This window comes from Ceratotherium simum, chromosome 21, assembly GCF_057802395.1.
Source record: "Ceratotherium simum simum isolate JZ-2026a chromosome 21, ASM5780239v1, whole genome shotgun sequence".
Lineage (NCBI taxonomy): Eukaryota > Metazoa > Chordata > Mammalia > Perissodactyla > Rhinocerotidae > Ceratotherium > Ceratotherium simum.
The window spans coordinates 35,271,119-36,267,861 of NC_141920.1; the positions used below are offsets into that span (position 1 = coordinate 35,271,119).

Here is a 996,743-nt window from a genome sequence, read left to right on the forward strand (position 1 = left end):
TGCACTTTCCAGGGCAGCTGAAAGACACACAGTTTGGGTTCACCAAGCCAAGGAGGAGAGAGAAAGAGGGAAAACGAACAGACTGGATAGAGGATGGACACACAAAAATTTTTTTTTAACAAAGTAATATTTTTCACTGCCTAGGCAAATGATTTTTATGAAAATAGTTATATGAAAAGGAATACACTGTTTTGTTTTTACTTGGTTATCACTATCATTAGGATTTGATGCAAATGGAAATTTACAATAAAATGAAAACACAGGGGATCAAAGATTATGTACAATTTTGAGATAAGGTGATTTGTAATTTGGGCAATGTACTACTTGAGATACATATCTTGATTTCCCACCCCAGTTGCTGCAGATGCTATTTGAGGAAGCAAAGAACACATGGATGAAAAGAAAAATAATTAAATATCACTGGGCTAAACAGTTAAGACTATTACAAAGAATATGAATAACAAATTTATAATGTATTGCAATACAAATAAACAGTATTTTTAGTATAAAAATTACATTTGCATGAAGAAGCTATTTAGTAACAAATATGATTAAACTACATCAGAAACGTTCAAGTTGTATGATTCACATATATACAGTGTTACAGTTCACATGAAACTTTACTGAGAAGAAGCCATCTGAAGGCCACATCCTGGTCTGAAATTGTCAAAGGCCTTTCAACCCACCCGTCTGGTTCAGGAAAGATGCTCAAAAAGCTACCACATCGGGGTTCTTCAGACTTGATGACTCCACATTTGGTTTTTCAAGACAAGCCATAATCTTCTAAAGAGGAGCAAAATGTAGGACTGAGGTAAAGTGATACTAAAAAAGAAGGAACTTTTCTGTTGGCACAAAAGATTTACATGAATACTTTCCAAAATGTTGTTATATTTGACAGGATGGGTCAATCACACATTTATAATACTGGCAAAATAATACTTCAACACTGAAATGAAGGACACAGATGAACTATCAATACACATTAGCAAAAGCACCAATCTCTCCCTTCACGCCAATTTAAGGTTTTATGCTGAAATCTCAGGTGTACCCTATTGTTTCTACCTTTAATAGAGTCTTTAATGTTTCCCATTCTGTAAAGCAGCATACAGGCTCCACTCTTAAAGGACTTGGTAATAAAAAGTCACATACTAAGTACTTACTTAAAAGACATTTTTATCACCTGCTCCAAAGGTATTCCAGGATGCAGGCTCTGCAGGCTTATATATACCGAAATCATGTAGCAACACCATAGCGATCAACGAGGGTTTTAGCCGTAAAAAAGTAAAAATTTGGCTTTCTCCATTGTCAATAGCCAACCCAGCCACAGCTTGTTTACTTTTTATTACAGTACAGATTTTGGATTCCTTTGTGTAGTTACAGAGGCCGGTGGCTAACGGGGATCACAGGCACGAGATCAGTTGTAAGTACGCGCCCACGCAGGGCAAGTGCATGGCCCTGTGAACTCAAAGCGCCCCACCTCTCACCCCATTCAATGCTTACCCTCCACAGGGAAGGAAAGAAGGGGGACTACCTATATGTTGCTTCAATTTGAACTTTCTCAGCAACTTGGGGTGGTTTAGTAGATCTTGCAAGAGATGAACAATTGCAGAATATTATTCTTGCAAGAATAATAAAAGTAACTCGGAAAAAGGTAGCTGAAGTTTCAAACTTTCCTTCTAATCAGTGAAAAGGCACCCTGCTCCAACTACTCACACATAAAGCACTGCACCCCCATTCCAAAATCCATTTACTTTTATTTAATTTACCTAATTTTGATTTATACAAAATTCTATTCTGTACTTAAATAACTGATATTGCGATAGAGGGAAGCATGATTATTTATTTTTTAAATCAAAATCATGTTTCCATGCACTTGACTTTTGGATTAAATATATTATCTACAGGAAAAATCCATAAAATCCTATTGAAATGTTAATCCAATTTTAAATTACTTTAGGTTGACTTTTCTCTTTTAGTTTTATATTCATTAAGTATTAAAAACAAACCTAAAGGCCTCAAATGGAAAGAAATTAAATTAGATGTGTACTTATCAAGCCATTTAGTAAAAACCCTATCTTTTGCCACGATGTTAAAAAAAGGGAAAAATGGTTCCCATAGCCAGACACTTCAATTTTTAATGGATCCTCTTCTCCAAACTGTTTTCTCTTCTTCTGCCAATTTTTTAAAGTGTTGCTGAGAAAGAAACTACATTTTTCTTATTACATAATTAGGTACTATTTGGGATCCAAGTGGAAATTGGCCTTACATTTATAAAAAGCCAAAGCAGATTGTATTTCTTCATTCCTTCCCCTCTAGTCAAATACTCCACTTAAAAAAACCCAAATATTTCAATATGGGGGGGGGTGCATTATACAGAAAAGCTACTATGAAACCTTTCTTATTCCATGCATCTGAAGTTGAACTTAATGATCTTTGAAAACTGTTCCAGCTGATTATAAGAGAAAGAAATCCAGTGACAAGAGGGTAGACCCAGCTCAGCTCTGGTCCAGAAAGGCTTCCTGCTATCAGGGAGATGGAGCTGCCGCCATCAGAATCGTGGTGCTTTGGGAGAGGATGTGTCAGAGACCTCATGGCAGGAGGGACAGTAATGAGCAAAAGTCAAGGTTTTCCCAGTCTGCCAGTTCAGTGATGGCTTCAAACTTGGTCATGTTCCTATCTGAAGACAAGAACTATTGGTGACTCTTAATGAACCTCACCGTACTGGGGGATAAGACTGTCAGGTAAGTGAGCTGGAAAGATGAAAAATAACCATCTCTAAAAACTGGATTCTGTCAGAATAAAAACTCCCTTTGTGTGAGGCTTGCAACTGACTCATTCAACCACACCAGGGTAGAGAGTTTCAGAACCTCCCCCTCTTCCAGTGAGCCAGTATTCAAAGTTAATACAAGGCAAGGGTTATTTAAACAGCCAGATAGGAGTATATTGCATATTTCTTTTTAAAGATGACAGAAACTTTGAATTTCATAAACCTGTACTACTTATTATTCTGTCTGGACCCAAGGGGTGTGGGATCAACTTCAGACATCTTTCATAAGCTTGGAATCTAATTTTATGAATTCATTCTAAGACATAAATCAGGTAAGGCAGAAGTAGATGGATAGATTTTTTAAAAGAAATTGGGCCCCTGGGGTACTTTTAGTAGATTGACTAGTGAGAGATTTACAGGGATAAAATTTTTTACAAGATTAAGGAAGAAGGAAACGAAACCAAATCTTTCATTTCTAGATATTCACTTTCATTAATTCTTTCACCAAAAGCACATCATTGAAGGAAAACCAGAAATGGTTTTTTAGTTATTATTAAAATGGTTCAAGAGCCAGGGAACCCCTTGAGATGGAAACAAAACAACACAGTATTTGAGTTTTCTTCACAAGACTACCTTGTACTGGCAACACTTAGGAGACTTCTGGCTTCAAAAAGAATATTGCTCCAAGAACTTTTTGAAAAAAAATTACTACATTTTGGCAAAAAACAACAACAAAAGTCTCTCCTGTAAAATCCCTACTTCCTTTTGAATCTCCAAAAGTTACAACATTTCACTCGAGATGGTTGGCAATCATAGATTCATGAGCTGTGGTTCCTGATTAGCTCAACTCTAAAGTCAGAATAAATGCAGCTGATGTCAACTCAGCTGCTGCCTGAGTCCTCTCACTAAGAAAGTATTGTGAAGATTGTGGGGAGCCTGCAGGCCCACGGTGAGAAAGTTGGAAATGTGAAAGGTAAGAAACAAAACATAAAACACGAGATTTAGAGAGTTGGGATGAATTCCAAGCTCTTTTCTACAATAATATCCAGGGCCCTCTCAATTTCTCTAAAACTGTGTCCCTGTTCAGTGGTGCCTGGCATTTCTTACAGTTTGACAAAAATAAATACTTCACACAAGAAGAGGAAGCAAGACTTCTGCTACACTTTGAGGACACTCAGGCTGCTCTGCTTTCACTTTATGGAGACTGCAGCCTCGTCTATGAACGATGCTCATGAGGGGTTGTTTCCTCTGGTCAAATCTCTCCAGCCCCAAGCAAATAAACTTGTGCCCATCCCAAGTCCCCAGACAGATCCTAACACCACGTTTGTTTTTTTGTATCCTGATTGTCATGCCTGAAATTCTCATTAATATACATGAGGCTTAATGCCATGAGACTACATGACTAGAGATTGTTTTTTTTTAAGAGAAGCTTGCTCATTCAGGACAAAATAAGGATTTGGTTTAAACCGCAGACCAGAGGAAAGCTGACATATTCCTTTGGTCTGTATTCTTGGAAATACTGTCATTAAACCTATGGTCCCTTATCAGCATGCTGACTTTTGCGCTGCCTCAATGTGTCTTCCGCCACCTCTGTGTCAGCTGAAGAGCGCTGCTGAGGGACGTCGTCTTCAGTCGCATCAGCTTCTACGTCTTCCTGCGCCTCTCTCAGGGGACCCTGGTCCTGGGCGTCATTCCTCTCCTCATCCACACCAGCAGTCAGGTTGTCTTCCTCCTCTTCCTCCTCTGCTTCATCCTCATCGCCAAGGTCTTCTTTCTCCTCTTCATCATCTACAAGGCTGTCCTTGTTTTCTTCTTCATTTGAATCTTCTTTTTCCTCCTCTGCATCCTGCAACTGTTCAGCCCTGTGAGCCTCCTCTGACTCCCGATTCTGCTCTGTGGAGGGAAGAAAGGGCAATGTCCTCTGAATAAACAACGGTCACTGAACAATCAACTGAGTGTGTTTAGCTGTGAAATTAAACAATGGGGCACCTGACAGTTTTCTCCATCTAGAAGCTAGGTTATCACACAAGACAGATCTCCGGCTGGCATCCTAGCCCCATCTAGGGCTTCTCCATCCCCCTCTGGAGATTTCACCGACCATGTTCACTTTGGCAGAGCACAGGGCCAGGGAGGGCAAAGGTTCCTTCATGCTTTGTACTTTGTACCTTGCAGACTGCTCAGTGATGCACTCACTGGTCATGGTGATTGGTTTAGAAATGTGACTTACTCAAGTCAGAGCCAATCAGAGTACTTCCCAGGAGTTGTGGGCCAGAGTGAGGAAGAAAAAACTTTCTCTCTTTCTACAGGGATTGCTAAGCTGATAAAATGTGCGTTACGGCTGTTGACAGCTACTGAATTAGCCACGTGGAAACAGAAATCTAAATATCCCTTGGGCTGTGCTTGACACCAGAACATCCCTGGACTTTTTCAGTTATGTGAGATAATAAATTTTCCTTTTTTCCCTAAGTTGCTTTAAACTGAGTTTCTCTTACTTTTAAGAATTCTAAGGAACATAATATATTTTCTAATTATCTGTGGAAGTCTCAAAGCCTTGAACACTTCAAGCACTAAAAATAAATATAAGCTTATTTAAATTCCCACATAAAATTCAACAATTACAGTCTCATAAAAGTCTTCATGCAAAGGCTCAAAAGTAGGAATAAAAACATGCAAATCCAGGGCTATTGGGTCCCAGAAACAGGGTGGAGCAGTGCAAGTATTGAGAAGACTGCTTTTAAAGGACTTAGGATGGTTACTGGTATACAGGCATACCTCATTTTATTGTGCTTCGTATATATTGCATTTTTTACAAATTGAAGGTTTGTGGCAACCCTCGATTAAGCAAGTCTCTATAGGTACCATTTTTCCAACAGCATTTGCTCACTTCGTGTCTTTGTGTTACATTTTGGTAATTCTCGCAATATTTCAAAGTTTTTCATTATTATTATATTTGTTATGGTGATCTATGATCAGTGATCTTTGATGTTACTACTGTAATTATTTTTGGGAGCCATGAACCACGCCCATATACGACAGTGAACTTAATAAACGTATGTGTTCCGACTGTTCCACCTACCTGCCATTCCCTCGTCTCTCTCCCTCTCCTCAGGCCTCCCTATTCCCCGAGACACAACAATATTGAAATTAGGCCAATTAATAACTCTACAATGGCCTCTAAGTGTTCAAATGAAGAGTCACACATCTCTCACTTTAAATCAAAAGCTAGAAATGATTAAGCTTAGTGAGGAAGGCATGTCAAAAGGGCAAACAGGCCCAAAGCTAGGCCTCTTACACCAAATAGTTAGCCAAGTTGTGAATGCAAAGGAAAAGTTCTGGAAAGAAATAAAAAATGCTACTCCAGTGAACACATGAATGATAAGAAACGGAAATAGCCTTATTGCTGATATGCAGAAAATTTTAGTGGTCTGGATAGAAGATCAAACCAGCCACAACATTCCCTTAAGCCAAAGCCTAATCTAGAGCAAGGCCCTAACTCTCTTCAATTCTATGAAGGCTGAGAGAGGTAAGAAAACTGCAGAAGAAAAGTGTGAAGCTAACAGAGGCTGTTCATGGAGGTTTAAGGGAAGAAGCCATCGCCATAACATGAAAGTGCCAGGTGAAGCAGCAAATGCTGATGTAGAAGCTGCAGCAAGTTATCCAGAAGATCTGGCTAAGATAACTAATGAAGGTGGCTACACTAAACAACAGATTTTCAATGCAGACAAAACAGCCTTATATTGGAAGAAGATGCCATCTAGGACTTTCATAGCTAGAGAGGAGAAGTCAGTGCCTGGCTCCAAAGCTTCAAAGGACAGGCTGACTCTCCTGTTAGGGGCTAATGCAGCTGGTGACTTTAAATTGAAGCCAACGCTCATTTACCATTCCGAAAATCCTAGGGCCCTTAAGAATTATGCTAAACCTACTCTGCCTGCGCTCTACAAACAGAACAAGAAAGCCTGGATGACAGCACATTTGATTACAACATGGTTTATTAAATATTTTAAACCTACAGTTGAGACCTACTGCTCAGGAAAAAAGATTCCTTTCAAAATATTACTGCTCATTGACAATGCACCTGGTCACTCAAGAGCTCTGATGGAGATGTACAACGAGATAAATGTTGTTTTCATGCCTGCTAATACAACATCCACTCTGCAGCCCATGAATCAAGGAGTAATTTTGACTTTCAAGTCTTAATATTTAAGAAATACATTTTTTAAGGCTATAGCTGCCATAGATAGTGATTCCTCTGATGGACCTGGTTAAAGTCAATTGAAAACCTTCTGGAAAGGATTCACCATTCTAGATACCATTAAGAATATTTGTGATTCACGGGAAGAGGTCAAAATATCAACATTAACAGGAGTTTGGAAGAAGTTGGTTCCAACCCTGATGGATGACTTTGAGCAGTTCAGGACTTCAGTGGAGGAAGTAACTGGAGATATGGTGGAAATAGCAAGAGAACTAGAATTAGAAGTAGGGCCTCAAGATGTGACTGAATTGCTGCAATCTCATGATAAAACTTTAACACATGAGGAGCTGCTTCTTATGGATGAGCAAAGAAAGTGGTTACTTGTGATGGACTCTACTCCTGGTGAAGATTGTTGAAATGACAACAAAGGATTTAGAATATCACATAAACTTAGTTGATAAAGCAGCAGCAGAGTTTGAGAGGACTGACTTTAATTTTGAAAGAAGTTCTTTCTTTGAAAGAAGTGGGTAAAATGCTATCAAACAGCACCGCATGCTACAGAGAAATCGTTCATGAAATTAAGAGTCAGTCAATGTGGCAAACTTTATTGTTGTCTTATTTTAAGAAATTACCACAACCACCTGAACCTTCAGCAACCACCACCCTGATGAGTCAGCAGCCATCAACACTAAGGCGAGACCCTCCACCAGCAAAAAGATTATGACTTGCTAAAAGCTCAGATGATGGGTAGCATTTTTTAGCAATAAAGTATTTTTAAATTAAGGCATGTACATTGTTTTTTAGACATAATGCTATTGCACACTTAATAGACTATAGTATAGTGTAAACATAACTTTTATATGCACTGGGAAACCAAAAAATTCATGTGACTCGCTTCATTGCGATATTGCCTTATTGTGGTGGTCTGGAACTGAACCCACAACATTTTCGAGGTATGCCTCTATAGGAGATTGAATAAATGTGAATTCCCTTCCCTCCCTTCTCATTGCAGTCTGAATGAAAGAAAAGGTGTCAAATGATCAATGAAGGGCATACACTTAAAGGGAAAAAGCAACTGACACAATGAAATATTCCCTAATTTACGAGAGGAAAAAAAGAATTTTTGCTCAAATCTATCTAAACAACACATTTCAGGGAACTGGGTAGTGACAATGGTTTGATCACCTAGCAAGTCAGGGGGAAAACCCACTATCTATATGAGCACAAAAGGGCACACCACTGAATTCCAAAAATACTCTATCGCATGAGTTTATCATACTTACTGGAATGTTCAGATAAATGCCTTGGAAGTGGCACATAGAAACATTCTGATATTACCACCAAGACCTGGAAGGAAAAAAGTGATTTTACAGTGAGTAGATAGGACATTTATTACCAAAGAACCTCAAAATCAGGCCTTGCTTCTATAAACAGATATTCATAGACAAATAATTAGCAATTGGTCAAAAGTCCTCAAAAAAGACAAGGATGTTATTAAGAATTTCCTATTTTTCAAATGTGACATCATATAGGAAAATACTATTAATTTAGAACAGAGGTAACAAAGGCAAATGTCTACAGAGAGCCACTACCCCTAGATAAAACTAGATGAATCAAGCAGGTATAAGAAAAAAGATACTATCAGCCAAGTCTAAAATGGTCTTTTAAAAAACACTATTCTAGACAAATAAAACTAGTCTGTATATGAGCTGCCCCTCACCAATAGGTAACCCTGATTGTGTGGAAGAATATTTTAGGGTCTAGAATTCTGAAGAGCATCAAAAGAAATTTCTACAGGGATAAATTGTGAGAAAACCCATCAATGATGTGAACTAAATCCTATTTTAGACAGTGATTGACTGGCTTCACCTCCGACCTTGATTGCAGCATGAGTCACTTTCTACTTACTATTAACATGTCCTTTCCCTTCGTAAACTACAAGCTCCTTAGGGGCAGGTTCATCCTAGTCCATGTTCCATGCCTAGATTGGCACGGGCCATGGTGATGAAACTGATGGGATGTGTCAAACAGAGCCAAGTTAGCTGGAGCTGGAACAACATGGGGCCACTCTCTACACCTTCCCCTACATACTGACCTTACAGCACCACACAGCACAGAGAGACCCAACACAGGAAGAAGCTGCCTGTTTAGAAGGCCTATACATTTCTTCTTGTATCTAGCTAACTCCCAGACTTAGCCTACACTTTGAATAATTGCCTGGTCTTTAGGAATAGTACTTCATACTTTAGTGTTTTAAGGTGCTCTAAACTTTTAAAGAACCCAAAGTCATAGTCCTTTTGATTTAATTTCACAAACATCAAATGAGTAACCTGCTTTGATTATTACCATCTGTATTCATTTACTACTTCACTCAACATTTGGTTCATTAGGTTCAAGGAATCATGCTAACATCTAGGGGAAGAGGTTCAAAAAGAGAAAAAAATGGCAGTTTAATTATAAAACAATATGGAACGAGTCTCAATAGAAAAATGAATAAAGCACTTTGATAGATATTCAAGAGAGAGATAGAGATTACAACCAGTAATAGGGTGGGGAAGGATTGAGAAGGACCACTTGAAGGAGGAGGCATTTAAGGTCCAGGGCATAGTCAGGAGAGGATGAGCAGCCCCAGCTGTCTGGCTCCTCTAAGCTACACCAAATTGCGTAATGCGGGCTCCTAGATCCAGAGAAAGCCCCAAGCACCAGCTGAGGAGACCCCTGTGGTGGGGCAATGGCCTGCACAAAGCTCTGTGGGTTGGAGAGGAACAAGCTCCTAGTCATTCAATTGATTTGAACAACAAAGAGGAAAACATTTCCATCTGAAAAGACTGAGCGAAAACTTACATTTTTAATGTGATAGTAATGTGCTTATTAGCTATTCATGGGACATAATACTTTTTGTGATTTTTTTTTTTTCTTTTGCCTTTCTTAATTCCAACTGGAGGGGAAATTTTTGGTCCAGACATATTGCAAGTGAAAGAAGAAACACCTGCCAGTGACAAATATTGGCATTTACAACAAAGCCTGGGAACAGTTAAGTCCCACCTGTGATATACTGGGGCCATCTAGAGGACTAGGTAAGGAGCCCTGGAAAAGACTTATGGGACACTGGCCTCAACCTTCTCTCTCTTAGCTGTGTGACCCTAGACAAGTCACTTAACTGTTCTCTTGCACTCTCTCTTGAAAGGACATGTTTCGGCTAGCCTACCACCAAGGTCTGCTTTATGTCAAATAGTACACAATTCCAATATATAGTCTTCCTTTTCAGAAATTGGGAGGAAAACCCTCTCATCTCCCCGATTCTCTCAGTTCAAGATCTATTTTCTGGTCTAGAGAATTACTCCCTTGGAAGAGGCCACTTTCTGAGCCATGGCAATGTTTAAAAACAGGGTCTAGGGGCTAGCCCAGTGGCATAGCAGTTAAGTCCGCATGCTCCGCTTGGGTGGCCTGGGGTTCGCGGGTTCGGGTCCTGGGCACGGACCGATGCACCGCTTGTCAAGCCATGCTGTGGCGGTGTCCCATATAAAGTAGAGGAAGGTAGGCATGGATGTTAGCCCAGGGCCAATCTTCCTCGGCAAAAAGAGGAGGATTGGCAACGGATGTTAGCTCAAGGCTAATCTTCCTCATAAAAAAAAAAAAAAAACAGGGTCTATAGGGGGATGCTGCCTTCCTCCTCATCTTCCTTTCCAGGGTTATATTTTCAAGTTTCAGGTTTTACCCAGGTAGGAGCAGACAGCCACACATCTAAATGAGGAGAGCAGACAGATTTACCATCTCTCATAGACAGTGACATCTATGCCTCCTAATACTGGAGACCCTCATCTGTGAGAGGCTCTGTGCTAGGCACTGGTCAGCAGCATGTAGAAAAATAATCTACCCAAGCACCAAAATTTAGATAGTGTCCATATAAACCAACCAAAATGAGGACCAGATAATGCAGGGTAAAGATCGCTGCCTGTGTTTTCCATTGCTTTTCTGCTTGTGTAGAGCTCTGCTGACTTCCATCCTTCATGGCAGAGTTGCTAACAGTGGAAAATGATGCTGCCAGAGTGATCTGATATATAGACTATGCACTTAATGATCTTTCCCATATTGGTTTGAAATGCAAAATGTATACTTGATTTCTAAAACTGAGCCCTTTGTTTACATGTGAAAAATAACATTTAGTAAAATATTTCAACCATCACCAGGCTCAATCAAGAAAACAAACAAAAATCAAACTAGCAGCCTTGTTTTGACTTCTCATTTTTTAAAATTAGGAAAAAACAGGAAACATAATAGTCAGGCTTATGGGAAATAATGACTTGATCAGGAAATCTCTTCTCTATGGAAAACATCCTGCCCCTCCTGGCCACTGTGTAAGTTCAACTCCATAAAGACTCAGAGGGAAGGAAATCTTCCCAGGTCACCAGGACCAAACTTCACATGACTGCATGACTAGGCTCTGCTTTCAGGCCCCAGTTAATGGTAAAGGCGAAACAGAGTACTGAACTACATACCTGGAGATCTCATTGCAGGCAAAAATTCTAGCTGTGTGTGTTTCTTTTAACACATATTACAGTTTTAGAAAAGGCATTTTGAGGAGAGATAAGTGTTTGCTATTTTATGGAAATGTATTAACAGAAAATTAGGAGTCTATCACTGCTTTGAAATTACTATTATTTTGTTCAAGTTCTCTTCCCAATTTCCCATAAAGGAACAATATTCTATATCACTTAATCACTTGAACAGTCTCTAGAATCAACTCTCTTCTTTCTTCAGGGCAAGCCTCTAATAACTTTCCTACACTGATTATTTAAATCTAAATTTCCAAATGACTTAGGGCAGAGGCAGGCCTGACTTGATTCTGTGGACTTAAAGTCAACCTCAAAGATAAAATTCTAAAACACTTTATGCTGAGAAGAGTTTTTAATGGTCTTCCAATAGGCTCATACTCAACCTACATTCTCCATAACGACGTTAGAATTGCCCAGGAACTCATACTGCTTGCACTAAAAGAGCCTCACACTCATGTGCCTCCAGAATACACTGCTAGAAAAATCTAGCACTAGACAGTAGACGGGAGTAGTACATTTATATCCAAAGTCAAATTTACATCCAAAGTCAAATCCTTTTAGGCCAGAGCATTAGGGACAAGTTAATTAGCAATAAGATTAATGCAACAGAACGGAACATACCCAGGACCTAATCAATGACTTATCTAAGTTTTATCCCCACCTTTGAAATTAACATCAGCAGTCAAATCTCAAATAGAAACCATAATATGCAGTAAGCATGTTCATGGCAAAATAAAATCAAGACTCCTTGGCTCCTGTCTCAAGTTATGACTTGCTTTCAAGGCAACTGCTAACATTTTAAGTTTATTTTTAAAAAGATATTTCTAAAGAGCAGAAATTCATTATAAAATGTAAAGACAGACTGTAAGATAATCTTACCTAAAAGTCTCTTTTTATATAAATTTTTAGTTATCATCAGTTATTCATATAATACAGTGTTTAGGAGCTATAATTAACATAGAGCATAATGACTTTTAAGAAGTTCTTATCTTAATTAGAGTTTAAAGCTCAATCAAATTGATCAAGTGTAAGTAAAGACAAAGATAAAAAAATTATATCAAAGAGTAAAACATGCCAAAACATTTATAGTTGCCTATATAGTTAACCAAATAAATTTATTATTCCAACTCTTACCTAAAATATCTAGGGAGAAAATGCACAGATACCTACTGGATAGTGATCTTCATACCCAAAGAAGATATAGTGATGTGCTTTGCATCTTATTTTTTTCCATAATGACTGTGTTTTCATTCACATTACCATACAAAATCCACCTTGGGAAAACCAGAGTGTATGTATAAGCAGCTGTTCAGGATTAGATGTTCAATTTGAGAATATGAACAAGAAAAAATCATCTTGTTCACCCAAGGAACAAATTCACAGCTTTGGCCTTATCATCAGCATTCTAATCAAGCAGGCAATGTGTGAAATCACAGCTGACTCGGTTGTCTTGGAAACTGACTACCAATTCAAGTAAGTCTCTATTTCTTCTTTCATCACTGTCTATATTTTGGGCAGAATATTTAAAGGCTACGCTTAGGAGATAATAATTTAATGAATTTTCCATTATATCACAGTTATCATTGAAAGCAGTATCAAACAAGCAAATGCTATTTAACTGTTTAGATTACACACAAAATATTATCTGTTTATGTGCTTTTTCTTTCTTGAATGCTTTCTAACTTTGCATGAAAACTAGTTGGCTTTAAAGACAGGAAAAAAGATTGGCTTTATCTCTTACCAGACCCATGAAAAGGCCAAAAATCAAGGTGGCTATGACGAAAAAGACATATGAACACCAAGCAGGAATTCCAAGGGTCACTGTGAAATAGTTGTGAAGATGCTGTAATCAGAAGAAAAAAAAAAAAAATTACTTACAATGAGGATTAAACGTGTTTGAATCTCCCTCTCTAGCTACAACTCAAGTCCGCAAATTGTTTCTACATATATGAGCTCCCACAAAGTTCATCCAGTAGTTTATGCATCTATCTGATTCTTCAAAAATAAGTCAAATTTTACAACATTGAGAATCTGAGAGTAATAATCAAGGTCCTTTCTAGTAAGAGTTTTGTTACACTTCCTTGAAGTCCATGATCTAGTAGAATTCTGGTAGAATTGTTTTTCTAGTCCCTTCTTCCATCATGATAGATTTTTTTGGTCACTCTTGCCTAATAATTATATATACCTCACTTTTAACTCATAATATGGCATCTATAAAAAATTAAACTTCTTGACTCATTACCAATTTTTAAGTAGAACTAAATTACTACTTAAGAACATCAACCATTTAAAATGTCTCTATACTTCCTTTTTTCTAATCAGATTCTCATTGCTCTACCCTTACCCATTCTTAACAACTTCCCTAAATTGCCATAAAACCTAAAATGTAATACTAGAAGAAAATTTTTCCAGTTAATTCATTATGAGCAATTCATTATAAGATTTCATCTTTGAGTAGAGCGCACATGCTTAACTGTTCCCTGGGACTCTGTTTGATACCAAACACCAAAAAATGAGTGAAGAGATACGATCTTGGCTAGAAATTATTTACATGCTAAATAATACAGAATTACAGATATGAACCTGCTAGTCTGGAGTCAAAGCCCACTTACATGTGGACTTGAAGGAGCCATGCTTCCTTATGAGGGTTTAGTAGCCATCTGTTTTAGGCCCTTAGAGCTTCAAAAACAGTAATTCACTATGATACGAGCAATTATTGGGCACATGATGAAATGGCTCCAAGCTAAATGCCTCAGCAGGCAGAGATAAAGACTGAATGACTTGCCCAGAACTGATGAGGTGGCTGAAAATGAGTTCAAGCTTCTATTTTAATTTAATGTTCCTCAAAATCTGAATTACTCAAGTATCTCCCATTGGTTTCTCGGTTTATAAATGTCAATACAATTAAGTAACATATTTCATTCTGGCTTAATTCTGAATGATAAACAAATAAAAAAGCTTGTTAACTGATCTAGAATAATCTGAGATCCCCTGTCTCCAATTTCTTATTCAGCAGAAGAGACAGATCTAAAGACTCAGCTAGTATTTTAAACACTAACACATATAATCAGTGTTAATAATAAATATTTGTTGACTAAGAAAATGATACTAGCAAATCCTTAAACTATTCTTAGGAAATGCAAACAACTCTTAATTTGTAAACTATCATCTGTCCTCTATTGGTGGCATTGGTCATCCTTCTGTCTTTACCCAGGGCAATTGTTTATTAAGAATAATCCAGCATTCTGCAACTCAGCAGGCAAAAGAGGTATTTGGGATATCAAAACACTGTTTCATTCAAACTCTTTTCAATGGAATTCTAAAATGTATTGCACTGGGCCCTGCTTTAGAAAATTCTATGTATTGAACACAGTTTATGCTGTTCTTGATGACTCAGTGCCATCATCAGGAATAAACTCTGAAACGTACCAAAGAATTAGAAGATATGGAAAGCCAGTCTGCATTTGTGCTGACCCATGGATGTATGTACTCTGGAATTTGCTTTATAAATATCTGCCGTTCTGCCTTACTCATATGGTTAGAATGAACAATGTGCAGTTTTAAGTCCTTCTGGACAGTGTCTTATGCCCTTTCTGCAAAATAAATGATTCAAGTAACCCTCAACAAACTTTCTAAGTTATTTTCTAGAATGCAGTAGGTTATTTGCCTTTGTATCATTGCATTCTGAGTCACACACTTCTTAGCACATTCAAAACATCCTCTTAAAATAAGCTCCACTTCAATTTTCTTGTGTTAACTTAGTCTTTAAAGGATTTATTTGCGCTTCTTAGAGAAGCCCTGCCATCTTGTGGTCTTTTAGGTGACTATTACTAAAGCCTCATTAATCAAGTTGTGTTTTCACAACCTCAGACATAAATCTTTATCTGTTTACTCTACCTGATTCCACAATGGTTTTGGAGCACCTTAAGAGCGTTAGGCTTCATGGTACTAGGTACCTGATGCTTTGCTGTATACATGTTTCCAAACAATAACAGATTAAAACTGATCTAATTCTGTTAATTGCCACGCAGTGACAGTTTTCACTTGCAGAAAATACTGATCCTTGTTCAATATTATATGTGCTCATTAGAGGAAGCAGCCTACTGTTTCTTTAAAATGCACAAAAATGTTGCTTAATGGGCCTGATACCTTATACTATTATACTATTGTAATAGATGACTGAGTTAGAGCTAAGTTTTGGCTACGTACAGATTTGAGTGAGAGAACTAAATAAAGACATCATTGCAGTAGAATAAATGATAAGAACATTCCAATGAGTGGTGAGATGGATTTAAGGAGTGGAGCCAGGCCAAGGCCCACACTGTAGCCAACTGTGAAAAGAAAGGAAAAGACAGAAAGCCTGGAAAGCCTCTCCAAACATATGTCACAAACAAAAATTTCAACCCCAGGATTCCTAACCCTGACTATGGCGCCAGCCTCAACAGTGGTGCTTCCCAAGTTCAATCTTTTGCACACCAGTTTCATGGCATCAGCCTCACCTTGTACTATCCTTTAGATTATTAACATTTTTCATTAAGTTGAGTCACTTTTTTTTAAGTTGAATAAAATTTTAAAGAAATTTTATATTCCTACCATAAATAGAAAATCAGTATCAATTCTGTATCTAGAAGATGTCTACTCTTTGAGAAACTTCTCTTGTTGTTGTACATCTTGCAGGCTTCAGTGACTCCTGTGAGGTGGGCAGAATGTAAAAACTATACATGAAGATAGGTATTATAGCTAAAGTGGCAATGACTTCTAGGAGTTTATATAAAAATTAAAATATATAAGGGATGCCATCATGACTAGATTGGAAAGACAATTGGAATTTTGGTGATGGAAAGAACACGCCAGATTATCTACTCTTGTCCCACACTGTGGTAGAAATTATCTATCAAGGATCCCTAGGATTCCAGGTGAGAGCAGGAAGCTCACAGGGTCTGGCTTTTAAGACTATTCAAAGGGCTTCCTCACCTCAATGGTTTATTCAAGCAAGAACATATGGGAGGTTAATGTAGATTTAAGAAAGTCAAATGCAGACCCAACAAAACCCCTTAGTTCATTAGAACTCAGCTGTGTGGGTGTCATCACCCGGGGACCCTGGCATCCTGAGGACCAGCTTTTATCTCCGGAATGCCAGACCCAGCAAGCTGGCTTCACTGCTAAGGCAGAAACTCAAGGACTTTAAGGAATCACTAGTTCTGATCTTCTAGATGTTGCTCTTGTTTTTGTTTTTTCTTTTTCATTAGAGAAAAATTACAAATACAGAAAAAGATTTTTAAAAATCAGTTGTAATTTCAGTATCAGAGATAACCATTGTTGATATCTGATTAATCTCTCTCTAGGCATTTTCCTAAATATACACAAAAACTCTGTATAAACATTACACTATACAAACTGTTATCTTTTCCCCCACTTAATAACATGCAATTTTCCCTATGGAAGTATTTACATCTAACTAGCTACCCACCCAGGGGAGACTGTTGCTGAGGAAAGACTGACTGCTATCTGTCTATGTATCCACAAAAAGAGATTGTGGCTAGGCATCAACAATCTTCCCTCACTGGCATTAGTTCCTCTATGTCTTTCTTTCTTCCCTGTTTTTATCTTCTTTCTTGAAGACTACACTCTTTTAGTTCTAGCCATGCTCTCTGTCTCACCACATGCTGTGCTTCTTCTGTTCTTGTTAATATGGTTGCAGTACAGTTTTATATTATTTAGACATAAGTTAAAAACAGAGTATGCTCCCCACAATTATACATTCAACATTGATGTGAGGATCTTGAGCAAGGGAGAAAAACCAGCTAAATAAGCCAACTGAGTGGGCCAGGAGCACTGGCTCAGTAAGTGGTTCTGTGAGAGCAACAGGCAAGACTGCACCTAGAGGTTGAAGTGGCAACCAGAGACCTGACAGGTAGTCAAAGATTGGATCCCACCAAGCCAGGGATCATACCCTCTGTGAATAAGAGGATAAGGGTTAGATTCTAGAAACAGGTAGGTGGTGAGAGCCCTTCCCAGAGATTTAATAAAACACTATTTCTAAGAATAAAAGAAAGTGCAAAAGTTATCAAGAGGTTTGGGGAAGCTAGATGCTGACACAGAGGGTGTAATTATATTTCTATTACAGATTTTTAAGGTAACGTATACACACACATGAGAAGATAATAAAAACAACCTACAAACCTACCATTTATATTCTTTTGGTCATGTACACTCCCCTCCCACCTGACCCCTCTACACATACACAATCTATATTCAGAGCAAATGTATTAGTGATCGTAATAAATATAAATGGACTAAATTTATCAGTTAAAAGAATTTCTTCTTGCTATATGCTTTTTACAAGACTCACTTAAAAGATAACTACCACAGAAAGGTTGCAAGTGATAAAAAAAAATTCCAGGAAAATGCTAACCAAAAGAAAAAGAATATAGTATTAACACTAGACAAATATGACCTTATAGAATGTAAAATGTAATTGTTTGTGTGTCAAATTCTACAGTCTATCTTATAAAACTCTATTTTGTTGTTCCTTTTTTTTATAATTTTATTTATTTATTTTTTTCCCCAAAGCCCCAGTAGATAGTTGTTTATGTCATAGCTGCACATCCTTCTAGTTGTTGTATGTGGGACGCGGCCTCAACATGGCCGGAGAAGCGGTGCGTTGGTGTGCGCCCGGGATCGAACCCGGGCCACCAGTAGCGGAGCGCGTGCACTTAACCGCTAAGCCACAGGGCCGGCCCTTTTCTTCCCTTTTTTGATATGTGGAAAGACATTCTAAATATATATATATCTATAAATATCATATATGCTTTACTTCTCAATCACTAAGAAGAACATCTTAATAGGTTATTCAGAGATGAATGATATTCTATTCTCCAAATGGCCCTTTGTTTTCAGTCCCATGCATCCACACGGAATCCATCCATGTTGCCCAAGGCTGGGCACTGTGTGTACAAAGATAAAACATCCATTCCCGGCCTTGATGTGCTCCAAATGCCACACATTGTAATCATTTGCATGATATAATGAAAAACTGTAACTCTTTATCTAAACTCTTGTTTAGCTAAGCACTAAATGCCAAGCTATATGAAGTCAGAGCAATTATTTATCTTCCCTGATACCGTCTTTGAAAGTAAAACTACTCTTTAACAATGTGTGAAGGCCATGACCAACTTCCACCTAAGCTCTTCTTAACTCACAAAACAAGTTCATCTCTTGACCTGCACTTATTATAGGTTCTGTGCTAAGATCTTGATCTCAATGATTTCTGACATCCATCTATTACAATTATCCTGTTGGATTAGACATTCTAAGGCTACCTACAAGGCTCTCGGATGGCTATCAGAATATATGATTCTAGTGTCAACATAATACAAAGGGCAGAATCCCTAACTCTCAATTCCCAGTTTGCAATTCATAATTCTCAGCCCTTGAATAAACTTCTCACCAATGTTAAGAAAACAGCAGAAGGAAACCATATGAAACTCAAACTATCTGGACAAAGGGAAAATGTTGTTGTTTAATATAATACACAAATGCCAAAAAAAGGCAGTTACCAAATTTTAACCAAAAAAGACTGAATCCAAGCAACCAATTTAGCCTCTGTCATAAAAAAAAAAAAAAAAAACCCTGAAGTAAGTATTCTATCTCACAAGGCAAAAAATATAATACAACTGAGAAACTGGGACACAAAAAGTTGTTCTTAAATTTCCCTCAACATGTATCAGTGTGCATGAGAAACAGAAAGTCCTCATGAGTTCCCTGATATTAAGTTCCAAATATGACACTATCACCTACAATCATAGCTTGGAAAACACACATATAGAGATTCACCTCTAAAGACTTTTTGAAATACTTGAAGGGTATATATTTAATTCCACAGCAATTTTGTTAAATCTGGTAGTATTTAGCCCACCCTACACATAAAAGGGAGCAAAAGGTTATGTGACACATTCAAGATTATATAATAGTTCAACATTTTAACCTAAATAACTCACTGAAATGGCTCAGTGAAATGATACAATTCCATACAGCAGGGGCATGCAAACTTTTCCTTAAAGGGCCAGATAGTAAACATTTTAGGCTTGTGGGCCATATGGTCTCTGTCACAACTACTCAACTCTACCATTGTAGTGTAAAAGCAGTCACAGAAAATAGATAATGAATGAACATGGCTCTGTTCCAGTAAAACTTTATTCATAAAAATAGGTGGCCAGCCCACAGGGATCAGCTATAGTTTGCTGATCCCCGACATATGGAATCACTTGCAGGCTTAGATAATCTTTGATCTGTAGGGAACTTATGAGAATGGGAAAATAAGACAAAGTAAAACCACATAAGCCCTTTCAGCTTTGATAAAGGGATTCATCACTGATCTAAGAAAATACGACTTTGACACAATAATTACAGGTCCTTGTTCAATTTACGCTCTTCTACACAAAAGACATATTTCCACTAGGACCCTGCCTGAGAGTAGTTGTGTGGCTTAAGAATAAAAGCGAAATTATATATTTATAAGTGATTATTTTCTTATTAATTAGAAGCTACATTCTTACTCTTAAAAAACTCCTCTGCCAAGATTCAACAAGGACATATTTAAGATTACTCACCCATATCTTGCCAGAGATGCTAAAAAGACCAGCCATTCCAGACATCCTAAAAAAAAATAAAGAGGAGAACCACTGGTGATGTATACTATGAAAAAACAAAACAGAACAAAACTCAAGTCACAAGGACTGTCCCTCTACTTCTTGCAATACATCGTCTTCTCTCTATGATTCACGTCTGTTCTTATAGAGCTTAGACTCCATGGCCATCACTTCAATCACTCTGCTGTAACTACATCAAATCCCCTGGCTCTTTCTGCCTCCATTGTACATACCTGGCAAAATCCCCAACCCTAGCAGCTGAATGTCTCTGGGGAAAAAAATCATATGACCAGCTGATTGTTCTCCCTTCACAGTCACAAACCTCAGCGAGCAGTAAATACTGCCCAATCCCAATGCAATTTTTAGGTTCTACCTGAGATGATAGCTCACGTCTTCTTCTCTCTCTTCAAACCTAAAACACCCTCCCCAAGCATTCTCAGCTAACACTCCTCCTATGTCACTGCAGAATCAGAAGCGATTATGTGATCTCTCTTATCTTCCCACCAACAAATGAGCCTGGTGTACACCTGCATCCACCTTCTCCTGTTACGACAGAGAAAGTCTATCTGCCCTGACCCAGCCCAAATTCTTCTCTTGTGCCTTGGATCTCTTTTGTCTTGTTAATGACTTGGTTCTTTCTGTCATCCCTTCTTCCTGCATTAGCAATTTCTCCCTCTCTGCTGGATCATTTCTTTTTTTTTTTTTTGTGAGGAAGATCAGCCCTGAGCTAACATCCATGCCAATCCTCCTCTTTTTGCTGAGGAAGACCAGCCCTGAGCTAACGTCTATTGCCAATCCTCCTCCTTTTTTTCCCCAAAGCCCCAGTAGATAGCTGAATGTCATAGTTGCACATCCTTCTAGTTGCTGTATGTGGGACGCCGCCTCAGCATAGCCCAACAAGCGGTGGGTCGGTGCGCGCCCGGGATCCGAACCCAGGCCACTAGGAGCAGAGCGCGCGCACTTAACCGCTAAGCCAAGGGGCCAGCCCCTGGATCATTTTCATCAGCATGAAAACCTGTGCTACACTCCCTCATCTTTTAAAAAGAGCATCTCTGGATCTCATATAGCCCAGACAAACTTCTCCAGAGTAGTCTACACTTGCTGTTTCTTCTTCCTCAGCATATCTTTAACCCATTCAAATTTGGCTTCCATCCTCACTGCTGCACCATCACTATTCGTCAAGGCCACAGCGACCTCACATTGCTTCATTCAACGTCCACGTCTCATGCTTGATCTTCCATCCTCTTGGTAACATGGGACACAATGAGTGCTCCCTCCTTCTTGAGCACCCTTTACTTGGTTTCTAGGAAACTGCACACTCCTGTTTGTCCTCCTACCTCACTGGTGCTCATCTACAATTTCCTTTTGCTGACTCCTTCTCTACGACTTCTTGATTTTGGGGTGTCTCGTGGCTTGGTCCCAAGTACTTTCTCTTTTTCCTTCTAAGTGATCCCCTCCCTTCTAAGGCTTTAAACACCATCTATAACCTTTGTATTTGTGTTCTCCATGGAGACCCATCTCCAAGCATCCAACCTGACAGCTCTACAAAGAAGTCTGCATCTCAAACATAACATGTTCAATGCTGAACCCTTGATTTTCTCTTGCTCAAATCAGTAGGTGGTCTAGTGGTTAAGATTCAGTGCTCTCACCACCATGGACCAGGTTTGTTTCCTGGTCAGGAAACCACACCATCTGTGAGTTGTCATACTGTGGTGGCTGCATGTTGTCTTAATGCTGAAATCTATGGCACTGGTATTTCAAATGCCAGCAGTGTCACCCATGGTGGACAGGTTTCAGTGGGGCTTCCACAGTACGACAAACTAGGAAGGACCTGGCCACACATTTTCAAAAAAATTGGCCATGAAAACCCTATGAATAGCAACAGAGTACTGTCTGATACAGCGCCGGAAGATGAAGAGGATGGCACAAAAAGAACGGGCAGGGTTCCACTCTGCTGTACACAGGGTTGCTAGGAGCTGGAATCGAGTCAGCAGCACTAACAACAACAAATCAGTGAGTACTTACACCACCAGGATCCACCAAGTACTCAAACCAGAAACCAAAGGAGTTTTTATTTGTGAATCTTCCCTCTCCTTCTTTCTCCTTGGCTCCTTGAAGAAAGCCAAGTTTACCTTCAAAACATTATTTTAAATTCACCCTTACTCTCCGCCCCCACTGCTGCCACCCTAATATGCACTCCCACCATCCCTAGGCTGGACACTACAACAGCCTTCTGCTTGTCTCACCTCACCCATTCCTGTCCTCTCCAATTTCTTCTCCGAAGAGCCACCTTCTCATTGTGTGCACTGATAACATCCAAGCTCCCCACTGTGGCCACAGGTCCTGTATGACCTGGCTCTGGCCTCTCTTACTTGGCTCACACTATTCTCCCTCCCCTTCATTGTGCTCGACCCTGGCCACCTTTCTGCTCCTCTGCAAATCAAGCTCTCTCCAAACTGGGGCCGATGCACATGCTATAACCATTCCTGGGAACATTTCTCCCCGTGCTTTTTACCTGGCTCGGTCCTTCTATCCTTCAGATCTCACATATAATCCTCCTGTCAGAGTGGCGTCTCCTAGCCCCTCCATCTAATGTAGGTCCATAACCCCCAGTTACTCCCTGTTTCAGTAAAGCTGTGTTTGTTTTTAAACAGCCCTATCCAGACTATGATTCTTTGTATCCTTACTTTTTTTCTTAATCTGTCTTACTTTAAGTTACTTGAGGAGCAAAGGGACCACGTCTGTCTTGTTCACTGTTGAATATCTAGCAGCTAGAACAGTATCTGGCATAAAATCAGTGCTCAAATATTTGCAGAATGAAATGCCAGAGGTGAGCTGCTTTTTTTTTTTTTTAATTTTATTTATTTATTTATTTTTTCCCCCAAAGCCCCAGTAGATAGTCGTATGTCATAGCTGCACATCTCTCTAGTTGCTGTATGTGGGACGCGGCCTCAGCATGGCCGGAGAAGCGGTGCGTCGGTGCGCGCCTGGGATCCGAACCCAGGCCGCCAGCAGCGGGGCGCACGCACTTAACCGCTAAGCCACGGGGCCGGCCCGAGGTGAGCTGCTTTGTAAGCTATGTATTTCCTATGTATTACATAGATACCACTAGATGAGTTATTTCTGAATTATTGCATGATTTGCTTCTATTTCAGCAGGATATTTTTCACATTTGTTAAAAATGTAAAATTTTTACACTTTTACTTTACATTTTTTTATACTCTGGAAGCTCCACTGAAACCTAACATAAAATTACAAATATGATAATTCATTCAAAATTAAAACTAACTGTGGAAAAAGTCATTATTGTTTGGCTTTATCTACCTCACCAAGTATTATACAGTTTGTTATCATGGCCAAAAGTTACTCCCAGAAGTATTCTGCTAGGTAGCCAAAGATACCATAGGTTTTATTTTCCACACAAGATACAATAGCAATTCTTTCATGAACTATATATAATTCGAGAAAGAGTTACTCTTTTATCTTGTCAATAATTTAAAAGGAAGAAAGAATGGTAAATGATGTTCAATATCATATTTTGTAAAGAGAAAACAGTTAGCATGGCTCAGCACAAAAACTGGAGAGGAGGTTTTCAGTAACCCACCAAATCTGCTACTTAATTCCCAGCATACTAACAACTGGCTAAAACATATGGGGTCATAAACCAGAAACACCACACAGGCCAAGCATGGTCATGTGTAGTCTGGGTAATCAGAAGTGAATATGAAGAAAAAATGTAGGCTTTCAAGGTCCATGGCCTGTTCATTTGATACCTCCTGTTCTATTCAGAACACCTTGTCATTAAAAAAAAATCAAGTTACGTTAGAGAAGCCGGGGACTTCCAGCCAGTCAGAGGCTCAACTGATTGCCATTTCTTCTCTAAGATATAATTCTGCAGGTCTTCGTAGATTCCTGGGCCACGATAACGGCGGAATATGCCATCCTTTGCACTATAAATTATGAAAATAAATCAGTTAAAATAACAAATGTTACAAATAATAAAAATCAAAATAACTATTGGTTTTACACGTGAACTCCACTCTGAATTTTAACTTGGCTCAAATGAAGAAAAAATATTATGGTTAGGCATGAATCAGAAAGCAAACATAATGAGAAATTCCAAAAGAGAAAGGATTAAACTATTTTATCACTGCACAATTTGTGACTATAAGCAAAGTTCTTGGCAGTGTTTAATCTGCCAAGTTACTTTTTATTATTTTTGCTACCAATTATTTTGATTTTTCTTACAACAGCAAAGCAGCAATTGTTATCAAGTTTTAAAAAACTGTATCCACATTTCCAAATTTATGTCATTCAAGTCCCTCCCCTCAAAGTCAACAAAACATCTCTTAGTCTCACATGCCCCTTCAGTCTTCCCTCCCTCTCGCTTTCTCACCAGTCAAGCTTCCCAAGGGAACAGTCTACGCTTGCCATTCTCTCCTCTTATATTACTCATTCACTACTTGGTGTGATTGAGGGTTCTGCTTCCACGACTCCATTGAAACTACTCATAATGGGGGTCTCCAATGACTCCTAAGTGCCATATCCATGGAACACTTTTCTGCCATTTTTCCTTTGTCTGTCATTGGCACTGTCCACTACTGAAGACCCTTCCTTTCTCCTTTCTCTTGGCTTTTATGACATTAGCTCTCTGGACTTCTTCCTACTACTCTGACCATTCCTTCTCCCTGTCTTCCTTTGTAGACGTCCTAACGTTGGTCAACCCCAGGTTCTATCCTTGACCTGCTTCTCTTCCCATTGCGTATGTGTTCTCTAGATATATTCTAACTGTTACCTACCTAGACGCTGAGGAAGACCCAACATGTATCTCTAGTCTGGATCTTTCTTCTGAGCTCTAGATCTTGACATCACATTGTCAATTAAACTTCTCCATTTGGAACTAGCATAGGCACTGCACACTATTTTCTCCATTCCAGCCTCTATCTTCCAAACTTCATCTTATTCTAATGGTTCCTCAATAGCTTTTATGAGTTATACATGGCCTGTTGGTAGTCATCACTGGCTCTTCCTTTCCTATGGCTAATCAGTCACCAAGTCCCTAAGTATCTCTGGAATCCACCCCCTCCTTTCTCTTTCACCTGTCCCTACCTGAGCCTCATCACCCAGGATGATCCAACCGCACCCTATGGGCCAGCCATAAAGAACCACTTACAGTTCCCAGAAGTTCTCCTTTTCTCCTGGGCTTTTCCATCATATCTCCTCTATCTGGAAAGGCCTTGTCTGCTTAACCAATTCCTATTTAACTATTAAGAATCACCCCACCTTTTATATCATCAGAAAAATCTTCTTTGACTCCCCCACCAATTCACTGCCTGAAATCAGGTTCCTTTCTCTGCAGCACTTTGGGTATTTCTCTCCTCTAACAGCTATTATTCAGTGCAGACCAGTCTTTCTCCTGAATGAGCGATGGTTTTGGAGAACAACTTAGAATTCCCGGTATACATCTACTGATTTCTAATTTTTGCAAGACCAAAAAATTATTTAAACTTACTGAAAAAACGCTGGGAGAGTGGTGACAAAGAAGCGGCCACTCAAACCTACAAGAAGCATAAACAGAAAAGTTACAAGTCAAACTCAGACTGACCTAAACACCTAACTTAAGTTCTAAAACAAGCAGCCTTGAGCTTACTTTCATAACCACATTATTAAAATCATTACAATTATTGAATCACATTTACTATTTCATTTTTGACTTAAAGAAATTTTTTTTTTCCCCGTTTTTATTTACCTAACACTTTCCAGTCACTGACATACAACTTGCTTATCTTCTATATGTTACGCTGGAGTTTTCTGGCCTGTGAATCACTTGGAATTGTATAGTGGCTGAAAGGATAGGTTTTAGAGTCATGCAATCCGGGTTAAATACTAAATTCTCCATTTACTAGCTTTGTGACCTTAGATAAATTACTTAACCTTTCTGAGTCTCAATTACTTCATCTGTAAAATGGGTATACTAAAGACTACCCGAATTGTTCTGAAGTTAGATTAGATCAGTATGTTAAGTGCTTAGCACATAATAAAGGACTCAATAAATTATTATTACATCAGTTTTAAGATTAAAAAGAACAATAAAGAATATGAAATAATAAGATCATGTATAATCTTTGCACATTTATAAAATTTGCAAGTTCTGTCAAGGAACTCTATGTACATTAAACAGATGTTTTCAATTTGTCTTAGCAAACCTTTACTGAGCACTAACCATATATCAAATGCTATGCTGGATCCATGTGAAGACAAAGACAAATAAAACCCTTAGTCACCCAGGAAATATTTACTGAGCAACTTCTCTGTTCCAGGGACTGTGATAACTGCTCAAGACACAGATAAGCAAAACACGTACAGTCTTTGTTCTCACACAGCTTACAGCCTAGTGGAAGAGGGAAAGAACTTAATAATCACAATCATGGCTATAAACAGAGATAGATGATATCAAGAAAGGAGCATGCAACAAAAACCTAAATAAGAATAGGAGTAAAGAATAGATCCCTGCTCTTTAAATGTTTACAAACAAATATTTATATGGATACCAAGAGTGAGTAAGCCTGGGCTGGCAAAGAGAAAGAAAGGTAAAGGATCCTCCTGGCCAGTATGGAAAAATGACAGAGACACTATTTTAACATTTCTCATCACTTCTGCCTTTCCCACTCAAGAACAATCTGGACAAAATTAAATATCTAATCAAATAAAGTGGCTCAAATTTTATATCTCTGTGGTCACTTGCAATTTGAAATACTGAAGCTTTACTTTCAATAACACGGGAAATTTTCTTATACCCATCTTATAAATTAAACCTATACTCAGCATAATAATTTATTGATTAATGATGAGTCTTCCCAAAAGATTCTTTATTTTTTCTCATATCAAATCAAATAGACTTTAAAACATCCCTATGGCACTTAAAAGAAAACACAGTACTCTGAAGGTAGTAAAAGTGTTTGTTACAAAAAGAAACATTTATTACATACATTTATTATCGTACATTAAAGAAAAAAAAAAAAAGATTGTAGTGGCAATCACAAAAACACAAGGGACCTGAGAAGTCAACTGAGGATTGCTAACAAGCATCTCTGTCTACAGGGCATTTTCACCTCTAACTTTGCTTGGAATTCCAACCTAGCAGGGAACAAAGGTATCTTTTAGTACATTTCCAACTCTAAATCGCCAGAGGACAAAGTCTTGGTAATTCTAAGTGCTTAAAAATTATCATATGCTTTTGCTTAAAATAAATATTACAAATAGTTTCATATCTCACTTCTTTCCTAGCTACAGTCTTATGACCACCCAAAAATTTTATCTAAAGAGAGTCACAGCGTTAGAGAATTATGCTTTACTTATATGACTTTTAAAATGGAAGGAACAAACAAAGAGCATCCCATCACTTGTTCAAGTTTCTATATAGATTTTATTTTTATCACAATAAATAGATAGGATTTCTAATAAATGTTAGGTACACTGAAGGTGCTATTTTTAACTTGTTCTTTAAAATCCTTCATATGTTCTTAGTCATCATTGGCCATGGAAATATATAAAAAAATAAATATAAAAAATATTTCATAAAACACATTAAATTATATGATATGCGAAACAATATTTCCAGATTCGAGGGCCAGGTGGGGTCAAACCCCACTTCTGCCTCTTATTAAATGTTTTTAATCTGGGATAGCTAATTTAAACTCTCTGGGCCTCAGTTTTCTTATTATAGATGGGCATCATAATTTCTATCCTGTAGTACTTCAGCATTAAATGATTTTATATTTATAAAGCACATACAGAACAGTATCTGACACATAACAAGGACTAAACCAATGCTAGCTATTATTTTCTATATTTAAATCTCTGATTCAAAGTTAGAATAAAACAAGAGGATATAATAAAGATAAACTAATTTAGTCTTAAGTGCTTTGGAAATTGTACATTATTTTGGATAACATATCTTTAAAAATAAATGTGCCCATGAAAATCAATGAGTACAGAGAAAATAAGAAAAAAGAAACACAGTGGCAAATGGTCTCTGAGATTTTTCTGCATCTTTCTGGTTCAGGATAAAAGGTATAACAGGACACTTGTTCCCAAAATTGTTAGATTAAAGGGTATAAGAATTTTATGGTTCTTGATATGAATTGCTATTTTGTTTTCCATAACTATTTTACCAATTTACAAGATCATCAATTAAGGTTCATTTAAAATAAAGACCATTATTAATAAATTGTAGCACCTGAAGACTGTTTTCATTGATGTTTCTTCATCAATATTTCTTCAAATGACAACTCATGTGGAGTATTAATAATAAGGTTATAGCATCTAACTCAGATATGAGTTTGGTTCGTTGTCTGGAATAATATACTGTCGCTGAGGATGTATTCAGTAAAATCTACAACAAAATCAAGTAGTCAAAGTAGTCCTTAGATTATGACACACTATTAAGCCCTTGAAGATGTGACACCACAGGAAATTCATCTCAAATAAATTTCACTTGTGAGAGGGTGAAAGACATCAGAAAGCTCTGGATCTCATGTCGTGCTCCAAAAATGTCTTCTAACCTTTAATACTGACGCTATGAAGTGTCAAGGGAGACTTTCGTTACCTGAAAAGTTAAAACATTAACACCTTGGAATAGAGAAGTACCATCTGAGGTTGTGCCTTCAGGGTTTAAAAACAAGTGTGGATTGTAAAGAAACAAGTGCACTCTTAAATCTTTAAATACAAGACATAAAGTTTGACCACAAAGTCTCCCAAAATTTCTGCATGCCTTTTTTACTATAGGGGTAATTTCCACTTTAAAATGAAGATTGTATTACAACATAAAAGGGGCATTAATCCAGAACGCAGGAAAAAAATTAATTTCTTATTAGCAAGCTTATCTTCAACACATATAGCAAAAAACAAAGAATTAAAAGATTAGAGAAAAATTATGGCAGAGAACTATATTGATATGCAAAAACACAATAGAAATTATTTAAGTTCAATATTAAGAAAATGGGGATAGCTATTAGCTTTTGTTCTACAGCTAACAAGCTGTGTTACCTTGCGCATATTATTTAACCTCTCTGAGCCTCAGTTTTCTGAATCATATAGAGATAAATAGTTTGTTCTTCCTACAGTTGTTACGAAGCTAAAATGTATGTAAGTGCTTACCGCAATTACAGGCTGAAGTAAATGCTTACAAAGTGTTAGTTATTATCATTAAAGAAAGTAGAAGAAGGAAAACAATGAAAAAAAGTAGAACTAACCATACCTTCGAGATTGAAATAAAGTTGTTGATATAATAGAATACAAAAGACTAATTATTATAATTACAAAATTAAAATATTAACAGTAACTGAAGTACAGTAAACTAAATTGGCTTCAATAATAAATTCGTGGTTTTAAACTCAATGCTTATTCTTGGCCATGGTAGGGATCTGGTTTACCTCTAATCTAGTGAAATGACCATCACTCATGTGTGCTCTGTGAGCAGCTGCTGTTTTCCTGTCCTTGACAACTAAGCTTATCTGCATAGAACAGAAGGTTCAAGTACTTACTCATTAAATTTAACTTCCCCAATTCAGCTCAACTGAAACCTCACCTGGTCTATGCACTATTAAACAGGCAATGTAATGTAACCTAATCTAAGGCCTGTCCTTTCCTTGACATCTACATCTCAGCTATAAAAATGCAATGTGCTTATTGCAATTCCCAGTCTTGATAATTCTGAAATCTTATTTTCTGTTTAAAATACCTAAGAAAATCGCCTATTTGATATACCAATGAAAGAATTATAAGGGTATGACCTATGAAATTCATACTGAGGAAGAATTATTAAAGAGTAAGAATGATAAAATTCTTGAGTAAGAATTATAAAAGAATTACTAAAGAGTATGCATGAACACTTCAAAAATTCTTGCTTTCTCTTCTTTTTAAATTTTACTTGCAGGGAAAAGAAATGAAATTATCTCTTATCAGCACTCCTGTGGCAAGGCAGCCCTGAGGAAAGAATATACTAATGGAGATCTGTAACCGAATATAAATCTGTATTCAGCAATACCCAATAAAGTGCTCAATTGTAGGGAAAAATAATATCATTTCAATGGTTTCCCACTGCTCATTCAGGATGTTAGACTTTGTAAAAATGAAGTAAATATGCAAACAGCTCCCAAGAATAGGGACAAGCTGCCCGGAGGCTTGCCAGTGAATTAGTACCACATAGGACACTCTCTTCATTTGGCCTCCAGGATCCCCCTTCTTCTCCATCTCCCTCCTACCTAACTGGCTTCTCCTTTTCCTCTGCTGCAACTACTTCTTTTCTTCTAAATGTTGGAGTGCTCTGGTTCTCAATCCTCAAAACAGTTCCCTGGCACACACTCTTTAGGTAATCCCAATTCTTCCCCTCATTTCAAATACCGCCTACACTGACGACCCTCAGTTGTACATCTCTAGCTCATCTCTATTTGGATTTCTATTAAACATCTCGAACTTCAACTCTGTCCCAAACCTGTTCCTCCTTCAGGCCTCTTCATCTTTTCTCTTTCCACCAAATGCTACAACCAGTCTATCAGGAAATCCTTTTGGATATTCCAGCCAAATGTAGTATTTCAAATCCAATCACTCACCATTGCTGCTACCAGTCCAAGACACCATCTTCTCAACTCATGGACTACTGCATTAACCTCCTAACCGCTCTTCCTGCTTTCACTTCTGACTCCCTAAAATCAATGTTCACATAGTAGCCAAAGAGATTATTTTAAAACATAAATCATATCACGTCACTCCTCTGCTCAAAACCTTCCAGGAGCTTCCTTCCTATCATACTTCATACAAAACCTAAACTCCTTTGCCATGGCCAAGAAGACCTTTCATGGTCTGGTCCCTAGCTACCTCTCCAGCCTCATTTATCTCAAGTACCCTGCTGGCTGTCATATTGTTCCTCAAATAAGCCAACTACACTCTCACCTGCACAGGCTGTTTGCTCTGCCTGGGGTGTTCCTCCCCGTAAGATGTTGAAATTCAGTCCCTCAATCTGTCAAGACCTCTGGTCAAACAGTCCTTCCCTGGACATCCTATTTAAAATAGTGGCTCCCATCATTTTCTACATTTTTACCCTGCTTTATTTTTCTTCACAGCCCTTACCACCAACAGACAATATTTTCCATTTTACTTTTGTTACTGTTTATCTCCTGCACTGGAATGTAAACTCAATGAGGAGCCAGCTCTTTGTCTTCCTTATTCACCTCTGTATCACTGATATCCAGATCAGGGCCTGGTACGTGGTAGGAACTCAAATATTTGAATAAACACATTATTTCTAAACTCTGTTAGAAGATTAGTTGAAAGCATTAAATTTAAATTACTTTATAATTTAAAGTAAAATTATACTGGGGCCAGCCCGGTGGCGTAGTGGTTAAGTTTGCGCACTCTGCTTTGGTGGCCCAGGGTTTGCAGGTTTGAATGCTGGGTGCAGACCTATGCACCCTCATCAAGCCATGCTATGGCAGCGTCCCACGTATAAAATAGAGGAGGATGGGCACAGAGGTTAACTCAGAGCCAATCTTCCTCAGCAAAAAGAGGAGGATTGGCAACAGATGTTAGCTAAGGGTCAATCTTCCTCCCCCAAAATAAATAAATAAATAAATAAATACAGTGTATAATTTAAATAAATAAATAAAGTAAAATTATAAATATAAAATAGTATGATCTGAAGTGAAATATTCTCTAGGCCACTCAATCATGTGTGTAGAATTTTGTCTCCTAAATTGTATTTATGAGTTACAGGGGTTTTTTTTTCCAATTATTTTTTTGAGGTCATATTAGTTTATAACATTCTATAATTTCAGGTGTACATTATTATTTATATACAGTTTTTACGTTTTTATCATTTAAAAGAATTCGAGAGCCTCTACTTTAAAAAACTGTTCTACTATATAAAACAATAACTTCCTTTTTTGGACTTTTTTTCTTCACTATTCCTATAGAATACCGTACCAAAGACTTTCTTCCCTCCTCTTTGATAAAGATTTCAAATATATATAGTTTGTTAAATATTATGAGTCAATGATGAATTTGTTTTTTAAACATTTTATCACAATTTCTGTCTTACATTATTATCAAAAAAGCACTTAATCCATTCACAATGGAAAAATAACTGTAAGTCTATACTTTAGATGGAAAGACTATATTCAATTAAACTAGATTTGTGAATCCATCACAAAGCTAACTGTTTAATTCTTTTAATTCAAATCACGCTGTGAAATCACAGCAGGTATACCAAATGGCTGAAATGTGAATAGGCCCGTTGCATTTCTAAGAAATTCATCATAAAATGTGTCTGGTGCCCACTAATTAACAAGGTTTATAACTGATTTCATTGGACTGAAACTACTAAAAGATGAAAACAAGTTTACAGCAAAACGGTAAATACAATAACTTGACCTCCAAATAGAATAACTTATTTTAATAGCCAAAACCATGAACTAATAAATAAAATCGTCCATCTTTAAATAGTAGAGGGGCAGAAGTGGCTTTCATTCAAATGCTTAAAAAGGTGGAGGCTTGAAGACTCATGGCTTTTAACAGAAACCCCTCTCCATGAGTTTGTCAAGACATCCATCTTAACAGACACCATCCATTTTGTTGTCCAAGTAATTGGTAATCCATTACTTTGTGTTTTTTGAACTCACAGTTATTACAGAAAGGTAACAGCTACACTTCCATACCTACCTCTTTTTTTACCTTGTAAAGGGATGCAATAGGTAGAAATTGAATGTAGATAGGAAAAAATAACTAATAAAAATTTGAACATAGTCAAATTTGAATCTATAAAAGCCCAACTTTTCTTCTCAATTTATATATATATATATATATATATATATACACACACCATTATTTTTAAACTACCAATACAAATTGTGTGTATCTTTCCAGAATTTAAAAGTCTCCTTTATCTCCCTCTTTCTTCTGAAAAATTACATCATTAACAGCTGGAGATGGAATGAGAATTAGAAATTCAACAATTCTGGAACTCACGATGAAATATTTGACTCAGGTAGGATCATCATGGATCTTAAAATCCCAAAGAATCACCCCCCCAGATTACTTACTAATCACAAAGTGGGGTCTTTTCTTTATAAATGAGGTGTTTAGTGTCATCACCTTAATCCAAGTGCTCAAACTCAATATCACTAATGGTGACAGTATATGTCTTCTGATGGGATACAATATAAAGTCACAGCATCACCTATGACATACTCTTGACATAAATGTCTAGCCTGAATCATGCCTCTAGACTGACATTTAGGTTTACAGAAAATGCCATAATACATTAAATGTCACTATAAGGAAACACTTAGGCAAATCCCTGGTCTATTCTCTTCAGAATATCAATATCATGAAAAAAATGGGGGACTATTCTAGATTGAGGGCAACTAAAAAAACATAACAACCAAATGCAAATGGTGAACTTTGATTAGATCCTGGCTCAATAAACTGTAAGACACATGGAAAATAATTAGGGAGATTTTAATATGCCAAAATATTAAAGGGTAAAGTATCAGGTTGTCTGCAACTTATCTTCAAAAGACCCAGCAAAAAATAATAATAACAAAAATGTAAATAAACATATACACATATATATGTGTAAACAGACTCAGATATGCCAAAATGTTATCTGTTGATTCTAGATGATCAGTTCATGGGTAACCAATATCCTAGTTTTTCAACTTTTCTATATGCTTGAGAATTTTAAAAATAAAAAGTAACAAACTTTTGCATTTAATGTTCAACATTCACAGTACCTGGTTCTTGAATGACATCTACCTTCCCCACACTGATCTGAAGTATTTCACCATTCTTTGCAAACATCTCCCATTCTGAATCAGTCTGCTGGCAGGATGGACACCAAGGGGCATAACTATAAAAGAAGAATGGCTAATCAATATAAACATATGAAAAAATCTGTAAAATAAAATAGAGAAATAGAGTAAAGAGAAGCACAAAAGCAAGCTTTTCCAAAGTCATTTGATATAGACAAACAGAAGCATACTTCCCCCCTAGAATTTAATGATGAATATCAATTCCCTGGGGAAAAAATTAGCCAAAGTTTACGAAGATTTTCACAAATCATTATAATACATAAAATATTTTATTTCACTGTTATTCTCACAATCAATCCAAATTTTGTCACTTTCCAGATAGCTTTTGATTTTTGAGAATGAACACTGTTTTGAGAGCCCCACTAAAGGAGGATACTAGCCAAACCAGTTTCAGATTCATCAAAGCTACAGATCTGATGAACAGAGACCAGAAGATCTGTTGCCAGTGGGTCCTCAAGAAAGTGAGTCATTTCCAAAGATCAGAAGTCATTTCAACCATTCTGAGAAAGCTATAGGCTAAACCAGTTTTACCCGACACTTTCTTAAGTAGGAGTCAGAAATACCTGGGCCTTCAACCAGAATCCTGGTTTTTACATTTATTTTTTCATTCAATAAACATGAACTAAGCACTATGCTACAAGCTGAAGCTACAACAACTGTGAACAAGACAGACGTGTTGCCTCCTCTTCTTGTGGATTGTACAGCCCACAGAAGAACAGAGGTAAGACCAGGCATAATTACAATCCAGGTGGCAAATGCCATGGCTGAAAGTGTGGAACAATGCTATGGAGACACTCAGGAGCTGGGTGATCTCAGAGGGGTCCACAGAGAAAGAAGTATATGTCCTAAGATTTAAAGTAGGCGGCAACAGCCAGAGAGGGGTCAAGGAAAGTTCTAATCTAAGCAGAGAGAATAGCATGTGTGAAGGCTGAGTACTGAGAGGGGATGGTGAAGACATCATCTACAGCTTTTAAAAAAGTTATAAAAGGAGTTAGGACTTTATTTGAAGCTCCACGGTAAGCCCTCGAGAGGTAAGAGAATTATGATCTGATTTACATTTTGGAAAAATCATTTGTAATTTTAATGGATCAGGGAAAACTAATGGATCAGGGAAGGATGAGATGGAATCAAAGAGAAGAACTGGAAGGCTGGGCCATCATCCTGGCAAGACGCTCGTGGCCTCACTCTGCTCTGAGCTGGTCCTGGAACACATCAAAAATACTCAGAACATAAAGCTCCAAAGTGATCCAGGATTTCATCTGCAGATGTTAAAATGGGACCTGGAGAAGCGTGCTGTTTAGAAAGCAAAGTGGATTGAATAGTATGCCCTAAAAAAATATGTCCAAGACCTAACCCTGGTACTTGTGAATGTGACCTTATTTGGAATAAGTGTCTTTACCCATATTATTAAATTAAGGATCTCGGGATGAGATCATCCTGGATTTAGCGTAGACCCTAAATCCAATGACTAGTGTTCTTTTATAAAGAAAGAAAAGGGAGATTTGACACAGGGACACTGGGGGAAGGCTATGTGAAGATGGAGGCAGAGATATGTTATGCAGCTACAAGCCAAGAACACCAAAGATTGCCAGCAGCCACCAGAAGCTGGAAGAGACACGGAATACTCTCTCATAGAGCCTGCAGAGTGAACTAATCCTGCTAACATGTTGATTTTGGATTTTTGGTCTCCAAAATCGTGAAAGTATAAATTTCTGTTGTTTTAAGCCACCAAGTTTGTGGTCATTTGCAGTAGCCGGAGGAAAATAAAATAGAAAGGAAGATATCACTTGAAATTACATGGAATTGAGATCAGATATGCCTTATGGAGGCTTAAAGACCTGCTAGGGCTATACTTAATTTAAAATACTGTGAACAAACAATAACATATGCTGGAAATCCATTTTAAAATACTAACATATGACACAAGTAAAAGGAAAATTAACATTTACAGAATAATGTCACAAAGATACATTAGTACAACTGAACAGATATTTTGTTTTGCTTAATAATACCCAGAAGAAAAAAGCAGTAAATTAAATAAATTAACCAATGCTCACAAAATAGGCAGGATACTCCAGGAAAAAAAAAATCATCAGATACTTTGAATAATATTTCAGGATGCCACCAACTACATATGATATTTTAAAAATCTGCTTAAATTATACTTCAAAAATATTTTTAACTCAAGTCAAAATACTGAAGGAATAAATGCAACAGATACTAAAAAAAAAGATTTGATATCACTGAATTGTTTATGTACAATGGGTGAATGTTGTAGTATGTAAATTATGCCACCAAGGAGTAGAGGGCAGGAGATATAGATGAACCCAAATTGGCAATATATTGATAATTCTTGAACCTGGATGATGGAAATTCACTATACTACTCCTTATATTTTTGTATATGTTTGAAATTTTTCATAATAAATAGTTTTGTTTTTTTTAAAGACTTGATTGAATGGAAAGATATACCAAGTTCTGAATGGGCAGGTTCAGCATTGAAAAATGTCAATTCCCTCCAATTTATTTTCCAATTTTTCCATTCCTGAATTGTTTTTACAAAATGTGGCATCTATTATTTTTGCATTAAGAGAAGAAAGCGGCAGGGGTGAAAGAGAAGTAGGAAAGAATGCCTGCTAAAAAAATAAAACACACACATACACATACCGATGGGAAAAACTGCCTTAGGGAAGGAAATAAAGGGGAAAAAGTGCTAAACAACTGATCAAATTCTGTAACAAAATTTAGGCTCAAAGTGTCACCAACTAACTGCCCTAAGTAAGTCACAGGAGGTTGCAAAAGCACTTAACTATTTCTCAAAGTTGTTTTTTAGTTATGGTAAAGAGATGCAATCAGCAACTGCCCTGAACCAGTCCAAACCCCACTGCAAGAGCAATGCCCGCACAGACAGGCCGAGAAGTGACCAAAAGTTACCTTTGCTTCATTTTCATGTTAAGATTTCTGTCCCAGAAGGAGCTTAAGCCTTACTAGCGTAACATGTGATATATGTGAAAGCATGTTTCACACTACACCTGTGCGAGCTTACACCCACCTCTACACGTGATGATGAAACTTCCCTTTAGAATATTCATTCCCCATCAGAAATAAAAGGCCCCTGCTTTCCCTTGCTTGGAGAGCCATGGCTTTGGAAGTCATTCCCCATGGTCTCCTTTATTTGCTGCAAAAAAATTTTACTTTCTGTGACAACTACTTCTGATAAAAGCTTTGATTTCAACTCACCAAGAAGCAAACTCACTTTGGTTCAGTAACAAAAGGTACTGTCTGGTCATTATTTACAAATCCTTTTATCTTTAACTGAGCAGAAGCATGTATATAAGTGTCATTCAAAACTCAATGCAGTGATGCATACAAACCAACTTTGCTAAATAACAACAACAACAAACACCTGAAATTGGGCAAAGACATTGGTCTTTCACATTACAAAAAGACGATGGAGTAGGTGGTAAAAAGTCAAGACTCGGGGGAATGCATTTATTTCAGTAAAAGTATTGAGATTGGAAAAAGCCCAGAAGAGACAGGGCTGCCCAAAGCAAGGCATGTATTTTTCTTTCCAGGTAGGCCCCAGAAGCAACCAGACTTAGTAAGCACATTTGTTCATCCTCTCAACTCCATCTCTAAAAAAGACTAGTATAGCCAATGCCAAGATCATTCTAAAAGGTCATTAATCTTCCCATTACAGCTCACTGTCCAGTCTCTCAGATCCAGGACACATAGACCAGAGACCATGATCCAAGAACAATCTGCTGACATCTTTGAATGGGGATTTTTTTTTTTAAACACTTGTATTTCTATATTTCCAGGGCAAAGTATATTCCTCGTATACAGTAAGTGCTCCCTAAATATTTGCTGAATAAATAAATGAACAAACTTTAGAGAAAATTATACTCCTCACTGACAAAATAATTATTTTCTATATATTTTCTAAATATTCTGCCATTTGAATATTAAACAAAGATAAACAAACGCCCTTGAGGTAATTTTAGATATTCCTTCTATGTAGCTGCTACCCGCTGGTCTATCACACTGTTAATGCATTTAAAGATATAATGAGAGCTTATTGTGTTGGACTGCACCAAGTTCATTCATTAACCTAGTGTGTTCTTCTGGAGGTGGAGATAAGCCAGCTCTCTGTCTCAGGTGTGGGAATTGTTCCACCGTTGTTGTAGCTTTTAAAATCATTAGTATTCTTTTGTATTCAAAGGATAGCAATTTAGACAGTAATTTAGAACCTACTATAAGTAAAATACCTCCAGGGGCCAAATGAACACAAAGAAGGAAAGTCATGTGACCTTCATGCTCTTCTCTCCTGTGCTCTCTTTCTCTCTGTGTTGGTATATACATATGTATATATAAATGTAATTTATTTATGTACATATGCATGATAAAACTCATCAGAAAGGACTGAACACAATCTTCATTTATATTATTTAAAACTAGGCCATAGTGGCAATCTTCTCCTAAGAACTATAAAAGAGTTCACCTGCCATAACTTTGTCTTTTACATTCAAATTAATCCTTCTTTGATTTAAGAGCCTCTAATTCCAAGAAGAATTAGAACGTTTATAGTCATGGAAACTATAAAACAGCATCTTTTCTATTTAAACTTTTGGCAGGTGACAGTGGTATATAAAATTAGTAAGCTTCATGAAGACTTAGTGGTATTTGAAATACATTCTATATAGCCAAAACACTGTTAAATTACACCAACTTGGATATCAGTCCAATGATTTTATCCATTTCTCGGAAACAAAATTCAACAGCATGCTTTTGTTATCCATGTTAGTATTTATGTACAAATTATACTTAGGTTCTGCTATTTGTAAAGTGGTTGAAGGTCCTTGATTCTTTAATTGCATGACTCACTGAATTTGGTGTGAGATTTCATCAAGTATACTAAAACACTTCAGGGGAAGGGGTTACTTAAATATATTTCCTAGAAATAAAATTTTACCATAAATACATTTTTATTCCCCAAAAATGGGCAATTTTCTTCCATCTTGGCTCAAATTTAACCAGTGTTTCCCAGTACACTCTTTTCTTATCCTTGCAAAAATGAGATGGACAATGAAAGATACAGTCAATTTTCACTTAGAACTTATTTTGACCAAAACACTCAGAAAAATCTGTGACAGTGAAGACAAAAGAGGTATCCTAGGTTCATCTTTCTGTGACTTAGAATAAATGAAACTAAATCAAATGTCAACAAACGATGCCTTAAAGATACAAGTGTTCTTCTTTCAGGAAAATCTGGAAAAACTCTTAATGACACAAGAGTTGAAAGCCTTATGCTAAATTCTATTTCTTTAGAAGATCATTTCTAGGACTTGTTATCATAAAATGTAGAGGAAAACTGAAAATTGACAGCTCTACAAACACTATGACGCCTGCTAAAGAAAATGGAATTCAGTACTTTCACTAGAATGAACACTCCACGAAAGCGGGGACTGGTGCATCGCTTGCACCTAAAACAGAGCCTGGTGGGTCCTAGGCCACGGTAAATATTTATTACATCAACAAACAAACGGGAGGTGACAGTCATTATTCTTAATATCTCTACGAAAATATATACAGATGTGTCTGTCCTTCAGTGATACACTTGGAGAAGCTCTTGATTAAAAGAACAATTAAAATCAATTATTCATTCATTCACTTAGTCAAAAAGTATTGAACACCTAGTACCTGATAGTTATTAAGGCTCCGGAGATGAACAGAAAGAAAAACCTTGTTCCTCTACTTAAAAGCTTATCGTCTAGTAGAGAAGTCAGACAAAAACCTAATATAAAATTATATATATTAATTTATAATTACAAGTTGTGATAAGGGCCATGCTAGATAAAAACAAGGCACAGTAAGAAAGGATTTTCCTGGGGGGTTGGAGTATACAGAAGGTAGGGCAGCTGCGCGGTGAGAAGAGTCAGGAACGAGCATACAGCAATAACGCTCTTTACCTGCAGAAATTAGATATGGTAAAACCGTGGCTGGACCTCTGAATCCTACAGGCTAAAGGCCTCCACTCATGTGAGTCAGGGTGCGGGCCAGTTGAGAGCCTAAGCACCAATCAGCCAGGTTCTGTGCCTCCTTCCAGGTTCTCCCACTACCCACCCACTCTCCCTAGCTTGCATCTGGGACTGCAAAGCTCAGGCCTGCATTCTAGTTCTGGCCCTAGCTTACCAGTGACTAAGGATCTGGCCTTGACCAAAGCTGTAACCTTTTCAAGTTTTCATCTCCTCTAGTTAATGAGAATGATAACTCTGCACCAGATTGTTGGGATGATCAAATAAGACAGCATTCAGAACATGTGATGTAAGCAATGTAACTGTTTACTGTGACTGAAATGATGATGATGATGATGAAGGTGATGTAGATGAACACCTTTTGTGGAAACAATCTGAAATCAAATACTTCTATGTTAGCTTATGAGCTACAATTTTGCATGTTTTTCAGTACCCGTACCAGTACCTAGGGCAGTGGTTTTCAGTAAGTGGCATTTGGAAATGTCGAGGATGGAGGGGATGGAGGTTGTTAAATTTTTTATGTCACATGACTACTAGTATTTAATGGGCAGGGGCCAGGGATGCCAAAGGTTCTGCAATGTGTGGGCCAACCCCACATATCAAACAACTATCCAGTACAAAATGCCAAGAGTGCCTGGTGAGAACCACTGCCTTGACAGAGAAGCAGCATTCAGTAAACACTTGCAAAATAAATGAAAGCTACATATGCTATTTATTTCCTTCATAGCACAATAGACTTTTGAAATCAAGAAATGTAGCTGATTCATTTTCATCTTCCTATGTCCCAACCCTGACCCTGACACACCACAAGCATTTAATGACTATCTCTTAAACATTCAATCAACAAATCAAGACAATCCATTAAGTTGCAAGAAATTATAACTATTTGATATGGGCAAGTTAAGGCAACGATGTTCAAGATGTTCTCTCCAGGTATAAGAAGAATATTGAAAAAACAAGACTAAAACGTAGAAGTCCTAAGGAAATAAATGAGGCTTTCCCCCATCACCAGATGACTAATTTCAATTTTGAAATATGATCATCCCAAGAGCAATATCAGAAGAAGTAGTGCTTTATAAAGACCTCTATGCTTTACAGATGTAAATTAATTTAACCCAAAGACACTTTTCCTCTGGATACCAGTTTAAAGATAAGCGGGTCAAAACTAAGTGATTGAATATCTATTTATTTCTTTTGGGGAAAAAAAGCCACCAGCACAGTATACAGAACATATTATATTGCATGCTTTTGTGTTTCAAAAGAACCAAAGTAGTCTTTTCAAAGACTGATATAATGGGAGCCAAGCAAGTGTTTAAGATAGCAAAAGGTTACAAAGAAACTGAATGAAGGGTAGTATGAAACAATGGAAATAGAGAAAAGAAAATACCAGAAGGCTTAAAGACTAGATAGTCTTTCCTAACCCAGAGAAAGGGCAAACTTTTCATCAGAGGTTAAGAGGAAAAGACACAGCAAGCCAATTATACAGACATGGCAGAAATAGGGGTAAAAATTATAAAACAATATATGAAAGCAAACAAGAAGAGAAAAATTGAATATACAATAAGTCTATAGCATTCAAGAAAATATAAATAGTAATGGGAGAATTTTTCAGATTTTAAAAAAGCTTTCAGAATTGAAATGGTGAAATTACCACAAATATATATATATATACACATATATTTTTTTTTTTGGTGAGGAAGATTAGCCCTGAGCTAACATCTGTTGCCAATCCTCCTCTTCTTGCTGAGGAAGACTGGCCCTGAGCTAACATCCATGCCCATCTTCCTCTACCTCATATGTGGGACACTGCCACAGCATGGCTCCATAAGTGGTATACAGGTCTGTGCCAGGGATCCGAACCCACAAACCCCAGGCCACTGAAGCAGAGCACGCAAACTTAACCACTATGCCACAGGGCTGGCCTCTACAAATATATTTTTAATTGATATTTCTCCTAAACAGAGAAGTGCTTTTTTAAAACTGAAAATTCAATTGCATGGATCCAAATAGTTCACTGTTCGAAAGACAAAGAAAATATAACAAATTAAATTTTATAATAGGAACTTCTCATTCTCAGAGCAGACAAACAATGCTAGGCCCTTAAAATAAATTATCAATACCAATATAACCAGGAATTGCATTATAGGAGCTTTGTATGAAGTGAAATATAAAAGAAAAAATTTCCAGAGGAGAGGGGGCATATTAGCAAATGAAAAAATAAAAAACTGCCAGTCAAAGTAATGTCAAATTTTTAATACTATCAGAAAGCCTAACTTGCTTCTTTAGAGAAGTTAAACACATCATCTGTGGCCCTAACAATCTCCATTTATTATGACCAGTTCACCTGACCAAAGTGTTAACATGGGGGCTAGTATTAACACATTCTCCTTTTCTCCATTATATACTTCAGAAAAAAATCTGATCATTTATTGGCTGTTTGAATGAATTCTTAGAAATTTATAGTAGGTCTATAGTGGTACTGAGAATATAATGAATTTTATATATCTTTTAAAGCGTTGGATTTTGTCATAGAGAGGAGAGAGAGGATCACAAATAAGAGCCACAGTACTTCTTCAGTATGAGCACTTAGGTTCTGGTGTATAGAAAGAAGTTGGATGTAATGGTTTATATCCTCCTTCCTTTCCAGCCTCACTTCATATTGACCTATTCTGAAGTGTACTCGATGAAAACAGAACTTCTACTACAATGATCTCAAGTATCTATACAGCTTACTTCCGGTTACAAGTCTCATCTATCCTTGCACCACAGCCCAAACACAGCCCAATGGACACATTGGGAGCTTAGAGCAACCGATGACTATGTCTGGGCTTTTACATTTACGAAGAAGTAAAATTTGAACTCTCAACACGGCCAAACATAGGAGTTGTTGGCTGTTTGCTCACTTATAAGCTCAATGTAGCTTAAACTTACCTGACCTTTAGTCTTCTTAGTTCTTTTACTTAAAAAAAAAATCATAGCTATTTCAAAATGAACTACAAAGGAGTTGAGGCCATTAAACATAACCAGCCGTTTCTGCTTTAACCTTCTTCATGGACATATACAAACTCAGTTTTAATCAGGAAATCCACATCTAGAAAAACTCTATTGTGTAAGCACCTACCGAAAAAAAAAGAACTTTCTGTAGTACTAGCTGAAAAGATGAAGTCTCTCTAAAACTCTTACAATTTTTAGACATGACAGTCCTAAATAAAGCTCCACTTGAAAAGTTTCTCTCTTAAATGGAAACTGATTCCCTCACCTCCAATCAGGGGTAATGTGCATTATGTTCTTTGAACAATGTAATCTGCTAAGCGATTTATAGCTTTGGCCCTGATCTCACACTGAGGTTTTCATTCAATAGGCATCTGCTTACAATGTGAATTGAAAGATTCAAAATTTAGTCTTGGACAAATAAAGGAAAGATCCAATTCTGTGCATGTCTATGCCCTCCGTGTAAAATTAGTTATCAAATAGTAGTGATCATGTATATTGCCTGAAACTACAGGCTAAGGAGATGTGGCCTCAGTAATCATTTCTCCAGACATTCTTCATTTTCCCTGCAAGCCCACCGCAATGGTCTCAAGCCTATTCATTCACACATCTGCCCACCGTGTACTTCAAGTCTTCTTTCAAATGATCAATTCCTTCCTAATAGAAGTTAATTTTTTTTTTCTCCCCAAAGCCCCCCAGTGCATGGTTGTATAAGCTAGCTGAAAGTCCTTCTAGTTCTACGTGAGCTGCCGCCACAGCATGGCACCTGACAGACAATGGTTTGGTTCTGTGACCAGGAAATGAACTCAGGCCATGGAAGCAGTGAGAGCGCCGAACTTGAACCACTAGGCCATCAGGGCTGGCTCAATAGAAGTTAATTTTAAGCTACGATGAACAGATCCTTTGCCTGCTCTTAACTCAAAACTCTTATTTTCCCATCTCCTTCAAGCAAAGGCACTATCCACGATGTACCTTCTATTGTTCAAAAGGGGCAATTCATTAAGGTCCTTTTCTTTATGACACTAGCACAATTAAGTTACGCTATCTAACTAGAAAGTCCTACCTCTAAAAATTACAACAAATAACATTTTTTTGGAATCTTCTTTTAAGACTTCAAAGGCTCTCATCTTTCTGCTTTATTTTTCACAATGACATCTCGAGGTCTTCAAAATGAAGACTAAGATACTTTGTACAAACTGGTCTGCTCTTCACCGTGCTGCAATTTTATTCATTCAACAAATATCTTGCCCACGCTATATATTCATACTCTACATGAATGTCATTGAAGCACTGCCTATTCTCCCCTACATACACACTTGTATCAAAAGCATGCGACTTTCTTGCAGATTTTCTCCGTTCTCCATCACCCCCTTGGTAAGTTGCCCACCCACCCCCATCTCTAAAAACTTCCTCCCCCAAAGCAGCAGGCGAGGAAGGCAAGAGGGTATGCTCTACACCCTCAGCTGTCACCGCGGAAGGCCGGGCGCGCATGCGCAAGGCGGACTAGCGGCCAAAACTCGTAGCCCCAGGTCTCTGGCAGGGCGGGTCCGCGGCCAGAGGTCGAGCCCAGCGGGCAATGGGGGACCGGGACCGGCCCGCGCGGGTGTGGGAGGGCGGCGCCCGCGAGGGCAGTGCGGCGTGCGGGGCGGGCGGGCACACTCACAATTTCAGCATCCACTCTCCCTCCATCACCAGCGTCCAGTTGGCGGCGGTCATGGGCCGCACCCGGCTCCGCTCCTCCGGCAGCGCGGCCTGCTCGGGACCGGCCTCCGACGCCGCCGCCACGACCCAGGCGGCCAGGAGCGCCGTCAGCAGCGGGCCGCAGCGCCCCGCCGCCATGTTGGGGCGCGGAGCGAGGCTCCTCGGCAGGCGCTGTGAGGAAAGCGGGGGGCGGGCCCGCGGCCTCGCTTGCCTGCTCGACGGGGCCCTTCCAGGTAGTCGGAGAAGACGCCAGGCCGCCCCGCCTCCACCTCCGCCCGGCCGCACCACAAACCCCGCGCCGGACGCGGGCGGCCGGCGCCGCCTCTTATCGGCCCGGGCCCGACGAGGCCACGCCCCCTCCTGCCTCGACTTGCAGTTGCCCGGGGTGTCGGTTGCCGTGGCAACGGCCGCCCTTTCTTCCTGACCGCCACGCTGAAGATAAACAGATGACCCAACGTTGCTCAAGTTAGAACATGCACCGCGTGTGCCCAGGCTCCCCAGGAAGGGGGTTGGCGCGTGTGGGTTTTTCTAGAGAGAAATATGACCAGTAATGTAAACATGCATCCCCTCTTCAGTGGTAGCAAAAATAACAACAGTGGACTGCAAAGTAAACCTGTTAAATGAAAAATGGGGGGACGTGGTGGGCACCTCTTGCTGAAAGGGAGAGGAAGATTTAAGTACTCTCTGCATGTGTGTATTGAAGTATCACTGTCTAATTGGAGTTAATAGTGAAACTAGACTATGCAATTGTATTTTTTGACAAAAATAATTTTAATTTCATAAAAACTTTTACAACGTAGGTACTAACAGATAAAATGAGTCAGTTAATAAGAATATTGCCAGTTGCAGTAAAATGCACCTCGCACTTCTCTGGGCTACAGTTTTTTCAGATTTAAAATGAGACTATCCTTAAATGATTTCTAAATCTATTTCCGGATACACATTAGGTGCATCTGTACCTTGAGACCACCACACCAGTAATATGTATGACTGAATTACAATTAGAAGGTTGGTGAGCTTTTTCAGAGTGTGCTTTATAAGAATTTATTAGGTGTGCAAAGCATAAAACTGGGTAATATCAATATATCATGAAAAAAATATGTGATTTCTGTCCTTGACTTAAAACAAAGAGAGCCATACAACTAAGAGTGTATTGGAGGGCACATGACATCAATCTCCAATCAGTACTTCTAGGAGAGAAAGATTAATTTTGCTTCCAGAGAAGATCTCACCTGAATTAGGTGTTACTTAGTATTAGCTACATTTTATGTGGAGCCAGCTCTTATCATCAAAATATAACACTCAAATTTACAAACTATTGTAAATTTGGAAAATGTCCTTGCAATAAATGTTACTAAGAGTCACTGTTACTGTATACAGATCAATCCTATAATCTCAATGGAAAACATTTTATTGTGCTTATAAAAAGAAAAGACTAATGCATTGGAATTCTACCATTCTTTTCAGTGCAATTTTTGTATATGCTATGTGATTGATAAAAAACGATTCCTAAAAATAGGATCTGATATTAAGGATTACTATTAATTTTGTTGGATGTGATAATGGTGTTCTGACTATATTTTTAAAGATCTTTATTGGTTACAGACAGTGAAATATTTATGGTTGAAATAATATGATGTCTAGAATTCACTTTAAAAAACTCCAGAAATCAAATTTGGGGAGTGGAGAAAGGATGGATGAAACAAAAATGGGACAATGTCAATCAGTGTTGAAGCTAAGTTAATTTTTGCTTTTCTATCTACTTTTATGTATGTTGGAAATTTTGCAAAATGAAAAATTGAAAAGAGAGAGCGTATCTGAGGCACAAAAGAAACTCATTATTTAAGCTTTTTCCTATTATGTTAGCTTTTCCTAACACAAAATGTGTGTTCAAGAATTGCATTTCTTGATCTTCAGACTAAGGTCAGTAGGAAGGAATATAGCAAGAATGTGTGGAAACAAGTGTGCAGTGCGATGGCACAGACCAGGGTCAGGGAGCGGTTGCTGTCAGACCATGATTGGCCTCTCGGCCTGACACTTGCTACCTCTGTGACTTGGGGCTAAAACTAGTTAACACCAAGGCTCTGCTTAAATGCAGGTAGTAATAGAACATACCGCAGAAGATGGCTGTGAAGATTAAATGAGGTAAATATAATGTCCAGTTAATGGTATGATTCAATAAAGGTTATGTATTAGTATTTGGAGGCAACAACATGCTATAATGCTTCTAAGGCTCTCTATTTTGCCTAGGTTAAAGTCAAATTCACTTATATGGACACAAAGTCCTTCACAATCCAGCTTTGGTTTTGCCCACTTTACGTTCCACCATTCCCACAGTCGCCTATGCTCCAGTAACACAAAGCTACTCCCCATTCCCCAAGCACATAACGAACACGGGTGAAATCTTTTAGAGTGTGATGTGAGGTTGGGTCGACACTAGGTCCCTGAACTTCTTCTCCTTCTCTAGGGTTCAAGAGGGAGTTAAAGGCCAAATGCCCTTTCCTTACACCCCCAGATCTGCGCATTTCTCACCGCCACCTCACATTTCTGTCATAGGAATATTGGCTATTCCTGAATTTACTGTGTAATGAACATCACTTTATTCCAGTTACAATCATTGTGTCCATAGAAAATGTTAGCCTGCTGGAATTTGTTGGACAAATGATTGGTTCCCTTTTTTTTTTTTAACTCCGTCCCACTAACCTCCTCCCCAACACTTCTCCATCTACCCCTTCTAGATGACGGTCTTTAAATGGAATCATGTGTGCCTCTTTCTGAGTGCACAGCATGGTAATAAGAACCCATCAAGGAAACAGTTTGCATGGCCAGCACCTCACAGAAGAATGAGGGACACTCAGCTTCAACGACGCTGCAGCTGCTGTCTCGTTATATCTGTGTTCTCTAGAAAAAGAAAAAAAAATACAAGGTACTGGTATGCCTCCTTGCCTTTTTCTTCTGCTTAGAACACTCTTCTTCTCTAGTTGCCTAGTGAATCATTATCCAGCCTCTACCATGTAGCTCACGCCATACCTCCAATAGCTATGCAGAAGTAGCTGCTCTCTCTTCTTTGATCTAATAGCTCTTCCCCATATAACTCTACCACACCCCTCTCCTATTGTATGTAATTACCTGTAGTTATACTATATATATAACTCTTTCCCCACTCCTCCAACGCCTACTAGGAACTCTTCAAATTAAGGCTTTTGCCTTATTTATCTTTGTGTCCCTGCAGAGCAGAATACCTGTCCCATAGTAGTATTTGGGGTAGGCATCTTCCCAGGGTCCCCAAGATCCCTGACTCCTGGTATTCAAGCCCATGTGTAATCATCTCCCCTTGAGTGTGGGCTGGGCCGGGGAACTTCTTCTTTTTTTTTTTTTTTTTCAAATTTTTTTTTAATTTATTTTTTTCCCCAAAGCCCCAGTAGATAGTTGTATGTCATAGATGCACGTCCTTCTAGTTGCTGTATGTGGGACGCGGCCTCAGCATGGCCGGAGAAGTGGTGCATCAGCGCGAGCCCGGGATCCGAACCCGGGCCGCCAGCAGTGGAGCGTGAGCACTTAACCACTAAGCCACGGGACCGGCCCCTAATGAATAAAATACGGAAGTAATGGGATATCACTTCTGTGATAAGGTTAAAAAAAACCTGGGACTTCCATCTCTTTCTCTCTTGCTTGCTTATTCTGAGATGCTGTATGGAGAGCTCCACGTGACAAGGAACTAAGGGAGGCCTCAGGCCCAATTCTCTTGAGGAGCTGAGGCCTCAGTCCAACAGCCTTGGAAGAACTGAATCCTGTGAACAATCATGTAAGTGACCTAGAAGCAGATCCTTCCCCTACTCTTGAGGTGACTGAGCCTTAAGAGTGACCCAGAGCCAGAGGGAACAATGTAACTGGGTCCTCTCACCAACAGAAACTGTGAAATAATAAATGCTGTTTTAAGCCATTAAGATTTGGGGTAATTTGTTATGCAGCAATAGGTAACTAGGTTAGCCCTCAATCCTTTTCGTGTTTAAAGAATGGAATTACAGTTTTAGGAAGATTGGTACCTGATACTGGGAGAAAGAGCTTTTGTCCCTAGAATAGTTACCAATAGTGGCACTATGGGGCAACCAGGATTACACAAAAATACATGGTTCTTAGTGGGAAAAGGAATTCCTTGGACTCTGATGAGGTGACACAATAGCAGGAGAAAGACGAAGAATGTGATAGATGCATATCCAGTCCCCTTCTCTTTCCCAGTCCACAGAGGACGATGCTTCTACACCCTCTTTGAAGTTAGGCATATTAGTGTAAAAGTTCTGGCCACTGGTCTGCAAGCAGAAGGGTTGTGAATGTATCACTGGCAGTTTGAAGCATTAATCACTGGTGTGAGATGCTCCACTGTTCCCTTTTCCTGCTGTGGAACTTTAGAGAAAAGGTCATGATCTAGGAATCTACAGGACCAGAGAAGCCGGAATTGCCGAGATGCGTTATGGAGGATAGTTGCCCTGGATGGTCTCCTGGATTCTTAATGGACTCTGCATAGGCAAGAAATAAAGTTTCATTATGATAAGTCTATTCACATTAGCTATTGCTGCATAACTAACAACCCCAGTATCGTGTCTCATGGTTCTGGGGGTTGATATGCTCCGCTGGACTGTTTTTGCTTGGGTTCCTTCATATGCTGGCAGACACCTGGGGACTAAGGCTACAGTTATTTGAAGTCTTTTGCCTGTCTGGCGCCTGGTACCAGATGGCTGAAATAGTTGGGGACTGATGAGGCAACTCTCCTGTCCAAGCAGCCTCTCCATGTGGCTACTTGGGCTTCCTTCAGCATGGCCATTTGAGGGCTGTCATACTTACTGTCTCTAGAGTGAGAGTTCCCAGAGGCCTGGGTAGAGGGTGCACTGCTTCTTAAGACCTTGCTTCAGAAATCTGAGAACATCACTTCCACCACATTCTATTGGTCAAACAAGTCACTAAAGGCCAGTCCAGATTTAAGAGAACAGGAGTTAGACTTTATCCCTTAACAAGAAGCAGCAAAGTAATTGTGGCCATCTTTCATCTATCAAAAGCCACTCTGAAAATGTGGAATTGTTTTTCTCTGAGGCATCATCTAGCCTATTCTGACTAATCCACTATCTTCCTTTGATGACTTAGTCAAGAGTAGCTTGGGGGGTATTTTGGGGGTGATATTTCCAGAAAGCAGAGTGAGAACTACCTCTCTCCTTTTACCTTTTCTGGGTAGGCTCACCCCGTGAGGTGCCTGTTTGGGCAAAAGCTATTGGAAAGAATGGTTTTCAAGCCTTTGGACAGCCACATGCTTTGATGCTATGGTATTTAAGTACTCATGGGACTTCACAGGATTTTTGTTAAACTTGTTCAAAAAAGACTCAAAAGAGGGGGGCTGGCCCCGTGGCGTAGTGGTTAAGTGCGCACGCTCCGCTGCTGGCGGCCTGGGTTCAGATCCTGGGGGCACACTGACGCACCACTTGTCAGGCCATGCTGTGGCGGCGTCCCACATAAAGTGAGGAAGATGGGCACAGGAGTTAGCCCAGGGCCAGCCTTCCTCAGCAAAAAGAGGAGGATTGGCAGATGTTAGCTCAGGGCTGATCTTGCTCACACACACACACAAAAAAGACTCAAAAGAATATGGTAAGATTTTTGTAAACAGACTCATAAGGATCAGATATCTGTCTTTTGTACTCTGTGTCCTCTTTACACGTTGAACAATGGATGTAAGAATATAATTTACCAAGCAAGATAAGAACTTATATACAATGGTAGGAACTTTTAATACCTACTAACATGCGAAGACCTTGATAAAATTGGCAATGTCGGACTTGATATTACAAGGATAATCAATGAGAGATAAGGAGATTATATTCAGATTACAAACTCCATAATAATAGGGTGTGGAAGTAATATACAACAGTTTTCCTGTTGAGGATGGTGAAACCAGTATGGAAATATTAAATAAGCTATGCAATGCTGTAAAATTAGTCCATAAAGTAATAATAGTACAGGAATTTAATTACACAAACAGATTTGCTAAATGCCTTACAGGAACACGAGGTGGAGGGAGAATTTAAATAGGACACTTCCTAGAACAGATGGTAGAAGAAACCATAAAGGACGGAAATACACTGAATTGTTCCAGGCTAGTGACTAGAAACAAATTCAGAAGGAAACTTGATAAGCCTACAAGAAACAGCAACCCCAGGGCTACCTCTTGGTGAAAGAGAATCAACTAATTTTTTTAAAAACTTATAACTGAGCTCAGGAAAAGCTACATACAAGAGAAATATAGACAAATCAATTCTCTTCCTATACACCAGTAAGAATTAATTTTAAAATGTAATATAGACAAATATCTTATTCAAACACAACAAAAGCAATAAGAAAAAACTAAAGAAACATGCAAGACATATGAAAAAAGCTAGAGGACTTTACATGGTGGAGACGTCAATTTTCCCAATTTAATATATAAATCTAATGCAGTATGATTCCAAATCCAACCAAAGTCTTTTATATAGAATTCTAAAAATCTATCTTAAAAAGGTAATGCTGGGGCCAGCCTGGTTGTGCAGTGGTTAAGTTTGGTGCACTCCACTTCAGCAGCCCAGGGTTTGCAGGTTCGGATCCCAGCGTGGACCTACACCACTCATCAAGCCATGCTGTGGCGGCGACACACGTGCAAAATAGAGGAAGATGGGCACAGATGTTAGCTCAGTGCGAATCTTCCTCACCAAAAAAAAAAAAAAAGTTAATGCTTAAGACTAGCCAACAGGATTTTGAAAAAGAACAATAATGTAGGTCTTGCCCTCTCAGGTATTAAAATCTGCTATAATGTTACAATAAGATGGGGAGGTATTGGTATAGAAGAAGCAAATGGATACATGGATCAGAGTAAAGACTCAAGAAGCAAAACTGTATGTATATGGATATTTATACATGTTAAAGGTGTCGTATTACTCAGGATAAGGTAGACTTAGGTTGCAGTAACAAACACTCCTCAAAATCTCAGAGGCTTGACTCATAAAGCTCATTTCTCTGTCATGCAAAATCCACTTTGGATCTAAGAGACTCTCTGTGGAAGGTGAATGCTGGGTGGGGTCTACACAATAGAGGCTGCTTCAATCTTATGACTCTGCCATCTCAACATGAGGCCTCCTCCATGATCACAGCAGAGAAAGAAGAAATAAAAGGCTGCGAGGAGCTTTGTGCTTCCTTAGTTCAGAAGTAGCACAGTACCAGTTCAGCTCATAGTCCATTGGCCAGAACTAATCATAAGACTGCCTAAATTATAGGCAGAGTGGTCATCCATGGAAATTGAATATTGATGTACACTAATAATGTCCACAAATGGCATTTAAAATCAGTGGGGAAATTGGACTAAAGCACAGTAGTGTCAGAACAATTTCCTCTTCATCAAGAAAAAAATATATACATATTTCTACCTCGATCTATAAACCAAAATAAATTTCAGATCCACTAATGAAAAAGCTCAAAATAACAAATGCTCTTGGAAAAGTTTTGGGAGAATATTTTCATAATTATCCGGTGGGCAAAGCCTTCCTAAGTAACACATGAAACACTGAGGCTGTAAAAGGATTCTGGTAAATTTGTCACACAATAAAAATAAAATTTTAAAGTAAAACCAAACCAGGCAAAATGACCTGAATTATTCACAGTACACAAAGTTTTACTGTCCCTGAAATTCAAGAAGTTTTACCAATAATTTAGAAAAAGAGGGGCCAGCCTGGTGGCGCAGGCAGTTAAGTGCACGCACTCTGCTGTGGCGGCCTGGGGTTCGCCGGTTCGGACCCCGTGCGCGCACCAACGCACCGCTTGGCAAGCCATGCTGTGGCAGCATCCTATATAATGTGGAGGAAGATGGGCACGGATGTTAGCCCAGGGCCAGTCTTCCTCAGCAAAAAAAGAGAAGGATTGGCAGATGTTAGCTCAGGGCTGATCTTCCTCACACAAAAAAAAAAATTTAGAAAAAGACATACAACTCAATAGGAAGATAGAAAAGATTATAAATACCTATGGAAGAAGAAATAGAAATGGTAGATGAATACAACAAGCTGTTTGTGCATAATGCTGGACAGGGAAGTAAATTTATTTTATAGTTACTAATACAGTTTAGTTGATGTTCTGATTCCCCTTTGGGTGCAACCAACTGTGACTAGCACCAGCCACCCTAATATTATAAAATCCTCAGTGGGCTCCCTTCTGTAACTACTTGTCTCCCTCACTTTTTTATTATACTTTCTGATTACATGGTGTTTGGGAACCTGGCATGTGTGTGTCAATTTTCCAGTTGGGTTAAATGGAAACTGGAAAGGAGGGAGGCATAAATTTTCTCCATAGCAATTGTATGCCGTAAATCTGGCAAATTATCCATGAAAGGGAAAAACATTTTGATGAATCCAAGTATAAAAATTACCTATCATGTCTGGTGATCTCAAATAATTACCAGGCACTGGATATTGGAACATACCAGCTGCTGTCTTCATTTCATTTAACAAATTTTATGGAGCATATAGTTTGCACAGGCCTTGTGCTAGATTCTCTGAGATCAAGTGAGGCGTGAGTCTCTGTTCTTAATGAGCAAGGTATTAATTGACAATGCATTAAATAATAAAAGATAAATAATCAAAAAATACTAAGTGTTTGATGGCCTAGAGCATTTCAGAATAGGAAGGCTGAGAACATGACATGAAAGATGTTCAACTTTAGAGCTACTCTGATATGTAGATAGGAATAGAACAGGTGAAGAAGAGAGGCAGAGAAAATTCCAGCTGGAGAAAATGACCTGATAAGAAAGTATAAGCACCTCAAAGTTTAACTCTCAACCTTAAAAAAAAATCTAAACCATGTTTATTATGAAGAAATATCTATTGTCTTTTGTCATTTGAAGTTTGGGAAATCAGGAACTGTATTTGTGCACTTAACACATTTCGTCAAGATTTATCTTTTATCATAGAGAACAAACTGGAAAGGAACAAAGATGTCCACTGAGTTTATTGCTCTGCTTCAAGGCAATAAAACATGTTAACTAAACCACCAGTCCTTGGTATCTACACAAGAATTCACTCTACAGATCTCATTTTAGTAAATATTTCTTGATATTTGAACCAGATTTTTCCCAAGGTACTTAAATCATGCATTTAAAAAAATTTTTTTGTTTTGTTTACATTTCAGGGAAGGTAGAAAACAACTGTTTACCATTTAATAAACTTAATTTTATACTCCTAAGTATAATCTTTGTCCCTATTTCAAGTTCCTCTCCGTTTGTCATCGTATAAAACTTGGAAATCCAAAATTAGACACAGATAAGCATTAAAATATTACATAATGGAGCCGGCCTGGTGACGTAGTGGTTAAGTGCGTGTGCTCCACCTCGGTGGCCCAGGGTTCACAGGTTCGGAACCCTGGGCGCGCACTGACACGCCACTTGTCAAGCCATGCTGTTGTTGGCGTCCCATATAACATGGAGGAAGATGGGCACAGATGTTAGCCTAGCGCCAATCTTCCTCAACAACAGCAACAACAAAAATATTACGTAATTCAGGCCAAGAATTCAACATCTTGCATTTTACCTTATAAAATACTTTGGGATAATTGCTAGGCAGTAATTTCTATGTTCCTGATAGAAGCTGGGAAAACAGTTAACGTATATGCTGTAAGAGAAAACATAACTAAAATGTAACTAAAACAAAAGTCCATATTTCAGACAAATCAGTAGTACAATTTACTACTAAAGCATAAACATAATACTTTAAAATTATAAATATAGTAGAATAGATTCTATTAACACCACTTAGCCCAACCACCAGTGGCATGCTGGTAAATGTTTAACAACCCTGAGGCCAGGAAGCCCTGATTCACTGACTTTGCCAATTTCTGTGTTCTAAGTACTCCCACCATGGCTAATTTCAAACTACCAACTTGATGTCCACCAGCTAATTTCTGAAAACTTATCAGTTGGCTCTTACAATCTGGTGTCGGGTGCAAGATGACTCCAGCACCCTACTGCAAACACTGATAATACTATGCTTCCACTTAATAAAATGCTTACCCTTTACTTATTATTCTAAATACTAAAGATACAGATTTAAAAACTCTAAAATACTTTAAAAAATATGGATATAGGTTTGTGTGTATGTTTTGCATATTTATGAAGTTAAGATACTACACTTGATTCAATCCTGTGCTTTTAGGTATTTATTAAATTTCTGTCTTTTAAAGTGTTTTTTTTAACATAACCAAAGAACACATATGTTTTTAAGTGGATTCTTACATATAAATGTAACAGGTGTTGAGTTACTGCTTGTGTCTGTTGCTGTGTATACACACACCCTTGACTTTTTAAATGACTCAATTTAGTACAGGTGGTTGGGCTGTGGCAATGATCCTCTTTCCGACATAACTAAATGAAGCTTTTCCTATGTTCCATGACATATTTACGACACTGCCCAAACCCTAATGAATTAAGACGTTAGTTTTTTTTCTCAAAATGCATTTACATAAAAGACAACATGTGCTTTAAAACACCTGGAATATAAAACATGCAATGCATTGTCAAGTTTCTAGCTTCTATCTTTTTTTGTACCAATAAAAAGGAAAATAAATCTAAGTAACACTTAAAAATACTTGTTTTTCCCATACCAAAGGACCAGAAATACTAGACTAGTTTTATTTTCACATGTTTAATTTGAAAGTATGAGCACTGTATCCATTGATCTTATTCAATGGCATACAAAAGAGACAATTTTCATCACATCATTGAAGGTGATTAAAAACTCCTCTTCTATAAATTACTGGCCCCTAAAAGTCTCACAGGATAAAGGAACAACGAAATGGAAGCAATCTCAAACCTGGGATTTGAGTGAGCAACAGAAAACATTTCTCCTAGGAGAAGGTACACAAATGCCCCACCATTTTTTTACTTATGTTAAAACACGGCAGGTTCAAATAAAAATTGTGTTGGCTATTGTGAAAGAGTAACAACCACTCTTGTATTCATGGTGACTTTCATTAGAAAATTACTATATCAGTGGTTCTCAATGGAGGATGGGGGTGACTTTGTCCCCAGGGGACATTTGGCAATATCAGGAGACATTTTTGTTGTCTCCACTTGGGAGGGGAGAATATTATTGGCATGTAGTGGGTAGAGACTGGAGGTGCTGCTAAATATCCTACAATGTGCAGGGGACAGCCTCCCACGATAAAGACCTAAAATGTCAATAGAAACTTTTCACTATACTCAAACATCTACACACATATAAGTGCATGCAAGTGAAGAAATAGAACATGACTAGCACCATTGAAGCCCCCAACATGCCCCTCTTGTGGTGACCTCTTCTCAACTCGTGGCAATTATTTCCTTGCCTATCTTTATAACTTTTCTATCTATGCATGTATCACTGAACATGAGAGATGAATTTTATTTGTTTTGAGTTTTATATGAATACGATTTTTATATGAATTTTTGTGCCTTCATCGGGTATTCTTTTGCATCATATTTCTCTCATCCAACATTATGTTGGTGAAGTTTATGCATTTTGTTGAATTTAACTGTGGTCCCTTCCTTTAAATTGCTGCATACTGTTGCATTGTATGAACAAAACAAGATTTAATTATCCAAATAATATAGATTGATGTTTCCGTTGTTTCTAGTTTGAGACTATCACAGACAATGCTGCTATGACCAATCTTGTACATAAACCTTGGGACACATGTACCAGTTGCTCCAAGCATAGGATTGAAATACCAAATCCCAGGGTGCATATATTTTCAACTTTACTAGATAGTACATTCTTTTCCAAAATAGTTGTTTCAATTTGTATTTTCACCAGATGTGTATGAGGATTCCTGTTGAATGATGCCTTCTCCAATATTTGCTATTGTCAGACCTTTTAATTCCACCAATCTTGTAGGTATGTAATGATATCTCACTGAGATTTTAATTTCTATTTATCTAACCACTAAGAAAATTAAGAACTTTCACAAATGTTTGTTGGCCAATTTTTCCTTTTTAATTAAGGGCTGATTCAGATCTTGTGCTTAATTTTTTTCTACTGGTTTGTCTAATATTTTCTTATTGACGTTTAGAAGTTCTTTGTACATTCTGGAAATTAGTCCTTAGTTAAGTATAGCTTGTTTTTCACTAATTTTATTGTGTCTTTTTGATTAATAAAATTTTGTAAAGTTTAAAGGAATTGTATTTACCTACATTTTCCTTTTTGTTAGTGCTTTTTATGTCCTATTTAAGAGATTTCCTCCTAATGTAAGGCAGCACAGCTATTTTACCTATATTATCTTCTAAATATTTTCCAGCTATGCCTTTAATTTTGGGGCCTTTACACTCCTGAAAATTACTTTTGTATATGGCGTGAGGTAGGGGTCTGATTTAATTTTTTCTCATGTGAGTCCCCACTTGTCCCAGAAACACTTATGGAACTTCTTAACTTTCCATAGTAATCTGCTGTGCCACTCTGTCTGCCATAGAGCAAGTATCTGTTTACCTGTAGTTCTACTTCAAAGTTGTCTATTCTGTTTCCTTCATCTGTTTGTCCTCCCCACATTAATACCATACAGTTTAATTAGTATGTCTGATAACTCACCTTGATATCTGGTAGAGAAAGTTGTAGGCCTTTGTCTATGTTTTTCATAAGTTCTTTGGATATTCTTGTTTCTCTATTTTTCCATATACATTTTAGACTCATTTGATTTGGGCCAAAGCCTAAAAACAAACAAAAATTGCTGCCATTTTTTTAATTGGGATTACACTGGATCTATAAATCAAGTTACAAGAACTGACATTTCAACAGCATGGAGTTTACCAATCTATCCATAAAATATAGCACTCTTTTAAATACATCTTATCTAATGTCTTTCATTAACTTTTATGATTTTCTCCATAGAGATCACACAATTTTTTGAAGTATATACTACTAATTACTCTATTTTAGAGTACTATTTTAAATAGTCTCTCTTTTTTTTTCTAACTCTCTGGTGCATATGAATACAAATGATTTTGAATATAAATTTAATATACACTTAACTTGTTAAACTGTTAATAATTCTGAAAAAAATTGTCTAAAGTTTTGTGGCAGAAACAGTTTTAAAGTGGCCCCTGAGATTCCTGCCCTCTGGTGTACACAACTTGGGTAAGCCCCCTCCTCTTGAGTAAGGGTGGGACCTGTGAATATGATGGACTATCACCCCATGATTATGTCAAGTTATATGGGAAAGGTGAGGGGATTTTGCAGATGTCATTAATGTCTCTATCAGTTGATTTTGAGCTAATCAAAACAATTTATTCTGGGTGGGCCTGACCTAATCATTTGAAGGCTCTCAAAGGAGGGATTGGGCTCTTACTAAGGAAAGAGGCACGCTCCTCCTGGCCTTGGAGAAGCAAGCAGCCATGTTGTGAACTGCCTATGAAGAGGCGTGACCTCTAGCAGCTGAGCTCCTCAGTCCCACAGCTACAAAAATCTAAATTCTACCAACAACACGAATGAGTTTGGAAAAGAGCCCTGACCTACAGATGAGAACACTGGGGTAAACATTTTGATTTCAGCCGCATGAGAGGAGAGCAGAGAACTCTGCTATGTCATACCTGGATTCATGGCCACAGAAACAATGAGATAATAAATGTGTGTTTTTAAGCCACTAGGTTTTGGTAATCTATTACATAAGGTTCTTTTAGATTTTTTGCATAGGGAATTATATTGTAAATTGATAATGAGAGTTTTATATCTTCCTTTTCAGTCTTTACACCATTTATTTCTTATTCTTCCCTATTGCTCTAAAACCTCTAATATGAAATTGACTAGAAATGACAGTAGTGGCATTATTGTCTGGTTCCTTATATCAGAGGGAAAGTTTTCAATGTTTCAGTGTTAAGTATCATATTGTAGGATTTTTGTAGACACTCTTTATCAGATTAAGTAACTCCTGTTTATCCCTAGCTTGCTAAGAATTTGTGTTTGTGTGTGTGTGTGAGGAAGATTCACCCTGAGCTAACATCTGTGCCAATCTTCCTCTATTTTTTGTATGTGGGATGCCTCCACAGCGTGGCCAACGAGGGGAGTAGGTCTGTGCCAGGGATCCAAACCTCCGAACCTGGGCCACTGAAGTGGAGCTCATAGAACTTTAACCACTCAGCCACGGGGCTGGCCCCTGCTAAGAACTTTTTTAAGGAATGGATGTTGAATTTTATCAAACTCTTTCTGTACCTTTTAAAAATATCATATGATTTTTTTCCTCCAAATAGTTAATGTGTTGAATTATATTAACTGACATTCTAATTTAAAGCGATCTTTTATTCTGGGGGAGGGCAGGTGGGGAAAGCAGTTTAGTTATGGTGCTCTATTCTTTTCATAAATTTTTGGATTCAGTTTGCCAATATTTGGGCTAGGATTTTTGCATCTATGTTAATGAGTGAGAATGATCCTAAATTTTCCTTTATTTTTCTGTCTTCCATGTGTTTTGATATCAAGAATATGCTAGTTCATGCACTAAGTTCTCTGAAAGAGTTGTGGGAGATTGGAATTTTTTTTCCCCTGGTTGTGTTTTAGAACTGAGTGGTAAAGTATCTATATCTGGAAGACTACTGAAGAATTGGGGATAGTGTCTTCATGTTGTCAGGATAAATATGTTAAATATGCTAACACTTAGAAACACCCAAATATAGCAAGCTAAACTTATTGTCTCAGTTGATCACTGTTGCAGAAACATATCTGCAGAAATTGAATGAGATTCTTAATCAATGCTTCCTGAACTTATTTGACAAATGAACACTTCTTCAATCTTAATTTGTCAAATAGAGGTATTTTGTTAATTTAAAACTTTCTTCTTCCAATCAAGATCCAAGGGAAAGAATTTGTTTAGTATAGTGTTTCATATACACTAAATCCTGAATGAGATGACATGTACACGCTGAATTTAAATATTATATTGACATAGATTATAGTTAATGCTACTTATACATTAAAGCTCTGATTTTGAATTCATGATGCATATAAAGGTATAAACCAGGTGGTTCAGTTATAGAGCAAGAACATAATGCCACACCCAAAAGTAATGTCAAAATATCCCTACTTGTATTTCTCAAGTCTTATGCAAGACTTAAGCACTACACTTAAGCCATGTAGTGCTTCTTAAAAAAACAAAATCAAAAACAAAAATTAAAAATAAAATTCGATTTCTCCTCCCACTCAATTCCTCACACATCAAAGCTGCACTCAAGTCTCTCTCTGAGATACACATATCTGAAACATGTCCCCCTTTCTTAGACCTCGGCCTCCTGTTCTTCTCTTCCTTCAATAAGAGCCCCTCAAGTTACAGACTCACTCAAGGATGGGAGAGAAAATGAGGCTGGAGGAGACAAGGCTGACTTCACTTCAGCAGGCAAGGAGAAGGCTGGAAAGTTATTGATAAACCGCAGGCTCCATGGGCTTCCTGATAAACACCGATAGACCACACCATTCATAGAGGCCAATTATGACACACTAACAAGAGCAATTATATGTACATATTTGGTTAGTTTTACTTATATTTGTGAAGATTATCTAAGAAAAATTCTTCCTGTGTTTGATTTCTTTTCTTCCAATAGTACACGTATTTTCTATGGAATACTAGTTTCCAAGAAGCACAATTTTCACAATATTTACTGGTTTTTAAAGCATCTAGTATTTAAACGTCATTCAAATCACCATCTTTAAGGTGACTGGCATATGTCCTTGTTGAAAGTGTACTACATAATAAAATTGGTAGGTGTAGGCGCTGGCCTCGTGGCCTAGTGATTAAGTTTGGCGTGCTCCACTTTGGCAGCCCTGGTTCAGTTCGTGGGTGCAGACTTAAACCACTCGTCAGTGGCCATGCTGTGGTGGTGACCCACACACAAAATAGAGGAAGATTGGTACAGATGTTAGCTCAGGGCGAATCTTCCAAGCAAAAAGAGGAAGATTGGCAACAGAAGTTAGCTCAGGCGAATCTTCCTCAGAAAAAAAATATTGATAGGTGTAGCGTATAGGCTGGTGTCAATCATATAAAAGATACTCTGAAATGGTTTGTGGCCTTAATTCCTTAGAGGCCTTTCTTCACTTTTGGCCATGTAAGTTTATATGAATAGTTTCAGTTTCATATATATCACATCGTAGATACTTCACAAGCTCAGATTTGTAAATGATCAAGTGTTGTTTTAGTAAGAAGGACACAGTACGATAAGTTCCAGTAGATTCATTGTCAAAAATTGTCATTACGGGCCCTATACTGCTAATGGAAAATATTTTGCAATCTTTAAAACACAAAATTTATAATATATATAGAACACTCCCGTTTGTTAAAATGGGATTTATTCCAAAGAGACCTGATTATGAATTCGTGAATAGGTCAGAAGAGAGTAGGTAGAGATGCCATGGTTGTTCAGAAGTGAGTTTGTTCATTTTGTGATAAATCATAGAGCTATATATTTGTGGTTTGTGCATTTTTCTATGTTTTTGTGCTACTTTAAAACATTTGAAAATTTCATATTGTTAAAGTTTGTTAACACGAGATAATGTTGATCATATTGGAAAACATAATAAATTAGGTTATGAAATAGCACATTTAGTATGATATCATTTTGGAAAAATATGTGTGCCCATGCACAAAGAAAAAAACTTGAAATATATACATCAACAATTTCTTAACTGTAAATAAAAAGTGTTGTAGTGTGCAGCTGTAACTAATATAGTTTATAGATAATGCTATAGCAGTATATAAAGAGCTCCCTCATTTTTTTTACAGCTTCAATATTTATGCATAATTTAGTCAGTTTCTGCTGCTGGCATCTAATTTATTTCTAAACTTTTACTCTCAAAAATAGTGGCACAATGGGACTGGCCCCATGGCTTAGTGGTTAAGTGCACGCGCTCCGCTGCTGGGGGTCCGGGTTCACATCCCGGGCGCGCACTGCCGCACGGCTTGTTAGGCCATGTTGTGGCGGCATCCCGCATAAACTGGAGGAAGATCGGCACAGATGTTAGCTCAGGGCCAGTCCTCCTCAGCAAAAAGAGGAGGATTAGCATGGATGTTAGCTCAGAGCTGATCTTCCTCACAAAAATAAATAACTAAATAAATAGTGGTGCAATGAATAATCTTGTACACACATCATGTATTCCATATAAACAAATACATCTGTCGAATAGTTTCCTAGAAGTAGAATTGCTGACTTAAAGGAAATATGAATTTGTAACTTTGACAGCCATGGCCCAATGGTCCTGCACAGAGATTGTCTCACTTTATGCTCCCGCAAGCAATGTATCAAAGTACCTGTTTCCACACACCTCTGTCAACAGCTTGTATTGACTCCATTTTTCCCCCAAATCTTGCTCAATGCAGAAAATGTAAAAACCACACAAGAAACAAATATTTTGGTGGTATTATAAGTGATTCCCACCCCTTTTGTTGTTTTTTTTTCTTTGCTTTCTTTAGATTTTCAAATTAACAGGAAAAATCAAGCTACAGAAGAGTATGTATAATATACTACCATTGGTGTAAAAAATGGAAAAAGAACAGACCTCTGTATTTATGTACATGCATAGAAGGTTTTTAGAAGTTGAGGAAACACACAGATTCCCATGAATCAGAGAGATGTTTCCCAGTATCAAGCTTTATTAAAAATGGCAAGGATCTATACAATTAAATGCTCAGATGAAGCAGATAGAGGTCTGTGACATCATGGCGGCTCCCCCGTACCATCATCTAGAGATGTACTCTCTCTGTGAGGTTCATAGGATCACCTCCCACAGTGGGATCATTTAATTATGAAGCATCTCCGTTTTATACCCAGGAATAGCCTACCTGACATTCTCCCCAGAGCCCACCTATACTATAGGCAATCCTTAGCCAGGGACTGCCTTCTAAGGGCCTTTCAGAGAAATACCTCTTCTAACAAATATCAGTAAGTCTACTTACCTCAAGGTCCAGATGATAGAAGTTAGACCAGGTCCCCTGCCTTTCCCTTGGGGGGCATGTTCTCTGTAAAGGAGTGAGTAGATCTCAGGCAGCTAATTTAACTTCTCCCTCCCAGAATGACACATTAAAGTGTCTTGGGGAAGTTGGACAGCTGGGAATGAAGTAAGATGAAGATTTTAAACTGAACATCCTTTTGATCCATGTGAATGTATTAACTATTAGAATTGATTATATAAGTACAAATAGGAAAGCTGATAAATTAGAACATGCACTTTATAACCAATAGAACATAATATTTCTGGATTCCTATTTTGTCCACATTCATGGACAACGCTTCTATGTTATACTTAAACATTGCCAATTTAATTTTGGTAATGGAATATTTGGCACAGAGAAGATTGGGAGCAAGGAAGAGAGTATAACAAGATTAAAATCCTTTGGCTAAGAACAGTACAGATCCTTGAGTTTGGTTTTGGAGCTCTGCCTAATAACAGCCTATTTATTTCCCCCTTAAATATATTAGTAGATTTTATGTGCTTTCTGGATGTATTAATGACAGTTCCATTTTTAAGTTTGATCATCGTATTTTATTGTGCTTTCTGAAGTAATGGCTAGACTGCTGGACATTATCATTAGTCCTATCTTTGTCACTTTATTGACCTAGCAAGACAGAACTTTTTTGTCTTCAGTGCAGATAATGGTATGTTACAGACCTAGAATTCGGTCTGAATTTGGCCTGCCACTTGCTATTTATGTGACATCAGAGTTACTCAACTTCTCTGAGTTTCACTAATATCATCCCCATCTGTAAAATGGGGATATCAGTGCCAATTTTTCAGCCCAGATTCCCTAGAAAACAGAGCCTGAGGCCAAATTGAAAGCAATGATACTTAATTTGGGGTGTGTGTGAAAATTTGGAGCAGCAAGAAGAAGGGAAGGAAGGGAAATGAGGCACAAGGAGGTACAGAGCCATGGTAATGAGCAGATGTACCCACCTGGCATGGGATATCCTGAGTTGCTGAGAAGAGAATCCATGTGTCACACCACTCCATTAGAGGGAGGAAAACAAGGGAATATATTGGCTGGGCCTCACACATCTCCTCTTCCCCACTGGTCCAAGTTTGCATCAGTGGAATTTTACCCCTCACACTGCCGAGTGGCATCATGGCCCATTCAGCTACCTCTTGGGGCGCCATAACCCAAGCCCTGTGGTGTGAAATGTTATCAAAATCATCAAGTGGCTGGAGGAGTCAGAACTCTGGATGGGCCTGCCTGGCTGCTTTGTGGTGGCCATGAGGAAGGTTCCAGCATTCATGAGACAAGTGACTGTCAGCTCCTGGAGGTGGGCATGAACAGGAACAGAGTTGGTATGACATGGAAGGTGGCTGAGGTTCCTGGAGGTGAACTTCATTTTCACCCTATTGTTTTGCACTGACAGTAGGGCTGGTTTTTTCCTCCACAAGCAGAGTAGACAATGACTTACGTGATACAACTTAGGGACATTAAATAAGGCATTTTAACCTAACATAGTGCCTGAAATTCTAACATTAGTTACTCATTTGTTTGGTCTTAAAGGGGTTTTGGTCTTTGGGGCTCTCAAATTAAAATTCAAATACTCCTATATGGTGAAATATCTTAAGGCATCATCAAAGAATACTTTAGAAGTTGAAAACCAGGCTAGACCAAGCCCTGGAAGAATGCGTCCCAGAAAAGTTGATAGATGGGAATAGAGTGCAGAATTGAAGTGGAAGGATGCCTGGACCAACTCTGCTGGCTGTATAAATTTTTTATAGTCAATCCCAGAAATCATTAACAAAGGAGCTTCATTAAAATGCAGCCTTGCTGGGGAACGCACTCTCTCCTCAACGAGCAATATAATGAAATGATCTCTATGAGAGTAAAGGTCAAAATTATGTGCTTTGCAGCCAGACTTCCTGGCTTCAAATCCCAATACTGCCTCTTATGAACTATGAGGCCCTGGTACAGTTGTCCAACTTCTTGGTGCAGCAAGTCCCTGGTCTGTGAAATGGTTTAATAAGCACTAAATTAGTTCATGTATGTAAAGCTCCTATAACAGTGCCTGATACTTTGGTAGACACCCAATAAATGTTGGCAACAATCCATCAACTTTTAACTACTTTATGTATTGTGAATCTGAGCTTGACTTCTCACTACTTCCTTGTGACTAGGCCATCAAGATCTCTGAATGGAGTCACTACCATATGAGCTATGTATTTTTATCACAAATTATTTTTATTGGAGATATTTATGATCAATTCTGTTGCATCAAGTCAGATAAGATACGAAATTCAGGGGGCCAGCCCGGTGGCATAGTGGTTAAGTTTGCGTGCTCTGTTCGCGCTCTGCTGCTGCTTCGGTGCTCCCGGGTTCGCAGGTTCACATCCTGGGGGTGGACCTACTCAACACTCATCAAGCCATGCTGAAGTGGTGTCCCACATAGAGGAACTAGAAGGACCTAAAACTAGGACATACAACTGTGTACTGGGGCTTTGGAGAGAAAAAAAGATAAAGAGGAAGATTGGCAACAGAGGTTAGCTCAGGGCCAATCTTCCTTAAAAAAAAAAATATGGAATTCAATGTTTTGTTTGTGAAATAGCATTTGATTGTATCAAGAAAACCCTCTACAGTTTTATCATTATAATTATGGCAAATATCTATACATTTCCCCATCACAACTGTGTTCTATAAAAACTATAAGCTACCAAATTAATGATGAAAATCTCTTCCAGATTTTTCCATAGATCTTTGATGTAATTCTTTCAATTATTCCTCTATCCATTAACTTAGTTATCTCTGAAGAATAATAAATGTCTGCCACGGACTATTATAAAATATTAAAATCGTTTAAAAATAAAAACCCCAGCAATTCATAAATGCTTTGATATATTTGCAAATAACATTGAAATAACTGATGTGTACATATTTTCCTTGTTTCTGTAAAATATATTCATCCCATTGGAATGCTGAAAAATGTTCTCTCTCTATATATATATACTTTTTGCATTTTTTCTAAATCTATGAGGCAGTCCAAGCCAACCAGATATATTTCAAGCCTAAATCAGCATATGAACAGTAAAAAAATATGAGGGGGGAATGATTCAAAAAACATGTTAAAATGCAATACTAAGGCTAAGCCCATTTAATGGGAAAAAGACACTCTTTTCAACAAAAGATGTTGAGAAAACTGGATGTCTATATGCAAAAGAATGAAGTTAGATACTTACCTTACACCATATACAAAAATTAATTCCAAATGGGTCAAAAACCTAAACATAAAAGCTAAAACTACAAAAACACTTAAAAGGAAAGAGGGATAAAGCTTCATGACATTAGATTTGGCAATGATTTCTTGAATATGACACCAAAAGCATAGTCAACAAAAGAAAAAATAGATAAATTGGACAACATCAAAATTTAAAACTGCTGTACATCAAAGGACACAGTCAACAGAGTGAAAAGGCAACCCATGGAATGAGAGAAAACATTTACAATTTGCAGACTGATAAGGATTTAATATCCAGAATATGTAAATAATCCCTACAACTCAACAACAACAACAATAAAACCCGATTGAAAAATGGACTTGAATAGATATTCATCCAGCAAAGATATACCAATGACCAATAAACACAGAAAAGATGCTTAACACCACTAATCATTAGGGAAATGCAAATCAAAACCAGGAGATATCACCTCTTACCCTTTAGGATGGCTACTATCAAAAAACCAGAAAATAAGAAGTGTTGGCAAGGATGTAGAAAAATTGGAACCCTAGGCACTATTTGTGGGAATGTAAAATGGTGAAGCCACTGTGGAAAAAAAGAATGGCAGTCCCTCAAAAAATTAAAAATAGAATTGCCATATGATCTAGCAATTCTATTTATAGTTATATATCCAAAATAATTGAAAGCAGGTTCTTGAAAACATATTTTTACACCCATGTTCATAGCAGCGTTATTCACAATAGCCGAAAGGTGACAGCAATCCAGGTGTCCATCAACTGGATAGATGGATAAATATAATATAGTATACACATATAATGCAATATTATTCAGCCTTAAATAGAAAGGAAGTTCTGATATGTGCTACAACATAGATGAAGCTTGAGGACATTATGCTAAGTGAAATAAGCTAGTCACGAAAACACAAATATTGTATGATTCCACTTATATGAGATACCTAGAGTAGAAAAATTCATAGAGACAGAAGGTAGAATGGTGATTGCCAGGGCTAGGGGGAGGGGAGAAGGGGCGGGTTATTGTTTAATGGGTACAGAATTTCAGTTTTGCAAGATGAAAAGAGTTTTATACTTAATGCCACTGAACTGCACACTTAAAAATGATTAAGATGGAAAATTTTGTTATATGTATTTTACCACAATTTAAATAATAAGAAGAAATAAATACGAATGCAGTTTCTAAGAATTTGGAACACTTGTACATTGCTGATGGGGGTGTAAAATGGTTGTGCTAAGTAAAATAAGCCAATCACAAAAGGACAAATATTGTGTGATTCCACCTACAGCAGGTACCTAGAATAGCCTGAATTTGCCTCTTCTAGACAAAAAGTAGAATGGTGGTTGCCAGGAGCTGGGGAGGGAGGAATGGGAGTTATTGTTTAACTGGTGGAGTTTCTGATGGAAAAGTTTTGGAAATAGATAATGGTGATGGTTGTACAACATTGTGGATGTAATTAATGGCACTTAAATTGTTCACTTTAAAATGATTAAAATGGAAAATTTTGTTATATCTATTTTACCACAATTAAAAAATGAATATTAAAAAAAAAAAAACACAAAAAAGTGCCATTACTGAGGTTTTTTGATTGGTTTTAGGGAGTGAATGAAGGGAAGGAATTGGTGAGCACTCTAAGATTTTCTGGGCTTTGAGGCTATTCATGCTGTCAAAATAGAGCACACAAGAAGAAGAGGAATGGATTGTGAGAATGAGCAGGAGTTGTTCCTTGGGTTTTGATGATGTTGAATTTGAGATGGTTATGGGGTATTGGTAATATGATTCCAAACAGTGGAGAAATACGTTAGGAAATCACTAGCATTTACTGATAGCTGGAAAAAAAATGGTATAATGATAATTAAAACTAGAGACAACTTTAGGAAAATTTAAGCTCCTCTTCCAGTCTAATAAATATGGCTACATTATACTTAAAAAGAAAAACTAACAGGAAATAGCTTCCTTCTTAATAGTAGTCATAATTCTTTTCTTGACTTTTCTTAAAATGGAAAAATCAAAGAGTGAATGTCATTGCACCACTTCATAGCAACAACCTAATTTGATTTTCTTTTGGTTACTGCCAAAAATTTAATTAGATACATAATCCAAGGTCATTAATAGTTTGTCTATTTACTCCAGGGGACAATAGGCTTTTGAAGGCTGGTTCTGAGAATCAAATTACTTATGTACCCCCCTGCCCTCTGTGGAAGCATGGATTGTTGCTAAGACCCCTAAGTACATGAATTTGAATATGACCAGAAAAGATTAATGGGATCCACCCTGGAATGACCTCACTGTGATAGCATCCTGAGTCAAGGTTCAAATGGGATAATACATGAAAATATCTTGATACAGTTCAAAGTTCTGTATAAACATTATTTGTTGTTATTATTATTGTTATGATAAAGTAAGACTGAGTCAGTGGATCAGCTTGCATCATTAGCACAAACATGTTAAAAGGGAAGTTAGAAGTATGATAATTTTTTGTGTGTGATACTAGCTGGTTTTAGGACTAGGAACTCTGATACATTTCTTTAACTAGTTCCTAAAAAAACTGTGTCATTAGTGTATTCAACAGTATTGACATTTTGCACCAGATTATTCTTTTTGTGGGAGGTTGTCCTGTGCATTGTAGGAATTTTATCAGCATTCCTGGCCTCTACCCAGTAGATGCTGGTACCACCTCCTTAGTTCTGACAATCAAAAATATCCTCAAACATTGTCAAATGTTCCCTGGGGGGCAAAATTTCCCTGGGTTGAGAACCACTGCTGTATATATAGGTATTTATATCTTGACTCATTTATAACAAAGATAAATAGTATTCAAGAACAGTGCTCTAATTGTTACCTAATTGGACTATTGCCCTTGAGAGACGCTAAGTGAGAGATGCATAACTAGTGGTGAGCAAGGGAGTTATTCGAAGTGCAACAGTAGATACCAGAACACCCAACAGCACAGGGAGCATTTGGAGCAACCAAGTGGAGCTACCAAATAAGGTGATTGGGTGAAGATTTTCTCACCCCCCTGGAGGCCTCTGTCTCCTCTGCATCTGCAGTTTCACTTTCTTAGCCCCATCCTTCTCTCAACACAGCCACTGACATAACAGCACCACCATCACAGAATAAATCACTTTGGGGAAAGGATGGTGTTTGCTCCACTTTGGGAGAGATGGATAATGTTTTTCATTATGTTTTTATCAGTTTCTGAAAAAGTGATAGATCATCAAGGCAGCCATGAAAACGCTAAACTCTAACCTCCCTCCTAGTTCTCTGGTGTGAGCAAGAAAACATGCCACACATTTATGGATAATATAGATTTAGAAAGTCTCAGTGTTCTGTTGCCGTTGTTGTTTCTTAAGTACAAATGTGGAATTCACCTTAAAGTGCATGAAAAACTGAGGAGCCTTTTCTTTATTGGTAAGTAAAAAGTATAAGAACAAACACCAGCATAGACTGTAATTCCAAGAAAGAGAAAACTAATGTTTAATACATGCACATACATACAAATATGTACATACACACAAATATATCTTTTTATTTTGAAATAATTTCAGACAGAAAAATTGCAAAAAATGATACGGATAGTTCCCATTCCCCCCTCACCCAGGTTCCCCTAATGTTAACATTTTACAATGATCAAAACCAGGATATGAGCATTGGTACAATATTATCAGCTAAGCTGCCTTCTTTGAAGCTCACCAGTTTTTCCACTAATGTCCCTTTTTCTGTTCTAAGACCTAATTCAAGATCCTAGATTGTATTTAGCTGTCATATCTGCTTGGTCTCCTCCAATCATAATAGCTCTTCAGTCTTTCCTTGTTTTTCATGACCTTGGAAAGTAGACTATTCCTCAATTTGGGTTGATGTGATGTTTTCTCATGGTTAGACTGAGCTTCTGCATTTTTGGCAAGAACACCACTCGAGTGATGCTGTGCCCTTCTCAGAGCATCCTATTATGGGGGTTCATGATGAAAGTGTGTCTTGTTATCAATGATGGTTATCCTTGTTCACTTGGTTAAGGTGGTGTCTGCTCCATAGAGTTACTGTTTTTCCTTTTATAATTAATTAATATCCTGGGGAAGACACATTGAGACTATGAAAAAATCCTACTTCTCAAACTTTTGCCTACTATTTTCAGTATTTATCATTGGATCTTACTGCAACAATTATTTCTCTACCATTGGCCTTGTCATGATCTTCTATTCATTCATTCCTTCTGTATTTATTAATTAGAATTCTTCTCTAGGTAGAACTTTCCATTCTCTCCCAGTTGTTTATTTATTCAACTGTTTGTGCTATCAGCATGAATGCATGGATATTTCTTTTATTCTATGGGTTATAATCCAATACTACTATCATTATTTATTTGCTCAAATTGACCTAGCTTTGGCTTTTGAGGGTCTTTTCATGGGTCTACCTGTGTCTTTTTGACATGACCACATCCATTTCTGAGCATTTCCTTACTTTTTGGCACCATAAGAGATTGTAGGCTCATTTTGTATTTTTAAAACTAAATCTTCTCTTTCTTCTCATTTTAAAATGTAGGATGAAAAGGATTTTTCATGCAGCTAATAAAAATGGACTAGAATTTACAAAAGCCAACTAATTGTCCTAAAATAAAAAAGATTTAGTCTCTAAAGTAGGAGGAGACGGTAGATTTTGAGAGGAAAATATGAAATGAACGTACAAAAGAGAAGGGCAAATGTCACATAAAGAAAACAGGTGAGCTTGAGAAGAGAAACAAAGTAAGTGATAGCAGAGAGAAAGACATTTTTTAAAAATTTAAATGACTCTAAAACACAGAAAATGAAAAAAGAAAAGTAATCGAAAAAGAGAAATGCAAGGAAAATTTTAAACAAAATAATTCACATTAGAGTTTATTTGACATTTGGACACTTTATAATATTAAAATTAAATACTCCATTTGCACTATGATAACATTTATGAAAATTTGGGAAAATATAAAAAATTCCAATCGTTTATTGCAAGGTTTTGTTTTGTTTCTTTTTTGCTGAGGAAGATTCATCCTGAACTAACATCCATGCCAACCTTCCTCTATTTTTTTTAGTATGTGGGCCACCAGAACAGGATGGCCGCTAACAGAGCAATGTAGGTCTGCGCCTGAGAACGGAACCTGGGCTGCCAAAGTGGAGCACACTGAACTTAACTACTAGGCCATCAAGGTTGGCCCTTTTATTGCTAGGTTCTTTTGGTTACAGAATTTGTTAAATTTGTGCATGACTCTTGTCGGGGGAAGAGGGAGAATCTCCCTCTGCCCTTTTCCTTAAGGTTCTTATGGCTGGCCAAATAATTAACAAGACAGGTTAGCAGGAGAAAATAATACCAAGTTTAATAACATGTATACATGGGAGAAACTCAGAAATGAGCAACTCGTCCCTCTGTCTAAGCTGCTTGCTTAAGTATTGCAGCTAAAGGCGAGGAGCGTGTTGGGGGTGGGTAGTGGTCTGGGACTTCAGAGGGCAGGAGGACAATTCTTTTCAGGGTCATCTATAGATAATGTGGTCAGGGAGAGAGAGTTTTTGATAAAAGAGGCTTGGTGTCTTTGCTATTGTAACCTCTATCCTACATTATCTTTACAGCCATCATGATAGAAGATCTGTTCCAGGAAGGAGCCACCATGTCAAATTCTTTAGGCAGTTAGTGGGGGAGGTCAAATGTCCTTCAGAGAAAACAATCAAGGTAAAGAGATATATTTCAGGGTGGCCAAATCTTGATGTCCCACACTCTTCTTTGAGATAAGACATACTTTGATTCCTTTTTATTTTTAATTTTTTTTCAAAAAAATGTGATGGAAGAAGCAAAATAATCACAGGATTTCATAAGCCACTTCTTTATTAATCAATTGCAAGTCCAAGCATTGATTAGCCACTACCCATTCTGCTTTAAGTCCTCTCTCTGAGGGTAGTAATCTTAAGCTCTAATTCTGGGCTCTAGAGCTGGTGTTGATCCTTCAGTCTTTGGGAACTGATGGCACATGGCTTGGCTTTGCCCTCCTGGATTTATGCCTGCTGCCTCTCTGTTCTAGAACGACTAGACTTCTCCCTAGGGTAGGAACTCTGGGCTCTAGGAAAAATCCAACTTCGTCTTCCTTCTGCGTCACTTGGAATATAAAAGGACGGGTTCCTCTCTACTCAGAGAGAATACGTATATGAAAAAGAATGAAACTAGCAAGGCCTGCTGACCCCATCCCCCAACCCAACCAAGGGCATGGCACAGAGAAAGACCAATAGATCTGAAAAACTAGCCTCAAATCTCAGAAATCCCTGAAGTAAACAGTGTATCAGTTGTCTTTTGCTGTGTAACAGACAACAACTGCTTATTGTTGCTCATGCGTATGTGGGTCAACTGGGAAGTTCTCCAATCATTTGCTGGTCACTTGGGGTTGGCCTACCATTGCCTCATCACATATCTGATCACTGGTATTGGCTGTCAGCAGAGACAGTGGGGCAACTGGACCAAATGCTTCTCATTGTCCAGCAGGCTTCTAAATGGATAAATTTCTGGAAAAAATACAAAGTGCCAAAATCAGTACAAATAAATAGAAAACTTGATTAGAAAAATAACCACTAAGAAACACTAAACATACTCCATGGCTTTAAGGTGAGTTGTATACATTTTGAGTGAAGAGATCATCTATTTTTTTAAAAAAGAAGCTCTATTAATTTTTAAATGTTCATCCTCCCTAACTTACTCTAAAATCTTAAAGCAATTCCAATCAAAATCCCCACATGATATGTCAAGAAACTGGAAAACGTATTCTTAAATTTACATGAAAGAATTGACACACACAAATGATTATGCTGATTTTGAAAAAGAAAAGGTAAAAGGGAGACCAGACTAGCCATGTGTCTGCTACTTCAAAAAGGTCTCTGTTCTAGAGAAGGGTTCTCCCAAGAGCAATAACCCTAGGCTCTACATGAAATCCCATTTCACCAGAAATAAGGACATGCTACAAAGCCATAGTAATAAGAACAAAGTCCTGGAACCATATAGAAACCTCAAAAAACAGATTCATGTATATATGGAAGATTAATATAGGATAGACGTGGTATTGCAGATTAGTAGGGAAATGATGACTTGTTTGCCGGAAGGTGTGGTGTTAGGAAAACTGGGTAAACATGTGGAAATAAAGTTGGATCCCTTCCTCACACTATATCTTCAATGAGTCTGGGATGGGTAAGGACTTCTTAAGAAATGCTCAAAAAACCACAAATCATAAGGTAAAAATATGGATGGATTTGCCTTATAACATAATTAAGAGTTCCTGTTCAATGTAAGACATCATAGACAAAGTTTGGGAGAAGTGAAATGTTCTGTCAAAAACCTATAAGATATTAATATCAATAGTATGCAAGGACATAAAGAAAAGAATGGGCACACAATAGAAAAATAGGTAAAATCTATGCATAAGGCATTCATAGTAGAAACAAAAGCAACTAGCTAGGATGTGAAGAGATACTTTACTACGCTAGAAATCAGATTAATGGAATGCAGCAATAACGACCCTATCTTTTTGGCAAAAACAAAACAAAACAGAAAAATCTAAAAAAACCCCTGTGATATTACACCAAGTGTTAGCAAGGCTATGGGAAAATGGAAGTGCTCATGTGCTCCAGGTGTAAGTTTGGACAGTGCAGCATTCCGAAGAGAAATAATTCATTATTTTATGAAATTATATCGGTAAAATCCCTATAAATTACCCCTCAGAATATAAACCACAGAAATTCCTGCATGAGGGTCATATGCAAGGATGCTTATCTAAGCATTACTTGTGGTACCAAGAGTAAGAGGCAATCTGGTTGTCAATCACCAGAAAAAAATGGAAGCAAAAAAGAGATGGATACTGTGATACTGTGTAGTAGTTAGACACAAAGAACTAGAAGTAGAAACAGCAAAGCGAGGATCCTAAAAAGAGTTTGGGGTGAAAACAACGAAGAAACTGAATGAGATCTAGAACAAAAATCCACCCCCCCAGTGGGGGGAGAGGGGTGGATAAAGTAAGAGAAGGGCTTTGTATGAAACAGTGATAGGGTCCCAAGAATTGGGGTGCATGATTTTTTAACTCTGCACCCAGCTAAAGCAAACCAAACATTTCTGCACTTTTCTCTACTGCAGATACGCAACCTGTCTCATTTAACCTATTCTTTAGTCGTTTGTCTACATGATAGATGAACATTAAGGCCAAGGCCAAAAACAAGTTTATACCCTATACATCTCCTGTTTTTATACTCAGCAAAGATTTTAAAAATCATTTTTTATTATAATGATCAACACACATGCTTGTAATTTTAACACAAATTAGGAAACCCAAATAGAAACATACTTATTCACTTACGCACATGGCCTTTCCCACAAGGTTGAGTTACGGGTCTTCCAAAGCTTAATTGGTGTGTCTTCTTAATATGATGCCAAAATAACCTTAAAAAAAGAGTTTACTTTTGTTTTATTTTTTCTGGTTGATGATTTTTTCACTGAATCTGATGATCATTCAATTACTATCAAAATCAGGAAAACAAAGCTTAGAAAAATGTCCTATACCTTCCAACAATCATTTGGTAATTTTCGTATATTCATTTTAAAGAAAATATTGTAGGGCCGGCCCTGTGGCTTTGCGGTTAAGTGTGCGCGCTCCGCTGCTGGCGGCCCGGGTTCGGATCCCGGGTGCACACCGAGGCACCGCTTCTCCGGCCATGCTGAGGCCGAGTCCCACATACAGCAACTAGAAGGATGTGCAGCTATGATATACAACTATCTATTGGGGCTTTGGGGGGAAAAAAAATAAAATAAATAAAATCTTTAAAAAAAAAAATAAAGAAAGAAAATATTGTATACACTATTTCTGAAGCAAAAAATACCCTTCACGTGCTAAGAGAAAATCAAAATTGTTCCTAAAATGATAACTTAGTCTATATATTCCTTCGACACGATTTCCTTTACTCTCTTCTTTTAGAGTCTAAATATGGGAGTCTATAAATAATATATTAGCTCCCCACACCACTCACTCTACTGAATACTGGCCATGACCAAAGAGAGAAAATCGCATTCTGTGGCATTTGGTTCCGGAGAATAAAGCCGAACGTCCCCAGGCAGGTGGAGTTCTCAAACTGTTTCTCTAATTGGTTCTAGCTGGTTTTTAACATTTGTGCCACTAGATGGCAATAGAGTTTATATCTACTCTGAATTCTTGCAGGCTGTGGGATCTTTTCAGTGCTCCACTATTCATGCATTTGATGTATTTATTTTATGTTTTTTTATTTTTTATTTTTTGTGAGGAAGATCAGCCCTGAGCTAACATCCATGCTAATCCTCCTCTTTTTGCTGAGGAAAACCGGCTCTGAGCTAACATCTATTGCCAATCCTCCTCCTTTTTTTCCCCCCAAACCCCCAGTAGATAGTTGTATGTCATAGTTGCACATCCTTCTAGTTGCTGTATGTGGGACGCGGCCTCAGCATGGCTGGAGAAGCGGTGCGTCGGTTCGCCCGGGATCCGGACCGGCCGCCAGTAGCAGAGCACGTGCACTTAACCGCTAAGCCACGGGCTGGCCCTGATGTATTTATTTTAAATTATTCTTTACTATACGAATATAATTATTACTCAGACAACTGCAAGTTTCTATGAATTTCTAGAGCTTCATCTCTATTTTTTTGTGTAATCCGTGATACCTCATATAAACATTATATATATATTTTTTAAATGATATATGTTAATATATAAATTGTATATATCATATACATATGTGAAATATAACATAGGGTAAGTGTTAAACAGTAATATATGCACCTTTGTTCACTGTCTTATAAATGAAGTTTAATCCCAGGACTTGCTGAGCTTCACACTTGAAGAAGTAAATTTTTCATTCACCCGTTTAGTAGAGTCTGACAAACAGCAAGAACTTAATAAATATTTGACAAATGAATGCAGTCACTTGGCTCTTATCTTCTCCTCCATTCTACTTAAGCTAATAATCATCATTTCAAAAATATGCTATTTTTTAAAAATCGCAATTAATTGACTTTTGAATTTGACATTTGTAACAGAGTATCAAATTCAATTACACTGAATCGAATCTTTGTTGCATCTCCTAAAAGAATCATATTTTCTTATACTTATTTTAAAAGTTTCCCTGTCATAGTAATCAAACGCACAGGGAGAAGAAAAACTATACTTTTTCAAGTGTCTAAAATCTGATGAAGCTGAAATGGATCATGTGATTATAAATGAGAGACAGAGTGAATTTCACATCTGCTTGGCTCTCGTGACTTCCTGTGTAACTTGGAAAAATCACTCAACATGGCTTAATAAAACCATGTAACAAAAGAGGCTCACTTAATTACGCAAGGGATGTGTAGGATATATTCAGTCACTGGCTATATTTTTCCTGTTTTGTCTTCTCCTCCCTAGAAAGCAGGCCATTTCTGACCCATTGAATTTTGGAGTGAATTTTAATATGTGCCCAGGTTATTCTCACTCCAGGGGGCCCCTCCTCTGAGCCCAGAGATACCAGCACCAGCTGCCATGCTCCCCCTCAGAGGTCTGGGTGCCAGCCTCTGGGAGCCCACCCAAGTTCAACTGGCCAGTATCCTCTGCAGAAGTCTGAGGTTCAGCTCCATCAAGTCCCTTCCCTAAACTTCTCTTAATTAGTCCAACACTTTGTTCCCTTAGCCTTTGGGTTGCTTAGCTGCTTCCTGCAGTTGCTAATTCAGTCATACTTTTTTTTTTTTCCATGCTAGGTTAACTTTTCTTTATATTGAATCCTCACTGTCAACAAAACTGGTGTGGTTTCTGTCTTCTGAGTAGACACTGACTGATACCCTTCTGCTGACCTGAAGTGCTCTTTGAATCTTCTCTGTTGAAATCTTGGTAAATTTCTCATCCAGGATAATCAGAACCGATACTTAGTAAACATTCATCTTTCTTTTGAAATTAAAATGACAGAGACGCCTAATGACGGGATAGAAAAACATGCAGGGTGATTGAGCAAACATGCCAGTTATTTGGCAAAGTATATACCTTGATTCTACAGTGACAACATATCGCTACAATCATTATTTCTGACACTGACTGGAAAAATACAGTTCAATGACTTCAAAAATGGGAAGACACTTTGACCTGAAGCTGGAAGCATCAGTATCCCATAAAATAGTGGAAGAAAAATGGATATGTTTAAGGAATTCTGACGATTGCATTGTCCATAAAGTTAGCAACAACACATTGTGTTTTATGTAACTTCTTGCTTCTCAGAGAAGAAGGAAACCATTTGGACATTTCATTCTTGTTGAACAGCATGCCTTTCTCAAATAGTAGCCACAGTTTAATTGGGAAGGAGTTCTGTCAGAGGAAAATTAAATTAGCTGGGATTAAGAGTAAGGATTATGATTTCTTATCTATTTTGATAGCTTCTGTTTATCTGTAACGTTTCCCAGATAATGGACGAGGATAGATGGCTTGGTTTTATTTTGTTTTGTTTTGTTTAATGAGATGTCTTAGCTTGTTTTTCTTATTACAACATATGTTACCATGGCTATTGCAGTTTTGAAGATTCAATTTTTTTCTCATGATAAACATACTTTTATTGAGCTCTTTTTTCAGATTACATAAATAATACTTGCTTTTTTTTTTTAATTTCAGAAGATACATCAAATCATATGGAGGAAAGTAAAAATCACTTGAAATCTCACCACCCTATCTCATTATATTCACATTAATATGCATACTTTTATGTAAAATCTATGATAGAAACTTTTTTATACCACTTTGTAAAACTATTTGGCATTATCTTTTAAAGCTAACCATATGAGTAACCTGCAACCCAGCCATTCCAGCCCTAGGTAGATACACCAGAGAAACTCTTGCTCGTGTGCCTCAGGAGACATATACAGGGATGTTCATTATAGCCGGAAGAGGAAGCAACACACTTCCTCTTGTCCATTGACAAGAGTGGAGGTAATAAACTGTGGTATAATCATAACTAGCAGGTTATACAGTAGTGAAAATGAATAAACTACTCTGCCCATCAGCATGGTTGAATCTTAGAACATGATTTTTGTGTGTGTGTGTGTGAGGAAGATCGCAAAAAAAAAGCTAACATCCATGCCAATCCTCCTCCTTTTGCTGAGGAAGACCAGCCCTGAGCTAACATCTATTGCCAATCCTCCTCCTTTTTTTTGCCCCGTTTTCTCCCCAAAGCCCCAGTAGATAGTTGTACGTCATAGTTGCACATCCCTCTAGTTGCTGTATGTGGGACGCCGCCTCAGCATGGCCGGAGAAGCGGGACATTGGTGCGCGCCTGGGATCCCAACCCAGGCCGCCAGTAGCGGAGTGTGTGCACTCAACCGCCAAGCCACGGGCTGGCGGGTTTTTTGAAGAAAAAAAGCAAGTGGCAAAAGAATACATATAATATAATTCCGTTTTTATGAAGATGATAAACAAATGAAACTCAACTTCGTTTAGGGTTATGTGGTTAATCGATAAACAAAAGCAAAGGAATGATACAGCACCATAATCTTTTCCCTTTCTGTCTTCTACCTTCCCTCTCCCCCTCCAGTCTCACATTTTCACTCCCTGCCAAATCCTGGCACACGTGCCGCCATGGAAATGCACTTCTCAGATCTCCCTTCAAGAAAGAACTCACCCTTCAGCTGCACGGAATGCAGTTAGCTGAAAGCCTCCAGTGATTAGGACCTCCATGCTCCACCTTTTGAGTTGATGCTACACTTTTCTTGGGGCAGACCCCAGCTAATGTTTGGCCATTTGTGCCCGATGTGGGACTCCTCCCTCCAGTGGGCAATCTTTGCTCCAGGGCTTCCCATTGGGTTGGCTAAAACTTTGACAGAGCTGAATTATAATCTAAGGTTTACTCTATCCTATCCTGCCTCCTCCTCCTTCTATCTTTCACAGGTGCTAGCCCCCCCAAAACTTCTTGCACTCTTAAGCGCATCTCAACCTCTGCTTCCCAGAGGACCCAAGTGAAACACCTACTTTCTCCAATTGATCTAATTGTACACTTTACAGAACACAGCATTGTTCACTTTACGGAACTGTGATAAAATCACATACGGTTCTATTAATTTTGCCCTTGTCGCTTAAGATAGTACGGCTATGGCTTCAAGTCCGCCTTAGAGATCTAACGCATTATTTTAATGGCTGCATAATGTCCGGTGGCGTCGATGTCCTTCAGTTTGTCAGTTTCCCCACTGATGGGAATTTTTGTCTTCAGTCTTTTTGCATTTCAAACAATGCTGCAATAAACACACTTGTATATACTCTTGTGTACCAAACTTTTTATTTCAGTGAGACAGATTTTCAAAAGCAGAATCTCAGGAGCTACGAATAAGTGTATTTTGAATTTTTTTTGTTTGTTTATTGCAGTAACGTTGGTTTATAACATTGTAAAAATTTCAGGTGTACATCATTATACTTCTATTTCTGCATAGATTACATCATGTTCACCACCAAAATACTAATTACAACCCATCACCACACACATGTACTGAATTATCCCTTTCACCCGCCTCCCTTCCCTCTTCCCCTCTGGTAACCACCAATCCAATCTCTGTCCCTATGTGTTTGTTTATTGTTGTTATTATCTACTACTTAATGAAGGAAATCATACGGTATTTGACCTTCTCCCTCTGACTTATTCCACTTTGCATTATACCCTCAATGTCCATCCATGTTGTCACAAATGGCTGGATTTCATCGTTTCTTATGGCTGAGTAGTATTCCATTGTGTATATATACCACAGCTTCTTTATCCATTCGTCCCTTGATGGGCACTTAGGTTGCTTCCAAGTCTTGGCTATTGTGAATAATGCTGCAATGAACACAGGGGTGCATGTATCTTTATGCATTGGTGTTTTCAAGTTCTTTGGATAAATACCCAGCAGTGGAATAGCTGGATCATATGGCAGTCCTATCTTTGATTTTTTGAGGAATCTCCATACTGTTTTCCATAGTGGCTGCACCAGTTTGCACTCCCACCAGCAGTGTATGAGAGTTCCTGTATTTTGAATTTGAATAAATATTAGCAGATTGCATTCCAAAAGGCACTAAACAGTACACATCCACATCAGACAAGTGAGAGGATACCCTTTCTCCCATATTCCTGCCAGTAGCAGGTGTAATTACACTCATATTTTTTTCCAATCTGAGAGTTATAAAGTGATGCCACTGTTACTTATATTCCTGTTCTCTAACGAGAAATTGAGCATTTTTTTCCGTGTGTTGCTCATCATTTGTGTTTGCTCTTCCATAGATTGCCTTTTCATATCCCCAGTCTATTTTTCCTATGAATTTTTTCTTATTAATTTCTAAGAGCTCTTTGAATCTTGTGCAGTGTAACTACACACATTTTAAATTTGTGTATAGTCAAATACGTTTATCTTTTCTACAGCTTCTTGGGTTTCCTATCTTGGTTAAAAAGTTTTCCATAACCATTATGTTTTTTTCCAAATTGTTTCCTACATTTCTTTCAATGATGCATATTGTTTCTTGTTTTCTTTTTAAATTTCTGCATTTAATCCAACTGGAATTGATTTGGCTGCATGATGTGAGGCTGGACTCCAGAATGTTATTTTTCAGATGTAAAAATCAATATCATATGATCATTTTTTAAATGCACCATGTTTCCCGCGTTATTTTCAGTACCATCTTTGTCACTTATCAAATTCCTAGGTATAGAGTCAAGTATTTGGGAGACCTCCCATCTATTCTATTCTACATATTATTTTGATTGTAGTTGCTTTGGAGTAGGTTTTATTATTTGAGAAATCAAGTTTGGAATCCTTGTTCTTTTTCATAGTTTCCTGTCTGGTTTTAATATTTCCTCTGTCATATGAACTTATTTTATATCTTTCAATATGATTTTATAATTTTTTTGCATAAGTCCTGTATCTTTCTTTTCATAATTATTCACAACTATTTTATAGATTTTGCCGCTACTATGAATGTAGTATTTTCCTACTTTCTATTTCTACCTGGCTATTTCTATTGATTATCATAAATTTATCTTTTAATTAGCTGCCTAATTTTCTTAGTAATTTTGTTAATTTTTAATAAGATCTCTTTTCTTACGCAAGAAGAATTAATTGTACATACTTTTTAAAATAACATTTAATTTTCTTGCTTTTTTGAATTCACTAGAATTTCTAAAGTCAAGGTGAATAATGACAATAGCAGTTGTCTCTATCATCTTGCTTATTTTAAAGATTTTATTTATTTTATTTTTCCCAAAGCCCCAGTGGATAGTTGTGTGTCGTAGCTGCACATCCTTCTAGTTGTTGTATGTGGGACTCGGCCTCAGGATGAACGGAGAAGTGGTGCCTCGATGCGCACCCGGGATCCGAACCCGGGCCACCAGCATCGCAGCGCGCGCACTTAACCACCAAGCCACAGGGCCGGCCCGATCTTGCTTATTTTAATGGATGTGGATTTAGTGCTTCATTGCTCAGAATGGTACCCATTTGTTTTTGAAGTTTGAAAATATTAGTTTCTTTTTCTCCTTTTTTTACGTAGATTTTTATTGTCAATGGCTGCTGAATTTTCTCAAATCCCTTTTTAATATCTATGCTGTCTCTTTAATTTGCTTAATATAATAAATGGAGAGATTTTTTCTGATGTTGTACTGTCAAGTATTCCTGAAACCAACCCTATTTTTTCACAGTGTATTATTTTTGATATGCTGACTTCATATAATGAAGAGAGGCAGCTTTCCAAGTTTTTTCCCTACTAAGGAGTTAACATTAAAATTACCTATCGTGAAAAACACAGCAATCATTCATTTGATTTTAGTATCATTTTCATGTTTTTAAAGAATAAAATATGTTTTCAATCTCTTCTTAGGCAAGTAGTCTCTTCATGTTTTTTACAAATTTGGAGGTCAATTTTGGTAATTTTCGTCTTTCAGAAAAAGCATGCATTTTCCCTAAATTTTCAAATTTTATGTCACAGAATTACATATAATCATTTCACTTGTTTCATCTCTTCACCTACATCCTCTCTTTTTCCTTCTTATTAGTTAATATTTTTTATTCTCCCTTTTTTTTTCACTAATTATATTTATCTATTTTAGGTCTAAGATTAGTTTATTTATTCTGCTACTTTTTTTCTTTTCTACTTTTTAAATTTTACTTTATATCTTTATTCATCCCCTCTTTCCATTTTCATTTATGTCTATGTTCTTTCAACTTCTTAAGGTGAGGTTTAACAGAGTGGTTCAGGGCACACATTGGAACCAGGCTTCTCTCTGGGTTTGAAGGCTGGTGCCACCACTTGCTGACTGTCGTACACTCGTTGAGCTGTTTAACCTTTCTGTGCCTCAGTTTCCTCATCTAAATAATAGGGATAATATCTACCTCATAACATTTTTGTGAAAATTAAGTAATTTAATATATATAAAGAACACAGAACATTATCTAGCATATACTAAGCATTCTGAAATACTGGAATTTTTTTCTTTATTCTCTTTCTCTTTTGAGAATATGGGCATTTCAGACTGTGTGTTTTCCTCTGATTACGCTTTAGCTGTGTCTCAACTGACTTGAAGTGTTCTTCTTTATAGTCTTTTGTATGTAGATTTTCATGTTAACTTTGTTTTCCTAATTAACTCAAAGGTCATTGGGTATTATGTTTAACAATTTTAATTGTTCCGTTTTGGGACATATTTTTATTATGTTTAGAGATTATGATCGGAAGATGCGGCTTATAAAATTGATTTTTTTCAGTTTTGGGTGGTCATTTATAGGATTAATTTCTTAAAATGTCCCATACATATGAGAAAATTGCATATTCTCTACATATAAATATCTGCTATATCATGAAATCAGTTTTTGATTGTGTTACTCATTTCCTGTTCAAAAGCTTGCTGATTCTTAAACTGGTAATTATAATATCTCATCATAATTCTATTTTTTATTAAGATCTCCCTGCATTTCTAATATTTAGCTGCCATCTTCATTGGTTTACAATCTTTATATCTTCCTCAGTAATTGTGCCTTTTATCTTATATAATGTTCCTTTAACCTGTTAGTGCTTTCAATCTTAAGTTCTCCTTCTTTACAGAAGCTATGTTCTTTTTATTTTTGTTCACCTTTGAGCTACAGTGCCTGTATGAATTTTTATCTTGTTCTTAAAGGAATGTTGTCTTCCTTTCTTAAGTCTGGTCTAAATTTCTATTTATACTTGAAGTTCAGGAATTTTACTAGCATATGCCATGTTTCATTTCATCAGCCCTGTGAGGACCTCATTCAGTCCTTTGACTATGAGGAATTTATCTTTCTTCCACTCAGAGTAAATTTCTTTCACTATTTAATATTACCTCTCTTCCATCTGTTCCTTTATCTCTATTTGGAGTTCTTACTAATTGCATATTAGAGTACCTGGAGTTATATTCCAAATGGCTTTTGGTTTACCTCATGATTTCCAAATCTTTGTAATTTTATTTTGTGTTTAGAGATATTTATTACCCAGAGTCTTCCTTCCTGATGTATCTGGTCTCAGCAGTGTCTGCTTTCTCTTTCAATATCTCTCCTGAATCATAAAATTTGACAATCATTTGTTTTTGTTCTCAAAAGAACTTTATCTTTTATAATTGAATCCCTTTAGTTAGTTAGTTGAAGTTGCCATCTGTTCCCTGCAGTAGTTCTTTTTGGATAGAAGCTACCTGTTCAGGGTGATCAGACCCATCTTTGGGTTTCTCTCTGACTTCTGGGTTCACTTCACTTTATTGTTATTTTGCCACTTACTCATGGATGACTTACCCTTAGGACTCAGCCTTAAGTAGATATGTGGTATCTAACAGAAATTTCCAACAAAAATTATATGTATTGGTGAAATATAAGACTAATTCTTATTAAGGTCTTAAACAAGGCAAGGGTAGCTGCTATCATGGTCACTGTGTTAGTATCATAGCCAATGTAATAAAACAAGAGAGAAGTTAAATACATTAATTAGAAAGGAAATGCTAAAACTGGCATTATTTACAGATGATATCATCTGCCCAGAAAATCTAAGAGTATAAACCAAAATATTATTAGACTTAATAAGAGAATTTATCAAAGTGGTCAGATGTAAGATTAATGTACAAATCTTAGATACCATTCATAAGAACTAGTAAATATCCCACATGTCTAGAAATAAACCTACCAAAAGGTAAGTGTGAGATTTAAGAAGAAGACTCTATAAAAGGGAAAAAATGCATGAGTATACAGAGAAACATGTAAAAATCTTAGATGAGACATTTTAATATTGTAAATATTTCACTGCTCCACATATTATTCCTCAAATTCAATGCAGTAATAAATAAAATACACATTGGAATTTTTATATGAACTTGAGAAAATATATTTAAATTTCACCTGGAAGAGGAAAAACAAATGAATATACAAACAAAAGAATAGCCACTATACTTTTCCTAAGAAAACAAAATAATAAAGAGTAACTTGACTGGCCTGATAACGCAACTTATTCTCAATCTACAGAATTAAAACAGTGTGGCAATAATTTTAGAAAATATAAGTAAAGGAGTCAGATAGACTGAACAGACCAAAAACAGACCCATCTTCAATGGAAAATTCACTATACAAAAGGTGACATTTTTAAATCAAAAGGATTAATTGTTCAGTAAATGGTACTGAGACTGTGAATTCTGCATTTGGAAGAAAAATAAACTCGGTTAACTGTTCTAAATTTGTTGCAGATTGGGTCCCCCAGGAGACACTTTTTGAGATGGAGATTTGTTGGTGGGAAGTTTATTGGAGATTTGCTCCCTGGATCGATACCTGAGGGGGATGTGAATAAGTAGCAATGGGCAGAGTGAGAACTTGGGCTGCAATTTAGTCTCAGTGGCCTCAGCCAACCCTAAGTGGAGCTCTGAAGCCCTGGGTCAGGGGCCTGGCATGTTATAGTCCCACATGGATCCGTCACTGGATATGGGCTGCCCCGAGGCAGGGGATGTGACCTTGTGAGAGGCAGCTCTCCCCAGTTGAGGTCAATTTTCCAGAGAAGGTTGACAATACAACAATATTCACAAAATGAATGCCAGATGTATCTAAAAACCAATTGTAGGAAAGTGAAATATGGGATATGAGTTTTAAAGAAAAATAGAATATATTTATAATCTTAGGGTAAGAAGGCCTCTCTAATGATAGATTAATTTGATGACTTATTGTTGAGAATGTCTATAAACATAACATAAAGAAAGCCAAAGGCTGAACTGGGAAAAAACATTTGTAATATGTTTTAACCAATGCATAATGTACAGGATGTAACAACAAGTAACTTTATTTTTGTCTCCCAACAGACATCCTAAAAGTTATTTAAGTAGGAGAAGCTTCAATAGACTCCATGACTTTTCTATACTATAATCGTGTTAAGTTAAAAACACATTCGTGTTTCAGTCCAAGATATTAATCAACACTTCAAATTTCATTCTAAGATAAGATTTCTCCTCCTCATCTCCAGCTCTGTGTGGCATTTTGTGGGGCCCCCAGCCTTTAGGGAAAGGGATGTGGTTGGCTTCCGTTTGCTCTTATCTCTTCTCATCTCATACCCTCTGGCTAGCTGTGCTTTTACACCCTGCCTGGCTAAAGGGAAGGGAGAAAGAAGGAAGGAGAGGTAAAAGGATAGAGCAAGACAGTTCCTGCTTAGCTGGAGACAGCCTCTGTCACAGCTGACTTCTCATGCTCTGGGCCTGAATGATGTTTAAAGGGGATTCTCATGGGAAATTTAGTGGGGTCTCTGGAGACCTGGATGATTGCCCTCAACTCCAACCATAGCATTCATGCCTTTGGTAACTGGTGGACCACTCCTCAGACTCTCTCCCAGATGACTTTGGGAGAGTTGGGAAAGACTCTTACATTCCTGAATGCCCTGTGATTGGGAAGATAGTTACTTCCCAAATGCAGCCGTTTACACTCTCTCTCACTAGTCCATCTCTCACCTTCTAGATGTCTTGAGCAAGAGACAAGCAGCAGTCCACTTCTCTGCAAGCCCATGGAGAACACTGCTCGCTAGGTGTGAGAAGAGAGAAGCATTTACATGGGACAAGGGCTGGGGCAGGGATAGAACTCACACCAGGCAGAGGCTCTCTTAAGAAATCCCTTACATATCCCTGCTCATCTTCCCTTGTGGATAAGGTTGTTTATTTGTTTGTTTTAGGTTCAGATGTATTCTTTACATTTATATATAGCAGAATATATCATAATATATAACAGAAAAGTGGTTAATATACAGAACGTATACAGAGCATCTGCAAATCAATACAGTCAATCCACAGAAGGCAAACACAAAAGGACAATTAAACAAAGAAAAGATTCTCAAACTCATTGATAATCACCAGAATATACTTTAACTCAACTGGCACTTAGATTATCAAAAACAAAGAGATTCAAAGAATCTAGTTTGGTAAAGATGAGGGGAAGTGGATATTCTCATTTACTCCAATGGTAAATTGGCAATTTGGCAAGGACCATTAAAATGGTGGAGGGTGGGCCGGCCCCATGGCTTAGTGGTTAAGTGCACGTGCTCCGCGGATCCCAGGCGCGCACCGACGCACCGCTTCTCCAGCCATGCTGAGGCTGCGTCCCACATACAGCAACTAGAAGGATGTGCAACTATGACATACAACTATCTACTGGGGCTTTGGGGGAAAAAAAGGAGGAGGATTGGCAATAGATGTTAGCTCAGAGCCAGTCTTCCTCAGCAAAAAGAGGAGGATTAGCATGGATGTTAGCTCAGGGCTGATCTTCCTCACAAAAAAAAAAAAAATGGTGGAGGGTAATTTGGCTATATAATTAAAATTTCACCCCCCTTCATTCCAACAATTCCACCAGAAATGACTATATTAAGTTTTCCAACGATGAATGGATCATCAGAGAACAGGAAAATATGCACCGTTGTAAGATAGAGATTTATTTTTGTACACATCTGATTTGTGATTATCAAAGTTATATCTGCAGCATATGCCTTATTGGAGTTTTTACAAGAATATATTCCAGTAATACGTGTGCATTTAAAATATTTTTAAAAGATCATTCCAGTTTATTATTATTTTGCAATAACTTAGTTCCACAAATACATTTGTTTTGTAAGACAAAATGATGTCACCAAAACACTCTCTTTTGTTCTTTTCCAGGCTACTAGCTTCAGAGAGGGTAAGCAACACTTTTTTAACAACCATTTTATTGCAGGGGAATGATTAAAAAATGTCAGAGTTAGAAGGGCAAAACATTCCTTTAAGTCCGGGTTTCCCAATTTCAGTAGGCCATCTCCTACATTCTCTAAGATTATAAACACCAGATACAACTCGGACTTTTGCAATTAAAATTGCTTCCATGGCCCTAAAATGAAAACAATTTTATCTCCACAGACAATCTATGTTAAAATTATCTTCTAATTAGGAAGACATCTGCCGAGCCCATTTCCCCTCTCTTAGAGCTGTTTTCTAAGAGATCTTGGGCCTCAACAACAATGTTTCTACTCTAGGACTCAGTTCAACCTGTTTTTAAAGCTGATTGGGTCTGAGTGTTCACATGACACAAGATCTATAAATAGACCATCTCTTCTTGGTATTTAGGAGTGGGATTGAGAGACACTAAAGAGTCTGGACTGGTTGCTTGAACAGAGGACACAGAAACTCAAGAGAAACCGGGCAGAAATTTTAGACAGGTAGCATTCAGAAGGAGGGCAAACTATTCTGTAAAGAGAGGGGGAAGATTAAGGCAGACACACAGAGAGAAGCTGAGAGGGAGACAGGGAGCAGTGGCCTGGGTTCATAGTGGATTTCCTTGGGTTGGAAATAATCACTGTTAGTAATAACACTTATTGAGCATTTACCGTATGCTGGGAACTATTCCAACTACTTTACATATAATATACTATCTCTTTCAATCCCTACAACAGTCAAATGATTAAATACTCTTAGCAACCCTATAAATGGAGGGGGAGTTTATCTACCTGTGGTCTGAGAGCCAGTCATGAGAAGAGCAACAATTTGAACCCAGGCTGAATGACTCCAGACTAAGTTTGCTCTCTCTTTCCCTCTTTTAGCTTTTATTTTAACTTTGCTTCTTTTTTCCCAACAAGTTTTTATTTTGAAAAGTCCCTTTTTGTCCCTAATATTTTCTTTAGAGTTATTTTTGCCCCCAAGGATGTAACCAAGATCATGTATTGCATTTAGTTGTCAGGTTCCTTTAGTCTCCTTTAATATAAAATAGTTCCTGAATTTTGTTTTGTTTAAGTTTTTTTGTTTTGTTTTGTTTTTCGGCTCTTTGTCCCATGCTTGTTCAGGTTTATCTACTGTTGCATAACAAATTACCCCACAACTTAGTGACTTAATGCCATCAAAGAACCACCATTTTATTATGGTCATAGATACTGTATGTTAGAAAAAACGGACAGGGCACAGTGAAGATGGCTTGTCTTTGCTCCATGATACCTGACGCCTCAGCACTTAAGTGGCTAGGGGCTGGAATCATCTGAAGTTTCTTCACTCACGTACCTGCTGCTTGAGCTGGGATGGCTCTACGACTGGATTCAGCTGTGATTGTCAACTGGAACACCTACACACGGCCGTTCCATGGGGCTTAAGCTTCTTCACAACATGGCAGCCTCAGGGTAGTTAGGTCCACGGCTCCAGGAGCAAGTGTTCTAGCACTACATTGTAGAAGCTGCGAGGCCTTTAGTGGCCTTGCCTCAGAAGTCACACAGTATCACTTCTGCTCTACTGTACTGACCGAAGCAGTCACAGAGAAGGGGATGCAGACCTCCCACCTTTTAATGGAAATAGAGTCAAAGAATTTACACCGTTTTAAAACCACCAGAATATTATTGATCTCTCTGAAGAATCCAGGCCAGTTAAATAGGTTTCTAACCGTCATGTCATATTGTTGTTTTCACGAGTTATCCTATTAGCTTATCAATTTTTCTTTTCTAACTCAAATCTGAAGCAGATTTCTGTTAGTTAAAACTAAAAAAGCTCTGGGGCCGGCCCCATGGCTTAGCAGTTAAGTGCGCGCGCTCCGCTACTGGCAGCCCGGGTTCGGATCCCAGGCACACACCGACGCACTGCTTCTCTGGCCATGCTGAGGCTGCGTCCCACATACAGCAACTAGAAGGATGTGCAGCTATGACATACAACTATCTACTGGGGCGTTGGGGGGGAAAAAAAACTGTCATCAACAATATATAATAATAAAAACAGTCCCAACTTCCAGGAGTCAACAATTTCCAAAACAAAACAAAACAAAAAAAACTAAAAAAGCTCTAAACAATAAGGAATGTATTTCAAAAATTTTAATTACATTGAGCCCTAAGTATGTTGTGTTGGTAACAAGCAGGCAGGTCTTCAACAAAACTGCCCTTTATTGCTGCAGAAAAAGGCTATGACCTTCACTTCCTCTTATTCACATCACCAAATCAGAGTAACACGTCATACCTGTAACTCAGAAGGAACATTGAGCCACAGCACCTCAAAGCATGCATCACAGCACATTGCAGGAAGAAAAACAAGACTGATGTGCTGTTCTTTCAACAAAAATTAGAAGGTAATGTAGTTTTCAACCAAGAAAAATTTTTTGAATAAGGTTTATTGATGTATAATTTACATACAGTAGAATTTACCCTTTTTTGGTATGCCATTCTCTGAGTTGTGACAAAATATAGTATATAGTCATAGTCATGTAACCACCACCACAATTAAGATATAGAACAATTTCATTACTTCAAATAATCCCCAACTGTGCCTTTATAGCCAATTCTCTTCACCCATTCCCAGCCTTTGGCAACTACTGATTTCATTTTTTCCCTATAGTTTAGAATTTTCCAGAAGGTCATATAATGTGGAATGATATAGTATACAGCTCTTTCACTTGCTATAATGCATGTTAGAGTCGTCCGTGTTGAAGCATTTGTCGGTAGCTCGTTTCCTTTTACTGCTGAGTAATAGTCCATTGTAAGAATATACCACGATGTTTTTTTTTATCCATTCACCCAATGAGGGAAATTTGGGTTAATTTCAACACAACATTTAAAAAATAGTAGAAAAGAGTAAAACTGGATCTTGTCATAGAGTCTTTAATTTCTTAACTATCTTCATATTTTCAGGTCATTTTGAGTTTCTTTCTAGAAAAAGTTAGAAATCATCAATCTGACGGGAATCATGCAAGTTTGAGGGGAAGCAATGGTCTCTTTCTAATCAATCACTTTCCCACTGAATTCCTTCTGGTTTGATGCAATTGCTCCCGTTTCTCAACCAGTATGTTTATGAAGAGTGTTGAAAGAGGATTATGTTCCAATGGGTAACAGCTGGCCTCATAGCAATTGGATGACAAAAGGATTATCCAAGTGTATAACTTATAAAAATTGGGACAGGAGCCCGGTTAGAGGATAGAACACTCTCTTTGGCTGACTTTTAAGGCTCAAGTCCTCAACAATGGTGTCGATTAGGCAATCACAGGCTTTTTGCATGATGGAGAATGAACAGGCAAGGGCAGTGGGAGGCCCCATGGAGGAAGAACATGGATATTTCTGCTTTTTTCTGTTATCCAGCTCGCTCTCAGCAATAACTCAGAGCGAGTCATTTCACATGCTGTCAAGATTTCAATAGATTAGAAACTAATTTTAAATCCATTAAAAACGAGCCCATATCAGCATTGTCTCCATGACCTCTTGCCTTTAAAACAACTGAGAACAATGCTGCTCACCGATTTTCTCATGCTATTGTAGCATTTGCATAAAACAGGTGTGCTCCAAACGTTTCACTGCCAACTCAACATAATGCGCCCGCACAATTCTCTAATTTCACTGTCAATGCAGTAATCTTTTCTCCTTTGTTAAAAGGCTCTCAAAATCACTGTAAGTAATGCCAATGCATACTGAATTTAAGGCAAATAATACATTTGCCTGTCCTGGTAACTTTGAATCTTGAAAAAGCAAGAGCTGAAAAATTAGAGATGCATCCTGGAGTGAGTCACTCAATACTAAATTTCTCTGGTTTTATGACAGCCAATATTTCTAAAAAGAAGAAAAATAGTAGGAAAGGAAAATAAAATTCTCCATTGTGCTTTAAGTTTCAAGTTATCTATTTTTTTAATTTATTTATTTCCAGTCCTTTTCTTTTTCTTTCTTTTTTTTTGAGGGAGATTGGCCCTGCACTAACATCTGTTGCCAAGTTTCCTCTTTCTTTTCTTTTTTGTCCCCAAAGCCCCAGCACATAGCTGTGTATCATAGTTGTAGAGTTGTAGCTCTTCTATATGGGACGCCACCTCAGCACAGCTTGATGAGTGGTGAGTATGTCTGTGCCCAGGATCCGAACCCGCGAACCCCGGGCCAGCGAAGTGGAACGCGCAAACTTAACTGCTATGCCACTGGGCCAGCCTCCCCTTTCATTTTACAATGGCCCTTTCCTTTAAGGAATTTCCACCAAAAAATGAAATGTGTATCAACTTAGATTTATATGCTGACCATCTGTTTTCCTTGTCCCTCTCCCGACTAGCTCTCCACTAATGCTGCTTTCTTAGTAACTCTCATCAGCAGTGTCCTAGTTATACAAAACTAGATACAGAGTTATTCACAGATACTTCAATCAGGATCACAAAATACACACTTATTTGTCTACACCGTTCCTTTGTGCACAATGACTGGGAATGAAAACAGATTCTTTTATTTTCATCACCCTTTAAACTGATGTGTATAAATAAATGTATATAAATAATACCTTAAATATAGATCTATATTTATGAAATGCATATCTAATAAATACACACGTATAGAGACACACATACATGTGTATATATAATGCATATATAACTTTTGCTCATGGAATCCCCATGAGGGAACCCCCAGTGGCTTCCCGCCCACAGCCGTACCTATCCCAGCTCCCGCACTCCTCTGATCACATCCATTACCCTCCTTCCGTTGCTTACCACACTCTGACCCCCCAGGCCTCTTAGTTTGTTAAACTACCAAACTAATTCCTACATCCTGATCTTTGTCTTGGATGTTCTCTTGGCCCCAGAAAGCAATTCCCGTGATGAGGGCAGGACCAAGTCCCTCTCATCTTGCTTATTTCAGCTTAACATCACACACTCGGAAAGACATTTGTTGGCCAATTTAACATCACTACCCCATCATTCCATTTCTCTTATGTTTTTCTTGGCTTTTCCTTTGTTCCTAACTGGCGTACTGTCTGTCCCTCTGCAGCAGAGGGTGGGTGGCTCTCTAATCGTCCCTCCTTCCCCCGGTCCCCTCTTAGGCCTGTGGCTCCCACTCTAAGCACTCAATCTCTCTGCCTCGGGGCTTCCTCTGGCTGTAGGAGCATGCTCAGCCTGCACAAGGGGGCAGGCCAAAGCACCAGTGAGTTCATGTCCCAGAAGCCGCCCTCAACCAATGAGGGCTGACTGTTGATGGACCCTGGGGTGGGACATCTCTGAGATGTACTTTGTCAAATATCCCAGAAATCCAGAGCAACATTGAGCCCCAATGCCCATAGCAGTAACAGCTCTTTAATACACTTTTATAATCTTCCTTCTCTTCCCTACTTTCTTTCCCCTCTCCCCTACTCGACTAAACCATTTGTGCCCATATAGGTGTTTCAGGGTCTGCTTCTGAGATAATCCTACCGAAGACATTCCCTCCACCAAAATGTAAGCTTCACTAAAAACAGGAAACATCTGACATATTCATCATTATAGTGCCCTTCCCCCCAGTGCTGGGCACATGGTAGATGTTTCTTGAATGAGTAAGCGATCACATATGTGCGCATGTATACGTGATAGGATATAATCTGGATATCTTAAGAGGTCCTGCTTCTGCCCCTGAGACCTGCCTGTCTCCCAATATAGGAGAGCTCTTTATTGCCTTAGGGCCCAAGGATCAAAGAGAAGACACAAAAGCCTAGGGAGGAAGTGAAAAGACAACTTGGGACTTCAGGGATTCTAAATTGATATTTAAAACTGTGTCTGAAAGTTGAGGATTTGATTTTTGAGAGGAGGATTTTTTGAGAGAGAAGAGGCTGTTTGAACATTCACCTTGTGAGAGAGGTCCTGAATTCAATTGCAGAGAGTGAGGATGGTGGGAACTTCTTACCCTTCAATCGTCCAGCAGTATTTCTCCACCGACCTTTCTCTGTTTCAACTTGGCAGAAAAAGGGACAAGCAGATTTTCTGGAAATTGTCAGTAGCATTAATAAAGTCATATGTTAATATCATTTAGTCAATCATAGCTATCCTACACCTATTATATATTTCCAAGAACTCTTTTACACATTGAGGTTATCACTGTGAACCAAACAGCACAAAACTCCTGCCCTGATAGAGCTTGTGTTTGAGCGGACAGAGGCAGGTCAATGAGTAAATTTTAAAATGGCACAGATAATAATATCAGTGGGGGGGGGCCAGCCCAGTGGCAAACGGTTAAGTGCATGGGCTCCGGTTCCATGGCCAGGGGTTTGCAGTTTCGGATCCCTGGTGCACACTGACGCACGGCTTGTCAAGCCATGCTGTGGCGGCGTCCCATGTAAAGTAGAGGAAGATGGGCAGGGATGTTAGCCCAGAGCTGATCTTCCTCAGCAAAAAGAGGAGGATTGGGAACAGATGTTAGCTCAGGGCTGATCTTCCTCACACACACAAAAATAATAATAATATCAGTGGTGAAAATAAGGTAGGGTAAGGGAGTGGAGAGAAATGCAATTTTATACGTGAAGGTGAGGGTAGATCTCTCTGATGAGACGACATTTGAACAGAGGCATAAAGGAAATGAGGAAGCAAGCTCTGCAGATACCTCTGGAGGGAGAGCATTTGAAGCAGATGAAATAGCTCAGGGCAGAAGCTATGAGGCAGGAGTGGACTTGGCATGTTTGAGTAGCTGCAAGGAGGCTCTGAGGCTGAGCTGGGTGAGGGAGAGATTGTGGGGGCTGGGACCAGAGACATAGCAAAGACGCTCTGGTGTGGAGTTTAAACTCTGCATTATTTCCACATCATCTCTATTTGACCTCAAATCAATTAATCTGACAATCGTACATTAATTGAAGAGCTACTATACTGTGAAATTGCTTCATGGTTGCAAGACGGCTGCTGTCCTCCAGTCTCAGGCCGCAATGTTAAAAAACAGTAACTGTTTACTTTTATATATACATTTTGACTGAAGTATAACATGCATATTGAAAAGTGCAAAAATCGTAAGCATGTAGCTTGAGGAACTTTTACAAACTGAGTACATCCACATAACCAACATCCAGGTCAAGAAATAAAACGCTACTCAACCTCCCAAGGGTAACCACTATTCTAACTTTTACTGCCACATATTGTTGGCCTCTTTTTTAACTTTATGTAAATGGATCAAATAGTACGTACTCTTTAGCATCTGACATCTTTTGCTCAACATAATAAGATACATCTATGTTGTTGCATGTGGTTGTATTTCGTTCATTCTCTGCTGTGTGTGAATTATTTTTGGGTGAATATACTACAATTTATTTATCCATTCTCATATTGGTAAGCATTGGTATTTTTCAATTTGTGCTACTACAAACAATGCTGTTATGAATATCCTTGTTCATATCTTTGGTGCAGTTTTTGTGGATATTTGACTAGGAGTTGAATTGCTTGGTTAAGAAATAAGCATCTTTTTAGCTTTAGTAGATTCTGCCAGTGTTCCAGCGTGACTGACCAATATTTTTCTCTCTTCAGCAGTGTATTATAATTTCAGCTGGTCCATACCAGACAACTGCTGTTGTCTGTTTGTTTCATTTTAGTCATTCTATGTAGAAGTATTGGATGGTAGGGTTGTTGTTGGTTTTTTTTTTTTTAATTGAAGTAACATTGGTTTGGATGATTAATGAAGTTTAGCATGTTTTATATTTGTGCTGGCTGGCAATTAAATGTTTATATTTTAAAAGCAGCTTATAAGTCATTTCAAAAGTAGTTATAGGAATTATAAATGAAGATAATAATATAACCACATCACAGGGTGGGAGATAATTGCATGAAAGGATCCATGTACAAACACTCAAGTCAGTGTAAGAGCACAATTAATATTATGTATTATTATCATTATTTTATGTGATAAACAAAGAATAGCCTAAAAAATGTGATGATCTTTGCTACTAAATATTCCATTTGAAGATGAAATCCAGAGGCACTGCTGAGTGAAAACGAACAGATGAATCACTTTCATGGAGCCAATAGAAATAAAAGGGCACTGGAACAGAAATAAACTAATCAAAATAACTTCAGAGGCTGCACTATTTTCGTTTCAATGATGAATACAGTCTTAAAAGTCAAAGTGAGGGTCAAAACCATGACATTAAAAGGCTTCATCTTTAATAGCTTGCACATACTTTAGGTTTGATTATTGATAAAGCTCATTGAGCTAGATATTTTCATCTTTGGCCTGTGAATTAATGTTTTTGAAGATCTCTAAAATACATTTCATTATATTCAGCACAATTCATCTGAAGCTTTATTTTCACAACTGTCACTGTTAGGTATCAGTTGAGGCATTAAGTGGAGTCTCAACTGAATTAGGGCCAATCTAATGCATAGGCAGAAGAAACAGAAATCAACATGGCGGAATGTTAATAGTGAATTAGCATCTCCTTCAACCTTAAAGGATGAGTAGGATTTATTGGAGTTGAAGGCAAGAAGGACATATCATGCCATTAAAATAATAGCAACAGAAGAACTGACAAAATGTTGTACATGTAATGTTCAGAGGATCATGAGGTCTGGAAACACAGATATGCAGTAGGTAAGTAGAGGGACGTAGGCTGCAAGCAAAAGTTATGATGGATCTTAACTGTCATGCTCGATTTGGTTCTGTAGCCTTTAGGAACTTGTGAAATGATTCTGAATTAAGAAATGATGTGCCTATATTCTGGGAAGATAGAAATCTTCAAGATTAGAAATCTTGAAAAGAATGGATGAAGTGACATTAGGTTTGGGAGCAACGAAACCCTAAAGACTTTTGCAAGAGGAAAGTTGGTATATGATGAGAGCCTGACCATATGTGATAACAGAGAAAAGGCAAAAAAGGTAGTTAATTTGAAAAATATTTTTGAAACACACTTTATTGAACTCTACCTGTTGTATGAAGAGAATTAAAGAGTAATCTAAGATGACATTGAGGATTCTAGGTTAGTACTAGTGCTTTCTAATTCTAGAAAGTATTAAAAGGACTAGATGGAGACCAAATTTGGGAAGAAGATAAAGAGTTTAGTTTGAGACTTTCTTGATGTTAATTTAATTCCATTGCATTTGTTAACATAATGGAAATACTAAGCAAAACTAATGGAATATCAAAGGTGGAAACATTTGTGGGGGAAAAGATAAATTAGAGGAGGAAGTAGAAATATAAACAGTAAGAAATGTGGGATAAATTTATGAGACAAGTTTGGACAATGAAACAATAAATTGAGGTTCTGTGTGGATGACATGATTTACGATAGAAGTCTAAAACATAACATAGATTTTTCTATGAATACATAGATTCTCCTTCTTGGTATCTTCATTCCAACCTAATCTGAATGGCGAGTCATCAGCACCATAATAAGAGAATAATTAAGAGAAATTATAGTAATTAAACTCCATATTTTTTAACACTTTTAAAATTGGAAAAGAGATCTTCCAAATGGGTTGTCTTTTTAAGTTATTCTTTTATCAATGCTTTGTATTACTATAATTCATTCATTTAAAACATTTTTTTAAATTTATCTGCTATTTGAAGCACTGGGATATAGCAGTGCAGGCAATCATCCTCAAATCTCAGTCTTCCTCAAGAACCTTTTAATGGTTATCCAGAAAGTAATTTCCCCACCAAAAAAATTCACAATAACTGCTTTTCTATTTATTTACTATCTTTCTCCCCTCATCAAAGGCGACTACACCCAACCATATCTGTGATTGTAATATACAGCCTATATTAGACTTGGCAATTGCAGTGGGCCAAGTGACATCTCTCTAATGGAGATAAGTGGGTATTGCAATTTTAGCACAACTATGCTAACTGTAAAATGCTAAACAAACATTTAATATGCCTCCTGTAATTCAGTAAGTGAAGCCGGTATTTTCTGAAAAGATATTAATCCATGCTCATGACTATTCGAATTTTTCACATCATGAGAGCTTTTGACATTACACAGTTCATTTTCCCAGAAAGGACACTGAGTCCTTACAATAATTATTTAACTAACCTCTGAGTGAACCAGCTTTGCTGTCACTGTGAAAATTTGGATGTACTCATTATATTAATAGGCTTTGGCTCATTTCTGCTTCTGTAACTTCCATCTTTTAAGAATAGATCGTGTTCTTACATTTTGAAAAGATAAAAGGCACATTTTAAATAAACCCTACTGTTTCTTTTTACTATTATTTTCCCCTTAGAATTTGATTCTGGAATCCCACATAGTTAAATCATAAAACAGAAGGCATTGGGGACACTTTGTCTTTGTGAGAAACTCCCTCATGTAATGTTGGCTCACACTGTTAAAACTGACTTATATTTTATCTTAGTCCCAGAAAATTTTCCAGGATTTGAAAGTAAATACATACTTTTCCTCAGTGGTTATTAAAAATCAAAATGTTTACTACTGACATGTTAGTAAATACTTATTATAAAATCATATTCGAACATGTTTTTATCCTATTTGAACTATGGCCTCTGTGTATTATAAAACTTGCTTTGAAAATTTGTTGTTTTTGTTCTAATTTTTTGCTGCTTTGATTAACACAATTCAAGACTCACAGATGTACAAGTTGTCTGAAATACTAAAATTTCGCTGAAATAAAGCAAAACGTTTCAAAATAGCCATCTGGAAGAAATCCAGAATTTTGGAAGATATTCTCACCTTGAATGAGCATAATTTTTGTGCAATAAGGTTCTGTTCCATTGTATTTATAGATCTTACAGATGCCCTGAAATATGTGTTTCTCCTCTGAGAGAATATAAAAAAAGCTAAATATCTACAGGAATTCCTGAAAAAGTACTTTTTAAATAAAACTGTCTATGCAAAGAGAAAAAAAGAAAAAAGAAAAGGAATGAATAGATTTTTATTTTTCTTAATACTGACTAGTTTCTCTTGAAAATGTTCCAGTAGGGGAAACCATAAAATAAAATTATAAGTAAAATAACTTGCTAAAATTAGTATGCACGAAAAACTTCCTCTATAGTGTTTCGAGATGAAAGGAATTTATATTCATCTTTCAATGTTAGTCATACATTCCCTACATAATCTGTTCCATTTCCTATGCATTTCACAAGCTTCAGATTAGATCTTGAATCTTTTCATATGGTATACCTCCAAGATTTTATTTGGAGTATTGGCTTAATTTTTCAAAACATATGATTAAGATGGTTTGTATGCACTTTTATTTTTAACATCACACTGTGTGTATCTTCATAAGCTCACCATGTCTATATGTGATAGTTGCATGAAAAACATTGCATGGTCTAAAGAAATGGCATGGAGAATTTCTCTCTCACCTTACTGAAGTTAAAAGTTTATTTCTCACTTTCCTGAAGTTCTAAATTTATTTCTCACTTTGCTAAAGACTGCAAGATATAAACAAATCTTTTCAAGAAATAAACCCCCGGAGTGCAGTGGAGATGAGCAGCCCTGTGGTATTTCTTTGAGCGAAAGTCAGTCATGTGACTAGAGCTTCCATAGTTTTTAAAAACAAGCTGATTGCATGTATTGTTTAAAATATCTGAAGAATATTGAGGCATGTACCTTTTGACCATGTTTTGGATTTTAAGAGTGGACTAAAACCACCCTAGTCACGTAAACAGTCCCATTGGTTGACTGAAGCTGCCGGGAAGGTGTTCCATAGTTTATGGCTCCTGCGAGGCCACCGTATTTCGAGGTGGCCTCGCAGGAGCCTAAGTCAGCAGCAATCCAGGTACTTGATTCCATAGCTCGCATGGTTGGAAGTCACAGGCTTTCAGCTGGGTGTGGGAGCTGGGGGGGAAGTCTTGTGTCACTTTTCTTCTGAGAGCCATAATGTCACCTTTTCAACTGCATCACGATAGACAGAAACCTTCAGTCTTGCTTTTTACCAGAGTGTGGAAACCAAAGCAAGAGAGCCATAAAATGATATTGTAACTAAAGAGAATGACCTTGGAGTGAAAGAGTTTCTTCCATTGGGATGTAAAATTTCAGAGGAAATAATCAGATTTAAGTATAAAGACAAGATTTTTAGTTTTTGACTGGCTATGTAAACAGGTAAAATTCAGGGAGTAGTTGCAGATGCGTTATTTTAGAAGCTTTAAATAAATAATGCATAGCTCAAAAATATATTTGTACATTCTTAATTTTTGAAAATTCTTTTATTTTTCATAGAAAAGTTTATAATGCTGCTACACATTGTTCATTTTATATTGGCTTCCTTCTTATTTGCTAAGGACTCCAACTCTTTATAAAAATGAAGGGCAAGTAAATTTGTAATACTTGTATGTTAAACTTTAGGAACTGACTATTTCCTTTATTTACAGTAAAATAAGCAAAATGTTTTTGGATGTCCAGTAAGTGCTAAGTACTGGAGTGTAGAAGTATATTTCAAGATGTGAGAAAATGGGTGTATAAATACATAAATAATATTACAGAGTAGGACATGGTTATTCCAAATAACTGGTACAGACAATAAGTACTGTGCAAATTTAAAGGAGACAGATTTCTTGAGGTTGGGCAGTCAGAAAAGGTTTTATGGGAAGATAGGGAAGGAAGGAACTCTAGAGAAAACATAATTAAAATATGTTGTGATAATCTTATGTGATAGAGGAGGTACATATACAAGTTTTGGCATCGCTAATAAGAGACGTCTTGTAGGATTAAATTTTTAGTGAACCAATTACTTCTCATTTGCACATAATCTAGGACATCATAAGACAGGATCGTCTGGATTGTAGAGTAGATGCTATCAGTACACTGTCTACAGCCTTCTCTGCCTACGGGCCTGCTTTCAACTACAAGTATCATCATGTGCTGGAGCGCTTTCTCCAAAGCTGCTGATGTCCTTTCTATTCACTGCTCATGCATATGGCAGACTGGAAATGACAAGGAATTAACACCCTTTGGGAGAAGCCCTCAACCAATGACTGAGGAAATTGCTATATATTGGAAAAACCCTTAGGTGTGTGTTCTACACTATCTCCCAGAGTTCCCCAGCAAGACTGAGCTGCAAAAAACTCACAGTGGTGATGTACTATCTTGCTAACACACGCTTTATTGGTTTCTTTCTCTTCCTGTCTCTTCCTCACTCCCCTATGATACTTCCTGAATCATCTCCCAAATAAATTTCCTGCACTCCAATGTTTATCTTAGAGTCTGCTAATGCAGGAACCCAAATGAAGACAAATGGGATATGTTTAAATGATTTAGTATTAGCCAATGGAGTTATGTTTGAGTAACACTGAAGACTATCCATGTGTGTACATATAAGTCTTGGAACAACTAGAGAACAGCCTACTGAAATGCAAAGCCCTACTGATTCATACTTTTATCAATTTTCTTTCATAAGATGCTTAGGGCTCTGCTTTATCTTCACCAATAAATTTAGAATATTACATTTTAGGGTCAATGATACTTCGTTTTAGCTCATTCTCATAAAATAAAATCACTTCTAAAAGTGATTTTTTTTTGTGGGAGGAGGACCAGCCCTGAGCTAACATCAAATGCCAATCCTCCTCTTTTTTGCTGAAGAAGACTGGCCCTAACATCTGTGCCCATCTTCCTCTACTTTATATGGGACACCACCACAGCATGGCTTAACAGGCAGAGCCTCGGTGCACACCCGGGATCCGAACCGGTGAACCCCGGGCTGCTGCAGCAGAGTGCGTGCACTTAACAGCTTGCGCCACCGGGCCAGCCCCTAAAAGTGATTTTAAAATATAGAATGATGTATTCTCAAAAAAACACAATTCACTTTGTATTGCTTTTGTTGTCCAGACATTACCAAGCTTAAGGTGGGATATGATAACTGAAAAAGATATATTCAATAATTGGTAATGAAAGAGAGCCATTAGCATGAGTGAAAGGCCATCTTCCATGTATTTGACTCGTTTTGTAGTCTTTCTCTTTCAGCCTGTGAATTTCCAGAGAATCACAAATTTGATCTTATGAGGGATCTCAGATTCTATTCAGTAACACTATTATTTTTATATATTTTTCTGTGAAATGATACTAATTCTCTCATCTCATGTTAAAATTAGGAGAAAGGAAATAGAATTAAAGACAGAGCTATTACAGGGGCAGATATCAGAAGACATATTCAGTGGTCACAGTTATAACCTGTGGATTCCAGATTACACGTAGAAGATAAACTTTTAGTCCAAGGAAGTAATCCATCAAATTATATTCCCAAATTATATTTACTTACTGAATAAAGCTCCCGTTCATTTCAAGTCACTTTATTAACAGCACTTTGTAGTTCCCTTAACATGAGTAATGTGTAATGAACAGACCCACTAAGCGCTGGAAAACAGACCACTCATTAAAATGACCAAGTTGATAAAAAAGTATAACTTCTGTCCTCAAAGGAAGGAGTGGGAGGATGATCCATAAAAAGTGAAAGTGCAACGACTTTCTTCCTATCCCTGGAACATCAAGAGCACTCCTGTCAAAAATTGGATTGATGTCCTCCTTAACTGTAAAATGTGATGCCTACATTAAATCAAATTGTGAAGAAACAATTTGCAAATATTAGTCATTCTTGTATAGCATAAACTAATTAAACAAATTACCTCTGGAAGTGAACAGTGTCTGTCAGAGGTCCAATTTTTAAAGGTGCTGTAACTAATTTCATTTTACAGAAAATGAAATTGAGAAGTTAAGAAACTCTCCTAAAGTCTCAAAGCTGGTAGGTCTGGATCTAGAAACTGCCCTTTACCATTATGCTATAGTTAAGGAGAAATAGGACTCAAAACAAATGTGACATAAGATCTGATAATTTGAAAAAGTAGAGATTGGGAACATGAGGTACTGCCCTCATAGGCTGCTGCAACTCTTTTGAACAGAGAAGGAACCAGTTTTAATTTTATTAGATTATGCATAATTTATGTACTGTTATCAAGTTTATGATAAGAATAAAAATTCAAAACAGACATTGTTATTAGCCTTTGAAAATATAAGAAGTATTTTTACTTTGTTTGTTGTGTCTTTGTTCTGTGGCCAGTTTTATATATTTAGTAAGAAACTCAAACCAGTAAGAGAAATCTCATTCCAGAAACTCTCTGCTCAGGTATTTTTCAACCGTTCCTTACTTAAGGTCAATCTTGAAAACAAAATATCGTCTTATCATAGGGGAGTTTCTATGTTAATGAACTGACTATGAGTATCTAACTAGTCATCAAAGGGACAGAAGCTCATATTTTTATTTAGTTCCATTATTATTCTTATTTCACTGTTTACTTGGCTATATCTTTGAAAGATAAGTAACTGGGAAGAAACATAAGCTATGAATGCATTGTAAATCTTTTAGTGATTTTACTTAGTTCCTGTAAAGAGCAAAAGACTATAGTCAAGTTGTGCCAAATTTACTGATTAAGCTGTATCAAAATTTTAATAAATTCAGGTAACTTTGTCTAGCAGTAACTACACATTCATCAAAGAATGAAAAATACTAAAGTTATGAAAGTATGAAGTTCGTATGCCTTCTCTCCTGATACCTTTTTTTCCCCTAGTGACAGGAGACTAGTCACAAAGATCTTTGTATCTCTGCCCTGATCAAGAGCACATCCCAGGTTAAGCCATAGGATCAACAAATGGCAGAGGGCCAAAAAACTGGGCACTGGGACTGAATCCTATTAGTTAACAACACTTGACATATTACATGGTGTCTTAGATTGTCTTTTCCGGAAGCAACCCTAAGACTGGGTACACAGGCAAATCATTTATTAAGTGAGTGTTCCCAGGGGAAACCAGCAAAAAGGTGGTAGAAATAGAATAGGGAAGGGAAGAAAGCTAAGCAAAGTATGAGTTCAAGTAAAGTCTCTTCTTTGGCCTGATCCCACAAGGAGCTCTAGAGCTTAAGTCATGCGTTAGAATTGGTCCTTGCTCCAGCAAAGGGAGTGGCTGTTATACTCCTGTGCCAGTCTGTCATTGGCAATCCAATCAATCAATCCTTACAGATTGTCTCTAGGGAAGTATGAAAACCCGATTACTTCTGACTCTCCAAGAAACTGATGAAATAGCCTAATGGTGGTCCTTTGAGGAAAGTTACAGGTATGAGTTGTTAGGAACAAAGCACATAAAATCATGGGCATGGGGCATGGGTACACAGAACCAGTCCAGGGCTTGTGGGGGTTGGAGGTGGGGACAGCAACAACTGCTACTACATGTACTAGAGTATAGTTCTAGCATGTTGGACATGATAGCACTTGCCACAGTGTCCATTCATATTTGGGGTTAGTCATGCTGTTAGCCCATGGTCTTGGTTAAATAAGAAACCCAGTTTCGCTATCTTATTTCAGGAAGGACTGTATTTGCCTCATGCTCCTGGCCATAGTTTGCTGATGCTTGATCAAGATTAATGGCATAAAATAAACTTTCTGCACAATTATACTGCTATTAACACTGAACACCAGGATTTTCTGCCTAAGCTAAAACAAGGCAAATCTCCTATTTTACCCCTATTGTTGAGATGTTGCCCATAGCACCAAAAATAGAAATTCAATCTATAAAGGCAAAAGAATCCTTTTATTTATTTTTTTAAAGTTTTCTGCTGCCATTAATTCCTCATTTCCCTGCACTCCCAAGAGGACACTTTGCAGGAGAAAGAAACAGTTTGGAAGTCAAACTGGATAGGGAATGAGAATTAAATACACGTTTCTTCTGTAGGACTTTTTAGCAGTATTAATGTATGTTGTAAATCCCCGAGAAGGATGACACTATGTACAAAATTGTCATACTGTGAAATGACTGTGTAACCCTTATTGTGTGGGGCATCTTTTAAGGCTAATGTCCATAGGCATACTTTGGCAAAATCTGTTATGAATGATTAATAGAGAAAATTTATAGATCCATTTACCTCGTGATTATAAATGCAAATATTCTAAATAAAATGTATACGAATTGAACCAGTATATAAAAAATGACAATATTCCGTGACTGAGATGAATTTAAGCTATAACAATATATAAATATATTTCATCACATTAAGAGAAAAAGTATATAATCATTTTAATAGTTGTAGAATAAGCACTTGCAAAATATATACCAATTCATGATTTTTTAAAAAACAACTCATTAAAGTAGGAGTAGAAGGAACTTTTAAGTTCAGCCAAAAATTAAAAAAAAAAAAACTAGTTTGAACATTCTAAATGGAAAAAAATTTAAAATATCCTCTTTAGAATTAATTATTAAGGATCTCTGCTATCTTTACTTTTACTAATTATATTGGAGGTCTTGGCTAGTGCAGTAAGAGAAGAAAAAGAAATGAGACATAAGGATTTGAAAGTAGGAATTAAACTCATTATTTCCATGGCATATTTGTTGACATAGAAAACACAAAAGAATTCACAAACACATTATTAGATGTAATAGAGTTTATTAAGGTAGTTAGTTATAAGATTAATAATCAAAAGTCACTTGCATATTTATTCAACACTGCAAACACCTAGAAAACATAATTAAAGAAAAAGATAGCATGTATAATAACATCAGAGACTATCAAGGACCTAAGAATAAATCTAATAGAAGATATGCTTGACCTCCATGGGGAAAATTATAAAATTATCTTGAGATATCAAAGAAGATACAAATCAATAGAGAGATTTTTATGATTAAGAAGAGTTAATGTTATAAATTTTCCCCAATTGACCTATAGATTCAATGCAATTCCAATTAAGATCCTGACAGAGCTTTTCTTGGAAACTTATAAGATAATGCTACAATTTACATGAAAGTATAATAGGACAGGGATCATCAGGACCCTTTTGAAGACCGTTTTGAAGCAAGGATAGCAGACTTATTGTACCAGAAATCCAGATATATTATGAAGTTATGCAATTTAAAACAGGAAGGTAATGACATAGGAAAAGAAATATTAAACAAAGGAAATTAACAAAACCACAGAAAGAGACCTCAGTAAGTGATGGACTTTGGTCTGTAACCAAGAGAAATGGATGGACTTTTTAATAATAAAACTGGGAAAAGTGGTTAGTTATTTGGAAAATAATGAAGTTGGATTTCTGTCTCACACCATATTAAAAAATAAACTCCTGCTGGATTAAGGTCTTAAAAGTTTTAAAAAGTTCTAAAAGTTTAAAAACTATAGGTAAATACTTTTTAGATAGTGGGTCAGGGAGAGGAAACCAAGGGAAATTATGAACATAGGATTCAAGAGAATGGTTATCTTCAGTGATGAGAGATTAGGGTGGGATGGGAAAGGACCATATTTAGATAGGTTATCATCAAAATTTTAGCTTTTGTTTTGTCTAGTTTGCTGATGTGTACATAGCATATTATTTTAAATAACAAATTGAATAAATAATATAGCCACAAATTAGCTATACATTAGTCACATTAGTGACACATTATACATTAGTCACAAATCAAGGGTTGTGATTAATCCAGTTCTGTACAACTGAAGTGCTAATACAAAAAAAAATAATAAATATATTATCATTTTTAACATATTTATGCTTTACAATTCAGAATATACGAGCAAAAGAAACACTAAAACACAATGGTTATGAACACAGACTTCAGAGGCAGGGAGACATTGTTTGCGTCTTGATTTCATCCCTTAAATCTAACTAACCCTGTGCAAGTTTGTTAGTAGTTTTAAAGCCTCAATTTCCTCATCTGTAAAAAGGATAACAACACATTTGCCTTAAGCAGGTTTGAGGTTTTTGAAACAAGAGCCTGAGATCATTGATGCCAGTGATTTCCAAATATATCACAAAAGTTTTCCAAATAGAAGAGGAGAATGAATGGGTATCTCTGGGTAAGAGCAAAAGCAATCTTCCACAACCATAAGCTTTCTTCAGACTCTGGTCAATTGTCTCTAAAATTTAAAGCTAATTTTGACTATTTTTAGGTCATCTTTATAAAATGTTATAAGTCGTTTATCATCAGTGAGAATGAGGAAAAATAAAACTGTGACAGAAGACCTAGTGAGAACTCAATTTGTGAAGTTATGTGTGTGTGTGTGTGTGTGTGTGTGTGTGTATGTGTGTGTGTGCTGTAGCAGGAAGCTCTCACACTTGGCACTGGGAGTGGGGGGGTCAAGATCTGAGATGAGGAAACGTGAATTATCAGGAATGAGTTCACCTTCTGGAAAGGTGGACAAGTCTTTAGCATATCTAAAGTCAGGCTTGTCCTTTTGGGCCATCAAATCATGTTTTGAAGTTTGATGAGAATCTAATAAACTCTCAGAGGGCCAAAAAGGAGAGTGGTGTCAATTTTCCATGTCTCACAGAACAGATAGGGGAAAATGTTCTGGAATTTCCAGGAAGCAAGTGCATGCAGTTAGTCACTTCTGCAGTGATAGGGCCTTTGAGGGGAAGGGCTGACTCCTATGGGTTGAATCCTAAGCAAAGAGACCCTGTGGTCAATCTGAGCATGGAAAGAGTATTCGTCTTTGCAGGGCGGAGAGAATCCCAGCACAGTGTGGCTCAGCAGAATCAACAATAGCAGAGCTCTCACAAATGGCAGCATTTCACATTAAGGAGAGACAGCATCAAGAGCCAAATTAGAGTTTAAGACACCAAGATTCCTACCCATGCAGGAATGAAAGTCTGAGATCCACAGCTCTGGAATGCTCAGACGTGGGAGGCAGCATGAAACCATAAGAATTTGATACTGGATCTCCATTAGACAGGGCCTAACGCAAATTCTAATTTAATTTTAGCAATAAATTAAAATGATACTCCTTGCACTCACATTTTCATGGAACAATTCTTATCTGTTTCTGTCAAGTTAATAGGAGAAATCATGTCGAATCAGTCTTTCCATACCAGAAAATCGGGCCAAACTGAGAAGAGCTAATACCTTACACAGGCAATGTCTCTTCCATTTTTGTAACTCAATATTGTGGGAACTCAGACTTACCCAAATAGAAGATTGAAACCAATTATATATATATATATATATATATCTTTATATACTTATATATTTACATATTTATATATATTATATATATATATATTTTTTTGAATGAAGATGATTAGCCCTGAGCTAACATCCATTGCCAATCCTCCTCTTTTTGCTGAGGAAGATTGGCCCTGAGCTAACATCCATGCCCATCTTCCTCTATTTTATACGTGGGATGCCTGCCACAGCATGGCTTGATAAGCAGTGGGTAGGTCCGCACACAGGATCCGAACCCGTGAACCCTGGGTCCGAATTATATCTTTAAAAATATATATATTATATATTGGACTGGCCCAGTGGTGTAGTCGTTAAGTTTGTGTGCTCCACTGGCAGCCTGGGGTTCCTGGGTTCGGATCCCGGGCACGGACCTACACACCGCTCATCAAGCCATGCTGTGGCGGTGTCCCACATACAAAAAATAGAGGAGATGGGCACAAATGTTAGCTCAGGGCCAATCTTCCTCAGCAAAAAGAGGAGAATTGGCAATGGATGTTAGCTCAGGGCTAAACTTCCTCACAAAAAAAAAAAAATATATATATATATATAATATATATATATATATATAATTCAGAGTGGTAACAAAACTAAAAAAACAACTACCAGATACCTAGGAATAAATCTGAAGAAAGCTGTGCAAGCCCTTTTTGAAGAAAAGTTGTTTAAAAAAATGATTAAAGGACCAAAGAAAGGCCAGATTAAATGGGGAGATATATCATATCCTGGGTGAAAGAATTCAATATAAAATTATGTCTGTTCTCTCTGTTCCAGCCATAACAGGGAATACAGTCAATTCCAATAAAATAGTAAACAAAATTTATCAAAAAATTTGACAAAGTCATTCTAAAACTTGTATAGAAGAGGAAAAGTACAGGAATAACCCAGACCATTTAGAAAAAGTAGAAGAAAGACGACTTGCCTATCGATTACCAAGATTCATGATAAAGCTGTAATAATTAAGAGAATGTTTTTTTAAAAAAATATTGTAGTGATGGTGCCTAAATAGATAAATAGACCAATAGAATAAAACAAGGAAACAAAATCATGCATGGGACATTGATCTATGAAAGAAAAGGATGTGAAATTTGTAGGGGCAGGAAAGTATTAAGATATTTGGTTTTCTATATGGAAAAAAGTAAACCATAATTCACATCATAAGATACAACAAAAGTAGGTAAAGACTAGGTTTGAAAAAAAGTAAAACTATAAGATAAAAGTATAGCCTATTATCTTTACTACCTCAGAATATGGAATGATTTTTGAACAAAGAGATAAAGGAAAATGTAAAACCATAAACAGAGGTTATTATCATAAGTAATAGATTAATACATTGAATTGCATCATAATTAAAAGCTTCTATACAAATAAGACACTGGGGTATGCAGGTTCTAAGATGGTCCCCAACTATCCTTTCCTCTTGTTATTCATGACTTTGGGTAATCCCCTTCCTTGGAGTAACTTGCTTCTAACCAACAGAATGCCTCAACTTGGAGGGCATGTTATTTCCGCAACTAGATTACAAAAGGTTCTGCAAGCATGCTCTCTCCCTTGCTAGCTTTGAAGAAGCAAGTTGCCATGTTGCCTTTGCAACAGTCAGCTGGGAAGTATCCCTCAGTCCAGCCCAGAAGGAACTGAAATACTGCTAAAACCCATGTAAATGAGCTTGGAAGCTGATCTTTCCTCAGTTGATACTTCAGATGAGACCCTGCTCTGGGATGACACCTTGATTGCAGCTTTGTAAGAGACTCTGAAGCAGAGGGCTCGGTTAAGCCATATCTAGATTCCTGACTCAGAGAAACCTTAAGATAATAAATGTGTTGTTTTAATCTGCTAAGTTTGTGGTAATTTGTTTCATAGCAAGATAACTAATACGGAGACCATGAACAAATACATATGAGTCAGAGTGGGACAAGACGTTACGACACATATAATGGTCTAAGGTTTAGTATTAGACTAAAATACTCCCAGAAGAGGGAGTACAGAAGAAACTCATACAAATTAACATAAAAAAATAACTCAATAGAAAAATGGGCAAATGAAATAATTAGGTAATTCACAGAACAGAAATTTCCATTGATATGCTAGTAAAAATAACCATATGAAACAATGGTTCTTTTTACTAGCATTCAGGAAAATAAAACTTAAAAAACAAATAATATTTTGTACTTATTTGATTGACAAAAATCTTCAAAAGTTTGATAAAGTCAAGTATGGCCTGTGTATATGGAAATGGAAATTCAGATACTCTGCTGGTAAAAGTGTAAATTGTCACAACTGCTCTGAAAATCACCATTCAGTGCCATTTTGTAAAAGTTAAAAGATGCATAACTATGACCAGAATTTCCATTTCTAGAAATATTCTCAAGTAGGTATGAACTAAAGTAAACATTTGGTATTTTTTTGCAATAATGAAAAATAGGAAACAGTCCAAATGTCCATCAGTAGTAAAATGTTATAGTCATGCTTTGAAATTATATACAGCTGTTAAAATGAATGAATTAGATCTATAATATTTAGATGGGTCTCAAAAAAGAACATTGAAGGGAAGACACAAGTTGAAGAGCATAATAGACAGTATGACATTATTTATATAATTTATTAATAATGTAATTTTAAAATACCATTAAAAAATAATATGGATTAAATAATAATATAATATATAATAATTGTTACTTATTGTTATTATTTTACAAACTGACCAAATATTCACTGAATTCATGATAGCTATCACCTTGGGAAAGGAGAGAGGAGAGTGATCCCAGGAGAAACCAAATTTTATTTTATTTTTATATCTCTTCTTGTTACTTTATTTCTTCAAACAAATTACAATTATTTATGCAAAATATAAGCATGTTTAAATTGTAGGTGGTGGGTCCAAAGATGCTTGTTATCCTTGCTTTTTTTGGTATTATTTTTCAAAATAAAAAAAAGTATTAAAAATAAAAATGATTGTTTATGGCAATTGTTTCCTCATTGTATGACTGATGCCCAAGCGAGTCACTGAGAGATTTTCAGCAAATTGCCTAAATTAATATGTGACAACATTTCTGACTACTGTCAGAAAAAAATACCTATCTGAAAATATCCATGCTTGAAAGTCTTCTCAAATCACATGTCAGACTGGAAAGGTGGAATGAGTATTGGCTATTTTAACACTACTGGAATCATTTTCTTCACATATAAATATACTAACAGACTCAAAGACAAATAATCCTCACTATCAGCTTTCCTTATTTAACTCATAACTTCATAGTTCATTGCTATAACCTGATCACATGCTGTATCACTTACTGCTCTGTAACAAATCACTCCAAATCTTAGCGGTTTAAAACAACCACTTATTTCTTATGGGAGGATGGCTCAGCTTAGTGGTTCTGCTGCTCTTGGCTGGGCTCATCCATGTGTCTGATGTCAAGTTTTGGATTGGCTGGGGATTGGACAATCTCTCGTGGCTTCAGTGGGACAACTCAGATCTGGGCCACATGTCCCATCCTCCCACAGGCCAATACAAACATGTTCTTGTGTAGTGGGAGAGGTCCAAAAAAGAAAGGGGAAATATCCAAGTGCTTTTTCAAAGCTCTGCTTGAGTCAAAAACCACCTGTCCAAAGCCAGAATCAGTGCAGGAGGGCACTACCCAAGTGTGTAGATGTCAGGAAGTGTGAAAAATGGGGGACATTAACACAACTCATCTACCATACCTGCTTATAAACAGTCATGGTTTTTCTTGTGGCTCTTCTAATAAAATTTACCAAGTTGGCCAACTTAAAAAACCGTCATATTATGGTAGACTCCCCTTACCTATAGTTGCACTTTCCGTGGTTTCAGTTACCGCAGTCAACTTCAGTCTGGAAGCAGAAGGTCAATAGTAGCCTAACGCTACCTCATGACGCCTATGTCATTCACCTCACTTCATCTCATCACATAGGCGTTTTATCATCTCACGTCATCACAAGAAGAAGGGTAAGTACAGTACACTAAAATATTTTGAGAGAGAGAAAGAGGCCACATTTGCACGACTTTTATTCCAGTATATTGTTATAATTGTTCTACTATTAGTTATGTTGTTAATCTCTTTCTGTGCCTAATTTATAAATTAAACTTTATCATAGGTATGTATATATAGGAAAAAACATGGTATATACAGGGTTCAGTATCTATCTGCGGTTTCAGGCATCCACTGGGGGTCTTGGAATGTATCTCCCACAGACAAGGGGGGACCATTGCACTATTAAATTGGTAACTCTGTATTATTTGTGGTACAAATAACATTCTTCAATCAGTCCCCAGACAGTTATATTTTATTCCCCACTTGTCAATAATAGAAGTTCTGAAGGTCAGTTTACTCCCCTCCACAGTTCTAGTCCACTCCATTAGAAACCAGGAATCCATGAGTGCTCAGAAATATAAAAGAGAGAGCAGTCCAGTAGATGTGGGCCTTGCAGTGTTGGAGGGGTGCTGGCTGCCTGTAGAAGCAGCTATCTCCTAATTTTGAAGCAACAATGGGTGATAGGTTGACACTTTGTTTGCTGCTAGATTTTTCTGAAGGTTGAACTAATCCCATGAGGGAGAGTGGGTGTTCTTTTGGCTCCTTACCAAAACACTTTTTCCAGGTGCCATTAGCCCTAGAGTGATGGAGAGAGACAGATTTGCAGTTGGCTGCTTTTTGGTGGAAATTGACATTGCAGTGGACCAGAGCATCTAGGGGCCATTGTGCCCTTGGTTGATATTCTTCTGCAGAAGGATGTCCCATAGGCAGGTGAGATGCTATCCACACTAGTGAAAGGATCGTTGCTGACTGGGGAGAAACCTGGTGAGGAGAGATCCCTGTTCTGCTGCTACCATCAAACCCATAGCTGAAAACATTCTTGGCTTGGCAGGATCAACTGAGAAGAGACATACATTCTGGCTGTTAGAATTCTCAGCCCTTTCAGCTCACGCATAGTGATTTCTCTGGCTTGAGGAAGGCCTAATTCTGCTATCTAAATAACTCTTAGCCCAGAACTGCTGGACTCCTCCACTGATCTCCTACTAAACTCAAATGTTGGAGCTCAACTTTGAATCTATTTCTCTCCAGACTTGTAATTCTATTTCAACTTATCTGTAGCCCTTCTCTGCTACTGGGTCTTAGTGGCTGTTACCATGGCTCAGCCTTACAAATCTCTCTAATTTTGAAACTCACTTAGCAGGAAATGTATGGATTCCTTCCTCCCAGGAGATCCAGGGCTCCTTATACAAATGGGTTTACCTCCTCCATCTGCGACTAGCGCTGACAGCCAAGTGATTCCCTTCTTGTAGCACCTTCTATTCACTGAGGACTACAAATTTTCCTAAATGATGAGTATTTAAGACACACTTTCAAAAAGTCTTTTTTATTACCCCAGGCATTGGATTGCCAGAGAAAACCAAGTGGCAGGGCTGAAAGGACATGATTCAGGATTCGAAGTTAGCCCCCATGTAGATGTGGTCCCACATTTCCACACATAAATCTCAGTTCATACTACATTAACTAAAAAATTAGACATGACATATAATAGTACATATACATGAATACACATGAATAATACATATTCAGCATTAATGCATTCATGAACAACCCTGTGCTTGGTACTCGCCTTGTGCCAGGCAGAGTGCCAAGTACCAAGGACAGGAAAACAAACATGACATGCGTGTTGTTCTTGAGCTCCTGTACAATTTTTAAGCAGGAAAAGCTGTAGAAAAGAATGAGAAATTTGTCATGAGTGTATTGTCTCTGATTTTACACAAATATAAACACACATTGTTCGTTATCAGAGCTCAAAGTAAGAACATGGATAATTTGCCTGCAATTCACAAAGCTAACACAGTTTGTAAATCTGCAGGGATTCTTTAAATAAAAGTTTCAAGCTGGAATTTATCAGAAGCAGGCCTATCGCATACTTGGAAGAGATAACCAAGGTTAGTCAGCTCCTGGCTTTTTCTTTTGATATAACTCAGATGACTGTGATTTTGCCAAAGTTATAAATAGCCAACAGGCCCTTGAAACACATTTTCCTTATCACGAAGTGTAGGTTTTATATCTTCTACTTTGGTAAATTTTATAAATGCCAACTAGGAGCAGCCATTTTGGAGAAAAGGCATGGACCCACGTCTGGCAGAGATGCCTGCCTCTTTGCGTTCTCATTGATTGTGTCTTTTATAAGTTACATTTCTGGAAATTTCCATATTGCAGAATTATTAATTGATGTAGTGTCCCTTCGACTGATGTCTACATTCAGAACTAAAAGGATTATTAAAAAATTTCTCCGATTTTCCCCATTAATGATTTTACTTTGAGCCAGACTTGACCACTGTAGAAACAATTAGGCATTAGCACATCATTTCACTTTCAATAATCTGAAACCTAGGGTGGTACCAATTCCTGTGATTCATACTCAGACCTGAAGTAAAAGAGACGGGGGAGAGTAAGAGACAGAGAGAGAGAGAGAGAGAGAAGGAGTGAATGTCTTATCTAGATTCCAAATGTAGAAAGGGGCTTAATTCTTTGATGATATTAAAAGGAAATAATTTTTCTTCCCATTCACTAGGTTGAGACTTGATACATGGAAAGAATCCATTTATTATTATTTTAAAGGGCTGAAGCACAGCAGTACATTTTAAAGCATATACCTAGCACTTTTAGAAAGCATGAGATGTTACAAAAGAATGTAAGTTATAAAGCAGAATCATTTTTAGACATTTAAGGAATTGATTTCAAACATTTAAGGAACTTAGAACTGGTATTAATTGGTTCCCGAGAATTGATAATGCACTTGGCAAAAATGATTTAAAAAAAACAAAAACGAAGAAAAAGGCTGAGGTCAGCCAGCCATGGGCAACTTTACATGGTCAGGAAGAGTGGTAACCTTTAGGATGCTTGATAGTAGATCTGGCCTACATTTTTACGGGGGCTTTGAACACACAGTTTGATATTTCACTTAAAGTCTCTAAAAATGAATATGGTAATTTTCTAGGATGACAATAAAGGTAATCACTGACTGTTTTTATTTGTTTATTCTAGCAAGCAAGAGGAATATTGGGAATTAAGACGTTACACAGAATGAATTTTCATCATTGAAAAGACATTCCTTTATTATACAAAGATTTCAAAAATAGATCTTCAATTGAAAGAATGGCATTCTAAGTCCATTTCTGGAAATGGCCAATTTGCTAGTTAGTTACTGGGCAAGATGTGCTCTGCTGGAGGACTCTGATCACGAACTCCCTTTGACTCACAGAGAAGTCAAGCGGCTGCATTCCTGTGTCTGTTTCGCCCCAGAGAATCAATGACTGAAGTTAGAATCATGAACAGACAGTTATCAAGAACCTTAAACATTGAGGGAGAAAGACTCTGATGTATGAGCATCCATATCTTTCCTGCTTTCTGGAAATGCCTGTCTGATCTCCTATGGGCATGGCTGGGAGGAAAAGGAGCAACAGGGATTTAAAAATTTGTTTGGTAGAAGTAGTGCTTTCAATTAATTATTCATTTATATTTCCCCCATGGCTTTTAAATTAATTCTATTCTATTATATGGATTAATACTTGGATTCTATTGCCAAATTTTGTTTTTAAAAAAGCAAATAAAATGAAAGGACTTCGAATAGCCACCAATCCCAACCCCTCAACATGTATCCTTTCATTCCTATTGCTATGTGTATATGTGGGTGTGTGAGGGTGTGTGTGTACACATTCATACACTTATAAAAATATAGGTAACAAAGACAGTTGAACGTATTTTCTATATAGTTATTGGCCATTTGCATTTCCTCCTTTATGCATTTTCTATCTAGGAAATTCAAATGAAGAACTTACAGAAATATAAAAATACAAACACATAGGTAGTTTGGATAGATGAATGGTTTCATATGCTTGTAATACTGTACAGGTCGCTTAGAAATGTTTCAGAGATCTCACTTTGTCGGAACACAGAGAACCACTAATTTATTTTTAACTGCTGTGTATAGTCACTCCATAGGAGAGATTTAAAAGGTTTTATTTAACCATTCCCTTCCATGTGCCTCTCTGCACACGTGTCAGGTTTTTCCAGCATAATCAGAAGCAGAATTTTTCAGTCAAAGGGGATACATATTTTAATTTTTAAGAAATTCTGCCCAATTCTCCTCCAAAATTGCTGTGCCAAATTATTCTCACCAGTCATGCATGAAAGTTAATGTATCTCTCACCCTTGCCAACAGGATGTTAACAAACGTTTTAATTTTTGCCAAGCCGATTATAAATCATTGCATCAAATTTGTTTGAATTTTCGGTTCCCTGGGTAACAAATGCAGTTGAACATATTTTCCATACAGTTATTGGTCAGTTGCCTTTCCTGCCTCTGAATTTTTTATTATGCCTTTCAAAGAAGAAATACAATGATTCTGTTGAAGTTCATTATAGCATTATGTTTATCTTTGAGCTATATTTTGTGAAAATATTTTCTTGTTGAATTGATAAAGTTATTTATATATCCTGGATATCTATTTAATTTATGTTATAAATGATTTCCCCTACTTTATGACTTATCTTTTAACTTTAACAATGACATATTTCATAATTATTTTAATAATTAACTTTAAAATTATATGATTAAAATTTCTCAAATTTCTTCTTCATAGCATTTTCAGGATTTTCCCAAAGTCATAAACATATTGTCTCATTTTTGTTAAGGTTTTGTTTATATATTTAGATTTTAATCCACCTGAAATTAATTTTTGTGAGTGGTAGGTGGGACATAGAGTTCAAACTTTATTTTTCCAGACAGAAAATTTGTTGTCTCAATATAATTTAGTGAATATTTCATTTCCTCACTCACAGGAGATGCCATCTAATTAATGTATGAAATTCTCATAGATACACATGTGTTCTTGTCTCTTTGGTTTGTCACATCTAAATTTTTAAAATTATAAGACACGAATATCAGGAATTTAACTATTATTGGCAACAATTAGTTGTGATCTTCATTCACTTAACAATGTTTATTGAGTGCCTGATTATGTGCAGTCCACTTATGGCTGTTACGTCTGTACTGGGGATACTGGGTGCTGGAGAACACCACGTAACCAGTGGGTGTGATACAGCTGATCTATAAGATGCCAAGCTTAAAAATGTTTCAGTTTCTCTTATGTAGTGTTGAAGAATATAGATCCATTTTAGGCATACCAAAGTCTATGTAAGGTATTTATTTTTTTGTTTTAACTGATTCATTTCTAAACTTCACAGCAGAGACAATCAGTATGTAAAACTCTGAACCTACAGAAAAAGCATATGGCGAGTTCATTTCCCTCAAAAAATTTAAAATCTATTTGGAGAAATGTGACATAAATAATCAAAAAGATATGCTATAAATAGTCAAAAGCAATAATAAATGAGAGGCTTCAAGATAGTTCTGCATTAATTCTCAAATTAATATGGTAAACCATAAAAACCATGCCAGTTTGAGGGACCAGATCATTGTGACTGGAAAAGATTGAGCTCTGAATGTAGCTATGGAAATGCAAATAGGTGGACACAAAGGGGATGGCATTCTTGATCAGGGTAATTGCTCAATTCCTTACGTCAATTTTACTGAAATGGAAAAAAGGAGCATGTGTCATAAGATAATAGGCTGAAAAAGTAGTTATCGAGACCACTTTGGGAGGGCTTTAATTGACTAAGAAGTTTTGATTGTATGTTATATGCATCAAAGGAAATCAAAGAAAACTTTTAAGTGGAAGAAGGACATAGTCACCATGTGGTTTCAAAGAACCAACACTCCCAGAAACCTTGAAGCCAGGACATTCCTAGACAAAAATCTGTCTTCTTTAAAATCAACTTTCCGTTTAGAGTCTCCTCTTCTCCCCAAGGTACTCAGTGTCATTGGGCTGACCTTCTCTCCTGTGGTAGTGCGCTTTTGTTTTTTGGACCCTGCAGAAATACTAACTATTCTTCTCTACTTTTCAGCCCCCAAAGAAAAGTTCAATTGCCTCTGCCACACGTATAATGAATCTAATGATGAGCTATACTCCTGCGTCACCATGGCTGCTTCCGAACATAACTCTCCTGTGAAAGATATTTGCATTTAACATAATTTACTGAAGGAGATCAGGTGATGGAAAACCCTTTGCTAGAAAGTATGTGAAAATTTCAAATTCTAGGGCAGTTTAGGGAAATTGGGAAGTATCACGTCCTGTGGTTGCCTCTAAAATAGCTCCCAATCATCTCCTCCTCTGGGTTTTCATGCCATTATGTAATCCTCCTTTTCTTGACTGGGCTGGACTTAATGACTTGCTTCCAGCAAACTGGATATGGCAAAAGGGATTGAGACTAAGTTACAGAAGATTGGCTATCTTGCTTGTTCTGTCTCTCTTGTTCACTTTAATGCAAGCCAATGCCCTGTTGTATACTGCCCTGGAGAGACGCCCATGTGACAAAGAACTCACGGAAGACTCAGTCCAATAGCCTGTGAGGAACTGAATCCTGTCAACAACCACATGAGCAAATTCTCCTCCAGTGGAGCCGACTGATACTGTCACTGCAGCCTCATGAGAAACTTTGAGACAGAAGACCCAGTTAAGCCACACCCAGTTTCCTGACCCACAGAATCTGTGAGATAATAAACATTTATTGTTGTAAGCACTAAATTTTGGGTAATTTTCTCACTGGCACCGCTTGGATCAATGTGGTGGTGTCCCAGATTCTTGGTCCACAGACACAAAAGAATTTGAGAGCGGACACACAGCAGAAGTTTTAACAGAGGAGGATTTACTAGCAAAGTGAAAGTACATCCACAAGGGGAGGGGTAGGCAGGCTCGAGGGGAGCAACTGCGCCAAAGTTGTGGTGGTTGGTGGCTAAGGAAGGTTGGGTCCCAGGGGCGGGTGAGGGTCTTGGAAGGTGGACCAACCGGGGCATTGTCTACATCCCCACATCGGGAGGGGGAGATTTTTTCCTTACATAGGCATCTCCAGAACTGTTGTGGTGGTGATCCCCCCCAAGGGGAGTCAAAACCACAATGCAAATGAAAGTATACTGAGGCTTAGGGCTACTCTCGGTCAGGGTCAGGGGAAGTGCTGCACGTCCAAAGAGCTGCTGCCCAGTAATTAGGACGCTGCACCTGGTGGAGTAACCTTGCTCCTAGCTCATATCTAGCTTCCTGCTTGTCTCGATTTGTTATGCAGCATAGATAACTGATATAGACTACCTCACAACAGAACATTCTGTGGTTATTGTAAGGAATGACAGAATCTTGGGATAGGAAGAGACTGTAAAATCAGCTAGCGCCGTGCCCTATTAGATGTTTGAAACTCTCATAATATTCCTGCTAATGATGGTCAAGTTACATTTGAACACCTCCCATGTTCTGAACATTTTAATATAATTTTCAGTTGGGTTTGGAAATTTCCCCTATAGTAGTCACTTGATAATGATGAACTTTCATGTCTCTGTGATCAACTATCATTAATGTTGGTTTCTCATTTGGGATAAGGAAAATTACATTATTGGTTAAGACTGATAGAAAAGAAAAAGCTTGTTATCTAGGAGAAGGTCATGCATGTTTGGTCTCATGAGTCTTTCTGTAGCCAAGTTTCCCCTGGAAAACATATCATCTCAGAAAATTGAAATGAAGAATGGCAACATAATAGTGCTTTGAAACCATAATAAAGAGTGAAAAATGAATGATCACCAGAGCTGTAATAAATACCCACAACTATTTTTTTAAAAAGATAAAACACGTGACAAATTGCATAGATGTGTCAATTATTTGAATTCTTTAGGAAGAAAACCTGTACAATGATAATCCAGCTTATAAAATTACTTTATGAACTTCTCTTCATTAGTAACAGGCATGGGACAGCTGCAGTGCATCTTGGAATCCCTCAGTATTTCCCAACTACATTGCTAACCACTTGAAGTCATACACTGAAATGGGGTGAAGCAATTCATGCAATAGCAGCTGTGAAAGATGGTCAGCTTAAATAGACTCTAAAGATAATTTAACTGGCAAGGACAATTGAAAAAAGGCTGCATTGCTGCATGATTTATGTAGCTGAGGCTATTGAGAGCCTGCTCTTATCCTCTTGGGGCTCACCCCTACACTATCAAGGCTGCTTATTGCAAACACCTGCTGCTCTCTGCCTGTGAGCTTCAATTCTGGCCCAGGCTCCTGGCAAACCAGAAATGCTGAAGGGAGGATAATGTTCTGGATGCAAGCTCCAACCAATGTTGGAGCAGAGGTTGGAAGACAGATACATAATCTCCTTTGCTGCTCGGTTCGCATAACTCTAATGCATGTTCCACAACATCTCCCAGAGTTCCCCAGCAGCATTTAAGCAGCACTTGCCCACAGTGATAACTTACTTGATAATGTAACCTTTATTGCGTAACTTCCCTTCCCTAAATTAGTTCCCTACTCCATTACCAGTGTTTCCTGAGATCACTTCTAATAACTATCAGTGTCCCTGGGGTCAGCCCAATAAAGTATTTGGACTCAAAATTCATGTCTCAGGTTCAGTTGCTAGTTGGGTTCAGATCATGTCTCAGGAACCCAACCTAAGACAATTTATTTGGCAGTCGCACATTTAAATCAAGTATTACACTCTGAAAGAATTTGGGGGAGTTTTATACCCACTGAAATGCTTAACAGTAGAGACACAAAATGCAGTAAGTTTTCTTTTTCTTTTTTTTTTTTTTTGTGAGGAAGATCAGCCCTGAGCTAACATCCATGCCAATCCTCCTCTTTTTGCTGAGGAAGATTGGCCCTGGGGTAACATCTGTGCCCATCTTCCTCTACTTTATGTGGGACGCCACCACAGCATGGCTTGAAAAGCAGGGACTTGGTCCATGCCCGGGATCCAGGCCCATGAACCCCAGGCCACCAAAGTGGAGTGCAGGAACTTAACTGCTATGCCATGGGGCCAGCCCCATAAGTTTTCTTGATTTAGGAGCCAAAACGGGACTTGGGAAGTCATCTTCTGAATGATTGTTACATTTTCTCTTTCCTATCTTTAATTTTGAGATGATGCCAGAAGTCCATCTGCTTTTATTAAAACAGAGATTTCCAACATGGTCTCCAAATCTTCATGAAATAGAGGGTAAAATGTAGTATTCCTCAATCCAAGAAGACTGTAGATTCATAAAGAAAGGTTCACAATACAACAGTAACCATAATTTACTGATGCTTACTATGGGTCAGGAAGTGTGCAAAGTGCTGGATATGTATTTATCCATTTTATGTTCAATATAACCTTAGACTTTAGGTATTGTTCTTGTACTTTTTTGTCTTTTTGTAACAGATTTATTGTTTGACATAAAAACTGCATGTATTTACAGCGTACAGTTTTATGAGTCTAAACATATGTATACACCAGTGAAACCATTACCACAATCAAGATAGTGAACATATCCATAACCTAGAAGTTTTTCAGGATTTTTTATAATCCTTCTTCATTCTTTACCTCTTCTCTCTTCTTTCTCAGGCAACTGTCACTATAGATTAGTTTGCATTTCCTAGCATCTTACATAAATGAAATAAAATATATTCTTTTATTATCTGGCTTCTTTCTCTCATAATTTTTTTGAGATCCACCATGTTGCTTTGTATATCTATAATTCATTCTTTTTTATTGCTAAGTTTATTCCATTGTATGGACATTCTACAATTTGTTTATCCATTCACCTGTTGAAAGATACTTGGGTTCTTTCCAGCTGTTGACTACTACAAATGTGAACATTCATGTACAATATCTTGTATGGATATATGCTTTCATTTCTCTTGGATAAATACTCAGGAGTAGAATGACTGGATTGTACGGTAAGTGTTTGCGTCATATTTTAAGAAATGGCCATTGTGTCATTTTATATTCCACCAGCAAGGTATGAGAATTCCAGTTTTTCCACATCCTCACCAGTACTTGGTATGGTTAAGCTTTTTATTTTTAGCAGTTCTTACAGGTGCGTGGCACTATCCCCTAGTTTTAATTTGCATTTCTCTAATGGCTAATGAGGTTGAGCATCTTTTCATCGGCTTATTTGCCCTCTGTATATCTTCTTTGATGAAATATCTGTTCAAATAATTTGCCCATTTTTATTTGCTTGGGTGTTTTCTTGTTATTTGGGTTTGAGAGTTATTTACTTAGTCTAGATACAAATCCTTTATCAGATATATGATTGGCAAATATATTCTCACAGTCTGTGGTTCAACTTTTCATTCTCTTAACACTGTCTTTTGAAGAGAAAAAATTTTAAATTTGATAAAGTCTAATTTATCAGTATTCTCTCTTATGGATTATGCTTTAAACATCTTATTGAAGAACTCTTTGCCTAACCTAAGATCCTAAAGAGTTTCTCCTGTGTTTTCTCCAAGAAGTTTTAAAGTTTTAAGTTTACCATTGAAGTCTATGGTTCATTTTGTGTTAATTTTTATATATGGTAAGAGATATGGATCAAAGTTTATTTTTTCATTTGGATATCCATTTGAACCAGCACTATTTGTTAAAAAGACTGTCCTTTCTTCATAAAGTACACAAAATGCAGTAAGTTTTCTTGACTTAGGAGCCAAAACTGGACTTGGGATATCACCTTTGTGACACCACTGCTTTGTTTTTGCACTTGTTCCTAAAACCAGTTGACAACATATATGTGGGTTGTCAATATATATGTGTCAATGTATTTATGGATTTTCTATTCTGATCCATCCATCCATTTGTCTGTCTTAACACAAATGCAAGACATTGTCTTGATTATTATAGCTTTATAACTATTAAAATAAAGTAGTGCTAGTTCACCAAGTTTGTTCTTCTTTTTCAAAGTTATTTTGGCTGTTCTAGGTCCTTTGCATTTCCAAATGAATTTTATAATCACTTTGTCAATTTCTACAAAAAAGCCTGCTGAGATTTTGATTGGGACCACATTGAATCTATTCACCAAATTGGAAAGACTTGCCATCTTAACAATATTGAGTCTTCTGACCCATGAACATGGGATATCTTTCCATTTAGTTAGATTTTCTTTCTTTTTTTTTCCTCCCCAAAGCCCCAGTGCATGGTTGTATATCCTAGTTGTAAGTCCTTCTAGTTCTTCTCTGTGAGCCACCACCACAGCATGGCAACTGACAGATGGGTGGTGTGGTTCTGTCACTGGGAAATGAACCCAGGCTGCTGAAGCAGTGAGAGTGCCAAACTTGAACCACTAGGCCATCAGGACTGGCTCTAGATTTTCTTTAATTACTCTCGGGAATATATTGTAGTTAAAATCATAGTTTCCAGTGATTAAGACTTCCACAAATTTTCTCAGTCTTATTCCTAAGTATTTCATATTTTTGATGCTGTTGTAAATGGTGTTAATTTCAATTTCTGGTTATTCATTACTAGTATACAGAAATACGATTAATATTTGTATATTGATCCTCTATTCTGCAACCTTGTTAAACTCACTTAGTTCTACAAGCTTTTTTGTAGGATCCTTTAGATTTTCAACATAGATTATCTGGTGTTCTTCGAATTAAGACAATTTTACTTCTTCCTGTCCAATTTGGATGATTTATATTTCTTTTTCTTGCTTTATTCGGTGGATGGAATCTCCAGTACGGCATTGAATAAAGTGATGAGAGTGTACATCCTTGTCTTACTCCTGACCTAAAGGAGAAAACATTCAGTCTTTCACCATTAATTACGATGTTAGCTATAGGTTTATCATAAATGTCCCTTACCAGGTTAAGGAACTTCCCTCGTATTCCTAGTTTGCTGAGGATTTATATCAGGAATGGATGTTAGATTTTATCAAGGTTTTTCTGCTTCTATAGAGAAGACCTTGGGTTCCTTTTTGGTCTCTTAATATGATGAATTATATTGATTGATTTTTGAATGTTAAACCCTGCATTCATGGAATAAATTCTAATCGGTCATGATCTTTTTTATTTATCAAATGATTTGATTTGCTAAAATTTTGTATAAAATGTTTACATGTGTGTTTCTCAGTTGGTTTGTAGTTTTCTTTCTTGTAATGTCTTTGCCTGGACTTTGTATCAGGGTAATGCCACCTCGTAGAATGAGTTGGGCAGTATTCCCTGATCGTCAATTTTCTGGATGAATTTGTGTAAAATTAGTATTATTTCTTCCTTAAATGTTTGGTGGACTTCACCAATGAAGCCACTTAGGGCTGGAGTTTTCTTTGTGGGAAAGTTTTTAGCTACAAATTCAATTTCTCCAAAGGATATGGAGATATTTAACTTATCTATTTCTTCTTATAGGAGCTTTAGTAGTTTGCTTCTTTCAAACTATTTGTGTATTTAATCTAAGTTGTTGAATTTATTGGCATAGAGTTGTTCATAACATTTCCTTATCTTCCTTTTAATATCTGTGGAATCTATAGTGATGTCACCTCTCTTACTCCTGAGACCCGTAATTTGTGTCTTTGTTCTCTTTTTATCTTAGTCTGTCTGCCAAGAAATTTTATCAGTTTTAATAATCGTCTCAAAAAAACCCAACTTTTGGTGTCATTGATTTTTCTCTATTCTTTTTCTGTCTTCTAGTCTATTGATTTCCACCATGATTTTTATTATTTTCTTTCTTTTGCATACATTGGGTTTAATCTGTTCCGTGTTTTCTAGTTTCTTAAGGTGGAAGTTAAGGTCATGATTTGAGACTTTTTTTCTTTTGTAAAATAGTACTTAAGTGCTATAAAATTACTACTAAGTAAGGCTTTAGAGGCATCTCACAAATGTTGAAATGTTTTCATTTTCACTCAGTCTAAAATACTGTTATTCTAGATAATATTCCAGTCCTCGCCACCTAGTTAGCACTCAACAAATATTACTTATTTTAATATAATAACAGGAAAACTATTAAACTGAAGTAAAAAATTTAAATAGAACCAGAAATATCTTTTTAAGGATCAGATTACTTACACACAGGTAAGGGACTCTAGATCTTATCAACTAATTGCATGAAATTCATGGCAAAAGTAATTCAAGTATAGACATTAAAGAGTTGTTTTCAAATAGCTAAAGTTGACCAAGAAGAAATAGATGTAAATCCTAACACAGTGGATTCAGATTAAACTTTAAGTTCTCATTTCTGAACATTTAAGAACTCTTTTCCTGGCTTACCAAAAGTAGTGAATCAGATATGCACGCATGCCTCAGTAAGGATTTTCTCAAATGAGTGCTTGCCTGCAAGCCACTGACTTACACCTTGTCAGGACTGATTCATGGAAAATGGGCTAAATTTCTAATTAGCTCACTTTCTGGAAATATGTGAATGAGAAGCCCAGATGATAATCTATCAATGTTAGGGGAAAAATGAAGATAGACTTAACCAATAGTCTATTGTCACTTTTTTTTTTAACAAGGAAGCATCTTTATCATTTTGTTTCTGATGCGTATATAAAAGTATGTATTGAATTAGTGTCAATATTATTTCCCAATCCACAAAAGGCTGATAAACCTAGAAGTGACATCTTATAATCTCTTCCAGCCCTATGATTTTAATTAATTCTAACCAGTTCTCATAGATTGTGGTAGCTGGCAGCTAATACTCTGCATTTGGCAGCTGAGAAAGTGATGCTTGTTGCAAACCTTGAAGTGGGAAAAAACACTGAAATAGTTCCCCTTTTTCCTCCCTATCTCCCTCCATACAGCTAGAGAAGCTGGCGTAGTGCCTGGCACAGAGTAGGTGTCTAATAACTGGCACCCTATGTTTCTATGAATGAAAATCTTTGAAGGATACAAATATTATTGGGGAGAGAATAATGTGGAATTCAAGAGAAAGGAAAAGAAAGAATAAGGGTGGACAGTGTGGCATGGTACTTGGAATAATTTTGCATCCACTCAGAAAGAGGAAAATGGTAGAAGGTGTAGATAAAATAATGAAGAACACAAGCAATCAATTTTTCTTTCAGATCAAAGTGAAGTTAACAACTTATCCAAAGGTCCTAAAAGGGATGAAATGCTCAACAAGCATGGTTAACCACCATCTCAATTGACTGTTGGGACAAGCTTTATTTTCAAGGGGATTTTGAGTCTACTGAATCAAGAAAAGAAACGCAAAGCTGAAGGTTTCAATAGGATTGGGGAGATGAAGTAGAGGGGAATTATATTTTAAAGGTAGACATTTCAAGATAAATGATAAATCAGGCTTGGACGACAAATGCCTCCCCCACTATAACCTTTCCCCATGTTTGGTAATTCCCTGCTGACTCTAGTGGCTTTATTCTAATTTACTTACTAACGCTTCAAAATTTAAACCATATTTTGTCTATTTAGTATCATTGAAACTGGAATTAAGTATATAAAATACTAAAATATTTAATGGAATATTCACATATTTTATCAAACAATTTTACACAGTGAATATAAACCTCCCATGACCTTTTTTCCCCCTAAAAAAACTACCTTCAAATGTCTCATATCACCACCTCTCATGAAATTCTTCAGCGGAGATTTGCTCTTTTCTTTTGCAATTTATTAGCAGTCTTGTATTCAAGCCCTTGGTACCGAATTGATTTTCACTCACATCTGTAGTCCCCTCATGTTTTCTCCTCACCATTTCAAACAATAGAAATATGATTATTGCAGGTGATGGTTTGTTATCTGCAACCTCCAGAAGACACAGTTACTTAGGTATTCTAAGTATTTCATCACAGGCCACAGCAATGTACATTTAGGAATGAACTGGAAAGAATTGAGTGTCCACTTATGCAAGATATTTCTGTGGTTGCAAAAATTATTCTGGAGAAATTACATTTTCCTCCTCCTTCTTATCATTTAATAGCATGCTTTGAAGAGCATACACCTTCAGGGGAGATATGCTCCCTGTCCAATGGAGTTACTGCTAACAGAGGGCCCCCACTGACCCTTTTCATCAAACCCACATCGACTCTTTTTCTAGACACAATTTTTTTTTGTCATATATATATTTAGCTCTGAATTGAAAATAAATGGTATCCAGGGTTGAGTGACTTAGCAAACAAATGATGCATGGAAATTGCATAGCCATCCACTCTCTTGAATTGTCTCGCAGAATTGGTTTAATGAGATGGAGATGATAATTAACTTTTTCCCATTATCATTTCTCTAATTCAACATTCAGTTGCAGAGTGTCAAAGAGAACTCCACAAATTATTCAGGGGTCAACAATGAAACACCGTGGCCAGAGTTTTAATGATCTCACTTTCTCTTTTCAAAATGAATTTTGATAATCCTTTAAAGTGCCTCCCACCATTTCAAAATATTAGGCCTGTATACAGTGTCTCCCTTTTGCTCCAAAAACACAGGGGAAAAATATCTTTTTGAAATCTGAAGGCTTCAAAGAACTTCTTTATCTTTACCTAGATGGGAAGAACCACAGTCTAAGAACATTGGCATTTGGGATCAAGAGAAACTGGACCTGAATCTCAGCAGTTCCTTTTCCTTCTGTGGGATATTAGGCAAATTGCATAGTCTCTGTTTTCTTTCCTGTAAGTGGGAGTAATATTAGCTATTTTTTACAGAGCTATAATGAACTAATACGTAAGGTGTCTGACAATAAATATCAGTTTCTTCTGCTTTTATGGTAAAACACAGTACTGTGAGTTCAAATCTTGTTAACTGTGAAAGGTAGAAGAATCAGGCAAGTATCAATATGTACCTGCCAGGATTTATGTGTTGCAGTGACGTGTGGGCCAATTTAATATTATAAGGTATTGTGTCCTCTCTCAGTAGATTTTTTCCCAAGGAACCTGCATAATTCTTGTTAGTATTTCTTAACCCGTCACAATCCCAAAGGCAACCAATTGCTATGGGACATGTAGAAAACTTGATGGTTTACCCAGAGTCTAACAGATTCTTTGACTCTGCTAGTCTACCCTAGAGGCGTGCTCTGAATCAACGCTACTTTTAATTTCTGGATGCCCTAAAACCACACCTTATCCTCTAAATCTGTGATGTTCAACATTTTGATCCCCAAGTGCTCACTAGTAAAAGTAATTTGTGCATACCATCTTTAAAGTACACTTATTTATAAATGGTATGTATGTACTTCTATACTAATGCATTTCACGCATTTTAAAACATAGATAAAAAGAAATAGAAATACGAGTTCCAATATTTTCTTGCCATGTTCCAATAGTTTGTTTTGCACATTCCTTGGTATGCATTTCCTTTGAGACTGGATGTTTTTTCTGTTGAAACTTCTGTGATGATGGAGAATGAATAAGGCAGAGCAGTTGATGCTAGAGACTAACATTGTTTTGTGTTGGCCATATTTGTGGCGTGACAGATTCTCCTGATCTCATTTTACAGGCAGCCAAGTCAGGTTCCTTTACTTTGCCAATGAAGACTGAAGGAAACTGGACTCTTGGCTGAGTGCCAGTGAACTCTTTTGCTGGCTTTATGCTTTTATAACCAAACATTACATTGTGTCCTTTGAGATTTACAAAATTGGCTTGAATCCCTGCTCTGGTCCTGTGCAAATTTTCTTGCCCTCTCTCAGATTTCCATAAGTTCCAGGGAGGGTTTATATCCTCATGGTTACCTCTGCCTCCACTTTCTTATTAATGTGAAATTCTCTATCTTGTTGACTCTTGCCACCAGGGATTCTCTCCTCTCACCTTGTGCCACCCAGGAAAGGACATGGGGCACAGTATGGGAGATCATTGTAACAACTGAGGAGGGGTGTTACATCAGAGCACAGAAGAGCAGTTATTTACAATTAAATATTACTATCCTGTGATCTTTCTTCTTAGATTCCCCCAATCTTTATCTGTCTCTGTGCTGAATTTCCTCTTAGATGTTCCTGGCCTTCCCCTATGGTGATATGTCAATCTCTCTCAAGATTATCCAACCACCACCCATTATCTTGGACAAATTTTTTCAGAGGTGAATATCAGGACAAGGGGGGCCAACACCAGACCTATGTGACAGTACTTCATATAACAATTGTTGATCCTTGTATCACTACATTGATGTCCCACAATCAATTGCAAATGTGATACAAATAATTTATTACTATCATGCTATCAATAATTATTATTACAAAATGAGAATGGATTCGAGGTTACTCCCATAATAATGTCATTCTTCTTTGAATTGTAATATAAATTCTAGAGTGGAAGAGAAAGGCGTAGAGTTGCAACAAGTGTGTTGGGAAGTGTGCATAAAATTGGTACATCCATGAGAGCGTGTCCCATATGTGAACGTCAAGAATCATTAAGCCTTCAGCAGGCAAATGTTGTGTCTCTCTTATTTAGACCAATGGATTTCCAAGGTGGGGTACACACCCAAAGGAATGAGCAAGGTGATTCAGTGGGGTAAAGAGAAAATATGGCAACTTATGTTGATGTTTATTTTTATCTCATGCTTTTAAATTTATCTTTTGAGTGTAGATAATGTGCACCTGCTGAAATTTTAAAACATAGCCATAAGTTCTTTGACACTTCTCCCACGAAGAGGTAGGTCCTTGTCCCCTCCTACTAAATTTGAATTTACTTGCATCAATAGAGTATGGCAGAAGGAAGACCATGAGACTTCCCAGGCTAGGTCATAAAAGGCCCTGTAGCCTTCATCTTGTTTGCTGAAACACTTGCCCTTGCAACCCTGAGCAACCATGTTAGAAGTCCAAATACCCTGAGACCACCATACTATGAGGGAGCCCAAGATACAAAACACCCTGATCCTTCAAAAGTACCAGTAGAGCCCAGCATAGGCACCAGACGTGAATAAGGAAGCCTTCTGATGATTCCAGACCTCAGCATTTTGAGTCACTCCCAGCTATTCGAGACTTCCCATTTGAAGCTCCAGGCGTTACGGAGCAAAGACAAATCATTCGTTGTCCAAATTCCTGATCCACAGAGTACATAAGCATAAGAAAGTGTCTGTTGTTTTATATTATTAGGTTTTGTGATGGATTTTAATGCAACATAGATAATCTAAACAACCATATCAGTACCTATAAGTGTAGTGATAAAGTGGTTAAGATTTGGTGCTCTCATCGCCACAGCTGGTTTCATTTTCTGGTTAGGGAACTACATCACCTGTCTGTCGGTCATCATACCATGGTTGCTGTGTGTTGCTGGGATGCTGAAAGCTGTGCCACTGGTATTTCAAATACCAGCAGGGTCACCCATGGGGGACAGGTTTGAGCAGAGCTTCCAGACTAAGACAGACTAGGAAGAAGGACCTGGCCACCCACTTTGGAAAAAATGGGCCATGAAAATCTTATGAATAGCGGCAGAGCATTGTCTGAGACAGCACTGGAAGGTGAGAGGATGGTGAAAAAGACCTGGCAGGGTTTGGTCTGCTGTACACAGGGTCACTAGGAGTCAGAATCACAACCTCCACACTAACAACAACATATAAGTAATTTATAGACAGATCTACGTTGTAATGGTGTATTAAAAAACAATTTTTACTGATGGAGTGCAAGGGCAAGAAATTTGGAGACTACTGAGATAGACGTTGGATAATGATCACAGGACATACAGAAACTTAAGGTAAAGACAAGAAGATTGCATAACCAGATGGGCTAGTATAGATCCAAGTATAGAGCTGAACAGCAGAGAGAAAATACAGTTTATTGGCCAAGCAAGTATTCAGATATCAAAATCGATAAATGCAAGAATCAAAGACTCCATAGAGATTAGGTAAAACAAATCCAATTGCATAGTTGAAGTAGGTAGAAGACCTCAGGTGTTTTGAAGTGACCTAGAGACCTAGAGCAAAATTTCAGTCCCATCAAGAGCTCTCAAGCACTTTCTATTAGGGTAGAAATAAACTTCAGGCCAGTGAGGCAGTGAAAACAGGTGAGGAAATGCACCAAACTGGAAAGGAGGACTGAGGGGGTAGCACTGGGGAGAATCCTGGCAAGTTAGGCTTTTCTCAACCAGGAGAGACCTGTTATTTTCTCATAGGACTCTGCACATTTCCTTCAATGTATTGAGGTATAATTCACATACCATAAAATTTACCTATTAAAAGTGTACAATTCAGTGGTTTTCAGTATTTTCACAAGGTTGCACAACTATCACCACTATCTAATTCCTGAATATTTTCATCATGCCAAAAAGAAACCTTTGAAAAAGAATAAAGAGGAATTGGACTGTTTGATTTCAAGAATTTCCATATAGCTACAGTAGTCAAGCCAGTAGTGTTGACAGAGGAATAGACACGGATCAGAATAGAGAACCAAGAAATAGATTCACACAACTATGCCCAACTGATTTTTGATAAATTTGCATAAGCTGTTCAATGGAGGAAAAACAGCCTTTTCAACAAATGGTGCTGAAGCAATAGGCAAAATATCCGTAGGCGAAAAAAAAAATAAAATAAAAATAAGAACGTCAACCTAAACTTCACACTTTATCCTAAATTAAATGGAAATTGGTCACAGACTTAAATATCAAATGTAATCTATAAAATTTTAGAAAAAAATCATAGGAGAAAATCTTTGAGATCTAGGGCTAGGCAAAGAGCTCTTATTTTGACACCAAAAGCATGTTCCAAAAAAGGAAAAATTAATAAATTAGACTTGATCAAATTCAAAAACTTTTGCTCTATGAAAAATCTTGTAAGAGGATGAAAAGACAAGCTATAGAATGGGAGAAAATATTTGAAAACCACATGTCTTAGTCTGTTTAGGTTGCTGTAACAAAATATCACAGACTGGGTGGCTTACAGATAACAGAAATTTGTTGCTTACAGTTTTGGAAGCTGGAAGTCCAAGATTAGGGTGCCAGTATGGTGAGGTGACATATCAAACAAAGTACTTGTTAGTTTCTAGAATATATAAAGTACAGTCAAAACTCAACAATAAAAGACCAAGCCCTCCAATCAGAAAATGGTCTAAAGACACAAAGAGACATTGTTGGTTCACAACCTTGGGAGTTCTCCCAGTGAAATTTGAAGCTGGCCCCCATGCATGGATGGCAAGGAGAGACCCAAGAAAGAGGCAGAACACGCCAGACTGGTAGATGGCAAGTTTAATGAGCAAGGGAACTTACATATGAGGCTTATCTTGGGCAGTTGCAAGATAAGTAGATCTCCACACCCGCCCACCAGAATCTTAAGAATTTATATAGAGGCCTTAACTGAGTTCAGTCACATATCCAGTCCAGATGGTCTCAATAATATATTACTCTCTCAGGGTTGTGTCCTTGAAGTGGCCGTGAGTGCAGAAACCATGGGCGGAATGTACATTCCAAGGACAGGGGAGGGAGTAAGGAGCTTCCAATTGCCTGGGTCCAGCTCATGGGTCAACTGGTGGTCATGTCCTCTCAATGACCTCCTCCAAAAGACATTTCATCAAAAAAGATACACAGATGGCAAATAACCACATAAAAAGATGTTCAACTTTATTAGCCATTAGGGAATTAAAACCCCAATAAGATACCACTACATGCCTATCCTAATGGCTCAAATAAAAAATATTGATAATACCAAATGTTGGCAATGGTGCAGAGAAATTAGATCACTCACGCTCTAACTCATACATTGCTGAATGGAATGTAGAATGATACAGCCACACTAGGAAAATGTTTGGCAGTTTCTTAAAAAACTATACAACAACCATACAACCCTGCAATTGTATTCCTGGGCATTAATCCCAGAGAAATAAAGACTTCTTTGCACACAAAAACCTGTACACAAATGTTTATAGCAGCTTTATTCATAATAGCTCAAAGCTGGAAACAAATCAGATGTTCTTCACCAAGTATCAATATATAACAGGTTAAACACTCTGTTATAGATCCATGTTATGGAATACTACTTGGCAATAAAAACAAACTATTGATACACGCAACAATCTGGATGGATCTCTACAGTATTATGCTGAGTGGAAAAAGCCAGCTCTAAAAGGTTTTATACTATATGATTCCATTTATATAATATTCTTGAAATGACAAAATTAAAGAAATGGAGAACAGATTAGTGGTTGCCAGGATTAAGGAGGAGGTGGAGTCAGGAGGTAAGTGGGCGTGGCTACAAAAGGACAACCTGAAGGATTCTTGTGGTGATGGAACTGTTCTGTAGTTTCACTATATCAGTGTCAATATCCTGGTTGTGATGTTGCATTATTGTTTTACAAGATGTTACCTTTGGGGGAAATTGGGTAAAGCATACACAGGATCTCTCTATATTATCTCCTAAAACTGGTAGTGAATTCTACAATTATTTCAAAACAAAAAGTTAAATTTAAAAAATATAGATAGAAGTGGAACTGACATCTGCCACTGAAGCACTGCAGGGCACTTCAGCCTGGATTCGAGCACGATGGCATCAGGAAGACATGATGCTGTTGGTTTGTTACAGAGCAGTCCATTAAGCAAAAGAGGAACAAAGAACCAAGCTTTCAATAAGGCAGGTGTGTAGTTGGTAAACAGTAGCCTCACAGGTGCAAGGTTTCATGTGAACAAAATGGACTTTTCCTCTGAGGATGCAATCCACTGGGGCACAGAGCTTGGCATGGGGAGAATGGGGTAGATTTTAGCCCCCAATAGCTAACCACATGAGGAAAACAAAAGTCCTTCTGATCTTGAATGACAGAGATTATACACAGAAGAAAAAGGGGGGTTATTTTCAGTCAAAGAGAATGGCCAGTCAGAAAAGCGCTGCAAAGGAAACATGAGATTTCAGGGAGATTCTTCAGGATACTGTTGGTAGAAGACAATTCGCAATGGCAGATGAACTAGCCCATCATGTTAAAGCTGCTTCACTAAGCAGTACACACCAGCTATTGGGAAGGTGTTCACCTTTAACTAATCTAATTTTAGGGTGGAATTCAGTGGGGAAAATGAGAAAATGTTTTTACCACCTTCACACTGCAGATACTCCTGTGGTGTTCATATCTTGTTTTTTTCTATTTTAGTGGACTTACTTCCAAGCCTAGTTTTCCTCATCTGTAAAATACCTACCACATAAAAGTATTGGGGAAGTGGAATATATGCACAAATTCCCCATCAAAGTGACGGATGCATGGCAAGTTAGAACTTTCAAGAGATCTTCTCTCTTCCTGATCTTATCATACATACTCAATAATGTTTTGAGTTGCTCTCTCTGAAATAATCCTCTACAATTAGCTGTGACAAGTATAATTTCTGATGGAGTATTATGTGTATCTTTTAAACCTGTGTTTTAGTTGCAACCTCATGACTAATTACAGAATTAAAAATTTGTTATCAGCTCGAATAGCTGGTTATGTCTGCCCTGTTTGCCTACTGTATTCTAGGCAGCAACTTTGGAGAAAAGACGTGCCTTTTTAGCAGATAGCCTTTTCAATAACTCAAATGTTTCCATTCCATTATAACAGATGACATTTCTGCTGTTCGTCAATGGGTTTTGCAGTCATGCATTAGATACTGCACATCACCCATGAATGGTTTTTTATTTTATTATTATTTAAAAAAAAAATTTTTTTTTTGTGAGAAAGACCAGCCCTGTGCTAACATTCGATGGCAATCTTCCTCTTTTTTGCTGAGGAAGACTGGCCCTGGGCTAACATCTGTGCCCATCTTCCTCCACTTTATATGGGATGCTGCCACAGCATGGCCTGACAAGCAGTGCGTCGGTGCGTGCCGGGGATCCGAACTGGCGAACCCTGGGCTGCTTCAGCAGATTCCGTGCACTTAACTGCTTATGCCACCCCGCCGGCTCCACATGAATGGTTTTTTAGATTGCTTTGTAAGGCATTCGACTTTTTTCTAAAAAGTTTCAATGAAAATGAGAAACAGACAACCAAAATTTTAAAATATTGTTAATTTCTTATAAAAGAAGAATATACATATAGAAACAGAAGTTCAAATAAAGCAGAACAGTACAAATGAAAAGTAATTGTCTCCTTCCCTCTGACCCCTAGCCGCAATTCTCAGAGACAACTATTTTTGACCATTTTTAACTCTTCTATTAGTTATTTTCCTAATTCTGAGTAATGATGTTAATTTTTCTATTTCCCTCTGCAAACTCTAAACTGTCTCTTGGCATTGATTTAAAAAATTAAATGACCTCATTCCTACCCCTGCCCTATTTACTTCCTTCTCTTTTCAACTTTTGTTACAATTTTTAGTTATTTCATTGGTTATCTTTATAATTTCAAATAATATATTTATTCCTGGTTCTGACTATTTTCTCACTTCCAATGTCCTTAACGTTCTTGAATTTCCTCTGTATTTGGCTAAGGTACATTCTCAAGCAGAATTTTCAGAAAATCTACTTGAATCTTTTCATGTGAGAAAACATCTTTATTTTTCCCTTACACTTACTTGATTGATAGTTGGACTGAGTTGGAATTCTTAGTTCAAAATAATTTTCTCTCCAAACTTGGAAGGCATTATTACATCATCTTCTGGCATCTGTTGCTATTGATGAGAAGTCTGATGTCATTCTTATTCTAATTTCTCGGGAAATCACATTATTGTTGTTGTTCCTCTTTGAAAACTTTTGGGTTCTCTTTTTTTAAATTGATTTCAGATATGAGTCTTTTTCCATTTGTCCAAATCTTAGTGAGCCTTTTGGGCAGAACACTTACGTTTTAATTTGGCAATGGGAAATTTGTTGCTATGATTTCTGCAATTATTTCCACCAGTTTCCAACCCTCCACCCCCAATTTCTGTTTTCTCTTTTTGCAACTTCTATTATGTGGGTGTTATATCTCCTAAACTGACCCTTGATGATTTTAACTGTTCTTTAAAATAATTTTTCTCTTTTATTTTTTATATTTGTGTTTTTAGTCTTGGTGTTTCATAATCTCTTCCCAACACAGTAGCCAGAGTGAGTAGGGTTTAATGTAAATCAGAGCGTGAGATTTTTACTCAAACCCTGCAGTGGCTCTCAGTTCCTCTGAGAGCAAACCCAAGGTCTTGCAATAGCCAATAAAACCCTACAGGGTCTGCCTCTGGCACCCCTCTGGCTTCATCTTCCACTACTCTCACCCTCACTCCTTCCAATCCAGCTACACAGCCTCTTTGCTCTACCTCTACCTCCCCAGGCTCACTCCTGCCTCAGAGACTTTGCGCAAGCTGCTCCCTCTCCCTGGAATTCCCTCCCCACCCCCCATACCCTCTTGACCCCCTCCCTCCTCTCTCTCAAGTCTTTGCTTATGTCTTAATTTCACAGTATGGTTGGCCCCGATGGTCCCATGTAAATTCCAAAACCTGCCCCCTCCTCTAGTCCCCCTCCCAATGTCTGTTTCCATGTTCTCTTATTGGTTGCCTAATATTCTGATGTTCACTTGTTTATTATGTTTTTATTGTCTGGCTCCAGCAACTAGAAGGTCAGCTCTGAAGGACAGGAGTCTGTGTCTGTTTGCACTAAGCAAGTACCTAGTACATAGTATCAGAATTAGGCACATAGTAGGTATTTAATTAATATTCATTGGCTGAATGAATAACTTTATGTCCTGGAAAATTAAATGACTTATTTTCTTCCAGCTCCTCAATTAAACATTTTATTCAGTAATTCTATTTCGAATTTATCTGAATCCTTTCTTTTTCTCAAATTGTTCCTTGATCATAGCTTCCTGTATTTGTTTTGCAGTTGCAAAATCATCTCATATTGCTCTGAACATAGTAATTACAACATTTCTAAGTTCTTTTTTCCTCGAATTTTATTGAAAGAAAAGGTGAATCCTAATTTCCAGTTCATTCTGTCGTTTCATTTTAAGTTGTTGTGGCAATATGCAACAATTAGAACTTGATTGTCAGTGCCAGATACTTAAATCAAATTAGCTTAAGCAAAGAAAGGATTTTTTTCTTTTTCTGCTGATGTAATTGAAAAGTCCATGGGTATATCGGTCTTAATTTATGGCTGAATCATCTATCTCACTCTCCATCTTTTGGACAGGCTCTCTCCTCATGATGGGCAAGATGCCCATTCTGGCAGTTTTCCAACCCCAGTGATACATGGGAGTCTTTCCAAATACTTGCAGGAGAATAGTTTCAGTGAAGATTCTGGTTGGCCTGGTTTGGGTCACATGACTAATCTTAAACCAAACCTTGTGGCCAGGTGTTTGAGATTCTCTGATTTGTCAGACCTGAGTCTCACGTTCCCAAAGAGGAAAGAAGTAAAAGATGAGCAGCCTCACCTAAAATACATGGGTAAAGTTCCCCGAAACAAGAGAGATTTTTATTGCTGTAAGAAGGAGGAGACAAAAATTGTACATCAGACATAATCTGTGTGCATTTTGAGGAAAACGATTGATTCTTCTTTTTTGATCAAATAGCTTCAGCTAGAAGGTTAGATAAAGATATAGAAGATCATTTATCTTCAGGGAAAGCCACCTGAGTACAATCAGTAAACTATTTTGTTAATTGCTTTTTAAACTAGTTGAAGCAATATCTTCAAATCTCTATCTGGGCAGAGTTATTTATGGCTCAATGGAATCGTGAAGATTCCATTGACTTTGTGACTTAATTTTTATAGTCTGTCGTAAATAATACGATGAATATGAGGTTGAATTCACACGATTAAGTGTTCAAGATACTTATTTTTATTTCTTTAAACTCAAGTTAGACAAAATTTTTGCTGGAGAGAAGTAATACCTAAGTTGCTGATAATGCCAGAGAGGAGCAAACACTATAATTAGTTCATTTTAAAAGGGTAACGAGTAAAGCAAGTAACACAATAACAGGATAATAACATGATAGTAATACTTCTACTAATAGCTTTGTTGACTGTTCTTAAGTATTTCAAAATACTTTCACCTGTTTTATCATTTCATGAAATTAGCAGGACAGATATCATTGTGCTCATTTACCAAACAAGAAAATTGAAGGTCACTGTAGGTAAATATAACATCTATATAAAGCACCACATAGCTTTTATCATATTGTATTGGAGATCTTTGTTTATGTCTCTACCTCACCTGTTAGGATTATGAGCTACATGAGAGTGGATATCTTGTATTATTTATTTTTGTATTCCTATGTCCTGGCCTGTGCCTGGCATATATCAGACGACAAAACAAAAAAATAAAAGTTTTCAAAATAGAATTTAATTGCCAGTGGTCAGAAAGCTAAGTCACATATGGCTGGGATGAAAACCAAGTTCTTGTGCTTTTCAATACAGCATGTAGATGGCTCATTAAAATGCAATCAATGTGTCACAGGTGTTTTTAAATAAATGAACACAATAACCTTGAATGGGTCTAGTGAGATGCCATCCAACAAAGTATGAGTCAGGGGTCCCAGCAGGAAGCAGATGACGTACTCAAGCTGGGTAGTTGAGGAAGGTTAATAAAGGGGCTGTTATAAAGCTTCGGGAAGAAAACAAGGAATAATGCAGGACTCTGGGGCTAGCAATAACAGCCGGGAGCTGCTACCACTCCTAGACTTAAAGAGGTAAGGAGAAGTGGTTCCCAGAACCAATGGAGAGAGCTGTAAGGGCAACTTGATAGGAGCTGGGGTCCTCAGTAGATGGAACCAGCCAACTTACAGAGATCCAGCATGCAAGGAGCCAAGAGAATTAATACCCTGACTGTACCCTCCTTCCTTCTTCCCATCTCATCCTGGTACTCCCCATGGTCATAGCCAACCGGAAGATAGAGAACAAGATACTCCTGTTGATAAATCCATCCAGGTTAGCATCCCCAGGGCTAGGGCAGAGAGCAGGATGGAGAAGGATTGAGAGTGGATCGGGAGGATCAACAGAAGACATCCAACATGAGATTTTGCTACCCCAAGCCTTAAGTGATAGAAATGAAAACTCACTTGAGTACTTAGCCTACGCTTGACTGGAGACTGAGGAAGCTAACATACTTGGCAGGAGCTGGTGGGCTGACAGGGCTGCTGCCAATCTTTGGAAGAGTAACTTGTTCTTGTGAAGAAGCATAAACAGATGGGGTCCACGGTTTAACTCACCACTTGCACTGTGTGCAGCTGTCAGTTGTGGCTACAGTCCTGGGTTCCAGAGGGTTGAGGGCTGTAATTTGTATCCAAGATCCTCCAGAGAACAGCTGGCATATTCTTCTCACAGTAAGTACAGGCTCAATCAATCCACACTGCTAGTATCAAAGGATATTCTTCATTAATTGAATGCGACAGTGCATTTACTCCTCCTTTTTTAGAGAACAAAATACTGATTCAAAGATTGTTCTGACTATGAACTCCAAGCAGCACACACAACAGAAGCCAATGAATCAATCTGGTCTATTTCTTCATGAATAGATTCTTCTGTGTGGTGTGCTGAGTGAGTCCTAACTTGCAAATTCCCAACACTGCTCTCCCTGGCTAAGCCAGCAGTAGTCTCCCTGTAGCTTACTTGGCCTGGCTTTTCCTCTTGGGCCATGATGATCTCAGCTGTGTTGGTGTGCAACTTGTACACACAGAGTATTAAGGAAATGACCTGAATAAATCTATTTCAAGTAAAGCGTGAGACTCAGGCTTCTGGTATTGGCGTCTAAAAACTGGGATAAACCACATCTGGTTCCACCATTGTATGACCCTTATTAATGAACTCATTAACCTCTCTAAACATTAGTATTTCCATCTACGGAAAGACATGTTTAGCTTCCCTTCCTACCTCCTCAGGGTTTTGAAATCTCTGAAGTGCTCCCTAATTACAAAGTATGATAATCACATAATATATAGTTATCAAACAGAAATATTAATATTAAATATTTGAAAGGGTTTATACTTGCCTTTGTTTTCTCCAGAATAGTTCATGGGGGCTCATGAAGTAGTATGTCTTAATTAAGCTAGAAAAAAGGTGTTATATTTTAACCTATCACTAAAAGTTGCATAAAAATGGAGAAATTGCTTATTGGTTTTAAGATTCAGATTTCTGAGAAACGCAGATGATAAGAATATTTACTTCCTGAATTTTCTCTGGAACTAAAAGAATAAGTACTTTAAAAAAACCGTGTCATAAAAATGAAAGTTACTCCTCAGGTTAGAGTAGATGATGAGTCATAACATTTGATATGTCAATTTATTTTCGTGTTACGTAAACAGTTTTTTGTTACTCCTGACTAATATTAGAGTCAGAATTCTAATCTGTGAAAATGGAATTTTTTAGGATTTCTATAAAGAAAATATGAAAGTCATGACCTGAATGACTTTGGTCAAGTGGAAGAAACACTGGATTTGCAAAGAGAAAGAACATCAAAGAACTGATTTAAAAAAAAAAAAAGTGGGGCCGCCCTGGTGGCGCAAGCGGTTAAGTGCACGCGCTCCGCTGCGGCTGCCCGGGGTTCGCCAGTTCGGATCCCAGTTCGATCCCGGGCGCGTGCCTACGCACTGCTTGTTGAGCCATGCTGTGGCGGCGTCCCATATAAAGTAGAGGAAGATGGGCACAGATGTTAGCACAGAGCCAGTCCTTCTCAGCAAAAAGAGGAGGAGTGGCATCAGATGTTAGCTCAGGGCTGATCATCCTCACACACACACACACAAAAGTCTTTTGCAAGTTTAGTAAGATTTTGGTTTACTAGCTAGGGATATCTGTACTCATATCATTTATCTATTGCTGCTACAATGCTGTGTCATAAACCACCCCAGAACCCATTGGTTTTAAACAGCAGACATTTATGACTGCTTATGAGTGTGTGAGTCAGCTGGACAGGTCTTCTGATATTGGCTGGATACACTCATATGTCTGCAGTCAGCTGTGGGTTGGGAGGCAACTCTGTTGACCTTTGCTGGGTTCTATCTTGTGTTTGGGGGTGGACTGGCTCTAAGCTGGTGTAGGGTGGGTTCAGCTGGAATGACTAAGCTTTTCTTCATTGGTTTCTCACATCCCTCTAGTGGGCTAGCCTGGGCTTATCCTCATGGTGGCTGGGTGTGCTGAGGCTTAGGCTCAAAAGTGGCATATTACCACTTCTGCACCATCTTTCTGGGCAAACTGAGCCACAACACCAGCCCAGATTTGAGTAGTAGGCAAAGTTCCTACCGCTGGATAAGAAAAGCTGCAAAATCACATTGCAAAGGGTATGGATACAGGGAGAGGTAGAAAATTGAGGTCATTTTTGCATTCAGTCTACCACACTACTCTACTTGAATTTTCTTATGAGCAATAGCCGAGGGCTTATAAACACCTGGGAAGCATCAAAAATTCGGACATTTCTACACCAGCATGCCCTTACAACAAGCACCCTGCAGAGAGCAAGACAAATTTGTACTTAGATCTATAAGACGTGCCAACTGTTTTCGTAATATACAAGTTTGGCTGACACATAGTTTCTAATATCTGAAACATCCCTTTTGTGCTACGTGAGCAATCAAATCAGATGCAGTAACTGGTGGTGGGACACCCTTTTCAGCTACCCTTACAACAAAATAATTCTTAAGCTGTTATTTATTTTACATATTGGATTTAATTTACGGAATAAAGGTATGTCATTTTCTGAAAACCTCTATTTCGCTTGTATTTTTAGAGGGAGGAAAGTTATCTTAATCGTATTTGGAAATATGCCTTAATACAAAGGGCAGTTATATAGCATATTTACTTGTATCTCTAAACACTAAGAAGTCTATGTGTGGCACGGAGTAGGGCGTTGGGGTATTTACAATTCTCTGCTTCAGCAGCTGTAGACTATTTCTTCATTTAAACGTGGAGCGTCAAAGAGGAGTTTAGATCAAGGACCATAACAATTTTTGCTTGGCCTTTGTTAACAACAATTTTTTTTGCTTGTATAGATATTGAATATGGAGAAAAAAGAATTAAAGGATTTTACTAGGAGAGTAAAACCAGATAATTACAATGAAATCATTTAAATCACTACAGAAAATGTAAAATTAGGTAAGAAAGAAAACAGTGACTCTAACCTCATTGATGGTTTTAGCTCTTTCAGAATATGGCAGAGGCGACTGTCCGGCCATGGGCACTCCTAGGAGAAAGTTAGACATTATAAAACACAGCAGCAATGCATTTAGAGGAGTTGACAGCTTTCAAAGTAGTAATGAAGTAGGAAAATAATCTTTCATGTTGTTCTGTGACTTGCAATGTTTTTACTAGCTCTAGTCAGGCTTTAAAACATCAGTTAATGTATACAATATGTGTGGAGTAGAAGTTATATGAGCACACTCCTGCTACTCCAATAGTTCATTGTCCAAAGTTCTAATTAGAATTCTGGTTTCTCTTACGTTTTCATTCTCTTCAGCCTGTTGAACTGCTTTTGAGCCCAAAGCCCTGTGCCAATCTATAGGCTATGTGTAGAGATTAAGATTTTGTGCCAGCCATTGGTTTTGGAGTTCATTTTGACTTTTATTTACCCAACATTAACTGATTGTTAATACAATCAGTTTTTATTTACCCAACATAAGCTGATTGTTTATTGTAACCTCTTGTTCACTGAACTCATGTATTTATTTAAGTGGGGTATTTATAACATTTTAAAATAATAACCATTTTTAATCTTACGTTGGAGAAAGCTCAGTTTTGGATTCAAATCTTAGCTCCTACATTACGAATGATATGACATTGGTAAGAGGTTTGTTCATCTCCCTGAGCCTCATTTGCTCACCTTTAAATTGGGGATAACAATGTTACTTATCTCATATGATTATTATAATGATACAAGAGGTAATGTACATAAAGTAAACATTTAGTAAGGAGTCTATAAATAATGATAGCTAGAAGTCACACTTACTTTAAAATATACTCATGTTAACCCAAGGAAGAATCTTTGCTGAGAACTCTGACCAACCTAAGAGAAAAGACTAAAAATATTGATATTGAAGTTACCCAAGGAAATAGCCCGGTCTGATTACCCTACAGTATGAGCCACACACTGCCCACACACTTAGAGCTTTCAATTAGCTTTTTTCTTGCTCCACCCTTTAAAATAAACCAGCAACCAAAGATCACCAGATATTTGTGGGAAGAGTCTGATATGAAAAATAGAGACAAATCAAGCAGGAGAAAGCAACCAGGTGGGAACAAAGACTAGCCATTAGAAAGAGACTTTAAAAATAAACAAAATAAATTAACATTATGGAGAGAATTGGAAAATGAGACCAGGATGCTATAAAAATGATTGTTCAGAGAACAAAAAAGAGCTTACCAATATTAAAAACATGATAGCAGAGAGGAAAACCGAAACAGAGAGTTGGAAGGTAAAGTTAGGAAATGCCACAGAAAGTAGAGCAAAAACAAAGACAGGAACAAAGGAAAGAAAAGATAAGAACATTAAAACAATCTTGAAGGTCTGATACCCCAAACAGGCAGTGTTCCCGGAAGAGAGAAAATTAAGGAGAGGAAGTAATCAATGAAATAACTCTAGAACATTTCCCAGAATTATAAGACACAATTTTCTAAATTAAAAATGCCCAATGAATGCCCAGCATAGTGAATGAAAATAAACCAAACCAAAGTCCAAAATTCATGTAAATTCAGAAGACTAGGGACAAGAGAAGGTCCATCAAATTTCCAGGAAGGCAAAAAAAAATTTTTTATAGGGAGGATGAAGAAAGAGAATCAGATTTCTCAAAAACAACACTGTAAGCTAAAAGACAATGGAAAAAAGCCTTCCAAATTTTGAGAGAAAATGATTTCTAAACCAGAACTTTTCTGTTCAGCCAAAATATCAATTAATTGTGAAGGGCAGAATAAAAACATTTTCATACATGTCAGCTCTCAAATAATTTAACTCCCTTGCATATTTTCCCAGGAAGCCACATAAAGATAAAATCCTTGAAACCAAAGGGTTAAGCAAAGGTGAGGAAGGCAAGAACTGGGAGTTCCAACGCAGTGACAAGGCAAAGGCAGTTCTCAGCCTGATGGTGAAGGGAAATCTCCAGGAGACAGTGCTGCAGAGACCTGGAGGACAGAGAATCCAGATTGGAGAAAGTGTGAAGACCTCTTCAAGAATGTGCAACGTGTTTGCACATATCACAAAGAGATTTCAACAATTGAGGCTATATCTGTCTTGAATTAGTACAAAACAAATAGTACAATAAGTACAAAACAAGTTGATCAAATAATAAAACAATGCATAGGGAACAAAATATTGTGCAGGAAATGAAAAGTAGCTATGACAGTTGCATGCCTTAGCTATGAATAGCATATATATATATGTACACACACACATTGTTATTATCTACATATATGTGCTATATATATACATTATATATGTGTATATACACCTAGTCATGTGTATATAGCATACTATATAGTCATACTATATAGCAATAACAATGTGAAATATGAAATACATGTATTTCATGTGAAATACAGAGCTAACCAAAATTAAGGTAAATCTACATCTGTGGTGAGATAGCGGGGGCAGGGGAAAGACAGGCAAAGAATGTTGGAAAAAGGCAAATTCTTCATCTTCCATATTGAGAAATCAACAGATAGTGAACAGAGTGAATCAGTAAGTAGTAATACAAATATATTATTTAATGATATGGATCTAAATGCCAAAAGAATCAGGTAAAATAATTGAAAATACTTATATCTGAAGAGAGGGAAATTGGGTGGGGTCGGGACACGAGGCTGCTTCTGTTTATGAGAAGCTGTATAGATTTATTTAGCACTTAAAAAGTAAGTGTTTGTATAATTTGATGAAAATAACATCTAAATGTTAAAAACAATGTATCTATGACTTTGCTCTTATTGATTCAATGTTTTGAAAAATGAAGGCAAATATTTTCCAAAATAAACAGGTTTGGGAGGGCTTTTAAACATGAACACATACATTCACATACACACACATGCACACACACTCACACACACACACTGACGTCATCACTATCACAAAGTAAGTATTTTCTAAATGGGAAACATATTTTTCCCCATGTGAGTACCACGGTTCTTTGTCTGACTTTTATCTGTAGATTTAATCTCACATTCTTGACAACCTAAACCTGTCAAGCAACTTCACAGCTAAGGCTAGTCAACAAGAAAGCAGTAACCAATCTTTTCCTTCTGCTTCCTTCCTCTGCAATAAAAAACAAATATACAAATATAAGATACAGTACTTTATTACCAAAAAGAAATACTCCCCAAAATGGACCAAGATAATAATTGGTCTCATCAAAATTTATGTCTTTGACTAAATGAGGGATCAAATATTAAATACATACGAAGTAGACAAACAATTATGCAAATAGATAATGTCAATATTTAAAAATTCAAACATCAAACATTAGCAACTTAGAATCATTTAGTACCCTTTTTCTGAGTAGCACTGGTTATTGTACAATGAGGACAAAAATCAATTCTCTCAACATTCTCGGGTGAAAAGGAAGGAAGGCATTAGGACAAATGAATTCTCTGAGTATAGAAATTAAACAGTATGTTAGCTTTGTTGTGTGGTTTAATCTTAGTTTTCCACCATGGCACATAAAAACATATCCTAACGAAGGTAACTAGCTGATTGATATCATACTCATGGAATGTGGAGTCAACATGCATTTTTTTGCCCAACTTCCATCAAAGCTCAGCATGTTACTCCATTATACAGAGTTGGCCTCAGCTGTTCTGTAAAGAATATACATATCAGGAATTTGAGGCTTAAGATATATGCCGAGAAGTCACTATGATTATTTTATATATAATAAGATAGTCAGATTTTCCTCAATGCCAAGATATTCCTTGATAAGAAATTAGTTCCTAAGGAAGTGGGAACCAGGACTCCAGGACATTGGAAAATCGCTTACTTGACTATGGTACTGATACACTCCACAGGTGCTTCTCAACTCCAGTGTACACACCAATCTCTTGGGCTTTTGACTAAAATGCACACCCTGATATAGAAGGTCTGAGATGGGGAGCAAGATTCTGTATCTCTAACAAGCCCCCAAGTGTTGCTGCTGCTGCTGCTCTGTGGACCACACATTGAGTAGAAAGGTGCTAAATGATATCATAAGCTTCACATTTACTAGATTACTAGGTTTTGTATGTTGGCATAAAAGAGAAAAAACTAATTACAGAGTTCAATAGATTGCCTATCACACAGTAGGAACTCAAATAACATCTTTTGAGTGACTCTGCTACACTTAGACAAGCACGGAGTTGAAGAGAAACCCCGGAGAAATATCTTACCATATTTAATGAGAGGTAGGCTATTATCCATATATGCTTGGGCAGTTTTATATTTCACTTATACAAATAATGCTGATGAGAAATGCCATTTTAATAACTGCATTTCTCACATATTTGCAGGAAATATTAATTTGAATAGTTATAAATTAGATATACCTAACATTCTTTTATGGGGACCATATATATCTTGCAAGGGGATTTCCTTTGATTTTTCTGTATTGTGACTTTTGCTGTTGCCAGGCTGGTTTTGTTGCTAGTGGCTTGTTATGGGCCAAAATTTTATGTTTACTTATATTCACTTAGTTCAGACAGTTGCCTGTCTTCATATATAAAACACTTCCTGCTTTAGAACTGCTGTATTATGTGGGCTTACTTGTTTACAGTAGGCTAGTGGAGTTAATTAAAGCTATGTATTCCATGCCACAGAGAAATAAAGAAATGATACACTTATGAGGCAATAAATGCTCAATCACTTTAAGGCAGGCAGCGAAAGGTTCAAGAAATCTTGAACTTATTTCTTCCTATAGAACAGGGGTTTGCAAACTATAGCCCATAAGCCAAATCCAGCCTGCTACCTGTTTTTGTAAATAAAGTTTTATTGGAACACAGACACATTCTTTCATTTACATACTCTGGATGGCTGTTTTCAATCTTAAGTGATGGACTTGAGTAGTTGTGACAGAGACCATACGGCGGGAAAGCCTAAATTATTTACTCTCTGACATTTACTTAAAATGTCTGCCCATCCCTGCCACACAACTAAAGATTATGTTTTCTCTAATAAATTAATTTGAATAGGTAACAGCAGATAGCATTATTATCTTGCTAATTATTGTGGTAAGATTAGAATTAGAATGCAGGATCATTGCAAATCTACTTTGTTTTACTCTTCGCAAGAAGCAGTGGCAACATAGCTAAAACAACAGAACATAACTTGTTGGAGTGGGGGACGTTCTCTCTATTGTCTTTATTTGTAATTTAATTTTTCGTTTTTAACCACTCCCCAAAACAAAAGTGACTACTCGTTTTTAAGGCATTTTTTTTGTCTGTAGTCAAGAATAGGGAGTGTTTTTGCATCTTCATGTTGATGACTTGAGATTTTTTTACTACAACTTTAAGTAAACCATTTTCCAAGTTATTTTTCTTTTTTAATTTGTAACATAATCACTGCCATCTGTTGCTTGGCTTAGCTGTTCTTCCCTGCTCTTTATACATGTTTGTATATGGGAATCTGATATTTAATATCAGTACCAATGGAGATAATATATAGTAGGGAAACGCATATATGTTTATAAAGTATCTATATTTACCCAACACATATATGTAGAAAGTGATTCAAGTTTTGATCTGCCTTAAAGCGCTAACCTGACACTCTTTCTGTGAATGCAAAATCCCAGCTCAACATTATTCTTTATCTATACGATTCAGTTTGGCATTACAAAGCTGGGTCAACAATGATGTGGGATTATTTATTTATTTCAGTCTTTAAAATCTGAAGGAAACTGGAATATATTTCTTTTCTTTGAGTGATGCTATTTAGTTAGATGAAGAATGAAATTGTCCAAATCCTTGTTCTGTCAATTCCCTAGCATATTATAATGTCAGCTTTAACGTAAAAGATGGTATTCAAGTGAGAAAAAGCAAACTTCACAGTCTCTGTATATCACTATATATTGACATATATGGCAGCATCTATCTCTAATTATGAAGCTGCTACAGTAGCATTGGGACTTATTTTTAATAAAATGCATCACTATGCCAGCTCCTTCATTACTTACTCTCACAGATACTTTGAGTACAATTTTTTCCCATGAAAACCAGTGTTTCTATAATGATCCTGAATTGGTAGAATGACTGAGAACCAGCAATTTCTTCAGGAACAGAAACCCTGGGGAAATACATGGAAAAAACAAAAGACATTTTTCCTAACCTGCTGGCACAGAGCACTGAAAGGCATTAGAGAAGTGATGTGGAACAAAACAACAGCACTAGAAGCCACCAGAGTGTTCAGTGTTTGCTTCTACATCAGTTAGGGTAAGTTGTGGCTGCATAGACTGAAAACCCCCAAATTATACGGGTTTAAACAAAATATAAACTTATATTTTTTCTCATTTAAAATCTAGGTGATCTAGGATGATGCGATGGTTGGGAGACTCAATGATTTCTATGTTTCTGCTATATCAGCCCAGCTCCCAGCTTCCATTCTCAAGGTGACCATATGGCTGGAGCTTCAGCCATCAAGTGGGCATTCCATGCAGCAAGAAGGAAGAGGGAGGGAAGGTGAACAAAGCACATTGCTACTCCAAATTAAATTGGACTCTGTTGGAGGAAGTCATCGAGAGGATGTGACTGCTCATTTACATACTAGCTGGACCTGGGCAATAGGAGGCTCCTCACCCCCACCCCTGTCATCGGAATGTACGTTCTGTCCACCATTCCCCCACTATGAGCTGTTTCAAGGATGCGGCCTTGAGAGAGCAATGTGTTCTTGAGACCATCCACAGTGGATACATGAATGAACCCAGTTAAGGCCTCTATATAAACTTTTAAGATTCTGGCGGGTGGGTGCGGAGATCTACTCGTCTTGCCCAAGAGTAAGGCATAAGCAATAAAGACACTTATTTTCTCACTTATGAAACTCATATGAAGTTCCCTTGCTTATTAAGCCCACCCCTACCAACCTGGAGTGATCTGCCTCTTTCTTCAGTCTCTCCCTGCCCTCCATGTACTGGGGCCAGTTTCAAATTTTCCCCCAGGGAACTGCCAAGGTTTGAACCAACAGAGTACTACTGCTAATGGACTCTAGGAGAATTGATACTGGATAGGCAACCAGAGCCTCTCTAAAAGAGCCTCTTTAAAAGGAACTTTTCCCCACTGCCTTTGTATGTTTTACATAATAATATAGTTATAACCAGTCAAAGAGTTTGCTCTTAGATCCCTAGGGTGGGGCAACTATAGTGAAATGAGAGAATGCCAGGAAAGAGAAGTTCTGATCTGAAACAAAGTCATGTTGCTGTTTGTTAAAAGCCCTGGAAAATGTGAAAAGTTGGTTATCCATATTTTATAGCTGTTACTGTATCAGTAAATGGTGATTGAAATCTTCATGTAAGAGGAAGACGTATAAAATTGTAGAATTTAACTTTACTCTGATTAGGAAAAGCATTATTACCTGAAACCAGTCAATAGGCCAAAAGATTTTTTTAAAATGTGAAACCGTTCATAGTGTTCCAAGCTCAAAAATTAAAAAAAATTTCCTTAAATTCTGTTGAGATATCACTAGAGACCCAAAGCTTGGTGGTTACATGTGAAGTGAGAGAGGATTAGGGGTTTGCTGAGATTTATTTTTATAGAACAGAGAAGATACCTGTCTGGAAGATAAACTGACTCCTGAAGATTATATTTTGTCACTTGTGTGTCTCAATCGCTGTGTCAGAGGGTCCAGAGATGGCAGGAGGAAAATAGGATGAGACGAAGAGGTCTTTCCTCAATGCTTCTTATTAGTCCTGAGCTATTGTTTCTGTGGCCCTCATTCCATAGCACCTGTATTTTCTGTGAAATCCGGATTCTGCTGAGAGTGTCTGTTTTTAAACATTTTTGGATCTGCACTTCCAAATTCTTTTTTCAAAATGGTGTTTCAGATGATTAGGCAGATTTCCCTGAAAGATTTTGCTTTAAATGGAGGGTAAAATAGAGCTTAAATGAATATCAGGTCATTTTTCTTGTTTTTTATGGGAAAAAACCCACTATTTTTGTAACATAACTGAAGTCTGAAAGGTTTTTTCTTTTGTGTGATAGAATTTAGAGAAAATGCATGGTGCTACTAAGAAAGGGTTCAAATAAGAGCCTCCAGGGAAGAAAAAGTATAGCTCTTTTCCATGTGCAGGAGATAATTTTAAGTCATCTTCTTTTGAGTCTCTGCCTATCTCAGTGTTTTACTTGATAACAGATCTCACTGAATCAGAGCTTGGCAATTTCATCACAGTGCATGTTCTTATTTACCAACTACAACGTATAAACCTTATCTCTTATATTGATGTGAAAGGTAACGATGATGATGATGCTAATGGACATTTATTTCTTAGCTTAAATACTCTAAAAGTGTGTTTCTTGTTCACATAACTACTGGGCAGGTGAACGAGTAATCAGGATGACCTTTACCCTACTGTCATTCAGGGACCCAGGCTAACAGAGTCTTCTGCTCTGCCTTCTTCAATGCATGGCTCCCAAGCTCACCTTGGGGATCATCTTCATTCCAGCCAGCCAGGCAGGGAAAGAGTACGGAGCAGCACACATGGAGGGTTTTATGTGCCAAAGACTATTTAATGTAACCCAGATGTGATTGTTATACAGCTGGTTCTGGGCAGTTTTTCTCCATATTTCTTCGTTATTTCAAATGCAATTAGAGCTCATTTACTTGTAATAGAAAAGAGCTTTTGAATTCTGGAAGGTTAGAGATGAAAATGGATATGATTAAGTTTATAGAATCAATGCAGGCAAAAAGAAGTTGACAATCACAGACCACAGAATTAGGATGCTGTCTTTGAACTGCACAAAAAATGTTATTCTAGAGCACACAAAGGCAATATAGTACAAGTTTAGAATAATTATGAATGCATTAACTACTATTGATTAGCACTAACTATGTTACAGAGACTTACATATATGATTTCATTTGATCTACACAATAACTCTTCAAGAGAGTGTAGAGTGGTAATTAAATGTGCTGGCTCTGGGACCAAAATGCCAGAGACTAATCATTGAATTCTGGTTCTTCCACTTACTAGCTGGAAAGCCTTAGACAGCATTTAACCCTTCTCTGACTCAGTTCCCTCCACTATAAAATGGAGATAATGATAGTAACCCAGTTCACGATGTTAATGTGAGGATTGATGAATTAAAATTGTAAAACCCTCAGAACAGTGTCTGGTATATAATGAGCTTTCATCGTATTATTATTTATTTATTAACATGTTATGCTATTGTATTTCAAAAGGGATAAGAGACTTTCCCAATGTCACACAGCTAGTAATAGATAGAATTGTCTGTTAGAAAATATGTTTGTTCAAATTAAAACACCTGTCCTTCCCACTGTGGTGGGCTTAAGTGAATTATGAACTGACAAGAGACTGGGCTACACACCACGATCAGTTTTCTAAGAGAATTGGGAATGTTTATATTATACTGTGGTTAAAAGTAGGGAGAAACTACTCAGATCTGAGTTGTAAGTCCTAGAAGTGCCTAGCATGGTGGTTAAGAGTCAAGTTCTAAGGTCAGAGTTCCTGGGTCTCAATCCGGTTTCAAGTTGTATGACCTTGAGCAGGTTAATTCACCTTTCCAAGTCTCAGTTTTGTAATCAGTAAAATGGGGTATAATAGTAGTGTCCACTTGATCAGCTGAGAGTAATAGTAAGGCACAAACAATACAGACATTTATCTTCTCACTTATCAGGAAGTTTAGAGATGGTTCAAAGGGCTAACAATTTCATGAAGGTGGACCAAAACTCTTTGAATATTTCTACTTGGCTACACTCTTTACACAAAAACATACCAAAAGAAAAAAGGAAAAAGAGAGAGAGAGAAAGTGAAACATTTTCTTGAAGTCCCACCTCCCTCAATCCTTTGGCCAGATCTCGGTCCATAACCACGTCCTAAACCAATCATAGACAAAGTGAGAATGGGATTCTATAATTGGTTTAAACCAATCATAGTTCATTCCCTGGGAAGAGGGGGAAGACATTTTGCTCCTCTTTTTCTTGTAAGCAAACCGGTGATTCGGTTCAGGGTTCAGGTGGCAATGTGTGCTTAGAGAGTAGTAGGGGCTATGTTATTGAGTGTCTGGGAAGTGCTTAGTTTAGTCCTCTGGCCCATAGTGAGTACTCACTAAAGGTTAGCTTTGCCAAATCCCTGAGGCTGACATTCCTTAGGGCAATTCCATGCTCTTACAAAAAACAGAACTTTCTATTGTTTTAAAAACAGAACAGAGCACTGAACTTGATGGATCACAGGCCTGGCTCACACCATTTTGGATGTTTTTACAGGTCCCCTTGCATGGCAAAAATCTTCACACTTTAAAATGTTTCTGTCTTGCCTTCTTAACCAGAGGTGTAGAAAATGAGAGAGTTGAACCAAGCTGCCTCATGCTTTATCCTACATGTTGAAGGGGTTTATCTTGAAGCCCCCTGGATCAAACTGCATCCTTGCTGGCAGAAGAAGCTCCTACAGCCCATATTTGTCTTGAAGACAAACACTGTTCAGAATTCTACAGCTTTATTCTCCTTCTTATGTTCACATTAGCAGCAACAGCTGGGAAGGATCAAGAATACTAGATGAATGACTCAACCAGCTATTGCCACAATAATGGTACGTAACAAATGACTCCTCAGCTCAGTGGCATTCAACAATGAGCATTTATTGTTATGCTCATAAGTATGCAGGTTGTCTGGGTCCTGGCAGATCTAGAATAGGTTCTGTTGGGTTTGCCTCCAAGCTGCAGATTGGGCCTAGGTCTGCCCCATATGGTTCCATGAGATATGTTTATCTCATGGCAATGACAAGAAACCCAGGAGGGCAAGACCACTCTCACAGCATATTTCAAGCCTTTGCTCAGGTCACATCTTCTAACATCCCATGGGCCGAAGCAAGTCACATTGCCCAACATCAATGGGGTGGATAAAGACACAGGGCGTCTAGTTGAAAACTACAAGGTCACATGGCAAAATGTGTAGATACAGAGAGGGACAGGGAGCAGATAACAATGGTGCAATAAGCCACCATGAAGAGGCTCAGTCTAGTTTCTCATTTAGCCTAGAGCCCATTTCTAATCCTCCAAATTCCTCTTCTAGAGAGCATACCTCAGGTCTGTCTTGCCTTCCTAAGCCACTCTGCTAGGTAAAACCTATTTGAACAATAATCTTTTCCGTAGATAATTGAGAGATTGTAGGGGGAAAGAAAAGACAGAAAGGAACAACTCTGGTAGGATCAATTGTAAGGACAAAATGCCAGGACCTCTGGAAGTAGAGTTTGTTGCAGTCCTCTGCAAATAAAGAAAAGCAGTGTGAGAATGTGACTGGTGCCTTCTACGAGGTGACGAGCACACCAAGGCTGCTGGTTAGAAGGTCTATGGGCAGTATACTCAGGTTTTAGTTTAGGGGCATGTGATCAAAATGAAAGGAGTCAGTCTTTAAAGAGGTTCTTTGTGGCAAATGGCTTCCAAGGGCAAGGCATGACCCCCCCAAAAGAGAGCAAGAGCCAGGGGTTGTGTTCACCAGGTTATCTACGGTGATTACACTAGCGCCTAGCATACAGCTGGTGACCAATACACATTTTTTGAATGCATCAAAATATTTAATAGCGAATTTCCCCATTGGATTTTCTGTAATATTTTGACTGAGTTTATAAACATTGGGCCTTGGAAGCCATGGGGGCAGAGGACAGGGAGAGTGAACACTTAAGAGAAAGGAATGTTTCTCTCATTCTTTCTTTGTTCATATTCTTTTTTAAAATCAGCTTTATTGAGATATAGTTTACTTACAATAAAGTGTACCTATTTTAGGTGTATAGGTCTGTGAGTTTTGACAAATGTAAATACACATGATACAGAACATTTCCATTACCCTCAAAAGTTCCCTGGTGCCCCTTCCCTGTCAATCTGTGCCCACTCCTGACCACGGGCAACCAAGGACCTGCTTTCTGTCAACATAGACTAGTTTGCTTATTCCAGAATTCCTACAAACGGAATCATGCAGTATGTAATCTATTGTGTCCAATTTCTTTTACTAGGCTTAAAGTCTGTACATTCCCTCCCTGTGGTTGCACGTCCATTCCTTTTTATTGCTGAATAGTGTTCCATTGTTTGGGCATACCTCAATTTGTTTATCTATTCATCTGTTGATTGACATTTGTTGGTTTCCAGTTTTGGACTATCATGAAGAAAGCTATGAACATTGCTGCACAAGTCTGTGGGAACAAGTGTTTTCATGTCTCTTGGGAAAATACAGTCATTCTCCCTTATCCATGGTTTTGCTTTGCACGGTTCAGTTACCCATGGTCAGCCGGAGTCCAAAAACATCAAATGAAAAATTCCGGAAAGAAAGAATTCATAAGTTTTAAATTGCCAGCCGTTTTGAATAGGTAATGAAATCTCCCTAGTCGTGTGCAATCCTGCTCAGTCCCGCCCAGGACATGAATCATCCCTTTGTTCTTCTATCCGGCTGTGTAAGCTACCCCTTTCGGTCACTTAGTAGCAATCTGGGTTATCAGATGGACCATTGTGGTATTGCAGTGCTTGTGTGCAAGTAACCCTTATTTTACTTAATAATGACCTCAAAGCACAAGAGTAGTGATGCTGGCAATTCGGATATGCCAGAGAGAAGTGGTAAAGTTCTTCCCTTAAGTGAAAAGGTGAAAAGTCTGGACTTAATAAGGAAAGGAAAAAAAATAGTATGCTGAAGTTGTTAAGATCTATGGTAAATTTTGTTACAGTATATTGTTATAATTGTTTGATTTTAGTATTAGTTATTGTTAATCTATTACTACGCCTGACATAAATTAACCTTTATCATAGGTATGTATGTACAGGAAAAAACGTAGTATATATAGTGTTCGGTACTATCAACAGTTTCAGGCATCCACTGGGGGTCTTGGAATGCACCCTACATGGCTAAGGGGGTCTAGTGTACCTAGAAAAGGAAGTTCTGGGTTTTATGATAAATAAATGTTTTTTATCATACGAAACTTTTCTCCAAAGTGGCTTTACCATTTTATACTCTTTCCAACAATGGATGGAGAGTTCCAGTTGCTCCATATCCTTTCAAACACTGGTATTATCAGTCTTTTAAATTTTATGCATTCTGGTGAGGGTATCTTCTTTTTTTAAAAGAAATGAGAAATGTTTGTTGAATGAGTGAAGACAAACATTCTTAGACCTATCTTCTAAACGAGCAAGTTTCTATCGGTAAGACACCTTTCTCTCCCTCTCTCTCTCTCCCTCCCTCTCTCTCTCTCGTCTCTCTGTCTCTCTGTCTCTCTCTCTCTGTCTCTCTGTCTCTCTCTCTCTCTCTCTCTCTCACACACACACACACACACACACACACACACACACACACACACAGCAGAGGGGGTCCTCTGTTTCCCTGGGAAGTAAAACTGTTGCTTCTCTCAGGATGGGCTTTCTATATCAAAAGCACAACTTAACCACACGCCCCGGCTTCCAGGCCAGCGCTCTGCCAACTCTCAGGCGCGGCGAGGTTTCCCCAAAGAGCTCTCACTCCAAGCCTCTCAACTGCTCTCTTCTCTACTAATAAATAATAATTGACTTTTCAAAAAGCTGGTTTGTGGCCGGCGCTGGAGAGCTCCAGCTAGAGGGGAAAGCTGTGGGTTGCCTCTCTGATGCCTCCTGACGACTCCCTTTTCCCACCCAGTTCGGATCCAAAGACACTTCCAGGCTGGCGCTCAGGTTCCCCAGAAAACCCCACGGAAAGTGGCTCCCGGACACCCCTGGCACCCCTGCAACCAGGGCACGGGGCATGCTCAGAGGCCGTGCGGGAGGAGCAGGCGTTGCCTGCAGTGGGGCCCAGGAGCCGGGAGGTGCCGCTGCGTCCCCGCTTCCCGGCGCCTGACCCAGCGCGCAAAGTTGGGCTGGAAGCCGCCAGGGGAAGGAGGGACCGAGCGAGCGAGGGTGGCGGGGAAGGGGGGCAGGAGGAGGAGGAGGAGGAGGGAGGAGGGAGGAGGGGAAGGAGCAGGGCGGGGGGGGGGGGCGCCGAGCGTGTGTCACTCGCTCTCTCCCTCTGTGTATAGAGGATGTGCTGAATGGTGCGCTTTGAGGCGGCGGCGGCTGAGGAGCAGTATCCGGCGGTGGCTGGCAGCCTCGGCTTCCCAGCTCGGCTTCTCTTCGCCCTCCGAGGCTCCGCATCCACCGCGGGCGCCCGACCCCGCGTCCCGCCCGGGGCATGGCCGGGCGCCTCGTCCCCGCGCGCCCCGCCTGCTGAGCCGCGCCGGAGGAGGTGCGGAGGCCGGGAGGCCGGGGGAGGCCGGCGGGGGAGCAGAGTCGAGCGCCTCCGGAGCAGAGGAAGGAGCCCGCGCCCGGCGCCCCGTCCCTGCCGCGCTCGCCCGGGCCGCCCGGAGCCCCAATGAGCCCAGATGGCCGGGGCTCAGCCCGGAGTGCACGCTTTGCAACTCAAGCCTGTGTGCGTGTCCGACAGCCTCAAGAAGGGCACCAAATTCGTCAAGTGGGATGATGTAAGTATTGGGGCGGCCCGGCTCGGGGCGCTGGCCGGGGGCACGGGGCAGGGCGGCGGGGCGGGCGGCGTGGGGGTGGGGCAAGGGGCGCGTTATGCAATGGGCGCCCCGGCAGCGGGCAGGGGCGGCCTTGGGGCGCACAGGTTGGCAGCTGCCGAGGTGGGTGGCAAACAGCAGGGGCTTTGCGCGCGCTCCTGTGTCCACGGGGTATAGTGGTTGACATCCTGGCTGCGTCTGGCAAGCGCCCCCTGAGGGTCTTAAGTCTTTTGGGCCAGTGGAGCAGAAGGGGCAGGCTTTGCCGGGTGACGGGTCCCGAGAGTTTGGAAAGTGGGGAGTGAGAAGTTGGGACCAGCTGGAAAGCGCTGGGTTGTGAACAAGACGCGTCCCTCTCCGCCCGCAGACGCACCCCCTATTACCTCCTTTGCCCCTTTTCAAGAAGGAACAGCCCCGAAGTCCGAAACTGTTTAGTGATTGCTAACCATCTTAGCGCTTTTATTGGAGCCCACGCGGCAGAGGACACAGCAGTCGGGCCGACAGGTGGTCGTTGATGGCAAACTTCAGCGCCTTGGCTACAGAGTGAGGGGCCCTGAGAAGGACTGGGAAGGACACACCTGGGGAGGGCTAGAGAGCTGAAAGCCGGGGCGGGGGGGGGGGGGTGTGGTGCGTTGAGGGTCAAGGAGGGCTCAGTGGGCCGGCAGGCAAATGGGGAGGTCTAGTTTTTGAGAACTGACCTGGCTGGAGTCTTCAGCTTGAAACACACCCTTCAAGACATTCCCCCACAGTTTACCTACGTCTTGCCAGGTATGGCAGAGCTTAGCTTAGCTCCAGATCCCCGTGTTGCACTTGAGTCCTGGACCCTAGGACTTCAAGTGACTGCCCCACCCCCGCAACCAGCTGCCTTCAAACACTTAAATTACTAATCTTGCTGAAAACATGGGAATCTTCAGATGGAGGACATTATCCTATCTACTTTATGTCCTTCGTGTCATTCAAAAGGTTTGATAAGAACAACCCACTGAATAAACCCGAGATGCCAGGATGTAAGGAAATTTAGGTCCAAGTGACTAAGACATCTCTTAAACAGGAGGACTTTTAGGAGAATAAGGAGTTCTTGCTGAAAAGATTTTCCATCTAGCAAATTACAGCCTGTTATCCTCCAAGGTATTTTTCTTTAATCTTCTTTTAAGCCATTTTTCAGTGTCTGAAAACAATTTAAATATTCCAGGTAGCGAATCCAATTACTTAGCTGAGTGGGTCTGTGTCTATATTTTGTCCAGTTGGAAGCGCAAACAGAACTTGGAGTATGAGCCACAGCTTCCTTGAAAGCTCACGCCAATTATTAAATGCTGTAGGCAAGGATGTAAACACGGGTTGTTTCACTGTGGATGTTACACTTTTCTCCTTCTGTCCCAGTCTAATGACCGGATATTTTTGTAAATGGAATAGAATCTAAACAATAAATTCAGACACAGATTAAATGCTTTGTTTGTGTCGAGGGAAAAAACAGAAAATGCAATTCAACAACAAATAAAAAGTCTTGCTCATCTTGAGATCCTCGAATAGAGAGCTAATGTGGCGGTGGATTTACTGAGAAAGAGAGTGAAGGGCAGAAGGATGAGAGAGAGAAAGAGACTTCACGAAATAGAAAAGGGGGTTTCGGCATAAGCTCCAGATTTCTTCACAGTGATGATTTTAAACTGTATTATAAATAATTCTCCAGAATGTCTAGTTTGGAAGAAAATATGCAGTGTCTCTTTGAAAATGAAAGTCTTCTATGGAAACACATTTTGATACATCCAGATAGATGATTTTTGTTATGTGCGTTTACGTAACATAGATTTTTTCCTTGCCTACCAAAGCCAGGGCCTGGACTAGATCCTGGGGTGGTGAAGAAATTAGACAAACTCCCTGCTGTTACTGACCTTATATGTTATGTGGAAAAGACAAAAAATTATCAAGAACACCAATGAGATAGAGATTATGAGTGATGCAGTGAGAGTAATGGAGAGGCCACTGGTCAAACACCATCTGAAGAAGGTGAGAAGAACTTTCTCTGAGCACTGCAACAGTGAGTTTCCTGGGAAGCCCTACAGGAAGGGCATAGGCACTAAGGAGAGGGCCAGTAGAATCTCAGATCTTTTATAGGGGAGCACCCACACTGCACCCAAGGGTCAAGCTATCTGGAATATGATGAACTATCCTGCAAGTTCCCTGGTTCTGTTGGTCTCCATGGTGATCTGTGGACTAGGAGGATACCTTTCTTAAGAGTCCTTTATCCTCCCCAAGTGTCAGACCTCTACTCTTCCTAGTTCATATTTGCCCTTCTAGAATCAAGCTGATTATATTGCATCTTAGTGAGACAGTGTTTTGAAGAAAAAGAAAACTAGATCTTGAGTCCAAAGGCCTAGGTTTACGTGCTTACTCTTTTGGCAGTCAGCTGTGTGACTTTAGTTTAATCACGTAACCTCTCTGAATCTTTGCTGCCTTTTGTGCAAGACTGTGAGAACGCTATAGTTCCTATTTCATCTAATAGTTGGGAGTAGCCAATAGGATAAAGCAGTACTTGTCACACTTCAGAAGCATCAGAACTATCTGGAGGGCTTGGTAACACTCAGCTTGCTGGATCCCACCTGCAGTTTCTAATTCAGAAGGTCTGATGTGGGGCCAGAAAATCTGCATTTCTCATAGGGTCTTGAGTTATGCTGATGCTGCTGGTCTGGGCAACCACACTTTGAAACCACTGAGATAAAGTTTGTGAAAGAACTTGAAAATTATGACAGATAGTTTGCACAATCTCGTTGGCCTGTGTAAATTTTTGCTGGTTTGTAAATTTAATTTTATTTCTATGTTTGCATCTTGAGAAATTCATCCAAAGATTGCCTTTCTACCTAAGAGGCAGAAAGACCTCAATGACATAATCCTGGACAATCTTTTTAGATCTTCTGGGATATTTTATGAAGTGTCTCTGATGCCCAGGCTGGCTTAACTCACATTCATACATTTCTTTTGAATTTCTTCTATACAATGAAAATTTTTCAGCATTTTTACCTACTTCTGGTGGGATTGTTAGAAAGGGAAAGGAAAGAGAGAAGATTTTTGAGAGGCTGTGTCGTCTGATGTCATGTCTTTGAGCAAAGGGGGCTGCTGTATCTTTCCTTTTGGCTCTGACTTTGGGAAATACCTGCTGTCCCTGCCCCAAGAGTGCATCCCCATCTGCTCGTCTAGAGGAAAAGTAAATACTGGAAACAACTTAAAAATCTCTCAGATATCTGATCTTACTTAAAAGTTGTAGAACCCTGCTGTCTGGTCTTTCAGAGGAAGTGGGGCAAACTCATAAAACAGATTCTCAATATCCCATTAGAAAGCATATGGGATGTTTGAAAATGATGAGTTAGGGGCTATTTAGAATTGTTAGGAGATTATCTCTTGTTCCTTGAGTGGTAAAAGCACCATAATCACCAATCCTGTTGTCCTGCCTACCGTATGGAATGGAAGATGTCACCTAGAGGGTGCAGTGCCCTGCATAATCTGTTGGCTACCTACCAATGTCATGGTGAGGCTGCGGATGCTTTAAGGGTCTTAGTCAAAAGCTTTACATAGGCACTAACCAATCACAGCAGACAGCTGGTGAGTAATGGAGCTGGAGCAGGGTCCTGGAAACACTGTGTTGCACCAGGGCCAGGCATTAACCTTTCTTTTGCCTGATCATGGGGAGGTCTGGGAGTCTCCAGGTTCTGCAGGGGTATGTGGAAGTATTTCAATGTTTTAACAACTAGTAATGGTGTATACAGTCAGAACATCAAGGCCAAACCTTGTCCTCCAGAACTTGGCAAGCAGGTAAAGGACGGACCTGTCCTGGCTACCTGATACGAAAGGATGCTACTTTATCCTTGCTTTTATTTTGCATTTGTGTATTATCAGGCTCTGGTGGTGGGAGGTGGGTGTAAGGACTCTGAGTGTTATGGGAGAGTTCTGGTGAGGTGGACAGTGGAAGGGGAATTACTTTCTCCATCTCCCCTAGGGACTTGGGAGATTGAGAGTCTGCCGTCTCTCCTTTCTGGTCTTTGACCTTGCTCTGTATTGGTCAGGACTTGGAGGGAAAGAGGAAGGATAAAAACTGTACAGTAGGCCCCCACCCTCTGATTTGCCCTGTTGAACATCCCGGGATCCTGTCTCTTTGTCCCACAACCTCTGGGCATGGAAGGCTTTTCATTTCTTTGTTCTTTCTTTTTCTTCGCTCTCACCCTCCAAATTCAGATCTGTTGGTAAGTTGCTTAATACATCTCAACCTCAGTTTCCTCATCTGTAATGTGAGGATTGTACTATTTCCTACTCACAGAACAGCTGTTAATGTGAAATGACTGAAGGCACATGCATTGCTTTGTATATGGTGCCTGACACACAGGAAACCCTCAATAAAACATGTTTATAAAAGTTATTGTCCCCCAGTAGTTAGAGGGCCATGAATTTTGTCAAGGTGGGTCAGTATGTGTCTGACAACTCTTTTATTCTCCAAGTGGGAAGATCAGAATCTCCTTCCATTCCCTTCAATGTGTGTTTTGATTTTCGTATTTTATAATTTGAAAAGGAAAAAAAATGTTTTTAACCTTTTAAAAAAATACAGATGTTTCAGAGAAAATGAATCTACATAAAAAGTGGGACCCATGTGCAACTATGACATACAACTATCTACTGGGGCTTTGGGGAAGAAAAAAAAAAAAGGAGGAGGATTGGCAATAGATGTTAGCTCAGAGCTGGTCTTCCTCAGCAGAAAGAGGAGGATTAGCAGGATGTTAGCTCAGGGCTGATCTTCCTCACACACACACACACAAAAAAGTGGGACCCATTCTCTTTAAAGCAAGTCAGTTTACAAGGCATCCAAAAGTTTTATTTCTACTTAAAATCCTTTAAAAAAAAATATGCAGTAGGTACACAGGTATGATACCCAGAAGGAGGAGGAAACAATTTAACAAAACTCTTGTAATTTAGCAAGAATATATATATACACATATATACCTATATGTAATACATATATGTATAAAGAATCCCACATTGTACATCCTGTCTCGCAAGCACAATCCAACATTCAAAAGTCGGAATTTGCTAGACTGGCTGAGTTGTTTGAGAAGAAGGCTGAGAAAGCCCAGAGGTTTGGGTTTGCATTAATGCACTGTGGTTTGAAACAGGCAACTCCCTCCTCTCTCTCCATCACTCCCTGCTTCTCCCTGAAATCCTCCACAGCTGAAACAGGTAATAATAATAAAAAAACGCTAGTGTATTGCACGTTTCCCGGTATCCTATAGAAAGACTTAGCTAGAACTTTTGCAGTATGTACAATCTGCAGTAACAGTTTCCAAAATGATGACAAGAGAATGATGATAAGAAGACACTGACGGGATTAAGAGGGAGCAGAGGGGAAGGGACTATGAGGCGGGCATTCAGCAGCATTCACTTTGGAAATAGGGAAGAAATAGCTCTGGTTGGTAGATGGTGGATCCCTATGGGGCCCCCACCGAGCGAGAGGCAGATTTCAGACTGGAAGCCTGGCAGGTGCCCTCTAAAATGCCACTTAAATATGCCCGGTTATGTCTATTGTTTCATGTCCAAAGAGCTTTTGTGAATTTCTCATTGACGGTAATTACTGTAATTCAAGTGTAAGAATATAACTTTTTCCAAGTGAGTCCATAAAGCTGTTTTAAGCTTTTTATCGGAGTGGAACATGCATGCAGTGTAACACGCAAATTTTGTATCCCACTGGATCAGTTTCCACCAAATGAACACTCCCGCATTAGCAGCACCAGATCGAGAAACAGCATGGGCAGCCCCACAATCCCCCAGTGCTCCTGTTCAGTCCCCCACCCCTTCCCAAGGGTAACCATTATCCTGACTTATAACTCCATAGGTTGCTTTGTCTGTTTTTACTGTAATAAAGCTATTTTTTCTTTTTAATTTTCAATGAAAACAAAACAAAAGCAAACCTCTTCAGCCTAAAGCATTTTTATTATTGCTGAATGGACCCTTTTGAACAATAGCACAAGTGACTTATTTTCAGTTTGGATGACCCTTGATTAGGTCCTTATCTGTCCTAAGGTGAAGCCTGGGAAGTGAAGCAGGTGCAGTAAATGCCCCTGAAGGAGGAAGCAGTTAAACCAAGCTCTAGTAATTTAGCAAGGAAATGTAATGCCTACAGGCTGTTATTGGCATAGCAAAGCAGACTAGTAGAGTGCTGTTTCTGGAATATATTTATCTCTCATAGGTTTTCTCTCTTATCTTGCCTGACTTTGATATTCCCACCTATGGTGCATTAGGATAATTTGCTCTGGCTATTAGCATATCTCCAATACTTCTCTTGAAAGCTTAGCCTATCAATAAATAGCTTCAAATTATATTTACCTGTAATGACTGTTTAAATGGGACAAGAACCTTTTGCTTTTTTATGTCGAACTTGGTAATCTGTAGTTAAATGTTTCTTTATCAGGATCCTTTCATGTTATCATGAACAAGGAGTGCCAGCAGAAAATGGAATGGGATTGATTGTGAATTGTTGACTAACGCTATGGGTCCCCACCTAAGTAACAAAGCCTTGGTAACTGAAAACGTTAGTTTTCCTGTTACTCTAGCTAATATTAGGTTCATGCAGCCTTCTCAGATCATATCACAGATTCCATCTGCTCAGATTTCACAAAGCTCCCCTTTCTCCATCTATGCCATGTCTGATCCCCCAATCAGAGCCATGTGTCGCTGTGTATCAGTAGGGAAAGGAACTAGAGACGTATTTCTGAGATCAGTTACACATGAGAGCCTAAGGAAGCCATCAATTTGTGTAAAAAGCTAACTGAAATAGCATGTAAAGAAGGCTAGACTCTTTAAGAGTCTTTCTGGTTCCCCTCTGATCTCTTTAAGGTCTGATATTTGATTTTATTATCTTCTTCACATGTTAATTTCAATTTTTGGAAATTTTTATTTTAATTTGTATTCTGAAAAAATGCTTAGGTGTGTGTATTAATTGATGTTGACTAAATCTATACATTTATCGAAAAACTAAATTATTGTAAATGGGGAAACAGACTGATATATAAAATAAGAAAAAATAAATAGTATTAGAACAGAATTAAAGCATCCTACATCTGTTTTTCATTTCAAAGACTCTTTTAGTTCACAATATTTGCTTAATATTTTGTTTCTTTTTATTGCAATAAAGTTTTATTAGAAAATTCAGGGAAAATGGATTAGTTAGCAAAGAAAACACTTTTACCTGAACTAGTCATGATTGATATCAATGTATAACATTGATAGGATATTAAGAGATTATTTTGCTGTTAAAAAAATCAAATTTTCTTCAGAACTTATTTATGAAATAGCTAAAGGAAAGTTAATTTGATTCATTTTATAAAAGAGGTCATATGAGCTCAAAAAGAAGATGGAAGACCATGGAGTAAGTCAGCAAGTGGTCTAGTAGATTTATTAAAAAAAAATTAAAGGGCTGGCCTGGTGGCATGGTGGTTAAGTTCACGGGCTCCACTTGGCAGCCTGGGGTTCACGGGTTCAGATCCCGGGCGCGGACCTACGCAGCACTCATCAAGCCATGCTGTGGTGGCATCCCACGTACAAAATAGAGGAAGATGGGCACAGATGTTAGCTCAGGGCTAGGAAGATTGGCAATGGATGTTAGCTGAGGGCCAATCTTCCTCACTAAAAAAAAAAAAAAAAGAAAAAAAAATTAAGGATGCTAACCATGATGTTTTCTCAGGTGTGCTGTCTTGGATAAAGTTGAATCCCACTTAGCATCCATTCCCACATCCTCTTAGTGGGACTTTTCATAATACAGAGTCTGGAAATCTAAAGCTACATTTACTAGACTCCTTTGAGGCATCTAATATTCTGGCTGCAAATTAATCTCCACCAAAGACATGCACTCATATGAGAGTTGGAGAGCAGAAATTTGAAAGAGGCCACCTTTCTGCATCCTTCAGGTTGTTTCTACAGGTATTTGAGATGTTGAAAGACGAAAGTATTATCTTCTATACTCGTTCTCCAGTATCTGGTTTCCAGGTCCCTGGGTATAAAAAGGCAGTGATAACAGTAGCTGCTCCCCATTCTCAGATTACTCTCCCTTTGTCTTCAATTAAGTTGGCATGTTTTTGACCCCAGGAATTTTTCCTTGATTTCTCCCCTTTCTGCATGTGTTGGAGGCAATGGCTGTCCTCAAGGGTCAGTGCTATGGCGTTCTGGTGTCATTCATGGAGGCCCATCCTGAAGCCTACTTCTTCAGTCCTGGTAGTGATTCTGTTAAGTGCTTAATTATTTGTAATTAAATTCCTTTATGTTCAAAATTTCTAGAGAGGTTTTTTTTTCCCTTCACTAACCCCTGCCCGAATCAGCCTTTTATAGTTCCAGAATTTCATGTCTTTCAGTCCCAATGTGCAATAACTATCTAGACATCCTATGTAAATTTCTCCTTCAATATTACATTTGAGTGGAATGGAGTTTTGCTATAATGCTGCCTCTGGAGTTCAACATCAAGAGTGAGTCCTAATAACAGATGCTTATACTTGTAAAGCACTTATAAACATTCACCTCCATTCAGTCATCAAGACCACCTTGAGTGGTAGGGAAAGAGCAAGTGTTATTATTCCCATTTTACACAGAAGCAGGCTGAGACTAGTGAGTCATGGCTTGACCAAGGATGTGCAACTAGTTAGAGCTGGAGTCTAAATTTAAAACTAGGTCTTCTGGTTAAATTCAGGGCCCTTTCCAGTCTACTATGGCATCCCCAAACAGGATCCTTTTGGTAATAAAAGGCTTTTAATAGAATCCAAGTGAATACAAGTTTAAAGAGATTCATTGACTTTTCCAAAGAATCTCCCTGATTTTAGGAATCATACAAATGAGGCTTAGATTCTTAGAAGCTCATTCCTTTTGGCTAGAGTCTTCAAAACAACTATTTTATTTTTTGGTGAGGAAGATTAGCCCTGAGCTAACATCTATTGCCAATCCTCCTCTTTTTCCTGAGGAAGATTGGCCCTGGGATAACATCCATGCCCATCTTCCTCTACTTTATATGTGGGACACCTGCCACAGCATGGCTTGATAAGTGGTGTGTAGGTCTGCGCCCGGGATCTGAACCTGTGAACCCCAGGCCACCGAAGTGGAGGGTGTGAACTTAACCACTACACCACTGGGGCTGCCCCAAAACAGCTATTTTTATGGTGTATCTACAAATTCCATTTTTGTCTGCACTCTTTAGGATGTGGAAACATAGGAAAACTTCATTCCTGCTTTGAGGCACAGAGGCCAGTGTAGAGTCTACAAATGGTCTACATCGGTTAATCAGTGTAGAAACATAGAAATGGAAAGATATTCAGGAATGATGTTAAAACAAATGTCATTTTTCTTCATTGCCTAATAAGTGATGCTTTTGTATCTATCAAGACTCAGTACATGTGCTTCTCCACCTTTTTCTCTTCCCAAGATACTTGCAAATATTGTGTTTTGTTGGGTTCCCATTAAGACTGGCCCCACAGCCTCTCATGGAAATTGTAGATCTTGGAAAATAAAAGATAGGGTATGCATGAAGGAAGTGTAGAGGATGTCACCTGCCCCCAAGCAAGGTGCAGAATGGCTTGGTAGAATTCAAGGTAGTGTCAATTGAGAGGCCAAATCTAGATTATTAATGTAGGAAGGTGCATACAGGGAGGTGGATGTGTCTTGTCTATATTACAAATGGACTGGGGCTCCTGGAAGATGTTAGCTTTATATTAATTATCTCTTCTCCCTAGCGCAGAGCATTGGCCTGGCACTCAGTAGGTGCTCAGGGAATGTTTGTTGAATGAAGGAAGTGTCTGGCTCACAGTGGGTTCACACAGCAGAGTGTACGGTCTTGAGGCAGACCTGGAGGCCAGTCATGTTCCCAAAAGACTTTCATGACACACTGCGTGTGGTGGTGGTTGGAAAGCCCTGCTCTACATCCTTCCCTTCCATCTGAACTCTCCTGGAGTACAAGGGTCTCTGTGGCATTCTTATGTAGTGTTTCACCATGTGAGTTCGAGAAGCTAAACGTTTATTGTCAATATGGAGCTGACTGCAGTCACAGCATTGATTTCCTGTAAGGTCTAAATATGGCTTAAGGTTGAGTGTGTACTCAATTGCGCTTAAGCATCTAAAAAGATGCTTACACATATACCCAGATATTGCAATGAAAATTGCCCTTAAAGAAATTCAGATGTGTTGGGAGTGACAGAACAAAAGACTGGTGGTTGTGAAAACATTGTATCACAATAGCGATTCACAAAGAGAAAAATGAATATCTAGCTTTATTGCCAAAATGAGAAAAACATCAAATAAAAGGGACATAGTTTAAAAATATTATTTATAATAAAACTTCCACCTACGTTATTCCTTCTGTATAGAGGAAATGGAAGTCACTGGGACGATATTATTGACTTCCTCCCTTCCGCACTCCTAGTTTCATGTACGTGGGTCACCTACATTCTCCCACCTGCTCTCTTGTCCCTGGGAAAACAAGGCACTTTCTCTATGTTCTGGTGCCCATATTTCCTGGTTTCTCTGGATCCTGGCTTCATTATTATCCTCCCCTTTGACAGTATCTGTGAAAGTCTCTCCTCTGCTGAAGCTCTTCTAAGAACATGTATATCATACATATGCCTTTTAGCCATAAAAATCCCAACATCAAATCCAGCACAATGTCCTCTACACTCCTTCCTGGTTTAATTCCTGCTCTCTCCCTCATCTCCTTCCCTACAATGAATGTGTAGCTTATCCTCACCATCTCCCTTTCCACACATCCTATCCACTCCTTTTCAGCCCCTCAAAGCCTTGTTCTGCCTTTACCACTGCTTTGAAATTTCTCTTGCCAAGGCTACTGGCAACCTGCTAGGTGCCAGCCCCAACTGATAGTTTTCAGAATCTACCTTGCTTCTTTCCCTGCAGTATCCTTCCATGCACCCATTCAGTATTCATACTTTAAATACGTACTGATGCCTCTTAAAAGCTAGACATTTTGCTAGTGTTGTGGATTTGTGATGATAAATGATTCGGTTCCAGCCCTCATGGAGTTTGTTATTATACTGGGGGAGATAGAAGCTAAAAAAAATAGAGGTATAGTTCTTCCATTATAACTATGGTAAGTGCTACAGGATAAAAGTACACAAGTACAAATGAGTATAAGAAGTGTGAAAGGTTTCCCTGGAGAAATTCTATTTATGGAAAGATCTGAGTTATAAGTAGGAATTAGTCAGGCCAACATGAGGAGGGGGAGTGCCTCAGGCCAAGGGAACAGCACATGTGGGCATTCCAAGCAGGGAAGGGCATGGGACTTTGAAGGACAGAGCAGAATAAGCAAGTGGGGAGCTTGGTGGCTCAGATAATGCTGGCAGGATGGCAAGGGCTTGTGTATATTCTGCTTAGGCCACTGCAAGATTTTATCAAAAAGTCAATGGGAAGCCATTAAAGCTGTGTTTCTCCACCTCAGCAGTATTGACATTTGGGCCCAGATAATTGTGTATTGTGGGGGCTGACCTGTGCATTGTAGGATATTTAGCAGCGTCCTTGGCTTCTACCCTCCAGATGCTAGTAGCAAAACCCCTAGTGTGACAAACAAAATTGTCTCCGGAGATTCCCAAAATTTCCCTGAGATATAAAATTGCCCCCAGTTCAGAACCAGTGATTAAAATTTAAACCACTGATTTAAATCTTAACTGATTCTTAAAAAGTATTGGGCTACTGCATGCACGTGCGCCCGCACACACACACACACACACACACACATACACGTACACATGTGGCCAGTAAGCACATGAAAAGATGTTCAACATCGTTAGTCATTAATCATCAGGGAAATGCAAATTAAAACCACAGTGAGATGCCACCTTACACCCACCAGAGCTATATCTTACCGAAATGATCCGTTTACTCCTCTGATGCCGCCACTAAGCAACGAGCACCTTGCATGATTGGGGGTCTGGGCTTTCGTTTGAAAGTCTGAGTACATATACATGAATCCCTAGTACAGTGTCTGAAGTAACTTGCATGGTATTTGAAGAAACATGCTTCCAACTTTTCCCTGTATTGTGTTTAAAGGGACTTTTATACCTGTCAGTAAAAGGCAGATATCTTAATGGTGCTTCTCTCCGCTGTCTTGCATCCTCTATTCTGGACCTTCTTACCTCCTATGCTTTTGTTTATTTGGGGAAATTGCAGACTGGACACACTCCTGGCAGAAAATTCTCATCAGTGCTGATGCACATAGAAGTTTACTGCACTGCTCCTAATCTAACACTCTAGCATCCAAGACGATGTTTATTGAGTTTTTTTCAGAGTCAGGGCTGCATTGTTGACATTTAGTGGGCATCGCATCTGATTTTCTCTGCCGCTTAGAACCCTTTCCCCTTGCATAGCTGTTTCCCTCCAAGGTATATATTTGCCGTATTGACTCTGCTGCTTCCTGTTGCAAGTCTTGGGCAATCCCTGTGGGACATCTTTTGTTACTTTTCCTTGTGGACTCTGTGATATTGATTAGTTTAGAAGTTCGTGTTTTGATCCACGTGCATTCTCTTGTAATAGAGAACATAGAATAAGGACATGTAATAAGAACATAGAATCACTGTGGAGTCAGGATTGCGGTCATCCTTGGCCACTAGACTTTCTGACAGTGGTACTGAGGAATGTGCTGTGGTCTGTGGACTGGTTCTTGACATCAGCCTTACGGGTTAGGGTTATAGCTTGTCTTCGTTTGCCAGGGCTGCCATAACCAAGTGCCACAGACTGAGTAGCTTAAACAACAGGAATTTATTTTCTCACAGTTTTGGAGGCTAGAAGTCCAAGATCAAGGTGTCAGCAGAGTTGATTCCTTCTCAGGACCAAGAGGGAAGGACCTGCTCCAGGCCTTCCTCCTTGGCTTGTAGGTGGCCGGCATCTCCCTATGTAGTCACATCATATTCCCTCTGTATGTGTCCAAATTTCCACTTTTTATAAGGACACAAGTCATATTGGATTAGGGTCCCCCTTTATCTCCTTTTAACTTAATCACCTCTGCAAAGACCATATCTCCAAATAAGGTCACGTTTTGATGTACTGGGGTTAGGACTTCATTATGTGAATTTTGTGGGGATCACCATTCAGCCCATAGCATACCTTGACCTGGTTAAATGTAGCTCAGAGGGTGGCAACATGGTGGCTCTCTTTGGATATTTGAAGAACTGACTTAGAGAGGCAACTACATTTATTTTTTACTACTTAGATGTTAAAACTAAATGCTAACTGCATATGTGGAAAAAACCCCAAACTTTCTAACTGGAATTATCTGACCAAGTTTGCTTTGTGAAAAAGATTTCCCTGTTAAAGAGCAACCTTATTTCCCCATAAAGGTTTAGAGATGCACTGCCCAATAGAAATATAATGTGAACCATATAGGAAATTAAACATCTTCTAGTAGCCACATTAAAGCAAGTAAAAAGAAACAAGTGGAATTAATTTTAACAATTGATTTCAATATATAATCAATATCAAAAATTACTAATGAGCTATTTTACATTCTTGTTTTCATTCTTAGTCTTTGAAATCTTACAGCACATCTCAGTTGAAGCAGCCACATTTCAGGCGCTCAGTAGTCACAGGTGGCTAGCGAGCCCATATAGACAGCACAGGTACAGAGCATGCCTTCTCAGCTGGGGCCATATCACCTCCAAAAACATGAAAAATGGTTCTTGAGGGACAAAAAAATCTTCTTACTCTTTATTTTTTATTTTGTATAAAGCACAAGTATGCATACAGCCTATAAATAGATATTCAGAATATCTGTGATAGTAAAATTTCATGGAGGATGATTAGGGAAATCAGTGTCTCAAAAGGCTCCTCAGTGGGGCAATAATGGAAAAATGTTGAGCAGCACTGGTGTGGAGCATGTCCTTGAAAGTTTGATTTCCAGTGCTTCCCTTACTAGCTTAGCTGGGTTTCCTTGGGCAATTTATTTAACCCACGCCTTAGTCTATTTATCTGTAAAATGGGGATAATAATAATGTCTACCTCTTAAATTATTATAATATGAAAGGGGAAAATCCATTTAAAGTTCATATTACAGTGATTGACTCAGAGCAAGTGTTTGCGATGTGTCAGTTACTGTTCTGACAGGGATTTTTGTAAAGAATATTCTAGTATTGGAAGGGAGTTTGGACTACTAGTGCCTCTGTCATTTCCTGCCTGTTTCTTTAGGCTGTATTATTATTTTTTCTTTTTTTATAGTGATTTAGTTTTTTCACATTTCATCTTTTTGTTGAGATACTGTAGTTATATAACATTATATTAGGATATATTATTGATTTATATCAGCACATGGATGAGCAAATCATTGTAATAGAGTTATAGGACTTTGTAATGTTAATGTTGATTCCAGTGGCTCTTTTTCTTGCTGAAGTATTTCTCGTTCTTTTGGATGTTGAGATTTTGTGAAAGTCCTTCACTTTCTTCCTTGACTGTCCTTTATTTAGCCTAAAGACTTTTTGAGATTCATGTAAATTGCAAAACAGTAGCCTCTTATGTCATTATATTAGTCTTCACTATTGATAAAATGAGAGTAAAATGATTTCTATCAAATAAAGAAGAGTAAATGGAACTTTACTGTACATCATCCACTATTACTAACTTAAGACAGGTATGTTTACTAGTGTTCTCTTTTTCAAGGCAAATGTTTATTGGAAAAAGTACCTTATAATTTTAAATACACAAATTGAAGTAGTAGACTTAGTTAGAGGCAATGTACTTATAAGACACAGGTTTGTCTACATCTTAAGCTCGCTGGTGCTCCTTAAGCCTTTACATCATTGTATTGCTGACCCAGAGCCTCACCCATTGTAGGCCTATGTGAGTGGATCTCAAAGTGTGGTCCCTGGACCAGCAGCAGTATCACTGAGAGCTTATTAGACATGCTGATTCTCAGGCTCCATCTCAGATATGTTCAATGAAAAACTCTGGGAAAAGGGCCCAGCAATCTGTGTTTTAACAAGCCCTCCCAGTAAATCTGATGCACCCAAAAGTTTGAAAACCACCATCTTATGGGATACACATCTTGTAGATATTGATGGAAAGATAAAGAATAAAAAAGAGATCATCTGAGAGTTGTCTCCATTATTCTGCAGTAAAATACTGCAATAGTCACAATCTATCTGCAGTTTCCTGGAGATGAAGGATAACCATATACTTCAAACTTCAAACCAGAGCATATTTTCTGACAATTAAGAATACTTGGGATCTGGGTGGAGTGGCTACTGTGGTATGGGGAGAATCTAGACACTTGCAGCTATGTGGGAGGTGGGAAAAAAGCAGGTGCAATTGAAAATGGATATTCGTGTATTTCTGGGTCAAATCCTGCCTTGCATGGCAAGAATGCCAAGTTCCAGCTGATCTTGGAATGTTAGAGGTGATTATGGAGGAAGCAGGCAGGGAGCCGAGATAAATGATCGTTTAATAGAGGAACTGTAGCCGGAAGAGTGGGGTCAAGAAAATATTGAACAAAGGAGCTTTAATTTTGAAGGAGGAGAAGGAATCAGCTAGAAATAGCATTTGGAACAATGCGGCAGCCTAGTACAGTGTTCCAAAGTATACATTTGAGCAGTTTTACTCTGCTAACTTTAAATATTTGATTGTCTGGGATCCCTGTAGTGAATTGTCACCAAGATTTCCATTAGAATCTTGTCAGACGCTCTTGTCAGACACTCTGATAAGAAAAGGAACTGACCTGAGAATGGTAAGTTACACCTACAGGTTAATTCCAAATTTACCCGGAAGTAGGAATGTGTGCTTTGTGCATCCTGCTGGAAACTTTTATTTTGCCCAACTCTAGAACAGCAGAAGAAGAAACAGAACTGAAAACATTGTTATGATTTGTTGGAAATATTGTTCTGAACTTTTATGTGTGTAATCTCATAGAAGAAGCTTAAAATATTTTTAAAATTATTCGTTCATTATATTATCAAATTTGTTTCCAAATGTGTTTTTTTGACATTTAAAAGTAATTTAAAATTTTTAAAATTCCAGTTGAAGTTCTATGCAACAGCAAAATCCTTGTAAAAAATATTTTTCAAACTGAATCTTAAGAATGAATCTTAAGAATATCAGGATAAAACAGAATGGCAGTTCCTCAAAAAATTAAATATAGAACTATCATATGATCCAGCTATTCCACTTCTGGGTATATACTGAAAAGAATTGAAGGCAGGGACTCAAACAGATATTTGTAGACCCGTGTTCATAGCAGCATTACTCACAATAGTCAAAAGGTGGAAATAACCCAACTGTCCATAGATGGATGAATGGATAAACAAAATGTTATGTACTTACAATAGAATATTATTCAACCTTAAAAAAGAACTTCTGGCACGTGCTACAACGTGGATTAACCTTGAACGCAATATGCTAAGTGAAATAAGCCAGATACAAAAGGACAAATATTGTTTGATTCTACCTATATGAGGCACCAAGAGTAGTCAAATTCATAGAGACAGAAGGTAGAATGGTGATTGCCAGGGGCTGGGAGGAGGAGGGAGTGGGGAGTTAGCATTTAATGAGTGTGGAGTTTCAGTTTGGGAAGATGAAAAAGTTCTGGAGATGGGTGATAGTAATGGTTGCACAACAATGTGGAAGTACTTAATGCCAGTGAACTTGACACTTAAAAATGGTAAATTTTATGTTATATATATACCAAAATAAAAAAAAAGAATGCCATGATAAATTTTCATTTAATATTTTCATAAATCAGTTTTTAAATATAATCCACTATGATAATAGTAATAAACATTTTTATGTGCCAAGCATTACTCCAGGTGCTTTACCTAAATTATCCTATTTCATTCTCACAAAAACCCTTTGAAGTAAGTATTGTTATTATCTCATTTTTTTCAGTTGTGATTGTGTAAAATGAGGCACCAAGAGGGGACAAGCAGAGATTTGAGCCCAATGGAATGGCTTCCAGAACTCTGCTCCTATAGTAAAACTTACCACGTACATTAAAGCCATCTCCATTTGCCCATCAGGAAAACAATCCCAAGTTTCAAAATTATCTCTGCAAGTTCAAATTTTTATTATAAGTCTTTTTGATCCATTAGAGGATATGACACACCGTAGTTACAATGTGTATAAAAAAGTTGAAATAGGGGCCGGCCCCGTGGCTTAGCAGTTGGGTGCGCGTGCTCCGCTGCTGGTGGCCTGGGTTGGGATCCCAGGCGAGCACCCATGCACCGCTTCTCTGGCCATGCTGAGGCCGCGTCCCACATACAGCAACTAGAAGGATGTGCAACTGTGACGTACAACTATCTGCTGGGGCTTTGGGGAAAAAAAAGGAGGAGGATTGGCAATAGATGTTAGCTCAGAGCCGGTCTTCCTCAGCAAAAAGAGGAGGATTGGCATGGATGTTAGCTCAGGGCTGATCTTCCTTGAAGAAAAAAAAAAAAAAGTTGAAATAAACTGGTAATTTATTTCTCTTTAAAAAATGCAATTTGTGCAAAGGCCCAAGTATTTCAGTATAAAAATCCATAGCCAGTGACATGCATTTTCTTGTGCGGATGATATGTCTTCCTGACAATTGCCAAAAGAAAAGAACACATATTTTAGAAATGTTTGATATTGTAATTCCAGTGCATGCAGTTTTTACATTATAATATGTATGCTTTAAACTCAGAAGACTATTTGTTTATGACATTTTATTTTGTTGTGTGAAATTTAAATTTGCAACAATTTTGTATCTATCTTTCTGAATATGTAGAAGATGGCCTTATTTACTGTTACCTTGGAAACAGCAATGTCCAAATGCTATGTTCACTCTCTTTAGTACAATTAAAAGTCATTTTATAGAGCAAATGTAATTTAAAGTATTATCCTCAGGCATAGATTTTAGTTAATTTTAGTCATATAAAATATGTAATGATGTTTAGTTTTAAAATTATTTGGAAAACCTAGATACAGTATTTTAATAGAAAACTTGTCAGTGCCTGTAAAAACTTGTCTTAATCAATAAATATATGCATCTCTGGCCTTTTCCTTTTCAAGTAATGCACAAATATTCTAATTAAATCCCTCTGTTATATAATTAATAATGCTATGGAGTTAAAGATGCCATGTCTAATTTTTTTGAAATTTTTATTAATAATTGATGATCTTGGAGAAACTCTTAACAATTATTACTTGTTAAGGAACTCCTGGATAGGACTTCTACAGTGATATATGTTGATATACATGTTTTTTTCCTACATTTCTAGGACTCTGCTATTGTCACTCCAATTATTTTGAGGACTGACCCTCAGGGATTTTTCTTTTACTGGACAGATCAAAACAAGGTAAGAAGTGATATATGTCTTTCTTATATTTTCCAGTTGGTTGTTGATTTGCAAGATATCTTATCTACGTAGGTATATCCATTTCATAGATGACCCTTTGTGATTTATTTAAAGATTCTACTTATAAAGAATATCTGAGGCAGAAATGTGTTAGGATTTTCCAAGAACTCTAGGCTGAAACATTAGATGTGCTAAATCCTAGAAATATTAGATGTGCTAAATCCTAGAACAATTGGTATTTTTTAAGACAAGAACATGGAAATGTAAATTACATTTGTTGTAGAAGAACATTAGTCAGTATTACTCATTTAAGTCCCCCTTCTAACTCTACCCATAAAGAACAAAGAAAAATGATGAGAAAATCACTTTTGACCCTAATGACTGTAACTTTGTCTTTCCCTTTCTCTTCCTTCTCTCCTTGGCTACTTATTAAGGATTCTCCCAGCCTCAGCAGAAATTTGGCCTTGATCATTTCTTTACATTAGAAAATCAAGAATAAGATTCCTTAAGGCTGTACCTTCAATTTTTCAGGAATTTCTTCCCATGTTAACTTTGTGTCGACCGTATCATGAATTTCGGATCTCATTTATTATGAAACCAATTGAGATTATTCCATATTGAATTATTAAAAAGTCTGATGTCTGCAGATCATAAGATTTATTTGGAGTTTAATGGGCAGTTAGACAAGAATATTCATAGAAACTGGTTATTATTTCAAGAGACAATGCCACAATTCTGCACTTGAACCTACAAGGCCACAGAACACAGAATATTTTGGCCCTGAAGTTCTGATATTTGAAGAGATAAGATAGGCTTTATTGAGAGTGCTAAATACATATTGAAACCAATAAAATACCTGACACCAAATTGTGAGGTGCTGTTAGTCTTTGCACATCCCCACATTAGGTCCCTATATGCAACATTGCTGGAGTTTGTCAGCCTTGCCTTCTGCCCTCGGGGCAACCTCCATTTTGCCTGTGAACGGTGGTTTGGATCTGGCCCTGTGCAGTGGCATGTATGGGGTCCGTGTGGAGCCTAGGGGAAGCTCTTAGGGTTACTGGAAAGTAATATCCCATCCCCAGGGCCAGTCCTGAATGACCCTGTTGACGCATCATCTAAAAGGCAAATTTTAGCTTTGTGGCCCTGGAGTTATTTTCTGAATATGGGGGCTCTGGAATCGTTTCTGGCCATGGATGTGGGGCTCAACTGTAGACCCCCAAGCTAATGTCAAAAAGTGTATTTGAGTAAGATTTCATACCTAATGTTCATGTTTATTACTGGGTGTGTTAATCACTTTGGCTTTGACATTCTGTTTGGTTTCCTGCTGTTATGTGTAAAACAATGGCTTGAAAGAGGTTTTTTTTTTTCTATCCTAAAGGCTATTTTTAGAACTGTTGAAGCTATATTCATGAAAGATATATTTATAATGCCTAGAGCATTTTTAAAGGTTGGGTATTTGTACAAGAGACTAAACTGTCAGTTTGATTTTTCAACTTGTAAATCAAGCTTCTATAAAAGCAACAGAAGGTATTTTGGGGTTTTTAAATAATTCATGGCAACTCAGTTAAGCTCTTTTCTAAGACCAATCATAAATATTTCTTTGCTTAAAAAAGAGAAAGAGTTTAGGACTGAAGACTCTTTGATGCATCTCTGTTGTTCCATGAACCCAGCATTTTAACTCATGCTTGTTTTCAAACTTTGGAAAATTACTTTCAGTTTTTACACCAAGCATTTTCTCTTGGTTGTAATGCTGTTTATGACCAATTGAAACAAATAGTGTGGTAGCAATTCCTTTTATCTCTTTATTACTTTTCTTTTCATGGGTATTAATCTTAGAGTTCTAGCTAAGAGATGGTCAATTTCATTTTTCACTTTTTAAATACCTAAGGCATCCCTCAGTCATATATCAGAGTTGGGAGGTTTATTTTTTAGTCGGTGGTCACATAGCAGTATCCAAAAGATGAGAGGATTTAAGAAAAAAAAATTAAACTTTCCATGCTTCCAAGTTTGTCATTTTCTTCTGGCTTTAAGCCAGGTCCTAGCACCAGAAGGAGTGATGCACCCACTTCAGGCTGATGGACTCCTGGAAGTGATGCGTTAGAGTAAACGCACGCTAGAAGCAATGGTGCTCACAGATGACGGATGGCACGCCAACCTTTTAGTCCATGTTTTTGCGTAAGATCATTTGAAGGTACCTGGGCAAATGGTGCATTCATGTTGTTACTTAGAGGCCCACTTCCTTTAAAATATCGTTTTCTGACAGTTACTCTTAGTGATGTGAATCTGTCACGTGTATTATAGAGATCATGTCTCAGAGAAAAAGTATGGTACTTTTAAGTTTATCGCTTGATTTTACATGCTGTGTTTTCCATTGGTTTGGAAGCTTGCATTGATTGGTGTTTATTGTAATATGCCTCTCTTCCCCCTTTGGGCTTCTTCCCAACATGTTTCTCCTTTGTCCATGAAGCCTGTGCCACAGCACTTTGACTAGTAATCAGCTGATGCCTAGTGTGCTCAGAGGCGAGCTGAGTGGCTTTAAGAAGCTCTTGGTAAAGATATTGTTACAAGATCTTTCTTTTTGTAGCACTGGAGGAAAATCCTCACATTTTACACAATGCCTTACCCATCTCTCCTGTCCTCTCTCCTGTCGTGGCTACATTATACCGTGGACCAGAGTCACTAATTTCCAGTCACCGATTTCACCCTCTGTAGACAATGACGTGCTCCCTTCCCTAACCCCGCCTTTGATTTGTCACCGTAGAAATGATAGGTGACAAAAAAGACAGCACAGATGATAGATGCAGGAATTAAAAACCAGAGCTAGCAAGTAATTTTTGGGAAGCAGACATGTGCTTTGGTGAAACATTGAATGAATGTTTGGGGTTGGTGGAAGCAGATAAATATGAACATCATCCTAAGGGATAAATATTCATACTTTGTACCAGCTCTGGACTTATTTTAATCATTCTTTCCTCTTTACTGTTAGTTCCGTAGATCTTATTGACTGTAATGAGTGAAAACGAATCTCTAAATATGACGATTTTAAGCATGGTGGTTTTTCTTATGTCAGTGTGTGTTATGTGAAGAGGATCAGTTGATTTGTAATCTTGAGTGAGAAGGGGCTTCTGCACAGACTGGGTATTTATGAGGCTGCCCACGTTAGGCTATGACTTTTCTTTGGAGCTCTGCCACATTGGGACCAGAAACCAACACAGGAATTGTTAGCCATGAAAACCATGCGAACTACCAGAAGAATCTGCATCACAATTTTGGAAGAAAAGCTAAAGAAGAAAAAAGGGGTCAATATTAAAGAGCTAACAAAAACCTAACCTGCTAGAATATGAAACAAAGTAGACAGCCTTGCAACTCGATGCCCTGCTTCTGTGCCAAGGTTGGTGTAAAAATAAAACTGGTCACTACTTGTTCTGATCCAAGAAGTTCAATATACTTCAGTAAACTCTTCCTTGTTTCTTTAAAACAGGAGCTTGTGGGAGGAGGGGAGAGGAACACATAATTAAATTAAAAAGGAATAGGAGGAAAAATACACATTTTAAATGAAGGACTCCCACTACTTTATCTTTTTTTTTGTTAGAGATTTTATTTATTTTTAATTTTGTGGATAATATACAAATACTTTTTTTGTGTAAGAGAGTAAAGTAGTATAAATGTCCTTACCCCCTCTCTGCCATGGACTCCAATGCTAGTCCTCTTTCCAGAGTTAACTACTGGTAACAGCTTCATGGTGTCTTTCCAGGTCTCTTTTTCACGACTTTGTGCATGCGTAACTATAGAAATATTTCATTTTGTTTTCTTTATATCCATTTGTATCCCAAATAACATTATATTATTTTTACTGTTCCACAAACTTGATTTTCACTTTACAGAATGTCTTAGAGAACTTTTCATGTAAGTACATGTGTATCTACCTCGCTGTTCTAAATTGCTCTATCATGTCCCGTGGAATGGGTTACTAAATTTTAAAATAAAAATTTCTCATCGATGGATTATTTGTGTTTGTCTGTTTCTAATTTTGGGCTACAGAAAACAATGCTGTAATATCAGCATTGTGTAATAGTCAGCCTTGTGTACCTTCTTTGGGTATATGGGTCACGGGTTCCCTGAGGTAAATTTTCAGAAGTACAATTGTTGATTGAAGGCTATACATATCCTAAATTTTAGTTAATAGTTGTGTCATTTTATAACCCTGCCAGTCTTGTGTGAGAGAAACTATTTCCTCAAGCCCCATCAACAGCATTAAGAAACATTTAAATTTTTGTCAATCTGATGCAACCATTGTATCTCTTTGTTTTAATTTGCCATTGCCTGATTTGCTAGTAAGCTGTGTATATTTTCATACATTTGTGGACCATTTCTGTTTTCTCTTACATGAATTACTGACTTATACCCCTTGCCCTTGTGTAGAGAGTTCTCTGTGTATTCTAGATGTTAATCCTTTAACTGTTATAGATGTTGCAAATACTTTTCTTCCTGTCTGTGGCTTGTCTTTGAATTTCTTAACTTTTAACTTATGCATGACAAATGATGACTTGATGTTTTCAACTTTGATGTATTCGCATTTCAACCCTCTTTTTTTCTTTTTGCTTTATTTAAGGCCTTTCTTATTCATCATTCTCATCATCATCGTTATTATTAGTTTAGGTTTTTAATCCATGTATAGTTGTTTTAGTCCATTTGCGCTGCTATGACAAAATGCCACAGATCGGGTAGCTTATTAACAACAAATTTATTTCTCACGGTACTGGAGGCTGGAAGTCTAAGATCAGGGTGCTAGTGTAGTCGGGTGAGGGCCTACGTCCGGCTTGTACACTTTTGCTTGTAATCCACACGTGGTGGAAGGGGCTAGGGATCTCTCTGGAGCCTCTTTTTTTGTTTTTTTTGGTGAGGAAGATCAGCCCTGAGCTAATATCTGCCAATCCTCCTCTTTTTGCTGAGGAAGATTGGCCCTGGGCTAACATCCATGCCCATCTTCCTCCACTTTACATGGGACGCCGCCACAGCATGGCTTGATAAGCAGTGCGTCGGTGCGCGCCCGGGATCCCAACTGGGCCACCTGGACAGAGTGCGCGCACTTAACCACTGCACCACAGGGCCCTGGAGCCTATTTTATAAGAGCACTAATCCCATTCATGAGGGCTCCACTCTCATGACCTAATCACCTCCCAAAGGCCCCACCTCCTAATACCGTCCTTGGGCATTAGGTTTTCAACATTCGAATTCCGAGAGGACACAAACATCCAGACCATACCAGCAGTGTAATATATTTTGAGGACTGGTGTGAGGTGGGGTTCTAAATTCAATTTCTTCAGATGGGTAGTTCTGTATGTTGGTGGCTCCCTGTTCATTCTGATTGGAGCCAGCTATGATTGCACCCTCTCTCCTCTGACTCTCTTGTGGCTTGGGGTATGGAGGGTGTGGGAGGTGGGAGCTAACAGGGCAGGCTGACCTAGTTGATGCTCCCATTTCGCTCCTAGTGCTGACACCTCCACCACCTGGTTTGATGGCCATGGATCCTCTCCTGTGTTTTAATGCCTGTGAGCTTCCGGGATGTCATTTCCTACCTCATTTTTATTCCATTTATCTTCTGCCTTTCATACTTTCTTTCTTTCTTTTTTTTTTTTTTTTTTCTGTGAGGAAGTTTAGCCCTGAGCTAACATCCATGCCCATCTTCCTCTACTTTATATGGGATGCTGCCACAGCATGGTTTGACAAATGGTGCGTCGGTCTGCGCCCGGGATCCGAACCTGCGAACTGCACGCCGCCGAAGTGGAGTGCGTGAACTTAACCGTTACACCACCGGGCTGGCCCCACCTTTCATACTTTCTGATTCAACAAGTGCAACCCTTTCTGTTTACCCATGATCCTGAGTGATAGACATAAATTTATACCTGCGTATTCAGTCATTTCTAGGGACTTAGGACAGGAGGGATTGGCTCCACCATCTGCTCCAGCTGCCATCTTGTTTCAGCCTATGATTTTTGCATGAGACACCATTTGGGATCCGTGTACAGAGAGATGATTAAGTTTCTATTAATGGCAACTATAGACTGCCTTCTCTTATAGTAACCTTAAATTTCTATACAGAGTTCAAAAGCAAAGTTTAAAAACTAAATATTTATATAAGCCACAGTGACATTTTTCAGCATGAGTCCAGAGCTCAAAAATGTTTTGAATGATGCATCATAAACCTCCATCAGAAAATCTAGGAATATCCTATTAAAAAAATCGTCTGGCCTCCATAAAGAACCACCAGGCACTACTCATTTCATTAATCATTGTTTAGCAATGGTTCTTCCTCTTTCAGGCACACTTCTCTAGTATATCCCAGAAACATCAATTTTGACATTTCTTGTGTATGGTAAGTGGGGCAGGGCACTCAAAAGTCGATTGAATACAATGATGGAGTTATAAATTAAGATGAGCTCTATTCATTTTTACTTGGTAGCTTCCCCAGAAGCCTGATACAATAACTGAAATTACCTTAGAAAACAGCAAAAAGCATGTGAGGATTATTTTCTGCCGGATGGGGTGGTTGCTTGGTCTGGAGTGGTATGCCATTCATTGCCAGCTAACGAGCAGCACCTATGGACTAAGTCTTTTCTTTCTACTTCCCTGATTTTCCTTCACTGTTATTTAAGACATTAATAGCTAGAGCAGACATGGCATGAAATCTGTACCCAAGTCCTTACTACTCCAGAAGCCACCAGTTGGACCCTAGTGGCCAGCACTTGCATTCTCTTGCTTTTTCTGGCCACTACAGCTCACTTTGCCACTTATGTCACTGCCCAGAAGTGGCTGGGAATTGACACTCACCCAACCAAAGGCGTTTGGTGGGTAAATACCACAGCTCCCTCGCCTCTTGGGTGGGATAATTCAAAGGTGCAAGCTTTATGTTTTCTCCCAGCACTCTCCAATGGGATTAAGCCCATTTAGTCACAGAGGTAACTGGCTTGAAAACACACCCTTTATGGGCTTCCTTCCCTTCCTGTCTTGATTCCCCACACCCAATATGTCCTGCAACCATCTCTAAAATAAACTAATTTTACTAGAATCCTTGTCTATGAACTGCTTAATATAGATGCTTAATGCTTAACAACTTCATATAGATGCCTCCTAATTAGGAGTATTAAAGGATTCCTTAGTAAGAAGCACTGGAACCTATTAGGTGAATACTTTGTTTTAAACCAGGGAGGTTTTCTTAAAACAGTCCTAATTTGGGAGGCCAGAAGCTTGCAGTCAGACAGATGTGAGTTTATGTTCTAGCTCTACCTCTATTACGTGAGTCACCTCAGGTGAATCTCTTCAACAGTGTAAGCCTCAGTTTCCTCATCTGTAAGATGGGGTATTATTTAAAGTTGTTAAGAATGATATATGAAATGCCTAGCATGATGCCTAACACTTTGTAAATGCAATCCTTTGTGGTGGCTTTTTTTTAAATCTAAATTTTAAATTAAATTTTATTTTTTTAATTTAAGCTTTATTGAGGTATCATTGACAAATAAAATTGTAAGCTATCTAAAGTGTACATCACGGTGATTTGATATACCTATACATTGTGAAAGGATTCCCCCGTCTAGTTAATTAGCACATCCGTCACCTCACCTATTTATCTTATTTTTACGTATGTGTGAGAACATTTCCGTTTCACTTTCTTAGCAAATTTTAATTATACAATACAATGTTATCAGCTATAGTCACCATGTTTTACATTAGATGCTCAGCCCTTATTCATCTTACAGCTGCAAGTTTGTACCCTTTTACCAACCTCTCCCTATTTCCCCCACCCCTCACCCCCTGGCAACCACTTTTTTACTTTTCTACTCTCTCTTCCTATGCGTTTCACCTTTTTTTTAAATTCCACATATAAGCCATACTATGCAGTATTTGTCTTTCTCAGTGTGGCTGATTTTGCTTAGCATAATGCTCTCAAGGGCCATTGTCGTGGCTTTTATTATTATTATAAAATAAACAATTAGTCTCTGACTAAACAATTAGTCCCTAACTAATTGTTAGGGACCACAAATGTGCTGTTTTGAAAACCAAGTGACTATCTATTTATGTATATTTTTAAATCTTTTTTTTTCTTTTTCTTCAAGGTAATAGTGACTTGTTTTAGACTCTGCTGTGGTCTTTTGATCTGAAGCATTGAAGCTTAAGTCTGTTTGGGCAAACAAGATGTTTATTTATGTATTTCATAATGTTTTAGGAACAGAGCCATGGAAGGCAGAAAAAGAGATTTATCGTTTAGAAGACTTTTCCTCTGAGGATAATTTGCTAATCAATACTCCATCATAGGTGAAAGTTTCTTGGACCCTCAGGAATCTGAAGTATCTTAAGGAATAAACTTGAAGATGATTTAAAAGTCTTGAATAGGAGAATATGATATTATTCACAAGAAGAAGTGGATTCCACCATGGTTGTCTGTGTCTCTTTTCCCAAGATAATCACTTTAGGATTGTCACAGCTATACTGGCATCATGCGCCCTCCTCCTCCATACTGACTGGATCCTTAGAGATTAAACTTTTAGTGTTTTTGAGTGTAATTTAGATAGTCAGGGGTCTGTCAGATTGCTGAGGAACAAATCTCTCCTCATCAAATCCACTTCCAGATTAAGCTCCATTTATTCTCAACATTAGCTTCTTTTCACTTCCACGAGCTCCAAAGTTTTTGCCTCAGTGAACTCTAGCTAGTGTAGGATAGCCAAATGTTATGATTGCTTACTCTGTGTAGATGCAACATAAAAAGAAATGTTATTAGAATGGATTCTTTTGCAAGTTCTTGGAGGCTGCGATTCATGGATTTCTGGTAGAATAGTGTAACCTTTTGAAATGTATTTTAAAATCACGTTGGTTATTATGAAATGGCATCATTGCAGTTTCTTTGGAATAATTTTTAGGGTTAAAATTAATATGCATTAATATGATTTTCATGTCACCATCACTGCACTTCATTATGTGAATAGCAACAGCAATGCTCATTTAAGTACATTGTAACCAGAGTTTAGAAATATAAAACACCCTGGCTTTAATTTAAAATTCATTACTCCTAATATAATTTAATTACAAAATTATGCCTCAGTTTTATGAGTTGCTTATATTTAGCTCTTCCCAGTCTTGTAGGAGAAATTAAATTGGATGCTTTCCATGCTATAAAGCTATTATAATGGAACATTTGTACCTTTTGATACCAAAATTAGTTTGAGACACTGGATTAGAGGAATGTGTGGAGGAAATACATTTTGTATATTGTTCATAATTTTATTTTCTGTTAGGTGGAAAACCCATTTGCCTTTGCTGTGAGTAGAATTGCCAGATACTTGGTATTGACATTGTGTCATGCTCCTTCGTTTGAATCACAGATGTTGTAGATAGTGGGAGCATTTTTGATTGTTCTCCAGCCCATTTTCTTGCCAGTCCAAGACTGTTTGATCCTACTGACAGGGTCCTTGTCAAGCTCTTTCTGTATTTAATCAGCAAGATAAGCCTCTTTTTTCCTTCTGGTAAAATAAATTTAGATGGACAGTTGAGTCATTTAAGCATTTACTACAATAAAAATAGACTAAAATAAAGAATATAATGAATTATTTTTTTTCCACTTTTCATATTTTATCATCATTTATTTTGCTTAAATAATTTAAAAAGGCAAAACCACAAACGTTGAACTACCAATTTATTAGGAAGTTGGTGTTCACGTGTTATAAGTTTTTTTATTGTGCACTAATTCACTTTGTGCATCTTTTAATTACTGTTATTATTATCATGGTTGTCACCGTCACCACTAATAGCAAACCCATATATGGTGTTTTCTGTATGCCAGGCACTGTTCTAGTACATATGTATACACGCACACACTCATTTGATCATGTCCAAAGCCTATGAGGACAGGGCTGTTATTATCCCATTTACAGGTGAGTATAGACGTTAAGTACCTGGTCATAGAGTTAGTTAGTAGCCGAGGCAGGAGTAGAACCCAGGCAGTCTGACTGTATGTCCTGTCTCTTAACTTTTTTAAAGAACCTGTTTAATGTGTCAATTTGTTTCCCTGCGAGATTTTTTTCCTTAGATTTGTCTGAAAAGAAACTTCAATAGGCATATTACACTTGTGAGGAAGAAGCAAACAGTATTAAGTGATTCTCAACTTGGGTCGCACCTTGAAATCACCTGGGGAGCTTCAGAAAAGCTCATGGTTGGGCACCACTGACAGAGTCCGATTTAATTGCAATCGCATGTGGTCAGGACGTTGGACTTTTTTTTTTGAAAGCTCCTCATTTGATTCTAATGTGCAGCCAAGGTGAACACTGATAGAAAGCAAGCTGACATCACAAATTATTCAGTAAACTTCCTGAGAGGATGTGCTCACTCTACCTTTCCTGTCCATGGCCTAATTTCAATGAGAAGTAATACTCAGCTTGAGCACCCAGAGGCCTTACAAGATTCTGAAGATATTTGGCTATGATTGAATAATATTCCCTAAACTGTACTTAGGAAGGCAGGAAATTACTAGCATTTTTTAGAAAGATTCTCAATATCCAAGATTGAATCAAAATAGATATTTTTGTTATATTCATTTGATTAAAATTCTTTTAATTTTTCATTCCCTGAATATTCCAGATATTAGCTATTTGTTTTATCCTTACTGGACATGTCCTCCACATTCAAGCCTTGTTTATTATCCTTTATGTTTTATGTTTTTCTAGATCTTCTATTAGACCAACTTGCTATTTGAATTCCATATTTAATTAAATTAGCTGCACTCTTGTATAAGCTAATGTGGTTTAAAAAATGATTTTATGTAATTAATTTTTTGTATCTTAAATTTGTGTTATGGCTACAAAAGCAGATATCATCTTATTAAGTTATAACATCATGTCATTTCTTATTAATTTGTAGGATCTTTCCTTTATTGACACATAAACCCACCAGGGAAAGCAGAGAGTGCCAGATCATATGCAGGTGTGACAGGAAGCTTGCGATTTAATCACCTCTACATAATACATTTGAGAGTGGTAAACCATGTTTCTCCCATTAGAATTTCTGGTTTTCAATTCTCTCTTCTATAGGGAATGAGGATGGTGATGAGAACGATTTTGCATGAGATTTCTCTTCAGCATTGTGCAGAACTCCCCACTTACTTAGGCACTGTGGTCTGGAAATTATAGTGCAGCATGGCAAACCATGCACCTGTTTAAGTGAATGCGGCAGTGAAAAGTTTTATGGGGCAGAACTAGTTGCTATGCTAAGAAACTAATGACTGTGCTGGTATACATAATGGATTCTATTTTTGGGTGAACATTTGTTCCTATAGCATGGCTTCATTATGCAAGAGGTCAGCCATTTCATCACTCTATTGACTATTGAGATATCAGAATACCAGAGTAGAAGCCGTTTTGGACTGTGTTGTGAATTTTCCATACATTTTAGCTCTGACATATTTCATTACTAGAGGGAAAAAATTAAAAGCAAAAACAAACAAACAAAATACTAAAACAGGGCTGGCCCCGTGGCTTAGCGGTTAAGTGCATGCGCTCCGCTGCCGGCGGCCCGGGTTCGGACCCCGGGTGCGCACCGATGCACCGCTCCTCCGGCCATGCTGAGGCCACGTCCCACATACAGCAACTAGAAGGATGTGCAGCTATGACAGACAACTATCTACTGGGGCTTTGGGGGAAAAATAAATAAATAAAATCTTTAAAAAAAAAAAAAAATACTAAAACAATTTTAGTTTCTGGTGTTTGTGGGTTGAGTTCTTCCAGCAGCTGACCACAAGACAAGGATTCAAGTTCAAGTAGTTTATTTGGAAGGTGACCTCAGACAGCAGGGCAGTGGGGAAATGAGACAGGCAAGGGAAGGCAGCCAAGAAAGGGTGAATTATCAAATAGTTTACATTCTGGGAACTGAATCTCCATCTCACTGGGGATCTCTAGGGGATAGTGTGGAACACACCTCAGAATTATCCCAGCTGAAGGACCAGGCAGCTGTAGTAATTACCTACCAGTTCCTACCTGTCAATGACTGAAGGCAGCTCTCCCAGGGGCTACGTCCTAAGCACTTCTGCCAGCCCCTCTCTATGACCAAAGGGGCTCCAGACCAGTGGGCCCCAGGCTTCGAGAAAACCCTCAGACATAGTTGCAGTTGGCTGCTGTCACTTGGCGTGCATGGGAACACATGGGCACCACCAGCAATGACTGCTCTGAGGGCTTTAATTTTCAGTAGGTCAGACTTTATAAATTTCTACCACAGGGTGCAAACTGGAGGCTAAACCCATTCGCAGACAGATCTTGCTTAGCCTGCATAATGCATTAAAAATGTAAACATGAGTGCCTAGCATTTAAGAATCTGAAGAGTTCAGGGCCAGCCCCGGTGGCCTAGTGGTTAAGTTTGGTGCACTCTGCTTCAGTGGCCTGGCTTCGGTTCCTGGGTGTGGACCTATACCACTTGTCTGTCAGCGTCCATGCTGTGGTGGTGGCTCACATACAAAAGGAGGAAGATTGGCAACAGATGTTAGCTCAGGGCAAACCTTCCTGAGCAAAAAAAAAAAAAAAAAATCTGAACAGTTCATATACAAATCTGGATTTCTCATCTGAAGGCACGGTAACACTGGCTGACATACCCTCACGGCCACATTTGGCTGGAGCAGAGCAGCAGCTGCCTACTTTAGCCAGGGCATGTGGTATCCAATTGGCCACAGTCCCCACCAGGCCAGCCTACCTCATTTACATTAGCTTTTAGGCTCATTTAGACTTTTGAGTGTGAAATATCAGGCCTCTGTGGTAACATTCTTTACTGAAAGCTTCAGTAAGCTAATGATTATGAAGCTTCATATGGAATGAAGTTAATTCTGTCACAGTGGGCCTATTGGAATGCTGTGGCATACAGACTGAATTTTACAGTGGAAAAATGGCTGAAGGTCAGCATATCCAGGCCTGCTCATAACTGCCATAAGTAAAGCGATTGATGCTCTAAGCCCATTTTTTCCTCTGTGAAATATGGATCTGACATATGTGAGTCCTGAGGTTGCTCTCAGCTTTAAAAGGCTATTATTCCAAAGTGACTTTCATGTGGCATTGTGCTGGGTAAGATTTATAAATATGACTCTTTGGCAAAAGAGTTCACATTGAATTGAGCCATTAATCTATAGGAAATAAAAATGGTGGGCTCTGAGACACCAGGCAGAATGACTTCCCTTTGTGGAATAAATGGAATTAACTTCATCCCCAGGTCAATGCAGTGGGTCCTGACTAGTTTAGCCACCCAGCGTAACCCACCTTTCTCTCACTGTCCAATACTGTAGCCTCTAAGCACATGCTGCTTTTTCTATTTAAGTTTTAATTAATTAAAATAAAATTTTAAATGAAATTGCTTAGCCACACTAGCTGCATTTCAAGTGCTCAATAGCCACCTTTGGAAGATTCAGTTAGAGAACACTTCCATCATTGCAGAAAGCTCTGGTGGATGTCACTGCATAGTGATTGGATCAGGAATGGTCTATTCAGAGCCAGTGCAAAGTGAGGGAACCTTTCCTTTATGGGGAAAGAACCTTTCTCTCTTTTGCTGGGTCATGTGCTGCAAGGATGTTATGTGGACCTGAATTTGTTATTTTGTTCCAATGAATGAAGATACTGGGATAGTTCAGATACCATTTTGGGAGTCTAAAGTGTAAGCTAACCCTGCAGAAGACAAACCAGTGAAGAACCAAATCCTTGTTGATGTCATTTCAGATGCCAGATCAGGCCATTTCTATTCTGTGAGCTAATCAATCCCCTTCATTGTGTAAGTCAGTTTAAGATGGACTGTTATCCTTTTGCAATCAAGATTACTAACTGACACATTGGACATTCATTTATTTAAATTACGGCAGGGACTCAGATATCTAGGATCCAGCTACATCTGGCTCAAAAACATGAAAGAGAAGTAAAAGAAGGGATAGAATTTGTGAGATTTTTATATATGCAGTGGCTACAATTCCCTATACAAGACATTGTTGTTAATTGTTTTGTATATTTTTTTAAATTGGGGTTTAGCTATCAGGAATAGTTTTAATGAATTCTAGCCATCATTAGGGAATGTCTTGAGAAACATGGGGAAGAGTGAAAATTTGTGCAGAAAATTGAAGTTTATGACAACTTTGTATATTAGCCTAATTGTTTCAATCATACCAGGAGGATTTCTAGGAAAGGAAAGTGGAACTTATTGATAAAATGTTGTGTTGTAGATATCATGCCAAGGTACCTTATGTAGACTATCTCATTAATTAATCGATTGATTTTCTCCATTTTGCACTGGGGAAACTGAGGCTATAGCCAGGGTGGTTATTTCCCTGGAAGGCCATCTCTAACCCTGCCAATCTAGAATGGAAGACCTTCTGTGCTCCTAGAATACCTCATGCTTTCCTTCACCTTAGCACTTTTAGTGCTATGCTAATTTGCTCTGACTCATTTTACTTGCCCAATAGTTGATGATGTCTTTGAATTCAAGGACTTTATTCAATATGTTTGACATTTCTAGTACACTGCTAGTATAGAGTAATTGCTCAATTATTGTTGGTCAAATGAATGAGATTGAGAAAGGCTGTGCCACTTGTCTAAGGTTACAGGCTACTAAGTGGTGGAAAGCCAGGTCTGTCAGTATCCAAAGCCAATGACTTTTCCTCCAATTACTCATTCATTAAAACATTCTCCTGGTTTAAATCTCCTGCTGCCTCACTCCCAGCTGTTGATGTGACCTCTCACTTCCTGGAGGAGAGAGAAAGCACTGGAGGGCATCTCCACCTCCTTCCTGCCACCAGCCCCAGAAGCCCACCTTTGTCTTCAGCTCCTCTCTCCTTCTGTTTCCCTCTTCCTTTCCAGGGCCATCCTACCTCTTTGGCCCTGGACCCTGACTTCTCAATGATTTTACACTAATATTTATTCCTTCTCTTTCTTGTGTTATCAGTATTTCCCCTTTAACCAGATCCATACAATCAATATTAAACATGACAAGCCTCTCCCATCTTAAAAGAAAGTTCTAGACCCTCTCTTGAGCCTAACTGGCTGTTTTCCTTTCTTTCTCCTTGTCATTCACAACCAACATCTTTAAAGACTTGCCTATACTCTCTGCCTCCATTTCCACCTTCTACCAACTCCTCGATCCATCTCAACCTGGATTCTGTACCTGTCTCTCCTCCAAACTATTCTTTCTAATGCCACCGAAGACCTTTATATTGCAAAACATATTGACCATTTTTAGCTCTCTTTGTGCTTGATCTTTTATTAGAATTTTACATTGTTAATTGCCCCATTTTCCTCAGAACCTTTTATTTTATTGACTTGTTTGCTCTTATACTTTTCCCTACCTCCCCGACCACTCAGTTTACTTTGCTGGCTCTAACTTGCATTCCTTCTCCACTCACTGGAATCTCATCTGCACTTATGGTTTCATTTACCATCTAGACACAGTGAAAATTTTACATCACCATCCAATACCCTGCCCTGAGATACCTGAAAGCCAGCATTTCTAAGATTGGCATCATTCTCTTCCTCCCTTCACTGCACACCTGGTCCTGTTGCCTTATTAAAGGCACCACCTTTCACAGAGTTGCACAGTCTGAAGTCTTAACCTGGAAGTCTTCCTTAACACCTCCTTCATCTTCCCTTCAAAAGCTCTTGGCCCCTTGCCTTTTGTATTCCAGCCACTCTAGCCACGCTAGTCTTCTTCCATTTCCTCAGATGGGACATATTCCTTTCTGCTTGAAGTCTTCACAATACCTTCCCTCTGCTTAGAATATATGTTGTCTCCCTATGCATTGCTCCCTCCCCTACTTCGCCACACTTCTCACAGTTGTAATCAAATATTTCGTACATAGTCACGTAATGTCTAGCTCCCCTACTAGAATGTTGACTCAGTGAGAGCAGAGTCCAGTGTTGTCCAGGTAAATGTTTAACAACTAGCTTTCCTGTGGGAAAAATTATTTGTAGCATTTGCTGATTCCCGTAGTGTAAATACTCCTGCCGTTTCTGATTTCAAGCTACCAACACGTTGTCACTAAACACAGATTTGGGAAGAGAAGAACACAATTGGCTCTCATAAGCTTAGAAGAAAGCTCTAGCATACGACTAGGACATGTCTGTCCTCTTCACTGCTGTATCCTCATGGCTTGGGGCAGTGCTGGGCACGTTGACTATAGTAACTCTTAGCTGGAGGATTAAATGCAGTGTTTTTATTCCATAATAGAAATAGAGTGGTAAAAAAATGCTAATGTTTCAGAAAAAATGGGATAGAATCCTTCATTTTAGAATTGGACCAGGCCTTAAATGTTGTCACATCCAGTCCCTTCATTTTTCTCTATTATAATTGAGAGTCACGGAGTGGGATCTGCTACAATCACGTAGCCCGCTGGTAAAAGAGCCCAAGTTAAAATGCACATCTCTTAATTACCAACCAACACTCCTTCCACTAACTCACATCGTCATTTCCCAAAAAAAGGAAATATTTTAATACTAGTGATTAGTGGTTGTGTTATTATATAGTGGTGTAGTTGAACATATTGTAAATAAATCTGCTTTACAAAAAAAAACAATGTCTGATAGTTCCTTATTAAATTTTAAGTTGTCTATTGAGGAGGATTTGCCCTTTATCATTTTTCCTCCATAATTATCTGCTGTATTTATTTATAGAATAAATATATTAGTCAGCTTGTGCTGTGTAGCAAACCACCCCAAAACTTAGTGCCTTAAAACAACAACCACTTATTTAGATCACTCCTGTATGGATTGACAATCTGATGTGGGCTCAGCTGGGTCATTTTTCTGGTTCAGCTGCGTTCCTCTGGCATCTGTGTTAGCTGTGGGTTGGATGTAGCTCTGCTGATCATGGCTGGCCTCTCATGTCTGAGGTGGCAGTTGGGATGGCTGGACTGACTTGGATCTGACCCAAATGGTCCCTCATCTTCCAACAGGCTAGTACAGCTTGTTCTTGTGGTGGATTGGCAGAGTTCTGAGAGCGAATGGAAATTGCAAGATCCTAGTATCAAAATTGCCATATTGGCAGTTCTGCCACATTTTATATGCCAAATCAAGTCATTCATAGGGTGGAGAAATAGATGCCAACTCTTGATAATAAGGTCTGCAAAGTCACATTGCAAAGAGACATGGATCCACATAAGGGAATGATTTGTGGCTTTTTTTGCAATCAAATACAGAAAAGGAATTGTTTTCTCAAATCGTAGATTCTCTCTGCAATACTGGAGTGTCTCAGCGGAGCAAAACTGACCAATGGCTTCCTCACCTTCCTGAAATATCAAGGCAATGATAAAACGACAGCCAGGCAATTGTGTTAATTGCGTACGTCCAACATTAGGGCCCGTATACTGCTGTGAGGTAGGGGTCTTTCTCTATACCCTAGACTTTGGGGTCCTTGATTGATGTTTGGGGAGGAAAAGATCCCTGTGAGGTGTTCAGGAAGTAGAGCCACATTCCAACCCTGGATGCATTGGGCAGCACCCTCCTAGCAACAGCTCTTAAAACTAGAAGATGTTTTCAGATGTATTGAGGAATGAGGCTGGTTGGGGTCATTGCAACAAGAGAGGAACTCTTAATTCATCTTCAAGGCCTAGAGTTTGCTGTTATCAGTCTCTCCTTTTTTTGTGTTATTTTTTTCTCTTCCTAAATGATTTTGAAGTAATTTTTCTGTGCCCAATATAGCCTTTTTCTTTCTTTTTAAAAAATATTCCTGTGTTGAGAACATGGAAATAATTCAAAATCTGTAAGAACACTGGGAAAGTGGAAATTAAACCTCAGAATTCTTCACTGTTGGAAAATGATCATGGGGAATTTTCCATAGTAGAGAGGTGGAAATCATTCCGGATCTCTTCTTCTAGCCTGCGCTACCACATGCATTTTTCTGGGGTAAGAAACACATGAGTTTGACAGAGGGAGAGTTTGGTAGGTTTTGTCAATGAAGCATGGGAAGGAATCAGTCCTTACTCTGAGCTCATCTATTTTAAGCTGAGCATGCTCTGGGAAGATGCAGGCATCAGCGTATTTATATCCGACCTAGCCAACAGAGCATGCGATGAAAGGGAAGGAAGGCTGTTATCTAGTGAATGTATATTGGGTGGGGAGCCACTGAGGTTAAAACATTCAGTTTCTTGTCATCTCTTTATCTGTGCTTTATAGAATTAGTTTGTGACCTCCATAATTGTTCTTTTGTAAGATACCCTGTGTAAGATCATGGACCCAGAAATCTTAACTCCCTGGATTTGAAACCTGACTCAAACACTGTATGTGTTTCTGAGGAAACCAGTTAACAACTCTGAGCTTCAGTTTCCTCTTCTGCAAAATGGGAATAATGCATCTCCTTCATGGGAATCTTGTGAGAATTAAATGAGAACGCATCTGAAACACTTGGCATAGCACACAGAGCAAATGCTCCACACCTGTTAGCTATTTTTGGTAGAAGTTGTAGTAAATTTGGATATATATATATATATATATATATATAGTGTGAATTTGAACTGTGGCAGGTGTTCATATTATAATCCTTTTACACCCGATTTGATTAAAATGTTGGGGTCCCCAAGGAATGCAGTTATATTGCCGAGTGAGTGTAGATTGGGGAACTATGAAAGAATTCGTATATCCACTAGACTCCAGAACTCTGGAGTACAGATCCAGATGCCTGAACTCAGAGAGGCCTTGGGACGTGTGACCTTCATCAGTAGATCTTAGGAATATAAAGTGGAGGGGGAGAAGACACTTTGTCATCTAAACCAAAGTGTGGAAAAGCCTGACGGGCCCACTTGCCTAGTTGGCCTTAGAGAATGAGATTCAGTTCTCTACCTTTTTGAAAACAGGAGCTGTGTCTGATTTCTCTTAGTCTCTGGCAGCTTTCAACAAGGCTTCTTATGTTATTTATTTATTTTTTTTTGTGAGGAAGATCAGCCCTGAGCTAACATCCGTGCTAATCCTCCTCTTTTTTTTTTTGCTGAGGAAGATCGGCTCTGAGCTAACATCTATTGTACATCCTCCTCCTTTTTTTTCTCTTTTTCTCCCCAAAGCCCCAGTAGATAGTTGTATGTCATAGTTGCACATCCTCCTAGTTGCTGTATGTGGGACGCGGCCTCAGCATGGCTGGAGAAGCGGTGCGTCGGTGCACGCCCGGGAGCCGAACCCGGGCCGCCAGCAGCGGAGCGCGCGCACTTAACCGCTAAGCCACGGGGCCGGCCCCAAGGCTTCTTATATTAAAAGAATGGCATTAAGGTTTCAATCAAGATGACCTGAGGCCATCAGTTAGGGGATGTAGTCCCTCTACTGATAGATGTCAATCAGTGTTCCACCCGGGTTCCCTGGAATCCCTATGCACCCATCCCTTTTGAGTGCCTATAATGTGCTCTTCCTTGTTGTAGCTGAGAACTCCAGCTGGGGAGGCCTGCTCAAATTAATAAATTTTTCTATCTGCCTTAAGAACAAATAGAAAATCTTACTGACTCTGGGGAAAAAATGATATGTATTTCTTTTTTTTCAGAGAGGATCTCAAAGCCTAAAGTAGCTACACTTGGATATTTGCAGAACATATGTAATAAACTCCATTTAGAAACAGAAGTAAGAAAGGGGAAGCATTTGAAAGTATAACTTCAGAGTAAATCACAGTTTCATTCGAATGTAAGTGGGAAAATTGGAATAGGAAATAATGCCATTCGCAGATTTATTTTAAATCATATTTAAATTTTTAGTCTTGCAAAGTCTGAGTGGAAAAAAGAGTGTAATTGCTTAGAACTATTTAGGAAAACAGATCAATACATCAGTAGGAAATAGGCTATGCAGTGAGCTTTATTCTGGTGTCTGCTTTCTGACCTGGAAGAAGCATATTATATTAAAAGGGTATTCTAGGTACATAGAATCAAAGTGACCTTTAATCTCTGACTTTATATAAACGTAAAAACCATGAACAGAAAAGACTGATTCTAAGAAGGAAAAAAAAGGAACCCTGAACCTATTAGGCTGAGCCATATGCAATTGCCGTAATCATAGTTCAAAAATGGTCAAACACGGGCAGTTTTCCATAGTTCAACAATAGTCATTCAGAAAGAGCAAGTGTTGCTAAATTGGCCATCTGATGATGATACTAGAGCCTGACATTGATGTGGCAAATATGAGGTAACTTCCTCCATTGTTAATGGATGTGATTTTATTCGGATACCTTAGTATATGGTGCAACATTTCATAAGTAACAGGAGAGAATATGCTACATTTAAGAGTCTGTGTAGGCTTCTCATATTTAATAATATGCATTGAATTGAGTGCAAGTATAACTTTTGGTTTAGAGGTCACCTTCAAATTTGAGTTTGGGAAAATAAACTTGGAATTAATTTCCCAAGTATTTATCATTTTATTTGCTCATGAGTTATGTTCTTTTTTTGTTGTGTAGGGGAGGAACTCATTTAGGTTGCTTCTTTTGCAGTATAGAGTGATAGTTAAAAGTACAAACTCTGAAACCTGTCTATCTGGATTTGAATCCCAAGCTCTATAACTTGTGAGCTGTGTGACTCTGGGCAAGTGACTTAACCTCGCTGTATCTCAGTTTTCACACACATAAAAAGACGATAATAATAGCACTTCCTCAAAAGCTTGTTGTGAGGATTACATGAATTAATAAAAAATGTTTGTCAGTGCTTGTCATGTTGGAAGCACTGTGTGTTTATTATTATTATTTTTTGTTGTAGTCTTCTTTATGAAACTTGTGTACATGGGCTGTCTGGAGAATGACTACTTGTCTTTCAAAGTGAGAAGCTGTACTAATTCTCCTGTAGTACTAGAAATTCACCTATGAGGAGTGTCACTTTGTCAATATAAAATCCACACAAGCCAGGTGAACCTACAGGGTGGGGCTTCCTTAATCAGTTTGCTTTCAGTGAGGATTGGTTGGTGGGAATAAACTGCCTCTGAGTGTTCACTTGGCTGGGAACTATCCCATCTGCTGTTGCCTTTTGTATGTTTTAGAGCAATTTTGTTTCGGGTGTGTTGTTTCCCGCAAGGCAGTTTGGTGTAACTATTCTAAATCACAGTAAGTGGTGTTGGGGTCTATGTCTATGAATGTGCATCCTGCTCTTCACTCATTTATTCAGTTTTATTGAGCACCCACTAAGTGTCAGACACTCTTCTAGATAATACACAACCACCTAAATGCATAGTACTTGATGGTGTGCTATCCAAAGTGACAGAGTGATGGGAAGAACTGAGAGAAGGGGTGGTAGTGATTGTGTAGATACTCAGAGAAGGCATCTCTGAAAAGCTAGTTTTTTGAGCAGAGATTTAAAGGAGTTGGGGGATGAGCCATGTGGCTATATGGAGGAAGACTATTCCAGCAAAAGAATTAGTAAATGTGAAGGTGTGTGACTTCTGGGATAGTTTGATGAACAGAAAAGCAGCCGTTTGTCTGGAACAGAGTGAATGGCAGAGTGGGGCAATAGCAGGAGGCAAGGTCTGAGAGACCACTGTAAGGCAGGGGCAAACGATATTGGGTTCTTCAGACCATTGTAAGGACTTTGGCTTTTCTTGGAACAAAATCTGAAGCGGTTATAAGGTTTTGAACAAAGGTATGATGTGAGTGGACTTGTCTTTCACAAAAGGATCACCCAGGTTTGAGCCATCCGGACAAGAAGGCATAGATTAATTTTTCTCTGCTCTTCTCCACTAAGTACAGCTGTAAATCCTGGAAATAATGCAAGAGGCAGCCAGTGGAGAACTCTGAAAGGTGCTAAGAGGAAGGCAAACTGGTTTGTGAGATCAGGACTAGAGGAACAGCACAGTCGCAAGGCATCTTACATTCCCCCACAACCAATAGAATAAGGTGACCCAGGTCCAGCATTTCAAGACCACAGACCTAGAGACAGAAGGTGGCCCAAGGATGCTCCTTCCTTCCATGAATCTAATGGGAGTGCTTCCACTGTCTGCAGGAGAACACAGCACCACTGGCAAGGGGGATCACTTGGGAGCTCAGCTGAAAATAAGTGGCCAGGGAAAGTGCTCTCCTTCCTCACCAGACCTGAAACTTCTCTCTCCATTAAGAGACACAACATGGGGGTGGCTGGATGGCACTGGCAAAGGGAGCCTGCCACAACAAGTAGCCTGGCTTGGGAAATCTCTTGTCCTCATGGGCCTGAGACTTCCCTCCTCTGCTCAGAGACACTGGGACTGCTGAGTGGAACCAGTGAGATTCCACTGCAGCACGCACTTGGCCTGGGAAGTCTATTTGTCCCCACAGGCCTGAGCCTCCCTTCCCTCATCCAGAGACACTGGGGATCTGGACTGAAGAAACCTCTTCTGCCCCCTCAGGCACAAGGACCTATGGGAGCCCCAGCAGTATCGGATAAACCAAGAAGGTGAAAATAACACAGCAAAGCCTCTGACAGTTAAACTATCGTTAGAACCACAGTCTACAAAAGTACCTCAGGACCCATATGATAAACTAAACAGGGTGATTGCCTGCTAAAATAAAATATTTGAATAGGATTCAGAGTCTTCTAACATAATTGACAACATGTCCAGGACACAATTGAAAATTGCCCATCATACCAAGAACCGGAAAAATCACCCCTTGAGTGAGAAAAGACGATTAGCTGATGCCAACACCAAGATGAATCAGATGTCGGAATTATCTGACAAGGATTTTTTTTTTTTTTAAATTTTTTGTTTATTGCAGTAACATTGGTTTATAACATTGTAAAAATTTCAGGTGTACATCATTGTACTTCTATTTCTGCATAGATTACATCATGTTCACCACCAAAATACTAATTACAACCCATCACCACACACGTACCCAATTATCCCTTTCACCCTCCTCCCTCCCCCCTTCCCCTCTGGTAACCACCAATCCAATCTCTGTCCCTATGTGTTTGTTTATTGTTGTTATTATCTACTATTTAATGAAGGAAATCATACGGTATTTGACCTTCTCCCTCTGACTTATTTCACTTTGCATCATGCCCTCAATGTCCAGCTATTCCACTGTTGGGTATTTATCCAAAGAACTTGAAAACACCAATTTGCAAAGGTACATGCACCCCTGTGTTCATTGCAGCCTTATTCACGATAGCCAAGACTTGGAAGCAACCTAAGTGCCCATCAAGGGACGAATGGATAAAAAAGCTGTGGTATATATACACAATGGAATACTACTCAGCCATAAGAAACGATGAAATCCAGCCATTTGTGACAACATGGATGGACATTGAGGGCATGACAAGGATTTTAAAATAGCCATCATAAAATAATCAATCAATTAAAAATTCTTTTGAAATAAATACAAAAATAGAAAACCTCAGCAAAGGAATAGAATTAAAAAAAAAAAAAAACCAAATGGAAAGGATAAGACTGAAAAATGCAATGTTCAAAAAAAAAAACACCCCCAACTTATTGCATAGGATCAATAGTAGAGTGGATCAATAGTAGAGTGGAGATGACAGAGGATAGTGTCACTGACTTGAGGACAGATGGATAGAATTTACCCAATCTGAACAACAGAAATAAAATAGGTTGAAAAAAAAAATGAACAGAGCCTCAGGAACCTATGGGACAACAAAACATCCAACATTTGCATTTTTTGAGTCCCAGAGGAGTCCCAGTAGAATTGGGCTGAAGAGTATTAGAAGAAATAATGACTAAAAACTTCCAAATTTGGTGAAAGATACCAACCTACAGATTCAAGAATCTAAGCAATGCTCAAACAGGATAAACCCAAGGAAACTCTCACCAAGATACATCATATTTAAACTTCTGAAAGGCAAAGAAAGAAATCTTGAAAGTGGCCAGAGAGAAATAATGCATTAATTATAGGGAAACAACAATTCGAATGACAGCAGATTTCTTATCAGAAACCATGGAGGCCAGAAGGCAGTGGCACATTTTTTAAGTGTTGAAAGAAAAGATCTGTCAATAGTGACTTCTAGTGAAAATATCCTTCTGGGATAAAGGGGAAATAAAGATACTTGCTGAGGAAGAAAAACTAGAAGAATTTGTTACTAGCAGACCTACTTGTAAAGATTGATAAAGGGAATGATAAGAGAAAGATACTGCAAGAATTAGGAAGGAAGAAAGAACAATGCAAAGGGCAGAAATGTGAGGACAGGCCATAGCCCATCCTTTGCATCATCAATTTTATAAATCATATTTGATAGTTGAAACAAAATTGTATCATGATCTCATACTCAAAACAATGCTATTTAAATGTGGAGATGGTAAAGGGACCTACGTGGAAGTAAGATTATTTCCACACTTCCCTTAAAGTGGCAAAATGTTGATACAGCTAGCTTTGATAAGCTACATATGTATATTGTGATAGCCAGAGCAACCACTACTAAAACTATACAAAGACAGACACTTAAAAAAAAGGAGAGTATAAACAATCAAGGTGGAATCCTAAAGAAGTGTTCAAGTAACCCCCAAGAAGACAAGAAAAGGAAAATAGAGGAGCAATAACCAGAGTAAACAAATAGAAAACAAATAATAAAATGGCAGAGTTAAGTTCTAATAATTACCTTAAAAGTAAATAGCATAGAAAACCCAGAAACAGACCCACATGAATATGCCCAACTGATTTTTGAAAAAAGTGAAAAATCAGTTTAATGGGTGAAAAGATAATCTTTTAACAAATGATGCTGGGGATGTTGGACATCCATACAATCAATCAATCAATTAAAAAAAAAATGAACCTCAACCTAAACCTCACACTTTTTGTGAGAATGAACTTAAATGGACTATGGACATGAATGTAAAACATAACACTATAAAACTTTTCGAAAAAATCATAGAAAAATCTTTGGATTTAGGACTAGGCAGAGATCTTAGATTTGACACCAAAAGCATGATACATAAAAAGAAAAACTGGATCTCATTAGAATTGAAATACTTTGCTCTGTGGAAGACTGAGAAGAGGATGAAAGGACAAGTTACAGACTGGGAGAAAGTATTTACAACTCACAAAAAAGGACAAAGGACTTGTATCTAGAATACGTAAAGAACCCTAAACTCTACAGTTAAAAAAAAAACTAAGCTACAATATCAAATTAGAAAATGGACAAAGGACATATGTAGACAATCCACCGAAGAGGCTATACGGATGGCACATAAGCATATGAAAAGATATTTGACATCATTAGCCATTAGGAAAATGCAAATTAAAATCCCAGTAAGATATTGCTACCTACCTATCTGAATGGGTAAAATAACAATAAGTCATTACTGAATGCTGGCAAAGATGTAGAGTCTGAATCACTCGTGCATTGCTGGTGGGAATGGAAAATGGTACACAACTCTGGAAAACAGTTTGGCAGTTTCTTGTAAAATTTACCGTGTAACTACACATATGACACAGAATGTCTTGAACATTTATTATAGAAAAATGAAAATGTCTGTTCACACCAAAAACCTGTACACAAATGTTCATAGAAGCTTTATTCACAATAGCCGAAAACTGAAAACAGTCCAGATGTATTTCAGTAGGTGAATGGTTAAATAAAAGGTGCTCCATCCATATCACAGAGTAATACTCAGGTACACACAACAACCTTGGTAAATCTCCAGTATGCTGAGCAGAAAATGCCAATCCAAAAAAATTACGTACTGTATGATTTCATTTATATAAGTGCTTTGAAATGACAAAATTTTATAAATAGGGGATGTATTTGTAGTTGCTAAGTGTTAGTCGTGGACAGAGGGAGGGAGGGAGGTTGGTGTGGTTATAAAAGGATAACCTTGTGGCGATGATACTGTTTTCTGTATCTTGACTATGGTGGTGGATACGTGAACCTACACATGTTAAAATTGTATAGAATTAAATACACATACACACATACCTAGGCAAATGAGTACGAGGAAAACTGGGGAAATCTGAATGAGATCAATGGATGGTGTCAATGTCAATATCCTGGTTGTGATATTGTACTACAATTTGCAAGATATTACCCTTAGGGGAAACTGGGTAAAGGGTACTTGAGATCTCACTACAGAGTATTTTTTTACATTTCTATTCTAATTATAGAACTTATAATTATCTCAGTAAAAATTTCAATGAAATAAAAAAGACCGCCCAAAGTAGCACATGAGGATTCTCAGTAATATCCTTGATCTCAGAACATCTCTAGACAAAAAAGACAGAGTGAGTCTCCCTTTACTAAGAGTTTTTCATAATGTGATGTGATCACTACTCTCTTCTCAATAATCAGGATGATGTTCATAGGAAAGTAACTCATGGTGTATCAGTAAATGTTAGTTGTTGTTATAATCAAATTAAAATAATTTCACACTAATATGCAATTGATGGACAGATTTAACTCTTTGGAGGATGTTTACATTTTAGACAAAGAATGATGTTAATTCAGATAAATATGACTGCTATGAGAGAGATGATTCTGAACAATATGGCTTTATGCTCTGTGTTCCTACTCTGGGCTGCTACTCCCTTCTATAAAACATGAGGGCAGAAATTAGCTACTCCAACCTCTGCTTATGAAAAGTGCCGTGAGGTGCCCAAGTATTATTATGATTATCCTTATTATGATTATTATTATATTTTATCTCTAATAAGAAGATGAGTTCAGGATAAAAATTTTGGCAAGTACAAAACACTACATAAATACATATTCCCAGGACTGTATCAGAAACTGGGTGGTTTGGTTGAATTTGGAAATAGAGAGGTTAAGCAGTGGGCCCAAGTGAGAAATACAGAGGTATGTGATATACTTTCTGAAATCCAAAGTCCAGCTCATTAAAAAAAAAGTTTATCTGTTAATTCTCTTTTTTACTCCAAATTAGGATTTGAGGTAGCTCACAGAATGTGTTTGTTCTTAGTGCCATCCAGTCAATTCCGACTCCTAGCAACTCTGTGGACAGCAGAGTGGAACCCTGCCTGGTCTTTTTGCGCCATTCTCTCACCTTCCGGTGCTGTATCAGACAAGGCTCCACTGCTATTCATAGGGTTTTCATGCCCAATTTTTTTGGAAGTGGGTGGCCAGGTCCTTCTTCCTAGTCTGTCTTAGTCTGGAAGCTCCATTGAAACCTGTCTACCATGGGTCACCCTGCTGGTATTTGAAATACTGGTGGCATAGCTTTCAGCATCACAGCAGCACACAGCTGCCACAGTATGACAACCAATAGACAGGTGGTATGGTTCTCTGTCTGGGAAACGACCTTGGGCTGTGGTGGTGAGAGCGCTGAATCTTAACCACTGGACCACCACACAGAATATATAGTATCCAGGAAAATAATATATGAGGCTAAAAGTCTCTGTCTGGTTGTATGGGATTGATTGAATCGTGGTACTTGTAAATAAACATTGCAGCCCTAAAACTCGTGATATAGGTGACTCATTAGTGCAATGGAAAAATGTTTATGATATATTAAACTTTAGAAAGGGACTTTCCTTTTTGCATTTTCTGTACATATCAATAATGTATAAATGTGTGTATGTGTGTGCATATAAAATGAAGGAAAAAAAAAACAAAAGGAAACTAGTTAGTTTGAGCTGCTATAACAAGAATATCATAGACTGGGTGGTTTAAACACAGGCATTTATTTCTCACCATTCTGGAAGCTAGAAATTCGAGATCAGGGTGCTAGCATAGTTGGGTTATTGATGAAGACTCTCTTCCTGGTTTATGGCGTCTTCTTGTATCCTCACACAGCAGAGAGAGAAGAAGCAAGCTCTCTCTCCTGTCTCTTCTTATAACGCTCCTCTCTCATGACCTTATTACCTCCCAAAGGCCGCATCTCCAAATACCATCATATTGGGGCATATGAATTTTGGGGAGACACAAGCATTCAGTCTATAACAGTATGCCAGAATGTTAGCAGTGCTTTGCTCTGGGTACTGGTAGAAATCTGGGTGGAATTTATTTTCTTTCTTGTGCTATTCATATTCAAACTTTCCTATGATGACTTTATATTATTTTTGAAACCAGAAAATAATACAATAAATTTTTTTTTATAGAAGGAAAAAGTCAGAGCAAAGAGAAAACTAGGATATGAGAAAACAAATGAAACCAAAGGTAGAGCTAGTACACCCAAAGGGCCTGAAAATTACTCAAAGAGAGTTATAGTTTGGCTCTGAGATTCCCAGCAGCACATACAGAGATTCTCAGTGTTAATTAGAGCAAACAGACCAGCTGTTCAGAAGTCTCGTGGCTCCCATAGCTAATGATATAACTACCATTGATATTGACACCTGAAATATTTCTCCAGTGTGTCCCTGCAAAGAAGACCACGCCATCTCTTCTTTTAGTGAGTGATGACCACAGTGACATCTCCATAAGACATAGAAGCAATAGCATTGACAGGGTTTGTCTCATATCATTCTGAAACATAGATCAAAAGCTACTCAGTACTAGCAATTCTAGGAGAAATAAATCCTGTGAACCAGGTGAGCAGCAGCTATACAATGTCTGGTGTGGAGAATTAGTGGCCTTGATTTTTCCCTTCTCTCTATCCATACTTCTTTGTAATTTCACTTTGTAGATTCTCCCATCAAAAGATGGAAACTATTTCCTCACCCCTTGGATTTGGGCTGGTGTTGTGACTTTCTTTGTCCAGTAGAATGTGATAGAAGTGCTGGTGTGTCATATCTGAGCCTAGACCTGAAGAGGTCTTTTGTGCTTCTGCTTCATCCTCTGTCAAGAGAGCAAGCTCAGGCTAGCCCGATAGAAGATGAAAGACCATTTGGAGCAGAAATGAGTCATGCTAGACCATCCAGCTCCCGCTTGACTTGCTATTTGATCACATGTGCGTGAGGGAGACAAGGTGAGTTCAGCTGAGGCTGGTCCAGATCAGCAGATCCAGTGGTCTGGCCCATACACTCATGAGCAGAGATAAATATTTATTATATGCCATTGAAGTTTTGTCGTTGTTTGTTATGTAGCATTGTTGTGGTAATAACAGATACATCTGGCTTCATCCATTGTAGAGAAAATGATGGACTATATAGCCTTCAGGATTCCTATGCTGGTTCTTCATTTAACTAGAGATGTGACTTTCGGCAAATATTTTAACCTCTCTGAGCAGCACATGTAAAATGGAAAAAAAAAGTGATCTTCTGTCTAATTTACAAAATTGCTAGAGTGAAATGAAATATTTGTAAAAGTATTTAGTAGCTGTGAAGTACAATTCAAGTTTAGGTTAATTTAAAACTCTCCGCTCTACAATAATATACCATGTTCAAGTTTTCTTTGGTGCAGTATCTTTCAGCTACTAAATAAAACAAAGAGAAAGAGCATTTTAAGGCCATGCCAATCAGTGTTAAATTAATTCTGGCATGTTTTGGTATCCTAATGTCAAATTTGAAATTAGCTAGAGGAGAAAACTTTTTAGTTTTTATAAATATGGCTTACAGAAGGGGTCTTAAAGCAAAACAAGGTTTGACTTTTTCAAGGCAACTTTTTAGTTCAGAATGTCAAATGTGACTATCAGTCTCCAGGCACATCAGGGTGTGAAACCGATGCACCCTTGAAGTAAAATTTACATGCTCTAATCTGGTAACGGTATGTGCAAAGAGAAAATTAATTATAAATTGGATCCATTTAAATAGATTCACACCTTTTTGTTTCACAGTCCACAGATCCCTGTATGATTTTAAAATATAGGAAGGAATATCTCGAATTAAATCTCATCAACATTCAGAGTTGTTTTTTTGCAGCCACAGAGGTAAAAGTTGACTCTTGATATCTTGAACTAGTTTACTATTAGAATAACCAAAAATATTACTCGTTTATCCTTATCTTTCCAAGAAAATAAAATGGTTTTCTTAGTTTGGCTGTAAATTGCATTCTTTGCATATATCATCTTGAAGATTCTGAACACTCCTAGTTTTAAAATAATAGCTTTTTTGTACTAATGATATATAACGATTATAAAATTTGAAGTAATAAAGAAATTATAAATGAATAAAATAAAAGTTTCTCCAGATATTTTCATGCAGAAACACACACTGTTAACTTTTAGAGAATATAATTTCAGATATCGACCTATGCATCTATACATATAGAAAGATAATGCATAAAGAGGAATATGTTTAGAACAACTGGAATATATGAGGCGTACTAATTCAATTAACATTTTAGATTTAATTTTACTTGAAATTAAGCATAAAAAAGGAATCTGAATATAATCTAAAGGGCTGAACTCCAGATAACAATTTCATTACAGAATAAGTTGTTTCTAAAGCAGCCCTCTAAAGATAAGAAAACAAAATCATTATAAAGAACTTGAAATTCTAGTCATTACTTATGTAACTAAAATTTTGCCCTTTAACCATATCTAATTCTTGCTATGAAAGATGAAATTAGATTATGTACGCTTCTTTTTCACTTTTCTCTCCCAGCCCCCAAATGTATTAGTTAAAATATTACTTTTACATTTTTAAGACTTCTACTATGCCATGATACTCTGTGGCAATAATTCCTAAAATTGTTTAAAATTAATTCTGTCATAAAACCAGCAATCTAATTAAAATGGAAAGTGCAAAAAGTACTTAGATAGGAATAAGGAAACCCAAACTCCTTCATAATAATAGAAATGCAAATTATAACCACACTGAATTTCCATTTCTTATCTATGAGATCATCAACAGTCTAAAAGTCTGACATCTTCTAACAGTGAGGCTGTGGGGAAATAGGCCTTATCCATGCGTTGCTGAGAAAAGTGCAACTAAGCACCATTCTCATGAAGGGTAATTCAGTAATATCTACCAGAACTATAAATGCATTTATCTTTTGACTCAGTAATTTATCTCCTAGGTGTTTATCTTTTTATGTATATAAAAAGATACATGTACAAAATGACATATGTAAAAGGTTATTCATTTCAGAGTTTCTTATAAAAGCCTATCTTAGAAACAACCTACGTGTCCATCAATAGGGGACTGGTTGAATAAATTATTCATACAATGAAATGTTTTGCAGTTAAGGAGGAGCAAGGGAAGAGGAGGAGAAGGGAGAAAGGAGAGCTCTTTGTATTGATGTAGAAAGATTTCTAAGATATTCTGATCAGTAAAATATTCATGTCCAAAAAGTGTGTAATAAAGGGAGTTAGTAAGAATATATTTGTTTGTATTTGCAGACTGACAGATACATATGACGTTAATGAAAGTGTTTACCTGGTGTGGGAGGGGCTGGGACAAAAGGGGGCACGGGTAGACTGGTCACTCTAGCTCTTTGAATTAGTTTGATTTATTAATCAGTGACCTTTACTTATTACAAAAAGAAAAAGCATTAATTAAATGAATTCAATTCTCAACAGCACTTCTTTTGTCTCGGACTCTTTAATTTGATTCACTTTTGGTTAGCTAGATTTTGTCATCCAGCTAATTTAAAAGGAGGATTCATAAGTATTCTATGTCCTAAATTACTGCATGAATGAAAATATCTGTCTATCACAATTTTGTTTGTGAATACTCACTTGAAAACCTTTAAAATCCTTTGGTCTCACTTGTTTCTACCTGGAAGCATTGTCAGCATCATTCCACTTTCTTCTGTATGGGATTGTGGCGTTTTCACCAAAGTGGAGTTTTTTTTCACCCTCTACTTTTCTTTTTTTGTTGTTGTGGTTTCAATGATTTTTTTTTTTTAAGGTGGAGGAGTTCACTAAAAATGTCTTATACTCTTTAATCTTACGCAAAAGTTTGGATTCCTTTTTAGATTATCTCTTAATGTTGTATTTTGTGGATGTTAGCTTTATTTCTAACTTATATTATAGAATATATTCAGGGAGAAATTTTAGCTGTTGAGAGACTTAATTCAAAGTTTTCTTTGTGAACTTATTCGTATATTCTCCATGAATATGTGAATGAGATATAAGAATAATCTGAACTTTTGTACTTGTTTGAATTGCATGTATTGTGAAACTGATGTTAATTTTCTTAACTCTTTACTGTATTGTTTAGGTTTTGAATTGTATGAGTGCTCTTTAATGGGGAGGTAGGCTACTTAATAGCTTTATTCTTTATTGACTGTATACATGTTGTAGATAAAATTTATGTGCAGAAGGTATGAAATGTCTTGCAAACCTCTATGAGTCTGCCTCGATGATGCTAAACAGTCTGATTGAAAGAATAATGGGAGGAAGGTCATCTAGTTACCTCTATGTGCCTGTGGTAGTCCAGATTATCTGAGAAGCAGATGCCAAGATGGGACTAAATGTGCAAATATTTTGTTAGGGGAAACATCTCTCAGTGAAAAATAGGCAGGGAACTGGGAGAGGTGGGGAGAGCATTCTGGCTGTGATATAAGTTTGATCCTGAGTGAAGGAGAAAGGGAGAAGAGGTTGGTTGGAAGTGTCCTAGACTGGCGTGCATTTTAAGGAAAGTACAGCAAACCTGAAAGAGAATCCTTGAGTCAAAGTCAACTGTCAAGAGTCCCATATCTCCTAGGAATGGGCCTGCCTCAATCTCTGTGTTGGGATTAGTCATTAGCTGGGAGCACCAATAGGGACCATGGCCTCGGCATAAGTGTGGTGATGGCTTTCAAGCTGAGCCCTCAATGCTTATTTCCAAGGCTTACACTGGGCCTCTTTGTATTTGTTCTTGGAGGACCTCATCCTCTCCTAGCATGTGGGCTGTCACTTAGTCTGTAGTCCTGATCACTATCCTATTTGACATACCAAACCTGTTTTCCAGTTGCCTTCTTTATATCTCCACTTTGCTGCCCTCAGACCCTCCAAACTCAACACTCTACAATGAACTCATGATCCTTCACCCCTCCTGCACTCCCACCCCTATCCTTGTCTTAATTTACCATATCATCTTCCTTTTCCTTCCCAAGTTAAAAACCTTGGAGTCATCTGTACCTCTTCCTCCTCTTCACCTCAAATATCCAACCAGCTGCCATGTCCTTTGCATGTATCTAAAATTCTAGACTTTGGTCCCTCCCTCCATTCTATTGTAACAGTCCTAATTTGGTCTACATAGATTTAATTTAATTTGATGCACTTTTTGGCTGGCTGGATTTTGTCATCTAGCTAATTTTAAAGGAGGGTTCATGAGTGTTGCATTTCCCAAATTGCTGCAAGAGTGAATAGAATGGAATAGATGGGGCCTGACAGTCCATTTCTTTTTTATTTTTCTTATAGATTTTTTTTTTTTTTTGAGGAAGATTGGCCCTGGGCTAACATCTATGCCCATCCTCCTTTACTTTATATGGGACGCCGCCACAGCATGGCTTGACAAGCGGTGTGTCAGTGCATGCCCAGCATCCGAACCTGCGAACCCCGGGCCGCTGAAGTGGAGCATGCGCACTTAACTGCTAGGCCACTGGACCGGCCCGTCCATTTCTTAATGTTAGTGACTGGCAGGCTCTCCTCTTCCTAGAATTCTCATTGCTAATCTCCTCGTTTTCCGCAGTTCTTCAGCACTTATGCTTTGTAGAATAGGCCAAAATCTGCAATGATGGATGCTGGGAGAGTAGTGGCAATTTTTCCACCTATGCTTGTCACATTGGTACTATGAGTGATAATTTTTTTGTGATGGGACGTTTCCAGTATCAGAGCCAGCAATGGCTAATCTCCATGTAGTCATATGGGAAGTATCAAAAGTAGATAACTAAATCAGTAAATATATAGAACTCTGACACATTTTATAGTGGTGGTAGTGTGTGTGTATAAATATGTAGATGTGATAAAGCCTTATATAATTGATTACTGCATCGATAAATTACTTTCATAACAGCAACCACAAGATCTCTATGGCAGACAACAATGATCAATATTCCTAGCCCTCTTGTCTGTGGGTTGGCTGGGGTTTGGCTTATCTAGTCTTGACTCAGCTAGGCTTGACTTCAAACTACGTGCTAGGCCTAGTCTGCTCCAGGCTCAGCTGTGGATTAGGCTCCGGTCTTCCCTACCTGTGTTCATTGTGGGGCTCAGCTGCAAGAGCCAAGCTAACAGCCATTTAGAGGAGGCTCTTCTCATGGTGATGGCAGAAGTGCTAGACAGGAAGACCAATTGCACAAGTACATTGGAAGTCTTTGCTTATGTCATGTCCACTAACATTCCTTTAGCCAAAGCAGGTTACATAGACAAACCCAATATCAAAGAATCTAGTGGGAACTGCAAAAAAAGTAAACACAGGGAAAGGTGAAGTACTGGGAACAATAATGCAATCTAACGCAATTATAATGACTGCTTTCCATAAAAAGAAAACAAGTATAAAAAACCTGGGCCCCGTTGTGTGTATATGCCTTTCATGCTGTATGTTTAATCTCATTAGGAGGGGAGATGCATTTTCCCACTAAAATTAAATTGGAAACTAAAAGAAGGGTAATGTGGATTTCTAGACAAAAGAAGATGTATGGCATTATTACACGCTAATCCTCTGATGAGAGTAGCCCCCAACTTATAAACAATGTCCACAGTTCTTTTGGAAGCTTCCTAGGAATTATCCATTTTCATTCACATTTGTAATCCTTGACCCATTCAGAAAGCTAAGTATAGTGTGATGTTTTTCACTTTTCAAAACTAGTCATAACCAACTGTGTTAGGGTCTTATAAAATGAGCTAAATAGTCAAACATTAACACATAAGCATTGAGTATATTAGGAAATGTATTCCCACAAGGTGAAGTTATATTCTTAAAGTATTGTGTAGTTGAGTGTTACAATTAATATGATTGGTGCTATTGTGATTTGATTGGTAATTAAAATATTTTGTAAGTGTTTTAAAGGAGGAGAATTCTGTAAAGCAAATGATTTAGAGATCAAATGAGAAGTGTCCCAAGAGGTGAGTAGTTGTAATATTTAAAAACAATGTTGCCCAAATGGACATGATGTAAGTTTTCTTTTATTAGTATTAGGAAGAATTTTAGTTGTCTATGTATACACAAGACATTTCCATTTGAATTTCGTATAGAAGCAAAGGTATTACACAAGGAAAATGTGTCTTACTTCTTAGTCTCTTACTTCTATACTGGAAGTGTTGGCAGGCATAGGTACTTTTATCCAGTCATAGGAAACACAATGAATTTGTGGTTGAATGCGCTAGAATTTTCTATTAAATTGTAAGATTTGTCAAAACTGCAATACATTATCATCCATATCTTCTTAAGAAATATGGATATGATAATGTCTTAAATTTTCAGTCACTCAGATTTTCTTCAGTCGTATTATTCATGGTGGAATTCATTCAACAAATTTATCTGTTTTAACTTGGAAGGATTCCAGAACTGACAACTTCCCACCTCTTTGATATTTGTCATCCTCAGATTCTCTTAGAAACCTCAATATTTAACCATTTCCCATGCGTTAAGGGAATGTTTTCCTAGGAAAAAAAATTTGTACAAGTGTGGAAGAGAAAAAATATATAATTTTTTCAGAATATTCAAGAAAAGTCATGATGTGAAAACTAGGGAGCATGTTCTAGTATGTCCTAAATTAACAGTGAACCTGTGGCTTCACTGATTTTCTTTTCCCCATATACTGATATATAAATATGTGAGAAATATAGATTCCATACCAGGCACTAAAGTCAGAGTTCTTATGTAAGTTATTCTTTGAAAAACTAAATTCTAAATGGCAGATAACACCAAAACCAGTATGTTATTGAAGTATGGTCTGCATTCCCCATTTTGTTCATGGAATACATTTCTAGTCCCCTTTTTGTGAAACCTGGTTAATCATTGAACAGGTTAGAGCGTATGTACTACCTGAAATTCTCACATAAGTAGTTTTTTAATGTCTCTTTTTGTATTTGCTGTTTAAAATAAGTTAGGATTATTTTTGCTTGATTATGTGAAATTGTTCACTTTTACACTTTCTTTTCAAACTAAAGTACCAATACTGTGATTTTGAAGTTTGAAATGCCTTAACCTTCCTCGTCATAGACAAGTTGTGTTTTGTAGTTAGTGAGCTCAATACCCGCATACAGCTCTGTGTTTGTGATGGCACAGCAGAGTGAAGATTTCAGACAATTATCTTGACAGTCAGGCCTCTGGGTCAGCTGGCTGCTGTGTTTATAGGCAAAGCAAACTGGACATTGGGCTGTCTACCTGTTAAGTACATAATGCTCCAATTGCTTTCTATTCTTGGTGCCCAAGTCACTCACTGGTGTAAGTTGGGTATTTAAGGGCGAGCATTAACTCTCATGGGTCACCAGGGAACCATTTAATAAGTAACTAGAGGCCTGGAGATGTTCATGTATTCCTCTAAATGCCCTGGTTTTCTTACTGTGCAGTTCACTGAAGGTCATGCCACAGATTCAAATATTTAATGTCCTTTCCCAAGTGAGTGACCCAGGTCTGGTAGACAGTCTGGCTGATTTGTTATTTGTAGCCAGCCAGTACATAGTAAGCTAATCAAGTTCATAATTATTATATTCTGACAAGGAAAAGCTGATCAACAGATATAATAAGAGTTCATAGAGGCAAAAATAAATCTGAGTTATAAAAACAACCTCATTAGATACGAGTGTATCTTTGCATAAGGACTTTGAGCTGAATACCATTGGAGGTATTTTTTTGGTAACTTTTTATTTTGATATATTTCAAACTTACGGAAAATTTGCAAGACTAAAATAAGGAACAACTATACATCCTTCACACATATTCACTAATTGTTTATTTTTCCCATTTGTTTCCTCAGTCTACTTATCAAGCTATTGATCTACATAAATTTTTTTCCCTTTTTTTTCCATTTAGGGGTAAGTTGCAGACATGATGTCCTTTGACCTCTAAATAATTCCATGTATATGTTCTAAGAACCAAGACATTTTTTACATAACCACAATGCATAATTATCCAAGTCAGAAAATTTAATAATGATATATACTATTACCTAATTGTGGGTGGGTTTTTTTTTTTGATATATTATATAGAGAGAAACAAGAAAATGAAAGTGAATGACTTCAATTCCAAAACACCATCACATTAATGGCATTGGGGCAGGTTGTTATGCCATGTCACTGTGAAATAAAGCTGACTTAATTATTTGATGGTCACGTGTTAGGCTAAATTTCAGTTATAAAATTGCTAGATGATCCAAAAGCCAGTTAGATGAAGGTTGCTTATTTAATAACTCCATTGCATATTTTAGTCACATCAAAGGTTTTTTGGTTTTTTTTCCTCCAGTGTCTTACCAAGAAGAAGATTATTGGCACTTACTCAAGCCCAGTTTTCACCCTGCATTTCTAAAGCAGGCTTGAATTAAAGATGCAAGGAAGGTTGCCTTTGGCCTTAATTATCAGCCATAACTGTACCACTTTGGAGCTGAATGTTTAGGTGAACTTCATTGCTGGCATCCTTGAACTTGATCACCATCATATTGGATTTCTGGTTTTAAGTATGGAATTTAGTATAAATATCATTAAGATACAATAATAGGGGCCGGCTCCGTGGCTTAGCGGTTAAGTGCGCGCGCTCTGATGCTGGCGGCCCGGGTTTGGATCCCAGGCGCACCCCGAGGCACCACTTCTCCGTCCAGCGTGAGGCCGAGTCCCACGTACAGCAACTAGAAGGATGTGAACCTATGACATACAACTATCTGCTGGGGCTTTGGGGGGAAAAAATGAATAAATAAAATCTTTAAAAAAAAAAAAAAAGATACAATAATAGGGTGACAAAATCCGTTTAAAATGAAGAGAACTGTTAATTTAACAACACACTTTGCAGGAGAGTTAGTGTAACACTATAAGTAATACAACTGAAGCATACGTTTTGGAAATCAGATCTTTAAAAATGTCATCAAGTTATTCAGACTTTCTAGTGTAGCACTATTGTAGCAATAATTAACAAGGTTAAATCCTTCTTCTTGAAGACTTTAGGGAGATGCCTGCCCATTGGGATCATCTCGCCCCACCTGACTATCTCATGTTCATTTTTGCAGTCTGTGTTTCAAGAAATGGTATTAAACCAGGTGGAATTCGATAACCTTAGAAGCCAGTTCAAAAAAATGTATGGCTGAACTGTAGACTGCTAAGTGGTGGGGTTAAGAGGAACACTAAAGAACCATGTAAAGGGTAGGTGGAACCAGAGGGATTACCCACCTGTGAGGATGGGTTAGAAGTGCAAGAAGAGAGTCCCTCCTTCAGCTATACCTCCTGAGTATCTTAACGTCTAAGCCTCTCGGTTGGCATTGGGAGTTTTTAAAAAATGAATGCATGAGCCGGCCCCGATGGTCTAGTGGTTAAAATTCTGTGCTCTCCACCTCGGCAGCCCAGGTTCGTTTACTGGTCACGGAACCACTCCACTCATCTGTCAGTTGCCATGCTGTGGCAGTGGCTCACATAGAAGAACTAACAACTAGGATATGCAACCATATACTGGGGCTTTGAGGAGAAGGAAAAAAAAGAGGAAGATTGGCAACAGGTGTTAGCTCAGTGCTAATCCTTCCCTGCAAAAAAAAAAAAAAATGAATGCAGCATCACCTATACCGTCAAGTGAGTTATGGAGGTAGGACAGGTATCAGTCCTAAGCTAAGTATGGAGGCAGGACAGCAGTCATCATTTATGGGAGTAAATGCCACATGAGGGGCACCAGTGTAAGTACCTAAAGATTCAGGGAATGAAGAGAGTATCTTAGAGACAATTAGAGAAGACCTAGGAGGAATTGGATATATGGAAAGGTGGGAAGAGAATATTCTAAGAAATGGTGTGTAAATAAAATTATATAGCTACAAAGAAGCAGGTAGCTGCCGAGTGGTGGCCAAATACGATGGGGGCTGGAAGCAATGTGTGTCAGCGATCTCCGGTTTATTGCCACTTCTCATGAAAATAGGATGCATGCTAAGGAAATGGTCTCTAACGTGCAGTTAGTAGAACAGGCTGTCCCTAATGGATGGATGCCTTTCATAGATCCAATTACATCTGTAACTCTGCTAAGACATTTGTTCATCCACATCTTACCAAAGTGAAGTCCAGCCTGGGAATTTCTGCCTGTGTGTACAGAATGTATGACATAAATAATAGGATACAGTAAGAGGCTGACAAAGACCATCCAGAATAAAGAGGGCTGTTAACTTGACACACATTTTGTAGGAGAGGCTGAGGGAAAACAGGCACATTAGCATGTTGCTGGTAGTGCAAATCATTACAACACCCATGGAGAGCAACTTGGCCATCCCTATCAAAATTACAAATATGCCCTTTGCCCTGGCAGTCTAGCTTCTATAATTTTTCTTACAGATTCATTTATGCACAAAGCAGAAGAACTTATGTGCTTTGTTTGTTAGAGAAGATGATTGAAACTGAAACCAAATGTTTGAAAATGGGGACTGGTCAAATAAACCCTGATAGATCCAGCCAAGGAATACTATACAGCTCTAAAAGAAAAATAAAAAAGAAAAAGAAGAAGAATGAAGATGTGCTCTATGCACTGATTTGGAAAAAACTCCTAGAGGGAAGGCAAGAATAATCTCGTTTGCATGTATTTGCATAAAGAAACTAGAAGGGGATATAAAAAATGAATAAAAGTGTTGTATGGTGGGTGGAAACTGGCAGATGGAGATAGGGGTGGGTGTGAAAGTCTTCACTGTGTAAACCTTTTTATACTTTAAAATTTTTGAACTGTGTTCATGTACTAGTTAATGAAAAAAATTAAAAAGAGGACTATTCTTATTCTTTTAGGAATGACAGAGACTGCTAATTTTGCTACCCCAACATCTATTCTCCTAATTGTTTCGATTTTAAACCAGAACGTTGTCCTCTAGACTTAAAATAATATTTTCCCAGCTTCCCTTGCAGCTAGGTGTGGCTCTGAGACCAGTGAGACCCCATGAGAAGTGTTGTGTGAGACATCTTAGTACTTTTTACATGGATGTGTTCTTCCATGAGGGCCTTTCTGCCTTGCCTTCTTCTTCCTAAATATGGATTTGATGTCCAGAGCTCCAGGAGACATCTTGGACAATGAAATGACCTTGATATTGGAAACCGTGGGCTAAGATAGCAGAGCAGAAAGATAGAAACATGAGTCCCTGATGGCACTATGGAGCCAACATACTGGCTGATTTCTGTTTTCTTTTATGTGAGATAAACAAAAACAAAAGCAAATAACAAAACAGAACAAAAAATCAGCTCCTACCTTGTGTGCACCCCTCTTATTTTGATCATTGCGTTGTTGATTATACATTGCAATTTAGTCCCCTATTTACCTCCAATGTAGGAGAATCATATTTTCCTTAAGATCTTTTCTTTTGTGGACTTTGCTAGGGCACACTCAGCCTCTGTCTTTGCTTCTTCAAATCTGGTCCCTCTTTGGGTTGATGTAATATGGCTTGTGATAAGTGTTTCCACAGAATCATGAGATATGACTATATCTGTTACTGTGTTTTGCAGTCCAGAGTGCTGATGTTGGGAAAATTCCCACAAGTGCATCATGCCATTTTTCTTTTTAATGTAGATGTACAGCCGAATTTTTAATATTTAATATGCAGTTAAAATAACTATACTTGCCATGTCAAAATAAATGTTCAAATTCTCCATCATGGGCTTAAGGATGCGGAAATACATCGATTTTAGGAAAGATGCATGTCTGTGTTATTGCCATACCTATAATTCGGGCAAACACTATGATGAGTAATAAAAAAAAGGGCATGGAGACACAGATGAAATTTATTTTTTAGATTCATGGGATATTTGATGAGGTGGTGGTGATGTATTTTAAGATAAGACACCTGTTAATGTGACTATAATAAATAAACTATATATACTAAGTAAACATTAACCTTTTTTCAAAAAGATTTGATGGCAAAAAGATATGTTGTTTTCTCATTGCCAGAACACTCACATTTTTTCATATTAGAAGAGGAAGGGGTTGGGCCGGCCCCGTGGCTTAGCAGTTAAGTGCGCGCGCTCCGCTGCTGGCGGCCTGGGTTCGGATCCCGGGCGCGCACCGACACACCGCTTCTCCGGCCATGCTGAGGCCATGTCCCACATACAGCAACTAGAAGGACGTGCAGCTATGACATACAACTATCTACTGGGGCTCTGGGGGAAAAAATAAATAAAAATTAAAAAAAAAAAAAAAAAAAAGAAGAGGAAGGGAATTCCATCAGTGGTCGCACAGTACCATCTATCTAAACCAACTTTTGCTCCCTGAAAAGTGGTATAGTAACTCTATTGAGGACCAATCTTAATAGACTGAAAAAGCAAACAAATTAAACTGGTGTTTTGTAATATCTCATTTCTTTTAGACCTAGGATGACTTCTTTGGGACCCCGTAAACTGATTCTAATTTGCATACCCAATTTAGCAGCCTCTGTCTTTGCTTTAAGTAGAAAAAATTTTCTAAACCACATTTTTACATTATTATTCTACATTACATAAATGGGCTTTCCCACATGCTTTTAAGTAGAAAGTCTTTTAGGAAAGTAAAGAAGAAACTATGCAAGAAGAAAATAATTTTTTGAAAGAAGCTTAGAAAATGTGGCAATAATTTGTCTTTATGTTATTCACGGTAAGACTCTTTCTCCTCATCATAACACAATAATTTACACAGATAGAGGTGATATGGCCTTTACACTAAATCTATTCTTCATTCATTTCTGTATTCATCATTCTGAAGATATTTATTGATCATCCGCTTTGTGCCAAAAGCTTGGAACTCGAGATAATAGAGTTAGTCCCTGATGTCAGAGAGCTTTGTAAAGGAGTCTTACAACGAATGAATTCCTCAATAAATGCAGGTGATTACACACAGAGATAGGTGCTATGGAGAGAGAGTAGGCCATGCTGCAAGAGCGCCTGGCAAAGGAACCTGACTCAAGCTGTGGGCTCAGAGAGCCCTGAGCAAGTGGGAGCTGAGGTCTAGGTAAAGTGTGGGTACAGGTGGGGTGCACCTCACGTTCTAGGTGGATGAATCCTATAGAGCTTTGCAATGTGGGGGAGCTTTAGCTCTGCCACCTGTAGGACTTGACAATATGAGCCCAATGTAGGTGGAGCTTAGAGAGCAAGAGGAAGAAATAGGTGGGCTAAAGTGGGAGAGGGAGACGGGGCAAGACCACTTAAGGCCTTAGGATTTCCTTCTTTATCCTGCAGTCATATACATTTCTTAACCTTTCATTTTGAAATATTTTTAGATCTATGTAAAAATTGCAAAACAGTACAACTTCCCCTAATGTTAACATCTTACATGACCATATTACAATTTTAAAAACCCGGAAATTAACACTGGTGCAATATTATTAACTAAACTACAGACCTAATTTGAACATCACTGGTTTTTCAGCTGGTGCCTTTTTTTGTTCCAGAATCCAATCCAGCATCCCATGTTGCATTTAGTTGTCATGTTTCCCATGTTGCATTTAGTCTCCTGAAATCTGTGACAGTTCCTCAGTCTTTCCTTGTCTTTTATATCTTTGGCACTTTTGAAAAGTATTGGTCAGTTACTTTGTAGAATGTAACTCCTTTTGGGTTTGGAGATTTGGGATGTTTTCTCATGATTAGATTGAGGTTATGCAGTTTTGGCAAGAACACCACCGAAGTGATCCTGTGCCCTTCTCAGTGCATACTAATGAGGGAGAAAATGATATTTTGAAGTATCATTTGGCATTTGGCTAGTTGACCAATTTGTCTTTAATTTGAACTCACATCATTATTGAGCAAGCATTTGATGACTTAGAATTTTAGCTGCCTATTCTCCATGTTACTCACAAGCGAGTAGAAGAAGGAGGGAAAGGTGCAATTACTTTTATAATTTAATCTGATGTTTTTTCCTACATATGTAGAAATGGGAAATTAAAATTCCACATCTGAATATTGCAAATGTTCTTATAAGCTGGCTAAAGGCCACTGCACTGAGGTGGGGTTGGGGAGGGGGTGACCCTGAAGTGCAACTCCATTCAAACAGCCTCCAAGCTGTTCCTTGGAACCTTCCTATAGGTCAAAACCCTTGCTCCATTTATGGGGAGCCTCTTCCCCCTCCCAGGTTGCAGAAGGCTGTGACACCAAAGGGGAAGCGATGGCAATGGGGTTCTCTTACCTGTGCTTAGGAAGAGACTTAGCCGGTAACACCTTCTGCTAAGAGGAGAGAGCAGGTATGTAGGCTGAACTATCTCACTTTTGGGGATTTTTCCAATCTCAAACCATGTAAACTCCAGCCATTAGGGGAGATGTTCTAATTACCACAGAACAGATGCTGTTTATTTTCTTTTTTCTTCTTTTTTTTTTTTTGCCACTTATTACCTCAGAGAATGCATGGAACTGTTGCTCCCTCAAAAGAATCTAGATATTTGACAGTACTCCTAACAGCTGGTACCTCGGTTGATCCACCTATCCTTCACATCCAAAGAACTGAATGATAATCTTTATATAAATTTTACAAATACAATCACAGATTACATTGAGCGACGGCAACAGCTATGTATTTTATCATTATGTGAGTAATATGTAAGGATTTCATAAAGTTCCCCAAAACGTGGAAGTATGTGAAAGAGGGAGAGAGAGAGGGGAGAGGGAGGGAGAAGGAGAGAGAGAGAGAGAGAAACTGAGAGAGAGAGAAGAGAGAAATGGACAGACACACCAGGACCCACTATCTGGAAAGAAACATGCTAACTTTTGAGTATATTTTGAGACTTTTTTTTCCTATGTACCTATACATAATTATTTATAAATATACAATTTTATTTAACAAAAGTGGGGTAGTAATATATATAGTGTTCTTACTTGCTTTTAATAATAGAAATGTTTTCCTTGGCTATGAATACCGAGCAATATTATCATTTTTCAGGCTGAACAGTGTCCCTTTCTGTGGATGATCTGTATTGGCCATAATTGGTCTCATATTGATGGAAATTTAACCATCGTCAACATTGTTGCAGTGGACATCCTTGTATGTCAATTTTGCATTTTTCCCAGATGTTTCCCTTTGGATAAAAGCCTAGAATTGGAGTTATTAAATCAAGTATACATGTGTTTGAGTTGTTGGTTGCATTTAGTTAAATTGACTTCCAGAATAAGATTGTTCTAATTTTAACTCCCACCAATAATGTATGAAAATGTCCATTTCCATGAATGTTTGCCAAAATAAGAAATTTTCAACAATATGAAAACATGTAATTGTTGTCTCGGTTTTATTTCTTTGATTATTTTGAAGTTGAACCTCTTTGCATATATTCTTCCGTCTTTTGTTTCATCATTTTTTGGTAACTTGTTGGTTGTAGTTTACTTATTTTTCAATTGTGTTGTATGTCTTATTCTTGCTGATTTTCTATATTAAGCATATTGATTTATCAGTTATATTGAAAATAATTCTTCTACTTTGTAATTTATCTTTTAAATTCATAATTACTTAAATATTACTTATGAAATAATTACAAAAGTAAATAACATAGTGGACATCTTTGTACCTATGACTCATATTTAATGTATAATAATAAAACAAATACTTGTGATTACTGTGATAGATACTGCTCTAAGAATTTACATATATTAGCTTATTTGATCCTCGTAAAAGTTATTTAAGGTATGTCCTCATATTATCTCCATCCTACAAATGAGCATACTCAGGCACACAGAGGTTAAATAAATTGCCTAAGCTCACATAGCAACTCAGTGGAGAAACTAGAATTCATTCAGACAATTGGTTTTAGAGCTCATGCTCTTACCACTGTATTTTATTATTGATTACAAAAATCTTTATTTATTCTGGATGCTAATTCTTTGTTGAATAATTTGCATTTTGAATATCTTCTCCCACTTGGAAGTCTCTCTTTTAATATGTTTATGCTGTCTTTTGACATGCAGAAGTATGCCATAACCGTTATATAACCATAATAATAAGGTCAGTTTTATCAATCTTTTCCTTCCTGGTTTATGCTTTTTTGTAACAGGCTTAAGAAATCCATTCTGACTCTTATAAGGATGGGCCCCGATATTTTCTTCCAAATATCTTGAGTTTTTAATTTTAACATTCAGAGCTTTAATCCACATGGAATTTATTTTTATGTTTGGTATGAGACTAGGACTTAATCATATCTATTTTGTTATAGAAAGCTTATAGTCTCAGCAATATTGATTAGTAGAATTTTCTTTATAAAGGTCTCGGACCTCATATTTTATTTATTTCTAGGTCCCTATAAATAAGTTTTATTGTTACAGACAATGAAATCACTTTGTTTACTACCTTTTCAAATTGGTTATTCTAGTGTATAGGAATGCTATTGGATCCTAGAATATTGATCCAGTAACCATTAACCTCCTGAACTGTCTTTTGAATTCTAATAGTTTTCCTGAAGATTCTCTTGGATTTTCTATGTAGAAAAGAAATAAGAGTGTAATTCATACATAATCACATTTTTCTTTCCAAATCTTTTTACTGTTTAATTTTTTTCTTGTTTTTCTTGAATCATCTAGGGCCTCTGGCACAAGACTGAGTAAAGGCAGAACTGTCTGGATCTATGTATTTTCCCTTATTTCAGAGGAACTGCTTCTCGTGTTTCACTATTAAGCATGATGTCTGCTTTAGATTTTTTAGAAGATACTCCTTAACAAGTTAAGGAAGTTACTTTCTATACCTCATTTGCTAAGAGCTTTAGAACAATCATAAGTAGTTGTTAAGTTTTGTCAGATGACTTCTCTGCATGTATAGTGAGGTGAACTTTTTGCTTCTCATATGTTAGGATAAACCCTACTTGCTCATTGCTGAAATCTTCTTGCTAATATTTTATTTTGCTTCTATATTCACAAGTGAGACAGACCTAGAATTACTCTTTCTTGTACTTTCCTTCTTCGATATCAAGATAATATAGCTTCATAAAATAAGTCTGAGAAATTTTCTTATTTGTTTCTCTGTTAGTTATTTAATGTATTTTATGTTTCCAAATCTTCTTGGTTACTTACTTTTAGTCCCTGTTTCGTGTGTTATTAAGAAAAGGCTCCCTCACCAACATTATAAAAAGTCACCTCTCTTTTTCTTATATTACAGTATTATATTTTATTTTGTTAACCTTTAAATCTTAAAGTTTACTCCTTATCTATTGTAGGGTTTACTTCTCCATATACATGACCAAGATGGAGTTATGCAATTCTTATTTTAAAACCAGAGAAAAAAAATCCAAAGCTGTTTTTAGCAGAAGCCTCAAATATATTCTTGAGGCACCCAGCTGGGGTGCCCAAGAGAACTATAGTTTTCAGGCTTAAAATAAATCCAAGTCTCTACCTAATTCAACAATATGATTGTGTACTTAATGCAGAAGTAATCCTTCATCTTGAAATGTAACTAGAGAAAAAATTTACTTCAGGAATCTTCCCAACTCATATAGACTATTACTCAACCAGAGCTAAGGATTTACTTTAGCAAGCAGTTGGAATTCCCAAGCATACAGAAGTGAGGTTTATAGCTCAAAGAAATAATGTGATGTTTTGCACCTCTGGAGCAAAATTTTCCCTCTCAGATTTGCAGTCAATGATGTTATCAATGTCATGATTTTAGATTAATGTTGAATAAACTTAAAGGAAAATGATAACTTTTTTTAAAATGAGCAGAGACATGAAGAATACAGTTTATCTACAACATGAATGAAGACGCATAGGGTTTTTACCCATGTTGGGTTTTGTAAGTCCTTCTTGATTCTTGCCCCTATTGAATACGTATGTTAGAATGGAAGTTTACAGCATGGTTAATCTCAATACTAATTTTATTCCTCAGCCAGTATATTCAGGAAGGCAGTATTTTGGGATGTTGTTCTTTTCTTCTTGGCATTACTTTTTTACTCTTGTTAATGTCAATATTATACTATTTGGAACTTCAGCCATTGTATATATCGTGTGTGTGCATGCATAATACTCCCACTTACTACATAGTCTATTTCTACAATGATATCTGTCTCTGGATACTTATGACAGATATGCAGACATTCAACTGCAGAAGAAATTCAAGCATTTGTTGGACTAGATAATTCTAATATCATACACAGGCGGTTGCTAGTTTGTCTATTTAATTCAATAATATATGTTAAGGGTACATTGTAGTGTGTCAGGCAATGCACTGTGTTCTGGGGTTTCACACACAGATAAAAACTTCATAATAGAGAGAAGGAGATTGTCTACAACAATGATCACATCAGATAATATGATGATTGATATTCTAGAATCATGAATAATGTGTTGAGGGAGCACAGGGGAGGAATCAATCTGTTTTTCAGAGGTTTTGGGGGTGAATGGGGGAGCAGAGATGAGAAAGGACATACAGAGAAAGTAGAATTTGGTCTAGGTCTTTAAGGGAGGTGTATTTCAGGTAGAAGGGGGCCAAAGCACTGAATCACAGGTGTGTTACCACATAAAATTGGGGTTCTTTTGCCCAAGGAGCATAAACAGCCAATTCATTATGGCATCAACCTTTGGGAAAAGATATCAGCTTTATTCTGCGAGATCGATCTGCAGGGAGGCAGGGGATGTGTGCCCTCAGATTTGTCTCCCTGATCTAGGATTTGGGGAGAAATTTAAGAGGTTAGGGAGAACAGGCTGGCATGCAGAAACACTGGCAGGACAGGTTTTGATTGGTGGGCTTCAAATATTTATGGTAAGGTTTTAAACATTTATGACAGGGTTCTAAACATTTATGATGATGTTCTAAACTTTTATAATAGGGTTCTAAACATTTTTTGATGACGTGGGGAAGGAATTTTAACACTGGATCTTCCTGAATGAGGGACCCCTCTCTTCTGATAAGAGTCTGATTTTCAAGTTCTGGTTGTGTCCAGTCCTTGTGTTCCATGGGGAAGAGGATCTTTGGTTCCACAGTCACTTTGGGTCAAGATTTCTTCTTCTGCACATTCTCTGGCTACATGACTTTGCAGATTTTTTGAAAGACAATTCTTAATCACTTTGTTGATGATAGATGGAATCTGTTCCAACTGGCTCTAAATGGGCCTGTGGTTACAGGCACACTTTCCTTCTTTGGGGAATGGCAAATAATATAGGGTGTATGTGCTGAACAGTGAATGGTGAATATAGAGGAGAAACGGTTAGGCTGGATGGGCTTATCCATTGTGTTTTTTATATAGATTAATGTGGCAGTTGTATGGAGTATCATTTGCAAGCTGGAGAAATTAACGATCACTACAGAGTTGAGAATGCAGTTCGAAGTCTGAACAATGGTAGTAGTAACAGGAATGTGGGAGAGGCACGAGAGAGATGGAATCGATGACAAATTTAACATGGAGAATAAGAAAGAGAAAGAAGCAAAGGTGATGTGGAGGGGTCTAGTTTGAGTAACCAGATGGATGGTGATGTAAATGGGATGGAGAATTAGGAAGGAGAAATTGTTTTGTTTTGTTTTGTTTTATTTTTTAAATGATTTTCAATGTTGTGATGAAGAGAAAAAGACAGTGAATTTAGTTTTGAACCTACTGAGTTCAGGAGCCTGCCTAACTATTTAGGTGGAGATGTCAGTATACAATGGGGAAAATGAGTTTGGAGCTTCGAAAAGAGTGAGAAGTACGTATCACTGGGGCATAGGTGATAAAAAGGGAGAGGGTGAGCTTGTCCAGAGAGATGCACAGAAAAACCAGGTTCCTGATCAATAGAAATTTTTAAGGAGTGTAATGAGAAGGAGCCAACCTCTTGCTGAAGAATGATCAGTGAGATGTGGGAGAAGAGTTAGAGAATATTTTCTTGAAAATTGAAGAACAAGTGTTTCTAAAGGGAATAACCTACAAGATTATAGATGGGAGTTTTAAAATAAATCCCCTAACTTCTTTGCCCTTCCGTTGGTACAACCCTGAAGCAAGGTTCGCACAGTTTTCAAGAATTCCCCTCAAGAATTCAGCCCAAGTGTCCAGATCCCCATTCAAATTTGTGTGTGGGAAGGAGGTTCCCCCACAACACAGATAGCTCTCAGACAGCAGCAGGATGTGCGAGAATTCATCTCAATTCTGACACTATCTACCCGGAGATAGCATCAGATCCCATAGGTTAAGGGTTCAGTCCTGCAAGATTGCCTCCCTCTCACCTTCCCCGCTTTAGATGCCAGTCACAAGCCCAGGTTGTCACCTGTGCTTTTGACCAATTGGCTGTAGATTGGAGGTTCCAATGACCCCCTTTTTGGCAACTCAATTCAGACACCAGTCACAAGTCCAGGTTGTTACCTGTACTTCTGACCGACTGGCTATAAGTCAGAAGTTTCCACGACTTACTCCTTGGGTTCAAGTAATTTACTAGAAGGCTCATAGAACTCAGAGAAACATTTATATACCAGATCACTGGTTTATTATAAAAGAATATAACTCAGGAACAGCCAAATGGAAGAGATGCATAGAGCACGGTATGGGGAGAGGGTACGGAGATTTCATGTCCTCTGCAGGGGCACCACTCTCCCCGGTCTCTGTGTTCACCAACCTGGAAGCTCTCCGAACCCTGTTCTCTTGGGTTTCTACGGAGGCCTCATTACATAGTCGTGATTGTATGTATCATTGACCATTGGCTATTGATTCAACCTCCAGGTCCTTTCCCCTCCCCAGAGGTCAGGGCATGGGACTGAAAGTTCTAACCCTCTAATTTGGTTCTCCTGGCAACCAGCCCCCATCCAAGTCCAAAAGTCACTGCATTAACATAACAAGAGACACCTTTGCCACTCTTCAACACTTAGGAAATTCCAAGGGCTTGGGACCTGTGAGTCAGGAGCAATGACGAAGACCAAATATATATGAGAAATATATTTTGGTTATCTGAATGACCAAATATATATTTTTCTTATAAATCACAATATTGCAGCCCCTCTTCCCCACAGTGAGTAACTTGTTCATTAGAACACGCTTCATTGTCTTTCTTCCCTTTCCTGTCTCGCTTCTCAACTCTCCTTTGAGCACTTCCTCTGGTCACCTTGGGATAATCTACTTGAAATCAAATCCTTGAATCATGGTCTGTTTCTGGGAGAAACAAACCTAAGACAAAATGGAAGTTTGTCTTTTTCTTCTTAAAAGTGAGAGCCAGGAATGGGTTGGAAGAAAAACTATGGAAAAAGAAAACTTGGATGTGATGGGTGGAGGAACAATTGAATAGAAGAACCAGAGGAAGATCAAGAGCTCTTCATCTCTTGAGCCATAAATGAAAAGATTAGAATGAATAAAGTTTGAGTTGTGATCATTCTTGATCATTCATCCTATCATTTCCCACAGGAGACAGAGTTGTTTATTGGGCACACTCCTGGGACAGGCCGTTCATCCTAAGGCTGTTGTCCCTATTCATTCAACAAATATTTATAAAGCATGTACTATATGTCACACTTGGAATTTTCTGTCTTAAAAGATAGGGCCCCTTCCACCGTTTTTTTTTTCTTCCTTGCCACTTATTTGACAACACTGGTTGCTTCTATTTTTCTGACATTGAACTCAGTTAATCTTACTCTGCTTTTGCCATCTGTGATAATAAGTTATTATCCTAGAAATATGTTTTGAATTTAAATTGAATATCCAGCTTGAAATTGCCTTAAATTCTTTGTGGTAAATCCATTGATTATAATAATCAGGAAAGACAAAGTAAAACAATTAAATTATTTGAAATAGTCGATTTAATAATGTTGCTATGAAATATACCAGGACTGTAGAGGGTAATTAACGTTCTAAAACTTGCTGAAATCGAGCAAAATGAGTTTTTTCTTGTCTGACTCTCTTATCTGGTTTTTCTCTGGCTTCTAACTTTGTTAGCATGCACATATTACATTTATATAATTAAAAGTCTTGTTGATACACTACCTCTGAGGTAGTCTACCCAAAAGAAAAAAATTGAACCTGACATTTATGTAGCCTGTAGGTCCAACTACTGATTTACTGGAAAAACTGAGAAGAGAAACATGTAACTAGTCCATGGGAGATACAATAGGCACCATACAAACTATAGGAAACAGGAAACTCTTCAAGACAATCTGGTTTAGTCAACAAATAAATTGCAAGAAAAAAAATGCAGAAGGAGAAACTATAGTTTAAAATACTTACCAGTCATTTTAACCAGTTGAGATGTATAGCCTTTATTTAGATTGTAGTTAAAAAAAAGAATTATGACATTTATGAGACAATTTGAACATTGAGTATTTGATGATATTTAGGCATTATTGTTGATTTTTAAGATGTTTTTGTTATGTTAAAAGAAACAACCCACACCTTTAGAAATGCATTCTGAATTATTTACAGATACATTTATATGATATCTGAGATTTAATTAAAATAGACTAGGGGAGTGGGGGAAGAGGATGGTGTGTGGATGGGGCAGATGGGCCACAGGTGGATGGTTTTTGAGGGTCATTTATGGCTTTGGGTGTTCATTATACTATTCTGTTTACTTTTGTGTCTGTTGAAAATTATCTATGATAAAAACATGAAAATTTAGATTAATAATATAAAGATAGATCACTTTCAATGTATGAACAGAACATGTTTTATGTTTCTATTAAAGGTTTTATTATATAATACCATGGTTTCTTAAATTAGAAGTAAGGTTAAGCAAGCTCAAGAATCAATTAAAATCATCCTACAATAACTTTCATTGCAAATCCATCTTTGACTTTTCTTCACAGATGAAGAGAAGATGAAAAGAACACATTTGTGCATGTTCTTTCTCTTACTCATGACTGGTATAGATGTTAGCATAGTGGGTTTTTTTTAAATCTAAAGATTCTTTCAGTGTTTTTCACCCTTCTCCCATCTTCCTGTTATACTTCTTTATACTTCAATCGTTAATATATATTGCCAATATTTTGAATAAGATGTCTAAGTCTTATATACTGCCCCTCCGTTAAATTTGCTTAGTTTCAGAACCCCAGGATTCAATAAAATGATGCAGGAGTGATGGGTAATTTAATAACGGAGTATGAAGTTATTGTCATCTTTGTTACATTTTTAAAGGAAATATCCTCAGTCTGACTTGGAATTCATCACAGGCTCTTGTATAATATAGTTATTTGGTAAAATTAATAAAATTTATTTTTGGAGCTGCATCTAGATTTTGCTTCTGCCTAAAATAATGTGAAATACAAAATAAATAATAGCTTGTACTGTGTCTTTGCTAACACACTGAGTTTTTAATTATTTTTATTCCTAAGAATAGTAAGTATTAAGAATTATCAGAATTACTATGCTGAATCATATAAGCATATCCTAAGAAAATATTTCAAAAGAAGAAAAAATGTACATATGCACAAAGATAGTCACTATAGTGTTTTCAAGGCTAAAAAATTAGACGTGAATTGAAGGATACAAAGTTGCAAAAAATAAAAGTAAATGATGGTATTTCAGCAAAATGAATTATTAAACTACCATGAGAAATACGTTTAAAAAATGAAGCATATGGAAATATTTAGATATAAAATTAGGGAAAAATACAAGCAGAATAAAAAATTATGCTTTCACTCTGATAATAAATAGGTAAAATATGTTAGTTTATAGATAAAGATTGGAAGAGGATATTCAAAAATGAAGCCAGCTGTTGCATTATAATTGTTGGTATTGAGGGTGATTTATTTTTTCTTTAAAATTCCATTCTGTTGTTATAATGATATTTATAAAATGTAAAAAAAAAAAAAGAGCAGAAAAGAATTAATTCTACCATAGAAAGTTCTAATTATATTGGAAATACAGTCCTAAAGGGAAGAAAATGGAAGACAAACTTTAAGTTAACCCCAAGAAATACAATGAATAAATTGCAATGAATTGCCACATATTTTAAAGTCTAGTTTGTATTATACAAGACAATGCTCTGTCCTCCTTAAACAGAAAGGGGAAATGTGCTGTAAATCCTATACTCTTAATGAATCATTGCATCACTAAGAAGATGAGCTTGATTCATTTTACCATCAGCAATGACTCAGTGTCCAGTACAGTGTCTGGCCCTGGGTGGGCACTTACAAAAAACTAGCAGAGTGACTGAAGGGATGTTGTTGAGTCCCCTTATCTCATAATCAGTGCCTCCCAGAAGCAGTATTTTCTTTGACAGTGTCATATTTTATTTCTCTTTAGTACTGTATTCCTTTTTCAATAACTGCTTCCTTTTTCCACCTGTATTACAACTTTGGAATTGTAGATAAATGTTTTCAAGTGCCAGCTTGAAAGTAGGACTTGAGTCCTACTCTTGGTATATTTTTGGGAGGTATTTGCATGCTGATGGGACAAGGAGGTTGGGGAGAGAATTGGCTCTTTGTTAGAGGTTATTGCACTGGGAGGCATTTCAGAACACCTGGGTGTTAGTTTCCTATTGTCAGGATCTCAAAGAGTAGACAGATATTTGAACCAAACTGTAGAAAACTAACTTTCTTTTTGTTTTTCTCTTTTATTTCCTGAGACACTGTAGGTCCTCTTCTGAGGTCCCAATGATCTGTTCCATAGACTTAAAGAAATTCTTGGAATGTGGGATTAGAAGGCAAAATCATGTTTTGGAGTGTTTCTTTAGCTAATTCCTTTTTACTCTACAACTAAGTTAAAATTAGAAACTCTGAAAAGCTGGCTGCTTTTTAAAAGGAGATGATGGACACTTTGATAATGGCTGGCAATGGAAGAGGAAGGGAGCTGATGGTCATTTTTCTATGTATATTAGTAAACCATAGACATGCTTGGTTCATTTCACCACTAGGATATTGCTGCCGGGAAGCAAATAGTTCCCTGTCTCTTGTTTATGTAGTGCATTTTTTTTCAAATTAATTAAATGATTTAATAGGCATTATCTCACTAAACACACAGAAGACTTAATAAAACATAGACTCATGTTTAGTATCATTACATCTGTTTTATAGATGTCATGTGAATTGCTCTTGGAATATAAAAGTATGGTCGCTGTCCCAAGGAGTTTATATGTACTTTTGATGTACACGTTGTATAGATATCAATATAAGGAGATTTGCAAATCAAATTAGAAATGAGGACTAAAACAATGTTTTTCATTTATTTCATGAGATTATTGAAAATAATTTAGTAAAAAATGAGAATACTGTTTCAGATTAGCTAGTGTGCAAAATAAGCATTTTATTGATGAATTTAATTTGTTTAACCAAAGCCACAAATCAATTAAGTAAAATAGAGAATGGAAGAAATTTTGGTCCTGCATGATATTAAAATTTTCCTCAGTTTTTGTCTTGGCTTTTTTAGTGAAGATTATGATCAGGTAGTCAAGATTGAATTAATGTGTTTGTTTCTAAAAATGCTTTGCTAGCAGTTATCTTTGGAGAGGATGATTAATCGTGGCAGAGATAACGTTAAAGAAAAACTGGTTCTACAGACTGTACAGATGGTCTTCAAGGGGCGGCCTCCCTGACCGAGGAACTCTGATTGCTGTTTTAATTAAACTTGAGGGCAGAAGAAAGGGGATTTTTTTTTCTCTTCTTGAAATAAGTATTGAGGTTACACAATGTGTTTAGCCTTGAGGTTTGTCAACAGCTATAGAATAAAATGAACAGTTTACAGGAACCAACCAATGTATAGTTTTCCAGTTCAGCAACCAAATGACTTTCTCATTGTAAGTGAAAGTAGGAAATAACTTTCCTTGGCAAATGTAGCATTTGTTCTCAGAGGAGTTAGTTATTGTCCTAAAACAATGGGTATATGTAAAATGTCATTTAGGAAAAGAAAAGGAATGTGTCATCTTATGGTAATTTTACTGTTGTATTGTTTTACTTCTCTAAACTTAAAAACGTGTTTCTGTCATTTTTTTAAATTACAAAAGTAGTACTTGCTTATTGAAAGTAGTTGATAATATTCAAATTCCAGAGCCATAATCCCTGTTGGAAAAGAAAAACCAAACGTATCTGTATTAGAAGTACGTGAAATAAAATGTATAATTCTCTTCATTTCCTGACCTACACAGAAGTCATCATTGGGATCTGTTTGATGCGTTGCTATACAGAGGATTTTATTCTAAGTAAAAATAGCATTTAATTCTAAGTCAGAGGAAAACATACATATATATATAATCATAATATCTAACATTCATGAGTGTTTATACCCCAGCTCTGCCTCTAAGTGCTTTTGCAGACATTCGCCATGTAAATTTTACAGTCCTCTATAATCTAGGTGCTATTATCCACCCCCATTTTATAGATGAGAAACAAGACAGGGAGAAGTCAAAAGTAATTTGTGTGAGCTCAGGCAGTTACTAAAAGATTGAGTTGGGATTTGAACCCAGGACTATGTACTCTAAGCCAAAATGCTTAATTACCACACATAACCCCAAATAAATAAACTGAATATCTGTGTATGTCCAGATGCATAATTTTTATTTATTTATAAAAAAGTAGGGACCGGCCTGGTGGCATGGTGTTTAAGTTCACACACTGTGCTTTGGCGGCCTGGAGTTTGCAGGTTCAAATCTCAGGTGCGGACCAAGGCACTGCTCGTCAAGCCATGCTATGGTGGCATCCCACATACAAGATAGAGGAAGATGGGCACAGATGTTAGCTCAAGGCCAATCTTCCTCAGCAAAAGGAGGAAGACTGGGGACAGATGTGAGCTCAGGATCTATCTTCCTCGCGCACACACACACAAAAAGAGTCATTCTATCCATCTTCCTTTTTTATTTAACAATAAATCAAGTCCATCTTTCTGTGTCTGTGTATATAGCTCTATCTTGTTACTAAAAGTTTTATGACTTTTAATAATTCCATAGTTTGTTTACACCATCCTTTGTTTGAGAGATCTTCTCTTTACTGAGGGCATTTAGATTGTTTCCTTTTATTCCAATGAAAACAGTGATGGGCGTTCTTTTACACACATGTTTGTGCTCATGTTAAGGTATTGCTGTAGTACTGATTCTTAGAAGTAGAGTTGTTGGGTCAAGAACTATGTTGATTTGAAACTGAGATAGGTACTGCTCAATACTCTACCAGTTTACACCGCCATCAAAAGGGCAGTTCATAATCAAACAGGACCACCCAAGAGAAATGTAATCCTTTATTTAACAAGTAATTGAATTATATGCCAAGCATTCAGGATCAAAGAAGAACAAAGCATGATCCTTTCCCTCTGGAAGCTTCTGATTCATTTATGTAGGCCAGAAACACACAGTCAAACTGACACAGGCAATTTCTGCAGGAAAGCAAGTCCGTGGTTAATGATGTTTCACGATCTCTTAACTTTGACCTACTTCTCCTAGGGTCACACATCATGGGTAGCAGAGACTTGAACCTCATTTAGCCTGATCTTTTAGTTCCAAGGTGACCAAGTATTTTAGCTACTGTACCCCTCCAAAAAATTTTGAAAATCTATGTATCCCTTCAAAAATGTTTAACATCTACATTTTTTTCATTTGAAGTTAAGATAGCCACAAAATATGTAAATTCTGGCTATATTATAAATATGAACATTAAAAAAACAGCTATTTGCTCACCCTTAATGTATCCGATGGAATCCAAACACTGTAGCTATTTCATGCCATTATCCAATTAGAAGATACATAAATAAGTTCTCTTTTAACAAGAGATTTATAATTGACTTTGCTTTTACTTGAACTTCTATAATATTTCTACCATAAAATTTTAATCTAACATAATATATCTGTACTTGAAATTCTCGTACTGATTATTTTATCATATATTTCTGCAACAAAAGTATGTATGTACGTGTGTGTGTTTATATGTGAATTAAAAAAAAATTCTGTGACCATAGTCTCTAAGTGTTGAAAACATTATTCTGGATGGAATATTTCAATTATTAGTTACAATTGACAAAAACAACTATTTCTTGATAAATAATTATTAAATATCCTGTAATTTATATATTGTAGTAATTTTTAATATAAAAATAAAACTTTATTGGAAATATATCTCTTAATGAGACGAACAAGGCTATTTTTTAAGAAATCATGTGTCTAGGGTGAAAATTATGATTACTAAAATGAAATGTTTCAACATTGAGTATTCCCTTTATTAATGTACATGCTGAGAAGTATGCTCACATAAATAAATGGATGGTAATGGAAGTATTTTTTTTTATATCAATGCCTCTCAAATGTTTGAACTCCTAAGTTATATACCAAAAAGTGTCATCACTGATCTGTCACCAAAAGTCATTTTATTGATCTATTGGCTGACAACTTAATTAGTCTTTCTTTCAGTTCTGTTAACTTTAAAGAACTGGAAACAATAATCCTTGTAAAAGGATTTGTTTACCAGTATTGAGGTCTTTTACTTTCTCAATTTTGGAAAAGACATCAAAAGATCATTCTCTATACCAGCTAGTCTTTCACATAGAGGCAGCATGTGTAACTTAGAAAGGTTTCAGAAAATCAGAACATCGGCAATTTCAATACACTTTGACTATATAATATTTTCTTTTGAGAAAAGCTTTTATCACAATTTTATGTCTATCCAAACCTTGGAGCTACAGTTTTAACTCATTCAATTTATGGGAAATGTTCATCATATAATCTAATTGGAAAACCCAGCCCTCATTGTCAGAAAATGTCTGATTTCATTTTTCAGTTCAAATAAACATGTTAATACGTACTACCATGATCTTCATCTCATTTCTGAATTCTGAATGTGAGACAGAAGAGTCATGAAGCTTTGCCTTGCATTTTTGCCTTGGTGAAGTAACACTCTGCTGCTGTCAAGATGTTTTCCCACTTGGTTTCCATTTGTTCTGGTGGGACTCTCCCTCAGGATGGATGCTTTCATTCTCAATAGGAGGGGTTGGAAGCGGCAAGTGTGTTAAATGGACATTGTTAGCCCTCCCATTGCCATACTCTACAATATATCTGAACACAGAATGTACTTATGACGGAAGCAGGGAAGATTCAAAGCACCACTACAAGCTTAGGATGCCTTGGATGAAGGAGGCTATTATACCCCTTCCTTTGGTGTCAAAGCATAATGCCCCTTAGTAAGATTCTGGTTGGATGAGGGGCATGGCTTTGCTTTTTAGAGTGAGAAGGGTCCAGTGAAAGGGTGGGTGAGAAAGAAGGGTGGCCAGCATGACTACAGGCTGATCAGACTTAGGAAAGTTGAAAACTTGATGGAACCTCATTCCCTTAAAGCTCTCCATTCTCGTGTTTCTCTTAGAAAATGTTGGTGTACCCTCCTATCTCCATTTCAGCATTCTAGATCATTTAAATGGAAGATTTAGTTGGTTACTATGAGAAAAATGCCAGCGATGAGCAATAACAAATTTTAGTGAATTTGAATTTTAAGATTCCCGACATAATTATATTCAAATGAAATTTTAGGTACTGTGGATCGTTCTGTAAAAGTCTTCAAAAAAGGAAAGGATGCAGAAATATGGGTATTACTGACAAAATAAAATAGGAAAATATGAACCATGTTGTGTTTGGTTGCTGAAATTCTTTAAGTTTTTCTTAATTTTGTATTTTACAGTGGAAGATGTGTTTATTCCAATTCCTGTTGAAATTCATTGCAATGCTTCCATGAATTATGGCTGGAAAAGATTGCAAAATCTCTTGGTGTATCAATTTTCCTAAAATAAATTGTTCAAAGCAGTTCATTATCTATAATTCTATCTTGAGTTAAAATAAAAATCTGCTTTTTAGGTCAATCTTCATTAAGCTATTAATATCTTTTCATCTTATAAGACTTCTTAATTTCCTTTATTAGCAACTGCAAGCAGCTGAAATATGAATGTCATTGCTTTGAGTATTAGTTTGAATTCTCTTGCGCTGATATCAACAACCTTCATTCTAGTACACACAGGTACCAGGTCTATATTTACTGAACATATTTATATTTTTACTTTACTTCTGGTGGTCGACGTGCCTGTTTTCTGTAATTGGCATGGCAGCAAAATTCGAGAATTGTCACGAGGACACTCACTTACTGGTGCATTTGGAAAAGCTGGAATTTTATTCTGCTTTATTTTCAAGAAGATAAAAACCTTTTGTGCATAAATAAATGAGAAGTCAACTTAAAATATTCAGAACAGCATCTGAATTTTTGGTTTATTATATTAATTGATATATATCTTCTTTAAAAAGAATATCTAAACATTTTACATACATTTTATTCTAAATAAAATTCACATCAAGGAAATATAATTGGTAGAAAGAGCACTGGAATAAGAGTCTCGTTACAGACTTTTCCTTTCCACTCTGTGATCATTGCCAAATAAACATGTCTCTGAGTCTCTTTGTTCCAGTTTATAAAATGAAGTGGTCATATCATGGTGATTATTCTTATTTCAAATTCTGTACTGATGACCTCATGGAGTAGTAATTTTAGTTATTGTGTTTTAGGATTATAAAAGTAATGTAAAATAGAAAACACACACCATAGAGATATACACAACACAAAAGGCAAAATATCTCTGCAATTTCCAACCTTGGCTAAAGGCACTGTTCACTGTTCACTGATGGCTGAATGCTATGCCCTTTGTGAGTATACAATTGTTTATTTACCTGTTCAAGGACATGGGGAACACTTTCAAGTTTCAGTTACACCCCACATTCAGAGACTCCCAAAGAACATTCTCATGCATATTTTAGAGTTCTTATGTGAAAATACTTCATTCAAGTATGTGAAAATTTAAGTTTTTAATTTTGCTGCCATAAAAGCTATACCAAAAATAGACATTATGGATTTTTTAATTTCTTTGCAAATTTGAAAGTTGGAAAACAAGGTCTCTCCCTTCTTGAGTCCCTTCCTCCACCCATTAAAGCCTCTCCAGGTGCCCTTTAGATGGTACGCCATGCTTCCTGCTGGTACTTGAGGACTCTATATTGTCTCAAAGCTTGATGGTGATAAAAAGTATATTCACTAATTCACCCAGTAATTTATTGGGCCCAGTATTGCACTGGAGGCTGAGGCTACATTATGGAAGCAATATCTTCTTCCATAGCTGCTTTTATGGAGCTTACAGTCTGGGTGGTCAGGAACAAAGAAATTACTTAGATAATGACAGGAATGCGTGTACATTTCCCAAGGAGAGAGACCTGTGAGTACAGAAGGACCTGTCTCAGTCTGATGCTGGTGGCTGGCAGGAAAGGGCTCATTGGGAAGTGATCTTAGCTCGGAAGATGAGTAAGAGCTAATGCCCAGTGTGGTGAGGGTAGTAAGTAGGCTGGGAAAACAACTTTGTAATCAGAGGACACCAAACATGCAAAGGCTCTGTGGCAGGAGGCAGCAAAGCAAGTTTGAGGAGCCAAAAGAAGTCCAGAACACAAGGTGAAGTTTGGTGAAAGGTAAAGTCAGAAGAGGGTCGGAATAAAAGCCTACCCTGTTGGCCAGGTTTGATGACATCTTAAATGCAGTAGGAAGCCAGTGAAGAATGTGAGCAAAGGTAGAAGTAGAGATAGTGATGCTGTGTGTGTGCGTGTGTGTGTGTGTGTGTGTGTGTGTGTGTGTGTGTTTGTGCGCATGCGCGCGCCCACAGGCAACTAAAGTGATTAGATTTGCATTAACATAAATTGTAATAAAATATGAAAACAATGCTTAGATTTTAAAAAGTTATGATCTTGCTTACCTTGTACCTGTTACCCATGTAAGCAGATAGTTCATAATTCTTTTGGAGGTAGTTCTCTTCAACAATGCAATTATTTTCCAGAATTCAGCAAGGAAATACTAATAAAGTCATTTTCCTACTGGGCAGAGAGTCCCAGTCCAATTTAACATCCACAACTAACAGTTTCTGTATAATTTAATCCTTAACTACTCGACCAAAGCAAGGACCATAGTAAATGTGTTTTAAAAATCCTCTGATTAAAACTGCTAAAAAGCAAAAGTTACAGGCAGTCGAAGTAAAGAACAGTTTTAGATGTAATGTTTCAGCTTTAGGAATGATGTACAAATAATGACTTAATAGAAATGAGTCCAGTATGTGCTGATGAAAGTAGCTATGTCTTCATTCATTAAAAGGCTACCGAAATATGCCTCATACTACATTTACAGCCTTGCTGTCCCCCCTCTTAGGACTAATGTCTTTTGTTTCGAGGACTAGTGTAGCCTCATTCCTTTTTCATGTGATAATATTCTCTGATGTGGCCTTTGAGTTATCCATTAATAAATTATGGGGTTTGGGATGGTGGTTTTGGGGGTTATGTGCTATTTAACTCTCTTTTTGTCCTCTCAGATATATAAAGGGCCTACCACCCCTTTCAAATTATTTGGGAAACTGTTCACACTTTCTTGCTTAAGGATTGTGTCTGTGGGGCAGCTAAGACTGTAGAAAAAGCCAAGCTAAGTTGAAAACGGTGCAGTTATTCCTTGAATGTGTCTCCCATATCTAATTCCTTTGTGTGCTACTGGCTGAGAAAGTCTCCTTCCTTCCCAACTCCACAACAGCTTCTTCAGGTCTAAGACTGCTTTACGTAGCTAGGCCTAATGCAGGAGCTCTGTGTGTACCATGTGAGTTTGAGGGCATTTAGAAGATTATTTTCTTTTTCTGATCTCTTGACCCCCTGAGAGCTCCCATCAGCCCTTTCTCCTCCCACCTACCACCACATCATAAATAAAAGCCAACCCATAGGCACCTTACTCAGATGTATCCGCTTCTTACATTTCTGAATCAATTTGTTAGTCTCAAAAGGCCATAGAAACCTGAAAACTTAAATAGCTAACAGAGAAAAGAAAGTTAAACAAATACTTTGATGACTTTGTGGCTAGGACGTTTGGGGAGCATCTTTGTTGTTTATTGAAGGATTAGAGATGACAAAGTCATGTTGCAGAGCAGGACATAGGATAGCTTTGAATTACAACCAATCAGAGCCATAGTCTGTTTTTGTAAGGTGGTGAAGTCCAGTTTTTTCCCTTAAAATAGCTGACACGTCGCTGCTCCTGCCCCCCTTGGAGTACGACAGCCCTGGATTATGCAATCTGTTTGGAATTCTCCCTCAACAGCCCTAGTTTGAGGTTCAGGCTGGGTAGTGAACATTCAGAGCTTTTGGTCTGTCTTGACAAACTTGAATTTGTTGGATGCTCTGTGACCGTCAGCATTGTTTTGGTTATATAGACCAAGTGCTCTGGGCTGGGATCCAAAACTTGCGCAAATGATCAACTCTGGAAGGCAGCCTCAAGATCTTTGAAAAGTACTTAAGTAGGGCAAAAGATTAGATAATCTACCATATTTTAAATTTTATTTGTCTGTATATACTTACATATATATATTATTTTTAATTCACAGAAGGGGGCAGTACGCACACCATGAATATGAGAGTGACATCTACTTTATGCAGAATTAATTTGGTGATGCCGTGATGACTCGATAACTCAATGTTGAGCTTTCTTTACTTCTTTTTGTTTAAAAAAGCTATTTATGTGATTTTGAGGAGTTTGTTAAAATTAGCTGATATTTTAAGATTCCTTTGACATTTTACATGATTATAGGACATGGGGACATAAGTTCAGAAAAACTGGAAGGCTCTCACAGTTGAAGAACTGCCATATTTGGGAGTTCTTGGCAAAGTTTTATGTAAACTGTATGTTTTTTACTTAGGGAGTCTTTATAATGGAACTAAAAGCACCCACCGTGCTTTCTGTATGTGGACTTCTAGTCACAGAATGAATTGAGCAAAGCTGTTGAGCAATATGGAATTTGGGACTAGAGAAAGAAGAGAGAGCACAAATGCAGACCTAAGGGCATTGTGGATCTCAGATTGAGCACCAGGCTGTAGGATTTGCTCCTGAAACTTGAAACAAACAAGAATCTGGGACAACGCTGGAATTATGACGTTGTCTTTCAAAGAGCCAAAGCAGAGTTTGTTGTGTTCTGTTTTGGTCTCCGCCGTTTGAGAGGAACTTTTGTAAAACAGAGACAGAACTCAGAGATGAATCTGTTTCAAAATGCAATTCTGAGTAAACATAGAAAGTGGGTATATTTAAGTAGAAATAGAAATCTGATCAATATTCATGGTGTTCACTCAGCTCAAGGTAGTTTTCTGGAAATTAGAAGGTCCTTTCCTCAGAGAGGTCAAAGAAAGGGTCTCACAAATGCTCATATTTAAACATAAATTACAGAACCACGTAAAAAAATGATGTAGCACATGAGAGAGAAATTCATACTATTTCCCTTGCTATACATGAACACAAAAATATGTACCATCTGCCATGGCTGTATAGAAACCCAAGTATTTAGAGCTCTGAGTCTACCAGTGAGACATTCAGAAGCCTGAACAAAGCAAAATGGTAATGTCAACCAGTTTCGCTGATGTGACACAATTAGTAGCTGAGCCCCCCGTCCTCCTGCCCCTCCAGGGACATTCTCCCAGATGTGTCCTGTGCACACGACTCACTGCTGAGGTAGTTGACTCACTCCCTTTCTCTATATAATTTTAGTCTACCAGAAGATGAGTGGCTACTGTGAAGCCTTGGTCCACCTCTCCTAAACTTCATTTTAAATCCACTTTGCTGAAGGTGACATTATTCTCAGTCATTCCCAGAATGTATTCCTGATCCACATCTCCTTTGTAAAGCAGCTAGAACCTTGACACAGAACCCAAAGTGTGTTACGTAATTCTAAATAAAGACCCTGTCAGATATGAGGGGGTCTAGGGTTAGTGTTAGGATAAGGTCTCCACAGCAAGTAGTGCTGAAGAGACAGGGTCAGAGTGTTAGGAGATGATGCAATTGAAGAAAAGATAAGCTGTTGATTAGTTGACAGGGAATAAAGCTCAGAGGAGATGAAGGGATTGAGTCAAGAAGAAAGAAAAGAGACAGAAGATGGAGCACCCCGTCTCTCCCTGAGGATAGAAGGAGGGTGGATAGAAGGAGAAGAGTCCAGAGGAACTTTTAGCTGGAGAGATGGTTGGAGCTATGCAACAACCTGGAGGAGATAGGAAGGAATTTGTGGGAATTTGATATCAATGGCTGTAAACTTCTTACCAAACTAAGAAATGAAGTCATTTGCCAACAGCATGCTGCATAGAGCTGAAGGCCCCAAGGGGCGTTGAAAAGGGTTGAGCTAACTACTGAAGTGAATTTTTAATTCACATTTACTCATCCATCCATTCAACAATATTTAGATTGCTGTTCATATGTACCCAAGGCTCTGTTAGGGTCATGTGCAATGAATAGGGCAGGTGTGAATCTTGTTTTCTTCAGTGGGAAATGTAGTGTGGTACCATGCTATTCTAAGTGTAATGCGTAGATGAGCAACATCTGCATCCCCTGGGAGAATGTTAGAGATGAGCATCTGTATGTACGTTGAAAGTGAGAAGCATTGGTACAGGGTAGGGTGTTGATTCTAAAGACACACTGCCTGGGTTCATATCCCAGCTTCTACCTCTTACTAGCTCTATGGTCTTGGACAAGTTTTTTAATCATTGTTTCCTCTTATGTGAATTGGGAATAATAATAATAATACCTACTTCATAGAGTTGTTTTGAAGATTAAATGAGTTAATATTTATAAAATATCTTGGCACATAGTAAACAATATATAGGTAATGATAAGTAAAAATAGGCAGATAGACAAAATCCAGAATATAATAGAGAACAGAGAGCATGAACTAGTGGGTCTCGAGGGGGATAGTACCACTCCATAGAATATGTTTAGAATTTTGTGGGGGTTTGGTTGTTCCATTGATTGGGCAATATGGTAGGAAAGAGTTAGCACATCCTGCCCAAGTTTCATATTGCCTAACAGACATTCATGTAGGGGGAAAAAAGCAATTTATAATGGTCTGAAGCTACATATAACTCCCTTTTACATGTAATTGCAGGAGTTACGTGTTACAGAGTTTTATGATACACTGAACTTCCCTTGTAAATTGAGGGATGGTTGTACTTTATTTTGTACAGAACATTACCAAGAATTATTCACCATTTCAGAATGTCACTAATGCAACACCAGTCTCAACATAGGAGTCCTGATGCAGTGCGCCTCCGTCAGCCTGTGGCACTCACTGTGGTTCTCCTTATTTGTACAAGAATCCAGAGACTTCCCATATCTTCTAGTGAAGCTGTGGCCAAGCACTGATATATTGAAATGCATGTGCTTTTAGGGTAATTTACTTTCCTTTTACTTCTTTGTGTTACAATTAGAGCACTATGTTGGTTTTTAAGACATTATGTCAGTGGGTGGATAGGTTAAATTATCCATGAATTTTATTTTATTACAAATATTTGTTAGACAGTGGCAGAGCTGGGACTGATATGAGTGGTACAAGCAAATGCCCTGGGACAAGTGTCAGTCGGGGGTGTGGAGCCTGGGCAGTTGTTGGAGGTTGGGCAGTGGCTGCTATCCCTGAGGAAGGGATTTGTTAATGGGCACAAACTGTCACGTGAGGGATTTAGTGTAGTCTTAGCTTGCCAAGCTCTGTTTACTTGTGTCAGATAGTGACAATTCTCTTTAAACCTTTGTAAACAAGCTAGAAATTAATGTCTTTCTGATGAAAAGTAGTCACTACAACTAAACAAGCATTGAATTTATGTCCAAACCCGTTCACATACACACTTCTGGAGTTAAGCTCAGTGGCTAACCCAAGAGTATTTATTCCCTGACCCCTTCCTTCTGCACACGGGAGGGACATTGTTAGAAGGAATTTGAGTTAAGTTATATATTAAAAACTTACTCTTTCACAAGTGTGATACATTGTTATTCCTAATAAGTACGTATGGCCAGCTTAAAAAATCTGAGGGTTTCACAAGTGATTTTTTTCTTCTGGGTTGCAAACTGTTTGCAGACAGGGAGTCACTTTTGACTATCTTTGTGTCCTTTGTAACTAAAACAGTGCCTGGGGCCTGCCTGGTGGCATAGTGGTTAAGTTTGCGTGCTGTGCTCCGGCAGCCCAGTGTTTGCAGGTTCGGATCGCGGACGCAGACCTAGACACAGCTCATCAAGCCATGCTGTGGCGGTGTCCCAAATACAAAATAGAGCAAGACTGGCCACAGATGTTAACTCAGGGACAGTCTTCCCACACACATACACACAAAAAGAAACAACAAAAAACAGTGCCTGACATAGAATAAGAATGCAATACATCTTTGATAAGTGAATGAACTCTTGTGTAGGGGCTGGTGGGTTTGGGAAAGTAAACTGAATTGAAGTCATGCATTCTAGGTTTCATTTCCAGATTTGTCACTGAACTGAGTTTTGAACTTGGATGAGTGACTTAAAATCTTGGCTTCATCATCCAAAAAGTGAAATTAATAATTCTTACACAGATTATGTATAATGTTGTCCTTAAGATCAAAAGAGGGAAGTCAGATAAAACCATTTGAAAGCCACAAAGCTCTAACCAAATGCAAGCTTTAATAATTCCCACAAAAAGTGTGGAATCTGATTTGGGTTTGTTCATAGAGGAATGGTGATTCATGAGGGGTGTAGTGGGCTGAATAGTGTCCAAAATTAATGTTCCCCTGGAACCTCAGTATTTAGAAATATAGTTTTTGTAGATGTAATTAGTTAAGATGAATTCATGCTGGATTAGGATGGGCCCTAAATCCAATATCTCGTGTCCTTATAAAAGGAAGAGAGGACACATAGAGAAGAAGCCCATGTAAATACAGAGGCAGAGATTGGTGTGATACAGCTACAAGCCAAAGAACGCCAAGCATTGCCAGGGGCCACCAGAAGCCAGGAAGAGGCAAGGAAGGATTCTTCCCTAGAGCCTTCAGAGGAGTGTGGCCTTGCTGATACCCTGATTTTGGACTACTAGCTACCAGAACTGTGAGAGAATAAACTTTTGTTGTTTCAAGTCACCCAATGTGTAGTACTTTGTTATAGCAGCCGTAGGAAACTAATACAAAGGGTAATCATTTTTTCTTCTCATGAAGAAAAGGACAGGATCAGAGGTGAAATAATGCTTCTGGAAATTTGCCTGGTGTCCTTGGCATCATAACCATTGGCCAGACCTTCACGGAAAGAGACGCAGCTAGCATAAGGTTTAAAAGCATGGGCTGTTGAGACAGACATAGAGGGGATCCTGGTCCCACCATTGGCAATGCTCTGGAAGGCTGGGCACACTCTGCCTCCCAGCTGTAAAGTCCAGGTGATAATAGCTGTATCTTGTTAATTGATCTGAAGGTTAAACGAGGTAATATATGAAGCTTGGAATATCTGTGTACATGTGACTTGGAATAATACCTTCTAAAGGTTACTGGTTGCTATAGAAGAAGTAACTTGAGGCAACCATAGTCCAATTCCCGATAGTTCTACTTTACCAGCCTATAAATGGAGAACTTAAAAAAAAAAAAGATAATGTTTTCCATTTTGATTCAGGATTCTTGATCACGTCTTCCTCAAAGCATCTGAATTTGCCTTTGTCATGACGACAATAACCAGAACTGGTCAATTACCCTTACTTGGGTGATTTCTAGTCCAATTGTAGATATCTTTTCATATATTTTTTTAAGTAACTGCAACTTTTTGCCACCATTTAATAAGAACCGGGAAATGGAAAGTTATGAAGAATTTGAAAAAGTTCTTGAGGCTTGCAATTGCTCTATAGACTGGGTTTATGTTTCAAAATAAAGGCAAGGTTTTAAATGTCAGTTATCATGGAAAGGTTCCAGACTGGCTTTTTGCCAGTGCTTTTGATTCAGAGATGAGCAGGCCGACCATCCTCACATACTACCACTACCCTCTGTGAAGTCAGGCTGTGCTCTCCTGTCCCCTATCAATAAAGGGTCCTTCATTAGGTCTAAGTTCTCAAACAGCAACCCAAATGCCTTAACACAATAGATATTATGAGAAACTTTCAGAGAAGTTCAAAGTTAAAAGTCACAAAGAGTTTTAATATTTAAAAAGACCTAGGGCCCGCCCCGTAGCTTAGTGGTTAAGTGCGCGTGTTCCGCTGCTGGCGGCCCGGGTTTGGAACCCCGGGCACGCACCGACGCACCGCTTCTCCGGCCATGCTGAGGCCGCGTCCCACATACAGCAGCTAGAAGGATGTGCAGCTATGACATACAACTATCTACTGGGGCTTTGGGGGGTAAAAAATAAATAAATAAAATCTTTTAAAAAAAAAAACACCTAAAAATTCTTATTCCATAGGCTTGTGTATTTGGCTATACTTTCCAGACATCTGCTTACATGTTTTATTAGGTTGAATTGAAGCAAAAAGATCAAATGTCTAGAAATTTAGGCTTAGCTTACCATTATTTTTCCAACAGTTTATTATGAAAGTTTTTAAAACAGTATTACTGCTGTACCACATCGTATAGAAATCATGTCGCCCTCGAGGCCCATTTACCTGGCTCTTGGTTCCATAGTAGTTGTATGTTAATTATATCTACGTACATTCTGAACTGCACAAGATAGTGGTATAATTTTGCTTTAAACAGTATTATGTATTTTAAAGAAATTAAGAGGAAAACCATCTTTAAAAAATTCACCCACATTTTTATCACTTCCAGTGTTTGTTACTCATTTCTGAAGATTCAAGTTTACATTTTGTAGCATTTCTCTTCAGCCTGAAGAGTTTCCTTTAGGATTGTTGTAGTACAGATCTACAGGAGAAAAACTCTCTTAATTTTATGCTTGAAAATGTCTCTCTTTTACCTTCATTCTTGAATGATATTTTTTTTGGATATAGAGTTCTAGGGTGATGTATTTGTTTCCTTTCGACACTTGAAAGATGTTTGTCCACTTCTTGTCTCCATGGTGGTCATCCCCATCCTTGTTCGTCTGTAGGTAATATCTTGTTTTACTCTAGCACTGTTCAAATTTTTGTTTGTTTGTTTGTCTTTGGTTTTTAGCACTTATACAAGGTGAGCCTGGATATGTTTTTCTTCGTATTTATTCTATTTGGGTTTTGCTCAGCTTTTTCAGTCTGTAAATTCATGTCTTTCATCAAATTTGACAAAAATTTGGCCATTATTCTTTAAATATCTTCTGTCTCACTCTTTCTCTTCTCTCCTTCTGGAACTCCAATTACATGTATGTTGAACTTTTTTATATTGCCCCACTTTACACTATTTTTAATAATTTTATTCAACATACATCTTCATTGTTATAATCAGATACAAATAAATTGGCTTTCTCAACCTTGATTACTTTAGCATTCTTTGTGAAAGAAATCCAGTCCTTTCGGTATATTCTTTTCATACGGGTTATTATTTGTTTGTTAAAAAAAATGCTGTTCAACTACCCAACAAGTATGTGTGACTGGGTCTTTATGTAAATCCACCATTGCTATTGTGTTTGATTAGCTAAATCACCATTTTACTCATGAGTGGCATATGTGCCTCAATATTTATTGACTATTGCAAATCAAACAGCTTTGTACAGTTACAATAATCAAGCTTCCACTGATAGATAAATATTCCAACCTTACTGTAGCTGTGAGCTGTGCCTCTTTTAAGTGGAATTCTCCTCTGCTCCAGCATCGTTAAGCTTTCTTGTTTACATCTCATATAAGGACTTGGTTGCATTTCTACTATAGAAACTATAGTGCAGTTCTGAGGAGTCTTGCCCTTTTAGGGAATTTGTTCTTCAAATAAATTGCCAAAACACAGCCCTTCTTTGAACATTTATATTGTCTCACAGCTCTATTTAGAACAGGCTGTAAGACCTTTCTGTCCTAAGCAAGACTTAAAGACCTCATTCTTACCATCACATTGGCAAATACTCTGGAAGCCAGCCATTTGGAGGAACCTAAATTGAACAATTAAGCCTGAAGGCTTGGTAGAGTCCCAACACTGACCTTTTTTCAGTCTTTTCTCTTTCTTTTCTTTTTCTTAAGAAAATAGAAGAATAACTGCTTACTATTGATTGTAATGTGTATCAACTTTTGAAATTCAGCAGTTGAGCATTGAACTTGTTTTACTGTGCACATTTGCTTTTGTTGAATTAAGTCCAGGTCTCTTCATTTCCCAGGGCATAAAATCTTGGTTAAATTCCATGGGAAAAGATTATTTTCTGGGTATATAAACATCCAGTCAAATACTTGTAGAATTCAGAGAGATCATACATTCTTAACAGACTCAATTCAAACACATGCATGTAGATTAAACTCCTTCTTCAAGGAGGCATCTTGTGTTAATAGTTTTGAAAATGACTTTTCCCAGCCCGATTCAAAGAACTCCCATTCTTCGGAATAAAATATACCTTAAGTTCAGATGGGAGAATTAGCATCACCCCTAAAGTACTTGCTTGGAGAGAGGCAATGAAGCTCCAGAAAGTACAAGAGGAATAGAATCAGTAGGTGAATTATTTTGAGATTGGGCACATATGAGGTTAATGGAATTTTTTAAAGTAAACTGTTGCTTACAATTTCAACTTGTTTTCATTTTGAGTTATTTTGGTTAAAACAAAAACAAAATTTAAACAAACAGCCTGCTTAATGTAAAATAAATATGTAACTTAATTTGCACATTTGTTAGTTGCTTGTTTTGGAAATCATTGTGGTGAAATGGAAATAGACACATAGGCTTCTGAGCCAGGTAGATGTGGGTTTGAATCCTGGCTGATTAGCTCTGTGACTTTGGGCAAGACACTTAACTCCTTGAGCCACAAATTCCTTTTCTATAAATTAGAAATTATAATATCTATCTTCTAGGATGAGTTAGAGGCTTAGAGATTCAACCAGCACCCAGTGTGTCTTTAGTAAATGCTATTATTATTGAGAATAGACAAGATTAGAAAATGAAAGCATTTTGTTTATGATGAATAATTTTTAGGCTATGTTGTTTTCATAGGGTGTTGCTTGGTTGAGACAATTGAGGCTATATTTTAAAATCTTTTTATTGTTAAATATGCACCACATATACAATGCATAAACCATAAATGTGTGAGTTAATGAATTTAATAGTAACCATCAATGTATTAGCTTTCTAAAAAAATTTTTAATACTTTTTTATGAGTTGTAACATACATAGAGAAGAGTACAAAGATAATAAGTATACAATTCAAAATAATTTTCACCAACTGAATAAAGCCTTATAACCGTTGTCCAGATCAATGAACAGGACATTCCCAGCACCTTATGTTCCTTCCATTCATTCTCTCTCCTCACCAAGGGTAACCACTCTCCTGACTTCTCATGCATTAGATTAGTTTTGCCTGCTTTGTTTTTTTAACTTTATGTGCATGGAATCATATACTGTGTACTTTCTTATGTCTGGCTTGTTCAGCTCAGTATCATGTTTATATTTGTTTGTAAAAAATGTATATATTATGGAAAATTTCAAATGTAAACAAAAGGAGAGAAAATACAATGAACCCTAACGTGTCTGCCACCTGTTTAAAACCATCCTAACTCATAAACATTCTTTCATCAAAATACCCACCTAATTCCCTCCCGCCCCCAAAACACTGGACGACTTTCTCCAAACATCCTATCATTTTATCCATAAGTATTTCAGTATGTGTCTTGACAAGAAAAGGATTCTTTTTGTAACAACTAAAAATTTAATGGTAATTACATAATATCAATATCTTGTCAGGAATCAACATTTCCCCATTGTCTCAGAAGTAATGTTTTTTTCCAATTGGATTGTTCACAAAAGAGTCTGAATAAAGTATGCACAAACCTTTTTTTTTTTTTTTTTGGTGAGGAAGGTTGGCCTTGAGCTAACATCTGTGCCCATCTTCATCCATTTTGTATATGAGACATCGCCACAGCACTGCTTGATGAGCAGTTGTAGGTTCACGCCTGGGATCCAAACCTGCAAACCCCAGGCCGCTGAAGTGGAGCACGTGAACTTAACCACTATGCCACCAGGGCGGCCCCTGCACAAACCTTCTTTTAAATGTCCAGTTGTAAGATTGGGAACTGTGTTCTATCTATTTATACATGCTGAATATTTGAGTGGGAGAGCCATTCTTTATGACACATACGAAGAGAGAAGAGTTCTGCATACTTTCAAATTAGATCTGCTGTTAGGGTTTACAATACCTTAGAATCCTAAAAATTGAGGTAGTTTTTTAATTTCCTGCCATCTTGTGTCTTGGCATACTTCAAAGCCCTTTTGCGCTTTGGAGGTGAGCTTTTAGCCTGATCTATCTTTTTGCTGTTTTACTGCTTTGATTTGCCTGCAAAGTGACAAGAACAATGGGCTATCTTAGCTCAGCTTGTCTGAGGAAATTCATCATGGAGACCTGAGAACGGTCCTTGAAAGGATCTATATAGAGAAAGTCAGAGTGTTCTCACCCTCCAGTTCTCACTTCTGCCAGTGGGGCTGGAGAGAGTGACTTTCAGAATATAACACTAAAGCTGACACAATCAAGTGTTTGTTCAAATGATTTTTCTTTTCTATTTTATCTTATTTTCAAGCTGCTAATATTCCTGACCGCAGAAAACATTTGATGTTTCAATTAAATGTCTCTCAGTCTTTTCCACTTTAAGCTTCAGGTGACTATTGGTCTTCTTAAGTTTCTGCTTCTTTAGTTACATCTGTGCAAAAGTTCTGCTCTTTGTCTCTTCCATCACAAGGTGGCACCTGGGTGCACGAGGAAGGGCATGTTGTCCTTGCAATGGTCGCTGGTTGGTTGTGGGCTCTGGTATTATTTGATGTCAAGCTGTATCTTTTGCTGTGGTCACTGAGAATTCTGTGTCTTTTGGAGGCCATTCTAGTACCTTTTGACGACCTTCACCACTGCCACTAGTCACAAACCCACCTCCGACTATGAACTCCTTGCCCCAACCCCAGACCTTCTTCTGTCCACTGATCCTGTAGGTTTTCTTGGAACTTGTGCACTCCTGGCTGCTTTCTCTTCACTCTCTGCAGTGTGCTGGACTCTGTGAGGCCACCCTTATGCCTGATCACCTCCCTCACCTTTGCCTGGGGCATACTGAGCACACTTATGATGATGGCTGAGCTTAGACTACACACAGGCAGAGAAGTAGGGGACCAGTAACATGGTTTTGGAATCCTTGAACTGTGGTTGAGTGCTTTTCCCTTGTCTTCTGGGTTTTCCCTGGAGGAGTTACCAGGACACTTTGAGCTCTTTCCTCCCTATCTCCTTCACATCCTAACCTCCTACTTCTTTCTCCATGGCTTATTGCAAAACTCTGTGCTTTTTAGTCTTCCAGGGTTGATTCAATGCCGTCCTTTAAATTACACAGTTAATGTTGAATATTCTAGTTGCCACATTATGGGAAAATAAAAAGAAACAAACGAAACTAATTGTAAAAATATTTTTGTTTAACTCAATACAGCCAAAATATTATCATTTCAACATGTAATCAATATAAAAATTATTGAGAAGTTTTGCATTTTTTAGTACAGATTCTTTGAATTCTAGTGTGTGTATTTTACACTTACAACACATCTTTATTTGGACCAGCCGCATTTCAGGACTAGTGGCTGCCATACTGGGCAGTGCAGGTCTAGGCAATCCAAGGTTCTGTATGAGAAAGCCTCCAGGTCATTTTAAAAGAAAATCAAAACAATAAATAAAAAATTGCTAAACTCTTAGAATGGTGCAGTTTTGGGTTCCTAACTTACCTTCTATTCTTAGTGAGTATGTTTTAGTCATCTAACAGCAAATCTCCAATTCTGTCTTCCCCCCTTCCCAACACATACAATTTCAAATTGCTTTTTAGTTTAAGGTCAATATAGCCACACTTTAAGAACATCATTTCGTTATGCAGGGTTTGGGAGTCAAGAAAGAAAATGGAAAGCTGTGCAGTAAAAGTGGCAACCATGGGATTCAAATGAACATGCCCCAAAGATTTAGGAATGAGAGTTAAAAATGGTCACTTTGACTTTAATACTCACAAAAATTGCTAATCCTATATATTAGCAAACTTCCTGGAATAGCTGACTCAAAAGGATGACTTATGAGTAGAAGGATGAGTCTAGAGTGACTCCAAATCTTATCTAAAAATGTCTAATAATATATGAAAGTGATCATTCTAATTAAATGTATTCTAATAAGTTGAACAAATCTAAGTACATCTGCTACATCCCTTATGAGTGAGATGTTATTCTAATGACAAACTATTGGAGGCTTTGAAAAATATGAAAAATAAGAGAGCAGGTGAGTAACAATTGGCCCATATTTCTGCCCCAGCAAGAAGATATTGGGTTTACTGACCAGCCTTGATTTCTGGTGCAAGAACCCAGTGTCCCCATCCATACACATCCACTCAGTCACCAAATCTTGTGGATTATGCTCCTTTAATTCCTCTCTGTCCCCTTACACCTGGATTGCTGGAATGGCGTTCTAGCACATGTCTTTGCCTTCTATTTGCTTCCCTACCTCCACGTTTGTCCTCTAGGCAGTGCTTCACAAACTCTCAGTGGAGAAGACCAGTTTCTTCCTCAATCCATCATAGACTTATATTTTTCTAAAAAATATTACAAATGAATTACTAGAAAAATTAAATTAAATAACTCAGACATGCAAAATATGAGTTCATTTTTTAAATGATTAGGTTAAATAGACCTGAAATTGCTCTCGCAACTTTTCATGAATGTTTTTAAATGTTTACTCTCACTTTCTGTTCTTACTTCCTTATGGACTGGTGAAAACAACTTCACATACTTTGGGTAGCAATGCTCTGGATCTGCATAGTCCAGTTCTGTAGCCACTAGCCCATGTGGCTTTTTAAATATAAATTTTAATTAATTGAAATTAAATTAGTTAAAAATTCACTTCCTCAGTTGCATTAGCCACATTTCATGTGTTCAATAGCCACTTCTGGCTAGTGGTCACTGCATGGACATCACAGATATAGAACATTATAGAAAGTTCTATTTGACAATGCTGCTGTAGATCTTTGCTACTCAAAGTGTGGTCTCTGGACTAGCAGCACTGGTTTCACATGGGAACTTGTTAGAAATGTAGAATCTTAGGTTCAAACCTACTGAAACAGAACTTGCATTTTAGTAAGTTTTCCAGATGATCCAAATGTATTTTTGACTTAGAAGCCCTACTTCAGGATGTTTCCAGGGTCATCTAAAATCTAAATCTGACCTGCCACCTCTCTAATCTTTCCATAGCTGTCTAGACCAACTCTGTCCAAAATGGTAACTACATATGGCTATTTAAATTTAAATTAATTAAAATTAAATAAAATAGAAAATGATATCCTTGGTCCCACTAGCCACATTTCAAGGACTTCATTAGTCACGTGTGGCTAGTGGCTACTGTTTTGGGCAGTGCACATATAGAACATTTTCTTCATTGCAACAAGTTCGATTGCACAGCGCTGATCTAGACTCTGGTTTAGCATCCAGATTGCAGCATTATCTAGCCCTGCCTATCTCTCCAGCTTCAAATCCCATGGTGCCCCAGGTTGACAGTTCTCTCCAGCATGAATGATCATGCAATTTAGTTCTTTTGTACCTTCACACCTGCTGTTCCTTTGTCTTGAACACAGTTTGTTTCCTTCCCTTGTCCCTACTGATCTCCTCATATTCTTCAACTAATCTCTACATCAAAATTCAACTCATGGGTCCACTGCTCCGAAAAGCTTTTCTAGAAGCCATCCATACAACATACACACACACACACAATTTAGATTGACCCCTTTCATTACCTAGGTAGAAGCCTATATATGCATTTATTACACTCTTTGTTATTGTTGGTTTATTCTCTCCCTTTAGATCAGCATTTCTCAACCTCAGCGCTCTTAACATTTTGAGCCATATAATTCTTTGCTGGGAAAGTAGGGAGCTGTCCTATGCATTGTAGGATATTTAGCAGCATTCCTGACCTCTGCCTACTGGATGCTAGTAACACTCCTACTTATGACTACCAGAAATGTCCCCAGACATTGTGGAATGTCCTCTGGGGGACAAAATCACCAATAGTTGAGAACCACTACTTTAGACCTATACATTCTATAAGAGAGTCTTTCAAGGTCTATGAGACACTTTAATCCATAGCACTTCAAACAGTTTCTGCACACAATTGACACTGTGTTGGCACAAAATGTTGAATGAATGATTGTCTGGAATATCTGTCATCATCAGATGTTTCCTTGCTTCCTTCCTTTGTTCCTTTCTTCCTTCTTTCTTTCATTCTGCTTCCTTTCACAGTAAGCAATATGTTCTCATGTCTAATTTGATTTCCTGAGTGAACCCACTGACCAAAACAGAAGGCCTCACAGAAAGGGCAATCACTGGTCAGATGGGTGTCTCATAGCCAGTTGGTTTGGTTGGCTGATCCACAGTAGATGGATGGACAAAATCATCAAGCTCCTAAACTGAAGACCAGGGCTGGGAGTGAATTGGAGGGGACAACCTCCCAGTGATGCTCAGTTTTATTATTTTAACTATGAGTCAGATTTGCCAAACCTCTTAGCTTTCAACTAGCTATCAACACAGGATTTTACAATTTGTAGGAAGCCTAAAAGGTTATGCATTCCAGCCTCCCCATTTTATCTACATGTGGACGCTTTTGTTGGGTTCCACTCCAGACATCATTACCATCCTGGATGAACATACAGATTTGAGGCTCCATCATTTACAGCCAATCAAATGCAAAGTTAGAGGACAGTGAAGCTCATGATCTGAAAGCCGTGTAGTCTGCTGCTCTCCTGCCCACCAGGCAGTCCCCTGGCACTAAAGCAATGTATGGGTTGGTGATTCAGCTTAGCTCTACTCCTCCAGCCAAGTATAAAGGAGCCAGAAGGACCAGGTCTGAAACAGCATTAGGGTCTGTTTTTCTGCTTTGCTCTTTTTTCTAGAATCCTCTCAGAAGACTTATCTCCCCCTCCATAATCTGAAAACCTGGACCTTATAACGTTTGTCCTTCACACTGGGCACCATTTCTACCCAGAAGTTTCCATGTGTCTTGATGCCAGGCTCTATCTGTCAAGGCATTGTTCTCTTATTTCAGGCTGACAGGTGTTTAAGTCCTCTCCTCTGTCTCGGTTCAGCACCTTTGCCACTGGCTTCCTAGAGCTTGATCCACCTTTGATCCCAGCAGGTGTGGTCTTATATCCTTCGAGCAGCCTGTGCTGGCATCTCACTGTGACACTGCTGCGATGCTATGGTCTGGGCTTAAAAGAAAATGTGTATACATTTCTCTTGTGTGTGTGTGTGTGTGTGTGTGTGTTGTGAAATAAACATAACATCAAATTTACTATCGTTACCACAAGTTCGTTAGTATTAAGTACATTTGTATTGTTGTGCAACCATCATCACCATCCATCTCCAGAGCTCTTTTCATCTTGCAAAACTGGAACTCTGTACCCATTAAACGGTAACTACCCCAAGACCCCCTCCACCCAGCCCCTGGCAACCATGGTTCTACTTCCTTTTTTTAAATTTAAATCTCCACTTTTCTTCCATCCCCTCAGGCTCTGGTAACCACCATTCTACTCTCCTGTTTCTATGAGTTTGGCCTTTTTTTTTTAGATTCCACATATAAGTGAGATCATGCAATATTTGTATTTTGGTATCTGGCTTATTTCATTTAGCATAATGTCCTCCAGGTTCATCCATGTTGTTGCAAATGGCAGATTTCCTTCTTTTTAAAGACTATGTGTTCCTGTGTGTGTGTGTGGGTGTGTATAAAATATTTTTCTTTATCTATGCATCTGTCAATGGACATTTAGGTTGTTTCCATATGTTGGTTATTGTGAAGAATGCTGCAGTGAACATGGGAGTGCAGATATTGCTTCTAGATCCAAAGGAAATAACATCTCTGTCTTGAGGAACTGTGTATGCATTTCTTCACCACAAAAGGCGAGCTCCCTCTCCCACTCCAGGAGTTGCTTGCCTCAGCCCTAGCACACTCTCAGGCCTGGGCAGCTGCTTTTAGCTTCCTTTATAACTCAACCACATGGTCAGTTAGATGAACTGGGAGAATGACCGCCAAGTCACCTGGGACCCTGCTAATCACAGAGTCATGGAGCTTGTTACAGATGTTTATTCAATCCCATCAAATATTTATCAAGTACCCACTCTGTTCTAGCCCCCGTGGATACAATTAAGATGTTGTCATGTGCTTCAAGCTGCTGGTCATCTAGTGGGAACGGAAATGAAGCAAAAACATGATTACAGGACAGTGGGGAATGAATATACAAAGTGATATGGTAATACAGATGAGGGGCGAGTCAGAGAATGATGATAAGAATAAATACTCTTTTGTAAGGGTGTACTTTATGTCAGGCGCCATACTCGTCATTTTTTATACAGTTTACACTTCTATTTAAAGTCTCACAACCATTTGGTAAGGAGGACCGGTTTCAAAGAAAGGGGAAAGTGCTTTTAGAAATTGATGCCTGGCTGTGCTTTTTTCTTTCTTTCTTTTCTTTTTGTTTTTTTTTTTTTTTTACTTTTATTGAAATATAAAATACGGTTAGAAAAGTACACAGTTCCTGAGTGCATAGCTCAGTGAATTTTCACAACCTGAGCGCAATCATGTAACTAGTACTCTGTCACCCAGATTAAGAACCAGGACATTGCCAGGTTCCCAGAGGTCCTCACATCCCCCAACCTTACCTCTTCTCCCCGTTACTGCCCTCCCCTTGCCCAAGGATAATCTCCTGACTTTAACAGCGTAGATTAGCTGTGCCTATTTCGTACTTTATATCAATGGAAACATACAGCATATACTCTTTTGCGTCTGGGTTCTCTCCCTCAACATGCTGTTTGTAAGACTCATCCATTTTGTCACATGCAACTGTAATTCTCATTGCTATATAATATTCCATTGTGTGAATGTTCCAACATTCCTGTATCCGTTGTACTGTGACGGGCATTTGGGTAGTTTCTGGTTTGGAGCTATTAGTAACGGTGTTTCTACGGATTTTCTAGTGTACATCTGTGTGTTGCACATATGAAAGCATGTCTGCTAAGCATGTACCTTGGAGTGGAAAACTGAGTTATAAGCAGTCATGTGCTTGAATGCAGAGTGGGGAAGAGATGCCTACAATTGGCTCATGTGCTGGTGGGAGCCAGCTTGGCACACCTCTGGTTATAGGTAGTGCATATGTCCAGTTTAATAGATACTGCCAGTTTGCCAAAGTGGTTTTACCCAGTGCTGAATTTTAAGGAGCAAGTGAGAGTGAGCTAGAGGGTTAAAAAAAAAAAAAAGAAGAAAGAAAAAGAAAGAAAGCAGGAGAGAGTGTTCCAGAAATGTGCAATGTCTGATTGTCAGAATTGGTGGTTACTGCTTTAGCCATGTGCATGAATTTGAAATCCTGCCATGGGTTCGCCTTGCTTATTCTTTCCTGAAATTTCCAGCCACTAATGGAATGTAACACTTTACCCTTCTTGAACTTCTTCCTTCTCAGCACAGTACCACATTAAAGGTCAACTGTAAAATTTCCATGTCCTATTAAATACTGTTCCTAGAGCTGGATATAATACTTTAAAATGCTACTTCTGTTCAAAGACATACACATATTTATTGTCATGGAAGTATCTAGTGAACGTGAAATTTTTTTTTTGAAAATTCAGATTTTTTTTGCCCTTAGTTGTCTTGGCTTTCATTTTGTGGATCTGGCAACAAATGATAAATTGTTTTGGAGTCAAAGATTACTAGATTAGAAACAGTATTTTACTAAAAATAGACCTCTTGGCTGATTACTAGTGTCTCAAGAGACAATGTGAGTGAGTGTCTGTTTCTGTTTGCCATGATGTTAAGTATCATCCAGAACATAATGCTGACTGGCTTAACCCCTTTTTGTTTATGATATTATGGTGAGAATTCACTTTTCCCTTTGTTAGAAGCTATATTTGAGAGCTTCAGAATCACATAGTGAATGTGCCTGATGAGTAGTGATTTTTCAGGTAATCAGTTAAAAATGTCATTTCTCCTAGAAAGTAGCAAAGGAGTGCCATTTTGCCCAGCCCAATTCGTGTAACTTCCTTTTGAGTTAAGGGGTTTATTATTGGACATTTCTGAATATATGCTCTATATGTGATTTTCTTGGAAAGCGTTACTTAAGATAATTTTATAATCTTTGTTCTAATCACATGGAAATATATGTGGAGCTTTAAGAAAATGAAAATATTACAAGCATTATTTCCTGTTATTTCATAAAATGTATTCCATTTACAAACCATGCTGCAGATTTATTCCATTGGGTGAATAAGATTGAAGATGTCTATAGATAAAATCTACCAGTATAATAAAAATACAACATAATAAAGTAGAGAGTGATCCAGAAATGTAAGAATATTCTAATATTAGAAAATTTATGCATATAATCATTGTCTCAACAGATAACAGGAGGAAAACCACATGATCATACTGATAAAATGACAAAAACATGTGATAAGATTCAACATCTATTTCTAATAATTTTTAAGAGATTTTACAAATTAAGAATAGTAGGATACTATTTCAAACTGACAACCAACATCATACGTGATGGTAACATTCTGGGGACATTCCCATTAAATTGAGAAGGAGCCAAGGTTTTTCACTGTCATTTGTTTATTGAACACTGTTTAATAAAATGAAATAAGCACTATAAATATTAGAAAAAAGAAGCCATTTTATAATTTGCATATGACCTGATTGTCTACCCTGAAAACACAAGGTCAACTAAAAATTAATTTTTTTTTTGAAGAAGAAGATATGCCCTGAGCTAACATCCGATGCCAATCCTCCTCTTTTTTTGCTGAGGAAGATTGGCCCTGGGCTAACATCTGTGCCCATTGTCCTCTACTTTATATGAGATGCCGCCACAGCATGGCTTGATAAGTGTTACGTTGCTGTGCGCCCAGGATCTGAACCTGTGAATTTCAGGTGGCCAAAGCGGAGCGCGCGAACTTAACTGCTATGCCACCGGGCCAGCCCCCTCAAAAATTAATCTTAATGAAGAGTTCAATAAGGAAAATATTTCCAAAATAAATTTATGAAATAAGAAGTTTCCTTATGTTTAGTAATCAAAAGTTTGTAAAGATGACATTCAAAACAGTAAATCAAAATATAAAATGCCTACATTTTTAAAAATCCTTATAGAGTGTATAAAATCCATATATTTTTAAAAATGAAATGTTCTCAAGAGTATCAAAAATTGTTTTAAATAAGTAGAGATACCATATTTCTAGATAGAATAATAATATTTTAAAGATGCACATTTTTCCAAATTAAATTAATGCAAACTCATCACAGTTAGAAAGTTATTTTTAAATTTGGAAAGTAACTCAAGTTATGAAATTTTTTTGAAGAAACGACTTGAGAAACACTAAGAAGGAATTTTGCCAATCAAAACGTCAAACATAGTATAAGACAAGTAATAAAGCATTTATTGACTCGGAAACCAACACATCAGTAAAATAGAACAGAAAGTTCATAAACACACCTGACTAGTATATAAAAAAAAAGAAAACAGCTAACACATAATAAAGGTACTAAATTAGTTGGATAAGAGTGGATTTTTCGATAGGAGGCAGAATCTACAAAAGGAAAGCAAAAATAATTTGCCAACATTATTAAAAAATACTCCCACATGAAACAATTCACAAATTAAAAGACAAAATACAAAGGCAAAACAAAAGGAAACTAGGAATAATTTTTGCAAACTAGATGACGTTTAGAAGATTTAAATCCTTATTCTGTAACTTTGAATAGAAGAAAAACAAAAAAAAAGGGAAAAGAATACGAATGGGCAATTAACACAAAAAAAGAAAGAAAGAAAGACAGGAAATATAAACATAAATAAGTATAAGAAAATTATTAACGCCACCACTAGCCAAAGAAATACAAATTAAAACAATAATTATTTTCACCCATAAAGTCTCCTTTTTTCCAAAACCAAGAGATCCAGTGGTTGGCAATGGTGAGAGTAAATACCACTCTAAGTGATTTTGCAAAGAATTTTAATTGGTTCAGCTTTTCTGGGTAGCTTTTGACGTATTTATCAAAAGCATAAAAGTCCTCAAGTCCTTTGATCCAAAAGTGTCACTTTTAATGCATTATTCTAAAGAAATGATCATGAAAGTGGGCAGAAATTACAAGGAAGTTCATTGTGGTACTGATCAATAGCATAACAAATTGGAAAATAAACTGTAAATATTCAACAAGAGGAAATCAGTTAAATAATTATGATATCTATGTCTATGATGGAATGTTATGCAGGCGTTAAAAATGATGTTGGGGCCAAATTAAATGATACATAAAAATTTTCATGTTCTCCTGTCAAGAGAAATATGCAGACTACAAAGGAAAATGAACAAAAAGATCCTATTTTTTTAAAAAAAGAGAAAATGCCTAGAAGCTATATGGATAAGCACCAAAATAACAGTGGTTTTCTCTGGCTGGTGGGATTATTAATGATTTTAATTTACTTATTTGTACTTGCCTCACATTTGCATTTTTTTCTACAGTGACCATACGTAACTTTCATAATTTATTATAATAAAATGATATTATATTTTACTTTGCAAGAGATGTGTTTTGATTGTTAAAAACAGAAATCAGAAATTGAATGATTAGAACTATTTATTATTCAGAGTTTTAAAGAGGAATCTCTATTCACTTGTTTCTCTATTATTACTTAGATAATCTAGCTTTTTCATGGACTCCAACATAGACATAGATAGAATCCACAGTATGATCTAGGCACCAACCATGGGCTAATTAGCTAACTATTTACGTAAATTGGATCCCAGTCTCAACAATCATGCTTATGTAAAGAATGTCCTTTTCTTTGCAAAACCAGTGAGGTACCAACTTTTAAAATTAATTCTATTGACTTGTAAACGGCTTGTATAATGTCCCGAGGAAAGATTTAGAATATACAAGTTAAAGATGACCTTTGAAAGATTTAAATTCAATATTTACCTCTTTTCTAAGGATTTAAACTTATTCTCAAAGAAGAAAATGAATGGTCTGAAGACTTGACAAAATCTCTTCTATATGAGTTATTCACTCAGGGTGGCCCCTTCTCGGAATTAGAGAGGTGAACAAGTGATGATTTATACTCTCCAGAAACTTATTGGAAGGAAAGGTGGCTTGAAGTGTATTGGTGGGAATGAGCAAGGTAAGATTGTGATTTTAGGAAAGATGATTTGAGGAGCTAGCAGGTTACCCAGCTGGAAATATCCGGCAGGCATTTGGGAATATGGAATTGGTTCTCGAATCAGACTTGTCAGTGGAGATGGTACTGATGTGGGAGTCAGTTGCCAAAAGTGACAGCTGAAGAGCTGGGAAAGCATGAATTCCAAGTGAATTCAGAGCCCCCTGGTTGCACGACTCCAACTCCTGGCAACGCTCTTCTCATTCTACTCTGCTGTTATGCTCCAGGTCAAATCACTCACATAAACTACATTAAGAACAATGCCCCTTCCATCCCTCCATCATGCAAGGTGGCACATACTAGATGAGTTCTCTCAGGAGAGCAAGACAGAAGAGGTAAAAGGGTTCACATTTGTATGTGCAATGTGAGAAGCAAGATGGAAGATGTACCATGACTCTTATTTACATGTGCAAGGTGAAAGGGGAAAACAAGAGTCGATAAACTGATGAAAAAGAGAAAGAATGATGTGGGGCAAAATTTCAGGAAGTGTTTGGACCACGGTGTGAGATGTTATAGACAGACCTAAGATAATGAGAACTGAGACAGACCACTGGGCCTTAAAGAATAAAGAAATGGATAATTCTTGCAGATTGTGGAGTCCACTGAGTAAAGGGGAGGAAGATGACATCAAGACACCTGGAAGCAGAAGCCAGTGCCTGGGGAGAATGGAAGACTGTGTTCATAGAGTAGTATTATTGATCGGAGGACTTTTATTTCTATTTAGAGAAACCTGAGCATGTTTCTATGGAGAGCAAAAGGAATTAGGGGAGAGGGGGAATGGGAGGTACAAGAGAAAGAGGGGATGATTAATTAAACAGAGAGACCTGAGGAGAGCACGAGGAGATTGGATCAATATACCACAGCTAGGATTGGCTCTAGAGAAGAGAAGCAAGGCTCATTGCTCAGGAAGGAGATTGAGGTGGACAAAGAACTAACTCCTTCCTGAAGAGAAATGGGTTCACACGTCAAATCCAACTTAAAATCTGGTTGGAATGTGAAAGAAAGGGAGAGGCCAAAAGTCATCAACAAGCCCTCTCATGAGCTTTCAGAGTCATTAACTTTCTTATGGTAGATATAGAAATAATTTTAAGCCATCTTATGCACAGCAGTACTAATAATATGCTTTAATAAAGTCACCATCAGATGTAAGGAAGAGAGGACCAACTTAAAGATTTTTGCAAATAGACCAATGATGGGCTTGGACAAATTGGAGAAAGTGCCAAATACAGTTTGCAAGTGTTGAGTTTTGTCTTTGGTAAATTGTATCTAGTTTTAGCAAATAGTGCTTCATTGTTTTCTCTAACTCTATTTACTCTTTCTAATATGTAAACAAATATATATCTATAAAGTCGGTCTGAGTATAAGCTAACTCTTGAGAAAAGAATATTGAACGGAATACTGTGTTTATTGGTTAACACTTTAGAAAGACATGATGCCTTATAGCAGATCCTTTTTATTAAACACAAAGAATAGCATTTTATTCTGTGCCTTAGAATTTTGTGATAGAATTGGCAACAACAGTAGACTTTGAGCTCTTTCAGTTTGAAAGAGCCACAGCACTGTAGCTGCTAATACACTGTGAAATGGGTTCTTTGTTGATGCTGACTTGGAGACTATGTTAAATATCCTGCCCATAGCTCTAAGGATTTGGCTACAAATCTGTAGTTATTTCACATTTATGTTAGTTTTGAGATGATAGGTAGTTCCCAGTAATTTGCTTATAAATTAGATATGGTTTTACAAAATAATAGACTAAGGGATATTAGTTAAATTTAAATATAAATTAAGATATTAGATATGCGTTAAGATTTCCAAATAAAAAATCATCCATACTTTCCCAATAAACATAGAACTGGGGAAGATCTTAGAGATGATCTAGACTATGAGTTTAATTTTTAAAAAATTAATTGTAATAACAAATGTAATCTATGAATATCTTCTTCTTGTAAATCTGAAAACAATGCAAATGAGGTCAATGTCCTCTTCGACACTTCTCAGTCTCCCAAACAAGCACACAAGTTAACTATGTTATCAGTTTGCTGTGCAACCTTCCAAACATTTCATGAACATTGACATGCAAATATACGTATTTGTGGAAAATATGCAATATTGTTTAGTGTTTAGTGTATGTTCAATAAATAGCACCACGTTTTATATAATTTGCTTTTTTGTATTTAATGATGTCTTAAAGACTTTTGCATATTAGTAGACATAGAACTACTTTACAGTTTTTATCTGATGCAGAGAATTTCATCATATGGATACCACACAGTTTGCTTCATGTTATTCCCTTCGGATGGACATTTGGCTTATTTCAAAATTTTCCCTATTATAGATAATGCTGAGATGCATGCACTTCCTTGTGCTGGCTTTCTTTAGGATACACAGAGAAGAGAAATGCTGGGCCAGAAGTTATATGCATTTTACATTTTAATAGGCATTGCCAAATTACCCTCCAAGAGGATTGTACTGATTTTCTCTCTCACCAGCAATCTTTTAATTTTAGGAATGAAGAAAGTGAGGCACAGATTATATAGCTTGCAAAATATCCTAAAAATCTAAGGAATATGGGCTGGCCTGGTGGTGCAAGCGGTGAAGTGCGTGCGCTCTGCTGCCGCGGCCCGGGGTTCGCCAGTTCGGATCCCGGGCGTGCACGGGACGCATTGCTTGGCAAGCCATGCTGTGGCGGCGTCCCATGTAAAGTGGAGGAAGATGGTCGTGGATGTTAGCCCAGGGCCAGTCTTCCTCAGCAAAAAGAGGAGGATTGGCAGATGTTAGCTCAAGGCCGATCTCCCTCACACACACACACAAAAATCTAAGGAATAGAAATCAGCTATCCTGTCTCCCTGAGAGATTTCTAATGCCTAACCAAATTTTTTCCAAGTTTATAGAAGAAGAAAAGAATATATATTAAACTAGCCCCTTTGGAACTTTGCTTTATATTTTTCCTATCCTTTACCAACTTTGCAAAACCAGTTCTGACTGGTTATTTAAATTAATGAGTTGAAGAATAACAGAAATATTGTTATCGACTTAGGGGTTATGGGAAACTATAATAAACACAAGATTCTTTACTTGTCTGTTTTAAGTTATTTTTCCGGGTTGTGTGATCCTATGATCTTACATCTGCTAAAATTTTCATGGTTGGGGTATTTCCTAATATAATTGACATTCTCTTGGTTTAGAAATTTCATTTTCATAAACTTATCAACAGAACCATCTTTATTTCTTCACTTGATGTATTTCCAAATGTAAGAAAATATGCAGAGTGAGTCGATGAAAAAAGACACAAGTAATATATTTGAAAAATTGAGCCTTTATTTTCTAGAAAAAATCATTTTAATGGAGTTTGGGTTCACTCTCCATGAGTCCTTCTGTATCCTGGGGTCAGTTGGGTCATAAATGTCTGGTGATACAGTCTAGGCATTCAGTTAACCTCATTTGGGTTTTCTTCGCTCTTCATCTGGAAGAACATATCACTTGAACGCTCCCATATTTGAAGATAATTGCGCCCACATCATTGTATTTCTGGATAACTGATATGTCTTTGTAGCCACCTGGTGTCAGCTTGATGTTGACGCAAAGTTCTGTAGGAATCAAAAAATACGGAAATGCAATGAAATATTCAATGGACACAGATTAGAGGCAAGGGACAGGGCTAGACATTTTCATGTATGTTGTCTAATGAACACTTACAAGAAACTCATGTGGTAAGTTTTATTTTACTTAATTTCCATATCAGGAAATGAAGGCTGAGAGGGGGAAAAGGGTCACACAACTAGTAAATACAGAGGTTTCCCAGCCTTCCCTCCTTCTTTCCCCCACCCTGCCTCCCACCTTGGCAGAAATCAGTGAAAGCTGGAGCAAAGAGAGCCTCTTGGAAGAAGTGGAGTTTGAGCTAAGTCCAAAAAAGTGGCCAAGATTTAGATGAAGAAGGAGAGGGGGCTAGCATTTAAGGAGGAGGAGGAATCTGTGCAGAGACACATAGATGGAGACAGGCATGGTGTGCAAATGCAGTTACTCGGATTTATCTACAAGGAACAGAGTCCTGTCCAGCTGGCTTTGGGCAGTATAATTTTGGAGGATACAGGGTTTTGGCAAGAAACTCACTGGGGCCTCACGAAGAACAGCAGCCAGAAATTAGGCTTCAGGAGCTAAGATGACTCCCTGTGTCTCTCTAGAGAATTTAGTGTCTCTTCTCTACTTCTCTTGACCTTCCTGCTGCATACTTTTTTGTCTCTCTGCAGAATGGCTTGTTTGCTCTGCCCAGTGTGTGGCCACCTCACTACAGCAGAGAGGCACTGGTGTCACTGAGCCTCAGTGCCAGACTCCAAGAGCCAGATGTCCATCCCTGGTCCAGTCAGCTGTGATGGGGAGAATGGCTTCAAATGCTCACTCACCTTGGTCTGGAAGCAGGGTCTTTGATATTGTGGGACAAACAGCTTCTCTAAGAAGGAAATGATAGGCATTTGAACCACAAGGAGCGAGAGACGTGGGAGGTCAATATGGTCAGACTAACTATAAAGTATCTTGAAGGCCAGTGGGAACAGAGGCACTTGATTCTCTAATTGAGAGGGAAAGCTTGCAAGGTGAAGAGGTTGGTGCAGGGTGAGTTGAAAGGGTAGAGAGACTGAGGCACAGAGGTGAGCTAAGAGATAATGGTTTAGGGCATAATAACTAGACTTAGAGAGATGGGAGAGAAATGGCAATTGCACAGAAGACAGGAGACACTTTGAAAGAAGGACAAACAGGATTTATTGACTGCTTATAAAGAAAAGCGATAGGGGTAAGGTTGTGTGCCTTCGGGAGATAAAGAATGGAGAGGAAGAAGGAACCTGGTTGTCAGGAGAGAGAGAATCTATCTGTTTGGGGGAATTTTGTGTCAGATTCAACTGTGGTATGTAAATACTGGCCATAAGGCTACAAATGAGGTGTGCAAAGTGCATTGGGTAAGATGTGAAGCCATGTTAATTTGAAGTTAAGGAGATGAGATGGGGGATGGACTGTGGAGGAAAATGGGGAGTCAATGGCCAATAGCCTTTTATCCGAATTTGCATCATTGTGGGAGATGCTGTCTCTGGGTTTGTGACAGGATTTCATTGAAGTTCCAGATGGATAGGTCAGGTTATGAGGTGGTGATTCAAATGAAATACCTGAAAAATATCATGACTTAATAATGTGATGAAGCACAGTGATAATAGATGAGTTCCTTCTAGTAGGAAAAACTAAAGAAGTCTGTCCAGTGTTTACTGTGGATAAGGCTGATGCTGGAACCTGCTTTAAAGCCTGTACTAGGCTAATGGCCAGTGATTCCCAAAGCATGCCTTAGACCAGAAATGCAAATGGGAAAAGGTTAAATTTTCAAACACGGGGATAAATATTTCTTCCTCATGTACTAATGGGACCAAGCCATTCCCTAATCATTGGTCTGAAAGAATGGTTGTGTTTTGGCCAAGCCACGAACTCCTTTTTGAGAGTCTGCCAGTTCCTGGTGGAAGCCAGGAAATATATTTTTAGGCCTCTATAACTCGGGCTAAGGGAACTATGCACTGCCTAATAGTTGTCATCCAATGGCTATAAATAGAACCTTTAAGGAGACAAGCCATATGCTTTGTAGTGGTTACTTTATTTAACTCTAGATCTGATTTACAGTCACTTTAATTCCTAAAAAACCACTTTTACTTTATTCATTAAGAATATTCATTGCACATAAGAATGCTTTGTAACTTGGCTGTGGAATCAGAAACCCAGAAAACTTTCCTCCCTAAAACTTGTAATAAGGTCAAAAACTAAAGGCTTATAATAATTGTTTTTAGCTGTTCTCTTAGAATTGAAAACAAATGTTACCCAATACCCAAAAAGTAGTGTATTGTTAATAATATATTTGTATAATATGATTTCAATTTCCTCATTGTTTTTATGCATTACCTCAAAATTGAATGTTGCAAATGCTTTAGTTCTCTAATTTTTGAAGAATTAAAAGACTGGCTTTTACTAATTAAGAGCAGATTTATACTCTTTTGCATCTGAGAATTTTTATAGTAAAAATTAATATAGCAAACTTATAATGATGTATACTTTAAACCAGTGTAAAGATATGCTGCATACCCACAAGAATGAAGAAAATTGAAAAGACTGATAATACCAAGTTTTGGCAAAGATGTACATAACTTGAACTCTCATGCATTGCTAGGGGGAATGTAAATTGGTTACAACCACTTTAGAAAACTGTTTATTAGTATTTGTTAAAGCAGTGCATATGTCTACCATATGAGCCTAAGAGAAAGGGACATGTATGTTCTTCAGAAGACAGTTATGAGAATGTTCACAAAATTTTTATTTGGAATAACCCCAAACTGCAAACAACCCAATTGTCTATCAACAAGAGGATGGATAAACGCATTGTAAGAATGAACTATTAATACATGCTACAATATGGATGAAATCCCATAAATGTCATGTTGAATGAAAGAAGCTAGACACAAAAGATAAATATAATTCTTTTTGTATGAAATTCAAGAACAGGAAAAACTAACTGATAGTGATAGAGATTAGAATAGTAATCCACTTTCCTCCTGAGGAGGGTAATGTGGGAAAGTGGCACCTGAGAATTTTGGGGTGATATGGAAAAGTTCTAGATTTTGGTCCAAATGGTGGCTCCATGGGTGCATACATATGTAAACATTATCCAACTGTGCATTTAAGGTGAGAGTACTTAACCATGTGTATTTATACCTCAGTAAATGTATGAAATATGTGTTGGATGGCTCAAAGTGACTCACAACAAATTATTTTCTTCTTTCCAATTCCACAGAGAAGGGAGAGGCTAACTTAGTGCAAAAGGTTGACCCTGGGCCAAACTGGGGAGGAGATGATGCAATTTAAGTATTGAGATGAATACAACAAATATAAAGGGGTTTTAACTTTCCTGTTTTTACTACAAAGATATAAATTTGTTCTATTGTGACAGTAGTAAAATGGTATGGCTTGGGAGAGGTCCTATTTTTTTTTTTTGCCTGTAGAACAAGTAATAATGTTTTTATATTTTATACTATATCATATCAGATACATTGAAAAATAATTTGAATTTTAAGCATATTCTTTACTTTAAAAATTTTTATATCTATTTATCCGTATAACCACTCCTGTAAATAGCATCATATGCGTACATGTGAAGTTTTTTAGGGCAGTTTTTTGGGGGCTGTTTCCTTGTTTCTTCTACTCATTTCACTTCCCCTCTTATTGTCACAACCTACTGTGTGTCTTACAGAATTTTCTCTAAGCTCACATAATAAGGCACAATTATTATATATGCATAGATAGATATGTGGGTGTATAAGTATACATGTTTGTATACACACACACGTGTCCATAGATAAGTACATGTTTCTTTGTCTTTGTGCTACAAAACAGTATTATATCATACATGCTTTCCTGCATCTTGCTTTTATTCTTTCAATAAAACTCCATAAATATCCCTGCAAGTCAGGTGGTATGTCATGGTGGCCTAATAGTCCATGGTGTGGATATACTGTAGTTTACTCAACCAATCCTTTGTGTTGGGCAGGGTCTTTAGTGTACTGCAGGAGAGAGTTTTGAACTCAGAAACAGCAACCAGGATTATGTCATTTAAATTGTCTAAGCCCGTGTCTCTGCATCCATCAAAGGAGGATAAAGTTATACCTGCCCACCCACATTAGAGAGAAGCTATAAGAATCAAAAAGGTGGTATACAGGAGTGTATATGTTTGTTATGATGGGAAGAGCTTTGCTATTGTTAACCATCACAGCTTACTTTTTTTGCTGTGTTTGCTGTGTATGAGGCACTGTTCTAGTGGCTTTTAGTGTATTCATTTAATCCTCACAATAACCAAATGAGATACTGTGTGTTTTTTCCCATTTTTCAGATGAGAATATTTGAAGTGATTTATACAAAGTCAGCAGGAGATCTCGGGTTTAAATCCTGCATGTCCCACTTGAGAGCCTGTGATTTTATCTACTATGTAGTATTGACACTCAAATATGATATTCACTGGACATTTTATTTTATATGTGAGTATTCATAGATAACATAAAATAGAATGGTTCTCAAGAAAACAATGTAATTACATTGTCAATCATAAACAACATTAAAATTTAAAAATAAAAAAGAAATGTGTATCAGATGGCTATTTGTGTGTAAGAAACCATCCCAAAATGTAGTGGCTTAAAACAACAACCATGTATTTAGGTCATGATTCTGTGAGTCAGCAGTCTTGGCTGGGCTCAGCTGGATGGTTCTTCTGGGCTCATTCAAGCATTTGTGGTTAGCTGCTAGATCAGCTAGGCTGTGCAGATCTGGAGATTTCCTGACTGTTAACTAGGATAAGGGGGCAATAGGACCATGAAGCTCTCATCCTCCAGCAGACTTTGTCAGGTTTATGCAAATACTGGTGGTATGGTTTCAAGAGGGAGAGTGGAAACATACAAGAATTCTTGAGGCCTGGGCTTAGAACTGGCACATTCTGGTTTCCACCACATTCTCTAAATCAAAGCAAGTCACAAGGCTAACCCAGATTCAGCCACTTGATGGGAATTACTGCCGAGTCACGTGGCAGAGACGCAAAGATAGAGAGTGATGGATAATTGCAGCTATCTCATTCAGCAAGGGAAGCAAAGAAAATAAATTTTCTTACTACTTTACTTCATCCCGTAAAGCCCTGACACTGATTTCTTATTAGTGCTGTGTATGTATGTGTATGTGCCTGTTTTCTGCTGAGAATGCCTCCTATATATCTGTCCTTTAGTTTGCAAACAGCTGTTTTTCTTTTTTGGGGACATTTCTTTCTGAGACAGTGGCTCATTCGCCCTGAATATATGCCTAAGCTGAGTCAAATCTCGCCACACTTCAGAGACATCCTCACGTTCTTGAAGTCCATCTGTCTTGAATGATTTTAATCTCTATTTTTCGGGCAGCTGGAGGACGTGACATTATGTTGTAGCTTTTCAAAGGAGCAGGACTGTTTGGCTACATAATCAATGTATCAAAATCAAATTCTCTAACTCAGATGGCTTATAATGTTTGAAAGTTGTACATTTCCTGAGGAACACTGTCATACTGTCTTTCCAAGATGGGTACCCTTCCTATACCTTCAGCATTCTCTCTTAATACTCCAGTTCCCAGCATACTTGCCCCATTATGCTAAAGAAGGACTTATATTTAGCAGATGAGTAAACTGAGGCACAGGGAAATATCTACAGTTTCATACAGGGTTCATGGACTGAGATGCAAGAGTTCCTCATTTCTTGGCCTTCGGCCATATGTGTTATCTAATTCGATTTTTAGGTGGTTCCAGGTTTTTCTAGGATATATTCGTCAGCTTATCCTTTCAACATGACATTTCTTTGAGGAGGCCTAACCACCTATAAATGCTGGTATCTTTGCATAAGGAGCCTTAGAAAACCATGTTAAATTAGGTGTTTAGTGAATGTTCCTTTTTTTGTTTTTAGTCACATGGCATAGTAGATGAAAACATGGATTCAGGGATTGGCCAGACTGGGATTCATATTCCATCTCCACAACTTATAAGACGTATGACCTTAGACAATTTAATACACCACACACACACACACACACACTCACACACACACACACACACACACACACACACACATTCAACCTCTTGTTGCTGCCAAATCTATTGCACAGCGATGAGATATACGGCTGGCATTCTGTGATAAATGCTCAATAAATGTTTATTATTATTACTCTTAAAAAAAAGGGGCAGAGTAGAACAGAAGTGACAACTACAAGACAGAGGACCACTTGTGCGGACTTCCTTGTGTTTCTGCACCTTAGCTTTTGAGTTTTCTTTGAAGCGTCCAGATGATACATGCATTACCCTTGGCTAAGTCCAGTGAAGTAATACGTGTGAAGTGCCTAGTACAGGGTCTGGAAAGAGTAAATGCTCTGTAAACATTAGATTTCTTCCATTTCCACTCCCTCTCCCCATGGGGACTGAACAGCCCTTACACCAGCTCTCTGTCTCAGGTTGGGTTCCCCAGAAGCAGCCCCTGAGACGAGGAGTGTGTGCTGATGATTATTAGGGAGGAATCTCAGGAGGTAATGGCAAAGGAGTGGTGGGGGCAGGCCAGGGATGGGGAAGAAGCCAAATAAGGGTTCTACTTGAGGTAAGGTCCCAGCCTCAGCGTGATCCTATGCTCTGGAGCATAAATGCAACTCAGAATATGTCCTGCCTTGAGGCAAGGGAGCTTTCCTTTCACACTTCCGCACCAGTCTATCGCTGACTGTATTAGGGTGTAACTTCCCAAGCACTTTCAGCTCTCCACACATAGTTACAGTAGCCCAGGGAAAACCCCTGTGGGTACAAGCATTTGGAGCATGTAAAAGCTGGGAGTGAATACACGCAACCTAAAAAAGGGATGGAGGTGACGAGTTGGTGGGCAACAGCAGTATCTGCTGCACCCTCTCGGAGTTTATAGGGACTTGGTAAACAAATCTCTTGTTAAATGGTGGCCTTCTGGTGGCAAGGGCAAGGCTACCACTTAGGTCAAAGTTCCGCATTATTTTTCTGAGCTGCTACTAAAGCAATATCAATCAACAGAAATAAGTCCATCTTTGAAGATCAAACACCCAGGAAATCTGTGTCAAGCTTCAGTCTCCCCTGTTAATCTTCTGCCAGACATGATCTGAATGTGGCTATGGACATTTAATTAGAGTGTTAGTGATGAAGGAGGATGGTGTTCAAGAATCAACTTTATTATTATCCCTTGTAAGAGGAAACAACTGGTGATTAATTTTCAGGCCATAGAGGGCTATTCCTCCTAAAAGAATGGTTAAACTGAGAGATTTACTTCTGAGGGGCTACCGTCTTTTCATTTAACTAGACCTTTTAGGAAAGAGCAGCTTAGAAAGAAAGTTTCAGGAAATTTTCAGAATTCAAAAGAAATTCTGCAATTCCTCTTTTGGGAAATGAAATACTAAGAGTTTCATGGATATTTGTCAAAATAAAAATGAACTATTCTGGTTGCATAAATATTCAGTTATAGTCTTTTAGTTGAGGAAATATAATAAAAAATAATCTGAGGGTTTGATTTAAATAAGAACTAGAGTTATTAGAAATAACAAATTTCCAAAAAGCTGTTCAGGATGTTTGACTTATTAAAAATGGCGTTTATATTTGTGAAAAAATGAACTACTTCAAGATATGATTATTTCTAATGTTCCTTATTTTGAGTCTTTTGAGAAATTAGAAATTACTGATAAATCATTTTGAATATTTTGGAGGTAAGTTAATAAAACACTTTATCTATGATCCATGGCTTTTTATTCTTCCTGCATTATTCTCGTTGGGGTTAAGGACCTGTCCATCATTGGAAGCAATTGGAAAGAAAACTGCCTGAAGCTATTTGAGAACTGGAACCAGAATCTTAAATGGTGAATGGTGGCAAGATTCCAAAACTAATTATGAAGGCTATCGAGATGATGTGGCATCTTTTAACCTATTTTGATTGACAGAAAGTATCATAAGTGGAGAGCTCACTTTTCATTTGCTCTGTGCTTCACTGTGAGTTTAGTCACATCCACACTGACGTCTGAGCCTCTGTTGAAGCCATGTCTTTATGTATGTCAGTCTGAAGCAGCAAAGACAAGACAGCCTGTGTACGTGACTCCATTGCATCCCATAACCAGAAGGCCTTAAGCTTCAATTTGTTTCTTTTGATTATTGGAAGATTGCTGTCTGTGCCATCTCTCTAATGTGACTGAGCGTATTAGCTATGCCCTCTCCTAATTATCCATGCTTCCAGTGTTACCCGTTCAAAATTTATGACCATAAGGACAGTGGATTAGAAGCCTGAGGAGTTGAGGTTTAAGTCTGCTGCCAGAGATTTGCTGTCATTGTTTTAGGTGCAAAGTATTAACAGGCAGGCCAAGTCACTTTCAGTTCCTGTCTTAGTACATTTAATGTAGAATTACCTGAGAGTGACTCCATTTTCTCCGACACAGCTGGAAAATCAAACACAGGGAGTTGTCAAAAACTGAGATTTCGGCTTAAGCCTATCATTCCATATCTGATGGGCCTCACCCTGTATCTGTAAAAATCTGAGTCTGGGGATGGGAAATGCAGGCTTAAAAGGATACTTTCAAGGTGTGTGTCAAAGGCAGTCTTATTCCTTTAGTGTTTCCCATTTAATACTTTGCAATTTTTTGTTAGTTGATTAAAGAGAAAATCATTTACTAATCATGTAGCATAGATTGCCACTATAAATATCTCATCTTCTATGTTACATCTCATTTATTTTACTTTATTATTTGCGATCTGTTGGCTTTTGTGAACTTGTGCTTCAAATGCATTTGCATCTGTAAGGTAGTTGGTAATTAGATACTCGTCATCGTATCTTTTGCTGTCTTTGAATGTCCTTTTTGACCTTTTTTTTTTTTAATCCCTTGATCTACAGTCTAAGCAAAGTAGGAAAAACTACTAATGACGTAAACTTACGGAAGTTCCATTTTAAACTTTTAGTGAGCTGATGCATTTAATCTTCCTTTCTGTCTGTCGGTCAACAAATATTTATTGAGCCCAACAATATACCAGGGATGTTGCTGGCTGCTGGGTCAGGGAGGCAAGAGCAATAATGCATTTCATCTTACTTTGAGGCTGTTGGTCCACAAATATTTATTGAGCCCTAGCAATGTGCCAGGGACTTTGCTAGCTGCTGAGGGTTCAGAGCTTGAAAGACATAGTTCTTTTAGTCACAGAATTTATAGAAGAGACACAAAGAAAAACAACGTAGTAGAGGTAAGGTCTGTATTCTGATGAAGGACTAGGCTAAGTACTGTGAAATCCTCAGGAAGGAGGGCTTCACATCTGCCTGGGGAGAGTAGGGAAGGTAGCCTTGGAGCTGAGGCTTGGTGCATGAAGAGGAGTTTGCCTGAGGAATAAGAGCATGGAGAGGCATTCAAGGAAGAGAAACAACAAGGTCAAAAGCACAAAAGCTCCTAGGATCTACCAGTGACTCTGCGTTATTGGAGAGTGAAGTGTAAGGCAAGGAGTGGCTGCAGCTGAGAGGCATGGCTGGGTGGAGGTCAGATCATAAAGGGCTGTATATGCTGTTCAAAGTACTTCATATTTTCCCTGCCTGCCAATTATTAGAAAGGTATATATCCTTCTAGGAGGCATCTGTTATGGTTAAGAAAACAGGAAAGAGAATTTTCCAATAGCACATACTTGTAAGTGAGACTCAAACCCAGATCTTCCTGCCCCCCAAACCTTCAGAGTTGGAGCAGATTTTATGATGATAACCTTTGAGGTCATTTGTTTGCTGCAGTAAGGGCGACTGGAATTGAGAATGGCCATGGATGGAAAGATATTTATTGTCCTAGACTTAGAGATCTACGTGTGAACATTTTGTCGTTGGTGGGTCAGCACTGACCATTGCCCTTAGCAAGCTCTTTGAGAAGGCAGAAAGTTCTGAGGGTCCTGGACGATGCTACTTGAGGGCTTAGTGGGAGCTGCAGATGCTCAAGACTGGAAAATAGATGGTAAGAAAATATGGGCATTGAGGGAGCGAGTTAGAGTGGTGCATCCAGCATAGACTGGAAAGGAAAGAAAGAAGCTGAAGGAAGTTTGAGGCCTCCAGATGTAGCTGCCCAAATTAGCATGGAGACACCGTCTTGGGCCAAGCTCGACTCCTAGGGGGCATTGCTAGGCATCAGGCAGCAGCTGGTCTCAGTGCCCAGTGGGAGCACAGCTCTTCCAGTCTGTAATCAATAGTCACTCAGGTCTCTCACATGGTGTGAAACTGCTGGCTTCACTTGGGAAAACTGTCTAAATTTTGTTGAATCCTGCGTTGGAGCTGTGCAGGGTCACTAACACCAAGAACACCTTGTATGGCACCTCCTTTCTGCTGTGCCTGCAGAGCATTGGGATGGAGGAAAAAAAGGATGAAAAGCAGGTCCTACATATGGCTTATGGCTAATTCTGACCTAGTGATCTCATACAACATTAGAATAAATGTGAGCTTCATTTTGAAGAAGATTTCAATTTTATTAAATAGCTGTTTCGTGCATAAGCAGTGCAGCTGGACCACATTATTCCTAAGATTACTTTTAATAATACCTCGTTAGCACACTAAGGCAAATTGAATCCTCACTTGATTAACCCTCCCACTATCCCTCATTTACCTCTGCAATATAAAGCGCTGAGTGCAGAACTTCACTGGCCAGTCCACTTACTGTTTGATGGAGAAGTACATGGATGCAACAACCTTCATCTATACCATGTCTTCCCCTCAAGGCTAAAATTAGTATCAATTCAGTAGGCTTGAGATGAAACAGTATCTATGGAGACATTGTAGTTTTGTTTTGCCTTGCTTATATTTAGGTGACCACATGTCCAGGTTTGTCTGGAACAGTCCTGTTTAAGTGACTTTATATGTGTGGGTCTATTTATGGACTCTCTTCTGATCCATTGATCTACCCTTATACCCCTACCAGACTGCCATAATTGTCCCCTGGTGACTATAATTTGCCATCGGAGCTGAGCTGACCGGTTTAGACAAATCATGATTCATTGCCTGCGGCTGAATGTATTGCTGATCTAAATGAAATTGGGATTTTATTCACAAAGGAGGGATGACTATTGAGTTCACAGATAACAGTGTTTGCTACACATATATTTAAATCACATATGAGCCGTATGTTTATGAATAGTGCTTTTATCCTAGTCGTTTCAAAGAACTTTTTTTCCCCTAGTATCTTCACATGACTTTTGGCCACATTGCCTTTGTTACCACTGGAGCATCTTCTGGAGTCATCTAATAGAGTTTTCTGGAACAATTCTTATCCACGTCTACTTATATTGTTTGAGATGCTGCAATTTTAGAATCCCGTATGATGCAACCACTGGAAATTTTAGCCCAAGCCATAAGTACCATTTGCATAAATTAGGATAGGGTTTTTTTTTGCCATTAATCCTGAATATATTAGGGGGGATTTGTGAAACCACTTATTGTATTGATTTTTAAAGTGTTCCTTAAAAGGCCTGTTTAAATTATATACAGTATTTGGAATTGTGAGGTCATGCCCATCTGGGAGTAATTCCTATATCTGTTAGTTATTTTTACTTTCTGTTATGCTAATTCTGTTTAAGCAAACCTCTAAAAGTATCTAAGCTAGGATTAATAGAGGTAATTTCAGACTTAGGTGTCTTCTCTAAATATTGTTCTGTTGTTCAAAATAAAGTAATCAAGAAAACACTGATAACATGAGTCACCTTGTTATGACTGACTATAAATTAGGCCCCTCTTTTCTTTTTTTTTTTTTTTTTTTTTTTTTGGTGAGGGAGATCAGCCCTGAGCTAACATCCATGCTAATCCTCCTCTTTTTGCTGAGGAAGACCGGCTCTGAGCTAACATCTATTGCCAATCCTCCTCCTTTTTTTCCCCCCCCCAAAGCCCCAGTAGATAGTTGTATGTCATAGTTGCACATCCTTCTAGTTGCTGTATGTGGGACACGGCCTCAGCATGGCCGGAGAAACGGTGCGTCGGTGCGCACCCAGGATCCAACCCGGGCCGCCAGCCGCGGAGTGCGCCCACTTAACCGCTGAGCCACGGGGCCGGCCCAGGCCCCTCTTTTCTGAGGGATACTTATCAAGGAAAAAAAAGTCTCCACTTATATACTGGTTTCTATAATTGTTTTCTGCATACAATCTTTGACTTTGTTAACTTCTTTTGACCATGGTTCAAAGTCGTCAATTTTAAAGAATTTGAAAACTGCAATCTAACATGGTTGACTTATTTTATATGGTTATAAGAAGGTTTTTGTTTCAAATAATGTGTTCCTTTTCCAGAAGATCCCTGCGTATTACACATTCAAAACTAACTAAATTCTCAGGGCATGGGAAAATGGTGTGATGTGTCTTACTTGCTGAAAGTTCATTTTATCTTGAATAATAAAATTACAGCACTACCTAGAATTGAACTTAATTGTACAATATTGTGTTTCCTTTGCCAATTAACCCAATGGCGGTTTGAGGTAATATATATGAAAAATGCTTTGTAATCTCAAAAGCACTAGTCAGTTGTTAATCGTTGTCATTACTATATTAGAAAAACTACCTGTCACCACTCAGAATGGAGAAAAAGTCTTAACAGTGAGCAAAGAACAGCTCAACCCTTAGGCAAGTACTTTATCATCAAAACATTTTCCAATGACTGTGATTTATAGCAGATGAAAACTAACTCCTAAGCCAGTGTTTTTCAAACTACAGATCTTGACCCATGAGTAGGTTGTGAAATACGTTTATTGGTTGGAGACCAGCATTTAAAAAAAAAAAAAAGAACAGTAGAATACAATATAACAGAACATACTTGAGATAGTAAGGCTAAATATTATTTTGAGAAGGTTTTACAGGTATACATATGTATAAATACACGTAAATCTACACAAATACTGGATGGAAATATAAAATGTTCTTATTGCGAATTACTGCTCAAAAATAAAACAAAACAAATCCAATAACAATGAATGCCTTTGCCCTAATCCTTGTTTAAAAATTTTAAGAACATTATAGTTGTCCTTAGGCTTACCAATTATTATATTAAATTTAAATTGTGACAAAAAATGTTACGGATTTTATGCATCATATGCTGGTTCTTCCTGAATCCAGACAGAGCCTAAAGGTTTTTCTATTAATATTCTTCTCATAAAACATTGAGTTATTAAAGGCAACAATTGACAGATATCCAGTTCAATTCAACATATTTATTGAGAATTAGGAATATAAAAAAATATAACAAGGAAAATAAATTAAGATTCTATAATTATACTTTATGTTAAATGACAATTTAGTTTCTTCTGTGGGATATAAATATTTCATAAATAGTTAATTTTTTAAAGGCTGATACAAATTTGAAAATATTATTTGAATTATTTTTACATGTATTTCCCACAACAGAGACTGTATTAGTTAGCTACTGCTGTGTAATAAACTATCCCCAAATGTAGTGACTTAAACAGTAGTCGTTTATTTAATGCCAATTCTGTGGGTCAGTAATTTAAGCTGAGCTATCCTGGGTTGTTGTTCTGGTCTGCGTTGGCTCCCTTGTGTGTATGGTCAGCCAAAAGTGTGCTAAGTCACTCTGGCTCTAAGGATTGGTTGGATGTTGGCTGGGGTACTTCAGCTCTTCCCTACCCGAGTCATCTCTTATCCTCAACAGACTAGCCTGTTCAGAGGGCAGAGACAGGGCTCTGAGTGACAGAGAGACACAGAGAGACAGAGAGACAGAGAGAGAGAAAGAGAGAGAGAGACTGAGAGAGAGAGGAAGTATGGAAGGCATGTTGAAGCCTAAATTGGAATTGGCACAGTGTCACTTGGGCTACATTCTGCTGGCTGAAGCAGATCAGCCAGATTTAAGGGGAGGGAAAATAGACTTTACCTCTTTATAGGAGAAATGGCAAAATCACAGGGGAGAGGACAGAGATACAAGGAGGGCATTAATTGGGACCATCAATGTGATGAACCTAACAGTTGATCTTTTGTTCCCTGTCCTTTTTGAAGCCGTGTAAAGGAATCCTCCAGACAAATATCCACAACGACCCTCTTTCCTGCTTCTGTCTGAGCTTCTAGTAGAAAGAAGATTAATGTGGAAGTTAATCTAATCCATGCATTAATAAGTAGAACATTTACTTAAACTGGTCAATTTTTCTCTCCATTTGATTGTAGTAAATACTATGCTTTTTAAAGTCTAATAGTCCTAACAGAAGGATTGTGTTTTCTCTGAAAACATTATAAAGCATGCCTTACTGAATAAATGCTTTCCTAAAAGGGTGTGGGTAAATAAAGTTGTAAATCAAACCAGATTTTATATATTGAGCCTAAAATTTAAAGACATCCTTTTACGTGTGTTCTTTTCCCAGAGATGTCTCTAAAAGTCCTAGTTTTTAGATGAAGCATTCCCCAAAGTGACCTTCACCTATAGAACATAATTGCTATATTTAGCCCAAAACTTGGGCCAGAAAGGCTAACATGCCATTTAAAACTTAGAGATAAAATGAATATAATCTGCTGAGAATAGTTTCATCAACTAAGTCTAGAAATAACCAGGCACTCGAGTGATTTTTACATAATCATTTGTTTCATTTTGAACAAATTAGAAAGAAGATTAGAGGAAATTAGAAAGAAAATTAGAAAAGATAGTGCTAAATATCTACTTATATGGTAATAACTTTATAAGGACAAATTGAGCAAAATATGGCATTTGTGTATACCTACCTCGCCTGTCTGTGAATGTTGTAGTCTAATATAATGAGTGAGATAATATTATGAAGCAGCTAGGATGGTAGACTCCAAGGACAGACTGCTTGGGTTTGAATTTAGACTCCATCATGTGTTACCTGTGCATCCCACTTTACTTACCCCCTTTTACACCTCTCAGTAGAATGGGGATAATAGTGGTACCTACTTCATAGGTTGTTGTGAGGATTCAGTAAGGCAGTATGTGTGGAATACACAGGACAGTGACCATGCACGGTAAACACTCAATAAATGTTAACTCTCACTGTCAATACTATGATTAGTTTTTATTCCAACCTTTGTGCATTTTGCTGATTCATTCCAGACTTGAACTCATATTGTGCACCTGTGACAGGGCCCTGGGGGACAGAGACAAAAGACAAAGGCTTTACACCTGAGTAACTAGAGGTACTGGATGAGAACCCCCCACCACATGCACAGATGCACACATGGGGATGCCACCCATAAAGGAGATATCAGGCTTGAAGTTCATTCAGAATGTCCATGAGACTTGTTTTTTTTAAATGATTTCATGTATACAATTCCCTGAGCCAAGGCGCATGCTTTTAGCTGTTAACTAAAGTGTATTGAATTAGCTGGATTTATACAAGTTTACACTCAGCCTCTATATTTCTCAGAAATATTCAGAAATTATGTTATTAAATATATTAAATTATTATACAGAAATTTCCCAACATTATGTAAGCATGCTTTTTAAAAGGACGTTGTCATACACAGAGTACGTTAAGCCTTAGAAAAGTGGCACATTCTTCCCTCTTTCTCTGGTTTGGCATACAATCATTACCTCTACTTTGATATGTCACAGAGCATAGGCCTCAATTTCCTCATCTGATAAATGGGTACAAATTAATTAATGTCTACAGCACCTAAAAATGTGTCTGACACATAGTAAATATTCAATAACTGTTAATCCTTAGCTTAAACTCTGGAGTAGTTAATTGAAAAATCACAATTACTTCATTAAAAAGGAGATACTGAGAATGATATCATCAACAAAATTTTCAGTTGATCTAATATTATTTCAAATTAGACTTAAATAATCCTTAGTTTCAAGTGCGTAGGTTATTTCCTCAAATATGACATCAGTTGACTCAATTTAATTCAGTAGAAATTGAATGCCTACGCTATGTGACACAAAAGTTGAGAATTCAACTCTCATTTTATATATATGTATTTATTTTTCTCTCTCTCATGCTTCATTAGGGTTCTTAATTAATGTGATATAGGAGGTCATTATTTATTGCTATCGAAGGATGTTTTCACCTTAGCAAGGGGCAGATATGAAGTTTCATTCTAAAGATTTTTGGTGCTTTCTTCGTGTTGCCCTGGGGAAATATAGCGATTCTGCGTTCTCCAGCTCTTATCTCAGAGAGGAAATTCCTCAAAAGTCCAGGACCTGGCCATGTCAAGAATAACTTGTCATTTGTGTGACATTGTGCCTAATTCTAAATGTTTAAGAGCATAGGCTTCGATGGCAGGCATACTTGGGTTCAATCCTACCTCTACCAATTACACCAGGCATTAGCTATGGGATTTTGGACAGTCTCAATTTTCTCATCCATGAAATGGGAATAGCAGCATCTATCCCATAGGACGGCTATGAGGATTAAATGAGTGAATGCATATAAAACACTTGGTCCTGAATCTGGCACATGGTAGCACTATAATTATTAGTGCTATTATTATAATAATAATTAGTAGTGTAATTATTGTTGTTGGAATTGTCCGATTCAAAACCTTTTCATTTTACAAGTGAATGATGAAGTACCTTTTAAGACTTGCCAAAGGGTGGAGGAGGTATTTAATATCCAAATAATGATATCACTGATAATTTCTAACTAAGTTGAGGTCATTGCATATTTTTAGCTAGAAGGGAACTTTGATGGAATATAGCAACCAGCATTTTCACTCTTTCGTTTATGCTTTCAAAAATGTTTTTGGAATGCCTGCTGTTATGGATAGCTAGGTATATCCCAAGTTTATATCTTGATGTTATCCTGTACTCAACCTTGCTTTCGATTCTGCACTATATGCACTTCAGTCATTTCTAAAATAGATAATTGTGGAACATAAATATATGTCTCCATTTTCAATCATGTTTGCCAAGTTATCACAATATTATTAACAAAATCATAATCTTTTCACTGGCAACAGTAACTTAACAATAATCACATGTGCCATGAGAGCAAGAACAGTAGTTTGTGATTTTTGAACCATTGTTTTATTATTTTAATTTTTTCCACAATCCTTTAGGCAATCATACAAGTGTCATGGTAGAAATAAATCATTGGAGTAGGATGGAGAATTACTTTTTAATTGTAAAATTAACCATATTGACCTGGATATTTATGTGGAGTCTCAGTAAGATTATCCAACTTCTTGAGTTTCTGACTTTATCAAATGCTATGTTAATGTACTGCTGAGCCTCCGGATTCTTCTGGGTCAGCCAATGCCAATACTAAGGGTTTGTGTGTTGGCAACTTTGAATTGTGTATCATTCAACTATTGCCACAATAGTGCTGGGTAACAAGCCACCCCAAAACTTCATGGCTTAAAACAACAACCATTTATTTTTGCTCACAGTACAGTTGTGGAGGTTCTGAGACATGCTAATCTGAGCATGTCTCATTCATGTGTCTGCAGTCAGCTGTGCGTTAGCTAGGTGGTGTCATTGAACTTGGTTGGGCTCTCACATGGCTGGGGCCTCACCTGAGAGGACTGGGCTCTGCTCCACATGGCACCTCATCCTCCAGCAGGCTTTTTCTCAGTCTTGCCCAGTCATATTCTCCTGGCAACCACATAGCGCCAAAGAAGAAGTAGAAATGTTCAGGCTTGGCTCTGTCACTTACTGGTCCTGAGAACTTAAGTAGATCATTTAACTCGAATCTCAATATCTTCATATGCAAAATGGGAATAATACTTCCTGTTTCAAGAGATTATGTTGAGAAATATGTTAAATGGAATAATGCATGTCAAAGGGCTTTGTTAAGGGGCTACAGAGATGTTATTTTTATTTGTAGAATGCCAGTAAAGTAGAGTAGTGGAGTAATAAAGAAAACTAATTTTCTGCTTACAACTTTTTTCAAAAACAAATTTTGTTGCTTACTATTTTTTTCAAAAACTGATTTCGTTCCTTATTATTTCTATCATTTAGTTGAAATTGAAACATAAGTTTTGTATCTCTATCCAGGGGACATAAAGACAGATTTTTGGCTTATATTGCATCAGCTCAGTAAGATAAAGGAATGTTCCTTTCATTTTAACATTATATTTTGACTTTCTTTTCTAAATGCTACTTCAGGCATATGGGAAAATAATTTTCAAAATTAGTAAGCTTTGAGGAATAAATAATGATTTAAATATTTTTCCTTTGTGAAATTTAGATAATTTTCTTTAAAAAACCACCAATTAATTTTATTTAATTCTGCTGAGCCATAGCAATTCTTGGATATTAGGATTGGCAGATTATAGATTCAAGTTGCAAATGACACTTTTCTTGGTACCACATCAGTGGTAAAATTTACGTGTATTTTGGGTGAGTCCAGATTTAAATTGAAAATAATACTCTTTAGGGTTGTGGCCAGAATGATTACTAAACAACATCCACCCAAACAATATTTTTTCTTAGTGAAAATCAAATGCTGCTGGGGATTTTACAGAGCACTGTGAACCAGATTCACACACTTACGCTCAGAATGCCAGTGTGTGCAAACAGATCCCCCCTTGTAATCACTTTTCTAATGACATTGCATTGATTTTCTTTACTTCTTTCTTTTTCTACCCCTCTACTTGCTAAAATATACACTGTGTTTCCTTCCTTAAAGCATTTTTTTTTGGTTCAAAAATATTTTCTTCAGGATTTTGAAAAATTCAAGAGAAGGGAAAAATGTTAGCAGACTTAGATTCCAATGAAAGTTGATGCTGATTACAATGTAATGGTGGGTGTGTAATAAATGGGAATGAAAATCTCTAAGATTGTTGATACTGGCCAATGTTTGGAGAACTTTGGACACAGATGTTCACATATGTTCACTGCACCTTCATTTAAAGAGGAAAAAAATATGTGTTTAGATAGATTGATTAGTCAAGCAACAGATTGATTTATCTGGGAAAAAATAAAAGAGAATGGAATTCTGCAAAGAAAACCCAGTGATGAGAATATTTAAGGGTAAGATTCCTAAATTCCTGTTTCCTTGACATTTGCCCTCTTGGTGTAATCCTGATATTTGTGATTGAAGTCCAACTTCTACTCTTCTCCTTTTTGAAAGTGAAAACTGGTGGAAAATTCTTGTTTATTTCTGTCAATAATGTCTGTAATAAGTGATCTGTCTTTTGATTAAATGCCTCAGTCATATAGCAGCATTTAAAAATTATACAGCAGCTGTTATATAGTTGGTCTCCATCCCATCTTGTACCCCTTCTGCTGATATAGCAAAACATACCTACACAAATATGGAAGAAATTGTCCACAGCAGATAGCAACCTCCGTGCCACACAGTGGATGCATTGTTCTCCCCAAACTCAAGATGAAAATACTGAACATTCTTCAACCGGGGCTGTGTGTTAATTGCCAAACCATTGTGTTTTGTTTGCTATTTTTAAATTTTTCTTTACAGTAAGTTTCACTGAAAGTGGTAGGCATCATTCCTTTTGACCCTTTTGGTTTGCCTAGAGGAATTGTGAGAATAAAAAAGATGGGGCTGATTACACTCTAGCTTCTTCTCATTTCTCTTCCTGGGATTTAGTTTAATCTCTTCACCTTTTTTTGTTGATTTTATAATATTAACATTTAAGACATTCAATAGTAGGTTACATGATTGAAACTGCTGGCCTTCTGACTACTCAATCTGTGCTTTCATGAAGTTTTTGTCCACACCTCTCCACAGTATGATCACAAAATCCCATTGTTTCATTTTCACCCTTGATAGAATTCAAGTCCATGTTTTAAAATTAATCAAAACCTTAAAATCAGATTAAATTTATTTTAAGGAAAACAATTAATATTGCTTTAAATTTATGGCTAATCTTTGTTCCCTACATTGTTGTTACTTTCTAACTCTCTTTTGATCTAACATAGAGAAGTTTCTGAGTAAGATCATCCAAGAAATATAGCATATGTGTTAGCTGGGGCATAAGAGAGTTTGACTTGTAAATTGTTTGATTAAGAGAGAAAAGAGGCAAGGCAGAGTGTCTTGTATTCAAAGATAAAATTGTCCTTAAAAGTGTAAAATTAGAGTGTGAATGTCTTGGAATCAAACAAGACAGAAATAAAATTAATATTTATGTAGGTTTTGGGCTTAAGCATCCTACAACCCAATTACATAACAGGGACAAAATAAGGTAACCCTGGTATAACATCTTATAAAAGAAGAAGTGGAGTTATATAATTAGACTGCATTTATCAATTCGCACATTCCACCTACACTGGCTCTGAAGAAAGATGGAGGACGTGGGCAGGGAAGAATTTCTAAGGAATAATGACTAAGAAGAGTTTGGTATGTGCATTGGCATCATCCTTTCAAACTATTTTTTTTTTTAGTGTCATGCATAATATCAGGTGCCGAATGATCTACACTTTTGTTCTTTAAAGGCCTTGATCAAGCCAGTCTTCGAGGCAAAAATAAGAGCACAGTGATTTGGGAAACAGCCAATGCTTGCCCTTTAAGAACAGAGTCTACGGAAAGAGGCCAAGAACCACTAAGAACATGTTTATTTGGCTAGATTGTTTTCAGTATTGCTGAGTAGAGTTTTTAGGTGTATAGAGAGCATGTCTTTTGTGTCTTGAGGTGTGTAAGCCAAAAGATTGGATTCTTGTATTATTATCACTGTTACGGATAATGCAACATTTTTTTTTTGCCAAGATAATTTATTTAGCAGCTTTATTGACATATATTTTATATACTATCAAATTTGCTCTTCATCCATTTTAAGTGTATAATTCAATACATTTTAGTATTAGTATGATGTTCGTTGTAAGTTTTTCATAGATGCCCTTACCAGGTTGAGGAAGTTTCCTTCTATTCCTAGTTTGTTGAATTTTTTTTTTTTTTTTATCATAAAAGGGTATTGGATTTTGCCAAATGCCTTTTCTGTATCTATTGAGGTAATCATGTGATTTTTTTCCTTTTTCTATAAATATAATACATTACATTAATTGACTTTCAGATGTTAAAACAACTTTGCATACCTGGGATAAATCCAACTTGGCCATGGTGTATAATCCTTTTTATATGGTGCTGGATTCAGTTGGTTAGTATATTGTTGAGGATTTTTACACCTATTGTCATGAAGCATATTGGTCTGCGGTTGTCTTTCCTTGTGATAACTGTATTTGGCTTGGGTATATAATACTGGCCTCATAGAATGAGTTGGGAAGTATTCTCCTCTCTTCAGTATTTTGGAAGAGTTTCTGAGGATTGGTGTTAATAGTTCTTTAAATGTTTGGTAGAATTCACCAGTAGAGCCATCTGAGCACAGGCTTTTCTTTGAGGAAAGAATTTTACTTACTAACTTAAAATCTTTACTTTTTATAGGTCTATTCAAATTTTCTATGTCTTTTTTTTTATAGTTTGAAAAAGGTTTATTGATATATAATTCATATAACATACAATTCATCCATTTAAAGTGTACAAGTCAATCATTTTTAGTGTATTTGGAGAGTCATACAAGCATAACCACAATCAATTTTAGAAAATGTTTATCACATCAAAAAGAAACCCCATATACATTCACAGGCATTCTCCATCCCCCTCTCCCCACCCCACCCCAGCCTTGGGCAACCACTCATTTTCTTTCTTTATGGGTTTGCCTATTCTGGACATTTCATGTGAACTGAATCATACACTATAGGGTCTTTTCTGATTGTTTTTTTCACTTAGCATAATGTTTCAAGGTTCATCTCTTTTGTTTGTCCTTATTTATTTTGTTACTCATGCTTTTGGTGTCATATTTAAGAATCCATTTCTGAAATCCAAGGTCATGAAACTTTACCCCTGTGTTTTCTTCTGAGAGTTTTAATGGCTCAAGTCTGGGAATTGATCAAGGGACTATGACTCTCTGTTTTCATGATTCAGATTAGACTGTTGTTCACTTGACCTCGAACATTTCTGCTTATACAGATCAAATAAGAATTTGGGCTTACTGGGCTTCCTATTTCTTTCACTTCTAGCAACACCATGATTAACTAGGCAAACCACAGATCTGCACAAGTCAGACTATTCTGATTGCAACGCAGTATGTTTTGTTAGTTGAAGAGTGTCATGGGAAGGTTCTAGAGAAAGAAAAAGAAGGAAGATAATAAGGGGCTTTATTATGGTAATCAATGGCTGTTGTAGGGGCAATCAATACAGCAGAATCATTCCAACCACCATGCTTACAGTTGTTTCTATTTCTCTTATTCAACAAAAGTCTTAATAAGACCTTTCTCATTCCTGCGCTGTTAGATCTGAAACAACAGTAATTCCTGATGAAGAAGTGTATTTTTCTAACTGTCCTTGAGTACACTCAAATTAGAAAATGAAACTGAACCAATTTCCCAGATTGTTTTCAATGTTGGAGTTTGTTGACAGTGGTGAAACAGGTAGGAATGTGTCCTCATACAAGTTTTATCAGACACCAGAAGTTTAGTGCCTTTTGCTTGTCTCAAATTTGGGGTGACAACTTTTAAAGAAATAAATTAAAGTCCCTGCTAAGTTAAATGTAATTGCTGAGACTGTCAACATTGTAACCGTGCATAGCTACTCTGCTACCCTTTGCATTTGTGCTCCCTCAGAATGCCGAACATCTGGCGGTGAAGATACAGTGCATGTGGGACTTACCTGTTTTCAATAAAATTGTTCACTCAGTGACAGAATTTTGAAACTCAAAGGAGAACAACTAAGAGTTAAGCAGTGACAATAAACACGTAACAACAGTTCCCGAGACATGGGTTGATCCCTGTTAAAGAGGTAGCAATAAATGGAAAACAAATATTGTCAAACCAATGAGAAAAATTGCCTCAAATTCCACCCTTTAGAAATTACCATCATTAATGTTGGATGAACTAAATTTTAACAAGGGAGGTTGGCAAATAACCAAATCCATATTTAAAGACCTTTGGTAGGTAATTTAATCATTTCACAGTATTTATCTCTCATTTTATGACTTGGCTTTTTATTTCATTAATATTAACCAATAACTACTTACTTTTGGCTCTGACAGACTTAAATCTAAATGTCTCAAAAATTGAAATTGGCAAGAGTGAATTGCTTTTTAAACTTATTTCTGATTGTTAATTTTGCTTGTTTTAAGATAGAAACTATAAGACTTTATTTTACCTCTATGTCATTTGGCAAGAGTAATTTGCTTCTAAACTTTTATGGTGGAAAATAAATCACCAATTTGGTGGTAATCTAAGCAGGCACTAAATCAGTGAAATGCTACCACTTTACTGCTTCAAAGCATCCTGCCTGAGAATGTTTGTAAATAGGCAACTTCCCCATTGGCTGAACCAAGGTGAAGAACTGCCTCCCACCTGCTCCCTTAGATATGAATTTTTCAAAGCTCCTTCAAAATATTGGATTTTAGGGATAGTAACAGTATTCCTTTATTTCAAGAAGTTGATTCCCAGTATACTTTTCTACATGAATTAGTTTAAAAAAATAGAGTAAGAAAATAAATTGTTCTTAATATGGTATGGTGTAAATACCATGGGCACTGGTGTGAGACAGATCTGGGTTCTGATCTCACCTCTTCTGTATGAGGTGTACTTTGGTAAGACTGTTTCCTGATCTGTAATGTTCAGATAACAATAGTTCATAGAGGTAAAAACATAGAAGATGCAAATGTATCTCCATATATAAACACTTTTGAAAGCAATAGAAAGGGAGATAGAGGAGAAAAATCATCAGAATGATATTAGTAGAGGTGATGAGTGAGGATAGGAGAAACTGATTGGGACTTTCAATATAAGAACTTATTTTAAATGATGAATAACCAGTATTAGCAACTTTCCATATTTGATTTCAGTCTTTCTTTAAACACGCATTGTTTTTGTAATACCCACGCACTTATGTATGTATGTATGTTTGTATGTCAGATAATCCAGGTTTTTAAAATAATCACCTCAGGTTTTTAAAATAATCACCTCAAATTGTACCACCCAGGAATAACCATCATTAACATTGGATTAATGTCATTCCAAATATACTTCTAAGCATATAAGCAGCTATAAATATAGATGGAAAGATTAAAAAATAGTTATATAAAAGTGGGATCATTCTGTTTTAACAGGAAGCCTTAAAATTTTTTTTTTTTTTGGTGAGGAAGATTGGCCCTGAGCTCACATCCATTGCCAATACTCTTCTCTTTTTTTTTTTTTTTAATTGATGTTTTAATGGTTTCTAACATTGTGAAATTTTGGGTTGTACATTTTTGTTTGTCCATCACCATATATATGACTCCCTTCACCCCTTGTGCCCACCCCGCACCCCCACTGCCCCTGGTAACCACAGTCCAGTTTTCTCTGTCCATGTGTTGGTTTATATTCCACATATGAGTGAGATCATACAGTGTTTGTCTTTCTCTTTCTGGCTTATTTCACTTAACATAATACGCTCCAGACCCATCCATGTTGTTGCAAATGGGACGATTTTGTCTTTTTTTATGGCTGAGTAGTATTCCATTGTATATATATACCACATTTTCTTAATCCAATCGTCAGTCGAGGGACACTTAGGTTGCTTCCACTTCTTGGCTATGGTGAATAATGCTGCAATGAACATAGGGGTGCATAAGCCTCTTTGGATTGTTGATTTCAGGTGCGTTGGATAGATTCCCAGTAGTGGGATGGCTGGATCATAGGGCATCTCTATTTTTAATTCTTTGAGGAATCTCCATACCGTTTTCCATAGAGGCTGCACCAATTTGCATTCCCACCAGCTGTGTATGAGGGTTCCTGTTTCTCCACATCCTCTCCAACATTTGTTGTTTTTTGTCTTGGTGATTATAGCCATTCTAACAGGCGTGAGGTGGTATCTTAGTGTTGTTTTGATTTGCATTTCCCTGATGATTAGTGATGTTGAGCATCTTTTCATGTGCCTATTGGCCATCTGTATATCTTCCTTGGAGAAGTGTCTGTTCATTTCCTCTGCCCATTTTTTGATCGGGTTGTTTGTTTTTTTGTTGTTCAATTGTGTGGGTTCTTTATATATTATGGAGATCAACCCCTTGTCAGATGTGTGTTTTGCAAATATTCTCTCCCAGCTGGTTGGTTGTCTGTTCATCTTGATTCTGGTTTAATTTGTCTTATAAAAGCTCTTTAATCTGATAAAGTCCCACTTGTTTACTTTTTCTTTAGTTTCCCTAGTCTGGGTAGGCATGTCGTCTGAAAAGATTCCTTTAAAACCAATGTCAAATAGTGTGTTGCCTATATTTTCTTCTATGAGTTTTATAGTTTCAGGTCTCACATTCAGGTCTCTGATCCATTTTGAGTTAATTTTTGTGAATGGCGATAGCACATGGTCCACTTTCATTCTTTTGCATGTGGCTGTCCAGTTTTCCCAACACCATTTATTGAAGAGACTTTCCTTTCTCCATTGCATGTTCTTAGCACCTTTGTTGAAAATTAGCTGTCCGTATATGTGTGGTTTTATTTCTGGGCTTTCAATTCTGTTCCATTGATCTGTGTGTCTGTTTTTGTACCAGTACCATGCTGTTTTGATTACTATTGCTTTGTAGTATGTTTTGAAGTCAGAGATTGTGATGCCTCCTGCTTTGTTCTTTTTCTTTAGGATTTCTTTAGCTATTCGGGGTCTTTTGTTGCCCCATATAAATTTTAGTATTCTTTTTTCTATTTCTGTGAAGAATGTCATTGGGATTCTGATTGGGATTGCATTGAATCTGTAGATTGCTTTAGGTAATATAGACATTTTAACTATGTTTATTCTTCCAATCCACGTGCATGGCATATCTTTCCATTTCTTTATGTCATCTTGGATTTCTTTCAATAATGTCTTGTAGTTCTCATTGTATAGGTCCTTCACCTCCTTGGTAAGATTTATTCCTAGGTATTTTATTCTTTTGGATGCAATTGTAAATGGTATTATCTTTTTGAGCTCTCTTTCTGTTCATTATTAGCATATAGAAATGCAACTGATTTTTGTAGATTGATTTTGTACCCTGCAACTTTGCTGTAGTTGTTGATTGTTTCTAATAGTTTTCCAACAGATTCTTTAGGGTTTTCTATATATACAATCATGTCATCTGCAAATAGTGAGAGTTTCACTTCTTCGTTACCTATTTGGATTCCTTTTATTCCTTTTTCTTGCCTAATTGCTCTGGCCAAAACCTCCAGTACTATGTTGAACAGGAGTGGTGAGAGTGGGTAGCCCTGCTTTGTTCCTGTTCTCTGAGGTATGGCTTTTCGTCTTTCCCCGTTGAGTATGATGTTGGCTGTGGGTTTGTCATATATGGCCTTTATTATGTTGAGGTACTTTCCTTCTATTCCCATTTTATTGAGAGTTTTTATCATAAATGGATGTTGTATCTTGTCAAATGCCTTCTCTGCGTCTATTGAGATGATCATGTGGTTTTTATTCTTTGTTTTGTTGATGTGATGTATCACATTGATTGATTTGTGGATGTTGAACCATCCCTGCGTCCCTGGTATAAATCCCACTTGATCATGGTGTATGATCTTTTTAATGTATTGTTGTATTCGGTTTGCCAATATTTTGTTGTGGATTTTTGCATCAATGTTCATCACCGATATTGGCCTGTAATTTTCTTTTCTTTGTATTGTCTTTGTCTGGTTTTGGTATCAGGGTGATGTTGGCCTCATAGAATGATTTAGGAAGTGTTCCATCTTCTTCTATTTTTTGGAATAGTTTGAGAAGGATGGGTATTAAATCTTCTTTGAATGTTTGGTAAAATTCACTGGAGAAGCCATCTGGTCCTGGACTTTTATTTTTTGGGAGGTTTTTGATTACTATTTCAATCTCTTTACTTGTTATTGGTCTATTCAGATTCTCCATTTCTTCTTGGTTCAATTTTGGGAGGTTGTATAAGTCTAAGAATTTATCCATTTCTTCTAGATTGTCCAATTTGTTGGCATATAGTTTCTCATAGTATTCTCTTATAATCCTCTGTATTTCCATGGTATCTGTTGTAATTTCTCCTCTTTCACTTCTAATTTTATTTACTTGAGCCTTTTCTCTTTTTTTCTTAGTAAGCCTGGCTAAGGGTTTGTCGATTTTGTTTATCTTCTCGAAGAACCGACTCTTTGTTTCATTAATCCTTTCTACTGTTTTTTTGGTCTCAATTTCATTTATTTCTGCTCTGATTTTTATTATTTCTCTCCTTCTGCTGGCTTTGGGCTTTGTTTGTTCTTCTTTTTCTAGTTCTGTTAGGTGTAATTTAAGGTTGCCTATTAGGGCTTTTTCTTGTTTGTTCAGGTGGGCTTGTATCGCTATGAGTTTCCCTCTCAGGAACGCTTTTGCTGCATCCCATATGGTTTGATATGGCATGTTATCATTTTCGTTTGTTTCCAGATAGTTTTTGATTTCTCCTTTAATTTCATCAATGATCCATTGGTTGTTCAGTAGCATGTTGTTTAATCTCCACATTTTTGTCACTTTCCCAGTTTTTTTTTCCTGGTTCATTTCCAGTTTCATAGCCTTATGGTCTGAAAAGATGCTTGTTATGATTTCAATCTTCTTAAATTTATTGAGGCTTGCTTTGTTTCCCAACATATGGTCTATCCTAGAGAATGTTCCATGCGTGCTTGAGAAGAATGTGTAGTCAGCTGTTTTTGGATGGAGTGCTCTGTATATGTCTACTAGGTCCATCTCGTCCAGTTTTTCATTTAAGTCTACTATTTCTTTATTAACTTTTTGTCTGGATGATCTATCCATTGCTGTAAGTGGGGTGTTAAGATCCCCTACTATTATTGTGTTGTTGTTGATTTCTCCTTTTAGGTTTGTTAATAGTTGCTTTATGTACATTGGTGCTCCTATGTTGGGTGCATATATATTTATAAGTGATATGTCTTCTTGATGGAGTGTCCCTTTTATCATTATATATTTCCCTTCTTTGTCTTTCTTAACCTGTTTTATCTTGAAGTCTACTTTGTCTGATATGAGTATGGCAACACCTGCTTTCTTTTGTTTGCCATTAGCTTGGAGTATTTTCTTCAGTCCTTTCACTCTGAGCCTGTGCTTGTCTTTAGTGCTAAGATGTGTTTCCTGAAGGCAGCATATTGTTGGGTCTTGCTTTTTAATCCATCCTGCCACTCTGTATGTTTTGATTGGAGAGTTCAATCCATTTACATTTAGGGTAATTATTGATATATGAGGGCTTAATGTTGCTGTTTTGTCACTTATTTTCTGGTTCTTTTGCATTTCCTTTGTTTCTTGTCCCATTTGTTTTGGACTGCCAATTCAGTTTGGTTGTTCTGTCTTATGATTCTTCTAGTTTTCTCTTTGTTTATCATATGTGGTTTTGCTTTGATTATTTGTGTAGTGGTTACCTTGAGGTTTGGGCAAAAAATCTTGTGTATGAGATAGTCCATTATCTGATGGCCTCCTATTTCCTTATACTAAGTCAATTCAGTCACTTTCCTCTTCCCCTTCTAAGTTGTTCTTGTTATACCTTATTCTATCTTGTGTTGTGGCTGTGTGTTACAGTGATGAGGTTAAATTTATTTTTGGTGAATTTCTTCCTTTGATCTTTGAGTTTAGTATTTAAGTGGTTGCTAACCTATTCCGGTAAAGATCTACTATTTCTCTGATTTTGTCTACCTACTTTTCTCCTTCCTCCAAGCTTTGTGTTCCCTTTCTCTTCTTTTTTCAGGCCTGAGGGCCTTCTTGAGTATTTCTTGTAGTGGGGGTCTCGTGGCCATGAACTCCCTTAGCTTTTGTTTATCTGGGAGAGTTACTATTTCTCCATCATATTTGAAGGATATTTTTGCTGGATAGAGTATTCTTGGCTGAAAGTTTTTGTCTTTCAGTATTTTGAATATATCATTCCAGTCTCTTCTAGCCTGAAAAGTTTCTGTTGAGAAATCAGCTGAGAGCCTGATGGGAGTTCCTTTGTACGTTATTTTTTGTTTTTGTCTAGCTGCCCTTAATATTGTTTCTTTGTCGTTGACCCTGGCTAGCCTTACCACTAGGTGTCGTGGTGAAGGCCTTTGTCTGTTAATATATATAGGTGTCCTGTTGGCTTCGCTTACTGGTATTTCCTGCTCCTTCCCCAGATTTGGGAAATTCTCAGCTATTATTTCCTTGAATAGGCTCTCTGTTCCTCTTTCCCTCTCCTCTCCCTCAGGAATACCTATAATTCTTATGTTACATTTTCTAATAGAGTCAGATATTTCTTGGAGTCTTTCTTCATTTCTTTTTAGTCTTAGTTCTCTCTCCTCTTCCATCTGGAGTATATCTGTATTCCTATCCTCTAAATTACTAATTCTTTCCTCCATATTGTCAGCTCTGTTCTTTAAAGATTCCAGATTCTCCTTTATCTCCTCCATTGTGTTCTTCATCTCCATCAGCACTGACTGGTTTTTCTTTATGATTTCAATCTCTTTTGTGAAGAAACTCCTAATCTCATTGAATTGTTTGTCTGTGTTGTCTCGTATTTCGTTGAGTGTTTTTATGATAGCTATTTTGAAATCTCTGTCATTTAGTTTATGGATTTCTGTGTCTTCGGGGTTGATTTCTGGGTGCTTGTCATTTTGTTTCTGGTCTGGTGATTTCATATATTTTTGCATTGTTGTTCCTGTGTTGGTTTTGTTTTTCCTCATCCTGGAAGTCTCTGATTGCAATTTCCACCTGCTGCCACTGTCTGGTGGTAAAGGGCTGTGTAGTCTAAGCCCCCTGCGCTTTGCCCCGGTTTTTCTGCTGCAATCCGCAGTTTTGTGTTTTTTTTTTTCCCCCGCTGCGATCCACAGGTCCAGTCTTTTGATCAGGTCTGCCTGGGATCGCTAGGTCTGGTCTGGTCGGTTGAGCTGCAGAGTCCGGGTTGTGGGGAGGGGGGAGCTCTCTCTTTTACCCTCTGGGTCCCTGACGTGGGAGGCTTCTCGATTGCCCCTCTTTATCTGCTCTCTGGGGTGCTCAGATGTTGATGGTAGCCCTGTGGCTCCTCTGAGTCCTCTGTGCGGGAGTTTCCCACTGGCTGAGAGAGTCCGAAGAGCCACGGTTTCCCTGCCGAGGGCCGCCCCTCCCCCCTCTCTGGGAGCCGCGCGGACTGGGATCGCTGATCTGTTGGTGAGGGAGAGGAGTTCTCCTTACCTCTCCCCACTTCCTCCGGGGGCCCAGCACGTTCTGCTCTCAGATGTGCGGCAGTGTGGGTCCCTCCGCTCTAGGTTTTCACTGTCTGGGATTCCGTTGTTGGTCTGTGACTGTTGCTTTTGTTGTATCTTGTCGGGGGAAGAGTTCACGGGAAAGCTCATTCCGCCATGATGCTGACGTCACTCGCCAATCCTCTTCTTTTTGCTTGAGGAAGATTGTCCCTGAGCCAACGTCTGTGCCAATCTTCCTCTATTTCATATGTGGGACTCCACCACAGCATGGCTTGATGAGCACTGTGCAGGTCTGTGCCCAGGATCCAAACCTGGGAGCCCTGGGCTGCCAAAGCAGAGCATGTGAACTTAACCTTTATGCCACCCGGCCGGCCCCTAAAATTTTGATTTTGTATTGATTGCCTCTCTATGAAGCATGAGAACATTTACCCTCTAGTATATCTTACCCTCTCCACCTGTGTCCATGTCTTGATTTTTGTTATTTGTGTTATTATGTTTACATTATGCGTGCTTCAAACATTTACATTGTCCTAGAATCATAATTTCCATATTTGATCAGTAATAGCACTATATTCCAATGAAGTCGATGGTCTCCATCCACAATTTACGATGGCTTTGCATTCCTAAATTGTGTATCTTGCTTCTTCTCTAAATTGGCTCTATTTCGTTGTTAAAGACTACGTAAAAAATATTTTTAGGAAGGGCTCATAGGTGCGTGTATTTCATGCAGTCTTCCACGCTTGTCAATGTCACTCTTTTGCCTTAAACATGAATAATATTTTAGCTTAATATATATTCTTGGGTCACCTTTGTAGCCATTGCTCCATGGTCTTCTAGCACTTAATGTTGCTGTGCAGAAGACTAAGGAGAACCTGATCTTTCCCTGAGATGGGTTATTTGTTTTATACGCCTGGATACTTAAAAGATTGTTTTCTTTATTTTCCTCTGGATTGGGATATTTTGCATAGGTGCTTTGCCCTTTTTTCATCTTGCTTGAATGGCCCTTTTTAAACATTCTGGTTTTTCTAATAAAGTATTAGTGACTTCTTGACTTTCTTCCTTTATCTGAGACCAGGGTGTTTCCCCTTCACAGGCTATGGTTTGAGAGCTGAGTGTTCTAGGTTCTTTCTGTTTCTCTTTAGAAGGAAGGCTGCAGAGAGTCCCTATGCCATATATGTGCTTTCTTAGAACATTAGGGTCTATTTTCTCTTCTGACGGTTTGTTAAATATCTTGTACCAGGTTTACATCACCGTGTGTGTGTGTGTGTGTGTGCATGTGTGTGTGTGCATGTGTGTGTGTAGGGGAGAGGAGTGTCTCCCATCTCATAGGGAGATGTGCTCAAACTTTAGTTAGTTTTCTCAATTCATTCTGAAGCAATGTATGGATTCATCCCTTCCTTCAAAGAGAATCATTCTCTCCCATTTTCCTCGCTCACTGGCATTTCTGCTATTTCTCAGACAAGGGAAACTGTAAAGACAGCTATTTAACTTCTTTCTCTCTCAATTTGTGGTTATGGACAAGAATTTTCAGTCAGCTTGGACTCAACCATTGGCTTGGGTGAGGGGTCTGTGTTTTGAATCAAATAGTGACTCACAGCAACTCTCTGCCCCAGAAACTTCTCTTATTTTTTTAGCTGTCAGAGTTATTGCATTGGGTCAAGCTTCATTTCTTGTTTGTTTGTTTTTATTTTGTATTTTAAATGTTTTTGCTCTTTTTAAAATGTATTCTTTGAGGCAGTTTTCATCCTCCATCTTAACCTGAAAATCAGTGCAGTATTTTGACCTAAGCCCACAAAGTTGCTCCTCTGGCCTTTGAAGATGGTGTGTTGTCCCTGTGGGGAAGCTGTCTAGAAGAGAAGATCCGCCTGCGTGAGATAAACTTGTGAGAAGGATATTTAACTGAACACACTGGCTTTTATTTTTTACTTTTAGCTCTTGCCAATGTCAAGGGTCCCATATTTTTTCCATTGTTTTTTTTTTGTTACCACTTACAAGCTGAATAAGAAAAAAGATTCACACCTCATCGACTTTCTTGTTGTTGAGAAATTCTTATTTTTGCTCTTGATTTATTTTTCCTTGATCTGAGGAGATGTACAAAACTGAAGGGAGAGGGGAACATTCAGATAAGACACACTGTCACGATTGTTTTAAAATCCCAGCATCTTTAATGTTTTGAAAGCAAAACTTAAAAAAACAGGAGCTAAAATAAAATATGCTTAAAATTTGAAGATCTTGTCCTTTCCAAAATGTGTTTCTGCAGGAATTCTCACTGATTCGAAAGGTAGAATTACATCAGATTAATATCTCCAGATGAAGAGCTAGCTTTCTGTGTTTTACTTTCAAATGCTAGTAATTGAATAATATTGAAAATTTTTTTCTGAGCATCCATCCTGTTCACAAGTGAGAATAACAAAGTCTAATTAGATTTTCCTGCTGTATTCTTCACTGTGTGTAGACTGCTGCTTCAGAAACCTGCCTCATACTGTGGTTGTGAAGGTTAGATGAGCAAATATATAGAAAGCACTTGGTAAGTGCTTGATAAGTATTATCTGCTGCTGCTGTTGTGTCGTCCAATGGGAATTTCCTCATTTAGCTCTGTTCTTATTGTACATTCTCTTTGAGGTCATTTATGCCTTAAATGAGATTTTGCATAATATTTAAAGTATAAACTCTATTGGTTTTTGATTTAAACTTTTGTCTGAAACAGGTTGGTTTCATTGGTTAAAACATGAGGCAAGTGAAGTCACTGGACTTTCCTGGGGACAGGCTTTAGATGCACCCTTCATAACTGTCCCCAGCAACCGTCCTCTCAGCCTGTGTCACGAGGCCCAGGCTGTAAGGAAATCACATATACAACAGCATGTCTGTAGCCCTTCCATGAGAAATGCCACTGGAATTGAGGATTTGAATTGCTGTATCCTTGATTTCAATCTTGACCTTACTCCTGTGTAGCTCATCATTCATTACATTGCATTTTTCTGAGAGTTTTATTCCCTTTGCACACATGAAAATTATATGTGGAGTCATTGTAATATGAAGATGCCATCGTACCGAGCCACCTACAAAGGAGAAGGTAGTTTGAGCATAGCATCCTAAATCTGGGTCATTTTAAATAAATCATTATTTTACATGGCGATTTGCTTTGAATTTCTTCTTTAAGTTGCTGTGAGTGTGATACCATCCGTGCTACTCAAGTGTATTCCTTGGATCTGCAGCGTGGGCACCATCTGAGAGCTTGTTAGAAATGCAGAAACTCAGGCCCCAGCCCAGACCTATGGAATCAGGATCTGCATTTTACCAAGATTCCTCAGAAATTCACATAGACATTAATGTTCAGTGTTTTAGTACTGATATAGCCAAGACCTTCTTTGATAGGGGAAGCCATAACACTCAAAAGAAAAGTGATTACAAAAGGCCTTTAAACATATGAAACAGAAGCACCCTACTCAGCATTTAAAAATCTCAATTTAAAACTCCAACTAATGTTTGAACCTGGCAGGAGGAGAAAAATTCAGACAGTGCCCCCTCCTGTCTTGTCTCAGCGGGTGGCCCAACGTTTGCTCAGTTACCCAGGTCCCAGACCTGAGACTCCTGCTGGACTCCCCTCAGACCCCCATACACTTCACATCCAATCAATCACCAAGTCCTATTCACTTGATTTTCTTTTCTTTCATTTGTCCTGTTTTGTTCTCAGTGTACATCCTAACGGGGTTCAGTGGTTTGCAAGCCCTTCTATCCGTAAGATGTGTGAGACCTATACTCTGTACTTGTACTCTGAAGACACTTGTACAAGTAGCCCTACACAGGAGACCCACAGTTTTGCCAAGTTTATCTGCCTACACTTTGGTTTGCTATGTGCCCTGAAAAAATAATAAATTAAGGTAATATACTAAAAAAAAAAATAAATAAAACTCCAACTAAATATTCCTATTAGACTGGTAAAAATGCAAAGGGGTAACAGTACGCTTGTGGGTTGTGGAGAAACAGGCACTGGCATTGCTGCGAGTTGGGGGGATGGATGGGAATAATCTCCAAAGGTTTTGGCGTATCTATCAAAGATCTACCCTTTAACCCAGCAATTCTCTTTGTGGGAATTTATCCTACAGACTTGCTTGCAAAATGATATATGTACAAGGATATTCATAGCAGCATTAATTGTAAATAGAGGTCACATAAGGGGGTCTCTTGATCAATACGGGACTGGTGCATTAAACAAAGGTATAATTATACAAAGGAATATTCTACAGCTATACAAAAGAATGAGGAAACACTCCTTGTACTGATAGGAGAAACTCTTCAAAATATATTGATAAGGGAAAAGAGAAATGTGCAGAAAAATGTATATGATATTTATTGTCTTTTTTGTGAACAAGGAAACAAAAATAAAATAAATATTTTAATTAGCCCATATGGGTGTTTAAAGAAACGACTCTGTTAGCACACACAAGCAACACATTAGGTATTTGCAAAACATGTAACTGATGAAGAGCTTGCCAGGACATTTATGGAACTCCTGAAATTCCGTAAGAAAATGACAGATGATGCTGGAGAAAAAATGGATAAGATTATTGAACAGGATATTCATCATTGAATAGGTTGTTCATAAAAGAAGATATCAAATAGCCAATAGATATATGGAAAAGTGCTCAACCTCATTAATAATAATGAAAATTCAAGCCAAGAGGAGCTATCACTTTACACCTGCCAGATGGCCAAAATGAAAAATCCTTATAATAGTAAGTGCACCAGGGACTCACATATGTGCTGGTGGGGTGTAAATTGGTGTAAGGGCTTTGAAAACTATCTGACATTTTCTGCTAAAGTTGAACATGCACGTGTCCTGTGAGCAATCCCAGTTCCAGGTATATACCCAATGGAAATGTATTCTCATATGCCCTAGGAAACAGGCATAAGGATTCTCTTGTCAGCATTATTTGCAATAGCTCCAGACTGGAAACAACCCAAATACCAGCAACAGTCAAATAAACATGGCTATTATAAACAAACAAACAAACCCACAAAACAGAAAATAGTAAACATAGGTGAGGATGTGGAGAAATTGGAACCTTTGTGCTTTGCTGGTAGGAATGTAAAATGGTGCAGCCTCTGTGGCAAACAGTGTGGCAGTTCCTAAAAAAGTTAAACATAAAATTGCCATATGATCCCTCAATTCTACTGCTAGGTATGCACACAAAAGAATTGAAAGCAGAGACTCTAACAGATACTTGTATGCCGTTGTTCACAGCAGCATTATTTACACTAGCCAAAAGATGGAAATAACCCAAGTGTTCCTCCACAGATAAATGTATAAGCAAAATGTGGTATATCCAAACAATGGAATATTATTCAGCCTTAAAAAATAATGAAGTTCTGACATATGCTACAACATGGATGAACCTTGAAAACATTATGCTAAGTGAAATAAGCCAATCATAAAAGGACAAATACTGTATGATTCCACTTACATGGAGTACCAAGAGTAAAGCCAAATTCATAGAGATAGAAAGTAGAGTAGAGGTTACCAAGGCCAGGAGGGAGGGGAGAATGGGGAGTTATTATTTAATGGGTGTAGAGTTTCTGTTTGGGATGATGAAAAAGTTCTGGAAATAGCGGTGATGGTTGCACAACACTGTGAATAGATTTAATGCCACTGAATTGTATACTTAAAAGTGGTTAAAATGGTAAATTTATGTTATGTATGTTTTGCTATAATAAAAAATAAACAAATTATAGTATATTCATGAGAAAAAATATTATACAATGATGAAAATAAACATACTACAGTTACACTCAACATGATGAATCTCTTAAATATTATGTTGAGTGAAGAAAGCTATGTACAAAATAATGCATAACAATAATGTATATAAGTTCATTTATATAAATGACAGAACAGGCAAAACTAAACTATAGAATATAGGGATGAAAATGAAGTGATTAGAATAAAAAGAAAAGCATTAAAGGAATTACCATCGAAGGCACGTGGGTGGTTATCTTCAGTGAGGAGGGTGAGGATCAGGAAGGCGAATGAGGGGTCTTCTAGGATGCGGACAGTGTTCCATTTATCTAGGTATTCACTTTATAATGATTTGTTTAACTGTACATTTTAAATTCATTTTTCTGTATAAATTATATTTTATAGTAAAATGTGTTAAAAATTAATAAAAGTGGTAATATGGTGAAGATGTTAGTGGGAGAACTGGATGGAGTGGACATGATTCTCTTAATTTTATATCATTTCTCTTTGATTTTTTAACTATGAGGTTATTATACTTAATTTTTAAAATTTGAAACACGATAGCAGTAAGATATTAAATGACCTGGCTTAGATAACTGCAAAAAATCTTGATTTTATGGATTCGACCTATGTAGCCTTCCAAAAAATATAAAGACTTATTTTGTGTAAAGTTAAAAACACACGTCTTAAATATAAATATTAAATTTAATTTGTCTTAAAAATCAACATTCTGTATTAAGTTCCACTTTGAAACCCTGCTTTTTGACCTAGGTTATTAAACATTAGGCATTTAATTATTACAAATTAAAAGAAAAATATAAAGGAAGATGAATTTGTTTTGCTTTCAGGCTGAACACTGCTTGGCCAAGGCCTGAATCAGGGTAGCATTTCTCCCCACAGAGAGGCCTTGCAGCAAGCCAAGTGCACTTCTTTGTTTGGATCATGCACTAAATTTCTGAATAAAGCCATTTCCCCACAGCGAATCAGGAAGCATTGGTGTGCGAGAAGGTTAAGCTTCTGCCTCCAGACCATCGCCGGTTATCCTTGGCTGGGTGGGCGGCTGCTCCTTTCCCTGGTGCCTCGTTCACATGTCCTTCATGGCTGCACGAAAAAGTAGTAACCCTTTTTAAAGTAAAAATCTTATTTTCGAGTGGGACGGCATTGAAAATTGAATGAGAATCGGGATAAACAACGTCAGCACGTTTCTTTTGAAACTTTGCATTTAGCTCTCAAAGCAGTGTGATGTTGGGAATTTATAAAACAGTTTATCAAGGATAGTCAGCTTAGGAAAAGGTATGTTTCAGGAAGCTCATGGGTTGTATTTGGGCAACCATTCTTCAAGAAGAATCACTGGGACTTTATGTTAAAAAAAAAAAAAGTCATGTAAGTAAACCTAGGATCTTTTTAAAGCAATTTTTCCTTTTTTTCCTCCTGTGCTAGTTGTTTGATTAAATTATTTCAAGCAAATCCTTTTATTGTAGACGATATAAACTCTATTCAGTAAATAATTCAGCAGCAAAGGTTGGATTTTTAAAATTGCATAGAAAATGAAGATGTTTGTTTACTACATCCCTTTAAACTTTCAGACACGTTTTACCAATAAACCTTTACACACCGAAGAACAAAGATCTACACAAGTAGTTTAGTTAAACCTTCTCTCTGCTCCTTAATTCATTTCCAAATTGCCTTTGTAACTTTGGCCTGAAAAGATTCTCAAAAGTGTAGGTAGAATTTATATGAAGATGTTTCCTAGTGTTATTTGCTTGATGTAGTTGTATTTTAATTATTGCCTTTAACTTTTTTTCTAATTTTCTTAAAATTAGCAAATAGTAACTGATATGTTTATTATTCAACAAATATGTGTTTCCCGTTAGACATCTACCTTCCTTTTGTCCTTTAAAGTCCTAGTGTGGGAAGATATAACATGTCTACTACAATAATAGGCACTATTTTAAATGTTGTCTACCTGGTAATTCAGAAATCAAGGGATGTTTAATTTTTCATTTTGTTTTTGTACATTCCTAGGATATTTTGCAGCTACTTATTATTTTCATTAAATGGAAAACTTGGGATAAACTATCATAGGACAATCTGACCTGGAACATTAAAAAAAATTGTTTTTTAAATTTAAAAACATATACATATATAAAGTTATACATATAAATACTCCTGTTAACATTTCAAATTTCGTATCTTGTACCCGCTATACACATTGGTCTGCATCTAATACGGTCACAGTGATATCATATTAGAATATACTATTTCTGTGTACTGCAGATTCTCCAACAGCATGGGTAATACCTACTATGGGGATCAGCTGTACATCAAGCATTAGTGTTCTACTGCCTGCTGGTTTTAGTTTTTAATAACAAGGGGAAGAGCACAAAGATGAAACAGAAGCAATCTAAAGTGTGTAAATCGTGATTTCTCTCCTTATGATCCTAATCTTGACTTTTATTGCTTCATTGGGGGACAAGGTCACATACACCCACACTATGAAACCTAGGTTAGGTCAGCTGGCCATGTTGACTAAAAGATAGCTTTTGCTCTCTGCTTTTAAGTCATCTGATATTTTAAATTTTCATTGGGAGACAATGAAGGAATATAACCCATGTTCTCTGTTCCTCTAGATCTTCAAAAGCAAGCTAAGTCAACTCTTTCTTCAGATTTTTGGTCAATAATGAAGCAATCTTCATTTTGTGTGATATCCAGCAAAGAATGACAGCAGTAATATGGAGGCAGGATGTAAATAGATTTTGTTGCCTCAAATCCACTTGTTTAAAAAATAAACAAGCAAAATAAGGGAAAATAATTAATCAAAAGGGTTGTAGTTCACTTTGTTTTGTTTTGACTATGTGGGTCCAAGTTAGGTCTTGTTGCAACTGCTTTCAATTAAACCTCTATTTCTTTTTTTTAATACTATTGTCTTCCATAAAATTAGTAAGAGATCATGGTAGAAATTTTGGAAAATGTGCATATTAGAATATGCATCTGGCTAATTTAACAAAGATCCCAGTGTCTTATGATTCGAGTTTATTTCTATACCACATTACTCTGAGATAAGCAGTCGAGAGCTGATGTGGTGCTCCCTGGTGTCCAGGACCTGGACTCCTTCCATGTTGTTATGCTGCCCTTCTCCAACATTGCTTTCATCTCTGAAATGGCTGCTTCAGCTCCAGCCTTCACAGTCACCTTCCAGCAAGAGGCAGAAAAGAGAAAAGAATATTCTGGACATTTCCAGAAGGCTTATACATCACTTCCATTTAAATTCCATTAGTCTGTGTACAGTCACCCAAAGGAAACTGGAAAAGTTAGTCTTAATTTCACATAGTCATGTACTCAGGTAAAATTACAATAGGAAGAAAAAAAGACAATATTAGGGGACAGTTAGCAATCTTTGCCACAATACATACAAGTGTCAAGAAGAAAATAAGCATCACCCATAAACTCACCAACTAAGGTTGATCTCGCATTTAACTTTTCGCACATTTGTTTTCAGTACTTTAATACATTCAGTCTTGTAAAACAGAATTACACTATGTTAAAATATGCTGAGTTTTTTTTAATGCAATAACATACCCTAAACATTTCCCCCAACATTTAACAACCTTCAAAACATGATTTTAATGGCTGCACAGTATTACATACTATATATATATCATAATATATTTAACTGAATTCATACTTTTGAATATTTAGATTTTTTCTAAAGACATCAGTGTTAATAAATGTTTTTGTGGCTCTCTAAGATCCTTAACGTAGACATACAATGAACATTTTAAGGTTGTTAATAATTTCAGAAAGGTGATACAAAGTTATACTCCCACAGTTATGTCTAAGAGTACTTGTTGCATTAAACATTTCCCACTACTAAATAGTATAATTTTTAAGATTTGAACATTGAGTGATCTCTTATTTTTCTTTTAATTTCAATTTCCCCGATAGTGAACAACAATGAGCCTTTAAAAATTTTTTCTTGATAGTTTGTGCATCTAGTTTAACTTTCCTCTGTATGACCTTTATTTCTTTTCCTACTTATTAATTTATGAAATTTCTTTGTATGATAAGGGTATTAATAATTTGTCTTTAAATATGTTCAAATATTTTCCTAGTTTGCAGTCAGTCTTCTGTTTTTTTTTTTTTTAATTTTTTGTTTATTGCAGTAACATTGGTTTATAACATTGTAAAAATTTCAGGTGTACATCATTATACTTCTATTTCTGCATAGATTACATCATGTTCACCACCAAAATACTAATTACAACCCATCACCACACACATGTACTGAATTATCCCTTTCACCCTCCTCCCTCCCACCGTCCACACTGGTAACCACCAATCCAATCTCTGTCCCTATGTGTTTGTTTATTGTTGTTATTATCTACTACTTAATGAAGGAAATCATAAGGTATTTGACCTTCTCCCTCTGACTTATTTCACTTTGCATAATACCCTCAATGTCCATCCATGTTGTCACAAATGGCTGGATTTCATTGTTTCTTATGGCTGAGTAGTATTCCATTGTGTATATATACCACAGCTTCTTTATCCATTCGTCCCTTGATGGGCACTTAGGTTGCTTCCAAGTCTTGGCTATTGTGAATAACGCTGCAATGAACACAGGGGTGCATGTACCTTTACAAATTGGTGTTTTCAAGTTCTTTGGATAAATACCCAGCAGTGGAATAGCTGGATCATATGGTAGTCCTATCCTTGATTTTTTGAGGAATCTCCATACTGTTTTCCATAGTGGCTGCACCAGTTTGCACTCCCACCAGCAGTGTATGAGAGTTCCCTTCTCTCCACATCCTCTCCAACACATGTTGTTTCCTGTCTTGTTAATTATAGCCATTCTGAGGGGCGTGAGGTGATATCTCATTGTAGTTTTGATTTGCATTTCCCTGATAGTTAGTGATTTTGAACGTCTTTTCATGTGTCTGTTGGCCATCTGTATATCTTCTTTGGAGAAATGTCTGTTCAGGTCTTTTGCCCATTTTTTAATTGGGTTGGTAGTTTTTTTGTTGTTGAGATGCATGAGTTCTTTATATATTTTGGAGATTAAGCCCTTATCAGAAGTATGGTTTGCAAATATCTTCTCCCAATTGTTAGGTTGTCTTTTCATTTTGTTGATGGTTTCCTTTGCTGTGCAGAAGCTTTTTAGTTTGATGTAGTCCCATTTGTTTATTTTTTCTATTGTGTCTCTTCCCGGTCAGACGTGGTGTTTGAAAAGATGTTGCTAAGACCGATGTCAAAGAGCGTACTGCCTATGTTTTCTTCTAGAAGTTTCACAGTTTCAGGTCTTACATTCAAGTCTTTAATCCATTTGGAGTTAATTTTTGTGTATGGTGTGAGGTAAGGGTCTACTTTCATTTTTTTGCATGTGGCTATTCAGTTTTCCCAACACCATTTGTTGAAGAGACTTTCTTTTCTCCATTGTATGTTCTTGGCTCCTTTGTCAAAGATTAGCTGTCCATAGATGTGTGGGTTTATTTCTGGGCTTTCGATTCTATTCCATTGATCTGTGTGTCTGTTTTTGTGCCAGTACCATGCTGTTTTGGTTCCTATAGCTTTGTAGTATATTTTGAAATCAGGGAGTGTGATACCTCCAGCTTTGTTCTTTTTTCTCAGGATTCCTTTAGCTATTCGGGGTCTTTTGTTGTTTCATATAAATTTTAGGATTCTTTGTTCTATTTCTGTGAAAAATGTTGTTGGAACTTTGATAGGGATTGCATTGAATCTATAGATGGCTTTAGGAAGTATAGACATCTTAACTATGTTAATTCTTCCAATCCAAGAGCACAGAATATCTTTCCATTTCTTTGTGTCTTCTTCAATTTCTTTCAGAAATGTTTTATAGTTTTCGGTGTACAGATCTTTCACCTCTTTGGTTAAGTTTATTCCTAGGTATTTTATTCTTTTTGTTGCAATTGTAAATGGGATGGTATTCTTAATTTCTCTTGCTACTTTGTTGTTAGTGTACAGAAATGCAACTGATTTTTGTATGTTGATTTTGTATCCTGCAACTTTACCATATTCGTTTATTACTTCTAAAAGTTTTCTGGTGGATTCTTTAGGGTTTTCTATATATAAAATCCTGTCTTCTGCAAATAGTGACAGTTTCACTTCTTCCTTTCCAATTTGGATCCCTTTTATTTCTTTCTCTTGCCTGATTGCTCTGGCTAGGACTTCCAGTACTATGTTAAATAGGAGTGGTGACAGTGGGCATCCTTGTCTGGTTCCTGTTCTTAGAGGGATAGCTTTCAGTTTTTCACCATTGAGGATGATATTAGCTGTGGGTTTCTCATATATGGTCTTTATTGTGTTGAGTTACTTTCCTTCTATACCCATTTTATTCAGAGTTTTTATCATAAATGGATGCTGTATCTTGTCAAATGCTTTCTCTGCATCTATTGAGATGATCATGTGATTTTTATTCTTCATTTTATTAATGTGGTGTATTACGTTGATTGATTTGCGAATGTTAAACCATCCCTGCATCCCTGGAATAAATCCCACTTGATCATGGTGTATAATCTTTTTAACGTATTGTTGTATGGGATTTGCTAGTATTTTGTTGAGGATTTTGGCCTCAAAGTTCATCAGTGATATTGGCCTGTAATTTTCTTTTTTTGTGTTGTCCTTGTCTGGTTTTGGTATCAGGGTAATGTCAGCTTCGTAGAATGAGTTAGGGAGCTTCCCCCCCTCCTCAATTTTTTGGACGAGTTTGAGAAGGATAGGTATTAAGTCTTCTTTGAATGTTTGGTAGAATTCACCAGGGAAGCCGTCTGGTCCTGGACTTTTATTTTTGGGGAGGTTTTTGATTACTGTTTCGATCTCCTTACTGGTGATTGGTCTATTCAAATTCTCTACTTCTTCTTGATCCTGTTTTGGAAGTTTGTATGATTCTAAGAATTTATCCATTTCTTCCAGATTGTCGAATTGGTTGGCATATAGCTTTTCATAGTATTCTCTTATAATCTTTTGTATTTCTGAGGTGTCTGTTGTAACCTCTCCTCTTTCATTTCTGATTTTACTTATTTGTGCCTTCTCTTTTTTTTTTCTTGGTGAGTCTAGCTAAAGGTTTGTCAATTTTGTTGATTTTTTCAAAGAACCAGCTCTTGGTTTTATTAATTTTTTCTAATGTTTTTTTGGTCTCTATTTCATTTATTTCTGCTCTGATTTTTATTATTTCCCTTCTTCTACTGATTTTGGGCTTTGTTTGTTCTTCTTTTTCCAGTTCCTTTAGGTGCATTGTTAGATTGTTTATTTGAGATTTTTCTTGTTTGTTGAGATAGGCCTGTATCGCTATAAACTTCCCTCTTAGGACTGCTTTTGCTGTATCCCATAAATTCTGGCATGTCATATTTTCATTTTCATTTGTCTCCAGGTATTTTTTGATTTCTTCTTTGATTTCTTCTTTAACCCAGTCGTTGTTCAGTAGCATTTTGTTTAATCTCCACGTATTTGTGGCTTTTCTGATTTTCTTCCTATAGTTGATTTCTAGTTTCATACCGTTGTGGTCAGAAAAGATGCTTGGTATTATTTCAATCTTCTTAAATTTATGGAGACTTGTTTTGTGGCCTAATATGTGATCAATCCTGGAGAATGTTCCATGTGCATTTGAAAAGAACGTGTATTCTTTGGTTTTTGGATGGAATGCTCTGTATATATCTACTAGGTCCATCTGTTCTAGTGTGTCGTTTAAGGCCAATGTTTCCTCATTGATCTTCTGTTTGGATGATCTATCCGTTGGTGTAAGTGGAGTGTTAAAGTCCCCTACTATTATTGTGTTACTGTCTGTTTCTGTTTTTATGTCTGTTAATAATTGCTTTATATATTTAGGTGCACCTACATTGGGTGCGTAGATATTTACAAGTGTTACATCCTCTTGTTGGATTGTTCCCTTGATCATTATGTAATGCCTTTCTTTGTCTCTTTTTACAGTTTTTGTTTTAAAGTCTATTTTGTCTGATATGAGTACTGCTACCCCAGCTTTCTTTTCATTGCCATTTGCGTGGAGTATCTTTTTCCATCCCTTCACTTTCAGTTTGTGAGTGTCTTTAGGTCTGAAGTGTGTCTCTTGTATGCAGCATATATATGGGTCTTGTTTTTTTATCCAGTCAGCCACCCTATGCCTTTTAATTGGAGCATTTAGTCCATTGACGTTTAAAGTAGCTATTGATAAGTATGTACTTAGTGCCATTTTTTAACTTTTTTTTTTTCTCAGTGTTTTAGTAGTCCTTCTCTGTTCCTTTCTTCTTCTATACAGAATTGATGGTCACTTTAGTTTGACCTCTGTCTGAAAGCTCTACTCTTTAACTCCCCTCCTCCCTCCTTTTATGTTTTTGATATCATATCTAACCTCTTTTTTGTGCATTTGTATCCATTACGTTCTAATCATGGAAATAGATAATTTTTCCTATTTGTAGTCTTCTCTTTTCCCCTTAAATCAGTCCCTTTAACATTTCTTGCAGCACTGGTTTCTTGGTGACAAACTCCTTTAATTTTTGCTTGTCTGGGAAAATTTTGATCTCTCCTTCCATTTTGAATGATAACCTTGCTGGGTAGAGTATTCTTGGCTGTAAGTTTTTTCCTTTTAGCACTTTAAATATATCGTGCCATTCTCTTCTAGCCTGTAAGGTTTCTGCAGAGAAGTCAGCTGATAGCCTTATGGGGTTTCCTTTGTATGTAACTTGACATTCTCTTGTGGCTTTTAGGATTCTCTCTTTATCTTTAATTCTGGACATTTTGATTATGATGTGTCTTGGTGTGGGCCTCTTTGGGTTTATCTTGTTTGGGGCTCTCTGTGCCTCCTGTACCTGGATGTCTGTTTCCTTCCTTAGGTTAGGGAAGTTTTCATCTATTATTTCTTGAAATAGATTCTCTGCCCCCTTGTCTCGCTCTGCTCCTTCTGGGACACCTATAACACGGATGTTAGTGTGCTTGATGTTGTCCCAGAGGTCCCTTAGACTGTCCTCACTCTTTTTAATTCTTTCTCTTTTACCTGTTCACCTTGGGTAATTTCTTCTAGTCTTTCGTCCAGCTCACAGATCCGTTCTTCTGTATCCTCTACTCTGCTTTTGAGTCCCTCCAATGAATTTTTCATTTCCAGTATTGTATTCTTCATTTCTGATTGTTTCTTTTTTATATCTTCCATTTCTTTGTTGACATTCTCACTGAGTTCATCTATTCTTCTCCCCAGATCAGTGAGCATCCTTAACACTCTAAGTTTGAACTCTCTGTCAGGTAGGTTGCTCATTTCTGTTTCACTTAGTTCCTTTTCTGGGGTTTTGTCCTGTTCCCTTACTTGGAATGTAGTCTTTTGCCTCCTCGTTTTGCCTCTTTCCCTGTGCTTGTGTCTATGTATTAGGTAGGTCAGCTACGTCTCCTGCTCTTGGATAGGTGACCTTATGTAAGTGATGCCTTAGGAGGCTTCCAGTGTGCTTCCCTCAGTTCTCAATGTTCCAGGGGTGGCCCCTATGTGGGCTATGTGTGTCCTTCTGTTGTGGCCTGTTTGCTCTCCCTGTAGGTGCCCAGGGAGGCCTAGTTATGCTCCTGACCAGCTGTTGTAATTCTCAGCTGCTTGTAGTTGTTGTGGGCCCTTCAGTCTCTTTATCAGGTGTGGGGATCCCCAGCACAGTTGGCTGCAAGTTCTAATACCACATTTGTGTTGCAGTATTTCTTTTAACTGAGTAGGCTCCCAGCGTGGCAGGTTGTTAGGCTCAGGGCCTTACAATTGCTGTAAGCCTCTAGCCTATTAGGTCTCTTGTCAGCTCTCTGAGGATTGCAGCTGGGTGGGGCTGGCCTCAGGCACAGGAGCACCCAATTGTTTCAGGCTTTGGAAGGTGGGGCAAACCCCCATGTGGGTCTTTGAGAAGCACAAGTCTTCTGCAGCTGACAAGCCCCGCCGCCCACAGGTCCACACACACAGTCAACACAGTCCTGCCCCGTGTGAGTGCCCCGACCTCCCCAAGTGGACCCAGTCTCTCCACGGCGGGAACCCCACACACTCTGCCACCGCCCCACTCTCCACCCGCTCCTTGTGCACACCCTGCCCCGCTCAAGTCGGCTTAGTTGCCAGGCTGCAGAGAATCCAGTCACCAATCTATGCAGGCCCACACGTTGCCTGAGGGCTTGTTGTTGGGTGGGGCCATTCTCTAGGGTGGGCTGCCTGTCCTGGCTGAGCTGGATTAAATCGGTGCTCTAGCGGGTGGGGCAGACCCTGGGCTAGCAGGCCTCGGGGAGAACTCCAATGGCATCTGTGTCAGCACGCCCACACCAGGCCACAACAATGGCCGCCGCCAATGTCCCAGTCCCTGGAGAGGTCTCACCCCTCACCGAGATGCATTCAGGGCCTATTAGGTGAGTCTCTTTTCACCAAAGCACTGTGCACCTTTTTTTCTGGTGATTTTAGGTTGCTTTATGAAACGGTTGAGTTTGTGCGCGGGCCTTTTAAGAGCAGGTTTTAGTTTCTTTGTGAACCGGGTTTTCTGGGGGTGCTCCCCAATGTTTTAGTAGCAGGAAAGTCAGATATTATGCCGCTGGTCTCGATTGTGCTGGGTCCACAAAATGCCCACAGCGGGGGCGCTCCCCGGCTCAGGGCCCCGCGTCTCCAGGGAGGCTGCGTACCTGTGAGCTGCTCCCAGGCAGCCGTGAAGCTGGCGGCTTGTGAAGGCGGCGTTTTTCCTCTCCGGAAGGGAGTCTCTGCCTCTTCCACCTCAGTTAGGATTGTCCGTTGTTGCAGGAGTTCCTCTCATCCAGTTTTCACTTCTGTCTCAGGGGTAATTTTTCCACGAGTAGTTGTAAATTGGCTGTGTCCACGGGAGGAGGTGAGTTCAGAGTCTGCCTATGCCGCCATCTTGACTCGAGATCTAGCCTTCTGTTTCTATAAGTATTTATTTTCTTGGAAATTTGTTCTGTTACCATATTTATGACAAATATTTTATTTGTATTTAGTAAGCAATCAATAAATGTTTACTTAATGAGAGACTGAAAGAGTAAACAATTAGATTTATTATCACATTTTACTATACTGAATACTTACTATTAGATTTTTTCTTTTAATCGGGATTCCTCCATTTTGAAGCTTTAATTTTGATTTGTATCTTGTTTGACTAGAGTACCTATATATTTTAGTGATACTTTTGAGAAATATTTCATATATACTATGCTTGATGTGCTCAAGCGTATCAAAATATCATTCTATTGACTTTATCCAAGTACTTGGATGATTGTATAAAATCCTTCATTTCAGCCATTTTCCTTCAAAACTCTATAGACCCTCTCCCCTTATCTTCTGGTATGTGATAGGAGAGGTGAGGGTGTCCTGATTTTTATTTCTTTGTAAGAGATTGTTGCTGTTTTTGTTTTAGAGCTTCCTGAAAGATCTAAGGGTTTTTTTCTCTCTCTCTGAAATATTAAAAAAAAAAAAAATCAACTCGTAATATGTGTGTACATTGATACTGTTTTATAACTTTCACCTGGAATCTTGGGAATTATTTTAGATAGACAGATTTGGAAATGTTTCCTTCCACTCTGTTCTTAATTCTTATTCCTATGGGTCTGTCTGGCCTCATCCTCTGAAGTATCAGTTGGCACTATTTGGGATTACTTTTCATATGTATTATCTTCTTTCTCATCGTTTTGATCTCTTTTTTTCCACTCTATGTTCCTGCACCAGTGGTTTGATTTTTTTTCTGCTCTGACAATTATGCGTCCTATATCTAATAAAAATTTTAATTTTGCTAACGGTATTTTTTTCGACGTTGTCTTCTTAGCCTACCCAGCTCTTGTTTTGTTGCTGCCTGTGTCTTAGCTCCTATTTTATCTCATTCTCTGGCCTTATCTTCTCATTGTTTATATACTTCTTGTTTCGAGGAATTTTATTTGTCTTATACAGCAGATGTTTCACTTACGTTTGCTCTAGTAAATATTTCCCCAAATATATGCTCCTTCTCCTTGTTCTGGTTTTCCTTTATATATATATTTAGTGCAGTATCGTTAGGGCTTAAACTTTTAAAACTTTTTTATTCCTTTTAATATTTATTCATCCTTGAACAAAGCATCATCTGTAATGTAGACCTGACATTTGCCCTTAACCATAAAATAATGATGGTTGAATTTTTGGATCCTTTCATGTTTCTATATTAAAAAAATATTTTTTTAGGAAACCTTCTCGGGGTGTTATATTAGTATAATTATATCGCTAGTTCAATGACCTAGCTGCTTGAAGGGCATGGTGGTTTTCTGTATGTAACTTTCTTCTTGGCCTGGCTTCCTTATCAGGTACACAGTGTGACAATGCATGGCCTTCTTCTACCTGCTGCATCATGGAAATACACTCCAGGTCAGGAACGTGATCAAAAGTGTGTGTGGTTAGCTGCTTTATGAGACTGGGGCCTCTCCATGGGTGCTGGCTAGTTCTGTACCCACCAAATGGAGGGTGGGGTTCCTAGGATCCTACAAGGATTGCTTCCAATCATGTTGTGTTTATTTCTCAAGATGGAGGCATGCAGGGTAGCCCTTGGTGTTTCCCTTTGATTTCCCTTCTCATTAATATGTAGCAGAAGTTTGATGTTGAATATTATTGGTATTGTCTCGAGGCTGATATATTATTCTCTGCTTATTATTGTCCATTGGTCATTTTAGAGTGGATCTGAGAGGCATAGCATAAGAAAGTAAGATATGTTTTCTTGGGCTGCCATCTTATGTGTATGTGCCAAATTTATATTAATGCCATTAACTTCCACTGTATATACTTTTATGATCCTCATAGTATATAAGCCAGCCCTGGTTAAGATTTGGCACTCTCTGCAAGGCCCGAGTTCGTTTCCTGGTCAGGGAACCACACCACCCATCTGTTGGTTGTCATGCTGTGGCGGCTGCGTGTTGCTGTGATGCCGAAAGCTGTGCCACCAGTATTTCAAATACCAGCAAGCAGGTTTCAGCAGAGCTTCCAGACTAAGACAGACTAGGAAGAAGGTCTGGCCACCCTTTCCGAAAAAATTGGCCATGAAAACTCTATGAATAGCAGCAGAGCATTGTCTGATACAGCGCTGGAAGATGAGAGGATGGCGCAAATAGACCGGGCAGGGTTCCTCCCTGTTGTACACAGCGTCACTAGCAGTCAAAATCTACTTGAAGGCACTAACAACAACAACATATTCATATTTTACTAGTTCCTCTTGTTGTCCGGCCCTCTCTCACCCAAGAGAGTCAGTGATTTGCTGAGATTGGCCCCAGGATAGACCTGTAGGTTCCCAGGTGAGATGCCTCCCATTTGGATGAAGGCAATTTTCAGAAAGGGCAACTGTGAGCTGTCAGCAGCCAACACTCCCAGGAGCTGGAAGATGGTGATGAGGCGGGGCACCCACAGCATCCAGTGTATGAATCCTGTACATTTCCTTCCACGTAAATTGTATGTGTATGCTCTTTACCCATTTCCCTCTTTGTCAATTGTTAATTAATTGTTAATTATTGAACAAATAGTTAGTGAGTGCCTATTATATGTTAGGGCTCTTGAATATTCCTAAGAGATTTCCTTCAATGAAACCCCAGAGATTCATTTGCCAGAGCTCTTTATATTAAGCAGAGGATCTCTTTATAATAAGGCCGTTATCCTTTTATCTATTATATTTTTAATATAGTTCCTGATTTCCTATTTTCCTTGTAACTAAATGTGATGGTTTTGGCCTGAAGAAGTTAAAAGTCTTATACTGTTGAAATTATCAATGAATTTTTTTTACACTTCTTTCATTTGTTTTATGTATTAAAAAAAAACCCAAGTCATCCATAAAGCTGATACTCAGATCCATGTTTTTCATCTCTCATTTTAGTATTTACCTTTTTTTAACCAACAGGAATTTACTTTGAATTTTGTGATAGATGAGATTGAAATGAATGTATTTTTCTCAGAAATCACCAGCCAATTTTTACAGTGCTGTTTATTAAATATTTTTTTACCTGTTTGTGTGTGACTTTCTTTACCCAAACCCCAAAGGATCACAATTCAATATTACATATATGCATATATTTGTATAATATTAGATAATACTACTATATAATAGTATTTATGATATAATATGAAATGTATTTGTATATACGTAGTTAGCATAGTGGTTTCAGGTGTAAGAGATATTTAATAATATAAAATTTGTGATTAGAATAAAGAAGGAAACAAGATGTCACCAGCTTATTGATGAGAACTGCCACCCAAAATACTTCATTTTGTCCCCAGGCGGCTTGCTGGGCATGTGGGGGAGGGACAGAGAGCCAGATGGTGCCTGTGGTTCCATGTCGATGATTCCTACAGGGATGGAAAGCAATTACTCAGTACTGGTCCCCTGGGAAGCTGCCAACAAGGCAAGCATATTCCCTGCATTCACCTCTACAAGGTGTAATAATTAAGCCAACAGAATCATAGCATCTGCCTGATGGATGTACAAAGAATCAACATGGACCCTCTTGGCTTGTTCATCCCCTCAACTCACCTATACAGACTAGTAATTGCTCAAGGAATTTATGGCATTTACATGTGACAATGATCTTTGCTTCATTACTGCCTCAGAAACCTAAGGTACAGTGAACAGTTAGAAACCTATTTATAACCAGTGAAGCTTAAGCATTGAGAGTTTAGGTAGCTTTTACTGATGTCTCCCCTAAGAAAGATTTGAGATGTCTTCATTGAGAGGAGGATGAAGGTATATGCTGGATTTAGCCATTTTCATGCTTGTAGTTGGCAGCAACTTATTAAGTGCACTATAAACTGGAGGATTTCTCTATTTGAGATGTAACTATCAACTGTTTGTCTCTCCATGACTCAGACTAGTTGCCAGAAAGCTGGACAGCAGGGGACCCTCCCAACTAGTACATCAGGAATTCTTGGCGGATCTCGAAGAAGTCTGCGTTTTAGGTCTTCTCCACTCTTGCATTTCCATTAAGAGGCCAATGCAAATGGAAATGGACCTTTTGCTACCCTGCTTCCTCTCCTGGAGGGGCCTGGAGGCTACAAGGAAATGAGAAGTGGCTGTGCATCTAGAGAGCTGGAACTCTGGCCCTGGGATGCTGGCAGGGAAAGAAAATTCTGGAGAAAAGAGAAATTATCTTATGCCAGGTTCCTTGGAAATAGAGCCAGAAATGGGGAGTCCTATGCAAGTGATTTATTGAGGGAATGCTCTCAGGAGAAAGAGAGTGACGGAATCAGAATAGGGTAGGGCTAGAAGGTAAGTCAAGATGGAGCAGGAGAGGTCTCGCCTCAGCCCGGTCCCACAGGAAGCTCTGGGGTGTGAATTGCACCACATGTATCCAACACCTCATTGGCTACCAGCAGCTTCTACCTCCCAGGGGTGGGTGCATAACCTTCCAGCCGAGGTGGTACTCCTCAACCAAGGGCACGTCTCCTGAGAAGAGGGCAGGTAGGAGCTGTTGGCTACACCTGCAGCATTTGTGGAATGGGGGCACCAGCCCAGTGAATGGGACCTGAGTGGGGCACTGAAGCATCAACTCCAGTTAACGACTTTACTTTCCTCTCCCTGCCCTGGCAGTCATTCTCTCTATTACTCTGTTTTATGTAGTCATAGCACTTTTCACTAGCTGGAAATATCTGAGATATGTATATGTTTACTACTTATTATCTTATTCTCCACTAGACTTTGTAAGCCCCATCTCCCATCCACGCTGTATCACCAGCTTCTCAAACAGTGCCTGGCACATAGTAGGTACTCAGGACATAATTTGTCGAATGCGTGAATGAATGAGTGGGAGTGGGGTGATAGGATGGCACAGAGGCCTGTTTGGGACCATCAGGCATCTGTGTAGTGCCCAACTGTAGTGGACACTGTCAGTGCCCTGCACAGATGGCCTCAGACCCCCGCTTCTTAGTCCTGGGTTCCCATCCCCCATCTTCACATGCTTCACTCCTAACTCCTGCTCCCTCCTTCAGAACACAGCCTTTGGGCTACTCTTCCAAGGTGCCAGGAGTGCCTGGGAGTTTCCTCCTGGGCGAGTCTTCAGCCAGTGATTGACTGGAGTGTGATTATGGATGTCTAGCTCCCTTGCCTCAAGGCTGCAAACACTAATATAATTTACTCTCCAGAGTTCCTTCCAGGATCGGGCTGAGACCAGGGCTTTGCCTGAGATAGTAACTTGCTTGGCTTCTTTCTCTTCCCTGTCCCATTTTGCCTCCCCCCTCCGCTATCTGCTTCTCCTTTGAGTGCTGTGTTAATAAATCGCATGCTAGTGTACTTTCCCCCAAAGGGTCTGCTTCTGGGAAATGGGATCTGTGACACCATCAAATAAGTCCATGTGAAAGACATGTATCAAGTAACTAAGAAAAAAACGTGTAGAAGTATGACTGTGGCTTGTGCCATGCGAGAATGGTATTATAGAAGTACTTACCTCATTCTTGGAGATCAGTAAAGACTTTCCTGGGGAAGTGTCTCGTTAGCTGAGATAGTAATAGCTAAAACTGATTGAACACTGTCAGCCTGTCGAGTCTGCGTTAAGCACTTGACATGTGTGAAGTCAGTGAGTCTTGGGCCGTAATGTGAACACACATCCCCTGAGGATCTTGTTAAAATGCAGACTCTGGTTCAGTGGGTCTGGCCTGGGACCTGAGGAACTGCATTTCCATCCAGCTCCCTCCGCCGGGGGTGCCGATGCTGCTGGTCCTCGGTGCAGCTCTAGTGAGTAGAAGGGGATAACTCATGAATCCTTATCACAGCTCTGTGATGTAGGTTCTATTATTATTTCCACTTTAGGGATGAAGAAAGTGAGGCATAGAGAGGTTAAGTAATTTGCTCGAAATTACACAGCTGGTTAGAGGTGGAACCAGGATTTGAACCCAGGCAGCCTGGCTCCTAAGTATATCATATTAAATGCTATGAAGGTAGGTCTCTGCTGAAAGGTGAAGTTATAAATGGGGTTGATCAGGCTGATAAACGAAGACAGTGCATCACTGTGGTTGATCTCAGGATGAATAAAGCCTTGATACTGCCCCAGGGGGCTCAGAGTCCTTGAGTGTGTGTGACTCAAAGAGAGACTGTTCCACCGTCAGTTTCTCTTCCAACCTCCAGGACTTCGAACCATTAGGCTGCTGTGTTCTGACAGTGTTTCCCAACTGCTTAAAAGTAACTGAGTGAGTGCCAGTGCCTAATAGAGGCGAATGACAACAGTTATAATTTCTCAAAGATCATTTGATTTGTCTTTTGTGATATTTCCATATGTAATGTAAAACAGCAGGCAGCTGGAGATTTATAACCTGATTCACTCTAATTGATTTCTTGGCTTCCTTGAGTCTAATTAACTTTTTCTGTGTACCCTAAAATGGTGCAGTAGGCTTCCTAAAAGCTGTTACAAGGCGGCTGTATTAGAGTTGATGAAAAATTGAGACTTGGCTTTCATTTGGTAGGTAAATAGACATTGATTTTGCTGTTGAGGTCCAGACATAAGTGAGGAAAACTGAGTAATCCAGGAGCACCCTGAATTATCCTGTCTTGGTTTGAGTTCCTTCAGGAGGAGACTGTAAGGCATGGATTGCTTTGCAAGTAGTTTTTTAGAAGGCACTGCCAGGAGTGGGAAGTGAGACAGGGAAAGAAGAGTCAGTGACACTAAGGGTGCATTATCAAACAAGTTACTCCAGTGCGAGCTCAGACTCCGGGGTTCTCTGGGAGACAGCGCACATCTTACACTTCAGAGTCGTTCCCACCAAGGAACCAGTCATCCGTGGTATTTATTCACCACTCCCGTCAGTCATGCATTGAGGACTGTTCCTTGTGGGGAAAGGGCATTAACTCCCAGTGCTTCTGGGCATAGTCCTGGCAGGCTCTGGTGCCAGAGAAAACCCTCAATCTAGGAGAGGGAAGTGCTTTTGCCCTTGGAGCTGTAGGGTTGAGCCTACATTGGGAATGGTCAATGCCAAGGGGATGTGGGCAGGACACCTACAGCATCTGTTACAGTGTCCATATATAAACTGTGTTGCTCTGATCTTCTTTTGTGAGCTGGCAGCTTACCCCCAGTTCCCAGCCTCCTGCAGCTAACCTTGCACGGAGCCCGTATTCTAGACTCTCTATGCCACTGACTCAGAGACATTTAACTAAGGCAGTTATCCATCTTATATTTTATACTACAATACTATATCCCAATTTAGAAGAATACAAATTAAACTAAAACTATTGATGAGATTATGTAGACTATAAAGTGCTTTGGGACTTTGTTCATCAGTTTATTCAGAATGCCTATCACAATGGTGACTTGGCTTCAAGTGTCCGGATGCTCAGTAACAATTTTTTGGACAAAAAAAAAGAATGCCCAGCCAAATTGAAAATTGAATAGAAGCTTCTGTGTTGCAGTAATTTTTAGTGAGTTTAAAAATTAATCTTGAAAGTGCGACATTTATCTTTAGCACTGTCAGAAGTGAAGGAGGAATAACAAAGTGCATTCCAGGCCAACGAGAAGTAAATTCAGCTCCTTCCCAGGGTCTGCTGCCTCTATGGTGTCATTACCTTGGTCTTTTGATTGGCACCACACAGGCCGTCTTGCCACCTTCCAGGCCCAGCTGCTGTTTGCTCACCTGTGTGCCTTCTTCTTGCCCGTGGGAAGAAAAACAAAACCAAACCAGTGTGGTCACTGACACCAGGCGTAAAGTTCAAGAAAGGCTTCCCCTCTGGTTCTGTTGTCCCCACTGTGAAGCTACTCATGGAGGCTTGGGAGCGACTAGTTATTCCACCATTTCCTTAGGAATAATGTGACTTTATAGACACTACAGGCCAGGAGAACAGTTTCAAGACCTATCTCTGATTTACTCTTTGATATTTGGAAATGTACGTCCACCTTTGTGTGATTCATTCCATAACTCAGTGACACATTTTCATGTTCATTTTATTTTAATTATCCATAGTGTTCACTATATGCCACACAATATCCTAAGCTCTTGGCAAATTAACCTCAATTAGTCTTCATAACTTCACCACGAGGTAGGTGCTGTTTTTATCCCCATTTTACAGATGTGGAAACTGAAGCACTAAGAAGTTGTCATGGTGATGTTATGAAAATAGCATTAAGGTTGATGACGTGTATATTAACTAATTTTGACACCTAGGTTAATCCTGCTCCTCCCTGCTCCCACCCCAGAGGGCTTTAGGAATGTTTTCCAATACATATTCGAGGGTTTACCTGTATTTTCTCTGGATTGTTATAAAAAAAAAGTTGCCCTGGCTTTGTTATAGTGAAGGACAGGTTGTAAAGTCAGCACATAAGAAAAAAAATGCCACAGAGTCAAAATTACTCTTGAAAATGCTTTCAAACACCCCCAAAGTACTGCTACGTGATTTTATGTGTACAACTCTCTGTGGTAATTCTGATACTGAAGTTCAAGAACAACAGAGCTCAACCGGAGAAAGAAACAAAAGAAAGTCTAGACAGATGTTTGAGTTTTCATATCAGCAGCTTTTAAGACAGGCATCAAATCCCTAGGGATAAATGGGGATTGGGTGAGTGAATCAAAAAGTTTTTGCTTGCCTGCAAAATTGATTCCTTTCTATTTTCACATTAAGCTTCTCTAACCTTAATCCCTGGTAATTGGTTGATTTGTTACTTTGAGAGTGTGAATTGAGGCATGGTTATTCTTTGCGAGGAAGTACAGCCTAATGGTTAAGAAAAGGATCTCAAGAAGCAGAAGATCTGAGTTTGACTCCCAGCCTCTTCTTAGATATTTAACACTGACAAATTACGTAACTGAGGTTTGAACCTCAGTTTCCTCATCTGTAAAATGGGCGCATAATCTGTACCTACCTTATAGGATTAGTGTGAGGATTGAGTCTCATGAAGCTCTTTGAAAGGTGCCTAACGCTTAGTAAGGATGCTCTGAATGTCCGATATTCTTGTTATTCTAGAGTCAGAGGGGAATTTTAAGCATATGTGATGAGATTCAACTGTTTCATATTGTCTTGCATAATACTACCATGATGAATGGACTTAATAAGGGCTTGGTTCCATTATTTGCAAGCTTGTGACCTAATCAAGTTATTCATCCTCCCTATGGCTCAATTTCCTCAATTGCAAAATGAGGTTATTAATACTACTTTTCTTACAATATTATTGTGAACATTAAAGTAATTAATATATGCAAAACTTTTAGGACAAGGTCTGGAATATTTGTCTGTTGTTTTAATCACTGCTTTATCTCAGAACCTAGCACAGAATAGGTGCTCAATAAGTATTTGATGGTGAAATGGGTAAATGGACTATCACTAGCCACAATAGGGAAGAACTTTTCGCATTAAAGTGTCATTTTTTGGTTGATGCTGTAGTTCCAAAGGCATATTATTTGATCACAGCATAAATTGCTTTCATATGTAGTCACATTCATTAATGTTACCACTGACCTCATCAGAAAAGTCTGTAAGTATTGAGAAGCTGTCAAACGCATGGTGCTGGATACAAGTTTTCCAAAATTCTGATTTTTGCTGGGAAGCTTGAATTTTATCATTGACAACAAATACTGTCAGTTATTTGCTTCAAAGTGACAGACTCACTTCATTCATTTTTGAGAAAATGTTTGTCATAGGCCCAAGTCTGAATAACCCTAGTTTGCCTATCAGTCATTCTTTCAAGTAAAAATGGTATTACATGGGAAGAATGACTCCTTTAGTTCAAAACTCAATCCCATAAGTGCTTCAGTATACTACAGAAATAATACTTCTGCATCTTCCCATTTTGCCATGCAGAATATTAAAAAAGCATGCTGTTAAGAGTCAAGATTTAATAAAATTGATAAATTTTACTGATTCAAGAAGGACATTCTTAAGTGTATTTTTTCTAACAGTGAGTGTGTGAGGATGAAAAATCCAGTGACTTCAGGTACACTAGAAGTTTGGTGTCATTGTCTTGATTTGTGTGACAATACCAGCAGTTTTATCGACCATTGCTTTTGTACAAGTGTAAATGTCAAGATAGCGAAAAAAGGACTAACTTCTTAGTACTATTATGAAATAATTTTGACCTCGGGCACACTCTGAAAGGGTCTTAGGGAAACCCAGTCATCTATGGACCACACTTTGAGAATCAATGATCTATAATATGTAAAACTGGCAGGACTCGGTTGTTAGTGAGTGAAAGCATGAAAGGTATAGCAGAGTCAAGGATAACTTAGTTTTCCATTCTAAGAATGTGGGTGGACATAGCTGCCACTGCAGAGAAAGAAGAGACTAGAGGAGGAGTAGGTTTGGGGTAGAAAAGATTATTTCCATTTTGGGGCATGAGGCAGCTGGAAGATATCCTGTTTGGGTTGCTCATCTGAGGACATCTTGTGCAATTGTTCATTCAAGAAAGATTTATAGAGCACCCACCCACTGTGTGCCAGGGACGTTCAGAATGTGTTTCATTCCAAACTTTTTTCATGCAGAAGTCATTTTCTTAGTGAAATTGTAAGCTTCCTTAGAGAATGACCTAAATTATATATTTAGAAAAAAATTTTTGTGAACCTATCACAGTGCAAGGCAATGGCAAGGTATCCCAGGTTACCAAAGACAACATTCTCCTTCCTCCCTCCCCACAATGACGTATGGTTTTTCTTCCACCCTTGATTCCTGGTCAGACTAATATACACAGTTATTCTAACCTTCATTATTAATCAGGGACATGCAAATATCACAGTGAAATGTTGTATACTCAATAGATTGGTGGCAATTAAAAAGTCAGACAGTACCGCGAGTTGATGATGATGTACATTATCAAGAGTGCTTGTAGTCTCTGCTTGTTGGGAGATTAAACTGGTCCTGCCATTTGGAAAACAACTTCATACTATTATGTGAAATTGAACATTACATTCCCTACAATCCAGAAAATCCACTTTTAGGCAACCTACCAAAAGGCTAGCATACGTGCACCAAGATAACTCTGCAAGAAAATGGATAGTAGCATGTTCATAATGGGGGAAAAAAAAAAAAGAAAAGGCAGGGGGAGCAATCTAAATGACCATCAATTGGAGAATAAATAGTGGTCTATTCCTACACTGGAATACTATACTACAGTGAAAATGAGTGGACTGTCACTACACACAGTGATATCTAGAAATCTTAGAAATACAAGCCTGAAAGAAAAAAGGAAACTCCAGAAGACTACATCCAATATGATGCACTTTTTATAAAGTTCAAAGCAAACACAATTTAAGATATGTTATTTATGGATATATGCCTATTTGATTATATACAAGAAATAAAACAGGTCTCCAGTCAACTCAGAATTTTAAGGAAGTGTTTTCTTCTGGCAGGTATGTAGACAGAAAGATGTGATGGGGAGGGCTATATAGATCAATACAATGATATTGGTAACCTATGTTTTAAATTGGAGAGGTGGGTAAATGGGTGTTTATTTTAGTATAGTGATTTAGACCTTACACAAATGTATGATATATAAAGTCTATTATTACATTTGTAATAAAAATAACACTAAAATATAACAAGTAACGTTTCCTTGTTAAGTCTTTACCTCAATATTCAGTTATTTTTTAATTTTTTACGTTGTATTGCAAATATGAGTTTATCTGTGTGCTTCCTGATAATTATGAGAGCTTCCAAAGTAAAGACCTTATTTTAGTCATGTTTATATCCTCCCTAAAAAAAAAGAATTTCTGGAACATATTTTGCACCAAATATATGTTTGTTGACCAAAAAGAATTAATCTAAATCAATCAATCAATCAATCTACTGATTCCACTGATTTTTCAATTATGTTTTTGACCTAAGGACATTAGTTATCATTTGGCTATTAGTCAAAATGTACATAAAATCCTCAATTTTTCATATATAGGCTTTTAGGTAAATATTCTGAGGATTTTATTTTACCCACATGCACACAAAACAAGGAAGAAAGTCTTTTTATATTTGGTTTAATATGCTATTCACCTAATAAGACAATGAATAAATTTTACTTTTTTTTTAATAGGAGAAAGATTATGAGCTGATTTTAACTAAGTTTATTGAGTGAATTTGCCTCAACCAAATAATCCAGGGAATTGACATCTATGCTAAGATAGTTACTACAATTATTTTCATGTTAAGACCAGCTGTCAGAACAATACTACATTTTAAAAACAAATATGTGGTGTTCTTTCAGTAACTAGCCATTGAATGTGTCAATTTAATTACATCAGTTGAGCCTTGCTGTAGCTTGATGTGAGAAATTACAGGTTTATTTAGTGCAATGTTGCATCTTAAATCGTGTATGTGTGTGTGTGTAGAGTCTATCCTGCAAGATTATCAGGAGTCATTTCCCATAGCCCATCAGTGTTGGTTAGGGAATCATACAGATTACCATTGTCCTCATTTCCGTATTGTGTCCTGCCCGCCTTAAACCTTCATGTGGTCACGACAGTGGGGAACAGGAACAAGTACGTGCTCACCAAGAACTGGGAGTTCTCCACATCTCTACATCTTGCCCAGCTGAGGTAATAACACAAGTTTATTGGCCTAGGAAACTTTTTGTAGGTCTCTTTTCCCATTAGCTTTGTAGTTGTAAACAGTTATCTTGAGGTTAGGAGGAAAGATGATTTGAGGAAAACAAGGGAGGAGGGGGAGGGAACACGTGCATAGTCATTTTCTTCTGAGTTATGTCTCCTTGTTTTGCATTCCTTCCTCTGGATGTTTTGTTAAGTCCTCCAAGGTGTATCCAGCATTTACTGATCCTTTTCTCCCACCAGCAAATCATGGCACAATTGGAAGATTTCTGGAGCAATTGAGGATTCTCCATAAAGTGTGGGGCAGGTACAGAGAAAGGTTATAAAAATGCCCAATAGCTTTGCACATGTTGTAGCTTCATCCAGACATTATTTATGTAGGAAGCATAATCATGTTTGAGTAACCATTTATATAGAAAATGAGCTAGTTTAAGTTTATTTTTTTGATATAAAATAATTTCTACTCAGATACAGCCTGTGGTACATTAGTGTATCATTTCTCTTGTTTTGAAAGGACTTGAGTAACAATGAGTTTATGTTTATAACATTATAATATATATACATATGTTTGCACCTGTATGTATATCTATATGTACATATACTAATACATATATATATGTATAATTAAGGATTAGATTGTATGGAATTTTATCACTTGAGGTTTTCTTCCCCTATATTGAAAACTAGCAGCCTTTTCCTTTATCTGTAGGAAAGATAAATTTAAACTCAGAAAAGGTGATTAGTCATGTTCATGGTAATAATGTTCAATATCGAGAGATTAGCTGAGAACATTGATGTCTGAAATAGTCAATACCAAAGCAGTATAGAAAAAAGCCACTAAATAACTTGCTCTCTTTAATTGTTTATTGATAAAAATTCCAAAGGGGGATGGGAGAAAATGGAGCCGGGCAATTTAATGCCAAGTAATAATAATTATAACCACTAAGGGATGGCTGAGAATGGATGCTATTGATTGGCAAAAGAAAGCTTTCTTGGGATTCTGAGGTTGTTGGTATCACTAATTCACAATCACTGTGAAAGATTTTAAAAGGTGAGGTATAGACACTGCTGTTAGAAATAAAAGCAAGATGTTTTCCAGGAAGGTTCAGGCAGGCTGGTCAGTCAAGAGCTGTTAATTTCAGTGCATTCAGCCTGTATAGTATGAGCAGCAGCCCAGAGGGGCCACCCTCAGTCCTCAGCCTCAACATTCATGTGCTGTCTTACTAGCTCAGTAATTCTTCTGTTTTGTTAACCAAAAGCTTCCCTGCGTCATTTTGCAGGCTCACATGCTTCTCGTTTGTCATGTTAAATCGTGGTCTCACCAAATGCCTGTTCTCTCTAATAAGATGAAGTAAGAATTTGAATCAAGATCATAAAGCTCAAAACGCAGTGATGGTGGGGCCAGCCCTGTGGCACAGGCGGTTAAGTGCACACGCTCCACTGCGTTGGCCCGGGGTTCGCCGGTTCGGATCCTGGGCGCGCACCGATGCACTGCTTGGCAAGCCATGCTGTGGCAGTGTCCCGCATAAAGTGGAGGAAGATGGGCACGGATATTAGCCTGGGGCCAGTCTTCCTTGGCAAAAAACAAGGAAGAGTGGTGGATGTTAGCACAGGGCTGATCTCCTCATAAAAAAATAAATAAATAAAATTATTAGGAAAAAAAAAAACTTACTGATGGAGTTTATATTCTCCTTTTAAGAGCCCTTGTGACTCACAGGTGCTGAGAGAAAAACCAATATATTTTGTATTCCTGTTCCTCAAACTATTCATTATTTTAAGAACTATCACCTTGGTCACATTTCTAATATTTATCTTTTAAACTGATATACTTTGAAGTAAATGTACTGAAAAAGGCTTTATTCTTTGGCTGAACAGAGAGTTCTGTGTGGAAGTGTGTAATCTGGGCACTTTTTTTTCGCCTCGCCATGGAATGAGCCAGTGTGAAGTACTGCTTCTTTATTCATTTGAGTTTTTGAATCTTGTTTTACTTTTGTGTTTTGTTTGTATGTGTTATTTTTTTTGCTCAGAAAAATAAATAATTGCATGTAAAAACAATTCATTCTTTAATTTCAGAAGTATTTATTCAGCACTTCTTGTATGCAAATCTCCGATGGTATTACACAACACAGGGGAAGTTAAATTCAGCGGAGGGCCCAAAACAACCAAACAGCTGCACAGGGCATGTGTTATGCTAATAGAAAAGATATCTAAAGTACCACTATAACTATAAACACGTTTCATTAAAATTGAGAATGAGAGAGAGAGACTATATTTATTCATTTATTCATTTTTTACTGAAGAACTAGCATAAGGGAGACTGCAAAACTTCCTAAAATCCTCTTCAGGCAAAGTCCCACTCATTACAGCAGCTGTTCTTCACATGTTTCATCCCACATCACTGCTTTCTAGATCTCTTTTCTTTCAGGAGTGTCTCCATGTCTTTTCTGATGGAAATTAATTTAGACCTTTAGACTATTCTACCCATTACCCTCATCAGCACATAAAGGCTTAGGACGAGCAACCCAATAACTATGCCTTAGGACAGTGTTTTTGAGTTTTTTTGTTCGTTTTTGTACCTGATGAAGTCACAATAAAACTTACGTTTTATCATGTAGTTCAGCATACACATAAACACCTCCCTGCAACACACACACACGCACACGCACACACTACACACTATAGTACTTTTAGTCCCAGGCCCTCTCCATTCGCAATCAACATTCTTGCTCCAAGTCATATCGTTCAATCTCATAGATGGAAATATACCTGTTGTTTGCTCCCAAATTCATGTCGCCATTCCTTCCATATGCCCCTTTTGATTTCAAGGCTGTCTGTCTGACATCGCCACTTACATGAATCTCATGCAGCCCAATTCCTCATCTGCAGTTGAACTCTCAGTTTTTATACACCCCAAAACCACTCTTCCTTCATCCTTTCTTTGTAATAAATTCCATAGCTATCTACTATGGATAGTATCTACTATCTATATAGTATCTACAACTATCTACTGAGTTGCCCAAACTGCATACCTAGGGGTCATCCTTGGGTACCTCTTAGACCCTCATCTCCCTGTATCTGATCTATCACAATATCCTGTTGATTTTATATCCAATTTGTTGTTAGTGCCACTGAGATGATTCCAACTCCTAGCGACCCTGTAGACAGCAGAGTGGAACACTCCCCAGTCTTTTGTGCCGTCCTCTTACTTCCAGCGCTATGTCAGACAATGCTCAGCTGCTATTCATAGGGTTTTCATGGACAATGTTTTGGAAGTGAGTGGCCAGGACCTTCTTCCTAGTCTGTCTTAGTCTGGAAGCTCTGCTGAAACCTGTCCACCGTGGGTGCCCCTGCTGGTATTTGAAATACCAATGGCATAGCTTTCGGCATCACAGCAACACCCAGCAACCACAGTATGACAACCAACAGACAGGTGGTGTGGTTTCGTGGCCGGGAAGTGAACCAGGGCTGTGGTGGAAAGTGCTCAACCTTAACCGCTAGACCACCAGGGCTGGCTTTTTTATATGCAATATACATCTAGAAGCTACCCACTTCTATCTATTTTCACTTTCTCTCAAGGCTCAAGGACTTCCCTTGCTTTACTTGGATGCTTCTTCCTTAGGGTTCTGCTTTAATGTCACCTTATGTTTCTGTTATCTCTTGCCACAGTAATGCTGCGTACAAACCACAAAACCTCACTGGCATACAATACAATAGTAGGCATTTGTTGTTCACACATTTGGGGGTGGGGTTTTGTTCACACATTTGGGGGATGGAGTTCACCTTGATAACTCTGCAGGTCTTAGCTGAGCTCACTCTCATGTCTAGTGCTTAGCAATCTGTTGGCTGATCTAGGATGGCTTCAGTTAGGAAGACTGGGATGACTCAGTTCTGTTCCATGTCATCCTCCAGCAGGCCAGCTGGAGAATATTCTCATGGTGGATGGCAGAGGTGCAAGAGCATAAGTAGAGACAAGAAGTGTTTTTTCAATGCTCTGGCATGTCACGTCTCCTAACACCCTACTGGCTGGAGCAAATCACATTTCTGGACTTAGGATCAAGGGGCAGCATATTATACTTTCCTTCCTGAGTGGAGATCTGCAAATTCCACCGTGAGGGGCATGGATAGAGGGAAGATGATGAGTTGGGTCATTAAAGCAATCAGTCTACCACAGTAGGTCAGAGAGGCCCTTCCACCCAAATGAGAGTCTCACCTACCCTATTTATACTATCTCACAGTGATGCCAGACTGCTTAATCGCAAATTCTGTGCCCAATGCGCAGTGGGCCAATCACTGAGACATTGGTGCTTGGAGATGGAGAAAGGTTTATTCTAATTGGCCAGAATGAGAAAGCAGGAGGATGGGTTCTCTCAAATCCGCCTTAACAAGAGAAGAAAGCAGGGAGTTTATAGAGCTAAGGGGCTTGGCAGGAGGAGTTTTGGAGAAACAAAGGGGAAATCCATGTTTCTTTGACTCCCAATAAGCCCCTGGGCACTCTGACTTCTGGGCATTGCAGCAGCTGGGGGCTGGTTATCTGGTGATCCTTGAAGGCATTCTTTTTCTTCTGTAAAACAAGTTCATAAATCCCTGTGACCCTTGAGTCACCCCTCAGGTTAAACAGCAAATTGACAAGATTACTTCTTTTCCTAACAACGTCGAAACATGATCTTATTGAATATTTACAGTAACCCTCAGGTACCCAGCTTCAACAGTACCCTTTCTATACTTCATAGCCATATGTTTGGAAGTGGTTACTTTTTCATACCTATTTACTACCCAAATTTATTATCCCTGTGAGAGCAGAGAGAAAGGAGCTCTCTTTTGTTTATTCATTCACAGAGCCTAGCATAATGCATGTTTCACTGTAAGTGCTTGATAAATGTGGAATATATAACAGGAAAGACTCAGCAGTGGAAGGTATCGGATGCCCCAGGCTACGGTGTTGTTTACATCTGCAGGTAGAGATAAGGACTTCAGGTCAATGAATTGGCCCATCCACCACAAGGCCCCTGATATCATGAGCCTTGTGAGAGATGCTCCAGTTCCTGAGGCTGTGGCTGTGATGTACCTCTCTCCCTGGACCAGACTTGGGAGCAGGAGTCAGTACATCATTGTGTTTGGGCAGCATTCCCTGCCTGTTTCTGCTTGTTAGGCTCCAGCCTGGAATCACAGGAACCAATCAAAGGAGCTAGAGAAACCCTACCTGCTCCCTGGAAATTCAGCTCTCCTTTGAGGAATGTAACCTAAGGCAATGTGTACCCTGCTAAAGGCATGTTAGGCAGTATCATCTTCAGTTCAAAAGGCAGCATTATTGTTAGTAAAACTTTCTTTCAGTTCAAAGAAAACAGGCCTCTTGCAAAGAGCTGAGTTTGGTACCTCAAAATTTAATAGTCAAGTCATTCGCTGTCTATAAAAGGTTTTTAGGAGAATTAACTAAGAACTAGGAAGCACTGAAAGATCCATGATACTCTTTTTTTTTTCCGACCAAATAACGAATGCAAGCGTAGTTAGTACAGTTGAGTGCAATTGCATGGATTCAAGAAGAATCTAAATCCTTTGAGAAAAAAGGCAGCCAGAAAGCTGGGAAGAGAGCCCCCACCCACTGCTCTACCAAGACCTGCTATTATGCATTCCCCTCCTGTCATCCATACACTAGACAAATGAAGCTCCCGCTGCTGCTGGATCATGATCCCCATCATCCTGCTGCTCATGCTGTTTCCGCCATCTGGAATACCCTCTCCCATCTTTCCTGCCCGTCCAGGGTCTACTTGATATCTAGGCACTAGGTATTATCGAAATTTAAAACGTGCATACACTTTGACCCAGTAAATTTGTTTTGAAGGATTTATTCTAAGGATATTATTGGAGCTGTGCTTTGAGATTGCATGGCAATACTCCAGAACATCAGCAGTATTTATGTCATCTCCAGGAGTTGGGGTTTGGCCATCAAGAATGTGGCTTTGACATCAGATTGCCTGGATTCAAATCCTGGTTTCACCATTTGCTGGCTGTATGACCTTGGCCAAATCACTTAACCTTTTTGCCCCAGTTGTCTCATACATAAGTTTGCGTTAATATTAGCAACTACCTCTTAGGGTTGTTGGGAAGATTAAAAGTGTCAGTAAACAATGTACTTTGAACGGTGCCTAGCACCCTATAGGAACTCAGTACATGTGAGCACTTACTGTTTTCAGATGTGTTTTCATTATTTGTAGAATTTTATTTTTTCTTGCTGCAGTTGCAAAAATAGTGGAATTAGACCCTTCTCTTTGTGCTCTCTGCAACCTTTTACCTGGTACTTTAGCTAGCGTAGATGTTCCATGAACAATTGTTAACTTGTTAAGAAAAATAATGAAGTTTCTTGGGGGCTGGCCCCATGGCACAGTGGTTAAAGTTCTGCATGCTCCACTTCGGCAGCCGGAGTTCACAGGTTTGGATCCTGGGAGTGGACCTACTCCACTCATCAGCCATGCTATGGAGGCATCCTACATACAAAATAGAGGAGAATTGGCATAGATGTTAGCTCAGGGCTAACCTTCCTCAAGAGAAAAAAAAAGGAAGATTGGCAATGGATGTTAGCTCAGGGTGAATCTTCCTCACCAGAAAAGAAAAAAGAAAAATAATGAAGTTTCTTAAACTAAACTAATTTCTTTTAGAGAAACACATGCCAGCTTTCTAATGTGGGGAGCTACTCCTCTTTCATGATAGCATCTGCACATGACATGACAGTTATTCAAGACCTTGACAACTTGATAATATGGTCCAGATATGTGGCCAATTTACATTAGGTGTGAGTACAATTTAAACAGCTTGACTGGGTCAAAATTAGCCTTTTAATTATACTTTATCTAACATCGGGAGTCAGTGTTGTGCTTTAGCTATTTAAAACTTAGGCTTTCAATTAGCAATGTAGTAGCAATGCATCGCATCTTCTCATTGTATGTTCAGAATGTAACCGTCTAGCTTTTTTCCTCCTTCAATTAAAGAACATTCTAATCACTGCTGCTGATAGAAGTTACAAGTTGCCCCTTTCTATTACTAATGCCCCTTTCAATTTTTAACTTTTTTCATTTTATTTTTTAATACATTTCTTTATCCATATACAATCTGTGTCAGAAGACAAATTGTGTTTTACTCTTTTTTGAGTAAAAACTAGGGTCTTTTTTATTTTCTAAAGAACTATTTCATTTATCAGATATCATTTTGTGTCATTAAGACAGCATCTGGACATTGGGATGGAGGCTTGAAGATGGTGGGAGACAGTCTTGATATAATAAGATTAAAAAGGTAAATAGACAAATAGAATTACAACAAATTACATTGGTTGCACTGCTAGGTTGTGAGGTAGGGAATCTATTGCAAAGCTTCATGAGCTTGGAGAGAGTTGATGGTCTCTACTAGGAGAATAAATCGAGGTGAGGAATATCCTTTCCTTGTAAAGGCAGGATGGACTCCATCTTAATATCTGGTGTGTGTTCCTGAAATAGAAGGTCTGCTCTCATGAGCAGCTCCTGAAAATATACTAGCATCTGGGCTAAAAGAAGGTTTCCTGTTCCCTCTTTGTTACATTACTCTTGATATAGATCTGGGGTTTCAGAGTAAAGGTCATGATTTTATCTCAGTTGCTTTGTTTCTGGATTTCGTTTGCCTTATGGCAAGGGGAGATGCTAGTTCTTGACATGACCAGAGGAACTTTACTCACCCTCCTGAGCAGATGGAAGCTAGAAGAATGCCACAAAGACGGATATAGATTTTAAAAGAGGTTTGGGAGAGAAACAAGGGAAATTCGTGGTGATAAATCATTAATTTTTTACTATCCTTCTTATACTTGGAACATTACTTCTTTCATGAAAGAACTAGAGAGGTACAATAGGAAGAGGGTAATTTTTAAGTCTCCAAACAGTGAAAATCCTAAATTCTTTTTTCCTTCAAATTGGCCTTTTATGTCCAGTCCTAGGTAGACATTTTTTTTCTGGCAAAATCAGCAGGAACTTCCAGGTGGCTGAAATCCACCCAGTGCATTGTTGCTGAGAACATTTATAGCACATTGTTCGGAACAGAATAGCTGAGAACAACAGGGGGCTCTTCAAATGTGCCTCATCGAGCCCCAAATTAGAGACATGTTTTTGTCATTTCAGAGTTTCGACAGTAGGGTCTAGGATTCAAAGCAAATACCAGCTCCTGCCGAACACAAGCCTTAATTAATTTCCAGCAGGAGATGAGCGATTGCCAATAAGCCATGAATTAAAATGGAACAGCGCACCAAAGGCCAGGTTCTCATCTCAAATGAATAGCCTTTCTTGCTGTTTTCTTGAAAGATCATCTCAGACTGAGAGGTGAGCAGGCTCCCACGCCAGCTCTCTGACTGGAAGGGGTGAACAGTACGGGAAAACACAGGGAAGTAAGTTCTGGCCCAGTAGAAAATGGGGACCAAATCTGATGGACTCAGGCATTTTGTCAGTGTCCCCAACACTAATAGCTGTGATATTATGGAGCGTCTATTCACCTGGCTCCATTCTTTCCCGTGTGGCCATAAACCCTAGTCTGGGGAGAGTTGTAAAGGTTGGCAGTTCCAATCACTCAGTCGATGCTTGTAGGGGCCATTTCTGCCAAAGGTGTGTCCAGGTGCTGCTTGAACTCCTCCTGTGACCAGAAACTCCCTCACTCCAGGAGCAGCCTGTTTCATCTCTGAGCAGCTCAGCCAGTTTCCATTTTTTTCTTAAAATTGAGCCAAAAAGAATCCCCTGCGGCTTTAATCCATTGAGGCTGATTTATCCCCGAGGGACAAACACAATGAATCAAAACCCTGCTTGTGCTTGATAGCTCTCTAATAAAAAGGGAAGGGAGGTCTCACACTCCCCCTGAGGGGCCTCTTCTATGGGCAACACATATCTGAATCTTCCAAACATGCTTTATTAGGCAAGGTTGCGTTGTATGTGTATATCCACTTGGTCTTGTGCAAATGATAATGATTATAAGCATAAATAGCCAATACTTACAGAGTGAGCCAGGCAACGTTCTCAGTGCTCATATAATTCTCACAACAACCATATGGACTGGTTACTAGGATTATCCCGTTTTACAGAGGGGGAAAAGTGAGGCATAGAGAGATTAAGTAACTTGCCTATCATGGTTTGAATCCAGAGTTCACACTCCTAACCATGATCTTTTAACACTTCTTGTGTTCTTATCTATGTCAACCATACCTGTCCAGAAGACAGGAGCCATTTCCAGTTTCCTGTGGGAATCTGACATTTCTAACATTTACTCCACACTGGATATATGCTAGTAACTTTAGATGTCTTGTCCTGGTTAAGCTTCTCAACACTCAGCAAACATTACCAGCCCTGTTTTCCTGGTGAGAAATGGGCTCAGAGTGGTTAAAGATAACAGAAAGCAGCAGAGCAGGATTTGAACCCAGGCACTTCTGGGTCAAAAGCATGGAGTTTCCATTCTATCAACCTGCCTTAAGGTCCGTAACCAGTCGAGACTTGCTGTAGGCATCAGCCATCTGTAGTGAATGAATGAAGAGCCAACTTCCTGCAAAGCAGAGCCCTGCTGTCTACGATTAGTGCCCTCTCGAGGCATGAGAGACGGGGCAAGGCCAGTTCTGCTTTATGATTTGACTTGAGGCATTCAGGGGCAAAATCACCACAAAGTTGGTTCCCTGAACCCTCATGAGCTTTGCTATTTATGTCTTCCTCAAATCTAAGGTCCTCACCTCACATCTGCTGCAGTATGGATTCAGCCTTTAGCAACTGTTAGACTATGTACTGAAACGCTCATTTCTGTGCCAATGTGGTGGTTAGCTTTGATTTTTATAGAGCTGCATGCAAAAAGGTGAGAGTCTGAGAGGAGGAAACTTGATTTGTGGGATGCTAAAGTCAATTGGGTCCATGCATGTGGCACCCTAATGATCAGTGGGCAGAAGCAGAGGGTGGGCAAGGATGCTACCTGCAATGAGCTCCGTGAGCACAAATGAGGGCCTATTCCTTTACATCTACCATGGATGGGATGTTTAAGGATTTGTTGAGATTAGTGCATTCCTCTTTTGAAGTTTGAATACTCCCAGAGGATGTGAAGCCGGTGGACAATTCTCATAGGATGAATTGCTTCGTTGGGTTGCAGTTTACAGAGACTTGCTGCAGGGAATAAGTGATTTGTTGAAAAAGGAGGAACAAAAAAAGGTCGAAAGATCAAAGGCTCAATGTCTCAGACATGTCTTCTCTTGGCTTTCTCCAGGTCTTTCCTCTTCATCTTAATTATGAATCATTAGGACTAGGAGGTCCCAGTTGATTTCCTGGACACATTTAGGAATGTCGCAGAAATACCACCTGCAGTTCACTGGTCATGTTAAACAAACTGCTGAATCTTCTACACAAGTCAAGTATAAGAAAGAAACTTGTTGCTTTTTGGACAAATTTACTCAAGTGTTGGATTGAATCCTAGGTCAGCTTCTCATTTTGGGCAAATTCTTATGTCTGCAATCCACAGTGTTTTCATCTGAAATTGAGGCCAATATTAACTTTTTGAGACTGTCTCAGGGATAATGTCTCACATTATCAGGGAACAGACTAGTGCTGACACACAAAAGATGCTCAATAAAATATGATACCATTAAAATTATTGTTGTTTTAATATTAGGTTGTGGCTTTGTTGAAAAGTGAATGAGGAGCTCTCCTCATACAATTTTCTTTTCAAATTTTTTATGGGAATTTTTTAAATACTTGATTTGGAAACAGGGAATCTTTAAAAGTTTTACCGTGAAATGATACCGACAGAGAACAACTGCCACTGCAATTTACAAGCATTAACCAAATCCCCATGAATTAACCTAGAACTGAGTGCATCCTTAACAAGGCAGTTTGGAGTTTTCAGACACATCGTTTTTTCTTCAGCTCATTTGCAAATACTTATTTCTGATTTAAATCATTCAAATGACTTCAGAAACACAACGGAAGCAGAGCAGAACTAAATGTTTCCAACTGTCAGGTCTGGTGAGGGATGATGTAAAATGGGACATTTAGCTGGCATCCTGCATGGGCTCTAAATAGACTTAACAAAAGCATCCACATTTCAGTGGCTAAAAATAGTATTTATTGTAAATGCAGCGTGCCTGGAGACCTAAGGGTGGGAGTGGGTGCCAGTGGGTGTGGGTGAAATTGTTTGCAGGCAGGGGCACTCTGAGGGGTCAGTTAAAAGTTTCTTGGTCTCTGGATTCAACTTTAATTGGATTCACAAAAATGAAGTAAAAATGGCCTTCTCTCTTCGGTGTCATCTTCAAATGAATTATGGACTGAATCTGCAGAGGTAAAACTAGTTGAAGAACTGTACAGTCCATTGATTAACTACAGATTATCAGTTGGAGGAGTCCACCGGAAGACCTGACTACAGAGACCTCACTGCTCCCCTTTAGCCTTTAGACAGTATTTTAATGTTAATGAGGGTTTTTTTTGGTTCAGCAGTTCCCCCCCACCCTCTTAATCGTTAATTACCTTGTTAGTTAAGAACACGTGTACTTGACTCATGATGGTTTATTTCTTTTCTACAAATTATACAGTAAAGCTATTTATTGTCTCTATTATAGGGAGCTTTAAATATGAAAGTGGTTAATCCAGAAACTTTTTACCTTCGTTGAGCAAGCAAAATACACTACTGCTTTAAGCACAAGACCTTCTTTCAGTACGGGGACAATTTATCATAGCCAACAATTAAAAACCATGAGATAGGAAGACCTATCCGAATTCTTTCTGAGCAAAACACTTGCTTTTAATTTATTATTCAATACATGCATATATAGCACTTACCATCTGCCAGGTGATCTGTATTCTTTGCAGACATTAACTGTTTAGTCCTCATAATGACTCTATGAGTGAAGTACTATGAACATCCCCATTTTATGGATGAGACAACTAAAGCACACTGGGAAGCAACTTGCCCAAGATTGCATAGGTAGTAAGTGGAAGAGGTGGGATTTGAACCCAGGCAGTCAGTGTCCATGAGCTTTATTTTTTTTTTTTGTGGGGAAGACCAGCCCTGAGCTAACATCGATGCCAATCCTCCTCTTTTTTTGCTGAGGAAGACTGGCCCTGGGCTAACATCCATGCCCATCTTCCTCCACTTTATATGGGACACCGCCACAGCATGGCCTGACAAGCAGTTGCATCGGTGTGCGCCCGGGATCCGAACCCGGGCCTCCAGCAGCCGAGCGTGAGCACTTAACTGCTACGCCACAGGGCTGGCTCCAGTGTCCATGAGCTTAATCAGTACTCTATCAGTACTTTTGTTCATACTTCTTAATTAAGTGTAATAAAAAATATAATAATGATAATAATAAAGCCTGCCGGCGTTAGCATTGTACCTCTTTTGCCTTTATAGTGCTGTTCATTTTGAATCCCAGATAGGAACTCTTGTAGACTCTCTCTTTTTAATATTAAAAATCATCTTAAATTTGACGATTTAAAATTAAAATCCAAATAGAAATTTACAAAACTGTGGACCTAGAAGCAGTATTGTTGGGAGAAATGTTGTGAGCAAGTAAGTAGTGTGGTCCTTCGGATCATCAACAATTAGGGCTGGGAGGCTCAGCATTTTCTTACCCCTTTATTTTTGGAGATGAAGAACCTGAGGTGGGGAAGGGAGAGTAGCTGGACTGGGGTCACTGGTCCCACGAGTGACAGTGCTCCACCTGGACATATGACTCCCAGTTCCTAGTCCAGCTGGACCATTTTCCTGAAATCCCCTCAGACGTCACAGCCCAGAAGACAGGCCAAGGACATGCTGAGGTCTGAATCCAGTAGATGCCCTTGGTCTTTTCTGTATTTCCCAGGCAGCTTAAGAGTTTGTCCATAGAATGTAGAGCAAGGTGGGAGCAAGCTGACTGACTCTTTGACAGGAAGGAGCCAGCTGTCTTTTTAAAAGATGGACGATTGATAAGTATCACCTGGACTTGTCACGTGTAATTGATGATTTGTTTTTTAAGGTAGTCCAGTCTCAGTTTCTTCACCTGTAAATAATGGTGTTCTGTGAACTTCTAGAGTGAGCCTGTCTGGTACTTGATTTTGAAAAACCAGAGTGAGGACACCCCTCGACAGAACAGAATTAACCTATGCCCCTTGCCAGTTTACAGAGGTGGGAAAGGCCATTGCAAGGTTGAGGGCTCTACTGCTGTCCTGGCTGTGTGGGATGTCACCTTGCCTTAGCTGGAGGGGGATTTTCTCTCAAGCCACCATGGCCTTGCAAAGTCTCTAAGCATTCCTTCCATCCATCTTGAGCTGGGGAGTTGGTGGCACAGTGAATCTTATGAGTATCTTGGGCTGTGATTGATGATTGTCCACATGGAATGGGTTGAGTGGATGGGGGGCCTGAAGAGATTCTCAGAGCATAGATGTGGTCACTCACACTGGACAGTTTATGAGTTCCAGGTTGACTATGGATGATGGGTGGCAACTCAAGGGTTAGTTTGATGCTGGTTTGGCTCTCCTGCAGCTCCAAGGTACTGTTAGGAGATCACAGGTTCTTAACCTGTTTTGAGTCATTGGTCCCTTTGTCTGGTGAAGGCTATGGAGCTCTCAGAATAATACCTGTTGTTGTTTTCAGTACTTTACTGAGGTAAATTTACATATAGTAAAATGAACAAATTTTATGTACAGCTCAATTGTGACAAGAGTATGCATAGTCACCATCATCCAGACCAAAATAAGAACATTTCTATCATCCTAGAAAGTTTTCTCATTCTTTTCCCAATCAATCCTCCCTACCCTAGAGGCAACCACTATTGGTTTCTATCACCATAGATAGTTTTGCACTACATATAATGGAATCGTACTGTAGATACTCTTTTGTGTGTAGCTTCTTTCCCTCCTTATAATGCTTTTGAGTTTAATCATGTTATTGTGCATATCAGTCGTTTGTTTTTATTACTGCATAATTGAATAAAGTTCTTAAGTATATAATTATACAAATACAAAGGAAACTAATTATTTTGAAATACAGTTATCAGCATATTTTTAGAAAACATTTATTATAGAGTTTCGTATATGTGCCTCTTTATTAATGCATTAATAGCAGGCTCTAGCAGTGGGTCCAATAGTCTAATAGCTACTATAATTTTCAAGTACCAGTGAGTATGTATAGTACATACTATACATACATATAGTATGTATAGTACATACTATAATTTTCAAGTACCAGTGAGTATGTATGGCATATACATATGCCACATCTGTAATGGCATATGAAAACATCTGTCATTTTTTTTCTTGGTGGCAAAATAACCAATATTACCAATATTAATGTGGTTTGTTATCTACATCCTTAATTAAAGAAAATTCTTAGCTGAGGCTAGTAAAAATAAAGATATTTTTGCCATCCTAGTTTACGGACTCCCTGATGTTCTGGATGCCTAGTAATATGTGGTTGTTACATGGGATAGTTCTCCTGGCTGCCTGGTTCTTTGGCTTCTTTCTCACTTTTTTGGCCTTTGAATTCTATAATACAGTCTTTGGGGGCTAGACAAGTGGCTCCATTCAGCTCCTCTCCGGCACGTGGAACGGGAGCTTTTAGCCAAAAGGTCTTTTTAAGTCTCTGTTTTCGTACAACTTTAAGTTGCCTGTAGCTCTCTCTCTGAGCGGACTAGAGAAGGCACTTTGGATAAGGCATGACTTCTGTGAACAAGTGGGTATGGTTTTCTAAGAGTGCTTTGATCAGTCCTTCGAAATATCCCTCCATGAGGCATTAAGAGGGAAATTCTCTCTGCCCCCGAAGAATGCCCAAGACATTTCTAGACCACAAGGGTCGTGCAAATAGAACCAAGGACAAGAGAATTCCTATGTCCACAAGAAAAGCATTTATTTTACTGTTTGAACAAAAAAAATGACATTTTGAAGATTTCTACAAATATATTCCTTCTAACTAGAAATAGTAACTAAAATACTGTCACACTTTGACATCTGTCTTCTAAATGGCTGAGTTTTGTTAGTTGGAGTTATGAATGAGAAATAGAGTTTCCATGAGGATCTAGTCCATTGAAGCGTCAAGTTTAAGTCTCCTAGTTCAGAATTAAAGGGAGCCATAGGGTGAGAAGCAATCTGTGTCCATAATCGTGTTAACAGCACTTTTCTTCAGGCTTCGATTCATAGCTCATCTGCTCCCTGCCAATTGCCCTGAGCTCAGTGATGCTATGCCAGTTTCCATGGCGCTGATTTGCATACCAAACCAGGACTTGTATTTTTGTGTTTGCATCACACATTTCCAGTGCTAAGTGTTCTTCTAAGAAAGGGATTAGTATGCTAGCCAATTAAGAGAGTTTGCCAGAAATAAAACACCCATGGAATTATCCTTCAGGTTATCTTGCTGCTGCAATGCCTAAGAACTGACAGTATGGTTGATTGGTTTCTTAGGCCAGCAATGAGTCTTAAAAGATAAAATATCTACCTTGAGATCTGTAGTTTTTCTTTTCCTCTTTTTTTCTTACTATGTCTTTTAAATAGTTTGCAAATGATTAAAACAGGTTTTTTTGTGGTTTTATTGTGGAGCAGGAATGGATTTCTGGGAGGTTAGCTTGAAGATTTTGCTTGTTTTTTTTTGCTATGGGTGTCTCTAGTGGAAAAATTTTGCGCCATTCACTTAGAAATATTTTCTTAAGACGTCATGTTTTTTAGAAATTATCCAAATTATCTAAATTTTTAATCAGCTTTAATCATCAGAATAAAAGCTGGAAAATATTTGGTTTTAAAATTTCTCCCTTGAATATTACTTAGCAGCACAAAGGAATGAAGCACTGATACAGCCCCGTGGATAAATCTCAAAAATGTGATGCTGAGTGAAAGAAGACTTTTCAAAAGAGTATATAATGTTTGATTCCATTTAGATGAATTTCTAGAACAAAAGAAATTAATCTATTGTGAAAAAAGGAACAGTGGTTGCCTTTGGGTGCGGGGGGCAAGGATTTGGGTGATGAAAATCTTCCATATCTCGATGGAGTTTGGGTTACATGTCTATGCATTCAAAACTTGTGAATGTGCACTTAAGATTTGTGCATGTCATCTTGTATAAATTTTTCCTCAAAAGAATAAAAAAATAAAGGTCTCCATTGCAAAATATAGGGTTATTGTTTCAGATATTTAGAAAAACTGGATGCTGAGAAAAAGTGGTGTGATGAGTGGCAGTTCAATCAGCAATATATGGAAATTCTGTATGGATATGTCCATTCTGTTACTCTACATATTTACCTGAATCTCTAGATCCCTATGGAAGGGTGTTTGCTTCCAGAAAACACTGCCCCAATTTATAGTTTTATGTGGTCAGCAATGATTTTATTGAGTTTGAAAGTGGATCATTTGGATTTCGTTTTGATGCATCTTCCATTTTAGAAATGAGAGGAAAGGTGTCTGTGATTGTGCCTTTGATTGGGTGGTTTGATAATTCTGTTTCTCAGGGCAAGCTGGTTTTTATTTATTTATTTATTTAATTTAGTGACGTCATATTGGCTTATAACATTGTGTAATTTCAGGTGTACATTAGTATATATCAGTTTCTATATAGACTGCATCTTGCTCACCCCCAATAGTCTAGTTTTTATCCATCACCAAAAATATGTGCCTCTTTACCCCTTTTGCTCTTTCTCTCACCTGCTTTCCCTCTGGTAACCACCAATCTCTTCTCCTTATCCATGTGTTCCTTTATCTTCTACGTCTGAGTGAAATCATATGGTGTTTGTCTTTCTCTGTCTGGCTTACTTCACTTAGCATAATACCCTCAAGGTCCATCCATATTGTTGCAAATGGGACGATTTTATCTTTTTTATGGCTGAGTAGTATTCCATTGTATATAGATACCACATCTTCTTTATCCATTCATCAGTTGATGGGCTCTTGGGTTGCTTCCACATCTTGGCTATTGTGAATAATGCTGCAATGAACATAAGGGTGCATAAATCTCTTTGAATTGTTGATTTCATGTTCTTTGGATAAATACCCAGTAGTGGGATAGCTGAATCATCCGGTATTTCTCTTTTTAATTTTTTGAGAAATCTCCATACTGTTTTCCATAGTGGCTGCACCAGTTTGCATTCTCACCAGCAGTGTGTGAGGGTTCCGTTTTCTCCACATCCTCTCCAACTTTTGTTATTTTTTGTCTTGTTAATTATAGCCATTCTGATGGGTGTAAGGTGATATCTCATTGTAGTTTTGATTTGCACTTCCCTAATAATTAGTGATGTTGAACATCTTTTCATGTGCCTGTTGGCCATCTGTATATCTTCTTTGGAAAAAAATGTCTGTTCATATCCTCTGCCAGGGTGAGCTAGTTTTTATCTCTGTTAAATGCGTTAGTTCTCAGGTATTGGCATGTCTGATGATTTAGAAAATCTTGGCTTTCTGAAATGCTGCTGTAACTCTGGAGTGATCTTTTGCCCTTACTAATGCTTTGACTTTTTTTTTTTTTTTTGTCCCCCAAAGCCTCAATAGATAGCTGTATGTCATAGATGCACATCCTTCTAATTACTATACGTGGGACGCGGCCTCAGCATGGCCGGAGAAGCTGTGCGTCGGTGCGCACCCGGGATCCGGGCCCAGGCCGCCAGCAGCGGAACGCGCGCACTTAACCTCTAAGCCACGGGGCCGGCCCTGCTTTGACTTTTCTAAGTTGCCACTTGAACTTGGCGAGGAAGTTGAGGAGATAGTAGCTGAAGCAGCTGAATCTTGTGGAAGGTGGCTCTGAATACTTTCCCTGAAGTTTGGTTGGTTCATATTATACAATTGGCAGAAACACCCATGTACAGATGTAGGCTTAGAGTGTGTGCAATGAAGTAGACCTTAAGTAACATCTATATAAGAGAAGAGTCCTTGATCTCCACCTGCTTTGTGGATTTTCTTGTCTGTTGATGCCCCCTCTCTCCTCTTACCACTCAACCTCTGAGTCCATGCTGCTGTGTATATGACACACTGAGCTGTAGAAGACATTGTAGGCAGCCCACCCAGATTCCCGTCACCCGGCTGTGCACCTAGATCCCAATGGCTGTGAGGAATGGTTTCTAAGGCTCACAGCTGCCTCCCTTCTCAGAGAATTACCCTTGGCTGATGGAAGCTGTCTAGTCAGGGAGGTTATGATCCACCCCTCAACACACACACATACATAATTCTCCCCTCAGCCCACTGTTGCCACAAGTAGGGACAACTCTGGTGTGATTCATGCTCCAGAGCTCCCTGTGGGATCAGGCCAAAGACTGCACTCCAACTCTTCTCTTCCTGTTTATCTTCCCCATGAAAATGGTGAAGATCCTCAGCAGAACTTCAAAGGGACTAAGGTGGCCACCTTAAGACAGGATCAATGACTTCCTCTAAGATGAACTTACATGTGGGTATTTGGGTACATGTAATTAGGTATTGGCTATTTTCATGTTTTTCCTGCTCTGAAACCAGCTGCATGTTGTGCTTGAGGAGTGCGACTCTTCTTATATGAAACAGAACCAAGAGTAATTACCCTCCCACGTATTAATAGGAGAGAAAAACAGCAAAAAGCATGTTTTTAACATTTTACTCCTCTTGCTTCCTTACCCCATCTGAAAGGGCATAATTTATAGTCATTCCATCCGTAGAACTTTCCAGAGGAGGGACACATAGAGAAGAAATATAAACCCTAACCTTAAGTCATTAGAATATGCCAGAGACTTTGTAGCTCCTGGGAGCCAAGAGCCTCCGCGTTTTCTCTCTGGGGAGTTAAAAATGGCTTCAACCTTTGGATGGCTTTCCTGTGTTTGAAAGTACCACCATTTGTTGTAGAGTGACTGTTCTCGTCAAAATAACTGGGATTATAGAGTCACAAAAAAAAGTATAACTATTTACTCTGCTTTTTTACTTTCATTGAACATTATGTTTATGTATACTTGTATTTTAATGAAATGTGAAAGGAAGGAAAATCATTTCTTTCTCTGTAGAGTAAAATTTGGGTGCCCTAGAGGTCTTCTCAGCCTGCCTGCAGCATGAATTGTATTTAAAGCAGAAAACATCAGCCGTTTTTTTTTTTTTTTTAAATAATGGGAAGCAGCAAAAAGAACTATGTCAATTATCTGTTTGCAAAATAGTGCTATGTAGCAAACCTCCTCAAATTAAATTAATTTAATTAGCTCAGGAGTCTATGGTTCACCAATAGAGACTAGTCTCACCTGGCAGTTCTTCTGGTCCTGGCTGGGCTCACTTATGTGCCTGGTGGTTGGCTGGCTATTGTTTGGGGCAACGGGGACAATGGAGCCATCTGTCTGTCATTCTCCAGTAGCCTAGCCTGAACACATTCTCACGATGGTGGCAGGAAAGCAAGGATGAGAGCAAGCAACTTCACTTACCCAAACACTTTTCAAGCCTCTGTTTGTGTCACATTTACTAAGATCCCATTGGCTAAAACATGTCATACAGCAAGCCTAGGGTCACTGTAGGAGAATTCTACAAGATTAATGATCAAAGGTGTGAATGCTGGGAGGGACAAGGAATTGGAGAGATTGGGGCATCTACTTTACACAATTAAATTTTATCCAGTGAATTATGAACCTCACTAGCTAGAACCCTAAAGCTCCAATTGTAACTTCATAAATGTGTCTTCTCCAGACCCCTGCCCCTGCTCATTCTGACCTTTTTCATTTGTCATCAGAAATTTTGCACACATCATTTCTCCTTCTTGGAATATCTTTTTATCTTTTTCCTTTATCCAAATCCTAAATATTTCCTAAGACCCAGCTCAAATTCACATGTTTCTGGAAACTTAATGCCTGTGTGATTGTTCACCAATTTTATACTACCTTATATTAATGATTATTTTTATGTGTATAAATGTCTTGTTACTCCAATATAATATAAGACTCTTAAAGTCAGGTACATGTCTTATAATTATTTGTATCCCCCAAGTGGGCTTATTATATAGTAAGAGCTTAATAAGTATGTTGATTGACTGGTGGTCTGTTTTCCAAGTTCTGCGCTTATCTCCTCTTCCTTGTCTCTACCAACGTTATCTTCCCTCTACATCAGAGTTAGCATTTTGACTGTCGTCTTCAGTCAGTTAGTTACAGCTGCCTCAGAGTGCTCTATTGAGAATAACTCTCCAGCCATAACTAGGAAGAGTTGGAATGAGCACCGCCATAGAGCAGTAGTGTCTGCTGTGGATGCAAGAAGGGGATAGGCCATTCTTATTTGGTACCAAAATAGTTCTTAATTCTTCTTTGAGTGGCATTACGTCTTCTAAGCTCTGGAGGAAAGTAGTAGTGATATTCATCGAAGGTATCTATGGTGATGCCAAAATACTACAAGATATATGGGAATATATGGGAAACCATACATTCAAGCAAATTCTCTTAATAAGAGGCAGTATAGTGCTAAGAGAGGAGCCTTCAGTCAACCAACCTGACTTTCAATTCTGGTTCTGCTGATTTCTAACTCTGTGTCTTTGGGAAAGCTATATAACCTTTGTTTGCCTGAGTTTCCCCTTATGATAGAAATGGTACCATACGACACAAAATGCTTAGCATTGTTCTTGGCCCATAGTATGCACTCAATAAATACTAGCTACTATTTTATTACTAAGCAGTAGTAAAAATTATAAATAAGTAATAAAAATGACAAATTTAAAATGAAAATAAAGTAGAACTCCTGAATTGGAAATCTTAAATGATGGTAGTTGATAAGAAGAATGAAAGGTTAGTGACCCTGTGTCTAACAGTGGGGAAGCCATTCCCAAGATACCAGAAACCACTTTGAGCAATGAGTCTATCAGCCACAGGCACCTGGTTTCATTCAAGTTCAATCTGAGATGGAGAACCACTAACCAGGACTTGTTACAGGGATTTGACCTTACGCAATTGTGGGAACTATTAAACAGTCTCTGTAAGTCTGTTGTTTTCACATCTGAAGCTGAACTTGAAGCCTGCAGGGAGGAGAAGATGAGCATAAAATGGGGGAGAGCAAAGACAAGCTGGACCTCATGCACGTGAATTGGACTCCACTAATACAGACTGCACTCGTGTTAGTTCTCACTTCCTATGACTTTGACAAAGCAGCTGTCCTGCAGGAGAAGCTTCATCATGGAGCTGAATACATGACTGACCAAAGAGGTGGAGAACATGAGAGAACAGGAAAAGGTGGAGCAATTGCATGCCCAAATAAGCGAGCTATCAAATAAGTGACAATGGGCATGAACTACAAAGCACTGTGTGACCTTCTGAGTGTGAAGAACAGTACGGCTCCTGCTTCACTTCCTTCTTCCAACGCTCCTACAAAACATCTCCTGTGGTCCACCCCCTAATCAGAAACATACAAGGAAGAAAACTGGGAAATTTTGTTCAGCCCAGCTAAGTTGACACATTACAGAGTCACCACACACCTCTAGTGACCAAATGCTACAATAGAAAGAGAACTGACCTTCAAATCAGGAGATCTGGCCATGTGACCTTGGGCAAAGCCACTTAACCTTTCTCTCTGGGTTTCAGGTCTTAATATTCTCATGTATAAAAGGGAGTGTGGGGTAGATTTTTTCATCCTTAAGGTCCGTTCCAGCTCTAAGTCTCTACTTTTGTCATCTTGCTTCCTACTTCCATTAAGTTTCTTCTGTTTGCCAGTCTTGCTTACATATTTCCAGCGATTTTGTCCCAAGGCAGTCAGCTAAGCCAGAATGAGTGCTAGGCAAGTAAATGGAGCCCAGAGTGTTTGCCTAAGCTCTCAGAGCTGCCGAAGTCAAATGCTGGGGGCAAAGGGCAATCGTAAATGATTGAATTAAATATTTACCGTGTTAACCGTGACCACTTGTGGATTTCAGAGAAAGCTGACCATATTGACTGAAATGTTTCACTTCAATTTTTTCTAATGATATGCAATCTTGACTGAATTTGCCAGCTCTCAGGGGACGGAACACTATTCAGCAACATTAATTTCTTTGCCTACTTCCAGTTACAAGCAATTATAATCTTGGCAGTTTTACTCTCCTTGAATAAGCACTCGTACACTTTATTGATATCTGGCAGGGCTGATTCCCTCCGTGCAAAGACTCGCGTATGCCTTTCATGCTAACCTAACTCTACAAAGTCCTTGAGCCGCAGATCAATGTTGCTGGGCGTTCTGAGGGAAGATGTTATCACGGAATACTCTGGAACAGAAGATTCCAAGAAAGCTAAAGGGAATTGTTTTTTGTGTTCTTACCTACATCTCTCGCCCCCCCCCCACACACACAATTGGTGAATTAACCAGTCCTGGTAAGGTACTAAGTACAGGTTCACAATCCCTTATTGACAATTCCCTCTCTGGGAATTGACTTTGGAGAGAGTTATCTTGCCTATAGTCATGCCCCCTTCCTGCAGCACACATCCAATGAGTGTTGATTCCGGTATATAAGACCTAGCTCCCTCACCCCAATTCGGGACAACTCTGTAGGGCTTTCCTAATTCAGAGCTCCAGTGGGGTTGGCTGGGACTTCTTTAGCAACTGTGTCACAGCCTAACTTCTGTTTTCTGCTCCCAACTGTTCCCTACCCTTCCTTTCCTTCCCCTCTATAGGTGTTGATCCCACAAACATTCCCTAATAAATGCTTGTATAAAAATCTTTATATTTCTGTGTCTACTTTCCCAGGAACCAAAGCTGCAACTGCAGTGACATGGAGAGAGATCAAGGTTTGGGAGGCAGAAACACCTGGGGTGGGAGCGACCTACTAACTCTTAGATCTTGGGAAGTTGAGTTTCTTTTCCCATTTATAGCATGGGTTTGTACAGGCAGCTCAGTTTGTACAGATCTCTAGTCTCTGTCGGGGACATAAACACTCTCTTTTTATCCCCTTACAGCATTTATCACCTTCTATCCTATACAATTTGCTCATTTATTATGTCTTATGTTTTTTGTTTACTTCCTGTCCACCCTTGCCCTTGCCCACACAACCACAAAAAAGAATGTAAACCCCACAAGGACAAAGATCTTTGTTTTGTTCACTGATGTATTACAAACACAACACATAGTAGTGTCAATAAATACTAAATGAATGAATGAGTGAAAAGATAAATAGAGGCAGGGAGAACAGTTGCGAGGCTGTGACAATAACATAGGTGAGTAGTGATAGAGGGTGAATGACATGAAAGAACGCAAATGAGAGGTGGATAGATTCTAAGGGTTTGGGGGAAGTAGACTACACAGAAGTGCTTAAAAAAAACCAGAAAGTTCTCAAACTTGAGAGTGCATCAGATTCCCCTGGAGGGGTTGTTAAAACACAGATTCCTAGGCCCCGCCCCCAGAGTGTCTGATTCTGGAGGTCTGGGTTGGAGCCTGATGATTTGTATTTCTAACACGTTTCTAGGAGACGTTGCTTTGCTGCTCTGGGATTCACTCTGGCTTAGCAGAACCTACCTCTGGCTTCCCCCCAGGTTTTCAGCCTTATCCTCTCTCATTATGCCCCATGCCCACCCTGCTCTCTTCACAAAGGTCTCCTTCCAGTTCCTCAGACTCATCAATGTCCTCTGTGTTGTTTCTCCTTATCTTCCTCTGGCTTTGAGATCTTCACATCTTTGAGATCTCAGATCTCTTGGCAAGTCCTCAGGAAAGCCTTCCTGGGCTTCCCAGACTAGAGTAAGACCCCCTGTGAGTCACTGCCATAGGCATTGTGTAATCAGAGCCTCATTTGGGTAATTATTTCTTTAAGGAATGTCCCCCATTGTAGACTGTGAGCTCCATGGAAGCAGGGACTGCATCCCTCTTACCGCATGTGCCATCCCCCATCACCTACTGGAGCACTTGGCAGAAGTGTGTACTTGTATTTGTTAAATGAGCAATTTTACCCTCCAAAACCCATGCAAATATGTGAAATTAGGGAACTTGCAAATCCTTAGTGTCATACAATAAAAATGCAAATCATTAGGCATTCCTTTGCCCCGATTGTGACCAGATTTGGTAAGTAAAGATGAGCTGAACACCCAAACCAGATTATTGTACAAGCTGTTCAGTGAGAGAGGATCGTCAGTCTCTTTGGTACCTGCTTTTACTATTCATTATTTACCCATCTTGTTCAGTTTAATAAGGTTTTTGGTTATATTGTTCATTGTAGAAATAAAGAGTAAAATGTTAGTCTTCACCTTGTAACAATAAAACTTCATAGTTTTAAAAGCAATTATTAAATAACCCATTCATCTGATCTTTTTTAGTTTTTTAGTTTTCTTCATTATTTCTTCTTATTTCCTCTTTAGCGCTATTGGCATTATTTTCCTTCCATTGAGAGTACATTGAGTTATTTCTTTTCTTGGCTTCTTCTATTTTTAAAGTCTAACATCTCAACTTCTGTATTAGAATGCAGAGACCAACAGTAAGGTTGGAATTCATAAATAAAATGGGAATTATAACCAGACATTATTTCTCTAAAGCCTTATCTCTTCAGTATGCCCTAGTATTCACAGATCTTTAATCAAAAACACATTTTGTAAAGTTATATACAGTTTATATAACCTCCAGGATGTTAAAACAGTTCTTTAACCACATCAGAGATATGTACTTATGTCTTTTTTTCCTGACCTTACAGTACTTCAAGTTTATTATTAACTCCTGGTTTGATTTTCTTGGGGAAAAAAACTTTTAATGAATATAATGCACCTGAATTAAGACCACTGTGACTAGTCAAATGCAAATCTTTTAGGTCTTCTGATCCTTTCATTTCAGAACATTTTTAATATACTAAGCTAAATGTTATTTTATAGAAACTGCCCTTTTTTAAAAAAAGACAAAAAACAATAATCCTCCATATAGCTACTCAGTTACACAGATAAACCAGGAAAAGGTAGAAGCTATTTTATTCATCCCTGGGTTCCCAGAGGTTAGCACAGTGCCTTCCACATAGTAGACGTGCAGTAAATGTTTGTTGAATGATTGCTGTTAACAAAGTTTTATTATTATTTCTTTACCCAAGGGCACTGTATTTTCTTGTGTGTGTCTATTTTGTGGGTTTGTATGACAATATTATGTTCCTTGAAAAGCACATAAAAAAAGTTGGGAGAATAGATGTTTTCAGTGAACAAGTAAGATGCTTATCTTTGTGTATATTTTTGTGGTCTGATTTCCAAGTAGTATGAGAGTCAAAGAGTAAAATCCTTAAAAATAATGATTTATAATCCATTGAGTATTAAAAATGAGAGCACTGCTCTCTCCTTGTTTTTATAAAATTGTCACTCTTTTGTTTGGCCAAAGTGATATATTTTTACCACTCCTTCACACAGCTAATCTCTCCCACTTAAAGTAGCCTTTGTTTAGCTTATTACATCTACATCTACTCAATGTATATTTTTATAATGTAAATATATATTATATAGATACACATACACATGTATTTTAATTATGCAGTGACTGCTTTTTATAGCTTCAAGAACATAGATCTTGGAGTCACAAAACCTGGTGTTGGAATCTTACCTCTGTTATTGTATCAGTTATCTATTGCCAAATAATGCTGCATAACAAATTACCCCAAAACTCGGTTGCTTAAAACAATAAGCATTTATTTAGCTCACGTCTCTGTGGGTTGGAAATGGGCAGGGATCAGCTGGACATTTCTTCTGGTGTCTTCTGTTCTGGCTCACTCCTAAGTCTGGTGGTCAGCTGACTGCAATGACAGGGGACTGTGTCATGTGTCTCTCCTCATCCAGCAGGCTATCCCAGGTGGGTTCACATGATGGCTGGGCAGAGCTCCAAGAGAGAGTGGAAGTGCAGGTCTAGGCTCCACATGACATCCTATCACTTCTGGTGCATCCTGGTAGCCAAATAAAATCCCAAGGCCAGCCAGATTTAAGACATGGGGAAAGAGACTCCACTTCTTAATGGCAAATGGTATGGATATAGAGAGGATGGTGAATTGGGGCCATTTATAAAGTCTACCACAGCTGTTCAGCCAGCCCTGGTGGTCTAGTGGTTGAGATTCAGTGCTCTCACCACTGCGGCCTGGGTTCGTTTCCGGGTCAGGGAACCACACGACTTGTCTGTCAGTGGTCATACTGTGGCGGCTGCATGTTGCTCTGATGCTGCAAGCTATGCCCCAGGTATTTCAAATACCAGCAGGTCACCCCTGGTGGACAGGTTTCAGCAGAGCTTCCAGCCTAAGACAGACTAGGAAGAAGGACCTGGCCACCCACTTCTGAAAAAATTGGCCATGAAAACCCTATGAATAGCAGCAGAGCATTGTCTGATACAGCGCCAGGTGAGAGGATGGTGTAAAAGACCAGGCAGGGTTCACTCTGCTGTACACAGGGTAGCTAGGAGTCAGAATCCGCTGGAGGGCACTAACAACAAAACAATGACAACAAACCACAGCTATTCACAAGTCTACTTTGAGCAATTTCCTCAAATCTCACCTAGGTTAGGAAAAAGAGTTTACATTTTTCCTATTCCTTAGTGACCCCATGGATGGTGCATTACTCTGGTGAAATAATACTCACCACCAAGGCACTGAGTGAGCTGCAGGCACAGGGTCACTATGCCATGGTATGAAGGAAGTAGAAGCCTCATTGAAAGTATTAGCACCAGGTTTTCGCAACAAGGGTGAGATGTGTGACATAGTATTTTGGCTGCCTGTATACACCAGAATTTAGCACAATGCCGCCAACTTTTTCCATAAGTATATGAAGCATGAAGGAATGTTCTCTATATGTCATTATTATGTTGTGACTAATAAAGTGTGTTTTCACATTAGCATCTTTCAGAGTAACATGGACACACATACATATGAAATTGAGGATTGTGAGAATCCATTACAAAACATCTGAGAGTCCATGTAACTGCAGTTAATACTCACTGAGTGTTATATGCCAGACTCTGTTCTAGGAGCTCCCTTCTATTAACACATTTTATTTTTTAGGAGGTAAGCATTAGGCATTATGAACTTGCCCATTTTGCAGATGAGGAAATTGAGGTTTGTAGACATTGTCTTGCTCCAAGTTACACAGCTAATAATGACAATGGTGAAATTGCCCTCAGGCAGGATCATACTGGGCTCAGAGCCCTACACCATTGCTCTGCAGCTGCTGTTTTGGTTAGGACTTCCATATGTGGTCACTCTTGTTCTTCTGTCTGCTCTCCTTTAAGCCAACTCTCAGGGAAACCAAACCACGACTTGCAAATCATTCCATGGGTGTTTTTCATCCAACTCTGGCTTTGTCCTGACACTCACTCAATACATAACTAATAAGACTTTCCTTTGCCATCCATTCACATGTTAGCAAAGAATGCAAAACAGTTTTAATGAAAAATAGTTTTTTCCCCAGGTTTATTGAGGTAGGATTGATAAATAAAAATTGAATATATTTACAGCCTACAACGTGATGTTTTGATATACGTAGACATTGTGAAATGGTTACTACTATCAAGCTAATTAACAAATCTATCACTTCACATAGTTACCTTTTTTCTTTACAGTGAAAACATGTGAAATCTACTCTCAACAAATTTCAAGTATACATTAACTATAGTCATCATGCTGCACATTAGGTCTCCAGAACTTATTCATCTTATAACTGAAAGTTTGTATCCTTCGATCAATATCTCTCCTTTTCTCCTATCTCCTAGCCTCTGGTAACCACCATTTTAAAGGAAGAAAGAATGAAATAAGGAGAAAAAGGAAGGAAAGGAAGAAGAAAAGGAAAGGAAGAGAGGGAGGGAGAATGAAAAGAGAAGAAAACAGAAAAGAAAGCAAGCATAATGGATTGCAATATTTTTCTATCATCCTCAATTTTTTTGGCTCATTCACCCATTGCTCTGCACTTCTCTGTAAGCACACATCATTGAAATAAATTATTTAGGTAGTAAGCTAATTTTGCAGTGTTCAAAAGAAGATGGTACACAATACTAGCAACTCACAAAAGTATTCTCCTTGGTGTTTTTTATTTGTGTGGATATGTACTTATTCCCTTTTATAGCCAAATGTTGACACATGTGAGAAAAACTCTGATTCAAAACAGCTTTTAAACCAGGCGGCCCTTTGCCTGCTCCTAATTGTTATTCCTCAAAACCCTTATTGCCTTCCTTCAAGCACTTCATAAATTTGTTTTCAGTTCTCTATTTCCTCATATAAACTTTCATATTCTGCTGCCTATGTGTTTGGTGTATGTTAATAGAAATAAACTTTTTAAATAAACATTCTTGCAGCCCTGGAGGTTAGGAGAGACTGAAGAAACTGGAGGGGTGATATGGGTCCTGGGATGGGAACAGTAGGCTTCTGATAACAAGCCAAAGAGGGCAAAGGGTCCTTTAAATATTTTATCAGTACTCTGTAGTTCTCAAAAATCACATATAGGAAACTCCGTTGGTACAGAATCAACAACAAAATTAGACTGGCTTTGATAATAGTACATGGTCTAAAACTGTGTTATTGAGTCAGCAAGATGTCTCCAAATAAGTAAAAAATCCCCAGTTAAAGGCCGCCACCATACATCTACTCTATCCCGAGCGTGGTATGTGGGAGCACTTCTACCACTGTCGCGGACGTGTCAGTGCCCCTTCCATGCTCCCTCTGCATCCAGTCTATGCTGCTAGCTTCTTGTTACAAGTACTTGTGACTTTCTGTCTAAGAGATCTCTGTGGACTCTGGAATGTTCTCAGCCTTGTGCTGCGCAGGCTGGAAGCGTCAGGGAATTAAAGCCCCTGGAAGCAGCCCATGGGATTTGGTAGAAAAATACCCCACATCTCTCAGCTTTCAGTTGGGACAGATCTGAGGTATTTCCCCCCCAGCAGGGCTGAGCCCAGTTGCCAGCAACAGTTATCTGTTTATTAACATGCCTTCTTTGGGCTTCCTTCACCTCCCTGCCTTGCATCCCCACTCACCTATATTGCTTCCTGCGGTCACTTTTCCCAGATAAACTCCTTGCATGCAAGCCCTTATCTCAAGATGTGTTTTGGGGGGACCCTACCAAAGACATCAGCCATATATTCCAAAAAGTAGATTACTGAAGCCATCCTAATTATTTCGTTAAAAACTTCTCTCTGTCCTTTTCTTTCATTTGTCAGTCCTTCTCCCTTTCTCTTTTTCTCCACTGCATTCCAAGGTCATATAGCCCCATCTTACAAGGTAAAGTTCTTTGCAGTAATGAATACCACCAACTAAAAAATAATGAATAAAGTAAGAAAGTAGGAAGGTAGAATACGATGCTGGAATCTTAATTCTCGTGAATGGTGCCCTTAAGAAAAAAAACAAAAACTCATTAAATTCCGAAATAGAAGATGGTTATAAAAATAGAATAAAAAGATAGGAAATATTCTACAAGCATTTCTTAAATTTGTTTTTGAAGAGCCTTAGATCATCGGACATTAAGTAGAAAAATGCTTATCCAAATCAACACAAGATATTTCTCAGAAAGTAGAAGATCCCAACAATTTACTTCCAAAGTTTTGAATTAAAAATGACAGACAAAGCCTTAAATTTGGAAAAGCTCCCTCAGAATTCTCTTTCACTTGGTAGAGTGGGCTGTCAGAGGAAAGGAAGTAGCCGTTGCTGACCAGACGTGTTGAATTGTTTAGGGTTGTACCACACGTCAAGGTTTGACAGAACTGACATAAAAAATATACCTCACATTGTGCTAAAATTGAAAGGAATGGCTCCTGTTCATTAGACAGGCGAAGCTTTGCAAAAAAGCCACCTGCCTCAGTCAAATCTCCATCCCACAGAGTGAACAGGGTTTCCAGTCAAACCCAGTTCACTGATTGCTTTGGAAACACAGTCCCAAAAGGGATTTGACGCCAGAATGAACTTTGTTACACACACGCTTGCAGAATTTGGCCATTCCTTTCTTTCTGATATGTTTTATATCCTTTCTAAAATATAGTCATGAATACTTTGTTATATATAAAGTCTGTAGGAACATATTTACAAAGTACATAATGTCCCAGTTATCAATTGCTGTGTAACGTGCCACCCCAAACTTAGTGGTGTAAGACAGTAACAATCATTTGTTGTTATTATCTATATGGTTCTGGAGGTCCATTAGGTCCAGCTAGGTAGTAATCACTTGGAGCTTCTCAGGAATCACCACTCAGAGGGTGTCTGGGCCTAGAGTTATCTCAAAGGCTTTCCACTCGCATACATTTGTCTGGCTGGGGAGACTCAAACAGCTGGGGCCTGGAACAGCTGGGACTCCTAATCTTTGGTCTCTGTCTCTATCTGCTATCTCCATGTGCTCTCCAGCAGCGTGGATTCAGGATAGCTGGGCCTCTCACTTGGTGGCTCAAGGCTCCAAAAAGGCATGTCTCAAGGAGCGAGAACCGGGCAATGGCTATGTTGTCCTTTATGACTTAGGCTTCTGTAAGTTAGAAGCAGGTCACTCAGGCAGCTCATATTCAAGGAAGGGGCATAGACTCCACCTCTTGATGAAAGGATTATCAAGGAATGTGTAGACATTTTTTTCTTCTCAAACCACCATGTTAAATAATTATTCCCTTTCGTCATTTGACGGTCTTATCAATGTTAGTAAGCCCACTGCATCTATCCTAATACCATACTCAATCATTGCTGAAAAAAAATTTAGCTAACTATATATCAAAGTTATAATACAGCAATACTTTTTGCCAATTTTTATGTGCCATCCAGCTATTCTTTTAAATATATTTATCTAGAGGGAAGGGTTAAGTGAGAGAACTGGAGATTCAGAAGTAAGATGATGACTTCTAAAGCAAGAAAAAATACATACTATTGCTTTTTTCATTGAATTCAACTGATATCTACAGTGACTGTTCTAAGCATAACACTATGCTGGGCTGCTGTGATTAATACAGTTAGGTTGAGGAGATTTTAAAATTATGAACAGAACTTAGTCCTAGGTCTTTCAGGAGCTCACAGTCCCTAAAGAGGGTATAACATGCCATTCCAAACTTAGTGGTGTAAAACAGCAACAATAATTTATTATTATTATCTATTATGGTTCTGGGGGTCCATTAGGTGTGTGTACATGTGTGCATATGTGTATGTGTGTGTGTGCAAAATTCATTGACAAGGATTATTTACCCACCCTGTAGAAGTTGCGTTAATGAAATATTACTGAAAGACGTGTGCTCAGTTTTGATATTCTGCTGAAGCATCAGTTACAAGTTCCTGATATTCTCCCACAATCCAAAGGAGATTTTAAGTAAAAGGCTTTGTATAGAGAGAGTACGAAAGGAGTTGATCACATCAGGCAATAATTACCTGGTTGATATTTTTTCTGTACTATAAATTAGGATTTATGTTTCATAAATATCATGCAAATATTTGTTGAATGAATGAAACTTTATGCAGTATCATTGGGCAAAACTTGCAGTTGACAGGTCTATCGAGGGACTGGCGACTTCCTGATCTATCTTGAGGTAGAAGTGTTAAAAGAAAATAAAAACATTAATTTCCTCTCACTTTATTTTATAAAAGTGTAATTGATGCTAAGAGGCATTTTCTCATTGGCCATCAGTGTTACTTTGGTCTCATGAATGCGTAAACATTAGCATCCCAACCTATTTCCAGAATCTCTTTCTCAGTGTTTGGACACAGGTTATGTTTATTTGTTAGGATCTTTCTCCTAATCATTAAGTTATTTTACTCTCTTGAGTTTCTAAATGGACATAGGATTAGCGACATGTGGTGGTTGCTGTCAGTACCCCATTCATACCCTCAAACCTTTCACTGTTCCCCAGCACATTTCCAACTGCCAGTGTCTGCAATGTGTGCCTGAATGCTGCTCCTTCTGCTTTCTCAAAACTCTGAAGGCTGCTCTGCTCGAGTGTGTGACAGCCAGATGTGCCGTAGAATATTTATACCACAGGATAGTCCTCAAGCAATGACTTTGTGAATTGCCAGGTGCTCATATGGACTTTCCACTTGGGAAGAATTTCTCAATAATTTCCAAAGAATGAAAATGCTAAATTAAAGTTTTTGATGACATTAGATACTGACACAAAGATGCAAACATTTTCAGGTACTTTTCTTGTGAAACTTTGCATTTAAACGGAAATTTTCTTCTCGTAACAATCATGATACAAGCAATTAGTAAACATCAACTATTCACAAGAGTGGAAGTCATGGGAGTTAACAGATGAGACTGAAAAGAAGGGACATATCAGACATTCTCTGTAATAGATAAATGACTTAAAACTACAATGTCAATTTTCTTGGTTAGATGAATTAATGCATATTCTGAAAAGCTGTGTTTTAGATTTCAAGTTCCAGGTTTCCAAAGGAAGGACTGCTATTCTGAGCTAAGATTGTTGCATTATAGACCATTATTCTGGAATCTTCTCTAATAAGCCCTTGAGATAATTTTGTTGGGTTATGATCATCCCAAAGTTTCATGAAGTTATATTTTCCTTGGAAAAGTATTAAATATTTTAACAAGCAGCACTCGCTTGTAAGATTCATAGCATCCTTGATGTTGGGCTGTTATAGTGTTAATCCACCTTGCTGTTGAAATAAGTTTTTATCAGGCACCTATAGAGTCAAGAACTGACTTGATAAAACACTTAGGTGGCACTTACTATGTGCCAGGCACTGGCCTGAGAAATTTATTGTATATTAACTCATTTAATTCTCAGAGTTGCCCATTTAATAGTTTCACCTATTTTAGGGGCTGGCCCAGTGGGGTAGTGCTTAAGTTCATGTGCTCCACTTTAGCGGCCTGGGGTTCGTGGGTTTGGATCCTGGACATAGACCTACACACTGCTCATCAAGCCAAGCTGTGGAGGCATCCCACATACAAAATAGAAGGAGATGGTCACAGATGTTAGCTCAGGGCTAATCTTCCTCAGCAAAAAGAGGAAGATTGGCAATGGACATTAGCTCAGGGCCAATCTTCCTTACCAAAAAAAAAAAAAATCACGTATTTTAGAGATAAGGCTCAGGAAAGTAAAGTAATATGCCTAAGGTCATGTGCATATGATTTGGTGGAGCTGGGATTTGAACCTGCCTGTCTTTGGAGTCCAAGCTCTTGAACATATGTGAGGCTCCCTCTATCACTGTTCTCAAGAAGTTCCTAGTTAAGTGGGAAAGGGAGTGGGCAAACAAGTGATTATGGGATTAAGTGGTATAGTAGAATGTTCAGGAAGTGCTAGAGAGCACAGAGAATGAAAGGCTTGACTTTGCCTGGGGGATTTGGAAGCACCACAGAGGACAGCACCCTTGACCTGAATAGGAAAGGGCATACCCCATTGGAAAAGCTATTGTTTCCAGGGAACAAAATATTTTAGAATATTTGAAAATCTGTATGAAGTTACAAATACTTCTACCCACTTTTCTAATCTAGTTAAGAGTAATTAAGTTTATTCTTTTAAAGGAGATTTACCCTTTAGGGCTGCCTAAGTAAATATTTTGCTCTCTGTTAAGTGTTCCTACTTGGATGTATAAGTATCTGCTGATGTGTTTACATGGATCTCTCTAACTTCAGAAAGATTCCTAACCTATTTGCTTTCAACTCTTGATATTAAGTATTAATTCTCTGGAAAATATATGGAGTGATACATTGACCTCTACAAAAGAGATTTTTTTTTTTTGGTGAGGAAGACTTGCTCTGAGCTAACATCTGTTGCCAATCCTCCTCTTTTTGCTGAGGAAGATTGGCTCTGAGCTAACATCTGTGCCCATCTTCCTCTACTTTGTATGTGAGACGCTGCCACACATGGCTTGATGAGCGGTGCATCGGTCTGTGCCTGGGATTCAAACTTGCGATCCCCAGGCCACCGAAGTGGAGCGCACAAACTTAACCGCTATGCCATCGGGCCGGCCCCTACAGAAGAGATTTTTAATACGAAGTAACTTATGTGGTTTTAATTTTGTGTTGTTGCTTGTCTCCCTAGCTTTTAAGTGTTCACCCCGTCCTCAGTATAAGATTCTGGAGCTGGAAGGTTTGCATTCCTACAGCATAGCAGAATAATGCTGAAGGCCAGAGAGTAGGCAATTTTCAATTGTTATAATGCTTTCTAGGAATGATAGGTTATGATTTCCCATGGCCTGTGATTTAAGCAGTCTTGAAAAATACATTTCTTTCTCATGACTCAGAAAATTGTTCTTGGTGTAGGTTTATCTACTTCTTCATATTTTTGCTGGTGACTTAGTTCAACTGTTAACCCATGAAATTTTGAAGCCACAAAGTGCCTATTAATCATATCTTCTGTCCAAGTAACCCCCAATGTTTTTTCCTTTTTAAAAACATTTTTAAAAATCAGAGCCAGGTTGTATCTTCATTTTTATTTTGGTTGTATGGTCTTCCAGAAGTTTCTCAAAAGTATACCTGGTTATCAAGACTGAAACACAACACTGAAACAAAAGAGGATATTTACCAGAATGTTAACATGGCTACTTTCACTGGGCCCAAACAAAAGATCTAAACAAGATGGAAGATTTATTTCTTTTTCATGTTAAGATCTGACCCAGGGGCCGGCCCCGTGGCTTAGCGATTAAGTGCGCTCGCTCTGCTACTGGCGGCCCGGGTTCGGAGCCCGGGCGCGCACCGACGCACCGCTTCTCCGGCCATGCTGAGGCCGCGTCCCACATACAGCAACTAGAAGGATGTGCAACTGTGACATACAACTATCTACTGGGGCTTTGGGGGGAAAAAAAAAAGGAGGAGGATTGGCAATAGATGTTAGCTCAGAGCCAGTCTTCCTCAGCAAAAAGAGGAGGATTAGCATGGATGTTAGCTCAGGGCTGATCTTCCTCACAAAAAAATAAATAAAATAAAATAAAATAAATAAATATATATATATATATATATCTCTCTCTCTGACCCAGTGAGCAATTTAAGGTAACTCTATTCCAGGTGGTTCTCCACATATCCCAGTTTCTTTTATCTTGTTCCACCATATGCTAGAGTATTCGTATGGCTGAACATGAGTCACAGCACCTTGTCCTCATTCCAGCTATAGGAAGGGAGAGGAAAGCATAGGGTAAGCAGTTTCCTTTTAAAAATATGAAGCAGAACATTAATAGATCATTGATGCTCACATCCTGTTGACCAGAACTGAGTCAGATGACCATGCTTAGCTACAAGGGAAGATGAGAAATGTAGTCTCGAACTCAGTGGCCAGGAGACCAATCAACACTTAGAGGTTGCTCTTACCAAAAGGAAGAAAGGTAGCTTGGATATTGGAGTACTATTAGCAGTCTCTGCCATAGGAGGCATGCTTATCGTAGTTCATTCGATATCAGGGTCTTCTCAATTTTACTTCATGCACAATTCTGTACTCTTTTAATTAACTTGTTGTTCACTTAGGCACCCAGATATTTTTCTGAGGCTTTTCTGGCTGGTGAATTATTTCACACATTGTTGAAAAATTATATTGTCTTCTAGTTATCACCATATAAAACTGATTATCTTTCAGTTCATTTCACTAACTACAAACATATATATGTAAACATATACATATGTAGTTGTATATATACACAAATATAGTTGTATATATACATATATAGTTTTATATATGCATATATAGTGTTTTTTATATATATACATATATATATATATGCACAATAATACACATGCACACACACATACAAAAACATGATTAGGAGTTATTTTTCTTATGTCGTTCACCAAATCATTTTTCTCTCATTTCTTTTGCCGAACTCCTTTGTCTAGCTTAAATTTGAATTCTGCTGCTTCTGCAGAGTGCTCAAAATGGAAAGAGGCAGATGCAGGAGTTGCTGGTGTCGGCATCCAGCTTCTCTTGTCACTGTGTTGGCTTTTCTCATCTGAATTTTTGAGCATATGACTAGTGGTTTTTTGGTGCATAGCCTGATAGTGATCCTAACCATTCCATTTTAGTTTTCATTTTCATTTTTCTGCATCATTTCTCTTGGCATGTTTTATTTGTTACTTTTTTATTCTTTGAGGACTTATATATTTAAGGTATTATTATATAGGAATTACATAATTTTATGAGTTAAATAAGTACATATGCATGTAAAACAATAGCTCACTGCTACTCTGTATGCTACTTTGGGCATAGTAAAGTTGATGCTGTTTTGACTTTTGATATGCTCTGAGACAGATGCCCTCAAATAAAATATATCAGAGTGTTCTTGCTGCTCCAGGGCTCCTACAAGACTCCCTGGGGGTTGAGGGGGGCGGGGATTACTCGGAAAGGAAAATGAAGCATAAGCATAATATTATGTTATGGCCATCTAGTCAATTGATTGACTAGATATGCATAGACAGAGTGCTGGGTACAAAATCAAGGAAAAGCTGTCAACCTTGAACAGTATTTTCAAATATTTTCAAAATCCAGTGTCAAATAAGAATGCAAGAGTCAAGTGATGATTCTAACTCCTTCCTATTTCTCAATTGGTTAGCTTTGGGAGGTCTTAAATAACAAAATTTAATTCTGTAATCTTGTATTTATATCCAATATTCTATACAGGGAGAAGTTTGGTGAAATGGTTTTATATGTGTCCCTACTAATCCCAGGCTTTTTCTGAGAAGACTTCTAAAATGCTTACTTGCTTTTCTACTGGATGTGTTTGGTAATGGTTCAAAGTCTCTCAACCAGAGCTGCTAGATCTTGGAGTACAGGCAGCGTTTTGTTCTACCAGCCTAAAATAAGACTTGTTTTTATCCACTACATTTGTGGCCATTGTTTCCTTTTCACCTCTGCATGCAGACAACTGGAACATTTCCTTCTTTCAGCTGCCAGAAATGTCAGTGATCCAGGTTCCTCTCTGAAGCTACCATATTTTGTCCCAGGAGCAATGATAACGCCCCTGATGGCAATGACATCTTCCTCTGCCAGTGGAGCCCAAAGCTAGATTTATGATGAGAGTGTTCAACATTGTTCCCTTGTTAAAATCCTCGTTTGATTTTGGCTGTGATGCACTTATAGAGTCTGCTTCACAGTCCACCTGTGCAATGCTCAGAGCTATGCCCCAGCATCAATTAGGGTTAGAGCTCTTCAACTCTAGACTGGCTCACCACGTGCAAACAAATTCATGAGGACCCTGCCTTATGAATTTCATGAAATCTCCTACACAGCTGAAATGTGCATTAAAATAAGCATTACTTACTTAAATGTTTGTAAAGGAGCTGCCTTTCAGGTTTCCCTCTTGTCATTAAATGCTGACATATTTTGCATTTGAAAATAGGAATATAGGTAGGTGACAGGTAGGTCTTCAGGAATAATTCTTTCCTCGGGCAAAACCACTTAAAGACCTCCCTTTCCTTCTTCTGCTAAAAAATGTAGGATACAACTATAGGGCCTTGGAATGAATGGAAACAATGGTATTGAATCGATAATAGTAGCTATTATTTATTAATTGCTTCTCATGTGCTAGGCCTTTACACTGTATTAACTCAATCACTACAGCAATTATAAGGGCAGATATTATTCTCATTTTCTTTTTTAGATGGGAAGCTGAAGTACAAAGAGGTTAAGTAACTTGTACCCAGTCTCACAGCTGTCACTATAAAGCTGAGATGTGAACCCAGGCAGTCTGATGCCAGAGCCGGTATGCTTAACTATTGTTAACAAGGACACATTTCTTCCAAGTGTTGGGTATAAATGTTCAAGAAGCTACATTTTATAGCCATAGAAGAGCCATGCTGGATTAATGAAAAGCGTTCCTTAGAAGGCTCGCCAATGTTCCTCTAGCTTACTGGTTTGGATTATCTATCCTCCTTTCATTGGTTCATTTGCATCAGACCTGCACTCATATTTCATATCCAGCGACCAGCTCTCAGTTCTGTAAATCTGATGAACATATGTCACTCTATGGAGCTTTCTTGTTTCTGTAGAAGAGACTGGTTTGGGATTTCTAGTTTCTTGATAGCGTTCAAGGTTTCCTGCAAAGTTAGCAGAGTGTTCTGCAAGTCTATTTTGAGGACAAACTCGTTGGCATGTAACCAATTCTGAAAGACTGGGCGTTTTGCTGGCATTTGTTATTGGTTGAGTTGAAGGAATATTATCTCGATCTAGGATAACAGCATCTAGGTCCTTTGCTGTGTCACAAAGGATGGATTTAAAATAGAATGAACTATGAAGGAGAGAAGTAGCAAGTATGATGTCATAATCTCTCAAGGCATAAAGTAGGTTTTCAGTGTACGTGGCATATTTAATTAGGCACTTCTTGAATATATGAGGTTGAACCCTATGAAATAGCCATTTTTGTAGGGTATAATAGTCAACTAGCAGAAATTTCATTCACACATATGCACACATATACACAGACTCACATGTACACACGTATCTAAAAGTATTTATGCTGCCAAGTCTATCAATAAAACAAATAAACAAAGCTCAAAATTACCAAGTGGAATTTTACTTGACTTCCAGATGATATTAAAATCTTGTATGACTGAAATTAGGAGGTGGCTCTGAGAACTCATTCTTAGGGTTCTATCAGAAAAGAATGTTTTCGAGACAGAGACTTGCTTTTGGAATATTTTGCCCGCCATCATACTCTCAAGGCAAAATTTCTACCCTGAAAGAATGAGACTTGATCCATGTGATTTTTTTTCCAAATTAAAGTCAATAGAAGAGTGTTACCCAAAGCTGACATTTTGAGATTTTTTTTACACTAATCTGCTGAAGGCGAAGCCTCTTCTCTTGGCAGGCTGAGGCCTTTCACAAGGTTTTGTGGTTGGGGGCATGTCTGTGCTGCAGTGATGTGAGCAGTTTTTCATGCTTCATCTTTTTGACAGAAATTACTGAAGTGTGGTGTCCACATCCACCAAACCATTACATCTTCAGTTATTATGCACCCAGCTGAAACAGGGGCTTTGGGATATTTTGATCCTAAACAAAGAGCTTGTTGTTGGAGTAAAGTGGTCATTTTTTGCTTTGTTTTTCTTTCTTTCCTTTTTTATTAAGAAAATAAGGCCAAGTGCTCACAGAAGGTGGGACCCACCTTCAGTTTGGGGGAAATATCTCTTAAACATGAAGAGGTGCTTGTGTATGGAAAAAATTGGCAGCTTCCAGAAAGATACTCTCTAAACATTTGTGTTGGCCTCCTGTGACTTAATATCACTTCGCTCTGTAGAATTATGGACTATAAAGTAACACACGTATGAAAGCAGCACAGATAAGGCAGTTGGCCCAAGAATGAACAAACATGGGTTTGGGACTCATGTCCCTTCTTTAACCACCAACTTTGCTTGGTCTTTGTCTTCTCATCTATAAAACAAGATGATTCAAAACCATGAACTGGATGGTGAGGTTGAGTGTTGGGTTTCTGTTCTTGGCCCTAGAGTTTCTGACCACTGAACTGGCAGAAGAACACACAAAGCATTTGACTTTGCTTCCATCTTTCATAACGCTCTATGCTGCCCTTGGTATTTAAATAAACATGATTCTACTGACTTGCTGTCAGTGGAACTTGCACTCTGGGCTGCTTTCTAGTGATGGGGATGGATTTATGCCGATTCATCAACACGTGCTGTCCCAGATGCCTCCTCTCCCAGTTTCTACTGCAGAATTGAGCAAATCTGCCAGTCAATGAGAGTTTATTTGTTCTTTGTAAACAGGCTAACATGGAAAAACCTAAATAGACCTCAAAATAGATAGAATTTGTGTGATATGTATTAGCCAGAAAATTCTGTAAATTTATAGATCATGTGTTAGTTATCTCTTGTGGCATACTATCAATAGCCAAAATTTATTGGACATTGTTTTAAGTACTTTACATGTATCATCTCATTTAAACTTCATCAACACCCTGTAGTAGAGTAACTATGGTTATTCCCAGATGTGAAAATGGAGGCTCTGAGAGACTAAATTACTTGTTTAATGTCACACACAACCACTCAGTGGCAAAGCCAAGACTTGACCCAGTCAGACTCGAGAGACAGTGCTTATAACATTGTCCTTCTCTTTGGCTAATGGCACTCCATACTTTACGGAATACGTGTCATCTGCCTTCTGAGGTAGGAACTCTCAACTCAAAGTCACAATCTGGGGTTCTGGCCCTAGGATATCAACCCCAAGTCAGAGGAACTATTTGTATCCAAAGTTCTCCATGCATAAAATGGGAAAATAACTCACACACGATTGGAATCATATTTGCCTAACTTAAGGAGTTCTTATTAGGCTGGAATATTTATGTAGTTGTTTTGAAGGAACAGAATTGTTACACAGATGGCTAGAAAAACACTAAAAATACATACTCCTCTTCCATAGTGTAGGGTTATTGCTGGAAAAACTCTTCCCAGTGAAGGACTACATGACCATTTCTCACCAATAAAATATGAGAAGTGATGTGTGCCACTTCCAGGCTGATGTAGTTACAGAGAGGATGTGCCTTCCTCACCATCTTTTCTCCACCCCTTGGCTGAATTCCAAGGGAATTCCAGGCGTGTGTTGAAGATAGTGGCACCAAAGACATAAGGAGCCTGAGTTTCTGAATGATCACCTGGAGGAAAGCCATCTGACGGGAACACCTACACTGGATTGTATCATGAGTAAGGAATAATCTTGCACTGAGATTTTGAGGATTATCTGTTGTAGCGGCTAGAGTTACTTAGCCTAACTACTAAAAGCACAGTACAAAGGTGTTGCTTCAATCTAGGTCCAGAGTAAAGAACTGAACATTCTATTATTGTCCAGCCTTTAAATTGCTGAGGCAGTCATTGAGTTCAGCAACGCGTTATGTTACTCTTCAATAAAGAAAATATTTATTTCATGGCCTCAGAGCAGTTTCTCAAATGGGAGCAATTTTGTCCTCCCCCACTGCAGGTGTCATTTGGCAATGTCTGGAGACATTTTTGGTTGTCACAATTTGAGGGAGGATGCTGCTGGCATCTAGTGGGAAGAAGGCAGGGATACTTCTCAGCATCCTACAATGTACGTGACCTCTTACAATAAAAAAAATCATCTGGTCCCAAATGTCCATAGTGCCTAGGTTGAGAAACCCTGCCTTAGAAGCCCATTTGGAGCCACAGATATGAACACCTTTACAGTGCTCTTGGGACGTGTAGGTCACTACATGCAGATCACATGTAGAGATACTGTTCAGCCCCTACTCTGTTAGGGTCCTGTTTACTAGGTACATCACTCAGGGTGTAAGCTCTTGACAACAAGACTCTCTTCTTTCTCAGGTAGCATGTTGTGGTGGAATAAACATTGAGTACAGTAGAAAACTTTGGCTTTAAAGCTGGAGCTTTCTGTTAATAGCTGTATGATCTTGGGCAAGTTAGTAAACCTCCTTAAGCTTCACTTCTTTCATCTGTAAATGGGAATGATATCATCTACTTCTTAGGCTTATAAGCATTAAATAGAATGATACATATTAAAACATTTGTCATAATTTCTGACATAAAACAAGCACTCAATATAAATATTATTTTCCTTCCCAAGATTTCATAAATGTGACAAAAATACCTTGTTAACAAGATCTGAAACCATACAGTGGAGTAAATCAGAAATAATTTACTGAGTGGCATCATGTACTGATCCATGTATTTATATATTGTCAGTTTATTGGTTGAATAAATAAATAGTTTTAAAAAACTAAATTAAAGTTAATGTTCAGCTCTAACTCATGTAGTTCCAGTTTTAATTCTAGTCCCTTCTTGACAAAGAATTGCTAAACCCTCTGCCAGCAGTGACTTAGAGAAACGTTACTATCCTGACACTGGTCCAAGTTCTTTCTTCTGTGGTCATTCTGGTTCTATGTGGTCTTGTTTCTTTTGTTTCTCTTTCACATCCTAAGCTAGTCTATGTCCCACACTTACTTTTTCCCCATGCTTTTCCGTACATGGCTGCTTATGTCCTTGTATCAAAGTTGATATGCCATTGCAGAACATTCTCAGGTGCTCTTTGCAATGACTCAAAGTTCAGATATTGAGTTACAGAGTCTCCATCAACTTTCCTATAAACATAGCTATTTTTGTACCAAATGATGTCAGCACAGATTAATTCAATGCTAAGCCTTAATGAACTGGGGTCTACCCATCAGTGCTTACACTATAAATGTCTTTTCCTGTGGCCTGGGGGATGTTTTCTTTGCTCCACTGCAGTGATATATGTTTTCAAAATAGCCCTGGAAGTTGACAGAAAAAGAATATCTTTTGTACTAGTGTTTCTAAATATATATAATTGGGGGGAGTGGCACAATATACATAGGGAAAATATAATGAGTTTATAGGCCCGTTGGTGCTGGAGGTGACCAGCTGGGGTCTTGTACTGGCTAGCCCTTACCCAGCTATGCCAAGAGGCAGACCTGTCACAACTCATTTATGACAGACTGACTTGTTGGGGAGCTCTGTTCTAGACTGCCTTGGCACTGAACCATAAAAATAGACAATTTTAACACAAATTTCTACCTACCCACTTCTAACCCTCAGCCCCCTAAATAGTTCCCATTAAAGTCTTGTCCTTTATTTTTATTTTCTGGGTTACTATGTCAATTGTCACCTCATCTGTAGGAGCTCAGTTCACGGTTCTTGATTGTTCCTGTTGGCTACACCTGAGTGTCTCTGCATGCATGTGGGCAGATCTTCCCTCTGCAATGCTTGTTCTCTTCCTGTCTTGAGAATTGCTTGGTGCCCCTGCATTGTCTTCCTTCAAGCATGACACACAAGATAGGTATTCTTTTGCTTCAGAAAGGACTATTGTGTTCTCTGCAATTAATGCCATTACAAGGCTCTTCCTAGCATCTTCATTACATTCAGAACATTGCAGAAGAAAAAAACATTATAATAATTTATGTGACTTAAGAACTAATTTCTTCCATGACTTTTAAAATGACATCTTAAGGTGAAAAAGTTATTAACCAAGAAGAAATCACTCCTGGAGATCAAGTGATTGCTTTTAATAATGCTGGTCAGGGAGAACTGGGTTCTGGCACTGCTTCTAAGAGACGTGTTGATCACATGGAGGGATCTCAAAGGGGGAGGGAAGGGTGGTAGAACAACAGGAGCCAGTGGGAACATTTGGAGCCTTTAGCCTAGAGAAAAGAAGTCGAAGGGGAGGCAGGAAGCTATTTTCAGCTCTCTGAGGAAGAATTAATAAAATTGGTCTTGAATCCTCCAGCTGACAGGACTAAGACTAAAGGGTAAAAAGAAGTAGTTACAGTAAGAAATTCAAGCAGCACATTTAAAAATTGCTTACTAGTGTCAACCTTTGGGTGTTATCCTTCCAGAAGTTTTTCTATGTTAACCTAAACCTAAACCTATATACATATTTTATATCATGCGTAGGTTTTTAAGCATATTTTTTTAAGTGAGATCATGACCTATATATTTGTCTGAAACTGGGAGGCAAATTAGACTCCATATAATAACAACATTCTAAGAATTGGGAGTATCTATTGGTGGAACAGCTGCCTCCTGAGTAGTGAGCTTGCCATGGGTACAAGTAATTGGAATAGTATAATAGCGTCTCTAAATTTAATATGCATGCAAATCCCCTGGGGATCCTGTTAAAATGCAGATTCTGATTCAGTAGGTCTGGGGTGGGGTGTGAGGTTCTGCATTTCTAACAAGCTGCCAGGTGATGTTAGTCCTGAGAGCACCCTTTCAGAAGCAAGGGTCTAACTGAAATTCCTAGGGAGGCTTAGAATGGATGCCAGTCTTGGGTTGAGATAAAATATTTCTAAGTTCCCTTATAACTTGAAGGTTTTATATTATCTTGATTGCATATACATCTGTGGAAAAGAATGTTGAATACATATAGGTGTTTTCACTTACTGTATCCATATTACTCATCCGTTCTTTCTTTTCTCTCTCTTCTTCTTTTCTGTAGTACAGTCTACAACACTATTATGATAACTATGATTACAACCTTTCATATTTTAACATTCAAAGGAAACGTTGTTGTCCTTAACTCCCACTGGTTCTGTATATCTTTATTTAGAAAAATATGCATCTATAAATTTTGGGATCATTTCTAAGTGTCTAAATTAGTTCCCACAGTAATAGAAGCATTATATTTAAATGATGTACTAGTACTTCTAATAGAAGGAAGCAGAATAAAAATAATAATAAATAATAATGGCTAAGAACAATTAAGCACAGTTTTTATGCTAGGCACTGCTTTAAGGTTTTTATATGCCTTAAATGATTTAATCTAAAATACAGACTATTATTGTCCCATTTTATAGAGAAAGAAAGTGAGGTACAGGGAAATTAAGTAATTTGACCAAGGTCACCCAGTTAGTAAGTGCCAAAATTGGGATTTGAACCCAGGCAGTCTGGCTCCTGAGTTGGTGATCTCAACTATTATAGCCACATGGGGAAAATTCACTGAGATGATGTAAAATAAGATAGTCGCTTAAACTTATATCAAAATGTGGATTTCTATTTTTTTATCTTATGGTACCTTTTTTTTGGTGATAGCTTAGTCTTGTAAATATACACTACTTAGTCTTTGAGAGCATCCATGCTTCATTTTGTAAATTCTGGCTTATTTGTGGAATTGCTTTAGACACACGGAATCTGTTGGAAAAACCAGTTTCATGAAATAAAACTTAAAATAGCATTTGTAAGATGTATATGAGATTTTTGTAAATTCATAACTATAATTTTATGACGTTTGCTAAAACTAAATGAAACCTGAGTTTCATAACAATTTTTTGCAAAATGACACCTAATGCCTGAATTATTCCTCACCATCCTTAAGAGGGAAGTTAATTCAGATATGCAATTTCTTTTCCAAAGAGGCTTATTTTCTTAGTAAATAAACTATGCTTAAGACTTAGTATTCACTCTTTAAGATTTTATTCTGTAAGCAAGATGAAAAAGAGTAATTAAATGAATAGAGGCGAGTTCCTGGCATCTCAAGCCACACAGTTGTCCATAGCCAGGAGATCTGCCCGTTCCAGCACGTTGCGGCCATTGCTACAAGTTTGGAGAGGAAAGTGAGCAGTGAAAGGAGGGCCAATTCCCAAAAAGGTGACTGTGACCAAGATTCTGGTGCTCAAGAAGCTAGAGACACCAGAGTGTCAGTGGTGTGGGGGACGGTGTGATCCTTGTGGAGTGATTCACAGTTCTAAGAATTAGCAGGGGCTGGTTGTTTCTATTTTCCAAATACTTAATTTTATTAAATTTTAATAATAGATAATACATTCACATGATTCAAAAATATATAAAAGGCAGGATTTTAACAATGAGAGGAATGTTAATTATTCATGGAGCTTCCTTATGAATGGCACATTCATAAGAAAAGTTCAAGTACTGTCCTGTTTCTCTGTGGAAGTATCTCCTGCCAATGGAGCTCCAGCACTATAATTATTTTGTTATGGCATGTACGCCTTTGTATCAATACCCCTTTGCAGGGAGAAAGCAATAAAATGGTCCGGTACTGGGATAATTGTTGAGTAGATAGTGCGGCTCTGATGCCGGTTCTCTGATGTGTCGATTCTCTTTGTATTTTGTGATGTGTGGTGATGGTCAAGAGCATCATTAGTAGAGCTGGGACAAGGATGATAAACTTAAAAGTCGATGCTGAAGAGATTTTCTTTACCCAACAACAATTTTTAAAAATTTTATTTTATATACTAGTAGTTCTTCTTCAATATAATTTATATACAGTAAAATGTACAAATCTCAAGTATATCACTGAATAAATTTTGACAAACGTATACACCAGTGTAACCATAGAGTAGATCGAGATAGAACATTATTATGGTCCCAGAAAGTTCGCGTTTGCCTTCTTCTGGGCAAAACCTCTCCCCACTACCCCTGCACACACGCACCAACACACACACACACACACACACACACACACACAGATATCCAGAGACAATGACTACCCTATCACCCAGCTTAGTTTTACCTATTCTTGTCCTTCATTTAAGTGGAATCACACGGCACGTTTTTGTGTGTCTGGCTTCTTTCACTCCACATAATGTTTTTGAGATTCATCTATGTTTATTGCTGTGTAGTAGTCCTTTGTGTGACTTTACTGCCATTTTGTTCACCCGCTCTCCAGTTGATGGATGCTTGAGTTGTTTGCAGTTTTGAGTTATTATGTATAGAGCTGCTCTGAACAATCTTGTACAGGTCTTTTTGTGGACATATGTTGTCATTTCTCTTGGGTAATTACCTAGGAGTGGACTTGTTGAGTCATAGGGTGAGTGTCTATTTAACTTTATTAGAAACTCCCAAACAGTTTTCTGAGGTGTCTGTGTCACTTTACATTCTCACCAGCAGTGTATAAGGCAACGAGGATGGTCCTGATCTCAGTGATAAGCTGTCACCTGCTCCTTATGTGGGTGGTTCCTCCATCTTATATATCACTGAGCTGGAGGGAGTAGGAGAGAGTAATAGGCTGGGGATGGGAGTGGAATGATAGTGCACTGGAGAGGTAATTCATCCTCCCCCTGCCACCAGGACAAGCTCATTTGCTCCCAGAACCGCTCCTCAGCCCAGTGATGCCTGCCAACCTTCCATTAAGAATTACACCATCGGCAGACTGGCTGTGTTACAGAATTAATTCCAGGACTGGCTTTCAGCCCACCTGCACCTTGACCTCATCTCTGCTTGTTCTCTTTCCACACCCACACTGCATTCATCTAGCTTCACAAAATCTCTGTCCTTCTGTTTTTGATGATTTACTTTGTTGGTCCTCTTATCACTAAAACTTCATCATCGTGAGTTCTCTCGCTTAATAACAGGTGCATAACTTTGGGCAAGTTACTTAACATCTCCGAGTTTCTGTTTCCTTGTCTGTAAAATGGGCATAAGAATGCTGCGACTGTTAAAAAGTTAATGCAGCTCTTAATGCCTAGAAAGGGCTCTACACAATGTCTGGTGCAGGTAGCACGTGCTCAGTAAATGCTGACTGTTCTATTCCCAGCACGGCCCCTCCTGCTGTACTTCTTACAAATGATTGTCCCTTCACTCCCCTGGGCCTCCTTAATTGATAATTCTGGTAAAAGATCCTCCTTGGAACTGCCCTAGGAATTCTTGCCCAGGTCCCTTCCCTTTCCAAGGCTCAGCCACAAACTGTCATTCTGAGAAATAGTTAAGATGACACAGGAACCATTTCTACTGCAGACTTTGAAGTTCCTGCCAGCTTGATCTGGGGCCCTTTGGATTTCCTATTCCATATTTCCCAGGATGAGGATTAAATTTTAAGGATTATATGCTAAATATAGATCTCCATTATGCATTTTCAAGGATTTTAATACATTGTTAAACTACTTTTGACACGTAGAGTGTCTCCTCTTAAAAATGAATTGTTAGCACATTCCGAGTACCCAAACACGATTATTCTTCGTTCCTGATGTTTCTGTGATCTCTTGGATGTCTAGGGTGCCTTTCCCATTCACAACAGAGATGACTTAGTGAGTTCTGGGAACAGAAAGGTCGTTTTTATCTTAAGCAATGTCATCTGATAGCGGCTCACTTTCTTCCAAGCTCTTCATCTTGCAGTGTTCAGGCAGGATGCCGTGACCAATCCAGCTCCTCACACGTGTTCCCTGCTGCCTCTCGCTCCAGCGTTATGCTTGAGTATCATAAGTCTGCATGTGGACATCCCTCTTTCCCGTCCCACCGTGAGCCCTCCCTCAGCACGCACATCCCGATGCTTCTCTTCTCTGTGTCTTTACTCACATTACCCCTGTCTCTGGTTAGTACTTGCTTTCCACCAATTTGAAATCACTATCAACTACTCCTTCCCTGATTTTGCTGCTCCCCTTGACAGAAAAACTCTTTGCAAAGTGCTCTTCACTCACAGTCTCTACTTGCTCCCCTCCCATTCTCACCTCAACACACTGCTGAGAAAGTTCTTATCATAGTGACCAATGTCCAACATCTTCTCATCAGTTTTCATCTCACTTGGCATCACTTGACATGGCTGATGGGCCTACTTCTTCCTTGAAATTCTCTCTGCTTGTACTTTCTGGAGCACCCTCCAGGCGCCTTTTCTGCCTGAATTCTCTCCTCCCAGATCTTCATGGCGATGCCGCTTCTCCTCGCGGATTTCACCTGCTTGTGGAGGCCTTCCCAGTCCCCAACCGTCCTAATCAAAGCAGCTTCCTTACCCCTTCGCGCCTCACTTACTACCTTTTAAAAAAATTAACAGCACTTATCCATACCTGACATTCTCATTTATTGATATACATGTTAACATTTCACGGGGTAGTTTGTAACTATCAAATTACACATTTGACAATAATGATGGCTGACATTTATTGATGACCTGCCTCATGCTAGTTACTGCACTAAGCATTTTGCACACATTAGCTCATTTAATATTCATGATTATCTTATGAAGTAGAAACCATTATCTTTACTTTACATGTGTGGATACTGAAGTACAGGGAAGTTCAGTAACTTGCACTGGTCCCAAAGCTGTAGGTGTCCAAGCAAGGATTCAGACCTGGCCATTTTGACTCCAGGATCTGTGATAAAAATCACTGAGGTGAAAACCACTGGATTATGCTGCTTCCCCATGCTTTCTGAGAGTACACTGAGCAATTTGGTGGGACAGACATCTTCAATGACAGCAGGTGGAGAGAACTAACATTTTCTGTTTGCTTTGGAGCCCTGAGAATTTCAAGGTTTGGCTTTGTCATGACTCAAGTAGTAGCAGATCATACACAGTGAAGAATTCATCTCATTTTGCATAGAGTGTGGCAAGCATTCATTAAATGATAAAGTGCATTGTAAGTGTTGTATAAAATCTTAGAGTAAGAATATAAATTTCTGAAACTTACAGTTTATAAATAACACAGTATATGTTAGTTTACTTGTTAATGAATCAGAAATCTGGGATGAACCAGAACTAGTTTCCATTTAAAACAAAATAAGGAAGATGAGCTGGCCTATATTTTCTTTCATTTGACTCTCCCACTTAATCATTAAAGCCAAGGCCTTCATGGATTATTGGCAAGGGACAGCAGGTTGTAATGCACTTGACAGTGGCAGGTGTTTCCCACCTGTCCCATTCCGTCTCCCAGGCTGAACTTTGCCTTCTTTCCTCGAATCCACAGAACACTCTTCCAGCTTGTTAGCGCTCCTGTAAACTGTTGATCTGTTGCTGGCAAGACGGCCTAGCCCTGAACCAGAGCCAACCCACTCAGAAACTCTGAACTGGGTCTAACCTGTTCCAATAGGTTAGCAAATCCCATCTATACCTCTTGGGTGGCTCCCCACGGCACCCTCATCTCACACCTGCTGCTTCCCAAAAAAAGATACCAAAAACTCATTGGAAGTATTATATTAATGACTTCTTATATAGCCCTCCACTAAAATGTTTGCATTTTGAGGGAAGAGGACAATTATAGAGGCCAATGTGGAGTCCCACAGGATGAAAAATTTTTGTTATTCAGCTACCGTAGACCCTGGGGACCCTCACATCCCAACAGGCCAGTAAACTCAATCCACATGGGTATCTGAGGGGTAGTTTTATACAACTAGATTACAAGTGAAATGTCGGAGCTGTTCGTTAACCTCCCTAAGCATTCCTCCAGTCTGCCCCTCTTCTCCATTCCCACAGCGACTCCCCATTTTAGGATCTTATTCATCTCCTAGTCCAGCTTTTCAAACTCGAATGTACCTACCAAGTACCTGGGCTCTGGATAATACACAAATTCTGAATCAGCAGGTCTAGAGTGGGGCCCGAGATTCTGCATTTCTTTGTGTGTGTGTGTGTGTGTGTGTGTGTGTGTGTGTGTGAGGAAGGTTAGCCCTGAGCTAACATCCATTGCCAATCCTCCTCTTTTTGCTGAGGAAGACTGGCCCTGGGCTAACATCCGTGCCCATCTTCCTCTACTTTATATGGGACGCCACCACAGCATGGCTTGACAAGCAGTGCGTCGGTCCACGCCCGGGATCTGAACCTGCGAACCCCAGGCCGCTGAAGCAGAGCGCACTAACTTAACTGCTACGCCACCATGCCGTCCCCTTGAGATTCTGCATTTCTAACGAGCTCATGGGGGATTCTGATGCTGCTGGTGGACCAGATCACTCTTTGCATAGCAAGATCCTAGGTAAGCATTTCTCAAACTAGAGCATGCATCAGAATCACCCAGGGCAGGTTAAAACCCGGATTTCTGGGCCTCGCTGCTAGACATTCTGATTCAGTAGGTCTTGGATGGGGCCCAGGAATTTGCATTTCTATCAAGTTCTCAGGTCATGCTGATGCTGCTGGACCGGAACCCACCCTTTGAGAACCACTGTCCTAGATTATTGTAACAGCCCCCAACTTGCCTCTCTGTCCCCTCTACTTTGTTAATTCTCTACCACCAGAATTATCCTTAAAATTCTAAAAATGATAATTTTGTACACTTTCTCATCTTGTTTATAAAACTGCTACTGATTCTCAATGGACCATTTAGTACACATCTAGACTCTTTGGCATGCTGTAACACATAGTTAGAAATAAGCATTCCTAAGACAGAATTTTGTCAGAGGCCTGCCTCTCTGGTTATCTAATGGCAACTGTGAGATACAGTCCACCCAGTTCACATATCTGTATTTATCAGTGCCTCAAGTGATTCTTTATTTCAGAGACTTATGCAGACAACAAAAGAATTGTTGAGAATGAATAAACATATACTATAGAATGACATCTACAAACTTTAGTAATCTATAACTAAGACATAATACCGACTACGAACTCATCACATCATGCGTCGGAATTCTGCTGTCAACTCCGACATCCAGTGTCTTGAGAAACTGGCCAGTGTTAGCAAGAGAAGCTGACCTGAACTTCTCTGTTCTGACCTGAACTTCTCTGCTCTGCCATGGTTTTGCTAATTCTCTTCTGTGAGACCCATGCCATTTCTTTTCCAGGCTGCTGGATGCAAGGGTTATTTGTTGCTGCTGCTGTTTGTTTTGTTGTGGGGATCTTGGTCCTAATTCTTTTTCCTCGAATCTGTAAATACTCCAAGTGTAGTCCGTAAAGAGGCTTGACTTGCCTCCAGAATCCACTGCCAGATGCTGGCTTCCACCCCGAGAGATGGATTTTGTGGGTTTGTTTGGTCTCGCACTGTGCGCCAACTGGGCACCCTGTCTCTAGTCCACCTTCTTCTTTGCACACAAGTACAAAAGGGAACATTTTATTCCTCTCCCTTGGGTGGGAACAATTACTTTATTTATGGGATATGAGCTAAAATTTGATTTCCTCATTGCATGATGCTCTGGCTTCATCTGTGTAAATCCACCTCCTTTACTGTTTTGCCAATTCACGTCCAAGTACTTCTATGCTTCTGATAGCATTTCAGTCCTTTTTGGCCTTGGTCTTCCTTTGTAGCTTCAGCTCCTGGCACTGTGGCACCTCTGCTTTAGCCATCCCCCAAAGAAGTCCTCAACTCTTATACTTCCCTGCCTCGGCATACTTGGTTCCCTCTTCCCAAAATGTCCTCTGCAGCATGTTCTCTCCTGGTCCCCAGCCTAACCTGGTTAAGCCCACACATGCAGGCCTACCCAGATCTTTAACTAAATCTTGTTAAGCCCAATGAAAATCAGGTGGTGTGTCCCCAAAAGGCAATTGACTCAAACTCCTCTCAGTTTTCCTTTTGTCTGGTTTTCATAGGAATGTGTATGAAGGAGGAAGGAGGTATTTGCTGCAGGCAAATGTTTGAACATTCAGGCAGAGTTAGGGGGAAAAGGATGAAAGTGTTGGTAAATGTGGGCAGAGCTGATGCAGATTTGGCATGCTGAAAGGAATTTTTGCCCCTTCATGATCTCTGCTTTCTTTTTGTAAGTAAGACCTAAGGCAATTAAAAGCAGAGAAGTACTCCAATCAAACTGACATTTATTTTTTGAGTATACTTGGCACACTGAATACTCACTCTCCATATTTTTAGAGTTTTTGAAAAGTAAAGAAGATTCGAAACTGTCAAAATCAGCTCTTCCTTCACTCTTCACTAGGCCTTAGTAGGAAAAAGGAAAGAGCTGGGCTGTTTGCTCTGGGTTTTTATATGTTGACACAGACTCATGTGAAGGATTTGAAATGGATTGCAGTTGAAACTTGAGTTCCTTTTACTCTTTCTTTGCTTTTGTGTTTTCACCGTTGATTAATAGTATGTAGTGCTCATGTCAGGGGACAAACCACAGGTTTAGGTCTTTGATGTTCTCGGTGAACTCTACTGAATGTCAGTACACCTAAAAGGGAGCTAAAAGTTCATCAAGCCTGATGTTTAAAAATCGTTTATTTTTAATTATGAACATGTTAATGAGCGACAGCTTCCCTCTTCAGGACTGTGAAATTGGAGGCCTTGAGTAGCAGATGATGTGAGTCGCCTGACCAGACTACCTTTGTGGTCTGTGCACCCATCTCTCCACTACAAGTGCTGTCCTGGGCATTGGAGCATGTTCAGCAGCAGCCCTACCCTCTACCCACTAGATGCCAGTAGCACCCCACCAGAATGACAACCAAAATGTCTCCAGATTCTGCTAAATGCCCAAAGGTGGAGGGGGGAGCAGTAGGCAGCAAAATGGCTCCCTGTGGAGAACCATTGGTCTATTGAGAATCCAGAAGTGACCTGAGCAAAAGCCAGGTTTCTCCCTAAAACTTTTCCAAGCACAAAGGAGAGTAGAGATATTCTACAAAATAAACACTACATTCTTTTCATGATATCACCATTTCCCTTACCTCCAATTTTAGCCAGACTTCTATAAAGAAGTCTTCCTCAAACATCTAAAATGGCAGGAGAAAGACGATGCCATGGTTTCTACTTTGAAGGGTTCAGTGGTGTTAAGAATCGTCCTGGTGTAAATGAGGGAGGCCAAGGGTATTCATATTTACATTAGATCGTGGCAGGATACAAAATTTTAAAAGAAGTTTAATAGTGTCCTAGACTTCTATTACATTTTTAGGAAGAAAATAACTTATTGAGTATAGCTGCCTGACATTATAAAGATGGAGACAGTAAACTATTCAAAATGTCACCCCAAAATCATAGGCCTGACTAAACTAATTTTAACCTTTTCCTGCTGACAAATCTCACCTTTCCATGTTCTTCCTCAGTTTTGCCTACCTTGGAACTCAATCCTCCATATTTATTCCTGATAGAAGGCCTACACATGATAAAGATAATTAAGCCAATCTGATTTTCAAGGTTTGAGTAATTAATAACTATGATTTGACGTTTTAAGAATGTTATGTTGACCTTGTTCTTTGCTCAGTGATGAGAATAAAATGCAAGAGATGTGCATCAGACCAAGGCCTTTGTTGTAATAAAGATTTAATTTATAATGTTTCCTAATGTTCTCTTCTTAGTTTACACAGCCCCCATTGCACTTTTCCTCAGAGTAATCATTAGTTATTATTTGAACTATTAAACACATGCCTCCTTAATCTTATATTATGTTGTTACATTAATCAAGACAGTGACAAGCAAAATTTTGTCCCAGAAATCTTACCCTGCTTTAAAATAAAATCAGTGTTCACTTTTAAATGAGGCGTTACATAAATCCACTGACTTTTGGGATGAAGAGCATTCCCCTGTCCCAAGAGTTCAAGTTGTACTCAACAGTTGCCTTTGGAACACAAGTAGGAGTGTGTTCCTTCTCCCAAAGAGAGGAGCAACGTAGGAATTGTATCCCCGGAACACTTCTTCAGTTCCGAAAGGCAATTTCCTTCCTTTCCAGAAAGAAACCAAAGAGGAAAGATAGGAATCATCTGGAAGAAAACTCAAGAAGAAAATGCACAGCTTGGTAGAAAGCTAGCTAGGGAGATAGATGGAGGATACAGAATTGCGAGAGAAAAGGGAATTTTAAAGTATTTGTGAGAGAAAAGGGAATTTTAAAGTATTTGTGGAGTGGAGGAGAGATGACTGTAAACAAAGCCAAGTGCTAAATATAGAAACTATGGAAATAATAGCCCATGCTGCCTGGATAGCCTTAGCTTTGATGTTAAGCAGCAAAACAGCTCCAAAAGTGTTCCTGTGTGAAGCTATAAACAGGAAGGATTAAGAATATGCTGATTAAGAGAAACAAACATGTGTTACCTCTGGATTTTGCTATTTATGAAATAAAAAGCAAGAATGTCAGAGCAAGGATTTGGTATAATTAAAATTCTAGAGTGTATGGATGGAAAAATACATACAGTCCCTTGTCTTGAAATGTCTATTACAGAATTTGTTGCAACGGAGCTTTAAAAGGGTAGTGCCTTATTCTAATTATGCTTGCTAACTAGTAAAGAAACCATGAGAAACCATGGACATGAGAACTGATGAACAGGACTGAAACCAAACCAGAAGGCAGAAGAAGGAATGAAGGTAGAATCTAAATGGAGCTAGATGGCGTGTCTAAAGAACACTTCATGTGTATTTTCTTTTTCATTTCCTTGGATTGGTTTTCATGGAAATTTCCTTTAATTGGGTGACGCTGGGTACATAATAGAGGTACTTAGTTTATATGCTGTTAAATTGAAAATGTGGCTATATTAGGGGACTTGGAATGGTTAAAAAATATAAGTGGAACAGTCCATCAAAATATTGTTATGCCGACTGTTTCTTTCAGAGCTACTTACAATGTTACTATTAAAATGGATGGACTTAGACCTTAAAGTTAAGACAAAACATAAGGATGATGAATTTTTAAAGTTAAATTTCAATTTAATGCTGTGAAGAGATATCTATGAAATCTCAAGCTTGCTTTAGATTCAAGTGGTTAGAAGACAGAAAGAGCCTGGCTCTTTAAGAAGCCAGGTGGTAAATCATTCCACAGGAGAGAAAGATTGGGAGTATTTTTGGGAGAGATGTGGCTGTAGACAATTGCAAGTTTTTGTTGAAGAAGAGGTATTTTCAGTCACGACTGAGAGAATATTCTGGATAAGGTCATAGGGCAATTCCAAAGAGAGGGAGAATTCTTCATGCAGTGACTCTATTGTCTTTCAGCAAATGCTTATCTCATTACTATTCAACATAGAAGTTGTGTTGATATGCACATATACGGAAAGAAATGTTCTTCTAGATAGAGGAAGCCTGCTAGCAATTGACCTAGTATCCATTCTCCCCTTACGCTTCTCAGCATCCCTTGCAGCTAAGTGTGCCTCTGAGACTAAATTCTAGCCAATATTTTCTTAGAGGGAAGGGCATGTGCTTCTTCAACCCTCCCTCTTTGCTACAGGCTGAAATGTTGCCAATATGAATTGTGTTTGAGCAGCCATTTCTACCATGAGGACTGAGAAACTGTCAGAGAGAAAAAGCTGGGACCTGAACAACCTTGTGATGCAGCCCTACCCAGCCTGGACTCCTACTCCAGGCTGCTTTTATCTGAGAGAGAAATAAGTTGCTACTGTTACTTTGGCTTTTTTTTAAACTATAGCTGAACATAAACTTAACTGATACACATTCACTATGATTATAAGTAGGATTAAAAGAGATTTAATTCATATTTGGAAACTTATTTCTCCAGTTCATGCTAAAACTAGGGCAAATCTTTGCTTAAAAACAGATATCACGCAATCCAATGTATTTGATTGTAGACGAATTGTGAAGTATGAAATGGAATTTTAGCCTTCAAGTGACTTTCTTTAAAGTGAAAAAACAAAGCATTAAAAAAATGTGTATACACACACACACATATACACACATACATGCATACATACGAAACAGTATAAAACATTCCACTCTGTAACAGTTCAATACAATAGAATCAGTGGAGCAAGGAGCAAAAGATTAGCACAGACAATAAAGTCCCTAGCAGTTCAGAGCAAACGTCTGAGGGAGACTGTGGAGTTTTGGCAGAGCACTAGGTTTTGAAGATTAGAAGGAAAGATTAGAGAGGTGACAAGAAAGGGAAATGGGATACAGTGAATATATTGTCAAGAAAATGGAAGAATTTTAGGTTGTTATCTTAATATGACATATTTGCAGTCAAAATTCTGGTTAAAGGATCTTTTGCTAATGCTTATTTCTTTCAGCTGGTCTTGATTGATGGAATGCAAAAGCTACCACAATAGTTCCACTGGTGGCATTTTCAGGAACATTGTGCAACTGATGTCTGAGTTTTTTCTATGAAGAATCTTTACTGTTTGTGTTTCAACTTGCAATTCTGTGGTCAAAGAGATGAGTGAATGATTGCAGTGTAGTGATTGTGTCTGGAAAGGAGAGAAACACAGCAGAACACTTTGGTTGTTGCTGGCAGCATTGCTGGTGGAAATTGGAAAGTTGGGGCATTTAAAAAAGTGAACTGAGAGGACCTAAGTAAGATGGAGAAATGTGACAAGGAGGTTTGATAGGACCAGGTAGAAGATCAATACTCTGAGGAGAAATATGAGGGTTGGACTAGGCTGTGGAAAAAGTACCAAACATGGTCCAGTTGAGGAGGAAAAGAATCAGTTAATTAAAAAGAAAGAAGTGAAACAAAGAAATAAAACTCTCTTTACTCACAGATGACATGACGTTTTATGTAGGAAACCCCAAAGAATCTACCAAAAAAACGCCATCTGGAATAAACATAAGTGAGTCTAGGAAGATTGCGGGATACAAAGGCAATGTATAAAAGTAAATTGCTTTTTTATATTTCAGCAATGAAAAATTGGAATTCGAAACTTAAAAAAAAATTTAATCACACCAAAAATTGGAATACTTAAGGTTAAGTCTAACAAAATATGTCAGGGATCTTGCATGTGAAAAACTACACAACCCCCTGAGGAACAAAGTTAAAGATTTAAATAAATTGGGAGATATTCTATACTCATAGATGGAAAGATTCAATATGGTAAAGATGTCAATTCTTCCCAAGTGAACTATAGATTCAGTGCAGTCCCAATTAAAATCCCAGAAACCGTTTTTTTTAGATATCAACACACTTAAAAAAGTTTATATGGAAATGCGAAGAACTTATATGGAAATAGTCAACACAATACTAAAAAGGAAGAACAAATTTGGAGAACTCCCACTATCTGATTTCAAGACTTACTATAAAGCTACAGTAATCAAGACACTTATATTAGAGAATGCTTGCTATAACTTCAGTGAGATCCTGTCTACCAAGTCAGAGATTTGGGTTCAGCCATGTATGTTGAGATATCTGAGATATTAGAGTCCATAGTCATCTAGGGGTCTCAGTTTCACCATCTATAAAATGGGGATAAAATTAGTTCTTCACTTACAATTTTTTTCCTTTTTTTACTTGCCATATATGTATTTTCAGGGTTATCCAGAGAAACAGAGCTGTCTCTATATCTATCTGTCTGTCTATCTATCATCTATTTTTCTTAAGGTTTATTATAAAGAATTAGCTAACATGATTATGGAGGCTGAGAAGTACCACAAACTGTTGTCCAAGTCCAAAGACCTGAGAACCAGAGGGAATGGATGGTGTAAGTCACAGTGTAAGTGCAGGAGAAGACTGATGTCTCAGCTCCAACAGTCAGGCACAGAGCAAATTCTTCCTTTCTTTGCCTTTTTGTTCTATTCAGGCCCTCAATGGATGAATGATGCCCATCCACATTGGGAATGGCAGTCTGCTTTTCTCAGCCTACTGATTTAAATGCTAATCTCATCTAGAAGCACCCTCACAGACACACCCAGAAATGATGTTTGACCAAATATCTGAGTACACCGTGGCCCAGTCAAGTTGCCACACAAAATTAACCATCACAGTATGCCTGTGATGTTTTATCATCTGAGACGGTGGAATTTGTCTTTTAAAAAAAAGGTCATATAAGCCCTATATTAGCTGGAATATCCTCACTATTATAAAAGATAAACTCTAGAATTTCAATGGTTTAACATTAGTATTTCTCATTCACTTAAGAGTTCAATGGGGGGTGTTTCTGGTCTGAAGATGGCTTTCTTTACCTGGTGATTCAGGGACCTAGGTTCTGTCCAATCTAATGGTTCCAGTTTCTCTTAGGGTCTCCCTGACGACCATATAAAGGAAGAAGAGGAAAGAAAAAGACTCGGAAATGACCCTCATCTCTCTCAGTCATGTTCCGTTTGTGAGAACTAGTCGTATGACCCCATTTAAAGAAATGAAAGAGGTGCTGTGAAATGTGGTTCATGATTAGGAAATGATTTTCCTGCAATTCTCTACACTATGTAAGGCAAAGTGCAAGTTTTGGTGGAGAGTTAGCCACCTCTGCCTTAAGGCCTGCACGGCCCATTAATGCTGAACTGCACAAACCCACTCACCTGTGTAGAGAGGAGTAGTACCATTATAATACAGTCCTCCTTCGGTGATCACCGAGTGTAACAATGACAGTTAACCCCTTAGGCTTCTATGCCCTTTAAATGGTTTAATAATAATTCCATCAGAAAATGTTTTTAAAGCATTTGGGAATGCTTATATATTATTAAAATAATGTTAAGAAATCACTAGTTACAGTCTCAACGTTAAATGATCTTTTATGTAACGAAGAGCCTCTTCATGCTGTACTTTTCTTCTTAACTTTAAAAATAGACTTGAAGAGTGGATGTGATATAAAGTGAGAACCATCATGTCTGGAATTTATTTTTCTTTGTATTTGCACTGATATATTCATTCTCTCTCTCTCTCTGTCCCTTTTTCTCTCCCCTTGCATTTCAATTTTCGGTTACATATTTTGTTTAAAAATAGCATCTGACCATCATAAACATCAAGTATTTTCTTTAAATGAGATGGCATACTTTTTCTCTATGCTTTAATGTAAATATGAGTGTTTATAAGTACGGGAAGTATTAAGAACAAGAAAGCCTGGTATATCCACATGCCATTTGTTCCCAATCTATAAGTATCCCTTCCAGTGGTTCTCAAACTTGAGAGTGTATCAGAATCACCTGGAGGGTTTGTTATAACACAGATTGCTGGATCCCACCCCCAGAGTTTCCAATTCGGTAGGTCTGGGATGGGTCCAGGAATTTGTTTCTCTAACAAGTTCCCAGGTGATGTTGATGCTGCTGGTCCAGGGACCATACTGTGAGAACCACTGATCTTTCTATCAAATAATACCAAAGAGGTAAGGGTAAAGCTATCAGATGTATGCAATTTCTTGAAAGTTGGACTATTTGATGTGTCCCAGCTTTTGTACTATAGAAAAATAATGCCGAAAGACATACAGTGCTTAAGACTCAAGTTAATTTAATTCCGTAATCATAAGGCAGAATAGTACCAGTTTTGGTACATGGAGACTTCTGTACTTAATTTTGACTGACCCACATAGAGCAAATGTGATTTATCTGACTTAAAATTGAAAACCCAAATAACCTAGGTTGTGAAACACAATAGGTTTTATGATGGGGCCTAAAAGGAGACAAAATGGTTATTAGAGTGACAGGCGTGATTAGATGAGAGGTATACGAGGAATGCTCAGTCATTACGGAAAACAACAAGAAAGTCGTGAAAACTTTATGGACAAGCAAGGTAGAATATTTTCACCAAACAAGAGTCTGGGTCTGAGCTCTACAGATTTAAGAATTCTGTCCTAGGTATTTACTGTCTTAATAATACAGGAGAAGTAATTCTGAGGAAGATTTCTTTTTAGAGTTTACTTTCATCTAAACAAGAAGAAATATATTGTGCAATAATGAAAAAATGATCTGTCCTTTGGTGTTCAGTGCTTACATTAAGGATTCATGAGTTATTTGTTTAGAAAAATTATATACCCAGGGATAGTGACCCTGGTCAAAATTTAGACTTCAGAAGAGATTACGAAATTCAGTTGTTCTAGACTGTAGAGTATAAAGTAATTTGTCATAACATGAAAAATTGTGGAAAGAAAGAACAAAAGTTACAGTGGGTCCGATTTGAAAGCATGAGGCCTGCCTGGAATGGGTGTACAGTATTCACTTCAAAAGGTGAACAATGATGTTGATCAATAATGTGATTCTTTGTGGAAATGATCTGGAAGAAGAAGGTATCTCATATACCAGGGAGGTAATAATTAAGTGGCTAAAGAAGCCAATGACTATTTCTTCTGACCCTTTTGCCCTTAATGAAAAATCCTAATACAGTTATTTTTTCCCAACTATATTTACAAAGGAGGCATTAAAAATGAGAATGTCTTGATTTGAAGGAAGGAGAGGATACAAAGAAATTCTACCCTGCATTTTGCCAATGACAGTTTTATTTGGAGCATTTTCTCTCTCAATTGCTCCTTATTTTATCACCTAATTTAATATTTCAGAAAAGTTATCCGAGGACTGGTTTTTGTGTTGTCTTTCTTGGCACCATTCTATGGCTTCTGTCTTTTCAGAGTGTTGTTCTGCTTTCAGAAGGTGAAGTTCATGCCTGAGCATGTGCAGAAACCCAAGCTCAGCATCGTCAGAGTGAGTTTTCAGGGAATCATGTTGCCACAACCGCCATCATCCTCCAGCAGCAGCCTCTGTGAGGGAGAAGGGAGGGAGGTAGCCGTGGGTCCTCTCTGTTTCTTTCTCTCTCTCCCCTTTTACTCTGTCTTGTGTTGATCCCTCCTGCCCTGACTCTGTCCAGGAATGGCCAGCCTATGAGTTGATCCCAGCATATCTGCTTTCCTTGTACTCTAGTGCTGTAATCTTGTAGAGCTACCAGAGATGGCACGCCCCATGGTACATCTTTACCCACCTTGCTCCCTTCCTCCTTTCTTCCTTTCATTCCTTCCTTCCCAGCTTTCTTTCCAGAAATAACTTTTGATATATAACAGAAAAGTTTTAGGCCATAATAGGAAAAAATCTCTTAACTGTTTTTGCTTTAATTTTTTTCATTACCCAAGAACCTACTTCGTTCATGTACTTTGTTTTCAGGGTACAATTTTATTCGATTTCTACTTTGATCTCTCTGTCATTTGCACTAACATTCTTTTTCCTTGACTCTGCCTGTTGTTATTTTCATTTCCAATTCCTGTCCATAGCTTTTTGAAAGATTCTGTACTTCTTACCAATTTATAGAAATAAACTACACTGTGTTGCCACTTTGCAACCTTTTTAATGAAGGTAGTAGATGTATGAGTTCCTCAGGGACTTTCTCGTGAAGGTCAAGACAAGGGTGTATTGGAAGACAAATGTCTTCTATGAGTTGTTCTTCCTTGTTTTTTTTCTACCTACTGTTCTGAAGCTGTAATTGGAGTAAACATAAGGCCTTTAAAAGAGTTTTATACACGCTATTATTTCCTTTCTTGTTGTTATGGAGTACAAATGTGAATCATGTAAGTATGTTGCTCCATTGTTCCCTTTTTGGCTTCAAGCTAAAGAATTCCAACACCATCATTTACTCAAACTTCCTCTGGACAAATAGCCCACTGCCCACCTCCCAAATCTGTCTACATCTTACTCTAGTACCGTAACATCCTGCGCTCTCTCCTGAAAACATTTCACTTTTTAATGAGCTTACAGAAAGGTCATAAAAACTCCCTCCTTTCCACATTAGCTACTGAAGTCTTATTCCTATAAAAAAATTATAAGTCCCAATTCATCTCTCTCTACTAAATCTGTGCCGTCTGTGAGTTATCCCAAGATTCCTGGTGGGTGACCCTTATGTAGTCACTTGGCTTGTTCTTGAACTTTATCTTTGCAGTAAACGTTAGTCAGATCTCTTAATGATTGTCAAGTCTTTTCTTTTCCCTCTTTCTACAGGGTTCTTCTCTTGAGAACTGTAACTCTTCAATTTCATAGTCTTCCCATGCATTATCTTTCAAATCTGTCCTCATCTCACTCTAGGTTTTTACTTAACTCCCTCTCTATTCACAGAGAGGTGGTAATACTAATTAATACATAGCGTTTGTGAAAATACCTAGAAAAGTGAAGTTATATAAAAGCTTTTTAAAAAGTCATCTTTATTCACTTTTTAAGAAAAGTTTTGATGAAATTATGAAATAAATCCTTTTCATTCATCTTTGGAGTAAAGTTTGTATGTTCCCTTAGGAATAGATTTTTTTTTTTAAAGAAGGGAAGCTAGAGTAGGTGGTTGAAAATGAGATAAATCTTTACCGAAAAGAAAGTGACCTAAAATATAGTGGATATGAAGATATTTCTTTTTTAGCTCTGATTATGACAAAAATGAACTCTGGTTTGGGAATTAGGTAAGCTGATGCTTTTTATAGCTTTTAATTTTTTTTTTAGTAAGAAATATATTTCTCCTTTAAAATCAGGCACAGCCTCTTAAATTATGATGTGACACAGCTTTTAAGAAAACTGCACATTGAATTGGATGATAAATACTCATATGTCTATCTCCCAGGAAATGGTCAAAATATTTTAAAACCTGGTGAAGGATAACACAAGATAAAATACAGTGTACAGTGACTGAGAACTCACTGTCTCAAAGAATGCTCATTTAGCAGATACATCATAATGATTAAGACGATTTTCAAAGAAAATTTAAGAATTCTGAAAATATACAGGAATATATCAAAAGCCAAAGAAAATAATATAAAAATGTGATTTTAAAAAATAGTATGTATGTGATTCAGAATAGTTTTAAGTTGAACATTATTTTTAAGTTTATTATTTGCAAATGATAGCTGTGTTGGATCATGTTCTTGAAACAGACCCAAATACAAGTGATTGTATGCAAGAAATTTATTAAGGAAGGGCTTCCAGGAGACAACAGTCAGAGAGTGGGGGAAACAGGACGTGAAGGGGAAGAAGCCAACCAAGGGTGTACTTTCAGGTGAAGTCCCAGCCTCAGCCTGGGAGTTCGCTCTGCCCCAAGGCAAGGTTGCTGGGCTTTCATGCTCCTCCAGCTGTCAGTCATGAGCTATGAGTTCTCTGAGGAGAAATAGCCTCCCAGACACTTCCTCCTCTCTGTGCATTTGGGTGAAGTGGCTCCAGGAGGGCAAAGGTAGCCAAAGGCCACAGGTGTCAATTGTTAGGAGAGAAGCAGGCAGACACTGGGGGATGAGTGTTGAGCTGGTAAAGGGGACCAGCAAGGATCCAGGTGGGCGTCAACAGAGTTTCCTACAGGAGCTTTATGAAAATTTCCTGAGTAACTGGAAAGTGGCCCTGGATTTAATTTAATTTTTTCAGTTATTTATAGTTCTTGATATGAACAGCTAGCCTCATTATGTGTACTACTTGCGTTTGTGTTGAGGTTGATCAACAGTTGAATTAAAAGGAGTTTACTTCTGTTGAATTTACAGCATACAGGCGGGTGAATTATAGCACAATTCATTAAGGATGATACTCTCCATTAGACATATCCAGTCTTCATCCCTACGAATTAGCACGGGGAAAAGCTTAGCTAGATTCCTTTTGTCTTACCAGAAAATCCAAAGTGATCTTAAGAAGCAAGTCTTCTTTGAAAAGAAAAAAAAACGACATATTATTGCACACTTGTCAACCTAAAATATCTCATTTTGGAAGATAGATTAACTCCTTGCATATTCAGGATGTCATGTGAGATTCAAAGGTTGTCAAAATCTTGTGGTTGCTGCTTGTGCTGTATCCCATAAATTCTGGTATATTGTGTTTTCATTTTTGTTTGTCTCAAGATATTTTCTAATTTCCCTTTTAATTTGTTCTTTGATCCATTGATTTATTCAAGAGTGTGTTGTTTAATTCCCATGAATCACAGGTTTAAAAAAAAAAGCCTTAGAATGTCCTTGATGAAGTAATGAAAATTTTATTAAATCTTAAAAAAAAAAAAAAAAATCCTATGGTTGCCACAACACAGAGAGAGGCTTGGCAGGATAAAATGCAAATCTTTGGGCAGAAGAATTTGTGATATGTTGGAATAAATAGCTGAAGGAGAAAAATGAGACTATCTGCGTGGATATTACAAAGTGGCTACTAGGAAAGCAAGGATAAAGGCTATTTTTGTGTACCTCAGAAAATTTGGAAGTCACCAGACATGACATGATTGTGTGATTAAAGAGAAATGGAAATACATCAGTTACCAGCCCCAATGTTTCATGCACAGGATTGAATCAGAACATCTGGAAATAGGCCAAGCATCTTTAGAATGTCTCCTTGACTTTGTCTAGCCTGTAGGACACAATGTGGAAATCACTGCTTTAATCTATAGTGATATTGATGCTACTGATTAACACAGTAGTCTGAAGAAGACTTTTCTCAGTCAGTTCTCTCATTGCTTTTAGGACTCTGATGGAGTTATTTCTAAAATGGATCTAGGCAGCTTGTCCAATGTCCTACAGAATGTCCTACAACAAATTCTGACTGTTGTTAATTAGCCTTCTCTATGGGCATCTGTTGTCTCCATTTAATATCTAGGACAGAGGCTCTCAAACTTCAGATTGCATCTGAATCACCCCAAACCTTAATTAAAATACAGATGGCTGGGCCCCACCCCACAGGTTCTGATTCAGTAGGTCTAGGATAGGACCTGAGAATTCGCATTTTTCACGTATTCCAAGGTGATCTTGATGCTGATACTGTTGCTCCAGGGACCACACTTTAAGGACCACTGGTCTAGGGAAATGAAAGAATTTAAGTTATATAAGGAGATAAGTGGTATGCTCAAATATTACATTAAGGTAAGATTAAGGGACTAGAAGCAGCTTGCACTACCAGATGAAAAAGCTTGGCTGGCTGTTCAGCCATAGTGAAATAGGTGTAAACCAGAGATAATATTTTAGATGATTTAAAGTGAAAATCTGGCGACGTTTAAATCATCTGGACTTTTCAAGTGGAAACAGCTCGTTTGCCTGATTAATCTTTATCATTTCCATATTTCTTTTCAAGAGACCTTTTATGGAGATTGGATTTCATGATCACAAAATATCCACAAAGATAGTTTTCAGCATTTATGAAACTATTTGCCAAATGATGGACACTGTTTCTAGTTAATCTGATTAGCCTGGAATGAGGACTTTTGCTGATCAGAGACATAATAGAAAACTGTGACGCTGCAATCTTTATCATAGTAGTTACAATTTTTTTAAAAACTCTGAGTCCCTACCAAATGCAATATCATTATTTGTCTGTAAAAATGGGTGAATCTCTCCATGAAATGCCTGTTAATAAATAAGAAATAGGAAAATAAAACGTATTGGTCATAAACATCCAATATGTTCTTGATTTTATTCATCTTTAGAATATATGTAATTTTTCCGTGGTGATTATGGAGGCTTTTTTCTCAAATTTTTAATAATGTCAACCAAATAAAGTTAAAATAAAGCCAGTCGCTATCATTTTAAATTTCGCCGGTTTTTCATTCATCATGTAAAAAAATTGCTAAAGGATATTTCCCCATATAATATACTCTAGAACCTTGGAATCATGTATGGCATATTCCCATGCATATATGTCATAGATGCATCAGGTTATAAATTCATCAGGTTATAAACATAAATTCCCTTAGAATTGTTTCATTAATTTTATGTCTTAATAAAGCTTTGGTGCTATGGATATAATTTTGTGTTTAGCTGCATTACCTTTCAACTTAAGCAACTTTCTATTGTTCGATGAATATATAAAAGTTTCTTAGGGAGCCAAAGAAAGAATTAAGAAGGAGGAAATTTGGCTATTGCATAACCAGGGGCTGAACTATCTTTCTGGTTATCTACAAAGAAAAAATTAGCTAGATATTTGCTGATACATTTCACATTGCCTTGCAGGGACACAGCCTCTCAAAACTAGTATTATATTCTATTTATCATGATAGCTTTTCTTTTCTTTTCTTTTCTTTTTGGTGAGGAAGATTGGCCCTGAGCTAATATCTGTTGCCAATCTTCCTGTTTTTGCTTGAGGAAGATTGTCGCTGAGCTTACATCTGTGCCAATCTTCCTCTATTTTGTATGTGAGATGGCCCCACAGCATGGCTTGATAAGTGGTGTGTAGATCTGTGCCTGGGATCTGAACCCACGAACCCCAGGCTGCTGAAGTGGAGCGTACGAACTTAAGCACTATGCCGCCAGGCCTGCCCTGATATTTTTTCTTATACATGAACAAAGATGTATTCTTTTTTCCATTTGTATTACTTAGTTAATATTCCTGCTATTTTATCAATACTGAAAAATAATTCTTTAGGGGAAAAAAATAGGTCTGGGGGTATATAGATTCTTTTTGTATCCTGTACTCAGTCTCAGTGATCTTGGAAAATTGATATATTTTCTCTGGAACTCAGTTTCCTCATCAGCAATCTCTCCCAGCTCCAAAAGTGCATGATTCCATTATAATAATTTTTTCCTGTTGGATATATTCAGAAAAGATGACAGCATTGCAGTCATTTTTATGCGAGGTAAAGGGCCACAATATGTAAATTTATTTACATTCCTTTTTAATTAAACACATTAGAACATGGAAACTATGAGAGTAGTGTATTAGGGCCGGCCTTGGTGGCCTAGTGGTTAAGTTCAGTGCGCTCTGCTTTGGTGGCCCGGGTTCAGTTCCCGGGTGTGGACCTATACTACTCATCTGTTAGTGGCCGTGCCCACATACAAAAAGAGGAAGATTAGCAGCAGATATTAGTTCAGGGAGAATCTTCCTCAGCAAAAAAAAAAAAAAAAAAAAAAAAGAGAGAGCAATGTATTAGTTGTCTATTGCTGCATAACAAATTACCACAACCTCAGTAGCTTAAAACAACATATCTTATCTCACAGTTTCAGTTGGAGGGTCTCACCTGCTTAGAGTCTAACAGCCTGCATTAAAGGTGTCTGTTGGGCTGTGTTCTCATGTGGATCTGGAGTTCCTCTTCCAATCTCATTCAGGTTGTTGCCACCGTTCAGTTCTTTGTCATTGTAGAACAGAGGCTCTTAGCCCTTAGAGGCCTTCCTGTTTCATAGGCAATGTACAACATAGCCAGCAGGTTAGCATCTCTGCTGCTTCAACCCTCTCACTTCTCCATCCTCTTTGGAAAAGCTCACTAGGGTCTCTCTTTTTTGGTTAAATTTAAGTCATCTGATTGGTGACTTCAATTACACCTGCAAAAATCCCTTCGCATTTGCCATATAAGGTGACATAATCACTGGAGTGATCGCCCATCACCTTTGCCATATTCTCTTGGTTGGAAGCAAGTTGCAGGTCCTGACCACACTCAAAGGGAAGGGATTGCACAAAAACGTGGCCATCAGAGGATGGGAATCATGGTGGCCATCTTGAATTCTGCTTCCTACTGGTAGGCAAAAAGTTGAGATTTGTGATGCAGTTGTGCAACTGACCAACAGTTGTCATTTAAATTCTCTGTTAGTTTTCTCATCTGCAGAATGGGGGAATATGATACTCATGTTACAGTGGTGTTGCAAGTACTACTGAGATAATATGTGCAAATTATCTCTTACAATTCTTGGCACATTGTTGGTTCACTATTGTTAATAGTTATGATTATTATTGCTATTGTTATTAATTGCGTTACTTGACTTTGCCTCCTTTGGTGGTAAGAATTTTTAATCTCATCACAATAATTTTTCAGTTTTTATTTTATTGGCTCAAACTATGTCAACAGTTACAATACAACCCATAGCACAGGAACTATCTCATTGCTTTTTCTCCATTTCAAATGTTAAATCTTATTTTGCATTTAACTGCGACACAAAAGTGAAAATCAGTTTCCTCTAGAAGTTGTCTCTCTTATTTTGGTTTCAAGGTTTTATAAAATGTCTCTAGAGTGCTAGATTTTCAGATCCTTTTTCTTTGGTTTATTTGCATTCTGTGTCTTTCTTCTAGATGATTTAACTATCCATTCTTGGCTTTTCTACTAGGATCTTTTCCCTTTCACGTGAAATGGGAAATGTTGCCAGCATAAGAGTTTGTATGTGTGCAGTGCTCCCTGCTTACTAAGTGGAGATCTTAATTTAATATCTCAGTTGATTCAACAGCAGCCCAATGAGGAAGGTGTTGCTGGCATCTCTGCATCTGTGTTTGACAGACGAGGATATGAGGCACAGACATCTGTAGTAACTGGCTTAATAATGCAGAGATTACAGATCATAATTCCAAGAGACAACTTAATGTTTCTGCCTCCTAGTTCTATGAGATTTGCACTATATTAAACCTAGATTTGTTTAAATAAAGAAATCAGATGTATCGCCTTTCTCTTTTCTCTACTGTGGTTGGTATTGATGACCACGCATCTCATTTCCCTTGGTTTTTCTGACACGGAGGCTTCATTGCAGTCTGTGGGAAAAAAAGACAAAAATCAAGGCAAGGGAAGAAAGGGAACAGGAGATCAGGTGAGAGAGAGTGCCGAGATTTTTTTTTTTTTCTTTGAGAGGTACACTACACACATTTTTTTCACTCCCTCAGAAGTGGAATAAAGTTAAGGTACAAAGAGTTGAGTCTATTTCACCTGCTTCTTTTTAAATTAAAGCTCTTCATTAAAGGACTCTAAAACAGTTTTTTTCTTTTAAACATTGGGCACGTTAGGGAGGTTTGACAGTCAATAAAACATATTAATGTCTTCTACTTTTGGTAAATCGAGGTTGAACAACTTAATGAATATACCACATGTGGAGGTATACATAGTCTCCTCCACACACACTCAGCCATTAATATCTTCCCTGTGAAATGTTTATGACCATAATTGCTGCTCTGATTATATATCGTGTGAACTTGAAGCACGTTATTATGTTGGGTGACTAATGGAGTTTGGTGACAATGCACAGAAATTGGTATTCCGGAAAAGAGTTGGTTTTAAATCGTCTTCTTCCCTGAGTTTGCATCGCATTTCATGGCTCATCTACCTCACAGTGTGCTTGTGACTGAGGGATTGAAATCTTTTTGCTGAATAGTAAGCATCAGAGACAATTTAGTCTTCCTTTAGCTTGCCTGTCTCAGTTTTCTCATCACTCATTCAAAATATCAAAAATAAATCCTTGATTACTATTAATTCCCTTTTATCCATACTGACAAAGGGAGAAGGCTCAACATTTCAGTGGATGGATCGGGGATCCTAGGAGTGTGGTCTCTAAGCTTTGCAGGGGGCCGTTGTGTGCCTTAGAAATAAAAGGGGTTCTGTTAGTTCATTCTTCCTTTCCTGGTCCAGGTAGCCCACAGGCCTCTGGGCACCCCAACCCCCTTTCCATTGTTGGATAGGCTTAGAGGTGAGAAAGAACAAATTTCCTTCTTTGGCTTTTCTAAAGACATCTCTGATGTTACTAAGTATAACACAAAGGTTTATAGTACAGTATTTTCAGCAAACATAAAACAATTTCAATGCTTGCTTGAATTTCTGAACAGAGACACTCACTTGTATAGGGTAAAATTTAATGTTAAGGACACATTAGAACAAGATTTGATGGCATTTGTCATGCAATAGTTTTTCTTCAATTAAATAGAATTTAAGCCTAGATTATTCACCATTAGGCACACTTTTGCATTCAGTAGGTATAATATTTTAATTTGACAGTTCCCTATAAAAGAAATGACAGTAAATATCTATGTTCACCTAAAAAGCCTTATAATAACAACCCTATGAGTGAGTATATATCAGTGCTTGTCAAAATGTGGTCCATGGACCAGCAGCATCAGTATCCCCTGAGAGCTTATTAGAGATGCAGATTCTCAGGCCTGCACCCGTCCCACTGAACCAGAAACTCTGGTGGATGGCACTATCCAATCTGTTTTAACAAGCCTTCCAGGTGATTCTAAGGTTTGAGAGCCAGTGGTATAAAAAGTATTTTATCATATTCATTTTATAAATAATAAAATTAATGCATGGTGTGGTAAAATGATTGGCTGAATACATGACTAGTTAATTTTAGGGCCCTTACTCAAACTGAGGTTTTCTGCTTAAAAATCTTGTAACCTCCCTCTCTTAAAGAAAAGAGGAAAGGAGTAGTGAATTCCATAAAGCTGGAAAAAAGATTCTTAAATGTATTGAGAAAGGGACCATTTCACTGCTTTCTAATAATGAGAGTGCGTTGTTAAAACTATTAGCACAAGAAAATTAACCTAGAAAAAGTTTTAATGACACAAGTAACATTTTTGTGGTCCTGTGCATTGGGTTACTCATTTTGTTTTTAATGGAGGAGAGAATAGGATGTAGTTAAACCCCAGAGGGGTGGCTGTTGCATGTTAATAGAAGTGGGAGATGCTACTTTAATCATCGCTTTCTAGCCAAAAGAGTCCATGGACAGCTTTTCCACGTGGGTCTTTCCCACGCCACATTACCCGCGTTGATAGTACCCTGTGGTGGTTTTCCTGCACACACAGTTTTACACAATGGCGAGAGAAGTTTCTTAGTTGCTGCGGTATCGGAATGAATCCCTAGGGCAGCTGGCGTTAACTGCCCCTCTGTGACTCGGGGAATGAATGTTTCCTCTTGAGCGGAAAGTAGAAAACAGTGTTCATTATCTGTAATATAAAAGTCTATGTAATGATGCCAGCTCAGATCTAGTTCTTTGTGAACTCAATTTGGGCTCTGTGTGCATAAACAAATAAGTAAAGTTTAAGTCTATTGTTTGTTCAACTGGGAGGAATTTCCTTGAATCAAAAACATGGCTATAAAATTAGGTAAATGTATTGTGTATGTGTGTGTGATTTTTATGCTACATGTATGTAAAATATCATGCAACATATATAGAAAAGTGCATCAAGCATAAGTGTCAGCATCTTATGAATAATATCATGAGGACACACATGCAATGACTAGTAAGTCTGGAAGTGATGATGCTAACTCTCCATGCAACCCTGCTGTGTATCCCAAGTTACTTGTAATTTTCTGCACACAATTCCTGCCTCTGTGCATTTGTACCTGCTGTTTCCTCTCCCTGGAACAACCCCCCTCACACCCAACACACAATTATAAGGCTGCAAACTCTTTCTCATCCTTGTGTATTGGCTGAAATGATGTCTTAGCCCTTTGTAGCCCACGTCTGCAGTGCACTTTGAAATGTCTCCTTTGGAGTATAATAATCACTTTTGTACATGAGCTCCTCAAAACAGATATCTGATCTTTGTATTTTTTGGTGTTATTCCTTAGTATCTAGCCTATACCTGACACATTGCAGCATTCAGTATTTAATACTGGAGTGAATTAATGACTGGCATTTTCACTTCGATAAACCCCTCAAACCAACATTTCCAAGTTGTGCTATCATTTTTCCCAAACTTTCGAGTCTGACTGAGGAAGATGGAAACCCTAGAGCTGTTTATGACTCCTCTCTTTCCTTTAGTCAGTTCTACCTCCATAGTATCACACTCACCTTTCTTCCTAATACCTCTACCTTCACTTGGTCTCCTGTCTCTCAAATCTCCGCTCAGTTCTGGTCTTCCAGACTAAGCTTGGTTCTCTTCCTGGTTCTCCTCCTCCAACAAATGTTTTGGTTGTTGTTGCTGTGGAGATAAAGAAACCTGGGCCAGATGCTCCCCCTCCTCATGTCTGAGGACTTCATTATGCATTTGCCTAAGTGAAGCACTGAGTCCTGTCATTGATACCATTATTTTCTAACACTCATAAGCTGACCTTCAGGATTGTGGATGGTGCAGCCTTAGGGGAACTGTGGCTCCAGTTACTCTGTCCTGCAAGGGCCTGGCTGTGTTGCTACCTGTCACACCCTAGGGTTTGGGTGGATTTTCACAGACTCACAGCAGGGAATGGGTTAAAGAATCTGCTAAAATGGGGAAAAGGAAACTTACAAGGCCAGGGTGAGCAAAAGAAGAGAAGGCACTGTTTCCTGTCCTCCCTTCAGCCCATAGAGAGCTGTGCTGGGGCTGGGTGTTCTGTTGGACCTGCTGTATGGGTTCGCATCCCAGTGAGGGACTCTGCCTCCTCTTTGACCCTTATCATGCTGTGATCATGAGATCAACTGTAGGTGCGGGAAAATGATCAGGCCATTTTGCACCAAACATTAGGAATTGGTGGCAGCTGTTTGAAGGAATTGTCTGGGAACCCCAGCTGCCACTAATTGGGGACGTTGGGGCCTATGAGAAGTTATAGCCACTCCTGTCCAGAGGCTTTATGAGCAGCTGAATTCGATGCCTGCATTCAACTGGCTCATTGTCTAGACAACATAGGTTGGATGGCTGGAGTCACTTTAAGACGACTCTGCTCGTTGCACCACAGTCCGTCTGGTGGTGATAGAGTCCGCTGTATAACTTGGTGTCATGTGTGTCACAAACCAAACCTCATGGCTCAGTGTCCTTAGCCAGACTTTCAAAGTTTCCATCCTTTCGCTCATGTTCCTTTCTGGCGTCATCTTCCATGACTTTTCTTCATATGTTCTATGCCTCAGCAATGAAATACTGAATGTCGTCTACATGAATCCCTTCTGCACTGCCAGTATGCCTTCCCTTGTGCTGTTCCTTGCTCCTGGATGTCTCTCTCTATCCCTTTTCTCCTCCCTACCCCCTTCCGCTGCAATGTTCTCCATCCCTAAGTGTCTAAAGGCCCTGAACACCTCAAAGTTCTGCCCTAACCTCTGGTCTTTCTCGTCTGGATATTTTTGCTCACATTGTACCCTCCAACTGGGATGAGCCCCCTTCCTCCCCACTCCTCCATGGACTTTTCTCTGAGCCCCTAGGGGAAAAACTATCATTTCTCTGTTGACCCCCCAATAGCAGTTAACTTTAAATTTGGCATTAACACACTCTCCCTTGTCTTCTGCCTATACATTTCTTTACTCCCCTATTTGATGGCAGGTCCATCCAGAGAAGCTATCATATCTTATATGTCTTGTATCCTAGAGTAACTTGCATAGTGTAGGTGTTCCATAATATATAATGAATAAATGAAAAGATCAGGGCGTAAGGTATGTGTGCAGAAGGCTGGAAGGTGGGGTAGGAGAGGCAGAGCCATCTCTTTACCTTGGCCAGGTGAGCTGGGTATTCTGTGAGCTGATGGGAGCATCTCCTTCCACCTGTCTTCCCTAATCCCTCACCCCACTCACATAGCCTCACTTACACTCAGAGTGACTCTCAGTGTATTTTTCAGCAAACGAACAGGAAGGCCTGATTCATCATGACTTAGGAATGGCTTGTAGGATAGCCTGGGGACCCAGCCACGCACATGACGCTTTCAAAATGTATTAGGATATATATTAAACTGAGCAGTTAGCAGTTAGCTATCTTTTTGTTCCCATTCCAATTTGATTGATAAGTGATGTAAGAGGAAAAAAATATCCCAATGGCAGAGAAATCTTCAGGCAGGTCTCAAGATAATATTTTTTAAAAGTGAATGCCACTGATAGAAAACAAAGCAAAGAGATCCATGTGGATGCTTAATGATTTCACATTTTTGCCTTCCAGGAGACGGAGCTGTTAGATCTCAGCCTTGTCAAGGATGCCAGATGTGGGAAGCATGCCAAAGCTCCCAAGGTAGGAAGCCGAGCATTGTGCACGCACCAGATGCTGCCTTGATTATTTAGCTGTGTCGTGGTATCAATTAATTGCCCCAATTCAAAGTTTCTCTGTTGTAGATGTTGTAAAACACCATAAAACAGCCAGTCCTTCCAGAAGCCAGTACGCTCTAAACACTTCCACTTTTGTTAAAAGATGGAATCAATGAGCAAATATATAGGCCATTGGACATAGGGTCTTTCTTTACGCCCTCTAATTTTATTTTTGTTTGAAAAAAAATTAACAATGCCAAAGTTATTGGGTAATTCTAAATAGTTAAAATGTGCTTGACATTACTTGAAAAATTCCTTGAGCCTCGTAAGCATATGGGAACTAACTTTTTGGATGTGATAAACAAGACCGGATAGCTCAAATGCTTTGCAACTGGAATTGTTCCATCCATAAAGCCAAAGGGTGTAAGTAAGGTTTTCTTTCTCCAAGTGTTACTAGTGAAGACCGGCTGACTTTGGGATCGGTTGTGTGGAATGTCAATTTGTTTGGATTTAAAAACTTACTGAAGAAATATTCAAAGCAGTGTTTGCAGTTTACATGTTTATTTTTTGAAGATTGTTTAAAAATATTGAGTAAAGAACATACATTTTTTTAAATTTCAAATATTTAGTAGATTGTAGTAGCAGGATGTGTTGACTCACCATCAAAGTGGGAAATTACTCTTTATTATATTTAAATTTTAGTACTTTAAATAATTCCTTTCTAGCAGCGATGATATTGGCAATTGGGATGAACAGGTGCCATTCAGGAGCTCTTGCCTCTTTCCATAATGGATATAAAACTAGCCATTTTCTATTTGAGTAACTGCCTGCAACTTTTGTTTCATTCTTTAAAAGTCAAAATACTTTCTCTGACATCAAAAATTATCTGTGGCTGTGGAGATGCATGAAGAAAAAAAAATCACCTGGAATGATGATTCTTCAGATACAGAACAGTGCAGTAGTTGCTGGCAAGTTCTGCCATAAAGCAAACACTCAACACTGCTTTTATTACTGAAAGGGTTAAAATGATTTGCAGGAAAATGTGAAAATGAAAAACAAAAATCGGAATTATTTTCAAGAATGTTAATCTACGTATTTCATGTGAAAACAGTCTGTTCTTTACATTCATCTCTTAGTAATATAATGGAATTTCAATAGTTTGGTTTTTCACTTTCGTATCAGGCTTATCATCATTAATGCTTTGTTGATGTTTCAAAACTGTTCACAGTTTTCAGTCTAGGAAAGAATTTTTTTTCCTTCTTCTTCCAACAACATTTCAGCCAAGTTTCATGTAAACCTCTTAGTTCCAAGAACTATGTTGATAACGTAGTTATAAAGTTTGTCTTTTAATGCGTTTATTGGCCTCACTTGAAATTTCATTATCAGTATTGGTTACAGACAGTTGCCTACACTACCTCAGACCCCTTTAGTCTCCAGGCATCAGGAGTCCAAGTCAATTCCTCTGCCACATGCAGAGTTTCTTTCAAGCTCGAATCTTTCTCTTTTATTGCAGTACGCAGCCTGCTTATCAGTTAAGTGTTTCATTTATGGATGTGGTTTGATAAATGTCTATTGAATGTTGGTAAATGAACAGAACTAGGATCTGTACTGTGCTCAGCTGATAAACCACTATTAGATGCTAACATGCTTCTTTTGGGGACAGACTTCGATGCTCAGCATACTCCGGCTTTTCCTGGTTTCTCCATCAAAGGTTGTTTTCTCTATGGATTATGTATGTTCTTGGCTTTCTTTTTTCCCTTCCTTTTCCTTGCTGGTGTTCAAGAACCTCAGCCCATCTTAATATTTTCAAAGCCTGGTTCTGTTGCATTTTACCTGTGTGACCTTCCTGAGACTCAGACTTCTTCCTCATCAGCTAAAGGATAATGATAGTAATAAATAATAAGTACTTCATATTATTGTCATAAGGGTTAAATGAAATAATTCATTAGCAAATGTTTAGCAGAGGAGTTCTCAAATTTAACTGCTTGTGGAATCACCTGGAGAGCTTTAAAAACTACTGGTGCCTGTTCCCTACTTTCAGAGATTCTAGTGACACAAAAAATCTAATTGATGTAAGTGTGGCATGGACATCAGGGTTTTGAAAAGCAAATTTGCAGCAAAATTTGAGCACTACTGCCTTAACTTACCACTACTATATAATAAGCACTCTCTAAATATTAGCCACTATTGTTGGTGTTATTGTCATTATTTTTATATTTATTATTATTAAAAATTTCAAGTCAGATTTGCAGGAAGTCAGTTTTCATTTAATTTTCACTTAATTTGGAAAAGTTTATGTTATAAAGCGATTGGAGGCAGGGCTTGGCTGAAAGGGGCTTTGTGGATTGACAGGCAAGAAAGAAGTTGATATTAATGTCAGTTTAAAAATCTTTAAGTTGCTAAAGAAAACCCCAGCTCAAACTGAATAAATAAAACGACAATTAATTAAAAATTATTGGAATGTATTGAAAATTTCAATGGAAGTGCTGGGTTCAGGTGGAGTCTCATTCAGCTGCTCAAAAAAATGTCATCAAGGAACATGTGCCTCTTTCTCTCACTGATCTGGCTTCCAAGGTGCTGGAAGGGATTCCTTTTGCATCCTCAGGATCCCCATGGTGGCCATCCTCTGCACGCCATCCCTGGCAGCTCTGGGCTTCCCCGAATGGCAGCAGTTCTATGCGGTGGGGACCAGAGAGAGACTAGCTTCCTCCAGGGTATTTCAGAATGATTGCAGTATAACCACCTCGTAGAAGGAGGCGTATGGCCCAGAGGAGGAAAACTAAATAAGAGGAGACCATTGAGCTGGCTAGAAGGAAAGCACCATGACTAAGAGTAGAGGATTAGAAAGTGTAAATATATCAGTATGGAGTGAGAAAAGCTTGGAAACTTAGGACAGAAAGGCAACGTAACATGAAGATGGATTGAGTGGAAGACTTTCTGTGGGGCTTTATAGACCATAAAGGGAGGAAGAACATGTGTAGAGCAGATATTATTTATCAAAATACCCAGACGCCCCGTGAAGATTTATCTGTGTGTTGATATTATTTTTGTTTTTCACAGCATCTCATTACATAAAAATTCACGATCTAGTTGAAGATGAACTGTTTTCTGTGCCTGCTGTGATTGGAAATAACATTTATAGGAAATGGAAAAGCTTCTATGTGTCGCCCTGTTAATGAATTTTAAAGGTTGACTCCCAGCACAATGCATACAACTCCAAATCTGCTTTTCTGTATACAGCCTTTGTTCGAGTTACCAGTTTTGAAATTTCTCACTGGAGAGAAATTGGGAGATTTTTATCCAAATGTAAAACTAAAAGAAAAAAAAACATCTTATCCTTTGAAATCTAAAATGCACTTATGTTTCTTTTCCTTCTCCTTTCTTCCCTCCATCCCAGGTTTATGAAGCACATGTAAAGAGCAAGGTGCTATATATATACATCTTGTCTAGGTTGTATATACATCCTCTCTGGATCTTCATTTAAAAAGATATTTGCTTTTAAAAAAGTGTGTTTATCACTGTGGTTTCTGATCTATTAGTGGTTTCTGACCCAGCGGATCAATTTAGTGGCTCATGTACAGCATTAATAAAATGAAACAGGCCTGTCTAGAATGAAAAATATCAATGTCTTATGCAGAGAAAGTTGTTTTGTGAAACTTTTTCCATGTATGTGAGTGTATGTTCTGGGTTGCAGCATAAAGTGTATTTTTTACAATGAGCCATGTCAGAAAGGTTTCAAAAATGCTGCTGAAAAAGTTTCTTTATCCTCAGAATTCTTAGGAAGTATTTCATCCTTAGCCAGCCCTGGTGGTCTAGTGATTGAGATTCGGTGCTCTCACTGCTGCGGCCCAGGTTCCTTCCCTGTCCGGGGACCACACCACTCAGCTGTCAGTTATCACACCGTGGCAGCTGCATGGTGCTGTGATGCTGAAAGCTCTGCCCCTCGTATTTCAAATACCAGCAGGGTCACCCATGGTGGACAGGTTTCAGTGGCACTTCCAGGCTAAGACAGACTAGCAAGAAGGACCTGGGCACCCATTTCCAACCCTATGCATAGCAGCGGAGCATTGTCTGATATGGCGCTGGAAGGTGAGAGGATGGCGAAAAAGACCAGGCAGGATGCTGCTCTGCTGTCCACAGGGCCACTAGGAGTCAGAATCAATTTGACAGTACGAACAACAACAAAAATTTCATCCTTAGGTGTACTGAAAAGTAGATGGGATTAGATAAGTGGAGATGTGTGTTCCGGTCCCAGCTTTGCCGTTGATGAGCTCAGGGAAGTTGTTCCTTCTGTCTGTGCCTCTACTTCCTCATCTATAAAATGGAGTGTAGGGAGGGGAACATGATTTTAGGCGTGTAAGTTCTGTTAATCCTTGATGCCAACTTTTAAAAGTTTATACAACCTAAAATTTCTTACCTTGGTCAGAGCAAATCAGGTGAACTTAAAAAAAAAATCAGGTCACATTTTAACCAAGGTAAGATGCTGCTCTGCAGACAAAAAGAAAAGCAAGAAAGACTTATGTCAAACTTTGCATATGGCTTCTCAAAAGCAGTTCTAGGCTTGCTTTGCACTCCAGAGGGAGTGACACCACGGTTACAGAGGCTCTCCCAGGTTTTAGTACATGAAAACTCCATGCTGCCGACATTCAGCTCTCAATGATGCTTGTGGCAATATCATTGAAAAATATTTGTATAGTTTTACTTTCAAACTGCGTTTTGTGCAAAGAAAACTGCTTCGGGAGCTTAGCTGACAATTAACCAGTTCATTCTACTGGCAAAAGGCAGTTTATTTCAGGTGTGTGATGTTAATTTGAATACAGATTCCTTGTAAATATCCAAGTCACAATTAAATTCTGGGTGGTATATAATATCACCAGAATCACATAAGGTAGAGTAGAGTAAAATTAAATTTTAAAAATTGATTAGGTTCTGTTTTCCTAATCCTTGTATAAAAATGATAGCTTTCAAATTTCATTCTTTATTGATTTGGCAAATAGTCATTGAGTGCTGTTTCTGCCAGGCACTGTTATAGGCACTGGGAAAACAGCAAGGAACAAAAGAGATAAACAACTCTGCCCTCATATGACATTCTATTTAGGAGTGGGGAACTGGTGGTGCTGGTAAACAGTCTTCCAAAAAAAAAAAAGAAAAGAAATCCCTGATTTGTTGTGTTTTCTGATTTCCTTTGGGTAAATGTTCTCAACCCGGTGGGCTTCAAGCCACAATCTGACATCATTGAATGCAAAGTTGTAAAGCAATGTATACCACAGCCTCTAGCCCTATGAGGAGGCTCCAGCACCCTTCTGGATGGGGGAAACAGATAACAGATAAGTCTCACTGAGACAAATAAAGCAGGACAGGAGGCCATAGACCACAAGTGGTAAAGAGGCTCGCTGTTTTACAGGGCCATAGCAGAGTATGTTCTCTTGATAAAATGAGGTCATATAAACAGAGACATGAATTAAGGGAGGGAGGAGCATTCCAGGCAGAGGGCACAGCAAGAGCAAAGGCCCTAAGGTGGGAAGATGCTTGGCATATTTGAGGAATAGCAAGGAAACCAATGTGGCTACCGTGGAGTGCAAGAAAGAAAGGATGTTGAAATCAGAGAGGTAGCGAGGGGCCATGTGATTTTGGGCTTCATAGGCCTTCTTAATGATCTTGGCTTTTCTTCTGAGAGAAATGAAAAGGGATCTGAAAGTTCTGAGCAGAGGAATGACAAGATCTGACTTAACTTTTAAAAGCATCACTGGCCACAGTGTTAAGAGTAGACTATAGGGGATAAAGGAAGAATCAGGGAGACCAACGAAATGGCTGTTGCAGATACCCCGGGCAGTGTTCATGATGATTTTGACCAAGAGGCATAGAAAAAATTTCAGAATCTGAATGTGTTTTAAAGGTGGATCCATAGGATTTATTAATGCGTTGGCTGTGAGACATGAGAAAAAGAAAGGATTCAAGAACAGCTCTTAGTGTTTTGACCTGGGAAAGTGGGAGAATTGAGTTGCCATGTCTTGAGATGGGAAAGAAGAAGCATGTTTAAACAAAAAAATTCAATTTGGTTTTTGGATATTTGAAGTTTAAGATGCCTATTAGACTTCTACCTGATGATGTCGTATTTGAATATACAAATCTGGAGTTCAGGAGAAATGTTGGCCATGGAGTTATGACTTTAATTATTTAAAGCTCAAAGCCATGTGAGGTTTCCTAAGGAATGGAGGTATAAAAGAAGGAGGTCTGATGTCTGAACCCTGGGACCTCCAGCATTTAAACTTTGAGGAGATGAGAAGGAACCAGTAAAAGAGACTGAGAATGATATAGACCCAAAAGAGTTGAAAGCAGAGACCTCAAACAGATACTTGTACACCCATGTTTATAGTAGCATTACTGACAATATCCAAAAGGTAGAAATAACCTAAATGTCCATCGATAGATAGATGAATGGCTATACAAGATATGACATATATATATATATATATATATATATATATATATATATATATATATATATATATACACAATGGAATATTATTCAGCCTTAAAAAGGAATGAAATTTTGACACAGGCCACAACATGGATAAACCTTGGAGACATTATGCTAATGAAATAAACCAGACACAAAAGGACACATATTGTATGATTCCACGTATATGAGGTATCTAGAGTAGTCACACTCATGGAGCCAGAAAGTAGAGTGGCAGTTTCCAGGGGCCAGGAGTGAGGAATAGGAAGTTATGGTTTAATGGGTGTGGAATTTCAGTTTGATAAGATTAAAAAGTTCTGGAGATGAATGGTGGTGATGGTTGCACAACACAGCAATGTAAGTTTACTTAATGTCACTAGACTATACACTTAAACCTCATTAAAATGGTAAATTTTATGGTATGTATATCTTACCACAATTTTTAAAAAAGGAAGAGACTGAGAAGGAGCAGTCAGTGAGGAGGGAGAAGAGCCAGAAGAGAGCGTATTCTGGACACCTAAAAAAAGTATTTTAAGAAGGAGGGAGTAGTCATTTGGGTAAAATGGTGGAATTTCCTTCTAGCTTTTTTTTTTCCACTTTTGCACATTTGTAATTTTACTGAAGATACTTTATATATGCTTTAATTTTTTTCCGCTATATCTTCAGCACTTCCTGCTAGTATTCAAAATAGGCTATTTATTTAAGGGTAGTTGAATCAGATAGCTCGTTACAGAATCTGGATGCCAATATAGAAATCTCATAATGAGCTGTTATTTGGATGTTATACAACAGTGGTTTCAATGAATCATCTGTGAGGCCTGGAGTGGAAATTAGTGCTTTATTTATTATCCCCCTTTGCTTATTATAAGCTATTTCCCTGACTTTGTACAGATTTCACCATTGTGTGAAGCCACAGTCATAAAATTTCATGTAGATATTTGAGGTTTAGGAAAGAAGAAGAAAACCCTTTATGCAACAAAATAAAGATTTCTCTCTTTTTCACTCAATTGCTAAGGAGATTGACCTTTGGCCCATATTCTTGGTTCCAACTGTTTCTTAATTTACCTGACATGGGGCAATAGTTGTTGTTGCTTTTTTGTCATTTCGTTTCCATAAATGTGTGTTTATTTTCATCTTTACTAAATGGAGAAAAATGGGGCTAAAAATTCACAGAATTATCTGTGTGTATGTAATGATTTTGACAGCTATTCACATTTATCTCCAGATGTAAATTATATGGCATACTTCCTTTTTTATGTTCATTAAATTCCATAGATGTCAGTGGTTTCCTTGGAAACAAAAACCTTTATATAACTAGTCAGAGATTTGGTAGCAGAAATATCAGGATGCTGAGGGGGATAAGGAATGGTTCCCTTGGTAGATATTTGCGTTTGAAACTCTTCTGCCTTTCTACCTGCCCCTCACCCTCATGGTCATTCAGTAGTGAACAAGAGAAGATTTTTAAAGCTATTGTTAAAGTATAGACTGTCTTCTCTAACGGTTAAAAGCTTTTTACTTTTTTAAAAGCAATCGCAGGTAGGCTAAGTCTTTTCTGGGATGTTGGTGTAAATTCCCAAACTTGAGAAGAGGTTGGTATGTTTCTTATCAACAATTAAATCTGAGCATTTGAGCAATGCCTACATTACTCAGTATATATGTGTGTCCCTCTGTAAAATACAGTGAACTGAACATGTGTATGGTTGAATTAAAGATTCTGTATTTTTTATAATAGCGAGCATCTCTTAGTATGCTACTGCCAAGGAATTCAAAGGGCCCCTGAAGGTTGTGGAGGGGGACGTGAGAGGTCACTGTTCTGCCAAGGGGTGATAGCAGTGGAAGACAGGCAGCCAGGAGCATTGTCGTTGTGGGCCAGAGTGGACCCCTTGTTGAAGCCAGGATTAGTAACATGAGCTAACTCAACCTTAGGTCTTCAGAAAGTTGTGACTCATTTTGTCTTTGCTTCTATCTGGTGTAATTTCAATCTAGATCCAATTTGTTCTACATGCAATGGTACAGAGTTGCATTTTGGAAACATGTCTCAATTTTAATTTCTTCAAATGCAATAATACGCCATCTTGTGGAGATAACTGATATTAATTTCTTAACTGAATTCTACATAGTGAACCGCTCTGTAAGCCAGTGTTCTCAAACTTGGGTGCTAATATAGAGCTATGAGAAGCACTTGGGGAGCTTTTAAAATCGCCATGTCTAGGCCACACCTGCGTCAAGTAAATCAAAATGTCTGGTGTGGAGCTCAAGTGCCAATAGTTTCTTTCAAGCTCCCCAGAGATTCCTGTGTTCAGCCAAGTTTGAGAACCACTACTCTAAGTAAAAAGAGGACCAGCTTAAATGGATGGTTTTTCTCTTTAAAATGGAGACTTTATGCAGTAAGGTATTGAGAATTTTCCTCCAATATTCATTTGTCAAAAGGACCACTTTTTAGTCTAGACTTCCTTAAACTTCACTAGCCGTACTTAATATAACGCAAGGTGTGCCATAGTTCTTGTATAAGTGTCCTCCAGCTGCCATTTTTAAGTACCACAGACCAGGTGTCTTAAACAACAGAAATTTATTTTCTCACAATTCTGGAGGCTAGTAGTCTGAATCAAGGTGTCAGCACGGTTGTTGTCTTCTGAAGCCTCTCTCCTTGGCTTGTAGAGGGCCATCTTTTCCTTTGTCTTCACATGGTCCTCCTGTACCTATCTGTGTCCTAATTTCCTCTTTTGTTATAAGGATGCCAGTCATATTGGACTCGGGCCCACCCTGATGACCTCATTTTAATTTAATTACCTGTTTAAAGACCTTGTCCCCAAATACAGTCACACTCTGAAGGGGGTTAGGAATTCAACATATGAATTTTAGGGGAACACAATTCAGCCCATAACAGTATTTCCTCATTACATTACAGAGGATTATTTCACAATTGATCTAATATAGATAAGTAGATTTTTTTCTTAAAATCAATATGATTATCAAAGTGGATAGAAACGTATAGTTGGAGTCATTTCAGAAATAGACATTGTTGTTTTTGCAGAAGGCCTTTGATATAGAATATGTCATTTTTGTATCATCAACACATTCATACTCATTCTTGTATACCCCAGAGCACCAACATGTGTCTTTACACGTTTTAAATGCCTAATACAGTATAGTCATGAAGTGTACAGGCTCTCAGGTCAGATGGCCAAGCCTCAAAGCCAACTACTAGCTATATAATGCAACAAATTATTCCACATCTCTGAGACTTAGTTTCCCCACCTGAGTTATGGAAATAATCCCCATGTTTATCTTATCTGATTGCTGTCAGGACTCAATGATAAAATGCATGTAAAGCACTTAACACAACTCTCATGTCCATTGTGTATGTTAAATACATTTAGCTATCATCATTAATGAATTTTAGTAAGTAAATAAAATGTATAATTGATGTTCATATGATGTATGCAAAAGCAAGTTAGAGTTGCATAATTTACCTATTTACAGTAGAATTCCATATACTACCATGGATTGCTTTACATGAGAGATTTATACTTTTGTAGCTCTGCACCTTAACTTACACCTACCTGTGAAAATCTATTTTTTATATATAAACTGTAGAAAAATGAACTTGAAGAATATTTATCTTTGCAGCCAAACACCTGCCTGCAGAGGACCATCGTCGCAACCCATTGTGCTAAGATTTACAGTTCTTATTTAGAAAACGTCTAAATTTGCAAACAGTTAAATAGTGTTCACAAGAATCAAAATAACTTTAGAGCAATTTACTTTCAGTTAAGAACATGTTGATATCTTTTTCTGTACTATGAAGCCATTGAAGCAAAATCTGGAGCACTATTTTTAAATGGGAGAACAAGGTTTGGGGTCAAAGAGAACCAGATTCAAATTCCAGTGCACATATTAACTGAGAGATCCCAGGTTTCTTAGTTTCCAGGTTTCTAAGTTTCTAAGATCTAAGGTTTCTTAGTTTCTCTGTGGGAATGATAGTACCTGCTGGGTAGGGTTGTCTGCTGAGTTGGATTATGGTTGGCAACAAGACTCAAATCGTAATGTTGGACATACATTAGGAGCTCGCTTGTTGTTACTTAACTCCCTACTTGCCTTCAGTTCACTTTTTGGTTTATTCTTCTTAGCACTCAGTGAGTCTGATAGATAATTAAGCATAGTATATATTACTTGAACTGCCTTCTTGTTGGAGATTAGATTCTAAATTAATTTGGCATTTAATTTGACACGTGGTCCAATAGGAAAAAGATTGGAATGTAATTTGACAAATGATATAACAGGAGAAAAAAGTCTGGGGAGTGAAAGTAATACTTATGTCTACCGTGGAGTTATTGTGAGACTTAAATAATATACATACCTGAAATGGCTTTGCCAGCCATAACGTGTGATAGCGTAGTATTAATTTGCAAGACAGCATGGTAGAGTGGAAGGAACTTAAGTGTATGTACTAGGAATTCATTTTTATCATCTTCAAGTGGGAAATGGTTAAAAATTCTTTCCATTTACCACAAAAGCTTGAAATCCTACATCGCAGACTTTAGAGATTATACCTGGCTCACAGTAAGTATTTTCAGGAATGAAAGAATATTTTTACTGTAGTTTTTTTTCTTTCTTGAATGAGAATACAGTTAACATTCTTAGCTGTCTAAAATGTGAAATTTCAAGTGCCCGAAGAAATCTCATTGATCTTATGTTAAAAAGTGGCATCTAAAAGTCAAAATAACGTAGTGAAATATTTGCTACTTGACAGATCTTTGTTAATGGCAGAAATAAAGTTTTCTAAGACTACTGAAATTAATATCCATAGAGATTTCCAGGAGATGGAATACCCTAACTAATTAAGCAGAATAATTATTGGTGTTCGTGAAACAGGATCATTAGATCTAACAAGTCAGAAAATTCACCTTTCAGTCTCACAAACCAACACATTTTCTCCATGTCTTTTGGTACTTCATCATCCAGATGTTTCTTGACATTTCAATTTGTATCCAAGTATTACCGATGTCAGGTGAGATTTGTGGGGCTGGAAGAAGAATTTGCTGATCACCGTCACCCATAAATGGATGTAACCCTGTGAAGATTCACTTTTTTTTTCCTCTCAGGAACAGAGAATACTTTTTTTTAAAACAATTAACCTAGTGTTTCTCCAAATGAGTTTCTTGGAATGCTGCCAGGTGTTATGAGATGAAAGTGCTGTCTTGTCAAATAAGTTGGGAGATGCTAGGTTTCTTTATTACAGGACTTCTCAGAGCCTTTGATGTGTTGGACATGGATTGGGGCCATTTTCCATTCTTTTTTGGCAATGGCCTCATTGTCAAGTGCATCTCACAGGACTAATGTTCTGCTGAATTCCATTTGGTAAATGTTTCTATAGTCCATTATTATGAAGTTAATCACACTTCATATTGGGACTGGAATACCAATTTAAGAATGACGCTTGTTTCCACAATAGTACAAATACCTAAAGAAGTTTAAAGACCTAGTTCTTTGTTGATCTAAACCAGAAAAGTCTTTCTTTAGGTAAAAATCCCTTAATAATACGCAGTTGAATTTTTATCTTGTATTATGCATGGATTGGTTTAAATTTTAAGCTTTATTAGCATTATCCCACTTTTTTTTTTTTTTTCCAAATATAGACTGTGGCTTATGACAGAAAGTCATCAGCATTGCTAATATATCATTCAAAACACAAGAATTTTGTTTATTTCTACAGTAGCTGAAATGTAGTTTGTCATTTAGGCAACTTTATGCATGGTGCACCACAGGGTGGGATCCCAGGTCTACTGATAATTCTTTCTGGAGATCAGTTTCCTATGGCTTTACATCTTGTCATTTGTGTAAAATTGATACCACTTGGATTCTTGGAGGGATCTGAAGTCAAGATAAAGCTTGAATTGAGGTTAAATTAAAAGTAAGTAGAAATTACTTAAGGACCAACAATTTTTAAAGTCATAGCTTCTTCCTGGTTCCTTTATAGGTGTGTTTGTGTGTATGTGTGTGGCATGTGTGTGTGTATGTGTGTGCACACAGAGAAGTTTGATGATTCCCTGATTCACATAATTTTAATGCCCTGAAAATGAGACTTCGTCTCTGTGTCCTCATGTTGAGGGGACAGCAGCGGTCAAGACGCCCTACCAGTGTTATCTGTGTAGCCACCGTGAGTCACCTAATTTCTCCTTATCTTGCTTTCCTCATCCATAAAATGAAGTTCATAATACTATTTCTCAGAGTTGTTGTGAGTATTCAAGGCCATAATGTATGTTTCATAGTCGGGGCTCTGTGAGTTGTAGCTTTGTTCTCCCTAAAACTAAAAGTAATTTGCATATACATTTAATAGACTTGAAGTTGGGGTCATTATTTGACAAATTAGACTCTGCTGCATCGGCCATAGTCTCAGTTTTTTCCTTTAGATATTTACATTTGCCATCTATTTTATGGAGGCTTCTCACTCTCTAGCAAATTTTTCACTTTTATTGATATCTTGAACAACCTTTTTTTAAAAAAGCTTTGTTCATTATTTGTATTTCAAAAATACTGAGATAATATCTAAATTTTTAAATTAAACATTTCTTTAGTAGAAGATTTTAGGATTTGTAATATCTGGTTCAAAATTGCAAACATAATTTTTATTTTTACAAATATTTATTAAAAATTAAATTTCATTGTTTTTAGTTGAAATTAAGTCATTTTGTGTCTGTGTATGAATTATATTTGCTTTCAGCCGTACAGTACCTTAGTGCGAATTTAATAAGTTAATAAAGAAGTTTCATGAGTTGGGACATATATAAATCATCTGGGAAGTTAACTATTGACTTGATTATTTTTGTCATCGGTAAATCTTTATGGTCAAAAATAGGAGTTAAAGAGAAAGATTTACTTTATTTTGGGGGACTCAAAACATGCTTCTGTATTAATCAATTTCCACGCATGCAATTTTGTTTGAAGATGTTCTTGAACATTGAACAATAATCTTTTGTTCTAAAGATTATTTAGAAGACATTATCTACATATTTTTACTTACAAATATGGATACCAGATGAAAATCTAAATAAAATTAATTTAAGATTTCATATTAGTTCTGTCTCACACATATATTCAAGAATGTAGAATAGCTGAATAATGAAAATTAAATTTTATATTTTCACATTTTTAAAATCAATAATGCTTTCAAATAAATTATCAATTCATATATTGAAACATAATAGCTCTTAGAATGTCTAAAATAAAAATAGATGAGTGAGAAATTTCATATGAGGTAGTGGTTGATGGAATTTGTGGAAAGTATGTTAAAGAGTAACTTGTGTAAGGAACAGCAGACTAGACTCGATATTTAATTTTATAGCTAGCTGCTCAAAATTTCATGGTTCCAGTTGATAAATCTTTAATCAAATAATTTATTTGAAGGATACCATAGATCATTTGAAATACTGTGGAAGTGTGACTAGAACTCTTATTTTTCCATTTAAAAAAAAACCAAGTAAATTATTATTCTAGTGTGTAAAATACAAAAAGTCTTAATAGATCAATTCTCTGCTCTGTAAATATTTTTCCCCTGATACTTAACTGTGCTACATTATTCTAAATTCTTTAAGTAAATTCTTAGAAGTGCTCCAAGTAACTAGAAATTCATCAAGCTTCTTTTAATCAAGATCTTAAGTGTTTTGCTTTTAATTTACCAATATTCATGCCCAATTCAAGATTGTCAATTGAGAAACTATGAAGTTGTAAAAGAAAAATAGTATGTTGAGCTGAACCATGCCTTGCCTTTGTAAGTTGAGCTAGTTTCTCTGGCAACAAGATGTTAGACGATAAATCATGTCTCTAAAACCATATAGTTGCAGAGGCAGTGGGAGCAGGAATTCAGGAGTGTCATCTGACTGTGTTGATGGCATCTTTGCCACAATTAATAAGGTGTGGCGTCGTTACCTCAAGGGCAGAAATTCAGGCTGTGGTGAACTCAAGTCCATTCAAAATATTTCTTTTAATCCTAACAAAACATAATGCTTTAATAGCATTAGTTGGTATTAGTTGCATGTGGCAAAAATTTCATGCACTATTAATTCTAGCACTACATTGGAACACTAGAATTAGGCATCCTTGGCTCTGGATAAATCCTTTTGGCCATATGACTGAGAAGAGAAAAACAGTTATTTTAGGGGCCATTCCTGAATTATTGCCTTAATGAAGGCTCAGTCGCCAAAAATGGGAGCTTGCATAAAGAATAATTTAAGAACAAGGTGGAGAGAGCAATGGAAAGGGATTCTGTCTTTAATTTTGGCAACATCAGAAGCTACTACAAAAATTTTCTTTGAAAAAAAATGGAAACAAAATAAATGCTTGAATAATTCCAAAAATACAAAAGAAAAACCCAGTCACGTGGGTTTTTATCTCCCAAAAGATCAAACTGTGTTCATCTGTGCATTTGCATACATGACATATTAAAGTCCTTTCATTTAACATCACATCTTAAGCATGGTCATGGTGCTAAATATTTTTCATATTTATCAGTTTTATGGGTGAAAATAATTCATTGCTGTGAAATTATACTATTTACCATCCATTTACTATTGAATAGTTATACAATTTCCACTTTACTTTTATTATAAGTAACCCTGATGCAAATATCTGTCTTTATTTTGCATTTTTCTTCTTTGATACTATTTCCTTAAATTGTAGCCCTAGCAGTGGGATTACTGGTCCAAGTAGATCTGATTTAATCCATTATCATAGGGTTCTTCCTTATTTTCTCTCTTTCCACGTATATATTTCTTCTTCCTCATAGTGGCAATTCTGGTTCCTTACCACATCAATGTATGTACTTCCTTGTTACAGTCTATACAAAATAATTCCAGGATAAAAAGACTAGTGCAACCCATAACAAATCAACTAGAGAAAAGTCAACCTTTCTTTGCAGTTATCTTTATTTCTTGGAATATTTCTCTCTAGGAATATAGGTTCCAAATGTATTAAAATTACTTATTTTCTGTAGAAGTATACTAATTTGCTATACAGTTAGATTCATCTATTTATAATTATATTCAGTTTTAAAGATTACTGTTTCATCCTATTTATTAAATTTACATTTTGAAAATGGAAAATATTTACATGGTTTGAAATTCAAGAGTATGTGTATAAGAACACTCAGAGAAGGCTCACTCCCATCCATATCCGTCTCACGCCATTTCTACCTACCTTCTAATTTTTCCTTCCCGTGTTTCTGTTTGCAAAAATAAGGAAACACACACACACACACAGCTATCTAGTCCCCTCATATCATTTAATAAAAAGCTCATCTTTTCATAGTGATCTGAGATGACAGTTTTTCAAAATATATATAAAATTCCCCTTTCTCACACAAAGTGTAGCATTCTATCTATATGCTTTTACAGCTTGCCTTTGTCACTTAATATAATCTCAAAACCACACTCCATATCAGTCCTGGGGATCTTTTTCATTCTTTTATATAGCAGCATATTATTCCACTGCACAGTGTACTGGAGTTTATTCAACTAGTCTCCTGTGGATGACTATTTAGGTTGTTTCCAATATTTTGCAGTGTGTATGAGGCTGCAATTAAACAAAACAAATGACTTTATGTATGCCTTGCCTTACATGTGCAGAAGTCCAGTTTCAGGATAAATTCCTAGGATTATTTATTTTGGTAACTTCTCCTTCATAAGTTTTTTGCTTTGTTTTGTTTTATTTTTATCATTTTCTATTCCCCCTGCAATGTATAAGATGATCTTTGCCCCTTCATCTCCAGCCTTACCACAAAGTGTATTGTCTAATTTTTTATTTTTGTCAATTTGGTAAGAAATGCTGTTAATATAGTTTTAACTGGCATTTCTCTTACTGTGTGTGAAATTAAGCATCCTTTCATAGGTTTAAGAGCTAGTATATATATTTTTCTATGAATTTCTGTTCATGTATTTTGCACATCTTTCTATCTGATGTTTGGTCTTTTTTTCCTTTTAATTTTTTTAGAACTCTTAAGGACAATTAGCTCTTTATCTATCACAGAGCTGCAAAATCTTCTCCTGGTTTGTCTTTTTCCTTTTGAATTTGCTTATGGTGTTTTTTGCCATGTAAGTTTTCATTTGTATTTTTATATAGTCAACTTATCAATATTTTCTTCTATTGCTTTTGGATTTTGAGTCACAGAAAATCTTTTTCCATATCTGGTTCTATAAAGAAATTCACCCTTAGTTTTTCTTCTGTTATAGTTTCATGTTTTTACATTTAGATCTTGGATTGTCTAGGAGTTATTTTTGTTGTATATTGTGAAGTATGGATCCAATTTTATCTTTTTCTAATTTGATATCCTTTATTCACAACACTATTTTTTTTTAAGTGCATCTTTTGCCGTAATCTGATATCTAGGTGTTCCAATATTATTTATTCAAAAATCCGTTTGTATCTCTTTCTCCACTTGCTATCCAGTTATGCCAATATCATTTACTAAAATGTTGGCCTTTTGCATCATTTATTTAAAAGTCTAACTTTTGTCCTAGTGAGTTGAGATACCACCTTTTTCATATGCAATTTTTCCATATGTACCTGGGTCTATTTCTGGACTATTTACCCTATTTCATTGTTCAGTATGGCTATTAATGCATACTGGAATACTTTAAATTCAAGTTTCATAAGGGAAGAGTGGATTCTTATTGCAGAATAACAAAAAATTGGAAGTTATATGTATTTTTTTTTGGTGAGGAAGAGTCACCCTGAGCTAACATCCATTGCCAATCTCCGAAGCTCTTTTTTTTTTTTTTTTTTTTGCTTGAGGAAGATTAACACCTGTGCCAGTCTTCCCCTATTTTCTATGTGGGATGCCTCCACAACATGGCTCGTGAGCGGAGTATGTCTGCACCCGAGATCGGAACCCGCAAACCTACGTCCCTAAGCAGAGTGTGCGGAACTTTAACCACGGCACTGGCCCCAGAAGTTGTAGTTTTTCATCAACCCATTATATCTACTAATTTTGTTCTCAATACTGTTCTCTCCTTTCCTCTTAACAGCCATCCCCCATGGAAAAAAATTATCTTTCCCTAAGGCAATTTTTATTGTTTCAAATATTTTATGTAGCTACAGCATGTCATTTTCTAATTTAAAAAAAAATTAATTTTTTCATTTCATTTTTTTAAATCCCTAGGAAATGAAAAATGAAGTCATTATCAATTAAGCAATTGACTGTATCTTGTAAATTTCACCCACAAAGTCCAGGAAATAAAAATAAGAGAAGAACACTTGTGGTTACTCTGTCTTATAAATTCGACTTTTAGAAACCTATGCCATCATCAAGTTGTTCATTCTATAATTTCCAAGCACATTTTATGTAAAAATAACTCCTGTGCATTATTCATGTTGACAGGCCCTTTAAATAGCTGTAAAACACGTGGGAGCAGATTAATGCTGCATCTGCCCTATGCTTTTTAAGTCTAACAATTTTATGGGATAGAAATCTTGCACAATGTCAGAACTTTCTTACATTCTCTACCGCTCGTGGTGGCGGAGGGAAGTACCTTAGCTGCATTATGTGGGTGAAAATGTCACATTTTCTAATTGGATTTTTATGTAAGGAGGGTGAGAGCAGGCAGTTTTGCTTCCTAACTGTGAGAAAGATGTTTCAAGTTGAGTAAGTTTTCTTTAAAATGAATGTCAGGAGTAGCAACTGTCTGCTCCCTGTCTATCCTCCACTCTGTGCCAGAATTTTTCTTGACAGTGATTACCAAGCTAGTTAAACTTAACAATATATCTCAAAATTATACCATATTAGTACACATATATCTACATTATTCTTTTTTTAGGGACTCAGTGTGTTAAAGATACAAAGTAGAGAGTATATTTTTATTTTTATTCGGATTGTCTTGTATTCCTTCGTAATGTCTTAGAGTCTTCATCATATACATTTAAAATTGTTTTTCCCGCACATTCCATCACTTTGATGCCGTTTTAAGTACGGCTTTCATTTCTATTTCTCATTGCCTTTTATTAAATAAAGGAGAACTAATTTTTGGTATGTCATTGTATATCCAGGAACTTCACTGAATCTCTTTGTAATGTTTTCTGTTGATTTTCTTCATTCCAACTAGTATACAGCCATACCCTATGTAATGAATGATACTGTTGTCTCCTCATTTCTAAATTTTCTATCTATCTTTTTCCTTATTTTTGAACTTAAGTTTCCGTATTTTGACGACTTGCTAAAATTCTTATCCCTTTGTGGTTGGGAAAAACTTAATCAATGTTGAATATGATGTCATTTTATTGGATTCTTTGTGAATTAAAACTATTTAATTCACTAAAAATATTGAACATCTCCCACAGGAAAAATCCCTGTGTTTGGCCTCAAATGATATAAAAAGAGACATAAAACAAAGTCCTTGCTCTCTTGATCTCTTGAAACAGGAAAGCAACAGGAATTTTGCAAATGACTATAATACAAAGTCAAATGTGGTAAATGATACAATTGGGATGCAAAGGAAGTGTTTTGGTATAAGAAGATTTTAATTTTGCCCAGTGGGCTGGAACTGGGGTGGCAGGAATGGGGGAAGATAGGCAAGGCTTCACAGTGAAGGTAGCATTTAAATGGAATCTTGATAAATGTTGCTGGTTGTGCAGATGGCCATTCCAGACCCCAGGGGCCAATCTAGGCTCATTTTTGAAGCTTAATTTTATTCAGCACTTACAATAAGTTACCTAGGGACATTCAATATCACTTGAATGTTTTAATGGGATATGTGAGAATGGGTCAATAGTAACTCATTTATACGTATCTTAATTTGAAATTTGAGTGTCCATTCAATTGGAAATTAGGACTGTTTTTTCTCATTAATTGAGAACGATGAGTTGTCTATAATTTCCTTTATTTTTCAGAATCTACCCTAGACTTTGAGTTAAATCAATTTATAGTCCCACAAGGGTTATAGGTCCACAAGGGTTCCCTTTTCTCTACATCCTCACCAACACATTTGTCTCTTGTCTTTTTTCTTGATACCCATTCTAACAGGTGTGAGGTAATATCTAATTGTGGTTTTGATTTGCATTTCCCTGATGATTAGTGATGTTGAGAACCTTCTCATATACCTGTTGGTCATTTGTTTGTCTTCTTTGGAAAAAACGTCTATTCGGTTCCTCTGCCCATTTTTTAATCGAATTGTTTGGGATTTTTTTTGCTTGAGTTGTATGAGATCTTTATATATTTTGAAATTAACCCTTTATCAGATACATGATTTGCAAATATTTTCTCTCATTCGGTAGGTTGCCTTTTCATTTTGTTGATAGTTTCCTCTGCAGAAGCTTTTTAGCCTGCTGTAGTCCCACTTGATTATTTTTGAACTCTTTATTTCAAAGCTTAAGCCATCTAATCTTCCTTGTGATGAATTAAAATTCCTTGTCATTTATTTCATCTTCTTTTGATAACTCTGCAGGATAATGAAATGTGTATTATGTAAATAAGGTCATATGAGTTATACTCTTCAAAGTACATGTTGCATTGAAAAAGAATGGATGAAATATTTCCCTGGCTGTTATGTCATTTTTACTACTAATGAGGGACAGGGTGCATTTTGAGACAGTGAAGAAGCTATTCAATTCCATGCTTCAACAGCAATCTGATATAGTGGCTAGGGTAGCATTCTGTGATTTGAAAATTCTAAATTTAAAAATATACAGATCTTTTAAATTATCCTTCCTCAGAAATATTAGTATTTACCAGCGGTATTTTTAAAAAGGCAAATCTTAATTCTTCACAAGATATATTTAGTATTGAAAACATAAAACATAGTGAGAATATCTTAGAAATATGATTCTAACATTAAAAATATCAGAATTTTTTCTTATTATGACTAGAGTTTGGGATCTAAATAATATATGAAACCATAATGCTTGATGTCGCATGTGTCCAGATCAGCAAAAAGAGCAGTATCTCTCTCTCAACCCCTAATTCCTACCTGCGACCCTAATTTCCTCTGATATTTTCAAGAATCCTCTGCTTGCTTCTAGTAAATGTTCAAATGGTGATTCTTTTATGCTTAGTTCTCAATACAGAAGGCAGAAATCAGTCTTGCTCTCAAGCTCTAACAAATCTCTCAGTATTCAGTCTCATGAAATAATAAATATTTGTATTGCTAATGAGTCTACAGGTCAGCGTGGTGGTTCTTCTGGCTTAGGCTGGGTTCCATGATGTGTCTGTGGTCAGCTGTGGGTTGTTGAAGTTGCTCTGCTGATTGTGGCTGGGCTCTCACATGTTTTGGAGTCACCTGGCTCTAGGCTGGTCTGGGCTGGCCTCTACCCTTCTCTGTGTGTCTTGCATACCACTCCCTCAAAGCCAGTCTAGCCTGGGAGGGTTCTCAAGGTGAAAGCAGAAGAGTAAGAGAGAGATTGTAAGCGCAAAAAGTCTCTTGAGGTCTAGACTCCGAACAGGCATTCCATCAAGTATTGCACATTCTTTAGCCTAAAGCAAGTCTCAAGATCAGCCGAGATTTAAGGGTGGGGAAATAGACTACCTCTTAATAGAAGGAACTGCGAAGTCACATTGCAAAATGGTGTGGAAACAGGGAAGGTGGAGAATTTTGGTCATTGTTGCAATCAATGTACCCCCTCTTTCTTTCCCAGAAGCTGGTTGTTTCCACCAATATCAAAGCCAACTGAAACCTGGACAGTCCAGTAGCCAAAAACCTTCTCTGTAGATGTTAGTATTTGAGTTAACTTTTACTAGCTTACAGAGTCAGTTGTTAAACACAGCTGTTAAATTACATAAAATTAAAAGTAAAGGCATTACAATGAAAAAAGGTAATATTACTAAAACCCATCACTTTCTGGTTATTTTTATTATTATCTATGCTCTCGAGGTTATTTACAACTATTATATCTGAATGGTGGAAATGCTACATAGTGATGCACTACTGCATATCTCTGTGCCAATCTGCTCAGTGACATCACGTTGGTAGCTTGAAATTGGCCATGAGAGTATTTACACCACTGAATCGTCAAACACTACTAATCAGGGCTCTTTTTCTTTTCTTGATAGCTGCTTGTTAACATTTACCAACACATCACTGCCTGAAAGTGTGATGGAGAATTAGGAGGCTCAAGTCAAGTCATTCCTGTACATTGTAGCATGAGTTACAGATTCACCTTATTTATTTATTTACTTATTGAGGTGTAATTGACATATGTTATATTAGTTTCAGGTGTACAACATAATGATTTGATATTTGTATCTGTTGCGAAATGATCACCACAATAAGTCTAGTTAACATCTGTCACCGTACATAGTTAGAGGTTTTTTTTTCTGGTGGTAAGAACTTTTAAGATCTACTCTCTTGGCACCTTTCAAATATGCAGTACTGTTGATTAACTGTAGTCTCCTTGCTGTACATTATATCCCCATGACATTTATTTTATAAATGGAAGTTTCTACTTTTTGACTCCCTTCACCCATTTCACCCACCTCTGGCAACCACAATCTGTTCTCTGTAACTATGAGCTTGATTTTGTTTTCTTTTTAGATTCTCTTTAGATATAAGTGAGAGCATACAGTATTTGTCTTTTTCTGTCTGACTTCACTTAGCATAATGCTCTCGAGGTCCATCCATGTTGTCGCAAATTCACCTTATTTATTCTTATATGTTCTTTTGTTTTGGTTTAAGAAGGAAGAGATATGGGTGGAGTAATTGCAGAACCTAAATTTCCTAAACGTGCAGATTTAAATCAAATGAGGACTCTGGTGGTAAAAGCTGCTTCTGTCTTTCTTTAGTAAACTCAAATGGTTGTAGATGAAAACATAAATTCATTCAACTTACTGGTGTTAAGATACAAGCCCAACCTTAAGCAAATATGGGAAGACAAGGCAGGTAATATTTTAAATGATAGCCACGGTCGTAAAATAGGGTCCATACATTCAGGACAAAATTGCCTTATGTTAAGTGTTTTCAACACAGTAATTTCAGGATGAGTTTTATGTCTTGAGAAGCAACAAAAGACAATAGAGGCACCATGTTTTATCTCCCTGTTATTTGAGACTCGGGCTTATTTATTTTCCTGAGTCAAATGGTTTGACGTTTGCCTTCCATATTCAAATGCAGCAAAAGGTCATTCCATCTACACAAGAGCCTGTCAAGCAGAGAGCCTTTTCAGAAAGAAAATCCACTGAAGAAGCGCTAGAAAATGGATAAAATGCAAAGAATAAGGCTACTCAAATTTTGTTCTTTGGGTGTACCAACTCCACATTCTTCAGTTGTACCAACTCCACAATGAATTTCCAGAACAAGCAAGAATGCAACAACTTCCCACAGAAGCAATCAGCACATGCAGTGGCCAGGTCTTGATTTCTAACACCGTTTCCAATAAAAGGAACCAGGCCTTCTTGGAGAAATGGCTGATTCTAAGGGCATGGCAGAGATGAGATGAGCCTGGACCACCTGGTAGTTCCCAACAGTAAAGAAGTACTCAAAAAACAGAAAAAAAGAGGATATGTCAAAGGGACACAGGAGCCAACTGAAGGAGTTCCCAATGTCTATGCTGGGACCATTTGAGCAACAAAATAAATAAAGTAATATTGGATTATAGCCCAAAGTATAAAATAAATATCCATGAATCCATACTGATATAATTAAATGATTGAATAAATTTTAAAAATGGGAGAGAATAGACAAATCTTCCTTACAGAAGAATCCCCAATTTTAAGTGAAGCCAACATAGTGACTGCCTCCCAAAGAGAACAATATGGAAAGCGGGAGAAAGAGTAACTTTACAGCAGGGAAACCTGACAAGCACTACCTCAGTCAGGTGATCAAGGCCAACATATCAATATTAAGTCATGTTGATGGTATGTAACCTTCATTTGATGTCATGAAGATGATATTTTAGATTGTGGTCTTCCCCCACAAAGCCATTGATTCCAGTCTAGTCATGAGAAAAACATCACATAAACCCAACTTAAGGAATATTTTACGAAATGCCTGAAAAGTACTTCTCCAAACTGTCAAGGTCATTGAAAACGAAGAAAGTCTAAGAAACACTCACAGTATAGAGTACCCTAAGGAGATATAAAGACTAAAGGGAATGTAGTATTCTGGGTGGGATCCTAGAACAGAAAAAGGACATTAGGTAAAAACTAAGGAAATACTAGTAAAGTATGGACGTTAGTTCAAAACCATGTATCAATACTGGTTCTTTATTTGTAACAAAGGTATCATTCTAATGCAAGATCGTAACAAATGGGGAAACTGGATATTGGAAGTAGGAGAAGTCTCTCTACGATCTTTGAAACATTTTTATAAACCTATTGACAAAAATCTAGTATAGTTGCTGTAAAAATATTTCAAATTGGAAATTTATTATTTTTAATTTTTATTGAGGTATAATTGACTTCAATAAAGGTAACTTTTTATTGAAATATATTTGAATTTTTATTGAAGTATAATTTTTTTGAATTTGAATTTTTATTGAAGTATAATTTTTTGAATTTGAATTTTTATTGAAGTATAATTATTTTANCGAAGTATAAAATTTNTATTGAAGTATAATTTTGTTGAAGTATGTTAGTTTTTTTCAGGTGTACAGCATAATGATTTTATATTTTTATATTTTGTGAAGAAAATTTATTCTTGGAAAAAGATTGCAATGACATAAATATTAAACTTCCCTTACCAAATTTTCTTGTAGTTTAAAGAAGATGCTTGGTGTTTGGTTTCAAAGTCAAGTGTCTGTAGTGTAAATCTGTAGATAGTAGATTGCAACACATGCTTAATACAATGATTCTTAATCTTGGAAAGCTTTACACCTTTAAGCATATTAGCGTTTCTATCCAAGTAGTTGAAATCACACTGTAAAACAAGTCAACTGTGTTAGGGTCTATTTCTATTTGTGTCATTATCTGGTGTGGCAACTGAGACAAGTTATTTCATCTCACACTCATCAGCCTTTCTGCCCATGCCACACACCTGTTCAGGACACTTGAGAGCCATGTGTGTCTAATAATAGTAATAATAATTATTTTTCTATTACTAATAACCATGTAATTTCATTACTACCATTAATCCTTCATGTTCTGTGTGAATGAAGGCTCTAGAATCTAAAGTACAGTTGATTTTCTATCAAATTAATTTTCAGTATTTTATATAGTGTTGAGCTTTGAAATTAAAATTTTTCAGAAACAAGTAGCATTTTAGTGGGTTATACATTGATGGGGAGAGTCATAACCCCATCCACTCACATGTGGTCCCAATACATTAGCTGAGATGCAAGAACCCAGTGGACATGAAGTCAGAGCTGGGGGAGAGGCAGTGCATATTGGTGGAGTTTTACTCTGGTAGGGAAAGAATTTTCCTATGATGGCATGTAGCTGCCTATCGCACTCTTTCCATGAGTAGGATCCTGACAGAATTAAAGACCATAACTGGAACTCGCTATGCTTTAAGCCTTTTATAAGGGAAACTTACATCCCCATTCCATCTAAATTTTGCATTAGCAATCAGAGAGGTCTACAGATATTGTATTCTTGAGCCAAACTTGACATCTGCAAAGACAGACAAGGATGCTGCTCATATTGAACTGATATTTCTGTTAAGAGTGGGCTTGACAAGAGGAGACAATAGATAAGTGAACAAATGAATAAGATCGATTAACAGAGTGATATGAACTATGAAGAAAAATAGAACAGAGAAGGGGACAGGGAGAATGGGATATGGTGTCTATCCCTTCAATCTGATTTAATACACTTTGATTAATAAAAACTACAGTTTTATATAATAAATTCATACTGTGTATGCTTTTTTGTATCTGGCTTTTTTCCCCCACCATTGTGTTTCTGAGATTCAACCACATTGTTATGTGTAACTGTAGATTGTTCATTCTCTTTTGCATGTAGAATATTCCATCATATGAGTATACTACAATTTATTTATCCATTCTACAGTTGATGGCCATTTGTATAGTTCCTAGTTTGGTGCTATGACAAATACTGCTGCTTTCAGCATCCTAGCGCGTGCCTCTTGGTGTACACAAATACCAGGGGTGGAATTGCTGAGTTGTGGGTCTGGATGTGTTCAGTAGGAACAAACATTTTTCCAAAGTGGTTGTTCTAATTTACAATCACACTAGTAGTGTAAGAGGACTCTCGTACTTCACACCCTCCCCAAAGTTGATAATGTTCATTTTTTCATTTAAGCCTTTCTGGTGGGTGTATCCAGCATCACAAAATAAACTGTTTATGGTTTTATTATTATTTATTTAATTACATGTAAATAATTTTTTTCTTTAATTTTTATTGAATTTGATGTGCATATTATGATGAGTTATAAGTCTTGATTCATGAACCACACTCCTCATTGACCCATACACAGTCTGCTTTTATTTTGATAGTTTATTTTTTGTTGTAGTTGGTTGAACAGTAACCCCAAAAAAATCTATCCGTGTCCTAATTCCCGGAAGCTGTGAATGTTACCTTATTTGGAAAAAAGGTCTTTGCAGGTATCACTATGTATCATTAGATAAAAAGATCTGAATTATACAGGTGAGTCCTAAGTCCAATCACAAGCGTCCTTGTAGGAGATACACAGGGGAGATTTGATATAGATATAAGAGGAGGAGACCATGTGAAAACAGGCAGAGATGAGAGTGATGCAGCTATAAGCCAAGGAATGCTGGCAACCACCAGAAGGCGGAAGAGACAAGGAACAGAATCTCTCCTAGAGTCTTCAAGGGAAATACGACCCTTCTGATGTCTTAATTTTGGATGTTTAGCCTCCAGAATAAATTCCTGTTGTTTTAAGCAACCGAGTGTGTGGTGATTTGTTTCTGCAGCCACAGGAAATTAATGCATTAGAATAGATAATTTATCACATCATCTAAAACCACACCATCCAATATGGTAACCACTAGCCATATTTGAAATGTGACTGGCCCAAATTGGATGTACTATAAGTGTAAAATACACAATGAATTTTGAAGAATTAGTATTAACAGGAATGTAAAGTCTTTCATTAGTAGCTTCTTATATTAATAATACATTGAAATAATATTTTGGATATATTGGGTTAAAATAAAATGTATTATTAAAATTAATTTCACCTTTTTATTTTTACCTTTTTAAAAAATGTAGTTACCAGAAAATTTAAGAGAACACATGTGGCTCACATTATGGTTCTGTAGGATAGAGCTACTCTAAAACAAAAGGGAAAACATTTAGAGGTCTGTCTATAAGGAGTATAACCTAGCCACTGCCAGTTCATCATGGAGTCATCCTTTTAATCTTTAATCACTCTAAAAGAATGAAGACTATTATTGTGTTGCTGTTTTCAAGTCCTGTTGCACAGACTGTTTGGGGTACAAATTAAGACATCCTGTTTTCCATTTCTCTAGTCGATACAGAAGGTCCTTTTAACAAAAGAGCATGTGGATTTGTTACCTAACAAACAGAGGCATTTTCATTTATGACCTTGTCAAGTAGAAAGATAATTTCCTCGTTAAAAAACGGACAAATTTAATAGGAAAACTGTGGGTCAGCTTACCCTAGTTATTGCATGCTAATGAATACATTACAAAGTAAATTAGTCAGTTATTGCATTAAAAAAAACCCCCTCAAACTCAATAGTTTACAGAATATGCATTTATTTTCTTGTTCAGGTATGTATGGTCAGCTATGTTATGCTGTGCTATGCTGTGTGATGGCTGGCTGAATTTGGCTCAGATCTCAAATTGAGTTCAGATTTTCTGTTCTGGTCTCTATAATCTGTCTCCTTGAGGCAGCACCTACCTTAGGCTGTTCTTCCATTGCAGTGCCAGGAAGTCAAAAAGATGAGCAAAACCCTCCTTTTCTCTTAAGGCCTTGAGTCATGTCTGGCCCACTCCTACTTCCACCACATTCTATTGGAGAAAACCAGTCACATGGCCAAACCCAAAGTCACTGGGGACGGGGTGTACCCTCTACCTACTGGACCCCGTCGTGGGGTCCCAGTAGTGAGGGAGTGAAGAATTGAGAACAATAATCCCATCTACCACACAAGAAAACACTGTTCCTCTTCTGACTTTCATTTCAATATTAGGTATTCATTAATTGACTTTCTAATATGTGATCAAATCCTGCAGTAGAAGTGGGAAGTCAGAGATGAGTAAATAGCCAGGCCTTGCCATATAGGATTTTCTAGTCTAATGGAGAATACAGGCTCATTATTTAACACCTTGTGCTTCCTCATCTGTAAAGCAGAGATAACACTACTGCCTGCCTTGTGTGGTTATCATGAAGATTTATGAGGTAACACATATGAAGAGGGGCATAGTGCCTGACACGCAGATGATAAAGATTATAGCTGTTGTCTGAATCTGTCTATCTAGTTTTCCATCTAGCTATTTAGTTTGCCCTTCATTTTTAAAAATGAAATATATCTATATTTAAATATACTTTACAAAGAAAAACAACATGGAGGAAACACATTAGCATGTTAAAGGTGCCTATATCTGGGTTTTAGCATAATGAAGGATTTTTTTTCTTATGCATTTTGGTCATTTCTAAAATTTCTACAATGATCATTTGTGACTTTAAAAAAATCAATATACATTTTGAAAGGTAATTTACCCAGTATATTGGATCAAATTGGGAAATTCCAGCTCCAACCTTTGTTTGCTGAAGATTTTCACCAGATTATGTAGATAATTATGCAAACATTAAAGTTTATTTTGTTTTCATAAATATGTGGAATTTTCTAGAAATGTTTTGTTTATACATTAATGAATTTGATTTCTAATAATGATACAAATTTTATTTTAATATTACATTGGTTTAAACACTGTAATTAATAAAATCATCCATTTCTTTCCTTCTTTTCCCTATTGTTGTTTAAAATTGTCAAGTATTATTTAACTTCCTCTCGTGGACAAAGATAGGGTTTACTGCCATAAGGAACCCTCATTATGTGGAGGGTCTCCCAGATTTATTTTAATTGTTAAAACTTGTACTTGATGACATGAACATAGAATGGTGAGCAATCTGGGCTTTTTTCAAGTTGTCAGTGTAAGTAAGTAAAGGCATTTTAAAATATGAAGTTCTGCTTTCACTAGCTGTCTTGATAGTTAATGTGCAAAAGGTTCATCAAACATTCGATATAGGCCTAGTATTCTGCTGAATTTGTTACAGATCAGAGTTTAGTCAATCACTGATTGCTACTTTTCAGAGACTCTTTCAAAGTACTCTAGCTAGATACAAAAGAACTAACATCAGAGGCTACTGTCACCTCTGTTTGACCGTGAAGGTAAAGGACACCCTGAAGACAGCCCAATTCTAGATCTTTCTCTATTTGCAATATCAGAAGCATTTTAACATGTGAATCTTTTATTTTTGGCAACTTTCCCCATCTCAAATTAGATTTTAAAACTCAAGGGCTAGAATGATTGAAGTGGTGCCATCTCTAGCGCCTTCCATACAAGTGTTGCCTATAGTGTACTCTGTCATCAACTGCAGTTTTCTAAACTAAATTGCATTTAATTATAATCAAGCAATTCATGCTGCATTTGAACTTCGGGTGTATCTTTATTTTTCAGAAAGACTGTTATCAAACAGCCAATCTTGACTTCCTGAGACTCTAACAGATTAACTGAGAAACAAGTATATTTCTGAAGCATTTGCAGATACTAGAAAGATAAATTATTATGTGAGTCAATAAAAAGTATCATTTTTATGCAAAGGTAGATTGGGAGAGTGCTATCAGGATGAAAAAAAAGTCTGTTTTTTGTTAGAAGTGCTTTGTTTTCTCAATCTTAACACTAAGAGATGAGTGATTTCTACACATATTTTTGTTTTGGTTAATAAAATTGAGAAAGATTTTTGCATAGCTAGTATTCTAAGAGGACATTTAAACCATATCAAACTATCTGTCAGATTGAATATTTGTTATTCACCAAATCTACAAAAAAACAGACTAGAAATAAGGATAGTTATGGAGGGTACATTGTCTTGATGGCCTATGATGTTTCAACCAACTCTTTTAGAAGAAATGTATCCACAAGATGTCTTAGAACATCCCATTTCAGAATCCTTATGAAGGCATAAGAGAAGAAAAAACTCCACATACATAGTGTGGGACATTATAGAGGAGTGGGGAGTGAGGAAAATAGGAAGGAAAGATTAAAAGAGTAAAAAATCAAAGAAAAGTAAAATATCTGAGAACATCTCTCCCATGTTTAAAGCAATAAAACTTTTTGTACTGCTAGGAATGTTATGTATCTTTGCTGTCCAATATGGTATCCACTAGTCACTTGTGGCCATGGAGCACTTGAAACGTGATGAGTGTGACTGAGGAAACTGAATTTGTAATTTTATTTAATTTTAAATTAAATAGCCATATGTGGCTACTGGCTGCCTTATGCGACAGCACAGTTCACAGCTCTACCACTCAAAGTGTGGTCCTTACACCAGTAGCATCAGCGTTAACTGGAAATTTATTAGAAATGCAGAATCTTGGCTCCCACCCAGACCTACTGACTCAAAATATGCATTTTAACAACATCCCCAGGCATGTGGTATGAAAATTTGAGAGGTGCTGCCCTAGAACAATTTTCACTTGCTGATTAATCACCGATTCATAAAAACTGGGAATTCTCTATTTTTATCACGGGCTAACAAACATTAGCAACATATTCCTTTTATCCGAAGCAGAGTATTTGATGAAGTAGGAGTGAGTTGTAATAGTGCTTGAACTGCCTACTTTAAATCTTTTCCAAATATGAACAAAACATACTGCATTGATTGATCCGTTGATTCATCCATTCATGAAAGAAACACAAAGTCATTACATGACAGGTGCTGTCTGAGGTTTATTGAGCATCTCTAGTTAAATTGAGTATTTGCTTTATTTCTCTGTAGTGAAGGGAAAGGGAAGGAAAGAAACAGATTACTTGGGTCAGTCTTGAGACTGGGATTAAAAAATTATCATTAAAAATTTTTAAATCAAGGAAACATCATAAGAGCTAGGACTGGAGAATGATGTTGATAAAAACAGTTGATTGCATTTGGCCCCTTACCATATGTCCTAATTTGGATTCCCCCAAAATCCGACTTTGAGACAAGAACTTGGGTGCAAGAAGTCTATTTGGCAGTGACCCCAAGAACCACAGTGAGTGGAGTGGGGAGAAGGAAGCTGGGATGAGAAGAAGGTCAATAAAGGGTACACCGCTGAATGTGTCACAGATATGGACAACTGGGGCTCAATCCCTCTTGGGGGCCATCTAAGAAACTGTGGGTGTTTGAGGGAGGAGAAAGTCAGCATGTACAGGAACTGTCCACCTAGCTGCAGGTGACCCCCTAAGTGGTGGATATGGTGTGGGGCACCAGAAGCATCTTCTACAGCGTAGTAGAAACTGCTTATGTAGTAGGACAGGACTATCCCCTGCTGAAAGAGATCAAAGGCAGTGAGAACTAAGAACCAGACATCTGAATCTCACCTAGGTCTTCTATTGTTTAATTATTTGGCTTAGGTAAATTGCTCTGGGCCACAGAATACAGTGGAGGCATTGGACTTTGTAATCAGAGAGATTATTCCCTACTCTAATGTCAATATTCTTCTGCACCCTTCCTCACCAATATCTATGTCTTTATTTTGCTGAAACTTGCCATTTCCTTCTCTTTCCCTATTCTTTGAGAGAACGCTAAAAAACAACCCATAGGCTAATGAATCTCTAAAACACAGGCATGATTTGTTTGAAATTCCGCTTGACCCATGTGTTAAACACAACTTGTAAGTTCAAGGTATTGTGAGCGTTTGAATTGTATTTTCAAAACCAAGAGAATGAGAATGCACAGCGTGACAAAGGAGATTTTTTGTTCTTTGTATGCATTTATTTATGTTTATCTCAAAAATAGTTTAAAACAACTTACATAGGTACATAGTACAATAAGTTCTGGGTGGAGAGAAAATAAGGCCAACTATTTATAGGAAAAGTCTTTTACATGTAAAAATATTACATTAAATCAGATTTAGTTGTATATTATCAAGTTGACTTTCCTACACAAAATAAAATTCTAAAGGCTCTACAAAAAATCCAAGACACATGGTCACACTAACTGGAGGATGTTCACTTGCCTTAAGCAACTTAGTGTCCCTTTGGGAGGTAAGATATATCCCTAAGAACAGGTAAAATAAGCTTATAAGGAAGCACTTTTTTTTTTTTTTTTTTTTTTTTGCTGAGGAAAATTTGCCCTGAGCTAACATCTGTTGCCAATCTTTCTCATTTTTTTATTTATTTTTGCTTGAGGAAGATTTGCCCTGGGCTAACAGCCATGCCAATCTTCCACTATTTTGTATGTAGGTCACTGCCACAGCATGGCAGCCAATGAGTGGTGTAGGTCTGTGCCTGGGAACTGAACCCAGGCCACCTAAGTGGAGCGCACTGAACTTAACCACTAGACCGTGGGGCTGGCCCCAATGAGGAAGAACATTTTATGTACAGTCACGTGAGTAAGACTAGAAGGAGATTCTGTGGATATTTAGGAGAATGCATGTCTGAGAAAGAGCAGAAGAGACACAATGCTATAATTTAGAATGGTCAGTAAGGGCTTTTTCAGAGATGGGAGCATTTGAACCAAGCTTTGAAGAATTAACGATAGGTATAAAGACTTCCAGGGAAATTATGCAAATAGAGTTGGACATGGCTGTGTTGGGTTTAGGACACCATGTGTAGATAGCCTGACTGAAGAAGATTTGGCAGGTAAGAGAAGATACATTTGGAAATGCCAGGGAGGAACATGAAAGCCAGGCATAGAACTTCAGGGGCATTATCCTTGGTGTGTCTCTATACCTTAACAGACCAGATTTGCTATACATACATTTTTTGCAAAGTGGAGTGGATCATGGCAATAGGACTTAATTGCCCCAATAGTTCATTTTCTTTTTAGTTCCATATAAAAACAGTGTTTTGGGTTTATTCATTAATGAATTTATCTATTTGCTTTTTGTTGAGTGCCTTGTACTAGAACTACAACATTGAACAGGACATGTTCTCTCTTTTAGAACTCACCCTACAGGTAGACAGATGGTCGCAATTCAAAGTAATAAATCTTAATAAAAGTGCCCATGGAATTATATACAGTCTAATCAGATTCTCTAATCGATTTGTTATTTAATTCCTATTTTCAATGGAGTCTCATATACTTTGTAAGAAGACAGAATGTCTGAGCGGAAAATCTTATGAGAGAAAATCCAATTTGACAAATACTGGAAGCCCATTTTTCATTCGTGAATAATAGTTGAGTCTAGCAGGATGTTCTGATGCACACTGAAATGGGTACAGACCCATCTCCAGGAAAACCAGGCTGCTCACAAGCATTACACAAAGGGTGTCACTAATCTACAGTCACCTGGCTGGAATGGGGCATCACCTTGCAGTCCTTGATCTCTTCCATCAGATGCAAGGCCGAGGCTCATGGACAGTTCCCTGGTAAAGGGTGCCAGTGTCTTTCACATGTCAACTGAATTGTCGAGGTTGGAGGTGGTGAGTCAGACTTAGGTTCCTGTTTGCCCTCACTCTCTCCCCTCATGTCCAGCTTTCTTTCCCAACTGCCAGCCCTGACTTATGGTCACTTGGGTCCCAACAGTAGGTGCCACGGCACCAATCTTCCACCGACTTGTTCACCAGCTCCCACAGTTTTGCAAGGTGGAGTTGCCCTACTAACCCCTGATTCCATGCCACTTTGAGTGGCTCTGCCTCCCTGATCATGTGCCAGCTACATTAGTGCCTGTTCCCTCTGCCCCAACCATCAGGCCACCACCAAGCATCAAGCACTATCTGATGCGTATCTGTGACTGAATGTCTTCAGAACATGCACATCACGGCTTTTTGTTCACCTGCCCTAAAAAGGCCTCAGAAATGAACACACAATTATATGTAAATTCTTATTTTACTGAAATCTGCAGTGAGTAATGAATGGCAATCTCTTGTCTATTAATGGAACACTTCCTAAAAGCTTTCTTTGTTGTCTCTTTTTCTTTATTTTTTCAAAGATGATCTTCGGGTTGTGCAAAAGTATGTTATAATGAAAAAATCAAAATCTCTACATTTTTAGAAAAAGGATAACTATTTTGTGTGCTTCTTATGTAATTATAGTCTAACTTTCATACACTTACTAAGTACTCTAGATGCACAGCTTGGCTCAAATACAGTGACGACTTTGTTTATCTTAACGCAACCATCCTGGAGAGAGAGACTGGATGAAATGATACTCTTTCTCCAATGCCTCTGGAACCCCCTGCCTACACAGAGGTGAGGGGGCTATGCTGAGATTTCTCAGAGTCCCAAGAGAAATTTTTTTAAAATTCACTCTGTATAAAATACTTCTTGTTATATTCCCATTCGCTCATTAATGTAATTTCACATGATTATTGCAGCTAATGATTATGTAAGCATCCTTGATCATGTGGAAAATTAAAGATGTTAAATTAAAATTTTGACACTGCTATTAGTAAGTAATGGTCGTTTATGTCTGTGTTTTGGAAGCTTTTTTAACTTAATCTTTGAAAAATTGAAGTTAACATGTCTTTGGCATATAAAATTGAACATGTGACAATTATTTGGAACATCATACATGCTTACCAGCTTTTATAATACTTTTATGTGGCTTATGAATTCATCATGGGAAGGGTTTTTTTACTGAATCAGCTTATATCTTCAGAAATGTGACTTTAGTCACAGGCCTGGGACAGTCCTTGGCCTATAAAAAACATCCAAAAATGTTATTAAGATAATTTTACATGTAGGCAATAGTAGGAAATGGGACCATTTGTTCGAAAGTATAGTTTATTTGTAACTCAGATGTTTATGCACCCAATTTGTTTATAATACTTGAAATTTTTAAGGTCACTGTATTAGTTGTCTCAGCATTGGGGTAGGTTTGTCATTGTTCTTAATTTGGAGGCCTCAAATATCTATATAAGCAAGCAGTATGTATTAGAAATTATTATAAATGGATTTGCATATTAGAAATGAGCCTGTCAACGTCCTATTATTAAATAAGGTCACAGCAGTAATTCTGACTAATGGAGCTGATTCTTGACAGCTCTGAGGGTACTTCTAAGACATTTATAAATATACACTTTCGTAACAGAAAATGCCCTTAATTTCCTTACCCGTAAAGTATGGGTAATAATATCTGCCCTATGGATTGTAATGAATATATGAGAGAAGTTCCTGAATTAGCTAAATGAGAACAGCAAGCAGAGCTGAGACTCAGGTGCTGGGTGCCAGCAAACCACTTTCACTCGTCTGAGCAGCCCGCTCTTGCCTATGATCTTGGCAGAGGAAATGACTCAAATTTTTAGTTTTTAAATATTCTGTGAACCCCAGGTTTGTTTGGGATTATCTGAAGTCATAAATATTAAATCTAAGATTGACCAGATGCTACTGAATATCTGTAGTGGCATTTTTAGTGTTATCTTTTTCAGTAAATAAAATTTTGAAAGCTTCAGCCCTGTACGTTAGATCAAGGCACTTAAGTAGCTAAAATAAGAATATCATATCTTGATGCAAGGCTGTACTTCAAAAATTCCAAGTGTATCTGTGAGAGTAGCTGAAAGATCCAAATCAGAAAGAAAAACTTGCCATCATTGTTCAGAATTTCTTAAGCTTGTGGTGTATATTTTTAAAGTCTGTTTTTGTTTTAAATACCTGGATGGAATAGATCAGTTTGACAATCTGAAAAAAGAAATTTAAAAACTCAACTGTCAGACTAATATCATGTCACTAGCAAGAAGCATACTGAGGGAAGGATGTAACTTAGAGAAAGAATACACAGGACTCAGCTTTCCCAGTTAAGCTAGTGAGAGGAATGAACATAACTGTTACAATGTGGAAAAAATGAATCCTATAACCTTATCATTATTTGTGAAATCTATTGATGTAATGAATTTGCTTACATAGTTTGTGCGTTACACAGGTTTATATGTACCTACTTCTCCTTGTCCTTAGGCAATAAATTGCCAATAATGTACAAACTTGCCCTTCTTGCTCTGAAGTTTGTGGAACCTGTCATTTCAGAAAGACAGAAGCAAAAATAAGGAGTACAAAACAATGGGAAGTTTTTTGTTTTATGTTACTTTTTCAAGATAATTAAACCTTTGAGGAAGCTCCCTTGGAAATAACAGAATTTAGGTTCAGGAATGATCTCCAAGCTTCTCTTGCCCTGTTGAGGGGCACTGGACCCATCAAAGGCTCTGCAAAAAAGTGTTACATGATCTAACAAACTTGGGAAACCTCATATACCATATTACCCTCTTGGAGAGTAACTATTTACATTAGCATGTTAAAGGTTCTGATAAGGCCAGTATTAAAGAAATCATTTTAAGTTTAACCCAGTGACTCCCAAACTTATTTGACCAGAGATCCCTTTTATGCCCTATAACCTTTGCACACTGGTATACGTTTATTTAATCCAAACTTGAATTTGTCTTGGGTACTCAACCTGTGGTCCTTTGACTAGCAGCATCAGCATCACCCAGTGCTTGTTAGAAATGCAGAGTCTCAGGCCGAGACTCAGACCTACTGAATCAGAATCTGCATTTTAACAAGATCCTTGGGTGGTTCATAGGCATGTTCAAGTTTGGGAAGCACAGGTCTAGTAGTCATTTTAATTTACCACCTTCACTTCCATGAAGTTAGAGACCTGCTGAGAACATACCTCATGCACAGAATTTAAATAATTTGGGAACTGCAGGGAAGCCGTTGAACCCAAGTAGCGTCTGCATGTGCCTCCTCTCTAGTTTCTGTGATGCTGGCAGATACCTTCAGAGGCCTGAGTGAGCCTCTACAACCTGCTCCATTTGTGTAGTGGGTTATGAGTGACGTACCTCTAGAGTGCAAGCAGCAGGCGGGCAAACGAGCCTGCGCCTTTGCCCAGGCACAGTGTCAGCTGGTGGAGTTTATAGAAACGGATGTATTTAACAGAAATTAGAGCATGACTAACATTTCAAGAGGAAGATTTGCATATGCACAAAAAAGGGCAGAGAAGTACAGAATTGTAGCTTACTGTCGAAAATTGCAATTGATATCATAACTTTCAAATATGATTATTGATTTGCTCTGAGAGGTGAAACATTTATGAGAAATCAAAATGCTGCTTATTATGCAAATTGCCCACAGAAGCACCTCTACCAGAAACAACTAAAATGTATACAGTTGACTGAGAAGGGGCAGAAGAGACGTTTCTAGGGTGATGGAAATATTCTGTATCTTGATAGAGGTTACATGATATATGCATTTGTCAGATTCAGCGAATTATTTGCTTCAGATCTGTATGTTTTACTGTATATTAATTATACCTCAAAAAAGTTAGATATTTTGTCTTATGAAATTTGAGTACACTTGATATTAGATGAAGCAATGTGGACTGTCAAGGATACTTGGATGAAAACATGCATTTGAAAACATCCTTCACTTGGTATATGGAGAGTATTTTATTGGAAGGAATAGCCATGTGCATTGCATAAGCTGGTTTACATTGACCTCATAGGTGGGCCAATCACTGATGCCAGCTCTCCAGAGAAGCTACTCTAGGGGGCTGTCCCATGGGCTCTGGATATAGACTGTCTAGGTTCAAACATGGCTCTAATCCCCAGCAATCCGGGATGTGTGACTTGACCTTTCTGTATGTTTCCTTATCTGTAAACTGGCAATGATAAAACTGTTTCCTTCCTGGGGATGTTTTGAAGACTGAATGATTTAATATTTGTAAAGAACTTAGAATTGTCCTAGCACATAGCAAACACTATATATACATTTATTAAATAGACAAAATGGCTCCAATAAAGTAGCTACAAACACCATTACTATCATCTTAGCCAGTTTTGTTTCCTTAACAGCACTTATCACTGTTTAAAATGATCCTATTGTGAATTATTTCTTTGCATGTTTATTGTCAGTTACCCACCCACCTACTTCGTGAGCCCCAAGACATAAGGAACTGATCTGTTTTGCTCATCGCTGTACCCCTCAGGCACTAGAATAGCACCTGACACATAGTGGGTGTAGATTCAATACATTGAATGATGAATAGTTTAAACAAAACCAATTCTTAAAGAAGTAAGTCCTGTGATGTACTCTCATTTCCTTAAATACTGATTAAATTATTGTGCACTTACATGTATACATAGTGATAAGTAAATAGCTTACTGGAGCTGAGGTGTTCTGGTTTGATAGAATCAAGGGAGTTTCTTGAATCATGAGAGAGAGCTGATAATTGGAAAAACCAAGAAGTGAGCATTCCAGGTAGAGGGAACTGCCAGTGCAAAGCCCTGAGAATGGAATGGTTGTAGCATGTCCCAGAGTCTGAAGAAGGTGCATGTGTCAATATTTAGACTAAGATTTTATTTGTCTAGAAAGAAACAAAAACTTCTGCTTTTAAGAATACTTCAAAGCTCAGCCAAGATGTTCATTATACCATCTAATCATGCTGGATTTACCTTTTTCCCCTTTAAGATAGTACAGCAACTAAGATTAAGCAATTTATATTATGATTGGGAGTAAGGCCAAATTAACAACATAAAAGTTTTGACCTTCAAATTCGGCAAATGCTATATTTCCATTAACCCTAGCACCTGGCTTCAAACTCCATGAGGTAGGGACCTAATCATGTTCATCCCTGTATCTCTTAGAAGCTTCCCTGGGTACCTGGTGCTTAATAAGCATAATTAATATATAATCAAGTTAAGTGAATTGAATTTGAAAGTGTAGAACATATGCACAAGAGCTTGAGATCCTGGCTTTAAAGTAAAGCCTAGTTTTTTACTAAGAAGAACTGAAGGGTCACCCACACAATCCAGAAGTTGGGCCCACTCCTTATGGTTCACAATATCTTAATGACCTTGCCATGCCTGCAGTTTATCCCCATACACACACAAAATTGTAATAATGAACAATGGATTTGCTTTGTATACCATGAGTTATAAGATAAGCTGCCCTGGGCAAGAGTTTACAACACTACAAAATATATCATGGTGAAGATTCATGTTTTAGTCATAAGATAGGGATTCAAATGTTTATTTTTAAGGGGCTCAGATAACACACATTTACATTCAACAGATGACAGAGTATTTGTTCAGTACCGCATTAAGTATTTATTATTTTGTGGAGACTAACTTACTCCTCTGATCTCCACCATGCAGCACTGTTTTCATATGGAAAGGCTCATTTAGCATTCACAAAGGTATTAGTGGAAAAATATTTGATACAAGACCAAATGAGCATCTCTTTCTTTCAACTCTCTCCTATGACTGTACTTCTGAATTTTTTCTAATACAGGATACATTAGCTGCTGGGCTGCATTCTGCCTTCCCCAACGTCATGTCCATAGCCTTAAATGAGCAAAGATGGTCTAGCATTTGGCAGAATGGTTCTACCTCAACACTTCCCTATGCTCAGAGAGACCTACTCAAGTCACCTAGGACAGTGTGCATCCAGATCCCCTGGGGAACCTTTTAAAAGGCCAATTCTGATTCAGCAGGTGTGGGCAGGGCCTAAGATTCTGTATCTCTAACAAGGTCCCAGATGATGCTATGGACCAAGCTCTGAGTAGCAAAGGTCTAGAAGGAAATACATTTGTCATTCTTCTGGAGAATAATCCTGTTTTTTTTTTCTTCTTTCTTTTTTTTTTTTTAAGAAATCTCATTTTCACCCTTAAAATGTAATTGCTTATCCTTTGCCTCTGAAGTGGGTGGGTATAAACCTCCTAGGCAACGAGAGCAAAACACACTGCTATTACATACCATCAGTAGCAATGGCCACTATAGTTGAGGCCTTCATTTCTGGATTTTCTCTTGCAATGAGCTGGAGTGTTATGTCCACACTGCATTCAACGTAGAAAAAAAAGTTTTTGGAAATTTCTTCCTGAGAGAGCACTTCTGTGCTGTTTTTAAAACTTCCTTCTCATTTTTCTGGTATCTTAGAGCAGGCAGTAGGGAAACCTGCTTAAGCTCATCCCTTTTTCACTTTGAGCTTTATGGTGACACTTTTCTGGCACCATCATCAGCAGATCCTGCTTTTATGCAGAGTTGAAAGCACTACGGGAAGAACTGCTTCATTTCTGTCTGGAAAAGCCAGGGACTCGCTGACAATGTGATTTCTTTCCCTGAAACGTGAAAGGATGATTGGTGAAAAATGAAACATAGCACAGCAATTGTTCTTCACTGAGGGCCAAGTCTGTGAGCAATGTGCTACTTTAAGTCTCAGTAGTTTCTGGACAAGGCCTAAAATAAATCATAATCCTAAGGGAAGAAAAGTTCTACTTCTCTCCGGTGGTATTTGAGAAAATAGGAACTTGATTACAATTTGATTTTCACTCCATTCATGGAAAACCAAACAAGTTAACTAGTTTTATTTGTTTGTTTGCACACACATGTGCATGCATATGCACATGCACACTGCCCTCCCTCAAAAAATTTGAAGCTCAGAATAGAAAATTGATGAGCAAAATAGAATTTAAATTTAAGCCCTTCTTTTGCAATCTAAGCTCCAGACCTTCAAAAATATAGACTAAGATGTTCAAAACACAGTGTAAAAAATGAACTGGATGAGGATGAGGAAGTGCCAAAAAGTAGAAGATTATTATAACAATATGATTTTATAATAATGAGGAATTGGAATCTAGGCATCCCCAGATTCGTAACTTGGACTCATGGAGCATGAAAGTCGTTTGCTCTCCCAACCAGAAAGTCTAAAAGGAAATCTGGGCTTGTGAGGATTTGAAGTTTTAAGCCTTGAAGTTTGATCCTCTAATCACAATTGGTCTTAGTTGAATTAGGAAATACAGGGGTCAGATGGAGCTTGAATGGGGGATAGAGGTGCACAGAGAGCTGTCTGGTGAGGAAGACAGCTAGAAAGACTAAATAAAACTGAGGAAGGAGGGTAAAACCAGAGGTGGGCCCAGACAATCCAGGATATCCTCGGCTAAAACTTCCATGACCTGAGTCTCAAAAAATAAATCTGAGGTCAATTCTAAGAGTTTTTATGGCTATGTCTAGATAAAAGAAAAGAAAATTGCCCAGGAAAAAATGTGTGGTGTCAATAGAATGGGCGGGATTATTCACTCCTAGTTTGTATTCTCCATCCTCAAAAACCACCATTAAACTGCAAAGGTATACCAGGCTTCAAGAAGAAAGATGTGTGACAGATTAAATAAGAAAGTGTCTCATTATTTAAGATGAATTCAGAAATCTCAGGGAAGCGAGTGACTATGGACTCAGTTAGTTCAGACTGTCTTTGAGAAATGATGGAGAAAAAAGTGGTCAGAAGTTAGGAGCTTCTGTGGCTTCCATCTAGAACTTTGCTTGGCATCTTTGTCAAATACTTCTCAGAAACATTAGAATTAAGGTGGGGGGGAGGTTTACATTCTATCCTATGGCAGTTAAGAGAGACCTTGTGGATTGTGGATTAGTTTTATGATTTGGGTGCCATCGGTGGTTCCCGAAAGAGAAAGCCTTCTTAAAAGTCTCTGAGAAACCAATATTATGCCCAGAAAGAGAAGAAGAGGGTCCCTGTGCCTACTCAAGTGTTGTCTGTGGATCCGTTTATTCACTTGTATCTTATCTTCTTCTGCCCTGGGAACGTGCTCCAGGTAGGAGAGACCTGGCCACACCTTCCTGCCAGTCTTGGACGTTCTAGGTATGTGTTGGGAACACCAAAGTGGTTGCCACAAGTACCTACTCATTTGATTTTGATTTCCAGAGTTGGAACAACTGACTCAGATTTTTTTTTTGACTTCTTTAACTCTTTAATAACTAAATGAAATAACTCATGGTGGGAAAATGAGAATTTCTCAGTAGACCTTTTGAACTAGAGCTCGTAGACTTCAGTGCCATCACTGGCTAAGGTGATATAATGACGTTATCTATCATTGCTTTTCAGGTCATGACCCATTTGTGGGTTGTGAATTCGATTATGTGGATTGGGAACTACAATTTAAGAAAATGAAATAGAACATGATAGAGTCAAGAACAATGCAATAGAAAATTTCAGAGTGTATCAGAGCTAATAAAGTTAATTCTTGCTTGTGAAATGTATGTTTCAGTAACATATATACATGTATGTGTATGCGTATACTGAGTGATGGTGTAAAGTGCATTTTGACTGAGAGGCATGATCACAAAAGTGTAAAACCACTGATTAACATCAATCTATTTCTAGTAGGAAGATTTTTATTTATTTATATTTTGAGGAAGAATGGCCCTGAGCTAACAACTGTTGCCAATCTTCCTCCTTTTTTTCCTTCCTTTTTTCTCTGCACAGCCCCAGTAGATAGTTGTATGTCATAGTTGTACATCCTTCTAGTTGCTCTCTGTGGGATGCTGCCTCAGCATGACTTGATGAGTGATGTGTAGGTCCGCGCCCAGTATCCGAATCGGCAGCCCCCCCGGGCTGCCAAAGTGGAGCGCACGAGCTTAACCACTAGGCCACCAGGCTGGCCCCACATCAGGAAGATTTTTTTCTTTTTTTTTTTTTTGTGAGGAGATCAGCCCTGTGCTAACATCTGCCAATCCTCCTCTTTTTGCTGAGGAAGACTGGCCCCGGGCTAACATCCGTGCCCATCTTCCTCCACTTTATATGGGACGCCGCCACAGCATGGCCTGACAAGCGCAGCGCGTTGGTGCGCGCCCGGGATCCGAACCGGCGAACCCCGGGCCGCCGTACCCCGGCCGCCGCAGCGGAGCGTGTGCACTTAACCGCTTGTGCCACCGGGCGGGCCCCAGGAAGATTTTTAAATGAAGCTCTTTATGTTAAAAGGAAGGAAGAACACTAAAAATTTTGAGTGTCTACTCTGCACGGCCATTTTAATCCTTTCAACCTGCAATTGAAGTAGGCATTATGTTTCACCATGATTATGGCTGAACCCTTAAAGGCTTAAAAAGGTGAATTAACTTTCAGTTGCTTAAAAACATAAATTAACTTGAGTCTTCCCAATTGCTTGTAAGTGTCAGAGCCTGAATTTGAACATGGATCTGCATTAGCCACACTAAGCACATGTGTTTGTCAGAGTTCAAAGTCGGCAACAGAAGGGCAGGTCAGACTGGGAAAGCTGGAAGCATCTTCCAGGTACACACATGATGAAGGCTGAGAGTCTGAACCCTGGAGTAAAGCCAAGGGTTATTTACTTTGTGGTTGGGCACATAAGAGTGTGAATCTGAAGATAGGTCTGAAACTAGAAGATAAGTTAATGGGAGAAATAGGGAAGGGTGTCGTGAGATTGAGTTACATTTGCAAAAGATCAAAGCTGAGTCCAAGAGGGAAGAATTTCTACTTAAGTACAGAGGGTGGAGGTGATCAGCAAAGACCTAGGTGACTGGAGAGAGGCTGCAGGTGATGTGAAATCCAGACGTATTTAGAAGAGAGGAGAACAAGAAGTAGGTTCTCCCAGGTCATTTTTGAGGCTAAAATTACTCTTCGGGAAAACTGAGGACATGGATGGAAAGAGCAGGCTGAGCTGGTGCATGCATGGCCTACTGGTCTCAGCATTGCTCTGCCTGGAAGCAGGATGGGCCAAAGCCGGGCTGCGAATGCAAGTTGCAGGTGCACGTTTAATGAACCTAGCTGAGAGGATTAGGGCACCAAGGATGTTAGGACTCAGACTGGTTCTGATGGGAGAGTTTGCTTTTCAAAGAACAAGCTAACAGAACTACAGCAGTGCTGATGATGGAAACTTCTATTTTTATTTTTCATCAAAAGAGAGAAGAGAGTGGAAATTTAAAAAAAAAATCTTTCTCCATTGTTTATCTTTATTGGTTTGAAATATAAAAAGAGTTTCTATTATATTATTATATATTATGTATTAATATATAATTATATTGATTTACTATGTGTAAATATTATATTAAACATTAATAAACCTACTGTTGTCTTATTCAATTAATTCTAAGCTCAAATGAAGTGGAAAAGAAAACCAAACAACCAAAAAAACTACTCAGCTTCAAGCACTATTCCAAATGCTTAAGTTTTCTATGTGAATTATCAAGCTGAAGTTTTCTATGTGAATTATCAAAACCTCTAAGATTAATACCAAGAGACTGTTTTCGCTGTCACCTGGTAGCCATGAAGCCTGGATTATGGTCATGATCTGAAGAGCTAAGTTATGCGTGAAGGATGGTTACCTGAATGGAAACATCATCCTTTGTGCTTTTTGAAAAAGAAACAGAAACAGAGGAGCAGGAGAGGGAGGAGAAGAAGAATTCTTTCCAACGAAATGCAGTGACTGTATGAATCCACATGTGATTTTTAAAAACTCTAAATTGTTTCACTCCCTTCTCAATAAATGTTGCCCCCAAATGAGTTTGCTGCAAACTCATGGCCAGATTGGTAGTTTTTAGAGGTTTTAGGATTTCCACATTACGAGTGAGGGATTGTAGACCTGTATTTGGTATGTACAGTGTTGGGGGACTTCAGTATTCATTCTGATGGTCCACATCTCTGGGTTTCTGTGTATGTAGGCACATCCTACACAACAGTGTAAAGTTCTCCACATAATTTAACGTCAACAAAGATTACTTTGGAGTCTGAGTTTTCATGTGAGGGTCTTGCAAAGAGCAAAATATTAGCTGAAATTTAACTTAAAAATTTCATTGGAAAGCGCCTGGATGCTATATTAGTCTGCTCAGGCTGCTATAACAAAATACCACAGAATGGGTAGCTTAAACAACAAAAATTTATTTCTCACAGTTACAGAGGCTGGGAAGTCCAAGGTCAAGGTGCCAGAAAGGTAGATTTCATTTTGAGGCCTCTTCTCTTGGCTTGTAGGCAGCTGCCATCTCCCTGTGTGCACACATGACCTCTTCTTTGTGTGCTTCAGGAAAGAAAGAGAGAGGCGGAGAGAAAGAGAGAGAGAGTTCTCTGGTGTCTCTTGTTATAAGGCCACTAATCCTATCGTATCAGGACTCCACTCCCATGACCTCATTTAATTTTAATTACCTCCTTATAAGCCCTGTCTCCAAATACAGTCATACTGGGAGATGGAGTGTGGTTAGAGCTTCACCATATGAGTCTGGGGGGGGACACAATTCAGTCCATAGCATATGCTAAAATTCAGAACTAACTTCACTGCCTTACCAGATGATTATGTGCAGTGGTTTGTGGCAGTTTTTTTAAACCCTATTTTCTTTCAATTCCATGTTTGTTTCTTTTCTAAGAAAGTCTTTCCTGCATGATCAAAGAGACAGGAACCTAGAAGTGGCATTTGAAGCTGCCAACATTAAACCTTTGATCTATCGAACCTAGTTACCAGCAGAACAAGGAGGAGAGATATCGCTCATCCATCTAAATTCACAACTCAGAGGTGCAGAAATCCAGTTGGCGTGGAAAACATTTCCTGTCCTGAGTTAAATTTAGCACTGAGCCTACCACTTCTGGATGATTTCTCCCGGTGGCACCCATAGGGGCGGGACAGTGTGACCCACTCTGCCTTTGCTGTCTGTAGGTTTTCTCATCACATGTGGGATCCATTCACCAGCCCTGACTAGAGCCAATTTCCCAGAGTGAACAGATTCAGCGTCATGGGCACAATCAGCTGAGGTTAACCAAACTTGTAATTAGACCCAGGAAGGTTTATTAATACAGTTTGCTTTGTGGAGTACAGTTACGACAGGAAACAAATTCCTTGCTAGCATCCTGTTCTTTTTTTGCACGTTAGTTGATCAAGAGGGAAAACCTCAGACCTCAGAATCAGGAGTATAATTGTAAACATCTGGGAATTTAACTTTCTAATAACTGTAAAATTTTAACTGTCAGCTTTCTAATAAATGTAGAGTAAAACTGAACTTTCTAATAACTGTAGAAGAAGAATGGATTCTAGAAAAATCTCTGGGAAATTGTTAATGAAGTGCTGAAAGTTTTAAATTTGGGGAGAATATGGTTATTTTGATTGGTAACATAGAAGCCATTTTTGCCTATGCTTTCTGAAGGTCTCCCACAAAGAGGGGGACCAACAAATTGCAAAGTTAAGTGCAGGCTGTGGAGGGAAATTGCTGGTGTCATATTCCATCTGTGTGACCTTTGGCAAGTTCCCTAATTGCCTGTGCCTCAGTTTCCTGAGCTGTAAATGGAAGCCTCACGGGGTTGTTGCAAGGATTAAATGAGAAAATATATAAAGAACATAAAAGAGGAGTAGGAACCAAGTGAGTGTTCAGTAAATGATGGGTATCATTGTCCTCCTCCTCCTCATCATCATCATCGATAGGTTTTATCAGATGATAATGGTTGTATTCATCTGAAAATGCTCCACTGCTAATTGCCCCAGGAGTGATGTGAATGAAATCTGTTTGTACGTAGATGCTGAAAGTGTTTAATTTTAACAGTATGACATCTAGAATAGTTGTGGGTAGAACCAGAGGATAAGCTATTTCTGTGGAAGAATGGTACACTTCTTTCTGTTGAAAAATACGAATTATTCAACCCATCATATTTTTGTTTTTGCCCTTACTACCAGAAAATTACAAGATGATTTTCAATCACAGTGGCTATTAGTTTCTGTGACTAACGTGTTTATTTCTTTCCCATTCTTAGGAATTTGATTTTCTATTCTTAAGCTAAAAAGCACAATAGATGTGTTCGTGTGTACCACTTCTTAGAAGGAGGCAGGAAGTTCGTTGACAATTGTTTAATTCATATTCATTCCAGTCAGTTTGTGTCTGCACTTCCTTCTGGAATTTAAACATTTTTGAAAGCATGGTCTCTATCTTGTTATTTTTCATTTATATAAAACTTTACTGAATGCCTACATGTGTCCAATACTATAGACACTAAAGTTTCACAGATAAATAAGACCTGATCTCTATCTTTAATGGGGTTAGCATAGAGCAAAAAACGCAATTATAAAATAATAATATCTACCATGTATATGAACATCTAAGATCAGGAGGATGGGAATTTCTTCCTTATTCACTGATTTATCTCTGCTCTTAAGACAGTTCCTGGAACAGATTAGATGCTCAATTAATATTTCTTCAATAAATTAATAGTTCTTCAATAAATTACTATGCCAGGCATTTTACACATATTAAAAATTTTAGAACTAATATTTTTAGTTATATCTAAATATATCAGAACTAATGTAGCTCATAACTATATGCCAAGCACTGTACTGAGCATTTCAACAAAACCATGAACCGGAAACGGTTATTAATGTTATGAAACAGAAGTAAACATTGAGGTCTAGAGAAGTTATATAATTTACCCATCGTCACACAGCTAGTAAGAGCCTATACCCTTAACCAATACCTCCATCTATTGCACTGTTTTACTCTAATACTGCAGAGGTAGAGGGATAGTTTCCGCCACTTTATAGGTGATGAAACTGAGATTTCCTAAAGCAGGACCTGCGTAGTGGAAGGCATGTTCAAACTGACACTCTCAGGACTCCAAAGTGTTCACACACTCTTTTCACTATACCACCCAGCTTCTCATGCACATAGACAATTAGGCATATAAAAGTTCTAATGAAAGTCTGTACGCATTGTACTGGGACCTTGTCATGTAGCCACAGTCCATGATTCTATGGCATGTAACATGCCTGCACTAGAATACCTATTGAAATGAATTGAGATTCAAAGTTAACCCGTTGGGGATGAAATTTGGCACGATACTTAAAAGCTACCCAGGGATTTGAATTTGTCACTGTTCACTTCACTGATAATTCTTGTGTAGATATACTAAACATTAAGGCAGTTTTTATCCTTATCACACAAAATTATTGAACATAGTTGTAGTAGACAGAATTGTGAGATGACCCCCATGATCTCCACCCCTTGGGGGTCATGCCCTCTATAATCCCCTCCCCTTGAGTGTGGGCAGAATCCAGGACTGGCTTCTAGCCAATGGAACATGACACAGATGAAGGGATTTTGCAGAGACAAAGTCCCAAGTCAGTTGATTTTGAGTGAATCAAAAGTGAGATCTTCCTGGGTGTGTCTGACTTATTAGGTAGAAGTCCTTCAAAAAGAGACTGGGCCCTTCCTGAGGAGGTAGACTGTCCTTACAGACTTGAAGAAGTTAGTGGCCATGGTGGGGGATCCCATATGGCAAGGAAATATGGCAGGCTCCTGGAACTGCAGGCAGCCTCTAGTGTCTAAGGCAGCCAGAAAAAAGCCAGGGCCCTCAGTCATACAGCTCACAAAATTGAACTTAACCAATAACCCAAATGATCTCAGAAGAGTATTATTCCCCAATCAAGCCTCCAGATGATAACACAGCCTGGCTGACACCTTAATTGCAGTCTTGTGAGCTGCTGACAGAGGACTCAGCAATGCTGTGCTTGGATGTCTAACCCATGGAAACAGTAAAGTAATGTGTGTTGTTGTAAGCTGCTAGATTTGTGGTAATTTATTATATAGCAATGGAAATCTAACACCTGTGCGTTAGTGACACATCAATTGTAATCCCAACAGGTTAGCCAATGTCACCATTTTGTCACCATTCTTATTCCTGTGGCTCCATTTCTCACAAGTAAACTTTTGGATTCAATTAAAAGTTAATATCCCATTTCCCCTTATCAGATATACTAAAAAGGCAAAGAGTTTTTTTAAGGAAGCTGTGACTAATTTAAGTACTTTTCAAAATACCCTTATGGTGGTTGACTAACTCCAGGTGGAAAAATGAACTATAATGAGATTTCAAGCATCTCTAAGGAATAATTAGAATAATGCTAGGTGATTCCTGGATAAGATATGCTAAATTTCCTCTCCATGTGAGGAAGATAATGGTGTGTGCTCTACTTCTTTTGAAAGTTCTATCATTAAGAATATTGAATATAATGTGTGTGTATACATTAATTTTTTTTGAGCAATAACTATTTCTGCTTCACTAAATCTAGAAATATCACTGTGTTCAGAAAAAACAAACAAGCAAACAAACACTTCAAGGTAATGCTCTTACATTGTTACTACATGGGAGGAGATTTTTAATTTAAGAAATATATTATCACCTAACAATGCTCTTCTTCCTTATCTCCTTCTCTTCTCTCCCTTCCTTTTAATCAGTTCTTGGATCTTAGTATCTGTTAGCTCCCCTTCATGTAATGCGCCCCCTGCTCTAGTCTTATGTCTTTCTAGCTCCAAATTCAAGAAATAGCCCTGGTTCCATTTGCTCCAGCAAAATCCTTGGTGTACCTTTCAGTGCACTAGCTTATATCATAGGCCAACCCTTGATATAGTCACTGTGGCCATGGGCTTTGATGATCTAGTAGGCCGGGCCTGGAATGTGTGCCCTTTCCTATAACCGGGAGCCAAGACGGTCTATCAGAACCACATGGACTGGAGTTCTATTTTCAAAAAGAGGGAAATGGATAAAAAATTTCCTTTACTGAGAAGACCTCCAGAAAAGGGAAGTTTTCCTGGGGGTGGAAGTTGGGAAACAAGTTTAGAATCATCCCAAGATTAGAGGGAGTTTGGCTTAGAAGAGAGAACACTCTAAAGCACCTATTTACTAAAATATCTCCTATTAGTACAGGAATAGACGACTAGATCCCTGGAATAGAAGAGATCAGAAACTGTTCAGATAGGCATAACTCATTTAGAATGGCTGCATGAAATGCTCTTTCATTATAGTGCTGTTGTTTTAGAAATGTTTTCATTAAACTATACACAAACACATGAACATAAATCTTATAGTACTGAGCAATACAGTTAATATGTATTTCTCGAATAGCCAGGCATCTAGTACAATAGAGTGACATCCCTATTGTTTCCACCATCAATTTGTTCTCTCTGATGTGGTGTCTATAGCTACCAGTGTTTTGTGTTATCATGAACATTTCTGAGCCAAGGTGACTGATAAAAATTTGCGTATGTTAGCTCTGGCATTGTCCACCAGAGTGGCAAAGAAAAATATCCTATTTGATGTTAAAATGCCACTTTTACAGGGGTTCTGGGAGCTCTCCAGACAGTGATCAAGGAAATATTAGGCAAAATTACCAATTATGTAGTTAGTAGGTATTAGGGGAAATCTTTGAACATTTAGTGAGTCACATACACATCACTGCAGCCTTAGAAGACTGACAGCTGGAAGAAAAGAAATTGCCAATAAATGACACTGAGAATACATCTCCTTACAGACTATATCATGATGAGAAAGTCACTCCCTCAAACATAAATAAATTTACATGAATATATTTTATACATTTTATATATTTATAAATATATTTTATTTCATATATTTATTTTATATATTTATATAATTATTTTATTTCATATATTTGTGTCTTTATATTATGTTTTATTTTTATTTTGTATATTTTTATATTTGTTTTATGTGTTTTTATATATGTATACGTAATTTCATATGTTTATTGGTGGTAATGAAGCATCAGTTATAAGTGGCATTTCCAATTAATCGGGAAATGGTGTCTTCTGTAAGAGTATTGAGACAATGGATATCCACGTGTAATGTAAGTAATTGTGACATCCTATCTCCCACCGTATAAACAAATAAATTCCAGATGGAATAAATATCTAAAACATTGAGGGAAATCCAAAATTACTAGAATATGTGAAAAATAATTTTTACAACTGTGGAGTGGGAGAAGACATTTCTAGACATGATATAAAACCCAGAAACCAGAAAAGAAAACGTAGACAGATTGTCTACGTAGCACTATTAAATGTCTGGTTGGGAAAAGACACAGCAGACAAGGGTAAAAGAGAAGTTACAGGGTTCTAGGTCAGTGACTGACGTAGTTGCAGTAAAGATGCCAAGCGTTGAGGCATCTAGTGGGCATTAACACACTGAAGTGTTTCTTATGACTAAGAAATTCTTTTATTGGCCCTTTACAAACAATACCTAAAAAAGAAACCTCTTCTTTTAAAGACTTCAAAAGATGACAGGGTGTATTTTTCTCCTATAATCTCCAAATAAAAGTAGCATAAACTGTTACTATTTCATAAGAAAAGCTGAGCTACAGAGTTACTCAGGTACTTAACCAAGGGAGCTGGATTTTCTGTCAAATTCTTTTGAAGGCTTATATGGCTCATTCTATTCAGACCACACCCCAAATGGACATTTATCGCTCTTTAAAGTTGTGTGGTATTTGGATATTTAGATTTATGACATTTAGATATTTAGATAGATGATATTTGGATGATATGTGGATGGCAGATCTGTAAATAAAACTTGGATCTTTTCTAATATTATGCTTCATCTACTGTATTTTCTAAATTCTGCCTTATGTTTGATTAAAACCCCTTTTTCTCTTCCTTTTACTGGTTTGATTTTTTTCTTTTCTTTTTCTAGATTTTTGACCTTTTTACAGACACAGAAAACTCCTCTTACCATGCACTAAAGTTTTTAAACTTTTAAAAACTTCCTTTGACTAAATCATCCCCTGTCCTCTTTTGAAACTGTTATCACCTCTACTTTCTATTTTAATTAACAGTATCCCAGAGATTTGAAAGTTTATTGGTGGGTGCATATCTATTATCCTGTTAGGTGTACAGAAGTGAGTCTTATAAAAGATTATGTTAGTTTCAAAGAATGTTGAACTAAAGGAATGATAAGAATCTTACATAATAGAATTCCACATGATCAGAGCCTTTTTCACAAGAGCATTTGAAATAGAAACTGATCATATCAAGATCACCATGAAATGGGGTGATTTAAATGAGTTACGTTTGGACAGAAATACCTTGTAGCTTGAAAGCCAGCAATGAATCAGTGGCTGGAAAACATATCTCTAAGTCTGGAAAATCATTTTTTTTTTTTTTTTTAATTTTATTTATTTTATTTTTTCCCCCCAAAGCCCCAGTGGATAGTTGTATGTTGTAGCTGCACATCCTTCTAGTTGCTGTATGCGGGACTCGGCCTCAGGATGAACGGAGAAGTGGTGCCTCGATGCGCACCCGGGATCCGAACCCGGGCCACCAGCATCGCAGCGCCCGCACTTAACCACCAAGCCACAGGGCCGGCCCTGGAAAATCATTTTAATGTAGCCAATATTCTGATGGCAAAAAAATGTTTAAAGATTTCTGAGTCCCATAGCTAATATTGATATGAGTGGTGGGAAATCAGAATATGTTCTTTTTATTGTTCTGTTTTCATTCTTCAAAAACCTTTGGAGTCTTTTATTCATGTTTTTATTGTCTAAGAAAACTGCTTAACAGTTATAGCTGGAACATTGAAAGGAGAAGGGAAACTCAGAGCAAAGAAGTCCCCAGTGACTCCTTATGGTTCCTGGATTTTCTGCGAGAATTGATTGCTATATGTTTTTCCATCACACACCTTTTAACCAGGAAAATACTTGTCTCTTCGGGGCTTACTCATGTTTCCATATATCTGGAAAGTTTGTATATTACAGCTAGCCACAGCTAAGAAATTAACTCAGCCTCCCTATTTTACAGTAGAGGAACTTGAGGTGGAACAAATTCAAGAGACTTTACTGCTGTCATTCAGTGGAGTAATCTTTTCCAAAAGGTATCATAACAGAAAATCTGGTTATGTCCTTGCAAATAAGTAGCTACATTTCTTGACAATGTTCTAATTATTGTTGTATACAACTGAAGTTAAATCATTGTTTCTAACTGGTGATACTCCGATTAAAGCAATATCATCATTTCTTCATTGGCATCAAGCATTTATGGTTAGCTCTGCAAAATTTGAGTGAGAATTTTACCCATGTGATTCTCTTTAATAAAAAGTAAATCAAGAATTACGTGGTTATAGTTGACATCTATGTGAAAGTATCAATTTTCAAATTTACAGCCTATAATAGGATACTCACAGAAAAGCCTGATAACAAAGACCATCGGCCAAAGGCTTCCTGAGTATTATATGAATTTCTGAAAGGTAGAGTGATTTGCTACAAGCAAGAATTGCTTTGAATGCATTTTCTAGCCAAGGCTTTTGATACCTTGCAGTGTACTAGTTGCAAGATAATCTGATCACAAAATAAGAAATTTGATCATTGTAATTCCAACTCATGTCAATAGGAAATAATAAATACTCTTTATTCTGAAGGTTTGCTAAGTGACTTACTATTTATCTAAATACAGATGGTTTTGCATGAACACTGGAGACTAAATGAAACACTCTTTGCTTCCTAATGAACCAGGCAGATATGAAACATAGGCAATGACTGACCACAACAGAAGATATCTCTGAAATTATTCATGCTTCCAGCAGAAGTAGGAATTCTTATGGGGAGATGGAGGAAGGAGAAGGGATAGAATCCTCTTCAAATTGTCTTTAGGAAGGATGACTATCCAGCCTGGCTTGCCCAACTATGAAGCTCTTTGTATTGGAAAACTTTCTTAAACTAATTTAAATATCAGTACAGGAGGCTTAACTGAGCAAAAACAATAAGGCATTTTACCATGGAACTGTTATATAATTAATGTAAAGAAGCATTGTATCAAGATAAATGAATATAGAAAATAAAGATTTGGTTTTCAAGAAATACACTTTGTTCTAGTTCTGATTTCACATAAAAGAAAACATGAGAAAGCACACTGAATATAATTGAATCCAGAATATTTGTAGAAATAAAATAACCAAATATATTCAGTTTATTTATGTGTGTGTGTGTACAAGATATGGTTTAATGATTCTGTAGTCTTTTTTAATTTTTATTTTGAGAATTTTCTAGAAAAATCTATATATGTTTTAAGTGCTTAATTTTACCTCTTTATCTTATACATAGTTTTCCTGATTTTTAAAATTTAAAGCCCAGTTCAATGAAGATCTACATTAAAAATTTAGTGAAAGCCCCAAGCCAAAATTATCTTCTTTTGCAGGTAATTCAGATGGATCTTTCTTGACATAAATTGTCAAGATTTACAGTACTATCTATTCAATTCTTCTTGGTTTTATTGATGACACCCAGGAGATTAAAGTACCTTTTCCATGCTGTAGAAACCAGTAAAACAGCCAAACATAAAAACCAAGCATGCTGGGATAATACTATTTAATTATGAAATAGCTACTGAGTCATCTTCATCCTCTTGAACACTAGTACAACCCAGAAAGACTCAGTAAAGCCCAGTATTCTGGAGTATAGGAAAAATTGCATTTGACATTTTGATTATGAAAGTATATTGTAAAGTTTAATGCAAATAACACTTGACCGTGGGTCCTTGCCTTGGACTATATTTTTCTCAAAAGCAAAATTTTTGGCTGGTGTGTCAGAGGCAGGTTCCTCCATCTTGATGGGATGAGACCCCTGACTTTATACGGTAATGGAAGAGTGTATTGTTCAATATCAATTTAAAAATAACATTAACCAATGTGGAAAAGAAATTGGCAAGAAAGCCTATTGACCATTAGCCAAACTGGAGATGGGATGTATCCTTATTTTTCTCTATTTGCTGCCCCACTTCCACGTCACTGCTCCCACCCCCCAGCTGCCATACTGTCTCCACCATCATCTTATCTACTCTTTGCCCTAGGAAGGTGACTCTCATGGCCAGTTTGAGTTTGGTGAATGGGAGGCACATTCGGGCTATTGAAGTGCAAGGAGAGAGAAATGTGGGGTGTTTACCTGCATACTCCCCTCTCCTTCAGCACCACATTTCTGACAGTGGCTGAATATCTCCCCAACTGCAGCTCACAACAGACAGCCCCTCTGTTATGGCTCCAGCTCTCACCAGTTACAGTAATTCTATTTCCATCACACCCCTACCTCACACTTCACTCCATCTCTTCAGGCCCCGGGATAATGATAGCCCTCTGTAGTGGCTAATCCTGGGTGTACCAGCTTCCCTTGCTGGTTCTCCTAATCTACCTACGCCCTTCATTAAAGTCTCTTCACTTAATTTATCTGATTCAAATATTTGCGGGGGTGGGGCTTGGATCTTGACTGATACAGGGTTTTTAAGTCTCTGATTTGGGAACACGTAGGAAAGAACAAGGTGAGCATTAGGAGTCGGCATGAGTGGGTTGTTTAGTCAAGCAAGTTAGTATCTCTTTGTACAGTCATCCCCAATGAATGAGTGTTTATGAAAGACTATATCTCAGTGTTATATCCTTTCTCTTCTTCTGATCAATTATTTTTATCAGGAAATTCTATGAAGCCATCATGGAAGATGTTATTTTCAAATTTTATTTGATGCACAATTTGGAGATATAGGTAATTCATTGAATAATAGCATCAAGATTCCAAGAGGTCTCAATGATCTGGAATCCTGGGTATATAGAATTGGAGTTTTATTGAAACCGCACACAAATCACAATGTGCATGTATGAATGTACATACACTGAGTGATTTGCTTTGATCCTAAATTCAGTGTGAGGCAACATTGTGATTTGGCTGTTTAGAAATATTCATTACATTTTAGATATCATTAAAAGAAGTCAAAGGCCAACTGTACTCTGCACCAGTCAGACCACATCTGGAGACATGCTTTCTGTTCGGGGCACTACCATGAACAGGTAAATAAATGGGAGAGCTATATGGCAAATGGGTCCAAGCACAAGGTTCTGAGTGCTGGATTTCAGTGACCTGGATTTTACTCTTAGCTCCTTCACTCACTAGCTGTGAAATTTGGGCCAGCTGCATATCTCTTGTTCCTCATCTCTGAAGTGGGGATCCTATGACCTTGAAAGTATTCATTGAGAGAATGTACATAAAGTGGTGCCCAGTACATTCCAAATACTCTCCAAACAATACCTAGAAGACTACTAATCATTACTAGGGTGTGACTAGTCTGGAAACTAAGTTACATCAGTAACAATCCAGGGAACTGGGAACAATTTAGTTCGTGTGAGAGAAGATATGCTGAGGAATAGGGTAGGCTTCTTTAGAAATGTGAAAGATTGTCCAGTAGGAAAGAGAATTGCCCTAGGAAGTCAGAAGGAGACATTCAGCAGAAATTACAGGGAAATATAATTTGGCCCAATATCAGAAATACCTTTCTATTCTCTAGATCTGTCCAACAAGGAAACAGGGTGATGAACGACGTCTTTTTGAGTCAACAAAAGCTGAATAATCACCATGTGGAATATGATTTTAGCAGGAACTCCCACAATACGGGTTGGAGTGGGGGAGGGCCGGGACAGAGGGAAAAGGTGACAAAATGACCTTTAATTTCCCTTTGGGACTCTACAGTTTTGGACTCTGTGTGTTTGTTGGACAGAATATCAGGAAAATGCATGCAACCTTTGTTTGTATTCACGTTGCCCTCTTTCAAATCAACCCTTGGCAGTAGCCCTGAGACATGTTGTCCCAACTTGGTATTGACAATCCCCCTATATTTCCTGTTCAGATGGTTTTGCCTGCCAGAGACTCTTTAGGTGGCACACAATGGCTTCTGTGTCGCCAGCTTTGCAGACTTCTTTAAGAAACTGTTTTTTGGGGATAAAAGCTTCCTAACTGGACCAAATCCCTTTTAAAAGGATTCCTTTTCTTGACCAAAATGAAAAATCTATTGAGCAGGGGAGAAACCTCGCAGTGTTTGTTTTCCTTTTGGCCCTGCCAGGTGTTTCTCTCTAATTGAACAGACTCTGGAAACCTTAAGCGCACATCAGTCTTCCTCCTATTTCTGTTTGCACCACTAGTAGTTGATAATTATAGTTTTTCAAAGATACTCAGTACCTGCCACGTTTTTGGTGGAAGCAGAGCCGTTGTGTGGAAAAGTGGCTGATGTATTTCTAAGTAAATCTGTAGATGTGTTATGTTTAGAAGGCAGCGAAAGAAGCCTGAGCTGGCAGAATAATTGCTGTGTTAGGGCGCCGCTGAAGACAAATAGTGTGCCCAAGACTGTGAAAACCCTGTCTTATAAAACTTGTTTCAACATCAGGGCTCCTGCTGGGACAGAAATAGCAATGCCTACCATTTCTGAGCAAATTTGGAGAAAATGTCAATGTCATATCTCAAGGATAATTCGTTTTTGAAAAATGAGTGTCCTTTCTACTGACTATTTCTTTTTTGGCAGGATGTTTTTGGCTTTTCCAACTATGCTTTCCTCCCCTGTCTGGATTTTAGCTGTTTGTATGAGTGGTGATGACAACGAAGTACAGAAATGGATCTCACACAAATCAGTTTCAATTTTTTAAGGTCAACAGGTGGCTTATAGTTAAGAAACGAAATTGCATCTGCTGAAAAGCATGGCACAGGCAATTGAATGGGATGAACTTGGAGGTCCCTTCCAGTCCTGATGTTTTCTGATTCCATGAGCACAGCAACTACCAGTGAATGTGACATTTCATAACTCATCAATTGGCTATTTCAAATGCCAGCTAAAGCGAGAATGGGAATAGAATATTCTTAATGAAAATTCAGTGAAAAGACTAACAGAAATTGGATATATTTCTTTGGTTTGGAGAGCATTGCTGGCAAAGAAAAAGATATTTAGAAATATTTATTTAGAAAAATGAAAATAATTTATTTTGATTGAATCCTTACTAATTGCCAGGTCCTGTATCAGGCATTTTATATGCATAGGGATTCTATTATTATCACCACTTTATGGATGAGGAAACTGAGGGTTATAGATAATCTAAAGTAGTGTCATGAAGCTGACGCCAGGCGAACACTCTCTCAGCTACTATATCATGCTGCTTCTCTATAACAGACACTAGTGATTCACCATGTGGGGCATCCCCTTGGCCCACTGGATTTCAGACCAACTGTCATAGATGGTTCATTGCATATTGCCAGCACCTCACTTCAAGTGCATGTGGGAGAGAAATTGGAAGACCCCTCAGTAAGCAAGTGCAACATGAAATACAGGGGAGTTAACATTGTCAAGGGACAGCCCTCAACCTATGGAATAATAGGGGGTAGTTTCTGAGTAAACGCACAGCCTCTCTGTCCCCCAGGAGAATAGTTCTGAGGCACAGTTTCTCAGAGTGCCTCCAGCAGGACTGAGCCCACACTCAATGCAAAGTAGTAACAAACTCATTCCTGTATCCTTTATTAATGACTCTTCCCTCCCTATCTCATTTTCCACACTTCTCTTTTCTGCTTCTGGGATCACCTCCCAAATACACTTCTTGAACTGATGTCCTTGTCTAAGGTGCTGTCTTGGGGGGAAGCCAAACTAAGACAGTCCCTAAGAATATGTAACTATTCTATTTGTTACAGGCATAATCTCACTAATGGACTACAATGTCCATTGCTCTATGGGGTTGACTATCACAAAACCTAAGTTTATTGGGGAATATTTCTGTGGCATCAAATCTCTAATTGTGTAATGGAAGTTAATGATAATATATTGAATTTTTTTCTTTGGAATTCAGTTATTCAACAAAATAAAATAGAATCTTCACCACACATTAGCCTGACTCCTTTGAAGTCTTCAAAAAACCTAATGATTTAGCATGAATATTTCAAGATCATTTTTCCTAGGCTTCCTCCCAGCCCACTCCCGGAAGTGTCTGCTATTAATTTCCTTTGTGGTCTTAGATGAGTCAGAGATTGTAGATGAAATGATTGTGTTCTCATTCCTTTTGAAAAATTTCACGCCAAATCTCCTTCCATCTACTCCTAACCTAATATTTATCTCTGATGGATTAAAACAGCTACATCAATTTGGGGAAGAGTTTTATTGAATGCAGTGAACAAAGTCATCACATACATTTTTCTTTCACTTTCTTGTCAATCTCTGAAATTAATGGACAGGAAGAAGCACCCATTAGTTGGGACCATTCTTAGGTGGTGTTTTATTTGTGAGAACAGTGCATTTGGTGGAGTAACAGACTTGCCCAGAGTTGTCATGTCAGAATTCTACCAATGTACTACTGTTTTCTTTTTTGTCTCTGCTTTCTTCAGTCTCTGCTTCTCAAACATCTGGGTGGCTTTGCTTCATGCCTCAAGCACAGTACTGGAGTATGTATACCTTTTTTCCTCAGCGTTATAGAAAGCAAGATCTCTTCTTAAGGATTGTTTTTAGTGGAGCATCCACCAGAGCTTCCACACTTTGTACCAACAACCAACCTACCTGGAGGATTTTATCTGAGGAATTGTACCATCCTGCATTCATGACATATGACCAACTCAATAAATTGGGCTAAAAGTAAGAACTGGTTCCTGGAAGCTAATGCTACCTTGGACAGTTAACAAAAATTTTGTGAAAGGACTGTGGTGTTAGAACAAACACCAACTAGTAGATGTCTCCACACTAGACCTCATCACCTTGCTGCTAAGTTGTAAAGAGTGGGCTTGTACCTGATGAAAACATTTGGCAAATTTGTATGCAATGCCAGTGGCAGATACTCACCAAATGGCAAGAAAAGATAAGATTCTCACTGCTGCCGTGCTCGAGAACTATATCAGTGGTGGGATGAATGCTAAATCTTTACAGTAATATAGAAACTGTATCCTTCTTTCTATATATATATATATTCTTGTTTCTATATGAAAACATCAGTGATACATTTTTCATTTTTGAAACACATGGTGTTCGTTCATCGATTCTGTATTCAGCTATGCTTATATATGTCCCTGTCATAAAATTATTCTCCTATTAAAAATTCACTGTATCCTTGTGATAAGAAATAAAAGAATTAGCTTAAAGAAAAAAACCTGGCAATTTGTATTTGGATAAAGATTTTAAATGGACTTGTTTATTTCTGACTCATCATGTGAACCCCTGTCAGCTTGCCTTCTTTAAAAAAGCATTTTAAAATTATTTTTTATGAGTAATTGCTTTCCTTTCTTTCTCCCTCCCTCCTGCTCTCCTCCTCTTACTCTCCCTCGCTTTCATTTGCCTCCATTTCCTTCTCCTCCCCTTCCTTTCTTCCTGTCTTCTTTCTTTCTTCCTTTTTTCCTGTCTTCCTTCCTGCCTGCCTTCCTCCCTCCCTCCATCCCCTCCTTCCTTCGCTTCTTTCCTCCCTCCCTCCTCTCCTTCCTTCGTTCATCTTCCTTGCTCCTTCTTAGCCTCTCTCTCCCCCTCCCTCCTTCCCTTTCTTTTTTCTTTCCTTCTTTCCTTCTTTCTTTCATTCATCTAAAAATCTTGTAATATAGGTGTTTGAGGAAATTATTTTAGTTTTGATATCCACTGCAAGGTTCTCCTGGAATTCCAGGCCTGGAATTCTGTCCTATTTTTAAAATTACTACCAACTCTAATAAGAGATCTACTAGGAAAATGTGAAATAATTTCAAATGTGAGTAATTCGTTAAATGGTAATATTCATGAAACAACTGTACTTCAGATGGTTCTCAATTTGCAAAACATCATTCTCTTTTAATTTTTAACTCTCTGACCTGATGCCTCTGCTAGGAAATAAAGACTTTTTGGTAGAGAGAGATTATTCTTTTTTTTCCTCTTCTGTTTTTATTTTTACTTCATCTGTTAGCCTTTTTGCCAAAGTCAGAAGTTCAAGAGGAAAGTGAACAGGGCACTCCCGGGAGTTTGTTAGCCATGTGACAGCATATGCTAAAATGACTTAAGGTAATGCAACATGGTCTACTGGAAAAACACTGAGATTTTAGGGAGAAGAATTAGATTCCTGTTCCAGCTCTGCCCTTAGTTGATTGCCTTGGGCAGCATCAGTATCCTCATTTGGAAATTGAAGTTCACTTTCCAAACATTTGTTGTGCTCCTCTAAAGTGCTAAGAACATGTTGGCATGCTGGAGATTTAAGATGACTAACATATAAGTGGTGTCTTTGAGACATATAGAAGAGAGGGTGAGCTAAAATGAATAATGGTTTGTGTGCTAGAATAGAGCCAGGTTTTACAGTGGGAGGCTTTATTAATACTGCTCAGTGAACCCTGGAAAAGAAGCATTTGTTTCTGTCCAAAGAGACTGGAGGCTGAAAAAGCCAAAGAGAAAAATGATATTTGATTTGGATTTTGAAGGATGAATAGGATTATAACAGACGAATACATTGGAGGAAAGATGTTCTGGTAGGTACAGCATGAGTTAAATAACTGTAGAACTTACGGAGGGCCTGTGAGTGGTGTCTGAGATGGAAAGTTTGTTGGCATAATGGTCATCTGTCATCGGCAACACCATGTTTGCTTGCCCCATTAAATGTCCCTGAGTACACCAGCTGTCATGGACACCAGAATCCCAGCCATGAGAATTTTCCTCTGTTCATTTCAAACCTGGGCACAAATCCACTCACCTTGAACCCTGCTAGACTTTGCATCCTGGTTTCTTTTATCTACTTGTTTGTGAGTGCGAAAACCCAACTTGGAGTGGTACCTCTGTTTCTGGCACAGCATCCTTCCTAGGGTGCTCCATCCTATAGCTACCCTTCCACTCCAGTCCTTGAGCAGGAAGCCCCCTGCCTCTGAGTCCCAGTGTTCCCCTCACCAAGCCAACAGAGAGCCCTGTAGGTTCTGATGGAAGCTGAACAATGCAATAGCTCCTGTAGCCACCTGACGGGGCTGTTGTGCAGAATAGTGATGATGATATACGGAACAAGTGTTCACTTTGGAGGTAAACAAACTTGGATTTAAAACCCGGTTCTGACTGAGGGAGCCAAGGCAAATTATTTAACTTCTCTGGGCCTCAGTTTTCTCATTTGTATGATGGGGCCAATAGTACCTACTTGGTAGACTTGCTCTGAGATTTTTCATTCAACAAATATGAACACTTGCTATGTGCAGATTACTGCTCTAGGGCCTGGAGATATAGCAGAGAACAAAGTCCCTGCCTGCTGGGATTCAGACAGGAAACAAGGAATTAACTACATAATGTAATATCAGGTAGAGATTGGAGGCTGGAAAAAGAATAACAAAAGGTAAAGGGAGAGAGAGAGAGACACAGAGTGAGGGTAGCAATATTGCAGGGGGTGGTCAGGGAAGACCTCATACCTGCGTGAAGGGAAGGGATAAACCATGCAGAAATCTGGAAGGAGAGCAAAGACTCTGTTGTGGAGTGAATTGTACCCCCTCCCCCCCACCAAATTCATATGTTGAAGCTCTAACCTCCAATGTGACTGTATTTAGTGATAGGGCCTTTAAGGAGGTAATTAATATTGTATAAGGTCAGAAGAGTGGGACTCCAATCTGAAGGACTGGTGTCCTTTTAAGAAAAGGAAGAGACACCAGAGATCTCTCTCTATCTCTCTGCACACACACAAAGGAAAGGCCATGTGAGGATGCAGTGCGAAAGTGGCCATCTACAAGCCAGGAAGAGAGGTCTCACCAGAAACCAACCCCGGAGGCACCTTGACCTTGGGCTTCCAGTCTCCAGAACTGTGAGAAAATAAATGTCTGTTGTTTAAGCCACTCAGACTGTGATACTTTGTTATGGCAGCCCAAGCTGACTAATACAGGCTCTGAGGCTGAAATTACTTTGGAAAGTGGCTGCAGCAGAGTAAGTGGTGGGAGAGAGTGTTGGGAAATTAGGTGGAGAAGTAGTCAGGATCCAGGACACCTTTGCCACGATGAAGAGTCAGGATTTTATGCCAAAGGTGATGGATGTTTTTGGAAGATATGCTTCAAGAAGTGAAAGGATATGACACATGTTTTGAAAAGATCAATCTGGCTGCTGTGTGGAGAATTGACTCTGAGCCCAAGGAACGCATGCCTTGGGGAGATCAGGTAGGTGGACAAGGGTGTGAACCTACAGTAGAGATGGTGAGAATTTGTTGGAATGAATTTTGGAGATGGAGCTGACAGAATTTGGTGATGGATTGGATATGAAGTGGGAAGAAACAAGTCAGGATGACTCACAGGTTATTGGACTGAGCAACTGGGTGAGTGATGGTGTTTTTGTGGAGATTGCCATTCTCACGCCTGTAACACTGTTCTCCAGACTCCAGTGTGGCTCCCTCTCCCCTCCTCCATGTCTGCGCTTACATGTCACCTTCACACCCAGGCCTTCCCTGACCAGCCTACTTCAAATCGCACTGCCTCTCCATTTTCCTCTCATGCTTTACTTTCCTGTATAGATGTATTCCCATCTAACATATTGTCTATTTCACTTACCAATTTTGTTTATTGTCTTCTAGAATGTACACATCATGAGAGCAGGTATTTGTGTTTGTTTTGTCCACTGCTTTTTGGTTCATTGTGCCTAGAACACTGGCACATAACAGACGACCAATAAATATTTGATGAATATATAGATGAATGAATGAATGAATGAAGGGGTGAAGCCTGGGGAAGGAGAATCAAAAATTTTATCAAGATGCCTACTAAATAGCCAAGTGGAAATATCTAGTAGGTCATTATCTATAGGATTAAATGAGATAAGGCATATGCAGTGACTAGTACTTAGTAATGATTCTTATTCAAAGTTTTATTATTCTACTTCTAAGCCCACTACATCCACCCCTTACTACACTTTGGTTGAATTTATCTAAGACGTGTAATTCTTAGTTCTGTGGCTCTCTGGGTATGTGGTTGCGGAGAAGGTGGTGAGGGAGGTGGCTGCAGCCCAACTTTGTCCTTTCATGGCCACTCATTCACCACTGTCACACAAATGGAGGCTTATGCAGATCTCCTACTTCCTTCATAGGCTCTCATCTTTGTGCTGAGAATTAATTCCCATCTGTGTTCAAGGACCGTAATCAAGCAGGGGCAGTAATCAGAATGATGTGTACAGCAAAATCAAAGCTTTTTACATCAAAATCAAAACCACGCAGTAAATTATAGGAATACGTGTTATGGTTTAATCAATGATTCTGATCTTGCTTACATGATTGATGCAAAGAAAATCAAAGATTTGGTTTAAAAGTGGTCAAGAGGAACATATTATGAATTTATCTCATAAAACTTAGTATGTTATGACTTATTTTTTAAATAATAAGATTTTACTGTATGTCTCACCATACTACTGTTCTCTTTTGGCACATGAAGACCAAAAAAAGCACCAAAAAACTTCTTTCATTATGTCTTTATATAGGGCCTTGCAGAATGATCTGTCCTCCAAAAAATTCTTTGCAAGTGTGATGATGTAGGCATGAGAAAAAATGGCTAATGTGCTTATACCTGACAGGGTTAAGTAGATTCCTGTCTTTGCTATGAATTGTGAGTGAAAGGTTTGGGGTGATTATTTTGTTTCTCTCAGAGAAGTGAAATAATTGTTTGTTTGGTGGCATTGTTTTTTTTTGAATCTGCACAAATTACAGACTTGATTTTTTACCTCACTCCGCATCCTTAATAGCAGCAGTCAAGGAATAGGTTTATCTTTTAAGGGATGTATTTTCTGCTTTTAATAAGCACACAGGTTATGTGAAGAAAAGTAAATAAATTTTAATATTAAAGAAAAGATTTAATAAGCATAAAAGGAAAAAAAAGTCCTTTTACTTTCTTTGCCTAAGGCACATTTTATCCAAAATTATCCTCCTTGGACTTTGGTAGAGATAGATTTTTTAACCTACCACTCTTGTTTACAAGAACATACTTTTATGTATACATAATCTCCACCTGCAAAAGGGCCTCTTAGTGAGGTCATGCTTCTTTGCAAATGTATTAAGAGAGTTCAAGCCGAGAGAAAGTTCAAGTGTGGAGCTGTCCACTGTCATTCAGAGTCTGTGTCTATCTGGGGCATGGCATGTTCAATGGGAGTAACTTAAGCTTTCAAGGAGTCTTTTTTTTTTTTTTTTTTCCCCCAAAGCCCCAGTAGATAGTTGTATGTCATAGTTGCACAGCCTTCTAGTTGCTGTATGTGGGACGCGGCCTCAGCATGGCCAGACAAGCGGTGTGTCAGTGCGCGCCCGGGATCCGAACCCGGGCCACCAGCTGCGGAGTGCGTGCACTTAACCGCTAAGCCATGGGGCCGGCCCCAAGGAGTCGTCTTGACCTTGTGTCTCACCTCCACCCCTTACTAGCTGTTCTTAGTTGTTGTTGTTATTTACTTCCTAACCTGTTCTTCTCCATGAACATGCCACCCAGAAATCTGGAGTGATTCTCAGTTCTTCTCTTGTCTGTTGTGTGTCCTTAACATAAATATTGTGTCAGTTGTGTGTCCTTAACATGAGTGTCATCTCTCTTATTGTGTCCTCATTTCTGTCCCCACTGCCAGTGCTTACGTCTTCAGCATCTTTCATCCGGACCACAGTGATGACTTCCTAAGTAGACTTACCTCATGGGTTTCTTACCATCCATCTATCTTGTATCTTGCTACTTGGATTTAAAAAATCCAACTTAAATCCTATTAATCTCCTATTTAAATTTTTTCACTGTTGCCCATAACTAGAGGATAAACTTAAAGACTTGTGAGTTTGTTATTTAATGCTTTTTATAATCCTCTTGGCCTCTTTGTTCCAAGTCCACTCATGCTTATGCTCCTGAGGACACACACCCTGCCCTCCAGGCACACTCACATGCATCACTTGCACACTTATTTGCCACCCTGTCCATAACTCTCAGTGCCTTTGCTCTTTGTAAAATTACCCTCTCCATCCTCTTACTGGATCACTTTATAAAATTGTTTTTAATATGTGCTCATGGAAATAAATGAAGACCACACAAATGAGAATAAACAGAGTCTGTTTCTTTAGAGCTTGCAAGGGAGTCAGACACCATCACTTGAATTTGGCAGAGACTCAAAGTCAGGCAGGGAGTAAGAAACCTTTATAGTGAAACAAAAGAAAAGCTTCAGGTATTCTCTGATTGGAGATTGTTGGCATGGGGATACTGGGATGAGGATAACTAGAAATGGGCATCTGAGGCAGTTGGTTTGGGAAACATGTTTGGCTTTCTTTGGTTCTGAGTTGGAACTGGGTGGGAGGGCAAAAATAGGGGAAGTATAAGTCATTGACGAAGTCATGACTGTTTGGGGCCAATTGATGCAGAGGTTATGGTTTTGCTTCTTGGTCTGGTTGCTGAAAGGTTGTGGTTTGTTTTCTGGCTGATTACTGCAGAGGTCGTGATCACAGTTCTGTTGTCAAATATGGTCCATTGTCCATTTGTACATTCAGTCTCTCATGGCCAATCAATATTTGTTAAATGAGTAAATGAACATTTCATCTTAGTAAGTATTCATTCCCTCCCCTTCCACCTTAATAATAAAATTCTAATGTCCCAGCTTCTTTATCTCTCAATAAATTATATGTCCCTTTCTTAATGTATGGAAAAGGGAGCTTCCACACATCTCTAAGTGCTGATTTCAAGAGAAAGCAGATTTCCTTGCCCGAAGGTATTTCCCAAGCCTGTACCCTTAAACACTATGGTCTACCACCATCCTTAGATGAAGCAGAAACTTGGGAGCATGCTTTCTCTTATTTTTTACAGTCCCTTCCTATTGCATATCCAATTTCACCTGTTTACCTTATTTACATTACATGTCTGAGAGGAAAAACTTTTGAGGTTGTAATTCCAGACTCTTATATAAGTTTTTCCTTTACACGTAAAGAAGCTGGCCTTCAAAGCTAACTTTTCCCTCTTACAAACAGTAATAATCACATGCCATCCACTCTAGAAAAGATACCATGCAGATGAATGAAATGTTTGTATGAATGAAATTGTACCAAATGAAATATTTGGTAGCCACTCTACCAAATATTCTAATAACATGATGTCTACTCTATGAAGCGTTTAGATTCTATTTTCAACAGAATTAAAAGCCAATGTAGAATAAAATTGCTTGTCATGCTTTTACATGGAGGCATAAGGCTACATTGATGCCATTAGATAATTTAAAAGCTGAGTTCCAGTAAAGTTTCTGAAGAATCTGATTGGTTTGGAGGGGAGGAGGTGGTGGTGGTGTTTATTCATATCCGTCTTTGTAGAAAGGCAACGGGCTACAATGTGAACCAAAAAACACTTATGCAGCTAAATTACAGAAATCTGTCTACTCATCTCCGAGGAAGAGTTTTGGCTAAGCAAGTTAATTTTGTCTTTAGGCATTTGCATAGTAATTGTATTGGGTTTGACTGTGCATCTGCATGGAAATTTTTTTTTTCAGTCATATTCTTTGGACAGAGATTAATATAGTTTGTGGAGAATGATTATATAATAAATTATTGATGTCGAATGCTTAATTACTTTTGTGGTTCGGTTCTTTATAACTTGATGCCTATGACTCTAGTCTGCAATGTGTTGTTGCTGCCTTTATTGTTGTTACCAGATAATAGTTACTTGAGTTTTATGCATGGGCTTGGTTTAGGTGTACTAATGAATATCCTCATATAGTATAGGGCTTCAAATATTATTAGAGAATGATAATTAAATATACTTCAGAGGTAGGCATGTGATGTTACTTAAACTAACATTTTCAATGTGACTGTTGTGATGCTCATGAAAAATGTGGCCGTGTAAATTATCTAACGGGGTTGTCCCAGGAACCTCAAATGACCTGAGGTCATTGAAACCATGGCATGCCATGATCAGCCATGGAGGTCACGACATCTTTATTTCCCCACTGTATCCAAGGTCATTTCACAAATCACCACTTTGCATGGCACAACCATCAGGGTTTCTAGAAATTACCTGGATGTGATGAATGAGGTGTGATCAAGTTACTGTGTAATATCTTCCCCCCAAAAGATGAATGTCAATATGTGACAACTGAAAATGTACTCACATTACACCAATTTCAGTGGCAATTTTTAGCTCAGAGATTGTTTGTGAACTAATGTTTTGTCTTCCTGAACCAGTTTTGTCTCTGTATATGGAAAAGACTTATTTTTGCAGATCTGAAGACTTGTTGTTCTTTGTTAATTGAAAAATGGTAGAAATGATTCTACTAAACTCAAGATTGGAATGAGGCAGTGACAGAAATATTAAGAGGGTGAGTTCTGTTTTTTGGTATCCTCCCTGAATCCTTCTTAGTAATTCATAGCATTTTTCTAGACTTCTTGGCTACAGTCACATATTGACATCATCCAGTATCAATCAAAAGGACTTCAGGACTACTTTTCTGGCATTTGCCTAAGAGCTGGGAAATCGTCCTCTTACACATGGCTCAGAAGATCATTTTTAGATACATGACCATATGCTTGCTGACACCCAGTGCATCTGCCTTAAGTGCACCCCACTCAGAGTTTTGTGAACTCCTCTTGTAGATTATTCTGCCTTCTCTTCAAGGTTCCCTGGAAACACTCCCTCTTTCCAAACATTTATCAAAATACTAGGTGAATGCATTATCAGCACTAATCATTATTCGGAATTCTCTGTCTAAAAGAAGTATTTACTTTAACATACGCAAAGTCTCTGTGTGATATCTGGCATGTAGGTCATCCATATTTGAAGACCATTATCTTTATTATTGACCTTTTAGTATTTCTTCTGAATGTGAAGTTCTCTATATTCTGGCAAGTGTTCCTCACTGTTGCCCTCACCCACCCACCAGCCCATAGATTTTACTTGATGGTGAGTGTTTTGGGAAAGCTTTCGAAGATTTTTTCTAAAGCACTCTATTTAAGATGGTAACATGCATGTGGATCACCGGGAGCTCTTGCTGTTGTTCTGATTCAATAGGTCTAGGTTGGTGCCTGAGATTCTTCATTTCTAACTAGCTCCGGGGTGATGACGATGATGCTGAAAGCCCACTTTGAGTAGCAAGGCTCTAGAGCAGTGCTTTCTAATAGAACTTTCTGTGATGATGGACATGTTCCACATCTGCATTATCCAAAGCAGTAGCCACTTATCACATGTGGCTATTGAGCACTTGAAATGTGGCTAGTGTAAATGAGAAAGTGAAATTTAACTTTATTGATTTTTAACTAATTTAAATTTAAATAGCTTTTTGACTATGCTAGAGGACTTTGTATAAGGTCTTTATAGTTCATTGGCTTTCCCCAGTCTTGAGAATGGTGATCTCGAGGTCAAGGGCTTCTTATTTATCTCTGATCTTCCAGAATCTTGCATAAGGCCAAGAGCATTATGTGTGCATAGTAAATGGCATTCTTATTAAGAGATCTAGTCTACGTTTATTGGAGCAGATTCGTAGAACTATCAGATAATAATAATATTTGACTTGGAAGCTATAAGACATGGTGGGTAGTTAGTTCTGCCTCCACCAATTACCGGATAATTTCTGACAAGTCACTTAATCCCTCTAAGCATCAATTTCCTCATCTCAAAATAGCAATCACGATCATGGTAATACCTACTGCACAGGGTTGCTGTGTTGTTCACATGAAATTTTTGCCAAATCATTTTGTCAAGTGGTATTTGCTCTGCAAATGCTAGTTTTTGTTATGTCAGTGTGTGTTCTTTCCCTCCCCTAAATATTTATATTTTTGGTGAAACAATACAGAAAGATGCCTTACGTGGACACAATTGCAGTCTAATTGGAGGTTAAATAATAACACAAAACTATGTGTAGTTTTGTATCTTTCCTTACGTGGAGAAAACCGTTCTGATGGTCAAGGAGGAAAGCTTTAGCAAGTTTCTTTTATTTCATTGCATTGCATTTTATTTTATGTGGAAATAAACATAATAATTTTGGTTTGGGATTTTGCATTGTTTGATTTAATTCCCTCATAAAACTGTATCATAAATGTTTTGCTAAGTCTGATTGGAGTTGTATAAAACCATCTCATCTTAAAAATACCCCGTTCTGACTTGCCAAATACCTAATTCCTTCCTTGTTTATAGTGATAAAACAAATAAAGGACATATTTTCGTTTTATGTTTTTCTTAAGCAGATTTGCTTTGAGATAGCCTGTTTTGTTTTTTTATATCCTCCATACATATAGATATATAATGTAACAGATATAATATATATAATGTAATATATGTATTAATATAATATAAAAATATATTAATCATAAGCATTGCCTGCTTCATGGACATAAGAAAAATCATAAGAGCTAACATTTAGCAAGTGTGCAAAGCACTATTCTAAACACTTTTCACATATAAACTCATTGAGTTTTCGTTGAGGCTGAAGAAAGCTTTAAACTCTTTTACTGTTTGCTGATGTGTTGAGTTCTGAAAATATTGATAGTCTTCTTATTACCAGTGATGGCATGGAGCAGCCATCCGCTGACCTTTGTACAATCATGATTTATAAATGGGTTGAACTGGGAGCTTCACCAGAATGATTTAAGAGTGATTGATTAAGACAAACCAAGGCATTTCTGAAAGAGGACAGATTGATTTTACGTTTCTTAAAGTGTTTATAGCTTGTAATGCAGCTGTCTGCTTTTATGTATTCTTAAACAAGTGCCATAGACCTTATTAAATAATTTAAATGTTTTGTTTAAAATTTGATATTGCAGTGAATTCAACTTTCTATTTGCGTTCATCAGTGTTTCTTAGTGGAATTTTCCCTTCATTCTAGATTACATTTTAAAGTAAATCAACCAATCTTGATAAATGTAAAAGTGAACATGATATGTTCACTAACAGTCTCTCAAGAGTGAATCAATGCTGTGTTAGTTCTGAGTTTCTGTGGCAGGAAAACAGATCAGAGTTTAGACTGACTCTCTCGCCACCTCTGCTCCATACTTTCTCCCACGCCTCCCTCCATGCTGTACCTGCTCATAGGGGAATGGCTATACCTAGATTGTAAAGCTTGGATGAAAAACACCTGATTTTTGTACTCACTTCTCAGCTATGACAGACCAGGTGACCTACAGCTGGCCAATAAGCAGAAAACAACTAGGGAGAACCTTCTTTTATGAACAAAAAGACAAAGAATTGTGAGGAACACACCTTTCTTTTGTTCACTTCTTGAATACATGAGAGTTGGAGGTGTGGAAACCATCTTGTGACCGCAGAGACAAAATCTACAGGGTGAAAATATCAGAGCAGAAAGACTTAAAGAGCCCAGAACCCTAACAGCCTAACAGCCGTAACAATCCTACATACGTGTAGACATCTTATTATGTAAGGAAAAGAAAACTTTGGACGTACTGTTAGTTGGGTTTTTTTTTAATTAGGCCAAACATCTGTTAACTAGTAATTTCACAACCGAAGAAGAAACCAGAGACTTGGAGGCTAATGTAGAAATATGGTGTAAAAAATGATGATATTGGTGTAAAACATGACCAGAAAAATGTAAAAAATAGTTCTGGGCAGTTTCTGAAAACTTGATCTCCTTAAAACAAAAGAGATGGTTCCCATGAGGTATAAAGTGACCCAAATGGAATTTTTTATAATATCTGAGGATTATAAGATGTTTCAAAAGTTACTTAATACCAGAATCCTCATAATAAACCTAAATGTGTCCTCCTGCAAAGACTTCACCGCCTTCTGAGTTGCCACATTTCATCTTTGGGCTGTGTCTGAGAAAGAGAGCAAAACTGTTTTCCCTTTAATAACCCTGAAGCTGTTTGTCTCCATAAATTTCCATGGATTGATAATAACTTTTCTCTTGGATCCATCTAACCATTTGGCTGCATAAAAGTCACCCACATATTGGAAGACCATTATCCTGAAGCACTTTGACTTCTCCATTCTCTGCTGAAAAACTGCAGTTAGTTCATTTATTTCTTATGCACTCTGATTTCTAGGCACCTCACTCTCTTGATTTGTTTTGTCAGATCATGTTCATTTGTCTCTTTAAAGTAGGGTTTCTACGAATGAATGCATTTTTTCCAGGAGCAATCTGAGCTGGCACAGAGCAGCATATTAGTGTGGATGTGAGTGTGGATGTGTGTGTGTGTGAATGCACATGCTTTTAATTGCATATCGAACATGTACTAAAATGTTTGTAATATATATAAAAGACACAAAGAGTAACAATAAAGTGAGTGTGCATATAACTGCCACCAGCTTGCCCTGCTTTAGAAACCCTCTGCATACCACATTCTGATCCCTTCCTTTTCTTCCCTGCCGAAGTAACCACTATCCTGAATCTCGTGCTTATTTTTCCCATCCTTCTCTTTAGAGTCATACTACATACCAAACAGCTCTAAAAATATACTGTTTAATTTTACATGTTTTAGAATCCTTTAAAAAAGAATCATACTGAATATAAATGGAATCATATTGTATACATTCTTCTGAAATTTAATTTTTCATTCAATAATGCTACTTGAAATTTATTTATGCTGATGCAATTAGCTACAGTCATTCACGTTTCACTGCTCTATATTTGTCTCAATTTTTCCAGGTTTATTTTTTTAACTTTCCTCTGTTGGACTAGTTTGAAATTATACACTGTACTCTTTTTTTCTGATCTCTTGGTTACCCTAGACATTTTAATGTTTTCTTAATTTTTATTTAATCAAAATCTTTATGCTTCTCTTGAATAATAAAAATATAACATGTTAAGAATTTAGGCTTCAGCTATTGTTGTCCGGTATTCAATTGTATCTTATAATCAGTGCTTATTTAAATGCACTCACTCGCATATTTCCCGGTTTCTTGGTTTACCTCTCCTTGCATCTCTGACTTTACATTTGGGATTATTTTCCTTCTGCCTGGAGTGCATTCTGTAGGAAGTCCTCTAGTGAAGATCTGTTGTTAAACATTTCCCATTTTTGTTTGGATGAAAATGACCTTCATTTATCCTTTATAGTGAAAGTTAGATTCACTGGGTGTTAGTTCCAGGTTGACACTTGTGCCTTCTTGGCACATTGACAAGAGTATCCCACCATCTGGTGCCCACTGTTGCTGTTGACAAGTCAACTGTCAGTCCAATTATTCTTCCTTTGAAGCTATCTTTTCCTCTGGCTGCTTTTAATATTTTCATGTTATCTTTGGTGTTCTGCAATTTCATTATAATGTCTCTAGGCGTTGGTTTCTTTTTAAGTATCCCACTCAGGATTTGTTCGACTTCCTAAATTTGAGGACTGAGTTAATCAGTTCTCAAGCCTTTACAGCTGTCATTTCTTCATTGCCTCTTACCCGTTTCATTTCTCTAGGGTATATACCAAGGAGTGGAGTTCCCAGGTTATGTGATAACACTGTTTTTAAACTTTAAGGGAGCTCCAGATTCTTTTCCTAAAGAGTGGCATCCTTTATATTCATACCAGCAGTGTATGATGATTCCAATTTCTCCATGTCCTCACCAACACTTGTCAATATATATCTTTTTATTTGTAACCATTATAGTGGGTGTGAAGAGGTGTCTCACTGTGGTTTTGATTTGCATTTACCTAACCTAGTGATGTTGAGCATCTTTACATGTGCTTATTGGCCATTTGTATATCGCCTTTGGAGAAATGTTTATTCAGATCTTTTGCTCATTTTTTTAAATTGAGTTATTTGTCTTTTTATAATTGAGTCACATTTTTTGTACATTTGTTTGTTTTGCTCTTTGTTTTTATTTGTTTTGCACTTTGTTTTATTAACCCTCTGCTATTGGTTAAAAGTGAATAATTACTAAAATGACCACAATGGAAAAAAAAAGGAAGGGATGAGGGGAGAGGAGAGAGAGAATGCAATAGTGTGGAATACTTGCAAACATGTTGCCCAAGTTTCACCCATTATGAACAGGTTAGTATTCAGTTTACTAGTGCAGCAGAGGAAAAACTTTTCTTTGACCCTCTGAGGGCCCCTGCCTGGATCTGAAAATTAAACTAACAGATTAACAGGAGAAAAACATACAAATTTATTTAATGTAAGTTTTACATGACACAAGAGCATTCATAAGAAAATGAAGACCTTAAGAAACAATTACCCTGAGTATTTTTATGCTAAATTTGATGAAGAGTAGACAGTCGTGGAGAAATATGATAGGTCAAAGAGTAGGGTAAGTATAATAAACTGGGGGAAATTTGGAAAGGCCTGTTTGTTCGGAATGTTTGGGCATCCCTTTGCCTTCAGAGATAAGGATGCTCCTTTCTTTGGAGTGTAGAGAGGCACCTCTCACATGAGGGTTTTATGACCTGCTTTGGGGGAGAAGGGCCTGGTGGGTGGCAGTGCTGGGAATAGGGGTGGGGCTGGGGTTTGGTGAGTGGGGAAATGTCAGAGTGACCTTCCCATTCCTGCTGTTTTCTCAAACTTCTTCAGTTTAAAATATTCATTATGCCAAGGTGTATTATTTTGGGGTAGTGTGTCCTGAACCCCCTCATTAGCTAGAAAGATGTTATGTGCAAACTACATATTGGTTTTAATATGGTAGTTAATTCATATCTTCTTTGCCATATTTATTATCAAGATTTCCCAAATTGTTCCACTGAATGTTAGTAGATGTTATACCAAAAGAGGTTCTGTGGCTTAAAGTCTGGAGAACCTTAGACTCAATAATTGGAACTCAGTGTCTTAACTAAAGGGCTTCCTTGAGCCTTTAATATGTAGATGAACATTGTAAGTGTTCCAGAGGGAGACCAGGCATCAATATGAAACCCTTTTTCTTTCCCCAATAATCTTCTGAGAGTTGTGTTCTACAGAACACAGTCGAAGAGCATTGCTTCAAAGACATTAATTTCCCTAAAAGAAAGTGTATTACCATAGAGAGCTCTGATTGTGACAACAGGACAGAGATGAAGGGATGGAGAAGCAGCAATTGATAAGTTGCCTGTTATAAAGTGAGAATTAATATTGGAAGGAGCCTGATATTTTATCAAATGAAAATTAACATTAATTAAACAGAAAGCAGAAAAAACCTGGGAAGATTTGAGACAGATTCCTCTTAACTGATTCCTCTTAACTGGCATGTTTATTTTTCACTAGAGTTCATAATGGACCCCCTGCTAGGTGAATTGGATTTTGCAGGCTTACTTTGTTATGAATTTCAAAGAGCTCTAAATTTAACACACGCTGCTCTTCAAGGTGCAAGCTTTGAACAGCCCTCCATTTATTGCCAAGTTCTAGCTGGGTAAGTTTCTCTATCTATATGAAGTTAGAATAATAACTTCTTCAATGGAGCCAATTTAATTCTGCGGAATCTTCTCATTTACGTAATATTTTGATGAATTTGATGTTTTCTCGTAAATTCATAGAGAATGGAGCTATTTCTGGAAATAGAAATTGAGAGTTTGTTCCTGGCTCTCTTCACTGCCCTCTCCAGAACCACAAACAAATAGCCTTTGCCAGTTCCCGTTGCTTCAGGTTGAAGATATAAAAGATTTTTAAATTATTCCATGTTCACAATAAATGCAAAAATGATCATTTAAAAAAATTTTCCCCTAAGGATACTAGCAATGTGTTTACTGGGAAATTTAGCTCTTGTTTTTTATTTTATTTTTGACGAAGTAGTTGAACTTTTGTTTCAAGGCAAATTAAGCATAGATAACTTGATTGTAAAGATATTATTGTTTGCAAACCTTAGTGGAACTTATTTGGGGCCAAGTTAAACAACTACATATAACTCAAAAGAATAGTCCTTTTCTTTCATTGTTATTTTATTTTACTTATTTTGTTATTCATTTTATTTTTTTGCCCATAGTATTGTGATGGGGCTCTGGTGATTACTTAGTTTTTTTGTTAATTGGAAGGCAGAGGATGCACAAGCCAACCCCTGATATAATAGATAAAGCCATCTCAACCAGCTAAACTGATGTGATAAAATGTAGTCTGACCCCAGATATAGCATCATTTTAGAGAATGACTCTCTTTGGAATGCAAAGGTTTTCTTCATCATTGAGATCTTATAGCGATCACTCAAGTATCTTGGAGAATTGAAGAATAAAGGATCAAAGTGCTAGATTATAAAGACATGAGGTAAGAGAGGGACAAGGAGGGGGCCCATCTTCCTATCTGGTGTTAAATGCTGTAAAACAATAAACCCCCAAATCTCAGTAGCTTAACACTACATATGAGTTTGTTTTGTTTTTGACAAAATCCTCCTTATGGTGGCCTGTTCCCCATTAAGCTGTGATTTACAGACCCAGGATCTTTCAATGTTGTGGGCCCATTATCTTCAGATAGGAACTTCCAATTGACCCTGCTAGGCTGCATCAAGCCAGAAGGGGAAAGAGCATGGAGGATCACCAATGGAAGGTGTAGGGGAGGAAAAACTATTCATCTACCCTCTAGGTCCTTCCAGCTGGTCTAAGAATTCAATTGACATGAGACAAAATAACAGCAGAAAATCAAAGTTTAATAACATATATATATGTGAGAAACCCAGGGAAACTGAGTAATTCACCAAAATGGCAGAAGCCACTACCTTAAATATCATCTTCAGCTAAAGACAAAGGAGGGTGTTGAGGTAGTGGTTTGGGGCTTCAAAGGGGAGAAAGGAAATTTACATGGAGATGGAAAAGCTAATGTTTGGTAAACAAATGTTTGCTGGACCATCTGTAGACAATGTGACCTGAGAGAAATAAAAATGGGCTTAGCAAGGATCCTCCTGTCTACCACACCTAGTTTATATTATACTATAGTTATCTTATGGTATTAGCTCCTTCCTGGAACAGGCCTTCTATCTTAAATTCTTTTAGGCAGTTAGGGGGAAGGTCAAAGTTTCTTTCTGAGTTTTTTGTCCTTAAAAATAACCAAGCCGAAGAGACACATTTTGGGGTGGCCAATTCTGATCTCCCACAAAGGTCTTAGTGAACCACGCTTTAGCTCTTTCTCCCCTGGGCAGGAGTCAGTCACACGGCCACATCTTACCTCTGGAACGTGTAGTCCAGCCATATGCCTGAAAAAGGAAATGGATTGTTTTGAACTTGTAGGTACCTCTGCCATATACAGCTGGGTATTTGTTTTTTTATGTTTATGGTGTTAAAATTAATCTGAGTAATGAAATGGAGTTAGTTATCTCCAAAGGAAACAAAATTACACATGCACATTAATGATACATTTAAATCCCAGCTTAATAATTAATATATCAGCATTTTAAGTAATTTCCTTAATAAGTTCTTTTCAAATTATTTCAAAGATGTTGTTGGCCTTCCTGGAAGGCAAACTTATTGAGCAAAGGATCTGTTCTCAAGTTACAAAACAAATAACCAGCTCATACTTGTGTCTCCCGAATCTCCTTGCAACATCAGACCGAGTAGCTAAGCATCACACATAGCTAGAAAATGGATTTTGACAGCCCAGCCTTGTGAGTTATCATTTCTACAGGTACCATTAGCATGAAGCTTGAGTTGCCTGCCATATACATTAATGGGAAGTAAATATCCATCCAAGCTCCCCGGCCTCCTTTTTGAAATAGAAAATGACATCATGTGATTGGTTTTTTCTGAACTGCTCAGTGGGCAAAAATGTGATTCAGAGGAGTTAAGGCATGATGTCATTATTCCCGAAGCAGATTCTCAGGGAGGCTGGGCACTCAGCCGCCTGATTCTTGGAGCCAGCGGCAGTATACAAACCTGGTGAAGAACTTGAATCTCATTTGTACAATGTAGTGACTGTCTTCTCAAATGGAAACATGGTGGGTTATTTTTAAAAACAGGAAATGATCGTGTGCTCAAGAACACCACTGATGGCTCTAAGAGAACTTGTTGAATTAAGGAATTGTCTGCTGTGGTCTTATTGGTCTCTCATCTGAGCACATATTGTAGATGAGACGGGGATATCATTACGGCCTTCAGCTCATTCCCAATCCCAAGTGGCAACGAGAGGCAGGGCTTGGAGATGATTTTGTTTATTTGTTTATTTAGCAAATGCTGACCACCTGCTATGGGCCTGGTAGTGATCTAGGTGCTGGAGATAGGGTCATGAATAAAATAAAAATCTTTTTCTTATAGATAATAAGCAAATAAAAGTATGATCTAATGCCAGGTAGAGCTAAGTATCATGAAGAAAGATAAAGTGGGTGAAGTGCTAGAGAGTGATGGGGTCATGGCATGTCATGGAAAGGATGTTTTGAGAATATGACATTTGAGTAGAGACCTGAATGAAGTAAGGGAGAAAATCATGTGGAAATCTCGGGGAAGAAGATTCCAGGTAAAGGGAAGAGCAGGGGCAAAGGCCTTGGGTTGGGAGTGTGCTTGACAAGTTTAAAGATGAACAAAAAGTGAACGAGAGGGAGAGTGGTAGGGAATATGGTCAAGGGTGGGAGCAAAACCTGCGGAGCGCTGCTATCCATCATAAGGGGTTATCTGTAGACCAGTAAAGCTGCCCTGTTTGGAGCTTCCCACTCATGCTTGAGCCTCAGGATGGATGATGCTTTGTAGTCCTTGGGCTCTGTCTGCATTTGGGCTGGGGACTGTGATTTGCCGTTTCGGAGCTTTGGGTGATTGGTGAAGGTTGGCAGGTCCCAGGTTGCAGGCAATAAGGAGGTGCATTGTCCATAAAGAATTTTAAAACCATTGTCAGTGTGACCAAAGTTGATCTACTTTTAATTATCATAACGCTTAAGCAATTTCAGTGATAAAATAGTCATCCCCACAGGGCCAGAAAACGTTCATCTCCCTGCATCTTTTTTTTTTTTGTGAGGAAGATCTGCCCTGAGCTAACATCCATGCTAATCCTCCTCTTTTTGCTGAGGAAGACCGGCTCTGAGCTAACATCTATTGCCAATCCTCCTCCTTTTTTTTTTCCCCAAAGCCCCAGTAGATAGTTGTATGACATAGTTGCACATCCTTCTAGTTGCTGTATGTGGGACGTGGCCTCAGCATGGCTGGAGAAGCGGTGCGTCGGTGCGCACCCAGGATCCGAACCCGGGCCGCTAGTAGCGGAGCACACGCACTTAACTGCTAAGCCACGGGGCCGGCCCTCCCCGCATCCTTTGGTACACAACTGCTTTCTCCTGAAGTTTGCCAGGCATAATCAAACACTGACTAAAACAATAGCCTCCAGATATCTAGTAACAATATATAGTTGTTAAAAAAAGAAGACGACTATACACACAGGCATACGTAAATACATATTCTTTAGCATATTTAGCAAGGATAAATCAATGAGTATATGAATTTAAAATGGAGTGGTCTATGAATTTAAAATGGAGTGGTATGGACCAGCCCCATGGCCTAGTGGTTAAGTTCAGCACGCTCTGCCTTGGCGGCCCAGGTTTGGTTCCTGGGTGCCGAACTACACCACTTGTCAGTGGCCATGCCTTGGCGGCGACTCACAAAATAGAAGAAGTTTGGCCACAGATGTTAGCTTAGGGCAAATCTTCCTCAGCAAACAAACAAACAAAAATAATAAAACAAAGTGGTATATTTGCAGTCAAAAGATCCTACATGGAAAATGTTAAATTATTAAGGTAGAGAAACTAATATTACTCCCTACGTATGATGTGCCAGGAAGATTTTTTCCATACATTTTATTCATTTGTTTTAAGACCATTTTATGGGACTTACTTTGTGCAACTGAAGATATAATGAAGAGCAAAAGAGATGTGCTTGCAAGAAACCACAAAGTGTGGCATGACTATTCCAATTTTACAAACAAGAAAACTGAAGCATGCAGGAGTTCAGATTATGCTCAGAGTCACACAGCTGGTAACACAGAGCTGAAACTCAAATGCAATTTTTTCTACACCTTGTTTCTTGTTTGAAAAAACAAAAACAAGCTCAGATACTTGCATAATTTTTAATTTTCTGGAGATAATTGGCATATGTAAAGTATTTCTATCCACATAGACTGACTTGGATGAGGGTATAGCATCTAAGAAGATATAATTAATATCTGGCCCAGGAGCAAAGTTTGTATGCAGTAAAAAACAATAAGATAATCCAATGCAATGTAGAATCTGGTAACACAGAATTAATTAATACTGGGACAATTGGTGGAGAATATATGATCTTTTCTTTAAGTACAAGTTTTCATTCCACCCATGGTAGTTTATATTAATAATTCCATGAGTTGCAATCATGCACCTGGCTGCTTCTCCACACCTCTACAGGAACAGGATCTAACACAATGTCATATACCACTGCTTCTCAAATTTTAAGATGCACGTGAATCTCTTGGGGATCTTGTTAAACTGCAGATTCTGTTTCACAGATCTGGGGTAGGGCCTGAGATTCTGCATTTCTAACAAACTCCCAGGTGATGCACATGCTACTGGTCTGTAGGCCACACTTTTAGTTTAAGGCTGTTTCTGGCACCAACCAGAAGCTATATCTTGGGCCCCATCCCTGCTATTGGTTACTTTTGAAAGAGAGTTTCAAAAGCTGGGAAGACCCTCCAGTAGAGCAGCTTACAGGATTTGAAGAAGGTGTAGAATGATGGTAGAAGGGATAAAAGGGAAGAAATAAAAGTGTTACAATGGATTCTGTACTTCATTCCTAAAGAAACCACAAACCCATCATTTACTCCTTGTTAAGTGGGTCAGCATGATGCAGCACAGCTGGTCTGAAGATGCACTCCCTCACACAGCAAAGATGTTGATCACCTTGAGGAATGAGTATTTGGCTCTTTGGTGTAACCTCACTTTTATTTTGCTGAAACAAAACAAAAAGAATCCAGTAGTGCTCTTCCTCATATTATTCATTCTGGCCAATGGTTGTGTTAATTTTCTTAAGTGCTTTGGGCACTATATTAAAATTATCCCTTTTATCAAATGGTTTAACGTGAATCTTTTGAAAACGTACAAGAGAATTTCTTCATTAGAGCATTGCTTCTGAAATTTTAATGAGCACCCAGATCACCTTAGAATTTATTAAAAATATAAATTTTGATTCAGTGGGTCTGAATCAAAGCTCCTAGGTGAGTCTGATACAGAAGATCCTTGGGCTGTTCTGAGTAGAGAGGTCTTAGAATGTTTGATCTTGTCTTGCATTAAGATGACGCTCAGGGGGGGCCGGCCCGGTGGCTTAGCGGTTAAGTGCACGCGCTCCGCTGCTGGCGGCCCGGGTTCGGATCCCGGGCGTGCACCGACGCACCGCTTCTCCGGCCATGCTGAGGCCGCGTCCCACATACAGCAACTAGAAGGATGTGCAGCTATGACATACAACTATCTGCTGGGGCTTCGGGGGAAAAAATAAATAAAAAAATAAATAAATAAAAAAAAGATGACGCTCAGGGGTGTGTGTGTGTGTGTGTGTGTGTGTGATGTTCAAAGTGGTGAGGAAGTTATACATTGACAAATAGCTTGAAATGATAGAAAGGAGGCATCCACCTCATCACATAGGCCAGTCATCAAAAGATTCCACAATCACATTATTTCCTTACCGTGAAAGACTATTCAAACATCAGTTGTATAAAAAAGGATTTTTGTTAGTAAGAGGATGATCCGTTCCAGTCTTTCTAAAATTAGGCTCTATTTTAGATCACTCAGCAGGTTCTAAGAGCACAGATGTTCGGGGTCCACCCCAGAGCCACTAAACCTGTGGGACGGATCTAATGAGTCATCTCTAGACCAGCAGCATCAGCAGCACCTGCAGGCTTATTAGACATATAGACTCTCAGGCCCCATCCAGATCTACTGAATTCAAATCTACAGTTTAAAAAGATCCCAAGCATTCCAATGCATGTTCAATTGCGAGAGACACTCATAAGTGGGAGGCAAACCTGGATAGTTGCCACAGCAACGTAATTGTAAGGTATTACATGCCTCTTATCCTGTCTAGTGATTTGGGCCTCTGTCTGATATTAGAACCAAAAGAAGACAGATAGACATATGGGCCCATCCAACGGCTGGTACATTGACTGAACCTGAGGCATCTGGGATGGTGTAAAAGAACAGGGAGAAGACACAGAAAATGTATCCAGTTCCATGTAACTACTGCTTTACATCAGCAGTTCCGTCTATTTCTAGCTCTTTTTTATCATGGCTTTTCAGCTTTTTCCCAGAAAATCTCATTGCTTGCTACCAGCTTTAAATCTATTGAGTAAAATTTTATCTGAAGGAAACTGAATCGAATATTCATGTCTAGAATTGCTTGACCATAGAGACAGCTGTGCTCATATTCTTGTTACTTTGCAGTGATGCATCCTTATCACTGGGTGAAAACTCAAACTGCGGAAAAAATGATCAAGCATTTACTGAGGAATTGCTTTGTGTCTAGCATCATGCTAAAGATGACAGGGACAAATGTAAAGGGTTAGTTGCTTGAAACTTGAAGATGCGTATATTTAACTCACAAATACTGCATTGCTAAGTTCTGAAGTAGTGAAAAAACTTAAAGTAAGGGCTTAACAGTGGGGCATAGATAGTCTGAGGAAAAAAAAAAACCTGAGAAAGGAGGTGTTAGTTTGAGGTGAAGCATCCTAGAGCCAATGGAACTTGAGTTTAGTAGATGTAAGATGCAGGACATTCCATTTAGAGGCAACAGCTCGAACAAAGGCAAAAAAATTAAACAGCACAAAGATGAAAGGGAACAAATAATATGAGAGCTTGCTCTTAAACATGCAATGTTATTTTATAGCTTACATTTTTAATTTTGGGCATAGAATTTTACATATGTTCGGGAAATTGTAGCAGTTTTTCTAATTCTTATTAAGGAAGGTAGTTAGTTCTGGAAATAAACATATTTTAAATTTTCATTATTTTTTCCTCAAGGGTATGGATTGTGGTGTCTCCTGGTAATTTTTGCTAACTTCAAAATGTAAAGCATAAAGGTTTTATGAAATATTTATTCTGAAAAAAGTTTTCCTGCTAATAATAATCTAAAAACTGCAAAGTATTAATTTGAGCAGCTTCTTTGCATAAATTAAAAATGCTCAGAATTGCTTGGATGCTATGTACTGATGTTTCGTGAGTTTCATTCTATTATACTTATAAAATCTTCACCATGTGGTATAGAGCCAATTTTACATTCTGGCAGTTATGCCTAATTCTTTTCATAAATGCTATTTGGAATTTCTATTGTCATTAACTCTTCAATGTGAGAAACGGGATTTATAACTTCAATATAAATAAATATTCTCTATTTTTAGGTAATAATATTCATGTGTTAATAAGTGCATGTGTTCAAAATAATGCAGATGATATGCCCAATAAATTCACATTTGTTTACTTTTTATTATCAACTCTGCATGTTCATTTATTTTCTTATCTGCTTTAGAATGCTAATTGATAACAAATTATATCATTATAGAATAAGTGTAAGCCGTCAAATTATACATTTGTATGTGAACATTTTTATTTAGAGTATAGAGAAATGCAGTGTATTCTCAACAATAAGATAATGCTGAAACGTATTTCAGAAGATACAGTATTTCTAAAACTCACAAGAACTTGTAAAACACTAGCTTACATGAAGTAATTTCCATGCTACATAAGCTTTGATATTGTAAACTTTATGGCTATTAACTGACGCTGGAAAGTTGCAGGAGGAAAATGATTGTGTGCTGTATCTTGGCTTCCACAAATGGAGAACATTACAGAATATACAATTCTTACTGGACTGCAGACTCCTTTACAACAGAGCCATATATTATTCACTTTCATTTCTCTACCACCCGTATAGTGAGGTGTTCACAGTTCTTCTTTTGCTCCTCAGCTTTGCTATGGTTGAAGGTGAGTGGAGTAAACAATAGTAGACCCAACCATAGTACAGGTCCTGCAAACATCAGTCTATATCCACAAAGCACCTTCCATGCTGTCACGTCTTAGTTCTGGAACTTCTGTGTATAGGTGTCCCCTGAGCTGAGCTGTAGCATATGATGGTGGTGGTGAAATATCTAGACATTGGTATCTAGAGGTTTTCCAAGTAGTGGACAGTAGCCAAGAAATAGAGGAGAAGTTGGCTAGGCCAGCAGCCTTCCCCATCTCTGGAGTCTCCAGGTGGTGGTTCAAAGTAGTTCAGAGATACAGAGGTGCAGCATTATGACGTGGCTTCCCAGGCCAGCAGGGTCAAGCGCTACCAAAAGATTCCACCACGCTGACTTGGTGCCTGAGTGGGTAGAGAGCCAGGGTCCTGTCCAATGCCCAGGCTGGGCAGAGAAAATTAGGGATGTGATTAAGCTCACATCCAGCAGTACAAAAGGAACAGGGAAACACCAAGACACCAGGACAATTGGTAGTTCAAGAAATGAAAAAAAGGATAGGAAACAAACTTGAAGCCCTGGGAAAAGATCAGTCCTGAGACTGGGGGTGGGGGTAGGAGAAGGAGCTGTTCCAAAGGAGATCACCGAGAGAGATCTTTATCCCTGAATAGGTGCTCTCAGATCTGCCTGCAATTTTTAGGTAGTTTTGGTGTGGACAGATTACAGCCTTTGGGTGTGGTCTGTGTCACAAAGAGGGAGGGCTCCATATCTGATGATAACTGCCAGAGAAGGGTGAGTTTTCTATTAAGTCCTCCAAATTCTAACCAAATAACCCCAGGGAATCTGACAGTTGCTGAAGGTGAAGACTCGTAGTGCACAGTTGAGAACCATACAGACCTAGCATTGAAGTTGACTTTGACAGAAGTAAATAGGAGACTTATAAAACTGCCTCTCAGTTTGGGGAACTGAAAGTGAAAGTTTAGTTTAGTATATAGACACATATTAAATGCACTTATTATTTAAAAAATTAAGGGGCAGGCCCAGTGGCATAGCGGTTAAGTTCACGTGCTCCGCTTTGGTGACCTGGGGGTCGGTGGTTCGGATCCTGGGTGCGGACCTACGCACCACTCATCAAGCCATGCTGAGGCGGTGTCCCACATAGAGCAACTAGAAGGATGTGCAACTATGACATACAACTATCTACTGGGGCTTTGGAGAGAAAAAAGGAAAAAAGGAGGAAGATTGGCAAAAGATGTTACCTCAGGGCCAATCTTCCTCAAAAAAAAAACCCCAAAATTAAATTGCAGTGTGTTAACCCCTAGTAATAAGTTTTTATACTGTGTTATCACCTGGCAGACAACAACAATCTCCATAAATAATACTTGAATACTTCTGATATAATCGCTAAGTTCCTAGTTAAATAGCACTAATTTGAAAATACTAATTATTGTGAATTTTTGGATGACTTCTGATACAGATACTTTATTTTGAAAATATTGGTTTTTTCTCTAAGAATAATAACATTCAATATCCGTTTTCTCTTTTCTTTATGGACGATTATTGTGTGCTATTTGTGCTATATCTATAAGGTAGGGCATTAGAAAGTCCATTTGCTATTAGTTGGTGGTTGCATTTAGTTTTACCCAACTGAATGCTTAATAAACACTTCATATTTGTTCTTTCTTGGCTGTATTTAATTTAGTTCATTTTAGTTCATTTTCTCAAAACTAATCATAGGCCAGCTTATGTAATGTCCTTCATTACTATTTCGGAGGGGACTATTTTTACATACTAGTTGTTTTTGGCCCACTAGACTGTGTGCCTTCCCTATCCCTCACCTGATAATATCACACTGAATGTCATGTAGTTGCCACTAAACAAAGAAATACCTTGAATTAGTTCTTTGATCTGAAATTCACAGGTAATGGAAGCAACTGAAAGTCAATGTTTTCTGTGAATAATGGTTTCTTTGTTTTTTTACCAAGTTGGAGGTGGCATCTACTTAAACATCGCTCTGTCATGAAAGAGGAAAAATTGAACATCAGGAAAACTTTCAGTCTTAAAATAAAAAAAAAAACACTTAATAGTGATGTGAAACTTCACAAACATCCACAGCTTAAAGAATTATTTTAGTAAATTACCATTTATTCATAGTTTAATAGAATCTGTGTTTTTCTGCAGCTCAATTTATTTTGTACCTGAAGGAAATTTTTTTTAAAACTGTGATTCTGTAAGCCCAGGATAAAATTTGTTTCTTTTGTCCAGCTCGAAATTTGTGTCTTTTGTCCACAGAGTGGCATACTTATTAACATACAGCAATGAATAAAAAAGATATTTCTCAAAAAATATATTTATATAACATCCTATAATATCCCCCTTATTGAAAGTAATAAGGGCAATATTTTCAAAATTATTTAACTGTCCGGTCAACCCCATACAGTCTCAATTATAGGAAAATTATATAGAAAATGCTGGCAGTTCTGATTTCACTCAGAAAAATAAAAAGCAATTTAATTACAAAGGACTCGATATTATATATTGGAAAAAAATAAATGCAGGCTGCTTGCCATGTAGGACTGTGTGTAATAAAGTGGGTTTCGAAAACTTATGCTCAAAACATAATCAGAAAGTCACAGAGTCACTGTTATTAATGGCAAAGAGATGTTTGGCAGATGTAAACAGGGCAGGCAGCCCTACTTTCTTTTTAACCTCTTTTTCTAGAGGTCCTCTACTGAATTGAGGGGAGTTATTTGGGGGTGAGAAAATTGTGGTGGGAAAAAGTGTAGGAGAAATCTTTTCTCCACTTATCTGAAACCTTTCACACTATTCTCTTTATCAATGGAAACAATAAGAAATGAGTCGAGCTAAATAAAGCTTAGTTGATTAACCAGCTCAGTATTCTTTGAGAGTACAAATCTCTACACCAGTCCTCTTTTTCTGTCTAATAAATATTAAAACCGAATAAATAAAAATATATTTATTCTCCCCCCAATTCTATTGTAATTTCCTTGAGACAAAACCTGAGTCTTCTATTTTGTTCTCTAAACTAACAACTGATAAAATATTCTATGCATAGAGAACTCACTATAAACGTTTTCTGCTGAGTTTACTGATCTAACTCTTCCAAATTGTATGACCTTAGGCATTTAACTAGCCTCGTACCTTAGTGTCTTCAACTATACAATGAGGAGCATAATTCCACCTGTAGTTAGTATTGCAGCTAATGGGTGCAAAGCACCTGGCATAGAGCAGGGCTCCGTATGATGGACGCTTCATCTTCAGCAAACACTTTCCTGATTATCCCAGTTCCATCCTTTCCCACTGTTTTGTCTTTTATATCCTGTAAGGTGGTACTCACATATATATTATAAATGCACATATATTTTCATAATTTCATTAATCACATGTTAACATACCAGCTTCAAATTGTTTCATCAAATCATTACAGTTAACATTAGTGATATGAAGTTGGTCCTCAAAAGTCGATGTATGGGGCCGGCCCCGTGGCTTAGCGGTTAAGTGCGTGCGCTCCGCTGTTGGCGGCCCGGGTTCGGATCCCGGGCGAGCACTGACACACCGCTTTTCCGGCCATGCTGAGGCTGCGTCCCACATACAGCAACTAGAATGGATGTGCAACTACGACATACAACTATCTACTGGGGCTTTGGGGGAAAAATAAATAAATAAAATCTTTAAAAAAAAAAAAATGCGTGGTGCACAGCAGTGGATGGCACAGAGTGGGACATGTGACCACGTGACCAAGATAGCCAGAGCGGCTGTCATCCTCCACGTTTTTTTTTTTTAAAAAAAAAAAAAAAAAAGTCGATGTATGAAACACTTTTTTTTTTACAGTGACTTATTGTTCAAGAACATCCTCCTAAATGTCAGCCAAGTGACTTGCCTGATTAGCCCTTCTCTACCTCACATCATAAGTACTTGGACAAAAAAAAGTACTTTGGGATCTTTCTTATTAAAAATATTGGGTAAGGGGCCAGCCCAGTGGCTTAGTGGTTAAGTTTGCACACTGCTTTGGCAGCCTAGGGTTTGTGAGTTCACAGCCCGGGTGCACACAGCCCGGGTGCAGATCTACTACGCACTGCTCATCAAGCCATGCTGTGGTGGCATCCCTCATGTAAAATAGAGGAAGATGGGCACAGATGTTATCTCAGAGACAATCTTCCTCAAGAAAAAAAAAAGGAAGATTGGCCACAGATGTTCTGGGCCCATCTTCCTCACCAAAAAAAAAAAAAAAATTGAGTTAATACCTTAAAATTATAAGCAACTTTGGGGCATTTGATTTGAGTTCAGGTGATAACAATACTGTCTAACAGAAATATAATGCTAGTCACATATGTAATTTAAAATTTTCATGGTAAACAATGTTGCAGAACACATTAGCACTTCAAACAAAGAATAGTATCTTGCTAATACCATTTAATTCTTTGACTGTCTTGCTTCATTCCATCAAGGATCAAAGACAACTGAGGCAAAGGGTATATAATAAAATGATGGTAAAATAAGAATTGGAACCCCCAAAATAGAAATAAATTAGGAAATCAAGAGCAAGGAAAATGAAACACAAATGCACAGACCTACCAGCCACACTGCCTGCGTCATTAGGACCTCAGCACATGCTCTTCCCTATTCTTGGGCCAGTCACTTTCCCAGATCTCTTGATAGCTTCTTTTTCTCATTGTGTGTCTCTTCTGAGATGTCACTCTCTCAGACATGCTCTCACTGACCACGTTGTCTGAACTAGCTTTCCAGTTACCTTTGCCACCTCCCTTTGCTTTATTTTCTGCAGAGCGTTTATCAAAATCAAGTCGTTTCTTATTCACTTATGTGTTCATGTTTTGTTCTCTCTCTTCCCTAATTCAAATACCAACTCCAGGAGAGCAAGGGTCTGGTTGAGCTTGCTTACCACTGCATCCCCCAGTTTTGAAAATGACGCTCTGTACAAGAGGACTCTGTATAAATAGTTTTAAGTGACTAAATATTCTTATGAAGTTGTTGTGTGGCCCTAAGCTTTCTGGAAGTCAAAATGAAGAGAGAGGAGGATGCTTACCACTGCTTCACGGGGAAGAAAGCTTTCGAAAAGTAGTGCTTAATTATAACAGACTTGAATCACCTGGGACCCCATTCAGTGGGTACTGACTGGCGCAGTGACGAAGGCCCCATGTATTTCTACAGAAACCTTGAGAATAGAAGCCTTCTAACTGTTTCTTAAGAGTTCTTCAATTAAAAAAAAAAAAAGTGAAAGGCACAATTGTCAAACAGAGCTTTGTGTAGGAGACAAACTTGCATGATCCAGGTCTGGAGTTTTCTGTCAGGCTGGATTCTTCCAAAGATAGAACTTAGATTAAAAGAGTAGACAATTGCATATTCCTTAATCCTCCACAAATTTCATTTCTGTCCGTTGAGTTTGTAATGGGAGCTGGGGGATAAAAAACAGAGCTATTTGATAAAGTATTTAATTTTTTAAAAGTTTCCCTTTGTTCTTATGTTCATGATTAATTTTAACTCCTCAAATAAATTGTAAGCTACTTAAGGGCAGAAACTACAGCACACTTAAATATTTCTTCTTATTCCTAAGTCATAAGATGGCCCCTGTATATGACAGGTATTTACTAAGACAAGGTTTGGTGATGCTTATGCTATTATATGGATTCATTATCACACAGAAATCCATTATGTGCATAAACAAATTTTATTATCCCAAACCCTTTCAAGGTAAGTTCTGAGAAGCAACATTAGCCAGAGTAGGGCACAGAACTTCAGAGACAGAGGGCTTCATCTGGTGAACCTTGGCCTGAAGAAGAACAACTAGTTAGTGGCAGAGCCTCATTCCACTACACCAGTGTTAAAAGATAAACTGAGGCATATTAAACAATTTAATAAGAGTTTACTTGAGCAAAAATTGATTCAAATCGAGCATTGCCAAGCTAGAAGTGGTTAGGAGCACTCCACCAACAGGAGCTGTGGGAAGACTTTTATAGAGAAGATGTGGAAGCAAAGCAAGGAAATTATTTCATTGGCTATAGCTTGAGGCTGCCTCATTTGAGAAAGTCTGGTTTGCTGTTTGTGGTTGTCCTTAGGTTTCAATTTATTAAACTTGAGGCATTACAGGCTCAGGTTTTCTGTCTGCTTAGGGAGGCTGCTAAGGCATTGAAATCACTTCAGTCTAATGGACTCCTTGTTTAAGTAATTAAATACCAGCAACTCTTTTTTTTTTTCTTTTTTTGGTGAGGAAGATTAGCCCTGAGCTAACATCTGTTGCCAGTTCTCCTCTTTTTGCTGAGGAAGATTGGCCCTGGGCTAACATCTGTGCCCATCTTCCTCTGCTTTATATGTGGGACACCTGCTACAGCATGGCTTGATAGGCAGTACCTAGATCCACGTCCGGGATCCGAACCTGCAAAACCTGGACCACCAAAGCTGAGCACCGGAACTTAACCACTATGCCACTGGGCTGGCCCCTAACACCGGCAATTCTTCAAAGTTAGTGTGTATCTCAGTCACATAGGGAAAGTATTAAAAATGTAGATATCTGGACTCTACTCCAAACTCACAGATTCAGAATCTACAGAGGTGTTCTCTAAACCCTCCCTAGATCTTGGAGGGATACACTGAGATACAAGGAGCATATATGAGGTATCTCGGGGAAGTAGAGAAACCAAGACAGAGGGATCTGGTTATCTACTACACATTAACAAACCATTTCAAAACTTAAAGGCTTAAAACAACCATTTTATTATTGTTATTGCCATGACCATAGACAGAGAATGGCGGAGAAGACTTGTCTAGGCTCCACAATATCTGTTCCACGCTGAGCCAGGGACTAGGAAGAGCTGTGGGTGGTCAAGCATCTCTACATTTTCCTGGAGTCTCAGACCTCTCTAGAAGTCTCACGTGACCTCCAGGTAGTCAGACTTCCTGTGGCTGAGGGTATTCTGGGAGACTGGAAGAGAAAGCTGTCAATCTCCTAAGGCAAGGCCTGGGCTCAGTAACTAGCACAGCATTACTTCTGCCACATTCTATTGGTCAAAGCACTCACAGAGCCCACCCAGGATGAGGGGAAGGAGACATAAACACCTCCTCCAGCTCACCCAAGAATTGAAAAGTTTTCTAACAATACAAAATACTGATCTTATGCCATAAACACTAAAATATGTGGTATGGTTTGGAAATGCTTTTAAAATTAGCCTTAGCAAAGTTTAAAAAGATTTTTTTCGTAAATGTATGTAATATAAAATTGGCAGGATAATTAGTCCTATGTTAATTTATTATAGATTTATTTTTATTTGAATTTGTAACAGGGAAAGAAAAATTTAAATGACAGATAAAATGATGTTTCAGTGTTGTGTTAGGAAATGGAAATTTTGTTAAAGTAGCTATTTTAGGAGGTTTTTTGTTGTTAAAGCCAAAAAATGTTACATTGTTATGAGAAAAGAAAATATAGAATTTAAACTTTACTGAAATGAATGCAAATGTCAACACACTCAATGTTTATATTATAAGTGTCAAGTGGAAAAATAAACTGGGTGGAGTTAGAAAAATTAATTTCAGAGTAGACTTAAAAATCTCTGGAGCATTTTCTATGGAAAATAAAATGCCTAAAGCATTTCCAGGCCAATGACAAAGCCATCATTGCTGGCATTTGTTTTCTGTCTTACCCAGTTCCCTAACTGTACCTTAAACCTACATTCTCAGTTTTCACAGGCTTGAATAATCACCTATTGTTGTAAACTTGCAGGATACTTTTAACTCAACAAAGGGTTCTATTAGGGATGGTTTTCCCCATGCCAATACATTTTAGCTAATTGAAAATTAGTCCACTTTCTCACACTTTAATCTCTTATCAGATTAGTCATCTATAATGGAGAGGTTTTTGTTTTGATTTGTGTTGTTGATATTTGAGTTCTTTCATTAAGGGCACAACTTAGAGCACTCCTGAATTCCCAATTAAGTGCCTGACTCACCACTTTTATACTCTCCTGTCTTTAACTTTAGGTGACGTATATGGTGGACTGTTGTTTTCTTTTATGTTGAATAGGAATGGTTTGGTAACTAGCAGAGGCTCATTGTGTGGTTTTGAGATTAAAAACCAGATAGGAAGCACTGAAGTGGATTATTTATGTGCCTAGGACCAAAACAGTCATTGTTTCCACTGGAAATGCAATTAGTTGTAGACTTTTATAAGAAGTTTCCGTGTACTGTTATTTATTTCTTAGAAGTGGCTGTTGTAAGTGCTACTTATAAATGTCTACCATTTGGAAATAAATAACATTGTGCTATTTGGTAACGAAGATGGCTTTTTAAATGAGGAAATATGACTTGATTTAAGAAGCATCAATATGAACCGACTCACTATGGAATTAGGTGCGAAATGCAGTAAGGTCTTGATTGTTCAAGCTCTAATTGTTCCTATTATCTATAACAAATCCATCTTCTCTAACTGGTCTCCCCATATTACCCAAAACTTTTTACATCATCTACATCTCCATTAGTTACTTTGTAATAATCGAGTAAACTAATTTATTATTCACTGTAGCAGCATAAACTAAACATGTTCTAAATAGATGTACAATTATCTCCCAAGCACATGGTAGCTGACGGGGATCACATCTAATTTGCTGATCAAACCCAGTGCCATGAGCACTTGAGAGGCAATCAGATTACGTTTATTACAGTCCTATCAAAGACCTTCTATCTGAAATATTAAAGAAACTACAGGCTTTTAGTTCTGAAGTGTGTCAATAGTGGTATATTTAGAAGGACCCTTCTTTGGATGAATAATGAAAGTGAAACCTCTATTCTCCATAGGAATGAATAAAAGAGAAATAGTTGGTGGTGTCTATATATCCATTATTTTGAGTTTCTGAATGGTTTTCTAGGAACACAGAAGGCTTGTTATGAAATTAAATAATAAACCCTAACCTGTTTTGAACAAACTGCTCCACAAAAGCAAGATTTTTGTTTTGTTCACTGTTGTATCTCCAGAACCTAAACTAATGCCTGGCACATAATTAGTGATCAATATCTGTTGGATGAATGAATGAAAGTCAATGCCATAGCAGTGACAATATCTGGACATTGGTATATAATTTAGCCACCACATGACGAAGCATGATACGTTGATCAAACTGTCCTGGCCCACTAATAAAAAGAATCTTAATCTATTCAGGACAGATAAAGCAGAAAAATGGCAAACTCCAATTAATTGAGTATCTCAGATATTTGTGATTCTAACCCGTTCAGATATATATATTTGTCAAATGCCGCAAGTTACTTTCCCAGTTTAGACTTTCAAGTTGGAAAAAAATTGAAATTTGGAAAGGTAAAATAGCCATGTATTAAATGCATTTTTAATTTTTTTCTCTCAGTTGCTTTTATTCTAAAATCTTCTTGAGTTTCTGATACTCCTACAGATATATAAAAGAGAAATTTTGTTTGTTTATTGACATTCTCTATCAAAGTGCCTTCCTGGGACTTTTGTACTTCTGATGTGAGCAATAGAAATATATCAGTGAATCCTAATCAAGACTGGATGCAAGTGACATAAGGTTCGCTGTTTCACAAGGTTCTAGCCCTTTATATTCCACCATGGAAAGTAACCTTGTTGGATATGCAGCAATAGAGGTCTTGACAGAAATGTGATCGTTTCAACCACTTTATTTCACAAATTATTCCTCACCTTTCCCTCTTTTTCATGTTACAAAATATGAGCCACGTGACTTTGTGTGCACGTGTGTGTGTGGTTCAAAGGCTTATCCAGTTACAAAATAGAATCAGAAGATGGGAGTCCTTGCTCTTCTCAGGTTATTTTTTCTTGGTTCTTTTTTTTTTTTACATTTAAGTAAAAATACTTCTGCAAAATGTGTTAGAGATGTTGTGTAAATAAATCCTAGAATTTGCAAAATAGGTAACGCACAACATTTTTTTTCCTTTGAGTACTGGTTTGGCTATACTTCGTTGGATTTCTGGAAGTAAGGAGTGGAGGTTTCCCAGCTACACCTGTATCAATGCTTCCAGAGGACAGGGAAATGACCAAAATACTTTTGTACTGGACTTCATCTAGGAGATCAGTGCTTGCCCTGCTATAATCATATGTGGCGGTTACCCAGGTTTAGAAGTGTTTGCAAGAACTGTTTTGTAACATGGGATTGGTTGTCCTCTGCTTCTCCGGGGGTGACTAGAATTTTTCAACACAGGAAAGGCACCATGTCTTTCTTAATTGGTTTGAATTGAATAGAGAGGGGACAAGGGGACATGTGGAGATTCTAAGTCTGATCTGCTCTTAAGCTCATCAGAGAACTTCTATAGCGACCTCAGGTATCTGTTTATATAAAGAGGTGCTTCAATGAAATTATCTATAATATAACCCACTTCAGAGGCTGGCCTGTAAAAGGCAGACTATTTTTTTTAAGGATAACCATTTATTTTTTTTAACAGTTTTATTAAAGTATAATTTACATACATATTTATTTTTGTAAGAACATTTGAAGGCTGAATATGAAGGACCTATTCATTGTAGAAAATTTGAAAAATACAAACAAATATAAACTCACAATTCTCACATAGTTTCCTCTTAAAATTTCGGTCTGTTGCCACCAATTTTTTCCTCTACGGATCTATATATATACATTAAAAGTAATTGGGGTAATATTTTATATAGATTTTTGTAATTTGAGTTTTCATTTATTATAATATGAAAAATTTAACCTTTCATCATAAATTTTTCCAAAACCTTATGTTAATATTTATGATGAAATGATAGGATGTTTGAGATTTACTTCAAGATAATCAGGGTTGGGGAGTGAAGCCAGTGAATGAGGTATAGATAAAACAAGCTGGCATTTAGTTGATATTTGTTCAAGTTGAATGATGAGCACTTTTGGGATCTTTATGTGTTTCTTCTGTATACTTTCATATGTTTGATATTTTCTATAATAAAACTTTTCTAAGCCTAAATAAAACTACTTAAAGCCTTAATTTTAGTAGTTACATGGTATTTTAATTTGGATGTTTAGATCTTTATTAGAGATTTAGACTGTTGACAGTTCCTTATGTTGTAAACGACACCGTGATAAACAGAAGGGGGAGGTTTTTTAATAGCAGATGTGTTCTGGGATGTGTGTGTCCATGACCCACATCCCTTCACTGGGCTGGTGCACCACGCACTCAGCTGCTTTGTGTGTGGGCTGCTCGGGATTCACCCTTGAGATGCCTAGTGGGTCATGTTACATCACACCCAGGGGTGGCACCACAGTCAATGACTGACCTACATGAGGGTATAAATGTGCAGCTCTCTTGCCTTGAGGGGGGACTTTTGCTCCAGCACTCCTCAGGGATCAGGCTGATCAAGATTCCACATCTTTGCCTGGCTTCTTCCCCTACCCTATCCTGCTTCACTCACTCTCTCACAGGTTTCTCCTGAGAGCTCTCCCTCAATAAATCACAGGCACAAGAATCTCCATCTCAGCCTCTGATTCTAGGAAACCCAGCCAAGATAAAATAACTAATATGGAAGCTTCGGGCATCTGAACACAGCCAGGGCTGCCTCTCAACTTAAAGGCTCAGACTTGAAATGACCTGAAAGTGCTAGAATACCTTTTTGACTAATTGAAATTTCTCTGAGGAAGCTTTAATTCATTTTAGCAATGATTAGCAGTTGAATTCCTAGACCCACCCCCATCATTTAAAACTCAATTGCTCCATAAGTGACAAATGGGCATTTTTAGAATTTTTTTGTCTTCTTATCATAACATAGTATCAAAATTTATTGTGCATTTGGTGACTATATTTTTGCTATTCAACACAGTAAAACTCCAAATAGAGGAATTCAGTGAATCTATGTAAATTTCCTAGATTTAATGACTCTCCTGGACAGTGTTGTCATAGAGATCAACATTTAATTGATAGCTTATATTATGAAAATTATAACATGGCGAAGGCTCATAGTCCTGTTTAATCTCAGCAATGGCATGTTAAGAAGACAAGTGGAGATTAGGAAACATTTTCCTAAATAAAATACCTTATTTTATGTGGTACTGATAAGCAGTGTTTACAACATTAAATAATTTAGTCCTCATACATTTATTGAATACCTTAAAAGTAGGTGCAACTCTGCTAGGGGCTGGGAACCCAGAGCAGTAGATTATGGATCCTGCTCCTGAGAGGATACCACCATCTATTGTGGGAGAGGCCCTGGGGTTGAGGAAGAGCTCAGACCTGTAAATAACCTATAAGTAAATATCTGTACACTAGACCTCTCTGAGCCTAGTAGAACACAGGATACGACTTTAGCTGTGGAATGAGTGTAAGTAGGGAGGGAACTTGGAGGAAAGCTCTGCTGGGAGCTGAATATCATTTTTCTCCTTAAAGGTGAGTATTACATAACTAAAATATTTCAGATGAATGACCTAGAGAGATAAGCAATCATAAGAAATGAAAATGTCTTCATATCTTTATGTAACTGCTCATTTTGTAAAACAGCATAACTTGGCTGCACACTTTTTCTTTTTTCCCCTTCCTCTACAAAGTTCTTGGAGTCTGAAAGGTATCTTTGATTTAGTAGCTTTTTCTAAATGTTTATGTTGTAGCAAGTTCTGGTTTGGGTCAAGCAGGTAGGTGATGAAAATTGTAACTGCCTCCAGAAATCAGGTGAGCCCAAGCCCTTGAAGCAGCAGACAGGGCTTGGCAGGGTCATGGTGAACTGAAGTCCCTGCCAGAAACAGATGCAATGCAGCCAATCATAGCACCAAGATAGCTCTAGAAAGCTCTCACTTTTTGGAAGTACTGGTTTGAAAGCGAGTTTTTTAGCCTGATCTTGTTCACCCTGGAGCCTTCCATGTATGCATCTAAAGGGGAGCTGCGTCCTCTCTGCAGATTTGGGATTCTTTAGGAAGTTCATGGGGCTCAGTGGTTCTGTTGGGTTAGATCTTTGGCCTATTTAATGAAGAGTTCTTCCTCCTTGTTGGCATCTGAGGGCTCATTCACAGTGATCTAGTCATCTCTGCAGGCAAGATGGAAGGAATCCAAGTAGAATACTGCATAAGATGCCTTGAATCAGTCAAGAGAGGGCTCTCGTACTGTGGTAGGTTGTGTTAAAATATTCACTGCCCTTCTCATCTGTCCTTTCTTATCAAGTCCCTCCCTTCTAAAGGACTATCCTTTCTTCCCCGTTGCTGTAAGGCTGGAATATGTTTTTGGAATATGTTTTGGAATATGAATTTGAACAATGAAATGTTAAGAGAAGCAATGTAATCCATTACCCAGCAAAAAATTTAAGAGACATTGAGTGGTTTAGCCAGGTAACGTCCTGGGTCATTCAGCGAGTCTGGAGTTTTAGAATCATTGTATCACTTTCTACAAAGAATTTGGGATTTTGATTGGAATCGTGTTAAATATATAGATGAATTTGGAGAAAATTTACAGTTTAAAAAATATTGAGTTATTCGACCCATGAACATGATATATCTTTCCATTTATTTCATTCTTCTTTAATTTCTTGCGGTGATTTTTTTGTAGTTTTTGGTGTACAAGTCTTTCACATCTTTTTTTTCACATTTATCCCTAAATGTTTCATATTTTTATGCTATTACTTTTTTCATTTCAATTTCAAGTTATTTGCTGCTAGTATATAGAGATAAAATTGATTTTTGTGTATTGATCTTGAATCCTACAATTTTGCTAAACTTGTTTATTTGTTATAATAGCTTTTCATATATTCCACTGGATTTTCTAAAAAGGCAGTCATGTCGTTTTTCCTTTCTAATTTTCCGGGGAAATGTTGAATAGTGGTGGCAAGAGTGGGTACATTTGTCTTGTTCCTGATCTTAGAGGGAAAGCATTTAGATTTTCATGATTAAATATGATATTGGCTGGAGGCTTTTCATAGATGCCATTTATCTAATTGAGAAAGTTCCTACTTTCCTGAGTTTTACCAGGAACATATGTTGGATTTTGTCAAATGTTTTTTCTGCATTCATTGAGATGACCATATGATTTTTCTTTTTAGTTCATTATTATGGTGAATTACACTGATTACTTTTCAAAAGATAAAACCACACTTGCATTCCTGGGATGAAACCCTCATTTGGTCATGAAATATTGTTCCTTGCATGTATTATTGGATTCAGTTTGCTAAAATTTTGTTTCCTATTTGGCATCTATATTGATGAAAGAAATTGATCTGTGGTTTCTTTTCTCATGATTTTGGCATTGGGATAAAGCTGGCCTCATAAAATAAGTTGGGGCATTCAATTTTCTGTAAGAGTTTGTAAATAGTTGGTATTATTTCTTCCTTGAATGTTTGGTGGCATTCAGAATTGAAGCCATCTGAGCTTGGAGTGGTGTTCTTTTTGGGAAGATTTTTCATTTCACATATTGTAATTTTTATTTCTAGAAGTTTGGGTCGTTTTCATATTCTCCATGTCTCTATTTGACTTTTTATACATATATAATATAGTCATAAAAACTGTTTTAATGTCCTTGTATGCTAATTCTAACATCTGGATCAGTTCTGGATCAGTTTCAATTGCTTGATTTTTCTCCTCATTATGTATTGTATTTTCCTACTTATTTGAAAATCTGATATTTTTGTTTGGGTACCAGACATTATGAATTTTCCATTGTTGAGTGCTGGGTATTTTTCCACTCCAAAATTTTCGGCTTTGTTCTGGGCACAATTAAGTTACTAAGAAACTGTTTAGTCCATCTGAGTCTTGCCTTTAAGATTTTTTTACACTATAGCAGTGTTCAGCCTACTGTTAATTATTTCCTATTACTGAGAGAGATCCTTTTTGTTTACTCGACCCAACACCTCATGAATGAGCTTTTCCAGTCTGGCTAGTGGGAACAGGTATTATTCCAGCCCTGTGTAAGTGCTGGCCATCATTACTTCTCATCCTCATGGGTCTTTCTTTCCTTAGCCTTGGGTAGTTTACTTATATGCATGGCCTGATCAGTACTCAGGTGAATACTCAGTAGGGGCTCTGTACAGATCTCCTGAGTTCTTTCTCTCTGCAGCTCTCTCTTCTCCAGTACTCTTGCCTTAGTCCGCCTAATTTGCAGCTCCATCTCCTCAATTCAGGGAATCCCTGGAATCTGCCTCAGTTCCTTCTCCCCGCATCATGGACCACCAACTCTCTCTAGACAATAGTTGGGTTATACACAGGACTTACTTTCATTTGTTTGCCATCACCCAGACGTCACTGTCCTTCCTTACTTGATGTTCTATCTCTTGAAAACAGTTGTTTCATATATTTTGGCTGTTTTTTCAGGTAGGGGGGTAATTTTGATCCCTGTTACTCATTTTGACTAGAAGCAGAAATAACTAAATTGATTTAGAAATTAGTCCATATTCTTGGTTCTAGGTGTGGTGGGCTAAAGAAGTTGTATTATTACTCCAAGTTATATTATTTATCTTGGCCACATCATTTACTAGCAAACCTGCTCATTTTAAATAAATGGTTGCTTTGCCAACCATTTTTTTTGCCACCAATCCCTCTCTGTTGGTTAAAAAAATTTTTTTTGCCTACTTCCTATTGACTTACGTAGTTCCATTATTTAAGCTTCTGAAAATAGCCCTTCTGACGCGTAAAGAACTTATTTGACTGTATGTGTGAGTCATTCACTTTTATGTAGTTTGAATAGTTAACTGCATCTTCCAAATGGAATTCTGGTGATGTTGATAAACTGTTCAAATAAGTCTTTTGTAAGTTTGCATCAAAGAAAGTTTTATGGAAATGTTTGGCATAATTAAATGTCTTTTCTCTTTTTGCCTTTTAGAAAAATAACATGGCATCATGCTAAATAATTTAGGCAGGAAATGTTTGGTTTTGTTGAGTCAGATTTCCTCCTGTACCTATGTTGGAGAATAATTTTGTGACTTACAGTTTCAGTGTGATAAAATAAGAGAAAATGATGCATTTCCTCTGTGCCCAAATGATAATGTAGACATAAGTCAAGAACTCAGAATATCTGCCTTGGAATATATAATAGGATTAAACCTAAGCACAATATTCCCAGAAGTAGATTTTTTATATATTGATTTAGTCTTGAATTTGGAAATTTGTTTTCATGCCTAAATTTCTGTAATGCAAAGGGTATTTTATATATGTTCATTTCTTCTGTTTAGTTCTTGAATTATCTTTCATTACATAAGTTTATGAGAAATAATAGCATTCTCATTGTAAAGAAGTCAAACAATTCGATAAAATAAAATTCCCCCGGTATCACCTTCTTATCTCCAATCTCTTTCTCTCCCAGAAGGTAATCACTGAAATTAGTTTGATGTCAGTAGGTCCCAATGATGGCCTCAAGATCCCCTTCTGTACCCAACCCCTGCCACCTTTGAGGTTTGAATACTCATGGGCAGCTGTCACCTTTTGTAAACCTCTACCCCTGCACTATGATTTTCTTTTTCAGTCAATCTTTTATGTTACCCATCTTTCACTGACTTCTCAAACTTTCTGGTCATCAAGGGCACTACTTCTTGTTCTATCATTTGGATGAGAAAGTGGTAAAAAATGAACACTGACTTTTTAAAAAATCTTTATTCCAAAAGCAGTTTCTGAATTTAGAACAAAATCATTGATTAAATTTTCTTGTCTGGATTGTACAATAAATTTAATTTTAATCTAATTCCAAGATTGTGATTATGCATCATTAGATTTTAACTAATGGTTTGATTTTATGGCAGGTTCCAAGGGTAACTATTTAGGGGAGATGAAGGGCTCTGGTTTGCTTGGATCTCTGGAAAAGTTATTAAATCTCCACATAATTTTAAGAACCTAGCAAATAGGAAGATTATGATACCTCATTCCTCATCAAGTTTTCAGAGATCTTACTGCATGCTTTAGCATGATTAAGAAGTGAACCTCAAATAGTCCTTCCTGTGGCATAGGAGTCTGCATTTCCACCTTAGAATATTCTGAAAAGGAATTAATAAGTAATGTCTTGAGCATTTGGTAAACTGGAAGATTGTAAGAAAACATTTTGGAATATTGTTTTCCTTCTGCTTTTTACAAGCTTCTATTTCTTTTTCTCTATATTTTTCTGTAGATGTTCAGAGGTAATTTAGGTTGAATTATTATGTGTTTAAGGAATTCTAAGACAATAATTACCAGGAAATTAACTCAAATTACATAAGAATGTATTCTAGACAAGATAGGTCTTGTATTGTTGTAGTGGGGAAAATGCCATGATTCATCACAATATTTTAAAATTAGTAATGTATTTTAAATACTTGAACATTTTCTTTCATTTCAGAAGCTAACTTGCTCTTAAGTCAGAAAACAAAAGCCAGCTGCCAGAGTGAATGAAGTACTTAAGGAACTAAAAAGGGAGAGAAAATAGGCTTTTCTCAGTGTGTAATTCTGGATGCTCTTTAAATGTGTCATATGCTCCCCTTGTCCGTTTTCTGGGTCAATTTCTACTTCTTTCCTTATTGCTCAGAAAGTTCTATGATTGTCTTCCTTCCAACACAATTAAGTCACTTACTCCTCCCTCCCTTCCTGTTGTTCCCTCCCTCCCTCTTTTGCTATTCCCTCCCTTCCTTCCTTTCTTCCTTCCTTCTTTCCTTCCTTCCTTCCTTCCTTCCTTCTCTACCACCTGTGGTTTATATACCAGCTCTACCACTGGATTCTTTTGGACCTTGGGTGGTAACTTAACTTTTGACTTTCAATCTCCTGATCTGTAAAATGCTGGTGATACTTATCAATTTCACAGGATTGTTATGATAATGATTGAGCCACAATATGTGAGAAAGTCAAGCATCATGCCTAGTACCTTAATAATAAATGTTCTTTTTCTTTCTTGTTTTTTGTCCTACTCTGAGAGTCTTTTCCTCCTACTCTGAGATTTAGTTTAAAGTCTTTAAAAAGGAAATCTTATGGAGGAGCCAGCCGTGTGGTGTAGGGGTTAAGTTCGTGCACTCTGCTTTAGCGGCCCAGGGTTCACGGGTTTGGATCCCAGGTGTGGACCTACATACAACAGTACCATGCTGTGGCGGCATCCCACATACAAAATAGAGGAAGATTGGCACAAATGTTAGCTTAGAGACCATCTTCCTCAAGTAAAAAGAGGAATTTTGGCAACAGATGTTACCTCATGGCCAATCTTCTGTATCAAAAAAAAAAAAAATTCTTATGGAGAAGGAAAAGAGAGATGAATCCACGAGCAGGAGGAGAATAACACCAACATCAATAATGAGCTGATAATGTCAACATTTATTGAGTACTAACCATGGCTAGTTGCCATGTTAAGCCCTTCACTTGCATAAATTCATTTAATCTCACTGCAATCCTATGAAACAAGTGCTATCATAATGTCTTTTATTTCTAAGGGTACAAAGTCTTAGAGAGATTAAGCAAGATCACACAGTTGGTATATAATAGGGTCAAGATGTAGACCTCAGTATTTTGGCTTCAGACTCTGCACTCTTTCTTATGGGCCTCTCAAGGAAATTCTGATGGACAAGGTCGACAGACCACACCTTAAAGCCGTTTATGGAGGTAGATTTTCCTCCCAGGGTATTTTTTGGAACAGAGTTGGCTAAGAACATTTTTAAATACTATCTACCATTTGTGTAACTTGGAAATCAGTCAGGGAAAGACTGGTAGAGTGGACCCTAAGTCAATGCATGAATCAAGTTGACCTGTATCCCACAAAATAAATCATGTCAACTTGTATTCCACAAAATATAGTCTTTTGTTCAGTAGTATATCTAGTACCAAGCCTCATATTCCTATTGATACTTTAAGAATTAGCCTTCATGATCATTTTTATAATAATGCTGAAGGTTAGGCAAGAGATAATGTCCTCGTTTTATAGGTGGAAAAACTGAGTCAAAGAAGTAAGAGACTTGCATCAGTAAAAAACAAGCCTATATGGGGTCTCTATGTACCAGGTCTGAACTACGTTGAAGATATTAGAATTTTACTTGATATAAAATTTTAAAGGACTATTATAATTACAGTGAATGTTACATAATATATGTGTGTCTGAGGAATCTGATAAATAATCTTACATTAGATGTGCTAGTGAATTTAATTGCTTGGAAATGAAGGAAAAAAATTTACAAAATTTTTATTTAGGCTCATGCATTTTATATAGAAAAAACATTGAAATTTGGAAGCAAACAGCAAATCTGCATCTTAGTTTGTGTATAACTGCTGCCCATATATTAACAGCAAAATGTTTAAAAGTTTTAATTTATTAAATCCATTGTTGAATATTTGAAATACTCATCTGATATTTGTTACTGAACTTTAAAATGATATATGAGGATTTAGGTAAATATCATCTGTCTAAAAGTAATTTTGGAAAGTAATTCAGAAGACAATATTTTGAATACAATTCTGCCAGCAATTATTAAATATGTTTTGAGGAGAAAATTGCTATCCAAATTACCCATCTTATTCTTCACATTTTCTGAAAAACAAGACAAATATTTTTTTTAGTTTTTGAAGGCTGCTCATGGCAGTTACAAGCCAATTAATTATAAAAGATTTAACCATGCACTTGACCATAAAATGGATTGATTGTGGCTTCTGGATTATAGTTTTAGATGATTTTATGTAGATCCAAGCATTACTTTGACTTACTGATGATTACAATGATTATCTGTGTGAATGATCAAAAAAAACAAAAAACAAAAAACCAGTAAGATTAATAAGATATTTTTCTTGGTGAAGGTACAGACTATGTTTTGAATAAATAAATAGAGTACGGAAAAAGATCTGAACTCCTCATGAATTTTTAAAATCATAAACAGGCAAGAAGCTCATTAACTACAGAAATTTAGCCTTATTTATTAGGGACTGTTGCTTTTTAATCACTACATTCATTTGCTAGTCTGTCTAGTGCATAATATTTTTCACAAGTACTTAAGATCCGCATTTGTTTTTTTATGTGATAATGACTTTCTGAATATTTTATTTCTTGGTCACTATTTATCTTTTAGGAAGATAATAAAGTCTACAACAAAAATCTATTCCTATAGTAAACTAAATGCCAAGAATTGAAATATTCGTTTTAGAGGTTATTTTCTTTGCCCTTCAAAATAATTCTATGAAATAGATTCATTGATTCACTCCACAAATATTTATTGAGCAAGTAATACGTACGAACTCTTCTAAGAGCTAAGAACTCTTCTAAGGCTGTCAAAGGTCCCAGCCCTCATAGAGATTTCATTCTTAAGGAGAAGAAACATCCAGTAAAGAAGACAGTACGAGTTTGCGATGCATTATAAGGACATATGACATATGCTGAGGAGTGACTAACCCATAGACAGTAGGTTAGCTTTTGCTGCATCACAAACTACCCCAAAATTTAGGGACTTAACCCTGTATGTAGTCTCATGTTTCAGCTGATTACAATTTGGGCTAGGCTCAGCTGGGTGGTTCTCCTGATTTAGGTCAGGCTAAGCTGATCTTAGTTGGAGCAAATTATAGGAGTGCTCTCAGCTTCCAGACCAGTTGGAGGCTGGCCAAGGGTGTCCTCAACTGAGACAGCTTGTGTCTGCTTCCCATGGTCTCTCATGTTCTAGCAGCTGAGCCTAGACTTTTCACACTGTGGTCACTTGGGCAGGGTTTCCAAGCACAGCAGGGATTGTTGGGAAAGCAAACGTTCTGGCCTTTGTTTCATTCTTCTTAGTGTATACTCAACAAAAATTGATCAAATGACCCACAACTCTTCGCTTATCACTTGTCAGAGTTTAAAGCTTATGAGAAAAGTAAAACTCATTCTGCTGCTGGGGTGATATTAGTGAGCTTTTCGAATTCTACCCACATGCTGAGATGTATGTTTGTCTAATTTTGAACCAGTATGTGATTTTCATTCCAAAAATAAGTATTTTACTATGACCTCCCTAACAAGCAAGAACTGTAATACCTTAGGAACTTATGCAATATTTCAGGTAAGGGTGAAAAAAAAATTCTAAGAAAAATTCAAGTTTTGTTTTTTCATAGTATTCTCTGCTTCCTTCTTTTGTACATGTCGTGGAGAGATGCCTTCTCATCTATTCACCTGGCCTGATGAATACTAAGACAATAATAAAGCAAAACATTGGGCAGTAGTTGCATTAGGGGGAGTAAAACAAGTATAGTTTTCCTTTGTTGTCATTAGGAAACCAGAAAGATATACAGAATCAGTGCCAAGTACTTTGTATCAGGTGTTCAATGAAGAGAAGGTAAAGAGGTCATATAGCAGAGAACCATATTTCTATGCTCTGGTCCCCCAAATTTAGGATATTTTGGTTGTTATTTAAATTCATGTAATCTTGTATTCTTGGTGTGTGTGTGTCAATATCTCCCTTTCAAAGTCTATTGTGTTAAAGTATTTCAAAGGATGTACTCAACTCTTCTACATTTGTAATAAAGGAATAGGTATGTTCATTTGCTACATTTTAATAAAAATAGAAACACACATAAAGATAAATATTCGTGGAGATTTCTATGTGATTCACATAGTTTTTCTCTTTACTGAAAGTTTTCGTTAATTCATTCAACAAATATATATTAAATGCTTGTTATGTGCTGGACACTGTTTTAGGTGCTGGGGACATATTGATAAATGAGACAGGTAATGTCCCTGTCCCTTTGAGCTTTAGATAGTAGGTGGACAACTCAGTGTTTCTACTTTTTAAAAACAACATGCTGTTAAAATTTTTAATGAAAATCGTAATGTAAGAAATTTTCTAAAAGAATTCTGAAAAGATTACATGATGCAATTGAGCCAGATCTAGTATTCCAATGATTTTTTTTAGCAGTTTATTAATTTAGGAAAAGATCATTTTGATTGGAAACATCCATAAAATCAGTCCATGAGGTATAAAGCAGCTAAAGAAACAGAATCAGAGTCTAAGGAAGCATGCAGAACATTTTAGATACCTTTAAATTCTCTTTTTTCCCCATACAAATTGGTCTCTTGAAAATGCAAGTATTTTACAGCCAATGCAACAAATGTTTGGTTTCGGTTCTGTATACTATTCTAATCTCTGGAATTGTAAGGATATGTAAGATGTGAGAAACCAGTTGTGCCTAAAATGCTCCATCTTTGCTGACAATTGGAGCTTAGCATGATCCACTGTGACATGAGCAATGACCATAGGAATCACAAAATGACAGGGGTCACAGAAGTCATCCCTGAGGGTTCACTATGTGCACAAATAGTTCACATTGTCTTCAAGCATTGTTTTTTCTGCAATTTAGGAAAGTAAACTTTACCAAACATTTGTTCCTCACCTTTCTTATACATCTCATATTAGTGATTAGAAGCCCATGTTCAGATATCATCTTGCCTGAATCCAAGTCCTGGAGTCACTCTTACTTTTTTTATGGCCTTGGGCAAGTGACTTAACCTCCCTAAGACGTAGTTTCCTCCTCTATAACACGGAATTGATGAAGTAGGTCCTAACTTGCTGGTAGAGTGATCATGAGGCTTAAATGAGGTCCTGCCTGAAACAGTTTATAACAGCACCACGTGTTCCCCAAATCTTGGCTATTGGTATTCCTATTCATATTTGTATTCATATTTGCATTGGTTCTATTAAATATGCATAAAATGTACCATTATTTCCTCAAGTAGCATAAAAGAAGGGTTTCCTCTCTGTTTCTTGCCCTTAGTTCAGGTCCCAGCACCTCACCCACAATGCGTGTTCTCTTTTTATGATTTCTGAGATATCCTGACAGTTCACATCCAGACACACCCATTGGTACACCTGAGGCTTATCCCCAGTCACCTTCCTTCCTCCTCACACTACCAGCTGCACCAGAGAAACCTACTGTGGTAGCATGGACCAACCAGACAGAAGCCATGTTCCGTTCATGACCTGAGACAGAAAATGCCTTTTCCACAACAAAGACCAACCTCTGCCAAATCAAATCACTTGGTACAATTTCTACCTCCAAATTCATTTCTTCACTTGTTTGCTTAGTAACTCCCTCCTCAGCGGTCAGGCCAGCCTGGGAAAGACTGTTGGACAGTCTTGCACACCAGCATTCCCAGGTGCCTAGCACGGTGCTGGATGCACGGTGGGTTCTCAGTGTGGTTTGTTGAACAAACAAAGATACAGCAATACCCTTTGCATTGGAAGAAGTGGGCTCTCGTCTGGTCCCTGCCGCTCTGCCTTCCTATGAGGGCATGCTAGACTCTGTCCCACCTCCTGAGGCTGCTCTGCAGAGAAGCCTTTGCCAGCTTGCTGTACAATCCACCCTGAGCTACTGGACAGCACCCCTGCCCTGCTGGATTTTCAGCCTGGGTGAAGTGAAATGTCAATCAGTGATACATTCTATGCAGTGGACCGTAGAAAACACACCCATGCCATGATCCTGGCCTGCTGCTTAGCCCTTCTGTGGAGTTCTGAGTTCTCCTAAATTAGTGGCTTTTGCTTGGCAGTGTGCAGTCTTAAGGTCTTAATGTGTGTTTACAAATAGTCTCCTTTTTAAAAGCTGTTAAAAAGTGCAGCAGTCTATATCGTATGCTACCATTTTTGGAAAAAAAAAAAATATATATATATACACACATGCTTTGGGTTTTTTCTTGCTTCTATTAACGCCTGTGCTTTCTTTCATTTCTTCTAAGGTTGGTACTTTCTTCTGAGGCATGACGAATGCAATTCCAAAAAATAAATGACCAAACAAATAAAATCTATAGTTAATGGCTTTGCTTCATTTGTCAAATGTAATTAACTTATGTATCTTTTTTATTACTAAGTTTATTTTCCATTTTTAGTGTATATAATGACTGTTGCATAAAAAAAGCTGTTATGTAAACCTTAAACTTAGCACTGTTTCAGGGGTAGGCTCTAAAGATAGTATAACTATTAAAAATATATATTCTTAAAGCATCTCAGAAAGGAAAAATACTTGACATGAACTATTCTGACATTTAAATCTTTTCTTCCTCTTGTCAGCAGTGTCACAGTAAATGGTAAAAGTGATATTAATAGCCATACATTTTTCTGAAAATTAATTTTCTAACATCTTTCAATTTATAAGGCTGGTGGGCATGTTTAAAGTTTGAAATCTTTTATTGTATTATTGACAGAGATATTAATAGAGATGTGTCGTTTGGAGGAAATAAAATGCTTACTTTTTTTCTGAAATATTGATTTGCACTTAATTAAGTACATTTTTTTCTGCCTAAGTGCATTTATCCATTGAATATTTTCAGGTTTTAGTTATTCTATTCATTCTCATAGATAAGAAAATTTCAGAAGTTTTGCTCATTGGTTAATAGTAACTTCATTGTTGGTTCTACGTAGTTTTCTAAGTGCTAGTCTCCAACCCTTGGAGAAAATATTTTTGTTCTGTGTATATCTTTGCAGAGTTCTTAGAATTTTTGCTGGTACAATACTTGTACAAAACTCCAATCCCAGACAATATTTTTGTCATTTTGCAGATAATTCCTAGAGAGAATAACTGCAAAATCAGTTTAATTTTATTCTATTCCTGTGTCTCTGTTTTCCCATCTCTTTTTTCCAAGTCGTAGAAAATCCATAAGCCTTGGGCAGATTTAATCACCTATTCTACTCTATTCCAGCTCATCACCTCTCTTCAACAATCGTGGGCATGGCTGAGCAGAGGAGGGAGTATGTGATCCTTCCACTGCCCAGCTTCTGCTGTGAAATCTTGTACCTGAATTGACCACTATTTGGACAATGACAGAATGAGACCCACATTAGAGGTTAATATGAAGATCCACTTAGTAGAGGAAAGGCACTCAGAATAGTGAACCACAAAAGCCATCACTAGCAATAGAATACTAGGAAGTAATCTTTCTAACTTTCAATCTGATCAAGAGTTTCTTCCAATACACCTCCAACAATACAATGTGTCCAAACTCGTTAGAATGACATTCAGATATCTAACTATGGCGGCTGCTTAGACCAGCTATTTCTTCTCTTTCTTCGAGATGTTTCATATGGTTTTTCCTTTCCCCAGGATTCCTGGCAAGACGCCTCTGTCCTCCTCCTACACACAATTCAACATCATCTCCTCCTTGACATTGCCTCTTCCCTCCAACTCTTTCCACCTCTCTCTTACCTGAAGAGTTAGCAGACACCCTCCTACCTGCTACATGAATGTACATGAACTGTACTACACAGAGTAAATCTTCCAAAAATATGAGCTTTTGTCCCTTCTCCTTTCTTTCCCATTGAACCCTATACAGTCACATTGACAATTTATAGAATGAATGTGGGGAGAAAAGAAAGTTACTTTATTTCTTATCGCACAAACTTTTAATCAAGTTCTATTGATTTATTTTCCCTTCTCCCTGATCAATCACAAGGATTTAGATTATTCTCACATATTCACACAGTCTCCTTTTAAAAAAGATGTTCGAAAGTGTAACAGTGTATGTAGTATGCCACCATTAAAATAAAAGATATATATTTGTAGTCCTTGTACATTCATCTAAAAATCTCTAGAAGTGCACGTGAATGTGATAAACAAATGCTTAGGACTTGAGGGTGAGGATCTGGGCTGATAGGCTCAGGGGTTGGAAGGATACTTTTCATTGTATACTTTAGTTTTACAATTTTGAATTTTGAATCATGGGATTATATTTCTCATTTCAATATTAAATATCTTAAATAAATATTTGATATAAAAATTTTAAAGTCTTGGAAAGTCAAATGTAAAATTTTCGTTCACTTAACTAATTTGTAAATTACCTAACTCATAAGCTTGCAGGGGAGAAAGGAATGTGGCCAGCTCTGTCGCTATTTCTGCCTTTCCTGCATTACTCAGTATGAGGCTTCTGACATCTCTAGGGTTGGAGCAGAGGTAGAGTGATGGATGAGTCAAGGGACATAAAGATATTACTTGACAGGCATAGTTTTAATTGGGTATTGACAGACGAGCTTAATACAAAAAAAGGACTTCTCAGTCAAGCTCCATTGTAGGCAAGTTCCATTGTAGACTGGCAGGGCTGTGCTCTGTATCACCTTCTCTCTGAGGCCCATGTGATGGAGCAGCTACCATTTGTTGCATTGCCAGTTGCTGTGGCAGAAGGAAAGAGAAAGTGACAAATCATGTTCTGGCTCTTAAAGTATCTACCGAGAAGTGACAGGCCACTTCAGCTGACATTTCCTTGGTCAAAACAAACCACAAGGCCACGCGTAACTTCAAAGTGGGCAGAGATATGCAATGCCCCTGTGTGTCCAGAAATACCAAAAATAATGGTAAATAATACTGGTAAATGTTTTCTGAGAAAATACGTCAAGACTGGCATTGCTTTTAAATTTTAATTTAGTTGTAATCTGGGCCACAAGGTGTTTTAAGGATACACGTGAAATGGACATGATTATGAAATGATAGGTGACTGTGCCCCAGCCCCCTGCCCCGACTTTCTCTTCTTTCTCTATTCTTGTTTTCTTCCTTTCCTCTTTCTCTTATGTTTTCCTCTGACCTCACCCTAAAAACACAGTTTAACCCATTAGTCACCAGAAAAACAAAACCAAACCAGCTAGGTGCCTTCTGAAATATTTGATTCCTAAAATATATTGAAAGCAGGGTACCACTGAAGTGTCTAACATTGCCGGTGTGGTGTTGAGAAATGGGCAATTGTGTTCTTTTGTTAACTTTTCTCTCTCTCAGAAAAAGGACATTCAATAGTTCTCACTGTGCCAAAGAAACAATAAGCCTTTTCTCAGGAGGACCAATGGCAGTTCTTTTTGCCCTATCCTTCCAGCAACAGTTCTACCAGGGCCATGTCAGTTTCTTCAGTCTGTTGCCTCCTCTCTGATTGAGCAGAGAGCACTCTTGAGACTCCGCAGCTTGCTCCGTGTCAACCCACTGTAACTAACAGGGAAACATAGGCTGGGATGTAGGAAATGGATATTGGTTTTAGTTACCCTGCTAGAGACATTTTGAATTAATGCAATTGGTGAATAAAGCAGCAATCAAATGTTTATGTCCTTCTCCAATGAGGGAAGGAAATGAGTAGAAAGAATAGAGAAATATAGCCTACTAGTCTGTTTGGTGTTTGTTTCAAATAGACGTTTAAAAGCCCCTAAAATCTTTGCAGTGACAAATTTCTCGTTACTGTGATATAAAGTGAAATGCTCTGTAAAATATTTCCTGTTTGGCTAGAAGTGATGTGAAAAATTTTCTGAAATTGTCAAATTGCTCAATGAGATTAACTCTTCTCCGAGAGACCACTGGAAATATTAGCATCTAAAAGAGAGAGGAGGGAAAATACAGTTGGCTCAGTTGAGAAGCAGTCTCTTGGAGCTGGTAATTATGTCACATCTGTTTAGAGAAACAAGTTGGCCTTTAAGGGAGTGAATGGAGTAACAATTTAATTAAAGACGGGTTAGATTACATGCAAATTACTTGCTATTATTATTGGAGGAGTCTGCCAAAATGGACAACTGGGAAAGCACTGTTTTCCATTTTTCTTGAGGGAATAACTCTTGGCACAGCTGGAGAATTTAACTTGCATTTTTGGTTTAAGTTTTAACTCTGGTGTTTGGACAGATCATTGAACTAGGTCTCCACGTTTCCCTGGTTTCTCTTTCCTTCTTCCTTTCTTACTCAGGTGCTAGTCATTCATAACTTGATTTAACATAACACTGGAACCAACACAGTATTAGCTGTTTTGTGGTTGTCTTTCTTGGTTTGCAAGAATTTTAGAAACAATCATTTGCCTTTAAAAAAATTAAAAGTTTGATGTAAAAAAATTATTTGTTAGCATCTGGCCAGTAATTCTAACCGAGTATTTTTAGCTCTGTGGACTTGAACCTAACTCAGCTGAACTTTCTTTTCTAATAATAAATCTTTTTCTCTCCCCAATATTGTCTTTGAGATACTAGAAGTTTTTCTAAGTAACTCACTCTTTCTCAATGTGAAATTATCTATATCAACTGTTTTTGATGGTGTTCTCTTTATTGAACATGGAAATTCCATATTTTAACATGCGAAACAACTAGCAAAGCACATCTCCATGAATAATGAGCTTGAAAATTATACATTTTAATAAGCCAAAGCACATCTCAGGAAAAATCAGAGCTTTAAGAAGCTACAGTTGTAGATGTGTTTAAGAGGACACTAGGCCCATTGTTAATAAATTTCCACGTGTTGGCTGGTTATTTATAGGGTGAATTGCCAAAGAAGATAGAGTTTAAGTAATCAGTCCATCTAACTAATCACAACTAATCTAAAAATACTTTCTGTAAGCCCAGGAAAGTTATGAGAAGAGTGACCCTTTATCCCATTTTATCTGATTTAATCTCTGATGACATCTGTTGTCCAGTTTATCACTGGCCTCAGATTTTTCATTTTTAATAGGATATTATTATTGGAATTTTATTTTAAAAAATAGTTTTAATAGGACTATTATATAGGCCTCTTAATATAATAGAACCAATTTCTTAGTCAAAAACCTCCTAGTCTTACAAGTGTCATGTTTTGAACAATAAATTGTAAGGTCACATTGGTCACACTGGGGAGAAATTTGTTGATTTCAATAAATTGGAGGTTACTTCATGACTGTCAGGATCTGAGAACGTAACAGAAACTGAGAAAATAACTGAGAAGTAACAATTGTCAAAGATCAGAATAAGTAATAAGTTACAGACGCTTTAGGGTAGTGAAAGTTTTAAGGAATATGTTTTTCCCGGGTGCTACGACCAGCAGTAAGCAAAGATCCAAGTCAAGGTAGAATGGAAATAACAGAAGTCAATGTCCATCAAGAGGCCAAGAATTCATCCACTTAAGATTCAAGACAAGAAACAGGACTTGATGGATATGAGAGAAATAGCAGATTTGTAATGCAGGGCGATAAGAATTTGCTACAAGTAAGTGGTAAGCTAGAGTTGTCGCATGGGGGTCAGCATGGGGGTATTTACATATTTCCCACCAAGCAAGGGATTATAAAGATTGTTGCCAGAAAGTTGGGTAGAGAAATTAATGCAGCAGTTATAAAGTGGTTAAGAATTCAATTCTTGAAAATAAATGTTTTAATAATATACACTGATAAATACAATACAAAAAGAATGAAATAAGAAAAATACATTTTTATCAGGTATTGTTTATTGAGTATTGGAATTCTATGTGTCCCCCCTTCTAAAGCCATGATTTTGCAGATCATTTTTATTTGTAATTTTGAGGTCTGCATATTCAAAGTAGACTCTTGCAGCATCGAACACCCTCCACCATATAGCTGCTATTCTAGCCTCTATTATTTTATCAAAAACTCATTTCAAAAGAGAGGATTGCAGTTATTCCAGATATCTTTCAATGGCTATGTATTGTGGTGTCCAAAAGTTTTTTAGTTTAACTTAAAAATATGCCAGAAAAGAGAAATAATTCAGGAAATTATAGAATTAACACCAAAAAAGCTGTACATAATTTAAAGTCAAATGATTGGGGACTTGCATCCCAACCCCATTTAGGAAATATTCCCACCTATCAGTGGGGCTAGCGTAGATGTGTGGAGACTACCTTACCAAATAACAGGATAATGTTGAGTGTGTCAAGAAGGAAAATGGTATGTAGACTTGAGTTCAAATAGCAACTTAAAATACAACAAACATATTCCTATAGGAACTAAATGTTTGGCTTTCACAACAAATATATAACACCTTGAAGCTCATACTTTCTTTCACTGCTTTAAATTTTAAATGCAGATAAAATACCAAGTGGTCACATCAAATGACAGACTTGAAGTGTCTCAAATTCTGTTTCTTCATCTTTATCATTACTGAAAAATCCCAGCTTATATCTAACTACTGTTTAAACTCTGGTATAGGTAATATCACAGAGGCTGAAGACATGGCCTTTGACCAAAGTAAATGAATTCAAACCAAACTCTTACTTACTTCTTGTCCTGAAAACAAGCATGTGGGGTTGAGTCTGTATATGCCACCTGTGTGTCAGGGGTCGACTATAAGTAGGAGTTCTCCAAAACAACTTCCACATAGAATGCAATGGTCATTAAAAAATAAGTAATAGAGGCCAGCCCAGTTGCATAGTGGTTAAGTTCATGCATTCCACTTTGGCGTCCCGGGGTTCACTGGTTCAGATCCTGGGCGTGGACCTACTCACCGCTCGTCAGGCCATGCTGAGGCGGCATCCCATATAGAAGAGCTACAACTCTACAACTGTGATACACAACTACGTACTAGGGCTTTGGGGACAACAGAAGAATAAGAGGAAGATTGGCAACAGATGTTAGCTCAGGGCCCATCTTCCTGGAAAAAAAAAAAAGAGTAACTTTAAATAAATAAATAAGTAATAATAGTGTGCTCTTTAAGACATATATGTATATAAGTATGCATATAAAAAATATATATTTGTATATTTAATTTAAATAAATGTTTTAAAATATATATAAATAAATATAATTTTAAATAAATATATAAATTTATATATAATATATAGATATTTATATGTAGTATATATTATACTATATAAAGATATAAATAAATTATATATACATATAATTTAAATATATACTTATATATAAATACATAAAATATATATTTATATATAAAGCATATATATGCTTTAAATTATATATAGAGAGAGTTGTATTTCATATATATAATGAAATATTATATATATAATGAAAACTCAACAGTAACCCCAGCAATTGTTTAAAAGTAAAACCAATAAAATATTTTGGAGGGGGGAAGAGGCAATATTTTATTACTGGCATTATTAAGAATTGCCAGGGAAGGATAATAATAAAAAGCAACCAACTTTTAGTTGCAATTTTTTTAGAAATTCTTTCAGATAATGCATTCACCTGTTATCTGAAGTTGGGGCAGATAACTCCCTCCACCCCACCCTTATATACATTACTGCCTAAACAGTCTCATATTTTAATTATATTTTTCCTTTAATGTCGATAAAAAACTATAATCCATTGGCCGTCAAAGCCCAACCATCATCAGTGTTAAAACTTCCCTGGTGTCCGGTCGTATTGTGGGTCTCTTTGCTGTACTGCTGCAGAGAGAAATCCCACTCTCCCGCCTGTGTCTGGCTCAACAATAGAAATGATGCCTTGCTTCAAAGGGTTTCCAAAACACATTCCACAGGAGAGAGTACTAATCCTTGTAAGACAACTTGGAAATGAAGTCATCATTCTGAGCTGAAGCAGAGGAGATTATTGAACATATTTTCCATGTCCTTTGGAAATAAACACACATTCAAAAGAAAAATCCTTCGATGAGATCCAGTCAATCTGAGGTAGAAAGCAAAGGCAGTCAAAGCTTGCCATTTTGTTTGTATGCTAAAAGAAAGCTAGGTAATGTTATTCATCAGACTATATTATTCTTCATGCTTATGAAATACAATGAAGAGAAAGTAAAGAGAGAATCAATATGTCAGTTCATTAACCTAAAACTGTTTTAGTGTTTAACGATGGCATCCTCTAGTAAAGACGTTGGCATGAGAAAAGCCATTAAACACGTGAGAGGTCAGTAAAAAAAATATTTTGGCAGTAGTAAGACTGTCAAAGTGACTTCAATCTAGGCTTCCTTCTGAAGACTCAGGAATAACTGACCATTTTTCAAGTGACTGCTCGATATGATATTGCTCCATTAGACCATTTAAGGACTGGTGTCGGCACGAAAAAACATCGCCATCTGCTTTGTTGCTTGTGGCCTTGCTTATATTTCTGCTTTCTTTGGAGGGACTACATTATTCACCATCATTTCTGGCAATGATTGTAATTTATGGCCCCCAGTGGAGGATCGCATAATGCCTTGATTGACTGATTAATGTAGACGTGGTGGATAACAAGGGGGAAAGAGTTTGACGGGATTTTCTAGAAATGTAAAAGTCATCATTTTGTCTACTGTGTATAAGACCCAAAGATCATTGTATTAATCATTTTAGAGTGAATCAAGTGTCAAATGTAGTGAGGAGCTTGTTTATTCTATCAACCAAATGATTTCAGAGCTAGGGACAGATTGCTTCCACCTTAGAAGTTTTCCACTAGCCAAATCTAATCCTCTATATTCATAACAAAATTAATTGTCTGAGTTATTTTTTTAGGATAACACTGATCTTTTTTAAACTGTAATTTAAAAATTTACTGTTCTCGCAGAAGAAGTGAATTGATTTTTAATTACTGTTCTGCAGAAGCTAATTAAACTTCAACTGGACTATTTCTAAAGGAGAGAGTTTTTCCCATGTATTCACCTAAACTTTTTCCAATAGGACAACCATTATTTTATTTTATTTATTTATAATTAGTGAGGGAGATTGGCCATGAGCTAACATCCATTGCCAATCTTCCTCTTTTTTGCTGAGGAAGATTGGCCCTGAGCCAACATCTGTGCCCATCTTCCTCTAGTTTATATATGGGATGCCAGCACAGCATGGCTTGATGAGCTGTTCATATGTTCGCACCCGGGTTCTGAACCCATGAACCCTGGGCCACCAAAGTGGAGTGCTCGAACTTAACCACTACGCCACTAGGCCAGCCGCAGGACAAGCGTTATTTTAAATAGGAGCAAAAAAATGTTTTGTATTCCAGAATTTCAGTCCATATGATTGAAATATTTATTGGATTTGGGGTTAAAGGATCAGCTTTTTTGAACTTGATGAAATTTTAATCAGAAACCTATCAAGTGCATAATCATCACTTTTAGTACATTTCTGATTCATCAAGATATTGTGAGAATTTATTTTTTTAAAAACCTATGTAAATAAGTCAATATTCTAATATCAAAAATCAAATTTAGATGTAGGTGCTGCTTTTATAATTCTTAAGTTCTTTTAATATATTTTGTATATTTTTAAACTAGTGTTAGTAAATAGTTTAATTCCCTTTTTCTCGCTGGTTATGTTTGAGGGAAGTATTGAAGCTTTGTAAATATAAACCTACTAAAACTTCTCCAAATTTTTAAATGAACTGTTTTAGATTCTTAGGGAACTTAACGTGATGTCAAATTTTCTCTCCTTTTTTTTTTTTTAACTTCATGGTTTCTTTTTTTAATGTTTAAATAAAAGGATTCAATGTATAAATCTAGACCCAAACAAATGCATACTGTATATTTCCATGTATATGATGTATAAGAACAGCAAAAATTAATCAAAGAGAAGAGACAAGAGGAAATCTTCAGGAGTGGTGGACATATTCTCTTATCTGGGAGGAGGTCACACAGGGATAGAGATGTGAACAAACTAATTAGCTATGCACTCAGTATTAGAGCCCCTGGTTGGATATGTGTTAAGCCATAATGAAGGGTACACACGTACACTCACTCATTTACACACAGGAAAAGTAATCTATTAAGTGACATCGAGGCACAGAATGAACACTATTTTCATGGGAAGTAGCAATAAGACAAATTACATTTCTTACTGTGTAAGTGGTTATCTTCATTTAAATGCACCAAGTGTGTTGGAATGCACTGGACAATTCAAAGTGAAGACATATACAACATGTACAACAAGTGCTGAAACCAAGAGTTACATCCCCATTAAAGTACTGTAAGAATTCTATTCCCTTTCTGCTGGCTGCTATCATTACATAGCCCCCAAAATAAGATAGCATTCCCTAAACCTATTGGATGAGTATAGGGCCAAAATTCTTTCAAATAAAATGGTAAAGGACTACCAGAGCTGAAGAAACAAAGGCATTCTAACTTTATCATTAAGAAGAAAGATTATCTATCCCAATAAAGCAAGGAATTCTATCCCTAAACGATATTGTATTCACTTTCTATTCTTTTATAGTGTTAACAAAGAAAGATGTTAACAAAGAAAATCATGGCTAAAATTTGAAACAATATATTTGGTTAACTTAATGATATATCCCGTATGGTATGTATGAATGAATATTCTAATATTGTTATCTTTTGCTTCATTTGTAAACTGTAGGGGAGGAAGAACTATTCCTCCACCCTCTAGGTCCTTCTGGCTGGCCTAGGAATTAAAGTGACATGAGACAGATTAACAGGAGAAAATCAAACAAAGTTTAATAACATGTATACATGGAAGAAACCCAGGAAAACTGAATAACTGAAGCCACCACCTTAAATACCATCTTCAGCTGAAGACAAAGGAGGATGTTGGGGGTAGTGGTTTGGGACTTCAAAGGGGAGGAAGGAAATTTATATAGAGATAGAAAAGCAAATGTTTGGTAAACAAATGTTTGCTGGGCCATCTAGACAATGAGATCCAAGAGAGAAGTTTGATAAAAATGGGCTTGCTAGTGCCTTCCTGTCTACCACACCTAGTTTATATTATACTGTAGTTATCTAATGGTATTAGCTCCTTCCTGGAACAGGAGCTCTAAATTCTTTTAGGAGGAAGGTCAAAGTTTCTTTCAGAGTCTTTTGTCCTTAAAAATAGTCAAGCCAAAGAGACACATTTCGGGGTGGCTGATTCTGATCCCTCACAAAAGTAATTCCTTAGAAAGGATACCTTAACGCAGTGCTTCTCAAACTGTAATATTCATACAAATCATCTGAGGATCTCGTTAAAACTGAGATTTTTCTACAGTAGTGCAGGGGTGGGCTGAGCTCCTAGGTTTCTAACAAGTGCTCAGGTGATGCCAAAGCTGGTCCATAGACCACATTATGAGTAATAAGACTTTAATTCAATTATATAGAAATGCCTCCAGGGTTTTATCATAGAATTTTGGATATTAGATTGTAATATATCTTCTTTATCATGTGAAGGAACTGTCTTTTAGAGCAGTGTTTTGCATATTTTAATGAGCATGTGAATTACCTGTGGATCTTGGTAAAATCAGATTCTGTTTCTGATTCTGCAATTCTGGGTTGGGGCCTGAGATTCAAGATTTCTAACAAACTCTCAAGGGTGCTTCTGCTGCTGGCCTACAGACCACACTTTGAGTAATAATGTCTTGATTAAAAGATACTTAGACTCACTGGCATTAATTAGCTTATAAGAGTCAGGGGTGGGGTTGGGGGAGGAGAGTGGAAGGCAAAACATTAGTCAAGGCACAAAGTATTGCCATATAGAAAATGGTAGAAGTTTCAATATATTCAGCCCTGGACGAACAGCCCCACACTTTTAACAGTACTACCACTTATTTATTGTTTATGTTTTAAAATGAATATAATAATAGAACTTCAATTAGAGAGCTATTTCAGTAATAGCATCTGCTTTATTAGAGCAGTGGTTTTATTAAACTAATAGCTGTTAGCATGCAGACACCATTACTGTAAATTACACTTGTAATCATGACAGTAAATATACTCAGGTTGTATGCAATTATTAGAAATGTTACCCTAATCATTTACCTCTCCTGCAGCTTCCTTCCTATCACATACATTCTGTGAATTTGTGTCAGTATATGCAAGCTTTCATATGTAGCTGCTTTCCTGTATCCCATACAGTTATTCAAATTGATCTATGGTCTGTCCAGAAACTTGTGTTACCAGCTCGAAGAGTAGTTAATTAGAACTTCCTTCCTAATCTCTACTTCCCACAGTCTGGGTCAGTTCAACATTTAGTGCCTCAATCAGAAATAATTTTCTGTGTAGTTGGGCGTGGCTTTAAGGGAGGCATGATATAAAGAAAAGTTCATACAAGAAATGTACACATCAAACATTGATGCATAACAGACACCCTAAAGTGCAGGGACTTAAACCAAAAGCCGTTTATTAGCACTCCTTTTGGGTGAGTTAGAGGTGAATAGCTAGACTCAGCTCAGCTGGGTGGATTAGGTGAGGCAGCTCTGCTCCATGTGTATCTCATGCGCCTCCTCTGAGCCATGCTGTCATCCTAGTGATGGTCCATGTATGTGAGAGCACATTCAACATGGAAGCACATTCAAGCCTCCGCTGCATCATATTTGCCAATATTACATTAGTCAAAGCCAGTCACAGTTGAGCCCAATGTCTGATCACTTTGCTCGCAATGAGGCCAAAGCAAGTCACATGGCCAAAGCCAACTTAATATGGAACATGGAAATGTCATCCTCCCATGGAAGTGAAAAGGAATGAGTGATCTTTTCAGGATAACAATCTAATCTACCAGAGGCAGTTTTCCTTTTATACGTGTTAAGTACAAGAAATATCTAAAGTCTGTGAATCAGTTATTTTCATAATATGCCAAATAGCCATAGCTATATTTATCCAAATTAGAAACATTGGGATTGCTTTGTTTCTTTAAGAATCTCAAGTTTTTCTAGAAAGTGAGAAATTATGGTCCTAACATCCACTTATGCGTTATTTTTCAGTTTGGTTCTATGTAATACTAGTCATATATAAGAGTTTTAAATTCCAAAATTCTGGTGACTAAAGTGTTGGGTGAGATAGGTGTAGTAGTTGAATCAAGGTGACAAGGCATTCATTCAACCAAAAAACCATTCATCAAAGATTTTCCATGTGCCCTTTGTTATGGCCATGGAGACGAAAACAACACAGTTCCACACTTCACAGTTCTTACAATGTTTACAGACAAATGAATACCACGTTCAATATAAGGTGGTAAGTCCTGTATACTAGGTGTTTGCCACTTCTCACAGGGAGTGAGTTTGACCACCTGACAGAAGAGAGGGCGCTAGATCTGAATCTTGAAGAATGAGAAAAAATTCACTGGAGGAGTTAGGCATTCTGCATAGAGAGATAATATCATGCTCCGTTCAGGGAGCTGCAAGTAGTGGGTAGGAGTGTTTGTGTCTAATGCCTTCTCCCTGACATCCTGCACCTTGGGTGCTAGACCCTGAAGGGGGATGTGCCATGAGCCTAGAGCTTAGTCAGGATACAGGAACAAGACAGAATTTACCAGAACATGGAAAGATATGGAATGGAAGTAGATGCTCTGATAGGCATTGTCTACATTTGAAACTGGAACCAATGCCAGGTTGATGATACAAGAGGGTCATCAGTCAGAGCCACTCAAGCCTGACAACCAGGGAGTTTGCCTTTCTATGAGTGGTATTAGTCTGATTCAGGGTGGAGGGAAATGAAGAAAGAAGATCCAGTGATTCCTGTGTGGTAGAAATAGCTCTAATAGCTCCAGCAACATTCATGTTCTTTCCTCTTCTTCCTGGACACACAGTACCTTGCATTTCCCAGCCTACCTTGTATTTAGGGAGGCATATGGCTAAGCTCTGATCAATGGAATGTGAGTCGAAGTGGTGTACCCCTCCTCCAGTCCCAGCCCGTCTGCTCGTCTAATGCAGAAGATTCCAAGACTTAGAGAAGAGAAGAGGGGCAAGATGGAAGGAGTATGGGTCCCTGAATGACTGTGTGGAAAAGAGAACCACCCCTTTCTCAACCCATTTGGGTTGTAGGAGCTTAGAGATTAACTTTTATTGTGCCACTTAGATTTGAGAGTTGTTTCGCAAGCAGAGTTTGACTATATCTCCTCTCTCCAGCTTCAGGAACACTGTATTTTGTGGATAAAGAACTTTCTCATAGCTCACAAGGATCCTCTCAAAGAGGTGGGATGCAGGATAGGACTGAAGAAAGAAAGTCCAACTGGGGAGAAAATGGCAAGTGGAGACTGGGCATCATGAGGAGGCATCTCCACTCTTCACTAAGGGAGCAGTTAATTTTCTCCTCACAGTGTAAGTTCAGAACCTTGTCAGTTTCAGAGAGTGGTTTCATTAATTCATTGATTTATTCATATATTCAATCATCCAGTAAATACTTATTGAGAATTCACTACAACGTGCCAGGCAATACGCCTGGAGATGAAGTTGCAAAGTAAGCAAAAATAGACACAGTCCTTGTCTTCACAGGAGCTTATAGTTTGTAAAGTAAGAAAGATATTACAACTGTGGTGAATACTACAAAGGAGAAATAGACAACGTGTGAGTGTGTTTAGTATGGAAGAGAGAGAAACCTATAGGAGAGAAGGATAAGGAACAGCTTCTTTGATGAAGGGACTTTGAGCTGAGATCTGAAAGAAGGGTAAAACTAAACTAGGTGATCCAGGGAGGGAGGAGGGAGTAGGAAGTACAAAACGCACAACAAAGCAAGACGTAAAATATCATCAATAACAGCAAAGTCTTCTTCATCCTTTGTAAGCCCTTCCTCACCCAATGATGATTAAAGATTTGAGGCAGGGAGTTGTGCTTAGGGATCTGAATATTTTTGTATAATTCCATCCATTTTGTATAATTTCCTAGTTTTACTAGAGAAAATGAAGGCAGAAGACACACTAGGAGCCAAATATAGAACTCTACAACCCCAGAAACTTACCAAACAATATACAAATATTACTATGTTGATGTGTTGCTTTTTTCCCCCCAATAAATCCATATGAAAATTAATTTCCTATATTTGTACTCTCATTTAGCTCAATAATTTTAAGGCACTATTAGGACATCATTCATTAAGTCCTGAAGAACATTTAGCTCTCAAATGTCTTGTGGGATATTTCCTGACCCATAATGTGCAAAAGGATGTGATATTCAGCCAGAGCAACCACTTTATATGTCTCTGTATCGTAAGACAGCCTGACTCAGCTACTTAATATATAGTTTCCTTTTTAAATCGTGAATGCTTTAGAGTTCATGTGTTAGTCAAGAGAGAATTCGGATTTTCTCAAACCTGGCAGGCACAGAGAAGAGCTACTTAGAAAATCACACTTAAGTAACAGAGTGATAAGAAAAGTCTCTGTAGGGGTCATTAGCACTTTGCCTGAAGAAAAACTGTTGGTGGATCTTCTCAACTTTTTAACTTACAAAGTCATCACTATTGAAAAGTTCTTGGTGAAACCAAGACTTAGTGAAGGAGTTTATTTTGGAATCTTATTTTAGGAATTTCAGGATATCCCATTGGTTAATTTAAAGTTAGCATCCAATTTGTGAAGATAGCAGATTATTATTGCAATTTCCATCATAGTATCACTTGTACTAGGTGATAGAGCAAAGACTGGAGTTTGGCTAAATCATTTAAATGTACAATACTTTTATCTAACTACTTTTTCAGTTATCTATGCCCAATTGGTTCTTTCTGTGTTAACCTCCTCCCTAAAGTTGGATCCAAGATCCAAGTAACAACGTATTCATCTTTTTGCTAATAATACTTCATTAAGGTATAATTTACCTTCAATAAAATGCACAAATGTTAAGTGTACAGCTCAAAAAACTTGGACATATGGGCAAACCCACTTAAAAATCACCTAGATCAAGATAGGGAACATCATGCTTGTAAGTTCCATCTTGCCCTATTCCAGCTAACCACCCCCACCTCCAAAGTCCACTACTATCCAGTTTGTATGACCATAAATTACTTCTGTCTGTTCTTGAACTTCATATCAAAAGAATCATACAGTATGTAGTCTTTTGGGTCTGGCTGCTTTTATTCAAAATCTGTGCATTTTGAGGACTTCTGAAGTGTTAAGCATAGCCTAGGGCTCCTGTAAACATTGAATGGATACACAACTTCATCTATCTAAACCTGTGAGAATTGAGCTAATACTTCTTAACCAGAATGTTTCTGATTATGATGAAATATTACTCTAGGCAGGAACTGTGTTAAGTGAGCTACACACTAGCAAAGAAAACTATCCTGAAACAAATTAAAAATAGGAATAAAATTGCAGACAATAGACAATATGTCTAACCTTAGATAAGCTCATCCTAAGTACTTTTCAAGTACAAAAAGAAAAGTCTAATTATAAATTATTCTTATCCATTTATTAAGGCTGCTCCCATAAGGGCCAATTCTAGACAATGCTTTCATTAACCTTGTATCAGTTACTTTAAAAATTCATTTTTTCAACAGTTTTCATTAATTCAGTCAGAACTTTTTGTTAACTCAGTCAGGCTCTCTTTCTCATTTGTACAAATTAGTAAAGTGCCAATCTATCTGTGGAATTCTGGAGATTCATCTTAAGACTTAAGAAAAGGAAGGAAGAGAAAGAGAAGAAGTTAATGTATTGAGGCCTATGATGTGCTGATGGTACAAGGGACTTTCTCTTAAGAATTAAATTCTTCCAATAAATTGTGATACACAGAATGCAATACATCCAGTGGAGTACAGGTTCAAATACATTGATATTTAAGCATGGGCTGCATTCTAAAAGTTCACCTCTAAATCAATATTTTTTACCATTGAAACACAGAGATAAGTAAAGACTGCTTTTCTAGAATCGTCTATATAACCTGTTATGTGTATAATATCTACTGAGATAAATCTACTGAACCATTCTCGATGGACCAATAAAATAAAAAGCATTTTATTATTCCACCGTCCCATGCTCTATACTTCTTCCTCTACTGGATGCATGTGGTCCAAGCAGAATGGTCCCTTTTCTTGGGACCAGGAAAAGTCAAATTAAAGAAAATGATTTTGCAATGATGAAACAGTCTTCTGTGTATGGAAAGCAGACACTGCCATTTTAAGTTTAAGTAATTGAAAAACAAGGCATTAAAAATTCTTGGGGCCGGCCCAGTGGCGCAAGCGGTTAAGTGCGTGTGTTCCGCTGTGGCGACCTGGGGTTCGCCGGTTCGGATCCCGGACGCGCACTGATGCACCGCTTGGCAAGCCATGCTGTGGTGGTATCCCATATAAAGTGGAGGAAGATGAGGCACGGATGTTAGCCCAGGGCCAGTCTTCCTCAGCAAAAAAAAAGGAGGATTGGCAGATGTTAGCACAGGGCTGATCTTCCTCACAAAAAAAAAAAAAAAATCTTAACCAGAATAAATATGACTAAGAATAAATTTAAAAAATAAATGTTCTAAACCACATAAAAGGTCAAAAATATTCTTGCTTGTACATTCTTCTAAACATAGGAGAAAAATTAAGATGAGTGTGAAATGAAGGCTTATATTTATTTGAGACAAATCTGAGGCAAGAAAGATAGAGGGGTACCTCTGCTTCTCAAATGAGGAAGCTTCAAATCGAAGCAAGGCTCTATCAAGCTTGCATTATAGTCAAACTGGCTGAAATGTGCAGGCCAAGCTATCAAATGAAATGTGGATCACAGAGCATGGCTCATGGTCCTCAATGGAATAGGCAGTTCGGGATGGGATCACTGTAGGTTCTCACCATCATCTATCAGAAGAAAATGGTCCAGTGTGATATACGGACACTTACATAGTTGAAGGGGTCATATAATCCCTGGACAAAGAGGGTAGGCCTGGCTGTCTTGCTCGTGTTCATTCATCCACCCATCCAAACAGCCTTCCACTCAGTGTTTATCGAGTGCCTGCTCTGTGCCGGGCACTAATCTAGACAATTGGAATATGGTGGGGAAGAAGGTGGATAAGGCCCAAGAAGCTTGTGATTTTGTGAGGATTTAGAAAAAAGATAAGCATGTCCATGGAACAAGAATTAGATTCAAGAAGAAGCTTTTTAAATGTTCTAATCCTACTGAAATATATATATGAATACCATCCACAAAGGAAAAGCACATGATCATCAACAAATAAAATAGTATGAGGATTTAATTGCAAGTCTCAGGAGGGTGTGAAATAGAGCAAATGTTGGGCTACAGTGATGGTATCAGTGAACATCATTTGAGTTATTAGACTGCAGACTACTTTTAGATCCAATGAAAGGGGTCAAATGGAATTTACTCAGCATCTAGTAGATCAAGTTGACTTTCAGATCAATGTGGAATGGGAGGGAAGGAGATGCTTATGCCTTATGAGAGTTAGTGGTGAGACCTAGACACTCTGAGTGCCTGAGAGATGCCCAGTGACACACAGAGAAAGGAACTCAGAGAGACCTGAAACCTACGCTTGTGGCTTCTCCTGCCCAGAGGCCAGCGTGCAGAGCACATATTATATGGAATACGGCAGGGCAGTGTTAGTACTCAAGATTTCACAGCAGTGAATTAACTAGTTGCTTAATTAATTAAATTTAAAATATCAAAAAACTTCCAACATACATTTTGACGTTTGGTATAAAAGCTGAAAAATAAAAATGAAAACAACAGCAACAAAAGTATAAAACACAAAAAAAAACAAAAAACCAAAACTCAGTTCATTTCAATGCCATGTATTAAAAAAGCTTTCATATCCAAAAAGTGGAAACATTGTTATATTCATATAACCAGTCACAACTGTAATATTCTATAAATTGAGAGAAGACTTTTCAAGAAAAACAAATATTTAAATACAACTCTATGACTTTGGCAATGCAGAAAATTCAGTAAGTCATGAGAAAAATTAATCTCTGAGGTTTTTTTGGAGGGACCGGGAACACGGCTTTTTTTTAAAGTTTCTGCAGGCTACTTCAGCCTGGGTCAATTTTTTTAATAACTCAATTTTGCTAATCAGTTGTGGCACTTGTTTCCCTTCTTAAGTGCAAATCAGGATGCGAGTTAACATTCTAAGTGTGTCTTTGTCTTTTCAAGGTCATGTTTGGCCAAGAGGATCAGCCAGGGTTTCCTTTTCCTGTTTTAAGCAGGCAGCAATGATCTAATTAAATATTTATAAGTCCGGTTGGGTAAAGTTAAATGGAGCAGAAGATGCAATTAAGAAGTAAAACCAAGTGTCACACTGCAGAGTCTACTTAAATGATACCAAACGTTGGAATCGTAAAACTTTTTTTGGGTACTATTTGTAAGCCAGAGTTGGGTTGTTTGGTATGATAAGTGAGCAGTGCTTTCTAAGATTTATTAATCGATGCTCAGAAGTCATCTAAAAATACTGTCTGAGTAATTCAGGCCCTCTCCATTTTCTCCAGAAATAGTTTTTCTCTTCCCCGATAGGGGTGGGATGTAGGAGAGGGTGGTGGTGACTGTGCTCTTTTACCCCCACAGCTGTGATCATTTCAGCACCCCCTTCCAGAGCACCATCACAGGCTCCTTTGGGGCTTCCAAGAATATTTGGAGAGGTGTGAGCAGAGGTTAAATGTTCAACCACTTGCTTTCAGAAAGAAATAAATAAAACATTTAAAAGAAAATCATTATTAGCAACCTACATCCCTTTGGTTGCTTTTACAAAGCCTTCCAATGTCCAGAAGGAAGCTACTGACAATTGCATTTATGTAAAGGAAAAAAAAGTAAATTTTCAATCTCAGATTGAAGGCTGGTGGATGGAGAGGGGAACATAAATTCATTATAAAATATTCTCTTAAACCATATATAGATAGGAAAAAAGGAGCCAACTGCAGACCAATTACGGAAGATGCTTAACCTTGGCAGAAATGCATGCTATTCACTTATGATTAGTATTATGTATTCATAAGCATTTTCAAGGTTTACATTTATTTGGGGTTGAAATGTCATAAATATTTGCATGGTAATATTCTAGGTAATTTGATTGTAATATTGATAAGGCCAAGTTCAGGTAATCAGCCTCAATGAGGCTGGTTAGTTTCACACTAAAAAACTGCATGGATGGGACACAATTCACTCCAACTCTAACTGACCATGTTGTGCCTTTGGGCACCCTGAGATCCTAAAAAGCAGACCTCAGGGAAATCACTCCACACAGACACTGGAAAAACGAACTCAAGTTTCATGTCTTACCAACAGTCACTTGTGTTGCTGTCATATGGATAAAGTAGAACTTCAAAGAAAAATCAACTCTGTGTTATCCATTAATAACACTTGAATTAAATGAAGTGAAATTCAGAAAAATCAATAAAAAATGAGGGAAAATGAACTTTTCTTTTTGCTGGGGCGCCGGAGGGAGGTGTAAAGTTTTCTTTCAGTAGCTCTATCCTGTTAAATTGTTATGACACTTGTTCAACTCCTCAAATGCAAATTGGGATTGGATAACAATTTTCATTATTTTTTTCTAAAATATGTTTACTTCAAGTCTTGCATTGCTATGAATGATTATCCTTAAGGTAAAAGTTAGAATAGTGGTTACCTTTTGGAGTGGGATAGTAATGAGGGAGGGACCTGTGGTTGGCCCCTGGGACACATTAAATATTCTGTATCGTGATCTCAGTGGAGGTTGCCTGGTGTGTTAACTTTGTGAAACTTCATTGACTTGTGCACTTATGACTTATGCACATACATTTTTATCTCTTTTATGATCCACAGTTTTTTAAAGGAATTTATAAAAAACCGGTTGGGTTCCCACATTCCTTCCTATAAATGAAGTTGTCACATAGGCCTGAAATTTTATTTAAGTGTTGGCTCGATCATTTTCTTTGATGATGACACGTTTCCTGGATGCATGCATTTTTTATCAAATGTATCCTAACGTCTTTCTTTGAACTTTTTTGTTACTGGGACCTTGTTTCTGTAATGCAAAAACCTATTTGCAATTTCCAATATATTATACAAATTAATATCTTCTTCCCAATTGGGATTAGAAAATCACTTGAATTAAATGATGCCCTGTGCTTCCAGCTGCCTTCAGATATAAGCCTTGGCTTTGACTTATTTTTCTGTCATCCTCTCCTGGGCAGCGAACATCCTTATTGTCCTTCAGTATGGTAAAATGTTCAGTGTAAGAGTCGACTTTACTGACAGAATAGTTTTTGAATCCATGCTGTTTTTCTTGCATTGGCTACTCCATTCATTACATTCTATATAATTTTGTATACTGATGTCTTGGGGGTAATAATGCATTTTAATGAAAAAATGGCCCTGATTAGCAGTAATATGACCAGCTGTGAGCTGCAATGTTAATATACACCTGCTGTTTCAATTTTCTAGTAAAGCTGATAATCGCTGAAGAACACATTGATTCAGAAAATCATGCCTGGTAATTGCATCGATCATCAAGTTGGCTTGTGATCTTTCATCTCTAGCAGCTTGCCTTCAGCTTTTATTAAAGAGTAGAGAAAAGCATCCTCTGATGCTTGTTTAGATCTTTTATCTGGTGCTTGATCATTTGCAATTCTACAAGACTAGTCTCTAGTAACAGTTAAAGCATGGGCTGTGATGTCAGACACAGCTGGATGATGTCAGACACACCTGCATATGTATGCTTACTGAGTCACATACTAGCATTGTGAGACTGAGCAAGCTTATTTCAACTCTTAGCCTCAGATTTATTATCCAGAAAATGGCTGTAATTATATCTTTTTTATTTGGTTATTGAAAAGATTAATGAGATTATTTATGGATGTAAATTCCTCAGGTAGCACCTGACATGCATTCCTTAGCTCAACAAATAGTAACCATTATTTTAAATATGTTGCAGCTCATTTCCATCAATATCAGAAATTAAGACTGGACTTAGAATAAAAGTTCTATTTTGTCTTTTAAACCTTACTTATGAGAATAAATAAGTATAAACTGTATGATTCAATTTATACATGAAGTTTAAACACAAGCACAATCATTTTATGGGATCAATATCAGAACAGTATGTCCCTCTGTGAGGCATAGTACAGTCTGAGAGAGTCAGGAGGGTTTCTAAGGTGCTAAAAATGTTTTATTTCTTGATCTAGGCCATAGCTATGGAATTCTACATATATAAAAATTCATCGAGCTGTACACTTAAGATCTATGCACATTAAAACTCAATAAAAAAGAACAAAGTGGTTTATAAACAATAATATTTCTCAAATTTATTGAGGAAGTGTAAACTACTACAGACTTTTGGAAAATTAAGAAGTTGTGACAATATGCAGTAATTTCATCCCTATCATCTCAAGTAAATGTTCCAGCAGCAGAAACATTCCAGTAACAGATAAAAATTATCTACATGAAGGTGTTCAAATGTGGCATTTCCTATTTAAAAAAAAAAGCAACATTGATAGCAATATAAATTAAATGTCCACTAATCTGGAAAAAATTACATAATTTATGATGCATCAATTCCAGAATTATGCAGTCATCAAAAATAACTATGCAAAGTGGTGCAGCCATTTTAGAGGACTCCTTGGCAGTGTTTTATAAAGCTAAGCATACAATGGCCCTGACCCAGCAATTCCACTTCTGGGTTCTTACCAAACACAAATGAAGACATATGGGTCCACACGAAGACTTGTACATGAATGTTCATAGCAGCCTTATTCATAATAGCCCAAAACTGGAAACAATCCAAACATCCATCAATAGGAGAATGGGTAAAGAAATGACGGTTTATTCATACAATGCAATACTACTCAGCAATTGCTACAACATGAATGAATCTCCAAAAAAACATGTTGAATGAAAGTAGCCAGACACAAAAGATTACATACTATGTGATTCCATTTATATGCGATTCCAGAAGAGGGAAAATTAGTCTATGGTGATAGATATTAGAACAGTGGTTGCCTGTAGTAGGCAGGTGGGGCATTGCCTGGTGATAGAAATAGGCTTTATCTTGTTTGGCAGGATCTGCAGAAACCATCTTGTAACCTTGAGGGTCTTCTCAGTAGAACTGTTAGGATATCACTGTTAAAATTGTTGAGCTGGTGAACCAATGCCGGGACCCATATACTTCCATACTTCTTATGTAAAAGGAGATAACGTCCTGTTTGTTCAACCACTGTAGCTGATAACACACTATAAGAGAAGATTCAAAGAAATGCTTCTCTTATTTGTGCCAGTATAGATAGGAGTCATTAATGAGGGCTGCAGGAATTCCAGAAGCTTTCACTCACTTTGGCATTACAGAATGATAGGCTTGGAAGCGACATTAACATTTATAGAAAATGACACTAAAACTCAGAGAGGTTGTGTGTCTTGCTCAAGGACACACATGGCCATTAGATCCTAGACATCCAATTCTCACTCTTCTTGAGAAAAAAGAGGTTGAAAGGGCTGTGACAATTCCTAGAGAAACTGAAAGGGTATTTTCTATACAGTGCTAAAAGAGCACAAAATATGAGATAAGAAAGCTTGAGGGGAAGCTGCGAAAGATATGATGCTTTGACAGTAAAATATAGTTCTACACAAGGGCCTCCAAATGATTTCTCATTGTGAATGCATACGTGGTGTGCACTTCTGGTCCCTCAATATCAGATGTTTATCGTATCTCAAAATCACACCCTTGATGTTTTTACTTTTTACTGACTTTTTTTTACTTGTTTGTTCTTGGTCTATTTCAAGAAGTGTTGATGATAAATTTTGAATTGTGTTCTCATCAAGAAATTTATGAAAATCTGTAGTAATTTCATGATTGTACTTGATTAAGTATTCATTTTTCATTTTCCACAAGATTAAAATATGCACAAAAATGCCCCTCTGTGTTCTTTATGGCATTATTAGCAGTTTCATATATCTATGAGAAAAAGATAATTTTAATTTTTTCCCATGTTATGTTAAATGTATTTTACTCCTTCTCCTCCAAGAGAGTATGGACAGCAGTCTTTTCCCCCACAATTTCCAACATATGCCCAAGGAACATTTGTAGGGGGCTTAAATAGCCCTGTCGCTTTTTGTGATATGTTTTTTATAAATATGGAAAAGTTCCATCTTCTAAGGAAGTGACATTTCTATGGCATTCCATAAGTCATTGACAGATTTTTGGTTCAGTGTGTTGACAGAGTCCTAGTGAAGGAGAACTTGATGGTTGTGTTGTTGATTGTTTTAAAGTTATTTTGTTTATTTTATCAATAGTTAATACAAGCGTTGTATTGTAGTCACAAAATTCAAAAGGAACAAATAAATGATGAATGATAAAAACCTGTGTTCCTCACCCCCTTCTCCAGCCATCCTGTTCCCTTCCCCAGAAGTAATATTTTTATATGGTTCAACACAGAAAATGTATGAAATGATAAATAATGAAAATCCCCCTCTTATCTATGTCTCCCGTCTACTCTGTTTACCTCCCTTCAAACAATGATCTTAATTTTGCATATACTTTAAAATATATTATTTTGCACTTACATACATATTTAAATATATATTCTTCATTCTATTTTTATACAAATGTTGACATACTACACACAATGTTTTAAACCTTTTTTTCACTGAACTGTGTCTTTGAGGTCTATATGTATCAATTCATGAACAGCTTCCACAGTCTTTTGTATAGCTCCGTTGTATTCCATTGCATGAATGAGCCATAACTTATTCAACCAATCCCTTAGTGATAGGGTTTAGAATGTTTTCAGTATTTTACTATTACAAATAATGCTGCAGTGAATAATCTTAGATGTCCATTATTATTCATGTGTGGGGTTATTTTTTGCAGTATTCATTCTTGTAAGAGTATGTGCTTTGGAAATTTTAGTAGATATTGTCAACTTGCCCTCTGTAGAGAGATTCTATGCTGACAAATGATGTCACCAGAACCCTAGACACTCCCTGCAGGCCCCTCAAAAACCCACCCCTGACAGTCTTCCCATCTCCAACAGAGGTAAGCACTATACTGAATTTTTATTTATGATTCCCCTGTTCTCTTCATGCTTTTACCACTTCTATATATGTGTATATTCCTAAATAGCATGTTATATATGTATAGATTCCTAAATAGCATATTATTTTTAATACATATAAATGTAACCGTACAGTATAAGTTCCTCTGTAATTTGCCTCTTCCTCAGAACATTCTATTTTTGAGATCATCATTTTGGTGCGTACAACAGTAGTTCTTTCATGTGCATTTGTGTGATGTGCCATTATGGGAGCACATTGCAATTCGTTTATCCATTCTAGTGCTAGACGTTTTGGTGCCAATTAATTTTTTGACTCTTCCAAACAATGTTGCGCTGAATATTCTTGTCAATGTCTCCTAATGTATATGTTTTCCAAAGTTCTGTAACTCTTGGAGTATAACTAGACGGGGAATTTCTGCATTGTGTGCTATGGGTATTTTCAACCTAGCTATGTAATGCTTAACTTTTCCAAACAAATAGTCTAATCTATGTTACCATCAGGAGTGGTGGAGAGTTGTTGTTGCTCCACATTCTTGCTAATACCTAAGGTCAAGCTTTTCAATCAAGTGAGTGGGAATCATATCTCACTGTGGTCAGAATGTGCGTTTTCTGGAAACTAATAAAATTCATCATCTTTTCAGATGTTTATTAAGGTTTTCACTTCTGTGAATTTTCTCTTCAAGTATTCTGCCCATTCTTTTTTTTTTTTCAATTGGGTTTTTTGTAACTTTGCTTATTGACTCATAAAATGTCCCTTATACACTTTGAATCTAGGTATTTGTCAGTTATGTTTTTTAAATCCCTAAATTGGATGCAGCACTCTCTAATTTCAAACCTGTCTTATTCTGTAATATAAATATTTAAGACTATTTATTATCTTTTAAAGTATTATTTTAACTTCATCTTCCAAACATTGATGCATAGTATATGTGCTATAATTCATTGCTTAATATAGTCTAATTTCCACTAAATTACTTCTGCTTTTACCCATGAATTGTTTAGAAGTGTATTTTTGTATTTATAAAAAAGATGCAGTATTTCTTGTAATTTTTTATTATTTATTTAAATTAAATTGCATTGTGGTCAGAGAATGGGTTCAGTATGATACCAGTACTTTGAAATTTGAAAACATTAACTTTATTGCTAAGATGTGGTCAGGTTTTATAAATGCCCACATGTGCTTGAACATAATTTATATTCTCCACTAAATCAAAATTACAGCTTGTACTTTTCAACTATTCTACGTCTTTACTGTTCAACCCATCAATTACAAAAGACTCTTATTTGTCTATTATTAACATAGCTGATACTTTCAGTTTTTATATTCAAACATTAGGTTTGTTCTGGGTTTATTTTGATGTAAAGTGTGAAGTAAGGATCCAACTTTTTTTTTCTCCAGATCTCAGTTGTAACAATAGCTTATATTGAATAATTCATCTTTCTCACTACCTATTTGTTGTATCAGTTTTACTATATACTAAATTATTGTATTTTTTTTTTTTTTTGCTTTACTTGTGAACTTCCATCCTATTCCATTAATCTATCTATTCATATAAGGATGGGACTTTTTGATTAGATGACAATGCGTAATGAAAATTAAAACTGGGCCTTGATGTAATGATATACTGAAAGGCCCAAATCAGAAAAGTAAAGCACAGATTTTAGAAAGATGGATAGGATCATGGTCTTTTTGCCTAAAGAAGAGTGTGCAAATAATGATTAAAAATATAGGTTTCTACAGAGGGAAATGCACATTGTTAGGAATTATTTAAACCCATGTAACAAAGGACTCTGTAATTCTTTGTTCTGTAAAAGGCGTCATATTATGGAAATAAACATCACACTAAATTATATTTGCAGTAGTTACTCATGTCTCCAGAGACGTGGGTGAATATAGTTAATGCATGTTTTATGGCGTTTTAACTCTAGTCTAACCCAACTAGATTAAAGAAATTTATTTTTTGAACAAAAATGGCAAAACATAGTGGTTGCAATTGGAATGTGATGTTAAAGTTAATATATATATTCTTCATTCCTAAAACACTCCCTGCTAGTAAATTAAGCCAATGTTCTGTGTTTGTACTTAGAATCTATTTTCCAGGGTATGTGGAGCTCATACAAATTAATGCTCACATATAAAATTTCAGCAATGCTTCTTCTACCTCTAAATCTTCTGTCCTTATGCATTCAAAAAATACATCCTGACCACCCCAGCAGGCTGTGGGTATGAGGGAAAGAAAGATAGAAAAAATAGTTCACCAAGATTTTACAAATTCTTCCAAATTAAAAAATATGTATCTTGAAAATGGTGTGATGATGTTGTATCAAAAAACTGCTACCACTCATCCAAGATTTTAGAACCTATAACTTTTAAAGCATAAACCATTTTGTTTCATAACTTTTAGTTTAATTTCACTTGACTATATTTTGAAAAACTAGAAATGAAAAATAATGTATACAGCAATATAAAAATAATAGTGAGTTTAATGGTGAAATCTGATCTACTGGGCTCTACTTAACCCAATACCCAAAGCCCAAGTAATAAGTAATGTGGGGTATGGAGAGGCCTATTACCTTCTTCGGGACATTAGTATTTTGTTTCCTACCTTATTCTAGAAAGTGCTTTATTTGCCTATCTAATATGTTTTATGAACCAATTCAATACGGCCTGCATTTTGAGAGTATTTATGTTTAAATAAAACAAAACAAGCATTTAAATTGAAAACCTATTGTATTCTTCTGAGCTATTGGTACTAGCAGATCCTTCAGCAAGCGAGCTGTTTTATCAGTTACTAAGTACACAGGCACTACATAATCTTGCCCATTAAAAGCCAGGTCAGGTACATATTTTGGTTGCTAGGCAGCTGTTGGGGAAGCGATCCCTTCCAGACCTGTGGCTCATGCCGCCTGCATTTCACACCAACCTCGCCAAACTTCCCAGGGAGTTGCTAGAGAAGTTCTTGTGTTTCTTTCTGCTTTTCATTTCTCTGTCATAAGCACTCCATTTGTGCATCAGCTTTTATCAGAGACATTTCTGGGAGCTAAATATGGTAGATTTATATTAACTGATTCTGAAGATTCACATTAAACAGAAATAGAGCACAGCCATATAGCCATTTGTGGAATTTGAGAGTGTGGATGAGAATATATTAAGATTAAAAGATGATTCCTGTTATACTTCCATTTTCAGGAAATTTGGTAAAAACACTTTCGAGGAAAAAGAAAAAGTGGGACTGTGAGAGGGAGGGAAGAAAGAGATGAAGAGAGGGACTCAGGGAGGGAAGGAAAGAAGGGAGGGAAAGAGGGATGGATGAAAGGAGAAAATGCCCTTTTATATCACCTTGAGAAATGTAATATGTGAATGTGAACTGTCATGAAATATCCCTTGTGTGACAGACTTTTTGAGCTCTTTGCCCACCTGTACTATGTCAATTCCTCCAGCAGGTACAAACCCTGCCCTTCTAGTGGTTTAGAGCTTTGGCCATCATACCCTGGAGGAGATGTGGAGTGGAGGAGACAGTCCTGTGGGAGAGGCTTGTGGACTCCTAAAAAGCAAAGCCTCATGGGGTGGCCAGCTGAGAGAGAGAGATCTGTCCTATGCCTTAAACATTGTAGAGCTGGAGTCAAACACCAGGAGGCAATGTTTTCAACCATCTGGGAAAGAGGGTCAGAGTAGAGAGCTTTCCCTCAAAGGGAATGTTTGCAGCAGGCACCAGAGAGGGCAAAAAGCCATTTTTCTAGATTCTATTCATGACATGAAACAACTGAGATCTTTGTTTATCTTTGGGGAGGGGGCATAATGGGGCTTTTGTAGTGATGACAAGGGGAAAAGAGAGCTGCAGTTAATTAGCCATCCTGACAGGTGTAGACACAGTCTGGGAAGCCTGGTCTATCTTCCCTCTTCATGAAACACAACCAGAGCAGGAAGCCTACAGTTTTCCTATATCAGCACGTTGATTATGTTGAAACAGTTTTACCATGTCGTTCTGAATTCAAATATAGACTTTCACTAAACCAGGCAGACAGTAAGAAAAACAACAAACTAGAATGGTATCTTTAAGCTCCTTCTCATGGTGGGTGGAAACAGAACAATTCTTTTCGAAAATATAATTTTCAGAATTTTAAAGTAAAAAAGAAAAAAGATAGAGTCAATCCAGAATTTCTTTGCTGACCGTTGTATAAGAGATTCTTAGACAATAATTAGAGTTTATTAGCAAAATAAATGGCTTTAATTATAATATCCTAATATATTATATAATTTAAATATAATATTTTGTTATAATTAATTACAATATATTAACTATATATATATCTATAGTAGAATGTGTTGCCCTATATTTCAGATAACTGTAAGCCTTTTGGGGAATGAAATTTGGCAGTATACATCAAAAGCTATGTCAATGCCATTCACTTTAACATAGTAATTCCATTTCTAAGAGTTTAACTTAAGGAAAAATGTTAAAAATTGAATACATTCATATTCATGAAAATATTTTTTAATTATAATGATGAAAAAGGAAATAATACAAGTGACCAGAGTAGGGGACTTTTTAGGGCAGTGGCTCTCAATGGGAAGGGGAATTTTGCCCTGTAGGAGACATTTGGTAATGCATAAGACAGACCTCCACAGCAAAGAATTACCCAGCTTGAATTGTCAATGGTTCCAAGGTTCAAAAACCCTACATTAGGACAATTAGAGTATATTGACTCAATATAAAAATATGAAATCTTTAAAGCTCATTTATAAAGGCTAGGCTACAACAAGGAAAGTTATTTTGACATAATAAGAGAAAATAACAGGATGCAAATTTATATACATACATTACAGTCAACAGTAATTTATTATGAAGCTAGGATCTCTCACTTACACAAGCCCCTCCAAAGGCTTTTAGAGAAACTGTAATAATGTGTTTCATAGCATTATAGATTTTTGTAAAAAAAAGTTTTAAGTTAGATCATTCTAATTTTTCCTTGAAGTAAAATTTTTCTTTTTTTCCCCATAATATATATAAGTTTCAGGCACCAGAAAACTACATTCACCTTTGGTTATAATTTTAATGAAGTGAAACATAATGCACATGATCAAAGAAAAACAAAATCTGATGGGAAATTGCCAAATAGCTAACTGCAGTAACATAAGGATGGTAGGCTCATGGGGAATGTTTTTCTCTTCTCTAGTTTCCAAATGTTTTGTAAAGCTATTATATTAGCTTGTAATGAAAGAAATTATTCTTAAGAGAAATAAAGTTTATAGATTTACAAGAAGAAAAAATGTGGAGAAAAACCACCATATTAAGTCCCTGATGAGTTTTTTTGTGGCTTAAATCTTGATCTTTTGCTGCCCTTTCTGGCTTTGTGGTTCACCCTGGTCTCACAGTTCTCCCTCACTCGTACTAGTGTTCAACTATTTCACTAAGAGGGCATGTGTTCCAGTTGCCTATTGCTTTATAACAAACCATCCCACAACCTAACGGGTTGACTGGGCTTTGCTGGCTGGTTCTCATTTGGGACTTCTCACATAGTTGCTGTAAGATGGTAGTTGGAACTGAAGTCACATGAAGGCTCCCAGATGATCATGACTCACATGTCTGGTGTCTCAGTGCTCCTGCCTGTAGCCTCTCTCAACAGCAGAATAGCCTGGCCTCCCTACAGGGCAACTCAGTACTCCATGAGGCAAGAAGCAGAAAGTGCCAGTCCTCCTAACAACTAGATTCAGAACTGGAAGAGCCTCACTTTTACCATATCCTGTGATTCAACAGTCACAAGCCATCCTAGACTGTAGAGGGTGGAAGGTGGAAGAATAAACACCTTTACACCTTTTCTCCATGGGGGAGCATCACTGGGGAAGGGCTTGGTGGCAGTCATCTTTGAACACAAGCTACCACAACAAGGGCCATTTGGTTTCTGGAACTGCCTTAAGGTAGGGAGGGGTCTATGATATAGAGCAGATACCTTTCCTGCAAATATGGATGTGATGAAAATGCGTACCATATGGTTATGTCCATATGCCCATGAACTGTGAGTGTATGAAGTTCAAAACTTCTCTTCCTTAAGTTCAGGGACCTTTCTTAAGAAAAAGAGTAGGGATTGGGAATAAACTCAACACATATCAGAATTCCATTCTTATTTCTCAATAAGTTTAGATGCGCTGCATTCCAAAATATCACTTGTCTTAGCAATCCTAAGCATGCCCATTTCTCCTTTCTCAAAGTAAGGCCCTTATCACTAATAAATTACTTCCACAGCTGGTCACAATTTACCCTTCCACTCATACCAGTCGTATTGATTCTGTTCCTAAGCTGGTATTATATTTTCATCACATAGGAGAAAATCTTTAAAAGTTAGTGGATCTATTAGATAGGAAAATGGGAGCGTCTTACACAGGAATTCACTATTCTCCTTTTCCCCATGTGTTTAGTAATGAAATGGTGTGAAGAATTTTTGACTGATGGATATTGCAGAGTCACCTGGGCGTGCAGTGAATAATGATACGTGGAATTGAATTGCATTCGCAAAAACCAGTACCAAGACATACCCATACCTATGACATGCAGAACATCTGGATAAGAAATGAATATTTCCAACAAGCAGCTATAGAAAGTAAAAACTCTACTTAAGTAGCATCTTGCCAATTAGAGTCCTCTAAAAAAAGAACGTTCCTAAAATCCTCCAGTATAATTTTCTATTATGGAAATCAATCAGAATAGAGCTGTGACATCTAGCTGAAATTTTCAACTATTTCCTAGTAATACCATTTTTATGTATTTTTTTAAATGGATAGTAACTAATGTTTGGATTGGAAAGTTTTCTTTTTTCTTTTTTTTTTTAAAGAGACTACTTTCTACTGAAGAAAGATGTCTCAAGCTAAGAAGATGACCTTTCCATGATGGTGGAGGGCTTGGTAGAGCAAGTAAGGAAGTGAATGTAGGAGCACTCACTAAAAGCCACCTGAGTCAGCATTAAATTAATCAGAATTGTTGACTAGTGTCCTCTTTGCTGGGTAACAAAATTCTTACTCTGTTTCTAAATGTTATGAGTAAATGACCAGGACTGTTATTTGCATTGGAGGATTGATATTCCATGGATTCAGTCAGTCTTCCTGTAATTAATGAGCAAATAGTCAAGATACTTAAAATATGTACATATGTTATGAAATAAAGAGACATTTACAAATATCAACACAGAAAGACAGACTCAATCCACTTATTAGAAGCATGCTAGTATGTCACAAAGTAACCAGCACTTAGCATTATTTTGCTTTCTTTGTCTCACTTGTCTCTGACATGTTCCATGCTACATCTTTATGTCGAAGATATCAAACAATCCTATTTCTTGGTATCAAAGTACAATGCCTCACTTCTGTGACTGGAAAATGAGAGAATAAAGTAAGACTATCTCATACATTCCTGTCCCCGATTCGTTTTTATTGCTAACTTCTTAACCACTTCTCCCCCCAAAAATGTCATCAAATATTTGCACCATACCCTTAATTCTCATTTTTAGTTTATTACAGCTGTAGCAGAAATGCCATTTAGGGTTAATAAAGAACAGTTTCTTCAGTCACTTAATGTGGCGAATGGAACCATTTGTAAGCTGCTAGGGCCTGATGTCGTAAAGACTCTAAACTAAAGAAATGCTCTGGGGAAAATCATTTAAAACCATTTGTCTTGGATTTTGGATGCATTTCAAATGAACTTGTATAATACGTTTTCCCAGCCTGTAAAATACCCATTCATATTCGTTTATTCGAGGACCTAATCAGTCACCCAATCGACACATATTTAGTGACTATTCTGGGTGTAATGCTGATACTGGGAATATAGAATTAAAGATGTTTAATAAGTTACAATCTCTCCCTTAGAGGACAGGGAAAGAATCACCTGTCTTTTTTGCTGTTACACTGTTATAGCTCCAGTACCTAAAATTATGCTTGGCACAGAGTAGATACTCAGAATCGTTCTTTCGTCCTTCCTTCCTGCCTGCCTGCCTGCCTGCCTTCCATTCCCTCTTCCTTTCTTTCCTTCTATCTGTCTGTCCTTCTTTCTTCTTCTATTGTTTAAATTACTGACATTTTTAAAACACAAACACCAATGGAAATAAACAGAAGTAAGAACATAGAAAGCTTAGCTGACTGGGATTTGAGCAAATGGTCTTCCGTATCTTAGGAGCCCTTATGGGGTTGGAAGTTATGTCAATCTTATTCCACACTGAACCTCCAGCATTAGCCCAGTGACTTGACAAAAGAAGTAAACAGTTAACAATTGATATCAAAACGAATGATTCAGTATATTTGCCACATAGGACAACATAGTCATTGAAGCTCATAAGAATGACATCGACAAAAAAAAAAAGAATGATATCAATTTGTCAAGAAAATGTTAAATGATGCTCTTTATACTCTAGTCAAGAAAACAAGGTTTACATTCTTTTTTAATTTATCTGGAAAACTCATTTATACAAAAGTCTTCATTTAGCTTTGGTGCGTGATAAATGAGCTCTTCCTTAATATTCTCTTGCTTTGTCAATAACCATCTCATCTAGAACACAGGGTGGGACTTCCTGTTTCTCTAGCTTTCTCGATGTGGCAAAGCTTCTATTAAAACGTGGTCTCCCACTGGTAACACACTACTCTGTTTGCAGAGGCCCACAGGTGGATGAAACTGAACCCAGTTGTAAATCACAACATGGAAAAATTCTTGCATATTTTAGAAGACAGAAAAGAAAATAACTCGTCAGCCAGCAATCAGAGGCACATTATATCTCAGAAAGCCTGCCTCTTGTACCTGTCAGGCTGAACGGGCCCTTTCACACAAACCTTTTTCCAATTCATTTGGAGCCTCCAGACAACTCCCTCCCTCCAGTCTTTCAAATTACCCCACACGTCTTACTTTTCCTTTGAAATGTTTCCAAACCACTGGAGCACACCTCACCATAGACCCGCATTGATGAAATGTAGGATGGACGTTATGTCAGATATAACTAATGATTAGAATTATTCCCACCTCCTCCAAGTTGTTGACAGACAGCAAATAAAGGCAACATTGTTACACCTACAATTGATCTATTGAAGTTAGGACTTGTTTTTGACCCATGAAAATACAACGTTTTTCCAAGGCTGTTCTAAGCCAATGATTTAGAGCCCTAATTCCCTATATTTATTTTTTTAATAATTCTCCCACTGCTCACGCAATGAGGCATATTATTATTATTACAACCGCCTGGCTTTGCACAGTGCACACGTGTCATATGCGCAAACACATGGAAAGAAAAGGCATACAGATCTTGCATTAAAGTTGGGAAGGGAAAGACACTATAACTGTTTTCTACTGTCTCTTCTATTTTAAGTAGTAAAGATCTTACCTGAGTTAAGCATTTCTAGACTAAGCACAGATTGTATGAGAGGCCATATGTGTAGAAATCAGGAATTAAGGCTGTAGAGCCAACCCCATCTGGGTTGATATTTGGGCTCCACCATTTAGTAGCGCTGTGGCTGCTGGCAAACCGCTAACCCCCTTCAAACACTGAGGAAGGTTTTGAATGCTATTCCAAGATAGTTAGACTTTCTTCCACAGGCAGAAGAGAGCCTTGAAGGTGGTGGAGCAGAGGAGTAACATGGTAGAAGAAAAGCTTTAAAATATCTGGCACAGGGGAGATGTCAATGATAAGGAGTCACTAAGCGCCAGTTTCCTTCTGGACAACAGAAGTGCTCCATGTCTGACATGGTTGAGTCTCCTAGTCTCATAAACGGTGCTGTAGATGACTGAGACCACTGAATGAGTAACTGACAAACCCAGCTAAAGAAAGAAAGATGATGGAATGGGGACATGTTGACTGACTGATGAGAATTCAGGACAGGGTGCATAATTCATTTTTCTTCTGAATACTTTATATTCATTTTTTGAGTACTAGCTGAGTAAAATACATAATTTGCTCCATGCCTCACATAATGGTTAAATAACCAAGTATTGAATCAACACTGACCTTCAAGCAATGTCTCAAATCCGGAAGCCACAAAGAGTTCTGAGATGTAACTTTCCTTTCAAACTTCCCTCCCTTTCACATTTACATAAGATTTTGAAGTAGCAGTACAATTTAGATCAGATAAAGAGGAATGAGGTGGTTTCAGCTAGCTGCAGAACACAGATGTGACTTCATCACCCAGCTGTGAGTAATTTTCCTCCCACTTGGAGGTAGAATTTTGAATAGACTAAAAGCACGTTCCGTAGCAGGAGCACTGCACCTAGGAGGTTCTGTCAATACAGGCGCTCATTTATTTAACTCATATAGTGGTCTCAGACGGACACCCTTCCTCTTCTCTCTGCAATGCTACACTCTCTCTGAATGACCAGGTAAATGATCCAGAAGTGAACGGTCCCCCTCGCCCCCCACATCTCCTTCCGCCTCTTGTGTTTTCAAGACCTGTTCTTTCATAGACGTGAGCTTGGCCTTTTGACAATCTACTAGTGCCTCAGGCACTCCGTAGTCTGCTTAAGCAGAAAGGGCAGAACTTCTTGAACCTCAGGAAGTGAAACACAAAAGCAGGAGTTAGTGAGAAGATTGGCAATGGGCTGGTAAACTGGCATCCACTTTTGATGATTTTAAGCAATATGTGTGTTCCCTCCACATTCTCCACATCGACGGCTCACTCTTGTCAAAGTCTCACTGTGTTACGTCGATTTGCTTAAGATTCCCCATGGCTGTGAACATGGTCTGGGACCTTTCTTTCCTTTTTGTAATCTTCAGCCGACAACTCTTCTGAAATCACCTGCTGGAAGCTCTTAACTAGAAATTGTTGAGAGCAAGGAGAAAGAACAGCACTTAAGAAAAAATAGAAGAGCTTCAGTGACATTTGCAAAATTGCCTTTCTGATTTGGTTGGAAAATTATTTTTCAGATTCTAGGGAGTTATTCTTTCTCACATACTTCATAGAATAATATACTTTGAGCCAGAAAGGACCTTAGAGGTGATGTTCAGTGTCCTTTGTGCAAGGTCAGGAAACTGAGACCCAAAGTTGTTGACTTGCCTCACAGTAATGGCTACAAAGTCAATGAGTGAAACAGAAATTTCCTAGTGAGTTATACTTTCTTTCCTTATATTTAAAATTCATTCATTTATGTATTCATTTGGCCATCATTTGGCTTGTTGAGCAGCTACTACATGGCAGGCACTAGGCACTGAGAATACTGTGATAAACAAAACAGACCAAGTCTCTGTGCTATGTTGGTGATAAATGCCCTAGCCCCTTGCTAGTCAAAATGCATCAGCATTATCTAGAAGTTTGTTAGAAATGCAGAATCTCTTGGGCCCCACTTCAGACCTACTGAATCAGAATTCTCCTTAAACAATATCCCCTGGGGTTTCCCATGCATATTCAAGTTGAGAAGACATAGAGAAAATAAATTAAATAAGGGACATAGGAAGTGTTCTGGGAGAGTGGTGGGAAATGAGGAAAGAGAGACATGTGGAGGCAGAGTACCCAGGGCTCTGTGGGCCATTTGAAAGGTGTGGGCTTCTCTTCTGAGTGGGTAGGGAAGCCTGGAGAGGAATTTGAGCAGAAGCATGGCATGATCTGACTTAAACACAAATTATACTTAGCACAGCTTTAAATGTTAGGCAGACAGAGAGCAGATCAGTGGTGGCCTGGCAATGGGGGCTGAGCTATACAGGGGCACAAGGAACTTTTGAGGATGATAGAAATTTTCTGTATCTTGACTGTGGTGGGAATACACCAATGTATCCATTTGTCAAAACCCATCTAATGGTGCACTTAGAATGAGTACATTCTATTATATGCAAATTATCTCAGAAAGTTAAAAAGAAAAAAAATGTTAGGCACTTTATAACCGGCATATAACTTAAACTATGTGAAAGAAAAATGTACATGAGAGAAAAGCTATTACAAAGTATAACAGCTGAAACCAAACTTCTCTCCAAACTAGGGGAGAAATGGGGATGTGTGGCATGTACAGGATTGTGCACTGCAAAAGATCATTCCAGCACCCCAAAAGCTTGGAAGTTGGCAGGATAAGAGTCGAGAATCCAAAGTGATACTGAAGTGAAGAAACACATGGTCAGCATCTAGAAGACAGATTCTATTTCTGCTTCCACTTCTATGACTTCCTAGCTTTGTGACCTTGGGCAAGTCACTTCTTCTTCTTGGGAAGACAGTTTCTTCTCTTTCAAGTAGTGATCAGAGCACCTGTTCCCACTTTGCTGTTTAAGGGTCAAGTGCAGTGTAAGAGCTGGGAAAGTGCTTTGAAAATTAGAAGGTACTCTGTACACGTTAAGTGGTTGCTAAAACTTCCTTTTCTGTGTTGTATTTATATCGATGAGACCAAGAAAGACTCCAATTATCAGGCTTTACTGACATTGACACAATTTCAGGGCATGGTCAACTTTTACTGATGTTTATGCAAAATTCTGTTTATGACTTGTGCTGAAATGTTCCCAAAACAGGTCCAGCACCCACACTTCAAATGCATCTCTTAGGTAGAGTCATTCCTCTCGATAAAAGACAAAATGGTGAAAGGCAAAAACGTATTTTGTAAAGAGAGGGCATGGTAACAAAACTGAAAGTCACAAAATAGATTTGATATAAGCTTTTACATTCATGTATAACATTTTCTTGAGCATCTGGCACTGAGCAAGGCATGGAAGGGCTTACAAAGGTAAATAAAACAGTCTTCATTGTCAAGAAGATGAGTTTGGAAGGATGAATAATATATGTCCAAAAACAACTTGAATGAAAAACAATATGTGGAAAATACTATAAGGAAAAATTTAGCAGGATGGAGTTGAAAAAGGGGATAAACACTTGTCCTTGGAAGCCTTCATGAGAGAGGTGATGTTTGAAGTGAGCATTAAGAGATGAGTAGGAATCTGCTGAGAATAAGAAAGGCATCCAAGGTGGAAGAATAGATTGAGCCAAGTCATGGGATCATGAAAATACAAGGCATTTCTGGAATGATAGCCAGTTTGACTGGGGGTGAGCTTGTATTTGGGGCACTAGTGTGGGAGATCAAGCTGAAGAAGGTGAATTGAGGACAAGACCATGGAAGGCTTTATGTGCCAACCTTTCATGGCTGGAAATTAAAAACAACTGGAGGTTTCTGAGCAGAACTGTGGTAAGACTCGAAGTGTGTCAATGGAAAATGAATTTGGCATCTCTGTTGTGTATGTACTCATGTTGGGAGAGACCAATGCTAGGGAGACCAATTAGAAAACAAGAAATGGTCAAGGGGAGAGAAAATGAGGATTTGAACTAGTGTGGTAGATACAGGGATAGGAAGGTACATACAAATACAAGTAACAGTGGTATTAAAAAATTGGCTGGACATTAAAACCTGATGGATGTGGGAGGTAAGAAAGAAGAAAGCATCAAGAAGACTCTCAGATCTCCAACCAAAATGAAAAACTTTGGAAGAGTGCATTGGGTGAAAGATAGTAGACTTACTTTTAAGACACACCAAGTTGGCGGTGCTAGTGGGACAGCTAATATTATCAGGTATTTCTTCTATACTGTACACGTTTACATGTATTAATCCTGTTTAATCTTCAAAAGGGTATTGTGAGAAGAGTAAGATCATATCTTTACAGATAGAGAGATTGAAGCTCAAGAGATAAAGTAAACTGCCTAAGGTGGCAAAATTATCATTCAAGAAGAAATCTAAATATTGTGTTCTTTTTATACCACCATTGCAAAAAATCTAGCAGACAGCTGGACATGGAATCCACATAATAGCTTTACCTAAAGTTATTGAGAAACAAATTTCTTTCCTTCCCTGACATACTGCAGAGCACTATAAAATCTATTCAATATGTCTGCATAGTCTTACAAACTCTAGAAAGTAGGGATGATCTCCTGATTCAGCGATTATTTCTAATGGATACCAATGAATCATTGCAATGATTGTGTCAGTAGTATTTTGCTAACATATGATATATTTACAAATTAGTTCCTAAGCTCTGTTTTGGGAGTACATCATGATTCAGAATTTTCTTATATTGCCAAGAATGGCACTCTGATTCTTCATGGAAACCCATACCATACATACACTTCAGGTCTGGGGGAGAGGTAATATAACGCAACCCGTGTTTCAAAGCTCAGTCAACCCCTAAACAGACTTTGTGACAGAAATAAGTATATTCAGAACACGGCTGACAAATCTCAAATCTGTGGCTGAAATTAGTTGACGATATTATAATAAACACCATTACCATTATGTGTTCTGGCTGTTTCTTATTCAAGTTGTGTTTATAGGAAATGACTAGTATCATAAACCTTCCTGACAAAAATCGTATTTCTATTTTCCAAATAAGAGGTTTTTTATGCCATAATAAATGACTTTTTCTTTTGAATTCAGCTGTGCTTTTCTGAATATTATCTTCTGGCAATGGCTTTGCCTTATCTCTGCTCTGCTGTTTCCAGATAACATATTTTGCTATATGTATCTGAAGATTTATAATTACACCTCCTAGTTGGAAATCAAGGGTTGGCATTAATTAACAGTTACTGGTGAAATGGCCCACTGATAAAACAAATGCATACATTTCTAGAATAATAACTTCAATTCTTCTCCGAAAAATCTGAAGCGGCACACTGTCACTTTACAGAACTTTCTCATTTCCCCAAATTTTTAATAAAGCCAGCTCATTGTTTCTTCAGGCTACTAAGCATCAAGCAATTTGTTTTCTGTGCTCATTCTGTCTGCTCATGGCTCGCTTTTGTGTTCACTGAAGCCCTACAGCTGACTCCAGGATCATTTTTTTAAATAAACAATTATGACACCTTAGAATATGAATATTATCAAAGGAAGGATCTAATTGTCCATCGCAGATTTGGACCAGGCAGTTATTCCTCATAAAACCTAAGGATGAGTCTCAAGAAATTAGTCCTGCATGGGCACACATGTCAAATGCATTTATGAAAGCATCACCTCCTTGGTTTCAACAAGCTGGGAACTTAGGAGTCATCCTTTATGCTTTCTTTTTCTAACCCATTTCCAACCCATTCCATGTTCTGAAGTATTACTTCTGGAACCCATCCTACTATGTCCTGGATGCATTAATTTTTCTCTTTTTTAACTGCCCCCACTTAAGTCAGTCTACCTTGATGTGTTTTCAGTAGCCTTCTGACTGGTCTGCCCACCATTCACTTGTGCTTCTCTCCAGTATTTTCTCCACACTATAAAGAAAGTGATATTTTCAGATTAACTAGTACATCAAGTGAGTCCAAGGTTTAAAACCCTTCAATAGCTTTTGTTGCTTTGAGTATCAAGACCAAAAGCCTTATGACTTTGAAGGCCCTGATGTTCTACCCCATTTTCTTCTCCAAACCATTTGTTACCATTCTTCTCTTCACTGGGAAGAAGACATTCCCTCCATTGAGACTGCTTCTTCTCTCCCATCTCTTCTCATGGTTAATTCTTTTCCTCCACCTTTATTTCTCAACCCAAGTGCCATTTTCTCAGAGAAGCCTTCCTAATCACCCCACACTCCTGCTTCCAGGATCAATCTTTATCTCTATTTATCTATCTTTCTATATCTATCTATCTATCTATCTATCTATCTATCTATCTATCTATCTATATCTATCTATCATCTATATCTATCTTTCTATCTATACATATTCAATAGGACTCAACCTCTGTACTTCAGAGCACTTATTTCCATTTGTAAATTTATATTTATTTGTGTCCACAGTCTCCATGAGAACAGTGGTTATATCTGGTATTACTTAAGTTTGTATGCTCAACACCTAATTCAATGTCTGCCACTGGTGGGTTCTCAATAAATATGAGTAGAATAAGTTGAAGTGTTTTGCTGAGCTCTGAATGTTGATCAAAAATAAGTAACCACTGACAAAATATTAGATTCCAAGAAAATGAGATATTTTAACATTTCTCAGCAAATGGTTTTCAGTGAAGCAGTGAGGAAAGAGAAGACATAATTCTTGAAGACCAAAAGATATTAAAAGAGCAATGAGGAGGCAAATGAAGCACCTAAATGGATCCCTTCCCTCAGCTACTCTTATCTTACATTTGAGACAGATAAATTGGAATTGAAGAGGAATGTCTGTGCCCAAGTTGCTAGTGCTTGCTTTTAAGTATTCTTGTTTTTATAGCCAGTTTGTAATTAATCAGCAGAGGACCAGTTCAGGAACCATTGGAAAGTGCAGATGGCCAAGGGACTGTACAAGGTTTGATTTGATTACTAAAAAAGCCCCACCTCATATACTTCCCCAAACCTCCCTTCATTCTCTGGGCTAACACAGTGCCTTGAGTATATTCTTAGAATCAAACTTTAAACCAGTGCTTTGCTGTTAAGGTTTGTCTATGGTTTCTTGTGCACCTTACATGAAACTCACCATGTATAATGAATTAAAAGAACAACTCCCTGCAGTTAAGAGGTTGGAGAATCCTAGCTGATGGCTCATTCTCTCTCTCTTTCTCTGTCTCTGAATAATGAAATTTTTACCAGGAGAAGATTAAAAGATATACCCATCAGTTTGGTAATTTAAATTCTCTAACAGGGAATTTCAAGTGGAGCAAAGAACATTAAGACATTGCATCGAATAAGGTCTGGGGCTAATTTTCCTCTGTTTCCACTGATTAACAGAAATAATTGAATTGAGTGTAATATCATAAAATATTAGTGACTGCATTTCACCACAAATCCCTCATAAATTTCTCTCTTGCTAAATTGTGGGTTTCTAATTTAGTAAAACTGAAGGGTAGGGATTATGCCTTCAAGTTGGCTGTAACCAAAAATATGAAAAGAAAAGTCTCTTTCTTCTGGAAGAGATCTACTGTAAGATCTCTTTCCACTGGAAGATCAGAGCAGCACGGACTGGTTTGAAGAGAGTAAATATCCTCAGACTTTTATTCTAATTTAAAAGAAATGGTTTATGGGTGCTTATTCTGCTTATTCAGCTAAAATGTATACTCAACTTTCCTTCTTAATGGTCATCATTTCTCCTAAAGGCATGGCAGAAGTATTTTATGTGGAGAGAGTGACCCTTACTGTCCTATGCACACCCGCTGTCTTCCAGCCCCTGTAACTGGATCCTTTTGCCTGAGGGCTTTCTTTAGTGGATTGCTCCTTTGGGTGCTGGAGAGTGAGCACTCTCAGAAGCAGCCCTCAAACAATGATCTATGGAAGTTAGTGGATAAATACCCAGCTCCTCATCCCCTAGGTGGCTAACTACACCATCCCCAGAGGGCCCTGAGTGATGAAACCCCTGTTGCCCACAGTGGTAACTACTTGGTAATACAACCTTCATCATCTCCCTTCTCTTCCATTCTCTTCCCTTTCTCATTTCCCCACATCTCTGCCAGTATTTTCTGAAATCAGCTCCCAAATAAACTACTTATGCTAGAATCCTTGTCTCAGGCTTTAGATTTTTCTTCAAAAGGGAATGACTGGATATTTGTGAAAGAGTCTCCTTCTGGAGGGAGAACCCAAACTTAGAGAGAGGGGCTTTGTATTCATGAAAGGCTGTAATTAAAATGAGATTTGTGGCTGGAAGCCAGGCTTATAAGACAGTTATGTCTGAACAATTATTAAAATATTGAAATGCTTATATGCCAGTTAGTAAGGAGCTGTTTCCCCAAAGTCTCTAGAAGGCATGACCACTGCCCTGGTGGCTAGTTCCTTCCCATGATTCAGCAACTAAGGGTTAATACTTGCCATAATGGGGAGCTTCCAAAACCCTCATCTAGTGTGATAGACTCCGACTGTCCTGAATGATTAGTGTGCCTGCCATGTGGGTTATCAAATATTTTAACATTCTTTGTGGTTAATTTGGCACCTGCCAGACCCAGGTTTATTTTATTTTATTTTATTTTATTTATTTTATTATTTTATTTATTTTATTTTGTGTGCGTGTGTGTGAGGAAGATTGGCCCTGGGCAACATCTGTTGCCAATCTTCCTCTTTTTGCTTGAGGAAGATTGTCCCTGCGCTAACATCCATGCCAGTCTTCCTCTATTTTGTACATGGGAGGCCGCCACAGCATGGTTTGATGAGTGGTGTGTAGGTCCGCGCCTGGGATCTGAACCCGCAAACCTTGGGCCGCCAAAGCGGAATACACGAACTTAACCACTACACCACCAGGCTGGCCCCCAGACCCAGATTTAAAGTAGAGCTCTTCTTTTGATTACTGTGTAGAGAAGACTTTGAAGTTCTATTCCCGTAATTCAGCCTTTATCACTTCCCTGCATAGACATCCTTTGGCTCTTGGTGTCTGACTGATACATGCTAGATTTTTAGGGAATTGGATAGATGCAAGAGATAGGAGAAGGAAGAATGGAGAGAACAATCAATACCTGATGAACTTCTGGGAAATTTTGTCAGCATTTCTATTTGAGCCGGCCCTAGGAACAGAGCATTTCCTATATGGTAGCCCCACTGCTCTTACAAACAACGGGATGCCTACTACAGTGCCATGGATTGGGCTTCCCTGAGATTACACTTACATTCCTGCCTCTGCTTTTTTCTAGATTCAAAAAGTTTGTGACGGAATAAATGTAAGTTCAAGCATCTCACACACACACACACACACACGCACATACACATGCAATTTCATAATGGATATTTGCTGTTTGGCCGGATATGTGTGCCCCAGAGCCAGATGCCAGAGCCACTCCCCACATTGCCACCCCCAGGCAGCAGACATTTAGCATCTGGTCCAACACTCCCAGCTCCGCATCCAGGTTGTAAGTTTTATAGCTAGACAAGCTATATTTCATGGTGATTACCTGTTAATCACCTCAGGGAGTTATTAAGAATTCAGGATAAACTGGGTTGGCGAGCAGGGAGCATGTGTCCAAATGACAGCTATCCCTGAGCTGCATCCTTCATAGATTTGATGACCCCTGAAAACAGTCTGGTTTACATCCATAACTGCATTCTAAGGAGCAGAGATGAAGCTTCAGAAGCTGAGTTTTGTTGCAAATGCCCAAGTGTAGGCCACCGATAAATCAGATACCAGAATCAGGGAGACTTTATAACCTGCATGCATTTTATAGTTTCTTGTGACACAGTAATCACAAAATTCAAAAGGCACACTCTTACAAGTGTGAAAAGGGCAATTTCAGGGTTACTTTTGCTTTCTGCTGTTGCAAGGCAGGATTTAGATACAGTTTTTCACTCTTTAGATTTGCTATTGAAGTTTTAGTGGAATGCCAAAAATTTCAGTTAGCGAGTGTCAGTAAATAATGTCAACACAGCCTCAAGTTTAAGGTGAAATAATTTCTTAAAATAAAGCAAGAATTTGGTGCCTAGAAATCTTGTTTTAATATCCACAAACTTCTCAGCCCTTGAAGACTCTCTATTTTAAAAAAACAGATTTTTGTATATGTAAGCAAACAACTTTTCTCTTAAGTGCCTGTTTCTGATATTTATACACATACACAGTGAAGTATTTTTTTTTAATTTTTTATTCTTGTCTATAACTGCTGATAACATTTGGGATGTGGAAAAGTTTTGAAAATTGGAAAATCAAATAAAGAAAAATTCAAACAAATGAATCCAGAAAAAAAAATAGGAACCTTAATAAAATCATTTATTAACCTCAAAAAAGCTATACTACAACTACTTACTCACTAAAATGGCTAAAATAAGAAAAATACTAACAAGACCAAGTGTTAACAAGAGTGTAGAATAACTGAACTCTTATGCAGTGGTGATGTAAAATGGTACAACTACTTTGGAAAACTTTTTGGCAGTTTCTAATAAAGTTCAGTATATACCTACCTACTCTATAATCCAGCGATTTCACTCCTAGGTATTTACCCAAAAGACGTAAAACATACATCCACATAATGACCTGAAAAAGAATGTTCATAGCATCTTTATTCATAGTAGCCCCAAACTGGAAACAATCCAAATGTCCATCAGCTGGTGAATGAATGAATTCATATAATGGAATACTCCTCAACTATAGATAGGAATGAATTACTGATATATTCAACAAAATGGATGAATCTCAAAGTCATGTTTTTCAAGAGAGTTGAAGAGATACAAAAGAGAACATATTCCACGATTCCATTTATCTTAAGTTCAAAGACAAGCAATGTACTCTATAGTGATAGAAGCCAGAAGAGCCTGGTTGACTCTGGAGTGCTGGGGAATTGATTAGAAAAGAGCATGAGGAGAACTTTCTAGAGAGATGAAATGTTTTACACCTTGCTCTGGGTGATGATTACATGGTCATAAATGATTGCCAGATTACACTGATCTGTATGCTTAAGATCTGCATTATCTGTACATAAATTATACCTCAGTAAAGTGCTGTTAACATCAAGGAAAGCTATCACCCAACTTCTGAGTTCCTGTTTGACAATATTTATGTTATCTGTTGTTTTTCTACATTAGCTCAGAAGCTAAATTCAAATTCAGCATATGGCAGCATCTAATTCATGTGAAATTACTGGGACAGGTACTGTTCCACATGAAGAAACTCTCCAGAAAATTGAAACTTCCCCCTTCAGTGCCAAGCCTTGAAAAAAAAAAGTTAACCAGTTTTGTGGCAAAGTCTCCTGTAACTGCTTTTTTCTTTTGGTAGGGTCTCATATTGGTCATCTTCTCATGTGGCATTGACAAAATTTTTTACCACATATTTAATATTCTTTCAGAGTATCTAGTTAAGTATTTTCTATACACTAGGACATTTCATATATTAGAAAGACTTCACTGTGTGGAATGCACCACAATTCCTTTACTTTTGTCTTTCTCTAGTCCTGTTGCTTAATATCAACTAATAGGTAGAATTCTTTGGGATCTGAGAAGAGCAAAATGATTAAACTGGGGGGAAGAGATGGATATGATCGCAGGGTCGGGCTGAGGAAAGCTGAGGGACACCCAAGCGATCAGACCCATTAACTCTGAAAGAATTTTCTAATCCTGCTGATAAGCTAGATGTTTTGGTACTGCTAGATAGATCTTTGATCATGCAAACATGGGCTGCCTAGCATATCAACAGGCATTCATGGTCACTTATTAAATTTCTCTTCATTTAAAAATCATTCCTAAAACTCACTGTCTCTTTCATGTAATTTTAGTCAGCTCTAGAAATGATTTTAAAAATTCTTTCTGAAAATAATATGCTTATTTTGATGGAATAGAGAAAATTGGCTCCATCTTTACTGGTAAGAATTGTCTAAGTTGTCACTGACTGATTATTTGGGGCAGACATGGAAATTATAGTCTATTCCCCTCCAACTCAAGCAATTTTCTGTTGCTTTTGATGAAGCCCTGACAACCAAATAGCTCCTGTAACATTTATGATAACAGCACATGCCATATTCTACCCTGACATACACATTGGGCCCTACCTTATCATTAAAACAAAATGTTTCTACTTACTTTTTGTTTGTCACATTTGAAAGAAACACTTAAGAATTGAGAGAAAGCCAGAGATTTATAGAAAATGCAAATGTATGACCTGTCCAGAGAAGGCTTAAGACCAAGAAGGAGGGAGAAAATATGCCTTCGGATGTGCTAAAATCATAAAACCTGCCTCTAGAAGCTCAAGCCAAGGTCCCATGTTGAGTGAGGTGCAGCATTCCAGGTTGTGGTGGATGGTCTTATTCTATGAGTTGGTATTTTCCTCATGTTTCTGGATTATATGATATAAGCGTGAAGGGAGGGAGAGGAGAGGGAATGTGTGTCCAGATTGTGTCAGAACTGCCTCTTTCACGTCCAAGTTCACACCACTGGCTTGGCATCATGATCCTTGGCCTGCCCTGCCCTTCCTTTTGATTCCCATTCAACCCTATTAAAGATATAAAGGTAAGACTGTGAGGTTTGGTGGTGAAGTCATCAAAAATGGCAGAGTTGGGAGCTCCAAGGGTCCATCCCTCCACAGAAACACCAATAAAATAAGCAAAAACTGTCATAATCAACTCTATCAGAACTCTGGAAAATAGCCAAAGGTTTCAAGCAACCAAGCAAATGCTGAATCAAGAAAAAGGTCACTTAAATTCTATAAGAGATCTTTGTGGCATTTTAACTTAGTCTTGCCATACACCCCTCCTCAGGATGGCAGCAGTGATGAAGATGGCAGCCCATGTTCCCAATATGGATACCTGGTTCTAGAAGGAATAGAGTCAATCTTGTCATCAAGAAATTATGTTTGTCTGTTTTGATATGTCTGGAGATTTCCAGAAGGAATGGCACAAGGTACTTGCCTTTCTTTTGCCTAACTTAGAGTGCTCTAAAGGCAGAAAAGAAGCTATGCAGAGGGCATTCCTCAAAAACATTGAAAGACAAATGAACAAGCTGCTGCCACCAGGGACAAAAGATTACAGTTGGGACAAATAATAGACATGCCTAAAGCCTAAGAAGAAAAGCTGGAGAGAGAGTTACTTTGGGGAATAATGGTTTTGAAAATATCCCAATATAACAAGGAATCTAAAAAGCCATGCACATGCACAGGGTAGGATGCATGCTCAGAAAAGACGTGAAGAGACCCAAAACTTTCACCTTCACCTGGTCTTTAGGCTCCATGCCCACAGGAAGTGACAGCTAAGACAGAATTACAAACAGCCTATCTAAGCATTGAAAGAGTTCCTCAACACAGAGCCAATCTACAAACTCTAAGAGAGTTTTGTTTGTTTGCTTGCTTGTTTTGTTTTTGGTTTTGTTTTGCTCTAGGTATTTGAAGAAATCTCTGTCAAACCATCAGCTAACCACAAGCTAAAGGAAAAGAGATTTAGAAACCATACACAACAAAGAATACAGTCTTAAAAATAGTTTAGAAAAATGGGCAAAGGACTTGAATAGAAAGTTTTCCAAAGAAAATATAGAAATGATTAGTAAGCACATAAAAAGATGCTCAGCATCGCTAATCATTGGCAAAATGCAACTCAAAACCACAATGAGATGCTACTTCATACTTTATTAGGCTGACTATTATAAAAAAATAAATAAAAGCAGAAAATAACAAGTGTTGGTGAGGACGTGGAGAAATGGAAACAATTGCACATTGCTGGTGGGAATGGAAAATGTTGCAGCCACTGTAGAAAACAGTATGGCAGTTTCTTGAAAAGTTAAACAGAGATTTGTCATATGATCCAGCAATTCAAGTTTTGGTATATACTCCAAAGTGTCGAAAGGAGAGACTGAGGCAGATATTTGTACACTCATGTTCATAGCAGAATTATTTGCAATAGTCAAAAGGTGGAAGAAACCCAATTTTCCATTAATGAATGAATAGATAAACAAAATGTGGTATATACATACAATGAAATATTATGCAGCCATGAAAAGGAAGGAAATTCTGACATGCTACAACATGGATGAACTTTGAAGACATCAGCCTAAATGAAATAAGCCAAACACAAAGGGACAAGTACTTATATGATTCCACTTATATGTGGTACGTAGAGTGGTCAAATTCATAGAGAGAGAAAGTAGAATGGCAGTTGCCATGGGCTAGTGGGAAGGGATAATGGGGAGTTAATATTTAATGAGTACAGTTTCAGTTTGAGAAGATGAGAAAGTTCTGGAGATGAATGGTGGTGATGATAGCACAACACAACAATGTGAGTTTACTTAATGCTACTAAACTGTACACTTAAAATTGTTAAAATAGTAAATTTTATGTTATACATATTTTACCACAGTAAAAAAAATGGTTTATAAAATCCACTAAACAAAGAACCAACTTCAACTGATAGTAAGCAGCAACAAGAAATGCTGACACGGGGGAAGAATCTGATTTCTAGAGCTACCACATAATAATATTCAAAATGTCCAGTTTTCAACAAAGAATTATGAGGCATGCAAAGAAACAAGAAAGTATGACTCATTCACAGGATAAAAGAAATTAACAGAAACTCTCTTGGAGGAAGCACAGACATTGAACTTACTAGACAAAGACTTTACTCTTAAATATGCTCAAAAATATTTTTAAAACCATGGTCAAAAACTAAAGGAAACCAGGAGAACAATGTCTCAACAAATATGGAATATCAATAAGAGAGAGAAATTATGAAAAGAGTCAAATAGAAAAATTCTGGATCTGAAAAGTACATCAACTGAAATGGAAAATTTATTAGAGGGGTTCAACAGCAGATTTGAGCAAGCAGAAGAAAGAAGTAGCAAAGTTGAAGATAAGTCAGTTGAAATTATCCAGTCTGAGGAAAATCAAAAACAAAAAAAAAAAGGATGAAGACAAATGAAGAGAGCTCAAGAGACCTGTGGGATACTATCAAGCATACCAACATAATGGGAGTCTCAGAAAGAAAGGAGAGAGAAAGAGCAGAAAGAATATTTAAAGAAATAATAATGAAAAGTGTTCCAAATTTGATAAAAGACATGAATTTACACATCTAAGAAGCTTGTTGAATCCCAAGTAGGATAATTACAAAGAGATTCACGAGACACATCATAATTAAACTGTTGAAACACAATGACAAAGACAAAGAAAGAATCTTGAAAGCAGCAAGAGAGACATGATTCATCACTTACAAAAGAGCCTCTTTGAGATTAACAGCTTGTTTCTCATCAGAAACCGTGGAGGCAAGATGGCAGTAGAATAATGTATTTAAAATGCTGAAAGAAAAAACTGTCAAACAAGAATTCTATACCTGGCAAAACTGTCCTTCAAAACTTAAGGAAAAATTAAGATATTCCTATGTAACCGAAAGCTGATAGAGTTTTGCTAGTAGACCTGCCCTACAAGAAATTCTGAAGGGACTTCTTCAGGATGAACGGACACTAGACAATGACTAACTTGAAGCCATACAGAAAAAAAAGAACAATGGTAAAGGTAACTACACAGGTAAATGTAAAAGCCAATTTTATTGTAATTTTGGTTTGTAGCTCCTCTTTTTTCCTATGTGATTTAAAAGACAAATGTATAAAGCAGTCATTATAAATCTATGTTAATGGGCACACAATGTATAAAGATGTAATTTGAGACAATAATAATATAAAAGAGCAGAGATGGAGAAGTATAGGAGCAGAGTGTTTGTATACTATTGAAGCTAAATTAATATTAATTCAAACCAGATTATTATACATTTGAGGTGTCAGTTGCAATCCCCAGGGTAATCACTAAGATAACAACTAAAAAATATACAGAAAAAGAAATGTGAGGGAATCAAAAGGGTACACTCCAAAATTAATTAAAAGCCAAAGACAGTAATGGAAGAATTGAGGAACAAAAAAATGATACAAGACATATAGAAAACATTTTGCTCATCCTTCCTCATCCATAATTACTTTAAATGTAAATGAATTAAACTCTTCAATTAAAAGGCAGAGATTGGCAGAATGGATTGAAAAAAAAAGAACAAAACCAAGATCTGACTATATGCTATCTACAACAGACTCACTTTAGATCCAAAGACACGAATAGGTTGAAAATGAAAGGACAGAAAAAGATATTCCATGCAAATTCCAAAAGAGAACTGGAGTGACTATGCTAATACCAGACAAAATAGTCTTTAGGTCAACAATTGTTATAAGAGACAAAAAAGGACATATGTTGATAAAAGAGCCAATTCATTAAGAATACAGAACAAATGCAAACATATATACACCTAAAAGTATAAGGTTTGATGTAGAAAAGGGAACGAACCTAGGGCCTGTACTAATGGAATTCACTTTACCTCTCTGGGTTTCCTTGTATATAACTCCGCAAATGCCCTGTTTTATAAAACATGGATCCTTTCCTTCCTTCCTTCTTTCTTCCTTCCTTCCTTTCTTCCGTCCTTCCTTCCTTCTTTCCTCTCCTTCCTTCCTTCCTTCTTTTTTCCATTCCTTCCTTCCTCCCTCTCTCCCCTTCTCCCTTCCTTCGTTCTTTTCTTTAGCAGGCATGTTTTGAGTACCTACTTTTTGCCAGGCTCTGTGCTAGGTTCTGGAAATACACAAGTAATAATTACAGCCCCTGTAATCTTAGAGTTTATAGTCCAAGTCAGTGGTTCTCAAACTTTAGGGCACATCAGTATCCCCTGGAGGTTGATAAAAACATAGATTTCAGGACCCCACGCCAGTGTGTCTGATTCAGTAGGCCTGAGGTGTGGCCCTATAATCTGCAATTCTAACAAACTTCCAGGTGATGCTGATGCTGCTGGTCTGTGGACCACATTTTGAGAGCCACTGGTCTAAGTCACAGGTTCTCTACCTTGGCTGCACATTGACATCACCTATGAGCTGTAATGATACTAATGCCTGGGTCCCATTCCCTAATTTAAATTGCCTGGGTGTTGCCCAGGCATCAGGATTTTTTTAAGCTCCTCAAGTATTTCTAATGTTGAGCTAAATTAGGCTGAGAACTGTTGTTGTAAGTCACTGGCTGCCTATTACAACAATTTGGGTAGGTTTGAAAAAATACTGGTATCTGCATTATGGACCAACTCCATCAGAATCTCTGAGGATGAAGCCTGAGCATTACTAGCTTTTAAAAGCTTCCCAAATGATTTGAACGGTTAATCATGGTTGAAAAATACTGGCCTAAGCAAAAGTAACATACAAAAAGTGAAGGAGAGAGGTGTGTATTTTAAAATATCTTTTTTTCCTTTTTCCCTTTTAAATTATTTTTAAAAATATATACAGGGATATAAATGACAAGACAGATCCACCGTAACCTATCACTATACTAGGTCTGTTATAATCATATATTTTTCCCATCCAATCTTTGGCCATATGTGTATATTTTATCCAGATCATATATGTGCAGTTTGAGATTATACCAAAAAAATATTCTGTAAGCCATAGAATGATCTTCTAAAAGAGAAATAACTATACAACAGGTGGCACTGTGAGATTTTCTCCATGTTCATGGAGGAAAGACAATAAGAATAAACTTTCATATCCACAGGTAATTTAGGTCTGTCACTGGAAAGAGCTTCCTGGTCAGTAGAGTTAAACTGTTCAAGGGGAGAATGTGTTGATAAATCAAAGTATGAAAGAAGTAAGCAGATTCCTGTCTAAGAGGCCAGATGATGGGGAAACAACTTTGGAGAGATGACCTGGAATTTGTCAAGGATGGTTTCAGGTAGAATGCTGAAGACTATTAGTGGAAATTATTTGCCTATTCATATATCTTTCACTTAGATCTCTTTTTGTGTATACTTTACCATCTTGTTGTGATTTATGGATATATTTTCTAGCCTAAAGGAATGAAATTAGATTTATATTTCCCATTGTAAAATTTGGTATCTTTAACTTAGAACATAATATGATTATTACTCATGTAAATAAGATTTGCAATTTGAGCAGCGGGATGATGTATAATATACTAGAGCCCTCATTCTTAGTCTATGCTTCTAAGACAGTTGGTACATGAGTAGCTTGAAAACGCTTCTCTTAGTTAACTCAAGTGGGTGCCATGACCCAAGCACTGGAGACTTGGAATCCAATGGATTTGACATTTCAAACAGAAGTCCAAGACCCTTTTCTATTCTGTCTAGATTTGTCGCGTTGAAATAACTGCTATGGTTTAATTCTATGAATAAAAGTAAAAGTATTTTTTTTTCATTTTTCCCCTCATTACGTTTCCTCATTTGTGTTTAGTAAATTTGCTTCAACTTCTCAATTTGCATAGGATTAACAGATTGCAATTAGAGAGTACAGTTTATAGACAATCTGCTTTATACCCTAACCAAATTGATGTCAAAATCATCAATGCAATCGACTAGAAATCCATTAAAGAAAGTCAAGCCTACAGTTAACAGAATTTTTTCCATAAAATTAACATTTACTACAATCAACATACAAACTAATAAGTCTAGCCCCCTCCACTCCATCACCTGAAGTTATAGAGCTGGGTCAATTTGATATTCTTGCAGCAAGAAATTCTCCCTGGCTGGCATGAGTTGGAACAATGTCTGGTTAAGCTTGCTTGCCTTTTTCCTTTTATCAGATCTTCCCTTGGGTGAAGAAAGATAGCAGGGAGTGAAAGGTCTTTGCTAAGTTCATTCTTAGCCTGCTTAACCACATTCCGTCATAGCTAAGTACAGAAGGGTTACCTGTATGGGAAGCAGAAATTAAAACCCACTCCTACCCACATCCTACTCACATCTTGAGCCTCATCTCTTTGTAGCAGTCGTTCTCAACCTTGATTGCACATTGGAATCAACTCAGGTGCCATAAAAATTCTAATGTCCAGACCCCACTCTAGGATTTTGATGTACTTTGACTGGGGTGCAGTCCAGGCACTGGGAATTTGAAAAGCTGCACAGTGATCTAAGTGGGTGGCCACATTTTACGGCCACTGCTTTCCAGAAGCAGTGCTTTACCTGTGGCCAGGTAAAGCAAGGATGTGCCTGGGGACTTTGGGAAAGGGAAGGCAGTTGTCTCAAAGAGAGCCAAAAAGGAGAAAAAGTGTCCCTTGCTCTTCGAAATATTTCTCCCTCTTGCTGTATATTTAAATAGTAACTGTGCCAAGGCAATCTCATTTGCTCTGGCCGCATGCTAATAATGTTTGTATGACGCCAGCCCACCTAACAGAATGGTGTGCAGTCTTTTAGCCAAACAGCACACTGACTTCTCTGTGGACTGGAAATTGCTCTTTAAAAAATGGGTGGCATTTTTAATAAGCATAACCCCAATTTAAATATAACCAACTAAATTCTAAGCAGTTAGGCAATGTGGCTTCACATGGGGGTAATCTTAACATTAGTAATACCTGAAATGAAGTAATTTCTAGAATATTTCTAATCTCAAATTACTACCTTTGGTAATATTTTGGACGGTACACTATTTTTACTAACTAGAATAAATTCTAAACTAGGAAAAGTACATAACTGAGGTCTGGCTTTTTGAAATAAACAGTTTCTCATCTTCATGAGATAAATGTCGCTGACCAACCTGTAGGCCATTAATGCCGTTACCTCTACCACCTGCATGAAACTGCACCTCTAAGGTAGTCAATTTGTAATAATTCTCAATTGGAACAGTCTTTGCATGAATTGGCAAAAAAGACTTACATTCATACAACAAATTGAAAAGTTTGCTTAGGAATTAGAAGGCAAATAATTGATTTTCTTAAAATGGTGTGGAGGGAATAGTAGCTCTATCAACGGGGAAAAAAAATCAAGTTATATTATTTGAAACAATAATTTTGTTACCATCTACAAGGGCTCTGGCCTTAGCTAGAGCAGGAGAAACAAAGGCCCCATCATCTCTCTCCTTCCACCTTTCAATCTCCTGTTGGTGTGTCTCATTGTCCAAACTCGAAGGGAAGCCAGAGGGTGAAGTCTGGCTGATGCACTTCATAGAGGTCTGTCCCCTGGGGCACAGAAGAGGATGGAGAAGTCTGGAAATTGGGTCTGAATGGGCAAACAGAAAATACACAGTATATTTGCTCAACCAATATTCTTTCTCTGCTTTTTCCTCAGTAACATTCCCCATTTTTATTCACGACAGCAACGTAATCAGTTAAAAGACTGGGTTTGGCCATGTGACTAATTTCTGACCAATGTGATGTAAGCAAAAGTTGTAAGGGACAACTTTAAACAAGGTTTTTTTCCAAGGGAGTATAGACAGCTGCCTCTTGTCCTCCCTCCCTTTCTCCTTCCTGATGCCTATAATGCAAAGGGGAAGATTGACGCTGTAACTGCCATTTTGGACCGTGAAGCAACCATGCAGTTGGACATCATTGCTAAGGATGGTAGAGCTGAGATTTACAAGGGGCTTGGGTTCCTAGTGATTGAAGCCACCACATCAGCCCTGGATCCCCCGCTCTGGGCTTATCCCATAAGAAGGAAAATTAATCCTTATGTATTAAAAAAAAGTTAACAGTTCTAAAGTTTCATCTCATTATTTATTGGCTATCAATTATACAGTTAAAATATGATGTAGGTATTTTTAAATCATTACTTTTTTATTTTTTAAATTAGTTTTAAGCCTCCAACCTGTTTGTAATTTTATAGAGTATATTTACCTGCCTTACAATAGGCTGCTCTCATCTTATGATCTGTATTCATTTGAGATGAAGCTTGTGCCTTATCAATAGATGGAGATAATCATTAAATAGAAAAAATGTTTGCTTAATGTATCAAGTGAGTGGATGAACAAAGCACCCCAACTTATATTGGTTTTTCAGCATATGAACCAAGTGCACATTTCATGAAAAGGTTGCTTTTTTCCAGTAAACATGACAACAGGTACACCAGCACCTTCAAAGTCAAACAGTTCTGGGAAATGATGTGTGACTTATCCTTGGAAATGTGAAAGACAGCATTTCTTAGGAATCACATGACTGTGAATGAGGTGATGATCATTATTTAAATATCACCAAATAAACCTAAAATTTCTGTGGGATAAGTTGGATTTTCCGTGGAATATATTTTAGCTTTGTTTTGCTTGGTTTGTAATCATAGCACTAAATTTAATAAATAGACATTATTGAATTTCTTTGGAATGTTCCTGGTGATGTAACATAAATTTAGTGCACAATTGGCTATGAATCCTGACTATTTATCTATAGTACTTAAGGGTGATGAAGCCTGTTTTAGATTTTCTGGACCTCAGTTACCTAGCTTGAGCTATCCTGAGAATATAAATCACTCCTGATTTTTAAAACCCACACATTTGGGAAAATGGCATCTGTATAAAAGACTCCTCCTGTGATCCTACCAGCATAAGAATATGTTGATACTACAATTTTACTATTGTTATTTGTACTTGGGAATTCCTCAAATTGGTATGTAATAGACAATTAATTTAGAGTTGCTGGGTGGAGAGGAAAAAATACAGAATTTGCAATTCTGGTCCTGAGCCAGTTAGCTGGATAATTTGGTCAGACCACATTTAGTGTTTCTCAATGAGGGTACTATTGGCATTTTGGGCCGTTATGTGATGTTGACCAGGGAATTGGCTTCATAAACATTGGAAAGGTGTAGCACTTTCAGCCAGCTAAAATGCTATGGGCTTCCAGGTTAGCCTCATGATTTGTGCGTTAACCTTGAGCTCCAGCGAGGATGGGCCAAGTCTGAGAGCAAGTGTTAGAGTTTTAAAAAGGTATTGCAGTTAAAGTAAAAAGAGGAGGGCTGCTCAAATGATGACTGATATAGGTCTGTGGCGATTTGATTCCATCCCGCCTCTCTCCTGAACCTTTTCACTCAATTACATTAACAGTTTTAGCTTAAATTATCCAGACATTCAAATCTTCACTTCATTTTACCCTTGTAGACAGCCTGACTCCTGAGGACATGATGTTCAAAAACTGCATGTTCTACAATAACATCAAGATCTTGATGGAAGATCTCTCTAAGTTATGATGGCCAAAATCTTCCTTCCAAATTCCAAATATTTTGAGTGAACATCATGATGCCCATAAAGCTGTAACTTCACTGGCATACATGAGAAACTATTTTATGGTACTTCAAAATAGGATAAGCAATAATCATTATTAGTAGGTTGTGTATGCTTGTACTCTGCTTAAAAGCGACCCATGTTGAAATTCCCATTTGAAGTTGTTAAAATTTTTGAAAGACATTATTTAGGAGTTGTAACTGAGCAACCAAAGCTGTGGCTTTGAGTAAATTTATACTTTAAAGAGAATTTGTGATCAGTTGAATTTCAGATCTCATACCCAAATTGGAAATCTGAAGTTAGAAGTTTTAAAACACAATGTTTGGAAAGGATATATGTGTATAGCTGTGATATTGTCTTAGCAATAAACTTTCTTTTAAAAGAAGAATTTCATCTTACATTATCAATCCTTAAAACAGGAGGTCATATGTACTCAGAAAATAGGCTGTTCATGCAATCTATAAGATACCATCTAAACTCCAAGTGAACTTCAAACAGCCCAAACCAAATATATGCTGGATAAAGCATATTGTGGTTGTCGGAAAACTTTAAAATATGAAAAGTTCCTATTACTCTTAGTATTTTACCTCTGAGAATTTTCTAGCCAAAGTTCTATTTGAACTGAGGTCAAAAATCAGTTACTGTGTGAGCTTTTCTTAAGGGATAAATTTAATGAAAGGGCCTAGTTATTGCAATATATGTTGCCTCCATTTCAAAAGATTTCCTTAAAGCACGATGATTAAAGCCTAGGGAGAAAGAAATTCGTACTTTTCAAAAGCTCTAAGAAGTACCCCACAGGAAAAAACGAAGTCCCAAAGCCACATATATAATGAATAAATACTCCTTTTAGCTTAAAAATCATAACAAATCATTAGTTATTTTTGTTCCTTTTTCTTGAAAGTGTTTTAAGAATTTTAAAAGGTCAGTATACATTGTACAAAGTACTTCTGTTTATTTCCAAAGGAAAGTTAACTGCTTTATTTTGATTTTTTTTTTCACAAAGTGTAGGGAAGATTTCAAATGTTCAGTAAGTATTTTTTAAAGTCTAAGTCATTACACTATAGTAAATCTCACACGATGGGTGTCTTAAGTTGGATTCCCTAGAGACAGAGCCTGAGAGAAGGTTTTGGATGCAGAATTTATTTGGAAGGTGATGTCAATAAACACCAGTAGAGGAGTGAGGGGTGATATAGGGAAGGGAAGACAGCCAATATGATGTGAACCATCAAGCAAATTACCATTGTGGACAACTGGAACTTAATCCCCCTGGGGTGCTCTGGGCAAGAACGTAAAACAAAGACCTTATTGTTATCCTGCATGAAGGGCAAGGGAGCTGGGGTATTTGTACACCAACTCCTATCAGTCTTTGATTGATGGAGGCTTCTGGTTTGTGAGGGAGGGCATTTGACTCAACCACTTGCTGCTCATCCCATATTTGGACCTAGTGGGCACCAGCAACAAAGCCCTAGAGTGGAGAACTTCAGTTGTTTACTATGAAAGTCATTGGTCTGAGTACATAGGAATGCTGAGAACCCAGAAGATATTGCTAGGACTCCGACAGCATCTGCCACAGTGAGTCCAAAAAGCTGACGATAAATTCCAACTACAAAGTGAGAAATATTTCCCAAAAGAATAAATATCAATAGTAAAATACATATCAGAAATTATCCAAACCCTTTAGTAATCAGAGAAATGCAAATTAAAATATAACATGAAACCGATTATTGGTGTATTTACTTGTCAAATTTTTCTAAAAATTACAATTGTGATAAAGTCTCATACAGGCAGGGTGCTGATGGTACTAAAAATATTAAAATCATTTAAAAAATCAATTTGGCATTGTGTCCCAAGAGGTAAAGCAGTTTCCATACACTTTGACCTAACAATTAAATTTCTAGGAAATAAGTATTAAAGAAATTAATCAAAACATGAGAAGAGTGATAATACCGTTGTGTCCAAAAAATGAGGAAATGTGTTAAGTAATAGTATATGCAATCAATGGATATTTATATATCCAACAAGATTATGATTGTAAAGATAATTATTAGCATGAAAATAAATGCTTACTATAACAATAAGTAAAAAAAATACACAAAAGTATACATGCATTCTGGTTACAGCTATTTTATCTTTTAACAGCATTAAAAATTGCTGGAAGGAAATACACCCAAAATGCTGACAGTGATTAGAATTTAGTATCAGTGTCAATTACAATGTTTTGTTTGTAAGTAACAGAAAATCCAGTTCATACTGGCTTGAGCAATGAAAGAATTTATTGCGTCTTATAACTGGAAAGCATAGCAGTCAGGCTTCAGTTTTGATCCAGCAGCTCAACTGCTCATTAAGAGGCTAGTTAGTTTCCTTCTCTTCACTCTGCCTTCTGTAATGTCTGCTTGATGTTCAAGCAGGCTCTCTTCTTGGTTGTGCCTTTGATGCCAGCAGAAACTAGAACTAGATCCTGCATTGCTCAGTCTGAGGGTCAGAATAAAGGCTTCTCTTCCTCAAATATTGAACAAAATCCCAAAGTTTTGGGTTATATATGCCCACACTGAAACAAAAAATACGGCCTGAGGGTAAGATTGGCTTTAAACCAATTGGGTCATCCTTCTGCAACAGTGGGTGGGTCAGTTCCACTCTAAATTCCACCCACTCTAAATCCGTGGCTGCTACACAGTGAGGGAGGCATAGCATGAGTGCTGAGGAAGCAATGCCGATACCTACTATGGTATGTAAATATATACGTATGTATGTGTTTTTACATGTGGGTACATATATGCACAGATACGTACATACATACATACCCATCTACAGAGGAAACACAATTAAACTACCAAGTTGCTTCATTTGTTCATTTACTCATTCAGTCAACACATATTTACTAAGTACCTGTCTTATTCCAGATACTATTCTAGCACTGCAGACACAGCATTAAATAGGATCCCTGCTCTCATGGAGCTGATATCTCAGTGGGAGAAGATTGGCAATAAACAAATAAATGAATAAACAAATAAAATGATGTGAAGGAATTGAAGCAAGATGCCTACTGGAGGAAGGAGATGGATTTTTTTTTTTTTTCCTGGAGTGGTTAGGAAAGGACTCTTTGAGGAGGAAACATTTTAGCTGAGATCTGTATGAAAAGAAGCACCACCCAGGCAAAGATTGGGGTATAGAGCACACCAAGAAAGCCCATTAGTACAAAAGACCTAAAGGGGCAAGCAATCCTGGGATTCTGGAGAAACCACAAGAAGTCTTATGAGGCAGAGATATGGGTATTAAAAAACAGAGTGGGCTGAGAAGAGTTTGAAGTGGTACATAGATATAAGGTCGTGTAGAACTTCGGAAACCATAGTAGGAATTTGAGTTTCCTACAAAGAACAATGAGACACATTGGAGTATATTTAGTAGGGAATGGCAAATATCTATTTATGTCTTTAAAAGATCTTTTTACAGGCTTTTTATGAAATGGATTGTGGAGAGGTACCAGGGAATCCAGTTAAGAAGCAGCTATCCTCGACCAGGGGAGAGATGGTGGTGATGTCAACTAAGTGGGTAATAGTAGACAGAGAGGAGGGGACAGCCTAGGGATATACTTTGTGGAGGTAATGCTATATGTCATGCTGGTGGAGAAAATAGGGGAAGCTGTGACAGTCAGAGAGGCTAACTCTACATTTTTTTACTTGAGCATCTGGTGGATTTATAGGCTGTTACTAAGATGAGAAAGACTAAGGAAGGAGACTTGGAAAGAAAGGGAATAGGGGAATTAAGCATACTTTACAAACATTTGAAGTTTGAGATGTCTGTTAGTCATTCATGTAGAGCCAGTTACATATTTGGGGGCCCAGTGCAAAAATGAAAATGAGGGCCCCTTGTTCAAAAGGCAAAGTGCCATTAAAGGTACTAAAATACAAACTTTTTTCTTTCTTCTATGGTCTCTTTCTTGATTTGTCATAGGACGTTTTAATTTGCTATTTAATGTCATTCTAAGTAAGGGAAAATTAAAATTTTACATTATTAGCATTAATTTTACCATTAATCTTTATATTATGCAATGTCTTTTTAAAAGCAAATATAAGAGCATTTAACTCATATGCAGAATCACTAAAATTATACAATTCATAGTTCACATATGCATATGTATTTTGGTTGCCCTATCTTTCCCATTTTTTCCATGTCATCATTTTCAGTGTAATGGTTGGCTAATATAGGGAAAAGATACAAATAAGATAGGGCTCCATGGTCGTTCATGTTTCTTAGAATGCTATTGCCTTCTTTCTGCATTTGAAGCAAGTTCTGATTCTAATGGAAAACCTGGCTTCTCATGGCTGTCAGTGCCTCTAGATTTAATACACCTGTGCTCACTCTGAGTCCCACGAAACTCTCATGCATTGTGGATCCAAAGGAATTCTGTGTCCATGGGCATTGCAAATGCTATATGTGATTGGGGCAACAAGGAACAGTGGACATACCTATTACACGTATCTTCTCTGCTCATGTGCATTCTCCATTGTCCCATCGGGCTTCAGTTACAAAACACAAGTTCAAAGATAAAATGATTAAGCATTTCAGCATGGTGACTGTAGAACATTAAACCAAGCATGGACCCTTCTGGATGCAGTTGCACAGGGCCCAACACTCATGAAGCTGGTCCTGCATTCATGCGGAAAGGTCTAAGAGGTAGATATTTGAGTCTGGCATTGTGAGGAAAGGTCATTGTGGGAGATGTAGACTTAGGAATCATTAGCATTTATGTGTTAAATATTTAAGGCGATAGATAGGATGAGATCATCTAGGGGAAGTGTGCAACTGGAAAAAATGACTCAGGAAAGAATCCTAGACACTCTAATAAGATAAGAGGTGATGGACCAGCAATGTATATTGAGAAGGAACATCCATTAAAGCAGGAGGAAAATAGGAGAGTGAAAAATCCTAAAAACCCTCAGAAGACGATATTTAATGTAGAAGGGCATGATCACTTATACTGAGAGCTGCTGAGCAGCTAAGCAAGATGAGAACAGAAATGTCATCACCAGATTTGGCAACATAGAGGTCATCAGTGATCTTGATGGAAGCAATCCCTTTGGCATAGTGGGGACAGCTGTTCAACTGAACATTCCAGAGATGATGTACCATGAGAAAAGAGACAGCAATTTAGACAGCTTTTTCAAGAAATTTGCTAGGAAAAGGAACAGACAAATGGGGCTATGCTTGCAGAAGGATGGACTATCAAGGGAGTGGTATGGCTGCAGTTCATTTTAATTGCTGTGTAATGCTGTATATTTAATACTGTATATTATTCCATTCTATGAACCTACTGCAAGTTTTAGATATCCTTTCTAAATTATTAGACATTGGACTGTTTCTAAATATATTTTGTATTTTAAAACAGAACTTTTATGAATGTTCATATATACGTCTGTTTTCCAAAGTGGTTGTACCAATTTATACTCCCATCAACAGAGAAGAGAGTTCGTAATTATTCACGTTCTAATTCATGAGTGTGAAACTCTGGCCAAATGATCCTTCTGACTCCTCTATAAAAAACCCAAGTCTAAATGGCCTCACTTTGAGTTTCACTTTGATCTCTGCCCATCAAGTTTTACTCTAAGCTCCCAAAGGCATAAAGAGCTTTTTAAATTTTTGTTTGTTTTTTCTCTCTGAGCAGGACTCTGGAGTATCAATGAGTGATTACAGCAATGGTTTCCTTCATGGCTTTCAGGCCATGATCAAGTGAAAAGGAAACAAAAAGCCAAGAATTCCATGCCTCTTTAAGCCTGTTATTTTTGGGTAATTGAGCATTTACATTTTGCAGTCTGTAGTTGATGAACATCGTTTTATGGGCAAAAGAGGAATGAGATAAATGTAGATCTTTTTAGAATTTCCTCTAAGACTTTTTTTTAAAAATCTGATTCATGTATGAAGCATATAGATTAGATCTCAAAAGTTTTCAGCAATCAGTTTACACAGCAAAAGAGAAGGAATCAAGAGCCAGAGAGCACTCTGGTTTAAAATGCTAAGGTTAAGACTAGGGAATCTTAAGATCATAGAATTTTAAAGTCATTAGAAAAAATAGAAATAATAAACATTTATGATTCTTAATCATTTTTCACCATAAAACCTTTAATGGTGGGAGGTATCTTAGTTTGAGTTGGCCACATGCAGGTCCTAAGTCAAGGATTTGAATGAAAGTAGTTTATTCTGAAGGTGTTCCCAGGAAATAGCTTTAGAGGTGAGGGGTAGTGAGACAGGGAAGGGATGTAGTCAACAAAGGATGTGTTATCAAGCCAGTTACCACTGTGGGCAACGAGTCAATCCCACTGAATCCCAGAGTTTTCCCACCTGAGTGAGATGCAAGGGAGCTGGGGTATTTATCCACCAATTCTTTCAGTCATTGGTCAAGGGCTGTTTCCAGGAGACATTATTTCCACGGCACTTTCAGCCTGTTAGGCACTGAGCAGGCTCTGGCCACAGAAAAATCACTACTGCCAAAAAGATACTAAGGCTGCCAATTGAAAGTCAAGTTCAAATGCAATAAAAGTGGTAAGAGGGGACATGAGCAGGACACCAGCAGAGGCTTGGTGTGGGGAGTCATGATGGTAGTTAGAACAAAACCCCTCCAGTACTTGTTTCTGATACTATTGCAATTGGGGGCCTCCCACAACCCCTTTGGAAATCAGCCATTGAGGCTAACCCATTGATTGACATATGAGGACATGGAGGCTCAGTGACATTTAGTGACTTGATCAAAAATGCGTAGATGCAATAGAGAAATCAGACATCTTGTTGTTTAATATATGAGTTCAATGAACAGCAGTAAATTATGTGTCTTCGAATATTTAGACAAAGAGGAAGAAAGTAGCTATCTTGGACATTCAAGGGAAGCATTTCAAAATGGAAAGTGCTTAGCTTATGCTTATCCCCAGCCAGACTCAGAAGCAGACAAGAACACTAGAGTAGACAGCATCAGGATCCCAGCAGGAGTTTTTCTCTTGCTGTGGAAGCTGACTGTTGTGCCCACAGAATGTGTCTGTGGATAGATAGATTCCCTGTGACTCCCATGCTTGCTTTCTTGATTCAGACATGAATTTGGCAAAGGAGAGTCATGGGAAGTGGGCAGAACATTCCTTTTGTCCTTTGAACTAGATCAGGATCATGCAGTGACTCCATCTTAGCACTCATCTAGAGATAAATTCTCCTGCTCTGGGGTTTTTTTTTTTTTTTTTTTTTTTAAAGATTTTATTTATTTTTTTTTCCCCCAAAGCCCCAGTACATAGTTGTCTGTCATAGCTGCACATCCTTCTAGTTGCTGTATGTGGGATGCGGCCTCAGCATGGCCGGAGAAGTGGTGCGCCGGTGCGCACCCGGGATCCGAACCCGGGCCGCCGGCAGCGGAGAGCACGCACTTAACCGCTAAGCCACGGGGCCGGCCCCTGCTCTGGGGTTTTGATCATCCCTTTGGTGGACAGATTTGATTCACCATAAGTGGAGAAACTCCTGGCTGTTTCACAACTCAATCAAGAGTGCTAACAGAGGGATTCATGTTGATCTGACGTTTACACAATAAGAGTGGATTACAGGTGGAATTCTGACCTGTAATCCTCTTGATTTGATTTTCCTTTGGCCCAACATCACATAAGAGTTGATATCCACCCCACCTCCAGAAGCTGTGGTCTATCCTACTTGTTTTATTTCTTTATTTTATACCAATAACAAGCTTAGAGATGGTCGTCAGTCACCATTTGAAACTGATTGTTGAAGCTGAGTAAGAAACAAACTCTCCTGCCTCATGGAGGACACCCAGTCTTCAAACATTTGCATATTAACTAAGTCATAAATACAACAGACTAATTTATACAATATAATCGAAAGTATTATCCCAGTTAAAATCACAAATACATATATTCAGGTGCAGTATGCTTTTTAAAAATTGTTTCAAAAATAGAATTTCTTTAATTTTATAAGTCACCTCACAGTTGATCAAATTAATATTTGAAAAACATCTGATAATTGGTGGAGATTTCTATTTAATTTTCGTTAAAGGCAAGTAGTTTAGCCTGACCTCCTGAAGTACTTAACCTGATTTTATATCTTAATGAAAAAAAATGCTATTTAGGAGGTCAGAGACTGTGCTATGTTGTCAAAGGCGTTCCTATGAGCCCATCTGTGTTATTGATGAAATTCCTCCAGTCTGGGATGAACAAAGTGTAAAGCAATAAATAAGAGACCCAAGAGAATAAAAGAACTCTCTCTGACCAGACATTCCTAATTCTAAATATAGTTTAAGAATATCTCCTTTCAGTTTTAAAAAAAGGTTTGGAGATGACACTTAACACTGACATACTTCCAGACAATATTTCCAGGAAAGAATTTAAATCAATTATTTTCCAGTTTTTTAAATAAGTGCATATATATGCATATATGTGTACTTAATGAAAGCTCATTTTAGAAATATTTGAGAAATATGTATCTATGAAGAATCAGAAAATAATTCATTACTCATCTCTCCTAGTAGTACTTTTATGCATTTTCATTTGTTTTTTATTTTATCCAGCTGAACGAAAGTTAAATATGGGATTGTGTTTCCTGCCATTTTTTTTGTTTTAAATTTTTAAGCAGTAGTCTTCAATGAATAACTATATAATAATCCATATACCCCCTAAATTTCTATCTGAGATTTTAAAATTTATGTGTGATGGTGAGTGAGACCTGTAGATGAGATGAGGAGCAAACAGATGTTACTATGGAAAGTTAAGAAGTCATATTGCAGAATTGACCTGGATTCTATAGAGCCAGGTCATGGAAAGGGAGTAGAGAACTCCAAGAGGAGCTGGGAGTGAAGGATTGAAAGTTGATAGTGAGTACTATTAAAGAAATACCAACAATTAAATCATGTCTTGTCTGTAGATATATCAGAGATAAATATTTTACAATCTTGAAAACAACCACATTTAGGCATAAGACAGTTTCACGTATTCTTTGATGACTTTCTAATGTAAGCAGTCTTAATCTGGCAAAAGAAAAAAAAAAACATTAAAAATTCCCCTACAATAGAATGTCCTAGTTTAGTTTATAAGCCTTAGTATCTAAGGGGTCTGATGGGAACTGAAATTAAAGGTTTTCTTACAATAAATTTAAAAGACTAGAATCAAATGCATGGACAATAAACCATGCTAATTCTCTTCTCTTAGCTAATTCATAGATTATCAGTTACTTTTAGCTTTTTCCTCCCTCTGTCTTCCTTGTTTGATTTTGTTTTCAAAGTTAAAATGCCAAATAGCTCATTACTGCTTACTGTGTTTGGTTGTCCTGTGAAAACTACTTGTGCTTTTATATATACCAGATTCTCATTACAACTGGGTTCATGCAGTGTGGGCTTTGGGGCCTCTGCCTTTGTGAACATGTCTTAAAAAATTGCTCCAGTAACTAATAAACCTGACCCCTACAGCCCATATGGATCTTTTTCATCTCTCTATTCTAATAAAACTTACTAACAATTAACTCATAATCTTAACCTTTGTAAACCTTTGTAATTTATTTTTGGTATACTCATTTCTTTGTTTTCACTGATTAATAGCTTAGTTAGGCAAAGACAATGAAAACTTTGTGCATGTGTGTGTATTTTCCAGACACCAATCCAGTGCTTGATACGTATTATAATATCTGCCATTAATATTTTTGTTGAATGAACCAACTTCCTTCGGATGAGCATGAGATAGCCACTTCTGTATAATACATTCTTCTCTCTGGGGGATTAAAGCAATATTTCAGTGTCTGAAATTATAAAAGATCAGAACTGAACAGTCTTTGATCTGTTGAAGCACAGTGAGTGAAGGGAACAAAGCTGTTGACCCATAAAAATTAATTAATAAATAATAACCTCTCCTAAATAAGAAATGGAATGCAAAGGATGTGTTGATTGGTCACAAGGGCCATAATTAGAAGTTATGATGGAGAACGTGTCTAAGTTATTTGTAAGAGGAGTAAATAAATTACAGATAGAAAGTTCTGTGCAAAGATTGTTCCAATCAATATTGTTTAAAGGACTATCCAGAGTATGGAAATAGATTAAATTCTTAGAGGAAACAGCCCTTCCTTGTTCCTCAGTTATTTCTCTAAATTTTTTTAAACACTACACTTTCTTCTTAGTCCGTTACCACTCAGGGTCATCAAAAAAGAATTCAACCATGACCTGGATTCCTGAGAAATAAATCACACTGTTCCTTACCATCTTCCAGTATAACTTGAAGCAATAATTCAAACACTTCTTTAAGCCTCTCCTATATAATCACAAGTGAGTAGATCCTTAATAAGATGGATATGTATTCATATATAGACCTGAGGAGTCACAACATCTTGATAGGAATAAATGTACTTCAATGGAAATAATTTAATAAAGGTACATCTGCATTCTCAAGTATTATGACAGATGATAGAATATTAATCTAGTTTGTTTTCAGAGCACCTATTTTTCTTTAGGTAAACTTGCTGGTATCTACTTTGTGGGAAGATTGATTGCATTACTGGTCCCAGTTCTTCATTACCACCACCCCCTGTAACTATGCACTTAGACATTTAACTTTAAATTGCCTTCTACTCTAACTTTGGGCTCAACAATGTGACTCACATTGGCAAATGAGATGTTGGCAAACATGACATTCACAGACACATGAATTCACAGTGAAATTGGGCTTCCTCTTAGAGTTGCCCTCTGGCACTGCCATGAGAAGGACATGCCCAGGCCAACCTGCTAGAAGAGGAAACACATGGAGCAGAGCTAATACCCACGGTTGTCTCAGCCAAGGCCATCTTAGGTTAGCCAACAGTACATCTACCTGCATGTGTGTGAGCAGTTTCAGTCAAGACCAGCAGAACCACACAACCAACCAATCCACAGAAGTACAAACTAAATAGCTACTTATTGTGTTTTTTTTTTTTTTTTGTGGTGAGGAAGATCAGCCCTGAGCTAACATCTGTTGTCAGTCTTCCTCTTTTTGCTGGCCTGGGGCTAACATCCGTGCCCATCTTCCTCTACTTTATATGGGACGCAGCCACAGCATGGCTTAACAAGCGGTGCGTCAGTGCGCGCTGGGATCTGAACATGCAAACCCAGGGCCGCCAAAGCGGAGAGCACGCACTTAACCTGCGCCACTGGGCTGTCCCACTACTTATTGTTTTAAGCTATTATGTATTGGGGTGGTTTGTTACATGGCATTAATATGATAATACCTAACTGATACACCTTGATTCCTCAATATTCAAATATATAATTAATTGTTTCTTGGTAATTGTAAGTATAGAAGCATATGGATGATGAATAGTAATTCCTTGAATATATCCATTATTCTATTCTAAGAATATGGTATCAAGTTAAATAAAAAACACAATGGATTTTTTCCTACAAAATTCTGAGACTGTTCAAACTATGATCTCTTCGTTTTTTTCCCATAACGAAGAATTGAGCAACCACAGAGGAATCCAGATGGCCTATATCTTCAGTTCTCTCGAATTATATAAAGTTTTTTCAACTGATAATATGACCATAGACTTTAGTCATGCTCTAGAAAGCAGTTTCCTCAGCTGCATGGAATGGAATGGAACAATAAATGTTCATTATCTCTCGTTATTTTATGGGTTGACTATGCAGATCTGGTCTGGGGTAGCTCAGTAGCAGCTTGACAGCCAAGGATGTCCTCACTCACATATCTGAGGCCTTCGCTAGGGTAGCTGAGACCTTTCTCCAAGAAGTCTTTTATCCTTCAGTAGGCTTGTTCACATGGTAGCAGAAGGTTTTCCAACAGCAAGGGAAGGTAGGCCCCATTGAGCAAAAACTTTTAACTCTGCTGGGATCACATTTACTATTGTCTCATTGGCCAAACCCAGAGTCAGTGTGGGGAGGAAGGAGCAGAGGGGAAGGGAACCTTGCAAGGGCATTGTTACAGAGAGCAGAATTATGGCAGCCATTTTGCAAAACAGTCTTCCCCTTATGTCATGCCTATATCTTCTTGGTGGGGGACTAGAACTCCTACATGCTCATTTCCACAAGCTATTCAATAAGTCCTACACCCTGGCCCATGGAAGACAATTCCATCCCTGTTTCACAATGTAGGTTTTATTGTTATTCAGGTATGGCGAGGCCAAAAGATCAGGAGATGATTGCCATTGAAAAGACAGGTTGCTACTCATAGTTCCCAAGAGGAGGGGGCACACCACGCCACAGGGGGCCATAGGGAGAAGTACCGGGGTCAGTCAGGAGGCAGAGGGAGTGAGGGGGAAATGTGGGCAAGAGCCTTTTTGCGGTTTCCACCGGAATGCATGGGCACGGCAGGGTAAGCAGGCTGAGGACTGGCTGGTTTGAATAATTTCAGTGAACTCTGGGGTTAGGGCCTGGCCCTGGGTGATTAGGGCAGGGGAGTATAAGAGCCTAGCAGAGGAAGTTGGGGTGGTTCTGGATTGGTTAGTTTGCACATGAACCTCCAGCTTGAGTTGTTTACTGTTCTAGGAATTAACTAGCCCTGGGAGGGGCAGTCCCTTCGCTGTCAGCAAGGCCTCAGATGTTAAAGCATCAGAAAAACAGAAAATAAAAAGGCATGGTTAATACAACTCCCACTTCAAAATTGTATTCCTAAGGCAATAATATATTATGGTTCTAAGAAACAGCAGTTTGGGGAGTTTGAACTTTACTTCATAAAATCATGTAAATGGGCCTTGCTGATGATACAATGACCACAATATTCTCAAAATGTTATTAAAAGGATTTCTCAGTCCTATCTGAGGTGTATAGCATTGACATCTTGCTATACTGTCCCCTTTCTAGGATTTTCTTTCCAGTGTTCGACATTAATGTAGGGCCATGTTAACATTCTGCTAAGTGCCCACCCATGTAATTTTTTCAGGGGAAGCAATCTGAGATAAATAGAAAGCAGTGTCAACTTTAATGCACTTTAACAATGACTTATTGGGTACCTACTATGTGCCACTGGTGCTATGATAGGTGCTGGTTAGATGTTAACCAAATGCCATTTATGCTCTCAAGGGGCTCATAGTTTAGTGAGCACAAATTATAGGAAAACAAATGATTGAGCTACAGTTAGAAGTCAACTCTGTTGCAATGAGTCACAGACAGCTTTAGAGAGGAGGTGTTAGAGGTAGAACTTCAGGAGAATTTGACACATGGCTATAGGTAGCATCTTAGGCAGAGGGAATTGTATGTACCAAGTCACAGAGGTAGAAATTAACATGTCATAAGGAACTGCAAACACTTCCTATATGACCAGAACCTGGGATGCCTATGGAAAAGTGGTGAGAAATTAGGCTAAGCAGGAAGTAGGTCATGATCAAGGAGGATCTTAAATGCTATACTAAGGATTGGGGCTTTACCCTACTAACAATGAGGAACCATTTATGATTTTTAAGCAGAAAAATAATATGAACAACCTGCATTTTTTAAAAGTTATTCAGGCTTTACTGTGGAGGACCATATGTTCTCTGAGAGTAGGGATCTCATCTTTTTCACATCTGTACCCCAGTGTCTAATGAAAGGCCTGGCCCATAGTAGGTATTCATATGGCTGAGATCATTGTGTTAATTAAATGTTCCATATGCTTCCCTATATTTCCCAGTTTTCTCTAAAGTTAAATTAAAGCCATATGACTAGTTCTTGCCAATGGCTATAAGCAGAAGTGACTTGGTGACCATTTGGATATGGAAGGTGAAGATGAGAGATGAACCTAGGATGACTCTCAAAATCTTGCTTGGGTAGTTCAGAAATGATTATAAGGAATAAGTTTGGGAAGAAAGATAATTGGTTCAATTTTGGATATCCTGAGTTCAAGATGACTATGTTATGATGTTTTAATTGCAATAGAGTTAAATGATGTATGATATAGACAGCAATTACTTTGGACAGTCAGGAAGAAAAAATGTTAAAACATGTAACACTGCTAGACTGACCCGCCATCCAGGTTTGCTCATCCAGAATTAAGGAGTTTCCCAGGATGCAGGAGGGACTTTCAGTGACAAAACTGAGATATCCCCAGGCAAACCAGAATGGTTGGTGACCCTAGGTCTGCTATGCCATACCACCTGTGGAGAATAGCTATTGAGTATTTCTCCTCTGAACTCAGAAATTTGGAGTAGAGACATCTGGACTGCTCCAAGCTTCTGTATCTCAGCTGTCATTCAGTTATGTTGACAGTGAATCCTGATTTGCCAGGATAGGAAAGAAAGTGTGGATGCTATAAGCCAGTGTTGTGCTGCAACCTACTCACACCAGATCACAAGAGCTGATTCTGCTCATTTCTTCCCAACCACACATTTAGTGAGTCATATGGATAGACTGAAATTGGCTGTGCTGGGAGAATGTACGTGATGGAAATTGGCAAATATTATAAATCAGGGCTTCTGTCTCTCACCCCTAACCCCAAAGCTGTTTTTTTTTGCAAATTCACCAGCACACCACTGCCAAAAGCTGAGTTGAAAAAGTTTGCAGACATTGCACTGTGGTGCAAGCCCGATGTCAATGCAGCTGGAACCACACCCTATCCCTTTACTGTCAGTGCTTCTATCCCCCAGATGCTATGTGTGTTGGCTGCTGACAGCTCGTAGCCACTCCCTTCTTCTGAGAATTGTCTTCAGCTGACAGGAGCTGCCTTGCCTGGAAATGCCTGGGAGGTAATACCGTATTCCCAGTGGTGGCCTGTAGCTAGTGACTCATAGAGGGGTATCAAAGGACAGCCTTATCTCAAGTTGGGACAACACTGTGGAACCATGTATACTCCAGAACTCCCTTTAGGATCAGGCTGAGACTGGTCTCCAGATGAAACTACATCCTTGTCCACCTGCTTGCCCTTCCCTATCTTGCTTCCCTTATTTCCTTGTATATTTCCTCCGAATCTCCCTTAATAAATCACTGGCTTAAGAGTCCTCATCTTAGGCTCTGCTTCTAGAGAACGTGACCTAACATACCCAGCCCAGGAGAATTTCCATGTAATGAACACACGATCTCTAGTATATCTCACGTACTAACTAACAAATTGTTGAGAACTTTTTGATCTTTCTGCTTCCTTTGAGCAAACAGCATCCCTTTGATTCTTGGGCTTGCTGGAATATCATGATGTAATTCTCCCCTATTTCCTTCTGCATACCTAGTAATAACCCTGAAATGCTTTCAGGGGAGTTTTCGGTTTTACATTTTGAACTTTGGATCCTCCTTTATTTGACTAAGTTGAGAGGAGAAATGAAATTCCAGTGTGTTAGCATGACATTTAAGGTAGAGAAATTTAGTGGCAGTAGGCAATCATGTAGAGCAACCATTTATGGCTGAATTATACCATTTGTACCTACTTAACATGCTGAGCCATTCCTCTCTGTCTGGAAGAATCATAAAAAGGGGCCCGTCAGCACTCTGAGTCACTGCTAAGAAGCTTATGCATCGTCACACCTGCATTTAAATGAGTGTTTCCGGGGCACAAATATAAGGACCTTAGAGAAATGAAATGAAGCACTCTAGCAGAGAAAAACAATATTGGTTTCCGTCTGCATTTGTAAATTGACTGCAGGAAGAACACTTCTGGAATTAGTTTATTAACAACAATCATTTTGAATAACTTTTTTACTTCACGTGTTTTTTAAAATGAGGAAAGATCATATAAGAAGGATTATAATCAAGTGGCAAAATTTGATGATATCCAAAATATGAAGGAATAGCAACTAGTGTGATGCTCTTGCACCAAGTAGGAATTCTATAAATATGTGGTGAATACGTAAATCATGTAGACAATAGGATTCAGAACACTTCACCTTTTGTTTCTTCTTTCTTAAATTTTACTTTTTGTTAAGATATAACTCACATTGAGTACAGTAAGTAAATCCTAGGTGAATGATGAGTTTATAGACACACACACACACACACACACACACACAGAATCACCACCCATATTGAAACTGAGTATTTCTAGTACCCCAGCAAGTTTCCTCAATTACTCCCCGTCAAAAGGTAACCACCGGGGCTGGCCCGGTGGCCCAAGTGGTTAAGTGCGAGCACTCTGCTGGGGCAGCCCGGGGTTCGCCAGTTTGGATCCCAGGCGCCCACCAATGCACTGCTTGGCAAGTCATGCTGTGGCGGCGTCCCATATAAAGTGGAGGAAGATGGGCATAGATGTTAGACCAGGGCCAGTCTTCCTCAGCAAAAAAGAGGAGGATTGGCAGATGTTAGCTCATGGCCAGTCTTCCTCAGCAAAAGGAGGAGGATTGGCAGATGTTAGCTCAGGGCCAATCTTCCTCACCAAAAAAAAAAAAAAAAAGGTAACCACCATTCTGACCTTACACTGTAGATTTTCCTTTTTCTGTGGAAGAATTGTTTCCCTGCGTAGAAGCAGAAGTAATGTAGTCATAGTGCCCCTTGCTGCCTATTTCAAACATCTCTTTAGACCACCCTGATCCCAAGAAATCATTAGCCTTTTGCTACTTATACTCAGAAGAGCTCACCCTCCCGTTGCCCAGCCTGGGTACCCTTACCCATGCTATGGCCATGTTCTCAATGTGATTCTCAGACCTTTTGCCCACTTTCTAGGGGCAAAATGCTTCCAAGGCTCTTAGCACTGCTCTTCTAGTTGCACATCTAGATGCATGTTCTAGGACCTGTCTCTAGATCCTTTCAGATATTTCTCACATGCCACAGGTAAGATCTGTGCATGTCCGCAAGTCAGTGTCGCCATGCTGTCAGATGAGCTAGGGTCATATGGGAGGGCCAGATTCCATTGTCGAATCTCCAGTTTACTGACTCTTAAGTGTGCACAGCTCAAAGGATGTCACAGTTTGGCTCATCTTAGACCAGCCTCTTGCAGAATTGTTCAAGACGACACGGGGTTGGGAGGAACTACAACCTCTTCTCTTTGCATCATGCTCTACAAACATTTTACTCCGTTAATACCAAACAGTTTCTAGTTTCTGGTGTACCATGTTGGTTCATGTCTTCCTGCCTTCGATCATGTTATTACTTCTTTTTAGAACTATCAAGTTTTTACCTTTCTTGACTTGGATCCTTGTTTTTGTCGCTCAAGTCTCAGCTGAGTTGTCACATCCCAGAATCCCAAGTTCAGCTAAGTTTCTCTCCTTGGAGTCCCCATGCTGATGTGTGCTTCTTTAGCATTACTTCCACTGTCTCCTAAATTTGAGGTGGCCCCTGCTCCTTGCCAGTTCCAAGTGTCCAAATATTCTTCATTTTTTAAATTCAAATTTGGACATTATCTCCGTGAAATCTTTCCAGCTCCTCTCTACTGAAGCTTATTGCTTCCCCTCTACACAGATTTGACAGTTTATTAATACCTCTTTGTGCTTTTCACATTTCATCTTTCCTGCTAAATTGTAAAAACTCCTTGAGAAGAAGAGCCATGTCTTATTCAACATTATTCCAATCCTCTGCAGCACCCAGCTCAGTACCCCAGATTCAATTAATCGTTGCTGAATGAATGCATGCAGACCTGAGTGAATAAGCAAGCCTCATTGATTAATCACATCCATTAAACTGGATCAAAGACATTTTATTATATTGGTTCCATCATCTGACTTTTGAAAAGGCAATACGGAGTTGACATGCCCTTCATATCACAAAGCATGTGTCAGAAGAATCATCTTTCTGGATCACTTCACCAACTCCAGCCTTTGGCTTTCATTCCAGGCACATTTTTCACAAAGAAACAAAGTTGTTCAGTGATGGTAGTAGATTTGTTATCAACATCATAAGGAGTAGAGAGAAACAAATTTGCGTTTAAAAGCAGTACTGGGCCAGTGACTAGGCCAGGCTTGCTAATTGCCTCTCTCCCTTATGGCCTCGGAAAGTCTGATATTTACAGTGACAAATCCCAATGTGCCACAGACCCTAGTGGTTACTCAACTAGGAAAAACTTGGAATATGAAATTTGCAAATTCAAAGGATCTCCTTTGCACATTTTCTGCAAAATTCATTTTGATGTAAATTAGATGAAGGACAATTTAAGTTTCCCATAAATGTACACCATCGTCTGTAAATGCTGTCCTACCCTTTCCTTCCACACCTTTCCGTCTGGGCTCACAAATTTCAATTCCAGAGACCAGAACTGTGGTATTAACTCAAAAGTCTGAGCTACAAAAGCTGGGAGCCTCATATAAACAGTGTGGAATCTTTGAGATATAGATCTCCGGCATCAGACGGTATGTTTTACTTGAGGAGCCCGTACAAGTGTAGAGGGTGAGCTTTTGGTATATGTTATATAATGATGATATTTTTATTAAATTTGTAGGCCTAAAAATATCTTTTGGTAGATGAAAATATTTTTACCTACCAGAAGTGTTATATAGTTTGTAAAATTGTGCCAAAATTTTAAGAACAAAAAATGATCTGCTTTCTTTGCTGTTGTGGACGACTAATGCCAGAGCTATCAAATATAAAAACTGTTGAGAACTCCAAAAGGGGGATGATATAGGATCTGCTTAGCTTTGAGGAGTACCGATAGAGAATTCTCTCAGGGCTTATGCTAAATGAGTTGGGTTATTATTAATTAGTAGGAATTAAAACAATTATCAGATCATGTACAGTACTGTTCTTAATGTAGCCTGCCTAGGGATCCTCTTAGGAGAGAGTGTGGCAGTATAACTCTTTGCTTTCTTATATAATAATATCATAATGGCTCAAGCAAGGGGGAATTCCAACAAAAATACATACCAGCCCATCCAAAAGAGGCCTCCATGGCATTCCAAGCAGTTAAGGAAAAACAAGAAAGCAGATGTGAGAGCAGAGCCATTCCTTATTGAAGACCTCATGAGTCTTTTGTTTTTCTATTTTCTATTTTTTCTTTCTATTTTCAAGATGAATTTTACATTTCTCCCTGCAAGGTTGCATGCAGAAGAAATAATACAGTTGTACATTTGTCACTGTTGTGTCCCAGCTTATACCTCTCTTACCTGAGATTATAAATTTTTTGAATTAGTGGAGTATTAATACAGAGTTGCTCATACTAAGATTTGTGTATATACCATAATAAATAACACTCAAGAGACAGTAGCATATGAAGTCACAGGTCCTGGGATTTTCCTAGCTGAATGGCCATGGACTAGTTATTAAACATTTCTACACATTCCACACCATGACTGTAAAATAGAAATGTTGAATGTGGTGACCTCTCAGGTCATTTCTAATTTTGAAATTGTAAGATTTCACATAATCTCTCCCAACCCCCACCAAAATAAAAAAGAAATTTGAAACCAAGTTTACCCCAGACTATCCTGTATTGGAAATGTCCCTTTGGTGTTGGGGTGAATAGCCATAACTATCAGATACTGTGAAAAATAGTTGAGACTTATGTAAAATATGATTCAGTACTTGATTGTTGAGTACATGCTTTGTGCAAGACTCTGCACTGAGAATTGAAGAGAAGCTCAAATATATTTAAAACATAGCTTCTGGCATGGTACCTGATCTGAAGAGGCCTCCAGGGGAGAAAGGGCGATGAAATAGTTATCAAAATTATTTTGGGGAATGGTGACTATAGGTCACTGTAGTAGTGATTTGTCCCTCCACCAGATGGTGCTTATAAATTGCCTTGGTTTTTGTTTCTAACTTGATTATTTTTTAAAATTTTGTGTGGAACCAGGACTCATGTTTTATTACTCACATAGCTGATGCTATGCACTGAACTGTGTTCCCCAGAAACCCATATGTTGAAGCCCTAAACCCAATGTGACTGTTTTTTGAGATAGAACCTTTACGAAGGTAATTAAGGGTGGGTAATTAATGAGGCCATAAGGGTAGGCACCTAATCCAATGGGCCTGATGTCCTTCTCAGAAGAGGAAGAGACATCAAGGATGCACACCCACAGAGCAAAGGCCGTGTGAGGACACAGCAAGAAGGCAGCTGTCTGCGAGCCAAGGAGAGAGGCCTCAGAATAAACCAAACCTGCCTATGCTTTGATTCTGGACTTCCAGTCTCTAGAACTGTGGGAAAATAAATTTCTGTTGTTTAAGCCACCAACAAAATACCAGGGTGGTATTTTGTTATGGCAGCCCTAGCAAATTAACACAGCTGATTTCATGAAGTTTCATGTTTTCTGTACTGTTGTGTTTCTGATGTTTATAATCTCCCCGCCCCTTTCCAATCAAGAAAGTGGAACATGTGTTTGGAGATAGGACACTTGTCCCCACCTCCTGCCCCCAGCACAAACACTCCGATACAAATAGCTACCAAAACAACCTATATTTGATAAGCGTCTTGTGAGTGATGGCAGGCATCATGATAGGTCAGCAAGGGGGAAACCACTGGCCACCTTGAGTGCTCAGGCAGGCTCTATGGACAGTTGAGCTGGACCAGGTTAACTTCCATCACCATTTTTGCCTTTGGCTTAGTTGTGCTCTCCTCTCCAACTTATTAGAGGAGACAGAATGGGTTAAGGCATGGACGTGTTTCGAAAACCATTCCTTCATTTGCTCAACAAATAATTGATTGAAAATTGAGCACAGTTTTAGGTCCTTGAGTTACATTAGTGACCAAAACAGACCCAAATCCTGCCTTTCTGGAATTTATACTCTGGTGGGAGGGGGAGAATAAGACAGCCCCTGCTTTCGAGGAGTTCAGCATCTTGTGGAGAGATGGTCCCACTTAAACTGATGATTTCAAAAAATAATAGAAGTGGAGAAATGGAAGCCTGGACAGGGAGCTTTAGGAGGGCCTAGAAGGAGCCTGGGGATGACTGAGCTCTCTTTTTTCTGTCTGGAGAATGCCAAGGAAAACACCAGCCCAAAATGCCTATCACAAATTCCAAAATAGTATCCTTTGAATCCATTCTTCTTCTTTTTTTCTTTTTTTTTTTGTGAGGAAGATCAGCCCTGAGCTAACATCCATGCTAATCCTCCTCTTTTTGCTGAGGAAGACCGGCTCTGAGCTAACATCCATTGCCAATCCTCCTCCTTTTTTTTTCCCCAAAGCCCCCCAGTAGATAGTTGTACGCCATAGTTGCACATCCTTCTAGTTGCTGTATGTGGGACACGGCCTCAGCATGGCCGGAGAAGCAGTGCGTCGGTGCGCGCCCGGGATCCGAACCCGGGCCGCCAGTAGCGGAGCGCGCGCACTTAACCGCCAAGCCACGGGGCCAGCCCTGAATCTATTCTTCTTAATGTTCAACTCATTACATAAATGTAAAATATACAAGAAATATCAGGTGAGTTATTTTTGGCTCCTTTTGTGGGAATTTAATTATTTATATAATAACTAAATATAGTCCAGTAGTAGGTAAAATTGATATAGCCTTTTTCTTTGCTCTTTAGTATTCTTTTTCTTATTGCTAGCTAGAAATCATTAGATTGCTATGGCTGCTGTAACAAATCACCACAAATTTAGTTCCTTCAAACAACAAATATTTATTATTTTACAGTTCTGTAGGTCAGAAGTCTAACACAGGTCTTACTAGGTTAAGATCAAGGTGCCAGCAGGGTACGTTCCTTCTGGAGGCCCTATGGGAAAATCTACTCCCTTGCCTTTTCCAGCTTCTAGAGACCACCTGCATTCCTTGGATCATGGCCCCCTTCTGCCCTTTTCAAAGTCAACAACGTTGGACCGAGTCTTTCTCACTCTGACTTCTCTCTGGTTCTCTCTTCTGATTCCCTCTTCCACTTTTAATGACCCTCATGATTATATTGGGCTCACTTGGATAATTCAGAATAATTGCCCTATTTTAAGATCAGCTGATTAGCATCCTTAATTCCACCTGCAACCTCAATACCCCTTTGCCATGTAACCTAACATATACACAGATTCCAGCGATTAAGACATAGACACCTTTGGGGAGCCATTACTCCCCCTGCCACACTAGTTTATTTAATATATTCTGATCACCAGGAAGGAAAGTAAATAATAAACATTAAAGAAACTAAACAAAAGAAAAAAAGTTTTGTCTATCCTGCAACACTACAGAACAGAGAAAACCAAAGAACTTTATTTTTCATCTTAATCATTTGACAAGATAATTTAGAAGGTAAAGTAAAGGAAACAGACTTTGTAAGGTACAATTCATATTCAGGGCTCCCTCAAGTAATGTCCAGCTGTGTGTATGGGGGGGGATGTGAGTGATAACGAGACATTGTCTCCTTAGCACTTGCAATAAACGTGCTTTACACCGTAGGGGCCACGTGAGAATTGCCAGCGGAGAAGCATTTGTTGTTATACACTTTTTCTTCCTGTCTTTACCTCAGATTGTGCACGCTGCAGGAGCAAGGTTAGTTATTGTGCCCAGTTCTTCATATTTTGGTTGGTGACAAAGAAACACATTTTATTATATGCAACTTGCTAGCCACTCAAAATATTATGGTAACAATAACTGCTACTTTTTATTGTGCCTTCACTGAGGGCCAAGACTCTGTGCTAAGTGCCCGACATATATTATCTCAATTAAACATCACAGCGATGCTTCAGGGAAGGCACTGCAGCAGCCATTCTCAACCTTGGCTGCACATTAGGGCCACCTGAGCAGCTTGTAAAACTCCCCAAGCCCAGGCGGCACCCACGCTAATTAATCACAATCTCTGAGGGTGGGCTCCAAGCTCTTATCTTTTTATCTTTTTAAAGCTTCCAGGAGATTCTAACATGCAGCCAAGGTTGAGCCTAAATCTATTTGATCCGAAGCCCAGATAGTTTTATCTTGCAGGTAAGCAGTACTACCCAGGCCCCTCCCACCTTCTGCCCCCACATCCCCACCCTCATTCTTTCCCATCTCTACCGTGTATTCTTGTAGTCCCAGTTAGATTCTTGCCCACTAAACGAAAACAGAAAATTCTCGAAGTCTTTAGTATGATCCTAGTGGCAATCTCACATTGCTTTCATCTAAAATGAACTTAACTGTTATTGGTGGGGGTTTTTTTCTGGGGGGGGGTTATCTTTATAACTAATAGTACTAGTAATTTTGCAAAATTAATTATAATAGCTTAAATTTATCAAGTTATTTTATATACCAGGAATTTTGACGGACTTTACATGGCCTCGCAACAACCCTTTGGGGAAGGTTCTATTATTATGAGTAAATGTATGCTAACCCAAAGTGACACCACCTTCAAGGGGCTGTTCTGACATTCAAGCCCAGATCCGTGTTATTTCAGAAGATCAGCTTGTACCCTCCATTTAGTTTTCAAAACCTGACTGATAAGAAACCTCTCTTGAGCAACTTGTTTACTTCCTGAAGATTTGAATCAGATAGTCTGGACTGGGACTCAGGTATCTGTATTTTAACTTTGGTCCCTCCCTGATGTCCCAGGGATACTCCACACACTACAATATATTGCCCTAGGTCAGGGCCTCTCAGATGTTCATGTGCAGACAAGTCACCTGGGGATCTTGTTAAAATGCAGACCCTGATTGAGTAGGTCAGGGATGGTCCTGAGATTCTGCATCCCTACCTGGCTCCCAGGGGATGCAATGCTGCTGGTCCACAAACCACCCTCTGGGTCAAAAGTTGGTGCCTGCTAACTCACTTAAGCTTTCTGAGAGCACAAGCTTTCTCAGAGCACTGTCGACTCTACTCATTGTAGCTTCCTCTTCATACGTTAATTTGCAAGAATCCCCTAGTGTGTCTTTGAGGAAACAAAAAAATAGTACTTTTTAGACAATGACATCAGTAAGAACTCAGTGCTTTAAATGAATTTTATAATTGAAACAGCAAATAAATTGCCTCTTTTAAAAATAAAACATTTAGGGCCGGCCCAGTGGCGCAAGTGGTTAAGTGCACGCGCTCCGCTGCGGCGGCCCGGGATTCGCCGGTTCGAATCCCAGGTGCGCACCGTCCCACTGCTTGGCAAGCCATGCTGTGGCAGCATCCCATATAAAGTGGAGGAAGATGGGCACGGATATTAACCCAGGGCCAGTCTTCCTCAGCAAAAAAAGAGGAAGATTGGCAGATGTTAGCACAGGGCTAATCTCCTTACAAAAAAAATAATAATAAAATATATAAATGAAACATTTAACTCAGTGTGTCTTGTATCCATTAGATATTAAGCCCATGTCTGATTCATTCTTAGAAAACAGAGTTCCTCACCCAAATTGAGTTCTTAAAAAGGCATTTCTTAAACAAATAAATTTTTATCTTAACCTTTGATTTGTTTCAAAAGTAGGTCTTACATTTTATATTCCATATTCTAGCACCTAGGTACCTTTTTTAGGATGTGTCTGTGAATTTTCATTCAAGAGTATGTATCAACCTCTTAGGTGCAAAATAACAACAGATTTTTTTTTAAAGGCAGTAAATAAGCCTGTACAATATACAAGGAAGAAAAGAAGACTTTTAATGAGACTAAAACTAAACTAAACATACTAAACAAGTAAGGAGAAAATAGAGAAAACTGAGTTGGTCTTTCATTCGTTTCCCCGAGTTGTGATGCCCAATGTAAAAATGCATATAACCACAGATTTTAAAATAGTAATATTAGTAACAGCAATGTTAAAGAAAAGAACTTTTCCTGTTCTTTCCAAGCAATAAAATTTTTCTAAATGCTTGCTTGATGGAGACAGAAGTTGAAGTGTTGAAAGCAGATTGTATTCAGAGCTGTTGCAGTAGGGAAAGGAGACCTCTGTCTGGAACTGGGCTCAATTCTGAATAAGGCAAGGGCGAGTCGGGGTTCATAGCCCAGGGGCAGGGTGGTGGTCAGTGGATGGAAAATAATGGGAGGAAGCACCAGGGGTCAGGGGCAATGCTGGCTAAACTGATTTGACAAGATTCCTACTGCAGGCAGTCCAGGGTGATCAGATAGCAAGGGTGGGGGATGAGGAATTTGATCATACATTGAGGGCAACCAGATATGGAGGATGGGGAGTTCTCTCTAAACTGACTTAAGGAGATCCTTGCTACAACTGCGCCATGCAGGCCACGTAAGAGAACAGCAATGTCAAGGCCTACAGGGCTCAGAGGAGCCTGACTAGAGTCAGGTCAAGGAGGGCGTCTTGTCAAAAGCAGCGTTAAAAACTAACGTTTATTGAGAATTTCCTTGTACTAATATGTACTAATCACTATGCTGAGCAATAAGGCTCTGAGGGAAGTGCTCTCTGACCTCTTGTACAGATGAAAAAATGGAGAAGTTGAGTAACCACCCCCACTTACATGGCTAGTATGTGGCAAAGCCAGACTCACCCGGTTGTTCGTCCCTAAACTGCAATCCTTCTGGGCAGGTTTTCTTTGTACCTGAGTAAAGTGGAAGGATTAATATGTATTGGAAAGACATTGATAGAGAGCCAAATTCAAAACGTCAAATTCTTCTAAACCTCCTAATGTTAACTGGTGTGATCTCCCCTTGCTTTGAGACATGGCTTGTTCTGGAAGCATGGTAGCTGTTTACTTTCAAGGTTCTGTTTCTCTCTCCCATCCTGCTTCCCTCTTCCCTGCATCACCACCTCCACCACTGCCGCCATTTTATCTCCTAGGACTGTATGAGTTCCAGGCTTAAGGATACCTCATGTCATCTAACACATTTTTACATGAGGCACCACCTTTTCTAGCCTCAGATCAGATTAGAATGAAAGGTTTTTGATGAGATTAGTTTGAAAGCTAATCATAAGAGACAAAGTATAATTTTCTAATATCTGTAAGGATACTCTATATAAAGGAGAGTGTTTGACATCAAGTTTTTGTTTTTTTTTTTTAATCAAACAAAGGCAAAGTTAACGCTTGGAAATCCCAGAAGAGGGACTCTTATAACAGACATTAAACTGCATTTAAAGCAGGTGTATAAAATACAAAATGGCATTTAAAGAGGTGTAGCGATATTAGTTAAAATGGACTTACTGAAATGCCAGGGATATCATCACTTCTGAAAATTGAATTAAACACTGAATGTCAATGGTGAAATAACATGAATAGACTTATCTATCCTTGTCCAAATGTATTTTATCCACAAAATATGTAATACACGACAATTAACCAGAGGTTATGGATTCTAGCTGAAACCCAATCAAATTCTTCAGAATTCTAATAGAGGAATGCATTCAGGTCAAAGAATATTAACAGAAAAGCTTCCATCGCTGAAAGGACAAGCAGAGTGAGTTTTTAAAGTAGTGTTCAAAATTATGCTTAATTGTTCTCTTCTTGATCTATTGTTCTTGATGATTTCGAAAACCTGTGTGCTGCAAGTTAAACTAATTACAGCAGTGTCAAATATGTAGGCCTTTCTATTTTAAAAAAAAAGAGTTTAATTTCTGTGGCTTTTGGAAGTTAGAGAAACTGAAAGCACAATTTAAAGCTGGTATCTTAGTTGAGAAATTTTCCCGTTCTACTCAGGCAGTAGAATTTCTCTAAATGCTCGGGAGCTGGGGTCCAAAGGCAGTTGAAGCTCCTCTGTTAGAGGTCCAATAGCCAGCATTTTGGGGGGTTTTTTTATTTTGCTTTTTTTGTCCTCAGCACACCTTGCTTCCAAAAAGCCCCAGATGAGTAAAACTCATAGTTAAAATATTACCTTGTTTGTGTAGCAGGACCATTTGCACTATATTAAGGACTCTGAAACTATAGAAAATTGAAGATTTATTTTCTATGAAAAACAGGATAAATACTCTAGCAAAAATAAATTTGATTTTCACCCAAGGTTTAACCCCCTAGTGCACTTTTTATTTAGAGAAATGAAATGCTCTGGAATGCTTTTCTTTTCTTTTTTTGCTCATTGACTTGAACTCACAATGAACGGAACCTGTCTCTAAAAATACATTTCAGGAATCAAGTGCCCTTCTTTTGTATACATCCCTCTAAATCTATGGCTAAGCCCAGTGTTTAAGGTTTTCAAAGTGGCTCCAATCCAAGCTTGGTTTAACATTTGCACTTTCCCTGAAGTGGGACTCTGAGATGCAATTCAAACAACGTTTTAGGTAATCCCAGCTCGTGGGTTTCAGCATCACCAGCTGGCTCCAAATGGGCCATTTGCTCTCTCTACTAAGAGAACGGGGTCTTAAACACAGATGCAGTGCTTGTCGATTCAGCTGTTTCTGAATTCATAGATCAGTGGTTATCAAAGTGTGGTCCCTAAACCAGCAACATCAGCATCCTCTGGAAACTTGTGAGAAATACAGATTCTCAGGTCCCATTCTACTGCATCAAGACCTCTGAGATGGGGCCCAGCAATGTGTGTTTTAAGAAGCCCTACAGGTGATTCTGATACACACTGAAGTCTGAGAACCACTTTTGTAGATACTTGTTTCAACCTGATACTAGCCAATAACCCCACCATTTAGAGTTAGCAGCTTTCATTTTTATGGCCATTTATGTTGGACAGATAAAAGTAAGCTATCTCACTTGCTTAATGGGCATCAGATTTTATTTTGGGGTGTTGAAAATGTTTTGGAACTAGATAGAGGTGGTAGTTGCAAATATTATTATTAGTGAATGTACTAAATGCCACTGGATTCTTCACTTTAATAAAAGGTTAATTTCATATTATGTGAATTTTACCACAATTTAAAAAAAAGATATAGTGTAAATAAAAGCACTTTGAAACTCAAGTGCTTTAGACATGCCAATCTAGACAATAAACCTGCAGATTAAAAAATTCTCCAACCCCTAATCATGCATATTTTGAGTCTATCCTAATTTTTTTCTAGACACCTATGATGATATGATATATTTTAATTCCACAATTACTAAAGTTTCCCAAGTATACATGGAAAATAGAGTATCCATAAAACTGTGATTTGAGTGCTAGTCATGGAAAGTTTCTTGATGAATTTCTTGATGAATCAAACAGAAGTTTTTGACTACAAACAGAACAAGAGAAATCATTATTTGTTGCCTATTATTGTTAGAGTGAGGATTATAAAAGAGGCAGAAAGAATAAAAATCAGGCTTTTAAAGTTAAATTTCAGGAAATATAGCACCCCCACTCTCATGTTGCACAACTCAGGAGGGTGCATTCATATTGTATTCCATAAGTAGAGTTTTATTCCTTATAGAATATAATATAGAATATTTTATAGAATGTATGCTCTCCATATGGAATAAATTTTATAATATGATCTGAGGGTGCCCCCTGGAGTTGTGCAAAACAAATGTCTTGGGTATTGTCTTTTGTGGGTAGAGGGTTTGTTAGCTACTGAACATATTTGTTATAAATTGAACTGGGGGGGGGTTAGTAAATATACCAGAAAAAAAATGATTCTATGAAGATTCACTAAATATGGAAAACAAAAATCAATTAAGGCTTAAAATAACATTTTATTTTATTATATAACCTTATAACTCCACCTCCCAACTACAGACATAATATATTACAATATAGAATATTGGAAAATACCAAAAAATATAAAAAAGAAAACAATTTTCCTGCATCCTCACAACTGAGAAATAACATGTGTTGTATCTTGTGAGTGGATGTCTGTATGTGTGAACACACACCACACGTGCATGCCTACATGTCAATCGCGGAGCATATTTCATTTTGAAGTCTATTTTCCCCTTAGCATATCATATTTCCCTTGGCAAGATGAGCTCTTCTACAACATCGGTACCGTTTTAAGGGCTGCGTAGTATTCCAACCTCTGAACTTAATTTAGTTGATTAATTGATTAACTCTCCATAATTGAATGCTATACTGATTGCTTCTAGTTTTTTATTAAGGTATACATCACTGTGACCACCATCCTCGCATCTATATTTTTGTGCTTTTACTGATTATTTTTCCATTATATTGGTTTATAAGATCTCTGTTTATACTAACAACTTCAACCTTTCTGTCTGCCAAATATTTTTCCATGTTTGTCATATTTTATTTTAATTTTGGTGTTAACATCTATTTTATGTTCAACAATTTCTTTCATGGTATTGTCTTCCTATCCCAATATTATATAAAAATGTACCTGTAGTTTCATCATCATGGTTTTGTTGTTTACATTTAACTCTTTATTTGAACATAATTTTTCCAAATAGCTAAAAAATTATTTCATTACCACTTATTGAACAATACAGTGCTTTCTTCACAGATTTGGAAAAAAGCTTATCAGACTAGGTGTCCAAAATAGAGCAAGTTACTTAACTTCTGTTTACCTGAATTTCCTCCTCCAAAAAAATAAAGATATAGCACCTCCTCAAATATCTAATATGTGGGAAGCATTTAAAAGGTATCTGACACAAAGTAAATGCTTGATCAGCATTAGATTACTACTGTGCCTACTAGGATTCATACTGTTTAATTATTATTGCTCTCTCCAACTCAATATACTAGTATTCTTTTTAGTATATTTATATTCATATTTACATTCATGTGAGATGATCTATGTTGCTTGGACTTGTGTTAACTTTGCCAGGCGTTGAATGAGGGACTTGAAAATTTCCTAAAATAAAGACGTTCTACGTCTTTTTCTTTCTATATTATTAAGTGTAAAATGTATCTTTGCCATGATAAATTGACAGAATTCCTCCCAGACCCTTATGAGCCCTCACCCTTTCTTTAAGACAAGACTTTTAAAACCATTTCATGGTTTTCCTTGATTTTTGATGTGTTAAAAATTTCCTTTTCTTTTGGATCAGTTTTGGTAAATGAGATTTTTCTAGAATGAATTGTTAGGAACATGTCTGAAGGTAGACACCAGGAAGGAAGTTGTTCTAACAGTCTGGGCAGGAGATGATAGTTTCCAGTCCTAAATCCATCCATTTCCCAGTAATCTCAGGCTCAATAATGGCAACACCATCTTTCCTGTTGGAAGACTCCTGGGAGTCTTCCTTAATTCCTCCCTGTCCTTCAGCACCAACTACCAGCATCCCTACATCCTATCTCTCAAAAAGACCGGTTGCCTCCACGTCCAGGTTACATCCAGAATGCATCCGTTTCTGTCTCCACTGATTCTGCATTAGTCCACCCACCATGAAATAGATTTTGAAATAATTTCCTAATGGGCCTCCTTGCTTCCAGTTTCACACATGGCAAAGTGAACTTTCAAAATTATAAATCAAATCAAGTCACTCCCCTGCATTAAACCTAACAGCTTTCCTGTGCGTTTCACATAGAAATACAAACTCCATCCCTACAAGAGTCCCGTGACTTGGCCCAGTATTGGCCCCCTGCCCACCTCGTTGCAGATTACTGTCGCCTCTCTTGCTGTGTTCCAGCCTTTCCGGTCTTTATGTTCCTTGAACAAGCCAATGCATTCCCACCTCAGGGCATTAGCACTGCCTGGAACATTCTTCCTCAAACTTTTGTGTGGCTCCTCCTTCTGTTATCTGGGTTTTGTTATATGGGTCCCTCCCTCACCACTCCATGAAAGTTGTCCCTATCCCCAGTCCACTCACTATTTCACCTTCTCCCATTTTGTTTTCTTCATCGACTTATGACTTTCTGAAGCTTTCTTGTTTACTATAGTTGTTTGTTTGTTGCTCTTCTACAGTATACACATTACCTGTGTTGTTCACATGTGCCTGGCATATGTTTGCCTTAATTAAATATATGTTGAATAAATGAGTCAGTGAATGAATAGATGCAGTTATGATGATTAAAAAATGATGGATTTGAGAGACTGAACAATGAGAATTTTTAAAAGTTAGATTTAAAAATGACTAGAATATATGTATATCAAGCTGTACACTTAAAAATTAATGCACTCTCTGCTCTTTAATGCATGTATATTAACCCTGAATGAAATAAATCTATACATGTATGCTTCAAATAGCTAGAGAGAGCACAAAGCTTAAATCACACACCTAACACACAAGCTTCCGTTTTCACACAGTCTAGGACCTAATATCACATGCAAATTAAAAATTTCTTGAAGAATGAGCATTGGGATTTTGTAAAGATTTTGGGCTCTACCATGTGGTTGGTAAACAAAACTGTTCTCTTTATTCCAGGTCCATTTAAATGGACCTCAGATTGAGCTGGTAATCATCTCTGGCTTAAAAGAAAAGGGTATGCCCACAGGGCAAACTTGTTTCAGCTCAAAAAACACTTCATCATGCTTGCCTAAAATAGAAAGCTTTACATTACCATGTGACATTTGTTAAATATCTGAATAAGAAAATATTTTCTGATATTTAGAAAATGATACTTAGATTTATAGGCTAGTTTCTTGCATAAGACACTAATGCCTTTCATAAAATGTTTCATAAACGCATTTTATAAAAACACAAATATGAGTCAGTTGGCATAACGACATGCACAATGTAGAAACTCAAATATTTTCTGAATAAATAAATGAATGAATGAGGATGAAAAATAAAAATAGTAGAGGTAATTATTTAGGGTTCCAGACAAAGCTTTATTTTATTTACAGATTCTAATATTTGAATGAATTCAGTTTTTACTTTATCATAATTAGTAGACTGTAACAATTATCAACTAATGGTATAACAGGGATGGGCTGTGTAATTCCGGACTGTTAGCTCCTAAAATGTTTTGAGGCATATAAATATAGACATCCTAGTCTTTTAAGTGTCCCCCAAAAACCTGGCCCCAGCATTCCTGGGACTTTTGAGCTTAGGAGAAGTTAAATACCTTTCTCTTATTTCCTGCCAAAATAAGAAAAGCTTTACTGATTTGAAAGTGTTCTTTTCCTTCAGCCTTTTCCTGCTCCCTTTCGCTCATTTATATAGCAGGCAGGTCAGTAGAGCAAAAACAATATTGGCTACTGGGGATTAAGTTACTGATTTTAGATAAACTTATATTGTAACTATATATTTCCCAAAGAAGCTAGACCTGGTTCAAGCATTTATATTTGTGGTTTAGAGCATAGTAATGAGAAGACTAAAAGTTTGGAAACTTCCCAGCCTTTGGAAGAAGTGGGAATGGTGAGGTTCAGCCAAAGAGAGTTAAGGATTAAAAATCATTGTGCCAGGCTAAATGTATCCTTCGAAAGCCATGCATATTATAAATGCTGACTCCAACGCATCTATCTCATCAGCCGCTGCTGTTTTAAGCATCTTCTTTCCCTTCAACTCATCACCTATCATTAAGCCAAGAAAACTCAATCACCTACCAAGAGTAAAAATATTTTGAAGTTTTCTCCAAAAATACTGAATTCTGTGATTCACACATGTCTTCTGTCTGAGACATAGAGAAACTTCCCTCACGGCATGGTGAGGACACCCAGGTACTTTAGGGGGCACATGGGTGAACATCTATATTCACACACTGATAAATGAACCCTTCTAAAGTGTACAGTTCAGTGGTTTTTAGTATATTGAGAGTTGTACAGCTATCACCACTATATAATTTTAGAATATCTTCATCACTCTAAAAAGAAATCCCATGCTGATTAACAATTACTCGCCTTCTTACCTCCCCCCAGATGCTGGTAACCATTAATCTACTTTCTGTCACTATAGATTTGACTGTTCTAAACATTTCATGTAAATGGAATCATACACTATATTATCTTTAGTAACTGGCTTCTTTCACTTAGCATAAAGTTTTCAAGATTCATCCATGTTGTAGCATGTAACAGTACCTTGTTGCTTTTAACTGCTGTATAATATTCCATTGTAGAGCTATACTATATTTTGTTTACACATTCATCAGTTGATGAACATTTGGCTTGTTTCTACTTTTTGGCTGTTTTGAATGATGCTGCTATGACCTTCCATGTACAAGATTTTGTTGGGATGTGTTTTCGTTTCTCTTGGGTATATACCTAGAAGTGGGATTGCTGGGTCATGTGGTAACTCAATGTTTAACATCTCGAGGAACTGCAGAACTGTTTTCCCAAGTGGCTGCACCATTTTACATTCCCACCAGTACTGTATCTGATAAGTCCCTTATCAGATAGAGTTTACAAATATTTTCTTTCATTCTGTTGGTTGCCTTTTTACTTTCTTGATAGTGTCCTTTGAAACACAAAGTTTTTAGTTTTGATGAAGTTCGATTTGTCTATTTTTTCTCTTATTGCTTGTACTCTTCGTGTCTAAAAAACCATTGCCTAACCCAAGGTCACGTAGATTTACACCTGTTTTCTTCTAAGATCTTTGTAGCTTTAGCTCTTATGTTTAGGTCTATGATTCATTTTGAGTTAATTTTTTTAATATAGCATAAGATTTGGGTCTAACTTCATTAAGATAATGGTAAGAGGTTTCATTTTAAGTAAGTGTATTTTAGTTTAAGAAATTTGCCAATTTAAAGGAAAATCTTAAATCAGTGCTAAACTATAAGCATCTAACAAATGTGCCATAATTTTTTCAGGCTTTCTAGAAAAAAATCAATCAAGGTTCCATATTACTGAAGAAATTTATACTTAAATTTTTACCTTCATTTATTTTTATTTCAGTTTATAGAGAATAAGGATGGAATACAGGAGTGGGATAGAGGTTGGTATCCATATACATATATGTGCGAAGCCCTATGTGAATGTAAAATTTTATTTTAAATTAAAAACCCTTGTGTTGGGCCGGCTCCGTGGCTTAGCGGTTAAGTGCGCGCGCTCTGATGCTGGCGGCCCGGGTTCGGATCCCGGGAGCGCCCCGAGGCACCACTTCTCCGTCCAACGTGAGGCCGAGTCCCACGTACAGCAACTAGAAGGATGTGAACCTATGACATACAACTATCTACTGGGGCTTTGGGGGGAAAAAACTGAATAAATAAAATCTTTAAAAAAAAAAAAAGAAAAAAACCCTTGTGTTTTCAAGGTTAAGAAAACATGTATGCAAGATGGGGCCCATTGGGCCCTATCTTTTTGAATTCTTAGTTATGAAATACAGGGAAATACTTTGGTTTTAATAAGGTTAAGCCTTAGCGTTAAAAATTCTTATAAAAGTTAAAATTAAAAATACATCAGTATCTTTAACAAAGGGATCATCAAGAAAGGTTTCCACTGTAGTCAGTTCATTAACATCAAGTTACGGAATTGTCAGCCTGCATTGACTATCTTAAAATGTTGGAAGCCTCTATTAAGATTTTATTTTAATAATAAAAAATTATGAATTCTTTTATCCCTGAAAATATGACTTCCATATGTTTTTTCACTTCTAGAACCTGTAAAAACAACTTCTTCATGAGGATTACCAGGAGAGCTAGTAAAATGGACTAGAAGAAATTTTATTGGCCAAATACTGTTTATGGAATTTTATTGGCTGAGTGTGCAGGAAATACTTGAGTCTTTGATCAACTCTCCTAGTGTTTCTACTGGGGTTTCAAAACATTTCCTTTGCACTATTCATATGTCTGCAACTCTTAAGAGGTATAGTCACCTCAAGTTTTCTCTGTTGAAAAACCAACCAGCTTTATAGCTCACTCTTTTTAACTTCCTTAAATACAATTAGGTGGCCTTCTTTTATGCTCCAAAAGCACTTATCCCGTTACACTCAAAGGGTCTATATCTTTTTCTCCTCTACCAGATTAGAACCTTGAGGACAAAGACTATTCCTCATTTATAAGCACCACCCTAGCATAGACAGTGGCAATAAAAATGTAAAGTTTGTTGAATGAATGAAAAAAAGGTACAAACAAAAGAACACATGAAAGAAGTATTTTTATGGGATTTGTAGAGCTCCTGGAATATTCATTTGTGTATAGGTGAATCAATTCTTGTACTAAGGGTCATTTAAGGAAACATTCAGAGTTTTCCTGGGATTCTATGATATCAAGATCCAAAAAGCAGTTTTGAAGAAGGGCAGTCCTTAAAGCTTCATCTTCGCCATTCCTTGGATGGGCAAGGAAGGGAAAGAGTGGTTATAAACGATAGCTAGTTGTCCCTCCTCAGTCCGATGCCCTGTACGTTTCAGGTCCCGTCTTCTCATGGCTTTATTTGCTTACACACTAAGGTTGCCTGCTCTACCATGACCCTAGTGGAATTCCAGAGGTTTCACCAGGAGGCCTCATTACCCTCTGGTTTACATATTCCAGAGGAATTATATGTCCTGTGTTCTCTAGTTGCATTGCGTTATCATGGACGCACTAAACCCCAAAGATCTGTAGGTTATCACAGACCCTTCTGCCCCAATTACCGACTGGGCCACATGTCCCTGGTTATTTGGGTCCCCATAGCCTTCCCTGTGCCCCCTAGCAGAATTTCATCACACAAAAATGAAACTACCAACCTAATTAATGAAACAGCCACACTTCTTTCTGTGCACAGGGCATTTTCTGAAACAATCTGGAGAAAGTTACCACCTGTTAATGACTTTTCAGAAAGAATTTTGAGTCCTAAATGGATGACCACATTCAGGTGTGTCTCTCGGACATGCTAGGGCTTAACACACAAGTCAAGCAGAAGCAGATCTGGATGTGAGATGCATGAGTGCAAGGCCATTCTGTTTGCTTCCTTTTTAGCTATAAAGCAGTAGAGCTTGGAATTGTGAATATTGGGTCTACTGCAATATTAAATGTGTAAATATGCATCTCTTTATTTCTCTAAAAGAAAAAAGAAGACATTTCAAGACTCTTCAAGGAATACTCAATACTGTCCAATATGATGAATGTATGATGTCTCCTATGTGTTATAGAACTGTGTGCCACACACATAGCCCAAATAGCAATTATGTAAAATGACACCAATGACCACCTTAATTATGGCATTTTTATTCAGGTGTTAGAGCATGACTATTGCATTTCAAGGTCTTCTAGGAGTAATAAATTAAACAACGAACATTTGGGTACTGACTTCAGGGACATTAGCTGTGCCCATTAAGCATACTTGTGAGTACTGTAAACCTCACGAGGGGAAATTCAGAATAGGGGCTAGTAGCTGGCTCCCTTCTATGCTGGTATAAAACCTTCAGTCGATATCGTAAGATTCTCTTAACAAGTCTAGCATTTGTAAATCCTCATCTATAGACTGAAAAGAAACTATTAGCACATGTTCCCATTTAAAAGAAAACTTGATTCTTAGTTATTTTTTAAAAATGATTACCTTTTTGTATTTTTCTCAATATTACAAAAATGTATTAAGAGTGTATGGTCTTTGTAAACATTTGCAAAGCACATAAAAGATGAAGAGAAAATAAATTCTTATAAACTGAATATTTTTGCAATGTCAAGATAAGGAAGGTCTTTCCACACATGACAATAAATCAGAAATAAATAATTTAAAAGATTGATTTGAATATCAAAAAATTTTCGATTTCTATAGGGGAAGAATACATCATGACAAGCATTAAGACAAAGGATACATTTGGAAAAAATATTACAACATATTTGCCAGGCAAAGAGTCAATTAAAAAAGTCTTTTTATAGTCTTTCAAGAAGAAAAAGAGAAATATCCTGGTAGAATAGGGAGATAAGAGCCTGAACAGTTCAAACTATAAAAGATGTGTGTATGCCAATAAACAAGAAGAGATACTTACCATCACTAGTAATTTTTTTTAAAACATAAACAAAAATAATAAGATATTGCAAATCACTTGGATGTGGGAAAATCAAATTCATAAGGAAGACAGTGATTCACAGTTCTTTTGTTATATGTAGAGAAACATCTAATATATCACACAGAAGATGCTTTTTTCATTCTAAATCACTATTCAAAACCACCCTCATAAAACATAATAGCCTTAGAAATCAATATTTTTGGTAAAGTGCCTTTATAATTCATGTGCCGCCTTCCACTACCGAATATAACAATGCACAGAAATCGTTGTTAACGTCTGCCTTCAGTGGAGACTTATCCAAAATGTGTCACTTCTCTTTAAGTCCCTTTAGAAATGTTCTTTAAATGTACGTACTTCACTTGGCTCTTTTGGGCTACATTTTGATAAATATAAAATGACTTTAACATGGGAATCAAAGGAAAAAATATTTGAGGGATTAAAGAGCATTGACCTGAAATCCATGGAAGAGGAAAAAGCGTAACAAATCTATTTGACATCGTGCTCTGCGGGCTGCTTTTGCTGTGTTTAGAATCCTATCCAGAATGAAACTAAAATCAGGGGCTTCATTTTCCGTAGCCATTCCTGAGTAGGTAAGACCTTTGCAATAGGATTTAAGATCTGCAAGTAGGAATAGTCTCAAGGGCGCTTAGCATATTAAAAACAAAACTCGTGATATGCTGTCTAGTCCGCTCAAAACTGGTCCTTCTCCAGATGTCCCTGTCTCTCATGGCTACAACATTGTCTCAGTTGTTAAGAACCTGGGAGTTATTGCTGACACCTCCATCTCTTCAACCCCAATACCCAATCCAACATCAGGTCAAGTTGATATTACCTCTTCCATTTCTCTCAAATCTGTCTGGCTGCACCACTATGCTGCTGGTTCAAGCTACTAGCCTCTCCCATCTGCAATGCTTCAGATGCCTCCCCTCCAATCTGTCCTCCACATTCTAGCAAATCACATCCTGTCCTTCCATTGAAACCATTCAATGGCTCCCCCTTGTTCAAGGGCTTAGAACTCCCTAACCCCGGACAGACCATACCTCCTAGTATCGTCTAGCCCCCTACCTATCTCTCGGGTTCATTTCACCCAAGCTCCTCCATTGGCTTTGAACTATCTCTTACTTGCTTCTCTCCCTCCTACCAGAGAGTATTTGCATATGCTGTTCCCGCAGCCTGAAGTTCTTCTTACTACCCCTCCTTCACCTATTATCATAATATTATAATATAATATGAATTTACAACTAAATAAATTATATTAAAAAACAAAGGTAATATATACTCAAAACTTATCACCTTCTAATTATTGTGTTATATTTGACAATTATCTGTGATCTTGAGGCTATTCATAGCTCTTGTATCTGTATAGTGAAATACTATATAATAGCATGCTCCTGCACATCTCTTTCCACTTCTAAATTCAGTGATGTCATGTGAGTAGCTTGAAATTGGCTATGGTGGGAGTATTTATACCATGCAAATTAATGAATGCTACAATTCAGGGCTGTGGAGGTTTTTGTTCTTATTTGTTTGTTTGTTGTGTTTGTTTGTGTTTTTGATTTATGTGAGTTTTTTTCTTTGACAGCCTTAAACTAATGTACCAGCATACCACAAGAGGCAACCTATTCATGGTTCAATGCAATCCTTTTTTTTGTACTTAATCACTAGATTGAAGTGAAACTGTGAACCAATCTTCCAATATCTTCTAAACTATATTTCACGAAAAGGTGTTAAGTGGGAATCATTAAAGAAAAAAAGGAAAGTATGTACATCCTCTTACTCTCATTTGATATACTGCTCTGTTTCTTGAAAAGCTAAGACAGTGTGTGCTATAAATTAATCATAAAGCAAATATTTGAATGAATTAATTAGAGAATTCAAGAAGTGAGGTAAATTGAGTTAGTCCTTGACAATAGGATGATTTGAGTTCTCTTGATACAAAACTGGGTGACATTACAATTCATCTTAAAACGTTTCATGCATTAGATGTTACCTTCTTAGGATGCTGTAAAAACATTTGATTTGCCAGGTTTCAAAGTATTTACAAAATCTCCTAGGGAAAACTTTGGTAGGGGGGAGGAGAGATGACTGAGAAGAGGGGGAAGGAGGGAAAAAGGTGAAAAGAGGGTGAATGATATTTGAGAACAAAGGTAAAAACAATTTTCTAAAAATAAATTTGTGCAAGCCAACAAGTGAAATACAAAGAAATGAATAATAATCCCTGCAAATACTTATTATTTGTACAATTTTTCTAAAATTAAGAGAGCTTCAAACTCAATGAATTCCCTTTTCATTCTTGTTTAGAACTGTACTAACAATTTTGGTGACAGTGTTATGGCATAGAGATATTATTAACCTGCCTAATCTTACTAATTAGCCATATTCATATAACTTTCAAGATAATTTTTTATTATTGAAAGTTGAGGTCTTAGAGATGACAACTTTGGTCTTCATGTATAATGTCAGATTATTTTGATGGATGGATAGTAAGGAATTTTAGAAGACATTTTTTTACTTTCAAAGAGAAGCACACACATAAAAAGGCATATTTAAGACAGGGCTTATTTAGATGCTATTAGTTATTCTTTATAAAAGTAAACATCAGACCTCCTCCAGACTTTGAATTGTAAAGAGCTTTATATCCCTGGGTTTCTGAAGGTCTAATACATTATTGATCTTTATGTATTATGGAATATAGTCGACACATGTTTATCTAGAGCAATGGAAAAGAAAAAACATATAAATAAAACAGGGAGATAACTCTGAAAATCAAAAAATATTTAATCTTGAAATATTTTTAGAGCCTTTCATAAACACATATTCACTCTATGTTTAGACATTTACAGATAAGTTATGTATTTACTTCAGATTCCTTCAGTTAGCTATAGTGAATTGACAAGAAAATTTCTCTCCTTTGAATTCCTACAACTCTATAATTTTAAAAAGAAAAAGATAAATAACAGCTAACAATTATTTCACTATTTTTCATGTCATACTTAAAATAAGTTAACTCTGTTAGTCACCGCAAAAATATATTAATTCTTTCTGTACTTCTGTACATGTGACACAGCACAGTTTGCAGATTTAATTTTGATCATCATTCTAATACTTTAAGGTAAGCAGGCATTGTTTTCTTCTACATTGTGTGGAAACTAAGCTGAAACTCAGAGAAAACAAGTTGCCTAAATCTCAAAACTAGTTAAATGCAGGAGCTGGAAACCTAAAAGTTCTAGAAACGACTTGTCCTTTAGCACTCCTTAAATTATGCTTCCAATGGAAGAGGGAATTAAGGAAAATATAGAATTAAAATGTATGTGTTGAGAATATAGTCAGCCAAATATACACAAACCGTCTATACATAAATGTAAATATAAATGTATATCTCGCTTGACAAGTCACAAAGTAAGTAAATATATATAAATATATATAGTAAAATGTTCTGGTGCCTATAAGAGATTAAATTACTCAGTCGATGCCCCCATATTGCCTTTCATTTTCAAGATACTGATTTATTTTTCAAGTACTCACAACATATGTGCTGCTTAATGTATCATTGTCCATTTAGTCTCATAATGACCCTTTTGAGAGGACATTACTATTATCCTCATCCCACAGATGAAGAAACTGAGGCATAGAAGGGTTAAGACAAAACGAGGGGCCGGTCCAGGGGCGCAAGCGGTTAAGTGCTCGCGCTGCTCCGCCGCTGCAGCAGCCCGGGGTTCGCAGGTTCGGATCCCCGCCGCGCATTGACGCGCTGCTTGGCAAGCCATGCTGTGGTGGCGTCCCATATAAAGTGGAGGAAGATGGGCACTGATGTTAGCCCAGGCCAGTCTTCCTCAGCAAAAAGAGGAGGATTGGCAGATGTTAGCACAGGGCTGATCTCCTCACAAAAAAAAAAAGAAAGAAAACTTAACGAGGTCACTTTTAATTGGCAGAGCCAAAACACAGTCAGACAGACAGGATACAATTTCTACTGTCTCCTTCCAAGTGTCAAAAGCCCTTAGCAGACGCGTGGATTTTCCAGAAACTGCAAAAGGAGCATTGTTTGTGTTTGTCATTTTTGAGGAATGTTGGGCTTCATTTTTTGATATGTTTGATTTTAAATTATGTTCTGAGGTTCCAGAAGCCTCTTTGTTACCATTTAACTGTTATTAAAGTGTCTTGTAAGGAGGCAGACACCACTACAAAATTGGAAAAAGAAAATCTCACCGATAAAGAACTCACCGACCGGGAAGAAGTTAATAAATGTATCTGCATTCTTTTAACAAACAAGGCCTCATTATTCTTCTAAAACTTGGGCACAGAGATATTGAGACATGCTCAGAAGCACCAACCCCCGAGAAAGTTGAAGGGGAATGTAGTGCATTTCACCCTCTCTGTGGGGGGGTTTAAACAGGAAGGAACATATGATGTCTAATTGCCTGTTTTGCACACACCACTATGCCTGCGCCTGCGGGCATGTGGATTTTTATGCACTGGAGTGGTAATGGCTGTGCATATGAATTTTACTGACAGTTAGGTGGTTGCATGTGTCAAAGAAGGCTGGGGGTATAGTTTGAAACATGAGTGACAAGCTATCTATACTTCAGAATTTTTAAGTTTGACAAATACTCACTAGATGATGAGAAGGAAGCTAATGACTTTTTCCATTGACTTTTTTTTTAACTGCTGTGTATTTCATGCAGTTTTACTTTCAGTAAGGATGATTGCACAAATGATGATTAAATTTGACCGTTTAGCTTCTATTCTTTCCTTGGAAGGCAAGTGGAACTAGACCATATTTCTTTCCTATTTTAATTTCACATTTGGATTATTTTATATTTTAATGAACTGCCTAAAATATTGCTGTGGGAGATGACTTGGATGGCTGCTGATTTATTTAAGTTTATGCTGCCAATTGAAATATTTGCACTATTTTTATATAAACTCCATCAAATTGGATATGCTTTGTAACACAATGTGATATGGAGATGGCTTAGATTTTATAATCAGATGTACTTGGAGTCAAAGCTCCCTTCTTCCCATTTTATAAAACTGAGCAAATTACTTTACCTCCCTAAACCTGAGTTCTCATTTGCAAACTGGGGAAAAACATAGCTACCTCTCTGTGTTTGTTTGCAGATTAAATGGAAGAGAAAATATAGAACAGCTTGGTTGGTGCTTGACACATACGTACTAATTAGAAGAGCTTATTGTAGTTATATTTATTATTTTTATAGAGAATTGAACAGTTAGGAATCTAAATCTATTTGCCACCCTGATGAAATTTCTTCAAATGTGGATCTTGTAGAATACATGAAGATTAAACAATATCAGGACAAAATGTTCTTATTACTTATAGTCACTCCTCAACCCTGTAACAGTCCTTTTCAATGCACTCATATTCCACTGGCCCACACCTAGAGGTTACCTGCAGAGAGTTCCCATATAGTCCTGAGAATGTATTCTGGTCATGGAAATGCAAGGGAGTGGCATCCCAGGAGAGACTCTCCACCAGTAGTGGGTGGGAGTTGACAGATGAATACTCAGTTTCCAGGCTCCTTGTCTCACTTTCCTCCTCCCTCATTGTGCTTCTGTGATCACCTCCAAAATAACCGACTTGCCGCCAGATCTTTGACTCAGGTCAGCTTCTGGAGCATCAAGACCAGCATCCTATAAGCCAAGCAGTGTGTATTGCAACCTAGGAAACTTACTCAGGTAATGTGAGTTCTTGAAATGGACAGCATTTGTCCAGATCTGAAAGTGCCTTTCCCTTGGACATCTCACTTTCTGGAACTAATTTACTTGTCCCAGGAATTAGGGCACTTAATTTCAACCTTTTTCTGCTTCCTCTGAGTGTCAGCCTGCCTGAATGCCTCTAGTACCCCTTTCCTCTTTCTTTTCTTTCTAGCTTTTGAACTACATTAAACCACACCCTGAGCTTGTTCATGGAGAGGAGGAAAACCTGGAGCACTAAATTATTAATTAACCACTAGAATGCTGTTTGAAGATTCTCCTTGAATTTTATTTGTCTCTTCTCTGTGGCCCTTCCCAAAGATAATCAGATTTTTAGCTCTGCATGGATATGCCCATGATCAAGGGGAATATTTTTCAAGATAGTTGCCTTTACAGTTCTTTCAAACTATTTTTTTTTCTTTTAGATTTGAATAGTGTGTTAGCTTTAGCTCAATCAACTCATGCCTGGCATCTTCAGGCCACTTTATTTTGAATGGAGATGTGTAGCCAGGCCAACTAAATTTTCTCCTCTCCATCAAATCCTTTACTTGTACACTCAGGCTCCCTGTGAATGGAGTGGAGACTGACCATATAAAGTCATCACCACTCTATCCAAAACAATATAAATGACCTTGTTATGATAATAGCACTGCGAGAGAAGAAGGACAATACTCCAACAGTTCTTTTTCTTTCTAGTGTTGGCCCATAGTCACTTTTCTTTGCCATAGTCAGACTGTTCTACCTTTGTTCTCTCCATGTGAAGAAACGGCTGAAAAATATTCAAGCCCCCTCATCTGCCACTTACAGGAAAAAATGCATAAACAACATCCTCCAAGTCTTCCTCTCTGAGTAGGAGATGTTCATGACACCGTATTTCAGAGTTGTTGTCCATGCAAGTGGATAGTGTTTTATCTAAAAAATCTTGCTTGCTGTGTGAGCTGCCTAAGCTACTGGTGCATCCTGAGGAAGAGAATGGCATTTCCCATCACATTCATAAAAAAGAGAGATACGCCTTTAAAGTGAGAAGTGTGAAGATAAGTATTGATTTCAAGGGGATTTGTTAATCTGTTTTTTAGTTTTTGAGAGACAAATGTTAAATTCAAGGGATTGTTGAAGAACCATCCTGGATATAAGTTTATATCTTTCCTTTACAACAAAATTTGAATAAAGCGCAAAAAGAATTTGCTCTGCCTTCAAAGAAGAGGTGACTTTAACCCCACAAACCTGGAGCTTAGGAATGTCACTTAAGTATAACAAGGAATCCATCTCTTTTGTTTCCGACTGTTGTACTGACTATTAGTGGAAACACTTTCATCTACCTAATCCTTTATAAGAATAATGGATTAAAGTTACATTTATATAACCTTAATTCAGATTGAGAATATTGCATTAAGTGCTAGGAATAAAATTAATATACAAATTGTTCAATAAGCATAAAATACAGTAAAGATGTATTTTATGGAGATGAAAAAATGAGTAAAGTACATTTTCTGCACCAAAAATGAAATGTAAAGGTCTTGAAAAGATAGTTTATTTTGTGGATATCTGACATATAAATAAAATAGCTTTCCTTAAAAGTCATATTAAGGAATGAAGGTTGAAACTGGCATTTAACTCTTTTAAAAATCATCATTTAGCTTGTGTTTATTCCTTCCATTAATCTCTAGTATTTTGACTAATGTATTATAATTACAGTAACACGTGCTGTAATGGAGTCGTTGTGTCTCAGGTGTAGAACAGTCTTTTCTTTCTTCAGTAGCCCATTACCTGGAAATGGGAATCATTAATTTGAGCAACTTGACTTTCTTTGCAACAGACATGGACTTTAATCACAAATCCTGATGATTGAGAGAAAGTGAGCTTATTTAGTCAGACAATCTCTATTTTGTAACTCTTATGGTAATAGAGATGATCTAGGACTTAACTTTAAAAGTGCAGTAAATTACGGCTGCCAGAATTCTTCGTTGGTCTGGTTAATTCCAACTGTGGAGACATACCTAGGATATTCTCTGGGGAAAGCAGGCCTTGAGTGACAGCTTAGTGAAAATATGAAACTCCAAGTTCACTTCACCTCTTATTTTTTTCTGAGCTATATACTTTAGTGTTCTCTAGCAGAGAAATTGAACATTTTTACAGAGTTGTGGAGACAACTTGTTTTCTTTGTAAAACTTTCAAGCAATGTATATCAATTGCAGGGACCAAGAAATGTATTTGAGTCTGGTAGTTACCTGAATAGATAAAACCTTCTGTGAAAACTGATCAGGAGGTTCAATTGATGAGAAACGCTCAGATGTAAAATTCCTTAGTAGAATAGGTTTTGGGGGTGGAGGTGGTTTTCATGCAAATTATCTGTAGGTTTTGTTATTGTTACTATTTTGATTATTTTTGTTTTTGAAATGCAGCCACTCATATCCCCAGATCTGAGAGGCATGTACCCCAGAAACAACCATTTTTTTAGACATCTGTTTACATTAAATTCCTTCCACCTAGGAGGTTCTCCAAACAGTTCGTGTCTTTGCTGTTTATCCTTCCGGGTAATTCTCCGCTTTGCCTATTTGCTGAGGGTCTCCTCTGCTGAAAGCAACTGAAGGCAACTTTTGGTAATTGAAAGGACAAATAAATTTTTCAGTATACCCCTCCCATATCAATATGCTTGATAATGAAGAATGAGGTTTGAAGCCACCACATCAGCTTGGGATGTTGTGTTTAAAATGAGAAAACTTAGAGGTAAAAAGAAAAGTGAAGTCTTGTCTTAAGGGAGAGAATTCTGACGTGACCAAGTTTGGTGTTGATAGAAATGCAATAGATGAAGAAAAGGTTTAATTTGACAGATAAATAAAATGACTAAAGGGGGAAAAGAAAGTAAAATATAGTTTAAAAATTAGTATGATCCATTACCAAAAAAGGATTTGCTTGTTATGTACTTGAAATGATTTCTGTGTTTACTTCCAGAACTACATAATTTTGAAATATTGTGGTTTCTATTGAAAAAATATTTCTCAAATCTAACTTCTCCTCCAGTTCACACTCAATAATATTTTCTTAATTATTTATTGTACAAATGTTAACTATCTCAGATGTGGAGAGACATATCATAATGAATCCTCAAATACCCACCCCACAGATGCAATCATCATCACCATCGTTTTGCCAGCCTGCTTTATCCTCCTCAGCCCAACCGTCACCTCCACATACTTCATTACAAATTTCTAGTTACATCAAAGCCAATAATTTTTTTAAATATATATAAACAACCATTAGTGGGAAAACTTTTACATAGATGTCACAAAGTGTTGGTCATCTTTCTTAGAAATTCCTGTTGACTCTCCCTAACAATATTGTTAGGAACAGTGGGGAATCCTAGAAGCATTTTCCAGAATTATTTTCTATTCTGGGTACTTCCTCTGGGTGCTCTCTACTTCCCTTGAGTTCCTGTATCTCAAGGACAACTCAATTGAACTCCCTGACCCCTACACCTAGTTCCTGCAGTTCTGCCAGGAGGCATTCTTTAATCAATCAAGTATTTAATAAGTGAGCAAAAGTGTTTTGAATGGACATGAGAATTAGGCAGTAAAGTACTGTAGACTGAACAGAAGATGCTTGGGAGAGAAAAAAGCCAGGGGGTGAGTTATGTGGCTCTCATTGGAAGGAAAGAAAGGGTCCAAAGTATAGAGCCCATTCATCCCCAAATATTCCCCCATTAAATGTTGTAAAAAGGGGCCGGCCCCGTGGCTTGGCGGTTAAGTGCGCGCGCTCCACTACTGGCGGCCCGGGTTCGGATCCCGGGCGCGGACCGACGCACTGCTTGTCAGGCCATGCTGAGGCCACATCCCACATACAGCAACTAGAAGGATGTGCAACTGTGACATGCAGCTATCTACTGGGGCTTTGGGGAGAAAAAGGGAAAAAAAGGAGGAGGATTGGCAATAGATGTTAGCTCAGGGCCGGTCTTCCTCAGCAAAAAGAGAATTGGCATGGATGTTAGCTCAGGGCTGATCTTCCTCACAAAAAAAAAAATTTTGTAAACGTATGAATATTGATGGACTCTGTAAGCATTGATCTAAAGCTTGTGATTTATAATGATAAGTTTTAGGTAGTTTCTGAGAATTATTTTTCTCTTTTAAGTTTACAAAAATTTTTAAGTACTGATCAAATATATTTTCTCTCCTAACCTTGCCTCAAGGCTGTTCAAAAACTGTGATGCAATTAATCATTTTACAGAACGGTTGGTATTATTCTTTAAGTAGCCTTCACAAAAAGTCCATTCTTCCTGAACGTTCTCCTTTAATCTTTCATTAATGCTAAATGCTAAAATTTCCCATTTTTACTATTACTATTTATTTAATAAAATTTTTACTGTGTTCTCCTTTTCTAGGTCATGCAAATTGAGGTTTTTCTGATAACATTTGATCTTTCTAGGAGGCATGATGTACTTGATAGGCTCTCAACTTGTTAGTCAACTTGAGGTTTCAGTTATATTGAGCACAGCTTTGAAATGGGATTTTCTCTCTTCATAACTTACCTGAAAATGTTCCTCTTCATGCAGCCAAACAGAGGAGGAAGTTTTATTAACTAAAGAGAGAATTAATGTCACCAAATCAAATAACTCAGCTGCAAAGGTTTTGTTTGTTTTCTTTCTTGATTTTTATAAGTCCGCTCTTTCTTTGTAAGGATGCTGTATATAAAAACTTCAGAAGGGAGATCAGAATAACCAGCCTAAGTAATCAGCCCTATTGGCCCAGTACTTAGCAAAATAAATAAGAATGCAAGTTTATTCCTTGCTCAGAAGCTGGCTGAAAATTTACTAAGTGATTGATTTGATGCTAATTTTCTGCATGGACCTCTCATTTCCTTCAAGGCCTGTTCTATGAGAGGAAAATAAATTCAGCCAAGCTGAACGAGCCCTATTGTAGGTTTTATTTTGAATTCAGAAGGTTTGGAAACCTGGTTTTCCCAGCAGGACTGTATCGCCAAGGGATCCTCACTTATGATGTCCCAAAGAATGCAACTTGCTCTGAAAAGACTACAGAAGTTCTTTATGTCCAAATCCCGGTACTTTTTGAGGACAGAATTGAAATCAGCCTAATCACGGCAGGTGCCACCATTTTGCTCACTCTACCCGCCTCTCTCTTTACATCAGTACTCAATGTTGGAGAAAGTCTATGCTGTGATCTTCAGCTATGATTCTTCCCAGCCCTAGATGGCATTGTTGTGTTTGATTCTACCAGAACCACCTTCTTCATCTTAACATCTCCATGCGTTGAGGAGAGGGATGAGATTTTGCATTTCAATATGTGCTTCATGGGATGATTGGAGGAAACAAAGGGAAAATTGTGGCACATAAAAATGTGTTACTGAATGACAGTATGACAGAAAGAGCTCTAGACTGAGGACCGTATGTCCTTTTTGTCCAGCTGTATTGAGATATAATTAACATATAACATTGTGTAAGTTTAGGTGTACATTGTACTGATTTGATACACCATATATTTCAATATGGTTATCACCATAATGTTAGCTAACGCATTCATCATATTGCATAATTACCATTTCTTTTTTGTGGTGATAATATTTAAGATCTACACTCTTAGTATCTTTAAAGTATATAATACTGTGTTATTAACTATAATCACCATACTATACATTAGGTCGCCAGAACTTATTCATCTTGTATCTCAAAGTTTGTACTCTTTGACCAACGTGTCACCATCTCCCCCACTCTCCAGCCCCTGGTAACCACCACTCTACTCTCTGTTTCCATGAGTTCAGCTTTTTAAGATTCCACATATAAGTGATATCGCAGTATTTGTCTTTCTCTCTCTGACTTATTCACTTAGCATAATGCCATGAGGACCAAGTCTTGAGCCAGAAATTCTCTCTCCACAATCTTTGGGCAAGTTATTTCACCTCTCTGGGCCATCGTGGCATGAGGAACTTCAACTCATACCATTTTCTAGTAAGAATAAAAGGCACCTTTGTTTTGAAGGCATTCTAACTCTAATTCTTTTGAAATTATGCTACCACATTGGAATCTCTAGTTAAAACTAACTTTTTTCAACATTTATTATCCAGGACCCCAAGTTACGTGAACTTTTGGATGTGGGAAACATCGGGCGCCTGGAACATCGCATGATAACAGTGGTGTATGGGCCTGACCTAGTTAACATCTCCCATCTGAACCTCGTGGCTTTCCAAGAAGAAGTGGCCAAGGTATGGTAGATAGAAACTTCTGAAGCTTGTCACCTTGATTTGAATCCTTATGATATTGAACTCATGACTGTGAAAGATTTTGAGTTTTTGTCATATTTAACATGTGTTGAAATTTCATCTAAAAATAATTTAGCTACCAAGAAGAAGTGTAATTCAAGCATTTCCAAATAATGGCATCTACTTAGAATTATGGATATTTTTCATTAGGAGTAAGGCATTTGGTATAATTTCTTTGCAAAAAAAATAAATACATAAAACCACATTCCATTTCACCTAAACATCTTATCCCAACTCATTCTCTCCTAGTGTTACCTCATGCCACTTCCAACCCCATCTCCTTTCCAACCTCTCCTTGAGGGCAGACATCTTCAGTACCTTTTTAACTTCTCTTACCCTGTGTATCACTTAGTTCCTGACCATGCACATAGCAGCTGCTCAATTAATTGAGAAAGAATGAAGAAATAAGTTTTTAAAATAAAAATTTTAACTAATAATAAATAATATTTATTCAGCTATGGATTAGAAAAATGAATTAAACATGTTTAAGGAGTTGCTAATCTACTAAGATAGTGGGCCTTTCAGATGCATACAGAAATAATTAGAATACAGGCAAGATACATCAAACAAGAAGCTGTGGACTTCTGGGAATCTTGGGCTCAAGTTTGATGCTTTCTCTAAAAATGTCCAATTGCCATTAAAAGAGCACTGAAATATACATATGGAAAGAAGAGCTTTTTTCCATGTTTATAGTTTTTAGGATACTAGTGATAATACTTACCCTTCATACAATTTCCTTCAAGAATTAAGAATATGAATCTAAAAATACTTTGAAGGTTGCATGTCATATCTATGCCCTTATAGAACTTCTCACATCATGGATCACAACTACGAGGTCATGTCAGGCCAGTGTTTGTTGTCTGGACATTATGATCTATAATTTTTTAACACTCGGTGCTCTGACAGTTTTCTGAGCTACACCAGATGTACCGACCTGGCCTCTAATTCACTAGTGATTATGGTAGTGATAATCACTACCATAATAATTATGGAAATAAACCATTGAAATATTTCCAACATTTACATAACATCGACCTCAATTCTTAGAATAAATAAAATGCCAACCAGTTTTAACATTCTGAGGTCTTTAGAAACTACTCTTCAAGACTGTGTTACAAACCTAATCTATTTTTATCTCTTTGAGAACCAAGTCACCCATTTGTTTCTATAGGATGATTTACACTTGGAGAGACTTCAGTTCAATGAAACATTGTGTGACAGCATTGTACTTGCCTTGCAATAGTTCTTATTCTGGTATCCTGTTGGTAATCTGTTGAGTTCTATATACTTCATTTCTCAGTAAATGGATGGATGGTTGGATGGATGGATGAATGTGGATAAACAGCTACTAAATATTTGCAAAATATTTTTAAAATCTCTTTCCCCAAATGCAACCATACTCTATTTAAAAAATAACCAATTCATGAGATTCATTAACTGACAATTAAAAATATTCAGTAAATGTCAATGACTTTCAGGGAGGCTTTTGCTAAGAGTGAGTATAGATTTTATATTACGAACCAGTCTGCATATCTTATATAGCATTACACCCCTGTACAGTTATGTTTAAAATATGTTCAATTTCCTCCTCTCTGTGGGCTCCTACCCGCTAACTTTCTTTGAGAATTTTGATTTCTGAACCCTGTAACATTCCCCATCGGGACTGCATCTATAGATATTTTCCCAGCAGCTACTTGATCTTTCTGGTATAATTAGTGAAGATACAAAATATATTTTGCCTTCCCTGGCTGTGATATTCTGTAGGGTATTGTTCCCCCACTGAAATTGCTCAGTCAGAAGGTTAAGATTTGCACACACTATTTCACTCTGAAAACTTACTTTCCATTCTTCTAGTTGTCAGTATTGTCTCATAACATCACACTTTCTATTTAATCTCCAAGGCCAATGTACATGATACCTTGTGTAGTGCCAGCATCAAAGGAGACAGCTTCTCTAATTATGTAGAACTCCCGGCAGAAAACCTGAGCTTCTTTGAAAGTCAAATGTCTCCAGAAAAAATTGTTTACAAAGAGATTCTGGCTCATTCATTCATTCAACACACGTTTGTCAGGTGCTTTGTCTGTGCCAGCCACAATTCCAGTGTTAGAGATACAGCATTATAGAATTCTGAGAGCCAGCGATCTGGAAGAAATAAACAGAAAAATTATGATTATGAAGTAAAAGTATGTAGGTCAGATGGAGATCTGTGTACAATAATAAAGCAGAGGAGAGAGTGTGAGAGTGGGAGAAAGGGATTATTTCTTTATGCGGTACTCAGAGAAAGCAAAAATCTGAAGAAAGTTGCTCAATTGCAACAATATCATAGATATCTGAGAAATCTCTTGGATCAATTAAAAAATTTTAATCACTATCAGGACTTAAACTTTCCTAAATATATTATTCCAGATTTGCATGCTTTCTTTCTTACATAAATCACTTGAAATTGAATTTTTTATTTATTCTTTTAGACAAGTGACTGCTTTTAAAAATGGACTGGGGAGAAAACTGTGTCTTTCCATTTTTCCCTCTGTAATTGGACTGAAAACATGATAACTCTTGCAATTAAACAATAATCATACTTTTTGTTATGCAGCATGATTCGCCAACCCCTCTCTACCCTAAAGATAGCTTTCCCTGCTCCCTAGAGGGTCACCTCCCTTTACTGTACCTGGAAATAGGTGGTTTGTTTCACATTTGCCCTCTGAGTTGCACACTCCCCCATGCATCTCCTGCTCCCCTGGGGACCATGGACACAACCACGTTTGCCACCTCCTGGAACTTGTGAACTTCAGTCTCCCTCCGTGGGGTGTCCTGACTTCTCCTTGGAGCCACAGGGAGGAGGTGACTATCACCATCCACTCTTTACTGTCCTACCCTTAGTTCCCAACAGTCTTGCACTCACAAGCTACATGATTCCTGGCAAAGTTGGAGGTATCAGCAAAGGAAACTAGCAAAGGCAACAGAAGTTGATTTCTTGTATTGCAATGTAGGCTTTTAAAGGAGTTTGGCTTTTGAAGGAGACGGAAGCCATTGAAGGATTTTGAGCAGAGGATGGACATGATCTGACTAACCCTTGAGTCAATAATGGACTGCATGGTGAGAAGCAACAATGGAAGCAGGAAGACCAGTTAGGAAACTATTGAAATATTTTAAGTGCATTGCTAGTGACTTGGATCAAGGTGGAGCTGTGTAGGAGATGAGAGGGGGTCTGAATATATATATATTAAAGGAAGAATCAAGAGCATATGCTTATGAATTGTATATTGCATGTGAAAGAAAGAGAAGAATCAAGGATGATGTTAGAGTTTTGACCCAAGAGACAGGAAGGATGGAAATACCACTTACTTCATAGAGAAAATTTAAAGTAGAGCATGTTAGGAGGTATATAGCAAGGGTTCAGTTTCGATTGTGTTCAGTTTGATATTATTATTAGACACCCAAGTGGATATGTTGAGTAGGCAGTTGGATATATGAGCCTGGAGTTTAATGCCAAATATAATACATTAATTTAGAAGTCAGGTTATAGATAGTATTTAATGAGACTGGATAAGATCAGCCAAGAATTGACTACAGATAGAGAAGATGTCTAGGGCCTGAGTGATATTCCAACATGAAGAGATTGGGGAGATAAGAAAGAATCAGAAAAAGGAGACTGAGAAGGAATAGCCAGTGGGGTGGCAATGAGGCAAGTGTGTGCCATAGAAAGCCAGGTGAAGAAAGTGGTTCATGGAGAAGAGAGTAATCAACAGGGTCAAATGCTGCTCATAGTCAAGATGAAGACCAAGAATTGACCACTGGATTTAATGATATAGAAGTCATTAGGGACCTTGATTAGAGCAACTTCAGTGGAGTAGTAGAGTCAAAAGCATATTGGAGTGGGCTCTGGGGAATATTGCTGGAGACAAATTAAGAAGCCAAAAGAGATTGCTCTTTTGAGAAATTTTGATGTGAAAGGCAGCAGAGAAATGAGAAGACTGCTGGAATGGTGAAGTGAAATTAAGAGATTGTTTTTAAGATGGGAGAAACAACAATATATATGTATGCTGACGGGAATGATCCTGTAGAGGGAAAACAATGTGCTGATGTAGGAGAGTAGGAGCATTGCTAGAGCATGTCCTTGAGTAGACGAGAGCAGTAGGATCTAGTGCAGGGCCCAGTAAACTACAGCCTTGGGGCCAAATCTGGCCCACCACCTATTTTTATAAACAAAGTTTTATTGGAACACAGCCATACCCATTTGTTTACATGTTGTCTATGGCTGCTTTCACTAGACAGAGTTGAGTAGTTATGACATAGATCATATGGACCACAAAGCCTAAAATATTTACTATCTGGTCCTTTATAAAAAGAAGTTTGTTGACCCTGTTCTAGTTCACAAATAGAGGGACTGAGCTCACACAGGAGCAAGGGCATTTCTTGTATAAGAGGAGGAAAAGTGGAGTACATCAGTAGAGATGCTGGTAAGTGGTACATGTGGTGAAGGGAGTTCCAGGTTTCTGATTGCCTCCATCTTCTCAGTGAAAAAGGAGACAAAAGTCAGTAGCTGGTAGTAAAGACTATTTGAGTCCCCAAGCCCTTTTCAGTACCAGTTGGTGAATTTCGTTAAAGATCTGACTGGTAAGGTTAACATATACTGCAAAAGATCATTTACAGCAACCCAAAAAATAGTGTCATTTTGAGCAGGCTAACCAATTTATCAGATCAATGCAAATTTTTCCATTGGTCAAGGAGTCTGAAGGTAAAATAACTCTCTTTCTCCTGCCCAATTCTAGCTCCTCTTTCCAATATTCTGTTTTTCTTTGACGTGGGGGGCTACATGGAAAGAGACTTCTAGTTGTGCATACTACTCCTTACAGTCATGCAGTCTAAATAGCATTGCGTAGGTTGGAAAACAGATTGCTCTGAGCCAGGGGCAGGGGTTCACAGGAGTGCCTTATACTGGTGTTTACCTTCAGGTCTCAGGGATCCAGTGTGTAACTGTTGGGAGAGCACTCTTCATCTAGAGAATCTCAGCAAGGAATATAATGTCTCATGATTAGCAAAGAGGAATCTCATGATGCAAAGGAAACAAAGATGAAGCCTTCCCTGTCTGAATTTAGAAAACTAAAATGATTTTCATCATGTCTTCCCTTTAGGTTCTGCTGCCTTCCCTGGCTGGGCCCCTGGAAGCTCATCCCCTCACCAACACCCCCAGCTTCCCAGCCCTGCTCTTTGTTCAATGCAATTTATTAGAACGGTGGCCTATCACCCTGAAAGACAGGATTTGAGATTCAGGCGCTGACATTCAGTTTGTCATACTAGTTTGGATCTCTGATAGGCCCCCTGGGTGGGCACATTGTTGAACCATCACCCAGTTTGGCAAATTTCAGTCCAGATTTTCTCCAGTATATTAAGATGCAGTGGATTGAAACAGCAAGGATGTGGTGGGTTGAGATTGAGATGTCTAATGGCAGAGTCACGCAGGGGAAATTTTGTGTTCACTTCTCTGCATAATGATTGACTGACAGATGCATTGCTTTCAACCCTTACTTCTATGTGCACTAAATTCTCTTAAGCATTTATAAATAGGAAAACAAAATAAACAAATTCGTTTTTCTTATTTAGCAATGCTGCTAGCAGGAACTCAGGCAGATTTTTTTAAACTTTTGATCGAAATATAATATACACAGAAAAGTGCACAGATCATAACTGTACAACTGGTGGATTTTTGAAAAGAGAACATACCCATGTAAACAGTCCCCAAATCAAGAAACAGCATTACCAACACCCCAGGTGTCTACCCTGCTAACACATCCTATTTTGACCTCTAACTTTATAGATTATAGATTAAAACCAAAGGTTAAAATTTTACCTGCTTTTAAAATTTCTATAAGTGGAATCATACAATGTGTTTTCTTTTTGGTCTGACTTCTATTACTTATGATTATGTTTATGAGACTCTTGTATATTTTGCATGTAGTTGTAGTTTGTTGATTCTCTTTGCTAAATAGTATGCCAGATTTATTTATCTATTCCACAGTTGGAGGACAGTCAGGCAGTTCAGGGCTATTATGAGTCATGTTGCTATGAACATATGCCTTTCTGTGAGATATGTAATTGCTGGTCATAGATCGTCATATGTCCAGCTTTGATAGATGCTGCCAATTTCCCAAACTAGTTGAGCCCGTTAGGTTTTTAAATGTTAATTCACACATGCAAAGAAATGTTTAATAGAGGATCTCTGTATGTTAAATTATTACATTTGGAAGTAGCTGTCACAGAATAAATGAGCTGTTCAAAAATGTGTTCTATAAATTGAATATCAGCCTTGAGTGACTATTTTAGATTTTTTAAGGGAGCTCTGCCACTTCTGCAGCTATGAATGTCATAGAGAATCTGTTTCACTCATTATGAGAGTACAATATGGGATTTCCTGGAAGTGTTCCTTAACTTCATCCACATCAGTTGCTTGCCCACCATCCAAATAACTTGCAAGCTCTCTGAATTTCCTAACTAGTTCTCACATCTCTTTCCTCATCCTGCTTCCCTCTGCCATCTTGTTCAAGTTCTTGACAGGTCTCATCTGTAGTCACCTTCTGCCTTCTTTTCTAGAATCCTCTTTCCTCTCCAACTTTACGTGTCCATCTGCATAGGAATGATCTTAAAATAAAAATCAAACCTGATCGTGCTTAAAATGCTTTTCATTTCCTATTACTTACAAAATGAAGTTTTCTGTCTATTTCATTCATTCATTCATTTAGTGAGCAAATATTTATTGAGGGTCTAGTATGTGCCAAGCACCTTGCTGGACAGTGGGGATTCATCAGGGACCAAAACTCACATAGTCCCTGCCCTCAGGTGCTGATCACTCACCGCTTGGACCCTTGCACCATTCTGCTCCAGCAGGTCCTAACTCCTGTGATTCTTTCTGACTTTATAATTTTAATTTTAATGCCTTCAGAATCATGTGTTTTCCTAGACTGCTCTTCTCCATTTTGTCCACCAGGAGAATTTCTGAGCCTCTTTAGGGACTCAGCTTAAATACAATTCATCCATCTTCCCCTCCATCTCATGATGTCCGTAAATAACTGATTGTTCCCTCCTCTGTTCTTTGATGAAAAACACGCATATTTTCTATTGCATTTATCACACTGTAATCATCTGTCAGTGTGTCTGACCCTACCCTGGATTTTATGAGCTGCTTAAAGTCAGAAACAATAGGTTAATCTTTTCTGTGTTCCCAAGATCTAGCTTAGTGCCTTGTCTGTAGTAGGTGCTCAGTTAATGTATGGGAAAAAAGAAAGGAAGAAAGAAAAAAAGGAAGAAAGGAAAGAGGGAGGAAGAGAAGGAGAGACATTTGAGCCCTTGATAGATCATGAAAAATTGTAGAGCCATGGCGACTTTGGGCATCATGTCCCCTAATCATCCCATTTTTTAGAGTTGGAGACATTCAGGCCCCTTAGCTGGTTGCTCCAGGCCCCTTTTGCCCAGCACAGATCTCTCTCCACAGTTTGCCAAGATTCTCAGTATGAGAACGGTGGTGGCGCTAACTACAATGGCTTCCGTCCTCTTACTCTTTCCCAAACCCAACCTTGTTCCCACTCAAAGAGTTATTGTCACTGTCACCCTCCTGTACCCATCAGTTGCCACATGCTGTCGCAAGAAAATGAAAAATAGTTTCAATTGGCCAAATACTTGAGGCCTTTTAGGCAAAGGAAATAAGAGAAAGTGCCACAGAAATTGTGCTTTTTTTAAGAAAAAGAAATCATAGTGTACAAAACAAAGTTAGGAAAGAGAAGAGAAGGAGGGACATGTGAAGGGGCCTGCTCAGCCACCTCTGGCCGTTCCTGATACGGAACTTGCTTCATCAAAAACTCTGGGAATTTTCTCAGACATTCTTCTAAATTAACAGTATAGATATTTAAAAGCTGACCTCAAAAGACAGGAGGTTCTTATATTTCTTTTTATTCTGGGAACATACACATTGAGATAAGAATTTTTAAACGCTAACAGTATTCTGTACAAAATGTGCAATTTATCTCATTTCCTTTTTGAATTTAAGACTAGTTTATGGTGAGCAAGCAATGGCTATAAGTTTGCCTTTTCTTTAAACAAAAATGATTAAGAAAAATGTGCCATATATTGTTTTCGGCAATGTGTTTTGGAACATAATGGAAAACTGTGCATGACCGCCTTGGGGGTAGAATGTATATGCCAAAAAGATTGCTATTTACAGATGTGAAAAGTTAGCCCTCTTGGTTATTGTGTTTTGTGAGATCTTCATTCACAGCTATTCCTGACCTTCTCATTAACAAAATACGCCTATGTCAGATTAGGATATTCCAACCAACCATAAATAAGGGCCAAGTTCTTACTATGTCAATACATTGCACAATTCTGGTCTTGGAGTTTTATAGTTGTGGATGTCCTTTGTCGGAAAATGGGATTCATACGACGTTCTGTACTTGAGTTTTGGATGAGTGTGGGGCAGATAAAGGATACAAATCTTAAACTTTCAAATTGTGAAAATGTCACCCATCTGGAACACTCATATAAAAGTCTAAAAGTTCAGAAGTCAAATGAGAGACATTCATAATAAAAAGAGGGAAAAAAGGCAATTTGGACTTCAGTCTCTTCCTCACACCCAGACAAGAACCAGCAATTGCTATTCTGGTGACTGGGGAGGAAAGCGCCCCCAGCCTCTGTCTCCCGAGTGTCTTTTCTGCATTCATTAAACAAGAGCTTTGTTTGAGCCAGGCAGTGTTTAAGAATGCCACATACAGGAATTAATGCCAAACCGAAAGGAAAATATATACCCCAGGACACAGAAATGATCATGATTTCAGACTGTGGGCTACTGTTAGTGCAAGCCCACTTTTCCCCAGAAAGAGAAGACAGAAAACTGCGTAGGCAGCAGCATCTCCCCTTTCTTTCCAAACACCCATAACCCAGAGATGGGCTGCTCCCTCCTTGTTCCTCTACCTTCCTGTCTTCTGAGCCTGGCAGCCGAGGAAGCCCTGACTGTATTATCTGCGAGCCTTGCCTTGAAACAGGCACACAGATTCGAACAAATAAACGAAAAAGCATAATTTTTTGGAAAGAAGAAGAGCTCTAAAAAATTGGCTTCCTGGTTTAATTACTGGGAAAAATACCTGACATCCCTTGAGAGTGGCAGGTTGATCTGTTTCATCCACTGTCCTAATATCAGTTGTCATTTTTATGCTCCCAGAGCATCAAATTCTCCCAGTGAATAAGCTACCCCTAAGAATAAAAAAACTATTTTGTAAATACTTTGTCAATAGTTTTCATAATAGCTATATAATAATATTTATTCATTCAGCAAATACTTAACTGCCTACTGTGTACCAGGCACAATTTTAAGTGCTGGGGATAAACTAAATAAACAAAAATGATTGTCTTCATGACACTTACATAATGGTGGGGATAAGTTGACAATAAACAAGATAAATAAGGTGGTGATAGGTGCTAGGGAGAAATAAAGCAGGGAAGGAGGATAGAAAATGCTGGAAATGGGGGGGCATATTTCAATTTTGAATAAGTTGGTCAGATAAGGTCACACTGAGATGATGACATTTGAGGAAAACTTTGAAGATGATGGAGTGAGTCAAGTGGTTATCATGGAGGTAAGCAGGCTCTGAGACAGGTGTGTACCCAGCATGTTGGTGGAATGGCAAGGGGCCAGTTTGGCTGGAAGGGAGTGATGATCAAGAAGGAGATTAGTGAGAAATGAGTCAGAGAGTTTGGGAGGAGGGGCGATGTTTGACCCAAATAGTGGTAGATGACCACTGTAAGAATTTGGCTTTACTCCCAGTGACCAAATGCATCCCTTGTTCATTAATTTGAGCAAGGGGTTGATTTGGTGTGACGTATTTTAACAGGATTGCCCTGGCTGCTCTGTTGAAAGGCAATAGTAGGGATACAGAAGCAGAAATAGGGATACCTGGATGCCTGGGGTAAAGGTGGTGAGAAATGGTTGGATTCTGGATATATTTTGAATGTAAAGCTGAAAGATTTGCTAATGATGAGATAACATGTCATGAGAGAAAGAGGGAGCTAACGATGATGTCAGGGCTTTTGGCATTTGCTTTTGTTGATATGGAAAACCAGTTAGGAAGGGATTATCATAAATTTGGTTTTGGACATAAAATTTAAAATAGTATTAGCACAGAATAGCAGAATGAGCACAGGTGTGACCTCTTATCTCTCTTGAGATACTGTGAAAATGATGGTAAAGGAACATAAATACTCAAAGGATGAAAGGAATGAAATGAGATTGGTTACTAGGAGATGACACATTTAAGTAAGTTTGCAGAAGAAGAAAATGGAGAGAGGACAGCGCCTGATGAGACAGAGTGGAGAAATCCACAGTCTAGGTTACATGGACAGCTACAGCCAAGGAAGTCATTGACCTACTCAGAAGCAATGAGAGATGCTCCAGATATGTGTACTACCATCCCAGCAGAACATAGAGTAAGAACTGGGGGTGAAAACAGGGGCAAGGAATTAAAGGAATATGGACAAAACTGAAACTGTCACCCTTCCACTTCCTCCTCCTGCTCCACAAGTAGAATAATTGATAACCAATTACTTCTCAGGTCAAAAAGCTGAGGGTTTGTCTTTTATAGAATTGAACAAACTATTTGAAAAGAATTATAGTGGCTATCATTGGAGTTTAGGATCCAGAGTAAAGCTCTTCTCATTCTAGCGTTTATGGATAGCACACCATAGTGGCTGCCACTCACATGCTTATGTAAAAGAGAAGTCTGCCGCCGGTAAATCCCACTCCATACTCAGAGCTTCCAGTCAGCCTCTCTATTGACCCAGTCTAAAATGTGAACTAACAACAAAATAAAAAGCTATTGAGAAAGACTACAATATTGAATGATAAAAGAGGCCAAGGTGAATAAAAAGAGAAATGATAATGGAAAACACAGGGATAATTCAAGAAATAAATAATTGTTTTTAAAAAAGAAAAATGGAAAGTATTTTCAGAGCGAATTTTAAATTTATTATATGTATTAGATAAGAATAAGGTGCTATGAAAAATAGGTAGCAAAAATAAGAAAGTTTTCTTAGAAATCAAAAATAAGAGAATAAAAATCAAAATTCTACAGAACTTTATCTTTATCCCAGAATGTAGAACCAAACAACAACAAAAATAAATGAATAAAGAAGATGTGGTATATATACACAATGGAATACTACTCAGCCATAAGAAACTATGAAATCTAGCCACTTGTGATAACCTGGATGGACCTTGAGGGTATCAAGCTAAGCAAAATAAGTCAGAGGGAGAAAGTAAAATACCATATGATCTCACACATAAGTAGAAGATAAAAACAACAACAAATAATAACATACAGACAGAGATTGGATTGGCGGTTACCAGAGGGGAAGGGGAGAGGGAGGAGGGCAAAAGGGGTAATTAGGCACATGTGTGTGGTGATGGATTATAATTAGTCTTTAGATGGTGCACACGATGTAATCTACACAGAAATCTAAATATAATGATGTACACCTGAAACTTATATAATGTTATAAACCAATCTTACTGCAATAAAAATTAAATAACTAAATAACAATAAAATGTAAAGCAGTAACTGACAAAAAACAACAACAATGAAGGCAGCAAGCAAACAATCAAAAAGTGAAAGACAAAAAGATGGCAATAAGAGAGCAAATAAGAGATACAGGCCCAATCAGTGTAGACAGTGCGGTAGCCAATGGAAAGGGGAAAGCACAAGAGAGGAAAATAAGAAAGACCTAATACAAGGAAATATATGAAAGCTAAAGAAAGGTCTTGAAGTTGAAATAGCAAGTCTGGGAGTGGAATAGGTTCAGGCAATGTAAGTAGGAAGCTGGAAGATACTAGATCAATGAAAAAGGCTTAAGTTTCTTCTTCCCAGAAGAAAATTAAGATAGAAGAAGGGATAAGTGTATAAGAAATGTATTATCCAAATATAAGCCATGCTAAAGGATGCAGGATTTTGAACAACTGGTAGAGCAGCCAGAGAAGATCCATATTATCTGGGTATTAGGAATGTTCCCTTTTGAAAGCCATGTGGTTCATGGTGGTGGAACTATAGCAAGTAAGATAATCAGAGTCTAATATACGGCTCTGCAGAAAATTATATTTGCATTTTTATAATCATGTAAATTTTTATTTTACTCGTTTTAAACTTTTAGAGTCAGTTTACATGCAAATAATTGAAGTCAGTTGTGGATACTAGACAAGATAAAAACATTTCAACTTTGACAATTTAAAAAGTAAATTTAAGCTAACGAGAGTTGGAGGTAAAAAGATTGGCAGGTAAATGTCCTCTTCTCACAAACAAAGAAGCCAAGTGATAGTGTCTTTAATTAGTGGATTAAGAGATGGTTAAGTATGTTGCTTGAGGTTGTAGAAGTGACGCTGTGAGGGGGGAAGAACACTAGTGATAGAAATCAGGAGGAAGGAGAAAAGGCAGATGGGAGATGGGATAACAGATTTAAAGCCTCATAAATCAGAGCTGGATATCAATAATTAAATTCTAAAATCAGTCATCAAGAAAAAGTAGTGCAGGGGCCGGCCTGGTGGTGTAGCAGTTAAGTGTGTGTGCTCCGCTCCAGCGGCCCGGGGTTCGCAGGTTTGGATCCCAGGCGCCCACCGATGCATCGCTTCTCAAGCCGTGTTGTGGCGGCATCCCATATAAAGTAGAGGAAGATGGGCATGGATGTTAGCCCAGGGCCAATCTTCCTCAGCAAAAAGAGGAGGATTGGCATTGGATGTTACCTCAGGGCTGATCTTCCTCACAAAAAAAAAAAAGAAAGAAAGAAAAAGCAGTGCAAATATAGTATTTAGAAATACAAAAGTAACTCCCAGAAATGTAAGAACAGAAATACTGGAAATATTTGTCAAGAAGCAGAACTAGGGTAAGAGTTCCTTAAGCAATCATTGTCTTTTGTTATAGCCCCTCTGGACAATTTTTGCAAAACTATGTATCTGTTTCTTTGATAAATAATAAATTTTTAGATTGCTACTATTTACTAAGCATTTGTTATGGCTGTCACTGGTCTAAGCATTTAATGTGAACTATCTCACTTAATTGTCACAGCAGCCCTGTGAAGTAAGTCTTATTATTACCTCCATTTTATAAGGCAAATGAATGTTGGACAAGTTAAAAAGACTTATCCGAGATGATTCCATCAGGCAATGTTACGTTTGACCTTGAGTAACAGAAAACCAAACCGGCTTAGCTTAGATAAATGAAGGATTTTTTATTTGTTTGCATGTTGTTTGGTTTTGCTTGTTCTCTCTCCCTCTCTCTCTCATGCAGCAGGAAGCCTGAAGGTAGGTGGTTTCTGGCATTGAGTCAATGGCTCAAGGATGACAAGGCTGAGACCCTGTGATTCTCATTTCCTTTTCCTTATAGATCAAGATGCCTCTGCAGTCCCAGCCATTCCATTTGTTGTCGCAGGAGCAAAAAGAAAACAGCTCCTACATCAGGAAACCACATTTTCCCAGAACCCAGCAGCAGACTTCCACAAACATGATTTGCCATGTGTCGCATTGCCACCCTAGCTGCTGGAGAAGTTAGAAAATGTAGATTTTTCAGTTATTATATATTGCTGGCCTGAATACTGTCAAATTTCAGTTAGGAGAGAAGCAGAAAATGGATATTAGGTAGCACCTAGCAGTGGGTCCCCACAGCTAGAGAGTGGCAGAGCAGGGCTCTGAAATCCAATAAAGTATATTTTTAAATAAACTAGCAAAAGCATCCACAGTATGAGAGTCAGTAACAACCATTAAATAAACTGATAATAGTATTTTAATTCTAAATTAGAAGACAGGCACAAATTGTGTTTAAGATTCACCCTTCGATAGCCTCCATAGGCAGTGAGAAATGACCAAAGTGAGGCCATTGGAGCCAAAGGCAAAGAATAGTTCTCACAGTAGAGGAAGCACTAACAGGACAGAGTCACTTACTAAAGGCCGAATACCCCTTCATTTAAAGGGGAAGAATCTAGCTTGCAAAACCATTTAAAATAAAGATGGGAGGTATAATTAAAGTATTTAAAATAAATTGATTTCCAAATGAGAAAATTATATTTTAGCAGAATTCCATATGTTAATGAGGAGGAACCTGTGTGTAGCTTACTAATCATTTTTCAAGGAATGCAGTTTTAATTTTGTCGAACAGATTTCATTTAATGGGTGAGCAGCACCACTTAACACCCAATAAATTGTGATTGTGCCTCTTATTCCTCTTGACATACATCTTATTAAAGAAATTAGCTGTTTTTTTGTTTTAAAATCTTTTTTCACTTGATTTCCTCAAAAGGAATTACTTTTTTAACAATAAACAATGGTGTCAATTATAATTATACACCCTGCTTACATACATTTATTGTCTATAGTACACAGCACTCTAGCAGATTCAACCAAAGTAGTAATTAGCATTGATACAGCTAGGCTTAGAAGACATAATAACAAGTGTTTTCATAAAAGTGACGTGAGACTTTTGGAAAGAACCATTTCAAGAATATGGCGGATTTACAAAGAAGCCATGGAAACAAAGCTTTGGGGGTTTTATATAGGGGCACTAGATTAACATTTTCTCTGTTGTACAAATAAGCAATGACTCAGGAAACTAGCCGGAGGGAGAGGAGGGTGTTTTCTCAGCTGATGCTCAAAATATGTCTGAGACCCACAATGATATAGTTGAAACCTTCTCGTCATGAAAACTTAGCCAAAGCAAACATATTTCTTTTTTCTTCTACTCTGTGCCATGGAAGTTTCTCTTTTGGGGGGTTTTATTTTTTTTCCTTTGAAGAATTCTCTTAACATTCATTTTAACTTGATTTCACCACTTTAAACTTTTCCACTGGGCAGGAGAATGTCAACAAATATTGGAAGAAGACTAGGATATACTAGACCTGACACCTCTCAAAAGTAGCCCAAAATGTGGATCCTTGCACATCCACATCTTCGACACTGCATTTGCAGACATTTGAACTATTCCGTAGACCATCCGGGTACCATTTAGTACAGCAGTGCTTTACTTATCTGGGGAAAGATAACTGAACAACAGTTCTTTTGAATATAGCCAAAAACATAAAACAAAACATGAAATGTGTCTAAAAAGTCAACGTAGATGTCCCAAGCCCTAATACTAAAGCTTCTATACTTTGTTAGTTGGAGAGTCCCCTCAGCCCCATGTTACACACAGTACTTTGAGTTGTTATAACCTATTCCAGCATAGTTCAAATTACTATAGGAAATGTATAAAGCCAGCATCACAAACCCCATAGGCAAGAATGGTGATTGAATACTTAAAACAGTGGAGAAGACATAAAAATTAATTTCAAAAGACATAAATTATGAAGCATGGATATAATTCTCTTTCATTTATACACCCATTCATTCATGCACTCAACTCAAAGTCAACAAGTGTGGATTTATTGGCTATTTTATAAAAAGGATGGGACACAGAACTATGAGATTCCACACAAGTTACAGAATGACACACATCCTTTTCTTCTATCTGCTTTCCACAGTACTCCTATGAAGGGATATATGTAGTGTTTTCTATACTCTTCCATCCTTCTGCTCACTGCTTCTTCCCCAGTTCCAATGATTTGGTTCTCATGGACACTGCTACATTCTGACCTGAATAGATTGTTCTAGAGGTCGACGAATCAGAGACCTTCCCAGGATTTTTCATACTGGAAGTGAGGAAATCAGTCAGACTCTCTCTGGTGGTGAGAGGCGCCATATGTGACAACTCTTGGTGGAGCTGGTGGCCATGGGGAATAGGCTGGTCAGTAGGGAAAAAAATAATGTAATCAGGAAGAGAGAGCAGTGAAAAAGCAATGAAGAAAGTCCTCCTGGGGGTCAGCCTGGTGACGTAGTGGTTAAGTTCGCGTGCTCCGCTTCAGCAGCCCGGGTTTGGCAGGTTTGGATCCCAGGTGTGGACATACGCACCACTCGTCAAGCCATGCTGTGGGGGCGTCCCATATAAGTAGAGGAAGATGGGCATGAATGTTAGCCCAGGGCCAATCTTCCTTAGCAAAAAAGAGGAGGATTGGCAACAGATGTTAGTTCAGGGCTAATCTTCTACACACACAAAAAAAGAAAGTCCTCCTGGCATTCAGGCTCCAGGTTCCTGATGATCTTGTATTATAAATACATACTTTTCCTGCAGTTTGTCCAATTTTTCCTTCAATTACAGGAAATAACCCAGTGTCCTTGATAAATTCTCCTATTTCCTAGGCTAGTTTGAGTTACATTGTTGTCAACTGTAGCCGAAAGAAATTTGATTCACATGGTCTGAAAATAATTATGTACCTTTCCTTGATGTTACATCATTTGAGTAATATGATTTTCTAGTGTCCCAGTAGTGATGATACTGGGATGTAATATAACTCCTGATTTTTGTTTTGTTTTGGTAGTTATATTTTGTTTGACGACCATTTCTCTTTGAGTATGAGATAAAGATGAGAACATCTTGACTAGAAATATAAGACTCACATTGCCACCTAATACAGGGAAACTGTACCAGAAAATTCACCAAAATTCTAAATGCTCTGTATAATATCATAATTGCAGTGACTTCTCAGACAGTCCTTTCTGATTTGAATGTAAGTCTTTACAGCTCATATACCGTCTTTCACCATGAAAAGATTCTTTACTGCTCCATTAAGACAAATGCTCAGCAGGATGAATTCTGGTGCGTGCTAGTAGGTGAGAGAAATGTGCTTAGCCAGGCAATGCAATTCTGAATGAGCCACACAATGTTTCTTCTTATTTAGATCCCAAACTGCTCCCCACCTGAGCAGAGGTAATGGGAATGACACCATTATCAGTGACAGCAATAGGAGTTTGCCAATAAATAAAAAATAAATAGAAAGCTATTAAAAATAGTTGGGACCTTGGGGCCGGCCTGGTGGCACAAGCGGTTAAGTGCGCGCGTTCCGCTGCGGCTGCCCAGGGTCCGCAGGTTCAGATATGGGCACGCACTGTCGCACCGCTTGGTAAGCCATGCTGTGGCGGCGTCCCATATAAAGTAGAGGAAGATGGGCACGGATGTTAGCTCAGGGCCACTCTTCCTCAAGGAAAAAAGGGGAGGATTGGCATCAGATGTTACCTCAGGGCTAGTCCTCCTCACAAAAAAAAAAAAAATAGTTAGGACCTTTATATGTTTCACAAATATTAAAATATCTTGTTATAAATTATTTATTCCAGGAACATTTAAAAAATTAATTAAATACAATAAATTGAGGCTTCCAAATCAGGAACTTTGGAAATACCTACATTTAGGTTATTATCCTTTGTCACTTCTTTTACTTCATGAGGGTAACCATTGACTCATAATTATTTATAAAATTATGTATTATAATTATATATATATATATATATGCAGAGAGAGATTTAGTATTCCTTTTAGAATATTTTCATTTCCCCAAAGAATTCTCTGAATGAATATATGTTTTTGAGAGCCGAGGTTACATTCTGCCTTCTCTCTGTGACTCTAGCTGCTTGGTATCAGGGTGCAGCCATGGCCTGGACACCCTGTATGCCACAATGCCACGGGTGCCATTTACAACATGCAGCCACCGTGTGGCACTTTGTTTCTACTGATAGGACTGATATTGACCACTGGCCTGGGTTTGAGGTTAAACTTCAAACAAACGAAAACCCTCCCCTTTTTAAAGACAATGAGCACAAATACCCTAAAAGAAAATGGATTAAGATTATGAACAGGAAATTTGCAGAAAAGAAAAAGTAGAACAGTCCTAACATATATAAAATGATGGTCAACTATGCTGGTAAACCAGGGATGCCAATTAAGACCACTGCAAGGTCCCACATTGCATTCATCAGATTTATAAAAATTTTCTGAAAGTCTGATAATAGCAAGTGTTTTTGAGAATGTGGAAAATGCCACTGCCAATAGGAATGTAGCGTGCCCTTGCCACTTTGGTGAGCAGGTAGCAGCATCTGGTGCTGATGATGTATGGATTCTAAGAATTCATCGTAGTGTTCACCCTAGAGAATCTCTTGGATGTGGCCTAAGGCAACAGGAAGTAGGTTTATGCAAACAAACATTTTTGCAGGAAAATACCATGAATGTCCGTCAATAAAAGAATGGATCGATAGATTATACATTTCCATAGTGGAATAGTATAGTAGTTAAAATTAAGAAACTAGATCTACATGCAGCAGCAAAGACACATTTTAAAGACATAATATTGGTTGCAAATAGCCATTGGCCAAAGGATACATACAATATGATATGATTTATGTAATATTTTAAACATACAGTGGTCCATACCAGGGAGCAGCAAACTTTTTCTGTAAAGGGCCAGACAGTAAATACTTTGCACTTTTAGAATCTCTGTTGCAATTACTCAACTCTGCCTTCCTGGCATGAAAGCAGCCATAGACAATATGTAAATCAATGAGCATAGCTTTATTCCAAGAAAACTTTATTTATAAAAAGAGATGGCAGGCTGGATTTGGCCCTCAGGCCTTAGTTTGCTGAACCCTGATCTATACCGTTCACCTCAGAGTCCGTATGAAAATAGATATGGTATTGATGCCTACCTTTCAAAAGAGAACTTGCTTGTGGGGAGAGGAAGAAGAATGGGATCAGGGAGAAGCACAGCATAAAATTAATCTGCACTGCAACATCTTACGTGTGTATATTTTTAAAAAGTACTAAAGCAAATATGGCAAAATGTTAACCTTTATTAAATTTGAATCTGTGTTGTTATACTATCCTCTGTATTTTAACGTGCAACAGAAATATTAACACTGAAAAAAAGGAAAGACAGAATAAATATATTAAAATATTAACGATAACATGAATCAGAACAGTGGGAAACAGAAGCATCTGCAAGAATGATATATCTTCCAGAAGACTCTGTCTTTGTCTGTGTACCCCTTGCACTCATAAGTTAGGCCAAAAAGTTAAGACATGTGAATTGCCAATGGGAGAAATTTCTCTCTGTTCTCAGAACTAGGAACAGTTGTTGAACTGCTGCACAACAGGTATTTGGATCTAAGGCAACTGTGAAGCCTGTTATGATTGAATCTCTCTCTTTACATTGGTGAAAGCAAGTTTAAATTGAATTTGTGACCTACCTCTATCAAAGTTCCGAGACTTTACACCCGCATTTTGTGACAGGCCTCACCCCTCTCTCCAGCTTATTTCTCCTCTGCCATCATCATCGCAGCGTAGTGGTAAGGTGTTTACTTCATCACCTTCATAGTTTACTTCATCAACATCACGCAGTGGGAAGGTGTTCAGACTCTAGAGGCAAACTTCCTGAGTGAGACTTACAGGTGAGCCTGTAACTAGCTGTGTGACCTTATGGCAATTACTGAATACTTCTGTGCCTCAGTTTCTCATTTGTAAAAATGAGGTGGTAATAACAGAATATCTCTCATAGGGTGGTTGTGAGGTTGTGAGGATTAAATGAATTAATTATTTGCAAAATGCTTAAGGACACTGCCTAGCCTGTAGTAAGTGTTAAATTAGTGCTTTATACAGAATTCAATTAAGTGGATTTATTTATCTTTTTTATCTTGTTTAATTGTATGTATCAGTCATCCTAAAATTTTCTAGGACGATGTGACAGAGAGCACAGTATCTAAGAGTCCTATTTTGGAGCCCAAGAAACCAGTGAGCTAATCCCAAACTGTGACTTTTATTAGCTCTGAGGATATAAATAAGTTTTATAAGTGCTTTGAAACTTTGAATCCTCATCTGTAAAATGAGGTTAATAACAGTACCTATCTCCTGGAAAATTGTTGTAAGAATTAATTGTTATTGGATGCAAAGAATTTAGCTCAGTACATAATAAACAGTCAAACAGTACCTATGAGAGTAATTGATAATTGTGAATCAATTGTTAGTATTATGCAAACACATAAATCCTGTGCCAAGAATGATGGAACTTGAATAGCTTTAGAAATAAAAGTACATTAACTTTGTGACGTGGTAGGAAAACTTGGTGTCTCTGTCAGCACTGGCATTTCAGTAACAGCACCAGAACCTGTCGGGGGAGGGAATTGCAGAAATAATCTTGCAGATGTAAGCTACAGGCATGCGCACTTATGAGCAGAGATTACTCCAGATGAAATTCCGTGGAAGCTGATCTTCAGATCCATTTTCTCTAGTTGGGGTCTTTGTCGTCCCCTCATGAGAAGAGATTGATGATAAGACAGACAATGTCACTTAAGAAGCTTCAGGGTTTTACGAGCAGGAGCTGAACCAAGCTTAGTGGCAATCATCAGAACCTTGTCTCTGAAAGTAGTAAAACAAATCCTCCAGATTAAATAAGAAGCTGTCCTTCCATTTCCATACTGACTAGGCCCCAGCCCTGGATTTATGAGAACACCACCAGGGTAGGACTGGTCTATCCTGCAGCAAAGCATATGTCATAATCTCATGATGAGCCGAGGCTGCTTTGAGCTGCTCTGGCCACATCTCTTTAGCCATGTTGTTCTTAATACAACTGTAAGAGCTTTTTGATTATTCTAAAACAAATAATCAAAATAATTTCTTTATTTGGTTGGGAAGCGAGTAGACAAAAATTAGAATAACGCTTCCTAAAATAGGTCGTGGAACCCCTTACTACTCAAAGTGCCATCCTTGGCCCAGGGATGCTCAAACTTTAATATGCATAAAATATATAAGGGTTTTTTGAAAAAATGCAGATTCTGAGTCAGAAGATCTGGTGTGGAGCTTAAAGTTCTACATTTCTAACAAGTTTTCAGTCAACGCTGCAAGTCCAATCTAGAACCTTGCTACTCATAGCATGATCCAGCATAGACCTCACTTGGGATGCAGATTCTCTGTCCCCTCCCCAGACCTCCTGAATCAGCATCTGTATTTCAGCAAGACCCCCAATGATTTGTATGCACATGAAAGTTTGAGGCGCACTGTTTCTCTAGAACATGGTGAACCAATTCCCCAAGGCTTTGGTTGTACATCCCCTGTTTACACAAGGTAGCTACTTCTGGTACCCAAAAGTCCTGAAATATGTTATCCGGCTACAGCTGACTGTAGCAGTGATCTGCCCACATCTTCTCCCACAGTTTCGCCATTTTCACACGCAACTCCTTGCTGGGCTTTCACTTCCAACAGCAGCACCCATGTCCCTTTGTTGGCTGCTCCTTCTGGATCCTGGAACCCCCTTTGCCTGCTATCAAGGAAAGCAGGATGTACCTGGGGATTTCCATCCCCTCCAGCAGCCCTTAGACTAATGGGCACAGGGATCCCCATCCTCCAGCTCCCTTGCTCCTCATCATAAAACTCAATTTTGTGGTGTGGTCTAGACAGGGAGAGATTAAGCCAAAATTACCATCTGCAGGAGCTTACTTGGGATCTCACCCTTCTACCTTCTTCCCTTCCCAGTCCTGCTCACTCCCCTAAATGTGGTCAGGGAACACTTTGTGATAAACCCATTCTTCATAAGTCCTTGTCTCAGGGTCTGCTTCTGGGAAACCTAAAGTAAGTCACACGCTGTTTTAGCCCAGTGTGATGTAGACTGAGACCAGTATCCAACCAAGAGTTGGGTTATTTCTAAAGTTCTCTTGGTCACTGCTTTATTCCCTGAATCTTTGATTCATCCTGAGTCAGATCTTTTGAATATCTCAAAAGGCTGCAGGAGGCCAATGGATTCTAGGAATTCCACAGTTGGAAATTTAGATGCTCACATTCTGAGAACGTGATGAAAATAAATTATGCTTTACTTTCTGAATGAGTTAACTGTGGCTGTGCATTGAAGGTGGTGATGATGCTGTCCTTCAGCCAGCTGTATAAAGGACCCGTAGAAAGAGCTAAGGATCTAGAAGACCCGCCCTGACCAATGCTGCAGCCACAGCCACCAACTACATGTGGCTATTGAGCCCTGGAAAGGTTGCCAATGCAAATTAAGATGGGCTATAAGTGTAGAATCCATACCTCATTTCAGAGACTAAGCACATAAAAAGAATATAAAATATCTCAATAATTTTTATGTTGATTACATGATTAGTAATATTTTTGAAATATTGGGTTAAATAAAATATATTATTAAAATTAGTTTCACTAATTTTACGCTAATTTATACTTTATTTTACCTTAATTTACACTTTATTTCCACTTTTTTCAATGTGGCTACTAGAAAATTTTAAATTATATATGTAGCTCACATTATATTTCTATTGGACTGGGTATAATAGAGGCTTTAGCTTTCAACCTAAATGGTCAGACCCAGTTAAATCTCCCCAACTCTTCATAATGCTTTCACTGTACCTTTTCCCGATGTGGAATTGGCCCTCAGTAAACATACAAAATGGCACATTGCCCTCAATTATAAATACTTTTACCAATGCATAAATCTGCCATGGAGCTAGAAATGTCTCAAACTTGACCCTTAGCCCAGAAAATATTATACCAGAAACATATTTTAAAAACCAGTGCCAGTAGTTATTACTTAGTTTAAAGTGATCTAATTTGAGGAAATTTTATTTTAAAGCTGTTAAAAAGTTATTCCGATGCTTTTCTGTGTATACATCAAGTTTGGTGGTCAGTTATTTTGCTTTACTCACAGTTCTTCCATGCTGTCTCCCAAGTCCTCCCCAACAGTGCGGAGAGTTCAAGGTCTCCATACTTCTCACCTGGACTATGACAGATTCCTAACTGAGTTCCGCTTCTTTGGTTTCTCAGCCTCAAATCCATCCTCCACGTGGCTGCCAGATAATCTCCCTAACACTCAATCCAGCCCTGGCTCTCCTCACCTCTCACCCTAAAAAAAGGCCTTCAGCAAGATCAATTTTTGCTAAATTATCTCCAGATACCTAACAGACATCAAATACTCTCCATACTCTGGCCCAAACTCTACTTTTTTTATTGCAACTCCCCCTCTTTTTTCCAATTCTTATTAGACTACACCCCATTCCCTCTAAGTCCTGCCATGTGTGCTTTCTTCTGGTTCTTTTCCTAGACAGTTTGCTCTGCCTAGAATGCCCTCTTCCCTCTCCCATCACTCTATATCTCAAGTCCTACCTCAAATGTACTACACGATGGTGTATTATCGGTGTCTTAAGTCAGGAAACCAACAAAACAACAACAGAACAACAGTAGAAATACCAAAACTAGGTGGAAAAGCTGTTGAACTAAAAAACATGATTTCACTGAGGAGAGAGCCAAGTCAAGTACAACATCAGATGATTAGATTACTTAGCTCTCATGTGGTCTTCTCTTAGAGAATCTTTTTTTTGCCCAGAGTGTTAATTGTGTGCTCAAAATCATCACCCAGAATGGAACTTCAGCTTTTTTTGGTAGATTTGCTCTTTTCCATTTTCTTGGGAGCCAAATGAGATCACTGGTCAGTGGTGTGAGGGATGGATTAAGATTAGGAGAGTAGTGAGGGATTGACAGAGCTGTGGGGAGAGAGAGTACTGGATATTGTACGACATTGTAACTGCAACTGGTTTAGAGAACTTCTAGAACTGTAATTAACTTTTAAAGATTCCCTGGTATAGCTGCTCTGGCTTGAGTAGTAAAGTAGGAAGATTATATGTGCAGGTGTGTTGAAAATATATTTGACCATATTTTAAACTTTTCTATACCTCTTTATCTGTGTATAGTGCGAGGAAAATAATAAAAAGTACTCAGTTATTGAAAGGCAACATGCCAGTTCCCTATCAGTAGGGATTTTAAAAAGCAGATAAAAACATTTCCTTAGGAAAGGAGTAGTCACTCAGGGATTTGAATTTAATTATGTCATTTTTACAAAAAAAAAAAAGAAAGAAAAAAATCCCCTTAGGCGTACAAATTGAGCTAATTTATCTTTCTGGTAGCCTAGCTAAAAACATGTGTCTAATGACTGTACAGTATTTAAGCTAATGCAAGTGTGATTTACATTTTTCAGGAATGGACAAATGAGGTTTTCAGTTTGGCAACAAACCTGCTGGCCCAAAACATGTCCAGGGATGCATTTCTGGAAAAAGCGTAAGTAGCTCTAACTTTATTGCTAAGGGTGTTGCTTCATCTGAGTCAGTTTCCTTTCTCCTTTGTGAGTCTTTTGTTTATGCTGCACTGGCTTCTCGCATTGATAAACATAAATTTCCCTTTAGGATTTGTTAGAGAACTCATACCTCCACAGTTTTGAATTGGAAAACTTCCAAGAGAGATCGCTCTTTCCTCTGAGCTACACATTTGTGTTATGCGGAGCTTCCCTGAATGTCAATGCCTTTGACACACAATAAGGAGACACTTCCAAATCCAGGCAGCTGTGCTCAGAACCAAAACTTATCAATTTCAGAGAGTCCTCCGCTTCTACATCTGCCTGTGTCGTATCAATTATTAATCTGAGGAAGAGAATGAACAACATATGGTACTCATTTCTCTAGTCTTAGATCTCTGATAGATGCTACAATAACTTCCCTGCTTACATAAATCAATAGGCCGATGTCCTGATTTCTGCCATTATAGAAAATCACAGCAAGTGTTAGTAAGAAAAGAGAAAGACAAAGAATGTAGAGGAAAGAGCAGAATGAAAAGAAGGAAAGAAAAGCCAAACAGTATTACCCAAGCACTCTGGAATTACACAGTCTTTCTAAAAATTGTTTGACCAAGGAAAATAATGATTTCTGCCAGATGAGCAGCAAGGAAAGATGATTGTGTTCGCTTTGGAAACTGTGGATGCCCAGGAGGTTGGGAAGCCTGGAAATCAAAATCACAAGTGGAAACGTTACGAGGTGGTCCTCTATTTTATTTAACAACTTTGTCTCTTCCCACTTCTTCTGTAAGACATACCCATCATTCCAGATCTAAGACGCCAGGCCACATTTCTTTCTTACTCTTCTATGAATTCCTTTGTTAGTCAGTACGTCATAGACCTTCACTTAAAATGCTTGTCATGTGATCATCCCATCTCCTTAGTTTGTCACCTTGAGGGCCCTTCCTAATGCGCCTCCCTTTGCTTCTTCCTTTCTTCATCCTTCTTTTTACCGTCTTTGGTCTTACCATCCTTCATCTAACAGACATTTCTAGAACATCTGTTGTGCCAGGCGATGTTTGTGGAAGGGGACCCAGAGACAAAGATGTTTTACCTGAAATTTAGCATGTTACATCCAGTAAAGCATCTAGTTGGCTAATCATTATCTATTGCAAATTTCCATTCCTGATAGGTATCTCCCTATAAACAGCTGCTCTGGACATTCTAGAACATGCTTTTTGATGCACATGTTGTAAGCATATACATCTAGATATGGGTCACAGCCTGTGCAGTTTCCTAAAGTGGTGGTCCCCATCTACATACCCATCAGCAGTGTTTGAAAGTTTTGTTGCTCCATTTCTCTATCCACAGGTCCATAAGCAGTTGAGAGATAAATACAGTTGTTATATTGACACAGTGGTGTCCTATACAGCAATAAGAGTGAATGATTTACAACTATAAGCAAAAATAAGGATAATTTCAAAAACATAATACTGAGTGAAAGAACCCAGACACAAGAGAATGTGATTCCACATATATAAAGTGCAAAAATAGGCAACAAAAAGCCTATGTTGTTTAAAGTCAGAATAAAGGTTCCCTTTGGAGGATAGGCTCTGGAAGGGGGCACGAGAGGGGCTTCTGGGAATGCTATTAAAGTGATAATGTTCTATTTCTTAACTCGGGTGCTGACAGCATAGACTTGGACAATTTGTGAAAATTCAGCAAACTGTACATATGCATGAGCCCTTTTCTATGTGTTTTATTCATCCATAAAAAGCTTTTTTAAAATTAAATACTTGTTTTTCTGCTTCTCCAACAGCTATACTAAACTTAAGCTGCAAGTGACTCCAGAAGGGCGCATACCTCTCAAAAAGTAAGCTGCGTGAGCATTTCTCATTATTCATTTTCTTTTTCTCAAGGATTTGAATCCGTGCCATGGCTCTGTTTTGTTTCTCCACTGGTCCAAGTGGGGGCGTGGCAATGCATGGTAACCCGGCCTCCCTCACACTCCATATGCACGTCAGTGCAGCTGGTTTTCTCGGCGAGATTTCCCCGGCTCCCGCTTTCCTGTGGCATCATTCTCAGAAAACACCAAAGCAGGAAGCACAGAGAAGGGGTAGGGGAACCTTGCTGCTAACCCCAAAAACCATCTGAGATTCACATCTCTTCTAGGAATGGAAATTGGGCGACCTCGGTGCCTGTTTCTACCAAGATGATACCAGCCTTAAAGCAGGGGTTGCAAACTCAAATGTCAACAGAAGCCAGGCAGGGAACTTACCTGATGAATTAGGCCAGGAGCAGGAAGAAAGACCAGAGTGAAACCCCATCTAAAGGAGACAGTGACAACTCAGCTCCACCATCCTTCCCTATGGGACTGGTGGGCTCTGAATGCTAGGTTTTCTAATGTTGCAATAGAACCTATAAATCCAAATTATTATATTAAATTGTCCAGTACTTAAATTATATGTTTTAAAACTAAGTTACTTCCCAAAGAAAGCACATCTCTAGACCACATTCAGCCAAAAGTCTTTAACCTTTGACTTACTAGCTACCAGTGGGCTCCTGTTCATTATAATTTTTAAATTATCAATAATAATTTATACTATTATTAATTACTTGTTTATTATTAATAATATTAACAACGCATGCCTTTAGAGCAATGGATAGCAGCAAGGGAACAGAGTTGTCAAGGATCTTTATAGTGCTTAGTATTAGAGGCTACTTAGTGCAATGTCTTTTAATTGGGTCATCAACATTGTCTCAAAATATTGATTTTATATTAGGCACTTTGATTGTGTAACAAGCACATACATAGATCTTTCAGAACACATATGCAGATGCATGGAGCAATGTGTATATTTTGATTCTTTAAAGATGAATGATAAAGGAGTTTAATTCAATGGAATATTCCAGTTGGCATCATCTACAAGTGTTGTGATCCATATGCCTTTTAAGCATCTCTGATGTGTTATGCTTTCACTTCACAGCATATACCGCTTGTTTTCAGCAGACCGGAAGCGAGTTGAAACTGCTTTAGAGGCTTGTAGTCTTCCATCTTCAAGGGTAAGCATGTTGCCTTTCTAAACTTAGCACTGCTAAATAGCTCTGAGTAATCATACTCAAGTATATCTTGCCCCAAATTTACCCCAATTTTTTTTTTGTGCTGAGGAAGATTCGCCCTGCACTAACATCTGTGCCAATCTTCCTCTCTTTTGTACATGGGTCTCCACCACAGCATGGCCACCAACACGTAGCGTAGGTCTGTGCCCAGGAACCGAACCCTGGCTATGGAAGCAAAGCGTGCCAAACTTAACCACTAGGCCACGGGGCCACCCACCAAACATTTTTTTTAAATTAAGAAGTCCATAGGACTTATTTGTTAATATTTACAATATATGGAATCACTATAATTATATTTTCTTTTACTCCCATATCCCCATATTTTCATCTAGAAAGACCCTTGATCTTTGTAAGTAAAAAAACAGTAACCATCTAGTATAAAAAAAGTATTGGCCAAAAAGTATTAATGTCATCAAGAATTTAAACTTCTCATTAATAATAAATTCCTTCTTGACATCCCTTGAGATATTGGATAATGATTATGGATTATAATTAAGAAGATTTTGAAATATTAATTTCATCTTATACCATCCTTTTTAAATGTCTAGTTTTAAGATTTATAAGTTATTAAGCAATTAGTATGCTAGTACATATTTGTAAATAAATATATTTACATACTCTGCAGGGCTGTGCTCAAAAAGTTTTTGCTGAGAGGGATGCAGGATTGAAACAGCTTGGAGACCACCTCCTTTGTTCATATGGTGGTCAAGTAGGTGAGAGGCTAAGCATGTAACAGGCTTTTTTTTATGCCCCACACATTCGAGTCACTCAATACATATTAACAACCTAAAATAAAGTAATTTGCCTTCATTTCAATGCATTTCTACATACCTGGCTCTAAAACAATTTCTTACCATTGTTACTAGAATAACTGAGCCTATTGCATAAAACCTTTTTCTCGTGCTATATGTAGAAGTCTGCTTTCTGTTACAAATGATTTTTATCCTAGTATCTAAGCAACAAGTAAGCACTTCCCAAGGATAACACTTATAGGAAGAAACTTTGAGCCTCTTGAAACATGCTGGCAATGTTCAGATTGTACTGAATGAAGTTGAGAAGCCATTCTTAAACTTATGATTAAATTATGAAAAGTATTGAGTGCTGTTATTAAATTCATCAGCCAATTCTTGTTGCGAATGCTTTTCAGAAAACTGAAGTTTATTAACAACTTTGGTTGGTAACAGAAAAAAACAATAAAAGAGTGCCTCTCCACTCTCGGTTTCCTGCTATAGGTGGAAAAAGCTGATGATGCTGCAAATACAGGGCAGAGCTGAGGAAAGGCTCCCAAAATGTTTTAACTTTCATTTTAATAAGCAAAATGAAATGACTGCAGTTGCTTACTGTTGCTCCTTCGTTAGATGCTTTGGAGTAGGAAAGATATAACAGTTAAGGTCCTGTTGTTGACTCAACAAATATTTCTTGAGCTCTTACTGCATGCCCTCAAGCACTGAGAATGTGGTGGTGAACCAAATGAAGTCCCAGGATTCAAGGAGCATAGAGTCTCTGGGAGTGCTAGAAAAACACATGGACTGACCTGTAAATCGGAGGGAATGCTATGAGCAAAAGGAATGGAGTGCTGCCATTGAGAATAGGGAGCTTATTCTAGAAAAAGAAAACAATGTGTGCAAAGCCCTGAGGCTGGAAAGAATTTACTGGTTTGAGTAACTGAAAAAAAAACCTTGCATTTAAGCATAAAAAGAAAGCGTGAGAGGTGAATTCAGAAAGACGTGCAAAGAATTTGTTTTCCTCTGCAATTGCTCCTGGTTTTACCTTTACTGGATAATGTCCTATGAATACAATATCAAAAATTTTAACTTATTATAAATCCAGCTAAGGGAAAGAAGGAATAAAAAATGAAGCTGAAAAAGAATCGAATCCATCAACTAATTCTCTGTAAATTGCAATTTTCTAAACAATTGGATTCTGGCAATTCAATCAATAAATATAAATTGAGGTTTTACAACCCACTATGTCTATTATAGATTCACAGTTTCGAACCAGTGTCAACTGGAGACATTTTAAAAGGAAAATGAGATTCAAATAACAGGAGTTATGTTTAAATTGAAAAAATATTTATCTTTAGTAAATTAAATGTTATGAAAATTTTCTGAAAATAAATTGGAGATTTTTAAAAAAAGATAATGAACCTCCGTCAAAAAGTTTTGAAAGATCATTATTCGTAGTAAAGTGTACTTTACTTGGAGGACTTGTAGAATTAGAATGCTTTAAAAAGATCTAAAAACCAAAGACAGTTTTGGAACTAGGAAATAAATGTTTCTGTGAACTGACTTTATTTTAAATCCTTGTTATAATGTCATATCTACAGAAGAGTGGCTCCAGAAAATATCCGCTAATTAGCAAAAAGATTATGGATATTCTGACAAGAGGTGTTTTAAACACTCCCCAGAAGAAAAGGTTACATAAATGGTAGATAGTACAGCATATCTGGGAGCCTCATTTCATAGCCAACAGTCATTCAAACTCAATTTAATTGTGTTCTGTAAATAGATTCTTAAAAAAAAAAGATATGTTACCAGAAACACAGTGGATATCCTGTTGAAATTTTTTAAACATTATCTTTGTGCACATTGTTAGGGATAATTAATGCACTTGAACTTGTATCCTGGCCAACACGATACATTGGAATAACACATTCCTTTAGACAGTATTCCTTTAGAGATTACAGTTGCTTGCCAAAGTTACCTTAATTGTTGAAAAGTAGTACTGTATCTAAAAAGAGAGACAAAGCAATTACTGTTCTTCTATTAATAATCCAAACATATTATCCAGTGAGACCTTTGAAGATCTTTGAAGACCTTTCCATATTCAGAGAATTACCACTTTACCCACAAAATTTCTGAGAACTGAAAATAGTTTACTTGTACCAAATTCCTTTTGATTTAAGACTTATTAACTTGAAAAGAGCTCAGAGACATTTGGAATTGTATTATAGTCTTGGCATGGCATTGGCATATGTATTTGCATTTTAATGAAGTAGATAAGGAATAAATCCATGTATTTGTTTTAAAAACTTAAATTTACTATAGTTATGAACATACATGTTACCCCAAGGAAAACAGTGATTATTTTGGATTTAAAGAATACTGTGGTTAAAATTTATAGAAGAACTTCTTCTCCTAGGATAACTGTAATATGTTGCCTTTCTCCTATGCTGTACACCTGGCATATAAATCAGAAATATAATCATTTCTGCAGCTGTGATTCTTAAAATCACCATTATCAAAATTCCATTTTAAAACCACATTAAGTATTTGGTTTATTATGACTAGTTGACTTGTAATTATTTCATGTACTCTATGGCTAACTCAACTTTTGATTTATAGCTTTAGAACAGAAATATTGAGAATAGGTTGAAACCTTGAATTTACTGGGAAATAATCCATCAATTTGTCAAGATAAAATCTGTAAGTGGACTCTTTATTCATTAGAGTCTGCTGCAATAAATTCATATATTTTTAAATAACAGTTTTCTGAATGTTAAATATCTGTTTATTATAGAATTATCTTTTAAATCTAGAGATGTATAAACAAGAAAATACAAACCACATCCAAAAACTGATGTGAACATTTAATTTGCTGCATTACAGTATGAGTTATGGAATCAAGCAACTTGGGTTCAAAACATAGAACCATCCCCCCCTCAACATTTGGGACGTTAAACAAGTTTTGTAACTTCCCATCTCCCTAGTGTTCATATCTGAATGAGGGGACCACTAACCATGCCAACCTCATAGAGTTGACATGGGATTAAAGGAAAATATTCAAGTAAACCTCATAGAACTATATGCTTGACATACAGTAAGTGCTCAATAAATATTAATTCTTGTTATCGTCTGTGTATTTTTACATATGCGTATATATGGAGTTTTTTTCCTTATTTTTAATTTGGCATGTGGGTGTGTCATGACCATTCCATTTCTATGGAATCTGAAAATGCAAATGCCATCAGTACTACTAGCAAGTTTTTTTTTTAATCTTTTCCCTTTTGATATTTTTTGTATACAAGCATAGAATTGAAGCAACTCCATTTTTAAAGTTTGCCAGTACTTTGCAATTTCTGGAATAAGTGAGCCTGATTCAGACTATCTCAATTAGTGGCCTTCTTAATTCTCCCTCCAAAGATTTCTAATAACAATAGCAATAAAGAATCACTAACAATCTGTTTTGTATTGAATGCAAGATGTGGTGGACCAAGTCCTAGACTATGAGACAGAAGACCTAAGGTCTGGTCCCATCTCCTGGGTTTGTCCAGCAAACATTGATTAGGCATATATTATATGACAGGCATCATGCCAAGGATACAAAGGAATGAATTCAAGGAGATAGTCGCTTTGCTCAAAAACTCACAGTCTAGTAGATAATTAGAAATATAAAAAATAAAAGAAAAACTGTGTGGTGGATGCTATATTAAAGGTATATATCCACAATCCAAAGGTGGACTGTGGACACGAAAAAAGAATGTGTCATCTCTAGCTAGTGTGGTCAGAAAGGGTTCACAGAAGAGTATTTGTACATTGAACGTGATTTTTAGAGAATTGGACCTTGCGCTTCCTCATGGTCAGGCAGGACAAAATGAATCTGTTCCACCCACTTCACCAAATCATGAGATCCAGGAAGAGAAAATATGTTAATGAGCTTTGTGAATTTCAGCCTTGTTTAAAATGTAAGGAATTAGGAATTGTCCAAAGCTTCTTCCTAAATATCTCCCCTATACTCTTTCACTCTAGCTTTCAGTGATGCTCATTTTAATTCATTTCTCCAAAATATTTTTTCTCCCATTTTCACCAACTGACCCCAAAGGCTTTGCGGTATCCTCATCAGTCAAGTTGAGCAAGGGAAAAATGAAACAAGAAAAATCGGCTGTATTGAAACATTTTCCTTTTTCTATGTGCTAACATCCAACTGGTAATGAAAATAATATTATATTTTTTCAGATTATCTCATTAATTTGTCCCCTTTAATAGGAAGTCCTAATTCACAGCTGGTAAATAAATAATGGTTAGAGTTTTAGTAGAGCATATTTTTCCATGAAATTATGTGTCTGGAATCTTATGTAAATTACTTTAGCTGAATCTGATATTCTATGGAAAATATACAACACACGCATCCTCACTATCGACTTCCACCTTTCTCATAAACTACATTCATTCACTCGTTTAGTAAATATTTATTTTGCACCTGCTATAAGTTACACAGCAGAGAGAGAGCAGTTAACAGGCAGCAAGCAGGTCCTAGCTTGTGTAGGTCTGGAGGCTGGAAAGGAATAGAGGGAATTGTACAGCTGGGAGCACAATACAGTTAAATAAGTCTTGAAATATGAGACAAGTTATGTGTGATGGTAGCACAGAATGGAACATAAAACCCAGTCCAGGAGGAAGGAAAGCCTTGCAGAGGAAGAGATTTTAAACTAAGACAAGAAGGGAGAGAAAAAGAAGTCAGTAAGAGAAGGAAGACAATCACTGATACCCTTAGATGAAAGCTGTTTATGTATCTGCTAGGCAAGGTTGGAGGCAGGGAGTGGAGTGAGCTCTAAAGAGTAACTAATTAGTAGGTAGAATGTGATAACACACTTAGGGTTCATAAAATCCACTAATGTCAGATGCCTGAGTTGGCCAATAGAGCCACTGAGTATTTTCTTGCATTTGATTTTTAAATCTTTCTCTTCCCTGTGTCTGTCAGCCAAAGAGTAGAGTAGAGAGGGTCATTTCCAGCTATCTACAAAACTACTTGAAGAGACATGGGTATCTAACTCAGATACAGGGTGGTACCAAAAAATGTGTATCCTCTAGCCAAAGGGATTTCTTTCCTTTTGTGAATCAAATGGAACTTTGGAAACCTGTTTACAGGTTGTCCCCATTTTATGAGTGGCAAAACACAAATAAAATAATCCATGGGAGTTTCCCATTGTTCTTGGATTTGGCCCTTGTGCCCATGATTTCAAAGTTGGTGTCCAGGTAAGCAAGCCTAACGGTGTAATGTGTCTTGCTATGTACAATGATACATGTGTTGTTTGGTTCTCTTAAAATTCTATTTTGCAAAATAAACTTTTTTCCTGCTCTAAAAATGGATTTAGTAAAGGAAATATTATTTTATTTGTTCATTCCACAAATGTGGGATTTCTGCTGTTTGCCAAGTGGTGAACTTCTTATCTGTTAGCAAGCAGTGTACAATTTCAGACAATAATTTTTAGATATTTCTATAAAGGTATATTTCAAAACATATGAATATGGTAAAAGGAAGGGTGTTTTCTTTGGTTGAAGGGCTTGAAAATAAAAATAATCATATAAACACATACCTGAAATAGGAAAACGGCATGAAGAACGTCCTTCCTGTTAACAAAGTCTTGAATACGTGCTTCCGGTTTCCATGGCAGCCCCACTAAACAGAAAAATAAGTCATAGAGGTGACTTTTCGTATCAATGACTTGCTTCCCAAACAACAGTACCAGGGCAAATGAGTGAGAAATAATGACTGGTGCTGGCCTACTTATAAAAACTGATTATTTAAGCCAAAAGGAACGTTGTTTGAAAAAAAAAAAAAAGACGCCAACTTGGAATTTATGTTTTCATTTTGAAAATGTCTGTCTCCGGGTTCTTTACTTTTTTAAAAAAATATTCATTCAAAAGTCTGCTAAACAGCACATGAACAAATGTAAATGTTCATGCCACTGATCTGTACACTTAAAAATGGTTAAAATGGTAAATTTTATGTTATGTCTATTTTATCACAATACAAAAAAGACTAAGAAAAAAAAGCAACCTAAAAAATATCTGCTAAACAGACCCTGTTTTTACTAGGTGTAACTTACTTTAGTAAATGTACTTAGGAAATTGCCTTAACATCCCTTTAGAAGAAGGAAAAATCCTTAAGCTTAAATTATAATAAAAAAGCAACAGGATATAGGCTTTCAATACCTCAAAGCCAGTGTCCAAATGAACTCTACAGCTGGGTCATAGATGTTTTCTGAATGTTTACCCTGACCTCCTAGAAGAGAGGGAAGAGGAAAGAAGGAGGAAGGGAAGGAAGGGTGTGAGATGAAAACAGGAGACAAAGAAGACAGGGAAATAATGAGACCATTTTACCGACCCTGTTGTTTTATTTCCCAGAATGATTCAATACCTCAAGAAGATTTCACTCCAGAAGTGTACAGAGTTTTCCTGAACAATCTTTGCCCTCGACCTGAAATTGATAACATCTTCTCCGAATTGTAAGAGAACACATTTTAACCCACTAGTTTTGGGCTTGCAGTGGGACTCAGGGTGGCTGGGGCAGGACTCTGAGCAATAGAGGGAGATGAAGGAACCCCTTCATACACCATGTATAATAGCAGCGCTTCTGTGTGATTTGTTGGAGACAGTCATGCGTTCCTGCCCCTGAGGTGCAACCACTGCTTCTAATGAGTGGAAGTTTGCTGTGATTTGTTGCTGGGTATAGTTGTTTTAGTGTCCTCAGGAGGCTCTGTGTGGTTGAAGATTATGGCTAGAACAGAGAGGCCTCTTGCTCAGTGGGGATCGACTCATGTTGCAGAAAGAACTCTAAACTGGGAACCGGTCATTTTACCTCTCTGAATCGCATTGGTGAAATGAGAAGTTTGGATTACTAAGAACCCTCTTAGCTGCAAATTATTTGCTTCTATGTTAGAAATTATATAGGCATTACTTTTTTAAAAAAATGAATGAAAAAAAAAGAAAATAAACAAACCAAAACACCAAGGCAAATTTGGGGAAATAGCAGTTTATCTTTCTTGATATACTGAAATCTACAAGATGACAGATAATCAACCCAAAATTGATAAACAAAATAAGGATTTCTTCATATTGAAGTCAGGCCAACGGTGTGACTGAGAATGACATTGTGTATACTCATTTTGTGATGTTCATTGCCATCAACTATTTATTGAACATCTGCAATATTTGTCCCACTGAACTTGTCTTTGGGTTGTCAACAGGATAGAAATGAGAAGTTTGAATCATCCTATGTGGAAGAGTTATAGGCTCTTGCTGAAGTATGACTTTAATAAAAAGAAAAATGTGCCCACACAGATTGTTTGCTTTCTTTTAAGTAATGATTAATAAATACATCTTTAAATGATTAAGTAGGATATGGAAATTTGATGACTACACCAGAAGTTTTGGTGTCATAATAAAAAAACAACTCATACCTCTGTGTTCAATTTAGAGTGGTGCATCTTTACACACAAGATGCAGTGCTTTCCTACTGTGGATTTTCTTATGCATTTGATGTAGCTCAAGGGCATTGGGATTTGGTGGTGATTGCAAAAGATATTTGTAGCCCATAGAGATATAGCAACTGGGATGGAACAGCACATGATTTTAGGGCAAGATAGGAATTTCAATATAGCATGCTCTTACCTGCTATGGCAGATTTTCGTTTCCTAAATACAAATATATGAATGACACTTGGTGGAAAAATATTCTAATTTCTCGGTTTTTCATTGTTTTTAGTGGTGCCAAAAGCAAACCATACCTTACCGTTGATCAGATGATGGATTTTATCAACCTTAAGCAGCGAGATCCTAGACTAAATGAAATACTTTACCCACCTTTAAAACAAGAACAAGTCCAAGTATTGATAGAGAAGTATGAACCCAACAGTAGTCTCGCCAGAAAAGGTGAGTCGGCTTTGTCCCACACTAGAGCGAAGCTCTTGTTTCTGATTGTGAATGGGTCACCCCCGGTAGTTAGGGACATCAAGGATTATTTAGGTCAGTTTCCCACATTTGTATGCCTGTTTTCCTTTCTGACTTAAATCACTGGTGGTTCAATCAGAAGCAGATTTTTTAAAACTTCGGTGTGTGGTGTTTTTGTTGTTATGTGTGTACGCATGTAACATAGTTTTTTTTCAAAAATGTCTAATCATTTGTTTCGTTTTAAATTTACCCAGTGACTGAATGCATCTTTCTCAGGCAGGAAATTCACTATCTTAAAGGTTGCCCTTTTGAGTCTGTTTTTAGTTCTGTGACATGACCCACAGATTTTCCTAAATCTCTAAAACGGATGAGAATATTCAGTTCATTAGACCCTTATCTTAGTCTAGTTTAAACTATTGATGAGTTTTGCACTTGGGTAAATATTATAAAATTTGGCCTTTTATGCAAAAAAAAACTTAGTGTCTATAGAAAAAAATAATTAGTCTAAAAATCAGTATCAGAAAGACAGCTCTAAGTTGCCTGGAAGTTATTAAGAAGTTTATATTTTTGATTCTGGAGAAATGAATTGCCAAAATAAGCTCATGATGTTTTAATTGCCATGAGTTTTCAATTATGTGTGGCATCGTTGTCCCTGAACAGGATCTGTAGCTGTTTCTTGACCGCTAAGACCAAGTCTCTCTCATCTGGACTAAAATATCTTCACTGAGAAAATTGGTGTGTTATCACCAATGTTATTGTGAATTGCCTAGATATCCATAGGGAGGAAAATAAAGTACAGTTAACCGATTATTAAGAAGAAATAAATTGCGTCTTAATATGCAGGCAATTTATAAGTAACAGAATCGGCTCTAACAAATTTAGAGTCGTTAATAAGAATGATTATCATAAAAATAGATTAAAAAGTCTTAATTTTATTTATTTATTTATTTTTCCCCCAAAGCCCCAGTAGATAGTTGTATGTCATAGCTGCACATCCTTCTAGTTGCTGTATGTGGGATGCAGCCTCAGCATGGCCGGAGAAGCGGTGCGTCGGTGTGCGCCCGGGATCCAAACCCGGGCCGCCAGCAGCCGAGCGCACGCACTTAACCACTAAGCCATGGGGCCGGCCCTTTTATTTTTAATTTTATTTATTTATTTATTTAACCCATTGTATTTGTTTTGAAACTTGTCCTGTAAATGAAAAATGAAAGTATTTCTTAAGTATAGAAGTACAATCTTATAATTGATTTTATCCTACTTTATCAGTTGGGAATTTATAGATGAAATATTTTAGTTCTTGTTGGTTTTCTTGGTCAAGTACTTTGCTTTTGTTGTCATCATTCTTATTGTTGCCGTAGAGGTGAGGTCAGTCAAAGGAAACAATTAGCTCAGCAGTACGTGTTGGTGTTGCCAGGCCTGCTGCTTCAAACCTACTTAGTTAGGATGCCCTTTCTTCCTTAGTGCCGCAAGAGATGGGATTTCTCATTACTGTTAAGCAGGGAGCAACTCCTTGGAGATTTCAGCTGGATAGCTTGACAATTCCCTTCGGAAATCCAATTCACCAAAGATAACTAACACAGTGTTATAAAAAATCTAACAAGACTTCTAAAAACAGTTAGCCCATGACACTAGAAAAAGAAAAAGCTTTTGTGAAACCAATGAGGTACTTCAAAACCTAAACTTTGCCCTTTTCTCCTCCCTTCATGCACTGCTGATGGCCCATGCATCAGCTGGCCTATAATGCCCCCACACACCATACTCTGATGATTTGAACTAAGTAGAGGATGCAAAGGGAAAAATAACAATAGGTTGTTGTATAACTCTATAATCCTGGAAGAACCAATTTTGATTCCAATGGAAATTAAGATGATGTCTCTTAGTGTTGGCAAGAGTATTCAGTGTCATCTTATAGATGTACTAGGTATGAATTCCATAATCACAACAAGCACACAAAGTTCAGGTTTATTTAAAATAGCCACTTTATTTATTTTTCTATAACTTAACATGATATTGATTGTGAAGCTTCCGTGTCAGCCTTGATGTGATTTTTTTTAAATCACAGAATACATTTCTTAACTTAAAACTCCAGTAAGAAAATGAATTTGAGATGTTTCATACCAAATCGTTTGCTGCTTTGGCTCTATTTATGTGAACAAAGAAGATTAGAGAAGACTGTTTTATTGTTAACTGTTATTTCATAGTCAAAAGGATGACAATTTTGAAATCTTTATTTGTAGGACTAAGAAATTGTTGGGTTAGACCTCAATTCTTTAGTAACTAAGAGTTTGAAATATTTTTGCAAAGATGAAAATCAATTTTTTTATTTGATTTTGCAGTTCGTAATATTTGATGTTTAATTTTAAGATCTTTTCAGGAACTCCTTTTTCTGTCTTCTTTGTTTATAAGATAACAAAATCCAACAAAGTACAATTTTAAGAAAGTATTCTTTGACTTCAGTATGGTGACTGATGTACAAGGAAATTAACTCTCATTTATATGACTTTCAAAATGTGCATTATCATTTTTCAAAGAAGCAAACCAAGACTTTGAGGTCAAATGACTTACTAAGATCTCACACCAAGATGCTTTTTGAGAAAGCAGATTTTTAAACTTTCAGTCAACTGATTCATATATTTTGACCAATAAACATATGAGAAAATAAGTAGAGAAGTTTAATATAACATTATAAATTTTTCTGCTGCTGCTTTCATTTTGACTAGTTCCTCAAATGTCCCCAAGGACTAGTCAAATTGACCCACAAACTCAATCTCATTTATCTGAGAAAGACACTTCCATATTGCCTATATTTGTTGTAAAATGTTAGAAATAAGATACATAATGTACATATATAATAATATAAATATACGTCTACTCTCTGATATCAAGAAATTTGTATTTTAAAGTGTTAAACAAATAAACAATCCACAAATTTAACATATGCTAATTTAGTTTTATATGCATTTTATATAATTTTTACATTAAAGGTAATCTAAAACTATGTGAACATTTTTCAGTACGATCAAAAACCTAAATGCTAAAGCTGATCATATGTTAACTGATTAAAAGTACAGCACATGAACGTATGAAATGAAAATCCAGAAGAGATGATGGCCTTTGTGCTCTGTGGGCCTGCTGTCATTAGCATGTTGGCCACATTTCCAAGATGAACTTTCTGTTTCTGGAGTTGATGTATTGCTTATAAATAATCAGAGGGTTTCTGTGTAGTATAATAACAAATGTTCACATGTTTGATTTCCACAAAGAAAGAGTTTGGATCTTGTTGCAGAAGATACTATTCTCGAGGGAGTTTGGTTTATTTTTACAATTTAAAACCACGCATTGAAAAATGTCATCACCCCAGGTCAGCAAATGTTTTTCCCTTGCCATGTTGTTTGCACTGTAGACCTAAATTTGCTTAACACAGTAATATACAATGACATCTGCCTCTTCCAAATAAAAGGGTCATGAATGTCAGAGTTTGAAGACTAATGTCTCCTGAACAGGGTTATCTTTTATCATTTAAACTCTTTAGAAGAAAGGCAGTGAGTAAAAGCAGCATGAAAAATAAAATAGTTATATTGGTGCCTTTGGTAACAGAATGTAGACCTCTAGACTCAACTGATATGTCTATAAATGAAGGCCAAATTTTGCTTAAATAAACTGCCAAACCAAATGAAAGCAGTAGAGTTTGTTCATAATTTTATTCTTCTGTGAAGAGCAGGTGTTTGTGAGTATTTGTTAAACAATTGAATTAATATAGTAGATTTTAATATTAGCAGGTGTTTCAAGCTATATTCCTTTTTTTATCATCAGGTCTTCCTCTTAAATTTTTTCAGGTATACTCTACAAAAGCTTCCCCACAATTAAATCATTAAAATGAAACTATATAATCTCTTTAGTCTTTGATCAGTACTTACTGAGGTAATAGTTTAATAGTTGAAATGAACTCAAAATTCATAATAGCGAAGCAATTTGGTTCTCAGCAAAGCAAATAGAAGTTCGTGTATTGCAAGCATTTTTGCTTCAAATAGATCTAAGCTAATACTTATGCATCAGTAGAAATAACCTGATTGTATTTTCACCATTGTTTTATTTTAAAATGCTGCTACAATTGAACTATATTGTATCATTATTGTCAACAGCAAGAAGCACCCAGAGTGTGCTAGAGACAGCACTGGACTTGGGAATCTTGCAACCTGTAGTATTAGGTGGAACTCCTTAAGTCGAAAAATGACAGAAACTTAACTCAAACTGAAACACAGAAAGGAATTTACTGGTGCATATAAGCAAAAGTTCAAGGTGTTAATGACTTCAGGCATGACTACATCCAGGGGCTCAAAGGATGTCATCAAGAATTGTGTTTCTTGGGGGCTGGCCCCGTGGTGTAGCGGTTAAGTGCACGCATTCCACTAGTGGCCCCCGGGTTCGGATCCTGGGTGCACACCGATGCACCGCTTGTCAGGCCATGCTGTGGCGGCGTCCCATATAAAGTGGAGGAAGGATGTGCAACTATGACATACAACTATCTACTGGGGCTTTGGGGGAAAAAAAAGGAGGAGGATTGGCAATAGATGTTAGCTCAGAGCCGGTCTTCCTCAGCAAAAAGAGGAGGATTAGCATGGATGTTAGCTCAGGGCTGATCTTCCTCACAAAAAAAAAAAAGTGGAGGGAGATACGCGCAGATTTTAGCTCAGGGCCAGTCTTCCTCAGCAAAAAGAGGAGGATTGGCATGGGTGTTAGCTCAGGGCTGGTCTTCCTCACACACACAAAAAAGAATTGTGTTTCTTCATCTCCTATCATTTTCTCTACTGGCTGTAATTCTTGGGCAGACTCTTCTGAAGTGACAAGAAAGCCACTAGCAACTCCAGGTCTACCAGTCTCAGTATACAGAAATTCATTTTACTGATAGTTCCACCAAAAGTCTCAGAAACCTGAGCCTGGCTTAAGTCACCCAAGGTTACTCCTGAAGTAGGATCACTGTAGGCCAGAGGATGGAAGGAAATAATTGGACAGACTTAGGTCACATGACTCTTCCTAGACGCAGTGAGGAGTCAATTACCTAAACCACATGGACTGACAGTGGGAGAGAGGTCATTCCCTGAAATTCAATTGGGGTGTGCTAACTAGAGGAAGGCAGAATGGTCACTGGGCGGATAAAAACAGCAGTTCCCACTGAAACTCAGCCAGAAATCAATAATTCATTGTTACTGTTTATCTTGCTTTAGGAAGCCATTTAACCTCTTTGACCAGTCTCACCCTCTAGTTTTCTCATCTTTGAAAAAATTCCCTGCAAGGATCGCTGGGAGAATTAAATAAGTTTCTCATTGTAAGAAGGTGGTATATATTAATTGTTGCCCCCTACCCCTTTGTTGACCTGAACTAATGAAAAGTGATAATTGGCATTTACACTAAATTATTTCAAACCATTAATGGGTCTGGAAGTGAGATTCAGAACATTGAGGATAGGCATTCCTGAACGTTGCTGTCTCTTGGCTAACAGGCTTATTTAATTTACTGTAGTTAAGAATAAGTTAGAATCATTTGATGATGAAACCTGAAGAAATATGGCAAGTCATGTCTGTGCACAAATGTTCATTTCTGACTCAATCATTTTTATATATATTTTTATTAAAATGGATTTATAATTATAGTTCAAAATGTAAAGATTTACACTGGAATCTTATTATTTACTTCTTCATTTAATTTTCCCAGTAGATTTTTAAAACTCATTCTTTTCCCAGTAACATTTCTCTTTACTAGGCAGAGGTTATAAAAAATAATGATTACTTTTGTTAATGTCTGTTGTGCAGCTTTGAGAGATCAAACATGCCATAATTAAAGGAAAAGGCTGGCATTGTGTTATGGTTAAGCCAGTTAACCTCAGGCAAGTGATTTGATTTGCTAGAACTTCAGGTTCCTCATCTGTAAAATGGGATGACATGGGTGCTAGCAGACATGGGTGCTCTTCTCATATCCCTTGGCATGCACTGTTCCAAAACAGTTAACAGCACTCTCTGCAACTCTCCAGGACTTTCTCTCAGTCGAACTATAGCCAACCTACAAGTGTCCAGGACCTCATGGCCCCAGGAGTAGCTGGAGGCTAAATGCCTCGTCGTCTTTGCCACTTATGTGGGACAGTTTTGATGCATGTTTTCCACTTACTCCTGGAGTTCCCCAGTGGGATTGAGTCCTGGTTGCCTGCAACTGTAACCTGCTTGATAACGTTCCCTTTATTAGCTGACTTTCCTTTCCACCCCCTCTCATTTCTCCACTGCCCTACTATTATTTCCTGGGGTTACCTCCCAAATAAGCTCCTTGTACTCAAATCTTTGTCTCAAAACCTGCTTTTGGAACAACCCAAATTGAGACAAACACTTTTCTATAAATGGCCTTAACAGAATCAAAAGTGAAAGATGGGTAAGGTCAGTGTAGCTGAGCACTGAGAGAAAAATAAAATGGAAAGGGCCTGTGCCCATGGCTCATTCCTTCCAATCTGTCACATAACTGTCTTAGTTGTTACCATTCATGAAGCCCTGGCCAGTGGCCTCAAGTCATGTGACCTCCTGTCTACAAGGGACTTAGCCGTTTAGCCCAAACTCTCAGGTCATAGAAGAGGCAGCTAAGGAAGTGAGAATGTTGAGAATAGGACATATTTTCTGTGTCCCAGTGCAGAGTCCTCCCCATGACTCCAGACTCCCAGTTGGGGCCCTCCATCAGGACTTGCTAAGAAAAGAGACACAACACCAGCTATTTAGACGTTAGCAGTTGGCATCCATAGCAGTGGTTTTCAGACTTGTCATTGACATAACATCCTTTCATTTGTGTTTGTTTCTTCTAACAAAGTCTCAAAAGAAAGGTCAATGTATATGGAAAACCTTTAAAAGCATTACAGTCGTGGATCACTTAATGATGGGGATAAGTTCTGAGAAATGCACTGTTAGGCAATTTTGTTGTTGTGTGAACATCACGGAGTATACTTACACAAACCTAGATGGTATAGCCTACTAAACACCTGGGCTATATGGTACTAATCTTATGGGACCACTGTTGATTATATGGTCCATTGTTGACCAAAACATCATGCTGTGCGTGACAGTATTTTGGTTGAATAGAGGTGAGCCTGGAGTGGAGCTGGTGACGGCTGCCCTACTCCTGTTTCCTCTCCTGCCGCATCCCATTCTCTGCAGGCACTTCTCCCAAAACCTCGGGAGATTCAGGATGCTCAATTTAAAAACCACTCATCTGGAGGAAATATTGACTAGTTCAAAGATCTGCCTCACCATTAAGATGGCATCCATTTAAATATTTTCATATAGATTACCTGTGTAGCAATACAAGAAATAAAAGAACTGAAATGAACAAACAAAATCAACTCAAATGAGATAGATTTCTTCCCAAAAGACAAAGAAAGACAGATGAAAACTATATGATGTAGCCAATTCTTTTCATGCCTTAATTAAGTTACTGCACTGAGAAAGCTGCCAAAAAGCCACTCTAGTATTTTATTGATTAAGATCTCATTTAAATTCCACCTATTGACTTTCTAGCCTCTGTGGAAGGTCACAGAAGAATGACATTACCATCTGTGAGTATATTCCAAGCTTCTTAACTCTGTGTTGTTTCGTATGTTCATAGACTTCTCTGAAGTATTTGAGATTGGCTAAAATAAAAAAAAAAAATTTTTTCGAGATAGCCGTTTGAGTCCATTGTTCATGTATTGACTTGGTAAATTCCTTCTGCCTTCCCTTCTTGACTGCATTTCTTCCTTTCCCAGAAAGCAAAAATTGTGCCTGAGGAGAGGCAAATGCCTGGCCCAGGAGTCCTGGTTTTTTCTCCTCCAGCCTTTCCTTAAGTGACCTCAATGTCTGCTCAGAAGCATGGTTCTAGCCAGAGAGTCATGACCATGTCTATTCACAGCTGAAATGGCCTTTGTTCAGAAAACAACCAGTCAGGAAAAATATAAATAGTAAAAGACAAAGTCAAATGTCAGTCCCAAAAGGTAGGGACTGACCTTGGTAGTCTAATCCTCTCTAGTCTACTGAGTTTTGTTAAAACCACTTTCTCTCATCAGACCATACCTTCTCGAGATGCCTTGCCATTTTGTATGTGAACTATTGGGACAAAGCAGATAGTGTCTTTTCCCTCTAGGTGCAACCTCCTGTCAGAACATAGCATTAATAATTGCTGACTATTACACTTTTCCCCTTCTCAGCGGGGGTCAGGTGGGGCTATGGCTCAGTTAAAAGGAACAGCTTGGCAGGTTGCACTGTGCTAGAGAAAAGCCACAAAGCCACAGGCATTTGGTCCCCAACGTTTGCATTACCCAGAGTCTAGTTTTGTTAATAGTCGATTTTACACCAAATAAGTGGAAGGGAAACAGATCAAATGCAGAGAGAATCAACTCCGTGGAAAACAAACGATGACCACAAGGAAGCCAGACGAGGTGAGGTGTGGACTCTCTACCCTAACACTGAACAGAAAAGCTGAAAAATGTGCCATGGCAATGGGTGAAATAATGTCAAGAAGCTGAGAATGACCAATAATTTCATTAATTCGTTATAGAGATTCTAGGAGCTCTATCTTAACTCTCAACCACTCTCGTCTATAGGACTCCAGTTATGAAAGCAAGATTATCTACAGAGTAGGGATATCATTATTTTAACAGGAAGCCTTAACTGAGGATGATTGAAAAAATCAACCTTCACACTTAACACTCTACCTTACACATAGAGAATGAGCCAAAATGCTTCTTATTAATGTTGCTATTTGTCTTTGTTTGGGTTGCCCCAGAAGCTGACTCTGGGAGAAGAATTCAAGTACAAAGAGTTTGAGAGGTGATCCCAGGCAGCACTAGTAGGGCAATTTAGGAAGTGAGAATGAGGAAGGGAAGGCAACCAATAAAGGTTGTATCATCGAGAAAGTTAAGTGTGCATAACTGCATCTCCATCCTGGGGCAAACTCTAGAAGCCAGTGTGGAACACACACCTGAGTTTCCCAACCACAGTCACTGCGGAGGCTCTTAGGAAGTTAATCCCCAGGCACTTCCCGCCTGCTCTACGTAAAGTAAGCCATCAAAGTAAGCCATCAGATGAAGAAAGGCAGATGGAAGTCCAGCCCAACCACATCTCCTGGGGCACCAATACAGTCAGCTACAATGTCATTATCAACAAAACAATATCCACCATGATCACAACAGTATAAAAGGGATTTTCCTGGGGCCGGCCCCGTGGCATAGCGGTTAAGTGCGCACGCTCCGCTGCTGGTGGCCCGGGTTTGGATCCCGGATGTGCACTGATTCCCAGCTTGTCAGGCCATGCTGTGGCAGCGTCCCATATAAAGTGGAGGAAGATGGGCACAGATGTTAGCCCAGGGCCAGTCTTCCTCAGCAAAAAGAGGAGAATTGGCATGGATGTTAGCTCAGGGCTGATCTTCCTCACGAAAAAAAAAAAAAAAGGAATTTTCCCATCCAGCTCTGCAGCTGTAACAAGAATCTCCAACCTTTCAAAGGAGGGATCCTCCAAGGTACCTGACGCTCACTGAACTCTTCTTTATTCTAACATACCTGATTCAATTGCATGGATATTTTAATCTAACAAACATGTATTGCCCACCTAACTTAAGAACTACAAAGAAGTGGAATGAAATCAAGATAAAGTCTTCACTCTCAAGGAGACTGTAATTCAGAGGGGAGATGGTATATACAAATAACTATGATACACGATAGAATGTGATACACCTCCATTCATTCATCCAGCAAATATCTATCGAGCATACTTTATGTGCTAGAGAAGCTTGGAGGAAAAGGGAGATTTTATTTATTGAGATTCTAGGGAGTGTCAGAGATTGCTCTGAACTCTTTACCTGCTAATTGTCTTATATAAACTTCAGAACAAATCTTTAAATCTTTATTATTATCCCCATTTTACAATGAGGAAACTGAGTCTTTGAATGGTCACATAATTTTATTAGTTTGTTTGGGAAAGAATTAGTGAGAAGTAAGGCTAAGAGGGCACGAAAGCCTTGACGCTACCCTTGGCTCATTCATTTATTTATTTAGTCAGCACACATGTTTTGCGCCTTATGTCTGTGTAATGTCTTTTGAGGCTGTGTATGTCTACCCTTGAACTAGGCAATAGAAAGGTGCCACTCTTCCCCTCATGGGCCTCCCAATGTAGTAGAACCTCCTCTGTAAGGAAGGATGTCAGAGGCTTTTGAAGAGGAAAGTGACATTCGAGTTGTACTTCAAGAATGCTGCAGAATAGAGAGCTGGATGAAGGACAGACTAGAGTCAGGCAGCATTTAAGGCACTAAGACATAGCATGTTCTAAGTAGTTCATCAGAAAGCTTTCATGAGCACATATTCTGGGCCTGCCTTTATGCTAGACACTGGAAGAGATGTAAATGAAGTGAAGGTCATGCTCGTTACCCTTAGAAAGCCAGTATCCAGCTTGACCAAGGAACATGACAGTCTGGTTAAGGATTTTTGCCTCCTTTGCATTATGGTCAGGAGCAATTGTGAAGAGTTTCTTCTGATAGAGCAATGTGACAGTGCGCTAATAAAATGCAACTTACTTGTTTTTTATCCTCTGAGAACTTCTAACTCTAAATGATAAATCAATACTTAACGCAAATCTAGTGGAAAGACTCCAAGCCTGTGTTCAAGAGAGCAAGGTTTTAATCTTGATTCTGTTGTTATCTAGCCATGTCAACTCAAAAGGACTTTAATCTTGCTGGGTTGAAGTTTGTTTATCTGTCATGTTAAATAATAAGACTTTGTCTTACCCACCAAACAGAACAGTTAGCAGTAAATAAACTCACAGATGTGCAAGTATTTTGAAGAAGGGAAAGTGCTAAATCAAAAATTAGGTGTTATTATTAAGAATTTTCACAAAAACCACCACAACAAGTTCAACTTACTAAAGGGAAAACAGCAGGCACACAGAAAGCCATGACAGCTGGGGGAGGGGTTAATTTATAAAGGCTTTTGAGAAGAGCAAGTAGCCATTTAGTGGACATTATCACACAACATCTTGGACTTGTATTTGTACATAGGTATGGTAATAGAACAGCTTTTGAAATCAAGATGAAATAAGAATGTCTGACACTTTTCAACCTAATATAAAATAATAATGCATGAAAACATGTATAGAACATACTGACTCCAGGATTGGGAAGATAAATTGATAAACCAGATGAAAAAACCAGCAAAGTTCATATACTATACAAAAACAGTTAGTTGGCAAATGTAATAGGAAAGTTTGTGCCCAAGCAAAGATAATTGAAAAGGAATCATTTAATAGATTATTTCTGAAAGCAGGCAAATAGATTTTGGTGAGCCACAGGATATTAAAGCCGTCTGCACTTACTTTCTCTGAGCTGGTCTAGCAGAACTCACGGAAGGGTCACAGTACCAGGAATAAACATGAGCCAAGGAAATAGCTTCTCAGTGCTATGCTTGGAAGTGACTTAAGGAGGTGCTAAGCCATTGGACCAGTAACACTCCAACATGCTCTGGTATCATAACAGTAAGAATGGAGTTTGAATGATGATGAATGGATTCTCAACCACCTAATCCCAGTGACATCCAAATATTTGAGTAGCCAGATCCTGCCTAATTGGCATTTGGCTCAACAGACTGAGGCTGGTGGCCATGCTAGCTGGCAGGCATGCTGTCCAATTTGTCCATCTCAACTATGCGATGACTCTGTGGATTTACAGGCCATCTGTCTTGCAAGGCAGAATTTGTAGAGATTTCTCTGTGTTTCCGGGCTTTGAAAGATGTTATTTGCATGTGTTTGTCTATTTTTATTTTTTTAAGCTAACCTGCATATTTTTTGCAAAACCCACAAAACAATGTCACATCTTCTGTTTAGCGTTTCTCTTGTCCTCACCTTGGCATAACAAGTTTTCTGTTGTATTTTTCTTCCTAAAAGTTAGATTCATGGGTTGGAGAATAAAAATGCTAGTGGATGCCTTTAAATTACTTGCAGAGATTAGAATGTAAATTAAGTCTGGAAGAGAATTTTAGACCTTGATAGACAAAATCCAAATCAAAGAGCTAATCCTCACGCCTCTGCCAGATGGGTCATTTGTCCTGCCTGAGCCCAGCTTTTTTTAACAGAAAGATTAAAGTAACACATTGTAGAGAGATAAGTAAATCATGGGAAAAAACTCTTCCTTGGTCACATTCAGGGCTATTTTTAGGACTAATCCAGGGTGCTCAGATTGAAGCCAACTGCCACGAGGCAAGACTCTCTCCTTTTCATCTCATCCATGTCCCTCATCCAGGCCAGTGCTGGGAAAGTTATGTGGATAAATATCATCAATTGCACTCACCACCATCTGTCTTTCCATTGCTTCAGCATGGGCTCCAGATCCAGCTCTCACACTAGGTCCCCTGTGACCTCAGACAAGTTGCTTACCTCTCTAAGTCTCTGCCCAACTGGAAATGAGAATTAAAAAGTACCTCTGTTCTAGAGTTTCTGTGCCTGCAACATGGTCAGTGCTCAAGTAACGGTAGCTCCTCCTATTATTATTATTATTATTATTATTATTTACCTTTCCTGGTACTAGATTATGTGTGGCATCTTCTACAGCAGCATAGCATAGTGGTTAATGGCATGGAACACAAAGCCTGACACCCTTGGTTCAAATCACAATTTATCTGCTTATGAGCTGTGTGACCTTGAGCAAGTTACTTGCCTCGGGTTTCTCATCTATAAAATAGGCATAAAAGTAGTGCTCACTTGATAGAGTTATTATGAGGATGAAACGAGTTAATATTTGCACAGAGTAAACAGCATATAAAGGCTTGGTAGATAATATACTGGAAATAGATTAAACTCATGGAGCTCTTCAAAGCCTGGCTCTCTCTCTTTCTTCCTTTCCTATCCTGCTTGCACTTATGCTACATATTTGCTTTCAAGTCAGAATCCATTATTTTTTAAAAAGTACTGTGTTTGTAAACACAGCCAGACACATTTTCTTTCCTTGAACCTCCACAGCATTATTTTTTTCCTATAGCACTTCTCTGCTGCTGCCGTACATCTGCTTTTAGGGCTGGCTCAGGAGCAGTTCCACGTCGGTGCTTTGATGCCAGGATGGGGTCATTTCCACAGTAACCATCCTGGTCAAAAACACATCCTGAACAGGAGAGCCTTACTGGGGGACTTTCAGGCCACCTTGGTAATGTGGCATGAATTCTATTTAGAGATTACCTTTCGACCATGCCCCACAGTACTTTTTCCCTCCCATGGTCACGGAGCTCCTGTAAAGTATCGTGAGAAAGTGTAGTGCTGAGGACTCACCACCAGGCTCAGAAGTTTCAGGGCGATGAGGAGCATCAGCTTGTGTCACCTGACCTTATCAAAAGTCATTTTCATAAGTTTGTGGGTTGAAGGGGAGGGCCTATGCATTTATTTCAAATAAACTTCTTGCCTGTGAATTTAAAAAAAAATTCTACCAGGTCTGAGCAAAGCAGAGGAGAGGATATGACAGGGCAGTTAACATGCCCTGTGCAATGTAATGAAGTACTATCAACTCTTCTATTGTTTAAGTATTGATTTGCCCTATTCTGAGTTATCCTACGTCCGCTTCTCCTGGTCTGTTTTGATGGCCTTACACATTTCATGCTGTCTGGTTAGCACTTCTGCCAGAGGCTAGGCAGAGGGAGGGAGTAAAGATAAAACTTACAATCTCTCCAGGACTCCTGACTGGGACTCAGCTCTCCACGCCCTCCCTGTGATTCTTAAGCACACTTCTTGACCATCATGGGACCATCAGTCAAAGCCAGGCCAAGCCCCTTGGTTCTGGTCTCTAAGCTGTCATTGCATTTCTTTGATGTTTTTGTCTCAGTCCTCCTTTGCAGCATCATTTATATCCGAACTCAGAATTGCCATTTTTAGTTCTCTATGATACAAATTAGTTTTAGGGATTTAGTTGCCAAGATGATACACAAAACTACTCATGATATGTATTAATTTGTTGTTAGTGCCATCCAGTTGATTCCAACTCCTAGCAACCCTGTGTCCAGCAGAGCGGAATCCTGCCCAGTCTTTCTGCACCATCCTCTCACCTTCTGGTATTGTCTCAGACAATGATCTGCTGTTATTAACAGGGTTTTCAGGGCCAATTTTTTTGGAAGTAGGTGGCCACGTCCTTCTTCCTAGTCTATCTTAGTCTGGAAGCTCCACTGAAAACTATCCACCACGGGTGACCCTGCTGGTATTTGAAATACCGGTGTCATAGCTTTCAGCATCACAGCAACATACAGCCGCCACAGTATGACAACCGACAGACCAGTGGTATGGTTCCCTGACCGGGAAACGAACCCAGGCACGGTGGTGAAAGCACCAAATCTTAACCCCTAGACCACTGGGGCTGGCTTATGTTTTAATACGTAAATGTGAATATTTGTGGAACCTAACACTCATTCTTTCAACTAATATTTATTGAGCACTTACGTGTCAGTCACTGTTCTGGGTTCTAAGGATCAGCAGTAAACTGACAAAAGCCCTGTCTAGTGGCTGGACTTCCCACTGAGTGCCTGCATGTCTTTGCTGAAAGCTTTCTTTGGCTCCCGGAGCCCTCTCTTCCTAAGAGTGTAGTGGACAGAAGTACTGGGGAATTAATGCCCCCGGAAGCAATCAATCAGCCAGTGACTGATGGGACTTGGGGTATAAATACTCCAGTTTCCTCTCCCCTTGGAGGGGATAATTGCAAGTACATGTTGTACCTCATTTCCTAGTGGTTCCCCAATGGGATTAAATTCCAGTTGCCTATAGTGGTGATTTGTTTGATAATTCACCATTATTGACTTCCTTCCCTCCTCCCCCACCGTTGTTTCCAAGAGACCACCTCCTAAATAAACTAATGCCCAAATCCTGGTCTCAGAATCTGATTCAAGGGAAACCCAAACTAAGACACTCTGTCCTCATGAAACTTACAGTCTTGTAGGAGGAGACCACAACTAACAAGCCAGTATATATATAGAATGACAGATGGTGATAAATGCCATGGAGAATATTAAGTAGTGTATGAAATAGAAGTGCCAACAGGAGCAATTGTTATTTGTATAGGGTGGTCAGGGAAGGCTTGGGAAGGCTTCGTGTTATGGTGACATTTGAGGACACTCTTGGTTCACTCAAAATAAATGTTTTTTTTCTTCTATCTTAATTTCCATAGTGAAATAACCTAGGGTGGTGTCTAAGTGCTAAGAGCCTTACTGAGTGCCTGGGCATCAGAGGAGGAGTCTGAGTTTGGTCCTGTGTTCAAGCTAATAGCCCCGATGCAGGCTTATTCCTTTCTGGTCTTGGGCATTGATCATCCTTTTCAGGACAATGGGTTCAGCCACATGCTTGCTAGTCATGGGTGGACCAAGAAGGACCTCTCTAAGGCTCAGGCACAGGTCCATTTATTTAGAGCCTCCAGACACTTCTGCTCCTGCTGTTTCTGGCCACAGGGGAACACCAGGGTTTGCAACTTTCTGGAGCATCTCCTGGGAAAGGAGCCACAGGCTTCTCTTTTCAGAACATCAAACTTGTCTAAGACTTCCCCTAGACTTGGGGACAAGGAAGCCTTGGTAGAAAAGTGCCCTCAAATCCATGCAGAAAATGTACCCTTTAGTTCTTTGTTAACTGCCATCCCTCCCTTCCCTGAGGCAAAGTTAGAATGCTTTGTTGCTGCCTGTATTAGAGGAGAGTGAGAGGGACTTGCGGAGAGTGAGAGGGACTTGCGAAGAGTAAGGGAGAAAATATCTCATCTGTTAAATACTGCCAACCTTGACAGGATTCAATAGCAATTTATGTCAGCTGCCTTAGAATTTAGTTCCGGAAGTCTCCTTAATTTTTTTTTAGATTTAATAGTTTAATTTCTCTAGCAGTACTTTGAACTCGAATTTTAACTTTACATGAGAGACTTGGGAAATAGAATTACAATTCTGGACATATTTTCTGCTGATTGAATGAGGTCATGGGGGACACATCCCATGACCGCCATGAGGAGAGTTATACAACTCGCCAGCACTTATAAAATAAAAGGTCGGCTTGACTCAGTCATGACTCCCTTAGAAACTCGGGGCCTTGACAGCTCCTTGTACACACCACCATACCTGTTCCACACAAGCAGCCTGTGAAGTTGGCAAGAGAAGCCAAGAGGTTCACGCGACTTCCCACCTGAAAAGTACCTGAGAGCTCAGGCTGCCTATGAAACTGACTACACTCTACCTGGGAAAAAATGTAGCGAGGAAAACCTGACAGACAGTTATCTATATGGTGTCATCTGTGGTGAGATATTAGTCACTGCATACTTTTCTTTAGAAAGATATAAATGAGAGAAAACCAGTGATTAGTCCCTGACCAGGCAAAGCAGATCTGTGACAGAAAACCTTTAGCTCCTCCCTTCTGATTTAATTTTACCTAAAAATACTAGAATCAAAGGATAAAGCATATGAAATCTGACTTTTAAAACATAATCAGGGCCGGCCCTGTGGCTTGGTGGTTAAGTGCGCGCGCTGCAATGCTGGTGGCCCGGGTTCGGATCCCGGGTGCGCATCGAGGCACCACTTCTCCGTCCATCCTGAGGCCGAGTCCCACATACAGCAACTAGAAGGATGTGCAGCTATGACATACAGCTATCTACTGGGGCTTTGGAGGGAAAAAATAAAATAAATAAAATCTTAAAACATAATCAGGGGCTAGGCCCGTGGTGTAGTGGTTAAGTTTGGTGCACTCCACTTTGGTGGCCCGGTTCTCGGGTTCGGATCCTGGGCGCAGACCTCTCATCAGCCATGCTGAGGTGGTGACCCACATACAAAATAGAGGAAGAGTGGCACAGATGTTAGCTCAGGGCTAATCTTCCTGACCAAAAAAAAGGAAAAAACCATAATCAGCAAAAATGTCAGCACAGTATGGTGTAGTAGAAAAATCATGGAACTTCAGGACAAATAGGGTGAACTGAACATATTCATCTAATTAAACTCTTTCTTGAAACCACACTAAAATTGTGTTAAAAGAGATATTTTTTAAAGGCATAATCTGGCAAGGGTGGGGATAATAGGATGAGAAATAGCAATTACATGATTTTGACACTGCTGAGACCTCCAGCCTTCTTCCCCCATTTAGCTGTAGAATGCTGGCATCAGGGTTTTACTATCCTGGCAAGTGATTAAACAGATTTTCTCTCAGAACTCTGATCAGCCCAAGAAGAAAGAACTGAAAGTACTGGTATTACGGGTTACTCCAAAGAGACAAAGACTGTTCCCTCTACAATGATGCCTTATGAACTCTCGTACTTTTAAAGACTACCAGATGCATTTAAAAATCCAATCAGCTCTTTAGTCCACCAATTTGAAATATAAACAGACAATTAAAAATTACTAGACAGGGCCAGCCTCGTGGATTGGCGGTTGGGTGTGCGCGCTCCGCTGCTGGCAGCCCGGGTTCAGATCCCAAGCGCGCACCAACGCAGCGCTTCTCCGGCCATGCTGAGGCCACGTCCCACGTGCAGCAACTGGAAGGATTTGCATCTATGACATGCAACTATCTGCTGGGGCTTTGGGGGAAAAAAATAAATAAAATAAAATAAAAATTACTAGACATATGAGGGAAACTTCTTGAAAAAGTAGAAATAAGTAGGAACAAAAGTAACCTTGGGGAAAACAATGACTATGCAGTGTTAACAAGAGTTATAACATACATATATCATTAATATAGTAATATCATCATCAATAATTATTATTAATATTAATTTTATTAAAATTAATATCACTAATATAATAATATCTCCTTAGAAAGATAACAGAACATATTGTACTGCTGAAAAAAGAACACAATGTTATTTTTAAAAGAAATGTCAGAGAACAAAAACTGGTTCTTAGATGTTAAAAAGAAGGTAGCAGAAACAAAAGCCTCAAAGAACAATTGGAAATAAAGTTGAGGAAATCTCCCAGAAAGTAGAGCAAAAAAATAAAATGAAAAATTGGAGAGAGGATGTATAAAAATTTAAAATTTGGCCAAATAATATTCCAGAAAGAGAGAACAGAGGAAATTATCATAGAGATAATTCATGAAAATTTTCCCAAATAGAAGGATCATAGCTTTCAGACTAAAAGGGCTCAAAGAGTACCCAGCACAGGGGATAAAGATAAGCCTGTACCACAGCACATCATTGTGAAAGTTCAAGAAACTGGGACTGAATAAGATGCTAGAAATTTCCAAAAAGACAAAACAAACAAACAAAAAACCAGGCCACATATCTGTCTTTAGGATGATAAAGCAGTAAGTCTTCAAATCTCTTAACAACCACACTATAAGCTAAAACACAAGGAAGCAAATTTTCCCACAAAAATCTAAAATAAAAATTTTTCCAACCTAAAATATTATAGCCAGCTAAACTAGCAATCGAGTATGCAAGTGTCATGAAGCCAATTTTACACACACAAGGCTCAAAAAATTTAACACTCCTGAATGCTGTCTCAGGAACCTACTGACAAATGTGCTCCCACTAAAATGAAAAAGCTAACCATGAAAGAGGAAGACATGGTAAAAAATAAAATAAAAGAGATTAAATAAAGAAGAGAAGTGAAGGAAATGGAAATTGATCAATCTAGATTGGAGCTGGTCATAAAGCTCCAGGAAAGACCCTCAAGAAAATGAAACTGGGAGAACCTTTGTTGTGTTTGAACATATTGCAAAGAGGTTTAGATAACTGGTGGAGAGTTTGAAGCTGGATTAGAGATATGTGCAAAGAAATGAAGCAAATGACAAAGCAAGACAATTATTAACTACAGGGAAAATTAAAAATTGTGCATGAAAATAAAAATAATCATTGGTTTACTATATGACTCAGCCCTAAATAGAATACATAGTTATGATAATATAAGCACTGATTACTGATCTAACTAAGTTATAATATAACTATCTCAGAAGGCTGGGAAGGATGTGTATGTGTACTTTGGGGTAGAAAGAAAAAAGAGCAATATCTTCATCTCCCATGGTTGGAAGTCAAAAAATAGTAATACAACCATATTATTTTAAAATATAGAAGTAAATACCAAAAGCATCAACTAAAAGATTTGGAAGCATTTGCTTCTAATCAAGGGAAGTGAGGGGGCTTTTTTCTACTAGCTATTCTAGTAGAAGTAGTTCTGGATAACTTCTGTAGAAACAGATCTAAATTTAGAAAACAACCCTTGCCAGTCACTTCTGGACCAGGCTGTTTTCCCATAGTCATCCCCTGCAGCAGTATCTGTGCATTAAGAGCAAATCATATGGGAGCTTCTTAACTGCACCTTCGCTACTCCATCCACTGGCCACACTCAGCTCCTCCCCATCAGCCCATCAGCAATCAAAATGGGCTGATTTTCCTCCATCTTTTGCAAGATGTGGGCAGCAGAAAGGTGAAAAAGAAACTGGAGCAGAATTGGACCAAAACGAGTGGATCCTCTCCAGAAGGCTTCTTTGTGGCCAACTTGAAGACAGTTTGTTTATCTGCTAACTGGGCACCTTGCTCTGACTCCAAACCCTTCAGCTACATGTGCATTAAGACACTACACTAAATAAGTACAAACCTGAACTGCACATCAAAAGCCATCAAGAAGGAATTTTATGCAGTATATTTTTTTTTTTTTTTTAATTTTTTGTTTATTGCAGTAACATTGGTTTATAACATTGTAAAAATTTCAGGTGTACATCATTGTACTTCTACTTCTGCATGGACTACATCATGTTCACCACCAAAATACTAATTACAACCCATCACCACACACATGTACCGAATTATCCCTCCCACCCTCCTCCCTCCCCCCTTCCCCTCTGGTAACCACCAATCCAATCTCTGTCCCTATGTGTTTGTTTATTGTTGTTATTATCTACTACTTAATGAAGGAAATCATACGGTATTTGACCTTCTCCCTCTGACCTACTTCACCTTGCATTACACCCTCAATGTCCATCCATGTTGTCACAAATGGCTGGATTTCATCGTTTCTTATGGCTGAGTAGTATTCCATTGTGTATATATACCACAGCTTCTTTATCCATTCGTCCCTTGATGGGCACTTAGGTTGCTTCCAAGTCTTGGCTATCGTGAACAAGGCTGCAATGAACACAGGGGTGCATGTACCTTTGCAAATTGGTGTTTTCAAGTTCTTTGGATAAATACCCAACAGTGGAATAGCTGGATCATATGGTAGTTCTATCGTTGATTTTTTGAGGAATCTCCATACTGTTTTCCATAGTGGCTGCACCAGTTTGCACTCCCACCAGCAGTGTATGAGAGTTCCCTTCTCTCCACAACCTCTCCAACACATGTTGTTTCCTGTCTTGTTAATTATAGCCATTCTGACAGGCATGAGGTGATATCTCATTGTAGTTTTGATTTGCATTTCCCTGATAGTTAGTGATTTTGAACATCTTTTCATGTGTCTGTTGGCCATCTGTATATCTTCTTTGGAGAAATGTCTGTTCAGGTCTTTTGCCCATTTTTTAATTGGGTTGGTAGTTTTTTTGTTGTTGAGATGCATGAGTTCTTTATATATTTTGGAGATTAAGCCCTTATCAGATGTATGGTTTTATGCAGTATATTTTTTAAGTTCTTGATGGTCAGGATTCTACTGGACATAGACTTGGTTATTCTCAATCCTTGGCACGTAGAGTTGGGCCCTCACTAAAAATATGGTCATTAATAACCACCCAAAAGGAGTTCCCTAGCTCCAGAGTAAGTTAAGATAACTTGTTCTTCCTGGAGAGACTTGAGCTGAAACATCTCTTCTCAGGTGCCTGGAACAGAAGGGTCAAGCCAGAAAGTCTTGTGGGAAGTAGGTTTCTAGAAGTCAATAAAGGGGTCAGGACCTGAAAAGATGGGAGAACCAGTCCACAAAGCTCCTTAGACCATTCTTCTGTTCTATTCTCCAGAACTCCCTTTACTGGACACAGATCCTCCTCATTCTTAATTGTTCCCAAGGCCCGTGGGATGGCCTCAGGTTTAGAGAAGGCATCGGAGTAGCTCGTACCCCAGTAAATTATTCAGGGACCTTTGCATGCACTTGTAAGCATGAAATACGTCCAGTTGAGTGTCACTGGATACATCGCACAGTTTTAAGACATGCCTGGAAGGTATCATTTTGTCACAGCAGAATTCCAGATTTCTGTCTTCCTGATATGTTCAGGAGGCCACCAGTGGAGCCTCAGTCATTATCTACCCCAAGGGAGGGAGAGAGGCAAAAGGAGGCAGAGGTACAGTTGCTGGCCATGGCCTTTTTGCAAAGCTGTGAGACATTTGAGAGTTTCTTTGCAGCAAAAATGTTGCTGAAGGATGATGAGACATATAAATGGCCACTGGGGATGTCATTTTTTAATGCCACTTTCCTCTTGTATGTCTTTGAAGATTGTTCCTCCCGGTTAAAATCAGATCTTTTCACTTTTGCTCTAAGTGGTTCAAACAGTATATATGCTAATAAAGATCTTTAGGTACCATCATATGAATGACGTGTCCAATTGGAAGCATACCAATCTTTTATTAAGAAAATATGTGAGGGGCTTTATTTTTAGCTTTTGTCAGCTGGCCTTATCCTTCTGAACTTAACTTCTCTTCCTGTTAATTTTATTCCAGAACATTGTAGCATTGCTTTTAATTGTGGTTTGATGTTTCATAATCTCATTTTAATATGGGACATTTTGTTTTAATTTAGCTAGTAATCATCCCTTATATATTAAACCTATTGAATTGATAAAATTTTACAGCTAGAAGAGACTTAAGAGCCTGTGTAGTTTATTCATCCTATGGTTAAGGAATTTATTCCAGATCAGTTAGTACTGGCAGGAAAGGAAGCTGGATTTCTTGTGCCATTACTCATTTGTTTAGAAAAACAATATTTTTCCTATCTTAGTTCTCAAAGTTTTTCATTCTTCTATGCTCCTCAGTGGACCAAAGCAAAAAAAAAATTGTAAGCAGTTTTGCAAAAAGAATGCAAATTTGATGGAACAAGACTAATGCATTTAAGTCAACGGCAACAGCAATATTCCAGCTGTTTTTTAAGCTAATTTTTTTAGGCTAATTCATTTGCCAAACATCTGCATTTTTGCAGATGAACTCCTGACCCCCTTAACTGACACCTTGCAACTTACAAATCTACTACACCTTATTCATACTTTTTCATCAGCTTTTCTTGACTTTGACATATCTCTGCGTAGTCATTTGATACCTCAAAAGTCTTATGCATTTGCTCCTTTAGTTAGCAAGGCAAAGCTCTGCAGTTGAAAAGTTGCTCCCTGGTGTCTGCTCACCTGCGGTCTGCAATCGTATTCTGAACTGTCCTCCAAACTCATTCATTGCTCTTGTTCAAGGTTAGGTAAATTCTTTCACTGGGGATTTTTAAATTATTTAATATAATTGTAAATAATCCTCACAAAAACTGATTCACCTAATTCTAGATTTTTTTGCTGGTTTTTCTTTTATTTTCTCCTCCCCAAAGCTGCAGTACATACTTGTATACTCTGGTTATAAGGCCTTCTGGTTCTTCTACATGAGCCGCCACCACAGCTACTGATAGACAAGTGGTGTGGTTCCACACCCAGGAACCAAACCTGGGCTGCCAAAGTGGAGCGTGCCAAACTTTAACCACTGGGCTATCAGGCTGGCTCTACTGATTTTAATCTATCCTAAAAATTATGTTAAAATCTTTGACTCCTGTGAACTAATAAAGGTAGAGAAGATAACCCAAAGGTTATGTTTAATTGACCTATAGACATTAACCAGCCTTATATTCAATTTAGCAATATTTTTATAGATTTTGGGGTTTTTGTGTTTTGCGGGGTTGCTGACACACACACATATGTATGTTGCAGCGTCTCAAGCCTCCTGTGAAATGGCCTTGTCATCTTCCTGGTTTCCTCATTAATGAATTAAATAAAACTTTGACACATGTTGTTTGATATGTTGCAAAGTATAACTTGACCTTAATTATAATGTCCTCATTTAAGAATAACAAATATACAGCTTGTATACCTCCACTTTTCTGCCCTGTGTCCATGACAGACATCAAAATTAATCACAAACATGATTCAGAATCTTTCTCAACACAAGTGCCCAGAAGGCATTAGATGCCATAAATGGGAATCAATGCTAAAGTTAAAATTAGTCATACTTGCCATATGTTTTGTTTTAATTGCTTTTAAAAGTTGCTGATCAGACCAAAGGATATTTATTCCTTCAAGATAACAGATACAAACTGACAGCTTCAGGGTCAAATCCAGCACCGTAAGGTGGTATGTTTGGTCACACAGTATTTTATTGCTATTTGCATGCATTTAGAAGGAGTGTTCACATACCCACTGCTCTCTAGGGCACACATTATTCCACAGTCACATTACTTTCCTTTGCTGGCCACTAAAGACACTTACATTTACCCTGTCCTCTGAGGAATAGATGAGTTAGAGATTGAGTTGTATGAAATTGTCATTTGCATAGGTTAAAAATGCCAAATATTAGCAATTTCGTATGATTCAACCTAATCAGATAAAAGAATCAAAATTATGCCATCCTTGGTGATCTTCCAGTTTCAAAACAACTTATTTTCTATTTTGAATCACTAATCATCGAAAAGAAGTGCTGATTTAACACCTAGCATCGTATGCACAAAGCATCATGGTAGATTCCACGGATGACAAAGATGTAAATGCACAACCTGCTTTGGAGGAGCTCCTGCCTGGTCTCCAGGTGTGAATGGTCTTATTTGCTGTTTGGTTATGAGCTCTTTGGAGGGAGAGGCTGTGCTTTACTGTGCTGTATTTGTCTGTGTTCTCATCACATGGCAGATGTTCAATAAATCTTTGTTAAATGAGCAGAAGGTAAAGAGAAAGGGAAGAAGGAAGAGAGAGAGGGAAGGAAGGAGGAATAGAGCCTCATTTGAGAAGAAGCTGACAAGATGGACTTGTCACCGAAAAAAAGAATACCAAGAAATTAGATTTTTTTAAAAAATTACCTCTAAATGAGTTTTATATGCCAAAATATTTTTAAAAGCCATCTATTGGAATAGCTTTGGCCCTAAGTGGCATTGACTTTGGTTTGTTTCCAAAAATCGAGACCAATCTGAAATGATATATGCATTCCACCATAAATGAATTTTAAAAAGAAGGCTTGAAGGCAGTAACCCAAGTGACCTCATCAATGGCAACATGATCAGAATGATCACGTTGTTATGTGATGGTTGTTTGGAGGTGTAAACTACGGCATCTATTCAAAATTGGTCACAAATATCCATGTTTGAGGACCTTTATGTTGTATTTCTCATTTTTAATACAAGAGACCTTCTTAGCACTTTTCCCTTTTATCGTTGTTGAAATTATCAAGGTATATATTAGAGTTTATTTTTAAGGAGTTTATAGTGCAAGTAATTGTTCCTATTTAAGTTTGTTTAGGAAAATTTTTCTTTTATAAAACTCAGCTCCTCTCATAAACCAAGTCAATAACCAAGTTTCTTTCTTTTTATTTATTTATTCCTGGAAAATATTAAAGGCAATTTAGCTAGAATGTTTCCAGAATTGGGAAAAGTATTCATCAGTCATTTTGAGAAATTTATTGGATGTGAAAAGATTTACACTGTGGTAAATAGTCTATGCTAGCTTTACCATTTACAAATTACACACCTCTTACCCCATTCAAGAATAAATAATGCTCAAATTAATAAAAATTAGAATTATTAGATACTATGTTTTTACCTGTGAGTTTGGTATAGGGGTGATGAGAAGGAAAACCATTGGGGAAAGAATAAATTGCTACAACTTTAACCGAAAGCAAACTGGTTATAAAAGCCTTAAAAACCTGCATAGTCTTGGAACTAGCAATTCTATTTCTGAGCATTCATCCTAAGAAAATAATTAAAAAGTTGTACAAAAATTAACTGCCAGAGTATTCAATACAATGTCCTTTATACTAGTGAAAAATTAGAAACAACTTTCATGTTCAATGACAAGGGAATGTTACTTAGTCATGTTACAGTTATATATAAATATATAATATATATATTTTGTGTGTGTGTGTAAGGAAGATTAGCCCTGAGCTAACATCTGTTGCCAGTCCTCCTCTTTTTGGTGAGGGAGATTGGCCCTGGGCTAACATCCGTGCCCACCTCCCTCTACTTTATATGGGACACCGTCACAGCATAGCTTTATAAGTAGTGCGCCATTCCACACCCGGGATCCAAACCCGCAAACCCTGGGCCACCGAAGCATAGCACGCAAACTTAACCACTACACCACCAGGCCAGCCCCTGGTTATATATTTTTAATGTGCAAAATATAAATATTATATATTTTATATGTTATGGTTAAATATTTATTTTTTTATTGATGTTTTAATAGTTTTTAACATTGTGAAATTTTGGGTTGTACATTTTTGTTTGTCCATCACCATATATATGACTCCCTTCACCCCTTGTGCCCACCCCCCATCCCCATTGCCCCTGGTAACCACAATACGGTTTTCTCTGTCCATGTGTTGGTTTATGTTCCACATATGAGTGAGATCATACAGTGTTTGTCTTTATCCTTCTGGCTTACTTCACTTAACATAATACCCTCCAGGCCCATCCATGTTGTTGCAAATGGGACGACTTTGTCTTTTTTATGGCTTAGTAGTATTCCATTGTATATATATACCACATTTTCTTGATCCAATCGTCAGTCAAGAGACACTTAGGTTGCTTTCACTTCTTGGCTATGGTGAATAATGCTGCAATGAACATAGGGGTGCGTAAGCCTCTTTGGATTGTTGATTTCAGGTTCATTGGATAGATTCCCAGTAGTGGGATAGCTGGATCATAGGGCATCTCTATTTTTAATTCTTTGAGGAATCTCCATACCATTTTCCATAGAGGCTGCACCAGTTTGCATTCCCATCAGCTGTGTATGAGGGTTCCTGTTTCTCCACATCCTCTCCAACACTTCTTGTTTTTGTCTTGGTGATTATAGCCATTCTAACGGGCGTGAGGTGATATCTTAGTGTTGTTTTGATTTGCATTTCCCTGATGATTAATGATGTTGAACATCTTTTCATGTGCCTGTTGGCCATCTGTATATCTTCTTTTGAGAAGTGTCTGTTCATTTCCTCTGTCCATTTTTTGATCGGGTTGTTTGTTTTTTTGTTGTTCAGTTGTGTGAGTTCTTTACATATTAGGAGATCAACCCCTTGTCAGATGTATGTTTTGCAAATATTCTCTCCAAGCTGGTGAGTTGTCTGTTCATCTTGATTCTGGTTTGGTTTGTCTTGTAGAAGCTCTTTAATCTGATAAAGTCCCACTTGTTTATTTTTTCTTTAGTTTCCCTAGTCTGGATAGGCATGTCATCCGAAAAGATTCCTTTATGACCAATGTCAAATAGTGTGTTGCCTATATTTTCTTCTATGAGTTTTATAGTTTCAGGTCTCACCTTCAGGTCTTTGATCCATTTTGAGTTAATTTTTGTGAATGGCGATAGCAGATGGTCCACTTCCATTCTTTTGCATGTGGCTGTCTGGTTTTCCCAACACCATTTATTGAAGAGACTTTCCTTTCTCTGTTGTATGTTCTTAGCTCCTTTGTCAAAAATTAGCTGTCCGTATATGTGTGGTTTTATTTCTGGGCTTTCACTTCTGCTCCATTGATCTGTGTGTTTGTTTTTGTACCAGTACCATGCAGTTTTGATTACTATTGCTTTGTAGTATGTTTTGAAGTCAGGGATTGTGATGACTCTTGCTTTGTTCTTTTTCTTAGGATTCCTTTAGCTATTCGGGGTCTTTTGTTGCCCCATATAAATTTTAGTATTCTTTTTTCTATTTCTGTGAAAAATGTCATTGGGATTCTGATTGGGATTGCATTGAATCTGTATATTGCTTTAGGTAATATAGACATTTTAACTATGTTTATTCTTCCAATCCACGTGCATGGGATATCTTTCCATTTCTTTATGTCATCATCGATTTCTTTCAATAATATCTTGTAGTTCTCATTGTATAGGTCATTCACCTCCTTGGTAAGTTTTATTCCTAGGTATTTTATTCTTTTTGATGCAATTGTAAATGGTATTATCTTTTTGAGCTCTCTTTCTGTTAGTTCATTATTAGCATACAGAAATGCAACTGATTTTTGTAGATTGATTTTGTACCCTGCAACTTTGCTGTAGTTGATTATTTCTAACAGTTTTCAAGAGATTCTTTAGAGTTTTCTATATATAAAATCATGTCATCTTCAAATAGTGAGAGTTTCACTTCTTCATTACCTATTTGGATTCCTTTTATTCCTTTTTCTTGCCTAAATGCTCTGGCCAAATTCTCCAGTACTATGTTGAACAGGAGTGGTGAGACTGGGCAGCCCTGCCTTGTCCCTTTTCTCAGAGGAATGGCTTTCAGTCTTTCCCCGTTGAGTATGATGTTGGCTGTGGGTTTGTCATAAATAGCCTTTATTATGTTGAGGTTCTTTCCTTCTATTCCCATTTTGTTGAGAGTTTTTATCATAAATAGATTTTGTATCTTGTCAAATGCCTTCTCTGCGTCTATTGAGATGACCGTGTGGTTTTTATTCTTTGTTTTGTTGATGTGATGTATCACATTGATTGATTTGTGGATGTTGAACCATCCCTGCGTCCCTGGTCCCACTTGATCATAGTGTATGATCTTTTTAATGTATTGCTGCATTCGGTTTGCCAACATTTTGTTGAGGATTTTTGCATCTATGTTCATCAGCAATATTGGCCTGTAATTTTCTTTCTTTGTATTGTCTTTGTCTGGCTTTGGTATCAGGGTGATGTTGGCCTCGTAGAATGATTTAGAAAGTGTTCCATCCTCCTCTAATTTTTGGAATAGTTTGAGAAGGATGGGTATTAAACCTTCTTTGAATGTTTGGTAAAATTCACCAGAGAAGCCGTCTGGTCCTGGACTTTTATTTTTTGGGAGGTTTTTGATTACTATTTCAATCTCTTTACTTGTGATTGGTCTATTCAGATGCTCCATTTCTTCTTGGTTCAGTTTTGGGAGGTTGTATGAGTCTAAGAATTTATCCATTTCTTCTAGATTGTCCAATTTGTTGGCATATAATTTCTCAAAGTATTCTCTTATAATCCTCTGTATTTCAGTGGTATCCGTTGTAATTTCTCCTCTTTCATTTCTAATTTTATTTACTTGAACCTTTTCTCTTTTTTTCGTAGTAAGCCTGGCTAAGGGTTTGTCGATTTTGTTTATCTTCTCAAAGAACCATCTCTTTGTTTCATTAATCCTTTCAACTGTTTTTTTTTTTTTTTTTGGTCTCAATTTCATTTATTTCTGCTCTGATTTTTATTATTTCTCTCCTTCTGCTGACTTTGGGCTGTGTTTGTTCTTCTTTTTCTAGTTCTGTTAGGTGTAATTTAAGGTTGCTTATTTGGGCTTTTTCTTGTTTGTTAAGGTGGGCTTGTATCACTATGAGTTTCCCTCTCAGGAACGCTTTTGCTGCATCCCATATGGTTTGATATGGCATGTTATCATTTTCGTTTGTTTCCAGATAGTTTTTGATTTCTCCTTTAATTTCATCAATGATCCATTGGTTTTTCAGTAGCATGTTGTTTAATCTCCACATTTTTGTCACTTTCCCCGTTTTTTTTCATGGTTCATTTCCAGTTTCATAGCATTATGGTCTGAAAAGATGCTTGTTATGATTTCAATCTTCTTAAATTTATTGAGGCTTGCTTTGTTTCCCAACACATGGTCTATCCTAGAGAATGTTCCATGCGCGCTTGAGAAGAATGTGTAGTCAGCTGTTTTGGATGGAGTGCTCTGTATATGGCTACTAGGTCCATCTCATCCACTTTTTCATTTAAGTCCACTGTTTCTTTATTGACTTTTTGTCTGGATGATCTATCCATTGATGTAAGTGGGGTATTAAGATCCCCTACTATTATTGTGTTGTTGTTAATGTCTCCTTTTAGGTTTGTTAATAGTTGCTTTATGTACATTGGTGCTCCTATGTTGGGTGTATATATATTTAAGAATGATATGTATTCTTGGTGGAGTGTCCCTTTTATCATTATATATTTCCCTTCTTTGTCTTTCTTAACCTGTTTTATCTTGAAGTCTACTTTGTCTGATATGAGTATGGCAACACCTGCTTTCTTTTGTTTGCCATTAGCTTGGAGTATTTTCTTCAGTCCTTTCACTCTGAGCCTGTGCTTGTCTTTAGAGCTGAGATGTGTTTCCTGGAGGCAGCATATTGTTGGGTCTTGCTTTATAATCCATCCTGCCACTCTGTATGTTTTGATTGGAGAGTTCAATCCATTTACATTTAGGGTAATTATTGATATATGAAGGCTTGGGCCAGCCCCGTGGCTTAGCGGTTAAGTGCACATGCTCCGCTGCTGGCGGCCGGGGTTCAGATCCCGGGCGCACACCGACGCACTGCTTCTCCGGCCATGCTGAGGCCGTGTCCCACATATAGCAACTAGAAGGATGTGCAGCTATGACATACAACTATCTACTGGGGCTTTGGGGGGAAAAAATAAATAAATAAATAAATAAATAAATAAAATGATATATGAAGGCTTAATATTGCTGTTTTGTCACTTATTTTCTGGTTCTTTTGCGTTTCCTTTGTTTTTTGTCCCATTTGTTTCGGACTGCCAATTCAGTTTGGTTGTTCTGTCTTATGACTCTTCTAGTTTTTTCTTTGTTTATCATATGTGATTTTGTTTTGATTATTTGTTTGGTGGTTACCTTGAGATTTGTGTAAAAAATCTTGTGTGTGAGATAGTCCATTATCTGATGGCCTCCTATTTCCTTATACTAAGTCAATTCAATCACTTTCCTCCTCCCCTTCTAAGTTGTTCTTGTTATACCTTATTCTATCTTGTGTTGTGGCTGTGTGTTTACAGTGATGCGGTTATATATATTTTTGGTGAAGTCCTTCCTTTGATCTTTGATTTTGGTATTTAAGTGGTTGCTAACCTATTCCAGTAAAGGTCTACTATTTTTCTGAGTTTGTCTACCTCTTTTTCTCCTTGCTCCAAGCTTTGTATTCCCTTTCTCTTCTTTTTTTCAGGACTGAGGGCCTTCTTGAGTATTTCTTGTAGTGGGGGTCTCGTGGCCATGAACTCCCTTAGCTTTTGTTTATCTGGGAGAGCTACTATTTCTCCATCATATTTGAAGGGTATTTTTGCTGGATAGAGTATTCTTGGCTGAAAGTTTTTGTCTTTCAGTATTTTGAATATATCATTCCAGTCTCTTCTAGCCTGTAAATTTTCTGTTGAGAAATCCGCTGGGAGCCTGATGGGAGTTCCTTTGTACATTATTTTTTGTTTTTGTCTAGCTGACCTTAATATTGTTTCTTTGTCATTGACTCTGGCTAGCCTTACCACTAGGTGTCATGGAGTGGGCCTTTGCCTGTTGATGTATTTAGGTGATCTGTTGGCTTCACTTACTGGTATTTCCTGCTCCTTCCCCAGATTTGGGAAATTCTCAGCTATTATTTCCTTGAATATGCTCTCTGTTCCTCTTTCCCTCTCTTCTCCCTCAGGAATACCTATAATTCTTATGTTACATATCCTAATAGAGTGAGATATTTCTCGGAGACTTTCTTCATTTCTTTTTAGTCTTCTCTCTCCTCTTCCATCTGGAGCATATCTGTATTCCTGTCCTCTAAAATGCTATTCTTTCCTCCATATTGTCAGCTCTGTTCTTTAAAGATTCCAGATTCTCCTTTATCTCCTCCATTGTGTTCTTCATCTCCATCAGCACTGACTGGTTTTTCTTTATGATTTCAATCTCTTTTGTGAAGAAACTCCTAATCTCATTGAATTGTTTGTGTTGTCTCGTATTTCGTTGAGTGTTTTTATGATAGCTATTTTGAAATCTCTGTCGTTTAGGTTATGGATTTCTGTGTCTTCAAGGTTGGTTTCTGGGTGCTTGTCATTTTCCTTCTGGTCTGGTGATTTCATGTATCTTTGCATTGTGGTTCCTGTATTGGCTTTGTTTTTCCTCATCCTGGAAAACTCTGGTTGCAATTTCCACCTGCCGCCACGGTGTGGGGGTAAAGGGCTGTGTAATCTGAGCCCCTTGCGCTCTGCCGCGTTTTCTCACTGCGATCCGCTGGTCGCTTGGTCTGGTCTGGTCACCAGAGCTGCAGGGTCCAGTTTGCGGGGAGAGGGGAGGCTCTCTCTTTTGCCCGGTGGGTCCCTGGTGTGGGGGCCTTCTCGTTCACCCCTTGTTATCCGCTCTCTGGGGTGCTCAGATGCTGATGGTACCCCGTAGCAGTTCTGAGTCCTCTGTGTGGGAGTTTCCCCACTGGCTGAGAGACCCCAGAGAGCTATGGTTTCCCCGCAGCGGGCCGCCCCTCCCCCCTCTCTGGGAGCCACGCAGACTGGGATAGCTGATCTGATGGGGAGGGAGAGGAGTTCTCCTTACCTCTCCTCACTTCCTCTGGGGGCCCAGCACGTTCCACTGTCAGATGTGTGGCAGCGTGGATCTTTCCAATCTTGCTTTCACTGTCTAGGATTCCGTTGTTGGTCTGTGACTGTTCCTTTTGTTGTATCTTATCAGGGGAAGAGTTTATGGGAAAGCTCACTCCACCATGACACTGACGTCACTCTTAAATATTTATTTTCACGTGATAATGTTCATAGTATATTGTTCAGTTAATATAAAGGAAGTCACTAAATCATGTGTGTATATATACGATTGAATTGCATAAAAGAATTAAACACACCTTTTTTTTCTGGAAGCATACTTGCCAAAATTTTTACAGTAGTTGCCTCTGAAAGAGAAAGGCATGTCCAGAAAAAGTTTTATTTTTCCTCTCTGCTTATCTCATTTCCTAATTTTTCTTCAATGAATGTATATCACTTTTATATTAATGCAAACTGTTTCAACAAGAAAAATAGAAATACTACCCTCCAACATTTCCTGGCAAGGTCTTTACTACCCACAAATGTGCTGGGTTTTTATTGTGAGGCTTTGATTGTTAAGGTTAAAGAAACAAACTGTGGCGATGGACCAGAATAGTGAAGATGCCTCTCTCCATGTATTCCATAAAGATGACTATGATAAAGATAAAGAATTATCTCATTATGTAGCATTAGTCACCTGAGAAAGGTTACAACAAAAGAAAAAATTCTAAATAGAATCTAACTAAAGGGTAAATAATATTTCTTCCATTTGAAGTATGCATTCTAAACAAGAAATTTAAAGACCTTTTTTATGAGCATTTGATTTTTTATTCCTAGGAGAGATTCATTTGTGGTCATCTTTATTTTCTGTTTCAGAGAAAAAGATCATTCTTTGAAAACACTTTTGCTTCATTTTAAGTAACTTTTTTGATTATAAAAGTAACATAAATTCCTAATAGAAAATTTGGAAATTCACCGCTAATTCTATTATCCAGAGATGAGCACTAAAACACATTTTGGTGTCCATCCATAAAGTTGATAACCATTCTTATATTTAAAAACAGGAGGGGCCGGCCCGGTGGCGCAAGCGGTTAAGTGCACGCGCTCTGCTGCAACAGCCTGTGGTCCGCCAGTTCGGATCCTGGGCGCACACCTACACACTGCTTGTCAAGCCATGCTGTGGCGGCATCCCATGTAGAGTGGAGGAAGATGGGCACGGATGTTAGCCCAGGGCCAGTCTTCCTCAGCCAAAAAGAGGAGGATTGGCAGATGTTAGCTCAGGGCTGATCTTCCTCACAAAAATAAATAAATAAAATAAAAACAGGAGATTGGTGTTTAAGTATTTAAATCCTCTAAAAGTCAGTGAGGCTCATGTAGTTACATTTTCCTATATTATCTGTGGTGTTTGGAGATAATTGTAGTGAAATAGCATGATCCTAGACCACTGGTTTTCCATATTAAATGCAATTGTGGCTACTGTCTTCTGCCTTGAATGCTACCAGAGTTTTCTGGAAAAAAAAGAAAATTAAAGCAACATGATACCAGCAACCCATAAAAAGAATACATTCACATTCTTCCTAACTCTTCGTTTCCTCTAGGACAGATATCGGTGGATGGATTTATGCGCTATCTGAGTGGAGAAGAAAACGGAGTTGTTTCACCTGAGAAACTGGATTTGAATGAAGACATGTCTCAGCCCCTTTCTCACTATTTCATTAATTCCTCACACAACACCTACCTCACAGGTATGAATTTATAGTTATTTGACTATTACTTTAGCCAGTCTCACCAAATTTCACCAACTTCTACTTTCTGTTGTTCAGAAGTGAAGGTGTGTTTTCCATTGTTGCTTGCAAAATGCCTTTGAGAACTAGGGTTTCACGACCAGGGGCTCCACGCATAAATCATGTCCTTATGTTTGTGAAGCAGTATTGTCATTTCTTTACAGTGTATCACTTTCTAAGTTTTCAAGTCTTCTAGAATGTATCCATTTTCAGACCAATGGAATTTTTTTGTCACTGAACTCATTCTTCTATGGACTTCAAGCCATTTACAATCCTGTCTAGTTCTCTGGACTGTTTTCATCTACAGGAAGGTTCTGAAGCCCTTAATAACTTCTGCTCAAGGCAAATTGCTAATTTTGCTCAAGGTGGAATAGGACTTTAGACATAAACAAATTGACCTATACTTTATTGTAAACATTATAATTAATGAGGAAAAAACATGTTTCCTAATTTGACACTAAATCGAGCATTGCCATTGTTTTTAGTAGATCATTAAATAGAAAAATATTAAAGCATATATACACATATATACATATATTATCTCAATATAGTTTAGAATCAAAATTTTTAATAAAAATTTTATAAGCTGAAAGTGTTTTTATAATCGAAATACATTTCTTCCAGAATACTTTCTGTATGGCAGATGTCTAATTACCAGCCTTGAAAAGACCTTGCAAAAAATCTACTGGTTAAAAAACCAAGCTTTTTGAAAACCAAGTCACTCTCCTGCTTCACACAGTCCATCATCCAAAGGAGTATAAGCTAGCCAGTCTGTAAGACTCACAACACAACCAAAGTCTGGGGTCTCATTTCGTATCTGTGCATTGTAGATGCTCACCGTGCCTTGGGGGAGGTTTGATGTACTCGTGGCTCATTGTCTAGGGGTATGTGGTTTGTGTTGCAGAGTATACCAGCAATGCTATGTGTATAATGACAAGGGAGATCCAGGCACTAGATTTTCATGACAGTGTCCAAGAGAATCTCACAGGGTTCAACCATCTGGCAACTAAGCAGTTCTTTCTTCTGAATTCCTTAAAGAGATCCATTCCTCCTAGCTCAAATGCATGTTTTGTTGGTGTGGAGTCCAGCATTGGCCTGGCATCCTACGCTCAATGAAAAATAGCTTAGAATAGAAATGAGTCTTGGAGGGGCCAGCAACGTGGCTTAGTGGTTAAGTGCGCACACTCTGCTATTGGCGGCCCAGGTTCAGATCCCGGGCACGCACCAACGCACCACTTGTCCAGCCGTGCTGAGGCGGCATCCCACATACAGCAATTAGAAAGATGTGCAACTATGGCATACAACTAGCTACTGGGGCTTTGGGGAGAAAAAGGGAAAAAAAAAAGAGTATTGGCAATAGATGTTAGCTCAGGGCCAATCCTCCTCAGCAGAATGAGGAGGATTGGCATGGATATTAGTTCAGGGCTATCTTCCTCACAAAAAAAAAAATGTTGCCTCCAAAGAGCTGGAATGGGCTGTCTCAGGATGATATAATCTGAGACCACCTAGTCAAAATCATATAGTCTGAGTTCTACAGTCAGTTGAACTACAACTTGCATGTTTTTCCTGAAAAGTAGATAGCTCTTAGGCTTCTGGTGGCCTGTTCTGTTTCAACTGACATTTTCTACTAAGAGAGAGTCATGCCATAAAACTAACTAGATTCATGTTTGGCTCATCCTAAACCCTGTTCTGATCATTTCTTGCTGCATAGCAAATCACTTCAAAACTCATTGGCATAAAATATCCACCATTTTATTTTGATCCATATTCTGTATGTCAGGAATTCAGACAGGGAACAAAGGAGATGGCTTGTCTCTGCTTTCTGGTGTCTAGGGCATTAGCTGGGGGTGATGCAAACATCTTGGGTGCTGGAAGCCTCTGGAGGCTTCTCCATCAACATGTCTGGCACTTGGGCAGGATGACCCAACAGCTGGGCTCAGTTACGACTGCTGACCTAATGGCCTACAAGAAGCCTCACTATGTGGCTTGGTCTTCCTCACAGCATGGCAGCCCCCAGAATAGGTGGACTTTTTACATGGCAGCTCAGGGCTGCAAGAACAAGTGTCTGAAAGAAAGGAGGAAGCTTAATTGCCTTTTGCACGTAGCCTCTGAAGTTCTATGCTGTCGCTTGTTTCTTTATTTGTCAAAACAGTCACAGCCTACCCAGATTCAAAGGGAGGGGACATAGACCACAGCTCTTGATGGGAGGAGTGTCAAAATATTTTTAGCCCTGTTTTAAAACTGCTACAGGTTTTATAACTTCAAGAGAACAATATCCACTTAGCCCACTTCCTTGGATTCAGATTCTTAGGCCTACTACAAAAGTTTTGAAGCTGCTACTCAAATGGATAAGCCTTTACAAAGGATTTTTTTCCTTCTCAGGGGTTCTTAATCTTACTTGCTACCATTGACCTATTTGACAGCCTGGTGAAGCTGATGGACCCATCTAAGAATAGTGTTAAATGCGTAAAATAAAGTACATAGGATTAAAGAGGAAATCAATTCCACTGAAATATTATCAAATATTAAAAAACAAATTTGTGGTAAAATATTATGTATTTTTATGAACACAAAGTAAAATTAGTATAAATAATATGTTGTGATATTTGCAACAACTGGAATATGATATAAAAATATCTGTGATTTCTACTGGTGACAGAGTCCTTGGTCCTGCTAATACTACTGTGATTTGTGACCTACATTCATAGCTGAAGAGAATGTTAAATTTCACATAGAGGTTTAAATTGAAGATGTAATCTTTTTTCTCATCCGAGTTTGAGGAGCTCTACAGAACCTCAAGATAAGAGTCTAGGATCTTTGAAATAGAACTAAGAAATATAACTTTAAAGACTTTAGCACATGATGGAATCTTGCATTTATCATACACTTGGGACTACAAGACTCTTAAAAATACTTAAATGTATATTCAGTTAAATTTTGGACGTTGTATGTGATTTCATCTACCTGGAAGTCACAATATGCAGTAATTTTACCAATAGTTTTAAGTCCAAATATGCCTTCCAAGTGATATATTTAAATTCATTAGTATCTATATTATTTGTCCTATAATAAATGAGGCAATAATACCAAAATGATTGAATTACAAGACTGACCGGATATACATTCTATTCTTTTTACCTTCTTTCGGAATATACTAGTTTTTCTCTTTCTGCATATCATTATGGACTTAAGGTTTTCAGATTTTATGTGTGTTCACTCAAACACAGGCACTATTTGCCTTTTAAACTCAAATTATCTCAGCTTTGGTCAGTGGAAATGTTTTTAGGCTGGCTTCTGTATCTTCTTGACATGACCCACTGATCTTTGAAAATGTCCTTCCTTTCTGGCACATAAAGATCTTCCAGACTCACCTTGTTCTTTTCTGTGCCACACATAGAATCAGGCTTTTCCCCCAATGAGCCCTGGTTCCTTTTATTGGGGAAAAAATATTGTATGGGTAACAGCAATTTGGACCCTGCACTATGGAGCATTGTTTCTGGACCATTTCAGTGAACAAAGCAAGAAAAGATTTTTTTCTCTTGTTAAGGCACAAATTCACAGAAATATTTCCACTTCTATCTTCCAATTTAAATTCTTGATTCTATAGCTGTGCTTTCTTTATCAATCTTGATACACCTAACAAATTATAGATAATTACTCATTTGCTTTACTGAAAACACAATAATAGCCCTAAGAAAACTGTTCAATATTGATACAAACAATAAAACTACAGAATACTGTTCAGTTTTTCTCTGCAGTTCTTTTTTTTTTTTAACTGCATTTCACTAAGGATTTTTAGTCCAATTAATTTCTTCCAGAGTCACTCATTTGCCCTCTCTCTGAATAACTGTGTACGCACAGATGGGTAGAGAATTTGGCTCCATTGTGTCAGTTTGATTTTGAGTGTCAGCATATTAATGGCTAACAGTTCTCAAAAGGTGGAGCTGTCACATACTAGGAAAGAGAAGGGTCTACTCTATGTTTTGATGAAGAAAGAACTCAAATAGTTGTCTCCAAATTTCTGTACAATGGTTTCATATCACCACCATCTGATATACATGATTTCTGACTAAGTAAACCAATTCTTTCTTCAATTATTTAATTTCCAGTAGTATTAGAATTCATATATTTTCAAATAATCAATTTTTAAAACTATGTTGTGTATGTTAAATCATGTTCTGATCTTCAAGGTTTATTTTAACTTATCTTGCTCACTTTCCTAAGCCATGTATTATTATACCTAGGTTTTTATGTACCCTATATAAATCCACATTCTCACAATATTACCTTGTCCTAGTAGCAAAGTTTTATATTTTCCTGCAGGGGAATTAAGGAGAATTCCATATAATTAGCCTGAAAATCTACATATCAATTCTAATACAGGCTCTTGAGGTTTTGCCTGAAATCCTCGCTGGCTCATGGGTAAAATTTGGTTTTACTTCATATAATATTATTAGTATCCTTGTTTTAATTATAGATAAACCTAATGTAGAACTCCTATCTATCAGAGGCCTTTGCATAAATATAAACATGAATGACATAAAAATTCAAATTTCCCAAGGCCAATTAAGAATACTGTAAAATAAAATTATAACCAATGTATAACCCAATAGAATCCAATTAAATGTTAAAATCAATACCTAGAAAAAGAGTGAGACTTTATATTTTACAGGCATTTCCAGAAGAAGTAAAAATTTTTTCTATAGAAACATTGTTTCATATAAGGGGTGTTTGGTAGAAAAAGGAAAGTTTTCCTACTTGAATGAGTTTAAAAAATGCTAGGTATGAACAAAAGTTGGCACCTACCACAGTAAGTTTTGAGTATAAGGAAAAAGGCTTACAGATTCACAATCATTAAGGTATGACCAGCTCTCCTCCCCGCCACCGTCGGCACTCGACTTATTTTCTTTGAGCATTTTAAGAACTAGCATTCCTGAGAAATGCCAGTCTAAATTCAAAGGAGAATTTCGATATTTGGAATGTTTTCTTTTGAGCATTCAAAGGGACTGTAAAAATTAAATATACAGTGTGAAAACCAATGCAATTTAGCAATGCATTATTATCATTACGTCTTTTTCCCTACTCATTATTGCCCGTTTGTTGACCATTGAGACCCCCAGAAGGAAAAATAAATCTGACCATTGAGAGAAATATATGCATAGAATGAGTTGATTTTTAATTATGATGGTCTTTTTCTAAGGTTTTGGATAATCTTGGCAGTACATCAAGTAGTGATTATGTTTTAAATTATTGTTTTTCCTCGAGGAATCTACCCTTATCACTCAAAACAAAATTCTTTCAGGACAGAACTCATTTCAACCTATACTTTTTCAGCAGCTCATAAATCTTCCCATACTCCAAACCATTTGGGATAACGGCTCCTTATATGCAGGCAAGACAAAGTGGTATATCTCTGAATAATTAACATCCTTATTCAGCTTAGAAAAAAATTAGATTTCGGGTTTTAGTTATCCTCTGATGAATTAAATTATCTGATTGAATGTATCAAATTATTACTCAACTCCTCTCCTCACATATATGTTCTTGGCTGCAGAAAAGTTCTAAAAATGATTCAAGGCATAATTTACGCTTGTCAGTCATCTACTACCAACCCAGACTGAGTGTCACTCCCTTCTTTCACATCTCTCCCACTCATTTAGCCTTTAGCATATGCAACCTTTGATAATTTATTTTTGGTTTAAAGCACACAAAGACCTATGAAAGTTGGGTGGTAGAATGGAAAGAAGTTGAGCTTAGCAAATAAATAGACCAAGTTTAAATTTGCCTTTAAGTAAATTAACTCTTCTAAGCCTTAGTTTCCTCATTTGTAAAATTGAAACAATCAAGGTATTTGGGACTGTAAGTAATAGGATACTACTACTTAATTGCTTAAATATTAAAGAATTTATTACCTCACAGGACAAGAAGTCCAGAAGCAGAGTAGTTGTGGGTTGATTAAATCAGGAATTCATTGATGTCATCAGAGACCCAGATGCTTTCCATCTTTTTTGCTCGTCTCATGGTTTCAATATGACTGTGCACCCTGAGCATTGCCTCCCTATGAAATAATATCCGCCTGTGGCACAGGGAAAGTCCTTGTCTTGTGGTCCTTTGTAAGAGTGAGGTCCCCCCAGCCCACGCGGTAGACTTTCCTTTATGCCCTATTAGATATAGCCCAGAGTTGCACCACTTAGCAATGCCCACATTAATCACTAAAATGGGCCACAGAACTACTGTGACTGACTGAGAAGAATTAAGATTTACCCCAGGGCTGGGGAGGGGCCTCTGAGGCATATCAGAACCTAAATAGAATATTCTGTTGGCAAGAAGACAGAGAAAGAAGAGAAAGAAAGAGCAACCAGGAGTATAAGATTGAGGTGAGCATTTAAACTCCCTGGCACATAAGTACCTTCTGCTTTATTTGAACTTGCCTCCCTAACTGGATGGTAAGAGTAAGGAATATGTCTTGCCTCATTTTTGTATCCCCAGCAACCAGTATTTTGCCTCCCACAGAGACTGTGTTTGGGAATGTGCACAGACCCTAATGTTGAGGCTCCTATAATCAGTAAGGCATATGCTTAAAGTTGTTTTCCCACTCTCTCACCTAAACCATCTCATTGCAATTGGATCTATGTTCAAGAGAGCTTCATGGTCTCACTGGGGCAGCAGGCATATACTATGGAAGAGAGAGATCAGATCAAACCGATGCCCCTAGAGACAGTCAAGATAAACAACACATCCTCTGTATTTTGTATCCCTCAAGTGTAACGGTGGAATTATGTGACCTGAATGGCTGTTACAGCTTTGAATGCAAGGAGAGATAGTCCCCATCTCCACTTATTTAAGGAGACAATGTTTATTGAAGAAGGCCACTGAATTAAATGCATCACATTCTGGAAACTTCTTAGCCTGAAGTTGAAGAGAAGACAATAAATAATGATAAATATAGACAATTAATCATTACTCTCTGCAAGGTGAGAAATTCCTCAGAAGCCTGTGTTAATAAAGGGATTGTTATTTTCAATTTTCTAGTCTCTTCCAACCATGGATGCCTTGGGTAATCTGAGACAAAACTCAAGTGAATGTAGCCAGCTGCCCAAAATGAATGCAGTCAAGTGAGAAGTTTTGGAGCTATGACTTGGGGCAGTATTATGAATTAATCCAAGATGGAGCTTCGGCTCCCAAGTTCAATCATGGGCTTGGAATGTACTCCAGAGGGTGTTCACAGCTAGGCAAAGATGATGTCAGATACTAGTTTCAGAAATAACAAAGGTTGAGTGACTCATGGCATATCATTAATTCCAACCCCTGGCAATCCCCTGGCCCCAGAAGCTATATTTATTAGATCTCATCAAATGGAAATATGATAGGTCAATGGGATAAAATAATGAGGACTTAGGATTTTAGGGAAAAAAAATAAACCAGCTTTGAGGCTTTAGGCAGAAATGGAAAGAATAATGGAGAATATTAATACACATATTTAGAAAAAATTTCCATAAATGAAAGAAAACACAGAGGGAACCTAACATGCATTCCAAGGAATAGGGCAATTATGGATAAATGTGAGAGTTCTCAAAATATGCTTTCTTTGGGAGACTTCCATTTCTAATATAGATTATTCATTTTAAGAATGAACAAGTTTACCTTGAAGGGATCTGTTGGGCTTAGGTGTCGGACAATGAACACAACAGACACACACACACACACACACACACACACGGACACACACACACCTACCTTCTCATTCTTCAGATTTTTTTTTTTTCAGATTCCTTTGCATCTCACAAACTCAACCCCATGCCTTACCACATCTTTCAAAACATTAACTGATCAACATTCAAAAAGTACATCAAATTCCTTCGTTTTGTTCTTTGAGTGATAAAAACAATTTTGCAAACAAATCTAAAGAAATGTTTCTAGAAAGTCTTTGAATCTTTTATTGCAGAATGCTCTAGTGTGGGTTAAGTATTTACTTCAATCTACCAATAACCCTTATTTAGTTTATAAATCCATGGTAACTTCCCTACTGAAGTTAGTAGCCAACCCATTCCTATCTCACTTATGAAGTCAATGGACGGCATGAATTAATACTTCAACAAAGTATTAATTAAATAACCTAAAAAATTGCACATTATGTAGTGATGTTGGATATGGTTAGTAATACACTTAAACAATTTCCTAGATAGTACACAAGAAAATCTGCTCTACCCATTAACAGCAGTGCAATTTTCTGTAGGCGCTAGCATTTTTAGTGAGTTAACCTGATAATTATTTGAACTTTTCACTTCCTCTAGCTAAAGTAGTCCTCCCTTAAGCTTAAGAATAACATATAAATGGCTATCTTTTCCCCTTCACTCCAACTGTCCCCTTGCCCTTTATGCAGAAAAGACCTTTATTACAATAAACTTGGAGTCAATCATAAATGGCAAATTGGTTATCTAGCATCAGGAACTTTCTACATTTTTTGTCAGCATTTCTGATTTTGCAAACACGTTTGTATGTTTAAAATGCCCTATTTTTTCGGTAGAGAAAAGTGATTATGCAAACCTACTTAATCAGCCTTTCAGTGCATTTACTAGGGCTATGTGGAACTCAAGAATGTCATCCTTTTTTTATGCTGATGTTTGGGTGTTGTGACATGCATATAAAAATAAAATTAAGCCAATAGGCTTAATCCCATTTTCTTTGTCCTGTGTGTCTCCACTGGGCAGATCTTGTCCATTTCAAAGTCGTTTTGACAGTTTTCATCAATATATCATCTTTTAATTGACTATTTAAAAAAAAATGATGGAGGCTAATAGAGTATAAAGCAGAGAAAATGTTTAATGTGGAAAACAGACTTCCATGTGTGTGTTGATGGTGGGCTTGTCTTGAAAGTTATTTGTTATTAATCTTTTAAAAATAATTTATCAAGAAATTCATGCCGTCCATTGACTTCATAAGTGAGATAGGAATGGGTTGGCTTGAATTCCTGCCCTCAGACGTCTCAGGTGCCTTGATTATTACAATTCTTATCACTTCACCAGAATATTTCAGTTCTGTTCACAAAGATTTTTAATTTTTGATGAAGTTTATCTCTTTTTTCTTTTGTTGTTTGTGCTTTTGGTGTCATATCTACAAAACCATTGCCTAATCCAGGTCACAAAGATTTACTCTTATGTTTTCTTCTGAGTTTTATAGTTTTAACTCTTACGTTTAGAAGTTTGATCTATTTTGAGTTAATTTTTTGTATATGATATGAGGTAGGGATCTAACTTCATTATTTTGATGTGACTATCCAGTTGTCCTGATGTGGGGCTGCTAAGTCTCGAGTCAAAAAAGAATTTTCAGACATGAGCCGCTCGTTGGTTCATGCACCTTTATTTTGTGTTCAGCATGGGGACAGGACCCATGGGCAGTAAAGAGCTGCCTGGGGACAGGACCCATGGGCAGCAGAGAGATGCTGCATGGAAGTGCCTGTCCGGGCCCATTATATACCAGTTTAGCTATTTTTAGTATTCTATAGAAATGTCAAAAGAGAAAGTATTAGGTGGTCTGGTTAGCCTCAAAGATTAGGGCATGGGGACAGATGAATGAGACGTGTCCTTGCATTTCAACGTACAATATGACTCCAGGAACATGTAGGCAGGAGAGTAAAGTCATTGATTACCTCCTGAGGTAAATTCTTTTGCTCCTAGCCAGAGGCGATTGAGTAATGCAAGACTGAATGAAGTCTCATGGAAAGAATTAGAAACTGTAAAACGAGTCATAAACAAGGTTTCGACCACGTCAGTCCCACTACTTTTTCTTGAAAAGACAGACAATTCTTTCTGCAATCTTGGCACCCTTGTTGTAAGTCGATTAACTGTGAATGTGAGGGTCTATTTCTGGACTCTCAATTCCATTCCATTGATCTATGTATCTAACCTTGTGCCAGTACCACACTGTCTTGATTACTACTCTAGCTGTGTAGTTAAGTTTTGAAATTGGGAAGCGTCAGTCCTCCAACTTTGTTGTACGTTTTCAAGATTGGCCATTCTGGGTCCTTTACATTTCCATGTGAATTTTACAATCAGCTTTTCAATTTGTGCAAAACAGCCAGCTAGGATTTTGATAGAAATTGAGCTTGTAGAACAATTTGGGGAGTAGTGTCATCTTAACAATATTAAGTCTGCTCCATGAATATGGGATATCTTTCCATTTATTTAGGTCTTCTTTAATTTTTTTTAACAATGTTTTCTAATCATTAGTGTATAAGTTTTGCACTTCTTTTATTAAATTTAAATTTATTCCTACAAAAAAGCACTTTTGAAAAGAGAATGCTTAGCTTTTCTAAGCATTTGTGCCTTGGACAAACATGACAAAGGGGTTGACTTGTATAATAGAATTGCCTGTCAACAGTACTCTCTCAGAGGGAGGTAGTGAATTTAAAAACTGAGTGAAGTTATAATCCTGTATCTTCCACTTACTAGCTTTGGAAACTTGGGTAACTGAATTGCTCTATACCATTTTCATTTTCTGAATGTAAGTATTTTTTTTTAAAGAAAGCTAATTGTACCAGAGAGATTTTTATGAAGATTAAATGTAGTAACACATGTAAAGTTTGACGAACTATAATTGGCACATGGTAAGCATTTAAGATACATGAGTTATTGTTATTGTTACAATGCCTTCCTCCTTCTATTCTCTCTTCCCCCAAACCACTGTTAGAGAGCCACAATTTCATTTGGGATTGTGCCACTACCTTCTGGTATGTTGAAGCAGAAGAAAGGCTGAAAACAACTACTCAAACTCTTAAACTCTTTGTTTTCCCATTGGGGAAGAGCTTTTCTAGGAAGCCACCAATGTCTTCCTTGCTTCATGAGATTCTGGGATTCATTTTGTTGATGTTTTACAGCTGGCCAGCTGGCTGGAAACTCCTCTGTTGAGATGTACCGCCAAGTGCTCCTGTCTGGTTGTCGCTGTGTAGAGTTGGACTGCTGGAAGGGACGGACTGCAGAAGAGGAACCAGTCATCACCCATGGATTCACCATGACGACTGAAATATCCTTCAAGGTAGAGTGAATGAATATTGCTAAGAGAGGCAGCTGAGGAGACCTGACCCCATTTGGGTAAAGCCTCCTAAGATAGAAAGACCCAGGGATTACAATTAAGTCCATTGGCCATTAATCATCTTTGCAATTTCATAGGCTAAAATTTAGCAGTTTATGCATGGATAACTGGCATCAGGTGAATTGGTTCACGCTAACCAAAATCTAAGTAAACTGTCTTCTGAAAGGAAATGTCAATGAATTTGTCTATTTAACACTCATCCTTTTTTTCTTGCATTTTATCATTGGGAAGTATAACATACATAACAAAGATCATACAACTTATTTGTACAGTTTAACTAATGAATAAAAAATGTACACCCATGTAACTACCACCTAAATCAAGAAATAGAAACATACTGACATCCCAGAAACACCCCATGTACCCATTCCCATCAGAATGACCTCATTACCCCCAGAGATGACCACCTTCCTGACTATTACAGTGGTCACAACTTTGCTCTTCTTTAGAGTGTACTAGTTTATGTACAGCCCTAAGTAGTTTCACCAGTTTTTTAACTTAATATAAATGCATTCATACTGTGGTATGCATTAGTGTCTTGCTTTTTTCACTCCCCATTGTTAGGGAGATTCATCAATATTATTGCGTGTATCTCTAGCTTGTTTGCTTTCTTGATGATGATGATGATTATTATATTAATTACTACTATTTAATTATTATATAATATTCTGTTCTATGATGCTAGAGTGGAATATTGACTATTATATGCCAGCTTGGCACATTGATACCTGTCAGCCAAAGACCGCTAGGAATACACCTGTAGTCAAACTCAGGTTTATTGGCTTATGCAACAAGGGAGCACACATATCATGGGGAACTGTGGTGTCTCAATAAAAGTGGATTAGAGAGGACTTACAGGATTTGGGCTTATATTAGGTGATTTGGGTGAGGGTTCAAGGAAGCAGGGTTTTGCTATGGATTGGGTGCTGTCAGTAAGCAGAAATAATCCTATGATTGGGTATCTTAATAAATCCTATCTAGGAGGCAAGACTAAAGCTGTAATTGATAAAGAAGCATCAGCCAGTCTTATTAGCTGGGAATGAGGGTGTCTTTGGTCATCTCTTTTCTCTTCCCACCCATGGCTCCATCCTACATCATAAAGGGCCTAACATTCACGCATGTGGACACCCAAGCCCAAATATCCAAGTTCTGTTCACATCCCCTGCAAAGAGCCATCCCTAGGAGTTTGGGGCCATTTGGGTGGGGGAAATCTGGGGTTCTAGGCACCTAGAAAGTGATCTGGAAAGGGGATATGTGGGCTTTAGAGGACATGTTCTGCTGACTGACTCAGGCTTTTCTCTTCTTTGGAAGGGAATCAGAGAAGAAGAGCCAGAGGACAACCTCTAGGGCACGGGTCCCAAGGCATGAGCCCCATTACCTGGGTTACCTGAGTCTCAGAGCAGAACTGACTCTAGGTCACTAACTCTTGCCCTAAAAAAACAAGAAAACAGAGCCGAAGTGTGTGGGTAGCTAAAGTGGAGTGGGGACAAGGCCATTGAAAATGGGGAGGTCAGAGTGCTGAGAGGCAAGAATATTGGATGACTTAGACATTAACATCACCAAGATTGGTGACAAAGCTTTGGATGAAGAAGACAGTGAGCCACTTGCCAAAGTGTTTGCTGAATGAAGGGGAGCTCAATAGATGGCAGAAGTGAGGAAGTGGTAAAAGCTCATGAGAACTGGGATTTTTTAAAAATAAGATTGAGAAGTAATGTTTCAGAAGTAGCATTGAGGGCAGAAAAATCCCACTCTTCTGCTTTTAGCCCAGGGGCACTTCAGAGGTGAGAAAATAAACAGCTATCACTTGAGAAAGCAACAAAAGAGAAGCAAGATTTTCAAGGGACAGCCAGGTTTCAGTTGACACAAATGGATTTCCTGATCAAAGGTACACTTTTTGACAGTAATAAAGATTTGTTCAGAAGTAATATCATTAGCACCTTAAAATAAGTTTACTATGTTGTGCCTAGGGAATTTGACTTTTCATGATTTCTTAAACTTAGGCTACAATACAATAATTAGAGAAAAATAGCACACTTCACTAGTTTAATATGGGATTGACCTTAATCAAAATCTTTAAAAGTTGTATCTGCTCCTGAAATTGAACACTCTTAAGGTCCTGGTTTTCTGTAATGGAAAAATCAATGGATTTTTGTTTCATTTCCATTGTTCTCCCCCACCCCCAGCGCCTGCCATTCTCCTTTGTCAGCTATCTAAAATACAAACCCTAGCCTGGTTGGGCTCTTTAAGGAAAAGCAGAGGACAGAGGACCCTGGTGTGGGGTGAGGGGTGAGTGCAACTTGGGCTCCCCTGTTTGTTCATGGATGGAGATGATCCTGGAGAGGAAGACAGCACATCCTGATGGAACCGTTACTGAGCTAAGGGACTGATGGTCTTGTGCACTGACCCACTGCCGGGAGAGCCCACCCACTCCCCTGCCCACTGTCCCCTCAGAGTCTATGTAAGAAACAATTAAATTTTCTTAAAAATTTATAATCTTCTAGATTCTTTGAGCTCCTTTGCCGGGGCGGGGAATAGACACCAAGCACATTCTAAGGCATATTTATTTTATGTGAAGCATTGGTTTCTTGGCCTTGGCCATAAAGTCAGCTTAGAGTGACTCTCCCTGTGCACTTGACCATACAAGGGATTCTTCAATCACGTCTGTGATCCCAGAGTCACAGGCTGATTAAACATCTATTCCTGGGCTCCGGAGGCACAACTTCTCAACCACATCCACACACTTGCTGATGGATTTAGAGACTAAAAGACTAAATCTAGCCCAGAATACTGCTTCCTCCAGTGGCCTGCCAGAGTTGGGGGTGGGGGTTGGCCAAAGAGAGCAGGAAACTCATCTCCCTGGTGGTTGGTCTGTCCAGCTGTGCTTCCTGCTAATGTGCATGTGCAGGATAGATAATTCTTGCAGGGCTGTGGGTGGGTGGTGGTGGTGGTGGGCAGGGATGAGTGTGGGGAATAGAATAGCCAACCTATTTTGTGGACAAATATACAGAGCAGGAATTCTCTGCATCAGGACATCACGACTGCGACTAGGGTGAGGCAAGTGAGGCACCTCGCATGCAAAATCAAAGGAGGTGCTTCCTCTCTGTGTCGTGTAAATGCAGAGCTGCCACCTGAGAATGACACTTAGACACCTCACTGGTCTCACCCTAGTCCCAGCCCTGCTCTGCTTTTGCAGAAACCACTGTGTACAGTGACTTTGTAAGAAAAGGTAAGCGAAATGGGGGACAGGGCCCTATGTGATCTACACCCCCCAATACCACTTTCCCCCTCACTCACTGGACTACAATGCCACTGGTCTCCTTGCTGTTCCTTGACCGTGCTAGGCAGGTCCCACCTCACAGCCTTGTACAGCTTGTTTCTTCTGCCTGGAATGCTCTTCCCCCAGGTATCTGCATGGTCACCTCTTACCTCCTTGAAGCCCTTCTCAAATGCCGCCTTCTCAATGAGGCCTACAGGGTCCGCTCTATTTAACACTGTAACCAGCCACCACGCCCACTCCCACACTCATGATACACTCCCACTACCGCTTTTTTTTTTCTGTTTACCAAGCACTTAACCACCTTCTACTACTGTGCTTAATTTACTTAATGATTATGTTCCTTGTCTATTGTCTGTCTCCTTCTCCTAGCATGTAAGGTCTGCATCTTTTGTTTTGTTCCCTGAACTATCCCAAGCACTTTGAAAAGAATCTGGCTTACAGTAGATTCTCAATGTTTTTTTAATGGATATTCCCATCCCAAAGCAAATAGACAAATTATAACATGGCCTTCATTTTTAGTCTTTCTTGCCTCTGTTCATCATACCAATGAATTTTGTCTTTCTCCATTTTCACATGTGAAATTCCATCTATAATATATTGGTGGTTAGTGAAAAGATTCTCCCAATGTTTGCCAGTTTTGGCTATCCTGTATATTTGGCCTGACCATCGCTATAATTAGACTATAATCTATAGCCACAGTGTGTATTGCAGCAGCAAAATAAACTGATTGCAAAAGTTCGTCATTTTTAGGTCACACAGTTTATCTGCTCTCGGTTGATGTAATCTGGAAAGCTTCTGGGCGATATATCCCCAAAACGAAATTTCCTATTGGCATTTACCATTTATTTATTGTATGGGCCAAAATAAAAGGTTATGTTCTGGGAAAGAGGACATGCTGTAATTCAGCTCTTTGTGGAGGGCTTTTTATTTTGCACTCTAGATTTATTTATTATTTATCCCATATATCTGCTCTTCTGTTTCTTTGCCTCATTGCCTTAGCCATTCTGATGGTTATGACATAGTAATTTGCCACTTGGTCTTCATTCTGTCTGCTCCTGCTCAATCTCCTTCCTCCCCACGCTGGACACCCACCCGCCCACCCCGTCCCCAAGCTGCTCCTTTTTCTCCCCTCAGGCAGCTCCTTTGTAATCAACAATTGTACAAGATGGAAAACTGGGTAATGTGATAAAATATATGATGGAAATATATTAAATTTGAGTATGTGGTTAAATGGAGCATTTCTGAAAATAAAGCTTTGTTCTCTGAGAGAAATAATAATAATTTAGGATGCAATTTAACTGCTACATAAATGCTCACATGCAATGGGTATCCGAATACACCCTGCTGTTGTCTGTCAAGGATAAAGGATTTCAAGGGCAGTTTTTCCCGCTGGAGGTTAGTAATTGAGCCATATGGTTTATAGATTATTGAATCCAGTGTTAGAAGTCTCTGAAAAATGGTTTTGGCTTAATAAGGAGCAGTTGAGCAATAAGGTACTTTCACAGCCAAGGTCCACTGGTGATGGCTTATATGAAAGAGTGAAACTTAACCTGGAACTAGTTTTCTCATTCTTAGTAATTGTGTGCACCATGCCAAGTATTCCAGAGGCATAAACAAACAGAAGTCCAACAATGGAACTTCTGGAGTTTTAAGGGGCTTCCAACTAAAATTATTAGATGAAATTCAGTAAATGTTTTCTTTGGTTTTAAAGGTTCAAAAAGGTTTCCTAAACAGGTGGCTAATTTTACGGTAGAGATGGGGAGAGATGGACAGAAGGAGGAGGGAGAGAAGGAGAGGAAAAGAGAGAAAGGAGTGTATAGAAGTTAAGAATGCAGCTCTGGAGCTGACTGCAGGGGTTCCAACACCACCTCTCCCTTTGGCTGGCTGCAAGACCTTGGAAAAGCTCCCTTACCAGACTGAGCCTCTTTCTTATGAGCAAAATGGAGATGATAATGTGCTTACCTCCTAGGGTTGTTGTAGGCATTCATTGACCATACTTAATATGAAGACATTGCTTAGAACGATGCATGGCGGGCAATGAATACTCTATAAATGTTAGCTTTTGATAGTATAATGGAAATTTTAAGAGCCACACTTTAGCTTTCTTTATATACTTATAATGGTTGTGGTATTATATACACAAGGAGTTTTTATTAAGCCAGGGTGAGAGCTGGGGGTTGAATTAAGTCATTTGTGAGGCTGCCGTGTTAGAGCTGTGGGCGCCCTCCACACACAAGCCCTGGCATCCACTTCACCTCTAGGAAGAGCCAGAAGCTCAAACACAGCCCAGCCTTGGTGAGAGGCCCCGTGGGAGCTGAGAAGGGTGTCCTAAGTCAAGTGCACAAGACCAGAAGTGCACAAGGACAGCGGCAGGAGAAGAGGAGACGTCGGAGACACAAGACAGGAAGGTCTCGGATCCCCAGAGCCCAGGTGCAGTTCAGGCCACACCAGCATCCCCGCTGTGGGGAGAGAGAACCAGACCAGGGAGCTAGGAAGAGGGAGGTGGGCACGAACTCCCTACAAGTCTGAGAGCAGGCCCAGAAAACACTCACATTTCACTGGCCAAAGATAAAGAGAGATAGGCACTTGGCCTGAGACAAAACACCCACTTTCTAAGGGAGAGGGGGCGAGGTTTTCACTCACCTTCAGGCCTGACTCTCATTCGCCCAAATGCTGGTGGGGCCGGTCCACAGTCAACCTTCATTATTAAAGGCAGCTGGAGAAGTTCTCAAATAACCAAGACAACAATCATCCTTAGAAAAGTTATCAAAGACTAATTACACTTTTATTTACATTTATATGTGAAAGACTTTGTTTTTAATGTAAGACTCAACCTTGATTGAAAATTTTGGCCATGAAAGTGTTAACGTTAACTGGGCTACTGAGTATGGAATCAACATTCAAACTTCTTTAATACAAAATTACATTTACCTTTGGTTAGAATCAAGTTTTAAGCTTTGCTTAAGTCAATGATCAGACTACTCCAAGGGTTGGCAAACAGTCTCCTGCAGGTCACATTCAGCCTGCCACCTGTTCCTATAAACTAAGTTTTGTTGAAACATAGGCATATCCACGTGTTTACATATTATCTGTGGCTGCTTTGGGGCTACAAAGGCAGAGTTGAATATTTGCCATAGAAATTATATGGCCAGCAAAGCTTCAAATACTTACTATGTGGCCCTTTATGGAAAAATTGTGCTGACCTCTGAAATAGTCAACAGAAGAATAAATGGGAACATAACTAGATAAATGATGCTTCTTTTCTATTAAGAATGTTAAGAGTTCATTTATTTATTTGAAAATATTTAGTGAGTGTCTAGAATGTGCCTTAGCACTTCCTAGGCTCTAGGGACAGAGCAGTGGAGAAAACTGAGTGGTTACCCTCAAGAAACTTACATTCTAGTGGGGAGAAATCAACCAAAAGAAACACATAATATGGCACATGGAGATATGCCCTTTAAGGCAACATAAGTAAGCACTGAAGGCAAAGAGGGGCTAGTGAAATGCTATTTTCAGCAGAATGGCAGGAGAAGATGGTTACATGACATTTGAGAAGAGATCACCACCCCCTAAAATTAAGGAAGTAAGCCTTGCTTTCAGATAAGAGTATTCCTGACAGAAGTAACAAAGATGAACAAAGAAATCAAAGAGATGAACAAAGAGATGAAATCATGCTTGGTGTATTCGAGGAAAAGTGAGACGTCAGTGGACTGTACTAGGGTGAGCAGTGGGGAAGAGGAAAAGGAGATGAGTTTAGAGAGAGAGCAGGTGCAAGGTCTGACGAGAAATTTGGATTTCACTCTGTGAAATGGAAGGCCAAAGACAGGTTTACTCCAAAGGAGTGAAATCATCTGATTCATGTTTAGGAGCAATCACTCAGACTGTGGAATGTACTGTAGGGGGCAAACAAGAAGCTGGGAAAGCAGTTAAAGGTTCTATCAGTCAGCCTCTGCTAGGTTTTGCTGCAACAACAAGAAACCCCAGAATCTCAGTGGTTTAGAACCATGAAGGTTTATTTCTCACTCAGGTTAGTTGTTGGCTGTTGCTCTGATTGAAAATGTCTACAATCCCTACAGAAAGAATAGCCCCAATCTGTGATGTCACTGGGCTCATGGCAGAGAGGAAAGAGACATGGCAGAACCACATGATGGCTCTAGAAGACTCTGCTTAGCAGCAGCACACGTCATTTTCACACAGATTTCACTGGCCTAAACAAAACACACGGCAATGCCAGTTGTCAGCGGATCTCACAGGAAGGCGTAGTGAATGTGTGGGAGTGATGATAAAATTTACCATAATTGCTGCAGAGGTTATGGATCAGGATGATAGAGGTGGAGGTGCTGAGGTGTAGTTATATTCTGGGTATATTTTAGACAAGATTGCTGATGAATTGAAAGATATGAGAGAAAGAGGAGTCAAGAATGCCTTTAGCTGAGACGATAGGGCCAAATTTATGAAATAAACAAAATTTAGCTCTTTTTTTGTTTGTTTGTTTTTGTGAGGAATACCGGCCCTGAGCTAACATCTATCGCTAATCCTCCTCCATTTTTTTTTCCCCCTTTTGTCCCCAAAGCCCCAGTAGATAGTTGTATGTCATAGTTGCACATCCTTCTAGTTGCTGTATGTGGGACGCGGCCTCAGCATGGCGGGAGAAGTGGTGTGTCGGTGCGCGCCCGGGATCCGAACCCGGGCCGCCAATAGTGGAGCACGCACACTTAACCGCTAATCCATGGGGCCGGCCCCCTAGCCCTTTTCTTTTTGCACTTACTACCCACTTCCTTTATGATAGTAATTCTCAATTCTTTTGAGGGCTTTGATCCTAGGTGGTTAAGGTCATTAGCTGCATGGGAGCTACTGCAGTGGTTAAGAGCGTAAAGTCTAGGGCCCGCCCCATGGCTTAGCGGTTAAGTGTGTGCACTCCGCTGCTGGCAGCCGGGGTTCGGATCCCGGGCGCGCACCGACACACTGCTTCTCCAGCCATGCTGAGGCTGCGTCCCACATACAGCAACTAGAAGGACGTGCAGCTATGACATACAACTATCTACTGGGGCTTTGGGGGAAAATAAATAAATAAATAAAATTATTAAAAAAAAAAAAACAGCGTAAAGTTTACAGTCAGATAAACTTGCCTGGGGTTTCTTGGATTCTCCTCTTTGACCTTGGGCAAATCGGTTAATATGTCTGAGCCACTATTTTATAATCTGTAAAACGGTGGATCATATTTTCCTTACGGAATGTTTATAGCATGAGATAAGATATGTGTCTGTGACATAATAAATGCTGTTTAATGATAGCTCTTGTTTGTATTAGTAAGAGTCTAAGAGGAAAGGTTTAAGGTGAGTGGAAAAGGAGGCACCAGCGAGGTAAGCCTCAGCTGATTTGAGAATATATGCCCGTATCCTGAGCTGGGTCCTTTACCTTCTCTCGAGGCATCCTCACAACAGGCTTGTGGAATGAGACTTATCACCCCCACTTTACAGGTCAGCACAGAGGCATTCAGTGATTTTTCCCAACGTCACACAGCTTGTAAGGCTAAGTAGGATTCAAACACAAGCCTGTTTGAATCTGAAACCTGTGCTCAAATAAATCAAAGAAAGAATTTAAAGTCTTGTTGCCGCTTGCTGTTTATAGTGCACTTATTTTTGATGGCATCAACTATCATATAGTTAAACTAATAATGTATGAAATGCAATCTGTGAATTCACTTCTAAGAAACAGTGACAGGGATTCTTTTGCTCCATGCAAGCAGATCCTTCTTAGAAGATATATGCAAATGGAGTACAGAATTAGAAAGCCTTATTTATACTCTGGGGCCAGGGAAATAGCTTTCTGGCATGGATATAAAGAAAGCTGTGCAGTGTTTAAGAAGGTAGAGAAGATAGTGGAAAAGGCTCAGGCATAAGGAATGAGAGTGGAAACTCCTACTTGAAAGGAGAATATGAAAAGAATAAATACAACTGAAAAACAAATGTATGGATGTGTGAAACCACAGTAGTATTGATGTAGTTAAAAATAAAGGAGATCGCGCTTTGATACCAGTTCAATAAGAAAAACACTTGAAAAATAATGCCCCAAACTGGCGAATATGCATTGAAATCTGGTCCTTCATAAATTACTCTAGGCAATGTAGGATGAAAAGTAATTTGGAGAAACACAGGAGACTGTGTTTCTATTCATTAGAAAGTATTCTTACTCATTAATTCAATAATTCCCCTCTGAGAATACATTCCCAGAATATAATTCAAAATATTAGGAAAAAATGAAGGTGAATTATTTGAATTATTTGAATGATAGCTCTTAGAATATGTCTGTCCAACAATTGGGTAATGGTTAAATCAGCTATAATACTGCTATTCTCTAGAATTTTATACAGATATTAAAGCTTATGACATACACATTTTTTTAAAATACAGATTCAAGGGTGAAGTACTGATACATGTTACAGCATGGATGACCTTGAAAGCATGCTAAATGAAAGATGCCAGACATAAGAGGCCACATATTGTACAATTCCATTTATACGAAATGTTTGGAATAGACAATTCTATGTAGATGAAAAGTAGATTAGTGGTGCCTAGGGCTGGGTGTGTGGGGTTGGGGTGGGGAAATAGGGAGTGATTGCTGATGGTTACATGGTTTCTCTTTGGGGTGATAAAAATGTCCTAACTTAGATTGGGATGACGGTTGCACAACTCTGTGAATATACTAAAAACCATTCAACTGTACACTTTAAATGGGTGAATTATAACTCAGTAACGTTGTCTCTCAATAACAATGTTAAAAAAATACAAATAGCGTATTTACTATAATTAAAACCAAGTTATACAAATACATGAAAAACAAACTAGAAGTAAATATAACCAAATGCTAACAGTGGTTTGGTTTGGATGAATTTATGGATGAATTTTTGCCTTCAGTTGCTGTCCAAATTTTTTATACTATGATTAGATTTCTTTTATTATAAAAAAAGTAGATATAATTAGCAAATAGAAGAACCATTCTCCTTCACTCCCCCTCCACCAAAATCCAGTCTTCTGTTTTTTCACTTTGCTAAGACAAGACTCAGAAAATTTATAGTCCAGGAGCCTGCACAACCCCGTCTAGCAATGTCAGGCCATTGCATAGAATACTGTAAATGAAAAAGACAATCATATCAATGCGTGTAACCACAAAGAAAAAAATATATACACATTAAAATTCTGTATATTGAATACACATGTGTTCTCATTTTTAGGAAGTGATAGAAGCAATTGCTGAGTGTGCATTTAAGACTTCACCTTTTCCAATTCTGCTTTCGTTTGAGAACCACGTGGATTCGTAAGTATTCAATACATTCAATAGAAGTCTTTCCCAAATAGGGCATGTTTAATAATTGTTCATTAATGGTGTTCTTTGGTTATGTTATATATTATGTGGCATGTTTTCATCTGTATATGATGGAATTAATTCATTTAAATCTCATTAATGTTAGAATAATCCATTGGACTTGTGGAATCTCTTTTCATGCCGTAGTAGGATTTTACATTAAGGACTCCTCTTTTTATAATGCAGTGGAATACATTTCCTTACATAACACATGTCTCTATTTCAATGGGCCATTTTTATAATCCACCTTCCTTAGTTCCTTCTATTGCATGCAAATTTATAGTCAGTTTTGCCAAACTGAAATGGCCAGTAAGAGCTGGTGGAAGGAGAGCTGTAAATTCTATTCTGCCACTTTGCACTGAGAACTCAGACACTAAATTCTCCCTTCTTCCTCTTTCCATTGGCTTCCCCTGTTAATATTTGTAAATATTTTCCTATCTCAAAATAGCCTACACTTATTGCTGAGCTACACAAAGAAAAGGTAATTTTGATTTAACTCTTTTATATTCATTATCTCACAAAGTGTCATAGTAAAACACATTTATATCTAAAATGTGGCTATTAGTTTATCATATAGTTACTCAATTTAAAGAGCTTCAAAATGAAAGATTCTTCTGTATGTTGAATCAAAATTCAAGAAACTAAAATTCTAGACCGTGGAATTAATGTCTGAAGACTATGTAGTAGTGACCATCATTGCTCAAAAAAGCATGTGTGAAGCCCTCTCCTCCATTTCAATGACCGAAGCCAGATTTCTCAACTGAAAGCCAAGAGCACCTGTCCTAATTTGGCTCACAAGTTCCTTTTTTTCCCTTCTTCCTATCGAAAGTCTTTCCCAGGTCACTGATTCCCTTTGTCCAACTAATTTGCAACACATGCTTCAACTCACTAATTCTTAAAGAATTCACTAAATCTCAAAGAAGCAGGTTGGTCATGACCAAATTTCAGCTTGAGGAATTTCGAAGTAGTTAAATGTGATCACTTGTTAATATAGACATGGAGAGACCTTATGTTGAAGTAACCAATTTTATAATTATCTGTGTTTCTAGTTTGCCCTCAGGAAAGCCATATTACATTTACCAGCTCGTGATTCTGCTTCATTAGGACCCAATCATCCAATGAATGATGTAATCACTTGGCACATAGTTTTTCTAACACTTCTGAGGGTCAATTGAAGAGAAAAGAATTTATTTTGTTTCATTGCTATTTCTCTTCTAACTGAGGGAGCACCTCTTTAGTCACTGTATTTAATACCCCATTTGCTGCGACAGCTCTGATTTGCACATGACCATCTCTGCCCATCCATTTGTAATTGGGCTTCAACAATGCCTTAGCACTTTTCTTCAGGCACTCTAGTTCTCAGACTTGTTGATATGTTATTTCTTTTTTGGAGAAATAACTCCAAATCTAGCACATTTGTTTTCTTCAAGAAATGTTTCTATATAAATTAGATGGAATGAAAAGCTACGGTTCCATTCTCCATTGTCTCACCTGATCCGCTGAAGTCTCCCATGAGGTAGCCAGAGAGGTGTCTGCAGCCACCACCACCACAGACGTAATAACAGCAAATATTTACTGAATGTATATTATGTGTCAAGCAGCATTCCAGTCATGTAACCCTCACCACAAACTCAGGTGCTCCTAAGAATAAATCTTACTGTGATTATCCCTATTTTACAGATGATGAAACTGAGTCCCAAAGAGGGTGAGTAACATGTCCAAGGCCATGCAGCTAAAACGACAGAGCTGCAATTCAAATCCAGCTAGTCTGGCTTAAAACTCATGCATTTAACCAACACCATCCCCTACACCTAAGCAGAAGCAACATGAGACTTCAAAACTTCCAATTAAGACCACCCAAGCATCCACAAGACAACGGCCTGTGAATGTTCACATTTATGTGGCTTGGACTCTTTTTTTTTTTTGTGAGGAAGATCAGCCCTGAGCTAATATCCATGCTAATCCTCCTCTTTTTTTTGCTGAGGAAGACCGGCTCTGAGCTAACATCTGTTGCCAATCCTCCTCCTTTTTTTCCCCAAAGCCCCAGTAGATAGTTGTATGTCATAGCTGCACATCCTTCTAGTTGCTGTATGTGGGACGTGGCCTCAGCATGGCTGGAGAAGCGGTGCATTGGTGCGCGCCCGGGATCCGAACCCAGGCCGCCAGTAGCGGAGCGCATGCACTTAACCGCTAAGCCACGGGGCCGGCCCGTGGCTTGTACTCTTAACCACAGGATATTTTTTGCAGTCTTCAGTACCAGTCATTCAGAGAGCCAAAACTGGGCAGAATACTAATTGCTACATTGTACACAAAAGCAAAGAAGATTGTGCCATAATACTGCCTTCTGGTTTAAAAGTGAGAGATTTAGCTATTAAAAGTTCATTAATAATTCATAGGTAACAAAAGAAAACAGGAAAGCAACCTTCCCAGGATGCCATGATTTTTATCCCAAATCATTGAGATAATTTAATGGCAGCGAAACACTAAGATACTGAATTATATTGTGGGAGGAAGTTGTTTGCTTCACATTTCCGTTGTCCTTGAGCTCCACATATCAAAATCTCTCAGCCACAATTCTTTCCTAGGAGGATTATCACACCCTTTGCTAGTAAACCCAATGCTTCACATGTGGGCTACCTTACCTCATTGCTGAACCGGGTGGCAGACATCATTCGTCAGTTACTGCACTCTTTCTACTAAACCAAAACATAACCTCAGAATCCTCAACACGGTGACCCAGGAACACACCCACCAAAAATATGTGAAATCTATTTGCCGTCTCTAGTGAACCATTTTATTCTCCTATGTGCTGCATATACAAAATGCCAGACTCAGAACTCTGGTCCCAGCTCATTTGAACCGTGCCTCCAAAACAAACTCACACTAGACAAAAGAAATTCACTGAATTTTCTGTTTTTCTCTCCAAATATTTGATATCATCTATCCACAGACAACAAAGAAAAATCTGCCATTAGCTGCTAGGAACTTATCTTTCTCCACCTGCTACATCAGAATCCCATAAAATGCAGATTCCTGAGCCCACCCCCACACCTGAATTCAAATTTCTAGAAATAAGACCGAGATTTTTAAAAAATAAAAAGCCCTACTTAACTCTGATGTTCCACCTGATTTGTGAACTAGCGATTTCATAAAAAGAATTCTACACTGAAATCAAGTGAAGTAACCCCTAGCCTTGGTTCAGACACAGACGAAATGAGAATTTGGACAAAGTCCTTGATTTCCATGGGTCGTAGAGCCCTAATCTATAGAGAAGGAAGTTGGGTTAGGGCAACCTGGAGGATTTGCGGCAAGAAATGGGACATGTTCCTTGGTCAGAAAACCGACTACTTTGCCAAGTGCCTACACTATAGGAGTATTTTAATCTGTCCAGATGTATCTGTTATAGCCTGCAGCTCAAAATATATTTGTGAATATTTTCCTCTCACTTCATCCCCATGGTAGCCAATGTTGATGCTCTAAATGCTTCAGGATTTTTTTCTCTCTCTGATTGCAATTTTAAAGCCTTTTATTTCTGCAGTTCCGACCCACAATTAAAGTTGCTTTGTTTCCCTCTGACTTTTTCTGTTCAGTTTGATCTCTGCTCTACTTCAGTTCCCTGTCAGGTGGGCATGTGTGTTTGTGGAGAACGTAAATAGCCTGATTACCAAATAGCACATTTCACTTTTGCTTGGACATCCGTCTCTTGTTCGCTCCATCTCGGTTGATTCTGAGGCAGGTTCTAATAAGTCTAGGGCAGACATAGATCCTTGCTCTTCAAAGTGTGGTTGATCCATTGGCCAGCAGCGTTGGCATCACTGGGGGGCTTGTTAGAAACATGGAGTCTTGGGCCCCATCCTAGACTCTGCCTGGGAATCATCATTTTCATAAGAACCCAGGTGATTGGAACGGAGTGTTAGAGCGCCACTCTAAAGGCCGTCGTCCACTAACCACCTGCATCAGAATTACCTGCAAGCTTGTTACAAATGCAGGTTCCAGGGCTCCACTCCCAACTCAATGAATGGAGACTGGGGCCCAGGCCCTGTCACCTGCAGCATTAGCTCAGGTGATTCTTTAGTGGAGTTGAGTAAGGGATTATGGAATTATTTGCTCCAGCAAAATCCTTCTCAGGGCCTGATTTAGAGACTGCCTGACAGAGGGCAGAGAACTCTGCCTGTCACCTGCTTTAGGACACCTGGAACATCTCCCCGAAATCCCTCTGCTGGTGAGAATAGGGTTCCCTGAAAATCCTGAAAGCAGGGCATTAGGATAAAACCCTTCCTTTCACTCCAGGTCTCTGACCACAGGACGCTGGGGCTCCCAAGTTCCAGTACTCAAGAAAAATGTCATCTGCTTCAGCCCCTGTTGACTTATTTTAACCGATCACAGCAGTTTTCAGACTGGAGCGTGCATCGGAATCAGCTGGGAGGCCTGTGAGGACACAGACCCTGGGCCCAGCTTCCCCGGAGGTTCTGACTCAGAATCTCCATTGGAGGCCAGGAATCTGCGTTTCTAACCAGCTCCGGGTGCTGTTGGTGCTGCTGGTCCATAGAGTAGCAAAGTTCTGTGACGTATAATAGCATCACTCTGTGAAAGTGAAACGGAGGGTTTGGACAATTTCTTTTGTGCAACCTAGACTGTGTGGTCCAGCACAAATGGACTTGTCTCAACTACAGCCACAGAGCTGCTGGCTTGGTTGAGCCCCTGGACCAGTTATCCTTTGAGCAAGGGTGTCTGAACTGAGGATGCCCAGGGCTGCTCTGCCAAGTCAGCCACTTCTCTGCTTGCTTCCCAACTCCTAACAAGTTGTCCTTAAACCCTGAATGCTTTTCAGGATCAGTTCTCTGCTTGGCAGGTTTTCCTCTCTCCCTGATAGTGCCAAGGAATGCCGCCATATCTTCTGAGGGGTGCGTAGGCCACACAGTAAAATCTCACACAGGTCAGAGAGACATGATGAGAAAGTGGGAGGTTGTTATGTAGGGCTTTGCAAGTTCTGTGAGTCGCTCCTTTGCCTCTCATGGCAGTTCCAAGAAAGCAGTGGCCTTGGCCTCATATTTAAATCCCAGAGAACTTACTTGGCCCCCACAATATATGCCTTTTTTTCTGGGCTATAGAGAGTGCTTTTCCCTGTGGGCTATTGCAATAGGATTTGAACCCCCAAACCACCTCTCTTCCCAGGAAAAACCAGTCCATGATTCAGGCTTAACAGTCATGGAAGAGGGAAAGAAAATAAGGATCTCATTTCATAATCGATTTGGATTGTAGTAAAGAAGGCTTTTATCACTCACTTATTCTTACTACAGTCCCAGTTCTGCTAAAGTGTATTAACATTGCAGCGTGTAGAGACAACTTTTGGAAATCAAGTTCGACAGCCTGTAGATCAAAGTCACAGTCCACAAAACCCGATGGAATTGGAGACCTTTTAAATGATATTTTAACATTCTACAGAATGAGAAAAAATTTTCATTGCTTTTTAAAAGGTCAAGGGAAGCAGGAGCATTGAAAGAGTATGGATGCTCCCTCGTATCCACCATGTTTATATGTTAGCAGGCACCAGTCCTCTAGTCTGGCTGGCGGATGCCGCCTTGTAACGCTGGGATCATCTTACATCTGCCCTGCTCTTTTAACATTTCAGAGGTGTTTGCACCCATTACTTCATTTCATCTTCTCAGCCTTCTCTGTCCCTTTCCAAGAACAGTTGTTATCCTCCTCATTTTATAGATCCAGAGCAGCTGAGAGCCTGGAGCTCGGCTCAGCGAACCCTGCAGCTTCAGCCTTTTTCCATCAGACCAGATTCCCACTGGCACGTAGTCAGGCTGACACCACCTTTGCTTCTCTCTTATGCACATAAGACTTGCAGACACCTTTCGTTAAGGTGCCTGCTTCTTTTATCTTTCCTCCAGGACCCTCTCCCAAGTGGACACACTGCTGCCTGTCTGCCCTTTCTCCTTCTCTCTCTCTCTCCTCCCTCCCTCCTTTCCTCTCTTTCACCTCCCTCCCTTCCTCCCTCTCCTCTCCTCCCTCACCTCCTTATAAACACTCCTTTGCAGCACAGCTCTCTGTCAGTTAGACAAATTTCATCCAAGAATTCACATGGAGTCATGAACGAGTTCCGCCCCCAAGTGTCTTGCATTTGACTTAGAATCAAGAAATTAAACAAAAAGAACTGAGTCTCTAACTCTGGGACATTCAAGAATCCAGTGACAAGCAAATGACCTGCTGTCCCCTCCATCCATGTCTATGCAGGTCAGCCTTAGGAATAGCCTCCACCGTCCAGCTGTGTGTGGTATTCAAATTCATAAGTCAGGATAGTAAACAAGGGATTTAGAATGATAAAAACTGACCCTGAAGGGTAGGAGGAGGGAATTACCTCTTTCTATAATTAATAACACAAAGTGATCCTGTCCAGCCTCCTGGATTAAGCTTTCTGGCGTCCTTCCTTTCTTTTTCATTTCCCCTCAGCCCGAAGCAGCAAGCCAAGATGGCGGAGTATTGCAGACTGAGCTTTGGGGACGCCCTCCTCATGGAACCACTGGAAAAATACCCAGTAAGCAGTTTGGATGTTTACCCCCGAAGTAGGCACTTATTATTTATGATTGGAGTTAGGGGAGATTTCCTTAGATCCTTTCCATGTTTATATTTCTCGGTGAGATTAATGCAGTTGATAATGAGCCTTGGACCGGGAGGATCCGGCAGCGTGCCCCGCTGAGGGTGGGAGACATGCATCTGTTCTCTTCCTCTGCCCGCAGTCTTCTCCCCCCGTCCCTGCCAGACAGGACCCCGTCAGGACGGCAGGATTCCCACAGTCGCAGTCAGCCCACGGGGACTGTCCCAGGGGATGGGGCTCTGATCCCCTCCCAGGGAACCTCATCACACCCCTTTGACAGAAATGGGTCGGCAAAATGGGACATTGCAGGTGGCACAATGACATTCCAGCCTGTCCCTGCTGGCCGCTTCTCACTTCCTGGCACACGCCCTTCTGGTGCAGCAGAACTCGGCAGAACATCCCTGCTTACCAGAAATATCCTAAAGTAGCCTCTTCCCTCCTGGACCCTTTCTCCCAGTCTCCACACATCCTTCCAAGATTTCATACCAGTCCCCAGACTCATTGGAAGCAAAGCATAGAGAACCAGCTTATGGGAGTTCACAAGACTTTCTAAAAATAACCCATCTTGGGACTTGCACACATGCTCTCTGATACAATATCTAATAACCCTCTCACGGGAAATTGATTTTCCCATTAGATGTGCAAGCGTGAAACACTAGAAATAAGGCTTGCAAATAATGGTAGCTTGAATCTCAGGGCTGCAAAGAAATCTGAAGCCACCCAGTCCACTTCTGCTGATGCCAGTGAGACCGCAGCTTAGCTACCTAATGCCAGGAGGGAGATTTTGCTGTTTTTAAACTGCATCTGAAAAGTTGATCCTACCAGCTTGCCTTGAAGCTCCTGCCCATCTTTAGCAGCTCTTCCTGGCAGGTGCCACACTCCAACGGACTTCCCTCCTTTGAAAATCCAAGCCAGGGCCTTCTTATCCATCCTAAATCAAGATGGTTGGATATATATGGTCCCTTGGAAAACTCATGAAACTTTGGGTTAGCACTGCAGATCTCTCAGAACATTTCTATGGTCTTATTCATGCAAATTTAGTTGTGGAAAAATAAGAGTACAGTAATTAAAATATACCTTTCATGTAAAAAAAGAAAGAGCTATGAACCAGCCTTCATGCAAGACACACTTGGAACAGTTTAATGAGATGTGTTGAAGGTAGTCAAAAATAATCTAGAAGCTCTTGGTATCCAATGCTGTCCCGGGGGTTTGGGGAGGGACTCTGAAATGAAGGAGCAATATTTTTAATGAATGTGCTTTTCTTTTTCATTAGCTGGAATCTGGAGTTCCTCTTCCAAGCCCTATGGATTTAATGTATAAAATTTTGGTGAAAAATAAGAAGAAATCACACAAGTCATCAGAAGGAAGTGGCAAAAAGAAGCTCTCGGAACAAGCCTCCAACACATATAGCGACTCCTCCAGTGTGTTCGAGCCCTCATCTCCCGGAGCTGGTGAGGGGATGGCAGGCTCTCGTTCTCTTAAGTGTGGGTTTAAGAACTGCTGCTCTGAAATTAGTTTAGAAGGACTTTTAACATTCCTGTTTGGGCAGAGTTTTAACCTGTATTGGTCTTCCGTTTCTGCTACAAACTTGGTGGCTTAAAACTACACAAATGTATCATCCCCAGTTCTACAGGTCCAAAGGCCCGTGTGGGTCTCACTGGGCCAAACTCCAGGTGTCAGCAATGCTGCTTTCCTTCCTGGAGGCTCTAGGGAATCCTATTTCTTGCTTTTACAAGCTTCTAGAGACTACCCACTCTTATTGGCTCGTGGCCTCCTTCCTCCAGCTTCAAAGCCAGCAATGTCCCATCTCAATTGTTCTGTCATCATGTTTCCCTCTGACCACAGCTGAGAAAGGTCCTCTGCTTTTAAGAATTCATATTGTTACATTGGCCCCAACCAGATAATCCAGGGTAATCTCGCATCTCAAGGTCCTTAATTTAATCTCATCTGTAAAATCCCTCTTATCGTACAAGGTAACATACACACAGGACATGGATATTTTGGGGAGGCCATCATTCTGGCTACCACGTAAGCCAAATAATCTTTGGAGTGACCACATGATTTTAAGCTTCCCAAGGGCAACAACCAAAGTACAAAAAACAGACCTGGGGACCATATGTTCACCGAATGCATTCTCATTGATAATATGCTGAAGAAGTCTGGGCAATTCAACTTTTCCGTATTTTATGGAGCTCTTTTAAAGTGTGAAACGCTGAAGTTACTTGAGTTATCTATCAAAGCTACTAGATGATGTTTAATATCATTCATTTTTCTTTTAGGTTTCGGTTGAAATAGATTTTTGTGGTTGATGAAAAAAGAATTCAAAGTCATCACCCATTTCCTTTGAATTATTTAGTCAATTTCCTTTCCAACTTTAGTCAGAATCTTGGCAATCTGAAAAGTACAATACGAAGATCTCCTGATTGGAGGGTGAACAAGTGGAGGAAACTTGAAGCTTGAATCTAGGAAGTCCTTCAATGAAAAGTTTAACTAACGTGGGAACAATTGCTTTGGAAAACTGTTTGGTAGTATCTACAAAAGGTGAACATATGTACCCTCTATGCCCCAGGGAATTCCATTCCTATATACTCAACAGAAATCCATGTAGATGTTCACCAAGAGACATGTACAAGAATTGCTTTAAGCAGCACTATTCAGAATAGCCAAAAACTAGAAACCAACCAAATGTCCATCAGCAGATAAACAAATTGTGGTATATTCACATCACAGAATAATATGCAACAATAATGATCTACAACTGCACACAACAGTATGGATGAGTCTCAGAAACATAATGTTGAGCAAAAGAAGTCAAATACAAAAAAAGTATCTCCTGTGTGATTCCCTTTATGTAAAGTACAAAAAACAGACAGAACTAACCTATGCCTTTAGAAGTCTGGAAATGGTTACCCTTGGTGAAGCAGTAACTGGCAGGGAACCCAAAGGGGGCTTCTGGACACTGGTTGATTATATTTTGTTTCTTGATCTCCGTACTGCTTACTAGGGTCTGTGTAGTTGGTGAAAATTCATTGCACTGTACACATATGGTATGTGTACTTCTTTGTATACCTATCATGTCAATTACAAGATTTAAAAATGATTAAAATATAGACTCTGGGGCAATCAGGAAAAAAAAAAGTTGACCAAGACTCTGATTTATCTTTTCTTCTATTTTTCCATCTTAATGGCCAATTCATTTTATTGTTTAGATTAAAATCCTTATCAGCAGACATTATATAATTCTTTGAAAGAGTTTGGGTTTTTTGGTAGTTTTTGAATGTCTATTTCACACATTATTACACAATTCTGATTCTTTTTGAAGTTTTGGAATGAATATCATTAGCAGGACACCTATTTCCTAGCACAATTCTACCCCTGGAATGCTAGCGAGGAAATCGTGTCTTCCTTTGCATGTGGGAGCTTGTTTTTTTAACCATCTGCCTTTCTCAGTACCAGTTCTCTCCCTCTTATTAACTTGATGCGTAACACAAAAAACGATTTTTAAAGGCAGTGAACATTATTGCTTAATACAGAGAAAGAGCAGCAATCTGTTAGCAATTCGGTAGATTTCCTAAGCTAGCCCCATCATCTGTTGTGCAATCCTTATTTATTTCAATGGAAATTTTTGAACGTTTTAATATGTAGGTAGGCCCCTGTATAAAGAACACTGCTAATTTACCGTTTGGTTTGTGGATGTTCTCGGTATTAGGAACTCAAGTAGCTGGAAAAATATGAAATGGTTCTTATTTCAAAGCTAATTGACTTATCGTGGCCTCTGTCGGCCAAGTGCCTCTTCCAGGATTCAGCCTTTTGCCAGTGCACTTGTCTTAAAGAACAAGGGGAAGTAAGATTTTTTTTTTTAGTGGTTCCACAACCTTCCTCCAAGGTCCCTCCAAAGACTTATAAGGAAGAAATCAGGTCCCTGCTCATAGAAGAAAGGAAGACAAATTCTTTCTTTCCCACATAAACCAAAGAATGACCTGATTGAGTATTTGAAATGACTGGTATATTGTTGTGTCCCATGAAGCATTGTGTAGAAGGTTCTGCCAAACAGCTTTTTAAATTACTTGATAAAAGGAATCCCCTCTCTAATTAAAAAGCAAAAATAGTTACAAGAACTGGGGGCAACAAATTTGATTGTAAAAAAATTTTAAGTGCCAACCTCCTAAAAGAATGTGTCTCTATATAATAAGATACATTTTCTATCCACAATATAATTGAATCACCTTATGAACTAACACAATACCAGCATCCTAAATTGGTTGTATGTGGCTTTCTTTAATAAACAAGGCATACATAATAAGCCTTGTTGGTCCCAGAGATCTTTTCCCTCTAAAGATATTTTATGAATACTTTGCTCACTGCTATCATTCAGTTATTGATTGAACTTCGTGAACCAAATGAAAACATTTATAAGCTTCTTGGAAGACAGTGCTGTGGGCACCGTGTCATTTATATAGATTGAGCACAAGGCAGCTAACTTGCACAAGGCGGGGAGAGGGAGGTACTTGCCAATGCAAATTGCCTCATTGCTGAGCCAATATCGCCATCTACTGGGATTGCATGCTATTGCACTATGTGAACCCTGAATGACAGTTGTCAATGTAGAACTATGCCTTCTTTACTTTTTACTTGAAAATCTTTTTCCATAACTGATATTACCGCATCTGACTGAAGCCACGAGCTGCAGAGGAATGTAATGCCTCATACTAGTGTGAATATTTAGGCTAGTGGAATCATCCACCAAATCTTCGGAGAGAAAAACAATCCCTTGAAATGACTGTATATTGGCTAAATATGAAGCTGACCTAGGCAGATTTCCATGCATAACGATTTTAAGGGTCACCCATTTTATCCTGCCTTCTTCAACAGAGCTTCACCATTTTCTAAGATATGTGCGTTGTGTGGCGACAATGCATCCATCAAACAAGCCTGCAGGTGAATCATAGGATATGGTTGGTACCTCGCAGATTGTGTGCAGTCAAGTGTACTACCATAGCCACCGTTCCTGCCCCAGCTCCTCTACCTTGACTTCTGTGAGGTCCTCTGTGGCCCTGGAAGAGTAGCCGCCAGGTCACTGAGCGCTGGCCAAGCATCGCATGGAAGATCAGGGCTGAGAAAAAGGGGGAAAGATGGAGAAGTGACAGTTTATCTGTTTTAGGGTCATAGAGACCCCAAAAGAGAATGTATACATCAAGATAGGATATATGTACCATAGAAAGATAACTCTATATGGTGCCATATGTTTTTAAAAACATATTGATAAATATGTTAAGACAACCATCTTTTACAGAATTTGGAAATTTCAAATGGTATTCACAAATCAAATTTAGACAAAATTCCATATTCAAGATGTCAGTATAATTCTCTATAATTAATAAAATTGAAATATCCAAAAGAATAGTTTTAAAACCTTGGAAGGCCAATTTCCAAGCAACTTTTTGGTAATGCGCATTACATGTTCTTCAAACCCATAAATGTTTGTTTACTTCATGATCTGTTATTAAAATTTGACAGGAGAAGCTGACACAGAGAGTGATGACGATGATGATGATGACGACTGTAAAAAATCTTCAATGGATGAGGTAGGTGTCTCTGGCTTCTGCTCACAGAGGCATTCCACTGACTTGCCAGTCCAAGCTGCTCCCTCTGGATGTAGTCCATGGTCATCTTCTGCCATCTAGTGGTGAAAAGAGTCACAATTCACTCTAAAACTTGTTCTCTACCCACTTTGAAAATGAAGATGCAAACTTGGGTCTCTAAAGGTGTAAGCATGGCATTGAAGAAAGTTCTCTATAATGAACAGTGTTGCTGACATTGCCTTCCATCAAATAGGGTATCTAGAGAGTGAATTCAAAATCTGTGACATCCAAATGCCCACTTCAGTTTTTGAGACAATTAAATTGATAGTTAAATGGTCAAAAGTCAGAGAAGACATGAAGTTTGGAGAAATGTTCCAAAATATGGTGTTAATTCCGTTGTTATAATTTTGGAATTATAGACTAGAGATACCTATTGATATAAGCTCGAGCATCCCAAATAACTTCATCAGCTCAGAAATACGAATTGCACAGAATCTAGAAGCAAATCAGGGATAGGTCATTTGGAATTTTAAAACTTTGTTTTAGCAGGAGTGTTGGTCGAAAAGTTTATACTGAATCTACTTTCAAATATGTTGGAAAGTGTCTGTCTCAGTACTTGTATCTTGACAACTTAGTAAGGATAAATAAATAATAAGTTGTTCTTACATGATGTTCTTCCTCTTATAATTATTTCCTTTACTGTAGTTTGAATTTTTGATTAATTATGTTCCCCCACTAAATTTTAATGTTCAGAAGGAAAACTAAGATGCCTGGTGAAGTAGTTCTGCGAATTGTTTCAACTGTGTGTAATTTTTTATCAGTGATTCTTGATAATTTAAAACGGTTTTACTAATTGGATGGTCCATTTGCAAATAAATATTTCCCAGTTAACATTTAACCTAAATATTGCTACAGGAGCTTTCAAAAGAAACCTTGACTCCATGTATTCTGTCTTATAAAAATGGGAGAAAATATTAGATCATTCTACAGGGGTATGTCCATGCCAATACTGCAGTATTGGTTTTCTTCTTTATTAAAAACTTTATCAAAGTGATATGTAATAGCTAGCCAGCTCTGGTGGTCTAGTGGATAAGACTCTCACTGCCACAGCCCCGGGTTCATTTCCTGGTCAGGGAGCCACACCACCCGTCTGTCGGTTGTCACACTGTGGCGGTTAGATGGTGCTGTGATGCTGAAAGCTGTGCCGCCGGTATTTCAAATACCAGCAGGGTCACCCGTGGTGGACAGGTTTGAGCAGAGCTTCCAGACTAGACAGACTAGGAAGAAGGACCTGGTCACCTTCTTCCAAAAAAAACTGGCCATGAAAACCCCATGAATAGCAGCGGAGCATTGTCTGATATGGCACTAGAAGTTGAGAGGATGGTGCAAAAAGACTGGGCAGGGTTCCACTCTGCTGTACACAGTGTGGCTAGGAGTCCGAGTCGACTCGATGGCCCTAACAACATGTAATAGCTAATATAAAGTAACATGAGGTTTTACTATGTGCCAGGTACTGTTCTGAGCTCTTTCACATAAATTAACTCATTTAATAACCACAAAAACTCTGTATATTATGGGGACTGATTTTATCCTAATGTTACAGGCGAGTAAACTGAGGCACAGAGCAGTTAAGTAACTTGCCCAACATTGCACAGTTTCCAAGTGGTGGGCTTGGGATTTACAGTTAGGCAACCTGTCTCTATTGACCTGGTTACTGATCTCTACACTGTATTGTGATGCTTGCCTAATAGGCACACAGGAACCAAGCAGGGAGGGAGGGAGGAACGTTTATAAAGAAAAGCAATAGTTGTTGCCCACCCCAGCCCACTTCCACAAGGCAACGTTTTCTTTTTTTTTCTTAACCATTTTCAATTCATTAGGTGATGCTCTACATACTAATTTTCTTATCGTAAGTGAATTTTTGATTTATTGACCTTAAAACCATCTCTGGACTCCCTGCTGTGGCAGATGTGATGTAGCTCAGTGCTTCTCAAACTTTCATGTGCATTTAAATCACCTTAATAAAATGCAGATTCTGATTTGCTGGATTTCTAAGGATCACCCAGAGGAGGCTGATGCTGCTGGTCCCAGAGCAGCTGGGAGCCTCCCTAACCTCCCTCCTCCCACTCCTCACTTGTGTAAAGTGAGGTGTTGCTTTTTCTTTCCCTTGTATGAATTTTCTATTGGCAATAATCATTTTCAGAAGAGGAGGGATGATTTTCTGCTCTCAGGGCTCCCTTGATGATGTCCTGGGAAAATAACCCTTGATCATATGGTGCTAATGCTAACTCTGGGAACATTATTTTTGTTCCCGCTTCCAGGGGACTGCTGGGAGCGAGGCCATGGCCACAGAAGAGATGTCTAACCTGGTGAACTATATTCAGCCAGTCAAGTTTGAGTCATTTGAAATTTCGAAAAGTAAGTTTTCCCTGGAGAAAAACCCCTAATGTAGCATATAATGAGTGTATTTTAAACACAGGGTAATTAGACCAAAGAATGTTACCCTTAATAGAACTATTCTGTGAAGTCTTGAATATATGCGTGAGTTGGCTATCAGCTTTATATATATATACACATATATATGTATATGTATAGATATAAATATGTATGACACATATATAATATATATAAAGATATGTATTTTATATCTACATATGTAATATATATATAATAATAATCATATAAGAAAGCATTCAATGATGTTTCCCCAAAGTACTTAATAGGGCTGCAGGCGTACATGGTTATCTGAAAGACATTAGACCAGAGTACAACTAACTGAGAGTTTTACATTTATTTTTGGTTTGCAACAACACAGTGGGCTCCATCCATTACATGACTGACAGTGTTGAAATAAACTACCCATCGCCCAGAAGGAAGCAGCCAGAGACTTGGTCAGCCCTGATAACCAGAAATAGAACCAAATCAACCAGTTCACCCATTCGCCCAGGCTGTTTTAATATATTTAGGGGAATCTATCATTTACCTCACATCATTTTGTGTTTTTCCTTCATCCAACTACACATCCATACTGGATGCAAAGAAAAATATCATCTTTCCTCCACCTACAGGAAAGAGCCCTTTTATGAAATTGTCCTTTATATTTGCATGAAATGTAAGATTCTGTCAGGTTAAGAGAATCCTTGGGACTCTTTAGCTGTTTATAAGCGTGTGCTCTTAAAAACTGAATTTTTGCTTAAACACAGCAGCCTCTTATAAAGGATAGCTTTATAGATACATCGAAATCTAAGCTTCTACATAACCCATTTATGTATAATTGTATAATTTTTCCCAAAGAGTCTTAACTTAGAGGCCTATGGTATCCAGCTTTCTACAACAAAGACTGTAACTTCCAAAACAGTTTATATATAAAGATTTCAACATTTTCCTTGACGTTTAATTACTGATGCTTCTTACCACCAGTTGTTCAATTTGAAATGTCCTAAAGTGGCTATTTTTATATTACTCTAACTTTCATTGGCTGTAAAATGAGTTTTCCTAATTCATGAGTCAAAACTTCCTAAACAAGTAACCAAGCTGAGAAGGAGCTGGTGCATTTTAAATCCTTCAGAACCTGGCAACAACAGCATCAGCCAAAGATTTACAAACAAGGACTTTTCTCCTCATGTTTTATATCATTTTATCACTTTTTTAAAGAGAATACTGCACATATTTTACAAAACACGTATTAAATTGATTTAACTTTAATTAACAGTCATGCTTAAAATAGTCATATGAAAATAGATTTTCGATGTACTAAAATAACAGAAGCAGGAATTTACCTTACAGTTGATTGAATTGGGGAAGGTGAGGAGATGGAGAAAGGCGTCTGGGAATGATTAGGAAGAAGAATGAGCCTTTAATTATGGAAAGTGGGCATCAAAGAGGGAAAAATGCCTCAAAGGTAACTCAGTTTTAAAAACCGAGAGCTATCTACCCACTCTGGATGACACTCATCTTAGTATGTACGTAACAGTTTGATTTTTAGTTGGGAAGAGAACAGAGAAGCTGTCTGACTCTGAGTCTTTCTAAACTAAGATAACTCTGTTTTGTTTCTCTCACTCTAATTGGAAGCTTGGATTTCATTTTCAAAATGTTTCTCTTGTGTTCAAGAATAGTGAGACCTCAAGCACAGTCACCTCTCCCTCCTGTTATCTAATCTGAAAATGAGGCCATCCGACTGGAAAATGTCCAAGGATCCTTCTGCTTTGAAATACCGTAATTCTAATGTCACATTACTTGTTTGAACCAGAAGGATATATACAGACTGAGGTGGTGACAGTGTGGGTATAAAAGAGATAGTCTGCATCTAGCACTAAGGTACACATGGTCTCTTTATTAATCCCCAGCAATGGCCCCAAGAAACCAATCTGAATGGATTTAGAACAAAAGATTCCTGCAGGGCCCCTGCTCTTTTAACAAAACAACTTGCATTGCCACACTATTCACATCTAAAGTTCATTTCCCCATCCTAATGCCACCATGTTTCTAACTTTCACAACAAGAAGCATATCTGACCAAGGTGGTAAATATTAGAAGAGACAACTAAGACTAAACTTTTGTTACAAGTAAATAGTTCACTGAAAAAAAAATTGAATATAAAAGTTATTTGAGGCTTCGTTGCCCTCAACTTCACTGAACATTTGCCTACTTCTTGAATGTTATAATTTATAATATTGAATTTTATTTCTCACCTTTTTTTGCTGTCGTTAACTCAGAAAGAAATAGAAGTTTTGAAATGTCTTCCTTCGTGGAAACCAAAGGACTTGAGCAACTTACAAAGTCTCCAGTGGAGTTTGTGGAGTATCCTTGATTTGACGAATGACTGCTGAATTAACACAACTGAAGTCGTGTGCTATTTGTTTAATTTTTGTTTTTAATAAGGAGAAAGATGCATGAAATGGCTTCAGTCTGTCACTTGGGAGTGGTAAATAGTTTCAGGTTTTATACACAGTGCTGAGTGGGGTAGCCTGGCATATGGAGAAGAGAACTGGTCTTGGAGTAAAAGAAACCCAGATTTCAAGGTTACCTTCACACCATCAACTCTCTTTACCATTTGGCAATTTGCTTACTCCTTCTGACTTTCATCACCTGTAACACAGAAATAATGATGCCAGCTTTATGACTTGCTGTTTGGGTTAGGGCCAACATATGTAAAGTGTGTGTGTCTACTTAACACGTATGTAAGATATAATATATGTAAAGTGTATACACGTATATATACAAACCTTCTTGGCATCTCCCATCCTTACATGGAATTGATGTCCAATCAAAAAATAGTTGGGATGATGATGATGAGAATATAAATATATATTACTAATAGTGGCTTTGTTGATTCTCCTGACAACAAAAACTTTTCATTTTTATCTATGAATCAAAATAAAATGAAACAGTTCTTTAGATTTTTTTCATAAAATTAATACTAATGTCCCAAACAGCCCGATTTCATGAAGCAAGTCCTGGAATAAAAAATTCACCTTTAAAACTCATCAACAATAGGAGAGGGAACAAATGTAAACTTCATAAACAAAGCCACCCTATAAAATCATTATATTTATTAGGTTTCACTAAGTACTGACTATATGATAGACTTTTTGACATGTGGCTTATCTTGTTTAATACTCAAAATAGCGCGATAATGTAGAAATTGTTCAACCTCTTTTATACATGAGGAAATTGAGGCACAGAAAAGGGAAATAACTTGCCCTCGGCCATACAGCTAGCAAGTTCCAGAATTAAGGTTCAAACTCTATTTGGCCTGACTCCCTTGCCTGAGCTGAGAACCTTAGCCAGCCTCTACCGAACTTGGTCATAGGAATAGTCAACCATGTTTTGAAGACATAACATTGTTCAATAACTAAAAGGTTCTCAGGATAGAAGACTGATGACGACGGGCACCAAAATACAAAACAAGGTCAAAACCCTCTGTGCTATATTTACCTCATTATCAATCATAAAGAGTACCACAGTCTTGGCAAATAGCTTTCCCAGAGAAGGTTAAGAAAATGAGCAGAGAGCATTTCAAAAATAGCCTCACAGTTCATATTATCTGCTTCTGCCAAACACAATATCATCCTCTCACGCGATTTGACACGCTTGTCCTCAGGTGTCCTTAATCATTAAGCCTGTCCTTACTAATCTCCACAAAATCACATTGACTTTGTCTCTATCGTTTTTGCTACCTCATTACTTTTCATCCAGCAGGCTCTGCAAAGGAGATGCTACATTTATATGATAAAAGCACATTTATTCTGTTTGTTCAGAAGCTTGTTATATATTTCACCCACTAGCCCCATGAGATCATCAATATTTAGCTCATTTCCCCAATGGAGAAAGATGGAAGGTGGCCTCTAGTTAATATCATTGGCTAATTATTTTTATAATCGTATTCACTACTTAACGTGATGGTCCAGATATAACAAAATGCAGCTTAGCAGGATATATCCAAAAGGAACACGCGTGGATTCGTCCAACTATATGCCTCAGCTCTTCTGGAATGCAGGTTGCCAAATGGTTGCACTTAATTTCCAAACAGTGGGTAAGTAGCACAGTTAATGCTTGTTTCCATTCTGCTAAAAAGCCACATTTCCAAGTGTCCAGAAACCATTCCCAAGGCGAAAAAAATTGCCAGACCTCATTGAAAAAAACAAATAAAAACAAATTTCAATGAAGGAAATGTCAATGCCAAAAAAAAGTGAATTTTGAAAATTGAGAAATTGTTGTCAATAGTTTATAAACAAGTCTTTATTTCTACTGGGTTTACATTATTTTAAAACAAAGTTTTTATACTTTTTAAAGTAATATGTATTTATTGTAGAAAATTTGGAAAATTCAAAAAAGCGTAAAGAAAAGATAAAACTGCCAGGAATGCTACCGCTCAGATTCAACACTGTTAACTTTTGGCTTTTTAATCTGTAAGTTTTTTTGGCTATACATATACACGCTTTTTTCACTTAGTTCCTTATTTAAAACTATATATGTATATATATATGTATATATATATATATATACACTTAAATGCTATACAGAAACATGAATTTTAATAGCTATATATTAAGCATATTTTATAATTCACTAAAACCATTTCCTGTCACTGGACATTAGGGAATTTTTTCTACTATAAATAAGGCTCTGAAAACTGTCTTGAATATAAATTGTGAAGTCTATCTCCTAATGTTCTTTTTGGAAAAGTTCCTAAAACAGAATTACTCTGTTAAAAGATGTGAAAGTATTAAGAACCTTTGTTCATAACGCCAAATTGTCCATCAAACATGTTGCAATAGATTTCTCCTCCATCAGCAATGCATGATATGAGGCGTCCCCTCTCTTGTGAGTTCTTGGTTAAGTATTATCATTAAATAATAATAATAAAATTTCAGACAAAATATGTTATCTCACTGTTGTTCTAATTTCATTTCTTTGTTATTGAGGTTGAACTTGTTAAATGTGTGTTTTGCTTTTTGTATTTCTGCTTTTATGAATGGCCTAATCAGGACTGTTGTCAATTTTCCTATTCATTTATAACATCACATTTTACATCAAGGGCATGTTGTCTTATTTTGTGAAACAGAAAATTTTATTTTATGAGGTCAGGTTGATTAATGTTTTACTTTTTGGACTCTTGGTTTACTTTTGTGATTACAGGCTCCCCACCTCAGTATCAGATCCGTACTTACTTCCTATTTCTCTCGAGGTTCCCTTTTTATTTGTAATTTAACCCTTTCATCCATCCAAGTTTAATTTTGGTAGATAATTTCAGTAAGAGATCAATCCTTTTTTACACTGAACTAGAATTAAAGCTTAATAGATGTAGCCTTTGTTTTTGTTGTTAATTTGAGTCAATTTTTTTGACATATTATTTTTCATTAATAAATTTATCTGCCTTCCTGGAGCCAACAGCTCACTGTTTTTATTATAATGTTTTATAATATGGTTTAATACCTGGAAGTGGAAATTCTCCTTCATTGCTATTAATTTTCCGTTCTTTTCTTGCCATTACCAGTGGGATTCCTTTTCCAAATGAATTTAGTTTATTTGTTATTATGTTTCCCTCTCCCCCATGGAAAAAAATAAGATTTTGATTAAAATCACGTTAGATTTGTAAATTCATCTGAAGAAAACTGACACCTTTTAATCTTTAGTTTTCTTATCACAGAAAGTACATTTTTCTCTTCCCTTAAAAACTTCTTATATTAAGTCCCTCAGCAAAATCACTTGCCTTCATTAGAGGTCTAGTTTCTTTAGATGAAATTATTTTTTAGAACATTATATTTTTAACAGATTGTTTCCAGATATTGATATTTGTATATTTATTTTATAAGTAAATATATTTTATAAATGATCATCTTCCTAAGCTCTTATAATACCCTGTTTTGCCAGTGGATTCTATTGGGTTTTTCAGATATACGATCACAATAATTTAATCACATCTAATTTTTTCCCTGTCGTAGTGCTTTGCACTGACCAGTCTAGAATAATATTAAATAATAGTATTAACGTTGGTCACCTTTCTCTTCATTCTGACACTAATGGCAATGTCATCATTGTGATACGTTGAGTAGATGTTGGCTGCGACTTTGAGACAGATATTCTTTCACACATTAAAGGAGTATACACTTGTCCTAACTGACTAACATTTTCTTAGGAATTTATGTTGAATGTTATTAAATGTCTCTTTGACATCTGTTGGATGATCATATGTTCATTTCTTCTTTTGTGAGTAAATGTGATATATATTACTATATCACATTATATCACATATATTACATGTATATATTACATATATATATGACTATATTACTAGATCTCCTAATATGTAATTATCCTTTTATTCCTGGTATAAATTCTACTTGCTTGTTGTGTATTATTTTTTAGGACAAATGATTTGTTAATGTAATTTTTTAGGTTTTTGGAGTTAATTTTTTCAAATATAGTAAGTATCATTTTGGTTTTTTGGTACTTTGTCCAATTTTGGTATCAAAGTTATAATAGCTTAATAAAATGAGAGGTAAAATTTTACTTATTTTCCCTGCTCTAAAAACCATTTGTACCTGGAACTTTGAAATAATTCTATCATTACATCTTTATTATCCACCTAAACAGAGATGAGTCATAGCTCAGATAATCTGGAACAAATGACAGCTTCCCAGATTCCTTATGACTTTTAAATGTTAGGGTTTTTTAACTTTAGCCATAGCAATTAGTGTGGACATTCATTTCATACACTAAGTCTTAGGAAAACTTTAGCCATAATCTTAGTCCAGTAGAAATTAGTCAATGTATAATTAGATATTGGTGGTAAGTAATCAAAGAAATGCAAATTTTGAAAAGGAAATCTTTTCTTTCCTATAAATTTAAAAAGAAGAATTATTAGCATCTACTGCTGGTCAGGTGTGGGGAAGTCCACCCTGAAAAACATGGATCAGAGGAGTATAAAGTCGTTTAAACTTTCCTATGTGCATTTTAGTGAGACTTATTAAAAAACTTTTCCAATGTGCACATCTCTTGACCCAGAAATTTCACTCCTAAGAATATCATTAATGATGGCTTCAAAGATTTCACCACAATAATGTTCATCAAAACGTTATATGTAATGGTGAAAAATTAGAAGAGACATAAATGAGCCCAAAGAGGGGCCTGGTGTAACATTTATTCAAATATATCTATTCAAAAGAGTTTTATACAGCAGTTAAAATTAAAGCAGACAAATATTTAATGAAATGGACATACTGCATGTCTATAGACCTATATTTAAAGTGGAAAAACAGAATACATACCAATCTGTTAGCAGTGGTTTATCTCTGGATTTGGAGATTACACCTCAATATTTTTTCTTATCTCTGTTCCCTAAGTTTCTACGATGAATAAATATTTCTTTTTAAAATGGGAACAAAAGTAGACTATTATACAATCTTACTTGTTGCTCCAAATATTAATACAGTCACAATAAGGTTTGTGTTTTTGATATTCAGACCTGGCTATGCAAATAAATATGGGGATGTATGAATACAATGGGAAGAGTGGCTACAGGTTAAAGCCAGAGTTCATGAGGAGACCTGATAAGCATTTTGATCCATTCACCGAAGGCATCGTCGATGGGATAGTGGCTAACACTTTATCTGTTAAGGTATGTACACCTCTATTACAAAATTGTCCCAAACAAAAGTCTTGAACATTGCCTATTTTGTGAAAAGAAGTAGTTGAGTCATTAAAAATTTAGTTGCAAGCAAAGTCTTCACTTCCTTCATATACTTTTTTCTTTAAGGACTGAATCCGAATTAGAAGTTTTCAGAAGCCACATGCATGAGCTAAAGGAACTTCAAGCCCCACGCTTTAATAGGATAAAAATCAGACCCTAAATCCATAAAACAAGTTGGTGAGATTCACCATGGCCAATCCTTTCTTTTGGTGTAAATATCCCCCAGTGAAATTTACCACAAAAATTAGTGACCCATATTGGAGAAATCATGGTCTTTTTTTTCCCCATTAGTTCTAGAAAAATATCCACACTGAGCAAAATTAGAGGAAAAAAGTATTCCCTCAATAGATTGTTAAATATTGAATTAAAACTCTCAAGTTACCATAGCATGGCTTTTGAAAATCTGTCAGAGTATTCAGGGATTTAAAACACAGAGTGATGATATTAAATAAAGGAATTGCTTTAATAAACATACATCTGACCCTAATTCCAAAGGATTTCTGCAGTCTTTGAATTGATGTTAAAGCAGATATAATTTTTTTTAGCCCTCATAAAATATTTTTAATACTATGAATGGGAAATCATTTTTATAAAGAGCTTTTTACATGAATTTTATAAGCTTTTGGGGGTTGTAGCTAAGCTTCATTTACTTTTTTAAAGTTTCATTTCTTTTCTGTTTAACTGGATAACTGTAGAACTAAGAAACATTTTTTATTGGACATAAATTCAATTTTCTGATTGACCCTAAACCAAAGGCACATGAAAAACTATGTAAAAAAATGCTCTGTCACAGTTTCACTAATTTATATCTACCCTAAGCTTGTTAAGCCCATTTTTACTTTAAAATTTATGTCACTTTATACCAAAGGTTAAAAATAAAATTTCAGTGAAGTGTCTCACAATTACATCTTTTGAAATTATTTCACACCATATATCTGAAGAGTGGAGTTGGCAGAATTAGAGCTTCAAGATTGTATTTATTTTAGGAAATTGTTTTCGGCAAAGGATGTTTAATTCCTGTCAGGTTTGATTAAGATAAACTAAGCATCACACACTGATAAAATGTTATTTTTAGAATCCTTGTCAATGGTTGTTATAGTCGGGTCAAACTAATAATATTTTGTCCTTGTTTTCCAATTCATCCTGTTTTGGACATGTTTGCTTGCTTATTTATTTTTTCCTGAAAATTCCACTGTGACGGTGTAAGGGATTATAAAATGACAGAGAGACAGGAAAGTAAGTTGAGGGGAAACAGTTGAGTTCTAACAAGTGTAAACAGCTGCCTGAGTCCAGAAGGGAGACACTGTTCTAGAGTTGTCAGTATCCTCTGAATGGACAGACCACGCTGCGGTAGAGTTCTGCCTTGAACATTACAGCTAGAGCTAAGATGCAGCTCATAGCCCTCCAGTGGTGCCTCTGTCTTGATCCTCTGACATAGACTCTATAGGGCCAGAATGGACCTGTGAGGTCAAACGGTGTTCCACCATCCTATTTCACTGATGATAACATTCAAGGTTAGTGTCCTTAATTTGTTCAAGGACTTCGGCTTTAATCAAACATCTTAAGCACAAAAAATCTTTGTGCATCCCAGTGTGACTCACATAACTTGGTGTTAAAGCAGGACGTCTTGTTTGCCTCCATTAAGCTTTACAGAACCCCTCAGATTTTGAAAACTGGTTAGAAAAAGAGGCAGATGTGGGAGACATTTTGTGAACATGCGGTCCATTAGTTTTATGGCTAGAGAACGGATACACACAATTGTATGGATGGCTAACTTGGTGAAGTCATGGGTGATGATAAACTGGGCTTGATAGTTTCAAGTCAATATTTGTCTGGTTTTTTTTTTTTATTATTGTGGCTTTTTATCTCAAGTGCAACAATTCTGAGAGTTGGAATAGCATGGTGTTATAACCACTACTTCAAGTTGAATGTTAGAAACAAGAGGAAATTTTTTAAATGCTAGAGTTTCTACTATGTTATGTTTTAAATTTGTTCTCTCAAATGACCTTTTTATTTCATTTACAATCATGCTAAAATGAAACTTTTTATCTTGTAACATTTTTAAGTATTAGGAAAACCTTTATACTCAATTGACTCTAAAGATCCATCTTTAATATTTAATAGATGTATCATAAGTACAAAAGGCATGATCTCATCAAACTCTCGATATTTGTCCATATATTTCCTTCTATACAACTTTGTCTTATTAATTTCCTCCTTCTAACCTCAGCATTTTCTTTTTTCTTTTTCTTTTTCTTTTTTTTTTTTTGTGAGGAAGATCAGCCCTGAGCTAACATCCATGCTAATTCTCCTCTTTTTGCTGAGGAAGACCGGCTCTGAGCTAACATCTATTGCCAATCCTCCTCCCTTTTTTTCCCCAAAGCCCCAGTAGATAGTTGTATGTCATAGTTGCACATCCTTCTAGTTGCTGTATGTGGGACACAGCTTCAGCATGGCCGGAGAAGCGGTGTGTCGGTGCGCGCCCGGGATCCGAACCTGGGCCGCCAGTGGCGGAGCACGTGCACTTAACCGCTAAGCCACAGGGCCGGCCCTAGCCTCAGCATTTTCAATATTCCTCTACCAATTCTTTAACCAAAAGAGAAATCATATTTCTACTCTTGCTTGTATGTCATTTTGACTATGGTTCAATATTCAGCATTTGTGCCTCTCTAAAGTATTCTCCTACATCATTGTTATTCATTTATCAAGAATTCCTTTTTTATTATGTTCTAGATTATTTCCGGTCAGTTTCTTTCTGATAAGAAAGTCGGGACTTACGTGGAAGTGGATATGTTTGGTTTGCCCGTGGACACAAGGAGGAAGGCATTCAAGACCAAGACATCACAAGGAAACGCTGTCAATCCTGTTTGGGAAGAAGAACCCATTGTCTTCAAAAAGGTTGGTCTTGTGTCCTTAACGTGAGACGTAACTGCATATTCCAGGTGTTTTATATTGAGAAAAAAATGGAATGAGGAATTATTTGCTGCTTAATTTGGGAATTTACCCACTTATAAAGCAGTAGGATTTTCAAAGCTGTCTTGAAAACTATTCAAGATCTCTGTGAATCACTTGGCTTTTTAGAATTGCATTGTAAATCAATTAATTCAAGTATACTTGGAAGATCAGGGAAACCTATAAATTTAACTCATATCCTCTCAAAATACAAGTGATAAATGATACGTTTGCGTTGTAACTCAAATGAGGTAGAGTGGGAAGTAAGGAATAATATGATAGCTGAGAGAAAGGCAGTCCATACTTCCTTTAAAAAGAATATTAATTAAACTCCCTAGAATCACTAGCCACTGGCAGCTGGTCATTCTATCTTGTCCGGATTCTGATAGGTTAAAACATTCACATTCAACTGGGCCTTGTCTCTGCCTTCACCAAAAAGCAAATCTTCACACATGGTTATCACACAAAAAAAGACAGCAAGTCCCGTAGAAATAGAGTAGACTTTCTTACCCACCCTTTGCTGTTATCTGGTCAAAATATCTACAAAGGCAGTCTTCTGCAAAGAGAATATCTGTGATGAAGGTTTCTGTGCTCCAGTTTTTTTTCATATGTTAATTGGATTTAATAATAGGGTCTACTTTAGAGGGTTATTATAAATATTCCCTAATAGATTGAAAACATTTAGAAAATTTCTGGCACATTGAAAATAGTCAATAAATGTTAGTTTGCTGTTGTTATCAAAAATCAATTTTTAAGGATACAGTTGGTCTCATGTTCTTGACATGGGATGTAACTATTTACTCCACATGTTTTACATTGAGGGAAAAAAATGAGCGATTATTTGTTGCCTAACTTGGGAATTTGCATATTTATAAAGCAATCACATTTTGAAAGCTATCCTGAAAGCTATTTTTTTTTGCTTTTGTTTTGAAAGTGTAAAAGCAATTTTCTTTGCAAATATAATAGTAAATGCTCAAATAGTGATGAGACCACTAACTGTGTTTGAACATAGAACTTTTGAGAATGTTCGTATCAAAAGAAAATAGTCTATGTATTGAGCAAATTCCTCATTAGGACAAGGTGAGAAAACATAGATGAAGCTGTCTCTCTGGTAATCCTTCTCCTTTTGGAAATCTAAATTATAGAGCAACAACTTAACTTTTTATCAATTAGCTAAGTAGAAACTTCTAGTTGGATTTAGGAAAGCAGGACCTGTTTGACTAATAGCTTTCTAATTCTTTCTTGGAGCTGCTCGTTCTTGTAACTACATGTATCCTTAACGTCCCTATAAGGTGGTTCTTCCTTCTCTGGCCTGTTTGAGGATAGCAGTTTATGAAGAAGGAGGCAAATTTATCGGTCACCGGATCTTGCCAGTACAAGCAATTCGGCCAGGTATGGATAGTGTGGTGAGAAACCTTTTATCCAAGTTGTAAAGAAAGCCATCACTGCCTTACGTGATTATTAAAGAGTGATTTAGGAAGCTATGTGCTGCTTTGTAATGTTTTTATGTAACAAGGACTATAAGATTATTCCTTTAAATCTGGCAGTTTCATGTTTTTGTGACATGTTATGGTATATTAATCAACTCTTTCCAAGATAATTAAGTGTAACAAACTATCTGAAAACTCAATGACTTATAAGTATTTTATCTTTATGCTCACAGGTCTGTGGGTTGGCAGAGTTTGGCTGGGCTCAGCCATGTAGCTGTGTTTCAGGCTGTGGGCTGGGGTTAGGTCTGTTCCTCTCATGCTCATTCAGGGGCCCCTGGCTGAAGGGGCAATGGCACCCACAGTGTGGACTTCCCATGACAGCCCACTGGAATGCATAAGAGCAAGCCTGACCCTGCGGGTGCATTTTAAGCTTCTGCCTGCACCACATTACTAACGTCCTGTTAGCCAAAGCAGAAGTATATGGCTAAGCCCCAAGTCAAGAAATCATGTTTAGGGGACAAATTTGAATCAATATTTCAATCTGTGCCATATGGTTTTTGTGGGGTTTTTTGTTGTTGTTTTGTTTTTTATTCAAGTATAGTTGACATACAATTTTATATTAATTTCAGGTGTACAACATAGTGATTTGATATCTACGTACATTATGAAATGATCACAAGTCCAGTAACCATCTGTCACTATACAAAGTTATTATAATATTATTGACTGTATTGCTTATGCTATGACATAATTGACATTATGTCCCTGTGACTTATTTATTTTATTACTGGAAGTTTGTACCTCTTAATCCCCTTCACTTATTTCCTCCAACCCCCCATGCCCCTCCCCTCTGATGACCAGCGGTTTGTTCTTTGTATCTGTGAGGAGAAGTATGTTTGTAGGGCCGGCCCTGTGGCTTGGTGGTTAAGTGCGCGTGCTGCAATGCTGGTGGCCCGGGTTCGGATCCCGGGTGCGCATCGAGGCACCACTTCTCCGGCCATCCTGAGGCCGAGTCCCACATACAGCAACTAGAAGGATGTGCAGCTATGACATACAACTATCTACTGGGGCTTTGGGGGGAAAAAATAAAATAAATAAAATCTTTAAAAAAAAAAAAAAAAAAAAAAAAAAAAAAAAAAGAAGTATGTTTGTATCTGTTTTGTTTTGTTTCTTTGTTTTGTATTTTAGATTCCACATATAAGTGAAATATACGATATTTGTCTTCCTATGTCTGACTTATTTCACTCAACATAATACACTCTAGGTCCATACATGTTGCAAATTACAAGATTTTATTCCTTTTTATGGCTTAGTAATATTCCATTGTGTGTGTGTATGTATATATATATATACATGTATGTATATATATATATACACCACATCTTCTTTATCCATTCATCTATTGATGGACACTTAGTTTGTTTCCATTATCTTGACTATTATAAATAATGCTGCAATGAACAGGAAGGTGCAAATATCTTTTAGAATTAGTGTTTTCATTTTCTTTGGATAAATATCCAGAAGTGGAATTGCTGGATTATGTGGTAGTTCTATTTTTAATTTTTTGAGGAACCTCCATACTGTTTTCCATAGTGGCTACACCAATTTACATTCCAACCAATAGTGCACAAGGGTTCCCTTTTCTCCACATCCTCGCCAACGCTTGTTATTTGTTGTCTTTTTGATAATATCCATTCTAACAGGTGTGAGGTGATATCTCTTTGTGGTTTTGATTTGCATTTCCTTGATGATTAGTGATGTTGAGCATCTTTTGATGTGTCTGTTGGCCATCTGTGTGTCTTCTTTGGAAAAATGTCTATTCAGGTCCTCTGCCCATTTTTTAATCAGATTGTTTGTTTTTTTGTATGTCAAAAATACTTCAATTGAGTTGTTGTGACATATGGTTTTGAATTCTCTTTTGTGGAAAGAAACATGGTTGGAAATCAAAAAAATTAGAATCAACGTTTTCCTGTCTGATAAGAAAAATAATACCTTATCACTCAAAACCATGTGATTAAAATGAGAAAGAAGTGACCTGTTTGTCATCCAAAGTCACCTAAAATAAACACTTGCATCACATAGATGTTCCTGTGTTATAAGTAACATTGTGAAGAAAATGTGATACACAGTATTATTGTCACCCTCCAGGCTATCACTACATCTCTCTGAGGAATGAGAGGAACCAGCCTCTGATGCTGCCAGCTGTCTTTGTCTACATAGAGGTGAAAGACTATGTCCCAGATACGTATGCAGGTAAACAACATAACTCAAAGGGATATTACCATCTGGGGTCATCCATATTTTTGTGGCTCAGTGAAAGGAAAACTGGACTAAACAAAGGCAGGAGATTCTGGTCTCAGAATCACCTCTATTTTTGTAGTATGTTTAGAGGTAAATTGCTCAAGCCTTTGTGGATAAATTTTAATTTAATTGAATTTAAGTACCAATAATGTTTTAAGCATATTTTTTCACTCTCAAGGGCCCAGCACTTCCTAACCCATGCTACCTGGAACCACAACAGTCTATCTAGGACTCTACAATGAATTTGCCTTCAGCCAGTTTTAGAACCGTGATCCTTTTCATCATTGGAACCCTAAGTTTAGAGGAATTAACTTATGACGATGTCAACCAGGAATCATAAATTTAAATGCTTAGAGTGCTAAGTGGCCTGGGTGTAAGATACTGAGGAGTGGTGGAGACTATGGCAAGCTTGAAGCACATGCCCCCTCCAAAGATGGTAGCTATAAATCACTCCAGCTAGCTAGTGCCAAGTGCAAATGGAACCCATATTGCCAAATCTTTGGGTTGTTCCAACAGTCTGGAGATTCGCCTTTTTATGTGAAATGTCTCCACTTATGAAACATCATTTGGGCCAAATAGGACAAGTGTGTGGGCCATTGCTAGAATGGAGGGGATCCTCAAAAAGAAACTAAAGACCCTGGAGTGTTGAGGCATCCTGAGCTGGAGCCTGTCCAGTTTGTCTCTCAGAGCTGACCTCATTTGAGTTCTCTCTTCTTGAGATTTCAGCAAAGAGTCCTGACTCTTGTCCATTTCAAAAATGTTGGATGGCTATTTGGGTAGGTGGAAGACTGGAAGATGGATGATGGGTGGATGGATAAGTGAGTAGATGGATGATGGGTGGATAGATGGGTGGATGGATGGTTGAGTGGATGGATGGATGGGTGGGTGGTGGAGGGTGGATAGTGGATAATCAATACCCCCAGGACCTTTGATCTAAAATGTCTCTTCCCTATTTAGACGTGATCGAAGCTTTGTCAAATCCAATCCGATATGTGAATCTGATGGAGCAGAGAGCTAAGCAACTGGCTGCTTTGACACTGGAAGATGAAGAAGAAGTGAAGAAAGAGGTGAGAGGGTGTTCTAATCTTATGCATGGAATTAAGCATGATTTCTACACCTAGTTGCTGGCTTTGCCTATGTAACATCACTCCTCAGGAGAAGAAAATAGCACATTGGAAAAACACTTTGATGGAGCTCAACGTCATCTCACAAAACATCTGGATGATTGAATTTTTCATATTTCATTCTCCTCTGGCATTCTGTGGCTACCACCAGCGTCTGTCTTATGTTGTGACTCCATTAAACAGTACAGAGCTTGCTGTTTGAGGTGAAAGTTTCTAGATGATTTCATGTTGTTTAAAGGTGATTAAGGCACTTGGAAAAGAAGATGATCATCAAGTCATTTAGTATTTTCCTTTGTCTTTAATTTGAAGTGCAAGATTTCCTAAAGTGCTTTTGTGATTTCTTGCAATACATAAAGTACTAAACACAATACCTGGTGTGTGGTATGGGCTATAAACCGTTTACTATTATTATTACATTGTATATTTACATATTATAATATATATTCCCAAAATAATTGGTATATTATTCTAAATTAGATGTCACAATGCAAAGAATAATTAAGGAAGGGCCTAGAAATATTAGAAGTGTAATTTGTGTAGATATAAATAAATTATTGCTAATAGCATTCTTCTCTAACTAGAAAACAGGAATCTCTTTAATCAACTGGATGTATTTTATTTTCTAAGAAACAGAAGGTCAAAGAAAGGATTTCAAGTAAAATTACATGTATTATCAATATTTAGAAACAATATTTTTTATGTCATCAACTTCTACCTATTTGTTAGCCAGGTTCTCCAAGGAGTAAGCACTCATTTGAAGAGAACATTTTAAGACATGACCAGTTTCAGCTTATGTGGTACAGCAACTGAGCTAAAAGTCTCATCATGGAACATTTTGGTGATGGTGCCTTAGAGAGACCATTTCTCTAACGATTGCAAAAAAGGTCATTCTAAGGAGTGGGGGACCGGGGGCCATTGAGATTGCCAGGGTCCTTTCAAATGTTGGTGTCATTTCAAAGCCTTTTCTTTGCTCCAGACATCACATATCAAAAAGCTATTTGCGGAATGCAATACCAATGGATATAAAAATACTGAAGTAGACTTTTTGGTCAACTTTATTTTTGTTTCTCCTCTAAAAATGGTGATCAGAAAGGGTTTTTAGTAAATGTACAATGTTGGATAAACTTAGAGAATATTTGGACGTTTTCAGTTTTAGAAATAATTTAAGAGGCATCGAATCACACAGATTCCATATGTTCTAACAGAGAAAATACAACTTTTTTCCTTTGAAATGTCTAAACTCTTAACTGACCTCATTTTTGAAACTTGAGAAAAAAATAATTTGCCCTTCCCATGTAATGCTAGGAAAGAAAAGTCATTTCACACCTTTGAACACCAGTGCGCCCTTTGTCTTGTCTTACAATAACGTAAGTTTGTTTGAATGAGGCCACTGAAAATAAGTAGCTGTGGTTTTCTCAAAAGAAAATTTGATCTAGGACATGGCAGGCACTGGAGACACTATTTTAGCAGCAAAGACTTTTTTAGTATAATCCTTTTAACGTGGTAGTTATAAAGGTCATTCCTATTTGAAAATTAAAGACTTCATTGGACTGCAAAATATTCCCAGATTTGTAATAGTCTAATAAGTTATCCTCTTAGAATAATTTTCAAACCAAATAAGTAGGGAAGTTGAAAATTCCCCCATGCTTTGAACAATAGATGTTTGTTTCAGATCATGTGAAAAGATATATATTTCTAACATATATCTATATCTATATGTACATATACACACATTGTATATATAGTACTAAGGTACTATGTAAGCTTCATAGATAGATAGATAGATAGATGGATAGATAGATAGATGGATAGATAGATAGATAGATGGATAGATAGATAGATGGATAGATAGATAGATGGATAGATAGATAGATGGATAGATAGATGGATGGATAGATAGATGGATGGATAGATAGATGGATGGATAGATAGATGGATGGATAGATAGATGGATAGATAGATAGATAGATAGATAGATAGATAGATAGATAGATAGATAGATAGATAGATAGATAGATAGATAGATAGATAGATGGATAGATAGATGGATGGATGGATAGATAGATGGATGGATAGATAGATGGATGGATAGATAGATGGATGGATGGATAGATGGATGGATGGATAGATGGATGGATGGATAGATGGATGGATGGATAGATGGATGGATGGATAGATAGATGGATGGATAGATGGATGGATGGATAGATGGATGGATGGATGGATGGATGGATGGATGGATGGATGGATGGATGGATGGATGGATAGATGGATGGATGGATAGATGGATGGATGGATAGATGGATAGATGGATGGATAGATGGATGGATAGATAGATGGATGGATAGATAGATGGATGGATAGATAGATGGATGGATAGATAGATGGATGGATAGATAGATAGATGGATAGATAGATAGATGGATAGATAGATAGATAGATTTGGGAGTTAAGGAACAATAGAGATTTGAGTTGCTGGATTTATTTTGTCTTTTTAAAGTCATCGTTTAGGGTGGTGGGTTAGTAAAGTTGCCTAATCTGAATTGTAACAAAGGCTTTATAATATTTATAGGTATTTGTCTAAAATAAAAGTTCATATAAAAAATTTTAAAACACAATAAACAAAAGAAACGAAAAAGCTCCTCAGTGATCTTGAAGACGCTGTTAACAATTTTGGCCTATGTCCTTCTAGCATGTTTTCTCTATAGGTATATTTTTCTTTACAAAAATTCTTAATTTTTAAAAATATTTCACAGCCCCAATACTTTAATGTGGTTATAGAAATACCCAATGAGACATCAGTGACACTTTTTATTTTCTATTTTTAAAATACACCTGGAAAGAGAAAAAAATAAATATCTAACATATTGATTACAAAATATTATGTGATATCACCAGCATCCAAATGCAGTATTTGAACATGACTTGTTTTAGCATGTCAAAGAGGGCAGAAACATTCTACTGAGGGCTTACCATGTAGCTGGCACTTTTCTAAGCCCTTTAGTGTATTAACACACTTAAGTCTTAAAACATCCGTATGTCTTAATTACTATTACTATTCCCATTTAACAGATGAGGAAACTGAGGCTCTGAGAGGTTAAATCCCTCGTCCTCTGCCATGCAACTAATGAGGAGCAGAGTTGGGATTGAAATCCATGCAATCCGGCTCAAGTACTCGTGTTCTACACCAGCACTTACAGAAGTTTAATGTGCAGACCAGGGCATCATAAAATACGGATCCTGATTCAGTGGGTCTGGGATGGGGCCTGAGGCTCAGCATCTCTAATGAGCCCTAGGTGATGGGATAATTCTGTTCCATGGAGCACACATTGAGTACCAAGGGTCTACGCTACACCACATTGCACTACCTCAATAACAAAACTGTAATTTTCTAGTAACATTTAACTAGGACTAGCCCTTCATTCATCTTTCTGTCCTCTATGGCAGGTTACCTGGATGACTGAGCACAGAATATAAGACTTTTACCTTAAATAGTAACATCCTTTGAATTGAATTTTTTGTTGAATCAAATGTCAAGATTTCTCCCTTTAAATCACTTGGATGTTATCAGAACTTGTTCTCCAATAAGTTAGGTTTATATATGTAGGTTTTATTTGATTAGTTTGTACACTGACTGGCCAAAATACATATCCCCCCAACCCAAAATTTCCAAGATACAAAGGCTGCATTCATTCAAGGCCAAAATTTCTTTCTCAAGAGTTCCCTCTATCATCTATGTATGAGTATGTAACCGCAGGTGAGTGAGTGGCCTTCACATCATTTTGCTGTTGAAAAGGGAGAGTTGTTCGGTAATACTAAAATTTTATTTATTCCAGGAGGCCTACTTTTCAAGTTGTCAGACTCATGTTCTTATAAATGAGCTGAAATTTATCTAAAATAGTTTGCAAATATTTACTAATTCAGTGTGTGGCACCATAGGCATCTTCAATGGGATTTACTTATCTGAAAAGAAGAAGTTCCCATGGTCTGGTGTGAATTTCACCAGTAAAATAACCCAATGGCAAAAAAATCCAAAGTGGTACTCTCATGAGGTTACAGTGTTTAATTCAATAAGGCCTTGAGTGTCATTTAATTTTTCCAAGACAGAAGCCTGAAACGTTATCCACAGCTCAAGAACTTGGTGATAAAATCAAAGATGAGGTTTACTGGTCAATTTGGATTCTCTTTGAATGAAAATCTTCCCCCTCAAATAATAAATTAGCAAAATACCAACTTATAGAAACAATAGTTTCTCAAAATCCCTGAACATCCAATAAAGTAGGAAGAGAAAGTTTGCCTTTTAGGAGATAGCCTTTAGATAATGACACTGTCACTTTCATTTCTGTATGGCTTTGGAGTTCACAAGGCACTCTCATTGGATGCCCTGGATAAAACTGGGCCCTAACTAGGACCAACATAATCATCCTCATTTTCAGAAGAGGAACAGGTGCTTATAATGATAGAATGACTTGCCTAATATCAATGGTCGATAAACGGAAGAACTAGGATCTTCTTAAATGAGATCCCAAGAGAAGACCATATATTCACTTGAGTTGACACTACTCGATGACGAGTTCAATTCAACTGCTTTTGCAAACCTCCTCCATTACAATTTTTAAAATTTCAATGGATTATAATGAGGGGCTTTGGGTTCATTTGCCTAAAACGGCAGTGAATCCAGAAACTTGAATATTATAATCCACGCCATATCTAATACCATAGGGATTATGAAAGTGTGACTCTCAATGACAGGTTTAGAGCAGGGCTTCTCAAATGGTAATGTGCATACAGATCACCCAGGGATCTTGTTACAGTGCAGACTCAGATGTAACAGGTCTGGAGCAGGGCACGAAATTCTGCATTTCTGACAAGCTTCCAGGTGATGCTGATGCTGCTGGCCTACTGACTATATTTTGAGCAGCAAGGCTCCCAAACTTTAGCATGTAGAGTAGTCCCGCCTTATCCATGGTTTTGCTTTCCGCGGTTTCGGTTACCCGCGGTCAATTGAGGACATCATCTGCTCCTGACATCCAACCATCAACATCGCTTAATGATGGGAATATGTTCTGAGAAATGCGTCGTTAGGCAATTCATCGTTGTGCGAACATCATAGAGTGTACTTCCACAAACCCAGACAAAACAGCCTACTACACACCTAGGCTGTATGGTACTAGTCTTATGGGACCACTGTCATATATGTGGTCCGTCATTGACTAAAACATCATCATGCCATGTATGACTGTATATTGTTATAATTGTTCTATTATTAGTTATTGTTGTTAATAACAGTTATAAATTACTGTGCCTAATTTATAAATTAAACTTTATCATAGGTATGTATGTATAGGAAAAAACATAGTATATATAGGTTTTGGTACTATCTGTCATTACAGGCTTCCACTGTGAATGTTGAAATGTATTGCCCAGGAGATAATGGGGTTCTACTGTATCAGAATCACCTAGATGGCTTCTTAAAGCACAGATTGCTGCACCCTCCCATCCCCAGAGTTTCTGATTCAGAAGGTCTGGGGCGGACACAAGAATTGCATTTCTAACAAGTTTGTAGTGATGCTGACGCTGCTGGTCCAGGGACCACACATTGAGAACCATTACTTTGGAGCCCTACATCTGTCTCTCACAAGGATATGACTCTACCCAGATGAAAGCCATTAATTCCATCCACTCTAAAATGTCAGCTTAATCACAGAAACCTGGGAAGGGCTCCAAGAGAAACTCTCTTCTCTGGGAATTGTCCAGAATCTGTTCTGTGAGTGATTGGCCATAGTCTTTGCCAAAAGATTTGGCTTAATTAATTTGAAAGATACATTCCCACAAGATGAATGTAAAGAGTGGTCAATATATGTTCTCTTTAAACGATGAATCCATGATTTCTACCTACCTGCAAAGAGTTTATTTCTGCTGATTTCTTTGCAGACTGTATCAAAATATTTCTAATAAATTAAAGTTGGTAGGAATGGTAACATATGTAACACATATATAAAATAGTCAGCAGAGCTATGTCCTTTTATACTTTAATCTCTTTCTAAATAAATGGCTGCAATTATGAATCAAATGCAGATTCTCTAACTACAGACCACAGAAAGAGCAGCATCTTCATTCTTTTCATTCATTGATTCATTCATTCAAAAAATATTTTTCTTGGGGTGGGCCCAGTGGTGTAGCGATTAAGTGCGTGCGCTCCACTGTGGCAGCCCGGGGTTCACAGGTTCAGATCCTGGGTGTGCACTGACGCACCGCTTGTCAAGCCATGCTGTGGTGGCATCACATATAAAGTGGAGGAAAATGGGCACAGATGTTAGCTCAGGGCCAATCTTCCTCAGCAAAAAAGAGGAGGATTGGCATCGGATGTTAGCTCAGGGCTGAACTTCCTCACACAAAAAAATATTTTTCTTATTTTAGCAAAACATTAGGTGGTTCTTTAGTTTCAGGACTTTGTCATTAATAGTATATCTATTGATTATACCTGAGCAAAATGGAAACAAAATGTGGATTTATTCATTCATTCATTCAATAAATGGTTTTTAACACAACTGTGTCAGTCACCATGCTGAATATTATATATATAATGATGAGAAAAATCAGATGCTCTCATAGGCTTTACAGTTGGGAGGAAGAGACTGACATTAATAAAAAATTCACACATAAACTTGCGGCTGTCATTAATGTTTCGACAATGAGATATGTAAATACTGATGATTTCTTTCCGGTATAATACAGCCGTGCTGTGTCAAGGATCAATTGGATCCATGTTCCAGTTAATGTTGGAAGAGCACGCTGGGTATTAATTGTAATAAAAGCTCAAATCACTTTACTTGGTAAGTGTTAATCAAGAAGCTTTAAAAACGGAAGTCAACAGATGAATTTATTCAGCTCCTTAAGGCTGATTTTTCCTTCTGACTCATCGTGGTAGACTCTTCACAATATAGGAGTTTTCCCATATTTTATTATGAAAAGTTTCACACACACAAACATTGAAAGAATTGTACAGTGAACACCCAGATATCAATCACCTGGATCTCACAAATGAAACTTTGATGCATTTACTTTCTCACATATATATCCATCTATCCATCCCTCCATCCATTCATTATTCCACCTTATTTTTTGATGTATTTCAAAGTAGGTTGCAAATACTAGTGTACTTCATCCCTAAATGCTTGAGAACACATACGTCAGGATATAGTTTTTAGAAATGATTCTGAAGTTCTTAAAAATGTGGGGCAGATACATTATCTTATTTCATTCATCTAAGAGAAATTTAAGGTATCAGAGAAATTTAAGGTATCAGTTGTACACGAGTGTGAGGAAGCTCTTTCTTGAGGGAAAGGCTAGCTCTGACAAAGCCACACCCACTGCCCACATTTGTCCTGAGTGGACTGGATTTCTGCATGATAAAATTGTGAGTCTTGCCCTTAAATATTCTGCAAAAATAATGACACAGGCCAGCTGATATCCAAATCAAGTTGCTGTCATCCTACAACTACGTGGAGGAGACTGCCCTTTCTAGATGTCTTAGTCAGGGACAGCATGACCCAACACCTCTGATAACTCAGTCACACGTTTGGTGTTTGGAGGACCCTTTACTTACCATATTAACCATTCAAAGAAACTCCCCAAATCCCAGTTCTCTATTGCTTAGTCATCAGATCCAAATTTTCAATGCCCAGTATGGAAATCTTTTCAATTAGTGTACCAAATGACATCTCTTCCTTCTATAAAACTTGTAAAAATGTCCTTTCCCGTTATCCTCTTACTGGTACATTTGTATTATATATTATATTTTCAAGGAACTTCTATTCATTTTGGCAATAGGAAGGGTATAAATATTATTTTTTATAAAATCTTGGCTTTGAAAGCCACTTCCATGTTTTGAAGGAAAAAATATTGTAATGCTTTCATCTGGCCACTAGAGGGCACAGACCGCCTTCTGTTGTGGTTCATTCCGCACATTTTTCTCTACCCCGCTAAGCAAAATGTAGTGAAACGAAAGTACTAGCTTCTGAACTTTCTTTCCTTGAAAATTGTTTAAGTGGATCCGAAGAGTCTCCATTAAGTTGAGAAAACGGACATTTCTAGTTCTTTACTGTTGCGTTAAATCTAGTCCACTTAGCTCGTTTTTCCATCATTTCTGTTATCTGCCTGTTAACGTCCGGTGCGAATGGCGCTCCCCTGTGGTTCTGCGATGCAGGCCACCCTGCCTAGAGACATCTCCGGGTGTGACCCCTGGACTAAGCATTTCTCCAAAGCTAACCTTAAAATTCAGCGCCAAGCTTTGGTGATCTCTTTATCCTCAGTTGTAACTAGAAAGTGTCGGCCTTTATGTTTACTCAACATTTATCTCCTTTTAAAAAAAATCTTTGAATTTATACGTTTGTCAGTTTCTGGAATGTATGGACTTTGTCTTACATATCCTTGATAAGCAGAGATTTATTTTTCCTTCATCTTGACTCAAGTTGACGATTGAACTTGGTTTCCCAAGGGCATACAGCTACATGGAACGTCTGCAAATCTGATACACAGCAAAATTAAGTTTGCTGGATTCACTTTGAATACACCCCCAGCCTGATACCCCCAAGACGCTAATTCTAGTTGCCAAAAAGAAGCCACACATTATTGCCTTCATAGAAGCTGGCTTTCCATCACCTCCATTCTTTCCTCCATTAAAATTTTCTTTCTCTCTATCTTTCTCCAGAGGGCTAATTTCAGCCAGCTGTCACATTGGGAAGAATCTTATTCATCCCCCACATGGTTCCAGAAACCTGCCTGGTTATAAATGGGGAAGAGCAGATGCCCATGGAACAGGGGCTCCTTCCTTCCCTGTTTCCAAAGCAGCTGAGTTGGGTGACCACAGGCACCTCCTTCCACTGGGAGACTGAGAAGCTTTACCCCACTGTATTTAAGCCAGAGGATCAGACCCAATGGATGACTTTGCAATGACCCAGTGCTCTTTCCAACATTCCCTTTACTTCCGTCCTTGCTGTGCAATGTAAATGCATTTCCTTTATGAATTTTGTGGCCCAACATCTATGCTATTTCATTCTTCTCGAGTGCCTCCACAAACCCTAATGCCTACAGGAGTGAGGCGGGTAAAGCCTAAATGAGTAGATGGGGACCAGTCCTAAAAGGGGCAGAAACCATTCCATTCTAGTCCAAAGTGAGAATACAGGCCCAGTGGTGCCCAACCTAATTTTTCAAGAGAAGCAACAAATCCATTTTATTAATGTAAAATCTCCTTAATTTAAAAATTTGGCCACATTGGGTGAGCCAAAGAAAGCATTTGCACAAACTCAATTTGGGCCCTAAGCCTCCAGTTTGCAATTTTTTGATGAACAAAACACACTCAATCCCTCCCCTTGATATCATGATTTTCGGGAGAATTTTCCCGATGGATGTAACTAAATAACGCGACCGTAGCAGTACTTATCCATCCGAAGTAGCCATTTTTCAAAAGACAGTTCTCATAGTGAGTTATCTAGGCACCTAGGTTACTGGTTTAGGTTCCTGCCTCCCCAGCTTGCTTTCCGGCCACAGGTCCCAGGGTTCATCTCTTCCACCTTGATACCACCAGCACCGAGCAGGCCGTGGGAGACAACCAGGGATTATTTGTGGAATTCACCTAAATTCTGTTGATTTTGTATTTTATTATATTTGTAAATTCTGCCATCCCTTAAGGCAATTTTGGAACTCATGTTTTAAAGATGCTTTGGGGAACAAATGGAAAGCTACTTGTGCCAATCAGTGTCATTATTTTCACTCATCTTACTTTTTATAAAAATGTTATCATAGGACACTCTGCTGTCTGTAACTACATGACAAAATGTCACAGCGTTGGGCTTCAAATGACTACTGACTATTTCCTTATATATATTTTTTAATGTACTACAAAGTGGAACACTGGGATAGCCTCATTGTCAGTAAAATCTGCCATGGACCCAAAAGGCTATTCTAAGAAAAGGGTTGCAGAGCATTTAGAACATTGAAAAGCATCATTGAAATCGTACATAATTAGAGGCAATTATTTTATAAAGATCAACATTTATTCAACAGGCATTTATTAAATATTTACTCTGTACAGGGCACAGTGGTCTAGCTGCTTGAGGGGATGGAGTAGAGATTTCCTAAGTTTGAATGCATTTATTATTATTATTCATTGGTAGTGTTGTACAAGCTTAAATGTTTTATTTATTTATTTGACACACACGTATTTATTCTGTGCCAGGCACTATTCTAAGCACTTTAAAAATATTTACCAATTTGATCCTCTGAACAACCTTACAATATAGATAATATTATGATCCCCAGTACATACATATTCCCATCTATAAAGATGAGGAAACTGAGACACAGAGAGTTAAGTGATTTGCCCAACATCACGCTGCTAATAAGTGGCAGGGCCAGAATTTAAACCCAGGCAAGTCTGGCTCCAAAATCTGTGCTTGTAGCCACCATATCAATTAGCTACTGCTGCATAACAAACAGCCCCCAAATTTAGTGGCTTCCAACATCAACTGCTTATTTTTCATGAGTCATTTGGTCAGGGGGCCAGTTCTGCTGGTGTGGACCATGCTCAGCTCATCCTAGCTGGGCACACTCATGTGCGTGAAGGCTGGCTGGTCTAGGACATGCTTGCCTAGATGATGACTCAACTCTCCTCCACATGATCTCTCAGCCTCGATGGCTGTAACAGGGGTCTGAGAAAGAGGACAAATTCACAAGTGCATTTTCAATCCTCTGCTTGCATCGAGTTTGCTACTCTCTCACTTGACCAAAGCAAATCACATGTTCAGCTCCAAAGTGTGGGAGGCACTGCCAAGGGACATGGACATAGGAAGGGGTAAAAATTGAGGCCTTTAATACAATTAACCTACCACAATCGTGGTTCAACACCATGCTATTTTTATCCTGCTTTCTAAAGAATTACATATTTGGTGTTTCAGACTCCAGATGAGTTGGGAAAATGCTGTCACATGTAGCCCTATTGGCTTAGCAAGGTAATAAAAGAATGGCAAGAAATGTGGAAAATGAAAGGGTGTTTATGATTTTAGGCTGATCCTGGGGAAACACCGTCAGAGGCTCCGAGTGAAGCCAGGACGACTCCAGCAGAAAACGGAGTGAATCACACTACATCCCTGACCCCTAAACCACCCTCCCAGGCTCACCACAGCCAACCGGCTCCAGGTAAACCCTCTGAAGAGAGAACTGTACATGACTACGAGCCTGCAGTTCATCCGGGCCCCTGAAGGAGGTAGCATGATTCAGTTAGCTGAGGCATCAAGTGAGCAAAGATGCATGGACTTAGGAGGAGCTCCCAAAATGTGTGGTGAATGAATGAATGAATGAATGAATGCCAAGGGAGACTCATAAGTGCTCATCTGGCTCTGTTAATAACTTATGAAGCCACAACAAAGCATCACCCAGATTTCCCATGTCTTTAATGTGGATTATGATCCATCTGCTGGCAGGGTTTGTGAAGAGTTCTTCAAGTATCTTATAAACAGCTATGCTTTAGAAGCACATTCTTAGTACTATCTCACTAAATTAAGTCTCTGCCAAAAAATTCCTTTCCATCTCTCTCCAGCTTACTTTTCAGTACCCTTGCAAGTCTGCCATGTGCTGAGCACTCTGCTAAGCCCTTCATGTGGATTATCTCATTTCACCCTCATACCAAGGCTATGCGAGTTGATTCTATTATTGTCCCCATCGTGCAGAAGAATAAACTGCAGTTCTGAGATGATAATGTACTTCTTGAGGGCCACATAGCTAGTGAACAGTGAAGGCAGGACCAACATAGTTCTCTAGGATCCTAAAATTCTTGTTTTTAGCTTCTTTACTCCTATCAAAGCTACACCAATGTCTCACTTTTCAGAAAAATCCTTTCATTTCTGTGCAGCTAACTTTGATCTTTAATCGAAGACTGCTTTTGGTAATTATCTCTTGAATGCATGTCCTCTTTCCCCAATAGATAGTACGCTTCCTGGGATAGGCTTCAGTTTGATGCTTCCTTTGCACAGAGCTGGGGAATAGCATAGACTTGATAACTTTTTGTTAAATTGGTTAATAAAGTAAATAAAAAGGAAAAAGATTTCTCTTGGGGCAGAGTGAGATTTTGAAAAGAACAATTCGTATTAAATTTGTATCTGATGTGACTGGGGCCTATGCTTTTAAGAAGGTTGTTGAGATCAATAATAGTAAGAAGATGACTGGATCATAAACAAGAAGTGATATTTTCAAATGAAGATTTTTATATACCAAATATAAACATTTTGAGTGCTTCTGGAATGTAAAGAAGTCATTTAAATATGTGACTAAACATAGTCTGGTGCTTTTGAATGTAAAAGAGAATTTAGCAGTTTAGCATTTGATTTTTTTAACTTGATGTTTCGAAATAATTTGACTTACGGACTCATTTTTAAAATGGCATAGAGTACATTGCAAAAATGGTCTCCTCTTCCCTAATATTGACAACTGTCAGAATCATGGTGCAATTATCAGAGCAGGAAATTAACATCGGCACAATACTCGGAACTGAACTACAGACCTTGTGTGAACTTCACCTGCTTTCCAGGTTCCATCTCAGGATCCCACACTGTATTTAGTTGTCATGTCTCCTTATTCTCCTTTAATCTATGACAGTCCCTCAGTCTGCTCCATCTGTCGTGACCTTGACACTTTTGAAGAGTACTGGTCAGTTATTTTGTAGACTGTCCCTTAATTTGGGTTGGCCTGATGTTTTCTCATGATTGGATTGAAGTTATGCATTTTTGGCAAGAACATCGCAGAGGTGATGCTGTGCTCATCATATCAGGGGTACCTGATGTTAATATGTCTCATCACTGGTGATGTTGGAGCCCTTGGTTCAGGCGGTGTCTGCCAGGTTTCTCCACGGAAAGTTATGATTTTTCCCTTTGTAGTTAATAGATATCTTGAGGGAGATACTTTGAGTTTATGCAAATACTCTGTTTCTCCCTAAACTTTTGCCCACTGATTTTGGCATCCACCAGTGGATCTTGCCCACAACAATTATTACTGCCTACTGGTCAGCAGTTGATTTCTAAAAGACCACCTACTATTTCTGATTTTACCAAAAGTGGGCAATAGCATTGCCTAAACTGAATTTGTTGACAGGAGTTTTGATCCAAAGTGGAGGGATATCCTTTCTCTCTATAAATGGAGCATATAGATTCACATTTAATTAGGTTTGCTCAAAGTTACAGAATGAAGACATTTCTTAGAATATTTTTCAGAATTATTTTCTCCCACAATTTGTAATTTCTCCATAAAGAAATTTAGACTAAGGGCCAAACCTTGTTGTTTTACAATAAGAATAAAATTTTAAAAGTTAAAAGAGACTATTTATTTTATCTTTTTATTTCAGGTTCTGTAAAGGCACCTGCCAAAACAGAAGATCTTATTCAGAGTGTTTTAACAGGTAAATACCACCCTTTTCCCCTGTGGAATTAGGCAGCTGAATATTACAGAGTGTAAGTATTTAGAGGAGAGGAGATTTCCACTCATCTCTGAAAATTAACATCATTTAAAAAATCTACAGATATAAAATCCTAGTTTAGGCCACGTTATATGATGTAATCACAGAGAAGTAACCATACTTGGCAGATAGGACTCTGTTGGTATAATAATAATGTAATTTCACAAGATATCTATTTAAGAATCAAAGAATAGTTTCATACTGGAAATGTGACCCAGTGAACAGGAATGCGTGTCTTCCCAAGGTGCCAGCAATACACTAATGAGAAATGCAGAATATGATCCATTTTTGACCATAGAATACAGAGTGTTAGAGAAATGTGATAAAGTTTGGAAATATAAAATTTGATTAGTTACATAAACTGGTGGGACTAAAACTGGTATATGCTTTCTTTAATACAATTAGCAGTATATAGTAGAGTCTTAAAAATTTTTGTAATAGTTGGCCCAATACACAACAGAAATGTACACACATGTTCACCAAAAGCAGCACTATTGGTAAAAGACCAAAACTGCAAACAACCCAAATGTCCATAAACAGTAGGGTAGATAAATAAATTGTGGTATATTCACAGAATAAGATAGGATACAGCTGTAGGAATAAATAAACTACAATCCCACACATGAAAAAATTTACAAGCATAATGTTGAAATACAGAGTCCAGATGCAAAAGAGCACTTTCTTTATGATTCCATCTACATAAAGTCCAAAACCAGGCAAAACTAATTGATGCTGCTAGATACACGGATTTGGATTATACTTAGTGGGGGTAGGCACCAAAAAGAGGACCTTTGGGGTGCTGATAATATTCTGATTTTGTTCTGAGTGATGATTATTGAAACATGTTCATTTTGTGAAAATTTATAGGACTGTGCATTTATGATTTATATACTTTTGTGCATGTGTTTATATTTCACCAAATTAATACATAAAATATGCGTGGAAAAATTACTTGAGGAATGTATTAAAAGAAAACAAAACATGTTGTTAAAGATTTAGTTCCATGGGAAATAATATAATGTTAACACACAAAACAAGCGACAGAAGTATGAATAGAGCATGATTCCAATGTTATTTAAAAATAAATAAATGCATAGACAAAAGGGAATGGGTCTGTATCAACATATTAGCAGTGATTATCTCTCGTGGCTTGTTTATGAGTGATATTTGTTTCTTTAGATAAATGGACATTACCTGTATGCTTAAAAGCATATTCAAAGAATAGCCTTTCATCCATAGACTTTTTAAAAAATAGTATTTTCTGTGGAATTGCTTTTTTAAATCTTAGGTTGGAACATCTTGGACCCTATTGCTCAACTTGCCTTAGCTGATGTGCTACACACCATTTTTAAAGAAATGGGATTAAATCTGTCACCAAAAATGCAGCAATTCCTTACGATTATAAATTCTTAATGTAATAATTTATTATGCAACCAAAATGAGTGCATTTGGGCCTGAGGGAAACTGTTAAATAAATGATTTAATAAATAAATGAACCTGATTCTCTCCCTGGCCTCTTTCTCAAAAGGAATCGAATGTCATGAGAATAGACACATTATAAAAAAGGGGAGCATATTTCAATTGCTTAAAGACTTTAGCTTCAGGAACATAAATTATTATTCTGATTTCCATGTTTATCCACTAGATATCTCCTTTTCTATTCAAGTCTGTTATTCATGGTGTATATTATTTCTGAATCTCTTGACAGTTCTAAATATTTATGATTACATATTTTTGTTCCCAGAAGCAGAAAGTTCAAAGCATTGAAACATGTGAACTATGACGTAATCTAGGTCCAAATAGATGATAATTCATTGAAGTTAAGACACTCTCAATTTTAAGGCACCCCACTATTCATGGATGGCTAAGAAAGAAAAACACTAGTACACTCTATTGACTATGAGATGCATCTTAATTTCAGAAATGTTAACATATTTTTAAAATGCATATTCTAGAATTCATGAAATATGTCAATAAAATACAGAATGTTTTAAGGTCAAGCTCTGTCACATTAAATGTTTTCTCAGTGCTGGATTAAAAATATGTCGTAATGTAAGCTGCCTCCGCCCTTATGGTGCCTTTGGGAAAATCACGTTACTCACCTTCCCTCACTTTACTGCTTTATTCTGGAACACTGTGATGAATGGACAAACCTACAATGTCTATGCCGTGAACCGTGCCCGTTAGAGATGGGGCTGGAGAACGTGTACAATCATTTGTTAAGACTCTACAGGCATGCTCTCAGACACTGTGTTCAATACTTTGCGTGAATTCTTTATTTCATCATCATAACAACCCTAAAAATAGTAGAAGTATTGTGATCCTTAAGGTGGATGCTGTTGGTGCTTCCTCCAGATTCCCTTTCCCATCTGGTGCACCCACCTCCCAGCTGTAGTGAGTGTTGGCTAGTAACGGTTCATAGCTTCCTCTTCTCTTGAAAATTGCCTTCAGCCAAAAGTAAGCTCCCTCTCTAGTAGGCTATGCCTTCACCCCACTGACTGTCCCAAATTTGCAAAAAGCTGACCTTCTTGCCTCCAGGTGAGACCGACTCTGTGGTACAGTTCACACTGCAGAGCTTCCTGTGGGATCAGGCAGAAGCCAGGCTCCAGCTAAGACCACATTCTCGCTTAGCTTCTTCCCCTTCCCTATCCGCTGTCCTCACTCCCCTCCTCCTGAGAGCCCACTCAATAAATCACATGCACCTGAATCCCCCTCTTGGGCTCTGCTTCTAGGGAAACCGAACTTAAAAAAAAATGTACAAGTGAAAAAATTGGGTCTTTAAGAAATTTGGCAACGTAGTCTCCAAGTGAGCAAGTGATAGAGCCAAACTAGAACCCGGATATGTTTGATGTCAAAGCTCTGCTCTTAGGCGCCAGTTGGCGAGGATCAGACAAATATTGCTCAATAAGCGGGTTGTCACTCCTCTTTACGTCTGTACCTTGAGTTCTTCCATGTCTGTTAGCTCTTGTACTCTTTTGTTGCAGAAGTGGAAGCACAGACTATTGAAGAGCTAAAGCAACAGAAATCGTTTGTGAAACTTCAAAAGAAGCACTACAAAGAAATGAAAGACCTGGTCAAGAGACACCACAAGAAAACCACTGACCTTATCAAAGAACACACTACAAAATATAATGAAATTCAGAATGACTACTTGAGAAGGAGGGCAGCTTTGGAAAAGACAGCCAAAAAGGATAGTAAGAAAAAGTAAGTTGAATGAGTATTGTTTGATTGTTTGTCTTATAGTATGAAGAAAGAGAGACATTTACATGGATTTTTGATGTTTTATGCCGTATTTTGGACCTACATCACTGCAAGAAGGAAAGCCACCCGACTCCCTCCATTCTCTACAGCTCTTGTGTCATCTCAGCTCAGTTTTGCTTGTGGACTGAATTTCTTTATTTGACCAAATTCTGAGAATAGATATGCATGAAATCCTATGTTTGAGTTCTAGCCTGTGAGACCAATACCAGTTGGCTGACTTCCCATATTATAGCCGCCGACCTGGTAGATATGAAATTTTTCCATGTACCTAGAACCTAGTTGAAGAGGTCACTTGTCTTATAGAAGAGAGAAGTCTCAACTATCCTTTGGTGCCCCATCCAAAACCCACAAAGCCTTGCACAGATAACCCTTGTGTTTGGGTCTAGGAGTCCCCATAGCCCCAAGTACCCAGATCTTGATGGGGAGAAGCACCTCTCACACATTCATTCAACCAATATGTATTGAGTGCCTACTGTGTGTCCTGGGACACAGCAGTGAACAGGACCTACGCAATTATCCCCTGCAGGTAGCTAACATGGTAATGCAGGGAACTGTGTGAGCTTGGAAGCTACCGGTCAGTGAGCTAAGAGTCAGGTTGTACTACATGCTTCCTTTCACTTCCTTACAGAATAATCTTACCTTGATGCCAGGTTATAGAGACAAGTAAGATGCATTTTTCAGATCCATGTTGTGACATGTAATTTAACATGTGCTTAACTTAAAAGCACAATCAAAACCTACTAGTTGGGTTTTAAAAAGCAATTAAATCATCATTTCTTAGAGCTGGAGCAGCCTTAGAAGCCATCTAGGTGAATTCTTGTCACTTCTTCAAGGAGGAAGCTGAAAGCTAAAGGCATTCACATCTACCCACAGTTACACAAACAGTTCAGGTAAACAGCTTGGCCTAAAACTTATCCTAAATTTCTACTTTAGTGATATGTATGTAGTTTTTTGTTACTTCACGTATTTATTTAGTTATAAGTCATATCCTGCAAAGTTTCAATAGAGTATTGACGTAGTTTGTCATAGCAGACATGTAAAAATCCTAGGAAAATAGAAAAACCACACACACACAAACATACACGCAGACTGAGTGGCTAACAGTTACCTAGACCTACTGTCCACTATGGAGTCACTAGCTACATGTGGCTATTGAGCCCTTGAAAAGTGGCTCATCGATATTGATATGTGCTAGAACTGTAAAATACATACCAGATTTCCAAGACTTCATTAAAAGAAAAGAAGAGAATGTAAAATAGCTCATATTTTTATATTGACTTATATTGATTTTATTTTAATTACATTTTGAAATGATAATATTTTGGATATTATGTTATATAAAATACATTATTAAAATTAATTTCACTCATTTCCTTTTACTTTTTAAGATAGCTACTAAAAATTTTAAATCACATATGGGAAAAAAATCAAATACGTGGCTCATGTTATATTTCTACTGGACAGCACCAACCATTTAATGTAATTTCTGTCCTTGAACACTGATTTCAGCTTTTAGCTTCTGAGAAAAGGAAATATGGGTTAGATGATTCTTCTTATCTGATTAAAGGAAACTTGCTTGCTTTTCCAAGAGAGACAAACATTTTCCCGGTATTAAATTATAAGAGAATTCATCTCATGAATCTTATACAGGCAACATTAGGCAACAAGGGATAATGTCTTCAATCCTGTTTTTACAGAAGATGCAGAAACATGGTTTGCCTGGTTATTTTTTTATACTTTCCCTCAAAAAACAAACAAACAAAAGTCCCAAAGCATCTAGTATTGAAAGATACATCAGTAGAAACTTTTCTTGAAGAGGCGAAGCTGCTGAGGTCTGATTATGTCTGTCCATCTCCCATCCTCCTTGATACATATTAAAATCCTGAAAATATCTCAGAGTAATAAATGGACATAATGTCCATTATATTAGTTTCTTAATCAAATATCCCTCGTCTCCACTGAGCTTTCCACATTATGTAAAGAGCAGATCTTTCCAAGATGGTTTCTGTCCAGACACTAGTGTGCAATGATGCTGTGTTGTTCTTAACAGCACAGACTGTGCCTTCCCCTAAGTGTCTGTCCTTGGGTGAGCTGCACTGCTGCTCCCCATACTGTGTCCTTGGGCAGATTGTCTCACTGAACCTCAGTTTCCTCAGATGTAAACTGGAGATGTTCATCCCTACTTGTTGGGTTGCGGTTAAAGCCAAAAGTAAAGTAGAGAGTGTCCGACACCTGCTGAGTGGTCAACAAATGTTGACCTGCTGCCTCTGCTGCGGTGGCTGCAGCTGATGAAAGAAACACCTTTACGTTCTGGCTACACTGACTTCCTGCTATGAGAGATGATAGATGTACTCGTTCCCATGCCAGGATGGAGGGCCACCTCAATGCTGCCATGTGATTCTGATGTATCGGGATCCACGAGCCTCGTAGAGTGTTCATTCTCATTTGGCATTGTGTATTAAAATGCAAATAGAAACATCTGAGGGAATTCTGCATCCCTTATTTGACAAAATAAGATCCTAACACCAGCTTCAACCGCCTCTCCACGTGGCACCGTTGATGCCGGCCTACTTCCAAGAGAGAGCAACAGGAATTTACGCTCTCAAGAAACTTCTACCTGTTCCAGTCGGCCGCAAGTGAGAAACAGAGGCAGAATGAGGCAGGATCTGATGTGCTGGATATCTTGGGTGTTTTAGTATTCTTTCTGCACAGGTTTCCGTATAAAGGAAAACATCAGAACTGCTCTTGTACCCCATTCCCAACACTGTCTCCTTTTCTATTGTGTCCTACAGGAAGTAAGAGCACGAAATTTGAAGGAATCACATCATATGTTTTAATAAGTTAGTGAGAAGTGCTTTGATTCATTTCAACATTAGTCCTAAACTTCTAAATATCTGTACGTACAATTCTCTGACTATGAATAACTCAAAGAAAGTTATCCTGCACAGAGTAAGCGCTCAATAACTATTTTAGAATGAACTAAAGCATTCTCCTTTCTCTTGTAACCTAAGCTTTTTGAGGAAAGTGCCATTTTGGATAGAGCCATCAATGAAGTTGGTACAGCCCCCAAAGAAACGTATTTCAATAACAGATCCTTGCTATTAAAAGATATCAAGAAACAGAACGAGTCAGCTGGGAGGGTTGCCGGTACATGGTCTCTGCACACGTTCTCTGTTTTCAGTCCTTATTACCCAGATGCAAACTTCGGCACCTCTTCAACTCCCCCGACAGACTCCATAAATGTAGAGAATACTGGAGTTGTTATGGGAGAAATGTAGCTGGGAATTACATCATACATGCCATGTTAAAAAAAATAAAAAGATTAAAGCCTTAAAAAATTCTTATTAGACATTGTTTTTCCAAAGGAGGGGAGTAACATTCTCTCCATCACCACCGCCAGGGTCCCCAGCTTCCTGGCTTCCCTTTTCTGCCCCTTCCTCTTTCTAGAACAACACAAATTTCATCCACTTTCTGTGTTTGGAGACCCTCTGCTGCTAAGCTTGTCCTTGGCGTATCAGCCTCTTTCTCAAGTGGTTTGCTGGAATATTTATTTCCAAACACGGCACTCTCTCTCAGAGGAACTCTGGTGAACAGCCTTCCTCCACCTTGTCATGACTCATTTTGTGAGTAAGCTCTGTGTCTCTGCAGGTCGGAACCCAGCAGCCCTGACCATGGTTCATCAACCATTGAGCAAGATCTTGCTGCCCTGGATGCTGAAATGACCCAAAAGTTAATAGATTTAAAGGACAAACAGCAGCAGCAGCTGCTTAATCTTCGTCAAGAACAGTATTACAGTGAAAAATACCAGAAGCGAGAACATATTAAATTGGTAAGTCTGAGAAACGTGATTTATGTTTGTATAGCTGGAACCTCCTTTTCTATAGAAAACTTTTGAAGTTCTTAGATAATTTAAACGGAGGCAGAGGCAGGTCTGGCTGGCATCTTCGCTTTGCTTCCTTACCCAGTAATCTTGTTTTGATGCCAGGTAAGATGCATTTTTCAGATCCATATTGTGACTTATGATTTCACATGTGCTTTACTTAAAAAGCACAATCAAAACTCAGTATTTGGGTTTTAAAAAGCAACAAAATCATCATTTCTTAGAACTGGAAATTGCACAGGCCACATAATGTTCACCAAGCTCCTCTCTGTTCCCCAATGAGGCTATGTTTTATTGTTTTCATTTTCCTAACTTATTTGGGGGTTATAATAGCTTTGGGGGATCTTCGAACTCTCACAAGGAATTAGAAAACACTTATCTTTGTTCAAGAAAATTAAGAACATGCTGCAAATAAATGTGCACTTTTTTGGTATCACTGGGCTCTTCAAGAACTAAAAAATTATACAGTCCAGGAGCCGACCTGGTGGTGTAGCAGTTAAGTTCACATGCTCCACTTCGGCAGCCCGGGGTTCACAGGTTCAGATCCTGGGCGCGGACCTACGCAACTGCTTATCAAGCCATGCTGTGGCAGCATCCCATATAAAGTAGAGGAAGATGGGCACGAATGTTAGCCCAGGGCCAGTCTTCTTCAGCAAAAAAGAGGAGGATTGGCAATGGATGTTAGCTCACGGCTAATCTTCCTCAAAAAAAAAAAAAATTATACAGTCCACTCTCCAACATTTAGAAAAATCAGTAGCTCAATAGCCAATATGGAATATTGTCTACCCAATTCCTGAAGCTCCCTATGAAAGGAAATGCCATCATCTCTGTTGATGATCAGTTTTGTCCTCCAAACTGTTTTTCACAGATTGTGACATTCTCTCCATTGTTGTTGATGCCTTGACACACAGTAGGGTCATGATAAATATTTGGTGACAAGTAGATTAAATGAATCAAACAATAAAGTATGTTTGAAAACAAGCTTGTGCCAAAAACAAAACAAATGAGTCACCTTAGTGGAAATTAAAGTAATGTACCTAGAGGAAATGGGTTCTGAGAGGTGTTTGTATGACCTGTCCATTTCTTTGCTGAAGGCCTGTCCACATAAGAGAATTCTGAGGCTGCTTCTGCTTATAGGTTGGAAATGGGTTGGTGGTTTAGCCATCACTGTACAATAGGTGATTCAGTGTATGATGTTGTCCTAGTTATTGGTTCCCCAGTGACCATATGCAAATGAGCAGGTCAAAATCACATGAGGAGTTTGTTAAAAATTAGTTTCCACTTGGTCAGTTATTGTCAACTTCAGCATGCATCAGTATCGCCTGAAGGCTTGTTAAAACTCAGATTGTTGGGCCCTACCCCAAATGTCCAATTCAACAGGCCTCTTGTAGGGCTGGTGGTTCTGATGCTCCTGGTCCCAGGACCTCAACTTCGAGAACCACTGTCCAATACCTAAATGTGAAGCTCAAGGATTTATTTTTAACAAGCTCCATATGATTTTGGTGGGCTGCCTTATTTGTGAGCTACTGAAGTAAGATCTAAACAGTGAAAGAATGAGCAAGGGTCAGGTTTGGTGTAAGGAGGGGATTGCCTTGTTTGATCCAAGAAAGTCAAAGTGAATTTTAATGGGAGATAATGGCTTTGGGTTACCCTGTTGCAACCACTGCCATCTAACCTTCTCCAGTACCCCACCCCTAGTACTCCAGAAAATAATAACAAAAATTAAAACTAAAACAGTAACTGTGCATTGATTATTCACAATGGAGCCATATACTCTGCTAAGCCATTTACAAAAATTGTCCAGTTTAATCCTCCATCAACCACTGGCGTTTGATACTACTGTCAGCCCATTTTGCAGATAAAAAAGCTTAAGAGAAATTTAGTGACTTTCCCAAGGTTCCCCAACTAGAAAGTGGGTGCAATTGGGATTTGAACCTTGGTCCTCTGATTCAAGAGTCCTTGCTTTATAACCATTGTGTAGATGCCTCTCTAATTCAGATTCCAAGCCAAGGTTATCATAATGACCAAGGTTATCATAATGAGGTCATTATGATAAACCTTGGCTTGAAACCTGCTGGTGATTCAGAGCACACACAGCCAACTCCTTCATGACTGGGATACTGTACCTCTCTCTTTTTTTTAAACAGCTTTATTTCACATGCCACACAATTCATTCATTTAAAGTGTATAATCCAGTGGTTTTTAGTATATTCATAGATATCTACAACCATCACCACAAACAATTTTAGAATATTTTCATCACCTCAAAAAGAACCACTGACTCATTTGTTCATTCATTCATTCAACAAATTCTTATTAGACATCTACTCAGTAAATATTTTAAAATAGTAGAGGATAAAAATGACAACAATCCTACTCTTTATGGAGCTTGCATTCAAGATGGGGGTCAGACCATAAACAAAGTAAGTTGGTAAAATACATAGTATGTCAAATGGTAATAAGGGCTTAAGAGGAAAATCAATCAGAAATAAGGAAATAGGGAATAGGATGGGGGAAGGATGAGGAGCATGCTTTGATATTTTAAATAGAGTAGCCAGGGAAGGACTCACTGGGAAGGCAGCATTTGAGTTAGGAGGTGAAGGACTGACCCAGGCAAACATATGGGGCGAGCTTTTACTAGGCAGAAGGATTAGCAGCTGCAAAGGCTCTGGGCTGGGACTGAGCTATGTGTTGGAGGAACAGCAGGGTGGCTCTGTCTGACGAGAACTATAGGGTCTTAAATCAGAGAGATAGGACTTTTAGATTTGGGGACAGATCTCTTAGGGTGTTATAGGCCTCCATATGGCCTCTATGTTTCACTTAGAGTGAAGTCAGAGCCCCTGGAGGGTTTTGAGCAGAGAAGTGACATGATCTGAAGTAACTTTCCTGAGGACCACTCTGGGGCTGAGCTGCCCAGTACCTGGTGAGGCGTGGGCCCCAGGGAAGGGCAGTACCAAAGCACAGTTCAGATGAATGGTGTCCCCATGGGTTAGAAGTCTTGGGATTCTCCAGCAGGTGACTGAAGTTGACTAACAGGGTGAATGTTACTTAGAAGACTAGACAATCCAGCCATAATCATCTGGAGTTTCCTCAGAGTCCCAACCCATGGCAAGACTCCATTCCCCAAGGAAAGAGTCATGGCAATTCAGAAGAGACGTGGCAGAATAAGAAGGAAGCCCAATACTCACAGGAGAAACAAGAATTCAGAGTGTGGTTGAGAACAGATGCCCACACATCCCACAAAGGCCTCTTGGGGAGAAGGGGACTTTTGCTGCAGAAGTGGGTACAGAAATCACAGGAAAGAGCTGCACAATCTCAGAGTCCCAGGAAGGATACCTGAGCATGAGGCACCGCATTAAATCTCACCAGGCGAGGTGTAGAAAGCTGCTCAACAGATTTTCTCCTGGAGGAGAAGGTTGGCTGGGAACTAGGGAAGACGAGGCTGAGCTCATAGGTGGGAAAATCCCACCTGAAGGGACAGAGAGCAGGAGAGGCAGTGGACCTCCTACTGGCGGTGGCAATGCCAGAACTATGCTTCTCCTCCCTTCTCCCTAAGAAGGAATGAGTGTGTCCATAGTAAAAACTTTGAAGTGTTTTCAGAAAAACAGAAATATATGTCCAAGCCGGCCTGTTCCTTTCAAGCCAAATATAAGCAACCTACTCAAAATGGTCACCCCTTCACCACTGTGATTGTGGATTTGGGTTTCAGATAAAGCCCCAGTGCCTTTGCACACACTTGTATGGGCCTTTGTTAAGAAGGCTAAGGCCTAAACACCTTAGATTTAGAACCACACAAAGTTTATTTCCTGGCCATTTTGGGGCATCCACAATTTATACTACATGCCTTTCGCTGACATGTGTATCAGAACTTTCTATCAACTCTATTTGTAATAACTAGAAATTGTTCTGCCTAGAAATCTTTTGACTGAAAGGCACCCAGAAGCCTCAGTTCTATCTTTGGTTGTGGTTCTGAATTATGAACAGGCCTCTCAGGATAAATTAGACAAATATAAGTGTAATTAAAAAGCAAGCAGGCCTCAGGTTAAAAGGAATATTTGGGTGATGAGGAAAATTAAGCAGAAGATATTTCATCTCCCAAAATTGCTTTGGGAATTAAATACAAACGTGTTTTGGTTGAAGATCATATATTTCAAATGCCAGTACCCACAGTTCAAGGATTGAGAAAGAAACTATGCATCAATAAACTCCCTGCCAAATGTTCATTAAAAACTGAATACTTGCAAAACATTCTGATAAACACTGGAGATAAAGATAAAGAAGATGCGGTCACCACACAAACTCAGGGAGCATATATTACGGTTATAATAACACATGATGAGTGAAATGATAAAGGTATTAGTATATTGATATGAAAACACAGATGTGGGAACAATTTGCCTAACTGTATAAACTAATAAATACCAAGAGAATATTTTTTGAGGTAATTGTTCATACTATCATGGGAGGCGTAAAATGCACACCAAGCTTCATAAACTCTGGAGCTTCAATGAATTTTTTATACCTGCCTAAAAAGGATCTTCCTCCAGAAAGCCCTACATCCAAATAGCTCTGCAGCCTAGTTAAAGTGTGGTCCCCAAACCACCTGTGAGTTTGTTAGATATGCAGAGTCTCAGGCCCCACCCCAGACCTGCTAAATCACAGTTTGCATTTTAATAAGAGTCCTAGGTGACTTGTTACACGTTCAAGTTAAAGAAGCTCGATTTTAGAGCCTATGAATCCTTATCTGTGCTCAAAATGCGTTTTAGAATAAGCCTGAAGTTCCTTTTAGTTGAAATGAGAAATACAGCATGCTCTCCACTTTTGACAGCTTGGTCATCAAGCTGGATGCATATCTATTGGTGACAGAGGCATGGGTCCTGTGGAAATGGTTGCTTTCCTATATTCACAATAGAAGGAAATGGTTGCTTTCAGTTAGAGGGGAGGGAAAATAAAGAAGTAAGTTTTCCCACCCCATTCAAGTTTTTGCACCCCCTAAAATCTTTCTATAGATACCTTGAGGATTTGTGGACCCCAGCTAAGGCCTCCTCTTCCAGGGAAGAACTACGGGGTTGGGGAATCAGTCTAACGTGTTTATCTGTTTTTCATTGACTGCATTGGGTGGACCCTGAGTTTTGCCTATGCCATTAGGGTTAGGTTTTAATTTTAAAAGTGACTTTGGTAAGTGATGGAAATTCTTAGGGGGTCCCTCTGAGGGTTCTCGATGACTCTCAGTAATCAGCCCCAGCATCACATTCAAACTAAACACCCACAGCCTGGTGAGAGGGGATTTTGTAGTGATGTCGATGGGGTTGCTTCTCAGTCGCAGCAGTGCTTGGCCCGCCATTTTGTCTTCTCTCTTCTTCCTCTTTTTTTAGTGGCTTCAGGAAAAGATTTCCTCATTTTCTCTTACAGTCGCCATACCCTTTATCCTCCACAAAGGCTTGTTTTCCTTTGCTTTGCTTTGCTTCCTACCTTTTCTCCTCCTCATATTTTCAGTCTTCCACATGTTCTAATTCCATCCATTTCTCCCTTCCTTCACATTGACCTCAATGATTCGAATTCTTCTTATACATCCTCCTGCCTGTCCCAACAGCAATCGTTCCTGGGCCCCAAACTAACATTACTACCCGTTGACCTGAGTTCCCCAACTCCCTGCCGATCCCAGAGACTGAAAGTTAGATTTCACAGTGAAAGCTCTGGGTGAAGATGGATCAGCTATGAATGGAATGGCCCATCAGGATGTGAGTGGTGACGAGTGAGGGTCTAGAGTCAAAAGTCCTCATTTCAGGCCGGTGCTTTCCCATTGAGTAGGTGTGTGACCACTCTGAACTTCAGTTTTCTCATCTGTCCATTGGAGATTAGAATAATCATCACTTCATTAAACTATAGGAAGGAATAATGAGACAATGTACCTAAAACACTGTTTTTAATGGAAGCCTTTTTTTTTTTTTTTTTACAATATGTGAATTGGCTTAGGAGATCTTGAGTTCAAATATAAATGTGTATTGCAGCTTTGACATCCTGCTACAGCCTGAGGGAGTGCATCATCTTCCTTTCAGTGATTTTTTTTTTTATGAGGAACATCAGCCCTGAGCTAACATCCGATGCCAATCCTTCTCTTTTTTGCTGAGGAAGATTGGCCCTGAGCTAACATCCATGCCCATCTTTCTCTACTTTATATGGGACACCACCACAGCATGGCTTGACAAACGGTGTGTTGGTGCGTGCCCAGGATCCGAACCTGCAAACCCTGGGCTGCTGAAGCGGAGCACGTGCACTTAACCACTGTGCCACAGGGCCGGCCCCACCTTTTAGTGATTTTTATCAGCATCATTTGCTGCCACAGCCTGTCTGAGAGCTAGCCTTGAATTTTCTCCCTTCTGTGGTCACCCAGCTGAAGTATATGTGCCAGGAGTAATTGCAGTGTCAGGAAGTATATCTCCACTGTAGTTGCGGTAGTGTTATCTGTCTTCCTCCAATATTCTGACTTTAATGTGGGATCATTTTTCTTGAGAAATAAATGATTTAGCTTTCCTGAAAACTTTACATTCTCCACCAAAAAAGAAATGACAAATAAAAGACTTTAGTGGTGAAATAAAGAATGAAGTAATTATCTAGATGTGTTCTTGTGGGTTTTCCTGATCATCATTGGGTAACCCTAATTGAGTTGATGTTGTTCTTTTCACATATATATGGTATTTATCTCAAATTCCATTGCTTTAATTATGAGCAAAAAATGAGCATATTTCTATATATGTATTGGCCATTTGTATTCCTCTTTTCTACAAACTGCCCTTTCACATCCATTGCCTACTTTTCTGTTGGATTGTCTCCTGTTATTTTGATCCACAGAGTTCATGCTGTATCCTTTCATGTATTATTTTAGGAGGTTGGGCAAGTTAGAGAGTATAAAGTGCACTTATATAATCATTCATTCACCAAAAGTTATTAAAGGCCTATTGTGGTCCTCACACTGGTTGGGGGATTCCCGTGTGGACCAAGCCTAAATGTGACCCCTGCCCTCAGGAGCTTACATTGGTTAAGAGCATAGGTTATGAAGTCAGACAGACCTACTAATAGTGTGCCCAATGTTATCAGTTAGCTTTGTCACATAACAAACATCTCAAAGCTTATTGCCTTAAAACAATAGCCATTTATTTAGCTCATGATTCTGTGTGTAGCAATTTGAGCTTCACTCAGCTGGATGCTTCTTCTAGTCTTGGCTGGGCTCCTTCATGTGCCTTTGGTTCAGCTGCCAGTCATCTAGGGGCTCTGCTTCTGAGGTTGGCTGACTGTCAGCTGGGTCAAGGCAGGTGACTGATCCACATCTCTTATCATCCAGCAGGCTAGCCTGGGCTTGTTCATGTGGAAGTTGGAAAGGATTCCAATTAAGAGCAAGTGGAAGTAGGCAAGGTCTCTTGAGAGGGCTTGAACTTTTTCCTTCTTCTTTGGCCAAAGCAAGTCATAGGACCTGCCCAGATTCAAAGGATGGGGAAATAGACTCTATCTCTTGTTTAGAGGAGCTGCAGATCACATTGAAAAGAGTGTGGATACAGAGAAAAAGTGAACAATTAGGGCCATTTTTTGCAGAATTCTACATACAGCCCTGATAGTTTGGATGTGAGATTCAATAAAATAATCCATGGAAGCTTAACACAGTGCCTAGTACATAGTCGTCATTCTTTACCAAAGGACAAGTTGCACAGGATTTAGAGTGAGGAGACATGACTTCCATTTTTAGTTATGTAACTTGAACTAAATAATTTCATCTCTTTGAGTGTCTGTATCCTCGTTTCTAAAACAAAAAGTTTGTACAAGAATGCTTGTAAAGTCTCCCTCTGACTGTAATGTTAGTTTCACTTAAATTATAGAATGCAGAGACAATCCAGCTCTCAGATCTATTAAAATAATAATTAGGGATTTCAGTTTAGAGCAATAAACTTTTAAACTTTGGTTTTTCTTTTGTGTGTGTGCATAATATATCTTAATATATTTTTATATGTTAATTGGTAACTATTTAGATGAAATTAAAGGGAAAAAGTCGGTAAACAGAACCATCCCCAAAGGCAAGGAAAATAATAGTTTTGACTTGTGTCAACTTAAAGAAGCTTGGGGAACAGAAGAGATTCTGCTGAAAGGAAAATTCCAAAATAGAATCCACAGTCTGATAATTTAGTTCGTGCCCTCTGGAATTACAGGACTCATTGCACTCCATCTGGCAAGTGAGGGATGCTGAGATGATATATTTTGCATTAAGAAAAAAGTAGCTGACATGCTGTGGTATTTATCTTCATAGACAGCTCTTCTGGGTCTATCTTCCAAATGCACTGTTGAAATATTAAGCCCATGATTTATTGCCCTATTTTAGTTACAAGTCACAGGACAACTCGTGTCTCCTTTAGTTAGGTCTCCTTTGCTAATTATTCGAAAACCTCCGGTTTGAACCTTCTTGCTACTTTCCCACATCTGAGTGGTAAGAAATATTTATTTATTTCATTTATTCTAAATTAGATGGCCTTGACATCTTTTAGAATTATGAAGCCTTATCCTAAAATTTTAGTGGTTTGGCTTTTTTTCTTTTTGGTTGGTTTAATGAGATATAATGATCTCATTTGACTTGATCAGATGCAAACATGTTCTTATTTTCTTTTATTTTAATCAAGAAATCCATAATTGCATCATTGGTATTACTACACCAACTTTTTAATAACTCTTGCAAATACCTTCATTAGCATTTATAATTACAGAGGGATAATTTTTGGTCTATTGTAAATTTTTACTTAAAGCTGTTTATATGAATCATTTTAAGTGAAACTTCTTTTATGATAAAAGTTACCTTTCTCATTAAAATAAATATTTCATGGCCATAAATCCCTACTTTTTATTATTTTCAGGATATTTTTTTAACCATTATTGAATTCTAAAAACACACTTGTAACCATAGGATAATATAATTTTTATAATTTATCAAAGGAACTTTAGAGATAATTTAGAAGCTATGTTTTACTGATGAGGAAACAAGGCCTAGAGAATTGAAATGGCAAATCACAAGCATTATCTAGGCTGATAAAACACCTCAAATAAAGCTCACTGTATCAAATTTCTTGATTTTTTTTTCAAACTTTGAAAATATTTTCAGTTGATAGCCTCATTAAAGAATACCAGAAATATCATTTGAGGGAGTATATGTTACATGGACCCATTTCTATTTCCCAGAAAAACTAAAAAGCTGAGATTTACCTTGGCATAATTTAAAAGTGGAAAATAATTTAAAATTTTATAGATTCATTGAGCCAAGTTATTGACATTGACTAGAAGTCTTGGTCAGATTTCCACTTTTATTTCTTTGCCCAGCAAGGAAAAAAAACATTCCAAGGATTCTTTAAACGTTTAGATTCAAGTAAGCTGCTGTAAATTCTATTTAGCTGTAGAAATTTAAAAAAAATTTCATAAGTATCAAGGAATATCTCAAAGAATGATCAAGATAGTTGCCCTTTTAGTCTAAAAATTTCTCCTCCTGAAAAGAGATGCGAGCTAGTGGAAACTGTCAGCCCCGCATGGACAGGGCCTGCCTGTTGGCTCACAGCTGGACTGTCCACACTACCACAGTGTCCAGCACATCAGAGGTGCTCAGTAAATATTGCCTGATGAATGAATGAATATTTCTCAATTTGAATGGCCAGGATACACCCTAGTATAAACATCCACCTTGTTTTTAAATTGTCAGTAATGTGTTTAGTTTGTAGATCATTACTTAGTTTAGAAACCTGATAAATTGATGCCTCCTAGAAGAAAAACAGTTTATAGAGAAAACTCAGAGTGGATGCTTTGACTGGCAGAAAAGAAGGCACTATCTTCTCTAGATATTATTGGAAGGGAAGAGAAGATGAGTTGTGTCTGAAGGGTGAACATTCTACAGTTGGCTTTTTGCTCATTTTTCAAAATTGTCCTTCTTAGAAGAGACTCCAAACATGCCAATTTCTGTCCACATATTTTTTATCCCTTTTGAGTTAAAGTCAAGGAATTAGCTTCTTCCATGGAAACCATTCTCTCACCCTTAAATGACTAAACCACGTGAAATTCAGCACGGAGTTGAGAACAAGCATGAAATTACATTCCCCCCAGGGCTTTTCTTGTTTACTCCTTAAAAGGTTTAGAACATTTAACTGGGAGAATGAGTGGTAAACAAATAAGCAAAATAATTGAAATGTGTCTATTCCTTTGGGCCAGAAAAAAAATCATACTAAAAGTTAAAATTAAATGTTGTTTACTGAATTTCAGTTTAGCATGTACTCTCTTTTTTTTTCCCCTAGGAATTCTAAACTTATCTTTTCTTCTTTTCGATCTTCAGTGAGTTTTGCAGCTAATACATGATTGAATAGTTCTTTGAGTAGAGCTTGTATGCTAATAAATACACCAAAAGTGAATGTACCCTTAGGTTAGTTAAAAAGCACTTCAGTTACTGTGAGAAAAGTCCCTCTTCTGGGTCCTATTTTTGCTTCTCATGCAATAAAAACCCTGAGTCCAAAACTCAAAGTTTCCTCCATCCTATTTGGGTGTTAAGGAGTGAAATTTTTTATTTCTGTTTTTTGTCAGGATTCTCTTGGTTGCAACAGAAACTCACGTTGGATTAATTTAGACAAGAAGAGTATGTAGTAGAAAAATACACAGGGTAGATCACATAAGGAAAGATCGACCAGCCACACCGGGGAAGGGAAGGGATGGAGATATGGGTGCTGGAGACCACTCACAGCACTTTCTATGTCTGTCTGCCTGTCTATCTGTCTCTGTCTATTTGTCTGTCTCTCTCTTCCTCTCCCTCTCTCCTTTTCTCTCTGTTTTTCTTGTTCTCCTTCGCTCTCACTCTCTCTCTCTCAACTGCTTTTTTCTGCACATTAGTATTATTCTCTTCCAAAGCAGCAGACAGGCTTCCCTTTGTCAGAAAATATAGGTACTGACCACTTGTAAGTTACATTTCTTTCTCCAATGGCAGATTAGAAAAATCTTGGGGAAAGCCTTATTAGGGTCATATGATTGGCCAAGCTTGCAACCTTAGACCAATCACCTGTGGCCAAAGTCAAGGTATGACTGGTCCACCTTGGATCAGTGCCTCCCCTGGACCTGTTACTTTGGCCAAGGGATGGGGGTAAAGAATACAGCAGCTCCCATGGGAACTACATTGGGCACAGAGCCAGTTTTCAGAAAGCAAAGGAAGTTCTTCCTGGAGAAATAATGTTGGGTAGAGAAAACTGTAGGTGAGCCCCATACTGTCTCTTTTTAGGGTAGGAAAGATAAATTATTGATGCATATATATAATCTCATTGCCAGTTTAAATGTGAATCTGACAATAGTGGCGTATTATTAACAAAGTCATAATATTAATCATTCTGCCTCCTGGACCTTAAGTAGAAGAAGTTTAAATGAAAACAATAAATGCTGTAAGGACAGAATTACAGTAAGAGTGATGGTCTTTTGAAAATAGCTGGAAAGGGCAGAATGTTACAGGGAGGGGTCTGTACTGTGGGAGAGTGGAGGAGACCAACGGGAACTGAGCACAGTGGAAGGATATTTACATATTTGTCACATTAAACACAGAGATGCTGTCCTTTTTTAAACACATATTCTCTGGGATTCAAGGGAAATACTATTTTCATTAGTTGCATGCAAAAGCCGCATTTAAAAAAATACACCTGGATTTCACAATAAGGCATTTATTCCTAAAGGAACAAAACTTAGCTTGTTAAATACCAAAATTATATAGTTTTGAAAGTATTTTCCATAAGACAGCTCATTGCTTGGACACAATGCTCCATAGCTATCACCAAAGTTGGGGTCTGTGTGGTTTTAAAACTTAAACGACTTCATTCACAATATTTTTTAAGTGCCTAATATTTTGTATAGAGCGTAAGCTTCCAAAAAATCATTAAGAAAGGGAGATTGCAGTAGTGGCATCCTTTTAGAGAGCGAAAATAAAGTATGTACACAAAGATAAATATCTATGAATGGTATCTTATAGAAAAAGCCAACCAAGGCCTAGAGTTATCTGGGCAATCAAAGAGGAGAATCACCACAGGCTGGTTTAGAGGGGAAAGGGGCATCGACAGGGGGAGACCTTGGCTGGTGTCCATTCCTTTATCAAAGCAGTTAAAGCAGCATAGTTCAATGGAACTTTCTGCAGTCATGGGAATGTTCTACATCTCTGAGGTCTCCTATTCACATGAAAGCATCACCAAGGTAGAAGAATAACAAGAGAAAAAGTACAGAAGCAGGTGTGTGTCTGGACAGTTCTGAGAGCAAAATATTGCCTGGAACCCTAATTAGAAAAGGAGATTTAGAGCTGGAACATAACATTTTGGGAATAGAGAGCCAGTTAAGGCTTTGCTGCACACAAAAAAGGAAGACTATTTGGGATGAAGTGGAAGGACTAGGGAGAGACTGAGGGCAAGGAGGGAATTCTTGCCAAGTCCAGACTGGAGTTAATGAAAATCTGCACCAAGTGCTGTTAACACAAAGCCGTGTGACACATAGTAACAGGAGAAATTAACAAATCTCCATGACTCAAGTACCCAAGAGGGAAGTCAAAGATAATGTCCACTTTTGAACTGAATGAGACGGTGGGAAAATACAATGACTTGTCTTCTGTGAGGGACAAATCCTGAGCTTACTGGTAGAAATGTTGAGATGCTGGTGAGCCATCCCCAGCCAGAGTTGGTCAAAGGCAGTTGATGACGCTAAAATGAATTGAAGCCCCTAAACAGAGAAGGAGTGACGGTGGTAGTTACTGGAGATACTATAAATTAAGGAAAGAGAGTTTTGTACGAGAGTGGTTGGCAACTGGCACACTGTCCGGAGGATAAAGCATGATTCCCAAACTGTGTCCAAAGGCACCCTGAGGCACCAAGTTGAACTCACTGGGGCATTGTGGGATATTTTACATTTTTGAAGGAAACAGAGAAACATCTGTTGGACACTATGCAAAGTACTACTATTAAGTTGTTTGGACCTAATTATTTAATAAATAAATAGACCTGTTCGTTCATTTCTTTTAGCCTAAGAGTGCCATGAAAAAATTACTGAGATCCTAAGGGTGCTGTGAGCTAAGAACATTTTTTGATCTCTGGAATAATAAAAGTTAAATCCTGAGAAATGGCCAATAAGTTTAGTAACAAAAATGTTTTTGTAATCTTAAAACAAAATCAGGTGACTTCCAGTGGTTGGAGTGCACGTAAGATGGTAGGTTTGAAGAATATGGGGGTGAGGCATTGAAGCTTTGGAAGCAGCCATTAGTCTTCCATTTTAGGGATAGAAATGAAAGGAAGGTCAAAAATGGAACAAAAATTCAGGGTTCTGGGCTATTAAGGAAAATAGAGATATGTTTTTATACAAAGGGAATGTGTCTAGTGCAGAAGAAAGTTTGAGAGGAGAAAATGAAATGGTGGATCAGGTCCTGCCCCAGGTGGGAGAAGACAGGATGGAAAGCAAAGGCAAGAACCTTTCTCTTGGAAGGAAGGGTAAGGAAACCAAGTTAAGAACCTACGATGTGGTCTATTAGGACTTGCGTGTGTGTTTTCCCTTTCAGCTTTCGTAATCTCCCCGGGAGGGAAACATTATCCCTGCATCAGAGGTGAAGAAGCTGAGTTTGGGGTAATGAAGAGAATGCAGATAAAGTTCCTAAGATCTTTTGAGACAGAGGAGAGGGAACTTGAGAGAGTTTCTTACTCAGTTTGGGCTGCTGTAACAAATTACCATAGATTGGGTAGCTTAAACCACAAACATTTATTTCTCATGGTTCTGAAGGCTGAGAAGTCCAAGATTAAGACACCTACAAATTCAGAGAGCTAGCTTCATGATTCATAAATGGCTGTCTTCTCACTGTGTCTTCACATGGCTAAAGGGGCAAGGGAGCTCTCTGGGGTCTCTTTTATAAGGGCACTAATCCCATTCACGAGGGCTCCACCCTCATGACCTAATCACCTCCCAAAGTCCCTGACTGCTAACACTAATCACCTCCCAAAGTCCCTGACTGCTAACACCATTACATTAGGGGTTAGGATTTCAATATACGAATTTGGGGTGGGGGTGGAGGACGAAAACATTCAGTCCATAACAGAAGGCTTCCTCTATATTGTCTCCATCTTCCTCAATAATCTAGACAGCACTTCTCAAACTGTAATGTGCACACAAATCTCCTGGGAATCTTGTTAAGTGCAGATTTTGATTTCGTTGGGTTGGGGTAGGGCCTGAGAATATGCATTTCTACTGTGTTCCCTGGCAATGCCAGTGCTGCTGGTCCATGGACCACACTTTGAGTGGGAAGATCTAGAAAACCAGGTCATCGGCTCAGAGTTTCTAGAATAGTGCCAGGTGTTTAGTAGGTCCTGGATAAATATTTGTTGGATTGTGGCTAAATTGAATAGTTTACATAAAGATGTGTGTTCCAGGAGCAAAGAGATGGGAACTAGTTCTGAGATGAGGAAAGAGCAAGTGCAGATGATCTGAGAGAGGGGCCAAGAGGAAGGCCAGGGGATGCAGCAGACAGGGAACTTCCTCTGTGGAACCTTGAGGGAGTAAGGTGCTGGCAATTGAGTGGGGTCTGAAACCAAATCAAAATAAAAGTCAGAATTGAGTGGATAGAAGGGCTATGAGATCTGCAGCTCAGTGGCTTTGTTGACTGGATGTCAGTGTTGCTGAGGATGAGGGCAGGAGGTAGGAGGAAAGCAGTAAATGTGAGCAGGTGCTGGCATAATCAAGAAAATATTCTGGAGTCAGGTGAATGACAGAGATGACAACATGGAAACAGAAGTATGAATGCCATTGAGTTCAAAAGCATTGCTGGGAGATTTAACAATGATCTGTAGAATGAGCACAGGCCCACGGAAACTCCCCAAATCTGGCAAAGTATCCAAATCATCAAGGGGGGGAGTTTTGAAAATACCGATTCCCAGACCCTGCCCCTAGACATTTGGAGTTCATAGGTCTAGGAACAGACCCTGGGATCTGTATTTTTAAGGAGTTGCCCACAAGGATTCTGATGTTGCAGCCAAGGTTGGGGGTCTCTGAATAACCTTCTGTAACTCCATGGAGTGAATGTGAGAGGAGAAAGGTCCTCTGGGGAAGGAAAGGCACTGAGTGTACACCCTCAGCTAAAATAGAGGCATTGCAGGAATCCTCAAGGAAATTTCCAGAATCTTTGCACACTGGAATTTTACATCTGGGCAGCTTGATAAATGGCACTACAAAGCTGTAATATTTCATGATTTCTTTAATTGTGACAGTCATGATCAGGCAATCTCTTCTGAATGATCAAATAGGTTTTCTGCTGGCCTAAACCCCAATTCATATTTGTTCAGATTTAATCCACTTCACAGATGAATGCATCAAATTTCGTGTTACTGTTAAGTTAATGTGGATTCTTTATTGTACTTCTGTAAGAGAATTTCTCCCTCGACTTCTTTTATTCTCTTAGAGAGGAAGGGTTTTGTAAAACAATTTCTAAAATCATAATGAAAAAGAAGCATGGGAAGGTGGTGAAGACCACAAGCCATGGAGCCTGATTTGTCTGGGTTTGGACCCAGTTCTGCCACTCACCACCTCTGTGGCCCAGAGCCCAGATCTCGAGCCCCATGTGTGAGTGTCGTCATATGTAAAACACAGATAATAACACCAACCTCACAGGGCAACTATTGGAATTGAATAAGTTAATACATTTAAAACTCTTCAAACTGTACTCAGCATGTATAAATTATCAATGAAAGCTTGGTGGTGTATGATTACATTGCCTTGTCACTGTTGTAAGCTACCACTTATATAAGACCAGTCAACTTACCCTGCTGTGTCGGAGAATCTCTGTCTCTGGGGAACAAGAGTGGGGCCTTACACAGGAAGCCCACACCATCTATTTGGTGCTCCAGTAAGAAGGAGTGAGTCCAGTTGCTACCACTGCCTGAGCAATGGCAGAAGGTTCCATAAGTTCTTTGTGTAGAATAAAGAAAGAGATGGGATCGGAAAGCAAAATTATCCTCATATAACTGACAAGTATTTATTGAGCACCCACTGAAGACTAGGAATTGTGTGGAGGGCCAATGATATGAAAACTCAGTCGCTGCCATCTTGAAGCTTGGTTTGATAAGAAAATAAATGCAAGATAATAAAATAATTGCTTTCATGACGATGTATTCAAAACTCAATAGTAGCACAGAAGAGAATTTCTGATGTTCTTTGGATGTTACCCACACAAAGACACAAACATCGATTTCTAAGATGGGTAACTCATGTCATCCTTGAAGCAATTAAGCAATGAATGATAGCTGGAAACCAAGAATTATAAATTCACGGTTGATTATAACTTACATTTGTATCATACTTATTTTATTTTAAGCTTCGCAGTACCTCCAAGAGATGAAGACATTGATAATCTCATTTACAACCAAGAAAGTGTAGGTTCAGAAAATGTAGGCTCCCTGACCAAAATCATACTTTTAATAAGTCACAGAGTGGAGACTGGAACCTGGGTCCACGCTGTTAGTTGTCTTTACACTGAGCTAAGCTGCAGTAACCAGCACAATAACCTAAGGAATCCTGTTTAATTAAAAAGAGATAAGGAGATGAATTTCATATTAAACCTAAATAGTATGATGGTTTGTCTATGCAAGTAATCAATAATCAATCTATAGATAACAAGAGATAAGAAGACCTTTACTTGAACCAGGCTGAGGACTATAATCTGGGAAGGCAGTCTCTGTCAAGCAAGAAAGTGTTCTGAAGAAGCATGGTTTTCAGTACAGTTTTATACCTTTTCAGAACCAAGAAAATACATTAAACACACCCAGGATACATATTCATCAAAATTTCCAAGAAGTATTCAGTTGCAAATTAGCAGGTCAATGTGACCCTGATGTCCAGGAAAGGAGACTTATCTTCAGGAGCACTGATAGGGGTATTACCAATACTGGTAGTTGTAGGAGGGGAAGTATGCATTCTTATCTTCAAAGAGTGCATTCTTTTACTTTGAGATAAAATTTAACGCATTTTTTACTTTAATGGTTAAAGCAGATGTACAGTGTATATTTGATAGGTCATAAGTCAGGCTTCTTTAGTTCAAGCCACATCAGTTATAAACCAGAATAGCTACCCCGTATACCTCAATATGTGAACATTTCTTGTCAGTTTTAAATTATGTCCTCATCGCCTATGTTAGACATCTGGCGATTTTAACTGTTGTTAAGCATCAGTCGCACATTTTCTAACCACATATACTGTTGTTTGGGGGAGCGAGGGGAGAGGGTGCTTTGTTTGTGATAATGTAAAACAGCAAACTGGCATTTTGTTTCCCCAGCTTATTCAAAAATTGACGGATGTTGCTGAAGAATGTCAGAACAATCAGTTAAAGAAGCTCAAAGAAATCTGTGAGAAGTAAGCCTCCGTTCTCATTACAATGGGCTTGAGTCTATAAATGTATTAAACGCAAATTGCCATTTGATTTGCCTTTTTTCCCTTTTACTTCCATTTTGACTTCAGAGAGAAGAAGGAATTAAAGAAGAAAATGGATAAAAAGAGGCAGGAGAAGATAACAGAAGCTAAATCCAAAGACAAAAGCCAGATGGAAGAGTAAGGAGAAAGAGCCCCTTCTCCCCAACTTTTACCTGGGATCGTTTTATTCTGTATCAGAATAACAGGTTCTTAACCACGCAAAGACCCATCTGGAAAATTTCTCCTCTAATTAACCTCTCGAAAGATCCCTTTTGTAAGGTTTTTAACACGGAACTCAAAGCGCAGTTCAATAAGGGACCGAGGCGCACCCGGGGACTTTTAGATAAAGACTGAGTAAAGAACTTTCCTTCCAGAAAGGCTGAATCCTCACCTCCCATACTGTCAGACAGCCTTGCCCGCCTTTAGTGAAAGCTGAGCTTTGCCCTTGAGGGGACCCTGACCTTTGTCCAGAGCTGGCGGGTTGTACCTTCCTTGCAGCAGCAATAAGAAGGTTGAGAGTTCTGTCAACTTTCATCTGGAAGCCTGAGGTCCCCATGTTTGTCCATGCCGGATGAGTTCCTATAACAATCTATTTGTCCTTTGCTTTTAGGGAAAAGACAGAGATGATCCGGTCATACATCCAGGAGGTGGTGCAGTACATCAAGAGGGTATGTCGCTTAATCCCTCTCTCCTCTGCAGACTGTGTTTGAGCCTTTGACAAGCACTGTGTGAGCCTCTGGAGGGAAATGCCAGGCCTCGTTGTATCTAGGTATCACCAGCCCCCAGAAGAGCTGCTTCACAGAGCAGGCGTTCTGTAATCAGTGTTTCTGCAAGTTTAATTGCAGACCTGCGTATAAAAAAGCTCATCTAAAGATAGATGTCAAGAATCATTTCCAAAGTCAGGAGCCCAGAAACATGATGTCAATGGGGCATTCCCCAAAGAACCTTTAGTTGTCATCAATGGTAGAGAAGATGGCAACCTCCAAAGGCACTTCTTATTTTTTTTTAAATGGTATTTTGGAAATTTTCAAACATTAACAAAAATGTAAGAATAGTATAATTCATTTGTTGACACAAATAACCACTAACCATTGTACAGATAAGAGAAAGAGAAGGTGACCTTTACTTGGGCCAAGCTGAGGACTATAACCTGGGAAGGCAGTCTCCACAAAGGAAGAAAGTGTTCTGTAGAAGCATGGTTTTCAGTACAGTTTTATACCTTTTTAGAACAAAGAACATACATCAAACTTGCCCAGGATACATACTCATCAAAGTTTCAAAGAGATATTCAGTTGCAGATTAACAGGTCAAATTGACCCCAATGTCCAGGAAAGGAAATTTGTCTTCATTACTGATACTAGTGTTCCCCATACTGGCATCATAGGAAAGAAAGTATGCATCCTTATCTTCAAAGAGTGTGTTCTTGAGATAACGTTTAATGCATCCTTATCGTTAATGGTTAAAGTAGATGTAAAATGTATGTTTGATATGCCATAGGTCAGGCTTCTTTAGTTCAGGCTGAATCAGGTTTAAACCAGAATAGCTACCCCATATACCTCAATATGTGAAAATTTATTATCACATTGATCACCCCATCGCCACCCCTGTGTACTCATCACTCAGCTCCAACACTTACAACAGTCCTCTACACTTGTAAGGGCAGTTCTCGACCAGAATATAAAATAATTAGATGTACGCCATAGATCTGAAAAGCTTTCAATTTTGTCTGAAAACATTCACTTGAGTGTGTAGATGAAAATGACTTTCTTGTAACTTTCTTATAGTTAGAAGAGGCTCAAAGTAAACGACAAGAAAAGCTCGTAGAGAAACACAAGGAGATCCGTCAGCAGATCCTGGATGAAAAGCCCGAGGTAAACTGAACCAAATAATGATACACAATAATTTCATTTTCTTTCCATTCAATTAGAATAAGACCTCCCTAGTTCATGTACCTGTCACACAGTCTCAGATCAGTTCTCAGATGTGAAACCATGTATCTTTCTCAATGATGGTAAAAATCTTTATAGCAATATTCCGTATGCACTTATCATCAGCTGGTGAGCTTTAAACACTGCAAATGCCTGGAACCCAGCTCCGGAGATTTGGGTTAAATTGGTCTGCGTATGGTTCAGATGTAGGTATATTTAAAGCACCCCACCCACCCATCCCTGCCAGGATAGAAAGAATTAGAGAAATTAGCCAAGCCTCTTCCCCTCTGAATATCTGATGTAATTATTGTAATGACAGACTCTGTCCAGCAGAGGATGTCCTGTACCCAAATCATCCTGGTTTTTATCCAAGAAAATATTCTCATAAACCAGAAACAGAAAAAAAAATAACACTTTTTTTTCCTTGTAATAATAGTTTATAGGGATTCCACTTTAAGATTACCTTATGCTTGTTGTTTGGTTAAAATCGATTGTTTCATGAATATTAACTTTAAACAAACTGAATATTTCTAAATCAAAGACTTTCAGGTTAGCAAACATCATCTTGGTTTTATAGCATTCTAACCATTTGATTCATCACCAGATATTTTTCTGTTTGGAAAAATGTGCTTTTCAATTTTTCTGTCCTTCTATCTGCAGAGTAAAATACCTAATTTAAAAGGTACTGCTATTTCATACAAGTGCTTTTTGAACTTGCAAAGCTCAAAAGTGTTAGTTTAGTTTCACTGTATAGTCCATTCATCAATTTACATTTCTTGTGGCTAATTCTAAATATATCTTTGTGGTTATTTCTGCTCCATGCCTTTCATATTTATTGGATAGGACATTTATTTAATATTTTGACTCCTAAAGTTTTAAGCCTTGGCAATATAGATTCTCAAGCATTATGAAAATATAAGGATTAATAATTACTTAGATATGCTGTTAATTTTTTTATAAATATACAATTTAAATATTTTTAACCTCCCTCTCAGGTTGATTATGCATTAGTAAAGTGGAATAAATTTTAACATAATTTCAGAAATTGCTATACTTTTCAGTTAGGATTGATCTTTTAAAAATGTTCAAATGTTGGGAGAAAAAGATCCAGATTTGACTGAAATCTAAGAAACAACTTAACAATAATCAGTCCCCAGTGATATATTCAAATATGTACCTTTTTAGTCCATGCTGTCTAAATTCAGATTTGTCATTACTTTGTACACTGACATAATATACTTAGCTTATGGTTGATATCTCATTAGCCAGTTTTTGTATTTCTAAAATATCTCTTTTGGGAAATATTGTTATTCCTACAGAGTTTTATTTTGCCTTGTTTTTGTTTTTGGTCCAAATATGTCAACTACTTTACTCATAGACAAAATGCAATCACAAATGTGTTTAAATTACATAACTCTCAATCTAAATAACCCTACAAAGATTTTATGTTACTGCTCTAAGTCATCAAGATAAAAAACAACTTTAGTAGGTGTTGAAGCACCTTTAAACTTCTTCATTGGATATAACCAAACATTAGAAGAACTAATAACTGTTGGATAATTTATTAGTCAAGGTGCATTCAGCAGCAACTTAACTACAGAAAACCGAATTAAAACTGGCTTAAACAATAATAAAATTTAGTAAGTCACATTACTGGAAGTTCAGAGGTATCCCAGTTCAAGGAATGGTTAATTCAGTGACTCAACAACCTCATCAAGAACCCAGGTATTTTCAGAATTTCCACTGTGCCATTCTCAGTTTGTTGCCTTTCATCCCCAGGCTGTAAACCCACAGTCACAAGATGGCTGCCATTGCTCCATGCATCACAACCTTACATAAAATCATTCAAAGGCAGAAAACGAAATGTCTTCATCATGTAACCTTTATAAGATTGAGGAAAACCTTCCTAAATCTCCCCAATAAGCTTCCCCTCATTAACCAGAATTGTGTCATATGCCCATTCCTAAACAAATCACAGGCATGATAAGAAGAAAAAATAATAGAGGAGAGATAGCAATTGGGTAGGTAATTAACAGTGTGTGCCACTACCATATTTATAGCAAATTTTCCATTTCTTATTTTTTGGCCCCTTAGAAAGAGATCTGAAGTGTTTCTGTGAATTTTTAGTAGTTCTGTTGCCTTCATTTGTTACTATAAATAGGTACCATTATGGTTTCTCTTTGCTTTTCATCCATGAGGTTGCTCTTATGACCATTTTGTTGTGTCTGGATTTGAAGGCTGCCCTTGAAGATTGTTGGTTCCATGTCAAACTAAAGCATTTATTGAGAGATGTTCTTCAGGGCTTAAAAATGTTGTGCTTTGGAACCATGACTCGATTAATAAAATAGGAAATTATGACTGTTAATATTGTAGGACCCAGTGGCTAATAAAGAGAAATGACCATAACAAGAAAGAGCAATAGTAAACAGTGGAGTAAACAATAAGATCAAGTGTAGGTCATGTGGAGAAAGACCATAGCACAGGACAGCAAATGTAGGAAACAAAAGGCCAGGCCCAGCGTGGCAGTCATCCATGCTCCTGTAATTGTTGGATGTGGACCAGAAACAGAATGGCACTGGCTTTGGAATAATCCCTCTCACATCCAGTATTGGAATGGCCTTTGAAGCTTAACACGGATATGAGGGAAACTGACAACAGCAGAAACAAATTAGAAAAAGGAGCAACTCAAGGAAATGAAGCTGACCAACAATATCTATAAAGGAGGTTAACTGAGTCAGTTCCATTCAGTCAGAAAGCTGAGAGGCAGAGTGACTTTATGACAGCTAGAAATGTATGAACTCGTCCATCACTGAGTGTTGGACAAGGAAATTGAGTTGACGCTATAGTAGGTAACGTTCAAGATAGTTGCAACCTTCTTATGAAGAGAAAAGCATGCTAGACTTTGCCAGAGGTTACTGAGGGGAATAGAGTTCCTCCTTTAAGTATTTTGCAGGTGGGATAAGCAGTTTTCTAACTGGAACCAATAATGGCTAATCTTTCACTTACAGCAAACATATACACTGCATGGCGTCATATTTCTTCCCATTCATCAATTTCTTTCACCATATTGTCGAATATAATTTCTTCCTCTTCATCCACTTATTCTAACTAGTGTAATAATGTGTTTTGTGTTCCTAACCTCCTCCTAAACAGGGAGCAAGCTCTTTTTACGTTCCTATTTTCTCCTAGTGTTACTATTTTGAGCCGTTCTGAACCCCAGTTACCATCTGTGTAATTTTCCAAGCCTTTGGTAACCAAACTCCTTTAAAAGTGAACAAACAGGACTAAAAATATTTTTAACAAAAGAAATTTGAAAAGCCAGTTGCTGGAAGACAACAGTTCTTCTGTGGCAAGGAGGAATTCTTCTGGCTAGATTTAGAGCAAGCTACATGTGGAGATTAATTCAAAACGTGACTTTGCCAACCTTTTACTCAACAACAAGCTCATGATCTGGAAGGATCAACTCAATTTTTACTATCTTGCAACAGAACAGTCATAAGAGAATGTCCCTCAATCAAAACAGGTTAAAAAAAACATTTCTTTTCCACAGATGGACCAAGAACTTTTGTCCTGCTTGGTCTGTATTTAGCAGGGGACCAAATTTGGCTAGCTACAATGTGAAAGTTTATTTTAGAATGCCCCACTTTGTGACATCCCCAAGGCCTTTTTCCTATGAAGAGTCCATTTTTCCCCATTAAAACAGAGATTCCATGAGTCTATTCCTTTTGTATATAATTTTTGGGGCATTGGGGAAAATGGAAGTAGGTGATCCCTAGAGGCAACTTATAATACAAAAGATAAATATTTTGGCCCTCAGTTTGACATAAAATTACATTGTACATTCCTGTACATAAGTCCCTATGAAATTTATTAAGTTACAAACAACAGTAGACATTCTTAAAAGAGAATACTCAGCTCCTTTTCAGGAGAGTTCTAAATTGTGGAGAAATGAGCAGCTGCATGTTTCTAGCCATGAAATTGTTGATTCAGTCCCTGAGTGTATGCTGTTTTCAGCTTTGCTCAAGTATGTCTTTTTATGAAATCTATAGCTGGAGAGTTCTTGGATGGATGTGATAAACCCTAGCCAGTCTTTCAACTCAGTGACATAATTGGTTTCCTTGGGATTTGCATACCTGGGTTTGCCAAAACCAATAGGAAAGGGTTGATTTGTACAAAAGGTGTTGGAAGCAACTCAAGAACAGCTGCCAGTGGAGAGAAACCACAACTTTTGTGGTCATGCTCGACTCTGAATTGATTCAGTATAAAAAGGACTTTCTCCCTTTTTCCTGAACAAAGAGATTTATTTTCAAGTGTTGAAACATCGTTAATCAGGAGTTGCCCTATCTGCTGCTAATATTCCAATGGATATTGATCACTTTGCAGCTCCTGGCTCTCATGACAAGAAGAATCATCTTTGGAGGGGACTTTTTAATGAACCATCTCTGTAACCTCATAAAACAGTCGATAAATGTGTAATTTACTTTTTCTCTGACACTTAATTTGTCTTTGATGCTTCTTAGAACACAGGTTTTCTGTTTTAATTTAGCTCATAAGCAAGAGAGAATTCCAGGAACCTTTAGGGCATTTTAATTTATAGCCAAGGAACATTTAATCATGTAGCTACTGGATCTTTTTTTCCCCTCCATCTGGGGAATATAGACTGATTTTCCTCATTTCCCCTCTGACACCCATGTAACAGGATGAGTGACTCATCTCTCTGGGTAAAGTTAGTCTTGTCAGGCCTACCACTGGGCCCTGAGACAGAACCCTAAATGTGGCTGATATTTCAATCCTGCCTTCCCAGTGTTCAGAGAGACAGAGACTAACTTGGGGATTAAAAGTAAAACCTCTTTCTTACAAGATTCATTTGTGCCTCCTCTAATCTTTTGCTCCCTGCTAGTACCCACTGGGCCCTCTCATAGAAGCCAGACCACAGACTCCAAATTGGCTGCCTATTGACTATGTTTTGCTCATTGTCAAGTCTTGGTTGACCCACCTAGTGGGGTTTTTTTGGTTTGTTTTTTCTGTGGAAGAAATTTCCTTTTCATTTTTATCAATGTGAAGAATTAGCTTTCTAAAAAATATATAGTTATTCATTATTCTCTTGAATGTAAAACTTAGACATGTTTATTCTCCTTCCAGGCAGTACTAGAATATTAGAACAATTTTAACTCCATTTGTCTCCTCTTGATTTATTTTTGAAATTTATTCTGTAGACTTCTAGACCCATAAGACATTATTATTCTATGTTATATAGTCAGTGTTCATTTAGATTTATCTACGTATTCAGAACCTTCTTTGCTGAACATTCTTTCTTATGTCTCAGACTATATATTTGGCATCATTATCTTCTATATCCTTTAGAAGTTCCTCTTATACGTTCTACTGATGGTAAACTCTTTGGTTTTTGTTTTCCTTTTTGTCTGAAAATGTCTTTATTTTACCTTCTTTCTGGAATGATATTTTCACTAGGTACAGAATTTTAGGTTGTCAGTTATTTTCTTTTGGCACATTGAAGATAAAATTCCACTGTCCTCTGACTTCTCTTGTTGAGAACTTAACTGTTAGTCTTAGAGTGTAGTTCTTTTGATGATAACTTGTATTTTCCTGCCTTGCTTGCTTTAGGATTTTTTTTCTTATGTTTTAAGCAGTTTTTCTATGTTGTATCTAAATATGTGTTTGAGGTGGCTGGATGGATAGTTTTCATCAGTTCTGTAAAAACTCAGCTATCATGTCAGCAAAAATGACTTCCAACACATTTTCCAAAAGTTTCCTTCCATCACATAATTTACATATAAAATAAAGTGGACCTTCTTACTCTATCTTCTGTCTGTTAACTCTTTTCCATATTTTCCATCCTTTTCTGTCTGTGCTACCCTGCGGACAATTTTTTATGACCCTTTTTCTAATTCACTAATTCTTTGTTTACACTGCTATACCACTCATCCACTGAGTTTTTACTTTTAGCTTTTGTATTTTATTTAATTCTAGAAGTTCTATTTGGTTTATTTTCAAATCTACAATTTATATGCCTGGCTTATTGTAGGGAAGGTTTCCTGTGAGATTCCTCATTCTGGGCAGACCACGGGCTTTGAGTTTTGGCCTCACCCTACAAGGCTGTCAAAAGGTGAATTCAAAGTTTCCCGTGTTAGCAAAAGCCCTGCAGGACAGATATGGCTTCCCTGCTTATTACCCATCTAGTTTTCACGTCCCTGCAGTTTGGGCCTGATCAGTCTTTAAATTTTTGTGATTCTTAGGTTCTTTAAAGAAGACAGTTTTAATATCAAATCCAGCTTTTTTAGTTGTTTTAAGTGGGAAGGATAGTCCAAATAACCTAACCAGCCATTACCATTACCAGTCAACAGATCAACAACAATGCATGTGTGTTACAAAATGGCTGCTGCCTCTTTCCTGAGCCTTCCAACTCTTGGGAGAGTCTCCTTTGTAACCCACCCTAACTGGAAACAGACAGAAAGGGAACTCTGGGAAATGTAGTTCAGCCTAGCCAAGTTGGCACATTACAAAACCATCACACGATTACCTAAAAATCAGAAATGTTCCTATTTAAAAAAATTAATTTCTCTTTAAAAATTAGATTATATGATTACTCTGAGCCAACATGTAGACAAATCTCTAGAGCTGGGAAGAGGCTGCCCCTTAGGCCTGTATAGCATTGCCCAGGCTGCTCCGTGGATTTCTGTTATCTATTGGCCCCTGTAAGGCAACTGAGTTTGAGATTTAAACAAAATTGGAACTGAGATTCGCGTAAATGCTATTGGTTCCTCCCCTTTTTCTCTACCCTATTAACTTTATTTTCCCTTCCTTTGTCCTTATTTTCCTTTCCTAAGGATGAGAAATTATGGGAGTATGGTGATGGTTGTATTGGACGGAGGGGAGGGGATCCAAAGAGAATATTCACCACCTGCTAGAGTAGAGAGTGTATGTGTTGGTGGGGTTCAGAGTCTTCCCAGCAAGCACTGAGTTCAACATCAGGAATGGGATGAGATGGTCTTTAATCCCATCAACTTTCATCTGCCCACCTACCATAAACAAAAAAGTCTACACAACGATGGACGGCCCACAAAACCTTTTGGGTTTACTTCTACTTCTACTCTGTATGCGCGTCATTGTGCATGATTTATGTGAATTTTGCCAATGCTGATTACAGTTGTCCCTTGATATCTACAGGGGATTGGTTCCAGGACCCCTGCAGATACCAAAATCTGCGGATGCTCAAGTCCCTTGTATAAAATGGTGTAGTATTTGCATATAACCTATGCACATCCTGCCATATACTTTAAATCATCTCTGGATTACTTATAATACCTAATACAATGTAAGTGCTATGTAAATAGTTGTTATACTGTATTGTTTAGGGAATAATGACAAGAAAAACAGTCTGTACGTATTCAGTACAGACACAACTATCATAAGCCTTTCCATCTGCAGTTGGTTGAATCCGTGGATGTGGAACCCACGGATGTGGAGGGCTGACTGTAGACATTTTATTCCCAATGTATCTCTAGTTTGTTTTTAAAGTTCTGCTTTGCCATAACTAGAATAATGGAAATAGTCAAACACACACATCCTAAACACTTTTAAAAGCAAAGAACGTAAAAATTTATTTGATCTCAGGAAACTACTATCTGATTTTACTTGGCCTTCAACATTTTAAGGGGAAGAATGGCCAAACTCAAACCAAGAGAAATATTTACCTGTAAACTATCCACAGAGGAAATGTGTTAGTGCTTTGAAATATTAGATGAAGCAATATGTAAAGACAAGAGAAAAGGCTATCGCAAAAGGGCAAATGCATGGCCACTGGGCTGAAAAAGTGCTGAAGGAAGTTTCAGTTCACAATAGGAAACCGGTTTCTAAGAGCAAGAGTCACATTCTCTCTTTTCCATGTCTTATGCCTAAGGCCAAATTAAGGTAACAAATCTACCACTTGGAATCCTGCTTATACATTTTCTGTCAACAAAAATCAATTGAGACAAGTCTTCTGCATTTATTATAATCATTTGCTAAGGGTAATCTTTGAATTTGATGAGGAGGTCTTTGAATTTGTAGCTGAAACCAAGCCTCCAATAATATTTTCATTTCAAAGAGTTTTATCAATAGAGGTAGGTGGTTTTAACTTTTGTTGATGTTTGTGATAGAATAGTAAACAGTTCATCATTTTCTGATAGTTTGGAAAGATTCTCCACTACATACCCTCTGTGACCATCACACACACAAACACAAACACACACTCTGATACACAAACAACTTCATACAATTGGGGAGAAACTTAGCATGTTTAACCATTTTGACATCAAAATGGATTTTGCCTTGGCTAATTATGCTAGCATATGGAAGATCAGGTCTAAGATAGTAGCCAGCATCATGTACATATTCTCAATGATATACAGAGAATAAGAAATATGTTGTCTTCTAGCTTTGGTTGAAAAGAATTTCTTTCCTTTTTCTTTGAATCTTATATATTATTTTTAGAAAAAAAGTAGTTCTTAGGTTTGGGGAAACATATAATGAGCTGTTGCAATTCTTAAATTTATTATTGGGTCTTTGTTTTAGGTAGAATCAAAAACACCGTAGGACTTGCAAAATATTATAAAGCAGTTAGGACATCTTTGTACTTGTAAAGGTGCCAACTGCAGCAGAACCACCCTAGCCTAGGCTGCCACCATCTCTCACCTGGATTTCTAAGTAGCCTCCTAGCTGGTCTTCCTGCTTCCATGGGTGCCCACTCACAATCTATTCCCAACACAGCAGGCTTTTAGAACATAAATCAGGTCAATCATCTGTTCAAAACCTTTTCATGGCTCCCATCTCTCTCAGGATAAAAGTCTACAGGATCCAACATGATCTGACTCCACTTGGCTGATCCTCTCTTCGTTTCCTCTTTGACCTACTCTCTGCTCAGGCCATCCTGGGCTCTTTGCTGGGCCCCGATAAGCCAGGCCAATCCCACCTTGGGCAGTTGCACGGACTATTTCCTCTGCCTAGAATGCTCATCTCTCAAGTGTCTGCTTGGGCAACTCCCTCCTGTCTTTCAAGTCTTTGCTCTAATCTGTCTTCTCAAAGAGGCTTTCCATGGCCATGCTATTGAAATTTGCTACCCTCCTGCACCACTCTCCTATCCCTGGCATCTCCTCTTTCTTTTATTCTGCTCTACTTTCTGTTTTTCACAGCATTTCTCACCTTCTCACATTAGGTCATTTACTTCTTTCTTAAGTGTGTCATTCACTGTTGGTCCTTCTCCATAGGAATGTAAGTTCCATGAGGACAGGGGCTTTGACTACTTTGCTCACTGTTGCTCTTGAGTTCTAGGCACCCAAGAACAATGTCTGGCACATAGTTGGTGCTCAATACGTATTTTTGGAATGAATGACTTCAGTAGAGGGCTAACAAAGTTAACTTCATGTATTAAAAAATAGTTCTCTCTCTTTGAGAGAGAAAAGTGTAGCCATTAAGCCCTGACTCATTGGGCTGTCTTGTTCATCTGCTGTCGGTAACTCAATACAATCTTTTCTTGGGTTTCTTGACGGTAGTGGGGCTTTGTGGAGAATTTCTCAAAAGTAATAGTTATGATCATATTTAACATCTAATTCCTACAGAGGGTAGGGAAGAACCAAGGAGAATTCAATTGCCAGATCCATTACATTTGTAGTAGGAAGTGTTGGAATAGATAAAGGAGTGAGAGGTTTTAAATCTCCATTCTAGAAGGCACTTCAAGAGAGCTCCCAGACAAATAATTTGAAAGAACAGATGACTTAGAAATCAATTTCAATGCCACAAAAATGACAGCCTCCCTTTTTTTCCACACAGGGGGACGGTTCCTCCTCATTCTTGTCGGAAACTTGCCATGAGGATCCCTCTGTGTCCCCCAACTTTACTCCCCCCAACCCTCAAGCTCTCAAGTGGTGACCACCGTCCTTCCGGCCAGGTAGGACTGGATGGGAGGGGTCGCTTTTGAGAGAGGGATGGCGTGTGGCCATCTGGTTCGCAGGCATCATGGACTTATTCCTTTGTTCTTCATCCTCCCTTTCTCTACATTCCCATCTTTTTCCTACTATAATTCCCAGCCACATCTATGATGTGCTCCTCATCTTTACCTGTCTTCCTCTGGTATTTATTTTTTCATCATTGTTCTCTCTTCCTGACATAAATTCCATTCTTCCGTATTGTCTTCTTCTCCTTCTTTTTGTTTCTCTATTTGCAAAGTTGGCTTCCTTTTGGACCTTGACCTGTCTCTCTTACACTCACACTATTATTTTCACTTTAGAAACTTTTTTTAAGTTCCTACTTCTCACAGCACTGGTTTCCTACAATCTTATTATCTTAAAATCCAGTGGATTAAATTAACTCTCAGGGAGTCTCCTGGATCCACTCCACTCTACTTACCACACCCATCCTTTTAAAAATCCAGCAGAATTCATTGTATTCCCACATGGTATTTTGAGTTAAGGGGATAGCTCAGGATTTCCTAATACTCTAGAATTAAGAGCACTTGAAAATACCTCACTAATAGGGATGCTTGAGCCAGGGGTTACTGATTAGAGCAAAATGAAGCTTGAAAATTAGAGAGGACTTCAACTCAATATCCTGCATCATGAAATCTATTGTATTCCTTTTGCTAATAAAAAAACTGGCCTAAGCCATTCCAGTGGGTGTGCATTTCAGGGAGAAAAGAGGCATTACCATGATTCCAAAGAAAGAAAACTTCTATTCTGATGTATTAAAGGTAGAATTCTACAGTGAGGCTTATGATGTTTTTGTCTTCAGGCACTTATTGATCTGTGAAGCAGTATAGCTTAGAAATGTTGAAGAATTAGTGAAAACAACTTTACTGAGAAAGGGGTGTAAGTTCTTCCTCTTCCTCTACATCAGTTGCCACATACAATGATGCTCTAGTTCAATGCTTTTCAAACTTTAGGAGTACATTAAAATTACCTGGAGATTCTATGAAAATGCAGATTTTGATTCCGGAGGTCTGGGTGGGACCTGAGAACTGCGTTTCTGACTAGCTCCCAGTCGGTGCCCTTGCTGCCACTTTTCCATGGACCACATTTGACTAACAGGGATCCAATACATTCCTATCTTTTGACTGTAGCACCTGGAAGGAGATGCTCTAAGCTGCCTCATGGTGTTTTATTGCGTTTTCTCCTACTGACTGTGACGCTAAAAAGAGAATGCCATTTCAGAGTAAAGCCACAGCCCGGCTATGAATTCAGTCCACGTCCTCCCAACAGTGATGATCTTGTTCCTGTGGTGACCTTGTGATAAAGCCCACATCAGAAGGCAGGGCAGAGGAGGGGCGAGTCATATTGATTTCTCCAGGAAGGCTTCAGGGAGACCTCAAAAATGTCTTCTTCATTTGGCTATAAATATTTAGGCTGTCTTTTAAATCATAATTATAAGCATCATTGGACTTTTTTGGTGTTGCACTTATTGTTACTGTCCTGGTAATGTTGAGAGTTATTGTGAAACATTTAATACCGCACGTAGAATGCTGAATTCTCTCAGAGGAGGTAAATGACAGTGGAGCTCAGATCACATGAGTTGGGTTTTGGTTTTCAAAACAAATGCAATAGAGACATAAATGCTCCATTTTGGTGGCTGTGCTGTCAGGCTTGTGATGGCTGGTTCACAGCTTCTATTCCCTTCAGAATGTCAACTGAGCTCCCTGCTTAGCAAAAATATTTATTTTAAAATGAGATAGCTATTCCCACAATACCTGAACATAAAAAAATCTTTAATCACTTAGTTAGTTTGGTCCCTTCAGCATCCCACGTATAAAAGGTGACATAAAAATAAACCAATTTCAGGCTTTCCGTGGAAAAACAGGTCTCATTGCTAAAACAGAAAAAAAATTTACATTGTTTTGTATTTGAAAAAGAAAAAGTTCTTTTATAGCAGTACACGAAAAGTACATTTTTATACCAAGTTTAATATTTCCCCAAACATTTGTTTCTTACCTTAAACGTCTCCACTAATAGACTACGGTTGAAAACAAAATGAATAAAAAGTAATAGAATATAAAGCCATTACACATTTGCCAGAAAAGAAGGATTTTTTTACTATAAGATTGATCCCAAGAATACTCATCACATACATACTTGAAATTTCACTTTTTAAATTTGTGAACTCAAACTTTAAGTGATGAAAAATATATTCCTTGTTATCAGCTAGAGATTAATTGGTGAAGCTGAACAGGTTAGTCATACTTTTAACTCTGGTAACTTCTATTTTTTAATAAATACAAATTACTGTAGAACAAGATTAAAAACAAACAAAACAGGATGTTTGCTCATTTTGAGGATGTATGAACCTTTATATAAGGCGCTACAGAATGACCACTTTCTAAAAATGCCCATGGTATTGCATTGGAAAATTATAAATTTATGCCAAGTGCCTGCCATACTCTAGGCTACGCCAATTTCAACAGGGAGCACAAAAGAGCAAAATACGCAGTTCTTACATGCTTCGAAATAATAAAGAGCAATTCGAGGACATTAACATATTTTTCCTGACACTTAAATAATAAGAACAATAACAACTAGCATTTATTGAGCACTTACTATGTTGCCAAGCACCTTCAAATCACGTCACGTCTTCTTATTCTCGCCATTGTGCAGGTGAGGAAATAAATTAAGGTTCAAAAAGGATAATGAACTTTACTAAAGTCATATAAGAAGTGCCAAACCTTGGAGACCCCGTATATTGTGTCCTGCAGCTTTCTCAGTAAATATCTGAAGCCATGATTTTATGATCTAGATGTCAGGGGGGTAATCTCCCTTTCTTGCATTTCATGGATAGGCAAGCAATAAGGGTATATCATCTGAGCCTCAGTGTACTCATCTGTAAGACGGAGAAACTACCAGCCTCGCAGCTGAAGGAAGCAGATCTCTCTGACTGGTTAGAAGGGATGGACACTAGTCACCTATACTGAATGCTGCTTCATTTGCTGGTGTCATACCCCAGCCTCCAAATCTTGCCAGGGATTTAGCCCCCAAACTGGTCCCAACAGCAAGAGGAATTAAACATCATAGGTAGGATGTTCAAGTTTCTCAGAATCACTCATTTTTAACAAATGTCTTGGAGAAGAACATCTCCCAGGACTAGATGTTAGGAAACTTCCAGCCCTGAGAAAACAGGGCTCACCTCCAGTAAGCCATGGTTGGCAGCAGCCTCTGTCGTGGAGAGGCAGACAGCTGTTCTCTGTGTCCATCACATCCAGCGGGAAAGCAGTGCCAAGCAGCGAGGGAGACTCTGGGACATGGTGTGGCCTGCAGGAGTGGGGTAAAAGGATTTTGACACAAGCTTCTCTGTCCATGCCTGCTGAAGGCTCGCAGCATCGGGATTGAGGATGAATGCCCTGTCTCCTCCCAACCTCGACTTTTTTCCTCCCTCTCTTCTTTGCTACCCACATGCCATCCAGCTTATATGTGTCAGTGCTGAGTTCAAACCAAAGGTTACACGGACTTGCTTCCTATGAGATCTTCTTCTTTCTCTCTTCTCTCTGCACTCTCCCTTCCTAAATCTTTCTCTTCCCCCGGCCCTAGAACAGCATCCTTGTTAACTAACACCTACTTCTCCCACTTGAAAAGTTGTGTCCTGAAGCATATGAGGAAGGAGTTAGGGTGCACATTGGGCTTTGCACCAGGGCCTATTTTTATTTGTTAAGCAATTATCTTTATGGTTTTCATTTATTCATTCAAATAATATTTACTCGGCCCTAGTATTTACCCCTGAGGTTACTGGGAAAGCTAAAGGAACATCTTGGAAGAGCAACTTCTCCTTTTAGATTGTATTTTAGTCTCCATCATAGCACTGGTGGGGGCTTCTCCAGAGCACATGACAGATGACCTTGGGCTCCTTTTGCTCCAGAGTTAGAGTGAGGGAAACTGCTTTGGGCTAAATTATGAAAGATTTAAGCAAGAAACAAAGAAAAGTCTTCAAGAGTAAGCGTATCTAAATACCTAATAGATTCCCAAGGGTTATCATGTCTCTCTTTGAAGATCTTTAAATGTAGCGACAAAGAGGCTGTCTGAAAGCAGAGAGTTGTGTAAGCCTGGGTGACCTTTTTATGATCTCCTTTGAGTCCATGAAGAATATGATTAATTAAACCAGAAGTTTGCCACTAAAATAATAGGTATGAGATCCAGAGAATTCAAGGTGTTGGAGGACTCGTTAAATAGGGTTGCATAAATATCATGCTGAAAGATTTAATGAGTCCATAGGTCACTTACAGAACGATGGAGCAGAGATGACCTAGAAAAAAATAAATTAGAATCAATATTGTGCTTCCGAATTAACAACTGTAGATTGCTATATTAACCCCTGAAAGATGAATTCTATCATTATATCTTAATGGTGCATGTTGGTGTTCTCATCCCAGGGAAAATGAAAATTACTCATTTTGAGTTTTTTATTTGTCAATAATAAAAATAAATTTACATATATGTGTTTATTTCTGTGGTCTCTAGGAACTGTGAATGCTTTAAGTAGCTACACCTAGGTAAATAGTGTTAATTTTTTCTTTTGTTAATTCAACTAACACTTATTGAATGCCTACTGTATAGCAGGCACTAGACTAGGTGCTGGGGAAATAAAATGATGCAAAAAAGATACAGCTTTGCCCCCCACCTCAAATTACTTACAGTCTAGTGCAGCTCTGTCCAACAGAACTTACTGCAGTGATGGAAATGTTCCATGTCTGAGAGTCCAATGCAGTAGCCACTAGCCACAGGTGGCTAGTAAGTATTTGAAATGTGGCTAATGCAACTGAAGAACTGAATTTTTAATTTTATTTAAATTTAAGTGTAAACAGCCACATGAGGCTAGTGACTAGCACATGGACAGGAAAGATAGCATGCTGATTCTTAATTTCTAATGTGTAGTCTAACTTTCTGCAAAGGATTGAGTTGGGACAAAACACTATGATCATTATTATAAGAGAACTGTTTACAAGGGAGGAAGGGCTGACACATGTTTGAGGACACTAAGGAGAGCTTCCCAGAGGTGGTAACTCTTGACCTATAGGATTAAGTGGAACTTTATCAAGCAGAGGAGCAGACAGGAAAGAATTCCTCATGACAGCGTGACAAAGCCTGAGGTGTAAGTATCATGTTGCTGCTGGGGAATTCCGTGTTATTTCATTATTTACATGTTGTATTAGTCAGCTTGGGCTGCCATAACGATATATCACCGACAAGGTAGCCTATACAACAGAAACTTATTTTCTCACAGTTCTGCAGTCTGAAGTCCAAGATCAAGGTGCCAGCAGGGTTGGTTTCTGTGAGGCCCCTCTCCTCGGGTAGCAGACTTGCAGACGGTGCCTTCCTGCTGTGTCCTCACATGACCCTGACCTGTACTCCAGCATGGAGAGCTCAGGCGTCTCTTCTGCTTCTTATTAAAATACCAGTTCTGTCAAATTAGGGCCTAATGAGCTGAACTCCTTTAACCTTAATTACCTCCTTAAAGGCCCTATCTTCAAATACAATTACATTGGGGGTTAGGGTTTCAACATAAGAATTTTGGGGGGACAAAATTCAGTCCATAATATGTCAGTCAATAAGCAAATATCTTTTTCTCTGGGTTTTTTTTCCTGAGAGAAGGAGATACAGATCTCACATTCAGTCACACAAATTTACAGAAAACTTTTATATCTTGATCTAGCATCTGATTATTTTAATCACAGCTTTTGATTTACCTATTGATAGATAACAGAGTTCTAGAAAATTAACAGGCATACAAAACACCTAGAGCAAAGTGTTCACCTTGCAGAACTCAAATGTAATTAAATAGTGCTTAAGCAAATATTAATATTAATTATCCTTTATTCCTTGAGAACAAACAAATGGTGAGCTGGAGCTGGTCCTACTAGCTTGCAAGAACCCATATTAAAATTTTTCAGGGATTTTGTGAGCCAATCGTTAAACACAGCCATTATTAGAAAGTAAATTATATAAACTTACAATTAAACACATTATATTAAAACAAAGGTAACCTATACCCAAAACTCACAACTTGTTAATTATTTAAGACGTTTCACTATTGTCTGTGCTGTCCAGGTAATCTGCATCTAGTGTGTCTTTGTGATGGCTATGGTAGGGTCCTACTGTGCACCTTTTCCTAACAATTTGTTCAAGATCATCACTTTGGTAGACTGAAACTGGCCGTGGTGGGAATATGTATACCATGGAAATCAGCAAATGCTACAAATCTGGCTCTTTTTTTCTAGGAGAGCCACCTATTAAACTTTTACCCACACACCACTGGCACAAACCTTACTGTTTTATGGCATAGGGTTTTCCCAAGATTTATGCAGAATTCCCACTGCAAATTACCATAGTCAAAAATGTTATTACCCATCCTTTATAAACAAAACAAAACTTTCTTCTGAAATATAATTTGTTGCTTTTTAAACCTTTTTTCCTGTATTTCCTCCACCAGAAAGGGACTATACTGCCTTACTGACCTATGAACTCTCCAGCCCTGGGTGTGAATTACTTGGGCGGGGCAGGGGCAACAAAAAGTCCCCTATAACATAAACCTGGCATTGACAGTATTTTTCTAACCAGCTCAGCAATGTCTTCTACCTAAAAATTGCCTCAGCTATAACATCATCTCTCCTGCTGCTAATACTTCCCCACAGCTAATATGACACTAACACTTGCCTCATCTGTTTTACAGGGACCACTTTTTTCCCTACTAAAAGTTTTAAGTGACAATAAGTGAAATAGAATAGACTCTGGGGTAAACAGCGGTTTTGGATTCGGTTTTATTTTCTGTAGGAATCGTCTCTCTCCAACGTTGCCCTTTTATACCACTTCCAAACAAGTAAGGAGTCACTCAGACTTTGAAAATGAAATGTCATTTGGAAGGATTCACAGTCAACCTTTTATGAAAACTACAATTAAGTCACACCTGTGGTCTCTAAAATCTGAAACCCAGGAAGTTAAAGTGACTTGTCTAAGGTGACAGAGTGAATAAAGGACAGCCCTTGGTTCCCTGCCCAGGTCTTTCACTTCGGATTGACACCACAGCACATCTTGTTTTCTGATTACAGCCCTGTTCATTTATGATTTCTTTTTATCATCATAACTTTTTATGAGGCTATTATGAGAGTGATTATTGAAGAAGGAATTCAAGCAGAAAAGATTAAGTGATTTGAATTTTTTACCCTTTCCCCCAGGTGAAACTTACACGCACAAAAATAGAATCATGAATCTAGATGGAACTTAAGCATAGGATGGATAAAATCCTTGGCATATCGAGAGAAAAGAGAAAGGATCCCAGGAGTTAGTTCCAGATAATTCTTAAGAGCTCTGGTAGAGGAGAAAAAGCCTGAAAGAGACTGAAAAGGTACAACCTGTGAGGTAGGAGGAAAACCAAGAATGCCAGAGAAGCCAAGCAGGAAAAAAGGCATCAATCTGAAAGGAATGATCCATGGTATCTAAAGTGACTGAGTGCTACAGAAAGGTGTCCTTTGACTTTAGTAACCAGGAGGTCATTGGTGCCATTGGTATTAGTGAAGGGTCAATGGGAAAGGGGGGAATGGGAGCCAGATACGAGTGGGATGAACAGGAGGCAAGGAATAGGAGACAGCTTGTCTAACATTCTTCCAGAAATTCAGACTTGTAGGGAAGCAGAAATCTGGAATAGTAGTGGCGGGGGTGGGGGGGGGGAGTGTTGGAAATAAGAGGAAATACAGTTGAGAAGAGATTAATGATTACTTCTAACTTATGGTCCAGTCTAGTATATCATGAGATTGCCAGGGAAAAAGAGATTTCTACTTAACAGTTGACAGTGTTGTTTTTTCCTCTGACGAATCAATATTCAGTGGAAGAAAAGTACCTTAATGATTATGCAGCATAAACTATCAAGAACTATCAAGAACAATGAAAGGTTTCCCCAGAACCTGTTTAGATGGTAGGTTGTTTTCTCTTGCTGTCTAGTACATTGACAATAACACTTATACAACTTACATGGTGATCTTCAGGTGATCTTCAGAAAGGCACAAAGCCTGCGTGGCTGCTACGTTAAAGCATCTACAGATCCAGAGACTTCCACATTTACCATCCTGTAATTGGAATTCACTGCCTGTGTAGCAGTGAAAATAATTTTGCACATAATAAAATGATATATTTTCTTTTCTCCTTAAGCATCCCCTTGTCCCCCTGCCTCAAGGCTGAGTCACAGCTCCAGGAAAGGAAAGGATGGGACCCCTAAGGGAGAAGGTCCTCATTAGCAGGGCAGAAATCTTGAAAAATTGACACTGCAAGAGAGGAAGGGTTGTCTCCGAATTCCTTTAGCTCCTTTTAACACAGAAGCCAGGCTTGAAGGGCTAGAGTCTTACTATACACCCCATGATGACAGAACTCAGGATGTGACATAGAGGAAGAAGAAACCCTGCCTCTTCCAACCCTGGGAATTGTGGGAAGAAGAAGGAGAGAGAGAATAGAGCAGGGGGTGGGATTTGTATATACCTCTTTGTCTTCTACTCTCTGGGACAAAATCTGGAAGATTTTGGACAGGGCTTATGGTTCCCCATATCCTGTGTGTCTTAGAAGGGACAGGAAAGTTCCTGCGTGCCCTAGTGATGGGAAATGGTTGTATTGGTGGGGGGGGCTAGTGGAAGCCTAAGAGCAAGACAAAGAGCCTCCCTCAGGTCAATTGGCCCAGACCATGGGCTCAAGCAGTGGCTACCAAGCATCAAACACCCCACATGGCCAGCAGTCATTAGTCCATGGAGAAATCTAGGCCAGCCATTTCACAGCAGAGACCTATGAGGATATAGAGGGAAGCCTTGTGGGTCTGAGCCTGCCGCCTCCTCTTCTTCCCCTTTGAAGACACGCTGAGTTCCGTGATAGACTTAGCCACCATTTTGGTGAGCTGAAAATGGGAGGGACAATTTGAACTTTACCCAAAGAGACTGATTCATGCAAGAAACTTTTAAAGCCAATCCCATAGGCAGTGGAATTTTGAAGCAACCTTATGGAAATTATCTATTTCCTTTAATGGTTACAAAGGCTAAAACAGCTTCCCTTTCTGTCACTGGAACTGCAGCTCCTACGCCTCCAGGGAGAGTGGATTGGGAAAGTGTTTCGACTGTGACTTAAATGACAACTGTTTCATAAGCAGGCAGCTCAGGGGCTGAGGTAGTCAGTGCCAGCCACTCGGAGTCAATTGAAAGAGAATGGGTCACCTGGGAATGTTCTAACCTGATTGCAGGTTTCCTGGACACCATGTCCTCTCCTGACCCAACACCTGCTTTGACAGAGAGATGTTTGTAATGAGGTGAATAACAAACAGTTTCGTGAAGGTTGGGTCACCCGGGAACAAAAGGCACACTCGCCTAGGTGGAGCCAGCCTTTTCCTGTTTTGTCCTAAAATTTTCTCTACCAAATTGAACTCTCATCAAAAGCTTTGGCAAGATTTTTAGTCAAAGCCTTTAAATTCATATTTTTAGAAGAAGAAATATTTACTGTTTCATGCCTGAAAATTATGCTCAATTCTCTTGAGCTATAACCAGAAATTTGTTTTTTTTTAATGTCTGCTTCATACAAAGGAGCTGAGAATATCCTTCTAATATGATCAGCTGTAAAATAAAATATTCCTCATAGACAAATTAATTAGACTGGCTCTTGACAGCCATTTTTATGGTGATATTTCAATAGATTTATCCTAGACATGTATCCATAGGTGAATGCATGCCCCTGCAAGGGCACAGAGTCAGCAAAGCTTTCCAGGTGACCTGGAGGTCTTCTCTCCGTCCTGAGATGACTGCCAGAAGTGGGGCCCAGCTGGGGGTTTTAGAAATTTTTTTTTTATTTTTCTTAAAATTTTGTGACCAAGTACATTGTTTGGTGTATTTGTCAGAGTTTTATCATGATCATTTACATTTCTGTAATTCCTCAGTATTTAAGTCCTACTGGCAAACAAAAACGTGAAAAAAGCTATTACATGAGATTTTACAACAGCCCAAGAAGAAGAATAAAGACAATCAGGGCAGCGATCAACTGCATTGCACTCCTGTCATTATTTTGACCAGGGTTCTGGCCTTTAGGAACATTCTATCTAAAAATTAAAGTCAATTTAGTTGCAAAATCTAGAGACTGCACATTGAGAACTACTTTAACACCTAGATTTCTAATCTCAGAATTATGGTAGTCACTCACTTATTGAAAAGTAGAACAGAAAATAGGTTTTCTTTTTAACATCTTTTGTCTCTTGAAATTGGAGGGCAGTGGATTTGAAAGTAACACTCCACCCCTCCATCTGTCCATCCATCCATCCATCCATCCATCCATGATGTGTACTTGCATAAAAATATATATAGATTATATGTATATACATGTAAACATATTTAAAAGGCAGATTTACTCATTGTTTTGGTACATTTCTCTAATCTAAAGAAGCCTGTATTGGTACTTAGAAGCTTATTATCAGTAAACTTGTATTATAATGCAATACAGGGAGGGGATGGGTGCCTCTGAATAGCCTCCTGTCCTCTTTGAATTTTGCACCACGTGCGTTACCTATCTCTTAAATTTGTTAATCTATTAATTTGTTTCAAAACACATGTAAATATTATTATGTACATCCTTCTACTGTAACACCAGCAAACAGATTCTCAGACAAGCACACCTCAATGTGTCTTGTTGCACAGCTCTCTCCACACTAACTATCCAGGTCTGATGTCCATTATTTTAAAAATCCTGTCCCTTTGATTTCAGATCACAAGCTTCCCTTCTCTATTGTGCAGATGTCAGATAAATGTAATTTCTGCTCTATTGCCTTGTTTGGTCCGGTCTTCTTTCCTCTGTGTTCCTTCCTTTATTCGATTTCAGCTGCTATTAATTTATATACAGTTAAAGGGCAAGGGAAGCATATTAATTGAAAAATTGGTTGCATAACCTTGAGGGCTTTCTTTCGTTACCTCTAGTGTCCAGGAATGGCATTTCCCCAGATTTATCCTCCCTTACTTAACAGAGGATCTTGCCACTGGACTTCTGGCAACATCTTGTGTTCAGACTATAATGCCATGCTCTGCTATTTTCATTATTCACACAAAAATGTGTTGATGAGCCATGGGCAAGTTAAATTTATAATCATCCAAACGTGAAATAAAAGAGCCATTTGCTAACCCTGGCAAACCTAAAGTAGAGATTTTTGTGAAATTACATAGAGAATAAGAGATGCAAAGGGTTTTGAAATAAGCCGGGTGGCACCTTCATCTAGCAGATGTGAAAAGAGGCCCAGAGAAGTCCACTTACAGGTAGTGGTAGGACCAGGCCAGAAATCTAGTCTCCAGCTTCCTTATTTGTTCTCCCAACCTCACTGCCACCCAATCTCTTCTCCCAAGCAACTCACTCCCTTAGTGAGTTACAATGTAACACAAGAAAAGAAAAAAGACCTATAAATATTTGAATATTAAAAAGTTATCTGCTGTTCATAAGACTGTTGAAAACATATAATAAAAAAGAATTTCATTAGGTGCTGGATTCAATTTAAATTTTTATTTATTTTATTTTATTTTTTTGGTGAAGGAGATTGGCCATGAGCTAACATCCATGCCCATCCGCCTCTATTTTGTATATGGGAATTATTTTAAATTCTTTTTTTTTTTTTGTAAATTTTTTTTTAAGGAAACACTGTCAATACCTTTGCAGACTCATTTGGCCTAAGTTTTCAAAGTGTCTCTCTTCCAAATTAGCTTTATCTATTTAACAACACATACTCCAAAGCCTTTTCCTTTTTAAACAATTTTTTTTTTTGCAGGGGAAGATTTGCCCTAAGCTAACATCTGTTGCCAATCTTCCTCCTTTTATCTTCCGTCCTCCCCTCCCCACCCCAAAGCCCCAGTACATAGTTGTGTATAGTTGCAAGTTCTTCTGACTCTTATCTGTGAGCCACCACCACAGCACGGCTACGGACTGACGAGTGGTGTGGTTCCACGCCCAGGCACCAAGCCCGGGCCACTGAAGCAGTGTGCCAAACTTTAACCACTAGGCCATCAGGGCTGGCTCACAATTTAAATTTTTAAAGTCAACAATTTTCCTCTATAGCAGCAATAATCAATCTCTCTCTCATATATATATATATATATAAAATATATATGTATAATATATATACATATAATTATGTATAATATAAAACAACAGACACCATAAAATATGGAACACATATTTGTATAACCTATGAATACATGTTCTTAAGGAGTCTTGTGTATTTCTGTGAGACAGATTCTTAGAGGTGATATTTAAATGGTTTCTCCTAAAATGATAGTGAAGAAAAAAGAAAAGTCAAAGAACATAAAAGACAGGCCCAGCCCCATGGCCAAGTGGTTAAAGTTCTGCATCCTCCGCTTCAGCGGCCCGGGTTCACGGGTTCAGATCCCAGGTGCAGACCTACTCTACTCACCAGCCATGCTGTGGCGGTGTCCCACCTACAGAAAAATAGAGGAAGATTGGCACAGATGTCGGCTCAGGGCTAATCTTCCTCAGCAAAAAAAGAGGAGATAACAGTGTGTAGGAGATTAATAAATAATTAGTAGACAGAAGGCAAATGGAACGGAGGTAACTGATTATACAGAAAAAAGAAGAGAGAAAGCTAAGTGCCCGGAGCACAGGACTCCAACTGAGACAGGCACCAGAAAGAGGAAACTGAAGAGAACAAATTATCAAAGAAATATAAGAAGAAACATTTTCACGACTAAAGAACATTAGTTAGCAAACTGAAGTGCCAAACTGAGTGCCCAGCAGCAAGAAAAAAAAATCCACGTTAAAGCTCAAAGCTGGGTGGACACCAAAAACAAAGAGAAATTTCTAAATATTTCCAGAAAGAAAACTACAGGTCACAAATGGAAAGTCAGAATGATATCAGGCTTCTCTACAGAAAATCTGGAAATTTGAAGGGAGTGAAGCAAAGTCTTCAAAATTCTAAAGTGATTTAATGGATAATTGTATACCCAGATTATTCAGCAAGAGAGTAGAACAAAAACATGCTCAGACATGCAAAATACCATACCACCTAGATATTTTTCTAAAATGCAAAACAAACTCTATGTTTCTGTCTGTATGTGTGCATAGATATGAATGTGAATAAGAATGAATAGAGAAGTTCTGGACATTTACACACCAAGCTTTTAAACCGTGGTTAACTTGAGGGAAGAGGCTGGCACTGGGGAGGTGGTCAAAGGAAGCTTTACAGTACAGCTATCTACGTTGTTTGTCTGCATGTGTAATGTATCCATATATTACCTAGGTGATCAAAAATATTTTGAATTTTGATGTAAAAGTCTCCATTACTGCTAATAGTTAGCTTTAAATGGGAGATTGAAATTTTAAGCTTTTCTCTAAATGTTCATTTGAATCCACTTTTTTCAGTGCCCTTTTTCTTTCTATTTCTAGCTTTAAAAAATCCACTTCAGGCTAAAATAAATCATTATGGTTCCTTGATATCATTGCATTTCTGCTAATGAGCCCTTCAAACTTGATTGGTTTTTAGTAGAATTACAGCGATTCTGAAGCCATCCTGAAGTCACCTGTTTCCTTCAGCCACCTAAAATCCCACATCTGTTGCTGACATGATCTAAGAGATGAAAGCATCAAAAAAGGAAACTGGAGAGACCTGAGTTTCCAATAAAACTTCTGTATAACTTTTAACATATGTTTAAATGCATCAATGAATGAAAAAGGAATTAAGGAATGCTCAGAAGACAGGGTCCAAGAGAAAGCAGGTACTCAGAGAGGTAGGCAAAGGAGTCAATCTTTCAGCTTGAAAGTATCTGCCAAGTTGATATTGAGCTTAGATTTTTCATAATGTGTGGGCAGGGAGAACAGAAAATGAAGCCCAGGTGAGGAGTCTAATAAGAGACCCACTACATAAACCTGGGACCTCAAAAGGCCACACAACCTCAGAGAATGCATTGGGGAGAAAAACTCCAAAAAACATCATCTCAAGGAATTAGAAGAAAATTGTTGGTGTCAAAATTTGTTGTTGCATACAGGAGGAAAACTTTTCCATCAGAATTCATGATTACAAGTTGGCCTCATATGGATTTGAAACCTGAATTCACACCACCTGACAAACTCAAGATTTAATTTAAATCAGTTTCATCCTGGAAATCCTCTTGAATCCTGGCATAATTAATCACTTTGTCTATACAAGAGCCGGTGTTCAAACTAGGCCTTAAACTATTACTACAGAAAAAGTTCCAAGAACTAGCAGCTCGTCAAAGCAATTACAATGAATATAAAGAAAGTCATAAGTGAGAACTAGCAGAAACAAAAGACAGCAGAATGAGCCCTATGCAAACTTATTATTTTGGAATTATGAGAAAAAGAATGTTAAACAAGTACTTTTAAGATTAACTATATAAGTACAGAGCAACTGACTGAAAAAAGTGATGAAGCATATTTGAAAACAAATTTATTTTCTATAAATGAAAATATAATTACATTTAAAATTCAATGCATCATTCCAGCAACAGAGAAAGAATTAGTAAATTTAAAAAGAGATCTATAATATTACCCAGCATATAGCAGAGTGTTAAAGAGATAGAAAATATGGTAGCGAGATTAAGAGGCATGAAGGATAGAGTAGCAAGTGAGTAAGAATGAGGTCAGAAGAATATTTGAAGAAGTTATGTTTCAAAATTGATATAAGACACAAATTCATAGATTTAGGAGTACCAAGCAAGATACATGTTAAGCAATTTCATAGTTAGATATATCACATTGAAATTTCAGAAGAGCAAGGACAAAGCAAATATATTAAAAGCAGCTAAAGAGAAATTACTTCTAGAGAAATGACAATTAGAAGATTGATTTCTCAGCAGTAACAGTGGAAGCAAGAAGACAATGGGATCGTATCTTCAATGGATTGAAAGAAAACATTTGCTAATCTAGAGTTTTATAGCCAGAGAAAGTATCACTTAAGAATCAAAGCAATAAAGAAATTTTCAGTCCAGCCCGGGATGACAGGAGGTGGTGGGGAGGAGGGTGCAGCAGGGAGGTCTGAGTGTTTGCCACCAGCAGACCTTCACTAAAGGAAATCATAAATCTATATGCTAGTCAGAGGAAAGATGATCTCAGAGGGAAAGTCTGAACAAAGACCAAAGAAAATTATAAATAGGTAGATAAATCTAAATGAGCATTGACTATATAAAATAATAATAATGCTTTATGGGGTTAAATTAGAACTAATTTAATTAGTATTAAAGTATTATACATCCTTGTGTTGTTCATCAAGAGGGTAAAGATATTGATTAAACCTAGACTGATAAATATTGAAATGTCTAGACCACTAAAAGAATAAAAAGAGTATATAACTTCATAAATTGTAGAAGGGAAAAAAATATGAAATTGGAAAAAGGAATCCAAAAGAAAGCACAAAATAAGATGAAAAAATGAATCTATTAGTATCAATAATTACAACATATGTCAAAATCTTCCATTTACAAATATCAAAGATTGTCAGCTTATTTTTTTAACTAAGCAATATGCTGCTTAATAAGTACGTATGTGGAGCAGAAGGGTTTAGAAAAAGAAAAGAAAAAATATACCTGGTAAAAACTAACCAAAGGAAGACTGCTTTAATATGTTCATATCAAACAAAATTGATTTTAAGGCAAAAACAAAGAGTTGCTATGTAATGGTAAAATGTTTAGTTTTTGAAAAGAATATAACAATTTTAAACTTATGTGCACATAAAAATGTACTCTCACAACATGTAAAGAAAAAATATTGATAATACTGAATCTACCTCTATAGTAGAAAATATTCAACACACTTCTTTCAGTAAGTGATATATCAAGCAGACCTCCCCCCTAAAAAAATCACCAAGGTATAGAATATTTGGATAAGACGACACAGTTAGAAACTTTACTGGTGTATGCGTGTGAGAGAGAAAACTTGATTTATGATAGAGTTACTACTGGAAATCAGTGGATAAACTTTGGCTTTTTGTTCAATGCTGTCAGGACTATTGGTTATCAGTACAGAAAAAGATGAAATTGGATTCCTACCTCACACCATACACAAAAATCAAGTCCAGGTGGTTTCAAGACTTAAATGTGAAGTATAACACTATAAATCTTTAGAAGATAATGTATAGTACCTTTGTAAATTTGGGAAAGGGAAAGATTTCTTTACGAATGTAAAGAAAGAGCAAAACATACAAGGAAATATTGATACTTTGGTCTAAATTAAAAGTAAGATGTTCTGTTCATCAAAAGACACTTTAAAAAAAGTGAAAAGACAGATAACTGCTACACATATAACTTACCAAAAATTAGTATCCATAATATAAATGAAATTCTCATAGATTAAGAAAAAGACAATAGAAAAATGTGCAAGAACTTAAACAGGTGCTTCTTAATGGAGAAGTACAAATGATCAATGCATATAAACAGGCTAAACTTCATTAGTAATCAAGGAAATGCACATTTAAACCATAATATTATATTATTGTACACCATCAGATTGGCAAAATTTTTAAGTCTAATGATATCAAGTGATTTGCAAGGATACGGTGCATCTGGGACAATTGTAAACTGCTGGTGGGAGTATAAATTGGTACAAACACTCAGGAAAACAACTTGAGATTATCTAGTCAAGTTGAAGATGTGCATTCCCCAGGACCAGGTACCTTCTCACCAAGGTAGAAACTCCCTGAAGACATTCTTGTGTGTATGCATCGGGAGAGTCGTGGGAGAATGTTCATGTAATACTCTTTGTACTAGCAATAAATTGGAACTAACCCAGCTGTACTTCAAGAGTAGAATGAAGAAATTTTAATACATACTTAAACAAAATAAATTACACAGCAATGAAATAAATATGAGTTATAGCTACACACAATGTCCTGGATAAATATCACCACCACAATATTTCATGACAAAACCAGTGGCAGGAGAATACATACATTTTGATTCTAATTCTATAAGCTTAAAAGCCTGCAAAGTGGGTCAGTATATTGTTTAGGGACACAAACATGGTAAACTAATTTTTTTTTTTTTTTGTGAGGAGGACCAACCCTGAGCTAACATGCAATGCCAATCCTCCTCTTTTATTTTTTTTTGGCTGAGGAAGACTGGCCTTGGGCTAACATCCGTGCCCGTCTTCCTCCACTTTACTTGGGACACCACCACAGCATGGCTTAACAAGCAGTGCATTGGTGCGCGCCCGGGATCTGAACCGGCGAACCCCGGGCCACCACAGCAGAGCTTGCGCACCCAACCGCTTGCGCCACCGGGCCGGCCCCTAAACTAATTTTTTTTAACTGTGGGAATGATAAACCAAAAAACTCAAGACTACAGAACAGGCTCTATCTCATTTTTCTATTTTATTTATGGCACCTTTCACTCTGAAAATATTCTATTCATGTGGCTACTTGTTTATTGCCTGTCTCACCTCCACACAGGGGCCACATCCTTTTGTTTATTCTTGTTCCAAGCAACTGGCATATAGATACTCAATTAAAATTTATGGAGTGATTTAATATTTTTTGCCTAAATATTTGGGCAATAGAAAGTTAGCATATATCTATTTTTTTTTAATTTGGGAAACAATAAAGTTCAAAGAGCCATTCACTTCATTCATTTCATTCCACAAGTATTTATTGAGTATCAAATATGTGTTAGGCATTGTGCTAGATACCAGGGGTACAGAGTGAATAGGAAGGCAGCCAGGAACCTCATACTGGGAATGCACTGGCCTCCAGTTGTTAGGAGCAGGGGCCTGAAAAATCAGTAAATCAACACTCAAGTGATTTGGAGGCCAATTTACTGAAGAGCAAGGGGTGGGATTCTGGGTATATTTCTCTTCACTAATTCTGTAATGATGCCTAAAGGCAGCATGAGGATTACAGGATGAGAATATCACAGGTAAGAAGAGCTTTAGGACACAAAGCCAATCATTGCAGCAATGTCAGAGTTTCCACCAGAAAGCAAATTAAAAGTCAGCAAAACATATGTCACTGGAACAGTTTCGTAAACAATGGTCCTGCATCTCCCTAAACGCTTCCTCAGAAATGGCATTGAAAATCTCGGTTGGGAAAATCCTTCTGAATTCCAAGACTGATTGATGAAATGAGACTTCTATCTTTGATCTGTTGCAATAAAATTAAGAAGTGAACTGGGGAGAGCAGAGATGTTTGCTATCATATTCGCTGATACAGTATTGTATTAGCTTCCTAATCAATTAATCTAAACTTTACCTGGTTTTATATTATACTGAAATATTAATATTTGATCTGACATGTTTATGGCCAGTTTTGAGCAAGGCCATTTTGAACTGATTGTGTCTTGATTGGGGGCACATGCCCTAATTGTATCTCTGCTTCTATGGGACGCTCTGATTCAGTTCATATCCTTTTGATTCATACCCTGTTTCCAAAAGAGAACAGGCTTAAGGCAGGAAGAATTTTTACACAGGGATGCATTTAGTTTCTACTCTCTCTCTTAGTTCAGAAGGCCCTTGAGGCTCTTGCACATTCTAAATACCGTGGGACACTTCTGACCATGTCATAAGGCCATCGCAGTTGTCTGCTAGTGACATTTTGTTCATTAGGCGCCTAAATGTGGACTCATGTTCATTACTGGCTTTTGTCAGCACCCCACTGGGTTGGCAATGACACCCACCACCCATCTTGTAACGTGGCCTTGGGGAACCTGTTTAGCATCTTATCTCCTTGCTTGTTGGAACTGACACATCCAGCATTCAGACTGTTCATACCATATGTAAGATAACCAACAAACCAAATTGCATTTTTTTAACTCAAAGTCTTAATACTTTTATTTAATATTAAACCGCAGATTGTTGGACCTGTAAGTAGGTCACACATTGTGTTGAGTGATCCAGCTCCGTCCTTTGCCATCTGGCTACATGAATCAATGTCAGATGGATGCAAATATATCTCTGAGAGGGGACCTTGGGAACCAGTGTTGATACACTAAGAACAGAGCCCAGCACAGTTACCTACTCCCAGAATAATGTTTTCAAGGTAAATCCAAAGACATCACAGCACAGGTTTACACACTGGCTATATGATTTCACTGTCTATTATTTTCATTGGATGCTAGAGTCTGAATGGACGCTGTCTCTGCTTCATTAATCTTAATTTTATTTCATGCCCAGAAATTCAAGGAAATTCAGGGACAGCAGGGAGTAGATGAGAAATAGTGTGTGATAGAAACTATAAGTAGCTTCAAGGGCAAAAAAATAATAATAATACTGAGACAATGAGGCTTGTGTATCTAACTGGCTACTGGATTGTCACATAGTCACTGGAATTGGTTCTCAACTTGGACTTCAGAGCTTTAGTGGTACAATAAGGATTGGGATTAATAATTATAATTATAAATGTTATTTATTTAAAGGTAGCTTTCTTCCCAAGAAGATAGAACACAGATGACAATAGTGCATGCATAATAGATAAAAATCAATAGAAAGTAAGTGGGGAAAATGAGATAATAGGAAAATAAGAATAGAAAAGTAACTTGGAGGCAGGAACGAGTAAGGTAGTAAATCACACACGACATATACCCCATAATAGCCTATATATTAGTTGATGTTGGGCCACAGAGTCCATAGGTCAAAACTAGCCAAATATCCTTGGCTAGAAGACAAATATCTTGGGTTTGCAAAAAAGGTTGGCATTATATACTTTCCCATCCCCAAGTACCTCCATATACTTATTCAAACTATCGCTAGATCCTCATTGTTGCACTTATTTATTCATTCAAACATTTCTTGAATGTATTTAATGTGCCAGTACCATGCCAGATTCTGGGGAAACCATAGTTTGTAAAAGTAGACATGGTCCTTGCTCTAGTGGAATTTATAGAGAAGTGAGAGAGGTAGGCAAAAAACAAATGATCACACAAAGGAATGTGTAACTACACACTGAGACACTTTCTCTGAAGGAGAGGAACACGGTTTCAGGAAGAACTTATTACAGAAAAACCCAGACTGGTCTGGATGGGGTAGGTATAGAAGGGTAAAGATCAGACAGGACTTCTTGGAGCAAGTAATGTTTGAACTGAGAGCTGAAGCTGAGTAGGAATTAAGTAAGTAAATGATGTGGGTTCCAGTGGAGGGAGGAGGATTCTGTGAATGAAGGAAAACCCTTCTAGAGAGAGAAAATAGTACATGCAAAGACCCTGTGGTAGGAGGGACCATAGTGTGTTCAAGGAACTGAAAGGCCAAGGTAGCTAGGGCACAGAGAGCAAGGAAGAAAATATAGAATGGGGAAAGAAAGGTAGACAGAAGTGAAACCCATACAGCCTTGGTTGCTACATTAGCAATTTTGGTTTTTATCCTAATAAGATTTAACCCTGAGTTGAGGTAGTGATATGACCTGATTTAGGTCTTGAAAGATTTCCATTGATTGAAGTGGGGAACAAATTGGAGAGTGGAAGGAGCAAGCAGGATGCAAAAGATTAGTTAAGGCTATTATATTAGTGTAGGCAAGAGACATTGGCAGTGTGGGCTTGGTTTGTGACAATGGAGACGGAGAGAGGTAGAAGGGCGTGAAAGGTGGGACTTGGTGCTGGGTTGGCTGTAGGGTGTAGGGAAAGGGAGGGATCAAGGAGTTACCTGGATTTGTAGTTTGTGCAACTGGGCGGATGTTGGCACCTATCATTGGCTTAGGGGATTGCAGAAGACAGCCAAACTGGGAATGATGGGAGAGAACTATGAGGGCAATGTTGGACATGGCATGATTGAGATGTCTTTGAGGCATCTAAGTAGAGAATTCATGTAGATGGTGAATATACCAATTTGGAATTGAGAGAACTCTTAGCTGGAGATAAAAGTTTTGTGAATCATCTACATATATATAGATGGAAGGAAAGCATGAGCATGAATGAGATTCCCAAGGGACAGAATATAGCAAGAGAAAGAAAAGGCCTCAAATGGAGCCTCGAAGAGCTTTAAAAGAGCTCCTTGGCCTGTGGTTATTCTTTACACAGCACAAAGATTGTAGGGACAAGTCTTTTTTTTCCACCATTAACTTTATACTTCTTCCCTATTATTTTGTTCTCTTTTGTTTTACCAAGGATAGACAACTATCACCCATCTCTCCTTCTAGAATTTCCTTCGTTAACCTTAAATTGCCCCTGCTAGTAATGATAGGAGAAGTTTCACCATAAATGGGCTAAATCAAGATGAAGGATACTTTATAACTGAATTAGTTTTTAATGAATAAGACTTTGCATGTGTGCTAAATGATGCTTGTTACCAAAACTATTTAAGTTTAGTGATTTTATGCTTTTGTCTTTTACTGATTAGTTGCTCTGGCCTTGACCTGTGAGATCAGCATAGGGTGCTGCCCATAGATGCCCTGAGCTTTGATTTGAGATGACCTGGAGTTGATGTACTGTCATTGACTTAGAAATGATCACTTTGCATATTTTAGAAAATGACATCCTTTGAGTCAATTTTGCAAGTTCATTATTGCAAGCTATGTCTAAAGGAAGTATAGGATTTTGTAACAGATAATTGAGGAAACCAACAGAAAATTTTAAGTTCATATTATTATACAATAGTTTTCATTGTCCAATATGGTGTTTTCATAGTAAACATTGAATAAGAGGGAAAGATCTTTATTGATAGGCATCGTTTTCTTTCCATGATTATTTGTTCTGAATTTGATAGTGATGGCATTCCAGTGAAGAGTTACACTGTGTTTGTGTGTGCATGTGCATCTGTACACTATGGGTATTTGCATGTGCTGTGCGTGTTTGCCCGTGTTTACTATGGAATTAAAACCAAGATATCAACTACGATCTCCACAGAAGGAGCACTAGCTATATAATTTAAGCAGCAAGTGGAAGGATTGTTTTATTGTTTGTTTTAATGCAGGCAAGAGATAAGAATGTCTTTCCAAGTTATTATGAAAAAAGATTATGGAGCTGCACCATCCAACATGGTAGCCACTAGCCACAAGTGCCGATTCAAGTTTAAATTAACTAAAATTAAATAAAATTAAAAATTAAGTTCTTCTGTCACACTAGCCACATTTCAATAGCCCCATGTAGCTAGTGTCTACAGTATTGGACAGTGCCCGTAGAAAGCTTTCCCACCATCACAGAAAGTTCTTTTGAACAGGTCTGAACTAGAGCAGGGATCAAATCTAGGCTGCTGCCAGTTTTTGCATAGCCCATGAGCTAAGAATGATTTTTACATTCTGAAATGATTGAAAAACAATCAAAAGAAGAATAATATTTTAGAACACATGAAAATCATTTGAAATTCAAATTTTAGTGTCCTAAATAAAGTTTTATTGAACACAGCTACACCCATTCTTTTACGTATTGTCTAGAACTGTTTTCTCACTGCAACAGCTGAATTGAGTAGCTGTGACAGAAAAGTTTGCTAACTCTTGAGCTAAAGGAGGAAGGTGGCAGTGTCACAAATCACTTTAATAGAGACTAGCCTGTGTGGTTTTAGAAAAGGAAATCAGAGGAAGGGAAAGTATATACAGATCTCATGCCCTGATGTGATTGCTGTAGGATACCCTATATTTTAGGATTAGATGGTGGACTGAGGTGAAGGCTCTAGAAACTCTGGAGGTAGCCTTTGACATTAATCCAAAGGGCTTCATTGAACCCTCAGCTTTCACAGTGTCTTTTTGTAATTTTTTTAAGATACTGTCTAAAGCTCACTTCTCTATAATCCACTATCCTCCCCATTGTCAAAAGGCAAATTAAGTTCTCTCAAAGGTTTGACAATATGAAACAAGGAAATTCACTTACCCTCTTGACAGCAATGCCAATTATCTTCTGAACCTTCTCTTAGGCGAATGGCTGAAACAATGAAAACTTATTTTGCAGTGGGACCTGAGCCAACTCAGCATCAATCTGCTCTCATTACTATCATCTCTCCCCATCTCTTGAGAATGGGCTCACTAATAAGAATATGTCATCTCTTAGTGGGCCAGGTTTAAATACATGCAAGAACTTCATTAAGTCATTTTCTATGAGAAATGCCCCAAGGCTATTGAAAGTTTCTGCAGGACTAGGATTGTATCTTCTGTACCTGTGAATTGACCAGTGCCATGACAAAGCACCCTAGGGAGCCCAGCCAACTCATTTGATAATGTTGATGGACAAGATGGTATCTGGGGAAAAAAAGTCTCAGGAAATGCGTTTCTTGTGTGAGCGTCTAATTCCTCAGCATTAGCCTTAAGCCTAACTGATTTCAAAGGAGTAAATCATCAGGAAAAGTCTGTGACCAAAAGGATTGCTGTCCAGATTTTCTTGGGCATGGCTCAGGTTCAGGCCCAAATGCAAGTCCCCACCTCTGCTGAATGTGCCCACTGACTTCTCCACGTCAGTTCCACTCATTGGCTACAAAGGGTAATTCAGGTTAACGCCATGGTGCAATATAAAGAAGATGAGCACTTATACTTCTAGTCCCTAAGATTTCTGAACCTGATCCCTACACACCTACTTTAGTTTGTACTGTCTTTCTGTACATCCTCAGGCAAACGTTTTCAGAGTGTTCTCTAGGTGGATTTGAGGACATCTAATTGTTTCAGTGTCGAATGCCATGTCGATGCACACCTGGAAGGAGTCATTGGACTAACACTTCCATAGCAACAGGGAGCTAAAAATCAGCCATTGTGATATTTAGATTTCTCACTCACATGTGTCTGATTTATTTAATTCAATTTAATGTTAAAGAATAGGAGGATAGAACAAACTGGGAATGCGTAAAATTATTTGATTTTTAAATTAAAAAAAATACTTAGAGTAAAAATTTGCATTACTGAATGAGTTTTGAAATTATTATTGCGACGTGTGAAGCACACAACAGTGGTTTTGGAAGCGCTAGATATTTTTTCGCCACATAGAGTATCTAATGCCAAATAGATAGTTTTGTCAGAAAATATCATGAAGCCAACCTGTCTTTGATAATTTTCTATATTTGTAATCCTAAGTCTCTTTTTAAATGCTTATACTATCAGTGGCTTTTGATTTATAACCACTGGAACAAGAAATGACCCATTAGTAATAAAACAGAATCTTAGCTTCACCTTGCATCATTATAGAGGATGTGAGGTCTAAGGCAATAACAGATGTGTGAGTAGAAGTGAGAACTCTAGATGTTGTAGGAAGAGGTTATAATCAGAGGGAACAGCAGGTGTGCCTGCCCAGAAGCAAGGGGACTGTTGAAGGAAATGAGAGAAGCCCATTACAATAGAAAGAGATGAGGCTGAGGAAGAGAATGGGACCAGAACAGGCAGATCATTGCATGAAGCAATAAGGGCTTCGAGCTTTGTCCAGTGGACAGTAGCAGCCATTGAAGTTGCATGGCACAATTTCTCTTTTAGTAGAATTTCTCTGTGACGTGGGGAGTGACTTGGAAAGGGGAGCCAAGAAACCAATTAGAAGACTATTCCTATAATCCATAAAGATGTGATATTCTGCTTTTACATCCTTGAAAAGAAAGCATAGGTAGGGACCACCCAATGCATGTTTGGTAGAATAAGAATGTTCCCCAACCAATGATTAAGGAACATAAAGAAAACAATTAGGACCACTAACCCATTACCTCCTTTTTCCTGTGTGTATCAGATCAAGTACCCTTTCTAAATGAAACTAAACTTTATAGTTGTTTTTTAAAAAAAATTTGAGAGTCTCATGAGAACCTACTGAATGTGAGTCTCCATGTATTAATTGTGAAAAAATCTGTCCAAAGGCTGGCATCAGTGTATCTAGGCAGGGTGCATATTCTATTTCACTTGGGTGACACTGGGAATCCCAGACATAACCTTTAGAAGCAATGCTGTTCTTCACAGGCAGAGACCTCCACTGCTTTCAGAGTATATTGCATCTGCTCACAGTCAGAATAACCTGGATGGGGAGTGAAGGCAGTCCTGCTTTTTCACTGGCCCACACAACTGTCTGCCACGTGATGGACAGTCACATCAGGTTTCATTAGAATGTTGACCACAGGTTAACCAGTGACCTTTCTTTCTCTCAATACTTGTTTAAAATCTCCCTGCTTTTGTTTCTATCTGGATAACTTGGCCTTGGCTTCCAGTGCCTTAGGATCATCAATATGAAGGTCAGGTCATTATAAAAGAGTGGGGTCCATCACTAATGACCTCAAGACGTACCTTAGATATTGGGATGTTGAATAAATCCTACCAGTTCTTTTTATTATAATGTGCCTCTTTTCCTTGAAAGCTAAGCCACAAAGCAAAAAAGTTCAAATAGCAATTTATCTTTTGATCAATGAATTCTTTGAAATAAATTTCACAATTACTTCCCCATTCTTCCAGTTAAAATTTAATTTTCAAGGGGTTTTAAAAGTCAGGTTCGGACTTATGAATTCACCTAGTGGATATTACTTGCCATTTGTATATGAACTTTTAATAAACGTTTTATTGACCTAGGGATGGTAAGGACTGAGACTTAAGTGGTTCCATTTCCAACAGCACAAAAGAAACTATTACTGGCTGTAATAAAATTGAGTGGTCTTAAAATTTAAATAGAATAGTTGTTTATACTTACTCAGGGAAATGGAGAGTTATATAGGATATTTAAATAAATTATGGAAATTTTGGTCCTGAAAAGTACCCATTATAATACTTTAAACAAATTAAATTTAATTTAAAAATTTCAGGGCTTCTGAATGTCAGGGGAAGGTGAAAATGCAGTCATGGGATATAGAGATGAGCATAGAAAAAACAGCCAGAAATTCTGAACTTGGATCTCTGCATCTCCTTGCACAGCATCATCCCTTAAAAGATGATGTTGATGACCAGTGACATTTTATAAACTTGAGTGCAAAGTGCAGTGTATTCCTTTTCCATGGATTAAGGCACATGATAATTCTTGAGCCAGGTTATAAGAATCCCTATCATAAGATTATAAGAAATGAGAGGAAAGCATCAGGACTCAAAGCCTGACCCACAGATGACTCCCTTGTTTAAAGAAAACGTTTGATCTTGCTTTCAGCGCATGACTTCCCGCACAGAGATCTTTACTATAATAAGTAACTGTTTAAAACTTTACCACATGGATTAATCTGAGTTCTTACAGAAACCCAAGAGGGTTTAGTTATCCTGATGACAAAAGCCCACATCCCTCAGAAAGCACCCCATGTCAGCAGCTGGACAACAAAATCAAGGATTGTCATTGTGGAAAATCACTCCAATTTTTTAACAAAACTGTAGTGGGTTGCGTGGTGGTCCTGCAAAAGATATGTCCATGTTCTAATTCCCTGAACCTGTAAATGTTAGCTTATTTGGAAAAAGGATCTTTGAAGATATTATTAAATTAAGGATCTTGTGATGAGGAGATTATCCTGGATTATCCAAGTGGGCCCTAAATTCAATGGCATGTGTCCTTATAAAAGTGAGGCAGTGAGAGATTGGATACAGACAGAAGAGGAAGAGGCAATGTGACCACAGAGGCAGAGACTGGAGTGGTCCAGGCCCAAGTCAAGGAATGCTGGCAGCCACCAGGAGCTTGGAAGAGGCAAGGGACCGATTCTCCCCTACAGCTTTGGAGGGAGTGTGGTCCTGCCAACACCTTCATTTCAGACTTCTGGCCTCCAAAAGTGTGAGAGAATAAATTTCTGCTGTTTTAAGCTACTCAATTTGTGGTAATTTGCAGCCGCAAGAAACTAGTACCCTAACAATGGATTCTGTTCCATTTATCAGTACTCTTCCTAATGTCTTCTTTACTGGCTGAGGTATGTTAAAGGCCTTTATCCCTTCCATGCTCCTGCACATCCTTCTGGAATATTCTCTGTGGCTGTAGTACAGACCATTACAACCACATTTCATGTACGTTGTATGTGTGAAATCTGCAGAGCTCAAAAAAAATTTTGATCAAAAGCAACTCTTAAACTAGAGAATTGCTTTCTTCTCAAGTTCATATATTCAACAAATATTTTTTGAGCATCTCATATGTGGCAGGCATCATTCCGAGTGCTGAGGATACAGTGGGGAAGAAAATGGACAAAAATCTCTACTCCCATGGAGTTTTCATAGGCAAGCAATAAGTAAAATAGAGAAGTAAATTACATAGCACGTTGAGTGGAAGCAAAAACTATGGAGAAAATTAAAGGAAGAAGGAGGAACAGGGAGTGAAAGTTCTCTATTCTTAGTAGGTCAGGGAAGACCTTACTGAGAGTAACCTTAAGGAAGTGTATTAGTCAAGGTTCTCCAGAGAAACAGAACTAACAGGAGATATATATACATATATAAAGAGATTTATTATAAAGAATTGGTTCATGTGACTATGGAGGCTGGCAAGTCCAAAATCTGTATAGCAGATGTCCCAGTTTGAGTCCAAAAGCCAGAAGCTGCTGTAGAACCAGGAAGAGCTGGCATTTCAGTTCAAAGGCTGTCAGGCAGGAGAATTCTCTCTTACCCAGGAGAGAGTCAGCCTTTTGTTCTATTTAGGCCTTCCACTGATTGGATGAGACCCACCTACATTAGGGCAGGCAATCTGCTTTACTCAGTGTATTGATTTACATGTTAATCTCATCCAAAAAAACAAAAATAAAACCTCACAGACATAGTCAGAATAATGTTTCACCAAATGTCTGGGCACCCTGTGGCCCAGTCAAGCTGACACATAAAATTAACCATCACAGGCGGAGTGTTGAGCGAGCCATGTGATGTCTGTGGAAAGAGCTTGCTAGGCAGTGTAAGTTTCAAGAGCTAAGGGGCTTGCTTGCTCAGAGAACAATAAGGCAGTGAGTGCAGGGGGCATAGAGAGCCAGGGAGATGAATTCAAAGAAATCTCAGAGTGGGGCTGGTGGCAGACCTGGCTGACCATGGCAATGGTTTTTTGCCTGTTTTGGTTATTTTGTAAGACTTATTCCAAAGTCTCTGCTTTTGTCACATTCTTTTCCTTTTGTGGTATTTTTTCCAGTTAATAAAACCTTATTTTAAGTCTCTAACCACAGATTTTAGAGATCTATGCTGTGTATAAAGTGCCTCATCAAATTCCTTTATGATTTATTTATGGAGATCTGCTCACTCGCAGAAACAGGGATTCCATGCATATCTCATGTTACCAGCCTGTTCCAAGTATTGGTGAGTTGAATTCATTCATGGACTCCTGATCTGGTCTGTCTGTGATGGCCATGCACATGCATGCAGGTTTGCTGTGGGACCAGCTTATAAGTGTTTGTATTGCATAAACTGCATAATGGTTTAATACCTTCTCCATAAATATCTAATGATGCTCACCTGAGCAGGCACAGGCACCAAGGCACCATGTCTCTAACTTAAAATGGCTGAAAAGCCATCTGGGTCAGTGAGCTATAGCTGCATAGCAAACCACCTCAAAACTTAGTGACTTAAACCAATAACCATATGTTATTGCTTACAAGCCTGTGGGTCAGCTTGGCCTTCCTGCTGATCTGGGTTGGGCTCAGTTGATCACAGCTGGCCTTGGTCAGGTGTTTGTGTTCAGCCCGCTGGTCAACTGGAGTCTGGCTGGTTGAGGATGACCTCACCCACTTATCTGGCAGCTGGCTATGTCTCTCATCCTCCAACACACTAGTCCAGGCTTGCTCCAAAGCAGAAACGTACAGACCTTTTAAGGCCCGGGCTCAAAACTGGCATACTGTCACTTCTGCCCCATTCTACTGTCCAAAGCAAATCCCAAGGCCAACCCAGATTCAAAAAGTGAGGAAATAGACCCTAAGTCTTGATGAGAGGAGCAGCAAACGAATTACGGCCATTTGTTCAATCTATACATCATCCATGTTAACATAGTGTGATGGTTAATTTAATGTATCAACTTAACCGGGCCACGGGGTACCCAGAAATTTGGTCAAACATTATTCTGAATGTGTCTATGAGGGTATTTCTGGTTGAGTTTAACATGTGGATCTGTAGAATGAGTAAAGCAGATTGCCCTTTCTAACGTGGGTAGCCCTCATCCAATCAATTGAAGAATTGAATAAAACAAAAAGGCTGAATAAAAGAGAACTCCTCCCGCCTGACTGCTTGAGCTGGACATCGGTCTTTTTTGGCCTTTGGACTCAGACTGAAACATTCGATTTTCTTGGATCTTGAACCTGCAAGCTTTCAGACTGAAACTTACCCCATCAGCTCTCCTGGTTCTCAGGATATTCATGACTATTTCCAGTAGTAAAGAGGGCACTGGTAGTCCATGGCATGGTCTGGCAATAGAGATATGCAAAGTATCACCATTGCCTTCTCCTAATCAACCACTTATAGGAAGCAAAGATCTGAGTGACGGAGTATATTATGGTTTTGAACGTATTTGGCAAAATAATGAATATAATAGGGTTGGCTAGTAGCTCCTATTATTGCTGGACAAAATGGGAAATAAAAGGATGAGCTCAGGGATTTAAATTTCCAGCTCAAGTGCTACATAAATGACCTGAAAGCTTCTATGTATGTCCTCAAGGAGATCCTTATTTCCTGTAGCTGTAGAGCTGAGACTGCTGAAAATCAAACATAGAATCTCATCCTCAAACGCAAGTTGAACCCCCAGCCTTCCAGGGTGTTTACTGTTAAAGTGAGGGCATTCATTGGGAAGGAATGGGATCCTCAAAGTTGGAATGGGGATGTGTGGGAAGACCCTGATGAAGCTGGAGACATTGAGCCCCTAAATTTGGATGAGTCTTATCTTTGCCAGTGTAAGAAGTCTCTTGACCCGCAGTGGGAGCAGCATCTCCACCCCCATCTGAGGGGATTAATCCTGCATTGCTTGAGGAAACTGTACTGGCCTCCTCTGAGGCAGTTGCCATGCAAGACAATGCTGTTTCCATAAGACCCATCCCCACAACCTTCTTTGCTTCTAGACCTATAATTAGACTCAAGGCCAAGCGAGTCCCTAACGGTAAGGTACAACATGTGACCCATGAGGAGGCAAGCTATAATCCAAAAGAACTACTTGAGTTTTCTAATTTTTATAGATAGAAATCTGGGGAACATGTGTGGGAATGGATATTAAGAGTGTGAGATAATAGTGGAAGGAACATAAAATTGGATCAGGTCAAACTTATTGATATGGGCTCACTAAGCAGAGATTCTGCATTAATGTTGGAGCCTGGGGAGTTGGAAAGGGCTCTAACAGTTTGTTTGGTTGGTTGACAGAAACATGGACCAAAAGGTGCCCCATAATGAGCAAGTTGGAAATGCCAGACCTACCTTGGTTTACTTTTTACCATAACTATGAGAAATAAATTTGTGAGGGGAACCTCAGCATCCCTGAAGAGTTCTGTGATTGCTCTTCTCTGTAGGCCAGAGGTTTCAGTGGAAACTGCAGTCACTGAATTGAGAAACCTAAATACAATGGGAGTAATTGGATCCCAGGGTAGCAAGGGCCAAGTGACAGCACTCAACTGGCAAAGGCAAGGTGGGACTGGTTACCATAAAGGACAATAGAGTCAAAGCAGCAGTCAGAGTAGTCTGACTCAGGCAGACCTATGGTATTGGCAAGTTGATCATGGTGTTCCTAGACGTGAGATAAATAGGAAACCTACTAAATTCTTACTTGATCTGTATAAGCAGAAAAGTTCTAGGTTGAGTGAACAACATTCTAACCTGAATTATAAGAACAGAGAGTCATAGCCCCTCAATCAATTCCCAGGCTTGAGCCTGTTTACAGACCCGAACCCCTTGAATGAAGGCAAGGACAGTCCCTCTTGAGGAAGGATCCTGGTACACTGCCAAAAATTTGTACACTGCCAAAAATCTTTTTCCCAGCCTTCCCCAAAGGACCTATGGCTTTTAACCACGGTGACTGTGCATTGGGGAAAAAGAAATAATCAGACCTTTTGGATACTAATGGACACTGGCTCTGAATTGACACTAACTCCAAGAGACCCAAAACATCACTGTGGTCCACCAGTTAGAGTAGGGGCTTATGGAGGTCAGGTGATCAATGGAGTTTTAGCTCAGGTAAGTTTCACAGTGGGCCCAGTGCATCCCCAAACCCATCCAGTGGTTATTTCCCCAGTTCCAGAATGCATAATTGGAATTGGCATACTCAGCAGCTGGCAGAATCCCCGCATTGATTCTCTAACCTGTGGAATGGGAATATTATGGTGGGAAAAGCCAAGTGGAAACCACTAGAACTGCCTCTACCTGGCAAAATAGTAAACCAAAAGCAATACTGTATTCCTAGAGAGATTGCAGAGATTAGTGCCACCATAAGGACTTCAAAGATGCAGGGTTGGTGATTCCCACCACATCCCCATTCAATTCTCCTATTTGGCCTGTGCAGAAGACAGATGGATCTTGGAGAATGGCAGTGGATTATCATAAATAAAGTTTAGCCAGGTGGTGACTCCCATTTCAGCTTCTATACTAGATGTGGTTTCGTTGTTTAGCAAATTAACACATCCTCTGGTACCTGGTATGCAGCTGTTGACCTGGAAAATGCCTTTTTCTCCATTCCTGCCAAAAAGGTCCACCAGAGGTATTTTGCTGTCAGTTGGCAAGGCCAGCAATACGCCTTCACTCTCCTACCTCAGGGGTATATTAACTCTCCAGCCATTTAGTTCACAGAGATCTCAATCACCTTTCCCTTCCACAAGATATCACACTGGTCCATTACATTGATGACATTATGCTGATTGGACCTAGTGAGCAAGAAGTAGCAACTACTCTAGACTTATTGGTAAAACGTTTGTGTGTCTGAGCGTGGGAAATAAATCCACCAAAAGTTCAGAAGCCTTCTACCTCAGTGAAATTTCCAGGGGTCCAGTCGTGTGGGGCATGTTGAGATATCCCTTCTAAGATGAAGGAAAAGTTGTTGCATCTGACCTCTCCTATAACCAAGAGAGAGGCTCAATGCCTAGCAGCACAACAGCCAGTGGATTTTGGAGGCAATGTAGTCTTCATTTGAGTATGTTATTCCAGCCCATTTGCCGAGTGACCCAAAAAGCTGATAGTTTTGAGTGGGGCCCAGAACAAGAGAAGGCTCTGCAACAGGTCCAGGCTGCAATGCTAGCTGCTCTGCCAACTGGGCCATCTGATCCAGCAGATCCAATGGCATCTAGGTTTAATATTATGTGTCATGTCCCAATAAACCTGGGAAATAGACATTACCACCACTACACACACAGAAACACACGCCTGTAAATGAAGAAACAGCTCAAAACAGTTGAGAGATTAGTTTCACAACACACAGGTCATAAAACTAGGAATCAAAGATAAGATTATGGCAGACTCTAAAGCCTACTTTCTTTTGATATTTTTTTTTAGATCTTCTAAAAAACTGCTTGAGTTGTGGACTCCAAAATATTCAGGGCTGATCTGTGTGTTGTTTTTTTACATATTTTCCCCAGTGTTCTGTTCACATCTCATAAAACCACTGAGAATTCTCAGCATTTTCTGTGCTGCTGTCAGAGCCCATAAGAACCTCACAGAATGAATTGAAGCAGCATTAATGGCCCTCCACTTATAGAAGCCCAAGCACAGTCCCGCACCTCAATCAGCCAATCCAAAAGTAGTGTGAGCTTCTAAAGATGAAATGACATAGTCCCTGCTTTCAGTTCACTGGTAACCTCATTACGTTGATACAACCAAGGGAAATAATGAGATGAGATAAGGGCTAGGCTTTAGGTAGACAGGACCATAGGTAGCCAGGAGCTCAAAAAAAAGAGTGAATGGTCTGTGGAAGCTACACAGAGGAAGAGACATTGTGAGTTGAGTGGAAAAGGATATTGCAAGAAGCCTAGGGAAGGTGGAAAGTCTGCAAAGAGACTGGTTTGAGCAAATTATCTCAGAGCAAAACATGGACTCCCTCTCTTAAACTTCCAAGCTTTCATAAATTCACCGATAACTTTGATCAGAATGCTTTTTCGGGAAGGCAATAAATTCACAAATGCTGAAAAGCACATTCAACACAGGACCCTCCATTGATTTCATTTTCTTTTTTAATTTGGTGGAGACCTCTTCAGACTGAATCTAATCAAGAATAATGTGACCTGAGCCACCCATTGTACTGAATGACTTTCCACTCTTTTTAAATTTGAAATCAGTTTTTATTTTATATGCAGGCATAGTATCCCACAACAATTATAAGTTAAAAAAAAAAAACTAATAAAACACTTTCCATCAGCATTTTCTGTGATTGCAATCTATATGCTGAAGTAGCCTGGTGTTATCTCACAAGGCAGTTTCCTTAAAATGTGTGAGTAATGGCCATTAAGTCTTTTATGGAGTCATTTCTAAAATAATACATTTTGTCATGTTGCCTTAATTACCTTTAGCTGTGGCTGTATTTTAAAGAACAGAACCCCTTATCATGACTGTTATAAATACAGACAAATTTTTTCTCCCTTGTGGGAATCATGAGGCAAATGTGTTTGCCTTTTTCTTCTAAAACAGATCTTTATTAAAAGGAACTCAGCACAATCATAGTAATTGAGTTCAACAGTTCTCTTAATTCTGTGTTCAGTTGAATCCTGGGTTTTTTCTGCCTTCCTAGCTCTATCTTTCCATAAAACAAATCCTTTTGTTGGCAGGGGCTCTAGAGTGAGCACATGGATAAACACGTGCATGCAACTCTTGATTTATAGTCTCCGCTCTTAAGCTTATGCTAGTTGATATTAAAATCAGAATTCCAGGGTAAATGTCAATAAAGGAACTAAATTCTGAACCTTGCAGGCCATGATTTCTGATGGTTGTATTTATGTGCGTGGGGCCATCAGGATCTGCAGTTCCAAATTCAAGTTCTCCACGGACTCTGATCTCTTGTCCTTGAATCTGTGTTTCATACTTGTGTAACACCTTGGAGTCGTTTTATAGGGATGTTAAACTTGTTTGGAAAGGCTTTAATTTGATTCTTCAGCCTTGTGCAAAGAGCTAGTTATCTGATGTGGTCTCTGTTTTGGAGTAACAAAGGAGTAAATGTAAATAAGACAATAGCGTTGTCTAACCTCTATCATGGTTAGAATTAATACCGCATGTCTGTAGTTTTGAAAGCATCTTGGCTTATGTGGCTGCTGTTGCAAACTGTAATAAAATTGAGATAAAACAAGGAAATGATGACATCAATGTAAAATAGAATGAAATTTGACCACTGCAAATGCCATTCTTTACAATATTCTGAAGGCCTGCAGAGAATGGTCAGGGCCAGCTTACTCATGCACAGCCAGTAAAAATGCTTACACAGAAAGGGAATGATGATATTTTTTAAATAGATTTTTAATACTTGGATAAATTGTGGTGTTCTTTGTCAACCTTATATCAAATAAACAGTCAGAGCTATTTATTGTTATCATTTCTTGCTAATGACTACTGGTTTTGACCATTTTTAGCCTTACAATTTATTCAGAAGTGTGGTTTTGAATCACACAAAGTGCTTTGTGGCAATGCGAAATCTTCTACTGCAGTGTTTTATATTATTTCATATTGAATTAAAAAGATTATGTGGATTCAGAACCTAACAGGTTTAATTCATGAACTTGAGAGTGAAATGATTTCAGAATAACAACAGGCCAAACTATGAAAGAGAAGAAATCATAAATTCTGATATATGTTCTTTATTTGATGTTAACTTGCACATTAATTTTTTAAAATATCAGAAAACGTTTACTGAGAAAATTTACTGAGATGAAACTATGAGTATTTGAACTTGGAGAATGACAATATTTCATTTTGTATTTTCCCTTTTGTATTTTACCAAGTTGTGAATAAATCATGACCTATTAGCATCATCTAGACAGACATTTTGAGGAACTTCTACACTATAAATACACGAACCTCTGTAAGGCAGTATTTCAAAGTTAGGACCTCCTGGCTTTGGAAATTTTGATTTTGTGAAAATTCCCTAAAGTTAGACATTGGCAACCTAGTGACTTTTACTTTCCCACTGGAACACGATTGAGGTCAATCATGTATGGTAGTTGCATCCAAACTTTTTGATTTCACGCCCCTGAAAACTGACTCACCCCTCTCCATTTGCTGTGGTTATTGCATCATGACATCGCTTTTATTCAATCCCATCCCCAACTGTAAAAGTTTGACTTTATGATGGATGCTTAATTTTACTTTACGATGGATGCTTAATTTTTAAGTGCTCTGCTAATCATGATGGCTTCACACTTTCATTAACATGCTATACACTAAGGCAAGGTTTGTTGTTAGCTACAGAGAAAGTAAATCCATATTTCAAAGAGTCTTCTTAATAATATTATTTTTTAAACTGATTCTCCTGTGATATCTGATCGTTTTTACCTCAATGTGGGAAAGGGGGAAATGCCAATTCTGCCAGTTTCTTTTTTTTTTATGGCTTGCATCATCACTAATATGGTCCATCTCCATTTCTTTGCAGAGGTTTAGTCCATTTGGTGAGAGTTTGTTTAGTTAAATCCACTTAACCTGGCCACATGTGACCTGAACACGTTGCAGGAAGCCGAAAATGAATGTATAAGCAAGGGCACCGCTTTCCAACCTCAAAGATGTGGGACCCTCCTCTTTCCTCAGAAGGTCTTTAGCACCATGTGGCACTCATAACTGTTTGTCAAACACTGATATGGCACCAGGGTCAAATTTTATGATAAGTATAAGTGAAGCTAAATTTTCTTGCAAGTGGAAGTTCTAGTACTTTTTTCCCGTATTGCAATGGATTATTTCTCTAGGTATCCTCAAGCATATACATGCCTCCTTGGAGGCTACAGGTTTGGGGCACTACATCAGTTTTTTCTTCCAAAGAAAATAGATCATGAGTTCTTTTACTGACTAGAAAGTTCTAGTATTTTGAAGGTAGGAAAGATAATGGAAGTGCCCGTGTTGTAGGCATTATCTCTTTGCACATATCTAAGCATATTAGATCCATCACTTTTTGCTTTACGGAGTTTGAAGGTATAATTATTGGGTGTAAACATATTTAGTATTGTGTTTCCCTGAAAAACTGATCCTTTTATCAGTATGAAATGTCCCCCTTTAATTTTTATTGCCTTAAAATAATGCTGTCCAATACAGTAGCCACTAGCCATGTGTGGCTATTTAAATTAATCAAAGATAAACAAATTTAAAAATTCAGTTCCTCAGTTGCACTAGTCACATTTCAAGTGCTCACTAGCCACGTGGCTAGTGGCTACACTAGGGGATAATACAAAGAATATTTTCATTATCTCAGAAAGTTCTATTGGACACGGCTGCCTTAAAGCTACTTTATCTGACATTAAAACAACTACACTAGGTTTCTTTTGGTTGATGATTGCATGGAGAATTAGACAAATAAGACAAATCCAAAATCATAGATGGAGATTTTAACATACTCCTCTCTATTACTAACAGAACAAGCAGGAAAAAATCAATAAGGATGTAGAGGATTTGAGTAACACAATTAACCAGCGTTAATGCAGCGTTACTCAAAGTGTTCAAATTGAATTTGAACACTTAATACATTACATCCAACAATGGTACAATATATATTCTTTTAAGCACACATTGAAAATTTACCAACATAGACTGTGTGCTAGGTCTTAAAGCAAGTCTCAAAACCTCAAATTATTGAAATCATGTAGAGTATATTCTTTGACCATAGTGGAATTAAGCTAGAAATCAATAACAGAAACATAACTAGAAAATCCCCAAATATTTGGAAAATAATCAACACACTTCTAAATAACTCAGGGGTCAAAGAAGAAATCAAAATTAAAACGAGAACACATTTTGAACTGAACAATAATGAAAATACAACATACTGAAATTTATGAGATGAAGCTTATGCAGTGTTTGGAAGCAAATGCATAGTTTTAAACACATGTATTAGAAAAAAAGAAAGGATGAAACTCAGTGCTCTAAGCTTACATCTCAAGAAACTAGAAAGGAAACAGCATATTAAACCCAGGGAAAGTAGAAGGAAGTAAATACTAAAAATGAGAGCAGAAATCAGCAAAATAGAAAACAGGCAATAATAGAGAGACAATCCAGAAGGCTAAAAGTTTGGTTTATTAGTCTAAAGTGATTTTTTAAAATTGCTGAAACCCCCTGCAAGACTGATTTCTCTCTAATGAACTTAATTGCATTTGTTGCCCAGATAAAAAGAAGTTTGCTTTGAAATTGTAATTTGCTAAACTTCCCTCCAAGTCAATTCTCTTTCCATTATGCCAGGCTTTTTAAAAGCCTGCTTTTCATCAGTTAAGTTGAATCATAATGATAAGAGCATAATCAAGGTAACAGAAGTGCTGAGGGAAGGAAGAATGCTGAGAGAAAGCAAAGCTGTGAACATGTTGCGCTCAGGGGACGTGACATTTAAAATGAGTCTTTCTCAGGGCCTCAGTGGACAGTGTAGAGAGGGAAGGACGATTAAATTAAATATTAAATTTTTAAGAAGATGAAAAAGAGCTTCTCTTCTATTTCACCTTTCAGAAAGGTAGGAGAAAATGACCGACAGGCCACGAATCTTGGTTTCAATGGTGGGGACAGAGCAGAGTGGTAGGTACACTAGATGCCAGCTCTCCCTGTGGGGGACACATTGATTATTGAAGACACACATCAGGGGATATGTAACTCCATAATCATGCAACTCCACAAAACTGGTAGCACGCAAAGAAATCACACCTATGGTTTGGATTTTGAGAGCACCATACTGGTATAACGTGCTAATCAGTGATTCTCAAACTTTAATGTGCATGCAAATCACGTGGGGATCCTGTTGAAATGCAGGTTCTAATTGAAGAGGTCTGGGTGGACTTTATAACAAGTCCACCTTTATTTTTTTTATTACTATTATTGTTTTTTTTGGTCAGGAACATTGGCTCTGAGCTAACATCTGTGTCAATCTTTCTCTATTTTGTATGTGAGATGCCGCCACAGCACAGCCTGATGAGCTATGTGTCCATCTGCACCCAGGATTCAAATCCGTGAACCTTGGGCCGCCAAATCGGATCGCGCGAACTTAACCACTACGCCACCGGGCTGGCCCAACAAGTACACCTTTATAGTCCAACTTTATAACAAGATCTCAGGTGCTGCTGAGGCTGCTGGTCCATGGACCACACTGAGTAGGAAGCTTCTAATTCCTAGCAGCCTAAACTAGCAGCCCAAACACCAAATCATGATAGTAGCTGTTTACCTGGCTGGATGGTGTTGATCCACACAGTGTGGAATTAGCTACTCACATTTATAAAATGTGAAATTCCACACAAACATCAGAAGTTTCCCTTGAAAACTGAGAAGAGCTCTCCAGAGCGGGCCTTCTTCCATGCATGGCAATAGTCAGCTGAAGAGGAGTGGAGGCTGTTACTTTCGGAAGGCCATGATTTACCCTCTGCTATAAGCCCCACCTCCATCACACTGACCCCTTGCCCACAATCCATCGCACTTCTTCACCTGCATTCCTAATCTCCAGGGCTTGCAAACTTGGCTAAATATTGGAATGACCTGGGGACCTTTGAGAACTACTGATGCCTGGGTCTTACCTCCAAAGATCCTCATGTCATTGATTTAGGGTGAGGCCTGGGCATTTTAAGAGCTCTCAGGTGATTCTAATGTGCAGCCAAGGTTGATCAATTTTATTTAAATCAATTTAGTGACCACTCCAGCAAGATTCTCAGCGACCATCCTCAGAGATTCTAATTCAGAAGGTCAGGACCACCCACTTCCTAATATTTACAGGACCTGAGAGGCAAAAGGAAACCCCCAGCCCATAGCTTTCCCCCTTCTCTTTCCACCCCCCACCCCACCCCTGTTCTTTCTTGTACCGTGAAGGATCTTCTGTGCATAGGAGTGGACACCCCAGCACATACGTCCAAGATCTGTCCTTACTCCCCTTCAAACGTCCACCCCTTGGTGACCCCTTAGATTTAGGTGTATGCAGAATGATTGCAAGGTCTGCTTGCAGGGGAATTGACCAGACTGTGAGGGCCTGGAAAGGGAGCTTGGGGCCAGCTGGGAGGGGAATTCTGGTATCCCAGCAGGGTGTTTTCTGACACCAACCAATTTTCTGAGATCAGCTGGGTGTCGTACAATTCAATTCAGTTCTGACACTAATCACCCAGAGTTAGCACAGACCCCACAGCTTAAGGGGTCAGTTCCACAAGTCTGCCTCCACTTGAGATGCAGGTCGAAAGTCTCAGGCCATCCCCAAGAGTTGGGGTGTGCCACCCTCCCAGCATATGGATGCGTTCTCCAACCTGGAAACTCTCTGAACACTGTTGTTCAAGAATTTTTATAACCCAATCTCCAGCTACCCCCGCCCTTCCCTGGAGGTTGGTACTGGGGGCTGAAAGCTCTAACCCTCTAATCACTTGGTCCTTCTGGTGATCAGCCCCATCCTGAGGCTATCTAGGGGCCCCAGCTAAGTCACCTTGTTAGCATAAACTCAGGTGTAAAGGCACTTCTATCACTCAGGAAATTCCAAAAGTTTTAGAAGCTCTGTACCAAGAACTGGAGACAAAGACCCATATATTTCTTATGATACCCCGCCTGGCTACCCAGCATTGAGGAGGCCATGTCTCCAGATAAGCTTGCCCTGTGAGGAGTGCATGCATGAAAGAGGGCCAGAAGGGGGCATAAAGGCCCAAGGAAAGGGCCCCTTTGCCCGGATCTAAGGGTGGTCTCGTGGGGGTCTGGGATGCACCTGAGAGTCTCATTCACGTGGTCCCCCTCAGGTAATTCTGAAGCAGATGGTCCACAGGGTACACTGGGAAAAACAAACTCTGCAAGAGAATCAGAGCTAAAGAAGAATAGCTTTCCCTTTTTTCTCTCTTCTGCCTAACAGTTCTCAGTACTAGTCAGATCCTGGAAGCCACACTTGGAATGTCAACCCAGGAATTTGTCATGCTTTTGCAGATGGATCATGTTTTGGGGGCTTGGAAACCAAATGCTTAGAATCTCCAAACAGTTCATCCCAGGAGAAAATGATGGCAGGCTTCGAGAAAATTAGAGAGAAATTTAGGCTGGCTGCACCCTCTGTTTCTGGGAGCTCTTTCAGCTGGAATGCTATTGTCATCTGTGGTCTTAGAAATAAAAGAGAAGCCAAAAACTCAAGTGGGCACTGCTTCCCTCTGGGTTTTCCCCCAGAAAGTAAATCCTGCCCTGGCTTCAGGATTTTGAGATGATGAGAGCTTATTTGATTGAGTTCTTGCCAGGTACCCAAGCACTGAGCTGTCTCCTGTAATCTCCCTCAGTGTTTGTGAGGCTGACTCCACCATCCTCATGTTATGCAAGGAAACTGAGTCACAGAGACTGGCCACTGGCCCAAGTTCATGCAACTCTCCACTGGCAGAGTTGAGATGTGAATCAAGGCACCTGGCTCTAGAACTCATATTCTCTAAACCACTATCCTGCACTGCCTCTTTAAAACACATGTGTGTCAATATGCCTCAGTTGTCAATTGAGAGCTGGGTGACTTCTAGCAGAGTTTCTTTTCCTTGAGTCTAAAGGAGATGACACTGTGAATGTTAACATTTGTCACAGCCAGAGCACACCCTCTAGCAAGCCACTCAAAAATACCCATGGGCACAACCTTTTCTACTTATGCTTACAGAGCCAGGAAATGTGCTCGGCATTTAAGGGGCTGTAGTTGTACTGATAGTGCTCACGAATCATGGATGTACAGGATCTTCCAGAGGCAAACGTTCCTGAGAAACCAGACTGGACTCCCTTTACTTGGTCAGAAAAAGATAAAAGGCTAAACTTCCCAGGGCAGTTGATTGGTGATACTCATCCTAAATATCTGAAGATATAGGAATAAATTCCCCAGCCTATTCCAGGAGCCCATCTCTGACAATGCTATTCCAAGCAAAATCCATAAGCTGGGGGTTGCACACTGGCAACCAGGCTGCAATAAGCAGCAGGCACAATTTATTTGACTCGCACATTGTTATAGTGCTTTTTCCTCACTATTCTTTTATTTCCTTTTAGAATTGGTTTCCAACGTTTAAAAATCAGGAGATTTCCCATTTAAAATTGTTTCCTGACTGTTTTTGAAATATTGGAAGACCTAGCAGCATTGGGTCAATGTTCCCACTTGACAGTAATTAGCTGGATCTGAGGAGTGGGTTCCCACTTTAGATGGGTAAATATACTCCTTTTAACCACAATCACCATCACTCATTATTGCCTTACAGCCACATACCATCACGACCACCACCACTGCTTTTCACTCTTAATACCTCTCTTTCTCCTCTAGCATTTGCATTTAACTGCAAACTTCCTATTGTTCAAGGCCCCTTGTAATTTATAATGTGTGTATTTGCTTATATAAAGCAAGCCACACTAGCCTCAGAGATAATCATTGCGTGGGGATCTATACTGGTTTGCAAAATAACCCTGAGTGCCCACTTGGAGTCCCCAAGTGCCTTATTCTGATGGCATGGTTTGCTTTTTGCATGCCAACTCCAACATGTGGTGGCAGATGTCTGGGACTTCGTGTTGATAAGGATTCCAAGGCTATCTGGGCTCACCCAGAAAGACTGCCAGGATTGATTAGTGATGTCTGCCATGGTCACCACAGATGCTGCTATCCATCAGAAGCCATCAGCCCTGTGCTTCCATTTCCTTTTCCCTTTTTCCCAGTTTGTGCTTCTTCTCTGCCTCTTAATTATTCTGTCATTTCAGCCACATCTGGGATTACTAAGTGTCATTTCTAAACTGTAGCTACTGACATTAGTGAATATCTTCTCCTTAGGGCTCCAAAGAATAGTCGGTTGTTTTTCTAACCCCTAATTGAAGAACTTGAGCAAATCGCCCCATCACAGAGTGTTCCTCTTCATCAGCAACAAAGCCATCTTCCAGGACAGAGCCGAGGAAACCCAACTCCCTCTAACCAAGCGAGCGTCTAATGCCGGCCTTGGGCTCTCTCCCGAGAAGTGAGAACAGCTGCTCTACCCACTTTGTTCAGTTACCTCGTTCCCTCTGCTCTGGAGCTGACATCAGGGCCCTGTCCCAGAAGTGGAGGAGATCCTCACACACGCAGGACCCCGGCTGGCTGCGTCCTAGTGTTCTTAGTGTCCTCAGGATGGACCTGTGGTCCCGGAAATCCGCTCTCCTCACCTTTTCCTTGCCCTCAGAAGTCATATCAGCAGAGGGTCAGTCCCAGGCAAAGAACAAACTGTGAGTAAAGAGGCACTTCCTTTTTCTGAGATTGATTGGTTAAGTGTGAGAAGGGTCACTTCTACAGCCTAAGATTGGAAAGTGCCAGAAGTCACCACAAACCTCCAACAGCATTGTTTGCTCTCTGATTTCCTTCACTCTTTCCCCTCGATGTAACACTTATTGTTTTCTACACTCTTCACCTGCCACTTCTACGCCTCCAGTGCTAGATACCACAGGCAATGGAAGCTCAGTACACCAACATGATCACATCCAAAGGGCCCTTGGCCAGCCCCCGGTGTACTGGAAGCGATCACTGATCTTGTCGCTGCCCCTGGTGGTAGCCACAAGCTACAGTGTCATTTACAGTGCAACAGTCCATATGACCAATGGGGAGACGAGGCCAGGGACGGAAGGTAAGCGTCACCCAGCTGGTGAGTGGAAGCATCCCCAGTAACAACCTCTACCAGCTGCATGAACTTAAAGACGATACGAAAACGCGTATATATATTGAAGTTTCTGAAAAGTGGCTTATCCAGAAAAAAAAGCATTTATCAAAGGAATGATGGGCATATAAGGAATAAAGTAGATTATTAGTCCATAGGTAAAAGCCTGGGAGAAAAAATTAAATGCCTAAGTCATAAGTGCACAGCTTGACAAATTTTTTTAAAGGTTATGAAGGTTATGTATGTACCACTTACATTAAGTTACAGAACGTCGTTATCAGCAACCCAGAAGCTTCCCTCAACCGTCCAATCAACCACCTCCATTCCTGAAGTAACCACCGTTCTAACGTCAGTCAATACAGAGATTAGTTTTTCTAGAAGTTTTGGAACTTTATGTTAACAGAATCGTACAGTCTGTAGATTTCTGCACCTGGCTTCCTTTATTTGTTGTATGGACCCATAGTTGAGTTTTTTTCATTGTTGTACAGTTTTTGAATACATCACTATTTATTTCTCCGTTCCACTGTTGATGGATACTTGAGTTGTTTCCAGCTTATGACTATTATACATAGTACTGCTATGAACACTTGTACTGCCGAGAAAAATGTAGAAACTTAAGGATAACTGCCTCCAAAATATAAATTCAATACAAGCAAGGAAAAGAAAACTTTCCCTAGAAAGAGTCTCTTACTTCTGTGGGAATCTCCTAAACAATGACACCCAGAATGGGATGCTTTCTGCCCCTTCAGCCATCTCCTGTGCTGAAACATTTTGTATGACTGTGTGTGCTTGGCTAGAGCGTTATTCTACAAAGAAAATTCTTCCCCCAAGCTCTAAAAGCATTTACTCGTCGTCAAGTGTTTCCATTACGTTAACGGACCGTTTCACCACTAGGGGGCAAGCACGCCTCCGCAGTACTTGGCTTTGCGGGACCTGAAGTCAGAATGATTAATCATGGTGAGGCAAAAACAAGAAGCCAGAGAGAAAAGGGGAAGAGCACGCGAAAGCAAAATAAACATCCATAAACTAAAATTTTCCTGGGTAGGGAAGGTGTGAAAAATGTCACCCATGAGTCACTGTCTAACTTTCCGTCTTTCCTTTCTCCTTCCAGTTTTTAAAAATCGATTCCACGGTCCTCAGTTGTTGAAACTACCACTCAGGAGGGTGGGACTGGGTCCGACAGATCTTAGAAGGATTTCTCAGCACAGCCTAAAGCCTTAATTAGGGAGGGAGGGAAGCTTACGAACCCCCAGCACCCCAGGGGTTCTGAGCAAGCAGCAGGGAGTCCTGCCACCTCGTCTTCCTTACGAGTAATATTTCTTAAGTAAAACAATGATATTTACTAAAATCAAAGCACTGGTGGATAAGGCTGCCAGCTGGGATGCCTCTCCTCTCTGTCTCCCCTCTGCCCCTCCATCCCTTCACCTGCCGCAAACTTTGTGTTGGGGTTTTTTTCTTTCTTTCTTTCTTTCTTTCTTTCTTTCTTTTTTTTGCGGGGCGGAGGAGGGGTAGGGAAATTCATTATGAAGCCGAGTTGCCTTTAGACTATTTATAATAAATTTCTACTAGAAAAGGACATTCGACTGACAACCGTTTTCTTCTGCCTCGGCATGACCAAATACAGTAAGAATTCAAAATGAAAACTGAAAAGCGAGGAAGAAGAGCCTACCGCTGGAGCAGTGTTTTCACATCTCAAGCTGGCGAATGACAAACTCCGAGAGGAGCCCCCTGTGTATTCCTGTCCCCATTATCTCCTTTCTCTTCTCCGAAGGGCTAAGGAGCCTTCAGTGTTAGCCAAGACTCCTTCGTGCTGCAGCTTAATTTTCCCTGCGTAATTTTAAATACAGATCATGTCTACAGTGCAGCAATTAATGGATAGCCTAAAGACTTATTATTTCAAACTAATTGATATGTAGGAAAAGTTTAAATAACAGGGAGAGGGGAAATTTTAAACGATGTGTGCACAGTGAATTTAGAATTTCTCTCTGTTGTGGAAGTCGCAGAAACGTCTGATTAATACGGGGACGTGAGCAAAATGTAGACTTGATCTGGAAATCTTTCCCTATTGACATTTTGAGCCTGTGATTGGAAGGGAGAAACATTCAGACATTTAGAAATAGGGAGGGGAGTGGTCCGCCCCCCCCCCCCAATTCCAGGGGATTGTCTCATAGGAGAAATGAAGGCCAGAGTATGTTTTGAGTTGTGCTCTCAGTGAAGCAATACGAAATGGGAAAACGATGCCAGTATTTCCGTTGTCACTCTGTGGCCAAATCCCCCTCTTGTTTTAAACTTGAGAAGGAAGTCTATGAAGGCCAAGTTCACCCAGCTGCAACAGAACTTATTCCAAATCACCAGCGCTCCCCAGCCCAGGATTCCCTCCAACTTCTAAGAACTGTAAGAAATGTGCTGCAGTCAGTGACATTACTGGCAAAACAGAACACAACAAAACAACCCACCTCTCTAATTTCCCCATTCCGCATTCCAGCAAGTTCAATAGGAAAGTTTAGAAAATTTATCTGAAGAAAGAATACTCTTGAAATGGGAGAAAGTAGGATCATTTTATTTTAAGAAGCAATTGAGACCTATGATCCTAGACTATGATGGATGGCAACGTTTTCAACATCAGAACTGACATTTGTAAGGAAACAGAATTCATACCAAACATAAACCATAGAGGAAAAAAACTGCCTTTAAAATGTACTTTTTTGGGGCCTGCCTGGTGGCACGAGCGGTTCAGTGCGCGTGCTCCGCTGCGGCGGCCCGGGGTCTGCCGGTTGGGATCCTGGGCGCGCACCAACGCACTGCTTGCAGAGCCATGCTGTGGCGGCATCCCATAGAAAGTAGAGGAAGATGGGCACGGATGTTAGCTCAGGGCCAATCTTCCTCAGCAAGAAGAGGAGGATTGACATCAGATGTTAGCCCAGTGCTGATCTTCCTCACAAAAAAAATAAATAAATAAAATGTACTTTTTCACACTGATTTATGTCATGAAAATATCTGAATGACTTTGGCCAAGTCACTTAAACTTTGTGGTCTTTGGTCTTGTCAAATACAAAATTGCCACATGGATTGGTGACTTTCTAGGACCCTTCAGTTCTAACCACCTACTTTATTTAGGTAGCCCTATATACTTTTTAATAGACATTAGGTGTACAGAATTGGATAAATAATAATCCATAGTTCATGACACACCATTCTCATTGGTCCATGCAAGACCATATTGATCTATTAATAATATAATAAATACCCATGAAATAATTGCACAACACAAAAACTGGAACACTGATTTCTCCCCCCTCTGGTACCCCTGCCTCTCTCTCCCCACCTCTGTTCTCCAAGGTGGTCATCAATCTGTATCTTGTATGTATAATTCTTTTACTTTTATATTTACATAGGTGTAAACATACAAGTGCATTATACATATATATACACCTATGTATATATCCATACATATGCAAAAGTACATATACGTGCACATGTATATCTATATCATATGTATATGTATTCCCATAATACATATTTTGGTTTTGGTTTTAGTTGTTTTTAACTTCATAAAGTAGCATCATATGAAGTTAAAAGTATCATACTGAAGTGTGATAATATATGTAAAAGTATCATAATGAAGTATTATACTTTATATAATCTTTTGGAACCTATGTTTTTCACTTAAAAATATATTGCTAAACCCAACAGAAATGTGCCTATACCTTCATCAAAAGACACATACTAGCATGTTCATAGCTGCACTATTTATAACAGCCCTGAACTAGAACTAGCCCAATGTCCATCAAACGTTACATCAACAAATAGAATGTAATATATTCACACAGTTGAATACTATACAGCAAAGAGAATGGACATTCCACAGTGGCACACAGCATGATGGATGTTTTCACTTTTGCCACATTCTATTGACAAAAAAAAAAGTCACGAGTAAGGAGTGAAAAAGTGTGATCCTTTTTTAAATCAATCTATCACACTTATGATATATATGCTTTTCCCTATGTATACTAATAAAAATATATTAAACAAAATTAATTATATCTATATATGATTTATCTATATTGTTGGATGTGGCTTTAGTTTGCTTTGACTTCTAACATTCTATTCCATGAATATACTACAGTTTATCCACTCTCTTGTTGATGGGCATTTTAGTGATTTTCAATTTATTACTATTATAAGAAGATCTGCTATGAATATTCCTGCACATATCCCCTAGTATACAAACTCTGTTCAAGAGTTTTTCTTGGTTGTATACCTAAGTGTGGAACTGCTATGTCATAGGGAATATGAATCTTCAGTTTTATAAGATGATGCTACATTGTCTTCCAAAGTAACTGTCGCACTTCACACTTCCCCCAGCTGTATATGAGAGATCTTGTTGATCCAGAAACTTGCTAACAGTTGATATTCAAGTAAGACTTTGTAATATTTCCCATTAAGATAGGTATAAAATGGTATTGCATTGTCTTTGTTTGCCTTTCCCTGAGCAATGAAGAGAATGATCATCCTTTCATTTTTTTTCTTTGTTGTTGCTTTGGTGTTGGCCAGCCACATGTGTTTCTTAAGTAAAATGCCTGTTTGTATCTGTTGCTCATTTTTTAAATTGAGGGGCTTTTTTTGTCTTTTGCCTTATAGCAATTGTTTATATTTTCTTGATACTATGCTTTTGTCAGATGTGTGTGTTGTGAACATCTTTGCCCAGTTCATAACTTGCTTCTCACTTTTTTGAAGGGGTCATTTGATTAACAGATATCTCAATTTTAAGTATTTAATATCTGTTTTAATATTTATTGTTAGCTATTGGGGCTTGTTTAAGCAATCCTTAAGTACCCCAAGGTCTGAAATATATTTATTTACATTGTCTTCTAAAAGTTTCAAAGTTTGGGTTTTGGTATTTAAATCTTCAGTCTATCTGGGGTTTATCTTTGAGGATATAATTTGATATTTATTTATACAGATAACCATCTTGTAAGGCTTGATCTAAATAATTCCTCTTTTCCCACTGATCTGCCATGCCACCATGTTCATATATCAAAGTTCCATACGTGCAAGAGCCAGTTTCTGGGCTACCTATTCTATTCCATTGGTTAATTTGTCTATCCTTGTGTCTGCATCAATGTCTTGATTACTATAACTCCATAACACAACCTGTATCTGGTAAGATACCCCTCCCTATTCCTAATTGGTTCATCCACTTCTAAGGCCAACACTTAGGAAGAGTGAGCTCATTTTTGATTGGCTCAATAACTTTAACTCATCTGAAAGAAACACCAAATCTGGAACTTTCTTATAAATAACATCTGCTGCAAATAGAAAATATTTCAAAATAGCACAGCCTAAATTTTTTCAGCTTAACCCTTCACATCCACATTAAGAAAATCATAACAAATATCTTTAAACCCATGCTTCTCAAACTTTAATGTGCATATGAATTACCTGGCGATCTTGTTAAAAATGCAAATTCTGATTCAGTGGGTATGGGGTGAGCCTGAGGTGATACTGCTGGTCCTAGGACCACACTTTGAGTAGCAAGGCTTATAAAGTGATTTTATCTCACATAGTTGAGTTGGAGAACTTTTCCTTCTAAAGATGGCACTCTGGCTTTTGACAACCTTTGGAATTTTTACCTCAATCTTCTGTTAATTCAAGAACACTGTTTTGTTTTTTTTTAAATCTCTCTGGACATTTCCAGAATCCCATCCTAGTTCTGAAGTGTCGGTTGGATATTTCTTGCCGAAGTCTTTTATCCAGGGTAGACTCTAAGTTGAAGTCTATTAGACAAAGTAAAATATTTTCAAAGGTTATGGATTATTCACCTGAATAAATATCTACTTGAATGTGGTAAGACCTGGATAACATGGTGGGAATAGGAGAGGGAAGGAAAAAAAGAACGTAATCTCCTGTTCTCTACTCCACCTACCATAATATATATCAATTTTGCCTTCGTTCTTCCTTTATTCTATATAAAAGCTTCCACCAACTTTCTCTTCTAGGGAGTCATTGAGCAAATACAAATATGTGGGCTTCTTTCAATATGCTTGCTAGGAAAGGAGATTATTACACATAATTGGAGACTGTGGTGTAAGAATAACTGAGTTTGAATTCTGACTTCATTATTTACCAGCTCTGTGACTAGCTGTGTCACTTAGCCATTAAATGATGATAGTGTTTACCTCTTAGAATAATGTAAGAATTCAAAGTAGTAATCCATGCAGATAATCCATGCCAGTCACTTACCCTAGTGCCCAGCATATAATACATGCTCAATAAATATTCGTAGTAACAGTCTTGCTATTTGACAACTATTACAGAATAGTTACTAAGGGCCCAGTGGAAGAAAACCTTTGTGCTTAAGACAGTGGCCATTAGTTTGTTTTCATATGTGGTAACTGGAGAGTTTGGTTTCATGGATTAACTCAGAGGCAAGTCTCCCTGCAGTGATTCACAATTCCTGAATCAATAAAACTTACTGATTTGGCAATTCATCTTGTATGACCAGCTCATGTTATTATCTAACTTTGCCTTGGCTCACCAATTACATTTTAAATTTCTAACCCTTAAGAAACAATTGTTCTATAGTATTCAGGATTTCCCAAGCCAGCTACCACAGAGCCAATCATTTACATTAGTAGATGCTCAATAAATATTGATTAGTCAATTCAATGATTAATTGAAGTAATCCACATACCCCCACAGGGACTCAAGCCGGTGATTCAGGAAAAGCGTCTTAAGGCCTATTCTCTTTGAGAAATTAGTATATTATCAGTGCATTCCCATTTGTTTCTTGAACATGATTTTCCTCACGTCTTAGGAGAACTCACAGAAAGAGTTCATATGCTGATAACCATTAATTAATTTTCAAGTTCAATTAGAAACCAAATAATTCCAACCAGTTCCTTGACTTTCAACTCTTTGTTTTGATCTCATGGTAGACACGACTTTCTTGGAAGAGTCCCTACCATCATGGTGTTTGACTTGACAGACAAAATTTGCGATCTTATTCTGTTATGTGTTTTCCAAAGAAGTTGGTTACTGATTTATTAAATAAGTATTAGACATAAAAATAAACATTTTAGAGGAGTAGGTGAGTAGAAATTTATGGATGAGTAAAGGGGAACGAAAGCCAAATCACCAATTTTCTTTCTGATATTCTAATCCAAAAGACTATATTTTAAAACAAGTTTCATGCCTTGATTAGTGGCATTTCTACTTGAAAATGTTGGTAGCATGTGGCTCCCAAGTATGAAATGCAAACATACTTAAAGCAAACAAGTTTAATTTGTGTGTTTGTATTAATGATGTGTGATCAAGGCACAGGAAGTGTTAGTAAAGAATCATGTACTTACTATGTTTGTTTGAGATGTAAACGAAGGATAATGCATTAAGTGCTGATGTGGGTCGTTTTCTTTAAGACAGAGTATTTGGTTAAAAGGCAGGCTAAAGAGAAAAAATGTCAATTAACTTTTGATCTTCAGAAAAACATTGAAAATATACATTTTGACAGTTAGATATTAGATATTTATTTTAAAGCAGAAGCCTTTTCCTTTAAACATACATTATACCTCTGGTATTGTTATTCAATTATTATTTTAATGCAAAAGCCATTTTCTTAAAGATCTCATTATATTTCTGCTATTAAACCCAGTGCAGTAACATATTTCCTCTTGTGGAACACATTTGATCTTCTTTTGATGGGATAAACTGCTTTTGAATATGCTCACGATATCATATGTTATTTATTCATCTCAATGTTCAGCATAATTTTTCTTGACAGCCTTTCTTTCACTTGAAATGTTGTGTAACAAAAACACCAGAACCAATTGGCATGTGAGTTTATCCGTCTATTCCATATGCTGCCGGATGAAGAGAGAAATAAATGTGCACCATCACTATGCTGGGCACATCTCAGCCACAGACTATCTTTTCCCCTGAACATCAATTTCTCTTCTCCGTGGAAATAATTCACAGCAGTTTAGACTTCTATTACATTATATATGACCACTGCGGTTAAGGTCTATACAGTAGGGATCAAAAGATATCCAAATTCAAATTTACTTGGATTCCTGCTTGAATTTAATCTGCTTCGAGGCCAGTTAGATCTGTATCGATTCAGAAAGGCATTGATATTTTCCAATCTAAATATAGGCATTGCATGATTTATAGTAGCTCTTCATCTCAAGTAGTTTATAAGCAAGTCAAATAGTATCAATGTGCATTAGACACTAGGGCACATTAATCCAAAAACTGTAGGAAAACCCCTACAATTTCTACACCTAATACATACCAGCTAATAAACTCAAACTAAATTAATGTCTTAGTTTGGGTTCCCCCAGAAGCTAACCTTGAGACAAGGATTTGAGTAGAGGTAGTGTTTCTGAGAAGTGCTCCCAGGAATTAGTAGGGGGTAGGGAAGTGAGGCAGGAAAGAGAAAGCAGCCAATAAAATGTGTGTTTGTTATCAAGCAAGTTACAACCGTGGGCAACTGGTGCTCAATCCTACTAGGGAACTCTGGGAGGCTATAAAGAATATGCACCTCAGAGTTATTCTATCCAAAGGGTAAGGAAGCTGGGTAAATATATGTCAGCTACTGGGAGGCACTTCCAGCCAGCTGTGCTCTCCATCAAAGAAAGCAGGCAGTTGGAAATAGGGCAGTCTGTATTGCAATGGTTAGTCCAAAGGGTTCTAGGCTGGGCAATGACAATCACTGCTATAGTCAGCTTTCAAATTGGTTAGAACGCTACAGCCTCACCAATTCAAATTTCGATGGCATTAAACCCAGCACCTTGTATCTGATATATGTACTTGACAATAGTCAAGTACATTAGTCAAGTACATTTAGGTTTACAAAATATTTTCCAGATCTGACACTACTTTCTTGGTAAGACTTAATCATTAAATATATGAATGATTCTCAACAATCCAGGTATATAAGAATCACCTGCAAAGCTTCTAAATTCTGAATCAGTGGTTCTCAAACTTTGGGATTCATCAGAATCAGCCAGAGGGTTTAATAATACACAGATAACTGAGCCCCCACCCCCAGAATTTCTGATTCATTAAGTTTGTTGTGGGCCTGAGAACTTGCATTTCTAACAAGATCCCAGGGGATGCTGATGTCTCTCTGTAACCTCACACACTTTGCTTGCCCCTGCCCTAATTGTCTTTGTGTTTTACCATTATTACCAAAAGAAAGATGTTATATTCTTCATATAAAGAAAATGTTGTTAAGAGGCCTTGAGAAACATTTTCAATCTAATTCTAATTGAAAGAGTTAAGCAGAGGAAGTTTTTTCCACCTCTGAAGAAGTCAGACAACTCAAGGTTGGAATCTCTTATCCACAGTTGAAAATTCTATCGTATTTATTTGAATGACATGTACTGAAAGATGGTCATTTATGTAAGGAATCAGGTAGGGATTAGATTGATAGGTTTTCTGGGTGGGATTTTACATAGCACTATGAAAAATTATGCCCATAATAATGTTTTTCATAATTTCTAGGTCACTCATCTCTCCTGTATCAAGAGATATCTCCAACTTTTAGGATGTTTTATTCTACTTAGCATACAATTAGACAAAATAGTCATGTTTTTAAAAAACAATTCAGAGTTATTGTATTTTTCCTTTTTTAGTTATTTTGGAATATAATTGGATGTGCTGCAGAAAGTAAGAGGGAAATGACGTGGGTGGGCCCTTGATAAAGTTAAGTGGCAGTCACCTGGACAAGTGTGCAAAGGGACTGGAGTTTAATGATGTGCAGTACTTCTGGTCTTAGGGAATTCCTATTCTGTGATACCAGGGAGAGGTGATCATTCCCTCCTTTGTGCTACTATTGTATGTTGCTTATAACTTTACCCTGGTGCTTATCTCAGCATATCACTTTATTATGTTTCACATTCTCCCACTGGTCTGAGGACTCCTTGAAACCAGGGCTGTGTCTCATTCATGTGTCTATACCTAGCATTAGTCACAGTGCCAGGTACATAGAAGGGCATGCAATAAATTTGGGGTAAATGAATGAAGAAATCAATTAATGTATGGGGGAGTAAAGGCAACAAAAGTGAGTAAATGTAGAGAATGAACCATGAATCAATGGCATTGGCCATCTAGTCCAGGATTCCAAGTATCAGGATATGTTCCATGATTTGGGATTAGGATGGCTCTCTGGCTGGCAAGGCCAACTGAGGACCAGATCAGGCTTGGTAGAACCTAGTAGACTTTTCTGTCACCAGTAGCTTTCCCCAAAGTTGTTTATCCTTGTGTAAGTAAGGATGCCTATGATTCATCAGAAGGGCTTTTAATTCCCTAGATTGAGTGATTTGAAGAAATCACCCAAGTTTTTGGCAGCAGCCGCAGGGTTATATATGCCAGGAGATGGTTAGCTGATGGGAAGGTGGAAGCAGAAAGTAAGATTTAGCTGACTAGCTCTGCCTTGTTATCTAAGCAGGAGAAAAAGGAATAATGTTTTAAAATCAATTTGCAGTAATACTTAATTGAAATCACTGATTCCTGTCCTTACACAAGTAACTTCATTATAGTCATACACTGTAAGTTCTTTATACACTTTAATCCAGTGATAACAATGGAAGAAAAGGGAGACTTTTTTTCATCTCTGCATTGTTTTTGTAGAAGAGAAATAGATAAAGATTGATGGAAAGTAATAATGCCCCTGGGTTTCATATCACTAGCTCTTTCTCTCTTATAGCTATAAAGTACTCAAGATTTACTGTTAGGATAATTCTCTAATGTTACTTTAAATCCAGAATAACTAAATAAGTCCCAAGCAACTGTTAAGAGACCATCTTTGTGGTATAAAAATTGCCTAATAAAGGTGAATCTTAAATAGGAGAAATACTCATAATATCTACATGTGTATTGAGCGTTCCTATAATCTTAATGTAAATCATGCAAAACAAATTACGTACATAAGAATGTATTGGCTAGCATAACACTAGCTGCTGTAACAAACAGCACCAAAATGTCATTGGCTTTATTCCAATTTTATTTCTCTTTCATATAACAGTCCAGTGTGGGTGTTTCTGGTTGGTGGACAGCATGTTTCCACGTGGTAACTCAGAGAACCAAGTTCTTTTCATAATGTGGCTCCATAGCCCTCTAGGACCTTGCTGGAAAAGGGAAAGAGATGGTAGAGATGCCCCCATTCACCTCTAAAAAGCCTTGCCCTGACATTCCATTGGCAAGAACTGGTCAAATGGCCATGCTTGGGTGCAAAGATAGTGAGGAGGACTTGCTAACATCGTCCCTGTCTGGGCATCTGCCACCCAGGCACAGCAGATACCATGGAAAGGTGAATGTAGATTTTGGAGAGAACTAGTCAACTTCTGCAATGTAGACCAAGATAATGGAATTCAAATCTTCTATACCTAGAATTGCTCTAAATGGACTGCCACTCATATAAGATCTCAAAGAAAAAGTCAGTAGCAAATCACCTCTGCAGACCTCTTGAACAAAGGGATCTATCAGCAGAAGGATCTGGTCTAAAAGACTTAAAAAGAGCATTTCCGTAAAAACACCTTGCAATTAAGTTCATCAGTTTTCTATTCCAAACCCTCTGAGTTTAGCACAGTCAGATCACCACACTTGGATAAATGGGAAAATAAGGAGACATCCTGAATTATTTAGCAAGTACCTTCTAGAGGAGCTGCCTAGGATAGGGTTAAAATCTTATCCCAGGTATAAGTAAAGTGTTTTCTCCTTCCGAGGGGTGAGTGCGTTGTCAAAGATTCAGGACACCAGCTCAGTGTCGTTATGTGTCCACTCAGTCAGCAAAGAGGATGGAGGCCAATCCCTGAGTGGAGAGGCCTTGGCAGACTTTGGGTAGTTATCTATTAAATCCAAAGACAGGCCAATGGAATACATTACCCAGATATTCCAGAAGTTGAAAATTGACTTGCACAGTGTTTTTTAAATTTCTAATTTAGCTGCCAACACTGACAAACCGGAAGATTTAACATGAAAATCCAGATTGCTAGCTTCTTTTGAAAAATCAGAAGATGTGGCAACCTTGGGCATACACGTGGCAGCAATCTAGAAGATGTGGCAACCTTGGGCATACACGTGGCAGCAATCTAGTTGGCAGGATTGGGTAGCTGCTCTTTGTAACCAAGGAACGCCCTCTGCAATCACCACAGTTCCCATCTGGCCCCAGTCATTCATTTATTTACCTTTTTACCTGGCCCTGTTTCAGTTTGCTATCTCTGAGAAATTCCATCATAGTTTCAATTTCACCTTGGGAGGAGGATTCAGGAATGACAATCAGACTTCTCAAAACCCTGATGAGGCCAAGAGAACAAATGTCTAGTTTCCTCTCAGATCAAGTTGTAAATGGCCAACCTAAAACCACAGCAATTTAAGCAGAAGACATAAACATCATGTTAGAAGGAGTGACTATATAATTAGGAAATACTCGCTCCCTAAGCATCAAAGCCAATTATCCTGATAAAACCCTAGTACAGCTAAAAACTCTTGAAATATACATTTATAAAAAGAAAAAGGAAAACCAAAACTAATTTTAGGTGATCAGGAGAAGGGCGTTCTCCGGGGACATGGTTGAGTTCATTCTAGGACATCTGACACAGCCTGTCTCCTGTTTTTTAAATACACAGGCTCTAAGTCAAGAGAGAGTGGTTTTAGCTAGGGCTCAAGTTGGGTAATTACTAGTGCTTGGTAAGTCTTAAAAGGAGTTAAGACAAAGGTGTGTGCAGATGAGGAGACTCTGAACTGAAGGAAGGCCCCATACAAGATCAAGACCTCCATGAGAATAAATCTTCGGAGACCACTTCTGGATGTCTTAAAGAATCCCAGCCCAAGACTTCCGGAGGAGGAGGTTTCACTGGGACTCCCACTTATCTGAGATGGTTGCACGCACCATCTGCACTATAGGCATTTGTTTCTAATGTGACTCAAGCTGGGAATTGAATTCATAATGTAAGTTCAGTTCTTCCCTGCTGGTGGCATTCCACAAGGTTGAAAAGAAATACATACTTGATCTAAAAATAATTAGCCTTTGAATGGCCTTTTATTTCAATTGACTTGAGGCTTTTTATTGATTCTTATAGAGTTTATGTGGTTGAGAGAATGGGATTCTTCTGGGTTGTCTTTCTTATCCTCTCTGCCGTGGACATAAATCACCCTTTACTGTCATGCTTCTGCTCCTTATAGTGCAGCTAAATCAGGAGCCACGAACTGGTCACTTGCAGACTACGTTGAGCCTTTTATTTGACTCTTGGTACACGTTAACATTTTTGAATAGGAGTGTTTTAAACATGAAATACAGTTCCTGTTGGCCACGGTCTTGGCCCTTCTCTATTGCCTTTCACCAAACCTAACTCACAGGTTTATGTTGTTTCTTGGGCCTCATAGGTATTTGAATTTAGAGATTCTCAAATTAATGTACATGTATTAAATTGGTTAATACATGAAAAGTCCTGAGAACAGTGCCTGCCACACCCAAAGCACTCAGTAAGTTGTAATTATTACCATCATTATACATATTACCATCATTATTTTTATGGTTCTGTATTCCATTGGCATTTACTAGCAATGTTTACTAGATTGACTCTACCCCAAGAGATTTTTCTTTTTCCTTTTAAACTGGGATTTTTTCGTTATTCCAATTTTCCATTTGCTTATCCTTTCTTGTAGTGTCTGACTCTTTACAGAAATAATCTGATTAAATTAGACTGCACTTAATGCCAAACAGGAAAACAGCCAGCTGACCAAATAAACAGATCCTAAACTGAAGAATTACGTAGGAGGAGTGAAAAGCCAGTGTCTTCCAAGCATGACAGATGCAAATAGAAAAGCCCAGTGAAGCCTGAGAAATAGACCAGGCTAATTGCAGCTGAGTGAGAGTCCTTCTTGTTTTTCATGATCCTGTACTCTGTTATTAAGAGGGCAGCAAGTCAGTTAGATCCTATGCCATGGAACCGCTCCTCAGCATCACTTTTCAGTAAAAGACACTTACTAATTATTTTGTGAAAGCAGCTTTGAAGTCCTAGACGTGCAAGGAAGATACTTTAGAGTTATTTGTTATTTTTCTCTCAACACACAGAATATTGGATTACTGAGATCTTCACAAATCCTGTTTTTACAGAATGAGGGGTTGGCCTGGAATGGTGGGGATGGAGCCCTAGATTAGGAGGCAAGAGTTTGCTGTTCAGAACCTTATTCTGCACTAAACCACTTAAGTAGTAGGCTTCAGTTTCCTCATTTAAAGAATGATGGTTAATAATGTGCTGACTGTGTATTCACCCAGGTTATAAAACAAGTCTCTTAGCTTCCTTAGCCCAGACCACAGGTCTTCAAAGATTTAGACCATCTTTTGGTACTTCAAGTACAATAGTAACTTTCAGTTTGACAAGGTGTCTTTGAACTATGATTAATTATTTTCCTAAAATCAAAATTGTTTTCTTCATTCACCATCATTTTTATTCCCGGCTATGATAGGCCTCAGCTAAGTCTTCTACAGAACGCGCCTAACCACAAATAGAAAACTCCTAGGCCTTAATAGCAAGCATCTATAAGGGGAGAATATCCCAGTCCCGGCACAAAAATTTCAAGGCCTGGAACGCACACATTAGCTAGGATGAAGTAGCTTGCAAAGTAGCATAATTATTACCTTACAGTTTAATATAATTTACTTTTAGATGCTGAATGGCGGGGGTATGTATATAAGGCAGCAAGAGTCTGGTTCCTGGGCCATGGTGAACAATTCATTCCATGTCAAGGGGACAGAATTTTATGCATGCTTTTGAGACAAATTATAAGGGTCATGGAGGAAATGCTACAATAACACTGCATAACAAACACAAAACTTCACTGGCATACAATAATAAATATTTATTTAGTTCCTGAGTTTGCAGGGTTCAGCTGATCTGGGCTGAGAGTAGCTGATCTTAGCTGGGCTTGTTCATACATCTGTAGTTAGTTATGGGTCAGGTAGGTGACTCTACTGATCTCAGCTGGACTTGCTTACATCTCTGGGTACCAGCCAGCTTCTGGTTGTTCTTGGATGACTTGGGATGTGTAACTAGGATGATTATATATATAGATCTATATATATATATCTATCTCAATATGTACTAACGAGTTTTCAAAATACATGTCCTGGGGCTGGCCTGGTGGCGCAAGCAGTTAAGTGTGCACACTCCGCTGCTGCGGCCCGGGGTCCGCCGGTTCAGATCCCGGGCACGCACTGACGCACCACTTGTCAAGCCATGCTGTGGTGGTGTCCCATATAAAGTAGAGGAAGATGAGCATGGATGTTAGCCCAGGGCCAGTCTTCCTCAGCAAAAAAAAAAGAGGAGGATTGGCAGATGTTAGCTCAGGGCTGATCTTCCTCACACACACAAAAATAATACATGTCCTAACTGTCCACTGAAATGGCCTAAACACAATGACAGTCCGGTAGCAGTGAGCACTTTTAGCACCCAGAGTTTGGTTTATTAATGCCTTCTCCACTAAAGGCTCCTTGGAAAAGTGGCTGATTCCAGGTCCGAAGCAGGGAAAGTATAAGAGATGTCTGAGGTATCTTGTCATACCTTGAAAAGCAAGCAAGTCTTCACAAAGTAATGGGAGTATGTCAAAAGGACCAGGGGCCTGCCTGAAAGGGCTCCCACTGGCCAAACATGGGGCAATTTATGCTCAAAAAGGAATAACGGCTGCAACTGATTTAAACGAAAGGAATAAATAAAAATAAAATGTATTTTCCACAGTTATTTTCAGAAAAAGAGAGAGAAGAAAAAGAAAACTCATTTGCTGTCTTGTGAAATAATTATTGCCCCAACTCCTTACTCAGAATATTTGTAAGTAAAGAAAAAGAATTAAATGCTTATGAAGGAGGAACTCTAGTTCATCTCCACATGATGAGAGAAAGCTCTTCCTTACAGCAGCATACCAGTTAAATTAGAAAGAATTAGAAAATTACCCTTTACCCCCAATGAGATAGGCAAGAATCATCAGTTTCATGAAAGGTGCTAAGGAAACTTTGTGTGGATCCAGAGTTTCACCCCACAGAATGACTGCCAATTGCAAAAGGAAAAACATTTGGCAAAATTGGGGTCCAGTATTTACCACTTTTAGCCAAGTGATCAAACTTAGAATCGCTAATAATATGACCACCTGACACTATGCGCCCACTGATATGTTATAATGAGATATAAAAAAATAATTATTGACTATTCTTGCCCAAACAAATGTTTAAGCTCCATCTAATCAAGACTACAGGCTTAACTTCTAGTTTACAGGAAATTCAGGACATCCAGGACCAACATAAATGACACCGTAGGGAAATAATCAGCCAAATTCAGAATGTGGGTATTCTATAAGGAAATTGAACCGAACTCTTCAAAATACCCAAGTCATAAAAAAAAGTAGAACAAATAATTCAAGTGAGAAAAAGGAGGAAGACATAACAATCAAATGCAATGAACTTTGATTGAATTCTAGTCAAAGAAGATAAGCTAGAAAAATTTGGGGGGGTAATATTGGGGAAATTTGAACATGGATGGGTGTTAGCTAACATAAAGGAATTATTATTAATTTCCTTAAAATGATTAAGGCATTGCCATTGTGTAGGAAAACGTCCTTGTTTTTAGGAGATGTGTGGTACAGTATCTGTGGTGAAGTGGCCTGGTGTCTGAAATTTATTTTAAGTTGATTCAGCAAAACAATACAGTGATAGACAATGGTAATGCACATGTGCCGTAAGGTTAAAATTAGTTAAGGTTGCTTTCAGGGTTTTTGTTGCTGTTGTCGTTGCTGTTATTTCATTTTTGTTTTGTTTTGTTTTGTTTTTGCCTCACAAACAATGCTTCAGTAAGTGTGGTAGTGCTTCCATCCTCATATGTTAGTGCTTTTATTTCTCTGGGCCAGATTCCCAAATGTGAAGTGTTGGGTCAAAACCTATGTACATTTTCTTTCTAATAGATATTATCAGCTTATTGCCTAATGTTTAAAAATGCCAGTTTCCCACCAGATGTTACTCCTCCTTAAAAAAATTTTTTTTACCAATGTAATGTCCCTTAAAAAGGTGGTGTGCTATTGCGTGTTCCTAATTGTTAATGAGAGTGAGCATCTTCTCATATATATATTGGATATTTGCATTTTTTCTCTTATGAACTGCTTGGTTTTTGTCCATTTTTTTCACTAAAAAAAGATTATTTTTATTTAGACAAATATGCTTATAATTTTTCCTTTGTAGCTTATGGTTTTTCTGTCTTGCTTAATAAGGTTTCTATACCCCTTGATTATATGATTATTCACCTAGGTTTTCTCCTAAGATTTTTATTGCTTTGTGTTTTATATTAAAGTCTTTAATACACTTCATTGGGCAAGGTGACTTGAGTTGGACCTGAGGTCAAATTTTGAAAATCTTCCTAAATATCTGTCTTGGCATATTTTATAGCAACTTTTTTTTAAGTTTTAGTAGTTCTGTCTTTATTATCCCACTGTAGCTTAGTATTCTCTGATTTCAATTTGTTTCCTTAGAAAATTGGTTCTGATTCTATCTCTTTAGTAACTCAGTAACCTGGCTTATTTTCTATTTTTGCCACATTTACATTATACTGAGGTATTTTTTTTTTCCTATTTGTAGACTAACCTTCATGAGTAATTTTGCTTTCTCTTTGGTCTTCACTTATATTTATGCATCTCAAAACCTTGCTTAACTAAGTTAAATCCCTGCTTTATTTCTTAAGGCAATTGAAAAGATGTCAGAGGCAGAATAGCATCCCACATGCAAAAATCTTCAACAACATAGTCAGGCAGGGCTGTAGCCATTTGAACTTCACTGTATTGCCTTTTCCTGCTTATCTATCCAGAATTCATAGAAGCAATGAGAGGGCAACAGCTTTTGAAAATCAAGTTAACTAAGAAATTTAGAAATTGAGTCTGGCTAGTCAAATTGGAGAACTCAGCCTATAATAAAACAAACAAACTCTGGCAATGCTCAATCTGAAGGTAATGTAACAATTGGCCTTAAAATTAGAAACTAAATTTGACCGTGTTCTTCCCTCTTTTTTGCCCATTTTCTAAAAATAGATCTTGCAAACTGCAAGAGGCCATGACCACAAGGAAGGGTAAGGAATTGTCACTTGTGCCATCAATCTGCTATTCCCTGAGAACCTGCCACTTGAGTTGCACAGAGTAGAAACTCAACACAAGTTTGAGTACATGAACCAGAATGCGGCAGTTAGATGGGATGACAATGAACCCCAGCAAAGGGATGACGAAGAGCAAGCCTTAGAGTTCAGTGGAGGGCCATCTGAAGCTCAGGATTGTGGGGAGAGAAAATTAGGGAGGATCCAAACTGAAATTCCACAACTAGACCCAATCTCTCCAGTCCTCTGGTCTAAGCCAGATTTAGATCTGCTAGGAGAGAAGTTAGAAACTCTCCACAAGCCCAGTAGGACTCATGAGTGTGCTTCAAATTGATTGCCAACAATAAAAAAATCAAGAGATTTTACATGAAAATTTGAATTTCTGACTTTTGAAAAACAAGATCCTGGCAAGCATCAGCTAGAGCTGAGTTCCTGGCACCCCCTTTAGACGGAGCGTGTCCTCCCCACCGCTCCTACCTCCTTGCACACAGCCTCCTCCTATTTTCATGACTTGCCTGGACCCCCTGAACATGGGAGTTTGTGACCCTTGGGCTGGAATAGTTCTAGACTCCTGATGGATGGGGCTTTCCGGGAACAGAGCCAGACTTTGCCCCGCATACTTTTTATATTGTTTTGCAATGCATAAGTATTCCATTTATAGGAAGAAATAAATAAATATAAGGAAAAAAAAGAAAAGCTCTAAACTGAAATTTAGTAATAAAAGCAATTTCGTAATTAATTCATTAATAACTGAATGACTTTTTTAAAATCCTGAAATATAGCATTTAATATAAATTAAATTTATTTTATTTAATAAATTAAATAATTTTAATATATTAAAATAGTTTAAAATACGATAAAATCTACCATTAACCCATGATAAAGAGTCCACTAAAGTTATAATTTAGCTACAACTGGATCGATTATTAAAATTATTTAAAATAATTATTAAAATTAAATTATTAGTATTGTTGATATTGTGATTTATAATAAGGAATATATATTTGGTCTTCCAGTTCCTGGCGCAGAGCTCCTAAAAACCCTTGGAATTTCCTAAGTGTTGAGAGCTACAAAATTGTCTTTTGTTATGTTAATGAGGTGACTTTTTGAAAGCCCCTAGGTAACCTAAGGATGGGGGCTGGTTGCAGGGAAGCCAGCCTTGTGCTTATAGGGTTAGAACTTTCACTCCTACCCCGCTGACCTCCTGAGAGGGGAGAGGCGCTGGAGGTTGAGTTCAATTGCCAATAGCCAATGATTTAATGATTTAGTCAATCACGCCTGTAATGAAGTGTAATGAAGCCCGCATAAAAACCCAACAGGACAGAGACAGGAAAGCTGCCAGGTTGGTGAACACGTGGAGATCTGGGGAGAGCGACATGCTCAGAGAGGGCATGGAAGCTCTGTACCCTTTCCCCACACCTTGCCCTATATATCTCTTCCATCTAGCTATTCCTGAGTTATATACTTTTATAATAAACCAGTAATTTAGTAAGTAAAATGTTTGAGTTCTATAAGTATTTAGCATTTTCTCACATTTCACATCTTCTTTTTTTATATATAAATTAAAAAAAGAAACAGTGTTATCAAGCACCATGAGGTCTTGTCTACCAATGACCTAAGAGAAATTGACTGGAAGGTCACATATAATATATCTGTAGCTGAAGGTCCCCCGGTCTAACCTAAATGAAAACAGCAATCTGCTCTTTCCTAAACACCTTGCTTTTCCCCCTTTCCCTACATTCCTTGGAAATGAAATTTTAACTGCATGTGTTGCTGAATTACAATTGAGGCGAATTGATGATGAGGCCTGTATGGTAGTAAATGGAAACTGTCAAACACCAGACTGAGACTTCATTCATGCAAAAGAGTGTGACGGTGTAAAAGCCCCACCTCCTTCTAAATTGTTGAGACACTTGGGAAAGAATTGGCCATTATCTTCTTGTCTTTGATGCTCCGGTGGTTCTTCTGTCCCGACACTGAGGGTGGGGCTGTGTGTGAAGGTGCCTTTGCTCCACTGCAGCAATGTGAATCTCAGGGCCCTAAGGTGCTCCTCTCATAGCACATTTCCTCCTTGGCTTATTAGAATTCATATGCCAGCACACATATTCATAAATATCCCACATTTTATATTTCGGGAGAATAGATGACTTTCAATACTCAGGCCAAGCCATTTTTATCAGGCACTTTGTGATGTAGGGGGGAGAAAAAAGGTCATTAAAACAGATCCACAATCTATTATCTGAGACTCTTGGGGCCTGTTTTTCAGAATTCATAATTTTTCTGATTTTAGAAAGGTAATATGATGCATATACATGAGCATAATATCCCGGGGGGGCCTGGGTCACCCTCATAATCAAACAAATTAATATGTCTACAGTGCCATGCATGGGTATTCACACAAAGTAGGATAAATAAGGATGATGAACAGCCTGATATCAGTTAATGTCAATGAGTTTGCCACAAATTTACAAAAAACTTCTGGATTTCAGAACTTTGGGGATTTTAGAATTGCAGATAAGGGATTATGGATCTATATTAGATAACTAAGCCTTGGCAAAATTTCTCTGGTGTAGAAGCAACAGTGAAAACGAGTTGAAGAAAAGAGGATGTTCTCAAGCTACTGGCACTGTCCAGAATGTAGGTAAGGAAGTGGGGTCGAGACACCGAGGGGCAGATGCCCTGAGGACTGTCTTCACCCAGGACGGTCCAGGGGTCAGGGCAAGCATCAGAGACTGCGCTGAAGCTGCAGATGGAGGACATACAGCCAGGATCAAGACAAAAAGTAGAATTGGGATCTCAGAGTAGAACCAGGACAGAAGATAATCAGGGTGTCCAAAGTGGACCAGCTGCATCTGCATCACCTGGGAGCCGCTGAGGAATGCAGGATGTTGGGCCCCACCCAGATCTCCTGAATCAGAATCAAAGTCAAGATCCCAGATGATTTGTGTGCATTTTAAAGTTTGAGAAGCGGGAAAAGAAATTCCTTAAGGGTTTTAAGGACATAGATTAAGAAAAGCTGCCTGAAGGCAACTAAGAGGAGAAAAAGCATTTAGTCTCACACACTATTTCTAAGATTATGCTCCCTGCTTACCATTCAATAAGCAGAGAGAATTTTATTTAAAATTCTAGGTTTCGATGGGGTTCTGCACAGCCGAGCTTCCCAGCAGGCGGCACCCACTGCTGGCCCCACCTCTCACCCCCTTCTCCCGAAGACTCCAGTTTTCACTTGTTTTATAATTAGGGCCACCCTGTAAGTCTGCATTTGAAGAAAGGGTTCTGTGACTTTTTAAAGTCTGAAAATTCTCCAGAGCATTAAACAGATAAATTAAAAGACAGTGTGTAAGGTAGCTAAAACAGTTTATGAGGCAAATAACAATTAGAATGAAAAAGGAGTCCAAATAAAGAAGTGATAAAAGAAGTCAAAATAGAAGTTAAAGTTGGTTACATGAGTATGTTCGGTTTGTAAAAATGCATCAAGCTCCTCTTTAGACACGTTGCTTCCCAGCCGCTGGGTGAGGCTCCACTTCATGAAGCCCACGCCTTGATCCTCTGTCGGCCCCAGACAGCTTCTTCGCTCTCCCCAGCCCGATTCACAGCTGAGCTTGGTTGGCTCTCCCAGCTACAGCACCTTCCAATCCCTACGTTGAAGAACTTCAGATCATTGCATATTACTTCTGTGAACTTGTTCAAAAGACCTACCTCTGTGTGTGTGTGTGTGTGTGTGTATTTATTTATATTATTGCAGGTGGTTGGCTCTATTATGTCCCACGTAACCTGAACTTGACTTTCAGCTATGGACAAATGATGTGTCCAACTAAACCCTACTTTACATCTTCTCTGTAGGTTACCAGTGGATGATATGAAAATGAAGTTATTCCTCCCCTGTCTCTCTACATCTCTTTCAGGGAGCTTCTACACAGGTGGTTCTAGAAACCTAAATGACGTAAACTCCTCCTCCTCTTGATGTCTCCCAGCTGCAGGTGGAGCTGGAGCAAGAGTACCAAGACAAGTTCAGAAGACTGCCCCTGGAGATTGTGGAGTTCGTGCAGGAGGCCATGAAAGGGAAAATCAGCGAAGACAGCAATCACGCTTCTGCCCCTCCCCCCCTGGCTTCAGACCCGGGAAAACTGAACCACAGGCCTCCCTCCAGTGAGGAGCTGGAAGGAGACAACCCAGGAAAAGAGTTTGATACTCCGCTGTGATGGCTCCTCCAGGCCTTCAGAACATGCACGGCCGCTCAAGCTGCACTGGACTCTCTCCTATTCAAAGACCACTGCCCAGGAGCATCTTCCTGAGAAGCATCCCTTAGCCTAAAATCCACACCAAAGGGAGAGGTCCAGAGGATCCATGCAGACATCCCCATGCCCAGGCTCCAAGTGTTATGTGGAAACTACTGCAGGTCTACTAGTGGAGAGTGCATGTATGTGGGATTTTTGTTTTCTTTCCAATAGTAAATTCAAAGCAGGCAACTTCCAGGCTCCATGGAACATTTAATGAAGGACAGTGTCTTCTTTGAAGAGAATCAAGCTCATGTTTTTATTTGAAGCTCTGGTGTAAAGTATTTCAAAGTAATAGAAATAGTTTGAGAAATGCATAGCACTATTTAACACTATTCAACAGCCAACTTTGAGTATTTTTTTCCCTAACTGCCCCTCAACTACCATATCTTCAAGTTAACGTGCATATTAAATTGTTTCATCCTTTGCTTTGCAAGCACTGGAGGCTTGCAGTTTGCTAATTTATTTATCATAGAGGCATCAGTGTATTTGTTGCTGACATGGCTTTATTAGATACCGTAGAGATTCAAATAAGCTGGTTCTCTTTCCTGAAAAAAATCACTTGATTGTATCCTTGCCCAGTGAAGCAATCCCCAGACTTGGCAATATGGCTTGTACATTTGGCTGCATGAGCAAGTTGGCTGCACACTTCCAGGCAGTGTGCTATATGAGTTGACTATTTGCACTCAAATCTGAGTATTCATTGGCTTGACCTGAAATGATTAAATAACTACAAAGAGTCTGTTCAGTTGAATAAAAATAGTTGAGTTGATGTATGTTGAGCAGAGATTCAATCCGAGTGAACAGGTTCCAGTGTTTATTTTGCTGTCTGACTTTTTTTTATGGTTCATTTATTTTTAATATAGAGATAAAGATTGAATATTTATCTAGAGAATACACAGACCCACCTATAAATGATATATGTATTATCTCCATGTATATATGTACACACTCAACCATATAAGTGCATACACATGCAGCACATACATACACACACATACACAAGTGTAGATGTGTGTTTTTTAATTGGCAGTGACCCAAATCTCTTCCACCAAGACTTAAAACCAAATTCAGGAATAAATGGATAGAGAAGAAAATGGTCAAACATCTAGATTATGTGGATATTAAATTATGTTGAAATTCTAAGAAACAGTTGATGGAGCCGTTGATGTAATTGCAGTTAAGGTAGATTTAGAACTTAGCATATGAATTTGATATATATTTTGCAGGATCAAAAACTGGATTATAAGTATCGGATTTTAAGCTTGTTTTAATGGTCAGAATATATAAAATGTATAGGACAGCAATATGGAAATTTATTAGTATCCTCTATAATTTTTAAGTCTGAAAGATATCAATTTTATTCTAACATAAAAAAATCTTTCATTTTATATTCACTATGTACATTTAATTCACTTTACTGTGTCTTTTGGTTAAGTTCCTATGTCAAGTGGCATAAGAGACACAAATTATATCATGGTAAAACTGATCAAAAACAGTATTGAAAAGTGTTAAGTAAGAGAGAATAATTATATAGAGGAAAATATAATTTAGAAAGTAACACAAAGAATATTGAAGTTAAAGCCTAAAGCAAGATGCTCATAGCTTTATTTTATTTTAAAATAAACCTGTCTGATTGTAGCTTAGCAAAACATTTTAAAACACAAAAACCAGTTGTGTCCTGAAAATCGTGTTTCAAGAATTTAATATTTTTATGGAAATTATTTAACTTTAAGCAATAACTAGGGATCACAATTAAGTTTTAATCAAAATGAAGGCTTAGTTCAAACCTTAGGAAAGAGTGTTTGATTAAAAAAACACATCTAGTGAGACACAAGGGGAAAAATCCCATCCTCTTGGAGATGATTATATTTTGATCTGAAGGATTTGGGGTGTTAATTAGACACTTAAAATTTAACTTCCACTGAAAGAGAAATCTTTTGTAAATCATTCTACTTTTGCACTTTGAATGAAAGGCATTAATCATAAGGAAGCAAGAATGGTCAAAATAGAATGCTGCATTTTTATAAACAAAATTAGAAACTGTCTAAAATTGCAGAAGAATGAACTAATAATAGCATTCATAACCAAACACAATGGTGATGATTACAGAACAATGTATCACATTTTAGTCCAGAGACAGACTAAGGTTGAATAACCTTGACTTTTGAAGAACTGTTTTGGTAGTTGAATTTCATTATCTTAGTGACTCTAGTCATTTTACAATACGTTTGTATTTTGGCCATTTACTGTAATCACATTTTTATATCTGTACAATGACACTTTTTGCAGTTGTGGGGTAGTGTGTAACACTGTCCATCTTGCATCATTGAAACTACTACAGTGATACTATCATTTAATAATATTAATATTACTTGAAATAGACTAAGATAAAGAAAAGGGGTCTATACGATGTGCAGTTTTGTGCCTTTATGTATTTGCCTTGTTCTTTGTTGAATGTGTGAAATTCTGTACTGTGGTTTTGCCTATAATAGAGAGTAGAGCTGTGTATTCATAGACTGTGACCCTCTGATACCTATACACTACTGAGAATTGCGTGGTTTTGGCCGTGTAAACCAATTTCCAAAGTTCTAATGACATGCCATGTGTTTTTGGTTTTTCATATTTCATTTTAACATTTCAATATTGCCATCTGTTACTTACTACTCCTGTAATAGATAAGCAGTCATCAAATAATTCCGAAAGAAAGGGCCATTGCTTGCATTACTTTGAAGTTAATGTTGCGCTTGTGCACTGTATAAATATTGTTTGTGATGGATTGGACATTGTGACTTTTGCCTTTTCAGAAGAAAAAAAAAAGATAGGACAAAGTATTTGAAGCTCTTAAAATGTACATATTTTGGTTCTTCTATCTCAAATTATTTAAAATGCATAGTTCACATTTTTGTAATAATTCTATGCAATTTTGTGGCATGATGTTTCTTCCACTTGTAATTTTATGTGCTTTCATCACAAATCCAAAGGAAACAATAAAAATTTCTTAACACAACCCAGCTGTTATTTCTTGGTGTCAGGGCCAACGTTCTTTTGATGGGCAAGATGGTGGGAGCAGGCATAACGCCAGTCTTTAAGGACGTAATACCCACCCCAACGGAGCACATCTGTCCCTGTGCAGGAAGTCAGGGTGTTGCAATGCTTGTGCCAAAGGGCACAGTTGTCATTACTCTGTCATTCCCCCACCTTCATCCAGGAGTGGCATTGCACTTACACATTACTTCCATATATTCAAGATCTTCCCTTCCTTTCTCCCTTCCTCCCTTTCTTCCTTCCTTGACCAAAGCTGAGAGGCAAAACAGTCAAAGGTTTTTTGACAAATAGTGGAAGCAACAAGAACTGATAGAGTACTTGATGTAAGTTTTCTTAGATAAAAAGTCTGCAACATTGATTTAAAAAAGAAATATACTTGTGAGTTATGAGAAAGTCCCATAGGCACCCCAAATGCAGTGTATTAGTTGTCTATTGCTATGTTACACATTACTCCAAAACCTAGCGGCTTAAAACAATAAGAATTATCTCTTATCTCTCACAGTTTCTGTGGGTCAAGAATTCAGACAGAGCAGAGCAGAGATGGCGTGTCTCTACTCCGCGATGTCTGGGGCCTTCGCTGGAAGATTAGAAGACTAGAGGCTGGAATCCTCTGAAGATTAATTTACTCACATATCTGGTGGTTGATGATATGTCAGCTGAGAGACTGGCTGGGGCTCTGGGCTGGAACCGCTACACATCCCCTATCCACATGGCCGAGGCTTTCTTACAATATGGTGGCTGGATTCCAAGGGTGAGCCTTCTGAGAGAGAGCCAGTCAGAAGCTGTGTCAAAATTTTTATGACCAAGCCTCAAAGTTACATTCTACCACTTATGCTGGACCCCATTCATTGGTGCTGTCACAAGCCCCTTCCCAGATTCAGGAGAGGAAACAACATAGACCCCATCTCACTTTGGGAATAGTGTGGGTCACCCTGCAGGACATGAGGGATGGAATAAATACATAGACATGGCCATCTTTGGAAAAATATAATCATCTACCACATACAATATGCACCAAACTGAATTTGTAGTTACTCTCAAACCTGCTCCACCACCTTTGTTCTCTACGTCAATGAACAAAACCAATATCAATTCAGGTGCCCAAGCCAAAAGGTTGGGATCATCCTTGACAGCTCCCTCTCCCTCATCCTCTTTCCAATAAATCACCAAGTTGGGTCAATTCTGACCGTGTGATAGCCCTCAGATTCATTCACTTTCTATCCCTTCTGCTAGTACCCAAGTGAAGGCCACCAACCCTTCCCACCTCCCAAGGTTCTCCTAAATGATTTCCATGCCTCCAGTCCTAAATCACAAAACCCCACTTTCCAGTACTGTAGCTAGACTGATCGTACAAAAGCAAAAGTAGAATTAAGCCTTTAATTGACCCTACCTGTCGTCTGGATAAATTCTAAACTCCTTTATAAATGTTTGAGATCCTACATGATTTGGTTCCTACATAACTCTCCAGCTTTACCTCTTAGTACTCCTCTCACACACCACAGTCCAGCCTTATGGACCATCTCACCCCCTGGGCTTTTCAAATACTATTCTCTCAACTACTCAGACCCTTCCTTTCTGCTGCTCTTTCTCTTGAACCCCTCCCCAAAACACACATATACAGTCACACACACACACACACACACACACACACACAGACACTCAAGTTCTCTCCTTTCCCTGGCTAACTCGTTTAGGTTATAAATCTTTATAATCGTTTAGGTTATAAATCTTTAGGTTTATAGCATAAATGTCACTTCCTCATCTGTGCTCCTATTGCCTTCTATATCAGTTATCTATTGCTGCATAACAAACACCACCAACTCTTAGTGTCATAAACGACCATTTTCTATTGGTTAATGAGTCTACAGATAGGTGAATGGCTCTAGGCTGGGCTTGGCTGATCTCAACTGGGCTCATTTGCACATCTGCAGTCAGCTATGAGTCGGCTGGTGGCTGATCCTGACTGGGCTCTTTGACATGTCTGGGGCCTTAGCTGGAACAACTGGACTGACTTGGCTCTGCTTCATATAATTTCTCACCCTCTAGCAGGTTAGCAATGGCTTTTTCACGTTAGAGGCAGTATCCAGAGAACAAGCAGAAGTGTTCAAGGCCTCTTGAAGTCTAAACAGAACTGGCACACTATTACTTCTACCACATTCTGTTGGCGAAAGTAAGCCACAAGACAAACCCTGATAAAGAATAAAAGGATAGGGAGTCAAGATGGCGGCGTAGGCAGACTCTGAACTCACCTCCTCCCATGGACACAGCCAATTTACAACTACTCGTGGAAAAATTACCCCTGAGACAGAACTGAAAACTGGATAAGAGGAACTCCTGCAACAACGGACAATCCTAACTGGGGAAGAAGAGGCAGAGACTCCCTTCTGGAGAGGAAAAACGCTGCCTTCACAAGCCACCAGCTTCATGGCCGGGAGCAGCTCACAGGTACGTACGGCCCTGGAGGCGCGGGGCCCTGAGCCGGGAGCGCCCCCGCTGTGGGCATTTTGTGGACCCAGCACAATCGAGACCAGCGGCATAATATCTGACTTTGCCTGCTACTAAAGCATTGGGTAGCACCCCTAGAAAACCCGGTTCACAAAGAAACTAAAACTGGCTCTTAAAGGGCCCGCGCACAAACTCACCCGTTCCAGAAAGCATCCTAAAATCACCAGAAAGAAAGGTGCACAGTGCTTCGGTGACAAGAGACTCACCTAATAGGCCCTGAGTGCATCTCGGTGAGGGGTGAGACCTCTCCAGGGACTGGGACATTGGCAGCGGCCATTGTTGTGACCTGGTGTGAGCATGCTGACACAGACGCCATTGGAGTTCTCCCTGAGACCTGCTAGCCCAGGGTCTGCTCCACCCGCTAGAGCACCAATTTAATCCAGCTCAGCCAAGGCAGGCAGCCCACCCTAGAGACTGGCCCCACCCAACAACAAGCCCTCAGGCAACGTGTGGGCCTGCATAGATTGGTGACTGGATTCTCTGTAGCCTGGCAACTGAGCCGACTTGAGTGGGGCAGGGTGTGCACAAGGAGCTGGTGGAGAGTGTGGGGTGGTGGCGGAGTGTGTGGGGCTCCCGCCGTGGAGAGACTGGGTCCGCTTGGGGAGGTCAGGGCGCTCACACGGGGCAGGACTGTGTTGACTGTGTGTGTGGACCTGTGGGCAACAGGGCTTGTCAGCTGCAGAAGACTTGTGCTTCTCAAAGACCCACATAGGAGGTTTGCCCCACCTTCCAAAGCCTGAAACAATTGGGTGCTCCTGTGCCTGAGGGCAGCCCCACCCAGCTGCAATCCTCAGAGAGCTGACAAGAGACCTAATAGGCTAGAGGTTTACAGCAATTGTAAGGCCCTGAGACTAACAACCTGCCACACTGGGGGCCTACTCACTTAAAAGAAATACTGCAAAACAAATGTGGTATTAGAACTTACAGCCAACTGTGCTGGGGCTCCCCACACCTGATAAAGAGACTGAAGGGCCCACAACAACTACAAGCAGCTGAGCATTACAACAGCTGGCCAGGAGCATAACTCAGCCTCCCTGGGCGCCTATAGGGAGAGCTAACAGGCCACAATAGAAGGACACACGTAGCCCACATAGGGGCCACCCCTGGAACATTGAGAACTGAGGGAAGCACACTGGAAGCCTCCTAAGGCATCACTTACATAAGGTCACCTATCCAAGAGCAGGAGACGTAGCTGACCTACCTAATACGTAGACACAAGCACAGGGAAAGAGGCAAAATGAGGAGGCAAAAGAATACATTCCAAGTAAGGGAACAGGACAAAACCCCAGAAAAGGAACTAAGTGAAACAGAAATGAGCAACCTACCCGACAGAGAGTTCAAACTAAGAGTGTTAAGGATGCTCACTGATCTGGGGAGAAGAATAGATGAACTCAGTGAGAATGTCAACAAAGAAATGGAAGATATAAAAAGAACCAATCAGAAATGAAGAATACAATACTGGAAATGAAAAATTCATTAGAGGGACTCAAAAGCAGAGTAGAGGATACAGAAGAATGGATCTGTGAGCTGGAAGAAAGACTAGAAGAAATTACCCAAGGTGAACAGGTAAAAGAGAAAAGAATTAAAAAGAGTGAGGACAGTCTAAGGGACCTCTGGGACAACATCAAGCGCACTAACATCCGTGTTATAGGTGTCCCGGAAGGAGAAGAGCGAGACAAGGGGGCAGAGAATCTATTTCAAGAAATAATAGATGAAAACTTCCCTAACCTAAGGAAGGAAACAGACATCCAGGTACAGGAGGCACAGAGAGCCCCAAACAAGATAAACCCAAAGAGGCCCACACCAAGACACATCATAATCAAAATGTCCAGAATTAAAGATAAAGAGAGAATCCTAAAAGCCGCAAGAGAATGTCAAGTTACATACAAAGGAAACCCCATAAGGCTATCAGCTGACTTCTCAGCAGAAACCTTACAGGCTAGAAGAGAATGGCACGATATATTTAAAGTGCTAAAAGGAAAAAACTTACAGCCAAGAATACTCTACCCAGCAAGGTTATCATTCAAAATGGAAGGAGAGATCAAAATTTTCTCAGATAAGCAAAAATTAAAGGAGTTTGTCACCAAGAAACCAGTGTTACAACAAATGTTAAAGGGACTGATTTAAGGGGAAAAGAGAAGACCACAAATAGGAAAAATTATCTATTTCCACGATTAGAACGTAATGGATACAAATGCACAAAAAAGAGGTTAGATATGATATCAAAAACATAAAAGGAGGGAGGAGGGGAGTTAAAGAGCACAGCTTTCAGACAGAGGTCAAACTAAAGTGACCATCAATTCTGTATAGAAGAAGTAAGGAACAGAGAAGGACTACTAAAACACTGAGAAAAAAAAAAAAAGTTAAAAAATGGCAGTAAGTACATACTTATCAATAGCTACTTTAAACGTCAATGGACTAAATGCTCCAATTAAAAGGCATAGGGTGGCTGAATGGATAAAAAAACAAGACCCATACATATGCTGCATACAAGAGACACACTTCAGACCTAAAGACACTCACAAACTGAAGAGGTGAAAGATCTGTACACCGAAAACTATAAAACATTTCTGAAAGAAATTGAAGAAGACACAAAGAAATGGAAAGATATTTCGTGCTCTTGGATTGGAAGAATTAACATAGTTAAGATGTCCATACTTCCTAAAGCCATCTATAGATTCAATGCAATCCCTATCAAAGTTCCAACAACATTTTTCACAGAAATAGAACAAAGAATCCTAAAATTTATATGGAACAACAAAAGACCCCGAATAGCTAAAGGAATCCTGAGAAAAAAGAACAAAGCTGGAGCTATCACACTCCCTGATTTCAAAATATACTACAAAGCTATAGTAACCAAAACAGCATGGTACTGGCACAAAAACAGACACACAGATCAATGGAATAGAATCGAAAGCCCAGAAATAAACCCACACATCTATGGACAGCTAATCTTTGACAAAGGAGCCAAGAACATACAATGGGGAAAAGAAAGTCTCTTCAACAAATGGTGTTGGGAAAACTGGATAGCCATATGCAAAAAAATGAAAGTAGATCCTTACCTTACACCATACACAAAAATTAACTCCAAATGGATTAAAGACTTGAATGTAAGACCTGAAACTGTGAAACTTCTAGAAGAAAACATAGGCAGTATGCTCTTCGACATCGGTCTTAGCAACATCTTTTCAAACACCACATCTGACCGGGCAAGAGAAACAATAGAAAAAATAAACAAATGGGACTACATCAAACAAAAGCTTCTGCACAGCAAAGGAAACCATCAACAAAACGAAAAGACAACCTAACAATTGGGAGAAGATATTTGCAAACCATACTTCTGATAAGGGCTTAATCTCCAAAATATATAAAGAACTCATGCATCTCAACAACAAAAAAAGCTACCAACCCAATTAAAAAATGGACAAAAGACCTGAACAGACATTTCTCCAAAGAAGATATACAGATGGCCAACAGACATATGAAAAGATGTTGAAAATCACTAACTATCAGGGAAATGCAAATCAAAACTACAATGAGATATCACCTCACGCCCCTCAGAATGGCTATAATTAACAAGACAGGAAACAACATGTGTTGGAGAGGATGTGGAGAGAAGGGAACTCTCATACACTGCTGGTGGGAGTGCAAACTGGTGCAGCCACTATGGAAAACAGTATGGAGATTCCTCAAAAAATCAACAATAGAACTACCATATGATCCAGCTATTCCACTGTTGGGTATTTATCCAAAGAACTTGAAAACACCAATTTGCAAAGGTACATGCACCCCTGTGTTCATTGCAGCCTTATTCACGATAGCCAAGACTTGGAAGCAACCTAAGTGCCCATCAAGGGACGAATGGATAAACAAGCTGTGGTATATATACACAATGGTATACTACTCAGCCATAAGAAACGACGAAATCCAGCCATTTGTGACAACATGGATGGACATTGAGGGTATAATGCAAAGTGAAATAAGTCAGAGGGAGAAGGTCAAATACCGTATGATTTCCTTCATTAAGTAGTAGATAATAACAACAATAAACAAACATAGGGACAGAGATTGGATTGGTGGTTACCAGAGGGGAAGGGGGGAGGGAGGAGGGTGAAAGGGATAATTTGGTACATGTGTGTGGTGATGGGTTGTAATTAGTATTTTGGTGGTGAACATGATGTAGTCCATGCAGAAATAGAAGTACAATGATGTACACCTGAAATTTTTACAATGTTATAAACCAATGTTACTGCAATAAACAAAAACAAACCAGAAAAAAAAAAAAAAAGAATAAAAGGATACTACAGTGTTACAGGGAAAAGCATGTAGACACAGGGTGGTCATCAATGTGGCCACTAACACAATCAATCTACCAAACACCATATACTTTCTTTCACATATAGAGTACATGCCAACTCCAGTGTAATGGCCTCTTACTTATGTATATACATCCTCCACTGATATCTTTGATGTCAGGTGTCATGTGTCATTCACCATTGAATCTCCAAACCCACCATAATGTAATCACTAAGTAAATATTGCATTTATGGTGAGTCAATTTATTTACTCATCTAGCTCTTTATTGCTAAGATAGAGAAAAATAAACAATGGATATCTACATAGTGAGTGTCATTAACTCAAAACTACACTATTGTTTAGGCCCCTCATGAGTCAGCAATACTGTAATAGTGAAGCTAGACCACACAGGAGCCACGTTCTTTGCCTTTCACTTATGGCACCAACCTCAAAGCACAAAACATCTAGTGAGGGATGAAAGTAGATCAATCACCAAATATTAGGTTCTAGAATACAGGTGGAGAAAGCAAGGCTCACCTTGGGTACCAACAGCCTCTTTTTGCCCACAATAGAGAACTCAAGAGCCATTTTTGCCCCTGGAATCCATGCACAGTCCAGTTGTTTCTTTAAGCATTCTGCATTTATTTATTGTATTCATTTATTTATTTTTGCAGAGAAAGATTCACCCTGAGCTAACATCTATTGCCAATCTTCCCGTTTTTTTTCTCCCCAAAGCCTCAGGACATGGTTGTATATCCTAGTTGTAAGTCCTTCTAGTCCTTCTGTGTGACCTACTGCCACAGCACGGCAACCGACAGATGGGTGGTGTGGCTCCACAACCAGGAAATGAACCCGGGCTGCTGAAGCGGTGAGAGTGCCGAACTAGACCATCAGGGCTGGCTCTGCATTTATTTTTTTAATAATAATTATATTGAGCTGTAATTCACATACCATGAAGTTTATCCTTTTAAAGTACACATTTTAGTGGTTTTTAGTATAGTCATAAGTTGCTAATCAATCACTACCCTCTAACTCCAGAACATTTTCAGCTCCCCAAAAAGAAACCCCGTACTCATTAACTTAGTAGTAGTCACTTTCCATTTCCCCTTTCCTCCTCCTCCTCTCCCTAGCTCCTAGAAACCATTAAACTATTTTCTGTCCTGTGGATTTGTCTATTTTGGACATTTCATATGATTAGATTTATACAACATGTGGCCTTTTGTATCTGGCTTCTTTCATGTAACATAAAAATTTCAAGGTTCATCCATGTTGTAGCACGTATCAGTACTTCATTACTTTTAATGGTTAAATAATATTACATTGTATACTCATTTTATTTATTCAATCACCACTTAATGGACATTTGGGTTGTTTCCACTTTTTGGCTATTATGAGTAATGCTGCTATAAACACTCGTGTACAAGTTTTGGCATGCAAATATGCTTTCAGTTCTCTTGGGTATATACCTAGAAGGGCAATTGCTGGTTCATATGGTAACTCTATGTTTAACTTTTTGAGGAACTACCAAATAGTTTTCTAAAGTAGCTGAACCATTTTATATTCCCAGCAACATCTGAAGGTTCTGGTCTCTCCACATCCTTTTCAACACTTGTTGTTTTTTATCTTTTTGATTATTTCCACTCTAATGGCTGTGAAGTAGTATCTCATTGCGGTTTTGATTTGCATTTCCCTAATGACTAACGATGTTGTGTATCTTGACAATATATATATCTTCATTGGGGAAGTGTCTACCCAAATCCCTTTCCCATTTTTTAATTGGGTGGATAATTATTTTAAAATCTGGGTCCTGTTTCTTAATTTTTGTCCTCCAGTCCCTTTTCTATCTGTCCAGCCCAAAACTCTGTCTTAGGAAGGCTCTGTCAATTATCATTCTTCCCTGGACCACTGAATAGCTAGAGGTTGTTTGGAAAATGGTGCTTCTTATTTTCTATGTGAATCCAAAAAGTCGTTTGTCTATTTATATTTTACTTAAGTCAAATATTTGTTTATTTTTCCAGATTTATCTCTTCTTCCTAAAACCAGAGTGCAAAATAAGTCTGATAATGTGGGTTGAATTCAGTGGGATCTGGTGAATTTCCCATGGAAATTTGGAAGGAAATTTATTAAGGACAAGTGAAAGTTTGAATATTGCTATGGAAATATTTGCCACACAGCCTTTGAAAGTTGAAATGAATTACATAGCATGTTGTCAAACTTATGCTGTCAAAAAATTCAATGTGTCCAATCTCTTGCCTTCTCTCTCTCTCGCCTTCATCTCTGATTTATTCTATTTTCTTTAACTGTCTTTAACCTTTTGAGTCATCCTTTAACTTTTGCAATGTAAATCATCCTATCCTTCCTGAATGCTCTAGTGTTGCCTAATTCAGCCCCCAAAAGGCTCACAAACTCAGCAGGCAAAAATAGAATTATTCTCACCTTGGGAGAAGCTATAAATACTCCGATGTCAATATTTTTCCAGTAAGACATCAGTCAACACGTATTTAATAAACACCTACTATGTTTCAGGCATGGAATCTGCCCCAGGCTCAATCAGGTTAGAAGCCCAGGTTTCTTGGTCATAATCATCCCCAGGAAAGTGTATCTTTAAGGCTACACTCTCAAAATGAATCATATTACGTGTCTGTATTCCAACACAGTTTAAAAGGAAAGGTCTATTTCCTTTTTATCATGATAGTGCTAATGCTACACACATGCATATGCATATGCATGCACACACACCCAGACTGAGACAGAGGGTCTTCAGCATCGAATGGCAGTTAACATCTTTTTATCCTCCAAGAATTGCTCCCTAAGTCACTCTCCACTTTACCTGCAGCAAAGGACAACCCCAACTTTTTGAACCTAGAATACAGTCCATATCCCACTGAGAAAAGGTTTATGAGCCCAAGTAGTTTATTTGGGAGATAAATTTGTACTGAAATCTCTATTAATAATGCCAAGGTAGAATTTGATTCGCAACACACTACAAAGTCTCTTAAAAATACTTTTCCCTGCATATAATTGTCATGGATAAAATACCTGCCTCCAATTGGCAGGCACCCTAGGCCTAGCAAATGTCTCTCTATGGGGGAGACACAGCCAGAAAAGGCCAGAGTGAGGCCCTCTAAAGCATGGGGCCCAAGGCAGGGACTCCCCTTGGCTGGATCTAGAGCAGCGCTTCTTCCAAACATAAGCAGCTAATTTTTTAAATATCAAATAATATAGTGTTTCCCAAAATATTTTCCCCATCTGATCTTCCCTTTATTCAAAAACCTAAGCCTTTCTGTCTTCCATGTCTTAGAGAAGGGGAGCAGCAGGTAGAAAGGTAGAAACTGTGAGTCTCTTCTCCTGGGCTTTATCATTCAAAAGCCTGTAGGCTCAGCAAAATGAGAAGGATTCTAGTTATGGACAAAATGTTTGGGAGAAATCATGTCACAAAGTAGTTTTGCCTGAGCTGGGAGAAATAAAGAGATGTAAGGGATGTAGCAAGAGTGTAGGTCTCAGGGGGTTACTAAGAGAGGAATTTTGCCTCCTTATGCAAAGCGCTAAAGAAATAACAAGGCCCCAGAGGAAGCACAGTCAACCTTATCAAATTGCACTCAGACAGCGTCAAGAAAGTCCTATATCCTAAAGTGACATAGGAACAACAGAAAAATTCTGGGACTCCCAAGGATAGAGCAGATGAGGCAGAGTGAACCACTGGATAGAAATGGACTAGGAGGACAGGAACAAAAGAGGACAACAGATGATTCAGTGGAGGCCTGCATGGAAAGATGAGTTGAAGATCAGTTGGGTCCTCCCTCTGGCATATATTGGCACTTCTGGAACATAGCTGCAACTGAAAATAATTAACTGAGATTTTTGAGCAGATGGGTGCTCAAAAAATGAACTACGTGAGTTATATAAAAATAATGCACACTCCACCAGAAGCTTCTAAATTCATGAAGATAATTCTTTATACCTAAAAGGCCTGAGCTCATCCAAAGTGTCCTTTAAGACCTGGAGGACTGCACACTTTTATGATATGCAAGATAAAAAGTTATTCAACTGGCTAACCATAGTGAAGAAAGAGCACCCTTAGAGATTACCACATTGACCATCCACCCTGTTCTCACTGCTTGAAACCTTGGGTATCATGTCTCATCTAATCCCAAAATTTACACTTCTTGGCTTTTAAGGCATAAAAACCTTCTGGGCATGCCTGCATTTTCACCTGAGTGTGCTTGATGTCACTCTCTGCCTTTTGTAGTCCAATGACCCATGATGGTCTGAAGTTCAATATATTGAATTATTCTATCTTATCATGTGCTGGATTCTAATTTGGGGGATATAAGACCATTCTCTATGTTGTTTATCTTCTTTACTACCTCCCTAAACTGCACCTAATCCAAAGGGATATTAGATAATTACATGGTTTAAATTAGTTATTCCAGCTGTCCGTGCCCTCCCAAATCCTCTCTGCTCTTCCCAAGTTCCTTCCTGTTTCATTCAGCCCATTGATTTTACAATGGCGTCGGAGAAAACTATCATTTTCAACTAATAATCCTAGCTCATGTTTCTTCTGACCTATCTTCCAATTCATTGATTCTCTCTTCAGCTGTATCTAATCTGTTGATAACCTCTCTACTGAGTTGTTTGTTTGTTATTTCAGCTCTTGCATTTTTTTATTTCTAGATGTTTTATTTGGTACTCTTTTTAAACTATTAGGTCATTTTTCATATTGTCTGTTCTCTTAAGATTATTTCTACTTGTCTTTTTTCCTTTTTATATCTACCAGTTTCACAGTTTGGTTTCTACTGGATCTTGCTTATGGTGTTCTATTTTCTTGTGTGCTTAATTAATTTTTACTGTATAATGACTATTTTCCTTTAAAAATTATTTATGAGAATTCTGTGAGACCTAGGATGGAAATGTCTTCTGACAGAAAGAATTGGTATGTGTTTCTATATAGTGCTTACAGGAGTATCCAATGCAGATATCTTTAGTGTTTTTATTTTTTTAATGTTTTTGAACCACTAACGTTTATGATGTTCCTTTTTAACGATGAAAATTCTTGTGAGGCTAGTTTCTAGATAGAACAATCTCTTTAGGACTATTTTTCTTGCAGCTAAGAATCAAATTTTTTTGCTGGCCCTATAATCAATAGAGTGTTAGGATTAATTCCGGTTTTCCTTTATTCCAACATTGAACCCAAGTGGCACTAGCCTAATGGGTAAAGGGTCTACTGTTAGATTCTCTGACTTGAATGGGTTATTAGACTAAGTTTTATCTGTCTTATCCAGTGAGGCCATCAAAACTGAAGCTCAAATTTGCCTAAATAGATAAATAGTCTCAGATAATTGGATTCAGTGCTCTGCTTATTTCTCTGGATTCCAACTTTCACTTAGATTTTGGCCCAGTAACTACTTGTTATCTTGTCATCTCTTCATTACCTTTAAGAAAATACTTTTGTTTCTATTTTATCTAGCATTTTGGTTGTTCTCTGCAGAAGAGTTACTCAGTTTCTATTAGGTATATTTTGAAATTTTTAAACTATACTCCTGAAGAATACCTTTGATGTTGCCTAGACCAGGTCCTGCATCCAGATAACATAAAAATGTTACTGTCAATAACCTAGGAAAGTAGTCAATCAAAGTCTAAAAATTAAGTGGCTCATTTGCTGTTTGGGGAAACTCTATAGCCACTCACATATCTCAGCTGAAATAGCAATTATATAGGGAAGTATCAGATAGACACAGCAAAAATTCTCCCTATAATCTAAAGACCTTCAAGTTTTCAAATGTATGTATGATATCCTTGTAAGCTAAATTTAGCATTTAGAGCTCTAATTTCTCTTTGAGATGTGTAAAAACTCATCTAGCCTGACAGTTCCCTGTTGGTTACACCTCTGAGAAGTCAATTATTCTTACCGAAGCCAATTTTAATTTATGCACGCTAAATTACTCCTGAATTTCTTGTGTGTTTTTTTTATAGAAAGTGTAACATCAAATTTAAGGACTAATGGCTTTCAAGACAGCAATATGAAACCTGATCCTGAGTCACCAAATTGCCTAAGGAATTAGATGGTTTGGATACATGACATTTTTCACTAAGAAATAAGTACAAGATCAATTCTTATTCTTTGTTGTATCGCCAGAGCTTATTGTAGCACTGGGCCAGGCACAATCCATAAAGGATGACAGGATAACAATCAGTAAAGGTTGACTGAATTAATTAACTTGTGGTAGACTGACTGAAAAAAATGACACTAATTCTTCAGAGACTCTCTATATTTTTGTAATGTGACTTTGTAGATCCTGCCACTAAGAGGTGATATCTTTTTCCCTTGAATATGGGTTGGCCTTATGATGGCCTTTGGCTAAGAGAGTGAAATGACTCCATTATTCCAGTTCCCAGACTAGACCTCTATCTTTTGGAACCCTGACACCACCATGAGAACAGGCCAGTGCTAGCCTGCTGGAGGATAGAGATCGCATGAAGCAGTTGACCTCATTTTCCCAGACGAAGCACCAGATGTGTGATAGAGCCCAACCAAGATTAGCTAAGCCACCTAGTCAACCCAGCAGCTGATCACAGATGCATGAGTGAGCCCAGCTGAGGTAGCAGAGCTGACCCAAAGCAGCAGAACACCCAGCCAACCTGCAAACTTGTAAGCATTAATAAATGGTTTTTGTTTTCAGCCACTAAATTTTTAGGTGGTTTGTTACACAGCAGTAACTAACTGGTACAAAATCTTTGTTACTAGCCTTCCTGAGGGTGTTTTAGAAGAGAGGATGCCAAGTTGGGAATAAGAAATCCTCAGTTCTAGTTCAATCTCTGCCATGAGCTTGCTAATCTTGCATAAAACACTTGACCCTCTCTGTGCCTCAGATTTGAGATTTAAAGGAGGCTTAAGTTCTAATCTTAAGTGTTGTGTGGGATCCCCCAAAATGCTTTACTCTACATTCTTGCCATCCCTAAATAATAGAAAAGTTGATTTTTCTAAATAGTTGAGCATTTATCGAGTCTCCAGGGAATTTTCTTGTATGTCAAGTATTGGAAATTATTTGAGCAGAATGTGTTCCTACTCTAAACCACTTCTGAAAGTATATTTTTAGAACAAATCATTATTGTGAGCTTTCTGATTTTTGTTTTCTTTTGTTTTTGCCATTCTATTCTCAAAGTAGAAATCAAACAAACTAAATCTATTAAAATAATCAAGACTTTAGTGAACTTTCTACTTAACCATCATCTCAAAGAGGGACACAAAACAGATTAAACAATGCAACAAAAATACCACTCCAATATCCATCTAGCTTTTACTAATTGATTATATTACTGGAGTAGAGAGATGTAGATAATTGGACCTCACAGTCCTCAATTCTGGAAAGTGTAATGGACTCATATATACAAATGGACTCAAACACACAGATTTGTGTTTATACAAGGGGAGTCCATGTGACAGTGATTCTTAATATCTGAAGATTAGGGACCTCTTTGAAGATCTGATGAAAACTAGGAACCCCTGATTCAGAAAAGCACACATATGCAAACTTTCACATAGTGGACTTTTTCACGCTTTTTGCTTTCTCAGCACCTTATAAACACTGTTCTATGCTTGAGGATTTTTCCAGTTATTAATCTGCATATCCCCAGAGTAGACACTAGAAATTTACTTCCCATATTTGCAACTATGGTACAAACATGTGGCCTAGGATCAACCACTCAGATACAAATGCACAAACATTTGGAAGCAGCCACTGCATAGATCCATTCTGGCTAGGATAGAGGCAAAGACACTGAGATTGTAGAAACAGTAGAGAATGGAGGTTCTGGCACACTGTGCTCTGTGGCAGCTGGGTGAGGTGCAGTGAGTCTGTCCAAGAGCAGAGACAGCAGTTCTTCCCTGGAGCAGTCCACAGTATGACTTTGGAGTTATTCCTAGACCTGTAGCTTCCAAGCCTGATTCTCCAAGCCAGGTAGCCACTCGCAGGGCTGCTGTGAGCTATCTATCTAAGTCTCTTTAATATATTCTTAAACTATGTCTGCAACAGAGAACTCTGATTAATACACACATTGAAAAACAGATTTTGCGCATAATTCCAAGATTTTGGAAGACCTTCTGAAGGCCACTCATGGCTTAGCTCTCTTAGAATGCATGGTGTTCACATATTGATAATATAATACATATAATAGTATAATACATGTGGAGAGGTAAAAAATGGAACAGAGAATGACAGCAGATAGGGCTTCTTGGAAGGGAAAAATAAACACTGGGTGGAGTAAGCAGATGTGGTTCTAGTCTTTGCTTTGCCACTACCTACCTAGTCATTCAGCACTAGGTGGTATCTATGTCCCCTGCCTTGAATTTGGGTGGCATTGTGACCAATAGAATGAGACAGTAGTGATACAGCATGACTTCCAAGGCCAGGTCACAGAAGGTGATACAGTTTCTGCCTTGTAACCTGGGACACCCTGAGCCTCCATATAATATGTATAACTACCAGAGGCCACCATGCTGTAAGCAAACCCAGACCATATGGAGAGGCCATGTGAGGGGTTCCTGAGGTACTGAAAGCCGGTGTCAACTGCCAGACAAGACCCCATAATTTTTCATGCAGATTGACAAGTCAGCCAAGGACAATAGGCATCAACCAGGACTGTCCTGGGCAAAACTGATGGTCACCGTACTGAGAATCTACTCTGAGCTAAGCACGTAGGCCTTTCCTTACCTCCGTGGATTTCCTTAAAATGTAGGTAGGGTTGTTGAGCTGGTAGATATCACAAATCCCAGTGCTTGCAGATAAAGTAAGTAACAAGAGCACATGAGACAGCTCAAAATGAGTAACAGAACATGGCATGCACTTCAGCAAACTGTAAAGCACCCCCAATCTGGAGGGAACAACTCAGCTCCCATATTTATTATTAGGAAAAAATGCAAGCTCAACATTTCCTCACATTCTGATTTTTTTCAAGAGAAGCTAGAAATCTGAAAGTCTAAGTTAAATTTTTCAGCTTAAGTTAAAATTTTCAACTTAAATTCAAAGCTTTTTAGACAATTTTTAAGGTAGTCTCAATGAACTAGAGGATTTCAATGAACTCTTCAGGCTTATGGGCCAAAATTAACTTAAATACCCTACTGCCACCTTTAGGTGTCTGCTAATCCTGGCTCTCCACACGCTCACTTTGGGGGCACCTGTCATCTTTGTTAAAGGGTAGCCCAATGTGTCACAAGCCACTCTTCTCTTGTTTCAGAATTCCAGATTGAAGCTGATTGAAGCTTCCTGTCTATACCCTACGTAAAAGGAGTTTTAAACCTATCATGTCAGTTTACATAAATGTCCACTCAGGTGCAGAAAAAACATACAAATCAAACATTAACTCTATGTATTAGTCAGCTATTGTTATAAAAATGCTATATAACAAATATCCAAACAGCGTATAACAATGAGCATTAATATCACAATCACAGATCTAGGGGTTGGCTAATCTAGGCTGGGCTCACCTGCATGGCTCTGCTTTAGACTGTGGGTCAGCTAGACTGTGGATTGAATTCAGGTTTGCTCTTCCTAGGAGCGGCAGCTACCCAGAAGAAGCTCTTCTCACGGCAGATCACCAGAGTGCAGGAGCCAAGCCGAACTGCACCAGTTCAATTAAGGCCTCAGTCCATCTCATACCTGCTAATATTTTATTGGCAGGAAGGAATAAAGGAAGTCACACGGCCAACCCCAAAATCAAGAGGGCTAGCAAGTACACTCTGCCCACAACAGAAAAGGCAGAGAAGTGAATGCCTACTGAAATAGAATCCCAACTCTCATACCCAAGACATCTTTTTAAAGAGCTAGACCAAAACAGCATGGTACTGGCACAAAAACAGACACACAGATCAATGGAATAGAATCGAAAGCCCAGAAATAAACCCACACATCTATGAACAGCTAATCTTTGACAAAGGAGCCAAGAACATAGATTGGGGAAAAGAAAGTCTCTTCAACAAATGGTGTTGGGAAAACTGGATAGCCATATGCAAAAAAATGAAAGTAGACCCTTACCTTACACCATACACAAAAATTAACTCCAAATGGATTAAAGACTTGAATGTAAGACCTGAAACTGTGAAAGTTCTAGAAGAAAACATAGGCAGTACGCTCTTCGACATCGGTCTTAGCAACATCTTTTCAAACACCACATCTGACCGGGCAAGAGAAACAATAGAAAAAATAAACAAATGGGACTACATCAAACTAAAAAGCTTCTGCACAGCAAAGGAAACCATCAACAAAACGAAAAGACAACCTAACAATTGGGAGAAGATATTTGCAAACCATACATCTGATAAGGGCTTAATCTCCAAAATATATAAAGAACTCATGCATCTCAACAACAAAAAAACAACCAACCCAATTAAAAAATGGGCAAAAGACCTGAACAGACATTTCTCCAAAGAAGATATACAGATGGCCAACAGACACATGAAAAGATGTTCAAAATCACTATTAGGGAAATGCAAATCAAAACTACAATGAGATATCACCTCACGCCCCTCAGAATGGCTATAATTAACAAGACAGGAAACAACATGTGTTGGAGAGGATGTGGAGAGAAGGGAACTCTCATACATTGCTGGTGGGAGTGCAAACTGGTGCAGCCACTATGGAAAACAGTATGGAGATTCCTCAAAAAATCAACGATAGAACTACCATATGATCCAGCTATTCCACTGTTGGGTATTTATCCAAAGAACTTGAAAACACCAATTTGCAAAGGTACATGCACCCCTGTGTTCATTGCAGCCTTATTCACGATAGCCAAGACTTGGAAGCAACCTAAGTGCCCATCAAGGGACGAATGGATAAACAAGCTGTGGTATATATACACAATGGAATACTACTCAGCCATAAGAAACGACGAAATCCAGCCATTTGTGACAACATGGATGGACATTGAGGGTATAATGCAAAGTGAAATAAGTCAGAGGGAGAAGGTCAAATACCGTATGATTTCCTTCATTAAGTAGTAGATAATAACAACAATAAACAAACACATAGGGACAGAGATTGGATTGGTGGTTACCAGAGGGGAAGGGGGGAGGGAGGAGGGTGAAAGGGATAATTCGGTACATGTGTGTGGTGATGGGTTGTAATTAGTATTTTGGTGGTGAACATGATGTAGTCCATGCAGAAATAGAAGTACAATGATGTACACCTGAAATTTTTACAATGTTATAAACCAACGTTACCGCAATAAACAAAAACATTAAAAAAAAATAAAAAATAAAAAAATAAAGAGCTAGTTTTCTTTCTAAATAATCCCCCAAACAACCTGTCTCCCAGGCCTTGCTAGCTGCCTGTGGAGCCTACGGACTCTGGGACTTCACCACCAGTGGACTTTGGCTGCTGCAAAACATGTGGCGGGTGGCAGCAGATGCCAATGACTTGGAACCTCTCAGTACCAGTGTTCTAAATTAGGAACAAAGCATTCCTTGGGCTATGCCAAACTTTAAAAATAAGCCTTTGCTCCATGCACAGCTAATGACCTTGGTGTAGACATTCAAAATGCTTCATTTAAGATGTTCAAGTAATTACTTGGGAACAGTCACCATAAGGTTTTTCCATCCTCTCTGTGCCCTGCCTCTGAGGCCTCTCTTTGCCTTGTTATCTGGGGTCCCTGTTCACATGTAGGCTGTTCTGCACAGAACGTGCTCCTTGGACCAGTTCTGCTATGTAACCTGTGCAGGCAAACTTCTCCAGCACAATAACAGACGCAGACCTAATGTAAGAAATCTGCAAACAGGTGGTGCACTGGGGTGTTTCTTTGCTATGAATATTGCTTATTTACTCTGCTGTTTTGATTCCTTCTAAGGAGAAAAGTCAACCACTGTCATTGTGAGTTAATTCTTTAAGGCTGAGCCACAGACGACCCACGGATAGGGCACAAATGCCTTTAAAATATCTTTTTCTGAAGAAACCATGGAGCAAGGTGAACCTGCTGCCAATTCAAGCCTGAGTGGAAATACACACACACACACACACACACACACACACACACGTTACCTAATGTTTTATAGCAGACCCTGGTACCAAGGTGCATTAAAACCTGGCAAGTAAATATTAGTGAGAAGTGGATTGACAGATGGACGGACCTCCCCAGGTTCTCTGATTCCTTATTTACTGTAGAACCCAGAGATAATTGGACCAGCTCATGTCCAGTCTTGGTACATGATCACATTCCAAAGAAACACAAGTCTCTAATTTAAAAAAAAAGTAAATTAATTTAAATCTTCCAAGAAGACTCAAAGAGCTGTCAAAGGTAGAGGTGAATTTTATTGCTTAACATGACACACTCGTCTTCTTCATCTAGCTCCTTGAAGTCCTGCATATCACAGCCACTCTTTAACCAAATTGGTTTCTTCCAATTCTTTCCATCTGTTTCTACAAAAGAGACCTGGAACCTAAGCAGACAAATAAGGGATGCCCTGGAACGTAGAAAGGCAGTGGATCCCTGCAAGTAGAATTTATGTCCTGGTCACACTTGCTTTGTCAATTGCCACACCTCAGACAGGTGTTGGCTCTGAACTGGGCCCAGAGGTCCTCTGCTCAGGCATTATATTCAAAGCCACACTGTGTGATTAAGAAAACAGAACTGAGGCCTAAAGACCTTGGTTTAATACTCAGCCCCATCACTTAACCAGCTCTTTGAATTTGGACAAGTTACTTTGTTTTCATTAAACTATTTCCTTAACTATAAAACAGGGATAAAAATTCCTACCCTGCAGTACCTTTGTCAGGATTAAATGATACAATGAAAATGAAAGCTGAAGACAAGTGGGTACTCAACAAGCCTGTGCCAATTCTGAAAGATAGTCAGGGTTGGAAAGATCACCCAGATAAGCCATTTTGTCAAATTTGTTTCCTCATTTGTGTCCTATCCTCTAGAAAATATTAAAGCTTCCTGACTCATATAGTGCCAGTCCACTGAAGTGGTCTTTGAGAAATGGTACAGTTTCTGTAGGCGGAACATCTGGTGTTGGAGATTTCTTTCCCATGTACGATGAGTACAAGTTAGAGTTAAAAAGATGATGGAGGATGAGTTGGACTGCCCTAGACCATCCTCTCTCAGCAAAGAGTGACAAACTCCAAGGAACTAGGTACCTGCTCCCTGAGACATGCCCTTCACCCCTCAGTTCCATTCAGAGGTCTGCTATGTTGGTGGCTGTTACAAACTTAATTGACTTTCAGTTTGTCTCTGCCTACTTGTAGTGACTATCTACACAGTATCTGAAATGTCCGATCTCCTGAGAGCATTAACCAAGCTGTCTGGAGTATAGAATAGACTGCCATTTATCCAAGTCGGTGTCAAATCCAAGGGGAGGTCTTCTGAATTGAGATTTGAGACTGCTGGGTGGGCTTATGCAGTCTGTGGCCCCCACTCAGGGGGTAATGGAGGATGAAATTAAGCCCTGAGTCATGACATGGGGCTGCAGCTCAACAGCAGGGATGGTCCTCTTCATAATTCGACTGCCTAGAGGAAGTGCATTTTTTTAGTAATTCTTACAAAGGTACGTAGGTGCTGGCCACAGTCCGGGGGAGTTTGATAAACATTCTGGTTGTTGATCTGAGAATAATAGAGAGACCAAAACGATATTATCAGACCTCCTTAGAGGAAACATGCTATTATGTGGACAAGATCTGTAATGGCTTTCAAGAGTTTTCAAAGAAGCCATTACCTACCCAGGAGACAAAAAACTTAGCTAATGGCCGCAGACCAAACTTACATATTGAGTAGAGGGCCTGAGAAAGAAATACACTGTGTAAAAACAACATAAGTCAGTTTTCACAGGAGAGTCAACCTGGTAAGTTGTCAAGAATTGGAGGTTTCATTTCATTCACTTCAACTATTTAACATAACAGAAATTCTGACTTCTTCTCACTGTTAGACAGACTCCTCTGTTAAGAAAACAGCCATCTGTTGGAGTCATATGCTTGCCAGGACAAGAATTCTTTCTCATTTTGCACCTGCATTGTTGAAAGTTTCAATAACGAGTTTGTAAACAGAAATGTCTTCTCAGGCTTGATAATGAGTCAAGACTCTTCCTTCAATATGGAAAGAGAACTTTAGTAAAGATAGCTGTTACAGAAGTAGCCACGGTGCTTAGAAATTTACGTTTGTCTCTTGCACTAGACTCTGAATCACCATCCCCCACGCCAGGGTAGGGACATTATCTTTTTTCTCTTTCGATGCCTGAGACACAGTGGACACCCAATAAATGCTTGATGGTCTAATAAATGAATGAAGTAAAGTTAGGTAGTTACGTAGTCTTTCTTTTCAAAACTCAATGCAAAATTCGTTCTACATTAGTCTAACAGGAAAGTATAAATAGTATATTCTTGCTGGATGAAAAATGTTTTATATATACACGTGTGTGTGCTTTATGTATATTAGACATTATATATTATATACATTTTATTATATATTATATATAATGTGTATATATATGTTATATATACATATAAGCCACATACATATATATTATAAAGAATATCTTCCATTTTTTTACCAGCATCCATAACAAATAAATAGCATTGTCTAGCCACCATTAAGTATTGATAAGTAGATAGAATTTGTCATTGCTTCTGATTCCAACTGATGAGCCCAAAGTTCGCAAGTATCCGCCTTTCCTGTCCAGATAGATGCAACCTGGTAAATCCACACATTCAGATGTTTCTCTAGACACTTTCTCCCCAAGTATAGTTTGTGGACATCATCTGGGGGCTTGTTAGAAATGTAGAATATTGTCTCCACCCCAGACCTACTGAATAGAATCTGCATTTTAAGATTTTAGGCTAGAAGACCATGTTTACCATGAAACCAAAGTTTACAGGCCTCCATGATGGACTGTTCAACTATACCTACACAGTTAGCCAATGCCCAAGACAAGGAAGTGCAACTTCTGACAAAGAGGTTTGTCTCCTCCCAGCTCCTGCATCTTTCTCCTTGGATTTGAAATAGATGGGAGGCCACCCATTCCCAAACCCATTCCCTTTTCTCAGAACTGTTGGCTTGGGCAAAGTAAGTACTTTGGATAGAATGGGTAAAAAAATACTGACTCTTCATGAACTTGTGAAATTATTTCATCCTGTGCTTTGTTTTCTGTGCTTTGTCAGCCTAGGCTGTCCTTCTTAGAATGAAACAACTATTTAGCTTACTCTAGACCCGACCTTGCACGGAACGCTTGTGAACAGTTAGCTTTTTAGTGTTTTCTGAAGATGATGACAATAATGGTAATGACAGTGATGGTAATGATATGCTGAGAGCACTTCAAATGCTTCCTCGTAATCATTCTCACCAATCTGCTCAGAATTCTAAGTAACCAGTGATTTTCAAACCAGGTTCTGTGGAGCCCTAGGTCTGATGTGAGGCACAGGGAGAGGAGGGTAGGAGCGAGAGGCAGCTGAGCGGCTTGGCAAACCCATATAGGTTGAGGCTAATATCCGGAGGATGGACGACACAAACATGAGCATGTTGGGTTTGATCACTTTTACAGATTAAAGACTGATGAAGACCTTTCTGAACATAAATTTTCTTTGAGCATAAGATTCTCCTACTAAAGCAGCCATTGGCCCAAATTATTGCTGTGGTCCTGAATTTAGTAGATCCTGCAATATTTAGCATTAAGATATTTCTGGAAATGAAAGAGAAACATGTAAGATAATGAAAAACTATATTTTTGTTTGAAGCATATTTTTCAGTCCATGGAGGTTGATAGAATTTGTTTGCATATTTCAGATTCAGACAGGTTTCAGCATACCATGAGATATTATGACAAAGGAAATACCAATACTGATAACATTCAAAAATGTTTAAAGATCCTAAATTCTTCGAAGAACCTAGAACACACAACCAAGAAATTTCATAGAAGATTCTCCTTGTATGGGTACATTCTGGGCAGAGTGATTAAAAAAAAAATCTCCTTGGAATGTGTTAAATTCAGTTTTGTCTGGAGTCAAAGGAGTGTGCTAGATACTCCCTGATCCAGTACAGTAATTCTATGATTCTGATTTTACTTTTTTATTCATGAGGTAGAAAGCCATTTCCATTCAGAATTACAAACCTGGTAAGTTAAATTGTGTTGGTAATAAACTCAAATTTCAGATCTTTCCATTGTCCATTCCTTTTCCCCTTACTCAGGTTCATAATCTTTTCAATTCTTAGAAACACATTGAAATAAGAAGAAATAGGAATATATCTTTTTTTTTTTTTTTTTTTGTGAGGAAGATCAGCACTGAGCTAACATCTGATGCCAATCCTCCTCTTTTTGCTGAGGAAGATTGGCCCTGAGCTAACATCCATGCCCATCTTCCTCTACTTTATATGGGACGCCGCCACAGTATGCTTCTACCGGCAGTGCGTCAGTGCATTCCTGGGATCCAAACTGGCGAACCCTGGGCCGCCACAGCAGAGAGCGGGCATTTAACCTCTTGTGCCACCAGGCTGGCCCCAGAATATATCTATTTTTGAATTGTTCCTATTATGGGTTGTGGCAGATCATATTTTTCAAACATGGCCACCAAATCCCATTCCGCATGCTCTTCTTATAGTGTGACCATGACGTTCCTCCCCATCGAGTGGTGAGGCTATGTTCCCTTCCCCTGAACCTAGACAGACCTTTTGTGACTGCCTTGACCAACAGAGTATGGAGGAAGTGACACTATAAGACTTCCAAGACTAGGTCATAAAAATGGCATTTACTTCTGCCTTGCCTTCTTGGGACATTTGCTCTTGGAACGTAGCTGCCGTGCTGTGAGGAGGTCCACGCCACATGGGGAGACTACATGTAGGTGTTCTAGCTGACAACCCCAGCTGAACTCCTGGGCAACAACCAGCATCAAACACCAGACATGCCTGAGGAAGTCTTCAGATGACTCTAGCCCCAGCCACGGCCTGACTGCAGCCCTATGAGACACCCTGCCAAGCTGAGCCCAGCCAACCATCAGAACCATGAGCGATAATAAGAACATGCTTATGGTTGTTTTAATCCACTAATGTTAGGATTATTTATTACACAGCAACAGATAAAATACTCAACACCCTGTGTTAACTAGGACAGAAGACCCTGTGATCCTGAGTGATCAACTGAGTTTTCTTCCTTGAATAATAATTCATCATTAGAAGGGGATGCTATTAATTTTAGGCTATACTGTAATAGCTTTCATTTCCTAAGGGAGCAGTTGGACTTTGTTTATAAACCAAACACATCATTCTACCCTCATAACTAGTTTGATTAATGTCTCCATTTTCATCGTGACTAACCATTCAGTTATCAAGGTATTCTGATACTTTATATTTGCCCTGTCTTCTAAAGTCCCTCGCGCTAGAATTTGTCTAACAACCTTCAGCCTATTAGCCTCCTGCTGCCACAATCCCAGTCCTACACACTGTCACCAGATAGCCTTTTTTAAAAATTACATTTATCATGTCATTCTATTGCCCCCAAATCATCCCAAAGTATTCCCACTATGTAAACCAGAGTTGCAAACTAATATGCTGATAGAGGCCAGTCAGGTCATGTAAATAAGTTAATTAGACCAGCTGTAAGACAACAGGGAATGGTGGGAATTACAGCAAATTGAATTTTGCAGCTCTCATCTAAGAGAGGTAGATCTACTCAAGTCCCAATTGTTGCCAAGCAGGAATGCAGGTTCAGTATTTCCACATCATATCATTTTTTTCAAGGGAAGACATTTTTCCAGATTTCTATGAGAAATCACCACTTAATTTAAATTAAGTCGTTTAAAGCAACATTCTTTTACTTAGTTGACAAATCTGCAAATCAGCAATTTGGGCTGGGTTCTTTTTCTGATCTTAGCTGGTCTCCCTTTGGGATCTATGGTCTGCTGCCAGGTTGGATGGGAAACCAGTCGCTCTAGGATGGGATCAGCTGTGGGACTCGTCTTTGCTCCGTGTGTCTCTCATCTCCAGGCAGCTAGCCTGGGCTTGCTCACACAGCAGAGGCAGGGCTCCGAGAGTAAGTGAGTCCATGCAACGCCTGTTGAAGCCCAAGCTTGAAACTGGCACACAATCATTTCCAAAGCAAATCACAAGGCTAGCTCTGATTCACCAAGTGAGGAAATTGACTACATCTATTGATGTGAGGAGATACAAAGTTACATTGTAAAGGGAATAGATACAGGAAGGAGAAGAAGATTAGGGCCATTTCTGCATTCTGCCAAAATAATTTTTTTTCTTTTTTTTAGTTTTAAATTGTTGTTCATGCTAAAAAGAATATGGGTCAAAACTGTATGTCCCCATTTGGCCACCTGTGCTTCCCTTTTCTGCCCTCACTCCTAGAGCCACACTTTCCTCCTATTCCTCCTCTTTCTCCTTGCTCTTAACCCATTGGCTCCACGCACAGCTCCGTGCAGGTCTTTCATTGGTCCCCCACACATGTCCTGCCCATGTTCATATTTGAATGTGAATCCTTTGCTCATCCATCTAGAATGGCTTTCATTACCTCTTCTGTACTTTGCGTTCTCATTTCCTCAAAGGCTTACTCAAATCTCTGTAACTCCATGGAGCATTGTTTGAGTACACCGTACTTATTCTCACCACGCTTGTCACATTAGCACTTGTTTTTTGCACTTTTATTTATTTATACTTTGATTGACGCTCTTTCCTAGTGTTCTTTAACATTGTCGTTTGTGAATGCCTTGTTTTCCCACCAAAACTGTAAGTTTCTGGGGTAAAGAAACATACCTTGCAATTTTCTTGTTTAGTAATCACAAGTTGGGATGTGTATCATCAGTTAGCTACTGCAGCACAATAAACAACCCTGAAATTAAGTAATTTAATAATAATAATATTGTTAATTATTTAACAATAGTCCCCAGGTTAAATGAAAATGAGAGAAACCTCCCAAGTTTTCTTAAACTTGGGCTCAGAACTGGCACACTGTTACTTCTTTGCATTCTATTGATTAAAAGAAGGCACATGGCCAGCCTAGATTCAAGGAATGAGGATATAGACTCTATTTATTAACAGGAGGAATTACAATGTCACATTGCAAAGGGGAGAAAATATAGAACGAATAGTTGCAGCCATTTTTACAAATAACCTACCAAACGGTGCTGGCCTGGCTCCTAAAGAGTCTTCTAGGGACTACATCTGTTTATCCCTCTCATTATGAGGAATTTGCTCCTTCCTCAATTTGAGCTATGCCATTAGAACAGGAGTTATCTCTTCCGTAATCAATGCCTCTCTGAACAAAAAAGTTGGAAAAAGGTTGGCTCCCAACCCACATGTGTGAATCACAGTAACTTATGTGCCATCTTCCCTCCTGATTCCCCCGTCAGTGACCTCCAAGACCAGTGCAGAGATGGGTACACGACCCAAGCTACTCTAATAAGAATACTTCTCCAGGGCTTTTATCATCGGAACTGATGATAAAGAGTTACTTTTCTCCTTCCTTGTTCTTAGATTAAGCCCAGTCCTGCCACTGCCCGTTGTGTCTAGCCATGTGAAGAAGCCTGCCTTCAGTAGGAAAGAACGAAACTAAAACTCAGAGGAAAGCAGAGATGAAAGACCAAGAGAGTCCTGACAGTGTTCAGGTCTCTACTTCAGCTCCCTTCCACAGCTTAGTTATATGGACAACAAATCTCTCTTTTTTCACTTACACCGCTTCAAGTTGAGTTTCTCTCACTTGCAAGCAGAGACTCCTGGCAAATACATTAGAACTATCCTTCAGAATCCAGCAGTGCTAGACCCACAACAGGACATTTAGTAAATACATGTTAAATTCAAATAGAAAACAACACGATGCGATAATACACACCCCAAAAATGACTACATTTTTAAAAGACAAAGAATACTAATGTTGACAAAGATGTGGAGCACTGGGGTTCTCATACAACATTGAATGAAAATTAATACAACCTTGGAAACCTCTGGTAGTATCAAGTAAAACTGAATATATGTGAATACTCTAGGACCCAGCAATTCCAACTCTAGGTATATACACAACAGAAATGCAAATATATGTTCAACAAAAGACATATGTAGCACTTTTCATAGTAGCCCCAAACTAGAAAAAACACAGATGTCCATCAACAGTAGGATGGATAAATAAGTTGTGGTGTATTCATACAATGAAATATTATACAGCAATGAGGATGAATAAACGTCAGTTAGTGTAACAACACAGATGAACCTCACAAACATAATGTCAAGTAAAAGAAGTCAAAGACGGAAGTGTACATATTGTGTGATTTTATTTGTAAAATACAAAACAGGGGAAACTAATTATCACTGTTAGGAATCAGGATAGTCATTATCCTTGTGGGGAGTTGTGACAGGAAGGGGACACAGGGGCCTTCTGTATTGGTTCCATTGTGTTTAAACTTACGGTCTGTGCACTTTTATAAACTTTTAGGAAAAGTTTATGTAAAGAAATTGGAGTAGAAATGGCTTTGTGGTTCTTTGGACAGTTGTATGCTGGCCAGATTCCTCGTCTCCCTCTGAGTGCTATGCCTGACACATCCTTTCTCTGTAGTAGAGAGGGGAGGAGGTGAGAACTGGGAGAAGCACAGCTATCCCCATAAAGGAGCAAAGCCATCAAGAGAAAACACTTCTGTCACAAGGGAAAAACATGTTCCCTGACTTTCCCCATCTGTCACACCATATGCAGCAGCATCTATCAACACCCAATTTGCTGTATGTAATTGAGGATGTTCCTTCCATGTAGGAGAATAACTTGCCCCAATTAGATCTTAAGATGAAAATGTTTTGAAGCTCAATGCCCTGTGAGTTAAGTCATTAACAATTTCAAGCAGCCTAAAGAGAATTGGATCCTGGATTTATCAAAACCCAGAACTCCACACCTCATATCTTAAATTCCAACAACCCCATCTCAGTCCACAATTTCTCAACTTTCCTTTCTCTCTCTTCGTTTTTCTGTACTTGTATTTCATTTAGACCTTGACTCATAGACCATTCTACTCTCAGGCTTTATGAGAGAACTTTCTACACATGGTAATTTCCTAACCCATTCTCAGGGATCCAGTAATTCCAATTGGTCTAATCATTAACTTGTGTTCTGTTGCTCTTTTGATCTTCAATAACATATGCCTAGAAAAACTTTACCCCTACCATCCAATTGTTTTAAGCTCTATAACTGGCCTTATGAGATCCAATAGCAACAAATCACAATCATATTATTACAAGTTCATGGTCTCTGACCAACGCTGAGCTTTCCTCTCTGCCCAGTAATTCTCTTTCAAGTCCATAGTCAGTTCTCTCTCCAATTCCCCTCAAGGAAATTCCAAATTTCCACCCATTCTCTCATTTCAGCTACTCCAGTACCTCCTCGTACTTCTTATTTCCATGAGAAAATCCATCTGCTGAGATCTTCCTCCTGCGGGCCGGCTTCATGGGTGTGTGATCTGTGCAATCACACAGGGCCCCAAGATTGGTTTCATGCTCTGCTGTCACTGTCTTAAAATTCTTAATAACTTGTGAACACAGGGCCCCACATTTTCATTTTGCACGGGGCCCTGCAAATCATGTAACCAGTACTGCCCTCCTGCCAAGGGGTAACGTGTCGTTTATACTCCTCTTGGCGTTTCTGCCTCAGAGATTAAGAAGTCTCTCCTCCTACTCAAGGTGCATTCCTTTTTTCTTTTTAAGTTTTTTTTTTTAATTGAAATATAATTCACACACCATAAAATTCACCCTTTTGATAAAGTGTACAAATCTGGAAGTTTTATTATATTCACAACGCTGTGCAACCACTACCACTCTCTAATTCCAGAAAACTAAAAACAATCACCCTGTATCATTAGCAATCCCTGCTCAATCTCCCCTCCAACTAGCCCCCAATAACCACAAGTCTACTTTTTATCTCTATGGATTTGCCTATTCCAAACCTTTCATATAAATAGAGTCATACAATACATCACCTTCTGGGTCTGGCTTCTTTCACCTAGCATAAGGTTTTCATGGCCAAAGTGAATTCTTGTATCCTTTGTTGGACCAGCCCCTCCTAACTCCACAGACCCTTTGCCCCAGAGTTGATCCCATGTTTCGTTATTTCTCTATAGCTTCCTCTCTGTGAGTCAATGTCTTTAAATCCCTCCTAATCTTTACAACAAAACTCTTTCCTTCCATCTTACAACTTCTCCCACTAGTCCTTGCTCTCTCCTTCTCTTCCTAGCCAAGCTTCTTAACTCTCTCTGCTTTCTTATCTCCCAATTATGCCACAACCTTTTCCAGTCTGGCTTCTACTCACACCAGACCAAAGGAAATGCTCCTGCTAAGTACCAGCAGGTTAGTTACCTAATGCATGATGTTTCTGCCCTTGGCTTTCTTGACCTTGCTGTAAGGTTTGACATGGCTCACCACTCCTTTGTTGATATTTCCTTTTCCATTGGCATCTTGCTTCCCTTCACCAGATCTCTTCAGCTATCTTCCTCACTAGTTTTTTTGTTCAGAATCTGCATATTTCCCCCTATCTCTAAATTCCAGCACTCCTCAGAACTCTCTACTTGGTTGTTTTCTATTCTCACTCTGTAGATTTTCACTGGGTCTTCACCCAAACTGAACATCATATATATGTTAAGGATTCCCAAGTCTATACTTCTAGACCTGTATTGTCTCCTGGGTTCCAGACCCATATACAAATACCTACTGAATATCTCTCCACCTGAATATTCATATGTCCCTCAACCTCGTTAAATGTGTTTATAATTAAACTTACAGTGTTTTTCCAAACCTATGTAAGTGAATGAGATCTTTGTTCTACATCCAAACTATTTCACACAAAAATTGGAACTCACCATGGACTCAAAGCTCTCTTCACCCACGTACAATTAATCTCCAAGTCATTCTCCCTTCTCCATTAACATCTCCCAAGCATTGCATTTGTCCTCGTTTTCCTCTTTCCCATCTCCACATCACCACTGGTCAAGACCTCAGCCCCACTCCACCCCCAACCAAGCCTTCTAATAGTGTTTGCAGAGTGAGCTTTCTGAAGCATATAACTTATTATATCTTTGTCTGCTTAAACTCTTAGCTTTGCAAATAAGGTCCAAACTACCTCTATGACTTTACCTCCCACTGCGCTATTTGGAATATGTCATATCATTTCACAACTCCACGTTTAAATACTTATTAAATGTCTTCCAGAATAGCTTCCATGCCTCACTCTCATTTCTCAGATAAATAACGTTCTGTAACTCTGTAAAAGATTTTCCCAAGAGTTTACTCTTCTCAGAAGCCTTTCCTTGACTACTTGGTATAATTTACATTCTCCTTGGGTATATACCCAAAGGAAACAAAAACAGGATATTAAAGAGACATATGCACTCCCATGTTCATTGCAGCATTATTCACAATAGCCAAGATGTGGAAACAACCTAAGTGCTCATCAACGGATGAATGGATAAAAAATATGTGATATATATTTATACAATGGAATATTATTCAACCACGAGAAAGAAGGAAATCCTGCCATTTCTGATAACATGGATGGACCTTGAGGGCATTATACTAAATGAGATAAGTCAGACAGAGAAAGACAAATACTATATGATATTGCTTATATGTGATATCTAAAAAAGCCAAACTCATAAAAACAGAGAGTGAAATGGTAGTTACCAAGGGCTGGGGGATGGGTGAATGGGACAGCTGTTGTTCAAGGGTAAAAAGTTGCAACTAGTAGATAAATAAGTCATAGATATCTAATGCAGAGTATAATGGTTATAGACAACAATATTGTATTATAAACATCAAACTTTCTAAGAGACTAGATTTTAATTATTCCCACCACAAAAAAGAAATGATAATCATGGGATATGATAGAGATACTAGCTAACCATACAATGGCAGTCATGTTGTAATATACAAATGTATCAAATCAACATATCGTAACACCTTAAATTGACATCATGTTAGATAAGATCATGAAGGTAGAGCTCTCATGAATGGGATTAGTGCCCCTACATGAAGAGGCTAGAGAGCTAGCATGCTGTTGTTGGAGAAGAGGGAGAATCCCCCTCCACCCTTTCCCTTAAGGTTCTCATTGCTGGCAAAATAATTAAAAGACAGCTTAGCAGGAGAAAATAATGCCAAGTTTAGTAACATGAATACATGGGAGAAACCAGGGAAACTGAGTTTCTCATCATTCTGATTAACCTGTTCCCTTAAGTATTTTCAGCTAAAGGTGAGGAGGGTGTTGGGGGGTAGTGGTTTGGGATTTCAGAGGGGAAGAAGACAATTCACATGGAGAGGGAAATTTAAATATTTGTCACACAATTCTTTACATGGCCACCTATAGAGAATGTGGCCGGAGAGACAGAAATCACAGTAATCAAGAGTATGTAGATTGAAGTCCTTTCCTTCCGTACTGATAAGAGTTTCCAGAGATAAGGCCATCCCCCCTCTTCCCAGTACAGAGAGGGAGATACCTTTACAAATGTAAATGGTTGGTAAACAGAACTTTGATAAGAATGGGCTTAGCAAGGACCCTGCCAGTCTGTCCATACCCAGAGTTAAATTCCTTTAGGCATTTAGTGGGGGAGGTCAAATGTCCTTCAGAGAAAATAATCAAGGTGAAGAGACATATTTCAGGGCGGCCAATTTTGATCCCCCACACTGTCTCTCAACCATGTTAGTACACAATGAGAAGTAGGCAGTCTGCAACCCAGAAGAGGGTTCTCACTGGAACCTGACCATGTTAGCATCTTGATCTCAGACTTCCAGCCTCCAGAACTATGAGAAATACGTTTCTGTTGTTTATAAACCACTCAGTCTATGGTACTTTGTTATAGCAGCCCAAGCTGAGTAAAACATTAATACTGTGAATGGCATCCAGTAGGTGCTCAATTAATTCCTAATAAATCACTTTTAGAGGTTCTATATGATTCTGTGGTTTTTATTTTAGCTAATTCTTAATAAATTTTATGTAGGAAGCAGCACAATATTCCCAAAGGGTTGGAGACTATATGGAAAGAAACAGAATCCTATAAACCTAACTGGTTTGTGGTCATTGGCCCCTTTAAGTATCTGCTTAAATCTGGACTCTGTCCCTAAAGAAAGACACACACAGATCCAGATGTCTGTGTACAATTTTGTTAAATCCCTAAAAGTTAGTCATAGGTTCTATTTGAGATGTCAGGTTTTAAACCTGAGTTCCACTTTCTCCTGTGCACTTCTGAGCAGACGAAGCTCCCAAAAGGAAATTCCTTCTTACTACCTGAGATAAACACTAGCTCGAGAGCATTGGAACTTGATTAAATGTATTAACATATCAAAACATAGGATGTGGAAAGCAGAACAGAAGTAGCTTAGCCCTGGAAACACGGGAAAAAAATAGCCACATAAGAATAAAACTTAGCAGTGCCCACCTAGCACCACTGGATCCAAATGGTGGTGGACATTGGGGTGATAGCCCATCCCAAGGACAGGAGCTTCCCTCATGTGAGACAGGGATGTCAGGCTCTTCCAGACTTAAACCATTAATTCTAATTCCTCTTGATCGTATATTTACATGACAAATTTTTATTGAGCACCTACTATGTCAAGTAGTGCTGGTGCTGGTGAAGATCACAGACCTGAACCCAGCTCTCCTGGAGTTTGACTATTGTTGGTTTCCTTGCTTACTCAGCAACCGTCTGAGTCTGAGGCTGCAGCAATCTTTACCAGAGACTTGGGCTATTAGAGTACAATTCAGTTGTTTTCCTCTCTAATGAGAGATGTTTCTAGCTACTCTGAGCACAGACCCAAAAAATGCATCATGAGGCAGATTTCCGTCTACCAGCAAAAAATCACATAAGTGATGACCTTAATTACATAAAGGGAGGTCTGTTGGCACCATTGTCCAAGGAAAGGGGGTTAAAAAAGGGGGTGGGGGGATTAAAAGGGATGTGAGGGGAGACTCCTGTATGCTCTCAGTAGGAGATGAAGGGAAGGCAATGGTTGAGATCCCAAAGAGGCACTGGTCCTGCCTCAGTGTGAAGGGAGCTATAATCCTTGGGGCTGGAACAGATCTAATGGTTCAAGGCCCTCGGCCTGAGAAACACCAGGCTTCACCTCAAAGCTGGTGATAAAGTTAATTTGTATATCAGGACCCACAAAACGGAGGCCTCCCCAGAGGCCTGGTGCAGATTGCAAATCTAAACCTAAGCCAGCCTGCACTTATGGGAAATGCCTGTCAAGGAAACCTAACATACACCAATCACAATCCTCCAACTCAGCTTTAGTTAGCTTATCTGACCCTAGAAAATAGGACCCAACTGGCCTTTTAAGGAAATCCCCCACCTCCTAGCCAATCATGCCCTGTTTCCACTTCGCCCCTTCTAACACTCTATAAGACTTGCTCTTGCCCAAAATCCCTCAGGAAGAGTGCTTCTCTGCTTGTGAGGCACAGTACTCCCCCAATCCATGGATTGTTTTCCATTGAATAAAGGATATCAAACTCCTTACTAAATTGTTTTAGTTTTTTCACTTGACACTGGGAAACAGAAATTTAGGTGCCACCACCAACACTCCTGACCCAAAATTATGGACAGCTTTGCCAGCAAGGATGGGGCCAGCCTTCTCTGGAGAAACTCACACACCCCCAACCCCCAACATTGTTCCTAAATCAGTGTCCTCTCAATGCAGCATACATCCATCCTGGCCTATGAGGCAGTAAGCACCGCAATCTTGCCTATCTCCCCAGCCCTTGATGGAACCCAAGGAGCTTCAGTCAGCTTGGCTGCGAGCTCCCTGCACTAGGTTTCCCCTGCCAAGAGGCAGGCCACTATCACAGTTGCTACTCCTGGAGCAACACGTTGGCACTTGGGGCTAATATGGGAACAAGAACTCATTCATCCTGCAGGAATTGCTTCTCCTCAGCAGGCGGATTCCCTTCAGCATAGTCCGGGTGCTGAGAGGACATGAAGGGGAGAGGGACGGTTTCCCCCAAATACAGCTGTAGGTATGTAATGACCCCTGGGCAGACACTGGGGAGGACACACGGCCTTGGAGAAGGAGAGAGGTGGCCATCGTCCTACCTACTATGACTGCTGTTGGGAGGTTTGAAGTAGGGGTCAAGAAACTTTTTCTAAAAATAACAAATATTTCTAGTTTTGTGGGCCATACTTTCTCCATCACAATGACTCAGCTCTGCCTTTGTGGTGGAGAGCAGTCATAGACTAAATGAATGAGTATGGCCGGATTTGGCCCTTTGGATGTAATTTGCCAACCGCTGCTTGCATTGCATTCTGGGAAACTGTTTGTAGGTACCATAAGACGTGTTTGATGACACAGGGACTCACTCCATCCCTCCAGCCACTCAGCCGCCGACTTTGCTGTGCACAGAGAGAAAGCAGAAGTATGTAAATGCTAATTTACAATGTTCAGATCTCTGGGCCTCTTAAATTAACAAACTTGGCTAAAGTGAGCCCACGGTTGGGTGATTGGAATCTTCGCCCTAGTTTTTGAGCTTCAAAGCCCAGGGCCATTTAAAATTCTCCAAAGTAATGAATGCCTCACATTTGGGGCCTCTTGGGAGTGGCCTGTTTTTATCTGTTTTCTGGTTGTATAGTATTGCTAGTAGTATTTGTCTGTATTCTTGGTGAGGTAGTGCTTCTGGTGTAGTATGTGGACAGAGAAGGAGATATTTGGACTCACGTGATATGGTGCTCAATCAGACCAGTCTCTAACTTTGGGAACCACTTGGTCTCCCATCTTTAGCTCCCCTACCTTTAATCAAGGATTAAGGCACATGCCCCTGGCACCCCACAGAGCATCACAAGACTCAAGTAAGAGCACAGAGGAAATGCTCTGCAAAAAGGACAATTCTCATTCTTCTACCAGATTACTCAGGATATGCTACCCTCTCAGTTGTCTCTTCCTTAACATAGAGATGGCATGTTCCTCAAAGAGTTGTGGTGAGGACTAAAGAAGAAAGCCATGTGAAGTTCACAGCATGGTCTCTGGCATATTCTAAGTATTCAGTAATTGTTAGCCAAGGTTATTTTCTGAGCTCTGCCCTTTCTGTTGTTTTAGAAGAGTTCTCTGCCTCACCCTATTTTAGCACGATCATAAAAGTTCTGAGACACAGGCCAAACTATGCCCAGTCTGAAGCCAAGACTAGTTTACGCCCAGTCGCTATGGTCGCAAGTGACCAGCCGCAGAACCTACTGAACCACAGTCCATCAGAGCGTTCACTAGATCCGTTGGATTAGAAAAGCAGAACAACGCATCTGGACCACCATCTATGCCATCTAGTTTAGGAGGCAGAATCTTAGGGTTAATTGCTTTATTTCTTCATCTGGTCTTGAAAAACATTTCATTATTTGTTATTGCCTGCTATTTGTAAGGGACCAAAAATATCCTCTAAAATGGAGTCTGTTTTATTTTGTGCTGTGGAGGACCTAGGGAAGAAAAACTTAAAAAAAATTTTTTTTTTTTGAAAGAGAAGCTGCCGTTTCCAGCTTATCTTTAATTCTCACCTCAAGACTTGAGTATCTCTCCCTTCATTCATTCTTTTCCTCATTCATTCAACAAGTTGTAACTGGGCAGCTACTATGTGTAGGACCCTTCACAGCAGTGAATGGACCTTACATTCCAATGTGGGTAAGAGATAATAAACAAATAAAAATGTGAGCGTATGGTATTCAGATGGTGATAAGTACTACGGAGGAAAAATAAGCAGAATAAGAAGGAGAGGAAAAGCTGGGGCTGGGGGGACGTCTGGCTGTATTATATAAGATGGCTGAGGAAGGCTGCACAGGTTTTCAAGCCAAGACCCAAGGGACACGAGCAAGCAAGCCACACAAATGTGTGCAGGGAAGAGGATTCCAGCAAACGTGAAGAGGAAGCTGCAGCATGGTTTGTAAATTCATGAAAGATCAAGGAAGCCATGAGGACACAGTGAGAAGGCAGCCATCTGCAAGCCAGGAAGAGAGCCCTCCCTGAGGAACTGAACGGGCCAGCACCTTGATCTTGGACTTCCAGACCCCTGAACTGTGAGAAAATCAATTTCTGTTGTTTACGCACCCAGTCTATGGTATTTTGTCACGGCAGCCTGAGCAGACTAGTACAGTGGGTCATGATACCAATTTAGTAGCTGGCAATCAGCGTTTAGAAAAGGAAGAATAGATTTTAAAATGTCAGAATGCATTGCACATAGTAGAGTTAGGCATTGTTTTGTGAATTTTTTGTTGGTATATGTGTCCTGGATCATGTTGTAAAATGTATTTCTTCTGAGCATCTTGGTCAAAGGGTTAAACACCACCTGCCATAAGGGCCAGCCTGGTGACATAGTGGTTAATTCTCACACTCCACTTCAGCGGCCCAGGTTTGTGAGTTCAGAGCCCAGGTGTGGACCTACACCATTTGTCAGTCATGCTGTGGCGGTGACCTACATACAAAATAGAGGAAGATGGGCACAGATGGTAGTTCAGGGCGAATCTTCCTCAACAAGAACAACAAAAAACTACCTGCTATAAACACCAAACAAATGTGACTTTTGGCGACTAATCTGGTGCACAGTGCTAACGCCTAAAAGATCCAGACCAGTACCCTACAGCAACGGGTAGGTGTCCAGGAGGGTGTGTGAGACCTGTGTTCAGCCACCACACCATATGCTAGCAAAGCAAAAGCCTTAGACTGATCAAGACCTCCAGTCCCCTCTCTGCCTGGTGATGGGAAACAGGGCTGACCCCTTTGACCTGAGCTAGTGACCCCTCTGCACTGGAATTCTGGACAATTTGAGGAGGAGAGAGAAGTCTCGAGTGGCTTCTTGCCAGTGAGGCTGTGGCAAAAGTGGTATAACAATATCTCTACCCCAAGCTAGTTCAAAAGGTTATGTTAGTTAAAAAGGTTTTCTTAAAGATCTTTGTAAAGAGAAATCAGCATCCTCAAAATAGTGTCAGGGACATATTGGTTCCCAATAAAATTCCTTCCAGAGTGGAGGGAGCCAGGTGGCAGTGAGGAAGTCTACACTTAAGAAACCCAGAAAGGTTCTAGGCAGAAATAGATTAATGACTCAGTGACTCTACCTCAGAGGTGGTTTCTGTGGTACGACATGTATGTGACACCTGCTGTTCTTCATAACCCTCAGTTCTCCACTCTTAACTCTATACTGGGACAAAGAGTAAATATGCTCATTTGGGCTTCTGTATTGGCAAATCGAAAGAAGAAAGCTCTTGGTTCAGCAGAGCAAAATTTCCCCTTTTCCAATATGCTGCAAGTTCTAGTGCCAGTCCTAGCTGTGACAGCCTAGGTTTTTGTCCCAAAATAGCTATTAAGAAGACTGATATTAAATGGAATAATTGGGGAAACCACTGCCTCAATTAGCTTTACAGAAGCTGTAGGGGGAAGGAGAGCAGAGGCGGCTTTGTTTGTGTAGATTCAAATCCCAGTCGTGTTTAAGTATGGCCTCAGCATTATCTGTAATAGGTTCCCTAAGGGGTTGCATAAATCTTGTGAGACCAAAAACCACATGAAAAATCTCTCTTCCAGATAATGGTTGTGGTGGTTTTAAAACATGACCTCAAATTCCTTGGGATTCCTCCCATCAAAAGGTAAGTTCTATGTCCCCTTCACAGGAATCTGAGCTAGTCTTGATGACTTGATTGTAATCAATAGAACACAGTAGAAGTGACACTGCTTCCAAAGCTAGGTCAGAAAAGAAAAAGGCCATGCAGAAGGCCCATGCAGCTCCTGCTGCTTCTCTTGGGGTGCTTGTTCTGGGGAAGCCAGTTGTCACACAAGAATACAACTACCCTGAGACCACCATGTTGGAAAGGCCATGTGAAGGTGCTCCCATCAGCAGCCTAGATGAGCTCCCAGCTAACAGTCAGCATACAGACTCAGCCACATGAGCTGTGGACATCTGACCCAGTCAATCCATCAGATGACTCTTGTCCCACTGATATTTGACTTCAACTGTATGAGAGACATCAAAAGAGCCCTTCCCAAATTTCTGATCCACAAAATTGTGAGCAAAAATTCCTGAGACAAAACAAAGTTATTGTGGTTAATGAGTTAATAGTAACAGGAACAACCATCTGTACTATTAGCAAACAGCCTTAACAGACCAAAAGCTCTGCGAAAGCAAACCCATATCCATTGTGGTCCCTCTTGTGTTTGCAGGGTCAGGCTCATAGCATGTGCCAAGTGAGTCAGTAAGCAAACAGTGCCCCATAAGAAATTTGGAAAATATTTTATTGCTCTTGTACTTTCAAATATATTAGCTTTATTTTTAAAAATCACAAAAATAAATACATTTTTACTAATATTCTCTGACCAGCTTCAGGTGGTAATGTTTTCTGGTTAAAGCTAAAAACAAACACCACAGATTAGGGCTTTTTCTAACTACAGAGACCTCAGAACATAAACATGTATGTAAGAGTGAACTGTGGCTGATTTCTTAAAAACAGGAACTATGCTTGCTTCCCAAATCCACTGATTAGAGTCACGTTTACACTCTGCTTTCAGCCATAGTCATTTGTTTTTTTTGGACAGCAGATCCCCTTTGGTCTAGATTTAAGGGCCACAGTCAGTGTGTGACTCCTCACATCTCACACTGGGATACACACACACCACAAATAAAATTTGCCTCAAAACTTACAAAGTGGCCTGAGACTGTTTTCAAAATGAAACAAATTGTCAAATAGCACAATTAGAAGGGCAGAGGCCACTTAAAGAGAGCAAAGGGTAACGTAGCTAGATGCAAGAGATGGGCTAATTGCCACAATTGGGCAAGGACTTGGTCCTGAGGTTACTGGCAGTTAAGGAAAGCATGTTGCATTTATGACCTGACACCAGTTTTGTCTCTTCAGACAAACCCTTCCCAGGAATCAAACTCTTCTATCGTCTGGATATTTGTAGAATGGACAACGTCTCCAGCCACAGCTTTGGACAAGACATAAAAATGTATAGTTCAGATGAGCCATTCTTGCTCAGTCATTTAGAATGGCTGAGAATATAGCCAATGATGCAGACACCCAGGGAAGTAGGAGCAGGGAGGGCATCTTAATTGGTGCTGCTGTGATCCTGCCCTGATGTCCAAATGCTGACTTCCTGGTGGGACGCTTGTGAAGGTATTTCCAAGGACACAGTTCCCTGGAAGGAAGAAGTTCTGTGCTCCAAGGGGACCTCATCAGATACCTCTCCATCTCTTCCTCTCCAGCTCCCCAGGAGATTCTTCACAGCCTCCTCCTGCTGTTGTCCCTCTGTCTCTATACATCTTGGGATAATGGAAAGAGAGCTTCAGATCAGGCCTCCATTTGTGCAACTTGCCCATCTAGAAACTCAAGAACCTTCCCCGTCCCCAAAGTTGAGATGAGACTGCTCTGCTCCCCGTGCCATCTCTCACCAGTTACTTTAGCCTGCTCAAAATGTCCACTGAGCAGGAAAACAAAAGCACAGAGCAGTCAGGCACAGAAAGTGAGTCCCTCTTTCTTCGAGGTAACCAGTCTTGTGAGCCCTTCTCACTTGGCTGGGGGGAAGGAAGAGCACCCCCTTCCCATGCCCTACAGGAGAGAATAACTTTCCACTTGGAAATCCAATCCCAAAGTCTCCAACAAATTCCACTAACTCCTTTTATATAGGCTGACAGTAGGAGAATGATGATGAGATGATTGGAGGAGCAAAGCTGGTCCTGTCGCCTCTGAGACGTGTCTGGCAGCTCTTTAGTTTCCATGTAGTATTTATCTCCTACTGTCCATCATTCAAAACAACTCCTACGTAACATTCTGCTAATTGCATATGCCCCAATTACTCTCTGTATTTGTCTAGTTATCTGCCTCTTCTTCCAGGCTGTGACCTCTTGAAGGCAGGCATTGTGTCTTACCATCTAACATCTAGCATATTGGTAAGTATTTCAGTGACAGACACAATTTAAGATTGGGAGGTAACCAGCCTTCACTAACCAGTAACCAGGTAACTGGTCTTCAGTCTTCACTAACCTTGACATCTTTACTGCCAGTTTGCATGTTAGCATCATTTTTATGATGCATAGTTTCTAAGAAGATCTAATTATACAGGTATTTCTGAATTTGTTGAAAAGCTGAATCGGGAGAAATACGTCCTTAGGAAAATCAAAGGCTGGCTGTGTGTGTGGCACTGATAGAATCAGAGAGGGTAGCCTCATCTGGCCTCTTCCAAAATAATGTGCCAGGTGGTTGGAAGAAAAGAGGGTCTGCCTCCCTGAGCCTGTAGGAAGGAGATCACTTCCTAATAGGTAGGTCTCCTTTCGTCATTGCGAAATGATCAACAACAACCTCTGAGTGAACAGAGATGAATCTATCTGCCTGTGGGACTTGGGTGTAAGTGGTCCCACAGCGAATACATGTGTCATCCACAGGGCTTGGAACAGCCAGATGTAGATCAGGAAAGTAGCAAGCAGCTGGGGTCCTTGCAGAGGCAGGCTCAAAAAGGGCGCAGGCGTTCATTCCCTTTAAACCCTCACGGAAGTGCCAACTGGTATGTTTCTAGAGAAGGATTTGATAGCTGTTACTAAGAGCCTAAAAACACACACTCTAGATCCAGCAATACCACTTCTAGGAATCATTCCTAAAAAAATGATCAGGAATGGGACACACATGTGTGCAAAAGGATGCTCATTTAAGTGCATTAATTAAATTATTATATTAACTAGTACAATGGGATATTGTGTAGTTGGAAGTCACATTGTAGCTAATAAAACATAGGAACGTTCATGATACGTTAAGTAAAGAAAGCTAGGACAAAACAGTACTGTGGTACGATCAGCTTGTGTGAAGCATATGTGGAAGGAGATAGGAAGAAATGTTAGCAGTGGTTGTCTCTGGAGAGCAGAGAAATTATGGGTGGTTTTACTTTATTTCTCATACTTTTCTGTTTTCCCTATTTTTTTTTTCAGTAAATGTCTGCTACTCTTGCAATCAAAGGAAAACAATAAATATTATTTTAAAGAAGTGGAAATAAAATCTGGATGAGCAATTAATTTATCATTTACAGCTGAAGACAGTAAGACTGAAGGAGATTTGGCACAGAAGGGATTTGTAGGAGGAGAAAAAGATTACCAAGAGGGATTATTGTGTTTTCATCATAAGAACATTCTTTGGATTGTAATCTGGAGGTAGGTGGAGGAATAATCCAATTGTGTGTATGTGTGTGTGCACACAGGATAATTATGAAAAAAAAAAGAGAAAGATGATAATGAATTTACCAAGATTTAACATGGTGATAATATTGAGAGGTGAGGTTCCAGGTTGAATTTGTAGTTACCTTAAGTTATGTAAATCAGTCAATATTGATCCATGTATCACAGGGGTTAAGAGCTGAGGCTCTTAATTGAGTTCAAATTGTAGCTCTTTTACTCACCAGCCATATGACTTTGGCAAATTACTTAATCTCTCTCAGTTGCCACCTCAGTAAAATGGGGATGATGATAATAATAATTACAACAACAACAACATCCACCACATATTGTTGTTTTGAACATTGAGGGAATTAATGCACATAAAGCATTGAAAACACAGTCTACGTATAATAGAAGCTCAATAAAACTTACCTGTGATGACGATTGTTAGTATAAATAAGTTCCTGTAACATATTGCTGCTGAAAATCCCAGCCTGGGAGTCAGAAAGCCTGTGCTTGAGAACAGACCCCGTCGCTTTATAGGAGTGTGACCTGGACCAAGCACTTATCTTTTCAGAACCCTCTTCTCAAAGACAGGGATAACAACATCTGTCTCCCCTTCTTCACAACACCCCTGTGGGGGTCAAATGAGGTATAATTGTTGAAAATCCTGATCAATAGAAAGGGGCTGGAGAGCTCCCACCCCTCTGTTCACATGGATATATGTTTCAAGACTCCCTATCTAGAGGATTATAGCCCAGCATGGGTAGGATGAATCGAGGCTGTGAGATAATAACCAGGTATCTGTTATAATAGCTTTTAAATTCTGCCACCTACATGATGAAAATATCTAAAGCAGTTATAGTAGCATCTGTAAGAGTCTGTTGTGGAAATGTGACACCTAGCACTTTCTCCTTTGTTTATAATCAAGGTAAACCAGAAAACATCTAGGTGCTCAACAAAAAGCCTGAGTTAAATGAATTTCTGTCCATATGTAAAATGGGATGGTTTATTAGGGCTAAAAATAACGTTTGAGATGTCAACATAATGGAAGGGAAATTGCTCGTTATGTGTTATGTCAATAAACCATGCACGTGAAGACACATCTTTATAAATTACATGGTGGAGTATGTAAAGAAGAAAAGATGCGGTTAAGTTTTAAACAAGAAGATGCACCTATTGAAGTCTTGCTGTATGGAAAGGGACTGGGAGGGTGAAAGTGGGGGGCTATAAACCAAGACCATTCACCTACCAACCTCAAGGTTACTAGGAAAATCGAGTTAGTGAAAGAAATACTTCATAATGAAACCCAGAACAGGTAGAAGGCAAATGCTCTTTCAGCAAACGGGACCAGAGCAATTTGTTCACTAGAAAAAAGTTGTAGTTATATTACTAGAAGGATTACGAAAACTACAGGCAGACCAGATGGGGATTTCAGAAGGAAACCAGCCTTGTAATGTGGGGTATGTTTTATTTCAGATATTCTGGGATAGAACAAACAGGAGGCCAGAGTAGAGGTCCCTCACCGCCTCTCCCATCATAGCATGACTTTGGGGCTCACCTAACCCCTCATCTTCAGAGCCAGCACAATGGAAAAAGGTCAGGAAGTGAGCAAGGTCCATTAGAACACCCAGGGTGTGCCCTCTACACTGAGACTGTGCCACTTGTGTACACAAGGAGGAGCTCGGTGGTGGCCTAGATCCCTATGATGAATTTTTGCCTGTCTCTCTGAATATAGAAATGCTTAAACCTTACTTAGGGCCAAGAGTGTGACTTTCCTTTGATTGGGGGAAAAGGACAGGTGAGACAGACATTGGTAATCTACCCATTGTGGACATTTGGGCAGTAAGGGACTGTCTCCAGTTAAAAAGCAGACCTTTCTCCACTGAGAGGTGTCCATCCACCTTTCCCCTTTCCAGAGGGTAGCTAGAGATTCATTCTATGGGACAGAACAGGAAAAGGCTAAAATAAGTTGATGAAATTGAGTCCAGAGGGATTGTTGAGTGGATTCCAGGTTTTAATATGCCCAAATGCACCTCAGATTGAACTAAAGTTTACTGATTACTGTGGAAGACTGAGCATGTTAATGGCCCAATTATTTTTCCTCTCTACATCCATGCTCCTTGCCATGTGACTTTTCGATTCCTTCTACTAATGAGACAGAGTAAATTCCCCCAGTCCTTCAACCTGGGCTAGGCTGTATGACTTGCTTCAGTTAACAGAATGCATTGGAAGTGATGGCGTGCTACTTCTGAGCCTTGGCTTCAGAGAATTTATGTATTATGTGCCTCTCTTATCACCATGACAACATTTTCAGGCTAATCTGCCAGAGGATGAGACATAAATGGAACAGAGGTGAATCACTCAGTCATTCCAGCCAAGGCCAGCCTAGATCAGCTGACAGCCAGCCTAACCCCAGATACATAAATGAGTCCAGTCAAGATCAGCAGAGCTGCCCATCTAAATCTCAGATGTGTGAGCAATCAATTCATTGTTGTATGCCACTACAGTTGTGTGGTTGTCTGTTACACTGTTGACTATTGTTGCAACCACCGATAAGTGACATAATTACGTACCTTCTCAGTGCTCAATTCATCACCATCTAAACCTCCCAGTCATCTGTGAGGGATGTATCATTATTTCTACTCTGTAGATGAGGAAACCAAGACATAGTGAGATTAAGTGATTTGCCCAAAGTCACAAATATAGTAAGACAGGAAGTTTTCGTATTCCTAGTCCAGGGCTCTCTCTAATGCACTATAGATGAATTGGGAGAAGGCAGACTACTTATATCATTTATTTTTTAAATAAATATGAATACAGACTGACTGCCTGGGTTAAAATTCTGGCCCTCCCATTTACTAATTTTAGAACATTTTGCAGATTTCTTAGGCTTTCTGAGTCACAGTATTCATTTCTGTAAAATGGGGATTATATCATCTGTCTCAAAGGTAATTCATTCCCCAAATATTTATTGAGTGATGACTATGTCCCAAGTACAGTTTTTAAGTACTGGGGATCCATTACTGATGAAAACTGCAAAGGTCCAGAGGCAGTAATATATTTTGCATGTTTGAGGAACAGCCTAAACTTCAGAAAAAGGGAAGGATTTGGGTTTAGACAAAACATCTCGGCCGGAAACTTGAAAGAAGGATTTCTCTTCTTAAGATTTCTAGTTAAACTCCATTTGGGGTTAGGATTAGGAGAGAGGTGATTGTGAGGGATCTGGAATCTCAGAGCAAAGGAGAACAGCACCCTACTCCCTCAGAACTTCTTTTCTAGTGGATTTATTTGTGGGGAGATGTGGAAAAATTCCCACACCCTGAGAATAGCATGACAAAATCATTATAACTAAGGACACAACTTCTGCTATAGTGGACATCTCGAAAGGACCTATGTCGACAGATGAATGAATGACAAGATTCCTGCCTTGTCTGCCAACATATCAGGAATTCATTCTAGAACGCTGGCATAAATTCTGGGAGTGGAATACCTTAGAGATCCCCCAATTAAATGATCCTGCTGTACTAGAGGGATAGAACTTCAAAATGCAAATCATTTTGAGTTATAGGAAATAAAATTTTTTTTTGCACACTCAATTTTGAAGTCTTACATTCACATACTTTAATACCCAAATGTTAGCTGTTATTATAATTGTTTCTTGTAAAATAAAGTAAAATGTAGTATCCCACACTTGCTGTGGAAGAGACAGCTATTAACTGGAAAGCAGCTGTCCAGCAGGAGACTACATTTCCCAGAACCCCTTGCATTTAGGCAGGGTCGTGTGATTAGTTCCCACCAGTGAGTGGAAGTGATGTGTGTCTTTTCCTTTCCAAACCAAAGTATCTTCTCTATTTTCTATTTCTCTGTTTGCTGTCTAAATTGCAGAGAACTCTAAGGCTCTGGGGAGGCAGAAACACAAAGTGGAAGGAAACTGAACTACTGCATGTCGTCTGGAAGGCCCACCCTCTGACCAGGAACACCAGCATTAGACTGTTATGCGAGCAAGAAATAAATATCTCTTATGTTGAACCATGATATTTGAGGGATCATATGTTACAGCAGTTAATGTTACCCCAATTAATACAAAATTGCCCCCACAAATCACAAAATGACCCAAGCAAGAAGCAATGTCTAGATTTTAAGAAACTAACTCCTGAAAGAATGAATTCACCTTATGGCAACACGTAGAGTTGATGCTGGATTAGTTAGAGTTTGCTAGAGTAGAATTCAACCTAAAATATTACTGCATAAAGGTGTGTGTGAAGGAGTCCAAGTAAAGAATCATGTGGAGAGAATCTGTAGGTTTAACACAAACTCACCAAGTTTTATACAAAAGAAGAGTCAACTAGTCAGATGGAGGTCCAGGCTGTAGCCAGATGTCACAGCCTGTTCCTGCCCCAAACCCTTCTGGATGCCGGAAGATCTCCTTTGTTTATTACAGTCATCATGGCTGTTGGAAAATGTTAATAAGCTTGCTTTTTGCAAACAGGTGTGAATTGCATGGATTCTATTTCCTAGTATGACTCTAGTGTCACTTGATATTTTCACATGAAGAAAGTTGCCTCATGGCATGACTTCTGAAGCTAACGTGAACCCATCCTTCACAAGCCCACAAAAAGTGCAAGCTAACTCAGAAATTTGATTTGGTTGTTCCTGTTAAACTTCATGAGTGCAATGATTTCCTTGGCTCAGTGTTTTCCCTGCCATAAACTTACCCTCAACCAGAACCACTGACATTTTTAGAGCTGTATCCCAATGGATACTGAAGCCCAGAGGACTTCAGTGACTCACTCAGGGTCATTAACATGGTAAAGATAAGCCAACTCTGCATTTTTTTGCCATTAAAAAATTCATCAAAGACAGTGGTTGCCATTCAGAGAGTCTCCAAAGTGGGAGATCAACAGTAAGATCCCAGTGAGCCCATATTCCAAAAAAGCACACACATTGGATGCTCCAGATCTTTAGGGGACTGATTCCAACTAGAGCTGCAAATTCTTCATAAGGCTGAATGAAATACTGTAAATCCACTGAGACCATCAATAGAAGAATAGATAAATAAATTATGGTATATTGGCACAATAGAATACTGTGTACTGCAATGAGAATGAACAAACCTCAATTACATCTGACCACATGTAAAAATTTCACAAACAAATATTGAGCAAAAGAAGCAAGAACAAAATACGCGATATATGATTCTCTTTACACAAAGTTCAAAAACAGACCAAGTTGGTCTATTGTGGTAGAAGTCAGAATAGTGGTTACCTTTGAGGGTTGCATAGGACTGGAGGAGGGTACAAGGAAGCTTCTGGAGAACTGGTAATGTTCTGTTTTCGAACCTGGGCTCTTGTTCCCCAGGTGTGCTAAGCTTGTAGAAAAATCACCGAGCTGTGCTTAGTGCACCTTTCTATGTATATGTTATACTTCAATAAAATGCTTACTTAAAAATCAAACAAAACAGTTAAGGACCCCTGTGGAGACCTTTCAAAGTTTAGAGATCCCAGGTAATGAATCACTACCTTACTTCTCGTATACTTTTGAAAATGTTCGATCTTGGATTTTGTTATGTGTTGCCAATTAAAGTCAATCAGGTTAAAATTAGTTTTACAAAAGTGGGGTTTGGACAAATGTGTTTATAACTGGACTCCTCTTCTTCCTATCTCATCTCTTTCAGGTTTTGATCGTAAGCACACCTACACATTTTAAAGTGGTGGCTAAGGTTCAGATGTGGTCTGTGCTGCACAGATAAGGTATAGAAGTAAAACCAGACCTTTCCTGACAGTGTTAAGCAGTTATGGTTATTATATGCTCAAAAGAGTCAATGCTGCACTTAAAATGTTATCTCCAACACCTCAATGGGAATGGGGCGCAACCAAGGCTTGGACTTCAACTCATTGCTTCCATTATACTTCTTGTTTGGTTCTGTCCTAGTGACACAAATAAGTCACAATCAATATGTGTAAATCTAACATTTTAAAGCTGTGTTGTTTCACCATGACCACCAGCATCTCTACCAACACCCTGGGACAGTTACAGTAATATTCACTTGCTATTGTGACTGTAGGTTCTGGTTATTATTGCTGGCAGTATTGCTACATAACAAATGACCCGGAAACATAGCAGCTTCAATATTTTGCTCTTGGTTTTGTGGGTCAGGAATTCGGGAACGGCCCAGCTGGACAGTTATCTCTTGAGGTCTCTCACGTAGCTGCAATCAGATGTTGGCTGGGCTGCAGTCATCTGAAGGCTTGACTGGACAGGACATGGGAGATGGTTTACTCAGATGGCTGCTGGCAGGTGGAGCAGGCTGACAGCTGGGCTCAGCTGGGGCTGATGACTGGAGCACTACATGCTTCCCCAGCCTGGTGGCCTCAGAGTGGTCGGTGTTCTTACAGGGGGCCTAACTTCTGGCTTCCCCACAGTAAGTGTTCCCTGAGAACCCAGGGAACTGATGTTGCCTCAGAAGTCAGGCAACATCGCTTCTTTGCATTCTTTTGGTTACTAGTGAGACACAAGCCCACCCAAATTCAACGAGAGGGGATTAGACCCTACCTCTCAAGGGGCAAAATATCAAAGAGTTTTCAACCATATTTCAAAACTGCCACACCATGTGACCAGTGCAATAACTGAGTTAAATTTCATTGATTGCCTTCTTTATACCGATGTTCGCTGGGGTCTTCACCCAGAATGTTACAAGTAGTCATGGAAATGCAAATCAACTAATCAAATTCCTCCACTAGATTTATTATCAAAGAAGCTACAAGATGCTCCCATTTAATGAAAACAGATTTCTGTAGACCCTGAGCCTATAATTTTGTAGGAGAAGCATTGTTATCCCCCTGTTCCATTTGAAAAAATTGAAACTTAGAAGGCTGTTACGTCACAGGGCTAAAATTTGAACTTATATTTTCTGGCTCTAAGACCACTATTTACAACTATGACTCGGAGAGTTTAGAGTTTAAACAAGTTTCAGTCATTTCAGTGACATATTCTGCACCAAGTACCTGGATGCTTTGGACATGAATGTATCTTACATCCCAGCACTATATCCTGGGATATTCTGACCCATTTGTTTGAGCTGGGCATAGTGCTAGCATCAACTGAGTGAAGTATTTGCTGCTCTTCTGAGCAAAGAAAATGGAATAAACAATCTTTAGATTCTTAAAACTGCAGCAGAACCATGCACCCAGGAGGGAAGGAAATTTTATTCTGGGTATAGAATATCTTTGTCAATTGCCCAGCTGAAGGAATTGAGGATTAATAAAGGATTAAAACGGCAAGCAAAATGAAACTGGATGGAGTTCCTACAGGCTCAGGGGACAAGACTAGAATTCAATATGATCCTGGGCAAATTAAAAAGACAGCTTGTTAGAAATGAGATAAAATACAGTGGGAATAAATGTAGGATAGCTCATCTCAATGAAAATCCACATAGCTGCAGAGGTGGTAAGACTGGCCAGACACAACCACAATAGACCCTCATATGAGAGCCAACGAGCACCACGTGATGGGTGGCAGTCAGAAATGTTAATTTCAGCTCTGGAGCTCATGGGAAAGACTAGAAAGTATTATCTTAATACGTAGGGGCTTTCTCTGACCTCTGCCCCAAATTAAATTGCCTTCCCTTGTAATACATACTCAAAGTTCCTTTATCTTTTCTTTAGTGGCCTTTATCACTATTGTAATTTTTAAAATTTTGGTGTGATTATTTGATTAATACTGTCTTCCCACTAATGGTCAGTTCCATGAAAGCAAGGTCTGGATCTGTTTCCATCACACACGCAGTGTCTGCCATAATGCCTAATATACAGCTGGTGTCTTCTCAATGTTTATGGAATGAGTAAATTAATATTAGGATGAGAATAATGTAAACCATAGTTCAGCAAACTATGGCCAACTGACCAAATGTGGCCTGCCACCTGTTTTTATATGGTTTGTGAGCGAAGAATGGTTTTTAATTTTTTAAATGGTTTTAAAAAATTAAAAGAAGACTAGTATTTTGTGAGATGAAGATTATATGAAATTCAAGTTTCAGTGTCCACAAAGAAAGTTTTCTCGGAACATACCACATTCATTCTCTTGCATATTGTCTATGTGATTTCATGCTAAAATGATAGCATTGAGTAGTTGTAACAGAAAACATATGGCCCACAAAGTCTAAAATATTTACTACCTGGCCCTTTATAGAAAAATTCTGCTGACCTTCTGATAAAATCTGGCTTTTATCCTTCTTGGGGTCCCATCCATGGGGGGACATATTCCTAAGCTTTTGGCTGAAACCTAATGGTTAAAGTGAACCCTCCCACACTGAAACATAGAAATAGTCACTCTCTATTTTCTAATAGAATGAATGTTATAAAAAGAAACTGCTCAGCTCTCCAGAATTAAGAGAATAATTATTGAATGAATAAATTAATATTAGGATGAGAATCATATAGCCTATGGTCTGGCAAGCCTTTGAGTTTGGAGTCATGTAGAGCTGGGTTCACATCCTCTAGATGTGTAATCTTAGGCAGTACAATTCCCTAAGCCTCAAATAACCTTTCTGTAAAATGGGAATAAAATTATCTTCCATGTAGAACACATGGTGATTAAATTAGATATGATAGACACCTTTTGGGTGTGCTTGCCCATTCAAAAATCATTTCTCTGAGTACTATTCCCCCAACTCCAGGGGCAACCTGGGCAGCTCTACCCATTTCCTCTCTTCTGACCACAATTGATTGGACAAAGTGGGGACACCTGATGCAAAATCTGTCCTGAGCCAACTGGATCTTTTCCCGTGAAATAAAGAAAATGAAACATACAAACTCTGGTTAGTCCATTTCAGGCACTTGGATTTGAGCCACCTGTTTGGACCACAAGCAAAGGTAGAAGAAACTGGTTTGCAGTCTGAGCATAATGAACACATAGCAAGATATTTATGTGGAGAGAATGGAAGTAGCCCCTCCCCGTTGGGGTGGAGCCCTCCTGAACCTATTCTGCGTGGCAGCTGGCAGTCTCTGCTCGTGAAGTTCTCTGAAGTCATTTAAGTCCTGCCCGTGGAGCCATCCCCACCTCCATCGCCAAGCTGCGTACACACTTCGGTCCCTCAAGCATCCAATGGCCTATGGATAAGCCACAGAAAAGGGAGAGACCAAGTGTCCCTTGTATTCGGCTATTTGTGCCAAACATTTGCTGCCGATCCCTTTATTTGGAATCCTCCAGCATCAGAGGGATGAGACTGGGAAAGAAAACGACGACACACAGAGATGGGCGACACAAATCCCATAAAACCAGAACTTTAGAACTTGAGCGTCAAGACCAACAAGTCTCAGAATGGTGTTGCTAGCAACATATGGTTAAAAATTAAGTTTTGGATTGAAGTTGATGTAACAACTCCTGGGCTGCATACCCTCAGAGGTCTGAGCCCCCCGGCAGCTGTGTAGGATATATGCAGGAATTTATAAGATAGAACTGAAGTGAAGCGGGTAGAGATTTCTCTTGTGAGTAATTTGTCAGAGAAACACATGGCAGCTTGGGGAAGCCCCTAACACCAACAGCTTCCCATTATGTAGTCATCCCCTTGGGTCAACATGACTACAATTACCTTTCTGCCCTTGGTTCAGGGAGAATTTATGCACAAATCCTGCTTTTAAAACTCATTCTAATGGACTTCAGTCTCTTGTCAAAAACATGGTCTGACTGAAACAAGATATATAGTTCCTGGTGCATAATTGTCATTCAGCAATATAATAGTTATTATTATTATTTTTAAACTTATTATTAATTGGCATTATTGCTATGGAAGCCAATGGCCATAGTTTTTATAGATGCATACTGCACTAGGTAGGCATGAAATGATATTTCTGGGATTTACTTCAGAATAATTCCACAATAAAACTTAAAAAAAAAAGATAGAAAAAAAGAAATAGATAAAGGAAGTTTGGCAAAATCTTGGTAATTGTTGAATCTTGGTGATGGGTATATAGGAGTTCATTGTACTATTCACTCAACTTTGTGTATATCAGAAAATTTCATAAGAAAAAATTATATTAAAATTATTTTTTGGAGTTAAAATAATTAGATTTTAAGCATATTAAGTTTCTTAGACACAGGCTCAAAAAGCCAGTTCTTCATGTGTATTGTAGAGAAAGCTTTAGAACACTTTACTCTTTCCAAATAAAAGAGACCTATCTTGAGTGATGTGGAGTGGCCTGGAGACAGGGAAATGGACCAAATGACATTTTAAAATCCACCCCCTCAGCACACACACACACACACACACACACACACACACTCTTTTCAGTTCTACTACATTATACTGGAAATTGAAGTGTTTGTCACCAAAAAAAGGGCAAGGTATTCTCCTTCTTGAGAATACTTAGAAAACCATCAATAATCCAGAATGTGTCAAAGAACTGCAGCATTTCCTTAGATCTCAAGGTGGGAGAGGAAATCACATTACCGACTTCTTCTTTTTCCAGAACAGGATGCCAATGGAAACGAGTGATTTGGTATCTATGTTTCCGAGTATTCTGTTCTGTGGCAGATAAATCTGGAAACTCTGTGCTGCCCTGGTGGCTTCCTTGCACAAGTACAACCAACCGCCTGTGAGTCTTGGTTGATGAAGTCCAATTGCTCAACAAGCTGGGCTTTTGCAGTTTGAAGAAAACGGGAGACCAGATATGGCCTAGCCTAAGCCAGAGAGTGTTAATTTTCAGCTACAGATTTGAGGTCGAGAAAGGGAAACATGGGAAGGAACAGGTAGAAAACAAAGGTGCCAGCAAACTGAACACAGAAATCATCTCGAAGGCCCACATGCTGTCCTCTCTAGAGGTGGCAGGAGGAGGAGCTGCTCCATCCACTCCTGAGATGAGAGGCAGCACAAAGTCGGCAGGAACGGTGAGCAGAGGATGGGAGCAGAGAGCTCAGTGCCTCTTGGATCCCTTTATTCCAGCACCTCACGGCTGTAGCCTGAACCACCAAGCTCCTGCCCATTCAGGCTGGAGATTTGAGGTGAGAAACTTCTACTTGAAGAAAAGATGATTCTTGGAGGGAAACCAACAGAAGTGGGTTACTGAAAGCCACTGTAAAGAAAGGAGGAAGGCAGCACCTAGCACAGAACCCGGCCTATGGGAGGTTCTCCATAAATTCATTCATTCCTTCAAGAAAATGCTGAGTGGGTGCCTACTATGTTCTCTGTGCTAGGAAATTCAGCCCTGAATGAAACAGACATAAGGTCCTTGACCTCCCGGAACATACAGCCTGTTGGGAGGACTGGCAGTCCTGCAGATAACCACGCAATTGCTAAGTGTGTTAAGCAGAACAGCACTGATCTAGAGGGGCTCTGAGGTTCTTTAAGAGTTGTGTGCCCAGAGCCCTCTCAATGGCGGAAAGCATGGTAACAAGGAGTTCAGGCTCTAGAAAGAGATGCCCTGGATTCAAATCCCAGTTTTACCACTCCCTAGCTGAGTGACCCTGGGCCTGTTATTTAACCTGTTTCTCTCCGTAATGATAGTAATGGAGTAAATATGAGCTCCAGCCTCAGCCCTGCTCTCTGCCCCAAGAGGTGATCTCTAATGACTATACCATCCGGCTCCCTTGCCCTCTGGCTTCTGGTTGGATTTGACCAATGGCAAGTACATCCAGGAGCTTGGAGGGCCAAAAGGTTCAGCAATTGCCAAGTTCTCCTGTCTGGTGGCCCTCTCCTAGAAACCTCGCTAGCTATAAAACCCCATCTCCTTCAGGCCAGGGAATAGTAAAGCAGAAAATCTCCCTCCTGGTGCTAGCGGGGAGACTCCACCTCTTGGTTTCCCAAAATAGTCCCTTCACTAAACACCCTTCAACCACCCCTTTGAGTGTACCATGTGCTTTACACTAGTGTCCTGACCAGAGCACCTTGATACAACACCTGGCCCTAGATAAGCACTCGATACACAGAAGCTAATATTATCCAAGTAAGATTTGGTTTGGATTTGTGCCATTTCACAGAAGATGTCTATGACCCCCACGTTGAAAACCTACTAAGAAGTAGCCCAACTTTTCCCAAATTCTCTAGGGACACATCAAAAGAGGATAAGAAAGTTAGGGCCCTGCAAAATACTAACGTAAAGTGGCCACACATAATTTTGATCACTCACAGCCTTGGCCTTGTGTCCAAAGACCATAGTGTCATTATAAAAAATAATAATGCTGTTGGCCCTTAGACAATGATGAGAAAGGGGAGATTTTGCAGCAAGAGAGCCCCAGCCAAATTTGAGGCTGTTATTTACCCACTTAAGACAGACGCTATCCTCTCTGGGCTCCTCGTGATCTAATCCCTTAAGCCTTCTGCTGGCACTGGAAACAAGGTTAAGCTTCGAGATCAGGCCCTTTGGTTTTTATAATCCATGGGAATTTGAAGATGATAAATTTGGGGCGAGCCTGAAAGTTCCTAACATGTAATTGGAGCCCAAGAGAGAAATAATTAGGAGAGAGTTGTGTAACTCCATCAACTCTTCTCGAAGGCTCTGAATTTATAAATCCCCTGCTGCAGCTTCCCTCCTCTGCATGCCCCATTTTGCCATGGAACAAGAAAAAAGGGAGAGACAATGAAAGACAGTGAAAAGAAAGATCTGTCCAATATGACTACTTATTAGCATCTATTGCGAGAGGTCTGGTGAGGAAAGAATTAAAACTGATGACACAAATGAGAGGCAGGAATCAGCATTAGACTGAACTTACCCAGGCTTTCCCAGTCACCCCCACCCTTGGCCAGCCTGGCTAAGGACAACTGACAGCTACACATAACAAAGAGCACATCTGATCTATTCTTGTTAATAAGATTTGTGGGGGCAGGTTAGTCCTAAGATTTATGGTGGCTTAGGCTTCAAAATTGAAAGTCAGAGGATGAACAAAGAGCTGCTTTCATTTCATCTATAACTGTAACTGTAAATAGGGCATCTACTAAGAGAATGGACTTTTCTGGGATGTTCCAGTAATGGCTATGAAAGGTTTAGCAAAACCTCTGAAAATGAATTCTTATTTCTCTAGTTGTCAGAGGCGCTAACCTAAATTTGCCATCAAACTCATGCCAAGAAGAGTCTATGAAGAACTGGGTGGGCACCACTGCACATGTCATGGGTACCTCTAAGGGGCTGATAGCAGGGAGTGTCAGCTGGGGTCAGAAAAGAGGGACACCCCTTACACCTTGGCTGGTACTTGCGTTCTGCTCCATCTCTTCTTCTCTCGCCTACAGTCTGATGAGACATTATCAGACTCATTTTTATTCCAACAGTCTTGGTAGGAGCCTACATTGAGCCAGAAAGGAAAGATCATTGAGAGCCACCGCTGACTTTCAAGCCCAAATAGCTCTGAATAATATCTGGCATAGAGCGTGTGCTTAAAAGCTGTTTGCTAGACTCAAACGAAGTCAGCATGCAAGTTTTTGTGGTGGAGCAGACCAGTGCATGCTGATGTAGTTGTTGCTTTGCCTTAAGACAACCAGTATCCTGGTGGGCTTTTAAGCCATGAGAATAGCCTCATCCATAAGCAAAGGTGGAACAGGCAAATTCAGGCACAGAGCACAATCTGGAGAATTGTCGAGGCCACGCTTTTTCAGTCTCTTCAGGTTCTACTATTAGCAAATCACTTTTGGGGGAAAATATTGCCTTCCCAAAAGGACTCCTTTGGGCAGCAAATCCTATACAATCTCCTATTTTTACAGTGCTTTGGACTTTTCTGTTTGTTTTCTCTTCCTTTAACTTAATTCTTTTTTTTTAAACATTTCTTTTATTTTATATATATATATATTTTGTGGGTGTGTGTAAGAAAGATCAGCCCTGAGCTAACATCCGTTGCCAATCCTCCTCTTTTTTTTTTCACTGTGGAAGATTGGCCCTTGGCTAACATCCCATAGTAGAGCCCATCTTCCTCTACTTTATATGGGAGGCTGCCACAGCATGGCTTGATAAGCGGTGCGTAGGTCCACGCCCAGGATCTGAACTTTTTTAGTATAAGCATATCAAATGCAATATTTGGAACATACATATACCGAACAGTTACTTGTTGATCTGAAATTCAAGTTTAACTGGGCATCCTGCATTTAACTGGCAACCCTAAGTCTACTTCTTCTCTTAGCCTCTCTGTGCCTCCTCTGTAATGAGAAGAAAATTCTCATCTGTGAAGTGGGGGAAATGACAGTACCTATATATCAGGATTGGTTTTTTAAAAGAAGTTAATATTTGAAAGCACATAGAAGAGTTCCTGGCACATAGTGAACACTATATTACTACCTATTAACTATTATTAGTTATATCGTTAGTTAATTAACTATTTAACTAATTAACTAAGACACTTATGATTAAGTGGAAAAATATGACCCTTCTCTCAAACTCCATTAACTTTCACTTAAGATGATGTGCCAAGTATAAGTTAAAATTAGGAGAGAACAAAAATTCTTAATAACCCGAGAAAGCCAGTTGATAGAGAGATCGGGTGAGAAACCAAGTTGCCACAACCACTACAAGCCTATATGGTGCCTTTTGCAAATTTCAAAAAGGTTTCAGTTCATCAAGATACTTGGCTTTCATATATTGAAGCATTTTGTAATATAGGACAAGCCACATTATAGTCATCTGCCAGAAAATTGTCATAATATATATAAAAATGTACAATATCTAAGATGTGAAAGGCTAGCCCTAAGCCCCCAACTTTCACAATTGTATGTGGTGACTCTGTCTTTGCTTTGATTCCAGTTTCAATTCTTGTTCCCCTAAGGATCAGCTAGGCTGTGGTTCCTGCCCTTGGATTCTGGTAAGAATCCCCACAGTGTTCTTTCTGCCCTTAAACAGAACTTAAGTGGGTCTCTGGCCTTTAAAGCAACAACAGAAAAAGTTCTAAGTAACCCCTCTCAATTACTGTGGATAGGACAGGACCCTAGGGGCCAATGGTGGAATCAGTTACCAGCTTTAAAATTTATTAGATGGATATTGATGAACTCTAGATAAGAAACCACCTAAAACACTTAAATCAAGTTTAATTACACCAACTAATTACATAGCATACAATTCTTAACGTAGAATAGATTTTTAATAGTGCTTTCTTTTATTTACAAAAATTATTTATGTGTATTAGTCAGGTTTCTCCAGTGATAATGGTCCATAACAAACAATTCCAAAATCTCATTAGCTTAAACAACAAACGTTTATTTTACTATCACAGGTCTGCTAGTTGGCTGTGGCTTGGCCATTTTCAGCTGGGCTGGACCTCAAGTTGTGAGTCAAGTTTGGAGCTGCTCTACATCCTTCTTTCCAGGACTTATGGTTGAAGGAACAATAGCTACCCAGGGTATACTCTTCTCGTGGCAGAGGGTAGGAATGTAAGAGGCCAAGGCAAACCGTGCAAGCACATTTAAAGGCCCCGCTTGGACATTTCACATCAAAGCTACTCACATTCCATTGGCCAAAGAACGTCCTTGGCCTGAGTCCAATATCTGAGGAGAGGGGACATATACAATGCCTAGTAGAGTGGGAGGCACTGCACAGTCAAACAGCAAAGGGCACACACACATAATTATATTACTTAAAGGGAGTGAAGAATTGGAAATCTACCACAATATGGAAAATTTTAAGCACGTCCCAAAGTAGGCAGAATGTCATGATAATCCCCAGTGTACCCATCATGTAGCCACAATGATCATCTCATTACAAACCTTCTTTCACTCCCCCTCACTCCCTCATTATTTTGCAGCAAAACCTGTATATTATGAGTGTCTCTTAAGGGAAGACAGTGAATCTATATTTTTACAAGACATTCAAGATTACCTAGCCCTCAAAAAGTTTACAAAACAATAAAAGGGATTTACCAATAAGTTAACTCGATTTGAAATAAAGCCCAAGAACATATTCAACAACATTGAGAGTCAATTCCAAGATGCTGTCCTGGGCATTTGACACTGAATATTGATGAGTTTTATATTTAACTGCCTGGTCTATCTGGAATATAAATATCTCAAAAAACTAAAAGTAGATGCTTACTCTTCATCTAGTTCATTAACCCTAATGACAGAAGAGGAGAAAGAAGAAGAAAAGAAAATGTGAAGTAACGGAATTTTAAGACGCAAACCAAAGTTGCTGTATCTGTGGACTAGAATTGTATTGCTTTTGGCCAAATCTTCTCTTCCTCGAGATACGTTACTTTCACCTTTTGGAACATTTATAAAACAGGACAATTACAAAACCATACTTCAAATGAGCTACAAACTTCAAAGAAGAAGAAGACTTTAAGAAGTACAAAAAAAAGAAATATTTCAGAGTGTGTTTAATAAAAGGAATCATCAGATCAATTTATCAAAATGCTATCATTTTTAACTCATATTTAAAATAACCTCTCAGTTTCTGAAGGGACTAATGGAAATACCTAGACATATTTTTTTCTTTTTCCTCACCAAAGCCCTCCAGTGCATTATTGTATATCCTAGTTATAAGTCCTTCTAGTTCTTCTATGTGAGCTGCCGCCACAGCATGGCAACTGACAGATGAATGGTGTGGTTCAGTAACCGGGAAATGATCCCAGGCCACCGAAGTGGTGAGAGTGCCGAACTTTAACCACTAGGCCATCAGGACTGGCTCTGGAAATATGTTTTTAAAGTGCATGTGAATGATTACTGTATTAGTTTGCTAGAACTGCCACAACAAATACCAGAGGTTGGGTGGCTTAAATAACAGAAGCTTATCTTCTCACAATTCTGGAGGCTGGGTGTCCAAGATTAAGGTGTCAGCAGGTTTCATTTCTCTTGAGGCCATTCTCCTTGGTTTGTAGATGGCCACCTCCTTGCTGTGTCCTCACATGGCCTTTTCTCTATATGCACAGATCCCTCGTGTCTCTCCCTCTTTTTATAAAGACACCAGTCACACTCCATTAGGATCTCATCTTTATGATATCATTTTACCTCAGTTACCTCTGTAAAGGCCCTCTCTCCATATACAGTCACATTAGGGCTAGCGCTTCAACATGTGAATTAGGGGGGACACAATTCAGTCTCAGTTACATCAGTCAGTAAGTATTATTACAACCACTTACAATCAATACCACTAGTAATCATAGTTAACTAACTAACTATATAACCAATAACAGTTAATAGGTAGTAATATAGGGTTCACTATGTGCCAGGAACTCTTCTTTGTGCTTTCAAATATTAACTTCTTTTAAAAAACCAATCCTGATACATAGGTACTATCATTTCCCCCACTTCACAGATGAGAATTTTCTTCTCATTACAGATGAGGCACAGAGAAGCTGAGAGAAGAAGTAGACTTAGGGTTGCCAGTTAAATGCAGGATGCCCAGTTAAACTTGAATTTCAGATCAACGAGTAACTGTTCAGCACATGTATGTTCCAAATATTGCATGTGACACGCTTATACTAAACAAGTGTGTTGTTGATCTGAAATTCAAATTTAACTATGCGTTCTGTATTTTTATTTGCTTCATCTTGTAACCCTAATTAGAGGCAAGGTATTTTTTCTATTATACTAGAGCAATAGATTTTAAATTCTGTTCGAGAAACCCTGGAACTTTCTAGAAATACATTAGGAGGTTGCTGAGAGGGCAAAAAAGAAGATGAACAATCAAATCCCCCTTTCAAACACTGCAACTCCTTTTTAATCTCTTTTATACACTGAGATTTCCTATAAATGTTCATTTGAGAAAACAAATATATTCCTTTTACGTAAAAAAATAAGTTTGGAAAATCACTGTTTTTCAAGTAAAATTAGCATACCTTTTGGTATTTGTTTTTGTTTTTGTTTTGTTTTGGTTTGGGGCTTTTTTTTTTCAAAATTTTAACTTTGTCTTTTCCAACCTTGATAGTCTTTAACACTCTCTCCACCCCCAAAGAATTCACCAAGACTTGTCATTTGCTTGGAGGACTCTAAAAGAAGAATTTGCAGCTATGGTTAAGGCCTACAGGCCGCCCCAGTTTTTGTAAATAAAGTTGTTTCAGCGCACAGCATCATCCTCTCCATTACTGCTTTTGGCTACAAAGGTAGTGTTGACTAGTCAAGACAGAGACCATATGGCCCAGAAAGCCAAAAATATTTACTATCCAGCTCTTTACAAAAAAACTTTGCCAACTCCAAATCTATAAGAATCTGCTTCTGATGGCTGATGGTACGGTTTAGAAACAAGTTGTGAAGATTGTCCTGAGTTTAGAAGAAGTTGTCATGAAGACTGTTCTGAGTTTAGAAGAGGTAAGATTAACTGGGCAGATTGATTTTGTGTGATAACTTTTAATTTCTTTATGTCACTTGGAAAAATTGTCTCATAAAATAGCATAGCTATCAGACAATGTGTTTCCATTGAAGATTCAGTTACACGGATTGTTGCTGGTAATGACCTGTAATTCTAGAGAAGTGAAATAGAGATGTAGCTTTTACTGGAACAAAGTCTATCAATATTTGCTGCACTGTTTGTAGCTATTTTCAAAAGTGAACCACGAAGCAGAAACCCGATCATTTCTTCCCTGACTCCAGATTGCTCTCTGAGTCAGTTCTCTAACAAATCACAATAATCAGCAGCATTAGAATTCCAGACAAGGCACGCAAGGCCACTGGACACTTACAATAATCTAAAGGGGTTTAACTTGATCATCCCAGGATTAGCACTCGAAATTTTGATAGAGTTGCCACGTCTTTGAAGTCACATCTTAACAACACCCTAGTCTTTATTCATGGAAAGTTCTCTATAAACACATTATCTACCACTTGACCCTGGAGAACTCAATTCATCATTTCCTGCTTCATTTAGCATTTTAAACAGTTATTTTCTGTAGCTTCATAGATTCGTTCTGAATAATCAATAGCCATAATTATTCTAGGGTCATGAGGAAATCAGGAGGAATAAAACCATTTAGAAAAATGTTCCTCTCTGAAGTTGAACTCTATACTTAATACTATGAAAATCAGATGGTTGATCTAGCTGGTATGTTTATCAATGATATCACTTTTTCTTGTCTTTTACTTATTTACACTTTCTTGTGATATGGATTATTTGTGATTAAAAGAAATTAGAATATCCAAGCAAATTAAGAAAATATTTTAAAGGAGGGATATTATGATACAATTTAATTTTAAAAACCTCATGAAAATACAGATGTACAGTCATATTCATTAAAACATCAATTTTTACACTATTATCATGGTTTGGATTTCCTTCCCTTTGAAGCCTTGAAAAGAACTACAATAATAGTAGGTTTCAAAAACATATTTATTATAAATGAGAAGAAAATCCTTTTACATTATTATGATGTCCACAAAAATCTGTTAGAAACCACCTCCCTAGGAATGAGACTATCCCTTGGGCCAAACAAGGATTAGCCATTTTAGAGGCTTTCTGAATTTGTAAAAAATGTTTTAAACAGATGGGGTTGTTAGGGAGGCCAGTGGGTGCCATCTTGTTTGGTTGGTGTTACCCTACAGTTACCTCAGCCTTGGTGATTCATTTGGGATTCATTTGGGATTGACATTGATCTAAAGATGCCTCCTCAGGATGAGGCAAATTGATCCATGTGCAGGGCTTAAAGAATAATTTCTCCCAAGGGCCACTGTAAGATGCAGGTGTATTTCCAGGTGGAAGCTGAGAAGAAGTCACCCCAGGAGACCCATCAGGAGGCTGAGTGTTTTCCAGACAGAATGAATCTCCACTCTCTTCCTCTAATAGACATGGCAAGAAATAATCAGCTTGTGAGAATCCACAGTGACAGTGGAAGGATGGGGGCATCCAAATAGCCAGACACAGCCCTAATCAAGCCAATAAACTACACTAAAGACAGAAGAGAAAGGCTCAAAGTTGTCCTAAGATGTGAGTGCCCAGAGCTGCTGCATAAAGCTGTGTGATTTGTATACTGCACAATGGCAGCCAGCCCAGGGAGTGGGTGTGACCTGGGCTGTAACATGGGCTGCTGTCTGCCCAGAAGGACAGCCTTCTCCTAATTTTATGTACTATTTCAGATATTCTCCAACCCTCTGAAACCCATTCAGAAATCCTCAGATTAAAAATCCTTCATTTGAATGATAGTATTACAACTACTTGTGCCAGGTTAATTTTTTTAAAAAATATTGAGCCAGCCCTGATGGCCTAGTGGTTAAAGTTGAGCATGCTCCACTTCAGCAGCCTGGGTTCAGTCCTCAGGCGCAGAACCACACCATTTGTCTGTCAGCAGCCATGCTGTGGCAGAGGCTCACATAGAAGAACTAGAAGGACTTACTACTAGAGTATACAACTATGTACTGGGGCTTTGGGAAGGAAAAAAAAAAAGAGAGGGAGATTGGTAACAGATGTCAGCTCAGGGCAAATCTTTCCCAGCCTGAAAAAAAAAGCTTTCTATATAAAAAAATATATATATATATATATTGTTTTTTTCATTTGTTCTTTGTGAAAGAATTATCCACTCATTCATTAATCAAGACGTGAATTTAGTGCTTTCATTGTAATAAGAGCTCAGGAATACCATATTGGGATAGACTGATTACATTAGTAGCCTCAATACCCTCCCTTGTGTCCATGCCCTTTGCTAATTAACTTTCTAGTGCCCACCTGCTCTGTCCTTGGGCTTCATCATTGTGACTTGCTTTGGCTAGTGGGATATTAGTAACCATGACATAATCAGAGGCTTGTAAAGTGCTTGCTCATTGGGGCATATGCTCACCGTTGCATCCCTACCACTGCCTCGTGAGCAAGCAAAGCTGGCCCAGGCATCTGCATCACCCAAGCTGAGAGCCAGCCAATGGCCAGGTGTGCAAGCCCAACCAAGTTCAGGAGAAATGTACCACAAGCGTAGCCTAAATTTCTAACATGCAAATGCATGAAAAATAAGTAAGTGCTACTTGTTTTTGACACTGAGGGCTTTTTTTCGCTATTTGTTACACAGCTTTATTGTGGCAATAGATAACTGATACACATAGTGAAGATGACAGATAAGGTCTCTGCTCTCCTGTGCTTATATTATGGTAGGGGAAAGAGCCAAGGAATGAATGAATGAATGAAAAAACAAACGAACTAAAAAAAAAATAGCTAGTGGTAAGTGATATCAGAGAATTTTATGCAAAGGAGAGAGGGGATGTAGGATTAGTTAGGGCCTGCACAGCCACTTTACTTTGGATGGTGAGGGATGACCTTGCTATGGCAGTGACATTTAGGTTAAGATCTGAGTGAAAAGAGTCAGCCAGGCAAAGATCAGGGAAAATAGAATTCTGGGCAGAAGGGCTAGTGCAAAGGACTAGCCCTTCTAGTTAGTAAAGAGGGAATAAACTTGGAGAGTTCAAGAAACAGACAAAAGCCCAGTGAGCTTGGAGTATGAGAAGTGAGGGAAAGAGGAGCACAAGATGAAACCAGAGAGGGAGACGGGCCAAATCACATGAGGTTTGCTAAGCCAAACAAGGAGATTAGCTTTCATTCAAGTGCCACAGGAATTCCTCTCATTTTCACCTTTAAAAAAAGAAATCACTCTGGGGCCGGCCTGGTGGTGTAGTGGTTAAGTTCACACACTCCGCTTCGGCGGCCCAGGGTTAGCAGATTTGGATCCCGTGTGTGGACCAATGCACCACTCAACAAGTCATGCTATGGCAGCATCCCACATACAAAATAGAGGAAGATTGGCACAGATGTTAGTTCAAGGCTAATCTTCCTCAAGCCAAAAAAAAAAAAGGAAGGGGGCCGGCCTGGTGGCATAGTGGTTAAGTTCGTGCTCTCTGCTTCTGCAGCCCAGGGTTAGCAGATTCAGATCCCAGGTGTGGATCGATGCACCGCTCATCAAGCCATGCTATGGCAGCGTCCCATATGCAAAATAGAGGAAGATCGGCACAGATGTTAGCTCAAGGCCAATCTTCCTCACCAAAAAAAAAAAAAAAGAGGAAGATTGGCAACAGATGTTAGCTCAGGGCAAATCTTCCTCACACAAAAAAAAGAGGGGAAGAGAGAAATGCACAAGGGGATAATGCCATGTGACAACAAGAGGCAGAGATGGAGTTACACTGCCACAAGTCAAGAAATACCTGGGGCCACCAGAAGCTAGAAGAGGCCAGGAAGATGCTCCCTTAGAGCCTTTGGAGGGAGCACAGCCTTGCCAACACTTTGATTTCAGACTTCTGGCCTCTAGAACTGTGAGAGAATAAATTTCTGTTGTTTTAAGCCACCTCGTTTGTGGTATTTGTTACAGCAGCTCTGGGAAGCTAATACATTGGTTCCAGGAGAACTTGTTTATTTGTTAAGATAAAATAAACTAGAGGATGTTTGTGTGCTGAAGGGAATAATTCACGAAAGAGGGAGAAATCAGTGATGCAGGAGAGAAACAGAGGAGAGTTTCAGGAGTCGAGACCTTAAGAAAGGAGAGAGGACACAGGATCCAGAGGACACTGGATCTCCTCCAGAGCAGGAGGGGAGGCTGAGAAAGCGGGAATAATGAGATGTTGGAGTCTGGTTGGCTGCTTCCTTTTTCTCACAGGAATCTGAAGCAAGTCGTCAGCTGAGGGGGTGGAGATGTATGTGTTTTGGGGGTGGGGAGGGAAGCGGGTAGGAAGTTTGAGGACAGAGAAGAAGATATGGAGGAGTTGTTTTGGAAATGAGGAAATGGAACATTCTTGGGAAGTATTAAAGGATTCCAGGCCCATTTGAGGTATGTGGCCTTAAATTTGAAGTGAGACTAGTCAATATGATTGTGCATCTTCCTCACAAACTTTCTGTGGTTCTGGTACTGGTGTGGATTGGGCAGGTATTCAGCTCTAAGGGGGGTTTTGTGTTGGATTATTTACTTTTTCTTTTTTTTGTCAGGTGACTATGAAGAAGCCACAATTAAAATAGCTTGCAAGGGAGTGACTTTAATAATTCACCTAAGTGAAAAATTTATTGTGGATGGGAGATTTGAGAGGTCGAAGAGCAGCTGACGTGGAGTCCCGGAGTACTAGTCTCAGGAATACCCATCAGAGATGGCCTTTGTGTCTCAGGCCCAGGCCAGGCTATAGAGAACTTGCTGGAAGAAAACAGTCTTATTCCTGGCTTTTATAAAGGAAGGGATGAAGACACAGAGGCAGATTCCTGGAGGTGCGAGAATGGGAAGGAGGGAAGGAGGGGGGAGATTCCCCTAGACTGGGAAGAAGATGGAGGTCTGGAAGCCCCCAGTTCTGAGGATCCAAGATGGAGCCTTGAGGAGGGAGAGGGCCTCCAGAGGGCAGCTGCAAGGACATGCAGGAGGCATTCTCTAGGCACTGCGGCCCTGGGCCTCACCAGAGGACCCTCGTCTAAGAATTGCAGGGAGCCCAGGGTTCTCAGTTTCCAGGCACTGTGCAGGCTCAGACAATGCCAACCAGTGTGGAACGAGGAGGGGAGGGGCCGCACCAAATGTCTCTGTGCCCGAGACCTGCCCTCCTCCCTACCCTAGATGTGCCATGACCTTGTAGCTGAGGCTGGGAGCAGGGGCCCTAACACTGACTCAGATGAATACCCACCAGCCGATGTCACAGGGGCTCAAGGTCAGGTAATTTGATATTTAAGAAAATTAAGAAAGGTGCCATCTGAATCTCAAAAACCCTATGTCGAGTGAAAGAAGCAAGACATGTATATGAAGTTCAAAAACAGGGAAATCTAATCTATGGTGATAAACATCAGACCATCAGTTTCCTCTGGGGATAGAGGTGGAGGGCAAGTGATTCAGAAGGGTCACAAGGCGAATTTCTGGGCTAATAGAAATGTTCCTCTCTTGATCTGGGTGATGGTTACACCACCATCAAACTGTACACTTCAGATTTGTAAATTACGTCTGTAATTTACTGTATGTAAATTACGTCTCAATAAAGTATTGACTTGGAGCTCCCATGGCATCCCAAGGAGGGAGGAAGGAAGAAAGGGAGGAATGGAGGAAGGAAAGAAGGAATAAAGGTGCCTCCAGTTGCACACCCTAGGCTGTGCTGGCTGATTCACACCCATTTGTTTTGTTCCACACATTTCGTTCCACATTTGCCACCCATTTGTGCCACAGGCTTTTATTGAGCACCTGGTCTGTGCCAAGTGGCCAGAGAGAAAACAAGTGGAGCAAACAGGAAAGTACACAGAGCTCAGACCTGGGCCAGATTGGTTCTGCCTGGGGGTGAAGGAGCTGTGCTCGTGGGACAGGTTTGAAGAGGAAGAGAAAGGGCACGTGGGCTGAAGGAACGGGTGCTTCTCTGAGACCTGAATCTTCCTGTGCTTTCGCTTCTCTTTCTCCTTAAAAGCCTGAACACAAAACACAGTCTTGAAGCCCAGGGCTTCCCTGCCACAACCCCCGTGAAAGGTGCTGTGACGAACGCTGATGTAACGCTGAGCCTGGGAAGCAATTCCCGGGAACTGGCTGCTCTGAACCCCAGGAGCCACAGCCCGTCGGGGCATTCTGACAGATTTCTACGGTTCCCGTGCACGGGTTACTGAGTTCCCAGTCGTCCCTGGTGAACTGGAGCAGAGGGAGAAGGAAACCCTCGCTGACACACTGCTCCCGTCAAGAAACAAGGGACAGAAGGTTGCCCTGAGGAGATGGGAAAGTGACATTTCCTCAGGCTGGAGGACATCCTGAGGTGACTTTTCCAAGACACTGGGTTAAACTGGCCTGATAGTTTATCTTCTTCAGCTCTCTTTAGGAAAAAACATGTCCCTCCGGATCTTGATATCAATAAAGAGAGCATTTGAGACTATTATAAGCATTGATAGACACTGGTTTGGGATAACAGAAAACAGCAACACCCCATGTTGAAAACAGCAACACACACAAACCTCCACATAGCTCTTTCTCTGCCCAAATTCCTACAGCTGAATAACTTGTCAACTCTAGCTTCTCAGCACTTTGCTCTCACAGAAAGAACTCAGGACCCATCATTTCCTGTGTACTTAAATGAAAACTTCCTAGGATGCCATTCATCATGAGTTTGGAAGTTAAATTTAAATCTGTTTTGAAAGACAGCATTTTGCTGACACCCTATACTCTAGGTTGGGACACTATTTTGTCAAGAGGCAAAGGTTTCTTTCTCCCTGTCCAAATGAACTGGAGATGTTCTGAGACAGTGGTTCTCAAAGTGTGGCCCCTGGGCTAGCAGTATCGGCATCACCTGGAAGCTTGTTAGCAGTGCAAATTATCTGACTCCACCCCAGACCCACTTAATCAGAAACTCTGGGGCTGCACCCAGTAATTTGTGATTTAACAAGCCCACTGAGGCATGCTGAAGTTTGAGAAGTATTGTTTTGAGGAAATCATAAGCTAGACTCTCTCTAGTTTCAGATCAGAATTGAATTCAGCTCCTATTAAACTTTCAAAATGACAGTGACTTAAGCAAGGTCAAAGTTCATTTCTCCAACATATAAAAGAAGTTCAGAGGTGGATGTTCAGGACTAGTACGAAGGCTCCATGGTGTTAGATGAAAAGTAGTTTCTTTCTATTTTTCTGCCCTGCCATTATTAGTGTATGGTTTCCAATCTCGAGATGTCTTCATGGTTCAAAATGGCTGCTGGAGCTCCGAAGATTACATCTCTGTTCCAGGCAAGCAGCAGGAGGAAGGGGGAAAAAGCAAGTGAGGTCCACTCTAGCTGTTTGTATCTCTTTAAAGGAATTTTCTCAGACGTCCCACTCAATAGTTTGCACTTATATTTTTTGGCAACCCATAGTTTTTAAGAGAGGTTTGGGAACATAGTCTTTTGCCGGATTAAAATTAAAATTATTGATAGGCAACGTACTATCTCTGCCACCACAGTTCCAGACCCTGTTTTATATAAATATACACAATTGCAGATACAAAGCAAGGTCAAACACCTATATCCCCAGAAATGATCAAATGTGATTATGACTGCATTTTTATGAATTTTGTGGAAGAATATTAAATCGTATAGTCGAAACCTCACAGATTATTTTGTTCTAACTTTTCACGGCACAGATGAACAAACTGTGGCCCCAAGAGGTAGATTTTCATGTCCCTGGAGGACAGAGCCATTAGGATCAGACCTGAGGTTCTAAAACCTGGGGGAGGCAGAATAGATCTGTAACAGTTAATTTTATGTGTCAACTTGACTGGGCCACAGGGTGCCCAAACATTTGGTTCAATATTATTCTGGATGTGTCTGTGAGGGTGTTTCTGGGTGAGATTCACATTTGGATTGGTGAACTGAGTCAAGCAGACTGCTCTCGCCAGTGTAGCTGGGCCTGAATAGAACAAAAGACTGAGTAGGAAAGAATTCTCTCTCTTGGCCTGACTGTCCTCAACCTGGGACATTGGTCTTCTCCTGCCTTCAGACTTGGACTCACACTGGAACCGTTGGCTCTCCCAGTTCTCAGGCCCTCGGACTCAGACTAGAACTACACCCTCAGCTCTCCTGGGTCTCGAGCAGACTGCAGATCTTGGACTTCTCAGCCAACATAATTGTATGAGCCAATTCCATACAGTACATCTCTATCTATCCATCCATCCATCCATCTATCTATCTATCTATCTATCTATCTATCTATCTATCTATCCATCTATCTATCCATCTATCTATCTCCTATTGGTTCTATTTCTGTGGAAAATCCAAACTAATACAAAATCGAAGGCTTCCCAAAAGTATATTCTGAAGCAGTCATCTCCTCAGAGACTCCATGGAAAAAGAACTCTCGGGCCAGCCCTGTGGCTTAGCGGTTAAGTGCGCGCGCTCCGCTGCTGGCGGCCGGGGTTCGGATCCTGGGCGCGCACCGATGCACCGCTTCTTGGGCCATGCTGAGGCCGCGTCCCACATACAGCAACTAGAAGGATGTGCAGCTATGACATACAACTATCTACTGGGGCTTTGGGGGAAATAAATAAATAAATAAATAAATTTAAAAAAAAAAGAAAAAGAACTCTCTGATCAAGTGTTGTCGGTCAACATAGCAAAGAACCTAAAACCCACTATGATTTAAAAAAGAAAAAAATGCTGCTCCTCCCAGAAAAGACATCTCCATACTTAACAGACACACTGCTTATCAGTTAGAGTGAGTTCTTGGAACAATAAAAAATAAAATCATTGCATTGGGAGTAAATTTTATTGCAAATTCTCAGGAATTTTTTCTGAACTTCTGAGACCTGCTTGGACTATGTCAGGTTCCACTCATGGAACATGGCCAACCAGCTGTGGTGCCGCATCCTCAGCCTGGGGAGAGTGGAAAGGGTGCAGAGAAGAAAACGGAGCGGGAAAGTAATGAAAGGGGTGAAGAAAAGCAAGGTGCTTGTCTCCAGATGATTTTGACATAAGAACCCTGATTAACTTATGCACAAATTACAGCATTTCCAGATTCTATACAGTCTGAAAGTAGGCCACCTTCCTCAACACCCCATCACTCAAGGTGATGACAAGATTATTGCATCTCTGCATTTAAAGGCCACTTGACACTCAAGGGTGCCTCCCTGCATGGAAACTACAGTGACTGTGCTCATTCGATGTTGATTCACTCCCTTCCTTACCATGGACTCTTGCCAAGGCAGCTGCAACTCTCTGGCAGCTGTTTAAATAATCAGCTAGAACAGTAAGGCCAAGGCTGCCCTTTTGTTATTTCCTCGGGACTCTGTGCTCAGGAAAAAGCTCCCCTGGACTGATGGGTGTGGCCAGGGCAGGACCACATGGAAATCAAAAGTGGGAAGGAAGGAAGCCACCTCAGGAACTTCACCTGAATTAGATGACAAGCGGGTAAAGCGTTGGGTGGGAACCACCAGGATCCTTTGGGAATTTTGTTTTCAAGAGCAGAAACTGGTGTCTGTCCACAGTGGTCCTGTCCAGCAACAGTTTAAAAAACAAAATGACATCAATACGTTGAAGTGATTAAATCAAACAGGATGCACTCTCTAAGTGAAAGAACGGCATTATGATAATGTCAATGTTAGATACTATCCTGGAGGCTGTAGAGGGCACTGTGTTGCCCTCCCAGATCTCCTTACTGGGCAGCAAATGAGGATTTGCTGCTAACAGAGAAGGGCCCTTTCTCCAGAGAACTGCCCTGGGATGAACAGGAATCCCATTACCCAAATGCACCATCCCCCTCTGGAGCAGCCCATAGTCAATGGCTGGCTGACACTGGGGTACCTCTTACCTCAAGGTGAGGCAAGTCTGTGGTTTTGATTCATGCTCCAGAGTTCCCTGCGGATCAGCTCCCTGGACTTTCCCCAAGGCTACATCCTTGCTGGCTCCCAGCCACATCCTTCTTCTCTCATTCCCTTCTCTTGAAAGGCCCCTGCAATAAATCACACACACCCAAATCCTTGTCTCAGGCTCTGCTTTGAGGGAACCCGACCTAAGACAGTCACTGTCCAGACATCTTTTATGGAGCTGGAGCTATTCTAAATCCATCCTGCTGTAGTTGAAGACCTCGTGTGAATTTTTATTTCTATTCTGTGCTCAGTACCCAGAGTTAAGAATTCAAAGAAAGGTCTTCTAATTGTATTTCTGCATCCTTGTGTTTACCCTCATAATTGGAGTCTGAAATGGCCAGTGGTTTCCCTGTTGAATCACTAACTTCCTGAGTCACTTTACATCTGCTTTTCAGTCTGCAGTGTGCACACGCGGGGGTTCAAAGCCATGGGAAATAAAAATAAGCTGAAGCCTAAAAACTCTGGAAGCCTCGATTCCCTTCCAAGATTTTGGAGGTAAAAAGCAAACAATTTTATGTTAAGGTAAACATCAATACACCAAGGAATAGAGGGCAAAATTCACATGAATTTCTAAGATGAAACAAGAGACTTTAAAGAAATCATGGGCTTTCTCTGAGCTGCTTTTGGTTCTGTCTAGAGAAGCCCTGGGTAGTATCCAAAGAGATCTAAGACATGTTCTTTTCCAATTGTGGCAGTAAGAGAACTACAAGGGAGGGAGACGTAAACCTACATTTTTGAGACAAAACGGTAAGGCAATCCTAAGAGATTGTCTCCTAAAGCTGAGCTTTTGATATTGTAATGTGCATAGAAACCCCCTGGGGGTCCTGATTCAGTGGGGCTACGGTGGGTTCCAAGTTTCTGCATTTCTAACAAGCCCCGGGTAACACCATTCTTGGAATGGCAAGGCTATGGAGCCCAGCCCCCCACCTGTGCTTCCATTGGGTTTCAAAATATGGATTTTCCCCGCCTATTGGGAGGGGATGAGGATGGGGAGGAGGTAAATATCCCGCCCCAGAGTGTCCTTCTGGCATCAGGCCCTGGTGGCCACAGGGTAAGACACTGATGGGATCACTGGAGCTAGCCTGCCCCACCCTAGGCTCAGCCAGGCTGTAGCCATGCCCTCATTTTGGACCATAGGGCTGGGAGGAGCAACTGTTCTTGGGCAAAGACCCCACTGGGCAGACACGGAGGTCAGTCTCCCAATAGTCCCCTGTGGGCAGAACCGATGCTCAGCCAGTATACCTCAGGAAGACTGTCCAGTTGTTAAGATCTTGAAATACTTCCCTACCAGGGGGTGAAAAGCCGCTGTCCTGCACGCCCACAGTGCCCTTTCATGGCCTCAAATGCCCAGGCCCCTCAGCCAGCCATAGGAGACCTGCTGCTCTGGCTTGCTCCAGCGCCAGAGGTAGTCTGCATTAAGGTTGCTAAATAGTTAGAATAGCAACACTGCCTGCAGGAAAAGGAGAGAAGGACATCAGGTAACACACACATTTTTTTTTAATCCAGGTAATATTCATGTAGCATAAAAGTAACCATTAACCATTTTAAAGTATACAATCCAGTGGGATTTAGTACATTCACAATATTATACGACCATCACATCTATCTAGCTCCAAGATATTTTTATTACCCCAAAAGGAAACCCCATCTCCATTAAGCAGTCACTCCCCATTCCTGCCTCCACCCACCCCCTGGCACCCACAAATCTGCTTTCTTTCTCTATAGATTTATCTTCTTAGATGTTTCATGTAAATAAAATCATACAATATGTGACCTTTTGTGTCTGACTTCTTTCACTTAATGTTTTCAAAGTTCATCCATGTTGTGGCATGTACCAGTATTCTTTTTCAGGGCTGAATAATACTCCACTGTATAGCTAGACACATTTGTTTATCCATTCATCACCTGAGGGATATTTGGGCTGTTTCCACCTATGGCTCTTGTGAACTGGATAACATATTCTTAGAATTCTCCCTTGGAGTCATTTTCAATCCATAGGAGGGAAGAAAGTTCTGTCACCTACCTGAATCAACCTTGTTTTTTAGACTTGCTCTGAATTAACTTTTGGCAGTTTAAAACAATTTGCTTAATGCTTTGGCATGAAAATTTCTGGAGATCTGAATCGAATATTCTGTGGGCACTGAAGGCAGTTCAAAAAGAGGTGCCTCCAAAAATGTCTGAGCAATGGCAGAGTTAGTGGAATAAATTAGTGAAATAAGGAGCCTGTATCCCAGTGGATCTGCTTGGCCCTGGGCTTGTTACTTGACAGGTCCCTCTGCTCTTCACCATACTTCAAGTTCTGTTATATTTCTTCATAGCCATATCTCACACATGCTCACCTAAATTGGGATCCCCTCAAATCAAACCCAGAGACAAGGATGTGGGTGCAAGTAGTTTATTTGGGAGATGATTTTAACTAGCACGAGTGAGGGGTGGCGAGGCGAGACAGGGAATAAAGACACGGTAATAAGGAATGTATTAATGAGCAGGTTACCATGTAGACACCTGGGGCTCAGTTCTTCCGGGAATACACTGTAGAATAATCCCCGTGAAGGCGGAACACAAGACATTTTTCCACTAACTCCTGTCCTTCATTCGTTGCAGATTGTTCCTGGGCGTGTTTAATCCCTGGCTCATCCAGGCTGAGCACCCTTCCCTGGACGAGGAAAGCCTTCAGGCCAATCCTGTAGCAGGTGCCTGAGACGGGAAGCTATTGCATGTACAGAAAATGTCCCCCACAGCTGCGGCGGACCTCAGGCAGGGCACCAACAGCATCTGCCGCAATGCTGATCTGTGGGGCACCAATGAGCAGTGAGAGAGGAGCTGAGAGAGGAGAGGACATCCTTCATGCCACGGCAGGATGGACTTGTCATCAGAGAAGCCTTCTTGGAGGAGGCGAGACCCCTGCTGGGCCTTAAAGGAGGAAGAGGAGGAGGAGGAGAGGGGGCACCTCCCAGGGAGCTGCCTGAAGCAAAGGCACCAAGAAAACCAGTATTTTTCATTCAGAGCTCTCCACCGATCATACTAAGGGACAAGCCACAAAAGTGAACTCTTGGCCCACAAAGGTGATGCTCCATGAAAGGGCAGAAGAGGATTTTCTTTGCACTCAACACAGAGGCAGCTTTGTGGGGTGGGGGTGGGAAAGGAAAGGAAGCCGCTGTGTCCTGCCCCCGGTGTTTCCTTAAGAGCAGGGACTTAATTGGAAATGTGAAAGGAAATTTGATACCCGGGAATAAAGAGCAATGGGGCCAATGGACTCCACGCCCCTTGTTTTGTTACCATCCTTCTCTTAAAGTGACCCAGGAAGTTTTCCCGGATAGTCACATTCCATCCTGTCAGTTCTACCACAGCGGTTTATTTCCGATATAAATTCAGTTACTTAAACTCACAAGAGTTAACTGTTGCTTTTTTTTTTTTAATTTAAATCAGAACCTCTCCACATATTTATCAAGCACAGCCACAGGCAGGAGTGCTAAACTAGCAGTCTGGGGAAGCCTATGAACCTTCTCAGAACAATGTTGTTATTGTTGTAACAGTTTTATTGACATATAATTTCCACACCATAAAGTGCATGCATCTAAAGTGAACAATTCAACAGTTTTTAGTAAAATTACAGAGTTGTGCAACCATCCCCAGAATCTAATTTTAGAAGATTTTTCTTCACCCCCAAAACAAACCCCATTAATAGCCACTCCCCATCTCCCCTTAACCCAGCCTCTGGCCACCGCTCATTTGTTTTCTGCCTCAATGGATTTGCTTATTCTGGACATTTCATATAAATGGAATTGTACAATATGTGATCCTCTGTGAGTAGATTCTTTCATTTAACATAATGTTTTTCAAATTTAGCCATGTGGTAGCATGTTTCAGTACTTCATCCAGAATGATGTTTTACATGCATAAAATAAAAAACATACAATTACAAAGGAAAACAATTTATTGAAACACAGTTAAAATATTTTTTAAACAAATTTATGATTTGTATTTTATTAATGCTTTAAACAACAACATGTAGTGGGGGGGTGTAATAACTACACCCATGTAGTGGTGGGTATAATTACAGCTACTAAGTGGTAAAGAATGTAAACAGTATTTTTCTTTTTTTTTTTTTTTTTGGTGAGGAAGACTGGCCCTGAGCTAACATCTGTTGCCAATCTCTCCCTTTGCTGAGGAAGATTGGCCCTGAGCTAACATCTGTGCCCATCCTCCTCCATTCTGTATGTGGGATGCTGCCACAGCATGGTTTGATGAGCAGTGCATCTGTCTGCACCCAGGATTGGAACCTGCGAACCCCGGGCCGCCAAAGCTGAGCACACAAACTTCACCACCACACCACCAGGCCAGCCCCTGTAAACAGTATTTTGAGAGAGCAGCCACAACTGTCATTTGATAAGAAAATATCTGTGATGTCTACTGGTGACAAAGTCACAGATTCTGCAAACACCACTGTGGTCTGTTGCCTACATTCACAATTGAAGGAAGTGCTACAATTCAGTTAAAAATTAGTAGAAGAGGGAATGTTTTTCCCATCCCTGTATAAGGGTCCTCCTAAATTCTAACCTTGGACTCAGGGGTCTGAGGATGCCAGGTAAGGAAGCTCTGGTAAGATTTAGAGCTAGACTTGGAAGCAACACTAGGCACTCTGCCTGATTTGAAACCTGCTTTAGCCATCTCCTGGCTGTGTGACCTCGGACAAGTTACTTAACCTCCCTGAGTTTCATTCCTCCTTTGCAAAATAGGGATAATAAAATGTTTGAGAAGGTTAAATGAGTTAATTTAACATTCTTGGAATAATATGTGATCTGTAGTAAGAGCTCAATAAATATTCTCTATTCTCAATATTATTTGAGTTTCTACACTCAAGGCTGATCTTTGCCCTGAAGGAGCTCATAGTACATTTGTAGGTTGAGACACATAAAGAAAATAAACCCCAGGCAACATGTTACAAAGTGTGGTGTGTCCACCTAGCCGAGTTGGGAAGGTTTTCAGAGTGGGTACTACTTGAAATGTGTTTTGAAGGATGAGTAAGAGTTCACAAGGCAGAAAGAACAGGAAAGGAATTCCCAGCAGCAAAATGCATGTCCAAAGACTACCATTTGGAAGAACATGCATTGATAAAAATTTTTTAAGTACAACACTCAATTTTAAAATATTAAATAGAAAATACTGTACGTATGTGTGCACATTTCTTTGGGTCCATATTTTGGAAAATGTCTGTGGGCTGTCACAAGTGATTCCAGGTGAGGTGAGGGTGCTGTGGGCCCAGGTATAGACTGTGGTCCGTATAGAACCACAGAGCCCCCATGATACAGTCTCAGGTCCTTCTCATTGGAAGCCATTATTTCCATTGTAGTTTAAAAAATAATTCTCTAACTTTTAAACTAAAATATCTTTGCCCCGATAGACCATAACTTTCACAGAGCCGGGCTGGGTTGGGTTCATGGCCACATCCCCAGTATTAAGCACGACACATCCAGTAAGTGCTCAATAAATGGCAGAGAAGATGTAGGGGGTCTGGTCTGCTTAGACGCCAGTGAGGGACTGGTTTCCAGAACATATTTGAGAAAATTAGAGCCCACAGAGGCAGGATGACAGAAGCCCCTTAGATGGAGCCTCTTGGCCTCAAAGCGTGAAAGCCACTAAAGGCGGCACCATTTCAAGCTTTGCTGAAGTGAAACTGCCCACAAATGAGCAGACATGACCACCCTTCCTCAGCTCTGCACTCACTCTTCTAAAAGTCCCCTTGCCTTGGTGGCAGTGGCCTAGATGCTGCCCTCAGAAGGACGAAGGGGACATCCATTACTTTGTGTGGTCTCTCCATTACTTCGTGTGGTCTCTCTGGTCCCCCACCCCATTTTGCCCTGAAAACACCACTATAAAATGAGTACTTACCATAAAGATTGTTGTCGCCATGGAGGCAATACGATTAATGAGAAGGAAGGAGGAGGTTTGGGAGGAAAATATCTCAGTTTTGTTTCCCTATAATCAGAGCCTGAGACGTGGCTTCAGGAGCCTATGATTTATTGAGGGAGTTCTCAGGAGGAGGGGGATAAGGATCACAGTATAGGGGAGAGGAGAGAGCAGAGCAAGGATATGGACTCGGCTGGAGTTCAGCTTCAGCCTCATCCCACAGGAGCTCTGGAGCATGAACAGAAGCACAGAATTGGTCCACTTGGAGGCAAGGCACTGGCCTCGTGTCCCCTGTGTAGTCACTGTCTACAGGCTGCTGGGGGCGGGGGACGTGGGGGGTTAGGTAAAGCTGCTCCCATCAGGCCCAGAGCAAATCTCTAGAGAAAGGGCAGCTGTGAGTCATTGCCAGTGAGCTGTCACAGCAGCTGGGAGAGGGTACAAGGCCTGGTAATCGAGACACGGGCAGAGTACCAACAGTATTCAGTAGTAAGCTTTCCAAGCTTTGCTGAAGAGAAACTGCCGATTAGATGTGCTACTGTAACCACCCTTTCTCATCTCTGAACTTACTCTTCTTTACTTATAATGTAGATATATAGATATAGATAGTGTAGTGACCAAAACAGTGGGTACATATGTGTCAGTTAGAGATCTGTGGTTACAAGCAACAGAAACCAACTCTTTACGACTCGTTGAAAGAAGAATTCATTTGAGTGATATAAGGAAGCTCACAGATTGCGCTGGACTCTGGAGAAGTAGGCTGGGAAACAGGACAGGGAAACAGCAAAACTGGGCATCTAAGTAGCAAAAACTACTCAATTATCTGGTATGGACACTATCAGGGAGTAAATGTGGGGTGGTGTTGTTGTTATTGTTGTGTTTTTTGGTTAGGGTTTTAGATTCCCGCTTTTCTCCACCAATTAGATCTATGCTCTGAGATTATGTTTCGAGACCTTACATTAGTCAGCCTTTGCTATGATTAGGCTGTGTAACAAGCATCCCCCCAAATCTCAGTGACCTTCAAAAGCAAACCTTTATTCCTCATTCATGGGTTTGCGCTTTGGCTGTGGAAGTTCTGCTCCAGGCTAGGAGTAAAATACACTCATTCTCCATCTGTCTTCCATCCAGGCTAAAGGAGCATCGATGGTCTGGGGCATATTTTTCTCACAACGGAGGCCAGGAGTGCAAGATGCCAAGCCACCTTGATTATGGAAGCTCATTTTGAAGAATGAAGTTCATGTGAAGAATGTCGTGTCTGCTTCTATTCCGTTGGTCAAAGCAAGTCACCTAAGCAAGCCCAACATCAATGGGGTGGTAAAGTTTATTCTCCAATGGGAAGGGCAGGGGAGAGGGAGAATTTGCTGAAGAATAATGCAATAGAGCACACAGGACTCCTCTGGGGTGAGAGGGAGGTCAGGGCTTCAACAAAAGTGGTTTTACTTTGATCTGTTTTCTATCTTGGGCTTGAGTAATATTTTATTTGAAAGAAGTGTTGCATTGCTTTAAAAAAAAAAAAAAGACTGGAAATTACTGATTCAAAGTCTCTTCTTCTGCCAATGAAGAATCTGGGGTCAGAGAGTAAATGCCTCGCTGATTTGTGTCTGTGCCAGGACCCAAGTTATGAGATTTGAAGTCAACCAGATCTAGATTTTGAATCCTAGCTCTACCATTTCCTAGCAGAGACACCTTGAGCATTCTCCCACCATCACAGGCAAGGGTCTGTCCAGTGCCCTGAGTCCTAAGGCTCTCCCATTATTGACCCACTGAAGGGATGAAATGCACGACTGCGCCCTCCACCTGGTGTGATCTGCACTCAGATGGGGAGGGCTGTGTATGCTCAACCATGTCCTTGGGACGAAGTGCACTGTTCCTGACAGTAATATTCCTATTTGTAATACTGCTAAACTGCTGGGTTTCCCACCCTTCCGCTTGGCGAAGCCCTGAGTGTGACTCGGGTATATACCTGTCTCCCCACTGGAGCACAGGCTGTTTTGAGGGTAAGGGTTACTCTTTTCATGTTTATTTCTCCCCACGTCTGCACCTCACACCTCTTTCCCATTCTACAACACAACCACCAGCCTACCTTCACACAGCGGGGACTCTGTAAGTGATTATAAATTAAATAATGCTTTTTCTTCCCATGATGCAGAGGCAGCTTTTTGGAGAAGACATGGTTTCAGGAATGATTTCCCAGAAATTTCGAAGGTCCTTAAAACTAGAGGGGAAAGTCTTGTGCTGTCTGCAGAGGCTCACTGGTAGAAATTGGCCCAGGCCAAAGGTACAGAAACAAAAAGACACTTAGAGCCAGTCAAAACCATTAGAGCCTTTGGCTCTGATATCAGATAAGCAGAACAAACAAACTCCAGTCCAAGCAGGAACTGGTTCTGCTGTTCTCTTCTTTTAAGCTTTCCAAAGTCCAGTTACAATGTTTGAGAAGTTTCCTTCTAATGGATTTCCTTTTATTGTATGTTCCAGATGGCCAATGGATCCTAGGATAGCAACTAGACATGCCCATTTCAAATTTTGATCTAATTTGTTTAGCACTTTTCTGGCATCACTTGCGCATATTAGGGGGTGAAAAGGTGTGGCTATTACATTGTTTTATAATAAATCCAGCTGTGCTTTACACATATTGTTACTCTCAACATTGTGACTTCTGGTTACACACAGATTGACAACAAGAGCAGTAAGTGTACACGTACACACATCTCCTCCATCCAACACTCCTGGTAAGTAACCGAACCCATTCTCCACCCTGAAATTCAACAACCTGGTGGTTAAAATGGATGCTTTGGGTCACAGTGAAAGATTTGTGTCAATCACTCTGGTTCTTAGAATTTATGGGCTCAGAACATATTCATTTCACTTTTCCACACCCAGCTCTCTTCTTGTATCTGTTTTTCTAAGATCAGGATAGTTGATGAAACAACCTAATTATGAAAGAGCTCTTCCCACCCTACACATTTAAATTTCACAATGTAACCAAGAGAGATCAAATCACCAGTGGATCTTCTTCAACTCCCACTGCCTGTCTCTCCACTGCAAATGCAGAGATGGCTCAGATAAGCTGTTCACAATGGTGCTAAACTGGGAAACACAGTGATACCCTCCAGGAGTGCCTCATGCTGAACAAACTTAGCATTTTTAAGAAGTCAAGAAAAAGCTTAATCAGTGGGGATGAGTTGCAAATACCTCAGAAATCAGGAAAGCAGGACATATATAAACACCTACAACTTAATCCTTAATAGCTAAGACAGCAGAGAACAGGAAAGCCTTGAATAACTGCACCCTCTCCTCCAACAGTGGAGGGTTACCTCTTGGCTCTCCTTACAGATTCAAGACGGTAGACTGAGGGTCACTCCTGCAAGAGAGTCATCTTAGAAAAGTGTTTCACCTCCAAACTTGGTCTTCAAATTCCAGCTCAGATGTCCCCTTCTTTCTGAATACTTTTTCATCCTACCCTCCCCAGACACAGTTGGTCATTTCCTCTTATGTTATACATATGAACCACGTATATACTTCCACTGCAGCATTAGTCACATGATAGTGTCATTTTTAATTTATACATCTGTCTCATCTACTAGCCTCTGATCTCCTCAAGGGCAAGCATGATGCCAACCTACCCAAAGAACTTAGTACCATGTCTGTTCCTTAGTATAAAATCACGGGTCTTTCAAATAACTAACATCACCTAGTATTGGTAGATTATTTTTCTCTCTGCAGCAGTGAAAACCAGGAATCAGCAAGTATAACCTGTTCTGAGGGTTTAGAATCAAGAAAAAGGGGACAAAACTCATCAATGGCCAATTCTATGGAATTGAGGAATCACTTTGCCTGCTGCGTGTTTTCTTAGCCTGACCCCACCCTCCCCTCACCCCAACTCCTAGCCACAGATGAAGGGATAAGCTCCTATTATTATGGGTACCATATGTCCTTACCTCTCAGTGGTCACAGCTCATTGGACTGGCACAATCATTTAACCCACAAGATTGAGGCAATTGAATTATATGACTGAGGGTTTTGAATGAAGAAGCCTAGAAGTTGAGAATCACTTGGTAATAATCCCTGTATCTGGGGTCATGTAGACTCAAGATGAAGCGGCCATTTGCTATTTTACGGCCACATGCAATGAAGAATGATTACTGAATGCGATGAAGAAGAAAGAGAAGCAGGACGATGAAGCAGACACACAGAAAGAAGCAGAAAATCATCTGTTTCATGTGTCTCCAGAGAGAGACAGACAAACAGAGAGAGACTATATAGACAGAGGAATGCCTACAGTTTTCTTTTTCCCAATTCTTGTCCCATGAGAAGCCTGCTATTCTCCTGACTTTGAATTTCATGACCCACCCCTCCACCATATACTCAATATTTATTTTAGCTAACTTGTGTGGGTTTTAGTTTCTCATGCGTACGAAGGCATCCTGCAAGACAATTCAGCCTAGACCTAATATATCCACTATCGGTAGGTACCCATAAATTGGGCCTTGATTAATTATGTTCAGGCAATAAAAAATCTCTCTGCAGGGCTCACCCACGAATACAACCTTAATAACTAAATGTCATTTATTTTGTATCGTACTCTTTGTAATATAAGGTCACAGATGGTTTTTTCTTTCTTTTTTTTTTTTGTGAGGAAGATAAGCCCTGAGGTAACATCTGATGCCAATCCTCCTTTTTTTGCCGAGGAAGATTGGCCCTGGGCTAATATCCGTGCCCATCCTCTTCTACTTTATACAGGATGCTGCCACAGCATGGCTTGACAAGCAGTGCATCGGTGTGCATCCAGGATCCAAATCTGCGAACCCTCAGGCCGCCAAAGCGGAGCGTGCACTTAACCGCTACGCCACGGGGCCTGCCCCCACAGATTTTTTAGTCAAATTAATCTGAGTTCTAATCCCAGATCTGCTCATTTAATCACTAAGTCAATTTAAGGAAGTTACATAACCTCACTCTGCCTTATTTTTTAGAATGTTACTTCTACTACAGAAATTTTCAAACAGACCCAGAAGGAGAGAGAACAGTATAATGAAAACCCAGGTATCCATCACCCAGCTTCAATAATTATCAGCATGACCTCAGTCTAATCATGAGAAAACATGAGGCAAACCCAAACTGAGGGACATTCTACAAAATAACTGACAAATATTCTTCAAAAGCATCAAGCGCATGAAAGACAGGAGAGACCAGGAGACTCATAAATTCAAGGAGACTAAGGTGACATGACAATTAAATATAATGTGGAGTCCTGGTTGGATCCTGCAACAGAAAAAGGACATTTGTAGGGAGAAAAAAAAAAGAGGAGAAATTAGAATAAAATCTCTAGGTCAGTTAATAGTGTTATATCAGTGTTCATTTCTGGGTTTTGATCATTGTTCTGTAGTTATATAAGATATTAACATTAGGGGAAGCCAGGCAATATGTATTTAGGACCCCTTGTGCTAAAAAATAGCACAACTTTTCTGTAAGTCTAACATTGTTTCAAAATAGCTTTAAAAAATAATATTAATCAATATTCTGCCCTTCTTGTTTCTTCTACTCCCCCTCCACCCCCCCGCTATTTTATTTTTGCTGGAGTATTTTAAAGCAAATCTAGACAGGATACAATTTTGCGAATCAGGCTCTGACCGATAAGAACTCTCTTTTGTAACATAATTGCAATAACATTACCACACCTAAAAAAAATTAGTAACAATTCCTTAATACCTAATACTCAGTCTATCTTCCATTTTATCAAATGTCTCAAAAATGCCTATTTATAGGACTTTCTGGGTAAAATCCGGTTCCAACTCAGATCCTGATATTGCATTTATGTCTCTTAAGTCTCTTTTCATCTATGAGAGTTCCTGTCCCTCCTCCCTTTTTCATGCCATTTATTTTTTTAAGAAACTAGGTCATTTTTCCTGTAGAATTTCCCACCTTTTGCTTTGGATAGTTGTAATCTTGTAGTTCGGTTTCTTATTATTATAAAATGGGGACAATGACGCTCACCTCAGAGGGTTTTTATAAGGCTTAAATGAGAAAAAATATATGAAAAGAATCCCAGAGCAGAGTAAATATTCATCCCCAATCTCTATTCACCATTTCTTCCTGCAATCCTTTCCAAAGTTTTATAATTTATTCATTTTGAAGATAACACTCACATGGGCTAACAGATGAGTTTTCACAAATGACGTCTAATAAAGACCTGAGCCTAGAAAGAGACAAACGGGAGAAAACTCTATCCCACCTCTAAAAGCGACCATGTGACCACTTCTCAAAGAGTGATCCATGGACCAGCTGTAGCACATCCTCTGGGTGCTTGCTAGAAATGCAGAATCTCAGGCCCATCCCAGACCTGCTGAATCAGAATCTACATTTTAACAAAATACTCACTGTGTTTTGTGTGCACACTGCATATTGAGAAGCAGTGGTCTCTAGAGCACTAAAAGGTTGTTTTTTGTGCATAAATTGGGGATTCCCTTTCTTCACTCTGACAGAGAAGCTTCTAGTCTCCCCTCAAACTGTAGAAGCCTTAGAGGGTCTTGTCTTTCTTCCCTCAACTCATGTCTGTCTTTAAATTCCAACACAGAGCTGGCCAGCTAGAGGACTTCTGTGGGCATAGGCCAGCAGGAGGTGAGCCCTTTCTTTCTCCATTGACTCGTCAAAAGGAGTATTGAGAAAGAGAGGGGTTTCTTAGGGGCTGCAGGCAGCATTTGGGTAAATGATCTGTGAATTCTCAGATTTGTCAGCTATGCAAAGAAGGCCTTTCAAAAATCCTTAAAAATAGCTGTCATCTTGCCGGTAGGTTTTGATCACTTTAGAGCTTCTAACCTGAGGACTGTAAGATAGAGACATTTTTGCATGGTTTGAAGAGATGCCTCCAAATGGGACACCTCAGATGACCTTGGAGGGTTTGCAGGGAGCATGTAGAATCCTGACCCCACAACGATGGTCTCCTCCCAGGGGAGGAGTCGAGTGTTTCAATTAGACCTGAGCTTATCAGTACGCACACATTTTTGATTTTAGAGAAATTTGCATTTCTTTTAACATGGAGTCATATTAAACATATATGAGGAACTTTTTTTTTTTTGAGGAAGATTGGCCCCGTACTAACATCTGTTGTCAATCTTCCTCTTTTTTTTTCAATTTTTTCTCCTCACAGCCCCAGCACATAGGTGTGTATCACAGTTGTAGAGTTGTAGCCCTTCCATATGTGACACCGCCTCAGCATGGCTTGATGAGCGGTGAGTAGGTCAATGCCCAGGATCTGAACCCGTGAAACCCGGGCTGCCGAAGCAGAACATGTGAACTTAACCTCTGTGCCACCAGGCTGGCCCCATATGAGGAATTTTAACCTTGCCTAAACTAAAACATCAGGGTGGAATTGATATCTGATCTTAGAGCCAGACCAAATTAATGGCTCTAGGTATTACAGCTTTTATTAAAAACATATCTTTTAATTACATGAATATTATATAAATGCATCTGGAGTATTTTAAAGTAAATCCCAGACATCATATCTTTTCAAGTGTAATTACTTAAGTATGAATCTCTAACACATAAGGATTTTTAAAACATAACCAAAATAATAGTTCCATACCGGAAAGAATTCACAATAGTCTTTAAATCGTCTAATACCAGTTATGTTCAATTTTTCCCCATTTTCTCAATTTTTTTTCATTTTACAGTTGGCTGTGAATCAGGATCCAACCATGGTCCCATAGGTTGCATCTGGTTAATATGTCCCTTATTATATAATATTCTCCTACCTGTTGTTGTTGGTTTTTTTAATGTCATTTATTTGTTGAAGAAACGGGGCCATTTGCCCTATAGGATTTCCCCAATTCTGGATAAGGCTAATGGTCTCCTTGTGATATCCTGTAATATATTTCTCTATCTCTGTATTTCTGGCAAATGGTTAGTTAGATACAATATAGTTTTGAGTTAATATATATCAGGCAATGCAAAATCTTCGTCCTTAGGGGCTGCCTGGGCAGGGTGGGAGGAAGTGAGCGTGGCGTTGAAGCTCGGCAGAACCGGCTCTGCTCAGACTCTGTGAAGCTGAGCCTGTCACCTGAAGTCTGTCATGCTGTAATTTCTCGTAGAACGCTCTTAGTTCGCATGGCAAATAACGAGTATGCAGTGGGTTACCGTGAAGATAGTTGCAAAGCACTGGAAGATAGGTCCAGCATACAGTTGGTGCCACATGAATGTTTATTCCTCTCTGAGTCTGACGCTTCTCAACAGTCAACTGAGATGACTGGATTGTATGGCCTAAGTTTTCTCTCCAGAAACGAAATTCCATGACCCCTGTTACGTTTTAGTATCAGAGACTGGGTCAGTTAAATTGGCATGGAACCTAATCCAGTGTTTACTCATGCTCTGTTTCTGATATAAGTTCCTTAGAAGTAATTTTTTAAATTATTTTCTTCATTCAGTAAATATTCATTTGTCACTGACTCCGGAGACACTCCTCTGGGGAATACAAAGATAATCAAGACGGAGTTCTACCACACAGGCGGCTCACAGTCTGGGCCTGGGGAGGCGACAGACACACAAGGGGAAGAATCTGAGTCTGAGGAAGCTTCTTTCTCTAGAGAGGCAACGAAGATGATGTCATCACGGAGCTTCCCTTTGGGGAACTCTTTTGTGTCAGTGGGGGTGGGTTTGGGCTGGTCTAGCTGCTGTCATCAGGCCGCCTGCCCTCCTTGTGACCTAGGACAAGCTGTCTGTGATTTGCTGAGCAATAGTCAACAGACCGAAAGAAGGGATTGAGGACTCAGGACACCAGGTTTGTGGGGAGGCCTGAATCCTGTGATCTCCAACCAGCGGATCAGAATGCTGCCTTGAAGGCTAGCTTTGTCGGAGGCACCACTGAAAAGATTGGAAAGGAACAGTCGGGACTGGGGGCAATGAACGATACTTTGGGGAGTTAGTCAAAGAGAAAATCCAATGAAGAATAAAATGTAAAAGAAAAAGAAAGAATCTATCTCTAAAAGTTAAAAGCAGACAGACAGAGTAGTAAGAATGTTTCATTTTATATGATCAGCATTTTCTAAGCTGCACAAAGATAGCAAAGTCAGTATAAACAAGTTCAGTTACGTCAAGAAACATCTGACATTGACCAGTGGTTTCCTGCTTCAAGGTCTCACCCTCAATTTTGTTTGAAGATTATTGCTTTTCATTCACTGTATGACATATGCATACCTTCACACACCTACAAACACACAGAGTTTACACACACACAACACACCGACACATACATATACTAAGGCTACTTAATATTATATTATAAATTATAATACCAATAGGGTAATATATATAATAAATACACCAGAGCCATTATGAACATGATATACATAATATATATTATTTAGAAAACTGGGGCCCCAAGAATTTTTTAAATTCTTAATTTTTTAAATTCTTTAAATAAATTTTTAAACACTTAAATTCTTAAGTGTTTTCTGCAATTCTTCAATCCTCTCAAGAACAATATTCACAAACTATTATAGATGACTTGAGACAAACACAAGCGCACAAGGCATCATAATGCAATCCTATCACTGACTTTCCCTGTATCAGAAAAGAAAAATCAGAATACAAAAATGCCGTAAAATAACAGGACTATCATCTTAGTGACAAATGGTAGGCCTCAAAATAGCTGACTGCCCTCCTGCCACACAAACACATCAAAGAACCCATTTGAAAGTATTTCTTGATACTAAGTAGAAAATATGAGCAGTGTGCAAATATGAGGAAAGCATTAAAGAAAGAGAAAGAGAATTGCTTACTCTAAATTCCATTTCAATGAATGATTTATTTTTTGGACACATTATTTAAGGAGGAATAATTGGATTTGAGATAATTTTATCCAAATACAACAGGTTTAACCAAATCCCCCTGTGACAACCATCTAGGGTATAAAGCACCTGGATTTGTCCATTGAGAAATACAGCAGCCTTCCCCTCAATCAATGGGTTGGTGCTCAAGTAGCCAAAACAAAAATCAGATCACTCACATGATAGCATGTCCAGAAAATTATCAAAAATAAGTACTGGCCCTGTGGCTTAGCGGTTAAGCGCGTGCGTTCCGCTACTGGCGGCCCAGGTTTGGATCCCGGACCGCTTCTCCGGCCATGCTGAGGCCGCGTCCCACATGCAGCAACTAGAAGGATGTGCAACTGTGACATACAACTATCTACTGGGGCTTTGGAGGGGAACAAAAAAAAGGAGGAGGATTGGCAATAGATGTTAGCACAGAGCCGGTCTTCCTCAGCAAAAAGAGGAGGATTAGCACGGATGTTAGCTCAGGGCTGATCTTCCTCACAAAAAAAAAATAATAATAATAAGTACTATAACCCTCATCACATGAAATGAGGCCCTAGTGCACAGTCGGAAAAACGGACTGAGGCCTGAAGTAACTTAAGCACGCATTTAAATATTTGGAAGCCCTCTGAAGTGGCACCCACACCCCTGTATCTCCTGTATTAGGCGTCAAAAATATTTTATGTAAAGGATAGATAAATATTTTCAGCTTTGCAGGCCTTGGGGTCTTGATTAATCGCAACTACTCAGTCAGCTATTGTACCATGAAAGTTTGGAAATAAATGAGCTTGACTGTTTCAATAAAACTTATTGGAAAGGAGGGGCTGGCTAGATTTGGTCCACAGGCTATATTTGCTAACCACTGTCCTATGTGATTTCCTATATTTTCCTGCCTAATTTAAACAAAATTTCTTTTTTAATATGCACATTCACAGAAGAAAAATAAAAGCAAAAAAAGACAAGCGATACTCAATAATACAAATTTGGTTGGTTTGGAATAAGCAGGTGCCTTGTTAATTATTTTTATTTATTTTATTTGGGTGGATGATAGAAACATGATTTCCAGTGGACTCTAGTCTCTGAGACTTAGCCACATGTTGAAATAGGAATTGAATGTAACGTCCATTATTCTTAATATATTTCCGTGGGGAGCATTTCTATTCTGAACATTTATTTGCAATCTGTTCAAAACTTTAGACTTATAACACCAAATAGATTTTCTTCTGAGTTAATGGAATCAGAGTCTGTGGTTTCACTAAGCACAATTGATAGTGCATAAGATGACACCTTTTCTTGGATATTTGCTTCTGAAATAGCGGCCACCTGCATGATGGATTTGGCCCTAATATCAGGCTGATAAAATTTGAGAACACATTTCCGACTTTACCTTCCATTATGATTGTGAACAAACTCTCACAAGGCTAGGAACCACCACATTGCACAATAATGATACAGGATATAACGTAAAGGAGCTGCCTCACTTTGCATTTCATTGTTTTCTTAAAAGCCCAGTGAAGAAGGATCTGGTTCTGAGTCAGTCAAGGGAGACCCACACATGCTGGGACTAAGTGCTATTTGGTGTAGAACAATGGTTCTCAACCAGGAAGCAATTCTGCCCCGCCACGGGACATTTGGCCAGGCCTGCCAGACATTGTCTGGAGACATGTTTGGTTGTCACAACTAGGGTGCTACTAGCATTTAGTGGGTAGAGGCTGGGGATGCTACCACACATCCTACAATGCACAGGACAGCCCCCACAACAAAGAATTATCTGGCCGCAAATGTCAATGTAAGAAGGTTGAGAAGGCCTATCTAGAGCTACTCTTAGATTTGGTCAACCCAGGCCCCGTCCTGGTCCCCATGCTTCAGAGGGCCTATTCTAGCCTTCCTCCAATTGTTCCACTCCCCATGGAGCAAGAAGTCTAGGCCAAGAGGACAGGCCCACCCAGAGCCCACATTTCCTCTTGTAGACCACACCCTGGGTACCTAAGAACCCAGAAATATCTGTACCCGCATGGGCCTCTTCCTGCAACTGTCCTCCTGTGACAGACCTCTCTAGTAGTGCATGTACTCTATGCCCAACAAGTGGCATGCTGGCTGAGGATGGGGTGCATGCACATAAAGCTCCTCACAGTGGTGGGAAGAGCTTTTTTTTTGAGGGGGCGTTAAACTCCATTTGTTATCTTGGCCCAACCATGCAATTCTTCAAAGTGAGCCTGATTGATTTATCATGTGAAGGGCCTACAACATCATCTCACATCTCCACAGGCTTTGGGGGTCCAAATGCCCAATGTGCTTCCATGTTGTTGTGTATGTATGTGTGTATTTGGTGGGTGAGGACAGAGTTAGCAGGGTGTATCAGTCCAAATATTATCTCAGGCCAAACCAGATCAACAGCAGCCTGTTGAGCAAGACTGAGTACTGCAGAAATCCCCAGATAGCCAAAAGCCACAGGGGATTTGCAAAGCATGCTGGAGCCAACTGATCTGACTCTGGGCTTCTCCTGAGATAGTTCTGGAGATCCTGGAACAGGCCTAAGTTCCAGGGCAGAGATTTGCAGAAAGGAATCGGAAGACCCAGCGTTGGTAGGCTACGGGCCCAACTCCCAAGGCCAGGGCTCTTATTTGGCCCTGTTCTACATACCACTAAAGAGTCAACATCTTCTGTCCTTATGATGGATGGGCAGTGGGCCACTGTTTATTAATTGCTAGTTTGCCTTCAAGCATGCACTTGCCAGTTATGAACAGGCCAGCCTACAGGTGTGCCTTGCTGAAAGCAACAGAAATGTTTTAAAAACATGACTTGCAATGAATTTTGTCAGAGGAATCCTATTTAGATGCAATCAAGGAGGTTACCATTTCAAATTAAGATACTTGTTGAATATCTTGGTCCCCTGGGCTAATTTATCTAGTCTGGATTTTCATATGCAATGTTTGCTTAAAGCATGGTACAACGGGGTTGCAGTAAGGATATCTAAGAAATAAATTTGTATATCCCTCTACTGAATCCACCTTAAAAATATTTATTTCTCTGGAAGAAAAAGGCATTGAATACACACAAACACACACACATAGACACGTGCCTTCTATACAAAGATATTGTTCGTCCTAAAATAACGTTTTCAAGCTGGAACTGGTTTTGGAGACCACCCTGAATTACTCTGTAAACTATAAAGTGTCATCAAAATGTTCTTTTTTGTTATTATAAAATAGTCTCTGAGATTGACTAGAAAATCGTTCTTTATGAAATCTTCATCAATCTGCCCAAATGAACCGGTAAAATACAATTTGAATTATCTCCAGCCCCAGATTGTGTTCCTACATGCATCCAGCTGTGGCCTGTAGGCCAATACCTTGGCACACCTGCAGTCCATCAGCAACTTCCAGTTGCAATGCTCTGGCCCAGGGGAGTCTCAAACTTGAGAGTGCATCAGAATTACCAAAGAGTTTATTAAAACACAGATTGTGGGCCCCACCCACAGATGCTTTTATTCCTTAGGTCTGAGATGGGGCTGGAGAATTTGCATTCTAGCAAGTTCCTAGGTGATGCTGAATCTGCTGGTCTGGGACCACCCTTTGAGAAATAATGTTTTAGTTTTTAGCAGGAGTCAGCAAATGTTTTCTGTAATAAGCCAGATAATAAATATTTTAGGCTTTGCAGGCCATATGGTCTCTGTCATGACTGCTCAACTCTGCCATTGTACCCTGAAAGCAGCCACAGACAGTATGTACATAAATGGATGTAGCTGTGTTCCAATAAACCTTTACTCACAGAAAAAGGCAGGAGTGGGATCTGGCCAGTGGACTGTAGTTTGCCAACCCCTGGCCTATGGGATAAATGGTCTTCAGGTGGGATCTTTAATCTCATTTTCCATTATCATTCTACACTAGGTTCCAGCCACAAGAGTCTCCATGCAATACCCAACAGGCCCACCTCTTTCACCAGGGTGTGTGTGTGTGTGTGTGTGTGTGCACTCTCACTAATGGTGTCAACATAGTATCAGGTAGCAGGTAGGGAAAAGAAGAGAGGTTAATGAGAAAAGAAGAAAGAGAGTTAGCAAGCAAGATAGCGTCTTAACTAACCAAATTGAGTCCCAAACTAAAAAGGGTTGAAAACATCTTGTCAACGTTCCCCCCTGCTTTAACTCTTTCCTTTTCTTAATTCAGGGATCACACACCTTTCTGGGATGGTAGTCTTTTGGGTTTACTCCATGAATACTTTCCTAAAGCTTCACTTTTTAAGCCTCATGGAGAAGATTATTCTGAGTTCTACGTTGCTGCTCTAACAGGAAGAAAAATGGCTCCAAAAATAAAAGAACATTTAATGGTACATAAAGGGACGCTGTGGAGTTTCTGTTATTGATGTTGTCTTTGCAACATATCTGAAATCCTTCAACGTTTCTGAGTTTCATCTCCCAATCTCTTGAGAAAAAAGGCAATTTCAGTTCCTCCTTTGTCTTTATTCTTCCATTCAAGTAGACAAACCAAAAATATTTTATAGATAACTTGTATTTTGAGTTCACTCAAAGGCGCTAAATCCACTGGCTAAAAAAGTCATATTTCAGTTTCTACACTTCCATTACAATTACAGAGGGAAGGACAGGAATGAGGTAATCAAGTGAATTATTCTTTATGTGACCACAGTCACTTACTTGAGTGCACTGCCTCCATATGTGTCACATAAAAAATGTTAAATTGTTATAAATGGTTTCACTATATTTAATTTCATAAATCAAAAATACAAAAATACCAATGTCATCTGCCTATTAGAGTCAACTCAACAGTAAAAGAAAGGGTGAAAAGGATTAATAAGAACACCTCAAGCTAAACACAACTTTGTAATTTCCTTTTTGTAACACTATCTCATGTTAAATTACACAGTCTACAAACATCTGTTGTGTAGCATCTTCCTTTGGCTTCAGTCCAAAATGAATAACAACGTTCCCTGAAAATGGCTATGAACAGCGGTTTCCTTCCCTCCTTTGATCTGGAATGCTGTGCAGATTAGTAGGCAAGTTTCCATTTCTCTGAATCTGCCAGACATTTTGATAATTCAGTTGCTGACCTTAGTACCAGCAACTGGAACAAATTCTGAGGCACTCAATGCAGAACCATGAATAATCAACATAGTTTTAAAACAAAGCAGAAATATCCTGAAATTAGACATAATTATAATGCAACTATTATAATGCAACTAAGAGTACAATGGGCTGAGGGGTAGGGTAGAAATATTTAAAATCTTCAAACACTACCTGTGTCTGAAAAATTACCTTGGAGCTGGATATACTCAAAGGCAAGAATGGATGCTTGATTCTGTCTAATCACATTGTACTAGTCTTACACAAAACGCCTACAGAACAAATAAGGAAATTCCGCACTTGGAGGCTTATAGAATAAATAGAACTTACCTGTTCCCCTCGACTGCAGCAATTCCTGCTTCCTGGTCCATTAACCTGTAGGAGTCCAGAGATTAAGCACCACTGGCAGCTCTTTGTCTCCCTTATCCATTTTGGTTTCATGTTTGTCTTTCATTTTGTTCTGAAAATTGAAATCCTTGAGGGGAAAATCCTTCCGTAGATTGGTCCTCAATGGCATTTCAACAACGGAGCTTTGGTTCAACTGGAACATACTCAACGGCAAAGCTCAGGGAGCTGGACTGCTATATATAAATGTAGCTTACCTTCTGTGGAACGTTTTTTTAATAAGTAATATCCTTTTTCTTCATCATAACTGGGATTTTAGTTCTAAAGGGAAATCATATAAAAAGTAGGTTACCATATATCATTGTTCGTGCGAACTATATAGAATCACCCATCTTGTTCTCTAAGTATGCAAGCAAATATTTTTTGACTTTAGTAGTCAAAAAATCACTTTATTGATATAATTTTAATTTTATATATTATCTTAAGTTTTATTTCCAGATGTGTGCCTTCTTAGGATAGGTTATTGAGATAATTAATCTGCTAAAAGTGTTAAAATACGCATGGTCCGTGTTTCACAATAGAACATAGATTCCTAACCACAGCTTTGTGACATAACAGAACTGACCCCAATTATATCTGGGAGTGTCTCAAAGCCCTAAGTTCATTTATTTTCTCCTAATTGAGCTGTATACAGAGGACACATACAGTACAGAGGATTTTGAAGGCAAAGGCATGAGGGAGTTTTGCAAAATTCAAGCCATAAACTGAGTTAATCTAAAGAAATTGTGTCCATAGATCTGAAGTCCTGTCCATTCTCAGACCAGCTATTTTAAAACTATTTTTTAAATGTCAGCAGATTATATAAAAAATTGGCCTATACTCTTCAAAAATATCAATACCATGAGAGACAAAAAAAAGGTTGATGATCTTTTTCAGATTAAAGGAACTAAAATGATATAACAGTTAAATAAACACCTGATCCTATAATAAATCTTGGATGGGGAAAATATTGCAATTAAAGACATTGAGACAATTGGGAAAATTTGAATACATATTTGATATAGAATAATAATATTGTATCAATGTTAAATATCCTGATCTTGGTCCTTGAACTGTAGTTATATAAGAGAATAGATTTGTCCGGGCAAATCTATGAAGAAATATTTAGGAAAAAACGTGATGTCAGCAACTTACCCTCAAACAGTTCATCAAATATATATGTATGTGTATGTGTGAATACACACACGCACACACACAAATATATATCAAGAGAGAGAGAAGAGAAAGACAGAGAGACAGAGAGATATAGAGTGAGACAGACAGAGAGGAGGAGCATATGTGGCAAAATGTTAACTGATGAATTTAGGGGAAGGATATATGCAAGTTCATTATACTATCTTGAAAATTTGAATTTTTTCCAAAATAAAAATGTTTTTAAAGTATCAGCACATTTGATAATTGTGATGCTAGAGAAATGTTACTAAGATGTTTTCACATATATCTAAGTTTAATTTAACTATTCTTCCCTCTACCATGATTATAATAAACGTATTGCATCTTTCCAGTGGATGAGCTACGCCATGCAAAGTTGGGGCCTGTATTTTGGTGTTTTGCACAGAAACACAGAGAATAACTCTGTAACTTCCACCTAGAAAATGCTCAATAACTGCTTTTTCTGGCCATGGATGGATTTTGTGAATATTGTTGAGGACATGAAAGATTTTTGTAATCACTGTGGCTGATTCCCCAATTGAAAACAAGAAATTATAAAAACATATGTGTACACCTGAAATTTTTACAATGTTATAAACCAATGTTACTGCAATAAACAAAAAATTTAAAAAAAAAAAAAAAAAACATATGTGCAATATACCGAAGTTCACCTTCTTCCCACTTCAGCTACCAGATGCTAGGAGAGTAGACGTCTTTAGGGAATATCGGCAGCCCAGGAGCAAAGACCCAGGACACTGTCGCTGGGAGTTTCCCAAAGAAACAGCCAGATTCTCCGCCAGCTGTGGGTTACCATCTTGCTGGAAGGCTGAGCCGCTTCCTGAGGCTTCAGTGAAGGCTCCAAGGCAGAGAGCTGAAGACACATCTTGTTTCGGATGCAGTGTTGTCAGCAAGGTAGCTGAGCTCACACAAAACTATCTAGAACAGGTGCAGCTGAAATCAGAGGTGAGCCAAGAGATTGTGATATAGGAAACCAAAGTGTCTTCTATAGGCCACTTTCAGGAAGGGACTTCTCCAGTACTTCACTTCTCCCCCCACCCCCCTACTCCTCATTTGCTTCTCCCCAAAGGAGAAATATTGACTAATCCATTTGGGCATGTATTGGTCTTTATTGGGCCAATTTCAGTAGTGGGCCAAGTCATTCAGTAACAAAAACTTTATCTATATTTCCATCTATATTTTCTCTTTTTAACCACCTGGCTAAACTTGGACACAGCTGGTCCTCTTACCTGCTCTTTCACTTCTCAACTTAGTCATCACAGGCACCATGTTTATAGTGCTCTATGCAGTGAGGCTTCTGTGAAACTCAAAATTTTCAAATAGCTCCAAGTTGACTGGCTTGAGATAAACGTGTTAATGTGGCTCATATTTGTTTATTTATTCACCCACAGTGAATTTATTTATCTATTCCCCCTACAAGTGGTCATTCAACACAAAGCTACTTACCCGATGTGTGCAGTAAATGATGTTAATATTATTAGTTGTTTGGCCTAATTCCTGGGTTACCCACATTTTATTGGACTGACATTTTTTAAAGAAAATACCACAATAGGGTTTCTGGTGGTGTCAGACTCAGGGCTTAGCTATGACAGTAAGAAGGAGTAAGCAGTCTAATTCTCCTCACCCTCCGCTCTGCCCCCATTACCATCTCTGGCATCTAACCACATCTCTTAATATATATGTGGACCAATGTGACCAGAAAGAGAATAATTTAAATTCTGTCTAGATTGACACTTCGCAACTGAGAAATATGCAAATATTTGAGCGTCTTACAGAGGGGAGAAAAGGGAGATAGTACGCAAAGATGAATGGTGGGGGACGGGAACAGTGTTGCAGGAATGAGAAAAATTGAATTAGGCTAAGCCCAGCCTTGCTAAGGGCTGCTGTGCCTGGGAACTTCATCTTTCATTCTTTTGCTCTAACTTTATAAATACTTGGGAACGAGCTCAATTCCCAATTATTCTGTCCCAGTTACTACACCTGGTAAACAGCCTCTAGAAAAATCAGGTTGGGTGGCCAAAGGAGAAATGCAGGAATATATAACAATGCCCAGTGGAAGAGAAAAGGGAAGCATCTAACTCCTGGTGGAACTCTCCCTCACTGGTTGTACTTGATTATACTTGTGCAGACTTGGGGATTTCAGCGGTCTGCATCTCAGATTAGGAATACACTGTGGAGTTCTCCTGGATTGCATCACCATCCCCTTGGGTCTCCATATCCTTTGCCTTTGAAGAAATATTTCATCCTCTAACTGAGCTTGTTGGCAGCATTCCGTGAATCACTCCACTATTCCATCACGACCCCCACCAGGGATCTTGAAAGGAAAGTTTCCTTAATTGAGGAAGAGTCTGAGACCGTAGCCTACACTAAACAGGTCCTGAATATATAAAGAGGCAGTGGGCCTAGGTTTAGTGGTTGCATAAACAGGAAATCTGGAAAACTAGGAGTCCCCGTGCTTCAGTTTCTTCATCTATAAAATGAGAATAATAACCACTAACTCTTAGACTAAACATATTAATTCAATATAAAGCATGGTGAGCAGTAAGAATTCATTGTGTTCCATAATAATAATTATTGTTGTTACGTGAGTGTGTACTTGCACTGGTGACCCTGGGCATTCCTGCATGCGTATGGAAGGAGAGAGCTATATGATAAAACTGGAATAATCATATTAATTGAGGCCCAAACATCTCTGCTATAGGACCTTAGTCTCAAAAGAGAAGGAGTTTAGGAGAAAGCGTATCCTGACTGACCACAGAGAGAAACAAACACAAGAGATTCAGGGGCACATGGGATAAGCAAAGCAGGAATCCCCAGAGGAATAAATGATTGAGAGATCACCTCAGTGGCCCAGGCTGAGCATTGGTAGAACTAAGGTGTTGAGCTCTGGCAAAGCCGGTAACGTCACTATGAGCAGAAAAATAGAGCATCAAGCAATGGCTCACATGTTACATAAAACCATCTTTCTCCTCTTGGGAGATTCCCATAGAGAGTGGGCTGTCTGTCCAACAAACTCTTGAAGTCGTGTTACCTAGAATTAGGTGGGAGTACTTAGATACAGTGTGCATTTTATAAATAGATGTGTGATTACATTATAGAATAGAAAATGATTTTCTGGCCAGTGCTGATAAGAGCCCCTTCATTCTCCGCTGAATTATCAGGATAAACCAGAATGTTTTGTTCCTTATGATCAAGGCATGAGCTGCAAATACTGCACTTAAAAATCTTTTGCTCTTATCTAGGAAAGAGCAAGTGGTTTTTCTCTATTATTACTAGCTCCCTGTTGGTAGAGGGTCAGGTTCATAGACTCCCCAGGGGTTCCTCTGAGCCCTTTTGTGGGTTCTGATTGGTAACTGTTAACTGGATGAAGGAGTTTGCTGCAAAGCCTCAGACTTGCATTGTTGGGTACTGAAGATTTCAGGCTTCTTTGCTGCAGCTACTCCAAAGCCTCATCTTTTCTGATCATTTAATAGGAACTTGGGAGGGAAGGTAGAGAACTGGATTGTTAGCCAAGTGAGTGTCCTGTAGAGGTACTTTAAAAGTCTAGGGCAATTGGAACAGTCTCTAGTCCCAGCGGAGGACCTTTCCCCTTTGGTAGTGATTGCTTACTCTCTGGCTGTAGCTAAATGCCCTGGAGTAAAAGATATTTAGAACTACCGCAAAAGTCCTCTCAGCTCACAGTGATAACCAACCACAGTCCTTCTGCAGGGCAATGAGACCAAGCCGGCTATAAGCTGTATTTAATCGAGGCAGTGTCTACATGAGTAGTTTCTCAAAATGTCATCTCCAATCAGCAGCAGCAGCATCACCTGAGAAGTCCTCAGAAACTTCTCGAATTCTTGGTCCCCACCCCAGACCTGTCCATTCAGAATTTCTGGAGGTGGGGTTCAGCAATCTGTGGTTTAACAAGCCCTCCAGGGGATTCTGATGCACAGAAAAGTTTGAAGAAACCTGGTCTACCAAAACCAATCAATTTTAACTGCTTTAGCTGAACTGACTGGCCAACTCAGCTGGACCAAAATAGTGTTTGCATATCAAAAAGTCCTGAATTACTGAAAAGCTTACCAACTGTAAAGTAAGTTTCTCAGGGGGCCTAATTCTATTCTATAAACTGGTACCCCAGAGCTGTAGATAGAGCCCTAGACCATGGGCAAAAAATTAAAATTAAAAATAAACACTGATGACAAGTCTCACTCCCAGAAATCCTGATGTACTTGGTTTGGTGTGCTGCCTATGTATCAGGCATCATCCGTAATCGATTTTAATGTGCAGCTTTGGTGGGATGATTGCAAAAAATGGCCACAAAGTATGCCTGTCCTAGTATCCATACCCTTTGCAATGTCCGCCTGTCATTCATTCCATTAAGAGGAGTCTGTTTCTCTATTCCCTTGACTGTGACCTTGGGACAGGTAGCAAACTTGACATAAGCAAAAACTTAGAAAGTGCTTACACATTGGAGCTTGCTCATTTGTTGCTTTTGGAACCTGAGACATCATGCAAACCAGCATGGAGGATGAGAGACCATGTGGCCCAGCTGGAACAACAGTGATCATCAAAAACTCAGCCGGTCCCAACCCACTTGCTGACCGTAAATGCATGAGCAAGCCCTTAACCAAGATAAGCCAAACCTGAACCAAGAACCAACCTGCCATATTATGAGCTAAATATATACTGGTTGTTTTAAGCCACTAAGTTTGGGGAAGGTTTATTAAGCAACTGTGGGCAAGTGGAAGGTAATGCTTGCAGTCAATGAAATGGTGACTCTGGAAGGGAGAATCATGAAGCCAAGGAGATCATTCCAGACACCCCTCGCTTTAGGGTTGCTTGGCTTAGCTCATCAGGCCACTCTGAGCTTCCTCCTCCTCTCCTTTCAGGCAAGAATACCCAGTTACCAGTACCTTCCACAAGGCTCCTGATTCATTCAGCCATCCCTAAAGGCAAAAGGAGAACTGGACCATGAAAGCATAAAGAGTTGGAGACCTTCAAAGAAGATATAATACAGATTTGAGTCCAAAATATGCTTTCAAAGGAGAATATTGAATAGAATATTTATAGTTAAGCATCTGGATTATCCACAGCAGGGATTAAGGGAAGTATAAGATTTGTACACTGAATCATCACAAAAAATTTTCAGTATGTGTAAGGATATGTATTTCTTGACAAAAAGGAGACCAGTAGGAAATAAATAGTGATTGAACATAGTCTTTGTCTATAATGTATGATGGTTCCAATACTCTTCTGCCACTCAGCATAGAATAAGCAGGATGATATTTTAGCTACAGTGCCAGGGAGGTTGGTTTGATTTAACTCACGTCTTGTCCTTGGTTCTCTCTCTACTCTCATTTGACTTTACTCCCCTTCCCGTTCCTACTCTATTGTCTTGCTGTTGTTGCAAGCTGTTGCTCTAGTCCCCTCAACCTTAACTAACTCCTCTTATTTTCAGGTTTCATCTTGGATTTAAGTATTCCAAAAAGCTCATCCTAGACTAAGTTAGTGGTCTATTTTCTATTTTTATCCTTCCTGTATTTACCTTTATCGTAATGCTTTTCACCCATATTGAGGTCTAGACTATGAGCAGCTTCAGAGTAGAACATATGTCTTATGCCTTGTTGCATGTTGTATCTTAGGAAAGTGTTTGGCTGCAAGCGACAAATTGTTAATAAATAAAGGTTTATTCCCTACCCCCTCAGAGTAAAAAGGAATCTGCACCAGCTTGATGGTGTAGTGGTTAAGTTCGTGCATACCGCTTCGGTGGCCTAGGGTTTGCAGGTTTGGATCCTGGGCGTGGACCTGTGCACTGCTCATCAAGCCACACTGTGGCAGCGTCCCACATACAAAATAGAGGAAGATTGGCATGGATGTTAGCTCAGGGACAATCTTCCTCAAGCAAAAAGAGGAAGATGGGCAACAGATGTTAGCTCAGGGCCAATCTTCCTCACCAAAAATTAAATTAATTAATTAATTAATTAAATAAAAGGAATCTGGAGAAGGCACTTGGTGCCTTTGATTCATGTCACTTAAATTGCCAGTAGGAATTCTGGCTCTTTCTATCTTCATGCTTCAACATGCTTAGCTCATGATTGATTTCATTTCATCCTTATTATTATTATTATCATTATTATCCTCATGGGTGCAAGATGGCTGCTGTGTTTCCAAATATCATGTCTACGATTAAGTCAAGAAAAGAAGAAAAGGAAATATCAGCCACGTTTATACTTTTTTCCATGAAAGCAAAAGTCTTTCCAGAAGTTGCACAGCAGAAGCCTGTTTAGGTCTCATAATTTAGAAATGTGTCTTATGGGCACCCCTTGCTGCAAGAGTACAGAATGGCAAGTAAATGCAGAGTGCTTTATATGTGTGCTACATGCGTATTTGTTGAATAAATATATGAGGGAGTTGCATTTCAGATAAAAGAAGATAATGCTGAACTTCTCCCTTTAAGAGTCTTTGACTCTCACATCATGGTCACTACAGAGGTATTTAGCCAGCAGATTGTCATACCTGAATGATTTGTGACAATCCTACTAAAGTCCATGGATTCACGCATTCAACCTTTTATGGGACATGGGCTCAGCCTTGTAGGTGGTATAAATTATGGAATCCAGCCATTCTATGATTTAATTGAAGGGCTGTGTATAGAGGTTGCACCTAAGACGGTTATCTCAACTCTAGAAAAATTTCTTCTAAGGAAAATTCATGTGGGGATTTAAGGAAGCTAATGTTTAGCACCCATCTTTTTACTCGCCCAAATTTGGAACTAACTGATAGATGCAGGTATCGGTCAGAGATCAAAATATAACTGTTATGATTGAAAAATGCTAGGTCAGGAAAGTGCCTTCTATTTCTATCCAATATCGCTCCCTTGACTGGAACTTACATACGAGTTACAAGTACTTGGGGAAACACCAGCCTCCCCATGGGGGCATGCTACTGAAAAATTTACATTATAGAAGAGATGAGAATGAAAGTTCTTTGTTGGCAGGCTGATCCCACGTGGTAGGACTTGAGCCAAATGTGCTCAGCTCCTCCTGGACTTACCTATCAGATGAGTGTTTGCTTCTTTCCACAGGAGGAATGGGGAAGGGGGTGGAGAGAGGCCAGAGTGTTGCTCTAGTGGAAATCCTTGCCTCCCCAGTGAACCACTGTATGAAAATGCTCTCTTACCTCCTTGTCTGGGTACACCAATCAGCTGTTTTCTCTTACACCTGCTGCTAAACTAGCCTAGTGTAAGGGACTTGTATCTGAGGGGACTCCATGGTAACAAGGATTAGAGAACTCTGTGCCAGATGGAATATATTTACCCAGAGAGAGTGTTTGCTGGTGGCACCTCACAAAAAGTAAATAATTGATAATGGTGTCAATGATGAAAATATTAGTAACTAACTATTCCATCTTGGAAGTTACTCCAGAAATGAGAAGAGACGAATTTTATTTTAAGTGAAAATGGAAAATAGAAACTGGAAGCATTAAAGGATATAAAATAAGAAAAAAATAAACAATGTGAGAGGATATGATGAAAAAATTATTGGCCATGACAACTTGGTGATCTCTGTTTAATACAGTGTTTCTCAACTCTTTGTCATTATTGCTTCCTTTAAGGAGACTTTTTAGACTGTTTTTATACTGATCTCACCTCCCATCCCCCCAGGAAATTCCGATACCACAGATATATCTGTTTACGTACTACAGCTCTTTGGACGCCACCAGCCATTGTAACATCTAAGATTTTTTTCAACCCCTCCCCTCCAAGAACCAATTTTCTCCCTTTTGGGGGCAATACTGCCCCCATTAAGAATGCCTGGCTTAGGATAATAAAACAGATTCCACTCTATATTCTGGGCCCATTCCTTCAGAACTTCTGGATTCCTTCTAAAGAAACTTGAAACACATGATCCAGGAAGAAATTGAGTTGTTTTAGTGAAATTACCAGGTGTTTTTAAAACAACCCACTGCTATTGATCAGAATATTAGCAGCCAGGTAGGTTTTATATTTAATGATATTCAGTCAATTGCCCTAGCAACCAACACTTCTTTATATTATCACTTTACACAGAAGTCCGTCATCAATCAGTCATGCAGGCAAGCAGTCTTGAAACTTTAAAAAACCAAAATTGTTTAGAGTTTTGTTTGGAAGCCAGATTCCAAATGTACCATCCTCTAAAACCAGCTGAGAAGTTGGTGGAAACCATGTCTTTGTGTCATAGCTGTACTGCCAGTCCCTAAAATAAGGGATTGTATCAGTTAGCTACTGCTGCATAACAACCCACCCTAAAATTCAGTATCTTAAAGTAATAAACATTCATTATTGCTCACAAGTCAGCTGTGTGTCCTTGTAGCCTTGGCTGGATTCCCTCATGCTTCTGTGGGCAGTTGTAGATCAAGGAGGCAGCCCTGCTGATCTTGGCTGGGCTCTCTCACGTGCTTGGGTTGGGGGTTGCCTGGCTGAAGGTTGGTCTAGAATGACCTCAGCTAATACAGATGGGCTCTCTTCCATGTGATTTCTCATCCTCTAGCAGGCTAACCTGGACTTGTTCACATACTGGTGTCAGGGATCCAGGAGAGATGATGGACACTGCAGTAAGTAAACCGAGTAGATTTTATGATCTTAAAACAAATCAGAATATAGCAAATTAGAAGCAAAAGAAACAAATGATACAGCATTAATTGCCATAGTATTGATTTCTTTATGAAAAAGAGGAACAGAGTGGCATAATGGAAAGTGCACTAAATTAAGTCTACACAGAAGCTGAAATACAACAATGTACACCTGAAATTTAAGCCATGTTATAAACCAATGTGACCTCAATAAAAATTTTTTAAGAGTACCAGAGATTGGATTTCTCATCTCAACTTTTTCAGGATGTAACTTTAGAAAAATAACTCATACTCTTTCAGTCTCAGTTTGTCCATCTGTAAAATGGAAATAATGTCTTTTCTTCCCATCTCCTAAGCCTATTGTGATGAGCAAATGAGATGATTTTAAACTGTGACTCTCTATACAAACATAACATATGGTCCCCTCCCCCCGTATATTTGCTACCTGGATTCCTTTTCCCAATTATTATGAATGAATAAGCAGGGATTTTCTGTCACCTGACTAAAAGGATAAAAAAAAAATGTTCTGCAGGAAGAACAAGGCCATTTAGCTTTAACATTTGGTTATGTCAGTAAAAAACCCAGTGACCTAGGGAAACCTATGTGAACTTGGGAAAGCCATGTGACCTCTGGCCCTTAATTTTTTTTAAGGTAAAATCACAGTACTAGATTTGAACATTCCTAAGGTCTCTTCCATCACTCAGATTCTAAATGAAATCGTCTTTTTTTGCAACAAGTTAAAATCTATTGTTTATGTTGGTAAATTTTAAAAAGAAAGCAGATGGAATTTTAATTGATCCAGGCATCCTGGTAGATTAAAGGAAATAAAAGGAATTTTCTTGGGAGCCAGCCCCGTGGCTTAGCAGTTAAGTGTGCACGCTCCGCTACTGGCGGCCCAGGCTCGGATCCCGGGCGTGCACCAACGCACCACTTGTCCAGCCATGCTGAGGCAGCTTCCCACATACAGCAACTAGAAGGATGTGCAACCAGGACATACAACTATCTACTAGAGCTTTAGGGGGAAAAAAAGGAGGAGGATTGGCAATAGATGTTAGCTCAGGGCTGATCTTCCTCACAAAAAAAAATGAAAAGGAATTTTCCTAATTGAGAATGAAGCTTTGGAGACGAGAGGCAGGAGAGATGGACAAGGAGAGAATACAGGGATGGGAAGGGCAGTAATGAGGGAGAATATGAATAGCAAGAATGACAGGAGGCAGACAGGATTAGCAGAGTTAGCCACAGCTATTAACTAAAATTCTGCCAGTGAGCATGCAGAAAGCTTTTGGGAAGCCAACGCAGTACTTAATTTTTTAAAAAAATGGAATGCCTTTAGTTGGAGCAACATACCTCACTTGGCCACAGTTCCTAACTCCCAACCAAATCACACCTTCATGTTGCCTGTTTAGTTCCTTTTAGGAATCTGAGTTTGCAATCCCTGATTGTTAATGAGATGTAATTAAAATATGACTCCCACCCCCTAGATAATACTGCTCTAGACTCCAACAGCCCCAGCCATATACTGGATGAGCAAGATATGTAGCTTGTCTCTGTCTCTATTTCGTCTAAGTTATAACCGGCAACATCTAATGTAGGGGGTTTTGTGAGAATGAATAGGGTTATCAGGTCTGAAGTGCATAGCAAAGTGGCGGGCACGTAGAAGGTACTCAATGGATCTTAATTCATAGTGTTGGGGCTCAGGGCAGGCAGCCCCAAGATGTGCCACAGTGGCATATTGATTATTTTGAATTAAAGTTACTTGAGAAACAGCTGATGCAAAAAGGGCACTCTGACCCTCCTCTCTTTGTCTCCCTGAAAGCAGGAAATAAATCTCCCATGTGAAAGGTATCCTCCGTGGGAAAGGTACCCAGAAGGTAGAGAGACATCCTCATCACCAGAGAGAGGGAATTCAGGGCTGAGATGGCTATGTAAACAAACTCTGCTTAGATCCTTCACTAATTAATCACCCAAAGCCTAAGTTTCTTTATCTTGTCAACGTCTCACAAATGTGTTGTTTCTTTGTCTAAAGAGGATAAAAGCTGCTTGCTTTGGTCGTTTCTTCAGGTCGCATTTCTATGAGACCTCTGTACATATGAGTTAAATTTGCTTTTTTTTTCTCCTGTTAAACTGTCTGGTGTCAATTTAATTATTAGACCAGCCAAAAGAACTCAAGAGGGGTAGGGGGGGAATTTCCCCCTCCCAGACAATTTTTCCTATCTCTGTCTCTCCCACTTCTCTCTCTTCTATCCCTTTTCATCCTATATCTCTCCTCTTTCTGTCTCCTTATGGTTTTCCTCTCTTATCTTCTGCCTCTGCCTCAGGGCTCACATGTTAGGGATTTGTGAGCTCAATTCCTACTCCTTAGAAAAGACATTGCTTCCTCCAGGACTAGAATTAGCCCTTGTTCACATCCCCACCTGCATCAGAGTCTACTGCCGAGTTCACACCACAGTGACAAGCGGAAAGAGAGGGGCTCTTTTTTCTGAACTTGGGATTTCTAGAACTAGTTTCACATCCATTGATAAAAGTTTCATTCCAAAATCAGTATTCCAAATACCAAGAAGTAGAGAACAAAAAGTGATTTGAAAAACATTTCTACCTAAGAAGATAAAAACGTCCAGCAGCTACACCTACTCACCTACAATATCAAGTGAAGTTATTTTAATTACTTTACTCTGTCTTCTTTCAGATGAAATTGTTTGATATGGACAATACTGATATATAAATGCAAAAGCATCTAGGGTTTTTGTTTTTCCAGTGGTGATTTTCTTGAATAATCCTGCACTCAATGCCAGTTGAATTGTTTCATTTATTTCTTGATGGTGCTACTCTTTATGTAAAGTTAATGGTGTGAAGTGCATTACAGAAATACAACTTGGATTTCTTTTAATAGTTTCCAAAACAATCTGGAAGATTGCTGTAACTGTTAATGAGACTCCTTTTAATTTTTTATTTAATGGGTTATCTATTCTCTCTATGTGGGACTTTTCTGGGTAATTGATTATGTTATCTTCATTCTGCTTTACGGCTGTGAGACTGATGACTGTTCACACCATTTGGGAACCATTTTTGTCTCTGTTATCTTCCTCCTATCGTTTTACACGCGTACATGTGCTCTTCTTAAAGAGCAAAATTAAAAATAAAGTTTGCTCAAAATGTGAGTTGCTAAAATGTCCTCCCTACTCCCTATCTGATTGGCCCTGAAACTACAAGTTGACGTTGATAGCCTCAGGGGCTGGAGCATTGCCACCCAGATTTGCAACCTCAGCATAAAGCTCTACATAGAAGTTCTAAGAAAGAGAAAAATGGCCCTCCCGACAACCAGGCCATGATGTCCCTCACGGAACATAAACAATGCTCACAGCATATAAACAGGACAGAGGCAACGCTACTTGGCACCTACAGCAAGCAATTAACCATAGCCCCCTTCTGACCACCAACAATATATCTAGCCCACCTCCTAGAGAAAAATTATTCAGATATCCCAGCTTGGACAATATTCACCCAGAACTGGTGCCTGTTTCCTTAAACCCGCCTTGGAACAATCCAACATGAACCCAAATCCCAAAAGAAGCCCCTTCCAATTCCCTCATACCAAGAGGCCCCACCGCTCCTCAGAGTGGGTTCTCCTTTGCAGCCACAAGCTCAATAAGTCTCACTTTGTTTGACTCAAGGTGTGTTCCCAAGGGGCTTTGGTCAGTGAGCTTTACAGTAGATTCTTTAAAAATGCTTGATTAATGAATTTTCTTTTTTCTTTTTTTTGCTGAGGAAGATTGGCCCTGAGCTAACATCCGTGCCCATCTTCCTCCATTTTGTATGTGGGATGCCGCCATAGCATGGCTTGATAAGTGGTGCGCAGGTCGGTGCCCAGGATCTGAACCTACAAACCCCAGGAAGCCAAAGTGGAGTGTGCGAGCTTCACCACTACGCCACTGGGCCAGCCCCTGAATTTTCTTTTTTAAAAAATTAGCCAATTTTGATGAACATAGAGCTGCTTCCTTTTCAAACTCCCTCTAACTTAATGTCTATGGCACCACTCTCTCCTGACCTTCCTGCTGGCTTCTCATTGACTCCTCTGACTCATTCTGTGTTATTTTTTCCTAAGTCAGCCCTTTACAGGTGCCAACCTAGGATATGATCCATTTCACTTTTCTAAGTCAATTTCTTCATCTATAAAATGGATTTACATTATTATATATACTGTGGTAGAAACTGCTAGTTTCCTGCCAATATCCATTCTATCTTCCACAGAAATTAATTAAAATTTTTTAATATTGAAAATTTTAAATATATACTAAAAAACAGAAATTAGTATAACAACCGCTGTGTACCTATCACACAGTTTTAACAATTATCAACTCATGACAAATCTGGTTTTATCTATATCCCTCATCCCAACCTTGCCATATTATTTTGAAGCCAATCCCAGAAACATCATCCCTTATGTCATTTTATACATAAATATATCAGTATATATTTCTAAAAGATAATGACTTTTTGCAATGTATCACACTTAAAAAGTAATCACAGTTCATATCTTCCAACACTCATCAGTCTTTGACTTTCCCTCAATGTTTCCTAACTTTTTTTGTTTAAATCAAGATCCAGGTAAAGTTTATATGTTGTATTTGGTTGACATAAGCTACTCCTTGAATTTTTTTGTCCTTGAAACTTTTTATTGAATAAATCTGATCTTTTGTCCTATTTAGTTTCCCACAGTCTTGGTTTTGATAGTCAGTGTTACCTGGGTGTTGTTTAACATGTTCCTTTGTTTGCTGTATTTCCTACAAATTAGTGGTTAGATCTACAAGCCAAATAAAAATCGAAAGTTTTCAAAGAGTTCTTCACAGTGGTGGTGTGTACATCAATCAGTAAGCACGTAGTACTTCGCTTCTTTTATGATGTTAGAGGCATTGATTGATGATCATCACCTAGATCAATATGTATATTATTTTTAGGGATTGTAAAATGGCAATCTTCTGATTCCATTATTTCTTCTTCATTTGTTAGCTAGAATATGTTAGCAAGACTACATCTAAAAAGAGAAACATCCTTTAATCAACTATTCAGTGACCCTGAAATATAGTTCACGTTAACTTGTTTTCAAAATAATAATTTGTTCCCTAGCATCCTCCAACAATGACCAAAGAGACATTTTAGTCTGTTCTAATTTGTTTTTGGGTTTTGAACTAATTGGTATGTTTCAATCCATTGAGTTACTAACCTTATTAATGGTCTGAATTTCTCATTTTTGGTCAGTGACTCTTTGAGTTGGCTCCTGAGAACTTTTGGCACGCACTTGGTGGTTTTGATAGCTTCCTTGTTCCAGGCACAACATGGACATTTCCTGCCCTTGACCCAGAACCAGCCATTTTCCTGGTGCCTTGAGTGGAGCGATGGCATTTAGAGATAACACTTGGCACTAGGGGTGCTTATGCTAGTGAGTTTGTCATTGTATCTAGACCTTTTCAGTGGAGAGATCTAGAAAATATTCGTGTGCATGTATGTGTACATCTATTTTTTTAGAAGAAAATATGTCATAAATTCATAATAAAACTTCTAATTCAGATTTAAGACTACAGACTTTTTGGTTTTAACTTTATTCATCTTTATATCCCTATGCCCTTTCTTTCTATCTAAAAATTCTGGTTCTGAATGACATTCAGCAAAATTATCCATTGCTTTATCATGCTGTCCACAAACAGACTCAGAATAACAATATCAATATCACCACCAATATGTGATTAGTAAAAATATTTTTTTATAGTTTTGTTTTTGTCCATAGAGTACATCCCACTAAGGATTAACAATCAAATTCCTGTGTTTTAAAGTCACTCAAAATAGGGTGGTATGTGACCAAACGAATGAATTTATAATCAGGTTTTTTTGTTTCATTTTGCCTCTAATTTTTAGGAATTGCTTTTTTGAATTTTAATTTTCTTTTATAATTGTTAGATATTTACAAGGTTCAAAATCATCACACAATATATTCAGAAAAGTCAATTTCTATCTTAGTCTCTTCCACCCTGTTCCTTTCCTCCCTAATTTTTAAACTGTATGGTTCATTTTCCGATTTTTTCATAAAAGCAGATGTATATGTGTATTTACATGCCTTCCTCTTCTTAGCTAAATGGTAGCATATTCTTTACTGTGTTTTTTTCCACTCATCCCAGAGATCCTTCCTTAACAGTTTATAGAGTTATTCCTCATTCCTTTGTACAGCTGCATAGTACTTCCTCTGTAGAAGTACCTGTTCCCAATTGATGGACCTGTGTATTGTTTCCAATGTTGCTTTTATAGACGGTGCTACAAGGACCACTCAGAACAAAGACTAGCCTTCCTTGGAGCTATAGACTGACAAAGACTAAATTCTTATCAATGGGCTATAAGAGGAAATGGCATATTCAACTTTGGGTCATAGCCTTAAGGGAATGGATGCTCTTCTGTCCTCCTTCTCCTGTCTCTGCTGGCTGGATGTAGGCATGGCAGTGAGTCTAGGGATGGCAGAACAGCAAAAGAGATGGACTCTTGGTTTCTCATACCATGAAGCGTTATACCTAGAGCAGAGCCTCCACCTCCAGCTCAGATTTTTATGTGAAAGAAAGATAAAATGTACCTCCCTTAAACCAGTGTTGTTTTTGGTCTCAGTCACACAGGGCTGAAACTAATACCTAACTAATACCTTTATCTCGCAGAGTTGTTGTAAGTATTAATTAAAATAACACAAGTAGCATGCCTAGTAAAGGAGGGATATGTTGTTGGTTCACCTCATCTGCTTCAATGGTTTCCTCTCCTGCTTATATCAGCTGACAATTCCCAAGGCTCAATCATCAACCTAAACCTTTCCAGGCCCATATATCCAATTCCCTACTAACATCTCTACCTCAGACACAAAGTGTCCACAGCTGAATCTGTCTCCCCTCTTCTTCCTTTATTTGTATCTATGGGGAACATTAGCCATCTACAATAACGTTGTTTTCCTTCTTTATATACCTAGTACTTAGCAGAGTCATTGGCACACAGTAGTTACTCAATAATTAATATGAATCCGGAACATTTACCACCAGGTATCAGGCACAAGTCTGAGAGCTTTATGTGTATTAACTTAATTCATGCTCCCTATTACCCTGTGAGGTAAGTACTATTATTATCCTCACTTTACAGAAGAGGAAATTGAGACATAAAGTAATTAAGTAATTACCAAGTTTATTCAACAAGGAAGGGGTGGAATCATGAATGAATCCCAAGTGCTTTTTGAATAAATGAAAAAAATAATTGTAGGAAAGGATGGATGAATCAATAAAGAGAGATTATTCTCTATTTTACAAATATCTAGTAAGCCTCTTAATCTGGGCTGATTTATAAAACCTACTCTTCCACAATGCCAGAGAGGTATCTGGAAAAACCCATTGGGCTCCAAAATATATCCTCCATCTTCTCACTGGTACATACTGGAGATTTCACCATCAGAACTCATTGCTCTATCTTGAAGTTTTGCTCTCTTAAGTCACCAAGGCACTTTGGAAGAGAAATACCTTCAATTACTCACTGTCATTTGTCCTTTGGTGTACATGAGTGAAAGTTATTTTAGGAGGGGTTGGAATGGGAAGGATCATGAAGGTGGTGGTCTTCTGAGTTGAGTGGAAAAGAAGAAAGACTTTAGAATATAATGACCAACAACAACAGATACTAACTTCCCCTATGTCTGGATTCTTTATGAGTTTTTATTGCTGAATGTTTATTGGCTTTTATGTTTGTTTTGATTTCTTTTTAATAAAAAGGCTTGGATTGCCAGAACTGGGAATGAAAGGTGATAACATGGAAATCTACTGTGTCCATAAACTTGCCAGGGATGGAGGAAATCTCACAACGCCAGAATTTACAAGACCTGACAAGGCCTGGCTACCCACCAGGAACTTTTCATCCTCATGCCTGGGTGATAAATTACACCATCATTTTCAGGGACCATTTGCTATAGAAAAGCAAATTAACCCAGTAATTTTTAAATTATACCTCTGAGGTTTCATGAAGACACATCCAATCTGGTTATGTTTTAGTCCTGAGGCCCCAGCTTCCTGATTTTTCCCTGCTTGTGCTAACTCCAGTTGTTATCTGATTCTGAAGGAAGTTCCATTATTTTTACAGGCTCAAAGCCTGTAATGGCAGAAAGCTGGGAATTATGAATGTTTTAACTACTTCTTAATTTTCTCATGACTTTGTGCTCCACCTGTCAATACTGAGTTTCCTTAAACTAAGTTCATCCTGAAATTTGTGTGTATTTTAAGGGTTTGGGATGTTTGGTTTTATAACCTAAGTTGGATCCATATCCATGTGGAATAGAAATTACATCTTCTATGATTGTATGTTTTATGCTATTGATGGCTGTTGATAATGTAGTATTTGAATCAACACTATATGGTTGTTTAATTAATGTTTCTTTTCAGCTTTATTGAAGTATAATTGACATATAAAATTGTAAGATATTTAAGGTGTACATCATGGCAATTTGATATACATCTACAATGTGAAAGGATTCCCCCCTTCTAGTTAATTAACACATCCATCACCTCACATATTTCCCTTTTGTGGAGGGAGAGGGTGAAAACATTAAGTTCTACTCTTTTAGCAAATTTCAATTATACAATAGTGTTATCAGTTATAGTCATCATGTTTTACATGAGATTTCAGAACTTATTCATCTTATAGCTGCAAGTTTGTACCCTTTTACCAACCTCTTCCTATTTTCCCCACTCCTGAGGCCCTGGCAACCAATTTTCTACTCTCTGTTTCTATGAGTTTGACTTTTTTTTTTTTAATTCCACATACAAGTGATACTATGCAGTATTTGTCTTTCTCTGTCTGACTTATTTCCCTTAGCATTGTGCCCTCAAGTTTCATCCATGTTGTCACAAATGGCAAGACTTTCTTCTTTCTCATGGCTAAATAATATTCCATTGTTTATATATACCACATCTTTTTCCATTCATCTGTTGATGGACACTTAGGTTGTTTCCATGTCTTGGCTATTGTGAATAATGCTGCAATGAACATGGGAATGCAGATATATTTCTTCGATATCTTGTTTTCCTTTCCTTTGTATATACACCCAGAAGTGAGATTGTTGGATCATATGGTAGTGCTACTTTTAATTTTTTGTGGAAACTCCATATTAATTAATGACTTTTAAAATATGAAAATGCTAAAACATTCCCTGACTCCTCAGATTAGTGAAGCATTCTTTTCTTGTAATTTGATAGAGGAAAGTTAATTTCCTTTATATGGTTCTTTTTTTCTTTCCGAAATCATTTATTCACTCATGCACCCATCCTTTCATTGGATACTCATTGAGCACCAAGTATGTCCCAGAGGCCGTACCAGAGGATAAAAATAAACGGTGGACAAGAGAAACCATGTTCCAACCTCATGCTCGAGTGGCTTTTGCAGAAAGTATAGCACAAAATGGAAGCACAATCCTGTGAGAGTAAGTAGAGAGTGCTCTGGAAAGTGCAATGGCACCTCCTAACCCAAACTAAGCACAGTGGATGTTATCAGTTCTCTCTTTCTCTCTCTCTTTTCCACTTCTCTTCTCATCTCCTTCCCTGTCCTGTCTTCTGCTCTCCTGTCCCCCACCCCACAAGGGTTTCCTTCCTCTCTGTGTGCCAGCATCGCTGTATCTTTGACCAGACATGCTTTCTCAATATGGCCACCTATTGCTCCATATACATATTCACCCAGCTTGGCAACCCTAGCAGAAAGAAAACTTTTTTTTTTTCCTCTGTGCATGTATGAATTTCAGGAAGCATTCTAATAGGTGCTTCTTAAATCACATGTCCATTTCTTGGACCTATCAATGTGGTCACTATTTTTGGCGTGGACTGAACTATATTGTTTTCTGTGTGAAAGCCACCTGGAATGGCAAATATCCATCACAAATTTCACCATACCCTTTACTCCCATCGGAGTACTTACCACAACTTGTAAAATATTTTTGTGTCTTGGTTGTCTGTTAATTGCCAGTTCCGTAGACACTAACATCCATGAGAGTAGGGACTGTGGAAAATACTCTAATACTCATGATGCATCCAGAAGTTTAAATCCTTACTCTGCTTGGATCCTATTTGTATATCCCTGTATCCCTAGTGCCTAGCACATAGTAGGCATTTAACACATATTTGTTGAATGAATGAATAATTGATACTATTGATTTACTCTACTCCCCTGGAAGATACCTGCTTTTTATCCCAAAGTTTCCTGTTTTAATTCTGCTGGAAACTTCATATCTTTTCGGACTAAAGTACTAGAATGCAGCGGATGAGAGAATGAGATTGTGTTGTGGATTCAGGCAGAAACGAGTTTGAATCCAAGTTCTGTGCCCTCTACCTGAGTGTCTGATTCCTGCATTGTACTATGAAGATAATGTCTACTTTGCATTGCTAATCTGATAATTAAATAAGGTAATTGTGCAGTGTTTATGATTATGCCTGTGTTAGTTTTAAGACATGTCTACAAATTCCTTGTCACTCTTCCAGTCATGAGATGGAGAGTAATTCCCCTCCCTTGAAGATAGGCTAGCCTCAGTGTCTCCCTTCTAATGAATAGCACGTGGTGAAAGTGACCCTGCATGACTTTCAAGGCTCTCTCAAGTCACACACCTTTGGAGCCCTGACCAGCATCTAAGAAGTCTGGCCACCTCAAGCTGCTGTGCTGGAGAGATCACACTGAGACAGAGAGTGATAGAGACCCACCCACTCTGGCCTACAGCTGTTTAGTTCCTCCTAGCCCAGGCACCAGGCATGTGAGTAAAAAAGTTTTCAAGATGATTCCAGCTATGTCCTCAGCCTGACTGCCCAGCCACATTAGGCTGCAACAGCGTGAGAGGCTGTGATCAAGAACCACCCTGCTGAGCCCAGTCAACCTCTAGAACCAGGAGAGATACTGATAATAAACGGTTGACACTAAGGTTGAGTTAGTTTGATGTAGACAAATTTGTAAATAATTAGAATAGTGGCTAACATAACAGGTAGTCAATAAATGGCAATTTTAAAGTATAAATCTTAAACCACATACCATCATCTCAAGAATATAGCACACATTAAGTACCAAAAAATGAGGCAAATGATATTAGGATTAGCTGTCTTTGGGAGTAACCCCTAGTTGTTGTAAATAAACTAGAGTTGACTTAATACTATGCATATTTGATTTAAAGTAATGTGTGTGAGACAATGTAGCCCAATGGTTAAGGCCATGGGTTTTGTAGACAGACCACTTGGTTTCAAAACTTACTCTGTTATTTCCCAAGTGTAAGACCTTAGAAAAGCTGCTTGTCCTCTGTAATACTCAATTTTCTCATAAAAGTGGAATTCTGAAAGTATTTTTGTAATAAGCATAAAATTGAATAATTCACATAAACTTAGCCCACTGCTTGGAAAACAGTGCCTGATAAATGTTAGCCATTATTATGCTGGGAATCTACAACCAGGCAAATAAATGCCAGCTACTGGGTCAAACGGCCATGGACTTCTGAACCACGAGACACGTTCATGGAGGAGGCGTTGGATTAATTCAGAGAGCCTGACATGGAGACAGCAGTCTGTAAATAAAATGTGTGTTGGATAAAATGGCCTGCACATGCCTAAATTACCCTACGGTAATAACTAACATTCTATAACATGTTTTCATTATGCTTTTTATTAGATAATATTATTATTGAATTGTGTCAATTCTTCTGTCAGTGAATTTTCTGCCTGCACTTCACAAACTCTTTGAGAATTACATTAAAATGTTCAGTTTCCTGGAACAAAATGTCTGCCCATGGTGAAATTCTTTCATTTAAATTAGGGAAAGCAGAGCCATAGAACATTAATTTTTAGAATTCTGTGCTGTAAGAATAGATTATAAAGCCTTGTCTACAAAAGCGACGCTTAAGATTTTACGTGGCCCTCTGTTATGTGTTGTTCATAAGTTTTCCTGTACACTCCTGGTAGAAGACAGGAGCACAGAAACACTAATGGTACAGTCCTCGACTGTCCATTCAAAGCTTTGACCCTGGGGCTACACATAGATATTTGGTAAGGTGATAGCTTCATATCTCTAAGTGGAATTTATTTTTTAAGTGATTTTTCTTAATATTCATGGTTTCCTTCTTATTTTGGGGACTAAAGTTTTGTTCCACTTGTACAGACAAAAACAATGCTACTATTGAAAACCAAAAAAGTAGGTGAACAAAGGAGGTTACTTAACAAAGGGAAGCCCCGGGAACTCCCCTCCCCTCCCCGGTCTCTCCCTCTGATTCTTTCTGTGACTTTGAAAAAAAGAACCCTCTGTCCCTGCTTTGCTGCTGCTTTCTTATTTCTTAGTGTATCAGATGAGAACAATGGCTTCTCTACAGTGAGTGGATAAACGTTGATACTCAGCTGAAAGCTTTAGAAAGGTGGATGTTTCTACAATCATTTTACGAGCAATACTTGGCATGTTCCTCATGGCAGGAACTGTATTTCATCTACGCCAGGATTCAGGAGAGAGGTTGGTTTATAGTCTCCTATATCAGGAGACAGTTTTTTGAGTGCGTGTCAATGGATAATATGTAAAAAGCGAATAAAAATTTAAAGACAAAGCTATCTCTAAGTCTTTAAGGATAGGAAGATATAGGGAAATTTTAAAGATGGATATATTTGACTTTTGAACCGTCTCAGATCTCCTCGGATGAATATCAAGTCAAAGAAAGTGCAGGGAAATGTCTTACCCGTGGACGGCATGCATTGAGTAGACACGACCGTGTGCAAAATATTCTGTTCGTACTTGATGCGGCGTAATAATAACAAGCTTCATTCTCACGATATCGGACTCAGAGGAGACATATTCATTTGAGAATTTGACACGTGGAACATCCTCTTTCTTCAGAGCCCAGAGTGCTTCAGAAAAATGTCAAGAAAATGACCGTGGAACCTGTATCATGTTTGAATCTCTATTTGTGTCAAAGCGTGAGATTCTTCTCAGTAAAAAGGAGATTGAGAAGGAGGGCTTAGATTTTATGGTTGCAGAAAATTAAGGAAAAAATGCCTTTGGAAGATAGGAACTATAAGTATAATCATAAATTTGATTTCAGAATCTGTATTTTTGCATCCCAACTGATACAGAATAAAAAGGGTAGAGAAAATAAATGTATGTATTTAGAGAACTGGTTCGTCAAAATATATTCAATTGTCTTATTAGTCACTGAGTTGTTTTACAAATGATAATAATAGCAAAAATAACATACACTTATGCAGTGCTTACTATGTGCCAGGCAGTTCTAATTGATACACACATATAAATTAATTAAATCCTCAGAACAACCCTCTATTGATGAAGAAATGAGACATGAAAGGTTTAAGCAAGGTCTTATAGAACTGTGGTCTGAACCCCAGCATTCTGTTCCCAAAGTTTGTTCTCTTAACTGCCATAGATGTATTGGCAAAGCTTAATTATAAATCTGTGAAACAGATGAGTCAAATATTCTGAACTGCTGCATTCAGATTACTCAGTAGATTTTTTTTGATGTTTGAAAGCAATGACCAGAGTATAAAAAATCCAAATGGAACCTCCTAATAATATAGGAATTCACTCATTCAACAATTAAATCCTTATTTAACAATCATCCTGGCCCCTGAGGACATAATAGCCAACGAGAGATCCTTCCAGCTCTTAAAGGGGCTCCGTCTTCAGGGGAGGACTGACAGTACACTGAGGATTAAACACAGAGCTGCGAGTACTAAGATAGGGGGCATCGTGTACGAGAAGCTGAGGGGTTACAGGTTTTAGAGGAGTAAAAGAGGACAAATAAAGAAAGCAGCATAAAAAATCAGGCAGTTCTCTTCCAGTATAAAAAAAAGAGTTAAAAAATTTGAAACAATTTGAACATGTGTGCTCATTACTTTAAATTGGATTCAATAAACTTAGCAACTATTACCTTCTCATTTTGGAGGGATGTAGGAACAGTAAAGATCCTGAAACGGCTATTCCTTTTTTCCTCATTTTTAGTCTATAACGCTTTAAGATGTGAAATATATCTGAGCTTGCGTGTGCGTGTGTGTGTGTGTTTATGCCCGTGAGTAAATTATTTAAGATCTATGGGAATTTTAACACCATGTCAAACCATAAAGCCAAAACCCAGGTTATATATATATATAATTAAATTAAATATATACATATATTTCTCTACAAAGGTTCTGCCCCAACATAACTCACATAAATATTCTTTTTTATATTATGAAAGGAACATCCATCATGTCTCTATGTAACCTCATTTAAAAGGCACAATTTTGCTCATCCCTGCATGGTTGTATATGACCGCTAAACAAAAAATTCCAGCAATGTGTTTTTTATTTGTTGCTGTTATGTAAGTAGGCGTTCTATTTTGCAGTAAATGAAAGACCACATTGGTAGTAAAACTATGGAGAACATTTTTTGAATTTTTAAAGAATGCTTTTTGAAGTTTTAGCAAAGGTCATCAAATGCAACCATGTTTTTCTTTTCTGTTGCAAAAAGACTTATACCAGTGAGAACTAAAACACATTTGAGACCGTGCGAGTCATCAGAGCTAGAATCTCTATTAGGCCAGTCGTGCCAAAACACTAGATAGAAACCCCAATAGATATAAAAGTACAGGCTTTCCCACCCATGGCAGAGAAGGTGTTCATTTAACCTGACAGCAGGCTACCTTGAATTAACATGAACCTCTTAAAATAATATTATTCCCTTTGACACTGGGGTTTAAAGGAGACACCTTAACTTCATAAAGCCGCTAAGACAGCATCTAGTTTTTTCACTGCTTGATAATTTAAACATAAAGCACCAAGCAGTGCAGCTACTGAATAATGCTCATTGAATTATATATTTTAATGGATCCACTGTATTTTTCCATTCTGAAAGACATTCTGGACACCTTTTTTAGTATTTCCACCCAGCTCCCTACTAGGCAGAGCAACCTGGTATGTAATTTTGTGTCGGTCTATATAATTCACTAAAAAGAAATGAGAAAAATTTGAGAAAGTGAAAGAAAATTGTGACCTGTAAGTGTATTTCATAGGCTGAATTCCGTGGTTTGAACGAATACTGAAACTGTGGTTCCATTTTATTATTTGGTATTTATTATTACGAATTATAAATTGTGGGTAAAAGCACAAAAGTGTAAAGGGAAAGTGGGGAACCCAATTTTACGTTGTAGAAATAGTGTTAAGACAAAATTGAAGCGCTTTTTGAGAGAGATATAGTTACCTTTATGTAACATCGAAAAGTACCTGAAATGTTAACGTGACTGCTTTCATTTTCTGCAAAGATTACTGTCTCAAAATAAAGTCCCAGGTACCCCATAACTGGTCCGACCAGATCCTGTTACAGTAGAAATTTGTGTCTATGACTTCAGGGTTATCCACAGGGCATTATTCACGATTTAACTGAATATAATAGTGCCTTGTTTATTCCACATCACTGGATAAATTAAGTCTTTAGATAATGGAATCCTCTCCCTGTCAACTACAAAACTTTTTTTTCCTTTTTTAACCAGGTTTACCACTTAGAGATTCAGTGACTCCACATTACTTGGAAGTAAAATAGCCAAACTCCTTGTATAGCCTGTAATGCCTCTCTAGCATCTTTTCTATCCTACTTTAAAATCTATGCCCCAGCCACGCAATTGTCTCGTGACTCTGTCTTTACTAACACGGGCCCCTCCCTTACTGAAATCTACCCCTCCTCACACCTTTAATCAAGTCTAAATGATCCTGACCTCTCTCTGCCTGTTCAGTACCTATGTCTGTTTGTTTATTTTCCCATCTTTTCCCTTGTCATCAGTTTCACTCTTTGCTTCCTCCAGGATAGTGGAAATAAGATTTGAGGGTGCATCAGAATCACCTGGAGGGCTTGTTGAACTACAGAAGCCTGGACCCCACCCCCACAATTTCTAATCCAGTAGGTCAGGGCTGAACAGGAGCTTTGCACTTCTACCAAGTCCCTGGGGCATGCTGATACTGCTAGTCCCAGGATTATAGTTTGAGAACCACTGCTCCAGGAAATCACTTTGCCCCTTTTAATTGTTCTTTCCAATTGCCAGAAGACTTTAAAACCAGATAACTAATCGTATTAGATTAGACCGCACCGCTAAAAATAAACATCAACCAAGAGAGGATCTGAGGAGATTTTCTGTAAGACAAATGATTTTTGGTTAGATAAGTGAGCTATTATTTCATCTTGAGCTATAATTTTTGTGCATTCTGACTGTCAGCTTCAAATTTTTGCACAGGTATCTCAACCATGCAAAACTAGCCAATAAAACATCTTTGAGCAAGTGTTCTCAAACTTCCATATGTATAGGAATCTCCTGGGGAATCTTGTTAAAAATGCGAATTTTGATTCAGCTGGTCTGGGATGGAATCCAAGAGTCTGCATTTCTAACAAGCCCCCAGGTGATGCTGCTGCTGCTGGTCCATGGACCACAGTTTTGAGAAGTAAGGCTTTCAATGCTTTTGATGGAGAACTCCACCCAGATCAGCTTTTCACTTGGTTAAAATATAAGGCATCGGGGCTGGCCCAGTGGCGTAGGGGTTAAGTTCGCACGCTCCGCTACAGTGGCCCAGGGTTTGCAGGTTCAGATCCCGAGTGCAGACCTATGCACTGCTTATCAAGCCAGGCTGTGGCAGCGTCCCATATAAAGCAGAGGAAGATGGGCCCGGATGTTAGCCCAGGGCCACAAAAAGAGGAGGATTGGCAACAGATGTTAGCTCAGGGCTGATCTTCCTCACAAAAAAAGTAAATAAATAAGGCATCATGAAGAGATTCAGTAAACACTCAAAAAGGTTCAAAACATTGCAGATTAAAATTGTCTTTGTGATTGCTTGGTGCCCTATTTTGCAGTGTATCTTGCACACTCATGTTGTGGTCATAATTAGGTGGCATTTATCTACAAACTCAGCCTTGTAGCAAGTTCATGGCATTCAGGTAAGTGCCAAACACTGCAGGCGAGCCTCTCTCTGAGGGACAACAGACAGTTGCCAATAGTCTTCTGTCAGCTCACTCTCCGTGGCATTCGTACACATGACGGGAATCTGTTGACAAAACCAAAAATAGCAGAGGTTTCCCCCCAACTCCAAGATAAAATGTCATAGCATATGCTCCTCATTCTGGACTCAGGAGACCATTGTCTTAGGTTCCCCGGAAGCAGAGCCTGAACGAGGGCTGTGTGTGCGCACAGTTTAATAAGGGAGTGCTCTCAGAAGACACTTGTAAGAGGGGGAAAGTAGGATGGAGAAGGGGAAGGAACCAAGCATGGATGTGGTCTCCAGGAGCCTTAATCTGATCAGAAGGGGCTCTCAAGCATTAATTGCACTGCAGAGTTGCCTGACCTTGCAGCAAAGGGACCAAGCTTTTGGGCTCTCTGATTAGTCATCGGCCACTTGAGGGTGGGAGATTAACCTGCCTGCCAGGCAAGGTGACTCCCATCAGCCAAGGGCAATTCTCCAGAGAAGGGTGCAGCTGTGAGCCATTCGTGGCAGCTCTCATCGCAGGGACGAGTGTACAAGATGGTAAAAGGGATCCGAGAGGAGTACTAACAGTGTCTACTGTGAGTGAGAATGGATCCGCCAGTGGACACAGATTGCTTCAGTGCGGAATCCTCCCCCCTCTCTCCATACAAGGCATTTAGGAGGGATCTGAGGTTAGAGGCAAACAGGGACTCAGAGAGGGGAGATGAGAGAAGCAAAGGGTTGGCCTGAGTCCCTGTTCCTGACAGAAGAAACATGGGTACATTTAGGACCCAGAAGCAAATCTGGAACACCAGCCAGGGACTCAACAGTGGGGGAATGGAGAGAAGTCCTCGGTGGCTTATTGGCCTAACAATGCAGTCTCTGTTCTGCAGCTGCTCCCCAAGAGAAAGCTTGGCAGCATGCAGCCATTCTGTGGGGGGTTCCTTTCCAGTTACCTTTCCACAGGCTTCACATTCTTCAAGTTTGTGCTCTCCTAGGAAATCAAAGGTGCCTCTGTCCTATCAGATGACAAACGTCGCATTTTCTTGGCACCACCCCAAGAACGAGCAAATGCCAGACTTCAGACTTCGTAAATGAAAGATTCCAAAACCTAGAAAATCCTTTCCAGGGTTTAAGGGAAAAAAAAGAAAGAAATTCTTTCAGTTATTTTTTTTAACCAAGTTAAAAGCATTTCAAGCATTCACAGTTAATTGCATTTATTTGCTATATCACATCTTTCTGGTTTTAAACAAACATATAAAATAAAGGCAAATTTTTTAAATGCCCTAACCAGAGGCAATTTTTTGTCCCCAGAATATACACATTTTGAAAATCTCTTTTGTGCTAAAATTGTGTAATGGTTTCCAGTCTTGGAATGTAAGTACCTTGGGGAACAAACCCAATGTATTCAATCTATTCACCACCTTAAAATTAATTTTCTTTTTTAAAGCAATACTCTCTTAGCAAGGACTAAAGGACATTGTCTAGACAGCTTCCTTCAGGCAGAATAAACAGTGGCCGGCACAGCTAGATGTTGTGCCCTTTGGGAAATGGGCAGTTCTAGACAGCTGAGGGCTCAGGAGGGAGAGATATGAATGGGGAGAATCTCCACATCTTAAGAGAGCAGTAAAGCAAGCTCCAGACCATCATGCTTCTTTCACTGGGTCCTATCAGGTGGACAGTCAGTACCTTTTGCTGTAATGACAGACTCCTGTATCACTGGAGTTGGAAGAATCAGAGACCACATTCATTCTTCATTCTAGATTTGGACTTAACAGATGCCAAATGGAACTCCTGGTCTGCTCTCCACCCTGCCCCATCCACAGTCCTGCCTAGCTCACTGAACAGCCGCTCCATTATTCTAGTTGCTCAGGCCAAAATAATTTCAGCATCTTTGCCTCATCTCTTTTTCTCACAGCCCATGGCCAATCCATTAGCTAATACTGTTGACGTTCCCTCTAAAACCAGAATTGAATCATTCACACCACCTTCACTGCTACTGTGGTCCAAGTCACCACCCACTCTTGCCTGGATCATTGGAATATCTCCCTTCGTGGTCCTTCTACATCTTCCTGTGGCCCACAGCACTCTTAACAGGGCAGCCAGAGTGATCCTTTGAAAACGTAAATCAGATCGTGTCACAGTTCTCTGTTCAAAAATCCTCCAATAATTCGCATTAGTCTTTTAAAAATCTGCTAGGCCTGACAGGGACAACCTCCCCCCCCCCAACCCCCAACATATACCACATTACTCTTTTAATCTCCTTACTTATCATCCCTCCACTTGTTCCCTCCCAACACACAGTCACATTGGCCTCTTGCAGTTTCTGGAGCATTCCAGGCATGATCTCACCTTGGGACCTTTGCCTAGAATATTCCCTTCCAGATATCTGCATGGCTAACTTCCGTGCCTCAGCAAGTCTTTACTCAAATGTCACCTTCTTAATGCCTGATCTCTCTATTTAAATTACAAACCCCTGCCCCAGCCGTCACACTCCCTATCCTCCTCTTATTTTTCTCTGTTAATTCTTATCATCATCCAACATACTAAAAATGTTACTCATATTTTCATTGTGTGTTTTCCCCAGCAGAATGTAAGCACCATGAGAACAGTGATTCACGTCTATTGGATTCACACGTTGATGCCCAGTCCCTAGCACAGTGCCTGGCACATTCATGGACCAATAAATATTTAAAGGAATCTTACAACCTGGCAAACACTCAGCCAGTCACTGTGCTGGGCCCTGAGAGTAAATAAATCAGCAAAACTGACAAGGCCTCTGCTTTTACGGGGGCTATAATTTAGAGCTGAACAGTCAAATATGGTAGTCGCTAGTCACACGCGGCTATTTAAATTTAAATTTAAATTAGTTAAAATTAAGTAGAACTAAAGATTCAGTTTTTCAATCAAACTAGGCACATTTCAAGTAGTTTATAGTCTTGTGGGGCTAGTGGCTTCCGTGTTGGACAGACCACATATAGAACATTTCCATCCTGTTTTTGCTGAGGAAGATTAGCCCCGGGCTAACACCCATGCCCATCTACCACTACTTTGTATGTGGGACTCCTGCCACACACAGCATGGCTTGACAAGCAGTATGTAGGTCTGCGCCCAGGATCTGAACCCGTGAACCCCAGGCCGCCAAAGTGGAGCAGGCGAACTTAACCACTACGCCACCAGGCCGGCCCCGAACCTAACTTCTTTTTAAAAGATGAGGGCCAGCCCTGGTGGCCTAGCGGTTAGGCTCGGTGTACTCCGCTTCAGCAGCCTGGGTTCAGTTCCCGGGTGCGGACCTATACCACTCACCTGTCAGTGGCCATGCTGTGGCGGCAGCTCACATACAAAAAGAGGAAGACTGGCAACAGATGTTAGCTCAGGGCAAATCTTCCTCAGCAAAAAAAAAGATGAAAAAAGCCAGATGCATATTTTTCCCTCCTTTATCTGGTGGTGGGGTGGTGGATTTGCTATCTGGCTTGGTTAATCAGATGCTCCCACCCAGGACCTTCCATGGGGAGCTGCAGAGACAAAAAGAAATGTAGCAGATTTCCCCTGAATATCTCCCCTGAGATATTCCCTCAGGCCACTGCAATTGCAAGATGAGGGAACAGTCCTCAGACTTGGCCTCACCTTGTTTCCTATCCATTTTCGAGTCCCAACTATCTATCCTTCCTCCCACTTATGTGAGCTGCCTACTATCCCTATATGTTTTTACAGCTCAAATCAGCCAGTATTCATTTCTGTTGCTTGCAGCTAAAAACCCTGACTAATAAAATGCTCCAATCACAGTGAAATTCATTTGATTTTAAATAACTGTTTCCTGATATTTTTGTTTATATTGGATCTTGAACATGAGGCCATCCTTCTGGCTTACATGGAAGATATAGCTCATAGCCGAACAGTAGCCATAGAAGATAAATTGCTTAAACCCTCAAGCTTCTTATTCTTTTAGAGGAATTAGCTGATTCAATTGATTGTTCATTCAATGATGAAGAAGAGCAAAATGTAACCATTTCCAGATTCATGGGTCACTCTAGCTCTGAAAATCCCTTCAGGGAAACACTTGGAAATCTGAGGCTTAAAGTGCTCTGATGCTTCAGTTCTGATGATAAATACTTCTTTGTGATTTGTATAAAGTTAGGCATCAATAACTGTCAGTCATTCTCATCTACTTAGCAAATTTGTCTGAAGTGAAAAATTCGGTGAGCAAAGTCAAGCTGGTAAGAGAACTTTCCAAGTTTGAGAATGTCTGTAGAGTATAATTGTTCATGAGTACCTAGGAATAAAATCATCTTGTATATGAATTTACCATATTTAATTTCCGTTTCCCAAATGATTGTGCATTTAATTTTTCTAAAAGGAAAGAGTCTATATCAACTACATTGACCTAACTGATATTTATAGACCATCTTACCCAATAACTGCAAAATGCACATTCTTTTGAAGTGCAAGCCGTAGGTTCATCGAGATCGACCAAATGTTGGAGCATAAAAAAAGCTATAAATTTCAAGTGATTGAAATCCTACAGAGTATGTTCTCTGGCCTTGATGAGATTAGATTAATAACATAGGATATCTAGAAAAACTTCAAACATTTTGAAATTAAATAACACACTTATAAATAACCCATAGGTTAACGAAGAATCACAGTGGATATTAGAAAATATTTTGAACTGAATGATAAAAATAAAAAGTCTAAAAGAATTCAACTGGAGGAATCTTTTAATATCGCACTCCAAGATAATAGCAATGATTAAAACTCACTTAAGGTTTGTATAGCACTTTACAATTTACATATATTCTGACATTTTATCTTAACCACTGTAGAGAAGATGTTAATATACATGGGCAGGACGTTAAACATCTCCACACCTTTGGGGAGTTGGAAAGAGGATTGTCGGTCTGCTGGTCGACCTATGGACGGGTGATCTTGGTCCCTACCCTGGATTCCAGCCTGGCTCCATGCTCTCCCTCAATCAGCCTCCACTCTCTCCGCACCTGAGCCTATTCCGTCACTTCCCTTGAAAGACATAATAACATTCAAGAACACTTGTGCGTGGACTTGTAGGTCTACTTATTTTGAGGATAGTTGAAACCGAGGTTAGCTGTGATTTACCCTCTACTCCTCAGTAAAGGGGCAAGCACACATCAATAGTCTCATGTGGCTAATGGCTTCCATGTTGGGCAGACCAGCTGTGGAGCATTTCCATCATCACAGAAAGTTCTATTGGATATTGCTGGTATTTTATCTCTTGATAGATAATTCAGTCCCAGCCCAGTGCTTTTTCATGACACAAGGATCTCATTATCTGAACATATTTGGTACTGTAAAACTTAATTCCACTTAAAATAGCGACCACACTCTCATAGGAAGTACTGAATAAAGGGTTTGATATTGAAATAAGCCTGAGAAATGAAAGGAGAAAAATCAAGAAAATATATTTATTTCATATATTTTTAAAACTTAGGTTAAAATGATAATTTTGTACTAGTTGTTAGACCAGACAGTGAATAAATCAAATGCTGACTTTTGTGTAAATGTAGTTATAAAGAATTATGTGTGATACAATATTTTTTAAGTCACATTTGATGTTTGTAGCATGATCATAAATAGGCTATTTTTTTTAAAAATTGAAAGCTTTATAATTTTCCCAATGGGTCCTCTTAACTTTCAATGTTTAAACTGTTCACCTCTAAAGTACATATTTGATCAAAATCCTGTTCCCATTTCTCTTCTTACTTGTTAATCCTGTGAACTTCTCATTTATCAGATTTGGGAGAGTCGTTCAAAAAGTTCATCAATATCACATTTATTGACGTCATAAAATCTAGCGTCTTTTGCAAGATTTTTAATTTCCCTAGGCAATTGTCTGTAATATGTTTACATGGTATTAATGAAAGTCATCCATCACATGATTGAGAGTAGAAGATAATGTGAAGCAAGGAGAAATGTTTGATTCAAAATTAATTTTATACGTAGTCATAGTGACTTATGTAACTGTAGGGAGGTGAATCATTAATGTTCAGACAAGGATCTCTCCCCCTCCTTACTGCAACTACTTCAATACAAAACATAAAAAAACAAAAGAAACAGGTGACTTAATTAAACATTACATTTAACTAAACATTACATTAGATATTAGATATTTAATTAAATATTACATTATAATAAATATTAAATGAGTGTCATCTCAGGAGTCACTACCCTCTCCAATCCCCTTGCAATTGGTGGAGCCATGTGACTAGCTCTCACCAATGGAATGTGAGCAGAGTGACGTGGGTCACTTCTGGGCTAAAGTAGTGAAGAACAGGAGAATATTGTCCATGTTGTCTTGCTTCCCTCATCTGCCAGCTAAATGCAAAGGATCCAGCAGAGGACTCCAAGACCCCAGGAAATGGTGATTCTCTCCCTTAAGAAATAAATCTCTATGGGGTTAAGACAGTGAGATTTTAGGGTTTTTTGTTATAGTAATTAGTCTACCTTGAATAGTCTCCTGGGTCAATCACTGAATTAGTGTATCTGTATGGGATTTTTGTTAAATGGACTAAATTTGTCCTGGAATTTGGCAGATTCTGAACATTTACAATGACCCATTGTACAAGAGGGTGTTGAGTACTAACTCTATGCTTTATATACTGAGCATAGCAAGGAATGTCTAGGGAGGAGAAGCTGGAAGGAGAAGCTAAACAGTTGTTGGATCCCACTTCACAGCAGCTCATCCACCATCATCTCTTTCCTGGGCCATTGCTAGCAGCCATTGACTGCTGTTCCTGACACCACAGTGGCCTCGCTCCAATCCATCCTTCAAACCACGCCACATTGATGTCTCCAAAGTTCCACTCTGATCACTTAATCCTCACTTTAAAATCCTTCAGATGCTCCCCACCTTTGGGTATTTTGTGTGTGTGTGTGAGGAAGATCAGCCCTGAGCTAACATCTGCGCCAATCGTCCTCTTTTTGCTGAGGAAGACGGGCCCTGAGCTAACATCTATTGCCAATCTTCCTCCTTTTTTTTTTTTTCCCCCTTTTTCTCCCCAAAGCCCCAGTAGATAGTTGTAGGTCATAGTTGCACATCCTTCTAGTTGCTGTATGTGGGACACCCCTCAGCATGGCCGGACAAGTGTTGCTTCGGTGCTCGCCGAGATCCGAACCCGGGCTTCCAGTAGCAGAGCGCAAGCACTTCACCACTAAGCCACAGGGCCGGCCCCACAACCTTTGCTTTTGAGATAAAATCCAAATCCTTGTCATGGTTTTCAAGAGCCTCCCTTCGTGATCCAGCCTCTGCCTCTCCAGCCTCTTTTCATGTGACTTTCCGGTCCTTTCACTCTGTGCTGCATTCAGATCAGGAGCCACCTGCAGTTCCTTATACAAACTATGCTCCTGGGAACCTCAGTGTCTCTGCATGTTCTAGTCACCCTGTCCACATTCCTCCCCCACTCACTGCCCCCTTTACCAGAGTAGTTCTTTCAGGTCTCAGGTTGGGATTGTGTGTGTTAGTTGTCCCTCCTATTACATATTGTAGCTTCCACTCACCACCTATTGGGACCACACCCTATTACCATAGTCTATACAGTTATGTGTATCTCCTACCATTTTATGAACTCCTTTAAAGTGGCTTGATTGACTACTGTTTACCTTTACAATCCTGTATTATGGTAGCATGTGTTTGTCATAGACAGCATGTTCAGTAAATAATTGTTGGATGAATAAATGAATAAATTATTGAAGGATATCAGCATTGTATAATGATAGAAAACACATGAAACAATTAGAGATCAATACAAAGTAATAAATAATGAAATTCTGAATTAGATGAAGTTAGCTTCCAACTTGTATTCTATGATAAATATGTGCAACAGGCAAAAAAAAAAAAAAAGAATCTTGGCAGTTGTGATAAAGCTTAGCATTCGAGATCGGAGGATCATCCTGGATTACCAGGTAGGCTTTAAATGCAATCACAAGTATCCTTATAAGAGGGAGGCAGAGAGAGATTAACCCCTCACAGAGGAGAAGGCAGTGTGAAGACAGAGCAGAGAGAGATTTGAAGATGCTGGCCTTGGAGATTGGAGTGATGTGGCCACAAACCAAGGTATGCCGGCTGCCACCAGAAGGTGGAAGACGCGAGGAATGGATTCTCCTCTAGGGCCTCCAGAGGGAGGACAGCCGTGCTGACACCTTGATTTTGGCCCAGTGACACTGATTTAAGACTTCTGGCCTCCAGAACTGTGAGAGAATAAATTTTAGGTCACCAAGTTTATGGGAATTTGTTACAGCAGTCACAAGAAACTAATATAAGACACTAAAAAGAAAGAAGTCTATGTTTTCTTAGTTGCTAGGAAAAGATTCAGGCAAGAGGTGGAATTTGAACTTGACCCTGAGGTAGTTAGTAGATTTTGTTAGTTTTGTTGTTAAAGGTTCATTCCAGGAAGGGATGGATAGCTTTTACATTGCCAAAAGTTTAAAATTTTGAAGGAGAATAATAAGGGTATAAATTACAGCAGTGCTAGCTGCTATAACAAACAAACTCTACATTTCAGTAGCTTAACACTGTAAAAATTTATTTCTCTTTCACATAAAATCCAATCCATGGTCAATAGGTGGAGGGTGCTTTACATCGTCATTGAGGGGCTCATGCTGATGGAGGCTCTGCCATTTCCAACAGGCGGCTTTGAGGGTTGCCCATCATATTAACTTTCAGATGGTGTGCCTAGAAAAAGTGTGGAGAATCACACATGGGAAATCCTTATGGGCCAGGTCTAAAAACTTTTGTGAACATTCCATTGTCTACTGTTATGGACTAAATGTTTGGGTTCCTCCCAAATTCATATATTGAAATCTCATCTCCAACAGGATGGTATTTTGAGGGGGGGACTTTGGGAGATATTAGGTCATGAAGGTAGAGCCCTCATGAATGGGATTAGTGCCCTTATAAGGAGACGCCAAAGAGCTAGCTTGCTGTCTTTCTGCCATGTGAGGATAAAACAAGAAGTCAGCAGTCTGCAACCTAGAAATGGATCCTCACCAGAACCTCACCACTTGGACTTCCAGCCTCCAACTGTGAGAAATAAATGTCTGTTGTTTATAAGCCACACAATCTATGGTACTTAGTTAAAGCAGCCCAAACTAAGACAGCTACATTTCAGTCACATGGCCACACCTAACTTCAAAGGAACCTCTGAAATGTAGGCCATCTGTGAGCCCAGTAAAAAGAGGAAATGGATTAGTGAACACATAGCATTCTTTCAGTTCTCAAATATTTCCTTTGTTTTTCTTCCCACATAAGAACATATTCCCTCTCCAAGGGAGACAACTCAAAGCTCCATCCAATTACTACATCCAGCTCAGGGCCAGGATTGCAGGTGATGGCATAGACTTCTCCATCCAAATGTGGCTCCTCATAGTCCAATGATCTATTATCTAAAAGGAATTAGCTGCAAACTCCCATAACACACACTACACAATGATCTAGCAGAGAGTAAATAAACTTCGTATTCATAAAAGGGATTACTGGGAGACACACCTATAGCAATTATGAGATCCTGCTAAGCAGGCATTATGAACACCCTCCCTCTACAAGTACCCTGAGGGTGAGGGAGTTCCTTGGTAGACCCTGATTCTACTCTCTGGAAGCAACCCCTTGTCCATGGTCCCCCTGTCCCCAGATCTGCCCATGAGGAGCCTCTTTCTTGTCCATAGACCTCTACGGCCATATCCGAGCTAAACAGAGAGCATACCTTCCTTGGGGGCACACAGCTTTCATAGCCAGGTTCTAGCTGGTGCAACTTTCAGGTCTCTGAAGGTTGTTTTGTTTTTCCCAACACATATTTACTAAACTTATACTCTGTGTGAAGCCCTCTGCTAGGCACTGGGTACAGTGGTTTAAAAACACAGGCAAAAAAGGTCTTTCTCTTCGTATGTCTTATAGTCTAGTGAAGGAGACAGACTGAGGTTGTTTTAAAGTTCAATCACTCTAAACTTTCTCAGTCCTGGCTCACAGTTTCTTGGGCAATGTAATTGCTTCAAAAATTTAGTACGCCCATGTCATTACATAGTTCTGATCCTAAACATAGATCAAATCTGTTTTTCGTTAGTTTATGTCCTAGCCCCCACGTCTTTCGCTTTAGCTAATGGCAGTTACTTTGAGGACATGCGAAACAATACAGTCAGCTGGGAAGAAGGTAAGGCCATTTATCCGATATTTGTGTCTGGCTGAATCACTTCGTTCAATTATGAAGTCTTCCTGGAACTATCTCAGTCAAAGCCTTTTCAGTTTTATCTATTACTATGTGAGATTCCAACCCCGTAACAGGGATTCTTTAGATTTCCTTTGATATTTGCTTTGGAACAAGCCATTTCTTGTCTAAGCCTATGGTGACCTTGTAATATCTTGCTAAAATCCATTTGCAGTTGCCAATACACAAACATGCTGACTTTTCCATCCACTTCCCCTAGAGCAGTGGTTCTCAGAATTTGGTCCCCAAACCAGCAGCATCAGCATCACTTGGAAAGCTGTTAGAAATGCAAATTCTCAGTCCGGACCTACCAAATCAAGAAGTCTGGGTGTGGTGCCCAGGAATCTGTGTTTCCACAAGCCCTCCATGTGAGTCCGATACACACTCCAACTGAGAACCATTGCTTGACAGCTACAGGGATAGGCCTTCCATATTACAACAGGGGAAAACTTATTTACTTGGAGCAGGGAGTACGTGTTGGTGGTAGAATAACACAAAAGGAGAAAGAGGGGCAATCAACCGTTATGCTAAGGTGGTAATTTTCAGATGTTGAGAAAGAAAGTCAACACGGTTTTTCCCCACGAAAATTCCTTTTTTTTTTTTTTTGGTGAGGAAGATTAGACCTGAGCTAACATCTGTCGCCAATCCTCCTCCTTTTGCTGAAGAAGATTGGCCCTGGGCTAACATCCATGCCCATCTTCCTCTGTTTTATATGTGGGATGCCTGCCACAGCATGGTTTGATAAGCAGTGCGTAGGTCTGCCCCTGGGATCTGAAACTGTGAACCCCAGGCCACCAAAACAGAGCATGCAAACTTAACCACTATGCTACTGGGCCAGCCCCCCCAACCAAAATCTTTTAATTGAGAATTACAGGCTCCTTATACTTCTGCAAGGCAGAGGAAATCAGGAACAAAATGAAAAGACAACCCACCAACTGGGAGAAAATATTTGCAAATCATATATCTGACAAGGGGTTAATCTCCAAAATATATAAAGAACTCATACAATTCAACGACAAAAAAACAGACAACCTGATCAAAAAATGGGTAGAGGATCTGAACAGACATTTTTACAAAGACATACAGATGGCCAATAGGCACATGAAAAGATGTTCAACATCACTAATCACCAGGGAAATGCAAATCAAAACTACACTGAGATATCACCTTACACCCATTAGAATGGCTATAATCAACAAGACAAAAATGAACAAATGTTGGAGAGGATTTGGAGAAATGGGAACCCTCATACACTGCTGGCGGGAATGCAAACTGGTGCAACCACCATGGAAAACAGTATGGAGATTTCTCAGAAAAATTAAAAATAGAAATACCATATGACTCAGCTATCCCACTACTGGGTATGTATCCAAAGAACTTGAAATCAACAACTTGAAGAGACTTATGCAGCCCTATGTTCATTGCAGCATTATTCACAATAGCCAAGACATGGAAGCAACCCAAGTACCCATTGACTGATGAATGGATAAAGAAGATGTGGTATATATATATACAATGGAATACTACTTAGCCATAAAAAGAGACAAAATCGTTCCATTCATAACAACTTGGATGGACCTTGAGGGTATTATGTTACACAAAATAATCCAGACAGAGAAAGACAAACACTGTATGATTTCACTCATATGTGGAAGATAAACTAACACATGGAAAAAGAGAACAGATTAGTGGTTACCAGATGGAAAGGGGGTTGGAGGGTGGGCATAAGGGGTAAAGGGGCACATTTATATGGTGATTGACAAATAATAATGTACGACTGAAATTTCACAATGTTATACAATTATGACCTCAATAACATAAAATAAAATAAAAAAGAATTACACTCTCTTTGAAGATAACTCTATTCTGTGATCATTGTGCATACAGTTGGCACTAATGATTTCACTTTAGATGATGTCATTGCAGAGTGCTCCTATTTCCTTTGGGGATCAGTTTCTTCCCCATTCGGTGTGGTCCCAGAGGTACTGTCAATCATGGAATTCCATGCCTTTGGTTACAAAGGCAAGTATGTGACTCAGGCCCAGCTGAAGCTGGTAATCTATCCCTTTGATATTAGCAATTATTATGTGACTCAAGCACAGTCAGAATCCAATCAGAGCCAGTAGCTAACTGACACTTGATGCTGGAGGCCCCAGTGGTCTGCTAACCTGTTCACAAGACTGAGCACAAAGCCAGTCTGGCTCTTCATAGTACCCTGTATTAGTAAAGAGTAGGAAACACTGGCTGGTATAACATACAAACCCCCAGATTTCAGTGCCTTAACACAAACAAAAGTTATTTCTTGCTCATGTAAGAGGGTGGATGTTTTTGGACAGCAGGCAGCCTTCCACACAGTCATTCAGGGATTTAGTCTCCTTCCATCTTGCACCTTCATCATCCCCTTGGCCTTGGAGTCTACAACCAGGACAGGACAAGTCCCCGGCATCCGTTCAGCACACAGGGGAAGAGAGAATGTGTGAATGACTGACTGTGGGGGTTGTTCACAGGCAAGACCTTGGAGTGACACACATCACTTCCTTCCACATTCCATTATCCAGAACACAGTCATACGGCCACATCAAACTGCAAGGGAGGCTGGAAAAGGAGGTCTAGCTATGTGCCAGGAAGCAAAGGAAAAAGATATTTGTCAACCCATAGCAGTCTGTGCCACATACCCCACTCACAGTGATTGGCCCACGTGGTGGACATGTGACCCAAGGCAGCCAATCAAAGTTCTTCCCTGGGATTTACATATACTGAGATGGAGTAAAAGAAGTCCTGTCTTAATTCTAAGGTCATTAGCTAGGGTAAGCCTGAAGTTACCTGTCCAAGCTTTTCCCTTATACCCCATCCACAGAGTAAGAAAAGCGCCCAACACACAGAGAGAATCTGTGCCAAAGTATTATATGAGTCTTGACCACTTTGTTTTGAGTTCTGCATCAGTCACCCTACAGGTCAGCTCCAAACTCATCCTCTCTGATAACCTGAGCCGATAAGGTCCCTCTTCTCTCAAGCAAGTTTGAATTGAGTCCTGATATATACAGCCTTGGTGAAATGCTTGACTGCTTTCCAGATGTAGCTGATCATCAAGTCCTAGAAATTCTTGTATACAGTATCTCTACTAGAGTGGAAAGGGAGAGGAAAGGTAGCTTTAGTTCAGTATGAAGCAAGTAAGTCTTTCTTACTCTCTTTTTTTGTATACTGCTTTATAGTTTTAAAACACATGCATTTGTTGTATAGATAAAGGAAAACAGAAAATGGAAACATAAGTAGTTCATTTTTTAAAAAATTAATATCCAGTGTGCCACTAAGTCTTATCAAATTTCTTCTGCTATTGATGAATTTGGTGACCCAACTAGATATCCAACTGATGCAAGTGTTGGCTGCTTACAGTTCACAGATGCATCTTTCTCTGGAGAATTTCTCTTGGCCTATGGGAGCCACTTCACCTGGAATGGCCTGGGAAGCTGTGCCTTTTCCTGGTAAGAGCCCCCAGTTGGTGGCTGATAAAATGGTAGAAAGCCCAAGCCCCCTCACTTGAAGGGAGAACAACCTGTGGTGGCATTCATGCTCCAGATCTCCCCATAGGATCAGGCTGAGTCCAGACTTTAGCTGAAGCTGATCGTATCTAGCATCTTTGCTGGTGCTCTCCTGAAGGTTTCTCCTGAGACCATCTCAGGTTCTGCTTCTGGGAAATATGATCTAAGGCATCATCTTTGGTCTCTTCATATTTTGTATCCATCTCTTCCTTTTTATTTCAGTTGAAACTATCTTCATCCTTCTACCTCTCAAGGTGTACAACTCAAGTCTTTCCTGTACAGAATGGCCAATTTTAGTGCAATATATCCCTACCAAAAATGCTTTTGAAGAAATTAGTTCTGTTTAAAGTGTTCTATAAAGCCTATCTGAATTCTCACTCCCACCCGCCACCCATTCCAGTTTCTAATGCACTCGGCTTTGACCTTTAAAGTATTCTGCTTTTATTGTAGTTAGGTGTTTGCATGCTTGTCTTTCTTGAGAAGAGAGTTTGTTTATCTTTCATCCATGTGTCCCTAAGTGTTTTTCTTAATTTTCCTCTCAGGATGCAAACCAATAATATGCACCAGTGAGGATGCCTTAACTACAGCCTTAAGAACTTTTAAATTCCTCCAGCTTATAGAAGGGCTGGCACAAGAGCCCAGAGCAGAGCAGAAGGATCAGGTGAGATGAATTCACCCCAAGTGGCTATAGACATTGTAGGGGCAAGGAGGACAGAGAAAGGGATAAATTAGAGGGAGGCCCTGATTTTCGGGAGCCTAATAATATGTACACGGACAGAGAAGTCTTTTATTGTATAGGAAGATGGGAACCAGAACTTTTCTTGTGTCAATCAGGTGGCAAGAACATGGTGGCAGTAGGTGGCTCTGCTGTTATACTCACTATATGGTCAGGATGTACTCAGGTCCTGATCTGTGTTAGGTTCTAGATGAAAGGCACTGTGGTCTCAAGGCTAGTGAGGCCAGCTGGGGACAGCAGGTACTGGCATGGCTCCGTCTTACTCCTCCATGGGTTTTCAGGGTATAGTACAAAGTAGGAGACAATTATCCATGAGAGGGTGTCATCCTGGATTGGAACTCATAAAAGAAAGAATATATCACTAGGGTATATTACTGTGACTTGTGTCTTAAATTCCCCAGGCTCCATCCACCAGGGGCAACAGGCAAGCCAAAGAGAGTCCTTGAAATTTCTCCCACATATTCCCAGGAGTGATTAATCAGGGCACTGGTATTTGGATACGTGGCTGGGCAATTTGGTGTCACTTTTTAAACCCTATCTTGACCTGAATGTCTAATATTTCTTCACAATTGTGCCTTTGATTATACCTTTAAAGGAAAAGAAATGCTGGCAGTGAGCCTTTAATATGTCATTGGTTGTTAGGTGCATTCTGATTTCCGAGATATTAAAATGTGAAAAGATATGTATTTTACAACTAACATGATGCAGGAATATCTAGATTTTGGTTAAGACCTCTGACTTTAGGAGAAATGATTGGTGGAGGGAGTGATGTCAGCAACATGGTAGAGTAAGACATTTGTTGATCGTGTGCCCCCCATCCCCCCACTACCTGCAACAACAACAATTTGGCAACCATCCACAGACAAAAGTGCCTTTATGGGAGCTGTGTGATCCAGCACCATATGCCAAGGGAATAGGGAGGAATCTCATTTACCTGTGCAGTGGGTAATAGGCATAGAGATCTTGGTCTCAGCTGTGGACCCTGCAGTGGCCCATGAACCAGCCCCTCTTGGCCATGGTATGGGATCCCTGAAGAAAACTGTCTCAGACAATTGCCCACAGATGAGAGAGCCTTTGTGGAAATCCAGATTTTCAATGGAGAATTTCCAGCACATTCTTGGAGCAAAAAACCCACAAGTTTGGACTCATTGGAGAGGGTGAGAGAAAAGATTTTACTTTACCCACACCACCCCTACCCCCAGATGGTGCAGCTCAGGGCCACAAGAGATCTTCTCAGCCTGTGACTTCTCCTATGGGAGGAGTGTAGAGAGTGAGAGCATGTGAGTGAGTGCCCAGCTTCCCCAGCTGTGTTAGATGCTTCCAAAGAGGCCCATTTCTCTTTTGCCCCATGCAAAGTACTGAACTGTGACTGGGGGCAAGGAGTGGCTGGGAGAGCATTATTCTTGAAGGGCATTAAAAGGGCCTTGATACTACTAACTGTATCATAAACTCCATCAAGAAGCCCACCCATGAGCCGCTGGACTCACCTCACCCACAGATTCCCCCAACTGGCCCATGGGCAACCCCAGGGCTCCAGGAGCCTCACCCACATACATCTCTAGCCTGTGGCTGGCTCCCTGTGTGCACTCCCACTGGTGGTGGCAAGTGAGCTTTGGCAGATGGCTAGTGAGTATGTCCAGGAAGCCAGCCCAAATATGTGGGCCAGGAAGAGAGCACAAACTTGAGTTTTAGTGCCACCATTGGGAAAGCAAAAGGGGGCTATCAGCACCTGGCCCAGTGCATTGCAGGATCTAGAGAAGGCATGCAAACTTAAGAATTCTGCCACAAGAGGGAGCAAGAAGTGTGGAGTAGGTGTATCCATAGAAGGTCTGGGAAAGCCTCAGAATCACTAGCAAGGCTGATGGAAGGTATTTCTCTCCTGAAGGCAGTTAGTAAAGACTAGAGGAGGTGACTACTACTTCAAATGTGAAGACAGCAACACAAAACTACAAAGAACATTAAAAATCAAGAAAACATGACATCATTAAAGGATCACAATAATCTTCCAGTGACTGAACCCAAAGACATGGAGATCTGTGATTTACCTGATAAAGAATTCAAAACCGTTGTTTTAAAGAAGCTCAAAGAGCTACAAGAAAACACAAAAAGAATTCAGCAAAATCAGGAAAACAATACATGAACAAAATGAGAAGTCTGACAAAGAAATAGAAAACATAAAAAAGAACCAAACAGGAACTCTGGAGCTGAAGAAAACAATGAATGAAACAAAACATCTAATAGAGAGCATCAGCAGTAGAATAGACTAAACGGAAGATAGAATCAACAATCTAGAGGATAGGAACTTTGAAATAATCCAGTCAAAGGAGAACAAAGAATAAAGAATAAAAAGAGTGAAGAAAGCCTACATGTCCTAGGGGACCCCATCAAATGAACAAATATCAGAGTCATTGGAGTTCCAGAAGGAGAAGAGAGGGAGGGGGGGATGAAAGTTTATTAAAAGAAATAGTAGTTGAGAACTTTCCAAACCTGGGGAGAGACTTGGACATCCAAGTTCACAAAGCTAAAAATCATATGATCATCTTGATAGACGCAGAAAAAGGATTTGACAAAATTCAACATCTATTTATGATAAAAACTCTCAACAAATTGTATACAGAAGGAACATATCCCAGCATTAAAAAAAACCATATACGACAAACCCACAGCTAAAATCATACTCAACAGTGGAAAGTTAAAAGCTTTTCCTCCAAGATCAGGAACAAGACAAGGGTGCCCACTCTCATCACTTTTATTCAGCATAGTTCTAGAAGTCCTAGCCAGAGCAATTAGGCAAGATAAAGAAATAAAAGGCATCCATATCAGAAAGGAGGAAGTAAAATTTTTATTTGACCTTATATGTAGAAAATCCTAGAGACTCAACCAAAAAACTGCTGAAACTAATCAATGAATTCAGTAAAGTTGCAGGATATAAAATCAATATACAGCAATCAGTTGTGTTTCTATACACTAACAAGGAAACATCTGAAAAAGAAATAAAGAAAACTGTCCCATTCACAATAGCATCCAAAATAATAAAATACTTAGGAATAAATTTAACCAAGAAAGTGAAAGATTTGTACTATGAAAACTACAAGACTTTGATGAAAGAAATTGAAGAAGGCACAAACAAATGGAAAGATATCCTGTGTTCATGGATCAAAAGCATTAATATCGTTAAATGTCCATACTACCAAAAGCCATCTATAGATTCAATGCAATCCTTATCAAAATTCCAATGGAATTTTTCACAGAAATAGAACAAACAATCCTAAAACTTTTGTGGAACCACAAAACACCCTGAATAACCAAAATAATACTCAGGAAGAAGAATAAAGCCAGAAGCATCACATCTCCTGATTTCAAACTATACTACAAAGCTATCGTAATCAAAACAGTGGGTAATTGCATAAAAAATAGACACAGAGACAAGTGGAACAGAGTTGAGAGCCCAGAAATAAACCTTCACATATATGGTGAACTAATATTTGACAAGGGAGCCAAGAATACTCAATGGGAAAAAGATAGTCTCCTCAATAAATTGTGTTGGAGAAACTGGATGACCACATGCAGAAGGAAATTGGACCCCTATCTTATGCCACTCACAAAAATTAGCTCAAAATAGATGAAAGACTTAAGCATAAGACCTGAAACCATAAAACTGCTAGAAGCTCCTTGACATTGGTCTTGGCAATGATTTTTTTGGATATGACACTAAAAGCACAAGAAACAAAAGCAAAAATCAAGAAGTGGGATTATATAAAACTAAAAAGACTCTGAACAGCCAAAGAAACCATCAACAGAATGAAAAGGCAACCTGTGGAATGGGAGAAAATATTTGTAAACCATATATTGGATAAGGGGTTAATACCCAAAATATATAAAGAACTCCTACAACTCTATAACAATAAAAGAAACAATCCAATTAAAAAATAGGCAGAGAAACTGAATAGACATTTTTTAAAAGCAGATATACAAATGGCCAACAGGTACATGGAAGGATGCTGAGCATCACTAATCATCAGGAAAATGCAAATCAAAGGCACAATGAGCTATAACCTCATATCTGTTTAATGGCTATTATCAAAAATACCAGAGATAACAAGGCAAGGATAGCAAGGATGTGGAGAAAAGGGAACTCCTGTGCACCAGTGGAAGGAATGTAAATTGGTACAGCCACTAGGGAAAACAGTATGGAGGCTCCTCAAAAAATTAAAAATAGAACTACCTTATGATCCACCAATCCCACTTCTGGGTATATATCCAAAGGAAATTAAAACAGGATATAAAAGAGACATCTGCACTCCAGTGTTCATTGTAGCATTATTCACAACAGCCAAGACATAGAAATAACCTAAGTTATTTCTGTCCTTCAACAGATGAATGGATAAAGAAGATGTGGTGTACATAAACAATGGACTATTATATACCCATGAGAAAGAAGGAAGTCTGGCCATTTGTGAAAACATGGATGAATCTTGAGGGCACAATGCTAAGTGAAATAACTCAGACAGAGAAAGACAAATACTGCATAGTATCACTTATATGTGGAATCTAAAAAAAAAGTCAGACTCATAGAAACAGAGAGTAAGAAAGAGGTTGCCAGGGCCTGGAGGATGCGGGAAATAGAGAGAGGTTGGTCAAAGGATATAAACTTTCAGCTATAAGATGAATAAGTTCTGGGTTCTAATGTACAGCATGGTGACTATAATTAACAATAGTCTTGAAAGTTGCTAAGAGAGTAGATCTTAAATGTTCTCACCACAAAAAAGAAATGGAAATTATGCGAGATGATGGAGGTGTGAACTAACCCTACTGTAGTAATCATTTCACAATATGTAAGTATATCAAATCATCACGTTGTACTTAAATTTACACAATGTTATATGTCAATTATATCCCAATAAGTCTGGGGAAAAACTTTAAGAGAAATCTTTGGTCACAAACAAAAAAAGAAACTCTAGCTTTGGAAGCTAATTTTGATCCAGGGTTTAAATCTTGGCTCTGCCATTTATTAGTTGAGTGATCTTGTAGAATTTAATTCAACTTTCAGAATGAAATCTGAAATTTGAGGCTAATACCAGCTTACAAATCACAGAGTCATTGAGATTATTTGATGAGTTGATACAGGAAGGACGCTCAGCACAGTGGCTGACACATAGTAAGAAAGAGATGGCAACAGATATTTTGGGTGCCTACTCAACAGCTTTTCTCCCTCATTCACAGAATCCCAATTTCTTACTCTGCCTCAGAGGACCATGTCCATTAGAAGACCAGGATTCTCCTAAGCCCAAGAGAGGGAATCACAATTTGTCTAAGTCAATCTGAGTCCTTTACCTCTTGTCAAGTGATTGATTTAGGCCGAGGAATATGATGTAATTCTGGCCCATGGAACATGAGCAGAGGTGTTTTGTGGGGATTTAACAATGGGATATATAATAGGGAGGTTTTGGAAGTTATCATCTGCATGTCAAGCCTGGAATTGCTGCAGCCATCCTGGTAACATGCAATGAACAATATCAACATGCTGGGGATGATAGGACAGAAACAATGAAGCCCCCAGATCTTTGGAGATACTAAGGAACCACTGAGCTAACCAAACCTGGAATCCCCTACTTCTGGACTTTTTGCACAGTAAGTAATTAATGACATACTGAAGCGACTTCTGTTCAATGTTCTATTACTTGTAGCAGAAAAGATTCAAAATTGACGTAATTCTCAATAATTATGAGCTCATCATTATTTTTATTGCTGTTGTTTACTTGACCTCTCTGTTCCTAAGATTCCTCATCTATCAAATTAACGCTAAAAAGACATTTACTTTTGAGATTTGTCAATAGGATGGATGAGATAAAGCAAGCAGAGTGTTTAGTCCATTGGCCAGCCCAAAGAAAGCACTCAACAAAGAGTATATCCTTCTCTTCTTCATCTTCCTCCTCCTCTTTTGCCTGTTATTTTATTGTTATTATTATCACTGTGTAGGCCAGTGTTGCAGGTTGTACTGTTTTTTCACAATTCTCTCTTTGCTCTGGGGTCATGCCATGGTTCTCTCTGAGCAGGGAATACTACTCTATACCCTACTGACTTTGGACTTGACCACATATCTTGCTTTGGCCAATGGAGTGTGAGCAGATATAATCTATACCATGTCTGTTCAAAGCTTTTGAACGTGCTCATGTAGTCTGGCTTGCTGTCTTGTACTCCTGTCATTTGCCATGAGAAGAACATGCCCCAAGTAGTCTCCATTCCTTCAGCCTGGGTCCTAAAATGAGAGACATGTGGAGCAGTTCTAAAACTATTCTGCAGTGTGAAGTAGAGCTGGTCCAGCAAGCTCCAGGCTGCTGGACCTGGCTGCTGAGTGCAAAATGTTTGTTCCTCTAAGTCACCGAGATTTGGGGACTGTTTATGTTGCAGCATTATTGCAATCAAAAAAACAAAAACAAAAACAAATACAGCCAAAAAAACCCTCCAAACAAACAGAACCTCAAAGTCTTCCCCAAATTTGTTGCATGGTCCAGGGAGCTCCATGTATCTGGAATAGGCCCTGAAACAGTGCAAGGGCTGATTGGACCAGTGGATTCTGGGCTCTGCAGCTGCTGATTATCTTCTAAGAGGTGAAAGTCTCAGGTTACTAGACAGACCTCCTCCTCACATCTTTAACTGGCATGCATGGGGCAGGTTCTTCTTACAGCAAGTTTCTTCAGGTCTCTCATCAATGGCAATTGAGATGAAGGAGGCTAAGGTTGGCTCAAGAGGAGGGAAATGGTTTGGATACTATCAGAGGCATCTCTTGATTACTCTGAATGGAACATAAATTACTTCAAGGGACGTGAGTCTGAAAAGCTGGAATGAGAGCCAGATGTGGAGAATAGAGGGAAGTCAGCTGGTGACAAACAGGAATGGGAGACTGGAACAAGAACCAAAGGTGTAGAGCACAGGAAGGTTAGACAGAAGAGCAGGGAGATGCTCCCAAACCGAACAATGGAAAAAATCCAGAGTTGAGAAGTGAGTGGAGGTCAATCCTGGAGAAGAGGCGAGGCCCAGAGTGTGACAAAGGGGATGGTAAGTGTCTGTTAGGATCAAAGCCATGGCCTACTTGTTCTAAACCATTTGCACTGGATACTACCTGCTTTTGAGTGAGCACTGGAGCCAAGAATTGGGAGGAGGTACCACTAAGGTCCCGGGTGCTACAAGGTCAATGACGACTCCTGACTCCGGTTTTCTGGATGGTATCCCCACGCCTCTTGGACTCAACTTCAGAATTTCTCATCCTGGTCCTCTGAAACACTGAGCCTGTCCTAAACCCCAAACTCCCAGTGGTGTCCATGCTTCTTGGCAATGCTGACACTTTGTCTGGATGTCTGCATATTTCCTGTTGCCAGATTCCCCTCCTGTCTGCCGGGAGCCCCACTGGCTTTGCCTTGCTGGGCCTCTCCTATACTGACCCCTGGAGGAGCTGGATCACCGACTTCTACCTGCCCATGAGCCTTCCCATCCCATGCTCCACCTCCTACTTTGCCCTGGCTCACCTAGGAGCATCCACAATGTTCTGCCTGGTCCTCAGCTCTTGGTTGTTCCTCACAGACCTTGCTACACCCCACTGCTCAGGATCTGACACATATGTAGGTTCGAGAAGCGCCTACAGCCTCCTTGAGTGACCTTCTCTACTTAACTTTCTGCTCCCTGAAATTATACTTTATAAATGTGGTCCTTTGGTTCACATTAAAATATAAATTACCCATGGGAGAGACCCTATTAAGCCCTGCAGGGAATTGCTCATTTATATCCTAATGTGAATAATGCTATTGGATTTTTTTCCCCCTTAAAGCAATCTTTCTCGGGGTAGGGGGAAAGTAGAGAAAACATGATCACCAGATAGAGATGTAAGAGGGTCAGAAAGATGGCTGTGGTGACAGGGAAAGGACACAAGAGGGGAAATTTTAGTTCACAGCTTTGTCTGGGGCATGTAACATGGATAGTGGTTCCAGGCGCTTCTTTTAACCTTTACAGGTAAAGTTTTTTGTTTTCCTTTGGTCTGTTTGTGATTTAACTCTTTCTGGGTTATTTCTGTGACAGAGTGATATAAATCATTTGTAAAGCAAAATATTTAATGGTAAATATGGATGTGTCCTTATGACGAAAATCAGTCATCATATGAAAGATACTAAACACACAGGATGATGGATATAAATGAATCACAGAACTGTCTGGTTATTGTGTTGGCTGCAGCTAAAGCAACAGGGAGGCTAATCTCTCTAGGGAGGCTAATCTTTCTGCTTGATAGTACAGTGAGTGTCTTATTTGGCCATTTCATTTTAGAGGCCAGTCCTAAGTGTGCATTTTCAGAAACTCAGTTTTGCTGGTGTATGCAATAGACCAGTCTCAAAGGACTGACGCATAGCTCTCAAACTCACAAGAGTATGATGAGAGGTAGACCTTTCTAGTGTGCATAACAGTTTACACACTGTCAGCACACCTGCTTCCTAGAATCAGGGTCATTGGGGAGCCAAATCAGTAGCAAGATGGTAGCCTGATGGAAATGAGTGAAGAAAGGCTTCACAGCTAAGCTTGAGTTCTTATAGGTGCCAGTAACCATGCTGAGCACTTTATTTCTCATTTAATCCTCAAAACAATCCACAAAGGATGTGCTTTCATTATCCCCCTGTTACACATGAGTAAGGGAGACTCTAAGAATTTAAGTTTTTTTCCAGGTCCTCTGATTAGAAAGAGCCTGAACTGATTCAAGTCAAGGTAAGTCAGTCTGTGAAATCAAACTTAGTGGTCTCTGGCTACATGGAAGACCTGGAGATGGATCTAGACATATAAAGATGGGCACGTTGTGAGTGGACAAAGGGAAGGGAAGATAGTCCAGACATGTGTCTGGGAGAAAACTCAAACGGTGCTTAAGTGTGAATCTCAGGGCTGGTTTGACTGTATAAAATTGATTGGTCTGCCTTGATGTCAGAGGAACCAAATCTCATTTTGCTTATACGTGTCTACATGTGTTGTGTTCTGCCTACCACCAGAGAATTATATGGGGGAATTGGAAAAATAAGTAATAAAAATAATAATGAAAGGCTGACCCCATGGCACAGTGGTTAGGTTCAGCGCACTCCGCTTTGGCAGCCCAGGTTCACAGGTTTGATCCCAGGCATGGACTTACACCACTTGTCAAGCCGTGCTGTGGCAGCGTCCCATATGCAAAGTAGAGGAAAACTGGCACAGATGTTGGCTCAGGGCTAATCTTCCTCAAGCAAAAAAAGTGGAAGATTGGCAATAGTTGTTAGCTCAGGGCGAATCTTCCTCAGCAAATAAATAAATAAATAATAATAATATTAGCAAAAAAGAAGAAAGAAATGCTTCAGCAATACCCATGCCCTGCTCCATTTCACATACTTGAAACAAATCGAGAAAGTGAGGACAATTTGGGAAATCTCTGGAGATGAATTTCTACTCTGAAACTTTTAGAGTTGAGATTTTTGTTATTTTTATTGATTTTGAAAATTTTAAAGTAAACATAAAAATTTATTAAACTCTATAAAAATTATAAAAGTATAATTTTAATCTGATAAGTGCATAAGGAAAGTAAAATAAAATAATCAATAATTGAATTATCATATTATTCTCTTATGCCTAAGGATATTTTAGATATTTGAGAGGATGAGACTTCAAATGTTCTGGGCTGATTTGCTCACACTACTCCTTATGGCATCCCGGAAATATTCTAAAACTTACCAGCCACTTTCCGATTAGTCTGGATAATCTTGGTTAAGCTAAGGTGACAAATTAACCTTAAAATCTCAGTAGTTTAGCCAATCAAAGGTGTATCCTCGGGCTGGCCCCGTGGCTTAGCGGTTCAGTGCGCGAGCTCCACTACTGGCAGCCCGGGTTCAGATCCAGGCGGGCACCAACGCACCGCTTGGCCGGCCACGCTGAGGCCGCGTCCCACATATGGCAACTAGGATGTGCAACTATGACATACAACTATCCACTAGGGCTTTGGGGAAAAAAAAAAAAAGGAGGAGGATTGGCAATAGATGTTAGCTCAGAGCCGGTCTTCCTCAGCAAAAAACAGGAGGATTAGCATGGATGTTAGCTCAGGGCTGATCTCCCTCACAAAAAAAAAAGTAAAAAAATTAAAGTAAATTAAAAAAAAAAAAAGGTGTATCCTTCACTCATGCAAATTCTATTGAGGATCTGGTGGCTCTCCAGGGGAGCCGACTGATGTCCAAGTGGTGACTCAGGAATCCATCTGCTTCCACACCGTGGCTCCATCTTCTCAACATACGGCTTCCAACAGGAAGAGAGATTTGCACGTGCACAACTCTGAGAGCCAGTGCTTCACTCATCACCCCCAGTCTCAGTCCATGGATTCCGTCTTAATTTAAAATGTTGATATTTTATTTATGATGGGTTTCTTTGCATTAATATTTTTATTTTTTAAAATGTTTCAAAATAGGTAAACTATTTGAAATAAATTTTAAATATTAAATTTTAATAATAAAATATTAATTCTATTACATTTAAATTTTTTTTAAATGTTTTAAAACATTCGTCACCCTGATTACTGAGTTTTTTGGCAGCCCTCTAAATTTGGTGTCTGAGGCAAGTGCCTAGACACCCTAGTCCCAGCCCCGCCCTGGGTGGAGAATGTTGCTTGATCAGCAACCTGCTCATGGAATCTGTGGCCATGGGCTCTGACCTCTGGAGCTTCTTCCTGTTCCGTCATCCTTTTCAGCCACATTTGAGATGGGCATTGGGGAAAAGATTCTCCTGAGGGGCTCAAAGGTTGCATTATATCTGAAACAGTCAAAGATTTATGTTTTCTTGGCAATGCATTTCTCACAAAAACCTAGAGGCTTGTGATCTATTTGCCTGCGATCAGTTCCATGTGACTGATGACCACGATCAAGGTTTTCTTGATTCTGATTCCTGCGCCTACTTCACTCCACTGACTCAATGCCATGCCTCAGCTGCAACTTAGCAGGGCCTAGCTTGACAGTATAGGGCTTCAGCAAGACGGGTCCCCACTTACTCTGAGCTTTGCCTTGAGTCATTTTATCCAACCGACAAGTTGCACTGAGTGCCAGTAAGTCTTAGTCTTCTCTTTGCCTAGAGGTCCTTTAATCAATTGGAAGTTTATCCTGGTATTTTGCTGCATAAAGTCTTTTTTTGGGATCCCATCTTTTTCTTTGGGAACTGAAAGCAGAGGGATTTCCAACCCTTCAAGACCCTGAATTTCTGGCATCTCTCTATTTTCTCTCATTTCACCTTGCAAATTGGCAGTTGTTTTCTGAGCTCATCTCTTTCTTGTCACACTTTTGCCAAATGCAGTGAATAGCAACCAACTCCTAAGGTTCTATTTTCTGATCTCTACCCCTGGAACTCAAATCCCTTAGGCTCATATGCCTCATGTGTTAGGCCAACTAATGACTCAGAAAGATCCACATCCTAATCCCAGAACCTGTGAACGGGTTATTTTACATGGCAGAGGGGAATCAAGGTTTCAGATGGAATAAAGTTGTTAATCCTGGACCTTAAATTAGGGAAATTATCCTGCATTATCTAGGTGACCCCAATCTAATCATGTGAGTTCTTAAAAGTAAAAGAGGGTGGCAGGAGAGTGAGTCAGAGAGATGCCACATGGGACTATACCTGCCCCTGCTGACTTTGGTGATGGAAGAAGGGGGACAAAAGTCAACGAATGTGGGGGCCTCTGGGTGCTGGGAACAACAATTAATTCACACCCCGCAAAGAAATATAAACCTCAGTCCTACAACTGCAAGGAACTGGATTCTGCCAACAACCCAACTGAGCAAGGAAATGGATTCTCCCCTAGAGACTCTAGAAAGAAATCAGCCTGCTGCCACCTTCATTATATCCTGGTGAGATTTGTGTGGGACTTCTGACCCACAGAACTTTGAAATAATAAATTTGTGTTGTTTTAAGCCTAAATTTTTGGTAATTTGTTACAGCAGTAATAGAAATCTAATATATCCCCCAAGTTACCTCTGACAACCGTTTTAACAAATATTTTGCTCCCGCATGCTTGCATCACTGTCTTTCCAGACTGAGACATGTTACCTTATTGCCCACCACTTGACTGAAAAGCTTCTGCCAAATGTTTTGTTTTTGTTATGGTGACACCTCATTTCCAGTATCAATTTCTACATTAGTCAGAATCAGTTATCCTGTGGTTACAAATTAACCAGGAATACCAGTGACCCCCAACAAAGGTTTAGTTCTTACTCATGGAAAATCTGCTGTAAGCCAAGCAGAATTCCAGAGCATCTCCCTTCCAAGAGGTGACTCAGAGATCCAGCCCGCTTACATATTGTGACTATTTAATCTAATATGTATCTTTCAGGGGGCCACAGCCAAGGAAGAGAATCTTGCAGGGTCCCCAAGGATTTTCACTTTCTCAGATCAGAAACAACGCTTGTCACTGTTCCTCATAATCCATTGGCCAGAATTAAAACACTGCTCTGTGTAGCTCCTAGAAGGATGAGAAATGCAGTTTTTTCATGTGCCAAGAAGGAGAGAACTCAATATTAGTGGTCAGTAGTGATATCTTACTATACATGGTTATTTAAAAAGAATTCACATGGGTCCAATCTAAAGCTCCATTTTAAATTGGTTTTAATTTAAACCTAGTTTAAAGAGTATCTTCCTATTTCCTGACTTGGAGACTTGGAGGGAGAGAAGCAGCATGGTCAGCTCTTTTATTTCTCCTCCCACACTAGCACCCTGAAGTCGAGGGGAGGAAATAAGTAGATTTTAGGGGAGAGATGTTTCTTTACCCTTCTTCTAGGTTCCAAATCCTTCACTTTATAGAGAAGATGAGGAAACAGGAGAAATGGAATACATCCCTGGCTGTCTTGATGGTGGGGTGTGCCCCAGTCTTACTCAGGCTGGGTACACTGCTGATGGTCTCCACTGAGGTGATGTCCACTAGGATGGAGATGTATTGTTTCCTGGGTGGTATTCGGCATCCTTCTGCCTCTGCCCCACTGAGGACCCCTTGAAGAGCAGCAGCCAAGTCTCCTTTTGTCCCCAGCCACTCACTCAGTTGGGCATTGCAAAGGTTGAAGTGGCCACTGGTTGGCTTTCTTTCCTCTCCTTCATGCTTCTTCATGTAGAGCCACGGGTATTGCTGAGGCTTTTTTGTATGCCTTCTAAGAGTCTCAGAAAATGGGATACGGTGAAGACTGCCCCCATCTTCTTACCAGTGTAGTACACCACAGTCCTTTCCTACTGGTCTCTTCCCACCACCCCAGTTCTTGTCACTGATATCTATCTGCATATGAGAAGCAGACAACACACTTAATGTTCATTCAGTCTCCCTAACTCTGGGGCTACACCTCAAGCTCTCCCAAGAACTTCCATCCTAAGCCCCACTTAGCTCTAATAGCACAAAGTGAGCCTACAGGTTTTGTAGCCCAAATGCCCAACTGGATGCCCAATGAGATTCCAATCTTCCTTTCTAATGGGCAAACCCAAATCTTTGGGAATGGTTTGCTCAAAGCATCTTCCTTTCCTTGGCTTGATTTGGGACAAGAACCCCTCTCCTTTCTCTCATGGGCAGGGAAAAAAAAGCTACAGTTCTTACTAATTTAGCAACTGAAGATGCCGATGATTTCTTTTTTTTTCTCTCCTCAATACATCTGGGAAAATAAAATGGACGTAAACAATCAATAAAATGCATTACAGTGCTATATGTGCTATATAGCTAGTCATTCCTTTATAGTACTACCAATAAAACATTACAGAAGTTTAGAAATAGCAAGAGGTTATAAGAACTAGAAGGCAGGTGCCAGGTACTATACTAAGCACTTGTGATGGTTAATTTTATGTGTCAGCTTGATTGGACCATGGGGCTCCCAGATATCTGGCCAAACATTATTCTGGATGTTTCTGTGAGGATATTTCTGGATGAGATTAACATTTGAATTGGCAGATTGAATAAAGCAGATTGCCCACCTTAATAGGGGTGGGCCTCATCCAATCAATTGAAATCAATTGAAGACCTGAATAGGACAAAAAGGCTGAATAAGAGGGAACTCCTCCTACTTGATTGCTTGAGCTGGGTCTTTTCTGGCCCTCAGACTCATTCTGAAACTTCAGCTTGGATCTCAAGCCTGCTGACTTTTGGACTAGAACTCACACCATCAGCTGTCCTAGTTCTCAGGCCTTTGGACTCAGACTGGGACATTGGCTCTCCTGGGTCTCCAGGAGACTGCAGATCTTGGAACTTCTTGGTCTCTATAATGATGTGAGTCAATTCCTTATAACAAAGCTCTTAAGATATATGTGTATATATCTTATTGGTTCTGTTTCTCTGGAGAACCCTGACTAATAGAGCACTTTATCTCATTTAATCCTCAAACTAACCCAACGAGTAAGGTGATTTCATTATCCCCCTTTTACAGATGAGTAAACTAAGGTTCAGGTCATCCAGCTAGAAAGAGGCCCAGGTGAGCCTGTCTCTAGAACCACCCAGTCAGCAGCCTCTGGCTCTATGAAAGAAGAAAGAAAGACCTAGAAGCATGTGAAAGGGCAGGTGGGAGGGGAGAGACTATTCCCTTGAGAGATTCTCAACACAGTGGGGTGAGGGTAAATACTCTGTGGGGCAAGGATTCTAAGAGACTGCCCTGCCTGAGGCCACCGTGGAGCTTACAATAAGGTGTGCTGGAGGGAAAGCTTGTGTAAATGGAGAAAAAAACACTGCCATCTTCTGCAGTAGATTACAAGAAGGAAAGACAAATCAAGCAATGTTACATGTAAATAAAGGTTCTCTTGAGGATAAAATCTTGTTGAGGCATGCTCTGTTCAGCCCCCACAGAACTCAACATCAGTCTGGGCATCTAATAAAGAACCAATATTTTTCCTGATATTAACAAAATTGTGGAGAAACTCCGGTGAGAGAAGTCACCTTGACGGTCATCACCGAAATTCATCAAAACCGCAGCTGGAAACCTCCATTGCACTAGTGAGTCCCTCATTTGTACCTACGTTTAAGTCTACTTAACTCATTTCTGCTTCCATTTATTCTTATTTTTCTAAATTTAGCCCAAAGGATGAATCAACGCAGCCTTAATGTCCATAATCAGCTGGGTCTGGCTCACTGAAATAGTGTTGCTGTGCCCTCATGGAACGACACGAAAGTAGGCAAATGAAAAATGTGCCCAAAGCTGTTCAGGCCATTACGCAGATGAAAGTAGAGTCATGCCTCCCTGGAAAAACATCAGCGCAGTATTAAAAATAGTGAGGACCAGCGGGCAATAGATGCTATCTGCCCCGGTTGCCACTTCCACACTTCTAGATCTGCATTTTAGGGCTGGGAGCAATAGGGCCACCTTAAGAAGCAGCACAGAAGCTTTTGACATTTCAAATAGGAATTAAACAAAAATAAAAACCTTTTCCACATGCTGCAGTTTCCAAGAAATGATTTGCCTTTGGATTTTCAGTAATCTACATGGTGGTTCTCAGAACTATTCTTCATTCTCCTTTTTAAAACAATGAATTTATTTCATTAAGGTGTCAGAGAGTTAATCCAAGTTGTAATCAGTAGCTTACTTCTTGAAACTCATTTTACAACTAGATTCTAAATGTTTTCATTTGCATAATTTCTGAATGTCACTTGTGTTCATGTTTTTTGTACAGTCTCTCTGCATCAAAAGTTTTCCATATGTTTCATCTTATTTCCCATGATAAATTCAGATTTCAAAAGATAAGTTTAGAAATGCCTCTTTTCATCATCATAAATTTGTAATATTTCCTCATTTATTCTCAAAGTTTAGTGTTTATCATTTTTTACATTTATTTATCTGCCTTTCTATCTAATATATGGTATATTTTAATTTATATTTCATATTTATACTTAAACTATATACTATTTTATACTTATAATTTTATATTTATATTTGACCTCTTATACAATTTACTATATTGGCAACCAGTACATTTAGGAAATGCTTTAAAAGACTTTTCAGATAATTTGTTTTAAATCATATATTTTATTTCTCCTAAACACAGGATTAATCAAGGCATCTATTTATATGAGCCACAATATCATTTTCAACCTCACTCTGTAATCACAAAATTTTGACTTATCTCACAGATAGCCTAAGTGCTTGAGCACTGTGGAAATTTAAAGCTCTTATTAATATAAAATAGAACTTCACCTATTAAAGTATAGATTTAAATTTGCATAAGCACAAGTAACTTACCTTTTCCTTCACTCCCTTTCTCCCTCTGTAGTAGACAGAGTAATGCCTTCCCCCAAATAAGATGTCCATGTCTTAATCCCCAGAAACTATGAATGTATTTCCTTACATAGAAAAGAGACTTTGCAGATGTGATTAAGTGTTTTGAGATATGGAAGATTATCCTAGATTATCTAAATGGGCCCAATGTAATCACAAATTTCCTCAAAAGTGGAAAAGGGAGGAAGAAAAGGAGGTCAGAGTGATGCCATGTGAAAAGTGCTTGACCCTGTGTTGTTGGCTTTGAAGATGGAGGAAGGAGGCCCTGAGCCAAGAAATGTGGGCTTCTTCTAGAAGCTGGAATAGACAAGGGAATGGATTCTCCCCTGGAGCCTCCAGAAGGGAATGCTGCCCTTGATTTTAGCCCGGTGAGACCCATTTCAGACTTCTAACCTACAGAACTGTTAGATAATAAATTTATGTTGCTTTGAGCCACTAAGTTTGTAGGTAATTTGTTACAGCAGCAATAGAAAGCTAATATACCTCCATTCCTTCTTTTTCTTTTAGCAAATATTTATTAAGTATATACCATACTAGACCTTGAAAATTAAAAGAAAAATGAATTCGAAAATTAAAAGATTGCTGTTCTTTTCCCATTTTAAAATTACCGAGTAAAGAAAATGGTATGTCCCTTTCCTCTTGCAAATCACACTAAAACAAAAGAAAATGAGAGACAAAAATGTGACTCCATATCCTGTAACAAATATGTAACTAAGGGCTGCCACAGATCAAATAGGGATACAGGAAAATGCTGAGAGAAGGCACCTCACAGTAGTAGATCTAAGACTGAGACAGCACAGTTCTCCAAAGCAGATGGAGGGGTGTTTTTGTTGAGATATAATTTACATGTGATTTTGTTTTGAACATCAGGAAGGAGGATTATCAGCTGATAGTGAGAGCTTTCCTGGGCCAAGTTTGTTATCAAAGAGTCAGGGCTGATAAAGATTCACACAAACATACCATATTTGTAGGATGCAGTCTCTCAGCGCAGCAGAGTGGAGGAGAGAGATCCTTGGGAATAGCCCTGAAGCTGCCTTTTTGTGGGCTGGAAAGAGGGAAATCAAACTTATTTCACAAAGACCTCAGAGAAGATATCATGAGATGTAATAAGGAGACAAGGTAAGAGAAAGAATGGAAGAGAACAATAAAATCACAAAAAATGAAGGCCACAATGAGAAGCACAAAGAAAAAGATCTTGCTGAATAACACAGTAGCAGACACAAAAGAAGGGATCAAGAAAAGTAAGCAAAATAAAATATAAAAGAACAAAAGGTTAAGAAGAATTAGAAAGAAAATGATATGTAGAAGACCAAACAAGGCAACATAATGCACATATATGGCTCATCTCTAAAACAGAGAAACAAGAGCCAGCCCTGATGGCCTAGTGCTTCAAGTTTGGCGCTCTCACTGCTTTGGTGGTCCTGGTTCGTTTCCTCATCGCCAAACCACACCACCCGTCTGTCAGTTGCCATGCTGTGGTGGCAGCGGGTCACATAGAAGAACTAGAAGGACTTACAACTAGGATATACAACCAAGCACTGGGGCTTTGGGGAGGAAAAATAAAATAGAGAAATGAAATAATAGAACATAAAATATTTAAAGATATAATCCAAGAAAACATTTCAGACATAATAATTTTGAATCTAAAACTTGAAAAGGTATACTATCACTCATTATTAAATTACCATTGATGCAAAACTATTCTAGTAAGATTATTTTACTTCAAAGATAAAGAATTATCTGGGAATGTGGGTACAAAAATTAATCACCTTTCAGGGGGAAAACATCGGACTGGCCTCAGACTTCCTGACAGGCACATTAGATGGTAGAAGCAAAGCCTACAAAGTCCTCAAGGAAAGAAAAGATAAACCAAGAATTTTATACAAAGCTAAACAATCATTTAAGTATACAGGGAACAGACAGACATCTTGACATGCGAACATTAGGGAATATGGATCCCATAATCCCTTTAAAAAGAAATTATTAGAGGCCATATGTCAGCAAACCAGCTTATGAATGGAGGAGATAGAGCAAATGGACCACCAGTGAATTTGTTTCATCATAAGACTAAGACTAAATCAAATGCCAATCAAACCTTGAAAATGTAGGAATAATATAAGTAGCATTCAGGAAAGGAAGGGGGAGAGAAGGTAGAAAGTAGTATAAGTATACTGATAACCTTTACAGGCAGGTGTCAAAGATGTTATTATAAACCAAATAAAGCAAGTAATAGAAGTGAAGACAGAGTTCAAGTTACAAACACAAACACTAAAAAAACACTGTAAGCAACTAAAATTTTGAATGGTGAAGAGGAGGAAGAGGAGTGTGAAGGAAGTGGAAATATATGACTTTCATTATTGCTCATAGCAAGAAGTAGTAATTAATCCTACAGATACCATAAATGATGGCACGTCCATACAATGAAATGATATGAAGTCATTAAATAGATGAAGGCTGCTCTACGTGTATAGATATCATTTCCAAAATAGGTTAAATTTAGAAAGCAGAATAGTGTGTACGAAGAAGAAAGAATATGTGTACGTAAGTTGGTATGGTTGAGATTCAAAGGCAGGATAAACAAGGGACAAGAATATAATGATTTTCTCTCTGTAGTTGAAGGCTTGGGGATGGGAAGCAGTCCTTACTTTCACGCCTTTTGAATTTCCTATCCTTTGTATGTATTACCTATCTTGAAATATATATTGTTATTTCTTTTGCAAAAAAAATTAGAACCCTGATTTTGCCTTCCAGAGTTTCACACTCCTTTAAGGTGAAATAGACAGATAACTCAAAAACAATGAGGCAAGTGCCCTAAAATAGAAATGCACAAGGTGCTTTGGGGAAACCTAAGAGGCTACTTCCTCCTGGAGGGGTTAGGGAAGCTGAGTCTCGACAGAAAAGAATGAGTTAAGAGATATTTATAAAACAGAGTCAATCAGTACTACTTAATGACGGCTGGAGGTGTAATGTAAGGCTGCAGAAGTCAAAAATGACTCACTGATTCTGGTTCCAGCCGCTTGGTGGATTGCAGGGCCATTCATTTTTAGTTCAGCAAATGTTTATTACTACCTTACTACATTCCAAGCACCATGTTGAGCCTTGGGGATTAGAAGTTAAATAAGAAATGGTCCCTGCCCTCAAGGAATGTGAAGTCAAATAATGCACTGTGGTAGATGGCATGGATGGCCTCAGGCATTCGTTGCTCGCTTTGCCGTACCCTCCCACCACAGACAGATCAACCCGTCCCTAAACATGGGGCCCAACTCAGTGACTTGCTTGGGGCAATGAGATGTTAGCAGACATGACACTAGCAGAGGTGTGAAATTTGCTTGTGCATTGGCACTTACTCTCTCTAGTACCTCTGCCACTGCCAGGAAGTTGAGAAGGAATAAAGCCCTGTATGAACCAGCCAAGATGGACACATTCATTTCTGGTTGCATTGACATTGTTTTGAAAGGAGGGGGAAAAAGCATAATTATTTGTCTGGAAATCTGCTATAATTAACAGAATATTATATGGAAGGAGAGTCTGGTGGCTGCATCTGCTCCAGAGAGTCAGGCTTATGCCATGACTTTGTGCAAATTAGAAAAAGACACCCCTTCTTTGGGGTAGGTACAGCCCAGTGCCAGGCAGGTGGCTTGGCCAGTGGCATATCTCAGCTGCCACTTGCCCCACTGGCTGGGCATCCTTGTGCAGTGGACAACCTGTTCTACCATAGGTGGTAGCCCTGCCTAAGTCCTAGTTAGGACTCTCTTTAGAATCAGAAACTCATATGGGTGCCAGAAATTCAATGTTCTCATTGATTAAGAGCCACTGCATTTGTCAGCTCACTTTATAACGTCTAGAAAAGGAAACTTCTTTGAGGAAACACCTATAAATTCAAGGAGAAAAAATTTTTGATCAGGTGGTAAATTCTAGGCTTTATAGAGTTCTGTCAATATTCAATTAATCTTGTCTTTGTTCTGTGACTGGATTTTGTTGAACTGATGTGCCTACAACTTCTGAAATGGGAGTTGGGGTCCCCACATGCTGGGCATGTAATCTGAGCAAGTCACACAGGCTGTCTGAGACTTAAAATGTTCATCAATTAGTTGAAGTGATTGGATCACATGATCCTCTAAGTCACTTCTAGGTGGAAAACTGTAAAAATCCATTATTTTTTATCTTGGCCAGCATGAACAACAATGGTAAAAATGACTGCAAAAGGAAGGTCCAAGAAATTCATTTTCGTGTGTGGGTGAAAATTTTGGGCTTCCTGAGACAGAATGGAACAATAAATTTAACCGAATTGTTTTTTGTTGTGATTCCAACCACATGGAGTCAGTGAAGGAAAGAAAAGAACATTGAGTCTTGTTGAATGCGTGCAAATGATATTTATACTGTAAGTTAATGTATTTCTCTAATCTTGTTGCAGCATAACAGAGATGGCAGGAACGAACCATTGTATTTACAAAACTGATTTGTTCACATTTAAAGAATGGAGAGAAACATAAAACTATGCAATTAGGCCAGCAGTTTAGCAGCCTCATTAAGTAGTGTGTATATTTTCCATATGCTCTCATTTCATTTTATATACTCTTGCCATAAACATCAGGTAAGTAGGAACAGTGAACTCATTTGTAAATCATATCCCGTAGGTGAAATGCTGACAGCCATGTTTGAGGCTTTCTAATTTAAATCTAACAGCATGTATTCCTCACATTTCAAGGAAATGATTACAAATGTTTTGGCATCAGAAAAAATAATTTAATTGTCCTTTGACTTAGGGAAAATTATTTTTTTATCCAGAAATATGTCATAATTTTATTTGTGCTTTTTGCATAAAACACTTAGGAATTCACTTTACCATGACACAGAATAACCTTTATTTTCACAGAACAATCCATTAACATAGGTATTGAGTACTTAGTTTACTACACTGTATGATTAATAGGGAATATACAAAGAAGTAGTATGGGAGTATTGGACCAGCTTTCAAAAGCCTTCAAGAGCGCTTTTTAAAAAAAAAACAAAATTTTACCATCACAATAGATTGGACAAATACATTTTGATATATTCATACAGTGATATACTACACAAAAATAAAAAGGAATAAACTATAGATACAAGATGGAACATGGATGAATCTCACAGACATAATGAGCAAAAGAATCCAGATACAAGAGTACATTCTGCATTATTCCGTTTATATGAAGTTCGAAAGAAGAGAAAGCAATTCTGTGGTGTTAGAATGGTGATTATCTCTGGGGTTGGTGGTGGTGGTGGGGAGTGTGTGTGCGTGTGTGTGTGAGGGGTATTGACTGGGAAGGAACATGAGGGAAATTTGGGGGGTATTGAAAATGTTCTATATCTTGATCCAGGTGGTAGTTCACATAGGTGTTTACATAAGGGAAAATTCCTTGAGCCCTCACTTAAGAATTTCATGCTTCATTGCATCTATGTTACACCTCCATTACGACAATCATCATCATCATCACATAGTATGTTTGAACCTCTGCAGTCTAGTCATATCCTAAGCTTGGCTTGCACAGAGAAAATTCCATTCTTAAGCCAATTTGTTTGGAATGGAATTAAACTCTCTTTATTTTACTTTTCTTTTTATTCTCCTTCTACACTCCAATCAACAATTGATTTAACAGAAGTTTACTGTTTTTTTTTTATTGTCATTATATTCTACACAAACTCAATCCTTGAGTGATTTTCTTCACTACCATTTTCTCTGGTTCTCAGTGCCTCCAACAAGCAGTTTTAGTTCTCAGCACACAATGGAACAGACACAAGTTTAGGGAGGAGATACCCTGGGGCCGAGACAGCCCGTGTCAGGCCGGCCTTGCACTGCCCACTTTTCAAAGATATATGTCCCTAATTAAGGCAAACTGGACAAATGGGCCAGTGGTGATCTTGTCATTTACAAAGGACAGCATGTAAAGAGCTAGCTGGAAGCTGTGATTAACGTATCACTTTAAATCAGGACAAGAGATGAACTGCGCTTTCTCTAAAGAAGAATACAATGTGATCTTCTGCGAATACAATTGTGACTATTAACCTAAAGGTTCTAGTTGTTGCTATCCTCCTTTCACATAAAGCAACAATAACAAGTAAGACTTTATAAAAATGAAGTAACGTACTGGTTGCGTTGATACTGCGCTTTCGCCTTTCTTGCCGTACATGTTAGTTCACATAACAAGAGGCTGTCCTGGAATTGATAACCAGAGCCTGCAGCTGAGCACAGAGATGTTCAGAGATCCACATTCTAGAGAAAGCCTCTATAATTGGGTCTAGGTATCCTTCTCGTGGCAGAAACAAATCCATCTTACCTGCCTCCTTCCCTACCAACCCTTTAGCCTGGCTGGGATGGGCAATTTTCTCTACTTTTTTTGTGCTTCCAGAGGACACTGTGGAAGGCTGCTGTGCTTAACTTTCTTGTGGGTGCCCCACCTAATAGGGTGGCTTGCCTGGCACATGAGCCCCTGCAGTAAGATGTGCTGTGCTGGACCACCACATAAAAGATCGTTGTGATTTGGTTTACCAATATGTAAAATTAAAGATTCTAAACTTTAAAACTTCAATGAAAATTTTAAACTACAAAACTTTAAGTGAACCCTAGGGCAGGGTGGCTAGTTTTATGGAAGTTGGTGTATATGGTAGATTGGAAACAAACAAATAAACCCTATTTAGCATGTCCTCTCATCAAAAAAGTGAAATTTACTATTTTTCCATGCTTTGAATCTGCACACGGCCATGTAGCTTTCTTTGGTCAATAGGACGTTAGCAAAAGGAGGTATGAAATGCTATTTTAAATTGGGGCTTGCTCTCCCTTGCTGTTGGGAAGCAGGAGCTCACCATACAAAGGGGCCATACAGAGAGAACACCCAGTCATCCCAGTCACCTGGAGGAGGCTCCAAGCTCCACATGTCTGCAACTGCATGCGTGGACCCAGTGGAGAACCCAGAACTGCTCTGCTGATTCCAGTGCAAACTGCTGATTCATGGAATTGTGAGCTAATGAAGTTGTTGTTTTAGGCCATTAAGATTTGGTGTGGCTTTCACACAGCAAAGGCTAACCCATACACTAGGTTTGGGTGTACTATGTACTAAATTAAGTTCCACCACTAAAATAATCAAGACACATAGATGACAGCTTCTAGCTCATCTGTCTATGGGTGATACCCAGGGAATACTGGAACATACACAGCAAGTCCTGGAGAACTGCGTTTGAAACTAGCTACCCTACTTACTGGCTGTGTGACCTGGGGTAAATTGCTTAGCCTTTCTAAACCTTAGTTTTCTTAAATATAAAATAGAGAACAGGCTTTTAAAATACTGCCCTAACCTCTTGCTAGCCAAAGTCTGATCTGAAGACCAGCAACATCAGCATGACATGGGAGTTTGTTAGAAATGCAGAATCTCAAGTCCCAGGCCAGACCTGCTGAATCAGAATCCGCACTTGAACAAGATCTCCAGGTGGTTTGTGTGCACACTACAGTTGGAAAAGGGCTGCCTTAACACCCTGGCATCACTCACTCAAGTTCACCACATCTTGAATACTCCTGAACAATAAAGAGCCACCCAGCTTGTCCCTGGGATCTTGCAGAGAAACTTAGTCTACGCTATTTCTCTTAGTTTCTTCACAGGCAGACAGGCTCAGCTGCTCAGGAGCTTTATTTCAGGGCTCGGCTAAAATTGCAGCCTAGCAGTTTAGCTAGGGAGTTGTCAGCCGGCCCTCAGCTCCCTCCAGCTTAAGGATGTCCAGTTGGTAAAGTTTTGATCACCCCTCTCTTAACCCTGTCTGGAAAAGACCAGGATGTGCCAGAGGAACAAGACTTTTGCATCCGCAACGGCCTCTAGCCTGGGGAGTCTGGACCACCGTTTGCACACATTCCCCCTCCATTCCCCACACTGCGCGGGCAGCCAGGCTCGCTCTTTCCTCCTGGCCAGCCGGACCTGCTCAGTCGGCTGAGCATGCCCAGTTCAGCTGCGAGCGTGGCCCCAGTCCCCAGTGCGCAGGTGCCACGTCTCCGGGTTTTGGTGGCCGCCGGCCGGGAGGAGGAGGCGGAGTGGCCGCGGGGAGGAGGGAGCCCTCCCGGGAGTCCTGGGGCAGCACGTTGTGAGGGTCTACACAAAGAGTGATACTAGACAGCACCGTTAG

At 38.5% G+C, this 996,743-nt stretch overlaps 2 protein-coding genes across 3 annotated transcripts; one reads left to right on the top strand and one right to left on the bottom strand.

Annotated features, from left to right (window-relative positions):
- Positions 1-454: 454 nt before the first annotated feature.
- Positions 455-45,031, bottom strand: TMX4 (thioredoxin related transmembrane protein 4). Its single transcript, XM_004433766.3, has 8 exons — positions 44,723-45,031; positions 33,957-34,072; positions 25,679-25,724; positions 23,988-24,116; positions 20,128-20,173; positions 13,257-13,358; positions 8,243-8,306; positions 455-4,660 (listed from the first exon to the last, which is right to left on the bottom strand). Exons 1-8 carry the CDS (start codon positions 44,896-44,898, stop codon positions 4,299-4,301), a joined length of 1,041 nt encoding a protein of 346 aa, XP_004433823.1. The 5' UTR covers positions 44,899-45,031; the 3' UTR covers positions 455-4,298.
- Positions 45,032-154,794: 109,763 nt separating this feature from the next.
- On the top strand, positions 154,795-839,494 carry PLCB1 (phospholipase C beta 1). Of its 2 annotated transcripts, XM_004433765.3 has the most exons (33): positions 154,795-155,238; positions 173,505-173,582; positions 391,910-391,978; positions 601,852-601,989; positions 625,954-626,033; positions 627,842-627,895; positions 629,010-629,085; positions 636,270-636,370; positions 637,629-637,795; positions 670,791-670,937; positions 681,853-682,010; positions 692,579-692,661; positions 699,169-699,253; positions 700,587-700,764; positions 704,831-704,898; positions 707,217-707,313; positions 709,611-709,695; positions 711,306-711,430; positions 714,864-715,018; positions 717,824-717,988; positions 719,335-719,434; positions 721,621-721,725; positions 722,731-722,840; positions 733,964-734,096; positions 736,294-736,347; positions 739,389-739,608; positions 743,314-743,494; positions 760,881-760,957; positions 761,063-761,152; positions 761,625-761,682; positions 762,799-762,885; positions 772,771-772,888; positions 837,508-837,629. In XM_004433765.3, the coding sequence occupies exons 1-32, from the start codon at positions 155,140-155,142 to the stop codon at positions 772,867-772,869; spliced, it is 3,522 nt and encodes a 1,173-aa protein (XP_004433822.1). In that variant the 5' UTR covers positions 154,795-155,139; the 3' UTR covers positions 772,870-772,888; positions 837,508-837,629. The 2 variants fall into 2 exon arrangements, with proteins under 2 accessions (XP_004433822.1, XP_004433821.1); XM_004433764.3 differs by lacking the exon at positions 772,771-772,888 and having other exon boundaries at positions 837,508-839,494.
- Positions 839,495-996,743: the final 157,249 nt, after the last annotated feature.

Bases quoted from the DNA above. Each gene is read 5' to 3' on its own strand.
- PLCB1 (XM_004433764.3), top strand. From the start codon at position 155,140: ATGGCCGGGGCTCAGCCCGGAGTGCACGCTTTGCAACTCAAGCCTGTG. The intron at 743,495-760,880 runs GTAAGTCTGAGA...TTGTTTCCCCAG, and splicing joins AGCGAGAACATATTAAATTG to CTTATTCAAAAATTGACGGA. The intron at 761,683-762,798 runs GTATGTCGCTTA...ACTTTCTTATAG, and splicing joins TGGTGCAGTACATCAAGAGG to TTAGAAGAGGCTCAAAGTAA.
- TMX4 (XM_004433766.3), bottom strand. From the start codon at position 44,898: ATGGCGGCGGGGCGCTGCGGCCCGCTGCTGACGGCGCTCCTGGCCGCC. The intron at 24,117-25,678 runs GTAAGTTTAAAT...CATAATTTATAG, and splicing joins ACTCTCCCAGCGTTTTTTCA to TGCAAAGGATGGCATATTCC. The intron at 4,661-8,242 runs GTAAGTATGATA...TTCCCTCCACAG, and splicing joins GCATTTATCTGAACATTCCA to AGCAGAATCGGGAGTCAGAG.